Genomic DNA, 1146548 nt, shown 5'->3' on the forward strand with positions numbered 1-1146548 from the left:
AATTGCCCTATTTAATTTTATAATTGTCAACACTTAATTTTATTATTTTTTATATTTTTGCCAATCTAAGAGGTAGGACTATCACATTTTGATTTTAATTCATATTTCCCTGATGATTAATAAAGTTGAGTATATGTTTATATGTTTACTGGTCATTTGAATATCTTCATTTCTCTTTCAGGTTATCTTCCTTTTTCTTATTGGTTTGAAATATTACACAAATCTTTTGTTGTATATATGTAATACAAAAACCTTTACTCACTCAGTGACTTGTCTTTTTATTTGTTAATGATATCTTGCACATTAATGGACATATAAATGTAGTAGACAAGGCCTTCAGACTTTGTAAAAGGAGGAATAGGAATTAAGACGATCACAAACAAAAATAAGAATCCCCAGTCCTTACTGTTTTGGCTCAGTGGATAGAGCGTCGGCCTGCAGATTGAGAGGTCCTAGGTTCGATTCCAGTCAAGGGCATGTACCTTGGTTGCGGGCACATCGCCAGTGGGAGGTGTACAGGAGGCAGCTGATCAATGTTTCTCTCTCATCGACGTCTCTAACTCTCTATCCCTCTCCCTTCCTCTCTGTAAAAAATCAATAAAAAATATATATTAAAAAAAAAAGAATCCTCAAAAGACCACACCCTTAGCAAAGTATAGACTAGGAAAAAATTCCACTTGAAAATAAAATGAGAAAACAAGCAAACATAGCTGTTTCAGCTTTAGCATTAGTATGTATACAATAGTAGGTAAGGTCGCTGTTAAGAGTTCATAACCACAAAGAGTTATGACTCAAATTCATACTATTTGTGTGTCCAGAAAATCTACAACCAAAAAAAAGTGTTCCCAGCTTGGTAGTGCCCTAGGGTGCTTAGCAGAAACAAAGGTAGATTATCTCTGGAAGGATGAAGCTTCAACCTAGGCCATAGAGAACTACAACAAACAAACAAGCAAGCAAACAAAAAATCTTATAAAACTGAGCTCACAACTCAAAGAAATAAAATGCACTAGGAACTATGAGTGAAACTTGGCAAAAATAACAAACAACAGGATTACACCCCTATGAAATCCATATAATGGAATTATGATATACAGAATAAGTATGTTTCACATGGTTAACAGAATAAAAGTGAAAATGAAAAATATTAGAGTAATACATTATTTGAAAAATATATTTTTTTATAATTTAATTTATTTTAATAGAAAACTTACAGGAACAGCACAAAAGACGGACAACATTAAAAACATGTACTTGCATGTAGGACAACTAAGTTAGAAAAGTATAGTGAATGGATGGAATCTACTGTATGAAAAAAATGCTACAAACACCATTTAGTCACCATCAATAAGATATTTACTTGTTTTAAAAAAATCCAAATGCTGGCATTGTCCAGAAAATTTTAACAGGTTTATTTATATTTTTGTAAAGTTGAACTGCTCAGACTTATTCACTGAAACATTTGACTTGCATTAATGCTTCATGTCCCCACATTTATATTTTTAAAAAATTCACACACAAATGAAAATGGAAAAACTGCCAATACCTGATTTCTGTTCCCTATTTTCAACTTGCAACATATACTTAAGCACCTTTTGACCCCATGGGGGTGGGGAAACCTAACATTCAGAACTACCAATAATAAGAAGAAGAGAAATTTTTTTAAAAGAATAAAATGTTTCCACCATAGTGGATTCTTAAACACATTCTCCACAAATGCAGCGTGCTAGCTGGATGTCTTTTGGCATAATTGTTACACGTTTGGCATGGATAGCACACAGGTTGGTGTCTTCAAAAAAGCCAACCTGATAGGCCTCACTGGCCTCCTGCAAAACACAAGTCACTGCACTTTGGAGCACAGGTCTGTGTTGAAGTCCTGAGCAATTTCTTGCACCAGACACTGGAAGGGAAGTTTGAGAATCAGAAGCTCAGTGACTTCTGATAATGTCTAATTTCACAAAGTGCCATGGTACCAGGCCCGTAACGATGAGGTTTCTTCACCCCTCCAATAGAGGGTGCACTCTTTGAAGTGGCTTTGGTAGCCAGTTGCTTCCTCGGTGCTTTACCCCCAGTTGATTTGCAGGCAGTCTGCTTTGTATGAGCCATTGTATAGAGACCTCTTTACTTACCTCCCCTCTCCTTTGGCTGGAGCTCGGTGAGCTGGAGGTGGCACAGGCATTGGAGAGCAAAGGTGGCTGTGAACACCAAAAAATATCATATTTTTTAAATAAAAAGTTTTAAGATAATTTTTGCTTCACATACATTTATAAGAAATAATACAGAGAGATCCTGTGTATCTGTTACTCAGCTTCCCCAATGGTAACAACTTGTGTAGCTATCCTATCTAATAATAGACAAACATGGTAATTAACCATACCTCTGACACGCTTCCCATTGGCTAATCAGGGCAATGTGCAAATTAACTGCCAACCAAGATGGCGGCCTGCAGCCAGGCAGCTTAAGCGAACAGGAGGCTTGGTTGCCTCAGCGATGGAGGAAGCCAAGGTTCCTTGCCTGCCACTGCCCAACTCTGAGTTCCTGAAGCAACAGCTCCAAAAGATACAATGTTTCAATTATAGAAACTAAAAAATGGTGGTTAATTTGCATATGCAGGCTCCAAGCATTGGAGCGAAGCCAAATAGCCCCAAAGAAGCAGAGCAGCGAGGCCTCACTGCCCCAGGATCAGCAGAGCAGCAGACCTCCTGGCCTGGGATCAGCAGAGCTGAGAGACATCCCAGCCACAGAATCAGCAGAGGCGAGAGGCCTCCTGGCCCTGGGATCAGCAAAGCTGCAAGGCCTCAGGGGCCTGGGTTCAGCGGAGCCTTGAGGCCTCCAGCCCTGGGATCAATGGATCCGTGAGGCCTCCTGGCCCCGGGATCAGCGGAGCGGAGAGGCCTCCAGGGCCTGGGATCAGCAAAGCCACAAGGCCTCCCGGCCCTGGGATCAGCGGAGCTGCGAGGTCTCACGGCCCCTGGCCCCTGGAGCAGTGTCATGGGGGTGGAGCCACAACCCCCAGATAGGCCCTGCTCTGTGGTTGACAGGGGGTGGTGCCCCAACCCCCTGATTGGCCCTGCTCTGTGGGTGACAGGGGTGGCACCCCAACCCCCTGATTGGCCCTGCTCTGTGCATGTCAGGGGGCAGTGCCCCAACTCCCGGATCGGCCCTTATCTGTGCATGACAGGGGGGAGCTCCCTAACCCCCTGATCGGCCCTGCTCTGTGTGTGACAGGGGGCAGCGCCCCAACCCTCCGATTGGTCCTGCTCTGTGAGTTATAGGAGGCGGTGCCCAAACCCCCCACCCCCATTGGCCCTGCTCTGTGAGGGACAGGGTGGGTGCACCACAACCTCCTGATCGGCCCTGCCATGAGCGTGACAGGAGGCTGTGCCCTAACACCCCCCATCTGCCCTGCTCTGTTCCTGACAGTGGGCAGCTCCCCAACCCCCTGATTGGCCAGCTCTGTGTGTGACAGGGGGTGGCATCCCAACTCCCCAATCGGCCCTGCTCTGAGCCCGACCAGGGGCTGTGGGGCAGGCACCTAGGGATTGGGCCTGCCCTCTGCCACCTGGAAGCAGGCCTATGCCAGCAGGTTCTTATCCCCTGAAGGGTCCCAGACTGTGAGAGGGCACAAGTGGGGCTGAGGGACAACCCCCCACCAGTGCACAAATTTTTGTGCACAGGGCCTCTAGTCCTATGTAATAAAAAGGTAATATGCAAATTGACCCTAATGGTGGAATGACCAGAACGACTGCTTGAGTAGTCACTATGAGGTGCACTGATTACCTCTTGGGCCCTTTCCCCGGGCGGCAGGCTCCTATCACCCAATGGTGAATAGGGAATCATGGGTGAGTCAGGGGGTTGCAGGTGGTGCCAGGCCAAGGCCCCTGCCCCACCAGTTGTCCCACACACAGAGGGCAACCTGCGGCAGGGGCGGGACAAGAGAGTAGGTGGAACAGCCAACCTCTCGGTTCCTCCCCCGAGCCAGCAGGCTCCAATCACCCAATGGTTAACAGGGAACTGGGGGTGGGTGGCAGCGGCAGGTGGGGCCAGCTGCGGGCAGCCAGGTAAGATGGCCCTGATCACAGGCCAGGCCTAGGGACCACATGAATTTCTTGTGCCAGGCATCTAGTAGTACAATACTATACCTGGATATTAGTATTGAAACAATCCACTGACCTTATTTAAATTTCCTGTTTTACTTATGCTTGTGTGTATGTGAGGGTTTAGTTCTATGCAAATTTTAACACATGTATAATTTAATGTATGCAACATCACAGTTAGGACACAATCCAGTTTCATCACCATAAGGAGTTCTCATGTTGCCCTTTTATAACCATCTTCCTTCAACCCCCTCCCCCATACCTACTCCCCAGAAATCAATAATCTGGCTTCCATTGCCGGGGTCCAACCCCAGCGGGTCCAGGGGTCCCCAAAGGTGTGGACGGAGTCGGCGAAGAAGGAATGACACGGAGACAGTGTTCAGTTGATCAGCAGCCTAGCCAGGATCTCTAGCCAAGTTCTGGTTAGGATCTCCAGCCAGGTTCTGTGTCCATGGTCTCTTGCTAGGTTCTCCAGATTCTCCAGCCAGGTTCTGTAGCCATGTTCCCTCGCTAGGTTCTCCAGCCAGGTTCTGTCCAGGTTCTCCAGCCAGGTTCAGTCACCAGGTTCTAGTCAGGTTCTCTCGCCAATTTCTGTAGTCAGGTTCAGTCCAGGATCTTTTGCCATGTTCTCTCCAGCGAAGTTCTTCTGTCTGTAGGTTCTGTGTAGGTGCTGTCTTCTTTCTGTCTCCTAAGTTCTGTCTGCTGTTGTCTTGTTTCAACTGTATTTATACCAGTTGATTCAATCCTATCAATCTCTATTACAAAGGTTAGGGCGTTTCTTATCTCCATTCCAGGGAGTAAAGATTATGTAGCTTAAACATGATTATTCGTAGTTAAAGTGATTAATTACCCACCTGGCACTTAGTTAAGGGATTTTATTCCCTCCCTAACTTCAGGGGAAAATTCCTACCTGGGGAAACAACCTTTCTAGGAGAGGCATCCCCTCCCTGACTTCAGGGAAAAATTCCTACCTGGGGAAACAACCTTTCTTGGAGAGGTGACCTTGGTTAAAACACACAGCGCTAAGGGGAGCAAACATATTAAGAACAGTATGCCATATATGCCAGGTCCTTTGAAACAGCAAGGATGGACCGGCTCCCGGCATTCCATCTCTATAATTTTGTCATTTCAAAAATTCTCTATAAATGCAATCATACAGTATGTAACCTTGCAGAGTTAGTTTTTCTCATTCAGCATAATTCCCTCTAGAGTCATTTAAGGGGTTATGTTTATTAATATTTTGTTCCATTTAATTGTTCAGTAGTGTTACTTGGTATATATATTTAACCATTTGCCCATTGAAGGGCATATAGATTTTTCTAGGTTATGTATATCATGAATAAATCTGCTATGAACATCTGTGTATAGGATTTTATAAACATAAGGGTTTTCATTTTTCTGCAATAAATGCCTAGGAATTCAATTGCTGGGTTACATGGTAGTTGCATGTTTAGTTTTACAGCAAACTGCCAAATTGTTTTCTAGAATTATGTTTTGTTTTACATTCCCATCAGCAAAGTATGAGGGATACAGTTTTTCTGCAACCTCATCAGCATTTGGTGTTATCACTATTATTTTCATTTTAGTCATTCTTTAGAGGTGTGTAGTGATATATTATTATGGTTTTAATTTGCATTAACCTAATGGCTAATAATGCAGAACAACTTTTCATGTGCTTATTTGCCATTCAAATATCCTCTTTGATGAAATGTCTCTTCATGTCTTATCATTTTCTAATTAAATTGCCTGTTGTTTGTTTTTACTGTTGAGTATTGAGTGTTCTTTACATATTCTAGATACAATTTATCAATTTTCTTTCTATGGTGCAAGCCTAAGAACACTTTGTCTTGTTCTAGATCCAGAACCTTTTTTATTTTATTTTTTCTTTAAGCTTTACAGAATTGTGTTTTACATTTAGATTTTAAGTATGCGATCCATTTCATGTTCATTTTTGTATTAGTTTTTGAGATTTAGGTCATGATTTTGTGTTGTTGTTTTTACCAGTAAGTGTCCAGTTGTTCCATTACTATTTGTTGAAAAGTTTCTCCTTTCTCCAGTGAATTGGCTTTGTACCTATGTAAAGAATTATATCACAGGGCCTGCCCTAACCTCTTGAGATTGGCAGTGTAGACATCATGCAGTGGATCCTGGAAAAGGCTAGAAAGGGCTGCAACACTGAAGACAAAGCCCAGGGATCATGTGACATTTATACTATGACATCAGAAGACATCAACAGGTGTTTTGATGTGAGTGTTCTTCCAGATGATCACTATTGTCCTCTCATGTTTGCACTCAGTTGTGATCAACAGTCACTGCACTCTGTGGGTTGAGGAGTCAGCAAGTCACTGGCTAAAGAGCACTCATGATCCCTGTGTTTTGTGTATTGGGTCTGCAAGTGGTGTCTCCTGAAATAGATGTTTCTGGCTGCCACTGCTGCAGGCATCTTTCTTTTTTAAAAAAATTTTTTAAAAAATATATTTTATTGATTTTTTACAGAGAGGAAGGGAGAGAGAGATAGAGAGTCAGAAACATCGATGGGAGAGAAACATCGATCAGCCGCCTCCTGCACATCTCCTGCTGGGGATGTGCCCGCAACCAAGGCACATGCCCCCGACCGGAATCGAACCTGGGACCCTTCAGTCCGCAGGCCGACGCTCTATCCACTGAGCCAAACCGGTTTTGGCACCGCAGGCATCTTTCACAGTGTTTATCTTTACTCTGTTCCCTATGGATGCTGTTTGACACAGAATTTCTGACTGGAACTGCAACTTTGACCTCACTCATTGTATACATCTGTTTGCAAATAAGCAGATGAGATGCCCAAAGGCCCTGGGTTAAGATGTATGATCCAAAGCCTAAAATAAATCAGAATTTGGGCATTTGGGATATTTTTTAAAAGGAAAAAATGGTTTAGTGCCGGGGTCCTGCCCCAGCAGGTCCAGGGGTCCCCAAAGGTGTGGACGGAGTCGGCGAAGAAGGAAGGACACGGAGACAGTGTTCAGTTGATCAGCAGCCTAGCCAGGATCTCCAGCCAGGATCTCCAGCCAAGTTCTGGTCTGGATCTCCAGAGAGGTTCTGCTCTGGATCTCCAGCCAGGTTCTGTGTCCATGTTCTCTTGCTAGGTTCTCCAGCCAGGTTCTCCATGTTCTCCAGCCAGGTTCTGTAGCCAAGTTCCCTCGTTAGGTTCTCCAGCCAGGTTCAGTCACCAGGTTCTAGTCAGGTTCTCTTGCCAATTTCTGTAGTCAGGTTCAGTCCAGGATCTTTTTCCATGTTCTCTCGCTAGGTTCTGTCTCTAGGTTCTGAGGCCAGTTTCTGTCCAGGATCTTTTGCCATGTTCTCTCCAGCGAAGTTCTTCTGTCTCTAGAGAATGTTCTGTGTAGGTTCTGTGCCAATTTCTGTCTCTCTCCGTTCTGTCTTCTTCTTTCTGTGTTCTAAGTTCTGTGTTCTTACATCTGTATTTATACCAGTTGATTCCAATCCTATCAATCTCTATTCCAAAGGTTAGGGCGTTTCTTATCTCCATTCCAGGGAGTAAAGATTATGTAGCTTAAGCATGATTGTTCGTAGTTAAAGTGATTAATTACCCACCTGGCACTTAGTTAAGAGGTTTTATTCCCTCCCTAACTTCAGGGGAAAATCCCTACCTGGGGAAACAACCTTTCTCAGAGACCTTCGTTAAAACACATAGTGCCAAGAAGGTGAGAAAACATATTAAGAACAGTATGCCATATATGCCAGGTCCCTTGAAACAGCAAGGATGGACCGGCTCCCGGCAGTTTAGAGCCACTTTTCCAAAAGCAGATGCTTTCCATAGCGTATGCAACACAGTAACAAATGAGAAAGTTAATTTATTTCTGCAATATTCTCATATCCAAACATTAATATATTACTTTTCACAAAGTTAAATCCTCATACTACTACATATTAATTTAAATTTTTTTATTATTACATCATTATGATGATTAAAATTCCTCAATACAGATAATTTGCTACAAACCAGCATAGGATTTGCTTTAATAGTGCTTTTTTGTATTTATCAGTAAAGCTTAACTGGATTAAGACTTGTAATGCTTCCTTTTTCCAACATATTCTCCACAAAAGTCTCAAAACAAATATATGAATTGCTCTATGTGGTAGTCAGCCTCCAAAATAGGCCCCAGTGATCCTCACCTCCTGGCATTCATTCCCTTCCCATGACCTGAACAACCAACAAGAGATTGTGGAAGTGACAATAAGTGACTTCCGAGAGGTTAGTTCATTAAGATACTGGACTTCCCTTGATCTCTCCTAAATCACTTTCTTTGGGAAATCCACCAGTCATGTGGTGAGAACACTCCACAAGCCCTATGGAGCAACCATCATCCATGCAACCTCATGACAGCTATCAGAGGGAGGGTGATGGGGAGGCGGGATGAAAGAAGGTGAAGGGATTATTTTAAAAACATACATAAATAACACATAGACAAAAACAATAGTAGGGTGATAGCCAGAGGGAAAGGGGGGTAAGGGAAGGTTGAGGTGGGAAAAGGAGGGGAAAATAAGGGCGAGCGCACAAGGCAGTGTGCAGATGATGTTTTATTGTGTTGTACACTTTAAACCTGTATAGTTTTGTGAACAAATGTCACCCCAATAAATTGTTTTTTTTTAAAAAGAAACTGAGCCAGATCCACCTAACTAAACCACTACCAAATTCCTAACACTCAAAAATTGTAAAATGTTTATTGTTGCTTCAAAAAATCAGTTAGACATATTGATGTGGGTCTATTTATTTCTGGTTTCCCTATTCTGTTTGAATGATCTGTGTGTCCACCCCATTGTCAATACCACACTGCCTTGATTACTATTGCTATATAGTAAGCTTAATAGTGGGTAGAGTGATCCTTCCCACTTTGTTATTCTTTTTCAAGATTGTTTTAACAATTCTAGACACAGTGATTTTTCTATATAAATTTTAGAATAAGCTTGCCTGTAACTATAAAAATAACCCACTGGTATTTCGATTAAAAGTGTATTAAATCTATATATCAATTTGAGGAAAATTGACATCATTACTCTGTATTTAAATCCATGGATATGGTATGTCTCTCCATTTATTTAGGTATTCTTTTATTTCTTTCATTGGCATTTTATTGTTTTCAGCATACAACTTCTAAATTGGTTTGCTGTATGTATAGCTATTTCATTTTCTTTGGAGAAATTATAAATTGTATTGTATTTTAAATTACATTTTCCTAGTGTACATTTTTAGTATATAGAAATACAACTGAAGTAAGGGGAGACAAAATGGCAGCGGAATAGACAGACATGTTCTGAGCCTTGTCCCGGAGCAGATAGAATGAGCAACTAAACCTAATAACATCCAACCCGAACTGACAAAGTAGACACAGCTTATGAGACAATTCACAGCCGGGAAGGGCAGAAGACACCTGAAGAACAGTAAAATCAGGGATCTGGGCTGGAGAGAAATGTGAGATCTCTGAGCCCAGAGGGTCAGAGGGAAACCGCACAGCACCAAGGTCACATCCCTTGGAACAGGTGTAGCATCTGATTGTGGAAAGGACGTCCGCAGGACTGCTGGCTGCAGGGGATTCTAGATCTGGGTCCACAACAAAGAGAGATTGAACCCAGAGGGGGCAGCCTGGATGGCTGCCCAGGCGCCCTGTACAAGGGGAGGGAGGTGCTCACAGTGGCACAGCTCTTTCCCCTCTTTTTGGTCTTTGCTTGTTCACTGAACCTAGTTCATAGGACCTTTCAAATACAGACACTCACCCATGGCTGAGGCGCAGGTGGAGGTGAGGACTTGTGGAGTCTGGGGAGAGGCCAGGGAGAGGAGAAGGTCGGGAAGAGGTGGCCATGAGTCTGGTGCGAAGTCATACCTGATGTGCCGGACCTAGGCAGCCATTTTCTCCCAGAAGTTTCCAGGCAACCAATACAGCCACACCCAGACTACACCCCAAGTGGTACAAAGGATACAAAAACAATCTTAATAGTCCCTGAGAGCCCACAAGGACTGGCCTAAAGAGAGGCCTTGAGTCCCAGCAACAGGAATCTGAGAAATGGCAGACAGTACAGAAGAGTGGGATCTTAAACCAGCCCTCATTTTTATTTTACTGTATTATTATTTTTTTTATCTCTCTTTTCTTTATTTTTCTTTTTTTATTTGTTTCTTTATTTTCTATTTCTTTTCACATTCTTTTTTCATCATTCTTTTTTATCCTACTTTTTAAAATTAATTATTATTACTATTTTCTTCTCTTTTTCTTTCTTCTTATCCACTCATCCTTTTTCTACTTCCTCTGTACTGAACTGAGATCCTCCGAATATTCATCCAATTCCTTAACCTTACTTTCTGTATATAAGATTCTGCCCCCACCCTCTTTACTGGGTATTTGGTGTTTGTGTGCTTTGGTTTATCTGTTTGTTTTCTGGGGTTTTCTCCATATCCTATCTAATATTAGACAAACATGGTAATTGACCGTACCTTCACTACGCCTCCCACCAGCTAATCAGCACAATATGCAAATTAACCGATAACAAAGATGGATTCTAATTTGCATACTGCAGGCAGGGTGGTACAGCGCAGCTGCCAGCATGAGCCGACATCCTGGGCCGCAGGCCAGCCCCAGAAGCCCTAGAAGCCACCCAGAAGCTGGTGATCAGGGAGAGATGAGGGTCCCCTGCCCAGGCCTGACACCTCTGGCAGAGCATCAGGCCTGGGCAAGGGGCCGATCCAGCCATCAGAGGGTGATGGAGGTTGATGCCTCTGGCCGAGACGTCAGGCCTGGGAGGGGGATGGAGCTGGCAATCAGAAGGGTCTGGGGTTCCCCTGCCCAGGCCTGACACCTGGGCCAGAGGCATTAGGCTTGGGTGGGGGTTGGAGCCGGTGATTGGGGGGTTATGGGGGTCCCTTTCCCAGGCCTGAATCCTGGGCCAGAGGCGTAAGGCCTGGGCAGGGGGTGGAGCTGGCAATCGGAGGGGTTTGGGGGCAGGGGGATGAGCTGGTGATCTGAGGGAGATGAGGGTCCCCTGCCCAGGCCTGACTCCTGGGCCAGAGGCATCAGGCCGGGGCGAGGGCAGAGCCGATGATCGGGGGGAGATGGGGGTCCCCTGCCCAGGCCTGACACCTCTGGCAGAGGCATCATGTGTGGGCAAGGGGACAATCCTGCGATCGGAGGGTGATGGGGATTATGCCTCCAGCTGAGGCATCAGGCCTGGGCAAAAGCAGAGCTGGTGACTAGGGGGAAATGGGGGTCCCCTACCCAGGCCTGAAGCCTGGGCCAGAGGCGTCAGGCCTGGGGGGGAGCAAGCCGGCGATTGGTGTGAACTACAGAGGAAACACCTTTTCTGACCACTCATTGGTTAAGCTCCCTGTATGCCACTGGTAATATTCTTAGTAGTTTGGGTAATAAGAATCCAAAAAGGTGATCTAGGGTTTTTCACCACACTCCTGGTGAAAAAAAACAAAGGTCCACTGCTGGAGGGCTAAGAAATGTCATATCCTGCCCTAGCCACTTTGGCTCAGAGGATAATGCCTTGGCCTGCTGATGGCAGGGTCTGAGTTCAATTCTGACCAAGGGCATGTACCTAGGTTGCAGGTTCCTCTCTAGCAGGGGCCCAGGTCAGGGCTCATGCAGGAGGCAACCAATCAAAGTGTTCCTCTCACTTTGATGTTTCTCTCTGTCTTTCCCTTTCTCTTCCACATTCTCTAAAAATCAATGGAAACATATCCTCAGGTGAAGATAAAAAAAATAATAAAGAAATTATGATTATATGAAAGACACATCTTGAAAATGCCTAAAGAAAGTTGTCATTTTTTCATGGTGAAGGGACTGGAGTCCGTGTTGATGAAAAAACCTTGCTGACTGCGATGACTGGCAGTGGCTGTGGCAGCGGGGTGATGGGGCTGGTGCCTTCCCCTGATCATCCCAGTTACCTCCCACAAAGGGAGGCCAGACTGCGGCTTAGGCCCACTCCCCAAGGGGATCAGGGAGCGGGCCTAAGTTGTCACTAGGACATCCCCTGAGGGCTCCAAGTATGTGAGAGGGGGCAGGCTGGGCTGAGGGACACCCCCCCAGTGCACGAATTTGTGCACCGGACCTCTAGTGTGTATATGTGTGTGTGTGTGTGTGTGTGTGTGTGTGTGTGTGTGTGTATATATATATATATATATATATATATATATATATATATATATAATTTTGTTTTCTTTTTCTTCCTTGTTCTTCTTTTCCTTTTCTCTCATACCATTTTTTCTCTCCTTTATATTATTTTCTCTCCCTTAAATCTCTTTTCTCTCTCTTAAGTCTCTTTTTTCTGGTGGTCACTTATAATGGGGTTATTGGTGTCATGAATACATTGGTGTTTTGTTCCCTTTGTGTCGTGTCTTGTCGAAGTGAATTTTATCCTGTTTGGCCAATGTGGTAGAGAACAAGCCACATAACCAGAAACCTGGAGAGTAGACTCCATCCACAAAGAGGTCAATAACACTCCAGATCAAAATACAGAGGCAGGAAGAAGGTGGCAGTGAGGGAGAGAGCATGAGTGAGTGTGGGAGCAAAAGAGGAGTGTGTGGACATGTGTGTGTGTGTGTGTGTGTGTGTGTGTGTGTGTGGCACAGTTAGATCCTGTACGACCTTCGAGGGCAGGCTGACCAGGCGCACCTAACCAGGCAGTCTCTGCTACCATTGCAAATAGTTCCAGAGTGGCCGGCTCTTCTGCAAGGGCCATGCCTTTTTGAAGGGAAGAGCTGCTGTGATTGGGAGCCCAACCTTATCTCCACTCAGGGTGCCCTCAGATAACACCCAGGACTATACAGCCACCCCTGCCAGGGACCTGATACCTTGGATGTGGTTCCACAGTCACTGAGACTCCAGCCACACCAGGTGCGGGCTCCTGTTAGTTCCAAAGCACACTACCTTCTGGCTGGCCCAATGCTTTAGCCCAGGACACAGCAACCACACAAGCAGCAGCCCCGAGAGCAACTTGCTCCAGTCTGAGGAGTGGCAGCCTCATGAGGCCCTCCATGTCCAAGGATCGACAGCCCTGCACAGCCTACCACCATCCAAGGAGCAGAAGTTGCACGTGGCCAGCACCTATCTGTGGAGCAGCAGCCGCATGGAACCTCCCGCCTCCCCCCCCCCAGTCCAAGGAGCAGCAGCCCCACAAATAGCCTGCCTCCATCAGAGGAGCAGCAGATGCATGAGCTGCCCGCCCCCATCTGAGGAGCAGCAGCATCGTGTGCAGCCCACACCTGTCTGAGGAGTGGCAACCCCACAGAGCCAGCCCCTGCCAGAGGAGCAGCAGCCACATGAGCATCCCACCCCCATCCAAGGGGCAGCAGCCACACGCAGCCCACACTCATCGGAGGAGCAGCAGCCACATGAGCAGCCCAACCCCCTCTGAGGAGCAGCAGCCCCACCAGCAGCCCACCCCCATTGGAGGAGCAGCAGCTGTGCAAGTGGCCCACCCCCCATTCGAGGAGCAGGAACCTCACGTGCAGCCCACCCCTGTCCAAGGAGCAGTAGCCTCATGAACATCCCACTCCCATCTGAGGAACAGCAGTGAAGCCAATAGCTGAACAGCCCACCCTGTCCAAGGGGCACCAGCCGTGCAAGCAGCTGCCCCCCATATGAGGAGCAATAGCTGCACAAGAAACCAGCAACCATATGAGGAACAACAGCCACACGAGAAGCCCACCCCCATCCCAGGAGCAAAAGCCACATGAAGAGCACACACCCATTTGAGGAGCAGCAGCCCTGTGAACAGCCGGCACCCATCCGAGGTGCAGCAGCTGTGCGAGCAGCCCACACCTGTACAAGGAGCAACAGCCCTGCAAGCAACCTACCCATGTCAGGGGAGTAGAATCTTCACAAGCAGCCCATCCTGCCTAAGGAGAAGCTGTCGTGTGAGCAGCCCTCCCCTATCTGAGTAGCAACAGCTCAATGAGCAGCCCTCCCCTACCAAGGAGCAGCAACCCCACGAGCAGCCCACCCACATCCAAGGAGCAGCAACTACGTGAGCAGCCTGCCCCTGCCTTTCAGAGGAGCCACCACTGCTGCGAGTGGCACCCACCAGAGGAGCCATTGCCAACTGAGGAGCAGCTGCTGCCCTGACCACCCAACGAGCAGCCACCACATGAGGAGCTGTTTCCACCCAACGAGAAGCCCCTGCATGACTTGACATCTAGATCATTTGGTGAGAGCAAAAATAGGGAGTCAAAGGAACCCCCAAAGGAAAGAAAAGTATGAATCACCAGAAAAGCTGGTAAGTGAAATGGAGGAATGCAATATGTCAGAAAAAGATTCAGAATTAGGATCCTATAGTTCATAAAACGGATGGATAAAAAAATCAACAAGTTATGTAAGAATAAAGAAGAAATAGTGATATAGCTGCAATAAAAAACACCATGGAAAGTTTCAACAGTAGACTAGAAGGAGCGGAGGACCGAATTAGTGAATTAGAAGACAGGGAAGCAAAGCACACCCAAACTGAACTGCAATTGGAGAAAAAAAATTAAAAGACAGGACGAGAGCCTAAGGGAGCTTTGGGACCACATGAAATGAAGCAACATATGAATAATAGGGGTGCCAGATTGGCAAGAAGAGGAACAAGTATTAGAAAACCTATTTGAAGAAATAAAGTCAGAAAAATTCCCTGATGTAGGGGGAAGCACAAAGAGTCCCAAACAAGAGTAACCTGAAAAGACCAACAACAAAATGGGAGATATTATGATGGCAAATGTTCATGACAAAGAGAGAATCTTAAAGGCTGCAAGAGAGAGACAGAAAGTTACATACAAGGGATGTCCCATTAGATTATCAAATTATTTCTCAACAGAAACACATCAGGACAGAAAGGAATGGAAGGAAGTTTACAAAGTGATGCAAACCAAAGGACTGAATCCAAGAATACTCTATCCAGCAAAGCTATCATTCAAAATTGAAGGCGAAATAAGGAGCTTCACAGACAAAAAAGGCTAAGGGAGTTTATCACCAACAAGCCAGAAATGTAAGAATGCTAAAGGGACTGGTGTAAAAGAAGAAATAAAAAGGGAAGAAGGAACACTGGCACAAAAATTAAAAATGGCTACAAACAAGTACCTATCATTAATGACTTTAAGCATAAATGGACTAAATGCTCCAATTAAAAGACACTGAGTGGCTGAATGGATAAGGAAACATGACCCATTACAGTATATGCTGTCTGCAAGCGTCCCATCGCAGAACAAGGGACTCACAGAGACTTAAAATGAAGGGATGGAAAAATATCTTTCAGGCAAATTGAAATGAAAAAAAGCTGGGGTAACAATACTTATATCTGCTAAAATAGACATCAAAATGAAGGCCACAGCAAGAGGTAGGGAAGGCCAAGTCATAATACTAAAGGGATCAATACAGAAAGAGTATATAACCCTGGTAAACATATATGTACCCAATTCAGAAGAACCCAAATACATAAAAAAAGTCCTAGAAGATATCAAGGGAGAGATCAAAAACAATACAAACAATAGTAGTAGACTTTAACACCTCACTGACATCACTGGATAAATCATCTAGACAAAAAAAATCAGCAAAGAAACAGCAATCCTAAATGACTCACTAGATCAGAAGGAATTAATTGATACTTTCAGAACATTTCACCCCAAAGCCTTGGAATATATGTTCTTCTCAAGTGAAAATGGGACATTTTCAAAGTTAGACCACATATTGAGTCACAGGCAAAGTCTTTTCAAATTCAAGAAGATTGAAATCATATCAAGCATCTTCTCAGTCCAGAATGGCATACTATTAGAAATAAACTACAGTAAAAACAATAAAAATAAAATTCAAACACTTGGAAGCTGAATAGCATGCCACTAAACAATGATTGAGTTACTGAAGGGATCAAAGGAGAAATTTTAAAAATCCTGGAAATGAATGACAATGAAAACACAACAATGCAATATCTATGGGACACAGTGAAAGCAGTCCTAAGAGGGCAGTTTATAGCTCTAGAGGCCTACATTAAAAAAAATGGTATTGAATCATCTAACTCTACTACATAAAGATTTATAAAAAAAGCAACAAGAAAGCCCAGAGACAGCAGAAGGAAGGAGATAATAATGATCAAGGCAGAAATAAATAACATAGAGACCAAAAAAACAATACAAAAGATCAGTGAAACCAAGAGGTGGTTCTTTCAAAGGATAAACAAGATTGACTAACCTCTAGCCAGGCTCACCAATAAGCAAAGAGAGAGGACTCAAATAAAGAAAATCCGAAATGAAGGAGGGGAAATAACAACAGACCTCACAGAAATAGAAAGGATTGTAAAAAAAAAAAATACTGTGGTCAACTCTATTTCAACAAACTAGACAAGTTAGAGGTAATGGACATATTCCAAGAAAAATACAACCTACCAAAACTCAATCAGGAAGAATATAAAAACAAATAGGCCAATAATTAAGGTGGAAATTGAAGCAGGCATCAAAAATCTTCCAGCAAACAAAAGCCCAGAGCCAGACGGCTTCACAGGGGAGTTTTACCAAACATTCAAAGAAGAAGTAATACCTATCCTCCTCAGACTATTCCAAAAAAATTCCAAAGGAAGCAACACTTCCAAGCTCATTCCATGAAGCCAATATTACTCTAAAACCAAAACCAGATAAAGACAACACAAAGAAAAAAATTATAGGCCAATATCCCTTATGAACATAGATGGCAAAACTCTTAACAAATTCTAGCAAATCGGATCCAGAATTACATCAGAAAGATCATACACCCTGACCAGGTAGGATTTCCCAGGGATGCAAGATGGTACAATATCTACAAATCAATAAACATGATACATCAAATAAACAAATTGAGAGATAAAAATCACATAGTCATATCAATTGATACAGAAAAAACATTTGACAAAATCCAACACCCATTCTTGGTAAAAACTCTCAGCAAAGTGGGAATACAAAGATCAAATATCAACGTAATATATGCCTTATATGACAAACCTAAAGAAAACATCATACTTGATGGGCAGAAACAAAAATCATTTCACTTACTAACAGAACCAAGACAGGGATGCCCACTTTCACCACTCCTGTGCAACATGGTACTGGAAGTGCTAGCCATAGCAACTAGACATGAAGAAGAAATAAAAGGCATCCAAATTTGCAAAGAAGACATAAAACTGTCATTATTCACAGATGACATGATACTGTACATAGAAAACACTAAATAAAGACTGAATCAAAAAATTATTAGACTTAAGAAAGGAATTCAGGACCCTACACCCACAACACCCAGAGACCAGCTGCAAACCCACAAACACTGGGTCTCAAGCAGTGTGAATATGCGGACTCAGATGAGATCTGCACCTTCTCATGGAAAGGACAGATTTCGCCCACAGAAAGGAGAGAGAGAGCTATATAACCAGACATCCAGAAAGGAGAGATCATGGGGAGACAAAGAAACATCCCACATACAAAAGAAAAAGAGGCATCACCTGAAAACAAAGTAAAAGAAATGGAGGCAAGCAATATGTCAGAGAACTGGTCATAAGGTTGCTGTAACGGTTTGAAGACAAATTTAACAATATGTGTAAGAACCGAGAGTAAATGAAGAAAAACCAAGAAGAAATGAAAAAAGACATAACTGCAATAAAGAACTCAATAGAAAGCATCAACAGTAGACTAGAAGAAGCAAAGGACCATAACAGTGAGCTAGAATACAGGTAGGAAAAAATACCCAAGCAGAGCAGCATCTAGAAAAAAAAAAAAAAAACTTAAGAAAAAAGATGAGAGCCTAAGGGAATTTTGGCATAGCACGAAATGAACAACATCCGCATAACAGGGGTAACAGAAGGAAAGGAAACTGAGCAAGGAATAGGAAACCAGTTTATAGAAATAATGACAGAAAGCTTCCCTGATATAGGGAAGAAAAAACTCACACAAGTCAAAGAAGTTCACAGAGTCCCAAAAAAATGAACCCAAAAAGAATGACGCCAAAGCAAATTATAATTAAATTGACAAATACCAATGACAAAGTAAGAATCTTAAAAGCAGCTAGAGAGAGACAGAAAGTTACCTACAAAGGATCCCTCATCAGACTGGCGACTGATTTCTCAAGAGAAACACATCAGGCGAGAAGGGAATGGAATGAAATATACAAAGTCATGCAATGGAAGCATCTGAATCCAAGAATACTGTACCCAGCAAGGCAAACAATCAAAATTGAAGGTGAAATCAGGACCTTCACAAACAAAAAAGGACTAAGGGAATTTGTCACCACCAAAACAGCAATGCAAGAAATGCTAAAGGCTCTGCTATAAAAAGAAGCAAAGAAGGATCATAGGCATAAAGAATACACAGGGTGACAAACAAGTACCTATCAATAATAACTTTAAATGTAAATGTATTAAATGACCCAATAAAAAGACACAGGGTAGCTGAGTAGATAAGAAAACATGACCAATATATCTGCTGTCTATAGGAAACCCACCTCAGAAAAAAAGGACTGAAACCAAATGATGGTGAAGGGATGGAAAAAGGTTTTTCAGGCAAATGGAAATGAAAAAAAAAAAAAGCTGAGTTAGCAATACTTATATCAGACAAATTAGATTTCAAAGTGAAGGACATAACAAGAGATAAGGAAGGCTACTTCATAATACTAAAGGAAGCAATCCAACAAGGAGATATAACTCTAGGTAACATATGCACACCCAATACAGGAACACCCCAAGAAATAAAAAAAACTTCTGGAGGATATCGAGGGAGAGATTGACAGCACTACAGTCATAGTAGGGGACTTTAATACCCCACTAACACCACTGGACAGAACCTCTAAACAAAAAATCAGCAAAAAAATATCAATCCTAAATGACACACCAGATCAGATGGAATTAATAGACATCTTCAGAAAATTTCACCCCAAATCCACGAAACATACATTATTCTCAAGTGAACATGGGTCATTTCCCAATAAACTATATATTGGGACACAGGTAAAGTCTCTTCAAGTTCAAGAAGATAGAAATCATATCAAGCATCTTCTCAGATCACAATAGCGTAAAACTAGAAATCAACTACAATAAAAACAATAAAAATATCAAACATCTGGTAGCTAAATATCATGCTATTAAACAATGACTGGGTTACCAGAGAGATCAAAGAAGAAATAAAAAGCATCATGGAAACAAATGACAATGAAAACTCAACAATCCAAAAGCTATGGGACACAGTGACAGTGAAAGGTAGGGGAGGGTGGGGGTAAGAGGGAGAGATCAACCAAAGGACTTATATGCAAGCATATAGGCCTAACCAGTGGACAAACACAACAGGGGGCTGAGGGAATGAGTGGGGGCCATGAGGGGTATTGTGGGGATAAGGACACATATGTAATAACTTAATCAATAAAATTTTTTTTAAAAAAAGTGAAAGCAGTCTTGAAAAGGAAGTTCATAGCTCTGCAGGCCTACCTTTAAAAAGAAGAAACAATAGTAATAATTTATCTAACCCTACAACTCAAAGAGTTAGAAAGAGAGCAACAAGAAAAGCCCAGCATAAGTAGAAGGAAGGAAATAATAAAGATCAGAGTGAAGATAAACAACATAGATACGAAAAAAAGAAAAAAACAATACAAAAGATCAACAAAACCAAGAGCTGGTTCTTTGAAAGGATAAATAAGATGGACGAACCTCTAGCTAGGCTCACCAAGAAACAAAGAGAGAGGACCCAAATAAACAAAATCAGAAATGAAAGAGGTGAAGTAACAACCAATCCCTCAGAAATACAAATGATTATGACAAAATACTATGAACAACTCTATTCTAACAAAATGGACAACCTAGATGAAATAGACTTATTCTTAGAAAAATACAAGCTCCCAAAACTCAACCAAGAAGGTTCAAAAACCCCGAATAGGCCAATAACTACCAAAGATATTGAAACAGCGATCGAAAATCTTCTAGCAAACAAAAGCACTGGTCCAGACGGCTTTACAGGGTAGTTCTACCAAGCATTCAAAGAACTAAAACATATCCTCTTCAGACTATTCCAAAAAATTCAAGTGGAAGGCACACTTCCAAGCTCTTTCTATGAAGCCAGCATTACCCTAATCCTAAAACCAGATAAAGACACCACAAATAAGAGAACTACAGGCCAATATCCCTCATGAACATAGATTCTAAAATCCTCAACAAAATTCTAGAAAATTGGATCCAGCATTACATTAGCAAGATCATACACCATGACCAAGTGGGATTTATTCCAGGGATGCAAGGCTGGTACAATATCTTCAAATCAATAAACATGATACATCACATAAATACATTGAGAGATAAAAATCACACAATCATATTGATTGCTGCAGAAAAGGCATTTGAGAAAGTCCAGCACCCTTTTCTGATAAAAACGCTCAGCAAAGTGGGAATAGAAGGATCATACCTCAACATAATAAAAGCCTTATATGACAAACCTATAGCCCACATCATACTCAATGGGCAAAAACTAAAACGATTTCCTCTAAGAACAGGAACAACACAGGGATGCCCACTTTCACCACTCCTATTTGACATAGTAATAGAAGTACTAGCCATAGCGATCAGTCAAGGAGAAGAAATAAAAGGCACCCAAATTGGAAAATAAGAAGTAAAACTGTCTTTATTCAGAAATGACATGATACTATACATGTAAAACCCCAAAGACTCCATAAAAAAAACTACTAAACTTCATAAGTGAATTTGGAAATGTAACAGAATACAAAATTAATGCCAAGAAATCTGTGGCCTTTTATACAGCAATAATGAACTCACAGAAAGAGAAATGAAAAAATAATCCCATTTACCATTGCACCAAAAAATTAAGATACCTAGGGATAAACTTAACTATGGATGTAAAAGAGCTGTACTTGGAAAACTAGAGGACACTAAAATAAAAAAGAGATAGAGGAAGACATAAACAAATGGAAGAACATACCCTGTTCATGGATTGGTAGAATCAACATCATTAAAATGTCCATACTACCTAAAGCAATCTATAGATTCAATGCAATACCTATTGAAATACCAATGGCATATTTCAAAGGTCTAGAAAAAACTCTCCAAAAATTCATCTGGAATAAAAAAAGACCCCGAATAGTGACAGCTATACTGAGAAAGAAGAACAAAGTTGGAGGGACAACAATACCAGACATCAAGCTATATTACCAAGCCACAGTTCTCAAAACTGTCGGTTACTGGCACAGGAACAGACATATAAACCAATGGAACAGAATAGAGAACACATAAATTGACCCAAGCAATTATACTCGATTAATATTTGACAAAGGAGGCAAGAGCATACAATGGAGTCAAAACAGTCTTTTTAATAAATGGTGCAGGGAAATTTGGTCAGATAAATGCAAAAAAATGAAACTAGATTACCAACTTACACCATACACGAAAACAAACTTAAAATGGATAAAGGACTTGAATGTAAGACAGGAAACCATAAATATCCTACAAGACTCCATAGGCAGCAAAATTGCAGACATATATTGTAGCAATATCTTTACAGACACAGATCCTCGGGCAAGAGAGACTAAGGAGAAAATAAACAAATGGGACTATATCAAAATAAAAAGCTTCAGTACAGCAAAAGAAACCATCAACAAAACAACAAGAAAGCCTACTGTATGGGAGAACATATTTGCCAATGGTATCTCTGATAAGGGTTTAATCTCCAACATTTACAGGGAACTCCTAGAACTTAACAAAAGGAAGATAAACAATCCAATCAAAAAATTGGCAAAGGATCTAAACAGACACTTTTCAAAGGAAGACATTCAGAAAGCCAAGAGACATATGAAAACATGTTCAAAGTCAGTAATGATCCGAGAGATGCAAATCAAAACAACAACGAGGTATCACCTCACACCTGTCATAATGGCTATCATTAATAAATCAACAAAGGACAAGTGCTGGAGAGGTTGCAGAGAAAAAGGAACCCTCCTTCACTGTTGGTGGGAATGCAGACTGGTGCAACCATTGTGGAAAACAGTATGGAGTTTCCTCAAAAATTTAAAAATGGGACTGCCATTTGACCCAATAATACCACTTCTAGGAATATATCCTAAGAAAACAGAAACATCGATCAGAAAGGACATATGCACCCCTATCTTCATAGCAGCACAATTTACAATAGCTAAGATTCTGAAACAGCCTAAATGCCTCTCAGCAGATGAGTGGATTATAAAACTGTGGTACATCTACACAATGGAACACTACTCTGTTATAAAAAATGAATTCTTGCCCTAGCTGGTTTGGCTCAGTGGATGGAGCATCGGCCTGTGGACTGCGGGGTCCCAGGTTCAATCCTGGTCAAAGGCATGTACCTTGGTTGCTGGCAGATCCCCAGTTGGAGGTGTGCAGAAGGCAGCTGATCAATGTTTCTCTCTCATCAATGTTTCTAACTCTCTATCCCTCTCCCTTCCTCTCTGTAAAAAATCAATAAAATATATTTAATAAAATGAATTCTTACCATTTGCTGCAGCATGGATTGAACTGGAGAGCATTATGCTAAGTGAAATAAGCCAGTCAGTGAAAAACAAAATACCACATGATCTCACTCATTTATAGATAATAAAGAACATTATAACCTGACGAACAAAAAGATAAATACAGAGGCAGAGAACCATTGAACAGACTTTCAAAATACAGCGGGAAGGCTGGGGGTTTGGGCGGGTGGGAAGGTAAGAGATCAATCAAAGCCTTGTATGCATGCATATAAGTATAACCAATAGATGCAAGACACTGCTGGGAGCGGTGAGGTGAGGGCATGTGACAGGGGGTTGGGGTGGCGGGGGAAGGTCAATGAGAGAAAAAAAGGAGACATATGTATTACTATTTTTAATACTTTAAACAATAAAGTAAATTTTTTTCAAAAAAGAAATGAATTCAGCATTCAGCAGGATGCAAAATTAATGCCCAGAAATATATGACATTTTTATACACCAAGAGTGAACTTACAGAAAGAGAGATTTTAAAAAAATCTCATTTACCATTGCACCAAAAAAATTAAGATACCTATGAATAAATTTAACAAAGGTGGTAAAAAACCTGTACTCAGAAAACTACAGGACACTGAAAAAAGAGATAGAGAAAGACATAAACATATGGAAGAACATACCGTGTTCATTGTTTTGGTACAATCAACATCATTAAAATATCCATACTACCCAAAAAATCTATAGATTCAGTGCACTCTCCATTAAAATACCAATGGCATATTTCACAGAGCTAGAACGAACTCTCCAAAAATTCATCTGGAATAAATAAAGACCCCGAATAGCTACAGCAATCCTGAGAAAGAAGAACAAAGTAGGACAGATCTCAATACTAGATATCAAGCTGTATTACAAAGCCACTGTTCTCAAAAATGCCTGGTACTGGCACAAGAACAGACATATAGACCAATGGAATAGAATAGAGAACCCGGAAATCAAACCACTATGTTCAATTAATATTTCACAAAGGAGGACAAGAACATACAATGGAGTCAAGAAAGTCTCTTCAATAAATGGTGCTGGGAAATTTGGACAGATACATGCAAAAAAAAAAAAAAATGAAACCAGACCACCAACTTACACCATACACAAAAGTAAACTCAAAATAGATAAAGGACTTAAACCTAAGATGGGAAACCATAAAAATCTTAGAGGAATCCACAGTCAGCAAAAATCTCAGACATATGCCAGAGCAATATCTTCACTGATACAGCTCCTAGGGCAAAGAAAACTAAAGAGAAAATAAACCAATTGGACTACATCAAAATAAAAAGCTTCTGTACAGCAAAAGAAACCATCAACGAAACAACAAGAAAGTCCACTACATGGGAGAACATCTTTGCCAGTGTTATCAACAATAAGGGTTTAATCTCCAACATATACAGGAAACTCATACAACTTAACAAAATGAAGATAAACAACCCAATCAAAAAATGGGCAAATGATCTCAATAGATACTTTTCGAAAGAGGACATAAGGAATGCCAAGAGACATATGAGAACATGCTCAAAGTCACTAATCATCTGAGAGATGCAAATCAAAACGACAATGAGGTACCATCTTTCACCTGTCAGAATGGCTATCATCAACAAATGACAAGTCCTGGCAAGGATGTGGAGAAAAAGGAACCCTTCTGCACTGCTGGTGGGAATGCAGACTGGTGCAGCCACTGTGTAGAACAGTATGGAGTTTCCTCATAAAAGTAAATATTGAACTCCCATTTGACCCAGTGATCCCACTTCTAGGAATATATCTCAGGAAACTAGAAACAGCAATCCAAAAGGATATATGCACCCCCATGTTCATAGCAGCACAACTTACCATGGTTAAGATTTGGAAATAGCCTAAGTGCCCATCAACAGACTAAAAAACTGTGGTACATATACACAATGGAATTCTATGCTGCTATAAAAAGGAAGGAATACTTACCATTTGCAACAGCATGAATTGAACTGGACAGCATTATGTTAACCGAAATAAGCCAATAAGAGAAAGATAAATAGCACATGATCTCACTCATTTGTGGAATATAATGAACAACATAAACTGATGAACAAAAAAAGATCCATAGACAGAGAAGCATTGATTAGATGCTCAAACCTCAGAGGGAAGATAGGGTAGGGTGGGGCTAAGGGGTAGAGATCAACCAAAGGATTTGTATGCATGCATATAAGCCTAACCAATGGACACAGACACCAGGGGGGTGAGGGCATGAGTGTGGGAGGGTGTCTGGAAGGCAATGGGGGGATAAGTTCACATATGTAATGCCTTAATCAATAAAGAAAAAAATAAAAAGAATTAAGAAAATACACATAGAACAATGGAACAGAATAGAGGGCCCAGAAATAAACCCGCACATATATAGTCAAGTAATTAATGGCAAAGAGCCTAGAACAGTGGTCGGCAAACTCATTAGTCAACAGAGCCAAATATCAACAGTACAACGATTGAAATTTCTTTTGAGAGCCAAATTTTTTATACTTAAACTATATAGGTAGGTACATTGTTATTAACTTAATTAGGGTACTCCTAAGGCTTAGAAGGAGCCACACTCAAGGGGCCAAAGAGCCACATGTGGCTTGCGAGCCGCAGTTTGCCTACCACGGGCCTAGAATTTACAATGCGGAACAGACAACCTATCGTATATAATAAAGAGGTAATATGCAAATTGACCACCATGCCCCACACAAGATGGCTGCCACCATGTGGTCACAATATGGCCATGCCCATGTGGTCACAAGATGGCTGTGCCCATGTCATCACAACATGGCCGCCCCAATGTGGTCACAAGATGGTCTCCTCTATGTCATCACAAGATGGCCGCCACAAGATGGCCAGAAAGAAAGGGCAGTTGGGGTCGATTGGGCCAGCAGGGGAGGGCAGTTGGGGGCAACAGGGCTGGCAGGGGAGGGCAGTTGGAGGGGACCAGGCCAGCAGGAAAGGGCAGTTGGGGGGAACCAGGCCTGCAGGCAAGGGCAGTTTGGGGTGATCGGGCCAGCAGGGGATCAGTTAGGTATCAATTAGGCCAGCCGGGGAGTAGTTAGGTGGTGATCAGGCTGGCAGGCAGAAGTGTTTAGGGGCAATTAGGCTGACAGGCAGGCGAGTGGTTAGGAGCCAGCAGTCCCGGATTGTTAGAGGAGTATCCTACTGTGGGATTGGACCTAAACTGGCAGTCAGACATTTCCAGAGGGGTCCCAGATTGGAGAGGGTAGAGGCTGGGCTGAGGGACATCCCCCCCCCCAGTGCACGAATTTCATGCACCGGGCCTCTAGTATAGTAAATAATGTTGGAAAAACTGGAGAGCCATATGCAAAAGAATGAAACTGGACCACTACCTTACACCATACATGAAAATTAACTCAAAATGGATAAATATATGAATATAAGACCTAAAAAAAGAAGACAGTGAGCTCCTTAACAATAATTTTTTTGAATTTGACATAAAAACAAAGGCAATAAATAAACTTATGAACAAAATAGATCCAGATACATACATGCTTGGAACAGGCTAAGGAACTTCAGTGGGATATCTCTATAATTTTCAACAATTAAGATATAAATAAATAAATAAATAAATAAATAAATAAATAAATAAAATAATATCACTCATCCCTTTATGAGACCATGACAATAAAAGATAAATTTTCACTGATAAAAAAAATATGTAGTTCCACAGTCAGTGCATCATTATTTACAATAGCCAAGACATGGAAGCAACCTAAAAGTCCACTGATGGATATATAAATAAAGAAAATGGCACATACACTCACTCTGAATATTATTCAGTCATAAAATGATTTTGCCATTTGTGACAACATAGATGGACCTTGAGGGCACTATGCTAAATGAAATATGTCAAAGAACGACATATACTGTATTATTTCACTTGAATGTGGTAACTAAGAAGAAAAAACAATCTCATAGATATAGACAACAGATTTGAAATTACTAGAAACAGAGCGTTGGGGGAAGGGAGGGAGGGAAAATGGGTAAATGGAGTAAAAAGGTAAAAACTTCCAGGTATAAAATAAAAAAAGTCATGGGGATGAAATATATGGCCCAGTGACTATAATAATACTGCACTGCAACCTGGATGGTTTGGCTCAGTGGATAGAGCGTCAGCCTGAGGACTGAAGGGTCCCGGGCTTGATTCTGGTCAAGGGCACATTCCTGGGTTGCAAGCCCTATCCTCAGTAGGGGGCATGCGGGAGGCAGCCGATCAATGATTCTCTCTCATCATTGATGTTCCTATCTCTCTCTTCCTTTCCCTTCCTCTCCGAAACCAATAAAAATATATTTTAAAAATAAAAAAATAATAATACTGCATTGCAAATTTGAAAGTTGCTAAGAGGAGAGATTTTAAAATCTTATCACAAGAAAAGAAATTTATAACTGTGTGGTGATGGAAGACTTATGATCATTCCACAATACATACAAATATTGAATCATAATGTTCTATACCTGAAACTAATGTAATGTTATATGTCAATTATACCTCAATAAAAAGATTATCATTTCAGTTTTGATTAAAACATCTCAAATCAGTAAACACAGGGTAAAGATTTTAACATTCTGCCTTTTGAAATAGTTGCTTTTAGGTGATTTCTATGGACACTGGATAGGAAAAACTATCATTGATCAAAAGTAAGCTGATTTCCCTACAAGGTCATTTATTGGTTGTCAGGAAGTATATGATCCTACATTTCAGGGAGGCTACCACAGTCTAAGGCTATAACAGCTGGACTAGTAAACAAATATGTGAACAAAAAATACAAAAGTTTAAGGAAATATAATTAATACATAAGTGAAATGTGGAAACATTCCATTTAGATACCCTTACCTTCCTCACATTTAAATATCATTCATTGTCTTATGTGTCCCTCTGTCTCATTTCAGGCTTTTTTCTTTGTCATTGCTTTTCAGAAGTTTAGTTATGATATATCTTGGCGTGGAGTTTTTTCTGGTTATCCTTTTGAGGTTTGGACATCTTAAAAGTTGTTAGCCATTGCCTGGCTAGGTCACTCAGTTGGTTGGAGTATCATACTATGCACCAAAAGGTTGTGGGTTTTATCCCTGGTCAGGGTGCATCTGGGAGGCAATCAATCAATGTTTCTCTCTCACATCAATGTATCTCTCTCTCTCTCTCTCTTCCCCTCTCCCTCCCTCCCTTCTCCTAAAATCAATTTTAAAAATATATTTGGGTGAGGATAAAAGAAAAGTCATTCCTCATTATTTGTTCAAATACTCTTTCAGTTACAGTCAGTTTTACCTCTCTTTCTGGGACTCCCATGATATCAGTGTTTGATTTTTGTTACTGTCCCACCGGTACATTTTTTCAGTCTATTTAGTCTCCATTGTTCAGATTGGGTGAAATCTATTGACCTGTTTTCAATTTCAACGATTTGACTCTGTCATTTTCAACCTACTCCTGAGTCCATCTGGCAATATTTAATTTCCGTTATTGTATTTTCACTTATTTAACATGTATTTGATTTGTTTTTATAACTTCTGTTTCTTTGCTGAGATGTTCTATGTTTTCATTTGTTTGAAGATAACTTTTAATTACTCATTGAAGCATTTTTATGGTGGCTGCTTTAAAATCCTTGTTAGATAATTCCAACATGATTCATCTGTTTTGGCATCTGTTGACTGTCTTTTCTCATTGATTTTCTCAAGTTATGATTCTCCTGATTCTTATTATAATGGGTGGGCTTTTTTCTTAGGCATTTTGTCAATTATGTAAAAAGACTCTGGGCCCTATTTAAATCTTTTTATTTTAGCAGGCAGGTGTCTGGTTTAGGTATAACACACAGGTCCTTGCTTACTTGTGTGGACTCTGATTCCAATGACAATTTAATTTCAGAGTCTTTTAAGTGCTATTTTAGTCTGCTTGGTTTGCTTGATGCTGCTGGGGCTCCCACTGGCTTCTGCTGGTGATACTGAGTGGGAAAAAGGAGTCTCCCCAAGCCATCCCAAAAATTCAGAGTGCCTCCTCAGACAGGGCACTTGTAGTGGTAGGATTCCCCCTTCTCCATTCCACCCAGCTACCTGGTTTCTTTTTTTTGGGGGGGGGGGATGGTAGTAGCAAGCCTGATGGGGAAGGATAACACTTCTTCTGGCCTCTTATTGTCAGTACTCAAATCTGACAAAATAGACTTCTAAAGGTCATAAAAAGAGACAAGGAAGGCCATTTCGTATTACTAAAAGGATTGATACAATAACAGTATATAACCCTAGTAAATATATATGCACCAAATATAGGAGCACCCAAATATATAAAAATCTCCTGGAGGACTTAAAGGTAAAGATTGATAGCAATACAACCAGAGTGGCAACTTTACCACCCCACTGACATCACTGGATAGGTATTCTAGACAAAATATCAACAAGAAAACAGTAACCTTAAATGACACATTAGATCAAATCAATTTAATAGGCATTTACTGAAAATTTTACCCCAAAACTAGACTATACATTCTTCTGAAGTGCACATGGGACATCCTCAAAGATAGACCACATGTTAGGAGAAAAAAAATAAGTCTCTAAAAGTTCAACAATATTGAAATGATATCAAGCATTTTATTGGATCACAGTAGCATGAAACTAGAGATCAACTACAATAAAAACACCCTAAAACATTCAAACACAAGGAGGCTAAATAGCATGTTATTAAACAATGAATGGGTTACCAGTGAAGTCAAGAAAAATAAAAAACTTCCTGGAAACAAATGAAATTGAACACACAGCAACCCAAAACCTATGGGACATAGTGAACACAGTCCTGAGAGGGAAGTTTATAGCTCTATAGGACTTCCTCGGGGAAAAAAGGAAAAGTACTATTACACTATCTAACCCTTCAACTTAAAGAACTGAAAGAGAATAACAAGAAAAACCCAGAGTAAGTAGAAGGAAGGAAATAATAAAGGTCAGAGCAGAAATAAATGATACAGAGGTGAAAAAAATACAATAAAAAAGATCAATGAAACCAAAAGCAGGTTTTTTGGAAAAAACAAAAACAAAACACAAACAAGATTGATGAACCTTCAGCCATACTCATCAAGAAACAAAGAGAGAAAAACGCCCAGGAAGATGGCAACTGGCAGAAAGGTAAGGAGGGAGAGAGTGTGAGAGCACGAGGGAGTGATAGAGAAATGTTTGGACGTGTGTGGTGTGTGTGTGTCTGAGCTAGGGACAGTTAGATTCTGCAGGTCTTCTAAGGGGCTGCCTAACCGGGCAGTCTTAGATGGCAGAGCCCCACTCCCAGCACAGACACTCCTGGGCCGACAGCACAGGCACAGAGAACACGCCATCTTGAGAAACAGAGCTGCTTGAGACTAGGATCCTGGCCTCAGTGTCGGGGTCCAGCCCCAGCAGTCCAGGGGTTCCCAAAGGTGAGGACAGAGTAGGCGAAGAATGAAGGACATGGAGGCAGTGTTCAGATGATCAGCATAGCCAGGTTCTCCCTTTATTCTCTCATTACCTCTGTATTTATACCATTTGATCCTATAAGCATGCCTCTATAATCATGGTATGTTTTGGGTCCTCCCTTGACCTTCTACAGTTCCTTGTTTCATGTCCACAGTTCTTATCTGACCTTTGCCAAAAATACCATCTCCATCTAGTTCTGTTGATTTTAATCCTATCCATTCTATTCCAAACGTGTTATCTCCATTCCAAGGTCACTACTCTACTGTTATGTTAAGCTACAAGGAAGTAATTGAAGGAGATTATCCTAAGTAAAGATTATGTAGCTTAAGCGTGATTGTTCGTAGTTAAGGTGATTAACTACCTGCCTGGCACTTAGTTGAGGCATTTTACTGATTTATTCCCTTCCTTAGTCCTGTTAATCCCTAACTCTAGGGAAAAATCCCCACCTGGGGAAACAACCTTTCTCAGGGAGGTGGTCCTGATTAAAACAAAGAGTGCTAAGAGGGGGAGCAAACATATGTCATATATGCCAGGTCCCTTGAAACATTTGCTGTGCAGATGTTTCTTCCCTGCAGCGACTGTGTCAAGCAGCAAGGATGAGGTGGCTTCCGGCACCTCAGCACACCCATTCTGGTCTCAGATGCAAACCAGGACCCTGCAGCCACTGGAGACAGAGACCTGCGACCACAGCTACAAACCCACTGACAGCAAGAATCCAGACATCCTGGAGGAAGATCTCTGTGAGGAAGAGAGCCCGTCCCCCTTCCGGCAGGCTCACGGGCAGTGCCATAGTAACTGATACACCCACCCCTCACTCTGGCCTCAGTGCTGCTACAAGAATCTTAGCCTGGGAAAGCATGAACACTGGGAACTTGTTCCCCGCAGCACAGGCTACAGGAATCTTAGCCTGGAAACGTGCAAACTCTGGGAACTTGTTCCCCACAGTAAAGGCTACAGGAATCTTAGCTTGGGAACGTGCGAACACTGGGAACTTGTTCCCCGAAGCACGGGCTCCGGGACCCCAATTCTCTGGGTGGGAGGTAGCAATAAGCACCAGTGACTTGACTATGTTTCTTATCACCTGTGCCTGGGATCCCTGATTCCCAGTGCATTCATGCCGGGAGCCGGTCCATCCTTGCTGTTTCAAGGGACCCGGCATATATAGCATACTGTTCTTAATATGTTTGCTCACCTTCTTGGCACTATGTGTTTTAACCAAGGTCTCCTCTCTGAGAAAGGTTGTTTCCCCAGGTAGGGATTTTCCCCTGAAGTTAGGGAGGGAATAAAACCCCTCAACTAAGTGCCAGGCGGGTAATTAATCACTTTAACTATGAACAATCATGCTTAAGCTACATAATCTTTACTCCCTGGAATGGAGATAAGAAAAGCCCTAACCTTTGTAATAGAGATTGATAGGATTGAATCAACTGGTATAAATACAGATGTAACAAGAGAGCAAGACACAGAACTAAGAAGACAGAACCAGGAGGCACAGAACCTACACAGAACATTCTCTAGAGACAGAAGAACTTTGCTGGAGAAAACATGGCAAAAGATCCTGGACAGAAGCTGGCCTCAGAACCTAGAGACAGAACCTAGCGAGAGAACATGGCAAAAGATCCTGGACTGAACCTGACTACAGAAATTGGCAAGAGAACCTGACTAGAACCTGGTGACTGAACCTGGCTGGAGAACCTGGACAGAACCTGGCTGGAGAACCTAGCGAGGGAACATGGCTACAGAACCTGGCTGGAGAACCTAGCAAGAGAACATGGACACAGAACCTGGCTGGAGATCCTAAGCAGAACCTCTCTGGAGATCCAGACCAGAACTTGGCTGGAGATCCTGGCTAGGCTACTGATCAACTGAAAGCTGTCTCCATGTCATTCCTTCTTCGCCGACTCTGTCTACGCCTTTGGGAAACCCTGGACCCACTGGGGCTGGACCCCGGCACATTCACACTAAGAGCCAGTGACTCCAATTATTGGTGCATGCGCACACAGGGACACTGATTCTCAATGCGAGGCCACGCAAAGCAACAGAGACTCTGATACTGGATTCTTGGGGAACTTTGACTCCTGGCGCACACTAGGGGGCTCTGATTTTCAACACAATCCAGGAGGGTCTCTGTTTCAGCACAGTGAAGGCAGGAACCCTGACTCTAAGCGTGCACATGAGCCACACTGAGCACTGGTAACACTGACTCTGAGCAAGCCTGGTTCCCACCAATCCACGACAACCACACATCTTAGTGTCAGAGTTCTTCAACAACACTAGGGTGGTGCGAAGCTCCCACTGCACACAGTGCAGGCCCATGCAACTCGACGTTTGGATCTTCTGGAGATAGTCAGAATGGGGAGATGACACAATTCCCAGAGGAAAGAAAATGAGGAGTCACCAAGAAGGGAAATTAGTGAAGTTGAAGCATGCAACATGACAGAAAAAGAATTCAGAGTAATGGTTGTACAATTCATTCACCGGATGGATGAGAAATACAACAACCTATGCAAGGATCAGGAAGAAATAAAAAGTGATATAGCTACAATCAAAAACACCATGAAAGGTTTGAACAGTAGACTAGAATAAGCAGAGGACCGAATTAGTGATTTCAAAGATAAGGTAGAGAAACAAGCTCAATCTGAACATCAACTGGAGAAAAAAATTAAAAAGCAGGAGGAGAGCCTAAGGGAGTTTTGGAACAACATGAAACAAAGTAACATATGTATAAAAGGGTTGGCAGAAGGACAAGAAGAGCAGCAAGGATTAGAAAATCTATTTGAAGAAATAATGGCAGAAAACTTCCCAGATATGGGGAAGAAAAAAGTTACACAAGTACAGAGAGTCCCAAGCAAGATGAACCCCAAAATTCCCACACCAAGACATATCATAATAATGATGGCAAATGTTCAGGACAAAGAGAGAATCTTAAAGACTGCAAGAGAGAGACAGAGAGTTACCTACAAAGGATCCCCATCAGATTATCAAATGATTTCTCAACAGAAACACATCAAGCTAGAAGGGAATGGAAGGAGGTATACAAAGTGTTACAAAGCAAAGGACTGAATCCAAGAATAATCTATCCAGCAAGACCATCAACCAAAACTGAAGGAGCAATCAGGAGCTTCGCAGACAGAAAAAGGGCTAAGGGAGTTTATCACTACAAAGCCAGCAATGCAAGAAATGGTAACGGGAATGCTGAAAAAAGAAGAAATAAAAAGGTAAGAAAGAACACAGGTACAAAAATAGAAATGACTACAAGTACCTTTCAATAATAACTTTAAACATAAATGGACTAAATCCTCCAATCAAAACACATTGAGTGGCTGAATGGATAAAAAGACATGACCCATATATTTGCTGTCTACAAGAGACCCACCTCAGAACAAGGGACTCACACAGACTGAAAATGAAGGGATGGAAAAATATCTTTCAGGCAAATGGAAATGAAAAAAAGCTGGGGTAGCAATACTTATATCTGACAAAATAGACCTCAAAGTGAAGGCCATAACAAGAGATAAGGAAGGCCACTTCATAATACTAAAGGGATCTATACAACAAGAGGATATAACCCTGATAAACATATATGCACCCAATGTAGGAGCACTGAGATACATAAAAAAAAAAAAAAAACTCCTGGAAGATATTAAGGGAGAGATCAACATCAATACAATCATAGTACGGAACTTAAACACGCCACTGACATGACTGGATAAATCCTCTAGACAAAAAATCAGCAAAGAAGCAGCAATTCTAAATGACTCACTAGATCAGATGGACTTAATTGACATCTTCAGAACATTTCACCCCAAAGCCATGGAATATACATTATTCTCAAGTGCCTGTCGGACATTTTCAAAAATAGACCACATATTAGGTCACAAGCAAAGTTCAAGAAGATTGAAATCACACCAAGCATCTTCTCACACCACAATGGCATAATATTAGAAATAAACTACCATAAAAACAATCCAAAAATCTCAAACACTTTGAAGCTGAATAGCATGCTACTAAATAATGATTGGGTTACCAATGAGATCAAAGAAGAAAATAAAAACACCCTGGAAACTAATGACAATAAAAGCACAACAATCCAATATCTATGGGACACAATGAAAGCAGTCCTGAGAGGGAAGTTCATAGCTCTACAGGCCTACCTCCAAAAAAATAAGAAAAAATGATAGTAAATCATCTAACTCTACAACTCAAAGAATTAGAAAGAGAACAACAAGTAAAGCCCAGAGTGAGCAGAAGGAAGGAGATAATAAATATCAGAGCAGAAATAAATGACATAGAGAACAAAAAAAATACAAAAGATCAATGAAACCAAGACTTTTGAATGGATAAACAAGATTGATGAGCTCTAGCCAGGCTCACCAAGAAGCAAAGAGAGAGGGCTCGAATAAACAAAATCAGGAATGAAAGAGGCGAAATAACAAAAGACCCCACAGAAATTCAAACAATTGTTAAAAAATACTATGAATGACTCTACTCCAACAAACTAGACAACCTGGCAGAAATGGACATATTCCTAGAAAAATAAAATCTTCCAAAACTCAATCCGGAAGATTCTAAAAATCTCAATATGCCAATAACTATGAAAGAATTTGAAGCAGTCATCAAAAAGCTCCCAGCAAACTAAAGCCTGGGGCCAGACGGCTTCACAGGGGAGTTTTACCAAACATTCAAGGAAGAACTAAAACCTATCCTAAGACTATTCCAAAAAATTCAAGAGGAAGGAACACTTCCCAGCTCATTCTATGTAGCCAGCATCACACTAATACCAAAACCAGATAAAAACAGCACAATGAAAGAGAATTATAGGCCAAATCCCTCATGAACATACATGCCAAAATACTCAACAAAATTCTAGCAAATCAGATCCAGAAATACATCAGAAAGATCATACGCCATGACCAAGTAGGATTTATCCCAGGAATGCAAGGATGGTACAATTTCCGCAACTCAATAAACAAGATACATCACATAAACAAATTGAGAGACAAAAATCACGTAGTCATATCAATTGACTCAGAAAAAGCATTTGACAAAATCCAACACCCTTTCTTGGTAAAAACTCTCAGCAAGGTAGGAATAGAAGGATCATACCTCAACATGATAAAAGCCATATTTGACAAACCCACAGCCATCATCATGCTCAACGGCCATAAATTAAAACCATTTCCCCTAAGAACAGGAACAAGACAGGAATGTCCCCTTTCACCACTCCTGTTAAACGTAGTACTGGAAGTGCTAGCCATTGCGATCAGACAAAAAGAAGAAATAAAGCGTGTCCCAAAATACACGCAAGAAGTAATTTTGATAGAAAACACAGGTTTATAATAAAAAATTGTAACTTTTTTATTTATTCATAAAGCATGCAGTATAGGGTTATGTATTAAATAGTATTCCTGGTAAATGGCCTCCACAGCTTTGCTGGCACATATGCACTCTTTTGTTGAAATTTTCCATGACCGTTTTTGCATAAATGTGGCTGAATTTTGATGAGGCTCATTTTCATCTTGATGGCTTGGTTAATCGACAAAATTGTCTCATTTGGGGTTCAGAAAATCCACGAGTGATTGTTGAGAAACAAATGCATGCACAACATGTCACTGTTTGATGAGGATTTTGGGCTGGAGGCATCATCGGAACATTCTTCTTCAAAAATGCAGCAGCTCAGGCACTAACAGTTAATGGTGTTTGCTATCGTGACATGATAATCCATTTACCTAATATGCTATTGCATACATAACCCTATACTGTTTCCTTTATGAATCAATGAAAAAATTTACAATTTTATAATTATAAACCTTGTTTTCTATCAAAAGTATTTCTTGCTTGAATTTTGGGACACCCTTTAAAAGGCATCCAAATTGGGAAAGAATAAGTAAAACTGTCCTTATTTGCAGGTGACATGACAGTGTACATGGGAAACCATAAAGACTCCATCAAAAAATTATTAGACTTAATAAATGAATTCGGTAATGTAGCAGGATATAAAATTAATGCCAAGAAATCTATGGCATTTCTTTACACCAATAGTGAGCTTACAGAAAGTGAGACTAAAAAAGCAATCCCATCTAACATCGCACCAAAAAAAATTAAGATACCTAGGAATAAACTTAAACTAAGGAGGTAAAAGACTTATATGCTAAAAACTACAGGACACTTAAAAGTGAGGTAGAGGAAGACATAAACAGATGGAAGAACATACCGTGTTCATGGATTGGTAGAATCAACATCATCAAAATATCCATACTACACAAAGCAATCTATAGATTCAATGCAATGCCCATTAAAATACCAATGGCATATTTCACAGATCTAGAATGAACATTCCAAAAATTCATCTGGAATAAGAAAAGACCTTGAATAGCTGCACCAATCCTGAGAAAGAGTAACAAAGTAGGTGGGCTCTCAATACCAGATAACAAGAAGTATTACAAAGCCACTGTTCTTAAAACATCGTGGTACTGGCACAAGAACAGACATAAAGATCAATGGAATAGAATAGAGAACCCAGAAGTCAACCCAAACCACTATGCCCAATTAATATTCAACAAAGGAGGCAAGAGCATACATACAATGGAGGCAAGACAGTCTCTTCAATAAATGGTGTTGGGAAAATTGGACAGATACATGCAAAAAGATGAAACTAGACCACCAACTCACACCATACACAAATATAAACTCAAAATAGACAAAGACTTAAACGTAAGATGGGAAACCATAAAAATACTAGAGAAATCCGCGGGCAGCGAAGTCACAAACATATGCCGAAGGAATTAATTCTCTGATAATGCTCCTGGGCAATGAAAACTAAAGAGAAAATAAACAAATGGGACTACATCAAAATAAAAAGCTTTTGCACAGCAAAGGAAACCATCAACAAAACAAGTAAGCCCACTGCATGTGAGAACATATTTGCCAATGATATCACCTATAAGGGGTTAATCTCCAGCATTTACAGGGAACTCATACAACTTAACAAAAGGAAGATAAACAATCCAATCAAAAAATGGGCAATGGACCTAAATAGGCACTTTTCAAAAGAGGACATACAGAAGGTCAAAAGACATATGAAAACATGCTCAAAGTCACTAATTATATAAGAGATACAAATGAAAACGACAATGTGGTATCATCTCACACCTGTCAGAATGGCTATCATTAACAAATCAACAAACAAGTGTTGGAGAGGATGTGGAGAAAAAGGAACACTTCTGCAGTGCTGGTGGGAATGCAGACTGGTGCAGCCACTGTGGAGAACAGTATGGAGCTTCCTCAAAAACTAAAAATGGAGCTCCCATTTGACCCAGTGATCCCCCTTCTAGGAATATATCCCAAGAAGCTAGAAACACCAATCAGAAAGGATATATGCACCCCTATGTTCATAGCAGCACAATTCACCATAGCTAAGTTTTGGAAACAGCCTAAGTTCCCATCAGTAGATGAGTGGATTAAAAAACTGTGATACACCTACACAAAGGAATTCTTTTTTTATTATTAATTAAAGCTTTATTGTTCAGATTATTACATTTGTTCCTCTTTTTCCCCCCCATAACTCCCCTCCACCCAGTTCCCAACCCACCCTCCTCCCTCACTCCCCACCCGCTGTCCTCATCCATAGTTGCATGATTTTTGTCCAGTCTCTTCCCACATCCTCATCACCCCTTTCCCCCCCTCCCCCCCGCCAAGTATAGCCAGTCCACTCCCTTTCCATGCCCCTGATTCTATTATAATCACCAGTTCATTCTGTTCATCAGATTATTCACTTGATTTACAGGTTCACTTGTTGATAGATGTGTATTTGTTGTTCATAATTTTTATCTTTACCGTCTTCTTCTTCTTCCTCTTCTTAAAGGATACCATTCAGCATTTCATATAATACTGGTTTGGTAGTGATGAACTCCTTTAGTTTTTTCTTATCTGTGAAGCTCTTTATCTGACCTTCAATTCTGAATGATAGCTTTGCTGGATAAAGTAATCTAGGTTGTAGGTTCTTGGCATTCATCACTTTGAATATTCCTTGCTACTCCCTTCTGGCCTGCATAGTTTCTGTTGAGAAATCAGCTGACAGTCATATGGTTACTCCCCTGTAGGTAACTGACTTTTTTCTCTTGCTGCTTTTAAGATTCTCTCTTTGTCTTTTGCTCTTGGCATTTTAATTATGATGTGTCTTGGTGTGGTCCTCTTTGGATTCCTTTTGTTTGGGATTCTCTGCGCTTCCTGGACTTGTAAGTCTATTACTTCCACCATGTAGGGGAAGTTTTCTTTCATTATTTCTTCAAATAGGTTTTCAATATCTTGCTCTCTCTCTTCTTCTGGCACCCGTATAATTCGGATGTTGGTACGCTTGAAGCTGTCCCAGAGGCTCCTTACGCTATCTTCGTATTTTTGGATTCTTTTTTCATTTTGCTTCTTCATATTTCAAATCTTTGACTTGATTCTTGCTATCCTCTGGTCTGCTGTTGGGAGTCTGTATAATATTCTTTATTTCAGTCAGTGTATGCTTAATTTCTAGTTGGTCCTTTATCACAACCTCAAGGGTCTCATTAGATTTCTTGTAGATCTCATTAAGTTATCAGCAGTTTCTAGAAAATTCTTGAAAAACCTTAAAAGTGTGGTTTTGAGCTCTATATCCAGTAGTTTGCTTTCCTCCATTGCTGTCATTTGTGTCCTTTTTCTTTGCCTCCACATTTTTTATGCTTCCCTGTGTTGATAAAGTGTTTTTCTGTGCTAAGTGTCTTCTAGGGCCCAGTGGTTCAGCCTCCCCAATTACCTGAGGAGGACACTCTTGGTGAACCCCCTTGTGGTCTTTGTGCACAGTCTTTTTGTAGTTAAACCTTGATTGTTTTAGGTATCACTGAGAGGAATTGACCTCTAAGCCAATTGGCTGTGAGAATCAGCTGTGTCTGCAGTGGGAGAACTTCTGTGCTGGAGACAACCCTCTGGGGCAAGACTTGCTTCAATGGGGCTTTGGTGCTCACTGAGTCTGCCCCCTGAGTGTGTCTTTTATGGTTCCACAGAGCTGCGAACTGGATGGTCCCACTCTGACCTCTGGGATTACTGGCTCCTGGATCTCCAGGGAGGTGCTAATCTAGCCTTTGCCTTAGGCTATCCAGCAAAAGCCACCCTGCAGGGCTTGGGTGGGGCGGGTCCTACGGGATCAACAGGGCAGGGCTAGCAGTTATGGCATCTCTGCTTCTCAGTATCCTGGAAATCCCTGCCAGCCCCTCCGAGAGAAAGCTGCCCTGGAGTTCCGACTGATGCCAGACAGTCCCGCTTCTCCCATATGAGTCTGGGTCCCTAGAGACTCACCTGGAACTGGAGCTCAGAGCCTGGGACTCCCTCCCAATTGAAAACGACAACTGCACCCTCAGCCACCAGCCCTCTCTGCATGCACCTCTGCACCTTAGTATTTTACTTCCGCACTGTGCCTCCTCTGAGTCTCGGTATGCTTTTCCTTTTCCTTCTAGTAGTAGAATTTCCTCTCAGCCAGCCTGCCTGTGGTTCTGGATGATGTCCATTCTGTCTTTTAGTTGTATTTTTGAAGTGGTTGTTCGAGGCAGCAAACTCCAGTGTTTATCTATGCTGCCATCTTGGTTTTCTAAGAAGGAATTCTTGCCATTTGCAATAGCATGGATGGAATTGAAGAGCATTATGATAAGTGAAATAAGCCAGTCAGAGAAAGATGAATACCACATGATCTCACTCATTTGTGGAATATAGAGAACAACATAGACTGATGTACAGGGACAGAGCTAGAGACAGAGAAACAGCGATCAGACTGTCAATCCCCAGAGGGAAAGTATGGGAGGGTGGGGGTAAGGGGGAAAAATCAATCAAAGGACTTGTATGCATACATATAAGCCAAACCAGTGGACACAGACAACAGGGGTATGAGAGCATGAGTTGGGGGGGGGGGAGGTTGGTGGTTAATGGGGGGATGAGGACACATTTGTAATACCTTAACCAATAAATAAATTAAAGATAAAAAGAAACAAACAGAGAGAACCCAAATAAATACAATCAGGAACAAAGGACGTGAAATAACAACTGATACCGAGAAGACTAAAAAGGGCTAATTCCAATGTAACCCTGATATTTGGGGGGCTAGCAATATGAATCTATGCCAGCAAGCCCAGTGTATATTCTAGATAACCTATAATTAAGTCACTACCTTTTTCCCAGAAACTGGTCTTGCAGATCCTGTTACAGAGACCATAAAACTGTGAACAGTACACTGCCCCGGAGGGAGGCTTATTAATGCTGGCACCAGGCCAGACCATCATATATGGCCTCGAGACCCCCAACAACTGGGGGTCTTCTTGCAAAGCCTGTGAAAATGACTGGAAACATAATCCATATTTTCAGGACAAAGATCCAAGAAAGATATAAAAGAGAACACCCCTGCATGTTACTTTACTCAGATTTGGAAAGTTATTCCCTGATTCTGCCAGGGTCAATAAACAATGTCACTTTTTTTCTCTAAAGTGTTGCTTGGTTTTTCTCTGGTCTTCTGCAACAATACCACAGAAATACAAAAGATTGTAAGCAAATACTATGAACAACTATATGCCAACAAGCTGGACAACCTGAATGAAATGTACAAATCCCTAGAAAAATACAACCTTCCAAAACAGAATCAGGAAGAATCAGAAAGCCTGAATAGGCTGATAACAATGATGAAACTGAAGCAGGAAAAAACAAACAAACAAAAAAACAAACAACTCCCAGCAAACAAAAGCCAGGGCCAGGATGGCTTCACAGGGGAGTTTAACCAAGCAGTCAAAGAAGAACTAACACCTATCCTCCTCAAACTATTCCAAAAACTCCAAGAGGAAGGAATACTCTCAAGCTCTTTTCATGAGTCAAGGATTATCCTAATAACAAAAATAGATAAAGAAAGAGAATTTTAGGCCAATATTCCTAATGAACAGAGATGCTAAAATCCTCAACAAATATCAGAATATTGGATCCAGGAATACATTTAAAAAATCATACCTCATGACCAAATGGGATTTATCCAAGGGATTCAAGGATGGTACACTATTTGCAAATCAATAAATGTGATACATCACATAAAAACATTGAAAGACAAAAAAATCACATGATCATATCAATTAATGCAGAAAAAGCATTTCACAAAATCCAACAATAATTTTTGTAAACACTCTCAGCAAAGTGGGAATAGAGGGATCATACCTCAACATAATAAAGGCAATATATGACAAACCTACAGCCAACATCATACTCAATGGGCAAATCTGAAACCATTTTCCCTAAAAACAGGAACAGGACAGGGATGTCCACTTTCACCACTTATATTCAACATAATACTGGAAGTCCTAGCCACAGTGATCAGAGAAGAAGGAAAAATAAAAAGCATTCAAATTGGACAGGAGGATGTAAAACTTTCATTATTTGGAGATGACATGATATTGTACATAGAAAACCCTAAAGACTCCACCAAAAACTAGTAGATTTAATAAATGAATTTGGCAATGTAGCAGAATACAAAATTAACACTCAGAAAGTGTTGGCATTTTTATACAAAAATAATGAAATCTCAGAAAGAGAAACTCAAAAAGCAATCCCATTTACCATTGCAACATAAAAATTAAGATACTTAGGAATAAACTTAACGAAGTTTAAGACACTAAAATGGAAAACTACAGGACGTTGAAAAAAGAGATACAAGAAGATATAAACAAGTGGAAGGATATTCTGTGTTCATGGATTGGTAGAACTAACATCACTAAAATGTCCATACTACTGCCTGGCCAGCATGGCTCAGTGGTTGAGCGCCAACCTATGAATCAGGAGGTCACAGTTCAATTCCCGGTCAGGGCACTTCCCTGGGTTGCAGGCTCAATCCCCAGTGTGGGGCCTGCAAGAGGCAGCCAATCAATGATTCTCTCTCATCACTGATGTTTCTATTTCTCTCTCCCTGTCCCTTCCTCTCTGAAATCAACACAAATACATATTTTTTAAAAAATGTCCATAGTACCAAAAGCAATGTATAGATTCAATGCAATCCCTATTAAAATACCAATGTTATTTTTCACAGATCTACAATAAACACTCTGAAAATTTATGTTGAACCAAAAAAGACCCCCAATAACTGCAGCAATCTTGAGAAAGAAGAACAAAGTTGGAGGGATACCAATACCAGATATCAAGCCATACTAAAGGGTGTCCCAAAATTCACGTAAGAAGTAATTTTGATAGAAAACACAGGTTTATAATTAAAAAACTATAAACTTTTTATTGATTCATAAAGTATACAGTATAAGGTTATGTATGGAATAGCATATTGGGCAAAATATCCACAGTGTGTCACTGTTTCGTGAAGATTTTGGGTTGGAGGCATCATCGGACCATTCTTCTTTGAAAATGTGGCTGCTCAGGCAATAACAGTTAATGGTGCTTGCTATCAAGACATGATAATCCAGTTTTTTGTGCCTAAATTGCAAGATATGGATGTAGACGACATATGGTTTCAACAAGACAGTGCCATCTGCCATACAGCCCAAGAAACAATTCAATTACTGCATGAGTCATTTCCTAGTCGTGTAATTTCCCGTTTTGGTGATCAGAATTGGCCGCCCAGATCATGCAATTAAACGCCGTTGGACTTTTTTCTTTGGGGTTTTTTGAAGTCTAAGGTTTATGCCAACAAGCCCACGACCACCCATGCCTTGTAGGAGGAAATTGAGCGCTGTATCAACAAAATTCAGCCACATTTATGCAAAATGGTCATGGAAAATTTCAACAAAAGAGTGTGTATGTGCCAGCAAAGCCGTGGAGACCATTTACCCGATATGCTATTCCATACATAACCCTATATTGTATACTTTATGAATCAATAAAAAATTTACAATTTTTAATTATAAACCTGTGTTTTCTATCAAAATTACTTCTTGCGTGAATTTTGAGACACCCTTTACAAAGCCACCATAATCAAAACAGCCTGGTACTGGCACAAGAACAGGCATATAGACCAATGGAACAGAATACAGAACCAAGAAATCTACCCAAGCCATTATGCTCAATTAATCTTTGATTAAGGAGGCAAGAAAATACAATGAAGTAAAGACAGTCTCTTAAATAAATGGTGTTCTGATCAACGGACAGCTAAATGTAAAAAAAAAAAAAAAATGAAACTAGGCCACCAACTTACACTATACATAAGAATAAACTCAAAATGGATAAAAGATTTAAATGTAAGTCATAAAACCATAAAAGTCTGCCATGACCTGCACAGCAAGGTTCAGAATCTGAAGGAGGGGCTGATGCACAAATGAAAAAGCTAGACAAAAATATGAATTATTAAGGGATGGGGGCCAGGTGGAGTCTTTTCCTTGAAGAGGTACACCGAGTCCTGGTCTAGTCCGCTTTTATTCAGTTTTAGGTACACATCTTGCCCTCAGTAAAGCATGGCAAACACGTAGCAGACAGGCAGTCTGAAAGGTCAATAAAGATCACTAAGGTCCAGTAAACATTTACTTGGAGACTATCAGGTCAGGAAATTGCTTCGAGCCACCACAATCTCAACACGAACAATCATTGACTAGCGTAAGCCCTGCTAACGCTCAAGGTCCATCGGCCTCCCACATTCTTTGGTGAAAGTTCATGATAGTGTTGGTATGGGGTGGCTTCCCAGAAAAAAAAAAAAGGAAAAAAAAAAACCTTGAAGAAAACGTAGGCAGAAAAATATCAGACATCTCATGTAGAAAATTTTTCACTAATACAATGCCTAGGACAAAAGAAACAAAGGAAAAAAACACACACACACACAAATGGGACTACCTTAAAAACTGCACAGCAAAAGAAACCGGCATCAAAATGAAAAGGGAACCCACTGTATGGGAGAACATATTTGCCAATCTGATAAGGGGTTAATATCCAAAATATATAAAGTACTCATACAATTCAACAAAAGGAAGATTCACAACTCAATATAAAACTGGGCAGAAAACCTAAATAGATGCTTCTCCAAAGAAAACATACAAATGGCCAAGAAACATATGAAAAAATGCTCAATGTCACTAATCATCAGAGTGGTGCAAATTAAAAGAACAGTGAGGTACCATTTCACACCTGCCAGAATGGCTACCATCAATAAATCAACAAAGAACAAGTGCTGGCAAGGGTTTGGAGAAAAAGGAACCCTCGTGCACTGCTGGTGGCAATGCAGACTGGAACAGCCACTATGGAAAACAGTGTGGAGTTTCCTCAAAAAATTAAAAATGGAACTGCCATTTGACCCACTGATCCCACTTCTAGGAATATATCCTTAGAAGCCTGAAACACAAATCAGAAAGAATATATGGTGAGAGGGGCAGAGGCTTGGAGGAGGGGGGGGGGAAGTGGGGGAAAATGAGAGATATCTGTAATACCATCAACAATAAAAAATATATTTAAAAAAATTAAATGCTACCACCACTACCTAAAAAGAAAAAAAATATATATGCAACCCTATCTTCATAGTAGTGTTATTTACAATAGCTAAGATCTGGAAACAACCCAAGTGCTCACCAGTAGATGAATGGGTTAAAAACCTGTGGTACATTTACACAATGGAATACTATGCAACTGCAAAAAAGGATAGAGGGACCCTTTGAGACAGGATAGAGGTACCTGGAGAGTACTGTGCTAAGTGAAATTAGTCAGTCACAGAATGAAGTATCACATGGTCTCATTTATATGTGGAATCTGAGGAACAAAATAGATCCAGAGACATGGAAGCATGCAACAGACTGAGGGTTCTCAGAGGGAAGGGGTGGGGGAGGGAAGAGATCAACCAAAGAACTTATATGCATACTAGAGGCTCAATGCATTAAATTCTTGCAAGAGTAGGCTTTCCTTCCCCCAGCCGCCAGCACTGGCTTCCCTCTGGCACCCGGGACCCAGGCTTCCCTCACAGCCCCAGCTTCGTCTGGAAGGTTGTCCAGAAGGATGCCCAGCCTAATTAGCATATTATGCTTTTATTATTATAGATATGAATAACCCATGGACACAGACAATAGTTGGGTGAAGGCCTGGGAAGGGTATGGAAGTGAGGAGGAAGGGCATCACTGGGGGCCGGGGGGAGGGGGAATCTGTAATCCTTTCAGCAATAAAGATGAATTTTTAAAAAACCTTTAAAGTCCTTGTTTACCAAATCCAACACATGGCTATCTAATATTGGTTAATATTGACTTCTTTTTCTATTGATATTAGGTCACACTTTCTTGTTTCTTCATATTTGTACTAATTTTTATTTCATTTTTGGCCTTATGGATTATATATTATAGAGACTGTAGTTTTTTGTTTTGTTTTGTTTTGTTTTGTTTTGTTTTGTTTTGTTGTTTTGTTAGTTCATGTCTTTTATTAACCCAAATACAATTACTTGTCTTTTGGTTTGTTGAAGCAATAGGTCAGACAACACTTGCCACAATAATATCTGTCAAAGTGGCTGGCCATAAAATCTCCAGCACCACATTCATCTGAAGGGCACTCTGGAAGAAAGCAACTGACTTTGCCATTATCATCCACTTTGTAGTATTTCAGGACAGCCAGATTATTCTTCTTTCTCTTATGATTATTCTTCTTCGGAGTTGTGTAAGACTTCTTCCTTTTCTTAGCACCACTACGAAGTTGCAACACAAGATGGAGAGTGGACTCCTTTTGAGTGTTGTAGTCAGACAGAGTACGTCTATCTTCCAGTTGCTTGTCAGCAAAGATCAGTCTTTGCTGATCAGGAGGAATTCCTTCCTTATCCTGGATCTTGGCCTTTACATTTTCTATTGTATCTGAGGGTCCAACCTTGAGAGTGATGGTCTTCCCCGTGAGGGTCTTCACAAAAATCTGCATCTTGGCAGCTACTCCACTGCAGATGGCAGATTGAAAAGCGAGATTGTAGATTTTGTTTTGGCCTCTGAAAAGTGTTGATTTTCATTCTAGTTGGCAAATACAGTACTGGTTGATTTCATTGAACTTCAGGCACATGGTTTTACACTTTTTTTAAGGGTGGATCTGTTTCAATTTTTCCCTTAGTCTTAGGATAAGTCCCTTTATCTTTAGACATAGTCTTTACTTCAAAGTCAAGACCCTTCTGGCATTTCAATGGAAAGTTTGGGGTATTTACCAAGAGCTATTTGCCCCTTTACTAGGCAGCACTCAGACTCTAAACTCTGTATTCACTGCAATGGGCAACAGCTGAAATCTCTGCTCAGGATTTTGAGCCTTTTAGCTGCTGCTTTCTTCCAGGTTCTTGGAGTATCCCCATGCATGTGAAGTCCAGATTCAGCTAAGGAATTTAGGGGCTCCTTCCACATTTGCCTTTCCCCAGACTTCCCTCTGTAATTTTCTGCTGCTATGGCAATTCCAAACTCTCCTCTGATACTTCAAGCCAAAATAATATGGCTTTCTGCTTGAATTTAAGCCATCCTGTGACAAAAACTGGGGATTGTTCTCAGGGGGGAAAGACATATTTTTGGACCTCAAGCAGTGAGATTCTCTTCTTTTTAAGGGTCAAATCTCTTCCATTTTCTACCTCGCTTCATTCACTCAATCTTTAAGGCATTCTAATAGTTGGGGGTTTTGCAAATAGTAGTTTACAAAATATTTGTCTCTAGTTTATTATTGTTATCTGTGAGAAGGTAATCAGATAAAACCTATTCTGCCATTACTAGAACCAGAACTCTCCCTCACCCTCTCTTTTAACTCAAAGCCTCATTATCTCTGATGTAGGCTATTATAATAGACTAGAGGCCTGGTGCATGAAATTTTTGCACTGGGGGGGGGGGCTTCAGCCCAGCCTGAGCCCTCTCACAGTCCAGAACTCCCCAGGGGATCAGGCCTAAGCCAGCAGTCAGACATCCCTCTCACAGTCCAGGATTCCTTGCTTTTTACCACCCACCTGCTCGCTGCTCCTTACCGCTTGGTTCACTGCTCCTTAGCGCTGCTGCGGTGGCAGGAGAGGCTCCTGCCACCACCACTGCACTCGCCAGCTGTGAGCCTGGCTTCTGGCTGAGGAGTACTCCTCCTGTGGAAGCACTACTCAGCCAGAAGCTGGGCTCGCTGCTCCTTTGCACTTACGCAGAGGTGGGAAAGGCTCCCACCACTGCTGCTGTGCTTGCCAGCTGTGAGCCCAGCTTCTGGCTGAGCAGTGCTCCTCCTGTGGGAGTGCACTGACCACGGGGGGCAGCTCCTGCATTGAGCCTCTGCCCCCTGGTGGCCAGTGTGCATCATAGTGACCCATCATTCTGCAATTCAGTGGATTTGCATATTAGGGTTTTATTATATACTAGAGGCCTGGTGCACGATATTCATTCACAGGGGGTCCCTCAGCCCGGCCTGCACCCTCTCCAATCCAGGACCCCTTGGGGGATGTCGGACTGCTGTTTTAGGCCAAATCCTGTAGTCGGACATCCCTCTGGCAATTCAGGACTGCTGACTCCTAACTGCTCACCTGCCTGTCTGTCAGCCTAATCACCCCTAACTGTCCTCCCCTGCTGGCCTGATCACCCCTAACTTCCCTCCCCTGCTGGCCTGATCACCCTTAACGGCTCCCCCCGGCCGATCTGATCGCCACCTAACTGCTCTACCCTTCCAGCCTGATTGCCCCTAACCACCTCTGCCTTGGCCCCTGCCACCGTGGCTTTGTCCAGAAAGACTTCTGGAAGATGTCCGGAAAATGTCTGGTCTAATTAGCCTATTACTCTTTTATTAGTATAGAGGATTCTACACTGGCCTCTAGTCACTTTTTTTAATTCATGCTATGCACTACTGCTAGAATGATTTTTATACATAAAAATCTGACTCTAGTATCCTCTGATTACAATTCTTCAGTGCCCTTCACCCTCCAACATACACAGAATACATTCAAAATTCCTTAGCATGGCCAAGTTCTTGCCTATTTTTTCAGCTTTATATTTGTACAACTGATCATCCCCCTTGACATCTATGCTCTAACCACATTGAATTACTTGCAGTTTTTATATTATGCCCCACTATCTTGTTTTAGGGCCTTTGCACCCTTCCCTCTTCCTGATATTAAAACAAAAAAATTAAATAAGATATACTGATAATAATCTATATATCTATACTAATAAAAGGATAATATGCTAATTAGGGTGGACATATTTTCAACATCCATTCAGACATCCATCTGGAAAAAGCCACAGTGGCTGCAAGGCCCAAGGCTCAGGCAGCCTTGTGCTTAGACAACCTTGAGCCCCAGCAGCTGTGAGGTCCGAGGCTCAGGCAGCCATTAGCCTCAGAACCTGCAAGGCCTGGGGCTCACAGCAACCATGAGTTCCAGTGGCTGAAAGGCCCAGGGCTCAGGCATCCATGGGTTCTAACAACTGTGAGCTCTGGTGGCTGCAAGGCCTGGGGCTCATGGCAACCTTGAGCCCCAGTGGCTGTGAGGCCCAGGGCTCAGGCAGCCATGGGCTCAGGCAGTTGTGAGCCCCAGCTGTCGCAAGGCCCAGAGCGCTGGCAGCCATGAACCCCAGTGACTTCGAGGTCCGGGGCTTAGGCCTCGCACCTGCCATGGCCAGCAGTGGCAGCAGCAGCAGGTTGATGGGGGTGGTGCCTTCCCCTGATCAGCCCAGTCGCCTAAGCTGTAGGTAGGACATTCCCTGAGGGCTCCTGGACTGTGAGAGGGGGCAGGTTGGGCTGAGGGACACCCCTCCTGCAGTGCATGAATTTTTATGCACTGGGCCTCTAGTCCTATCTAATAAGAGAAACATGATAATTAGCCGTACAGGGGGTGGCGCCGCAACCACCCCATCAACCCTGCCTTGAGTGTGACAGGGGATGGTGCCCCAACCCCCCAATCGGCCCTACCCTGAGCGTGACTGAGGGTGGCATCGCAACCTTCCGATCTGCCCTGCTCTGTGCATGACAGGGGGCGGCACCCCAACTGCCCAACTGGCCCTGCTCTGAGCCTGACCAGGGGCTGCACCTAGGGATTGGGCCTGCCCTCTGCCACCTGGGAGCAGGCCTAAGCCAGCAGGTCGTTATCTCCCGAGGGGTCCCAGACTGCGAGAGGGCACAGGCCGGGCTGAGGGACCCCCCTCCCCCCGATTGCACAAATTTTTGTGCACCGGGCCTCTAGTATATATATAAAAGCCTAATATGCAAAGTGTCTCCTCAGGAGTTCGACCCACTGAGAGTTTGATCACTCACTATAACATGTGCTGACACCAGGGGGAAGCACGAAATGAAGAAAGGTCCTGGCCAGCAGCTGGCAGCCAGAAAAGGGAGGCCCCAGCCAGAAGCTGGCAGCTGAGGAAGGGAGGCCCAGCTGGCAGCTGGCAGCCACTAGGGACTCTACCTGTGCATAAATTTTGTGTACTTGGCCTCTAGTAATAATAATAATAGACAACATACATTCTATGTGCCAAGTGCTGTGGTAGGAGCTTTTGAAGTATTTTTTTCTTTGTTTTTTATAACAACCTTACCAGTTAATTACCTTGTAATCCTCATTTTACAAATGATAACACTGGCTCAGAGATAGCAAATGGTGGTGCAGGAGTCTAGAATCAGATTATGCTCACTGTCTCCCGCTCATGCAAAGTGTACTTCTAGGATTTGAAAATGAAAGAACTAAGAATTACCCTTGAGAGTTAAACTCTTGGATTAACATAAAATGAATATTAACAGGATATGCAATGACATCTTAATAAAACAGAATGGATCCCTTGTCAGCAAAGCTTGACTGTAACCTGATGGAAGTTGTTGACATATCTAAGGAAATAATGTGTCAAATAGAAGGGCAGCTGGCCAACTTTGGAAGCATACACAGTAAAAGCCACAGAGATAAACATGAGCAGCTCCCTCTGGACACTTTCCAAAGAATATAGTATCCTAGTCTAAGAATCTAATCCTGATAACCAGCATACTTAATGTGGAGAGGGAGACTTTCAAATTTCTTTACCAAATATTTTTATATATTTAAATCATAAGACTAATTCCCTTCACTTTTTATTTCAAGCTCACCAGACAAGCTTCTCCTTATAATTTTACTTCTTTTACTCCTTGCCTACAGGTAAGAACATGGACAGGTAAGGTTTACATGTATGTCTTGCAACCATGAAGGGACCCAAACTAAGAGAACATGCTGAGAGCAGTCTTATGCCTAGTATGGCAGAGAAAAAGGCAGACATATCCTGGGTCCTACATGATATTACAGAGCCACTTAATGAAGCAGCCTGGAGTGCCATGTCAGCACGGCCAAGGGTGAACCTGAGGAGGGTCAGTGAAGGATTAAAGAAGACAGACAAGAGAATATAGCTGAGCAGATCTCCCATGCCTGGATGAGGACACAGAAAGACCCAGCCTGCAAGCCGAAGCTTTATTTTATAGTCAGATCACATAAAGCAACACAGGAGAGTGGTCAACATGTTTGCAATGTTCTTGTGAGTTTCACCTTGTTTTGGCAGCACTTGTTGCACTTCCCACAGCTACCTAGGAAGGAGCAAGGGAGGACTATAAACTCAAGCTTAATTATGCTAAGAGGGCTCTGCCCTCCAAGCTGGGACTTGTTTGTGGCCCTGCCACAGGTCAGTCTAAGGCAGGGGTGGGCAAACTTTTTGACTCAAGGGCCACAATGGGTTCTTCAACTGGACCAGAGGGCCGGAACAAAAGCATGGATGGAGTGTTTGTGTGAACTAATATAAATTCAAAGTAAACATCATTACATAAAAGGGTACAGTCTTTTTTTTTTTTTTTTTTTTTTTAGTTTTATTCATTTCAAACAGGCTGGATCCGGCCCGCGGGCCATAGTTTGCCTACGGCTGGTTTAAGGCTTCACCCTCTATTCGCTCCCTACATCTCCCCCATTTTTGTTTTTAAGCTACTGCAATAAAAGTAAATCTTGAACATCAAGAACAAAGCTCTGGCTATTAAAACAATAACAAAACAATGCCAATGCAACACAGCAATAAGAGAGAAATCAAACTATAGACATGTTAACATTTTTAGCTACAGAATGAAAGTTTCTTTTGCTGCTGGTGTATATTTACTCAGAGTCCTTGGACTTGGCTGCACAAGACTTTACAGAAGATTAGCAGCTAACCAATGCTAGCATAGCCAGAAACATGGTTGAGAGAGTAGATTCCACTTCTTGCTTTTCTACCATCTGCTGGGCTTCAGTTGTTAACTTCTTCAGCTGACCCCATGTTGGCACCTCTGTCCCTTGTGTAGCCTTTGTTTTCTTCTTCTTCTGCACTGTTGTCAACGGGGCAACTCTCAGTCTTTTGAATGAAGGGACAAGCAGCTTCTCTGGATCCAGTGTGGTGACACATGTAATGCTCTGGCACCCAGATTGGCTACACTGCTCCTTCTGGAAAGATACAAAACACAATGTCTTCTCCACATCATTACTAGTATTTGTTGCTTGTTGATTTTTTGATGGCCATTCTGACAGGTGAGTTGTAAGATGATATCTCATTGTGGTTTTAATTTGCATGTCTCTGATGATTAGTGACTGAGCATTTTTTTCATATGTCTCTTGGCCATTTGTAAATCCTCTTTGGAGAAATTTCTATTCAGGTCTTCTGCTCATTTTTTAATTAGATTGTTTGTCTACCTTTTGTTGAGTTGTATGAGTACTTTATATATTTTGGATATTAACCCCTTATCAGATATATCACTAACAAAAATGTTCTCCCATATAATGAGTTCCCTTTTCATTTTGATAGTGGTTTCCTTTGTTGTTCAGAAGCTTTTTATTTTGTTGTAGTCCCATTTGTTTATTTTCTTCTTAGTTTCATTTGCCCTAGGAGATGTATCCGTAAACATACTGCTACGTGAGATGTCTGAGATTTTACTGCCTATGTTCTCCTCTAAGATTTTTATGGTTTCATGCCATACATTTAAGTCTTTTATCCATCTTGAGTTAATTCTTCTGTATGGTGTAAATTGGTGTGTCGAGTAAGACTCCCTCCACGTTCTGCGTGGAGTAGGGTTCGGTATCTGAAAGAGGAGCCGCACAACAAATGAGAGAAAAAGACACGAGATAATTTTGCAATATTGGGGGACCAGGCGGCAAGTCCCAAAGGACTTCCTCCGTGCTCAGGACTCACCAAGCTTTTTTTGATCTGGCATGCACCCATAGCATAGCCCTTAGGCAGGTGACCCCCAGCAACAGGCAGACTAGCCCATCAGCAAGGATTTACATAATAATAAATGGGGGAGTAGTTTCAGCTACCACTGTCTGGACAAACAGAGGTGGCGCCTAGCTTTGACCTTTGCTAGGGCTTCAAAGGCACCCAGCCTTCGGGGGGTTCTCTGTCTAAGCTTATCAGATAGTGAAGGCAATAAACAGTTTCCCACATCTCCCCCTTATTTTTTCTTTAAAAAATAATCAAGTCCCAATTTCAATGTCCAAAAGTTCTGAGTCCATGTTTCAATGTCCGACAGTTCATGTGTACATGCCAGCAATGAAATGCTGGTTCTGGATGGTGGACAAATGCAGATCCAGTCCTCTCTGGTTTGGTCCTGGGCACCCTGCAGCGACGCACGGCTGCTGGCTGCTAGCATGGCAAGGCGTCTTCACCATATCCATCTCTGAACTGTCTCTTCTGTCTTTGTGGCTGGCTTTCTGGGATCCGTTATTACAGGAATCCACATGGTCTAGGAGTTGTTTTCTGAAAGTATACAAACATATTCTCGACCAAAGGTTAATAAAGGAAATTTTAGTTGGGGAATCCTTTTCTTTAAAATGATCTTTTCCTGGCTTACCCTGGCATAATGTGTGTTTTTTCTGGGTGTCTCACTATTAGCATTATAAACGAAAAATTTTTTTCTCTAAATGTAATTTAGTTACAGGATCTATTTCCTTACATGGTATTCTTCCACTATATTTTTCCACTATCCCCCTTTTTTTGATTTAATTAGAGGAGACTTCTTGGAAATTTTATTATGCAGTCTAGGTAGCTTTAAATATTAATTTTTTGCACAAAAAAAAATTGAACCTGAACATGCTTTAGGTTCATAGCATGTTTACCATGAAATGAAAATTTTTGTTAATACTTTTTGAACAATTACTTATTTCAAATTAGCCAAATTTAATTTGAAAACTTGACAACTATGTTACTGTCAAATTTAATATTTTAACAATAATCTTAATTTACACTGTAAATATTAATGAAAAGGATCGGTTTACATCCTTGTGAAGGCCCAAGCATTCCTGTTGTTAGGCTAGATTTAGACATAAGGTCTGTTAGCCAAGCCTCCATTTTTCTGGATTCTGATTTCAGCTGGACCAAATCTCTTCTGTTATTTGGTTCCTGATCTGGGCTGGGCATGGGAAGCAAGAAGCAGCCATGGGGACAGGAGACCTTCCTCAGAAGGGCCGAGTGTTCAAGCCCGTGCACCATTGGGGGGGTGAGGATCTGTGCCCCACCTCTGTTGATCCCCAAGTTTTCTCCTACTGGCCCCCGACTGTGCCTGTCTTAGGTCTCCCCACCCTGTGGGGTCTTACCCATCTTTGACTACCAGCCACCTCTGGGCCAAGTAGGGTGATGTGAGGTTCAGTTCTCTCTCCTTGGTAGCCTATGTCCCTCTGGCCTCCATGCCCAGCAACTGCCTTTGGGTCACCTCGCCTGCTGGCAGGGTCCCGGCATTGATCATAGGGAACCCAGGTTTCTTCTCCAGAGAGGGCCCAGCTTATGCCATTGGGCAAGAGACAGATCCATGGTACCAGCTTTTCATGATCTCAGCTTGAGAGGAGAGCCTAGATAATAGCTGTAGACAATTGGAATCCTTTGGCAAAAAAAAAAAAAAGGTCAAGAGAGGTCAATACAGAATGCTTAAGTGCCTTCCCAGGAGGGAATAAATCCCTTCACATTCTCAAAACATTTAAAGAGTTAATTTGTATGTTTGTTTGGGATAAATGCATAATATACTGTTGTAAAGCATCAAAAATTATTAATAAAACTTTGTAGAGTAATACCATGTAAGAATATTCTTTGCTCTAGGTCATGACAACTTAATTTTAAACTCAAGGGTTGGTATGAGGAACCTAGTTTTCAAAAAAAAAAAAGAAGAAATTTACAGAAGCAGAGACAGTATGCTGTCTAAATTACAGTTCTGGGTCTCCAGAGCACTGAGTTGACAAGTTATCTGGAGCCCTCTGACCTTGGTATAGCATGCTGTCCTTCCCAGGTAAAGGAAAAATGTGCCTTCTAAGACCAGTATGAAACTATAGTTTTTACCTGAAAGGATTGTTACCATACTTCCCTTTACCGTGCTCCAGGTGGTCTCTGGGCTGTTGGTTGTCTGGTTTGTCTTCCTCCTGCTGGATTATACTTGGAGAATTTTAACTTAAAAAAGAAAAATCTTTCTCTTTTACACCAAGTAACCTGCAGGGTTACTTCTTGGATGTTGACTGATAGTGCCGCAAGGCCATGTATTCCAAGTGAAAGTCATTAAACATTTATGGTGACTGTACTTATTTTCAGATTTGGTATTTTAACAGCAAATCATTAGATTATCCTGTAAATATTAGTGGAAGATATTTCAAAATATTAAACTTTCTCCTTTTTATTAAATTTAAAATAATATTTTTAAACAGCATTCCCTTTTGGCTTATTTCATATATAAAGGGATCATGGGAAGCCTTCAGTAACCTTTTCAGAAGAATTTACTTTACTAGGATTCAATTGATTACACGGATAGTAATTTAAGTAAGTATTTTTTTAAAAAGCAAAGCAAGTAAATTTAGTATTTAGTAAACTTCTGATTCACAAGGGGCAAATGCTGCACCACTTCTAGCCTAATTTAAAATGCAGTAGTGAGGAGCTTTTGTTATTTCAAATTACATCTTAAAATTTCACTGCTGTATTTTAATAAATATTAAATAAAATAACTTGTTTTGCCATTTCTCAGAGGCAAAAATTTAAAATATATTCATTAATTTTTATTTGATAAAGCTGTCCATGTGATTTCAAGTATATTAGATTTAGCTAAATTAAAAAATCCATTAAAAAGAGAGAATAAACTTTTGAAAACATTTCAGGGCCCGTGAAATTTCTCAAAGTCATTCCTTGGTTATAGTTTTGAAATCCAACTTGAAAGACCATCAAATATATATATATATATATATATATATATATGATTTAAAAATATATATGATTTAAAAAATATATATGATTTAAAAATATATATATGTAAATATATATATATGATTTAAAAATTATATACTTATTAAGAGATATCAATTAAATTTAAACTGGTTTTTGTATTAAAAATTTCAGTTGAGGTCATAAAATTAATCCTCTTTTTTAATCTGATCAATAAGCAACATATTTTGAATTCTAATTATTTCAGAGAAAACAAAAATTATTTTCTCAAAAATAATTTTTTTTTTTTACTTTTAAGGCATTTAGCTATCATAATTATACAATTTTTTCCCAATTCAATCCGAATCTTGAACTCTTAGCTGGCAAGTCAAATATTCAGCATTTCTCAATCAGTAACATTAAGACTAAACTTTAAAAATGCAAGACATAATCAACCAACAGATTTAATACTGTCCTCTAGATTTTGTACAAGGCATACTCAGATCAACATTTCAGTATTATAAATCTCAATACTTTTAGATGATTTGAACTTAAAAGTTTTAAGTTTCCAGCCAATAAACCTGGCATAGCTGCTAAATTTCAAAATAGTCACAATTTTCCTGCTGGGGAAGTCAAGAAGCAAAACCATAGCTATTCACATGTAAACTTGACTATCAACTTCCTGGTGGTACTTGCCTCAGGGTGGGAAATTTCAAAAGAGCTACTTTAAATCGCCTTGGGAAACCAGCCTGTATTTCTTTGTCAGGTTCATCTCTGCCATTTTTAAGGCCAAAACAGTCTTGGGTTTTTATTCTGTACACAGCAAAAGGTCAAGTTCAGCTCAAAACTATGTGCACTCATTTTTAAACTGGCCTTTTCCCTTTACATGTGCACAGAAATCCCGGATGCATTTATAAATTTGTAAAAGCTTTTCAATTACAAGAAGAACTTTGATTTTAGAATACTTGGGGAGGAAGCGTCCATATTGGATCACCATGTGTTCCCTTCTTCCCTTCCCCCACATCCTGCTTTGGGGGAAGTTTCAGCAAATGACTCAGATGGCGTATTTTTCCCAAAGTCATGCTTAATAGAAAAAGACATTTTAAATGTTTTCCTATATCGCTTTCTAAAGTCATGGTTAGCACTCAAGGTTATCTTAGCCAAAGTTTGGTGTTCCAAACATGTTCTCCGGTAATTTTTAAACAAAACATTAAGTAATCTCATTGTGGGAGAGCTTATAGCTCTGCCCTCTCTTGCCACCTTTGAATCTCTCCACACCAGAGGTGGATTCGGTAGCGGGATTTCACTTCTTATTACAGATTTTAGATGCCAAATACAAATTAAAATTTTAATTTGGACAAGAAACAACATTAAGATGACCATGGCAGTCTTTTTTTTTTCCAGCCTGATTTAAAAGAGTACCTTTTAATATTCCAATTTCTTTATAATTTGGCCTTTTTGCACAGGTGATTCTATTAACGGAGAATTAAACATTTCAGGATTAGGACATGGAGGTGGAGGGAGCCATGAAGGCCATTCCTCCCATTTTTTTTTAATTTATTGCTTAAAGTATTACAAAGGGTATTACATATGTGTCCATTTTATCCCCCCACCCTAGACAGTCCCCTAGCCTCCCCTCTCCCCCAATGTCTTATATCCACTGATTATGCTTATATGCATGCATACAAGTCCTTTAGTTGATCTCTTACCCCCCTATCTCCTGCCCCCCAACCCTCCCGGGCCTTCCCGCTGCAGTTTGACAATCTGTTTGAGGCAGCTCTGCCTCTGTATCTATTACTGTGTAAAAGTTTATAATGGTCTATATTATCCATGAATGAGTGAGATCATGTGGTATTTTTCCTTCATTGACTGGCTTATTTCACTTAGCATAATGCTCTCCAGTTCCATCCATGACGTTGCAAATGGTAAGTGTTCCTTCCTTTTTAGAGCAGCATAGTATTCCATCATGTAGATGTACCACAGTTTTCAAATCCATTCATCTATTGATGGGCACTTAGGCTGCTTCCAGATCTTAGCTATGGTGAATTGTGCTGCTATGAACATAGGGGTGCATATATCCTTTCTGATTGGTGTTTCTGGCTTCTTGGGATATATTCCTAGAAGTGGGATCACAGGGTCAAATGGGAGTTCCATTTTCAGTTTTTTGAGGAAACTCCATATTGTCTTCCATAGTGGCTGCACCAGTCTGCATTCCCACCAGCAGTGCAGAAGGGTTCCTTTTTCTCCACATCCTCTCCAGCACTTGTCGTTTGTTGATTTGTTGATGATAGCCAGTCTGACAGGTGTGAGATGGTACCTCATTGTTGTTTTGATTTGCATCTCTCGGATGATTAGTGACTTTGAGCATGTTTTCATATGTCTCTTGGCTTTCTGAATGTCCTCTTTTGAAAGGTGTCTATTTAGGTCCTTTGCTCATTTTTTGATTGGATTGTTTATCTTCCTTTTGTTAAGTTGTATGAGTTCCCTATAAATTTTGGCGATTAGGACCTTATCAGATATGACATTGGAAAATATGTTTTCCCACACAGTGGGTTTTCTCATTGTTTTGTTGATGGTTTCTTTTGCTGTGCAGAAGCTTTTTATTTTGATGTAGTCCCATTTGTTCATTTTCTCTTTAGTTTCAAGTGCCCTAGGAGCTGTATCAGTGAAGAAATTGCTTCGGCATATATCTGAGATTTTGTTGCCTTTGAATTCTTCTAGAATTTTTATGGTTTCCTGTCATACATTTAAGTCCTTTATCCATTTTGAGTTTATTTTTGTGTATGGTGTAAGTTGGTGGTCTAGTTTCATTTTCTTGCATATATCTGTCCAATTTTCCCAACACCATTTATTGAAGAGACTATCTTGGCTCCATTGTATGTTCTTGCCTCCTTTGTCAAATATTAATTGAGCATATTGGTTCGGGCCGATTTCTGGGCTCTCTATTCTATTCCATTGATCTATATGCCTATTCTTGTTCCAGTACCAGGCAGTTTTGAGAACAGTGGCTTTGTAATACAACTTGATATCTGGTATTGAGATCCCACCTACTTTGGTCTTTTTCAGGATTGCTGCAGCTATTCGGGGTCTTTTTTTATTCCAGATGAATTTTTGGAGAGTTCGTTCTAGATCTCTGAAGTATACCTTTGGTATTTTAATGGGAAGTGCGTTGAATTTATAGATTGCTTTGGGTAGTATGGACATTTTAATGATGTTGATTCTACCAATCCATGAACACGGTATGTTCTTCCATCTGTTTATGTCTTCCTCTATATCTTTTTTCAACGTCCTGTAGTTTTATGAGTAGAGGTCTTTTACCTCTTTAGTTAAGTTTATTCCTAGGTAGCTTAATTTTTTTGGTGCGATGGTAAACGCGATTGTTTTTGTAATCTCTCTTTCTGAAAGTTCACTATTGGTGTATAGAAATGCCTCAGATTTTTTGGGGTTAATTTTGTATCCTGCTACATTGCCAAATTCATGTATTAAGTCTAGTAGCTTTTTGATGGAGTCTCTAGGGTTTTGTATGTATAATATCATGTCGTCTGCAAATAAGGAGAGTTTTACTTCCTCTTTTCCAATTTGGATGCCTTTTATTTTTTCTTCTTGCCGAATTGCAATGGCTAACGCTTCCAGTACTAAGTTGAACAGGAGTGGTGAGAGGGGGCATCCCTGTCTTGTTCCTGTTCTTAGGGGAAATGGAGTTAGTTTTTGTCCATTGAGTATGATGTTGGTTGTGGGCCTGTCATATATGGCTTTTATTATGTTGAGGTATGATTCTTCTACTCCCACCTTGCTGAGAGCTTTTATCAAAAATGGGTGTTGAATTTTGTCAAATGCTTTTTCTGCATCAATTGATATGACCATGTGGTTTTTTTCTTTCAATTTGTTTATGTGATGTATCACGTTTATTGATTTGCGGATATTGTACCACACTTGCATCCCTGGGATAAATCCTACTTGGTCATGGTGTATGATCTTTCTGATGTACTGCTGGATGCAATTTGCTAAGATTTTGTTGAGGATTTTGGCATCTATGTTCATGAGGGATATTGGCCTGTAATTCTCTTTCATTGTGTTGTCTTTACCTGGTTTTGGTATTAGGGTGATGCTGGCTTCATAGAATTTGCTTGGAAGTGTTCCTTCCTCTTGAATTTTTTGTAGTAGTCTGAGGAGGATAGGTTTTAGTTCTTCCTTGAATGTTTGGTAAAACTCCCCTGTGAAGCCGTCTGGTCCTGGGCTTTTGTTTGCTGGAAGCTTTTTGATGACTGCTTCAATTTCTTCCATAGTTATCGGCCTGTTGAGATTTTTAGATTCTTCCTGATTGAGTTTTGGAATGTTGTATTTTTCTAGGAATTTGTCCATTTCCTCCAGGTTGTCTAGTTTGTTGGAGTAGAGCTGTCCATAGTATTTTTTAACAATCATTTGTATTTCTGTGGGGTCTGTTGTTATTTTGCCTCTATCATTTCTGATTTTGTTTATTTGGGTCCTCTCTCTCTGCTTCTTGGTGAGTCTGGCTAGAGGTTTGTCAATCTTGTTTATCCTTTCAAAGAACCAGCTCTTGATTTCATTGATTTTCTGTATTGTTTTTTTGGTCTCTATGTCATTTATTTCTGCTCTAATCTTTATTATCTCCTTCCTTCTGCTCACTCTGGGGTTTTCTTGTTGCTCTCTTTCTAATTCTTTGAGTTGTAGAGTTAGCTGATTTACTACCATTTTTTCTTGTTTTTTGAGATAGGCCTGTAGAGCTATAAACTTCCCTCTCCGGACTGCTTTCATTGTGTCCCATAGGTTTTGGATTGTTGTGTTTTCATTGTCATTAGTTTCCAGGATGTTTTGAATTTCTTCTTTGATTTCATTGGTAACCCAATCAATATTTAATAGCATGCTATTCAGCTTCCAGGTGTTTGAGTATTTTGGGTTGTTTTTATTGTAGTTTATTTCTAATATTATGCCATCATGGTCTGTGAAGACGCTTTTTATGATTTCAATCTTCTTGAATTTGTGGATACTTTGCTTGTGACCCAATATATGGTCCTTTTTTGAATATGTCTTATGAGCATTTGAGTAGAATGTATATTCCCTGACTTTGGGGTGATGTGTTCTGAAGATGTCTATTAAGTCCATCTGATCTAGTGAGTCATTTAGGATTGCTGTATCTTTGCTGATTGTTTGTCTAGAGGGCTAATCCAGTGTTGTCAGTGGTGTATTAAAGTCCCCTACTATGATTGTATTGTTGTCGATCTCTCCTTTGATATCTTCCAGGAGTTTTTTTCTTAATTTTGGTGCTCCTGCATTGGGTGCATATATGTCTACCAGAGTTATATCTCTTGTTGTATTGATCCCTTTAGTATTATGAAGTGGCCTTCCTTATCTCTTGTTATGGCCTTCACTTTAAGGTCTATTTTGTCTGATATAAGTATTGCTACCCCAGCTTTCTTTTCCTTTCCATTTGCCTGAAAGATATTTTTCCATCCTTTCACTTTCAGTCAGTGTGAGTCCCTTCTAATGAGGTGGGTTTCTTGTAGACAGCAGATGTATGGGTCATGTTTTTTTATCCATTCAGCCACTCGATGTCTTTTGTTTGGAGCATTTAGTCCGTTTACATTTAAAGTTATTATTGAAAGGTACTTGTTTGTAGCCATTTCTGTTTTTGTGTGGCTGTTTTCTTTCTGAGCTTTTTATTTCTTATTTTTATACCGGTCCCTTTAGCATTCCTTGCATTGCTGGCTTGGTGGTGATAAACTCCCTTAGCCTTTTTTTGTCTGTGAAGCTTCTTATTTCCCCTTCAAGTTTGAATGATAGCCTTGCTGGATAGAGTATTCTTGGATTCAGTCCTTTGCTTTGCATCATTTTGTAAATTTCTGTCCATTCTTTTCTGGCCTGATGTGTTTCTGTTGAGACATCATTTGATAATCTAATGGGAGATCCCGTCTATGTAACTTTCCGTCCCTCTCTTGCAGCCTGTAAGATTCTCTCTTTGTCCTGAACGTTTGCCATGGTAATTATGATGTGTCTTGGTGTGTGTCTTTTCGGGTTCACCTTGTTTGGGACTCTCTGGGCTTGTGTGACTTTTTTCTTCCCCACCTCAGGGAAGTTTTCTGATATTATTTCTTCGAATAGGTTTTCTAATCCTTGTTCCTCTTTCTGTTCTTCTGGTACCCCTATTATTCGTATGTTGTTTCGTTTCATGTTGTCCCAAAGCTCCCTTAGGCTCTCCTCCTGTCTTTTAATTTTTTTCTCCAATTGCAGTTCAGTTTGGGTGTGTTTTGCTTCCTTGTTTTCTAATTTACTAATTCGGTCCTCCGCTTCTCCTAGTCTACTGTTGATACTTTCAATGGAGTTTTTCATTGCAGCTATATCACTCTTCATTTTTTCTTGGGTCTTACTTAAGTTGTTGATTTTTTCATCTGTTTCTTCTAGCTTCTTGCAGAGGTTGTCGATTTTTTCCTCCATCCGGTGTATGCACTCTAGGACCCTTATTCTGAATTCTTTTTCTGTCATGTTGCATGCCTCTGTATTACTTAGCTGCTTTTCTGGTGAGTCCTCCTTCTCTTTCCTTTGGGGGTTTCTTTGTCTACCCATGTTTGATCTCACTGACATATCTAGACGTTGAGTCGTTCAGTGGTTGCTCCGTTGGTGGCAGTGACTCCTTGGTCTGTGGTTGCTCTTCAGGCTGTTGCGGTAGCAGATGCTCTTTATTTGGCAGCAGCTCCTCTGGTGGGTGCTGTTCACAGCTGTGGTGGCTCTTCTGGCCGGTGGGGCGAGGTTTCACGTACAGCTGCTGTTCCTCAGCAGAGGGTGTTTGTGCTCAGGAGGTTGCTGTTGCTTAGATCTGCTTTCCAGGGGAGTTCTGCTCTTCCAGGCTGCAAACCGTCTTACCAGCTGAGCAATTTCGCCAATTCGGGGTGGATGTTACTAGTTTCAGCTGCTCACTCCATTTGCTCCGGGACACGACCTGGGACGCGTCTGCCTATACCGCCGCCATCTTGCTCCTCTCCTCCTTTGTTTCTTTTAATTGCACACTTATAGTTTCCCCAACACAGTTTTCGATGGTGTTTTGGACCTCCCTCTATCAACTCAATCCATTTCCTGGCCAGTGGTCATCAGCCTTTTACCCATGCCTGCCGATTATGGCCTACACCTAAGCGGGCCCTCTTCCCTCTCCTGCCGTTGGCATCTTCAAGTCCCCTCCTCGTGACGCAGGGAGGCGGCCACAGGCCTCTGGGACCGGATGACGTGACGCAAGGCAGCGGCGACTCCTGACCTCCTGGCGACACTTACGAAAGCGCTTTCAGCCTTCTCTTGGCCATATCCGAGTCGCCACGACAGCCACGCTCGCCCTTGGGCGCCACTGTTAAGTAAAATAAGGGTCCCCTGAGCGCCAGCACAGAGAAACCCTCCCATTTTTTTTCTTTTTGCTCCTCTTAAGGAGCGGAGGGTGCAAGGGGGAGGAGATCCATCCTCCTTGACCTCTCCTAAAGGCTCTAGCAAATGAAATACTGTGTTCCACAAGGGGAAACAATTTTTGGCAAGTTCTGATTAACTTTTTGGCACACTTTTAAGATCTAATGTACCTTTTTCAAGAAACCAAGGATTATGTTCTATAATAACATGCAAAAACGATAAGATATTACCTTCTAAAATTTTAACTCCTTAAGCATGGAAATCAAAAGTCTTTAATAAAGTTTCTTACTTTTTTTTTTTTTAATGGTTTGGAGAATTATTTTTTTTAATATTTTTTATTGATTAAGATATTACATATGTGTACCCTCTACCCCCCCTCTCCCCGCTCACCCCCTCACCCCCCCATTGTCCGTGTCCATTGGTTAGGCCTATATGCTTGCATATAAGTCCTTTGGTTGATCTTTCCCCCTTGCCCCCACCCTCCCCTACCTTCCCTCCAAGGCCCGACAGTCCAATCAATGCCTCTCCGTCTCTGGATCAGTCCTTGTTCATCAGTTTATGTTGTTCATTATATTCCACAAATAAGTGAGATCTTGTGGTATTTATCTGCTCTCCAGTTCCATCCATGCTGTGGCAAATGGTAAGAGTTCCTTTTTCTTCTTCCTCTTCTTAAAGAATACCTTTCAGCTTTTCATATAATGCTGGTTTGGTGGTGATGAACTCCTTTAGCTTATTCTTATCCGTGAAGTTCTTTATCTGACCTTCCATTCTGAATGATAGCTTTGCTGGATAAAGTAATCTTGGTTGCAGGTTCTTGCTATTCATCTCTTTGAATATTTCTTGCCACTCTCTTCTGGCCTGCATGGTTTCTGTTGAGAAATCAGCTGACAGTCGGATGGGTACTCCCTTGTAGGTAACTGAGTTTCTTTCTCTTGCTGCTTTTAAGATTCCCTCTTTATCTTTTGCTCTTGGCATTTTAATTATGATGTGTCTTGGTGTGGTCCTCTTTGGATTCCTTTTGTTTGGGGTTCTCTGCGCTTCCTGGACTTGTAAGTCCATTTCTTTCACCAGGTGGGGGAAGTTTTCTGTCATTATTTCTTCAAAAAAGTTTTCAATATCTTGCCCTCTCTCTCCTTCTGGTACCCCTATAATTCTGATGTTGGTACGCTTGAAGTTGTCCCAGAGGTTCCTTACACTATCTTCATATTTTTTGAATCTCTTTTCTTTTTTCTTTTTCGGTTGGGTATTTTTTGTTTCTTTGCATTTCAAATCTTTGACTTGATTCTTGGGATCCTCTTGTCTGCTGTTGGAGCTCTGTAAAGTATTCTTTATTTCAGTCAGTGTATGCATAATTTCTAATTGGTCCTTTTTCATGACCTCCATGGTCTCACCATACTCCTTGAGGGATTCATTAAATTTATCGGCGGTTTCCATAAAATTCTTGACAAACCTTATAAACGTGGCCTTGAACTCTATATCCAGTCGTCTGGCCTCCTCCGTTTCTGCCAATTGTGACCTGTTTCTTTGTCTCCGCATTTTGGCTGCTTCCCTGTGTTGATAGAGTGGCCTGCGCGCCAGGTGTCCTGTAGGGCCCAGTGGCTCAGCCTCCCCAGTTACCTGGGGTGGACACTCTTGGTGCACTCTTGGTGCCTCACTTGTTGTAGGATCACTGGGAGGAATTGACCTCCAGGCCAATTGGCTGTGGGAAGCAGCTGTGTCTGAAGTGGGAGAATGGTCCCCCTCTGACCACTGGGTACAGTGGCTCCTGGATCTAAGGAGGTGCTAATTCAGCCCCTGCCTGAGGCCACACAGCAGGAACTATGAAGAGGCTCAGCTGTGAAGCAATGCAAGCCGCTGCGGGGCCTCGGGCCTTCTCTTGGAAGTTCCGGGTCTGGCTGGCCTGGCTGCAGTTAGGTAATTATCAGGTTGCAAAGTTCTGGGGCATTCACATGCAAAAGCCTCTGCCGCAGCCTGGGTGGGGCGGGGCCTCAGGGAGTCAAAGGGCGTAGAAAGAAGCTATGGCTGATTCTCCGCGCCCGGAGTCGCGCGTCTCAGTGTCCCGGCAATGGCTGCAAGCACCTCCGAGGGAAATCTGCCCCCAAGTTCGCCCGCTGCCGCCTGAGAGAGCAGCCTCTCCCCATATGAGACCTGGGTCCCCATAGACTTCCCGGAACCGGAGATCAGAGCAGTCGGGAGCTTGTGATTCAAAAAGACAGCTGCGTCCTCAGGTGCCACCCCCTTTCCGCGTGCGAGCCGCTGCCGTACCTCTGCACTCAGCCTCCGCAGCTCCTCTGGCTCTCAGCGTGCTTTTCTTTTCTTCTAGTTGTAGAAATTACACTCAGCCAGCCTTCCTGTTGTTTTGGACAATGTTTGCTCCGTCCTTTGGGCTAATTTTCAATTGTTGTGGGAGGCGACTATTTCCTGGTGTTTATCTATGCTGCCATCTTAGTTTCTCTCCCCATAGATTTTGAATTGTTGTGTTTTTATTGTCATTTGTTTCAAGGATTCTTTTTATTTCTTCTTTGATCTCTATGGTAACCCAATCATCGTTTAATAGCATGTTATTTAGCCTCCAAGTGTTTGATTTTTTTTCATTGTTTTTATTGTAGTTGATTTCTAGTGTTATGTCATTATGATCTGAGAAGATGCTTGGTACGATTTCTGTCCTCCTGAATTTGGAGAGACTTTGCCTGTGTCCTAATATGTGCTCTATCTTTCAAAATGTTTCATTTGCACTGGAGAAGAATGTATATTCTGTAGCTTTGGGGTGAAATATCCTGAAGATGTCAATTAAGTCCATCTAATCTAGTGAGTCATTTAGGATTGCTGTTTCTTTGCTGATTTTTTGTTTAGAGGATTTATCCAATGGTATCAATGGAGTATTAAAGTCCCCTACTATGACTGTATTGCTATTGATCTCTCCCTTGATGTCTTCCAGAAGTTGTTTGATGTATTTGGGTGCTCCCGTATTGGGTGCATATATGTTTACCGAAGTTATATCTTTTTGTTTAATTGCTCCCTTTAGTATTATGTAGTGGCCTTCCTTATCTCTTGTTATGGCCTTTACTTTGTGGTCTATTCTGTCAGATATAAGTATTGCAACCCCAGCTTTTTTCTCCTTTCCATTTGCTTGAAATTTTTTTTTCCATACCTTAACTCTCAATCTGTGTGAATCTTTTGTTCTGAGGTGGGTCTCTTGCAGACAGCAAATATATGGGTCATGTTTTCTTATCCATTCAGCTACCCTGTGTCCTTTGATTGGAGCATTTAATCCATTTACATTTAATGTTATTATTATTATTTAATTAAATCTTTATTGTTCAGATTATTACATTTGTTCCTCTTCCCCCCCCCATAACTCCCCTCCTCCCAGTTCCCACCCCACCCTCCGCCCTCACTCCCCACCCACTATCCCCATCCATAGGTGCATGAATTTTGTCCAGTCTCTTCCCACAACTCCCACACCCCTTTCCCCCCAAGAATAGTCAGTCCATTCCCTTTCTATGGCCCTGATTCTATTATAATCACCAGTTCATTCTGTTCATCAGATTATTTATTCACTTGATTCTTAGATTCACTTGTTTATAGATGTGTATTTGTTGCTCATAATTTGTATCTTTACCTTTTTCTTCTTCTTCCTCTTCTTAAATGATACCTTTCAGCATTTCATATAATCCTGGTTTGGTGGTGATGAACTCCTTTAGCTTTTCCTTATCTGTGAAGCTCTTTATCTGACCTTCAATTCTGAATGATAGCTTTGCTGGATAAAGTAATCTAGGTTGTAGGTTCTTGGCATTCATCACTTTGAATATTTCTTGCCACTCCCTTCTGGCTTGCAAGTTTTCTGTTGAGAAATCAGCTGACAGTCGTATGGGTACTCACTTGTAGGTAACTGAGTTTCTTTCTCTTGCTGCTTTTAAGATTCTCTCTTTGTCTTTTGCTCTTGGCATTTTAATTATGATGGGTCTTGGTGTGGTCCTCTTTGGATTCCTTTTGTTTGGGGTTCTCTGTGCTTCCTGGACTTGTAAGTCTATTTCTTTCACCAGGTAGGGGAAGTTTTCTGTCATTATTTCTTCAAATGGGTTTTCAATATCTTGCTCTCTCTCATCTTCTGGCACTCCTATAATTCTGATGTTGGTACGCTTGAAGCTGTACCAGAGGCTCCTTACACTATCTTCATATTTTTGGATTCTTTTTTCATTTTGTTTTTCCGGTTTGGTGTTTTTTGTTACTTTGCATATAAAAATCTTTGACTTGATTCTTGCGCTCCTCTAGTCTGCTGTTGGGAGTCTGTATAATATTCTTTATTTCAGTCAGTGTATGCTTAATTTCTAGTTGGTTCTTTATCACAACATTGAGGGTCTCATTAGATTTCTTGAGGATCTCACTATATTTATCGGTGGTCTTACCAGTCTTTTCGAAGGCCTTACTAAGTTTATCGGCGGCTTTAGACAGTTCTTGAGAGACCTTAAAAGTGTGGTTTTGAACTCTATATCCTCCATTTCTGTCATTTTTGTCCTGTTTCTTTGTCTCCACATTTTTTATGCTTTCTTGGTGCACCCCCTGTGGTCTTTGTGTGTAGTCTTGTTGTAGTTAAGCCTTGATTGTTGTATGTAACACTGGGGGGTATTTGACCTCCAGGCCAACTGGCTGTAAGAATCAGCTGTGTCTCTAATGTTATTATTGATAAGTCTTGTTTTCGTCATTTTTATTCTTAATGTTTGTGTTTCTTCTTGCCTTTCTTTTTCTTCTTTTTACAGAAGTCCCTTTAGCATTTCTTGCATTGTTAGCTTGATGGTAATAAACTCTCTTAGTCCTTTTTTTGTCTGTGAAGCTCCTGATCCCATCTTCAATTTTGAATGATAGCCTTGCTGGGTATAGTATTCTTGTATTCAGTCCCTTGCTTTGCATCACGTTGTATATTTCATTCCATTCCCTTCTGGCCTGGTGTGTTTCTGTTGAGAAATCAGTTGATATTATAATAAGAGATCCCTTGTAGTAACAGTCTGTCTCCCTCTGGCAGCCTTTAAGATTTTTACTGTGTCAGTGTTTGCCAATTTAATTATGATATGTCTTGGCATTGGTCTTTTGGGATTCATCTTGCTTGGAACTCTATGTGCTTCTTGGACTTGCATAGATTTTTTCTTGCCAATATCAGGGAAGTTTTCTGTCATTATTTCTTCAAACAGTTTTTCTATTCCTTGCTTCTCTTCCTCTCCTCTGGTATCCCTATTATGCAAATATTGTTTCATTTTGTGTTGTCCCAAAGCTTCTTTAGGCTCTCCTCTTGCTTTTCAAATTTTCTTTACAGTTTCTGCTGTGTTTGTGTGTTTTTTCCTACCTTGTCTTCTAATTCGCTGATGTGGTCCTCTGCCTCTTTTAGTCTACTGTTTAAGCCTTCCATTGTGTTCTTTATTGCAGCTATGTCGTTCTTCATTTCCTCTTGATTCCTTTTCATGTTGGTGACATTCACATTCAGTTCCTTATAATTCTCATTGAGTTGTGTGTATTGGTCATCCAGCCATTTGAGCATCCTTATAACCATTACTCTGAATTCTTTCTCTGATATGTTGCTAGCCTCAATTTCATTTAACTCTCTTTCTGGTGATTCCTAATTTTCTTTCCTTTGGGGATTGCTTTTTTGTCTTCCCATGTATTGCTATAACATTTTAATTGTAGATCCATTTGCTTTGCTACCCAGGTTCTTTTGGGGATGGTGCTACTGGTGTGATCTCTCAAGTATCCTGGGCTTGGTAATCTAGTGTAGCTCCTTACCTGAGCTATTTGGGTTCTCTTGATGTAGGCCTGCGAGCTGGAAAGGCAGGCATAACTGCAGTGTCTAGAAGTCAGCAGCCATGGAGGGGGGTGTCCCAATTTTTGCTGTCTTGTGCCCTTGGTTGAAATTGTGCATGCCCAATGGGAATTCACAGTGGCACCCAGGAACCATCTGTTGCAATGGTGGTGCTCAGGAGGCCTGCGCTCTGGAAAGGCGTGACTGTGGAATCCAGAGTTCTGTAGTTTTGGGTTGGGCAGTCTCAGCTTTTTCTGCTGCTTCCATGGTTGGATACACGCTCCCTCAGTGGCGGCTCCAGGGGCACCCATGGTGCGTTTACCAGCAGGATGTACTGGCTCACTTTGAAGGGCCCTGGCGCTGAAGCCATGGGATTGCAGTGTCTGTGGGCAGGTATCCCAGAAGAGGGAATTCACTGTTTGTTTCTACAGCCCAGCAGTGTTTCCCTATTTGTATAAGTGCGTGCCCAGCAGGGGCTCACAGAAGTGCCCTAGGTCTGCCTGTGGAGGGGTGGGCTTGTGAGGCCTGCATGCTGGAAAACCGTGTGACTATAGGGTCCAGAGTTCTAAAGCTGTGGGGTGGGAAGACTCAGTTTTTGCTGCTGCACCTGTATTGGATAGGCACACGCTCCCAGTGGCAGTTCACAGTGGTACCCGCAGTGTGTTTGCCAGCGTGGTGCACTGAAGCACTCTGAAGGGCCCTGGCACTGAAGCCGTGTAATCGAGGCATCTGTGGGCAGGTGTCCAGGATGAGTGAATTCAGAATTCCTACTGCCGGGGGAGTGCATCCATGTTTGTCCAAGATCGCACCCAGCCAGGGCTCACAGCGGCTCCCCAGACCACCCTGTGGATAGATGGGCTCAGGGGGCCTGCTCCTTGGAAATGCACGACTTTGGCAGTGCCTTTGCAAGCACAGAGCTCTCAGGCACTTTGAGGTGGTCTGGCACTGAAGTTGTGCAGCTGGGTTGTCTGTGGGCAGTTATTCAGGAAGAGGGAATTCAGAATTTCTACTGTGGGGCAGCACGCCTGTGTCTGTACAAAATCACGCCCAGTGGGGGCTCACATAGTTTCCAAAAGCTGTCTATGGAGTGGTGTGCCCTGGAAGGCTGCATGCAGAAAATGCACAAATGTTGGAAATGCACAAATGTGGCGTCCAGATGTCTGCCAATGGGGAGGAGGGTGTTTCACTTACTACTGCGAGAGCGGTGCACCTTTGGAGGTGGAGGTCCAGGGTCTGAGGTTCTGCAGGTGGGAAAGCAGGGTTTTGGCTGGAGTGGCTACCAGGTCGCGGGAAGTGTCCAAGGCCTGTCTGGGTGGTGGTGCTGATGAGTTCCTAGAAGAGGCCGCTCTCTCCTTTAAGATGGTGTGGGCTCTGTCCCTAAGTCCAGCAGTCCAGGGAGTGCCTGCAGTGGTGGTAGTCTCTCTCTGTCCAAGAGAGCCTGGTCTGCCAACCCCTGCTATTCCCGCCAGATTTAACTCTCCCTCCCTCACTGACTCACATCCTCTCCCTCAACTCCATCCTGCCAGCCACCATCTTTTCCTTGGGCCTCTGGGACTTTCTTGTTGCTGTCTTTTTATTTAAGTTGTAGGCTTAGATAATTTTTTTACCATGTTTTCTTCTTTTTTGAGGTAGGCCTGTAGAGCTATGAACTTCCCTCTCAGGGCTGCTTTTACTGTGTGCCATAGGTTTTGGATTGTTGTGTTTTCATTGTCATTTGTTTCTAGGATGCTTTTTATTTCTTCTTTGATTTCTTTGATTACCCAATCATTGCTTAATATCATGCTATTCAGACTCCTAGTGTTTGATTTTTTATTGTTTTTATTGCAGTTGATTGTAGCCCGGTGCATGAAATTCGTGCACATTAAAAGGGAATTAATTGCCCTAACCCAGTGGTCGGCAAACTCATTAGTCAACAAAGCCAAATATCAACAGTACAACAATTGAAATTTCTTTTGAGAGCCAAATTTTTTAAACTTAAACTATATAGGTAGGAACATTGTTATTAACTTAATTAGGGTACTCCTAAGGCTTAGGAAGAGCCACGCTCAAGGGGCCAAAGAGCTGCATGTGGTTTGCGAGCTGCAGTTTGCCAACCACTGCCCTAACTGGTTTGGCTTAGTGGACAGAACATCGGCCTGCAGACTCAAGGGTCCCAGGTTCGATTCCGGTCAAGGGATGTACCTTGGTTGTGGACACATCCCCAGTGGGGAGTGTTAAGGAGGCAGCTGATCCATGTTTCTCTCTCATCGATGTTTCTAACTCTCTATTCCTCTCCCTTCCTTCCTGTAAAAATTCAATAAAATATATATTTTTTAAAAAAGAAAATTAATTAGCAGAGATGTTTTAATATTGCTATTTGCCCTTTTTCCATAATAGACATGTGAGATATAAAAGGAAATTAGTAAAATGTATATAAAAATAATCTATAAATTTATTAATAAATAAACAGTAACGAAAGGATATAACAACAATAGAGGCATGATATAAAAATGACAAAAACATGATATGAAAACAACAAAAACATTATATAAAACAACAGTGATGCAAACAATGACTTATAAAGTGATTAAACTTATTCTAATATCTCCCTGTACACCACATTAAGAGTGAAAATGCTTTCAGAGTGCTTGATTAATTTCCCTTGTGATGAAGTACTTAGAACTTTAACTGTAACATCACATGCTCTTCAAACTCGAAAGAAAGCAACATATAACTGACCATGTGCAAAAACGGGTTCAGGTAGGAATATGCCTATTTTGTCTAGAGTTTGTCCTCGTGATTTATTAATAGTCATCACAAATGCTGGCATCACGGGAAACCGTCATTGAATGAATTTAAATGGGAGGGCAGTGTCAGATGGGGACAAATTAATTCTTGGAATCAGAACAGCCTCTCCCTCTGCAGATCCTGTTAATACTTCAGCTTCGATAATGTTAGGTCGTAATCTTTTGATAATAAATCTGGTACCATTACAAAGACACATTTACTATTGAGATTTCTCAATAGCATGATGATTGCACCGACTTTCAATTTTAATTTATGACATAGCAGTCCTGAAGGAGTAATACTATAAAGAAATTAGATGGGAAAATTTTCCTTTCAGCATCATCTATGTGAAAATCTCCATCGAGTATATCCAAATTTTCTTCATTTAATTTTTGAACATGCTCATTTTTTGGACAAAGAATTGCACGTTTATATATATTTTTAATATTATCTATAGCAGTGGTTCTCAACCTTGGCTGCACATTAGAATCACCTGGGCAACTTTTCAAAATCCTGATTCCTGGGCCTCATCCTCTGGAAATTGTTTCTTTGTTAAGGGGTGGGGCCACAACATCAGTAACAAAGAAACAGAATTAAAACTTTATTGTGGGGAGCCACTACATTGTTTTGGACAGATTCAAGCCTTGAACTGATGAGAGGCACAGTCCTCTCATTGCCACGTGCAAGTCCCAGCTTGGAGGGCAGGGCCCTCCCAGCACAATTATAGCCAACAGCTGTAGTTGTATGCTTGAACCTATGGTCAGAACACATGGCCCCACATGCCTGAGTGATGTAGGCTTGATAGAGTTCAGGTGCATGCAGTTGAGTAGGATTGAAACCCAGGAGAATGTTGTAAACATCTTAGTCATGCCCTTACTTTGCCTCGTAGCATCTGCTATAAAATAAAGGCAAGGCTGTGGGCGTGGTCACTGTCTCTTAGAGAAGCAGCATCCCACCGAGACCAGGCTTTCATTCTCTTATCTAAGCCTTTCAGCCACCCCCACTCAGGTTCACCCTGGTGCGGCACACTTTCTAAAGATATGCCTCCATGCTCCCAGGGTGGGTTCCTGCCTCAAACCCCACCCTTACAGAAAACAGCTCCGGGAAACAGCTTGGGGGAGGGCACAGCCGTTGCCAAGACAACCCCTGCAGGACTGACTTCCTTCCGCTTGGTCACCGTTCTGGTGGTCGTGATGAACACCCCCCATGGTTTTTATATAAGTAGTTTTCTAATTTTATGCCATTGTGATCTGATAAGATGCTTGATATGATTTCTAGCTTCTTGAATTTGAAGAGATTTTGCCTGTGCCCTAATATGTGATCTATCTTTGAAAATGTCCCATGTGCACTTGAGAAGAATCTATATTCTGTAGCTTTTGGGTGAAATGTTCCAAAGATGTCAATTAGTTCCATTTGATCTAGTGAGTCATTTGGGATTATCGTTTCTTTGCTGATTTTTTTGTTTAGAGGATTTATCCAGTGGTGTCAATAGGGTATTAACAACCCCTACTATGACTGTATTGCTATCGATCTCTCCTTTGATATCTTCCAGAAGTTGTTTTTTTATGTATTTGGATGCTCCTGCATTAGGTGCATATATGTTTCCCAGAATTATATCCTCTTGTTGAATTGCTCCCTTTAGTATTATGAAGTGGCCCACCTTTTCTCTTGTTGTGGCCTTCACTTTGAGGTCTATTTTGTCAGATAGAAGTATTGCTACACCAGCTTTTTTTTTCATTTCCATTTGCTTGAAAATTTTTTTCCTTCCCGTCACTGTCAGTCTGTATGAGTCCTTTGTTCTGATGTGAGTCTCTTGTAGACAGTAAATATATGGGTCATGTTTTCTTATCCATTTAGCTACCCTATGTCTTTTGATTGAAGCGTTTAATGCATTTACATTAAGGTTTTATTGATGGGTACTTGTTTATCACCCTTTTATTCTTTTTTTTATTGCATAAAGTATTACAAAGGGTATTACATATGTGTCCATTTTATCCCCCCGCCCTAGACAGTCCCCAGCCTCCCCTATCCCCCAGTGTCTTATGTCCACTGGTTATGCTTATATGCATGCATACAAGTCCTTAAGTTGATCTCTTACCCCCCTACCTCCTGCCCCCCAACCCTCCCCGGCCTTCCCGGTGCAGTTTGACAATCTGTTTGAGGCAGCTCTGCCTCTGTATCTATTATTGTTCAAAAGTTTATAATGGTCTCTATTATCCATGAATGAGTGAGATCATGTGGTATGTTTCCTTCATTGACTGGCTTATTTCACTTAGCATAATGCTCTCCAGTTCCATCCAATACGTTTCAAATGGTAAGAGTTCCTTCCTTTTTAGAGCAGCATAGTATTCCATCGTGTAGATGTACCACAGTTTTCTAATCCATTCATCTACTGATGGGCACTTAGGCTGTTTCCAGATCTTAGCTATGGTGAATTGTGCTGCTATGAACATAGGGGTGCATATATCTTTTCTGATTGGTGTTTCTGGTTTCTTGGGATATATTCCTAGAAGTGGGATCACAGGGTCAAATGGGAGTTCCATTTTCAGTTTTTTAAGGAAACTCCATACTGTCTTCCATAGTGGCTGCACCAGTCTGCATTCCCACCAGCAGTGCACAAGTGTTCCTTTTTCTCCACATCCTCTCCAGCACTTGTCGTTTGCTGATTTGTTGATGATAGCCAGTCTGACAGGTGTGAGATGGTACCTCATTGTTGTTTTGATTTGCATCTCTCGGATGATTAGTGACTTTGAGCATGTTTTCATATGTCTCCTGGCTTTCTGAATGTCCTCTTTTGAAAGGTGTCTATTTAGGTCCTTTGCCCATTTTTTGATTGGATTGTTTATCTTCCTTTTGTTAAGTTGTATGAGTTCCCTATAAATTTTGGCGATTAGGCCCTTATCAGATATGACATTGGAAAATATGTTTTCCCACGCAGTGGGTTTTCTCGTTGTTTTGTTGATGGTTTCTTTTGCTGTGCAGGAGCTTTTTATTTTGATGTAGTCCCATTTGTTCATTTTCTCTTTAGTTTCAAGTGCCCTAGGAGCTGTATCAGTGAAGAAATTGTTTCGGCATATGTCTGAGATTTTGTTGCCTTTGGATTCTTCTAGAATTTTTATGGTTTCCTGTCATACATTTAATTCCTTTATCCATTTTGAGTTTATTTTTGTGTATGGTGTAAGTTGGTGGTCTAGTTTCATTTTCTTGCATATATCTGTCCAATTTTCCCAACACCATTTATTGAAGAGACTATCTTGGCTCCATTGTATGTTCTTGCCTCCTTTGTCAAATATTAATTGAGCATATTGGTTCGGGCCGATTTCTGGGCTCTCTATTCTATTCCATTGATCTATATGCCTATTCTTGTGCCAGTACCAGGCAGTTTTGAGAACAGTGGCTTTGTAATACAACTTGATAGCTGGTATTGAGATCCCACCTACTTTGTTCTTTTTCAGGATTGCTGCAGCTATTCGGGGTCTTTTTTTATTCCAGATGAATTTTTGGAGAGTTCGTTCTAGATCTCTGAAGTATGCCGTTGGTATTTTAATGGGAAGTGCGTTGAATTTATAAATTGCTTTGGGTAGTATGGACATTTAAATGATGTTGATTCTACCAATCCATGAACACGGTATGTTCTTCCATCTGTTTATGTCTTCCTCTACATCTTTTTTCAACGTCCTGTAGTTTTCTGAGTAGAGGTCTTTTGCCTCTTTAGTTAAGATTATTCCTAGGTAGCTTAGTTTTTTTGGTGCGATGGTAAATGGGATTGTTTTTATAATCTCTCTTTCTGAAAGTTCACTATTGGTGTATAGAAATGCCTCAGATTTCTTCGGGTTAATTTTGTATCCTGCTACATTGCCAAATTCATGTATTAAGTCTAGTAGCTTTTTGATGGAGTCTCTAGGGTTTTGTATGTATAATATCATGTCGTCTGCAAATAAGGAGAGTTTTACTTCCTCTTTTCCAATTTGGATGCCTTTTATTTCTTCTTCTTGCCGAATTGCAATGGCTAACACTTCCAGTACTAAGTTGAACAGGAGTGGTGAGAGGGGGCATCCCTGTCTTGTTCCTGTTCTTAGGGGAAATGGTGTAAGTTTTTGTCCATTGAGTATGATGTTGGCTGTGGGCCTGTCATATATGGCTTTTATTATGTTGAGGTATGATCCTTGTACTCCCACCTTGCTGAGAGTTTTTATCAAAAATGGGTGTTGAATTTTGTCAAATGCTTTTTCTGCATCAATTGATATGACCATGTGGTTTTTTTCTTTTAATTTGTTTATGTGATGTATCACGTTTATTGATTTGCGGATATTGTACCATCCTGGCATCCCTGGGATAAATCCTACTTGGTCATGGTGTATGATCTTTCTGATGTACTGCTGAATCCGATTTGCTAAGATTTTGTTGAGGATTTTGGCATCTATGTTCATGAGGGATATTGGCCTGTAATTCTCTTTCATTGTGTTGTCTTTACCTGGTTTTGGTATTAGGGTGATGCTGGCTTCATAGAATGAGCTTGGAAGTGTTCCTTCCTCTTGAAATTTTGGTAGTAGTCTGAGGAGGATAGGTTTTAGTTCTTCCTTGAATGTTTGGTAAAACTCCCCTGTGAAGCCATCTGTTCCTGGGCTTTTGTTTGCTGGAAGCTTTTTGATGACTGCTTCAATTTCTTCCATAGTTATCGGCCTGTTGAGATTTTTAGATTCTTCCTGATTGAGTTTTGGAATGTTGTATTTTTCTAGGAATTTGTCCATTTCCTCCAGGTTGTCTAGTTTGTTGGAGTAGAGCTGTCCATAGCATTTTTTAACAATCATTTGTATTTCTGTGGGGTCTGTTGTTATTTCGCCTCTATCGTTTCTGATTTTGTTTATTTGGGTCCTCTCTCTTTGCTTCTTGGTGAGTCTGGCTAGAGGTTTGTCAATCTTGTTTATCCTTTCGAAGAACCAGCTCTTGGTTTCATTGATTTTCTGTATTATTTTTTTGGTCTCTATGTTATTTATTTCTGCTCTAATCTTTATTATCTCCTTCCTTCTGCTCACTCTGGGGTTTTCTTGTTGCTCTCTTTCTAATTCTTTGAGTTGTAGAGTTAGCTGATTTACTACCATTTTTTCTTGTTTTTTTGAGATAGGCCTGTAGAGCTATAAACTTCCCTCTCAGGACTGCTTTCATTGTGTCCCATAGGTTTTGGATTGTTGTGTTTTCATTGTCATTAGTTTCCAGGATGTTTTGAATTTCTTCTTTGATCTCATTGGTAACCCAATCAATATTTAATAGCATGCTATTCAGCTTCCAGGTGTTTGAGTATTTTGGGTTGTTTTTATTGTAGTTTATTTCTAATATTATGCCATCGTGGTCTGCGAAGACGCTTTTTATGATTTCAATCTTCTTGAATTTGTGGATACTTTGCTTGTGACCCAATATATGGTCTATTTTTGAATATGTGTCATGAGCACTTGAGTAGAATGTATATTCCGTGGCACTGGTATGAAGTGTTCTGAAGATGTCTATTAAGTCCATCTGATCTAGTGAGTCATTTAGTATTGCTGTATCTTTGCTGATTGTTTGTCTAGAGGACTTGTCCAGTGATGACAGTGGTGTATTAAAGTCCCCTACTATGATTGTATTGTTGTCGATCTCTCCTTTGATATCTTCCAGAAGATTTTTTATGTATTTGGGTGCTCCTGCATTGGGTGCATATATGTTTATCAGGGTTATATCTTCTTGTTGTATTGATCCTTTTAGTATTATGAAGTGGCCTTCCGTATCTCTTGTTATGGCCTTCACCTTGAGGTCTATTTTGTCCGATATAAGTATTGCTACCCCAGCTTTCTTTTCTTTTCCATTAGCCTGAAAGATATTTTTCCATCCCTTCACATTCAGTCTGTGTGAGTCCTTTCTAATGAGGTGGGTCTCTTGTAGACAGCAGATGTATGGGTCATGATTTTTTATCCATTCAGCCACTCGATATCTTTTGGTTGGAGCATTTAGCCCATTTACATTTAAAGTTATTATTGAAAGGTACTTGTTTGTAGCCATTTCTTTTTTTGTGTGTGGCTGTTTTTTTTCTGGGATTTTTATTTCTTCTTTTTACACCAGTCCCTTTAGCATTTCTTGCATTGCTGGCTTGGTGGTGATAAACTCCCTTAGCCTTTTTTTGTCTGTGAAGCTTCTTATTTCCCCTTCAATTTTGAATGATAGCCTTGCTGGATAGAGTATTCTTGGATTCAGTCCTTTGCTTTGCATCACTTTGTAAATTTCCGTCCATTCCTTTCTGGCCTGATGTGTTTCTGTTGAGAAATCATTTGATAATCTAATGGGAGATCCCTTGTATGTAACTTTCCGTCTCTCTCTTGCAGCCTGTAAGATTCTCTCTTTGTCCTGAATATTTGCCATGGTAATTATGATGTGTCTTGGTGTGGGTCTTTTCGGGTTCACCTTGCTTGGGACTCTCTGGGCTTGTGTGACTTTTTTCTTCCCCACCTCAGGGAAGTTTTCTGATATTATTTCTTCGAATAGGTTTTCTAATCCTTGTTCCTCTTTCTGTTGTTCTGGCACCCCTATTATTCGTATGTTGTTTCGTTTCATGTTGTCCCAAAGCTCCCTTAGGCTCTCCTCCTGTCTTTTAATTTTTTTCTCCAACTGAAGTACAGTTTGGGTGTGTTTTGCTTCCCTGTCTTCTAATTCACTAATTCGGCCTTCCGCTTCTCCTAGTCTACTGTTGATACTTTCAATGGTGTTCTTTATTGCAGCTATATCGCACTTCATTTCTTCTTGGGTCTTACTTAAGTTGTCGATTTTTTCATCTGTTTCTTCTTGCTTCTTGGATAAGTTGTCGATTTTTTCCTCCATCCGGTGTATGCACTCTAGGACCCTTATTCTGAATTCTTTTTCTGTCATATTGTATGCCTCTGTATCACTTAGCTGCTTTTCTGGTGAGTCCTCCTTTTCTTTCCTTTGGGGATTTCTTTGTCTACCCATGTTTGATCTCACTGACGTATATAGATATTGAGTCGTTCAGTGGCTGCTCCCTAGGTGGCAGTGGCTCCTCTGGCTGTGGTTGCTCCTTGGGCGGTTGTGGTAGCAGCTGCTCCTCTGTTGTTAGCGGGTCTTCTGATGGGTGCTGTTCACAGCTGTTGTGTCTCTTCTGGCTGGTGGAGGGAGGCTTCACCCACAGCAGCTGTTCCTCAGACAGAGCGTGTGGAGATAAGGAGGCCGCTGTTGCTTGGATCTGCTGCGTTGATTTAAAGGCACAAAATACAACACAACAAGGCACAATGTACCAGGCACTGAACACAAATGAATTACAGTATTAATAACTCCAAATAAAGATGGTCACCTGAGCTAAGAGAGTTGGGGGGTAAGGAAGAAAGAAGAGAAAAAGATAGAGAGAAAAACAGAAAAAAGAGAAGAAAAAAAAGAAGAAAAAAAAAAACAAAAATAGAATGAAGTAGAAGAGGGGCGGAGACTATTCATATGAGGAGAAAACTCCGATAGAACCGCCACTAATCCCAACAAATTCCAGCAACGGATCCCTGGAGTGAATACAAACTACAAACAGCCAATAATATCAAGTGAGGCAAGGGAAAGCAGAAGCACAAAAATAACTGGCTGGGGGGGGGGGTGGGTGGCGGGGGAATGGGAGACAGAAAAAGAAAAAGAAAAAGCAGAGCAACCTCACATACAATCCTTAAAGAAAAGAAAAGAAAAAAAAACCAATATACTCAACAATCGAGCAAGCAACAACAGAACAATAGAGAAAAGGAGAGAATAAAAAATTTGGATTGTGAAGAAAGATAAGGGAGAGGTGGATAAGGATTTAGAGCAGGTGATTGGAAAAGGGATATATAAGTAGGGCGAAATTTAGACAGGGCGTATGAATAGGGTAAATCTAAAGCAGGAATAGGGTAAGAGAAACAGGACAGCAAAAGGGGAAAAGTGGGGAAGAGAGTTTTAGCACGGCAGCACAATTGAGGTAGAGGAAAATGATGCTAAAGGAACGATGAAAATAGAATGGAGAACCTTAGTCCCAAAATAAAATAGAAAATAAAATGACACTTTAAAAAAAATGGTAAAATGGCAGCAGTAATAATACTGGTTAAAAATAAAAATGTAGTAATTAAAAGGGTAAAAGCAGGTGATGAAAAAAGACAATAAATGGTTTCTTAGTTAAAAGGTGAAACAATAATTAAAAAAAATAATTTAAAAAAATGGGCTGTAATGAAGGTGCTTCAGATCTTCTGCTCCTCTTTTTGGCACACCAGGTATTCAGGAGAATGTTGAATTTCCCTCTGATACACTGTTCCTCCGTGTTGTAAGCCACAGTCCTGATTTTAAGGCAGGCTACATTGGTTTCCCAGACAGCCCTTATCTGTATTTACAGAAGAGTCAGTTCGTGGCTCTGCCTCTGGGTGGCAGTGCGTCGGGATTGACCTCTGAGGGTATAGGACCTCTCTGACCAGGTATTCTCTATTGTACCGGAAGCTGGTTTGGAATGTCCTCCGCCCAGAGCTGGTTTTCCAGTAGTCACTCCCCGCTCTGTTTCCCAGGCTCCCCCAAAACAGCCTTCCCTTACAAGCTCTTTGACTGACCCCAACTGGGTAGTCCCTTGCACTGGGTTCAACAATCAAACGCACAGATTTAAGAGCCTGGGAAGTTGTGCGAACTCACAACGCTTCACCTTCCAAATCTGCGCGAAGTCTCTGTGCGCGCTCTGGCTCCTGGCACCAGGTAGCCGGCAAACTGGCGTAATCTGAGGCTGCCCGTTTGTGTCCCGTCCAACTGTGGGCTTATTTATAGCATTCCCTTCTGCCAGCAGCCCTAGGGGTGCCCTTCCACACTCGTGGGTCACGCTGGCTCCAACGGCCGCGGTCTTTGTGGGGCGCAGAGCCCCCACCCCCCTGCGCGCGTTCCACTCTCCAACCTAAACTGCAAACCGCACCTTTGGGGAAAGTCTAACCTTTCTGGGGGGAGAAGCAGGGTTGCTCTGAGTTCACGAAGTCGCGCTGCTTGAGAGCCGTTGTTGCCGGGTTAGTAGCTGGTCTCTGGATGCCGGTGACAGTCACCCAAGATGGCACGGTCTCCGCGGCTGTGCCGGCGCACCTGGAGAGGTTTCAGCCTCAGCCTCTAACCGTTCCCTTTATCTAGGATTTCTCTGTCTTTCCTGGCTGCAGACTGTCTCAGCTGAATCTCCTCTGCTTATTCGGGCTGTATGCTACCCGTTTCAGCTGCACGCCCTTATCTTCTCCGGGACAAGGCACCGACACGTCTGTCTAAACCTCCGCCATTTTCTTCCTTCACCCTTTTATTCTTTATGCCTGTGTTCTCTCTTCCCTTTCTATTTCTTCTTTTTATAGCAATTACTTTCGCATTTCTTGCATTGCTGGCTTGGTAGTAAACTTCTTTAGCCTTTGGTTTTTTTGTTTTTGTTTTGTTTTGTTTGTTTGTTTTGTTTTGTCTATGAAACTCTGGATTTCACCTTCAATTTTGAATGATAGCCCTGCTGGGTATAGTATTCCTGGATCAGTCCCTTGCTTTGCATCACTTTGTATATTTCATTCCATTCCCTTCTAGTCTGATGTGTTTCTGTTGAGAAACTATTTGATAGTCTAATGGGAGATCCTTTGTAGGTAACTTTCTGTCTCCCTCTGGCAAGCTTTAAGATTCTCACTTTGGTGTTGATGTTTGCCAATTTGATTACCATGTGTTTTGGTGTTGGTCTCTTTGGGTTCATCTTGTTTGGAACTCAGTGTGCTTCTTGGTGTTCTGTGACTTTTTTCTTCCACAAACCAGGGAAGTTTTCTGTCATTACTTCTTCAAACAGGTTTTCTATTCCTTTCTCAGGTTCCTCTCTTCCTGGCACCCCTATTATGAGGATGTTGTTTCATTTTGTATTGTCCCAAAGCTCTCTTAGGCTCTCCTCCTGTGTGTTTTTTTTACATTTTATTTTTAATTTTATTGGGGTATCATTACTCAACATGAACATATAGGTTTCATGTGTATATTGCTAATTTACAACATCTATATATGGGACCATGTGCCCACCACCCAAAATCTAATCTCCTGTCACCTCATATTAGGACCCCTTCCTTCCCCCACTCCCCTCCCAATGGCAACCACCACACTGCTGTTTGTGTTTATAAGTTTCAGTTTCATATTCCGCATATGAGTTAAATCATATAGTTCTTAGGTTTTTCTGTTTTACTTATTTCACTTTGCATAATGTTCTCAAGGTCCATCCATGTTGTTGTAAATGACACTATTTCATCCTTTCTTGTGGCTGTATAGTACTCCATTGTGTATATATACTACATCTTCTTTATCCAGTCTTCTGTCGTAGGGCACTTTGGCTGTTTCCAACTCTTGGCCACTGTGAATAATGCTGCAATTAACATAGGGATGCATATGTCTTTGAGTATAAATGATTTCTAGTTTTTTGGGTAAATACCCAGGAGTGGGATTGTTGGGTTGTATGGTAGCTCTATTTTTAATTTTTTTTTTTTTTTTGAGGAATCGCCAGACTGCTTTCCTTAGTGGTTGTACCATTCTACATTCCCACCAGAAGTGAATGAGGGTTCTCTTTTTTCCACATTCTCTCCAACACCTTTGTTGCTTGTCTTGTTGATAATGGCCACTCTAACTGGTGTAAGGTGGTATCTCATTGTAGTTTTAATTTGCATTTCCCTGATTGCCAGTGAGGTTGAACATATTTTCATATATCTATTGGATATTTGTATGTCTTCTTGGGAGAGGTGTATTTTCAGGTCCTCTGCCCACTTTTTGATTAGATTGTTTATTTGTTTGGTGTTGAGCTTTATATATTTTGGAAATGAAACTTGTCAGAGGTACTGTTTACAAATATCATCTCCCATCTGGTTGGCTGCCTGTTTGTTTTGTTGCCCATTTCTTTTGCTGTGCAGAAGCTCTTCTGTTTGATACAGTCCCATTCATTTATGTTTGCCTTTACCTCTCTTGCCTTTGAGGTCAAGTTCATAAAATGTTCTCTACCACTCAGGTCCATAAGTTGGGTACCCATATTTTCTTCTATGTAACTTATAGTTTTGGGTCTTATGTTTAGGTCTTTGATCCATTTTGAATTAATTTTTGTACATGGGGCCAAACTGCAATCCAGTTTCATTCATTTGCATGTGGCTTTCCAGTTTTCCCAGCACCATTTATTGAAGATACTATCTTTACTCCAGTGTGCATTTCTGGCTCTTTTGTCAAAAATTATCTGTCCATATACATGTGGCTTTATAGCTGGGTTCTCTGTTCTGCTCTATTGATCTGTGTATCTGCTTCTCTGCCAATATCATGCTCTTTTGATTATCGTAATTCTGTAGTATATTTTGAAGTCAGGTAGTGTGATACCTACCACATTGTTCTTTCTTTTCAGGATTCCTTTGGCTATTCTGGGTCTTTTGTGGTTCCATACAAATCAGATAATTTCTCATTCTATTTCTTTAAAAAATGACATTGGGATTTTAATGAGGATTGCATTAAATCTGTATATTGCTCTAGGTAAAATGGCCATTTTAACTTTGTTGATTCTTCCAATCAATGAACATGGAATATTTTTTTCCACTTCATTGTGTCTTTTTCTATATGTTTTAATAATGTTTTATAATTTTCAGTATATAGGTCTTTCACATTCTTTGTTAAGTTTATTCTTAGGTTTTTTATTCTTTTGGTTGCTGTTGCAAAAGGAATTGTTCTCTCCATTTCTTTTTCTGAAGTTTTGTTGTTGGTATACAGAAGGCAATGAATATTTGCCCATTGATTTTGTATCCTGCAACTTGACTGTATTTGTTTATTGTTTCCAGTAGTTTTTTGGTAGAATCTTAAGGGTTTTCTATATACAGCATCACGTCATCCTCAAAAAGTGACAGTTTGACTTCTTCCTCTTCTATTTGGAAGCCTTTTATTTCTTTCTCTTGCCTTATTGCTCTGGCTAGTAATTCCAGTACTATGTTGAATAATAGTGGTGAAAGTGGATATCCTTGTCTTGTTCCTGATCCTAGGGGAAAATCAGTTTTTCACAATTGAATATGATATTGACTAAAGGTTTATTATATATGGCCTTTATTAAGTTGAGGTACTTTCCTTCTATTCCTATTTTATTGAGCGTTTTAATCATAAATGGATGTTGTATCTAATCTATCTTATCAAATGCTTTTCCTGCAAGATCATATTTTTTTTATCCCTTCTTTTATTAATGTGGTGTATTTCATTGATTGATTTGTGAATGTTGAACCATTCTTGTGCCCCTGGAATGAATCCCACTTGATCCTGATGTATTATTATTATTATTATTATTATTATTATTATTATTTGATGTACTGTTGTATTCGATTAGCTAGTATTTGGTTAGGAATTTTGTGTCTGTATTCATAAGGGATATTGGTCTGTAGTTTTCTTTTTTGTGTTATCTTTGCCAGGTTTTGGTATCAGGGTTATATTGGCCTTGAATATGTTAGGAAGTATGGCCTCTTCTTCATTTTTTTAGAAGAGTTTGCAATGAATAGGCTTTAATTCTTCCTTGAACGTTTGGTAGAATGCATGGGTGAAGTCATCTGTTCCTGGACTTTTGTTTTTTGGGAGGTTTTTTGATGGTTGTTTCAATTCCCTGACTGCTGATTGGTTTATTTAGATTTTCCAGTTCTACATGATTTAGTCTAGGAAGGTTATATATTTCTAGAAACTTATCCATTTCTTCTAGGTTATTGAATTTTGTGGCATAAAGGCATTTGTGATATTCTGATCCTTGTATATCTGTGATGTCTGTGGTAATTTCTCCTCTCTCATTTCTGATTGTGTTTATGTGGGACTTTTCCCTTTTTTCCTTAGTGAGCCTAGCCAAGGGTTTATCAATTTTATTAAATTTTTCAAAGAACCAGCTCTTTGTTTTATTAATTATTTTGGTACAGTCTTTTTGTTCTCAATTTCATTTAATTCTGCTCTGATTTTTATTATTTCCTTTCTTCTGCTAAGTTTAGGTTGCTTTTGTTCTTCTTTCTCTAGTCTTTTAAGGTGTGATGTTAGGTTGTTTACTTGTAATTTCTCTTGCTTCTTGAGGTAGGGCTATAGTGACATAAAATTCCCTCTTATTACAGCTTTCACTGCTTTCCAGAGGTTTTGACATGTTGTGTTACCGTTATTGTTTTTCTCTACATATCTTTTGATCTCATCTTTTATTTCTTCTTTGACCCAGTCATTTTTTAGTAGTATGTTGTTTAATTTCCATGTTTTGTAGGGGATTTTTTTTTTACCTCCTTTTTGCAGTTGATTTCTAATTTCATAGCATCATGTTCAGAAAATGTACTTGGAATAACTTCAATCTTTTCTAATTTGTTGATGCTTGTTCTGTGACCCAACGTACGGTCTATGCTTGAGAATGTTCCATGCGCATTGGAGAAGAATGTATAGCCTAATGTTCTGGGATGAAATGTTCTGTAAATGTTGATTATATCCATTTGGTCTAGTGTTTCATTTAAAGCTGGTATTTATTGATTTTTTATTTGGTTGATTTGTCTAGAGCTGTCAATGGAGTATTACGGTCTCCAACTATAACTGTGTTTTGATCTCTTTCTCTTTTTAATTCTGTGAGTAGTTGTTAATATATTTTGGTGCTCCCAGGTTGGGCGCATATATATTAAGAAGTGTCATGTTTTCTTGATGTAATGTTCCCTTTATCATTATCTGTCTCTTGTTATCTTTCTTATCTTGAGATCTATTTTGTCAGATATAAGTATGGCTACACCTGCTTTTTTTGTGGATCTTATTTTCTTGGAAAATCATTTTCCACCCTTTTACTTTGAACCTATCTTTGTCTCTGCTCTTTAGATGTATCTCTTGTAGGCAGCATATGGCTGGGATTTGTCTTTTGATCCACTCTGCTACTCTGTGCCTCTTTACTGGTGAATTTAGACCATTTACATTTAGGTAATTATTGATGTATGAGGATTTCCTATAGCCATTTTATCTTTTGTTTTCTGGTAACTCTGTGCCTCCATTGGTTCTTTTCCTTTATGCTTCTCTCTGTTGCTTTGGTTTGGTGGTATTCCATACATCTTTATCTTGTTTCAACTTTTTTAAAGCTATATGTCTTGTTTGGAAAATTTCTGTGTGTGGTTGCCAATAGTTTTATAAAAAGTGAAGTTGCACATATACCATAGTTTTTTCCCTTTTGAGTGCATCTGATATTCATCTTCCTTTGCCTATTCATTCATACCTGTCCCTCTTCCCCTTATATGTTTTTATTGTCAAAAATTATCCCTATTTATGCTGTGAGTTTTGGGCAATCCTACTGGTAGTGCTATGATGTTGTTGCAGAAGACCAGAGAAAAACCAAGCAACACTTTAGAGAGAAAAAGTGACACTGTTTATTTACGCTGGCAGACTCAGGGAAAACGTTCCAAATCTGAGTAAAGTGATATGCAGGGGGCTTCTCTTTTATACCTTCCTGGGGTCTTTGTCCTGCAAATATGGATTATGCTTCTGGTCCTTTTCGCAGGCCTTGCAAGAAGGCCCCCAGGTGTTGGGGGTCTCCAGGCCATATCTGATGATCTGGCCTGGTGCCAGCGTTAATAACCCCACTCCGGGGCAGTGCACTGTTCACAGTTTTATGGCCTCTGTAACAGGTTCTGCAAGACCAGTTTCTGGGCAAGAGGTAGTGACTTAATTATAGGTTATCAAGAATGTACATTGAGCTTGCTGGCATGGATTCAGATTGCTAGCCCCCCCAAATATCAGGGTTACATTGGAATTAGCCCTTTTTAGCCTCAACCTTATGTTCTTTGTTTCAGGTATAATAAGTCTCTTGAGTATTTCCTGAAATGGAGGTTTTCTAGTGATAAAACTCCTCAGCTTCTGTATGTCTGAGAATGTTCTTATTTCTCCTTCATATTTAAAGAATAATTTTTCTGGATGTAATATGCATGGCTGGTAATCCCTCTCTTTCAGACATTTGAATATTTGTTTCCACTCTCTTATGGCTTGTAGAGTTTCTACGAAGAAGTCAAGTGAAATTCTGATGGGTTTTCCTTTGCAGGTCACTTCCTTCTTTTCCCCGGATGCTTTGAGGACTTTTTCTTTGTCACTAAGTTTTGACAGCTTCATTACCAAGTACCTCGGAGAGGGCCTATTTCAATTGAGGTAACTAGGTGTTCTGCTTCCTTTTTAGATTTGAAGATCTATTTATTTCCATAGATTTGGGAGGTTCTCAGCCACTATTTGTTTTAATAGACTCTCCATTCCATACTCTCTCTCTTCCTATGCCTATGATTATGATGTTATTTATTTTTTTATGGAATCAGAGAGGTCTTGTAGGGCTATTTCATGTTTCTTTATTCTCAGGTCTCTCTCTTCTTCACTCTGCATCATTTCTTGATTCCTATCTTCAATATCACTAGTTTTTTTCTCTAACTGGTTGATTCTGTTTTCTATGTTCATAAGTTCACTCTTTTTTTTATTAGATAGGATAAATCTACAGTAAGTATTTGTGTCCTTTCTTTCTCCTCTTTTTTTTTATTATTATTAGTTAAGGTATTACAAATGTGTCCTCATCCCCCCCCATTAACCCCCAACCTCCTCCCCCCCACACACACAAACTCATGATCCCATCCCCCTGTTGTCCATGTCCATTGGTTTGGCTTATATACATGTATACAAGTCCTTCGATTGATCTCTTCCCCTTACCCCCGCCCTCCCCTACTTTCCTTCTGGGGATTGATAGCCTGATCACTGTTTCTCAGTCTTTTGGTCTGAACCTTTTCATCAGTCTATGTTCTCTATAATCCACAAATGAGTGAGATCATGTGGTATTTATCTTTCTCTGACTGGCTTATTTCACGTAGCATAATGCTCTCCAGTTCCATCCATGCTGTTGCAAAAGGCAAGAGTTCCTTTTTTTTACTGCAGCATAGTATTCCACTGTGTATATGTACCACAGTTTTCTAATCCACTCATCTGCTGATGGGCACTTAGGCTGTTTCCAAATCTTAGCTATGGCGAATTGTGCTGCTATGAACATAGGGGTGCATATATCCTTTCTGATTGGCGTTTCTGGTTTCTTGGGATATATTCCTAGTAGTGGGATCACTGGGTCAAATGGGAGTTCCATTTTTAGTCTTCTGAGGTAGCTCCATACTGTTCTCCACAGTGGCTGCACCAGTCTGCATTCCCACCAGCAGTGCAGAAGGGTTCCTTTTTCTCCACATCCTCTCCAACACTTGTTGTTTGTTTATTTGTTCATGATAGCCATTCTGACAGGTGTGAGATGATAACGCATTGTCGTTTTGATTTGCATCTCTCATATAATTAGTGACTTTGAGCAGGTTTTCATATGTCTTTCGGCCTTCTGTATGTCCTCTTTTGAAAAATGTCTATCTAGGTTCATTGCCCATTTTTTTTAATTGGATTGTTTATCTTCCCTTTTTTAAGTTTCATGAGATCCCTGTAAATGTTGGAAATTAAACCCTTATCGGTGGTATCATTGGCAAATATGTTCTCCCATGTAGTGGGTCTTCTTGTTGTTTTGTTGATGGTTTCCTTTGCTGTGCAAAAGCTTTTTATTTTGATGTAGTCCCATTTGTTTATTCTCTCTTTAGTTTCCATTGCCCTAGGAGCATTATCAGAGAAGAAATTTCTTCGGCATATGTTTGCGGTTACGCTGCCTGTGGATTCCTCTAGTATTTTTATGGTTTCCCGTCTTACATTTAAGTCTTTTATCCATTTTGAGTTTATTTTTGTGTATGGTGTGAGTAGGTGATCTAGTTTCATCCTTTTGCATGTATCTGTCCAATTTTCCCAGCACCATTTATTGAAAAGACTGTCTTGACTTCATTGTATGCTCTTGCCTCCGTTGTCTAATATTAATTGGGCATAGTGGTTTGGGTAGATTTCTGGGTTCTCTATTCTATTCCATTGATCTATATGTCTGCTCTTGTGCCAGTACCAAGCTGTTTTAAGAACAGTGGCTTTGTAATACAGCTTGATATCTGGTATTGAGATCCCACCTACTTTGTTCTTTCTCAGGATTGCTGCAGCTATTCGAGGTCTTTTTTTATTCCAGATGAATTTTTGGAACGTTTGTTCTAGATTTGTGAAATATGCCGTTGGTACTTTAATGGGGATTGCATTGAATCTATAGATTGCTTTGGGTAGTATGGACATTTTGATGATGTTGATTCTACCAATCCATGAACACGGTATATTCTTCCATGTGTTTATGTCTTCCTCTATCTCTTTTTTCAGTGTCCTGTAGTTTTCGGCATATAAGTATTTTACCTCCTTAGTTAAGTTTATTCCTAGGTATTTTAATTTTTTTGGTGCAATGGTAAATGGGATTGCTTCTGTAGTTTCACTTTCTGTAAGTTCACTATTGGTGTAAAGAAATGCCATGGAGTTCTTAGCATTAATTTTGTATCCTGCTACATTGCCGAATTCATTTATTAAGTCTAATAATTTTTTAATGGAGTCTTTAGGGTTCTTTATGTACAGTATCATGTCATCTGCAAATAAGGACAGTTTTCTTATTTTCCAATCTGGATGCCTTTTATTTCTTCTTCGTGTCTGATCGCAACGGCTAGTACTTCCAGTACTATGTTGAACAGGAGTGGTGAGAGGAGGCATCCCTGTCTTGTTCCTGTTTTTAGGGGGAATGGTTTTAGTTTTTGCCCATTGATTATGATGTTGGCTGTGGGTTTGTCATATATGGCTTTTATTATGTTGAGGTATGATCCCTCAATTCTTATCTTGCTGGATTTTGTCAAATGCTTTTTCCGCATGAATTGATATGACTATGTGGTTTTTTTCTCTCAATTTGTTTATGTGATGTATCACGTTTATTGATTTGCGTATATTGTACCATCTTTGCATCCCTGGGATAAATCCTACTTGGTCATGGTGTATGATCTTTTTGATGTACTGCTGGATCCGATTTGCTAGGATTTTGTTGAGGATTTTGGCATCTATGTTCATGAGGGATATTGGCCTATAATTCTCTTTCATTGTATTGTCTTTATCTGGTTTTGGGATTAGGGTGATGTTGGCTTCATAGAATGAGCTGGGAAGTGTTCCTTCCTCTTGGATCTTTTGACATAGTCTGAGGAGGATAGGTTTTAGGTCTTCCTTGAATGTTTGGTAAAACTCCTCTGTGAAGCCATCTAGCCCCGGGCTTTTGTTTGCTGGAAGCTTTTTGATTAGTGCTTCGATTTCCTCCATAGTTATTGGCCTATTGAGATTTTTAGATTCTTCCTGGTTAAGTTTTGGAAGGTTGTATTTATCTAGGAATATGTCCATTTCCTCCAGGTTGTGTAGTGTGTTGGAGTAGAGTTGTTCATAGTATTTTCTAACAATCCTTTGTATTTCTATGGGGTCTGTTGTTATTTCTCCTCTTTCATTTCTGATTTTGTTTATTTGGGTCCTCTCTCTTTGTTTCTTGGTGAGCCTGGCTAGAGGTTCGTCAATCTTGTTTATCCTTTCAAAGAACCAGCTCTTGGTTTTGTTGATCTTTTGTATTGTTTTTTTTGGTCTCTATTTCGTTTATCTCCACTCTAATCTTTGTTATTTCCTTCCTTCTTCTTACAGTGGGCCTTTTTTGTTGCTCTCTTTCTAACTCTTCGAGTTGTAGAGTTAGGTCATTTATTCTCATTGTTTCTTGTTTCTTGCAGTAGAATTGTAGAGCTATGAACTTCCCTCTCAAGACTGCTTTTGCTGTGTCCCATAGGTTTTGGATTGTTGTGTTTTCATTGTCATTTGTTGCCATGATATTTTTTATTTCTTCTTTGATCTCACTGGTAACCCAGTCGTTGTTTAATAGCATGCTATTTAGTCTCCATGTGTTTGATTTTTTTGGATTGTTTTTGTTGTAGTTGATTTCCAGTTTTATGCCTTTGTGGTCTGAGAAGATGCTTGATATGATTTCAATTTTCTTGAATTTGAAGAGACTTTGTCTGTGACCCAATATATGGTCTATCTTTGAAGATGACAAATGTGCACCTGAGGAGAATGTATATTCTGTGGCTTTGGGGTGAAATGTTCTGAAGATGTCAATTAATTCCATCTGATCTAGTGAGTCATTTAGAATTGATGTTTCTTTGCTGAGTTTCTGTTTAGAGGATTTGTCCAGTGGTGATAATGGGGTGCTAAGGTCCCCTACTATGATTGTATTGCTGTCAATCTCTCCCTTGATCTCCTCTAGAAGATTTCTTACGTATTTGTGTGCTCCTATAGTGGGTGCATATATATTTACCAGAGTTATTTCTTCTTGTTGGACTGCTCCCTTTAATATTATGAAGTGGCCTTCTTGATCTCTTTTTATGTCCTTCTCTTTGAGATCTAATTTGTCAGATATAAGTATTCCTACCCCGGCTTTTTTTTCACTTCCATTGGCCTGAAAAACCTTTTTCCATCCCTTCACCATCAGTCTGTATGCGTCTTTTTTTCTGAGGTGGGTTTCCTGTAGACAGCAGATATATGGGTCATGTTTTCTTATCCACTCATTTACCCTATGCCTTTTGACTGGAGAATTTAATCCATTTACATTTACAGTTATTATTGATAGAAACTTGTTAGTCGCCATTTTTTGTTCTTTACCGCTGCATTCCTTCTTTGTTTCCTGTTTTTTCTATTTACAGCAGACCCTTTAGCATTTCTTGCATTGCTGGTTTGGTTGTAATAAACTCCCGTAGACCGTTTTTGTCTGTGAAGCTCCTGATTTGACCCTCAATTTTGATTGATAGCCTCGCTGGGTATAGTATTCTTTGATTCAGACCCTTCCTTTGCATGACTTTGTATATTTCATTCCATTCCCTTCTTGCCTGATGTGTTTCTGTTGAGAAATCAGTCGCTAGTCTGATGGGGGATCCTTTGTACGTAACTTTCTGTCTCTCTCTGGCTGCTTTTAAGATTCTTGCTTTGTCGTTGGTGTTTGCCAATTTAATTATTATGTGCCTTGGTGTCGGTCTTTTCGGATTCATTTTGTTTGGGACTCTGTGAGCTTCTTGGATTTGTGTGAGTTTTTTCCTCCCTATATCAGGGAAATTTTCTGTTACTATTTTTTCAAACAGGTTTTCTATTCCTTGCTCAGTTTCCTCTCCTTCTGGCACCCCTATTATTCGGATGTTGTTTCATTTAGCATTGTCCCAGAGTTCTCTTAGGCTCTCCTCCTGCTTTTTAATTTTTTTTTCTAGAAGCTGTTCTGTTTGGGTATTTTTTTCTACCTTGTCTTCTAGCTCGCTGATGTGGTCCTCTGCTTCTTCTAGTCTACTGTTGATGCTTTCTATTGAGTTCTTTATGGCAGTGATGTCATTTTTCATTTCTTCTTGGTTTCTCTTCATTTCCTCTTGGTTCTTCTTCATTTCCTCTTGGTTCCTACACATATTGTTGAATTGATCTTCCATTCTTTTCATCCACCTCATGGCCATTACTCTGAATTCTTTCTCTGACAGGTTGCTTGCCTCCATTGCCTCCATTTCATTTACTTCCTTTTCTGATGATGCCAGTTTTTCTTTCATATTTGGGTTGGTTCTTTGTTTCGCCATGATTTCTCTTCTCAAGGTGTTTGGTTATGTAGTTCTCTCTCTGCTGCGCTGATTCAAAGGCACAAAATACAACACAACAAAGCACAACGTACAAGGCACCAAACTAAATGCATTCACGATATTAATAACCCCAAATAAAGGTGACCCCCCCCGAGCGAAGAGAATTAGGGGATAAAGAAGAAAAAAGAGAAAAAGATTAAAGAGAAAAATAAAAAACAAAAAGGAGTGCCGAAATGAGGTTGGGAAAAGGGAGAGAAGAAAAAAACAAAAAGACCAAACAAACAAACAAACAAACAAACAAAAAACAAAAACAAAAACAAAAAAAAGTAAGAGAATGAAAATGAGGTGGGGAAGAGGCTATTTGTATGGGGAGAAAACTCCAAGAGAACCGCAACCAATCTCAATGAACTCCAGCAGCAGATCCCTGGAGACTAATGCAAACTACAAACAACCACCAATATCAAGTGAGGCAAGGGAAAACAGAAGCATAAAAATAACCAGATAAAGAAAAAGTAAGCAAAATGAAAAACAAAACAATTTCCCACACAAGCATAAAAAACCCCAATATACTCAAAATTAAGCAAACACTAGCAAAACAACAGAGAGAGAGAGAGAAAAAAATAGATAGTGAAGAAAGATAAGAGAGAGGTGTATATGGATTTAGAGCAAGGGATTGGAAATTAGATATATAAGTAGGGTGAAATTTAGACAGTGGAAAGAAGGAATAGGGAAAATCCAAAGCAGGAATAGGGTAAGAGAAACAGGACAACAAAAGGGGAAAAGTGAGGAAGAGAGTTTTGGCTTAAGGGTAAATGTGAGATAGAGAGAAATGATGCTAAAGGAATGATGAAAATAGAGTGTAGAACACTAATCCCCAAATAAAATAAAGAAAAATTAAAAGAAATAAAAAATAAAATGACACTTGAAAAAATGGTAAAAGGATAGCAATAATACTGGTTAAAAAAATGTAGTAATTAAAAAGGTAAAATCGAGTGATGAAAAAAATAAAAAATAATAAAATAATAAAATAGGTTCTTAATGAAATGGTGAAAAAAAAATTAATATATATATATATATATATATATATATATATATATATATATATATATAAATATTCGGAAGTGAAGATGCTTCAGATCTTCCACTCTTCTTTTCGGCACGCCTTAGTCCTGCCAGGCATTCAGGGGAGTATTGAACTTCCCTGCAATACACTGTCCCTCCGTGCAGTAAAGCACAGACCTGATTTTAAGGCAGGTTTTATTTGTTTACCAGACTGCCTTTATTTGTGATCACAGAAGAGACAGTTCGTGGCTCTGCCTCTGGGTGGCAGTGTGTCTGGATTGACCTCCGAGGCTATAAGTAGTCTCTATCAGTAGGGTTTTTTGGGTTTTTTTCTCTATGGTATTTGGAACTGATTTGGGAAAGACCACTGCCCAGAGCTGGTTCCTTGCCACTGCCTGCTGTTTCCCAGGCTCCCCAAAAAGAACTTTCCCCTACAGGCTCTGCGAATGACCCCAACTGGGGAATCCCATGCACTGGGTTTAATAATCAAATGCACGGATCTAAGGGGAACTGTAACAAGAGCCTGATAGTTGTGCGAATTCGCAAGCCTCCACCTTCCAGGTCTGCACACAGTCTCCGTGCGCCCACTCGCCCCTGGCACCAAGCAGCCAGCAGATTGGCAAAGTCCAAGGCTGCTCCTTTACATCCAGTCCAGCTATGGACTCATTTTTCGCTTTCCCTTCTGCCAGCAGCCCTGTGGGGCCCCTTCCCCACTCGCGGGTCACGCTGGTCCCAACGGCTGCGGACTCTGTGAGGCGCAGATTCTGCCCCGCGCGCGCGAGCTCGGTCCTCCCTCCAACCCCAACTGCAAACTGCACCTTTAGGGGATGTCCAACCTTTCTGTGAGAAGAAGCAGTGCTCCTCTGAGTTCAGGCAGTCACGCTGCTTGAGATACCTTATTTCCAGGTTAGTAGCTGGTCTCTGGGTGCTGGCAAAAACCACCCAAGATGGCGCAGTCTCCGCTGCTTAGCTGGCGCACCATGAGAGGCTTCAGCAGCAGTCTCCAACCATCCTTTTTTTCCTGGGGGTTCTCGGTCTTTCCTAGCTGCAGACAGTCTCTCAGCTGAAAATCCTCTGCCTATTCGGGCTGCATGTTACCCGTTTCAGCTGCTCACCCTTACCTGCTCCAGGACAAGGCACCGGACACGTCCGTTTATACCTCCGCCATTTTCCCTTCCCATAAGTTCACTCTTAATTTCTTTAATTTCCTGCTTCGTTTCCAAGATTTCTGTTATATTCTTTTTAAAAAATTCAATTTCTTTGGAGAACTACTCATTCATTGATTTGTTTTCTGAGTGAGGTGAATTGCCTGTCAGTATTTTCTCATATCTCATTGAGTATTTTCAGAACTGCAATCTTGAAATCACTGTCATCCAGCTTGCATAATTCCATGTGTTCCAGCCTGTTTTCTGGGTGTTTTTTTTTTTTTTTTTCATTTTCTTTCTGGTCATTGTTGTTGTGGTTGATCCTCCCCACCCCCCAGTCCCCATTTATCTCTGGGGAGGTATTTCTACTCTATTCCAGTAGATGGTGCTGAATTGCAAGATTTTTAGCCTCTGTGGCCTCATAGTTTTGATCCTCTGCAGCTCCTGTAGGGCTATACTGCCTCTGATGCTTGGGGATGAGGTTTGTTTTTCCCTCACAGTAATGGTGACACCAACTTCCAAGGGTCCAACTCAAGAACCCCTCCTGGTGTTCAGTCACAGAAGGAAACTGTGTTTTTATTGTAACAGCTCTTGGCTTACAAATAATACACTCCTATAGCCAATTCCAAGGGCAAATGGGAAGCGAAATTTTGGAGTCTAATCAGTGGCTGGGGTCTGTAATTTATTTTCTTTGCCTAAAAGCCCGCAACCAGGCTCAGCCAAGGGGAGCAATTCTGTAGGGAGGGTGTCTGTTGATTCGCAGCTCATGCATGCAACTCAGATCCCATTCACAATGCACCCCCATGGTTCAGACACTCTCTCACTGTTTGTGTGCATGACCACACAATGCCGCCACTCCAGTAACTATTAGCTCTCTGTTTGTCTATGGCTGAGGAAACTGCCCATAACTGCTGCTGTCAGTTCAAAGCTGCACTACAGACATGCTTCTGCACTGTAGCCATGTTCGCTTCCCTCCTTTCTCATATCCCCACTTATTCCAAGGAACCTACCTTCATTGTTCCAGTGTGCAGGTCTCTCGGGTGTGCATCCGTGTTAAGTAGGGACTTCTTTGTTGAATTATAGGTGGCTATTTTGTTGAAATATTAAGGGGAGAGATCAGATGTGCCCTCATGCCACCAATCCTCTGACGTCACTCTCCTCCTGCTTTTTAGGTTTTTTTCCAGTTGCTTCTCTGCTTGGGTGTTTTTTCCACCTTGTCTTCTAAGTTGCTGATGCAGTTCTCAGCTTCTTCTAGTTTAATGTTGAAACTTTCCATTGTGTTATTTATTGTATTTATGTTATTCTTCATTTCCTCTTGATTCTTCTATATTTACTTTTGATTCTTCCTCGTATTGTTGGATTTGTCTTCCATCCTTTTCAGCATCCTTATAATCATTGCTCTGAATTCTTTCTCTGAGAAATGCTTGCCTCCATTTTGTTTATTTCCATTTCTGGTGATTCCACCTTTTCTTTCATATGGAGGTTGTTTGTCTTCCCATTTTTGCTGTTCCTTTGTGATTGTTTCTATGTATTAGATCAAACTGCTATGCCACTCAGATTTTTTTGTTTCTTTTTTTTAATTAAATCTTTATTGTTCAGATTATTACATTTGTTCCTCTTCCCCCCCCCCATAACTCCCCTCCTCCCAGTTCCCGCCCCACCCTCCGCCCTCACTCCCCACCCACTGTCCTCATCCATAGGTGCACGATTTTTGTCCAGTCTCTTCCCGCCTCTCCCAAACCCTTTTCCCCCCAAGAATAGTCAGTCCATTCCCTTTCTATGGCCCTGATTCTATTATAATCACCAGTTCATTCTGTTCATCAGATTATTTATTCACTTGATTCTTAGATTCACTTGTTGATAGATGCATATTTGTTGTTCATAATTTGTATCTTTACCTTTCTCTTCTTCTTCCTCTTCTTAAAGGATACCTTTCAGCATTTCATATAATCCTGGTTTGGTGGTGATGAACTCCTTTAGCTTTTCCTTATCTGTGAAGCTCTTTATCTGACCTTCAATTCTGAATGATAGCTTTGCTGGATAAAGTAATCTAGGTTGTAGGTTCTTGGTATTCATCACTTTGAATATTTCTTGCCACTCCCTTCTGGCTTGCAAAGTTTCTGTTGAGAAATCAGCTGACAGTCGTATGGGTACTCACTTGTAGGTAACTGAGTTTCTTTCTCTTGCTGCTTTTAAGATTCTCTCTTTGGGGGGAGAACCAAGATGGCGGCATAGGTTAACGCCGGAGTTTGCTGCTTTGAACAACTACTTCAAAAGTGAAACTAAAAGACGGAACGGACATCACCCAAAACCACTGGAACGCTGGCTGAATGGAAGTCCTACAACTAGGAGGAAAGAGAAACGCATAAGGACACTCAGAGGAGGCGCAGTGCTGAAGTCAAATTCTGAGGTGCGGAGTGCACGCGCGGAGCGGGCTGGTGGCGGAGGGCGTGGTTGGCGTTTTCAATCGGGAGGGAGTCGCAGACTCTGAGCTCCAGATCCGGGCGAGTCTTTAGGGACCCAGACTCAAACGGGAGAAGCGGGACTGCCTGGCTTCGGTCAGAGCGAGTGCAGCTTTCTCTCCGAGCTTTGCAGCGGGTGCTGGGACTCAGAGAGACAGAGCCCCTGGGGACAGGACTGAGAGCCGCCATAACTGCTCTCTCCGGCCCACCCTGTTGATCCTGTGCGACCCGCCCCGCCCAAGCCCTGCACAGAGGCATTTGCCGGATAGCCTCAGGCAAACGCCAGATTAGCACCTCCCTAGAGGACAGAAGTTCTCTCACTGCTGATACAGCTGATTCTCATAGCCACTTGGCCTGGAGGTCAAACCCTCCCTGGAATTAGCTACAACAATCAAGATTTAACTATAAGACCACGAACAAAGACCACTAGGGGGTGCACCAAGGAAGCATAACAAAATGCGGAGACAAAGAAACAGGACAAAATTGTCAATGGAAGATCTAGAGTTCAGAACCACACTTTTAAGGTCTCTCAAGAACTGTTTAGAAGCCGCCGATAAACTTAATGAGATCTACAAGAAAACTAATGAGACCCTCGATGTTATATTGGGGAACCAACTAGAAATTAAGCATACACTGACTGAAATAAAGAATATTATACAGACTCCCGACAGCAGACCAGAGGAGCACAAGAATCAAGTCAATGATTTGAAATGCGAGGAAGCAAAAAACACCCAACCGGAAAAGCAAAATGAAAAAAGAATCCAAAAATGCGAGGATAGTGTAAGGAGCCTCTGGGACAGCTTCAGGCGTACCAACATCAGAATTATAGGGGTGCCAGAAGATGAGAGAGAGCAAGATATTGAAAACCTATTTGAAGAAATAATGACAGAAAACTTCCCTCACCTGGTGAAAGAAATGGACTTACAGGTCCAAGAAGCGCGGAGAACCCCAAACAAAAGGAATCCAAAGAGGACCACACCAAGACACATCATAATTAAAATGCCAAGAGCAAAAGATAAAGAGAGAATCTTAAAAACAGCAAGAGAAAGAAACTCAGTTACCTACAAGGGAATACCCATACGACTGTCAGCTGATTTCTCAACAGAAACTTTGCAGGCCAGAAGGGAGTGGCAAGAAATATTCAAAGTGATGAATACCAAGAACCTACAACCAAGATTACTTTATCCAGCAAAGCTATCATTCAGAATTGAAGGTCAGATAAAGAACTTCACAGATAAGGAAAAGCTAAAGGAGTTCATCACCACCAAACCAGGATTATATGAAATGCTGAAAGGTATCCTTTAAGAAGAGGAAGAGGAAGAAAAAGGTAAAGATACAAATTATGAACAACAAATATGCATCTATCAACAAGTGAATCTAAGAATCAAGTGAATAAATAATCCGATGAACAGAATGAACTGGTGATTATAATAGAATCAGGGACATAGAAAGGGAATGGACTGACTATTCTTGGGGGGGAAAGGGGTGTGGGAGATGCGGGAAGAGACTGGACAAAAATCGTGCACCTATGGATGAGGACAGTGGGTGGGGAGTGAGGGCGGAGGGTGGGGCGGGAACTGGGAGGAGGGGAGTTATGGGGGGAAAAAAGAGAAACAAATGTAATAATCTGAACAATAAAGATTTAATTAAAAAAAAAAAGATGCCTTTTAGCTGTCTGGCAACCACAATCAGTTTACTATTCAGGTTTAGGGAAATGCCTTCAGCCATTTCAACAAGTGACTACATGCCGGGAGCCAGTCCATGCTTGCTGTTTCAAGGGACCTGGCATATATGGCATACTGTTCTTAATATGTTTGCTCACCTTCTTGGCACTATGTGTTTTAACCAAGGTCTCCTCTCTGATAAAGGTTGTTTCCCCAGGTAGGGATTTTCCCCTGAAGTTAGGGAGGGAATAAAACCCCTCAACTAAGTGCCAGGCGGGTAATTAATCACTTTAACTATGAATAATCATGCTTAAGCTACATAATCTTTACTCCCTGGAATGGAGATAAGAAACGCCCTAACCTTTGTAATAGAGATTGATAGGATTAAATCAACTGGTATAAATACAGATGTAATAAGACAGCAAGACACAGAACTTGGAACACAGGACTTAGAAGACAGAGAGAGACAGAACCTAGGCACAGAACCTACACAGAACGTTCTCTAGGGACAGAAGAACTTCGCTGGAGAGAACATGGCAAAAGATCCTGGACTGAACCTGACTACAGAAATTGGCAAGAGAACCTGACTAGAACCTGGTGACTGAACCTGACTGGAGAACCTGGACAGAACCTGGCTGGAGAACCTAGCGAGGGAACATGGCTACAGAACCTGGCTGGAGATCCTAACCAGAACTTCGCTGGAGATCCTGACCAGAACTTGGCTAGAGATCCTGGCTAGGCTGCTGATCAACTGAACGCGGTCTCCGTGTCATTCCTTCTTCGCCGACTCCGTCCACACCTTTGGGGACCCCTGGACCCGCTGGGGCTGGACCCCGGCAACTACATGTGTGACTCAACCTCGTTGAGTCCCCAGGCCTTATTGACCTTTTGATGAAACTCTTGAAATTATGACATGCTGGAATTGGTCTCCAGCATTTGCTGTGCAGAAGGTTTTTTGTTTGCAATCCTGTCTATTTTTACTTTTGTTGCCTGTGCTTTTGGGTCATATCCAAAAAAATAATCACAGTGGTTCTCAACCTTCTGGCCCTTTAAATACAGTTCCTCATGTTGTGACCCAACCATGAAATTATTTTTCTTGCTACTTCATAACTGTAATGTTGCTACTATTATGATTCATAATGTAAATATCTGATATGCAGGATAGTCTTAGGCGACCCCTGTGAAAGGGTTGTTCGATCGTCAAAGGGGTTGCGACCCACAGGTTGAGAACCGCTGGCCTAGACTAATGTCAAGAAGCATTTACCTATATGATTTCTTCTAGTAATTATAAAGTTTCAGGTATTACATTTAAGGCTTTAGGGAACTTAGAGTTAATTTTTGCATTTATTGTGAGATAAGGGCCCAATTTCATTCTTCTGAACATGGATATCTAGTTTTTCCAATGCCATTTACTGAAGAGATTATACTTCCCACCTTCTGTGTTCTTGGCACCCTTGTCAAAAATCATTTACTATAAATGTGTGGATTTCAAAAAAAAAAAAAAAAAAAAAAAAAAAAAGATTCTCTCTTTGTCTTTTGCTCTTGGCATTTTAATTATGATGTGTCTTGGTGTGGTCCTCTTTGGATTCCTTTTGTTTGGGGTTCTCTGCGCTTCTTGGACCTGTAAGTCTATTTCTTTCACCAGGTAGGGGAAGTTTTCTGTCATTATTTCTTCAAATAGGTTTTTAATATCTTGCTCTCTCTCTCTTCTTCTGGCACTCCTATAATTCGGATGTTGGTACGCTTGAAGCTGTCCCAGAGGCTCCTTACACTATCTTCGTATTTTCGGATTCTTTTTTCATTTTGCTTTTCCAGTTGGGTGTTTTTTGCTTCTTTGCATTTCAAATCTTGGACTTGATTCTTGCGCTCCTCTGGTCTGCTGTTGGGAGTCTGTATAATATTCTTTATTTCAGTCAGTGTATGCTTAATTTCTAGTTGGTTCTTTATCACAACATCGAGGGTCTCATTAGGTTTCTTGAGAATCTCACTACATTTATCGGCATTTTCTAGAAAATTATTGAAAGACCTTAAAAGTGTGGTTTTGAGCTCTATATCTTCCATTTCTGTCATTTCTGTCCTGTTTCTTTGTCTCCGCATTTTTTTTATGTTTTCTTGGTGCACCCCCTAGTGGTCTTTGTGCGCAGTCTTGTTGTAGTTAAGCCTTGATTGTTGTAGTTAAACTAGGGGGGATTTGACCTACAGGCCAAGTGGCTGTGAGAATCAGCTGTGTCTGCAGTGAGAGAACTTCTGTCCTCTAGGGAGGTGCTAATCTAGCCTTTGCCTGAGGCTATCCAGCAAATGCCTCTGTGCAGGGCTTGGGCGTGGCAGGTCCCGGGGATCTACAGGGTGGGCGGAGTAGCAGTTATGGCTGCTCTCAGTCCTGTCCCCAGGGGCTCTGCCTCTCAGAGTCCCAGTAACCGCTGCAAACCTTGGAGAGAAAGCTGCCTTCGAGTTCCAACCAAAGCCAGACAGTCCTGCTTCTCCTGTTTGAGTCTGGGTCCCTAGAGACTCGCCCGGATCTGGAGCTCAGAGTTTGAGAATCCCTCCCGATGAAAACGACAACTGCACCCTCAGCTGCCAGCCTGCTCTGCATGCACTCCACACCTCAGTATTTGACTTCAGCACTGAGCCTCCTCTGAGTCTTGGTATGTTATTCTCTTTCCTCCTAGTTGTAGAACTTCCACTCAGCCAGCCTTCCTGTGGTTCTGGATGATGTCCCTTCTGTCTTTTAGTTGTATTTTTGAAGTGGTTGTTCGAGGCAGCAAACTCCGGCGTTAACCTATGCCGCCATCTTGGTTTCCTCCCTTTTGTTTCTTATATAGTAAATGTTTTGTGTGAGCCAGTGGTGCAATCTCTCCAGTCTTCTGGGCTGGGTATTCTAGGGGTGCCTCCTACTTGGGATATTTGGGTTCTCTTAGTGTAGTTGGGTCTTGAGTGTTATTATCCAACTTATGGATGGAGTATGCTCTCAGGGTGCCTGGTTATGTGGCTCGCTCTCTTTCACATTGACCAAACAGCACAAAATACAACTCGAGAAGACACGACACAAAGGGAACAAAACATGAATGTACTCACAACACTGCTAACCCCAATAAAAATGACCACCAGAGAAAAGAGAATTAGGAGAGAAAAAATAGAGTAAAAATGATATTGAGAAAAGAAAATAAGGTAGGAGAGAAAAGAAAAATCAGAAAAAAGAAAATAATATGAGAAAACACCACAAAATAAACAGATAAACAAAAAATGCAAACACCAAACACCCAGAAGAAGAAGGGGACAGAATAGGCAGAGGCAGAGCTTAGATACAGAAAGTAAGGTTAAGGAATTGAATGAATAGGGGAGGTAGAAAGAGAATGAGTGGATAGGAAGAGAAGAAAAAATAAATATAAATAAATAAATAAATAAATAAATAAATAAATAAATAAATGTTTAATTTATCCATTCATTCATCCAATGTTTTGGAAAAGGAAAATAGTGGAGAAAGCAGGTAGGCTTGAGGTTTATTAAATGAAACTAATTAAACAATTAGGAAAAGAAGAGAGCAAGAAAGGAGAGGAAAAGTAAGCATAAAAAATTGACTAGCAAAGAAATAGAAGTAGAAGGGTGCATGGACTTGGAGCAGGGGAGAGGAAATTAGATATATGAGTAAGCCAACAGAGATTACATTAATAATGGCAAGTCAATAAAGCAGATAAAAAAGATCAATTTTTTTTTTTTTTTTTTACTATTCAGTAAAAATAAAATCGTTTATTTTTAGACTTTGGAAGAGAAGTAGCATTTGGGAAGGCAGGAGAGAGAAAATATAGGTGGGGAAACAATAGGATCAAAGGCAGAGAGTTGGAGATGAGTATGGGTTTAGGGAAAAGGGGGGGATGTAGCTCATTAGATTGAAAGATGTATTGAAAGAAATAATAGGAAGTGCCGGGGTCCAACCCCAGCAGGTCCAGGGGTTCCCAAAGGCGTAGACGGAGTCGGCGAAGCAAAAAAGATCAATTTTTAACAATGGGTAAAAAGAAAGGAAAGAGAAAAACTAAAGCCGTGACAGCAGAAGGGAAAAGAGGATGAAAGAAGGAGAAGTGAGGAAGAAAAGGGTGGGGAAAAAGAAAAAATTAGATAAAATAAAATGCCAATAAAAATAGAATGAAGAAAAAATAATACAAAACATAAAAATAAGAAAAACGAAAAATAAAGGAAAAATTATTTTTTAATAAAAGGTAAAAAAATAAAAAAGTGAAGTGTCATTCACTTCAGCCAAGTTTTAATGCCCCATGGGGGCTGGTATAAGACCCCAGTTTGCGGTTCTGTCTGCTACTTCTCAGTTTCCTGTTAGGTAGTCAGCACCGTGTTGAAGTTCCAAGAGATCCACCGCTCCTCTGTTTGTGCCTGTCTCCACAGCCTTGGCTGCAAGCAGGTGGGACCAATCTGCCCACTTTGCCTGTCTGCCTGCTGTCAATCTTAATCTCTCAAGTGACTGCTTTGACAAGGCTTTATGTGCTGTATCACTTTCTGGGACTTTACACTCCCTTTTCAACCCAGTCCCTGAGGGATCTTTAGGGCTATTCAGAGTCTGTTTCCTTTGTATAGTTTCTGGTGTAGGCTGGGTGTGACTGTATTAGCTGTCTTGAGGCTGCTGGGAGGGGCTGGCTCATCAGGAGAAAAATGGCTGCTTAGGTTTGGAGATTCAGGAATGATTCAGTGCCAGTTTCCTTGTCCCCTTTCCCTGACCCACTCTCCTCCACAGCCTCTCCCCAGACTCCACAAATTTACACCTTAACCTTCACCATAGCCACAGGTGAGTGTTTGTATTTGAGAAGTCTTATGAATTGGGTTTAGCAAATCAACGCAAAGACAAAACAGAAGCAAAGCAAGCACATATCTGCGAGTTTCTCTCCCCCGCTCACCCGACCCCTGGCACTGCACAGCTCAGGCAGCTCTTCAGGCTGCTTTTCTGGGTGCAGAGTCTTGTGGCTGTGGACTTAGATCTAGAATCCCCTGGTGCCAGCAGCTTTGTGGACCTCCCTACCACAGTAGGATGTTATGCCTGTCCCCAAGGGACGCGGACTTGGTGCCATGCAGCTTCCTTCTGACCCTCTCGACCTGGTGGTCACACATCTATCTCCAGCCCAGATCCCCATCCTACCATTCTCCAGGCGTCCTCCACCCTTCCCAGCTGCGAAATGTCTCACTAGCTGTATCTACTTCACCAATTCCAGATGGATGTTATTCAATTTAGGTGCTCCCTCTATCTGCTCCAGGATAAGGCTCAGGACACATCTGCCTATTTGGCCGCCATTTTTTCTCCTTCTCCTATCCCACACTTCTTGATCTGTTTCTTATTCTCCTGAGTACTGATCTCACTACTGGTCTCTTTTATTGCCTTTATTTGGCCATATTCCTGATTTCTCTGACTTCAACACTTTTATTTCTTCATTGACCACAATCTAGACTCTTTCTCAAGCTATGCTATCTTTAGCTGCTTTTTTTACTCCTCATCCCACCCACCCTTTTGGTGTAGCCTGTCCACGATACTTGGCCACCTTTCCTCAGGTTGCCATGGATGGTACCCCACTATGTTTTTCAAACCCTATGATTTGGATCATAATTGGTGGGAGGCATGCTTCTAAGACACCTGTGGAAAGAGGAAATTCAACCTTGAATATAATGGTCACATGTTTTGTTTCTTTGTTTTTTTGGGTTTTTTTGGCCCAGCATCTCTTTGGGGTATCATCCCTCCTGAATTCTTAATTCATGTGATTTAGATGTGGAGAACCATCCCATTAGCCACAATAACAGGGTTGGAAAATTACCTAGGCTTGACTAATTGGAGTCCTTCCTTGGCTATAGTAATTAGTCCAGGATGGGTTAATAAAAGTCTGATGAGTGAAATTCCTCCTTGATATTTTTGCTGGAACTATTGGGAAAGATGCAGTCTTACTCTCTGAGATCAAATACACTTATAAGCCATGTAGGCCTGGAGCTGATAGAAGCTGTCTTAACCACCACAAACCCAAAGATAAAGCCATCAAAGAAAAGAAACAGAGCCAAGAGATAGAGAGACACAGATACTTGGTGATATCATTTGAGGCCTGGGTCCAGCTAAAACTGAAGCCAGTTGTATTGCTGTACTTCTTCTTCTGTCTTATAACACTTTTGGATGGGCTTCTGTCACATGCAACTCAAACTCTTATTTTTCAAATTTCACCTTAGGAACATATTAATGCAAATAGGCCAAAGAAATTTAGATATGGTCATGCTAATTCGTGAAGTTACAGAACTTATGAAAAAGTGATTAAGGCAGATTATAACTTTTTGCCGCTCTCTACCCTTCTTACCATAATTCATACATTTCTGGAAGACCACAGGTAAATTACAGAGGCCAAACCTTTTTGTGTTGCCTGCATCTGATCGGAAAGACACTCCCTTTTCTTCTTCTAGATCATCTCAAGATTTTCCTTTTTTGGGGCTCCCTGAAAATAGTCCAGGACTTGGGAGCAGAAGTCTCATAAGGCGCCATTAAGGACCAAGGTCATAAAGAGTACACAAAGATTGAGTGAGGAGGAAAGATAGTTGTGATCTAAAATAATCCTGTCCAGAGTCTCTGACTTCATACTTTGGTTTTGAGGAGGCAATGTGGTAAAGCACAAAAAACAGGGTTTTTGGAATCAGATAGGCCTATTTTCCAGTTCAATCCCTGCCACCTCCTAGTTGGGTGGCCCTGACAGAAACTGTGTCACTTCTCTGAGTTTCAGGCTCTCCAATTATCAAATGAGGAAAGTACCCTTCAAAGTTATGTTTGAGGAGTAAATAAAACATCAATGCCTATTGGGGTGTTCAGGTGACTACAATAACTTCCTAATGAATATCCTTGCTATTCTTGCCCCTTACCATCCATTCCCTAGAAATGGATGCATTTAAGCGAAAGTTAAAATTTAACTTTATTGGGTTATAATTTACATACAATAAATGACTCAATTTAATAACACAATTTGATGGTACAATTTTGTGAGTTTTGACAGATGTATGCACCCATGAAACCACCACTATAATCAAGATAAAAAAAAAACATTTTCATCATCATCCTAAAGATTCCTTACTCTCCTTTTCAGTCCATCCCCCACTCCACCCCTAGCTCCACAACCAGAGTGACTTTTTAAACGTGTAACTCAAATCATGCTACTCTTCTATTTCATGCCCCTTAAAGGCTTCCCATCCCTCAGGAAATTAAGTCTAAATTCATGATCATGTAATTTCAAAGCCTTTTGTGGTATAAATCTTGCTATCTCAAATCATATGGTCTCCCTATCACTTACTATGTTCTAGCCATACTGACCCCCTCTGTGTTCATGGAACCCTTACCCATCTCTAGACCTTTGCTATTGTTTCCTCTATTTGATATCCTCTTTCCTCAATTAGAATCACCCCACTTGCTTGTCATATTTCAGGTTTCAGCTTAATACCAATTCCTCAGATAAGTCTTCCATAACTACCCATCAAATATGGATTCCTCTAATTACTCTTTCTTTTTCAATACACTGTTTCTTTATTCTGCAGCCTCCATCTTATTTATTTGCTTATATGTAGTATCTGTATCATTCATTTGACTTGAGTCTCCATGATAAATAGGTCATAAATCTTTTGCTCCCCAATGTATCTGCAGTGCCTAGCACATAGTAGGCATGCAATAAATATTTGTTGAATGACTTAATTATGCAATAACGTACCTAGAAAAGTGCCTGGCACATGTGTGTAATAAATATTTCTTTCCTCTGATGACTCCTAATCTTGTCTTTCTCAACATGATAAAGGCCATATATAAAAACTTACAGCTAACATTATACTCAATTGAGAAAGACTGAAAGTTTTCCCCCTAAGATCAGAAACAAGTTAAAGAGGCCTGCTTTTACCACTTCTGTTCAACAAAGTACTGGAACTTATAGCCAGAGAGGTTAGACAAGAAAAAGAAATAAAAGGCACCCAAATTGAAAAGGATTTGTAAAATTACCTCTGCAGATGACATGATCTTATGTATAGAAAACCCTAAGGATTACACACACACACACACACACACACACACACACTGGTTAGGGATAAGAAATAATTCAGCAAAGTTGCAGGGTACAAAATCAACATGCAAAAATCAGTTGCATTTTATACACTGGCAATGGATAATCCAAAAAAGAAATTAAGAAACAATTCCATTTGCAACAGCATTAAAATAATAACATATTTGAGGATAAAATTAACCAAAGAGAGAAAAAAAATATACATTGAAAACTACAAAACTTTACTGAAAGAAATTAAAGAAGACATAAATACATGGAAATATATATTGTATTCATGGATTAGAAGACAATATTGTTAATATGACAATAATAGCTAAAGTGATCTACACATTCAATACAATCCCTGTAAAAATCTCAAAAGGGCTCTTTTTGCAAAATTAGAACAACTTGTTCAGCCAGTGTGGCTCAGTGGTTGATCACTGACTCAGGAACCAAGAGGCCACCTGTTCGATTCCTGGTCAGAGCACATGCCCTGGTTGCAGGTTTAATCTCCAGTAGGGGGTGTGCAGGAGGCAGCCAATCGATGATGTTTCTCTCATTGATGTTTCTATCTCTCTCTTCCCCTCTCTCTAAAAATCAATAAAAACATATAAAAATAGAACAATGCATCCTAAAATTCATATGAAATCTCAAGGAGCTCCAAATAGCCAAAACACACTTGAAGGAAAAAAAAAAAGCAGGAATTACACTTCCTGATCTCAAAACTTACTACAAATCTGCAGTAATTAAAACAGTGTTGTATTGGCACAAAGACAGCCATATAGACAAATTTAATAAAATAGAAAGCCCACAAATAAACCCTCATATATATGGTCAACATTTCATTTTCAACTCAGGTACCAAGACCATTCAATGGGGGAAAGTACAGTCTTTTAAAAAAAGAAGATACTAAAAACCTAGTTGCCCACATACAGAAGAATGAAATTGGACCCTTATCTTACACCATATACAAAAATTAACTCAAAATGGATGAAAGACCTAAATGTAAGACCTAAAACTATAAAACTCTTACAGTAAGATATAAAGCCTTCATGATATTGGATTTGGTAATGATTTCTTGATATGACACCAAAAGCACAGGCAACAAAAGTAAAATAGGTAGATGAAAGTTCATCAAATTTTAAAACTTTTGTGCATTAAAGGGCACTATTAATAAAATGAAAAGAGCACAATCAGTGTAGTTCAGTGGTTGAGCATACATCCATGAACTAGGAGGTCATTATTCAATTCCCAGTCAGGGCACATGCCTGGATTGCAGGATTGGTCCCCAGTAGGGGATGTGCAGGAGGCAGCCAATCAATGTCTCATCATTGATGTTTCTATCTCTATCTCCCTTTCCCTTCCTCTCTCTAAAATAAATAAAAACATATAAAATATTTAAAAGAAAGTGAGAAGATAACTCATAGAATGATAGAAAATATTTATAATCACATATCTGCTAAGGGATTAATATTCAGGATCTACACTAATAATTGAGGAATATGGAAATTGAGCATCACTTTGCAATGCCAACAGCCAATCAGGAGTGAGTATGCAAATTAACCTGACAAAGATGGCAGGTCTGTGGGCAGCACACACAGGCCCAGGCACTATGGAGACACTGAGGGCGTTCCTACCCCTGGCTGCTCCAGGCCTATGCACGCAGGCGCTGAGCGGCTGGAGGCAGGGTGGGACGCCCACCTGCCTGCTACGTAGCTGAGGTGATGCGACGGGCATCCTCAGGACCCCACCTGCTCTGAGCCTGTGGCCAGCACGCGTGTACACCAGTGCCGAGCAGTCAGGGTCCCAGGAACTCCACTGGAGTGTCCAGTCCTGTCAGCCTGGCCTGGGAGCAGCTGACGTTCCCAGTCTTTTTGGTTTCTGCAGCCCCTGGACCTGAAGTGGAAACCAAGAGTGCGGGGATCACCAGGAATTCTGGAAATCATAGTTCTGGTAGCAGACACATTGCGCTATCTCCTAGACCAGTGGTTCTCAACCTGTGGGTTGCGACCATTGGAAAACACATATAGCATATCAGATATTTACATTATGATTCATAACAGTAGCAAAATTACAGTTATGAAGTAGCAACAAAAAATAATTTTATGGTTGGGAGTCACCACAACATGAGGAACTGTATTAAAGGGTCACAGCATTAGGAAGGTTGAGAACCACTAGGTTAAGACACTAGAGCAAAGTGAGCCTGGAACAAGTTACTGTTGTGGGTGGGGAATGGAGGGAAAGCAAAGGTGAGAGACATAAGTAAAGTCAGAGTGTCAAGGAAAAATTAAAAGGAAGATATCCTGCAACTTCTAGGAAATCTCCACCAATGGAGCAAAGAAAAAAAAAAAGACCTCTATTATTCTGTGAGCACCAAACCAAACTGGGTTGGGGTCTCAAACAATTCGCTCATATGATTGCAAAGAAACTCCTGGATTGGAGAGGGCTTCCCTGAGGGCTCCCAGATTGGAGAGGATGCAGGTCAGGCTGAGGGACCCACCCCCTGTGCACAAATTTTGTGCACTGGGCCCCTAGTAAATTATTCAGAATATATAAAGAACTCCTACAACTAAACAACAAAAGAAACTAGCATGAGTAGACATTTTTTCCAAAGCATGTATATAAATGGCCAAAAACCACATGAAAAGATGCTCAAGTCCACTAATAGAAAATTACAAATCAAACCCACAATGAGCTACTACTTCACACCCCTTAGAATGGCAATTATGAAAAACCAGGATATAACAAGTGTTAGAAGGGATGTGAAAAAATTAGAATCCTTATGAATTACTGATAGAAAAGTAAAATGATGAAACAGTTGTAGAAAACAGTTTGGTGGTTTTTAGAATTACCATGTAATTTAGCAATACCATTCCTGTATATACCTAAAAGAAAGGAGGACTCAGATACTTGTATGCCACTATTTATAACCACATCATCACAATAGCCAAAATGTACAAATAACCCAGGTGTCTATCCTATCTAATAAAGAGGGAATATGCTAATTGACTGTCCCACCCCCAAAGATGGTGGGGCCCACAGCCAATAAGGAGGGAATATGCTAATTGACTGCCCCATCCTCAAAGATGGCAGCGCCCACAGCCACATGATGGCCAGCAGGGGAGGGCAGTTGAGGGTGACCAGGTCGGCAAGGGAGGGTAGTTAGGGGTGATCAGGCCAGCAGGGGAGGGCAGTTGGGGGCAATCGGGCCTGCAGGGGAGCACTTAGTCGTCTATTGGGCTGGCAGGGGAGTGGTTAGGGTGTGATCACGCTGGCAGGCAGAAGTAGTTAGGGACAATCAGGCAGGCAGGCAGGTGAGCAGTTGGGAGCCAGCAGTCCTGGATTGAGTCCCAGGGATCAGGCCTAAACTGGCAGTCAGACGTCCCCTGAGGGGCCCCAGATTGGAGAGGGTGCAGGCTGGGCTGAGGGACAACCCCTCCAGTGCATGAATTTCATGCATCAGGCCTCTAGTAAATTTAATAAAAAGTAAGGGGAAAAAAGAATATCTACAAAAATTCTACAGCTAACATCATACTTAATGATGAGAAACTGTATGCTTTCACCTTAAGATTAGGAACAAGGCAAGGATGTACTCTCCAATTATTCTTAATCAACATTGTACTGGATGGAAGTCCTAGCTAGTGCAATAAGAGAGGAAAAAGAAAAAAAAGTATAAAAATTGGGAAGGGAAAAATAAAATTCCTTTGTCACAGATGTCATTATTATCTACATAGAAATTCCCAAAGAATAGATCAAAAAACCTTCCTAGAACTAATATATACAAAATTAAATTGTTTTCCTATATACCAAAAAATAACAATTGGAATTTGAAGTTAAAAACACAATACCTATGCATAACCCATGTACACAAACAATAGGGGGGAGAAGGCCTGAGGTGGGGGGTGAGGATAGGCTGGGAGAGGTCAACGGGAGGAAAAGGGGACATACGTAATACTTTCAAAAATAAAGATTTAGAAAAAGTGCAATATCATTTACAATGGCATCCTAATTGTAAATAATTAGGTGTAAATTTAACAAAATTTGTACAGAATCTACATACAGAAAACTATAAAATTCAGATTAAAGAAATGAAAGGTCTAAATAACTGGGAAATAATCTGTATTCACAGTTTTGAAAGCTTGATATTAAGATGGTAATTCTTCCCAACTTGATTTATAGCTTCAATGTAATCTCATTCAAAATCTCAGCAAGTTATTTTGTGAATATCAACTAACTGATTCTCAGGTTTACAAGGATAAGCAAAACAAAACAAAACACCAAAGCAAAACAAAACAAAAAAACAGAACAGCCAACACCATACTGGACAAGGAGAACAAAGTTGAAGGACTGACACTACTCAACTTCAAGACTGACTATAAAGCTACATTAACCAAGACAGTGTGGCAGTGGTGATAGAATAGACAAATAGATCAATGGGAAAAATAGAGGGCCTAGAAATAGATCCATAAAAATACAGGGTGAGGCCAATGTAGGTTTACAGTTGTTAGAATGGATAATAATACAATAATCTATACTAATAAAAGGGTAATATGCTAATTAGACCAGACATCTTCTGGATGACCTTCTGGACAAAGCCACGGTGTCAGGGCCGAGGCAGAGGCATTTAGGGGCAATCAGGCCAGCAGAGGAGAGCAGTTAGGGCGATCAGGCCAGCAGGGGAGAGCCATTAGGACAATCAGGCAGGCAGGCAGGTGAGCGGTTAGGAGCCAGTGGTCCTGGATTGTGAGAGGAATGCTCGACTTCCCACAGGGATCAGGCCTAAACCAGCAGTTGGATATCCCCCAAGGGGTCCCAGATTGGAGAGGGTGAAGGCTGGGCTGAGGGACACCCCCCTCCTATGCACAAATTTATTGCACTGGGCCACTAGTTAATAAATAATAATAGAATAAACTGTTGTGTGTAGTCACAACTGTAAACCTACTGTTGCCAATTCTGTATAGTTAACTGATATTTGACAAAGAAGCAAGAATAGTATAGTTCTGGAAATTTGGACTTCCATATGCATAAGAAATGAATCTAGACACAGTTCTTAAACTTTTCATACAAATTAACTCAAAATAAATAATAGACCTAAATGTAAAGTGCAATAGTGTAAAATTTCCAGAAGAAAACATAGGACAAAATCTTTGTGATGAGGAGTTTGACAATGAGACCCATGAAATAAAAATATGAATAAATAAAACTTCATTAAAATTCAAAACTTATCTGTGAAAGACACTGTTTAGAATCACAGGATAAGCCACACACTAGAAAAAAAATTTGCAAACCACATATGTGATAAAGGACTTATACCCAAAGTATAGAAAGAACTCCTAAAACTCAACAATAACAAAACAAACAACCCAATTAAGAAATACGAATAAGTAGGAAACACCCAACTGGAAAAGCAAAATGAAAAAAGAATCCAAAAATACGAAGATAGTGTAAGGAGCCTCTGGGACAGCTTCAAGCGTACCAACATCAGAATTATAGGGGTGCCAGAAGAAGAGAGAGAGAGCAAGATATTGAAAACCTATTTGAAGAAATAATGACAGAAAACTTCCCCTACCTGGTGAAAGAAATAGACTTACAAGTCCAGGAAGCACAGAGAACCCCAAACAAAAGGAATCCAAAGAGGACCACACCAAGACACATCATAATGAAAATGCCAAAAGCAAAAGACAAAGAGAGAATCTTAAAAGCAGCAAGAGAAAGAAAGTCAATTACCTACAAGGGAGTACCCATACGACTGTCAGCTGATTTCTCAACAGAAACTTTGCAGGCCAGAAGGGAGTGGCAAGAAATATTCAAAGTGATGAATGCCAAGAACCTACAACCAAGATTACTTTATCCAGCAAAGCTATCATTCAGAATTGAAGGTCAGATAAAGAGCTTCACAGATAAGAAAAAACTAAAGGAGTTCATCACCACCAAACCAGTATTATATGAAATGCTGAAAGGTATCTTTTAAGAAGCGGAAGAAGAAGAAAAAGGAAAAGATACAAATTATGAACAACAAATACACATCTATCAACAAGTGAATCTGAAAATCAAGTGAATAATCTTATGAACAGAATGAACTGGTAATTATAATAGAATCAGGGGCATAGAATGGGAGTGGAATGACTATTCTTCGGGGGGAAAGGAGTGAGGGGGATGTGGGAAGAGACTGGACAAAAATCGTGCACATATTGATGAGGACAGTGGGTGAGGAGTGAGGGAGGAGGGTGGGGTAGGAACTGGGTGGAGGGGAGTTATGGGGGTAAAAAGAGGAACAAATGTAATAATCTGAATAAAGATTTAATTAATCAAAAAAAATAAAAGTTAAAAAAAAAGAATTTATAGATTCCTTTGTGTAGTATGGTCATTTTAATGATGTTGATTCCACCAATCCATGAACATGGTATATTCTTGCATTTGTTAATGTCTTCCTCTATCTCTTTTTTCAGCATTCTGAAATTTTCTGAGAACATGTACTTTATCTGCTTAATTAAATTTGTTCCTTGGTATCTTAAATTTTTTTTGTTGCAATGGTAAATGGGATTGATTTTTTAGTTTCTTTTTCTGTGAGTTAATTACTGGTGTATAGAAAAGTCATAGACTTCTGGGTGTTAATTTTGTATCCTTTTACATTACCAAATCTATTTATTAAATCTAGTAGTTTTTCAATGGAGTCATTGGGGCTTTCTATGTTCAATATCATGTCATCTTCGAATAAGGACAGTTTTACATCTTCTTTTCCAATTTGGATGCCTTTTATTTCTTCTTCTTGTCTGATCACAATGGCTAGTGCCTCCAGTACTATGTCAAACAGGAGTTGTGAGAATGGGCATCCCTGTCTTCTTCCTGTTCTTAGAGGAAATGGTTTTAGTTTTTGCCTATTTAGTATGATGTTGGCTTTGGGTTTGTCATATATGGCTTTGTTATGTTGAGGTATGATCCTTCTATTCCCACCTTGCTGAGAGTTTTTATGAAGAGAGGGTGTTGAATTTTGTCAAATGCTTTTTCTTCATCAATGGATATGATTATATGGTTTTTTTTCCTCTCAGTTTGTTTATGTGGTGTATCACATTTATTGATTTGTGTATATTGCACAATCTTTGCATCCCCAGAGTAAATCCCACTTGGTCATGGTGTATGATCTTTCTAGTGTAATTCTGGATTCAATTTTCTAGAATTTTGTTGAGAAATTTGGTGTCTATGTTCATGAGGGATATTGACCTATAATTCTCTTTCTTTGTGTTGTCTTTATCTGGTTTGGGGGTTAGGGTAATGCTAACTTTGTAGAAAGAGCATGGAAGTGTTCCTTCCTCTTGAATTTTTTTGAATAGTCTAAGGAAGATAAGTTTTATTTCTTCTTTAAATGTTTTACAAAACTCCCCTGTAAAGCTGTCTGGTCCAGGGCTTTTGTTTGTTGGATTTTTTAAATTATTATTACAGCTTAATTTCCTCCAAAGTTATCAGCCTATTCAGATTTTTTGATTCCTCCTGGTTGAGTTTTGGAAGGTTGCATTTTTCTTTTCTTTCTTTTTTTAAAAAAATATATTTTATTGATTTTTTTACAGAGAGCAAGGGAGAGGGATAGAGAGTTAGAATTATCGATGACAGAGAAACATTGATCAGCTGCCTCCTGCACACCCCCTACTGGGGATGTGCCCGCATCCATGGTACATGCCCTTGACCAGAATCGAACTTGGGACCTTTCAGTCCACAGGCTGACGCTCTATCCACTGAGCCAAACCGGTTACGGCGTGGAAGGTTGTATTTTTCTAGGAATATGTCCATTTCTTCTAGGTCAGTGGTAGGCAAACTCATTAGTCAACAGAGCCAAATATCAACAGTAGAACGATTTAAATTTCTTTTGAGAGCCAAATTTTTTAAACTTAAACTATATAGGTAGGTACATTGTTATTAACTTAATTAGGGTACTCCTAAGCTGGCCTTTGCTAAAAACGTCCTCATTTTATAATAAAGCCATCAACACAAAATAATTACAATTCTTAAACTGATTACAAAAATACCTGTAGGATTTGAGCTGGTTGGAAAAATACAGGTAACTTTATGCTTCGAATAGGTACTTTTGTCTCCCGCGCGGGATTTGCAGACGCGACTAGTACTAACCACTACACAATGAGACTGCTGACTGACTGGCTCACTCAACTCATGCATGAATCACGGGAGCCTCCCCGGAGCTGCGTATCCTGCAGCCCACCTGCGCTGCATCTCCGGTCGCCCGACCAACCGACACCCCCCACTTCTTCTAACGCCACTTCTTCAAAATAGACTCGCCCAGGCCGAAAACCAACTTCTGCGCATGGGCCACGAAGTTTCAATCGCACTGTATGTGTGTGCCCGCACATGGTATTTTGTGGAAGAGCCACATTCAAGGGGTCAAAGAGCTGCATGTGGCTTGCGAGGCGCGGTTTGCCAACCACTGCCCTAGGTTGTAGGTCTTAAAATGGGGCCCTCTAGCTCTCTGCCCCATCTGTGCCAACTCCCCTACCACAGCCAAACAATCAAGCAAGCTGCAAATTCTATTTGGTATAAATTCAGGCAATTATACAGAATCAGTAACCTCTTCTGAGTGGAGCTAAAGAGAGCATGAACTCTTGTGTTCAAATTCTGCTTCTGCCACTTGCTAACTGTGTGACCTTAGATAAGTGACTTAATCTGTCAGTCCTTTAATTTCTTCATCTGGAAAATGGAGACAACAATAGTTCCTACCTCATAGAATTATTGTCATGGAGTATTAAGTGACTTAATGTATTTAAATGCTTAGAACAGTACACGGTACATACTAACAACTATATAAGTGATTGTTTTTATTGTTATTAATTCACTGTCCCATCCTTCTACTTAATCACTTGGTACTACCTGCTTGCTGAAATCCTAACATGAATAACTGCTTTTGATCCTCTTCCTGTGGGGGCTCTTCCCTGTTTACCTCTAGACCAAATAAGTCCAGGTCATTGAACTGTTCTTCATATGATTTGGCTGCTCATGTACCAGTCTAGTGACTCACATTTGGACACTTTGCACTCTGTCATTGTATCCTTGTTTAAATGGAGCACAATGCTCTCTGAGTGGTATTTGACAAGTGTAGAGAAGGGTAGAACCATCTTTTCTCTTGTTCTGGTTCCATACTTCTATTAATGCAGTCTAAAATCTAATTACACTGGGGCCCTGTAGCTGTTTTGGCATCATCAACACTCTGTTGGCTCGTGTTGACTTTACAATCAAATCAAGGTCTTTTTCATATATGTTGTTGTTAAACCAGGCAGTTCTATTCTATCCTGAACTAGAAGAACAAACCAGCTGGTTACTGGGAGAAAGTCAGTTCAGCAGTCAAAGTGCAGTAACTGAGGGGTTTAGTAAGAAAGGAAATGTGGTCTAAACAGGCAGTTGGTGGTTGGGTTCATGGCAGATGCTACCAGTTCCTTGCCCAATAAGGATTTCCCTCTTCCTCCTTACTTTCAGAATCCCAACTTTGTTCAGAGCAACAATGTGCTCAGCTAAAAGCATTAATTTTCCCAGCTTCCTTTGCATCTAGAAGTGTCCGTATGGCACAATTCTAATCAGAGATGTAGGTGGGTGACACTGGGGAGAGTGTTCCATTCTGGACAAAAGGTAAAGCCTCTCTAGAAGATCCTTTTCCTTAGCCTTTCTGTCCTGTAGCTGTTTCCCTATCTATAATACAGACATGAGGCCTGGAGCTGCAGCACATGCTTGTGACCACGAGACAAAAAGCAAATAGATAAAATGTTCCCTCAGGATGGTGGAGATGAAAAGCAAGGGTCTTGATGACATTGTTGAACTGTCTCATCAGCTCTGGACCATGCCAGGGAATTTCTGTTGCATAAGACAAATAAACCTCTATCGATGTAAGCCACTATTGCAGAGTTGCCTGTTTTTTGTTTGTTTGTTTGCTTTGTTTTTGTGGCTAAAAGTACATTAACTGAAATAGGGCTACAACATAGGAAAACTGGGGATCCAATCAGAGGGTAAACATGACTACAGGAATTTAGCCATTAAGAAATACAAGTGGGCCCTAACCAGTTTGGCTCAGTGGATAGAGCATCGACCTGCGGACTGAAGGGTCCCAGGTTCGATTCCGGTCAAAGGCATGTACCTTGGTTGCAGACACATCCCCAGTGGGGAGTGTGCAGGAGGAAGCTGCTCAATGTTTCTCTCTCATTGATGTTTCTAACTCTCTATCCCTCTCCCTTCCTCTCTGTAAAAGATCAATAAAATATATTTAAAAGAAAAAAAGAAATACAAGTGGGCAGTTAGAATCAGAGTAGTCACTAGACTATCAGGCCTCAGTCACTGGGTAAGGGTCAGGGTCAGGACTCTCTCCCTAGATGATAGAGCAAAAGAGCATGACTGGGTCTAGGCATTGACAGGGGACCAGTCAGCATCTCTGACTGGGGGACTCAGACATCAGACATGAGACAGATGGCCAGTGATCAGAAATGAGCAATATGGTAGAGGCTCATTGGAAACTTGAGGTCAGACTCAGAGGGCAAAAGAATTACTTCATGCCGAGTTCCAGTATGTAGGGTGGGGTTATCTCGATCCTTCGTGTCTTAGGACAGGTGAAGCCTGCAGGTGGGGGAAAATTACTCCAACTATGGAGGGAGGAGGGGAACAGAGGGTGGGACCCAGGGAAAGCCCAATAAGCATCAGCTCAAGCTGTGCTTTAGCCATCCTGACACTCTTTTTACAGGTTCTTAAATTCACCCTTAATTTCTTGTTTCCATCTTTTGCCCATGGCCTTTTAAGATCTGAGCTTAACAGAAAGTTAACAAATGTGTAACCATGTTGATCTCTCTAAATGGCTACCACTTTTTCTTCCTCCTAATTGTCAGAATTTCTCTGTGGAAAACCTTCCCTTCTCCCCTCTACTCAAAGGAGTCTTTCCCCTGCCTGGATTGAGAGCACTCTGGGTGCCTTGGGAAGTGACCCACTTTTATCCTCTGCCTTTAGCCTCTGCTGACCTGGAAGTGGGTGGAGAGAAAGGGCTGGTAAGAAAGCTGGCCAGGACCCACCAGTTCTGGGGAGCAGCAATCCCATTCCTACCTGATTATTTTGCTTCAGAAGCCTGGAGAAAATGCCTTCCCTTCCCCCATCCCAATTTCTTGTGTCATCTAGAGTGAGAGAATGAGAGCTTCTCATGACCACTGGTGTGCTACCTCTTTTCTTTTGTGTGCAGCAGGTACTGTGTGGGTAAGTTATTGTTATATTGTGCTCCTATGAGAAATTGAACTTTGCTGAGACACTTTTTGCCCTGTGTGTGCTGGGGAGAAGGAAGAGGTCTTGCCTGAGTGACTTCTCACAGAAAGCTTCAGAAGTGCTCAGAGCTGATAGCTTAGGCCTGTCAGGCTGCTCTTTCATTGGCACTCAAGGGTGTCAATCACTGTGGCTGTGCCCATCAGCTCTGAACCAGGTATCTCTAAGCCAGTGGTTCTCAACCTTCTTAATGCTGCAACCCTTTAATACAGTTCCTCATGTTGTGGTGACCCCAACCATAAAATTATTTTCCTTGCTACTTCATAACTGTAATTTTGCTACTGTTATGAATCACAATGTAAATATCTGATATGCAGGATGTATTTTTTCATTGTTACAAATTCAACATAATTAAAGCATAGTGATTAATCACAAAAACAATATGTAATTATATATTGTGAAATATTTATTTCTAATTACAAATAAATGAAATTTTGTCTTGAAGCATGGTGTAGCATGGATAACAGTCTTAATATAACAACAGTAAACTACATTGCTACATTTTGCAACAGTATGCGTAAAAAGCCAACGTAAGTGCAAAGGTTGAGATTGCTTCTTTCTCACCAGATCAGAAATTCTCGGGGCAGTCTTTGCAAGAGCACAACGAAGATCATCTTCCACAACAAGTCTACTTCTGTATTTAGACTTCATAGCCAACAAGCTGGAAAACCCTATATCACAAAGATATGTTGTTGGAAATGGAATAAGAAGGCACAACACAGTCTCAGATAGAACAGGATATGACTGAAAACACTTGATCCAGAATTTTGTAACTGGCATCGTAGAGAAATCAGTTCTCACTGCATCATTGTTAATAATAAGTTCAATGAATTCCTCTTGTGCTGTCTCAGGAATATCTTCAACTTTGACTGTGAATGGGCTTCTGGCAAGTGCAAATGGGGTGTCAGGTAGATTTTAAAAGTACAATGAACGTTCATCTTTACCTGCCTTGAATGGTCTCCCCACAATCTTTGCCTAAACAACTCCCACTTACCTTCAGGTTTTATTTTAAATGTCTACAAGGAGAGGGGGAAAAATGGCGGAGGTATAGACGGACGTGTCCTGTGCTGTGTCCCGGAGCAGATAGGTGAGCAGCTAAAGCGGGTAACATTCAGCCCCAATAAGCAGAGGATATTCAGCTGAGATACAGTTTGCAGCCGGGCAACGCAGAGGACTCCAGGAGAAAGGGGACAGTTGGAGACTGCAGCTGGAATCTCTCCTGGAGCGCCAGATCAGCCGCAGAAACCGTGCCATCTTGGGTGGCTATTATTGGAAGTGTATACATCCAAAGACCCGGCATCCAGAGATTGGCTGCTCACCCAGAAACACCTGATCTGGGACAACACGACTACGTGGAGCCCTGCTTCTCCTCAAGGAAAGCAGAGAGAGAACTACATAACCAAACACCTGGAGAAGAGAGATCATGGGGAGACCAAGAACCAGCCCGCATATGAAAGAAAAACAGCCATCACCAGAAAAGGAAGTAAACAAAATGGAGGCAATGGAGGCAAGCAACCTGTCAGAGAAAGAATTCAGAGAAATGATCATAAGGTGGATGAAAAGAATGGAAGACAAATTCACCAATATGTGTAAGAACCAATAGGAAATGAAGAAAAACCAAGAAGAAATGAAAAATGACATCACTGCTATAAAGAACACAATAGAAAGCATCAACAGTAGACTAGAAGAAGCAGAGGACCGCATCAGTGAGCTAGAAGACAAGGTAGAAAAAAAAAACCCAAGCAGAGCAGCTCCTAGAAAAAAAAAATTAAAAGCAGGAAGAGAGCCTAAGAGAACTCTGGGACAACATGAAATGAAACAACATCCGAATAATAGGGGTGCCAGAAGGAGAGGAAACTGAGCAAGGAATAGAAAACCTGTTTGAAAAAAATAATGACAGAAAACTTCCCTGATATAGGGAAGAAAAAACTCACACAAATCCAAGAAGTTCACAGAGTCCCAAACAAAATGAACCCCAAAAAACTGACACCAAGACACATTATAATTAAATTGCAAACACCAATGACAAAGCAAGAATCTTAAAAGCAGCTAGAGAGAGACAGAAAGTCACCTACAAAGGATTCCCCATCAGACTAGTGACTGATTTCTCAACAGAAACACATCAGGCAAGAAGGGAATGGAATGAAATATATAAAGTCAGTCCCAGCAACGACAACGACAACGACAACAACAACAACAAAATCACAGACATTCCAGAAAAATGGGAACTTAAGCAAGCAAAAGGAATGACATTTCAATTTTTCATTTTTATTTTTTTATTATTATTTTGTTAGGGTTTTTTTTTGTTTTTTGTTTTTTGCTTTTTTCTTTGTTCTCCTTTTTTTTGTTCCTTAATTTCCTACTTCTTTTCACATTATTCTTTCAATCACATGAGCAGCAGACACGTGAGTGGTACGCTCTTATCCAGGGAGCATCAGCCCTGTGAGCAGCCTGCCTCGAGCCTAAGAGCAGCAGCCTCATGTGGCCTGCCCCTGTCCAAGGAGCAGCAGCTGTGTAGCAGCCTACTTCCCCATCCGAGGAGGAGCAACCACACGAGCAGTCTGACCTGTCCGAGGAGCAGCAGCCACATGAGCAGTCTTCCTACGTTTGAGGAGCGGAAGCCCTGTGCAGCCTGCCCCCATTCGAGGAGCAGCAGCTGCGCACACCCTGCACTAGTCCGAGGATCAGCAGCTGCACAAGCATCTTGCCCTCATCCAAGCAGCAGCCGCATGAGCAGCCTGCTGAACATGAGGAGCAGCAGCAGCACACCCCAGTCTGAGGAGCAGCAACCAGTCCTAGGAGGAGTAGCCCCACAAGCAGCCCACCACATCAGAGAAACAACAGCAGCGTGCATCCAGCCCCAATCCAATGATCAGCAGCCACATTAGCAGTCCCCCCCAGTTCAAGGAGTAGCAGCTGTGTGTGTAGCCCCCCCTCATCCAAGGAACTGCAGCCTCGTGATCAGCACACCCTCTGTCTGAGGAACAGCAGCTGTGTGTGAAGCATCCACCCACCAGCCAGAGGAGCCACCAGAGCTGTGAACAGCACCCACCAGAGGAGCTATTATCAACTGAGGAGCAGCAGCTACCACAACCGCCCATGGAGCAACCACAGCCCGAGAAGCCACTGCCACCCAAGGAGCAGCCCCTGAACGACTCTACATCTAGATATGTTGGTGAGATCAAACATGGGTAGACAAAGAAACCCCCAAAGGAAAGAAAAGGAGGACTCTCCAGAAAAGCAGCTAAGTGAAACAGATGCATTCAGCATGACAGAAAAAGAATTCAGATTAAGGGTCCTAGAATGCATAAACCAGATGGAGGAAAATATCAACAACTTATGCAAGAAGCAAGAGGAAACGGATGAAAAAATCAACAACTTATGTAAGAATCAGAAAGAAACGGATGAAAAAAGTCAACAAATTATGTAAGAACCAAGAAGAAATGAAGAGTGATATAGCTGCAATAAAAAACACCATTGAAAGTTTCTACAGTAGACTAGGAGAAGTGGAGAACCGAATTAGCGAATTAGAAGACAGGGAAGCAAAACACACCCAAACTGAACTGCAATTGGAGAAAAAAATTAAAAGGCCGGAGGACAGCCTAAGGGAGCTATGGGACAACATAAAACGAAACAACATACGAATAATAGGGGTGCCAGAACAACAGAAAGAAGAACAAGGATTAGAAACCCTATTTAAAGAAATAATATCAGAAAACTTCCCTGAGGTGGGGAAAAAAAAAGTCACAAAAGCACAGAGTCCCAAACAAGGTGAACCCGAAAAGACCCACACCAAGACACATCATAATTACAATGGCAAATGTTTAGGACAAAGAGAGAATCTTAAAGGCTGCAAGAGAGAGACAGAAAGTTACATACAAGGGATCTCCATTAGATTATCAAATTATTTCTCAACAGAAACACATCAGGCCAGAAAAGAATGGACGGAAATTTACAAAGTGATGCAAAGCAAAGGACTAAATCCAAAAATATTCTATCCAGCAAGGCTATCATTCAAAATTGAAGGGGAAATAAGAAGCGTCACAGAAAAAAGAAGGCTAAGGGAGTTTATCACCACCAAGCCAGCAATGCACGAAATGTTAAAGGGACTGGTGTAAAAAGAAGAAATAAAAAGCCAAGAAAGAAAACAGGCACAAAAAATAGAAATGGCTACAAACAAGTACCTGTCAGTAATAACTTTAAATGTAAATGGACTAAATGGTCCAATCAAAAGACATCAAGTGGATGAATGGATAAAAAAACATGACCCATATATTTGCTGTCTACAAGAGACCCACCTCATTAGAAGGGACTCACACAGACTGAAAGTGAAGGGATGGAAAAATATCTTTCAGGCAAATGGAAATGAAAAAAAAGCTGGGGTAGCAATACTTATATCGGACAAAATAGACCTCAAAGTGAAGGCCATAACAAGAGATAAGGAAGGCCACTTCATAATTCTAAAGGGATCAATACAACAAGAGGATATAACCCTGATAAACATATATGCACCCAATGCAGGAGCACCCAAATACATAAGAAAACTCCTGGAAGATATCAGGGGAGAGATCGACAACAATACAATCATAGTAGGGGACTTTAATACACAACTGAAATCACTGGTTAAATCCTCTAGACAAAAAATCGGCAAAGAAACAGCAGTCCTAAATGACTCACTAGATCAGATGGACTTAATTGACATCTTCAGAACATTTCACCCCAAAGCCACGGAATATACGTTCTTCTCAAGTGCTCATGGGACATTATAAAAAAATAAACCACATACTGAGTCACAAAGTCTCCCCAAATACAAGAAGATTGAAATCATAACAAGCATCTTCTCAGACCACAATGACATAATATTAGAAATAAACCACAATAAAAACACCCAAAATACTCAAACACTTGGAAGCTGAATAGCATGTTATTAAATATTGATTGGGTTACCAATGAGATCAAGAAAGAAATTAAAAACATGCTGGAAACTAATGACAATGAAAACACAACAATCCAAAACCTATGAGACACAACGAAAGCGGTCCTGAGAGGGAAGTTTATAGCTCTACAGACCTATCTCAAAAAAAAAAAAAAAAAAAAAACAACAACAACAAGAAAAAATGGTAGTAAATCATTTAACTCTACATCTCAAAGAACTAGAAAGAGAGCAACAAGAAAAGCCCAGAGTGAGCAGAAGGAAGGAGATAATAAAGATTAGAGCAGAAATAAATGACATAGAGACCAAAAAAACAATACAGGAAATCAATGAAACCAAGAGCTGGTTCTTTGAAAGAATAAACAAGATTGATGAACCTCTAGCCAGGCTCACCAAGCAGCAAAAGAGAGGACACAAATGAACAAAATCAGAAATGATAGAGGCGAAATAACAACAGACCCCACAGAAATACAAATGACTGATAAAAAATACTTTGGACAACTCTACTCCAACACACTAGACAACCTGGAGGAAATGGACATATTCCTAGAAAAATACAACTTTCCAAAACTCAATCAGGAAGAATCTAAAAATCTCAATAGGCCAATAACTATGGCAGAAACTAAAGCAGTCATCAAAAAGCTTCCGGCAAACAAAACCCAGGACCAGATGGCTTCACAGGGGAATTTTACCAAACATTCAAGGAAGAACTAAAACCTATCATCCTCAGGCTACTACAAAAAATTCAAGTGGAAGGAAAACTTCCAAGCTCATTCTATGAAGCCAGTGTCACCCTAATACCAAAACCAGATATTGACAACACAATGAAAGAGACTTACAGACCAATATCCCTCATAAACATAGATGTCAAAATCCTAGCAAATCGGATCCAGCAGTACATCAGAAAGATCATACACCATGACCAAGTAGGATTTATCCCAGGGATGCAAGGATGGTACAGCATCCGCATATCAATAAACGTGATACATCACATAAACCAATTGAAAGAAAAAAACACACATAGTTATATCAATTGATGCAGAAAAAGCATTTGACAAAATCCAACACCAATTTTTTATAAAAACTCTCAGCAAGGTGGGAATACAAGGATCATATCTCAACATAATAAAAGCTATATATGACAAACCCACAGCCAACATTATACTCAATGGACAAAAACTAACATCATTTCCCCTACGAACAGGAACAAGATAGGGATGTCCACTCTCACCACTAGAGTTCGACATAGTACTGGAAGTATTAGCCATTGCAATTAGCCAATAAGAAGAATTAAAAGGCATTCAAATTGGAAAAGAAGAAGTAAAACTGTCCTTATTTGCAGATGATATGATATTATACATAAAAAACCCTAAAGACTCCATCAGAAAATTATTAGACTTAATAAATGAATTTGGCAATGTAGCAGGATACAAAATTATTGCCAAGAAGTCTATGGCATTTCTATTCACCAATAGTGAACTTACAGAAACAGAGACTAAAAAAACAATCACATTTACCATCGCACCAAAAACATTAAGATACCTAGGAATAAACTTAACTAAAGAGGTAAAAGACCTCTACTCAGAAAACTATAGGTCGTTGAAAAAAGATGTAGAGGAAGACATAAACAGATGGAAGAACATACCGTGTTCATGGATTGGTAGAATCAACATCATTAAAATGCCATGCTACCCAAAGCAATCTATAAATTCAACGCACTTCCCATTAAAATACCAACGACATATTTCACAGACCTAGAACAAACTCTCCAAAAATTCATCTGGAATAAAAAAAAGACCCTGAATAGCTGCAGCAATCCTGAGAAAGAACAAAGTAGGTGGGATCTCAATACCAGATATCAAGCTGTATTACAAATCCACTGTTCTCAAAACTGCCTGGTACTGGCACAAGAACAGACATATATATCAATGGAATAGAATAGACAGCCCAGAAATCAACCTGAACCAATATGCTCAATTAATATTTGACAAAGGAGGCAAGAACATAAACTGGAGTCAAGATAGTCTCTTCAATAAATGGTGTTGGGAAAACTGGACAGATACATGCAAAAAAAAATGAAACTAGACCATCAACTTACACCATACAGAAAAATAAACTCAAAATGGATAAAGGACTTAAATGTACGACGGGAAGCCATAAAAATACTAGAAGAATTCAAAGGAAACAAAATCTCAGACATATACTGAAGCAATTTCTTCACCGATACAGCTCCTAGGGCATTGGAAACTAATGAGAAAATAAACAAAAGGGATTACATCAACATAAAAAGGTTCTGCACAGCAAAAGAAACCATCAACAAAACAACAAGAAAGTCCACTGCATGGGAGAACATATTTTCCAATGTTATCACCGATAAGGGTTTAATTGCCAACATTTATAGGGAACTCATACAACTTAACAAAAGGAAGATAAACAATCCAATAAAATAATGGGCAAAGGACCTAAATAGACACTTTTCAAAAGAGGACATTCAGAAAGCCAACAGACATATGAAAACACGCTCAAAGTCACTAATCATCTGAGAGATGCACATCAAAACAACAACGAGGTACCATCTCACACCTGTCAGAATGGCAATCATCAACAAATCAACAAACGACAAGTGCTGGAGAGGATGTGGAGAAAAAGGAACTCTCGTGCACTGCTGATGGGAATGCAGACTGGTGCAGACACTATGGAAGACAGTATGGAGTTTCCTTAAAAAACTAAAAATGGAACTCCCATTTGACCCAGTGATCCCACTTGTAGGAATATATCCCAAGAGACCAGAAACACCAATCAGAAAGGATATTTTCATCCCTATGTTCATAGCAGCACAATTCACCATAGCTAAGATCTGGAAACAGCCTAAGTGCTCATCAGTAGATGAATGGATTAGAAAACGGTGGTACATCTACACGATGGAATACTATGCTGCTATAATAAAGAAGGAATTCTTACCATTTGCATCAGCATGGATGGAACTGGAGAGCATTATGCTAAGTGAAATAAGCCAGTCAATGAAGGAAAAATACCACATGATCTCACTCATTTATGGATACTAAAGACCATTATAAACTTTTGAGAAAAAAATGGATACAGAGGCAGAGCAGCCTTGAACAGACTGTCAAACTACAGCGGGAAGGCCGGGGAGGGTTGGAGGGCAGGAGGGGAGGGTAAGAGATCAACCGAAGGCCTTGTATGCATGCATATAAGCATAACCAATGGACATAAGACACTGGGGGGTAGAGGAGCCCAGGGGATTGTCAAGGGCGAGATGTGGGAAACTGTTTATTGCCTTCACTATCTGATAAGCATAGACAGAGAACTCCCTGAAACCCCCCAAAGGCTGGGTGCCTTTGAAGCCCTAGCAAAGCTCGGAGCTAGGCGCCACCTCTGTTTGTCCAGACAGTGGTAGCTGAAACTACTCCTCCATTTATTATTATGTAAATCCTAGCTGATGGGCTAGTCAGCCTGTTAATGGTGGGTCGCCTGCCTAAGGGCTACTCCAGATCAATAAAAGATTGGAGCAGCCTGAGCACGGAGGAAGTCCTTTGGGACTTGCCGCCTGGTCCCCCAATATTGCAAAATTATCTCGTGTCTTTTTCTCTCATTTGTTGTGCGGCTCCTCTTTCAGATACCAAACCCTACTCCATGCGGGTCGTGGAAGGAGTCTCACTCAACATCTGGCACCTGACGGGTAATCTGGAAGTGCAGGTCTCGCTGGAGTGAGAAAAGGAAGTTTTCACCGAAAAGGTGTGGAAAACTCACCGAAAAAAGGTGAGGGGAAGTCTACCACACGCAATGCCCAGGATCAACTACAGAAGCCCGGGTCTGTAAGTAAACTGAGAACGTTTTCTTAACCAGGCTAACAAATGGGGCAGGATTTGGCTTTAAGAAAGTAGATTCGGCTTTAAAAAGGTATATTTGGCTTTTAAAAACTAAGAAACTTTATTATAGGCTTTTGATTTGCATGTTTAAAGTATTAAAATTTTAGAAGGTAATCTTTTACAGTTCTTTGTGTGTTATTATAGAACATAACCTTTGTTTTTCTTGAAAAAGGTACTCTTTTAAATCAGGCTGGAAAAAAAAAAAGAGTGCATGGTCATCTTAATGTGGTTTCTTGTCCAAATTAAAATCTTAATTTGTATTTGGAATCTAAAATCTGTAATAAGAAATGAATCCCTGCTGCTGAGTCCGCCTCTGGTGTGGAGAGATTCAAAGGTGGCAGGAAAAGGCAGAGTTTTAAGCTCTCCCACAATGAGATTACTTAATGTTTTATTTAAAAATTACCGGAGAACATGTTTGGAACACCAAACTTTGGCTAAGATAACCTTGGGTGCTAACCATGACTTTAGAAAGGGAAATAGGAAAAAATTTAAAATGTCTTTTACAATTAAGCGTGACTTTGGGAAAAATACCCCATCTGAGTCATTTGCTGAAACTTCCTCCCAAAGCAGAAGGTGGGGAAAGGGAAGAAGGAGCACGTGGCGATCCAGTGTGGACGCCCCTTCCCCAAGTATTCTAAAATTAAAGTCCTTCTTGTAATTGAAAAGCTTTTACAAATTTATAAATGCATCTGGAATTTCTGTGCACATGTAAAGGGAAAAGGCCAGTTTAAAAATGAGTGCGCATAGTTTTGAGCTGAACTTGACCTTTTGCTGTGTACAGAATAAAAACCCGAGACCGTTTTGGCCTTAAAAATGGCAAAGTTGAACCTAAGAAAGAAATACAGGCTGGTTTCCCAAAGTCATTTAAAGTAGCTCTTTTGAGATTTCCCGCCCTGAGGCAAGTACCACCAGGAAGTTGATAGTCAAGTTTACATGTGAATAGCTATGGTTTTGCTTCTTGACTTCCCCAGCAGGAAAATTGTGACCATTTTGAAATTAAGCAGCTATGCCAGGCTTATTGGCTGGAAACTTAAAATTTTTAAGTTCAAATCATCTAAAAGTATTGAGATTTATAATACTGAAATGTTGATCTGAGTATGCCTCGTATGAAGTCTAGAAGATAGAAGTTCATCTATTAATTGAAAATGCCTTATATTTTATTTGAAATGTATCCTTAAATGTAAAAGTATTGATTTGAAAAATGCTAAGTATTTAATTTGCTACCTCAGATTTAAAGCTCTGAAAGTTTAAAGTGCAAATTGAATCAGGAAAAATAATTAAATATCTAAAGTATAACTTGTTTTTGAAAAAATAAAATGTGTTTTCTCTTAAATGATTAGGAATTCAAAATATGTTACTTCTTGGTCTGATTTAAAAAGAGGATTAATTTTGTTATCTCAACTGAAATTTTTAATACAAAAACCAGTTTAAATTTGATTAATATTTTTTAAGATAATTATAAAGGGTATAAACAGCTAATGAGATTTCTGTTTGTCTACAATATAATGTTGGCCATCTATCTTTTAGGGATTTTAGTTTGCTCTTCCCTTGTTTATTGTGAGAATAAGGAAATCATCTTTTCTATCAGAGAACAGTTTAGGCAGCCACAATGTTGAGCTGCGTGACTTGGCAGCCGCCATGTTGGCCCCATGGCTCACCACTCCCCCCTGGGGGCCACCATCTTGGAACAATAAAGGCCTCTCCCTCTGATTTAGCCAATCACAATAGGAGTGTCTGCTCACTGAAGCAGGATAGAATTTCAGGGGTGGAGTTTTAAGACAGAGTTTTACTGCAGAAATGTGGATGGGGTAAAAAGTGTGCTTGCCTCGCAGATTTATTTAATACTATTTTTAAGAAGATATTTTTAATACTTAATAAATTAGCAATCATGGTCTTAATATAATTTCAGTGGTATGATAGACCAATGTTTTAAGCAGTTGGCTTTATAAGGGCCGACAATAGAGCTCATATTTCTTAAAAGGCTTGTAGATACAGTTTTAAAAGATATCTTAAACTCTCAGTAGAACCACAGTTATGCATATATCATAAACAAATTAAGAGTAATTGATTCCATGGTCAAGACTAGATCCTATTATGTTGAGAACTGTTTAAAAAGTGTTAAAAATGTTTTAATTAGATATGTATTTGGAAGTTTTTCCCGAGTGCAATATTTCAAAATATAATATGCTTGGTTGCATAAGGAATTTCTGCCAAATAAAAGAAAGAATTGATTTATTAGTAGCAAAGTCTTTATTTAAACTAGCAATGTCTTTTATTTAAAAGCTCCTCACCACTGCATTTTAAATTAGGCTGGAAGTGAAGCAGCGTTTGCATCTCGTGTATCAAAATAAAACTTTACTAAATTTACTAATCTTTGTAAGCAATTGAATCCTAGTAAAGTAAATTCTTCTGAAAAAGTTACTGAAGGCTTCCCATGATCCCTCTGTATATGCAAATAAGCCGAAAGGGAATGCTGTTTAAAAATATTATTTAAATTTAATAAAAAGGAGAAAGTTTAATATTTTGAAATATCTTCCACTAATATTTACAGGATAATCTAATGATTTGCTGTTAAAATACCAAATCTGAAAATAAGTACAGTCACCATAAATGTTTAATGACTTTCACTTGGAATACATGGCCTTGCGGCACTATCAGTCAAACATCCAAGAAGTAACCCTGCAGGTTACTTGGTGTAAAAAAGAAAGGTTTTTCATTTTTAAGTTAAAATTCTCCAAGTGTAATCCAGCAGGAGGAAGACAAACCAGACAACCAACAGCCCAGAGGCCACCTGGGGCATGGTAAAGTGAAGTATGGTAACAATTAATTCAGGTAAAAACTATAGCTTCATATGTCTTAGAAGGCACATTTTTCCTTTACCTGGGAAGGACAGCACAGCTATCCCAAACTCAGAAGGCTCCAGTTAGCGTGTCAACTCAGTGCTCTGGAGACCCAGAACTGTAATTTAGACAGCATACTGTCTCTGCTTCTGTAAATTTTTTCTTTTTTTTGAAAACTAGGTTCCTCATTCCAAACCTTGAGTTTAAAATTAAGTTGTCATGACCTAGAGCAAAGAATATTCCTACATGGTATTATTCTACAATAATTTTTGATGCTTTACAACAGTATATTGTGCATTTATCCCAAACAAATTTACAAATGAATTTGAATGTTTTACATGAAGGGATTTATTCCTTTCCACTGTGTGGAGGGCCTCCTGGGGAAGGCACTTAAGCATTCTGTATTGACCTATCTTGACTTTTTTTGCCAAGAGGAATCCAATTGCCTACAGCTGTTACCTGAGCTCTCTGTTCAAGCTGGGATCATGAAAAGCTGGTACCATGGATCTGTCTCTTGCCCAATGCCGTAAGCTGGGCCCTCTCTGGAGAAGAAACCTGGGTTCCCTATGATCAATGCTGGGGCCCCGCCAGCAGGCGAGGGGATCCAAAGGCAGTTGCTGGGCATGGAGGCCAGAGGGACATAGGCTATCAAGTAGACAGAACTGAACCTCACATCACCCTACTTGGCCCAGAGATAGCTGGTAGTCAACGACGGGTAAGACCCCACAGGGTGAGGCGACCTAAGACAGGCACAGCTGGGGGCCAGTAGGAGAAAACTTGGGCTGCAACAAAGGTGGGGCACAGATCCTCACCCCCCCCCCCCCAATGATGCACGGGCTTGAACACTCGCCCCTTCTGAGGAAGGTCTCCTGTCCCCATGGCTGCTTCTTGCTTCCCATGCCCAGCCCAGATCAGGAACCAAATAGAAGAGATTTGGTCCAGCTGAAATCAGTACCCAGAAAAATGGAGGCTTGGCTAACAGACCCTATGTCTAAATCTAGCCTAACAACAGGAATGCTCAGAGCCTTCACAAGGATGTAAAGTGATCCTTTTCATTAATATTTACAGTGTAAATTAAGATTATTGTTAAAATATTAAATTTGACAGCAAAATAGTTTTCAAATTAATTAAATTCAAGTTTTCAAATTAATTAAATTTGGCTATTTGAAATAAGTAATTATTCAAAAAATATTAACAAGAATTTTCATTTCATGTTAAACATGCTATGAACCTAAAGCATGTTCAGGTTCATTTTTTTTGCGTGCAAAAAATTAATATTTAAAGTTATCTAGACTGCATTAAAAATATTTTCTATAAGCCTCCTAATTAAATCAAAAAAGGGGGATAGTGGAAGAATACCATGTGAGGAAATAGATCCTGTAACTAAATTACATTTAGAGAAAATATTTTTTCGTTTATAATGCTAATAGTGAGACACCCAGAAAAAACACACATTATGCCAGGGTAAGCCAGGGAAAGATCCTGTTAAAGAAAAGACCCCAAGTAAGGTTTTTTTTCCTTTAACCTTTGGTCAAGAATATGTTTGTATACTTTCAGAGAACAGCTACAAGACCATGTGGATTCCTGTAACAACGGATCACAGAAAGCCAGCCACAAAGACAGAAGAGACAGTTCAGAGATGGAGATGGTGGAAGACGCCTTGCCATGCTAGCAGTCAGCAGCTGTGTGTCACTGCAGGGTGCCCAGGACCAAACCAGAGAGGACCAGACCTGCATTTGTCCACCATCCAGAACCAGCATTTCATTGCTGGCATGTACACATGAACTGTCGGACATTGAAACATGGACTCAGAACTTTTGGACATTGAAATTGGGACTTGATTATTTTTTAAAGAAAAAATAAGGGGGAGATGTGGGAAACTGTTTATTGCCTTCACTATCTGATAAGCATAGACAGAGAACTCCCCGAAACCCCGCAAAGGCTGGGTGCCTTTGAAGCCCTAGCAAAGCTCGGAGCTAGGTGCCACCTCTGTATGTCCAGACAGTGGTAGCTGAAACTACTCCCCCATTTATTATTATGTAAATCCTTGCTGATGGGCTAGTCAGCCTGTTAATGGCGGGTCGCCTGCCTAAGGGCTACTCCAGATCAATAAAAGATTGGAGCAGCCTGAGCACGGAGGAAGTCCTTTGGGACTTGCCGCCTGGTCCCCCAATATTGCAAAATTATCTCGTGTCTTTTTCTCTCATTTGTTGTGCGGCTCCTCTTTCAGATACCGAACCCTACTCCACGCGGGTCGTGAAAGGAGTCTCACTCAACAGCGGGATAAAAAGGAGACATATGTAATTCTCTTTGTAATCCTTTAATCAATCAAACAATAAAAAAAAGAAATATATAAAGTCATGCAAAGGAAGGGTCTGAATCAAAGAATACTGTACTCAGCAAGGCTATCAATCAAAATTGAGGGTGAAATCAGGTGCTTCACAGACAAAAAAGGACTTCAAGAGTTTATTACCTCCAAACCAGCTATGCAAGAAATGCTAAAGGGTCTGCTGTAAAAAGAAAAAAATAGGAAAAAAAGAAGGAACACAGGGGTAAAGAATAAAAATGGTGACTAACAAGTATCTATCAATAAAAACTTTAAATGTAAATGGATTAAATGCCCCAATCAAAAGACATAGGGTAACTGAGTGGATAAGAAAACATGACCCATACATCTGCTGTCTACAGGAAACCCACCTCAGAAAAAAAGACTCACACAGATGGTGAAGGGATGGAAAAAAGTTTTTCAGGCGAATGACAATGAAAAAAAAAAAAAGTCGGGGTAGCAATACTTATATCTGACAAATTAGATGTCAAATTGAAGGACATAAAAAGAGATAAAGAAGGCCATTTCATAATACTAAAGGGAGCAATACAACAAGAAGAAATAACTCTGGTAAACATATACGCACCCAATATAGGAGCACCCAAATACATAAGAATTCTTCTGGAGGCGATCAAGGGAGAGAATGACAGCAATACAATCATAGTAGGGGACTTTAACACCGTTGGACAAATCCTCTAAACAAAAAATCAGCAAAGAAACATCAATCCTAAATGACTCACTAGATCAGATGGAATTAATTGACATCTTCAGAACATTTCATCCCAAAGCCACAGAATATAGATTCTTTTCAAATGCACAGGGGTCATTTTCAAAGATAGACCATATATTGGGTCACAGACAAAGTCTCTTAAAATTCAAGAAAATTGAAATCATATCAAGCATCTTCTCAGACCACAATGGCATAAAACTGGAAATCAACTACAATAAAAACAATCCAAAAAAATCAAACACATGGAGACTAAATAGCATGCTATTAAACAATGTCTGGGTTACCAGAGAGATCAAAGAAGAAATAAAAAACATCATGGCAACAAACGACAATGAAAAAACAACAATCCAAAACTTATGGGACACAGCGAAAGCAGTCTTGAGAGGGAAGTTCATAGCTCTACAAGCCTACTGCAAGAAACAATAAACAACGAGAATAAATTACTTAACCCTACAACTCAAAGAATTAGAAAGGGAGCAACAAGAAAAGCCCAGTGTAAGCAGAAGGAAGGAAATAATAAAGATCAGAGCAGAGATAAACAACATAGAGACCAAAAAAACAATACAAAAGATAAACAAAACCAAGAGCTGGTTCTTTGAAAGGATAAACAAGATTGACGAACCTCTAGCCAGGCTCACCAAGAAACAAAGAGAGAGGACCCAAATAAACAAAATCAGAAATGAAAGAGGAGAACAATTCTTCTCCAACTAACTAGACAACCTGGAGGAAATGGACATATTCCTAGAAAAAATACAACCTTCCAAAGCTTAATCAGGAAGATTCTAAAAATCTCAATAGGCCAATAACTATGGAAGAAATTGAAGCAGTCATCAAAAAGCTCCCAGCAAACAAAAGCCCGGGGCCAGACGGCTTCACAGGGGAGTTTTACCAAACATTAAAGGAAGAACTAAAACTTATCCTCCTCAGACTATTCCAAAAATTGAAGAGGAAGGAACACTTCCAAGCTCGTTCTATGAAGCCAACATCACCCTAATACCAAAACCTGAAAAAGACAACACAATGAAAGAGAATTGCAGGCCAATATCCCTCATGAACATACATGCCAAAATCCTCAACAAAATCCTAGCAAATCAGATCCAGCAGTACATCAGAAAGATCATACACCATGACCAAGTAGGATTTATCCCAGGGATGCAAGGATGGTACAATATCCACAAATCAATAAACGTACTACATCACATAAACAAATTGAGAGATGAAAACAACACAGTCATATCAATTGATGCAGAAAAAGCATTTGACAAAATCCAACACCCTTTCTTGATAAAAACTCTCAGCAAGATAGGAATAGAAGGATCATACCTCAACATAATAAAAGCTCTATATTACGAACCCACAGCCAACATCATACTCACTGGACAAAAACTAACATCATTTCCCCTTAGACAGGAACAAGACAGGGATGCCCACTCTCACCACTACTGTTCAGCATGGTACTGGAAGTACTAGCCGTTGCCATCAGACAAGAAGAAGAAATAAAAGGCATTCAAATTGGAAAAGAAGAAGTAAAATTGTCCTTATTTGCAGATGACATGATACTGTACATAGAAAACCCTAAAAAGTCCATCAAAAATTATTAGACTTAATAAATGAATTCAGCAATGTAGCAGTATACAAAATTAATACCAAGAAATCTATGGCATTTCTTTACACGAATAGTGAACTTACAGAAAGTAAGACTAAAAAGGCAATCCCATTTACCATCGCATCAAAAAAATTCAGATACCTAGGAATAAACTTACCCAAGGAGGTAAAAGACTTATATGTGAAAAACTACAGGACACTGAAAATAGAGATAGAGGAAGACATAAACAGATGGAAGAACATACCGTGTTCATGGATTGGTAGAATCAACATCATCAAAATGTCCATACTACCCAAAGCAATCTATAGATTCAATGCAATCCCCATTAAAGTACCAACGGCATATTTCACAGATCTAGAACGAACGTTCCAAAAATTCATCTGGAATAAAAAAAGTCCTCGAATAGCTGCAGCAATCCTGAGAAAGAATAACAAAGTAGGTGAGATCTCAATACCAGATATCAAACTGTATTACAAAGCCACTGTACTTAAAACAGCTTGGTACTGGCACGAGAGCAGACATATAGATCAATGGAATAGAATAGAGAACCCAGAAATCTACCCAAACCACTATGCCCAATTAATATTTGACAAAGGAGGCAAGAGCATACAATGGAGTCAAGACAGTCTCTTCAATAAATAGTGTTGGGAAAATTGGACAGATACATGAAAAAGGATGAAACTAGACCACCAACTCACACCATACACAAAAATAAACTCAAAATGGATAAAAGACTTAAACGTAAGATGGGAAACCATAAAAATACTAGAGGAATCCACAGGCAGCGAAATCGCAAACATATGCCGAAGGAATTTCTTCTCTGATATTGCTCCTAGTGCAATGGAAACTAAAGAGAGAATAAACAAATGGGACTACATCAAAATAAAAAGCTTTTGCACAGCAAAGGAAACCATCAACAAGACAATAAGAAGACCCACTGCATGGGAGAACATATTTGCCAATGATATCACCGAGAAGGGTTTAATCTCCAACATTTACAGGGAACTCATGAAACTTAACAATAGAAAGATAAACAGTCCAATCAAAAAAATGGGCAACGAACCTAGATAGACACTTTTCGAAAGAGGACATACAGAAGGCCGAAAGACTTATGAAAACATGCTCAAAGTCACTAATTATATGAGAGATGCAAATCAAAACGACAATGCGGTATCATCTCACATCTGTCAGAATGGCTATCATGAACAAATCAACAAACAACAAGTGTTGGAGAGGATGTGGAGAAAAAGGAACCCTTCTGCACTGCTGGTGGGAATGCAGGCTGATGCAGCCACTGTGGAGAACAGTATGGAGTTTCCTCAAAAAACTAAAGATGGAACTCCCATTTGACCCAGTGATCCCACTTCTAGGAATATATCCCAAGAAGCCAGAAACACCAATCAGAAAGGATATATGCACTCCTATGTTCATAGCAATACAATTCACCATAGTTAAGATTTGGAAACAACCTAAGTGCCCATCAGCAGATGAGTGGATTTAAAAACAGTGGTACATCTACACAATGGAATACTATGCTGCAGTAAAAAAGAAGGAACTCTTTCCTTTTGCAACAGCATGGATGGAACTGGAGAGCATTATGTCAAGTGAAATAAGCCAGTCAGGGAAAGATAAATATCGCATGATTTCACTTATTTGTGGAATATAGAGAACCACATAGACTGATGAACAGGGGCAGATCCAAAGACAGAGAAATATCGATCAGACTAGTAATCTCCAGAGGGAAAGTAGGGGAGGGAGGGAGCAAGAGGAAGAGAATAACCAAAGGACTTGTATGCATGCATATAAGCCAAACCAATGGACATGGACAACAGGGTGATGAGAGCATGAGTGGCGGAGTAGGAAGGTTGGGGGTTTAATGGGGGGGGGGATGAGGACACATTTGTAATACCTTAACTAATAAAGAATTAAATAAAATAAAATAAAAATAAAAAGTACGATGAAATTTCGTCTGCAAGCATGTGCAAGTGTTCTTTCACAGAAATTATCATCGTAATCCTTTTTCTGGTTCAATGTCATGTTCCTCAAAGAAAGCAGATAAGGTAGGCAACATGTAAATTTTATTTTCATCCATTTTTATTTTTTATTTTTTGCCAAAGCTGAAGTTTCATTTGGAATGATTGGATCTTTTCAAACAAATCGAGGCATGTTGCATTTGGTCCTTGCAGTGATAAATTTAACTCATTCAAGATGGCAAAGATGTCAACCAAGTAAGCTATTTTCAGCAGTTCACTTTTATCACTGAAAAGTGCTTTGAACTGTGTCTTGCTTTCTGATTAAAACACGTTTTGAGTTCATAACAAAGCTCAAAAACACGTTTTAAAATTTTTCCTCTCAACAACCATCTCACTTCAGTGTGAAATAGCAGAGCATTGTTCAGCGCATCCAACTCATTGCACAGTTGCGAAAACAGTCAACTGTTTAAAGTGCTCGCCTTTACAAAATTGACACAACTTATAACGTTTTTCATTACTTCTTGTAACTCTTGTGGCAGCATCCTCATTGCTAATATTTGCCAATGAATCATACAGTGAGTTCCAATGACTTCTGGTGACTCATTCAGTACCAAACGTTGAAATCCAGATCGACATCCTAGCATAGCTGGAGCACCATCTGTGCAAACACCACAAACCTTTTCCCAAGAGATCTTATGCTCTTTCAGAAATGAACCAACTGTGTCAAATACATCACGTGCAGTAGTTGTCGTTTCAAGAGGTTTGCAAAAAAGAAACTCATCTTTAAAGTCGCCATCATTAATATACCTCACATAAACCAGTAACTGTGAACAGTTTGCAACGTCTGTAGATTCATCGAGCTGGATACTAAATATTGGAAGTGGAGCAAATTTAATTTCCTGGATTACCTGATCAAGAATATCAGCAGACATGTCATCTATTCTTCTGTGGACAGTGTCGTTAGAGAAGGAAATTGCACTCAATTTTGTAACAAATTCGTCTTCGATCATAACTCGAACAATGTGTTTGGCCGCTGGCAACAGTAAATCCTCAGCAATGGTGTGAGGTTTCATAGCTCTGGTGATTCTGAGTGCCACCAAATATGAAGCTTCAATGGCTGCTATGTTTTGTTTGTGGTACTTGCCACCAGTACCACAGTGTCAAGTCTGGCTTTCTTGAGTCCATTAGCTTTGCTTCTAAAATAGTTGGTATCCTTGCCAGCAAAGCTCGATGCTTGCTATCAAAATGGCGTTTTAGTTTGTTCGCCTTCATAGATTCGGCTGATAGAACTTCACAACAAATAACACATTGCGGTTTCCCAATTCCTGCTGTATTTATTGAGGTAAAACCATACTGTAAAAAATCTTCACTATATTTTCTTTTCTTAACATTCTTCTCTACACGATCCATTGTCGTGGGATGGTTTGCTAATGAAAATAATATATATCAATAGCTTTAATAATACAAAAGAAGATACATGGCATAGTTCAGTCAATACAGTTCATTAAAGTTTCCTATGATTTACCATTCTCTGTGTTGTTGTTTTTTTACATACCTGCTACTACCACAAGAGGGCAGTATTCACATCAACCACAGCTGAAAAGACCAATCAGCATCCAGATTAAGTTCCCATGGTACAGATATATATATATTTTTTGCAGTAGTTGATGATTTTACATTTACCCAGTAATTATAATTCATGAAGTGTCGTTTTACCTCCAATACTGCTGCTTTCAACACAGTAGCTGCTTTTAACGGAGTAGCTGCTTTCAACACAGCAGCTGCTTTCTACACAGTAGCTGCTGGTCCGCATAAGTACATTATGGCACCAACCCTGTCACATACACCTGTATTTGTACCGGGTGTATGTGATGGGGTTGGCGCGATGATGTCATCACACCAGGTACTCGTATGTGGGCGTATCTGCATGTGGGCGGACCCGCCTGGAGACAGAGGAGTGGTGTCTCGGTTCCTAAGACCATCGAAAATATGTGTTTTCCGATGGTCTTAGGCGACCCCTGTGAAAGGGTCATTGGACCCCCAAAGGGGTCGCAATCCACAGGTTGAGAACCGCTGCTCTAAGCGATTTGCATTCTTTGTTATACAGAACACTGAACCCTCCAAGGACTGAACAAAGAATCATTCTAGAAAGAAACAGTTGCTAAGTGGGTAGGGGCAGTCGTGCCAATGTCACTAAATCAAACCCTTTGGTTTCATCCTCCTTCTTCAGGCCCTGTCTCTACTTTATGCCTTACATTTAGGCCAGTCCCAGGTCCTTTCCATTCTACCTCTATCATTTCCCTCCCATGTGCATTTCCTCACCCTACCCCTATGCCGGAAGCCAATTCCAGCAAGTCAGCAGGGCTGAATCATCTGGAAATGTCTGAGGGCATTTCCCCAATCCTGAAAAGGATGCATAAATGATTGCTTGCTGCCACACAGCTGAGGGCATTTCAATCTACATGTTATTGCCTCCTGCTGGCCAAACACCTGAACAGCTGTAGGCAGTTTCCCCCCAGTCTAATAATGGATTCTGTATACTAAACCTTGTCTTTGATATCTATATCTACCTTGCCTTAGGACAATTTGTGTTAATAAAAAGTAAGGGGTCCAGAGAGACAGAAGAACTTGGTTCCTTTAGCTAAGTTTTCTCTCGCTCCCCAAAATGCCTTCCAAAATTATGTTTTGTCTCTGGACTCTTGATTAATTTACACACAGCACCTTCTCCAGATTCCTGAACCCTTTCTAGATGCTGGATTAAGACCACCGGCACCCCTAATGCTGCATTCTTTGTTCAGTTCTTAACACCTCTCACTTGGACTACCCTAACCAGTCTCCTAACCAGTTTCCTTGCCTCAAGTCTCCTCTCACCACCCACTTCAATCCAGTCTCCATCCTGAAGCCAAATCAACCTTCTAGAAATACAAATCTGCTGAAAATCTTTCAACCTCTTCTGTGGCTCTTAGTACCCTTGGGATAAAGTCCAAACTGCTTAGCATGGCACCCAGGGCCTTTCATGATTGGCTCCTGCTAAATCCTCATCCTCATTTTTGAAAGTGCTTCCCTTTCACAACTAGTCACAATGAATTACTTTGCAGGTTTCTGAACATGCCATTATTAGACTGGGGGGAAACTGACTTTGGCTTCTGGGCCTTTACACATGACATTCCCTCTGCTTGCGACATCCTTCACACACCACCTTCTCTCTTGTCTAGGCAATTCTTACTCAGTCCTTAAGACTTCAACTAAACTCCTTCAGCCCAAGACAGGTATTTTACTCAATTCTACATCTTGGATGCCTAATACAGCGTCTGGACCATAACATATCGTCAATAGACATTTGCTGAATAAATAAATGAATGGATCCCTCCCCCCAACTCAAGTGGCTGTGTGCAAAATCATCTCTGGGGGAAGCTGACAGAGTTGATCAGTGCCCACCTCTATGAGAGGAAGCCCTCTCCTCCCTTACATTCATATCATTCTTATTTCAATGGATTGCAATGCCTCCTTTAAAATGTCTGCATCCCTAATTCACCACTGATCTTTAGAGAGAGTGGGAGGGAGGAGGAGAGACACACACAGAGAAACATAGATGTGAGAGAGACACATCGATTAGTTGCCTCCTGAACGCACCCTGACCAGGGCCAGGGATCGAGCCTGCAACCAAGGTACATGCCCTTGACTGGAATTGAACCCGTGAACCCTCCAGTCTGCAGGCCAATGCTCTATCCACTGAGCAAAACCCGCTAGGGTGAATCCCACTACTTCTTTAGGAACCAGCTCAAACTCTCCCTCTTCCAGAAACTTTTCCTGCATCCACCCCAGCCCACCCTGGCCCACCTCTGAATAGTGCTAATGATTCACATCCATCTTATTTAGCCATTGGCATTTCCTCATGTTACTCAGGGGAAAACCAAGACTCAGTGAGAGAAATGACTCTCTCTAGGGCACATAGCATGTTCAGTGGTAGAACTATTACCTGAACCCAAGTCTCTAGTCCAGGGGTGGGCAAACTTTTTGACTCGAGGGCCACAATGGGTTCTTAAACTGGACCAGAGGGCCGGAACAAAAGCATGGATGGAGTGTTTGTGTAAACTAATACAAATTCAAAGTAAACATCATTACATAAAAGGGTATGGTCCTTTTTTTTTTTTTTTTTAGTTTTATTTATTTCAAACGGGCCGGATCCGGCCCGCGGGCCGTAGTTTGCCCATGGTTGCTCTAGTCCATGAATCCTTGCCCTAGCCAACATATATGCCTTGTTTCGCCATATAGACTATAATTTCCTGTAAGGCAGGAAGGACTGTGTCTTCCATCCCTTCATTTCCGCCCCCCCAGGGTTTACTGGAGTGTTAAGAGAGCTCTAGAACCAAACTGCCTGGGTTTCTTTCTTGGCTTCATTGGTTACTAGCTGTGTAACCTGAGGCAACTTAACCATTCTAAACCTCAGCTTCCTCATATGTAAATAAAGATAACAGTAGTGCCTACTTCATAAGATTGTTGTGAAGATTAAATGAAATAATGTGTGTAAAGTGCCTAGAGCAGTAATCAAACACCTAGTATATATGCAATAAAGAGTATTTTATTGTTTTTATTCTCAATATTAGCAAATCCTTACTGGTAATGGTTGATTAAAAATTAGAATGTGGGAGTTACTGGGAGTGGGAGGGAGTGAGAAAAGGAAGTAGACAACCAGACCACTCTGAGATTTGGTGAAATCCAAACAAGGTTAGTGGCACAGCAGGACGTTTGTTCATCAGAGTTCTTAGTGCCATGTGACTCTGAGGGCCCCAAGCACATGGATCCATCTGGGCGGCACTGCTTCCCTAACTATTGCTCAGCTATTCTCAGCAGCCTATAGGGGGAGCCAGGAAGCTAAGACGGGGAAGAGGCTGCTGGAAATCTTACTAAGGGCAGAAATGACACCCCATCACTAATAACCATCTTAGCCCACTGTCTTGCCCCCTCAAGGACTCTCTCCAAGCTCTGTCCTGCACAGCTGCTAAGCTGGGAGCTATCCTTCAGCACCAGGGGACGCCTTGGCCTCGGGCAGGACAGCGGAGTTAGGGACAAGGGACTGGTCCCATCCGCAGCCAGCTCCAGCTCCGCCTAGTCACGGGGACGGGAGAGGCAGCGAGACGCTAGGGAGATGCCTCCTGCCTCCAAGAATCACCCCCAGAAAGCCCCCGAACCCTCGGGAGCAGTGAGCAGCCCCCGCGGGGAGGAAAGGGCGCTTGGATTGGTGGGGGTGGGGGAGCGCCAGGACCTGGGACTCAGCGTGTGGCGGGTGCACGCGGGTGGATGAACGGAGGCACTGAAGTGAATGGAGCTGGGGGTGGACTGGAAACATCCCCAAACAGCACAGACTGTGGCCAGCGGGAGCTGGGGGGCGGGGGGGGGGGGGGAGAAGAGTCCTAAGGCGCAGGCGCAGTCGGGGCCCCAGTCCCGTTCCCTCCTCCTCTTCGTGCCTCTTTCTCCGCCCCGCTCCCCACCAAACACACTCGCACACAGGCTCTCAAGGTGTTCTCCTCACAGCGGAAGATGGCGACAGACTGAGGGGGCATGGCCAGCGGGAACCAGGGGCCGTGCCGCTTGGCGGCCACCTCAGCGGTTCGAACGAGAGGCGGAAGCAAGAAGCGCTCTAAGTAAAGCCCGGCGTCCGCGTCCGCGTCTGCGTCCGCGTCCGGCGCCTGTGGCGCTGCTGGGAGCCAGGTGGCCCGCCGGAGCCGGAACTCCGGGAGCAGCCTGCAAGGAGCCAGAGCAGAGCCGGCCCAGGACCGGCACCGGCGAACGGCCAGAGCGAGAGCGAAGCCCGAAGGGCCGGGCAGCGGGCCGACCGGCGGGCCTAGGAGGGCGCGAGAGAGGCAGGGAGCGGAGCGGAGCAGCGCGGGCGGACGGGCGGGAGCAGAGCAGCGCGGGGAGAGCGAGCGGAGCGAAACGCGGCGACCGGGCCCGCACGGCGGCGCTGAGGGGCGCAGAGGTGCGCCGAGCCCAGCCGAGACGGCCAGAACGGAGTGTGAGGAGGGCTGCCGCCGGCCCCTAGTGGAGTGTCGCGGAGCAGAAGGCAGCTGAGGGGCCCGACACTATGAAGAGCGCGGCGCTGCCGCCGCAGCCGCCACCGCCTCAGTGCCCCGCACCGCCCCCCGCCGGGACGCCGGGCAGCGCCTAGCGGGCCGGGCGGCCGCGCCCGGGCTACAAGCGAGGGAGCGCGGGAGGGGCGCGGGGACGACACAAGAGCGCTCCGCGACTCCGGCCTGAGTGGGGCCCCGGGCCGGCCGGCCTGCCTCACCATGCAGCCCCCGAGGTAGAACCTGGACGGCGCCGAGGAACGCGGAGCGGCGGGCAGTCCGCTCGCTCGCCCGAGACGGCCGTCCGGCCTCGTGCCTGCCTGCTTTCTCCAGCCCGGACCCCCCTGAAATATGTTCAGGGGCGCTTGGATGTGGCCCGGAAAAGACGCCGCCGCGCTGACTATCTGCTGCTGCTGCTGCTGCTGCTGGGCTCCCAGGCCGAGCGACAAACCTTGCGCCGATTCCGAGCGGGCGCAGCGATGGCGACTGTCCCTGGCGTCCCTGCTCTTCTTCACCGTGCTGCTCGCTGACCATCTGTGGCTGTGCGCGGGGGCCCGGCCCCGGGCCAGGGAGCTGAGCAGCGCCATGCGGCCACCCTGGGGGACCAACCGTGAGCGGCAGCCAGTCCCTCCTCGTGCGGTGCTGCCACTGCTGCCGCCGCCCGGCGAGCCCAGTGCGCCCCCAGGCACCTGCGGTCCCCGATACAGCAACCTGACCAAAGCCGCCCCCGCCGCTGGTCCCGGGTTGGACTGCAGCGGCATCCCAGAGCCCACGGGGCTGGACGCAGCTTGCACCAAATTTCAATCTTTGCAGAGATTTTTCGAACCGACTACCCCAGCCCCACCTCTGCGGCCCCCTGACTCCCCTTCCCGTGCTCCGGCCGAGTTCCCCTCCGCCCAAAAAAACTTGCTCAAAGGCCACTTTCGGAACTTCACTCTCTCCTTTTGCGACACCTACACGGTCTGGGACTTGCTGCTGGGCATGGACCGCCCCGACAGCCTGGACTGCAGCCTGGACACCCTGCTGGGGGACCTGCTGGCCATAGTGGCCAGCCCGGGCTCCGGGGCCTGGGAGGTGTGTAGCAACTGTATCGAGGCGTACCAGCGGCTTGACCGACATGCTCAGGAAAAATATGACGAGTTCGACCTCGTGCTGCATAAATACTTACAGGCGGAAGAGTACTCAATTCGGTCCTGCACAAAAGGCTGTAAGGTAGGGACTGGCATCCGTGGCCACGAGGCAGGAGCAGTGGGGGTGGGCCCGAGAAAAAAAAAAAAAAAGGAGGTCTTCCCCTCTGCCTACCACACCTCCTCCCAATACACCTACCTTTCAAGCTCTGCTTTGGAACCCGCCCTGGAGGAGCCTCAGGGATTCAGGTCAGGTCACCACCTGGCCAACTTCTATTAATTCCAGGTTTGGGCAAGGTCTGACTGGGAGGGGTCTTGGGGCCCTTGTCTGACAAAGGGGTGGAAGAGGGATCTGGCCTCCATCTTCAGCCATAGGTACCCTCTTTCCTGGGCTGGAATTGAAAGTCTTGGGAGTGGCTGGTGCAGGGGGAAGGCCAAAGGTGGAAGGAAGAATATTTGGCAACCTAGCCCTCATCCTTTGGGCCCTGGGAATGGGCTAGAGGAGGGGCTCCCCTGCTGGTGGGGCACAACACACTGTTGACCTTATGTGACCTGAGGTGGCCTGTCAGAACCTAGGTAGGTGGAGCCTGTCTTCTCCCAAGGAGAATCTCCTTGCCAACTCCTCTTCCCTGACAAAAGGAGCTGGAAACAGAGCACAGCGACTTGTGGGAGGGACACTGAAGGTTGGTGCATTACCAAGCTCCCAGTGCTTTCCCAGCGCCCTGGGGTGGCAGAGGGGGGACAGCTGGCTTTCTGGCTTATGGGAACAGGAATCCAGAGGAGAGGCGACGCTGCTGCAGAATGGGCCTGCCTAGGGCAGAGCTGAGTTGAGAAACTTCTTGACCCTCAGCAGGGTAGTTCTGGGCAGTAGGTGTATGGGGGCTGGAAACATTGGTGACATCATGCTACTGCTTTGGTCTACCTTTGGGAGGAAAAAGAACAGCAAGGTCAAAGGGTCAAGTGATAAGGAGATAGGGTGGGGTGGTTGCCTCACCCATCCTCAAGCAAGGACTGGGGGGAGTGGGAGAGAGACTGGGAGCTGTAAAGGGAGATGGTTGCCTCTTAGTCTAGCTTGTCTCCTACCAAGGCTTTAGAGAGGGTCAGAAAGTGCCCCTTTCCATCCAATGTGACCCCTGTGGACTTCAGTAGGATTCCATGCTCTTGGTGGGCTCCTTCTATGGTTGGGTAGGAAAGGGGTAGCTCCTTGCTTCTGACTTCACTTTCTCATTCTCCTTTTCCGTTTTCTCGTAACCTACCTATCTTTCTCCCGCCTCCCTCAGCCTCAGCTGACTCACTGTCTCACTCACACTACCAAATGAGATATTTCATTTCTTAAAGGTGTACACACATACATACACACACACATACACACACACACACAGTCATACACCACCACCACTACCCCAGGCAAAGTCACACAGATATAGAGAGTTTGTCACACCAAACAGTGCCATAGAAGCAGACACCCACACGTACATCTCCCCACCATGTTAGAAACACAAAGGCAGAAGTCCTATCACATGAAGGACACATTTTGTCATAAAGAGATAGAGACATACATACACTCAGTGGGAATAGATGGATATGATCTAATAGTAGAAGGAATATAGAATGTGTGTCTTTTGTGGCCCTCAATTCAACCCCGTGGCCCCAACCTTTCCTTTTCTTCAATCACCAGGATGAATGAGAGACCATGCCACAACTTTCTCATGGGTTATCCCCATGGTATAGTTGGCTTCAAGCTGTATCTGATCCCACAGTATATAATAATCACTCATGTTGATTATTTTTACCAGGCAGTTTGGTATAGGAGAAAGACCACCGATCTCCAGGATTTAGGCCTTATCAGCCTCTACCACTTGTTAACAGAGTGACCTTAGGCATGTCACTTCACTTTAAGCTTTCATTTGCTCAGTTGTAAAACAGGGATAATCCTTGCTCTGCCCATATTCTGAGTCTTTTGTGTGAGATTCAAGTAGGAAGAGAGGTAGCTGATCGTATTTTAAAATAATAATATAACATCCAACATTGTTCTCCCATATATTATGAGATCACAACTGCCCAAGGAGACTGTTAATACCAGCACCATTATCCCCATTTCACAGATGAGGAAACTGAGGTGCAGGAGGATCAAGCAGCTTGCCCTAAGGTTTCTCAGCTAATGAGCAGGAGTGCCAGGCCTCCAACTCACATGCTCTGTTGCTAAGCCCATGTTTTTTCCAGTGTCTCCCATCAAGTTCCCAGTGGCCAGGGTGCTCCCTCCTCTGCTATTTCTCCTTGTCTGTCACTGTTGCTCTCCCTCTCTCGCTCTCCCTCTCAAGCGAACTCTGCCTGCTCTCTTGCTGCCTGCTGTGCCAGGAGGGCAGTGCCAGCTCTATAGCTTTCTTCCTGTCTTTCCCACCCCTTTCCAATGCTCTCTCCCTCAACTGAGGCCTAGACCTAAAGGGCTCTTGATTCCGGCTGTATTATGGGCACTCCTTTTTCCTGCAGCCCCTCTCTCTTCACCTTATCACACCACTTGTATCCCAGGCCTTTTCTGCCGATCCCTGATCCTACCCCCAGGCTCCAAGCCTACCTGTTCAGCTCCTACCCCAAATGGGATCCCTTGGAGATGATGACCATCCTTAAAGCTTCTCCGGGGTGGAGGGCCCACAGCCCCAGGCCAGGATGAGGGGGCTTCCTCTACTTCTGGAAGCCAAGTCTGAACCTGCTTCAGGGCCAGGTGACCCCCATCCCTGGGACCCTGACTTAAGTGTCTCAGTCAGATCTTTCCTGGGAAGCCCTCAGAAAGCCTCTTCTCTCCCTTTGCAATGTCTGCCCCTGTTTTGGGCCCCACAGGGCCCCACAAATCATACCTGTCCTCACTGCTGCTGCTTGTGACACCTCCCAATTTAGTACCAGTTGCAACATTCCTTCATGTGAGACTTACTTCCTCTCACACAGCAGGGCAATGTTAACTGAGGCAGGCCATGCCTATCTCCACCCTGGCCTCTCCCAACCCCAGGGACCATGCTCTACCCCCTAATCTCCTTATGCACACCCCAAAACACTTACCTCTCCATCTCCTTGGCCCTTCTGGCCCTGCCTAGGGTTACTAGACAGCCACCTCACTTCCCACAGCTCTCCATCCCCCCAGCCCTGCCATGCCCCTGCCTGGTTCTGATTGCCTCTTCCCCCACCTCTGTCCTTCCCTTCTCTAATTCAGGGGTTGAGGGGAGTGGTGGAGATAGGAAAAATCTCTGGCTTCTTCTGTCATAGCTCTGATCCGAGAGGGGGGATACTCAAGAGAAGAGTAGTTCTCAGCTTTCTTACCAGTCATTTGACGACAACAGTAAAGGTTAGTGCCAAGGAAGGATGTGATAGTTCTACTCTGTTCTGAACTGGCCCAAACCCACCTGGAATACCATGTGTTTGGTTCTGGGTCATACACTGAGCAGATCTAGAGGAGGCTGGAACCCATGTTCTCCTGGACAAAGTTGAAGAAGCTGTTTCACCTGGAGAAGAGGACACTCAGAAGGCTGTGGTTTCTGCTTTCAAACCTCTGAAGAATTGTCATGGTGCAAAAGAAGAGGCATGTCCTACTTAGCCCCAGGGGCACTTCGTAGTTAGAAAGTCCTGGGTTCAGACCCTGCTCTTTCATTTATTATCTATGTGACCTTGAGCTAGGGACTTTTTTCCTCAAAGCCTCACTTTTCTCATCTGTAAAATGAATCTCAACCCTGTGAGGTCATTATTAATGAGAAGTCCACAATGGTACCTAGGCACAGCAGAGTTACTCAGTTAACAGGTATTTTTTCTTCAAAGAGGGACCAGACTGTGTTAGGGGTAGGTGAGCTCCTATTCTCTAGGAAATGTCTAGCCTAATTCAGTCAGACCCCTGGAAGAAATGCTGTGGAAATAACTCTAATTCCAGATTATGGAGATAGTTGGACTAAGTGACCTCTGAGGTCTGTTTCAGCCGAGTTAAGGCCCATGAGCTGAGCCTGCTCCATGAACACCAGCACTGAATGGGAAGGGCTGGGGCAGGAAGCCTAACACCCACACACAGTAGGGAGGGTCTGCCAGATCCAGTGCCTTGCCTTCTGTCCATACCCTTTGGGGTCCTGCTCTTCCTCCACTCTGGCTGGCAGCTGTTTCTGCCTCACTGCCTTCCTCTCTTCTCTGATGTGCCACAGCTTTCCTGCCAAGCAGGACTTCTGGGCTAACGCTGGTGCTGAGAGCAGGGGGCTCAGGGTGTTGGGCAAAGAGCAGGCGTCCCAAGTTGGCCAGTGGTCCCTCTTGTCACCCAAGCTCACAGGAGGGGACTAGTGCCCACAGTAAGCCTCCCCAACCCAGGGTTCTTGTGGGCAGAGAAGGTGCCCTGGTCCCTGTTTGGGGGTGGAGGAAGGGGGCGGCAGTCAAGAAGCTGCCTCCTGGGGACCATGGCAAAGCCTCCTGTGGGGAGGGGCCTCCAGATTCACAGAAGCCTACTGCCCAGGAATTTGAGCCTTGGGTTTTCTAGAAGGTGCAAGGACAGAAAAGAGGCAATGTTTATAGCTCAGACAAGGATACAGTGGGTCAAACAAGGGACTGGGAAAGTGGCCCCATGCTACCCATGCCTCTCCAGGCATCTGACCCAATCCTGACCCCCCACTATTACCCCTCATATTCCTCTTAAATTTTCACCCACACTCAATACCTCCCATCCACATACCAGTGACCCCACAACCTTCCCAATCTTCTACTCAAAGATCACCCTAGACAAGTATGTCAAACTTGTGGCCAGCAGGGCACATGCCTTGTTTAAATCCAAACCACATCTCACATCTCACTCTCTAGTCCTTACCCCTACACCTACACTCCTCCTGCCTCCACTCTTCACAATTGTTATTCCTTCCCTCCCCCATCCCTGCCCCCTCCTCTTGACCCTTTCCCATTTCCCTCCCCTCTCCACTCCTTTCATCTCCCACCTCTTCCTCACACCCATCCCAACCTTACCACAAGCCCTTACCCCCAACTTTCCTGGCACTGCACCTCTTTCCCTTGACACCTGCATGCCTCCTTACCCCTGGCATCCCTCATATCCCACTCACGCTTAACCTCCCTTTCCCCATCCCTCCTCCTGCCCCCCTTTCATCCTCTGGTCCCCTCTCTTCCTGTCTCTTTTATCCCTCCTCCCTCTCTCTCTGCTTTTTTCTTCCCTCCCTTCTCTCTTCCCCACTTAGGGCAGACATACATGCATGCATACACGTACACTTAGCCACATAGACTCACACAGACACGCAGTCTTCTTCATTGCCACTTACCATCCTTCCCACAGGCTGGTTCTTGACTACTATAGTCACCATAGCAATGGGAACTTCCGAGAAGGATACCTGGTATCTTCTGGAGGTGGGGGTAGGGGAATTAAAAGGAGGAAGGGAGCCTAGCAGCCTCCCACCCAGTCTCATGGCCTGACTGGAAGTCTACTGAACACAGTGAGGGTAGGGAGTGAGGAAAGGGAAGACAGTGGGTGGGGGTGAGATTAAAGGAGGGTCAGGGATCTCCAAACTCATCATGAGCGTGAGAGAGTGCATTATAAGCCATATAGGGATCTAGACTAATATGGGCTTTGTACTCTGATGCTGACCTGGGAGATCTCTGGGGAACAGGCATGTAATGAATGAATATTCCTATGGTTATGCAGACCAGTGTATGTGCAGATGGCCAGGGACACTGGACTAGACTTTTCTCCGTGGGCATAAGAGGGGGTTCAGAAAAGCCTGAATTTTGGACACCTTGAGCCAGGCAGGTTGTTAGAAGAGAGAGCGAGGGAACCAGGTGAGCTGAAGCTGGCCCTGGAAAGGGAAGTAGTTATTATGGAGTGATATAATCCATTCCAGGGCTGCTTGAGTGGATTCTGGAGAAAGGAGCTGGAATCTAAACCACAAGTCTCTGGGCCAGAAGGCTGGGTAGGCTGGCACCGGAGAAGAAGGGGGTAAGAAAAGGGAAGGGGGAAAGGAAACAGCAAGCTTTTGACCCACAATGTGCCTAGGAGATGCCAGGGCCTTTGCATGTGCCCATGAACTCATTTTATTCTGACAATGGTCCTATAATTATCCCCATGTTGCAAGTGAGGAAGCTGAAGCTCAGTGAGGAAACGTGACCTACCCAGGCCACATAGCTAAAAGGTGGGAAGACTGGGATACACAACTAGGTCTGTCTGTTCTTTCCCCAGTGCACACATGTATAAAAATGTTAATAATCTCCTCCAACTGTCCAAGGCAATCAATGCCCGGCTGGCTGCTGAAAGACTGGGGCAAAAAGCTGAACTGTCGGCAGGTGCCGTTCGGCAGGGCCTTTTGATAGCTTGTAGGGGGCCCCTGGAGCATTTCAGACAGAGAATGGGGACCCACCAATATCCTCTTTGTTCAATATCCTAGTCTCATGTCCTTGAGACCCAGTGCCAATCACCAGTATCCTTCTAGGATGGTGATGGAGGAAGGCATGAGGAAGAGGAATATTTGCTACCTCTTTTTTTCTGCAGACTCTGCAAATGAGATAGGAGAAGCTGGGCTCCTCTTGCCTAGAGAGAAGGTATCTGTTATAGTCTCAGCCTCAATCTGCTGGAAGGATCAACTGGAGCAGGAGAAACGAAGGTCCCCTAGGCAGGCCTAGTGCAAGCCTGAGCCACGTCCACCTGCTGGGTGGGAGAGCTGAAAGAGGAAAGAGTGACACTTGTCACCCCACAGCCTGATTAGGCCTGGCCTGGGCTTTGGGCACCTAGTTCCCATGCCAGGGTTTAAGTGAGCCCTGGTCTTGAATGGCTATGCTTCTCTTGGGGGTAGAAGGAAGTACCAACTCACCAAGTTTTGCCTGGAGAGGGACATGTGGTAGTGGTAGAGATACCATTATTTCCTGTCTTTTTGTTTGGTTTTCAGAAGATAGTATGGCCATCTGGCTGGTTTGTGAAAGGTGAACCTGTCTGCTTAGTATTGAACTCAACTAAAATTTCCATGTTAATCCTTCAGAATTATTATAGTCTCAGAGTCTTTTTTATAATTAAAAAAAGGTCTTTGAGAAACTTTGGAAAATAGAAGTACAACAGAAAAAAGGTTTCAGCAACACTCTTAATGTTATAGTGTATTGATATGTCTTTTTGTGGCATATATGAAAGATATAGAGATATAGATATATAATATTTTTAGTTTTTTATTGTGGTAAAATATACATATAAAATTTACCACTTTAACCACTCTTAGGTGTATAAATCCAGTGGCATGAAGTACATTTGCACTGTTGTATAATCATCACCACTATCCATTTCTAAAACATTTTTATTCTCCTAATCAAAAACTCTATTAGTATACCCATTGAGCAATTACGTCCCTCCCTCTCTTCCCCCAGCTCTTGATAGCCTCTATTCTACTTTCTTTCTCTATGAATTTGACCACTCTAGGTACCTCCTATAAGTGGAATCATACAGCATTTGTCCTTTTATGTCTGGCTTATTTCATTTAACATGTTTTCAAGATGCCCCCATTTTATAGCATGAATTAGTACTTCATTCCTCTTTATGGTTGAATAATATTACATTGTCTGGATATACCACATTTTGTTTATCCATTCATCTCTATGGACACTTGGGTTGTTTCCACTTTGGGGCAATTAAAAATAAAGCTGCCATGAACATTCATGAACAAGTTTTTGTGTGGACATATATTTTCATTTCCTTCCACCTCTTTCTATTGTGAATGAGGCTGTTATGAACATTGGTATACAAATATTTGTTTGAATCCCTGCTCTCAATTCTTTTGGGTATATACCTAGATGTGGACTTGCTGGATCACATGGTAATTCTATATTTAACTCTTTGAGGGACCACAACACTGTTTTCTACATTGGCTCCATCATTATACATTCTAACAGCAATGCAAGAGGATTCCAATGTCTCCACATCCTCATCAGCACTTGTTACTTTTCATTTTTTGTAATAGCCAACCTAATAGGTGTGACTATATGTTTTTACAAGTTGAAATCACATCATTTTTTTACTCTTGTCTTTTTAACATGGTATTAAAAGTTATACTGAGTATATTTCCATGTAATTAAATATCTGTAAACATCATTCTTTTTTTTAATCCTCACCCGAGGATATGTTTTTATTTATTTGAGTGAGAGAGAGAGAAACGGAAACATCGATGTGAGAGATCCTGTACATGCCCCAACCCGGGATGGAACCTATAACCTAGGTAAGTGCCCTGACTGGGAATCAAACCTGCAACCTTTGGGTATATGGATGACATTCCACTCATCTGAGCCACCTGGCCAGGGCCATAAACATCATCCTTAATGAGTGTACAATATTTCATTACATGAATATAATGCAATATATATATATATATATATATATATATATATATATATATGGCAATATAGTCCTCTTGTTAGATATTTGCTGCCAACTTTTACTATTATAAATGATTCTGTGATGAATATTTTTGTTCATAAATCTTAGACCTGTTTCCTTTTTTTAAATAATACTATCTCAATTATTTTTTCCCTATTTCTCTACTTTGCTGAGTTTTGTAAATCACAAAGTAATGCATACTCATTGTACCAGATATAACAATACAGAGGCTAATAAAGAAAACATTAATAATCCTCTCAGTCCCTTCCCTCACAGTCCCACTACCCTGAGGTCACTGATGTTAACAAATTTTGGAACCCTTCTCTCAGAGCTACAGAAACATTTGCACACAAAATGCCTTTTCCTTTTCCTTTGTTTTGCATACAAATGGGATCATAAACTTTAATTCTGCAGGATGAACATTTGAAACTAGTCTTAGAAAATCAGAGTAAGAACCTTTTTTTAAGGCTTTTGACGTACAGATTGCTTTCTTACCCAATTTCTTTCTAGAAGGATTATTCTAGTTTATACCCTGGCCAAAAATGTGAGACTAATTTACCACTCTTTTTCAGCATTATCATATTTTTGAAGTTTTACTAATTTGGAGTTGAAAATGGAATAGCGCTGGCTTTTAATTTGCATTCCTTGGGTCAAACATTCATTTTTCTTGCTTATAGTCCATTTCTATTGTCTGTTTTATAAATTGTCTGTTCATGCCTTGTGTTTTTCTTATTGATTTCTAAGTACTCTTTTATGTGTATTAATGGTTTTAACCTTTTCTGATCACATTTGTGGTAGGTTTTTTTTTTAATTTGTTATTTGTTATAGAGATGAAAGGAAGGAATGGGGGGGGGGGGAATAAGGAACTATCCCAGCCACTTTTTACATACTTTATCTCACTTAATTCTTACATCTGCCTTGTGATGCGCATATGTATTTCTCTCCATATAACATAGGAAGACAGGATCAGAGAGGTTAAATAACTAGCCTAAAGTCATTCAGCTAGTAAGACTTGGAGCTGGGATTTGAATCCAGGTCAGATCTAGGGATTTGATTGCCAGAAAACAATGGTACTACCCAATCTGTGTCAGAGTAATTATACTATAGGTAAAGCCTTGTGCTAGTTGCTTTACATGCATCATTTACAGAAAGGTAAGGATAGGTGCTTTTATTATCTCCATTCTACAGATAAGGAAAGTGTAGATCAGGGAATTTAGGTAACTTGCTTGAGGTTTCATAATTGCTAAGAGCAGATTCAAAATTTGCCTGCTGTACTGTTTGAGTTTTAAAATGTTTGATCCTTTCTTCTACCCATACATGCTGCCCCCCTAGGGATCATCATTTTGATTCCAAATTGAGCCCCAGATAGAGAAAGTATTTTTCTTACAGCTACACAGCAAATTAGTGGCTGAGCACCTGCCTCTTTATTGGTGATTTGTCCAGGACCACACAGCTAGTTGGTGGCAGGCCCAGCTAGTTAGTGGCAGAGCCCAGCTCTGGCTAACTCTCCATCTTAACTGGAGTAAAAGATTTGCAGTGAAGAATATATATGGGACAGGCTGGGAAGAAGGAGCAATTAGGTAGAGTATGCAGCTGCCCTAAGACCTTTCTGAACAAACAGACTCTGGCATTGGAGTTCCAAGGCAAGGCAGTTCCAGAAGACCCTAAATGATAGGACCTAAAACAGGAGAACTCACTTTCAAAGGCAAGAAGATCTTTTCACAAGGAGACAGCTGCCCTCCCTTCACCAGTTGCCAAAGATGATAGCAGGAATAATGAGCCCGGGGCTCTGAGTAGGAAGCTGGTGGGTTTGGAAGAAACACAGCAGCAGTTGCCTCTTTTAAACATCTCTATCTCCCAGGTGTGTGTGTGTGTGTGTGTGTGTGTGTGTGTGTGTGTGTGTGTTTAGAGGAAGGAGGGAAGGGAGTGCTTTGATGGAGGAAATGATCATTTGTATTCCCTACTACCCAAATGTTCTCCCCACAACAAACACACCTTTACAAAGACACCATTACTCATACAGGGAATAGACTGAATATACTGATTTTAGAAAAGTACCCTCCCATCCAGTCCTAGAAATTTCTCCCTAACTTGACCTGAAATTTCCATCAAAATGATGTTTGCATAACAAGCTAATTACTTCCATGGTGATCGTGAAATTGAAGGAACCATCCGAGGAACAATATGGCATATAAGAGCTTGGGCAATTGAAGTCCAGGTAAACTTGGCTTCAAATTCCAGTTTGAAATATGTTTTCTCCATAAAATAGTTGTTGACACCTTGAATATATTCTTTTATCTCTCTTGAAAACTTCCTTTCTCTGTATTCAAAACTAAGAAATAGGGCCATTTACAAAGTTTAAATGACATACAACATGGTGATCTCTTTTTTTTATTATTGTCTAAAGTTTTACATATATCTTCAGTTTCCCCGACATGCTGATCTCTTAAGATCACAGTGTCTGAAATCAAAGTGCTCAAGAAATAGTAGCGCCTAGTCAGTGTAGCTCAATGGTTGAGCGTTGACCCATGAACCAGGAGGTCACGGTAAGATTCCTGGTCAGGGCACATGCCTGGGTTGCAGGCTCAACCCCAGTGGGAGCATACAGGAGGCAGCCAATCCATGATTCTATCGCATCATTGATGTTTCTATCTCTCTCCCTTCCCCTCTCTCCAAAATATCAATTAAACACACACACACACACACACACACACACACAGAAATAGTAGCCACCTTTATTATTATTGGCTGTGTGGCCTTGGGCAAGTTTATTTAAACTTTATTCCTGTCCTCACCTGTAAATATGTCTCCACCCCAGGGAGTGGTTGTGAGGACTCAATGAGTTAATAAATGTCAGTTGCTTAGAACAAAGTCTAGCATATAGTAAGCACTTAATAAATGGTACCTGTTATTCTCACCTTAATTAGATCTTTTAATCCAAATGACTGCTTAATACCCAATTGAGATTGACAAGACTGGAGTGGACTGCTTAGGAAAAAGGAAAGGTAATTTGGGAGCAGGGGGTGAAGTATCTGATGTGGGGGTCAGAGGTCAGGAGCCAGAAGGCAACTGGAGAGATTCTAGTCACTAGAATCTAGTGAGTGAGGGTACAAACATATGTTTAGGTGGGCCAACGCCTTGATTTACCTACCCCCTTGACTTACCTACCCCCCTGATTTACCTACCCCACTGATTTACCTACCCCCCTGATTTACCTAACCCCTAGAGACAAGCACAGCTGACAGGTCCTGTTATCAGGTCTCTGCTCTCCCCAGCCTCTCATTTGAGTAAGGTGGTAAGGCAAAGACAGGAAGCTTATTTTATGATGATCCCTGCAGAAGACTGGAGATTGCTTCCAGGAACTTGATTCAGGACTAGCAATGCACAATGCATGGCAGACAGGTATGCCTGGGATGGGCATTGGGATTTTATGCCAGGCACATCTGTGTGCAGCTCAAAGGAAATGATGGTTGTCACTGTCACACAGGCACCATTCCTGTGGTGGCCTACACAGCCATTGGACAGACGCCCCCAAAGCTCCTCTTCCCTCATATTACTTCCTTTCTTTGGATATTAGACCACTCATTCATTCTCTTAGCGCGTTAAGCTTCCTGGCCCAAGCCTGTGGCCCAGAGAGTGGTGATGGAGCACTGATCCAGCACTGGGCAGGCAGTACAGGACATGGGGCTTTAGGGTTTTGGAGCTGAGTCTGGTGAGATTGGTCAGGTCAAGTCTTAGGGATTTAGGGATTTTTTTTTATTGTTTTTGAGGTACATGGCTGTTAAACAGTTCATATTTTTATTTTATCAGAGTGATATATTTTCATAATTTTAAAAGATATGTATAAGCTACATATATATAATCACTCTTCAGAGTAAACATTTGAAACTCTCTTAGCTTTTTCTTTTGATATTTATCTCAATGTTTCTACCAGTACTCCTATTTCTTGGCTTTTCTGTTTTAAATATCTGGGTGTGTATGTGTGGGTGTGTATACACACATACATATATACACATGTGTATATCCTATATATATCCTTGTTAGCATATATATGTGCTAACATATATGACACATAGAGTGTCCCCAAAAATGTATACACACTTTAACAGCTGATAACTCACTTAATTTTCACTCCTTTTCAGATTTAACTGATGTGAAATAATTAGTGAATCCAGGTTACCAGCTTTCAACAAAGAAAATTTATCCTAAAGTGCCACTAGTCTTTTTTATGAGGATACATAAAAAATAAAGTTGATGGCACAAACCTGGTAACAGCCAATGAATTGAGGGCTCCCAAAAACCGAACGAAATTATTCTTGAGGTTTTTTATTCCATTGTTTCGCGTTATCAGCAGTGCCTAGACCAGATAGTCATCAGTTTGAAAACAGGCTTGAGCCCTGACCGGTTTGGCTCAGTGGATAGAGCGTCAGCCTGCGGACTCAAGGGTCCCAGGTTCGATTCCGGTCAAGGGCATGTACCTTGGTTACAGGCACATACCCAGTAGGGAGTGTGCAGGAGGCAGCTGATCGATGTTTCTCTTTCACCAATGTTTCTAACTCTCTATCCCTCTCCCTTCCTCTCTGTAAAAAATCAATTATATATATATATATATATATATATATATATATATATATATATATAACAGGCTTGACAAAAAAAGGATTTAATTCTGTAGATTCCTGTAAATTTTGAAAATGAACTGTATGTTAATAAACACTGACTTTATAATCATTCAAAGTATGTGTACATTTTTTGGGATAGCTGTGTATCCTTGTAGCTTGTACCTATCTTTTAAATAATAAATATAGATCTCAATGCTTATAATTAAAACAAAAGCCCTATGCTCCACCCCTGAGCCTCACTCTTCAGAGTTAAATACTTCCAAATCTCTTAGCTGTTACTTCTGATATTTACCTCAACAATTCAAAATGACATGCTAATTTTTTTTAAATATCTGTTGACTTTATTTTATTAAAAGGATTTAGCTGTCTTACTACAAGCAGAATCATATGTGCACACATACTTCGCCTCCCCTTAGACATCCGGTATGGATGTATCACAATTTCTTTTTTAACAGTAGTCCATGTTTACATTATTAAGATTATAAATATTGTTCGCAGCTGAGTCATATAGAATACTATGATTACATTTCCTTCCTTGGTCATCTTGTTTTTCTGGAGTTAATAATTGCCTCTTTTTTTGTTTCCCATGATGTTTTGCTAGTGCATCCCCAGTGTCTTCATCAGAGCTATCAAAATCCATGCAAACACATTAAATGACCCATTACTTCCACCATTTTCTTGGAGCTCTTTACCTTGCTCCAGTGTGGGCTCAATGCTAGAGGCTTGGTTTTTAAGTACTTGGATTTCAAGTACATAGCAAACACCTCTTCTTTAGACCCAGCTCAGTGTGAAATGCTGAGGGCAATGCACAGATAAATAAGGTACAATCCCTATCTTAAGGGACCCTACAGTCTCAAGGATGTTTAATTTATACAGATATCTCATCAGAAGGCTTGGGCTCCTTACAGGGACTTTTACCGAACTGTCTTTGATCCCATACTCTAGGGCAGTGGTCGGCAAACTCATTAGTCAACAGAGCCAAATATCAACAGTACAACGATTGAAATTTCTTTTGAGAGCCAAATTTTTTAAACTTAAACTATATAGGTAGGTACATTGTTATTAACTTAATTAGGGTACTCCTAAGGCTTAGGAAGAGCCACACTTAAGGGGCCAAAGAGCCGCATGTGGCTCGCGAGCTGCAGTTTGCCAACCACTTCTCTAGGGAGGTCTTCCCCTCTCAATCTCAAATGAATACCAGAAGAAAACAGTACTGTCGACAGGAGGGTTGATAATTCTACTTGACTCTGTGTTGATAAACTCTATCTGGGGACACAGTTGCAGGGGACACAGTTGCAAGGGACACAGGAAAATAGGAACTCGTCTGACTGTGGGCAACCAGTGTAGAGAGAACTGGAAACCATGTTCCATGAAATAGTTGAGAAAAAAACTAGGAATCTTTGGCTTATTGGAAGAGTAGTCTACATTTAGCTATATACATTTTTCTTCCCTCATGCTCCCTTTTATATTGGCTAGTCTGGTTTCTGTCCCCACTGCTCCACAGAAACTGATCTCACCATGGTGAGACTACCAACATGATACTGTCAAAGTCCTTATCTGTTGACCATTCCCTATTCTTTGAAACTCCTCCCCTAATTTACAGAATGTCACTCTCTTCTGTTTCTCTTCCAATCTCTTAAACCACTCCTCCATCTTCATCAGATTGCCTTCTTCCATCTGCCCCTTAAATGTTAGTGTTTCCCAGGGACCCACTGTTGATCCTATTTCTCTCTGTGATCACTATCCCTAGACAATATCATAACTTTCTTGGCCTTCACTATTGCTTTATCAGTTGGGGCGGAAAGGGGGAAGGCTAGTTTATGCTCTGGTAACAACTCTCAAATATCAGAGGCTTAACACAACAAACAGTTATTGCTTGCTAACAATACATGTCCAAAACACGTCAGCAGGGACCAGTGCTTATGATAGTCACCAAGAGACCCAGGCTAGTAAAGGATTCATTTCAACACTGCTTACACAGTCAGCAGCAGAGGGAAAAGAATGTGACAGATTATATACCAGCTCTTAAAGCTTCTTCCAAGAGTTATCCATGTTACTTCAATTCACATTTCATTGTCATGCCTACTTCAAAGAGTGTGGGAAAGTATAGCCCTACTGTGTTCATAATGATTAACCTCTTAACTCTTGATGACTCCCAGATTTTGAGGTCTAGTTCAGACCCTCCTTCTGGCTCACACCAGTATGTCCAATGGCCTCCTTGGCATTTCTACTTAGCTGACCTACATATGCTTCAAAGTCAACATGACCAAAACGGAATTCATCTTCTTCACTCCTAAATCTATTCCTCTTCCTGGCTTCCTACCCTTAATGAATGAAACTACTATTCATCCTGCCACTGAAGCCAGAAACCTGGTAGTCACCCCAGACCCTTCTTTCTCCCTCACTCCCCACATCTAGAAGTTATCATGTTGATTATACCTCCTTGACATCTCTCCTTCTATCCACCCCCTTCTCTCAATTTCTGAATTCTGCTGCTGCTGCCTTCATTGAGAGCCCCAGCACCTTTCCCTCAGATTGTTGTAATAGTCTCCTAACTGGTCTCTCAACCAATCTTGATGCCTAAAGTCCCCATATAGTCTGAAAAGTTAGTCACAGAAGTGGTAAGCAATCTTTAAGAAGCAATTATTTAAAACTTGTTAAAGGTTCCCCTTGCCTATAGGAGATAAACCCAGCTCTTCCTCAGCATCCAGAGCATATTATAATATGGGCATGGCCTTCCATGGTTGTCCCTCCTGCTCCTTGAAGATGGTAATCTTGTCTTACTCATCTCTGTGATCTATAGCTCCCAAGCACAGTGTTAGGTACTCAGAAGATGTTCAGAAAGTGATCATTGCATGGACAAATGGATGGAAAGACATTTTTCAGATAAGTTTATAAATATCTACAGGGCTGGCATGGGGACAGGAAGCCAACTATTCTGTATGGTCTTGGAAGAGGTATTAGGAGCCATGAGTAAAGCCACAGAGGCATTCTCTCAACTCAGAAGGAGGAAGAACTTATTTAACTGCTAGAGTTGTCTGAAAGTATGGGCTGCCTTAGGAGACATTGAGTGCACTGTGACAAGAGGTTCACAATAAGTAGCTGGATAGAGCTTTGTGGTGATGTTGGAGTGGAAATTCCAAAAGCAGATAGAAAAGTGGAGTGATGCCTCTTACAGTCCCTTCTATTCTGGAGTGTTCATGGACCTGCCTCCTCTGCTCACCTGATTATTATGGATCATCTAGGCCCCTTAAGAGCTGCCCCTGTGTTAGGGACACTGCTTCTCCATTAACCAGGCTGACACTGGCCAGGCCAGGCCCACCCAGCCACTGGCCTTTGAACAGGTGGCCTAAGGGGCTTGAAGGCACCAGGGCTCTCTGGAACTGTACTTGGTCTAGGCTGTCACCTACCTCTCAAGCCATCTCCCCCACCTTTCCTCTAAACCAGGCCAGACCACTTTGACTCAGGACTGCTCATTCTCAGAAAGCTGTTGCTTATTTTTATAGCCACTTAAGTAAAGTCATGTCATGCATCTGGATTTGCTTCGTAATGCCTCTAATCCCAGAATGACTCTGCGAATCCCAGTGAACTGCTGTCACCAGAGTTATGTCCATGATCTCCCCTGGATTGGAGAGACTGACTTTGACTTTACCCTGTTCTGATTCAACTCTTTGAAAGTCCAGAATCAGGAGTAGGTGCCAATTCTAGGTGTGCTGATGGATGCAGTGCAAAGAGACATCAGATTAATCATCAGAGTACCTCCCTTCCAGCCCTGGCTTTTCTGGGCCTCAGTTTCCCCCTAGGTAAAATCTGAGAGTGGGGTAGTTACTTCTGTGCTGTGGACAGTGAGTTTCATTCCCAAGCCCAGCCCAGATTGCTGGTCTGCCTCCACAGGCTCTGCAGCTGCAGCTCCTGGCCAAGGATCCCAGAGGTGCATTAAGAAAGCAAGCAGCCGTGAAGGGAAGGTCTGTAGGGAGGATTTGGATGGGGAAACAGGCCTTAAGGAGGGGAGCTTGTTGGAATCCAAGAAGGAAACTGACAACTTCCTTGTTGGCAAGAACTGACGCTCTCCTCTCTACAGGCTTTTCCAGACTCCAAACCAAGAAGTCCAGGATGGCCTCTTTCTAAACCCTCTGGCCCTGAGTCTTGGCTTTGTACTGTGTATACACATGCACTTGTGTGCATTCATGCAGCACCCTGGAGGCCAGAAGTCAGGCGCTTCTTTCCAGAGGAGGATAGGGATGAGAATGCCCTGTCCAGGGCTTTGAGATAGGGAGCAGAAAGGTGAGGCTCTCCAGGTCCCCTGCTCCTCCCTAAACTAGCAGCTACAGAGCCCAAGAGGGGTAGGGATCCCCTTCATCTTGCCTGCTCTCATTTCAAGAGTGGCTTAACAGCCCAACTGGGAGGAGTGGTGGGACAGCCTTTCCAGCTTCCTTTTTGGGTTAATTGGTGTTCCCTCTAGTTATTCCTTGCTTCCTTTCCATCTCAGTTCCCATAGCAACTTGTCTGTAGCAGCCAGAACTTGATTGAGCCCAGCGGTGGCCTGACTGAAGTGGGAAAAGGGGTTCTATAGGGAAAGGAGGGCACTGCCAAGCCAAGGCTTCCTACCCCTTCCCATCCTCTGCCACTACCTCAAGGATCCAGGATGGGTAAGCTCAGAGGACAGGGCCTGATGAAGAAGTCTTTCTGCCACAGCTGGAGTTGAAGATCTGGAAAATCCAGGCAGGCCTGGTTTTTAACTCTTCCACCTACACATACCCTTGTGTCCTGCCCCCCTGAGTTTGAACTTCAAAGTCACTGGTAGGATTGCTCAGTAGAAGGAACTCTGGAGTGGAGTGGAGAAACCAGGTTTCAGGTTTCTCCCTCTGCCATTATTTTACATGACTGTAGACAAGTCCTCCCCCTTTTCCTAGGCCTTTGTTTCCTCATCTCTAAAATGGGGTACTAGGGCTGAGCTGATAGTTCTCTGCATACTGAAATAACCCCAGATGTTTTGAGAAACTACAGATGTGTGGGCCCCACCCACAAGGATTCTGACTTAGTTGGTCTGGAGTGTGATGTGGGCCAAGCAGGAGCATTTTAAAAAGACTGTCTGAATGATTCTGATATGCAGCCAGAGTTTCATCTTAGAAAGCAAAAAAAATATCCAACCCTCTGGCCCTGAGTATTGGCTCAGTGGGTCTCTCAACTGCCTATTGTCTGGTTCTAAGACATTTCCTTTTCCCTGCATGCCCCAACTCCAACAAGCACCACAGCTCTCCTAACCTGGCTCTTCTCCATCCTTGTGGATGAGTGCCCAGGGTCTCTGTGCCTGTGCAAACAAGTCAGCCAGCCCACTGTGGCTCAGTCCTAACACTGATGAGACAGGGCAAGCTACTTAGGCCCATCTAGGGGAGAGGGCTGCAGAGACTAAGGAGGCTGCCCAGGTGGTAGCACTGAGAGCCAGATTTTTCATCTGAGAAGGACCCCAGGCCACCCTTGAAGCAGATGGGCCAGCAATGGCCTCAGATGGCTGTCTGTGGGACCAAGGAATTGAATTACCTCTCAGACCCTTGTTGATCTTCTTCTTCCCTTCCCCTCATTAGCTCCTTGCCTGTTCCTGCCTCACCACCCACAAGCCTGGTGTCCTCCTCAGGCAATCTGCTCGCCTACTTGTTGCCATGGTGACTCTGGCTGGGGGTGTGGGGTTTGATGGAGGGTCGTCTAATTAAGGAGAAAGGTCACACTCCCACCGTCAAGCCACCCATCTCTTGCTCCCGCCTTCCTCTCTCCCTACATTCCTTTGTAAATACCTTTTATTCCAATAATTTCACTTTTCGTTCCTCCCTCTTTCCCCTAGCAAATGAGGGGAGAGCCCAGCCACCACAGCTTGCCATTAGGCTAATTGCAGTTTTCTGGGAGAAGTGCTGGAACCTCCTCACCTAGGTGAAGAAATGTTGAATTGGAAGAGCTGAGGGAGAATCCCTTAGGGGTCTCTGAGCCCCTCTGGTGGAAGAGGGGGTGATTCCACAGAGTTTGGGGTGAGGCTTGAGGTGGACTCTGGTTCCATGCTGTAGAGATTGTGGCAGAGACTGTGTAAACAGCCTCATCTTGGCACTTTGGTGCCCAAAAGGTGGCAGGGGTCTCTGAGGTACTGGGGCCCTTAACTCTAGGGGTTTTCTTTTCTTTACTGCCTTACTTTTATGTCTTTCTCCTAGTCTCCTTATGCTCTTGTATTTCTCTCTTACCCCTGCTTTCTTGTACTCCCATCTTCCTCACCCATTTTTCTTCCCTTGTTCACTCTTACCCCCATCTTTCTTACTCTCTCTTTCTTGGCCCTCATCTTCACAGTCTCACTCTTAACCCCATCCTCTTACCCTCTGCTTTCTTATCTTTATCTTCTTTCACTCTCACCGTACCTCTTTATTTCCGTACACCCTCCATCTCTTATTCCCGTGTTCTTTCTCCTTAACCCTGTTTTTTCCTACCCCTGTTATCATCACTATTTCTTACCCTCCAATTCCATACTCTTTCCTATTCTCTCTTTCTTACACACCCTTGTACTCCCTTACCCCACTGGCCCTCTCTCCTACCCCTTGTCCCCATCTCTGAACCTCCAGCTCTCTCTTTCCCTGCCTCTTACATTCAGCTGTTCTTTTCCACCTCCCTCTCACACCCTTCTCATTCCTTTGTAAATATCTTTTATTCCAATAATTTCACTTTTCATTCATATAAATAAAATGTAACACAGGTATGCAAGAAACATGTGTACAAAGATATTCACTGAAGCATTGTTTACTATAATATACTTTGGTATAGTATACTTTAGTATAATATTGAACACTTAGTAATAACTTAAATGTCCATCCACGGGAGATTGATACCATTTTCACTCCATTCATACAAAATCATTCTCTGTTCTTTTAGCACACCATGTGTTCACTCACCTCCATTGCTTTGTTAAAGCTGTTGCCTCTGCCTGAAATTCCCTTTTGTCTTATCTCTACCCAACCATCTAAAATCCTACTGTGAGTCCTATTGTCCCCTGGCTGAAATATATTTTTCTTTCTATCTTTTTTCTTTTCTGTTTTTTTATACTTTTAAAAAATGTTTAAAATTTTTTCCATAGCTAAAATACCAACTTTTCTATTTTCCTCCCTCCAATGTTTAACCAACATTTAACCTCTCCTATAGTATGGATCATATGCCAGAGATTCAAGTTAGATGTGTCTATCCATGAAAATGGAATTTCTCTGAGAGTAGGGACTTGTCCTCATTTACTTGTCCTGTTCATTCAATCAACAGACATTTTTTACATATATTGTGCTAAGTACACAATGGTTAATATGACAAACACATGTCTGTTTTCATGCATCTCACATTTTAGTAAGGTTGACAGAAAAAACAAAACAAGGACGAAACCTAGGTCATACTTGTGGTGAACAGTTAAGAAAAAGGGAGAATGATGAGGGGGCATCCTAGCTAGACTAGTCAGGGAGACCCCCTCTGAGGTGGTGATATTTGAACTGAGGCCTGAAAAATGAGAAGGACCTAGCTATGGCAAAAGCAGGGGGAAGAGCATTTCAGGCCAAGAGAACAGTATGTGCCAAGGCCCTGAGTTGGGAAGAAGTAGGTCATGTTCAAGAAAAAGAAAGATAATCTCTCCGTGTGGAGCATGATGAGCTTGAAGGGAGAGGTGTAGAAAATGAGGCTGGAGAGACAGAGGGGTTAAGTTTTGCAAGGGTTTGAGGTCTGTGGTCAAAAGTTTGAGTATTATTCTAAACTAGAGGCCCAGTGCATGAAATTCATGCACTGGGGGTGGGGCGAGGGTCCCTCAGCCCAGCCTGTGCCCTCTCATAGTCCAGGACCCCTCTCTCCTTACCGCCCACCAGCTTGCTGCTCCCTACTGCTTGGCTCACTGCTCCTTAGTGCTGCTGCGGAGGTTCCCGCAACCTCTGCTGCACTTGCCAGCCGTGAGCCCAGCTTCTGGCTGAGTGGCGCTCCCCCTGTGGGAGTTCACTGACCACCAGGGGGCAGCTCCTATGTTGAGCATCTGCCCCCTGGTGGTCAGTTCATAGCGACCAGTCATCTACTGTTTGGTCGATTTGCATATTAGGGTTTTATTATATAAGATAGGATATTGAATGTGAACTGTAAATGAAAAATAAAATTTAAAAAAGAACCAAATAAAATTTTAGATCTGAATTTTTTTAAATAAATATAGCTAATCTAATAAAAGAGAAACATGCAAATTGACCGTACCTTTGCAACACCCAAGCCACGCCCACCAGCCAATCAGAGTGACTATATGCAAATTAACCCAACCAAGATGGCGGCCAGCAGCCACGGAGCTGGAGCAAGCAGGAGGCTTGGTTGCCCTGGCTATGGAGGAAGCCAAGCTTCCTGCCTGCCCTGGCCCACTGTGGCCTCCGTTAAAGGCAACAAAGTTTCAATTATAGAAGATAAATAAATCCCAGATACCTGCTTCCAGCCAGCCTCCACTGGGAGCTTGGGTGGCTCGGAGCCGTGGCCAGCCTGCAAACAGCCATCAGCCCCTCACCCAGGATGGCCACACCCTCATGGGATGAGGGTCTCTGCTGGGGGGCTTGACAAGCCTGCAAACAAACCTCAGCCCCTCACCCAGGCTGGCTAGGCACCCCAGCAGGGACTCCCACCCTGAAGGGGCTGTGGCCAGCCTGCAAACAGCCATCAGCCACTCACCCAGGCTGGCCAGGCACCCCAGCAGGACCCCTGTCCCTGAAGGGGGTGTGGCCAACCTGAAAACAGCCCTCAGCCCCTCATCCAGGCTGGCCAGGCACTCCAGCGGGACCCCACCCTTATCTGGAACACCCTTCAGGGCAAACCAGCCAGCACCAGGCATATAATAAAAGTGTAATATGCAAATTGACCCTACCAGCAGAACGACTGGGAATGACTGGTCACTATGACACACTCTGACCACCAGGGGGCAGACGCTCAATGCAGGAGCTGCCCCCTGGTGGTCAGTGCGCTTCCACAGGGGGAGCTCTGCTCAGCCACAAGCCAGGCTGATGGCTGCCAGCACAGCAATGATGGCGGGAGTTTCTCCCGCCTCCCCAGCAGCTCTAAGGGTGTCCAACTGCAGCTTAGGCCTGGTCCCTGCTGGCAAGTGGACATCCCCCAAGGGATCCCGGACTGCCAAAGGGATGTCTGACTGCCAGCTTAGGCCCAATCCCCCAGGGGAGCAGGCCTAAGCCAGCAGGTGGACATCCCCCGAGGGGTCCCAGACTGCGAGAGGGCACAGGCCGGGCTGAGGGACCCACCCCCGAGTGCACAAATTTTTGTGCACCGGGCCTCTAGTGTGTGTGTATGTGTGTGTGTGTGTGTGTGTGTGTGTGTATATATATATATATATATATATATATATATATATATATATATATATACACATATATTTAATTCTCACCTGAGGATGTTTTTAAGATTGATTTTTAGAGAGAGAAACATCCATGTGACAGAGAAATATCAGTAGGCTGCCTCTGCACCTGCTGACCCAGCGGGATCCAACCTAAACCTAAGTATGTGCCCTAACCTAGAATCCAACAAGAAATCCTTTGGTGTACAGGTTGAGACTCCAACCAATTGAGCCACCTTGCCAGGGAAGATCTGAAAAAAAAATTTTTTAATGTACCTCCAGACCCTGGTCAGTGTGGATCAGTAGTTAGAGTGTCCTTCCACACACCAAAGGGTCATGAGTTCGATTCCAGGTGAGGGCACATACACAGGTTATGGGTTCCATCCCTGTCGGATTGCTTGGGCAACTGATTGATGTTTCTCTTTCTCTTCCCCTATCCCTTCCTCTCTCTCTAGAATCAATAAAAAGGACATATCCTTAGAGGAGGACTTAAAAAGAAAAAAAAAATGCTGGTTTGGTTCGCTTCTGCAGGCAGACTGAAGGGTACCGGGTTGGATTCCAATCAAGAACATGTACCTGGGTTGGAGGCTTAATCCAGGGCCCTGGTCAGCAAGAGGCAACCAATTGATGTCTCTCACATTAGTTTCTTTCTCCCTCCCTTCCACTCTCTGTAAAATAAATAAATAATAAATAAATAAATAAATAAATAAAATCAATACAAAAATGTCCTCAGGTGAGGATTAACCAAAAAAAACCAAACAAACAAACACCCATTCCCAGTGTGATTATTGAAGGAGCATATGAAGTACTTGTTGAATGAACGGGAAGGGATTGGACTTCACTTTCTCTTTTAGCAACTCTGCAAGCCAGAGGGTTTATTTTTACTTTATTTTGTTAATATATTTTATTGATTTTTTACAGAAAGGAAGGGTGAGGGATAGAGAGAAACATCGATGAGAGAGAAACATCTATCAGCTGCCTCCTGCACCCCCCCACTGGGGATGTGCCCGCAACCAAGGTACATGCCCTTGACCGGAATCGAACCTGGGACCCTTCAGTCCACAACTGACTCTCTATCCACTGAGCCAAACTGGTTAGGGCCAGAGGGTTTATTTTGTTTTAATTTTTTGTCTTTTTTATTTTTTAATTTCTTTATTGATTAAGATATTACATATGTGTCCTTATCCCCTCATTACTCCCAACCCCTCCACTTATGCCCTCACCCCCCTGTTGTCTGTGTTCATTGGTTAGGCTTATATGCATGCATACAAGAGGGTTTATTTTTTATTTTAATTTTTATTGATTTATTATTTTAGAGAGAGGAAAGGAGTGAGAGAAACACCAGTGTGTTGTTCCACTTATTATGCTCTTTGGTTGCTTCTTGTCTGTGCCCTGACCAGGGATCCAACCCACAACCTTGCTGTATCAGGAGGATGATCTAACCCACTGCGCTGTGCACTGCCTATCAGGGCCCCTCAACAAAACCCCTCTGGTTTCACTGGCCCCTGCTGTGGGCTGGAGCTCCTCTGCCACAGCAAAGGTTTGGGGTTCCATTCTGTCAGGGCACCTACTTAGGTTTTGGGTTTGATCCCCAGTCCAGGCTGACTGCTGCTCAGGAAGTGACCGAGGACCATTGAGGTCCGTGTGCTCTAGTCTTCGGCAGGGAGTTGGGGTTCCATTGCTGACATGGCTGACTCTGATCCCAGCTACCCCCGCTCCTCCATCAAGGGCGACTTCAAATATGGCAGCTTCGTGGCCTCCAGGTAGGTCGCCCTCTCCGTGGCTCGCCAGGCCTGGGTGCTGTGCAGTCGCCCTGGGAGGCAGATTTCCAGGTTCCCAGGGAGAGCGCCCTCCGTGCCAGACTCCCAGGGAGAGTGGGGTCCTGTAGGGAAAGCACTTTGCTTCGCCTCCCTTCGGGGCTTCCAGGTGGAGCGGAGCGCCTGTCCTGCTCAGGGCTCCAAGGGGAGAGCCGCCCCAGGGAGTCCTCCTAGCTGGGTGTGAGAAAACGAAACTGGAGCCCTTCTTCCTTGAACCCTGTCATCTTGAGGCATGTAAACGCATTTTATTTTATATGATGCAGCCTCAGGAGCCTGGCCTCTTGTGGCACGCAGCCACACCCACCTGCTCCTGCCAGACATTATCCGTGAGGGCGTCCTGGCTAATTAGCATATTTCTCTCTTATTATATAGGATTATATAGGATGCTTTGAAGAGTTGAAGCAAGGGAGTAACATGATGCAATGACATTTTGAGATCACTCTTAATCCTGTGTGAACAGTGGATTGGAAAGACCAAGAGTGGAGGCAGGAAGGCCAGATAGGAAACTGTTATCCAAGTGACAAATGACAGTGGCCTTCATAAAGCTGTGCAAGAGGATAGACTGCATGTGGAGACTCAGGGAAAGAGGAATGAAGGCTTACACCTAGGTTTCCAGCTTGGACATCCGGGTGGATGGTTGTGGTACTTACCTGAAATGGCCAAGACTTTGGGGTGAGAGAGATTTGGAATGAAAAAGAAAATGGAGAATTTCATTTTAAGATTTAGAGCATGTTAAATTTCACATGCCAGTGAAATATCAAAGTCCCAAGCAATGCTTTGTTCTTCACAGGGTTGATTTGCACCATAACCCACTACTACCCATCACTGATGGCTTTGGAAAAGACCAATGTGAAATTACATTGCCAGAGTCCATGTTCACAGTGGAATTATTTGTATTTTAGTGTAAATGTTTGAAATCCGGTGTGAGAAGCTCTGACCATGTTGTTCAGAGTGTGAGTGAAAGGCCTTTGGCAGCAGAATAACCTAGATCAGTGATGGCGAACCTATGACACTCATTTTTTGGTTGATTTTTCTTTGTTAAATTGCATTTAAATATATAAAATAAATATCAAAAATATAAGTCTTTGTTTTACTATGGTTGCAAATATCAAAAAATTTCTATATGTGACAAGGCACAAGAGTTAAGGTTTTTCAAAATGCTGACATGCCAAGCTCAAAAGGTTCCCCATCACTGACCTAGATCCTTATCAAAATGGAGATCCCTGAACCCACCTCAGTCCTTTTGAAGGTTAATTGGAGGGGCCAGTTGCATATTAACAGGTGCCCCAGGGATTCTCTCTGCGAACCATTGCTGTGAGAAGCAACCATTGCTGTGAGAAGGAGCTGAAGAGATGAGGACTGAGTGTGGGCAGGACTGTAACCCTAAGCTTGAGTTGCAGATGCTGACTTGGGTCTAGGGAAGAGCCAGGGATTCTGCACTTCTCACAAGCTTCTAAATAGGTGATAGTATTGCTGCTGGCCTGGGTCCACACTTTCAGTAGCAAGGAGCAGATCAGTGATTATCAATGGGAGATGATTTTGCCACTGCCCCCCACCCCCTTCAGGGGACATTTGGCAGGAGATATTTTTTGGTCATTACAGTTGGGTGGTGCAACTGGCAACTAGTAGATAAAGGCAAAGGAAGCTACTCAATATCCTACAATGCACAAAACAGTCCTTACTACAAAGAATTATCCCAGCTAAACTGTCAGTAGTGTCACTGTTGAGAAACTTTAGGCTTGATGATAGCCAAAGAGTATAGAGCAGGGAACCTTTCTTGGCTAGGATCCAGCACCTGATAGGAGTGGGCTAGATAAGGGACAGGAAATATACCCATAAAGTGAAACTGCAAAGCAAAGTTTCCAAATGAAGCATGGTGTCTGCCCTACACCAGGGTTTAGCATGGATTAAATAGAGCTTGAAGGCACATGTAGTGCCTGGTAAGGCAGATTCCTGTTTTTATTAAAAATAACCCCTCACAAAATAAAAAATAACCCCTCACATTTGTATTGCACTTTAGAACTTACCAAACATTTTCATGAGTTATATTGTTTTTTAAATATATTTTTATTGATTTCAGAGAGAGAGGAAGGGAGAGGGAGGGAGAGAAACATCAATGATGAGAGAGAATCTTTGATCAGCTACCTCCTGCACACCCCCTACTGGGGATGGAACCCTTAATCTGGGCATGTGCCTTGACTAGGAATCATGACTTTCTGGTTCATGAGACAATGCTCAACCACTGAGCCATACAGCTGGGCTGTGTCATATTATTTAATCCACATAACACCCTAATGAGATAGAGCAAGGATTATTATATCTCTTTCTTGAAAGTTAACCATCAACAGCCAAATAAATGTTTGCTGAATTGAATATAACTCAAATTGACCCCATTATGGGTGACCTCAGACAAGTCAGGACACCTCTTTGGACCAACTGTAAAATGGTAGGGTTGGATGGGATGATTGGTAAGGCCCATTCCAGTTCAGACATTGGAGTCATTTTGTGATTTTACCAATGAACAAATTCTAAGTCTTGGATTATTGCAGACTCAGGGACTCAGGAGTCCTGGCTATGAGATGGGAGACCTTAGGGTAGGATGTAGTGGTCTTGACCCAAACCCTTCTTCTCCTGGATCCTGGGGTTGGGTTGGTGAGCACATACATCCCCTCCCCAGAGTACTAGTACACCCTCCTCATCCCTTTTGTCTGAGGTGGGAAGGGGCTGACTCCTGGGCTGATGCTCTTTACTTTCCCCACAGGCTGTCTACAAGGCCTGGCTGTGCTCAGAATACTTCAGCGTGACCCAGCAGGAATGCCAGCGCTGGGTGCCCTGCAAGCAGTACTGCCTGGAGGTGCAGACCCGGTGCCCCTTTATACTCCCTGACAATGAAGAAATGGTGTACGGAGGGCTCCCTGGTTTTATCTGTACAGGTAAAGGCAGGGCACTGGGGAGGAGGGAGGAGGCCAGAGCCCAGGGCAGCACCAGGTCCGGGGTGTGGTAGCAGGGAGGACACCAGGGAAGTCAGATTAGAAGAAGGTAAGTGGCTGGAGGAGCGGGCAATGAGGTCCCCAAGTTGGTTGGGATAAGGGCAAGTGGAATAGGGGCAGAGAGTAGAGTGGTCCTCTCTATCCAAATCATGCCCATCCAGGGAGCTATCCCAGAGAAATGATCTGGAGTCCCTGGGAGAGAAGACTCCAGAAAAGGAAAGTGGTAAGGGGCAGGGGGAAAGGAGTCTTGGGCACGGCTACCTGAGCAGTCAGTCCAAGCTTTGAAAAGCTCATCTCTAGGAAAGGCCTAAGCCTGAGCCCCCTGAGCACCCCACCACACCTTCCTTATCCATTGGCAGGGTTGCTGGATACTTCGCCAAAGCAGCTGGAAAGCAAGTGCTGTGACGTGCAGTGGGTCTCCTGTGAGTCGGAAAAGAAGAAGTTCAAGGAGTCTGAGGCCCCCAAAACCCACCACCAGCAATTCCACCACTCCTATTTCCACCACTACCACAAACAGTACCGCCACTACCATCCCCGCCATGACCTCCCAGGCCGTATCAGCCACAAGCCCTCCCTGCTGCCGGTCTCTGGGGGCTCCCGCCTCAGCCCCAGCAGGATCCGGCTCTATGTCCTTGTTCTCATGCTCCTCCATACCATGGTGTCCTTCTCCAGCAACCAGAGTGGTGGGGGACTGGGGCTGGAGGCATTGCCTGCCCTAGATGAGGGCCTGACTCTGGAAGAGTGACAGCAGGGAGGGAAGACAGACCTCCACCACACACTGACATCAGTTCCAGCTCCCCCAGGGGCAGTGGGAGGGGGCTCCTCCCATGGGAGATATAGGACCAGGTGGGGGGGGTGGGGGGAAATGAGGGACTACACATGGTCCCCAGCCTACTCCCACTCCAAAAGCAGCCCCAGCAGAACGGCCAGAGGGCCCCAGGGAGCTGCAAAACTCATCCAGGAGAAGGCAAGAGCAGCAGGCGCCCCATCCTAGGCCCCCATTTATGGGGCTTAGCAAACAAAAAGGGGGAAAGTGGGGGCTGGCATTGTCCACCCCTGCTGAGGACCCTCACCCCAGGGAAGGAGGCTGCTATCCCGGCATTGGCCCTGCAGGGAATGTTGGGGGGCCCAGAAGGGAGCAGCTCTTTCCCCCCTTCACATTCCTTTTGTTGCCAAGATCCTTAATTCCCTTCTGCCCATACCCCAACACGGACGGTGCAGTGGCCCTCCTCCAGTTCACCTTGGCCCACATGAGACCACAGTAGGGAAGTGCCAGGCTGGGAGATGAGGTGTGCACAGTCACAGCTGGGTCAGGACTCCAGTTAACTGCCCCACCACCCTAGGCAATGAGGGGTAGGAATGGGATGCAGAATGAGTGGTGAGAGAGTGGAGCTAGGAAAGAGGGAGAGGAGAGTTGTAGGCAGAGGGCTTAGAGCAGCGGTTCTCAACCTGTGGGTCGTGACCCCTTTGGCGGTCGAACAACCCTTTCACTGGGGTCGCCTAAGACCATCCTGCATATCAGATATTTACATTACGATTCTTAACAGTAGCAACATTACAGTTATGAAGTAGCAACGAAAATAATTTTATGGTTGGGTCACAACATGAAGAACTGTATTTAAAGGGCCAGAAGGTTGAGAACCACTGGCTTAGAGAGATGGCTAAATGGGCTATTGCTACCAGGCTTTGGGGAGGTGGATGATCAGTGTTGAGGCAGGCTCAAAGACAGCTCCCAAAATCAAAAAGTGATGTATAAGGAGCCCTGTTGGGGGAAAGTGCCGGAAATGGGTTGCTGGGCCTTGAAACAGAAGGCTGAGGTCATATGGTCAGACTGCCGCTGTCTGGAGGGCCATATCTTACAGAAGGTGCACATACTCCCAAGGGCCGCTCTTGCCCTGGAGATCTTAGCCTTGAGGACAAAGACATTTCCATTTCTGATCTCCATGGGGAGGAGGGACTTAAGCCCAAGTAGGTCAGACCTGGCCTGGATCCCCATACTCCCCCATCTTGCCCTAGCCCAGACCTCCATGATGGAGAATCTGGTGGCATTGCCCCAGGGCTTTCCAGAGATGAGCCCCCACCCTCCATCCCTACCCTGTCCCCATCCCCAGCCTACCAAAGAGTATTCATCTCTTCCCATCTCTGACCCCATGATACACTATTCCAATAGTGAAACAACCAGACTCCTCCTCACCCTGTACCTGGTCCGCTGATCCAGCCACCCTTGCTCCTTGCTGGAGAACATCCAGAAACTGGCAAAAAGGACCCACTGAATAAAGAGAATGTGCTGTCATCTGTTGGCTGACAGACTTGAACTATTTAGCCAGGTTAGAGGGCTGAGTGAGAGAAGAGTCATCAAGAGCCCTTTGGGAGCCATTAGCCTTGTGCTGATCTCTTGGGAGTGGGAGACCACATTGCCTGGACATCTCAAAGCCAATAGGAAGCCAGAACTGTTCTGGAACAGGCCAAGCGGCTTTGGTGCCAGAAGAACCTGTGTCCTAGGATGTGATGCCAGTGAATTAAGGGGATGGGTAGCCATGGAGCCACATTAGGTAAAACCAAAAAGGGAATCGAGAGGGGACAGCTGAAATTGATTGGCTGGGGGATAAATGGGAGACTTCCCTTGTAGAGAAGGAATCATTCAAGGGCCTCAGCTGTGTCCCAAATAGACTTCATGAGACTGGGGAGTCCTTCCCTGCCAGTTTTCTCATTTCTCACAGCATGCCCCCTTCCCCCACCCATATGCCCTGCCCACACACTCCCCTGTTTGGCCCTCAGCACTTTGGGCCTAGCCACATACCCCATCCCTAGAGTGCTCTTTTCAGCTGGGGAGGGAAAGAGGTGCTGGCTCCTTTCCAGAGATGCTTATGTAGACATGAGAGACCCTAGGTACTGCCTTCTAACTCCTGCATCCTCAGGAGGGGAAAAGGGGACTGGGAAGTAAAGGGGGACCTAAGGGCCCTAGGGAATGGATCCTTGGAGACTCCCATCCTCTCTTCCCCCTCACCAAGTGCCCAGGAGACCCCTGGCTCAGACCAGCCCAGGGCCTTGCCCGGTGGCAGGGGAAAGGGGCACCTCACTCCACCTCAAACTCATTTGATTGTCCCTATCCACCCCACCACCCAGATCTTACACTACTCCTCAAGCTGCCCTGCCCTCCATCACAGGCAGCAGAGCTGGACAGCTTTCTTACGCCATTTTCTACACTGTGCTTCATGAGTAGGACTTTCTTGCACTAGTTTCTATGACTGAGTCTCCAAGCTGGATTCCTAGTAGTCCCCTGTTCCTTCCTCCCTTACCTGGCTGATTCAGTTGTCCCCCTTTTCCCCGCCTCTGTGTTTCGGTGAGAGTCTCTGTATGTGTACTGCTTTCTGTTTTGTTGCATTGTGGAGCAGAGGCCTTTCTGCTCTTGTTTAACCCCATAAAGAAATAAATTGTAAGACTTGATGATAACCCTTCCTTCATGGTTGTGTTCTGTGGAATCAAGTGCTACCAGAGGAAAAAGTCTATGGCTTGGGGAGGAGGTGGGACAAGAGGATGCTGACACTGTACCTGGCTCCTTGATGGCTCAAGTGGGGGGCCAAGGGGAGGCAAACTCTGTAGTAGGCCATTATAGACAAGGAATCACAAACTCAACCTTCTGCCGGGATCAGGTGGGAAGGGGTGAAGTGCAGACCCCAGCATTGTGAGTGGTGATGAATACAGGGCACTGCAGGCTACAGGGGCAGCTGAAGCCCAAGGTTGTCTTTGGGAATGTGGGTTCAGTGTTGCCAGATCTCATTCTTTAGGGGAAATCAGGACTCAGGGTTTTTACGTGAAGCTTTCTAATTTCTAAATGTTGGTTTGAGTCAAAAACAAACAAACCTCTGTGGGGACTAAACACATCTGCAGGCCCCAAATAGCCTGGGGATGAGCAGTTTTGTACATTTGTTTCAGCCTTTGGTTCTAGTCTTCCAGCCTCATCTCCTATACTGCTTCACCAGGCCCATCTTCCCACCACAGGAGTGAAAGGGGCTCAGGAAGAACTGATGGAAGAGCAGCAGGCAGAGCCCTCCACAACTACCTCTTCGCATAAACAGGGAAAGGGAGAGCATGAGTTCAGAGGAAACTGGTGTCCTCACTGAACTGCTGAATTCCTTTGCCAAGAAAAGACAAATCCCCCAGCTCTCCAAAGTCAGCATAGCATAGAGGTTAAGTACTGGTCTCCACAACCAGAATGTATGAGTTCACTATCTAGTACCACCATCTCCTACTTATATGACTTTGCACAAGTTCCTTGACTTCTTTGAGCCTTAATGTCTTCATCTATCAAAAGGGTTATTGTGAAAATCAGATGATATACACAAAATACAACAATGTTTGGTTATTCAAATACTGATGGTTATTATCATCATCATAATATGTCTTCTCTTTCCTTCACCTCCACCTAAAATAGTCACCAAGTTCTATCAATTCCACCTCTGTAATTAGGGCCAGTTCTTCTCTTTTCTACCCCCACTCCCACTCAGCCACTTTAGGCCCTCAGTAGCTCCTGCCTGGACTATTGCAATGACCTACCAAGTAATCTCATGTTCAATTACTTGGCTCCAATCCACCTTCCCCCAGCACAGTGTACTTAGGCTATTAGGAGACACTCCACAAATACTTTGTTGAAAGAACTGCTGCCATAAAGTATACATCTCATCTTCCTAAAGCAAACATATTACTCCAGTGATCAAGAACATCAGATGGCTCCACATGGCCTGTAGATTCAAGTGTAAACTTCTTAGCATGACTGTCAAGGCTCTTAGTATTCTGATCCTATCCTTCCAGTTTGATCTTCCACCACAGGCTATCACACATTTGTCCCAGTCACATTTCACTGCTGGTCATTCACTTAATGAGCTCTGCACCTTCTCATCAGACCTTTGCTCACATTGTTTCTTCTGCCCTTAATGCCTTCTTTCCATCTCTGCCTATCACTGCCTTACCCAGTTTTCAAAGTCCAGCTCAAATGACCACTCTGCTATGAAGACTTCCACATTCCCCCTCTCCCAAGCTGAGAACAACTTCATCCTCTTCTGTACTTCTATAACATTTTGTGCCTTGATCGTGGTACTTATTACATCCTACCTGTATTCAACTTAGTCATTCATTCATTTACAATATACCTATTGAGCAATTACTGTATGTGAAGCACTGTGCTGGGTGCTTGGAATACAGCAGTAAAAGAAACATATTGGGGATCCACAAGATAACATGATGTTATACATTTGGCAACCATGATATGCTTACTAGAACATTGAAGTTTTTATCTCACCAAATGTCCATGAGGAGACCCAAGCTTTCTTGGTCTTGGGGATAGAGAATAGATGTAAGGAATTGGAGGTGGCTGCATAACCATAGTTCTAAGGCAGTAAAGGGCACAATGGCTGTGACAAGGAAGTAGCCCTACCAGCCACATGCCCTTTGACCCTTGCAGTCACCCCTCTGAGCAACCCCTTTGACCCAGGCCCAGGCCTTAATGTTCTCCCTTCAGTTCTGTCTAACTGCAGACAGTCTCCCAGCCTCAGCATTGCAAGGAAGGATGATGGCAGTGGCTCATAATCCTGCAAGTACAACAGTGTCACCTGGAGAGTTTTCACTCTAGCCCTACCAGCAGAGATTTGGATTTAATTAGTCTAGGTTGGAGTCCCAGCTTCAGTATTGTTTAACAACTACACAGTGATTCTAATGTGCAACCAGGCTTGCCAATCATGGATGAAGAGAAGGCTGGAGCTACATGAAGTTCTTGCTATTTGAGGATAAGTGGTGCTAGAAAAAGGCCACTTGCCATGAATCTACTCGAAGCAGAGATTGACATTTCACCACAGAATAGGGGAAAGAAAGAGGAAAGGGTTTGATTGGGACTTTGCCTTGAGAAACAAAATTGAAAACGTGGAAAATATTTGTTTAAATTTAAAATGAATAATTGCAAATATGCACTAATTCTTAGAATGAAGAAAAACGGAATCAAGCATTGGGGAAATAACATAATTTTTCTGACCAAAGTGCATGAGAACACAACATTGACTTTTGACATACAATCATAATCACATAATCAGTTTTTTTTAATTACTGGTTCAATATCATTGCTAATAATCCATCTGTTTAGATTTTATTTCTTCCTGGTTCTTTGGGAGGTTACTCGCTTCTAGAAGTTTGTCCATTCTTCTAGATTGTTGAATTTGTTGTTCATAGTATTCTTTAATGATTCTTTGTATTTCTGCAGTGTTGGTTGTAACTCAATCATGAATAGTCTTGCTTTGTTTTTCCAAAATTAGAGCGCTTCTTCAATTATCCCAAGGGCCTCTTGTTATCTTTTAAGAGTTGAATCATTCTCTTTGAAGCCTTGATCCTGTCTTTACCCAGGTCAATTTTCTGTTCTTCCTGTGGTAACTGATCTATCTCTTCCAAATCCCCACTTACCAAGGACTTTACATGACATTAGAGATGGTCTTCAACATCACTTTTTTTGAGAATACAAGATTTTTTTCCTATCACCATTTATCCCCCCTATACCCTCTTCTACAGCATCACTTTCATTGACTTCATGAAAACCTAGATCTATTTCAAAACCTACAGTTTCATTCTGAAATTTATTGCATTGTATAATGCTAACAATTAACAAAAGGCTGAAATAATGGGTATAGATAAATAGTATTAGGGTGTGGTATGAAGGGAGGGACTTATGGAGGATACAAAATATCTTGTGCTATGACAACTTTGGCCTTTCATAAAGTCCTTTTTCCTTTGTGAATTTTTATCAGCTTATCTTTAAAATGAAGGGATAGGATTATATGTTGTTATAAAGATTAAATAAATTAACTTAAATGAAATAATATATGTGAAAGTGTTAAGCACAGTTCCTAGCACAGAAGAAGAACTCATAATTCCTGCTTTGCCTTCTCTCCCTAAACATTTTTAGATTCTTTTAAATGACACTAAGGACAAAGAAGAAAAAAGGGAGAAGGGCATCAGTGTAACTAGAAAGAAGACCCAGGACTTCTGTCCCAGGCTAAAGTTTCTGTCTTATTGCCATTTCCTCTTGTCATATTCTCTGTGGAGATGCACCAAACACCGAGCATCTATTAGACTAACTGTGTAGACCAATGGTTCTCAACCTGTGGGTCGCAACCCCTTTGGGGGGTCAAACAACCCTTTCAAAGGGGTCGCCTAAGACCATCGGAAAACACATATATAATTACATATTGTTTTGTGATTAATCACTATGCTTTAACTATGTTCAATTTGTAACAATGAAATTGGGGGTCACCACAACATGAGGAACTGTATTAAAGGGTTGCGGCATTAGGAAGGTTGAGAACCACTGGCATAGACTAACTGCATAGACTAACTGCGTAGGTGTATTAAAATCCAAAGATCACTCAGACAGGGAATCTGCCCTCAGTAAGATCCTGGGTTGGTTGGAAAGGAAACACATTCCTGGGTTGGTTGGGAAGAAAACACATGAACAAAATTTGTTCAAAATACCTCTAGAATCTAACAGTTTCTCTTAACTCCATTGTCATCATTTAGACCAGTGGTTGGCAAACTCACTAGTCAACAGAGCCAAATATCAACAGTACAATGATTGAAATTTCTTTTGAGAGCCAAATTTTTTAAACTTAAACTACATAGGTAGATACATTGTTATTAACTTAATTAGGGTACTCTTAAGGCTTAGGAAGAGCCACACTCAAGGGGCCAAAGAGCCACATGTGGCTCGCGAGCCGCAGTTTGCTGACCACTGATCTAGACCAACTCTCACCTGGAGCACTGCAATGGCCTCCTAACTGGTCTCCCTGCTTCCAATCCATCTCCCCCCCCCCACACACACACCCCACCAACCCAACATTCCACCCAGAGTTATCTCTAAAAACTGCAAATCAAATCCTGCCTCTCCTCTGCTAAAATCCTCCAGTAATTTCCCATCTTGACTGGAATAAAATCTGAAGTCCTTACCATGGCCCATACTGCCCTACATGACTTGTTGCTTTCCAATCTCACGCAGGACATCCTTTTCACTATCCTCCAGCCACCCTGCCTTATTGGTTTTCTTCTGATGTAGAAGAATTGTTCCTGTTTCAAGACTTTTGTATGTGCCCTTGCTAAGCCTGAAATGTACCCCCCTCCCATTCTTTCCAAGGCTCACTCCTTCTCATTATCAGATCTCAGCTCACATGTTATTTTCTCAGAAAGGCCATTCCTGACTATTCTAGGTATGTATGGTAGTGCCCTTCTTGCCCTGGACACTCTATCATATTGCCCAGATTTTTATAGGATCTAGTGCTGGTAACTATTTGAAATGAGCTTGTTTATACATTGGTTTTCTTGTTCATTGCCTCTTTATTTGAATAAGCTCTGAGCAGACAAAGATCTGTGTGTTCTCTGTCTCCCCAGTGCTTTAGTAAAGGTTCACTGAATGAATGGATGGGGATGCAGGGGAGTAGAGGTTTATTTGGGCAGAAGTGAGTGGTGGCAGGATGTGGAGTGAGTGGCAAGAGATGAAGCTTGACAGATGGCTTGAAGTCAAAACATGGAAGGCCTTTAAAGTCAAACTAGGGAATTTGTGTTTTATACAGAGACCCACTAAGAGCCATGGAAGATTGTTGAGCTTAAGAGAAATATTATTAGTTGACCTATAGTAAGATTCATCTAACGCCATGTGCCGGATGGATTGGTGGGTAAAATGAATGGATGGCCTGCTTTAAGGGTCCATCAACTACTATGTGCTCCACCTTTACATTCACTTGCCTCCAGGCCTTCCACGGAGGATCTGAAGGATGCATTTTATTCAGCTCCCCCACTCTTCTGGGGCCACACAAGAGCCCTGACTGCCGTTCCCCGCCACCGGCCGCTGGGTGGCGCTGTGGCTCCTCTTACCCAGGATGGAGACACCAGGCAGGCTGAGGAGCAGCCGCCTAACGGGACCTGGCGCGGGGTTCCCTTGCGTGCCTGCCAAGCAGGCTCTTTCTTGTTGGCCTCTTTCTCCCATTTCCGTGCTGCCAGGCGTTTCAAGCCCGTTCCAGCCTCCGCTCCACCCCACCTCCACCCCATCCCCATTGCCTGCTTCCCTCTCTCTTTGGTGATCCTTGGCTTTCTGACCCTCCAGACCAAAATGGGGCCAGAGATGGGGGCCCGAACAGGACACAGGAGCTGCTGGGGTCATATGGCTCTCTCTTTTCAACTCATCCAGGCCTCAGGCCTCCCTGGACTCCAAGGACACGCTGGATCCAGGCAGGCCCGAACTAAAGGGAGGTGAGGGCTGCAGGGGCAGCCTTTTGATGAAAAGGGGCCTGAGCCACTAAGGGCCAACTTACCATTTATGTTAATACCACTGCCTTTCTTCTTGGCCTCTAGAGCAAGAAGCCAGGCATCTGGGACTCCCGCTTTGGTCCCTTCCACTCCCCTACTATATGACCTGATAATTCTAACTCTCTCTCTATGTGTAGTCCATATCCCAAGCTGATCCCTCCATTGTCACTGCCCAGATCCTGGCCTCCCTTGCATCCAGCCTCCAGCCCCAGACTTCGTCTCACAGTGTGGGCAGCTTCCTGGAGCACTGGCCTGGCATCATACCCCAGCAATGGCTCAATTGCGTGGAAAATCTAAAGCTGGCATTCAAGACCCTGCATACTCTGACCTCACCATTTTGGCCTCACTTCTACTCAAATCTGAAATAAAAGGCCTACCCCTAGTAGGTTGCTTGAGTAGAAGAGCTAGAACAGGAACTGAACACAGTACAGGGCTCCACAGGCATCTATTAGGACAGCCCTAACTCATGATCACAGACTGCAGAGATGCAGAGAACACAGAGCCTGCCTCCCTTAGAGCACAGGAGCTCATCCATGTTTATTCTTTTGACCCCTCTTTTTGTCTCCCCATCCCCTGGATCTGTTCTGCTCTCCTGCAATCTCCCTGTCCCCCTCCCATCCATGTTGCCCACTCTCCTATAATCCTCCTGCTGGTGCATGAGGCTTTTTATCAACAAGGACAGAACATTATTTCACAAAGTGGTTGATGACATGCATGACCAGGTTTCTCCATAATGCTGAATTTCAGTTTCAGAAGGTTTATTTTTTTTTTCTTAAGGAGCCTAATATTCACAGATGCTAAGACTATGGGTAGCTCTTCGTGAGCAAAGGTTGGAGACACCGGAATTTGAATTTAGCCTTGTTGAATCCAGCACACAAACAGGTAAATTAATATGGAAAAGCATACAAGTGAACAGGAAAATTGGCAAAGGCAGATTTATTGACAAACAAAGCACTAATGGTCAATTTAAGGCTGCCCTGCACCCCTGGACTCCAGGAATCTGTGCCCAGTTAAATATGGCTCAGTTATAGTCATAGAAGTGGCCTGGTGGACAAAAGAGCTTGTAATAAAAAACATAACCATAAGAAGGGTGGGCAAAGAGGAGACAGCTCATCTTCTCTGACTCCATCTTGGGGTAGCTTTTCCTGGAAATTACAGTTTTCTGTCCCCCGAACAAACTCTACTGCTAAGACTATTCCTTTTCCATGTGTACTACACATGGATACAGTGTCTCACTGCTTCTCAAAATAACCCTGTGTAGTATGGATTATTATTTTGTGTTTTCAGATAAAGAAACCAAGGTTAATGAGAAAAGAAAAACTTTAAAAAAAAAGAAAAACTTAAAAAAAAAAAAACACCTCAGCACAAAAAGCCAGGACTAGAATCCAAGAATTCCAACTCCAAGATCAGTGCCAATGTCTTTTCACCCACAGTTTCATGACCTGTTGAGAAGTCAAAGCTAGGCCAACCAGCCCTGTACCCTCACTCTGTTCTCAAGAGTGAATATAAACTCAGGCAGTGTAACTGAAGCAGCATAAAGGGCTTTCACCTGCCTCCTAGGCTGATCCCTGGCCTGGGTCTAAATGGCAGGGGTACTCAGTTGAAGTTTGTAGAACCAGCAGAGCAACAGCCAGCCTCCAGTCAGATGCCTCGCAAAACCAAGGTCTCCAACTAGAGGCTTTCAGAGGCATTTTGTTTGGCTTGGCAGTCAGTGTCAGTTGGTCCAATGCTAAAATTTGACTTATATTTCCTCAATAAGACATTCAGTTTAATAAAAGTTCAATGGGAGTATAGTCACTAACAGCATTGCCTTGGTTTGCATCCTGACTCTGTTACTTATTCTGTGTGATTCTGAAAAGGTTACTTAAATTCTCTGTGACTCACTTTGCTCATCTGTAAAACTGAGATAAACAATAGTACTCTACCTCATAGAGTTACAATGAATACTACTAGTAAGTTATGATATTTAAAGCACTTAGAATGGTGCCTGACACATAGTAAGTGCTGTATGAGTATTTGCTATTGTTATCATTATTATTATATAAATTGAGGAGAGTTCGCATATAGTCCATATTTCTAGCTTCTTAACAATTTGGAAGATCTGACAGTACTGGGCCACCATTGCCAGCTGGAACTGAATCTGCCCTCTGTAGGTGGTGTGTTCTCTCCTGGTCAGCATCAGCCCCACGACTTCCCATTTGGTAGTCCCTAACACTGAAGAGAGGTGTCAGTGGCCTTTTATCATATTACATGCAGGTCATTTCATGGGTTTCCATTTTCTATCTGGTTTCTAAAATCAGCCTATCATCCCGCTGCTGCTTAAGTTGTTCAAGGGGGAAAAATTTGACCAAGTAGAAATTGTTAGCCAATGGGGACATTGTTAGCCAATTTGGGTTAGACCCCTACCAGGCTTTGACTTCTTCTAATGTCCCAGAATGGCACTTAGATGCATCAGCTTGAAGATCAAGGAAAGAAGCAAAGTGGTAAAGGGAGGCAAAATTAAGCTATAACATTCCAGAGCATTCCCTCCTGCAGCCTCTCAGTTGGGTTTAAAATTTGGTTCAAGGGTAGTAAGTTATACCCACACATATGCCAAATTATGTATGTTCAAGATACATTTTTGAAACATTGTGAATAATAGAAATGATTAGAAGGAACCCAAACACCATCAATAAAAGACTAGTTAAATAAATTTTGATGCATACATATAATGGAATACTATGCAGCCATTAAAAAGAACATGAGCAGTGTGTACAGAATCCTTCCATTTTTGTGGGAAGAGAAATAGAAATATACATATTTGCCTATATTTGTATAGAATATCTCTGGAAGGCCATATGAATATAGTATAGGCATAAAATATCTGTGGAAGATTACATCAAGAAATTGGTGACCATGGTTGTCTATGGGAAAAGGAATTGTGTGACTTGAGAAAGAAGAAGACATACTTTTTTTCATGGTATATCTTTTTATTCTTTTTAAATTTTACACCATGAAGCTAATAAAAAATATCTCATTTTAAGAAATTCTGCAGTAGATGCAAAAGGAAAACTACGATGAACAAACAAACAAAACTCACTCCACAGTTTCTCAAGAGACAAACTGAAATCGCCTGCCAGTCAAGGATGGCTGCATGGGAAACAACCTGCCTCCTGTAGCACCCAAACCCTTGCTTAGTAAGCGGCTTTGCAAAATCATTTCCACAGTCATCCTTCCATGTCCAAGTGTACTTAAAGCAGTTTTACTCTAGTCCTTTTTGCCCAGGCTACCGCCTCTACTCTGGTCAGCTTGGCTTTACTAAATCTCTAAAAAAAAAAATAAAAAAAAATCCTGGTTTGGACTGCCTCTTGGGCACCCAGAAGTGAAGCCTTCTGAGAATGGATGCTGAAATGGAAAGGGGTTTGACAAGAGTGATACACCTGAAGACCAGGGCTTAAATCCTCCTTCTCCAAAAGTGCTTCTCCCAGTTATCTGAAAGGGAGCTCCAAAGGGGGCAGAGGTCTTGTGTCTGGGTTGGGCACCCTTCCAATCAAGACCTACCTCCGTTACCTGACCAAAGATCCCCATTCATTCCAGCAGACTTTTTAAACTTTAAAAAAAAAACAACACAAAACAAAGAAAAACAAAACTCTACAAAGTCATGGGCCAGGTATAAAGGTCCCAAGGTGCTAGGGGAGCAAGGTAAAGGACACAGAGTGCCTGCTTTCTAGGGACACACGTCTAGATTCTGGAAAAGTCTAAATTGGAAGGAATCTGGGGAGATGACGGAGGTGATGGTTTTCACCCAGAAGTCTGTGGGCACCCTTGAGCTGTATAGAGGAGCTTCAGGAGTTCTGCAAAAATTAGATGTGTTGGCAGATTTTAGACATCTTAAACCATTGATTTGATCATAATTGTCTCATCATTCTGATTGACTCACTTGATATAAGGTAAATGACATAAATCTGAACTCAATAAACACATTTTTATTAACAAAGCACTGCTTTTATCTGTTCTATATAAGTAGGGTTCTGTGTAAGATTTCACTAAAAGGGGAGGGGGGGGGGGGTTCCCGCTGCTTTAAAAGGTTCTCAGAAACAGACTCAGAGGAAAGGAAAGGACTTGCCCAGGGTTATACAGCCTTGCAGAAGTAGAGCCTGGTCCAGTAGGGCCCCTGCCAACCTATACCTCTTATGTACTGAATACAAAATCTGAATTAAGAATTGAGTTGAGTTAGGAGCATCCTACCCAGGGCTGGGAACAGATATCCCAGGATACTTTGGAGCTCAACAAGCCCAGCAAATCACCTTTTTTTCCCCATCACATGACATTTTTACAGGGTCCTAAGCTTTCAATAAGCCCCAAGTTTAGGCTTCTTTCTGTCAGAGGTGACCTGGGAATTCCAGGGATTTCCTCAAGCCAGGGCCTGGGCTAAGAAAGCCGGAATGTATTACCTACTCAACATGGCTTGACTCCCAAAGGTTGGGTCTGAGCTGTAAGCCTCAGTCTGCAGCCTCCCTCTCATGTGTTTGCCCCCTTCAACACCCACTTGCTGGCAAACATTCTTGTGGCCCCTCCCCCCTAGCCATCACTCCTCCTGAAACCACTACTTCGGCCTCAGACCTCCTGCCTTTTATCTTGCCCCAGAAGCTGAGCCCTCAGGTCCTTTAATTGTTCAGGTTGCTCTTTTTTGAACTCACTCCAACTGAGCTTCATAAATTGAAGATAATTGGACTGTCTCACTCAGGTTATGAGCCCCTGGGGCAGTGTCTTCTTGGTCTGGTATAGCCCTGCCCAGAAAGGGGGGTGGTGAAGGGAGGGGCACAAAGCAGGCCAGCCTAGGGATCTGGTTCAGACCCCTGGGGAGAAGGCACAGGGTCACAGTGCAGACATTCACCTTCCATCAGCTAAGCTTTGCAGCCTTGATCCCTGCTCTCTTCCCTAGTCCTCACAGGTCAGCAACTGTGTGAGAAGCCAACCCTTCTCCACCAACAATGTTGAAAACAATTGTCTAGTATATAAGGTGCTTTTGCAAATAGTATCTGAGAAGTTCTAGGACTCTGGTTAAAAGGCCCTCTTTGGGAGGACACCTGAATGAGTCATCAGTGAAGAAGAGCTAGAGGCTTATTGAAAGGAAACTCAGACTGAGGAAAATCCCGTGACTATGTTCCATTCCACACAATAACATCTTCCCAGAAAGTTTATGTTGGCACCCATCCTGAGCACTGCTAGGAAGGTTGACTTGGCTACATCTAAGGTATACAGGGAGATGGGGATAATTGTTGCTCGCAGTGGTTCTCAACCTTCCTAATGCCGCGACCCTTTAATACAGTTCCTCATGTTGTGGTGACCCCCAACCATAAAATTATTTTCGTTGCTACTTAATAACTGTAATTTTGCTACTGTTATGAATCGTAATGTAAATATCTGATATGCTATATGTGTTTTCCGATGGTCATGACCCACAGGTTGAGAACCGCTGCCTAAGGGGCAGTTAGAGCAAGGAGTGAGGGGCTAAAGAAATAAGGTTTTGCTCCAGATTCAGTACTCCCTCTCTGCCCACCATCTCATGACATCTCCTTGCCTTGGTACTGCAGTGGGCCAGAACATGTCCTGGAGCAGCTTTTTGCCCATTGTCCCTGGACAAGGGAATTGCTCTCTCCCCGCCACCACCAAAGACATGCTCCACAGGCTTATCCTTTTCTAGTTCTCATTTTGTCAAAAGCTCCTGTCACTGTCCATCAATACACCTGAAGGCAGCAGAACCCACCATCGTACCCTTAAGGCCTGGCATGGAGCCTGGTACAAAGTAAATGTCTGTTGAGTAAATTAATGAATTAATGAATTCAGTAATTATGATTTGAATTCTTCCATGCTTTAGCCAGTGGTCGGCAAACTCATTAGTCAACAGAGCCAAATATCAACAGTACAACGATTGAAATTTCTTTTGAGAGCCAAATTTTTTAAACTTAAACTATATAGGTAGGTACATTGTTATTAACTTAATTAGGGTACTCCTAAGGCTTAGGAAGAGCCACTCTCAAGGGGCCAAAGAGCCGCATGTGGCTCGCGAGCCGTAGTTTGCTGACCACAGCTTTAGACCTTTACAAAATCTACCTGCTTGCTTTCCTTATGGGTCTAACATTATAGCATTCCCTCATGGGGACTGACAAGGGGAGATCATATCGTCTGTCCTCTTGCCTCCAGTTGGGACTGCATCCAAATGCCCACAATCAGAAGGTTTCCAAGACTTTCATAAAACTAGGTAAAAAGGGAAACAGTTGAAAGAACACTCAAACTTGGAATCAGAAGACTTGTTATGAGATCTGTTCTTGTACTCCCTAGTTAGAACCTAAATTACAAGAAAGAAAATTAGGCTGGAAAATAGGAACAGGCTTTGTATATCAGCCCAGAGAGCATTTGGACATCCATTCATTCAACATCACCTTACTGAATACCTACTATGTCCCAGGTACTTTACTAAAGGCTGCTAGGTGAAGCAATCACTGAGAAGCAAGAGTGCAGACAGAGAGACAAGTTAGGAGATTATATCACTGGTGTTGAGAGATAAAAACCTGAATGAAGGCAGTAGCAATGGAGAGAAGCAGACACACTGGAGAACTACTTAGGAAGTAGAATTGTTAGGACTTGATGATTAATCAGATGTGGCTGTTGAGAGAGAGAGGACACGCTAGCTACACCCAGGTTTCTGTTGAGAGACTGAATGAATAATGGTGTCATCAATAAAAATGAAAAAACACCTGGCTTGAGTTTCATAGTTTGATGCAAGAGAATTTAAGAAGATAATGAGCTTGTTTTGGAACTTGTAAAATTGGAGGAGGAGAAGGAGGAGGAGGAAGAGGAGGGGGAAGAGGAGAAGGAAGAGTAAGAGGGGAGGAGGGGGAAGAAGGAGATGACAGGGGGTAGAGGAGGGGAGGAGGCTAGATAGTGTCCTTAGTATGAGGCTATCTAGGGAGAAACAATGCCTGCTAAGGATAGAAACTTCAAATCTGCCAACTTTTAAAATACATATAAAAGACTATGCATGAAGCAGTCAGTCTGACAGGTAAGAAGTGAGCCATGGTATGGGAAAATCATGAGAGCTAAAGTAGGTTTTCAAAAGACAGAAGTGGTTTGCATGGATGGTGTGGAGAGGAGTTCTAATAAAAAGAATTATCTGGGGAGAAAAAGAAATATCTGGAAATATCCTCATGGATTCTGCCTTGACCATTGCCCATGCAGTTAGTGGAGCAGTGGGAGCCTAGTAGCTGTGGCTTGAGGAATAACAAAGAGGTGAGGAATGAAGACACTAAATTATACTGCTCTTTCTAGAAGCATGGCTGATATCAAACAAATGAAAATCAAAACTGATGGAAAATATGAGATCAAGAGTTTCAGAAGGTGAGCTGTCTCAGGGTAAGAAACCAGCAGAGAGTGAAGATTCAATAAAGAAGGGTCATGATGATAGGATAGAGAATAATTGTCAGGAAAAGGAACACTCCTCTCAGAGCAAAAGAAAAGAAGAAAGGACACTAGGAGATGCAAATAAGCTTATAGTTGTGAAAGAGGAGTTCACGCCCATGGCCTATATTAAAAAAGGTGCAACGGTTTAGGATAGTGGTTAAGGGAAATGGGGGAGAGTGTTGAGCAAAAATGAAAGGATCAACAGTGTTCATAAAACAATTAAATTAGAAATCATACATTTGTAGTGGTACCCATCTGACTGGCATTCAATTTTTCTCCAGAAATTCTGGCAAAAGAACAGAGGAGGCAGATTTTCCAGTTGATTTAGGGTCTGGGGTTTGTAAGGTAAGTGCAATAGACAGGTAACAGAGCTTGGGTGAAGTTATATTTGTGAGAATGATCCACCATAGGAGCCAGTATGTGTAGGGTAAGAAGCAATGATTGGGGACCACTAATAAATTCGGGAAAAATGATGGGGTCAAGGTCTGAAATTGTATAATTAGATGAAAAAGGTATCAGAGTAGGGAAGTGCAAGATAGTAGTGGGACTCTTGGAATGAGAGAATTCAGAGGTAGCAAGATTTTAGGTTATGGCAAGGTCATAATATGACCACGAAGTTGGTATTCTTAAGTATAGTGGAAATGAAAGTCAATAGAGTTGAGGATGTCAAGGAACTTTGAGGCCAGAGCAGTAGTCCTCAATCATGGCTTGCAATATAAATATAAAAAAGTGTCATTGCAATACTGACACACTAGAATCACCTGTAAGATTTAAAAATATATCTATGCTAAAGCCACATCCCCAGAAATTCAGATTCTATTGGTTTGAGTTAGTCCCAGGCATCAGTATTTTTTAAATTTTCCAAGTGATTTGCAGGTTGAGAACCATTGAGCTACAGAAATACATAGAATCATCCACATGGATGTTTAAATCAGTCAATGTGATGACAAGAGTTGGAATGGAGTAGGAATATATAAACCAGGGGGGACTGAAATTCTCTAACAATGTGTTAGAATGGATGACAGGGATAGTGAGTGGGAGAGGATAGACGGTGATAATATCAGATGGAAAGAGTATTGAAAGAGGAAGGGGTTTTACCTGATAATGAGCAATGGTCTGGAAACAGCTGCAGGGATTCAGGTGATGCAGACCCTACTTTGAGGCAATGTGGGGGCAGGACATGGGACGAGGAGCTGGGTTGTAGAGGAAGTATTGTGCCGACGAAAAGCCTGATTTTAAGGGTTGGCGCAGGAGGTACAGGATGCACTCAAAGAAGAGGTTTAGAGTGTACGGGAGTTTGCTTACCTTAGAATGGCATTTCCAGAGTGCACACTGGAATCAGGGCTGCCACACGTTCAGTTCCAGGTGTGCCATTCACACTGGGAAGGATGGGCCTGCTAATGAGGAAAGTCCAGAACAGGATGGGAGTGAGAGTAAGAGAATGTTTGTGACCATATGATTATTCAGTGCTTCTCCTCACTCTTCTTGCTTCAGGTTTTTCTTTGGCTTCATGAAGGACTGCTTAGCAAACAGGTTTGGGATTTCATTCATTTCAGGTGGGTCTCTTCTAGTGACCTTCCCCTTATATATCTAAATTCACTTTTTCTCTGAATTTTTCTCAACCTTCTCAGCCACTTACTCTCAGAGAGGTACAGAGGGACAAAAAGAGTCCCATAGGGAAAAGAAGTCACTGTTAAAAGAACTTTCACCTTTGGACCCCAAACAATTCGTATTAGCTGAATGTCAGTGACAGAACACTGACTTTGATGAAGGTTAGAAAATAGATTGCAACATAATGGGTATTTCTTATTGGGCCTAGGGCAAGCTTCTGCTCTGACTTGGTTAATCCAAGCTCTATTTTCAAAGAAAAGACTCATGTAATAATGCCCTTCCCCCACCTACCTCATGCTTCACCTCACCATCTGAGCTGTTTAGTCCAGAGTGAGACCATCCGCCCCAAACTCTGGGAAGGAACAGCCAAATCATATTTTGCCTGGGGTTTGGCATGCAAACAAGTACCCATACCTACTCTCAGCTCCCTATACCAGGTGTACCGGTTAATAATGGCAGATTTTATAATCAAAGAAAACACGATAATTTCAAGAGAAACATCAAAAGTGCTTTATTTAATGTAATGTCCATCACTAGCTACACATTTTCCCCATCTTTCAGGTAATTTGTGGATACCGTCCCAATAGAATTTTTCTTGTTTTGAGGCAAACCATTCAGAGACCCAATTTTCCACTTCTTTGTACATTTTGAAGTGCTGCTCAGAAAGTGCATGTGCCATCGATCGGAACAAGTGGTAATCTGAAGGAGCAAGGTCTGGTGAATGTGGTGGTGGGTTAATACTTCCCAGGCAAGATCTTTTAATGTGTCTTGAAATGTTTTTGAAGTGTGTGATGGTGCATTATCATGAAGCAAAATTACTTTGCTGTGTCTTCTGGCCCATTCTGGTCATTTTACAATCAAAGCGTGGTACATATTGATTATTTGTTGTCGGTAGCAATCAGTATTAATGGTTTCCCTTGGCTTTAGAAGCTCATAATACACCACACCTTCCTGATCCCTCCAAACGCAGAGCATTGTCTTCTTTCGAAAGCGATTTGGCCTTGCAGTGGATGTTGATGGTTGACCTGGATCAACCCATGATTTTGTGTGTTTGGGATTCGCAAAATAAATCCACTTTTCATCGCCAGTCACAATTCGACTTTCTTTCGTGCCATTGAAGCAACATTTTACTGATGACTTTTCGGTTCTCCATTTGTCTTTCTTTCAGTTGATGTGGCACCCATTTCCCTTCCTTTAAAATCTTTCACATTGCTTGTAAATGATCAGAAATTGTTTGCTGAGCAACGTTTAATCTTTCTGCAAGTTGTTTTTGAGTTTGACGCACATCTTCATCCAAAAATGCTTGTAGTTGTTGGTCTTTAAACTTTTTCAGTTGACCTGAATGTTCTTTGCCTTTCACATCGAAACCATCACTTTTAAAGCATTTTAACCAGCGGTCACAAATATCTTGAGATGGAGCACGTTCACCATAAGCTTCCCAAGTATACAATAACTTTCAGCAGCACTTTTCTTCAAAATAAAGTAATGAATTAAAACTTCCCACAAATGCTCTCTCTTTTTTTGGCAAGAAATTCAACATTTTTAAGCGTAAAAATATCTATGTTAACACCTTCAGAAAATGTGACATATGAAGTTTCGAAGCTTGCTGTCAATACAACAAAATAGCATACATATCAAATAGCATATATCTCAACATATGTGTAACTCCATCTATTGAAAAGAAATCCACAGTATTAACCAGTACACCTGGTAGAAATTTCCAAAACAGCCAATCTTTACTTGGACAAGATCCTAGGGCTAATTAGTTTTTCTCAAACCTGGGGAGTGAGGGGGGGGGGAGAATGGGTGTGGATGGATGTTCCCAGCATCCTGATAGAATTCTAGGATGACCCACCCACCCAATAATCCACACCCTTATATAATGCCCTCCCCTTGAGTGTGAATGGCATTAAATATGATGGGCTGTCACTCCCATGATTGTGCTACTATATGGAAAAATGGATGCTTAAGTGGTGTAATTAAGTTCCATAGTCAGTTGCCTTTGAGATAATCAAAAGGGAGATTATCCTGGGTGGGCCTGACTTAATCAGGTGAGTCCTTAAAAGAGACAAGAACTGTTTTCAACAAATGATGCTATTGCATTTGGATATCCATAGGCAAAAAGTAAATAAATAAACTTGACCTACATGACACCTTACATAAAAATTAACTCAAAGTGGAACATATAAAATGTAAAACTAAACATTTTAGAGTAAAACATAGGAGAAAATCTTTGGGACCTAGGAATTGGTGAAGAGTTCTTAGATTTGACATGGAAATCATAATCCATAAAAAATAATAATAACTTCATCCAAATTAAAAACCTTTGCTTGGTGAAGTACCTAGTTAAGAAGAAGGAAAGACAAGCTACAGACTGGGAGAAAATATTTGCAACCATATATTTGATAAAGGAAGGTATCTAGAATGTATAAAGAACTCTCAAAAATAAACAGTAAAAAAACAAACAATCCAATTGGAAAGAAATCAAAAATATGAAGAAACATTTCACTGAAGAGAATATACGCATGGTAAGTAAGCACTTAAAAAGATGTTTAACACCATTAGCCATTAGGGAATTGCTAATTAAAGCTACCAATCCAAAATGCTAAAACAGGACACACACACACAACAAGGAACAACACCAAATTCTGGTGAGGATGTGAGAAACTAGATCACTCATACATTGCTGGTGGGGATATAAGATACTACAGCCACTCTGGAAAAGAGTATGACAGTGTCTTTAAAAACTATATATATGCTTAACCATATAACTTAGCAATTGCATTCTAATACATTTATCCCAGAAAAATGAAAACGTATGTTGACACAAAAATATGCACACAATTTTTCATAATAGCTTTATTTGTAATATTCAGAACTGAAAACAACCAAAATGTCTCTCACAAGGTGAATGATTAAATAAACACTGGTACACTCATACCATGGAATACTACTAAGCTGTAAAAAAGGAACAAACTATTGATACATGCAAAAGCTTGGATGGCTCTCAAGGGCATTATTCTGAATGAAAAAAAAAGCCATTCTCAAAAGGTCACATATTGCATGTTATAAAACATTCTCAAAATGACAAAATTATAAAGTTGGGGAGCAGATTAGTAGTTGCCAGAGGTTAAAGATAGTGGGAGAAAAAGAGGTGGGTGTGACTATAAAGGGGGAACTTTTGAAGTGATGAAACAGTTCTAAATCTTGACTGCAGTGGTGGTTACACAAATCTATGCATGTGATAAAATGGCATGGAACTATATGCACCAAGGTCAATTGGCTGGATTGGATATTGTACTAGGATTATATAAGGTGTAGCCATTGGGGAACATTTGATAAAGGATACATTGGACCTCTCTGTACTATTTTTACAACTTCCTGTTATTCTATAATTATCTCAAAATGAAAAATTAAAAATGAGAGGGAGTGGGATCACCGCAGACCCATGGAAAGGGCCATGTGGCCAGGACCTGAGGGTGGCCTCTCTAGGAACTGAGAGTAATCCCTGGCCAATAGCCATCAAGAAAATGGTGACTTAAATTCTAAAATTGCAAGAAACTGAATTCTGCCAACAACCAGTTAGCTCGGTAGAGAAACCAAAGTTTCAGGTCAGGTCGCAGCACTGCGAAACCTTGGTTTCAACCATGTGAGACCCTGAGCAGAGAATTCAGCTAAACTATGCCCAGACTTCTGATGTGTGCAAACCATGAGGTAGTAAATTTGTGTGGTTTTACACAGCAATAGATAACTAAAGCACAGCTCCTTTGAACAACTGGGAGTTTTGCTTCCAGGGGCCACAGTTGGGGCCTACACATTCTGACAAAAGAAACCAGCAACATCAGTGGGGAGGAGCCGGTCTCAGAATTGAAACAGATGCTCATGGTATTTCCCCAAAACTGTGGCTTTTCAGTTTAGAGGCTTGAAATGCCTCCAAACCAACACAGCTCTGCTGGCTGCTTGACCCTACAGTCGGCTGTCACATCCCAAATCTGCTGTTCACAGTCACAAATCAATTGCACATGGAGGGAACTCTGCACTTGCCTTGCTTCCTGCTGCAGATTTTCAGCTGCAACTAATTCCTCTTGCAGTGTTACTGGACCTGCCTGGGAAGGTAGCCTCACATCCAGGGCCTCCTATCCAGTTCACAGGCAGCTGCACCAAGATAGCCTAAGCCTAAAACACTGGCCCTTTCCCCCTTTCTTCTAGGCCTCAGGACTGGGGCTTACAGGACACCCGTGCTGGCTCTCAGTGAATGCCAGAAAGGTCAAAGACATAGAGTAGGATTACACAAGTGGGCTGGGAGCTTTTTTCCCATCTTGCTGTATGCTGTTGCATATCATGGTCACTGTCTTAGTGTACTCAGGCTGCCATAACAAATACTACAGATCAAGTGGCTTAAACAACAGAAATTGATTTTCCCATAGTTCTGGAAGTTGAGAGAGAGAGAGAGAGAGAGAGAGAGAGAGAGAGAGAGAGAGGTGTGAATGGGCCTAATCTAATCACATGCATCCCTGAAAGCAGAGAACTTTCTCCTGCTGGTGGCAAAAGAGGAAGGCAGAAGGGAAAGTCAAAGTTGACACACTATTGCTAGTTTGAAGATGAGGGGCACATGAAAAAAATGCAGGTGACCTCTCTCAAAGCAGTAAGCAGGCCCCCAGCTGGCAGCTCACAAGGAAATGGGCCCTTTGACCTACATCCACAGGAAGTAGATTCTGCCAACAACCTAAATAAATGTGGAAGTGGGTTCTGACTCCAAGCCTCCAGATAAGAGTGCAGCAGAAACCTTGATCTTGGCCTATGAGACCCTGAGCAGAGAACCCAATGGAGCTCATCTAACCTTCTAAGAAACAAAACTGTGAGCTAATAAATAGATAGTATTTTAAGCTGCTAAGTTTGTACTAATGTGTTATGGCCACCATAGAAAACTAATACAGAGGCCTTGGGATTTTAGTCATATGAGGAGGTGCCATCCCAGGCCCTAACAAGCATGTTAAACGAGGCATGTAGCCCGCCAGCCGCCAGTTCCACATGCTTGCCCTAGAAGTTTGATGCTATAACCTTTATTTATTTAGATATTTATGCATGCACTTTTCTACATATTTGATGAGTGCTTCCTATGTGTCAGACATTGTGCTAGGCCTTGAGGATACAGTAATTAGCATAAATAGAGCCATGGAACTTCCAGCCTAGACCAAGGGCAAGTGTCCCTCCCTTTGACCAAATAGGGAAGCATACATTCTGACCTGTCACAAAATCCCCTTGGGTCCTCCAAGCACCTGCATGCTTGTTGTGATGGGAATGGCAGAAAAGGGTGTTGACAGAAAGGTATAGGCCAGGAAAATCTCTCTGAGGCCTAGAGCCTGGGTACTTCGATTCTGCCCCATGACATGTAGACATTCCTTGGGGATGCTTGTGACGGGTGGGCAGGGCTCTCAGCATCTTGGGGTAGACTGAAGGCCAAACAACTTAAATTGAAGATTCTGCCTGGGATTCTGAAAGAATAAGTGTGTGTGTGGAGGGGGGTGAAGTGAGGGTTATTATCTATGACCATTTTCAAGGTTAATGGTGGCTATTTGAAAGTGAGGCTCAGAAGGGGAGGCACAGGGTGGTAAATGTGCTTGAAGGGTGTTAGGAAAGTGACTATGAGCAGTGAAAAACTGGCAAGAGATGGCAGAAGTGCCAGAAGGACATGGACAAGAGCCCAGGCTTGAGAAGCAAAAGGAATTGGAGGAGGATTCTGGGTGAAGAAACCAGGGAGAAAGAGGCAATGGTGAAGAGAGGCCCAGGCCTGGCCAAGCTCAGGGCTTCCCTCAGCAACTGAGAAGCTGGGTGGGATCTAGGCTTTGGAGACTCAATCCTACTTAGGCAAAGCTGGGGCCTAAGCTTTCAGGGAAGTGCCAGGGGTGGAGTTTGGGGACAGCTCAGCTCTCCAGCCCTTTAGCAGCCCTTCCAGAGTCACTGGTAATCTGTTTATGTGTTTATTTGCAAGATTGGTTTCTGCTTCAGTGAGGAGAAGCTTGGCTCCCTGCCCTCGGGGCCCCTAGTTCTGTGTTAAATTTCCCCACAGGGTGAGCTGGCTGCTCCTTCCCCTGTTTGGCTGACTTTCCCCTGCCCTCTCTGTTCCTTTGGCCCCTTACTGGTGGACAAGGAAGTTCTGGGGGACTGCTCATCTCCTCTAGGATTGGCCAGGGCTCTGGTTACCTACAAGTCCAGACATCTGGGGTGGGGGCAGGGTGGGTCTGGGCATGAACTCAGGCTCCATAGGAATCCTGAGAAACTCAAACTGAAGTCCTTCCCAGGGAAATCCACAGTTGTCCAACAAGAATTTCACTTTAATACATGTGGTGATTTTTCTGTTGTGCTTATTCAGACTGTAGCAGCTGCAGAGGGAGAGGCCCTATGAGGGGGGCAATAGACCATAGGGAAGTGGCAGGGTGGAGAAAAGGTAAAGGCTGCTTTGCCACTGAAGGCCAGAGCCTAGTTTTGGGAAAGGGGAGAGGTTCATACAGTTGGAGTCTCAGAATGGAAATCCTCAGGCGTTCAGGACTGTGTCTAAAGGGAGAGAAGAAGGGGAGGTACAGTAGCAGCTAAGGGGTAGAGTGAAGGCCTGATTGGGGTGGCATGGTGGAGAGGGGGCAGAGAAGAGAGGGCATGAGGGAGCAACCCTTTTTACTGTAGATGAATATTGTCCATTATCGTAGCCAACATATAAAGTAATTCTATATTGCAAAACTGAAAAGATAAAATTCTGGAAGGTCATTTCCAAGGCTAGGAGAGGAGCACCTGAATGCATCATCAGAGAAACCCTGGGGAAGTAGGTGGCGTTTGTAACCTGAACTGGAAAAGGCCTGAGGATTCATTGTGCTCACGACTTCTCCATCCTCTCTCCTCTGCCAATAGACTGAGAACTGGAGGCATTCCTCAGACAAGACACTGGAATTCAACGAGTGCTGTATGAGGGGGAGGGGATTGAGTGATGAACTAGGAAGAGACAACGTCTGCTATTGTCCTTTGAAGGGGTGTGTCCTTCAAAGAACTAGAAATGACCTTGTGATCATTTGATCCATCTTCTTCATTTTACACTTATGGAACTGGAGCTCAGAGAAGGAAAATGATTTCTCCAAGGTCACAAAGTTGTGTTCTGAGCTAGGAAGATTAACAGGCTATAGAAAGATGCCACGTAGGCTACTAGAGAGAACATCCCAAGTATTAGCCTAGATAGAGTCTGTAAATACTTAGCGTCACTTAGCCACTCCTGTGCCTATGGTGGATATTGATAATTGGTCACTGCACCCCAAATTCAGTGTGACTCTACATCAAAGTCCTTCTTAACTGAATACACAGCTATTACTAATGGATCTGCATTGACATGGAAATGAAAGCCATGTCAGGACTAGAATAAACAGCTGTGTGTCACAGAAGGATAGAAGTAGGTCTAATGTGGAATTGCTTAGATGTCATTATCTAAGGCAGTGGTTCTCAACCTTCCTAATGCCACAACCCTTTAATACAGTTCCTCATGTTGTGGTGACCCCCAACCATAAAATTATTTTCGTTGCTACTTCATAACTGTAATTTTGCTACTGCTATGAATCGTAATGTAAATATCTGATATGCGGGATGTATTTTCATTGTTACAAATTGAACATAATTAAAGCATAGTGATTAATCACAAAAACAATATGTAATTATATATGTGTTTTCCGATGGTCTTAGGGGACCCCTGTGAAAGGTCATTCGACCCCCCAAAGGGGTCGCGACCCACAGGTTGAGAACCACTGATCTAAGGCTCTTTTGGTTGAAAGCAACAGAAGGAAGGTTGCCTTCAGGAAAGGCAGGAACCAGAACAGTAGTTTAAGTCTACTTCACTCATTGTTAGTCTACTTCTTGATCCTTCCTCATTAGAGCACTGCCACCTGTGAGAGTCACCGCCAATGACTGCCTCCCATACTTTGTCTCCCATTACCAGTTTTAAATTCCCCAGAGACTGAAGTTGATTGGATAAACTGGAAAAAAATTTAAACCCTGGAACAGTAAGTGATGGAGGAAGGAGAGGGTCATATAGCATAGGGCAGACTTGACCCTTGGGTCTGTGAATTGAGGTGTTCCCAGAGAAGCTTTCAGCTGCAGTTAATAGGAAACACATAACAAAAGTGACTTAAGCTATTAGGGAAAGTCATTGTCTTGTTAATATGATGTACAGGGATATGCAGTTCTGGGATTGCTTAATTCATCATCAAGGACCCAGCATATTCCCATCTGTTAGAAAAATAAAGTGGGGAAATAGCTAATGGATAGACAATCAATAGCAGCTGTCAAGGGGTGTTATTGTGAGCTGACCCCCTGCTCTAAGAAGTGTCTACCCCAGATATGCTTCAGGACAGCTAGAGGAGACCAAGAGAAACAGGCTGGAGTGAAGGAGGGCTTTTCAGAGGCCAGAACCATAGAGGCCTGTAAGAGGAATTACAGAAAAACCTAAGAGGTCTCCTGAAGTGCAAGAAAGGCCTTTCTAGAGCTAGGTGAGGAAGTTCTTACCTCACTCATGGGACCAGGAACCAAGGTAGTTCTCTCAGGACAAGCACAGCATTTCCCAGGACCAGGAGGTAATCTCACCTCATCCTCCTATCAAAGCTACTAGTAAATTTAAAAAGCAGGTGGTTCTAGAAAGGACAGAGAATCCCACCAGCCCTATTGGTGGCACCAAACCAAACTTTCCAGGCAATGAGTCTCAGTAGTGGCTGTTGAACATACAACTGAGACAGGATTGAGGCCAAGAATAGGAATGGGGATTGAGTGCCGTGTAAACTGTGCCAGCCAAGACCATCAATGGAAAGATCTGAGTTCCATAAGTAAAAGAAATCAGTCTTCTGTAAACTCATTTATTTCTAGGGTTTCATAATTAAAAAAAAAATTGTTGTGCTCCCCTTAGCTTCTGAGAAAAGTGCCTTTTGAAAATTCTCATCTTGTCATAGATCAATTCAAGTGAAAAGGCATTTGGCCGCAGATGGGTCAAGACAGCCAGGAAGATTGTCAAGCTCTCAAAAGAGATGAATGGAGGTGGCTGTGAGGAGCCACTTGAAGTCTTGGAATGAGAAGATGAAACCAAGGTAGAGAAAGGGGTAGAATTTCTATAAGACTTAAAAGGCCCTTCCTGGATGTTTTTTTCTCAGGAAGAGGGGATATTGATGACTATGGTATGTAGATAGGACACTATTTGAGGGCTTTGGGTCTGAAGGCAAGATGAAAGTGGTAAAGATTCAGGTTGGGACCCTTTTGAGGAAAGACTGCTCTGCTTTGAATGTGAATTTGTGCAGGATACCAAACCTCAGATAACCTCAATTTTCTCATTTTCAGATAGAGATACCAGGTAAGAATGCTGTGAGGGTTAAATAAGGTAATATACAAAGTGTTTGACATTCTTGGCCCAGACCAGATGGTCAAAGAGACAATAAAGTCAATAAAGCATGCTTTCTTTTTTCCTTACCTTAGTGTGTGTGTGTGCACATTTGTGCCAGACACTGGACACTCAGCTAAAGGTTGGGCATTCAGAGATGATATTACACAGTCCCTGTCCTCAAGTACCTTTCAGTATAGAAAGGAAGATAATTACGGAAACATTATTTACAGTGATGTTTCTAGCAAATATATATATATCAGTGGAAATAGGCAGGAAGTGAGACCAAAGTCTACCTGAAGAATTCAGGGAGGACTTCACAGAGAAGGTACCATTTAATTTGGGCTCTGAAGGATGAGTAGAAATTTGCTCAGTGGAAAAGCAGTGGGGAGAGTCTTCAACGCAGAGGAAACAGCATTTGTGCAAAGCACAAATGTATGAAAGAGCATACTTAATTCAGTATTGCTGGTGCAATACCTGTTACCATATCAGGCAAAGAAGGTAAATTTGATCCTATAATCTGGGGCATGTTACTAAAGGATTCTGAGCAGGAAAGTGGCTTATCATATTAGCAGTGATATTAAGGATGATTTGGAGGAATAGAGAAAAAGATGAGCAGAGGTTAGATAAAAGACTACTATTTTGGGCAAGTTGGGACATTAATTGGTGCATTGGCAAAAAGGGATGAAGAGGAGGAGATGAATTGGAGAGTTATTGAGCAGACAGACCGTTAGAACTTGGTGATGAATTGGATGTGGAGAATGAGAGAGGAAAGGAGTCTTGGATTTGTCTGGTGTTTGGGCAGCTATGTAGATTATGAGAACATGCACTGGGACAGGCAACACAGGAGAAAGAGGGAATATAGTTTGGGGCAGGGAGGAGATGAGTTCTGTTTTGAAACATTAGGTTGAAGAGTCTGTGGGATGTCCAGATGGAGATGTTTGTAGGCAGCTCAGAAGAGAAATCTGAACTGGAAATGAATATTATCAGCAATAGTTAAGAGGAGGAGAGGAATGGCAACATTAAAAGGTGGACAGTTTGTCTAATCACTATGTTGTACAACTGAAACTAATATACTATAGTATGCCAACTGTACTTTAATAAAACTTTTTAAAAAATAGGTGGACAGAGACCCTTGGGAGATAGTCTTGTAGTTCTTCAAAAGGTTAAACAGAGTTATTGTTTGACTCAGCAATTCTGCTCCTAGAAAGGAAAACACATGTCCACATAAAGACTTGTATATGCATGTTCATACAAGCATTATTCACAATGGCCAAAAGTTTAAAACAACTTAAAAGTCCATCAATGGATGAATGTTAAACAAATTGTGGTATATGCATACAATGGAATATTATTCAACCATAAAAGGGAATGAAGTTTACTGACACATATGGATATACTTTAACAATTATGCTAAGTGAAACACTACAGACACCAAAAGCTACATATTATATAATTCCAAGTATATGAAATGTCCAGGATAGACAAATCCAGAGTTACATATTAGTGGTTGCCTAGAGCTGGTGAGGACTGAGAAATTAGGAGGTGATGGCTAAGGAGTATGAAGTTTCTTTTGGGGATAATGGAAATATTCTGGAATTACATAATAGTGAAGGTTGCTCAACTTGGTTTATACACTAACAGCCACTGAACTGTATATTTTAAATTAATGAGTTGTATTTTATGTGAATTATATTCCAATAAAACTGTTACTAAAATTTTTAAAAGATGGGAAGAGAAAGGCCCTCAATAGAAACTGCACAGGAAACATCCCAGAGGTAGAGTAACTCAGAGTCAGAGCTAGGGCAGATACTTGGACAATAAGAACAGGTCAAGAGAGTATTCCAAAACCAGAGTCAAATGCCATGGACAATCTATGTAAGATTAGGACCATCTTTCTTCCTCTTTTTTTCTTCTGTCTGTATAAAAAGACATCTCTGCTGTGGTCCCAAGAATACAGGAGGGTCAGAGCCCTCTATGCCTATGCAATAGGCTGGGAGTATATGAGCACAACATAAGCTTGTTTAGACAAAGGCAGGGGCCAGATGAGAAGAAGGGGCAAGATCCACACTAATGAGAAATCTTGGGCTAATCACCCAATTTCTTCCAGACGACCAGTTTTGTTTTTTTTTTCCCTGAAGAAATATGAATTTTGTCAGGTGCTGGTTCTGCAAAACTAAACACCAGTAGAGCATGATATAATGGAGTGGAATGGCCCTTGAATAGCTTTTACTTTGGCAAAGCCCTCATCAAAGAGCATTGCCTTTAATTCTTCCTTTAAAGGAGTTTACAACCCAAATCCATGATGGACATGTTTATGCTGGACCATGAGGACTGCTAGTGAAAAGATCACTGGTCATTCTTTTCTGTATGACCAGCACTCCACAGGGGACCTGACACAATACAGGTGCTGAGTAAGAATTTCATAACTGACCAGTTGATTGACTGACTGAATGAATGAAGCAAATGGACATATATTAATGAAACTGCAACCTGTGTAAAGGTTGGGAGATAGGAGCATTTAAATTCCTATGGTACAGGGGCAAGGAAGTGAGAGAAGATAATAAAAGTTACAGATTTAGTTGAGGGGAACCTAGTTTGCCTTACCAGTTCACACCAGGCAGGGGAAATTCTTGAGTGGAGCTGACCTAAAATGAGGAGGTAAGGAGTGATGAACCTGGGGGGAAGCAAAGAGATATGCCACAAGTACTCCAGTTCCAACCGTTGAGAGCCCTATGCCAAACAAACAAACCTACAGGACCAATTGGGCCTAAGGGCCTAGTTTATTACCTTTAGGAAGACTTATTAAGAGGAGGTGGCAATCAGGTGTTTGAATTAAGAAAGAAAGCTTATAAGTTATGCGGAGTGTGCATTACAGGGTCAATTTGGGGCAGAGTGCGCAGAGAAAAGGGACTTTAGGGACACTTAAAAGGCCAGCCAAGAGAGAAAGAAGAGACTAGAGAAATGAGGTGAGCTGGAGCTATCAGGTAGGAGACAAAGTCCCAGTAAGAGGACTATGAGAAGTCTCCCTAGGAAAAAGATAGGATTTTTCACTCCCTACACTGGACTCTGATAGCACTTACAATACAATGTCACAGTTATTTGCTGAAATACTTGTCTTACCACTAGACTGAGCACATGGCCCACATTGCATTGTTCTGAGCATGTACCCTGATGCCCTGACAATCTCTGCAGACTGAATGATGGGTGGGTGAATGGATAACTGAATCAAAAGAAATGTATTTAAGCTAAGCAAAATAAGTCAGTCAGAGAAAGATAGATATCACATGATCTCACTCATTTGTGAAATATAATGAACAACATAAACCAATAAACAAAAACAGAGACAGAGAAGCATCAATCAGACCATCAAACCTCAGGGGAAGGTAGGGGAGGGTGGGGGTAAGGGGGAGAGATCAACCAAAGGACTTGTATGCATGCATATCAGCCTAACCAATGGACACAGACAACGGGGGGTGAGGGAATGAGTGGGGAGTGGGGGGGCATTGAGGGGATAAGGACACATATGTAATACCTTAATTAATTAAAAAAATGTATTTAAGGTGATAGATGTTTAGGACACCTTTCAAAAGAAGAAAAGAGCTCTGTGTGTAAGTATTATAAATATCATTATTACAGTATTATCTACAATAGTGAAAAATTTGAAATACTTAAGTAAATGAAGGTGCATTTCCTCAATGGAATATTATGTGGCCATTACAATGATAATTATGAAGACACTATAGCAATACAGCAAATTATTATGATATAACTAGAGGCCTGGTGCACGAAATTCATGCATGGGTAGGGTCCCTAAGCCTGGCCAGCAATCAGGGCCAATCTGTGGGGCAACCAGTGGGGTGATTGTGGGGCCACCGCTAGCACCTGCCTTGGCTGGCCTGCCATCGCCCACTCGCTGGCCCTGCTCTCCACCACTGCCATAGGCTAGGGACAGCTCCTGCATTGAGTGTCTACCCCTTGGAGGTCAGGGTGTGTCATAGCGACTGGTTGTTCCACCATTTGGTCAATTTGCATATTAGGCTTTTATTATATAGGATGCTAAGTGACACAAGTAGAATATGAAATTGCATCTATACTATCATTACAAGTATGTAAAAATGATGTATGCATATGGCAAAACCCTAGAAAGGGAAAGAAAAAAAATGAGAGCACATGATTCATTAGGGTGGCAGGATTATCAGTAAAGCATTTTTTTTCTTTTCCTTCTATTTATGTTGATGTCATTTATATCATTACTAGAGACCTGGTGCACAAAAATTTGTGCACTCGGGGGATCCCTCAGACCGGCCTATGCCCTCTCGCAGACTGGGACCCCTTGGGGGATGTCCACCTGCTGGCTCAGGCCCACTCCCGGGGGGATCGGGCCTAAGCTGGCAGTCAGATATCCCTCTGTCACCCTGGGAGCTCTCAGGGGATGACCATTTGCCAGCAAGGAGCAGGCCTAAGCTGCAGTCAGACATCCTTAGCGCTGCTGAAAAGGTGGGAAAGGCTCCCACCACCACCGCTGTGCTGGCAGCTGGCAGCCTGGCTTGTGGCTGAGCAGAGCTCCCCCTGTGGGAGCGCACTGACCACCAGGGGGCAGCACTTGCATTGAGCGTCTGTCCCCTGGTGGTCAGTGTGTGTCATAGTGACTAGTCATTCCCAGTCGTTCTGCTGTTGGGGTCAATTTGCATATTACCCTTTTATTATATAGGATAGAGGCCTGGTGCACAGGTGGGGGCCAGCTAGTTTGCCCTCAAGGGTGTCCTGGATCAGGGTAGGGGTTCCACTGGGGTGCCTGGCCAGCCTGGGTGAGAGGCTGAGGGCCGTTTTCAGGCTGGCCACACCCCCTGGTGACTCAAGCTCCCAGCCTCTCTTTTTTTTCTTTTTTCTTTTTTTCTGGGATTTATTTATCTTCTATAATAGAAAATTTTAGCCTTGAGCAGAGCCCAGGTCTGGATTGCCCCTGGCAGCCCAGGCTCCCAGCCCCTCCTTGAGTGGAGGCCATGCTGGCTGGAAGCAGGTATCTGGGATTTATTTATCTTCTATAATTGAAACTTTGTAGCCTTGAGCAGAACCCAGTGCAGGACAGGACAGGTGGGAAGCTTGGCTTCCTCCATCACCGGGGGCAACCCAAGCCTCCTGCTCGCTCCAGTTCCGTGGCCATCTCCATCTTTGTGATGGAGTGACAGAGTGATGGTTAATTTGCATATTACTCTTTTATTAGATAGGATGAAGGAAAAAAATAAAGTTGATAGGTGGGAGATAAATTGAACCATGACCTTTAAAATGTGCCAGAGATGGTGGCAAGGTGAAAGAGGGCTGAGGCTGAGACTCCTGGCATGGAAAAGAAGGGGTGAGTTTCAGAGATGTTCATGGTTATTGTCTGCCTGCTTCCACTTCTGCAAATCTGTGGCCTGGGCAGCTTGTACCTGTGTTGGAATCAAGAGAGTAAAGAATTTGAAATCAGAAAACTGAAGTTCTGCTGTTTACTAACTCTGATCTTTTGTTGTTGTTGTTGTTGTTAATCCTCACCTGGGGATATTTTTCCATTGATTTTTAGGGAGAGTGGAAGAGAGAGGGAAAGACAGAGAGAAACATCAATGTGAGAGAAACACATCAATTGGTTTCCTCCTGCACATACCCCAACCAGGATCTGGGCTGGGGAGGAGCCTGCAACCAATATATGTGCCCTTGATTGGAATTGAACCCGGGACCCTTTGGTCCTCAGGTCCAAACTGGCTAGGCCCTAACTCTGATCTTTTTGGGCAAGTTTATTGATCTCTCAGTGTCTCAGTTTGATAATCTGTAAAATGGTGCTAACCATCATTAACTTAGAGGGTTGTTGTGAGGATTAAGTGGAATATAATGCATATCAAAGCTTTTATAGATGACAAAGCCTATATGCTAGTGTTATCATTACTGTTATCATCATCATTATAATTATTATTGTGTTTCCCAACTTGACCAGAAAGTCCATTTATAAGAGATTTATTTCAGAAGATGGCAGTGTAAGTAAACTAGATACTTGCCACCTCCCACAACCACATCAACATTTACAACAGAAAAACCGTCATTCAGAACCACCTGAAATGTAGCTGAACAGTCCTTCAACTAGAGAATTAAAGAAGAAGAACATCAAGACTGGTAGGAGGGGTGGAGATACAGGGTGGAATTGCAGAACCTGCTGGTCAACACCCACATGTGATAGTTTAAAATTGGAAGGGATATCATGGCTGTTGAGGTTTCCCTGAGGAGCAAGAGGTCCCTGCCCCACACCAGGCCCCCAGCCCAGGGTTCCAGTGCCATGAAGAGAAGTCCCCAGAATTTCTGGCTGTAAAAACAAGTGGGGATTGTGGCTGAATGGCACAAAGGCTGCTGGAGTCTCAGACAGCTCCTCTTAAAGGGCCCATTCACAAACTTACTCAGTCTCACTCCCTTTGAGCTCCAGCACTGATGCAGCAGCCTGAAAAGAACCTGGGACATTCTGGGAGGAACTCGCTTGTCTGGAATCAGAGCAAGAGCTAAAGGGGCATCTTTCTCCCAGACAGAGTGTTGGCAGAAGTAAGGGTTTCTTTGCTGAGCTCTCCCTGCCACAGAGCTGACAAGCTGCACCAGATCTGAATCTCCATCAACCTGGCTCACACTTTTTCCCTTCCCTGATACTCCACCCCTCCCTACTTGCAGGCTCATCCAAGCCATTCCCAGTGTCTTTTCCATACAACTGGCCCCTATTGCCTCATGTTATGGACTTTCCTAAAATCTCTCAAACAAGTAGCAGCTAGCATCAGCATTCCCCATACCTCTCAAAAGCAGGCCCAGGCCTGGCACTAGTGGCAGCCTTCCCTGGTTCACAGTTTGGCCTCTTCTGGGCACCGCTAAACTCAACACAACTAGCAGCCATCTGCAGATTGTTTTGTAGCTCATGCTGGGTGGCCCTGGGCATGGCATAGGCAGAGGCTGACTTTGCACCTTTCAGAAGGCCCCAAATCCAATGTACCTGGTGGTCAACTTCAACCACACCAGATTACAACCCTAGTACCTCCATGAATGACACACTCAAGGGGTGGACTCAGTGAGCACCAAAGCCCACTGAAGCAAATCCTGCTGCATAGGATCAGTTCCTGCACAACAGCTTTTCCACAGCAACTGATTTGCCTGGGGGTCAATTCCTCCCAGTGACACCAACATAAATCAAGACTCAACTATAAAAGGACAGCTCATAGAGGGGTACACCTGGAGTGCCCAGTTCAGGTGACTGAGGAGGCTGAGCCACTGGGCCCTATAGGACACCTACTACACAAGGCAACTCTACCAAGTCGGGGAGACATAGAAGATCTACCTAATACATAGAAATAAACACAGAGAAGCAGCCAAAATGCAGAGACAGAGACATGTCACAAATGAAAGAACAGGAGAAATCTCCATAAAAAGAATGAAATGAAATGGAAACAAAAAAAACCCTACCAGATACAGGGTTCAAAACAATGGTTATAAGGAACTAAAGAAGAACTTCAAGGAACTTACTGAGAATTTCAAGGAACTTAGTGAGAAAATCAACAACATAAAAAAGGACCAGTCATAAATGAAGCATTCACAAACTGAAATAAAGAATAATTTACAGGGGATCAACAGTAGAGTAGAGGATGCCGAGAATCAAATCAAGAATTTGGAATATGGAGAACCAAGATGGCAGCTTAGGTTAATGCCGGAGATTGCTGCCTTGAACAACCAAATCAAAACACACCTAAAAGATGGAACGGACATCATCCAGAACCACAGGAAGGCTGGTTGAGTGGAAATTCTACAACTAGGAGGAAAGAGAATATCATACCCAGACTCAGAGGAGGCACAGTGCTGAAGTGAAATACTCAGGTACGGAGTGCGCACGGAGTGGGCTGGTGGTGGAGGGCACGGTTGGTGCTTTCAATCAGGAGGGAGTCTCAGATTCTGAGCTCCAGATCCGGGCGAGTCTCTAGGGACCCAGACTCAAACAGGAGAAGCGGGACTGTCTGGCTTCAGTCGGAACTCGAAGGCAGCTTTCTCTCCGAGGTTTGCAGCGGTTGCTGGGACTCTGTGAGGCAGAACCCCTGGGGATGGAACTGAGAGCCACCATAACTGCTCTCTCCGGCCCACCCTGTTGATCCCGAGCCTGAGTGACCCACCCACCCCGCCCAAGTCCTGCGCAGAGCCATTTGCCAGATAGCCTCAGGCAAAGGCTAGATTAGCACCTCCCTAGAGGACAGAAGTTTTCCCACTGCAGACACAGCTGATTCTCACAGCCAGCTGGCCTGGAGGTCAAATCCCCCCAGAATTAACTACAACAATCAAGGCTTAACTACAGGAGGACTGCACACAAAGACCACTAGGGGGTGCACCAAGAAAGCATAAAAAATGCGGAGACAAAGAAACAGGACAAAACTGTCAATGGAGGATATTCAGTTCAGAACCACACTTTTAAGGTCTCTCAAGAACTGTCTAGAAGCCGCTGATAAACTTAATGAGATCCTCAACAAATCTAATGAGACCCTCGATGTTATGATAAAGAACCAACTAGAAATTAAACATACACGGACTGAAATAACGAATATTATACAGACTCCCAACAGCAGACCAGAGGACCGCAAGAATCAAGGCAAAGATTTGAAATGTGAAGAAGCTAAAAACACCCAACCGGAAAAGCAAAATGAAAAAGGAATCCGAAAATACGAAGATAGTGTAAGGAGCCTCTGGGACAGCTTCAAGCGTACCAACATCAGATTTATAGGGGTGCCAGAAGATGAGAGAGAGCAAAATATTGAAAACCTATTTGAAGAAATAATGACAGAAAACTTCCCCTACCTGGTGAAAGAAATAGACTTCCAAGTCCAGGAAGCGCAGAGAACCCCAAACAAAAGGAATCCAAAGAGGACCACACCAAGACACATCATAATTAAAATGCCAAGAGCAAAAGACAAAGAGAGAATCTTAAGAGCAGCAAGAGAAAGAAACTCAGTTACCTACAAGGGAGTACCCATACGACTGTCAGCTGATTTCTCAACAGAAGCTTTGCAGGCCAGAAGGGAATGGCAAGAAATATTCAAAGTGATGAATACCAAGAACCTCTAACCAAGATTACTTTATCCAGCAACGCTATCATTCAGAACTGAAGGTCAGATAAAGAGCTTCACAGATAAACCAGTATCATATGAAATGCTGAAAGGTATCCTTTAAGAAGAGGAAGAAGAAGAAAAAGGTAAAGATACAAATTATGAACCACAAACATGTATCTATCAACAAGTGAGTCTAAGAATCAAGTGAATAAATAATCTGGTGATCATAATAGAATCAGGGACATAGAAAGGGAATGGACTGACTATTCTTGGGGTCGGGGGGGAAGGGGTGTGGGAGATGCAGGAAGAGACTGGACAAAAATTGTGCACCTATGGATGAGGACAGTGGGTGGGGAGTGAGGGCGGATGGTGGGGCGGGAACTGGGATGAGGGGAGTTATGGGGGGAAAAAGAGGAACAAATGTAATAATCTGAACAATAAAGATTTAATTAAGAAAAAAAAGGAACACCTTTTACTGTCAAAGTTAAGTATAACTGTACTGGGAATAAAAGTACTATGTTATTTTTTAAAGGGATAATAAATTACACAAAGTCTCAAAAAAAAAAAAAAGAATTTGGGCCGAAACTGGTTTGGCTCAGTGGATAGAGCGTCGGCCTGCGGACTGAAAGGTCCCAGGTTTGATTCCGGTCAAGGGCATATACCTGGGTTGCAGGCATATCCCCAGTAGGAGATGTGCAGGAGGCAGCTGATCGATGTTTTTCTCTCATCGATGTTTCTAACTCTCTATCTCTCTCCCTTCCTCTCTGTAAAAAATCAATAAAATATATTTTAAAAAAAAGAATTTGGAATATAAGGAAGCAACAAGCACCCAATCAGAAGAGAAAAAAAGAAGAAGAAGAAAAACAGAAATATGAAGATACTGTAAAGAATCTCTGGTACAACTTCAAGCATAGCACCATTCACATCATGTTGGTGCCATAAGGAGAAGAGAGGGAGCAAGTAACCAAAAAAAACTATTTGAAAAAATAATGACAGAAAACATACAAGTCAAGAAAGCAGAGTCCTAAACAAGATGAACCCAAAGATTCCCATGCCAAGACACATCATAATTAAAATGCCAAAGGTTAAATAAAAGAGAATCTTAAAAGCAGCAAGAGAAAATCAGTTAGTTACCTACAATGAAGTATCCATATGACTGTCAGTTGATTTCTCAACAGAAACTTTGTAGGCCAGAAGGGAGTAGCAAGAAATATTCAAAGTGATGAAAAGCAAGGACCTACAACCAAGGTTCCTCTACCCGGCAAAGCTATCATTTAGAATTGAAGGTCAGATAAAGAGCTTCCTAGACAAGGAAAAGCTAAAGGAGTTCATCACCACTAAACCAGTATTACATGAAATGTTAAAGGGTCTTCCTGAAGAGAAAGAAGAAGAAGAAGAAGAAGAAGAAGAAGAAGAAGAAGAAGAAGAAGAAGAAGAAGAAGAAGAAGAAGAGGAGGAGGAGGAGGAGGAGGAGGAGGAGGAGGAGGAGGAGGAGGAGGAGGAGGAGGAGGAGGAGGAGGAGGAGGAAGGAGGAGAACAAGAAGAAGAAGAAGAAGAAGAAGAAGAAGAAGAAGAAGAAGAAGAAGAAGAAGAAAAATATTAAAATATGAACAACAAAATGACAATAAATACATATCTATCAACAATTGACTCTAAAAATCAAAATAAACAAAGAATCTAAACAAAATAAACTATTGCCCTAACCAGTTTGGGTCAGTGGATAGAGCGTCAGCCTGCGGACTCAAGGGTCCCAGGTTCGATTCTGGTCAAGGGCATATACCTTGGTTGCGGGCACATCCCCAGTGGGGAGTGTGCAGGAGGCAGCTGATCGATGTTTCTCTCTCATCGATGTTTCTAACTATCCCTCTCCCTTCCTCTGTAAAAAAAAAAATCAATATAATATATTTTTAAAAAATTAAAAAAAAATAAACTAGTGAATAAAATAGAACCAGAGACATGGAAACAAGGAACAGACTGACGAATCTCAGAGGGAACTGTAGAGGAGGGGCTGGGAAGAAATTAACCAAAGAATTTATATGCATATATGCATAATCTATGGACACAGGCAATAGAGTGGTGAAGGCCTGGGGCAGGGCAGGAAATGGTTGGAATAATGGGGGTCAGGGAAAGGGGATATCTATAATACTGTCAACAGTAAAGGTTTAAAAAATAAAAAAATAATAAAGTACCTTATAAATATTTTTTAAAAGAGGGAGATTTATCTCAATAACAAGGAAAGATTTCTTGAAGAATTTGAAGGAGGAACTGGCGGTCATTCAAGTGTCAATATAGCCTAGACCAGTGGTCGGCAAACTGCGGCTTGGCAAACTGTGGCTCGTGAGCCACATGTGGCTCTTTGGTCCCTTAAGCATGGCTCTTCCACAAAATACCAGCTCTTCCACAAAATACCGACTTCTGCACATGGGCCACGAAGTTTCAATCGCACTGTACGTGCGCACCTGCACGTGGTATTTTGTGGAAGAGCCACACTCAAGGGGCCAAAGAGCTGCATGTGGCTCGTGAGCCACGGTTTGCTGACCACAGGCCTAGACCAGTCAACAGAGCCAAATATCAATAGTACAAAGATTGAAATTTCTTTTGAGAGCCAAATTTTTTAAACGTAAACTATATAGGTAGGTACATTGTTATTAACTTAATTAGGGTACTCCTAAGGCTTAGGAAGAGCCACACTCAAGGGGCCAAAAAGCCGCATGTGGCTCCCAAGCCGCAGTTTGCCAACCACTAGACCTAGATTAGTGTTTCTCAACTCTGGCTACTAATAGAATCACCTGGGGACATTTTAAAAAATGGATGCCTAGGCCCCACCCCTAACCAATTAAGGCAGAATCTCTGGTGATGTAACCCAGGCAGGAGAATTTTCTGAAGCTCACAATTTGCAGCTGGAATTGAGATCCACTGGCAAATGGGCCCAGAAGGCAGGCAGCCCTGATTTCAAAGTCCAGATTGAATTTTGTCTCCTCCACATACTGTGAGACCTTGGAGTAGTTATATAATCTGTCTAGGCCTCACTTCCCTTATCTTTGAAATGGTAACAACAATGTTACCTATCTCATATGGTTGTGTTGAGGATTAAACGAGTTAATACATGTGGATTGCTTTAGCACTAAGCCTGGTACACAGAGTGTTACGAGTGCTAGTTTTGATATTTGTAGCCTGTGCTCCAACCTCATTCTGAGGGAGAAATTGACCTTATGGGGAGAAGAGAAGGTACAGCATGGAGTCTGCCTTATCACCAGTCTTGCCCTGACTTTCTAACATCAGATTCCCAGTGGCTGGCCTCTTTGCTCAGATGATTTAATACCTTCGGTTTGGGTTCCTGACACATGACTTTTTACAGCTGGCCCTCCTTAATGAAAAATGGCTTCCCCTAGAGACCGCACATCAGCTGTGGGCAAACTACGGCCCGCGGGCCGGATCCGGCCCGTTTGAAATGAATAAAACTAAATATATAATGATGTTTACCTCGAATTTATATTAGTTCACACAAACACTCCATCCATGCTTTTGTTCCGGCCCTACGGTCCAGTTTAAGAACCCATTGTGGCCCTCGAGTCAAAAAGTTTGCCCACCCCTGCCGCACATTCTCTTTTCAACATCCAGGCCTACTTTAGTGCTGTGGACTAGGTTTGGTTGCTGCTTTAATAACAAGCAACAGAGCCTTTCAATTAGGTCAGATCTCACCTGCCCACTTTCACCTAAGCATTACCTGGCTAGGTCCCACCTGAAACAAATCTTGCTTGTGAAGCATTGCAGAAAAGAAAACTGTCATATTTGTATACTCACTATCTTTCTGGAACAAAGGGCACAAATAAGACAAGTAACCCCAGATTTCTCATCTAATGGAGAGGAGAGAAGTTAATGAAAAGAGCCTGGGCGTCTATCTCCACTGTGTATAATCTACATTAGTGGCAGAGCATCTGCAAAAACTAAAGATGTGTCTGAATGTGTTTTGTAATGTGTATTAGTTTCCTGTAGCTGCTGTAACAAATTACCACAAGCTTGGTGACTTTAAAACAACACACATTTTTTCACAGTTATGTAGGTCAGAAGTCCAAAATCAGTCTCCCTGAGCCAAAATCAAGTTGCCAGTAGGATCATGCTCCCTCTGGAGGCTCTGAGGGAGAATCCAGTCCTTTCTTCTTTCAGTTTCTGGTGGCTGCAGCATTCCTTGACTTGTAGCTGTATCACTCCAATCTCTGCCTTCATGGTTGCATTGCTTTGTCAATGTTCTCTCTGACTCTCTCATATAAGGGTACATGTGATTGCATTTAGGGCCCACCCAGATAATCCAGGATAGTCTTCCCACCTCAAGATCCTTAAATTAGTCTCATCTGCAATGTCCTTTTCTGCTATATAAGATAGTATTTACAGGTTCAGAGGTTTCAGATGTACATGTCTTTTAGGAGTTATTATTCAGCTTACCCTCACTCCAAGGTGTTTTCTCCTTGCCTTGTTATCTCCTGCCTGAGAAATGAGGCCATTCAAGCTTAATGGATTTTGTTTGTGTCTCTTCTATATGTGTTTGTGGTCTTTTTACTGTCTTTTATTTATTTGAATTGCCATTGCATGTCACTAGTGGCCTGGGAATTCTAGCATTCTTATGCAAGATTCCCTTTCTTTGGCTGTTTGGATCTGGGCTTCACTGGGGCAGGCCTTTGAAGGGGCTGAATGATTTGTTTCTCTAGAGCAGTGATGGCGAACCTATGACACGCGTGTCAGAGGTGACATGTGAACTCATTTTTTTGGTTGATTTTTCTTTGTTAAATGACATTTAAATATATAAAATAAATATCAAAAATATAAGTCTTTGTTTTGCTATGGTTGCAAATATCAAAAAATTTCTATATGTGACACAGCACCAGAGTTAAGTTAGGGTTTTTCAAAATGCTGACACGCCGAGCTCAGAAGGTTCGCCATCACTGCTCTAGAGACTGGCCTGGAGCTTCCTGCCCCTGTTTGAGTCCCATGCCCTACCTTTTTGCTTCAGCTTCTTCCTGTTAGTACCCACTCCTTAGGCATGGCCCAATAGCCCACTTTGTGTCATGCATTAAGGCTGATGTGCTGGAGATGGAGGTGGATATAGGTAGATACAGATATAGATATAGATAGCTATATAAATAATAGCAGGGGAGAAAGAATCATAAACATGATTCCAATGCAGCATATTGAGCACATGACTAGGAATCCTAAGGTATTATGATCCTGCAGAGGATGGGCTCCTGACCCAGATGGGAGGTGTGTTTTGGTGGTCAGGAAGGCCTGAGTTGCCTCAGATGCAATTGCTAACTTATTTGCCCTGATTCTCCCTGCCACAAGATGACCTAAGAAATAGTACAGGCATAGAAGTTAGTGTGGTCTAAAGGACCTGAGGTCTAAAGGAACTGAGGTCTAAAGGATGAGTAGAAATTAGGTGAGGTAGGGAAAAAATTTTCCATGCAGAGGGAATGGCATCTATTCTGCAGGAACTAAAAAAAGTTTAGTGTGGCAGGAGTGTTGAGTGCGAGGACGGAGCTGGTGAATGGTGAGCAATGGAGGATAAGGTAGGAGAGAGAGGCAGCAGCCTGTACTGGTCCATATTCAAAACCATGTTTTGACTTTAATTCCAGGGAAATGGGAAGCCACTGAAGAGTTAAGCCACTGGCTTTCTCATTAGGTTGCTGCATAACTTTTCCAGGTTATTCTATCTTCTAAACTTCAGTTTCCTCTTACACTAAAATTCAGAAGGGAGCGTTTAATCATAATAGTTATATTAGCAGGCTGTTGTGAGGATTCTGGGAACAGTGAGTGTATGTGAGGGGGTTTATAAAATATAAAGTACTGTAGCCTGTTCTAGTTGTTAATATTAGCTAACTATTCACTCAGCCTTTTCCTTCCTTGCCCAGTCTTCAGCTTCCTGCAGGCTATTTCATGCTAATCTTTTGTTTTAGCAAATTCAATCCTGATTATTTCATTGTATCATGACTCATTTCTTGCCCTACACACACCAGGCAACAATTGTTTCTCACCTATTTTTCTGTTTCCAGTCAATCTCTTGCCAGTCATACATCAACATTTGCAAACAACCACATTAATAGAGAAGCACTACTTCAAAGGGGGTTGTTTATCAGCTGTCCCAATGTATACCCAGTCTGGATGAAATTTCTCTATTGAGTTCCAGCCACTCATGCAATCAATCCATATTTATTGAGCATCGACTATGTACCAGGTACCTAATTAAGCACTAGAGATTCAGGTGAGAATAAGACAGTCCTTACCCTGGCCAGTGTGGCTCATATAGTTGGACATCATCCCATGCAGAAAGGTTGCTGTTTGATTCCTGGTCAGGGCACATGCCTGGGTTTCAGGCTCAATCCCTAGTAGGGGGTGTGCAAGAGGCAGCTAATCCACGTTTCTCTCTTCCTCTCTCTAAAAGTCAATAAAATATATTTTTAAAAAGATAGTCCTGGTCTTTGGCCTCAGGGAGTGCATAGGCTGGCTAGTAGAAGAGTCAGACAAGTAAACAAGTGATTCGAATTTAGTGTTAAGTACCATTAGAAGAAAGCACAAAGTTTTGTGAGAGCAAATGAAGAGGCAGTTCTCTCTTGAATACACCTTCTCACTGAGATGTAGTCAAAACAGACCTTCCCAAAGAGATGGTACCCTTTGGGTGATATCTAAACTGAGGTCTAAAGGATGAGTAGAAATTAGGTGAGGTAGGGAAAAAATTTTCCATGCAGAGGGAATGGCATCTATTCTGAAGGAACTAAAAAAAGTTTAGTGTGGCAGGAGTGTCGAGTGCGAGGACGGAGCTGGTGAATGGTGAGCAATGGAGGATAAGGCAGGAGAGAGAGGCAGCAGCCTGTACTGGTTCATATTCAAAACCATGTTTTGACTTTAATTCCAGGGAAATGGGAAGCCACTGAAGAGTTACATATCATATCTGCATTAAAAAAATTCTTCTCACTGTTTTATAGGGAACAGATTGGATGGAAGAAAGAAATGGATCAAGGAGACCAGTTGAGAGCCCCATGCAGGGATGAGAGAATATGGTGACTCAGATATGTTATTGACAATGGGGATGGAGCAATGTAACAGATTTAAGTGGTAGCATAGACAGGATTTTGTTGGTGATTGATAAGATGTGGGGGCTAAGGAGGAGGAAGGAGTTGGAGTTTCAAGATTTCTAGTCACCTGGGTGGGCAGCAATGTCATATATTGGGATAGGAAACACTGGAGGAGGGGCAGGGCATAAGAAATTAGTTAATTGAGTTGTGACATGTTAATTTTAAGGTGTCCACAAAACATTCAAACAGATTTGTGGATGTGCAGAGCTGAATAGCAGGAGAGAGGGAGACAGAGAGAGAGAATGTGGAGTCAACTGATCATTGAAGCCATGCAGATGAATGGAATGGCCCAAAGAAAGTGTATAGAGAGAAATAGAAATGAGGAAAGGGGCTGAGGACAGAACCTTGAGGAACCCCAGTGTTTAAGGGATGAGGCAAGGTAGGAACATAGAATTTGCCTCATAGTAAATACATAGTAAGTATTGCTGAGTGAGTGAAGGGAGACTTAGAAAAGGCTAGAAATAATTAAACCTCTTTGGAATGGGGAAAAAGAGAGACAAGGCTTCAGAAAGGAGATCAGGCTGAGCTAAATTGTGAAGGATGACTAGGAGTTCACTGGAAAGACAAGGGAGGAAAATTTCATTTCAGGAATAAAGAGCATGTTCAAAGGTTCAAAAACAAAAAAGTCCTGGCCTTTGTACATGGATTCCTCCAGATTCCACCTGTGTCTTTTTCCCCTTATAATCTGGCTGTGTACCTTTAATAAATCCCTGTAATAAAACTTTGCCATGCATATGAAAAAAAAAGTCATGGTGTACTCAGTGCAGATTTTCTGATTTACTATACAGATGTCTTAGTTTCCTGTTAGACCTGTATTCATGGCTCTCTTCATAACAAAGGGAGCCTAGATTTAGAATGATAAATACATTTTATATTTCACTCCACCTGAATGGTTGGGGTTGCTTAGAGTGATATGTTGAGAAGGAGTCTGAGTCTGCAAGTGGACTCAGTGGTAGAGTGCCATGGATGAAGGAGAAAAGAGTTGTAGTACATGTGCCTTATATTTATCATCCTGACCCTTTTGTTTTCACCAGTCCCTTAATGAGAGAATGAATATTTTTGCTGAGAATGTAGCCACTGATCAAACATTTACAGAGTATGTGCTACATACCAAGAACTACAACTAGCTCCTAAGGGTTCCGTATAAAATACATGATTGTTCACTTAGTCACAGAGTTCTTTGATTTGAACTAAAAGTGTTGATTCCAGACTTTGGGTTCCATGTTGAAAGGAATCATGGCCATCTTTATCCACAAAGCATGGGCAATATCCAGATTTAACTCAAAGGCACTAGCATACAGTAAGGGTCTGTTTATTGTGATCTGGTTCTATTTTTTAAACATAGTTTATGCGGTATTTACTGGTCCGGTGAGTCCAGAAAAAAGAGCTGCTTACTCTTACAAAAACTTGTAACTGTACATGCATAGTTAGCACCGTCTAACATCCTTTTTCTCACACAGCAAGTGTTCCAAGCTTGTTTTGTGTCAAACTCTTATTTCTACTGCACCCATCATCTTTCTATTCTGCATTGCTTCTAATAGTCACTGCATGACTGTTCTGAGTATTGGGTAGTGAAGGTCTTGTTATATTGCAGACCTGAAGTGAGTGACAAAGAGGGCTCACCTGAACCTTTATAGAAGGCTCCAGGGCCAGTTCTGGGGAATCAGGTTTGCCAATCAGTCCTCTCCAGAAAACTGGCTATAAAATAGGTAATCACCACAGGCCAGAACACCAAAATTAAAAGTGAACCCTCTCAAGGCCTGGGAAATTGGAAATGGCAAAATTAGGATTTTAGCAGCTGATAACTGGAAGTGGGGAGGTGGAGGTGAACGAGTTTGGGAGCTGAGACATCCAGAGGGCCTCAGAACCAAGCAACAGGCAGGGTGTGAGGTGGAGTGAAAAGAAAACTAGGTGAAGCTCCCTGCCAAATCACATTTGCTCATCAGTGCATATCAGCTACAGGGGTATAAAGAGAGATTTTTTTAATTGAAATGTGTTGTACATGGGGAAGTTGTGGAGGCAGGGGGAAAATTTTGAGAACCACTGGCCTAAACAGTAAATCAGTCTCAAGGGAGAGAGTTAGGGATTCAGTAAAGAAAGCTTTTCATTGCTTTTACTGGGATTGTAGAATTCAAAACTTGTAGTGTAGAAATCTGACTTTGTGCTGTTACTATTTTCTATAATTATTTTCTGTTTTCTCTTCAGATTTAGTAAAATCCTTTTAGAGAATGTAAGCTACACTAACAAAAACCAGAAAATGGAAACTTTTTTTCAGTGTGGGCCTGATTTTTAAAGGGCAAGTGGAATACCCCAGAGGTTTGGGCATCATGCATTCATTTATTCATTCATTTATCAAACAGTTAATCACTTCCATGTGCTAGATCAGTGGCTCTCAACCTTCTGGCCCTTTAAATACAGTTCCTCATGTTGTGACCCAACCATAAAATTCTTTTCGTTGCTACTTCATAACTGTAATGTTACTACTGTTATGAATCACAATGTAAATATCTGATATGCAGGATGGTCTTAGGCGACCCCTGTGAAAGGGTCATTCGACCGCCAAAGGGGTCGCAACCCACAGGTTGAGAACCGCTGTGCTAGATGCTGAAGATTCAAAAGGGACTAAGACACATCAAGGAACTTAGATTCTAATAGATGAGACATTGGGGTAAACAATAGGTATACTAAATTATTAAAAATGGTGCAAAGAGCCCAGCTGGTGTGGATCAGAGGTTGAGCATCAACCTATGAACCAGCAGATCGTGGTTCAATTCCTGGTCAGGGCACATGCCTAGATTGCGGGCTCCATCCCCAGTAGGGAACGTGCAGGTGGCAGCCAATCAATGATTCTCATCATTGATGTTTCTATCTCTCTCTCCCTCTCTCTTCTACTCTGAAATTAATAAAAACATATTTTAAAAAATAAAATAAAAATGGTGCAGAGATATAAATATAATCAGGGTAGAGAATAATGTAATACTTAAGGTAAGTTGCTGTAACATATCAACTCCCAAATATAAAGGACTTAACGCAACAAAAATCTATTTCTTGCTCACATAGAAGTTTATTGTAAGTCAGCTTGGGAAGGGATGTTATACTCCATAAAGTTATTTAGAGATCCAGGCCTGTTCTATCTTATATTAAAGATTACTGAGCATCACCTCGCTGTCATATGGGGAGAGCCAGAGTGGGGAAAATATGCCTTCTCATAGTTACTTTATCCCAGAAGTGACATAGCATGTGTTTATATGGCACATATAAATGCAAGAGGGCTAAAAGATACAGTCCAATGATATGCTGAGGAGAATATTTAAAAACAGGGTTTGGTGAATATTTAGCTAGACTTCCCCAGATGGAATGCTCATTTCTACCTGGAAGAGGCAGGAAAGGCTTCATAAAGGAGATGACCCTTGAGGAATATCTAAAGAGAAGTAGGTGTTGGGAGTTAGAGTTAAATAATGCTATGAGGAAAATGAAACCCCTAGAGGATGAAGTTGGGGTGGCTATTACAGCCATATCTTTCCATCTGAAAAGTCTCTTTCCAGAATTCATTTGGCTTAGGTCATTTAACGCTCCTCCACCCCACAAACCTTCTTCTTTCCCATTCATCCCGAAAGTCTCTGTTTAAATGTCACTTCCTCTAGAGCAGTGGTTCTCAACCTTGGCTGCACATTAGAATCACCTGGGAATCTTTTTAAAATCCTGATTTCTGGGCCTCATCCTCTGGAAATTCTGTTTCTTTGTTACTAATGTTGTGGCCCCACCCCATAACAAAGAAACAGAATTTCCCGAGGATGAAGCCCAGAAATCAGGATTTTAAAAAGATTCCCAGGTGATTCTAATGTGCAGCCAAGGTTGAGAACCACTGCTCTAGACTGGGTCTTAGCTGATTAATAGACTAGGGGAGGTTGTCCTGCTATGTGATCTTATAGTATAGACTGTTTTTATTGTAACTATCTAAATGTATATCTTTCTTCTTATACTGTAATGCCATCAGGACAGGGACCATATCAACTTTTACTCATCATTGTATCTTTAATGATTAGCACCTACCATCACATAGTAGGTCCTTGATAAGTATTTGTTGAATGAATAAATCTGCCTTCTCAAATAATCCTCTCTTATAGCACTTTCCTTAGTCATTCATGTGATTTATCAGTCAGCAGATATTTAGTCCTCCTTAAGTGCTAGATATTATTTTGTATACTGGAGTTAGTGATAAATGAAACACTGTCCTTTTTATCATAATTGTCGGTGTCTCAGTTCCCTTGAGAGAAGAGTGGGTCATCCAACTCATCACAGTTTTCCCAGGGATTTCCTGGATTTCACTCTGAAAGTATTATATCCCAAGAGCCCCCACTCCCCCACCCCTAACACACACAACCCTGGGCAATTCAGGATGGTTGGTCCCTCTAGAGTAGAGTCTGTGTCTTATCTCTATCCCAGATATCTAGTATTATGCCTAAATCAGGGTAATTTTTGATTGAATGTATGTTTTTTTTTAATCTTTATTTTTTGAAAGTATTACATATTGGATGTTGAGTGCAGGAGGGTGGGTTGGTGGGATATGGATGTGGACTTGGTTGAATGACTGGATGGCTGGGTGGGTGAATGGACATGCTTGCTTTGGAAACTTTTCAGAATCAAGAGGAAAAGAAAATAAACACTTAACTCAAACACTCTGGAAAAGTCTATAGTAAAGGGCTAGGAGAGAGGAGGCAGCCTTCTAGAAGTTTAAGGTAGTAACACTCTCTTTGTCCACTTGTCTTAATAAGGTTGATCTGGAGTATTCTATAGACCCAGAGGAGAATTATTGGCCACTGAACAAAACTCCTAGCTAGGATGATGGGTGTCAGGGTGAATTGGCACAGAAAATCCTTGTTCTGCTTTGCCAGTCACTGGGATTAATATCCTCTAGCTATATCCTCTGGGGTGTGGAGGGGAGCAAGGTATAAATTAATATTTTCAAGACCTTACTTTGGGAGGAAAATGTGACAAGCTTTGAAGCTATTGCATGGAGGAGAAATGTGTAGAGGTGAGAAAATAGCCAGAACTTTATAATAATTACATCTAATTATATTTTTTAATGATTTCATGGACAGAATATAGCTAATAAAATCTCATTTACTTTTTTTCTGCTCAGATTCCCATGGAAAGCAGTTAAAATTTTCATTTCATTATTTTAAGTCTTGTTATTTAAGTCTCTTCCCCTGTTTATGATCTCCTCACATTATAAAAACAGCTATGATACCAACCATCAGTATGTTTTAACCACTAGTTAGAGTCCTTAATGTTTCAGTAAGCTGTTCCTTTGGATATGTCCTCTCTATTTTCTCGTCTTTTTCTTGTGACTTTGTTAAAGGTCACAGTCCATGATGGGTAGAACTTTAAGCATTGCCCCACCAAGACCTGGGAAAGATGAAATCTTCCTAGTGTTCATCTTCTGAGGCTCTCTAGAAGATTTGGGGTGGAGAAAGCAAATTGAGATTTTATACTCCTCTTCCTTGCCTCCTGTGTTCTAGAAACTAGTACCTAATCAGAAAGACTGCCTGCCTCTGTGCTTGGATTGCCATATAAATCTAAAATTAACTTCCAAGGTTGTTGCAAGGATCAAATGAGATAATACAAGAAATCTCTTAGCACACTGCCTGTCACAAGTGGGCTTTTGACAAGTCAGTTGCCTCCCTCTTTTCCTTTAAGGAAGGAGCTGTACATTATTTATTTATTTTTGGATCTCCAGCACGGAGCTTGGCATGCAGTGGGCCTCAAATGTTTGCCAAGTGGAACTGTCAAGGAACCATGGTCACACTGGGAGATGTTAGGCAAAGGCTCAATTACACCGACATGGTGTAAAACAGGAAACAGAAAGAGAAGGCTGGCATGAAAGCATCTGCAAAGTTAAATATGAGCCATGTCCAACTCATCATTTCTGTCTTTACTGATTCTGTACTATGTCTTTTTTTCACTTTTTTGTTCACATTGCACCACTGGCATATTTATATCCTGGAATTATCATATTATAATATTTATACTTTGTCACCCCAACTGGATTATAAATTCCTTCAATGCAGAGAATGTGCCTTATGCATTTGTATCTCCTATACCTAGAATAATTCTTGGAATATAAGTACCCATTTGATTTTTTAAAAAATAGTTGAGCTATTTTCACTTACTTTGACATACCTTTGGTGAAAAACTTCTACCTAAAATAAATCTTTCTTTTTTTTCTTTTTTTTTTCTTTTAGAGAGGAAGGAAGGGAGAGAGAGCGCCAGAGAGAAACATCAATCAGCTGACTCCCCCATGCACCATGACCAGGCATCAGACACAAACCCTGGGTATGTGCTCTGACCAGGAATTGAACCCCTAAACTTTTGGTATAAAGGACAATGTTCTAACCAACTGTGCCACACCAACCAGGACTAAAATGAATCTTTATTTTCAACATAATTGGAAGTTCTTTTAAGGGTGGAAGTCATGTGTCTGCTATAGGGCCTAGCACAGTGTTGGACCCTCAGTGGGTGCTAATTGCATATTTAATTGATTAATGCGTATTTGCCCACAATAGGGAAATGTCATTCCACATCATAAAGAACATTTCTGTGTGAGCTAAAAATATATGAGGTTCTGATATGGTCTGTCAATGCCATGCCCTATCAGATAAAATTAGATTCCAGTAAAACCAAAGAACAAATATAATTTTCTTTCTTCTGAAAAAAATAAAATAAAATGATGTTACATTTTTATTAAAATAAAAAAGAAACAGATCACCCCAAATCCTACTATCCAGAAATGGTCAGTGTTAATATTTAGTGAACATAATTTCAGGCACCTCTGTATGTACTTATTCAGGAAAGAGATGGATGACTGTCTAGATAACAATGGTTTTATGAAAATAGGATCATAATGTGCAAGCCGGTTTTATTAAAAAGTATTCAATCTAATTTTACTTGAATTTAACAGAAGACTGAAATGAAACCAAACGAATTTCTAACTTTTAGATAAATATTATTTCACCTCAAAAGATACTGACTCCACACTATGAAAGATAAGATTACACTGTTATATCTCCTCTCATCTGCTCTCCCCCAAGCTCCACGTTTTTATTAGTTATATCATTACTCTGTCAATGCTTAAGTATTACATGGTGCTTTTCTACCAGCATCACCCAAATTATATAGGCGTGTAAATGTAGTATAAATATTTACTTACTAAATGAAATCAGTGTTCCACCTGTATTGTTTTCCCATGGTTTATCTATTCCCAGATTTTTAAGTTTAATTTTTATCTTGGTTGGCTGGATTTTGGAGAAGGTTTCATGACTTCTGTATTCCCCAAGTTCTGCCTGTAGCGTTTTTATTTGAAAAAGTAGTTGGCTGGGTATGATATATTTGAGTCTTACTTAAACTTTCTCTCAACATTTTACAGACCTGCTCCATTGTCTTCTGGTGTTGAATAGTGCTGTGAAGTCTGGAGCCAAGCTGATTTTTCATTCATATAAACAGCTTCCTTTTTTCTGTATATACACTTGGAGAATCACGTATTGATGTTCAAAAACTTACTGACAATAGGTCTCAATATCAGTTATGCTTTTTAATTTTTATTTTTTGTGTGTGGAGCACAGTATATCCTTTCTGTCTACAGATTTGGTTCTTTCATTTCAGGGATAATTTTCTCTATTGTATTCCTAAATACCCTTTCTGTGCAATTTGTTGAATTCTCCATAGATTTTAGGAACCTTACCCAGCCTAGTTAGATTGTCTTCATTTTCCAAGACTATTATACTGCCTATAATTGAATTAATAGCTTTGTCCTTTAGCTTTGATTCACTATGATTATCACAATATTTTCTTTCATGCCAATGTTTCTATTTTCAGTTGTGGCTATTTTGAGTCACACTGTTTCTAATTAATTTATTAGTTCTGAAATAGTATTGTTTTGGTTCTTACTTTGCTTCTTTAAGTTCTGCCATATCCTCATTCTATTGTTTATTATCTTGTCTTTGTATTCTTGTGTATTGAATTCCTATTGAGTTCTACATGTCAAACACTCAGAATCTCAAAATTTTCTTGTGTTTCTTGAGTTATGTATTCTTCCATACATTTTTTAAATTGAACTTTTTATTAAGATTATTTTGGCTTCACATGAAGTTGTAAGAAATTATAAAGGAAGGTCCCGTGTACTCTACCTATTTTTTCCCCAAGGTGACATCTTGCAAAACTGCAGTCCTGTTCCCCATAATGATGTTTCAGTCAATGACAGATGAGATACACAACAATGGTCCCATAAAGTTCTAACAGAGCTGAAAAATTCCTATTGCTTTGTGAAGCAGTAATCATCTTAACACCATGCGCCATGCATTACTCTAATGTTTGGGGTAATGCAGGTGTAGACAAACCTACTGAGCCTATGTTTTATACCTTACATTTTCTATGTTTATATACACAAATACTCACCATTGTGCTAACAATTATCTATAATATCAATACAAAAACACGTTTGTATTCTAGGAGCAATAGGCTATCCCATACAGCCTAGGTGTGTAGTAGGCTATATCATCTAGATTTGTGTAAGTGATGTTCATCCAGCATCAAAACTGCCTAACAAGGCATTTCTCAGAATGTATCCCTGTTAGTAAGTGACACATGAATGCACAGTACAAGTCACAACCAGGATGCTGACATCAATACAATTTATCCATTTCATTAAGATTTTCCCACTTTCACTTACACTCATTTGTGTATGTGGGTTTACTTTTATGCAATTTATCACATGTACAGGTTTGTGTATCCACCACCATAGTAAAATACAGAACAGTTCCAACACCACAAGGATCTCTTGCGTTGCCCTTTTATAACCACATCTGCCCATCTGATCTCACCATCCCTAACACCTGGCAACCAGTAGTTTGTTTTCCATCACTATAACTGTCGTTTTTAGAATGTGGTATATAAATTGAATTATATGGTATGTGACCTTTAGACATTGACTCTTTTCACTTAGCATAATTTCCTGGAAGTTTATCCTAGTTATTGTGTGTATCAGCACTTCGTTGCTTTTTTTTTTTGTTTTTATTGTTAAGTAGTATTCCACGGTGTGGATGTACCAGAGTTTGTTTAACCATTCACCCATTAAAGAACATCTGGGTTGTTTCTAGTTTGTGGCTATTTTGAGGAAAACTGCACAGGTTTCTGTGTAAATATAAGTTTCCATTTCTCTGGGATAAATGCCCAGGACTGCAATTGCTGCTCCATATGGATTTAATCTCTTGTTTGCATGCTATGTTTCTTCCCTTTTCTGCTTTGGTTGTTGTTGTATGCTGGCATAATAGTCATGCCATTTCTTTTCCCCTTGCTTGTGCTTAATATGGGAAGGTCTGTCTGTGATATAATTTGGTTGAATTCTCCATGACACCCTTCCCAGCCTATCTAGGAACCTTTTCATATACCCCTCCAAGGTCTTGTTTGCAAGCAGAATGTTCTGGTCAAACCTTTATTCTGTAGCCTTCAGGTAAATTGTAGGAAGGGGACACTCAACTAAAGTTGTGCCTCTCTTGCTGAGGGACCTGGACTCTGATTTCCATTTTATTAAATGTCCATACCTGGCTCATTTCCACCTGCCAGAGGTATGTTCCACTCCCAAAGCTTTGGCTCAATACTCCTAAGAAATAGGGAAGTAGCGAACCTCCAGAAAATGGCAAGCAAGCCCTGACAACACCCCCTGCCTTGGCTGAGATCCTGCAGTAATATGTTGGCGTTTCTCCTTTTGAAGTTATTTTCTGGACTCTTCCCCAAATGCTTTATTTCTCAACCCCTCCTCCCACCCATTCCAAATCCCTGTTGACTACTCTCCAAATTGGTGGGGTTTAGTGATAACTGATAGGATTTTGTTGACTTGCCTTTTCCCCTAAGTGCTGTTTCTGGGGGTGGAACAGAGTTAGAAGCCTTGTAACACTGCCCTAAGATCTTTAACTTCCTTCCTTGGCTGCCACTTTTTGAAATTTATATTGTGGATCTTTATTATTTTTCTAGCTTGTTTGTGGCTGATAAAATTGTTAGTTTTTTATTATGATTTATCTTTGTTTATTTTGTTAGGTATTTGGCAGCAGTGGTAAGGAATTGAGTAAGAGTCTGTAGGTCAGATTTATTCTATCAGCTTTTCCAGGAAATCTCAGATGTTTTATTTTTTAACACCTCTTTTGTCCTGAAGAGCCTGAGGCTAAAGAAGGACAACACTTTTAGGAAAGCAAGGAAGTATAACAGAGTTTGGTAGTCACTATGTCCAGGACCAGGAAAGGAGGACATAAGTTGGGAAAAGTTGGCATGGCACTCCCAAATATGAAACTGACCTGGGACCCCTAACTGAAAAGGAACTTTCCTTTCTTTCATTCCTTTACCCAACTATCCAAATTCTATCAATTTGCCTCCAAATTCTTTCTCATGTGTGTCCCCTCCTGTCTATCTTACTGTTACTACCATTAGTCAAGTCCTCATTTTCCCCTGGATTTCTCCTAACAGGCTCCATGCCTCCAGTTTCTGTCCCATATTGGCCATCCTCCCCACTGCCATGATAGGCAGGGGCTGGATCTTGCAGGGTCTTATCTACTGTGCTGAGAAAGCTAGGTATATAAGCACAGTGAGTGGCTTTTCTAAAACATCAATTTATGTATACTCTCTACATTCAAAGGCCATCGGAGACCACCCAATTGCAACAACAACAAATATTAAGTTCAAACTTCTTAACATGGTTTACAATATTAACAGAAGCTAAGACTTCTATGATACCAAGAACATTCTAATTTATTTTTACATATTTAATGATTTTATCCTCAAACCTTTGAGGTAGTTATAAATTATCCTTATTTTATATATGAGGAAAGTGAGGCAAGGGAAGTCCAATAATTTTCCTCAGGCCACACAGCTTGTGAACTACAAAAATAAAAAAGGGGATTAAAATGCTGGCTGCACAGCTCTAGTGCCATGGTCTTAAATCACCTTGTAACACTGCATCCCTATAGTGTTCTTCATCATCTGCCATCTGGATGACCTTTGTAGCCTTATTATTCTCTCATCTCCAGCCAAACACTGACATTTGGGCCACATCAAACTACTCGATGTTCCCTAAACACACCATAATCTTTCACATCTCTGTCCCTTTTCACATGTTGTTCTTCCCATGGACCACGTTCACTACCCCCTACTGAACATTTTTGGTAAACTCCTGTTCATCATTTTTCCCCCTGCTGTTTTGTTGTCGTTTGTTAAAGTGCAAATATATTTTTTAATTCCTGGTTTGCCCTGCAGTGAGGCCCCATTACCTATAAGATATACCCAGCTTTCTCAGCACAGTAGATAAGACCCGGAAAGATCCAGCCCCTGCCTACCCTACTAGTATCTTTTCATTTTCCACTTCACTCCACGCATGCCACCCATATGAAATGACTTGGAGTTTTCTAAACACACCATTCTGTTCCAAGCTTCTACATTTTTGTCCATGTTCTTGCTTCTGATTGGGATCTCATGCTTACCTGAAAGATTTCTGCATATGCTTCACTACTCAGTGCAATCATCTTCTCTGTGGTGAAGCCTTCCCTTCTATTCTCTTCCTTTTCCATCCCTTCTCTCTCCATTGTAGCCTTTATCACATCACTGCACAATTTTTTTTAACACAGCTGTCTTCTTTAGTAACTTACTTGAGGGGAATGACAGTATTTTTATTTCTTTAAAGTTTATTCTAACATGTACCTATCACATAACAGGAGCTTCTGAAATATGTGTTGAATGAATGAATTTTAGTAGCCCCAGTGCCTAGCACAGTACTGGGACACAGTAGGTGTTCAATAAATATTTGTTTAGTTAACAAATAAATGCTCAAGTCCTTTTCTCATTGTTATGTGCTTTCTTTCTAGGTATTTTCCTACTTCTTCAAACAGATCTTTTAGTGGGAGTCACCAGTGTGTCTGAGACAGCTTGTGCAACTATTTTACAAAGCAAAGGTTTACCTTGATGGGAATAGCATTATTTAAGGAAACATAGCTAGAGAAGAGAGGGTGGATCAAGCTGAGAAAAACAGAGAAAGGTAAAATATTTGCCAGTATCTAACAGGCTTGAGTATGTAAAGGTAGCTCTATAGATATGACTACGTCTTTCTTGGGCAATGATTCCTAAACTTGAGGGGACATCAAGATTTTTAGGAAAGAATTCACCATGGGTCTCTGCATGTCTTATGAGTATAGGACCTGACTGCCTATGCTCCAGACTATCTTTTCAAGTGAACAGACTTCAAAGATAGAGATAGTACCTCCCTCCAGAAAAAGGGACACATTTATTTCTGTCTCATATAATAAAGATAATCTTTCCTTCTAGAGTAAAGAACAAGCATGCTGACTTTCCATTATAAAAGATTCAGGTGCCCTGACCTTGGTGTTCTTCTGTAACATAACCAAATGTATGTGCTTTCATCACTTATCCCTCTTCATGTCATCCTGTGAGAATGAGGATATGGGAAACTGACATATATGCTAAAATTCTGACCACCGGTATTGCTAAGTAATAATAATAACTATATAATAAAATAATAATAGTAATGATAATTCCTGTCTCTGACCCAGGAATTTCATGTGTTTCACCAATATCCATGAAACCATGTCAGGATAACTTGTTAACTTGCAAGTTGAGTAGAATCTCTAATCCTTCACAGTTGTTGACAAGACTCACCTAGAGACTTTGTTTAAAATGTAGGTTCCTGGGGTTTCCCTTAGATTATGATTTGATGGATCTAGAATGAGGCCCAGTAAAATGCATTTTTGATAAGTGATTTTTTATGTTGGAAGTTCTTAGACCTTCCTTGAGAAATACCATCTTCAGGATTATGCTCACTTAGATTTGACTATGGACAGAAGACACACTTCCATATCTCATGAACAGAGTTAATCAAACATTAGCATGTGAGCTCCATTGGCAATTTTTCTGGTTCAAAAGAAACCATTAAAATAGAAAATACCCACTCGCTCTAAGCAACATATAAGATAAAGTTATGTACTGGCTAGAGTAAAATGGAAAGAAATATATACATAAGAATAAACTCATACCTTTGTTACTACACTCAGTTGTTTAATCACTGTGTAAACTAAATATGAGCTTCACTTTCTCCTCTGAGAAAAAGAAGGAAGTGATTCTTTTTTTTATTGTCTAAAGTTTTACTTATGTCTCCTTTTCCCCCAATTGATCCCCTCCCCCATCCCTTCCCAGCCCGGGCAAGCCCCCACCACCCCAGTGTCTGTGTCCATTGTTTATGCTAATATGCATGCATATAAGTCCTTTAGTTGCTCTCTAACCCCCCCTACCATTTGTCATCTAGACAGATCTATTCTAGTTCATCAAATTATGTTGATCATTATATCCCACATATGAGTGAGATCATGTGATATTTATCTTTCTCCAACTGGCTTATTTTGCTTAGCATAATGCTTTCCAGTTTCATCCATGCTGTTGCAAATGGTAAGAGTTCCTTCTTTTTAATAGCGGCATAGTATTCCATTGTGTAGATGTACCACAGTTTTTAATCCACTCATCTGCTGATGGGCATTTAGACTGTTTCCAAATCCCAGCTATTGTAAATTGTGCTTCTATGAACATAGGGGTGCATATATCCTTTCTGATTGGTGTTTCTGTTTTCTTAGAATATATTCCTAGAAGTGGTATTACTGGGTCAAATGGGAGTTCCATTTTTAACTTTTTGAGGAAACTCCATACTGTTCTCCACAGTGGCTGCACCAGTCTGCATTCCCACCAGCAATGCAGGAGGGTTCCTTTTTCTCCACATCCTTCCCAGCACTTATCATTTGTTGATTTGTTGATGATAGCCATTCTGACAGGTGTGAGATGGTACCTCATTGTTGTTTTGATTTGCATCTCTCAGATGATTAGTGACTTTGAGCATGTTTTCATATGTCTCTGGGCCTTCTGTATGTCCTCTTTTGAAAAGTGTCTATTTAGACCCTTTGACGATTTTTTGATTGCATCGTTTATCTTCCTTTTGTTAAGTTGTATGAGTTTTCTGTAAATTTTGGAGATTAACCCCTTATCAGAAATATCATTGGCAAATACGTTCACCCATGCAGTGGGCTTTCTTGTTGTTTTGTTGATGGTTTCTTTTGCTGTGCAGAAGCTTTTCATTTTGATGTAGTACCATGTGTTTATTTTCTCCTTCGTCTCCATTGCCCTAGGGGCTGTGTCTGTAAAGATATTGCTACGATATATGTCTGCTATTTTGCTGCCTATGGAGTCTTGTAGTATATTTATGGTTTCCCATCTTACATTCAGGTCCTTTAGCCATTTTGAGTTTGTTTTTGTGTATGGTGTAAGGTGGTGGTCTAATTTCATTTTTTTGCATGTATCTGTCCAAATTTCCCAGCACCATTTATTAAAGAGACTGTTCTGACGCCATTGTATGCTCTTGCCTCCTTTGTCAAATACTAATTGAACATAATGGCTAGAGTAGATTTCTGTGTTCTCTGTTCTGTTCCATTGGTCTATATGTCTGTTCTTGTACCAGTACCAGGCAGTTTTGAGAACAGTGGCTTGGTAATATAAAGGTTGCCCCAAAATTCACGCAAGAGGTAATTTTGATAGAAAACACAGGTTTATAATTAAAAATTGTAAATTTTTTTATTGATTCATAAAATATACAGTATAGGGTTATATATGGAATAGCATATCAGGTAAATGGCCTCCACGGTTTTGCTGGCACATACGCACTCTTTTGTTATTGCCTGAGCAGCCGCATTTTTGAAGAAGAATGGTCTGATGATGCCTAAAGCCCAAAATTCGCACCAAACAGTGACACGCTGTGGATGCATTTGTTTCTCAACAATCACTCGTGGATTTTCTGAACTTCAAATGCGACAATTTTGTCTATTAACCAAGCCATCAAGATGAAAAATGAGCCTCATTGAAATTCAGCCACATTTATGCAAAACGGTCATGGAAAATTTCAACCAAAGAGTGCATATGTGCCAGCAAAGCCATGGAGGCCATTTACCTGATATGCTATTCCATACATAACCCTATACTGCATACTTTATTAAACAATAAAATATTTATGATTTTTAATTATAAACCTGTGTTTTCTATCAAAACTACTTCTTGCATGAATTTTGGGACACCCTTTAGCTTGATATCTGGTAATGTGATCCCTCCAACTTTGATCTTCTTTCTCAGGATTGCTGTGGATATTCGGGGTCTTTTTTTATTCCAGATGAATTTTTGGAGAGTTTGTTCTAAATCGTTGAAATATGCCATTGGTATTTTAATGGGGATTGCATTGAATCTGTAGATTGCTTTGGGTAGTATGGACATTTTAATGATGTTGATTCTACCAATCCATGAACATGGTATGTTCTTCCATTTGTTTATGTCTTCCTCTATCTCTTTTTTCAATGTCCTGAAGTTTTCCAAGTACAGGTCTTTTACGTCCTTAGTTTAGTTTATTCTTAGGTATCTTAATTTTTTTGGTGCAATGGTAAATGGGATTGTTTTTTTCGTTTCTCTTTCTATGGCTCCATTAGTGTATAAAAGGCCATAGATTTCTGGATGTTAATTTTGTATCCTACTACATTGCCAAATTCATTTATTAGGTCTAGTAGTTTTTTGATGGAGACTTTGAAGGTTTCTATGTACAGTATCATGTCATCTGCGAATAAGGACAGTTTTACTTCTTCTTTTCCAATTTGGATGCCTTTTATATCTTCTCCTTGTCTGATCGCTATGGCTAGCACTTCCAGTACTATATCGAACAGGAGTGGTGAAAGTGGGCAACCTTGTCTTGTTCCTGTTCTTAGGGGAAATGAGTTTAGTTTTTGGCCATTGAGTATGATGTTGGCTGTAGGTTTGTCATATAAGGCTTTTATTATGTTGAGGTATGATCCTTCTATTCCCATTTTGCTGAGAGTTTTTATCAAGAAAGGGTGTTGGATTTTGTCAAATGTTTTTTCTGCATCAATTGATATGATTATGTGATTTTTGTCTCTCAGTTTGTTTATGTGATATATCACATTAATTGATTTGTGGATATTGTACCATCCTTGCATCCCCAGAATAAATCCCACTTGGTCATGGTATATGATCTTTCTAATGTAATGTTGAATCAGATTTGATAGAATTTTGTTGAGCATTTTAACATCTATGTTCATCAAGGATATTGGCCTGTGTTTCTCTTTTTTTGTGGTGTCTTTATCTGGTTTTGTGATTAAGGTAATGCTGGCTTCATCGAAAGAGCTTAGAAGTGTGCCCTCCTCTTGAATTTTTTGGAATTGTCTGAAGAGGATAGGTTTTAGTTCTTTGAATGCTTGGTAGAACTCCCCTGTAAAGCCGTCCGGAGCAGGCCTTTAGTTTGCCGGAAAATTTTTTTATTGCCATTTCAATTTCTTTGGTAGTTATCGGCCTATTCGGGTTTTTTGATTCTCCTTGATTGAGTTCTGGGAGCATGTATTTTTCTAAGAATATGTCCATTTCAACTAGGTTGTCCATTTTGTTGGAATAGAGTTGTTCATTGTATTTTTTCCTAATCCTTTGTATTACCGTGGGATCGGTAATACAAACCAATCTTTCGTTTCTGATTTTGTTTATTTGGGTCCTCTCTCTTTGCTTCTTGGTGAGCCTGGCTAGAGGTTCATCAATCTTGTTTATCCTTTCAATGAACCAGCTCTGGGTTTTGTTGATCTTTTGTATTTTTTAAATTTTTTTTTGGTCTCTATGTTGTTCTTTTTTTTTTATTTTCTAGTGATTTTATTTTATTTTTTTCATTTTTTTTTAATTTATTGCTTAAAGTATTACAAAGGGTATTACGTATGTGTCCATTTTATCCCCCCGCCCTAGACAGTCCCCTAGCCTCCCCTATCCCCCAATGTCTTATGGCCACTGGTTATGCTTATATGCATGCATACAAGTCCTTTAGTTGATCTCTTACCCCCCTACCTCCTGCCCCCCAACCCTCCCTGGCCTTCCCGCTGCAGTTTGACAATCTGTTTGAGGCAGCTCTGCCTCTGTATCTATTATTGTTCAAAAGTTTATAATGGTCTCTATTATCCATGAATGAGTGAGATCATGTGGTATTTTTCCTTCATTGACTGGCTTATTTCACTTAGCATAATGCTCTCCAGTTCCATCCATGCCATTGCAAATGGTAAGAGTTCCTTCCTTTTTAGAGCAGCATAGTATTCCATCGTGTAGATGTACCACAGTTTTCTAATCCATTCATCTACTGATGGGCACTTAGGCTGTTTCCAGATCTTAGCTATGGTGAATTGTGCTGCTATGAACATAGGGGTGCATATATCCTTTCTGATTGGTGTTTCTGGTTTCTTGGGATATATTCTTAAAAGTGGGATCACAGGGTCAAATGGGAGTTCCATTTTCAGTTTTTTGAGGAAACTCCATACTGTCTTCCATAGTGGCTGCACCAGTCTGCATTCCCACCAGCAGTGCACAAGTGTTCCTTTTTCTCCACATCCTCTCCAGCACTTGTCATTTGTTGATTTGTTGATGATAGCCATTCTGACAGGTGTGAGATGGTACCTCATTGTTGTTTTGATTTGCATCTCTCGGATGATTAGTGACTTTGAGCATGTTTTCATATGTCTCTTGGCTTTCTGAATGTCCTCTTTTTTTTTTTTTTATTAGTTAAGGAATTACAAATGTGTCCTCATCCCCCCCTTTAACCCCCAACCTCCCCCCCACACACAAACTCGTGCTCCCATCCCCCCGTTGTCCATGTCCATTAGTTTGGCTTATATACATGTATACAAGTCCTTCTGTTGATCTCTTCCCCTTACCCCCGCCCTCCCCTACTTTCCTTCTAGGGATTGATAGCCTGATTGCTGTTTCTCAGTCTTTGGGTCTGTCCTTTTTCATCAATCTATGTTGTTCTCTATAATCCACAAATGAGTGAGATCATGTGGTATTTATCTTTCTCTGACTGGCTTATTTCACTTAGCATAATGCTCTCCAGTTCCATCCATGCTGTTGCAAAAGGCAAGAGTTCCTTTTTTTTTACCGCAGCATAGTATTCCATTGTGTATATGTACCACAGTTTTCTAATCCACTCATCTGCTGATGGGCACTTAGGCTGTTTCCAAATCTTAGCTATGGTGAATTGTGCTGCTATGAACATAGGGGTGCATATATCCTTTCTAATTGGCGTTTCTGGTTTCTTGGGATATATTCCTAGGAGTGGGATCACAGGGTCAAATGGGAGTTCCATTTTTAGTCTTCTGAGGTAGCTCCATACTGTTCTCCACAGTGGCTGCACCAGTCTGCATTCCCACCAGCAGTGCAGAAGGGTTCCTTTTTCTCCACATCCTCTCCAACACTTGTTGTTTGTTGATTTGTTGATGATAGCCATTCTGACAGGTGTGAGATGATAACGCATTGTCGTTTTGATTTGCATCTCTCGTATAATTAGTGACTTTGAGCAGGTTTTCATATGTCTTTCTGCCTTCTGTATGTCCTCTTTCGAAAAGTGTCTATCTAGGTCCGTTGCCCATTTTTTTATTGGATTGTTTATCTTCCTTTTGTTAAGTTTCATGAGATCCCTGTATATGTTGGAAATTAAACCCTTATCAGTGGTATCATTGGTAAATATGTTCTCCCATGTAGTGGGTCTTCTTGTTGTTTTTTTGATGGTTTCCTTTGCTGTGCAAAAGCTTTTTATTTTGATGTAGTCCCATTTGTTTATTTTCTCTTTAGTTTCCATTGCCCTAGGAGCATTATCAGAGAAGAAATTTCTTCGGCATATGTTTGCGATTTCGCTGCCTGTGGATTCCTCTAGTATTTTTATGGTTTCCCGTCTTACGTTTAAATCTTTTATCCATTTTGAGTTTATTTTTGTGTATGGTGTGAGTTGGTGATCTAGTTTCATCCTTTTGCATGTATCTGTCCAATTTTCCCAACACCATTTATTGAAAAGACTGTCTTGACTCCATTGTATGCTCTTGCCTCCTTTGTCGAATATTAATTGGGCATAGTGGATTGGGTCAATTTCTGGGGTCTCTATTCTATTCCATTGATCTATATGTCTGTTCTTGTGCCAGTACCAAGCTGTTTTAAGAACAGTGGCTTTGTAATACAGTTTGATATCTGGTATTGAGATCCCACCTACTTTGTGTTTTCTCAGGATTGCTGCAGCTATTCGGGGTCTTTTTTTATTCCAGATGAATTTTTGGAACGTTCGTTCTAGATTTGTGAAATATGCCGTTGGTAATTTAATGGGGATTGCATTGAATCTATAAATTGCTTTGGGTAGTATGGACATTTTGATGATGTTGATTCTACCAATCCATGAACACGGTATATTCTTCCATCTGTTTATGTCTTCCTCGATCTATTTTTTCAGTGTCCTGTAGTTTTCAGCATATAAGTCTTTTACCTCCTTAGTTAAGTTTATTCCTAGGTATTTTAATTTTTTTGGTGCAATGGTAAATGGGATAGCTTCTGTAGTTTTACTTTCTGTAAGTTCACTATTGGTGTAAAGAAATGCCATGGATTTCTTAGCATTAATTTTGTATCCTGCTACATTGCCGAATTCATTTATTAAGTCTAATAATTTTTTGATGGAGTCTTTAGGGTTCTGTATGTACAGTATCATGTCATCTGCAAATAAGGACAGTTTTACTTCTTCTTTTCCAATCTGGATGCCTTTTATTTCTTCTTCGTGTCTGATCGCAGTGGCTAGTACTTCCAGTACTATGTTGAACAGGAGTGGTGAGAGGGGGCATCCCTGTCTTGTTCCTGTTTTTAGGGGGAATGGTTTTAGTTTTTGCCCATTGATTATGATGTTGGCTGTGGGTTTGTCATATATGGCTTTTATTATGTTGAGGTATGATCCCTCAATTCCTATCTTGCTGAGAGTTTTTATCAAGAAAGGGTGTTGGATTTTGTCAAATGCTTTTTCCGCATCAATTGATATGACTATGTGGTTTTTTTCTCTCAATTTGTTTATGTGATGTATCACGTTTATTGATTTGCGGATATTGTACCATCCTTGCATCCCTGGGATAAATCCTACTTGGTCATGGTGTATGATCTTTTTGATGCACTGCTGGATCCGATTTGCTAGGATTTTGTTGAGGATTTTGGCATCTATGTTCATGAGGGATATTGGCCTATAATTCTCTTTCATTGTATTGTCTTTATCTGGTTTTGGGATTAGGGTGATGTTGGCTTCATAGAATGAGCTGGGAAGTGTTCCTTCCTCTTGGATCTTTCGACATAGTCTGAGGAGGATAGGTTTTAGGTCTTCCTTGAATGTTTGGTAAAACTCCCCTGTGAAGCCATCTGGCCCCGGGCTTTTGTTTGCTGGAAGCTTTTTGATTACTGCTTCGATTTCCTCCATAGTTATTGGCCTATTGAGATTTTTAGATTCTTCCTGGTTAAGTTTTGGAAGGTTGTATTTATCTAGGAATATGTCCATTTCCTCCAGGTTGTCTAGTGTGTTGGAGTAGAGTTGTTCATAGTATTTTCTAACAATCCTTTGTATTTCTATGGGGTCTGTTGTTATTTCTCCTCTTTCATTTCTGATTTTGTTTATTTGGGTCCTCTCTCTTTGTTTCTTGGTGAGCCTGGCTAGAGGTGTATCAATCTTGTTTATCCTTTCAAAGAACCAGCTCTTGGTTTTGTTGATCTTTTGTATTGTTTTTTTGGTCTCTATGTCGTTTATCTCCGCTCTGATCTTTGTTATTTCCTTCCTTCTGCTTACAGTGGGCTTTTTTTGTTGCTCTCTTTCTAATTCTTCGAGTTGTAGAGTTAGGTCATTTATTCTCATTGTTTCTTGTTTCTTGCAGTAGGCTTGTAGAGCTATGAACTTCCCTCTCAAGACTGCTTTTGCTGTGTCCCATAGGTTTTGGATTGTTGTGTTTTCATTGTCATTCGTTGCCATGATGTTTTTTATTTCTTCTTTGATCTCACTGGTGACCCAGTCGTTGTTTAATAGCATGCTATTTAGTCTCCATGTGTTTGATTTTTTTGGATTATTTTTGTTGTAGTTGATTTCCAGTTTTATGCCTTTGTGGTCTGAGAAGATACTTGATATGATTTCAATTTTCTTGAATTTGAAGAGACTTTGTCTGTGACCCAATATATGGTCTATCTTTGAAGATGACAAATGTGCACCTGAGGAGAATGTATATTCTGTGGCTTTGGGGTGAAATGTTCTGAAGATGTCAATTAATTCCATCTGATCTAGTGAGTCATTTAGGATTGATGTTTCTTTGCTGAGTTTCTGTTTAGAGGATTTGTCCAGTGGCGATAATGGGGTGTTAAGGTCCCCTACTATGATTGTATTGCTGTCAATCTCTCCCTTGATCTTCTCCAGAAGCTTTCTTACGTATTTGGGTGCTCCTATATTGGGTGCATATATATTTACCAGAGTTATTTCTTCTTGTTGGACTGCTCCCTTTAGTATTATGAAGTGGCCTTCTTGATCTCTTTTTATGTCCTTCACTTTGAGATCTAATTTGTCAGATATAAGTATTGCTACCCCGGCTTTTTTTTCACTTCCATTGGCCTGAAAAACCTTTTTCCATCCCTTCACCATCAGTCTGTGTGCGTCTTTTTTTCTGAGGTGGGTTTCCTGTAGACAGCAGATATATGGGTCATGTTTTCTTATCCACTCATTTACCCTATGCCTTTTGACTGGGGAATTTAATCCATTTACATTTAAAGTTATTATTGATAGAAACTTGTTAGTCGCCATTTTTGTTCTTTACCGCTGCGTTCCTTCTTTGTTTCCTGTTTTTTCTATTTACAGCAGACCCTTTAGCATTTCTTGCATTGCTGGTTTGGTTGTAATAAACTCCCGTAGACCATTTTTGTCTGTGAAGCTCCTGATTTGACCCTCAATTTTGATTGATAGCCTCGCTGGGTATAGTATTCTTGGATTCAGACCCTTCCTTTGCATGACTTTGTATATTTCATTCCATTCCCTTCTTGCCTGATGTGTTTCTGTTGAGAAATCGGTCGCTAGTCTGATGGGGGATCCTTTGTAGGTAACTTTCTGTCTCTCTCTGGCTGCTTTTAAGATTCTTGCTTTGTCGTTGGTGTTTGCCAATTTAATTATTATGTGCCTTGGTGTCGGTCTTTTCGGATTCATTTTGTTTGGGACTCTGTGAGCTTCTTGGATTTGTGTGAGTTTTTTCCTCCCTATATCAGGGAAATTTTCTGTTACTATTTTTTCAAACAGGTTTTCTATTCCTTGCTCAGTTTCCTCTCCTTCTGGCACCCCTATTATTCGGATGTTGTTTCGTTTAGCATTGTCCCAGAGTTCTCTTAGGCTCTCTTCCTGCTTTTTAATTTTTTTTTCTAGAAGCTGTTCTGTTTGGGTATTTTTTTCTACCTTGTCTTCTAGCTCGCTGATACGGTCCTCTGCTTCTTCTAGTCTACTGTTGATGCTTTCTATTGAGTTCTTTATGGCAGTGATGTCGTTTTTCATTTCTTCTTGGTTTCTCTTCATTTCCTCTTGGTTCTTCTTCATTTCCTCTTGGTTCCTACACATATTGTTGAATTGGTCTTCCATTCTTTTCATCCACCTTATGACCATTACTCTGAATTCTTTCTCTGACAGGTTGCTTGCCTCCATTGCCTCTATTTCGTTTACTTCCTTTTCTGATGATGCCTGTTTTTCTTTCATATTTGGGTTGGTTCTTTGTTTCACAATGATTTCTCTTCTCAAGGTGTTTGGTTATGTAGATCTCTCTCTGTTGCGCTGATTCAAAGGCACAAAATACAACACAACAAGGCACAATGTACAAGGCACCGAACTAAATGCATTCACAATATTAATAACCCCAAATAAAGGTGACCCCCCCGAGCAAAGAGAATTAGGGGATAAATAAGAAAAAAGAGAAAAATATTAGAGAGAAAAATAAAAAACAAAAAGGAGTGCTGAAATGAGATTGGGAAAAGGGAGAGAAAAAAAAAAAACACCACAAAAAGACCAAAAAAAAAAAACCCAAAAAAAACAACAACAACAAAAACAAAAAAAAAGAAAAAAAATTAAGAGAATGAAATAGAGGTGGGGAAGAGGCTATTTGTATGGGGAGAGCGAGGGATTGGAAATTAGATATATAAGTAGGGTGAAATTTAGACAGTGGGTAGAAAGAAGGAATAGGTAAAATCCAAAGCAGGAATAGGGTAAGAGAAACAGGACAACAAAAGGGGAAAAGTGAGGAAGAGAGTTTTGGCTTAAGGGTAAATGTGAAATAGAGAGAAATGATGCTAAAGGAACGATGAAAATAGAGTGTAGAACACTAATCCCAATATAAAATAAAGAAAAAAAAATAAAAAAAAATAATAAAAAATAAAATGACCCTTGAAAAAAATGGTAAAAGGATAGCAGTAATACTGGTTAAAAAAATGTAGTAATTAAAAAGGTAAAATCAGGTGATGAAAAAAAATAAAAAATAAAAAAAAATAAAATAGGTTCTTAATGAAATGGTGAAAAAAGAATTAAAAAAAAATATATATAAAAATATTCGGAAGTGAAGGTGCTTCAGATCTTCCACTCTTCTTTTTGGCACGCCTCATTCCTGCCAGGCATTCAGGGGAGTGTTGAACTTCCCTGCGATACACTGTCCCTCCGTGCAGTAAACCACAGACCTGATTTTAAGGCAGGTTGTATTTTTTTACCAGACTGCCTTTATTTGTGATCGCAAAAGAGACAGTTCGTGGCTCTGCCTCTGGGTGGCAGTGTGTCTGGATTTACCACCGAGGCTCTAAGTCCTCTCTATCAGAAGGGTTTTGTCCTCTATGGTATTTGGAACTGATTTGGGAAAGACCACTGCCCAGAGCTGGTTCCTTGCCACTGTCCACTGCCTCCCAGGCTCCCCAAAAAGAACTTTCCCCTACAGGCTCTGCGAATGACCCCAACTGGGGAATCCCATGCGCTGGGTCCAACAATCAAATGCACGGATCTAAGGGGAACTGTAACAAGAGCCTGATAGTTGTGCGAATTCGCAAGCCTCCACCTTCCAGGTCTGCGCACAGTCTCCGCGCGCGCAGTCTCCGCGCGCCCACTCGCCCCTGGCACCAAGCAGCCAGCAGATTGGCAAAGTCCAAGGCTGCTCCTTTACATCCAGTCCAGCTATGGGCTCATTTTTCGCGTTCCCTTCTGCCAGCAGCCCTGTGGGGCCCCTTCCCCACTCGCGGGTCACGCTGGTCCCAGGGGCTGCGGACTCTGTGGGGCGCAGATTCCGCCCCGCGCGCGCGAGCTCGGTCCTCCCTCCAACCCGAACTGCAAACCGCACCTTTAGGGGATGTCCAACCTTTACGTGAGAAGAAGCAGTGCTCGTCTGAGTTCAGGCAGTCACGCTGCTTGAGATCCCTTGTTTCCAGGTTAGTAGCTGGTCTCTGGATGCCGGCAACAATCACCCAAGATGGCGCAGTCTCCGCTGCTTAGCTGGCGCACCAGGAGAGGCTTCAGCCGCAGTCTCCAACCGTCCTTTTTTTTTTCCCTGAGGGGTTCTCAGTCTTTCCTAGCTGCAGACAATCTCTCAGCTGAAAATCCTCTACCTATTCAGGCTGAATGTTACTCGTTTCAGCTGCTCACCCTTATCTGCTCCAGGACAAGGCACAGGACACGTCCGCTTATACCTCCGCCATTTTTCCTCCCCCTGAATGTCCTCTTTTGAAAGGTGTCTATTTAGGTCCTTTGCCCATTTTTTGATTGGATTGTTTATCTTCCTTTTGTTGAGTTGTATGAGTTCCCTATAAATTTTGGAGATTAGGCCATTATCAGATATGACATTGGCAAATATGTTTTCCCACACAGTGGGTTTTCTCGTTGTTTTGTTGATGGTTTCTTTTGCTGTGCAGAAGCTTTTTATTTTGATGTAGTCCCATTTGTTCATTTTCTCTTTAGTTTCAAGTGCCCTAGGAGCTGTATCAGTGAAGAAATTGCTTCGGCATATGTCTGAGATTTTGTTGCCTTTGGATTCTTCTAGAATTTTTATGGTTTCCTGTCGTACATTTAAATCGTTTATCCATTTTGAGTTTATTTTTGTGTATGGTGTAAGTTGGTGGTCTAGTTTCATTTTCTTGCTCTATGTTGTTCTTTTGTTGTTGCTCTCTTTCTAACTCTTTGAGTTGTAGGGTTAGATAGTTCATTAACATTGTTTCTTGTTTTTTGAGATAGGCCTGTAGAGCTATGAACTTCCCTCTCAAGACTGCTTTCACTGTGTCCCATAAATTTTGGATTGTTGTGTTTTCATTGTCATTTGTTGCCATGATGCTTTTTATTTCGTTTTTGATCTCTTTGGTAACCCAATCATTGTTTAATAGCATGCTATTTAGCCTCCAGGTGTTTGAATTTTTTATTGTGATTGATTTCTATTTTTATGCCATTCTGATCTGAGAAGATGCTTGATATGATTTCTATTTCTTGAATTTGAAGAGACTTTGCCTGTGTCCCAATATGTGGAATATCTTTGAGAATGACCCATGGTCACTTGAGAAGAATGTATATTCTGTGGCTTTGGGTTGAAATGTTCTGAAGATGTTAATTAATTCCATCTGATCTAGTGAGTCATTTAGGATTGCGTTGCGTTTTTTTGCTTATTTTTTGTTTAGAGGATTTGTTAGTGGGGTATTAAAGTCCCCTACTATGACTGTATTGCTATCAATCTCTCCCTTAATATCCTCCAAAAGTTTGTTTATGAATTTGGGTGCTCCTGTATTGGGTGCATATTTGTTTACCAAAGTTATAGCTTCTTGTTGAATTGCTCCCTTTAGTATTATGAAGTGACCTTCCTTATCTCTTGTTATGTCCTTCACTTTGAGGTCTAATTCATCAGATATAAGTATTGCTACCCCAGCTTTTTTCCTTTCCATTAGCTTGAAAAACCTTTTTCCATTCCTTCACCATCAGTCTGTGTGAGTCCTTTGTTCTGAGGTGGGTTTCCTGTAGATAGCAGATATATCAGTCATGTTTTCTTATCCACTCAGCTACCTTAGGTCTTTTGATTGGGCCATTTAATCCATTTACATTTAAAGTTATTATTTATAGGTACTCGTTTGTTGCCATTTTTATTCTTTATGCCTGTGTTTCTTCTTCCCTTCTTATTTCTTCTTTTTACAGCAGACCCTTTAGCATTTCTTGAATTGCTGGTTTGGTAGTAATAAACTCCCTTAGTCCTTTTTTGTCTGTGAAGCTCCTTATTTCACCCTCAATTTTGATTGATAGCCTTGCTGGGTACAGTATTCTTGGATTCAGACCCTTCCTTTGCATGACTGCATATTTCATTCCATTCCCTTCTGGCCTGATGTGATTTTGTTGAGAAATCTGTTGATAGTCTGATGGGGGATCCTCTGTAGGTAACTTTCTGTCTCTCTCTGGTAGCCTTTAAGAGTCTTACTTTGTCGTTGGTGTTTGCCAATTTAATTATAATGTGTCTTGGTGTCGGTCTTTTGGGATTCATCTTGTTTGGGACTCTGAGCTTCTTGGATTTGTGTGAGTTTTTCCTTTTCTATATCAGGGAAGATTTCTGTCATTATTTCTTCAAACAGATTCTCTATTCTTTGTTCAGTTTCCTCTCCTTATGGACCCCTATTATGCGGATGTTGTTTCATTTTGTGTTGTCCCAAAGTTCCCTTAGGCTCTCCTCCTGTGTTTAATTTTTTTTTTCTAGATGCCACCCTGCTTGGGTTTTTTTCCTACCTTGTCTCCTAGCTCACTGATGCAGTCCTCTGCTTATTCTAGTCTACTGTTGATGCTTTCTATTGAGTTATTTATTGCAGCTATGTCATTCTTTATTTCTTCTTGGTTCTTCATTTCCTATTGGTTCTTACACATGTTGAATTTGTCTTCCATCCTTTTCAGTGACCTTATGACCATTTCTCTGAATTCTTTCTCTGACATTTTGCTTGCCTCCATTTCGTTTACTTCCTCTTCTGGTGATGTCTCCCTTTCTTTTGTATGTGGGTTTTTTCGTTGTCTCCCCATGTTCGCTCCTCTCTGGATTTCTGGTTATGCAGCTCTCTCTCTCCCCAACAGTGTGTATGTTGTGGGGTGCAATCTTCCTTTGAGACTCTAGTTCCCGCTGGGTGCGTTTCACGCACATTTCACATGTGTTTCTCCCTTCAGCCTGGACCCCAGATCTTACCTCTCTCTAGGAAATAGCTGACCTTTTCATCCATGGATTTCTCACCATCCGTGGATTTCTCACTAACTGTGTTTAATTCACCAATTTTGGGTGAATATTAATCAATTCAGCCATTCCTTCTCTCTGATCTGTGAGAAGGCACAGGAGTCATTTGTGTACTCATGCTGCTTTGTCTCCTCCTGGACAGATTTTCTAAGTGCCCAAGGTCAGAGAAGCTGGATTCTTGGTATTCCTGGGTTCACAGCTGAGGTAGCTGGTCCCTTGGGGGTAATGGTTGTAAGGTCCTGGGAGGTGTCTGAGGGTCTCCCTGTTTGAAGTTAAGGCTTGGCTTTAGATCTCCGCCACTTTCCCCTTCAAGATGGTGCAGTCTCTGTGCAGAGCCGGCCACTCCAGGAGAGATTTCAGCAGCAGTAGAGGCTGCCTGGCCAGGGGACCACAATTCGGCAGTGCCCAACAATTCCTTAGAATATAGCTATCCCTCACTCAAAAATACATACACTCCCCACACATCCACTCACTCTCCTTTTTTTTTTTTATTTATTTTTTTTTTATTGCTTAAAGTATTACAAAGGGTATTACATATGTGTCCATTTTATCCCCCCGCCCTAGACAGTTCCCTAGCCTCCCCTATCCCCCAATGTCTTATGGCCACTGGTTATGCTTATATGCATGCATACAAGTCCTTTAGTTGATCTCTTACCCCCCTACCTCCTGCCCCCCAACCCTCCCCGGCCTTCCCGCTGCAGTTTGACAATCTGTTTGAGGCAGCTCTGCCTCTGTATCTATTATTGTTCCAAAGTTTATAATGGTCACTATTATCCATGAATGAGTGAGATCATGTGGTATGTTTCCTTCATTGACTGGCTTATTTCACTTAGCATAATGCTCTCCAGTTCCATCCATGACGTTGCAAATGGTAAGAGTTCCTTCCTTTTTAGAGCAGCATAGTATTTCATCGTGTAGATGTACCACAGTTTTCTAATTCATTCATCTACTGATGGACACTTAGGCTGTTTCCAGATCATAGCTATGGTGAATTGTGCTGCTATGAACATAGGGGTGCATATATCTTTTCTGATTGGTGTTTCTGGTTTCTTGGGATATATTCCTAGAAGTGGGATCACAGGGTCAAATGGGAGTTCCATTTTCAGTTTTTTAAGGAAACTCCATACTGTCTTCCATAGTGGCTGCACCAACCTGCATTCCCACCAGCAGTGCACAAGTGTTCCTTTTTCTCCACATCCTCTCCAGCACTTGTCGTTTGTTGATTTGTTGATGATAGCCAGTCTGACAGGTGTGAGATGGTACCTCATTGTTGTTTTGATTTGCATCTCTCGGATGATTAGTGACTTTGAGCATGTTTTCATATGTCTCTTGGCTTTCTGAATGTCCTCTTTTGAAAGGTGTCTATTTAGGTCCTTTGCCCATTTTTTGATTGGATTGTTTATCTTCCTTTTGTTAAGTTGTATGAGTTCCCTATAAATTTTGGAGATTAGGCCCTTATCAGATATGACATTGGCAAATATGTTTTCCCACACAGTGGGTTTTCTCGCTGTTTTGTTGATGGTTTCTTTTGCTGTGCAGAAGCTTTTTATTTTGATGTAGTCCCATTTGTTCATTTTCTCTTTAGTTTCAAGTGCCCTAGGAGCTGTATCAGTGAAGAAATTGCTTCGGCATATGTCTGAGATTTTGTTGTCTTTGGATTCTTCTAGAATTTTTATGGTTTCCTGTCGTACATTGAAGTCCTTTATCCATCTTGAGTTTATTTTTGTGTATGGTGTAAGTTGGTGGTCTAGTTTCATTTTCTTGCATATATCTGTCCAATTTTCCCAACACCATTTATTGAAGAGACTATCTTGGTTCCATTGTATGTTCTTGCCTCCTTTGTCAAATATTAATTGAGCATATTGGTTCGGGCTGATTTCTGGGCTCTCTATTCTATTCCATTGATCTATATGCCTATTCTTGTGCCAGTACCAGGCAGTTTTGAGAACAGTGGCTTTGTAATACAACTTGATATCTGGTATTGAGATCCCACCTACTTTGTTCTTTTTCAGGATTGCTGCAGCTATTCGGGGTCTTTTTTTATTCCAGATGAATTTTTGGAGAGTTCGTTCTAGATCTCTGAAGTATGCCGTTGGTATTTTAATGGGAAGTGCGTTGAATTTATAGATTGCTTTGGGTAGTATGGACATTTTAATGATGTTGATTCTACCAATCCATGAACACGGTATGTTCTTCCATCTGTTTATGTCTTCCTCTATATCTTTTTTCAACGTCCTGTAGTTTTCTGAGTAGAGGTCTTTTACCTCTTTAGTTAAGATTATTCCTAGGTAGCATAGTTTTTTTGGTGCGATGGTAAACGGGATTGGTTTTATAATCTCTCTTTCTGAAAGTTCACTATTGGTGTAGAGAAATGCCTCAGATTTCTTGGGGTTAATTTTGTATCCTGCTACATTGCCAAATTCATGTATTAAGTCTAGTAGCTTTTTGATGGAGTCTCTAGGATTTTGTATGTATAATATCATGTCGTCTGCAAATAAGGACAGTTTTACTTCCTCTTTTCCAATTTGGATGCCTTTTATTTCTTCTTCTTGCCGAATTGCAATGGCTAGCCCTTCCAGTACTATGTTGAACAGGAGTGGTGAGAGGGGGCATCCCTGTCTTGTTCCTGTTCTTAGGGGAAATGGTGTAAGTTTTTGTCCATTGAGTATGATGTTGGTTGTGGGCCTGTCAGATATGGCTTTTATTATGTTGAGGTATGATCCTTCTACTCCCGCCTTGCTGAGAGTTTTTATCAAAAATGGGTGTTGAATTTTGTCAAATGCTTTTTCTGCATCAATTGATTTGACCATGTGGTTTTTTTCTTTCAATTTGTTTATGTGATGTATCACGTTTATTGATTTGCGGATATTGTACCATCCTTGCATCTCTGGGATAAATCCTTCTTGGTCATGGTATATGATCTTTCTGATATACTGCTGGATCCGATTTGCTAAGATTTTGTTGAGGATTTTGGCATCTATGTTCATGAGGGATATTGGCCTGTAATTCTCTTTCATTGTGTTGTCTTTACCTGGTTTTGGTATTAGGGTGATGCTGGCTTCATAGAATGAGCTTGGAAGTGTTCCTTCCTCTTGAATTTTTTGTAGTAGTCTGAGGAGGATAGGTTTTAATTCTTCCTTGAATGTTTGGTAAAACTCCCCTGTGAAGCCGTCTGGTCCTGGGCTTTTGTTTGATGGAAGCTTTTTGATGACTGCTTCAATTTCTTCCATAGTTATTGGCCTGTTGAGATTTTTAGATTCTTCCTGATTGAGTTTTGGAATGTTGTATTTTTCTAGGAATTTGTCCATTTCCTCCAGGTTGTCTAGTTTGCTGGAGTAGAGCTGTCCATAGTATTTTTTAACAATCATTTGTATTTCTGTGGGGTCTGTTGTTATTTCGCCTCTATCGTTTCTGATTTTGTTTATTTGGGTCCTCTCTCTTTGCTTCTTGGTGAGTCTGGCTAGAGGTTTGTCAATCTTGTTTATCCTTTCAAAGAACCAGCTCTTGGTTTCATTGATTTTCTGTATTATTTTTTTTGGTCTCTATGTTATTTATTTCTGCTCTAATCTTTATTATCTCCTTCCTTCTGCTCACTCTGGGGTTTTCTTGTTGCTCTCTTTCTAATTCTTTGAGTTGTAGAGTTCGCTGATTTACTACCATTTTTTCTTGTTTTTTGAGATAGGCCTGTAGAGCTATAAACTTCCCTCTCAGGACTGCTTTCATTGTGTCCCATAGGTTTTGGATTGTTGTGTTTTCATTGTCATTAGTTTCCAGGATGTTTTGAATTTCTTCTTTGATTTCATTGGTAACCCAATCAATATTTAATAGCATGCTATTCAGCTTCCAGGTGTTTGAGTATTTTGGGTTGTTTTTATTGTAGTTTATTTCTAATATTATGCCATCGTGGTCTGCGAAGACGCTTTTTATGATTTCAATCTTCTTGAATTTGGGGATACTTTGCTTGTGACCCAATATATGGTCTATTTTTGAATATGTGTCATGAGCACTTGAGTAGAATGTATATTCCGTGGCACTGGTATGAAGTGTTCTGAAGATGTCTATTAAGTCCATCTGATCTAGTGAGTCATTTAGTATTGCTGTATCTTTGCTGATTGTTTGTCTAGAGGACTTATCCAGTGATGACAGTGGTGTATTAAAGTCCCCTACTATAATTTTATTGTTGTCGATCTCTCCTTTGATATCTTCCAGAAGATTTTTTATGTATTTGGGTGCTCCTGCATTGGGTGCATATATGTTTATCAGGGTTATATCTTCTTGTTGTATTGATCCTTTTAGTATTATGAAGTGGCCTTCCGTATCTCTTATTATGGCCTTCACTTTGAGGTCTATTTTGTCCGATATAAGTATTGCTACCCCAGCTTTCTTTTCTTTTCCATTAGCCTGAAAGATATTTTTCCATCCCTTCACTTTCAGTCTGTGTGAGTCCTTTCTAATGAGGTGGGTCTCTTGTAGACAGCAAATGTATGGGTCATGATTTTTTATCCATTCAGCCACTCGATATCTTTTGGTTGGAGCATTTAGCCCATTTACATTTAAAGTTATTATTGAAAGGTACTTGTTTGTAGCCATTTCTTTTTTGTGTGTGTGGCTGTTTTCTTTCTGGGATTTTTATTTCTTCTTTTTACACCAGTCCCTTTAGCATTTCTTGCATTGCTGGCTTGGTGGTGATAAATTCTCTTAACCTTTTTTTGTCTATGAAGCTTCTTATTTCCCCTTCAATTTTGAATGATAGTCTTGCTGGATAGAGTATTCTTGGATTCAGTCCTTTGCTTTGCATCACTTTGTAAATTTCCGTCCATTCTTTTCTGGCCTGATGTGTTTCTGTTGAGAAATCATTTGATAATCTAATGGGAGATCCCTTGTATGTAACTTTCCATCTCTCTCTTGCAGCCTGTAAGATTCTCTCTTTGTCCTGAACATTTGCCATGGTAATTATGATGTGTCTTGGTGTGGGTCTTTTCGGGTTCACCTTGCTTGGGACTCTCTGGGCTTGTGTGACTTTTTTCTTCCCCACCTCAGGGAAGTTTTCTGATATTATTTCTTCCAATAGGTTTTCTAATCCTTGTTCCTCTTTCTGTTGTTCTGGTACCCCTATTATTCGTATGTTGTTTCGTTTCATGTTGTCTCAAAGCTCCCTTAGGCTCTCCTCCTGTCTTTTAATTTTTTTCTCCAACTGAAGTACAGTTTGGGTGTGTTTTGCTTCCCTGTCTTCTGATTCACTAATTCGGTCTTCCGCTTCTCCTAGTCTACTGTTGATACTTTCAATGGTGTTCTTTATTGCAGCTATATCGCACTTCATTTCTTCTTGGGTCTTACTTAAGTTGTCGATTTTTTCATCTGTTTCTTCTTGCTTCTTGGATAAGTTGTCGATTTTTTCCTCCATCCGGTGTATGCACTCTAGGACCCTTATTCTGAATTCTTTTTCTGTCATGTTGTATGCCTCTGTATCACTTAGCTGCTTTTCTGGTGAGTCCTCCTTTTCTTTCCTTTGGGGATTTCTTTGTCTACCCATGTTTGATCTCACTGACGTATATAGATATTGAGTCGTTCAGTGGCTGCTCCCTAGGTGGCAGTGGCTCCTCGGGCTGTGGTTGCTCCTTCAGCGGTTGTGGTAGCAGCTGCTCCTCTGTTGTTAGCGGGTCTTCTGATGGGTGCTGTTCACAGCTGTTGTGGCTCTTCTGGCTGGTGGAGGGAGGCTTCACCCACAGCAGCTGTTCCTCAGACAGAGCGTGTGGAGGTCAGGAGCCCGCTGTTGCTTGGATCTGCTGCATTGATTTAAAGGCACAAAATACAACACAGCAAGGCACAACGTACCAGGCACTGAACACAAATGAATTACAGTATTAATAACCCCAAATAAAGATGGCCACCCGAGCTAAGAGAGTTGGGGGGTAAGGAAGAAAGAAGAGAAAAAGATAGAGAGAAAAACAGAAAAAAGAGAAAAAAAAAGAAGAAGAAAAAGAAAAAAAAAGAAAAATAGAATGAAGTAGAATAGGGGAGGAGACTATTCATATGAGGAGAAAACTCCGATAGAACCGCCACTAATCCCAACAAATTCCAGCAACGGATCCCTGGAGTGAATACAAACTACAAACAGCCAATAATATCAAGTGAGGCAAGGGAAAGCAGAAGCACAAAAATAACTGGCTGGGGGGGGGGGGCGGAATGGGAGACAGAAAAAGAAAAAGAAAAAGCAGAGCAACCTCACATACAATCCTTAAAGAAAAGAAAAGAAAAAAGAAAACCCAATATACTCAACAATCGAGCAAGCAACAACAGAACAATAGAGAAAAGGAGAGAATAAAAAATTTGGATAGTGAAGAAAGATAAGGGAGAGGTGGATAAGGATTTAGAGCAGGTGATTGGAAAAGGGATATATAAGTAGGGTGAAATTTAGACAGGGCGTATGAAGAATAGGGAAAATCTAAAGCAGGAATAGGCTAAGAGAAACAGGACAGCAAAAGGGGAAAAGTGGGGAAGAGAGTTTTAGCACGGCAGCACAATTGAGGTAGAGGAAAATGATGCTAAAGGAACGATGAAAATAGAATGGAGAACCTTAGTCCCAAAATAAAATAGAAAATAAAATGACACTTTAAAAAAAAATGGTAAAATGGCAGCAGTAATAATACTGGTTAAAAATAAAAATGTAGTAATTAAAAGGGTAAAATCAGGTGATGAAAAAAGAAAATAAATGGTTTCTTAGTTAAAAGGTGAAACAATAATTAAAAAATAATAATTTAAAAAAATGGGCTGTAATGAAGGTGCTTCAGATCTTCTGCTCCTCTTTTTGGCACACCAGGTATTCAGGAGAATGTTGAATTTCCCTCTGATACACTGTTCCTCCGTGTTGTAAGCCACAGTCCTGATTTTAAGGCAGGCTACTTTGGTTTCCCAGACAGCCCTTATCTGTATTTACAGAAGAGTCAGTTCGTGGCTCTGCCTCTGGGTGGCAGTGCATGGGGACTGACCTCTGAGGGTATAGGACCTCTCTGACCAGGTGTTCTCTATTGTACCGGAAGCTGGTTTGGAATGTCCTCCGCCCAGAGCTGGTTTTCCAGTAGTCACTCCCTGCTCTGTTTCCTAGGCTCCCCCAAAACAGCCTTCCCTTACAAGCTCTGTGACTGACCCCAACTGGGTAGTCCCTTGCACTGGGTTCAACAATCAACCACACAGATTTAAGAGCCTGGGAAGTTGTGCGAACTCACAACGCTTCACCTTCCAAATCTGCGCGAAGTCTCTGCGCACGCTCTGGCTCCTGGCACCAAGTAGCCGGCAAACTGGCGTAATCTGAGGCTGCCCGTTTGTGTCCCGTCCAACTGTGGGCTTATTTATAGCGTTCCCTTCTGCCAGCAGCCCTGGGGGTGCCCTTCCACACTCGTGGGTCACACTGGCTCCAATGGCCGCGGTCTTTGTGGGGCGCAGAGCCCCCACCCCCCTGCGCGCGTTCCACTCTCCAACCTAAACTGCAAACCGCACCTTTGGGGAAAGTCTAACCTTTCTGTGGGGAGAAGCAGAGTTCCTCTGAGTTCACGTAGTCGCGCTGCTTGAGAGCCGTTGTTGCCGGGTTAGTAGCTGGTCTCTGGATGCCGGTGACAGTCACCCAAGATGGCATGGTCTCCGCGGCTGTGCCGGCGCACCTGGAGAGGTTTCAGCCTCAGCCTCTAACCGTTCCCTTTATCTAGGATTTCTCTGTCTTTCCTGGCTGCAGACTGTCTCAGCTGAATCTCCTCTGCTTATTCGGGCTGTATGCTACCCGTTTCAGCTGCCCGCCCTTATCTGCTCCAGGACAAGGCACCAACACGTCTGTCTAAACCTCCGCCATTTTCTTCTCCCCACTCAATCTCCTTTTGTTCTCTCACTCACACACTATCTTGCAGCCTAGCATCTTGTCAGCAGCCATCTTAGAAAAACAGGAAGTGGTTCTTACATTCATATTAACTCTTTATTAAACTGGTTCTTCCAGCTTGAGATTCAACAAATATTTACTGAATACCTGTTACATATTGAACACTTTTCAGAAATATGGTCAGGAATGAGACAAAGTCCCTGATTTTTGGAGCTTATATTCTCTAATGAAGGACACAGACACTGAGCGTACAGACAAATACCTCACAATCTTTCAGATGATGAAGAAACTAAAACAAAGTAATGAGATATAGAATGACTTGCTAAGTGTTGAAGGACATTTTAGTTATAGTGGTCAGAGAAAGCCTTTCTGAGGAGGTAACCTTTGTGTTGAGATCAGAGTAAAGGAGACTACCTACTAGACACATGCCCATTTTTAGAAACTGATGAAACAAAGTCTCTTTAGCCTTCATAGTCAGCTTCACCAAGCTCCTGCCAAGCCTGAAAACATAAGGAGCTGAAGTTCAGAATTAGCCCACTACCCTAAGGATATGATCTAGAGTGTCTGAGGGAATCTCTAGTATGAAGAAATGGGCTTCATTTATTTGACACAGATTTATGGAATACATACCTGTGTCAAGAATTATTGTAGGCACTGGAGATAAGCAGTGAACAAGAGAGACCCCAACTCTCATGGAGCTTCTAGTGCAGGGGTGGGCAAACTTTTTGACTCGAGGGCCACAATGGGTTCTTAAACTTGACCGGAGGGCCGGAACAAAAGCATGGATGGAGTGTTTGTGTGAACTAATATAAATTCAAAGTAAACATCATTACATAAAAGGGTACGGTTTTTTTTTTTTTTTTTCGTTTTATTCATTTCAAACGGGCCGGATCTGGCCCGCGGGCTGTAGTTTGCCCACGGCTGTTCTAGTGGCTTCTATGGCATTTGCTAGTTTGAAACGTCCACCCAAATTATTACCACTGTGCAAATAGTGTTTCCGGTCCCAAGGCTCCAAATTGGCTCTCAAAACCAGTGCAAATAAGATCTTAATTAACTCCATTCCCTTGGATCCTGTTTGCAACTTAGACTTTTGGTCATCTCCCTTCTTTAGGTTGGACCCTATAACCCAGAGAGTCCCTTCTACTGTCACTGCCTGCTAATCTACTCTGACCTTTTTAAAAATATATATATTTTTATTGATTTTAGAGAGGAAGAGAGAGAGAAAGAGAGAGAGAGAGAGAGAGAGAGAGAGAGAGAGAGAGAGAAACATCAATGATGAGAGAGAATCATTGATCTGCTGCCTCCTGCATGCGCCCCACTGGGGATCGAGCCTGCAATCGGGCACGTGCCCTTGACCTGAATCGAATCCGGGACCCTTTAGTCTGCAGGCTGATGCCCTATCTACTGACCCAAACCAGCTAGGACCTAACTTTTCTCCTGTAAAAGTTCCAGCATGCCTGTTACTGTGGTTATGACACTGACTCCCAGAACTGCTTCTAGCTTGCTTGCTCATTGCCTGATAATCAAAGCTAAATGAAAACAAAGATGATGGAGGCAAAAGTGCCCACATCAGCAGCTCCTCTCCAGTGAACGGTTCCTTACAATCAGGAAAAGGTTTCTCTGGCAACCAGACTTCCCACTTTTAACTTACTTTAATCCCTCTTTGATCAGTTTCTATTACAGTTGAATGAGGGTTTCTTTTTTTCTGAGACAAGTTTCTCAACTGTTTTTTCACAACCTGCTTTATAGTCCAAATAGCCTTTTCTTTTTTAAAAAAATTATCTTTATTGTTGAAAGTATTACAGATGTCTCCCTTCATTCCCCATTGATCCCTTCTAGCCTGCCCCTTCTGCTCCAGGTCTTTGTTTGCCACACTATTACCCATATACGCATTTAAGTTCTTTGGTTAATCTCTTCCCACTGACCCCTGCCTTCATTCTGAGATTCATCAGTCTGTTCCAGGTTTCTATGTCTCTGGATCTATTTTGTTCATCAGTTTATTTTGTTCTTGAGATTCCACATATGAGTGAGATCATGTGATACTTGTCTTTCTCTGACTGGCTTATTTCACTTAGCATAATATTCTCCAGGTCATAAAAAATAATGAGGTATTGATATATGATACAACAGAGATGAATCTTGAAAATATACCATGTAAAGAAGCCAATCATTAAAGACCACATATATGCAATGGCCAGAATAAGTACATCTATAGAGACAGAAAGTAAACTAATGGTTGCCTAAGGCTGGGAAAGAGGGAGTAGAGGGAAATGCAGAGTGATTGATAATGGGTAAGAGATTTCTGTTTGATGTGATAAAAATGTAAAGTTGATGATGGTAATGGTTGCACAACTCTGTGATACTGAAAACCATTGATTTGTGTACTTTAAATAGATAAATTGTATGGTAAGGGAATACGTATCAATAGAGCTCTTGTATAAAAATACTAAATAGGATAATATTTCTACTTCCAACCAAGACAAAGTCAGAGGTACCAAATTTACCCTGCCACTTGTGACATCCCTGGCCCTAAAAAATCCAAACAAAATGTATTGAATTAGGATTTTAAACACACTAGCTATCAGGCAATGAAAAATCATAATTCCTGAGAAATTAGAAACAAACAAAATGAATCCTAACATTGCCCAGCTTGCTGTTATAAGATCCCAGTGCATTCCAAGTTGAGGAGATGAAGCTGAGAGTCCAAGGACACTACAGTAGCTAGAGTTCATAGGTCAGAGTACTGAGGAGGTAAGAGTTGCACAAAAAAGACCCTTAGAGACCTGCAGATGGTCATTCTTGAGTATTCAGCAGAGTGCTGAATAGTACATGCATGTGAGAAAATTAAAGCCAGGGAAAAAGCCCTATGAACAGATTATACAGAATGGAACATTCATATGAAGTCATGAATAGTGTCTGCTCCCACCAGCCAGAATGGAATAACTCATAAATCACAATGCATTGGGTGTAGTACTCAGGAAGGTCTTATCTCAGTAATGGAAAATAATTAGCCCTAGCTTGAGTAATATTTCAGACTCACATATTAAATCATAAAAACAAGACCTCTAAGGGTCAAACTTTTCTGAAGTAACATAACTGCATCCCAGAGCAAACTTCAAGAAGATTTATAAGAATACAAATATACCCAGCACACAACATAGTAATATTCACAATATCTGGCATCCAATCAAAGCTTACTGAGTATGCAAAGAAGCAGGAAAACACAACCCATAATGAGGAGAATAATTGGTCAATTGAAAGGAACTCAGAACTGACACAGATGTTGCAATTAGTAGAGAAGGACACATGAAGACATTATAACTGTATTACATATGGTCAAAGAATGAACTAGAGATATAAAAGATATAAAAATACCCTAATTGAACTTCTAAAAATATACACTAAAATTGTTAGATGAAAAATACACTTCATGGGTTAACAACAAATTAGACATTGCAGAAAAAAAGATTAATAAACTTCAAGGCCCAACAACAGAAACTATCCAAAATTAAACACATAGAAAAAAAGAGAATTTTGAAAAGTTAAAAGAGCATCAGTGAGCTGTGGGAAAACTTTAAGCAACATAATACAGGTGTAACTGGAATCCTTGAAAGTGGGAGGCCCTGAAAAGTATTTGAAAAATTAATAACCAAAATTTTCTAAATTTGATGAAAAATATAAGCCTCCATATTCAGAAGCTCAAAGAACCTAAAAAATATGGAGAGAAAAGAAAAAAACAACAAGCCAAGACTCATAATAGTTAACTTTCTCAAAATAATTGATAAAGATAAAATATTAAAAACACTCAGAGGGGGAAAATGAATACAATAAATGCAGAAAAATTTTTAACAGCCAATGGGGGAAAGAACACATTATATTCAAAGGAACAAAGAATGAGAACAGACTAGTTATCATAAATATGCAAGCAAGTAGACTGTGGAACAACATCTTTAAAGAACCAAAAGAAAAAAATCTGTCAATGTACAAATTTTTGTCCAATGAAAATATCTTTCAAAAATGAAAATGAAATAAAGAGTTTTCAGACTTAAAAAAGCCAAAACAATTCATCACCAACAGACCCTCACCAGGAGAAATACTAAAAGAAATCCTTTAGGAAGAAGTAAAATTATACCAAATAGAAATATGAAATGAACTAAATGAAATGAACCAGAAGGGATGAATAGCACCAAAAATGGTAATTACATGCATTAATATATATTTTTATCATTTAATTCTAATGAAAAAAATAATTGAGTATTTAAACAAAATAAAAATGTATTGTGGGATTTCTAACATACTTAAAAGTAAAATGTCTTGGCCGAGTACCTCAGTTGTTTGGAGCATTGTCCTGTGCACCAAAAAGGTTGTGGGTTCAATCTCGGGTCAGGGCACATGTGGGAAGCAACGAATTGATGATGTTTCTCTCTTGCATCAATGTTTCACTCTCTCTCTCCCTTCTTCTCACTCTAAGATCAATAAAAAACATACCCTCAGGTAAGGATTTTAAAAAAGTAAAATACATGAAAATAACACAAAGGTCAAAGGGGGAGAAATAAAATATACTATTTTAAGGTTCTTATAGGATCTAGGAGGTGGTGCAACATCGCTAAAAGGTATGTTGTGATAAGTTAAAGATGTATACTATAAACCTTCAAACAGCCAGTAAAATAAAAAAACAGAGTTCTAGCTAATAATCTAGCAAAAACAGTTAAATGGAATCATAAAAAATACTAAGTCCAAAAGAAGGCAGATATAGAGGTGGGGACAAAAACTAGATAGAACAAATTGAAAACAAATAACAAGATAATAGATCTAAGCCCTGGCTGGTGTGTTTCAGTTGGTTGGGCATCGTCCCGTGCACTGAAAGGTTGACAGTTTGGTTCCTGGTCACAGCACATTCCCAAGTTGAGGTTTGGTCCCCAGTAGGGGGTGTGCAAGGGGCAGGAGATTGGTGTTTGTCTCTCTCTCCCCTTCTCCCTTCCTCTCTCTCTAAAAATAAATTTTAAAAATATTTTTAAAAGATAATATTTAAGCATGACTATGCCAGTATTCACATTATATGTATACTAGAGGCCCGATGCAGAAAATTCATGCAAGGGGCTCAGCCCTTGCAGCTGCGCGGCTTGCCTTGGCCTTCGTAACCCCGGCTTCATGCAGAAGGTCATCCAGGAGAACATCTGGAAGGATATCCAGAAAGTTGTTCAACTGTTCAGTCTAATTAGCATATTATGCTTTTATTATTATAGACTAGTGGCCCGGTGCACGAATTCGTGCACATTGAAATGAAACTAATTATAAAAAGTATTTTAATGCCGCTATTCACCCTTTCTCTATACTAGAAGTGTCAACCAAATTCACAATCCACAATGACAGATCAAAACACATGCGTGTGATTGGCACCAGCGAGAGCTTTATATGTATCGTGCATGCGCAAATCAACTTAGACTTTTATAGATATAGAACAAACTTACTTAATTAGACCTGCTTTCTGATGGAGCTAAACTTTTTCCAGCCCAGTGAAGCACCCCAACTTCTCTTTCAGGTAATTGTCAGCAACACAACAGTAAATACCAATAAAAAACAGATTATTATTGTAGATCACGCAGGGAGAACAAAGGGTAAATTTTTTTTTCAGCAATCACATTATTTTTTATATGTTTTTATTTTGTAATTTCATTTTATTTTTTAAATTTCTTTATTGATTAAGTTATTACATATGTGTCCTTATCCCCACATTACCCCCATCCCTCCCAATCATGCCCTCACTTCCTTGTTGTCTGTGTCCATTGGTTAGGCCTATATGCCTGCATATAAGTCCTTTGGTTGATCTCTCCCCCTTACCCCCATCTTCCCCTACCTTCCCTCTGAGGTTTGACAGTCTGATCAATGCTTCTCTGTCTCTGGATCTGTTTTTGTTCATCAATTTATGTTGTTCATTATATTCCATAAATGAGTGAAATCATGTGATATTTATCTTTCTCTGACTGGCTTATTTCACTTAGCATAATGCTCTTCAGTTCCATCCATTATGTTTCAAATGGTAAGAACTCCTTTTTCACTGCAGCATAGTATTCCATTGTGTAGATGTACCACAGTTTTTTAATCCACTCATCTACTGATGGGCACTTAGGCTGTTTCCAAATCTTAGCTATGGTGAACTGTGCTGCTATGAACATAGGGGTGCATATATTCTTTCTAATTGGTGCTTCTAGTTTCTTGGGATATATTCCTAAAAGTGGGATTACTGGGTCAAATGGGAGTTCCATTTTTAAATTTTTGAGGAAACTCCATACTGTTCTCCACAGTGGCAACTGCAGCAATGTTTGACTATATTCTGCGCAGTGAGAAAACCTGAAGTCATTTTCAAGGTCCACCATTGCTTACCTCTTTTCAGTCAGGTCAAGTTTCTAAGTTTTCTAAATCTCCATTTTCCGGCTAATGAAAAGAAAATAGGATTCCACCGAGTCTCCTATCTACCTACTCCAGGACTTCTGTGAGGATCAAATGAGAAAAGGCACGGGAAAACGCTTCACAGACATTTGGTTAAAGTGTAAAATGTTTCCACCTGGCTAAAAAGCAAGTCATGTTCCTGGGCTGAAGAAACTCCAAGGAGGCTAGTTGCTAGGGAGAGGAAGCTGGGCGTTGCTGTGTGATGTCATTACCTGGCGCCCACAGCCACTGTTTCCGGGCTGGGCTGGGCTGTGGGCAGCGTTGGCTGTGATTTGGTGGGCTGTTGCTCCAAGGTGGTGGCGGGGCCTGTGTCCCACTTGGGGGAAGCCTAGTGTTGCTTGGTGGGTGCCAGGTCTGTGGTGCCATTTATCTGGAAAAGGCCAGTATGTGTCACGGCAGTTACTGCATTGAGTGTCTACCCCTTGGTGGTCAGTGCGCATCATAGTGACCAGTAGCATGGTCAGACACTTATCATATTAGCCATATATATATATATATATATATATATATATATATATATATATACATATATATATATATACATATATATATATATATATATATATATAGAGAGAGAGAGAGAGAGAGAGAGAGAGAGAGAGATAGATGGTTGAAGCACTCCAATTACAAGGTAGAGAATGTCAGTTTGGGTAAAATAGCAAAACCCAATTGTGATTACACTTTCTAATGTTTTTAAACAATACCATTGTTTATTATATTTTTGACATGTTCAAAATTATTACTTACTATGATTAATTATTAGTTATTCTTATTAGATTTTTTTTGCCCTTTAGAACTTGCATTTCTTTTTTTTAAATTTGATTGTGGTAAGAACACAACATGAAATTTAATTTATTAACAAATTATTTTTGAAAAATAAAAGTATATATTTAAGGTGTACAACAGGATGATTCGATAAATGTGTACATTGTTAAATGATTACCACAATCAAGCTAATAAACATACGCATCACCTCACAGTTACATTTTCTGATGGTGAGAACACTTAATATTTATTCTCTTAGCAAGTTTCAGTATGCATTATTATTAATTACTAGTGGCCCAATGCATGGATTCATGCACATTGAAAGGAAATTAATTAGAAGAAATATTTTAATAACGCTATTTGCCTTTCTCTATAATAGAAAGATAAAATACAATTAGTAAGATTTATATGAAAATAATATATAAATTGATTAATAAATAAACAATAACAACATGATATAACAAAGACATGATATAAAACAACAAAAACATGATATAAAAACAACATTGATAAAAACAATGATAGATAAATTGATTAAACTTATTCTAATATCTCCCTGTATACCACATTAAGAGTAAAAACACTTTCAGAGTGCTTGACTAATTTCCCTGGTAATGAAGTATTTACAACTTTAAGTTTAACATCACATGCTCTTTGAAGTCAAGAGAAAGCAACATATAACTGACCATGTCCAAAAACGGGTTCAGGTAGGAATATTCCTACTCTGTCTAGAGTTTGTTCTTGTGATTTATTAATAGTCATCACAAATGCTGGCATCACAGGAAACTGTCTTAGAATTAATTTAAATTGGAGGCCAGTGTCAAACGGGGAGAAATCAATTCTTGGAATCAGAACAACCTCTCCTTCCACAGATCCTCCTAATACTTCAGTTTCGATTATGTTAGGTCGTAATCTTTTTTTTAATATATTTTATTGATTTTTTTACAGAGAGGAAGGGAGAGGGATAGAGAGTTAGAAACATAAATGAGAGAGAACCATCGATCAGCTGCCTCCTGCACACTCCCTACTGGAGATGTGCCTGCAACCAAGGTATATGCCCTTGACCGGAATCGAACCCGGGACTCTTCAGTCCCCAGGCCGATGCACTATCCAATGAGCCAAACCGGCTAGGGCAGGTCGTAATCTTTTGATAATAAATCTAGTACCATTACAAAGACCCCATTCACTATTATGATTTCTCAGTAGCATGATGATTGCACCTACTTTCAATTTTAATTTATGTCACGGCATTACCAATGGAGTAATACTATTAAGAAATTCGATGGGAAATTTTTTTTTCAGCATCATACATTGAATCGATGGAATCATCACTCAAATAGGTGTGAAAATCTCCATCGAGTATATCCAAATTTTCTTTATTTAATCTATGAATGTGTTCATTTTTAGGACAAAGAATCACATGTTTAGATATATTTTTAATATTATCTATAGATATAGTAATTCCAAAGGTAGCTTCAATAATAGATCCATTACAAATTATTTCATGGGGGATTTCAATAATATACATTCCTAAATGAAAACTGCTATTAAGTTTGCCATCTCCAGGTGTTACTAATCATTTGCTATAAGCAGAATCCTCTGATCTCATATTTGTTTTAAGAGACTATTTGAAACATCCCCAAATACTACAGTACTTTAAACTCATTTGTACTATGCCCGATCACATAGCATGCAGCACAACACTGACACATTGTCGAAAATCCCTTCCGAGAAGGAGAACTTTTCTACCAAATGCAACAAAAACAACCAAATTCACAATCAACAATGACAGATTGAAACACATGCATGCGATTGGCGCCAGCAAGAGCTTTATATGTATTGTGCATGGGTGAGCCAACATATATTTTTTAACTAGAGGCCTGGTGTACGAATTCGTGCAAGGGTGGGGTCTCTTGGCCAGCGGGGGGGAGGGACCACGGGAGGTTGGCCCCAGAAGCAGGCTAACCAACAGCCAATTCCATGAGGAATTGGGGTCCCCGCTCCCTCCTTTCTGGGTCTGAGGTGTGGGTGAACCAGATTCGGGGCTGTCAGGGCCCCAGCAGCAAGGTCTGGGTCATTGCACGTCATCGCTACTGGCCTGTCATCTGGTTGTTCCAGTCGCTCAGCCTTAACAGTCACTTAGACTTTTATATATATAGATTGCCAGTGCGCATCATATATACTGGCCAGCCAGTCAGTTGGATGGCCGGCCAGATGTACAGTCGATCACTTAGCCTTTTATGTATATAGATGTCACCCCAATATATTCAATTAAAATGTATTAAAAATCTTACTACCTAAATCAACCATTTTTTCATTTGGAAATATTTTTTTCTTCTAGGCTTTTCATATACATCTTTTAAGTATCACACAAGTGATCTTATATCCTACTTCCTCACTTAACAGTATGTTTCAGAATAAACTAAAGGGTGTCCCAAAATTCACGCAAGAAGTAATTTTGATAGAAAACACAGGTTTATAATTAAAAAATTGTAAATTTTTTATTGATTCATAAAGGATACAGTATAGGGTTATGTATGGAATAGTATATCGGGTAAATGGCCTCCACAGCTTTGCAGGCACATACGCACTCTTTTGTTGAAATTTTCCATGATTGTTTTGCATAAATGTGGCTGAATTTCGTTGATACAGAACTCAATTTCCTCCTTCAAGGCGTGGGTGGTCATGGGCTTGTTGGCATAAACCTTAGACTTCAAAAAACCCCAAAGAAAAAAGTCCAACGGTGTTAAATTGCATGATCTGGGCGGCCAATTCTGACCACCAAGATGGGAAATCACACGACCAGGAAATGACTCATGCAGTAATTGAATTGTTTCTCGGGCTGTACGGCATGTGGCACCGTCTTGTTGAAACCATATGTCGTCCACATCCATATCTTGCAATTTAGGCACAAAAAACTGGATTATCATGTCGCAATAGCGATCACCATTAACTGCTATTGCCTGAGCAGCCGCATTTCGAAGAAGAATGGTCCAATGATGCCTCCAGCCCAATATCCGCACCAAACAGTGACACGTTGTGGATGCATTTGTTTCTCAACAATCACTCGTGGATTTTCTGAACCCCAAATGCGACAATTTTGTTGATTAACCAAGCCATCGAGATGAAAATGAGCCTCATCCCTGAAGATGATTTTGTTCGAAAAATCAGCATCCATTTGTTGTGGTTCCATAATCCATTCAAGGAACTCTATTCGCTGTGCGTGATCAGTAGGCTTCAGTTCTTAGTCAATTGAACTTTGTAAGCATGAAGATGCAAATCTTTCATGAGAATATGATGTAGAGAGCTTCTCAAAATGTCCAATTCTTTTTAAAAATATATATATTTTATTGATTTTTTACAGAGAGGAAGGGAGAGGGATAGAGAGTTAGAAACATTGATCAGCTGCCTCCTACACACCCCCTACTGGGGATGTGCCCACAACCAAGGTACATGCCCTTGACCGGAATTGAACCTGGGACCCTTCAGTCCACAGGCCAACGCTCTATCCACTGAGCCAAACCGGGTAGGGCTCAAAATGTCCAATTTTTGACCATGGTGCCAAATTGATGTCCCTGCATGAGTCATTTCCTAGGAGTGTAATTTCCCGCCTTCGTGGTCAGAATTGGCCGCCCAGATCATGCGATTTAACACCGTTGGACTTTTTTCTTTGGGGTTTTTTGAAGTCTAAGGTTTATGCTAACAAGCCCACGACCACCCATGCCTTGAAGGAGGAAATTGAGCGCTGTATCAACGAAATTCAGCCACATTTATGCAAAACAATCATGGAAAATTTCAACAAAAGAGTGCGTATGTGCCAGCAAAGCTGTGGAGGCCATTTACCCGATATACTATTCCATACATAACCCTATACTGTATCCTTTATGAATCAATAAAAAATTTACAATTTTTTAATTATAAACCTGTGTTTTCTATCAAAATTACTTCTTGCGTGAATTTTGGGACACCCTTTACTATTAGAAGTGGGAGAAGAGGCCCCAGCAAAGCCAACAGAAGAAGTAATTAGCAGAGGAGAATAATTTAAGGGAATAAGTGGCATTAGACTGTTATTGTTGACCTTGTGAAAATACAGACATGTGTACAGATGACCAGCTTTTAGCTTGGTGACAAAAAAAAAGGGAAGAAAAAAAAATCTCGAAGTGGTTCCTGGATCCAGGGAAGGTTTATAGCAGCGGTTCTCAACCTGTGAGTCGCGACCCCTTTGGGGGTCGAACGACCCTTTCACAGGGGTCACTGAAGACCATCGGAAAACACATATATAATTACATATTGTTTTGTGATTAATCACTATGCTTTAATTATGTTCAATTTGTAACAATGAAATTGGGGGTCACCACAACATGAGGAACTGTATTAAAGGGTCACGGCATCAGGAAGGTTGAGAACCACTGGTTTATAGAATGAGAAATATCGAGTATGTTTATAGACAGAGGAAGGAAGAAGAGAGGGAGAAATTGAACATGTTGACAGTATATAATTAATGGAGCACATTCTTTACAGAAGTAGGAGGGGTTAGGATTAAAAGCTGGGAGTAAGACATTTTTTTTTCTCTGACATAGGAGAGAAAGAGAAGAGACTGGGTAAGGGAGGAAGTTGAAGTAAATCATGCTGGAAAATAACTAGAGGGTCAATAAAGTAGAAGGTAAAGTCAAGATTATTTCCTGAGAGTGAGGTATATTAAAGTGGATCAGAGACTTTGGGAAGTGAATAAGATTGTGAAACAGACTAATGGATAACTAGTCCAGTTCCTCATTTACAGATGGGGAGCTGAGGATCATTTTAAGACAGGTGTGCCAATTATACAGCTAGTAAGAGCTAGAGCTGGGACATGAACCTAGGTCTATTCAAACCACCGTCCAACTCAGGAAAACAAGTTTAATAATTTCCTTCTGATCTATTCCATAGGCTGAACTTCCCCCTGTGTAGCCAGAAATAGAACAGAGCAAAACCCAGCAGCAGTTTCATTCCAGGTGCCACCACACTCCAAAATCTGTATGCTGGCTGCCCTCTCTCAGAGACTCATCTTAATGGGCAATCCCTGGTCTAGAATATTGAAAAGCCAAGTATAGGATTTCAGATAAGGGTTGGAAGTCTTTTACCTTAATCAGCTAGACGATGTTCCTCAAAAGAGCTTCGTTCCTTTAAATAAAAATGAAATGGAGGCTAGCAAAAAATTGGAAATGGCCTGGGATGACAAACACTAGGGACATGGTTTAATAGATTATGAGCCATCATACGTAGGGAATATTATGCAGTCATTAAAATGATAACTATTAAGACTATGGGAATAAAAATGTGCTTATAAAAACATGGAATTCAAAATGGCATTATACCATAATTGCAATATTTAAAAATTATTTATGTTCATTGATGTTAACATTGAGAAAGGGAAACCTATTCACGTGATGGAATTATAAATGTTATAATTTTTTTTTATTGATTAAGATATTACATATGTGTACCCTCTACCCCCCCACCCCCCCCTCATCCCCTCACCCCCACCCCCCGTTGTCCGTGTCCATTGGTTAGGCCTATATGCTTGCATATAAGTCCTTTGGTTGATCCTTCCCCCTTGCCCCCACCCTCCCCTACCTTCCCTCCAAGGCCCGACAGTCCAATCAAAGCCTCTCCGTCTCTGGATCAGTCCTTGTTCATCAGTTTATGTTGTTCATTATATTCCACAAATAAGTGAGATCTTGTGGTATTTATCCGCTCTCCAGTTCCATTGATGCTGTGGCAAATGGTAAGAGTTCCTTTTTCTTCTTCCTCTTCTTAAAGAATACCTTTCAGCATTTCATATAATGCTGGTTTGGTGGTGATGAACTCCTTTAGCTTTTTCTTATCCGTGAAGCTCTTTATCTGACCTTCCATTCTGAATGATAGCTTTGCTGGATAAAGTAATCTTGGTTGCAGGTTCTTGCTATTCATCTCTTTGAATATTTCTTGCCACTCTCTTCTGGCCTGCATGGTTTCTGTTGAGAAATCAGCTGACAGTCGGATGGGTATTCCCTTGTAGGTAACTGACTGTCTTTCTCTTGCTCTTTATCTTTTGCTCTTGGCATTTTAATTATGATGTGTCTTGGTGTGGTCCTCTTTGGATTCCTTTTGTTTGGGGTTCTCTGCGCTTCCTGGACTTGTAAGTCCATTTCTTTCACCAGGTGGGGGAAGTTTTCTGTCATTATTTCCTCAAAAAGGTTTTCAATATCTTGCCCTCTCTCTCCTTCTGGTACCCCTATAATTCTGATGTTGGTACGCTTGAAGTTGTCCCAGAGGTTCCTTACACTATCTTCATATTTTTTGAATCTCTTTTCTTTTTTCTTTTTTGGTTGGGTATTTTTTGTTTCTTTGTATTTCAAATCTTTGACTTGATTCTTGGGATCCTCTTGTCTGCTGTTGGATCTCTGTAAATTATTCTTTATTTCAGTCAGTGTATGCTTAATTTCTAGTTGGTCCTTTTTCATGTCCCCCATGGTCTCACTATACCCCTTGAGGGATTCATTAAATTTATCGGCGGTTTCCATAAAATCTTGACAAACCGTATAAACGTGGCCTTGAACTCTATATCCAGTCGTCTGTCCTCCTCCGTTTCTGCCAATTGTGACCTGTTTCTTTGTCTCCGCATTTTGGCTGCTTCCCTGTGTTGATAGAGTGGCCCTGCGCGCCAGGTGTCCTGTAGGGCCCAGTGGCTCAGCCTCCCCAGTTACCTGGGGTGGACACTCTTGGTGCACTCTTGGTGCCTTGGTTGTTGTAGGATCACTGGGAGGAATTGACCTCCAGGCCAATTGGCTGTGGGAAGCAGCTGTGTCTGAAGTGGGAGAATGGTCCCCCTCTGACCACTGGGTACAGTGGCTCCTGGATCTAAGGAGGTGCTAATTCAGCCCCTGCCTGAGGCCACACAGCTGGAGCCACGAAGAGGCTCAGCTGTGAAGCAATGCAAGCCGCTGCGGGGCCTTGGGCCTTCTCTTGGAAGTTCCGGGTCCGCTTGGCTGGGCTGTAGTTAGGTACATTCACATGCAAAAGCCTCTGCCGCAGCCTGGGTGGGGCGGGGTCTCAGGGAGTCAAAAGGGCGGAGAAAGAAGCTATGGCTGATTCTCCGCGCCCGGAGTCGCGCGTCTCAGTGTCCTGGTAACGGCTGCAAGCACCTCTGAGGGAAAGCCGCCCTCAAGTTCGCCCGCTGCCGCCTGACAGACCAGCCTCTCCCTGTATGAGTCCTGGGTCCCCAGAGACTTCCCGGAACCGGAGTTCAGAGCAGTCGGGAGCTTGTGATTCAAAAAGACAGCCGCGTCCTCAGGTGCCACCCCCTGCGAGCCGCCGCCGTACCTCTGCACTCAGCCTCCGCAGCTCCTCTGGCTCTCAGCGTGCTTTTCTTTTCTTCTAGTTGTAGAAATTACACTCAGCCAGCCTTCCTGTTGTTCTGGACGATGTTTGCTCCGTCCTTCGGGATATTGTTCAATTGTTGTGTGAGGCGACTATTTCCCGGTGTTTATCTATGCCGCCATCTTAGTTTCTCTCCAATGTTATAATTTTTAAATGTTGTTTATTATTGTTCTAAGATCTATTAAAATAAACATTAAATAAATAAATAAATAAATAAATAAATAAATAAATAAATAAATAATATATCTTCTGGAAAAGAAATACTTATTTTCACAGTTGCTGAAAATAAATGTTTTCTATTGTTAGGTAAATTTATATAAAGGCAAGGAAGGGAACCTAGTCCATTGGAATGCTCAACTTCTTTAGCATAGTAAGCAGAGGCATTCAGAAGCAACATGTCTTCTGATTTTCATAGGCAGGTTTTCTTGGGTACCTCTCCTTTATCAATACCCCCTTTTTCTCTTTTTCCCTCCTTCCGTATTAGAAGCAAATGTCAGGAGTTAGTAGATATAAAAGGGCAGCCCAGGGAGAGAAGATACTCTCATATTAGGCTCCTTGGTGTTGGGCCAGCACTTGTTTTATTTATTTATCACTTTAAAATTATTTTTAACTTATTTTAGAAAGTGTACTTCATAAAAGGAAAAAACAAAATCATTTTTATCTGTAATCCCATCACCCAACACAATTGTTTCTGGTGATATGTTTTGATAGAGTTACAATGAAAATGTCTGTACAATTGTGTGTTCTGTTTTTGCCCTTTAACCTCTTAATTTTATTGTGTTTAGGCTTTTTAAAGTTTATTGCAGTCCTCAGAATTAAGATTTTTATTGTCCACATAATATTCTATTCAGTCTATGTGTATTAATTCAGTTAACTACTCTGGCTACTTTTGGTTAATAACATTTTTTTGAAATTATGCGTAATGGCAGGTACAATGTATTTGTATATATAGTTTTTTCCTTCTGCTGAATAATTACCTTAATGATAAATTTCCAGGAGTGAAATTACTACGTGAAAAGACATGAATATATGTTATGACTTCTGATATATATTGCCAAATTTCCCTTCAAAAGAATTATCCTAATTTATCCTGCTGCAGGAAGAGTATGAGGATAGTTTCTCTATCCTTTTCCTCCAAGCCAAACCAGCATTGTGTTTGATAATATTTACTGCTTTAATAAGTATAAACTTACTATTGTTCTTTAATACCAGTGTGATTGAATGTGCTAAATCAAATCACCCAAGAACCAGAAGGAATCTTAGATCTGGGTTTAAATCAGTGTGGCTCCTGAACCTTAGTCCAGTGCTCTCCCCCCCCCCCACACACACACACGCTATTTTTGTGTGTATATATTGTCTGTTCATACCTTTTCCAGCTGCTTAATTGTATGGGTTGTTGCTGGAGAGTGGGAAGGGGAAAGGGACAACTACAAAAACATTCAAGTTATTCCATGCTATAGGTTTCTCTTTTTTAAAAAATATATTTTTTATTGATTTCAGAGAGGAAGGAAGAGGGAGAAAGATAGAAACATCAATGATGACAGAGGATCATTGATCTGCTGGGGATTGAGTCCGCAACCCAGGCGTGTGCACTGACCAAAATAAAAACAGTGACCTCCTGGTTCATAGGTCAACGCTCAACCACCGAGCCACATTGCATGTTGCTCTTTTGTACTAGATAAGAGATATCAGGATGCCAGGTATCTCCAAGCTGATCATGAAGGGAGGAGAAAAAAGGCAAACTGATGCGTACTGCCTAAGAATGGAGAAAACCACCAATGGAAAGACACTGGTGGGAGGTCTATCCAGTATCGCTGGGGCCTGTTGTTTTCTTTGGAGGCTGCCACCTGCTCTACACCTCTGCTGGCCAAGGGGCTGATGGATCTGTGCAAAATAGTGTTCCACAACACCTACCTTTATTGAGTGTTGGGCTTTCAAGGTGAGTCCCCTGATGGCAAGGTTCCATGTGGCTACCACAAGATGTCCCTGCAAGAGCATCAGGACAGAGTATATGAAGGATGCTCCCCACCACGTTCAGGTCCTCCGGAAAGTCTATTCCGTTCTGAGTGACAAAGAGCAGAGAGCAGGATATGATGAGCAGTGAACAGTGGACTAGGATTCTGATGTGCTCAACCAAGATTGAGACTGGGAGAGATATTGGTAGTCACTCTTTAAAAAGATATCTCCAGAAGACATTCATGCTAAGACATGCAAAGGTTCTGAGGAAGAACTGGCTGATGTTAAACAGGCCTATATGGACTTCAAGGGGACATGGATCCCTTCCTGGAATATTTGCTGTGAGTGCATATACAGAGGAACCCAGGATAAGAATCATTATTCAGGAAGCCATTGATACTTTGACCTATAATGCCCTGGTCAAAGAACCAATTAAAAGATGAATGTAAAGACAAGGCGGGCTCAGGAAGAGGCTAAAGAAGCAAAAATGAGCAGGAAGGAGTTGGGACTTGATGAAGGAGTAGGTAACTTGAAGGCAGTCATTCAGTGCAAACAAAAGGATCAGCAAGCTCTGGACATGGACAGTGTTGTTCAGTGGTTTGAGTGTTGTGTTCAGGTTTGATTCCAGACAGGGCACATGCCCAATTTGTGGTTTGGTGAATATGGGAGGCAACTAATCCATGATCTCTCTCTCTCTCTCTCTCTCTCTCTCTCTCTCTCTCTCTCTCCCCTCCTCTCCCCTCCTCCTCCTTCTCTCTCTAAAATCAATAAAAATATATTTTTAAAAAGATCAGCAAAGGAAATGGACAATTTTCTGGCTCAGATGGAAGCAAAGTATGGCAAACCTTCCAAACAAGGGGGGGGGGGCAGCTCTCAAAGAAAACAAGAAATAATGGAATTTTCTCTTCAAAAATACTTAGGTGTTAATTTATGCCACTGTAGGTAAGGTACAGTCAAAATTTGAAGAAAACAGTAAATCCAACCCTTGAGAACAGTTGCCTTTCCCACCTAAATTATTCAGATTGACTATGTAAACCAGAATATCTCAACCTGATCTTTGTATATCCTAGAAATCCCTTGACATTTTGTGAAGTCCTCTTATGGAGGAATTTGGTGGTGGTCACTGAGGAAATAGGGGGAGGTTGGTATACTTCTGACAGCACTTGATTATGTGGATCTTCTGTACAAGGAACTGTATCTAGAATGCTGGTCTGTCCATACTTCCTTTGTCAATTCTCATTTTGCCACACAGAAGTAAGCTGCAGAATATTCAGAGTGATGTGCATGATTATTAGAACAGGAACTCTACCTGGCTAGAATGTCTTTAGAACACTTGCTGGACATCTGTCTTCCAAATACTTGACAGTTTGCTTTCAATCTTAATTTTTTTGAATAGACCCTCTCTTCTTTTTGTTTTACTCAACCAGGTTTTGTACTCTTTGCTTGAAGTATAAGAGAAACAGGTGTTCATATTACTTCAAGCATCTTTATAAGACTTATTAGAGGCCCGGTGCACAAAATTCGTACATACGTAGGGTCCCTAGGCCTGGCCGGCGATCAGGGCCAATCTGTGGGGTGACCAGCAGGGTGATTTGGGGGACCCCACTGGCACCCGCCTTGGCCGGCCTGGCGCCACCTGCTCACCAGCCCTGGCTAGGGCTAGGGGCAGCTCTGGCATTGAGCGTCTGCCCCCTGGTGGTCAGTGTGCATCATAGCAACCAGTCATTCCGCCCATCATTCCACCATTTGTTCAATTTGTATATTAGACATTTTTAATATAGGATACATGATTTAAAAAATGACTCAGTTTTAAATGATCTAGAAAACAATATGAATGGTGTTTATGATAGAGAAGAGAGGAGAAAAGTAGTCCTAATTAGCATTATAGTAGACTAGTAGCCCAGTGCACGGAATTCGTGCACATTAAAAGGGAATTAATTGCCCTATCCAGTTTGGCTCAGTGGACAGAGCATCAGCCTGCGGACTCAAGGGTCCCAGGTTCAATTCCGGTCAAGGGCTTGTACCTTGGTTGCAGACACATCCCCAGTGGGGAGTGTGCAGGAGGCAGCTGATCCATGTTTCTCTCTCATCGATGTTTCTAACTCTCTATCCCGCTCCCTTCCTTTCTGTAAAAAGTCAATAAAATATATTTTTTAAAAGGGAATTAATTAGCAGAGATATTTTAATATTGCTATTTGTCCTTTCTCCATAATAGAAGTGTGAGAGATGAAAGGAAATTAGGAAAATTTATATGAAAAACATATATAAATTTATTAATAAATAAACAGTAACAAAAGGATATAACAACAGCAGAGGCATGATATAAAAATGACAAAAGCATGATATGAAAACAACAAAAACATGATATGGAAACAACAAAAACATGATATGAAAACAACAGTGATGCAAACAATGACTGATAAAGTGATTAAACTTATTCTAATATCTCCCTGTACACCACATTAAGAGTGAAAACACTTTAGCCCTAACCGGTTTGGCTCAGTGGATAGAGCGTAGGCCTGTGGACTGAAGGGTCCCAGGTTCGATTCCAGTCAAAGGCATATACCTTGGTTGTGGGCACATCCCCAGTAGGGAGTGTGCAGGAGGCAGCTGAATTGATGTTTCTCTCTCATCAATGTTTCTAACTCTCTATCCCTTTCCCTTCCTCTCTGTAAAAAAATCAATAAAATGTATTTTAAAAAAAAGAGTGAAAACACTTTCAGAGTGCTTTACAAATTTCCCTGGTGATGAAGCACTTAGAACTTTAACTGTAACATCACATGCTCTTCAAACTCGAGAAAAAGCAACACATAACTGACCATGTGCAAAAACGGGTTCAGGTAGGAATATGCCTCCTTTGTCTAGAGTTTGTCTTTATGATTTATTAATAGTCATCACAAATGCTGGCATCACGGGAAACTGTCATTGAATCAATTTAAATGGGAGGCCAGTGTCAGATGGGGACAAATTAATTTTTGGAATCAGAACAGCCTCTCCCTCTGCAGATCCTGTTAATACTTCAGCTTCGATAATGTTAGGTCGTAATCTTTTGATAATAAATCTGGTACCATTACAAAGACCCCATTTACTATTGAGATTTATCAATAGCATGATGATTGCACCCACTTTCAATTTTAATTTATGACACGGCATTCCTGAAGGAGTAATACTATTAAGATATTCGATGGGAAAATTTTCCCTTTTCAGCATCATCTGTGGAATCAATGGAATCATCACTCAAATATGTGTGAAAATCTCCATCAAGTATATGCAAATTTTCTTCATTTAATTTTGAACGTGCTCATTTTTTTGGAGAAAGAATTGCACGTTTAGGTATATTTTTAATAGTATCTATAGCAGTGGTTCTCAACCTTGGCTGCACATTAGAATCACCTGGGAATCTTTTTAAAATCCTGATTCCTGGGCCTCATCCTCTGGAAATTGTTTCTTTGTTATGGGGTGGGACCACAACATCAGTAACAGAATTAAAGAAACAGAATTAAAACTTTATTGTGGGGAGCCGCTACAGTGTTTTGGACAGGTTCAAGTCTTGGACTGATGAGAGGGCACAGTCCTCTCATTGCCACGTGCAAGTCCAAGCTTGGAGGGCAGGGCCCTCCCAGCACAATTATAGCCAACAGTTGTACTTGTAAGCTTGAACCTATGGTCCAAACACATGGCCCCACATGCCTGAGTGATGTAGGCTTGATAGAGTTCAGGCCCATGTAGTTGAGTAAGATTGAAACCCAGGAGAATGTTGTAAACATCTTGGTCATGCCCTTACTTTGCCTCCTAGCATCTGCTATAAAATAAAGGCATGGCTGTGGACGTGGTTGCTGTCTCTCATAGAAGAAGCATCCCACCGAGACCAGGCTTTCATTCTCTTATCTGTCTTTTCTAAGCCTTTCAGCCGCCCCCACTCAGGTTCACCCTGGTGTGGCACACTTTCTAAAGATATGCCTCCATGCTCCCAGGGCGGGTTCCTGCCTCAAACCCCACCCTTACAGGAAACAGCTCCGGGAAACAGCGTGGGGGAGGGCACAGCCATTGCCAAGACAACCCCTGCAGAACTGACTTCCTTCCTCTTGGTCACAGTTCTGGTGGTCGTAATGAACACCACCCATGGTTTTTATATAAGTAGATAGCTCAGTTTAAGTAGCATAATCAGGTATTGTAGTCCTGCCTCTAACTGCTGAATGCCCTTAGGCAGGTCACAGAGCTTGTCCAAACTTATTTTCTTATCGATTAAAAGGTGAGGGAGTTTGGGTAAATGACTTCTTAGAGGCCCATTCTGACTCTTAACTCTAACTTTGGAAGGCAAGCCATCTCGATTCAGTGGTTTGTTTTCATGTACTCATGGTATAGATTTGTGAAAATAGTAGAGAGATTTTTACTTATATTTAGTTGAATTGGTATGTATTCATTAGAATATATTAAAGTTTAGGGACTGTTCAACTTAAAAATCTTCGATTTGTAGATTAATATATTCAATACCATATGTATAAAACAAGCCTATTACTGAGCTTATATATTAATCTATCTGAGGTAAACACAGGACACATTTTCAGTTTGTGATTATGAACAGGTTACTAGTAAAATATACTCTTTAAATTGTCTTAAAATATAATTTAATGCAGGTTGTTTGAAGCATCTGTCTTCATATGATAGCATTACAACACATTGATATAATAACAAAAAATAATATTCCCCCCCCCAAAAAAAAAGAAGATACTGGCTTGCTTTTTATTTCTGGATCTCTACTACTTTTCAGGGACACATAAAAACCAAAGGTGTACAGGCACTGAATAGAAAATCAGTTACACAGTATATTAAGTGCTAGAAAAATTGGCAGAATTCTTCACAATTCTCCCCATTTTCCTGAAGTTTCCCAGTGGACCTACTCATGGGATTGTATTTGCTTGTATTTTGTAACCAGGCAAGAGTCAAGGTGTTGTATTTCAACCAGATGTCCTGAGTTGGGCTTGCAAGATATAGTAGCAAAGGGAGACCTGTGTTTCTTTACACATACCCTCTCAGGCCATCACCAGCTGCTTCCAGTCTCAAAGGGAGATCTTTCCATTTGTCAGATTTCCTAGCTACTGAGGCCTTAGAGAAACCCCTTCCTTCCTTCCTTTCTTCCTTCCTTCCTTCCTTCCTTCCTTCCTTCCTTCCTACCATCCTTCATTCTCTCCTCTTTACTTTTTCTATTTTGATGTTAGTATTGAGCAATTTATTTTAATTTATTAAAGTACTAGTGTCCTGGTGCATGGATTTGTGCACATTGAAAGGAAATTAATTAGAAGGTGACCAGCAGGGCAGGACTGGGCAAGACAGGCCAGACATGCTCTAGAGCCAACCTCCTATGGTCCCTCCCTGGCTGGCCGCACTTGGGGTGGTGATGTGGCTCGAAGGGCGTCTGTGGAGTGAGCGGGCTCCCTCCGACAGGTGGAATCCCTTTACCTGGCCTGCGGGGATAGGGCTGAAACCGGCTCTCTGACATCCCCTGAGGGGTCCTGGATTGTGAGAGGGTGGTTCTCAGGTGATGCACCCCGGAATAGGGCTCTCTCCTCTCTGGTTCTGAGGTGCATCACCCAAGAACTTCCACTGCCAAGTCACTGCAGCTCGGCAGCTCTTGCTTTGAGCATCTGTCCCCTGGTGGTCAGTGCACATCATAGCTACCAATCAGAGCGTCTGCCACCTGGTGGTCATTGCATGTCATAGCTACTGGATGGATGGTCAGACGATCGCTTAGCCTTTTATGTATATAGATATTTGGCACACAGGCCACCTTGGTTCCTTTAATCCATCCTAGGCATTGTGAATTATTTTTTAAGTGTCAAGTTATATTTCCAACACCTTCTTTAGGCCATCTCCCTGGTTACCTCATGACCAGGGCACCAAGGGTTATGGAGCCTGCTGACCTTAAAGCAGTCTGATTGCAACAGTTCTTTCTAGTGTCAAGTAAATTTTTGAAAGACTTTGAATGGAAAAAAAGATTATTGGGTGTCCTGACTTGTGCACTCTTCTGTGTTATGTGCCTTTCATTGGCTTCAAGCTATTTAATAATTCTATAAATAATAGAAAACCAAAAGTAATGCAAAAGATTCTTATCCATAAAAATGCAAATACATTTTGTCTGGTGTAATGCAATTGGTTATTGTCCGGTAAATATTGACCAGTTTTACATCTTTTTGAAAATTCATTCCAACATTCCTAATTGACTATGGGAATCAATATTAAAAATTCTGAATCTGTGTTAAAAATTCTGTGGTATGTGTTAATTTTATATTTGCATAAGAGTCATAATTTTACCTTTAAAAATTATTTATTAACACTCATTTGCCTTTTCTGTGAGGCTTACAGACCCAAGTGAGCCTCTCTTTTTGCCTTTTTCTCTGAACTGGATGCATTCAGCTCTGTTTACCGTGATATTTTTAAAAAATATATTGTTGAGAGTATCACAGATGTCTCCCCGCCCCCCCCCCCCAATTGCCTCCCTCCAATCAGCTGATGGTCATATGGGCACTCCCTTGTAGGTAACTAATTGCTTTTCTCTTGCTGCTTTTAAGATTTTCTCTTTGTCTTTAACCCTTGGCATTTTAATTATGATATGTCTTGGTGTGGCCCTCTTTGGGTTCCTCTTGTTTGGGACTCTCTGAACTTCCTGGACTTGTAAGTCTATTTCATTCACCAAGAAATAGGTTTCAAATATCTTGCTCTCTCTCTTCTCCTTCTGGCACACACATGTGAATGTTCATGTGCTTGAAGTTGTCCCAGAGGCTCCTTACACTATCTTCATATTTTTGGATTCTTTCTTCTTTTTTCTCTTTTGTTTTTTGCTTCCTAATATTCCAAGTCATTGATTTTATTCTCAGAATCCTCTGCTCTACTGTTGAATCTTTGTAAATTATTATTTATTTCAGTTAGTGTATACTTAATCTCTGACTGGTCCTTTTTCATATCTTTGAAATTCTCACTAAGATCCTTTTTTAAAAAAAAATTATTTTGAGAGTATTACAGATGTCCCTCTTTTTTTTTCCTCCCAATTGCCCCCCTCCAGCCAGTTCCTGCCCCACCGCAGGCCTTCACCACCCTAAAGTCTGTGTCCATAGGTAATGCATATATGCATATAAGGTCTTTGTTTAATTTCTTCCCACCCTCCACCCCCTTCCCTCTGACAATGATCAGTCTGTTCCATTTCCATACCTCTGATTCCATTTTATTCACCAGTTTATTGTTTATTAGGTTTCTTATTCATTTATTTTGATTTTTAGATTCAATTATTGATAAATATGTATTTATTGCCTTTTTATTGTTCACATTTTTTATCTTTTCTCCTTCTTCTTCTTCTTCTTCTTCTTCTTCTTCTTCTTCTTCTTCTTCTTCTTCTTGAATACCTTTCAATATTTCATGTAATATTGGTTTGGTGGTGATGAACTCCTTTAGCTTTTTCTCATCTGTGAAGCTCTTTATCTGACCTTCAATTTTAAATGATGGCTTTGCTGGGTAGAGTAATTTTGGTTGTAGGTCCTTGCTTTTCATCACTTTGAATATTTCTTGTCACTCCCTTCTGGCCTGCATAGTTTCTGTTGAGAAATCAGCTAACAGTCTTATGGGCAATCCCTTGTAGGTAACTAACTGCTTTTCTCTTGATGCTTTTAAGATTCTCTCTTTGTCATTAGTCCTTGGAATTTTCATTATGATGTGTCTTGGTGTGGTTCTCTTTGGGTTCCTCTTGTTTGGGACTCTCTGTGCTTCCTGGACTTATTAGTCTATTTCTTTCACTGGATAAGGGAAGTATTATGTCATTATTTATTCAGATAGGTTTTCAATATGTTGCTCTCTCTCTTCTCCTTCTGGCACCCCTATAATGCAAACGTTGGTATGCTTGAAGTTGTCTCAGAATCTCCTTACACTATCTTCATTTTTTTAAAATTCTTTTTTCTCTTTGTTCTTCTGATTGGGTGTTTTTTGCTTCCTCATATTTCAAATCATTGATTTGATTCCCAAAATCCTCTCCTCTACTGCTGGATCTTTGTAAATCATTCTTTACTTCAGTCACTATATGCTTAATTTCTGATGGGTCCTTCTCCAGGTCTTTGGCATCTCACTAAGATCCTTGAAAGTCTCACTAAATCCCTTATAGGTCTCATGAAGATCTTGAGTAACCTTATAACAGTGGTTTTGAACTCTATATCCAATAGTTTTCTTTCTTCCACTTATTTCAATTGTGACATGTTTCTTTGTCTCTGCATTTTAACTGCTTCCATCTGTTTGTTTCTATGTATTGGGTAGAGCTGCTGTTTCCTTGAGTTGGTAGAGTGGCTTTGTGTAGTAGAGTGGCCTTTTATTGATAAGTTTGGGGCTCCCTGACCCAGGTGCAGTATGTTTGAGAGATTTTAGCAAAGTCTGAAGCCTGAGCCTGGTCTCGCTATTCATATGCAAAAACTGCTGCACACAGGTTGGGTGGGTCTGCAAATTGGATTGGGTGGGGTCTCAGGGAATCACAAGGGTGGAGCAAACAGAAATGGCTGCCAGTAAGTCCTGAGGCATAGGAACAATGACCTCTGCTAGCACCTCCATCTGGGAAAAAGTCACCACCAAGTTCCTGCCCTGATGCCAGACAATTCAGTTCCTCCTCATATATGTCTTGGTCCCCCAGAGCCTCACCCTGGTTCTTGAGCTCAGAGGAAGCAGGACCTTGTAAGCTGAGTTCATGTGCTGGCCTTTTAAGAGGAACAGCTGGATCTCCAGCAGCCTTTGTGTCACTGGACCCCAATCCCTGCTGGTTTTTACAGCCCATAGTTACGTATTTATGGGGACTTCTCTTCCTAGCTCTGGGAGCCTGGGTTTGGGGTTTGGTGTGGGCTGGGACCCCTTGCTCCTCACCAGTGGCCTCTGTAGATATGCTATTCTTCCCAATTAAGAGATGGCACATGTGGGTGCCATTCCATCCCATTCCATGCTTCTGCCACTCCTACCAATCTCAATGTGCTTTATTTTTTACTTCTCTGGTTTTATGACTTCCATTCAGCCAGATTTCAGGCGGTTCTGAAGGATGGTTAGTCTGTATTTTAGTTGTAATTTTGATGTGGTTGTGGGAGGTGGTGAGTACATGCGTTTTCCTATGCCACCATCTTGGTTCCCTTGCTAAGTTTCTTGAAAGTCTCCCTAAGTCCCTTGAAGCTCTGATTAAGTCCCTTGACGCTCTCATTAAGATTCTTGAGTAACTTTATAACCATTGTTTTGAACTCTGTATCCAGTAGTTTGCTGCTTCCATTTCTTTCATTTGTGACATGTTTCTATGTCTCCCCACTTTGGCTGTTTCCCTGTGTTTTTTCTATGTATTAGGAAGAGCTGCTATGTCTCCTGGAATTGGTAGAGTGACTTTGTGTAGTAGGCATCCTGTAGGGTCTCGTGGCTCAGCCTCTCGAGTCACCTGAGCTGGGCTCTCTAGTTGTGTCCCTGTGTAGGCTGTGTGCACATTCTTGTAGTTGAGACTTGATTGCTGTCAGTGTCACTGGGAGGAATTGACCCCCAAACCAACTGGCTGTTAGGACAAGCTGTGACTACAGTGAAAGAGCAGCTGTGCAGGGGACATCCCTATGGAGCAGGACTAGTTTCAGTGGGGCTTTGGTCCTCACTGAATCTGTCCCTTGAGAGTGTCGCTTGTGGATGTGTAGAGTTGTAATCTGGTATGGTCTGAAGCTTTCCACCAGCTGCACTGACTCTTGGGTCTCCGGGGGGGGGGGGTGCATATTCAGCCACTGCCTGGGGCCACTCAGCAGGAGCTATAGAGAGATCTGCAGATTCCTCCTATTTTTATCGGGTTTGGAAGTGCTCAGGCGAAGCCCAGCTGTGAAGCAAGGCAGGACCTTGCTAGTGCTTGGTCTTGGGCCTTTTACTGATAGGTTTCAGGGCCTCTGACCTATATGCAGCTTGTTTGAGAGATTTTAGCAAAGTCTGGAGCCTGAGCCTGGACAGGCCATTAATATGGAAAAGCTGCTGCACACAGGTAGGGTGGGTCAGAAAATTGGATAGGGTGGGGTCTCAGGGAATCACTAGAGCAGGCTGATGGAGACTCAGAGATGGCTGCCAGTCAGCTCTGCAAAGGGGGAGGTCTCAGCAGAGGAACAATGAACCCTGTGAGCACTCTTGTCTGGGATAAAGCTGTCCCTGAGTTCTTGATCCAATGCCAGAAAGTCCAGCTCCTGCCTAAATGTCCCTGGTTCCTTTTAAGCTGCTGCCTCAGGGCTGGAGCCCAGAGGAATCAAGTCCAAGTAAGTTTGTCTGCTGGCCTTTTAAGAGGACCACCTGCATCTCCAGCAGCCTCTGTGTCCCTCAGCCACAATCCCTGCTGCTTTTTACAGCCCAAAGTTATGTGGACTTCTCTTCCCAGCTGTGTAACACTGAGCTGAGGGTTTGTGTGGGGCTGGGACCCCTTGTGCCTCATTGTGGGGAGTTGGGGGGGCTCTTCAGCAGAGTCCCCCTTATGATTAAAAAAAATGGCACACTTGGGTGTCAGACCAGCCCGTTCCATGCCTCTACCCCTCCTACCAGTTGTGATGTACTTTCTTCTTTACTTCTCTAGTTGTAGGCGAATACATGCATTTACCTACACCATCGTCTTGGTTTCTACTCTTCTTGAGGATTTTAAACTCTCTACCATGATATTTTATTTAACTTTTTAAAGGAGAATAATTCAAAACAGCAATTATATTAGCCATAACTTAAACCAATTATTCCTCTAGCAAGCTCTTCTCAAAATTCTGTTCTCTAGCTTCCCCAAAAGACATTTTTGGAAGAACAAATTACTTTGATAGCAAGTTTTTGGCCCCACTAGAATCTGCAGAAAGAAAGCCCTGACTTGGCCAGAAATAGGACTGATCATCTTTTCAGAGGTTGGTGTGGTCCTCATAAGTCAAGTGGTAGTTCTGCCAGTGGGTTTTGACCTTAATCACTAGTTTTATGTAGAAACCATTTGTACTAGAAACTTTTCATTTCTCCACCAAATTTCAAAAGTATAAAGTGCATTTAAGGGACAGCTTGGCAGATGCTTCTTTAGAAATAAATGTTACTAATTGAAGAATTAAGGTCAGTTATACAAATCCTTTTGGTGATGGGATTCTGAAACAGTCAAGGTAAGGTGAGGATTTGTAATGAGCTGGTTGAATACAGGAGTGAAACTGAGGAAAAAATGGAGGACTACCTAAAGACAGAGTACAAACTAGGAAAATTATTGGGGTTGGTTTAAAATTGAACTAGATGTCAAATGCAAGGTCAGTGATTTCTAATTAATTTCCTGTTTCATGCTTTTGGCTCAGCAGAAGTAAAAGAAAATAAATTCATATGTTTTGAAAATGCTTTGTGATTGTCAGGTACAGATACATAAGTTAGTAGCTTGGGGTGAAAGAAGGGAAGAGGAATTTGTTCTAGTCTAGTTGATTCATAACTTGATGGGCATGATAATTAGCCTTTCGGGACTTTAGTTTTGTCTTCAGAAAAATGAATAGGTTGAACTAGGTATTCTCAAAAAGGCCTTCTAGTTCTGACCTTTTGAGTCAGCTGTAGAAGCTGAGAAAAGATAATGGCCATAACTTTCTGAAGACTGGGGTTAAACCAAGTGGAGCTCTGCTAAACTGGGAGTGTCACACCAGGTGTTGCAGGGCTAAGGCCTTTGGTCCCAAGTTCTGGTGGGTAGTAGTGACACGTAGGTCATATAGCTCCTCTGGACTACCAGTTTCTTTCCTCTTAGTAGCCAGTCTTCTTTTCAAAGTAATTTGTCACATTGCTAAGAGCAGCTTATTTTGCTCAGGCATGGACTTGATGTCTCAACTATTATTTCTATAAATTTTATAGATTTGCAAAGGAGTCCATTTGTGGAAGATTATTCTTCAGTGGCCATTGCAATAAAGAATATTTAAGTTAAGCCAAGCCTATATTCCTAGAGTAAATTTGATATATGTTCACAGAGGAAAAACAAAATTCCTAAACTGACAAAGTCAAACTATATGAAAAAAAAAGGTTAAGATGTTTGTCAGGGCTGCCTACTGGATTTGGACTCCTAAGTATTCATTCATTAGTTCAGAGTTCATGAAAGGTCTGTGAGTGCCTAGGGCAGTGGTCGGCAAACTGTGGCTCGCGAGCCACATGTGGCTCTTTGGACCTTTGAGTGTGGCTCTTCCACAAAACACTACGTCTGGGCGCGCATGTACAGTGTGATTGAAACTTCGTGGCCCATGAGCAGAAGTCGGTATTTTGTGGAAGAGCCACACTCAAGGGGCCAAAGAGCCGCATGTGGCTCGCAAGCCACAGTTTGCCGACCACTGGCCTAAGGCCAGTGCCCAATGACTTTTTAAATTCTTTATTGTTGAAAGTATTACATATGTCCCCTCTTCCCCCCATTGACCTCTCCCAGCCTGCCCCAGCCCCCCACCCAGGCGTTCACCCCCCTATGTGTCTGCTGGTTATGCTTATATGCATATAAGTTCTTTGGTTGATCTCTACCCCTTGCCCACCTTCCCTGCCTTCCCTCTGAGGTTTGACAGTCTGTTAAATGTTTCTATGTCTCTGGATTCATTTTTTAAAATTTTGTTTTATTGCTTAAAATATTACAAAGAGCAGTACATATGTCTCCTTTTATTTTCCCCCTTGACCTTCCCCTGGCCGCCCCTACCCCCCAGTGTCTTGTGTCCATTGGTTATGCTTATATGCATGCACACAAATCCTTTGGTTGATCTCTTACCGCCCACCGCCCACCCTCCCCGGCCTTCCTGCTGTAGTTTGACAGTCTGTTCAATGCTGCTCTGCCCCTGTATCTATTTTTGTTCATCAGTTTGTAATGGTGTTTATTATCCATAAAGGAGTGAGATCATGTGTTATTTTTCTTTCATTGACTGGCTTATTTCACTTAGCATAATGCTCTCCAGTTCCATCCATGCTGTTGCAAATGGTAAGAATTTCTTCTTTTTTACAGCAGCATAGTATTCCACCATGTAGATGTAACATGGTTTTCTAATCCATTCATCTGCTGATGGGCACTTAGGCTGTTTCCAAATCTTAGCTATGGTAAATTGTGCTGCTATGAACATAGGGATGCATGTATCCTTTCTGATTGGTGTTTCTGGTTTCTTGGGATATTGTCCTACAAGTGGGATCACTGGGTCAAATGGGTGTTCCATTTTTAGTTTTTTGAGAAAACTCCATACTGTCTTCCATAGTGGCTGCACCAGTCTGCATTCCCACCAACAGTGCATGAGTGTTCCTTTTTCTCCACATCCTCTCCAGCACTTGTCGTTTGTTGATTTGTTGATGATAGCCATTCTGACAAGTGTGAGATGGTACCTCATTGTTGTTTTGATTTGCATCTCTAGGATGACTAGTGACTTTGAGCATGTTTTCATATGTCTCTTGGCTTTCTTAATGTCCTCTTTTGAAAAGTGTCTATTTAGGTCTGTTGCCCATTTTTTGATTGGATTGTTTATCTTCCTTTTGTTAAGTTGTATGAATTCCCTATAAATGTTGGAGATTAAACCCTTATTGTTGATATCATTGGCAAATATGTTCTCCCATGCAGTGGACTTTCTTGTTTTGTTGATGGTTTCTTTTGCTGTGCAGAAGCTTTTTATTTTGATATAGTCCCATTTGTTTATTTTCTCTTTAGTTTCCAATGCCCTAGGAGCTGTATCAGTGAAGAAATTTCTTACTCTGGATTCATTTTTATTCATCAGTTTATGTTGTTCATTATATTCCACAAATGAGTGAGATCATATGATACTTATCTTTCTCTAACTGGCTTATTTCACTTAGCATAATGCTTTCCAGGTACATCCATGTTGTTGCAAATGGTAAGAATTCTTTCTTTTTTACACTGCATAGTATTTCACTGTGTAGATGTACCATAGTTTTTAATCCACATATCTGCTGGTGAGGGCCCAATAATTTTTTGAAAGGTAGAAGGATAAATGAATGAAGTTACAAATCAACCACTGAATGAATCAATACAAGACCTTTTGGAAAGTTTTCACTGAGACTATTCCTTTGCAGTAACACATTGCTGACCCCCTCTGCCACTGGATATGCTACCATTTCTTTTTGGTGCTATTGCATATACAGTCATACCTTGGATATATTGTAAGTTAGATTCCAGACCTCCACAATAGCAAATATTGCAATAAAGCGAGTCACATGAAATTTTTGGTTTCCCAGTGCATGTAAAACTTGTGTGTACAATATACTGTAGTCTATTAAGTGTACAATAGCATTATGTCTAAAAATGGACATGCCTTAATTTAAAAAAATATTTATTACTAAAAAATGCAAACCAGAGATCCAAGATGGAAGCAGAGTAGGAGCAAGGTCCACTCACCTACTCCCAGGACCAAACTGGAATTAAAACTAAATTATAGAACAATCAACCTGAATAACCAATTTAAGACTAGCTGAATATGTCTTATAATCAAGGATTTACAGAAAGAGCTACACAGAGACTGATGGAAAGGGCAGAAACTAAAAAAAGACTGGCTCTGCTCCCAAGGGTAGAGGCATAAATTCCAGAGGAATATCTCAGCTGCAAACATTCCCCTAGAGGTATGTGGGGGGCTCAATCCCATGCAAGGCTCCTCAGCCCAGAACACGAGACCCAGGAAGAGGTGCTCACTTAACATCTGGCTATGAAAATTAGCAGAAATTCAGTTAGCCAGAGAGAGACAGTAGTCTGCTAGAGAAAAAGGCACCCTCTTAAAGGGACAATGTGAGAAATCTAGTTCACAGCCACTTACCCTGGGCTCCAGCAGAGGGAGAGTGGACCAAACTAGAGTTGTGTGAGGAGAGACTGGGGTTTTGGCTCTGGAGAGAGAGCTGAAGGGAAAACTGCCAGAATCCCTGTGCTGAATCCCTCTCCCACACCACGGACACCATCTTTCTTGGTTGTAGCACTCCCCCTCCCTTATGGCATCAGCCTAGGGAAATTCAATAGCTCCACCCTCTACAGTACCTGTTGCCAAACCCTGCAGAGCTCATGCCCTACTGAGGAGTCAGCTGCCTGGGCCAGGGTGTAGACGTCTAAGCAAACTCAGGGGGTGTCAGTGACCAACTTGTATGGCTTTGGGATGGAGGCCATTTCCCCCACTTTTCCATGAACCTGACTGGTGCCTTCCACTCACAGGAGATCAACTAACCTCACCTTCCAGGCTCCTGGCAGCACCACCCTGCTGAGATTGGGCTCCTGTCAGAATCTGGGATGGACTGAGTTGTGTAGCTCCAGGACAAGGGCCATTTTTCTCTCACATGCCCAACCAGTGAAGAACCTTCCCTTCATACAACCAAATCTTGGTCTGTTTTTGCCTAATAAACTCTGCTGGTCTCACCCTGATTACCAGGATCCTGCCCCTACTATAAAAGTCTGAGATCACCCAGGAGGGCACAGCTAGACTTGTTATACACTGGGACTTTTGCTGAATTGTCCCAGACCCAGCACTGGCACCAAGTTTGAACCTGTTCCACTCTTTTGAACACCACTCACAGTTACCTGGTGACTCACTGAGAACCTACCTCATGCAATTCGAGTCCTCCAGAGGCTCTTTCAGTGACAGCCTAATAGTCAGCCAACAGGGGAAGGCAGGTGGAGGTAGACCTTGGGGTGTCTTGGTCCTTTTGCTGATCTGCCTCTGAGCTCGGTGCTGGTGGAAGCCAGCTTTGGCACACAGCTGGATCCTTCCCACACACACCAAGGCCCAACAGAGGCAAACACAAACTGTGGATTTCTTTGTAACTCCACACAGTTTTCCCAGGACAAGTCACAGGCAGTGCTGTCTGACACTGACCTCCACCAGAGTCCTTCCCAAAAAGTCCCAGGACAGAAATATTAAGTGGCCAGCTTCAGATAACATCAGAGCAGGGTCCAATTAGTTTCACAAGTGGCATATCTAAGGGAGATCTTGGGATGCACCAGACTCCGCTGAGGTGACTTGGGCTTTGGGTGTCTAGCACCTGCACAAAAGTTCGTACACTGTCGTTAGGTTCAGTTTTCACAGTCAGCCAGCCTTAAGGTCAATCCCACGCATGAATGGGCCAATAGCAATCAAGATTCAATTACAAAGAGACAGAACTCATGGACATGGACAACAGTGTGGTGATTGTGAGGGTGAAGGGAGATAGGTGGAGGCATAAGGGGATAAATGGTGATGGAAAAAATAAAATAAAATATTTAAAAGATTCAATTACATAATGAGAGCTCACATAATCCATGCAAGGGACATTACTAGAGCAACCAGCTCAGGTGATCAAGGAGAGTGTGCCACTGGGTCCCTCAGGACACCTACTACATAAGGCCAACCTACCAAGAATGAGAGAACAGCAGATGCACCTAATACATAGAAACAAACACAAAGAGGAATCCAAAATGGGGAGACAAAGAACATGCCACAAATGAAAGAACAGAAGAAATAGCCAGAAAAAAGAGCTAATTGAAATGGAGGCAAGCAATTTACCAGATATAGAGTTCAAAAAAGTGATTACATGGATGCTCAAGGAACTTAGTGAACCCTTCATGAAACTTAGTGAGAGCTTCAAAGCATGAAAAAGGACACATAGCCCAGCTGGTGTGTCTCGGTGGTTGAGTAACAACCTATGAGCCAGGAGGTCATAGTTCCATTCCCAGACAGAGCACATGCCTGGGTTGCAGACTCAGTTCCCAGTACAAGGTGTGCAGGAGGCAGCTGGTCAATGATTCTCTCTCATCATTGATGTTTCTATCTCTCTCTTCCTCTCCTTTCCTCTGTAAAATCAATAAAAATATGTTTTTTAAAAAGGAGGAGGAAGTGGAGGAGGGAGAAAAGAAGGGTAAAAAGAAAACAGAGGAGTTAAAAGAATAAAATGGCAATAATTACGTACCTATCAATAATCACTCTAGTCTAGATCTTTCAAATGTGTTCGCCGACGCCGCCGCCATTGCTCTCCAATGCCTGTGCCGCCTCCAGCTCGCTGAGTTCCAGCAGAAGGAGAAGGGGGGTAAGTGAAGAGGTCCCTGCACCATGGCACAGACCACCCGCAAGTTGACCAGGGCAAAGCGCTGCTGAAGCAGCTGGCGACCAAAGCCACTCGGAAGAGTGTGCCCTCCACTGGAGGGGTGAAGAAGCCACATAGCTACAGGCCTGGTACCCTGGCACTTCCTGAAATTAGACGTTATCAGAAGTCCACTGAGCTGCTCATTTGGCATGCTTCCCTTCCAGCATCTGGTGCGAGAAATTGCTCAGGACTTCAAAACAGACCTGTGCTTCCAGAGCGCAGCCATTGGTGCTTTGCAGGAGGCAGGTGAGGCCTATCTGGTTGGCCTGTTTGAAGACACCAACCTGTGTGCTATCCATGCCAAACGTGTAACAATTATGCCAAAAGACATCCAGCTAGCATGCTGCATCTGTGGAGAACGTGCTTAAGAATCCACTGTGATGGAAAACATTTCATTCTTTTAAAAAATTTTCTCTTCTTCCTGTTATTGGTAGTTCTGAATGTTAGGTTTGTTGTTTTTTTCCCATGGGGTCAAAAGGTACCTAAGTATATGATTACAAGTTGAAAATAGGGGACAGAAATCAGGTATTTGGCAGGTTTTCCATTTTCACTTGTGTGTGATTTTTTTTAATATAAATGCTGGGACATAAAGCATTAATGCAAGTCAAATGTTTCAGTGAACAAGTTTCAGCAGTTAAACTTTATCCTATCTAATAAAAGACAAAAAGGGTAATTAACCGTACCTTCACTGTGCTTCCCATGGGCTAATCAGGGTGATATGCAAATTAACCGCCAACAAAGATGGTGGTTAATTTGCATATGTGCAATGATGGGAGGCGAAAGAGGAAGGACTGAAGAATGGTGATCGGAAACCCAGGCAGCAAGCAAGAGCTGGGGGGCGGGCAAAGGTGATTGCCATCGGAAAGCTGGGCAGCAGGCAAGGCGACAACCCCTGGCCAGGGGTGCCAACTGGCCTGCGGCCCCATGATCCCCATGGCGATCGGAGGGAGAAAGAGCTGGGGCACAGGCCAGGCAGCACCCAGGCACCCCAGCACCTGACATGCAAAGATCGGGGATGAAATGACTTTTCCCAACCACATCTGCAAATATCCTGGGAAAGGCATCACTGAAGAGTTCACAACTCTCTTACTTGGCAAGGAACAAAAAAGTTGGCAATGAAAACAATCCCTTACATCAAAGTTAAGGTCCCTCTGGGTAAAAAAGAATATTTCCAACGTAAAGTAGGGAGCAGGCAAAAATAATAGGTTCTCATGACTTCCACTGAAGATTGAGCATATGACAGAGTGAAAACAAACATACGAATTAAAACAGACAGTGGGCATTCAAATGACCCGAATCAACTGTCACTGTTTGTCCCAATAGCAGCAATGCTTATGTGATAATATAGTTTCACAAACATACAAAACAAGTCACATGATAAGAGAGGTTCGGCTTCTAAAGTAAATTGAATAAATTCTTTAAAAATTCTCATGTCCCTCCTTCTGACTATAATTCTTAATTTTCCAATCAGAAAATTACCCCAGGTGATCCAGTAACATGTAGAACTCCAGTAACCTAGCTTATTTAAAAAACAAACATCCAAACCATTTTAAAAATATTTAAATTGATATTTTAGAGTTAAAATTATAGAAGATTTTTAGATCCAAATATATTTTCTGAATAGAAAATATTTCAGTTTTTGATTTAAAAAAAATAAACATAAAAAATATATGTGACACATTTTCCCAAGGAACTCTGAATTAGTACCTTTCCCTCTAACTTTCTTCAAATTAAGAGAATCTATGGAGTTTCCTATACTGCACAAGTTTTAATGAAAGAAAATAAGACTTTCTAAGAGCATCAAATACATGTTTTCTTATTTACAAACATATATACTCTTCTCTCTCTTTCTCCCTTTAAAATATATTCCTACTGATTCAGAGAGGAAGGGAGAGGGAGAGAGATAGAAACATCAATGGTGAGAGAGAATCATTGATCGGCTGCCTCCTACATGGCCCGTACTGGGGATCAAGCCCACAACCTGGGCATGTGACCTGACCTGGAATCAAACTGTGACTTCCTGGTTCATAGGTCGATGCTAAACCACTGAGTCACACCAGCCGGGCTCAATTCTTATTTATAAATTCATTCCAAGGACATATACAGCTTGAAAAGCTTTGGAAGCAGTTTCAAAAAAAACTAGTTTTTAAGTAACAAGAAAACAGTTATAGAAGAAAGTTTAAATTAAAAGAAAAAATTGTTTTAATTTATTCAAAAGTGGGAACATCCTCCATGAAAATGTGTACCTTGACGGTGGATGGCTGGGTGGCCTTATCACACCTTAGGAATTCCAATGCTTTTTACAATGACAAGAAAGAGAGTTTCATCTCATTTCTCGCCCAGGGTAGATGTCTGTCAACAGAAGGTGGACATCAATAAAAGGAGGGGCTTGCACAATCAATCCAGAAAGTCAGCAATCTATGAATAATCCAGAACTGAGTATTAATCTCCTCTGACACACACCCTCCCTCCCAGCCAGTGAGCAAGATAATTACTCTCAAGTCATGCTAAGTGCCCCCCAGTCACAGTGGCCCAATGCTGACATACAAAGCATACAAATAATTCTCACTCTGGCATAAAAGTAACAACTTTCTTGGAAGAAAAGCAGATATTGTAAATTTCTCAAAGTCTTCCTGAAACATTTTTAAAGTAATTTTTACTTCTTTAGAAAAAATGCATACATGGCAAACCATCTGTAATAAAAGGCCCATTCTATAAAATTTTACCTGGTCCTACTCATATCTGCAATCGTAACCATATTTACAAACAAATATATCTATACTAATAAAAGAGTAATATGCTAATTAGACTGGGAGACCTTCCAGGAGACCTTCCAGATGTTCTTATGGACAAAGCCATGGTGGTGGGGCCGAGGTAGAGACGGCTAGAGGCCAAGAGGGGAGGGCAGTTGTGGGTGATCAAGCTGGTGGGGGGGTGGGGCCGTTGGGGGTAAGCAGACCAGCAGGGGGGCCAGTTGGGGGCAAGCAGGCCATCAGTGGGGGTCAGTTGGAGGTGATCAGGACAGCGGGGGGGGGCATTTTGGAGTGAGCAGGCCAGGGGGGAGGGAAGGTAGGGGCGAGCAGGCCAGCAGGTGGGGAAGTTTAGGGTGATCAGGCTTGTGGGGGGGGCATTTGGGGGCAAGCAATCTGGCAGCGGGGGGGGGGGGGCAGTTGGGGGCAAGCAGGCCGGCAGGCAGAGTGGTTAGAGGCAATCAGGCAGGCAGGCAGGCAGGTGAACGGTTAGGAGCCAGCAGTCCCAGATTGCGAGAGGGATGTCCAACTGCTGGTTTAGGCCTGATCCCTGTAAACTGGCAGGACATTTTTTGAGGGGTCCCAAATTGGAGACGGTGCAGGCCAGGCTGAGGAACACACCCTCCCCTGTGCATGAATTTAGTGCACCGGGCCACTAGTAAAAATATAAATAAACCTGTTAAATTTTTCTGGACAATGCCAGCATTTGGATTTTTTTTAAAACAAGTAAATTTCTTATTGATGGCAACTAAATGCTGTTTGTAACATTTTTATCATACAGTTGATTCCATCCATTCGCTATACTTTTCTAACTTAGTTGTCCTACATGCAAGTACATATTTTTAATGTTGTCTGTCTTCTGTGCTGTTCCTGTAAGTTTGCTATTAAAATACATTAAACTATAAAAACATCACTCTAAATATAAATGGCTTAACTTCTCCAATAAATAGACATAGGGTAGCTGATTTATAAGAAAACAAGACCCATATATAAGCCATCTACAAGGGACCCACCTCAGAGCAAAAGATACAGACTGCAAGTAAAGGAATGAAAAAAAAAATATTTCATGCAAATGGAAATTTTAAAAAAGGATCAGGTTGGAATAATTATATCAGACAAAATAGACTTCAAAACAAAGGCTATAATAAGAGACAAAGAAGGACACTACATAAAGATAAAGGGAGAAATCCAACAAGAGGGCATAATCCTCATAAACATTTATGCACCGAACAAAGAAGCACCTAAATATATAAACCAAATGTTGTTGGACATAAAGGGAAAGATAGACATTAATGCAGTCACACTAGAAGATTTTAACACACCATTGACATTACTAGATAGATCTTTCATACAGAAAATAAATAATGAAACAGTAGCCTTAAATGACATATTAGATCAGAACTTAAATTAATTTCTTCATAATTTTTCAACCCAAGGCAGCAGAATATACGTTATTTTCAAGTGAACATGGGACATTTTCTAGAATAGACCACATATTAGAACATACAACAAGTCTCAATAAATTTCTGAAGATCAAAATCTTATTAAGCATCTTCTCTGACCATAATGGCATGGAACTAGAAATCAAATACAAGAAAAAAAAATGAACAACACACAAACACATGGAGGTTAAATAACATGTTATTTAAAAATGAATTGGTCAATAATGAGATAAAGGGAGAAATCAAAGGATACCTTGAGACAAATGAAAATGAATACACAACCCAAAACTTATGGGACACAGTGAAAGCTGTCCTAAAAGGGAAATTCACATCAATACAGGCATATCTCAATAAGAAAGAAAAATCTCAAGTAAATAATCTAACTTTACACCTAAAGGAACTAGAGAAGAAACAGCAAACATAGCCCAAAGTGAGTAGAATGAAGGAAATAATAAAGATTAGAGTGGAAATAAATGACATACAAACTAAAAATCCTATATAATAAAGAGCTAATATTTATGGTCAACACGCCGTTGTGCCCTCGCGCCCTTGCACTAAGGCTGAGGGATCTGGGGCCGTGCCAGGGGACTTGTGGCTGAGCGGCGGACATGAGGCCATGCCCCCCACCCCAGCGTTCGGGCCAGGGGACCTGAGGACAGGCTGGGGGACTATAGGCTGCATCCCCCTGCCCCAGTGCCAGGGCCAGGGGAACTGAGGATGCAGCCCCCACCTGGCAGGGCTTGATGTGAGAACTGAGACTGTGCCCCCTGCCCAGGACTGGGCTGGGGGACCTGAGGCTGTGCCCCCACCCTTGGGGCTTGATGGGGGTGGGGATGGTAGGGTCTGGGTCTCCTACCATTTCGAGGCGCACGTGGGTGGGCGGGGACTTGAATCTGGGTCCTACAGCATGCCCCAGGCTCTGACAAGAGAGAGATTTTCATATACATTTTACTAATTTTCGTTCATCTCTGAAACTTCTATTATAGAAAAAGGGCAAATAGCACTATTAAAATATTTCCTCTAGGAACAGCAGCTGCGCAGCCTGAACCCTGCACCTGTCTGAGGAGCAGCAGCTGTGTGAGCAGCCCACAGCCATATGAGGAACAGCAGCGCTGTGAGCAGCCCACCCCCATTTGAGGAGCAGTAGCCACCTGATCAGCCTGCCTCAGTCCAAGGAGCTGCAGCCACATGAGAAGATCGCCCACGTCCAAGGAGCAGCAGCTGCGCAGCCCACACCCTGCACCTTTCTGAGGAGCAGCACTTGTGTGAGCAACCTGACCCCATCCGAGGAGCAGCAGCTGTGTGAGCAGCCCACAACCGTATGAGGAACAGCAGTGCCATGAGCAGCCTGCCCCCATTCGAGGAGCAGTAGCCACCTGAGCAGCCCCCCCAGTTTGAGGAGCAGCAGCCACACGAGCAGACAGCCCACATCAGAGGAGCGGCAGCCCTGCGCAGTCCACACTGGTCTGAGGAGCAGCAGGCACACGCAGCCTGCACCTGTCTGAGGAGCAGCAGCTGGGTGAGTGGCCTGCCCCCGGCCAAGGAGCAGCAGCTGCATGTGCAGCTCACTCCCACACAAGAAGCAGCAGCCACGCAAGCAGCCCATCCCCCATCCGAGGAACAGCAGCTGCGTGAGCAACCCGCAACCATATGAGGAGCAGTAGCCCTATAAGCAATCTGCCCCTGTCCAAGAAGTGGCAGCCTCATGAGCAGCCCTCCCCATCTGAGGAACAGCAGCAGTGTTAGCCAGCCCCAATCCAAGGAATAGCAGCCACGTGAGCAGTCCACCCCTGTCTGAGGAACAGATGCCACATGAACAGCCAACCACTGTCCAAGGAACAGCAGCTGAGTGAGCAGCCTACCCCAACAGCCAAAGGTGACACCACTGCTACGAACAGCACCCACCAGAGGAGCCACTGCCAACTGAGGAGCAGCCACTTCTGTGACCCCCTGAGGAGCAACCGCAGCCCAAGGAGCCACTGCCACCCAAGGAGCAGACCGTGCATGACTCAACATCTAGATCATTCGGTGAGACAAAAAATGGGTAGACAAAGACACCCCCAAAGGAAAGAAAATGAGAAATCACCAGAAAAGCAGCTAAGTGAAGCAAAGGCATGCAATATGTCAGAAAAAGAATTCAGAATAAGGGTAATACAGTTCATAAGCCTGATGGAGGAAAAAATCAAAAACTGATATAAGAATCAAGAAGAAATGGAAGAAAAAAATCAATAATTTATTTAAGAATCAAGAAGAGACCAGGAAAAATGGCGACCAGCAGGAAGGTAGGGAGGGAGAGAGTGTGAGAGCGCAAGGAAGTGATAGAGGAGTGTGTGGACGTGTGTGGTGTGTGTGTATGAGCTAGGGACAGTTAGATTCTGCAGGTCTTCTAAGGGGTTGCTAAACCGGGCATTCTTAGGCAGCAGAGTCCTGCTCCCTGCGCGGACACTCCTGGGCGGCCAGCACAGGCACGGTGACCACGCCATCTTAGGAAACAAAGCTGCTTGAGACTAGGATCCTGGCCTCAGCACCACCACCCAGTCTGATCTTAGACGCCTACCAGGACCCTGCAGCCACTGGGGACAGAGACCTGTGATCACAGCTACAGACCTGCAGACACCAAAAGTTCAGAAATCCCCGCAGCAGATCTGTGAGTAACAGAGCCCATCCCCCCTGCCCACAGGCTTGTGGGCAGCGCCAGAGTAACTAACTGATAGACCCATCCCTTGCCAGGGCCTCAGTGCTCCAGGAACTTTAGCCTGCAAGTGTGTGAGCACCTTGGAACTGATCCCACATAGGGCCTGGTTCAGGAGCCCTGGGTTGGGAGCAATCGCAGAACCCCAGGAACTGATCCTACACGCACTGCCGGCTTCTGAGCCCTGGACTGGGAGCAAAAGCACGAACCCAAGGAACTGAGCCTACGTGCACTGCTGGCTTCGGAGCCCAGGGGAGGGAGCAATCACGCGAACACCAGGAATTTCTCCCATGATTCACAGGCCCAGGGACCCCGATTCTCTGGGCAGGAGGCAGCACCAAGCACCAGTGACTTGACTGTGTTTCTTATCGCCTGCGCCTGAGATCCTGATTCCCTGTGCATTCATACTAAGAGCCAGTGTCTCCAATTCCTGGTGCAAGGGCACACAGGAACCATGATTCTCAAGGCAAGGTCGCGCGAAGCAACAGAGACTCTGATACTGGATTCTGGGGAACTCTGACTCCTGGCGCACGCTAGGGGGCTCTGGTTTTCAACACGCTTCAGGGGGATCTCTGTTTCAGCATGGTGCAGGCAGGGTCCCTGATTCTAAGGGCACTTACGAGGCGAAATTGAGCGCTGACAACACTGATTCTGAGCAAGCCTGGTTCCCACCAACCCACCACAACCACACATCTTAGTGTCAGAGCTCTTCAGTGACACTAGGGTGGCGGGAGGCTCCCACTGCACATGGCCCAGGCCCACGCAACTCGACGTTTGAACCATCGGGAGATAATCAGAATGAAGAGATGAAACAACACCCAGAGGAAAGACAATGAGGAGTCACCAAGAAAGGACATTAATGAAGTTGAAGCATGCAACATGACAGAAAAAGAATTCAGAATAATGGTTTTACAATTCATTCTCCGGATGAATGAGAAAAACAACAACCTATGCAAGAATCAGGAAGAAATGAAAAATGATATAGCTACAATCAAAAACACCATGGAAAGTTTCAACAGTAGACTAGAAGCAGAGGACCGAATTAGTGAATTAGAAGATAAGGCAGAGAAACCAGCTCAATCTGAACTACAACTGGAGAAAAAAAATAAAAAGCAGGAGGAGAGCCTAAGGGAGCTTCGGGACAACATGAAACGAAGTAACATACGCATAATAAGGCTGCAAGAAGGACAAGAAGAGCAGCAAGGATTAGAAAATCTATTTGAAGAAATAATGTCAGAAAACTTCCCAGATATGGGGAAGAAAAAAGTTACACAAGTACATAGAGTCCCAGGGAAGATGAACCCCAAAAGACCCACACCAAGATACGTCATAATAACGATGGCAAATGTACAAGACAAAGAGAGAATCTTAAAGGCTGCAAGAGAGAAACAGAGAGTTACCTACAAAGGATCCCCCATCAGATTATCAAATGATTTCTAAACAGAAACACATCAGGCCAGAAAAGAATGGACAGAAATTTATAAAGTGATGCAAAGCAAAGGACTGAATCCAAGAATACTCTATCCAGCAAGGCTATCATTCAAAATTGAAGGGGAAATAAGAAGCTTCACAGACAAAAAAAAGGCTAAGGGAGTTTATCACCACCAAGCCAGCAATGCAAGAAATGCTAAAGGGACTGGTGTAAAAAGAAGAACTAAAAAGCCCAGAAAGAAAACAGACACACACACAAAAAAAAATAGAAATGCCTACAAACAAGTACCTTTCAATAATAACTTTAAACGTAAATGGACTAAATGGTCCAATCAAAAGACATCGAGTGGCTGAATGGATAAAAAAACATGACCCATATATTTGCTGTCTACAAGAGACCCACCTCATTAGAAGGGCCTCACATAGACTGAAAGTGACGGGATGGAAAAATATATTACAGGCAAATGGAAATGAAAAAAAAGTCTGGGTAGCAATACTTATATCAGACAAAATAGACCTCAAAGTGAAGGCCATAACAAGAGATAAGAAAGGCCACTTCATAATACTAAAGGGATCAATACAACAAGAGGATATAACCCTGATAAACATATATACACCCAATGCAGGAGCACACACATACATAAGAAAACTCCTGGAAGATATCAGGGGAGAGATCGACAACAATACAATCATAGTAGGGGACTTTAATACACCACTGACATCACTGGATAAATCCGCTAGACAAAAACTCAGCAAAGAAACAGCAATCCTAAATGACTCACTAGATCAGATGGACTTAATTGACATCTTCAGAACACTTCACCTCAAAGCCACAAAATATACGTTCTTCTCAAGTGCTCATGGGACATCTTCAAAAATAGACCACATATTGGGTCACAAACAAAGTCTCCCCAAATTCAAGAAGATTGAAATCATACCAAGCATCTTCTCAGACCACAAGGCCATAATATTAGAAATAAACTACAATAAAAACAACTCAAAATACTCAAACACTTGGAAGCTGAATAGCACATTATTAAATATTGATTGGGTTACCAATGAGATCAAAGAAGAAATTAAAAACATCCTGGAAACTAATGATAATGAAAACACAACAATCCAAAACCTTTGGGACGCAATGAAAGCAGTCCTGAGAGGGAAGTTTATAGCTCTACAGGCCTATCTCAACAAACAAGAAAAAATGGTAGTAAATCATCTAAATCTACAGCTCAAAGAATTAGAAAGAGAGCAACAAGAAAACTCCAGAGTGAGCAGAAGGAAGGAGATAATAAAGATTAGAGCAGAAATAAATGACATAGAGACCAAAAAAACAATACAGAAAATCAATGAAACAAAGAGCTGGTTCTTTGAAAGGATAAAAAAGATTGACAGACCTCTAGCCAGGCTCACCAAGAAGCAAAGAGAAAGGACCCAAATAAACAAAATCAGAAATGATAGAGGCGAAATAACAACAGCTCCCACAGAAATACAAATGATTGTTAAAAAATACTATGGAGAACTCTACTCCAACAAGACCACAAGGCCATAATATTAGAAATAAACTACAGGAGAAACCAAGATGGCGGCATAGGTTAATGCCAGAGATTGCTGCCTCGAACAACCACTTCAAAAAACAACTAAAAGACGGAATGGACATCATCCAGAACCACAGGAAGGCTAGCTGAGTGGAAATTCTATAACTAGGAGGAAAGAGAATATCATACCCAGACTCAGAGGAGGCACAGTGCTGAAGTGAAATACTAAGGTGCAGAGTGCATGTGGAGCTGGCTAGAGGCGGAGGGCGCGGTTGTTGTTTTCAATCGGGAGGGAGTTTCAGACTCTGAGCTCCAGATCCAGGCGAGTCTCGAGGGACCCAGACTCAAACGGGAGAAGCGAGACTGTCTGGCTTCAGTCGGAACTTGAAGGCAGCCTTCTCTTCGAGGTTTGCAGCGGTTGCTGGGACTCTGTGAGGCAGAGCCCCTAGTGACAGAACTGAGAGCAGCCATAACTGCTCGCTCTGGCCTGCCCTGTAGATCCTCCGGGACCTGCCCTGCCCAAGCCCTGCGCAGAGCCATTTGCTGGATAGCCTCAGGCAAAGGCTAGATTAGCACCGCCCTAGAGATCCAGCCCAGAAGCTCTCCCACTGCAGACACAGCGGACTCTCATAGCCAGTTAGCCTGGAGGTCAAATCACCCCCGGTACTGCCGACAACAATCAAGGCTTAACTACAACAAGACTGCGCACAAAGACCGCTAGTGGGTGCACCAAGAAAGCATAAAAAATGCGGAGACAAAGAAACAGGACAAAACTGTCAATGGAGGATATTGAGTTCAGAATCACACTTTTAAGGTCTCTTAAGAACTGCCTAGAAGCCGTCGATAAATGTAGTGAGATCCTCAAGAAATCTAATGAGACCCTCAGTGTTATGATAAAGAACCAACTAGAAATTAAGCATACACGGACTGAAATAATGAATACTATACAGACTCCCAAAAGCAGACCAGAGGAGCGCAAGAATCAAGGCAAAGACTTGAAATGCGAAGAAGCAAAAAACACCAAACCAGAAAAGCAAATTAAAAAAAGAATCCGAAAATACGAAGATAGTGTAAGAAGCCTCTGAGACAACTTCAAGCCTACCAACATCAGAATTATAGGGGTGCCAGAAGATGAGAGAGAGCAAGATATTGAAAACCTATTTGAAGAAATAATGACAGAAAACTTCCCCCACCTGGTAAAAGAAATAGACTTACAGGTCCAGGAAGCGCAGAGAACCCCAAACCAAAGGAACCCAAAGAGGACCACACCAAGACACATCATAATTAAAATGCCAAGAGCAAAAGACAAAGAGAGAATCTTTTTTTTAATATATTTTATTGATTAAGATATTACATATGTGTACCCTCTACCCCCCCCCCCCGCTCATCCCCTCACCCCCACCCCCCGTTGTCCGTGTCCATTGGTTAGGCCTATATGCTTGCATATAAGTCCTTTGGTTGATCTTTCCCCATTGCCCCCACCCTCCCCTACCTTCCCTCCAAGGCCCAACAGTCCAATCAAAGCCTCTCCGTCTCTGGATCAGTCCTTGTTCATCAGTTTATGTTGTTCATTATATTCCACAAATAAGTGAGATCTTGTGGTATTTATCCGCTCTCCAGTTCCATCAATGCTGTGGCAAATGGTAAGAGTTCCTTTTTCTTCTTCCTCTTCTTAAAGAATACCTTTCAGCATTTCATATAATGCTGGTTTGGTGGTGATGAACTCCTTTAGCTTTTTCTTATCCGTGAAGCTCTTTATCTGACCTTCCATTCTGAATGATAGCTTTGCTGGATAAAGTAATCTTGGGTGCAGGTTCTTGCTATTCATCTCTTTGAATATTTCTTGCCACTCTCTTCTGGCCTGCGTGGTTTCTGTTGAGAAATCAGCTGACAGTCGGATGGGTATTCCCTTGTAGGTAACTGACTGTCTTTCTCTTGCTGCTTTTAAGATTCTCTCTTTATCTTTTGCTCTTGGAATTTTAATTATGATGTGTCTTGGTGTGGTCCTCTTTGGGTTCCTTTTGTTTGGCGTTCTCTGCGCTTCCTGGACTTGTAAGTCCATTTCTTTCACCAGGTGGGGGAAGTTTTCTGTCATTATTTCTTCAAAAAGGTTTTCAATATCTTGCCCTCTCTCTCCTTCTGGTACCCCTATAATTCTGATGTTGGTACGCTTGAAGTTGTCCCAGAGGTTCCTTACACTATCTTCATATTTTTTGAATCTCTTTTCTTTTTTCTTTTTTGGTTGGGTATTTTTTGTTTCTTTGTATTTCAAATCTTTGACTTGATTCTTGGGATCCTCTTGTCTGCTGTTGGATCTCTGTAAATTATTCTTTATTTCAGTCAGTGTATGCTTAATTTCTAGTTGGTCCTTTTTCATGTCCCCCATGGTCTCACTATACCCCTTGAGGGATTCATTAAATTTATCGGCGGTTTCCATAAAATCTTGACAAACCGTATAAACGTGGCCTTGAACTCTATATCCAGTCGTCTGTCCTCCTCCGTTTCTGCCAATTGTGACCTGTTTCTTTGTCTCCGCATTTTGGCTGCTTCCCTGTGTTGATAGAGTGGCCCTGCGCGCCAGGTGTCCTGTAGGGCCCAGTGGCTCAGCCTCCCCAGTTACCTGGGGTGGACACTCTTGGTGCACTCTTGGTGCCTTGGTTGTTGTAGGATCACTGGGAGGAATTGACCTCCAGGCCAATTGGCTGTGGGAAGCAGCTGTGTCTGAAGTGGGAGAATGGTCCCCCTCTGACCACTGGGTACAGTGGCTCCTGGATCTAAGGAGGTGCTAATTCAGCCCCTGCCTGAGGCCACACAGCCGGAGCCACGAAGAGGCTCAGCTGTGAAGCAATGCAAGCCGCTGCGGGGCCCTGGGCCTTCCCTTGGAAGCTCCTGGTCTGCCTGGCTGGGCTGTAGTTAGGTACATTCACATGCAAAAGCCTCTGCCGCAGCCTGGGTGGGGCGGGGTCTCATGGAGTCATAGGGCGGAGAAAGCAGCTATGGTGATTCTCCGCGCCTGGAGTCGCGCGTCTCAGTGTCCCGGTAACGGCTGCAAGCACCTCTGAGGGAAAGCCGCGCTCAAGTTCGCCCGCTGCCGCCTGACAGACTAGCTTCTTTCCGTATGAGTCCTGGGTCCCCAGAGACTTGCTGGAACCGGAGTTCAGAGCAGTCGGGAGCTTGTGATTCAAAAAGACTGCCGCGTCCTCAGATGCCGCCCCCTTTCCGCGCGCGCAAGACGCCGCCGTACCTCTGCACTTCACCTCCGCAGCTCCTCTGGCTCTCAGCGTGCTTTTCTTTTCTTCTAGTTGTAGAAATTACACTCAGCCAGCCTTCTGGTTGTTCTGGATGATGTTTGCTCTGACCTTCGCGGTATTTTTGAATTGTTGTGTGAGGCGACAATTTCCCGGTGTTTATCTATGCCGCCATCTTAGTTTCTCCCGAGAGAATCTTAAAAGCAGCAAGAGAAAGAAACTCAGTTACCTACAAGGGAATACCCTTACGACTGTCAGCTGATTTCTCAACAGAAACTTTGCAGGCCAGAAGGGAATGGCAAGAAATATTCAAAGTGATGAATACCAAGAGCCTACAACCAAGATTACTTTATCCAGAAAAGCTATCATTCAGAACTGAAGGTCAGATAAAGAGCTTCACTGATAAGGAAAAGCTAAAGGAGTTCATCACCACCAAACCAGTATTATATGAAATGCTGAAAGGTATCCTTTAAGAAGAGGAAGAAGAAGAAGTAGGTAAAGATACAAATTATGAACAACAAACATGCATCTATCAACAAGTGAATCTAAGAATCAAGTGAATAAATAATCTGGTGATCATAATAGAATCAGGGACATAGAAAGGGAATGGACTGATTATTCTTGGGGGGAAAGGGGTGTGGGAGATGCGGGAAGGGACTGGACAAATATCGTGCACCTATGGATGAGGACAGTGGGTGGGGAGTGAGGGCAGAGGGTGGGGCGGGAACTGGGAGGAGGGGAGTTATAGGGGGAAAAAAGAGGAACAAGTGTAATAATCTGAACAATAAATATTTAATTAAAAAAAGATAAAAAAGAAATAAACTACAATAAAAACAACTCAAAATACTCAAAGACTTGGAAGCTGAATAGCATGTTATTAAATAATGATTGGGATACCAATGAGATCAAAGAAGAAATTAAAAACATCCTGGAAACTAATGATAATGAAAACACAACAATCCAAAACCTATGGGACACAATGAAAGCAGTCCTGAGAGGGAAGTTTATAGCTCTTCAGGCCTATCTCAACAAACAAGAAAAAATGGTAGTAAATCATCTAAATCTACAGCTCAAAGAATTAGAAAGAGAGCAACAAGAAAACCCCAGAGTGAGCAGAAGGAAGGAGATAATAAAGATTAGAGCAGAAATAAATGACATAGAGACCAAAAAAAAAAAAATACAGAAAATCAATGAAACAAAGAGCTGGTTCTTTGAAAGGATAAACAAGATTGACAAACCTCTAGCCAAGCTCACCAAGAAGCAAAGAGAAAGGACCCAAATCAACAAAATCAGAAATGATAGAGGCGAAATAACAACAGATCCCACAGAAATAAAAATGATTGCTAAAAAATACAATGGACAACTCTACTCCAACAAACTAGACAACCTGGAGGAAATGGATATAGTCCTAGAAAAATACAACATTCCAAAACTTAATCAGGAAGAATCTAAAAATCTCAATAGGCCAATAACTATGGAAGAAATTGAAGCAGTCATCAAAAAGCTTCCAGCAAACAAAAACCCAGGCCCAGACGACTTCACGGGGGAGTTTTACCAAACTTTCAAGGAAGAACTAAAACCTATCCACCTCAGACTACTACAGAAAATCCAAGAGGAAGGAACACTTCCAAGCTCATTCTATGAATCCATCATCACCCTACTACCAAAACCAGGTAAAGACAACAAAATGAAAGAGAATTACAGGCCTATATCCCTCATGAACATAGATGCCAAAATCCTCAACAAAATCTTAGCAAATCGGATCCAGCAGTACATCAGAAAGTTCATACACCACGACCAAGTAGGATTTATCCCAGGGATGCAAGGATGGTACAACATCTGCAAATCAATAAACGTGATACATCACATAAACAAATTGAAAGAAAAAAAAACCACATAGTCATATCAATTGTTGCAGAAAAAGCGTTTGACAAAATTCAACACCCATTTCTGATAAAAACTCTCAGCAAGGTGGGAATTGAAGGATCATACCTCAACATAATAAAAGCCATATATGACAAACCCACAGCCAACATAATACTCAATGGACAAAAACTAACAACATTTGCCCTAAGAACAGGAACAAGACAGGGATGCACACTCTCAACACTCCTGTTCGACATAGTACTGGAAGTAATAGCCATTGCAATTAGACAAGAAGAAGAAATAAAAGGCATCCAAATTGGAAAAGAAGAAGTAAAACTGTCCTTATTTTCAGAAGACATGATATTATACATACAAAACCCTAGAGACTCCATCAAAAAGCTACTAGACTTAATACATGAATTCGGCAATGTAGTAGAATACAAACTTAATGCCAAGAAATCTATGGCATTTCTATACACCAATAGTGAATGTGCAGAAAGAGAGACTAAAAAAGCAATCCCATTTACCATCGCACCATAAAAATTAAGCTACCTAGGAATAATCTTAACTAAAGAGGTAAAAGACCTCTACTCAGAAAACTACAGAAAACTGAAAAAAGAGATAGAGGAAGACATAAAGAGATGGAAGAACATACCATGTTCTTGGATTGGTAGAATCAACATCATTAAAATGTCCATACTGAGAAAAGCCAGCTATAAATTCAACGCACTTCCCATTAAAATACCAATGGCATATTTCACAGACCTAGAACGTACTCTACAAAAATTCATCTCGAATAAAAAAGGACCCCAAATAGCTGCAGCGATCCTGAGAAAGAACAAAGTAGGTGGGATCTCAATACCAGATATCAAGCTGTATTACAAAGCCACTATTCTCAAAACAGCCTGGTACTGGCACAAGAACAGACATATAGATCAATGGAATAGAATAGAGAGCCCAGAAATCAGCCCCAACCCATACGCTCAATTAATATTTGACAAAGGAGGAAAGAACATACAATGGGGTCAAGATAGTCTCTTCAATAAATGGTGGTGGGAAAATTGGACAGATACATGCAAGAAAATGAAACTAGGCCACCAAATTACACCATACACAAAAGTAAAATCAAAATGGATAAAGGACTTAAATGTACAACAGGAAATCATACAAATACTAGAAGAATCCAAAGGCAACAAAATCTCAGACATATGCCGAAGCAATTTCTTCACCAATACAGCTCCTAGGGCACTTGAAACTAAAGAGAAAATGAACAAATGGGACTACATCAAAATAAAAAGCATCTGTACAACAAAAGAAACCATCAACAAAACAACAAGAAAACCCACTGCGTGGGAAAACATATTTGCCAATGTCATATCTGATAAGGGCCTAATCTCCAAAATTTATAGGAAACTCATACAACTTAACAAAAGGAAGATAAACAATCCAATCAAAAAATGGGCAAAGGATCTAAATAGACACCTTTCAAAAGAGGACATTCAGAAAGCCAAGAGACATATGAAAACATGCTCAAAGTCACTAATCATCCGAGAGATGCAAATCAAAACAACAATGAGGTACCATCTCACACCTGTCAGAATGGCTATCATCAACAAATCAACAAATGACAAGTGCTGGAGAGGATGTGGAGAAAAAGGAACACTTGTGCACTGCTGGTGGGAATGCAGACTGGTGCAGCCACTATGGAAGACAGTATGGAGTTTTCTCAAAAAACTACCAATAGAACTCCAATTTGACCCTGTGTTCCCACTTCTAGGAATATATCCCAAGAAACCAGAAACACCAAACAGAAAGGATATATGCACCCCCATGTTCATAGAAGCACAATTCACCATAGCTAAGATCTGGAAACAGCCTAAGTGCCCATCAGTAGATGAATGGATTAGAAAACTGTGGTACATCTACACGATGGAATACTATGGTGCTGTAAAAAAGAAGGAACTCTTACCATTTGCAACAGCATGGATGGAACTGGAGAGCATTATGCTAAGTGAAATAAGCCAGTCAATGAAGGAAAAATACCACATGATCTCACTCATTTCTGGATAATAAAGACCATTATAAACTTATGAACTAAAATAGATACAGAGGCAGAGCTGCCTCGAACAGACTGTCAAAGTACAGCAGGAAGGCAGGGGAGGGTGGGAGTTCAGGAGGGGGGTGGGTAAGAGATCAACCAAAGGACTTGTATGCATGCATATAAGCATAACCAATGGACATAAGACACTGGGGGGTAGGGGAGGCCAGGGGATTGTCAAGGGCGGGGGGAAAGAAAGGAGACATATGTAATACTCTTTGTAATACTTTAAGCAATAAAAATAAATAAATAAATAAATGAATAAAAGAATCAAGAAGAAATGAAGAGTGATATAGCTACAATAAAAAACATCATGGAAAGTTTCAACAGTAGACTAGGAGAAGCAGAGGGCTGAATTAGCGAATTAGAAGACAGGGAAGCAAAACACACCCAAACTGAACTGCAATTGGAGAAAAAAAAAAAGACAGGAGGAAGCCTAAGGGAGCTAGGGGACATGAAACGAAGCAATATCCGAATAATAGGGGTTCCAGAACAACAGGAAGAGGAACAAGGATTAGATAACCTATGTGAAGAAATAATGTCAGAAAACTTCCCTGAGGTGGGGAAGAAAAAAGTCACAAAGGCACAGAGAGTCCCAAACAAGATGAACCAGAAAAGACCCACACCAAGACACATAATAATTACCATTCCAAATGTTCAGAACAAAGAGAATGTTAATGTCTGCAAGAGAGAGACAGAAAGTTACATACAAGGGATCTTTATGATTAGATTATCAAATGATTTCTCAACAGAAACACATCAGTCCAGAAAAGAATGGAAGGAAATTTACAAAATGATGCAAAGCAAGTGACTGAATCCAAGAATACTCTATCCAGCAAGGCTATCATTCAAAATGGAAGGGGAAATAAGAAGATTCACAGACAAAAAAAGGCTAAGGCTTCCCTAACTGGTTTGGCTCAATGTATGGAGCATCAGCCTGCGGATTCAAGGGTCCCAGGTTCAATTCCAGTCAAGGGCTTATACCTTGGTTGCAGGCACATCCCCAGTAGGGAGTGTGCAGTAGGCAGCTGATCAATGTTTCTCTCTCATCAATGGTTCTAACGCTCTATCCCTCTCCCTTTCTCTCTGTAAAAAAATCAATAAAATATATATATTTTTTAAAAAGGCTAAGGGAGTTTATCACCACCAGGCCAGCAATGCAAGAAATGCTAAAGGGAATGCTATAAAAAGAATAATTAAAAAGTTAAGAACGAAAACAGGCACAAAAAATAGAAATGGCTACAAACAAGTACCTTTCAATAATAACTTTAAATGTACATGGACTAAATGCTCCAATAAAAAGACATTGAGTGGCTGCAGGATAAAAAAAAAAATGACCTATATATATGCTGTTTATGAGAGACCCACCTCAGAATAAGGGACTCGCACAGACTGAAAGTGAAGGGATAGAAAAATATCTTTCAGGCTAATGGAAATGAAAAAAAAGCTGGAGTAGCAATACTTACATCTGACAAAATAGACCCACCTCATAATACTAAAGGGATCAATACAACAAGAGGATATAACTCTGGTAAACATATACACACCCAATGCAGGAGCACCCAAATACATAAAAAACTTCTGGAGGACATCAAGGAAGAGATCGACAATAATACATTCATAGTAGGGTACTTTAACACCCCACTATCGCCATTAGACAAATCCTCTAAACAAAAAATCAGCAAAGAAACATCAATCCTAAATGACTCACTAGATCACATGGAATTAATTGACATCTTCAGAGCATTTCACCCCAAAGCAACAGAATATACATTCTTCTCAAGTGCACATGGGTCATTTCCAAAGATAGAACGTATATTGGGTCACAAGCAAAGTCTCTTCAAATTCAAGAAGATAGAAATCATAAGAAGCATCTCCTCAGACCACAATAGCATAACTGGAAATCAACTACAATAAAAACAATAAAAAAAATCAAGCACATGGAGACTAAATAGCATGCTATTAAACAATGACTGGGTTACCAGAGAGATCAAAGAAGAAATAAAAAAAAATCATGGCAACAAGTGACAATGAAAAGACAACAATCCAAAACCTATGGGACACAGCAAAAACAGTCTTGAGAGTGAAGTTCATAGCTCTACAAGCCTACTGCAAAAAGCCAGAAACAATGGTAATAAATTACCTAACCCTAAAACTCAAAGATTTAGAAAGAGAGCAACAAGAAAAGCCCAGTGTAAGCAAAGGAAAGGATATAATAATAAAGATCAGAGCAGAGATAAACGACATAGAGACCAAAAAAACAATACATAAGATCAATGAAATCAAGAGCTGGTTCTCTGAAAGGATAAACAAGATTGATGAACCTCTAGCCAGGATCACGAAGAAGCAAAGAGAGAGATCTCAAATGAGCAAAATCAGAACAGGAGTGGACTGACAATTCTTGGGGGAAGGGGGTGTGGGAGATGAGGGAAGAGATTAGACAAAAATCATACACATATGGATGAGGACAATAGGGGGGTAAGGGCATGGGGGGTGGGGGGAACCAGGTGGAGGGGAGCTATGGGGGAGAAAAAGAGGAACAACTTTATAATCTGAACAATAAAGATTTATTTTAAAAAAATACTCAGAGAAGACCTGACACATATTCTTCTCAAATTATTCTCAAAAGTTCAAGAGGAGGGAAGACTCCTGAGCTCATTTTATGAGGCTAAAATTATCTTAATTCTAAAATCAGGTAAAGACACTACAAAGAAAAAAAAATGATAGGCCAATATCCCTGATGAACATAGATGCTAAAATCCTCAACAAAATATTAGCAAACTGAATCCAGCAATACATTAAAAGGGTTATACAGCATGACCAAGTGGGATTAATTCCAGGGATGCAAAGTTGGTACAATTTACCCAAATCAATAAATGTAATACACCACACAAGAAAAATGAAGGATAAATATCACATGATCATATCAACAGATGCACAAAAACATTTGATAAAATCCAGCACCCATTTATGATAAAAACTCTCAACATAGTGGGAATAGATGGAACATACCTCAACATAATAAAGGACATCTATGAGAAACCCACAGCCAACATTATACTCAACAGGCCCAAATTAAAAGTGTTTCCCTTAAAATTGGGACCAAGACAGGGATGCTTGCTTTCACCACTCTTATTTAACACTAGAAGCCTGGTGCACAAAATTCATGTACAGGGAAGGGGATCCCCTCAGCCCAGCCTGCACCCTTTCCAATCCTGGACCTCTCGGGGGATGTCCGACTGCTAGTTGTCGGATATCCCTCTCACAATCCAGGACCGCTGGCTCCTAACTGCTCACCTGCATGCCTGCCCAATTGCTCCTAACTGGCACTCCTGCCAGGCTGATCACCCCTAACCGCCTCTGCCTGCCAACCTGATTGCCCCTAACTGCCCTCCCTGCTGGCCTGGTCATCCCAAATGCTCCCCTGCCAACCTGGTTGCCCCCATTTGCCCCTCCCCCCCGCTGGCCTGGTTGCCCCTAACTGCACCCCCGCCAGCCTGGTTGCCTCCAACTACCCCCCTGCCAGCCTAGCCACTCCTAACAGCCCCCTGCAGACCTGGTTGCCCCTCACTGCCCCTGTCTGCCAGCCTGGTCACCCCTAACTGCCCCCCTGCCAGCCTGGTTGCCCCCAACTGCCCCCCACCAGCCTGGTCGCCCTTCACTGCCCCCCCTGCTGGCCTGGTCACCCCACGCAGCCTGTTTGTTCAGTTGTTTGGTCATCCCTCATTAAACCCGTGCCGGCCTTGTTGCCCCACTCAGCCTGTTCGGTCGTCCGTTCAGTTGTTTTGGATGTGACGGCCCCTGGATCTTTATATATAGAGATAGTCCTGAACTTCTAGCCATAGCAATCAGACAAGAGGAAGAAATAAAAAGCATCCAAATTGGAAAGAAAGAAGTAAAACTGTCATTAATTGCAGATGACATGATACTATATATATAGAACCCTACATATTTCATGAAAATCTTCTAGAACTAATAAATGAATTCAGTAAAGTAGCAGGATACAAAATAAATATCCAGAAATCAGCTTCATTTTTATATACCAATAATGAACTATCAGAAAGTGAAACTAAGAAAAAGATTTCCATTCACAATTGCTTCCAAAAAAGAAGAAGAAGAAGAAGAAGAAGAAGAAGAAGAAGAAGAAGAAGAAGAAGAAGAAGAAGAAGAAGAAGAAGAAAAGAAAGAAACACCTAGGAATAAATTTAACCATGGATGTAAAAGACCTTTGCTCAGAAAATTATAAGACATTAAAGAAATTGAATAAGATACAAATAAGTGGAAACAAATATTGTCTTCATAGATAGGAAATCAAAATACCCATACAACCCAAAGCGTTCTATAGATTCAATGCAATTCCTATGAAGATACCAATGACATATTTCACAGAACTAGAACAAATCTTCCAAAACTTTACATGGAACTACAATAGACCCTGAATAGCCACAGCAATTTCAAGAAAGAAAAACAGCCCTAGCCAGTTTGGCTCAGTGGATAGATAGAGCATTGGCCTGTGGCCTGAAGGGTCCTCGGGTTTGATTCTGGTCAAGGGAACATGCCCGGGTTGCAGGCTCAATCCTCCATAGGGGGCGTGCAGGAGGCATCCAATCAATGATTCTCTCTCATCATTGATGTTTCTATCTCTCTTTCCCTCTCTCTTCCTCTCTGAAATCAATAAAAATATATCTAAAAAAAGGAAAGAAAGAAAAACAAAGTTGGAAGAATCATACTAGCTAATATCAAACTATACTACAAGGCCAGAGTAATCAAAACAGCCTGGTACTGGCATAAAAACAGACCTACAGATCAATGGAACAGAATAGAGAGCCCAGAAATCAACCCATGCCTTTATAGTAAATTAATATTTGACAAAGAAGGGAAGAATATACAAGGGGGTAAATATTGTGTATTCAATAAAGGGTATTGGGAAAATTGGACAAATACCTGCAACAAAATGAAACTAGACCACCTTCTTACACAAGAATAAACTCAAGCCCTAACTGGTTTGGCTCAGTAGATAGAGTGTCGGCCTGCGGACTCAAGGGTCCCAGGTTCGATTCCAGTCAAGGGCATGTACCTTGGTTGCGGGCACATCCCCAGTGGGGAGTGTGCAGGAGGCAGCTGATCGATGTTTCTCTCTCATCAATGTTTCTAACTCTCTATCCCTCTCCCTTCCTCTCTGTAAAAAATCAATAAAATATATTTTAAAAAAAGAATAAACTCAAAATAGTATACATACTTAAATGTAAGACTCAAAACCATAAAGATCCTAGAAGAAAACATAAGCAGTAAAATCTTGGGCATTCTCTTAATAACATTTTTCTGATATATCTCCTCAGGCAAGAGAAACAAAAATAAAAATAAACAAACAAGACTACATCAAACTAAAATTTTTTTGTACAGCAAGGAAAAACATCAACAAAATGAAAAGACAACCTCATACCTGTCAGAATGGCTACCATAAATAAATCAATAAACAACAAGTTTTGATGAGGATGTAAAGAAAAAGGAAACCTGGTGCATTGTTGGTTGGAATGTAGATTGGTGCAGCCACTGTGGAAAGCAGTATGACGTTTCCTCAAAAAATTAAAAATGGAACTTCCTTATGACCCAGTGATTGGACTTCTGGGAATATATCCATAAAAAAACCCCAAAACACCAATTTGAAAGAATATATGTATCCCAATGTTTATGGCAGCATTATTTACAACAGCCAAGATCTGGAAGCGGACCAAGTGACCATCAGTAGATGAGTGGTTAAAAAACTGTGTAGTATTCTACACAATGGAATACTACTCTGTTGTAAAAAAAAAAAAAAAAAAAGCGGGGTTGGGGGGGAATACTTACCATTAGCAACAGTATGGATGAATCTGGAGAGTATTATGCTAAGTGAAATAAACCAGTTAGAGAAAGACAAAAAACCATATGATTTCACTTATATGTGGAATCTAATGAACAAAATAAACTAGCAAACAAAATAGAAACAGACTTATAGATACAGAACACAGACTGACAGCTTTTGTGGGGGAGCAGGGTTGGGTGGGTGGGTGAGAAAGGTGAAGGGATTAAACAAAAAAAAACAACTCATTGACACAGAGAACAGTATGGTGATTACTAGAGGAAAAAGGAGGTGAGGGGAGGTAGAAGAGAGCAAAGGACAGATAAATTGTATTGGACAAAGACTTGATTTGGGGAGGCGGGGTAAGAACACAATACAATATACAGATGATATATTATAGAATTGTACGTTTGAAGACTATATAATTTTATCACCTCAATAAATTTAATTTAAGAAATACTAAGCATCTTCTGAGCCTTCAGTGAGTCATAATAATTCTTTCACTGCTGGAGGGTCTTGCCTCAATGTTGATGGCTGGTGACTGACCAGGGTGGTGTTTGCTGAAGTTTGGGGTGGCTGCAGTAATTTCTTAAAGGGGGAGAGATCAACCAAAGGACTTGTATGCATGCATATAAGCCTAACCAATTGACACAGACACCGGGGGGTGGTGGCATGAGTTGGGGGAATGGGGAGGGGAGGACACATATGTAATACCTTTATAAAGAAAAAAATAAGACAAGAAGTTTTCTGTATCAATTGACTCTTGCTTTCATAAATGATTTCTCTATAGCATATAATGCCGTTTGATAGCATTTGACCCAAAGTAGAAAGAAAGTCTTTCAAAATTAGAGTCAGTTTTCTCAAATCCTGCCATTAATTTATCAACTAAGTTTATGTAATTTTACAAATCTTTTGTTTTAATTTTAACAATATGCACAACATCGTCAACCAGGAGTAGATTCCATCTTAAAAACAAGCAAACAAACAAAAAAAAATCCCCACAAAAAAATATTTTTGCCCTAGCTGGTCTGGCTCAGTGGATAGAGCGTTGGCCTGTGGACTGAAGGGTCCCAGGTTTGATTCTGGTCAAGGGTACATGCCCAAGTTGCCAAGCAATGATTCTTTCTCACCATTGATGTTTCTATCTCTCACTCCCTCTTCCTGCCTCTCTGAAATCAATAAAAATATACTTAAAACAAACAAACAAACAAAAATTTTCTCTCATTGAATATGATGTTGGCTGTAGGTTTGTCATATATGGCCTTTATTATGCTAGGTGTGATGCCTCTATTTCCAGTTTGCTGAGAGTTTTTATCAAAAATGGGTGTTGGATTTTGTCAAATGCTTTTTCTGTGTCTATTGATTTGGTCATGCAATTTTTGTCTTTCAATTTGCTTATGTGGTTGATTACATTTATTGATTTGCAAATATTGTAGCAGCCTTGCATCCCTAGAATAAATCACACTTGGTCATGCTGTATGATCTTTTAAATATATTGTTGAATTCAATTTGCTAATATTTTGTTGAGTATTTTATGCTCATCAGAGATATTGGCCTGTAATTCCCTTTCTTTGTAGTATCTTTATCTGGTTTTGGGATAGGATGATGCTGGCCTCATTAAAAGAGCTTGGAAATGTTCCTTCCTCTTGAATTTTTTGGAATAGTTTGAGGAGGATAGATGTTAGTTCTTCTTTGAATGTTCAGTAAAACTCCACCGTGAAGTCTTCCAGACCAGGGCTTTTATTTGCTTGGAGTTATTATTATTATTATTATTATTATTATTATTACTGCTTCAATTTCATCAGTTGTTATTGCCCTATTCATGTTTTCTGATTTTTCCTGTTTGAGTTTTGGAAGGTTGTATTATTCTAGGACTTTGTTCATTTCATGCAGGTGGTTCAGATTCTTGGCATATAGTTGTTCGTAGTATTTTTCTTACAATCTTTTTTATTTCTGTGATGTCGTTTGTTATTGCACCTCTTTCATTTCTGATTTTATGTATTTGGGTTCTCTCTCTTTGTCTCTTGATGAATCAAGCTAAAGGTTCATCAATCTTGTTTATCTTTTCAAAGAACCAACTCTTAGTTTCATTGATCTTTTGTGAGTTTTTTGTTTTTGTTTTTGTTGTTTGTTTGTTTGGTGTTTTTTTTTTTGTCTCTATGCATTTCTTTCTGCTCTGACCTTTATTACTTCTTTCCTTCTACTTACTCTGGGCTTTTCTTGTTGTTCTCTTTCTAGTTCTTTAAATTGTAGGGTTAGATAGTTTATTAGTGCTTTTTCTTGTTTCTTGAGGTAGGCCGGTAATGCTATGAACTTTCCTCTCAGGACTGATTTCACTGTGTCCCATATGTTTTCGGATTTTATGTGTTCGATTTCATTTGTTTCCAGGAAGTTTTTTATTTCTTCCCTGATCTGATTGGTAACCCATTCATTGTTTAATAACATGCTATTTAGCCTCCATGTGTTTAAATGTTTTTGAGTGATTTTATTGTAGTTGATTTTTACTTTCATGCCATTGTGATCCCATAAGATGCTTGATATGATTTCAATCTTGTTGAACTTATAGAGTCTTTTTTTGTGTCCTAATATGCGGTCTATCTTTAAGAATGTCCCATGTGCACTTGAGAAGAATGTATATTCTGCAGATTTGGGGTGAAATGTTCTGTAAATGCCAATTCTATCTGATCTAGTGTGTCATTTAGAGTCACTGTTTCCATATTGATTTTTTGGGGCGTCTGGAAGATCTATCCAGTGAAGCCAATGGAGTGTTAAAGTCCCTTACTAATACTGTGTTGCTGTTGATCTCCCTCTTAAAGTCCTATGTGATTTTTTATATACTTAGGTGCTCCTTTATGGGGTATATACATGTTTACTAGGGGTATGTTCTCTTGTTGGATTGATTCCTTTTGATTGTTATGACCTTCATTTTGAAGTCTACTTTGTTATATATGAGTATTGCTACCCCAACCTTTTTTTTTATTTCCATTTGCATGAAAAATCATACTAAATGAGCAAAAACTAAAACCATTCCCTTAAAGACAGGAATAAGACAGGAATGTCCACTTTCCCCATTCTCATTCAACAATGTACTGGAAGTCTTAGCCACAGCAATCAGAAAATAAGAAAAAATAAAAGGCATCCAAATTGGAAAGGAGGAAGTAAAACTGTCATTATTCACAAGTGACATGATATTATACATAGAAAATCCTAAAGACTCCACCAAAAACTACTAGATTTAATATAAGAATTTGGCAACGTATCAGGATACAAAATTAACACCCAGAAATTGATGGTATTTTTATACCCCAATAATGAATTCTCAGAAAAAGAAACTTAAAAAACAATTCCATTTACCTTGGCAACAGAAGGTATCCTTAGGAATAAACTTAACCAAAGCATTAAAAGACTTCTACTCAGAAAACAACAGGACATTGAAAAAAAGAGATAGAGCAAGATATAAAAAAGTGGGAGAAAATACTGTGTTCATAGAATCAACATTATTAAAATGTCCATACCACCAAAGCAATCTATAGATCCAATGCAATCCTTATTAAAATACCAATGGCATATTTCACAGATCTAGAACACATACTCCAAAAATTTATATGGAACCCCAAAAGACCCTAAATAGCTGCATCAATCTTGAGAAAGAAAAACAAAGTTGGAGGAGGGTCACAATACCAGATATCAAGTTATACTATAAAGCCGCTGTAATAAAAATTGCCTGGTACTGGCACAAGAGCAGGCCTACAGACCAACGGGTCAGAACAGAGACCCCAGAAATTGACCCACACCTTTACAGTCAATTAATATTTGACAAAGGAGGCAAGAACATATAATGGATTAAAGACACTCTCTTCAACAAATGGTGATGGGAAAACTGGACAGACACAAGCAAAAAGATTAAACTAGACCACAAACTTACACCATACAAAAGAATAAACTCAAAATGGATAAAATAGTTAAATGTAAGTCATGAAACTATAAAAATCCTAGAAGAAACCAAAGACAGCAAAATTCCATATATCTCTCAGCAATGTGTTTGCCATCACATCTCCTAGGCCCTAGGGTAAGGGATGCAATGGAGAAAATAAACAAGTGGGACTACATCAAAATAAAAAGCTTCTGCACAGCAAAAGAAACCATCAACAAAATGAAAAGGGAGTCCACTGTATAGGAGAACATATTTGTCAATGATACACCTGATAAAAGGTTACTTTCCAAAATATTTAAATAATTCATACAAATTAACAAAAGGAAGACAAACAATCCAATTAAAAAAATGGACAAAGCAGCTAAATAGACACTTCTCAAAGAGAACATAGAGAGGCCCAAGAGATATATGAAAAATGCTCAAAGTCACTAATCATCAGAGAGATGCAAATTAAATCATCAAGGAGGTACCATATCAGACCTATCAGAATGGCTATCTATCATCAACAAATCAACAAACAACAAGTGCTGGTGAGGATGCGTGTTGAGTAAGACTCCCTCCACGTTCTGCGTGGAGTAGGGTTCGGTATCTGAAAGAGGAGCCGCACAACAAATGAGAGAAAAAGACACGAGATAATTTTGCAATATTGGGGGACCAGGCGGCAAGTCCCAAAGGACTTCCTCTCCTGCTCAGGCCTCACCAAGCTTTTATTGATCTGGGATGCAACCATAGCATAGCCCTTAGGCAGGTGCCCCCCTAGTAACAAGCAGACTAGCCCATCAGCAAGGATTTACATAATAATAAATGGGGGAGTAGTTTCAGCTACCACTGTCTGGACAAACAGAGGTGGCGCCTAGCTTAGACCTTTGCTAGGGCTTCAAAGGCACCCAGCCTTGGGGGGGTTCTCTGTCTATGCTTATCAGATAGTGAAGGCAATAAACAGTTTCCCACAGATGCGGAGAAAAGGGAGCCCTAGAACACTGCTGATGGGAATGCAGACTGGTGCAGCCACTATGGAAAACAGTATAGAGTTTCTTCAAAAAATAAAAAAATGGAGCAGTTCGTAACTAGCAGGTGCTGCTGAGAGGTGCTGCTGGGACCTACTGTTTTTGCGTAGCCCTCCGCCTGCCAGTCAGGGGGCTGCAGGAGCTGTGTGAGCAGGTGTTTGGCACCTCTGACCTTTACCTTTACCGAGTCCTACGTGTGCGGCGCGAGGGAGTGTCCCTGGAAGTGCACCCAGACCGGGTGGGCGAGGACGACAAGGAGCGTGCCACCCGCCGCTTCCAGATCCTGGGGAAAGTCTACTCCCTTCTGAGTGACAAGGAGCAGAGAGCAGTGTATGATGAGCAGGGGACAGTGACAAGGATTCAGATGTGCTCAACCAAGATGGGGACTGGGAGACTTATTGGAGGTTACTCTATAAAAAGATATCTCTAGAAGACATTTTTTTGGAAAAGACATACAAAGGATCTGAAGAAGAGCTGGCTGATATTAAACAGGCCTACCTGGACTTCAAAGGGGACATGGGTAAAATCATGGAGTCTGTGTCCTGCGTGCAGTACACAGAGGAACCCAGGATAAGGAACCTTATTCAGCAAGCCATTGATGCTGGAGAAGTCCCATCCTAAGACCTTTGTCAAAGAATGGAAGCAAAAGATGAATGCTAGGGAAAGGAGTGCCCAGGAAGAGGCTAAAGGAGCAGAAATGAACAGGAAGGAGTCAGGACTTGATGAAGAAGATAATTTGAAAACACTCATTCAGAACAGACAAAAAGATTGGCAAAAAGAAATGGACAATTTTCTGGCTCAGATGGAAACGAAGTACTGCAAACCTTCCAAACGAGGAGGGAAAAAGAAAACAGCTCTCAAGAAAGAAAAGAAATAATGAAATTTTCTCTTCAAAAGTCGTTAGGGGTTAATTAGTGCCATTGTAGGAAAGTAAAGTCAAGATCTGAAGACAAAAGTTAACTCAACCCTTGAGAAAAATTCTTTTCCACCTAAGCTATTCAGATTGAGTATGTAAACCAGAGTCTCTCAACCTGATCTTATATCCTAGAAATCCCCTGACATTCTGTGAAGTCCAGTCCTCCTATGAAGGAATTTGGTGGTGGTCATTGAGGAAAGAGGAGGAGGTTGGTATATTTCTGCCAGCACTTGATTCTGTGGATCTTTTGAACAAGGAACTTTACCTATAATGTGGATCTGCCCATACTTCCTTTACCAACTGTCATTTTGCCACACAAGAGTGAGCTGCAGAGTATTCAGAGTGATGTGTGTGTTTATTAGAACAAGTACACCACCTGGCTAGAATGTCTTCAGACCACTTGCTGAACATTTTTCTTCCAAATACTTGACAGTTTGCTTTCAGTCTTAAAACTCTTGAATAGACCCTCTCTTTTGTTTTGTTTTGATTTGTTTTGTTTTGTTTTTGTTCATTTGTTTTTTACTCAAACAGGTTTTGTACTCTTTGCTTCAAGTATTGGAGAAACAGATGTTCACATTACTTCAAGCATCTTTATAAGAATTAATACACAATTAAACTAAACAAGTAAAAAAAAAAATAGAACTGCCATTTGAACCAATGATCCCACTTCTCGGAATATATCCTAAGAAACCAAAAGCACCAATCAGAAAGAATATATGCACCACTATGCTCATAGCAGTGCTATTTACAATAGCTAAGATCTGGAAATAGCCCAAATGCCCATCAGTAGATGAATGGATAAAAAAAGATTTGGTACATTTACATGATGGAAAACTATGCGGCTATAGAACAGAAAGATCTCTTACCCTTTGAGACAGCTGAGTATTACCTGGAGAGTATTGTGCTAAGTGTTCATATGATACCTGTCTTTAACTGTGGAATCTAACGAACAACATTAACTGATAAACAAAATAGATCTGGAGACATAGAAGCATGGAACAGACTGACAAATTGCAGAGGGAAGGGGAGTGGGGTGTGGGAAGAAAGCAACCAAAAAACTTATATGCAGACTAGAAGTCCTGTGCACGAAATTTGTGCACTGGTGGGGGGGGTCCCTTAGCCCAGCCTGCACCTTCTCACAGTCCAGGAGCCCTCGGGGGATGTCTGACTGATGGGGAGCGGGCCTAAGCCGTCAGTTGGACATCCTTAGCACTGCTGCGGAAGGCAGGAGAGGCTCCCACCACCACCACTGCACTCACCAGCAGTGAGCCAGCTTCTGGCTGAGCAGTGTTCCCCCTGTGGGAATGCACTGACCACCAGAAGGCAAGTCCTGCATTGAGCGTCTTCCCCCTGGTGGTCAGTGCATGTCATAGCGACCGGTCATTCTGCCATTTGGTCTATTCGCATATTAGCCTTTTATTATATAGAACTAGAGGCCCGGTGCATGAAATTTGTCCCTCAGCCCAGACTGCACCCTCTCCAAACTGGGACCCCTCAGGGGTAATCTGGCAGTTAGACATCCCTCTCACAATCCGGAACTGCTGGCTCCAAAACACTTGCCTGCCTGCCTGCCTGCCTGCCTGATTGCCCCTAACCGCTTCTGCCTGCCAGCCTGATGACCCCCCAACTGCCCTCCTTTGCAGACCTGGTCACCCCTAACTGCTCCCCTTCCGGCCTGATTGCCCCCAAATGCCCTCCCCTGCAGGATCGATCACCCCAAACTGCCCTCGTCTGCCAGACCAGTCATCTCCAACTGCCCTCCCCTGCAGGCCTGCCCCCCCAACTGCCCTCCCCTTCAGGCCTGTCCCCCCAACTGCCCTCCCTTGCAGGCCTGGTTGCCACCAACTGCCCTCCCCTACAGGCCTGGTCGCCCCTTGAGGGATCCCAGATTGGAGAGGGTGCAGGCTGGGCTAGGGACACCCCCCCATGCATGAATTTCATGCACCGGGAAGAGGGTGATGGGAACACAAGGGTTGCATCTCAAATTTCCTCTCATCTAGTCAACAATAAGACTGTTTCACTTTATCATCACTGGAGTGTGTCCACTGGAGTAGCATTTTTAATTTCCTTCAAGAATGTTTCCTTTGTGTTTACAACAACTAACTGGTGCAAGAGGCTTAACTTTTAGCCTATCTTGACTTTCGGCATGCCTTCCTCAGTAAGCCTAATCATTTATAGGTTTTGATTTAAAGTGAGAAATGTGTGACTCTTTCTTTTACTTGAACACTTAGAAGCCACTATAGGGTTATTAATTGGCCTAATTTCAATATTGTTGTGTCTCAGGGAATAGGGAGTCCCAAGGAGAAGGAGATGGGAACAGCCAGTTGGTGGAGAAGTCAGAACACATTTATGAATGATATTCATACTAGAGGCCCGGTGCACAAAAATTTGTGCACTCGGTGGAGGGGGGGGGGGAATCCCCCAGCCCGGCCTGTGCCCTCTCACAGTCTGGGACCTTTCGGGAGATAATGACCTGCTGGCTTAGGCCTGCTCCCGGGTGGCAGAGGGCAGGCCCAATCCCTAGGTGCACCCCCTGGTCGGGCTCAGAGCAGGTCTGATTGGGGAGTTGGGGCGCCACCCCCTGTCATGCACAGAGCAGGGCGGATTGGGAAGTTGCAATGCCACCCTCAGTCACGCTCAGGGTAGGGCCGATTGGGGGGTTGGGGCACCACCTCTTGTCACACTCAAGGCAGGGTCGATGGGGAAGTTGCGGTGCCACGCCCTGTTACGCACAGAGCAGGGCCAATCAGGGGGGTTGGGGCTCCGTACCCTGTCACGCACAGAGCAGGGTCGATCAGGGGGTTGGGGAGCTCCCCGCTGTCATGCACAGAGTAGGGCAGCCATGGGCAAACTATGGCCCGCGGGCCAGATCTGGCCTGTTTGAAATGAATAAAACTAAAAAAAAAAAAAGACCGTACCCTTTTATGTAATGATGTTTACTTTGAATTTATATTAGTTCACACAAACACTCCATCCATGCTTTTGTTCCGGCCCTTCGGTCCAGTTTAAGAACCCATTGTGGCCCTCGAGTCAAAAAGTTTGCCCACCCCTGGAGTAGGGCCAATAGGGGAGTTGGGGCACCGCCCCCTGTCACACTCAGGGCAGGGCCGATGGGGAGGTTATGGCTCTACCCCATCACACACAGAGCAGGGCCTGTGGGGGGCGGTTGGGGCACCGCACTCTATCACCCACAGAGCAGGGCCAATCAGGGGGTTGGGGCGCCGCCACTGTCACACTCAGGGCAAAGCCGATGGGGAAGTTATGGCTCTACCCCGTTACACACAGAGCAGGGCCCATGGGGGGGTGTTGGGGCCCCACAGCCTGTCACACACAGAGCCGCAGGGCGATCAGGGGGTTGGGGAGCTCCCCACATCAGGCACAGAGCAGGGCTGATCGGGGGTTGGGGTGCCTTCCCCTATCACGAACAGAGCAGGGAGGATAGGGAGGTTGTGGCCCCGCCCCCTGTCACACACAGAGCCGCAGGGTGATCAGGGGGTTTGGGCGCTGCCCCCTGTCACACTGATCCCAGTGCCGGGAGGCCTCGCGGCTCCACTGATCCCGGTGCTGGGAGGCATATTGCCCTTTTACTATATAGGATAGAGGCCTGGTGCACGGGTGGGGGCTGGCTGGTTTGCCCTGAAGGGTGTCCTGGATCAGGGTGGGGGTCCCCACTGGGGTGCCTGGCCAGTCTGGGTGAGGGGCTGAGGGCTGTTTTCAGGCTGGCGGGTGACTGAAGCTCCCAACTGCTCCTTTTTTTCTTATTCTGGGCCAGCTTTAGCTCTGAGGCTTGGCTCCAGCTCTTAGGCCTCCGCTGCTGAAAGCAGGTATCTGGTTTGTTTGGGTTCTATAATCGAAACACTGTTTCAACTCCAGCTCTGAGATCCCGGCTGGCTGAAAGCAGGTTTCTGGGGTTTTGTTTAGCTTCTATATTTGTAACAATGTTTCAAACTGCAAGCTCAGAGGCTGGCAGCGGCAGGTGGGGAACGTTGGAGTCCTCCGTCACTGAAGCAAGCAAGCCTCATGTTCGCTTCAAGCTGCCTGGCTGCCGGCCGCCATCTTGGCTGGCAGTTAATTTGCATATCGCCCTGATTAGCCAATGGGAAGGATAGCGAACGTACGGCTAATTACCATGTTTCTCTTTTATTAGATAGGAGCTTATATGAATACTAGGAGCCCAGCACGCGATTCAAAACTGTGCAGCAATGCCCACCCACCTGCAGCCCTGCCTTGACACTCAAACCTGTCCACACAGAGCTCCAGTGAGCCTGGCCCAGCCCCCAAACCCTCTGGTCTTCTCTGGCCACTTCAAGCCCCACCCTCAGTCCCTCGAGTCACTTTAGGCTGGTCCCACCTTCTCTGGCCGCCTCCCTGCTTCTGCCTCATCTCTGGAGCAATGCAGCGGCTCCGCCCCATCTTGGTGCCAGAGGAGGGCATGGAAGCCTCCTGCCTGCTGCACTGTGCTCCTTCCCCTGGCAGGTGGGCCATGGGGGACTCAGAATGTGAGCAGTATGGGATGATCTCACCTCCTCTGGGTGCCACCCCACTTCCGCCCCATCTCCAGAGCAACGCCCCAGCTAATATGCTAATGACCTGGTCATTACCATTATGGTGTATCGACCACTAGCATATTAGTTCTTTATTAGTATAGATCAGTGGTTCTCAACCTTCCTAATGCCATGACCCTTTAATACAGTTCCTCATGTTGTGGTGACCCCCAACCATACAATTATTTTCGTTGCTACTTCATAACTGTAATTCTGCTACTGTTATGAATTGTAATGTAAATATCTGATATGCAGGATGCATTTTCATTGTTACAAATTGAACATAATTAAAACATGGTGATTAATCACAAAAACAATATGTAATTATATATGTGTTTTCCGATGGTCTTAGGCGACCCCTGTGAAAGGGTCGTTCGACCCCCATAGGGGTTGCGACCCACAGGTTGAGAACCGCTGGTATAGATGGTTCATGCTCCCCAAAATAATTACAATAATAACATCAAAGATCACTTATCACAAATCACCATGACAAATATAATAATAATGATAAAGTTTGAAATATTATGAGAATTACTAAAATGTGACACAGAGACATGAAGACAGCAAACACTTTTGGAAAAATAGCACTGATAGACTTGTTCCATAGCGCCTGTAATCTCCTAGGTCTCTATTTTCTGCTGATAGAATTTTCTTATTTAGTTTTGTTATTTTCAAGATCTACTTTGCTTTGGCTACGTAGAGTATCATACCTTCCCATTAAACTGTAAGATCATATTGGGATGATGTTAGGGTACCAACCATTTAACATCTAATAAATTTCATCTTGAAAATTATAGAAAACTCCTTATTTGGGGGGCTTTTCATTATAACCTAATGGAAAGAATGTGGACCTTTCTTTTTTTTCTTTGATTTTCCCCTTTGCTCAATTCCTCCTCCCCCACACCCAGAAACCCTCCCCCGCCCCAACAGCTTTCATCTTGGTCTCTATCTGTGATTGTGTCACTATTTTGCCTGTTTGTTCATTTCATTCATTAGATCCCAGGAATGTGGACATTTCAATAAGGACTGGAATCCTAGGACTACTATTTACTAGCTAGGGGACATTAGGCATGTTACTTCATTTTTCTCGGCTGTGTTCTTTGGTTTTGTTTTGCTTTTTGTTTGTTTGCTTGTTTTTTTTGTGTGTGTTTTTTAGCATGTAAGAAACAAGCAATTTACCTCAAAAATTCTAAGATTAAAAGATAAAGATATGTAACTTTGCCTAGCATAGTGCCTGGCACATAGTAGGATTCAATGCAGATAGCTGTTATCTTAATATCTTACATTTGTGTAACACTTCTCATTTTTAAAAGCCTCCTTCCATAACTCTTCTCTCTCTCTCTCTCTCTCTCTCTCTCTCTCTCTCTCTCTCTCTCTCTCTCTCCATATATATGCACACATATGTCTATATTAGACACCGATGCCCTAAGACTCAAGATAAACTGCTCAACTTGGCACTTATATTTAGGCACTGACTATTCATCTGAACCTAGCCTTGCTTCCATGCTTCCTATCCTTCCAGAAGCCAGTCTGTTATCCTGTAGATTCCTTTCTTGGGTTTTTACTTAGCAAGTGCTAAACAGGTAAAAGAGGTGCTTAAATTCTAATAATAGGCTGTTTACTTTTTATTTTTTTAGCCCAGGACTAGTTTTCCTGAGTTATTTAGAGGAAAGCCTTTGAAATGGGGTAATTTGTAGTTTTTCTCAATATTTGAATACCCTGAAACTATTAGGACATTACACTACCCAACACCTAGGAGTGTGCCTGTGAGTCTGGCCCAGCTCTGAGGAGGAGTGATAAGGCCATTTAAAGGCACTTTGTTGTTATACTGCATTTGTAAAAAACAGAGCTTTTATTTCTCAAAAATGGTGTTCTAATTATAGATTGTATTAATTCTTGGTTTTTGTTAACTTTTGTAACCCCAGCACTTAGACCAGTGCCTGGCACATTTCAGGAACTTTATGAATATTTGTTGAATGGATGTAATACTTAAATCACCCAAAACCAATAGTATCCCCTCAATATAATCTAGTGGTATGGAGTATGGGGATAGCTGGAGCTAGTTTGGGAAAGTTATTATAACTTTAGAGTCTTCCAAATCCTGTCTCAGTTTGCTTTTCCAAGAGCCAAGATTAAAACCTAAAAGTGCCAGACTCTCCCAGGCTCAGATCCTTAAAATTTGTTCTCTAATTCTGACCAAGAAATGCATATATGGGCACAGTCAATAAACTGTTTGGCTAGATCAAATGGAAAACACAAATGTGATGGACAAATATGGCAGTTTAGTATTTAAAAAGAACCCTAGGCCCTGACTGTGTGACCTTGGATAAGTCATTCTATCATTCTGGGCTTCAGTCTCCTTCCCTGTTTAATAAAGGCAAATGGCCACTCTATCTACCACACATAGTTGTTTAGAAGATATGAGAACCTGTAAAGACATTCACTGCCAGAGATTTTCTCTTTTTAATTTATTTTTATTTGTTTATTTATTGAATTTATTGGGATGACATTGGTTCACAACACCATACAGATTTCAAGTGTACAACTCAATAAAACATCATCTGCCCTCTGCATCATGCCCATTGCCCCAAGCAAAGTCTCTTTCTGTCCCCCAACCCCCCCCTTTTATACTCTACTCTGCCCAAAACTGCATCTGTGATTACACTGTGCTCCTGATGTGACATGTAGCAATGATTCTATGGAATATGCAGTCTGTTTCTAGTCTACTTGGTGGCTTGAGTGGTGGAACTGACATCATTGCAGGGGATAGATGCAAATGATATTCTAAAAGCAACAAGGTTTTCTATATTTGAATGAAAAATTCCTCTCATGAAGTTAGAGCCTCCCCATATGCTCAGCTACCCATCAGTAGCCAAAGACTTTACTGCAAAAATGAATATTCCATGTTAATGTTGTGCCATCTTGCTCCCTTACAGCAAGAAGAATTTTTATCTCCTTATTATTGCTTCATGAATTTCTGCAAATATTTCTATGCCAGCCATTAAATGCAGACCCTTTTTGCCTTCAAAACCCTGCTTAAAATTCATCTTTTGAGTGTATTTAATCCATTAACAAAGATTTGCTAAGCACCTATTTGAGGTAGGCCCTGTGGGGGCTAAGACAGGTCTCTCCTTTCTTTGAGGAGAATTGGCTATAATCTGGGGGAAATGAGACCCTCGCACAGAATGGGGAAATAATTAGCAATTGTGAGTCCCACATATCCAGTGCCAGAGTACTTGTATAAGCAGAGTGTCCTGGTGGGAGCATTGGGAGAAGGCAGGGTCAGGAGAAGGAACTTGAGCTGGGCTTTGAAGAATGTGCTGATTTTAAATAGGCAAAGGGGAAGAGAAAGGGAAGTAATGTCAGCAAAAGGCAAAGAGGCAGGAATATAGATGTTTATTCTAGACAATGAGAGTTGCTGTTATGCAGAGGCAGAATTTTGTCAAGCCCTAGCAACGACACAGCTGAAATGGGAGTTTAGGGCCAGATTGGAGGACCTTGAATGTCAGGCTAAGGAGTTGGGTTACTGTTCTGTATTCAATGGGAAGTTATTAAGGGTTCTTGTACAAAAGAATCACCTGATGGGATCCAAATTTAAGCACATTCATCTAACCACAGTATGCCTAGTGGCCCTGGAGTTGGGTCAAAAAGGTGATGGCAGCATCAGCCAGGCTGGTGGGAGAAGAATCTCTGACTTTTAGCTGGTCTATTACTCTGCCACTCCAGAAATCTCAGTCTCCATGTGTCTAGTTCTATGAAGCTGAATTTTGGATCTTTCAGTAGCTAGTAATGTTAAGAGAGTATGGAATTTTTGAGTCAAACTTGGATTTGAATTTCAAACCTACCACTCAGTTATAATGTGAATTTGGGCCAGTCATCCAATCTCTCTGTTAAATGCCTTCATTTGTTTTTTTTCATCTGTGAAATGTTTATAATACTGACCTCACACAGAAGTTAATAAGAAAGTGTGGTACATAGAAGATAAATGTTCAGCCAATGTTCCTTTCTTGCCTCCTGCTCTAGTTAGCTGTGTGTGGCCCTTTTGCATATCTTTCTATGGGGGATTTGCCTCATGTAAAATGAAAGAAATGTTCCTTCTGGAACATCTAGAAGAAAAGTCCTTACTTATCCAGTAACACATCTGACCAGTCCTCCTTTTTCCTTCCTCTTACTCTACTAGGGGAGAAATCCAATCATTCTATCAACAAATATTTGTTGAGAGTCTATTATGTGTCAGGAACTGTTCTTGGTTTGGTAGATAAAACAGTGACCAAAAACAGACAAAAATCTCTGCCCTCATGGAACTGATATTCTAGGTGTGGCTGTACGGAGTTACACAATAAAATAAACCCATATACAATATGTCAGATGGTGATAAGTGCTAAGAATAAAAACACAGCAAAGGAATGGGAAGGATAGTAATGATATATTGGTCAATAAAAGGTTGATAAGGTGACGTCTAAGAAGAGACTTAGAAGAAGTAAGAGAGAACCCTATATTTTGGAGAATAGCATTTCAGGCAGAAGGATAGGGGAGCATGATTTTCAAGTTCAAAAAATAGCAAAGAGGTCACTTGTGTCTGGAGCAGAGTACAAGAATAGCAGTAGGAGAGGAGCCCAGAGGTGACCACTGATCAGATCATGCAAGGCATAAGCACATTTGAGGGGAAAAGAGCTTTGGTTTTGGTCATGTCAAGTTTAAAATCTCTATTACACATCCAAGTAGAAATGAACAGGAGGAAGTTGAATATACAAATCATGAGTTCAAGAGAGGGTGATGGGAACACAAGGGTTGCATCTCAAATTTTAAGAATACAACAAAAGGAGGCAGGCATTTGGCAAGGGCAAAAGTATGTAGATGCTTTTGTGTATTTCTGTCATTTTTTAATACTGTTACATGTTTTCCTCTCATCTCCTTTTGATACAAGTCTTTTAGACAGCAGGACCTAGCATTTACCATGCATTTATTATCTGCCAGACACTTTGACATATAGTATCCCATTTAAGTACAGCTATCTTTACAAAGTACATGCTGTCATTTCTGTTTTACAGATGATAAAATTGAAGCTCTGCAAGACAGGCAAAAATTACTTGTCCTGAGTCACACAGTTGATAAGTGAATATGCTGGGATTCAAACCTGAATCCAAGTCCTAAGCCCACATTCCTCCTGATTATCTGCTTATCCCTAAGTGGGTCAGAGAGTTGTCTCTGTGACCTATGTTTCAATCATTTGTTCTGTGGATTAACCAGAGCTAAGAAGTATTTAAAATAAGTTCCTGCCTAACTCGTTATCATATTCCACCAGAGGTTGTCAACTCACTTTTAATGTTTATTATTCAGGTGTTGTCAACTAATATTATTTTAATTTTAGGCCCAGACAAACAAAATTAGGAAGGGAAACTTGATGCAACAGAAATCCAATGAAGCACTACAAACCAAAGGTATTTAAATTTCTGAGTTATTTAATTTTTGGAATTATCCACAACTCTAACACTATACAAATAAAACGATGATCACACAGTTGTCAGGTGGCTCAATTTCTTTCAATAATGTGTTGTACAGCTCTGCACACAGTAGGTGCTTCATAAGTGGGACCTACCGGCAATGCTTGGCCCAGTTACCCTTTTGGAAATCTAGGTAGTCTAGGTTATATTAGCAGGCTTTATGACCCATTTATTTGACAAACAATACTGGTGCCTACTATCTGGCAGGTACTATGCTAGGTACTGGGACTACCAAAATGGAAATAACGTGGTTTTTACCATCAAGGAGCTCAAGGTTTAGTGGTGAAAAAGCTTGTGAAAAATTAAATAACAACAATTTAATAAGGAATATCATTGAGATATGCTAAGGATGCAGAGTAGGTATAAAGAAAAATATGTTTGAAGTGCGTTGTGGGGCCATACCAGAGGAAATACGTGACTTGTTTATTGAAGAATACATCAGGTTTCAAGGTGGGGGGCATTCCTGGCCACCCTGCCACACACACACACACACACACACACACACACACACACACAAAACAGTTTTTGTGAAGACACAGAAATGTGAGATGTCAACAAATTTAGTATTTGGGAATATGGTTTCCTTATAGGATGATGGAAGATGAGGTTGAAGAGACAGATTATAGATCATGCTAAGGAGCTGATTGTTTTATCCTACAGTAAATGGGGCCATAAAGGTAAGATAAATGAGTGACAAGGACAGGTAAGAGACTAGAGGAAGGAGATGGGGATGACTGTGTAGAACTTGGTTGATCATGCTTGTCTCAAGGGGGCAGTTGGCTAGCTGACTGAAGCCATATGGGAATGTGGATCCACTATTAGAAGTTTTCTGATTTTTTTAAAAAATAGAGAATCAGGGAATCTGGATTTTTTAAATGTAAAATCTTCTGATTTCTAAAAGCTGGCAATTAATTATTTTAATTCAAACACACATCTGTTTGCTGGATGTGACTTGGAGGCTGTCATTTTCAGACCGCTCCTATATGAGATGGGATACTTACAGAAGCATAGAAGCTAACTGAATTAACACTCTAAAAAATAACCATGGAGATGAGAAAATGGCAGCCGAATAGACAGACCTATCATGCACCTTGTCCCAGTGAAAGACTGGAAATAAAAATTAAATTGAAGAACATTCACATGGAATTACCAATTGAAGTCCAGCAAAGGAGGAGACATATCAAGGAAGGACAGAAAACACACAGAGACTGGTAGGAAAGTCAAGGTCATGGGAGGAGCTGACCCAGCTTTCAGGGGTGGCAGGCCCACAGGCCAGTAGTCTAAGAGGGAGCTCCTGGAAATGGGAGGGTTTGTGCCCTCAGAATATAGAGGCCCGAAACTCAGGCTGGGCTCCACAACCTGGAGCACCAGAGCCAAGACCAGCAGCCCACGTAACATCCAGCCATGAAAGGCAGCAGGGCTGCTGACTTCAGTGTACTCTGGAGCTGGTAGACCTGAACAAGGTAGAGAGAATGCCACAGTTTTGTGTTATTTTTTTTAAACCCGGAGCACAGGAGTTTTCATTTGCATCTACTCCATAACTCAAATAAGGGGCATTCCTAGAGCACCGAGCTCAGGAGATCTAAGAGACTGCACCACTGGGTCACACAAAACACCTATTACATAAGGCCACCCCACAAAGTCTGGGAGGAATAGCAGTTTGATCTAATACATAGAAACAAATACAAAGGGACAGCAAAAATGGGGACACAAAGAAACAACCCCTAAATTAAGGAAATGGAGGAATCACCAGAAAAGGAACTATGAAATGGAGACAATTTGTCAGATAAAGAATTCAGAGTAATGGTAATAAGGATGCTCAAACAATTCAGTGAGAACTACAAGCAATTTAATGAGACTTATAAGGAAGTTAATGAGAATTATAAGGGTCTTACTGAGAGCTACACCAACTTGAAAAGAGAGGTTGAAACATTAAATAAGAATCAATTGGAAATGAGGAAAGACATAGCTGAACTAAATAACACCCTGGAAGGATTCAGCAGTAGATTAGAAGAAGCTGAGGACCAAATAGTGAATTAGAAGACAGAGTAGAAAAAAAACACCCATTCAGAGCAGCAAATGGAAAAAAATTAAAAAGTAAGAGGAGAGTTTAAGGGAACTCTGGGACAACATGAAATGTAACAACATTCACATTATAGGGGTGCCAGAAGGAGCAGAATCTGAGCAAGGAACAGAGAACCTGTTTGAAGAAATAATAGCAATTTCCCTAAACTGATGGAGGAAAAAGTCACTCAAGTTCAGGAAACATGGAGAGTCTCAATCAAAATGAACCCCAAAAGACCCACACCTATGCACATACTAATTAAAATGGCAAACATTAAAGACAAAAAAAGAATCTTAAAGGCTGCAAAAGAGAGACAGACAATTACCTATAAGGAAGCTCCCATTAGACTGTCATATGACTTATCAATAGAAACAGTTCAAGCCAGAAGGGAATGGCATGAAATATACAAAGTAATGAAAACCATGGGACTGAACCCAAGACTACTTTATCCAGCAAGGCTATCTTTCAAAATTGAAGATGAAATAAAAAGCTTCACAAATAAAAAGGCTAAAAGAGTTTATTGCCACCAAACCAGCAATGCAAGAGACACTACAAGGATAAGCATAAGAAGAAATAGAAATAAAGAATGCATGCATAAAGAATGGCAACAAATAAGTACCTATTAACAATAACCTTAAATGCAAATGACTTAAAAGCTATAATCAAAAGACATAGAGTAAATGAATGTATAATAAAAACATGACCCATATATAGACTGTCTACAAGAGACTCACCTCAGAACAAAGGACTCACACAGAATGAAAGTGAGGGATGAAAAAAATTTTCCAGGCAAATAGAAATGAAAACAAAAAAAAGCTGGGGTAGCAATACTCACATCTGACAAAACAGACTTCATAGTGAAGGCCATAACAAGAGATAACGAAGGACACTTCATAATACTAAAAGGATCGATCCAACAAGAGGATATAACTCTGATAAACATATAAGCACCTAATACAGGAGCATCAAAATATATTTTAAAAATTCGGGAGGATTTTAAGGGAGAGATAAACAGAAATATAATCCTAGTAGGGGAATTTAACACCCCATTGACATCACTAGATAGATCTACGCAGAAAATAAACATGGAAACAGTGATCCTAAATGACACACTAGTTCAGATGGAATTAATTGATATTTTTGGAACATTTCACCCCAGGGCTACAGATTATACATTCTTCTCAAGTGCACATGGGACATTTTGTTTTTTCTTTCTTTCTTTTTTTTTTTTTAAAAAAAAATCTTTATGGTTGAAAGTATTATATATGTCCCCTTTTTTTCTGCCACTGATCTCTTCTAGCAGGCCCAAACCCCCACCCTAGGCCTTCACCACCCCATTGTACATGTCCAGGGGTTATGCATACATGCATACAAATTCTTTGGTTTAATTTGTTACCATCCACCCACCCTCCCCCACCTTCCCTCTGTTTGAAGCTTCTATGTCTCTGGATCTATTTTGTTTATCAGTTTATTTTGTTCATTAGATTGCACATATGAGTGAGATCATGTGATACTTGTCTTTCTCTCACTAACTTATTTTGTTTAGCATAATATTCTCCAGGTCCCTCCATGCTGTCTCAAATGGTAAGAGTTCTTTTTTTACAGCTGCATAGTATTTCATTGTGTACATGTACCCCAGCTATCTTATGCACTCATACACTGTTGGGCAATTGGGCTGCTTCCAGATATTAGCTATTATAAATTGTGCTGCTGTGAACATAGGGGTGCACACATTCTTTCTGATCGATGTTTCAGATTTCTTAGGATATATTCCTAGAAGTAGGATCACTGGGTCTAATGGCAGTTCCATGTTTAATTTCTTGAGGAAACTCCATTATGTTTTCTATAATGGCTGCACCAATATGCATTCCCACCAGCAGTGTACTAGGGTTCCCTTTTCTCCAAATCTTTGTCAGCACTTGTCATTTGTTGAGTTGTTGGTAGCCATTCTGACAGATATGAGGTGATACCTCATTGTCATTTTAATTTGCATCTCTCTGATGATCAATGACTTTGAACATTTTTTTATATGTCTGTTGGCCACCTGCATGTCCACTTTGGAGAAGTGTCTATTTAGGTTCTTTGTCCATTTTTAAAATGGATTATTTTCTTCCTTTTGTTAAGTTGTATAAATTCCTTATATATTTTGGATATTAACCCTTTATCAGATGTGTCATTGGCGAATATGTTCTCTCATACAGTGGGCTCAGTTATCATTTTGTTGATGCCTTTTTTTTCTGTGCAGAAGCTTTTTTATTTTGATGTAGTCCCATTTGGTTATTTTCTCCTTAATTTCCTTTCCCCTAGGAGATGTATCTGTAAACATATTGCTACGAGAGCCATGTCTGAGATTTTGCTCCCTATGGTTTCTTCTAGGATTTTTATAGTTTCATTAATTACATTTAAGTCTTTTATCCATTTGAAGCTTATTCTTGTGCTTGGTATAAATTGTCTAGTTTCATATTTTTGCATGTATCAGTCTAATTTTCCCAACACCATTTATTGAAGAGACTGTCTTGACTCCATTATATGATCTTATCTCCTTTGCCAATTATTAATTGAGCATAATGTCTTGGGTTGATTTCTGGAGTCTCTGTTCTGTTCCATTGATCTATATGCCTGTTTTGTGCCAATACCAGGCTGATTTATTACAGTGGCTTTGTAGTATAACTTGTTATCTGGTATTGTGATCAGTGCAACTTTGTTTGTTTTTCTCAATATTGCTGCGACTATTTGGCGTCTTTTCGGTTCCATATACTTTTTTGTAGTGTTTGTTCTAGATCTATGAAATATGCTGTGGGTATTTTAATAGGGATTTCATTGAACCTGTAGATTGCCTTGGGTATAGTACGTACATTGTAATGTTGATTCTACCAGTCCATGAACACAGTATATTCTTACACCTGTTTATATCTTCCTCTATCTCTTTTAACAACGTCCTGTAGTTTTCTGAGTACCAGTCTTTTACTTTCTTGAATAAGTTTATTCCTAAGTATCTTAATTTTTTGCAATGTTATGTGGGATTATTTGTTTAGTTTCTCTTTCTGAGAATTCATTATTGGTGTATAAAAATGCCATCGATTTCTGGGTGTTAATTTTGTATCCTGCTCCATTACCAAATTCATTTATTAAATCTAGTAGTTTTTTGGTGGAGTCTTTAGGATATTCTATATACCATTTCATGTCATCTGCGAATAATGAGAGTTTTACTTCATCCTTTCCAATTTGGATGCCTTTTATTTCTTCTTCTTATCTGATCCTTGTGACTAGGACTCCCAGTAATTTGTTGAATAAGAGTGGTGAAAGTGGACATCCTTGTCTTGTTTGTTTTTAGGAAAAATGGTTTTTAGCTTTTGCCCATTGAGTAGAAGTTTGCTGTAGGTTTGTCATATTGGCCTTTATCATGTTGAAATATGCTCCTTCTATTCCCACTTTGCTGAGAGTTTTTATCAAAAGAGTATATTGGGCCCAGCCAGCGTGGCTCCATTGTTGAGCTTTGACCTATGAACCAGTAGTTCAAGAGTTCGACTCCCAGTCTGGACATATGCCCGGGTTGAGGGCTCAAGCCACAGTAGGAGGCTTGCAGGAAGCAGCTGATCAATGATTCTCTCTCATCATTAATGTTTCAATCTCTCTCTCCCTCACCAGTCCTCTTTGAAGTCAATAAAATATATTTTTTTAAATGGGTGTTGGATTTTGTCGAATGCATTTCTGCATCTATTGATATGATCATGTGATTTTTGTCTTTCATTATGTTTATGTGATGTGTCACATTTACTGTTTTGTGAATATTGTACTGTTATGCCCAGATTTCAAGATCCCCAACAGACCACGCGAGGGAGCCAGCCGTGTCCAATGCAAAAGCAAAGAGTCCTTTATTTCAAACTCGAGTCTGGCTCCCCTACCCTCCTTACCGACACAGCAGCAGGTGGCAGAGAGAGACCTAGCCCGATGGGAAGAGGAGTTTTATAGGGGGGTGGAGTAAGGGATGGAGAGGTGACTGTGGGTCCTGCCGATTGGCCAGGTGCAAGTTGGTGTCTCGTTACACAGGATGTGGTCATCTCCATGGCGTGCACTTCCCTTGATTATCATTGGTTAGTCCAGAGAAATCCTGGGTGTGGCTAGCAGAGGATTGGGCTTCCAGGAAGAAGCCTTGCCAAGCACATGGCTCTGCCCAAAAATGGAGGACCCAGGGTAAGATGGAGGACGTAGTCCTCACCTTTTCATTCCCCCTTTGTCTTGGAACTTCCGGCTCAATCATGAGACGGACTGCATTTCTATTCCACCGTTGCTAGAGGCCCATACTGGGCACACAGAACTATCAACTGAACTATCCCTATAAGCTTAACAAATGGTCCGGTGGAAGGGAAAGAAATCATTTTAGATTTAACAACTTCTATTGAAATAGGATTTTTCTTTTTAAAATTCCTCCATGGCTATTAAAAAGCCAAATCAAGATTAATTTATCTACTGTCCTGATGTTTCCATAAACACAACAAGAATGGTAACTGACTACCTTTGCTGGAATTTCATGGTTGAACCTTAATGTGCCCCATAGGGCCAGGAAGCCAAGCCACCCAGCTGCCATCAGGCCTGCCTGCAGTATCTGCTGAGTTAGGTGAATCCCTCATCTGTAGCAACTCCACCTGAGCCCACGCTCCAGGCTTTAAGGCCGATCTCAGTAGCCCTCCTACTCGTTGTGGCCCAGAGTGTGTGGGGGTTCCGCAGGGATGCAGAGGCATCTTTACTGCTCCCCTTCTACTCTTACCAACCGCCAGTGATGGTAGGGCATGGGCCTGACGCTCCAGCGCCAGCCATCTTCAGGGCTCCCAAGCAGGATACCAGGCTTTCTTCGTGGCATTCTTACTGGCTTCAAGTCTTTAGAGCTCAGACAGGGCTCTTTAAAACATGATACTCCAGTCAAAGTTTTCTGTTATTAAAACCACTATTAGGAACCAGTCTTATTGAATATATGCAAAGAAATGTATTGCCATGACTTATTTAGCATTGCCAGATTTCGGAGGAATTACATAAGGAGAAAAACATACTGACCTACTCTAAGATTTTCTGACTTTCCTTGCTAATTCCTTTTTATGGATTTAAAACAAAACAGTAACTGTTGGCATAAAACCTTCTTTCTATGCATAACCATGCCTCAGACCTTCTATTCTAAACCGGCTTTTTCCAGCTTTACTACCCCTGACATGGGCATGGTGACTCAGGCCTGCAAGACAGTATTACAGTCTGCCAACTGTTAGCTGTCTCTCAACAGAGACCAAAACCTGATGGGCACCCTTCCCTGCCCAGTTGGGCACCTGCCCTCTTGGCAGCTAGACACCCTTTACTTTTTGGGGTCACCCCACACAGTTCCCTTCCAGGACAGCCAACATACATTCAAATCTGCAAAAGAATCAAAGGTTAATATAACATATCAATACAATGAAACATAATATTGGCATCATGGCCGCTTCAGGCAGCCCAATTTTCTGCTACTAAACATGTGATCCTATAAATTGTCCTTGTCTCTTTTGGAGCCATGTCCGGGAAGAAGCCTTGCTGAGCACATGGCTCTGCTCAAAAATGGAGGACCCAGGGTAAGATGGAGGGCGTAGTCCTCGCCCTTTCAATACCAGCCTTGCACCCCTGGAATAAATTCCACTTGACCATGGTGTATGATATTTTTAATGTATTGTTGGATCCGATTTGCTAATATTTTGTTGAGGATTTTAAGATAGATCTTCAGCCAGGATATTGGCCTGAAATTCTCTTTTTTTGTAAGGGTTCTTTTTTTCTGGTTTTGGAATTAGGATAATGCTGGCCTCATAAAAAGAGCTTGGAAAATTTCCTTCCTCTTGAATTTTTTGGAATACTTTGAGAAGTACAGATGTTAGTTCTTCTTTGAATGGTTGGTAAAACTCCTCTGTGAAGCCATCCGGACCAGTTCTTTTGTTTGCTGAGTGTTTTTTGATTACTGCTTCTATTTCATCAGTAGTTATTGGCCTATTCAGGTTTTCTGATTCTTCCAAATTCAGTTTTGGAAAATTGTATTTTTCTAGGAATTTGTCCATTTCATCCACATTGTCCAACTTGGTGGCATATAGTTGCTCAGAGTATTTTGTTACAATGTTTTGTATTTCTGTGATTTCAGTTGTTACTTCTCTGCTTTCATTTCTGATTGTATATATTTGGGTCCTCTCTCTTTGATGAGTCTGGTTAATGGTTCATCAATTTTATTCATCTTTTCAAAGAACCAGCTCTTTGTTTCATTGATCTTTTGTATTGTTTTGGGGTTTTTTGGGGTTTTTTTTTTTTTTTTTTTTTTTTTTTTTGGTCTCCATGTCACTTATTTCTGCTCTGATCTTTATTATCTCCTTCCTTCTATTTACTCTCAGCTTCTCTTGTTCTCTTTATAATTCTTTAAGTTGTATGGTTAAATAGATTATTTTTAATGTTTCTTGTGTTTTTTTTTGTTTTGTTTCAGTTAGGCCTGTACTGCTATGAACTTCCCTCTCAGGATTGCTTTTGCTGTGTCCCGGAGATTTTGGGTTGTTGTGTGTTCATTTGCATTTGTTTCTAAGAAGTTTTTATGTCTTCCTTGATCTCATTGGTTATCCATTTATTGTTTAATGACATGCTATTCAGCCTCCAAATGTTTGAATTTTTTTAGTGTTTTTACTGTAGTTGATTTCTAATTTCCTTCCATTGTAATCTGAGAAGATGCTTGATATGATTTTAATCTTGTTGAACTTTTAGAGACTTACTTTGTGTTCTAAAATGTGGTCTATCTTCGAGAATGACCTATGTTTACTTGATAAGAATGTATATTCTGCAGTTTTGTGGTCAAATGTTCTATAAAAATCAATTAAATCCATCTGATTCAGTGTATCATTTAGAGTCACTGTTGCTTTGTTAATTTTTTGTCTGGAAGACCTATCCAGTGAAGTGAATGGGGTTTTAAAGTTCCCTACTAGGATTGTACTTCTGTCAATCTCCCTCTTAACATCCTCTAGAAGTTATTTATATATATATATATATACATATATTTAGGTGCTTCTATATTGGGTGCATATATGTTTACCATGGTTATAGCCTCTTTTTGGATTGATCTCTTTAGTATAATGTAGTGACCTTTGTTGTCTATTGTGATGGCCTTCATTCTGAAGTCTATTTTGTCAGACATGAGTATTGCTACACCAGCTTTTTTTTTTTTAATTTCCATTTGTATGGAAAATTTTTTCTATCTCTTCATTCTCATCCTTTGTGAGTCTTTTGTTCTGAAGTGGGTCTCTTGTAGACATCATATAATTGGGTCATGTTTTTGTATTCATTTAGCTACCCTATGTTTTTTGATTGGAGTATTTAATTCATTTAAGTTTATTATTGATAGATACTTATTTATTCCCATTTTATTTCTGTATGTTCATGTTTCTCTCTCTCTCTCTCTCTCTCTCTCTCTCTCTCTCTCTCTCTCTCTCTCTGTCTCTCTTTCTCTTTCCTCATTACAGCATTCCTTTTAGCATTTCTTAAAGTGCTGGTTTGGAAGTGATTTACTCTTTTACCCTCTTTTTGTCTGGGAAACTCTTTATTTCACCATCTATTTTGAATGATCACCATGCCGTATATAGTAATCTTGGTTTCAGGTCCTTGCTTTTCATTATCTTGAATATTTCATGCCATTCCCTTCTGGCCTATAGAGTTTCTGATGAGAAATCAGCTGACAACCTTATGGGAACTCTTTTGTAGGTAACAAGTTGCTTTTCTCTTGCTGCCTTTAAGATTCTCTCTTTGACTTTAATTTTTTGGCATCTTAATTAGGATGTGTTTGGACATGTGCTTGTTTGGGTTCTTCTTGCTTGGGACTCTGTATGCCTCCTGAAGTTCTGTGACTTTTTCCTTCACCAGGTTAGGGAAGTTTTCTGCCATTATTTCTTCAAACACATTCTCTATACCTTGCTCACTTTCTTCTACTTCTGGAATTCCAATTATGTAAATACTAGAGGCCCGGTGCACAAAAATTTGTGCACTCGGGGGGGGGGGGGGTGTCCCTCAGCCAGGCCTGTGCCCTCTTGCAGACTGGGACCCTTGGGGGATGACCACCTGTTGGCCTAGGCCCACTACCTGGGGGATTGGGACTAAGCTGGTAGTCAGACATCCCTCAGATGCTGCTGAGCATCTTTGCAGCCTGGGAGCTCTTGGGGGATGTCCATTTGCCAGCAAGGAGCAGGCCTAAGCTGCAGTCGGACATCCTTAGTGCTGCTGAGGAGGCAGGAGAGGCTCCCACCACCACCGCTGTACTGGCAGCTGGCAGCCTGACTTGTGGCTGAGCAGAGCTCTCCCTGTGGGAGCGCACTGACCACCAGGGGACAGCTCCTGCATTGAGCATCTGCCACTTGGTGTTCAGTGTGTGTCATATTGACCAGTCATACCCATTTGTTCTGCTGTTAGGGTCAATTTGCATATTATCCCTTTATTATATAGGATAGAAGCCTGGTGCATGGGTGGGGGCCAGCTGGTTTGCCCTGAAGGGTGTCCCGGATCACGGGGGGTCCCACTGGGGTGCCTGGCCAGCCTGGGTGAGGGGCTGAGGGCTGTTTTCAGGATGGCCACACCCCCTTCAGGGAAGGGGGTCCTCCTGGGTTGCCTGGCCAGCCTGGGTGAGTAGCTGATGGCTGTTTGCTGGCTGGCCACAGCCCCTTCAGCATGGGGGTCCCCGCTGGGGTGCCTGGCCAGCCTGGGTGAGGGGCTTATGGCTGTTTGCAGACTGGCCAAGGCCCCCAGTGAGGACCCTCACCCCATGAGGGTGTGGCCATCCTAGGTGAGTGGCTGATGGCTGTTTGCAGGCTGGCCACAGCCCCTTCAGGGTGGGGGTTCCTGCTGGGGTGCCTGGCCAGCCTGGGTGAGGGGCTGATGGCTGTTTGCAGGCTGGCCACGGCCCCCAGTTACCCAAGGTCCCAGTGGAGGCTGGCTGGAAGCAGGTATCAGGGATTTATTTAGCTTCTATAATTGAAACTTTGCTGCGTTTTGTGGAGGCCACAGCCGTCCCAGGCAGGTGGGAAGTTTAGCTTCCTCCATCACCAGGGCAACCAAGCCTCCTGCTTGCTCCAGCTCTGAGGCTACTGGCCACCATCTGGGTTGGGTTAATTTGCATATAGTCACTCTGATTGGCTGGTGGGCGTGGCTTGGGCATAGCAAAGGTATGGTGAATTAGCATCTTTGTCTTTTATTAGTGTAGACTAGAGGCCCAGTGCATGAAATTTATGCACAGATAGGGTCCCTAGGCCTGGCTGACAATCAGGGCTGATCGGGGCCTTCTGACTGCCAGCCGGGGCCTCCCTTCCCCAGCTGCCGGCTGGGGTCTCCCTTCATTCCGTGCCACCCTCTGGTGGTCAGTGCACGTCATAGTGAGTGATCGAACTCCTGGTCTCCTGGTTGAATTCCTGTGGGAACAATTTGCATATTAGGCTTTTATATATCTAGATTGTTATATTTCATTTTGTCTTACAGCTCCCTTAAGCTGTCCTCCTGTTTTTAATTTTTTTCTTGTTGGTTCTCTGATTGAGTGATTTCTTTCCCCACCCTGTCTTCTAATTCACTGATCCAATCCTTAGCTTTCCCTAATGTGCTATGTATTCCTTCCAGTGTGTTCTTTATTAGAGCTATGTCACTTTTTTATTTGGACTGGTCTTTTTTCATAGTTATACTTTTTCTCATGCTGCTGAGCATCTTTGCAGTTATTATCCTAAAGCCTATATCAGATAAATTTCTTATCTCCATTTCATTTAGCTCTTGTTCTGGAGTATACTCTTGTTCTTTCATTTGCAGGTTGTTTTTTTGTCTCCCCATTTTGGCTGCCTGTTCAGGTTTGTGTCTATGTATTAAGTAGATCTGCTACCACTCCTAATCTCTAGTGCAGTACAATGTCAGACACTGTTTCTGACTGGCCCTGAGTACCCTGTTTGAGAATATCAGCAATCCACAGCTTGTGGCTCCCTCTGCTGGGGTTATGTGCCTTTGGACAGGACCAAGCTGTGTGCCAGGCTCTACTTTTCCTAGCCCTGGGCCCAGAAGGAGATCAGGCAAAGGCTCAACACCTTCAAAGACCCACATCTGCCTGCAATCTGATTGTTGTCAGCCTTGATTGGTCTCAGGCTATTGATCACAGGGTGGGCCAAGAGTTCTTCCAACAAGGTATGGCAACAGCCTTTCCCCCAGGCCAGTGGTTGGCAAACTGCGGCTCTTGAGCCACATGTGGCTCTTTGGCCCCTGGAGTGTGGCTCTTCCACAAAATACCACATGCGGGCGCGCATGTACAGTGTAATTGAAACTTTGTGGCCCATGCGCAGAAGTCGGTATTTTGTGGAAGAGCCACACTCACAGGGCCAAAGAGCCCTATGTGGCTGAAGAGCCGCAGTTTGCCGACCACTGCCCCAGGCCAAAACCACCTGGAAAGCAAAGGTCCTTTGGAGAAAGATATCCTCTGCAGCTTGAGGGAATGACTCTGCATAGGAAACCAGGGTGACTCCCCCCAAGCCCCCAACCCTTGACCTTCCTTACACAACTCTGGTCCACTCTGCCCTCCTTCTGCCAGAGCACAAGGTGAGAGGCTGCACACGAAATTTTATGCATTGGCCCTTTAAGAGGGTGTCTGCATTTAAAGCCGTCTCTCCCTGGCAGACAGCAACCCTGCTGCTTTTCACAGCAGAAGTTATGTGGACACCGTTCTCAGTTCTGATGCTCTGGGCTGGGGATACAAGCTTGGAGTTTAGACCCAAGTTCTCAGTGGGAATCCCCAACAGCTGAGATATCCCTCCAGGACTTCAGCTGCTGTCTGTGGTAGCCCAACCACCCCTTTGCATCTCTGCACTTCTGACCAGTCCCTATGCAGTATCCACTTTCTATCCTTGGTTATCAGGGTTCTCTCCAGCTCATCCTCAGTTGATTTTTCAGAGTGTTTTTTTCTATAGTTTAGTTGTATTTCCAGTTTTGTCCTGGGATAGTGTCAGTATAGTTTCCACTTACTCTGCTGCCATTATTCCACATGGGACATTTTCAAAGATAGGTGACATGTTAGGACACAAACTAAGTATCTACAATTTCAAGAAGATTGAAACCATATCAAGCATCTTCTTGGATCAAAATGTCATGAAATTAGAAATCAACTGTAATACAAAATTCAAAAGCATTGAAACACACCGGGGTTAAAATAGCATGTTATTAAACAATGAATAAGTTACCAAAGATATCAAGGAAGAAATAAAAAATATCCTGGAAACACATGAAAATGAACACAGAACAACCCAAAATCTATGGGACACAGTGAAAGTAGTTCTGATGGAGAAGTTCATAGCATTACAGGCCTATCTCAAAAAACAAGAAAAACTTTTAATAAGTTAGGTAACCCTACAACGTAAAGAATTAGAAAGAAAACAATAAGAAAAGCCCAGAGTAAGTAGAAGGAAGGAAATAATAAAGATCAGAGCAGAAATATATAACATAGAGACAAAAAAAAAAGAAGAAAGAAAAAGAACAATACGAAAGATCAATAAAACCAAGAGCTGGTTCTTTGAAAAAAGAAACAAGATTGATGTACTTCTAGCTAGACTCCAGATCAAATGAAGATAAGAGGACCCACACAAACAAAATCAGAAATGAAACAGATGATGTAACATCTGACCTCACAGATATGCAAAGGATCATTAAAAAATACTATGAATGACTATATTCCAACAAACTGGACAATATGGATGAAATGGACATATTCCAAATCTCAATCAGGAAAAATCAGAAAGCCTGAACAGGCCAATAACTACTGATGAAATTAGAGCAGTAATCAAAAAACACCCAGCAAACAGAAGCCCTGGTCTGGATGGCTTCACGGGGTTGTTTAACCAAACATTCAAAGAACTGACACCATCCTCCTCAAACTGTTCCAAAGAATTCAAGAGGAAGGAACACTTCCAAGATCTTTTTATGAGGCCAGCATTACCCTAATTCCAAAACTAGATAAAGACACTAGAAAGAAAGATAAGTATAGGCCAGTATCTCTGATAAACATAGATGCTAAAATCCTCAACAAAATAGTAGCAAATCGAATCCATCTGTACATTTAAAAGATCATACACCATGATCAACTGGGATTTATTCAGGGATGCAAGGCTGGTACAATATTTGCAAATAGATAAATGTGACACATCACATAAACAGACTGGAAGACAAAAATCACATGATCATGTCAATTGGTGTAGAAAAAACATTTGACAAAGTGAAACAACCTTTTTTTGATAAAAACACTCAGTAAAGTGGGAATAGAGGGATCATGTCTCAACATAATAAAGGCCATATATGACAAAACTACAGCCAATCTCATGCTCAGTGGGAAAATTTAAAACCATTTCTCCTAAGAACAGGATTAAGACAGGAATGTCCACTTTAACCACTCTTATTTAATATAGTCCTGGAATTCCTACCCATAGTGATTAGACAAGAAGAAAAATAAAAGGCACCCAATTTGGAAAGGATGAAGTAAAACCATCATCATTTGCAGATGACATGATATTGTACATAGAAAACCCTAAAGACTCCACCAAAAAACTACTAGATTTAATAAATGAATTTGGCAACTTAAGAAGATACAAAATTAATACCCAGAAATCAATGGCATTTTTATAGACAAATAATGAATTCTCAGAAAGAGAAACAAACAAACAAAACAATCTCATTTACCTTTGCAAGAAAAAAAAAAGATACTTAGGAATTAACTTAACCAGGGAGGTAAAAGACCTCCCTGTGCATGTCATAGCGAGTGATCGAACTCCCGGTCTCCTGGTCAAACTCAGAAAACTACAGGATAATGAAAAAAGAGTTGGAGGAAGATATAAACAAGTGGAATTATATACCTTGCTCATGGATTGGTAGAATCAACATCATTACAATGTCCATATTACCCAAAGCAATCTATAGATTCAGTGCAATCCCTATTAAAACCTCAATGGCATATTTTATATATCTAGAACAAACACCACAAAAATTTATATGTAACCAAAAAAGACCCCAAATAGCTGCGATAATCTTAAGAAAGAAGAGTGATTAGTAGGGAGACTTATATGGACACAGACAATAGAGTGGTGAAGGTCTGGGAGGGGCGGGTGCAGGGTGCAGGTGATCAATGGGAAGAACAAACAAACAAAGGGAACATCTGTGAATTTTTCAACAATAAAGAAAAAAAATAACCATGTACATCCCTCAGTGGATTATCCATTCCAACATTTCTACTGCATATAAAGCCATGTGTTTTTCCCCTGGGGAACCAAGGTGAGGTTTCAGTTCAAATGCAACTTGTGGTGTCTTCTAAGGGCAATGTCTCAATCAAACTGTTAAAAGCCTAGTAGAAAGAACATGGTAAACTGAGTCCAGCAAGATCCCTGAGCCCTACTACCAGGAGATGACTGTTATTTGTTCCCCTTTCATGTTGGGGGAAGAAGGGGCAGCTTCTTTGAACTGTGTTTGTGACCAAGTCAACACAGCCAGTGATGAAGCAGATAAAAGACAATGTTTCAGCTGTTAAAGTTCACAGTACTCATTTTACAATTGGAAAAGCAAAGGTCCCCAAAAGTGTAGCATTTTTTTTTAGCGTGAGCCAGCAAACCAGTAACAGGGGTAGGTTTCTTTGACTAGCATTCTTTCTAATAGTCCTGAGCTGTGATAATGAATATAAATCAGCCTGGCAGTTCCTTTAGCACCTAGAATTCCCAGACTACACAAGCAGCATATGAGATTAACTGTTAATGCACTTTAAAATTTTTTTATCTGCATGATGATGGCATTCTTTGCAAACTTGATATTTCATGGGTAAGGGCCAATAGGGGGACACAAAGATGTTTCTAAAGCACCAAGACCATTCACAGAGTGTCTGAAAAAAAGTTGACTGTGGCTGATATGTTTTGACCTCTGTGTTCTCTGGACTGACCTCCCCTGCATTGTTTTTGTTTCATTGTTTCTCTTCTTTTGTATTCCCCCTATTCTTTTTTTATCCTTCAGCCTGGGACTTAGGCCTACCCTTTTCAAGTCAATAAAACTGCTAATTATTCATAACATGGGAATGGGAGTGCATAGTGGCCAAGAAGCATACATATTTTCCCCCTGCTATAGTCATTTAGCTCTCTACAATCTCAGACTAGTAACTGTTGCCAATGGCAACTCAATTAATCCTTCCCATCCTTCATTTCAGGGTCTGTTGTTCTGACATTTGCCACTCTTGTCTTTGATTGTTTGCTTTTTGGTTCTAAACCCTTTTCTGATTGGTGCAGCTGTTGAAGATGCTGCAGTCACAGCAGTGTGCATCTGGAACATTTGGCTGACTTGTTGAAACTTCCCCAGGGACTACTCCAGGGAGAAGAGGGGAGGGGTGGAGAGGCCAGAACAGTTGCCTGCAAATATAGATGCCAATATTGTCTGGCCATTCTGCGGACCACCCTTGTAAAAATTCACCTCATTCTGGCACTCAGTTTCCCCATTTGCTCATTGAAGACACATGTTTTCCACTCAAAACTCTTGCTGCGGTGGAAGAAAAGCTATATTGGCTATGGGTTCTCTCATACTGCATTTTCTACATTTTCTTTAAAAAAAATGTTTTTATTGATTTCAGAGAGAAGAAGGAAGAGGGAAACGAGGGGGAGAGAGAGAGAGAGAGAGAGAGAGAGAGAGAGAGAGAGAGAGAGAGAGAGAGAGAAACATCAATGATGAGAGAGAATCCTGCACAGGCTGCTTCCTGCATGCCCACCACTGGGGATCAAGCCGGCAACCTGGGCAAGTGCCCTTAACTGAGAATTGGACCTTGACCACCTGGTTCATATGATGACGCTGAACCATTGAGCCACATCAGTTGGGCAGCACTTTCTACATTTAAAGGGATCAATGTATATTTGTTGAATTAATTAATATATCAAGACACCGTTTTACCCTGCACAGTGCAACAGCACTTCATAGGTGGACTTCTTCATCACTTACTTTGAGGCTGCAGGCTTGCTCCAGGAGTGGGGCTGCCTGTATCCCTCCCCATTCTCACTCCCTTTGGCTCCCTGGCTCCTGAGTTCCTTTTCTTTTGGCGCACTATTGGATTGAAAACACAGCAGGCGTGGTTTCATTCCAAACCCAGAACTGTTTTAATTAGTTTAACGTCTGTTAACCGCTTTGAAGATTGAAAGCAACAGATAAGTACTGGATGATGTTATTAGCAACTGCAGTTAATTGCAAACATTTCTATTAATACTACTTTCTGCCTCCTTTTACTTGCTCTACTTTCCAAGGTTCCCAATTTCTTCTCAGCCTCTCCCTTCTCCTCTCCCCTTCCCCCGTACTGGCGCTAAAGGGTTAAATTGGGGCGGAGTCCAGTGATGAACGACAGCAGCAATCACCAACTGGAATGGTGCAAGCAGGAAGAGCTGGGTGGGGCCATCAGGCAGAGGCAACTCACACACCCCCAGGCTCCACCTCGAGGCCTGAGGCCCCGGGTGGAACACCAAGGGGCGGGGCACCCAGGCTTGGCGAGCCCGATGGTTGGACGCCTGGGCAGCTGTTTGAGGGATGGGGCGGGGTTGTCCCGAGCCTCCTCCTTCATTCCATTGGCCGGCCCAGCGGCCCCTCTCTCTCGCCCCTCCTCCTCCTCCCTTTCCCACCCCTCTGAGTGGAGCTGCACATGCGGCTTCTCCCTGCTCCGTCCCGCCCAGCCTCCGTCGCGCAGGAACGGGTCCCTGCAGCCCCCAGCCCATGGCAGGACGGTAGCCGCCTGTCAGGGGTCCTAAACGGCTGAGGCAGACGCGGCGGCTCCCGAGCCTCAGAGAGTGGGCGTCTCCGGAGGCCATGGGCTACCCCGAGGTAGAGCGCAGGGAGCCCCTGCCTGCAGCAGCGCCAAGGGAGCGGGGGAGTCAGGGCTGCGGCTGTCGCGGGGCCCGTGCCCGGGCGGGTGAAGGGAACAGCTGCCGGCTCTTCCTGGGCTTCTTCGGCCTCTCGCTGGCCCTCCACCTGCTGACATTGTGCTGCTACCTAGAGTTGCGCTCCGAGTTGCGGCGGGAACGGGGAGCCGAGTCCCGCTTTGGCGGCCCCGGCACCCCTGGCACCTCTGGCACCCTGAGTAGACCCGGTGGCCTGGACCCCGACGGTCCCATCACCAGCCACTTTAGGCAGCCTTCACTTCAGCAGCAGCCGCTAGAACCTGGAGAAACAACTCTGCCACCAGACTCTCAGGACGGGCACCAGGTGAGTCACTAGGCTGGGGCGGCGGCTGCAGAGGCCCCCTCCCTTTATGGGTAGGACGGGGGCCCTCCCCCGCCGACCCCATGGGAGACTCCGCTACCTCCAGCCCTGTAGGAGGGCAGGACCAGGGAGGGAGCAGGCGAACTGGAGAGAGGTTGCCCTGGGGCAGGTTGTCCCCTTTCCCTCGCCCAACTCCCAGACTCCCTCAGGACCCGGGACTTGGAAGCCCTAGCCCGCGTCCGCCGCCCCCGGCTACAGGCTGCCTCGGGAAAAGTTGGCTGAGCTCCCGGTTGGGCCGCCCGTGAGGAGGTATGGGTGCTGCCCCTCTGGCGGACTAGCGGCAGCAGTTTGGCCCCTCTGCTCTTGATGAGATTAGATTCTCTGCCTGCGGTGCTTGTTTTTTCGTGTCCAGAGTTGATGCCAGCACTAGCAGGCTCTCATTTGGAATTGGAGCTGTAAACAGCTGTAATAACTGCTCCAGGGCCGTTGAAACAACTTTTAATGATATTTCCAGAGCGGATCCTTGTGCGCTGACCAGAACGTGGGCTTGTTCACACTTACCTGCAATTTGAGACTGATTGTCCTGGGTGTTGTAGTGAGGATCAGCGCCTCAGGAATTCTGGTAGAAATATGCCATCTTGCTAGACAACTTCTGAAGAGCAATTTTTAAAATCTCTGGAAATAAAACTCCCATTCGTACTCTTTTTGGGGGAGTGGGATGGAGAGGGTGGGTGTGAAGTGTCTTGCTGTTGCTAGCTTGAGAACAGGAGTCTACTGATGGAATAAATACTAGAGTAATCTCTCAAGAGCAGTTGTGTGTATTTGTGTGTGTTTCGCAATCTTTATGGTGTTTTTGTCCTTTTTAGCAGCTTTGGTGTTTGTTTTCTACTCTTTCTAGCTCTTTATTCAAGTAAGTTTAGTGCACTGAAATTCAGTATCCTCTTGACCTTCAAATTTTGCCTTATGTGAAACTTAAGAGAAGCATCCAAAAATCCTTTTGTGGTGGTTAAAGAATAATAGTGAATTTGTTCCTCTTGGGGAAGAGGGCTAGTTTTGCTAATAAGTTTCCTGAGTCAAGAGACCCAGGCCTTCTATATTTACTACCACATCAGAGTCATTGTCATACTCCATAAATGTTATTTGTGCTGGTGTCACACTCATGATACTATTGTAATGTTAGGACTGGCACATTTTTCTATGATGTGAATTGTAAAGTTGCCCTGAACCTTAAAATATATTGCTAGCACACTCCAACTTATATAACAGCTTATCAAATAACAGAATCAGTAGACATGCTTCTCATACTTGAAACTTTAAATACTGTAGCTAAATGATAATTTACTAGAATTCTGGCTCCCTTTATCCACCACCCCCTCTAATGCCCAGTAGAAATACTTAGCAGCTAAACATTGATATTATGTGAAAAGATGAAGGAATTTAACTTCTTTAGTCCAATGGTAGCCAAGGCTTTTTGGCATTCAGAATAGACAGACCCAGGAGGATTGGCAGGACAGCTGTACTCTAGGGCTTCTGTGATGATGTGGGACTCTCACAGGTCTATAATGGCATTTAGTTGCCCACTGTTTGCATGGAACTTCAAATAGTCCTGTCTAGGTTTAAATACAGCTCCCTCTCTTCTGTCCTTTATTCTGTCTGTTTTAATGTTTTTGAGCAGTAGAAGTATGCACACTGGCTCTTTACATTTGCTGACACCAATTTCAGTCAGTTTTTTTTTTTTTTTAGAGTTGTGTGTGGCCATGAGTCCATTTTGTTTTATTCTCTTGGAGATCACATAGGCACTGAGGGGGGAGTGACTTGTCCAAGGTGTTGGTCTCTTGACTCCCAGTTAAGTGTCCATTCCCCTATATCAAACTACCCCTGGAGCCTTTTGGGGGAGAGTGGAATGGATCTCCACACTAGAATTTTTCCAAAATAGATGGATCAGTTCTACTCCATCTATGTTTTGGCCAGGCTTAACTATGTATTTCTTGCTGAACTTCACTTTCAGGAGAATTGGAACATGCTTTGAAGGAATTTTAACCCAGATTCAACTTGTTTATCTTGAGGATATTAGTTTTAGTATACCAAAAAGAAAAAAAAAAGTTGATTGGCTATTAGAGTTAGTTGATACTGCTACATTTTGGGTAAAATTTCTAGTGCCCTGGTGCACCCTCTGCTGGCTTTGCAGGGACATTTAATTGCAGTATCTGCTGACAGTCTAAGTTGTGCTGACAGGTTCTGATTCATAAATAAGGAAGTAAACAGCCTTTTGGGATTTGGCCACGTAGGTCACACTTTTATATTTTAGTTTTCTAACACAGGCAGTTGTTGTTACAGCAACTGTTAGGTGGAACGGAAGAAAGATAAAAATAATACACCCTTCAATGGGCAGAACATTCAGGTTTCTCACCAGTTTATTTGCAAGGAGTGAAGGCAAACTGATGAGAATAAATTGCAGGATGATCTCTTAAGACCAAATGGGCAGAACTGTCAAAGGTACTTCATTTTTATAAAGCCATTCAAACCTATCCATGCTTATGATATGATAGACTCAGTTATACCCCAGGAAAGGAATATAGAAATCACTGAAGATATATGTATGTCATCCCTCAATTAAAAACTTTTAAAACAGGATACACAAGGAAATTAGGGCAATCAGGATACATAAATCAGCAAAGTTCTCTAAGGGGATTGTTATATGAAAGCCTCCCCAGTGGGGACACAGCTGCTGATGATAAAAAGTGAGAGGGTCACTTTGGACCTGGAATCATAACTCTCCTTCAGCTGGAGTAGCTTAGTACCTGTAGATTTATCTGGATAGTTGTGATCATCTCAAGAGAAATATCAGTCTCCGAGTTATAAAATATACAATATGATTGTTAGAGTATAAAAATAAAAATCACTGTTGATTATTCTATGAAGTTGGCCCACTTTTTGATTGTGGTCCTCAAAGCCAAGAATATGGTGGACATCATAAAGGAAGGGTGTTGAAAACAATGACAAAATAATAAAACCTTTATCTTTTCCATGTAAAAGACCAAAAGTAGATTTATATTCATAATCATACAGGAAATTCTGGTGGTTGCTCCTTAAGAAAAATCTAACAGCTGATAAAAGTCCCCAGAAACCCAATTAAATTAACCAAAAGGATGGAGGGACTTTCTGGTTGTTTTTTTCAGTCAAGAGAGAGGAAGGTTGAAGGAGGAATATAATGAAAGTCTACTAAACCATGAGAGAGATGACTAAGTTTAATATATTGGTGTAATTTATCCATTCAGGTCAATAAATAGAAAGCATGATATGAGCCAAACACTATGTTAGCTACTAAATATATTTTAATGCCTGAAAGATTATTTGGGCGAGGAGGCAAATAAGAGGAGTATCCTATTAAAATTATTGCGCCAAGAGATGATCTGAATTGAAACGTTAAGGTTTAAGAATATTTAGAAAAATATATATGTGTAATTTAATAAGGGTTTATTCAGGATTGTTGGGGATACTTGGAATATATTCTTAATTATTTGAGGTGATGTTACGGAATTCAGATTTAACTTTTCATAGAACATCTCTTGTTTTAACTAGATAGAACTTCAGTTATCCAGATTTCAACATTATTTATTAAGGTTGAAAATAACTAGGAATCATTAAATCAAAAAATATTTTTAGGGGAGTGGGATCTAGGTAAAATAGTTCTCCATAGATTTAAATCTAGAATTTTCAGTATGATATTCCAGGCTTTTGACTAACTGGCTCTGTTATACCTATCCCATTTTCTCTCTCAATAGCTCTACTCTTGCAACCCACCCACTATATCCTGTCTTGGGATGATTCTGTAGTTGTTATGCCTGTTGATTTTGTTTAATAAATCTTGTGTCTTTATATTAGAACTCTTCAGAAATCTGACTTCTTTTTTTGTCTTTTTCTATAGTACCTGATTGTAGTACTTGTTATGTTTAGAGTACTTAAATACTTGTTGAGTTGAATATTATTTGGGGCCTTTTAGAGATGTTTATGTAAAACAATTACATTTTCTCTTTATGTAGCAGGCCTGTTTTCCTCAGGTCTTGCTAACCCTGTGAATTGTCAGCTATGCTTAAGTGAGTAAGTAGTTCCATTGGCAATGTTTCACTGATTTCTAGGATCATTAGAAAGTGAAATGGAGAAGAGTCCTAACCATATTACCTTTAAGATGGTGCTAAAAGTTTTCTGTAATGTATCATTTGATGTTGTGTTTGCTTTTAATTCTCATCTTTCTCTTTCTGTCTTAGATCTTGTGAAAAATAATATGTAATTGATCTATAATTACCTTATAGAGATCTCTTTATATTAGAGAACTTTTGAATCCATGTAATCCCTAAGAACATTACCTTGCCATTCTTGTAGGGTGGCCCTCATAGAAGATCATTGTGTTGTTTTTAAAAGATTTTTGTTGACTTTTAGAAAGAGAGGAAGGGAGAGGGAGAGAGAGAAAGAAACATTGATGTGAGAGCGAGGTATCAATCAGCTGCCTCCTGCACATCCCCTACCAGGGATAGAGCCCACAACCCAGGCCTGTGCCCTGACCAGGAATTGACCCACAACCTTTCTGTGCACGGGCATAGAGGACCATCTTTCTTCTACTCTATATAAATACTCATCACTTAGCTCTTCATTTGTTTTCTTTTTTTAAAACAGAAATTCTATTGAAGAATAACATGCATACAGAAAAGGTCACAAATCAAATCAATGGATTTTTATATAGTGAAGGTACTAACATTAGAAGAGCCCAGGTTAATAAATAGAACTATTATATCACGATCCTCACCTTATGCTCCATCCCTATTTCTATACCATTCTCCTTATCCAAAGTTAATGACTATCCTGACTTATAACATCATAGATTAGTTTTGCCCATTTTGAACTTGATATAAATAAAATCAAACAGTATGTGTTTTGGGAGTCTGGCTTTTTTTTTTTGTTTGTTATTTTGCTCAATACTACGATTGTGATATTCATCATGTTGTTCAGTTGTAGTTTTATATTTATATTATTCCCTTGTTTGAATATACCACAATTTATTTATTCATTCTACTGATAATGAATATTTGGATTATTTCTTGATTGTGGTTATTATAAAAATGATGCTATAAATATTACCATACATTTTTTGAATACATGTATTTCAGTTTCTATTGAGTATACACTGTACCTAGTATTCGAATATCTGGGTCATAGGGAATGCATATTTTCAAATTTATTCATAATGATAGTTTTTATAAGTGATTGTACCAATTTACATTTCTACCAGTAATGTATGAAAATTATAGTTGTTTCACTAGATAATACTTCTTACCATCACTCTTTTTAATTATAGCCATTCTGGTGGGTGAGTTTATAGTAATATCTCATTGTGATTTTAATTGGCATTTCTCAGAAGACTAGTGAAGTTGTACTCTTTTTCATATGTTTATTATCTGTTTGGATGTCTTCGTCTATGAAGTACCTATACCAATATTTTGTCCCTATTTAAAAAATTGCATTATTTGTCTTTTTCCTATAGGTTTATAGCAATTCTTTATATACTCTGGCTATGAACCATTTTTGTATTTTTTTAAATTTCTATATTGATTAAGGTATTACATATGTGCATTTTTGTATTTTTTATGTTACAAATCCTTCCCAAATCTCTATAGTCTCCTTTGATGAACAGAAGTTTTTAATTTTAATGTGCCTAGTTTTTTAATATTTTCCTTTATGACTAGTATTTTTGTGTTCCATTTAAGAAGTATTTTCTTACCTTAAAGTCATGTAGATGTTCTCTCACATTATCTCCTAGAAGTTTTATGCTTTTGCCATTCACATTTAGATCAATAATCCATCTGGAATTGATTTTTGTGTATGGCAAAATATAGGGGTCAAGCTTTACCTTTTCCATGTAGATATTTAATTGCCCACTACCATTTATTATAGAGAATGTCTTTTTCTTAACTTCACTACATTGTCACCTTTGTCATAAATCAAGTGTCTGCATATGTGTGAAATTGTTTCTGAATATTTTGTTCTGTTTTATTAGTCTGTTTCTCATTGCACTAATACCATAGTCTTAATTATTGGATTTTATAACAAGCTCTTTATATCTGGTAAAGCAAGTCTTTTCATCTTTTTCATTTTCTTTAAAAGTATCTTGGATGTTCTTGGCCCTTTATATTTTTTCTATATATTTTAGAATTAGCCTGATACATTTCATACACACAAAAAAAGAGTAGCTCTGGAGAATTATATTAGCAAGATGGTGAATTACGAAGTCCTGGACCCTTCCCCCACAACAAATACAAAAATTCAGCAACAATTCATGAACAAATTCCCTTTGTGAGAAGTTAAGGAACTATTTGGATGACAAACACGAAAGCAGACTCACTGAAGCTGTAGAGAGATTTGGGACACCTTTTTCCAGAGTTCTTGCCACCAGCACAGCACCATATGATATGGAAGGGACCCCCTAGCTGCTGGCTTCTCCTAGTTGAAGGTGGAGGTTGGTTCACATGTCCAGACCACGTTTTCTGATGACTGGCTTCTGTCTTGCCAGGTTTGGAATTCTGTGGGGTCTGCCTAGGAGAGAATGGAGATGGTGGGTTGGTCTGATAAGAAGACAAAATATCCCAGCTCTCAGTATTCACCTTGGGAATAAAATAGTTTATCTGTGCATTCTGTATTCCAGTTCCTCCAGGACTGTCCAAAGAAATGGCACCTGAATTTCCAGTCTAGGTATAGCATAGTCTAACTTCCTGGGGGAGAACAGAGATGATGGTTAGGACTGGCAGATGCCATAGATCCTCCCCCCTGCTCACAGCATGAATTGATGAAACATACCAGCTTTCAGCTTACTCCCAGAGATAGAAGAATCGATCTGTATATTCAGTGCCACAACTTCTCTGGGGATGTCCAAAGAATTGGCGTGTATCTTGCCAGTCTTGGAACTCTGATGGGTTTGGCAGTGTAACCACCTGGAGGGGAATGGAGATGGCAGTTCAGACTGTAAATGCCATAGTTTGCTCTCCTATACACATTCAACATGGAAGGATTATACAAAGAACACAGCTACTTGTTTCTTCCTGGGGGCTGGGGGAAAGAGTTGATAGAAACCCCACTAATCACCGACCTTGCTGATTGGCAGATGTCTTCTGTACAAGGCCAGCCCATGAAGACTGGGAGGAATGTTTGTTTTGTAATATGTGCAAATACCAACACAGACAGTCAAGCAAAATGAACAATCAGCAAAGATGTTCCAAAAAAGAAGCACATTAAATCTCCAGAATATGACCCTAATGAAACAAAATTATAAGATTCAGATAATTCAAAATAACAGTTTTAAAGATGCTCACCAAGATCTATAGAACAATGTATGAACAAAATGAGAATTTCTAAATCTGGGGAAGGAAATGGACAACCAGATTCAAGAAGCCTAAGGATACCAACTAAATTAACAAAGAGATAGACAATATTAAAAAGTACAAAACAGCCCTGGCTGGTGTGGCTCAGTTGGTTGCACCTAAGGGTCATGGGTTCACTTCTCAGGGCACATACCCAGGTTGTGGATTTGGTTCCCGGTAGGGCCATGTATGGGAGGCAATCGATTCATGGTTCTCTCTCCCTCTCCCTCTCCCTCTCCCTCTCCCTCTCTCCCTCTCCCCCTCTCCCTCTCTCCCTCTCCCTCTCCCTGTCCCTGTCCCTCTCCCTCTCCCTCTCCCTCTCCCTCTCCCTCTCCCTCTCCCTCTCCCTCTCCCTCTCCCTCTCCCTCTCCCCCTTCTTCTCCCTCTCCCTCTCTCTAGAATCATTGAAAACATAACCTCAGGTGAGGATTTTTTAAAAAAATACCAAACAGAAATCATAGAGCTAAAGGCACAATAACTGGAAAAAGTCATGTGAGGGATTCAACATCAGACTACACTTGATCTTAGCCAAAAGGCCGAGAAGCGATAACATCAGACTAGATAAAACAGAATAAAGGATTAGGGAAATAATTCTGCCAGCGGAGTAGAAAGGAAAAGATTAAAAAATAATGAAGAAATTTAGGCACTTATGGTATACCATCAAGTGGACCAATATAGGCATTAGGGAAGTCTTAGAAAGAGAAGTGAGAGAGAAAGGACCAGAAAGCTTATTCAAAGAGAGAATGGCTGGAAACTTTCCAACTCTGGGGAAGGAAATGGACAACCAGATTTAAGAATCCTAAAGGATACTAACTAAATGAACTTGGAGAAATCCACATCAAGGCACATTATAATCAAATTATCAAAGTGAAAATCAAAGAGAATTTTGAAAGCATCAAGAGAAAAGTGACTTGTCATATACAAGGGAACCCCCATATGACTATCAGAAAATTATACAGTAAAAACCTTGCAGGTGAAAGAAAGTAGTATGACATATTAAAACTTCTGAAAAACAAAAACAAAAAAACAAACAAAAACCAACCCTGCCAATAAAGACTACTATACCTGTCAAAACTGTCCTTTAAAAAATAAGGACAGATAAAGACATTCCTAGATAAATGAAAGCTGAGGAAGTTCATCACAACTAGACCTATCTTACATGAAATGCTAAAGGGAGTTTATCAACTTGAAAGAACACTAAACAGTTACATGATAGCATAAGGAAGTATGAAACTCTGTAAAAGAAACAATATAGATATATACAGAATACTGTATTTCTGTAATTTTAGTATATAATTTTATTTCTAGTATAAAAAGTTAAATTATGCCCTAGCAGGTTTGGCTCAGTGGATAGAGTGTTGGCCTGCTGACTGAAGGGTTCCGGGTTTGATTCCAGTCAAGGGCATCTGCCTGGGTTGTGGGCTTGATCCCCAGTAGTGGGTGTGCAGGAGGCAGCTGATCCAATGATTCTCTCTCATCATTGATGTTTCTATCTCTCTCTCCCTCTCCCTTCCTCTCTGAAATCAATAAAAATATATTTTTAGCCGAAACCGGTTTGGCTCGGTGGATAGAGTGTCGGCCTGCGGACTGAAAGGTCCCAGGTTCGATTCTGGTCAAGGGCATATACCTTGGTTGTGGGCACATCCCCAGTAGGAGGTGTGCAGGAGGCAGCTGGTTGATGTTTCTCTCTCATCGATGTTTCTAACTCTCTACCCCTCTCCCTTCCTCTCTGTAAAAAAACAATAAAAAATATATATATATATATTTAAAAAGTTAAATTACAAACGTATTAGAATAACTATATGGTAAAAGATATACAGTATGAATAGATGTATAATGTGACAACAATAACAAAGTGTTTTTGGGGAAGAACTTAGAATGTAGAGTTTTTGTATGTAATTGGACTTCAGTTGTTATTAGCATAAAATAGACTGTTGTAAGGTATTTTATGTAAGCTTCAAAGTAACCACAAAAATACCTAGAAAAATTACACAAAAGAAAAAGAGAAAAGAATAAAAGCATATTAATACAAAAAAATCACAAAGCACAAAATTAGACAGGAAGAGAGGAAATGCAAATAAAAGAATATCAAGACTAACAGGAAACAACTAATAAGATGGCAATAGTAAATTCTTCCCTATCAATAATTACTTCAAATGTAAATAATTAAAACTTCCCCAATCAAAGAAATATTGTGACTGATAAAAGAAGACCCATTCATATGTTTTCTACAAGAAACTCAGTTTAGATTTAAGAAAACATTGACTGAACATGAAGGAATGGAAAAAGAGAGTTTATACAAATGATAATCAAAAGAGAGCAGGAGGTAGCCTGGCTGGTGTCACTCAGTGGTAGAGTGTCGACCTATGAACCAGGAGGTCATGGTTTGATTCCTGGTCAGGGCACATGCCCGGGTTGCAGGATCGATCCCCAGTAGGGGACATGCAGGAGGGAGCCGATCAATGATTCTCTCTCATTGGTGTTTCTAGCTCTCTTCCTTTCCCTTCCTCTATGAAATCAATAAAAATATTCTATATAATAAAAGCCTAATACGCTAAGTGTCCAACCATTCATTCTACCGTTTGACCGGTTGCTATGACACACATGACCACCAGGGTGCAGATGCTCTGACCTGTAGGTTAGCTTGCTGCTGGGATTCAGCTACTTGGGACTGGGCGAGAAGGGCCAGACATGCCCTGAAGCCCTCCTGCAGTCCCTTCCCAGCCCTGATTGTACACCAGTGGGGTCCTGGCCTGCACCCTCTTGCAATCTGGGACCCCTCAGGGGATGTCAGCCGGTTTCAGCCTGATCCCCACAGGCCAGGCTAAGGAACTTCTCCCCCCCGCCCCCCCAGTGCACAAATCCATGCACCAGGCCTCTAGTAAAATAAAAAAAAATAAAGAGCAGGGATGCCTATACTTATATCAGATAAAATGGACTTTTAAGTAAAAAACTGTCAGAAGAGACAAAGAGGGACATTATATAATGATAAAAGAGTCAATCCAACAGGAAGATATGACAATTACTAGTATATGTGTACCAGCATCAGAGTATCTATGTATATATGTAAAGCAAACACTGGCAGAACTTAAGGGTTAAATAGACAGCAATAGAATAATAGTGGGTGACTCCAGTACCCCACTTTCAATAATGGATAAGCACCTAGACAGAACAATAAGGAAACAGAGGACTTCAACAATAACATATAGTAGATGAACGTAACAAACATGTACAGAACATCCCATCCAACAGCAGCAGAATACAGTCTTCACAAGCGCATACATCTTTCTCCAGGAAAGATAACATGTTAGCTCACAAAACCAATCTTAACAAATACAAGAAAATTTAAAACACCAGGTATTTTTTTTAACATAATGGAATGAAACTAGAATCAATAGCAGAAGGAAAACTGAAAAATTCACAAATATGTGGAAATTAAACAACACACTTTTTTCAAGTGTATTTTTTATTGATTTCAGAGAGGAACGGAAGGGGAGAGAGAGATAAAAACATCAATGATAAAAGAGAATCATCAATCGTCCACCTCCTGCACTCTTTCCACTAAAGGATCGAGCCTGCAACCCAGGCATGTGCACTGACCAGAAATTGACCTGTGATCTCCCGATTCATAGGTCAATGCTCAACCACTGAGCAATACTGGCTAGGCAAACAACACACTCTTGAACAACCATTGGGTCAAAGAAAATATCAAAAAGGAAATTAGAAAATACATCAAGACAAACAAAAACACAACACACTAAAATTTATGAGATGTGGCAAAAGCAATACTAAGAGGGAAGTTAATAACAATAAATGCCTACATTACAAAAGAATAGCCCTGCTGGTGTAGCTCAGTGGTTGAGCTTTGACCTATGAACCAGGAGGTCACAGTTTGATTCACAGTCAGTGCCTATGCCCAAGTTGCTCGATTCCTAGTAGGGGGCATGCAGGAGGCAGTTGATCGATGCTTCTCTCTCATCATTGATGTTTTCCCTCTCTGTTCCTTTCCCTTCTTCTCTGATATCAATAAAAATATATTTTTTAAAAAAGAAGAAAAATCCCAAATAAACAACCTAACTCTACACCTCTAGTGGGTAGAAAAAGAGCAAACCAAATCCTAAGTTAGAAGAAGATAGAAAATAACAAAGATTAGAGTAGAAATAAACAAAATGGAAGATAGAACAATCAATAAGATTGAGTTGGTTTTTTGAAAAGATAAACCAAAGTGACAAATCATTAACTTGACTAAATCCCAAAAAGAGAGATGGCTCAAATAACATCAGGAGTGAAAGAAGAGACATTACAACTGATGGCACATAAATAAAAAGGATCAGGAGACTACTATGTACAATTATATTTCAACAAACTGGATAACCTAGAAGACAAATGGGTAAATTCCTAGAAACATACAACCTACCAATACTAAATCATGAAGAATTAGGAGTCGGAACACACCTATAATTTTTATGAAGATTGAATCAGTAATAAAAAAACAAAAACCCCTCTCAACAAAGAAAAGCCCAGAACCAGGTGGCTCCACTGGTGAAATCTACCAAACATTTAAAGAAGATATAACACTAACCTTTCTCAAACTCTTCCAAAAAATGGAAGTGGAGAAATACTTCAAAATTCATTTTATGAAACAAGCATTACTCTGATACTAAAGCAAGACAAATACACCAAAAGAAAATGAAACTACAGGCCAATATCCTTGTTGAATATAGATGCGAAAAATCCTCAACAAAATACTAACAAACTAAGTCTAGTAACATATTAAAAGGATCAAGTGGAATTTATTCCTGGGATGCAAGAATGGTCTAATGTTATACACTACATTAACAATAAAAGAGACAAATCACATGATCATCTCAATAGAAGCATAAAAAGCATTTGACAAAATTTAACACTCCTTCATGATAAAAATTCTTAACAAACTAGAAATAGAAGGAAAGTACCTTGATATAATAAAGGCCATATAGGGAAAGCCCAAAGCTAATATCATACTTAATGGTGAAAAACTGAAAGCTTATCCACTAAGATAGGGAACAAAGAAGGGATGTCCACTCTCACCACTTCTATTCAACAAAGTACTAGAAGTTCTATAAACAGAAATTAGGTAAGGAAAAATAAAAGACATCCAATCAGAAAGAAATAATTAAAATTGTCTCTGTTTGTAAATGACATGAATAAACAAATTTAGTAAAGCGGCATACAAAAATTCAGTTGCATTTCTATACACTAACAATTAACTATTTGAAAAGGAGTTAGGAAAACAATCCCATTTGAAAAAACACCTAAAATAATCTAATACTTAGGAATAAACTTAACTAAGGAGGCAAGGACTTATTTACTGAAAACTGCAAAACATTGATAAAAAAATTTAAAAAGACACAAACAAATGGAAAGACATCCAATGTTCATGATTTGCTACACTAAATATTGTTAAAATATCCATACCACCTAAAGCAAATTACATTCAAAATGTCAATGGCATTTTTCACAGAAGTAGAATAAACAATCTTAAAATTTGTATGGAACCACAAAAGAATGAATATCCAAAGCACTTTTGAGAAATAAAGAACAAATATTTAGGCATCCTACTTTCTGATATCAAACTATATTACAGAGCTATAGTAATCAAAACAGTATGGTATTGATGTAAAGATAGACATAGAGTCCAATCAAACAGAATAGCCTAGAAATAAATTGACACATATACTGATCTTTGAAAAGGTGCCAAAAATACATAATGGGGCAATAATAGTTTCTTCAACAAATAGTGTTAGGAAAACTGGATATTCACTTGTAAAACAATGAAATTGGAACCTTTACCACAAAAATCAACAAAATGGATTAGAAACTTAAACCTAAGACCTGAAGCTGTAAAATTTCAAGAGGAAAACTTCATAATATTGGCCTTGGTAATGATTTTTATCATGGGTATGACACCAAAACTATAGGCAACAGCCCTGGCCAGTGTGGCTCACTTGGTTGGACTGTTGTCCGGTGCACTGAAAGGTTGTGGGTTCAATTTCCCTTCCCCTCTCTCTAAAATCAATAAGCATATCCTTCGGTGAGGATTTTCCCCCCAAAAAAACAGAAGTAACAAAAACAAATATAAACAAGTGGAGCTCTATCAAACTACAAAGTCTCTGCACAGCAAAGGAAACAATCAACAGAGTGAAAAGACAATCTACAGAATGGGAGAAAATATTTGCAAACCATATATCTGATTAGGGGCTAATATCCAAAATATATAAAGCATTGATCAGAGTGTCAAACCTCGGAGGGAAGGTAGGGGAGGGTGGGGATAAGGGGAAGAGATCAACCAAAGAATTTGTATGCATGCATATAAGCCTAACCAATGGACAGAGACAACAGGGGGGTGATTTGGCCTTGTGGGGGTGGGCTCAATGGTTATTGTCCTTCTAGTCCTTGTCCTGAAGCCACAGAACTCAATTTCACCCTGTATATATTTGGTACCCCTGAGCTCGACTAGAATTCCTTGAGAGGTTGTTTTTTTTTGTTTTGTTTTGTTTTTTGTGGGTTTTGTTTTGTTGCCTTTTTTTTTTTTTTTTTTTTTTTTTTTGGAAGACTGCAATGCAGGCCTAGTCTGATTGTAGCTGAAAGAGCCCTGGATTTTATGCTGCCTTTTATCTCACCTGGACCCTCAGACTTGCCACTGATTTTCACAGCCATATGTGATGTGGGCTACTTTTCCTGGTACTGGTGTCCCAAGCTGGGGAGCCCGAGGTGGGGCTGAGACCCCTCCGGATTCTTTTTCTTTTTTAAAAATATTTTTACTGATTTCAGTGACGAAGGGAGAGGGATAGAGAGAAACATCAATGATGACAGAGCATCATTGATTGGCTGCCTCTTGCATGCCCCACACTGGGGATGGATCCTGCAACCTGGGCATGTGCCCTGACTGGGAATCAAACCATGGTTCATAGGCTGATGCTCAACCACTGAGCCATGCTAGCTGGGCACCCCACTGGATTCTTACCCATGAAAGTGGATGTGGGGCCTAGCCTGTTTTGCATCTTTCCCCTCCTACCAGTCTTGATATGAGTTCTTCTTTATATTTTTAGGTATAGATAGGACTTCTGTTCAGCTAGTCTTCAGATGGTTATCCAGGTTGACTGTTCTATAATTTAGTTGTAATTTTGCTGTCATGGGAGCTGGTGACTGCAACCTCCTCCTACTCTGCCATATTGACCATGTCACTTGTTTTGATATGCTGTATTTTCACTATTAATTGTAAAATTATTTTCTTATTTCTTTTGTAGTTCATTCTTTAATCATTTTAAGTTATTTTCCAAGCATGGTAATTTTCTAGTTATCTTTTTGTTTTTTTATTTGCAGCTTAATTCCACTATGGTTAGAGAACATCTCTGTTTGATTTAAAGTATTTGCTATTTATGGGGCTTTATGGCCCAGCATGTAGTCAGTTTTTAATAAATGCTCTGTGTATATGTTCTGTAGTGTATTGTTATTTATCAAACAGGTCAAGTTGTGATCTTCAAATATTTGTTGTCCTCTCTGATTTTTTTTTTTTTTTGGTCTGCTAGTTCTATCAGTTGCTGAAATATTTGTGTTAAAAATCTCCCGTGATGCCCCAACCGGTTTGGCTCAGTGGATATAGCGTTGGCCTGCGGACTCAAGGGTCCCAGGTTCAATTCCGGTCAAGGGCATGTACCTTGGTTGCTGGCACATCCCCAGTAGGGGGCGTGCAGGAGGCAGCTGATCGATGTTTCTCTCTCATCGATGTTTCTCTCTATCCCTCTCACTTCCTCTCTGTAAAAAATCAATAAAATATATATTTAAAAAAAAAATCTCCCGTAATGACCATGTATTTTATTCATGTTATTTTAGTTTGGGGATTTATGATTTATATATTTTGAGATTACATTATTACGTATATACAGATTTAGAACTATTATATCTTCTTGTTAAACTTAACCTTTTATTATTATAAAATGTCCCTCTTTATCTCTAGTAATGCTTTTTACCTTAAAGTCTACATTGTTTGATATTAATACTGCTACTTTCTTTTGGATGTTATTTGTGTGGTATATCTTCCATCTTTTAAATTTGTAACCTTTACATTTTATTTTTAAAAAATCTTTATTGTATTACATATGCCCCTCCCCCCCTTGATCCCTTCTAGTCCATCCCTGCCCTCCACCCCAGGCCTTTACCTCACTATTATCTGTATCCATGGGTTATGCATATATGCATACTAGTACAAGTTCTTTTGTTGATCCCTTCCCACCCACCCACCTTTACGTTTTAGTTTTATTATCTATGTATATAAAGAGCCAGGGTCTGTAACGTCTACAAAGACCAAGGCTTAACTGAACATCGGGAGTCAGGTGCTGGATTGCCACGGCAACCCAGCAGTGACTGCAGCCAGTGTGGTGCAGCACTGACTGCCAAGGGGGCTGTGGATCAGGCCCCGAGAGAGGCTTGCAGAGAGAGAGACAGGGTCTGATCCGCAGCCTCTGTGGCAGCTGTTGATCAGCTGTTGCCTCTCTCTCTCTGTTCTTCACCAGCAGCCCCGCCTCTGTTTCTCTCTGGGTCTTTGGGGGAGAGCTGCTGATCAGCCCTGCCTCTTTGATCAGGCCCAGAGATAGGCCCAGAGACACTGACTGGCATAGAAACCGACCAATCAGAACCAAATCTGGGTGAAGTGCCAGGAGCCAATGGCTGCCTAGGAGGCGGAGCTTTTGATGCTGACGGGCATAGAAACTGACCAATCCGAACCAAATCTGGGTGAAGTGCCAGGAGCCAATGGCTGTCTAGGAGGTAGAGCTTTAGATACTGACTGGCATAGAAGCCAACCAATCAGAACCAAACCTGGGTGAAGTGTGAGGAGCCAATGGCTGCCTAGGAGGCAGAGCTTTTGATGCTGACTAGCATAGAAACTGACCGATCCGAACCAAATCTGGGTGAAGTGCCAGAGCCAATGGCTGTCTAGGAGGTAGAGCTTTAGATGCTGACTGGCATAGAAACTGACCAATCAGAACCTAATCTGGGTGAACTGTGAAGGCAGAACCTAAGGTGGGTGCTGAGGAAGGGTTTTAAAGGCAACAGCCGTTTGGTGTAAGGTGTAAGAAAGTGGTTCAATTTTTTAATGACTGGTTTGGCAGTATAGTGCATATGGCTGGCTATCAGTCCAGATATAGGCATTATGTGTTTTTGTCTGCCAAGAGCATCTCCTCCTGATGAAAAAGGCTTTTCCCTCCATTTAAGCAATTCTATCCTCTATAATCTATCTATACTGATAATCTGTACTAATAAAAGGGTAATATGCTAATTAGACTGGGTCGACTGGCCATCTTCCAGACATCCAACTTCCTTCTAGACAAAGCCATGGTGGTGGGGGCTGAGGCAGAGGCAGTTAGGGGCAATCAGGCCGGCAGGGGAGGGCAGTTAGGGGTGATCAGGACAGCAGGGGAGCGCAGTTAGGGGCGAGATCTGGCGGCAAGGGAGAGCCATTAGGGGCGAGATCAGGCTGGCAGGGGAGGGAAGTTGAGGCAACCAGAGTGGAGGGGGAGACCACTGGGGGCAAGATCAGGCGGGCAGGGGAAGGCAGTTGGGGGCAAAATCAGGCCAGCAGGGGAGGGCAGTTAGGGGCGATCAGGCAGGCAGGCAGAGGCAGTTAGGAGTGATCAGGAAGGCAGGTAGGTGGGCGGTTAGGAGCCAGCGATCCCAGATTGTGAGAGGGATGTCCAACCGCTGGTTTAGGCCCGATCCCACAGGGGTCCCCGATTGGAGTGCAGGCTGGGCTGAGGGAACCCCCTCCCCCCCGCCCCCCATGCACGAATTTCATGCACTGGGCCACTATATATATAAATTTCAGAGAGGAAGGGGAGGGAGGGGGAGAGAGAGAGAGAGAGAGAGAGAGAAAGAAAGAGAAACATCAATGATGAGAGAGAGTCATTGATTGGCTGCCTCTTGCACAGTCCACACTAGGGATCAAGTCCACAACCCAGGCATGTGCCTTGACCAGGAATTAAACCATGACCTCCTGGTTCATAGGTCAATGCAAGCCAGGCCCACCATTACATTTTAAATGCATCTCTTGTAAACAGAAATCAGTTTATTTTTTAAACAGTCTATCTCTTTTAAGTGGCACATTTAATCAATTTTCATAGAATGTATTTAATTATATACTTGGCTTTAAATGTAACATAATACTCTTTGCATTCTACTTGCCTTGACTGTTTTGAACCTTTTCTCTCCTTATTACTTTCTTTTGGATTTTTGTCTCATTTTTTTTTTTTACCCTTTGTTAACTTTGTAGTTGTACATTATTTTATTATTGTTTTAGTGTATATACTAAAGATTACAACATGCATCCTTGACTTATAGTTTGAGAGAAGTTAGTTCTTTCACCTCTTTCTATATAGTGCAAAGGCCTTAGAATACTTTAACTCCATTTTCTCAAACAATATGCTATTGTTCTTTTATAAAATAATTGTCTACACAATTTAAACCACACAAAACATTATCATTGTTGTATTACAGTCAATATTTATTTAGATTCCCTGATGTTTATCCTTTTCTCTTCATTTTTTTTTGTTTGTTTCCACATCTCTGTCTCGCTCTTGCTGCAATAGCACCCTTTAGTTTATATCAGCTGTAAATTATTTTTTTCAATTCTTATTCTGAAAATATGTGCTTATTTTGCCTTCATTTTTAAAGGACATCTTTAATGGATCTAGAATTGTAGGTTATTACTTATTCTTTTTATTTTTAAAAATCTTTATTGTTGAGAGTATTACAAAGGTCCCTTTTTTCCCCCTATTGCCGCCCTCCACCAGGTTCCAGCCCCATCCCAGGCCTTCACCACCCTATTGTATGTATAAATACGTAATGCATATATGCATATAAGTTCTTTGGTTAATTTCTCCCCATCCTCCCTCCCACATTCACTCCAAGATTCGTCAGTACGTTCCATGTTAACATGTCTCTGGTTGTATTTCATTCATTAGTTTATTTTGTTCATTAGATTTCTTGTTTGTTTATTTTGATGTTTAGATTTAGTTGTTGATAGATATGTATTTATTGCCATTTTATTGTTGTTTTTTCTCTTTTTTTTTCTTCTTTTTCTTCCTCTTCTTAAAGGATACCCTTCAACATTTCACGTAGTTTCGGTTTTCTGGTGATGAACTCCTTTAGCGTTTTCTTGTTTGTGAACTCTTTATCTGACCTTCAATTCTTAATGTTAGCTTTGTGGGGTAATCTTGGTTGTAGGTCCTTGCTTTTCATCACTTTGAATATTTCTTGCCACTCCCTTCTGGCCTGCATAGTTTCTGTTGAGAAATCAGCTGACAGTCCTATGGGCCCTCCCTTGTAGGTAACTAACTGATTTTCTCACTGTTTTTAAGATTCTATTTGTCTTTAACCTCTGGCATTTTAATTATTATGTGTCTTGGTGTGGGCCTCTTTGGGTTCCTCTTGTTTGGGACTCTCTGTGCTTCCTGGACTTCTATGTCTATTTTACCAGGTAAGGAAAGTTTTCTGTCATTAATTTTTTCAAATAGGTTTTTGGCCGAAACCGGTTTGGCTCAGTGGATAGAGCGTCGGCCTGTGGACTGAAAGGTCCCAGGTTCGATTCCGGTCAAGGGCATGTACCTGGGTTGCGGGCACATCCCCAGTGGGAGATGTGCAGGAGGCAGCTGATCGATGTTTCTCTCTCATCGATGTTTCTAACTCTCTATCTCTCTCCCTTCCTCTCTGTAAAAAATCAATAAAATATATTTAAAAAAAATAGGTTTTTGATTATGTGCTCCCTCTCTTCTCCTTCCAGCACCCCATGATGTGAACGCTTCTATGCTTGAAGTTGTCCCAGAGGCTCCATACATTATCTTCATAAATTTGGTTTCTTTTTGCTCGTCTGATTGGGTGTTTGTTGCTTCCTTATATTTCAAGTTCTTGATTTGATTCTTGGCATCCTCTACTCTACTGTTGATCCCCTATAAGTTATTCTTCATTTCAGTTACTGTATGCTTCTTTTCTGACTGATCTTTTTTTTATGTCTTTGACATTCTCACTAAGATCCTTGCTAAGTCTCGCTAAGTCTCTTGAAGTGCTCCTTAAGTCCCTTGAAGCTTTCATTAAGGTCCTTGAGTAACCTTATAACCATTGTTTTGAATTCTGTAGCCAGTAGTTTGCTTGCTTCCATTTCTTTCATTTGTAACATGTTTCCTTGTCTCTGCATTTTGGCTGCTTCTCTGTGTTTGTTTCTATGTATTAGGTAGAGCTGTTATGTCTCCTGAAATTGGTAGAGTGGCCTTGTGTAATAGGTTTCCTGTAGGGCCCAGTGGCTCAGCCTCCCTAGTCACTTGAGCTGAGCACTCTAGTTGTGCCCCTGGGTGGACTGTGCGCACAGTATTGTTATAGTTGAGACTTGATTGCTGTTGGTATTACTGGGAATAATTGACCTCCAGGCCAATTGGATGTGAGGACAAAATGAGTCTACAATGGAAGAGCTACTGTGCAGGAGACACCTCTATGGAGCAGGACTTACTTCAGTGGGGCTTTGGTGATCACTGAGTCTGCCCCTTGAGTGTGTCATTCATGGATGTGTAGAGTTGTAATATGATGTGGTCTGAAGTTGTTCACCAGGTTCACTGGCTCTAGGGCTTCCTGAGAGGTACAAAGTCAGCCACTTCCTGGGGGCCACCCAGCAGGATCTACAGATAAATCTGTAAGTGGTTGCTACTTGTATTGGGCTTGTAAGTGCACAGGTGAGGCCCAGCTGTGAAGCAAGGCAGGCTGGTGCTAGTGCCGGGTCTTGGGCCTTTTATTGAGAGGCTTGTGGCATGCTGCCTCCAGTTGATGCTTGTTTAAGAGATTTTAGCAAAGTCTGAAGCCTGAGCCAGGACTGGCCATTCAAATGGAAAAGCAGCTGCAAACAGCTTGGGTGGTTCTGCAAATTGGATGTGATGGGGTCTCAAGGAATTACCAGGGTGGAATGAACAGTGTAGGCCATGCTGATGGAAACTCAGATATGGCTGCCAGTTATCTCTGAGACAGGGGAGGTCCCAGGACAGGAACAATGACCCCTACGAGTACTCTTGTCTGAGTGCTAGCTGCTTCCAAGTTCCTTCCCTGATGCCAGACAGCTCATTTCCTCCCCATATGTTCTCCAAAGCCACTGCGCAGTGGTGGAGCTCAAAGAAAGCCGGATTGTGTATGTCCATTGCTTGGGCCTTTTAAGAGGAACACCTGAGACTCCAGCAGCCTCCGTGTCACTAAGCCCCAGTCCTCACTGGTTTTTATAGCCTGAAGTTATGGAAAATTCTCTTGAATCCTGGGCTGGATGTCTGGTGTGGGACTGGGACCCCCTGCTTCTCACAGGAGGCCTTGGAGATAGCCCTCTCAATTAACAAAACACCATACATGGGTGTTGGCCCAGCCCGTTCCACACCTCCACCCCTCTTACCAGTTTCAATGTGCTTTCTTCTTTACTTTTCTAATTGTAGGACATCCATTCAGCCAGCTTTCAGGTGGATCTGAATGATGGTTGTTCTGTATTTTAGTTGTAATTTTGATGTGGTTATGGGAGGTGATGAATACCAGTATTTTCCTGTGCCGCCATCTTGGTTCCTCAGGTCAAAGTCAGTTATTCTTAAAACATGTTGAAGATACCATGTTACTGCCTACTGGCTTCCATTATTTCTAATGGGAAATCAGCTGGAAAAAAAAATTTGCTTCTTTGGTAGGGAATGTGCTGCATTCTCTTGATTCTTTTGATATTTCTCTTTATTTTTGGATTTTGGTAATATTACCATGATATTCATAGGTGTGATTTTTCTTATCTTTGTAAAAAACTACTTTTAATATATACCATTTAAAAAACTGATTTTAGAGAGACGAAGGGAGAGAGAGAAAAAAAAAACACTAATGTGAGAGGAAATATAGATCAGTTGCCTCCCATACATTCCCACACAAGGATCAAACCACAACCTTTTTGGTGTACTGGATGATGTTCTAATTAGCTGAGCCATGTAGCAAGAGCTAGGTGTGAGTTTCTTATTATTTTTAAAAATATATTCTTTTTTTGTTTGTTTTTTTATGTTTTTTTAATTTTATTTTTCAATTACAGTTACATTCAATATTATTTTGTATTAGTTTCAGGTGTACAACATAGTGATTAGACAGACATATATTTTACAAACTGTTCCACCCAATATTTCCAGTAGCCACTTAGCCTCATATTTAGTTATTAAAATATTATTGTAATGCTACAATATTACAATATATTAATAAAATATATTTTCTATAATATACTATACATCCCAAGACTATTTTATAATTACCAATTTGTACTTCTTAATCCTTTCAATTTTTTTTAAATAAGTCATTTTGTTCAGATTATTGCAGTTGTTCCTGTTTTCTCCCCATAGCTCCCCTCCACCTGGTTCCCACCCCACCCCATGCCCTTACCCCCCATATTGTCCTTGTCCATAGGTGTTCGATTTTTGTCCAGTCTCTTCCCACACCCCCCACACCCCTCCCCCCTGAGAATTGTCAGTCGACTCCCTTTCTATGCCCCTTATTCTATTATATTCACCAGTTTATTCTGTTAATCATATTTTTTATTCACTTGCTTTTTAGAGTCACTTGTTGATAGATATGCATTTGTTGTCACTTTGTTGTTCATAATTTTTATCTTTACGTTTTTCTTCTTCTTCCTCTTCTTAAAGAATACCCTTCAACATTTTATATAATACTGTTTTGGTGGTGATGAACTCCTTTAGCTTTTTCTTATCTGTGAAGCTCTTTAACTGACCTTCAATTCTAAATGATAGCTTTGCTGGATAGAATAATCTTGGTTGTAGGTTCTTGCTATTCATCACTTTGAATATTTCTTGCCACTCCCTTCTGGCCTGCATGGTTTCTGTTGAGAAATCAGCTGACAGTCATATGGGTACTCCTTTGTAGGTAACTAACTGTTTTTCTCTTGCTGCTTTTAAGAGTCTCTCTTTGTCTTTTGCCCTTAGCATTTTAATTATGATGTATCTTGGTGTGGTCCTCTTTGGATTCCTTTTGTTTGGGGTTCTCTGCACTTCCTGGACTTGTAAGTCTATTTCTTTCACCAGGTAGGGGAAGTTTTCTGTCATTATTTCTTCAAATAGGTTTTCAATATCTTGCTCTCTCTCTTCTGGCACCCCCATAATTTGAATGTTGGTACGCTTGAAGTTGTCCCAGAGGCTCCTTACACTATCTTCATATTTTTGGATTCTTTTTTCTTTTCTGGTTGGCTGTTTTTTGCTTCTTTGTATTTCAAATCTTTAACTTGATTCTTGGGGTCCTCTAGTCTGCTGTTGGATCTCTGTATATTATTCTTTATTTCAGTAAGTGTATGCTTAATTTCTAATTGGTCCTTTTTCATATCCTTGAGGGTCTCACTAAATTTCTCAGAGATTTCGAGAAGATTCTTGAGTAGCCTTATAACCGTGGCTTTGAGCTCTATATCTAGTAGTTTGCTTTTCTCCATTTCTTTCATTTGTGACATGTTTCTTTGTCTCCACATTTTGGCTGCTTCCCTGTGTTGATAAAGTAGCTTTGTGTGCTAGGTGTCCTATAGGGCCCAGTGGCTCAGCCTCCCCAGTCACCTGAGGTGGACGCTCTTGGTGCACCCCTTTGTGGGCTGTGTGCACAGTCTTGTTGTAGTTAAGCCTTGATTGCTGTTGCTCTCACTGGGAGGAATTGACTTCCAGACCATTTGGCTGTGAGGACCAGTTGTATCTACAATGGGAGAACTGCTGTGCTGGATACACCCTTATGGGTCAGGACTTGCTTTAGTGGGGCTCTGGTGCTCACTGAGTCTGTCCCCTGAGTGTATCTCTTATGGATCTGAAGAGTTGTAATCCGGTATAGTCTCACACTGCCTAGTGGGTACACTGGCTCTTGGATCTCCAAGGAGGTGCAAAGTCAGCCACTGCCTGAGGCCACCCAGCAGGAGCTACAGAGAGATCTGCAGATTCCTCCTCTTTGTTTGGGGTTTGGAGGTGCCCAGATGAGGCACATCTGTGAAGCAGTGCAGTCTGCTAATGAACCTTAGGCCTTCTTTTGGAAGCTCTGTGGTTCTTTGATCCAGCTGCAGTTTGTTAGGTTAGGTTGCAAAAGGCCAGGCCATTTATATGCAAAAGCTTCTGTGCACAGCTTGGGTGGTGTTGTAAATTGGGTGGAGCGTGGTCTCAGGGAATCACAGGGCAGTGCAAACAGCAATGGTTGCCCGTTGGCCCTGCCTCAGATAGGTCCCTGGGTCTCTGTGTCCAGTGACCCCCTGCAGGAACAATGAATGCTGTGAGCACCTCTGAGAGAAAGTTGCTCTCGTGTTCCAGCTCAATGCCAGACAGTCCAGTTTCTCCCCATATGAGTCTGGGTCCACAGAGTCTTTCCCAGAACTGGAGTTCAGAGCAGTCAGGAGTTTGTATCTCCCTCCTGATTGAAAAAGACCACAGCATACCCATTTGCCAGCTCGTTTTGTGCACCTCTGTACCTCCGCTCTTCCACACCTCTGCAGCTCCTACCAGTCTAGATGCGCTTTTCTCTTTCCCTCTAGTTGTTGAACTTCCACTTAGCCAGCCTTCCTGTGGTTCTGGATGATATCCGTTTGGTCTTTTAGTTGTAGTTTTGATGTGGTTGTGCGAGGCAGCAAGTTCAGGTGTTTACCTATGCTGCCATCTTTGTTCCTCCTAAAATATATTCTTATTGATTTCAAGATGAAGGGAGTGGCAGAGAAACATCACTGATGAGAATGAATATTTGATTGGCTGCCTTGTGTATGCCCCCTACTGGGGATTGAGCCTGAAACCCATGTGCCCTGACCAGGAATCGAATCATGAAATCCTGGTTCATAGGTCGATGCTCAACTACTGAGCAACACTGGCTAGACTGATTTTCTTTATGTTTATCTTCTTTGCGGATCATATTTTTTGAATTTGTGGTTTGATGGTTGTCCATCAGTTTTGAAATGTTCTCAGGTATTATTGATTTTTTAATTAATTTTTTAGAGAGACAAAGGAAGGGGGAGAGAGAGAAACATCCACATGACAGTGAAACATCTATTGGCTGCTCCCGACATTCCCCCTACTGGGGATTGAGCCAGCAACCCGGGCATGTGCCCTGACCCAGAATCGAACTGACAACCTTTCAGTGCATGGGATGGACGCCCAACCAACTGAGCCACCCTGCCCAGGGGAATTAGTTCTTTAAATGTTGTCCCTTGCTCTACTCTAATATTCTGTAACAACCTCTTTTAGACATTTTCTCTGTATCCTCTATGCCTCTAACACACTTTTTTCTATATCCCATCCTTTTTTTCTCTTTGGACTTTATTCTGAATATTTTCTTTTGACCTACCTTCCAATTCACTCTCTTTAGCTTTGCCTTATCTTCTGTTAAACTCATCCACTGATTTCTTAATTTCACTTTTCACACATATTTATTTTTCTTGCTTGTTAAAATGATTGTTTTTATTAAAAAATCAATCAATTAATAAAATGTGTTTCAGGGCAAAATAAAAAGGAAGATTTGATAGATATATACAATGAAATACCACTCAGCCATCAGAAAAGATGAAATACTACCATTTGCGACAACATGGATAGATCTTAAGAATATCATGCTAAGCAAAATAAAAGTCAGGTATAAAAAGTTAAGAATCATATGATTTCAATTATATGTGGGATATAAATTGAAAGCAAAAAATGAATAAACAAGAAAAACAAACAAAAACTCATAGACACAGAAACAGTATGGTGGTTACCAGAGGGAAAAGGGATCAAATATATGATAACGGATGGAGATTTGACTTTGGGTGGTGGGCACACAATGCAATATAAAGATGATATAGAATTGTACACTTGTACCCTATATAATATTATTAATCAATGTCACCCCAATGAATTTTAAAAAGAGGGGAAAGCAGTGAGAAGACTACTCAACGTGGCTTGTCCGTTAAAGGACAGAAACACAATAACACCCAAATACACATGCACGCATACATATATGCTTGCAAAAGCAACACCAACAAATAACCAAAAAACCAAAGACCCAGTATTTTTTCAACAGTACACTCATTCTACAACAAATGCAAATTATTATTATTATTATTATTATTATTATTATTATTATTTTGTTAACCTTTATCCAAGGATATTTTTCCATTGATTTTTAGGGAGAGTGGAAGAGAGAGGGAAAGACAGAGAGAAACATCAATGTGAGAGAAACACATTGATTATTTGTCTCTTGCACGAGCCCTGACCAGGGCCCGGGCAGGTGAGTAGCCTGCAACTGAGATATGTGCTCTTGACCAGAATTGAACCCAGGACCCTTTGGTCCACAGGCTGATATTCTTTTTTTTTTTTTTTTTTTTTTTTTTAGAGAAAGGGAGTTACATTTTATTATTAAATTCCTTGCAGGCCCAGAGAAAAATGTGTCTTTCAAATTCTGGGCCCCCAACATGGAGGAAGCTCTCTCTATTTATACTTTTTCTAGTCCTTTGTCTCCCAAATTTGGAATGAGACTTCCGGACCTTCTGAGAAAGAAGGCCTGCGTGCTGGGAAGGGGCCATGAGACCCTATCTCAAGGCCTGGCCTGGCTCCAGCACTGACAACTCTGTCTGGGGCATAGTTTATGGCCTCTTTGGAATGGGAGTAGTCTTGTTTTCCCTATTTTTTAAGCAAGCAAGCATTTACAGAAGCCATACTATCAGAGTTAAAATTTCAAACAGCAGCTTTTATATAAGATGGGTGCTTCAAAAGGAGCTGGATGCATCTCATTCAGTCCAGATGTTCTTCAATGTCTTTCCACTGTCCACCTGGCCTCAGCTTCCTTTGTAGTTTATTCTGTAATTTAGTAAGTAGATGCCAGCTACATAATCTGTACTCCCTGGAATGGAGATAAGAAATGCCCTAACCTTCGGAATAGAAATTGACAGGATTAAAATCAACTGGTATAAATACAGATGTAACAAGACAATAGAAGACAGAACCTGGTGACAGAACCTGGCTGGAGAATCTAGCGAGAGAATATGCAAGAGAACCTGGACAGAACTTGGCTGGAGATCCTGGCTAGAACCTGGCAGGAGAACCTCTCTATGCTGATCAACAGAACCTGGCTGGAGAACCCAACTATGCTGATCAACTGAACGCTGCCTCCGTGTCATTCCTTCTTCGCCGACTCCGTCCACACCTTTGGGAACCCCTGGACTTGTTGGGGTTGGACCCCAACAATTGGCGCCCGAACAGGGACCCCTAGGTAAGCGCCCCACACTTGGGATGGATAGGACTCCACCATAGGAAGAGGGTGGATAGTCTTCACTGACTCCGTCCACACCTTTGGGAACCCCTGGAACAGTATTCCCCTAGGTAAACCCCCCTCCCATTGAGAACCCCCACACTCGGGACAGATAGGACTTCACCAGGGTGCTGCAGTCCCCCCCTATAGAGGATAAGTAGGGTAAGAAGGTGGATAGTACAGAACTTAGATTGAGAAGATATGCCATACTGAGTCTAAAGAAAAAAGACTCCGTATTGATCTTTTAACACATATGCTTGCTAGCAGAGGAGTTAAGGTTACGCCCAGTCAGTTGGAACGTTTTATACAAGAAGTATGTCCATGCTTTTCTGAGGAAGGAAAGGTAAATGTAAAGGCATGGGAGAAGGTAGGCCCAAGGAGCCTTATCCTTAACCCCACTGCAGCCTTTCCTCCCCGGGAAAGTGCAGGATTGGTAAGCTCCCCCTGGGGTGATAGATCAGGACTCAGGTAATAGCGGAAAGCGCCAAGCCTACTCTTAAAATGGTTACAAGAGAGCATTTGGGGTTTTTCTTTTTAATACCTGCTTTGGATTGAGTAAATGAATTACGTGCGTCACCACAGTGGACCCAGAGAAGCTCTTTGTCCCATCGTTCCAAAGACTTAGAGTTGCCCCGATGACAGAAAAGCAGAAAAACGAAGAAAAGAAAGGCTCTGCAAGGGACTGAGGTGCCGACATGGGGTCAGCTGAAGAAGTTAACAACTGAGGTCCAACAGATGGTAGGAAAGCAAGAAGTGGAAGCTACTCTCTCAGCCAAGTCCAAGGACTCTGAGTAAATCAGCAAAAGAAACTTTCATTTAGCAGAAACTCACTTATTTCGACAAATGGAAAGACTTACTTACAGGAGCCTGGAAGGGACCTGATGTACTTTTAACCTGGGGGAGAGGATATGCTTGTATATTTCCACAGGATGCAGACTCACCTGTGTGGATTCCAGACAGTCTAATCCAACCTTATGTCACACCACCCTCCGTCTCCTCCTCATCCTCCTCCTCCCCGGTATCATCCATAACAGCCGACCCAGAGGGCACAGCTGACTCCCTCCCCCAGACACCGACACCACCATCAAGCACAGCCCTGATGGACCCCATGATCCAACCCTTCAACACACTGACGCTCTGGGAAGCCCGTCCCCAATGACATCGCCCGCTAGCCAGATCAACAAGGACAACCAAACCACCGACTTGAGGACAGCTGAAATCCCTTGACTGAAGAGGCCAGCAACCTTCTACAGGAACAAGGCTCCTTGTGCAATCCATCCACTATGTTTATAGCTATGCTCACTATCATTGCTTGTCAGTCTTCTTCCGAGTCTTAAACAACCCAATTCGAGAGGTGGCTGCTGATTTACATGCACTATCATTTAAAAAAATAAAAAAGGGGGAATTTGCCGGAAGCCGGTCCATCCTTGCTGTTTGACACAGTTGCTGCAGGGAAGAAACATCTGCACAGCATATGTCTCAAGGGACCTGGCGTATATGGCATACTGTTCTTAATATGTTTGCTCCCCTTCTTGGGCTATGTGTTTTAACCAAGGTCATCTCTCCAAGAAAGGTTGTTTCCCTAGGTAGGGATTTTTCCCAGAAGTACACAGGCTGATATTCTATCCACTGGGCCAAACCAGCTAGGGCTCCAGATCATTTTACAATGCTTCCTTTCTTTCTTTTTTAAAATATATTTTATTGATTTTTTACAGAGAGGAAGGGAGAGAGATAGAGAGTTAGAAACATCGATGAGAGAGAAACATCGATCAGCTGCCTCCTGCACATCTCCCACTGGGGATGTGCCCGCAACCCAGGTACATGCCCTTGACCAGAATCGAACCTGGGACCCTTCAGTCCGCAGGCCAACGCTCTATCCACTGAGACAAACCGGTTTAGGCGCTTCCTTTCTTAATACAAAAGATGCCCATCTTGTGAATGTGTGTGTGTATGTGTATGTGTGTATTCACTGGCTTACTGTTGACTTACTTGTAACTATATTAGTGTTACTACATACACCTGTTTCCTTTTAACAGCCTTTTATTTTATTTACTTTCATGTGACTAGCTTCCACCTACCAAAAGTTTCAGGTTGGCAGGCAAAAGGGCACCTATTTTCTGTGAAATTGAATGCAATGTTTTACACACTGTCCAGAAAATTTTTTATTGTCATTTTAACACTTGTTAATAGATACATTGATACCTAAATTGCCATTTTCTGCAAATCTCTGTGCAGTTCTTGTGTCAAAGACTAGGCAGTCCTTCTTTATAATGGCTATTTCAATTTCCTCATGAATATTTAGAGGAGTGGCTTCCCAAGTCAATCACTGCTTATGATCAGTTAGCTCAAGTCTGTAAGCAAAATTTTCAGCTTGCTTGCATGTTCCTATCAGCTGTAGGATGGAAAAGAACTGCTGCTACCCCTCATGGTTTTCCTTTTCTCCAAGACTATCATAAAATGAAAGCCATAACAGGACTGGATCATCACTCAGTCTAGAGCCCTGGAAAGATTGATGTTTGTAGCAAGGAAAATTATATCCTCTCCCTTCAGAATTGCAACAAACCGGTGTTGATTCTTCAGATGTGGGATGACAACATCCAAAGCGCCTTGCCACTTACAGAAAGTACCTGGGCAGGGGCAGGGACAAGGCTGAAACTCACATAGCGCTTCATGGCTTACTTTTCCTTGGGGTGGCAGAGTTGTTTCACATCCATAAGGTGCATATTTGCAAGGAAAAAGTCCTGAAGTGGCCAGTTTCCACAAGGCCAAGTTGCAAATGGATCCCAATGGGCCCCTGCAGGTTGGACAACAAGTGAGCTTTGGGTGACAGTTGCTACTCACAAGATGGCCACTGTGACACTGGAATATGGGTGGTAATGCACATAAAGCAGATGGGACACTCAAAAAGAGTGGCTAAATCATTGTTGGATGCAGTTGTGCCCCTCAGGGTGGGCTCCCTCTGGGATGTTGTGCATTCAGAGGCCCCAGTAGGTAACTGTTGTATTCTGCTGGCTCATTTCTGTGGGCAAAGAGTGTGCCAGGGACCCTGGCCCTGTTCACACTCCCTCTCATGCCCTACAATTCCCCTGAAGTGCCACTACCTCTTCCTGTGCTGACACCTACTTGGCACTATAGGGAAACTGGTCTGCTGCTGCTGCAGCTGCCTTGGGCAGCAGTCACTGCCACTGGCCAGCACAACCACCACAAAAGCTTCCTTTGTTACCCCTGGTTACAGCAGCTGTTGTCATTTCCGGGACCTTAAGCCCCACCCCCAGAGGTTGCCATTTCCTGGTTCTCCAGCTGCTCCCCCCTCCCTCCACCCCGTGTAGCCCCTCCCCCCACAGCCATTGTCATTTCCGGGTCCTCGAGCCTCCCCACTTCATGCTTCCACTAAATACTACACACCAAGGTAGGCTTCTAGAATTTTTACTTGGTTCATTTGAAAAATAGTATTTAGTTCTTTGCCAAAATTGACAATTTAGTCTTTTCTTGAACGTATTAAGCACAATTATTTGAAATTCTTCATCTGGAAGCTATCTCAATCCTTTAAAGTATGTTTTTGTTGTCTATTATCTCTCTTGATTTTTAAATTTATTTTGCCTTGTTTGCCCATATGCCTGGTTAGTTGTTTCTTTTAAAATATATTTTATTGATTTTTTACAGAGAGGAAGGGAGAGAGATAGAGAGTCAGAAACATCGATGAGAGAGAAACATCGACCAGCCACCTCCTGCACATCCCCCACCGGGGATTTGCCCGCAACCCAGGTACATGCCCTTGACCGGAATCGAACCTGGGACCTTTCAGTCCACAGGCTGACGCTCTATCCACTGAGCCAAACCGGTTTCGGCATGGTTAGTTTTGATTGAGTGGCAGACATTGTATCTGAAAAACTATAATAGAGATGGATTGAGGCCTCAGCTTTTAAAATTTTTATTCAGAAAGGATTTATGCCAATTTCAGGCAGGTGGTTAGGGGCACTAGCAATCCATTATCACCTAAATTCAGTCCAAGTTTGGGGTAATTTGATGCTGGCCACTTCAAGGCTGATTTAGCCTTCCTTTCAGTGTGTATACATTCTCAGTTGGACCCCAATATCTGAGGGTTTATCTAGGGTTCCCCTCAATGATGGGTCCTGAATTCAAATGTTTGTTATTTTAGTTTATTGCACTTGTTAAAAGCTCAGCTGTCTCTCAGCTGACTCTTCTGTAATGACCTGATGAGAAAAACAGCCTCTCTTGGTTTTCTTTTTCTCCTGCATCTTGGCTCCTTTATACTTTATTGCCTTATTAGGTCTTGGATGCCTTCAAATATATATATTATTTATATTTTATCACAATTTTCTTGTTTTCAGCAGGATATTTGGTCTGAATTAGTCTTCCTTACCTAGAAGCAGAATCAGTCCATCATTTCTTCAGTAAATATTTATTGATCATTTCCTATGCATCAGGTACTGAACAGAGTAATGAAACTGAAACTCTTGAGCTGATTAGAGAGGATTTTTGCCATCATGGAGCTTACAGGCAACTGTAATGCAATGTGACAATGCAATGATAAAGGTAATTACAGGATGATCTGTAGCACTAAGAAGGAATACCTGACTCAGACTTTTGAAATCAAGGAACAGTTATTGGACAAAGCATCTTTTCACCTTAGACCTGAAAAATAAGTGAGAGTTGTCTAGATAAGACTGTTTTAGGCAGAAGGAATAACATGTACAAAGAACTGGAAGAGGTGAGAGAGAACATAGCATATTCAGGGAACAGAAAACTCTATAAAACTATAGTTATCAAGACAGTATGATACTGGCATAGGCTAAGCATATCAGTCAATGGAACAGAATTGATTATATATTAACAACCCTGACATTTATGGTCAGTTGATTTTTGACAAATGTACCTAGGCAATTCATTGGGCAAAAACATACTCTGTTCAACAAATGATGCTGGGACATTTGTATATCCACATGTAAAAAGTTCAGTTTAGACCCTCACTGTATACCATGTCCAAAAATTAACTTACAAAATAAAGGAAACTGGAATTTTGGTGGTGAGCATGCAATAGAGTTTACAGATACCGAATTATATTGTACACCTGAAATTTATGTAATATTATTGACCATGCTACCTCAAATTAAATTTTAAAATGTATGATAGACATAAATGTGTCAAAACAATAAACCTTTTAGATGAAAAAATAGGGGAAACTTTTCAAGACTTTGGACTGGACAGAACTTCTTAGTCCCCCACTCCCTCCCAAAAAGATGAAACTGATAAACTGGACCTAAAAAATTGTTTTTCAAACAACATTTAAAAATGGAATAAATGTGACAGACCACAGGAAAATATTTGCAAAACATATTCAATAAACAATTTATACCCAGCCCAGGCTGGGTGGCTCAATTGATTGGATCATTGTACCAATGCACCAGGGTTGCTGGTTTGATCCCTAGTCAGGACACATACAAGAACCGACCAAGGAATGTATAAATAAGTTAAACAACAAATTTCTTAATCTCTCTCTCTCTCTCTCTCTCTCTCTCTCTCTCTCTCTTAATACATTAAAAAACCAGATTTTATATTTAGAATTTATAAAGGGCTCTTGGAACACAATGAAAAGACAACCTGAACAAAAATGGGCAAAAGATAATAACAAATAGTTTAGCACAGAGGTTATTCAAATGGCTAAATAAATATATGAAAGAGTGCTCAGCATCATTATCCATCAGGGAAATGCAAATTAAAACCACAATGGAGACAAATACCATGTGATCTCAGTTATATGTAGAATCTAAAAAAATTAAAAAAACTAAACTCATAGCTAGAACAGATTGTTGATTGCCAGAGGTGAAGGGTGAGAGGTGGGTAAAGTGGGTGAAGGGAGTCAAAAGTTATAATTTTCCAGTTATAAATGCCAAGGAGATGTGTGCAGCATGGTGACTGTAGTTAATAATACTGTATTGCATATTTAAATGTTGCTAAGAGAATTGATCTTAAAAGTTCTCATAAGAAAAAAAAATTTTGTATCTATGTATGGTGACATGTTTACTAGACTTATTGTGGTGATTATTTAGCAATATGTACAAGTATTTTTTCAACCCTGTCTTCTAATTCACTGATTTGATCCTCAGCTTCCCTAATCGACTGTGTATTTCTTCCAATGTGTTCTTTATTTGTACTATGTCATTCTTTATTTCTGTTTGTATAGTCACTATATCTTTTCTCATGCTGTTGAGCATCTTTGCCATCATTATTCTGAACTCTATATCAGATAAATTTCTTATCTGCATTTCATTTATCTATCCTTCTGTAGAATTCTCTTTTTCTTTCATTTGGAGGTTGTTTCTTTGTCTCCTCATTTTGGCTGCCTGTTTGGGTTTGTGACTATGTATTAGGTAGATCTGGTATGCCTCTCAATCTCTAGTGTAGGACAGTATCAAACACTGTTTCTGACTAATTGGATCAGGCAAAGATTCAAAGCCTCCAGAGACTGCCTCCGTCTACAGACTGATAGGATTTTGTCTTGAATTGCCCTCAGGCAGTTGTCCACAGGTGTGGCAAGAGGTTGTTGTTGGGTTTTTTTTCTAACTGGGTGGGGCAATTGCTTCTGCCTGAAGGCTAATTGTTATTCTCAGTCTCTTTTTTAAAAATATATTTGTATTAATTTCAGAGAGGAAGGGAGAGGGAGAGAGATAGAAACATCAGTCATGAGAGAGAATCATTGATTGGCTGCCTTCTGCAAGCCCCCTACTGGGGAACAAGCTCGCAACCCAGTCATGTGCTCTTGACTGGAATTGAACCTGGGACCTTTCAGTCTGCAGGCCGATGCTCTATCCACTGAGCAAAACCGACTAGGTCTATTCTTAGTCTCTTAATGGGCCTGAGCAATTCTGCACTGTGGGACAAAGTATTTTCCAATTGGGTAGATCAACTGTCTTCCCCTCAGGTAAGGTAGCCTGTATAGGAAATGTCTGCATGAGAAAGATGACCTTTGCAGCATGAGGTGATGACTCAGCACAGGAAACCAGGGTGTCTGCCTTCTGAGCTCTAACCCAGAGACCCTGATCCTGGCTTCTGCTCACACAGCTCCAGGCCATTATGCCCTCCCTCTGCTGGAGCACAAGGTGGGTGGCTTGACAGGGAATTTTGTGTGTTGGCCCTTCAAGAGGGTACCTGAATTTCCAGCCATCTCTCCATGGCAGACAGCAACCCTGCTGCTCTTCACAGCCAGATGTTATGTGGGTACCCTTCTCAGTTCTGGTACTCTCTGTTGGGGGGGCCCAGTTGGGGATTAGATACCAGAGTTTTCAGTGGCAACCCTCCACGGGTGAGATATCTCTCCGGAACTTCAGTTGCTGTCTGTGGGAGCCTGCCAGCCTTTTCGCGCCTCCGCCTCTCCTAGCAGTCTCTATGCAGTCTCCACTTTTTGTCTTCTGTTATCAGGGTTCTCTCCATCAAGTCTTCTGTTGATTATTCATGAAGTTTTTCTGTATTTTAGTTGTAATTCCAGTTTAGTCCTGGGAGCATGTCTATGCAGCATCCACTTACTCTGCTGCCATTTTTAATCTCTCTGCAATATGTACAGATATTGAATCATGTATTATATCTGAAACTAATATAATGTTGCATGTCAACTATTCCTCAATAAAAGTAATAAAATTTAGAAAACCACAATGGAGCTCTGGCCAGTGTGCCTCAGTTGGTAGAACTTCATATTCTGTGCACCGAAACGTCATGGGCTTGATCCCTGGTCGGGGTGGGTGTGGGAGGCAGCCAACCAATGTTTCTCTTTCAGGTCAATCTCTCCCTCTCCCTTTCTCTCTCTCAAATAAATCAATAAAACATATTTTTTTAAAAAGGTGAATCTTTTTTAGTAAAAGCACAATGGAGATTCTATTTCACATTTACTAGAATGGCATAATTAAAAAGGCAATAAGAAGTGGAGATGTAGAGAAATGGAAACCTTCATACATTGCTGGTGGAAATGTAAAATGATGTAGCTGTTTTGGAAGTCAATTTGGTAATTCTTCAATAAGTTAACTAAGAGTTACCACATGACCCAGCACTACTACTACTAGATTTACCCAAGATAAATGAAAGCATATATTCACACTAAAACTTCTACAAAAATATTCATAATAGCATTATTCAGGATAGCCAGAAAGTGGAATGAGCCCAAATATCTAATGGGTAAACAAAATATAGTATAATATTCTATACAATGGATTATTATTCAGCCATAAAAAGGAATAAAGTATGGATGCATGAATAAAGTATGGATGCATGCTATAACATGGATGACCTCAAAAATATTACACTAAGTGAAAGAAGCCAGTCACAAAAAACATAATGTATGATTCAGTTTATATGAAGGATCCAAAATAGGCAAATATGTAGACAAAAATTAGATTACTGAATACCAGATGGAGAGAATGGGGATTAAAGCGTACCAGATAACTTATTGAGGGGGGTTGTTGGAGGGTAGCAAATATTCTAGAATGGGTTTACCACAGCCAGGGTGATAGTAGTGAAAGTTTGGTAGAGTTACTAAAAATCATTAAACTGTACACCTAAAATGGGTAAAATTCTATGGTATGTGAATTATCTATATAAATAAAAGCCTAAGGGACTGTTTCACCTCTTGACTGGTAGCTATGACATGCACTGACCACCAGGGTGCAGATGCACAACACACAGGCATGGAGACATGGAACAGACTGATGAATCTCAGAGGGAAGCGGGGAGGGTGGGAAGAGATTAACCAAAGATCTTATATACATACTAGAGGCCCAGTGCATGGATTTGTGCACCAGTGGGGTCCCTCGGCCTGGCCTGCGGGGTTCAGGCTGAAACTGGCCTGGTACACAGATTCATGCACCGGTGGGGTCCCTTGGCCTGGCCTGCAGGGTCTGGGCTGAAACCGGCAGTCTGACATTCCCAAAGGGGTCCTGGATTGCGAGAGGGCACAGGCCAGGCCAAGGGAACTCACTGGTGCACGAATCCATGCACCGGGCCTCTAGTATCTAGATAAAACTTATTTTTTAAAGTGTCTGGTAGATAGAATATGGTCAATAAATATGTAGGAGGTATTGGTTGTTCCTGAGTGATACCTTTCATTAGAGGAAGAGAATCTTCAAGACTGTTCAACCCAATTACCCTCATAGCTACCTCCCCCCAATCAATGTGTCCAGAATTCCAACCCAGAATAAGCCCACTCAGAAACTCCACAGGTGCGGGTTTCAAAATGTATAATTTTAAACTCTATGGGCAATTCTGTTATGCACTCTAGGGTGACAATCTGTGATTTATGTAATGGTGAATGGCTTGGTATGGTTAGAACATGTGGGGCCCCATGGCTGTTTGCACTAGAGTGGTTATACAGTAATCAGGAATCTGGGCCCAGAATCAGTCTCTCTCTCTCTCTCTCTCTCTCTCTCTCTCTCTCTCTCTCTCATAAAAATAGCTAGCTATACCCAGATCCTACCTAGAATTTTTTAGGGTTGTTGAGTTAAAATATATAATACAGATAATCTATTGTAGTGGTTCTTAATTTAGGGTGCATATTGGTTTTACCTAGGAAACCTATTCCAAATTCACATATTCCTGGCTACACTCAGATTCTTTAGAGTGGGACCATAAACATATATTGTTTGGAAAAAAATGGCTTTTCAGGTGATGCTGGTGCTCATTCCATTTGAGAACTAATGCTCTAAAGAGAGAAATAAAGGAAGACTATGAAGGAGATAACATTTGGTTCCCTGTGCCTAACCTCAGCTCCTGTTATGGGTTATCAAGTCTTTATCATCTGTAATGCTAAGACTAACTTTGAAGACCAGTGGACTATGAGCTTGAGTGGTAGTGAATGCTTAATGAACACCATCTGGGAAATCAATTTATAAACTCTATCTTTGAGGGAGAGAGGGTTTTTAGTTGACAGTTTCTCACCCAGATGATAGTCCTGTGTGCTTGGAATAGCCAAGGGAGGAGGGTGGTTTCCTATCTCCTGTGGCTTTATGGGGACTTTCCTACTTCTAGCTGCTGAAACCACTTTAAAATAATAGGCTGCTGAGTAATATTCTCTATACATATCCACCTGTCAGTGGGCCTTCACTTCAGAGATAAAGAGCAGTTTTTATTGGAGTGATGGTGAACAGCAAGGGTTGAAACTAAGTAGCCAACATGAAATTGATTTTCAAAATGAGATTACATCTCATTTTGTGTGTGTAGTTGTGAATTGTAATTCTTTTTTTAAAAATTGTTTTATTGCTTAAAGTATTGCAAAGAGTATTACATATGTCTCCTTTTTTTCCTGCCTTTAACAATCCCCTGGCCTCCCCTACCCCCCAGTGTCTTATGTCCATTCGTTATGCTTATATGCATGCATACAAGTCCTTCGGTTGATCTCTTACCTGCCCCCCCCCTCCGGCCCTCAACCCTCCCCGGCTTTCCCGCTGTAGTTTGACAGTCTGTTCGAGGCAGCTCTGCCTCAGTATCTATTTTTGTTCATAAGTTTATAATGGTCTTTATTATCCATGAGTGAGTGAGATCATGTGTTTTTCCTTCATTGACAGGCTTATTTCACTTAGCATAATGCTCTCCAGTTCCATCCATGCTGTTGCAAATGGTAAGAGTTCCTTCATTTTTGCAGCAGCATAGTATTCCATCGTGTAGATGTACCACAGTTTTCTAATCCATTCAACTACTGATGGACCCTTAGGCAGTTTCCAGATCTTAGCTATGGTGAATTGTGCTGCTATGAACATATGGGTGCATATATCCTTTCTGATTGGTGTTTTTGGTTTCTTGGGATATATTCCTACAAGTGGGATCACTGGGTCAAATGGGAGTTCTATTTTTAGTTTTTTGAGGAAACTCCATACTGTCTTTCATAGTGGCTGCACCAGTCTGCATTCCCACCAGCAGTGCACGAGTGTTCCTTTTTCTCCACATCCTCTCCAGCACTTGTCATTTGTTGATGATAGCCATTCTGACAGGTGTGAGATGGTACCACATTGTTGTTTTGATTTGCATCTCTCGGGTGATTAGTGACTTTGAGCATGTTTTCATATGTCTCTTGGGTTTCTGAATGTCCTCTTTTGAAAGGTGTCTATTTAGATCCTTTGCCCATTTTTTGATTGGATTGTTTATCTTCCTTTTGTTAAGTTGTATGAGTTCCCTATAAATTTTGGAGATTAGGCCCTTATCAGATATGACATTGGCAAATATGTTTTCCCACGCATTGGGTTTTCTTGTTGTTTTGTTGATGGTTTCTTTTGCTGTGCAGAAGCTTTTATTTTGATGTAGTCCCATTTGTTTATTTTCACTTTACTTTCAAGTGCTCTGAGTGCCTTCTTTTTTACAGCAGCATAGTATTCCATCGTGTAGATGTACCACAGTTTTTTAATCCATTCATCTACTGATGGGCACTTAGGCAGTTTCCAGATCTTAGCTATGGTGAATTGTGCTGCTATGAACATAGGGGTGCATATATCCTTTCTGATTGGTGTTTTTGGTTTCTTGGGATATATTCCTACAAGTGGGATCACTGGGTCAAATGGGAGTTCTATTTTTAGTTTTTTGAGGAAACTCCATACTGTCTTCCATAGTGGCTGCACCAGTCTGCATTCCCACCAGCAGTGCACCAGTGTTCCTTTTTCTCCACATCGTCTCCTGCACTTGTCGTTTGTTGATTTGTTGATGATAGCCAGTCTGACAGGTGTGAGATGGTACCTCATTGTTGTTTTGATTTGCATTTCTCGGATGGTTAGTGACTTTGAGCAAGTTTTCATATGTTTCTTGGCTTTCTGAATGTCCTCTCTTGAAAGGTGTCTATTTAGATCCTTTGCCCATTTTTTGATTGGATTGTTTATCTTCCTTTTGTTAAGTTGTATGAGTTCCCTATAAATTTTGGAGATTAGGCCCTTATGAGATATAACATTGGCAAATATGTTTTCCCACACATTGGGTTTTCTTGTTGTTTTGTTGATGGTTTCTTTGGCTGTACAGAAGCTTTTTATTTTGATGTAGTCCCATTTGTTTATTTTCTCTTTAGGTTCCAATGCCCTATGTGCTGTATCGGTGAAGAAATTGCTTCGGCATATGTCTGAAATTTTGTTGCCTTTGAATCCTTCTAGTATTTTTATGGCTTCCCGTCGTACATTTAAGTCCTTTATCCATTTTGAGTTTACTTTTGTGTATGGTGTAAGTTGGTGGTCTAGTTTCATTTTCTTGCATGTATCCGTCCAGTTTTCCCATTACCATTTATTGAAGAGACTGTCTTGTCTCCATTGTATGTTCTTGCTTCCTTTGTCAAATATTAATTGAGCATGTTGGTTTGGGCCGATATCTGGGCTCTCTATTCTATTCCATTGATATATATTTCTGGTCTTGTACCAGTACCAGGCAGTTTTGAGAATAGTGGCTTTGTAATACAGCTTGATATCTGGTATTGCGATGCCACCTACTTTGTTCTTTCTCAGGATCTCTACAGTTATTGGGGGTCTTTTTTTATTCCAGATGAATTTGTGGAGAGTTCGTTCTAGATCTGTGAAATATGTCATTGGTATTTTAATGGGAAGTGCGTTGAATTTATAGATCGCTTTGGGTAGTATGGACATTTTAATGATGTTGATTCTACCAGTCCAAGAACATGGTATGTTCTTCCATCTGGTTATGTCTTCCTCTATCTCTTTTTTCAATGCCCTGTAGTTTTCTGAGTAGGGGTCTTTTACCTCCTTCGTTAAGTTTATTCCTAGGTAGCTTAATTCTTTTGGTGCGATGGTAAATGGGATGATTTTTTTTTTAGTCTCTCTTTCTGTAAGTTCATTATTGGTGCATAGAAATACCATAGATTTCTTGGTGTTAATTTTGTATCCTGCTACATTGCCAAAATTCATTTATTAAGTCTAACAGTTTTTGATGGGTCTTTAGGGTTTTTTTATGTATAATATCATGTCATCTGCAAATAAGGACAGTTTTACTTCTTCTTTTCCAATTTGGATGCCTTTTATTTCTTCTGCTTGTCTAATTGCAATGGCTAAAACTTCCAGTACTATATCGAACAGGAATGGTGAGAGTGGGCATCCCTGTCTTGTTCCTGTTCTTAGAGGAAAAGTGTTAGTTTTTGTCCATTGAGTATGATGTTGGCTGTGGGTTTGTCATATATGGCTTTTATTATGTTGAGGTATGATCCTTCTATTCCCACCTTGCTGAGAGTTTTTTTTATCAAAAATGGATGTTGGATTTTGTCAAATGCTTTTTCTGCATCAATTGATATGACTATGTGGTTGTTTTCTTTCAATTTGTTCATGTGATGTATCATGTTTATTGATTTGCAGATATTGTACCATCCTTGCATCCCTGGGTTAAATCCTGCTTGGTCATGGTGTATGATCTTTCTGATGTACTGCTGGATCCGATTTGCTAAGATTTTGTTGAGGATTTTGGCATCTATGTTTATGAGGGATATTGGCCTGTAATTCTCTTTCATTGTGTTGTCTTCACATGATTTTGGTAGTAGGGTGATGCTGGCTTCATAGAATGAGCTTGGAAGTGCTCCTTCCTCTTGGATTTTTTGTAGTAGTCTGAGGAGGATAGGTTTTAGTTCTTCCTTGAATGTTTGGTAAAACTCCCCTGTGAAGCCGTCTTGTCCCGGGATTTTATTTGCTGGAAGCTTTTTGATGACTGTTTCAATTTCTTCCATAGTTATTGGCCTGTTGAGATTTTTAGGTTCTTCCTGAATAAGTTTTGGAATGTTGTGTTTTTCTAGGAATATGTCCATTTCCTCCAGGTTGTCTAGTTTGTTGGAGTAGAGTTGTCCATAGTATTGTTTAACAATCATTTGTATTTCTGTGGGGTCTGTTGTTATTTTGCCTGTATCATTTCTGAATTTGTTCATTTGGGTCGTCTCTCTTTGCTTCTTGGTGAGCCTGGCTAGAGGTTTGTCAATCTTGTTTATCCTTTCAGAGAACCAGCTCTTGGTTTCATTGATGTAAAGTATTGTTTTTTTGGTCTCTATGTCATTTATTTCTGCTCTAATCTTTATTATCTCCTTCCTTCTGCTCACTCTGGTCTTTTTCTTGTTTCTCTCTTTCTAATTCTTTGAGTTGTAGTGTTAGATGATTTACTGTCATTTTTTCTTGTTTCTTGAGATCGGCATGTAGAGCTAGCTATAAACTTCCCTCTCAGGATTGCTTTCATTGTGTCCCTTAGGTTTTGGATTGTTGTGTTTTCATTGTCATTAGTTTCCAGGATGTTTTTATTTTCTTCTTTGATCTCATTGGTAACCCAATCAATATTTAATAACATGCTATTCAGCTTCCAAGTGTTTGAATATTTTGGGTTGTTTTTATTGTAGTTTATTTCTAATATTATGCCATCATGGTCTGAGCAGATGCTTGGTATGATTTCAATCTTCTTGAATTTGGGGAGACTTTTTTGTGACCCAATATGTGGTCTATTTTTGAAAATGTCCCATGAGCCCTTAAAAAGAATGTATATTCCATGGCTTTGGGGTGAAATGTTCTGAAGATGTCAATTAAGTCCATCTGATCTAGTGAGTCATTTACGATTCCTGTTTCTTTGCTGATTGTGTGTCTAGAGGATTTATCCAGTGATGTAAGTGGTGTATTAAACTCCCCTACTAGGATTGTATTTTTGTTGATCTCTCCTTTGATATCTTCGAGGAGTTTTTTTTTTATGTATTTGGGTGCTTGTACATTGGGTGCATATATGTGTATCAGGGTGATATCTTCTTGTTGTATTGATCCCTTTAGTATTATGAAGTGGCCTTCCTTATCTCTTGTTGTGACCTTCACTTTGAGGTCTATTTTGTCCGAAATAAGTATTGCTACCCCAGCTTTTTTTCATTTCCATTTTCCTGAAAGATATTTTTCCATCCCTTCACTTTCAGTCTGTGTGAGTCCCTTCTTCTGAGGTGGGTGTCTTGTAGGCAGCCAATGTATGGTTCATGTTTTTTTATCTATTCAGCCACTCGATGTCTTTTGGCTGGAACATTTAGTCCATTTACATTTAAAGTTATTACTGACAGGTACTTGTTTGTAGCCATTTCTTCTTTTGTGTGCCTGTTTCCTTTCTTAGCTTTTTATTTCTTCTTTTTACACCAATCCCTTTAGCATTTCTTGCATTGCTGGCTTGGTTGTGATAAACTCCTTTAGCTTTTTTTTTTCTGTGAAGCTTCTTATTTCCCCTTCAATTTTGAATGAGTGCCTTGCTGGAGAGAGTATTCTTGCATTCAGTCCTTTGCTCTGCATCACATTGTAAATTTCTGTCCATTCTTTTCTGGCCTGATTTGTTTCTGTTGAGAAATCATTTGATAATCTAATGGGAGATCCCTTGAATGTAACTTTCCGTCTCTCTCTTGCAGCCTTTAAGATTCTCTCTTTGTCCTCAACATTTGCCATGGTAATTATGATGTGTGTTGGTGTGGGTCTTTTTGGGTTCACCTTGTTTGGGACTCTCTGTGCTTGTGTGACTTTTTTCTTCCCCACCTCTGGGAAGTTTTCTGATATTATTTCTTCAAATAGGTTTTCTAACCCTTGTTCCTCTTTTTTGCTGTTGTTCTGGCACCCCTATTATTCATATGTTGTTTCGTTTTATGTTGTCCCATAGCTCCCTTAGGCTCTCCTCCTATCTTTTAATTTTTTTCTCCAATTGCTGTTCAGTTTGGGTGTGTTTTGTTTCCCTGTCTTCTCATTTTCTAATTCATTCCTCCGCTTCTCCTAGTCTACTGTTGAAACTTTCAATGGTGTTTTTTATTGCAGCTATATCACCCTTCATTTCTTCTTGTTTCTTACATAATTTATTGATTTTTTCATCTGTTTCTTCTTGCTTCTTGCATAAGTTGTTGATATTTTCCTCCATCCGGTTTATTCACTCTAGGACCCTTCATCTGAATTCTTTTTCTGTCACGTTGCATGCCTCTGTATCACTTAGCTGCTTCTCTGGTGAGTCCTTCTTTTCTTTCCTTTGGGGGTTTCTTTGTCTACCCATGTATGATAGTACCACCATATCTAGATGTTGAGTCGTTCAGTAGCTGCTCCTTGGGTGTCAGTGGCTCCTCGGGCTATGGTTGCTCCTCGGGCGGTTGTGGTGGCAGCTGCTCCTCAGTTGGCCGCAGCTCCTCTGGTGGGTGCTGTTCACAGTTGTGGTCGTGAATTGTAATTCTTGTTTCTTCTTGCTATACCTATGGCCTAAAAGGGCAAGAAAAGATTGAACATTACTAAGGTTTTGGATCAATCTACAAGGCTCTGTGCCCAGAAGCATTGCAGACCAGTAACTTTTGCTGGAATAACTCACTGAAGTGGTAAGGTTTATGTTGAGTTGTGAAGGGCCTGAAGGGATCTAAGAGGCAGATCCCTTTTGCTATGTAGTTTAAATGCTTAGGTTGGGGAAACTCTGTGGGTTTATTCTGGAAGGAATGATTTTAACACTTCTCATGCTTAGTCAGACCGAGGGAAAGAAGGAAGAGGAAAAGAGTTCAGAAGTTCTCTCAACTCAACCGTCACTACACTGAGTCCATATTATGTACAAGATACATTGCTAGTGGGGATTCTATTTCGTGAAGTTGATTTACCTAAAAAAGATCAACCTAGGTATGCAAACCTACTTTGTTCTTAATGACTTAATGACATTAGACAAACCTTTTTGGGGTAGTTTGTTTTTGCTAGGATTTCTAGCTGACATCTCAAATAAATTAAACTGAAATCATCACCATTCATCTCCATCTCCCACCACATACACACTGAATTTTACAAAATTTCTAGTTTCATTTTCTCAATCACTCAAGCATAAAACCTTAGAGGCTTTTTATTTTTTACTTCTTCTTTTCTCTTGGTATTCATATTTAGCAATCAATTGTTAAGCTGATTCATACTTTGTTAAGTTGATTTATACTGTTCATGTTGTCTCTTGAATCACTCCCTTTCATTCTAGTTCCACTGCTACCATTTTAGTAGTGTTTGGCTTAGATCAGTGGTTCTCAACCTGTGGGTCGCGACCCCTTTGGGGGTCGAACAACCCTTTCACAGGGATCGCCTAAGACCTTCCTGCATATCAGATATTTGCATTACAATTCATAACAGTAGCAAATTTACAGTTATGAAGTAGCAACGAAAATAATTTTCTGGTTGGGTCACAACATGAGGAACTGTATTTAAAGGGCCAGAAGGTTGAGAACCACTGGGTTAGATGATCTGCAAGGTCCATCACAAACAAGAATATCTGTGATTTGCCCTGTCCGGTTTGGCTCTGTGGATGGAGTGTCGGCCTGCAAACTGAAGGGCCCCAGGTTTGATTCCAGTCAAGGGCATGTACCTTGGTTGCGGGCACATCCCCGGTGGGGGGTGTGCAGGAGGCGGCTGATCCATATTTCTCTCTCATCGATGTTTCTAACTCTCTATCCCTCTCCCTTCCTCTCTTTAAAAAATCAATAAAAATATATTTTAAAAAAAAGAGTATCTGTGATTCTACTTCAGTTCCTTATTACCTGACCCCTGCAGTGGTTATCCAGTTAAGAGTTGTTTTCTTATCTACTCCATATGCACACTTCAGCTAGATTATTTTTCTTCAAGGGCCACTTTGTCATGTTACCCTCACATCAGAAATCTTTTATGTCTCCCTACTGCCACTCTTCATATATCTTACTTAAACTGGAATTCCAAGCCCCTCTGCAATTAGGCTTGAGCTTCTCTCCCATCCTCCTGCTACTCTTCAACTGAATCCTGTTCCACCCACAATGATTCATTCATAAGCCTCTCACCTTCTGGCCTATGTTTACACATTTCCCAAAGCAGAATGCCCTTCCCTCCAACCTGCCTCTTAGATCCCTTCAGGCCCTTCACAACTCAACATAAACCTTGCCACTTCAGTGAGTTATTCCTTGCCCTTCCATCTCAACATTCCCCTAAACCAGTGATGGTGAACCTATGACACACGTGTCAGAGGTGACACGCGAACTCATTTTTTTGGTTGATTTTTCTTTGTTAAATGGCATTTAAATATATAAAATAAATATCAAAAATATAAATCTTTGTTTTACTATGGTTGCAAATATCAAAAATTTTCTATATGTGACACAGCACCAGAGTTAAATTAGGGCTTTTCAAAATGCTGATACGCCGAGCTCAAAAGGTTCACAATCACTGCCCTAAACCCTTCATTTGGCACTGTATTGGGTAATAGGTTATATTGTTTCTTCATCTAGATGGGAAGGTTTTCGAAGGCAGAGATTGAGTTTTATACTTCTCTGTAGCTCCTACAACTACAATACTAATCTGCACTCTTTTTTTCTCCAGTAACTGAACTGAGACTTTATTCTTTTATTCAATTACAGTTTACATTCAATATTATTTTGTATTAGATTCAGGTGTACAGCATAGTGGTTAGACAATCATATACTTTACAAAGTGTTCCCTCCTATATTTTCATCATATATAGTTATTACAATATTATTGACTGTATGCCCTATGCTGTACTTTACATTCCTGTGACTGTTTTGTAACTACCATTCTGTACTTCTAATCCCTTCACCTTTTTCACTGAGTTCCCCAATCCACCTTCCCTCTGGCAATCATTAGTCTGGCCTGCATATCTATGAATCCATTTCTGTTTTGTTTGCTTATTTATTTTGTTCTTTAGATTCCACATATAAGTGAAGTCATATGGTATTTGTGGTTCTCTGACTGACTTATTTTATTGAGCATAATACTCTCTAGGTCCTCCCATACTGTCACACATGGTAAGATGTCATTGTTTTTATGGCCAAGTAATATTTTATTGTTTATATGTATCACCACTTTTTATCCACTTGTCTATTGGTGGGCACTTGGGTTGCTTTCATATCTCGTCTATTATAAATAATGCTACAATGAACATAGGGGTGCATATATTCTTTCAAATTAGTGTTTTCATTTTCTTTGGATATATACCCAGAAATAGAATCACTGGGTATAAGGAAGTTCCATTTTTAACTTTTTGAGGACCCTTATACTCTTTTCCATAGTGCTGCACCAGTCTGCATTCCCACTAGCAGTGTACTAGGGTTCCTTTTTCTTCACATCCTCATCAGCACTTGCTGTTTGTCGATTTATTGATAGTAGCTATCTTGGCAGGTATGAGGTGATACCTCATTGTGGTTTTGATTTGCATTTCTCTGAGTATTAGTGACATTGAGCATCTTTTCATATGCCTATTGGCCATCTGTATGCCCTCTTTTGAGAAATGTCTATTAAGGTCCTCACCCAGTTTTTAATTGATTTTTTTTTAGATTGAGAGGGAGGGAGAGAGGGAGAGGGAAAGGTAGAGAGAGAGAAACATTGATGTGAGAGCAAAACATAAACCTGCTTGCCTCTTGCACACCCCCTGCTGGGGATTGAGCCTGCCACCTGAGCATGTGCCCTAACCAGGAATTGAACCAGCAACTTTTCAGTGCATGGGATTACACCCAACCAATTGAGCCACACTGGCCAGGGCCATTTTTAAAAATTGGATTATTTTCTTGGTGTCCAGTATAAATATTTCTCTCTTTTCCATGTCCAGCGTGGCTAGAGCGCGGTCCGGTTCCTGAGTAGGGATGGCTGGGGATTGAGAAAATGAAAGAAAGAGACACAGAGATAGAAGGAAAAAGCTGGGGCCGGGTGGGACAGCTGTCCTCTGATGGAGAGACAGTGACCCAGAGCCGATACAGCACATTTATTTTATACAGCAAAATAGTAGGAAGTTTTACTAAAGCCCAAGACAAAGGAGATTATGTGCATTCTTGTGGCTTCTTTGTAATCGTCACTTCTGGGTGGGCCCGGATAATCGTGTTTGTTCCTGGTGCTTGGCTGGATTTAGATAATGAAACCCACCTCCTGGCACCTGAGCTGAAGGTCAGGCTGACAACACACCTGCCTCTGGCAAGGTATGTTTCCAGGGCATGGCTCTGCTGGGCACCACTGGATTCAGATGACAATCAGCTCAGGGGCCTTTCCCAGGCGCTCTCTACAGTTGAGTTGTATGAGTTCTTTATAAATTTTGGATATTATCTCCATATCAATGTATCCTTGGTGAATATTTTCTCCCATTCAGTAGGTTGTCTTTTTGTTTTGTTGATTGTTTCTTTCACTGTGCAAAAACTTTCAGTTTGATGTAGTCCCATTTATTTTATCTTTTGTTTCCCTTGCCTGAGGAAATATATTAAAAAAAAAAATACTGCTAAGAGAGAAGTCAGAGAGTTTACTGCCTATGTTTTCTTTTAGGAGTTTTAGGATTTTGAGTCTCACATATAAGTGTTTTATCCATTTTGAGTTTATTCTTGATATGGTGTAAGAAGGTGATCTAATTTCATTTTTTGCGTGCATCTGTCCAATTTTCTTAGCATTATTTATTGAATAGACTGTCTTAATTCCATTGTATGTTCTTGCCTCCTTTGTCATATATTAATTTACTATATAGGTGTGGGTTTATTTCTGGGCTCCAATCTGTACTATTTTAAATATAAATGTAAATCTTAAGATATTAAAATAATCTCCCTAATACTGAACTCTAAAACACAGTTGTACACATTCATTGATTGGAATTCCATGCTATCTTAAGGATCTGGTGATTATTATTTATTTATTTATTTATTTTTGCATTCTAACATCAATGACTTTTAATATGTCAACTTTAGGACTGCTGCATCATCATCAATAGCAACTCACAGGTGAGCTCATCCTTATCCCTTTAATCCCTGTTCCTTATGGGCTATCCCCATGGATCTGGTGATTATTAATATGATCTGTTACTAAGGCTTGTTTCATTTTATAGCCTTGATTAAGGTTAAAGCACCCTCCCAGAAAGCATATTGGACCCTGGAGCCTCCATTCTCAATTTCATTCCCTCCTTCAAATCTTTAGAAGCTTTTTGTATAACAAACATTCATATCTCACTTTGGCCTGCTATATACTTCTTTTAAAAAATATATATTTTATTGATTTTTTTACAGAGAGGAAGGGAGAGGGATAGAGAGTTCGAAACACTGATGCCCACTCCCTACTGGGGATGTGCCCGGAACCCAGCTACATGCCCTTGACCGGAATTGAACCTGGGACCCTTCAGTCCGTAGGCCAACGCTCTATCCACTGAGCCAAACCGGTTAGGGCTGCTATGTACTTCTTGATTTCCTCAACCCAGCAAGTCCTTGCTTTTATGATGCTGTTGGAATTATTTTTCCCTATTGGCTAGTGAAGGTACCTCAGTTTCTTGGCCTTTAGATCCTAACTGGAGGATTTGTACCCAAGTTTCCTTTCAAGTCAAAAGCCCTCCCTCTTCACGTATCAGAGTTCACTAAACTTCTTGTTTTTCATTTTTTAAAATATATTTTTATTGATTTCAGATAGAAAGGAATAGAGAGAGAGAAATAGAAACATCAATGATAAGAGAGGATCATTGATTGGCTGCCTCCTGCACGCTTCCTGTCGGGGATTGAGCCCACAACCCAGGCATGTTCCCTTGACTGGAATTGAACCCGGGACCCTTCAGTCCTCAGGCCGATGCTCTATCTACTGAGCCAAACCAGCTAGGGCTTGTTTTTCATTTTTAACAATATCTCAATGTGTAAATAGAGGTAAGCACTTAATTTTGTATAACACAAAATATGCCAGTATTCCAAACAATAAAAGCCTAGGGAAAAGCCAGAGTTGTGGTTATATGTGTGTGCACCTGTTTGTGTGTGTGTGTGTGTGTGTGTGTGTGAATTCTGTCCACCAGGGGATGTTGTTTTGCATAACACAGCTGTGTAGGTAATATAATTTTGCCTTTTGACATCATCTCAATAAAAGCAATTTTAGCATTTTTCCATATCTAGCAGGACTCACAAAGCATATGATTTGTGAGTATAGTTATTTCTTAGAGGACTTATTCATAACTGTGTCTCTTTGTCTCCTTAATTTTGTAAAACTTTTATTCTGATTGTTACCTTATATATTCCATATAGTTGCCCTGTCTGTTGAAAAAATTCACAGGAATTGATGATGGTATTACAGTTCTTTAAGTTACATGACTTTATGTGTACTTCCTTTTTATATTTGAAAATGCTTTATTTCAGCCTGGATATGTGATAGCTTATTTTCATATGTGGTAGAAGGAAAATAAGACTGGAAATTGGGATCCGGGGGTTCTAGTCCCAGGTGAATCTAGTTATAGTTCCCTAGTAAGTTGGGTCACTTTGGTAGGTCACTTTACCTTTCTGGCTCTCAATCTCCTCATCTGTAAAATGTTTCAAATTGAACTCAGTGATCTATAGGGTCTCTTCTAACACTAGCAATTTTATCCCTGCAGCTGAATAAAAACTTCATCTTTCCCTCCCACCCCAAGGTTTTCTTTACCCTGTTTCCTTGCTTTGAGAATCACTGACCAAATTAATATAGTAGTCCAAATGCTTTAGCTAGTCAATCAAGACCCACATCAGTGTTGCTTTGCCAGCATTGTCTACTGTTCATAATAGGAACCCCCAGTTATATATAGATTGAATTCTTACTGCATATGCCTATCTTCATTGTCACTCCTCCTTTTAAAATTCTCTTTTGGTTAAAGGGGAACGGTTTATACACTCTGAAGGGAAGAGAAATCAGAGTATGATTTATTGTTCCATTTAATTATTCATTCATTGGTTGCTTTATGTATGTGCTCTGACTGGGGATCAAATTGGCAACCTTGGTTTATTAGGACAATGCTCTAACCAAGTGAGCTACCCAGCCAGGTCACTTATTGGTTAACTAGATTTTATTTTTATTTATTGATTGAGTTTAGACAGAGAGAAGGAGGGAGGGGAGTAGGGAGAGAAAGAAAGAGAGAGAGAGATCATTTTTAATATATTTTTATTGATTTCAGAAAAAGGAAGGGAGAGAGATAGAAACGTCAATGATGAGAGAGAATCATCTATTGGCTGCCTTCTGCATGTACCCCCAATGGGGATCGAACCCACAATCGGCACATGTGCCCTGACTGGGAATCAAATTGTGACCTTTGGTTCATGGGTCGACGCTCAACCACTGAGCCACACCGGCTGAGTGAGAAATATTGATTTTTTTTTTGTTCTACTTATTTATGTATTCATTGGTTTATTCTTGTATGTGCTCTGACCGGGGATTAAACCTACAACTTGGGCATATCTGGATGACGCTCTAACCAATTTAGCTACTTGGCCAGGGCTTGGCTTGAATTAAGAAAAAAGAAATACTCATGGACACAGATAACACTATGGTAATTGCCAGAGGGAAGTGGGGTGGTAGAAGAAGGTAAAATGGGGTAAATGGTGATGAAAGGAGACTTGACTTGGGGTGGTAAACACACAATACAATGTAGAGATCATGTATTTTTGAATTGTACACCTGAAACCTATATAATTTTATTAACCATTGTCACCCCAATAAACTCAATAAAAATTTCTTTTGGGCAACAGAATAATCATCATTTTTAAGGACAAGCTTAAATATCACACTTTCCTGTGAAAAAGCCTTTCCTGATCACCTAGCCCTTAGTGATTTTTTTCTATTTCATCAGAACTCAAGTCAGCATTTATGACATGCCTGACACTCTACTTGGCATTTTAGGAGGTAGAAAGATGTAATAAGTCCCTGAACTTAGAGACAGGCTGAAATTGCAAATGAGCATTTTGTGCATAGGGAGTAGCATGAGCAAAAACTTGGAGACAGAAGAATGGAAGATGTGTTTGGGAAAAGCCTTAGAGCCCATGGCCCTTACTTATTTGGTCTGTATATTGTGTTACAACAGTTCTTGTGATAGTATGCTATCATATAATGTGAAGTGATGGTTCATTTGTTATTTATTGGCCACCCAGTTTCCAGTCTCCTTTTGGAGTAGTTCTTCTTCATTATTAGTTTGGGTGGCATGGGAAATTTTGGTGCCTGTATCCAATAAGAGAAGCCAAAGGGATCAGGTCTTTTCTCCCAACAAAACTATAGAGTGGTGGCCACATGATGTAAGGTTAGCCAGCTTACATTATTTCTTTGAACTTGATTGACTTCTTTCTTACCAGTCTAGATCTCTTTACCCATCAATTCAATCACCCTGTTGCAATTACCCTCAAGTCTCTTGACTCCTTGTCTCCAGTTCTCCCTGCCTTAACAAAACCTCCAAAACTATAGGTGCTCCATTCTCCTCACTCACTGGAATGCCTACAGATTGAACTCCATTTACACCCACTCTTGTGCTCCTGTCTGTATAGAGGAAGTATGTTCCTTTGGTGCAAGACCAGTTCTTTCATCTGGAATTTGAATCCTCTCCCTTGCCACTTCTTCATGGTCCTTTTTCTATCAGTTATGTTTTTTCATATCTTTGACCTCTCAAATGTTTTTATCTTTTTATCATATAATCATCTTCACATGTCATGTTGGGGAGGTGGGTAGACTATCTTTGACCCAAAATCTTCCTAAAATTATCCCATTTCTCATTTAACCTAATACTAAACCTTCTGAAAGGCATGGAATAAACTTGCTGTGTGCATATTAACAACTGATTGATTATTTTCCTATGGTTAGGTTTCTATGCCCTACTCACCTCTAAATCTGTTCTTCCTAAGGTCCTCCATATTGCAAAATTCAATGGGAATCTTTTGTTGTAATCATATTTCACTTCTATGTCATTTTATATTGTCCAATTCTTTATTCCCTTTTTCATTTGTTATTTTTAAATTTGTAGTAAGCAGAGAAAGCCATTTGACATTATAAATTTTTGAGTGATAAGTTATTTCTATTATTAATGCTCCTCAGTGAATATTGAATGTAATGTTTATGTTTTGTTTTAAAATTTTGTAATTCACAAAGATATAATTCACAAATCATAAAATTCACTCTTTTTAAAATATATGACTAATTGGTTTTTAGTATATTCATAGAGTTGTGTAACCATTACGACTGTCTAAATCCAGAATATTTTTTTACCCCAAAAAGAAACCCTGTACCATTAGCCGTCATTTCATGATTTCCTCTACCCCCAGGCCTCAGTCAACTACTAACCTTTCTATGGACTTGACACTTCTGAATATCTATATAAACAAAAGGCTAATATGCAAAGTGTCCCCTTGGGAGTTCTACTGGGAAACCAGGAATTTGATCACTTGCTATGATGTGTGCTGACCACCAAGGGGGCGGTGTGGAACAAAGGAAGGCCATGGCCAGCAGCCAGCAGTCAAGGAAGAGAGGCACTGGCTGGCAGCCAGAAGGCGCCGATCAGCCCTGATCGCCAGCCAGGCCTAGGAACCCTACCCGTGCACGATTTTCATGCACTAGGCCTCTAGTTTCATATAAATGGAATCTTATGTGTCTGGCCTCTTTTTTTTTTAATGTTTTATTGATTAAAGTATTACAAACAGTATTACATATGTCTCCTTTTTTTTCCACCCTTGACAATCCCCTGGCCTCCCCTTCCCCCCAGTGTCTTATGTCCATTAGTTATGCTTATATGCATGCATACAAGTCCTTCGGGTGATCTCTTACCCCCCCGCGTACCCCCCAACCCTCCCCAGCCTTCCGGCTGTAGTTTGACAGTTTGTTCGAGGCAGCTCTACCTCTGTATCTATTTTTGTTCATAAGTTTATAATGGTCTTTATTATCCATAAATGAGAGATCATATGGCATTTTTCCTTCATTGACTGGCTTATTTCACTTAGCATAATGCTCTCCAGTTCCATCCATGCTTGCAAATGGTAAGAGTTCCTTCTTTTTTACAGCAGCATAGAATTCCATGGTGTAGATGTACCACAGTTTTCTAATTCACTCATCTACTGATGGGCACTTATGCTGTTTTCAGATCTTAGCTATGGTGAATTGTGCTGCTATGAACATACGGGTGCATATATCCTTTCTGTTTGGTGTTTCTGGTTTCTTGGGATATATTCCTATAAGAGGGATCACAGGGTCAAATGGGAGTTCCATTTTTAGTTTTTTGAGGAAACTCCATACTGTCTTTCATAGTGGCTGCACCAGTCTGCATTCCCACCAGCAGTGCATGAGTGTTCCTTTTTCTCCACATAGTCTCCAGCACTTGTCATTTGTTGATTTGTTGATGATAGCCAGTCTGACAGGTGTGAGATGGTACCTCATTGTTGATTTGATTTGCATCTCTCGGATGATTAGTGACTTTGAGCATGTTTTCATATGTTTCTTGGCTTCCTGAATGTCCTCTTTTGAAAAGTGTCTATTTAGATCCTTTGCCCATTTTTTGATTGGATTGTTTATCTCCCTTTTGTTAAGTTGTATGAGTTCCCTATAAATGTTGGAGATTAAACCCTTATCGGTGATAACATTGGCAAATATGTTCTCCCATGCAGTGGGTTTCCTTGTTGTTTTGTTGATGGTATCTTTTGCTGTGCAGAAGCTATTTATTTCGATGTAGTCCCATTTGTTTATTTTCTCTTTAGTTTCCAATGCCCTAGGAGCTGTATCAGTGATGAAATTGCTTCGGCATATGTCTGAGATTTTGTTGCCTTTGCATTCTTCTAGTATTTTTATGGTTTCCTGTTGTACATTTAAGTCCTTTATCCATTTTGAGTTTATTTTTGTGTATGGTGTAAGTTGGTGGTCTAGTTTTTTTTTTTTTTTTTTGCATCTATCTGTCCAATTTTTCCAACACCATTTATTGAAGAGACTATCTTGACTCCATTGTATGTTATTGCCTCCTTTGTCAAATATTAATTGAGCATGTTGGTTCTGGTCGATTTCTAGGCTCTCTATTCTATTCCATTGATCGATATGTCTGTTCTTATGCCAGTACCAGGCAGTTTTGAGAACAGGGGCTTTGTAATACAACTTGATATCTGGTACTGAGATCTCACCTACTTTGTTCTTTCCCAGAATCGCTGCAGCTATTTGGGGTCTTTTTTTTATTTCAGATGAATTTTCGAGAGCTCGTTCTAGGTCTGTGAAATATGCCATTGCTATTTTAATTGGGACTGCATTGTGTTGAATTTATAGATTGCTTTGGGTAGTACGGACATTTTAATGATGTTGATTCTACCATTCCAAGAACATGGTATGTTCTTCCATCTGTTTATGTCTTCCTCTATATCTTTTTTCAACGTCCTGTAGTTTTCTGAGTAGAGGTCTTTTACCTCTTTAGTTAAGTTTATTCCTAGGTATCTTAATTTTTTTTGGTGCGATGGTAAATGGGATTTTTTTTTAGTTTGTCTTTCTGTAAGTTCACTCTTGGTATATAGAAATGCCATAGATTTCATGGCGTTAATTTTGTATCCTGCTACATTGCCAAGTTCATTTATTAAGTCTAACAGTTTTTTGATGGAGTCTTCAGGGTTTTTTATACAGTATTATGTCATCTGCAAATAAGGACAGTTATACTTCTTCTTTCGTAATTTGGATGCCTTTTATTTCTTCTTCTTGTCTACTTGCAATGGCTAATACTTCCCATACTATGTCGAACAGGACTGGTGAGAGTGGGCATCCCTGTCTTGTTCCTGTTCTTAGAGGAAATGGTGTTAGTTTTTGTCCATTGAGTATGATGTTGGCTGTGGGTTTGTCATATATGGCTTTTATTATGTTGAGGTATGATCCTTCTATTCCCACCTTGCTGAGAGTTTTTTTTTTCATCAAAAATGGATGTTGGATTTTGTCAAATGCTTTTTCTGCATCAATTGATATGACTATGTGGTTGTTTTCTTTCAATTTGTTCATGTGATGTATCACGTTTATTGATTTGCGGATGTTGTACCATAGTTGCATCCCTGGGATAAATCCTACTTGGTCATGGTGTATGATCTTTCTGATGTACTGCTGAATCCGACTTGCTAAGATTTTGTTGAGGATTTTGGCATCTATGTTCATTAGGGATATTGGCCCGTAATTCTTTTTCATTGTGTAGTCTTTACCTGGTTTTGGCATTAGAGTGATGCTGGCTTCATAGAATGAGCTTGGAAGTGTTCCATCCTCTTGGACTTTTTGTAGTAGTCTGAGGAGGATAGGTTTTAGTTATTCATTCAATATTTGGTAAAACTCCCCTGTGAAGCCGTCTGGTCCTGGGCTTTTGTTTGCTGGAAGCTTTTTGATGACTGCTTCAATTTCTTCCATAGTTATTGGCCTGTTGAGATTTTTAGGTTCTTCCTGAATAAGTTTTGGAATGTTGTGTTTTTCTAGGAATATGTCCATTTCCTCCAGGTTGTCTAGTTTGTTGGAGTAGAATTGTCCATAGTATTGTTTAACAGTCATTTGTATTTCTGTGGGATCTGTTGTTGTTTCGCCTCTATCATTCCTGATTTTGTCTATTTGGGTCCTCTCTCTTTGCTTCTTGGTGAGCCTGGCTAGAAGTTTGTCAATCTTGTTTATCCTTTCGCAGAACCAGCTCTTGGTTTCATTGATTTTCTGTATTATTTTTTTGGTCCCTATGTCATTTATTTCTGCTTTAATCTTTCTTATCTCCTTCCTTCTGCTCACTCTGGGGTTTCTTTGTTGCTCTCTTTCTAATTCTTTGAGTTGTAGAGTTAGATGATTTACTACCATTTTTTCTTGTTTGTTGAGATAGGCCTGTAGAGCTATAAACTTCCCTCTCAGGAGTGCTTTCATTGTGTCCCATAGGTTTTGGATTGTTGTGTCTTCATTGTCATTAGTTTCCAGGATGTTTTTAATTTCTTCTTTGATCTCATTGGTAACCCAATCAATATTTAATAACATGCTTTTCAGCTTCCAAGTGTTTGAGTATTTTGGGTTGTTTTTATTGTAGTTTATTTCTAATATTATGCCATCGTGGTCTGAGCAGATGCTTGGTATGATTTCAATCTTCTTGAATTTGGGGAGACTTTTTTTGTGACCCAATATGTGGTCTATTTTTGAAAATGTCCCATGAGCCCTTGAGAAGAATGTATATTTCGTGGCTTTGGGTTGAAGTGTTCTGAAGATGTCAATTAAGTCCATCTGATCTAGAGTCATTTAGGATTGCTGTTTCTTTGCCGATTTTTTGTCTAGAGGATTTATCCAGTGATGTCAGTGGTGTATTAAAGCCTCCTATTACAATTTTATTGTTGTAGATCTCTCCCTTGATATCTTCCAGGAGTTTTTTATGTATTTTGGTGCTCCCGCATTGGGTGCATAAATGTTTATCAGGGTTATATCCTCTTGTTGTATCGATCCCTTTAATATTATGAAGTGGCCTTTCTTCTCTCTTGTTATGATCTTCACTTTGAGGTCTATTTTGTCCGAAATAAGTATTGCTACCCCAGCTTTTTTTTCATTTCCATTTGCCTGAAAGATATTTTTTCATCCCTTCACTTTCAGTCCGTGTGAATCCCTTATTCTGAGTTGGTCTCTTTTAGAAAGCCAATGTATGGTTCATGTTTTTTATCCATTCAGCCACTCGATGTCTTTTGATTGGAGCATTTTGTCCATTTACGTTTAAAGTTATTATTGAAAGGTACTTGTTTGTAGCCATTTCTATTTTTTGTGGCTGTTTTCTTTCTTAGCTTTTTATTTCTTCTTTTTACACCAGTCCCTTTAGCATTTCTTGCATTGCTGGCTTGGTGGTGATAAACTCCCTTAGCTTTTTTTGTCTGTGAAGCTTCTTATTTCCCCTTCAATTTTGAATGAGTGCCTTGCTGGAGAGAGTATTCTTGCATTCAGTCCTTTGCCCTGCATCACTTTGTAAATTTCTGTCCATTCTTTTCTGTCCTGATTTGTTTCTGTTGAGAAATCATTTGATAATCTAATGGGAGATCCCTTGTATGTAACATTCCATCTCTCTCTTGCAGCCTTTAAGATTCTCTCTTCGTCCTGAACATTTGCTATGGTAATTATGATGTGTGTTGGTGTGGGTCTTTTTGGGTTCACCTTGTTTGGGACTCTCTGTGCTTGTGTGACTTTTTCCTTCCCCACCTCTGGGAAGTTTTCTGATATTATTTCTTCAAATAGGTTTTCTAACCCTTGTTCCTCTTTCTGTTGTTCTGGCACCCCTATCATTCGTATGTTGTTTCGTTTCATCTTGTCCTATAGCTCCCTTACGCTGTCCTCCTGTAGTTTAATTTTTTTCTCCAATTGCTGTTCAGTTTGTGGGTGTTTTGCTTCCCTGTCTTCTAATTCGCTAATTTGGTCCTCCGCTTTTCCTAGTCTTCTGTTGAAACATTCAGTGGTGTTTTTTTATTGCAGCTATATCACCCTTCATTTCTTCTTGGTTCTTACATAATTTATTGATTTTTTCATCCGTTTCTTTTTGATTCTTACATAAGTTGTTGATTTTTTCATCCAATTCTTCTTGATTCTTGCATAAATTGTTGATTTTTTCCTCCATCTGGTTTATGCATTCTAGGATCCTTAATCTGAATTCTTTTTATGTCATGCTGAAGGTCTCTGTTTCACTTAGCTGCTTTTCTGGCGAGTCCTCCTTTTCTTTCCTTTGGGGGTTTCTTTGTCTACCCATGTTTGATCTCACCGACATATCTAGATGTTGAGTCATTCAGGGGCTGCTCCTTGGGTTGCAGTGGCTTCTCCGGCTGTGGTTGCTCCTCGGCAGTTGTGGTAGCAGCTGCTCCTCAGTTGGCAGCAGCTCCTCTGGTGGGTGCTGTTCACAGCTGTGGTGGCTCATCTTGCTGATAGGGGGAGGCTTCACACACAGCTGCTGTTCCTCAGACAGAGGGTGTGCTGATCACGAGGCTGCTGTTCCTTGGATGGGGGTGGGCTACACACACAGCTGCTACTCCTTGAACTGGGGCGGACTGGTCACATGGCTGCTGATCCTTGGATGGGGGCTGGCTGCAGGCTGCTGTTGTTCCTCTGATGTGGTGGGCTGCTTGTGGGGCTACTGCTCCTAGGACTTGGACTGGTTAATTGCAAGTCTGCTGCTTCTCGGACGCGGGTGGGCTGCTTGCGAGGCTGCTGCTCTTTGGATGGGAGTGAGCTGCACATGTGGCTGCTCCTCCTCGGACGGGCACATGCCACTCACCCTGCTGCTGCTTGTCGGACAGGTGCAGGCTGTTGTGGCTCTGCTCCTCAGACTGGTGTGTGCTGTGCAGGGCTTCCGCTCCTTGGACGTGGGCGGTCTGTTTGTGTGGCTGCTGTTCCTCGGACCGGGGTGGGCTGTTGCTGCTGCTTGAATAGGTCCGGGCCACTCGCAGAACTGCTGCTCCTCGTATTGGGCAGGCTGATCCTGTGGTTGCTGCTGCTTGGACGAGGGCAAGGTGCTTGTGCAGCTGCTGCTCCTCGGACTAGTGCAGGGTGTGCACAGCTGCTGCTGCTCCTCAGATGGGGGCAGGCTGTGCAGGGCTGCCACTCCTCAGACGTAGGAAGACTGCTGGTGCGGCTGCTGCTCCTCAGACAGCTCGGACTGCTCGCGTGGTTGCTCCTCCTCGGACGGGGAAGCGGGCCGCTCACACAGCTATTGCTCCTTGGACAGCGGCAGGCCACATGAGGCTGCTGCTCTTAGGCCTGGGGCCAGCTGCTCACGGGGCTGATGCTCCCTGGACAAGAGTGCAGCGCTCACGTGTCTGCTGCTCACGTGGTTGAAAAAATAATGTGAAAAGAAGTAGGAAATAAAGGAACAAACAAAAAAAAGGAGAAAAAAGAAAAAAGCAAAAAAAAAAGCAGGCTAACAAAATAATAATAAAAAAATAAAAATGAAAAATTGAAATGTCATTCATTTGGCTGGCTTAAGATCCCAGTTTTCTGGAGTGTCTGTGATTTTTTGTTGTTGTTGTTGTCATTGCTGGGACTGAAATCCCTCTATGATGTCTGAGATTTTACTGCCTATATCAGCCGTGGGCAAGCTACGGTCCGCGGGCCATATCCAGCCCGTTTGAAATGAAAAAAACTAAAAAAAAAAAAAAAAGACCGTACCCTTTTATGTAATGATGTTTACTTTGAATTTATATTAGTTCACACAAACACTCCATCCATGCTTTTGTTCCGGCCCTCCGGTCCAGTTTAAGAACCCATTGTGGCCTTCGAGTCAAAAAGTTTGCCCACCCCTGGCCTATATTCTCCTCTAAGGTTTTTATGGTTTTATGCCTTACATTTAAGTATTTTATACATTTTGAATTTATTCTTGTGTATGGTGTAAGTTGGTGGTCTATTTTCCTCTTTTTTCATGTATCTGTCCAGTTTTCCCAGCACCATTTGTTGAATAGACTTTCTTTACTCCATTGTATATTCTTGCCTCCTTTGTCAAATATTAATTGACCATAATGGTGTGGGTTAATTTCTGGGGTCTCTGTTCTTTTCCATTAATCTATATACTTGGTCTTGTGCCAGTACCAGGCTGTTTTGGTTATAATGGCTTTGTAGTATAGTTTGACATCGGTATTATGATCCAGTCAACTTTGTTCTTCTTTCTTAAGATTTCTGCAGCTATTCGGGGTCTTTTATGGTTCTGTATAAATTTTTTGAGTATTTGTTCTAGTTCTGTGAAGTATGCCATTGGTATTTTAATAGAGATTACATTGAATCTGTAGATTGCTTTGGATAATATAGACATTTTAATGATGTTAATTCTTCCAATCCATTAACATGGTATATACTTCTATTTGTTTGTATCTTTTCCTATTTCTGTTTTCAATGTCCCATAGTTTTCCAAGTGCAGGTCTTTTACCTCCTTGGTTAACTTTATTCCTAGATATTTTATTTTTTGTTGTTGTTTCAGTGGTAAATGCGATTGCTTTTTTCATTTCTATTTCTGGGAGTTCATTATTGGTGTATAAAAAAAGCCATCTATTTGTGGATGTTGATTTTGTATCCTGCTACCTTGCTGAATTCATTTATTAAGCCTAGTAGTTTCCTGGTGGAGTCTTTAGGGTTTTATATGTACAATATCCCGTCATCTGTGAATAATGACAGTTTTATTTCCTCCTTTCCAATTTGGATTCCTTTTATCTCTTTTTCTTGTCTGATTGCTGTGGCTAAGAGTTCCAGTACTATATTGAACAAGAGTGGTGAAAATAGACATCCTTGTCTTGTTCCTGTTCTTAAGGGAAATGCTTTTAGTTGTTGCCCATTGAGTATTATGTTAGCTGTAGGTTTGTCATATGTGCCCTTTATTATGTTGATTTATGATCCCTCTGTCTATTTCCACTTTACTGAGGGTTTTTATCAAACAAGGGGTACTGGATTTTGTCAAATTTTTTTTCTGCATCTATTCATATTATCATATGATTTTATTCTTTATTTTGTTTATGTGGTATGTTAATTGATTAGTGGGTATTGAACCAACCTTCTATCTCAAGAATAAAACCCAATTGATCATAGTCTATAATTTTTTAATGTATTGCATCTAGGTTCATCTGAAATATTGCCCTATTATTTTTTTCTCTATTTTTTTGATATCTTTGTCTAGTTTTGGCATCGGGGTAATGCTTGCCTCATAACACGAGCTTGGGATTCTCCCATCCCTTTAAATTTTATAGAATAGTTTGAGAAGGATATATGTTCATTATTTCAATGTTTGGTAAAATTTACCTTTGAAGGCTTATAATCTGGGGCTTTTATTTGTTGGAATTTTTTGGATTACTGATTCGACTTTGTTAGCACTTTTGGCTCTTCAGATTTTCTGTCTCTTTTTGATTTAGTCCTGGAAGTCAGGATGTTTCTAGGAAATTTTTTTCTTCTAGATTGTCCAATTTGTTGGCATATAATTTTTGTTGTATTTCATTAAACCCTTTGTATTTCTGTGGTGTCAATTGTTATCTACTCTTTCATTTCCAATTTTTTTAATTTGGATCCTATCCCTTTTTTTCTTCATAAGTTTAGTGAAAGGTTTATCAATTTTATTTATCTTTACAGAAAAACAGTTATTGGTTTCACTGATCTTTAGTATTGCTTTTTAGACTCTTTTTCACTTATTTCTGCTCTGATCTTTACTATTTCCTTCCTTCTTCTCACTGTGGGCTTTGCTTGTTTTTATTTTCCAGTTTCTTTAGGTGTAAGTTTAAATTGTTTATTTGAGGTGTCTGTGTTTTTTTAATTTACCTCTTAGGATTGCTTTTTTGTGTATGTCCCATAGATTTGGGGTCCTTGTGTTTTCATTTTTATTTTTTTCAAGGTTAGGTATCTTTATTTCTTCCTTGATTTCATTACTAACCCATTTATTTTTCAGTATCATGTTATTTAGCCTTTGTATGTTTGTATGTTTTTCAATTTTCTTCTTGTAATTGGTTTCTAGTTTCATACCATTTTGATTGGAGAGGATGCTTGATATTATCTCAGTCTTCTTAAAATTACTAAGACTTGTTTTGTGGCCTCACAAATGGTCTATCCTTGAAAATGTTGCATGTGTACTTGAAAAAATTGTATATTCCACGTGTTTGGGGTGAAATGTTCTAAAAATATCAATTAAGTACATCTGATTTAATGTCATTTTAGGCCACTGTTTCCATGTTCATTTTCTGTTTATTTATCCATTGATATCAATGGGGCATTAAAGTTTCCGACTATTACTGTATTACTGTGGGTATTTCCCTTTATGTCCATAAATATTTACTTTTGTATTTAGGTTATCATACATTGGGTGTATAAATGTTTACAAGTTATAAACTCTTTTTGGATTGATCCTTTTATAATTATGAAATGCCCTTCTTTGTCTCCTATTAAAGCCTTTGTCGTTTTTGTTGTTGTTTTTAATCCTCACTAGGATATGCTTTTTCATTGATTTTAGAGAGAGTGGAAGGGAAGGATGGAGGAGGAAAAGGAGGGGGGAGAGAGAGCGAGCGAGAGAGAGAGAGAGAGAGAGAGAGAGGAAGAGAGAGACATTGGCATGAGAGACATCTATTGGTTGCTTCCTGTATGCACCCCAACCAGGGCCAGGGAATTGAACCACAACCAAGGTACGTGCCCTTGACCTGGAATCGAACATGTGACCCTTCAGTCCACGGGCGACATCTAACCATTGAGTCAAATAAGCCAGGGCTCTTTTAAAAGTCCATTTTGTCTTATATAATTACTACTGCTCCAGAATTTTTTGGGTTTTATTTGCATGAAATATTTTTTGCCATCCCTGTATTTTCAGTCTGTGTATGTCCTTTGATCTGTGGTGGGCCTCTTATATGCAGCATATGTATAGATCTTCTTTTCTTATCCATTCAGTCACCCTATGTCTTTTGACTGGAGTATTTATTCCATTAACATTTGAAGTAATTATTGATACATATATGGTTATTTGCATTTATTGTTTTCTAGTTGTTGTTTTGGGGGTTCTTCTTTGTTCCTTTGTTATTCTCTTGCTCTCTTCTATTGTATGTTGATGATACTCTGTTGTGTTGTATTTGGATATCTTTCTCTTTATTTCTTGTGTATCTTTTGTAAATTTTTGGTTTGTGGCTACCATGTACTTCATTTTTCTAATAATCTATTTTTAAGTTTATGGTCACTTGAGGATGAGCACATTTTACAATCACTAATATGTATATTCACCCCCTTCCACATTTATGTTTTTCATTAGTTTTTATTTCTTTTGTGTGTGTTTATGTGTATTACCAATTTATTGTTAACAATTACACATGATCTTCCTACTTTTCCTTTTCCACTTTTGTACTATCTTTAGTGTTGGATGATCCACTGCTTTTATTATGTACTTGTCTTTATTGGTCAAATTATTTTACTTTGCTATATTTTCTTATTCATATTTTAAATTTCTTTTCTTCTTAAAGAATGCCTGTATCATTTCTTATTAATACTGGTTTAAAAGTTATTAACTCCTTTAGCTTTATCTTCTTTGGAAAACTCTTTTACCTGTCCTTCAATTCTAAATGATAGCTTTGCTGGGTAGAGTAACCTTGGTTGTAGGTCATTGCTTTCTATCACTTTGAATATTTCATGCCAGTCTCATCTGTCCTAAAATGTTTCTGTTGAGAAATCAGCTGATAGTCTTATGGGCACTCTCTTGTCAGTAACTAACTGCTCTTCTCTTGCTACTTTTAACATTCTCTCCTTTAATCTTTGGCATTTTAATTATGATTTGTCTTGGTTTAGGCTTTTTGGGGTTCATCTTGTTTGGGACTCTTATTGTTCCTGGACTTGTATGTCTATATCTTTCATCAAGTTAGGGAAATTTTCTGTCATTTTTTCAAATAGGTTTTCAATCTCTTCCTCTCTCCCTTCTCCTTCTGTTACCTCTATAATGCCAGTATTGGTACACTTGACATTTCAGATGTCTTTATTTATTTTTTTAAAAGATGCCTTTAATTTAATTAATTTATTAATTTACTTTAGAGAGGGGAAGGGAGAGAGAGGGAGAGAAAAACATTGATGTGAGAGGAAAACATCTTTCAGTTGCCTCCTGCATGTACCCTTACTGGAGTTTGAACCTGCAACCTGGGCATGTGCCCTGACTAGGAGTCAAACCAGCAGCCTTTCAGTGCATGGGGCAATGCTCAACCAACTGAGCCACACTGGCTAGGGCCAGATGTCTTTTAAACTATCCTGGTTAATTTTTTTTCTTTTTGCTCTTTAGATTGTGTGTTTAATGCTACCTTGTCTTTCAGATCACTGATTCGGTCTTCTGCATCACCTAATCTGCTATTGATTGTATCTAATATATTCCTCATTTCCAATATTATAGTCTTCATTTCTGACTGGTTCTTTTTTATAGTTTCTATCTCTTTCTGGAAATTCTCACTGAGTTCCTTTATTCTTCCCCTAAGTTTATTGAGCATTCTTATAACCAGTGTTTTGAACTCTGTATCTAGTAGAGTGATTGCCTCCAATTTGTTTATATTTTTTTCTGGAGTTTTGTCTTGTTCTTTCATTTGGAACATATTTCTCTGTCTCCTCATTTTGGCTGCCTCCCTGTGTTTGTTGTTATGTATTATGCAGATCTGCTTTATCTCCCAGTCTTGGCAGAGTAGCCTTATGTAGTAGGTGTTCTGTGCTGCCCAGTAGCACTATCTCCCTGTCACCTGAGTGGGGTGCTCCAAGGGTGTTCTTTGTATCATTATGTGTGCCCTCCTGTTGTAGTTAAACCTTGATTATTGGTGGCATTTCAATGGTTGGGATTGACCTTCAGGCTGAATGGCTGTGAGGACTGGCCATGACTACAGTGGACAAGCTATTGTGAGGGGACTGACACTCTGGTGCAGGATTCACTTTAATGGGAATCTGGTGCCTGCCTAGTCTGATATTTGGGTGTGTCCTTTGTAGAGTTGCTTGTGTGGTGCTCTATTGTGGTCTGAAGCTGACTATGTTTATTGCTCTTGGGTGCTTCCTCGAAAGGTCTCTGGTAAAGGCCAGTGTCATCTGCTGCCAATGCCCTGATGGGAGCTACAATGTGATCTGCAATTGGTAGCTATCTCTGCTGGGCTTTTAGGCATTTGGGAGAGGCTAAGCTGCAAACTGAGGCTGACTGTTACTAGTTGAACTGTGGCTGCTTAGAAAGGTGTATGGGGAGCAACCAGTCTAGCTGATGATTGTTTGGGAATTTTGGACTCCTGGTTAAGTTTAGGAAAGCTTGCACCTTGAACCAAGGCTGGCTTTTTATGTGGACAAGCCACTAAAAGAGGTTCAGGTAGACATATGATTTGTGAGGGTAGGATCTCAGGGAATCACTAGGGAGGGGCAAACAGTGTTTGCCATTTTTATAAAGCACACAGATTTGGTGCTCACCTTCGATGGCAGATTGCATAGGGGGCAGGGCTCAAAAAAAGAATAATGGTGCTTGCTTGCCTGCACTTCTGACTTGGAGAAAGCTGCCCTGACCTCTACATCTGCAGCCCTTGTATTGAAATTAGTCAATTCAGTTACTCTCCATATGTCCCTGGAACTTCTTGAGCTCCTGACGCAGCACCTTAGTTCTGAGTGGGTGAGTTTGTGCATGGTCCCTTTAAGACCATTGTCTTTCTTGGACACAAACCGCCCTGGATTTCACAACCAGATGTTATGGAGGCCCAGTACACTACCTCAAATGCCACTTCACCCAAGTTAATTTTAACTTCTGACCCCGCCCCCACAAGCTCAGTTTAAATGTCATCTACTCCAAAATATTTTCCCGGAGTACTATCTGCCAAATCTAAAATAGATGCTCTTTTGTGTTCATAGAATTGTAGGCATATGTCTGCCATTTCACTTAACTATTATGTACTGTACTCTGAATTTTATTTAATTTTTCTTTCTTCTTTACTAAACTGAAGTCTTTCTCTACAAAACTCTGTATCTTTTATATCTTAATATTACCTTATATCTTTAGTGCCTAGAATGATGTTGTACACACAGTACATGCACAAACTTGTTGCTTGTTGTTGTTTTTTGTTGTTGTTGCTCATACTTTTGAGGAAAAGAATGAGTGGGTGATATTTTTTTATGAATTCCTGGGCCAAATAACATTCATCCCTAGTCAGAATAATGTTCAGATAAACTGTTCTTTCTTGAGAATGTAGTTTTTGTTATCATAGTTGTTTATCGATTGAAAGGATTCTGTTCTTAGTGGGACTTGGACTTGTGTGAGGTGAACAGAAAAAGAATAATTGGGCTGTCGCCCAGCCAGCATTGCTCAGTGGTTGAGTGTCAACCTATGAACCAGAAGATCATGGTTTGATTCCCCGTCAGGTCACATGCCCACGTTGCAGGTTTGATTCCCAGTGTGAGGCAGCTGATCAGTGATTCCCTCTCATCATTGATGTTTCTCTCTCTCCCTCTCTTTTCCTCTCTGAAAATAATACAAATATATTTCGAAAAAAGAATAATTATGCTGTTATACATGCCATCTCAGTTTTTCAATCTTGCTTCAATGGGCTATTGCAAGGTTGTGACATTATTACAAGTGGGACAGGGATTGGAAGGAAAGGACAATGAAACTTTTCCTACAGCAATTTTTTAATGTTGCCCTGGGAGGTCATACAGTAGAGCTGAAGATAATTTGAAGAGACTGTCGTGTCCAGGCCTTCTGTTTTCAAGCTGATGAATTTTGAAGCATTCATGACAAATGACCACTCAAGAATATCCAATGTGGATGGGGAGAAAAAGTATAAAGAATATGTGTAAATGTGAAAAAATTATGTATGCCAAGTAGTCTTCAAGTGTACTTCAATATAGAGAACAGATAAATTAGTAAATTACTGACTCAGGTGCAACTCTACATTATAAAACCCTACTTTCTTATGGCTTTCTATTAACAGATGGGGCCGTTCATTCCTCAGAGAACAGAGTAGTTTTCCTATTGTGGAGTCAAAGAAATGATGGAATTAGAAAGCAAAGAAGGACTCCAGAATTGGCTCTTAGGATCTGGGTTAAAGGAGTGAGCCAGCCATCTTGGGAAAGACCCATATCAGATAGATCACTGCTTCAATCTGCTTAATTATTAAGCTTGAATTCTGTAACTAACCGATAAATACAATATATGAAGCCTGAGGTTGGAACATAGTGTTATAAAATGATTTTTCATTCTAAGGGGAGAATTGTAGAGAGGTAGTCTACATGGCAGTTAGATACATGGACTTAGTAGCCTGAAGTCAGGATTTGAATCCCAGCTCTGACATTTACTACTAATCTACTAGTCTTCTTCATTTCCTCATCTATAAAATAAAATTAGTAAGATATCTACTCTATAAAGTTATGATGATAATCAAAGAGGAAATGCATATGAACCTTATAGCACAGTGCTTGACATGTAAGTGCTCACTAAATGTTAGCTATTAGTAGTAGTAGTAGTAGTAATAGTAGTAATGGTAGTAATACTTTAGTTAGTATTGTGATGTACTGAAGAAACAATGTTGAAGCAAAGGGGGGAAATCTTGATAATTTAAGTAAATGAAATTCTTAGTTATTTGGTAGTGGTGGTGGTGTGATGGTGGTAATGAAAAAGGCTACCAATAGTGTTAATGCCTAGAGAGCCGTCTCATGGGTACCTGGATTTTATCACATTTACAATATCAGACAACATTCGCTCATTATATAAAGACTAGGGGCCAGGTTCACGAAAATTCATGCACAGGGGTGGGGTGGGGGTCCCTCAGCCCAACCTGCACCCTCTCCAATCTGGGAGCCCTCAGGGAAGCCCTCTCCAATCCTGGACTTTCTGTCTGTCTTTGCAATCATATGAGCGAATTGTCTGAGACCCCCAACCCAGTTTGGTTTGTTGCTCACAGAACAATAGAGGCATTTTTAAATCTTTGCTTCATTGGTGGAGATTTCCTGGAAGTTTTAGATATCTTCCCTTTAAGTTTTCCTAGACACTCTGATTTTACTTATGTCTCTCACCTTTGCTTTCCCTCCATCCCCTACCACAACAGTTACTTGCTCAAGGCTCACTTTGCTCTAGTGTCTAGGAGAGCCATCTGCCACCAGAACTACGATTCCCAGCATTCCTGGTGCTCCCCGTGCTGGGAGTGACCAAGGGATCCATGGCCCCCAAGCCTCCAGCTCTCCTGCTCTGCTCTCCACCTGGCGACTAAGGGAGCCACGTCCTCCTAAGGGAGCAATCGAGGGAGCCACATCCCCCCCAAGCTTCCAGCTCTCCCACTTCTGCTCTCTGCCTGGCGCCTGGGTATGCCAATTAACCCGCCATCTTTGGCAGGTTAATTTGCATATCCACTCCTGATTGGCTAGTGAGCATAGCAAAGGGATGGTCAATTTACATGTTTCTCTTTTATTATATAGGATTATGGGATTTAGCTTAAAAAAAATTTCCATTGTCTTAATATTCTAGGTTCTGTTTCTCCTTCCAAAAATCAATTGAAACCAAAACATTAACTGAAAACTCTACCTTTTGTTTCTTAATTTAAGAAATACTGCAGGTCCCACCCCCTGTACCAAATGTTGACACTTTGCCCATGAATTAAACTAAAAAAGGAGAAAACACAAGAAGAAATAATCATGTTGTGCCAGAAACAGCCTGTGTTTTCATCTTAAGGGTTCATGTGTTACAAGCAAGAGAAGTTCATGAATAGTTAAGTATTTGGAATCTGTTTGTTAGACTAGGAAAACTAACGTAACAGGTTTTAACCCCAGTTTGAGGGAGTTGTTAAGAACAGCTTGCTGATAATCATTTGCAGTCAAATTAGCTATTTTCCTACTTGTAGTAAGGGTTTTCATTCAGCTTGGCACATTTAAAATTACTTTTCAGGAATGCATTTTGGGCTTGATAACTGTATAAATGATTTTCTCACGTAGCATTGTGATGATACCAAGTGCTCTGTATGCTTTTTATGGCTTCATCACAATTTTACATTTTAACCTGAGGGTGCTGAACTAAGCTTTCTCTTGGAGAGTCTAAACAGCTACTAGTAGTCACGGGACTATAGTAGATAGGAGTGTAAGCTGAAGAGTCACACACCTGCTTATTTTATTTGGTTTATTTTTTTATTGTAGTAAAATATACATAACATAAATTTTTCTATTTTAACCATTGTAGGTATACAATCACAGTGTTGTGCAACCATCACCACTATCCATTTCCAAAATACTTTCATCCTCCCAAATTGAAACTCTGTATCCATTAAATGGTAATTCTCTACTGTCTCCTTGTCCCTAGCCCTTGCCCCCACCATTCTACCTTCTATTTCTATAAGTTGGATTATTTTAGATACCTAATATCAGTGGGATCATGGAGTATTTGTCCTTTTGCGACTGGCTTAATTTAACTTAGATATTGTTAATTTTACTTAGATATTGTCCTCAAGGTTCATCCAAGTTGTAGCATGTGTCAAAATTTCATCCCTTTTAAAGGCTGAATGTATTTATCACATTTTGTTTATTCATTCATTCATCAGTGGTCACTTGGAATATTTCCACCTTTGGCTATTATAAATCATGCTGCTATGAACATGGTGTACAAATATATGTTTGAGTCCCTGATTTCAATTCCTTTGGGTATCTAGAAGTGGAATTGCTGGGTCATATGGTAATTCTATTTTTAGTTACTTGATTCCTGACCAAAATGTTTTCCATAGCAGCTGCACTATTCTGCATTTCTACCAGCAATGCACAAAGGTTCTAATTTTTCCACATCCTTGCCAACAGTTATTTTCTTTTTTTATAATAGTCATCCTAATGGATGTGAAGTGGTATTTCCTTATGGTTTTGATTTATATTTCCTTAATTAGTGGCTTTTTCTTGGACATTTGCATATATTTTTTGAAGAAATATCTATTCAAGTCTTTTGGCCATTTTATAATGGGATTTTTTTTTGGTTAGTTTTAGGAATTCTTTATATATTCTGGGTATTAACTTCTTATCAGATATATTATTTCAAATATTTTCTCCCATTAAATGGGTTGCCTTTTCATTCTGTTGTCCTTTGATGCACAAAAGTTTTTAATTCTGATATAGTTCAAATTAGTTTTTCTTTTTTATGATTTTTTTATTGTTTAAAGTATTATGTCTCCTTTTCCCCCCATTGACCCTCCCTGGCCACTCCCACCCCCCAGGATATGCCCCCACCACCCTAGTGTCCGTATCCATTGGTTATGCTTATATGCATGCATACAAGTCTTTGGTTGATTTCTTACCTTCTCCCCCACTCTCCAACCCTCCCTTGCCTTCCCTTCTAAGATTTGACGGTTTGTTCAATGCTTCTCTGTCTCTGGGTTTATTTTTGTTTTTCAGTTTATGTTGTCCATTATATTCCACAAATGAGTGAGATCATGTGATACTTATCGTTCTCTGACTGGCTTATTTCACTTAGCACGATGCTCCCCAGGCCCATCCATAATGTTGAAAATCGTAAGAGTTCTTTCGTTTTTACAGCAGCATAGTATTTCATTGTGTAGATGTACCACAGTTTTCTTATCCACTCGACTGCTGAGGGCACTTATGCTGTTTCCAAATCTTAGCGATTATAAATACTGCTGCTATGAACATAGGGGTGCGTATAGTCTTTCTGATTGGTGTTTCTGATTTCTTGGCATATATTCTTAGAAGTGGGATTACTTGAAGAAATGGGAGTACTATTACTAATTTTTTGAGGAAACTCCATACTGTTCTCCACAGTGGCTGCAGCAGTCTGCATTTCCACTGGCAGTGCACGAGGGTTCCTTTTTCTCCACATCCTCGCCAACACTTGTCATTTGTTGATTTGTTCATAATAGCCATTCTGACAGGTGTGAGATGGTTGTTTTGATTTGCATCTCTTGGATGATTAGTGACTTTGAGCATGTTTTCATATGTCTCTTGGCCTTCTGTATATCCTCTTTCGAAAAGTATCTATTTAGGCCCTTTGCCCATGTTTTGATTAGATTGTTTATCTTCCTTTTGTTAAGTTGTATGAGTTCCCTATAGATTTTGGAGATTAAACCCTTATCAGAGATAACATTGGCAAATATATTCTCCCATTCAGTGGGCTTTCTTGTTTTGTTCTCGCTCTTTTTTTTTCTTGTTGTTTTATTGATGGTTACTTTTTATTTTGATGTAGTCCCATTTGTTTATTTTCTCTTTAGTTTCCATTGTCCTAGGAGCTGTATCAGTAAAGATATTGCTATGACATATGTATGATATTTTGCTGCCTATGCAGTCTTCTAAGATTTTTATGGTTTTCGGTCTTACATTTAAGTCCTTCATCCATTTTGAGTTTATTTTTGTGTATGGTGTAAGTTGGTGGTCTAGTTTCATTTATTTGCATGTATCTGACCAATTTTCCCAACAATATTTATTGAAGAGACTGTCTTGACTCCATTGTATACTCTTGCCTCCTTTGTCAAATATTAATTGAACATAATGGCTTGAATCGATTTCTGGGTTCTCTGTTCTGTTCCATTGGTCTATATATCTGTTCTTGTGTCAGTACCAGGCAATTTTGAGAACAGTGGCTTTGTAATACAACTTGATATCTGACATTGAGACCCCTTCTACTTTGTTCTTCTTTCTCAGGATTGCTGCAGCTATTCGGGGCCTTTTTTTATTCCAGATGAATTTGTGGAGAGATTATTCTCGGTCAGTGGTCGGCAAACCCATTAATCAACAGAGCCAAATATCAACAGTACAACGATTGAAATTTCTTTTGAGAGCCAAATTTTTTAAACTTAAACTATATAGGTAGGTACATTGTTATTAGCTTAATTAGGGTACGCCTAAGCTGGCCTTTGCTAAAAACGTCCTCAATCTGATTGAGGTATCTTCGCTGAGGTCGACCCCTTCCAACTCTCCCATCCACACTCGTCTTGTATACTTCTTTCAGATAGATGAGTGTGGATGGGAGAGTTGGAAGGGGTCGACCTCAGTGAAAGTACCTCAAAACAATGTACCTCCCCCGTGCTGCTTATCCCGTGGCCCACCTGCACCACGTCTCTAGTCATCAGACCGACCGACACCCCCCACTTCTTCTAACGCCACTTCTTCAAAATAGACTCGCCCAGGCCAAAAACCGACTTCTGCGCATGGGCCATGAAGTTTCAGTAGCACTGTACGTGTTCCCGCACGTGGTATTTTGTGTAAGAGCCACACTCAAGGGGCCAAAGAGCCGCATGTGGCTTGCGAGCCGTGGTTTGCCGGCCACTGTTCTAGGTCTGTGAAATATGCTGTTGGTATTTTAATGGGAATTGCATTGAATCTATAGATTGCTTTGGGTACTATGGACATTTTAATGATGTTTATTCTACCAATTCATGAATACGGTATATTCTTCCATTTGTTTATGTCTTCCTCTATCTTTTTTTTTTTTTAGTGTCCTGTAGTTTTCCAAGTACAGGTCTTTTGCCTCCTTAGTTAAGTTTATTCCTAGATATCTTAATTTTTTTGGTGTAAAGATAAATGGGATTGTTTTTTTTTTAGTTTCTCTTTTTGTGAGGTCATTATTGGTGTATAAGAAAAAAAGTCGTAGATTTCTGGGTGTTAATTTTGTATTCTGTTACATTGCAAAGTTCATTTATTAAGCCTGGTAGTTTTTTTATGGAGTCTTTAGGGTTTTTGATGTACAGTGTCATGTCATCTGTGAATAATGACAGTTTTTCTTCTTTACAAAATTGGATACCTTTTATTTCTTCTTTTCTGATCACTATTGCTGGCATTTTCCATTTCAGGAGTGGTGAATTTGGGCATCCCTGTCTTGTTCCTGCTCTTAGGGGAAATGGTTTTAGTTTTTTCCCATTGAGTATTATGTTGGCTGTAGGTTTGTCATATAAGGCTTTTATTATGTTGAGGTGTGATCCCTCCATTCCCACTTTGCTGAGAGTTTTTCTCAGGAAACGTGTTGGATTTTGTCAAATGCTTTTTCTGTGTCAATTGATATGAGTATGTGATTTTTGTCTTTCAGGTTGTTTATGTGATATATCACGTTTATTGATTTGCAGATATTATACCAACCTTGCATCCCCTGAATAAGTCCCACTTGGTCATGGTGTATGACCTTTCTAATGCAATGCTGGATCCAATTTACTAGAATTTTGTTGAGGATTTTAGCATCTATGTTCATCAGGGATATTGGCCTGTAATTTTCTTTCTTTGTAGTGTCTTTATCTGGTTTTGGGATTATGGTAATGCTGGCTTCATAGGAAGAGCTTAGTGTGCCTTCCTCTTGAGTTTTTTGGAATAGTCTGACGAGGATATGTTTAAATTCTTCTTTGAATGTTTGGTCAAACTCCCCTGTGAAGCCTATGGACCTTGACTTTTGTTTGCTGGAAGATTTTTGATTACTGTTTCAATTTCATCGGTAGTTATTTGCCTATTCAGGTTTTTTTTATATTCTTCTTGATTGAGTTTTGGAAGCTTGTATTTTTCTAAGAATATGTCCATTTCATCTAGGTTGTCCAGTTTTTTGGAGTAGAGTTGTTCATAGTATTTTTTTTACAATCCTTTGTATTTCTGTGGGTTCAGTTGTGGCTTCACCTCTTTCATTTCTGATTTTATTTATTAGGGTCCTCTCTCTTTGTTTCTTGGGAGCCTGGCTATAGTTTCATCAATCTTCTTTATTCTTTCAAAGAACCATCTCATGCTTTTATTGATTTTTTGTATTGTTTTATTGATCTCTATGTCATTTCTTTTTGCTCTGATCTTTATTATTTCCTTCATTATGCTTACTCTGGGCTTTTTGTTTTGCTCTCTTTTAATTTTTTAAGTTGTAGGGCTGTATATTTTATTACCATTTTTTCTTGTTTTTTGGGTTAGGCCTGTAGAGCTATGAACTTTCCTCTAAGGATTGTTTTCCCTGTGTCCCATAGATTTTGGATTGTTGTGTTTTCATTGTCATCTGTTACCAAGATGTTTTTTATTTCTTTTTTTATCTCTTTGGTAACCCAATCATTGTTTAATAGCATGCTATTTAGCCTCCAAGTGTTGGATTTTTTTTCATTGTTCTTATATTCTGAAGATGTCGATTAAGTCTCTCTGATCTAGTGAATCATTTAGGATTGCTGGTCCTTTCCTGATTTTTTGTTTAGCTGATTTATCCAGTGTTGTCAATGGGGTATTAAAGTCCCCTACTATGATTGTATTGCTGTCTATCTCTCCCTTGATATCGTCCAGAAGTTTGTTCATGTATTTGGGTGCTTCTGTATTGGGTGCATATATGTATACCAGAGTTATGTCCTCTTGTTGAATTGCTCCCTTTAGTATTATGAAGTGGTCCTCCTTATCTCTTCTTATGGCCTTTACTTTGAGGTCTATTTTGTCAGTTATAAGTATTGCTACCACAGCTTTTTTCTCATTTCCGTTTGCCCACAAAACTTTTTTCCATCCCTTCACTATCAGTCTGTGTGAGTCCTTTGTTCTGAAGTGGGCCTCTTGTAGATATAAAATATATGGGTCATGTTTTCTTATCCATTGAGCTACCCAACGTCTTTTGATTGGAACATTTAATCCATTTATGTTTAAGGTTATTGATAGGTACTTGTTTGTCACCATTTTTATTCTTTCTGCCTGTGTTCCTTCTTCCCTTTCTATTTCTTCTTTTTACACCAGTCCCTTTAGCATTTCTTGCATACTGGCTTGGTGGTAATAAATTCCCTTAGTCCTTTTTTGTCTGTGAAGCTCCTGATTTCACCTTCAATTGTGAATGATAGCATTTCTGGGTATAGTATTCTTGGATTCAGTCCCTTGCTTTGCATTCTCTTCTGGCCTGATGTGTTTCTGTTGAGAAATCAGTTGATTGTCTAATTGGAGATCCCTTATAGGTAACTTTCTGTCTCTCCGGCAGCCTTTAAGATTCTTACTTTGTTGCTCATGTTGGCCAATTTAATGATGATGTGCCTTGTTGTCGGTCTTTTGGGATTCTCTTGATTGGGACTCTATGTGCTTCTTGGACTTGTGTGAGTTTTTTTCTTCCCAAAATCAGGGAAGTCTTCTGTGTTATTTCTTCAAACAGGTTTTCTATTCCTTGCTCAGCTTCCTCTCCTTCTGGCTCCCCTATCATGTGGATGTTGTTTGGTGTTGTGTTATCTCAAAGCTCCCTTAGGCTGACCTACTGCTTTTTAAGTTTTTTTTTGTTCCAGTTGTTGCTCTGCTTGGGTGTGTTTTTCTGCCTTGTCTTCTAACTGGCTTTTATGGTCCTCAGCTTCTTCTAGTGTACTGTTGATACTTTCAATTGTGTTCTTTATTGCAGCTATGTCATTCTTTAATTCCTCTTTCTTCTTCATTTCCTCTTGATTATTTCACATATTGTTGAATTTGTTTTCCATCCTTTTCAGCATTCTTATAACCATTGCTCTGAATTCATTCTCTGACACATTGCTTGCTGCCATTTTGTTTATTACTTTTCTGGTGATTCCTCATTTTCTTTGGTATAGGGGTTGTTTCTTTGTGTCCCCATTTTATTGTTCATTTGTGGTTGTGTCTATGCATAATATCAAACTTCCATGTCATCCAGATTTTTTTGAGTTTGTCTTATATAGTAGATGTTTTGTGGGACCCAGTGGTGCACTCTCTCAGGTCTTCTTGGCTGGGTATTCTAGCGAGGTCCTGGATTGGGATATTTGAGTTCTCTTGGTGTACTTGAGTCTTGAGTTTTATTGTCACTTTCCTGAATGGAGTCCCCTCTCAGGATGTCTGGCTATGTGGCTCACTCTCTACCATGTTGACTGAACTGCACAAAATACAACTTGACAAGACAAAACACAAAGGGAAAAAAACACACAAATGTACCCATGACACTGATAACCCCAATAAAAGTGACCACTAGAGACATAGAATTAGGAGAGAGAAAAGAGAGCAAAAATGATATTGAGAAAAAGGAAAAAAGAAGGGAATATATATATATATATATATATATATATATATATATATATTTAGAGAGAGTGAGAGAGAGAGAGAGAGAGAGAGAGAGAGAGAGAAAGCACCACAAAGCAAACAAATAAATCAAAAAAAGCAAACAACAAACAGCCAGACAAAAGGGGGAGAGAATCTGTAGAGGCAGAGTTTATATACACAAAGTAAGGTTAAGGAATTGAATGAATAGGGGAAAGATCACAGTTCAGTATAGAGGAGATTGAAAGAGAATGAGTGTATAAGAAGAAAAGCAAAAAACAAAATAATTAATAATTAAAAAAATAGAAAGATATTTTTTTTAAATTTCTCTATCTATTCATCTATTTTTGGAAAAGGAGAGTAGAGGAGAGAGCAGATGGCTTGAGTTTAGTGAGTGAAAATAATTAAGCAATTAGGAGAAGAGGAGAGCAAGAGAGGAGAGGAAAAACAAAAGCATAAAAAATGGCTAGTGAAGAAAGAGAAAAGAGAAGTGTGAATGGACTTGTAGCAGGGGAAAGGAAAATAGATATATGAGTAAGCCAACAGAAACTACAATAATAATGACATGTCAATAAAGCAGGTAAAGAAGATCAATTTTTAACAAGGGGTAAAAAGAAAGGAGAGAGAAAAACTAAAAGTGTCACGATAAGAGATACAGGATGAAAAAGGGAGAAGTGAGAAGGAAAGGGTGGGAAAAAAGAAAAAAGATAAAATAAAATAATGATAAAAAATAAAAACAGAATGAAGAAAAATAATACAAAAAAGATAAAAAGAAAAAAATATATTTTAAAATAAAAGATAAAAAATAAAAAAAGTGAAGTGTTGTTCGCTTCAGCTGAGTTTTAATGTCCCATGGAGCCTGGTTTAAGAACCCACTCTAATATTCTGTCTGCCACTTCTCAGTTTCCTGTTAGGTAGTCAGCACCTTGTTGAAGTTCTCAGTGATCCACTGCTCCTGTGTGTTTGTCTCCACAGCCATGGTTGTAAGCAGGCAGAACCAATCAGCCCACTTTTCCTGTCTGCCTGTTGTCAGTCTTAATTATGCAAACGTCTATTTCTGACACGGGCTTTAGGTGCGGGGGTTGCTGTATTGGTTTCTGGGACTAAAAGTTCCTTCAGCCCAGTCCCCAAGGACTCCCTGGGGCTATTCAGAGTCTTTTGTTTCCTCTGCAAAGCTGAAGGCTGGGTGCCCCTGCACTAGTTGTTCTGTGGTTGCTGGGATGGGCTGGCTCTTCAGGAGAAAAATAGATGCTTAGGGATGGAGGGTCTGGAATGTATCAGTGCCGGATTCCTGGTCACCTCTCCCTGTCCTGTTCCCCTCCACAGACTACACGAAACTGCACCTCCACCTGCATCGGAGCCTCAGTGAGTGTTTGTAATTCAAAGGTCCTATGAACTCAGTTTAGTGAGTGAAAGCAAGGAAAATACAAAGGTAAAACAACCGTGCCACTGCGAGTTTCTCTCCCCCCGGTACCATGTGGGTCAGGCAGTTCTTCAGGCTTCCTTTCTGGGCACAGCCTCTTACAGCTGTGGAATTAGATCTATATTCCCCAGCTGCCAGCAGCCCCGTGGACCTCCCTTCCGCAGCTGAGTGTTACGCATGTCCCCAAAGACACAGACTTGGTGCAGTGCAGGTTCCTTCTGACCCTCTCGTCTGTCTGGGTGGTTGCGCTTCTCTCTCTCTCTCCAGCCCAGATCCCTGATTCTACTGTTCTCCAGGTGTCCTCTGTCCTTTCCAGCTGCATATTGTTTCACCAGCTGCATTTAATTCGCCAATTCCTGGTGGATGTTATTCAATTTAGGTGTTCCTTCTATCTGCTCCATGAAAAGGACACATCCACTTACTTGGCCGCCATTTTGAAACCTTCTCTTATTTTTTCTTTTGTTGATGATGCTTTTGGTGTCATATCCAAGAAATTATTGCCAAATCCAATGTCGTGAAACTTTTCTCTTGTTTTCTTCTAAAAGTTTTATAGTTTTAACTCTTAGCTCCATTTTGAAGTAAGGGTTCTACTTTATTCTTTTACATGTGTATATCCAGTTTTCCTAGCATCATTTGTTGCAAGTACTGTCCTTTTTTCATTGGATGCCTTTGGTACCCTTGTCTAATTTAATTGACTGTAGATATGAGGACTTATTTCTGGGTTTTCTATTTTATTTACAGACCTGCTTTTGAATCTTGTCTCTATTACTTACTAGGTAATAATCGATTGGTTATTCAACTTCTTTGATATTTCTCCATGGTAGACAATAAACTCCATGAGGGTAGAATTTTTTTGTCTTTTTGTTTACTATTCTTAGTATTTAGAACAATTGATTAAAATTAATTTCAACCAATAATATTCACTGTGGAATATTTCAGCAGTAACTTCCCTCAGAAAACTGTCGTAAGATTTAAATGAAATAATATATGTAGACCCTGGCCAGGTAGCTCAGTTGGTTAGAGCATCATCTCAGTACACCAAGGTAGTGGATTCGATCCTTGGTCAGAGCACATATAAGAATCAACTAATGAATACATAGATGGGTGGAACAATGGATTGATGTTTCTCTCTCTCTCTAGAATCAATCAATAAAAAAATTTAATTAAAAAATAATATATGTAAAGCATTGGGTATACTGCCTGGTGAAAAATATATAAGAAGTGATAGTTATTTAAAATATTTATATTAATTGTATAGTTCCTATAAATAAATTAAATGGTATCTATTAAATTGATACTATAATTGGGTGAGTCTCTCCACATAAAAGGTAAAGGTTGGTGTGGGTGTGGAATGACCTTAAATTAAGTGGCCCTCAGTTGAGGAATGCATAATAACCAGCACAACCATCTTCTTCCTCCTAAATTGCTGAGATTAGCTTCCCTTATTTTTGGCACCCCAGTGAAAAAGGCTAGATGAACATTGTTGCTGGGATGCCAAAGGAGAAAATGAGAAGTTTATGGTAAAGGGAAGAAAGAAGGGACTGGAAAGGAACAAAGACAGTATCATCATGATTATCTAACCATTCTGTACTAACACCAGGCCTGGAAGTGGGAACAGATGGATTTGGATCCTTGAGAGTCCACCATATGCTAAGTGCCAACCACTGGACTATGACGGTGGTTGGTAAACCGCGGCTCGCGAGCCACATGCGGCTCTTTGGCCCCTTGAGTGTGGCTCTTCCACAAAATACCACATGCGGGCACGCACATACAGTGCGATTGAAACTTCTTGGCCTATGCGCAGAAGTTGGTATTTTGTGGAAGAGCCACACTCAAGGGGCCAAAGAGCCGCATATGGCTCGCGAGCTGCAATTTACCGACCACTGGACTGTGAGATTTACATATATTCTAATTCAGTCTTCACAGTTTACTTGCAAAGTACATATTATCCCCATTTTACAGATGAGGAAACAAGCTCTAAAAGATTAAATAACAGACAGTAAATAGCAGAATTTGGATTTAAACAAAGATCTATTTTGACTCCAAGGCTTGTGATCTGAAGCAACATAATTCGATTTAGTTTTCTTTTCCAATTCCAACCCTTCTGGTAAATGTGAGAACAGCTAAAACAAATTTTGTACTCATGTACTGCTTTATTTTGTTGTTGGTTTTTTTCTGGTACACAAACTACTAAGCCTTTTTTGCATTATCACCATGTTCTGTTCTGTTGTTTTAACTGGCAAGTTGGAGATTCCAAAGCTTCTAGCAAAGTTTTCCTGAGGATTGTAAAGTTTTCTAAATTATCAGCCTATGCATTTTATAATTTGTAGTAGCAAGTATAAAATGCAAAAGCAATTATCCTATATGTAGTTTGTTGCATTAGGCAAGATAGGTGGTGATATTGTTAGTTGGGAGAGTTTATATGTATACTACAGGCCCAGTGCATGAAGATTCATGCACAGGGGACGGGAGGGGGGGTCCCTCAGCCCAACCTGCTCCCTCTCCAATCTGGCAGTCCTCAGGGGAGCCCTCTCCAATCTGGGAGTTTCTGTCTGTCTTTGCAATTATATGAGTGAATTGTCTAAGACCCCCAACCCAGTTTGGTTTGTTGCTCAAAGAATAATAGAAGCATTTTTTTTTTCTTTGCTTCATTGGTGGAGATTTCCTGGAAGTTTTAGGATATCTTCCCTTTAATTTTTCCTAGACACTCTGATTTTACTTATGTCTCTCACCTTTCCTTTCCCTCCATCCCCTACCAAAAAAGTAACTTGCTCAAGGCTCACTTTGCTCTAGTGTCTAGGAGAGCCGTCTGCCACCAGAACTACTATTCCCAGAATTACTAATGCTCCCTGTGCTGGGAGCTACCGAGGGAGCCATGGCCCCCCAAGCCTCCGGCTCTCCTGCTCTGCTCTCCACCTGGTGACCGAGGGAGCCACGTCCCCCCAAAGGAGCGACCGAGGTAGCAACCGAGGGAGCCACTTCCCCCCCAAGGTGCCAGCTCTCCTGCTTCTGCTCTCCGTCCTGTGCCTGTGTATGCAAATGAACCACCATCTTTGTCAGGCTAATTTGCATATTCACCCTGATTGGCTGGTGAGCGTAGCGAAGGGATGGTCAATTTACATGTTTCTCTTTTATTATATAGGATGTGTATGTGTGTGTGGATAAATAGAGAGACAGGGTATCCCCCCAAAATGTGTACACATTATAAAGGCAGTGTTTATTAAAACACATTTAATTTTCAAAATGTAATGTAATCTACAGGTATCAGCTTTTAAAGTTATATACACTGTTTGGGGGACACCCTATATATGTGTGTGTATTCACACAGACATACAGGACAATAGTGGAAAGCATCTGAGTCAGTAAAATGGATATTGAGGAAGATAGCTTTAAAAATTCCCAACAAGTGTTACATCATTCTGGTGCTAATAAGTCTTAGACCAGGTTGTTTCACTTTGCTTCCAACCTAGACCAATCATTGTTATAAAATCATACTATTGTTTAAAGCAGGATGGGGAACCTTTTTTCTGCCAAGGACCATTTAGATATTTATAGCATCATTCACTTAATATAATTCACTTAATATAAAAGTATGTTGTTCTGAAAAAAGCTCCTAAATTTATTGAATTTAGAGTCCCTCCTGCGGTTGCCTTGGCAGGGCCAGACCAAATGATTTTGCTGGCTTTATACCACCTGTGGGCCGGATGTTCCCCACCCTGGTTTAAAGAGTCATAAGAGCAGAAAATGTATCTGGTTGGTGAAACTGTTAATAACTTTGCGATACATTGACATGTAGGGATACCTTTCTGGGTGATTGGTATCATTTTCACAGAAAAATAGGATGTTGCTTGGGTGTAAGGATGTGTTTATATAATATTGTAGCATGAGTTATGCTAAGACTTCCATTGGTGCATTCCATCTGGATTATAAGAGAACTAGAGGCCATGTGCACAAAAATTTGTGCACTCAGGGGGGTGAAGGGGGGTCCCTCAGCCCGGCCTGTGCCCTCTCGCAGTCTGGAACCCCTCGGGAGATAACGACCTGCTGGCTTAGGCCTGCTCCCGGGTGGCAGAGGGCAGGCCTAATCCCTAGGTGCAACCCCTGGTCGGGCTCAGAGCAGGGCCGACTGGGGAGTTGGGGCGCCGCACCCTGTCATGCACAGAGCAGGGCGGATTGGGAGGTTGCAATGCCACCCTCAGTCACGCTCAGGGTAGGGCCAATTGGGGGGTTGGGGCACCGCCCCCTGTCACACTCAAGGCAGGGTCGATGGGGAGGTTGCGGCGCCACCCCCTGTCACGCACAGAGCAGGGCCAATCAGGGGGTTGGGGCGCTGCCCCCTGTCATGCACAGAGCAGGGCTGATCAGGGGGTTTGGGAGCACCCCCCTGTCACGCACACAGCAGGGTCAATCAGGGGGTTGGGGAGCTCCCCCCATCACGCACAGAGCAGGGCCGATCAGGGGGTTGGGGCGCTGTCCCCTGTCATGCACAGAGCAGAGCCAATCAGGGGATTGGGGAGCTCCCCCCTGTCATGCACAGAGCAGGGTCGATCAGGGGGTTGGGGACCTCCCCGCTGTCACGCACAGGGCAGGGCCCATGAGGAGGTTGGGGAGCTCCCCCCTGTCATGCACATAGCAGGGCCCATCAGGGGGTTGGGGAGCCCCCCCCCGTCACGCACAGAGCAGGGCCCATCAGGGGGTTGAGGAGCTCCCCCCTGTCACTCACAGAGTAGGGCCGATAGGGGAGTTGGGGCACCGCCCCCTGTCACACACAGAGCAGGGGCGATCAAGTGGTTGGGGAGCTCCCCCCTGTCATGCACAGAGCAGGGCCAATCAGGGGGTTGGGGCGCCGCCACTGTCACACTCAGGGCAGGGCCGATGGAGAGGTTATGGCTCTACCCCATCACACACAGAGCAGGGCCCATGGGGGGGTTGTTGGGGCGCCGCCCTCTATCACCCACAGAGCAGGGCCGATCAGGGGGTTGGGGCATCGCCACTCTCACACTCAGGGCAGGGCTGATGGGGCGGTTACTGGCTCTACCCTGTCACACACAGAGCAGGGCCCGTGGGGGTGGGGGGGTTGGGGCACCGCACCCTGTCACACACAGAGCCGCAGGGCGATCAGGGGGTTGGGGAGCTCCCCCCTATCAGGCACAGAGCAGGGCCGATCAGGGGGTTGGGGCGCCTTCCCCTGTCAGGAACAGAGCAGGGCCGATAGGGAGGTTGTGGCCCCGCCCCCTGTCACACACAGAGCCGCAGGGTGATCAGGGGATTTGGGCGCTGCCCCCAGTTACGCTGATCCCGGTGCCTGGAGGCCTCACGGCTCTGCTGATCCCGGTGCTGGGAGGCATATTACCCTTTTACTATATAAAATAGAGGCCTGGTGCATGGGTGGGGGCTGGGTGGTTTGCCCTGAAGGGTGTCCTGGATCAGGGTGGGGGTCCCCACTGGGGTGCCTGGCCAGCCTGGATGAGGGGATGATGGCTGTTTGCAGTTGGTCACACACCCTTCAGGGTTTGGGTCCCCACTGGGGTGCCTGGCCAGTCTGGGTGAGGGGCTGATGGCTGTTTTCAGGCTGGGATTGAACCTCCCAACTGCTCCTTTTTTTCTTTTTTTTTTTTTTTTATTCTGGGCCAGCTTTAGCTCTGGCTCCAGCTCTGAGGCCTCTGCTGCTGAAAGCAGGTATCTGGTTTGTTTAGGTTCCATAATCGAAACAATGTATAACTCTAGCTCTGAGATCCCAGCTCGCTGAAAGCTAGTTTCTGGGGTTTTGTTTAGCTTCTATATTTGTTACAATGTTTCTCAAACTGCAGGCTCAGAGGCCAGCAAGGCAGGCGGGGAACGTTGGAGTCCTCAGTCACTGAAGCAAGCAAGCATCATGTTAGTTTCAAGCTGCCTGGCTGCCGGCCGCCATCTTGGCTGGCAGTTGATTTGCATATCTCGCTGATTAGCCAATGGGAAGGGTAGCGGTCATACGCCAATTACCATGTTTCTCTTTTATTAGATAGGATAAGAGCTAAAACTTCAGGGCTGAACTGCATGGCTTTGAATTTTTGTTCTGACACTAGCTTTGTGACCTTGAACAAGTTACCTAAGGATACTGAGGATTAAAGTTTATATGAAAAATGGGAATAACAGGCTATCTACTGTATAGTGTGGTTATGATAATAAAATAATACATGCAAATCACTTAGAAAAGTTACTGGCTCACAGGAAGTATTCAGTAAGTGTTAGCTGTTATGGTTGTTATTATTCATTACTAGTGTTATTACTATTAGTAGTACTAGAGGTCGTTTAGATCTGCCACAGTGATAATGGGTGGGGAGGCGCAATACCATATAGCTGCAAAATATCAGCTTTTGAGACTGTAATTGATCCCAAGTTCATTTGCCCAGTGTGTAGTAAGATCAACCACTGAAGCATGGAGTATGCAACTGGAGTTTATTTTTAGAGGCAACCAAACAAGGAGATGTGGAGAAAGCCCAAAACTGTCTCCCCAATCCAAGGTTCAGGGCTGTTTTAAAGGGATTAGGGGTAACAGGTATGAGGAAGCGCTGGCGTAGCAAGTTATAATTGGAGGACCTTGGAACTTGGCCATTTATGGTAAGGGGCTTCAGGCAGATCTTTCTGGACAACGGGCCCTTCAATTCTGAAAGGGTTCCATTTATGACCCTGTCCTTTGATTTCCTGAGGTGGGGGGGCATGGAGGGACTTTGGTTCCGGGTGCAACTGAAGGTCAAAGTTCTCTCCTCTGTGCATGCTTCACCTGTATGACTTGTGATTTTGGTCTGTCCTCTCTGAAAAGCAGCTCAGTATCTTGGAAACCATTTTGACTTGGTTTTGTAGTTAGGCTGGAAGGCCTGAGTTTGATTACTGCTTTTATTATTTACTACAGGCCTGTTGCACGAAGAGATTCGTGCAGTAAGCCTTCCCTTGGCTGCTGGCACCAGTTTGCTTCTGGCACCCGGGACCCAGGCCTTTGCTCTATGTATGCAAATTAACCACCATCTTTGTTGGGTTAATTTGCATACTCTCCTGATTGGCTGGTTAGCGTAGCAAAGGTATGGTCAATTTACATGTTTGTCTATTATTAGTTAAGATGAGATTATCTATGACTTAGAACTTGCCTGGTTATTCTTTCATTTGTAAAATGAATAAAATGATACCACTAATGTTTACTGGAGAACAGAGTTTGTCACATCAAAATGTGTCTCTTTGGCATAAGGATTACTTTAGGCTAGTTAATTTTAAGAAATAGGAGATATGAAAAAAAAAATAGGAGATATGGCCCTAGCCAGGTAGCTCAATTGGTTGAACATTGTCCAATACACCAAAAGGTTGTCAGTTGGATTCCTGGTCAGAGCACACGCCAAGATTGCGGGTTCCATCACATCTCCCTCTCCCTCTCCCTCTCTCTCCCCCTCTCCCTCCCCCTCTCTCTAAAAAAAACAACAAAATCAATAAAAAACATTAAAAAAAATAGATCCCTAGCCGGTTTGACTCAGTGGATAGATCATTGGCCTGCAGACTGAAAGGTCCCAGGTTCGATTCTGGTCAAGGGCACATGCCCAGGTTGTGGGCTCGATCTCCAGTATGTGCAAGAGGCAGCAGTTCAATGATTCTCTCATTCATCATTGATGTTTCTATCTCCCTTTCTTTCTGAAATCAATAAAAATATATTTAAAAAATAAAATTTAAAAAATAATAAATAGGAGACATGGGAGAAGCTCTAAAACCAAATAGACCTATTTGTTTGTTTCTCTTGCCTTTGGAGTCAAAATTACAAAAATACTACCGAGACTGGTGTTCAGTTCTTAGGACCTATGTTTCCTTCCGTGCATTTTATTGTTTTAGATCTTACATTCAAGTCTTTAAGTCGTTTTGAGTTCATTTTTGTGTATTGTGTAAGGTAGTGGTTTAGTTTCATACTTTTGCATATGGCTGTCCAGTTATCCTAACACCGTCTATTGAAAAAACTTTTCTTTCTCCACTGTATAATCCTGAGACATAAAAGGACAAAAACAGTATGATTTCACTCATATATGGAATATAAAACAAAAAAGTAGCAAAGAAAGTAACAAAACAAAAATAAAAATATATTGCTCTAACCAGTTTAGCTCAGTGGATAGAGTGTTGACCTGTGGACTGGAGGGTCCCAGGTTCGATTCCAGTCAAGGGCATGTACCTTGGTTGTGGGCACATCCCCAGTAGGAGGTGTAAAGAGGCAGCTTATCAATGTTTCTCTCTCATCGATGTTTCTAACTCTCTATCCAGGTGTGAGATGATACCTCATTGTTATTTTGATTTGCATCTCTTGGATGATTAGTGACTTGGAACATGTTTTCATATGTCTCTTGGAACCCGCAACCAGGAAGAGGGAGGGGTTCACCTTATCTCTAGAAAATGTTATTAATGCAGAGGGCAAGGACTTAAATCTACATAAGAACCTTACCCTTGTTAACTTTGCTTTTCCTGGTAACTTCCCATAACTGACTCCCACCACCAAACATCTTCTTCTGTCTTCAGCTGAAGATGGCTTGAGCCATTTTAGCGAGTTACTCAATTTTCCTGGGTCGCTCCCATGTATACAGGAGGTATACAGTTATTAAACTTTTGTTTGCCTTCTCCTGCTGATCTGTCTCCTGTCAATTTAATTCTTAGACCAGCCAGAAGAACTTAAAAGGATAGAGGGAATTTTTTTTCCTCCCCGACTTTACATTACACTATTACTATGAAGAAGAAATGGAAATCTCATGTGTAAAAATATTTGGTGAGGGAAATGTTATGTATGTATATTGCTATTTACCAGCTCTCTTATAAAGAAAATAACTTATTTTAAATGGCAAATGATTGATGCCAGCACAATTAATATAATATAAAAGATAAACCAGAAATAGTTTTAATTATTACTATAGTATTTCTTGACTATTTTCTTTGTGCTAAGTACTGTGATACAAATCTTGCCTCATTTATTTCTTATAACATCTCTGTCAGCAGGAAAGTGAGGAAATAACATATCAGGAAGCAAGAACATGTGGGAAGACCCTGGTGCTGGAGAGAGATGGCACATTTCAATAGAGTTGCAGATAAAAATACTGAGTGCTCAATTAAATTGCAATTTCAGGTAAACAGTGAGTACTTTTTTAGTAGAAATATGTCTCATATAATATTTGGGTACATACTTCTACTAGAAAATATTTGTTGTTTATCTGAAATTAAAATTTAACTGGGCATTCTGTATTTCTATTTGCTAAATCTGAAAGAAGGCCAGAGTGGATGGATTAGATAAGGTAAAAGGAAACATGGTGTGGCAAGATGTCAGGGAGGCAGGCAGACAGATCATGCAGGGCCATTGGAAACCTTAAAGAGGGCTTTGGTCTTTATTTTAAAGGTAGTGGGAGACTATTGAAGGGTTTTCAGGTAGGGCAGGAACTTGATCAAATTCGAGTTTTGAAGTAGTACTATAGCTGCAGTGTGAAGATGGCACAGAAGAAGAAACTGAATTTCTCACCGATATAGCTCCTATGGCAATGGAAACTAAAGAGAAAATAAACAAATGAGACTACATCAAAATAAAAAGTTTCTGCACAACAAAAGAATCCATCAACAAAACAACAAGAAAGCCCACTGCATGGGAGAACATATTTGCCAATGTTATCACCGATAAGGGTTTAATCTCCAACATTTATAGGGAACTCATACAACTTAACAAAAGGAAGATAAACAATCCAATCAAAAATGGGCAAAGGACCTAAATAGACACTTTTCAAAAGAGGACATTCAGAAACCCAAGAGACATATGAAAACATGCTCAAAGTCACTAATCATCCGAGAGATGCAAATCAAAACAACAATGAGGTATCATCTCACACCTGTCAGAATGGCTGTCATCAGCAAATCAACAAACAACAAGTGCTGGAGAGGATGTGGAGAAAAGGGAACACTCGTGCACTGTTGGTGGGAATGCAGACTGGTGCAGCCACTATGGAAGACAGTATGGAGTTTCCTCAAAAAGTTAAAAATGGAGCTCCCATTTGACCCAGTGATCCCACTTGTAGGACTATATCCCAAGAAACCAGAAACACCAATCAGAAAGGATATATGCACCCCTATGTTCATAGCAGCACAATTTACCATAGCTAAGATCTGGAAACAGCCTAAATGCCCATCTGCAAATGAATGGATTAGAAAACTGTGGTACATCTACACAATGGAATACTATGTTGCTGTGAAAAAGAAGGAATTCTTACCATTTGCAACAGCATGGATGGAACTGGAGAGCATTATGCTAAGTGAAATAAGCCAGTCAATGAAAGAAAAATACCACATGATGTCACTCATTTCTGGATAATAAAGACCATTATAAACTGATGAACAAAAATAGATACAGAGGCAGAGCAGCATTGAACAGACTGTGAAACTATAGTGAGAGGGCTGGGGAGGGTTGGGGGGGCGGGAGGGGGGAGGGTAAGAGATCAACTGAAGGACTTGTATGCATGCATATAAGCATAACAATGGACATAAGACACTGGGGGGTGGGTAGGGGCGGCCGGGGGAATGTCAAGGGGGGGGGGGAAGGAGACATATGTAATACTCTTTGTAATACTTTAAGCAATAAAAAAAGAAACTGAAGTTCAGAGACTTTAATTTGCCAGCTGCCACAAAGCCAATTAGTGACATAGATAAGATTATAATCTAGCCCTGATTCCAAAGCTTCTTCTCTTAACTGAAATTAGAAGATGGCAGTGGCAGGTGAAAGATTTTAGGAAAATCTATAAGATATGTAGTAGAAGCTATACAGTACAGAATTATTGAACATACCTGGATATTGAGAGTCATCAAGGTATCTTTTGTCTGTTAGTGAGGTGACTTTTAAAAAGTTCTTAAGGGGGAATAGAACATAGTGACCAACAGGAGGGAGGGAGAAAGTGTGAGTGAGTAAAGCAGTGAGAGGGGCATGTGAGGACATGTGGTCTGTGTGGGATGAGGAGTGGGGAGAGTTAGACACTGCAGGAGTCCCAGGGACTGGCAGATCAGGCTCTTCTGGATGTAGTCCCCACTACCACCCTGGTACTCCCAGGCCGGTGTGGCTTTAGTGTGGAACTTATGTAATCTTGTAGAGGAGGGCAATGGAGGCCAGATGTGCAGCCACACCAACAACAAGACTGACCTCAGACATCACCCAGACCTGCACAGGGAGCCACTTGCCAGCCATAACCCTGCAGAATCACCACCATGCCCTGGCAGTGAGTAATGTGATATTGTGTTAGTCCCAGACATTTGCAGTGATTTCATGGCAGAGACCTCCTGAGCTGCGCCTCCTCACTGGAGCCCAAACCCAGCATCAAAGAATCCTGTGCTACATGTCTCCATGCTGTGAATGCAAGCCGGGGGGTACCCCTTGCCAGCACAGAGCCGCAGTCTGGTGTGAGCTCCACCCCTGGTGCAGACAGCCTTCTGGCCAGTGCACACTCCTCTCCCAGCACAGATATAGCTGTTGCCCAGCATTTACCCTACCCCCAGCCCAGGTCAGAGCTGTTGGTGTGCCCAGCCACACATCACAGGTCCACACTGTAAGTGCACTGCCAGAGGGAACTAGGAAACCAGCCAGCCATGGGTGCCCAGACCGCAAAGTGATTTGCATGCCAGAGGGCTCTGGGCCCCCACAGGGAGTCGCACACCAGAGGAACTGTGCATGTGCCCCTGCCAACCCTTAGAATCTGAAGTAGACTACTGAGGGATCAGAACCATGGGAGAAGGGGGTACAACTAAGAGCAGAGACAATAAAGGTGTGAAACACAAGGCAGACCCAGCCTCCGGGCTAGTGAGTCCCAGATCATAGAACCACTAGGGACTTCAACCCCTCGGACCCCAACCAGGGAGCAATGAAGACAAACCTAGGGAAGCAATACTTATATCTGCCAAAATAGACCTCAAAGTGAAAGCCATAAAAAGAGACAAGGAAGCCCACTTCATAATACCAATGGGATCAATAGAGCAAGAGGATATAACTCTTGTAAATATATATGCACCCAACACAGGAGCACCCAAATACATAAAAAAAGGGGCCAGAAAGCGACAGCAAAAATGGGAGGACAAAGAAACTGCAAAGGAATGAAAAGGAGGAATCACAAGAAAAGGAACTAAATGAAATGGAGGGAAGCAATATTTCAGAGAAATAATTCAGAGTAAGGGTCATATAGTTCCCAAACCAGCTGGATGAGAAATTTAACAACATATGTAAGAATCAAGAGGAAATGAAGAATGATATAGCTACAATAAAGAACCTACTGGAAGGTTTCAATAGTAGACTAGAAGAATTGGAGGACCAAATCAGCGGGTTAGAAGACAGGGTTGAGAGAAACATCCAATTTGAACAGCTATTGGAGAAAATAATTAGAAAGCAGGAGGAGAGCTTAAGGGAGCTTTGGGACAATATGAAACAAAGTAACATCTGTATAATATGAGTGCCAGAAGGATAAGAAGAGGAACAAGGATTAGATAACCTACTTGAAAAGCTGACAGAAAACTTCCCTGATTTGGGGAAGAAAACAGTCACACAAGCACAGAGAGTCCCAAACAAGATGAACTCAAAAAGACCTGCACCAAGATGTCATAATTACGGAGAAACTAAGATGGCGGCATAGATAAACACCGGGAAATAGTCGCCTCCCACAACAATTGAGAAATATCCCAAAGCACAGAGCAAACATCGTCCAGAACAACAGGAAGGCTGGCTGAGTGTAATTTCTACAACTAGAAGAAAAGAAAAGCACGCTGAGAGCCAGAGTTGCTGCGGAGGCTGAGTGCAGAGGTACGGCGGCGGCTCGCGCGCGCGGAAAGGGGGTGGCACCTGAGGACGCGGCTGTCTTTTTGAATCACAAGCTCCCGACTGCTCTGAACTCCGGTTCTGGGAAGTCTCTGGGGACCCAGGACTCATACAGGGAGAGGCTGCTCTGTCAGGCGGCAGCGGGCGAACTTGAGGGCGGATTTCCCTCAGAGGTGCTTGCAGCCGTTACCGGGACACTGAGACGCGCGACTCCGGGCGCGGAGAATCAGCCATAGCTTCTTTCTCCGCCCTTTTGACTCCCTGAAACCCCGCCCCACCCAGGCTGCAGCAGAGGCTTTTGCATGTGAATGTACCTAACGACAGCCCAGCCAAGCTGACCCGGAACTTCCAAGAGAAGGCCCAAGGCCCCGCAGCGGCTTGCATTGCTTCACAGCTGAGCCTCTTCGTGGTGGCTCCGGCTGTGTGGCCTCAGGCAGGGGCTGAATTAGCACCTCCTTAGATCCAGGAGCCACTGTACCCAGTGGTCAGAGGGGGACCATTCTCCCACTTCAGACACAGCTGCTTCCCACAGCCAATTGGCCTGGAGGTCAATTCCTCCCAGTGATCCTACAACAACCAAGGCACCAAGAGTGCACCAAGAGTGTCCACCCCAGGTAACTGGGGAGGCTGAGCCACTGGGCCCTACAGGACACCTGGCACGCAGGGCCACTCTATCAACACAGGGAAGCAGCCAAAATGCGGAGACAAAGAAACAGGTCACAATTGGCAGAAACGGAGGAGGGCAGACGACTGGATATAGAGTTCAAGGCCATGTTTATAAGGTTTGTCAAGAATTTTATGGAAACCGCTGATAAATTTAATGAATCCCTCAAGGAGTATAGTGAGACCATGGAGGACATGAAAAAGGACCAACTAGAAATTAAGCATACACTGACTGAAATAAAGAATAATTTACAGAGATCCAACAGCAGACAAGAGGATCCCAAGAATCAAGTCAAAGATTTGAAATACAAAGAAACAAAAAATACCCAACCGAAAAAGAAAAAAGAAAAGAGATTCAAAAAATATGAAGATAGTGTAAGGAACCTCTGGGACAACTTCAAGCGTACCAACATCAGAATTATAGGGGTACCAGAAGGAGAGAGAGGGCAAGATATTGAAAACCTTTTTGAAGAAATAATGACAGAAAGATGTCATAATTACAATGGCAAATGTTAATGACAAAGAGAGAATATTAAGGGCTGCAAGAGAGACAGAGAGTTACCAACAAGGGCTCTCCCATCAGATTATCAAATGATTTCTCAACAGAAACACATCAGGTCAAAAGGGAATGGAATGTAGTATACAGAGTGATGCAAAGCAAAGCACTGAATCCAAGAATAATCTATCCAGCAAGGCTATCATTCAAAATTGAAGGGGAATTCAGGAGCTTCACACACACAAAGAAAAGGTTAAGGGAGTTTATTACTACAAAGCCAGCAATGCAAAAAATGCTAAAGGGACTGTTGTAAAAAGAAGAAATAGAAAGGGAAGAAGGAACATGGGCATCAAGAATAAAAATGGCCACAAACAAGTACTGATCAATAAGAACATTAAATGTGAATGGATTAAATGCTCCAATGAAAAGACATGGGGTGGCTGAATGGATAAGAAAACATGACCCATGTATATGCTCTCTACAAGTGACCCACCTCAAAACAAGGGACTCACACAGACTGAAAGAGAAGGGATGACAAAAAGGTTTGTGGGCAAATGGCAATGAAGACAAACCTAGGGAAGCAATACTTATATCTGCCAAAATAGACCTCAAAGTGAAAGCCATAACAAGAAACAAGGAAGCCCACTTCATAATACCAATGGGATCAATAGAGCAAGAGGATATAACTCTTGTAAATATATATGCACCCAATACAGGAGCACCCAAATACATAAAAAAAAGAACTTCTGGAAGATATCAAAGGTGAGATAAACAGCAATACAGTAATAGTAGGGGACTTTAATATCCCATTGACATCACTAAATAAATCTAGACCAAAAATCAACAAAGAAACAGCAACCCTAAACAAATCACTAGATCAGATGGAACTAATTGACATCTTCAGAACATTTCACCCCAAAGCTACAACATATACATTATTCTCATGGGCACATGGGACATATTCAAAGATAAACCACATATTGGGACACAGGCAAAGTCTCTTCAAATTCAAGAAGATAGGAATCATATCAAGCTTCTTCTCATATCACAATGGCATAAAATTAGAAATCAAATACAATAAAAACAATAAAAAAATCAGGCCCTTGGAGGCTAAATAGCATGCTATTAAACAATGATTGGGTCACCAAAGAGATCAAAGAAGAAATTTTAAAAAAAACAACATCCTGGAAATAAATGACAGTGGAAACACAATCCAAAATCTATGGGACACAATGAAAGCAGTCCTGAGAGGGAAGTTCATAGCACTATCAGCCTACCTCAAAAAACAAGAAAAACTGGTAACAAATTATATAACCATACAACTTAAAGAATTAGAAAAAGAGCACTAAGAAAAGCCCAGAGTAAGCAGAAGGAAAGAAATAATAAAGATCAGTGCAGAAATAAATTACATAGAGAAAAAAAATTAATACACAAGATCAATGAAACCAAGAGCTGGTTCTTTGAAAGGATAAACAAGATTGATGAACCTTTAGCCACACTCACCTAGAAGCAAAAAGAGAGGACCCAAATAAACAAAATCAGGAATGAAAGAGGTGAAGTAACAATCGATCCCACAGAAATACAAAGGATTATAAATAAACAAAACTGTGAACAGCTCTATTCCAACAAACTGGACAACCTACAGGAAATGGAAATATTCCAAGAAAAGTACAACTTTCCAAAAGTCAATCAGAAAGAATAAAAACATCTGAATAGGCCGATTACTATGGAGGACATTGAAGCAGTAATCAAAACACTTCAGTAAACAAAAGCCCTGTGCCAGACAGCTTCACAGGGGAATTTTACCAAAAATTCAGAGAACTAAAACCTACACTCTTCAGACTATTCCAAAAAATTCAAGAGATAGGAAAACTTCCAAGCTCTTTCTATGAAGCCAGCATTACCCTAATCCCAAAACCAGATAAAGACACTACAAAGAAAGATAATTACAGGGCAATATCCCTGATGAAGATAGATGCTAAAATCCTCAACAAAATTGTAGCAAATTGGATCCAGCATTGCATTAGAAAGATCATACACCATGACCAAATGGGATTTATTCTGGGGATGCAAGGCTGGTATAATATCTGCAAATCAATAAACGAGATACCTCACATAAACAAATTGAGATATAAAAATCACATAATCATATAAATTGATGCAGAAAAAGCATTTGACAAAATCCAAAACCCTTTCCTGATCAAAACTCTCAGCAAAGTGGTAATAGAGGGATCATACATCAACATAATAAAAGCCTTATATGATAAACCTACAGCCAATATCATACTCAATGAGCAAAAACTAAAACCATTTCCCCTAAGAACAGGAACAAGACAGGGATGCCCACTTTCACCACTCCTGTTTGACCTAGACATTTTTATTTAGTAATTACTGTAGGTAATATTTACATAATTAGTATTATGATACTATGCAGCATATGACTCTATTCAGCTTCTGTTGCATCACTGCTCTCTTCTTCATCACTGTTACTTCCAGACATATCAATTTCTTCAACTTCTATTGTATCACTGCTTTCTTCTGAGTCACTGTCTATATATGTGAGATCATCCTCATAAACTGGTGGCATTTTCTGAGCTAACTTTGTGTTCTCATGGCCAACCCTTCTCTCCTCATGAAATTGAAGCTCCATTTTGTCTTTTCTGTAAAATCAAGAATGTTCACTTCACTTGCAAACATTCTTGCCTGACATGAATAAGGTTGGCTGACACACATAAGACACTCTGGCGCTGCTACATAATCCAAGTCTTAAAACTCTGCTTCAAGTTTGCCAATTTTGCTAGCTTTCCTCTTAAGGCCTTCTTCTTTTTGGGCATCTTAAAAAGTTGTTCTTTCTGTTTTCTCCACTGCCTGATCATACACTCAGTGGGAGAAGGTCCAAATTGTCTCCCGGCAGCTCTATTTCCATGCTCTTTTGCATAGCTGATTACATTCAGTTTGAATTTTGCAGAATAATACAGTCGCTTACCGGTATTTGCCTTTTTTTTTTTTTGACACCTCTATGGGCTCAGAACACTCAAGTCCCTGTTGCAACTGTGCACTCTCCACCTCCACTTCCAATTAAGGCATCAGCTGATGTCAGTAACAATAAGGCTCGTGAATGGAGGAAGCCTGTTTGACAAGGTATGGGCAGTTATGCACCTGCGTGGCTCCCTCCTCAGCCGACTTCCATGTATAAGAAGCCCCTCGATTTCAGTCTAATGATTTTAGAATAAAATGGTGTCTTATACATGGAAAAATATGGTAAACAAGTAGAATATACTGTGTTCACTGATTGGTAGAATCAACATCATCAAAATGTTCATAATACCCAAAGCAATCTATAGATTCAATGCAATCCCCATTAAAATACCAACAGAATATTTCAAAGAACTAGAACAAACTGTTCAAAAATTTATATGGAATAAAAAAAAGACCCTGAATAGCTGTAGCAATCATGAGGGAAAATAAAGTTGGAGGGATCACAATACCAGACATCAAGTTATAATCCAAAGGCACTTTCCTCAAAACAGCATGGGACTGGCACAAGAATAGAAACATATACTAATGGAACAGAACAGAGAACCCAGAAACTGACCCAACCTATTACGCTCAATTAATATTTGACAAAGGAGCCAAGAGCATACAATGGAGTCAAGATAGTCTCTTCAATAAATGGTGCTGGGAAAATTGGACAGATACTTGCAAAAAAATGAAACTTGACCACCAACTTACACCATACACAAAGATAAACTCAAAGTGGATAAAGGACTTAAACATAAGATGGGAAACCATAAAAATCTTGGAAGAAGCCATAGGTAACAAAATATTAGATATAGCTCATAGCAATATTTTTACATCTCCTAGGACAATGGAAATGAAGGAGAAAAATAAACAAATGGGATTACATCAAAATAAAAAGCTTCTGCACAGAAAAAGAAACCACCAACAAAGCAACAAGAAAACCCACTGCATGGGAGAACATATTTGCCAATGTTATCTCTGATAAGGGTTTAATCTCCAAATTTATAGGGAACTCATACAACATAACAAAAGGAAGATAAACATCCAATCTAAAAATGGGCAAAGAACCTAAATAGACACTTTTCAAAAGAGGACATACAGAAGGCCAAGAGACATATGAAAACATGCTCAATGTCACTAATCATCCGAGAAATGCAAATCAAAACAACAATGAAGTACCATCTCATACCTATCAGAATGTCTATCCTCAAGAAATCAACAACTTAAGGACTTGTATGCATGCATATAAGCATAACCAGTGGACATAAGACACTGGGGGATAGGGGAGGCTAGGGGACTGTCTAGGGTGGGGGGATAAAATGGACACATATGTAATACCCTTTGTAATACTTTAAGCAATAAAAAATAAATAAATAAATAAATAAATAAAAAACAACAACAAAAAAAGAAATCAACAAATGGCAAGTGTTGGGGAGGATGTGGCGAAAAAGGAACCCTCTTTCATTGATTTTGGGAATGCAGACTGATGCAGCCACTGTGGAAAACAGTATGGAGTTTCCTCAAAAAATTAAAAATGGAACTCCAATTTGACCAAGCAATCCCACTCCTAGGAATTTATCCCAAAAAATCAGCAACATCAATACAGAAGGACTTATGCATCCCTAGGTTCATAGCAGCACAATTTACAATTGCTAAAATTTGGAAACAGCCTAATTGCCCACCAGCCGATGGGTGGATTAGAAAACTGTGGTACATCTACAGAATGGAATATCATGCTGCCGTAAAAAGAAAGAACTATTACCATTTGCAGCAGTATGGATGAGCCTGGGGAGCATTGTGCTAAATGAAATAAGTCATTCAGAGAAAGATAAGTATCACATGGTCTCACTCGTTTGAGGAATATAATGAACAACATAAAATGATGAACAACAACAGATCCAGGGACACAGAATCATCGAACAAACTGTTAAACCTCAGAAGGAAGGTGGGGGTGGGGGTGATAAAAGATCAACCAAAGAACTTGTATGCATATAAGCATAACCAATGGACACAGACAATGAGGGAGGGTGAAGTCTGGGACTGGGGGCAGGGGCAGGCTGGGAGAGCACAATGGGGGAAAAGGGCACATATGTAATACTTTCAACAATAAAGAATAAATAAATAAATATCCCTTAAGGTTCAATCATGCATATGTAATGAGGCCTCCATAAAAACCTAAAAAGGATGGGTTCAGAGGGCTTCCAGATGAGTTGCTGGGCAAGGGCATGGAAGCTCAGTGCTCTATGCATCTCTTCTATTTCGTTGTTCCTGAGTTATATCGTTTTACTTTTTAAAATGTTAATCTAGTACGTAAAATGTTTCTCTGAGTTCTGTGAGCTACTCTGGGAAATTAATCCATCTTGAGGAGGTTGTTGGAACCTCTAATTTATAGCGGGTAGGTCAGAAGTGCACATGACAACCTAGACTTAGATTTGGAATCTGTAGGGGGAGAACATTCCTGTAGGATTGAGCCCTTAATCTGTAGGATCTGATGCTATCTCTAGGCAGATTGTGTTAGAATTTTAAACTGTAGGACACCCAGCTGTTGTCACAGAGAATTGCTTGGTGTGTAGAAAGAACCTATCACTGGAATTGTTGCCAGAATTATAGATACCCTTAATAAATGTCTTTCTACTATTTTAAACCACAGTAAAAATGTTATTGAGAAAAATCTATAATCTAGTGTAGTGGTCGGCAAACTGTGGCTCGCGAGCCACATGCGGCTCTTTGGCCCCTTGAGTGTGGTTCTTCCACAAAATACTGACTTCTGTGCATGGGCCACGAAGTTTAAATCGCACTGTACGTGCGCGCTCACACGTGGTATTTTGTGGAAGAGCCACACTCAAGGGGCCAAAGAGCCACATGTGGCTCGCAATCTGCAGTTTGCTGACCACTGATCTAGTGACTAACCTGAGAAAGTCAAGGAATATAAACTTCAGTGTGAGCAAGAACTATTTTTTTTTTACCTTTGTATTCCCTATTTCTAGAATAATGCCTAGTGTATAATAGGCTCTCAACAATGAATAACTATTACTTTTAGAATAAAAATGCATCAAAATGCATATGACAATACAAAGAGCTAGTCAAAGTTCTAATTCTTATGAAATGGAATATTAGATAATGCATATGATAGTTCCTGAAATGGTTTCAGTTAATTTTGAGTGCATATAAATGTGAGGGTTACTAAATTATAACCTGGTCTATTTAGTCCAATTGTCAGAGTCAATAGGAAAATGGTAACTCTATTAACTCGCATAAACAATGCAATTGTATTATCTATTTAGGGACTAAATATTGGGAACCTACTTAATGACAGATTTATAAAGTAGGGCTGTTACTGGAAAGGGGGCTTGGCCCTGAGTAGGTCTGCCTAGGGCTAGCTGGTAGTGTGTGGGTTCTTGACTTCGTGCAGGAAAAATTTGACAACACCAGTCCAGGTGAATTTTAGAGGATGTTTATTAAAGCTGGGGACTATGAAATAAGGAAGGGCTGGGTAAATGAACCTAGGCTTGTCTGCTTTGGCTCATTAAGTCAGAAAAAAGGGGCCTTGGAGACAGGTTCACAGGGTTTTTCTGGGACAAATTGCTGCTACCCTTAGCTGCCCTGGTTGCAAGCCTCCTGGGGTCCCTTAGAGTTTAAGAGATGCATGCCTGTGGGGGAGGTAGAGGGAGGGGGAGGCACTGCTGTGCTCCTTGGAGGTAAAGCACTTTATCTGGAGGGGTTTTAAAGGCTGGGCTTTTAGGGGAGGTCTTGGGGGGAGGATCAATAGAATATTCACTAGTTTTATGCTGATGTACCAAAATGAGGTTTATTCTGTTAATTTCATCGGTCCTTCGGTGTGGTTGGCAAATGGCACTAAGGTTTTCTGCTATCTCCCTGAATAGGGTGATTTAAGCTATTTACCCTCTGGTTTGGGAGAAGTGCAAACCATTTATTTTTAAGTGTCCCTGGTTTAGGGAAGATAGGATTTACTAGATGGCCGCAAGCTGCTTTGCATCTAGATCAGTGGTTTCCAACCTTTTTTTGGCCATGCCCCACCTAAGCATCTCTAAAATCCTGATGCCCCCCCCCCCCCCCGTGACATATAATTCTTATTATTCAAAAAGTGAACTCCTGTTCAGATGGAGGAAGCCTAAAAGGCCATTAACTTGGTCTAAACAAGCTTCCAAAGAACATGGCATCCATTAAAGAGAAAAATAAAAGAATGAAAGGACAGTTAAAGTACTGAGGAAATCACTAAGAAATTTTTAAAAAATAATAATATGAAGTGATATGAAAAAATAGCAAATAAAGTTTCAAAACGTAATAGAGAACTGAAGTGCGTAAATATATCACAATATATATTTATACTAGAGGCCTGTTGCATGAAAAGATTCGTGCAATAGGCCTTCCCTTCCCCTGGCTGCAGGCACCAGTTTTCCTCCGGCACCCAGGACCCAGGCCTTCACTCTGGCCGGAGCCGCCTTCAAGCCTTCGATGCTCCGGCCAGAGCCACCTTCAGTCTTCACTCCGCTGCTTCACGCCTACGTATGCAAATTAACCACCATCTTTGTTGGCGGTTAATTTGCATATCTCGCTGATTAGCCAATGGGAAGCGTAGCGAAGGTATGGTCAATTACCGTGTTTGTCTATTATTAGATAGGATAGTGTATATGAGGCCCCTAGAACCATAAGAATTGCAAAAAATTTACTGTTAACTCATTCTGAAATTGCCCTTTTTTAAAAATTAAATTGCCCCCCTGTGGAGCATGTGCCCCACGTTGGTAACCACTGATCTAGATTTTCTGGATGGCTGCAAACTGTTGTTTAACTATCTCAGTTTCCCTATTCCACTTTTCTTTGCTCACTAGCCTGTCTTAGGGCTATTATTTCTTTACTTTTATTGGCTTATAGCAAGCTTCCCAGTAGAATATCATTATATGCTATGAAATAAATAAGCAAAGTGAATACCCTAACCTGTTTCCTTTGTCTCCTTGTAGTATGTGAAATGTAGTCTTTTTTTTCTGAGGGTGAGGGATGAGGTAGTACTTATCTCAGAAATTCTTTCAACAGAAGAGCTGTAGTTGAAGTTGCCACATCTTTATTGGAAATGTGACTCAATGAGTTTATTACAGTATTAGTGGCCCAGTGCACAAAATTCATGCATGGGGGCGGGGTGTCCCTCAGCCCGGCCTGCATCCTTTCCAATCTGGGACCCCTCGAGGGATGTCCAACTACCAGTTTAGGCCCGCTCACCTGCCTGCCTGCCTGATTGCCCCTAACCACTCTGCCTGCTGGCCTGCTTGCCCCCAACTGGCCCCCCACCAGCCTGTTTGCCCCTAACTGCCCCTCTCTGCTGGCCTGGTCACCCCCAAATGCCCCCCACTGCCGGCCTGCTTGCCTGCAACTGCCTCCCCCCCGCCAGCCTTCTTGCCCCCAACTGAGCTCCCGCCAGCCTGCTCACTCCCAACTGCCCCCCTGCCAGCCTGATTGCTCCAACTGCCCCCCCTGCTGGCCTGCTTGCCCCCAGCTGTCCCCCCTCCTGGCTTGATTGCCCCCAACTGCCCCCCCCACTGGCCTGATTGCCCCAACAGTCACCCCCCCGCCAGCCTGCTTGCCCCCAGCCTGCTTGTCCCTAAATGCCCCCCACTGCCAGCCTACTCGTCCCCAACTGCCCCCCCCCCACAAGCCTGCTTGCTCCCAACTGACCCCCCCTTCCAGCCTGCTCACCCTCAACTACCCCCTTGCGGGCCTGATCACTCCCAACTGCCCTTCCCTCCTGGCCTGATCACCCCTAACCACCTCTGCCTCGGCCCCGCCAGCATGGCTTTGTCCAGAAGGACGTCTGGAAGGTCTCCCTGAAGGTCTCCCAGTCTAATTAGCATATTACCCTTTTATTAGTATAGATTTGTGTTCATAACAACAAAGAACATTCCCTGGCAAGGTAGTATAAAACAAGAATGTTGGATTTGGAATGAGAAGACTTGGGTTCTACTACTTACTGTGTGTCTCTTGACCAATAGTATAGGCTAATAAAGTCTTATTTCATAGGATATTAGGAAGATCAAAAGGAAATGATGGGCATTTGTTCATTCCTTCTTTCTGTCAAAATAAGAAATGTTCAAACCTGTAGAGAATTTTTTAAGAGTTTATTTGAGCCAAACCAGTGGTTCTCAAACTTCTGGCCCTTTAAATACAGTTCCTCATGTTGTGACCCAACCATAAAATTATTTTCATTGCTACTTCATAACTGTAATGTTGCTGCTGTTATGAATCATAATGTAAATATCTGATATGCAGGATGGTCTTAGGCGACCCCTGTGAAAGGGTTGTTCGACCGCCAAAGGGGTCGTGACCCACAGGTTGAGAACCGCTGAGCCAAACTAAGGACAACTGCTGGAAGCAAGATTTCAAAGAATTGAGAAAAATGCTCTAGAGCAGTGGTTGGCAAACTCATTAGTCAACAGAGCAAAATATCAACAGTACAACGATTGAAATTTCTTTTGAGAGCCAAATTTTTTAAACTTAAACTATATAGGCAGGTACATTGTTATTAACTTAATTAGGGTACTCCTAAGGCTTAGAAAGAGCTGCACTCAAGGGGCCAAAGAGCCGCATGTGGCTCTCGAGCCACAGTTTGCCGACCACTGCTCTAGTGAATGGCAGTTTTGCACCTCACTTGATACATTACAATCAAAAGAGGAGATTTAGGTGGTTACATGAAATCCCTTGGTGATAGATTAGGGAGGCAGAAGAAAGCAAAGCAGGGAAACATCTGGGATTGGATAAAAAATAAAATGATAGACACATACTTCTCTTACATGAATGGGTACAGGATAGTTAACAGTCACCAATTAGTCCTTAATAACAGTAACAATGAGGGGATTTAAGGTCTGTGCTCTGGTGTGGTTGTGACTGGAGGGGGTCTGGAAAAAGGGAAGTTACTTTGACATTCCAAAGGTATGTTATTGATGCAAAAAGACTATAGACAGGCTCAATTAAGGGGAAGGTTGACTTTTGTCAGGAAAGATGCCAGCCTAGGACATGACTACAGGCCATGAACTGCTTTTAGAAAGTTTTATTTTCAGATCATCTTATGTGGTTACTTTAGGTCTCTGAATTTATAAGGCCAAACAGGTCTCCCTTGAGCTTGTTAGGTTTAGTATGCGACCCCTTTTTGTCCACAATCCGAAAGATATTATTAAGCTACTAATAGTTTATGCGAGGTATTGTATATTAGATGCTGGGTATATGACAGCACACAAAATAGAGTGTCCTGGCCCTGATGCCATTATAGTCTAATGGCAGAAACAGCGAATATATAAGTAAATATGTGTTTACAAAGGGCTATGAAGTGTGCTGTGAGAGAATAACATGGAGGGAGGACCTGCTTTAATTAGAATGAATAGAGAAGGGCTCTCTGAGGAGGAGAGATATAGAATGAGAAGATAATTGGGGTGTCCCACACCTAGTAGTGAGAAAGATTGTGTGAAGGTTGTGAAGCAAGGAAGATCTTGGAATGTTGTAGAAACTGAAATGAATGTTGTATGACTGGAATGTAGTAAATTGCCAAAAGTTATGCAAGATGAGGTTGTAAAGGCAGGAGGACCCATGTCTTTCTGGCCAAAGTCAGCAGCAGAGTTTGGATTCTGTTCTAAGACAGGAAAGTTTGGCATGTTCAAGGTACAAGGGAATGCCAGTGTGACTAGAGCCTAGTGTTGAGTGAAGGGGAGGTTGGCGGGGACAAGGAGTTTGGATTTTTTATATACGTGCCTGAGGATAATCTATGGAGGAGAGACTGATGATGAAGGATCCGTACATAGTGTGGGGACAGAAATAGTACAAGTGGAAGGTTTGGCCTTTGAGGTGGAGAGGATAAGTTCATCCACTGTAATAAGAGAAAAGAAGACAAAATGTTTGCAGATACAGGTCAGCTGAAACATTTGTTGGTGGGAAAAGGAGACGTGCTCACCTCTGATGGTACTCTTCTCAATGTAGTACTGTGTGGGGCAAGATCATCAGGGTAGAGGGCAGAGGAGAGTGGTAAGAGAGATTTGAGAGAAACACATATAAAATAATTTTCCTGAGAACTAAGGTTAATAGAGAAATGTAGTGGATTTCAAACAAATGGCATTTAGTATTTGTTTGAGATCTGTGGTTGTGACTTTAAGTGCAACCTGTCAGCAAGGTTGTAAGATTTCCTCTAGGAATATTCAGCTGCTCAGGTGTAAATTTAGAGCAGGTAAATAGTTGAATTTATCCAGGATCAAGGATTGCCAGACTAGCTAACTGAACTGGAAAGATCATAATGGTAGGTCATTAAATATGCTGGATAGGAGGGCAAAGAAGACAGGAGGAGATGAGAAAGTGACAGGCTCAATACATCAGAGTTTTGATAAAGTTCTTCTATTTGTTCATTCAACAAAGAATTTGAGTGGTTATGTAACTAGACAATCAATGGGTCTGTAACTGCCTGTCACTACTTGAGGCAATTAAGCAGAGACAGAGTTGAATCATATATGAGCTTTTATTCCAATACTGCTGGAAGTGTGGGAAAACAGCAAGTCATCCACAAAAATATGCTCTGCAGACCCCCATAAGCCCCCTGCTTATATAGGGTAGAACAAAGATTACATGGGGAAGTAGGGATTATAGGTTTGGGGAAGCAGGAGGCTAGGGTGGGACTCCATTGTTTGGGCAATAAGGTTGTTATGTTAATCTTTACATGATGATAGGCAGTTTTTGAATGAGAATGGTTACAAGGTTGATTCACAGGTCCAAATTTGACTCCCAGGGCCTGGGGGCGTACAACTCCCAGCCAGGTCAGAATGTCCTTTCTGTAACCAACACAAGGCATTATGGTTAACAGAGCATGATTAATATTTCCATAACCATAGCTAGTCCCCAATATTCTATTTTTGCCCCTAACAGTTAATATATCATATACTCTATAAGGTGAAGAATATTTAAATTAAATATAAATATAAAAATGATTAAAGTTAGCCTGGTCAGAATGACTCGGTTGAGTGTTGTCCTGTGCAACGAAAGGTTGCTGGTTTGATTCGCAATCAGGACACATACCTGGGTTGCAGGTTTGATCCCAGGTCGGGGCACATATGGAAGGTAACCGATCGATGTTTTTCACCTCTCTCTCTCTCTCTCTCTCTCTCCATCCCTCCCTCCCCCCTGCACCTTTAAGCATGTCCTCAGATGGAGGATTAAAAAATTAAAAATATATAACCATAACTGTAAAAGACTGATAGACCAGAGAAGACAGAAATTGAAACCAGACAACAAATGGGTCCACACTACCAATTCAGCAGAGACAGGGTTGAATCATATATGAGTGTTTATTCCACTAATGTCGGCAGTACAGGAGAGCAGCAGTATAGGAGATCAGCAGATTGTCCACGAAAATCTGCTCTGCACCCCCTCCATAAGCCAGCTGTTTATATGGGGTACAAGGACAGTGATTACTGGGGAAGTAGGCAAAAGGAATAAGAATGGTTATAATGGTTACAGATTATAGGCAATGCGGGTTGGAGGTTTGCAAAGGGATGGCGCCTCTGGTTTCTATAACAAGGTTGTTAATCTTTCTATAATAGGCAGCTCTTGGATGAGGATGGACCACATTTCCAGGTTTGCTCCCAGGTTCTGCATACACCTCCCAGCCAGGTTAGAATGTACTTTATTTAATCAGAACAACACAATCATGGTTAACAGAGCATGATTAATACTTCTTATAATTATAGCTAGTCCCCAGTATTCTATTCCTGACCCTAAAGAAACCATAATATATGGTATTGACTGGGGATAAGGGCAAGTAGAAAAAGTAAAGGGATCCTTAGGGACAGCAGGGAAATATTTTTGGTGCAGCAAAAAAAGAGCTTCTAAACTTCTTAATATATTTCATATGTGACTACACAAACTTTCATCTTGCCTTTTTTAGCAGGCTTCCAGCTTAAAAACTCCCAGTAGAAATTAGCTTCACTGTTCAAAAAGTTCGTCATTCTTGTCTTTGACCTTTTGCTCCTGGCCTCCATGGAGCTAGTCCAGGAAATAATTTTAGAATTAACTGCTTAAACTTTCCAACTGTTGAGCTACTGCTAGTTTATAACTATTTCATTAGGAAGAAATAAGATATATTGCTTAAAGATGTTGATCAAAATGTTAGAGCATTTCATATTGCTATAATCAGAAACAGCTTTTATTTCATATAACTAGAGGCCTGGTGCATGAAATTTTTGCATGGGGGGCGGGGGGTGGTCCCCTCAGCCCAGCCTGCAGCCTCTCCAATCCGGGACCCCTCGGGGGATGTCCAACTGCCAGTTTAGGTCCTAACTGCTCACCTGCCTGCCTGCCTGATCGCCCTAATTGGCCCCCCTGCTGACTTGATCACCCCTAACTGCCCCCCCTGCTGGTCTGATCTCCCGCAACTGCGCCCCCCCTGCCAACCTGGTCACCCCCAACTGCCCCCCCCCTTTGATCTGGTCGCCCCCAACTGTCCCGCCCACCATCCTGGCCACCCCCAACTGCCCCCCCCCGCCATCCTGGTTGCCCCTAACTGCCCCACCCCCTGCCGGCCTGGTCACCCCATGCAGCCTGCTGCTCAGTCATTTGGTTGTCCCTCACTAACCCCCCTGCCAGCCTGGTCACCCCACACAGCCTGTTTGGTCATCTGTTGGGTTGTTTCGGATGTGACGGCCCCTGGCTCTTTATATATATAGATTATTATTAAGGAAGTAAATCCATACTTGATATTTGTGTAGAACTCTTATATATAAAACCACTTTTCTATACTCATTCACTTAAATATTCATAAGCTCCTGCTATATGTCAGGCTAAATACTAGAGATATACTAGCAAACAGAACAGTTAAGTTCCCTCCCCTCACGAATCTTATGTTCATTCCTATGCACAGACCTACTTTTATAGGTGATGAAGCTCAGATTATACAACTTGGACTAGGAGCCAGGTCTTTAGACCTCCAGTTTTGTCTTTCTTCTATTCTAAACTTATTAGCATGAGAATATCTGCCTTTAGTAGTAACTTTTGGATAAATTTGTTGGACTTTTTACCATATACTTCGACCATATGTCTGAATTCATTCATTCTAGTTGTACATATTTGTGTGTGGTATAGCTTTAAAAGGTTCTCCAGCATTATTTATATCATTAGAATATACACTGAGTGGCCAGATTATTATGACCACCTGACATTTGTAGGCAAATTAGCCATAATTTCGCGCTGAAGTTGCTAGATCATTATAAATGCCTGAATAGCACAACATACCTAAGTATTGTTGCTGATCAAGTTCATCCTATCATGTTGATGGCGTATCCCAATGGAGATGGCTTCTTCCAACAGGACAATGCTCCATGCCACGGTGCTCATATTGTGCAGGAGTGGTTTCAAGAACATGAGCGAGACTTTACCTTGCTTAGGTGGCCCCCACAATCACCAGATCTCAATCTAATTGAGCATTTGTGGGATGAAGTTAAAAGAGCCATCAGGCAGCTGGTTTCACAACCATCAAAGCTCACAGAACTGGATAGTGCTATTCATCAGGCATGGTGTCAGATTCCTCGCATCACCTTTCAACATCTCGTGGAGTTAATGCCAAGAAGAATCGCCGCAGTATTGAAGGCAAAAGGTGGCCCAACGAAGTACTGATGGGGTGGTCATAATAATCTGGCCACTCAGTGTATATTGTACTTTAGGATTTAAATTATGTTACAAAAGGTAAGAGGGGGTAAGAGCAGACAAGTCTAATGACATACAATAAAATACTTCTCCTGCCCTATGTTTCTGGTCTTTATCACTGATCTTGTCCTAGGAGCCCATTCTGCATCTTCATCCCACCATCACTAGGTGATAATCTATTCAATTGTCCATTGACCTCCATGCCCATCATTAAATCTATTGCAAATTTATGCAAACTTATGTTTGCCTTTCTCTCCTATTTCCCTATCCCATTGTTTGCTAGGTCTTGTCTGCACATCTCAGGTAACTCAGCACTATTTGAGGAAATCTAGGACTATAGCTAACCTCTAAAATCCTATTTGTTTAGTACTCTGTGCACAACCATTCAAACACTATTGCCTAAAACCGGTGTTGACATATTTTTGAGCCTCTCATCCATCTTAGTTAAATCCTATCTATCTGACCTTGGAATCTCATAGTCTTTTCCTTTTCTATTTTTCCACTGCCACCATTGTAATTCAGCCCCTGGAATGCATATACCCTTAACTCCTTTTCCTTCTCTCACTTCTTTATTCATTTGGCAAATCACAATCTTGGTAACTTTCTGCCTGCTTGGTGTTTGTACCCATGCAGCAAAAGAGACTGGAGAAAACTACGTGAGCACACTGCCTGGTCTTGTTATTGGTGAAAGTGGGTTCTTGGGGGTACTACTGGAGTAAGCATTTCCAGAGGCCCCCACAGGAGGATGAGATATGGTAGAGAGCTTTATTTGCATGGAATTATATCCCTTCAGGAAAGCTAAAATCAGAGCCAGTGTCTAGAGTTTCTGTTTTATGTTGTAGCTGAGTCCAGTTTAGTGTCAGGTTAGTTACAGTCCATTAGTCCATTGTGTGGGCAGGTCTGCATCGCTGTGGGCCATACAGGAAGATGCAGGAGAGTGCGCACTAAGCAACAAGAGTCCCAAGGGCAGTTAGAGGAACCAAGAGTACAAATTCTTTTGTTCAGGGGATTAAATACCCCAAATCTTATATGAACTTGAAGTGGCCATGCCTATTCTGGCCAACCATATCAGTCCTCAGGTGTGATGGACACCAAGTACCTTCACTAGTGCCCTCCCCCCCACAACTTTACTGGGCATGTGTCTATCTTACCTTTGTTGGACCTCTTGAGAGTGTAAAGTTGTAACTTCCTGGTGAAGCTGCCTAAATGACATGCCTGTAATGGCTGGCTTCCCCCTTCGCTCCTTTCCTGTTATTAATAAGTAGGTTAATTACAACAGTATCAATTTCACTGGTTCTTGACCAGAAAACTCAAGTCAGACCTTTAATGATACCCTCCCTATCCATTCCTTCCCTCTCTCTTCCAGATTTTTTCATACTTTCTCTTCAGATCGATTTCCATCTTCACTCTCAACTAAGAACTTTGCCTCCTATATTTGCATAGTACTTTAGAGTTTACAAAGTACTTTTGCATGAATTTTCTGACTTCATCTTTCTTCTGCACTAGGAAATGGCTACTTTTGAGTAGCATTGTTCTTGAGAGCAAATAACTTTGGGTTATTGAGTTGGTTCTAGTATTTAGTTTACCTGTCTGCAATTCAGTAGTCCTTACCACTTACAACCTGTGCTTGCATTTCTCTTTATGAAAAATGGGATCCTCACACCTGCCATTTTCAGTCACTCATCGGAACTTTGTGTGAGCATGGCACTACAAAAAATAACTTGGATGTGAGCTCCAGTGATTACTGTTGTGTTTTTTTTTTTTTAATATTCGGAGTCCTGTTTATTTTTCTTAGGATATTTTTGAATTAATAAATACATTATTCTAACAATTCAAAAATTTATATGTATTAAATTACTACAAGGATATATCCACATTAACACAGTTTTGCGTGATACTTGTTTATCCTTAGTACTTTGAGATTAATGCATTAAAAACATATTGTTAGTTTCCTGATATAAGAACCTGGATGTATTCATTGCTTTCATCTATTTTTTGATATATTTTTATTTTATTTTTTAATTTTTTTAATTTTTAATTTTTTATTGCTTAAAATATTACAAAGAGTAGTACATTTGTCTCATTTTCCCCCCTTGACTTCCCCCAGTCTCCCTACCCCCCCCAGTGTCTTGTGTCCATTGATTATGCTAATATGCATGCATAGAAGTCCTTTGGTTGATCTCTTACCACCCCCCCAACCCTCCCCAGCCTTCCTGCTTTAGTTTGACAGTCTGCTTAATGCTGCTCTGCCTCTGTATCTATCTTTGTTAATCAGTTTATAATGGTCTTTATTATCCAGAAATGAGTGAGATCATGTGGTATTTTTCTTTCATTGACTGGCTTATTTCACTTAGCATAATGCTCTCCAGTTCCATCCATGCTGTTGCAAATGGTAAGAATTCCTTCTTTTTTAAAGCAATATAGTATTCCATTGTGTAGATGTACCACAGTTTTCTAACCCATTCATCCATAGATGGGCACTTAGGCTGTTTCCAAATCTTAGCTATGGTAAATTGTGCTGCTATGAACGTAAGGATGCATATATCCTTTCTGATTGGTGTTTCTGGTTTCATGGGATATATTCCTAGCAGTGGGATCACTGTGTTAAATGGGAAACTCCATACTCTTCTCCACAGTGGCTGCACCAGTCTGCATTCCCACCAGCAGTGCACAAGTGTTCCTTTTTCTCCGCATCCTCTCCAGCCCTTGTCGTTTTTTGATTTGTTGATGATAGCCATTCTGACAGGTGTGAGATGGTACCTCATTGTTGTTTTGATTTGCATCTCTCGGATGATTAGTGACTTTGAACATGTTTTCATATGTCTCTTGGGTTTCTGAATGTCCTCTTTTGAAAAGTGTCTATTTAGGTCCGTTGCCCATTTTTGATTAGACTGTTTATCTTCCTTTTGTTAAGTTGTATGAGTTCCCTATAAATGTTGGAGATTAAACCCATATCGGTGATAACATTGGCAAATATGTTCTCCCATGCAGTGGGCGTTCTTGTTGCTTTGTTGATGGTTTCTTTTGCTGTGCAGAAGCTTTTTATTTTGATGTAGTCTCATTTGTTTATTTTCTCTTTAGTTTCCTATGCCCTAGGACAGTGGTCGGCAAACTCATTAGTCAACAGAGCCAAATATCAACAGTACAATGATTGAAATTTCTTTTGAGAGCCAAATTTTTTAAACTTAAACTATATAGGTAGGTACATTGTTATTAACTTAATTAGGGTACTCCTAAGGCTTAGGAAGAGCCACACTCAAGGGGCCAAAGAACTGCATGTGGCTCATGAACCGCAGTTTGCCGACCACGGCCCTTGGAGATGTATCAGTGAATAAATTGCTTGAGCATATGTCTGAAATTTTGTTGCCTTTTGATTCCTCTAGTATTTTTATGGTTTCCTGTCTTACATTTAAGTCCTTTATCCATTTTGAGTTTATTTTTGTGTATGGTGTAAGTTGGTGGTCTAGTTTCATTTTTTTGAATGTATCTGTCCAATTTTCTCAGCACCATTTATTGAAGAGATTGTCTTGACTGCATTGTCAAATATTAATTGAGCATATTGTTTTGGGTTGATTTCTGGGTACTCTATTATATTCCATTGATCTATATGTCTGTTCTTGTGACAGTACCAGGCTTTCTTGAGAACAGTGGCTTTGTAATACAGCTTGATATCTGGTATTAAGATCCCACCTACTTTGTTTTTCTTTCTCAGGATAGCTGCAGCTATTCGGGGTCTTTTGTTATTCCAGATGAATTTTTGGAGAGTTCGTTGTAGGTCTGTGAAATATGCCATTGTTATTTTAATGGGGAGTGTGTTGAATTTATAGATTGCTTTGGGTAGTATGGACATTTTAATGATGTTGATTCTACCAATCCATGAACACGGTATGTTCTTCCATCTATTTATGTCTTCCTCTATCTCTTTTTTCAACGTCCTGTAGTTTTCTGAGTCGAGGTCTTTTACCTCTTTAGATAAGTTTATTCCTAGATATCTTAATTTTTTGGTGTGATGGTAAAAGTGATTGCTTTTTTAGTCTCTCTTTCTGTAAGTTCATTATTGGTGTATAGAAATGCCATAGATTTCTTGGCATTAATTTTAAATCCTGCTGCATTGCTGAATTCATTTATTGAGTCTAATAGTTTTTTGATGGAGTCTTTAGGGTTTTTTATGTACAATATCATGTCTTCTCCGAATAAGAACAGTTTTACTTCTTCATTTCCAATTTGGATGCCTTTTATTTCTTCTTTTTGTCTAATCGCAATGGCTAGTACTTTCAGTACTATGTCGAACAGGAGTGGTGAGAGTGGACATCCCTGTCTTGTTCCTGTTCTTAGGGAAAATGGTTTTAGTTTTTGCCCATTGAGTATGATGTTGGCTGTGGGTTTGTCATGTATGGCTTTTATTGTGTTGAGGTATGATCCTTCTATTCCCACTTTGCTGAGAGTTTTTATCAAAAACGAGTGTTGGATTTTGTCAAATGCTTTTTCTGCATCAATTGATATGGCTATCTGGTTTTTATCTCTCAGTTTGTTTATGTGATGTATCACGTTTATTGATTTGCGGATATTGTGCCATCCTTGCATCCCCAGGATAAATCCTAAGTGGTCATGGTGTATGATCTTTCTGATGTACTGCTGGATCTGATTTGCTAAGATTTTGTTGAGGATTTTGGCATCTATGTTCATGAGGGATATTGGCCTGTAATTCTCTTTCATTGTGTTTTCTTCATCTGGTTTTGGTATTAGGGTGATGCTGGCTTCATAGAATGAGCTTGGAAGTGTTCCTTCCTCTTGAATTTTTTGTAGTAGTCTGAGGAGGATAGGTTTTAGTTCTTCCTTGAATGTTTGGTAAAACTCCCCTGTGAAGCCGTCTGGTCCTGGGCTTTTGTTTGATGGAAGCTTTTTGATGACTGCTTCAATTTCTTCCATAGTTATTGGCCTATTGAGATTTTTAGATTCTTCCTGATTGAGTTTTGGAATGTTGTATTTTTCTAGCAATTTGTCCATTTCCTCCAGGTTGTCTAGTTTGTTGGAGTAGAGTTGTTCATAGTATTTTTAAACAATTCTTTGTATTTCTGTGGGGTTGTTGTTATTTCTCCTCTTTCTTTTCTTATTTTGTTTATTTGGGTCCTCTCTCTTTACTTCTTAGTGAGCCTGGCTAGAGGTTCATCAATCTTTTTTATACTTTCAAATAACAGCTCTTGGTTTTGTTGATCTTTTGTATTAGTTTTTTTTGGTATCTATATCGTTTATCTCCACTCTGATCTTTATTATTTCCTTCCTTCTGTGTACACTGGGTTTTTCTTGTTGCTCTCTTTCTAACTCTTTGAGTTTTAGGGTTAGGTAATTTATTACCATTATTTCTTGGTTTTTTTTTGCAGTAGGCTTGTAGAGCTATGAACTTCCCTTTCAAGACTGCTTTTGCTGTGTCCCATAGGTTTTGGATTGTTGGGTTTTCATTTTCATTTGTTGCCATGATGTTTTTCATTTCTTCTTTGATCTCTCTGGAGACCCAGTCATTGTTTAATAGCATGCTATTTAGTCTCCATGTGTTTGATTTTTTTGGATTGTTTTTATTGTAGTTGATTTCCAGTTTTATGCCATTGTGATCTGAGAAGATGCTTGATATGATTTCTGCTGGGAGCCGGTCCATCCTTGCTGTTTCAAGGGACCTGGCATATATGGCATACTGTTCTTAATATGTTTGCTCACTTTCTTAGCACTATGTGTTTTAACGAAGGTCACCTCTCTGAGAAAGGTTGTTTCCCCAGGTAGGGATTTTCCCCTGAAGTTAGGGAGGGAATAAAACCCCTTAACTAAGTGCCAGGTGGGTAATTAATCACTTTAACTATGAACAATCATGCTTAAGCTACATAATCTTTACTCCCTGGAATGGAGATAAGAAAAGCCCTAACCTTTGTAATAGAGATTGATAGGATTGAATCAACTGGTATAAATACAGATGTAACAAGACAACAGGGACAGAACTTAGAACACAGAACCTAGACAGAACCTAGACACAGAACCTACACAGAACCTAGAGACAGAAGAACTTCCCTGGAGAGAACATGGCAAAAGATCCTGGACAGAAACTGGCCACAGAACCCGGACACAGAACCTAGCAAGAGAACCTGGCTGAAGATCCTAGAGACGAACCTGGCTACAGAACCTGGATAGAACATGGCAAGAGAACCTGACTAGAACCTGGTGACTGAACCTTGCTGGATAACCTACAGAACCTGGCAGTAGAACCAGGCAAGAGAACCCAACCTTGCTGATCAACTGAACGCTGCCTCTGTGTCATTCCTTCTTTGCCGACTCCGTCCACACCTTTGGGGACCCCTGGACCTGCTGGCGTTGGACCCCAGCAGATTTCTATCTTCTTGAATTGAAAGATACTTTGCCTATGACCCAATATGTGGTCTATCTTTGAAAATGACCCATGTGCACTTGAGAAGAATATATATTCTGTTGCTTTGGGTGAAATGTTCTGAAGATATCAATTAATTCCATCTGATCTAGTGAGTCATTTAGGATTGATGTTTCTTTGCTGATTTATTGTTTAGAGGATTTGTCCAATGATGATAGTGGGGTATTAAAGTCCCCTACTATGACTGTATTGCTGTCAATCTCTCCCTTGATATCCTCCAGAAGTTTTTTTTTTATGTATTTGGGTGCTCCTATATTGGGTGCATATATGTTTACCAGAGTTATTTCTTCTTGTTGGATTGCTCCCTTTAGTATTATGAAGTGGCCTTCCTTATCTCTTTTTATGTCCTTCACTCTGAGATCTAATTTGTCAGATATAAGTTTTGCTACCCTAGCTTTTTTCTTCATTTCTATTCACCTGAATAACCTTGTTCCATCCCTTCACCATCAGTTTGTGTGTGTCTTTTTTTCTGAGGTGGGTTTCCTGTAGACAGCAGATATATGGGTCATGTTATCTTATCCACTCTGTTACCCTATTTCTTTTGATTGGGGCATTTAATCCATTTACATTTAAAGTTATTTTTGATAGGTACTTGTTTGTTGCCATTTTTATTCTTTATCCCTGTGTTCCTACTTTGTTTTCTTTCTTTTTTTTTTTTCTTTTACAGCAAACCCTTTCACATTTCTTGCATTGCTGGTTTGGTGTTAATAAACTCCCGTAGTCCATTTTTGTCTGTGAAGCTCCTGATTTCACCATAAGTTTTGATTGATAGCCTTGCTGGGTACAGTATTCTTGCATTCAGACCCTTCCTTTGCATGACTTTGTATATTTCATTCCATTCCCTTCTTGCCTGATGTGTTTCTGTTGAGAAATCAGTCGCTAGTCTGATGGGGGATCCTTTGTAGGTAACTTTCTGACTCTCTCTAGCTGCTATTAAGATTCTTGCTTTGTTGTTTGTGTTTGCCAATTTAATTATAATGTGTCTTGGCATCGGTCTTTTGGGGTTCATTTTGTTTGGGACTCTGTGAGCTTCTTGGATTTGTGTGAGTTTTTTCTTCCCTATATCAGGGAAGGTTTCTGTCAATATTTCTTCAAACATCACTCACAAACATCACAGGAAAAGAAAAAAGAGGAGTTCAAACATGTTTTCTATACCTTGCTCAGTTTCCTCTCCTTCTGGCACCACTATTATGTGGATGTTGTTTCGTTTCCTGTTGTTCCAAAGTTCTCTTAGGCTCTCCTCCTGATTTTTAATTTTTTTTTTAGAAGCTTCTTTGCTTGGGTATTTTTTCCTACCTTGTCTTCTAGCTCACTGATGCAGTCCTCTGCTTCTTCTAGTCTACTGTTGATGCTTTCTATTGAGTTCTTTATAGCAGTGATGTCATTTCCCATTTCTTCTTGGATCTTCTTCATTTCCTTTTGGTTCTTACACATATTGTTGAATTTGTCTTCCATTCTTTTCATCCACCTTATGTCCATTTCTCTGAATTATTTCTCTTACAGGTTGCTTGCCTCCATATTGTTTACTTCCTTTTCTGGTGATGCCTGTTTTTCTTTCATATGTGGGCTGTTTCTTTGTCTCCCCATGCTCTCTCTTCTCCAGGTGTTTGGTTACATAGTTCTCTCTCTGCTGCATTGATGTAAAGGCACAAAATACAACACAACAAGGCACAACGCACAAGGCACTGAACACAAATGTATTCACAATACTAATAACTCCAAATAAAGGTGACCACCAGAGAAAAGAAAATTAGGGGATAAGAAAGAAAGAAGAAGAGAAAAAGAAAAAAAGGAAAAGAAAAAAGAGGAGTGCAAAAATGAAATTGGGAAAAGGAAAAAAGTAAGAGAGAAAAGAAAGAGAATGAAATAGATGATGGGAAGAAACTGTTTATATGGGGAGAAAACTCCAATAGAACAGCCACTAATCCCAACAAATGCCAGCAACAGATACCTAGAGATGAATGTAAACTACAAACAACAACTAATATCAAGCAAGGCGAGGGAAAATGGAAGCAAAAAATAACTGGAAAAAAAATGAACAAAAAAATAAAAAGTGAAACAATCTCACAAAGAAGCATAAAAACCCCCAATATAATCAATAATCAAGCAAACAACAACAAAACAATAGAGAGAAAAAATTTGGATAGTGAAGAAAGAAAAAAGAGAGGTGTATATGGACTTAGAGCAGGGGATTGGAAATTTGATATGTAAGTAGGGTGAAATTTTAACAGTGGGTATAAAGAAGGAATAGGGAAAATCTAAAGCAGGAATGGGGTAAGAGAAACAGGACAACAAAAGGGGAAAAATGAGGACGAGAGTTTTGGCATAAAGGTAAAGTGTAGATAGAGTAAAATGATTGTAAAGGAAAGATGAAAATAGAATATAGAACACTAATCCCAAAATAAAATAAAGAGAAAATAAAATGATACTTTAAGAAAAAAAGGTCAATTGGTAGTAGTAATAATACTGGTTAAAAATAAAAATGTAATATTTACAAAGGTAAAATCAGGTGAGGAAAAAAGAAAAAAAAATTAGTTTCTTAAGTAAAAGGTGAAAAAAAATAAAAATGTGCAGTAGTGAAGGTCCTTCACTTCCTCCACTCTTCTGTTTGGAACGCCTTAGTCCTGTCAGGTATTCAGGAGAGTGTTTAAGTTCCCTGCGATACACTGTTCCTCCGTGTTGTAAACCACAGTCCTAATTTTAAAGCAGGTAGTATTTCTTTGTTCCCCAGATTGCCTTTATTTGTGTTTATAGAAGAGTCAGTTTGTGGTTCAGCCCGTGGGTGGCAGTGTTTCTGGATTGACCTCCGAGGCTATAAGTCCTCTCTAGCCAGCATTTAGGTTTTGTTTTCCCTATTGCACTTAATACTGGTTTGGGAGAGTCGACTGCCCCAGTGCTGGTTCCTTGATTGTTACTCCCCGCTCTGATTCCCAGGTTCCACAAATACAACTTTCCCCTGCAGTCTCTGTGAGTGACCCCAATTGGGCGATCCTATGTATTGGGTTTAATAATCAAAAGCAAAGATTTAAGGAGAAAAAAAAAAGAGCCAGAGTAAGTGCACGAGTTCGCAACCCTCCACCATCCAGCTCTGTGCGCAATTCTACCAAAGTCTCTTCCGCATGTCCTCTCTCCCCTGGCACTAAGCAGTCAGCACACTGGCAAAATCCGAGGCTGCCTTTCTGCACCCAGTCCAGCTATGGGCTGATTTTTAGAGTTCCCTTCCTCCAGCAGCCCTGCGGGACCCCTTCCACACTCGCAGTTCACGCTGGCCCCAATAGCCGTGGACTTTGTGGGGCGCAGACTTCCCCCGCGCTAGTTCCTCTCTCCAACCTGAACTACAAACTGCACCTTTGTCTAGGCAAAATCTGACCTTTCCGTGAGGAGGAGCAGGGCTCCTCTGAGTCCACATATTCGCGCTGCTTGAGATCCGGTGTTCCTGGGTTCGTAGCAGTCCCTGGGTGCCATGGTTTCAGTGTCTCTGGATGTATACACTTCCGATATCAGCCACTCAAGATGGCGTGGTCTCCGCGGCTGAGCCTGCGCTCCGGTAGAGATTTCAGCAGCAGTGGAGGCTGCCAGGTTAGGGGAGCCCAATCCGGCAGTCTCCAACAGTGCCCTGGAGTAAAGCTATCGCTCACCCACAAATTTACACTCGCGGTACGTCCACACACTCTCCTTTCGTTCTTTCACTCACACTGTCTTGCAGTCTGCCTTCCCATTGGCAGCCATCTTCTCTGAACCTCGCTTTCATCTCTCCAGTGATTACTTTTGTTGTTGTTGTTAATCCTCACCTGAGGATATTTTCTCCATTGATTTTCAGAGAGAGTGGGAGGGAGGGGGAGAGACAGAAAAACATTGATGTGAGAGAGACACATCAATTGGTTGCCTCCTGCATGTGGCTCTCTGGATCTAGCCTGCAGCAGAGGTATGTGCCCTGGACTGGAATCGAACCTGCCACCCTTCAGTCCACAGGCTGATACTCTCACCACTGAGCCAAACCAGCCTGGGCCAGTGATTACTGTTTTTTACTCCAAAGTATATTATCTGCAGTACTGTAGTATAGACTAGCCTCTACTGAAATATTAGTGTGCCCTGTTCTATTAGCTCACCATGTATTAAATTTAAAATTTCAGAGCAAATAAAATAAGGGTGACCTTTAATTTTTGAAAAGAATTTTTTATTAAAGAGTTTCTTTAGCTTAAGTGGGTGGTTGATAGATGTTAAATGACTTGGATGATAGAAATTCAGTTTATACCACCTTTTGTGAAAAGTGAGCTACACTTGTATAGGCTGGCTCTGATTTTCACCACCAAGGTGTTTCTGGAAACTGCATCATAAAATGGTTCATGCTTTCCCATAAGACCAATATTATAAATGGGGTTTGTTTTCCTGACCAGAGATTCAGCATCAAATAAATCATAGATATAATCAACAATGTGGTATTAAAGCAAAGATATAGGAACTATAAATCTCAAATCATTTAAAGTAGTTAAAATTATTCTCCAAATCCTATAAAATGGATGTAAACATAGTATATGCAATCTTTATGCAAGGGACATCAATGCATTACAAAGTGTGCATAAAACACTTAATATACAAACCCATTGTATAGTATATTTTATTTTAAAACAAGATGCTAGCCTCAATATATTTATAGAAATAAATTGATAATTTCTTTTGCTATCCTATAATATGAAATTCTTGTGGGGTTGTCAAATATTAATTGCCCATAATGGTGTGGATTACTTTCTGGGGTCTCTGTTCTTTTCTGATCTCTTGGTCTATATACCTGTTCTTGTGCCCATACAATGCTATTTTGGTTATAATGGCTTTGTAGTATAGTTTGATACAGTATCCAGTATTGTGATCCTGCCAACTTTGTTCTTTCTTGAGATTTCTGCAACTATTTGGGGTCTTTTATGGTTCCATATAAATTTTTGGAGTATTTGTTCTAGTTCTGTGAAGTATGTCATTGGTATTTTAATGGGGATTGCATTGAATCTCTAGATTGCTTTGAGCAGTATAGACATTTTCATGATATCAATTTTTCCAATCCATAAACATGGTTTACATTTCCATTTGTTTGTATCTTCCTCTATTTCCTTGTTTTCAATGTACTATAGTTTTCCAAGTAAAGGTCTCTTACATCTTTGGTTAAGTTTATTATTTAGGTATCTTATTTTTGTTGTTGTTGCAATGGAAAATGGGATTCTTTTCTTTAGTTTCTCTTTCTGAGAGTTCATTATTGGTATATAAAATGCCACTGATTTGTGGATATGGATTTTGTATCCTGCTACTTTACCAAACTCATTTATTAAGTCTAGTAGTTTCCTGGTGGAGTCTTTAGGGTTTTCTATGTACAATATCATGTCAACTATGAATAATGACAGTTTTGCTTGCTTCTTTCCTATTTGGATGTCTTTTATTTCTTCTTCTTGTCTGAATGCTGTGGCTAGGATTTCTAGTACTATGTTGAATATGAGTGGAGAAAGTGGACATCCTTGTGTTGTTCCTGTTCTTAAGGGAAATGCTTTTAGTTGTTGTCTATTGAATATTATGTTGGCTGTAGGTTTGGCATAAATGGCCTTTATTATGTTGAGGAATGATCCCTCTATTCCCACTTTCCTGAGAGTTTTTATCCAAAAACAGTGCTGGATTTTGTTGAATGCCTTTTCTGCATCTCAGTAAATGCAGAACAATCATGTGATTTTTTCTTCCATTTTTTTGATGTGATGTATTACATTTATAGATTTGCTAATATTGTACCAGCCTTGCATCCCCAGAATAAATCCCACTTGATCATAGTGTATGATCTTTTTAATACATTGTTGGTTCCGATTTGGTAATATTTTGTTGAGTATTTTAGCATCTGTGTTCATCTGGGATATTGGCCTGTAATTTTCTTTCTTTGTAGTGTCTTTGTCTGGTTTTAGAATTAGGGTAATTCTGGGTTCATAAAAAAAGCTTGGAAGTGTTCTTTCTGCTTGAGTTTTTTAAAAATATTTTTATTGATTTTTACAGAGAGAAGGAGAGGAATAGAGAGAGAGAGAAACATCGATGAGAGAATAACATCATTGATTAGCTGCCTTCTGCATGTCCCCCACTGGGGATTGAGCCCACAAACCAGGCATGTGCCCTGACTGGGAATCGAAGCAGCAATGGAACCAGCAACCTCTTGGTTCCTGGGTTGACACTCAACTGCTGAGCCACACCATCCATGCTTGAGTTTTTGTAATAGTTTGAGGAGGATAGATGTTAGTTCTTTTTTGAATGTTTGGTGAAATTCTCCTGTAAATCCATCAGGTCCATGACTTTTGTTTGCTGGAATGTTGTTGTGTGTGTGTGTGTTCTTTTTTTTAAATCCTCATCTGATTTTTGGAGAGAGTGGAAGAGAGAGGGAAATACAGAGAGGAATATAAATGTGACAGAAACACATCGATTGGTTTTCTCCTGCATGAACCCTGACCAGGGCCAGGGCCTGGGAGAATCCTGCAACTGAGATACGTGCCCTTGATCAGAATCAAACCCAGGACCTTTTGGTCCACAGACCGATGCTCTATCCACTGAGCCAAACTGACTAAAGCTGCGAGTTTGTTTTTTTTATCACTGCTTCCATTTCACCAGTTGTTATTGGCATACTTGGGTTTTCTGATTCTTCCTGATTGAGTTTTGGAAGAATGTATGTTTCTAGGAATTTGTCCATTTCACCAGGTTGTCCAGTTTGTTGACATATAGTTGTTCATGGTATTTACTTACAATCCTTTGTATTTCTGTGTTGTCCCTTGTTATGTCACCTCTTTCATTTCTGATTTTATTTCTTGGGGTCCTCTCTCTTTGTTTTTCTATGAGTCTGGCTAGGAGTTCATCAATCTTGTTTATGTTTTCATAGAACCAGCTCTTGGGTTCTTTGATATTTTATTCTTTTTTAAAAAAATTCTCTATAGAGATCATTCATTTCCGCTGATTTATTTCCTTCCTTCTAGTTCCTCTGGGGTTTTTTCTGTTTTCTTTCTAATTCATTTAGTTGTAGGGTTAGATAGTTTACTAGTGCTTTTTCTTGTTTCTTGAGGTATGGCTACAATGCTATGAATTTTCCTGTCAGCACTGCTTTCACCTCATTCCATAGGTTTTGGGTGGTTGTGTGTTCATTTTCATTTGTTTCCAGGAAATTTTTTATTTCTTCCTTTATCTCATTGATAACTCATTCATTGTTTATTAACATGCTATTTAGCCTCCATGTAGTTGAGTGTTTTTGAGGATTTTGTTTATTGTAGTTGGTTTTTAACTTCATGCCATAGTGATCCGAGAAGATGCTTGGTATTATATCAATATCCTTGAATTTATATAGACTTTTTTTGTGTGTCCTAACATGTGGTCTGTCTTTGAGAATGTTCCATATGCACTTGAGAAGAATGTGTATTCTGTTGCTTTGGGGTGAAATGTTCTGTAAATATCAGTTAGATCCATCTGATCTTGTGTGTCTTTAAGGATTCAGTTTCCTTGTTGAATTTTCGTCTGGAAGTTCTATCCAGTGGTGTCAGTGGGGTGTTAAAGTTCCCTGCTATGACTATATTCCTGTTAATCTCTTCCTTAAAGTCCATGAAGAGTTTTTTTTTTTTTTTAATGAACTTGTGTGCTACTATATTGGATGCATATATGTTTACAAGGATTATATTTTCTTGTTGAATTATTCCCTTTAGTATTATGTAATGGCCTTCTTTGTCTCTTTTATGGCCTTTGTTTTCAAGTCTATTTTGTCTGATACCAGTAGTGCTACCCCAGCTTTATTTTCCTTTCGATTTGCATGAGATATCTTTTTCCATCCTTCACTCTCAGTCTCTGTGTATCTTTTGTTCTGAGGTGGGTCACTTGTAAAAAGCATATATATGGGTTATGTTTTCTTTATGTTCTTTTGTTTGTTTGTTTTGTTTTGTTTTGGGTCATCCATTCAGTCACACTATGTCTTTTGACTGGAGTATTTAAGCCATTTACATTTAAGGTTATTATTGATAGGTATTTATTGCCATTTTTATTTTCTTTATGCATATGACCCCCTGTCTCTCCTTTTCTTATTATTAAAGCAGTCCCTGCCGGGGTCCAGCCCCAGCGGGTCCAGGGGTCCCCAAAGGTGTGGACGGAGTCTGCGAAGAAGGAATGACACAGTGACAGTGTTCACTTGATCAGCAGCCTAGCCAGGATCTCCAGCCAAGTTCTGGTCTGGATCTCCAGAGAGGTTCTGGTTTGGGATCTCCAGCCAGGTTCTGTGTCCATGGTCTCTTGCTAGGTTCTCCAGCCAGGTTCTGTCCAGGTTCTCCAGCCAGGTTCAGTCACCAGGTTCTAGTCAGGTTCTCTTGCCAATTTCTGTAGTCAGGTTCAGTCCAGGATCTTTTGCCATGTTCTCTCCAGCGAAGTTCTTCTGTCTCTAGAGAACGTTCTGTGTAGGTTCTGTGCCAATTTCTGTCTCTCTTCGTTCTGTCTTCTTACATCTGTATTTATACCAGTTGATTCCAATCCTATCAATCTCTATTACAAAGGTTAGGGCATTTCTTATCTCCATTCCAGGGAGTAAAGATTATGTAGCTTAAGCATGATTGTTCATAGTTAAAGTGACTAATTACCCGCCTGGCACTTAGTTAAGAGGTTTTATTCCTTCCCTAACTTCAGGGGAAAATCCCTACCTGGGGAAACAACCTTTCTCAGAGACCTTGGTTAAAACACATAGTGCCAAGAAGGTGAGCAAACATATTAAGAACAGTATGCCATATATGCCAGGTCCCTTGAAACAGCAAGGATGGACCGGCTCCCGGCAAGTCCCTTTAACATTTCATGCATTGCTGGTTTGGTGGTAATTTACTTCCTTAACCTTTTCTTTTTCTGGAAAGGTTTTTATTTTACCTTCAATTTTAAATGATAGACCTGCTGGATACATAAGTCTTGACTTTAGGCTCTTGCTTTTCATTACTTTGAATATTTCCTGCCACTCCCTTCTGGCCTGAAGTGTTTCCATTGAGAAGTCAGCTAACATTCTAATTGGAAGTCCTTTGTAGGTAATTTTCTGTCAATCTCTTGCTGCCTTTTAAGATTCTTTCTTAGTCTTTAATGATTGCCATTTTAACCTGTTAACTGCCACACATCCAAAACCTAAACCATCCCCATTTCTTCCATGTGCACTGGAATATTTTTGAATTTAAGTTACCACAATTTTCTTTACAAACCCAGAGATGTCACTAACAAGTCTGATTTTTAAAATTGGGTGACCAGAGTTGATATGCAAGGTTTGCAGCTATAGACACATGTGGCATGCGGGGAAGATCTGCTGCTTGCACCTATAGATGCTTATGGCATACAAAGGGTTAATTATGATGTGTCTAGGTGTGGGTCTCTTTGGGTTCATCTTGATTGGGACTCTCTGTGCCTCCTGAACTCGTGTGACATTTTCCTTCACCAGGTTGGGGAAGTTTTCTGTCATTTCTTTTAACATGTTCTCTGTTCCTTGCTCTCCTTCTTCCCCTTCTGCTATTCCTATAATACAGATGTTGTTATTTTTCATGTTGTCTCAGAGTTCTCTTAAGCTATCTTCCTGCCTTTTAATTCTTTTTTCTACTTGCTGCTCTAATTAGGTATTTATTTCTACCTTGTCTTCCAACTTGCTGATTCCATACTCTTCATCCAAACTACTTTTAATCCCTTCTGGCGTGTTCTTGATGTCAGATATATTGTTCTTCATTTCTGTCTGGTTCTGGTTCATGGCCTCTATTTCCTTTTTCATGCTTTTGTAATTTTCACTAAGTTCCTTAAGAATATATATAACCATTGCTTTGAATTCTATGTCTGATAAGTTGCTAGCCTCCTTTTCATTTATTTCTTTTTCTGGAGATTCCTTCTTTTCCTTCATTTGGGGGTTTGTCTCCTCATTTTAGTTGTCTCTTTGTATTTGCTCCTGTGTATTAGAACTGTTATGCCTTCCAGTCTTTGTGGGATAGCCTTATGTAGAAAGTGTCTTGAGGGTTCCAGTAGTACAGTCTCTTTGTTCACCTGAGCTGGAATGCTCCTTGTGTGTGTTAATTGGGCTCTTCCTGTTGTAATTGGGACTTGATTATTGCAGTCCCATTCATGGTAAGGATCTCCCCTCCAATCTGTTGCTAGTGAGGTTCAACCCCAACATCATCATGCCAGGTGTTATACAGGTGCTGACAGAACAGAATAAAATACAACAGGACCAAATCAAAAATTCCATGAAAATCAAGCTACTCAATGAATGCATCAACAACAGGAAAGACTACGAAATAAAAAGAAAAGGCAGAAAATAAAAAATAAAAAGAATACTAAAAGACACATGACCAAAGACGTAGGGGGGATATAAAGGAAAAGGGAGGAAGAAAATGAAAAAATGACTATATGGAAACAAGGAGGAAGCTAAAAGAACTAGTGTAGGAGGAAAAAAGAAAATGAAACAGAAAATAAATGAAATAATAATAATGTATTAAAATGTAGTGATAATAGATATAATATAGAGATAGAAAAAGTAAAACAGCCGAAACCGGTTTGGCTCAGTGGATAGAGTGTCAGCCTGCGGACTGAAGGGTCCCAGGTTCGATTCTGGTCAAGGGCATGTACCTTGTTTGCGGGCATATCCCCAGTGGGAGATGTGCAGGAGGCAGCTGATCAGTGTTTCTCTCTCATCGATGTTTCTAACTCTCTATCTCTCTCCCTTTCTCTCTGTAAAAAATCAATAAAATATATTTTTTTAAAAAAAGAAAAAGAAAAAGTAAAACAAAAAATTATAAAAAGAAAAACAAATCCAATATAATAAAAGAGAAACATGCAAATTAGTCATCCCTCCACTACACTCAAGCTACACCCACCAGCCAGTCGGGGTGATATGCAAATTAACCCGACAAAGATGGCAGCGGCCATGGAGCTGGAGGCGTGGGTTGCCCCAATGGAAGCCAAGCTTCCCACCTGCCCTGTCCTCCACTGAAGGAGTGGCTGAGTCCTGGGTCGCCAGGAGCAGGGCAGGAACTGTGCAGCTGGGAACAGGGTGCTGGGCAGCTGGCAACGGCTGGGAGCGGGGCGGGAACTAGGCAGCTGGGAGTGGGGTGCCGGGCAGTTGGAGGCGGGGAGCCGGGCAACTGGGAGCGGGGCGGGAACTACGCAGCCAGGAGCCAGGTGCCAGGCTGCTGGGAGTGGGGCAGGAACTTCCCAGGGCGGGCACGGGGCAGCAGGGAGTGGGGTGGGAACTACACAGCTGGGAATGGGGTGCTGGGCAGTCGGGAGTGGGGCGGGAACTACTCATACGGAAACTTCTGCCATGGCGACATGGCAGAAGTTCCCACCCCATAGCTGTTTGTTCATTCACTTACTCGCTCATTCATTTATTCACTCACTCATTCGGCAAACACTTCTGGGTCCCTGGCACCAGGCCAGGCACTGAAGGTCAAATAGGATAAGACAGAGCTATGTCCTCAAGATGTTAGTAATTCTGTAGGGCGAAGGAGGCACATGAATGAGGCAGTTGTACGCACAGACGCACTGTACTGGGTTCGGTGAGGGCTGTAACTAACGCCGACTTTGTTCTCTTGAAAAAATGGGGCCTCGGGAGCCAGGCCGCCCCAAGCCTGTAGGCCTGCACCTAGGCCCAGAGTGGCCAGGGTCCTGGAACATGACAGAGGTTGCAGGTCGGGCTGAGGGATCTGCCCCCCACCCCGGGCATGAATTTCGTGCACTTGGCCACTAGTGAAATAATAAAAACTAATAATAACAATTGAAGAATAGACAAGTTGAATAGAATCAAAGGGAAGAGAGAAATTAGAGATATTGCAAAAAAAAGAAGAAAGAAAAAAAGGGGAAACAAACAAACAACAAAAATGAAAAAATCCACTCACACACACACAGACCAAAAAAGAAAACCACACACACTCTACACACTGAAAAACCTTTGGGTCCACTATTTGTTGAGCTTGCTGGATTTTTTATGATGTTGAATCTGGTCTCTTGGTTTGTCTATCCTGGGCCTCCTGGGAGCTTTTCTGATGCAGGTCATTGTATGTAGCTATCCCTTTCTGGCTCTGCACAACCTGATTGAGGTTGAGAGGCTGAAGCCCTGAGTACTCCAGTGGGCAGGGACTCCTTAGATTTGATTGTTCCTGTTGTGATCTGTACTCCCCTTCCCCATGGGTCTGGGTTCTGTGGGGGTATCCTGGTCTAGCTGGGATGGTTTGATCAGACTCATATTGGAGGTGGTGCTACTAGCTTGTAGGAGAGGGGCCGGGCCCTTTATCTCCTTCTAATGCCTCAGCTCTGTCTGGCTTGCTGGCACCTCCTCTCAATCACCTGTAGGGACACAGATTTCTTGCCCTGGGCTGTTCCCCCTTGCCTCAGGTCGCTGCAGGTCAGGTCAGTGCTAGCTGTTTTGCTTGTGGGAAAGTGGGTCCCTCCCCTGCTTTCCAGGTGGGCAGGACTGATCTCCTTCCTGGACCTACTGTCCATCCCCCTTTCTGCTCACCAGCATGAGTTCCTCCAAGAAATAGAGGGTCCCTCTAGATTCAATATTGGTGTGTCCTTCAGACTCGTCTAGTGTAAGCTGGCCCTGAATTCCACTGTGTGACCTTCCCACTGGTCAGGAGAAGCTTTCCAGGCTGCATGATGGTGAGATTCTAGCACTACTCTATCCAGGGAATTCAGCCCCAAGCTTCTACTACTGCACCACTCTGCAATCTCCATAGCCAGTACCCTCAGTGCCTCCTCTTTCAGTCCCAGGCTCTCCTGTCTCACCTACAGATCTGCAGCCTCTTCAGTCTCCTCAGGTCCTCAGTTCAATACTTCCAGCTCAGGGGAGGCTACATCTACCTCCCGGCCTTCAACACAGTTTCTGCACCCAAGCCCTGGAGGAGGAGCTGAGTAGGTGGGCATTAGGGTGGTGGTGGCAGCACAGTAGTGGTGGTAGTAGGTGAGTTCATGGCAGAGGCAAGAGCCCTGCCAGGTCATTGGTGGTCATATGGATGTGGCACAGTGTCTAGGCTGGGTCCCATTGGGTGCATGGGTTCAGGTTGGGTGTCTGTTGCAGGCGTGTGGGTCTGGGTAGTGACCTCTGTGGGCACATGGGGTCTGGAGGGGGGGGCGGGGGGTGCACATGGGTGTAGACCAGTGATGGTGAACCTTTTGAGCTCGGCGTGTCAGCATTTTGAAAAACCCTAACTTAACTCACATATAGAAATTTTTTGATATTTGCAACCGTAGTAAAACAAAGACTTATATTTTTGATATTTATTTTATATATTTAAATGCCATTTAACAAAGAAAAATCAGCCAAAAAAATGAGTTCGCGTGTCACCTCTGGCACGCGTGTCATAGGTTCGCCATCACTGGTTTAGGCCCAGGTTGTGTAAGTCCAGGTGATGGTAAGCCTTGGCACCTAACCGCTGCTGCTCCCCACAGCCTCCTCCCAAAGAGGACCTTGTAAACCTTTTAAGACGTTGCATTCTCCAACCTGGAGCTCCACCCTGGGAGTGGCTGTGGTGATAGCAGTGGCTCCTTGTGGTGGCTAGTGCAATGTCCCACAGCTGTCAGTAGCAGGCATGTGGGGTCCCACTGCTGTTCACTTAGATAAACAGCCGGGCATTGTCTCAAAAGTATCTTTCTTAAATGTCTTTGAATTTGTCCTCTGCTCCGACCACTTCAATGAAACACTTCTCAAAGGTCACCAATATCTTCCTAATTGCCAAATTAATCTGCCTGTTCTAAGAGCCTTCTTAACTTCTCTTGTGATATTTAATACTAATTTACCATCAGCTTCTTGAAACTCTGTCCTCTCTTGGTATGATGACATGGCATTAGTTTTGTTCTCTATCTTCCTGACTAATTTTCTCCTTGGAACCCCTCTAAATATAGCCTTTCCCAAAGTTATTTCCTACTCTCTCCACCACTATTATCTCTATATTAATAATCACCAAACATGTATCTTTAGCCCTGATTTCTTAAGACCCAAATTTGTATTGCTTTATCTCTCATTAGTGTTCCATACCAAATATTCATCATGTCTAAAAATTAATTTTCTCTCTTCACTTTCCCCTAACTTTTCTATTTCTGATAAAACTACTGTCATTCTGAAGTCTGGATACCATGAAGACATTTTAATATTTTCTCCTTCCTTGCTATGTTCATTCTATCAGTTTCCCTGTTACATGAAGTATGATTCTTCAGTGTCCCTTGTTTATCTCACTTTGTTTTTCCTGAATTCATTAATTTAGTCAACAAATATGTATTGAGAACTACTATGTTCCAGGCACTATTTAAGATACTGAGGATATAGGAGTAAACACACACAAAAAAATCCTGGCCATCATGGAGCTGATATTCTGTTGGATGAAGACACACAAGCAGCTAAGTATAATATATAAATGTCAGGTAATGAAGAGTTATATGGAGAAAAATTGGCAAGGTTGGATAGAGAAGATTGGGATAAAGTGTGTATATGTGTACAGTTTTAAATAGTATACTCCAGAAAAGCTAACTGGGAATGTGACATTTGAGCAGAGATTTGAAGATTAGGAAAGAGTCAGGCAGACATGGGCAGGGACAAGCAAGTGTAAAGACCCTGATATGGGGAGAACATAAGTGTTCCAGAAAGTGCAAAGTGGCAAGTGGCAATATGACTGAAGCATAGTCAGTGAAAGAAAAAGTAGTAGGAGGTGAGTTCAGATTGGTGAAGGGAAGAGGACCAGATCATGTAGGGCTTTGTAGGCTATTGTAAGACTTTAGCTTTTTACTGTGAATAAAATGGGAAGCCATTGGAGAGTTTTAAGCAAAGGAACAACCTGACTTGTCTTTTTTTTTTTTTTTTTTTTTTAGCAAATTGGATCTGACTACTGGTCTGAGAATAAGATTGTAGCAGGTGGGGCAAGGGTAGAAGCAGGGAGTAAGAAAGCTATTACAGTAAGTTGGCCAAGAGTTGTTGATGGCTTAGACTAGGGTAGTGGTAGTAAAAGTGGTGAAAGAGGTAGTAAAAGTGGTGAAAGAATGTTGGATTCTGGATTTGCTATTGATTGGATGTAGAATGTGAGAGGAAACAGAGAAGTCAAGGGTGACTTAAAGGTTTTGGCCTGAACTGGAGAATGAGTTTTTCAGTTATTTGGGGTGTGTGTGTGTGTGTGTGTGTGTGTGTGTGTGTGTGTGTGAGAGAGAGAGAGAGAGAGAGAGAGAGAGAGAGAGAGAGAGATCTCATTTCTTGGAACTGCCATAATTTAAATTATATTTTATCTTATATCATATCATATATCATATACAGGGTGGGGCAAAAGTAGGTCTACAGTTGTGAGTACATGAAACAGAGTTTATTCATGTATTATTATTTGTAAATTATTGTATTTTCCATACAAAGAACTGTAAACCTACTTTTGCCCCACCCTATATTATATACCTTAATTACTTATTACCTGGGCTGTGTCAATATTCTTAACAAATGTTCGGTAGTAAATCTGACTTTCTCTCCTGGCCTCTCTCCTCACTCCTGTTCATCCTTTATAAAGTGAGGCATTAATCATATGATCATCTTTGATGGCTTCCAATTGCACTTAATTCAGCAGACACTCCTCTGTCTTACATTGAAATCCATCCATAGTATAAGCCCATCCTGTTTCTTCAGCTCTATCCTTTACTATTCACTTATATATTTAAAATAAACTGGCTTACTGTTCCCTGAATATAGAATATAAATTAACATATAATATGTTATAGATAATACTTATTTGTTATAGCATAATGGTTAAGAACACAGAGTCCATAGCTTGAACACCCCAGGTTTGGATCGTGATTCCATTTTTCATTTTGTGCTTTTGAGCAGTTTAACTAACCTCTACTCAGATTTCTATCTGTAAAATAGAGTAATAGTAATCTATTTCATAGAGATGTTTTGAGGATGAAAGGAATTTATATGTAAAGCACTTAAACAATAATTAACACATGTTAACTATTTTTGGTTCTCTCTCTCTCCCCCTGTCTCTCCCTCTCCCTCCCCCACCCTCTCCCTCTCTCTCCCCCTCCCTCTCTCTCCCTCTCCTTTCCTTGCCCTCCCACTCCCTCCCCTCCTCCTTTCCCCTGCCCTCCCAGCCCCCTCAACCCCGCCACTATAAATTCTATGAGGACAGGGATTTTTGTCTGTTTTGTTCACTACTCTATCCCCAGTAACTACAACAGTATTTGATACATAATAAACACTTAGTAAATATTTGTGGAATGAATGAATGCAGTATCCTTAGCCTGAGTTGCCTACTACTGCTGCCTCTTCCTCCTACTTCTCATCAAGAACCCATCCAACCTATAAAGCTCACCCATTTATTCCATGGGTGGAACACTTTGTGATTTTCTGATCCTTCTCCCCAAACTAAATTTAATTTCTCATTTCTTTGAACTCCCATGTTACCTTGTTTATGCTTTTCTTACATCCCTTACCTTTCTTTGCTTTTCCTCTTAGTCATTTGTGTCATGTAATCTTGCTTACTAGATATTAATTACCTAAAGTATGAACTGTATGTTATTCATTTATATATCCCCTGTGGTATCTAGTATAATGCCCAATAAACATTTCCTGATTGAATTGAGCTTATTCTCTTATTTATATACTTCATTTTATATGAATTTTAAGAATTCTTAGTCATGCTTCTGGAGTATTAAATCTCTATGCAATTTATTTCTTAGGTATTCTAAATGTTCAAGCTTAGAAAACTATACTTTTTTAAAATCTATAGTTGCAGAAGAAGTAAATTTGTCTTAATCAACCTTTGTTTTAATTGCCTAAGGGCTTTGTATCAGGTCATAAATTGTTCTGATAGTAAAGGGAAGGGTTTATGTAATACAGTATCATATAGCTGGAAGTTAGTGGTCTGGTAGCCTGACCTAAGAACTAGAAAAGATAAAGTATGTGTCACAAAATTCATGCACATAAGTTCATGTACTTTATAGGGTAAGCTTCCCAAATCCTCATCTCCCAAATCCTCATTCATAATTTATTTACTTGTCATGCTTACATCATGATTATCGGATTTTCCAGCCAACAGCTGTAGAGGCAATTTAGAAATGTTGGAAAGGCTCATAGAAAATAGTAGGAGGGAGGAACACTCACTGTAAGGAAGGAATTGGAAAACCAATAAAAAGCCAAGGACTCAGAGCAGTGTGGACTGAATAGCTCTATCTTGCTTAAATAGGCTTTGAGGGGATCAGTGCATTATAACATAGTGCAGTAAATGCTGTTCATAATAATGACACAAACCCATTAAAAATAATTAAATTGTGAGTATCACCATATTCTACTTATGAAGATATGCAATGAGTATTTTGTGTAGATTTCTGTCTAACAGATTAAATTAAAAGTATTTGTTTTTGAAGTATTAAGCTCTTAACTAGCTGGGTAACTTGGATAACTCATTCATGAATGGTTATGGATAATCAAGGTTTTATCACATTTAGCATATACTTTCTTGTTCAGGTCCCTATAACTAGAATTGAAATACAGTGATGAGGCAGCATGAGGCAGTAAATTCATAAAAATGAATTGTTCATTCACACTACATTTATAACATAGGAAATATGTTTATACAACAGATGTTGACTGATTGAAATGCTCTGTGCTCAATCATGTTAGTGTTTGTTTGATAAGAAATGCCATTTGTTTAGCTTTGCCTGTTTACTCAGTGACTGTGGCCTGGAATTTTATTAGATGCTGTATAGCTGTACGTCTCTACCCACCAGAATGTTGAGAGAATCTGAGCTTGCGTGAGATTGGATAAGAACTTGGAGCTTATTAACTTGGGGAGTGAAGGTGGAAAGAAGACTTTATTTTGGAAGATTTTCAATTTTAAACCTCTTTGTTTTGTTTTATTTTGTTTATATATGGATGCCAGAACACATAAGTGATTGATAGTCTGGCAATATTCATTACTTGTTTAACTTTTTTTCTTGCATCTTCATAAAAGTTTCTTCAGTAACTGCTCAGGGAGAGAGAACCAAGAAAATTTCCTGAAATGGAACCATGTACAACTGATATGTTTCTGCATAATGGAGAAAACTAAAATTCAGTTTTAAAAGTACTACAGTACTAAACAGCTCTTATATTTGAAATAAATCATTCAACTAATTTTTTTATTCTCCCTTGGAGCCAGTTAGCAAATAACTTTTGTGTTGTAGCAAGATTACAGCAAATGAATTCATGGGAGCATTTATTCAGATGTACTTTATCAGCTGATAATATCTGGGCCTTTGTGCTATGGAAACAAGTACATTAAGTATTTGAATGAATAGATTTAGAACCTAGATAATTTGGAAGAATCATTTTAAAACTTGGATTAACTATGACATCTAAAGCTAGCATTTTAGGCCATCTTGCAACATATTATATAAGTCAAGATATATGGAAACATATTTTTAAAATTAGGAACTTAAACAATGTATTTTAGAACTTTCCACCCTGGCTGATGTGTCTCAGTTGGTTGAAATGTTGTCCTATACACTAGAAGGTGGCAGGTTCGATTCCTGGTCAGGTCACATACCCAGAGTGTGGTTTTGGGGTACATGCAGAGGCAAATAATGGATTGGTCTCTCTCTCTCTCTCTCTCTCTCTCTCTCTCTCTCTCTTTCTCTCTCTCTCCCCTTCTCCCCCCTCCTTCTCTCTTAAAGAACTTTCTTTATTATGAAGAATAATACAAATAGGTTTCTAGAATCCTGAAGCAAATATTTTGACCTCTTTAGAAAAAAATAGAGAATTTTTATTGTTGCCAATGTAAATCAAGATTTATTAACCTCTAGAAACTAAACAATCTAACTGAAGTAACTTTAGAATGGTATGGTATGTTATATAAATGTAGTATGTTATGCAGCACTACTACTTTCTTAGAATCTATAAATAGCCTTTAATATTTTTATAAATGTATTTATAAATAAAAAATACGCACAGTGTACATTAGCATAAATATAATTTTTAATGAACACTATATTTTCTACTGCTTCATCAAGAACATTCTTCTATTGGAATCATTTTTAATTTTTAAATACATATGTATGGGGGTTAATGGGGGGGGATGAGGACACATTTGTAATACCTTAACTAATAATAATAATAATAATAATAATAATAAATAACTAAATACATATGTAATACTCTTTGTAATACTTTAAGCAATAAAAAAACAACTAAAAAAACAATAAAACAAACAAACAAACAAAAAAACAAAAGTGAACAGTGAAATGGTTTCTTTTTCCACAAGTGCATGGATGTAAAAAATACAATGGCCACTAATATAGTTTGGTGCCCTTAGTCCCTGCCAAGGTGCCAGCAATTTTGTCCAGCACTTCTTTTATTTTAAACAACAGCTTTATTGAGATATGTTTCACATATCATACACTTCATCCATTTAAAATGTGCAATTCAATGGTTTTTAATATAGTTACAGAATTATGCAACCATTATGAAAATTGACTTTAGAGTCAGAAAAAGAAGCCCAGGCTCTATAAGCAGTCACTCCTCATTCCCTGCTAAATGTTCCCCTAGAAAATATTACTCTACTTAATCTCTATAGATTCACCTATTCTGGACATCTACACTAATAAAAGAGAAAGATGCAAATTGACCATACCCCCGAATGCTTCCCATTGGCTAATCAGCAGGATATGCAAATTAACTGCCAACCAAGATGGCGGCTGGCAGCCAGGCAGCTGAAGCGAACAGGAGGCTTGCTTTCTCCAGTAACGGAGGAAGCCAACGTTCTTGGTTCCTGGCCTGCGGCAGCCCAGCTCTGAGCTCCGGATGCAACAATGTTGCAATTATAGAAGCCAAACAAAGCCCAGATAGCTGCTTTCAGCCGTCAGCAGGCTCAGAGCTTAGAGCACCAGTGATGGCAACAGAGTTTCAATTATAGAAGCTAAACAAAGCCCAGATAACCTGCTTTCAGCAGCCGAGGCCTCAAGCTGGAGCCGGCCTCAGAGCTAAAGCCAGCTCTCAGCTCCAGTGACAGCCATAGAAGGTAAATAAATCCCAGAATAAAATAAAAAGAAAAAAAGGAGAGGTTGGGAGCTTCAGTCACCCGCCAGCCTGAAAACGGCCCTCAGTCCCTCATCCAGACTGGCCAGGCACCCCAGTGGGAACCCCCACCCTAAAGGGGGTGCAGGCAGCCTAAAAACAGCCATCAGCCCCTCATCCAGGCTGGCCAGGCACCCCAGTGGGGACCCCCACCCTAAAGGGTGTTCGGGCAGCCTAAAAACAGCCCTCAGCCCCTCACCCAGACTGGCCAGGCACCCCAGTGGGGACCGCCCCCAGAAGACTCAGCAGCCGGTCTTGCCTTGCGGCCTGGGAACTGCCCATCAGCTGGTCGGCACTGCAAGGCAAGGCCCACTCCGAGCAGCCAGTCTTGCCTTGCGGCCTGGGAACCGCAAATCAGCGGGTCTGAGCTGCAAGGCAAGGCCCTCCTCCAGCAGCAGGTCTTGCCTTGAGGCCCGGGAACCACCCATCAGCGGGTCCAGGCTGCAAGGCAAGGCCCACCCCCCGAAGCCCCAGCAGTGAGTCTTGCCTTGGGGCCGGGGAACCGCCCATTAGCGGGTTCAGGCTGCAAGGCAAGGCCTTCCCCGAGAAGCCCCAGCTACTTTAAAAATAGAAGGATCTCCTTTTGAACCAATCTGTTTAGATTCATGATTAGTAAAACAGTATGGAACTAATGAAATACAGTGATAGGAATTAGGAAGTGTGACACTGATGGTTCTGGGCATGTGAAGGGTAAGGGACAGAAGGGTAAACACGGTCTTCCCTTCAGTTCTACTGAAGAGATGAGCTCTGAGGGCTGGAGCTGCTCCATGCCCAAAGGAGGTGGGTGTGGTCAGTGGCTCTGTTACAGAACTTCTTGCCAAGCAGAGACCTTACCCGACCCACAGGAACACTTTTACTCCAGAAAACAGAAACAGCCAGTTCCCAATGGGCACGGGAAAACCAGTGCCCCCTCCTGTGCAGGGTGTCCTGATGGAGTGACGGGGGAGGTGGGCGAGGGGAGCAGTGCAGAATTGTTAGGCAGCTGGAGTGGGAGTGGAAAGGCCATGAGATGTCCACAGTCCTGGCTGTGCCCACGGCCTGGGCAGCTCCTCCAGGCCCTGGCTGAGGGATTAGGACTGATTCTCTCAGGAAGGGAATATTCCATGGGTGAAAGATTTACAGGCTCACATGGGCCGTGTGTTAGTTTGGGGCAAACCCCTCAGCATTCCTGCTGCCAAGCCCTCAAAGGAATGAGGCAGAGGCACCCCTCACCCCCAAGACCCCTTCGTGGACATTTTAGCATCTACGTGATTTTTAATCCCTTCAGGGAGACTTTCTATCCTGCAGTCCCATCCCACCCCACTGTTGCTGTTTGTCTGCCAGCTGGGTCGAGCATCAAGGGGAAGGGGGCGTTTATACTCACTGAAAGACTACTGATCCTACCGGGAAACCAACCTATTTACTGTACTGTTGTAAATATCATACCCTTTATATCCTGTATATTGGCTTCTTTTAAATAAAGTGAAATGTCTTAGAAAAAAAAAAAAAAGGCAAGGCAGGGCGGGACCCAGAAGACCCAGAAGCCGCCTGATATGGTAGTAACTCTATCAGTAAGCACTCTGAAAGTCAGTGGCAGAAATGCACCAATTAAAGGACAGATTATGAGGGTGAATCAAAAACAAAACCCACTTTAAATAGAAAGACACATATAGACTAAAAGTGAATGAATTAAGCTGCAGCCTGTTTTGCTCAGTGGATAGTGCATTAGCCCGTGGACTGAAGGGTCCCAGGTTCGATTCCAGTCAAGGGCATGTACCTCAGTTGCTGGCTTGATCCCCAGTCCCTATCAAAGCATGTGCAGGAGGCAACCAATCAATGTGTCTCTCCTTTTCCCTTCACTCTCTCTAACATTCAATGGAAAAATATCCTTGGGTGAAGATTAACAAAAACAAAGTAAATAGATTAAGTAACATTAAAGAGATTATAAGAAAAATATATTCCAAATTCTGTTAGTTGTATCATAGTTATGTTTAAATTATTAACACCTAAGAAATTGAGTGAAGGGTACATATAATATGCTGTAATATTTTATAGTTTTTTAGATGGAGATTATTTCAAATTAAAATATTAAAAATTTAAAAATTAATAAAATATTCATTGAAATGTATCTGCATTACATGAAAACTCTCCTAATTGCTTCTAGCATAATTTATTAAATTGCACTAAAATTTACAAAGGTTCAATTAAAAAATATCTTAATTCTAAATGATATAATAGAAAATATATAATAGTGCAGTTATAAGCACTTATCTGAAAATACAAATTTAAAGAAGTGAATTTAAAGAAGGGATTAGCCAAGGAAAATATATGCACAGCCCATGGACACAGACAACAGTATGGTGATGGCCAGAGAGAAGTGGGGGGCAAGAGCTGGGTAGAGGGGGCAAAAGGGGGGAAATAGGGACATCCTATATAATAATAATATAGGGCTAATATGCTCATTGACTGAACGGCAGAATGACTGGTTGCTATGATGCGCACTGGCCACCAGGGGGCAGATGATCAATGCAGGAGCTGCCCCCTGGTGGTCAGTGCACTTCCATATGGGGAGTGCCACTCAGCCAGAAGCTGGCTCATGGCTGGCCAGCGCAGTGGTGGTGCCAGGAGCCTCTCCCACCTCCGTGGCAGCACTAAGAATGTCCAACTAACGGTTTAGACCTGATCCCTTGGGGCCTAAGCCTTTAGTCGGACATCCCCAAGGGCTCCCTGGCTGCTAGAAGGATGTCTGACTGCAAGCTTAGGCCTGATCCCCTAGGGAATGGGCCTAAGTCGACAGGTGGACATCCCCCAAGGGATTCTGGACTGTGAATGGGCACAGGCTGGGCTGAGGGATCCCCCCCGCCCCCGAGTGCACAAATTTTTGTGCACCGGGCCTCTAGTCCTATATAATAAAAGAAAAACATGTAAATTGACTGACCCTCTGCTACGATCACCAGCCAATCAGGAGTGAGTATGCAAATTAACCCAACAAAGATGGTGGGTTAATTTACATACACAGGCACGGGGAGGAGAGCAGAGCAGGAGAGCCAGTGGCTTGGGGGAATGTGGCTCCCTTGGTCACACCTCCCAAGCTTCCGGGCGGAGAGCAGAGTGGGAAAGCCGGCGGAGAGTGGAGTAGCTTGGGGAAATTGGCTCCCCAAGCCGCCAGACGGAGAGCAGAGAGGGAGAGCTGGCAGCTTGGAGGACATGGCAGAGTGGGTGGCCATGCAGGAAGAGAAGGAAGACAGAGCAGAAAGGGAAAACCAAGAGTGCGAGGAGCACCAGGAATTCTGGGAATAGTAGTTCTGGTGGCAGCCCCAAGACCTGAGGCAGAAACCCAGAGTGTGGGGAGCACCAGGAATGCTGGGAATAGTAGTTCTGATGGCAGACGTATCTCCTAGACCAGCCGTGGGCAAACTACGGCCCGCGGGCCAGATCCGGCCTGTTTGAAATGAATAAAACTATTGAAATAAAAGACCATACCCTTTTATGTAATGATGTTTACTTTGAATTTATATTAGTTCACACAAACACTCCATCCATGCTTTTGTTCCGGCCCTCCGGTCCAGTTTAAGAACCCAGTGTGGCCCTCGAGTCAAAAAGTTTGCCCACCACTGTCCTAGACACTAGAGCAGTGGTTCTCAACCTTCTGGCCCTTTAAATACAGTTCCTCATGTTGTGACCCAACCATAAAATTATTTTTGTTGCTACTTCATAACTGTAATATTGCTACTGTTATAAATCATAATGTAAATATCTGATATGCAGGATGGTCTTAGGTGACCCCTGTGAAAGGGTCATTTGACTGCCAAAGGGGTTGCGGCCCACAGGTTGAGAACTGCCGCACTAGAGCAAAGTGAGCCTGGAGCAAGTTACTGTTGCAGTGGGGGATAGAGGGAAAGCAAAAGTGAGAGACAAGTAAAATCAGAGTGTCTAGGAAAAATTAAAGGGAAGATATACTAAAATTTCCAGGAAATCTCCACCAATGAAGCAAAGGAAAAAAAAATGCCTCTATTATTCTGTGAGCAACAAACCAAACTGGGTTGGGGGTCTCAGACAATTTGTTCATATGATTGCAAAGACAGACAGAAAGTCCAGGATTGGAGAGGGTTTCCCTGAGGGCTCCCAGATTGGAGAGGGTCTAGGTTGGGCTGAGGGAACCCCACATCCCCCAGTGCCTGAATGCCGTGCACCAGGCCTCTAGTCTACATAATAAAAGCCTAAGTTACTCTTACAGCAGAACAACCGGAACAACTGGTCGCTATGATGTGCACTGACCACCAAGGGCAGACACTCAATGTAGGAGCTGCCCCCTGGTGGTCAGGGCGCTCCCACAGGGGGAGCAGCCACTCAACCAAAAGCTGGGCTCACAGCTGGCGAGCGCAGTGGTGGTGGGAGCCTCTCCTGTCTCCGCAGCAGCGCTAAGGAGCAGCAAGCTGAGCGTAAGAAGTGAGGATCCTGGATTTTGAGAGGGATGTCCCACTGCTGGCTTAGGCCCAATACCTGGCAGGCGGACATCCCCTGAGGGGTCCCATACTGCAAGAGGGAGCAGGCCGGGCTGAGGGACCCCCCACCCAGTGAGGAATTCCATGCATCGGGCCTCTAGTTCCATATAAATGGAAAAAATCATGTGTGATTTTTTTTCACTTAGCATATTTTCAAGGTTCATTCATGGTATAGCATAAATCAGTATTTTATTCTTTTTATGGTTAAAGAATATTCCATTGTATGGACTCCACATTTTGTGAGTAGACATTTGGGTTGTTTCTGCTTTTTGGCTCATATGACTAATGCTGCTTTGAACATTTGTATACATGCTTTTGTGTGGACATTTGTTTTTAACTCTCTTCAATATATACCTAGGAGTGGAATTTCTGGGTCATATGGTAACTCTATGTTTAACACTTTGAGGAGCTGCCACAGTGTTTCCAAGAGACTATACTGTTTTACATTCCTACAAGGAACATATTAGGATTTCAATTTTTACATGTCCTCAGCAATACTTGTTATTTGTCTTTTTAAAAAATATTACATCTATCCTACTGAGTCTCAAGAGGTATTTCACTTGTGATTTTGTTTTGCATTTCCCTAAAGATATTGAGCATATTTTTTTATGTGCTCATTGGCTAATTGTATCTCTCCTTTAGAGAAATGTCTGTGCAAATTCTTTCCCTATTTTTAATTGAGTTATTATGTATTTACTAGAGGCCCACTGCATGAAATTCGTGCATGGGGGGTTATGTCCATTAGCCCAGCCTGCACCCTCTCCAATTTGGGACTGCTGGCTCCCAACCGTTCGCCTGCCTGCCTGCCTGATTGCCCGTAAGCGCTTCTGCCTGCCAGCCCGATCACCCCCTAACCACTCACCTGCCAGCCTACTCGATGCCTAACTGCTCCCCTGCCAGCCCGATTGCACCCAACTGCCCTCCTCTGCAGGCCTGGTCACCCCCAACTGCCCTCCCTTTCAGGCCTTGTCCCTCCCATTGCCATCCCCTGCAGGCCTGGTTGCCTCCAACTGCCCTCCCCTGCAGGCCTGGTCCCTCCCAACTGCCCTCCTCGGGCGGCCATCTTATGGCGGCCATCTTGTGTCCACATGGGGGCGGCCATCTTGTATGTTGGAGTGATGGTCAATTTGCATATTACCTCTTTATTATACAGGATTGTTGAGCTATAAGATTTCTTTATATAGTCTAGATAAGAGTCCCTTATCAGATATGCAGTAGGTCCTCAGGTTACATTGGAGATCCGTTCATATGGTGTGACGCAACGTGATTTTCTCCATAAGTCGGAACCCACCTACATAAGCACCTACGTCACTCACATGGAGCACATACACAGCAGTAATGAAGTGAAACAGTAAAAAAATTTAAAAGAAAGAAAAAATTCCTGACCTTTACTTGTGGTAAATAAATAATAAAAAACATAAAGTACATATGTACATACGTGGAAATGATGGAACTTTTTTTTTTATAAATGGAGATGGCAACGTAACCACAAAACAATGTACGTTAAGTTTGACATAACCCGAGGACTGCTTGTATATGACCTGCAAATATTCTTTCCAATTATGTGGGTTCCCCCACACACACTTTCTTGAATGGTGTCTTTTGTAACATAAGAGGTTTTAATTTTGATAATGTCCAATTAATCTATTTTTTTCTTTTGTTGCTTGTGCTTCTGGTGTTATTTCTAAGAAACTATTGCCTAACCCAGTGATTTTCAACTGATATGCTGCAAGAATTTTTAAATTGTTCAATACCTGACCATTTAATCGGGGGGAAAGACCTTTTTTTTCTTGATTGTCAAATAAAAAAATGACAAAAACCAACATAACAATAGCTGTTCAGTGTGAATGAATCCAAATTATACTTTTTTTTTTTTTAGATCAGCAAAAAATATAACTTTTTTTGGTGTGCTGCGGAATTTTAGTAATTAGTTTGTGTATGCCATGAGAAGAAAAAGGTTGAAAATCACTGACCTTTCCAAGGTTAACAAGGATTTACTCCAATGTTTTCTTCTAAGAATTTTATATCACATTGAAGTTTGTGATCCATTTTGAGTTAATATTGCAGTTTGATATAAAGAAGGAGTCCAACTTCACTTTTTTGCACCTGGTTACACAGTTGTCTCAGTATATTTGTTAAAGACTGTCTTTTTCCCCCATTGAATTGAATTTTCTTGCCAACCTTATGAGAAACCGTTTGGTAAATTAAGGGTTTATTTTATTTTATTTTTATTTTTTATCTTATTTTTTTAAATATGGAACGCTTCACGAATTTGCGTGTCATCCTTGCACAGGGGCCATGCTAATCTTCTCTGTATCGTTCCAGTTTTAGTATATGTGCTGCCAAAGCGAGCACAAGGGTTTATTTTTGAACTTCCAGTTTTACTTCATTAACCTATATGTCTATCCTTATACCAGTACCATCTTAATTACATTGCAGATTTGTAGTAAGTTTGTAATCAAGAAGTATGAACCCTCTATTTTTGTTCTTTTTTGAGATTGTTTTTGCTATTCTGTGTCCCATATGAATTTTAAAATCAGTTTATCAATTTCTGAAAAGATTTTGTTGGGATTTTGATAGGGATTAAGTTGAATATGTAGATCAATTTGGGAAGTACTGGCATCTTAATAATATTAAGTCTTTTGATATATGACCATGAATCTCTTTCCAGGTATTTAGGTCTTTATTTTCTTTCAACAATATTTTATAGTTCTTGGTATAAGTTTTGTACTTCTTTTGGAAAATATATTCCTAAGTATTTTTTTATTTTAATTTTTCTAGCTTTATAGTGATATAATTGACATATAACATTATGTCAGTTTAAGGTATACAATTGATGATACAATATTGCAAAAATGATTACCACAGTGATATTAGTTAATACATTTATCACCTCACATACTTGCCATTCTTTTGGTGTATTAGGTGAGAACTTTAAAGGTTTACTTTCTTAGTAACTTCCAAATATACAATTCAGTATTGTTAACTATAGTCAACATAAAGTATATTATAGCTCCAGAACTTATGGTATAACTAGATGTTTGTAACCCTTGACCAACTTCACATGCTCCTATCCCCCACCACCTATGAAAATCAGTAATCTACTCTTGGTTTCTATAAGTTTAAGTATTTTTAGATTCCATATATAGGTGAGATCATTCCATATTTGTCTTTGTCTGACTTATTTCACTTAGGATAATGCCTTCTGGTGCATTCATGTTGTCATAAAAGGCAGGATTTCCTTCTTTTTATGGCTGAAAAACATATCACATTGTCTTTTTAAAAAAATATATATTTTATTGATTTTTTTATAGAGAGGAAGGGAGAGGGATAGAGAGCTAGAAACATCAATGAGAGAGAAACGTCGATCAGCTGCCTCCTACACACCTCCCACTGGGGATTTGCCCGCAACCAAGGTACTGCCCTTGACCGGAATCTAACCTGGGACCTTTCAGTCTGCAGGCCGACGCTCTATCAACTGAGCCAAACTGGTTAGGGCTCACATTTTCTTTATCCATTCACCCATTGAGGGATACTTAGGTTCTTTCCATGACTTGTCTACTGTAAGTAATGCTACTATAACCATGGGAGTTGTAGATATTTCTTTGAGATAGTGATAATTTCCATTAGATATATACCCAGTACTGGAATTGCTGGATCATAGGGTAGTTCTATTTTTAATTTCTTGAGAAACCTCCATATTGATTTTCATAATGGCTGCAATAATTTAGATCCCCACGAACAGTGTACAAGGATTCCATTTTCTCCACATTTTCATTTTTCTTTTTCCTTAGGAAGGGAGAGGGAGAGAGAGATAGAAACATCAATGATAAGAGAGAATCACTGATCCTTCCCTCTCACCTCCCTACTATGGATGGAGCCCATAACCTGGGCATGTGCCCTGAGCAAGAATCGAGCCATGACCTCCTGGTTCTTAGGTTGGCACTCAACAACTGAGCCATACTGGCCGGGCTTCTCCAAATTTTCACCAGTGCTTGGTCTTTTGTCTTTTTGATGATTGCCATTCTAACAGTTGTGAGTTAATATCTCATTGTGGTTTTGATTTGCTTTTCCCTGATGATTAATGATGATTACCTTTTCATGTACCTCTTGAACATTTGTATATCTTCTTTATTTTGCTTTATTTTTAAAATCAACTGGAAATTTATTGAACAAGATGGCCCATTATCCAAGTACATGGTCATCTGGGTTCAAGACAATGAAAAATCTACCAACTAAACCATTCCTTTGTGAGCTAAGGTTGTAGCTCATACTTTTAAAAAAAATTATTGTTGCAGAGCTGGCATGGTCCAGTGGTTGAGTGTCAACCTATGAACCAGGAGGTCACAGTTTGATTCCCAGTCAGGGCACATGTCCAGATTGTGTGGGGCATGTAGGAGGCAGCTCATCAATGATTCTCTCTCACCATTGATGTTTCTATCTCTCTCTCCCTCTCCCTTCCTCTCTGAAATCAATAAAATTATATATTAAAAAAGTAAGTAAGATTAAAAAATATATATTGTTGACTGTATTACAGATTTACCCCATTTTCCCCAACATTGTTCATCTCTACTCAGCCCCTGACCTACACCAGGCCTTCACCAGACTATTGTCTTTGTCCTTGGGCTATGGATATCTGTTCCTTGGTTAATCTCGTCCCTCCCCCTACACCCTGAGATCTCAATCTGTTCCTTGCATCCATGCCTCTGGAAATATTTTGTTCATCCTTTTTTTTGTTCATTAGATTCCACATATAAGTGAGATCATGTGATACTTGTCTTTCTCTGACAGGATTATTCATTTAGCATAATGCTCTCCAGGTCCATCCATGCTTTGTCAAAGGGTAATAGATCCTTCTTTTTTACAGCTGTATAGTATGGCAATTATGTTAATGTACCAGTTTTTTTAATCCATTCATCTACTGATGGGCACTTGGGCTGTTTCTAGATCTTAGCTACTTATCTAATAAAAGAGTAATATGCAAATTAACCATCACTCCACGACAAAGATGGCCGCTCCCATGTGGACACAAGATGGTCGCCACAAGATGGCCAGTAGGGGAAGGCAGTTGTGAGTGATCAGGCCTGAAAGGGAGGGCAGTTGGGGGCAATCAGGCCTGCAGGGGAGGGCAATTAGGGGCAATCTGGCTGGTAGGGGAGCACTTAGGTGTCGATCTGGCTGGCACGGAAGTAGCTAAGGGCAATCAGGCAAGCAGGCAAGCAGTTGGGAGCCAGCAGTCCTGGATTGTGAGAGGAATGTCCGACTGTCCATTTAGGCCTGGTGGGATTGGGCCTAAACGGGCATTTGGATATCCCTCTAGGGGTCCCAGATTGGAGAGGGTGCAGGCTGGGGTGAGGTACATACCCCCCGTGCACAAATTTTGTGCACCGGGCCTCTCGTCCAGTGATGGCAAACCTTTTGAGCGTGGCGTGTCAGCATTTTGAAAAACCCTAACTTAACTCTGGTGCCGTGTCACATATAGAAATTTCTTGATATTTGCAACCATTGTAAAACAAAGACATATTTATGATATTTATTTTATATATTTAAATGCCATTTAGCAAAGAAAAGTCAACCAAAAAAATGAGTTTGTGTGTCACCTCTGACATGCATGTCATAGGTTCGCCATCACTGCTCTAGTCCAATGGTTCTCAACCTTGGCTGCACATTAGAATCACCTGGGAATCTTTTTAAAATCCTGATTTCTGGGTCTCATCCTCTGGAAATTCTGTTTCTTTGTTACTAATGTTGTGGCTTCACCCCATAACAAAGAAACAAAATTTCCGGAGGATGAGGCCCAGAAATCAGGATTTTAAAAAGATTCCCAGGTGATTCTAATATGCAGCCAAGGTTGAGAACCACTGCTCTAGTCTATCTATATAAAAGGTCAATATGCTAAGTGTATGACCTTCAGTGTAATGACATCAAGTAGCAACACCTGGCTACCTCTCTCTAGTGATGACTAGCCTCAAGTGGAAACGCTTACACTGTAACCAAATGTCTGTGAAGCGTTTTCTTGTGGCTCATCTCATTTGATCCTCACAGAAGTCCTGGAGTAGGTAGACAGGAGACTCGGTGGAATCCTATTTTCTTTTCATTAGCCAGAAAATGGAGATTCAGAAAGCTTAGAAACTTGACCAGACTGAAAAGAAGTAAGCAATGGTGGGCCTTGAAAGTGACCTCAGGTTTTCTCACTGCTGCATTTAAATATTTTAACCTTTGTTCTCCCTGCATGATCTACAATAATATTCTGCTTTGTGTTGCTATTTACTGCTGTGTTGCTGACAATTACCTGAAAGAGAAGTTGGGGTGCTTCACTGAGCTTGAAAAAAGTTTAGCTACATCAGAAAGCAGCTCTAATTAAGCAAGTTTGTTCTCTATCTATAAAAGGCTAAGTTGACTCACGATATTCTGAAGCTGAAAGAAAGCTACAGCATTGCATGGAAGTAACAATGGCAATTAAATGTGATCATAATAGTGATCTGGGTAGATATGATTATCCCCCTGTAACTGAGTTGCTGTCATATTTAGAAACGAAGACAGAGGACCTTCTTTTGAAAGGGACTTGCTCATTCATTGTAAACCAGATCCCAATAATCCAAATGCCACTAAAATGAAACAAATCAGCATCCTGTTTCCTATATTAGATGCAATGATGTATTCTATTCTTTTTCCACATGGTGTAAAAGGCTGGGGAACAGATACTGCATTAAGACTCAGAGACGACAGTGTAAATGACAATAATACTAGATTCAATGGATGATGCCAAATAAAAATTTCCATCGAATTTCTTAAAAATATTACTCCTTTGGGAATGCCATGTCATACATTAGAATTGGAAGTAGATGCAATTATCATGCTACTGATAAATCTTAATAGTAAATGGGTTCTTTGTAATGGTACTAGATTTATTATCAAAAGATTTCGACCTAGCCCTAACCGGTTTGGCTCAATGGATAGAGCGTCGGCCTGTTGACTGAAGGGTCTGTAGTTCGATTCCAGTTAAGGGCATGTACCTTGGTTGTGGGCACATCCCCAATAGGGGGTGTGAAGGAGGCAGCTGATTGATGATTCTCATCGATGTCTCTAACTCTCTATCCCTCTCCCTTCCTTTCTGTAAAAAAATCAATAAAATATATTTAAAAAAACAAAAGATTGTGACCTAACATAATCGAAGCTGAAGTATTACCAGCATCTGCAGAGGAGAGGTTGTTCTGATTCCAAGAATTGATTTGTCCCCATCTGATACTGGCCTCAGTGTTAGAATAAGTTTAATCAATTTATCAGTCATTGTTTTTATCAGTTGTTTTTATATCATGTTTTTGTTGTTGTTATATCATGTTGTTATTATTTATTAATCAATTTACATATTATTTTCATATACATTTTACTAATTTTCTTTCATCTATGACACTCCTATTATAGAGAAAGGGTGAATAGCAGTATAAAAATATTTCTTCTAATTAATTTCCTTTCAATGTGCATGAATTTGTGCACTGGGCAACTACTTCTAAATAATGCTGCTGTGGGCATAGGGGTGCATATATTCTTTCTGATTGGTGTTTCGGGGTTTTTAGATTATATTCCTAGAAATGGGATCGCCTGGTCAAACAGAAGTTCCATTGTTAATTTTTTTAGGAAACTTGATACTGTTTTCCATAGTGGCTGCATTCCCACTATTAGTGCACTAGGGTTTTCTTTTTTCCACATCCTTGCCAGCACTTGTTTGTTGATTTATTCATAGTAGCCATTCTGACAGATGTGAGGTGATACATCATTGTAGTTTTAATTTGCATGTCTCTGATGATTAGTGAAGTTAAGTATTTTTTCATGTCAATTGGCTATTGTATGTCCTCTTTGGAGAAGTGTCTATTCAGGTCCTTTACCCATTTTTAATTGGATTGTTTGTCATCCTGGTCTTGAATTGTGTGGGTTTTTCGTATATTTTGGAAATTCCTCCTATCAGATGTATCATTGGCAAATATGTCCTCCCATACAGTGGGTTCCCTTTTCATTTTGTTGATGGTTTCTTTTGCTGTGCAGAATCTTTTTAGTTTGATCTAGTCCCATTTATTTTTTCATTTGTTTTTGTTGCCCAGACCGTGGTCGGCAAACTGCAGAGCTCACGAGCCACATGCGGCTCTTTGGCCCTTTGAGTGTGGCTCTTCCTAAGCCTTAGGAGTACCCTAATTAAGTTAATAACAATGTACCTACCTATATAGTTTAAGTTTAAAAAATTTGGCTCTCAAAAGAAATTTCAATTGTTGTACTGTTGATATTTGGCTCTGTTGACTAATGAGTTTGCTGACCACTGCCCTAGGAAATGTATTAGGGAAGATACTGCTATGTGAGAAATCTGAGATTTTACCGTCTATGTTTTCTTCTAGGATTTTTATGGTTTCCTGACTTACATTTAAGTCTTTTATACATTTTGAGTCTATTCTTGTGTATGGTGTAAATTGGTGGTCTAATTTCAGGTTTTTGCATGTACCTACCCAGTTTTCCCGACACCACTTATTAAAGAGACTGTCTTTACTGCATTGTATGCTCTTGCCTCCTTTATCAAATATTAATTGACCACAATGGCATAGGTGGATTTCTGAGGTCTGTGTTCTCTTCCATTGACCTATATGACGGTTCTTGTGCCACTACCAGGCTGTTTTGATTACAGTGGCTTTGTAATATAAGTTGATATCCAGTATTGGGATACCTCCAACTTTGTTCTTTCTCAAGATTGCTGCAGCAAATTGGGGTCTTCTATAGTTCCATATATATTTTTGGAGTATTTGTTCTAGCTCTGTGAAATATGCTGTTGGTATTTTAATAGAGAATGCATTAAATCTGTAGATTTATTTGGGTATTATGGACATTTTAATGATCTTAATTCTTCCAATCCACAAAAACAGTAGATGCTTTGCCAGCACTTGTAATTGGTTGATCTGTTGTTGATAGCCATTCTGACAGGTGTGAGATGGTACCACATTGTCGTTTTGATTTGCATCTCTTGGATGATTAGTGACTTTGAGCAAACTAGAAACACCCATCAGAAAGGATATCTGCACCCCTATGTTCATAGTGGCACAATTCACCATAGCTAAGATTTGGAAACAGCCTAAGTGCCCATCAGCAGATGAGTGGATTAAAAAACTGTGGTACACCTTCATAATGGAATACTACACTGCAGTAAAAAAGAAGGAATTCTTACCATTTGCAACAGCATGGATAGAACTGGAGAGCACTATGCTAAGTGAAATAAGCCAGTCAGAGAAAGATAAATATCAGATGATCTCACTCATTTATGGAATATAATGAACAATATAAACTGATGAACAAAAATGGATCCAGAGACAGAGAAGCATCTATCAGACCATCAAACCTCAGAGGGAAGGTAGGGGAGGATGCGGGTAAGGGAGGCAGATCAACCAAAGGACTTATATGCATGCATATTAGCCTAACCAATGGACACAGACAACAGGGGGGTGAGGGCATGAGTGGGGGGCGTGGGGGGGGCAATGGGGTGATAAGAACACATATGTAATATCTTAATAAATAACCAAAAAAACAGTAGATGCTTGTACTTGTTTGTATCTTCCTTTGCCCATTTTAAAATCAGGTTGTTTGTTTTTATTTTATTTTTAATGCTGTTGTCAATATAATTGTTTAAATTTTATTTTCAATAGTTTATTATAAGTATAGATTTACAACTAATTTTTTAAAAATACGTTTTTATTTATTTTAGAGAGAAAGGAAGGGAGAGGGAGAGAGAGATAGAAACATCAATGAGAGAGAAACATTGGTCAGCAGTCCCCGCCTCTTGTCCCCCACCTGGAAGGGAGCCTGCAACTCTGGGCATGCACACTGACTGGGGAAAGGAACGGGCAACCTTTTGGTGCATGGGTCAATGCTCAACCACTGAACCACACTGGCTGGGCTACAACTAATTTTTTGTGTGATTTTTAAAATTGATTAAGGTATTACATATGTGTCCTTATCCCCCCATTTTCCCCCACCCCACTCCCTTTCATGCCCTCACCCCCCTGTTGTCTGTCCATTTGTTATGCTTATATGCATGCATACAAGTCCTTTGGTTGACCTCCAACTAATTTTTTTAATATTGGTGTTGCGTCCTGCAAAGTTCCTTAACTCATTTATTAGCTCGAATAATTTTTTTGTACATGTGTGGGCTCCTTAGGATTTTTAAAATATACTATGTCATCTGCAGGTTGAGATAGTTTTATTTATATCTTTCCTATATGGATGCTTTTTATTTATTTTTATTGCCTAATTTTATAGTTGGAACCTCTAGTAAAATATGGAATAGAAATTGTGAGAGCAAATAACCTTGGCCTGTTCCAGTCATTCAGCATTGAGTATGATATTAACTCTGGGTCTTTCTGAAGTATCGTGTATCCAGTTGAGGAGTTCCCTTACATTTCTAATTTATTGAGTGTTTATTTTATCATGAAAGGGTTTTGAATTTTGTCAACATGTTTTTATGTCTTTTGAAATATTTGTTTCATTCCCTTTTTCATATGGTGTATTTCGTTAATGGTAAATCTTATATTGCTGGGATAAATCCAACTTGGTCATGGTGTATAATCCTTTCTATATGTTGCTGGATTCAGTTTGTTAGTGTTTTGTTGGGGGTTTTATGCCTATATTCATGAGATATTGTTCTGTATTTTCTTTTCTCGTGATGTCTTTGTCTGGTTTTGGTATCAGGCTAATATTGACCTTATAGAATAAGTGGGGAAGTTTTCTTTGCTGTTCTGTTTCATGGAAGAATTTGTGAAGAATGGGTGTTAATTGTTCCTTAAATGCTCATTAAAATTCAACAGTAGAGTGATCTGAGCTTAGGCTTTTCTTTTTTTTCTGTTTTTGTTGTTGTGGGGTTTTTATTTTATTACTAATTTAATTTCTTTACATGTTATACTTCTGTAAAGATTTTCAATTTCTTCTTCAGTCAGTTTTGGTATTTTTGTCTTTCTAAGGATTTGAACATTTCAGCTAAGTTATCTACTTCGTATATATGCAGCTGTTTCTTTATAATGCTTTTTTATATCTATACAGTCTGTAGTAATGTCCCTTCTTTCATTCTCAATTTTAGTAATTTGAGTCTTATTTATTTTTTGCTTCAGTCTAGCTAAAGTTTTGCCAATTTTATCTTTTCAAAGAATATAAAATAGCCTTTGAGAAGGAAAGCATCGAATTAATAATTAGAAGGCAACTACATATCCCCTATATAATTGGCAGTGTTTTGAGCAATATGTTTCTTAACATTTTGGAGCCACAGTTGGCTAATTTAAAAATAGGGTAATGAGACATGCCTCACAGATTTTTCTCTAAGATTAGATGAAATAACATGTAAAATCTCTAGCACAATAACTGTTTATGGTAGATTTTTCAATAAATGTTCATATCCTTTTCTTTGCCCCATTATACTGACCCTAGTTTTCCTCCATTGTTCTTTGGTTGTCAGGTCTAATTTAATATAGTAAGCATTTAAAATGACTCCTCATTTAAAGTCTGAAAAAAATATTTTTCTGCACTGTCTGCTTGCCCTGAACCAAGATGATGCTCAATTTCACTAAGACTTAGGAACATACCAAGTTCTGAATATAATCATGTAAAACAATGATAGTTTAATATTAATCACAGATGAGTCTAAAAGCAACTGAGATCCTACATAATAAATTATCATGCTCTATGTTATTTTCATCTTTTTCTCATTTCATCATGATTCTAACACTGATGATAGGAAAGCATTTCACCCCCAGGGTTTCATGTCAGTAGAGTTTCCAGGAGCAACCTCTCATCTCAATAGGTATCCCCAACTCCAACTAGAAGATTTTTTCCCCCTGTGGGATAGACAGCCTAGACTCCTGAATGGAGAGAAGAATTCATTCTTAAGAAACCTGCCTTAGCTAGCTCCTGTACTTTACTAGCAATGTGATCTTAGGCAAATTGTCCAACTTCTCTGGGCTTCCATTTCCATGTGTATAACTTGTGGGTGGGTGGTGATAACAGGGTGGTTCTAAAATTTTATAATATAATGTATGTACAGTACTTACCACAGTACTCAGCTAACTGTAAAGAATCTTTGTCAAGATAACTTCTATGACCCACCTGGCCATTGCAGCAGGTTCATTAAAGCTTTCTCTGACTGCATTTAAAAGTTTGGATTTTGGAGTATTTGACCTTAAATCTGGTTTAATTTTTTTAAGGATTTGTACAAGCTAAGTTACTAGTGGTAACAAACTATGCTTGTTTACCCTGTCCTATAACTGTAACTAACTCTGCCATTGCTGGTCTCTTATTTTGGTATCTGCTTAGCCTGTACTTGTGCTAACTTATATATTGCCACCAGCTCTTATAATCCTGCTATGCCCCATCTGGGATAGATGAGGCTCCTAACTCAGCTAGGTCAAATGATATCTTACCAGGAAAAGTAGACACTGTTTGCTGGCACGTTGTTGTAATGACATTAAATGAATCTCAATAGATGAAGAAACTCTTACATTATAACAGGCAGGAGACATACATCTGCTTTGGTGATATTACCAAAGTATGATTATGGACCCATAGGTTCTTTTTCTAAAATAATTTTTATAAATTGATTTTGAGAGAGAGAGAGAGAGAGAGAGAGAGAGAGAGAGAGAGAGAGAGAGAAGGAAAGAGAAAGAGAGAGAGACATGGCTTTGTTGTTCAACTTATTTATGCACTCATTAGTGAGAGAGACATGGCTTTGTTGTTCAACTCATTTAAGCACTCATTAGTTGCTTCTTGTATGTGCGCTGACCAAGAATTGAACCCACAGTCTTGGTGTATTGGGACAACGCTCTAACCAACTGAGCTACCTAGGCAGGGCCCCATAGACTCTCATAATTGGAAGATATTTCAAAGATTATCTAGTTCTATACAATAATAATGATAGCAGACATTTATTGAGTTTTTATTGTATACCCAGCACAATGATAAGGGTTTACCTATATAATTTCATTTAATCCTCACAACCCCTAGAAGTATCCTATTGTTATCTGCATTTTTATAAATGAGGAAACAGATTCAGATGCTTTAAATTGTCTAAGAATCAACAGATCCGGGTTTCAAACTCAAGTCTGATTCCAGAACTATATTCCTCAGTACATTATATAGTTCCTCTCCTGCACTGTAAGTATCCTTTCTACAGTATTCCTGAAAGATTATTTTATATTCTTCTTGAATATCTTCAAGATTGGTCAGTTTAGTGTTCTCTTGAGGCAGCTCTTTCCATTTTTTTGACAAATTTAGTGGCAAAAGGGAAAGATGTTGGCCTAAAATCTGATTTTTTGTAAAAACAAAATCAAGGACTGTTAGAGAAGGAGAGACTGGAAAATTGTCTCATCCATTCCCTTCATTTTGCAGTTGAGAAAGTTCCACCTAATGAAGATCCATAAACAAGATCTCATAGGACTTTCAGAAATTTTGTCCTCTGGAGCCTGACAGAGTAACTCTGTTCTATACTCTTCAGATCAGTTTTTTAATATTTAAGATAGGTTTTATGATTCCTCTTAATTTTACCTTAATGCCAAACTACCCTAGTTTTTTCATTCCTTCCTTGTATGAATGATTTGCAGGGTTTTCATAATTCTGGAACCTATTGGAACCTGCTCTCAGTTTTTTGTGTTTTTCTCCTTTAAAACGGAGCACACAGAAATGGACCTAATACTTTGGAGTACAGTGAAATTATGCCTTCCTTTAATCCAGTTATTAGTTTTCTGTTAGTGTAGACCAGCCGTGGGCAAACTATGGCCCGCGGGCCAGATCCGGCCTGTTTGAAATGAATAAAACTAAAAAAAAAAAAAGACCGTACCCTTTTATGTAATGATGTTTACTTTGAATTTATATTAGTTCACACAAACACTCCATCCATGCTTTTGTTCCGGCCCTCCGGTCCAGTTTAAGAACCCACTGTGGCCCTGGAGTCAAAAAGTTTGCCCACCCCTGGTATAGACTATGATTTCTTTGGACTTTTCTTTTTGGCAGGTCAAAGGAACTATTTTTGAGGCAAGAGGCATTTTTGAAATCATAGTTCTGAATCACTGATTCAAAGAGAATATATATACATGCTGGTTTCATCAGTAATCTATTTGCTTAGAAATTGATTTATTGGAAAAATGAAATGACATTTGTAATTGTGTATTAGACCTTTTATTTTTATACCTATATACCTATGTTTAGTCAATTTGTAAGCATGAACATTTTCCACATTTGCTTTTAGATCCTTATTTAGATACACTAGCTTATAAGATCACTGACTTTGAATGGAACTGTGAAGCCAATCCTTCTGAAGCCTCGGTGATGAAAGACTGTCTTTCCCAAGCAAAACTAATGATATCCAGAGTTAAATTAAAATGGCCTAACTGAAAACTGAGAGTGTGTTACCTCCTCGTTGTTGTTCTCTTTCTCTGTCGTCTAGGAGGAAAGGAGAGGTTGCAGGAGTCGGAGCAGCTAACCTGCAGCTGACCTGAATGATACTGCTAAAAGAAAAAGAAATTGCAGAACAAAAAGAGGATCAGTTTTGATTGGAATTTAGATACCTTTACTAGTCCTTGGATGATTCAGGACAGACTTTTAAAGGAGAAATCTTGAAGAATAGGAGGAAAGCACTAAGGATTGAACCCACTTTTAATGTATTTTAGATGATATCAGAGTTATTTTGTTACATTAATGTTTTAAGGTATAAAAGCTTACCTGTAGTAGTATATAGAAGTACTGTCATTTGCAAATATTTAAGAGAGTGAGTGAGAGAGAGAGAGAGAGAGAGAGAGAGAGAGAGAAATATCGATGTGAGAATGAAATATTGATGGCTGCCTCCTGCATACTCCCTACTGGGATCAAGCTTGAAACCCCAGGCATGTACCCTGATTGGGAACTGAACTGGCGACCTTTTGGTGCACAGAATGATGCCCAAACAACTGGCCAGGGCTATTTATATATTGTTGTTTGTTTGTTTTAAAAATATTTTTATTGATTTCAGAAAGGAAGAGAGAGATATATAGGTATATATATATATATATATATATATATATATATATATATATATATATATATAGAGAGAGAGAGAGAGAGAGAGAGAGAGAGAGAGAGAGAGAGAAAGAGAGAGAGAAACAGCAATGATGAGAGAGAATCATTGATCATCTGCCTCCTGCACTCCCCTTACTGGTGATGGAGCCCAAAACCCAGTCATATACCTTGATGGGGAATCAAATTGTGTCCTCCTGTTTCATAGGTTGATGCTCAACAGCTGAGCTAAGTATTTTTGCCTTTGAGAAACCTCAGCTCCCTAGATTACACTCTCTGTACCTTGATTTCCTTATCTATAAAAATGAGGATAATAGTACTTAGAATGCTCCCTAGCTTCCCTGTCACCACATACAGAAAGTCCTCTGTTTTTCCACTTAACTTTTTGGGTACTTTGAAAGTATACTTAGGATCGCATATATAATCATATAAATTGTGGGTTCATGTATATATGTGTTTTATGTCTCCTATTAAAATAGACTTCTTGATGTCAGGGGTTAGTTGAGTTTTCATTGTGTTTGACCTTTATAATCCCTGGTCTAGTGATTATATATTTAATATAATTAAGTATTTATTATAATAATTTGTTGCCCTTTTTTAAGTCATGATTTATTCTCAACTTTTTCTGATAGAATAGTGGGAATTTATTTAGGCATGTGGAGCAACATGAATAAGCAATTAAAAAAAAAGAAAGTAGAACAAAATAAGTGTACCTGACAAAAGAGAAGAGCCAAGTTAGTAAGCACACAAGGAAAGAAAGATTATGTGAATGGTATAAATTTAAGCTGAAAAACATTAATGACTATTTAGAGAAGTCTGAAAGAGAGAGCTAAGTGACATTACTCTTAGTGATAAGTGAAAATTGACTTCATTATGCATGGTCACAGTGTTGGAGAGTAGCAAATTTAGAAGAGATGGGGCAATGAGAAGTCAATCAATGTGAGAGAGAGTCAAGTCATTGGTGTTTTTAATTTTATTTTATTGCTTAAAGTATTACAAAGAATAGTACATATGTTTCCTTTTTTTTCCCCATTGACCTTCCCCTGACATCCCCTACCCCCCAGTCTCTTGCGTACATTGGTTATGCTTATATGCATGCATACATATAAGTCCTTTGGTTGATCTCTTACCTACCCCCCCGCACCCTCCCCAGCCTTCCCTCTGTAGTTAGACAGTCTGTTCGATGTTACTCTGCCTCTGTATCTATCTTTTTGTTCATTATGTTATAATGTTCTCTATTATCCATAAATGAGTGAGATCATGTGGTATTTTTCTTTCATTGACTGGCTTATTTCACTTAGCTTAATGCTCTCCATGTCCATCCATGCTGTTACAAATGGTAAGAATTCCTTCTTTTTTACAGCAGCGTAGTATTCCATTATGTAGATGTACCACAGTTTTCTCATCCACTCATCTGATGATGGGCACTTAGGCTGTTTCCAAATCTTAGCTATGGTAAATTGTGCTGCTGTGAGCATAGGGGTGCACGTATCCTTTCTGATTGGTGTTTCTGGTTTCTTGGGATATAGTCCTAGAAGTGGGATTACTGGGTCGAATGGCAGATCCATTTTTAACATTTTGAGGAAGCTCCATACTGTCCTCCATATTGGCTGCACCAATCTGCATTCCCACCAGCAGTGCAGGAAGGTTCCTTTTTCTCCACATCCTCTCCAGCACTTGTCTTTTGTTGATTTGTTGATGATAGCCATTCTAACTGGTGTGAGATGGTACCTCATTGTTGTTTTGATTTGCATCTCTCGGATGATTAGTGACTTTGATTATGTTTTCATATGTCTCTTGGATTTCTGAATGTCCTCTTTCAAAAAGTGTCTATTTAGGTACTTTGGCCATTTTTTGATTGCATTGTTTATCTTCCTTTTGTTAAGTTTTATGAGTTCCATGTAGATGTTGGAGATTAAACCCTTATCGGAGATGACATTGGCAAATACGTTCTCCCATGCAGTGGGCTTTCTTGTTGTTTTGTTGATGGTTTCTTTTGTTGTGCAGAAGCTTTTTATTTTGATGTAGTCCCATTTGTTTATTTTCTCTTTAGTTTCCATTGCCCTAGGATTTGTATTGATAAAGATATTGCTATGACATATGTCTGCTATTTTGCTGCCTATGGCTTCTTCCAAGATTTTTATGGTTTCCCCTCTTGCGTTTAAGTCCTTTATCCATTTTGAGTTTATTTTTCTGTATGTTGTAAGTTGGTGGTTTAGTTTCATTTTTTTGCAAGTATCTGTCCAGTTTTCTCAGCACCATTTATTGAAGAGATTGTCTTGACTCCATTGTATGCTCTTGCCTCCTTTGTCAAATATTAATTGATCATACTGGCTTGTGCTGATTTCTGGGTTCTCTGTTCTGTTCCACTGGTCTATATGTCTGTTCTGGTGCCAGTACCAGGAAGTTTTGAAAACAGTGGCTTTGTAGTATTGGTTGATATCTGGTATTCTGATCTCTCCTACATTGTTCTTCTATCTCAAGATTGCTGCAGCTATTCGGGGTCTTTTTTTATTCCAGGAGAATTTTTGGAGAGTTTGTTCTAGGTCATTGATGTGTGCCGTTGGTATTTTAATGGGGATTGCATTGAATTTATAGATTGCTTTGGGTAATATGCACATTTTAATGATGTTGATTCTACCAATATATGAACATGGTATATTCTTCCATTTGTCCATGTCTTCCTCTATCTCTTATTTCAATGTCCTATAGTTTTCCGAGTACAGGTCTTTTACTTCTTTAGTTAAGTTTATTCCTAGGTATCTTAATTTTTTTGGTGCAATTGTAAATGGGATGGTTTCTTTCACTTCTCTTTCTGTGAGTTCATTATTAGTGTATAAAAAGGCCATAGATTTCTGGGTTAATTTTTTATCCTACTACTTTGCCAAATTCACTTATTAGGTCCAGTAGTTTTTTGATGGAGTTTTTGTGGTTTGTCTATGTATAGCATCATGTTATCTGCGAATAAGGACAGTTTTACTTCTTCTTTTCAAGTTTGGATGACTTTTATTTCATCTTCTTGTCTGATCGCTATGTCTAGCATTTCCAGTACTATATTGAACAGGAGTGGTGAAAGTGGGCATCCCTGTCTTGTTCCTGTTCTTAGGGGAAATGAGTTTAGTTTTTGCCCTTTGAGTATGATGTTGGCTGTAGGTTTGTCGTATAAGGCTTTTATTATGGTGAGGTGTGGTCTCTCTAGTCCCACTTTGCTTAGAGTTTTTATCAAGAAAGGGTGTTGGATTTTGTCAAATGTTTTTTCTTTATCAATTGATATGATTATGTGATTTTTGTCTCTCAGTTTGTTTAAGTGATGTATCCCATTTATTTATTTGCAGATATTGTACCATCCTTGCATCCCCAGAATAAATCCCACTTGGTCATGGTGTATGATCTTTCTAATGTAATGCTGAATTCGATTTGCTAGAATTTAGTTGAGGATTTTTGCATCTATGTTCATCAATGATATTGGCCAGTAGCTCTCTTTTTTTGTGGTGTCTTTATCTGGTTTTGGAATTAGGATAATGCTGGCTTCATAGAAAAAGCTTGGAAGTGTACCTTCCTCTTGAATTTTTGAAATAGTCTGTGGAGGATAGGTTTTATTTCTTCTTTGAATGCTTGGTAGAACTCCCCTGTAAAGCCGTCCAGACCAGGCCTTTTGTTTGCTGGAAGATTTTTGATCACTGCTTCAATTTCTTTGGTAGTTATCGGCCTATTCAGGTTTTTTAATTCTTCCTGGTTAAGTTTTGGGAGCTTGTATTTTTCTAAGAATATGTCTATTTCCTCTAGGTTGTCCATTTTTTTTTTTATGGAATAGAGTTGTTCATAGTATTTTTTCATAATTGTTTCTATTTTTGTGGCATTGGTTGTTACTTTGCCTCTTTTATTTCTGATTTTATTTATTTGGGTCCTCTCTCTTTGCTTCTTGGTGAGCCTGGCCAGAGGTTCATCAATCTTATTTATCCTTTCAAAGAACCTGCTCTTGGTTTTGTTGCTCTTTCGCAGGGGTCCTCAAACTTTTTAAACAGGGGGCCAGTTCACTGTCCCTCAGACCGTTGGAGGGCCGGACTATAGTTTAAAAAAAAAACTATGAACAAATTCCTATGCACACTGCACATATCTTATTTTGAAGTAAAAAAACAAAATGTGAACAAATACAATATTTGTATTTGCATGTGGCCCGCGGGCCATAGTTTGAGGAACCCTGCTCTTTTGTATTGTTGTTTTTTTTTGTCTCTGTCATTTATATCCACTCTGATCTTTATTATTTCCTTCCTTTTCTAATGCTGGGCTTTTCTTGTTGCTCTCTTTCTAACTCTTTGAGTTGTAGGTTAGATAATTTATTACCATCTTTTCTTGTTTTTTGAGATAGGCCTTCAGAGCAATGAACTTCCCTCTCAAGACTGCTTTCACTGTGTCCCATACATTTTGGCTTATTGTGTTTTCGTTGTCGTTTTTTGCTATGATGTTTTTTTTATTTCTTCTTTGATCTCTTTCATACCCAATCATTATTTAAAAGCATGCTATTTAGCCTCCAGGTGTTTGCTTATTTCTCATTATTTTTATTGTAGTTGATTTGTAATTTTATGCCATTGTGATCTGAGAAAATGCTTGATATGATTTCTGTCTTCTTGAATTTGAAGAGACTTTGCCTGTGCCCCAATAAGTGGTCTGTCTTTGAATATGACCCATGTACACTTAAGAAAAATGTATATTCTGAGACTTTGTGATAGAATGTTCTGAAGATGTCAATTAGTTCCATCTGATCTAGTGAGTCATTTAGGATTGATGTTTCTTTGCTGATTTTTTTGATTAGATGATTTTTCCAATGATGTCAGTGGGGTATCAAAGTCCCCTACTATGACTGTATTTCTGTCAATCTCTCCCTTGATATCCTCCAGAAGTTTTTTTTATATATTTGGGTGATCGTGTATTAGGTGCATATATGTTTATCAGAGTTAAAGCTTCTTGTTGAATTTTTCCCTTTAGTATTATGAAGTGATCTTTCTTATCTCTTGTTATGGCCTTCACCTTGAGGCCTAATTTGTCAGATATAAGTATTGTTAATCCAGCTTTTGTTTTTCATTTCCATTCGCCTGAAAAACCTTTCTCCATCTCTTCACCATCAGTCTGTATGAGTTCTTTGTTCTAAGGTGGGTTTCCTGTATACAGAAGTTATATGGGTCATGGTTTCTTATCCACTCAGCTATCCTATGTGTTTTGATTGGGGCATTTAATCCATTTATATTTAAAGTTATTATGGATAGGTTCTTGTTGTTGCCGTTTTTATTCATTATGCCTGTGTTCCTTCTTCCCTTCCTATTTCTTCTTTTTACAGCAGGCCCTTTAGCATTTCTTGCATTGCTGGTTTGGTGGTAATAAACTCCCCTCCTCCTTTTTTGTCTGTGAAGCTCCTCATTTTACCCTCAAATTTTTTTGATAGCCTTGCTGGTTACAGTATTCCTGTATTCAGACTCTTGCTTTGCATGACTTTGTATATTTCATTTCATTCCATTCCCTTTTGATATGAAGTGTTTCTGTTGAGAAATCAGTTGATATTCTGATGGGAGATCCTTTATAGGTAACTTTACGTCTCTCTCTGGCAGCCTTTAATAATCTTACATTGTCGTTGGTGTTTGCCAATTTAATTATAATGTGTCTTGGTGTCGATCTTTTAGGGTTCATCTTGTTTGGGACTCTGTGAGCTTCTTGGACTTTTGTGAGTTTTTTTCTTCCTGATATATGGGAAGATTTCTGTCATTATTTCTTCAAACATGTTTTCTATTCCTTGCTCAGTTTCCTCTCCTTCTGGTACTCCTATTATGCGGGTGTTGTTTCGTTTTGTGTTGTCCTAAAGTTCCATTAGGCTCTCCTCCTGTTTTTTTAGTTTTTTTTTTCTAGATGCTGCCTTGCTTGGATATTTTTTCCTATCTTGTCTTCTAGCTCACTGATTCAGTCCTCCACTTCTTATAGTCTACTGTTGATGCTTTCTATTGAGTTCTTTATTGCAGTGATTTCATTTCTTGTTGGTTCTTCTTCATTTCCTCTTGGTTCTTACATATATTGTTGAATTTTTCTTCCATCCTTTTTAGCAACCTCATGATCATTTCTCTGAATTTGTTCTCTGTCATATTGCTTTCCTCCATTTCATTTACTTCCTTTTCTCGTGATTTCTCTTTTTCTTTCATATGCGGGCTGTTTCTTTGTCTCCCCACAATCGTTCCTCTCAGGTTTTCTGGTTATGTAGCTTTCTCTCTTGCCTTAAAGTTACAAAATACAACACAACAAAAAACAACACACAGGGCACCAAACACAAATGTATTCACAATACTAATACCCCTGAATAAAGGTGACCACCAGAGAAAAGAGAATTAATGAATAGGGAAGAGTGCAAAAATGATATTGAGAAAAGGAAAAAATGTAAGAGAAAAAAGAGAGAAAAGAAAAAAAGAAGGAAAAATAAATGTATATGGGGAGAAAACTCCAATAAAACAACAACTAATAAAAAAATGCAAACAACAAACCTCCAAACAACAAAAACCCAGATGAATCTGAAGAGGCAGAGCTTATTTCCAGGAGGCAAGGTCAACGAATTGAATGACTGGGAAAATAGCCACAATTCAGTATAGAGGAGGTAGAATGAGAATGGGTGTATAAGAAGAAAAGTAAAAAAACAAAATACAAAAGACATTATATATATATATATATATATATATATATATATATATATATATATATATTAAGAAAATATATATTTTCCTACTTCTTTAATCTATCTCTCTATGTATTTGTTTACTATTGGAAAACTAGGATAGAGAGTAGATAGGCCTGAGTTGGTGATTGGAATTAGTTAAGCTATTAGTAGAATACGAAAACAAGTGAGGAAAGGAAAAAGAGAAGCACAAAAAACCAGACAAACATAAAAACTAACCAATAATCAAACAAACTACAACAAGACAGAAATAAAGAAAAAGGCAAAAAAAGAAAAAGAATTTAGATAGTGAAGAAAGTGAAGCAAAAAGTGTGTATGGGTTTGGAGCTGGGCAAAGGGAATTAGATGTATAAGTAAGATCAATTTTTAACAGGGAGTAAAAAGAAAGGGTAGAGAAAAACTAAAGCAGAAACAGGGAAAGAGAAACAGGACAAAAAGGGGAAAATGATGAAGAGATTGTTGGAATAAAGGAAAAATTGAGATAAATTAAAATAATGCTAAGCGGAAAATGAAAATAGAATGTATAACATTAATCCCAAAGTAATATAAAGAAAAAAATAACATAAAATAATACTTTTAAAAAATGTTAAAAGAATAGTATTAATACTAAAAGTTAAAAATCAAAATAGAATTAAAAACAAGGTAGAATCGAGTGAGAGAAAAAATTTGGTTCTTACATAAAAGACACAAAATAAAAATGTGAAGTAGTGAAGGTTGTTCACTTCCTCCACTGTTCTACTTGGCATGTCTTTTTCCTTGCAGGTAGTCAGCACAGTATTGAAGTTCCTTGCAATCCATGGCTCCTCTGTGTCCTAAGCTACAACCCTATTTTCAAGGAGGCGGGATCACTCTGCTCTCTTTGGTTCTCAGTCTGTCTTTAGTTTTCTTTACACACAAGAGTCAATTTCTGCCACAGCCCCTGGTTAGCAGGGTTTCTGTCTTAATAATCGGGGCTAAAAGGCCTCTCTACTCTGGCTCTGTGCGTGACTCTGTGCGTGACTCTATGCATGACTCTGCACAGCCGGTATAGTACTTCAGGCTGCCTTTCTGGGTCCAGTCCAGCTATGGGTTAATATCTAGAATTCCCTTCTGCCAGTAGCCCTGTCAACCCCCTTACACATTTGATGGCTACACTGACCCCAACAGCCACAAAATTTTGGGGGGGCTGTCTTTCTCTGAGGCTCTAGTTCCCACTGCGCACATTTCGCCCTCTAGGCTGGATCCCAAATATCACCTTTCTTTAGGCAATGCCAGCTGTGTTTAATACGCCAGTTCTGGGTAGTTGCTCTTTGGTTCAGCTGTTCCTTCTGCTCTGTGAGAAGGTGCAGGGCCCCTCCACAAATTCGCGAGTTTGTCTCCCCTTGAGCAGACCTCCCAGGCGCCCGTGGTCAGGGAGTTTGGAGTTTCAGTGTTCGTGGATTAGCAGCTGAGGTAACTGGTTCCTGGGTGTTGTGGTTGTAAGGTCCTGGGAGGCAACTGAGATCTCCCTGGTTGACGGTAAGGCTGGGGTTCCGATCACTGTCAGTCTCAGATGACAGCCATCTCCCCTTCAAGATGGTGCAGCCTCTGTGGTGGAGCCTGCTGCCCCGGGAGAGATTTCAGCTGCAGTAGAGGCTGCTCAGTCGGGGGGAGGCTGGTCCGCCTGTCCCCAACTGTCCCTTGAAGTATAGCTGTCCCTCACTCACAAATACTGACACTCCCCTCACGTCCACACACTCTCCTTTCGTTCTCTCACTCTCACACTATCTAGCAGCCTGCAGTCCCCTCAGCAGCCATCTTCCTACACTCATGAAATCTCATAGCTGTTTTTATCTCTAATAATTAATTAGTGATAATTCTCAGTCCTCTGATTATGGAGGAATTTAAGGAAAGCAAGTGCTTTGGAATCAAACACACTGGCTTCGTCAAGAGCTGTTACTGCATGAAATAGGCAAAATTACTTTTGTTTAGGTTTAGTTTCCCCTTCTGTGAAGTAAGTTTTGTAGTATCTACTGCAGAGGATTGTAGTAAAGATCAGGTAAGGAAGTGTGTGTCAGTGAAATGGTATAAGCATTCCTTAAACATTATTTGTTGCTGGTTGTGTCTTCATGAAGTTTACAGTGGAAAAGCAAAAACGTGTAAGAAAGCTGACTGATAATGGAAGAGAATGAACTTGGGGAGGAATTACGTGGAATTATATTATTATTGTTATTATTATTATGATTACTAGATGCCCGGTGCATGAAATTCGTGCACGTGCAGGGGTCTCCTCAGCCCAGCCTGCATGCTCTCCAATGTGGGACCCCTTGGGGGATGTCCGACTGCTGGTTTAGGCCCAATCACCAGGCCTAAACCGGCAGTCAGACATCCCTCTCACAATCCTGGTCCACTGGCTCCTAATCGCTCACCTGCCTTCCTGCCTGGTTGCCCCTAACTGCCCCAGCCCACCAGCCTGATCATTCTTCACTACCTCTGCTTACCAGCTTGATTGCCCATAACTGCCCCCCTGCTGGCCTGGTTGCCCATAACTGCCACCCACTGCTGGCCAGGTTGCCCCCTACTGCCCCCTCCCTGCCAGCCTGGTCGCTCCTAACTGCCCCCCCCCCGCCAGCCTGGTCACCCCTTACTTTCTCCCCCTGCCAACTTGGTCGCCCCAAGAAGCCCCCCTCTGTTGGCCTAATTGCCTCCAACTGCACCACCCCCCCGCCGGCCTGGTTGCCCCCCTAACTGCCCCCCTGCCAGCCTGGTTGGCCCCAACTGCCCTCCCTGCTGGCCTGGTCACCCCCAACTGCCGCCCGCCCCCCCCCCCCGCCCCCCGCCAGCTTGGTTGCCCCACACAGCCTACTGTTCAGTCATTTGGTCATCCCTCACTAACGCTCCTGCTGGCCTGGTCACCCCACACAGCCTGCTGTTCAGTCATTTGGTCTTCCCTCACTAACCCCCCTGCCAGCCTGGTAGCCCCATGCAGCCTGCTTGTTCAGTTGTTTGGTCATCCCTCACTAACCCCCCTGCTGGCCTGGTTGCCCCACACAGCCTGCTTGTTCAGTCCTTTGGTTGTCCCTCACTAACCCCCCTCCCGGCCTCGTTGTAGGCAGCCATCTTGTGAGGGGGTGAGGGTTAATTCGCATATTACCTCTTTATTATATAGGATTATTATTATTATTAATGTATGTTTAGCACTTAATTTATAAAATGTTTCCCAGTACAGTATGTCATTTGGTCCACACTTCACTTCAACCCACTTATACCATCCTCTGTAGATCTGATTGATTTTGGCATGTGTGCAGAATTACTGTTATTAGTGAGGATGGTTATGCAGCCAGAGAAAACAGAGCAGTGATTATCAACCCTGTCACCCTTCTCCCCTCCTTATCCTCATTTCCCCAATCTGTTGGGATGGGAGAAGCTTGACATTAGTCAATTTACTTACCAGAGGATGTGACACACATTCACCTTTTTTCTTGCTTCCATTGTCACCCATGCAACCTTTATTCTTTTTGAGCTGCATGTAAATGGAGCAATGTTTCAGAGTTTATGTGTCTTTGAGGTTTGGATTAAAGACTTCAGTGACACCAGAAGAAAGTAATCAGGAGCATAATTGAGCGGGTGGAACAAATGTGTTAAATCTATTTGGGGAAAATAATGACCAGTTTTATAGTAATAAATTAGCTTCAGGTTCATTCTTCCAGAATCAGGGTGGGAACAAGGAAGAAGAGAATGAATGAGTTTTCTGAAAACACCCGAGAATATAAGTGCTTCCTCTAATGTGGCTGATTCTAATGGGGGAATGGAGGAACCTCTTCCTAGTCACGTCCAGAAAAATTGGGAATCTTGTCATTAGCTCTACAGTGATGCAGAAGGGACTTCAAAGATCCCATTCACTTCATCTTGTATATGTTATGGTAGATAGCAATATTTCAAAATCTCACAAAACAAAGACTTTGGGGGATTAGATTAAAGTCTAACATGTACTACATAGAGAGACATAATTTCTATTAAGTATTGACTGTTTTCTTTTTTTTAAAATTTATTGCTTAAAGTATTACAAAGGGTATTACATATGTGTCCATTTTACCCCCCCGCCCTAGACAGTCCCCTAGCCACCCCTATCCCCCAGTGTCTTATGTCCATTGGTTATGCTTATATGCATGCATACAAGTCCTTTAGTTGATCTCTTACCCCCCTACCTCCTGCCCCCCAACCCTCCCCGGCCTTCCCGCTGCAGTTTGACAATCTGTTTGAGGAAACTCTGCCTCTGTATCTATTATTGTTCAAAAGTTTATAATGGTCTCTATTATCCATGAATGAGTGAGATCATGTGGTATTTTTCCTTCATTGACTGGCTTATTTCACTTAGCATAATGCTCTCCAGTTCCATCCATGACGTTGCAAATGGTAAGAGTTCCTTCATTTTTGCAGCAGCATAGTATTCCATCGTGTAGATGTACCACAGTTTTCTAATCCATTCATCTACTGATGGGCACTTAGGCTGTTTCCAGATCTTAGCTATGGTGAATTGTGCTGCTATGAACATAGGGGTGCATATATCCTTTCTGATTGGTGTTTCTGGTTTCTTGGGATATATTCCTAGAAGTGGGATCACAGGGTCAAATGGGAGTTCCATTTTCAGTTTTTTAAGGAAACTCCATAGTGTCTTCCATAGTGGCTGCACCAGTCTGCATTCCCACCAGCAGTGCACAAGTGTTCCTTTTTCTCCACATCCTCTCCAGCACCTGTCGTTTGTTGATTTGTTGATGATAGCCAGTCTGACAGGTGTGAGATGGTACCTCATCGTTGTTTTGATTTGCATCTCTTGGGTGATTAGTGACTTTGAGCATGTTTTCATATGTCTCTTGGCTTTCTGAATGTCATCTTTTGAAAGGTGTCTATTTAGGTCCTTTGCCCATTTTTTGATTGGATTGTTTATCTTCCGTTTGTTGAGTTGTATGAGTTCCCTATAAATTTTGGAGATTAGGCCCTTATCAGATATGACATTGGCAAATATGTTTTCCCACACAGTGGGTTTTCTCGTTGTTTTGTTGATGGTTTCTTTTGCTGTGAAGAAGCTTTTTATTTTGATGTAGTCCCATTTGTTCATTTTTTCTTTAGTTTCAAGTGCCCTAGGAGCTGTATCAGTGAAGAAATTGCTTCGGCATATGTCTGAGATTTTGTTGCCTTTGGATTCTTCTAGAATTTTTATGGTTTACTGTCGTACATTTAAGTCCTTTATCCATTTTGAGTTTACTTTTGTGAATGGTGTAAGTTAGTGGTCTAGTTTCATTTTCTTGCATGTATCTGTCCAATTGTCCCAACACCATTTATTGAAGAGACTCTCTTGGCTCCATTGTATGTTCTTGCTTCCTTTGTCAAATATTAATTGAGCATATTGGTTCGGGCCGATTTCTGGGCTCTCTATTGTATTCCATTGATCTATATGCTTATTCTTGTGCCAGTACCAGGCAGTTTTGAGAACAGTGGCTTTGTAATACAACTTGATATCTGGTATTGAGTCCCACCTACGTTGTTCTTTTTCATGATTCCTGCAGCTATTCGGGGACTTTTTTTATTCCAGATGAATTTTTGGAGAGTTCGTTCTAGATCTCTGAAGTATGCCGTTGGTATTTTAATGGGAAGTGCGTTGAATTTATAGATTGCTTTGGGTAGTATGGACATTTTAATGATGTTGATTCTACCAATCCATGAACACGGTATGTTCTTCCATCTGTTTATGTCTTCCTCTATATCTTTTTTCAATGTCCTGTAGTTTTCTGTGTAGAGGTCTTTTACCTCTTTAGTTAAGTTTATTCCTAGGTAGCTTAATTTTTTTGGTGCGATGGTAAACGGGATTGTTTTTATAATCTCTCTTTCTGAAAGTTCACTATTGGTGTATAGAAATGCCTCAGATTTCTTGTTGTTAATTTTGTATCCTGCTACATTGCAAAATTCATGTATTAAGTGTAGTAGCTTTTTGATGGAGTCTCTAGGGTTTTGTATGTATAATATCATGTCGTCTGCAAATAAGGACAGTTTTACTTCCTCTTTTCCAATTTGGATGCCTTTTATTTCTTCTTCTTGCCGAATTGCAATGGCTAACACTTCCAGTACTATGTTGAACAGGAGTGGTGAAAGGGGGCATCCCTGTCTTTTTCCTGTTCCTAGGGGAAATGGTGTTAGTTTTTGTCCATTGAGTATGATGTTGGCTGTGGGCCTGTCATATATGGCTTTTATTATGTTGAGGTATGATCCTTCTACTCCCACTTTGCTGAGAGTTTTTATCAAAAATGGGTGTTGGATTTTGTCAAATGCTTTTTCTGCATCAATTGATATGACCATGTGTTTTTTTTCTTTCAATTTGTTTATGTGATGTATCACATTTATTGATTTGCGGATATTGTACCATCCTGGCATCCCTGGGATAAATCCTACTTGGTCATGGTGTATGATCTTTCTGATGTACTGCTGGATCCGATTTGCTAAGATTTTGTAGCGGATTTTGGCATCTATGTTCATGAGGGATATTGGCCTGTAATTCTCTTTCATTGTGTTGTCTTTACCTGGTTTTGGTATTAGGGTGATGCTGGCTTCATAGAATGAGCTTGGAAGTGTTCCTTACTCTTGAATTTTTTGTAGTAGTCTGAGGAGGATAGGTTTTAGTTCTTCCTTGAAGTTTGGTAAAACTCCCCTGTGAAGCCGACTGGTCCTGGGTTTTTGTTTGCTGGAAGCTTTTTGATGACTGCTTCAATTTCTTCCATAGTTATTGGCCTGTTGAGATTTTTAGATTCTTCCTGATTGAGTTTTGGAATGTTGTATTATCCTAGGAATTTGTCCATTTCCTCCGTGTTGTCTAGTTTGTTGGAGTAGAGCTGTCCATAGTATTTTTTAACAATCATTTGTATTTCTGTGGGGTCTGTTGTTATTTCGCCTCTATCCTTTCTGATTTTGTTTATTTGGGTCCTCTCTCTTTGCTTCTTGGTGAGTCTGGCTAGAGGTTTGTTAATCTTGTTTATCCTTTCAAAGAACCAGCTCTTGGTTTCATTGATTTTCTGTATTGTTTTTTTGGTCTCTATGTCATTTATTTCTGCTCTAATCTTTATTATCTCCTTCCTTCTGCTCACTCTGGGGTTTTCTTGTTGCTCTCTTTCTAATTCTTTGAGTTGTAGAGTTAGATGATTTACTACCATTTTTTCTTGTTTTTTGAGATAGGCCTGTAGAGCTATAAACTTCCCTCTCAGGACTGCTTTCATTGTGTCCCATAGGTTTTGGATTGTTGTGTTTTCATTGTCATTAGTTTCCAGGATGTTTTGAATTTCTTCTTTGATTTCATTGGTAACCCAATCAATATTTAATAGCATGCTATTCAGCTTCCAGGTGTTTGAGTATTTTGGGTTGTTTTTATTGTAGTTTATTTCTAATATTATGCCATCGTGGTCTGCGAAGACACTTTTTATGATTTCAATCTTCTTGAATTTGGGGATACTTTGCTTGTGACCCAATATATGGTCTATTTTTGAATATGTCTTATGAGTATTTGAGTAGAATGTATATTCCCTGGCTTTGGGGTGAAGTGTTCTGAAGATGTCTATTAAGTCCATCTGATCTAGTGAGTCATTTAGGATTGCTGTATCTTTGCTGATTGTTTGTCTAGAGGGCTTATCCAGTGCTGTCAGTGGTGTATTAAAGTCCCCTACTATGATTGTATTGTTGTTGATCTCTCCTTTGATATCTTCCAGGAGTTTTTTTAGGAATTTGGGTGCTCCTGCATTGGGTGCATATATGTTTACCAGAGTTATATCTTCTTGTTGTATTGATCCCTTTAGTATTATGAAGTGGCCTTCCTTATCTCTTGTTATGGCCTACACTTTGAGGTCTATTTTGTCCGATATAAGTATTGCTACCCCAGCTTTCTTTTCCTTTCCATTTGCCTGAAAGATATTTTTCCATCCTTTCACTTTCAGTCTGTGTGAGTCCCTTCTAATGAGGTGGATTTCTTGTAGACAGCAGATGTATGGGTCATATTTTTTTATCCATTCAGCCACTTGATGTCTTTTGTTTGGAGCATTTAGTCCGTTTACATTTAACGTTATTATTGAAAGGTACTTGTTTGTAGCCATTTCTTTTTTTGTGTGGCTTTTTTCTTTCTGAGCTTTTTGTTTCTTATTTTTATACCAGTCCCTTTAGCATTCCTTGCATTGCTGGCTTGGTGGTGATAAACTCCCTTAGCCTTTTTTTGTCTGTGAAGCTTCTTATTTCCCCTTCAAGTTTGAATGATAGCCTTGCTGGATAGAGTATCCTTGGATTCAGTCCTTTGCTTTGCATCACTTTGTAAATTTCTGTCCATTCTTTTCTGGCCTGATGTGTTTCTGTTGAGAAATCATTTGACAATCTAATGGGAGATCCCTTGTATGTAACTTTCCGTCTCTCTCTTGCAGCCTGTAAGATTCTCTCTTTGTCCTGAACATTTACCATGGTAATTAGATGTGTCTTGGTGTGGGTCTTTTCGGGTTCTCCTTGTTTGGGACTCTCTGGGCTTGTGTAACTTTTTTCTTCCCCACCTCAGGGAAGTTTTCTGATATTATTTCTTCTAATAGATTTTCTAATCCTTGTTCATCCTTCTGTTGTTCTGGTACCCCTATTATTCGTATGTTCTTTCGTTTCATGTTGACCCAAAGCTCTCTTAGGCTCTCCTCCTGTCTTTTAATTTTTTTCTCCAATTGCAGTACATTTTGGGTGTGTTTTGCTTCCTTGTCTTCTAGTTCACTAATTCGGTCCTCCGCTTCTCCTAGTCTACTGTTGATACTTTCAATGGAGTTTTTCATTGCAGATATATCACTCTTCATTTCTTCTTGGGTCTTACTTAAATTGTTGATTTTTCATCTGTTTCTTCTAGCTTCTTCCATATGTTATCAATTTTTTCATCTGTTTCTTCTTGCTTCTTGCAGAGGTTGTCGATTTTTTCCTCCATCCGGTTTATGCATTCTAGGACCCTTATTCTGAATTCTTTTTCTGTCATCTTGCATGCCTCTGTATTACTTAGCTGCTTTTCTGGAGAGTCCTCCTTCTCTTTCCTTTGGGGGTTTCTTTGTCTACCCATGTTTGATCTCACTGACATATCTAGACGTTGAGTCTTTCAGTGGTTGCTCCCTTGGTGGCAGTGACCCCTTGGTCTGTGGTTGCTCTTCGGGCAGTTGCAGTATCAGCTGCTCTTCAGTTGGCAGCAGCTCCTCTGGTGGGTGCTGTTCACAGCTGTGGTGGCTCTTCTGGCTGGTGGGGCGAGGTTTCACATACAGCTGCTGTACCTCAGAAGAGGGTGTGGTGCTCAGGAGGTTGCTGTTGCTTGGATCTGCTGCGTTGATTTAAAGGCACAAAATACAACACAACAAGGCACCACGTACCAGGCACTATACACAAATATATTCACAATATTAATTACCCCAAATAAAGGTGACCACCCGAATTAAGAGAATTAGGGGATAAGGAAGAAGGAAGAGAGAAAGATAAAAGAGAAAAAAGAAAAGAAAAGTAGGGACCAAAAAACGAAGTGCAAAAATGAAATTGGGAAAAATGAGGGGGGGGGGAATAAAAGTGAGAAAAGAAAAGAAAAGAAAAAAATAAAAAAAATAAAAAAAAGAGCAAAAAGAGAGAATGAAGTGGAAGAGGGGAAGAGACTTTTCATATGAGGAGAATACTCCTATAGAACACCCACTAATCACAACAAATTCCAGCAACAGCTCCCTGGAGATGAATGCAAACTAGAAACAACCAATTATATAACGATGAAAATAGAATTCAGAACACTAATCCCAAAATAAAATAAAGAGAAAGTAAAATGGCACTTTAAAAAAATGGGAAAATGTTAGCAGTAATAATACTGGTTAAAAATAAGAAGGTAGTAATTAAAAGTGTAAAATCAGGTGATGGAAAAAGAAGAAAAAAAAAGAAAAAAAAGAAGAGAAAAAAAGAAAAAAGAATTGGTTTCTTAGTTAAAAGGTGAAAAAAAGAAAAAAAAATTGCAGTAGTGAAGGTCCTTCGGTTCTGCCATTCTTCAGTGTGGCTCGCCTTAGACCTGCCAGGTATTCAGGAGAATGTTGAGTTTCCCTGCGATACACTGTTCCTCTGTGTTGTAAACCACAGTCCTTATTTTAAAGCAGGCCGCATTTTTTTCCCAGACTGCCTTATTTTGTGTTTAGCAAAGAGTCAGTTTGTGGGTCAGCCTCTGGGTGGCAGTGTTCTGGGGTTTGCCTCTGAGGCTATAGGGCCTCTCTGTCCAGTGGAAGTTCACTGCCCAGAGCTGGCTGAGTAATAGTTAGTTACTGGCGCTGTGTTGTTGCTGGGATTGAAAATCCCTCTATAGGCCAGACCCTGTTAACTCCCAGGGACTGATCAGGTTATTTTAATCCTTGATCTCCTACAGGGTGGAATCTGGGTGTGGCTGTGCTCCTTGCCTGGGGGCTGGGGGGAGGAGTCTCACTCTCTGGAGAGAATGACTGCCCCAGTCCTGGGCTCAGGGGTGTCTCAGCACTCAATTCGCTGCCACCTCTCCTGGCCCCCCTTCTCTCCTCAGTCTCTCCCCAGATTCCACTCCTCCACACACTCTCCCTCTCTTCAGCACAGGTGAGTGTCTGTATCTGAAATGTCCCATGAACAGGATTCAGTGAAAACAAACAAACAAACGCCGGCCGCGGAAACGGGAAAGGCTTGGTTTCTGTAAGCTTCTTCTCTTACTGGGACTGCATGGTCTGGTCAGCTCTTCAGGCTGCCCTCTTTAGGCTCAGTCCTCCGTGATCACAAAACCCAGCTCTCAATACCCCTGGCGGCGCCAGGAATCCCGTGGTTCTCCTTTTCCCCATCAGGGGCTGTGCCTGTCCCAAGGGACGTGGCTGTCTGCCAGGCGGTCTCCCTCTGACTCTCTGGGCTCAGAGGTCTGGCAAACTTTCCTGCCCAAATCCCTGGTTTTTTTTTACCTTTCCAGGGGAGTTCTGCTCTTCCCGGCTGCAAACCGTCTCATAAGCTGAGCAATTTCGCCAGTTCGGTGTGGGTGTAATTAGTTTCAGCTGCTCACTCCATTTGCTCTGGGACACGACCTGGGACGCATCTCTCCTCTTTCTCCTATAGACTCTAGTGTCTGATTGTTTTCTTAAGACAGATCTGGACAGATATATTTAGTATAGAATTCTTGTTAGAAAAGATTGATGTTTTCCCCTCTCTCTATCTAAAGCAGAGACCAAAAGTGTCAGAGAATCTCTGGGTTAGACATAAAGGTCATCCAGCGTAAGTCCCATCTCCTCTACAGTGTCTCTACCAAGTAGTTGTCATCCTAGGCTTGAAATGTACTAGTAATGGAGAATTTTCTCTCATCAGAGACAGCCCATGACATTTTCAGGCTGATCTTCCTGTTATAAAAGTCTTTCTTATTTAAACTGTAGTTGGCTACCCTGTGCGTTCCCTCTACAGAGTAATAAACCCTCTTCCACTTGATAGCCATCCAGATGGAAGACAGAAATCACTATGTCCCCCCGAGTGGTCTTTTCCCTGTTCTAGGCTAAATATATTCTTTCAACTGTTTCTTTGTTACACTTGCTACATTCTGTATTGGGGTCATAATTTTGAAGTTGTATTTTCAATCATCCTCTGAGTTGGGCGCTTCTCGAAGGCATGGACCATATCTTATATTTGAATGTTTCTGATAGAGTTTCAATGAGAGAAACATGGTATTAAATTTCTTCACTGTCTAGGCTATTCTTGTTTGGGTATTCTCTGGGTTATCCTTCATTAAATAAATATTTACTGAATGCCTTTTGCTGTTAGATCCTATAACAGCATTTAGGAGTATAATAGTGAAAGAGACTGACATACTCCTCATCTTCATGGAACTTAAAATCTAGTGTGAGATACAGAGGACGGAATGGGCAGTACAAAACAAAGTAATAAGGCTGTAATACTAGAAGAACATAGTACATGGTTTGCAACCAAGGCTTTTGGGATCAGAGAAGACTTTTGTTTCCTATTGTTAAAACAGAAAAAATGTCCCAGTTGTGGTCTAAACAGTTCTGATAATCACATTCTTCATCTGGACATATGTCTGTTATTATAGCTTCAGGTGATATTAATTTTTTAATGCCACTACTTATTGTTCATTCATTCAATAAATTTTTAGTCAACATCTATCATGCACAAGAAGCTGTGATAGGAACATGGGCTACAACAGTGAATAGGAGTAGATTTACTATGAAGCTTAGTAGATTTACTAAGTAGATTTACTATGAAGCTTAAGGTCAAGGGTTCTCACTTTCAGGGGTCCCTTCCAAGGCCCTATAGCTAATTTTGAATTCTTTTTCTTAAAGATGATTTTGCAATTTGTATGTTCTTCAAGTCCATCAAAACCTGTATCTGCCTCTGGCTAGTATTCCATGGTATGGATGTACCATAGTTTGTTTAACCATTCATCTGTTGAAGGATATCAAGGCTGATGTCAGTTTGGGGAAATTGCAAATAAAGCTGCTTTGAATATTTATATAGAGTTATTATATGAACATAAGTTTTCATTTTTTTCTGGGATAGATGCTAGGGATACAGTTGCTAGGTGATATGGTGGTTGTGTGTTTAGTGGTGTATTTTTTTAAGAAATTGACAAACTATTTTCTAGACTGGCTGTACTATTTTATATTTCCATCAGCAACATATGAGTAATTCTGTTTATCCACATCCTTGCTAGAATTTGGTATTGTCATTATATTTTATTTTAGCTATTTGGATAGGTGTATATTGATATCTTATTGTGGTTTTAATTTTGACTTTCTTAATGGCTAATGATATTGAACATATTTTCATGTACTACTGGCCATCTTATATCCTCTTTGGTTAAATGTCTCTTCATGTCTTTGTCCATCATCTAATAGGATTATTCTTTTATTTACTATTGAGTTTCAATAATTATTTATATATTCTAGATAAAAGTCCTTTTTAAAATGTGTGGTTTGCAAATATTTTGGCCTAGTCTGTAATCTTATCTGTTTACATAGGTTTTCACAGAGCAATAGTTTTTAATTTTGGTGAGGTTCAATTAATCAACTTTTCCTTTATGGGTCATGCTTTTGGTGTCCTGTGAAAGAATTGTTTACCTAGCCCCAGAGCCCAAAGAATTTTGTCCTATGCTTTTATCTAAAGTTTTTATAATTTTACTTGATCTATTTTGAGTTAACTTTTATATAAAGAGTGAAGATTAGGTTGAGGTTACTTTTCTTAACTATGGATATTCATTGCTCCAGCACCACTTGTTGAAAAGACTATGCTTCTTCCATTGAGTTGACTTTGGACCTTCCTCAAATACCAGTTGAGTCTATTTATGTGTTTTTACTAGAGGCCCGGTGCATGAAATTTGTGCACGGACGGAGGGTGTTCCTCAGCCCGGCCTGCACGCTCTCGCAATCTGGGACCCATCAGGGGATGTCCGATTGCTGGTTTAGCCCCTGTGGGATCAGGCCTAAACTGGCAGCCGGACATCCCTCTCGCAATACGGGACCGCTGGCTCCTAACCGCTTGCCTGCCTGCCTGCCTGATCACCCCTAACTGCTTATCTGCCCACCTGATTGCCCCTAACCACCTCTGCCTGCCTGCCTGATCACCCCTAACCTCTTGCCTGCCTGCCTGATCACCCCTAACCACTCTGCCTGCCTGCCTGATCACCCCTAACCGCCTCTGCCTTGGCCTCCCGCCACCGTGGCTTCATCTGGAGGGATATCCACAGTGACGTCTGGAAGGTCATTCGGCTGTCCAGTCTAATTAACATATTATGCTTTTGTTATAGATTTCTGGGATATGGTATATGTACACACACACACACACACACACACACACACACACACACACATAGTGGATCTCTACATTTACCCCTCCAATAATACCACACTCTTTTGATTATGATAGCTATATAATAAATCTTAATATGTGGGAGAATGATTCTTCTCACCTTTTTGTTCTGTTCTAAGATTGTTATTGATATTCTAGGGCCTGTGATTTCCCATATAACTTTTAGAGTAAATTTTCCCATATTTACAAACATACATGCTAGGATTTTGGTAGGAATTAGAATAAACTTGTGGATCAACAAGGGGAGAATTAACATCTTTACTTTATTATCTTCCAATCCATGAACACAGTATATCTATTTAAGTATTTTATTCCTTTTATCAGCATTTTGCAATTTTTAACATATATGTCCTATCCTGTACATTTTTTGTTAAGTGTTATACCTAAATTTTCTTTTTCTTGAGAGCAATTGTAAGTGGTATTGTGTTTTTAATTTTTGTGTGTGTGTGTGTGTTTTAATTTTGGTATTATATTTTTAATTATTTTAGTATATAGAAAAACAATTTAATATTTGTGTGTTGATCTTCTACCATGCAACCTTGGTGACTTTTTAGTTCTGGGATTATTTCTGTAGTTTCATTGAGATTTTCTACATACACATAGCATCTGCAAGCATAAATAGTTTTCTTTCTTCTAATCTATGTCCTTTCATTTTCAACTTCCAGTACTATGTTGCATAAGAGTATTGAGAGCAGATATGCTTGCTTTATTTATATCTTAGGGCAAAATATTCAGACTTTCATCTTTAAGTATGATGTTAGCTGTAGGATTTCTGTAGATGTTTTTTATGAAGTTGAGGTACATCCCCTCGATTCCAAATTGCTACTTCATTTTCATGAATGAGTGTTGGATTTTGTCAAATATTTTTTCTGCATCAATTGATACGATCATATGTTTCTTTTTCAGCATGTTGATTATGGTGGATTACATTGATTATTTTTTAAAAATATATTTTATTGATTTTTTATAGAGAGGAAAGGAGAGGGATAGAGAATTAGAAACATCAATGAGAGAGAAACATCGATCAGCTGCCTCCTGCACACCTTCTACTGGGGATGTGCCTGCAACCAAGGTCCATACCCTTGACCAGAATTGAACCTGGGACCTTTCAGTGCACAGGCCAACGCTCTATCCACTGAGCCAAACCAGTTAGGGCTGATTGATTCTTTTAATGTTGAAAAAGACTTGGTCATGGTGTATAATTCTTTTTATGTATCATGTTCAACTCAATTTGTTCACATTTTGATGAGAAGTTTTGGATCTAAGTTCATAAGCAATATTGGCCCTTAGTTTTCTTTTTTTGTATTACCTTTTGCCTGGTTTTGGTATCAAGGTAATATTGGACTCATGTGGTAGTGTCACTTCCTCTTTCTATTTTCTGAAATAGATTTTGTAAAATTGGCATTAAATAATATTTCAAATGTCTGACTGAATTCTCCATTGAATTCAGGTGAGCATAGAGATTTCTTTTTCAGGAAACTTAAATTACAAATTGAATTTTTCTGTTGGTTATAAGGCTACTTCATATTGGTTGAATCTAGTCGTCTATGGGTTTTGAGGAATTGTCCCATTTCTTCTTAGTTGTCAAATTTATTATCATACTTTTTTAAAAAATATATTTTATTGATTTTTTACAGAGAGGAAGGGAGAGAGAGAGAAACATCAATCAGCTGCCTCCTGCACATCTCCTACTGGGGATGTGCCTGCAACCAAGGTACATGCCCCTGACCGGAATCGAACCTGGGACCCTTCAGTCCTCAGGCCAATGCTCCATCCACTGAGCCAAACCGGTTTCGGCTATTATCATACATTTATTTGTAACATGCCCTTATTATCTTTTCCATCACTGTAGGATTTAGTGATATAATCTGTTTCATTCTTGACAATGGTAACTTGTGTCTTCTCTCTTACTTTTGTCAGTCTTCTAGAGTTTTGTCAATTTTATTGCTTTTTGTTTCTTTGTTTTTTTAATTTATCATTATTATTCAAAGTATAACAGATGTCCCTTTGTTTCCCCCATCGACCTCCTCCTCCCCATTCCTGCCCCCTCCCCAGGCCTTTACTGAACTATAGTCTGTGTCCATGGGTTATGTATATCTATACTAATAAAAGAGTAATATTTTAATTAGACCGGGAGACCTTCTGGAGACCTTCTGGACATCCTACCGGACAAAGCCATGGTGACAGGGCCAAGGCAGAGACAGTTAGGGGTACTAGGTTGGCAGGGGAGAGTAGTTAGGGGGATCAGGCCAGCAGGGGAGAGCATTTAGAGGGATCAGGCCAGCAGGCAGGCGAGCGGTTAGGAGCCAGTGGTCCTGGATTGCAAGAGGGACATTCCCCGAGGGGTCCCGGATTAGAGAGGGTGCAGGCCAGACTGAGGGACACCCCCCTCCCGTACACGAATTTCATGTATCAGGCCTCTAGTATGTATATAAGTTCTTTGGTTAAATTCTTCCCACCTCGATCCACACCCCTTTCCGTCAGAGAATTGTCAGTCTGTTGCATACTTCCATGTCTCTGGGTCTATTATTTTGACAACATACTTTGTTCATTAGATTCCACATAGACAGAACCTAGACACAGAACCTAGACACAGAACCTACACAGAACCTAGAGACAGAAAACTTCCCTGGAGAGAACATGGCAAAAGATCCTGGACAGAAACTGGCCACAGAACCTAGAGACAGAACCTAGCGAGAGAACATGGCAAAAGATCCTGGACAGAAACTGGCCACAGAACCTAGAGACAGAACCTGGCTACAGAACCTGGATAGAACATGGCAAGAGAACCTGACTAGAACCTGGTGACTGAACCTGGCTGGAGAACCTGGACAGAACCTGGCTGGAGAACCTAGCGAGGGAACATGGCTACAGAACCTGGCTGGAGAACCTGGCAAGAGAACATGGACACAGAACCTGGCTGGAGATCCTAACCAGAACTTCGCTGGAGATCCTGACCAGAACTTGGCTAGAGATCCTGGCTAGGCTGCTGATCAACTGAACGCTTTCTCCATGTCATTCCTCCTTCGCCGACTCCGTCCACACCTTTGGGGACCCCTGGACCTGCTGGGGTTGGACCCCAGCAAACTGTAGCTTGGAATAATCAGAGCAGACATCTCAATGTTATAGGATCTGAAAAATGAACAGAAATAAAACAAGCAGGAAAAAAGGCATTCTGCATAATATGAAAGGAAAACATAGAATGAATGTTGAACTGTATTTAGTGAGTTCATCTTGGAATATAGAACTCAGAAATGAGGAATGTAAATGCTTATTAAAAACATATCATAGCCCTCACTGGTTTGGCTCAGTGGATAGAATGTTGGCTCTCAGATTGAAGGGTCCTGGGTTTGATTCCGGTCAGTTGCAGGTTCAATCCCATGACCTGGTCAGGTTGTGTGTTGGAGGTAATCAATCCATGTGTCTCTCTCACATTGATGTTTCTCTCATCTCCCCCTCCCTTCCACTCTCTTGAAAAATCAATGGGAAAATATCCTTCATTGAGGATTAATAAATAATAATAATAAAATAAAACATAACATTGGCTGACTTATTTCACTTAGCATAATACCCTCTAGGTCAGCGGTTCTCAACCTGTGGGTCGCGACCCCTTTGGGGGTCAAACAACCCTTTCACAGGGGTCACCTAAGACCATCAGAAACACATATATAATTACATATTGTTTTTGTGATTAATCACTATGCTTTAATTATGTTCAATTTGTAACAATGAAATTGGGGGGTCACCACAACATGAGGAACTGTATTAAAGGGTCGTGGCATTAGGAAGGTTGAGAACCACTGCTCTCGGTCCATCTATGTTGTTAGAAAAGGTAAAATTGTATTTTCTAATGGCTGAATAATATTCCTTCTATATAGGCACCATATCTTCTTTATCCAATAGTTATTCCACTGACATTTAGGTTGCTTCCATAAATAAATAAAAAAAAAAAAGATTCCACATATATGTGAAATTGTGTGATTTAGGTCTTTCTCTGATTGGCTTATTTTGCTTAGCATAATAATCTCCAGGTCCCTCCATGTTGTCTCAAAGGGTAAGAGATCATTCTTTTTTACAGCTGCATTGTATTCCATTGTGTAAATGTACTACAGCTTTTGTATTCACTCATCTACTGATAGGCACCTGGGCTGTTTCTAGATTTTAGCTATTGTAAATAACACTAGTATGAACATTGGGTGCATATATTATTTCTTATTGGTGTTTTGGGATTCTTAGAATATATTCCTAGAAATGGGATCAGTGGGTCAAATGGCAGTTCCATTTTTAATTTAAAAAAATCTTTATTGTTGAAGGTAATACATATGTCCCCCTTTTCCACCATTGATACCTTCTACCCCCCCCTCCTCCCCACCGCCAGCCTGGGCCTTCACCACACTATTGCCTGTGTCCATGGGTTATGCATATAAGCATACAAATATTTTGGTTGATCACTTCCCACTCACCAACTGAATCCTGTCCTCCCTCTGAGATTTGACAGTCTGTGCCATGCTTTTATGTCTCTGGATCTATTTTGTTCATCAGATTATTTTGTTCATTAGATTCCACATATGAGTGAGATCATGTGATACTTGTCTTTCTCTGACTGGCTTATTTCACTTAGCATGATACTCTCCAGGTCCTTCCATGTTATCTCAAAGGGTAAGAGATTCTTCTTTTTTTACTACTGCATAGTATTCCATTGTGTAAATGTACCATATCTTTTTTATCCACTCATATACTGATGGGCACTTGGGCTGTTCCCAGATTATACTATTATAAATTGTGCCGATATGGACATAGGGGTGCATAAATTCTTTATAATTGATGTTTTGGATTTCTTAGGCTATATTCCTAGAAGTGTGATCACTGGGTTAAATGCTGGTTCCATATTCAATTTTTTAAAAACACTCTATACTGTTTTCCATAATGGCTGCACCAGACTTCATTTCCACCAGCAGTTTACTAGAGTACTCTTTTCTCCACATCCTCGCCAGCACTTGCCATTTGTTGATTTGTTGTTGGTAACCATTCTCACAGGTGTATTATTGTCATTTTAATATGCATCTCTCTGGTGATTAGTGACTTCTTATATATCTCTTGGCCATCTGTATGTAGTCTTTAGAGAAGTTTATATTTAGGTCCTTTGTCCATTTTAAAAATTGTATCGTTTGTCTTCCTTTTGTTAAGTTGTACGAGTTCCTTATAGATTTATGATATTAACTTTTTTTTAGATGTATCATTGGCAAATATTTTCTCTCAGACAGTGGGCTGGCTTTTCATTTTGTTGATGGTTTCCTTTTCTGTGCAGAAGCTTTTTATTTTGATGTAATCCCATTTGTTTATTTTCTCCTTTGTTTCCCTTGCCCTAGGAGATGTATTCACAAACATATTGATACAAGAGATGTCTGAGATTTTGCTATCTATGGTTCCGTCTAGGATTTTTATGGTTTCATGCCTTACATTTAACTCTTTTATCCATTTTGAGTTTATTCTAGTGCAGTGATGGCGAACCTATGACACGCGTGTCAGAGGTGACACGCGAACTCATTTTTTTGGTTGATTTTTCTTTGTTAAATGGCATTTAAATATATAAAATAAATATCAAAAATATAAATCTTTGTTTTACTATGGTAGCAAATATCAAAAAATTTCTATATGTGACATAGCACCAGAGTTAAGTTAGGGTTTTTCAAAATGCTGACACGCCGAGCTCAAAAGGTTCGCCATCACTGTTCTAGTGTATGGTGTAAGTTGATAAGTTTCTTTTTTTCATGTATTTCTCCAATTTTTCCAGCACCATTTATTGAAGATACTATCTTGACACCATTTAATGCTCTTGCCTCCTTTGTCAAATATTAATTGATCATAGTGTCTTAGGTCAATTTCTGGAATCTCTGCCTGTTTCATTGATCTACATGCCTGTTCTTGATCCTGTGCCAGGCTGTATTGATTACCCTGTCTTTGTAGTATAACTTGAAATCTGGTATTGTGATCTCTCCAACTTTATTCTTCGTTCTCAAGATTGGTGTGGCTATCCGGGGTCTTTTTTGATTCCTTATATATTTTGAAGTGTTTGTTTGAGCTCTGCGATATATGCCATTGGAATTTTAGTAGGGATTACATTGAATCTATAGATTGCTTTCGGTAGTATGGACATTTTAATATGTTGATACTACCAGTCCATGAACAAGGTGTATTCTCCCACTTGTTTATATCTTCCTCTATGACTTTTTTCAATGTCCTGTAGTTTTTCTACCACAAGTATCTTACCTCCTTTGTTAAGTTTATTCTTAGGTATCTTAATTTTTTTGTTACAATGATAAATGGGATTTTTTTTCTTTTTAGTTTCTCTTTCTGAGTATTCATTATTGGTCTATAAAAATGCCATCGATTTCTGGGTATTAATTTTGTATCCTGCTATGTTGCCAATTTCATTTATTAAATCTAATAGTTTGTTTAGTGGAGACTTTAGAGATTTCTATGTAAGATATTATGTCAACTGCAAATAATGAGAGTTTTACTTCCTCCTTTCCAATTTTGATGTGTTTTATGTTTTCTTGTCTAATTGCTATGGTTAGCTCTTCCTGCACTATGTTGAGTAAGAGGAGTGAAAGTGGACATCCCTATCTTGTTCCTGTTCTTATGGGAAATGGTTTTAGTTTTTGCCCATTGAATATGATATTGGCTGTAAGTTTGTCATATATGGTCTTTATTATGTTGATATATAATTCCTGTATTCCTGCTTTGCTGAATGTTTTTATCAAAAACTAGAGGTCCGGTGCATGAAATTCGTGCATGGGGCAGGGGGGAGGATTCCCTCAGCCCAGCCTGCACCCTCTCTAATCCGGAATCCCTCAGGGGGTGTCCGACTGCCAGTTTAGGCAGGATACAGGGACCACTGGCTCCTAACTGCTTACCTGCCTGCCTGCCTTATCGCCCTAACTGCCCCTTGTCTCAGCCTGATCACCACTAACTGCCTCTGCCTGCTGGGCTGATAGTCCCTAACTGCTCCCCCCTGCCGCCAGTCCGCTTGTCCACAGCTGCCCCCCTGCCAGCGTGGTCACCCCCAACTGCCCACCTCTGCCATCCTGGTTGCCCCGAAATGCTCTCCCCCCCCCCCGCTGACCTGGTCACCCCTTACTGCTCTCCCTGCTGGCCTGCTCCCTCCCAACTGCCCCCCTCTGCCAGCCTAGGTGTCCCCAACTGCCCCCTGCTAGCATGGTTGCCCTCCAACTGCCCCCCCCCCCGCTGGCCTGGTCACCCCACACAACCTGCTGCACAGTCATTTGTCCCTCACTAACCCGCCTGCTGGCCTGGTCGCCCCACACAGCCTGCTTGTTCAGTCCTTTGGTTGTCCCTCACTACCCCCCACCCCCTGCTAGTCTGATTGCCCCATGCAGCCTGCTGTTTAGTCGTTTGGTCATACCTCACTAACCCTCCTGCCAGCCTGGTCGCCCCACAAAGCCTGCTGTTTGATCGTTGCTGATACTGTGATGGCATCCTAGACAATTTGCATATTCCTCTATTATTAGTATAGATGGGTGCTTGATTTTTTGAATGCCTTTTCTGCCTCTATTGATATGATCATGTGATTTTTGTCTTTATTTAATTAAATCTTTATTGTTCAGATTATTACAGTTGTACCTCTCCCCCCCCATAGCTCCCCTCCACCCGGTTCCCACCCCACCCTCTGCCCTTACCCCCCTCCCCACCACTGTCCTCATCCATTGGTGTAAGATTTTTGTCCAGTCTCTTCCCACACCCCCCACACTTCTTTTCCCCCGAAAATAGTCCACTCCCTTTCTATGCCCCTGATTCTATTATATTCACCAGTTTATTCTGTTCATCAGATTATTTATTGACTTGATTTTTAGATTCACTTGTTGATTGATATGTATTTGTTGTTCATAATTTGTATCTTTACCTTTTTCTTCTTCTTCCTCTTCTTAAAGGATACCTTTCAGCATTTCGTATAATACTGGTTTGGTGGTGATAACCTCCTTTAGCTTTTTCTTATCTGTGAAGCTCTTTATCTGACCTTCAATTCTGAATGATAGCTTTGCTGGGTAAAGTAATCTTGGTTGTAGGTTCTTGGTATTCATCACTTTGAATATTTCTTGCCACTCCCTTGTGGACTGCATAGTTTCTGTTGAGAAATCAGCTGACAGTGGTATGGGTACTCCCTTGTAGGTAACTGACTTTTTTTTCTCTTGCTGCTTTCAAGATTCTCTCTTTGTCTTTTGCTCTTGGCACTTTAATTATGATGTGTCTTGGTGTGGTCCTCTTTGGATTCCTTTTGTTTGGGGTTCTCTGCGCTTTCTGGACTTGTAAGTCCATTTCTTTCACCAGGTAGGGGAAGTTTTCTGTCATTATTTCTTCAAATAGGTTTTCAATATCTTGCTCTCTCTCTTCTTTTGGCACCCCCATAATTCGGATGTTGGTATGTTTGAAGTTGTCCCAGAGGCTCCTTACACTATCTTCATATTTTTGGATTCTTTTTTCTTTTTGTTTCTCTGGTTGGGTGTTTTTTTGCTTCTTAGTATTTCAAATCTTTGACTTGATTCTTGCGATCTTCTAGTCTGCTGTTGGAATTCTGTATAATATTCCTTATTTCAGTCGGTGTATGCTTAATTTCTAGTTGGTCCTTTTTCATAACCTCGAGGGTCTCACTAGATTTCTTGAAGGTCTCACTAAATTTATCGGCGGTCTCACTAGACTTATTGAGGGTCTTAACTAAATTTATCAGCGGTTTCTAGAAAATTCTTGAAAAACCTTATAAGTGTGGTTTTGAACTCTATATCCAGTCATTTGCTTTCCTCCATTTCTGTCATTTGTAACCTGTTTCTTTGTATCCACATTTTTTTATGCTTCCCTGTGTTGATAGAGTGGCTTTCTGTGCTAGGTGTCCTATAGGGCCCAGTGGCTCAGCCTCCCCAATTACCTGAGGTGGACACTCTTGGTGCACCCCCTTGTGAGCTTTGTGAACAGTCTTGTTGTAGTTAAGCCTTGATTGTTGTAGGTATCACTGGGAGGAATTGACCTCCAGGCCAATTGGCTATGAGAATCAGCTGTGTCTGCAGTGGGAGAACTTCTGTGCTGGAGACACCCTTCTGGGGTAAGACTTGCTTCAGTGGGGCTTTGGTACCCCCTGAGTCTTCCCCTTCAGTGTGTCCCTTATGGATCTGAAGAGTTGTAACCTGGGTGATCCCACTCTGACCACTGGGTACACTCGCTCTTGGATCTCTAAGGAGGTGCTAAAATAGCCTCTGCCTGAGCCTACCCAGTAGGAGCCCAGCTGTGAAGCAATGCAAGCTGCTGTGGGGCCTTGGGCCTTCTTTTGGATGTTCTGGGCTGTCTGACCCAGCTGCAGTTTGTTAGGTATTTTTCAGATTGCAAAGGGCCAGGCCTTTCATATGCAAAAGCCTCTGCACACAGCTTGGGTGGGGTGGGGTCTCTGGGGCTCAACAGGGCATAGCAAGCAGCTATGGCTGCTGCTCAGTCCTACCCTAAGAGGCCCCACTTCTCAGTGTCCTGGTAATCACTGCAAGTACCTCTGAGAGAAAGCCGCCCTCGAGTTCCAACTGATGCCAGACAGTCTAGTTTCTCCTGTATGAGTTTTGGTCCCCAGAGACTCGCCTGGAACTGGAGTTCAGAGCAGTCAGGAGGTTGATACTCCCTCCCGACTGAAAAAGACAACCGTGTCCTAAGTTTCCAGCCCTTTCCACCTGCGCTGCATCCTCAGCTGCCAGCCCTTCCACATGCGCCACGTCCTCAGCTGCCAGCCCTTTCCATGTACACTGCATCTTCAGCTGCCAGCCCTTTCCGCGTGTGCCTCTGTACCTCTGCACTTGACTTCCACACCGCACCTCCTCTGAGTCTCAATATGCTTTTCTCTTTCCTTCTAGTTGTACAATTTCCACTCAGTCAGCCTTCCTGTGGCTCTGGATGATGTCCGTTTTATCTTTTAGTTGTATTTTTGAAGTTGTTGTGTGAGGCAGCAATTTCTGGTGTTTACCTATGCCGCCATCTTGGTTTCTCTCTGATTTTTGTCTTTTAATTTGTTTATGTGGTATATCTCATTTATTAATTTGTGGATATTGTACCACCCTTGCATCCCTAGAATAAATCACACTTGGTCATGGTGTAGTATTTTTTCAATATATTGCTGGATCTAATTTGCTAATATTTTGTTTAGGATTTTAGCATATGTTCACTGGGGATATTGGCCTGTAAATTTCTTTCTTTGTACTGTGTTTATCTAGAACAGGGGTCCTTAAACTTTTTAAACAGGGGGCCAGTTCACTGTCCCTCAGACTGTTGGAAGGCTGAAATATAGTTTAAAAAAAAAAAAACTAGTCAGCTGCTAAGCAACAGGCAGCGGTGGCAAAAACACCCGGCAGGCCGACTAAATGTTTGCGTCCCGCGGGCCGTAGTTTAAGGACCCCTGATCTAGAATTAGGATAATGCTGGCCTCATAAAAAGGGATTGGACATGTTACTTCCTCTTGGATTTTTCTGAATCATTTGAGGAGGATAGGTGTTAATTCTTTGAATGTTTGGTGAAACTCCCCTGTGAAGCCTTCCAGGCCAGCACTTATTTTCTGGGATTTTTTAAAATTACTAATCCTATTTAATTAGTTGTTTTTGGCCTATTCAGATTTTCTGATTTGGCCTGATTCAGTTTTGGAAGATTGTATTTTTCTAGGAATTTTTCCATTTCATCCACATTGTCCAGCTTTTGGCATTTTGTTATTCACAGTATTTTCTTACATTCCTTTGTATTTCTGTGATGTCAGTTGTTACTTCACCACTTTTGTTTCTGATTTTATTTATTTGGGTCCTCTCTCTTGGTTTCCTCATGAGTCTGGCTTAAAGTGCTTCAATCTTGTTTATCCTTTCAAAGAACCAGCTCTTGGTTTCATTGATCTTTTGTGTTGATTTTTTTTAGTCTGTATGTCATTCATTTTAGCTCTAATCATTATTATTTCCTTCCTTCTACTTACTCTGGGAATTTCTTGTTCTCTTTCTAATTCTTTAAGTTGTATAATTAAATATTTTATTTTTAATTTTTCTTATTTTTTTGAGCTAGGCCTGTAATGCAATGAACTTACCTCTCAGGACTGCTTTTGCTGTGTCCCAGAGGTTTGGGATTGTTGTATGTTCATTTTCATTTGTTTTCAGGATATTTTTTATTTCTTTCGTGATCTCATTGGTAACCTATTCATTGTTTAGTAGCATTGTATTTAGTTCCATGTGTTTGAATGTTTTTGGGGTGTTTTACAGTAGTTGATTTCTAATTTCATTTCACTGTGATCTGAGAATTTGCCTGATATGACTTCAGTCTTCTTGAATTTGTAGAGACTCTGCCTGTGTCTTAACATGTGGTGTATCTTTGTAAATGTGCCATGTGCACTTGAGAAGAATGTATATTCCATAGCTTTGGGGTGAAATGTTTTGAAGATGTCAATTAGATCCATATGATCTACTGAGTTGTTTAGGATTTCTGTTTTCTGGTTGAATTTTTGTCTAGAATATTTAGTCAGTGATGTCAATGGGGTATTGAAGTCCCCTACTATGATTGTATTGTTGTTGAGCTCTCCCTTTAAGTCCTCTAGAAGTTTTTTTTATATATATATATATTTTGGTGCTGCTCTATTGGGTGCACATTTACCGTGTTTATGTCCTCTTGTTGGATAGATCCCTTTAGTATTATGTAGTGACCATTGTTGTGTCTTGTGTTGATCTTCATTTTGAAGTCTATTTTGTCATATATCAGTATTGCCACCCCAGCTTTATTTTTGTTTCCATTTGCATGGAAATTTTTTTCCCATCTCTTCACTCTCATATTTTGTGAGTCTTTGTTCTGTGGTGGTTCTCTTTTAGTCATCATGTATGTGGATCATGTTTTCAAATCCATTCAGCTACCCTATATCTTTTGATTGGAGCATTTAATTCATTTACATTTAAGGTTATTGGTAGGTACTTATTTGTTTCCATTTTATTTTTTATATCTATGTTTCTTTCTGTCTCTATTTCTTCTTTTCATTACAGCAGTGCCTTTAGCATTTCTTGCAGTGCTGGTTTGCTGGTGATAAATTCCTTTAATCTTTTTTTTTTCTCAGAAGCTCTTTATTTTACCATCTATTGTGAATTACAGCCTTGTAGGATATAGTAATCATGTTTCAGATCCTTGCTTTCCTTTACCTTGAGTAGCTGATGCCATTCCCTTCTGGCCTGTTGTGTTTCTGATGAAAAGTCAGCTTACAGCCTCTTAGAGCTCCTTTGTTGGTAACAAATTACTATTTTCTTGCTGCCTTTAAGATTCTTTCTTTGTTTTTACTTTTTGGAATTTTAATTATGATGTGTCTAGGTATGGGCATGTTTGGGTTTTTCTTTCTGGAGACTCTCTGTGCCTCCTGTAATTGAGTGACATTTTCCTTCACCAGGTTAGCGAAGTTTTCTGCCATTATTTCTTTAACCAGATTCTCTATCCCGAGCTAACTTTTTTCTCCCTTTGGTACTCCTATGATGTTTATATTGTTACATTTCATTTTGTCCCATAGCTCCCTTAAACTGTCTTTCTGCTTTTTAATTGTCTTTTCTTTATGGCTCTATGAGTGAGGGATTTTTTCTACCATGTCTTCCAATTCACTGATCTGATCCTGCACTACCCCTGGTCTGCTGTGTATTCTTTCCAATGTGTCCTTTATTAGTAATATGCCATTCTTTATTTCGATCTTGTCTTTTTTCATATTTACTATATCTTTTCTCACGCTGTTGAGCATCTTTGCCATAATTTTTCTGTACTCTATCTGATAAATTTCTTATCTCCATTTCATTTATCTCTTGTTCTGGAGAATTATCTTTTTCTTTCATTTGGAACATCCCCCCACCCCCCCATTTTGGCTGCCTGTTTGGGTTTCTGTCTATGTATTAGGTAAATCTGCTTCGATTTTCAATCTGTAGTGCAGGTCTATGTCAGACACTGTTTGCGATTGGCCCTGAAAACCCTGTTTGGAGCTCTCAGCAATGCACAGCTTCTTTCTCCCTCTGCTGTGGCTGGATGCCTTTGAAAAGGACCAAGATGTGCACTAAGGTCTGCTTTTCCTAACCCCAGGCCCCCAATTATATTAGGCAAAGGCTCAAAGCCCCCAGAGACCCACCTCTGCCTGCAGTATGATTGTTGTAGTCTTAATTAGCCTCAGGCTATCTACCACAGGGTGGAGAGAGAGAGGATTTCCAAGAGGGTGAGGCAATTGCTTCTGCCTACAGTCTTATTGTTATTCTCAGTCTCATAATGGGCTTCAGAAACTGCACAGTGTGGGGCAAGGTGTTTTCCAAAAGGGTGGTACAATTGCTCCCCATCCCTCCAGGCAAAAGCTGCCTGGATGGTATAGATCTGCTGTAGATAGTTTTCTTCTGCAGTATGAGAGTGTGACTCAACACAGGAAATGGGTTGCAGCTTTCTGAGCTCTATCCCCAGAGCCCCCAATCTTTGTTTCTGTTCACACAGCTCAATTCCACTATGCTGGAGGCCAAGGTGAATAGCTGCACACAAAATTTTGTACATTGGCCCTTTAAGAGGGTGCCTGCATTTCCAGCTGTCTTTTCCTGGCAGACAGCAACCATGCTGCTTTTCACAGCCAGATGTTATGTGGGCACCTTTCTCAATTCTGGTGCTCTGGCCTTATGGCCCCAGCTTGGGGTTTAGATCCCAGAGTTCATAGTGGGAACCCCCACATAGCTGAGATATCACTCTGGAACTTGAGCTGCTGCCTGTTGGAGTCTTGCCATCCCTTTTGCACCTCTGCTCTTTCTACCAGTCTCTATGCAGTCTCCACTGTCCATCCTTGGTTATCAGAGTTCTCTCCAGCTAGTCTTCAGTTTATTATCCAAGATTTTTTTCCTTCATTTTTGTTGTAATTCCATTTTGGTCCTCAGAGCATGTCAGTGTAGTTTCCACTTACTCTGCCACCATTTGGAATTGACCCATATTTATTTTTTAGAAAACTCCACACCATTTTCCATAGTGGTTTTACCAATCTGCATTCCCACCAGCAGTGTACTAGGGTTCCTTTTTCATTCTCAAAGATAGACCCCATGTTAGGACACAAACTAAGTCTCTAAAAATTCAAGAAGATTGAAATCACATCAAGCATCTTCTTGGATAACATGACATGAAAGTAGAAATCAACTACAATAAAAATACTCCAAAACATTCAAACACAGGTAGGCTAAATAGCATGTTAATAAATAGTGAATGGGTTATCAGTGAGATCATGGAAGAAATAAAAAATCCAAACAAACCTGGAAACCAATTAAAATTAACACACAACAACCCAAAATCTATGGGACACAACCAAAGCAGTCCTGAGAGGGAAGTTCATAGCACTATAGGCCTATCTCAAGTAACAAGTAAATTCCCAATAGACTATCAAGTCCTACAATTTAAAGAATTATAAAGAGAAAAAAGAGCCCAGAACCTAGCCTGTATGGTTCAGTGATTGAATATCGACCTATGAACCAAGAAGTCACTGTTTGATTCCCAGTGAGAGCATGAGCCTGGTTGCAGGCTCAATCTCCAGTCAGGGGTGTGCAGGAGGCAGCCAATCAATAATTCTCTCTCATCATTGATATTTCTGTCTCTCTCTCCTTCTCTCTTCCCCTCTGAAATCAATGAAATATATATATGAAGAGCCCAGAGTTAGTAGAAGGAAGGAAATAATAGAGATCAGAGTGGAAATAAATGTCGTAGAGATTAAAAAACAAAAACAAACAAACAAACAAAAAACAACACACAAAAGATCAATGAAACCAAGAGCTGGTCTTTGAAAAGATAAACAGAGTGATGAACCTTTAGCTAGACTCACCTAGAAACAAAGAGAGAGGACCCAAACAAATAATATCAGAAAAGAAAGGTAAAATAACAACTGACACCACAAAAAATACATAGGATTGTAAGAAAATACTACAAACAACTAAATGCCAATAAGTAAGCTACACCACCTTATGAAATGGACAAATTCTTTGAAAAATATAACCTTTCAAAACTCAGGAAGAATCAGAAAACCTGAATAGGCCAATATCAACTGATGAAATTGAAGCAGTAATAACAAAAACTCCCAGGAAACAAAAGTTTGACCACATAGCTTCACAGGGGAGTTTTTCTAAATATTCAAAGAACTAACACCTATCTTTCTCAAACTGTTTCAAAAAATCCAAGAGGAACACATCCAACCTCTTTTTATAAGGCCTGCATTACCCTAATTCCAAAACCAGATAAAGACATTACAAAGAAAGAGAATTACAGGCCAATATCATATAGATACTAATATCTTCAACAAAATATTAGCAAGTCAGATCCAGCAATATATTAAAAAGACCATACCCCATGACCAAGTGGGATTTATTCCAGGAATGCAAGGCTGGTACAATATTCAGAAGCCCTAGCTGGTTTGGCTCAGCTGGTTCAGACCTGTGGACTGAAGGGTCCCATATTCAATTCTGGTCAAGGGCACATGCCGGGTTGTGGGTTTGATACCCAGTGTGGTATGTGCAGGAGGCAGCTGATCAATGATTCTCTCTCACTATTGATGATTCTGTCTCTCTTTCTCTCCCTTCCTCTCTGAAATCAATAAAAATGTACATATATATTAAAATACCCACAAATCAATAAATGTGATATATCACATAAACAAATTTAAAGACAAAAATCACATGATCATATCAATAGATGTAGAAAAAGCATTCAATAAAATTCAACACCCATTTTTTATTAAAACTCTCAGCAAAGTGGGAATAGACGGATCATTTCTCAACCTAATAAAGGCCATATAACAAACCTACAGCCAACATCATGCTCAATGGACAAAAACTTTATTGCTTTTTGAAAGAACCAGACTTTCGTTTCATTAATTTTTTATTTTGTTTTATATTTTCAATTTCATTGGTTTTTGCTCTCATCTTTATTTCCTTCCTTCTGCTTCCCCCTGGGTTTATTTTCCTCTCTTCCCACCCCCTAGTTTCTTGAGTTTGGAACTTAGGTTATTGATTTGAGACCTTTTCCTCTACTTTTTCTTTTTTTTTTTTATTTCAGAGAGAGGTAAGAGAGGCAGAGAGAGAGAAACATCAATGGCTATGTGAGATAATCATTATTTGGCTGAATCCTGCATGCTCCCTACTTGGGATCAAGCCCATATCCCAGTCATGTACCCTGACTGGGAATCAAACCATGTCCTCCTGGTTCATGGATCTATGCTCAACTGCTAAGCCACACCAGACTGGCAAGACCTTTTTATACTTCTTATCACAATATTTAGTGCTATAAATTTGCCTCTCAGCATTACTTTAACAACATAGCAGATACTTTGCTACATTGTATTTTTATCTTCATTCAGTCTATGTTATTTTTATTTCTTTTGATACTTCCTCTTTTATTCATGAATTATGTATAAGTGTGTTTTCTAATTTCCCTGTGTTTAGAGATTTTCTGTTGTCTTATTGATTTCTAATTTAATTCTATTATGATCAGACTAGAGGCCTGGTACACAGACTTGTGCATCATTGGGGTCCCTCGCCTGGCCTTCACCCTCTCACAATCTAGGACCTCTCAGGGGATGTCAGAGGACCAGTGCATGGATTCGGCCCAATTCCCACAGGCCAGGCCGAGGGACCCCACCAGTGCATGAATCCGTGCACTGGGCCTCTTGTATGCATATAAGATCTTTGGTTAATCTCTTCCCACCCTTTCTCCTCCCCCTTTCCCTCTGAGATTCATCAGTCTGTTCCACGTTTCCATGCCTGTACATTGAGCATCTGTCCCCTGGTGGTCAGTGTGCGTCACAGCTACTGGTCAAATGGTCCAGTGGTTGAATGGTCGAACAGTCGCTTAGGCTTTTATATATATAGATAACATACTGTATGGTTTTAATTTTTTTTTAAATTTGTTGAAGTTTGTTTCATGGTTCAGGATATGCCCTGTTACATGAGCACTTGTAAAAATGTGTATTCTGTTGTTAAATGGAAAGTTTTATATATGGAAATTAGATCATATTGGCTGTATTTTTCTGATTTTCTATATCATTGTTAACTTTCTTGCAGATCTATCAGTTGCTGAGAATGGGATGTTTAAGTCCCTAACTATAATCCTGAATTTTTTCTATTTCTACATTTAGTTAAATTTGTCTTTTTATGTGTTTTGAGGTTGTATTGTTTGTTGTACAGTCATACATCCCTTAATGACAGGAATAGATTCTGAAAAATGCCTTGTTAGGCAGTTTCATTGTTGTGCAAGCATTACAGAGTGCATTTACACAAACCGTGATGGTATAACCTACTACAAACCTAGGCTAGATTGTATATACTATTGTTCCTAGGCAATAAACATATACAGCATGTTAATATAATGAATACTGTAGGCAATAGTAGCACATTGGTATTTGTGTATCTAAATCTCTGTAAACATAGAAAAGGAACAGTAAAAATACAATCCTATATAATAAAAGGGTAATATGCAAATTGACCCTAACAGCAGAATGACCTCTTGACCAGTCACTATGAAGCACACTGACCACCTCTTGGTCTCTTTCCCCGCTGGCAGGCTCCCATTGCCCAATGGCGAATGGGGAACCATGGGTGGGTGACAGGGGTTGGGGGCAGCGCCAGACCAAGGCCTCTGTCCCACCAATTGCCCCATACACAGAGGGCGACCCACGGCGGGAGCAGGGCCAGCAAGTGGGTGAGAATGGCCGACCTCTTGATCCCTCCCCCCGGCTGTCAGGCTCCGATCACCTGATTGTGAATGGGGAACTGGGGGTGGGGGTGGCAGGGGCGGGGCCAGAGAGCAGGCAGGAATAGCCAACCTCTCGGTCCTTCTCGTGGCTGGCAGGCTCTGATTGCCCAATGGCAAATGGAGAACCAGGGGTGGGTGGCGGCTGGGGACTGGGCTGGCTGCCGACAGCTAGGGAAGATGGCCCTGATCACAGGCCAGGCCTAGGGACTGTACCTGCGCACAAATTTCGTGCACTGGGCCTCTAGTATAAAAGATAAAAATTGTAACCTGTAACGAACACTTAATATGAATGGAGCTTGTAGAACTGGAAGTTGGTTTGGGTGAGTCAGTGAGTAAGTGGTGAGTGAATGAGAAGGCCTAGTAGACTAATGTAGACTTTATAAACACTGTCCCACAAGTCCTCCCCCTGCTTCCTTTCAACAGGGTCAGAAATAGAACATCGAAGCTGTCAATGCTGCTCCATGAACAGGGATGTGGGCTGGATTGATTGGAAATATCAAGGAGAAACTGGCTGGGTAAGGCATAGATCATTATTTTAGTGACTTGTCAGGAGCGAGTGAAAGGTGGCTTGAGTACTAGTAGGAATAAGTAATCAAGATGGAGATATTAAGAAACATAAGGGATTATCATGGAAATGTAGTTTTGGATATCCCATGTTGGAGCAGTTGGTCACATTAAAGAACTTTGCAGTTTTTATATTTTAAAAAGAGGGTGTTGAACATTGAGAGGGTGTAGAAATGAGGACTCAGGTTTTTACTTTGGAAATTTGTGTTTGGTTCCATTTACCATATCTGGCACAAAGGGTTCTCTCTGGCAATGAATTGATAGGAGAAATAAAACTTACCTATGTTTTATATCATTACAACCTAAAAATATTTCCAAAGTATAGAGACAGGCTGGCCCCACACTACCACAGAAATCAAAGTGGTAGTGGCACTGAATACTTGTTAAGATAGCTCCTGTGGACTTCTGTCCTTGCACAGGATTTCAGGTTCTCAACAAAGAATTAATAGAAATGTACTCTGAAAACCATCAGGTTAGATCTGGAAGGGCTGTAGTTTCCTCTGAATATGTAGTGCTGTGGGGACAGGCTTCTCTGTGCTGAAATAGGTCAGTGTCTGACTGATTGGGATGTCATCTGTGCACTCAAAACTGAGGCACTATGAATGAGGTAGATCTATTGCTAAGCCCTTCCAGATATTGCTCCCATTAGAGAAAATAAATTCCTCCTGAACCACATTCCTTTCCTTTCTTACAGGAAATATAGATCTTTTATATAATCTTATGGGACTACCTAATGGTCCTATAAGGTCCGTGGTTCACCGACACATCATTATGCAGTACATGACTGTACACACATTTAGAATCACTGCATCTTCCTGGTGGATTGATCTTTTATCATTGTGTAATATCCATATTTGTAGTAATTTTCCTTGCTCTGAAGTCTACTTTATCTGATATTAATATAGTCACTCTTGCTTTTCCTTTAAAAAAGTGATGTTTGTATGGTATATCTTTTTCAATCATTTTACTTTCAACTTACCTATGTTGTTGAATCTGAAGTAAATTTCTTATAAAGAATATATTATTGGGTCATATATTTTTTATGCACTCCGTAAATCTTGGTCTTTTGATTATTATATTTAGAACATTTACATTTAAGGATATATACACACAGGTGGTGCTCAAGTCCATCATTTTATTATTCATTTTATCTGTTTTCGCTGCTTTGCCTTCTTCTGTATCTCTTTTCTTGTATTCCCATGGGTTAGTAGGACATTTTTAGCTTGATTTATTAATAATGTCTTTGAGCCTGGTCAGTGTGTCTCAGTGGTTGAGCATTGACCTGTGAACCAGGAGGTCACTGTTCGATTCCTGATCAGGGCATATGTCTGGGTTGTGGGCTTGATTCCCAGTAGGGGGCGTGCAAGAGGCAGCTGATCAATGATTCCCTCTCATCATTGATGTTTCTAACTCTCCTTCTCCCTTCCTCTCTGAAATCAATAAAAAATATTTTAAAAAGAGATATTTTCTTTAAAAAATAATGTCTTTGAGTGCATCTCATATAATTTTTGTAATGGTTGTTTTGGGTATTACAATATACAGTACATTAGTAGCAGTCCACTGGTAACATTTTACCACTTGAGTCAAGTTTGGAAACTTCACTTGTATTTAGGACTCTTTACCTTCTTCCCCACATTAAAATATACTTCATTGTCTTCAATATCAGATGTTATTATAACTTTTATTTGAATCATCAAATAAGATTTATGCAACTCATGATAAAAAGGGTAGTCTATTGTGTTACCTATATTTCTGTTCTTTCCATTGTTTCTATTTTCTTCCTGATGTTCCTTCTTTTATCATTTCCTTTGTGTTTAAAGAACACCTTTTAGCTAGTCTTTCAGGGTAAGTCTGATAGCAACAAATTCTTATCTGAAAATGTGTTTATTTCTCTTTCATTCCTGAAGGATTTTTTTCATCAGATACAGAATTCATGGTTCACAATCCTTTTCTTTCATAACTTAAAAAACTGTTGTCACATTTTCTACTGGCCTCCATTGTTTCAGAATAGAAATTCTGGGTCTTTTTAATTGGTGTTCTCCTATAGGTAACGTGTCATTTACTTTTGTCTGCTTTTAAATTTTTTTTTGTCTTCAGTTTTCAAAATTTTAGTTATGATGTGTCCTGGCATGAATTTCTTTTGATTTCATTCTGATTGGAGTTGACTGAGCTTCCTAGATGTTTGTTGTTTACCAAATTTTGGAAGTTTCAACCATTATTTCTTGAAATATTATTCTATCTCTTCATCCTTTCACCTTTCTGGGATTCCAATGATATAAGTATTGTATCTTTTATTATTGTTCCACATTACCTGAGGCCTGTTTATGTTTTTTCAGTCTATGTTTTCTCTGTTCAAATTAGGTTAACTCTACTGTTCTGCCCTCAAGTTCACTAGTTCTATCCTTTGTCATCTCCATTATACTATTGAGCCCTCCAGCAATCTTTTTTGTCTGTCATTATTATTTTTTATTTCTATAGTTTCTACTTGTTTTTTAAAAATAAATTCTGTTTCTATTCATAATTGACTTATGAAGCATTTTTATGATGGCTGCTTTAAAATCTTGTCATATAATTCTAATATCTGATTCATACTAGTGTTGGGCTCAAATGATTATCTTTTCTCCTTCAGGTTGTTATTTTCTTGTTTCCTGGTATGATAGGTGATTTTTTACTGTACCATAGATGTATATATATCATGTTAGGAGATTCTGGCTCCTATTTAAATCTTTATTTTAGCAGACAGCTTCATTGTTTAGGTTTAGCATGTGAGTCTTGGCCTACTTTTGTTAGTTGTGGTTCAAATGGAAGTTTGATTTTTATAGATTTTGTGGTATCATTTTGGTTTGCTTGGTTTATCTGTTGAGGTCCCACCGTTCTCTGCTGGTGTGCCTTATAAGTCAGAAAAGATTTGCTCAGATTTGCCACTGTCTCTGAGTGAAGGAAGGTCACAGGGAGTTTCTCCACCAGTGTCCCTCAACCCACACTGGCCCGGTGTCTCTGGGAAGGAAGAATGTGTTAGGTCTGTGAGACAAAGAAGCTTCCTGAAACTGAATGTTTGTGGTGACTTGAGTCCCATTTCTGGTTCTATCTTCCACTACCAGTGTCTTTGGGTGAGAGTGGAGAGTTTGGGGCCCATAGGGACAAAGAGCTTTCCAGACCAGGCTGCCTGCTGTAGCCGGGTCTCTTTTGTATGCTCTGTCTGCCAACCTCAGTATTTCTAGGTGGGCAAGGAGAGTCTCAGGCCTGGTGGGGAAGGATAGTACCTCCCTGAGCTACTTATTTTTACCTAGGCTACTATGATATTGTGAGAGTTTTCAGGTTGGCGAACAAATGGAGATTTGGGGTGAGAGTAGCACATTCAGAGAGGGTATTGAAGCTCTGTGTTCTTTCCTAATACTTTGCCCTATTTATCTCTTCCATCTGGCTGTTCCAGAGTCATATATATATTTATAATAAAGAAATAATCCTATAAGTAAAATGTTTCTCTGAGTTCTGTGAGTCACTTTAGCAAATTAATCGAATCCAACGAGAGGATCATTGAAACCTCTGCTCTATAGCTCCTTGGTCAGAAGCACAGAAGATAAACCTAGACCTGGAATTGACCTGGAACTGACATCTGAAGTCAGAGGAGGATAGTCTTGTAAAACTAAGCCCTTAGCCTGTGGAATCTGAAGCTCTATCCATGTAGATAGTGTCAAAATTAAGTTGAATTCTTTGAGACCCAGCTGGTGTTGGAGAATTGTTGGTGTGGAAACACACCGCCCCTCCCCCCAACCACACATTGAAATTGGGTCCAGAACCCTTTTAGTTGATCCTATGTACTAATGATGCTGTGCTTGCCTAATGTTATCAGAGGAACTCTTGTTTGATTCTGGAGAGGAATGAGACTACTTAGACTGCTGATCTCTCTTGCTAGGGTGGAGGATCTAGAAACACTGGGTCTGGGTGACATTTCTGTATTGGGTACAGGGACGCAAAACATCCTGTTATTGAGCAGTTCTTCTAGTTCTGGGGTCCCAAAATAGCTCAGCTTCTTCTTAACACCCTTCAGAGATCTCCTTTGGTTGTCTGTTGTGCCATTTCCAGGTTTTATAATTGTGCTTAGCTGTAAGGAGAAGGGAACAACATCATTCTGCTCAGACCAGAAGTTTTCCATTCTCTTTAATACTATGTTCTATACCACTTGCTTAGAATTGAGATTAAATTCACCTGCTTGCAAACATGACTTTCTTCTTTTTGAAAATCAGAACTCCATTTGTCTCTCTCCAGACTTCTGTCCCTCTGTCATTAGTCATAATTCTGTCTAGACAACGTTTGGAAATTTTAGCCCAAGATCTTTTCAGTATCCTGGAATGTGATTATTCCAGGACAATTCTTTCTTAATCTCTTCTTGTTTCTCTGTGATACTGTTGTAATACCTGGTTATTATTTAACAGGAAAGGAGTAAAGGAAAGACTAGATAATATAGGCATGCCGTTTACACATCTTTGCTAATTTAACACTCTCCAAGTCTGTTCCCCGCTGATTGGCACTTGGCTCACTTGCTTACTGTTTGCGCTTGACTCCTGTTGCAGGGGCCATATTCTCCTGCATTCACCCATGTGGCCCACAGCCATGTGGGCTCCACACTATGGACTAATGTACTTTAATTAACCTGAAGCTGAACTGGACTCAGCTACAACATGAAAGGGAAGCTGTGGACACTGGCCCTCCTTTTGATTCTACTGGAACCTCAGCTGTACCTTTTGCAGGATTGGATTAAGGGACACAGGACTTTGGAACTCGAGGAATGTAACTCCATGCAAATAAAGTCTACCACATCTTATTCTCCCATGGCGGCTTCTGAAAGTGTTCATTTCAGCAGCGCCCCAAGAACACCTCTCATGCTTGCAACGGAGGAATCCAATAACATCTGTTTCTGTTTCCTTCTACTAATGTTTGTTGTACCCTTTCTTGTTTCTTAACAGAATACATGAAAATAAAGTAGGAATTGGGTTATTTTTCTTTGTCTTTGTCACCTAACAATATATTTCCTCTTATTGCTAATAGCCATTAGATATCCCCTTTTGTTATCTATCCTCAGGATATTTGTCTAAGTCTCAGGTCATTCTGAATCTTGGCTGTTTTAGTGTTTTACAGGTACATGTCACTCTCTTGTAGTTATTACACTGGTTATATCTCCTTTGTTACATTAGTAGAGTGATGTATACCAACTTGAGAGTCAGGCAGACATGTGTTTGAATCTCACCTCTATCTCTTTCTACATGTGTGATTTGGGATTGGTTATTTAACCCCTGGCTGAGGAAATGGAAGCTCAGAGGATTAAATAACCAACCCCATAAAATGGAAATAATAATATTATTACTAATAGGAACACTTCATAGGGTTGTTTTGATGATTAAATGAGATAAAAAGCATTAAACATGTAGCATAGTTCCTGACAAAGTACTCAATAAATGCTATTAATTTTAAAAATCTGATATTATAGAAAACTTTTTACAACTATTGCTTGATACCTATCCTGTTCCCCTTTATTGTAATTTTATAGTCAGAATTTTATTTTTGAGAGCTTTCCAGACAGCTTCTGTAAATTAAAGTTCTCAGGGAAAGAGATTGCATATCTTTTAAATTGTGAAATTTCATGTAATTTAATTGTGACTGGCATTCTTATGCTAGTGTTGGTGATGGTCCTCTCACTGAGTAGTAAATGCAAATGCTTCACAGCTCTGTCTCCATGCAATTGATGTGTAGGTGTTAAATTAGCCTTTCTGGTTAACCATCCATAAATATTTCAAAATGCATACCTCATGTGGGTACTTAGCTTGCTTCTACATGCTACAAAAATTCTATGTTGTTAGACATTTCACATTATCATATGTCCTACCTATATTTCTTGCTGTGTTGTAAAATAAGTTCATGGTTATAGAACATCAACGTATTTCTCTGGTGAAAAATGCAGTTTATTAGGCACTTGATTTGAACTTTTTAAACAAGAATCATATCGAATTTAATGTTTTGTACAGTGTCCAAACTGTCATTCAGATGTTTATCACTAATGATTGTACCTAAAATGATGTAGCAATTGTATGAAAGTCAGCAAATTGACATCATTATGAGTGTATTCTAACTAACCTGTTTCTTCCAGTGTATTTTCCTCGGAGTTAGAGTTGGTAATCTTTTTAATCTTGGTGAATTCTTTAGGTTTCATGTTTGATACCTATAATTCTGGAACCTCCCAAAACTATCTTAATTAGAGGCATGTTGGAATGTGTTTGAAATTTTTCTGCTGTAGTTCAGTTAGTTCTGGGCAGTGTTATGTAATCTTAAGGATATGAGTTTTCTTCAGAGATTCAACCTTTCTTCCTTTCCTCCACCTATTTTTTGTTGTTTTTCTTAGCTCTTCACCTCCTCTCCTGGGGAGAATAAGAATCCTAATTGTTGTTATTCTTTTGGAGATGTTTGGAACTAAGGTATTGCTAACCCCAACCTTTTGAATGTTCTGGGTTATTTTTGAGGGCCAGCACTGGCATTATGAACAATTTCTAACTTGAGTAAATTGGATTCCATTATCAGGAATATAATTGAAATGACACAAGATCTAGTTTTTTTTTTTTTTTCTTGTTGGTATCATGAAATGGTGGTGTGCAGTGGCTAGGTAGGTACTGTATTTTCTCAATGATGTTTCATTGGTAAATTAATTCCCAGATGTGGCTTGTTTATATGCTTGAAGAATGGTCTTTAGTCCTTTGTAGGAATAAGAGATTGATTTGTGGTGGTTGGGGGTTCTTTTTGTTCATTTACATAACTGTAATTTGCCAGAGAAAAGTAGATTTAAGGGACTGAGCCCTTGGGCCTGAACTACAGATGACTCCTCTCTAGGCTTTCGTTGCCCACTGCTCTTTCCTTGTTTCTTCCTTTAGCTCAATCCATGACTTTGCTTTTCTTAGGGAAACATATTCTGGCTTCTTCTTTGTGAAGGAGCCTCTTGCTTAGACTGTTTTCACATTGTACCATGTGTCTGGAATAATATCCTCTCCTTTGTCTGCCAAACCCTTCCTCTGCTGTCAGACTGAGAGAGCTAGAAATCTCATCTCCTTCATTAAACTCTGCTGACCTCAGTGTCACAGAAGTGACAGCTCCATGAGGCATAGATCATGTAAACACTTTTCTTGTCAGTTTATGTAGATATTCAATGTGTTTATACTGCTTTCTTGGTATCTTTGTGGGGTAGTTATGTATTGTTTGCCATTTCATATTTTAAATCCACAAAAAGGAGAAATCCTATCAGACTTACTGGATATTCAGCCTCACAAGTAAGTAGGCATTTCATACATTGCTCTTTGATGGCAATGTCATTGAGGGCAAACCTGGACAAAAAGCTTCCGAATAATTAGAACTTTTTGCTGTTGTTGAACTTTATAATGGATAGCTGAGTTTATAAACTTAGGAAATGAGACTTAAATGATTTTAATTCTTGACCACACAATATCTACTACAGAATTTTAGAAGTTTCATTTCTTTCCCCTGTAAACCAGCCAGGAGAACCAAAGATTTGACTTCATTGCTTTGTTATCCTACTACATTGCTTCATAAGCATGATAATGCTGCCTTTGAATTTATACACCATTGGCTGAAGAAGTCTTAAATTTCTGTTGTTAAATTCTCCGTGAATCTGACTGAGCATGTAATAGAATTCTACCTGTGGGAATATCATTATCCATTCACTACATGATCTGTAACTTTTAGGACAGAGACAGAATCCTCTTCACTCAGAACTTTGTTTGCATTTTCTTCTTTATGTCCTAGCACATTCTATCACTCATCTAGCTCCACCAGTACCAAACTAATCATAATTTTCCATGGTTACTGCCATATATTTACTCACATAATGTTACATCCTCTTGCAGTACTTTTCTTCTATTTCTCCAACTTCTTATTTATCTGGCATATTCTTATTGACTTAACCTCAAATGTCTTCTATCCTGTGATCACTTTTAAAAAATTTCTTTTTCTATCCTCACCTGAAAATATATTTTTATTGATTTGAGAGAGAGGAGGCAGAGGGAGGGAGGAAGGAAGGGAGAGAGAGAGAGAGAGAGAGAGAGAGAGAGAGAGAGAGAGAGAGAGAGAAACATTGATGTGAGAGAAACAATTATTGGTTGCCTCCTGTACACACCCCAACTGGGGATGGAACCCACAACCTGGGTATGTTTGCTGACCGGGTATTGGGCTTGCAAACTTATCATATATGGGACGACACTCCAACCAACTTAGCCACACCGGCCATGACCCTGTGATCAGTTTTTGACCCCTGCACCAGACAAAGTTAGTTACTTCCATTTCTTCCATATTATATCTTCTACATACCTTTCATTTTAAGCACATCAGCATTGTATTTTCACCATTTGTGTTTGTGGTCCTACCCCCAGCAATTCCACTGTGAGTTTCTTAACAATGGGGACTTTTTATTTCTCAGTCTTATAGAGTTATTGATACATACCATGTGCTCAATACATGCTGAAACTAATGAATGAATGAATGAACCAAGGGCAGGCATGTCAATGGAATTAGAAACCATGACTGTGGGGACTTATGCTTCGTGTTTGACATATTAACTTGTATTACATCAATTATCCCTCAAGAAGAACTAAAAGCTGAATAAAATTATAAAATACTTGTTTGAAAGCACCAGAGAACTACCACAACAACTAGGAGTCAAAATCCTAGAGAGGAAGTCGTGTATTTAGGTGAGCCTGACATTCTGTACTACATTTCTTTTGAAGGCATTTGCCAATGCAACTGCTATGGGTAGAGAGACTAAAAAGCCAAAATAAAAATAGTAACTAAGAGACAAATTGAACAGAGATTTCAGCAGTCTGGTAGGGCTATAGAGACAAAAGTTAGAGTTCAGGGATACCATTATAATCAGGACTTCAGAGCGCAAGATACAAAAAAAAGGAAAAAACAATGAATTTAGTCCAATATTTTATGCTACTTTTCCCCTTGCATCATTTGCTGATTTGTAAGTGGTATAGGTAAAGAGGTTGAGCAGTTAAGCAAAAAGTGGCAGGTACAAATCTGAGTAGCTAAGCATAGCTTTCTGCAATTTCACAATGCTAGAGAGACAGAAATTAGAATTTAGAGCCTGCCAAAAAGGAGGGACCCTGGTAATTACCCCGGGTTTTCAGTTGGGATCCCCAAAGGGCTAAAGTCTAAGAGTAATGATGAACTAGAAAAATACCATTCCTCATAAAGACTAAAACACAGCTTTGCATCAGCTCAATCTCGGGTAGAATTAAAGTGATCTGTCCTTCATCACCTGACAGAAGCAAAAGTAAATCTTCTCTCAAGGAAGATAATATCATACAGAGCTCCTCTAACTTTTAATGTGCAGTATCTGGCATTTAATCAAAAGTTACTAGGCTTACAAGTATGAGTTTGCTAGGGCTAACATAACAAAGTACCACAGACTTTGTAGTTTAAACAACCAAAATTTATTGTCTCATGGTTTTGGATACTATAAGTCAAAAATCAATGTATTGACAAGTTTTGTTGCTTTCTGAATGCTGTGAGGGAAGGATCTGTCCCAGGTCTCTCTCCTTGGCTTGTAAACATGTTTTCCCTATATCTCTTCACATTGTCTTTCCTCTATGTATATTTCTTTGTCTAAACGCATCCCTTTTTATAAGGATACCAGTTATACTGGATTAGATCCCACCCTAATTAACTCAGTTTAACTCGATTACTTCTGTAAAGACCCTATTTCCAAATAAGATAATAGTCTGAGATAATAGGGGTTAGGACTTCAACATATGAATTTTGGGGGAGGATACAGGTCAACCAATAATACTAGGTCATAGTACTACAAGAAAAAACAGACAATAGAAGGGTCTTGACATGTGGTTGAGACATTAGACTTAAGAAACTCAGCCTAACCGTGATTATTATGGAGAATATCAGCATAGAACTAGATTTTACATGAAAGAAAGGAAATTCTGAAACTGAACATTATAACAACTAAAATAAAAAATTGGATAGTTGAGTTGAGCAGCAGATTAGATATAGTTCAAGAGAACATTGGTCAAGTGAAAGATAATTCAATAGAAAATATTCTATTCAGAGTGAAGGACCAAGGGGAAAAAGATAGAAGAGACAAAAAAAGAATACAACCATGTCAATAATTTATTGGCTTCATTTTAGTGTACCGTTGAAAAACCATGAAAAAACACACCCATAATCTCAGCCTCTGTAGTGAACAATATATTTATAGTCATACAGACCCAGATTAGAACCCCAGCTCTGTCTCTTAATTTCTTACTGACTATGTGATATTAGATTAGTGATTCCCTGAGACATAGTTCCTCATGTCTAAAAGGAGGACATAATATCTATCTAACAGGGTTGTTGTGGGAATGAAATGAAATAATACATGTGAAAGTGCTTTATGTATTGCAGATCCACACACATTAAAGCGTTTGTTCTTTATTGTGTAGAACATATAGTAACTTGGGATATATCTACTGTTATGATCAGAGATTTTCAGATATTTATTTGTTTTCTAGAGTCAACATCTGCCTTAAAAACACTTCAGACTAAAAACCTGTTCTATCTGTTACTGTATGTACTCGATGCAAAAAGAGCGGTGTTTGCTGTGCTGTCCATTATCCTGTCAGGTCTCATTTTACCATCTTTGTTAAAAGTTAAATCTGCTTGCCCTAACCGGTTTGACTCAGTGGATAGAGCGTTGGCCTGTGGACTGAAGGGTCCCAGGGTCGATTCTGGTCAAGGGCATGTACCTTGGTTGCGGGCACCTCCCCAGTGGGGGACATGCAGGGGGTGGCTGATCGATGTTTCTCTCTCATCGATGTTTCTCTCTCATCGATGTTTCGCTCTCATCGATGTTTCTAGCTCTCTATCCCTCTCCCTTCCTCTCTGTAAAAAAAATCAATAAAATATATTTTTTAAAAAAGTTAAATCTGATTCATTAAGATTACTGAGATTTCCTGTTTTTTTTCCCCGATTCCTAAAATATTTCATAGAAATAGATCTTGTTTAGGTACGTTAATAAATTTTTATTTGTGTTTCACCTGTCAATTTACACTTTTTTGTATTATTATTTTTAATCCCATCATTCCTATGCATCAACTCATTTAATAAACATTTGTCAATAGACTATGTGCCCAGCATTGCACTGACTGCTTATGATAAAGGATGAGTAATAGAGCTAGTGGGGAAGTTAGATAGCTAAATACATTTGAAATAACAAAATAAGTGCTGTAGGGGAGGCATAAGATCACAAAAGAGAGATTACATCTGCCTGTGGTGCTACTGAATAAGTGACCTTTGAGCTAAGTGTATAATGATTAGTAAAAAATACCTTGTGGAGAAAGGACAGATGTACATTTCAGGTAGAGGAAGGGGGAATTGAAGAATTTGATGTATTCAGGGATCAAATGTAATTTGGCATGGCTAGAGTGTAGGATGGTAAGACAAGAGAATGGGATGGAGTGACAGATTCAGCTGAAAAAAAAAATGGAGCCAGAGAAAATATTAGAGCATAGATGAACATAAGGAAAATGAATCTAGCTGGGTGGAAATTGATGTGGAGGTGCTTCGGGTTTAGTGAAGTGAACAAATGGATCTGGGTGAGTGTGGTTAGAGTGGTATCCTTGGATGACTATATTTCCTGGATTCTTCTCTCTTTAAATCTCCATCACATATTTCCTCTTCAGTTCCATATTAAGAGAAAGCAATCCATTGTGAAACCTCCAAAGGTTTTTACTCCCATACTTACTCATCTACTTGTATCTGTGCCTATTTTTTTCTATATTCTTTCTCTCCTGTTACTATTGATACACTGCCTATGTTTTTCATCTAAAGCCAGCCCTTCACCTATGCACTAGATTACAGTTTTTGCCTACAAAAGGACATTGCTCTAGCAATTACACCCTAGTTCTTCTCTTTCTCTCACATCTCTCAGACAATCCCCTAGCAATTCTATCAGCTAAACATTCTAATTTTATCCAAACTATGTCACATCCTCTTGATTACAACCACCCTGATATCTCTGAACTAGATTGTTTCAATAGCCTCCTAAGCGTCTCTGCTTCACCTTTTCACCTTATTTTATTCTAATCTCCACCCAGAAGCCTTAATGATCCTTTTAAAACACACATCAAATCATGTTGCTCTTCTGCTCCATTTGGCTTCTGAGCTCAACAGACCTTAATATGGCCTACACAAAGCTACCTCGTTGACCACACTTTCTGCCACTTCACCCCTTATTCTTAGTACCAGTTAAGCATACCAAGCATGCTAAGGGACATTTGCACTTTCTGATCCCTCTGTGTGGAATGTCTCCCTCCAGCCTCAACAGATCCACACCATCTGGTTTGCTTATTCACTTCTTTCAAGTCTTTCTTCAAGTCACAGCTATCCTTCCCAGACCACACAACACTCTTCTGCCTACCCTCTTTGTTTGACATCTTCTGCTTTATTTTTCTTTGTATCATTTTTCCTCTACTTTAAATAGTTTTCATTTATTTACTTGTTTATGTTCTCCCCTTAGAATGGCAGTATTATTTTAGGATTAGGATTTTGTTTTGCTCACTGCTATATCCATAGTACCTAGATGTATTAGGTGCTTGATAAATATTTCGGAATGAGCAAATGAATTAATCAGTTAATCCATCCTCAAGGAGATGAGTCTTGATGAGGGTTTTCAAAACATGAGGGGATATGACTTGGTGGAAAAGATAGGGGAGGGACATTCCGTATAGAGGCAGTGTCATTTACCATGACAAGACTATAAGTATTGAGCTCCTGAGGTTTGGGGGACAGCAAGCATTATGACTTACTACTATGAAATGGCTGCTAAGATGTAAATGAAAGTGGTAGCCTTATTTTATATCCTATTCAGCCTTCTAACCCTCAAATCATACCTCTCTGGAGCCACATTTAACATTGCAAGTTTTGCTTTTGCAGCTAGACTGTTACTTCCTTAGTTCAGTTTTGTGTACCCAAGAGGTGCTAAAAAGTGTGTGTGATGATGGAAAGGGAAATTGCCCAGTGCTGTGAGCACTTTAGTAAGGTAGTATCTATATTTTGTGAGTTTTGATCAGTGGACCATAATGCAATATATTTATGACAGTTATCCTACCCCCTTCATTGCTTTATGTAAGTTAGTACTAGTTACTATTAACTCCCAGACATCAATTTTCTACTTTTATCCTGAGAAGAAAATCATATATGTCAAACTTCATCCAATTGTTCATGTAAAATTGGTGAGTTTTATTATACTTTACTTGAGGCCTGATGCACGAAATTCGTGCATGGGTAGGGCCCCTAGGCCTAGCTGGCGATCAGGCCCAATCTGTGGGGTAATGGGGGGGGGGAGGGCCCCACTGGCACTCACCTTGGCCGGCCTGGTGCCGCCCACTCATTGGCCCCGCCCCCCGCAACCACTGCCAGTCACCTCCCTCTTCAGGGTGATTGGCAGGGCAATTAGGGGTACCTGCTGGCACCTGCCTTGGCTGGCCTGGGGCCTGCGGGCTGGGGCAGCTCCTGCATTGAGTGTCTGCCTCCTGGTGGTCAGTGCACATCATAGCGACTGGTTGTTCCACTGGTCATTCCACCATTCAGTTGATTTGCATATTAGGCTTTTATTATATAGGATTTCTTCTTTAAAGATTTAGTAGAATTCTCCAATGAAATCATGTCTACCTGGAGTTTTCTTTGTTGGAAAGTTTATAACTATATATTCAATTTATTTAGTAGGTATAGAACTGTTCAGGTTGTCTCTTTCTTCTTGAATGAGTTTTTTTTATTTTGTATCTTTCAAAGAATTGGTCTGTTTCAACTAAGTGTTGAATTTATGGGCATAGAGTTTTTCGTAAAATCCTCTTTTTGTCTTTTTAATGCCTGCAAGATGTGTTGTGCTAACCCCACTTTTATTCCCTATATTGGTAATTTGTGTCTTCTTTCCTTTTTTTCTAAGTTTGTATAACTAGAGATTTATCAATTGTATATATCTTTTTTAAATTTTTTGAATTGACTTTAGAGAGACAGAGGGAGAGAGAAGCATTGATTTGTTGTTCCAATGCACTCATTTATTGAATATATATATATATATATATATATATATATATATATATCTATTTCAGAGAGGAGATAGAGATAGAAACATCAATGATGAGAGAGAATCATTGATTGGCTGTCTCCTGCATGTCCCCCACTGGAGATCAAACCAGCAACCCTGGCATGTGCCCTTGACTGGAATTGAACCCAGGACCCCTCAGTCCACAGGCCAACACTCTATCCACTGAGCCAAACCAGCCAGGGCGTATTTATCTTTTTAAAGAGTCAGCTTTTGATTTCATTGATTTTTCTCAATTAAAAAAAATCATTGACTTTTTGTTCTTATATCACTTATTTCGTTTTGCTCATTTTGAGCTTAATTTGCTATTTTTCTAGTTTTATTGAGTTGAATCCTTAGATTATTGAATTGAGAACTTTTTCCTGTACTAACATAAACATTTAATACTATAAATTTTCTCTGAACACTGATATAGCAATTGAATGGGAGTGGCAAGAATAGATTTGTTTTGTTTTATTTTGTTCTTAACCTTGGGGGAAACAATAAGTCTTTCACCATTATCTTCTTAACACTAGATTTCTATAGATGATCTTTAGCAGCCTGGAGTTTTGGGTTTTTGTGTTTTGTTTTTTTTTATCTATTCCTAGTTTGCTTGAAATTTTTATAAAGAATAGATGTTGAATTTTGTTAGATACTTTCTTGAGTACCTATTGAGATGATCATTTGCTTTTTTTATTTTGTTGATATGGTGAATTATGTTGATTAGTTTTTGATATGTCATTGATTTTTACATCTATGTCTCTGAGAAATATTGATCTATAGTTTCTTTTTGTAATGTTTTATTTGGCTTTGGTATCAGGATAGTACTAGCCTCATATAAAGATGGGAAGTTCTCCCTTCTCTGTATTTCCCAGAAGTTCGTGTGAAATTGGTATTGTGTGTTCCTTAAATATTTGGTAGAATTTACCAGTGGAGCCATCTGGGCTAGAATTTTTTCTTACTGGGAGGTTTTTAGCAACAAATCAGTTTTTAAGATATAGGTGCAACTAATAGGGTTATCTACTTATTATCCAGTGAACTGTAATATTTTCTATTTTTAGCAGACTCAAAGATACAGTGAACAAACTGAGGGTTGCTAGATAGGAAAAGAAAGATGGGATGGGTGAAAAATGTGAAAGAAGTAAAAAGTTGCAAAATAGTCATGGGAATGTACAGTACAGCATATAGAATATAGTCGGTAATATTGTGATAACTATGTATGGTGCCATGTGGGTACTAGACTTATTAGGGGGAATCACAGTAAATTATATAATTGTCTGACCACTATTCTGTACACCTGAAACAAATACAAAATAAAAAAGTTTCTATTTTTCAAAGAATTGACCCATTTTGTCTAAGTTATCAAATTTATGGCCATAGAGTTATTTGTAGTTTTCCCTTATTATCTTTTACTGTTGGGGGGTCAAGAGTGATGCCCCGTTTTCATGTCTAAAATTGGTAATTTGTATCTTCTCTCCTATTTTCTTGGTTGTTATGGCTATAGGTTTATCAATTTTATTGATCTTTTTAAAGGTCCAGATTTGGGGTTGATTAAAAATAGAAACATAACAGAGACAAATAATTTCATTTATTTCTACTCTTATCTATATCCTTTTTTCTCCTTGCTTTGGGTTTAATTTGCTTTCTTTCTCTAGTGTTTAAATTGGGAGCTTAGGTTACTAATTTCAATTTTTCTTTAACTTCTAATATAAGAATTTAATGATGGAATTTTCCCTGTCCACAGTGTTGTAACTACATTCAAGAAATTTTAATATGTTGAATTTTCATTTTCATTAAATTAAAAATATTTTAAAATTCCCTTGAAAATTTGCCTTTGATTCGTGGCTTATTTAGATGTATGTTGTTTAATTTCCAGATATGTGGGGGACTTTTTTATATATCTTTATGTTATTTCTAGTTATTTCCATTGTGGTTAGTGAACATACTTTGTATGATTTCAATTTCTAAAAAACTTTTTGTTATACCTATTTCCATGACTAATATCAGAAAACAATAAGTATTTGTGAGAATGTGGAAAAATTGGAACTCTTGTGCATTGTCAGTGGTATTCTAAAGTAATGAAACCATTATGGAAAACAGTATGGTATTTCCTAAACAAATTAAGAATGGAACTCAGAGGGGAGGGAGATGGCAGGGACAGAAAGAGATTAACTAAAGGACTTATATGCACAGCCCCTAGACACAGACGATGGTAGGGTGAAGGCCTGGAGTGGGCTGGGTAGAGGGGAGCAAAAGGGGTGGAGGGATGGGGGACATCTGTAATACTGTCAACTACATATATAGAACACTACCATATGTTTCAGCAATCCCATCCTGTATAATAAAGGCCTAATATGCTAAGTGTCTGACTGTTCGTTCGACTGTTCAACCAGTCGCTATGACACGCACTGACTACCAGGGGTCAGACACTCCAACTGTTATGTTAGCTTGCTTCTGGGGTCCAGCCGACTGGGACTGGGTGAGACGGGCTGGGCATGCCCTAGAGCCCTCCAGTGGTCCCTCCCTGACCCAAATCATACACCGATAGGGTCCCTTGGCCTGGCCTTTGCCCTCTCTCAATCTGGGGCCCCTTAGTGGATGTCAGAGAGCTGGTTTTGGCCCGATCCCCACAGGCCAGGCCGAGGAACCCCATGCACTGGGCCTCTAATATATATATCTCCAAAAGAATTGAAAGCAGGATCTCTAAGAGATATTTGCACACCTATGTTCATAGCAGCACTAACAATAGCCAAGAAGTGGAAGCAGCCCAAATATCCATGAACTGATAAAGGGATAAACAAAATATGGTAAATATGTACCATGGAATATTATTCAGCCTTAAAAAAATAAGGAAAACCCCATGGCACCTAACTTTATGTTAGTTTTATAGTCCCCGTTCTTACATTAAGATGGTGGTAAACTCAAAATTTCAGAGCTGAAATTACTTGAGGATTTCACTATGCAATGTTCATTTGTTCAACTGATTTTCTGAGCAGCATTACCATGCAAAAATTAGGCTTGGAATCAGACCAGCTAGATTTGAATCTCAGCACAGATATTTACCATCATTGCGACATTAAAGATATTGCCCTCTAAGCTTTGGTTTCCATGTTTTAAATAGAGTTCTTAATAATTGAATACCTATTTTATAGAAGGGTGTTAAGCAAAACAAAGTATATGTAATTATTAGCATAGAACCTGGTACATAGTAAGTTTCCAACAAAGGCAGCTCTTGTTATAGTTGGTGGTATTTAAACATAAATGGTGGGAATTAACATTCATCAAGTTATATTTTATTTCACTGATTTGGACCCATTGCTGAAATATGTTTTGAATCTGGAGCATGTAATCTAGCTACAAATCCATTTAGTTGATATATAAAATCTTAAACAACAACAAAGGAATCCAGCTGCCACATGCTATAACATGGATGGACCTTAAGAACATTATGCTAAGTGGAATAAGCTAGTCATAAAAGGACAAATACTGTATTATTCCGCTTATATGATGTATCTAAAGTAGGTAAATTTATAGAAAGAGAATGGAATTGTGATTGCCAGGGGTGGGGAGGAGAAGAAAAAGAGGAGTTGTTTAATGTGTATTATTTCAGATTTACAAGATGAAAAACTTCTGAATATACTTAACACTACTGAACTGTAGACATAAACATGGTTAAGACAGTAAATTTTATGCTATGTGCTGTTTTTTGCTTTTTTGTCCTTTATTGATTAAGGTATTACAAATGTCTCCTTATCCCGCCCTCCCCCCCCCCCCCCAATCCTCCTATGTGCTTTTTTTAAACCAAAATTTTAACAAAGACTTTTTGAGGTTTGTTTTTATGAACTAGAATATTATCTAACTTGGTGAATATTCCTTGTTCACTTGTAAAGACTATCTATGTGTTTTACTCTTGCTGGATGGAGTGTTTTTATAAATGTCAATTAAGTAAAGTTGATTAACAGAGTTGTGCAGTTCTATATCCTTACTGATTGTCTGTCTACTTGATTGCTGAAAAAAAGAGTATTAAAATATCCAACTGTAATTTTTTATTGTCCTATTTATTGTTTTCAGTTCTATCACTTTTTGCTTCATGTACTCTGAAACTCTGTTATTAGTTATATACATATACATGATTGTTATGATTTCTCGCTGAATTGATTCTCTTATCACTATGTAATATCCCTACTTATTCCTAGAAATATTTTTTATTCTGAGGTCTACTTTGTCTTATTTTAATATAGCTACTTCAACTTTATTTGAATTATAGTTTACACTAGAGGCCAGGTGCACAAAAATTTGTTCGTGTAATTGTTGGTCTTCAAAGTTTTTCGGTTGACCTGAATGTTCTTTGTCTTTCACAATGAAATCATCACTTTTAAAGAGTTTAAACCAGTGTTCACAAGTATCTTGAGATGGAGCATGTTCACCATAAGCTTCCCAAGTATAGCAGCACTTTTCTTCAAAATAAAGTAATGAATTAAAACTTTCCGCAAATGCTCTTTTTTTTTGGCATGAAATTCGACATTTTTAAGCATAAAAATATCTATGATGTTAAAGCCTTCAGAAAATTTGACATATGAAGTTTTGAAGCTTGCTGTCAATACAACAAAATAGCATACATATCAAATTGCATATTTATCAACATATGTGTAACTCCATCTATTGAAAAAAATCCCCATTATTAACCTGTACACCTAGTAGTTGTATCAGCAGAGAGACAGGCTGTTGAGGGCTTACTCCATCTTGGACAAAACTGGAAATTGGTCTTTCACTTGTAAACTATATATTTGCATTTCAAATAGGTGCTTTTTATAGACAGCAAAGAGTTTGCTTGTGTGTGTGTGTTTTTTTTTAATTTAATCTGACAATATATGGGTTTTAATTAGAATGTTTAGGTAATTTTCATTTATGTAATTGTGGTTACATTTGGTTTGAATCTACCATTTTGCTATTTAAATTCTATTTTTTTCCATCTGCTCTCTAGTTCTTTTTCTCTCTGTTCTTGCTTTATTTTGGAGTAATTTAATTTTTAATAACTTGATTTTATCTCCACTATTGGCTTATTAATTATATGTCTTTGAGTTGTTGCACTAGTTGCACTTATTACAGTCTTCCTTAAAATACTATTATACTACTTCACATATAATGTAAGAACTATACAAAGATATAGTTTTATTTTGCCCCTCCTATTTTTTGCTCTGTTGTCATACATGCTTTTATTTCTACACATCATGTAAACCCCACAATGCATTATCATTTTTGTTTTAAACCATCATTTACCTTTTAAGGAAATATTTTACATTATAAAAGGAATTTTCTATATACCATTTATGGCACTCTTCATTTCTTTACATAAACCAAAGTTTTCTTCTGGTATCATCTGAAGAGCTTCATGTAAAATTGTTTAGAATGTAGGTCTTCTGGTGATGAATTTTCTCAGCCTTTGTTGGCCTGAGAACTTCTTTATTTAGTGCTCAATTTTAAAAGACATTTTTACTGGATAAAGAATTCCAGGTTGATAGACTTTTTTTTCATCATTTTAGAGATGTTACCCACTGTCTTCTAAATAGCACAGTTTCTGATGAGATGCCTATGGTCATTCTTGCCTTTGTTCCTCTATACAGGCATACCTCAGAGATATTGTAGGTTTGGTTCCAGACCATTCAATAAGCAAACATTGCAACAAAGCTAGTCATGTGAATTTTTTTGGTTTCCCAGTGCATGTAAAAGTTACGTTTATATTATACTGTAGTCTACTTAGTGTACAATGTCATCATGATTAAAAAGGAAAACAGTGTACATGCCTTAATTCAGTGATGGCGAAACTTTTGAGCTCGGCATGTCAGCATTTTGAAAAACCCTAACTTAACTCTGGTGCCATGTCACATATAGAAAGTTTTTGATGTTTGCAACCATAGTAAAACAAAGACATATTTTTGATATTTATTTTATATATTTAAATGCCATTTAACAAAGAAAAATCAACCAAAAAAATGAGTTCGCGTGTCATAGGTTTGCCATCACTGTCTTAATTTAAAAAGTAATTCATTGCTAAAAAATGTTTACCATCCTCTGAGACTTCAGTGGGTCTTAATCTTTTTACTGGTAGAAGGTCTTGTAGAAAATACAGTATCTGTGAAGTGCAATAAAGTGCAATAAAACAAGATATGCTTGTATAATATGCCTTTAATTTGGTTGCTTTTAGCATTTTCTTTTCATTAGTAGCTTAAAGAATTAGGTTATGGATGCCTTAGGTGGTTCTCTTTATTGCCTTGCTTGTGATTTGGTGACCTTGAATTTTCAGGTTTATCATTTTTAATAAATCAGTAAATTGTTGGCTAATTTTTTTGCCTTTGTCTATTTCTGGGAGTCCCATGATCTGTTTTTATTTTTAGTGACTTTTATCTCTGTGCTTCATTTGAGATGGTTTGTATTGTTTAGTCTTTAAGTTTACTGATCTTTTTCTGGAGTGTGTATTATGTTCTTAATTCATTCTATAATTCATTCTATGATTCTTTTTAGTTTGGATATCATATTTTTAATTTCTAGAAGTTCTATTTTAAAAAAAAATTCTATGAGGTCAGTAGTGATGCCCTCTATTTCTTTCCTGGTTCTACTAATTTGATTATTCTCTTTGTTTTGCTTTGTCAGTCTAGCTAAAGGTTTCTCAATTTTATAGAACTTTTGAAGTAACTAAATTCTAGTTTTATTGATTTTTCTCTATTTTTTACTTATTATTTCATTGATCTCCTTTCTAATATTTATTTTCTTTTGCTTTTTTGTGTTTAGATTACTCATTTTTTTTCATTGTCTTAAGGTAGAAGGTTCTTGATTTGAGATCTTCTTTTTTAATGGAGACACAGGTGTAAATTTTTCTCAAGCAATGTGATACTGCATCCCATAAATTTGGTATGTCATGTCTTCATTTTTATGCATCTCAAAATATTTTATAATTTCCATTGCAATTTCTTCATAGATCCATGGGTTATTTAGAAGTATATTGTTTAATTTACATATATTTGTAAATTTCCCAAATTTATTTGTTATTGATTTTTAGTTTTATTTCATTGTAGTCACAGAACATACTTTGTATGGTTTATGGCCTTTTAAATGTATTGAGGATTGTTTTATGGCCTGGCAGATGGTCTACAAATGTCTAACTGACATTCTGTGTATACTTGAGAAGAATGTATATTCTGCTCATCAGTTGGAGAGTCTCTTATGTCTGTTTGGTTGTTAGTTTTTTTAAGTGTTATATATCTTTGTTTTGCCCAGTTGTTTTTATTTAAATATATTTTTATTGATTTCAGAGAGGAAGGGAGAGGGAGAGAGAGATAGAAACATAAATGATGAGAATCATTGATCGGTTGCCTCCTGCTCACCCCTTACTGGAGATGAAGCCCGCAACCCAGATATGTGCCCTTGATCAGAATTGAGTCCGGAACCCTTCAGTCCACAGGCTAACATTCTATCCACTGAGCCAAACCAGGTAGAGCCCTAGTTGTTTTAATCATTATTGAAAATGGGGTGTTGAAGTCACCAGCTATTATTGTTGAATTGCCTATTCCTTTGATTTTGTCAAATTTTGCTTCATGTATTTTAGGGCTTTGTTGTTAGCTATATACATGGTTTATAATTGTTATTCCTTCCTGATGGATTGACTCTTTCATTGTTATATAATGTAACTATTTTATGAGTAAATTTTTTTCTCTAGTAAATATTTTATCGTAGTAAGGCCACTTCAACCTTTCTTATGGTTGCTATTTTCATGATATGTCTTTTTCCATTCTTTTAATTTCAAGTAATTTATATCTTTCGCTCTAAAGTGTATGTCTACTAGACAGCATTTAGCTGAATCTTGTTTTTTAATACAATATGACAACCTCTGACTTTTGATTGGATTGATTAAACCATTCATATTTAATGTTATTGATATAGTTGGATTTACATCTGTCACTTCTGGTTTTCTGTTTTGTGTCTTTTACCCCCTCTATATGTACTTTGGTGCTTTCTTTTGCATTAAATGAATATTTTCTAATGTAACATTTTAATTATTTTTATTATTTTTCACTTTATTTGTTTGAATTACATTCCTAATTGTTGCTATAGAGCTTACCATATACATCTTAATTTATCACAATCCAGTTCATAATTTTATTAACTAGAGGCCCAGTGCATGAAGTTCATGCATGGGGTGGGGGGGAGTCCCTCACCTAGGCCTGCGTCCTCTCGCAATCCGGGACCCCTCAGAGGATGTCGAACCTAAACCAGCAGTCAGACATCCCTCTCACAATCCAGGATGCTGCATGCATCAGTGACCATACTTTTCATACAGGTGAAGGGCATCGTGCTGTTGTGTGGGCAGCTACATTTTTTTTGCCCTGATTATAAAAAATAGTACATAACATGATCCTTCTGAGGCAGTAGTACCACTTTCCCCATCTTATGGGTGGAAAACTAAAGGACAAAGAAGTAATTGGCTTTGTCACACAGTTATAAGTGTCAGAATCAGGGCTGACCACAAAAGGTGCAAGCCTGTCATCGCTGCATCATCCTGTTTTTTTCAGTGTTAGAATAGCCTGGCCAGGTTTTTTGTTTGTTTTGTTTTGTTTTGTTTTGTTTTGTTTTGTTTTGTTTTGTTGCTTAAAGTATTACAAAGAGTAGTACATATGTCTCCTTTTTTATCCTCCTTGACCTTCCCCCGGTCTCCCCTACCCCCTAGTGTCTTGTGTCCAATGGTTATGCTTATATGCATGCATACAAGTCCTTCCAGGTTTTAATTTTTAAATCTAAGAGACTTCCCAATATATAGGTTAGGGTCCCTTCCTGGCCAGCGATCAGGGCCAATCTGTGGGGCGACCAGCGGGCGGAGCGATGGGGGTTGGGGGGAGGGAAACCCCTCTGGCACCTGGTAGCCTGGCGCTGTCTTCTGGCCACTGCCACTGGTCTCTTCCCTCTGTGGGGCAACCCATGAACCAAGAGGTTGCCAGTTCGATTCCAAGTCAGGGCACATGCCCAGGTTGTGGGCTCAATCCCCAGTGAGGGGCATGCAGGGGCCACCTGGTCAGTGTTTCTTTCTCATCGATGTTTCTGTCTCTCCCTTCCCCTCTATCTAAAAATCAATAAAAATATATTTAAATCTATATATATTTGGATCTCCTTACCTTTAGATCTCACTTAAAGTTTATTGAACTTCTTGTATGTGTAGCTTAATGTTTCTCACCAAATTTGGGAAGTTTTTAGCCATTACTTCTAATTTTCCTGCCGTTTTCTGTTTCTTCTCCTTCTGTTACTCTGTTACTTATGCTGCTGTATTTATTTGAGCCCTGAATTGCTCTGTGGCTCTGTTTTTCTTCATTTTCTCTGTTCTTTGGATTATATAATATGTTGATCTTTCTTCAAGTGAAATAATTCTTCTACCTGTCAAATCTAGTATTGACTCCTCTAGTGATTTTTTTCCACTTCAATTATTGTATTTTTTCAACTCTAGAATTTTCATTTGGTTCTCTTTAAAAATAATTTCTGTCTCTTAATTTAGATTAAAACATATTTATACTTTTTGCTTTGAAGACTTTATTTGCTGAATCCAATGTGTGAACCCTTTCAAATATAGTTTATATTGCCTACTCTGTTGTTCCTGTGTGTGAGTTATACTTTACTGTTTCTTTGCATGTCTTATAATTATTTTGTTGAAAACTGGATATTTTAGATGATACATTCTAGCATTATGAATACTGATGACAGCCCTCCCCTTCCAGGGATTGTTGTTGTTTATTTGGTATGCTAGTTCATTGAAATCTATTTTCCTCACATTGTGAACCCTCAGACAGCACAAAGTTTGGTATGTGCACAGTTACCATGGGATGGCAGTGGTTTTAGCAGGGCCCCATTTCACTGTCTATTTCCCTGATCTTTCTGTTAAGGTGCCTATCTCCACTGGTATCATAGTCAACTGTTACTGCTGCTAGTTGCCATCTGGTTGTTTTATTGTTTTTTTAAAATGTGCTGGGGCACAGGGATGCCCACTCTCACCACTCCTGTTTGACACAGTACTGGAAGTATTAGCCATTGTAATTAGACAAGAAGAAGAAATAAAAGGCATCCAAATTGGAAATGAAGAAGTAAAACTGTCCTTATTCGCAGATGACATGATATTATACATAAAAAACCCTAAAGACTCCATCAAAAAACTATTAGACTTAATAAATGAATTTGGCAATGTAGCAGGATACAAAATTAATGCCAAGAAATCTATGGCATTTCTATACACCAATAGTGAACTTACAGAAAGAGAGACTAAAAAAGCAATCCCATTTACCATCGCACCAAAAAAATTAAAATACCTAGGAATAAACTTAACTAAAGAGGTAAAAGACCTCCATTCAGAAAACTACAGGACGTTGAAAAAAGAGATAGAGGAAGACATAAAGAGATGGAAGAACATACCATGTTCTTGGATTGGTAGAATCAACATCATTAAAATGTCAATACTACCCAAAGCAATCTATAAATTCAATGCACTCCCATTAAAATACCAACAGCATATTTCACAGACCTAGAACGAACTCTCCAAAAATTCATCTGGAATAAAAAAAGACCCCGAATAGCTGCAGGAATCATGAGAAAGAAGAACAAAGTAGGTGGGATCTCAATACCAGATATCAAGCTGTATTACAAAGCCACTGTTCTCAAAACTGCCTGGAACTGGCACAAGAACAGACATATAGATCAATGGAATAGAATAGAGAGCCCAGAAATCGACCCGAACCAATATGCTCAATTAATATTTGACAAAGGAGACAAGAACATACAATGGAGTCAAGACAGTCTCTTCAATAAATGCTGTTGGGAAAAATGGATAGATACATGCAAAAAAATGAAACTAGACCACCAACTTACACCATACACAAAAGTAAACTCAAAATGGATAAAGGAATTAAATGTAAGACAGGAAACCATAAAAATACTAGAGGAATCCAAAGGCAACAAAATCTCAGATGTATGCCGAAGCAATTTCTTCACCGATACATCTCCTAGGGCATTGGAAACTATAGAGAAAATAAACAAATGGGACTACATCAAAATAAAAAGCTTCTGCACAGCAAAAGAAACCATCAACAAAACAACAAGAAAGCCCATTGCATGGGAGAACATATTTGCCAATGTAATTACCGATAAGGGTTTAATCTCCAGCATTTACAGGGAACTCATACAGCTTAACAAAAGGAAGATAAACAATCCAATCAAAAAATGGGCAAAGGACGTAAATAGACACTTTTCAAAAGAGGACATTCAGAAAGCCAAAAAACATATGAAAACATGCTCAAAGTCACTAATCATCCGAGAGATGAAAATCAAAACAACAATGAGGTAGTACTTCACACCTGTCAGAATGGCTATCATCAGCAAATCAACAAACGACAAGTGCTGGGGAGGATGTGGAGAAAAAGGAACACTTGTGCACTGCTGGTGGGAATGCAGACTGATGCAGCCACTATGGAAGACAGTAGGGAGTTTCCTCAAAAAGTTATAAATGGAACTCCCATTTGACCCAGTGATCCCACTGCTAGGAATTTAACCCAAGAAAACAGAAACACCAATCAGAAAGGATATATGCACCCCTGTGTTTATAGCAGCACAGTTCACCATAGCTAAGATCTGGAAACAGCCTAAGTGCCCATCAGCAGATGAATGGATTAGAAAACTGTGGTACATCTACACGATGGAATACTATCCTATCTAATAAAAGAGAAACATGGTAATTAGCATACGTCTGCTACCCTTCCCATTGCAGGGCGATATGCAAATTAACTGCCAGCCAAGATGGCGGCCGGCAGCCAGGCAGCTTGAAACTAACACGAGGCTTCCTTGCTTCAGTGACGGAGGAAACCAACATTCCCCGCCTGCGTTGCCGGCCTCTGAGCTTGCAGTTTGAAACATAGTTACAAATATAGAAGCTAAACAAAACCCCAGAAACCTGCTTTCAGCCGGCCGGGATCTCAGAGCTGGAGTTGATACAGTGTTTCGATTATAGAACACAAACAAACCAGATACCTGCTTTCAGCAGCAGAGGCCTCAGAGCTGGAGCCAGAGCTAAAGCTGGCCCAGAATAAAAAAAGAAAAGAAAAAAAGGAGCAGTTGGGAGCTTCAGTCACCTGCCAGGCTGAAAACAGCCCTCAGCCCCACACCCAGACTGGCCACGCACCCCAGTGGGGACCCCTACCCTGAAGGGTGTGTGACCAGCTGCAAACAGCCATCATCCCTTCACCCAGGCTGGCCATGCACCCCAGTGGGGACTGCCACCCTGATTCAGGACACCCTTCAGGGCAAACCAGCTGGCCCCTACCCGTGCACCAGGCCTCTATCCTATATAGTAAAAGGGTAATATGCCTCCCAGCACCGGGATCAGCGGAGCCGAGAGGCCTCCAGGCACCAGGATCAGCATGACAAGGGGCAGCGACCAAACCCCCTGATAACCCTGCGGCTCTGTTTGTGACGGGGTGGGGCCACAACCTCCCTATCTGCCCTGCTCTATTCATGACAGGGGAAGGCGCCCCAACCCCCTGATCAGCCCTGCTCTGTGCCTGATAGGGAGGAGCTCCCCAACCTCCTGATCGCCCTGTGGCTCTGTGTGTGACAGGGTGCGGCGCCCCAACACCCTGATCGGCCCTGTTCTGTGTGTGACAGGGTGCGGTGCCCCAACCCCCTCCCAGGGGCCCTGCTCTGTGTGTGACAGTGGATGGCGCCCCAGCCCCCTGATCGGCCCTACTCTGTGCCTGATAGGGGGGAGCTCCCCAACCCCCTGATTGCCCTGCAGCTCTGTGTGTTACAGGGGGTGGGGTCACAACCTCCCTATCCGCCCTGCTCTGTTCTTGACAGGGGAAGGCACCCCAACCCCCTGATCAGCCCTGCTCTGTGCCTGATAGGGGAGAACTCCCCAACCCCCTGATCGGCCCTGCTCTGTGGATGATAGAGGGCGGCGCCCCAACCGCCCCCCCCCCCCCACAGGCCCTGCTCTGTGTGTGATGGGGTAGAGCCATAACCTCCCCATCGGCCCTGCCCTGAGTGTGACAGTGGTGGCGCCCCAACCTCCTGATTGGCACTGCTCTGTGGGAGATAGAGGGCGGCGCCCCAACCCCCTGATCTGCCCTGCTCTGTGTGTGACAGGGGGCGGTGCCCCAACTCCCCTATCGGCTCTACTCTGTGAGTGACAGGGGGCAGCTCCCCAACCCCCTGATTGACCCTTCTCTGTGCATGACAGGGGATGGCGCCACAACCTCCCCATTGACCCTGCCTTGAGTGTGACAGGGGGCTGTGCCCAAACCCCCCAATCGGCCCTACCCTGAGCGTGACTGAGGGTGGCATCACAACCTCCCAATCCGTCCTGCTCTGTGCATGACACGGGCGGCACCCCAACTCCCCAATCTGCTCTGCTCTGAGCCTCACCAGGGGCTGCACCTAAGGATTGGGCCTGCCCTCTGCCACCCGGGAGCAGGCCTAAGCCAGCAGGTCGTTATCTCCCGAGGGGTCCCAGACTGCGAGAGGGCACAGGCCGGGCTGAGGGAAACCCCCTCCCCCCCGAGTGCACAAATTTTTGTGCACCGGGCCTCTAGTGCTGTTATAAAAAAGAAGGAGTTTTTACCATTTGCAACGGCATGGATGGAACTGGAGAGCATTATGCTAAGTGAAATAAGCCAGTCAATGAAAGAAAAATACCACATGATCTCACTCATTTATGGATAATAAAGACCATTTATAAACTAATGAGCAAAAATAGATACAGGGCAGCACACTCAGGGCGGCGCGCCCGGGCCTGGATGTAGGGCCCCCAGGGCCTGTGTTCTCCACCTTCCAAGAGAAACGCGCATTGCCATGGCGCTGCCGGGCATCTTGGTGGTGGAGTTGGCAGGCCTGGCCCCTGGCCTGTGCTGTGGGATGGTCTCGGAGGACTTTGGGGTGCAGATGGTGCGCGTGGACCGGCTGGGCGCCCTGGGCAATGTGAGCTGCCTGTCGCGGGGCAAGCATATGCTGGCCTTGGACCTGAAGCGGCAGCGCGGAGCGGATGTGGTGCGGTGCCTGTGCGCCCTTGCGGATGTGGTGCTGGAGCCCTTCGGCCATGGTGTCATGGAGAAGCTCCAGCTGGGCCCTGAGATCCTACAGAAGGATAACCCCAGGCTCACCTATGCCAGGCTGAGCGGGTTTGGCCAGTCAGGAAGATTCGCCACGGCAGCAGGCCATGACATCAACTACTTGGCTCTGTCAGGTGTCCTGTCCAGACTTGGCAGCAGCGGTGAGAACCCCTCTGCTCCCCTGAACCTGCTGGCTGACTTTCGTGGTGGCGGCCCCATGTGCGCCCTGGGCATTGTGATGGCTCTCGTTCAACGCATGCGCTCCGGCAGAGTCAGGTCATCCACACCAGCATGGTGGAAGGCACAGCATATCTAAGTTCTTTTCTGTGGAAAACTAAAAACCTCGGGCTGTGGGAACAGCCTCGAGGGGAGAACCTGCTAGATGGTGGGGCCCCTTTCTACACAACGTACAGGACGGTCGACGGGGAGTTCATGGCTGTTGGCGCGTTAGAACCCCAGTTCTACCAGCTGCTGGTCAAGGGTCTTGGGCTAAAATCCGATGAACTTCCCAATCAGGTGAGCATGGCTGACTGGCCAGAGATGAAGAAGAAATTTGTAGCTGTATTTGCCAAGAAGACAAAGGCGGAGTGGTGCCAGGTCTTTGATGGCACAGATGCCTGCGTGACTCTGCTTCTGACTTTCGAAGAGGTTGCCCGTCATGCTCATAACAAGGAGCGGGGCTCATTTATCACTGATGGGGAGCAGGGTGTGAGTCTCCCCGCCCCGCCGCGCCTCTGCTGTCAAACACCCCAGCTACTCCTTTTTTGGAAAGGGATCCACTGATAGGAGAACACACTGAAGAGATACTTAAAGAGTTTGGGTTCAGCCAGGAAGAGATTGATCAGCTTTACTCAGATAAAGTTATTGAAGGTAATAAGCTGAGAGCTAGTCTCTAAAGTCCCTCAGCGCAAGTGAGTCAGAATACTGCATATATAGAATGATGCATACAGATGTGTGCATGGGAACATGAGCGGACAGGCCCGCAGCATTCCAGCTATTCTGATTAAGAAACAGTAATGATCCATCCTGAAAATGGTTAACACCAAGTGGCTTTTGATTTAGGAATGTTTTTAATTTACCTATACTAAATTATGGCAATCTTTCTTCCTTGATAGATTATATTTGTTGATATTAAAACACTTAAATATTTATAATATACTTTAAATGAATTAATATAATTTTTTAATTAAATAAAGCTTTTTTGCCCTAAAAAAAAAAGATACAGAGGCAGAGCAGCATCGAACAGATTGTCAAACTACAGCAGGAAGGCCGGGGAGGGTTGGGGGGCAGGAGGGGGGTGTAAGAGATCAACCGAAGGACTTGTATGCATGCATATAAGCATAACCAATGGACATAAGACACTGGGGGGTAGGTGAGGCCGGGTGAATGTCAAGGGGAGAAAAAAAAGGGGAGACCTATGTAATACTCTTTGTAATACTTTAAGCAATAATAAATAAATAAATAAATAAATAAATAAATAAATAAAAAATAAAATGTGCTGGGGCATAAATTTCTCCATCTAATACAGTTAAATTCAGGCTTCTTTGTAGGAATAGTTTTGAGACTAGTAACTAAGATCTATTCTGACCCCAAAAGGCTGTATCTTTCCCTGGTTCTCTCTGTTAAGCTTCTAGCTGATGTATGGTTTGCTGTCATGGAGCAACCAGCCTCTTCTAAGTGCTCACCACCAAAATCTCCATTGTTTTCTACAGTGCTCTGAACCTTGAACTTCCTCGTGTTCTGTTCCAAATAAAGTAAGGACAGAGGGCTGCATAACTCCTAGGATTCCTCTATGCAGTCTTCTATCCTTATGGCCTTTTTGTGCTCCTGGGGTAAAAGTCTACACCATTCCTCCAGAGCTGGAGGTTAAGACAGTGGCCTACTTTTCAATCAGTTATATCCCTGCTTTATTTATGGTGTTCTGGGTGCAAGTGGTAGTTTCTGAACTTCTTGGTTTTCCTCTTCTGGTGTGGAATCTCATAAGTTAGCTGAGATTAGGGCATTTAACACTAGAAAGACTGAAATTTAGTATATACCTATATTGCCCAAAAGCAGTCAAAATGACTGCATTGTGAAAGAATAATATCAGAGCACTCTTCACTTATGTTCCTTAGCTTTTCCAATAACTCACTTCTATTCGACATTTCTTTCATGAATTTAGGGCGCAAAAGAAATACAATAAACAACTTATTAGAACAAGTATCACTGCATAAAGATTCGAATAACAAGTACTAGTTTAGCTTATTGAGCAACTGCAACTTATCAAGTATCGACAATTTATCATGTACTTGTATGTTATCATATGATGGTAATCGAAAAAAAAATGAAAACTGTTATTTCAATACAGAGCCGACCTGGTCATATAAGAAATTTACTCAATTCAATAATAAGAGTCATAATTCCCCCCCCCCCCAAGCAGTCAAAATGACTGCTTTTGGGCAATATAGGTATAACACATATATATATACCGGAAATGAAGGAGGGGGAGGTAACTACAATTATTAATAAATGCATTCATATGTTGTAAAAAAAGTCACAAAATTCTAAGACATTGTGTCCTTATATACATAATTGTTTTTCTAATTGAAATTAAAAAACAGTCAAAATGACTTCCTTGGGCAATCTAGTGTTAAGGCCCAGTATTATTGGTCTGCCATGCCTAGAGTAGAGTTTTGGCCCTAGAAGTGGTAGCTGGGTAGAAGAAAGTGGTCCCCGAGCTTTCAGCCATACCCACCCAAATTAAAGCTTCTGAATCACAGGGTTGGGGAGTCATTAATGTGGGCACCCTACAGAACCCCACATGGTACTTTAATCCTATGTTGTCAGCTAGGGGACAGAGAGCCCTGTGTTGTTGGCTACAACTGACAGAGTAGGTTTCTGTCAAAATGGGGAGCTCAAAGTGGGGGTGGTGGTAGGGGATGGATCACATCTTACATGCTGCAGAACCTCATTATGCTTACCAAAATTTAGAAAATGTTCTTGAAGAAATGTTTCTTATTTTGCTGTGTAAACTTTTGATAATTTCCAGAGAATTTAGTAATTGTTCCCTTTTAAAAATATTTTCACCTAATATGGCTCTTTAACTTGTTTGAAAATTTGTTGAGCTCCTTATGCCACTATTTTAAGTCATTTCCCTATCCCTATTCTTTCTAATGGTTTTATGCCCATCTTTGAATAGCTCCATCTCATGCATATGCAAATTTGGTAATCAGCCAAAGGCTCACCTCTTTGTAGGTCTTTGGATCTTATACTCTGTGCAGCTCCCTTGTCTACTGTACTCGCCTCCATAATTTCAAACCACATTGGCCCCTCTGAACTCTAATCTCTGCCTCTTCAGCACTGTGAGACTACTGAGCTCTGTTTGAACTGCCTCTCCTTGCACTGTGGCTTAAAAACTGACTCCACACAATAAACTGCGGCAATAATTGCATTTACCCTGTTTATTTTCTTTTTGGGAAATCACAGTCCTGTGCTACATGTTGTCTAAAATATTATTTTTTTAAATTACGTTTTCTGGTTGTTTAACAAAGGAGGGTAAATCTGGTCCCTTTTAGTCCATCTTGGCTATGTGCAAAATTTATGGTTTACTGCTCTTCTGCTAATTTCCTTTGCATAGTGATTAAGAGCTGAAACTCTAGGTTTGAATTATGCCTCCAGTGGTTAAAGCAAGTCACTTAACTTTGCCTCATCTTCCTTTTCTACAAAGTAAAAATAATAAGAGTATCTCCCTTCTAGTGTTATGAGGATTAAATGAATTAATACTTGAGTATTTCTAATAGGATATGGTCCATAGGAAGTTGAATAAGTTCTACCTACTACCACTACCACCATCACTCTCATTATCACCACCACCAATATTACTACTAATATCTTTATTTTGCATATATCAATGGGGAAATTGCCTAAGGCATCATTTGTGGTAGGGATATAGAGGAGGACTTAACCATAATATCTACTAGTTACTACTAAATATCAATGTCAGTGATGGCGAACCTTTTGAGCTCGGCGTGTCAGCATTTTGAAAAACCCTAACTTAACTCTGGTGCCATGTCACATATAGAAATTTTTTGATATTTGCAACCATAATAAAACAAAGATTTATATTTTTGATATTTATTTTATATATTTAAATGCCATTTAACAAAGAAAAATCAACCAAAAAAATGAGTTCGCATGTCACCTCTGACATGCGTGCCATAGGTTTGCCATTACTAATCTATATCTATAATAATAAAAGCATAATTTGCTAATTAGACATGACAGCCAAACAGTCTCCCAGATGTCATCCCAGACGTCTTTCCAGACGACCTTCTGGATGAAACAGCAGTGGTGGGGGCTGAGGCAGAGACGGTTAGGGGTGATCAGGTAGGCAGGTGGGTGGTTAGGGGGGATGAGGCAGGCAGGCAGGAGAGCAGTTAGGATCCAGCCATTCTGGATTGCGAGAGGGATGCCCGACTGTCGGTTTAGGCCCAATCCTGTAGGGATCCCTGTGGGATCAGTCCTCGATCAGCAGTCATACATCCCCTGAGGGGTCCCGGATTGCGAGAGGGTTCAGGCTGGGCTGAGGAACCTCCCCATGTGCATGAATTTCATGCACCGGGCCTCTAGTGTATCCTATCAAATAAAAGAGAAACATGGTAATTGGCGTATGACCGCTACCCTTCCCATTGGCTAATCAGGGCGATATGCAAATTAACTGTCAGCCAAGAGGGCAGCTGGCAGCCAGGCAGCTTGAAACTAACATGAAGCTTGCTTGCTTCAGTGACGGAGGACTCCAACGTTCCCCACCTGCCGCTGCAGGCCTCTGAGCTGGCAGTTTGAAACATAGTTACGAAAATAGAAGCTAAACAAAACCCCAGAAACCAGCTTTCAGCTAGCCGGAGCGGAGGCCTAAGAGCTGGAGCCTCAGAGCTAAAGCTGGCTCAGAATAAAAAAAAAAAGAAAAAAAAAAAGGAGCAGTTGGGAGCTTCAGTCCCAGCCTGAAAACAGCCATCATCCCCTCACCCAGACTGGCCAGGCACCCCAGTGGGGACCCCAACCCTGAAGGGTGTGTGACCAGCTGCAAACAGTCATCATCCCCTCATCCAGGCTGGCCAGGCACCCCAGTGGGGACCCCCACCCTGATCCAGGACACCCTTCAGGGCAAACCACCCAGCCCCCACCATGCACCAGGCCTCTATTCTATATAGTAAAAGGGTAATATGCCTCCCAGCACCGGGATCAGTGGAGCCGCGAGATCTCCCGGCACGGGGATCAGCATGACGGGGCAGCGCCCAAAGCCCCTGATCACCCTGCGGCTCTGTGTGTGACAGGGGGCAGGGCCACAACCTCCCTATCGGCCCTGCTCTGTTTCTGACAGGGGAAGGCGCCCCAACCCCCTGATTGGCCCTGCTCTGTGCCTGATAGGGGGGAGCTCCCCAACCTCCTGATCGCCCTGTGGCTCTGTGTGTGACAGGGTGCGGTGCCCCAACCCCCCCACCCCACGGGCCCTGCTCTGTGTGTGACGGGGTGGAGCCATACCCTCCCCATCGGCCCTGCCCTGAGTGTGAGAGTGGCGGCACCCCAACCCCCTGATTGGCCCTGCTCTGTGGGTAATAGAGGGCGGCGCTCCAACCCCCCCCACCCCACTGGCCCTGCTCTGTGTGTGATGGGGTAGAGCCATAACCTCCCCATCGGCCCTGCCCTGAGTGTGACAGTGGCAGCGCCCCAGCCCACTGATCGGCCCTTCTCTGTGGGTGATAGAGGGTGGCGCCCCAACCCCCTGGTCCTCCCTGCTCTGTGCGTGAAAGGGGGGAGCTACCCAACCTCCTGATTGGCCCTGCTCTGTGCATAACAAGGGGGAGCTCCCCAACACCCTGATCGGCCCTGCTCTGTGCGTGATGGGGGGAGCTCCCCAACCCCCTGATCGGCCCTGCTCTGTGTGTGACAGGGGGCAGCGCCCCAACCCCCTGATTGGCCCTGCTCTGTGCATGACAGGGGGTGGCGCCGCAACCTCCCCATCGACCCTGCCTTGAGTGTGACAGGGGGCAGTGCCCCAACCCCCCAATTGGCCCTACCCTGAGCGTAACTGAGGGTGGCATCGCAACGTCCCAATCTGCCCTGCTCTGTGCATGACAGGGGGCGGCGCCCCAATTCCCCAATCGGCCCTGCTCTGAGCCCGACCAGGGGCTGCACCTAGGGATTAGGTCTGCCCTCTGCCACCCGGGAGCAGGCCTAAGCCAGCAGGTCGTTATCTCCCGAGGGGTCCCAGACTGCGAGAGGTCACAGGCCGGGCTGAGGGAACCCCCCCTCCCCCCCCCCCGAGTACACAAATTTTTGTGCACTGGGCGTCTAGTATATATATATAAAAGCCTAAGTGATGGAACAACCAGAATGACCAGAATGATCCATTGACTGGTCGCTATGACATGCACTGACCACCAGGGGGCAGACGCTCAATTTCTGGAGATGCCCATTGGTGGTCAGTGAGCTCCCACAGTGGGAGCACTGCTCAGCTGACCAACCTTCCCGGCAGCCCATCAGCCTGGCAGCAGCCACTCACTTCCTCAGTAATCCTGCAGGTCCAATCTCTGGAGAACGGGTCAGGCACCAACAAACCAGCACAGCTGGCACAATCCCGACAGTGCTGTCGGCCTCCTGGAAGTTGGCCTTGGGCACTGCAGCCACTTCCCCCCCCCCCAGATGCTCCACAAGGAAGAAAGGGTATAAAAGCGGCTGCCAGGTGGCTCCTGACAACCGGCGCAAATGTCAGCAGGACATATCTGGATCCCAGGCCAGCAAGGGTGTCCCACCACCCACCTGGAGGGCTGATCGTGTCCCGGCCCACCCCCACCCCTCTGGGGACCATGCACGAATTCATGCACCAGGCTTCTAGTTGACAATATTTAGCAGTTGATTTTTTGTATGTATCAGATCTCATTTATTTATATTAATTTAAAGAGTTAAGATGGTATTCTTTTAGAGCTAGAAAAGATCACCTTACTTTACACACAAAGTAAGACCTATACCACTGATTCCTTGGGCTAAGATTACATGAAAAGTCAGTTTCTGACTTCCATTAAGAGCTCTTGGTGCCACACTATGGCATTACTTGGCTTTTCTGTAACTAATGCCCTCTTCTACCACCATCCAGGTGGAAATGGTGTTGGTACATCTATAAAATTGTGTGATTTAAAAAATTCAGATATAACCAAAGATAGTTTTAACTACCCACAAAATGTCTTAGGATAATTCACCCTAGGTAGGTGGATGTGTCCAAGACTCAGCCAGGCATTAGCAGAATATCCATGGCATATTTCTATTTTATAAAGTTCTGGAAATAGTTAAGGTGGCTAATTTTGGAAATGTGTTGCATTTCCATCTGGTCTGAATCAATGAACTTAATCTTTGTACTATGTGAGATGGAGACTTTTTATGCGATAACAGATATAGAGATTTTTATATAATGTTCCCAGAATCTTCTTTTGGTGGTATAAGAGAAGTTAAATTACTTATCTGGGCACAAGCAATATGGTACCAATAATACCTCATGAAGAAAACAAGTGGATGTCTTCTGTTGACTTAGATACCCTGATGTGAGACCTCAAAGCCTTCCTTGTATGAATAATGTGTCTTTCAGGAAAATAGTGCATTGGTGTTTTATTTTTCAGTACATGTCAAGGTGATATTATAATAAAACTGGCAATCTGTTATTGAACATTTGTATGCCAAGCATTGTGCTATGCCCTTTATATGTATTACCTCATTTAATCCTTACAGACACATTTGGAAGTAGGTATTATATTCCAATTTAACAGAGTAGGAAACTAAAACTCAAAAAGATGAAGTATTGCCCTAACCGGTTTGGCTCAATGGATAGAGCATCGGTCTGCGGACTCAAGGGTCCCAGGTTCGATTCCGGTCAAGGGCATGTACCTTAGTTGCAGGCACATACCCAGCAGGGAGTGTGCAGGAGGCAGCTGATCGATGTTTCTCTTTCACCAATGTTTCTAACTCTCTAGCCCTCTCCCTTCCTCTCTGTAAAAAATCAATAAGATATATATTTAAAAAAAAGAGAGAAAAAAAAAGATGAAGTATCTTTCCCAAGATTACATAGCAAGCCAGAGGTAGATACGGAATTCTGGACCAGTTTGTTGATTCTGAAGCCCTGTGCCTCCCGTAAGGTTTATCATTGAAACAATTACTGTAATCTTAGTTTAGTCATAACAGTGCTCTCTAATCAGCTCTGCTGCATGAACTCTTAAAGCTGATGTTATAAGGATACTCCAGCATATTGTTGTACCTAGAATATTAACAGAGAAAACAGGTAAATAAAGGTTGCATGTTAGATGACAGTTTGGTGAAAAAATTAGAAACTAGAGAAATCTTATGAACTGGACCCCTAAATGGTATCCACCCACTGGTTTTATTAGCCAGCAGGTGATCTTCAAGAAAAGAGGATGTTATAGACTAAGGAATAAGACACTGTGGTTTTAGCACAGCAGTTTTCAACTGGTGCGTCACAAGAATTTATGAACATGCAATGCCTGACTCAGTCAGGGTCACTGACCTCTTTTCCCTTAGATCAGTGGTCGGCAAACTCATTAGTCAACAAAGCCAAATATCAACATTACAACGATTGAAATTTCTTTAGAGAGGCAAATTTTTTAAACTTAAATATATAGGTAGGTACATTGTTATTAACTTAATTAGGGTACTCCTAAGGCTTAGGAAGAGCCGCAATCAAGGGGCTAAAGAGCCGCGTGTGGCTCGCGAGCCGCAGTTTGCCAACCACGGCCTTAGATTGTCAAATTAAAAAGTGATAACATGTGAGGGTGAGACGGTCCCTGTGAGGCTGAGACAGCCCCAGTGAGGCTGAGATGGTCCCTGTGAGGCTGAAATGGCCCCTGTGAGGCTGAGACGTTCCCTGTGAGGCTGAGACGGTCCCAGTGAGGCTGAAATGGTCCCAGTGAGGCTGAAACGGCCTCTGTGAGGCTAAGACGGTCCCAGTGAGGCTGAGACGGCCCCTGCAAGGCTGAGATGGCCCCTGTGAGGCTGTGACGGACCCTACGAGGCTGCGACGGCCCCTGGGAAGCCGGTGGAACTGCGCGAGCCGCCCAGATGGCTTCGTCGACGGCCCATGAACCAGCACGCAGCCCCAAGCACAACTATCACCCGAAGGGTGAGAGGGGCGAGAGCAGCTGTAGTGTTGCTTCCTCCTCACTTTTGGTAACGAAATACTCATTTTAAACATAAGCGGACACATTATTTTAAAAAGCCATTACGTGTCTTTGTACCCTTTCTGAGTAGAGCGTGAACAAGTCGTGAGAGACCTTTCAGAACATAGGGACACATCACGGATGGATATAGTGACATTTTCCATGTGTATGACCTTTGACCTGGCAACAAAAAGCGTACACCTATGGATGAGGACAGTGGAGGGGGTAAGGGCAGAGGGTGGGGTGGGAGCTGGGTGGAGGGGAGCTATAGAGGAAAAAATGGGGAACAACTGTAATCTGAACAATAAAGATTTATTTTTAAAAAAAGTGATAACAGCCAACACAACAATAACCATCTGGCATGAATGAATCAAAAGTAGACCTATTTTTTGTCGGATCAGTAAAAAATATATTTTTTGGTGTGCTGTGGTATTTTAGTAATTAGTTTATGTGTGCCATGAGCTGAAAAAGGTTGAAAATCACTGGTGTAGAGTGATAAGAATGCAGGGCAGGATGGTTAGTGTTGCTAGGTGCTTTATATACTTCTCATCTAATCCTCGTAATGGTGCTTTAAAGTAGGTGATACCATCCCCATTTTCAGTTAAAGAACTTAAAACTTAATCTTTGCCTAAAGGCACCAGCTGTTATATTCTTGTAGAATTTGGCATTCACCCCCAGGTGTGCCTACTCTAGAGCTCATATGTTTTCCTCTCACTCTGCCTAAAGTGGTGTCCAGATATTTACCAAACCTGCAACTAGCTCCTCTTCATCTCTGCTTTGGATTTCTGTATTATTAGTCTTTTTTTAAAATTTTGTTTTACTGCTTAAAGTATTACAAACAGTTGTACATATGTCTTTTTTTCCCCCTTGACCTTCCCCCAGCCTCCCCCCTACCCCCCAGTGTCTTTTGTCCATTGGTTTATTATTCTTTTTTTAAAATTTATTTTTAATTGAATTTACTGAGGTGACACTAATTAACATATCCAGTTTCAATCCTTTACCTTGGAATTCTATCAACTTAAGATAATACTCATCATCTCATCTTGATCAAAATTTATCATATGTCTTTAATTAATAAAATTTAAAGAATGGTTCATTAATAATTGACATTTGTCTAGAAGATTAAACCTTTCAGAAATGGGGTTCTTTGAGGGGGATAGAATGAAAGAACCTTTGGTGGAAAGGTTTGGAAGCCACTGCAGTAATAGATCAGAGCAGTGGTTCTTGTAGTTAATACTATTTGAGATTGGTAATCTTGACAGCTAATTATTCTGCCTTCCATTAACTAATCTTTAATCAGAGCTATTACAAAGGAAAAACAAATACATCACTTGCTTCCAGCTTTAAAATTTTTTACTTTGGCTCTCCTGTGCTCTGGTGCATCAAAACAGTCTTTTCTTTGCTCATTAAGAAAGAAGAGATCCCACAAATAAAATACTAAAAGCCTCACTAATGGAGTTGACTTATCTCATCAGTGTTCTAAAATATTGAGCGCCCCAGAAACAGCCTATCTAATAATAGACAAACATGGTAATTGACTGTACCTTTGCTACGCCTCCCATAGGCTAATCAGCACAATATGCAAATTAACCACCAACAAAGATGTCAGCTAATTTGCATACTGCAGGCGGGGTGGGACAGCGCCATCCCACCTGCCCGCCACCATCTGGGCCTGCTATTTGCGACCTGGGGTGGTGGGGCAGGACAGCGCCATCCCGCCTGCCCTGCTGCCATCCGGGCCTGCTATCTGCGACCTGGGGCAGCGGGCATCTGTGTGCGACCCGACCCAGGGTGGCCGGGCAGCGAAGCAGCAATTGGCCAGCCCGCCTGGCCTCCATCCGGGCATCCTGTGTATGACCCGACCTGGGGCGGCCGGGCAGGGCAGCAGCGATTGGCCGGCCCGCCCAGGCATCCCATGTGAAACCTGTGCGGGGCATCCCGTGTGTGACCCGACCCAGGGTGGTGCCCCAACCCCCAGATCGGCCCTGCTGTGTGTGCGACCCCAGGTGGCGCCCCAACCCCCGATCGGCCCTGCTGTGTGCGTGACCCAGGGAGGCGGGGCAGGCACCAAGGGATCGGGACTGCCATCTGCCACCCGGGGAGTGGGCCTAAGCCAGCAGGTGGTTATCTCCCGAGTGGTCCCAGACTGTGAGAGGGCACAAGTGGGGCTGAGGGACATCCCCCCACCCACCCTCCCACACCAGTGCACAAATTTTTGTGCACCGGGCCTCTAGTGTAGTCATGAAAGCTAAATTTTGATAACCAAGATCCTCCATTCCTCCCCACTTCACCCTTCCTTCCCCTCTCTCATTCTCTCTCTTGTTTTCTCTCATTCTCTTGCTCATATTCTCTTTTTCATTGTCTCTCATTTTCTCTCTCATTCTCTATCTCCTCTCCTTCTCCCCCTCCCTCCTCCCCCCTTCTTTTTTTACTCTCTATGGTTTGCATTGTAGCTGCCTGTCCTTTATGCAAACAAAAAGCAAGAAGTCATGTTTGCTCCAGGTTTCCATGGAAATGTTGCAAGTAGGCCTGCTTTATTAGTGAAATCACACCCAGATCTTCTAAGGTTGATAATTTAGGGAAAGTTTCTACATAGAGATTACTGTTCAGCGCTCTGAAGTTTAGCCACCCTTCCAACCAAAACTTCTATTCTGCTACATTCAGTTTTCTTCTATTGTGTCTTCTTGGAGACATGGGTGTAATTTTATTAAGGGAAAGGATGGATTTCTTCAGACCTTTATTATGATTTGATTTCTTTTTTTTAAGCCCACAGAGAGAACATCTGTAATTTCCAATATGCTCTTTTTCATTTTAGAAAAGAGGGTTTAAATTGGAGTCTTGAGCATATAAAATCTGACTTAGAGTGGCAGCAGAAGTGTTTTAAAGTGAAAAGAAAGAGAACAGTCTTAATTTCTGCAAGGGGATGCAGATAGGGAAAAATGAAGGCTTTCTCAGGTAATAGGGGGTTTCTCTCCCTCTTCTTAGCATCAGACAAATAAGTTGAAGAGAGGCACCAGCCTCTGCGTGGTGGGAAGAGAGGTGGGCCATATTTTCATGGCCTCTAGAAATGGAATGAAAGTAAATACTTGGTACTGAAGTGGCCCCAAGTGGGAAGGAATTTGATGTAGCAGTCGAGAGAGGCAACCTTAGGATTCATTAAAAGGTCTAACACTAGCAGAGGCTTCCTCCATGCTCTGTAATGAGCAGTTATTTCCTAATTTCCAAAAATATGTTCTAAAAATCTAGGCATGGAGATATTATGAATATGCATACTAGCTACCATCATAGAGCTTACAGCCCTAGGGGGGATAACAAATTTCAAAAACAGCTAAGAAAATATCATCTATCCTATATAATAAAAGGGTGATATGCAAATTGACCGTAACAGTAGAACCACTGGGAATGACTGGTCACTATGACACACACTGACCACCGGGGGCAGATGCTCAATGCAGGAGCTGCCTCCTGGTGGTCAGTGCACTCCCACAGGGGGATCTCTGCTCAGCCACAAGCCAGGCTTATGGCTGCCAGTACAGCAGTGGTGGTGGGAGCCTCTCCCGCCTCTTCAGCAGCGCTAAGGATGTCTGACTGCAGCTTAGGCCTGCTCCCCTCTGGCAAGTGGACATCCCCCAAGGGCCGCCGGGCTGCCAGAGGGATGTCTGACTGCCAGCTTAGGCCCGATCCCCCTGGGGAGCGGGCCTAAGCCAGCAGGTGGACATCCCCCGAGGGGTCCCAGACTGCGAGAGTGCACAGACCGAGCTGAGGGACCCCCCCCCCCCCAAGTGCACAAATTTTTATGCACCAGGCCTGTAGTCTATATATAAAGCCCTAATATGCAAATAGACAAAATGGCAGAACAACTGAACAACCAGTCACTATGACATGCACTGACCACTGGGGGTGTGTGCAGAACATGGCGGGTGTTGGCAGCAAGTGGCAGAGTGCAGAACATGGTGGGCATCGGCTGCAACAGGATGGTAGAGCAGGTGAGCGGGTGCCCAAGATCAAGGTGGGGTGCTGGTCGCTGTCATTGGGGCGAGCCTCTGGTGGTTACTGAAAATCTTTGCTCCCACATGCCACGGTCCTGCCTGGTGCTCATACTTGTTGCCAGTGCCCGGCATTGGCTGCACTCACACTGGCTGCTGGTGCTGGAGTCACCACTTGCACCTGCTGTGGGCGCCATCAGCGGGACTGGTGCTATCAGCTCATGGGTGCGAGCAGACTGGTGCCATCAGTACATGGGAGTGGCTGCAGCAGGAGTGGGGTTGCTGGCAGGCCGGGGACCGGGGCTGCGGTCAGAGGGGCCAGGTGGGGGCGCAGAGGATGGGCCGAGACCCACCCCTGTGCCCACCATAACCTCAATGCCCACAGTTCCTTTCAAGGTGCACAAATTTGTGGACTGGGCCCCTAGTCTACACTAATAAAAGAGAAACATGCAAATTGGTGTCACTCCGCTACCCTTCCCATTGGCTAATCAGGGAGATATTCAAATTAACTTCCAGCCAAGATGGCGGCCGGCAGCCAGGCAGCTGATGCGAACAGGGAGGCTTGCTTGCTTCAGTGACGGAGGACTCCAACGTTCCCCGCCTGACTTGCCAGCCTCTCAGCTGCAACTCTAAGCAACTATGTTGCAAATATAGAAGCTAAACAAAACCCCAGAAACCTGCTTTACTCAGCCGGGCTTCAGCCAGCCGGACTGAACATTGTATCAAATACAGATGGTAAACAAAGGCCAGAAACCTGTTTTCAGCAGCTGAGGCCTCAGAGCTAAAGCTTGCCCAGAATAAAAAAGAAAAAAGAAGAAAAAAAAAAAGGAGCATTTGGGAGCTTCAGTCACCCGTCAGCCTGAAAACGGCCCTCAGCCCCTCAGCCAGACTGGCCAGACACCCCAGTGGGGACTCCCACCCTGATCCAGGACACCCTTCAGGGAAAACCAGCCATCCCCCACCCATGCACCAGGCCTCTATTCTATATAGTAAAAGGGTAATATGCCTCCCGGCACTGGGATCAGTGGAGCCGCGAGGCCTCCTGGCACCGGGATCAGCGTGACAGGGGGCAGCGCCCAAACCCCCTGATCGCCCTGCGGCTCTGTGTGTGACAGGGTGCAGCGCCCCAACCCCCTGATCGGCCCTGCTCTGTGGGTGATAGAGGGCGGCGCCCCAACCCCCTAATCTACCCTGCTCTGTGTGTGACGGGGGCGGTGCCCCAACTCCCCTGATGTGCCCTGCTCTGTGAGTGACAGTGGGGAGCTCCTCAACCCCCTGATCGGCCCTGCTCTGTGTGTGACAGGGTACGGAGCCCCAACCCCCCTGATGGGCCCTGCTCTGTGCATGACGGGGGCAGCGCCCCAACCCCCTGATCGACCCTGCTCTGTGTGTGACAGGGTACGGAGCCCCAACCCCCCTGATGGGCCCTGCTCTGTGTGTGACGGGGGGCGGTGCCCCAACTCCCCTGATGTGCCCTGCTCTGTGAGTGACAGTGGGGAGCTCCTCAACCCCCTGATCGGCCCTGCTCTGTGTGTGACAGGGTACGGAGCCCCAACCCCCCTGATCGGCCCTGCTCTGTGTGTGACAGGGTACGGAGCCCCAACCCCCCTGATGGGCCCTGCTCTGTGCATGACGGGGGCAGCGCCCCAACCCCCTGATCTGCCCTGCTCTGTGTGTGACAGGGGGCGGTGCCCCAACTCCCCTATTGGCCCTACTCTGTGTGTGACAGAGGGGAGCTACTCAACCCCCTCATCGGCCCTGCTCTGTGCGTGACAGGGGGGAGCTCCCCAACCCCCTGATTGACCCTGCTCTGTGTGTGACAGGGTATGGAGCCCCAACCCCCCTGATGGGCCCTGCTCTGTGCATGACAGGGGTGGCGCCGCAACTTCCCTATCGACCCTGCCTTGAGTGTGACAGGGGGCGGTGCCCCAACCCCCCAATCGGCCGTACCCTGAGCGTGACTAGGGGTGGCATCACAACCTCCAGATCTGCCTTGCTCTGTGCATGACGGGGTGGTGCCCCAACTCCCCAATCGGCCCTGCTCTGAGCCTGACCAGGGGCTGCACCTAGGGATTGGGCCTGCCCTCTGCCACCAGGGAGCAGGCCTAAGCCAGCAGGTCATTATCTCCCGAGGGATCTCAGACTGCGAGAGGGCACAGGCCGGGCTGAGGGAACTCCCCCTCCCCCCCCGAGTGCACAAATTTTTGTGCACAGGGCCTCTAGTATATAATAAATATGAAGGAGGAAATCAACTGGGTGGTAAGGTAAAGGTATTAATGATGGAAAGAATACTAGTACGTATTATTGGATGGTTAGAAGGTCTCTCTAAGGAGGTAACATTTAAACTGAGCCTAATAGCTGACATGGATGTAGCCACATGAAGAGCCAGAGGAGAAAGGGTGTTCCAGGCAAAGGAAAAAGTGAGTTCAAAAGCCCTGAGTTTAGGAAGAGTTTGGCTTTTTTTTTTTTTTTTTTTGAACCAAGGGTAAACATTAATGTATTAATGTTGTAAGATGTTAGCAGAGGCCAGATCACTCAGAGTTGGATTTATAGGCCGTGGTAAGGGATTTTCCTTTTACTTTTAGTACAATGGGAGGTTTCTGGAAGATTTTAAGGCGTACAGTTTAACACTTTGTACTTTAACAAAATTACTGTCTGTAGAGTGGACAATGGATGGTAGGAGGTCAAGAGCAGAAGTATGGAGACTAGTTAGGAGGCAACTGGTTTTCTCCAACAGAGAGGTAATGTGTCTTGAATTAAGATGGTAACAAGGTAGTATGAGAAAAGTGGAAGGATTGGGTTGTAATTTGAAAATAGAGTACACAGGGCTTGCTGACGGGTTGGATGTGAAGGTAGAGGAAAGGAAAGAATTAAAGCTATCTTCTATTTCTAGTTTTAGTAACTGAGTAGCTCAAAAATAGAGTGTTGGGAGGATAATGGTTAGGACTAGCAGGTAAGGCAGTGATTTGGAAAAGGAAAAGTTCCAATGAGACTGGCAACAGTCAATTCAACAGCTGCCATGCTAGTACAGAGTAGCTCCTTAGAGACTGAAGGTGGGAAGCTGCTTAGTGCAGTTAACAGTTACAGAAGAGATCCTGCCTGGCATAGGAGAGAATGGGCAAACCTAGAGTTCCAGGATTTGAGGGGATGGGTGTTTTTTAATTGCTTTCATTGTGAGCCATAAAATCAAGATATGTACCTTGACTTTAGCCCTCAGGCTAATAAGATCCAGAGGTATATCATTTAAACCTGTAATATAAGCCTTTGGAAATGAAACCACACTCTTCTGCTTGTAAAAGAGAATTGATTAGGTGTTTTTCCCATCCCTCAGGAATGTGCAAAACTTTATTACTAAGGAATGTGTTAAGAGGGCTTGTCACATGATATGTTTTAAGTGTAGAGAAAGTTAGGATTGGTGATGCTGGTTACCTTTAAAGACATGTAGCTTTAATGTTACTACAGTTTTTAAAATGAAAGGCAGAGAATCTTTATGATAATCAGTAAACCAATAGCCATCATTTGACTGTCTCCTTTGTGAGGAGAGCACAGTATACTGGCTAAAAGCATGGACTCTTGAACTACCTGGGTTCTAATCTCTGCTCCACCACTTACTTACAGTGTGGTCTTGGGTCAGTTAATTAACCTTCTCTAAGCCTAAGTTTTTATCATCTATAAAATGAGGATAATAAGGTAGTGCTTAAAGCAATATCCATATTAGTGTTTGTTAAATAAGATAAAATAAGTAAGCACTTGGATAGGAAGTTAATCAAAGGATGTTAAGACTGGCCCAGAATAAGAGGTCATTGGAAAGAGTAGGCAGAACAGAGAAACCAATTGACTGGGAGTTGAGACATAAGTTTAGAAGTAGGACTTGATAAGTCTTTTCCTAGCTGCAGGACAGAGCTGATATAAACCTCATGAGGCTCAGACACAGGTTCTCTAAGAACATTAAACTATATACAAGTACTATAGATAACTACCTCCCTATTGACATACAGTCTAATAGTCCCTGAAAACCAGTGTTTTTCCAAAGTTAAATATGACTCCAAGTGTGTCCTTTTAGAAACTATTTATGTCACTGGGGTTTTTTTAGGGGAAGTAAAAGAGTCTTTTTCTTATATTTTGCCTTTTTCTTAAAGAAGTGGCTCTAAACTCTTTAATCATACATAATGTGCATTTTTTCTTATTAATCAGTACACTTTCTCCTCCCTCCCATTTTTTTCGGAAGTATTTCCATCCAAAAGATTTATATTTGCACTAGAGGCTCTGTGGACAAATATTTGTGCATTCAGGGGTGTCCCTCAGCCTGACCTGTGCCCTCTCACAGTCCAGGACCCCTCGGGGGATGTCCAGCTGCCAGCTTAGGCCCGCTCCCCGGACATCCTTAGCGCTGTGGAGTAGGCAGGAGAGGTTTGTGGCTGAGCGGAGCTCCCACTGTGGGAGCACACTGACCACTAGGGAGCAGCTTCTGCTTTGAGTGTCTTCCCCCTGGTGGTCAGTGTGCATCATAGCAACCAGTTGTTCCCTGTCATTCCACCATTAGGGTCAATTTGCATATTACCCTTTTATTATATAGGACTAGAGGCCCAGTGCATGAAAATTCGTGCACTCAGGGGTCCCTCAGCCCAGCCTGCACCCTCTCACAATCCGGGATCCCTCGGGTAGGGTCCCTAGACCTGGCCTGAGATCAGGGCCTATTGGGGCTTTCCTTCCCCCGGCTGCAGGCAGCTGGCCCCACCCCCACCACTGCCACTGCTTGCCATCTGTGCAGTGCTGCCCTCCCTCCCCCTGCCACCAGTGGCCTCCCTCTGCAGGCGACAGGCTGGAGTGTGATGGCTTGGCTGGCCTGGGCCTCCCTCTTTCTTTGCTGGGGGGCAGGGCCAGCCCTGCGAGGGGCCGTCTGCCTACCTGATCACCACTAATCACTTCCCTACCTACCTGATGACCCCTAACTGCTTGCTGGGGCGTGGGGCCAGCACTGTGAAGGGCCGTCTGCCTACCTGATTGCCCCTAACTGCTGGCCTGCCTACCTGATCACCCCTAACTGCTGGCCTGCCTGCCTGATGGCCCCTAACCACTCTGCCTGCCTACCTGATCTCCCCTAACCGCTGGCCTGCCTACATGATCGCCCCTAACCACTGACCTGCCTGCCTGACCACTCCTAACTGCTGGTTTGCCTACCTGATCACCCCTAACTCCTGGCCTGCCTACTTGATCGCCCCTAACCACTTGCCTGCCTGCCTGATTGCCCCCTGCTTGCCTGGGGGCGGGGCCAGCCCTGAGAGGGGCCGTGGTGGTCTGGTCTCTGGTCGTTCCAGTAGTGATACCTCTGGCCTTTTATTATATAGGATTCTTTATATGTTAGTGAAACTACCAGGTGGTGCTTTGTAAACATCAAATGCTGAAAGTCCACATCAATGGGTGGATTGGGTTACTAATTCTGAGCAGCACATTTATCTAATCCCATCTGCAGAATGTAGTACAGGGGTCTTCAAACTACGGCCCGTGGGCCACATGCAAATACAAATATTGTATTTGTTCCCGTTTTGTTTTTTTACTTCAAAATAAGATATGTGCAGTGTGCATAGGAATTTGTTCATAGTTTTTTTTTTAAAAACTATAGTCCGGCCCTCCAATGGTCTGAGGGACAGTGAACTGGCCCCCTGTTTAAAAAGTTTGAGGACCCCTGATGTAGCAGAATCAAGGCCCATTTTAGAGTTATAGGGCAGCATGGGTTTGGAGAGGTCTCATCCATCTTCCTCCCTCTAGGTTCAACTGTACCTAAACCTTTCTATAAAGATGAATATGTTATTTTTAAAGGGCCTTTGGGAATGAAATTTTGTAACCACTTTCTAAGTCATTTCTGTGTTTTTGGACTTTCACTGTCAGGACATTTTTCCTTTTATTCAAGTAAAATCCCATTACAAAAACAAAGATATTTCCAATCCCTCTTGAGCATGAGCCATACTTGGAGGCTCTATAGTGATTGTGCTTTCTTGCACTAACTACTTTACTACAAACCTATACAAGCAGATGTGTTTTTTTTCCTTCCTGGCCCTGATTCAGTAACAGCTAGTTTGTAATATAAATATCTACTTTTGTGTCTGCTTTGTGAAGGGAAGAGGATAAAATTGGAGAAGAGGTGTGAGAGGTTTGCTTTTATAACCTTTCCTCATTACTGCTATGTCATGGTCACTTACTAATTTACCATTAACAGCATGAGGCAAGTTCTCTTATTTTCTGGTCCTATGTGTTGGGGATGTGATTTCTAGCAATACAGCAATTATAAATAAGTTTCTTATCAAACCAAAGAAACAGAAGGGTTGTTTGAGAGAAGATCAATTAGTAATAAATTCTTAACCTGTATTTAACAAGTTTAATGTTAACCATTTCTTTTTCCCAGTGTTTTAGTCTCTAGGTCCTTTTGATTTTCTCATTTTTCTGAATGCAGCCCATAAGAAAGTCCTAGTAGCTCCTGCTGGACTAAGAGGAAACTCGTTAAGCTATGAGGGTTTTTTTTTTAGTAATTAAAGGATATGCTGCGAGTAATTTAGTAATTAAAGGGGGTATGACCAAGCTTGAGTGGTCAAGTCTGATAACTCATAGTTAACATTTGTTTAGCCAACTTAATTCCAAATGAGCATTGGTTAAAATCTCTCTTTTTTAATAGTGTTAATTGTATGATCCCAAGTAGTTAATGTTAAATTATCTTAATCCCATGTATCTCTTTTAGGAGATAGAAGGTTTTCATCTGGTTTCATTAAAGACTTATTGTTGTGCATACCTCTTCCTCTTTAACTGAAAAGATACTTTAACTCCATTCCAGCAGATACTGTGTTAGTTGCTTAAAAGCAGCATGTTCAACAGGAAGAACATCTTACTTATTTAATTCTGCCTGGAGGGGTACTGCAAAGCATTGTGAACAGAACACTAAACTTTGATAATAAAGCTATTATAGATATTGTGTCGAGATATTATTTAAATAATCCAAATTTTAATAATCTAGACTTTACCTGTCACATCGTATTTTAATTTCTATTAGCCACACACCTCTGAAATGTTCACTAAGAGGCAGTGGAGGTGGAATCTATCTGTCCTGGTATGTTTGCATTGCCAAGTATTGATGGAAGAATGAGTTTGACATACTTGGTGCAAAGGTCTCTGTATGGGCTCAGTCTCTCTATGGAATTCATTTTTTATGTGGCTACAGATATGAACATAACAGCATATTTTGGCTAGGGAATCATCATTCTCAAGCAGTTTGCCTCATTATGATTGTGTATCACTCAGAAGTAGGGTTTATACTGAATTGTACTTTGGATGCACAAATAACTCATGTGTCTGTTCTTCCATTTCTACTACTACCATATGCTCTTCTTTGGAACTTTAAGACTATGTGAAAATATCAGGTGCAGTGTTTAGAAGGTGTACATTTTCATCTCTATACACAAAGAGCGAGGGTTAGGCATTGTGATTCATCCAGATAATTGAGCATAAGCCCAAAGTTCCAGTAAGGTAGGGAGTAAGACTATTGCCCATAAATTGGACAAAATAGGGATTTTAGATGAAATGCTCTTATGACATAGACCAAGTTTTACTAGAGAAAATTCAGTGTCAAGGTGTTACCTCTATGTATGTATGTATGTGTTTGTTTATTTATTTATTTATTTATTTATTTATTTATTTTAGTTCCCTTATCTTCTTTTTTTTTTAAAAAAATTTATTTTCTTGTTTAAAGTATTACAAATAGTAGTACATATGTCTCCTTTTTTCCCCCATTGACCTTCACCCGGCCTCCCCTAACCCCTGGCACATGCCCTTACCCCACCCTACCCCAGTGTCTTGTGTCCATTGGTTATGTTTAGATGCATGCATATAACCTCTATGTCTTTAGAAAGAGCTAGTTTGACAATTACTATTTATGGTTATCCTAGTGTGCTTGCTTCTCCCTCTTCCATTGCCCACATTTGGGCTTTTCACTGTTTCTTAGACCTGGGAATAGCATTTATATTCAACAAAATTGTTTTTAGTAAATGTTTAAGGATAAACTTAAAGAGAAAATTTTGCAAAAAAAGAGAAAAAAAGATATAATCTATGTCTTTTTCTTTCTATATTGATACTTAATGAGACCAATTGCTGATGTTGGGGATTTTGCATTATATCTGACTCGTGGTTTCACATAAGAATTAATGAACTGTCTGATCTGTTTATCTTATTATACATTATGATTTTTAAAGTTTACTTCCATTCATTAAATATTTGCATTGATTGAAGAATGGGATTTGCTCTTCAGGTGAAACCAATGATTTTATTTACTTAACCAGCATTGTTCCCCTGATCCAGCATTGTAACTAATGGTAGCTGGAATATACTCAATTCCAAGTGGGCCAATGTCATTTTTCTGTACAGTAGGAGTGAATAAGATTATCTGTAGGTTAGCCTGAAGGAAAATGGCTTTGTGTTTTACCTTTGGAGCAGCCTCTTGGAAGGTATTTAATTTAATACTGTTATCTATAAGAAATAGAACAAAGCAGGATGAAGCATGTACATTAAAATGTGTAACTGACAGTACTCTTAAAAACAGAAAGTGCTCATTTTTTACTGTAAAAACACCTGGAATAGGACTCTAAATAATTCAGGGGAAGGAAAATGATGCCCAAGTGAAATCACATGACTCAGTGGCTAATTCCAGTGAAACCCAGGAAGAAGCGCATTAGTAATAGTCTATAAGTATACACAGTGCTTTATAATAGGTTGATTGCACTAAACAAAGAAGAAAATCCTTTCTCTGAGGAGCTTACAATCTAAAGACACAAGTTGGTGCGGTACAATATGAAATGAGAACAATAAGTGAGCCCCATGGTGGGTGGTCTTCATAGCTGAAATGCTTCAAAAACAAGTGCATTCTTGGAAAGGGAGGTTGGTGAGGGAGTGGCCCAGGCGTGCAAAGAAGTGGAAGGCTGTTCTTTGGGGGCTAGAGGGTAGGGAAGAGGGAGGGTTGGATCCTGTGTCTGAAAAGAGGCTCAACATAAGAACAAGTAAAGGGATCAGACTGACATTGGCATGGTAGAGCTTGGTGATTTAGAGAACAAGGGGAAATACCAGCAGATGGGGATTTAGTAAAAGCAGCAAACGACATACCATAGGACTCTCTATTACAGCAAATACCACATCTTTAAAGTCCCAGATCTGGAGAATGCTGCTTGCAACAGCTTCTTGTCAGTATGACTGGCTTCTACAACAGAGAAAAAATAGCCCAGACTGGTTCCAATGAGATACTGTATATGAAAAGACTTTGTAAGTAGCCAAGCAATACAAATGTAAGTCATTATTATAGTCTACTTAGCTTTGATTTCATTAAATCTTTGTTTTGTAAAATATTTTAAGACAAAAGGGTAGCATTAGAACTTTGCATTTTCATAGATGTTGTCAGGAACAGATTTGTTTATAAATGCTTCATTTGTTTTCCATGTTAGCTCATTGCAAATATTCCCCAAAGGGCTAACTCTACTTTCCTTATAGTTGAACTAATACTCATCTTCACATCATTGAAGATCTTCATTCTCACCCTCATTCCTGCCCCCTCTCTTGCTACCTAGCCTCTGTTCACATAGTCATGTATTTTCTTAGTCTCACAATATAATTTTTAAATCTGCCTCATTGTGACAAGGATTTGGTTTGGTTTATTGAGAAATTAATACAATAATAGTATTAATAAATTGGCAGAGTGTGAAGGAAAATAACTGTAAGAAACTAAAATGAAACTTGGGACTTTGTGTTTGTGCCCTAAGTTCGTCTCTGAGTATCTTAGCAGACAGATCAAGGAGGGAAATATTACAAGATTTTCAGGTGTCCGTAAGGTTAATGAACCAATTTCTCAGAAGAAGCACAGATTTTTCCTGAGACCTGTGAGAAATTCCTCCCATGGTTTTTTTATAAATGCCAGTTTGGTGAGTTTGGATTTATCCTGAGGGCACTGGGAAGCCAGCAAAAGCTTTTGATCTAGGGAATGATGTACACAAAGCTGTATTTAGAGCTGGTATAGGAAAGCTTGAATGAGTGAGGGGAAACTGGATTTGGGAGAACCAGTTAGAGATGAGCTATAATGGCCTAGACAAGGATGTATCAAAGGCAATGGAAAGCAAAGAAAATCTATACGAGCAGTTAGGAAGGTGAAGAAAGTCACTGCTTAGATAAGAATGGAAAGGGAAGAGTCAAGGATGCCTGTAGAATTCAGGTCTAGCTTAGAGTAATGCTACTGTAATCCTTGCAAATATAAGAGGAAGAGAGATGTATTAAATTTGAAAGCACAGAAGTTAGGAAAAAGGTAAGATAACCATTGTGGATACTTATAACCATATTTTGGAGCAAGTAGAATAAAGAAAGTGGAAACCTACCAGTTATTTAGTTAGCACTTTATACTTAACTAGAGGCCCGGTGCACAAAAATTTGTGCACTCGGGGGGAAGGGGGGGTCCCTCAGCCTGGCCTGTGCCCTCTCGCAGTCTGGGACCCCTTGGGAGATAACGACCTGCTGACTTAGGCCTGCTCCCGGGTGGCAGAGGGCAGACCCAATCCCTAGGTGCAGCCCCTGGTCGGGCTCAGAGCAGGGCCGATTGGGGAGTTGGGGCACCACCCCGTCATGCACAGAGCAGGGCAGATTGGGAGGTTGTGATGCCACCCTCAGTCACGCTCAGGGTAGGGCCGATTGGGGGGTTGGGGACTGCCCCCTGTCACACTCAAGGCAGGGTCGATGGGGAGGTTGCGGCGCCACCCCTGTCATGCACAGAGCAGGGCCCATCAGGGGGTTGGGACGCCACCACTCTCACACTCAGGGCAGGGCCGATGGGGAGGTTATGGCTCTACCCCATCACACACAGAGCAGGGCCCGTGGGGGCGGGGGGGTTGGGGAGCTCCCCCCTATCAGGCACAGAGCAGGGCTGCTCAGGGGGTTGGGGCCCCGCCCCCTGTCACACACAGAGCCGCAGGGCGATCAAGGGGTTTGGGCGCTGCCCCCTGTCACGCTGATCCCGGTGCCGGGAGGCATATTACCCTTTTATTATATAGGGTAGAGGCCTGGTGCATGGGTGGGGGCTGGCTGGTTTGCCCTGAAGGGTGTCCTGGATCAGGGTGGGGGTCCCCACTGGGGTGCCTGGCCAGTCTGGGTGAGGGGCTGAGGGCTGTTTTCAGGCTGGGAGTGACTGAAGTTCCCAACCGCTCCTTTTTTTCTTTTCTTTTTTTTTTTTTTATTCTGGGCCAGCTTTACCTTGAGGCTTGGCTCCAGCTCTTAGGCCTCCGGGCCTGAAAGTAGGTTTCTGGCCTTTGCTTACAATGTTGTAAATCTGCTGGCTGAAGTCCGGCGGTATTTGTTACAATGTTTCTTAAACTGCCCGCTCAGAGGCCTGCAGCCGCAGGCGGGGAACGTTGGTTTCCTCCAACGATACTCCGTCACTGAGGCAAGCAAGCCTCATGTTAGTTTCAAGCTGCCTGGCTGCCGGCCGCCATCTTGGCTGACAGTTAATTTGCATATCTTGCTGATTAGCCAATGAAAAGGGTAGCGGTCGTACGCCAATTACCATGTTTCTCTTTTATTAGTGTAGACTAGAGGCCCAGTGCACAAATTCGTGCACAGGTGGGGTCCCTCTCACAATCCGGACCGCTGGCTCCTAACTGCTTGCCTGCCTGCCTGCCTGATTTCCCCTAACCGCTTCTCCCTGCCAGCCTGATCACCCCCTAACCACTCCCCTGCCAGCCTGATTGATGCCTAACTGCTCCCCTGCAGCCTGATTGCCCCCAACTGCCCTCCCCTGCCGGCCTGATTGCCCACAACCACCCTCCCATGCTGTGACCCACCTCCTCCACTGGGACCTGCCTCCTCCACGCGAGGCGGCAGAGAAGCCAGGACCGGTCTCCTCCGTGCTGCATAGAGCGGCGGGACCCCCAGGCCTCACCATGTGGAGCGGCCACTGGGCCCTGCCTCCGCTGTGTGCATGACCATCTTGTGGCGGCCATCTTGTGATGATGTTTCATGAGGGCTTGACACCATGTAGGCTTTATTATATAAGATAAATCAGTGGTTCTCAACCTTGGGTGCACATTAGAATCACCTGGGAATCTTTTTAAAATCCTGATTTCTGGGCCTCATCCTCCAGAAATTCTGTTTCTTTGTTATGGGGTGGGGCCACAACATTAGTAACAAAGAAACAGAATTTCCGGAGGATGAGGCCCAGAAATCAGGATTTTAAAAAGATTCCCAGGTGATTCTAATGTGCACCCAAGGTTGAGAACCACTGGGATACATAAAGAGCTTTTACACACAGTAGTTTATTTTGTCATCATGAAAGTTCCATGAGGGAAATAGTAAGTATCCACATTTTACAAATAAAAAAATCTGAGGCTTAATAATCAACTGATGCATCCAATGCCATATAACTAGTAAGTACCTAGTGTATCGCCCCCCCTCCCCCCCCATATCACACCACATCATGAAGGCCTTCTACTTGGAGCTATTAGTTTAATATTACCAGATGCCAAAATCAGGATAAGGTTAGAGTTTTGCCATCATTATGAACCTCATTTTTTTGCTTTGCTTTACTACAGTTGTTCTACTGAGGATATTTGATATGAATAGAATTGTTTTCCCCTACACTGAATGTCCCCAGACTGCTATGCTTTTAAAATTTCATATCTGCTTTTTATAGTTCTTTAACCTCTTCCACCACTGATAGCTGTTACTACTTGATGTAATTGGCAGCTCCCCTACTCTTAATCAGTTGTACCCTTGGAAACTAGATAAATATGTTTGTTACTTTTAGAAACAGTTTTAAGAATAACTACATTAAATGATGACATAGGGGATCCTCTTATGAGAACCTAATCCTAATGTTATGTTATATGTTTTTATGAGAAAAGAGCATAAGTCTGAGTGCTTGGTCATCCTTAGAATGTATATTTTTGTCTGTCTTGTAGCTTATTTGCTAATTCTGGATAGTAAAAAATGCTAGATAAGTTACCTAGAAAGGTGAGATATATAGATTTAAAATGTAACCCTGACCCTTACTTTTCAAAAACAGATGCTATTGTTGGTGACAGGGAAATGTGATGATGCTTTACAAGCAGGAGGTTGTGAATTTGGGGGGAATAGCAATCTAGTTACCAAAGGTTTAGAATGACTGCCGAATCCCCTTTATTCCAGAATGACTTGTGACTGCTTCTTTCAGTCCCCAACTACCTCTGCTGGAAAGGTTGCAGACATTCCCTTTGTCTCCAATATGTCTTCCCTCCAGAAACAGTCACAGAACCAGCCCTTCCCTGGTTCACTTGAGTCTTCTTTTTTTCCCTCTGTGGAGAAGGGTTTTACTAAAGATTTGTTGACTATATAATATACAGGGGCACTGTTCCTGTAGGAAGAAAAGCACTCCTCTGTGTGAAATCGGTGTCTCCAGCTGGCCGAATAAAGCATTTTGTGACACTTGGCACAGTGTGTTCATAATTCAGATGTGTGGACTGTGGATAGCATCCCATCTACCTCCAAACAGAAATGATGTTTTTTCTTTCTGTTAATTTTATAAATCTTTATTGTTGAAAGTATTACATATGGCCGCTTTACCCTCCAATTGACCCCCTCCAACCCACCCCCAACACCGTCCCATATATGCATGGCCTCATCTGTGTCCATGGGCCATGCATATATACATACAAGGTCCTTGGTTGAATGCCTCCCACCGACCCACCGTCCTCCGCCTTCTCTCCAAGATTCTACACACACTCTGTTCCATGCTTCCATGACACTGGATCCATTTTGTTCATCAGTTTATTTTGTTCATTAGATTCCACATATGCATGAGATTATGTGATACTTGTCTTTCTCTGATTGGTTTATTTCACTTAGCATAATACTCTCCAGGTCCCTCCATGCTGTCTCAAAGGGTAAGAGATTCTTCTTTTTACTGCTGCATAGTATTCCATGGTATAAATGTATTACAGCTTTTTTTTCTTTATTGATTAAGGTAATACATATGTGTCCTTAACCCCCCATTGCCCCCCGCACCCCCCACTCATGCCCTCACCTCCCCCAATGTCTGTGTCCATTGGTTATTCATATATGCACGCATACATGTCCTTTGGTTGATCTCTCTCCTTTACCCCCACCCTCCCCTACCTTCCCTCTGAAGTTTGACGATCTGATTGATGTTTCTCTATCTCTGGATCTGTTTTTGTTCATCAGTTTATGCTGTTCATTATATTCCACAAATGAGTGAGATCATGTGATATTTATCTTTCTCTGACTGGCTTATTTCACTTAGCATAATGCTCTCCAGCTCCATTCATGCTGTTGCAAATGGTAAGAATTCCTTCTTTTTTACTGCAGTGTAGTATTCCATTGTTTAGATGTACCAGTTTTTTAATCCACTCATCTGCTTATGGGCACTTAGGCTGTTTCCAAATCTTAGCTATGGTAAATTGTGCTACTATGATGATAGGGGTGCATACATTCTTTCTAATTGGTATTTCGGGTTTCTTAGGATATATTCCTAGAAGTAGGATCACTGGGTAAAATTAAATATGGATTGGTAGAATCAGGATATTTAATTTTTTGAGGAAACTCCATACTGTTTTCTATAATGGCTGCACCAGTCTACATTCCTACCTGCAGTGTACTAGGGTTCCCTTTTCTCCACATTGTCACAAGCACTTGTCATTAGTTGGTTTGTTGATGGTAGCCATTCTGACAGGTGTGAAGTGATATCTCAGCGTCATTTCAAATTGCATCTCTCTGATGATCACTGACTTTCAGCATTTTATCATATGTCCCTTGGCCGACGGTATCCCCACTTTGGAGAAGTGTCTATTTAGCTCTTTTTCCCATTTTTTAACTGGATTGTCTTCCTTCTTTTATATAGTCCCTTTATATTTTGGATATTAACCCGTTATCAGATGTGTTATTGCCAAATATGTTCTCCCAAACAGTAGATTACCTGTAAACATATTGGTATGAGAGATGTCTGAGATTTTTCTGCCTATGATTTCTTCTAGGATTTTAATGGTTTCATGACTTACATTTAACTCTTTTATCCATTGGAGATTATTCTTGTATATGGTGTAAGTTGGTGGTTTATCTTCATTTGTTTGCATGTATCTGTCCAATTACCCCAAAACCATTATTGAAGAGATTGTCTTTACTCCATTTTATGCTCTTGCCTCCTTTGCCAAATATTAATTAAGCATAATGGCTTGGGTTGATTTCTGGAGTTCTCTGTTCTGTTCCATTGATCTATATGCCTCTTCTTATGACAGTGCCAGGCTGTTTTGATTACAGTGGCTTTGCAGTATAACTTGAAATCTGGTATTGTGATTCCCCCAACTTTGTTCTTCTTTCTTAAGATTGCTGCAGTTATTTGGGGTCTTTTTTTGGTTCCATATAAATTCTTGAAGACTTTGTTCTAGGTCTGTGAAATATGCCTTTGGTATTTTAATGGGGAGTGCATTGAATCTATATATTGCTTTGGGTAGTATGGATATTTTAATGATGTTGATTCTACCAATCCATGAACACAGTATATTCTTCCACTTGTTTATATTTTCTTCTATCTTTTTTCAAGGTCCTGTAGTTTTCCAAGTACAGGTCTTTTACCTTCTTAGTTAAATTTATTCCTAAGTATCTTAATTTTTTTGGTGCAGTGGTTAATGGGATTGTTTGTTTAGTTTCTCCTTCTGAGACTTCATTATTGGTGAATAAAAAAGCCATAGATTTTTGGGTGTTGACTTTGTATCCTGCTACATTGCCAAATTCATTTATTAAATCTAGTAGGTTTTTGGTGGAGTCTTTAGGGTTTTCTATGTACACTATCATGTCATCTTCAAATAATGAGAATTTTACTTCCTCCTTTCCAATTTGGATGCCTTTTATTTCTTCTTGTCTTATCGCTGTGGCTAGGACTTCCAATACTATGTTGACTAAGAATGGTGAAAGCAGACAACCCTGTCTTGTTCCTGTTCTTAGGTGAAATGGTTTTAGTTTTTGCCCATTGAGTATGATGTTGGCTGTAGGTTTGTCATATATGGCCTTTATCATGTTGAGATATGCTCCCTCTACTCCCACTTTGCTGAGAGTTTTTATCATAAATGTGTGTTGCATTTTGTCGAATGCATGTTCTGTGTCTATTGATATGATCATGTGATTTTTTTCTCTCATTTTTTTATGTAATGTATCATATTTATTGATTTGTGAATATTGTACCAGCCTTGAATCCCGGGAATAAATCCCACTTGGCCATGTTGTATGATCTTTTTAGTATATTGCTGGATCTGATTTGCTAATATTTTGTTGAGGATTTTAACATCTATGTTCATCAGGGATATTGGTCTGTAATTCTCTTTCTTTGTAGTTTATGTGTCTGGTTTTGGAATTAGGGTAATGCTGGCCTCATAAAAAGAGCTTGGAAGTGTTCCTTCCTCTTGGATCTTTTGAAATAGTTTGAGGGGTATTGGTGCTAATTCTTCTTTAAATGTTTGGTAAAATGCCACTGTGAAGCAGTTCAGACCTGGCCTTTTGTTTGCTAGGAGTTTTTTCTTATTACTGCTCCTATTTTATCAGTTGTTATTGGCCGATTTTATTTATTTGAATCCTCTCTTTTTATTTCATGATGAGTCTGGCTAACAGTTCATCAATTTTGTTTATCCTTTCAAAGAAGCAGCTCTTGGTTTCATTGACTTTTATATTGCTTTTCTTTTTAGTCCCTACATTATTTATTTCTGCTCTAATCTTTATTATTTCCTTTCTTCTACCTACCTTGGGCTCTTCTTTTTGTTCTTTTTCTAATTCTTTAAGTTTGTAGGTTTAAATACTTTATTGTTGATTTTTTTTATTTTTTTTATTTTATTTTATTTTTTTTTTAGGTATGTAGTGCTATGAACTTCCCTCTCAGGACTGCTTTTGCTGTATCCCAGAGATTTTGGGTTGTTGTTTGTTAATTTTCATTTGTTTCCAGGAAGTTTTTTATTTCTTTCTTTATCTTGTTGGTAACCAATTCATCCTATATAATAAAAAGCTAATATGCAAATTGACCAAATGGCAGAACAACCAGCCACTATGACGCTCATTGACCACCAGTGGGCAGACACTCAATGCAGTAGCTGCCCCTTGGTGATCAGTGCGCTCCCACAGGGGGAGCACTGCTCAGCCAGAAGCCAAGCTCATGGCTGGCAAGTGGGGCAGCAGTGGCGGGAGCCTCTCCCACCTCCGCAGCAGCACTAAGGATGTCCAACTGGGAGTGGGCCTAAGCCATCAGTCAGACATCCCCCGAGGGCTCCAGGACTGCAAGAGGGCACAGACTGGGCTGAAGGACTCCTCCCCCCCCCCCCAAGTGTACGAATTTCGTGCACCAGGCGTCTAGTTATTTACTCTTCATGTGTTTGGGTGTTTTTACTGTAGTTGATTTCTAATTTCATTCCACTGTGATCAGAGAAGATGCTTGATATGATTTCCATCTTCTTGAACTTGTAGAGATTTGTTTTTTGTCCTACCATGTGGTCTTACTTTGTGAATTATCCATATGCACTTGAGAAGAATGTAGATTCTGCAGTTTTGGGGTGAAATGTCCTATAAATGTCAATTAAATCCATCTGATCCAGTGTATCCTTTAGTGTCACTGTTTCCTTATAAAGTTTTTTTTTTAATATATTTTATTGATTTTTTACAGAGAGGAAGGGAGAGAGAGAGTTAGAAACATCGATGAGAGAGAAACATCGATCAGCTGCCTCCTGCACACCTCCCACTGGGGATATGCCCACAACCCAGGTACATGCCCTTGACCGGAATCGAACCCGGGACCCCCCAGTCCGCAGGCCGACGCTCTATCCACTGAGCCAAACCGGTTTCGGCTCCTTATAAAGTTTTTTGTCTGGAAGATCTTTCCAGTGAAATCAGCATGTTGTTAAAGTCCCCTACTATGACTGTATTGTTGTTGATTTCTCCATTAAAGTCCTCTAGAAGTTTTGTTTTTATATATATATATATATATATATTTAGGTGCTCCTGTATTGGATGCATATATGTTTACTGTTTACCAGGGTTATATCCTCTTGTTGGATTGATCCCTTTACTATTATGTAGTGACCTTTGTTGTCTCTTGTGATGTCCTTCATTTTGAAGTCTATTTTGTCCGATACAAGTATTGCTACTCTAGCTTTTTTTTCTTTTCCATTTGCATGGAAGATTTCCATCCCTTCACTCTCATCCTGTGTGTATCTTTTGTTCTGAGGTGGGTCTCTTGTAGACAGCATATATTTGGGTCATTTTTTTGGTATCCATTCATTTATCCTACTCCTTTTGATTGGAGCATTTAATCAGTTTACATTTGAGGTTATTATTGATAGGTACTTATTTATTGCCATTTTAATTCTGTATGCCTCTGTTTCTATCTCTATTTCTTCTTCTTATTACAGCAGTCCCTTTAGCATTTCTGATAATGCTGGCTTGGTGGTGATGTATTCCTTTAGCTTTTTATTTGACCTTCCATTTTGAATGATAGCCTTGCTGGACATAGTAATCTTGGTTTCAGATCCTTGCTTTCCTTTACCTCAAGTACTTCATTCCATTCCCTTCTAGCCTGTAGTGTTTCTGTTGAGAAATCAGGTGTTGGCCTTATTGGAGCTCCTTTGTAGGTAAGAGTTTGATTTTCTGCCTTTAAGATTCTCTTTGTCTTTAATTTTTGGCATTTTAATTATGATGTGTTTGGGCATGGGCCTGTTTGGGTTCTTCTTGCTTGGGGTTCTCTGTGCCTCTGGGACTTGTGTGACTTTTTCCTTTACCAGGTATGGGAACTTTTCTGCCATCATTTCTTTGAATATATTCCCTATTCCTTTCTCTCTTTATGTCTCTTTTGGCACACCTGCTATTTGAATATTGTTACATTTCACATTGTCCCACAGCTCCTTAAGCTTTTCTCATGGTATTTGTGTGTGTGTGTGTGTGTGTGTGTGTGTGTGTGTTCTTTTGGTTCTTCAACTGAGTGATTTTTTTTCAATCTTGTTTTAATTCAGTGATTTGATCCTTAGCTTCCCCTTATCTGCTGTGTATTCCTTCCAATGTTTTATTTCGTTATTCTATCTCATACTTTATTTCTGTTTTCATAGTTACTATATCTTTTCTCATGCTGTTGAGCATCTGTACCATAATTATTCTAAACTCTGGATCAGATGAATTTCTCACCTCCATTTCATTTATTTCTGCTTCTGTAAAATTCTCTTGTTCTTTCATTTTGGTATTGTTTCTTTGTCTCCTTATTTTGACTGCCTGTTTGGGTTTGTGACTGTGTATTAGGTACATCTGCTACACTTTTCAGTCTCTAATGCAGGACAGTAGCAAATGCTGTTTCTGAGTAATTAGATCAGTCATAGATTCAAAGCCCCAGAGACTTACTTTATCTACAGACTGGTAGGATTTTGTCTTTAGTTGCCCTCAGGCAATCGTCCACAGTTGTGGCAAGAGTTTTTTGTTGTTGTTTTTTTCAACAGGGTTGGGCAATTGTTTCTGCCTAGAGCAGTGGTTCTCAACCAGTGGGTCACGACCCTTTCACAGGGGTCGCCTAAGACCATTGGAAAAAACATATGTAATTACATATTGTTTTTGTGATTAATGACTATGCTCTAATTATGTTCAATTTGTAACAATGAAATTGGGGGTCACCACAGCATGAGGAACTGTATTAAAGGGTCGCGGCATTAGGAAGGTTGAGAACCACTGGCCTAGAGGATAATTGTTATTCTCAGTCTCTTAATGTGCCTGATCAACTCTGAACTGTGGGTCAAGGTGCTTTCCAATGGGGTGGATCAACTGTTTTTCCTTCAGGAAAGGTTGCCTGTATAGCAAATGTCTGCATGAGAAAGATGACCTTCGTAGCATGAGGGAATGACTCAGCATAGGAAACTGGGGTGTCTGCCTTCTGAGCTCTAACCCCAGAGCCCCTGATCCTGACATCTGCTTACACACCTCCAGTATACTCTGCCCTCCCTCTGCTGAGCATAAGGTGGGTGGCTCCACAGGGAATTGTGTCTGTTGGCCCTAAGAGGGTGCCTTAATCTCCAGCTGTCTCTCCCTGGCCGACAGCAACCCTGCTGCTTTTCACAGCGAGATGTTATATGGGTAACCTTCTCTGTTCTGGTGTTCTCTGCTGGGGGGCCCAGCTTGGGGATTAGACCCTCAAATTCTCAGTGGCAATCTTCCCACAGCCTAGATATCTCTCTGGAACTTCAGTTGCTGTCAGTGGGAGCCCAGCCAGCCTTTTTGTGCCTCTGCCCTTCCTACCTGTCTCTAGTTCAGGGGTCCTCAAACTTTTTAAACAGGGGGCCAGTTCACTGTCCCTCAGACCGTTGGAAGGCCGGACTATAGTTTAAAAAAAAAACTATGAACAAATTCCTATGCACACTGCACATATCTTGTTTTGAAGTAAAAAAACAAAATGGGAACAAATACAATATTTGTATTTGCATGTGGTCCGCGGGCCGTAGTTTGAGGACCCCTGCTCTAGGTGGTCTCCACTTTTGCTCCTGGGTTATCAGAATTCTCTCCAGTGAGTCTTCTATTGATTATTCAGGAAGTTTTTCTGTGTTTTAATTGTAATTCCAGTTCAGTCCTGGGAGCATGTTTGTGTAGCATCCACTTACTCCACCGCCATTTTTAATCTCAAATGATGTTTTTTCCAACTCTACTTTTCATGTTAATTTTTTAAATGATGGACTGTTGGTGACTTATCAGTACATTCCTTAAGCAACTGGAACTTGATAGAGAAGAAAGAGGAAAGGTGATTGCCCTTTTCCCTCCACTGAAGGATGAAATTAAAAGCAGTTGATATCATTAGAACTCAGCAAGGTCTAAAACTCTTGGCCTTTCATGATAGGTAAGATAATATTCTTCATAGTGCTGGGGAGGGAAATTGTTTATTTCTTGGCACAGGTAGTTTGTAACAAAGGAGCTACTTTTACTGTCAGCTGGAAATACTGTGTATTACCTTGTGCCCAGAAACATGGGAATGATTTTGGATTAGCTGTAGTCTGTGACTCTGAAATGGGCTTTGGCAGAAAGTTTCTGGTTTGATGCTGTTTGCAACCATAACTGAAGATAAGATTTATAAAAACTATTATTAGAATACAATGTCTGATGTCTTTATATGAATGCTTGTAAGGCATGGAAGTATTTTTAGAAATAGGCACGGCATATAGGCCTAGAGGAGAGTTAGTGAGATTTCCTAGAAGCCCTTGGACTTTAGTAGTTTCCCTGCTTTGCATGCCAGTATATCCATTTTTGACTGACCTTTCAGAAGGAGAAAATTTCATGTTTTTGCTTTTGTGTTCAAGTGTCTATTTCAGGAACATACATTTGGTGGGCATTCAAATTTCTCTGATTGAGATGTTTATTGGTGAATGATAAATGTTTTCTAAGGGAGCAAGTGGTATGCTCTCTAAAGATAATTTGATTTATCAGTTAGAAAATGTGACAATTCAACTGAAGTGACTTGATCGAATGGAAAGCTATAAATTATGCCTACAGAATGCTGCAACTGCTCCCGTATGTGACCTCAACTTTGGCAATATAATGAAGGTAAACTATTAAAGGTTTAAATAGCCTCACTTACTGAAATAAACCAATCAGTGGTTTGATGTGTTATGTTTGGACCTAGCACTAGAGAGGCTTTACTTGTTATAGTGCTTATAAGCAGTGAGGCCAACCCTTAGTATTTGAGGGACATTATGCAAATTTCCCCAGAACAGCATGGTTAGAAAATCTCTGGCTAAATAGGATATGATAATGGGTGAGTATTAGGCAGCAAGATTTATTTTTTTAATTTTATTTTTTAAAAATGTATCTTTATTGTTGAAAGTATTACAGATGCCCCCCCCCCTCTGTCCTATACCTGCCCCCCCCCCCAGGCCTGCTGCACTATTGTCTGTGTCTATGGGTTATGCATATATGCATATAAGTTCTTTGTTTAATCATTTCCTGCCCCCTTTCCACCCCCTTTCCCCTGAGGTTCATCAGTCTGTTCCATGTTTCCATGTCTCTGGATTTGTTTTTTATTTGTCAGTTTATTTGTTTATTACATTCCACATATAAGTAAGATCATGTGATACTTGTCTTTCTCTGACTGACTAATTTCACTTAGCATAATCTTCTCCAGGTCCCTCCACGCTGTCTCAAAGGATAAAGAGATTATTCCATTTTACTGTAGCATAGTATTTCATGGTATAAATGTACCACAGCTTTTTTTCCACTCATGTACTGATAGGTGTTTGGCTGTTTCCAGATCTTAGCTATTGTAAATTGTGCTGTATTTACCATAGGGGTGCATGCATTCTCTCTGACTGGTGTTTCAGGATTCTTAGGATATATTCTTAGAAGTGGGATCACTGGGTCAAATGGCAGTTCCATATTTAATTTTTGAGGAAACTCCATACTGTTTTCCATAGTGGCTGCATCAGTCTGTATTCCCAGCTGCAGTGTACTAGGGTTCCTTTTTTACTACATCGTCATCAGCACTTGTTTGTTGATTTGTTGATGATAGGCAGTAAGATTTACAAGAAACCAAAGAGATTTGAGGCTTTAGACCTTACTTGCATTTCATCTGTCAACTGCATTGAACTTTCCTTTAGAAAACCAGAGTAAATTCACCTGCCCAAGTCTATGGGGAGACTGCTCTAACTCTTGATTAAGTATCAGTAGATATAAGAGGGACAAGTGATGAGCTAGCCAGAAATGGAATGCACATTTTTTGGGCTGAGAAGGGAAATAATGAGATAAGACGAAAAGAAAGTATAACCCTCCTTTCCCTTCCTCTCTGCCACTACTATCTTGGTCTAGTACTGAACCTTGCTGGTAGATTTCTCCTTATCCTTCCTTATTTTACTTTTCTTCCATCACTACCACCCACATTCGTTTCTTACTCTTGAGACCCTCTATCCTAATGAAAATTCCCTATTATGGTATATTACATAATACCTTCTCTTACATAAGAAACACACTAAGAATAAAGGTTAGTTTTTCTATGTTTTTGTTGTACCTTTGCAAAATACTTTTTATTTTTCCTCCATACCTTTCTTTATTGATGATACTTAAATAAAACCTTTGTCAGATAATCTCTTCTCCCATATTTTTATAGACTCTATTATAAATGACTAGAGCTGAGATCATTTTGTTTACACAAGGAACAGCATTCTCTGGATGGCATCTCAATCACTCTGACATCTTGTCTTGTAGGTTGGCCTCCTAGGGTATTTATAATCTTATCAGTGGTTAGCATGAAATTTTCAAACCCAAATTAATTTACTAGTAAAGTCACTTTAACTGAAAATGATTTAGATAAGATCCCCAAATTAAATTGTCATAATGATGGTACAGCCTAACAATTAGAAATTGCTGCTTTGGAACAGTGGGTTTTAAACTGTTTACTTTCTAGAGGAAACAAAATTCTATAATCACTCCATCCTAAGGAGAAGAAAATAATTTATCACCAAATAGCCAAAATTCTGTTCTCCCCTAGTCCCTCCCTCCAAATAAATGATTTCTAAGGCTGTGTGAGAATGTAACAACAGCAACATCCTATCTAATAAAGAGGGGATATGCTAATTGACCCTCACATCGTCGCAAAGATGACAGCGCCCACAGCCAATAAAGCGGGAATATGCTAATTGACTTCCTGCCCTCAAAGATGGAGGCACCCACAGCTAATAAGGAGGGAATATGCTAATTGACTGCCTCACCCTCAAAGATGGTGGCACCCACAGCCCCAAGATGGCTGGCAGGGGAGGGCAGTTGGGGGTGACTGGGCCAGCAGGGGAGGGCAGTTGGGGGCAACTGGGCCAGCAGGGGAGGGCAGTTGGGGGTAATCAGGCCGGCAGGAGAGTGGTTAGAGGGTGATCAGGCTGGCAGGCAGAAGTGGTTAGGGGCAATCAGGCAGGCAGGCAGGCAAGCGGTTGGGAGCCAGCAATGCCTGATTGTGAGAGGTATGTCCAACTGCCTGTTTAGGCCCGATCCCACAGAGATCCCAGATTGGAGAGGGTGCAGGCTGAGGGACACCCCCCCCAGTGCACGAATTTTGTGCACTGGGCCTCTAGTAGATAAGAAAGGGACTGGCTTCACCATTCAGTTCTTCCACAAATAAATATTGATAGCCTACTATATTGCCAGCATTGTTCTATAAGCTTTCTCCAAAACATAATGTTCCCTAGTTGGGAAATGCCCATTCTCTAATGATGAATAACTTATGATTGAATTAGAATAACCCTCAATTATATTTCTCTTTCATAGTCAGTGAATTAGTACTATGTAGTTTGGATGATTATGAAGTGTAGTGCTTTTGTTCTCCCACTGTAGGATGTCTCCCTAGCCTGCAGAATCTTACCCGTAATGTATAACCATCATTCATGTTTGTTGAATTGTGCTTGTAGTTACTTCCAATGTTTTGGTTTAGTTTTTTAAACATTTTATGTTAAAATAATTATTTTTATCATCAATATAGTTTAACATAAATTATTAAAATGATATAAAATTATAAATATAAAATAAATCAAAAAATTAATATAAACTTTATTGTAACATTAAAATACTTTAAAATAACCTTTTATTTTAAAACTAGAGGCCCGGTGCACAAAAATTTGTGCACTCGGGGGTTGGGGGGGTCCCCTCAGCCCGGCCTATGTCCTCTTGCAGTCTGGGACCCCTCGGAGGATGTCCACCTGCTGGCTTAGGCCCGCTCCCTGGGGGATCGGGCCCAAGCTGGCAGTCAGACGTCCCTTGGACAGCCCTGGAGCCCTCAGGGGATGTCCACTTACCAGCAGGGAGCAGACCTAAGCTGCAGTTGGACATCCTTAGTGCTGCTGAGATGGCGGGAGAGGCTTCCGCCACCACCGCTGTACTGGCAGCTGTCAGCCTGGGTTGTGGCTGAGCAGAGCTCCCCCTATGGGAGTGCACTGACCACTTGGGGACAGCTCCTGCATTGAGCATCTGCACCCTGGTGTTCAGTGTGTGTCCTAGTGACCAGTCATTCCCAGTCCTTCTGCTGTTAGGGTCAGTTTGCATATTACCCTTTTATTATGTGCACGGGTGGTGGTGGCTGGTTTACCCTGAAGGGTGTCCTGGATCAGGGTAGGGGTACCGCTGGGTGCCTGGCCAGCCTGAGTGAGGGGCTGATGGCTGTTTGCAGGCTGGTCAAGCCCCCCAGCGGGGACCCTCACCCCATGGGGGTGTGGACAGCCTGGGTGAGGGGCTGAGGGCCATTTTCAGGCTGCCCACACCCCCTTCAGGGTGGGGGTCCCCACTGGGGTGCCTGGCCAGCCTGGGTGAGGGGCTGATGGCTGTTTTCAGACTGACCAAGCACCCCAGTGACCGAAACTCACAGCCTTTCTCTTTTTTTGTTTGTTTTTTTTATTGGCTCCAGCTCCGTGGCCATGGCAACTAGAAGCAGGTACCTGGGGTTTATTTACCTTCTGTAATTGAAACTTTGTTTCCTTGAGAGGAGGCAGCACCTGGCCGGGAAGCTTGGCTTCTTCCATCGCCGGGGCAACCAAGCCTCATGCTCCCGGCCAGCTGGAAGCAGGTATCTGGGGTTTATTTACCTTCTATAATTGAAACTTTGTTGCTTTGAGTGGAGCTCAGAGCCAGCGGGGAAGCTTGGCTTCCTCCATCATTGGGGCATCCAAGCCTCCTGCTTGCTCCAGCTCCGTGGCTGCTGGCTGCCATCTTGCTTGGGTTGATTTGCATATAGTCGCTCTGATTGGCTGGTGGGCGTGGCTTAAGGCATAGCGAAGGTATGGTCAGTTTGCATGTTTGTCTATTATTAGGTAAGATATTTACAGGAAATTGCAAAAATAGTAGAGAGGTCTAGTATACCATTCATCCATTTCCCCCCATGGTTACATTTTATATTACTAGAATGCAATATCAAAACTAGGAAACTGACCTTGGTGCAATGTATGTCTATAGTTCTATGTCATTTTACCACATGTAAAGATTTGTATAGCCAATCAAGATACAAAGCTATTCTAGCTCCACAAAGATCTCCCTGTTGCTTCCTACCCCTTTAAAGTCAACTCCACCCCTCCCATCTTTAACCCCTGCAACCACTAATCTGTTTTCCATCTGTAAAACATTGTCATCTCTGTAATATTATATAAAAGAAATCATACTATACTATGTAATCTTTTGAGATTGACTTTTTTTTTCCACTGAGCATAATACTCTTGCGATACATCCAAGTTGTTGCCTGTATCAAGTTTTTCTTTTCCTTTTTATTGCTGAGTAGTGTTCCCTTATATGGATGGTCCACAGTTTGTTTAATCTTTGGCCCATTTTAGTGTACTTCCAAATTCACTGATTCTTTCATTTGTTCTCTGCCTTCTCCTGTTGATGCCATCCACTGAATTTTTAATTTGGCTATTGCATTTTTTTTTATTTCTAAAATTTCCATTTGGTTCTCTATGTATTCTTTTTCTTTGCTGAGACTGTTTATTTTCACTAGAGGCCTGATGCATGAAATTCATGTAAGAATAGGCCTTCCTTCCCCCAGCTTCTGGCACCACTTCCCTCTGGCACCTGGGACCTGGTTTTCCCTCTGGCTGTTGGCAGGCACCCGGGACCCGGGGATCCCTTGCAGCTCTGACTTCGTCTGGAAGGTCGTCTGGAAGGACACCCAGTCTAATTAGCATATTATGCTTTTATTATTATAGATTTGTTTCAATTGTGTTCATAATTGCAGGCTGGTCAAGCCCCCCAGTGGGGACCCTGAAGAATTATGATATCTGATTGAAAATCCTAGTCAGATAATTCTCATCTCTTGTCAGTATTGTGGTCAACTGATTATCTTTTCTTTTTCCGGATTTTTAGTATGATGAGTAATTTTCAATTAAATCCTGGACATTGTGAGTATTATGTTATAACTTCTGGTTCTTATTTAAATCTGTTTTAGTGGGCTTCCTCTAAATTGCACCTGTGGGAGAAGGAGACACTACCTGTTCCCTGCCAGTTGGGTGTGGATGTCTAGATTTCCCACTCAACCTTCTTTGACAATCTCATCAGGGAGAGGATGCCTCATTATTGATAGGTGGAAGTGGGAGTTCAGGCTCCCCAATAGGCCTCCACTAATAGCACCCTGGCAGGGAGGGGAAGGAATGCCTTTTTACCATTAGGCGGGAGTACAAGGCCAGGCCTCTCAAAAGGTTTGTGACACTAAGGAGGGCAAACCTCATTTCTTCCATGCAAGGATGAAGGTACCAACTCCTCACTCAGTCTTCTCTGACATCTCCCCAGTGAGAGGTAGAAGGGGCATCCACTTATAGATGTAATAAAGTGGAGGTCTAAGTTTCCCACTTGGCCTTTGCAGAAGCTGATGTGGGTGGGGCCACAGTTTTATCTATGTTGTTTGGGTAGGGTAGGGAGGTGATTTTCTAAAAGTTTTGTCTTTCTAAGGATGGGGATGGCCATTTTCCTGAGCCTTTGGCTAGAAAGAGCTCGATTTTCTTGGGGCTTGATGTTAAACACTTAGAAATTCTTAAAAATAGTAACATCATTACAAATAATGTTTTTTACAGTTTCATAACACCTTTGTTGAGGTATAATTGGAATACAGTAAAGCACATTTAAAGTATACAATCTGATGCATGCATCCATCACTGCAATCAAGATAATGAACATATCTGCTGGGGTCCAACCCCAGTGGGTACAGGGGTCCCCAAAGGTGTGGACGGAGTTGGCGAAGAAGGAATGACACGGAGACAGCGTTCAGTTGATCATCATAGCTGGGTTCTCTTGTCAGGGTCTCCAGACAGGTTCTGTAGCCGGGTTCTGTCCAGGTTCTCCAGCCAGGTTCAGTCACCAGGTTCTAGTCAGGTTCTCTTGCCAATTTCTGTAGTCAGGTTCAGTCCAGGATCTTTTGCCATGTTCTCTCGCTAGGTTCTGTCTCTAGGTTCTGAGGCCAGTTTCTGTCCAGGATCTTTTACCATGTTCTCTCCAGCGAAGTTCTTCTGTCTCTAGAGAACGTTCTGTGTAGGTTCTGTGCCAATTTCTGTCTCTTTCGTTCTGTCTTCTTACATCTGTATTTATACCAGTTGATTCCAATCCTATCAATCTCTATTTCAAAGGTTAGGGCGTTTCTTATCTCCATTCCAGGGAGTAAAGATTATGTAGCTTAAGCATGATTAAAATAAAAATGGGGGAATTTGCCGGGAGCTGGTCCATGCTTGCTGTTTCAAGGGACCTGGCATATATGGCATACTGTTCTTAATATGTTTGCTCACCTTCTAGGCACTATGTGTTTTAACCAAGGTCTCTGAGAAAGGTTGTTTCCCCAGGTAGGGATTTTCCCCTGAAGTTAGGGAGGGAATAAAACCTCTTAACTAAGTGCCAGGTGGGTAATTAATCACTTTAACTACCAACAATCATGCTTAAGCTACATAATCTTTACTCCCTGGAATGGAGATAAGAAACGCCCTAACCTTTGAAATAGAGATTGATAGGATTGGAATCAACTGGTATAAATACAGATGTAAGAAGACAGAATGAAAGAGACAGAAATCGGCACAGAACCTACACAGAACGTTCTCTAGAGACAGAAGAACTTTGCTGGAGAGAACATGGCAAAAGATCCTGGACAGAAACTGGCCTCAGAACCTAGAGACAGAACCTAGCGAGAGAACATGGCAAAAGATCCTGGACTGAACCTGACTACAGAAATTGGCAAGAGAACCTGACTAGAACCTGGTGACTGAACCTGGCTGGAGAACCTGGACAGAACCCGGCTACAGAACCTGGCTATGATGATCAACTGAACGCTGTCTCCGTGTCATTCCTTCTTCGCCAACTCCGTCCACACCTTTGGGGACCCCTGGACCCGCTGGGGTTGGACCCCAGCACATATCCATCACCCTCCCAAATTTCCTGATGCCCTTTATATTTCCTCTGTTCTCTACCCACTCACCTCCTCCTCTCCCAGGCAACTACTTATCTACTTCCAGAATTTTTAGCCATCTGTATAGATTCCAGAATTTTTTATAAATGGATTTTTACAATATGAATACTAGCTTCTTCCATCCAGCATAAATATTTTCATATTTGTTCATGTTGTACATATAAATAGTTCATTCCGCTTTTACTGTTGAGTAGTATTACATTGTACAAATATATAATTTGTTGTTACTTTCAACTATTGGTAAATATTAGACTTGTGTTCACTTTTTAGCTATTACAAATAAAGCTGCTATGAACATTTGTATTCAAGTGTTTCTGTTTACATATGCTTTCACTTCTCTTAAATAAATGGATAGTGGAATGTTTGGGGCATAGAGTAGGTATATATTTACCTTTAAAATTTTTTTCAAACTTCCAAATTTTACACTACCATTAGGAATGCATGAGAATTCCAGTTGTTCCACATCCTTCCCAAGACATAAAATAACAAGATTTTTTTTAATTGCACTCAGTCTAGTAGGTATATAGTATTATCTCATAGTAATTTTAATTTGTATTTCCTTGATGGCTAGTGATATTGAACGTCTTTTCATGTGTTTATTTGCCATTCAAATATAATCTTTGGTGAAGTGTCTAAGTATTTTGCCTATTTTTATTAAGTTATTTGTCATCTTATTATTGAGTTATAAGAGTTCCTTACATAGTCTTTTGTCAGATACATGTTTTGAAAATACAGTAATACCTCGATATAACAGACTAATTCTGATGAGTGGGTGTCCGTTAAAGCCAAGAGTCCCTTATATAATAAAGTAGATTTTCCAATTTTCCTAATGCGTATGTTAAAAAATTAACAAATTAGTTTACATATTTTTACTTATGTAGACACATTTGTGTAATTCAATTATGTATGAAAACTTTGATTTCACAGAAAAGATTTCTATCTGTATTACTGTAATATTAAATTTACTAGAGGCCCTGTGTATGAAATTCATGCACGGGATGGGGGCTCCCCTCACCCCAGCCTGTACCCTCTCCAATCCGGGACCCCTGGGGAATGTCCAACTGCTGGTTTAGGCCCTATCCCAGGGATCAGCAGTCAGACATCCCTCTCAATCCTGGATTGCTGGATCCTAATCGCTCATCTGCCTGCCTGCCTGGTCACCCCTAACTGCCCCCCCTGCTGGCCTGATCGCCCCTCACTGCCTCTGCGTGCTGGCCTGATCGCCCCTAAATGCCCCCCCTACCGGCCTGGTCGCCCCTAACTGCCCCCCACTGCTGGCCAGGTTTCCCCCAACTGCCCCCTCCCTACCAGCCTGGTTGCTTCTAACTTCCCCTCCACCAGTCTGGTCACCCCTTACTATAGCCCCTGCCAGCCTGGTCACCCCTAACTGCCCCCCTGCTGGCCTGGTTTCCCCCAACTGCACCCCCACCAGCCTAGTTGCACCTCACTGCCCCCCTGCCAACCTAATCACCCCCAACTGCCTCCCCTGCCAGCCTGGTCACCTCTTACTCCCCCCCTGCCAGCCTGGTCACCCCCATCTGCCCCCGTCTGCTGACCTGGTCACCCCTCACTACACCCCCTCCCCCCTGCTGGCCTGGTTGCCTCACACAGCCTGCTGTTCAGCCATTTGGTCATCCCTCACTAACGCCCATGCTGGCCTGGTCGCCTCACACAGCCTGCTGTTCAGCCATTTGGTCATCCCTCACTAAACCCCCTGCTGGCCTGGTCGCCCCATGCAGCCTGCTTGTTCAGTCGTTTGGTCGTCCCTCACTAACCCCGCTGCTGGCCTGGTCACCTCACACAGCCTGCTTGTTCAGTCGTTTGGTCTTCCCTCACTAACCCCCCTGCTGGCCTGGTCATAGGTAGCCATCTTGTGAGGGCGTGAGGGTTAATTTTCATATTAACTTTTTATTATATAGTATATGGAATAGGTCTAGTAAATGCATGCACTTACCAATCCCCCTAAAGAAACAAATGCACATGGCTGGGGCATGACTTACTGCACATGGGAACATTGGCATTAAAACTGTTTCAGAAAGTCACTTTACACAACAACAGAACCAGTTACTATATGAAATTTGGTGTAAACATGTTTTTTGGTTTTTTTTTATCTTTCTTTCTTTCTTTCTTTCTTTTTATTTAAAGTATTACAAAAAGTATTACATATGTCTCCTTTTTTTCCCCCCGCCCTTGACAATCCCCTGGCCTCCCCTACCCCCCAGTGTCTTATGTCCATTGGTTATGCTTATATGCATGCATACAAGTCCTTTGGTTGATCTCTTACCCACCCCCCTCCTGCCCTCCCACCCTCCACGGCCTTCCCACTGCAGTTTGACAATCTGTTTGAGGCAGCTCTGCCTCTGTATCTATTTTTGTTCATAAGTTTATAATGGTCTTTATTATCCAGAAATGAGTGACATCATGTGGTATTTTTCCTTCATTGACTGGCTTATTTCACTTAGCATAATGCTCTCCAGTTCCATCCATGCTGTTGCAAATGGTAAGAGTTCCTTCTTTTTTATAGCAGCATAGTATTCCATCGTGTAGATGTACCACAGTTTTCTAATCCATTCATCTACAGATGGGCACTTAGGCTGTTTCCAGATCTTAGCTATGGTGAATTGTGCTGCTATGAACATATGGGTGCATATATCCTTTCTGATTGGTATTTCTGGTTTCCTGGGATATAGTCCTAGAAGTGGGTTCACAGGGTCAAATGGGAGTTCCATTTGTAGTTTTTTGAGGAAACTCCATAGTGTCTTCCATAGTGGCTGCACCAGTCTGCATTCCCACCAGCAGTGCACGAGTGTTCCTTTTTCTCCACATCCTCTCCAGCACTTGTCATTTGTTGATTTGTTGATGATAGCCAGTCTGACAGGTGTGAGATGGTACCTCATTGTTGTTTTGATTTGCATCTCTCAGATGATTAGTGACTTGGAGCATGTTTTCATATATCTCTTGGCTTTCTGAATGTCCTCTTTTGAAAGGTGTCTATTTAGGTCCTTTGCCCATTTCTTGATTGGATTGTTTATCTTCCTTTTGTTAAGTTGTATGAGTTCCCTATAAATGTTGGAGATTAGGCCCTTATCAGATATGACATTGGCAAATATGTTTTCCCACACAGTGGGTTTTCTCGTTGTTTTGTTGATGGTTTCTTTTGCTGTGCAGAAGGTTTTTATTTTGATGTAGTCCCATTTGTTTATTTTCTCTTTAGTTTCAAGTGCCCTAGGAGCTGTATCAGTGAAGAAATTGCTTCGGCATACATCTGAGATTTTGTTGCCTTTGGATTTTTCTAATATTTGTATGGTTTACTGTCATATATTTAAGTCCTTTATCCATTTTGAGTTTATTTTTGTCTATGGTGTAAGTTGGTGGTCTAGTTTCATTTTCTTGCATGTATCTGTCCAATTTTCCCAGCACCATTTATTGAAGAGACTATCTTGACTCCATTGTATGTTCTTGCCTCCTTTGTCAAATATTAATTGAGCATATTGGTTCGGGTCGATTTCTGGGCTCTCTGTTCTATTCCATTGATCTATATGTCTGTTCTTGTGCCAGTACCAGGCTGTTTTGAGAACAGTGGCTTTGTAATACAGCTTGATATCTGGTATTGAGATCCCACCTACTTTGTTCTTTCTCAGGATCGCTGCAGCTATTTGGGGTCGTTTTTTATTCCAGATGAATTTTTGGAGAGTTCGTTCTAGGTCTGTGAAATATGCCATTGGTATTTTAATGGGAAGTGCGTTGAATTTATAGATTGCTTTGGGCAATATCGATATTTTAATGATGTTGATTCTACCAATCCAAGAACATGGTATGTTCTTCCATCTCTTTATGTCTTCCTCTATCTCTTTTTTCAATGTCCTGTAGTTTTCTGAGAAGAGGTCTTTTACCTCTTTAGTTAAGTTTATTCCTAGGTAGCTTAATTTTTTTGGTGCGATGGTAAATGGGATTGCTTTTTTAGTCTCTCTTTCTGCACATTCACTATTGGTGTATAGAAATGCCACAGATTTCTTGGCGTTAATTTTGTATCCTGCTACATTGCCGAATTCTTTTATTAAGTCTAATAGTTTATTGATGGAGTCTTTAGGGTTTTTTAAGTATAATATCATGTCACTTGCAAATAAGGACAGTTTTACTTCTTCTTTTCCAATTTGGATGCCTTTTATTTCTTCTTCTTGTCTAATTGCAATGTCCAATACTTCCAATACTATGTCGAACAGGAGTGGTGAGAGTGGGCATCCCTGTCTTGTTCCTGTTCTTAGGGGAAATGGTGATAGTTTTTGTCCATTGAGGATGATGTTGGCTGTGGGTTTGTCATATATGGCTTTTATTATGTTGAGATATGATCCTTCAATTCCCACCTTGCTGAGAGTTTTTATCAAAAATGGGTTTAGAATTCTGTCAAACGCTTTTTCTGCATCAATTGATATGACTATGTGTTTTTTTTTCTTTCAGTTTGTTTATGTGATGTATCACGTTTATTGATTTGCGGATATTGTACCATCCTTGCATCCCTGGGATAAATCCTACTTGGTCGTGGCGTATGATCTTTCTGATGTACTGCTGGATCCGATTTGCTAAGATTTTGTTGAGGATTTTGGCATCTATGTTCATGAGGGATATTGGCCTGTAATTCTCTTTCATTGTGTTGTCTTTACCTGGTTTTGGTATTAGGGTGATGCTGGCTTCATAGAATGAGCTTGGAAGTGTTCCTTCCTCTTGGATTTTTTGTAGTAGTCTGAGGAGGATAGGTTTTATTTCTTCCTTGAATGTTTGGGAAAACTCCCCTGTGAAGCCGTTTGGTCCTGGGCTTTTGTTTGCTGGAAGCTTTTTGATGACTGCTTCAATTTCTTCCATAGTTATTGGCCTATTGAGATTTTTAGATTCTTCCTGATAAGAGTTTTGGAAGGTTGTGTTTTCCTAGGAATATATCCATTTCCTCCAGGTTGTCTTGTTTGTTGGAGTAGAGTTGTCCATAGTATTTATTAACAATCATTTTTATTTCTGTGGGATCTGTTGTTATTTCGCCTCTATCATTTCTGATTTTGTTGATTTGGGTCCTTTCTCTTTGCTTCTTGGTGAGCCTGGCTAGAGGTTTGTCAATCTTGTTTTTCCTTTCAAAGAACCAGCTCTTTGTTTCATTGATTTTCTGTATTGTTTTTTTGGTCTCTATGTCATTTATTTCTGCTCTAATCTTTATTATCTCCTTCCTTATGCTCACTCTGGGATTTTCTTCTTGCTCTCTTTCTAATTCTTTGAGCTGTAGATTTAGATGATTTACTACCATTTTTTCTTGTTTTTTGAGATAGGCCTGTAGAGCTATAAACTTCCCTCTCAGGACTGCTTTCATTACGTCCCAAATGTTTCGGATTGTTGTGCTTTCATTGTCATTTGTTTCCAGGATGTTTTTGATTTCTTCTTTGATCTCATCGGTAACCCAATCAATATTTAATAACGTGCTATTCAGCTTCCAAGTGTTTGAGTATTTTGAGTTGTTTTTGTTGTAGTTTATTTCTAATATTATGGCCTTGTGGTCTGAGAAGATGCTTGGTATGATTTCAATCTTCTTGAATTTGGGGAGACTTTGTTTGTGACCCAATATGTGGTCTATTTTTGAAGATGTCCCATGAGCACTTGAGAAGAACGTATATTTTGTGGCTTTGGGGTGAAGTGTTCTGAAGATGTCAATTAAGTCCATCTGATCTAGTGAGTCATTTAGGATTGCTGTTTCTTTGCTGAGTTTTTGTCTAGCGGATTTATCCAGTGATATCAGTGGTGTATTAAAGTCCCCTACTATGATTGTATTGTTGTCGATCTCTCCCCTGATATCTTCCAGGAGTTTTCTTATGTATGTGGGTGCTCCTGCATTGGGTGCATATATGTTTATCAGGGTTATATCCTCTTGTTGTATTGATCCCTTTAGTATTATGAAGTGGCCTTTCTTATCTCTTGTTATGGCCTTCACTTTGAGGTCTATTTTGCCTGATATAAGTATTGCTACCCCAGCTTGTTTTTCATTTCCATTTGCCTGAAAGATATTTTTCCATGCCTTCACTTTCAGTCTGTGTGAGTCCCTTCTTCTGAGGTGGGTTTCTTGTAGACAGCAGATGTATGGGTCATGTTTTTTTATCCATTCAGCCACTCGATGTCTTTTGTTTGGAGCATTTAGTCCGTTTACGTTTAAATTTATTACTGAAAGGTACTTGTTTGTAGCCATTTCTTTTTTTGTGTGGCTGTTTTCTTTCTGAGCTTTTTATTTCTTATTTTTATACCAGTCCCTTTAGCATTCCTTGCATTGCTGGCTTGGTGGTGATAAACTCCCTTAGCCTTTCTTTGTCTGTGAAGCTTCTTATTTCCCCTTCAAGTTTGAATGATAGCCTTGCTGGATAGAGTATTCTTGGATTCAGTCCTTTTCTTTGCATCACTTTGTAAATTTCTGTCCATTCTTTTCTGGCCTGATGTGTTTCTGTTGAGAAATCATTTGATAATCTGATGGGGGATCCTTTGTAGGTAACTATCTGTTTCTCTCTTGCAGCCTTTAAGATTCTCTCTTTGTCTTGTACATTTGCCATCGTTATTATGATGTGTCTTGGTGTGGGTCTTTTGGGGTTCATCTTGCCTGGGACTCTCTGTACTTGTATAACTTTTTTCTTCCCCATATCTGGGAAGTTTTCTGACAGTATTTCTTCAAATAGATTTTCTAATCCTTGCTGCTCTTCTTGTCCTTCTTGCAGCCCTATTATGCGTATGTTACTTCATTTCATGTTGTCCTGAAGCTCCTTTAGGCTCTCCTCCTGCTTTTTAATTTTTTTCTCCAGTTGCTGTTCAGATTGAGCTTGTTTCTCTGCCTTATCTTCTAATTCACTAATTCGGTCCTCTGCTTCTTCTAGTCTGCTGTTGAAACTTTCCATGGTGTTTTTTATTGTAGCTATATCATTTTTCATTTCTTCCTGATTCTTGCATAGGTTGTTGATTTTCTCATCCATCCGGTGAATGAATTGTACAACCATTATTCTGAATTCTTTTTCTGTCATGTTGCATGCTTCAACTTCATTAATGTCCTTTCTTGGTGACTTGTCATTGTCTTTCCTCTGGGTGTTGTTTCGTCTCTTCATTCTGATTATCTCCCGATGGTTCAAACGTCGAGTTGCGTGGGCCTGGGCCCTGTGCAGTGGGAGCCTCCCACCACCCTAGTGTCACTGAAGAGCTCTGACACTAAGATGTGGGTTGTTGTGGGTTGGTGGGAACCAGGCTCGCTCAGAGGCAGTGTTGTCAGCGCTCAATGTGGCCTTGTACGCGCCCTTAGAATCAGGGACCCTGCCTCCACCTTGCTGAAACAGAGACCCCCCTGAAGCATGTTGAAAACCAGAGCCCCCTAGCATGCGCCAGGAGTCAGAGTTCCCCAGAATCCAGTGTCAGAGTCTCCATTGCTTCGCGCGACCTTGCCTTGAGAATCAGGGTCCCTGTGTGCCCTTGCACCAGGAATTGGAGACACTGGCTCTTAGTATGAACGCACAGGAAATCAGGATCTCAGGCGCAGGTGAAAAGAAATACAGTCAAGTCACTAGTGCTTGGTGCTGCCACCTGCCCAGAGAATCGGGGTGCCTGGGCCTGTGATATGTGGGACAAATTCCTGGTGTTCGTGCGATTGCTCCCAGCCCAGGGCTCAGAAGCCGGCAGTGCACCTAGGCTCAGTTCCTGGGGTTCGTGAGTTTGCTTCCAGCCCAGGGCTCAGAAGCTGGCAGTGTGCGTAGGATCAGTTCCAAAGTGCTTGTGCACTTCCAGGCTAAAGATCCTGGAGCGCTGAGGCCCAGGCAAAGGGTGGGTCTATCAGTTAGTTACTCTGGCGCTGCCCGCAAGCCTGTGGGCAGGGGGGATGGGCTCTGTTACTCATGGATCTGCCGCGGGGATTTCTGAACTTTTGGTGTCCGCAGGTCTGTAGCTGTGGTCACAGGTCTCTGTCCCCAGTGGCTGCAGGGTCCTGGTAGGTGTCTGAGATCAGACTGGGTGGTGCTGAGGCCAGGATCATAGTCTCAAGCAGCTCTGTTTCCCAAGATGGTGTGGTCGCTGTGCCTGTGCTGGCCGCCCAGGCATGTCCTTGCAGGGAGCGGGACTCCGCCGCCTAAGACTGCTGGTTTAGCAGCCCCTTAGAAGACCTGCAGAATCTAACTGTCCCTAGCTCATACACACACACCACTCGTGTCCACACACTCCTCTATCACTTCCTTGCGCTCTCACACTCTCTCCCTACCTACCTTCCTGCTGGTCGCCATTTTGGAAGTCGGTGTAATCATGCTTTAATGATTTGCCAAACATTGTTTATGAGCAGTGACTCTTGGATTTAAATATGTGGACTATAGTAGTAGAAATATTTATTTATGTTGGCGAAATTACTACAGTGTTTTTTGCAACATATGGCCTATTTGCTAAAATTTGTTAACAATAACAGTGAATTAATAACAAAAATAACCCATTAATTTAATTATAAGAAAATCTTCATTAAAATCATTTCAAAATTAACAGCCTGTTAATTTTGTCACATATGACATACAGACCAGAAATTTTGTCCATTAAATCTAAAGTCCGTTAAATAGAGCTCCACAAAATGGTGGTTTACTTTATTTCACCCAGTCTGTGACTTGCCTTTAAATTTTCACAGTGGTTTCACTTGAAAGATTAACATTTTAAGTTCTTGAAATTCAATTAGCAATAATTGCGCCTCGGATAAACCTCATTGGCTACGATACTGCCACTGCGCAAAGCTAAGTTGTTGAAATTCAATTTGATAATTTTTCCTATTACAATTTGTGGGTTTCTGTCATATTTAAGACATTTCTGCCAAACTCTAGGACACTGAGACTTTCTCCCATGTTTTCATGTAGAAATTTTACAGTTTTAGCTCTTACATTTAGGTCTGTGATTCATATTGACTTAATTTATTATGCAGTGTGTGATAGACGTGAAGGTATATTTATTTATTTTTGCATAAAGATATCTACTTGTTTTTGCACCATTTGTTGAATAAATAATTACTTTCCAGTGTATTGCCTTGTCATGTTTGTTGGAAATCAATTGACAATATAAGAACAGGTCTATTTCTGGACTCTTACGTTTCATAGATCATTTTGTCTATGTTTACGCAATAATATATGTCTTGATTACTGTAATTTTATTTCAAGTTCTGAACAAAGTAATGTAAGTTATCTAGCACTGTTCATTTTCAAAATTCTTTTGACTATTCCAGGTGCTTTACATTTCTTTTTTTTAAATACTCACCAGAGGATATGTTTATTGATTTAACAGAGAGAGGAAGGGGAAGAGAGAGAGAAACATTGATGTGAGAGAGAAACATTGATTGATTGCCCCTTATACACTCCCTGACCATGAATCGAACCTGGGATCTCTTGGAGCATAGGATGACACGCCAACAAACTGAGCCACACTGGCCAGGACTACATTTCTTTTATTTTAAAAATGTTTTTAAATTGATTTTTAGAAAGAGGAAGGGAGGGGGATAGAGAGATAGAAACATTGTTGAAAGAAAACATCGACCAGCTGCCTCCTGGACAACCCCTACTGGGGATCGAGCCTGCAACCTAGGCATGTGCCCTGACCAGGGATAGAACTAATGACCTCTTGGTTCCTGGGTTGGCACTCTTATCACTAAGCCACACCAGCAAGGCAGGGCTACATTTCTTTTTAAATTTTATAATCAAATTGTTTATTTCTAGAAACATGTCTTCTCTGTGGATTTAATTTGTTCTTCTTTTACTACCTAAGGTAGAAAACTGAGATCATTGATTTGAGAACTTTTTTGTTCTTTTCTAATATTGGCATTAAGTGCAGTATTTCCCCTGAACTATTGATTATGATATGCTGTATATTCATTATCATTAAGATCAAATATTTTTTTCCAATTTCCCTTATGATTTCATCCTTGTCCCATGGATTAGTTAGAAGTATCCTATTTAATTTCTAATTATTTGGTGATTTTCTAGATGTACTTTGTTCTTGGTTTCTATTTTTAATTCTATTGTGGTAAGAAAATACTTTGTGCAATTTGAACCCTTTCAAATTTTGGAGACTTGTTGGTAAATGTTCCATGAATAGAAGTGCTCTATAAATATCAATTATTTCGCCTTAGTTGATAGTGTTGCAAAGTCTTATATTTCGTTACTGATTTTCTGTCTACTTACTCTTTCAATTAGTGAAGAAGTAGTAATGAAATCTCTAAGTATAATTGCACATTTCTGTATTTTTCCTTGCAATTCTGTCAGTTTTGTTTTTTTGATTTATGCATTGTGAAACTCTGCCATTAGATGTATAAGCATTTAGAATTGTCCTCTTTATTAATTGACCTCTTTATCACTATTAAATGAGGTTTTTGGTCCCTGGTTCTCTGCTCTAAATTATTTGCTCTAATATCTACTTTGTATGATTAATATAAATACTCCAGCTATCTTTTGAGTAATGTTAGCAGGATAAATATTTTTTTCATCCTTTTAATTTAACCTATTTTTATTTATATTTAAAGTATGTTTCTCATATAGTTGAGTCTTGATTTTTTATTTAGTCTGACAGTCTCTTCCTTTTTTAAAAGATATGTATTTATTGCCATTTTGTTTTTCATATTTTTTTTTCTTTTTCTTAAAGCAGACCCTTTAACATTTTATGTAATATTGGCTGGGTGCTCATGAACTCCTTTAGCTTTTTCTTGTCTTGGAAACTCTTTATCTCACCTTTAATTCTATATGATAGCTTTGCTGTGTAGAGTAACCTTTGGTTGTAGGTCCTTGTTTTTCATCACTTTGAATACTTGTGCCACTTGCTTCTGGCCTGCAAAGTTTCTGTTGAGAAATTAGCTGACATTCTTATGGGAGCTCCCTTGTAGGTAACTAGCTGCTTTTCTCTTGCTGCTTTTTAGATTCTCTCTTTGTCTTTAACCTTTGGCATTTTAATTATGATGTGCGTTGTGTGGACCTCTTTGATTCATCTTGTTTGGAACTCTCTGTGCTTCCTGGACTTGTATGTCTATTTCTTTCAACAAGGGACGTTTTCAGTCATTTTTTTTCAAATGGGTTTTCAATTTCTTGCTCTCTCTCTTCTCCTCCTGGTACCCCAATGATGTGAATGTTGATATGCTTGAAGTTGTCCCAGGGGCTCCTTAGATTATGCTCATTTTTTTAAATTCTTTTTTCTTTTTTGCTGTTCTGATTAGGTATCTTTTGCTTCCTTATATTCAAAATTGAAGACTTGATTCTCAGCTACATCTACTCTTCTGTTGATTCCCTGTAAATTATTCATTTCAGTTAGTGTATCCTTCATTTCTGACGGGTCCTTTTTTATGCTGTTGAGGTTCTCTCTTAAGTTCATTGAGCATACTTAATACCATTGTTTTGAACTCTGCATCTAGTAGATTGTCTCCATTTTGTTTAGTTGTTTTTCTGGAATTTTGTTCTGTTTTTTTATTTGGGAAATGTTTCTTTGTCTCCTTATTTTGGCAGCCTCCCTGTGTGGGCTGTGTACACCCTCCTATTGTACTGAGCCTTGGTTGCTTTTGGAACATCAGGCTGTTTGGCTGCAAGAACTGTCTGTGACCACCAACCACGATGGAGGATCAGCTGTTCAGGGGGCCATCTCAAAGAGCAGGTCTGATTTCAGCAAAGCTCTGGTACCTGTTGAGTATGCCCATTGTGTATGTTGCTTATGGTGGTTGGGTGGTGCTTCGAAGTGGTCTGAAGCTGTCCACCAGGTGTGGTGATTCTGGCGCCTCCTGGGAAGTGCCAGCCAAGATCAGCTGCCACCTGTATTCTGCCCAGGGCCACCCAGCATAAGCTATAAAGTGATCTGCAGATGACTCTTATTTGAGTTGGATTTTAGAATTGCCCCAGCAATGTCAAGCTGTGAACCAAGGCAAGCTGCTGCCTGGGGCCACTTAGCAAGGGGTACGGGCATGGTGAGGCAAAATGCTGCTTGTTTCAGAGATTTTAGGAAAATCTGAAGCATGAGCCCTCTACATTTTTTTTTAAATTAAATCTTTATTGTTCAGATTATTACAGTTGAGTTGTTCCTCTTTTTCCCCCCATACCTCCCCTCCACCCAGTTCCCACCCCACCCTCTGACCTTACCCCCCTGCCACTGTCCTCACCCATAGGTGTACGATTTTTTTCCAGTCTCTTCCCACACCACTCCCCCCGCCCCGAGAATAGTCAGTCCACTCCATTTCTATGCCCCTGATTCTATTATAATCACCAGTTTATTCTGTTCATCAGATTATTTATTCACTTGATTTTTAGATTCACTTGATAGATGTGTATTTGTTGTTCATAATTTGTATCTTTACCTTTTTTTTCTTCTTCCTCTTCTTAAAGGATACCTTTCAGCATTTCATATAATACTGGTCTGGTGGTGATGAACTCCTTTAGCTTTTTCTTATCTGTGAAGCTCGTTATCTGACTTTCAGTTCTGAATGATAGCTTTGCTGGATAAAGTAATCTTGGTTGTAGGTTCTTGCTATTCATCACTTTGAATATTTCTTGCCACTCCCTTCTGGCCTGCATAGTTTTTGTTGAGAAATCAGCTGACAGTCGTATGGGTACTTCCTTGTAGGTAACTAACTGTTTTTCTCTTGCTGCTTTTAAGATTCTCTCTTTGTCTTTTGCTATTGGCATTTTAATTATGATGTGTCTTGGTGTGGGCCTCTTTGGATTTCTTTTGTTTGGGGTTCTCTGTGCTTCCTGGACTTGTAAGTCTATTTCTTTTACCAGGTAGGGGAATTTTTCTGACATTATTTCTCCAAATAGGTTTTCAATATCTTGCCCTCTCTCTTCTTCTGGCACCCCCATAATTCGGATGTTGGTACGTTTGAAGTTGTCCCAGAGGCTCCTTACACTATCTTCATATTTTTGGATTCTTTTTTCTTTTTGTTTTTCCAGTTGGGTGTTTTTTGCTTCCTCGTATTTCAAATCTTTGACTTGATTCTTGCGATCCTCTAGTCTGCTGTTGGAACTCTGTATAATATTCTTTTTTAAAATATATTTTATTGATTTTAGAGAGGAAGGGAGAGGGAGAGAGAGAGATAGAAACATCAATGATGAGAGAGAATCATTGCTTGGCTGCCTCTTGCACGCCCCCTACTGGGGATCGAGCCCACAACCCAGGCATGTGCCCTTGGCAGGAATCAAACCTGGGACCATTCAGTCCACAGGCCAACGCTCTATCCATTGAGCCAAACCAGCTAGGGCTGTATAATATTCTTTATTTCAGTCAGTGTATGCTTAATTTCTAGTTGGTCCTTTTTCATAACCCAAAGGTCTCACTAGATTTCTTGAGGGTCTCACTAAATTTATCGGCGGTTTCTAAGAAATTCTTGAAAAACTTTATAAGTGTGGTTTTGAACTCTATATCCAGTAATTTGCTTTCCTCCATTTCTGTCATTTGTGACCTGTTTCTTTGTCTCCGCATTTTTTATGCTTCCCTGTGTTGATAGAGTTGCTTTCTGTGCTAGGTGTCCTATAGGGCCCAGGGGCTCAGCCTCCCCAATTACCTGAGGTGGACACTCTTGGTGCACCCCTTTGTGGGCTTTGTGCACAGTCTTGTTGTAGTTAAGCCTTGATTGTTGTAGATATCACTGGGAGGAATTGACCTCCAGGCCAATTGGCTTGTGAGAATCAGCTGTGTCTGCAGTGGGAGAACTTCTGTGCTGGAGACACCCTTCTGGGGCAAGACTTGCTTCAGTGGGGCTTTGGTGCTCACTGAGTCTGCCCCCTGAGTGTGTCCATTATGGATCTGAGGAGTTGTAATCTGGATGGTCCCACTCTGACCACTGGGTACACTGGCTCTTGGATCTCTAAGGAGGTGCTAATTTAGCCTCTTCCTGAGGCTACCCAGCAAGAGCTATGGACAGATATACCAATTCCTCTTTGTTGTTTTGGATTTGGAGGTGCCCAGATGAGGCTCAGCTGTGAAGCAATGCAAGTTGCTGGGGGGCCTTGGGCCTTCTTTTGGAAGTTCTGGGTCTCTCTGACCCAGCTGCAGTTTGTTAGGTAATTTTCAGATTGCAAAGGGCCAGGCCTTTCATATGCAAAAGCCTCTGTGCACAGCTTGGGTGGGGCGGGGTCTCAGGGGATCAACAGGGTGGAGCAAGCAGCTATAGCTGCTCCTAAGAGGCCCCGAGTCTCAGTGTCCAAGTAATCACTGCAAGCACCTCTGAGAGAAAGCCGCCCTTGAGTTCTGACCGATGCCAGACAGTCCAGTTTCTCCCCGTATGAGTCTTGGTCCCCAGAGACTCGCCTGGAACTGGAGTTCAGAGCCGTCTGGAGCTTGAGACTCCCTCCCAATTGAAAAAGACAATCGGGTCCTCAGTTGCCAGCCCTTTCCACGTGCTCCTCCGTACCTCTGCACTTTACTTCCGCACCTCCTCTGAGTGTCAGCGTTCTTTTCTCTTTCCTTATAGTTGTATAATTTCCACTCAGCCAGCCTTCCTGTGGTTCTGGATGATGTCCGTTTTGTTTTTTAGTTGTATTTTTGAAGTTGTTGTGCGAGGCAACAATTTCCGGTGTTTACCTATGCCGCCATCTTGGTTTCGAGCCCACTACCTTTTAATTGGGGTGTTTAGACCACTTATATTTAATGGAACCATTGATACAATTTTCAGTCTGTCATCTTGTCATTTGATTTCTGTTTCTCCCATCTATTCTTTGTACCCTTTTCTATTTTTTTTTCCTGCTTTCTTTTGGATTAAATGAGAATAGTTGTTATTCGGTTTCATGGCCTTTTTTGGTGATTAGCTATAATTCTGTCTTATTACTTTACTGCTCGCATTTGGTTTATAGTGTACACAGTACGAAAAAAAATTAAATTTATCCCTGTAATTATAATTTTTGGTTTTTTTAATTGATTTCAGAGAAAAGAAGGGAGAGAAACAGAGAAACATCAATGATGAGAGAGAATTATTGATCTGCTGCCTCCTGCATGCCCCCTATTGGGGATTGAATGAACAACCCGGACATGTGACATGACTGGTAATCAACTATGACCTACTGGTTCATGGCTCAATGCTCTACCACTGAACAACACTGGCTGGGTCCATTTCTGGTACTCTTTTTTTAAATACATTTTTATTGATTTCAGAGAGGAAGGGAGAGAGAAAGGGTGATTGAAACATCAATGATGAGAGAGAATCATTGATCAGCTGCTTCCTGCACACCCCTGACCAGGAATCGAGCCCATAACCTGGGCATGTGCCCTTGACTGGATTCGAACCTGGGACCCTCCAGTCCACAAGCCAATGCTCTACCCACTGAGCCAAGCTAGCTAGGGCCATTTCTGGTATTCTTGATCCATATTTCTGCCTGCTGTCATTTTACTTTCTCATGAAGGATGTGTTGTAAGATTTCTTATATTGTGAGTATTCTGGCGATAAACCCCTTTTCAGCTTGTAAATTTTTGAGAAAGTGTTTATTTCATCTTTTTAAGTTAAAATAACTTTTTTTTAGTTTTGAGATAATAACAGATTGGTGTGTATATGTGAGAAATAATACAGAGAGATCCTGTGTACCCTTCACCCAGTTTCCCCCAATAGTAAATCATGCAAAACTGTCATACAATGTAACAACCAGGATGTTGACACTGATATCATAACGACACCAAAAAATTTTATTACCATGAGGATCCCTCCTTTGCCCTTTTATTAGGCACAATCACTACCCCTTCTCTATGCCCAAATCATGACGTCCCCTAATTTTTTCTCTATAATTTCTATATTTCTAGAATGTTATATAAAAGAAACCACACAGTATATATGCTTTTGAGGTTGGCTCTTTCTCATTCAACGCAGTTCCAAGTTGTATCAATGGTTCATTCCTTTTATTGCTGTAGTTTAACCAATCACATGTTGAAGAATATCTGATCTGTTTCCAATTTTTGAATGTAATAAATTAACTGATAGGAACATTTTATATAGGGTTTTGCTGAATATGAGTTTCCCTATCTCTGGGATTATTGCTCAAGAGTACAATTGCTGGATTGTCTGGTTATTGCGTGTTTAGTTTTATAAGAACATGCCAAATTGTTATCTAAACTAGCTGTATTATTTTTCATTCCTACCAGCAATGTATGAGTGATTCTGTTTTTCCACATCCTTGCCAAAATTTGGTATTGTTGATAATTTTTATTTTACCCATTTGGATAGGTGTGGTTTGAAGTTGCATTTTTCTAATGGCTAATGAGGTGAAACATCTTTTGATGTGCTTATTTACCATCTGTATGTCCTCTTTGGTAAAATGTGTTTCTCTTTATGTACTTTTCTCATTTTCTAATTAGATTTTTTTAAACCACTGCATTTGAGAGCTCTTTATATACAGGGTGTGGCAAAAGTAGGTTTACAGTTGTAAGTACATGCAACACAGAATTCTCTCTTTTTTTCTGAGACAGAGAGAGAGAGAGAGAGAGAGAGAGAGAGAGAGAGAGATCTCATTGGTTACATCCTGCACGTGCCCTGCCTTGGGATCAAACCCACCACCTTTTGGTGTAGGGGACGATGCTCCATCTAACTGAGCCACACTGACCAGGGCCAGAATAGGAAAATTCATAAGAATAGAAAGTAAATTAGTGGTTACAGTGGCTACTGTGAAAAGAGAATGGGAAGACATTAGATTTTGCTTTGGTGGGGTAGCACAGTTTGTCATCCTGATATGCCAAGGCTGTGGGTTCCATCCCCAGTCAGGGCACATATAAGAATCAACCCATGAATATATAAATAAGTGGAACAACAAATTGATCTCTCTCTCTCTCTCTCTCTCTCTCTCTCTCTCTCTCTCTCTCTCCAATTTTAAAAATTAAAAAAATAATAAAAAGAACTTTAAATAAAAAGAATTTAGATCTATGTATCTTGGTTCTCCCAATAAAATATTATGGCTCAATTATCCATGAACCTAAGCTTTTAAAAAAATTTCACTTATATTTTGACCCATCTTTTTTATTGCCCACCATGGGAACTATTCCTTCTGTTTTTGTTAGTGTTTTCTCAATTCAAATCCCTGAAATTTCAAACAGAACTCCATTTCTCTACTACTTTTGACAGACATGTTTAGGTTCACCTCTTGTATACTGTTCATGGTATGGTATTGCTATGATAATATCCCATTTCATCATCTTTTAAATCTAAAGAGACCCCATGCATCTTTTTAATTTATTGTCATAGATAAACCTTTGCTTCTGTACCCATACAAATCCCTTCATTCATTTCTCTATTTCTATTCTATCTTAACATATAGCCCCTGGAGCTACATATAATATTCTATATTATATTTAAAATATTTATATCATAGTATGATGGTGAAGCATAATATTCTTCTTTTTCATTTCCTGAAAATTCTCAGCATTAATTTTTTTTTTAAGTTGGAAAGATATCACATTGATTTTATATCTTTTGGAAATGTCCCATATTTCTTTTAAAAAAAAAAAGTTGTTTTATTGCTTAAAGTATTACAAAGAGTTTTACATATGTCTCCTTTTTCCCCCCCATGACCTTCCCCCAGCCTCCCCTACCCCCAGTGTCTTGTGCCCATTGGTTATGCTTATATGAATGCATACAAGTCCTTTGGTTGATCTCTTACCACCCCCCCAACCTTCCCCGGCCTTCCCGCTGTAGTTTGACAGTCTGTTCAATGCTGTTCTGCCTCTGTATCTATTTTTGTTCATAAGTTTATAATGTTCTTTATTATCCATAAATGAGTGACATCATGTGGTATTTTTCCTTCATTGACTGGCTTATTTCACTTAGCATAATGCTCTCCAGTTCCATCCATGCTCTTGCAAATGGTAAGAATTCCTTCTTTTTTACAACAGCATAGTATTCCATTGTGTAGATGTACCAGATTTTTCTAATCCATTCATCTGCTGATGGGCACTTAGGCTGTTTCCAAATCTTAGCTATGGTAAATTGTGCTGCTATGAATATACTTGCTGTCTACAAGAGACCCACCTCAGAATAAGGGACTCACACAGACTGAAAGTGAAGGGATGGAAAAATATCTTTCAGGCAAAAGGAAATGAAAACAAAGCTGGGGTAGCAATACTTATATCAGACAAAATAGACCTCAAAGTGAAGGCAATAACAAGAGATAAGGAAGTCCACTTCATATTGCTAAAGGGATTGATACAACAAGAGGATATAACCCTGATAAACATATATGTACCCAAAGCAGGAGCACCCAAATACATAAAAAAAACCTCCTGGAACATATCAAGTGAGAGGTCAACAACAATACAATCATATTAGGGGACTTTCAAACACCACTGACATCACTACATAAATCCTCTAGACAAAAAATCAGGAAAGACACAGCAATCCTAAATGACTCACTAGATCAGATGGACTTAATTGAAATCTTCAGAACATTTCACCCCAAAGCCGTGGAATATACGTTCTTCTCAAGTGCACATGGGACATTTTCAGAAATAGACCACTTATTGGGTCACAAGCAAAGTCTCCCCAAATTCAACAATATTGAAATCATACCAAGCATCTTCTCAGACCACAATGGCATAATATTAGAAATAAACTACAATAAAAACGATCCAAAACACTCAAACACTTGGAAGGTGAATAGCATGTTATTAAATATTGATTGGGTTATCAATGAGATCAAAGAAGAAATTTTAAAAATCTTGGAAACTAATGACAATGAAAACACAACATTCCAAAACCTATGGGACACAATGAAAGCAGTCCTGAGAGGGAAGATTATAGCTCTACAGGCATACCTCAAAAAACAAGAAAAACTGGTAGTAAATCATCTAACTCTACAACTCAAAGAATTAGAAAGAGAACAACAAGAAAAGCCCAGAGTGAGCAAAAGGAAGGAGATAATAAAGATTAGAGCAGAAATAAATGACATAGAGACCCATATTTCTTTTTTGACTTATACAATTAATTCGGAGCACATCACATTGTAAGTAACTTTAATCATTACTGACCAAATTTATTCCATTATTGCAAGAGTCCACGGCCAGCGTGGCTTTCACAGATTCAAAGACTTGGAGGGAGGGCTGACGCACAAATGATACACACAAGACGGAATATTGATTTTTATAATTACCAGGGAAACCAAAGAATAACTCAACTAAAGAAGTCAAGTTCTCCCTGTTGCTCCTTTCCCAGCTGCTTTTATTAGCTAGAATACACAATTGCCTTTAGGAATGCAAACAGACATATCAATGGTAATGTTTAGCAAACAGTAAGATTGCCAGGTCTTGGGGGAGTTTGCTTTAGGCCATTGAGTCAGCAGCAGGTAATAAAATGTAGATATTCACCCTGTGAATATCAAAAGGAGTCCTGGTCAGCCTTCTGCCAGACTCCTCACATTTATATCAATTACTGTTGATTTTGGTCGCCAGCACATTATCTATATAAAAACTCACCTAATTGGTATAAATTGTTTTATAAGCTCGATTTTTTTAATAATTTGTTATAAAGAAAACAAATTAAAATAGCATTGCTTTAATGAACACCAAAATTGGAAGCAAGGAGGCTATAGATGATAGTTACATACTATATCTCTTATTTTTAAAATTTTGGTTTTGATGCATAATATTGAGAAAATCCTAATTCATACAGAAAAATTACTTTAAACTCCAATGAATTTTAATGGCTCATCCTGCAATCAACGTATTATTTAATTACCAGATCCTGAAGCCTAAAAGAATTAATTGATCCTGAAGCCTAAAAGAAGCGTAGTAGGAAACCTTTACAGTGGGGCCTTGGCTTACAAGTGTCCTGACTAACGAGTTTTTTGAGATACCAGCTGTCTCTCCACCGATTTTTTGCATTGAGTTGATAGAGTAATTTGAGTTAATGAGCTCCTTAACGAGCTCTGTCTCAGAACGAATTAAACTAATAAGTCAAGGCCCCACTGTATTTTAATGTTGAATCATTAACTATCTGACAAGTACTCATGTTCTTTAACAAAAACATAAGAGTTACATTCAAAACTCACAAATAGCCTGGCTGGCATGGCTCAGTGTTTGACCTTCATTCAACCTATGAACCAGGAGGTTGCGGTTCCATTCCAGGTCAGGGCCTATGCCTGGGCTGTAGGCTAGTTCTCCAGTAGGAGATGTGCAGGAGGCCGCCATTCAATGATTCTCTCTCATCATTGATGTTTCTCTCTCTTCCTTTCTCTTCCTTTCTGAAATCAATAAAAAATATTCTTAAAAAATCACGAATAAGTGCATACATGGTAATACAGTGTATTAACATCTTCTCTTGTTATTTTACAACTGATGATTATAACATGACAAAGGCATATTTTGAACAGATTTGCAGAGGCTCAATGTGATACCAGGCAAGTCTTAGGTATACATGCCATAGTATTGTACTTGCTTTAAATTTTTAAATGAGCAGAAATGCACAGACCTGAATAAGAGAGAAGCTATGACCTTCGTAATCATAGACCCATCCAGAATAATTTTAATACACAGAAATGTCAGGACAAGATTTGTTCTGAGGTTTGAAAAAACACTAATTGACTTGCTAAAGCAAGTTAATGAGTAGGTAGTCTTCAACATTATATATTTGGTATATAATATAATCCAGTGTTTGTGTTGATATTTTGTAATTTTTATTACAGCTTTTAAAATAGCTAAAAGTAGAAAAATAAAGTAGCTAAAAATATTTTTAAATGATTTTAAAATTAAGTATTTGGAAAACCTCTGTATTCCAGAGTTTTTGACACTGTAGTTTTAAAACCAGTCAAAATTTCAATATTTATTATTATCCTTTGTCTAACTTATTTTTCTTATTTTTTTCTCAAAAAATTCAAATGCTTTTAGTCAGGGATTATTTTCCTTTATAAAAACTCTTGAGCCTTTTCTCCAGTAGCTTATGGCAATGATTTCTTTTTATACTTTTTTTTTCTAGACAGGCTTTATAAACTTGCCCAGTATGGCGATTAAAGTTACTAGAGTGTCCTTGTGTAGAAATCTCTAATGAATGTTGGGGATGGGCATGTAGGGAATTTGTTGACAGTTTCTTAGCTCATTGGTTTGATGACCATAAATCATAGTAAGTTTTATCTTTATAAATGGTAACTTTGATTTCTCACTTGTGTTTCTTTAAAAATCTTGAATGAATGAGAACCCAATTAATGTAATTATGTACAGTTTGTCATTTTAGGATTAGGAGTTACCATCAGTGAATTTAGTACATCTAACATGTGTTACATAAGGCAACCTATCTATAATAATAAAAGGATAATAAGTTAATGAGACCGGATGTCTTCTGGACGTCCTTCCGGACGAAGCTGGGACCAGAGGGAAGCCAGCCCGGGTCCCAGGTGCCTGCAGGAGGCCCAAGGAAAGCCATGCTGGATCCTGGGTGCCTGCGGGTGGCCAGAGGAGGGAAGCAGTCCGGGTCCCGGATGCCTGCAGGTGGTCGGAGAAGGGAAGCAGCCCGGGTTCAGGGTGCCTGAAGGCAGCCAGAGGGAAGGCAGCCTGGGTCCCGGGTGCCTTCGGGCAGCCCAAGGAAAGCCAGGCTGGATCCTGGGTGCCTGCGGGCGGCCAGAGGAGGGAAGCAGCCCAGGTCCTGGGTACCTGCTAGCAGCCGGAGGAGGGAAGGCTGGGTCCCGGGTGCCTGCCAGCAGCTGGGGGAAGGAAGGCCTACTCTTGCAAGAATTTTCATGCATTGGGCCTCTAGTATATACAGGTAGTCCTCGGGTTACGTTGGACTTGACGTACATCATTTTGTGGTTACGTCGCCATCTCCTACGTATTTACAAAAAAAAAAAAAAGTTCAGTCATTTCGAGGTATGTACATATGTGCTTTATGTTTTTTATTATTTATTTACAACTAAAGGTCAGCAATTGTTATCTTTCCTTTATTTATTTTTTTTACTGTTTGATTTCATTACTGCTGTGTATGTGCTTCATGTGAGTGACGTAGGTGCTTATGTAGGTGGGTTTCAACTTACGGTGAAAATCTCATTATGTGAAGTCATAGGAACGGACCTCCCACGTAACCTGAGGACCTACTATATATAAAACCATAAAATGCAAATTTTCCCCTTGGGAGTTTGACCAGGAGACCAGGAGTTCGATCGCTCACTATGACATGCACTGACCACCAGGGGGCGGCACAGAATGAAGGAAGGCCCCAGCCAGCAGCTGGCAGCTGGAGAAGGGAGGCCCCAGTTGGCAGGTGGCAGGCCCCAATCGGCCCTGATCGCCAGCCAGGCCTAGAGACCTTACCTATGTACAAATTTTGTGCACCAGGCCTCTAGTTTGGGAATAAAAGACTACCTAATATTCTCTAGGCTAGTAATGACTCACAGAATTTCTTTAATCTCTATGCTAGTCCTTTTCATTTCTGACTGTATCCTTTTTACTATGATCTTCAAGTAGCCCTGTCACTTTCTTGTATGTCACATGGTGCAATCAGAGCCATGAACTGAGCTAGACTACATTATTTTACTTGTGATGTTTTATGAGTTTTATGGAGAAAGATAAGTTTTATGAGTTTCCCCAAACTAAGCAGAAGTCATTTGTACACAATAAACATAGTTTTATAGCATTGAAGATAAATTAGCATTTGTGAAACAATTTTGCTAATAGTGCATGGGAGTGTTCAATATACAGCATACAAAAACAAGCTTATACCTATTCTTGTTTAGGGAATGCTTTTTACATGGGCCTCCAGTAAATAAGCATTTTTGTAGATTGATTCCTCTTCGTGTGATTTATGACTCCTGTCATAAAAGACTGCTGTGTTTTTGTAACAAAGTCTAAGTTTCTATTCTTTTTTTTATTTCTTAAAGTATTACAAAGAGTATTACACATGTCTCCTTTTTTCTCCCCCTTGACATTCCCCCAGCTTCCCCCATGCCCCAGTGTCTTGTGTCCATTAGTTATTCTCATATGCATGCATATAAGTCTTTCGGTTGATCTCCTACTCCCCACAACCCTCCCCAGGGTTCCCACTGTAGTTTGAAATTCTGCTCAATGCTGCTCTGCCTCTGTATCCATTTTTGTTCATCAGTCTATAATGTTTCTTATTATCCATAAATGAGTGAGTTCATGTGGTATTTTTCTCAGCTTCCCAGGGGCCGTCTCAGTCTCACAGGGGCCATCTCAGCCTCACAGGGGCTGTGCCAGCCTCACGGGGGCTGTTTCAGCCTCACAGGGGCCGCCCCAGCCTCACTGGGGCCATTTCAACCTCAATGGTGCCGTTTCGACCCCACCAGGGCCATCTTGACCGCACCGGGGCCATCTCAACCTCTACGAGGCCGTCTCAGCCTCACCGGGGCTGTCCCAGCCTCACCAGGGCCATTTCAGCCTCACCAAGGCCAATTCAACCTCACCGGGGCCGTTTCAACCACACCAGGACCGTCTCAGCCTCACCGGGGTCGGCTCGACCTCACTGGTGCCATCTCAACCTCACCGGGGATGCCTCAACCTCACAGGGGCTATCTCGATCTCACAGGGGCTGTTTCAACCTCACAGGGGCTTTCTCAACCTCACAGGGTCTGTCTTGACCTCACAGGGGCCGTCTCAACCTCACCAGTGCCATCTCGACTTCACCGGGGCCGATTCAACCTCCCCGGGGCTGATTCAACCTAACTGGGATCGTCTCAGCCTCACCAGGGCAGTCCCAGGCTCACTGGGGCCGTCTCGACCTCACAGGGGCCGTTTTGACCTCACAGGGGCCGTTTTGACCTCACCAGGGCCATTTCTGCCTCACTGGGGCCGTTTCAGCCTCACTGGTGCAGTTGCAACCTCACTGGGGCCGCTGCAACCTCACTGGGGCTGATTCAACCTCACCGGAGCCATCTCACCCTCACCGGGGCCGTCTCAATCTCACCAGGGCCATTTCTGCCTCACCGGGGCTGTCCCAGCCTCTGGGGAGCCGCCTAGGCCTTATGGGGGCCACCTCAGCCTCACGGGGGCTGTCTTAGCGACACGAAGTTTGGCATTCTGTCCTTTGTTGGGCAGCTCCTTGCTGGACAAAATCTCCAGGCGTTCCTAGTGGCTGAATATCTGGTATGCTTGCTTGGATTTCGTTTTCTACCAAGTGCACAGACTGCCTGTCTGCCTTCCACCCAGTGTCCCATGTGATACTGGATTTGGTGGGCTTGCCTGTGCGTTTGCTGGTACAGCGGTTCCACATCGCCGGCCCAGCTGTGTCCGGTTCAGGCTTCCTCCGAACCTGATTCTGCTTCTTTATTGTGTCCCTTATGTATGTGAGGAGTTGAAATCTGCATTCTGCTGGGCTGGGCTGCAAAAGCGTCGATGGTTCTCTTTGTATCACTAGCACAGCTTGGTTGAGGATGTAATTTTAGTAGGGCGGGGTCCCCGGGAATCACCAGGTTGGGGCCAAGGGCAATGGCGTCTCCCTGTCTATTCACCTCTCTGCGACTCAGCGACTCGCGTCCCCCAGTGCAGGCGAGCAGTTCCGCGAGACAGCCTCTCTCTCTCTCTCTCTCTCTCTCTCTCTCTCTCTCTCTCTCTCTCTCTCTCTCTCTCTCTCTCGTCGTTGCAAGGCCATCTGGCTTCTCCCCATAGGGGTCTGGGAGCTTAGTATCCCGCCCCAACCACGCTCAGTGGATTTGATAGTCCACATCCCAGTCTGGTTGCAAAAAACCGCGCATCCAGCTGCAGCCAGCCTGGTGCGCGATTCCGTACCTCTGTTCATGGAGCCTCTGCACAACCTATTCAGTCTCAATGCTCCTCTTTCTTTCATTCCAGTTGTAGAGCTTCCACTGGGCCAGCTTTCCCATGATTCTGAATGACAGCTGTTTCTTTTATAGTTGGTAGTCTCGATGTTGTTGTGGGAGACAGCACGCACAGGTCTGTACCTTATGCCGCCATTTGGTTCTCTTCTAAGTTTCTATTCTTGTTGAATTTATATAATGGCTGTGTTTAGTTGAGTTTCTTAGATTTATGATTTAATTCACAACTTTTGTTTAATTTTAAATGTATGTTTTTCTCAGTAGTATTTACATTTGATTATATCAGTGTGATACAAAAGTCAAAGCAAATGTGCTAGGATTTTAGAAATGCTAACAAGTAGAAGCTCCCCTAAATATAGTTAAAACTTTCATTAAAAATTTAAATTCAAACTGGTAAGTCAAAGTAAGAATCTTTTTAAAAATATTTTTAAAATATATTTTTATTAATTTTAGAGATGAAGGGAGAGGGAGAGAAAGATAGAAGCATCAATGATGAGAGACAATCATCGATTGGCTGCTTCCTGAATGCCCCACACTGGGGATGGAGCCCGCAACCCAGGCTATGCCCTGACGGGAATCGAACTGTAACCTCCTGGTTCATAGGTCAATGCTCAAACACTGAGCCACACCGGCTGGGCCAAAGCAACTCTTCATACCTATATCAGATAAATTTCATACCTATATCAGATAAATGAAAGGAAGTATAGTTTTGCTATTGGTCCGTAATATTACTGATTGAGGAAAAATCACTGGAGGCAAGAGGTAAGCCAGACTCCTAAACAATGATAAGTAGTGAACTGAAATTCCTACCACTAACAGTTTAAGAGTCAGAATGCCAGGCAGTAATTGTAAAATGTCTCTCCCATGATCTATTTACACATTTCCGGCTTTCGAGTATCTCTTCATTTTTCCTTTTTGAAGAGCTTGCAAAGTAAACTTCTAAAACTTCTTGTGGTAAACCATGATTACATCCTATGATTTTGATGATTGAAGGGTTCATTGGATTTTATTCTGGCTGTTAAGTACAATAATCATTAGTTCATACAAAGTATAATAGATCTGGTTGTCTATCTTTACTTTTTTTTAATTTTTAGAGAGAGATAGGAAGAGGGTAAAACAGAGAGAGAGAGAGAAACATCCATAGGCTGCCTCCTGTATGCCCCCTAATAGAACCCGAGAACTGGCAACATTTCAGTGCATAGAATGACGCCCAACCAACTAAGCCACACTGGCCAATGTTCTCTTTACTTTTATTTTTTCATTTTTTCCTTTTAATTTTTTAAAGTTATTACATATGTGTTCTTATCCCCACATTACCCCCAACTCCCCCTACTCATGCCCTCACCCTTCCCCCCATTGTCTGTGTCCATTGGTTAGACCTATATGCTTGAATATAAGTCCTTTGGTTGATTTCTCCCCCTTACCCCCACCCTCCCCTACCTTCCCTCTGAAGTTTGATGGTCTGATTGATGCTTCTTTGTCTCTGGATCTGTTTTTGTTCATCAGTTTATGCTATTCATTATATTCCACAAATAAGTGAGATAATGTGATATTTATCATTCGCTGACTGGCTTATTTCACTTAGTATAATGCTCTCCAGTTCCATCCATGCTGTTGCAAATGTTAAGAACTCCTTTTTTACTTCAGCGTAGTATTCTATTGTGTAGATGTACCACAGTTTTTTAATCCACTCATATACTGATGGGTATTTCGGCTGTTGCCAAATCTTAGCTATGGTGAAATGTGCTGCTATGAATATACGGATGCAAATATCCTTTCTAATTGGTATTTCTAGTTTCTTGGGATATATTCCTAGAAGTTGGATCACTGGGTCAAATTGAGTTCCATTTTTAGTTTTTTGAGGAAACTCCATACTGTTCTTCACAGTGGCTGCACCAGTCTGCATTCCCACCAGCAGTGCACGAGGGTTCCTTTTTCTCAGCAGTACTTGTCGTTTGTTGATTTGTTGATGATAGCCATTCTGACAGGTGTGAGATGGTACTGCATTGTTGTTTAAATTTGCATCTCTCAGATATTTAGTGACTTTGAACATGTTATCATATGTCTTTTGGACTTCCTTCTGTCTTCTATCGAAAAGTATCTATTTAGGTCCGTTGCCCATTTTTTGATTGGGTTGTTTATCTTCCTTTAGTTAAGTTGTATGAGTTCCCTGTAAATGTTGGAGATTAAAACCTTATCAGTGATAACATTTGCAAATATGTTCTCCCATGCAGTGGGCTTTCTTGTTGTTTCATTGATGGTTTCCTTTGCTGTGCAAAAGATATTTATTTTGATGTAGTCCCATTTGTTTATTTTCTCTTTAGTTTCCATTGCCCTAGGTGCAGTATCAGTGAAGAAATTGCTTCAGCATATGTCTGAGATTTTGCTGCCTGTGAATTCCTCTAGTATTTTTATGGTTTCCCTTCTTATGTTTAAGTCCTTTATCCATTTTGAGTTTATTTTTGTGTATGGTGTAAGTTGGTGGTATAGTTTCATTTTTTTTTTTTTGCATGTATCTGTCCAATTTTCCCAACACCATTTATTGAAGAGGCTGTCTTGACTCCATTGTATGAGCATGTCTCCTTCGTCGAATATTAACTGAGCATAATGGTTTGGATCGATTTCTGGGTTCTCTTCTCACTCATTTCTGCTCTGATCTTTATAATCTCCCTCCTTCTGCTCACTCTTAGCTTTTCTTGTTGCCTCTTTCTAATTCTTTGAGTTGTAGGGTTAGATGATTTATTACCATTTTTTCTTTCTCAGGATTGCTGCAGCTATTCGGGGTCTTTTTTTATTCCAGATGAATTTTTGGAAAGTTTGTTCTAGGTCTGTGAAATATGCTGTTGGTATTTTAATGAGGAGTGCATTGAATCAATAGATTGTTTGGGTAGGATGGACATCTTGATGATGTTGATTCTACCAATCCATAAACATGGTATGTTCTTCCATCTGTTTATGTCTTCCTCTATCTCCTTTTTCAGTGTCCTATAGTTTTCCACGTATAGGTCTTTTACCACCTTAGTCAAGTTTATTCATTGGTATCTTAATGTTTTTGGTGCAATGGTAAATGGGATTGCTTTTTTAGGCTCTCTTTCTGTAAGTTCATTATTGGTGTATGGAAATGCCATAGATTTCTTGGTGTTAATTTTGTGTCCTGCTACATTGCCGAATTCATTTATTAAGTCTAATAGTTTATTGATGGAGTCTTTAGGGTTTTCTATGTACAATATCATGTCATCTGCGAATAAGGACAGTTTTACTTCTTCTTTTCCAATTTGGATGCCTTTTATTTCTTCTTCTTGGGTGATTGCAATGGCTAGTACTTCCAGTACTATGTCAAACAGGAGTGGTAAGAGTGGGCATCCCTGTCTTGTTCCTGTTCATAGGGGAAATGGTTTTAGTTTTTGCCCATTGAGTATAATGTTGGCTGTGGGTTTGTCATATATGGATTCTATTATGTTAGTGAATGATCCTTGTATTCCCACCTTGCTGAGAGTTTTTATCAAGAAAGGGTGTTGGATTTTGTCAAATGCTTTTTCTGCATCAATTGATATGACTATGTGTTTTTTTTTCTTTCAATTTGTTTATGTGATGTATCACGTTTATTGATTTATGGATATTGTACCATCCTTGCATCCCCGGGATAAATCCTACTTGGTCATGGTGTATGATCTTTCTGATGTACTGCTGGATCTGATTTGCTAGAATTTTGTTGAGGATTTTGGCATTTATGTTCATGAGGGATATTGGCCTGTAATTCTCTTTCATTATGTTGCCTTTATCTGGTTTTGGTATTAGGGTGATGCTGTCTTCATAGAATATGCTTGGAAGTGTTTCTTCCTCTTGAATTTTTTGGAATAGCTTAAGGAGGATAGGTTTTAGTTCTTCCTTTAAAGTTTGGTAAAACTCCCCTGTGAAGCTGTCTGGCGCCGGGCTTTTGTTTGCTGGAAGCTATTTGATGACTGCTTCAATTTCTTCCATAGTTATTGGCCTACTGAGATTTTTAGATTCTTCCTGATTGAGTTTTGGTAGGTTGTATTTTTCTAGGAATATGTCCATTTCCTCCAGGTTGTCTAGTTTTTTAGAATAGAGTTGTCCATTGTATTTTTAAACAATCCTTTCTATTTCTGTGGGGTTTGCGGTTATTTCACCTCTTTCATTTCTGATTTTGTTTATTTGGGTCCTCTCTCTTTGTTTCTTGATGAGCCTGGATGGAGGTTCATTAATCTTGTTTATCCTTTCCAGAACCCGCTCTTGGTTTCATGGATCTTCTGTGTTGTTGTTTTTTGTCTCTATGTCATTCATTTCTGCTCTGATCTTTATTCTCTCCTTCCTTCTGCTCACTCTGAGCTTTTCTTGTTGCTCTTTTTCTAATTCTTTGAGTTGAAGAGTTAGATCATTTATTACCATTTTTTTCTTGTGTTTTGAGGTACGCCTGTAGAGCTATGAACTTCCCTCTCAGGACTGCTTTCATTGTGTCCCATAGATTTTGGATTGTTGTGTTTTTATTGTCATTAGTTTCCAGGATGTTTTTAATTTCCTCTTTGATCTCTTTGGTAACCCAATCATTGTTTAATAGCATGCTTTTCAGTTTCCAAGTGTCTGAGTGTTTTGGATTGTTTTTTATTGTAGTTTATTTCTAATATTGTGCCACTGTGGTCTGAGAAGATGCTTGATATGATTTCAATCTTGTGGAATTTGGGAAGACTTTGCTTGTGACCCAATATGTGGTCTATTTTTGAAAATGTCCCATGTGCACTTGAGAGAACGCATATTCCATGGCTTTGGGGTGAAATGTTCTGAAGATGTCAATTAAGTACATTTGATCTAGTAAGTCATTTGGGATTCCTGTTTCTTTCTCTTTTTCTTAATTAAAGACTTTTTATTGAATTTTACTGAGAGATGGAGAGAGAGAAACATCGATGTTGGAGCAAAACATTGATCGACCACCTCCTACACCCTTTCAGTGGTGATCAAGCCCACAACCCAGGCATGTGCCCTCACTGGGAATTGAACCATTCACCCCTCAGTGCACAGGTTGATGCCCAACCAACTGAGCCACATGGGCCAGCGCTCGTTAAACATTTTGATCTATTAAGAAAACAAAATACCAAACATAAAGTTTGTGTGTATATTATATATATGTGTGTGTGTCTACAAAAGATATATATTTACCTCCATGCGAATATGACTAATATATATATGAAAATATGCATGAGAACAAAACCATACAAAGCATGAGCTAAAGATTTAAATACAGTATTTTTCAGTTTTTAACTTTTTCTGTATGAGTAGGATTGCTGTTTCTTTGCTAATTTTTTGCCTAGAGGATTTATCAAGTGATGTCTGTGGTGTATTCAAGTCCCCTACTATGATTGTATTGTTGTCGACCTCTCCCTTGATATCTACCAGGAGTTTTTTTTTTTTTAATGTATTTGGGTGCTCCTGCATTGGGTGCATATATGTTTATCAGGGTTATATCCTCTTGCTGTATCAATCCCTTTAGTATTATGAAGTGGCCTTCTTTATCTCTTGTTATTGCCTTCATTTTGAGGTCTATTTTATTGGATATTAGTATTGGTACCCTACCTTTGTTTTTTCATTTCCATTTGCCTGAAAGATATTTTTCCATCCCTTCACTTTCAGTCTGTGTGAGTCCCTTATTCTGAGGTGGGTCTCTTGTAACCAGCATATATATGGGTTATGTTATTTTTTTCTATTCAGCCACTCAATGTCTTTTGATTGGAGCATTTAGTCCATTTACATTTAAAGTTATTGTTGAAAGGTACTTGTTTGTAGCCATTTTTATTTTTTGTGCCTGTGTTCTTTCTTAGATTTTTATTTCTTCTTTTTACACCAGTCCCTTTAGCATTTCTTCCATTGCTGGCTTGGTGGTGATAAACTCCCTTAGCCTTTTTTTGTCTGTGAAGCTCCTCATTTCCCCTTCAATTTTTATTGATAGCCTTGCTGAATAGAGTATTCTTGGATTCAGTCCCTTGCTCAGCATCACTTTGTAAATTTCCTTCCATTCTTTTCTGGCCTGATGTGTTTCTGTTGAGAAATCATTTGATAATCTAATGGGAGATCCCTTCTATGTAACTTTCTGTCTCTCTCTTGCAACCTTTAAAATTATCTCTTTGTCCTGAACATTTGCCATCATAATTATGATGTGCCTTTTGTGAGTCTTTTCGGGTTCACCTTGTTTGGGACTCTCTGTGCTTGTGTGACTTTTTCTTCACCACACCAGGTAAGTTTTCTGACATTATTTCTTCAAGTAGGTTTTCTAAGCCTTGCTCCTCTTCCTGTTGTTCTGGCACCCCTATTATTCATACGTTACTTCATTTCATGTTGTCCCATAGCTCCCTTAGACTTTCCTCCTGTCTTTTAATTTTTTTCTCCAATTGCAGTTCAGTTTGTGTGTTTTGCTTCCCTGTCTCGTAATTCGCTAATTTGGTCCTCCACTTCTCCTAGTTTACTGTTGAAACTTTTCATACATACACCCCCCAAAAAAAACAGGCAGTTGAAGTCGTAGTTGAAGTTTGCTTTTCAGTGGAATAAAATATTGCCCTTTGAATGGCATATATGCTTGTATGTAATTTATGACAGGGAAGATGTACCTCCTTGAAGCTTTTTTACCCTTCATTATGGAAAAACCAAACATAGAACATAGAGAATTACATAATGGACTCCTCATGTATACATATATCACCCACCTTGAACAACTATTAAGAAACCACCCCCAGTCATTTTTCAAAACACAAAATTTGATTTTATAAAATTTGAAAATTAATTATAGATTTTCTGTTTACATCTAAGAACTTGATAGAACTTAGAAATAATTTGGATTTAATAATAAAAATAGGTACAGAGCTTCTTTTTATGTGCTTTGCTTGTATTAAATGCTTAATTTTAACAAAGCCCCATTTTGTGGGAACTATATTATTACAATTTTATCTGTAAAAAAAATCATCTGAGGCCCAGAAAGGTAAAGGAATGTGTTTAGGGAACCCCGCCTGTAAGTGAAAGAATTGGGATTTGAGCCAGAAAACCTGGCTCAAAAAACTATGTTCTTTTTTAAAAAATATATTTTTATTGATTTTTTACAGAGAGGAAGGGAGAGGGATAGAGAGCTAGAAACATTGATGAGAGAGAAACATCAATCAGCTGCCTCCTGCACACCCCCTACTGGGATGTGCCCACAACCAAGGTACATGCTCTTGACCAGAATCGGACCTGGGACCCTTCAGTCTGAAGGCCGACACTCTATCCACCAAGCCAAACTGGTCAGGCAAAAAACTATGTTCTTAACCATCACAAAAGGGATAAGATGGAGAAAATAAATGTGATATCCTATTGAAGGTCAATCAAAAATGAAAGCTGTATTGTATGAAATTATAATGTATGCCAATAGGTAAATTCTAATTTTGTAAACATTTGATTAACTCACGTTTCACAAAATAAAGTCATACCAGTGTATTGAAAGAGAATCCAATTAATATGACTGAAACCCTCTGATACAAGCTTTATTTTGTAGTTTATATTCTATCGTGTCATATCTTCTTTATCAATTAAGATCCCTTTAGTTGCAAGATACAGAAAATCCAAATCCAAGTGGCTTTGACAAAACAAAATATCTTCACATAAATCTTGGTAAGGGGCTCACTATTAGCACCTGTCCTTCCTGTATTTATCCACTCAACAAACATTTAGTGAATGTACATTTTATTTTCATTACTATTCAGAAATGCTTGAGTTGAAATCTGAAGGATGAATAGGAGTTAACTAGGCAAAGGAAAAAGTGACTAGGAGAGATTCTGGATAGGAGAAATACCCTATGCCAAGACTCAGTAGCATTAAAAAAAATCATGGAATCATGGTATGTATATTCAAAGAACTTAAAGGAAACTAGTGTGTCAGGCACAAAGAACAAAGGAAAGAGTGTTAAAAAACAGCAACAAGCAAACAAACTAGCCCAGCTGGTGTGACTCAGTGATTGAGCTTAGAGTTTAGACCCATGAAGCAGGAGGTTATGGTTCAATTCCCAGTCAGGGCACATACCCTTGGGGGGAGTGCAGGAGGCAGCTGATCAATGATTCTCTCTCATCATTGATGTTTCTATCCCACTCTCCCTCTCCTTTCCTCTCCGTAAAATCTATAAAAACATTTAAAAAAAACAACAACCCTAAGTTTGAGATGGAGGTAGAAATCAGACTCTATAGGGCAGTGGTCAGCAAGCTCATTAGTCAACAGAGCCAAATATCAACAGTATAATGATTGAAATTTCTTTTGAGAGCCAAATTTTTTAAACTTAAACTATATAGGTAGGTACATTCAACTTTAAATTCAACTTTAAATTCACAGTTTTCGTCTTCCGTTTTTCTTTGCCTCTTCTTTGTAGCCATCTCAAACAGGGCACCTAAAAAAGTGTTTTATTTTATAATAATAAAGCCACCAACACAAAAGAATTACAATTCTTAAATTGATGATAAAAATACCTGTATGATTTGCAGCTGGTTGGAAAGATACAGGTAACTTTATGCTTCCAGTAGGTACTTTTGTCACCTGTGCGCAATTTGCGGACGCGTCTAGCACTAACCACTGCACAATGAGACTGCTGACTGACTGGCTCACTCAACTCGTGCATGAATTGCACACGCCTCCCCCACGCTGCGTATCCCGCGGCCTGCCTGAGTCCAGTCTCCTGTTGCCCAACCGACAGACACCCCCCACTTCTAACATCACTTCTTCAAAATAGACTTGCCCAGGCTGAAAACCGACTTCTGCGCATGAGCCACCAAGTTTCAATCGCACTGTACATGCGCGCCCTCACGTGGTATTTTGTGGAAGAGCCACACTCGAGGGGCCAACGAGCCGCATGTGGCTCGCGAGCCGGTGGTTTGCCGACCACTGCTGTAAGGCATTGTAGGCCATAGTGAGTGTTTTAGCCATTAGTGTAATAGTAATGAGAAACTATTGCAGGGCTTTTAAGTAAGGAATGCTGTGGTCAGCTTCACATTAAAATTATTTGAGCCGAAACCGGTTTGGCTCAGTGGATAGAGCGTCGGCCTGTGGACTGAAAGGTCCCAGGTTCGATTCCGGTCAAGGGCATGTGCCTTGGTTGCGGGCACATCCCCAGTGGGGAGTGTTCAGGAGGCAGCTGGTCGATGTTTCTCTCTCATCGATGTTTCTAACTCTGTATCTCTCTCCTTTCCTCTCTGTAAAAACTCAATAAAATATATTTAAAAAAAAAATAAATAAATAAAAAATTATTTATTTGAAAATAAATTAGACTCACAAGAAGTTTCAAAAATAGTAGAGAGAGTTCCAGTGTATCCCTTACCTTATTTCCCCAATGATAACATCTTCAATAACATAGTATAATTATCAAAACCAGGAAACTGACATTGATACACTACTAATAAGTTACAGACCTTTTTTGTATTTCACCATTAAGCTGTAAGTACTTTAAAGATCACTCTGGCTGCACTATAAAGAATGCTTTAAAGAACTAGAGTGGATGTGGGGAGACCATTGAGGAGGCTATTGCAACTGGTGAGGTGAGGAGATGGTGACTCAGACTAGGGTGTTGGCAGTGAAGATGCTAAAAATTAGATTCAGTAGATATTTAGGAGGTGAAATAAATGAGAATGGGTGAATCAATTAATGGAATATTGAGAGAAGAAAAGTTAAGAATGACTCTAGGTTTCTGGCTTGGAGAACTAAATAGAAGGTGGTGCTCTTCACTGAGATAAGGACTAGGTTTTCAGGAGGGAAATCAGAAGCTCCCACCTTGTAGAACTGTTGAGTAGGCGGTTGGATGTGAAACTCAGAAGAGTCTCTGAAGCTCAGAAGAGGAGCTACTTAACATTTTATGTATGGGTGTACTATGACATTTAACATTCCTGTTAGACATCAGAATTGTTTTTCAAGTTTTTCGTTTTACAAACAGTGGTGCAGTAAACATAATTGTAGCTAAACTTTTGTTTAACTTTCTTAATTATTTCCTCAGAATAAATTCCCAGAAGTGTAATTTCTGAATCAAAGAACATGTACATTTTATTTTCATTACTATTCTTAAATAATTCAAAACATAATCTGATACTTCATTAGTGGATTTTAAGCTAGAGTACTTGATGTGGAAGGTCTTGAAACCTTCTGGTAGACTATAATATTGCTGTTAAGCACCAAGAGACATTGTAACCAATCAAAAAACTTTGTGGTGCTACCTGTGGAATCATTGGGTTCCCAGGCATGGAACAAAGTTCTGTATTCTAAGAAAGGTTAGATGCTGGAAAATAATGGAAGGAGGTGAGAAAATTATGCAAAGGAAAAGCAGTCTCTGAAGTTCTATCAGTCACTGATAGAGTATATTGTGATAGTAACCATCTATATCCATTTCTCACTATACATTTTTATTTAAAATACTACATAATTTTTCACTTTTTTTTGATTTTTTTTAATTAAATCTTTATTGTTCAGATTATTACATTTGTTCCTCTTTTTTCCCCCATAACTCCCCTCCTCCCAGTTCCCTCCCCACCCTCCGCCCTCACTCCCCACCCACTGTCCTCATCCATAGGTGCACGATTTTTGTCCAGTCTCTTCCTGCATGTCCCACACCCCTTTCCCCACCAAGAATAGTCAGTCCATTCCCTTTCTATGTCCCTGATTCTATTATAATCACCAGTTCATTCTGTTCATCGGATTATTTATTCACTTGATTCTTAGATTCACTTGTTGATAGATGCATATTTGTTGTTCATAATTTGTATCTTTACCTTTTTCTTCCTCTTCCTCTTCTTAAAGGATACCTTTCAGCATTTCATATAATCCTGGTTTGGTGGTGATGAACTCCTTTAGCTTTTCCTTATCTGTGAAGCTCTTTATCTGACCTTCAATTCTGAATGATAGCTTTGCTGGATAAAGTAATCTTGGTTGTAGGTTCTTGGTATTCATCACTTTGAATATTTCTTGCCACTCCCTTCTGGCCTGCAAAGTTTCTGTTGAGAAATCAGCTGACAGTCGTATGGGTATTCCCTTGTAGGTAACTGAGTTTCTTTCTCTTGCTGTTTTTAAGATTCTCTCTTTATCTTTTGCTATTGGCATTTTAATTATGATGTGTCTTGGTGTGGTCCTCTTTGGATTCCTTTTGTTTGGGGTTCTCCGCGCTTCTTGGACCTGTAAGTCCATTTCTTTCACCAGGTGAGGGAAGTTTTCTGTCATTATTTCTTCAAATAGGTTTTCAATATCTTGCTCTCTCTCATCTTCTGGCACCCCTATAATTCTGATGTTGGTACGCTTGAAGCTGTCCCAGAGGCTCCTTACACTATCCTCGCATTTTTGGATTCTTTTTTCATTTTGCTTTTCCGGTTGGGTGTTTTTTGCTTCCTCGCATTTCAAATCATTGACTTGATTCTTGCGCTCCTCTGTTCTGCTGTTGGGAGTCTGTATAATATTCTTTATTTCAGTCAGTGTATGCTTAATTTCTAGTTGGTTCCCCAATATAACATCGAGGGTCTCATTAGTTTTCTTGTAGATCTCATTAAGTTTATCGGCGGCTTCTAAACAGTTCTTGAGAGACCTTAAAAGTGTGGTTCTGAACTCTATATCTTCCATTGACAATTTTGTCCTGTTTCTTTGTCTTTGCATTTTGTTATGCTTCCTTGGTGCACCCCCTAGTGGTCTTTGTTCGTGGTCTTATAGTTAAATCTTTATTGTTGTAGCTAATTCCAGGGAGGGTTTGACCTCCAGGCCAAGTGGCTATGAGAATTAGCTGTGTCAGCAGTGAGAGAACTTCTGTCCTCTAGGGAGGTGCTAATCTGGCCTTTGCCTGAGGCTATCCGGCAAATGCCTCTGTGCAGGGCTTGGGCGGGGCGGGTTGCATGGGATCAACAGGGTGGGCCGGAGAGAGCAGTTATGGCGGCTCTCAGTCCTGTCCCCAGGGGCTCTGCCTCTCTGAGTCCCAGCACCCGCTGCAAATTTCGGAGAGAAAGCTGCACTCGCTCTGACCGAAGCCAGGCAGTCCCGCTTCTCCCGTTTGAGTCTGGGTCCCTAAAGACTCGCCTGTATCTGGAGCTCAGAGTCTGCGACTCCCTCCTGATTGAAAACGCCAACCGCGCCCTCCGCCGCCAGCCCGCTCCGCGCACTCCGCACCTCAGAATTTGACTTCAGCACTGCGCCTCCTCTGAGTGTCCCTTTGCGTTTCTCTTTCCTCCTAGTTGTAGGACTTCCACTCAGCCAGCGTTCCAGTGGTTCTGGGTGATGTCCGTTCCGTCTTTTAGTTTCACTTTTGAAGTAGTTGTTCAAAGCAGCAAACTCTGGCGTTAACCTATGCCGCCATCTTGGTTCTCCTCAATTTTTCACTTTTTATGAAAGTAAATTTCTATAGAATTCATTCTATGTCAAATTTTTGCTGTTTCTTAAAGAAAAGTATATTTGAAAAGTTACCATTAAAGAGACTCATAAATAAAGTGTTATATTTTCCATGACCTCTGCACACTTACCAATACCAGAACTGTGTTGCACCTAAAAGCATTATGGAGACTCTTTTTAATGCATAATTCCAAATTTCATCCAGGGAGTGACTTGTTCAGTCATCTTTATGATGTGTTCCTTATTGGCCAGAGCAGAGCCTGACATCTTTGTAGAATGAAGAATATTTCTTGTTTACAGTACATTCTTTGAAACACATAATTGTGTAAAGGAAAGATCATTAAAACAATACTTTAAAAATTTTAGGTAAAACTGTAGGAAACTATAATTATGACCTGGGGGTAGGGACATTCTTATGATAAACCATAACATAAAGAATTGATAAATTTAACACATTACTAAAATATTTAGTTTCTGCTCATCAAAAGACACCATTAAGATGTGAAAATACAATTACAAATTAGGAGAAAATATTTGTAACACATGTAACAAAGGATTGTTACTAGACTATATAATTTCTCAAATCAGTTGCAAAAATGATAGGCATTAGAAAATGGTTTGACTAGGCAGTTCACATAGGAGAAAATATGTATGATCAGCAAACATGAAAAGACTCATTCTCACTAGTAATCAGGAAAATGCAAGTTAGCAACGCTGATTTAACATTTCACACCTATCAAATTTGCAAAAGTAACCAAGTCTGACAGTTCCAATTTGGGGCCAGAATAGAGAACACTGAGACATTATTGGCAGGAGTATAAATAGGTAGAGCACTTTGGAGAGCAATATCTATTAGGTAGATATTACAGGTAGACCTTATAGGTGAATTCCTAGAGAAATTCTCTTATGATAACTCAGGAGACATGTGCATGAATATATTTTTAAAGGGACACTGTTTCTCAGCCTAAGTGCCCATCAGTAGATGAATGGATTAGAAAACTGTGGTACATCTACACGATGGAATACTATGCTGCTGTATAAAGGAAGGAACTCTTACCATTTGCAACGGCATGGATGGAACTGGAGAGCATTATGCTAAGTGAAATAAGCCAGTCAATGAAGGAAAAATACCACATGATCTCACTCATTCATGGATAATAGAGACCATTATAAACTTTTGAACAATAATAGCTACAGAGGCAGAGCTGCCTCAAACAGATTGTCAAACTGCAGCGGGAAGGCCGGGGAGGGTTGGGGGGCAGGAGGGAGGGGGGTAAGAGATCAACCAAAGGACTTGTATGCATGCATATAAGCATAACCAATGGACATAAGACACTGGGGGATAGGGGAGGCTAGGGGACTGTCAAGGGCGGGGGGGAAAAAAAGGACACATATGTAATACCCTTTGTAATACTTTAAGCAATAATAAAAAAAAAAGGCACACTGTTTCTAATAGCAGGATATTGGAAATAATTTGAGCCTCCATAATCAGGAGAATAGATAAGTAAATTATCATATACTAGAGACCCAGTGAACGAGATTCGTGCACTGGGGGAGGGGTGGTCCCCTCAGCCCTGCCTGCACCCTCTCGAAGTCTGGGGCTCTCACAATCGGACCTCTAGCTCCTTACCACCCGCCTGTAGCAGAGGCAGGAGAGGCTCCAGCCACCGCAGCTGCACTCACCAGCTGTGAGCCCGGCTTCTGGCTGAGCAGCTCTCCCACAGGGAGAGCGCACTGACCACCAGGGGGCAGCTCCCACATTGAGCATCTGCCCCCCTGGTGGTCAGTGCGCATCATAGCGACCAGTCATTTCACTGTTCAGTTGATTTGCATATTACACTTTTATTATATAGGGCAGGGGTCCTCAAACTTTTTAAACAGGGGGCCAGTTCACTGTCCCTCAGACCGTTGGAGGGCCGGACTATAGTTTAAAAAAAAAAACTATGAACAAATTCCTATGCACACTGCACATATCTTGTTTTGAAGTAAAAAAACAAAACAGGAACAAATACAATATTTGTATTTTCATGTGGCCCGCGGGCCGTAGTTTGAGGACCCCTGATATAGGGGGGTTTTTATAGTGGAATCCTATAGAGTAGCAATTTACAACTTTTTCATCTCATGGCATACATAAACTAATTACTAAAGTTCTGTGGCACACCAAAAATATATTTTTTTCAGATCTAACAAAAAATAGGTATAATTCGGATTCATTCACACTGGATGGCTATTGTGTTGTCTGTTGTCATTTTTTTATTTGACAATCTAAGAGAAAAGAGGTCAGTGCCCTTGACTAAATAGTCAGGTATTGCATATTTTAAAAATTCTTGTGGCACACCGGTTGCAAATTACTGTAGTAAAGGAAAATGAATAAACTAGAGCTACATGAATCAATATAGGTGAATATCACAAACAGTGCTGAGCAAAAACAGCAAGTTGCAGAATTTATATATGTATATATACAGTTTATATGAGATTTTAAAATATCCCAAACAATTCTATATATTTCTTAGAAGAAATATATCTTTTACTTAGAAGTCTATATACTGAGGCATGGAAATAATAAACATGAAATTCAAGATGGTGTTTAATTGTTGAGCAAAGAAAGGCAAGATGATCAGAGATGAGATACAGAATAGGAATTCAACTATATTGGCAATGTTTTATTTCTCATATGAGTAGTAGGGACATGGGTTTATTATATTATTCTTTGTGCCTTATTATAAATTTTAAACATTACAAAAGGGATTTTTAAAGAGTATTAGGTTGGATTTAGAGTTGGGAGGAAACCCTGTCTTGCCAGTAACCAACATATGGCCGTATAGGGCAATAACTTCACAGAGACAATTGGAACAATTTTTATAACTGAAAAGGTGGGTCTAGTTAAATTCATTGTCAGTCTATAATAAGCACTTGCCAATGACTTCTGGGTAATATCTGTGCTGCTTTGCTCAGTTTCACCTAAATTCATGAAAATAAAAAGAAAATTATGTGTAAAGCCCACAAAGTACTAAAATAAAACCTTGCAATGTCAGAACCCTTGCCTTTTATCTAACACATACCTGACCACATTGTGTTTAAATTGTTTTGAGTTCTCTCTCCCCCCCCGCCTCTTTTTCTTTACATTTGTAGTGAATTCATTGGGGTTACATTGGTTAATAAATTTATATAGGTTTCAGGTGTACAATTCTATAATATATCATCTGTACTCCACCCAAAATCAAGTCTCCTTCCATCACTAATCTCCCTTTAGGCTCTTCTACCTACCCCCACCCTGCTTTCCCTCTGGTCATCACTATACTGTTGTCTGCGTCTAGGAGGGGTTTTGGTGGATTTTTTGTTGTTGTTTGTTTGTTTGTTTGTTTGTTTTTGTTTTTGTTTTCCTTGTGAGTTCTTTATTCTATCCCTGGGTACTATGGTATTTTGCTATGCCTAAAATAGAAGGTTCTACACAATTGAGAACCAGCTATTGGTATTTAAGTGGTCAAAGGGAAGATTCAGTAGTTGCTGGTTTTTTCTTTTAGTATGTTAAGATTTTTGTGGGTGGCTGTAATAATTTTGTATAGTGGATACAGATACTAAGAGTTTTGAGATACATCTATACCAGCCCTGCTGTGAATATTCTCTGTGTTGAAATGGACTGTCTTTTTAACATTTAAAAAAGTTGATTAAAAATGATTTTTAAACCATTTTTTAAAAAACAATTCATGGGTCATGCATGATACCTAACATCAGTGAATTCTATTTCTCTTTATCATCAGTATCATAGTTTATATTTGAGAAAAGATATGCTTTACTTTCTAATATTTCTTTAACTAGAGGCCCAATGCTTGAAATTCGTGCAAGGAGCTTGGCGCTTGCAGCCCTGGCTTCATCCAGAAGGTCATCTGGAAGGACGTCCAGAAGATTGTTCGGCTGTCTGATCTAATTAGCATATTATGCTTTTATTCTTATAGATATCCTATATAATAAAAGTGTAATATGCAAATTGACCCTAATGGTGGAATGACAGGGAACAACTGGTCTCTATGATGTGCACTGACCACCAGGGGGCAGACATTCAGTGCAGGAGATGCCCCTTGGTGGTCAGTGTGCTCCCACAGGAGGAGCTCTGCTCAACCACAAGCCAGCAGGTGGACATCCCCTGAGGACTCCTGGGCTGCCAGAGGGATGTCTGACTGCCAACTTAGGCCCGATCCCCCAAGGAGTGGGCCTAAGACAGAAGGTGGACATCCCCCAAGGGGCCCCGTACTGTGAGAGGGCACGGGAGGGCTGAAGGTCTCCCCCCGCCCCCATGCACAAATTTTCGTGCACTGGGCCTCTAGTAAAGTAGATAAGATTTATGATTTTTTTTTGAAAGAGAGGAAAACATCAATGTGGATACAGGCCAATGCTCTAACCACTGAACACACCAGCAAGGGCAAGATTTATGATTATTTCTTTGGAGATATACAATTCAAAGGATCATAGACACCACAGTTGGAAACATAAAATTCGCTTTTTAATGCTTTTATTGAAACTACTACATATGTCCCCATTATCCCCCATTGTCCTTTCCCAACCCTCCCCCACCCCCTTTCCAGGCCTTCACCCCCCTATTGTCTGTGTCCATTGGTTATGCTTATATGCATACAAATTCTTTGATTCTTTGGTTGATCTCTGCACCCCCCCCCACCCTCCCCTCCCTTTCTTAGCTCTGAGGTTTCACCGTCTGTTCGATGCTTCTATGTAACCGGATCTATTTTTGTTCATCAGTTTACATTGTTCAACATATTCCACAAATGAGTGAGATCATGTGATACTTACCTTTCTCTGACTGGCTTATTTCACTCAGCATAATGCTCTACAGGTCCATCCATGCTGTTGCAAATGGTAAGAGTTCTTTTTTTTTACAGCAATGTAGTATTCCATTGTGTAGATGTACCACAGGTTTTTAATCCACACATCTGCTGATGGGTATTTAGGCTGTTTCCAAATCTTAGCCATTATAAATTGCAATGCTGTGAACATAGTGGTACATATATTCTATCTGATTGATGTTTCTGATTTATTGGGATATATTCTTAGAAGTGGGATCACTGGGTCAAATGGCAGTTTCATTTTTACTTTTTTTGAGGAAACTCCATACTGTTTTCCACAGTGGCTGCATCAGTTTGCATTCCCACCAGCAGTGCATGAGGGTATCCTTTTCTTATCATCTTCTCCAGCACTTTTCGTTTGTTGACTTGTTGATGATAGCCATTCTGACAGGTGTGAAGTACTACCTCATTGTTGTTTTGATTTGAATTGCTCAGATGATGAGTGACTTTTGAGCATTTTTTCACATATCTTTTGGCCTTCTATATGGCCGCTTTCGAGAAGTGTCTATTTAGATCCTTTGCCTATTTTTTGATTGGATTGTTTGTTTTCATTTTCTTAAGTTGTATGAGTTCCCTATAAATTTTGGAGATTATACCCTTATCAGATGTAGCATGCTATTTAGCCTCCAAGTGTTTGATTGTTTTTTATTGTTTTTATTGTAATTGATTTCTAATTTTATGCCATTGTGATTTGAGAAGATGCCTGATGTGATTGAAATCTTCTTGAATTTGTAGAGATTTAGCCTGTTTCCTAATATGTGGTCTATCTTTGAAAATGTCCCATGTACACTTGAGAAGAGCGTATATTCTGTAGATTTGGAGTGAAATGTTCTGAAGATGTCAATTACTTACAACTGGTCTAGTTAGTCATTTAAGATTGCTGTTTCCTTGATTTTTTGTCTAGAAGATTTATTCAGTGATGTCAATGGGGTGAAGTCCTCTACTATGATTGTATTGCTGTCGATCTCACCTTTGATATCTTCCTGAAGTTTTATTAATGTATTTGGGTGCTCCTGTATTGGGTACGTATATGTTTACCAGAGTTATATCTTCTTGTTGAATTGCTCCCTTTAGTATTATGAAGTGGCCTTCCTTATCTCTTGTTATGGCATTCACTTTGAGGTCTATTTTGTCAGATATAAGTTTGCTACCTCAGCTTTTTTGTTTCTTTTCCATTTTCCTGAAAAAATTTTTTCCATGCTTTCACTTTCAGTCTGTGTGACTCCATTGTTCTAAGGTGGGTTTCTTGTATACTTCATATGTATGGGTCATGTTGTCTTATCCATTCTGCCACCCTATGTCTTTTGAATGGGGCATTTAATCCATTTACATTTAAAGTTATTATTGATAGGTATTTTTTATTGCCATTTTTATCCTTTATGTCTGTGTTTCTCCTCTTTCTATTCCTACTTCTTACACTAGTCCCTTTAGCATTTCTTGCATTGCTAGCTTGGTGGTAATAAACTTCCTTAGTTGTTTGTTTGTTTTTTGTTTTTGTTTTTTTGTTTTTGTCTGTGAAGCTCCTGATTTCCCTTTTAATTTTGAATGATAGCCTTGCTGGATAGAGTAATATTCCTGAATTCAGTTTCTTGCTTTTCATTACTTTGTATACTTCATTCCATTCCCTTCTGGCCTGGTGTGTTTCTGTTGAGCAGTCATTTGATGGTCTAATGGGAGATCCTTTATAGGTAACTTCCTGTCTCTCTCTTGGAGCCCTTAAGGTTCCTTTTCTTTTTGTTAACCTTTGCCATTGAATTTACAATGTGTCTTGATGTGGGTCTTCTTGGGTTCCTCTTCTTTGGGACTCTGTGCTTTTGTAACTTTTTCTGGCCCCCTCTCCCCCGGCCCCAGATCAATGAAGTTTTCTGTCATTATTTCTTCAATTAGGTTTTCTTTTTTTTTAAAGATATTTTATTGATTTTTTACAGAGAGGAAGGGAGAGGGATAGAGAGTTAGAAACATTGATGAGAGAGAAACATCGATCAGCTGCCTCCTGCACACCTCCTACTGGAGATGTGTCCACAACCAAGGTACATGCCCTTGACCGGAATCGAACCTGGGACCCTTCAGTCCGCAGGCCGATGCTCTATCCACTGAGCCAAACTGGTTAGGGCTCAATTAGGTTTTCTATTCCTTCCTCAACTTCTACTCTTTCTGGCACTGCTGTTATGTGGATGTTGCTTTGTTTCATGTTATCCCAAAGCTCCCTTTAACTCTCCTCCTTCTTTTTAAATTTTTTCCCCAATTGTTGTTCAGACTGGACGTTTTTTTCTACCTTGTCTTCTAATTCGCTCCTCAGCTTCTTCTAGTCTGCTGGTGAAGTGTTCCATTATATTCTTTATTGCATCTCTGTCATTCTTCATTTCCTCTTGATTCTTACACATGTTGGTGAATTTCTTATCCAGATGCCTGTGCATCCTTGTAACCATTACTCTGAATTATTTCTCTGACAAATTGCTTGCCTCTATTTCATTTATTTGCTTATATGGAGATTCCTTCCTTTGGGGATTTTTTTCTTTGTCTCTCCATTTTTTTGTCTCTTTGTATTTCTTTCTATGTAATGTGAGTTGCTGTCACTTTCTGGCCCTGAGCAACCTGCTTGAGATCCAAGAAGTTGAAGCCCCTAGCCACCCCGTGATCCAGGACTCCTTAACCCAGAGGCTGGGTCTGCCTTGATTTTCACACCTTTATTGTTTCTTCTCTGAGTTGTATTCCTTTCTTCCATGGATCTGGTTCCTCAGTTGTTTGCTGCAGGAGCTTGTGTTCAATGGAGGCACATGCACACTTCCTCTAGTGTGTGACTCCCTATGAGGTCCCAGAGCCCTCTGGCATGCAATTCACTACATGGCTCTGGTGCCTGGGACAGGGTGGCATCCTAGGACCCTCTGGCTTGCACTGTCTGAACAGTCATGGGGACTAGGCGGGGCGCTGGGCCATGTGTCTCTGGCTCACACCCCTTGGCACGGTCTTCGGGCCAGGGCAGGGAGGGACATGGGGTCCCTCTGGCTGCACTCACAGCATGGGGTCATGAAGCGCAGGATCTGGGAGTGCTTGAAATACATGGCCCTGAAGTGCAGGATCTTGGAGCGCGGGAACCTGGCATATGGTGCCCTGAAAAGCGGGTTGGTAGCTCCAGGTGTCCTGTCACCATGACTGGGAACACTGAGTCTGGGCGCATGGTTTCCCTGAAGCACTGGGTCCGGGCATGCAGAGTCCTGGCACATGGGGTCCTGAAGTGTGGGGGCCAGTTGCGCAGTAAAATTCTCTAGTCTTCCTAGAATGCTGAGGTTGTGACTTAATCATTATTTCCACATCTGTGATGTGCTATTAGAAGAGGGTGTTAACCATCATTTCTCTTATGAGAACAAAGCTAAAAGAATCAACCAAGGGCAATAGCTGAATCTCACTCCTGAGAAAAACCTTATGAAATAGGATAGGCAATTATCTAACATGATTGGCTACTCGGAATGATCTTCATGTAACTAAATGGTCTCTTTGGACTCTTTCCAGGTTTTGAATTTTGTAAAAATAATTTAATTAAATCTTGTTACCAAAATAAATATGTAGTTTTTTAAAAATTTTTCTTTATTGATTAAGGTATTACATATGTGTCCTTATCCCTCCATTACCACACCCACTCATGCCCTCACCCCCCAGTTGTCTGTGTTCATTGGTTAGGCTTATATGCATGCATACAAGTCCTTTGGTTGATCTCTCCCCCTTACCCCACCATCCCCTACTTTCCCTCTGATGTTTGACATTCAGATCAATGATTCTCTGTCTATGGCTCTGTTTTTGTTCATCATTTTATCTTGTTCATTATATTCCACAAATGAGTGAGAGCATGTGATATTTATCTTTCTCTAACTGGCTTATTTCACTTAGCATAATGCTCTCCAGTTCCATCCATGCTGTTGCAAATGGTAAGAACGCCTTTTTTACCATAGTGTAGTAGATGTACCACAGTTTTTTAATCCACTTATCTGCTGATGGGCACTTCAAACAAAAGCCCAGAGCCAGATGGCTTCACAGGGGAGTTTTACCAAACATTCAAGGAAGAACTAAAACCTATCCTCCTCAGACTATTCCAAAAAATTCAAGAGGAAGGCACACTTCCAAGCTCATTTTGTGAAGCCAGAATTACCCTAATACGAAAACCAGATAAAGACAACACAATGAAAGAGAATTACAGGCCAGTATCCCTCATGAACACAGATGCCAAAATCCTCAACAAAATTCTAGCAAATCGGATCCAGCTGTACATCAGAAAGATCATACACCATGACCAAGTAGGATTTATCCCAGGGATACAAGGATGGTACAGTATCCATAAATCAATAAACGTGATACATCACATAAACAAATTGAGACATAAAAATCACGTAGTCATATCAATTGATGCAGAAAAAGCATTTGACAAAATCCAACACCCTTTCTTGATAAAAACTCTTAGCAAGGTGGGAATCGAAGGATCATACCTCAACATAATAAAAGCCATACATGACAAACCCACAGCCAACAGCATACTCAATGGGCAAAAACTAACACCATTTCCCCTAAGAACAGGAACAAGACAGGGATGCCCACTCTTACCACTCCTGTTTGACATAGTATTGGAAGTACTAGCCATTGCAATCACACAAGAAGAAGAAATAAAAGGCATCCAGATTGGAAAAGAAGAAGTAAAACTGTCCTTATTTGCAGATGACATGATACTGTACATAGAAAACCCTAAAGACTCCATCAAAAAATTATTAGACTTAATAAATGAATTCAGCAATGTAGCAGGATACAAAATTAACACCAAGAAATCTATGGCATTTCTATACACCAATAATGAACTTACAGAAAGAGAGACTAAAAAAGCAATTCCATTTACCATCACACCAAAAAAATTAAGATACCTAGGAATAAACTTAACTAAGGAGATAAAAGACCAATACGTGGAAAATTACAGGACACTGAAAAAAGAGATAGAGGAAGACATAAACAGATGGAAGAACATACCATGTTCATGGATTGGTAGAATAAACATCATCAAAATGCCCATACTACCCAAAGCAATCTATAGATTCAGTGAACTCCCCATTAAAATACCAATGGCATATTTCACAGACCTAGAACGAACTTTCCAAAAATTCATCTGGAATTAAAAAAGGCCCCGAATAGCTTCAGCAATCCTGAAAAAGAATAACAAAGTAGATGGGATCCCAATGCCGGATATCAAGCAGTATTACAAAGCCACTGTTCTCAAAACAGCCTGGTACTGGCATTAGAACATATAGATCAATGGACTGGAATAGAGAACCCAGAAATCTACCCAAACCACTATGCTCAAATAATATTCGACAAAGGAGGCATGAACATACAATGGAGTCAAGACAGTCTCTTCAATAAATGGTGTTGGGAAAATTGGACAGATACATGCAAAAAACTGTAACTAGACCACCAACTTAAACCATACACAAAAGTAAACTCATAATAGATAAAGGACTTAAACATAAGACGGGAAACCATAAAAATACTAGAGGAATCCACAGGCAGCAAAATCTCAAACATATGCTGAAGCAATTTCTTTACTGATACTTCTCCTAGGGCAGTGGTCGGCAAACTGTGGCTCACTAGCCACATGCAGCTCTTTGGCCCTTTCAGTGTGGCTCTTCCTAAGCCTTAGGAGTACCCTAATTAAGTTAATAACAATGTATCTACCTATATAGTTTAAGTTTAAAAAATTTGGCTCTCAAAAGAAATTTCAATCGTTGTACTGTTGATATTTGGCTCTGTTGACTAATGAGTTTGCCGACCACTGTCCTAGGGCAATGGAAACTAAAGAGAATATAAACAAATGGGACTACATGAAAATAAATAGCTTTTGTACAACAAAGGAAACCATCAACAAAACAACAAGAAATCCCACTTCATGGGAGAACATATTTGCCAATGTTATCACCGATAAGGGTTTAATCTCCAACATCTACAGGCAACTCATACAACTTAAGAAAAGGAAGATAACCCAATCTAAAAATGGGCAACAGACCTAAATAGATACTTTTCTAAAGAAGACAGAAGGAAGGCCAAGAGACATAGGAACACATGCTCAAAGTCACTAATCATCTGAGAGATACAAATCAAAACAACAATGTGGTACCATCTCACATATGCCAGAATGTCTATCATCAACAAATCAACAAATGACAAGTGCTGGTGAGGATGCAGAGAAAAAGGAACCCTAGTGCACTGCTGTTGGGAATGCAGACTGGTGCAGCCACTGTGGAAAACTGTATGGCGTTTCCTCAAAAAACTAAAAATGGATCTCCCATTTGACCCAGTGATCCCACTTCTGGGAATATATCCAAAGAAACTAGAAACACCAATGAGAAAGGATATATGCACCCCTATGTTCATAGCAGCACAATTTGCAATAGCTAATATTTGGAAACAGCCTAAGTGGCCATCAGCAGATGAGTAGATTAATATTTAGTTTTTAATAGGTAGAATTGTTTATAGTAAGTATCTACCAATTTGGCATAGGAATATAGAATACTCTGTTATTATAGAATCTTTATTATTGACATTGATGTTATTTGCCGGGAGCTGGTCCATGCTTGCTGTTTCAAGGGACCTGGCAAATATGGCATACTGTTCTTAATATGTTTGCTCACCTTCTTGGCACTATGTGTTTTAACCAAGGTCTCTGAGAAAGGTTGTTTCCCCAGGTAGGGATTTTCCCCTGAAGTTAGGGAGGGAATAAAACCCCTCAACTAAGTGCCAGGCAGGTAATTAATCACTTTAACTATGAACAATCATGCTTAAGCTACATAATCTTTACTCCCTGGAATGGAGATAAGAAACGCCCTAACCTTTGTAATAGAGATTGATAGGATTGAATCAACTGGTATAAATACAGATGTAACAAGACAGCAAGAGACAGAGAGAGAGACAGAAATTGGCACAGAACCTACACAGAACGTTCTCTAGAGACAGAAGAACTTCGCTGGAGAGAACATGGCAAAAGATCCTGGACAGAAACTGGCCACAGAACCTAGAGACAGAACCTAGCGAGAGAACATGGCAAAAGATCCTGGACTGAACCTGACTACAGAAATTGGCAAGAGAACCTGACTAGAACCTGGTGACTGAACCTGGCTGGAGAACCTGGACTGAACCTGGCTGGAGAACCTGGACTGAACCTGGCTGGAGAACCTAGCGAGGGAACATGGCTACAGAACCTGGCTGGAGAACCTGGAGAACCTGGCTGGAGAACCTAGCAAGAGACCATGGACACAGAACCTGGCTGGAGATCCTAAACAGAACTTCGCTGGAGATCCAGACCAGAACTTGGCTGGAGATCCTGGCTAGGCTGCTGATCAACTGAACGCTGTCTCTGTGTCATTCCTTCTTCGCCGACTCCGTCCACACCTTTGGGGACCCCTGGACCCGCTGGGGTTGGACCCCAGCAGTTATTGTTTAAGCTGTAACATTAATCTAATAGATGAGGCAACACAGGATCAGAAATTAAGTAACTTGCCTAAAGTCATAAATTGGCACAGGACTAGACCCTAGATCTGTAGTTTTACTCCTAGTTCAGAGTTTTCTATTGCATTACCCTAGTGACCTTGGGCTTTCTGTTCTGGGACTATTTGGAGGTATTTCTTTTAAAATGGCTTTCTGAAACATCCTAACTAATTGCTCTGAGATGTCCAGGGCCAACTTACTTAACATGAAATTCTATTCTGTATCAGAGCTACAGGAAGCTCCAGAAACCTGTTATGGGGCCTGGGTAATTATATATAGTTAGTCTTTCCCACAATACACTCAAAGGAACCAGGTTTACTTTTGCTCACTACTGAATTTACAGTGCCTGGCAAAGAGAAGTTACTTAAATATCTGTTTAATGAGTGAATAGATAGAAATGAAATTAGCCTTTTTTATTACTAAACAGGCAAATATTGTTGCACTGGGCCACTGGCTATTTTCAAAGCTGGGTATATCTTCTCTGTTGTTTTTCAAAATGCTTCCCCAATATAAATCTTCTTTTATTATTATTAGTTTTTTTAATTTTACCCTATCTGCTTGGAAACATGAGACAAAACTAAACTAAACAAAAAACTTTTCACAGCTTTCAGGTAGGAGCTTTTGGTTAATTTGCTTGTTCTGGTAAAGTTAAACTCCTTGCAGCAATTAAAAACATGTTGTTCTGCTAAACTCAGCACCAACAAAAAATGGTTTAATTAAACAACCATGTGCCGAGATGCTGGTTGAAGTTAAGCACCTTGGGTCCCTGCTTGTACTCTAACTCAGTCAATACTGATCAGGATATGCTATATGTGTAAAAGGACTCAAAGCTGTACAAATGACAAATAGGTCTCTTAACATTTATATGCTTGCGTTTGACTTGATAGATAATATGCTCTGATATAGGAAAACCCAGTATACAAATATTTGATTATTAAAATGGACAAACCAAGGTTTAGGTTGCAGCATGTCTATCATTTATTGCTACTATGTGTCAAGCATTATGCTGAGAGCTCTATATTATTTCTAATTTTTTGTAAAATCCCTATATGATAGACATTATCCTCAATACACTAAAAAAATAGGTGTGGAGAAATTAGGTATTTTACCCATTGTCACATCCTATATAATAAAGAGGTAATATGCAAATTGACCACCACTCCAACGCACAAGATGGCTGCTCCCATGTGGACACAAGATGGCCACCACAAGATAGCCTGCAAGGGAGGGCAGTTGTGAGCGATCAGGCCTGCAGAGGAGGGCAGATGAGGGGGCCAGGCCTGCAGGGGAAGGCAGTTGGGGGTGAACAGGCCTGTAGGGGAGGGCAGTTAGAGGCGACCAGGCTGGCAAGGGAGGGAAGTTAGGGGTGCCCGGGCCAGCAGGGGAGGGCATTTGGGGGAAACCAAGCCTGCAGGGGAGGACAGTTAGGGGCGACCAGGCCTGCAGGGGAGGGCAGTTGCGGGGACCAGGCCTACAGGGGAGGGCAGTTGGGGGTGACCAGGTTGGCAGGGGAGGGCAGTTGGGGGTGACCAGGCTGGCAGGGGAGGGCAGTTAGGGGTGACTAGGCTGGCAAGGGAGGGCAGTTAGGGGTGACCAGGCCAGCAGGGGAGGGCAGTTGAGGGCGACCTGGCCTATAGGGGAGGACAGTTAGGGGCAACCAGGCTGGCAAGGGAGGGCATTTAGGGGCAATCAAGCCGGCAGGGGAGCAGTTAGGCATGGATCAGGCTGGCAGGAGAGTGGTTAGGGGGTGATCAGGCTGGCAGACAGAAATGGTTAGGGGCAATCAGGCATGCAGGCAGGTGAGTGTTTGGAAGCCAGCAGCCCTGGATTGTGAGAGGGATGTCCGACTGCCCATTTAGTTGGGGGCAACTGGTAGGATTGGGCCTAAACAGGCAGTCAGACATCCCTCGAGGGGTCCCAGATTGGAGAGGGTGCAGGCTAGGCTGAGGGACACACACACTCACACACACGTGCACGAATTTCGTGTACCGGGCATCTAGTTGTAAATAAGACAGAATTTAAGTTCAGGTTACCTGAACTGATAATTTATGGCACTTCTATTATACTGTCTACATTTTGTAATATGTAGTAGAAGGAACACTGGATGGGTAATCAAAATATCTGGAATTTAGATCTTGTTCTGCCTTGGGAAAGTCACCTAATCACTCTAAACTGCAGTTTTTTCTATTTGTATAATGGAGGAGGATCATTTATTGTCAATGTTAGAGTCTGCCTGTGGTGACAGTATTTCATAAATAAATAGTCTTGACTCATTCTGTGAACAGGAGAGAATGTTTAATATTGTGATTATCAGTATAGCTAAGGTTTTTTGAATTTTGTTGGAGGTGCATGTTTATTCATCCAGCAAATATTTAAGTACTTAAAATATTCAAGGCCCTTTGCCATGTGCTGGAGATAAAATGGTGTGGGGAGACAAAAAAGATAGTAATACTACCTTCGAGGAGTTTACACTAATTTAGGGGGAGAGATAGACGACAGAAATAACCAGTAAATATCCTAATTTGCAAATAAAAGAGTAATATGCAAATTAACCATCACTCCATCACAAAGATGGCGGCGGCCACAGAGCTGGAGTGAGTAGGAGGCTTGGGTTGCCCCCAGCGATGGAGGAAGCCAAGCTTCCTGCCTGCCCTGGCTGGCCCTCAGCTCTGCTCAAGGCTACACAGTTTCAATTACAGAAGATAAATAAATCCCAGATACCTGATAAAAAAAAAAAAAAAAGAAAGAGAAAAAGGACAGTCTGGGAGCTTGGGTCGCCGGGGTCATGGCCAGCCTGAAAACGGCCATCACCTCCTCACCCAGGCTTTCTAGACACCCCAGTGGGACCACCCACCCTGAAGGGGCTGTGGCCAGCCTGAAAATGGCCCTCAGCCCCTCACCCAGGCTGGCCAGGGACCCCAGTAGGGAGCCACACCCCCATGGGGTGAGGGTCACCACTGGGAACCTTGACCAGCCTGCAAATAGCCATCAGCCCCTCACCCAGGCTGGCCAGGACCCCAGTGGGGACCCCCACCCTGATCCGGGACATCCTTCAGGGCAAACCAACCGGCCCCCACCCATGCACCAGACCTCTGTCTTATATAATAAAAGGGTAATATGCAAATTGACCCTAACAGCAGAACCACTGGGAATGACTGGTCACTATGACACACACTGACTACCAGGGGGCAGATGCTCAATGCAGGATCTGCCCCCTGGTGGTCAGTGTGCTCCCACAGGGAAAGCTCTGCTCAGCCACAAGCCAGGCTGATGGTTGCCAGCACAGCGGTGGTGGCGGGAGCCTCTCCCGCCTCCTCAGCAGTGCTAAGGATGTCCGACTACAGCTTAGGCCTGCTCCCCGCTGGCAAGTGGGCATCCCCTGAGGGCTCCCGGGCTACCAGAGGGATGTCTGACTGCTAGCTTAGGCCTGTTCCCCCAGGGAGTGGGCCTAAGCCAGCAGGTGGACATCCCCCGAGGGGTCCCAGACTGCGAGAGGGCAAAGGCCGGGCTGAGGGACACCAACCCCCCCCCCCCCGAGTGCACAAATTTTTGTGCACCAGGCCTCTGGTAAAACGTATAATTGTGTTGCATGCTACAAAAGAGAAAAATATGATGCCATGAAAGAGTAGGATAGGGTTCCTTGATTCATTCATGACAGTGAGGGAATCTTTCCTGAGGAAATGATGCTAAGGCTGAGATCCAAAGGAAGAGTAGGAGTTAATTGGATAGAGAGGGGAATAGGTAAGTGATTTCCAAGCAGAGGTAATGACACATGCAGGGTCATGTGTGAATTTTAACAAATGAAAGGATTCAAGTATAGGTGGATCAGAGTAGAAGAGAGTGAAGCAAAAGGAAGCTTGAAGGTAGATAGACACTAAACCATGCCAAGGTTCATAGGCCATGTTAAAAACTTGGTTGCATTCTGGTTAAATGCAGTTTGCTTTGTACTTTTCAAAAAAAGGAATGATATAATTTTATATTTTATACTTATGTTTACCCAGTGTTTTTACAAAGAAATTATGTGGTTATTTGCCCTCCACACCTCAACCAATTAAGAAGAGTAAATAGTAGTTAGAAATCTGACTAAGTGATGAGTGACGTACAGTTGTGAATAGGGACTAAGAAGAAAATTCTAAAGGTAAGAAGAATTAAAATCTGGCACATAGTAGATTCAATACACTAAGTACGCAAAATTTAATATATAAATTGTATTTTTGAACAGTTATACCAGTAGTACGAGATACTGCTAAATAAGGAAAATAATGCTGTATATGAGTAGGAGCTAAAGTGAGTGCTGATGAGAGAGAAATGGAAATCGCTGTGGGATAAGATAGTCTGGGAAAACATTATGAAGATGATTGGAGTTGAATTCATTCCTGGATACTGGGTAAGATATGGATTGCTGGACAAAGGCATATATAGACACTCTACTGTGTCTCAAAAACACAAAATGATAATTTCAGATTCTGAAGGACAGAAAGGAGGAAATTGATTTCTTAGCCTTTTTCTCTGCTAAAGACAAGTTGCAGAGTTATTTCCTAGACTGGATTCTATGTGTGTCTACCGAGCAACCACTTCTAATGCCGTGCAGTTTCAAAGTACAATAGTACCCTAGAGACTGTCTGGTCTACTTACTTTATTGAATATATTAGGAAATAGGCTCCTGTCATACATTGGTTCAGAGCTACCAGTGTCTACCCATCTGATAACTAACAGGGAATACTAGGAGAGATATTATTTAAAGAAAGAAGTGGGACAGGAGAAGACCTGAGTGTGTCAGTAAAAGAATATGAATTTTGGAATCAGACCTGGGTTTCTAGTCCTGGTACTGCTTTGAACTTAAATTTCCTCAAGTATAAAATGGGGCTAAGAAAAATACTTCCTCCACAAGGTATAAGGGGGTAAATGATATTATGAGTAAACATTTTTGTAGTGAAATACTTTGTAAATTATGAAACCTTATGCAAATATTAATGTTACAGGATACACCAAACCAAGTTCTATAACCAATGACAGCAACTATACTGACTTTAGAGTTGTATTTTGGCTTCTTCTGATTTTATCCCTATTTTTTAAATTTTATTGTTTTTATTACTGGTATATGGCACATTTATATGTCAATTATATGGAAAGGTTGCAGATTACAACCAACCAAAGGAAACAACCCATAGACAGAGTCAGGGAGGGTTTCAAATATGAAACTTCCATCGTCATCAGGATGAATTATTTTCTTGGCATCAGTATGTGTCAGTACACAGAGTATTGAGAATTGCCAACTCAGGAAGCTCACCTGAGCTTCTGTGTCCAGACTTTTGATTGAGGCTTCATTACACAGACATGATTGATTTTCTTGCCCATGTGATGAACTCCATCTTTAGATTGACTGATCTAAAGACCCCATCCTAAGTGATATGGTTGGTTTTTCTGGCATGACCAGCCCCCACCGTAAGATTCTCAGGTGCATAATATCATACCTGCAGTCCTGAGTAAAGTTAAATGTAGTTAACATCTTGCTGGCAAATATTGTGTTTAACAAGAGCACTATTGAGGTACCCCATGAGTAGCCAGGTAAATGTATATTGAATCCCTCTGAAGGTGAAGGCAAACTACAGCTGAGAGGATATTGAAATAGGCACCGAATATTAACCAAATCTATAAAGCAAAATATTTTTCAGTTGATTGGATGGAGTCAGTCATTTTATAATTTTTATTTATTTTTTAGTAATTTTAGAGAGAATGGAAGGGAGTGGATGAGAATAACATTGATGTGAGAGAGAAACATTAATGAACCAACCTGAGTGTATGCCCTGACTGGTAATTGAACCGGTGACTTTTCGGTTCATGGGGCAACACTCAACCAACTGAGCCACACTGGCCAGGGCTGGAGTCATTAATTTTAATATTATTGGGTTTGGGAGGCATTAAGGTTGTGATAATTCACTGTTAGATGTCATTTATCAGGTTTAGGCATTGACCAAATTGGGGTGTTCAAAGGAAATTCAGTGGGTATAATGGCTTCTTTCTTCAGTAGGTCTTATATAATGGGCCTTAATTCCTGTAGGCCTTGTTTGAATCATATTGGGTCATATTAATATTTTAACTGTATCAGGGCGGGAAAGAACCCTTGGGGTACTATTTGTAAAGCTTATTTTACATGCCAAATACTTAATTTTATTTCCATCTGTTACTTTTTGAGTCAGAGCATCAATGCCCATTATGGGATATTTTATGTCAATGAACACTATGGCCATGGGGAATTTAGGCAAGGTAATAGTTTCAATTGTGAAGGTGAAGTATACCCGTTTCCCCTCTATTTTATGTTTGGTAAGTCCTTTAAAAAATATAGGAAGTAACTTTTTAAATTTGTGGGATTCTTGGGTATAATTATAACTAAAGGCTCAGTATTGATTAAGACCATGAAGATTTGCCAATTGGTGCATCTTGGTAGATGTTACAATTAACATAGAACCTATGTTGTAGAGAAAAGGCCAATTGGCACCCTTATATTCTTTTTGTTTTATAAATTGTTTTAGTAAATGTTGGGTTTCTAGTTGGGGTAAAATCATGGACCTCTTTTATTTTTTGTTTCCTCTCTTTTTATTGGGAAATTTTTTCTCGTTTTTATTTTTATTGAACGTATTTTGCAGGGAGGAGGTCCTCTCTTCCCAGCTCACATTTTCAAGTGTCTTCCTCTAGAGCAGTGGTTCTCAACCTTCCTAATGCCGGGACCCTTTAATACAGTTCCTCATGTTCCAGTGACCCCCCAACCATAAAATTATTTTTGTTGCTACTTCATAACTGTAATTTTGCTACTTTTATGAATTGTAATGTAAATATCTGATATGCAGGATGTATTTTCATTGTTACAAACTGAACATAATTAAAGCATAGTGATTAATCACAAAAACAATATGTAATTATATATGTGTTTTCTGATGGTCTTAGGCGACCCCTGTGAAAGGGTCGTTCGACCCCCAAAGGGGTCGCGACCCACAGGTTGAGAACCGCTGCTCTAGAGAGTCCCAATTCAGTACCATCAGAGGTAAGGGCCTCTTCCATACTGGTTGTTGCTTTAATAAGGTTTAAGGGTCCTGGGCTTAAGTTGAGTTTGAATTAACCTCATGGCATGTTGGCAAGCCATGGCATTCATTTGAACCCAGAGTCTTTGTTAGTCCTTTTCACAGTCATCCAATAAGGTGATAGTGTCCTCTGGATCTTTAAAAGGAGTGGGAGTAAAGTATCAAGGATGCTTTTTATAAGGTTCAATGCCAGTAGGTGCTATGGGTGGTTTCTAGAACCCTAAGATAAGGATCTTTGTTGTTGACATAGGCAGCACCAGCAGTAGCAAAGGCATTTCATGGGGTCCTATTAAGTCATCTGATTTTCAGAGTGTGGACTTCAGCATACAACCACCCAATGGGCCCATATATTGTACATGATGTAGTCTTTCCCCTGAACAATCTATAAAATTAATGCCACTACCTTATTAAGTCATATAATCATATGAAACCCACAGATAAGGCCCCAGCTGATATATACAACACAGGACAACTTTAAGGAAGGCCCCAATCTCATACACCTTATCCTTAAACATCATCTAGTGAAACTTCTGAATTAGGTTGGTTAAATCCATAATAGAGGCTCAGTAGGACATAGCAAACAGTACAATGCAGCACACCTCATAGTAAAAGCTGGTCAGCAGGCAGCAGCATGACTCAAAGTGCATCCTGGGCAGCAGACAGCAGGCCAAAAGCAAGAGAAGAAAGACCCCCAGATGGCGATGGTTATTGCCTCAATATCCAATTCACAGTGCCAATTTTCTTATAATTACCTTGCAAGGCATGGGATAAACCCCTCACCTAAAATGCGGTTTGAACATGCTAAAAGAGAATGAAAAGATGTATTACTGACATAATAGAGTTTTCTAGGGAAATCAGGCCTGGCTCCTAAGTCAGTCTGAAATAGTGTGAGTGAAGAGACGGTGAGTGGCTTTGTTTTTTATGGTGTTTAGGTGGTAGGGCCAAGGTAAGGTTTATATGCTCACTGTGACTTACATGATTTAAACTTCCCTGCCAGCACCATGAAGAGTCCCCAAACTTTCTCATCAGTTTTCCCTGATATGGGGCAAAAAGGGAAAGAAAGAGGGATGGGGCTTGAAAGCTATCATTGGTTATACATCAAAAATAGAATCAGACTCTTAGCCTTACTATAATGTTCATCTCTAAAAATAAATTTCAATGCCATCAATAGAAGGCAAAGTAGAAGCTTGCCAGCTAAACAAGAAGGCTAGAATGAAAAGAAAAGCATGTTCAACTTTTTAAAAAATGACTAATGTTTTAAAATAGTGATATTAATAATTTGAGATATCTTCTTATTAAATTCATCAGCCTTCTTTTTGCCATTATATTGAAAATTAAAATGTAAGAGTGATATTTATGTCCCTTTCACTATGTAATTCCATTTTAGGAGTCCTATATAGAGTTTATATTATGCTTTAATTTGAGAATACATGGTTTTATTTATAAGATTTCTTACTTCTTATTTAAAGCTAAATATTGCCCCCGAGAAGCTGAGACCTCTGGTCTGCATCAATGGCCTGCATTCTATATCACAAATTAGTTGTGCTGTGTTGGGAAAACCTTTAATTCTGTGCTTCATATTCTTCATCTGTAAATTGATCCATCCAGCAAAATGTTTTGAAGTGTCTTCTATCAGATAGATATTGAAGAAGGTGCTGAGGGTACAAAGCTAAGCAAGGCATCATTCCTGCGCTCAAAGAGCTTGCAGTGTGGTAGGGCATACATGTCTGCAACTGCTATATGGTATGCTAATTGTCATGTGAAAAGCATGCACATGGTGCTGGGAATAATAATTATATGGACAATATTTTTTACCATTTTCCTCATTTTAAAGTACTTTGAGATGTATAAAGCAAAACAAAATTATAATACCCTGCTGCCTTTTGTCTACTTTATTCATTTTGAGCTTAGAACTTTTGATACTCTTAAAGTATATTTATGGAATTTGAATTACTTTGGGGCAGTATTTAATATATTTCTAATTAAGATACAATTTTAGTTTAAATGGTCCTATTCTCCAGATTATGGAGTTGTGTGTTCCTCTTACCATAAAGACTGAATGCTGCCGCAGCAAATAACACAACTGTGGAGATTGTTAATACTATAAAATTATGGTTTCTAAAGACTTCAACTGGGCCCTTAGCACACCATTTAACAGTCATTGTCTGTGTCCTTAATTACGTATTCCCCTCTCCTGTTGGCAGTGATTGCCACTGAAGTCCTTTACCACCTTTCTCATGGCCACTGCTCCATGCATTCATTCTCCTTGGTACAACCCCTACCAGCCTCATCAGTCTTACTTCCATCATTCTCCAAGACAGTTAGGCTCCATCCCTATCTAACTATTGAGTGGGCTATGTTGCTTTAGGTATCTGTACCTTTGCTCATGCTAGTCCTCTGCCTGTAATCCACCCCTAACACCAAACAACTAACGTCTACTTTTTTCAAGACTCATTTCATATATCTGTACTCTGTGAACCTTCTTTGACAGCCCAGGCATAGCTGGCCACTTCTTCTTGTACATCACCACTAGATAGAATATTTTCTGCTACTTTATAATGTTTTATATTGTGTTGCACTGTTTTCTTTTATAACTATCTCCTCTAATAAACTGTGAAGTCCTAGAGAGCTGGGATTCTCTCATTTATTTTTGAATCCCTAGCTCCTGGTATATGTAGTGCCTGGCGGAAACATAAATATTTATTGAGGGAGAAAAGGGAACTAAACTACATAAATATTAGAACTATAGAGCTTCTTTAAGAACACAAAACCACATTTTTATTACTTTCAAACTTCTAAGTTAATTTTCAGTGGTATATCCCTGTTTCCTTTTTCTCTCGACCTTTTGGAAAATTTCTTTCCATTTAATAGATGCTGAAATTTGTTTTTAAAGAACTTCACAGAGACAGCTGTCTGACAGCTGTACACCATCTGTGCTTTCAGGCCTGGGTAAAAACATCTGGCTACTTGAGAATAGAAGCTCTGTACTAAAGGAGTTTCCCAGAGTGGTGGTGATTAGTATTCTACAAATGTGCCTTGCATTGTCCTGCTTTGACATGATAATGTCTACAGCTTGTCCCGCTAAACTGTGAAGTTTCTTTTTGTGCACCTCAATGAAGTTTTAGAAAAAAAAATATTAGCATGTTGGTACATTTTGGCCATAAAAATGTTTTTGTAGTGAAAGACAACATCACAGTAAAGTAAGTGATTAATCCAGAGGAGTGTACATATGCACTCACACATTTATGCTGTTAGGAAACAACCTATACTGTAGACAAATTTCTCTTCAAACAAAATAATCAATGTATATTCCAAACACCCTTTTCTTTATTTCCCTGATATGAAACTACCTCAGAGACTATTTCCATTTTAAAAAGACTTGAAATAAATGAAGTTTCTTGTGCACCTGCAGTGCTATCTAACTATATTTAACCCTTCTTGGTCAGTCTCCTCTAACCTACTTATACAGACCAATTCTGATAAATATTTTATTAATTACTGTGATGAGCACCACACGCACACACAGATCATCTCTTTCTAGGGTTCTGCCTTTAATAAAGCTGTGAGGAGCTATCGGTAATGATAGTGTTTGAATTTCCAAAATTGTGTTCAAATACCTACCATATATCTCAGATTTCATAACTGTGAAGCAGGTTCCTCCAATTTCATTTATGTTACATTCTGCAATCAAGGAATAAAATACTTCTTAAATGGTTCATATCACTAATAATTAAAAGGCTTTAGTAATAACCTTCATTAGCTTAACTTGAATTAAATGCAGAAATGACAGCAGTTCAGATTTCAGTCCCAAGATACGGACGTGTGTGTGTGTGTGTGTGTGTGTGTGTGTGTGTGTGTGTGTGTGTAGATAGGAGTAAGCATACAGATAGAAGTCTAATACCTATGCCAGCAAGTGGGCACTAAAGACCATACCATGATTCTTGGTACCATTATAATGCAATCTACTTGAGAGTACCATTTTAAAGATTTTTAAATTATTGATATTTAGAGAGAGAAGAAGGGAGAAGGAGAGAGTAAAGCATTGATTTGAGAGTAAAACATCGATCCACTGCCTCCTGCACGCCCCCTATTGGGGATCCAGCCCACAACCCAGGCATGTGTCTTGACTGGGGATCAAACTGGCAACCTTTCAGTGCACAGGACAACACCCAACCAACTAAGCCACACTGGCCAGAGTGAGAGGACCATTTTAAATTCAATTTTAAATATCACTAGCACTTAACATCATGTTTTGCATAAATCAAGTTATTAACAGTTGATTGTCAAATATACTTGGTGAGTATGCCACAACACTGTAATTTAGAATTGGGGCCCTAACTCTTTACCTTCCAAATTTTATAGGTGTTCCCAGAGGTAATATGGTTTTAAAGTAACTTACTAAGAAACTATAGTGTGTCCAGAGGAAGCATAATGTCTAGATGATCTAGACTCCCTAAGCAACAGTTGAAGGACCTGGGTCCTAGAGCAGAGCACTGAAGGCAAGAAATACTTGCTTTTGAATATAAGAATGGGCAGAACTAGAGTTAATGAGGGAAATTTCTGAAAAGGCAATATCTGCTTAGATTAAGAAAAAAAATGCTAGTATCTGAGATGCCTCACAATTGAGTGGGATGCCTTAACTACCATTTAAGCAGTACAGGAATGACTGTGTGGAGGACATTATGTGGGAGATTAGACTAAGTAAATTCTGTCATCCTTCCATGATTCTATAAAAGATGGAAAAGGCATTGAAGGGTAGTCATGTTTCCTGTTATATCACACTTTTCATTAGCCCACCAATGAAACAGCTTTATTCACCTTTTAAAATTGTTATACCATCTTATTCAATGACAGTCAGTTCTTTTAGCTCTTTCTGTTTACTCTCCCTAGAGTATTCTGTCCCTAGATAGGGCTTCAAATAACAGTGCCATTTTTATCATTCATATCTCAGCTCAAATGCCATTATTTCAGAAAGACCTTCCCTGAACATCCTTTTTAAAATAGTTCACCCCTGCACTCACCTCCCTCTCCTATTAGTCTGTATCTTATCACCTTGTTTATTTCCTTCAAATAAATGATTATACTCTGTAATTTTCTTGTTTGCTTTTTTTCTATCTTTCACTACTCAAATTTAAGCTCCATGAGGACGTGCATGAAGCTTGTCTGCCTTATTCACAGCTAAATCACTAGTTCCCAGGACAGTGTCTTGCATAAAGTAGGAACTCGGTGAATATTTGATGTATGGCTAGATAAAGACCCGCTCCCACATGCTGGGTTTTCTGTTATGTTAAAGCCATTATGGGGCTGGAAGGTCCTTGCTCAGAGACATTTTGTACTACCCTAAGTCAAGGATTTGGATGTCCAAGATTTATAATTTTTCCATTTGTATTATGTGCCAACAAGTGGCCCATTTTCTGACACTACTTTCAATGATAGGTTTTCTAAAAATGTAAAGATTAGAGCTGGAGCAGTCATGGAAAAGACAGTTATTAGGATTGATATTTTGTGTGCTATATTTAAGAATAAATGATGGCCATAACAGATGGTTGTTTGTGAAGATATATTTGAGTGCTTGGTTATTTGGGCTTCATCCATGTGATTTGCTATAACTTAATTACTTAACTGATGGAATCAGAAATAGAAACACCTGAGACATTATAGGAGCACCTGCTTCTGAAAACACTAAGAAAGTGCTCTTTGTGGCATCCCCTTCCCCCAAGGTCTAGTGAAGCTACCCATTCCCTTATGTTAATGTTCACTAGTCATGTTTCTTTTTTTCCTCCTAACATTACTGATTTTTAAAGATAATTTCATCAGTTATATGTGAGTGCTACTAACATCAAGCCGCATTTCTCTGTTCATAAATTTTCTAAAAGCACATCTTTTTAGCAAAACATGTTAATTTCCAATGACTTATATTATAGTTTGCTATGACTCTATTTTCTATATTGTAAAGCATTATCTAATTATCCTAATATATTTTAGACAGGCGTTTTGATCACTTTCTTACTGACATTAACAGTCAAGAATTTAGGTTTGTCCTAGTCTTCCTGCTTTATTTACCCCTATATTCTTTCTTCCCATCTTTTTATTTTGCTTCTTCCTAATACATTTTTCTATTTATATTAATATTTTTATTGTTTGATATACCATAAATTATCACTTACAGAATAGTTTCTATCAATAAATGACTTATTGAATTTACTGAAAATTTTAACTGAATTATTTAAAGCCAGAATGGCTCCTTGTTTCCTTTGAAAGACAGAAAGCTGTACATGTCTACACCTGCTAATCTGAACCACAAAGCAGTGTTCAGCAAAATGTGTGTGTGTGTGTGTGTGTGTGTGTGTGTTAAATTCCAAAGTACTGGCTGCTGGTGAGATAATCATTTATTAGGTATTAGTGATATGTTGTAAGTGCTATCATTATGGCTGTTCAAGTTCTAAATATGAGAAAGTCCTAAAAGTTTTTTTTTTAAAGAAAAACAATTCTGTGTAGACCTCAAGATATTAAGCTTTCATAAACATTATTTGCATAGATGTCATGTAAGATTGACTTTGAAAGTAAAAAGGAAGGAAGGAATTCAAGGAAGAATAATACTTGTGTAAAGTCATAAATGACTTTTAAACTACTCAAAAAATAAAAAGTATGATAACTAATTGTGTATTTTTGGAGTATCCCATGAAAATTTGATTGAAATAGTGGGTAGGACAGTGTTTGATATGAAATAAGCTTATAGAAATGATCAGATCAGTATTTCCCAAATGCCAGCTGATTGTGTGTTTGTAGACCAGCTTTTTTTAAAAATCTTTATTGTTAAAAGTATTACATATGTCCCCCTGTTCCCCCCATTGACCCCTTCTAGCCCTCCCCTGCCCTCCCCTCCAGGACTTCACCACACTATTGTGTGAGTCTTTGGGTTATTCATATATGCATACAAGTTCATTGGTTGATTTCTTCCCAAGCACCAACCCATTCTCACCTTCCCTCTGAGATTTGAGTCTGTTTCTTGCTTCTGTGTCTCTGAATCTATTTTGTTCATCAGTTTATTTTGTTCATTAGAGTCCACATATGAGTGAGATCTTGTGATACTTGTATTTCTCTGATTAATTTATTTCACTTAGCATAATGTTCTCCAGGTTCCTTCATGCTGTCTCAAAGGGTAAGAGATCCTTCTTTTTTACTGCTGAATAGTATTCCATGGTGTAAATGTACCACAGCTTTCTTATCCTCATCTACTCATGGGCACTTGGCTGTTTCCAGATCTTAGCTGTTGTAAATTGCACTGCTATGAACAAGGGGTGCATATATTCTTTCTGAATGGTGTTTCAGGTTTCTTAGGATATATTTTCAGAAGTGGGGTCACTGGATCAAATAGCAGTTCCATATTTAATTTTTTAGGAAACTCCATACTGTTTTCCATATGGCTTTACCAGTCTACATTCTACACATCCTCACCAGCACTTGTGATTTATTTGTTGATGGTAGGCATTCTTACAGTTGTGAAGTGATACCTCATTGTCATTTTAATTTGCATCTCTCTGATGATTAGTGACTGAGCAATTTATCATATGTGTCTTGGCCATCTGTATGTTCTCTTTGGAGAAGTGTCTATTTAGGTCCTTCACCCATTTTTAAATTGGATTGTTTGCCTTCCTTTAAGTTGTATGAGTTCCTTATGTATTTTGGATATTAACCCTTTATCAGATGTGTCATTGGCAAATATTTCTCCCATACAGTGGTCTCCCTTTTAATTTTGTTGATGGTTTCTTTAGCTGTGCAGAAGCTTTTTATTTGAATGTAGTCCCATTTGTTTATTTTCTCCTTTGTTTCTCTTGCCCTAGGACAGGGGTTCTCAACCTTCTGGCCCTTTAAATACAGTTCCTCATGTTGTGACCCAACCATAAAATTTTCTTTGCTACTTCATAACTGTAATGTTGCTACTGTTAAGAATCGTAATGTAAATATCTGATATGCAGGATGGTCTTAAGCGACCCCTGTGAAAGGGTCGTTCAACTGCCAAAGGGGTCATGACCCACACGTTGAGAACCGCTGCCCTAGGAGATGTATGGGCAAACATATTGCTATGAGAGATGTCTGAGGTTTTGCTGCCTGCATTTTCTTCTAGGATTTTTATGGTTTCATGACTTACATTTAAGTATTTCTCTCTTTTTTTTGAGTTTATTCTTGTGTATGGTGTAAGTTGGTGGTCTATTTTCATTTTCTTTGCATGTACCTGTACAATTTTCCCAAAACCACTTATTGAAAAGACTGCCTATTGTATACTCTTGCCTCCTTTGTCAAATATGAATTGAGCGTAATGGCTTAGGTCAATTTCTGGGGTCACTGTTCTGTTCCATTGATCTATATGCCTGTTCTTATGCCAGTACTAGGCTGTTTTGATTCCAGTGGCTTTGTAGTGTAGCTTGATATCTGGTATTGTGATCCCTCCACCTTTATTCTTTGGCTATTTTGGGTCTTTTATGGTTCCATATAATTTTTTTGATTATTTGTTCTAGAACTGTGAAATATGCTGTTGGTATTTTGATATGGGTTGCATTGAGTCTATAGATTGCTTTGGATCGTATTGACATTTTAATGATACTCATTCTACCAATCCATGAACACAGTATATTCTTCTACTTGTTTATATTCTCTTTTATTTTTTTCAACATTCTGTAGTTTTCCAAGTACAGGTCTTTTACCCACCTTGGTTAAGTTTATTCTTAAGTACCTTAATTTTTCTGTTACAATGGTAAATTGGATTTTTTTTTTCTTTTTAGTTTCTCTTTCTGAAAATTTAGTATTGGAGTATAAAAATGCCGTCGATATCTGAGTGTTAATTTTGTATCCTGCTACACTGCAGAATTCATTCATTAAATCTAGTAGTCTTTTGGTGGAGTCTTTAGGGTTCTCTATTCATAATATCATGTCTTCTGCGAATAATGACAGTTTTATATCTTCCTTTACAATTTTGATGCCTTTTGTGTTTTCTTCTTGTCTGATCATTGTGGATAGGACTTCCAGTATTATATTGAATGAGAGTGGTGAAAGCAGACAACCTTGTCTTGCTCCTGTTCTTAGGGGAAATGGTTTTAGTTTCTGCCATTGAGTGTGATGTTGGCAGTAGGATTGTCATATATGGCCTTTATCATGTTGAGGTATAATCACTCTCTTTCTGTTTTGCTGAGAGTTTTATAAAAAATGGGTGTAGGATTTTGTCAAATGCTTTTTCTACATCTATTGATACAATCATGTGATTTTTGTCTTTCAATTTGTTTATGTGATGTATCACTTTTATTGATTTGAAAATGTTATACTAGCCTTGCATCTGTGGAATAAATCCCATTTAGTCAGAGTGTATGATCTTTTAATATATTGCTAAATCCAATTTGCTAATATTTTGTTGAGAATTTTAGCGCCTATGATCAACAGGGATATTTGCTTGTAATTCTATTTCTTTGTAATGCCTTTATCTGAATTTGGTATTTAGATAATACTGGTCTCATAAAAAGAGCTTGGAACTGTTCCTTTCTTTTGGAATTTTTGGAACAGTCTAAGGAGGGTAGGTTTTAGTTCTTCCTTGAATGTTCAGTAAAATTCCCCTATGAAACCATCCAGACCAGGGCTTATGTTTGCTGGGAGTTGTTTTTTTTTTTTTTTTCTGCTTCAATTTCACCAGTTGTTATCGGTTTATTCATGTTTTCTGATTCTTCCTGATTCAGCTTTGGAAGGTTGTATTTTTCTAAGAATTTGTCCATTTCGATATAATCAATGGAAAACTCACTGGAGAGAACCCTGATACCCAAGGACCGATGGTGGAGCTGGCATAGAGACTGGAATATATCCCAAGAAACCAGAAACACCAATCAGAAAGGATATATGCACCCATATGTTCATAGCAGCACAATTCACCATAGCTAAGATCTGGAAACAGCCTAAGTGCCCATCAGTAGATGAGTGAATTAGAAAACTGTGGTACATCTACACGATGGAATACTATGCTGCTGTAAAAAAGAAGGAACTCTTACCATTTGCAATGGCATGGATGGAACTGGAGAGCATTATGCTAAATGAAATAAGCCAGTCAATGAAGGAAAAATACCACATGATCTCACTCATTCATGGATAATAAAGACCATTATAAACTTATGAACAATAATAGATACAGAGGCAGAACTGCCTCAAACAGATTGTCAAACTGCAGTGGGAAGGCTGGGGAGGGTTGGGGGGCAGGAGGGAGGGGGGTAAGAGATCAACCAAAGGACTTGTATGCATTCATATAAGCATAACCAATGGACATAAGACACTGGGGGGTAGGGGAGAGCAGGGGATTGTCAAGGGCAGGGGAAAAAAAAGGACACATATGTAATACCCTTTGTAATACTTTAAGCAATAAATCAATAAAAAAAAAGAGAGGGAAAAAAAAAGAATTTGTCCATTTCGTCCATGTTGTCCAGCTTGTTGGCATATAGTTATTCATCGTATTTTCTTACAATCCTTTGTATTTCTGTGGTGTCAGATGTTACTTCACCCTTTTCTTTTCTGATTCTATTTATTCATGTCCTCTCTCTGTCTAGCTAAAGTTTCATCAATCTTGTTTATCTTTTCAATAAAACAACTCTTGGTTTCAGTGATCTTTTATTGGTTTTTTGGACTGTATGTTATTTATTTCTGCTTTGATTTTATTATTTCTTTCCTTCTATTTACTCTGGGCTTCTCTTGTTCTCTAATTCTTTAAGTGGTAGGGGTAGCTTATTAGTGTTTTTTCTTGTTTTTAGAGGTAGGCCTATAATGCTATGAACTTCCCCCTCAGGACTGCTTTCACTGTGTCCCAGAGTGTTTGGGTTGTTTTGTGTTCGTTTTCATTTGTTTCCAGGAAGTGCATTTGGTTTCTTCTCTGATCTCATAAGTAACCCATTTATTGTTTAATAACATGCCATTTAGCCTCCATGTGTTTGAATATTTCAGGGTATGTTATTGTAGTTGATTTCTAGTTTCATCCCATTGTGATCTGAGAAGATCTTTAAGTCTTGTTTTGTGTCCTAATATGTGGTCTGTCTTTGAGAATATCCCATGTGCACTTAAGAAAATGTATATTCTACAGCTTTGGGATGAAATATTCTATAAATATCAATTAAATCCATTTGATTTAATGTATTGTTTAGGATTGCTGTTTCCTTCTTGATATTTTCTCTAGAAGATCTATCCAATAATGTCAGTAGGGCATTAAAGTCACCTGCTTTAATGTATTGGTGTCAATTTCTCCCCTAAAATCTTCCAGACTTTTTTTGTTTGTTTGTTCATTCGTTATTGTATATTTGAGTGCTCCTATATTTGGTACATATATGTTTACCAGGGTTATGTCCTCTTGTTGGATTGATCCTTCTAGTATTATGAAGTAGCCTTCATTGTCTCTTGTGATGGCCTTCATTTTGAAGTCTGTTTTGTCAGATATGAATATTGCTACCCCTGCTTTTTTTTTCATTTCCATTTGTATGGAAAAAAAATTTCCATTCCTTCACTTTCATCCTGTGAGTCTTTTGTTCTGAGGTGCATCTCTTATAGAAAACATATATATAAGGGTCATCTTTTATTATCTATTCAGTTACCCTCTCCCTTTTGATTGGACGATTTAATCCATTTACATTTAAGGTTATTATTCATAGCTACTTATTTGTTGTGATTTTTATTCTTTAAGCCTGTGTTCCTCTCTCTTGCAACAGTCCCTTTAGCATTTCTTGCAGTGTTGGTTTGGTGGTAATAAATTCTTTTAGCCTTTTTTACCTATGAAGTTTTTTATTTAACCTTCAATTTTGAATGATAGCTCTCTGAGTAGAGTAATCTTGCATTCAGTCCCTTTCTTTTCATTACTTTGTATACTTCATGCCACTCCCTTCTGGCCTTAAGTGTTTCTACTGAGACATCTGCTGACAGTCTAAAGGGAGCTCCCTTCTAGGTAACTTTCTGTCTTTCTCTTGCAGCCTTTAAGATTCTCTCTTTGTCTTTAATGTTTGCCATTTTAATTATGATGTCTAGTTGTGGGTCTTTTTAGGTTCATCCTGATTGGAACGCTCTGTGTTTCCTGAATTTGAGTGACCTTTTCCTTCATTAGGTTAGGGAAATTTTCTGCCATTGTTTCTTCAAATAGGTTCTCAATTCCTTGTTCTGTCTCTTTTCCTTCTGGTGCCCCTATGATGCAAATCTATGCTTGATGTTGTCCCAGAAGTTCCTTAAACTGTCCAAGTTATTTAAATTCTTTGTTCCGTTTTGCTGTTCTAGTTGAATGTTTTGTGATAATGTCTTCCAAATTGCTGATTTCATCCTCTTTATGTGCTCTTGATTTCATCTAATGTATTCTTTTTTTCTAATATATTTTTAATTTCAGTTATTGTAGTCCTCATTTATATCAGATCCTTGTGTGTCAAGTTTTTATCACTTTTTGTAAGTTCTCAATGAGTTTATCCATTCTTTCTCTAAGTTCATTGAGTATCCTTATAACCAATATTTTCAACTCTGTATCTGGTAGATTGCTTGCCTCCATTTTGTTTAGTGTTGGTTTTTTTCTGGAGTTTTCTCTTGTTCTTTCATTTGGGACATGTTTCTTTGTCTCCCCATTTTGGTTGTCTTCATGTGTTTATTTCTATGTATTAGGTAGATCTCCTACATCTCACAGTCTTGGCAGAGTGGCCTTATGTAATAGGTGTCCTGTACTGTTCAGTGGTGCTGTCCCCCTGGTCACCTGATTTGAGTGTCCCTGTGTGGCTTATGTGTACCTTCCTGTTGTATATTGTCGAGCCTTGGTTGATGTTGGTATTCAAGTGGGAGGGATTGACCTTCAGACTGACTGCCTGTGAGATCTGTCAATAGCTACAACATTTGATATATTGTGCAAGGTTCTGACACCATGAAGCCTAACTTGCTTGAACAAGGCTCCCGTGCCTGTTGAGTCCACCCTTTGGGTGCGTCATTTGTGGAGCAAATTGGGTGGTGCTGTGGTGTGGTCTGAAGCTAGTCGTCAGGGTTGTTGGTTCTTTGACCTCTTGGGGAGGGGCCCCTATATAGGCCAAGGTCAGTAGCTGCCTGTGCCTGGCCTTGGGCCACCTGGTGGGAGGTACAAAGTGATCTGCAATTGGTAGTTGCCTATGCTTTGCTTGGAGGCTCCTGATTGAGGACATGCTGTAACCAAGGCTCACTGCTTCTAGTGTCTGGTCCATATTATGACAGATACAGAAAATGTAAGTTTATTAATCCAACTAATATACATTTTAAATGAGATACATCCTATACTATATTTTAAGTCATTATATACCATTTTTATTGAATTGTTTAATCTCTATCCAGCTGGGGATCGAGCCCACAACCCAGGCATGTGCCCTGACCAGGAATCGAACTGTAACCTCTTGGTTCATAGGTCAACACTCAACCGCTGAGCCATGCCAGCCAGACTTCATTTTAGATTATTTTAGGAAATGCCATATTGTTTTCCGCAGAGGCTGCACCAATCTGCATTCCCACCAGCAGTGTACGAGAGTCCCCTTTTCTCCACATTGTAGCTAAAACTTGTTATTTATTGATGAGAGCCATCCTGACAAGTGTGAGGTGGTAATTTATTGTCATTTTGATTTGCATCTCTCGGATCATTAGTGACTTTGAGCATTTTTGCATGTTTTGGCCTTTTGTATGTCTACTTTGGAGAATTGTCTATTTATGTCCTCTGCCCATTTTTTAATTGGATTGTTTATCTTCCTTTGGTTAAGTGGTATGAGTCCCTATAAATTTTGGACATTAACTGCTTATCAGACGTATCATTGGCAAATGTGTTCTCCCACGCAGTGGGCTCTCTTGTTACTTTGTTGATGGTTTCTTTTGTTGTGCAGAAAGTTTTCATTTTTTTGTAGTCCCATTTATTTATTTTCTCCTTAGTTTCCATTGCGTTAGGAGATGTATCTGTAAACATATTGCTACAAGACATGTCTGAGAACTTTCTGCCAGTGGTTTCTTCTAGGATTTATATGGTTTCATGACTTACATTTAAGTCTTTTGTTCATTTTGAGTTTATTTTTGTGTATGGTGGAAGTAGATGGTCTAGTACAGGGGTGGGCAAACTTTTTGACTCGAGGGCCACAATGGGTTCTTAAACTGGACCAGAGGGCCGGAACAAAAGCATGGATGGAGTGTTTGTGTGAACTAATATAAATTCAAAGTAAACATCATTACATAAAAGGGTATGGTCTTTTTTTTTTTTTTAGTTTTATTCATTTCAAACGGGCCGGATCCGGCCCGCGGGCTGTAGTTTGCCCACGGCTGGTCTAGTTATATTTTTTGCATGTATCTGTCCAATTTTCACAACACTATTTATTGAAGAGACTGTCTTGACTCCATTGTATGCTCTTGCCTCCTTTGTCAAATATTAATTGAGCATACTGGCTTGAATCAATTTCTGGGTTCTCTGTTCTGTTCTATTGATCTATATGTCTGTTCTTGTGCCAGTACCAGACTGTTTTGAGTATAGTGCCTTTGTAGTATAACTTGATATCTGGTATTGTGATCCTTCCAACTTTATTCTTCTTTCTCAAGATTGCTGTGGATATCAAATATTTTTTGATTCCATATACATTTTTGAAATATTTGTTCTAGGTCTGTGAAATATGCCCTTGATATTTTAATAGGGATTGCATTGAATCTATTGATTGCTTTGGGTAGTGTGGCCATTTTAATGATGCTGATTCTACTAATCCATAAACATAGATATTCTTCCACTTTGTATATCTTTCTCTATCTCTTTTTTCAACATTCTCTAGTTTTCAGAGTACAGGTCTTTTACATCCTTGGTTATGTTTATTCCTGAGTATCTTAATTTTTTTAATTGCAATGGTAAATGGGATTTCTTTTTAGTTTCCCTTTCTGAGAGTTCATTATTGGTGTATAAAAATGCCATGGACTTTTGGGTATTAATTTTATATTCTACTACATTGCCAAATTCATTTATTAAATCAAGTAGTTTTTTTATATAGTCTTTAGGGTTTTCTATGTACAGTATCATGTCATCTGTGAATAATGACAGTTTTACTTCTTCTTTTCCAATTTGAATGTCTTTTATTTCTTCTTCTTGTCTGATCACGATGGCTAGCACTTCCAGTACTATGTTGAACAGGAGTGGTGAAAGTGGGCATCCCTATCTTGTTCCTATTCTTAGGAGAAATGGTTTTATGGTAGTTTTTGCCCATTGAGTATGATGTTTGTCATAAGGCTTTTATTATGTTTAGGCATCATCCCTCTATTTTAAAAAAAAAATGTGTGTTGTGTTTTGTTGAAAACTTTCTCTGCATCAATTGATATGATCACGTGGTTTTTATCTTTCAGTCTGTTTATGTGGTGTATCACATTTATTGATTTGTGGATATTGTACCAGCCTTGCAGACCTAGAATATAGCCCACTTGGTCATGGTGTATGATCTTTCTGCTGTATTGCTAGATCCAATTTGCAAGAATTTTGTTGAGGATTTTAGCATCTATGTTCTTCAGGTATATTGGCCTATAATTCTCTTTCTTTGTAATGTCTTTATCTGGTTTTGGGATTAGGGTTATTCTGGCCTCATAGAGAGAGCTTGGAAGTTTCCTTCCTCTTGGAATTTTTGGAATAGTTTGAAGAGGATAGGTGTTAGTTCTTCTTTTCATGTTTGGTAAAACACCCTTGTGCAGCCATCAGGACCAGGGTTTTGTTTTCTGGGAGTTTTCTTTTTTTATTACTATTTCAGTGTCATCAGTAATTATTAGACTATTCTTGTTTTCTGATTCTTCCTGATTGAGTTTTGGAAGATTGTATTTTTTAGGAATATGTCTATTTGGTCAAGGTTTTCCAGTTTATTGGAATAGAGTTTTTCATAGAATTTTTTAAAATCCTTTGCATCTCTGTGGGGTCAATTTTTTACTTCATCTCTTTCTTTTCCAATTTTGTTTATTTGGATACTCTCTCTTTGTTTCTGGGTGAGTCTGGCAAGAGGTTCATCAATCTTATTTATCCTTTCAAAAAATCAGCTTTTGGTTTTGTTGATCTTCTGTATTCTTGTTTTTTTGGTCTCTGTCACTTATTTCTACTCTGATCTTTATTATTTCCTTCCTTCTACTTACTCTGGGCTTTTCTTGTTGCTCTCTTTCTAATTCTTTAAGCTGTAGAGTTAGATAACTTATTACAGGTTGTTTGTGTTTTGAGGAAAGTCTGTAGTGCTATGAACTTTCCTCTTAAGACTGCTTTCATTGTGTCCCATAGATTTTGAATTGTTGTTTTCATTGTCATTTGTTTCCAGGATGATTTTTATTTCTTCTTTGAGCTTTTTGGTAACCCATTCATTGTTTAATAGCATGCTATTTAGCCTCCATGTATTTGATTGTTTTTTACTGTAGTTGATTTCTAATTTTATGCCATTGTGATCTGAGAAGATGCTTGATATAATTTCAGTCTTCTTGAATTTGTAGAGACTTAGCTTGTGTACTAACATGTGGTCTATCTTTGAAAATGTCCCATTTGCATTTGAGAAGAATGTATATTCCATAACTTTGGAATGAAATGTTCTGAAGATATCAATTAGTTCCATCTGATGTAGTGAGTCATTTAGGATTGCTGTTTCCTTGTTGATTTTTTTGTCTAGGAGATTTATTCAATGATGTCACTGGGGTATTAAAGTACTCTACTATGATTGTATTGGGGCTGGGGTTCAAACCTGCAACCCAGGTATGAGCCTTTGACTGGGAATCAAACCCATGACCCTTTGGTGCATGGGCTAACACTCTAACCACTGAGTAACATTGGCCAGGGCTTCCCCTTACTTTTTAGAAACTATCCCACAAATGTTTGCTACCAAAGAACTGTATGAGATGGAGAGTGAGGGTTAGGTTGAGGAGAGGAAGACAAGATGATCAATTAGATGGTGAATTAGGTTAAGAATGGCATTATCAGCTAGGGTCAGGGAGCAATATCCTATATAATAAAAGGCTAATATGCAAATTGTCCCCTCAGGAGTTTGACTGACCGGGAGTTTGACCACTCACTATGACGTGTGCTGACCACAGGGGGAGGCACAGAACAAAGGAAGGCCCCAGTCAGCAGCTGGGGGAAGGAAGGCCCCGATAGGCTCTGATCGCTGGCCAGGCCTAGGGACCCTACCCTTGCACGAATTTTGTGCACTGGGCCTCTAGTGTTACTATAATTGTTGTGAGCCTAAAACTAAAAGTTAGAATGGGCTGGCTCTTGTAATAATTTCCCCCAAACTCAGCTGCAATATGTTAACATGAGTTATATAAAAGAAGGGAGATGTGATGACATTTACCCTGCTTTGCTTACTTATCACTCCCTTGCCTGAAATTCTTCAATAGTACTCTCTGGCATCAACTATAAGTTCCTGCCCACGTTGAGAATCTCATCTGGTGCTATGCTGTTCTGAATTCAACTGTACTCCAGCCACACAAGCCTTTCTTTTTTAGCCTCAAACTCACCAAGCTTGTTCCTAATTCAGGCTTTGCATGTGCTCCTCTTTCTGCATGGAAAACTCTTCACCAAGCTTATGCATAGGTAGTGAGAGAGATCACTTCTTTTACAGGTCTCACCTCGCATGCTAGCTCCTCAGAGATATCTCCAAATGCATTCTTTTCTTTCTTTATTTCCTTCATAGGAATTATTGTGTTTAATTAATTTTTTGTTGTTGTCAGTCATTCCCCTACTACAATGAAAGCAGAGACCCTGCTTACCTTGTTTACCTTCGTATTTACAGAACATAGAACACTGTCTGGCATGTGGTAGGAGCTCAGTAAATATTTGTTCAATAAATGAATGAATGAAATTAGTGAAAAGCTGTGAAAAAGAAAGTAGGAAATACTGTATCTAGGAGTCTAGTTGATCAAAAAAAAGTCAATGGATTAGCCTCGTCACTATGGAGAATTGTGCTAGGATTGGCAACTGGAATTTCAAAAATCTTTATTAGAGTGCCACGTTTTGTGCACCAACTTTTTGTCTTGAGAGATAAGGAGAACTTGGACAGGTTTAAGAAAGTTGGAATACAGAATTATTGTAGAAACACTAAGGCAATTCATTTTCTTCTTCAGGCAGATTCATTCTACTGTGTAATCTCCATTGAAAGCAGAATAATCAGTATGGGATGTAAATTATAGTAAACTAGAGGCCCAGTGCACAAATTTGTGCACAGGTGGGGTTCCTCTGCCTGGGCAGCAATTGGGGCCAATCAGGGCTGTCCCTATTGGGTCCAATCGGGGCCAGCTGGGGGCAGGGACCACAGGAGGTTGGCCGGCCACGAGAGGTTGACTGTGGGAGTGCACTGACCACCAGGGGGATGCTCCTGCATTGAGCATCTGCCCCCTGGTGGCCAGTGCGCATCATAGCAATGGTCAACCAGTCATTCAGTCGTAATGGTCACTTAGGCTTTTAGATATATAGATTATAGCATTATGGAAATAAACTTTTGTAGATGAGTATTTTAAAAGCAATTAATTTGTGAGGTGTGGGCATCTTCCACCCATGAGAGCTCTTAATAACAAGAGATCTGGATAATTGTTTTTTTTTTCCTCTGGGCAAGGCTGAGTATAGTCCCACCTAAAGGTAATGGAAAAGATACAGTTTCTACACCACTCTTTCAGTTTTGTCATTTTGCTTCTCAGTCTTTGAGAAGACAGAAAAATATTTTTCCTTTTTTAAAAAATTTTTAATGAATTTATTGGAGTGACATCTATAATAATAAAAGGGTAATATGCAAATTGACCAAACAACTAAACAGCATAACAACCATCCAGATGACCTTCCAGATGACCACGCTATGACACCCACTGGTGCCAGGCCAGACAAGGCGGGTGCAATGCGATTGGTTGGGGGCCTGCCCTTCACCCCGTAATCACCCTGCAGAGGGAGGCCCAGGCCACTGACTGGCGGGGTGATCAATCAATTGGAGAGCTCCATGATCACCCCAAAGAGGGAGGCCAAGCTACCAACCGGCGGGCTGCAATGGGTGGGCAGGGCCTCCTTCTGTGGGGTGCGAGGGATCGCATGATCTTGTTGCAGAGGGAGTCCCAGGCCACTGGCCAGCAGGGCAGTCAATCGGGGGTCTCCACAGTTGCCCCAAAGAGGGAGGCCCAGGCCACCACCCAGCAGGCTGTTGTGGGTGGGTGGGGCCTCCCTCTGTGGGGCACAATCTGGGAGGCCCAGGCTACCCTGCAGTGGCACTGTGGTGGGTGGGCCTCCCTCTGTGGGGGTGATCCATCAAGGAGCCCTGGCCGGGTAAGCAGGGCCTACCTCTTTGGGGCTATCGATCACAGTGCTTCCAGGCTGTGAGAGGGCACAGGCCGGGCTGGGGGGACCCCCTTCCCCAGTGCACAAATTTCATGCACTGGGCCTCTAGTTAGTTAATAAAATTATGTATGTTTCAGGGATACAATTCTATAAACCATCATCTGTATATTGTATTGTGGGTTCACCACCCCATGTCAAGTCCCCTCCCATCACCATTAATTCACCCTATATCTTCTTCTGTCTCTTCCCTCCACCCTTTCTTATTGATAATCACCATATTGTTATCTGTGTCTAAGAGTTTGTTTGTGGTAGGTTTTTTGGCTTAATCTCTTCACTTTTTTACTCAGTCTCCTACCATCTGACAGCTGTCAATCTGTTCTCTGTATCTATGAGTCTGTTTCTATTTTGTTTGTTAGTTTATTTTGTTCATTTATACGTGAAATCATATGGTACTTATCTTTCTCTGACTGGCTTATTTCACTTAGCATAATACTCTCCAGTTCACTGATGCTGTTACAAAAAGTAAAACTTCCTTCTTTTTTATAGCTGCATGGTATTCCATTGTTGAAATGTGCCATAGCTTTTTTTATCCACTTATCTACTGATGGACTCTTGGGCTGCTTCCAGATCTTGGCTCTGGAGTGAATATAGGGGTATACACATTCTTTCTTTCATTTTTTTTTAATCCTCATCCAAGGATATTTTCCATTGATTTTTAGAGAGAGTGGCAGAGAGGGAAAGGCAGAGAAAAATATCAATGTGAGAGAAACACATCGATTGGTTGCCTCCTGCACATGCTCAACCAGGGCCCAGGCTGGGAAGGAGCCTGCAACCAAAGTAATTGCCCTTGACTGGAATCGAACCTAGGTTTCTTCAGTCCGCAGGCTGACGCTCTTTCCACTGAGCCAAACCCGCTAGGGCTATCCTTTCAAATTAGTGGTTTGGATTTCTTTTCATATATTCCTAGAAGTGTAATCACTGGGTGATAAGGCAGTGCCATTTTTAATTTTTTGAGGGTCCTACATATTGTTTTTCACAGAGGCTGCAACAATCTGCATTTCCACCAGTAGTAAATGAGGATTCCCTTTTTTCCACATCCTCACCAACACTTGTTTGTTGATTTATTGATGATATCCATTCTAATAGGTGTGAGGTGATATCTCATTGTGGTTTTACTTTGCATCTCCCTGATGATTAGTGACATTGAGCATCTTTTCATGTCTATTGGCCATCTATATGTCCACTTTATCAGATGTATCATTGGCAAATATGTTCTCCCATACAGTGGGACCCCTTTTAATTTTCATGCTGGTTTCTTTTGCTGTTCAGAAGCTTTTTATTTTGATATCCTATTTGTTTATTTTCTCCTTTATTTCCCTTGCCCTAGGAGCTGTATTGGCAAACATATTGCTATGAGAGATGTCTGAGATTTTGCTGCCTGTTCTCTTCCAGTTTTTATGGTTTCATGACATATATACCCTAAGAAACCCAAAATACCAATCAGAAAGAGTGTATTCAAACCTATGTTCATAGCAGCGCAATTTAAAATAGCTAAAATCTGGAAATAGCCCAAGTGCCCATCAGTAGATAATTGGATAAAAAAGCTGTGGTGCGTTTACCCAATGGAATATTATGCAGTAGTGAAAAAAGATTGATCTTTACCCTTTGAGAAAGCATGGAGGTACCTGGAGAATATTATTCTAAGTGAAATATGCCAATCAGAGAAAGACAAGTATCACATGATCTCACTCATATGTGGAATCTAATGAACAAAATAAACTGATGCACAAAATAAACATGCAACAGACTGTCAAATCTCTGAGGGAAGGGTGGGTGGATGGGTGGGTGGGAATAGATTAACCAAACAACTTAAATGCATATATGGATAATCAGTGGACACAGATAATAGTGTGGTAAAGGCCTAGTGCAGAGGGAGAGTGCGGATTAGGAGGGGTCAGTTGCTGTATAACTTTCAGCAATAAAGATAAATTTTTTAAAAAAGAGATCAGTTTTTTTTTTCTCTATCCCAACTTTGGTCTACATTAGCTGGATAAGTCAGTTGCCTTATCTGTGAAATGGGATGATAAAACTTGCTGTGCTTACCTCATAGATATACTTTCTAAACTATAAAGTACCATATATATGGAATGTGATTAATGAGAATTAATTAAATGAAGCAAAGTATAAATGAGACAACTCCCTTAAAAAAGGAGTGGGGGAGAAGAAAAATATGAGAAATAAATGTAGTTTATAGTGTATTTGTAACCTACCCGTTTATGGTTTGTAGGCATCAAGAAAGGAATTTTGGCACAATTATGACCCAGTTGAGATGGAAAATTTGAAGACAGGATGAGAAAACCTCAAATATTCTCATGCCTTTGAAAGATAGACTGTGAAAAAAGTTATTGATTAGGATAACTATTTTCTGCCTTTGGGAAAAAATCCAGACTTTTGATTACCTCCTTTTACTAGTATTAAATGGTGAGAAATAAAGGACCTCCTCCTAGGCTGCTATATTGATCTTCTCATAGAAATCAAGTTGTTTGAATTTCTGGTACAGAGTTATGCTCCCAAACATAGTTAGTTTTCTCTGCATTGGCAGAGCCCCCCAGTACTCTCAGAGGGTGTGTGTGTCTATCCCTTATACCTCAGCCTGGAGGAGCATTGAACAAAAGTTATCAGCCTACCAAATTATCATAAGCCCAGTCCTCCTAGACTTGGCGGAATAAATTCTGTAATGCAGACCTTTTCTCATTAGTTTTTAGGTTGTATCTCTGCAACTTTGGCCACCACTTGCATATGTTTTCCCCCTACAGACATTAGTTTAGAACACTCCACAACTGCTTTTGTATACAAAGTCCCATAAGCACAATTCATTCAATCCTATAAAATAAATGTCATGAAATGAGGATGATGAAACCTGCTGTAATGGTGACCAATTAGTTCTTTCCCACTGCCACCTGACAGAATTGACATCAGCTATAGGCTAGTTCTACTCATTGTTTCCAAGGAACGACCTCAGTGTACTTTTCACCTCTTCAGGCTTAAATTTGATTCTCATGGAATGTGTAATTAAAATCTTGATTAGTGGAGAAGAATGAAATGAGGGAAAGGAAAATAAGTAATTATCACCAGTTGGTAAACTAATAAACTTAGTTTTTCATACGACTCATAAAATAGCATGCAGAGTGTATTCAACTATAGTTATTCTCCTAGAAACTCTAGACATATTCAAGCATGTTCATACATTAGGGTAGTTCTAGTTTAAACACAGTTCAACAGGAAAAAAACACTTCATTTTACAGACCTTGGTTAAATGGAAGTTTATGGATAACCTTTCACATCTAGTTATTTTACAGTTGGTTTTAGGAATGGCCTTTTTTAACACAGAGATCTGTGTTTAATATATATATATATATATATATATATATATATATATATATACACACACACATACATACATACACACACATGCATACATACATACATACTAGAGGCCTGGTGCATGAAATTCGTGCACTGGGGCGTGGGGTTCCCTCAGCCCAGCCTGCCCCTCTCACAGTCCTGGAGCCCTCAGTGGATGTCCTATTGACAGCCACAGTCTGGCAGCAGAAGCTCAGAGCAGGCGTCCCGTGTGTGTGTGTGTGTGTGTGTGTGTGTGTGTGTGTGTGTGTGTATGTGTCTTCTGGGGCCTGCCCCCAGCCGCACCACGTAGGCTTGGAGCAGTTGCTGTGTGTGTGTGTGTGTGTCCCTACTGGGGGCCTGCCCCCAGCCGCATTGGAGGCTCAGAGCAGGCACTGTGGTGTGTGTGTGTGTGTGTGTGTGTGTGTGTGTGTGTGTGTATGTGTGTGTCCCCGCTGGGGGCCTGCCCCCAGCTGCATAGGAGGCTCAGAGCAGGTGCTCTGTGTGTGTGTGTGTGTGTGTGTGTGTGTGTGTGTGTGTCTGCTGGGGGCCTGCCCCCAGCCACACTGTGGAGGCTTGAAGCAGACGCCCCTCTGTGTTGATCTCTCAGGCTCCTGCCCTCCACTGCGTGTTGTTCTCTCCCTTGAGCTGTGGCCAGGGTGGGGTGCTGCCTGCAGGCCATACTTTTCAGCTCTGGGATCACCATGGTGACCCAGGAGCACGCCCACCTGGGGGCTGCCTGCTCACCGCACTTTCCTGCTCTGGGATCACCATGGTGACCCAGGAGCACACCCACCTGGGGGCTGCCTGCTCTCTGCACTTTCCTGCTCTGGGATTGCCATGGTGTCCCAAAAGCATGCCCACCTGGGGGCTGCCTGAGGGCCGCACTATCCTTCTCTGGGATCTCCATGGAGACCCAGGAGCAGGCCCTCCTGGGTGCTGCCTACAGGTCGTACTTCCCACTCACGGATCCCTGGATCGCCATGGCGACCTGGGGGCAGGCCCTGCTGGGTGCTGCCTGTGGGCGGCACATTCCTGCTCTCGGATCACCATGGGGTCCCGGCTGGCGGTGGGTCTTAGCAGGGCTTAGGCAGAACATGGGGGTCCTAGCTAGGGGTGGGGCTGGGGACGGGGCTTAGGCGGCATGGGGCTTAGGTGGCACACGGGGGTCCCGGCTGTGGGCAGGGCTTAGGCAGCGCTATCACACCACCTAAGCCCCACCAGGGCCGCACACGGGGGGGGGGGGGGCGGCTCGGATGGCAGCTCGCACTTTCCCGCCCTGCCTGCACTATGCAAATTAGCTGCCATCTTTGTTGGCGGTTAATTTGCATATCGCGCTGATTAGCCAATGGGAGGCATAGTGAAGGTATGGTCAATTACCATCTTTTTCTATTATTAGATAGGATATATATATATATATATATATATATATTTTTTTTTTGAAATCTTTATTTTTGAAAGTATTACATAGGTCCTCCTTGGTTCTGCTTTCTCAAGAATGCTGCAGCTCTTTGGGTTCCTTTTTGGTTCCATATAAATTTTTGGAGTGTTGCTTCTAGGTCTGTGAAATATGCCATTAGTATTTTAATAGGGATTGCATTGAATCTATAGATTGCTTTGGGTAGTATGGACATTTTAATGATGTTGATTTTACCAATCCATGAATATAGTATATTCTTCCACTTGTTTATATCTTCCTCAATATCTTTTGTCAAGATCCTGTAGTTTTCTGAGTACAGGTCTTTTACCTCCTTGTTTAAGTATATTACTAAGTATCATAATTTTTTTGTTGCAATGGTAAATGGGATTGGGGTTTTTTAATTTCTATTTCTGAAAGTTCACTATTTGTGTATAAAAATACTGTGGATTTTGGGTGTTAATTTTGAATCCTGCTACGTTTTTTGAAGTCTTTAGTGTTTTCTTTGTACAGTATCATGTCATCTGCAAATAATGAGAGTTTTACTTCCTCCTTTCCAATTTGTATGCATTTTTATTTCTTCTTCTTGTCTGATTACTATGGTCAAGACTTCCAGAAATAAGTTGAGCATCCCTGTCTTGTTCCTGTTCTTAGGAGAAGTGGTTTTAGTTGTTGCCCATTGAGTATGATGTTGGCTGTAGGTTTGTCATATAAGGCTTTTATTATGTTGAGGTATGATCCCTCTATTACCACTTTGCTGAGAATTTTTTATAAACAAAGGTGTTGGATTTTGTTGAATCCTTTTTCTGCATTGATTGATATGATCATGTTATTTTTGTCTTGCAATCTGTGTATGTGTTATATCACATTTATTTATATTTTAATGTTGTACCAGCCTTGTAGCCCCAGAATAAATCCCACTTAGCCATGATGTATGATCTTTTTAATGCATTGCTGGATCCAGTTTGCTAAAATTTTGTTGAGGGTTTTAGCATCTGTGTTCATTAGGTTAATTGGCCTGCAGTTCTCCTTTTTTTGTCATGTCTTTATCTGGTTTCGGAATTAGGGTCATGCTGGCCTCATAGAAAGAGTTTAGAAGTATACCTTCCTCTTGCATTTTTTGTAATAGTTTGAGGAGTAGAAGGATTAGTTCTTCTTTGAATATTTGGTAGAACTCCCCTGTGAATCCATCTGGACCAGGGCTTTTGTTTCCTGGAAACTGTTTATTATTATTATTATTATTATTATTATTATTATTACTGCTTTAATTTCATCAGTGGTTATTGGCCCATTCAAGTTTTCTGATTCTTCCTGATTGAGTTTTGGAAGGTTGTATTTTTCTAGGAACATGTTCATTTCTTCCAGGTTGTCCTGTTTGTTGGGATAAAATTGCTCATAGTATCTTATTACAATCCTTTCTATTTCTGTGGGGTCAATTGTTACTTCACCTCTTTTGTTTCTGATTTTGTTTATTTGGGTCCTCTCTTTTTTGTTTCCTGGTGAGCTTGGCTAGAGTACCATCAATCTTGTTTATCCTTTCAATGAACCATCTCTTGGTTTTATTTATCTTTTTTATTGTTATTTTTTTGGTCTCTATATCATTTATTTCCACCCTGATCGTTATTATTTTCTTCCTTCTACTTGTTCTAGGCATTGCTTGTTGTTCTCTTTCTAATTGTTTAACTTGTAGTGTTAGATAACTTATTACCAGTTTTTCTTGTTTTTTGAGGTAGGCCTGTAGTGCTATGAACTTCCCTCTCAGGACTGCTTTCAATGTGTCCCATAAGTTTTGGATTGTTGGGTGTTCATTTTTATTTGTTTCCAGGATGTTTTTTTATTTCTTCTTTGATCTCTTTGGTGACCCATTCATTGTTTAATAGCATGCTATTCAGCCTCCATGTATGTGATTGTAAGTGTTTTTATTGTAGTTGATTTCTAATTTCATGCCATTGTGGTCTGAGAAGATGCTTGATATGATTTCAATCTTCTTGAATTTGTAGAAACTTAGCTTGTGTCCTAACATGTGGTCTATCTTTGGAAATGTCTCATGTGCACTTGAGAAGAATGTATATTAGATAGGTTTGTGGTGGAATGCTCTGAGATGTCAGGTAGTTTCATCTGTTCTAGAGTGTTATTTAGGATTGCTGTTTCCTTGTTGATTTTTTTGTCTAGAAGATTTATCCATTGATGTAAGTGGAGTATTAAGTCCCCTATTATGGTTGTATTGCTGTCGATCTCTCCCTTGATATCCTACAGAAGTTTTATATATATATTTAGATGCTCCTATGTTGGGTGCATATATTTTAACCAGAGTTATATCCTCTTGTTGTATAGATCACTTTAGTATTATGTAGTGGCCTTCTTTATCTCTTGTTATGGCCTTCACTTTTATGTCTATTTTGTCAGATAATGTATTGCTACCCCAGCTTTTTTCTCATTTCCATTTGCCTGAAAAATTTTTTCCATCCCTTCACTTTCAGTCTGTGTGAGTCCTTTGTTCTGAAGTGGGTCTCTTGTAGACAGCATCTATATGGGTTATGTTTTATTATCTGTTCAACTACTCTATGTCTTTTGATTGGAACATTTAATCCATCTATGTTTAAGGTTATTATTGACTAGAGGCGGATGCACAAAATTCATGCATGGGTAGGGTCTCTAGTCCTGGCCGATGATCAGGGCTGATCTGTGGGGCAGCACTGGCCCACTTTCTAGCCAGCTCTGCCCCCCCATCGCCGCCCACTCACCTGCCAGCCCTGTCCTCCACTGCCGCCGCTGGTCACCACCCTCTGCAGGGTGACCTGCGGAGCGATTGGGGGCCCCCCTCTGGAATCCTCCTTGGCTGGCCTGGGGCCTGCAGGCTGGGGGCAGCTCCTTCATTAAGCATCTGCCCCCTGGTGGTCAGTGCACATCATAGCAATTGGTTGTTCCACCAGTCGTTCCACTGTTCACTCAATTTGCATATTAGGCTTTTATTATATAGGATAGGTACTTGTAGCGATTTTTATTCTTTATGCCTATGTTTCTTATTCTTTTTCTATTTCTTCTTTTTACAATAGTATCTTTTGCATTTATTGCATTGCTGGCCTGGTAGTGATAAACTCTCTTAGCCTTTTTTTGTCTGTGATGCTCCTGATTTCACATTGAATTATGAATGATAGCCTTGATGGATAGAGTATTCTTGAATTCCATCCCTTGCTTTTCATCACTTTGTATACTTCATGCCATTTCCTTCTGGCCTGATGTGTTTCTGTTACGAAATTTGTTGATAGTTTTATGGGTAACTTTCTCTCTGTCTCTGGAAGCCTTTAAGATTCTTACTTTGTCATTGATTTTTGCCACTTAAATTACAATGAGTCTTGGTGTCAGTCTTTTCGGGTTCATTGTTTTTGGGGCTCTGTGCTTCTTGGACTTGTGTGACTGTTTTCTTCCCCAAGTCAGGGAATTTTCTGTCATTATTTCTTCAACAGGTTTTCTATTCTTTGCTCACATTCCTCTCCTTCTGGCACCCCTATTATGTGAATGTTGTTTCATTTCATGTTGTCCCAAAACTCCTTTAGACTCTCCTCCTGCTTTTAATTTTTTTTTTTCAGTTTCTGCTCTGTTTTTTCTACCTTATCTTCTAACTCCCTGAATAGAGGGTGGAGAAAAGAAATGGGAAGACAAGAAGGAAAGATAAAATAAACACATTTTTTAAAACATGTGAATAGAGGAGAGAGCAGATAGGCCTAAATTTAGGAAGTAAATTAAGTTTTAAAATTAGGAGAAGAAAAGATCAAGAAAAGAGAAAAAATTGAGTAGTGAAGAAAAAGAAAAGAGAAGGGGGATAGAGTAGGAGCAGAGAAGTGGAAATTAGATATGTGAATAAACCAACAGAGACTAGAACAGGGGTGGGCAAACTTTTTTGACTCGAGGGCCACAATGGGTTCTTAAACTGGACCAGAGGGCTGGAACAAAAGCATGGATGGAGTGTTTGTGTCAACTAATATAAATTCAAAGTAAACATCATTACATAAAAGGGTATGGTCTTTTTTTTTTTTTAGTTTTATTCATTTCAAATGGGCCGGATCCGGCCCGCGGGCCGTAGTTTGCCCACGGCTGGACTAGAATAATAACACATCAATAAAGCAGATAAAGATCCATTTTTTAAAAAGTGAAGTGTTGTTCGCTTCAGCCGAGTTTTAAGACCCATAGGAACTGGTTTAAGACACCACTGTTTTGTTCTGTCTGCCAATTCTGGACTTCCTGTTGGGTACTTAGGTGCTGACCACTGTCAGGTACTGTCTTTTGGCTTTTAGCACCCTGTTTGAAGTTCCAAGCAATCCACTGGTCCTCTGGTTACATCTGTTTCTACAGGCCTTAGCTGTAAGCAGGTAGGGCCAATCTATTCTCTTTGCCTGTCTGCTAGCTGTCAATCTTAATCATTCAAGTGTCTGTTTCTGACAAGGGTTGAGGTGGGTTGGTGCTGTTCTTCTTTCATGGAATAAGATGGGTGTGGTTTGTTTTTTCCCTGACTCAGAGCTACTCCTCCATGAATGGCCCAAAATATTACTCTGCCCTTGGTCAGTCAGAGATCCTTGTATGGAGACGAATGGGATTGGCAAGCAACCTGAAGTTTTAATCAGTCTGGTTCCCAGAATAGTGGTGCAGATTTCCCATCTTCCAGTCCAGTCACTGAGGGTTCCTTGGGAGTATTCAGACCCTTAAGCTTGGACTCTGCCTTTATTTCCTCTGTAAAGCTCAAAATGCAAGGTGTGGCAGGCTGTATCTCCTGCCCTGAGGCTACTGGCAGGGTCTGGCTCTTCTGGGGAGAAATGGCCACTTAGGTTTGGAAGCTTAAGAACATCCCAATGCAGGATTCCGGGCCATGTATCCCTGCCCTGATTCCCTCCTCAGCCTCTCAGGCACCTCAAATCTGTGCCTCCCTCCCTGCACCAAAGATTTGGGTGAGTAATTGCAATTGACAAATTTTGTGTTCTGAGTTTAGAGAATAAAAACAAAGACAAAACAAAAAAACAACAACAATGAAACCAGGATTTCTCTCCCCCCAGCACCATGCTGCTTTCTCCTTGACAGAGGCCACCTTTCGCAGGGCAGCCTTTTGAGGCAGTGGTCTTGGGTGCAGACTCCATAGCTGCCTGAAGCCCTGCGGCTTTTCCTTTTCACAGTTGGGTGTTGTACGTGTCTCCTCAGCTGGGTCTAATTTCTTAATTCTGGATGGATGTCCTCTGATTTAGTTGTATTTCCAGTCTGGCCCTTGGGAGGAGGTGCACTACACATCTGCCTATTTGGACTCCATTTTTTCTCTTCCCTTGGATATATTTTTCATACATTTGGCTAATTGGAACATCAGTGAAGTTGGTCTCTGTTCCTTTGTGGATTTTCAGAATACTTATTTTCATTTTTCTCTTTGATGTGCTTTTGTCTCCCAGTGCCTAATTATAGCTTCAGCCTTACCTGTACAAGACTTTATTTGTCAAATATTTGACATCCTAACGAGAATGTATAATTAGCAATGTTAGGTATAGGTATCGTTTCTGTGTTTGCCTTCATTTGCCAAGTTTAATTGGTTAGCCTTTGGCCTTGATCAAACCTATTAGCTTGAGAAGTTATAAAAGTCTTTCCTTGGTCTGGAGTGGTGATAGCAAACCTCTAAGGTGGCCCTTATTTATCCCATTTTCCTGGTATGTTCACATCATTATTGTTGTTCCTTCCCACAATGACTAGGACTTATCTGTGTGGAAATAAAGTGTGACTTTCAATGCTAGGTCATAAAAAGCATTGAGCCTGGCTAGAGTTCCTCAGTGTTTAAGTGTCAGCCTATGAACTAGGAGGTCATGATTTGATTCCCATTCAGGGCACATGCCCAGGTTGTGGACACAATCCCCAGTGTGGGGCATGAAAGAGGCAGCCAATCAATGAGCCTCTCTCATCATTGATGTTTCTATCTCTCAATCCCTCTCCCTTCCTCTCTGAAATCAATAAAGAATATTTTTAAAAACAACAAAATAAAACTGCCTCTTGGACATTTGTTCTGGAGAAAGCCAATGCCCTATCATGTGCCTACTCAAGCATTCCATAGAAAGCCTAGAATTGAAGCCTCCTATGAATAACCAGAAAATAGTTGAGGTCTTCTGTGAGTTCACCATTTTAGAATAATCCTCCACTCTGTTAAGTCTTTGGAGGACTGTAGCCCTAGCTGACATCTTGATTACACCCTTATGAGAGACCGTTAGGACAGAGCTACTTAGCTAAGCTGCTCCTGAATTTCAGATCCCAGAAAATGTGTGATATAATAAATATTTGTTGTTTTAGGACACTTAAGTTTTGGGGTCATTGGCTAAATACCAATAGATAGCTAATACAGGAGTCAGTGTTTGTTATGGCCTGATTTACTTATGGCTAAGCTCAAGGAATTAGTTTTCAAATAAACAATTATTTTTTAAAACAGGACTATAGAGAAATAGAACTCATGAAAGTTATACTTTTTTCTTCATGTTATTGTTTGTGTTATTAATTCCACCAAGTACCAAAAAGAAATAAAATAGCTGAGAAGGGACTGCCTCTGTTGGAAAACAACAGCAATGTGGTCCCTACCTTCACCGATTTGACTTATTAGTATTGAGAAGGAATATAGATTTTTTCCCATATTACCAAATATATAACTCCAGAAATATTTGGGAAATTCTGAGCACCTGGGAAATCCACAGAAACATTTATCTAATTAATTCCTGAGAAGTACTGAAAGAAAATATTTTTTAAAAAAATATATTTTTATTGATTTCCAAAAGGAAGGGAGAAGGAGAGAGAGATAGAAACATCAATGATGAGATCGAATCATTGATCAGCTGCCTCCTGCATGCCCCACACTGGGAACAAGCCCACAACCTGAGCATGTGCCCTGACCAGGAATTGAACCGTGGCCTCCTGGTTTATAGGTTGATGCTAAACCACCGAGCAATACCAGTCGGGCCTGAAAGAAAATCTTGGTCTCTTCAGATTCCAGGGGGAAAAAAATGTGCTTTGGAACCCACTGATACTATCCCCAAACTTTATTGCTCCCTCACTTGTACCTAATAATCTTCACTGCATAATTGAATGAAGTGAGCAGAAAATTATGAGTATGTGAAAGTAGAAGAGACCTAAGTAGCTTGTTCAGATGTTAATGAGAGTAGAAGACTGGGTACTTTTGAACAGTTGGCTGATATGAGAATCACCCTCTGGAATGGAATTTGAAAAAATGAAGTGGAACCCAGGGCTGTGATAAGAATTATTGATGTTTATTGAGCAATCCAATATAGAAGTAATGCATGTACCTTTTTAGCACCAATGAGCAAGGTTCTTAAGGACATCTGCCCCTCAGTGGCCTGTGCTAGATATACCAGATATTTGGACAAGCTAGGTTTCCAAAATATTGGGAGAACTGATAAATTAATGCCTACTATTTATTTTTTTAAATTAACATACAGTAAAATGTACTTTTTTGGGAAGAGGAGAGTTGTACCATTCAATGAGTTTTAATACATGTATAGATAAATTCATTTAACTACTACCACAGTCAAGATTCAGAACAGTTCCATCACTCAAAAAACACTCTTTTGTAGTACCTGTTTCTATTCATAGTTACCTCTTCCCACTTACTCCTAACAATCACTGATCTGTGCTATCACTGTAGTTTTGTCTTTTCAACTATTCTATATAATAAAAGGGTAATATGCAAATAGACTGAATGGTGGAATGACCAGAACACTGGCAGCCCCTTGCCCTGGCTGGCCCCACCTCCCAGTTGTCACCCCCACCCTGATCAGGGACAGGGCCAGCTGGCAAACTACCTTCGGCCCCTTGCCCCGGCCAGCCCCACCCCTGAACAGCCCCTCAGCCCCAGCTGGCCCACCCCAGCTGAACCCCACCAGTGCACGAATTTGTGCACCAAGCCTCTAGTATTATATAAATAAACATATATAATAAAAGAGTAATATGCAAATTAGCCATCACTCCACGACAAAGATGGTGCCCACAGCCAATAGGAAGGAATATGCAAATTGCTGTCACTCCTTGACAAAGATGGCGGTGGCTGAGGCAGAATGCCGGCAGAGGGCCTCTGGGCCTGCTTGGTCACTGCTGCCATGGGAGTGGAGGAGCAGAGACACAAGCCTTCAAGGGGGCCCCGCACCCAGCAGCTCCAAGCCCCGCAGCCGCAGTGGCACTGGGGCTGGAGGAGCAGAGACACAAGCCCGCAGGGGGACCCAGCACCCAGCAGCCCATGCCCTGCCTCAGTGTTGGGGCTGGAGCAGGAGAGACACAAGCCCACAGGGGGGCCCAGCACCCAGCAGCCACAAGGCCCGCAGCGTTGCTGGGGCCACTGGGGCGGGAGGAGCATAGACACAGCCCGCAGGGGGCCGGCACCCAGCAGCCCCAAGCCTTGTGGCCACAGAGGTGCTGGGGCCACTGGGGCTGCAGCGGAGACACAAGCCTGCAGGAAACCTGTGGAAAGGGAGATAAACTATCATAACTTTATTTCCCTTTCCACAAGATGAGAAAACTGACCCTGATTTATTTGGTGATATGGCCCACACCTTTATACAACCACAGGGTATGTTATGACCACTCCCAGGAAGATCTGGTCAGAATACTGGTCAGAATACTGTTTCCAGGGAATAACGCTACTATGGCAAATCATCTAAAAGAGGAAACAAACTTTTGTTGGGTTTATTCTGAAGGTCAGAGAATAGGCCACCTCAACATATGCTGTGTTGTTATATTGATGATCTTGAGCTGCAGATGCTTGAAAAACAGCAAATGCAAGGAGAGGCTTTCACTGAAGTCTCCTGATCTGCCTAAAATCAGACCCCCCAAAAGGTTCCCTTGATGGGAAAAGTGTCTTCAGCCAGTGAAGACTGATTCCTGTCACAGGACAGGAGACCAGAAGTTGACATCACACCCAAACTTTGTTACAGACTATCTCCCCCTACCCCCATTTATGTTTTCTAAAAATCATGTACTCTCCTCTAAGAGGCCTACATTTCCTGTCCCCCTCCCTAGGAAGAAGGTATTTAAATCTGGATTCTAAGCCACTTGGGGAGTTACTCATTTTTCCCTGGGATCTCCCACATATACACTAGGTACATATGTTAATGAACTTTTATTTTTCTCTTGGTAATCTGTCTTTCATTACAAGGGCCTCCACTAAGAACTCAGAAGGGTAGAAGAAAACTATTTTTCCTCCTCCATAATTCTATCTCGGGAAATCAAGTCCCAGGTTGAACAGTGAGGTTGGCTCAAGTGCCAAGCAGTCCCGGCTGAGGGGAGGGAAACTTCCAGGCGGAAATCAATGATATTGGCATCAAAGTAGGACAGAGGGCACGCGCATGGTTACTGATGGGAGTTTAAAGTGATTCAACATTTTTGGAGGATGATTTGGCAAAATCGATAGAAATGTTCAAGGTACATCCAAGAGTCTTCTAGGAATCTCATCTGCTGAGATAAAGCACGACTGCATAAGCCCTGGTCAGAACCCAGGATGCTACTGCGGGCTCTCCTTCCATGATGGGAAAACCTGCTAACAACCTGCATTTTTAGGACAAGGTGGCATCTATACTAATAAAAGGGTGATATGCTAATTAGACTGAACATCTTCCGGACGTCCTTCAGGACAAAGCCATGGTGGCAGGGCTGAGGCAGAGGCGGTTAGAGGCGATCAGGCAGGCAGGGGAGAGCAGTTAGGAGGATCAGGCCGGCAGGGGAGAGCAGTTAGGGGGATCAGACCATCAGGGGAGAGCTGTTAGGGGGATCAGGCCAGCAGGGGAGAGCAGTTAGGGGGATCAGGCCAGCAAGGGAGACCAGTTAGGGAGATCAGGCTGGCAGGAAAGTGAGCAGTTAGGAGCCAGAAGCCCCAAAGGATACTGGATTGGAGAGGGTGCAGGCCAGGCTGAGAGACACGCCCCCCCCCACTCCCATGCATGAATTTTGTGCACTGGGCCTCTAATAAATATATAAATTTATCCTGTCTAATAAAAGAGAAACATGGTAATTAGTGTACGTCCGCTACCCTTCCCATTGGCTAATCAGGGTGATATGCAAATTAACTGCCAGCCAAGATGGCGGCCGGCAGCCAGGCAGCTTGAAGCGAACATGAGGCTTGCTTGCTTCAGTGACGGAGGAATCAAACGTACCCCGCCTGCCGCTGCCGGCCTCTGAGCTTGCAGTTTGAAACATTGTTACAAATATAGAAGCTAAACAAAACCCCAGAAACCTGCTTTCAGCCAGCCGGGATCTCAGAGCTGGAGTTGAAACAGTGGTTCGATTATAAAACCCAAACAAACCAGATACCTGCTTTCAGCAGGGGAGGCCTAAGAGCTGGAGCCAAGCCTCAGAGCTAAAGCTGGCCCAGAATAAAAGAAAAAAAGAAAAAAAGGAGCAGTTGGGAGCTCAAGTCACCCGCCAGCCTGAAAACAGCCCTCAGCCCCTCACCCAGACTGGCCAGGCACCCCAGTGGGGACCCCCACCCTGATCCAGGACACCCTTCAGGGCAAACCAGCCAGCCCCCACCCGTGAACCAGGACTCTATCCTATATAGTAAAAGGGTAATATGCCTCCCAGCACCGGAATCAGCAGAGCCGCGAGGCCTCCCAGCACCGGGATCAGCGTGATAGGGGACAGCGCCCAAACCCCCTGATCACCCTGCGGCTCTGTGTGTGACAGGGGGTGGGGCCACAAACTCCCTATCCACCCTGCTCTGTTCGTGACAAGGGAAGGCACCCCAACCCCCTGATCATCCCTGCTCTGTGCCTGATAGGGAGGAGCTCCCCAATCCCCTGATCGCCCTGCGGCTCTGTGTGTGACAGGGTGTGGCACCCCAACCCCCTGATTGGCCCTGCTCTGTGTGTGACAGGGTGCGGCTCCCCAACCCCCCCCCCCCATGGGCCCTGCTCTGTGTGTGACGGAGTAGAGCCATAACCTCCCCATCGGCCCTGCCCTGAGTGTGACAGTGGCGGTGCCCCAACCCCCTGATCAGCCCTGCTCTGTGGGTGATAGAGGGCGGCGCCCCAACTGCCCCCCACGGGCCCTGCTCTGTGTGTGACAGGGTAGAGCCATAATCTCCCCATCGGCCCTGCCCTGAGTGTGACAGGGTGCAGCGCCCCAACCCCTTGATCCGCCCTGCTCTGTGTGTGACAGGGGGCGGTGCCCCAACTCCCCTATTGGCCCTACTCTGTGAGTGACGGGGGGAGCTCCCCAACCCCCTGATTGGCCCTGCTCTGTGCATGACGGGGTGGTGCCGCAACCTGTCCAGTGACCCTGCCTTGAGTGTGACAGGGGACGGTGCCCCAACCCCCCAATTGGCCCTACTCTGAGCGTGACTGAGGGTGGCATCTCAACCTCCCAATCCGCCCTGCTCTGGGCATGACAGGGGGCGGTGCCCAAACTCCCCAATCAGCCCTGCTCTGAGCCCGACCAAGGGCTGCACCTAGGGATTGGGCCTGCCCTCTGCCACCCGGGAGCAGGCCTAAGCCTGCAGGTCGTTTTCTCCCGAGGGGTCCCGGACTGTGAGAGGGCACAGGCCAGGCTGAGGGACCCCCCCTTCCCCCCGAGTGCACAAATTTTTGTGCACTGGGCCTCTAGTATATTATATAAATACCAGAGGCCAGATGCACGAAATTCATGCAAGGGACTGAGCCCCACAGCCGCAGCAGCTGCCTTGGCCCTCGCAGCCCCAGCTTCGTCCGGAAGGTCGTCCAGATGGTTGGTCCGCTCTTTGGCCATCTGGCATAATTAGCATATTATGCTTTTATTATTATACATATATGTTAGAAAATGCATAAATTCAGCATGTAGCCTTTTGAAACTGGTTTATTTCATTCAACATAATGCCTTTGAGATTCATCTAACTTTTCCATCTTTGCCTATACTACATCCTATTCATCAACCAATTTTGCTGAGTAGTATGCCCCAGTATGAATATACCACAGTTTGTTTATCCCTTCACACATTGACAGACATTTGGGAATTTTTCCAGGTTGTGGTTTATGGATAATGAGTAGAGCTATAAACATTCGGGAACAAGTTTTTGTGTGAACATAAGTTTTCATTTCTTTGGGATAAATACCTAGGAGTACAATTGTTGGGTTATGTGTTAAGTTTATGTTTTACTATATGAGAAACTGCCAGACTGTTTTCCACAGTGGCTATGCCCATTTGTATTCCCACAAGTAGTGTATGAGAGTACTGTTTTGTCCATTTCCTTGCCACCACTTGGTATTGTCACTATTTTTTTTTTTTTGGCCATTCCAGTAAATGTGTAGTTGTATATTTATAGTGATTTTAATTTTATATTTTTCTGATGGCCAGTGATGTTAAACATCTTCATATGATTAGTTGCCTACTTTTTATTTTATAAAGGATATTTAATTAAATATAAAAGAACATTTGAACATCAAAAAGTAAATAATTGTAAATTAAATAAATAAATAATGAATAAAAAGGTAAATAATTGTAGCCTCACCACATTGTCTTCATTATTTTCATTTTAACTCATGCCAGTTGAAATTTGATTGTGATTATTCATTGATCTGTAGACAACCTTTTGGGAGCCGTGTAGTCCAGCACTTATTTCAGCATTGGCATTGTTATAAGAATGGGAGGATCAATGTAGTCAATTCCTTTTACTGAAGGGTCCTGCTAGGTAAATCTTTACTGGCTCTAGACCAGTTATAGGGTTGGTCCCACTTAAACTTTCTGGCACGATAGTTAAGAAACTTCATAATTTTAGCTTTATCTTCTACCATTCCCCTAACTGGTTTGTGACCAGCAACCTCACTTCTGTTGCTGTCCTTCATGGAATCCTAGTTTTATCCTTTATCTGGGATGCCCATCAAGTCTATCCACATTGTATTTATTCTTCAAGCTGTTACTCAGTGTTTGACAAAGTATATTCTGAGGGATATCTGCATGGAAATAATCTGGAATCCTATGTAATAAAAGGGTAATATGCAAATTGACCCTAACAGAAGAACCACTGGGAATGACTGGTCACTATGACACACACTGACCACCAGGGGACAGACACTCAATGCAGGAGCTGCCCCATGGTGGTCAGTGCGCTCCCACAGGGGGAGCTCTTCTCAAACACAAGCCAGGTTGGCGGCTGCCAGCACAGCGGTGGTGGCGGGAGTCTCTCCCACCTCCTCAGCAGTGCTAAGGATGTCCGACTACAGCTTAGGCCTGCTCCCCGCTGGCAAGTGGGCATCCCCTGAGGGCTCCTGGGCTACCAGAGGGATGTCTGACTGCCAGCTTAGGCCCGTTCCCCCAGGGAGCGGGCCTAAGTCAGCAGGTGGAAATCCCCTGAGGGGTCCCAAACTGGGAGAGGGCACAGGCCGGGCTGAGGACCCCCCCCACCCCGCAAGTGCACAAATTTTTGTGCACCGGACCTCTAGTTATTAAATATTTAGACTTCTCAACTCTGCTCTGGACTTACTGAATTAAACTTTCTGGTGATTTACCTCAGCAATGTGCATTTTAACAAATGTTCCATATATGATCCTTAGGCACAAATGAGTATGAGAACCTGAATCTAGCTGCTGAAGTCCTACCTTAGTGAAGCTATCAAATGTGGCTCCCAGTCCACAGTAATTTTACCTTCTTCTAAAGAACTGTTTAACTCTCTTCCTATGTCAGTTTGTCAGTAGCATTTATTTTGTCATTTCACCTATTATGTGTTATGATGGTTTAAATGATAAGAATGATATAGTTTATAATCCACTGAAGGAGAAGGATTCCTTTCATACCCTCTTTAAATTTGTATAGTATAATATAGCATGATATAATGTACATAAAGTATCTCTCTCTATTTCTCTCTCTCTCTCTCTCTCTCTCTCTCTCTCTCTCTCTCTCTCTATATATATATATATATATATATATATATGCAGAATTGAGCTAAAGAAAATAAACCAATAAAGAGAGAATGTATCCTGGATGGTGCTCAGTGGTTAGAGCATCAGCCTGTGCACCAGGGGGTCGTGAGTTTGATTCCTGGTCAAGGGCATGTACCTGGGTTGCAGGTCCAATCCCTTCACGCCCCCCCGCCCCCCGACGTCTGGGTATGTGTGGGAGGCAACCAGTTGATCTGTCTCTCTCACATCCATGTTCTAATCTCCCTCTCTGCCCTTTCTCTCCCTCTCCCCCTCCCTTCCACTCTCTCTAGAATCAATGGAAAAAATATCCTCACTCCTCAAATAAGGATTTAAAAAAAAAGAGAGAGAATGTGAAAGTGGAAGAGAAAAGGCAGTGAAAGAAAAAGTGCAAGCATGTGCCCACATGTACACACATACATTTCCTGTTTGTATAATGAAATGCTGAGTATGCTTTTTCAAAACTCTTCCATTACTCATTCCTTGAATTTCTCTTTTTGCTGCCTTTTTGGCCCTTCAGGAGAATAATAACAGGTGACATGTATATACACGGTAGCTAGTAAAGTTCATTTTATATACAGGGAATGAAACTAGCACATCCTTTGAGGAAAAGGGCCCACATACCTTCTTTTGAATCTATGAATGTTAAACATGTTAGAAGCCTGGTGAAACATGAAAACACACTAACCTTCACTTACAGACATCTAAATGTGGACATATTATTTTCATCCTTCTAGTAGTGGAATCCCGAGATAAAAGGCAATACAATTGTTTCTAATCATTTTTCAAAAGCATAGTTGTTTTGTGAACAATGATGATATAAAGCTTTGAAATATTTGAAGGAAATTTTGCCTTGAAATATTTTAAATATTTTCTACTTGAAGTACTAAATTGATTTAAGCCATTGAACATCCTATGACACTTTGAAATATCTTAAATATTTTTAATATGAAGGAGTGGCAGTGTCTCATTGCTTTTGTAGTGTGTTGATTAGCCAAGCATTATTGTCCCTGAAGCATCTCACATTTGTTCCACTTGCTCCCCAGTGCTTTACTCATACCAACAAAATTTCATATTCTATCCTTCCTTCATACCCAAATCTTCCCATTATTCAAATTCCACAGTAGTTCCCACCTCCTTCATGAAACTTACTGTTACCGCTCATGCCCATGAAGATTTCACCCTCTTGTGAACTCTTAATACTCCCTGTCTACAGCTCTTATTCGACACCTAACATATAGCTTGTCTGGTAGCATAGTGTTTTGTTGTTTAACTCTTTAATTGTTTATTTTTCCACAGGTGGGTGTCTTGTTTTGCAAGCTAACCAAGTTTCCTTGATGTTAGGGACCTTTCTTCTAATACTTTCCTAGCACTGAAGAAACGAATGAATGAAGAATTAGGTAGTTGTAGCAATACATTGAGCTTTGTAGAGACAATTGTTGAGAACTGGTGGAGAATGTTACAAAGTTAGTTTCTTAAAGAAGCAACCAGTGTTAAAATAAATATAATATCTAGGCAAATCTACTGGGACATGACACAAAAGTTTAAGTAGTACGTATTTTTCATTCATTGCTTGCAAATCTTATATAATAAAACCCTAATATGCAAATAGACCAAACTGCAGAATGACTGGTTGCTATGATGCACACTGACCTCCAGGAGGCAGACGCTCAATGCAGGAGCTGCCCCCTGGTGATCAGTGAGCTCCCACAGGGGGAGCGCCACTCAGCCAGAAGCCAGGCCAGGGGTGGGCAAACTTTTTGACTTGAGGGCCACAATGGGTTCTTAAACTGGACCGGAGGGCCGGAACAAAAGCATGGATGGAGTGTTTGTGTGAACTAATATAAATTCAAAGTAAACATCATTACATAAAAGGGTACAGTCTTTTTTCTTTTTTTAGTTTTATTCATTTCAAACGGGCTGGATCTGGCCCACGGGCCGTAGTTTGCCCACGGCTGAGCCAGGCTCACAGCTGTTGAGCGTAGCAGCAGTGGCGGGAGCCTCTCCCACCTCTGCTGCAGGCGGGTGGTAAGGAGCGAGTGGTACCGGACTGAGAGAGCCCCGGACTGCGAGAGGGATGTCTGACTGCTGGCTTAGGCCCGATCCCCCAAGCTGGCAGGCAGACATCCCCCAAGTGATCCCGGACTGCGAGAGAGTGCAGGCTGGGCTCAGGACCTCCCCTCCCCCTCCAGTGCACAAATTTTGTGCACTGAGCCTCTAGTGTTTTCATAATTTGCAGTGGATAATGACTAATGATGTCAGGGTGTGATTGAGGATATATTTATGCTGGACCTGCATACTGATCCATGACAGACATGGCCAAATGGCTCATTTTTACCATCTTTATAATCAATATTAATTGCTGTATCTAAATCCATTGTGTGATGAGTCCTATTGGTTGTTTAGACAATCCTAGAAAACAGGTGGTGAGTACCTTGGTCTGTTGGTTCCACACATGTGGATGTAATCCTATATTCTGAATGACAAGATAACAGTCTACAGAACTGCTATGCTTTTTAGTAGAGTTGATCTGCTCCAGAGGGTATCAGGAAAACTGGAGTTTTTGTCCTTTTATAGGGCCCAAAGGAGTAGGAAAGCCTTGAGCCCCTATAATCTTCTGAAATGCTTTTTGGTCCAGAGATTACTTATCCAACACAGAAACCTAAGAGTCACTCTTAGCTCTGCCCTTTTTCCTGACTCATTTATTCCAATCAGGAACCAAGTCCTATGCAGTCTAGCTTTATAGCATCTCTTAAATCCATGCTCTATTATACTTACTGCTGCCTTGTTTCAGAATTTTCTATTTCATCAGGATTAACTTTTCCCTCTGAGGTTTGATGGTCTGATCAATGCTTCTGTGTCTCTGGATCTGTTTTTGTTCATCAGTTTATGGACACATATGTAATACTTTAATCAATAATGAAATTTAAAAAATAAATTAAAAAAAAGATTAACTTTTCCCCTGCCTACAGTCTCATCTACTTCGCTAATATATTTTTGAAAGTATTTGTTGGGGGATCATGTTACTCCTGCTTAAAATGCTTTCATGATTCCCATTTTAAATGATAAGATCTAGCATTTAGGATTGCACCCAAAGCATTCAGTTATATGGTCTCTGCCATCACTTCAGACTCATCGGTGGAAGATTCCATTTGTATTTTTCACCACATTGAATTAGGTCTTTCTGGATGCACCATGCTGTTTCATGCATCTATGCCATTGCACACACTTCTCTTTATAATTGGAATGCCATTCCCCACCCTGTCGTCCCACCCCAAAAAGGCTCTGAGAAAGTAGTGCTTTCTAGTTGAAGCTTTTCCTGACCACTCCTCTGTTATCTGTGCCTCCTCTACATCCTATACAAACTTGTATCTTAGCACCTGTAAATCTTTATTGAATTACTAGAGGCAAAGGGTTCGGCCCTCGTAGCCAAGGCAGCTTGCCTCAGCCCTCGCAACCCTAGCTTCATCCGGAAGGTTGTTCGGAAGGACATCCGGAAGTTCGTTCAACTATCTGGTCTAATTAGCATATTATGCTTTTATTATTATACTAGGGGCCCAGTGCACAAAAATTTTTGCACTCGGGGGGGCCCTAAGCCAAGCCTGTGCCCTCTCGCAGTCTGGGACCCCTCGTGGGATGACCACCTGCTGGCTTATGCCCGCTCCCTGGGGGATCAGGCCTAAGCTGGCAGTCAGAAATCCCTCTGGCAGCCTGGGAGCCCTCGGGGGATTTCCACTTGCCAGCAGGCAGCAGGCCTAAGCTGCAGTTGGACATCCTTAGCGCTGTTGAGGAGGCAGGAGAGGCTCCCACCACCACTGCTGTACTGGCAGCCGTCAGCCTGGCTTGTGGCTGAGCAGAGCTCCCCGTGTGGGAGTGCACTGACCACCAGGGCGCAGCTCCTGCATTGAGTGTCTACCTCTGGTGGTCAGTGTGTGTCATAGTGACCAGTCATTCCCAGTCTTTCTGTTGTTAGGGTCAATTTGCATATTACCCTTTTCTTATATAGGAGTGCCTGTCCAGCCTGGGTGAGGGGCCGATGGCTGTTTGCAGGCTGGCCATAGCCCCTTCAGGGTGGTGGTCCCCCCTGGGGTGCCTGGCCAGCCTGGGTGAGGGGCGGCTGAGGGCCGTTTTTAGGCTGGCCACACCCCCTTCAGGGTGGGAGGGTCCTGCTGGGGTTCCTGGCCAGCCTGGGTGAGGGGCTGATGGCTGTTTGCAGGCTGGCTAAGCCCCCCAGCAGGGACCCTCACCCCATGAGGGTGTGGCCAGCCTGGGTGAGGGGCTGATGGCTGTTTGCAGGCTGGCCACAACCCCCAGCCACACAATCTCCCAGTGGAGGCTGGCTGGAGGCAGGTATCTGGGGTTTATTTATCTTCTATAATTGAAACTTTGTTGCCATGAGCGGAGGCCACAGCCGGCTCAGGGCAGCAGGGAGCTTGGCTTCCTCCATAGCCAGGGCAACCAAGCCTCCTGCTTGCTCCAGCTCCAGGGCTGCTGGCCGCCACCTTGGTTGGGTTAATTTGCATATAATCGCTCTGATTGGCTGGCGGGCATGGCTTAGGGTGTAGCGAAGGTACAGTCAATTAGCATCTTTGTCTTTTATTACTGTAGATATTTGACTTCTCCAATTAGACTACAAAATTTGGGGGGGGGTATAAAAAATATTTACTTAGAATGAGAAAGTAAATTACAAAATAGTACAGTATTTTAGAAACTGACACCAAAACATCCCAAAACCTGGAGCAGTAATATATAAATATTATATACCATTATGAATATACTATAACATATATCACTAATTAACAGTTCAATATACTTCTATAATACTTTTTACTACATATTTTTACTACCTGTTTTTTTTAATTGTAAGAACACTTCATATGGGATCTACCTCTTAAGAAATTTTTAAGTGTATAATACTGTATCATTATCTGTAGGCACAATGTTATAGAGCTGATCTCTAGAACTTAATCATCTTGTATAACTGAAACTTTATATGCATTGAAAAACAACATATTCCCCCTCCCATCACCTAGAAAACTACTGGCTGCTTTCTGATTGTATGAATCTGACTGCTTTAGAAGCCTCAAAATAGTGGAATCATGCAGTATTTGTCATTCTATATCTGGCTATTTCACTTAGTATAATGTCCATCAGATTCATCCACATTGTCTCAAATGGCAGGATTTCTTTTTCTTTTAAGGCTAATCATATTTCACTGTATCTGTATACTACATTGTTAAATCTATTTATCTGTTGAAATGCATTTAGGTTGTTTTCACACCTTAGCTATCCTATATAATAAAAGAGAAACATGTAAATTGACCATCCCTCAGCTACACTCACCAGCCAATCAGGAGTGTGTATGCAAATTAACCCCACAAAGATGGCGGGTTAATTTGCATACACAGGTGCTGGAAGGATAGCGGAGTGGGAGAGCCAGTGGAGAGTGGAGCGGCTTGGGGAAATTGGCTCCCCAAGCCTCCAGACAGAGAGCAGAGAGGGAGAGCTGGTGGCTTGGAGGACTTGGCAGAGAGGGAGGCCCTGGGACAGAGACGGACCAGGAAGGGAAAACCAAGAGTGCAGGGAGCACCAGGAATTCTGGGAATAGTAATTTTGGTGGCACCCCCAGGACCATAAGCAGAAGCCCAGTGCACGGGGAGCATGAGGAATGCTGGGAATTGTAGTTCTGGTGGCAGACCCATCTCCTAGACCAGCCGTGGGCAAACTATGGCCCGGGGCCAGATCCGGCCCGTTTGAAATGAATAAAACGAAAAAAAAAAAATAAAAAATAAAAAAAGTACCCTTTTATGTAATGATGTTTACTTTGAATTTATATTAGTTCACACAAACACTCCATCCATGCTTTTGTTCCGGCCCTCCGGTCCAGTTTAAGAACCCATTGTGGCCCTCGAGTCAAAAAGTTTGCCCACCTCTGTCCTAGACACTAGAGCAAAGTGAGCCTGGAGCAAGTTACTGTTGCAGTGGGGGATGGAGGGAAAGGAACGGTGAGAGACATAAGCAAAATCACAGTGTCTAGGAAAAATTAAAGGGAAGATACCCTAAAACTTCCAGGAAATCTCCACCAATGGAGCAAAGAAAAAAAATGCCTCTATTATTCCGTGAGCAACAAACCAAACTGGGTTGGGGTCTCAGACAATTCACCCATATGATTGCAAAGACAGACAGAAACTCCAGGATTGGAGAGGGCTCCCCTGAGGGCTCCCAGATTGGAGAGGGTGCAGGTTGGGCTGAGGGACCCCCACACCCCCAGTGCACGAATATTGTGCACCAGGCCTCTAGTTATGAATAATATTATAATGACCATGAGAATATTCTCACCGACACTCATCTCTTGTTTTTTTTAATCTTCAACAACGGATGTGTTTTTCAGTGATTCTAGAGAGGGAGAGGGCGAAGGGGTGGGGGAGAGAGAGAAGGGGGAAGGGGAGGGGAGGGAAAGGAAGGGAAAGGAAGGCAAGGGAAGGCAAGGGAAGACAAGGGAAAGGAAGGGAGAAACATATATCAGTTGCCTCCCACATGCATCCTGAACGGGGATCAAACCCACAACCTGGGTATGTGCAACAGTAACTTGCTCCAGGCTCACTTTGCTCTACTGTCTAGGAGATGCGTCTGCCACCATCAGGAATCAGGGAGTTATCTCTTTTTTTTGTTTAATAATTGCTATCTTAGGTGTAAGATAACATCTTAATGTGGTTTTGATCTGCATTTGACTGATGATTAGTGATTTTAAACATCTTTTAATTTACTTGTTGCCCATTTGTATGTCTTCTTTCAAGAAATGTCTATTCAATTGGGTTGTATTTTTGCTGTAACAGTTCCTTATATATTTTGAATATTAATAACTTATAAATGACTAGGGGCCCAGTGCACGAAATTCATGCATGGGAGGGGAGGTCCCCTCAGCCCAGCCTGCACCCTCTCCAATCTGGGACCCCGCAGGGGATGTCCGACCGCCAGTTTAGGCCCGATCCTGGGGATCGGGCCTAAACCAGCAGTCGGACATCCCTCTCAAAATCCTGGACCGCTGGCTCCTAATCACTCACCTGCCTGCCTGCCTGATCACCCCTAACAGGACCCCCTACCAGCCTGATCACTCCTAACCACCTCTGCCTGCTCACCTGATCACCTCTAACTGCCCCCCCACTGACCTGTTTGCCCCTAATTGCCCCCCCCCCGCTAGCATGGTCGCCCCTTACTACCCCCCCCACCAGCCTGGTTGCCCCCAACAACCCCCCTCTGCTGGCCTGGTTACCCCCAACTGCCCCTCCTGCCAGCTTGGTTGCCCCTCACTTCCCCCCCTGTGGGCCTGGTTTCCCCTAACTTCCCCCTCTGCCAGCCTGGTCGCCCCACTCAGCCTGTTTGGTCATCCTTTCAGTTGTTTCAAATGTGACAAACCCTAGCTCTTTACATATATATTAGAGGCCCGGTCCACAAAAATTTGTGCACTCAGAGGGGTCCTTCAGCCCGGCCTGTGCCTTCTTGCAGTCTGGGACCCCTCAGGGGATGTCCACCTTCTGGCTTAGACCCGCTTCCCGGGGGATCGGGCCTAAGTGGCAGTCAGACATCCCTCTGGCAGCCCAGGAGCCCTCAGAGGATGCCCACTAGCCAGCGGGGAGCAGGCCTAAGCTGCAGATGGACATCCTTAGCACTGCTGAGGAGGCAGGAGAGGCTCCTGCCACCACCGCTGTGCTTGTGGCTGAGCAGAGCTCCCACTGTGGGAGCACACTGACCACCAGAGGGCAGCTCCTACATTGAGAGTCAGCCCCCTGGTGGTCAGTGTGTGTCATAGTGACCAGTCATGCCCAGTCGTTCTGCTGATAGGGTCAATTTGCATATTACCTTTTTATTATATAGGATAGAGGCCTGGTGCACAGGTAGTAGCTGGCTGGTTTGCCCTGAAGGGTGTCCCGGATCAGGGTGGGGGACCTGCTGGGGTTCCTGGCCAGCCTGGGTGAGGGGCTGATGGCTGTTTACAGGCTGGCCAAGCCCCCCAGTGGGGACCCTCACCCCATGGGGGTGTGGCCAGCCTTGATGAGGGGCTGAAGGCTGTTTGCAGGCTGGCCACAGCCCCTTCAGTGTGGTGGGGGGTCCCACTGAGGTGCCTGGCCAGCCTGGAAGAGGGGCTGAGGGCCGTTTTCAGGCTGGCCACACCCCCCTACAACCGATGCTCTCAGCCTCTCCTTTTTTTTTCCTGGGATTTATTTATCTTCTAAAATTGAAATTTTTTAGCTTTGAGAGTGTCCCAGGGCAGGCCAGGGCATGTGGGAAGCTTGGCTTCCTCCATCGCCAGGGGCAACCCAAGCCTCCTGGTCACACCAGCTCTGTGACCGTGGCCATCTTAGTTGGGTTAATTTTCATACTCGCTCCTGATTGGCTGGTGGGCGTGGCTTGTGGACATGGCTTGGGTGTGGCTTGAGTGTAGCAGACGGATGGTTAATTTGCATGGTTTCTCTTTTATTTTTATATATATACACTAGGGGGCCGGTGCACAAATTTCGTGCACTGGTGGGTGGGGGTGGGTGAAGGGGGGTCCCTCAACCTGACCTACACCCTCTCCAATCTGGGAGCCCTCAGGGGGGCCCTCTCCAATCTGGGAGTTTCTGTCTGTCTTTGCAATCATATGAGCAAAATGTCTGAGACCCCCAACCCAGTTTGGTTTGTTGCTCACAGAATAATAGAGGCATTTTTTTTCTTTGCTCCATTGGTGGAGATTTCCTGGAAGTTTTGGGATATCTTCCCTATATTTTTTCCTAGACACTGTGATTTTACTTATGTTTCTCACCTTTGCTTTCCCTCCATCGCCAACCGCAATTGTAACTTGCTCCAGGCTTACTTTGCTCTAGTGCCTAGGACAGTGGTCGGCAAACTGCGGCTCGCAAGCCACATGTGGCTCTTTGGCCCCTTGAGTATGGCTCTTCCTAAGCCTTAGGAGTACCCTAATTAAGTTAATAACAATGTACCTACCTATATAGTTTAAGTTTAAAAAATTTGGCTTTCAAAGAAATTTCAATCATTGTACTGTTGATATTTGGCTCTGTTGACTAATGAGTTTGCTGACCACTGGTCTAGGAGATCCGTCTGCCACCAGAACTATGATTCCCAGCATTCCTTGTGCTTCCTGCACTCTGGGCTTCCACTTCTGGTCCTGGTGCTGCCATCAGAACTGTGATTCCAGCGTTCCTGGTGCTCCCCGCACTCTGGGCTTCCGCTTCCAGTCCTGAGGCTGCCACCAAAACTATTCCCAGAATTCCTAGTGTTCCCCTTGCTCTGGGTTTTCCCCGACCAAGGGAGCCATGTCCCCCCAAGCCTCTGGCTCTCCTGCTCTGCTCTCCATCCGGTGACCGAGGAAGCCATGTCCCCCCAAGGGAGCAACCGAGGGAGTGACCAAGGGAGCCACGTTCCCCCAAGCTGCTGGCTCTCCCACTCTGCTCTGTATATGCAAATTACCCACCATCTTTGTTGGGTTAATTTGCATACTCAGTCCTCATTGGCTTTGTGGGCGTGGCTTGAGCATAGCAGAGGGATGGCTAATTTGCATGTTTCTCTTTTATTATATAGGATAAAGATACAATTTGCAAATACCTTCTCCCATTTTGTAGGTTGCTTTTCACTCTGTTAGTTTCCTTTCCTGTGCAGAAAGCATTTAGCTTGATGTAGTCCCATTTGTCTATTTTTGCTAGAGATGCTTGTGCTTTTGATGTCAGATCCAAGAAAGCATTGCTTTTGACCAGCTATTTTCACCCAGTGTGCTGCAAGAATCTTTAAAACGTTCAATGACTGACTGTTTAGTCAGGGGCACTGACCTCTTTTCCCTTAGATTGTCAAATAAAATAGTGACAACAACCAACACAACAGTAGTAATCTGATATGAATGCCCTGTCTTGAACTGTAAATATATAGGTCATATAATAAGGTTGCATCTAATTAGTTAATGCTTGATACCAGATATCCTTTCATACAAGTATACACACCTCATTTTTTTAACAGTCACTTTGGGTAGGTAATTACTATTATTATTTTTTTTCAGTAAATCAATCAAAACTATCCCTATATTTTTTGTCATATTGGCAAAAGATATATGTTTTGGTGTGCTGCAGAATTTTAGTAATTGTTTATTGAGCTTTTTATTTTTCTTCTAGAAATATTTTTATTAAAGGTCTTTATAGAACAACATGCAGACTCCAGATCCAGCTGCGAAGGAGACCCTGTTATGCAGTGGTTACTGGCTGGGGCATGGCAGGATGCTCTAGATCAGGGGTGGGCAAACTTTTTGACTTGAGGGCCACAATGGGTTCTTAAACTGGACCGGAGGGCTGGAACAAAAGCATGGATGGAGTGTTTGTGTGAACTAATATAAATTCAAAGTAAACATCATTACATAAAAGGGTACAGTCTTTTTTCTTTTTTTAGTTTTATTCATTTCAAATGGGCCGGATCCGGCCCGCTGGCCGTAGTTTGCCCATGGCTGCTCTAGATTCTCACCCCTCTGTTCTGAGATGGGGGTGGGCAGTATCTCATGTTTGGGTTACACAGTGCTCACATGGTCAGGCAGGAGCTTCTTAGGACCTCTCTTACTATTTGGGTCCCAAGGAAGCATGGTCTTCATTTTGATGCCCAGCACACACTGCCTAAGCAGCACATGGTTTACGGCAGTGTCAATATAGTAATTAACAGGGTCCCCATCAGACCATTAACAAACTTCATGGATTTAGCTCTCTATCCTCAGTGTTTCCCAGACACCATGACCTTGCAGCCTTTGGCCCTACTCTCCATGATGAACTGCAGCATGCTATAGAAGGCCCACAACATAGCAAGGCCTCCTAGAAGTTTGTAATGCAGAGATTCTGCCTGGGCAGTGGCACATACTAGTAGACCTTTTGTGGCCACAGTTTCATCATAAAAATCTACACTGCCCTCAGGGTTACCAAACCTCTTCTGAACCATGGAAGTCAGTTCCCATAATTGTTGGCCTGTTTCACCAAGAACATTCTGCATCCGGGTGGCCCAAATAATAATTTCTGTCTTGGTTGGTGTAACTTGGATCTCAACTCCAGAGTAGCCATCTTCAGCTAGCTCCTGAGTGAGAAACTTGTTCAGTTCAGTTTTGAAGATGCCATCAGCAACAAGCTTCCTCTTCTTGGAAATTTTCACAGCCATCTTGCTGCCCTGCATCATGAAAAGGAAAGTAATTAGTTTAGGTTTGCCATGAGATGGAAAAGGTTGAAAATTGCTGCTTTAGGTCAATATTATGAAGCTTTGTCCCTGTGTTTTCTTTTAAGTTTTACAATTTCAGGTCTTACATTTAAGTCTTTAATCTATTTTGAGTTGATTTTTGTATATGATGGACGTGGATAGCCAGTTTTTCCAGTACCATTTGTTGAAGAGAGTATCCTTTCCCAATTGTACATTCTCAACACCTTTGTCAAAGATTAGTTGGCCATATATGCATGGGTTTATTTCTGAGCTTTCTGTTCTATTCCATTAGTCTGTATTGCTGGGTTTTGTTGTTTTGGGTAATACTATACTATTTAAATTACTATAGCTTTGTAATATATTTTGAAATGAGGAAGTATGATGATTTCATCATTGTTCTTCCTTATCAAAATTACTTTGGCTATTCAAGCTCCTTGTAGTTCCATATGAATTGTTTTGTTTTTTTTTTTCTATTTCAGTACAAAAAATTGCCTTTGTGATCTTGATATTGATTGCATTGAATCTGTAATTGCGCTAAGTAAAATAGACATTTATAATAAGTCTTCCAATCTATAAACATGGGATAACTTTGCATTTATTTGTGCTTTCTTTAATTTTCATCAATGTTTTATAGTTTTCAGCCATAGAAATCTTTCACCTCCTTGTTTAAGTTTATTCCTAAGTGTTTTATTATTTTTTTTTACTATTGTAAATGGGACTGTTTTCATAATTTCCTTTTCAGTTAGCTCATAAGTCTGTAGCAAAGTAACTGATTTTTATATGTTCATTTTGTATCCTGTAACTTTATTGAATTCATTTATGTTATATAACAGATTTTTTTGTGGATTCTTCAAAGTTTGCTACAAACATGATCATGTCATCTGAAATCAGATAATTTTACTTCTTCCTTTCCAATTTGGATACCTTTTACTTATTTTTATTTTCTTGCCTAATATCTTTGGCTAGAACTTCAAGTACAGTGTTTAATATAAATGATGAGAGTGGGCATCTTTGCTTTGTTCCTGATCTTAAAATAAGTACTTTAAGTTTTCACCACTGAGTATCATGTTAGCTTTGGGTTTTTCTTATATGGCCTTTATTATGATTTATTGAGACAAATGAAAAGGAAATCACAACATACCAAAACTTATGGGATATAGCAAAAGCAGTACTAAGTGGAAGTTAATGAATGCCTACATTAAGAAAGATGTTAAATAAGCAAAGTAACTTTACATCTCAAGAAACTAGAAAAAGAAAAAAAAGGAATCCCAAAGTTAGCAGAAGCAAGTAAATAAAGATTAGATAAATTAAATACAAAATAGAAATATATTAGAAAAACATCAATAAAACTCAGTTCTTTTGAAATTATAAACAAGCCCTTTGCTAGTCTAAATAAGAAAAAGGGAAAGAAGACATAAACAAAATAAAAACTGAAAGAACAGACATTGCAACTGATGCCACAGAAATACAAAATATTATGAGTGACTGCTATGAACAGTTATATGCCAACAAATTGGATACCTTAAAGAAATTGAAAAATTTCTAGATACAACCTACCAAACTGAATCATGGAGAAATAAAATATCTGAACAAACCAATAATGATTAAGGAGATTAAATCAATAATCTAAATCTTCCAATAAGCCTAGCTGGGTGTGGCTCAGTGGTTGAGCGTCGACCCAGGAACCAAGAGGTCACTGGTTCGATTTCCGGTCAGGGCACATGCCCAGGTTGCGGGCTCGATCCCCATTGGGGGGAATTTATGAGGCCAGCTTTATCCTGGGACCAATGCTGGACAAAGACACTAGAAGAAAAGGAAACTATAAGCCAATATCCTGATGAATAAAAATGCAAAAATCCTCAACAAAATGCTAGGAAAGCAAATTCAATAGCACTTCAAAAGTATCATACACTATGACCAAGTAGGATTTATGCCTGGACAAAAAAGATGATTCAACATACACAAATCAATTAATGTGTTACACCACACACTAATAGAATAAAGGATAAAAATCACATGATCATTTCAATAGGTGTGGGAAAAGCACTGGATAAATTTCAACACACTTTCATAATAAAAACTCTCAACCAAATGAGAGTTATAGAAGGAATTCACCTCAATATAGTAAAGGACATGTATGTTACTGTTTTTTAATAGCATACCCATTCTTTCTTGTAGTTTAAGTCTCTTTGCTGAAATTGCCCATATATATGTATTTTCATGTTGTCCACCTTTTTAGTACTGTCTTTGACATATTAACTGGTTGTTTTAAGTTTCCACATCAGACCCTGGTTCTATTAATTGTTCTGTCTCTTGATAATGGGTTGTTTACCTTCCTAAGTGTGGGTATGTGTTTGCATCTCACAATCAATATTTGATTGCAGACCTTGTGTGTAAGACAATAGAGATCAACAAACAATCATCATCTTAAAAGGGGACAGTCATCTCTATGTTTACTATTGCACATAGCAATTAAATATTTAAATTGTTGCTACAGGTAATGCTAAAGTAAATAGAACTACTTCTATTAAAGAATATTATTTCTGTGCTGTGCTTGGCAAACCTTAAATAATTATGACCTTTTCATATTTATTTTACTTCAATGTACATTGATCACAGAACTTATAGTGTCAAAATAAGTATTTTAGATCTAGTAATAAAGATATTAGTAGCTATAGCAAGAAGTAACTAAATGCAAAGTGACATTTGTGCTAAGATATTTAGTTAGCCTTTGCTAGTATACTTAACATTTGAAACAGAATAAGTTAAAAAAAAACTAGTAAATTGAGGGATATTTACATGAACTATTTCACTTTCTCTTCTTAGCGCTTTTAAAATGGAAAATAATTCACTTACCATATAATTCACCTATTTAAGGTGTACAGTTCATAGGTTTTTAGTATATTCGCTGAGTTGTGCAACTATTACCATAATCTAATTTTAAAATATTCTCATCTCCCCAACAAGTGAGTTATAGCTAGCTGTTAGCTGTTATTCCACATTCCCACACCTCCCTAAACCCTAGGCAAACATTAACCTACTTTCTATCTCTATAGATTTGCCTATTCTGGATATTTCATATAAAAATGGAATCATATAAAATATTGTCTTTTGTGATTGGCTTCTTTGACTTAGCATAATATCTTCAAGGTTTTCCCAAGTCATATTATAACTCAAAACTTTATTCTATTTTATTGGCAAACAGTAATGTAGTGTATGAATGTTCCACATTTGTTTATCCATTCATTGATTGAAGGGCATTTGGATTATCTCCACCTTTTGACTATTGTGAACAGTGATATCTCGTAGTTTTGATTTGTATTTCCCTAATGATTAGTGATGTTCAGCTTGTTTATGTCCTTTATTGCTTATTTGTATATATTCTTTGGAGAAACAGCTATTCAAATCCTTTGCCCAGTTTTTTTTTTTTTTTTGGTCTTTTTTATTGATTTTAAGACTTCTTTATGTTCTTTGTATACAAGTCCCCTGTCAAATATATGACTGTAAATATTTTCTCCCATTTTTTCATTTTACCTTAAAATACAAAAAAATTTTACTTCTGATCAAGTCTAATTTGTCTATATTTTGTTTTTGTAGCTTGTGCTTTTAGTGTTATACCTAAAAATCCATTTCCTAGCTGAAGGTCATGAAGATTTATTTCTGTTTTCTTAGAAGTTTTATTGTTTTAGCACTTTAATTTAGGTCTCTATGATCTACTTTATAATCTACTTTGAGTTAATTTTTGTTTATGGTATGGCACAGGGATCCAACTTTATTCTTTTGCATGTGGATATTCAGTTGCCACAGTACCATTTGTTAACTATTCTTCCTTCATTTATTTATCTTGACATCCTCTTCCCTTTTCTTTAATTCAAAGTGAGTGCACAAAATTAAAACCATAATGAGATATCTCCTCACACCTGTTAGAATGGCTACCATCAATAAATCAACAAACAACAAGTTTTGGCAAGGATGTAAAGAAAAGGGAACCCTTGGCACTGATGGTGGGAATGCAAATTGGAGCAACCACTGTGGAACATAGTATGGAGATTCCTCAGAAAATTAGAAATGGAACTACCTTATGACTCAGCAATTCCACTTCTGGCTATATATACAAAGAAACCCAAAACATTAATTTGAAAAGATATATGCATTCCCATGTATAATGCAGTGTTATTTACAATAGCCAAGATATGGAAGCAACCTAAGTGTTCATCAATAGAAGATTGGATAAAGAATATGTGGTACGTACATATATACAATGGAATATGACTTGGCCATAAAACATGAAATATTACCACTTGTGACAGCATGAATGGACCTAGAGGGTATTATGCTAAGTGAAATAAGTCAGACAAAGAAAGAGAAATACCATACTGATTTCACTTATATGTGGAGTCTAAAACAAACAAAATAGAAACAGATTCATATACAGAGAATAGAATGACAGTTACCATAGGGGAGGGAGGTTAGGGGGGCTGAATGAGAAAGGTGAAAGGATTAAGAAGTAAAAATTGGTAGTTACAAAATAATCATGGGGACATAAAGTACAGCATAGGAAATAAGTCAATTATAACTATATATGGTGCCAGTTAGGTGCTAGAAATATCAGGGGAACATTTTATAAAGTATATAATTGTCTAACCACTGTGCTGTACACCTGAAACTAGTATAAAATAATATTGAATGTAAACTGTAATTAAAAATTAAAATTTAAAAAACACACAAAGTGACTGCATGAGGTATATGGATTGTTAGAAAATGACAAAAGAAAATCTTATGTAGTGGTATTTATTTATTTATTTATTTATTTATTTATTTATTAAAATTCTCACTTGAGGAGATGCTTTTTTATTGATTTTAAAGAGAGAGGAAGGAAGAGGGGGAGAGAAACATCAGTGTGAGAGAGATTGGTTGCCTCCTGTACTCACCCAGACAGGGGATCCAACCCGTAACCTGGGTATGGGCCCGACTGGGAATTGAACCTGCAACCTTTTGCTGTATGGGACAATGGTCCAACCACCTGAGCCACACTGGCCAGGGCTTATGTAGTGGTCTTTAGAACCTAAACTTTAAGTTTGTTAAAGCTTCATATTTCTCATTAATGCAATATGATAATGAACTTAGTAATATACTGTTTCATTACAAAGTATTAGAAGGTATATATTACATTTTCAGAAAGTGTTTAACTTCGCCATTTGCAAATATAAGCCACATGTGTGCTTCTTGGACAAATACTTACAAATGTGAATATATGGAAAGTTAACTTAGTTTTTAAATGCCTTTTCTCCTGAACAGCATGGGTTTAGGTGAAGGTGTCTTGCTAGATATGAACAAATACTACATTCTATTTCATACCAATAAGTAAAGTAAATGAAAAAGATGCAGAGACCAAGTGTGTTTTTTTTTAAATATATTTTTATTGATTCATAAAGGAAGGGAGAGAGAGATAGAAACATCAATGATAAAAGAGAATCATTGATTGACTGCCTCCTGCACACCCCACACTGGTGATCTAGGCCATCTGGTTCATAGGTCAATGCTCAACCACTGAGCCACGCCAGCCGGCTAACGAAGTGTTTATTTTAATAGGAAAAATTTCTGACCTATCAATTTTAAATAATCCCAGAAAAGAAGTGTCTGTCACCTTAACTGGTTTGGCTCAGTGGATGGAGCGTCAGCCTGCGGACTGAAGGGTCCCAGGTTCAATTCCAGTCAAGGGCATGTACCTTGGTTGTGGCACATCCCCGGTAGAGGGTGTGCAGGAGGCAGCTGATAGATGTTTCTCTCTCATCGATGTTTCTAACTCTCTATCCCTCTCCCTTCCTCTCTGTAAAAATTCAATAATTTTTTTTTTTTAAAAAAGAAGTGTCTGTCATGCTTTCTCCTTTAGACATGAACTAACAAAAATGTCATATTCATTCTTTGACCCCCAGCTACTATTGTTCTAATAATACTAGGGACAAAATATCTTCCAGTTATAATAACATTATACTGCTAGTATGAACCAATTGAAATATATAAGAATACTAGAAATCATCTAATATTTATTCCTTCGGTTTAGTTGGTTTGACACAATGTTTTATTGTATTTTATTTTCCCATCACCATTTATCCCTCTACGTCATCTCCATCTCCACTCCCTCACTTTGCACCCTCTCCCTGCCCCCACAGTCACCACCCTTGGGTTCTCTTCATTGTGCTCTAAGATTTTAATCCCCTTGACATTAGGCTTTATAGGCTACAACTTTCCACAACAGCAATTATTATTTGTTTTGTGGCTAGTTTGGGAAGCTTACAAGTTCTGAAATGAGGATCGAAGAAATTTGAACCCCCAGAAAAATCATCTTGAGTACAATTCATTAGCTAAGATGTAAAAAAGTTCATTCCCTTTTAAATAAATTGAGTTTTTACTCAAATGATGCAGTATATTAGTTTGCTATAGCTGCCATATGAAATACCACAAACTGGCTTGCTTAAATAACAGCGGTTTCTTTTCTCACCGTTTTCGAGTTTGGGAGTCTGAGATAAAGGTATCTTTTGAGGCCTCTTTTCTTGACTTGCAGATGACCACTTTTTTGCTATCTCTTCACACAGTTTTCTCTCTGTGTTTATATCCCTGGTATATCTCTGTGTGTCCTAATCTTCTCTTTTTATAAGGACAGCAGTCAGATTGGATTATGGCCTATCCTGAAAGCTACGTTTTAACTTATTTACTTCTTTAAAGGCCCTATCTCCAAATAGAGAAGTGGGGGTTAGGGCTTCAGCATGTGAATTGGGGATGGGGTAGGCACAATTCATTCCATACCATCTACCATATTATTTTACACATTTTGAGTTACTACAATTAGAAGGGACTTTGAAAACTTTAGTACAAGCCCCTCATTTTACAGCGGGTAGAGACTGAGAAGTAGGGAGGTTAAGACACTTCATAAGGCAAGCCACAAAGATTTAGTGGCAGAGGAGAACTAGAAAACAGGTTCCCTGGTTCCAAGTTCCATACCCTTTCCACCATGGCATGTTTCTACTTTAGTTCATTTGATTTATTCATGTCTTTAATCTCTGTCTCTCTCATTTGGGATATATTTGAAAAAAATATAAAATAGCTATTTTAAAACTATATTTTTATTTTCTTATACTCATTCTCTACAACTCACATTTTGAAAGAAAAAATAAGAGATTTTTTTTCTGCTTAACTTCTTAACAGTTTTCCATTTTATACATACATTTTTTATTCTTGCTTTGAAATAACAGGATCTTTCTAAGATAACTGAACTTGCCCTTACCTGGATAGACAAAGGACTAAAATCAAAAGAACCTTGGCTTTTTTCCACCTTCTCAGAATCCAAGGTGGAAAAGAAGATTAGCTCAAACCTATACTTCTCCCCTTTGTACAGACCTATCCTCTCCTTACAGTAGGAAGTCAAGGCTTCTGGAAACTTTGATACACACCCCTTCTCTCCACTCACCCTGGAATACCCCATCACTCTCTCCAAGACAATAAATATCAGTATTGAACTGGTGGTGAGAAACTGCCTGAATGTTCTTTCTTTAGCCAGAGGTATTTAAGCTTAAACCTTGGAATCTGGAAGGAAAGAAAATTCTGAATGCAAATGTTCCTTTCCTTCACTTGTAAATCTTCTCCACTCTGCCTTTTTAGAGTGTAAATCAAGACAGAAATGGAAGAGATTTGGGGTTATAAAGTGTAGGATGTAAACACTGGAAAGATTTATTAAAATTAGTACTCTTCCATTTAATGCTTGAGGTTTTACTTCAACTAGTGGCATAAGCTATTTTTCTCAATAGTCAGTCAGTTAGTTACCCCTGTGGACCATGAAACACTTGCCTTTATCTAAATCCCCAGGTGTTTGCTTCTTGATAAAGGTGTTTAATGACAAAAAGCCTTCCTTTAAATGAGTCCCTTTGAGCAACATAGCCCCCATGCTGCCCACTCTTACCCTGCTGATTACTAAGAGATCCTTATGGTTAAGTCATCCCCTGTGTGAAGACCTAACAGGGAAGGGTATCTACCATATTGCCTCTAGCAGTGGTTCTCAACCTTCTGGCCCTTTAAATACAGTTCCTCATGTTGTGACCCAACCATAAAATTATTTTCGTTGCTACTTCATAACTGTAATGTTGCTACTGTTATGAATCGTAATGTAAATATCTGATATGCAGGATGGTCTTAGGCGACTCCTATGAAAGGGTCGTTTGACCGCCAAAGGGGTCGCGACTCACAGGTTGAGAACCGCTGCTCTAGTGCAATGTATCAGAGCTTGATCTTCTTGCCCACTTATTCAGTACAGACAGAAATACTGGGAGGCACTAAAATATTATAGATGTCTGTGCCATTGAGGTACAAAAGGCAATTAAATCCATATGTGTCGAGCAGATATGTACAGTACCATAATCTTAATGATTTTTGACTCTACAAGAGATAACATAGATTAAATTTAATTGGCATGATCTCAGACTGGATGTGAATGTGGGGATGAAAATAAGTACAGGACTATATTATTTAATCAATAATTTGGATAACGTTAGATAATAAAGCAGTGATTTCTTTTTTAAGATTATAGAAATTTCTGATTGGGGCATGGGGTTTGGCTTTTCAACTAGAAGTTCCATTTAGAATATGGTTGAAATAATCTATCTATATATATAAAAGCCTAAGCGACCAAATGACCGAATGACTGAACGACCACTCGACCGGTCGCTATGACACGCACTGACCACCAGGAGGCAGGTGCTCAATGTAGGAGCTGCCCCCTGGTGGTTAGTGCACTCCCACAGCAGGAGCGCCACTCAGCTGACTGAGAGGCACCAGACGCCGGGCTCACAGCTGGCGAGCACAGCTGCTACAGCACAAGCCTCTTCCGCCTCCACAGCAGCACACTACAGAACAGCGACGGCAGCAGGCAGCAGGCACAGCAGAGCCAGAATGAGTGGGATGAGGGGTCCCAGGTTGCAAGAGGGCATAGGCCAGGCAGAGGGACCCCACCAGTGCACGAATCTGTGCATTGGGCCTTTAGTATAACATAAAGTTCCACTTTTATGTTTTAAAATTTTAGTTTTTATTTACTATTTTATTTGAAAAAAAGTTTCTCTCCATCTAAAAGTGTTCTAAAGTACTATGAGAAAGAATTTCTTCTTGATTCATTCATATATCTATACTAGAGGCCCGGTGCACGAAATTCGTGCACGGGTATCTGTGTGTGTGTGTGTGTGTGTGTGTGTGTGTGTGTCCCTCAGCCAAGCCTGCACCCTCTCCAATCTGGGATGCCTCGAGGGATCGGGCCTAAATGGGCAGTCGGACATCCCTCTCATAATCTAGGAGTGCGGGTTCCCAAACACTCGCCTGCCTGCCTGCCTGCCTGCCTGCCTGATTGCCCCTAACTGCTTCTGCCTTCCAGCCTTATCACCCCCTAACCACTCCCCTCCCAGCCTGATTGATGCCTAACTGCTCCCCTGCTTGCCTGATTGCCCCTAACTGCCCTCCCCTGCCAGCCTGGTCACCCCTAACTGCCCTCCCCTGCAGGCCTGATTGCCCCCAACTGCCCTCCCCTGCAGGTCTGGTCCCCCACATTTGCCCTCTCATGCTGGCCTGGTCCCCCCAACTGCCCACCCCTGCAGGCTTGGGTCCCCTCCAACTACCCTCCCCTGCAGGCCTGATCCTCCCCAACTGCCCTCCCCTTCAGGCCTGGTTCCCCACAACTGCCCTCCCCTGCCGGCCTGATCCCCCCAACTGCCCTCCCCTGCAGCCATCTTGTGGTGGCCATCTTTGACCACATGGGGGTGGCCATCTTGTGTGTTGGAGTGATGGTCAATTTGCATACTGGCCGTCACTAATTAGCATATTGAGGCTAATTAGCATATTCCTCTCTTATTATTTGTGTTGGAGTGATGGTCAATTTGCATACTGGTCATGACTAATTAGCATATCTGGCTGTGCCTAATTAGCATGTCCAGGCTAATTAGCATATCCCTCTTATTATTCTATCTAATAAAAGACAAATAGGGTAATTAACCATACCTCCACTACGCTTCCCATTGGCTAATCAGGGCAATATGCAAATTAACTGCCAACAAAGATGGAGGCTGGCACCCACACAGCTGAAGCGAACATGAGGCTTGCTTGCTACAGTCATGGAGGAAGCCAAGGTTCCCCGCCAGCTGCCGCCCGGCTCTGAGCCTGAAAGCAACAATGTTTCAATTATAGAAGGTAAATAAATCCCAGAATTAAAAAAAAAAAAAGAAAAAAAGGAGAGGCTGGGAGCTTCAGTCGCTGGCCAGCCTGAAAACGGCCCTCAGCCCCTCACCCAGGCTGGCCAGGCACCCCAGTGGGGACCCCAACCCTGAAGGGGGTGTGACCAGCTGAAAACAGCCATCATCCCCTCACCCAGGCTGGCCAGGCACCCCAGCGGGATCCCCACCCTGATCCGGGACACCCTTCAGGGCAAACCAGCCAGCCCCCACCCGTGCACCAGGCCTCTATCCTATTTAATAAAACGGTAATATGCAAACTGACCCTAACAGCAGAAAGACTGGAAATGACTGGTCACTATGACACACACTGACCACCAGGGGCAGACGCTCAATGCAGGAGCTGCCCTCTGGTGGTCACTGCGCTCCTACATGGGGGAGCTCTGCTCAGCCACAAGCCATGCTGACGGCTGCCAGTACAGCGGTGGTGGTGGGAGCCTCTCCTGCCTCCTCAGCAGCACTAAGGATGTCCGACTGCAGCTTAGACCTGCTCCCCACTAGCAAGTGGACATCCCCCGAAGGCTGCCAGGCTGCCAGAGGGATGTCTGATTGCCATCTTAGGCCCAGTCCCCCAGGGAGCAGGCCTAAGCCAGCAGGTACTCATCCCCCGAGGGGTCCCAGACTGCGAGAGGGCACAGGCTGGGCTGAGGGACCCCCCACCCCCGAGTGCACAAATTTTTGTGCACCGGGCCTCTAGTATACCATAAAAGGTTAGGCAACCATTGCAACCGAACGGACGAATGAACAGGCTGCGTGGGGCGACCAGGCCCGCAGGGGGGTCAGGGATTGGCGATCAAGCCAGCAGGCAGAGGTGGTGAGGGATGATCAGGCTGGCAGGGGGGGCAGTTAGGAGCGATCCAGCAGGCAGGCAGGTGAGTGGTTAGGGGCCAGCGGTCCAGGATTGTGAGAGGGATGTCTGACTGCCAGTTTAGGCCTGATTGGGCCTAAACTGGCAGTCAGACATCCCCTGAGGGGTCCCGGATTGGAGAGGGTGCAGGCTGGGCTGAGGGGACCCTCCCCCCCACCCCCTGTGCACAAATTTCATGCACCGAGCCTCTAGTAGTTATATAAAAATCTTAGGTATATAAAATAAAAATAAGTAGTGCTATATTTAATTTTTATTGAAAATAATAAAATTGGAACTATCCTGTACCTATCAAATTATTTTCCTTCTCATAGTGACAAATCATGGGCATTGTCAGCTTTTCTCCAACCTTGTTTTCAGGGGTCAAAATAGCAAGTGCCACTATATTGTTTGATGTGACTGGAGCCAGATTCTCATGAGACAGTTATCTTGATTTCTTCTCCTCTTTGTAGTTTCTAAGGCTTTGAGCAGGCACTTGCACCGTATAAGTTGGTGGCTGCTACTCTTACTGTGATTATTAAGTATTTTCCTCTGTTACTAAGTATAGGCCTAAAGAAGAGCTATTGTGTAGTGGGGATAGAACTGTTAAACTCTAGTGGATGGTCCTTTTGTAAAATTATGTTATCCAATAAGCCACAGAGAGATGTATTGAAGGGAGATATTTGAGAACCACTTCTATTCTTTTATTATTATTATTATTAAATCTTTATTGTTCAGATTATTACATTTGTTCCTCTTTTTCCCCCCCATAACTCCCCTCCTCCCAGTTCCCACCCCACCCTCCGCCCTCACTCCCCACCCACTGTCCTCATCCATAGGTGCACGATTTTTGTCCAGTCTCTTCCCGCATGTCCCACACCCCTTTACCCCCCAAGAATAGCCAATCCATTCCCTTTCTATGACCCTGATTCTATTATAATCACCAGTTCATTCTGTTCATCAGATTATTTATTCACTTGATTCTTAGATTCACTTGTTGATAGATGCATATTTGTTGTTCATAATTTGTATCTTTACCTTTTTCTTCTTTTTCCTCTTCTTAAAGGATACCTTTCAGCATTTCATATAATACTGGTTTGGTGGTGATGAACTCCTTTAGCTTTTCCTTATTTGTGAAGTTCTTTATCTGACCTTCAATTCTGAATGATAGCTTTGCTGGATAAAGTAATCTTGGTTGTAGGTTCTTGGCATTCATCACTTTGAATATTTCTTGCCACTCCCTTCTGGCCTGCAAAGTTCCTGTTGAGAAATCAGCTGACAGTCGTATGGGTACTCCCTTGTAGGTAACTGACTTTCTTTCTCTTGCTGCTTTTAAGATTCTCACTTTGACTTTTGCTCTTGGCATTTTAATTACGTGTCTTGATGTGGTCCTCTTTGGATTCCTTTTGTTTGGGGTTCTCTGCACTTCCTGGACTTGTAAGTCTATTTCTTTGACCAGGTAGGGGAAGTTTTCTGTCATTATTTCTTCAAATAGGTTTTCAATATCTTGCTCTCTCTCTTCTTCTGGCACCCCCATAATTCGGATGTTGGTAGGCTTGAAGCTGTCCCAGAGGCTCCTTACACTATCTTCGTATTTTCGGATTCTTTTTTCATTTTGCTTTTCCAGTTGGGTGTTTTTTGCTTCTTCGTATTTCAAATCTTTGACTTGATTCTTGCGCTCCTCTGGTCTGCTGTTGGGAGTCTGTATAATATTCTTTATTTCAGTCAGTGTATGCTTAATTTCTAGTTGGTTCTTTATCACAACATCAAGGGTCTCATTAGATTTCTTGAAGATCTCACTGTATTTATCGGCAGTCTCACCAGTCTTTTCGAAGGCCTTACTAAGTTTATCGGCGGCTTCTAAACAGTTCTTGAGAGACCTTTAATGCGTGGTTTTGAACTCTATATCCTCCATTTCTGTCATTTTTGTCCTGATTCTTTGTCTTCGCATTTTTTATGCTTTCTTGGTGCACCCCCTTGTGGTCTTTGTGCGCAGTCTTGTTGTATTTAAGCCTTGATTGTTGTAGGTAATAGTGGGGGGGATTTGACCTCCAGGCCAACTGGCCATAAGAGTCAGCTGTGTCTGCAGTGAGAGAACTTCTGTCCTCTAGGGAGGTGCTAATCCAGCCTTTGCCTAAGGCTATCCCCCAAATGCCTCTGTGCAAGGCTTGGGCAGGGCGGGTCCCAGGGGATCAACAGAGTGGGTGGAGCGGAGCGAGCAGTTATGGCTTCTCTCAGTCCCATCCCCAGAGGCTCTGCCTCTCAGAGTCCCAGAAACCGCTGCAAACCTCAGAGAGAAAGCTGCCCTCAAGTTCTGACCGATGCCAGACAGTCCTGCCTCTCCCGTTTGAGTCTGGGTCCTCAGAGACTCGCCTGGAACTGGAGCTCAGAGCCTGAGACTCCCTCCGGATTGAAACAGACAACCACGCCCTCAGCCACCAGCCCGCTCCGCACGCAACTCCGCACGCACCTCCGCACCTTTGTATTTTCCACACTGCACCTCCTCTGAGTCTCGGTGTGCTTTTCTCTTTCCTTCTAGTTGTATAATTTCCCCTCAGCCAGCCTTCCTGTGGTTCTGAGTGATGTCCATTCTGTCTTTTAGTTGTATTTTTAAAGTGGTTGTGTGAAGCAGCAATCTCTGGTGTTTACCTATGCCCCACTTCTATTCTTCTCCAGCACTACTGCTCATCTTAGGGATAGAACTAGTTCTGTGAGAGACACACTATCTGATGGACTAGATTTGCTGCAATGGATTTATTGAATGGTCTGTTTTAATCATACCAACCAGCAATTGCTTTATCATTGCTCCAGGTTGCCATTTGCAGCAGTCTTAGACTGTTTAATAATGAACTATCCTTAGCCTACTACAGACCTCAGGTCTGTTTACCTGAGACATTATCACAAATACAGTATTCTGAATATCATAGCCCAAAATTTTAAAAGAACATGTTGCAAATAACAGGAAGGTCATAATTCCTGTCTGAGTATTATGTTCCAGTTATCACACTTTACCACTATATATATAAAAGCCTAATATGCTAATTGTCCCTCCAACCATTCGACCAGTCACTGTGACATGCAATGACTACCAGGGGGTAGATGCTCCGACCAGTATGTTAGCTTGCTGCTGGGTTCCGGCCGATCAGGACTGGGCTAGTCAGACCAGACATGCCCTAGAGCCTTCCCCTGGTCCCTCCCTGGCCCCAATCGTGCACTAGTGGGGGTCTCTGGGCCTGGCCTGTGCCCTCTCGCAATCCAGAACCCCTTGGGGGATGTTGGAGAGCCAGTGAGGGACCCCACCAGTGCACAAATTCATGCACCAGGCCTCTAGTATATACATAAAATGTCTTAACCATTCCTACCCAGTCTATCACTCTATTCATTAATTCCATACAATTATATAGCACTTTACATTCTCCAAAGTATTTTCACATAACATTCTTGTTTAATCCTTACACTATCCCTGTAAGTTTAAAGTTTTTCTCTATTTTATAGATAAAGATTATAGAAATTTCTCATTGGGGCATGGGGCTTGGCTTTTCACCTGGAGGTAAAATTTTAGAACTAGGAAATGATTGGACCTGAATTATTTTTCTAAGCTCCTAGCCCACTACTTTTGCGTATTACACCCCAGCTATATTTGTTACACAGGCAGTGTATCATAATGGAGCCAGACTGCCTGGATTTGAATCACAGATCTTTTACTTCCTAGTTGTGTAACTTAGCTAAATTATTAAACCTCTCCATGCTAAACTTTCCCCATTTGAAAAATGAGAATAATAATAGTACCTACCTCATAGGTACTATTGTTGTAAGGATTAAATGAGTTGATATGTGGAAGGTATTTGGAACAGCATCTTAAGTAGTCAACATTATATTAGTGTTTGTTGCCATTATTACTTATATATTATCATCCTTCTTATAATCAGCAGGGGCATTATTGCATAGCATTCTGGTTAAGATCTCAAAGTCACTTAATTCTTATTGCCTGGATTCAAATCCAGACTCTACCACTGACTAACTGTGTGACCTTGGACAAGTTCCTTCAACCCTCTGTGCCTCAGTTTCCTCATCAATAAAGTGCTAGTCACACACAGAAGGCTGCTGTGACTATTAAATGAATTAATCCACATAACATTCTTAGCACAATGCTTGATGCATAGAACCCCCACTTGCCTTATTCCTAACATCTTGGCTGCAAACTGAAACCCACAAAGTGTCTGTATGGAAGTTGTGTAATGTATATGGCATATGTAATTCATCAGTCCTCTATAGTCTAATCACACAAGCCAGTGGTTTGGTTGTCATGGTAGTTCTTCGGAAGGAATGTATTTGTCATATAAAAAGTTATTTTCAGTCAATCAATGTGGTGTGGTAAAATGAGCCTTCATTGCAGAGCCAATTCCATTGCTGAGTGGCCTTTCAAGTGAAATTATGGAGCCTAGAGAAATTATTTTAGCAAAAGTAAGAAATAATAACTTCCAAGTCACACTTTTCTCTTTACTGATTATGCTATGAAGTTTCCATTGTATAGTGGAGTGGGCCTACACTTGTGATACATTATATTTAGGGATAAAAAGAATTTCTAGTTTGAAGATTTTTCCAGATATATATATATATATATATATATATATATATATATATGAAGTTAACTGAAAAATTAGATTTACTTATGGTTACTTTATAAGTAACTGTATTAGACCCCATTTATTAAGGGGATCCTCTGCACAGCTTCGCAGGCAACCCTCAGTTTATTCCAAAATTTTATTTTTAGGTTGTTGTTGTTTTTTTGGCAATTGCATGTTTTCTTGTAGAAACAATGTTACTTTGATGGGGAAGACTCCAGGTTAGTCCACAAAATTGGATTTAACCTGTGCTAGAACTAAAATACTGTACATGCTGTCTCAGTACTAGTAATTAAAACAAAAAAATATGTAATTGAATAAGAAGCAGCACATTGAATGCTAAAGCATGAGAATAGCAGAGTTAATTATATGTTAAAGATATAGATAGAGGCTTTGGGAGACTTTTTCGGAAGAGCACTTCTTGGTATTTTCAGTAGACATTAGAATTTGGCACAGGTTTTATGTCTAGTTTCACTTCAGAAAGGATGGCTTTCCTTTTCCTTGATACAGGTATCTCACTAATAGAGCTCCTATAACTATCAGTCACGACTATGGTAATTAGGGTTCATGTATAGAACAAAGAGACTGAAAGACAGGTTATCTTTGAAGTACTAGGTGTACCAGTTAATAATGCGGAGTTTTTTTCAATAGATGCGGAGTTACACATGTTGATATATATGCAAATTTATATGTATGCTATTTTGTTGTACTGACAGCAAGCTTCAAAACTTTATATGTCAAATTTGCTGAAGGTGTTAACACCATAGATATTTTTACACTTAAAAATGTCAAATTTCGTGCCAAAAAAAAAGAGCATTTGTGGGAAGTTTTAATTCATTACTTTATTTTGAAGAAAAAGTTATCGTATACTTTGGGAAGCTTATGGTGAACATGCTCCATCTCAAGATACTTGTGAACACTGGTTTAAATGCTTTAAAAGTGGTGATTTCGATGTGAAAGACAAAGAACATTCAGGTCAACCGAAAAACTTTGAAGACCAACAATTACACGCATTATTGGCTGAAGTTGCGTATCAAACTCAAAAACAACTTGCAGAAAGATTAAACATTGCTCTGCAAACAATTTCCGATCATTTACAAACAATGGGAAACATTTTAAAGGAAGGAAAATGGGTGCCACATCAACTGAACAAAAGACAAATGGAAAACTGAAAAGTCATCAGTAAAATGTTGCTTCAGTGGCACAAAAGAAAGTCTTTTATGCATCGAATTGTGACTGGCAATGAAAAGCGGATTTATTTTGAGAATCCCAAATGCAGAAAATCATGGGTTGATCCAGGTCAACCATCAACATCGACTGCAAGGCCAAATCACTTAAGAAAGAAGACAATGCTCTGCGTTTGGTAGGATCAGGAAGGTGTGGTGTATTATGAGCTTCTAAAACCAGGTGAAACTGTTAATACTGATCACTACCAACAACAAATAATCAATTTGAACCACACTTTGATCGTGAAATGACCAGAATGGGCCAGAAGACATGGCAAAGTAATTTTGCTTCATGATAATGCACCAGCACACATTTCAAAACCAGTTAAAGACACGTTAAAAGATCTTGCCTGGGAAGTATTAACCCTCCCCCCCCCACCCCCGCCATATTCACCAGACCTTGCTCCTTCAGATTACCACTTGTTCCGATCAATGGCACATGCACTTTCTGAGCAGCACTTCAAAACGTATGAAGAAGATGAAGAAGTAGAAAATTGGGTCTCTGAATGGTTTGCCTCAAAACAAGAAAAGTTCTATTGGGACGGTATCCACAAATTATCTGAAAGATGGGGGAAATGTGTAGCTAGCGATGGACATTACTTTGAATAAAGCACTTTTGATGTTTCTCTTGAAATTATCATGTTTTCTTTGATTACAAAATCCGCCATTATTAACCAGTACACCTAGTAACTGGGCAAGAAAAAGGGGAAGAAAGAATGATTTAAAGAGGCAATATGGGTCCAATGTGAGCATATGTGATTCCTTAAGGTGTAGTTAACAAGCCACAGTGAGTGATGAGAGAAGAGGGAGCACAACTTCTGCACAGGCTCCCAGAGGAAAGAAAGTTAGTTTTCCATGATACCCCAGCACTTGTTAAACTTCTATTCACACATTCTTCCTATACTGCAGTTCTTCGCATGTGTCCTCTCTCCCTGCTAAACTACCTCTTGTAGGACAGAAATGATTTCTTATTAATCCATCTGCTTCCAACAATACCTAGCACATAGTAGGTGTAGAACACACTGTATATTGAAATGAAATCAGGCATGATCTCATAACTGAATCCATTTGCTTTTTATTGGCCAGGGCATTAAAATCTCTAAAATTGTGTCTTCAGCTACCATGAAGTACATAATACTAGTATTTGCCAGAGTTGAATTCAGAATTGTAATATCCCAAATAGAGAATTAAGAATACATTCATGCCTGGCTGCTGTGGCTCAGTTAGTTGAGTGCCATCCTGTGCACTGAAAGGTCACTGATTCATTTCCTGGCCAGTGCACATGCCCTAGTTGTGGATTCAATCCACAGGAGGCAACCAGTCAATATTTCCAATCGATTTCTTTCTCTCTCTCTCTCTCTCTCTCTCTCTCTCTCTCTCTCTCTCTCTTTCCCTCTCTTCCCTCTTTCTCTCTCCCCTTCTCTCCCCCCCTTACCTTCTCCCTCTTCCTCTCCCTTCCTCTTTCTCTAAAATCAATAAAAACATATTTTTTAAAAGAAACCATTCATGAATTGTCTGTCTGGTTACAGATATTCTCTTCTTCCGATTTCATGGGTGACACCTTTTACTCAGCCCTTCTTTCTGTATCTTCCTGTCTTGGAGTAGTGTTTGGTCAAACAGAGTCTGCAAATACTCCTTATGTGGAGCTTTGGAGGCTCCCTGATTGACAAGGTTCTCTGGAGATACATATTTTATAGCTTCCCTCAGGATTGATAGCAGCATGCTGGTTCCAAAGAGGTTGTGTAGAGTTTGACTATTGATTCTTTGTCTTCCCTTTTGCTTTCTTTCTGTTTGACCGCTTGCCTGATTCATTCCTGCTGGAGGCAAAGCCACATGCTGAACCATGGGGAACAGTCTAATGAAATAACAAGCTGCTCCCAATTTTAAATATTGCATGTTGGGGCAAAGGCAGAGTTCCTTTTCTTCTAAAGCTATAACGTTAAAAAAAGTTCTGTTTGATATTTAGAGTTATTTGATCTGGCAGTTTAATAACTGTTGATGTTTTAATTGCTTCTTTAAAGAATTTCATCTACATTTCTAGGTTTATTTTTATTTTACTCTGAAGGAATGTCAATATTAGCTATCGCTTTGCCCAGTAAGTTACCATTGCAGGATCTGGGAGTAAAATCCAGTAATTAGTGGAGCTGGTAACTTCAGAATGTGCTGAGAAACTTGGCAGTTTTCCTTTTCCTGAGGAGACATCTCTTCCCATGGAGCTAGCAATCATTTGTATTTCTAAATCAATTTTAAGCGGGTATTGTACTTTCAAGATCAGCTTTCTATGTTCCTTTGGAAAAGATTGAGGTCATTCTATTCTGGGTGAAAAAGGAATTTTAAGCCACTCTTAACTCAGACAAATGTACAATTTTAAGATGTGCTAGCTGAAAGACTTAGTGAGCTTATAATCTTATAGGCTCTATCTTCATTTTTATTTGTCTATTCATATTCTCCCTGGACCAAATAGAATTCTCTTTTGGAATGCTACTTACATGTATGCAACTAGCCACTTGAATTCTCTGAACAAAATTACTTATATTCAATTCAAAGCTCTTTAGAGATGAAAGAGTCTTCTGAGATCATCTTCTAGCCCCCTTGTATTCTTTAGTAAAAAGAGTGCTGGTTAAGCTCCCATCTTCACTCTTGTGTTATATATTCTTTGAATTCTTTCCATTAACACTTAATGCTTACATGCTGAACCCAGTCTGAAACAACTTGCTTCAGAAGACATGGTTCTTGGAGTTTTGTAGCTTACATGCTACAAACAATGCCACTGATTTACTACATAGTAGCTTGCACATTTTCTTCTGCAATTTATCTACAATCCCTCACCACCGCCACCACCCCCACATGCATACATTTTGAGGAAATGAAAACAAATATCGTAAGCATTTTTTAAATATATTTTTATTGATTTCAGAGAGGACGGGAGAGGGAGAGAGAGAGAAACATCTATGATGAGAGAGAATCATTGATTAGTTGACTCCTTCACATCCTACATTGGGGATCGAGCCCACAACTCAGGCATGTGCCCCCACTAGGAATTGAACCGTGGTCTCCTGATTCATAGGTTGATGCTCAACCACTGAGCCATGCCAGCCAGGCCAAATATCCTAAACATTTATTTTTCTGCTTTGAAGCAGCACTGCAAGAAGAGGCTTCCTTTTGCAGGTCATGCTTTATCCTTGTCAGGGATAATCAAGGGTTAAATTAAAGGACCAGCCAACTGAGTGATGACTGGGGCACTGGCTGGCATGGCTGGGAGAAGTGGTCTGAAGCACCAGTTGTATTATTTCAGTTGCACTTTATTTTTTCCTGCCTTTATCCTCTCCAACACTAGGGCTGTCAGACTTTAGTCTTGGGTTTTAAGACTTTAGCCCTGGCCAGTGCTGTTAAGTGGTTAGAGCATCACCCCATGCACTGAAGGGTCTCCAGTTTAATTCCCTGTCAAGGGCACAAACTTGGGTTGCAGGTTCAATCCCTGGCCCTGGTCTAGGCACATGCGGGAGTCAACCACTCTAAACGTCTCTCTCACATCGATGTTTCTCTCTCTCCCCCCCTCCCTCTCCTTCCCTTCCTTCTACTTTCTCTCTAAAAATAAAAAAATAAAAAGGTTTAAGACTTTATATTTATGTACTTTACACTTAAACAATACTATCAACAGTCACTAGCTTTCTGGTTCCTTCTCTGAAATAAAAAGGAAAGTGCTTAAAACCCAGAAACTTCTAAATGAAACTCCTGACTTTTTCTACTGGTCATTTCTTGTGCCACGTCACTAGGCTTAAGCTCAGACTCTTCTCTGGGTTGTGACTTTATTATTGTAACTCTGGATTGTTTTCTTCTTTCAAGTAGATAGCACTCAGCCACTGAAAATTTAAGAGACTGCTACATTGTGAGGAATTTCAGAATATGTACACAGTATAATGTTAGAACCTGTTCTTGCCTGGACCCATTTCACTGAGTCTGTCACTTTCTGACACTGTTGACCAAGCCCAAGTGTTATTTTTTCCCTTGACTTCACTAGACTATAAACTCCACAAGGAAGGAGACTACCCTGTCTGTTTTATTCACTGTTATAAATCTGTATATCTCATATGCCTAACACAGTACTTGGCACACAGAAAGTACTCAGTAAATACTTATTGACTAAATTAATCAGTTGATAGTCTTATCCTAGTTCCCATATTTGCTTCTACCACCAGCCTAGATAGAGTCCTCTGGCTGAACTCTGCTTGGTTATTCATTAAACAATGTCCTCTATGGCCCTCTGTTTACCTTTGAGTATAGACTACACCCCAGCACCTCTCAACTACCTTCCTACTTCTAGTGGCAATATTTCTGTGATCACCAACTCTTGAAACTTTTAAAGTGCCCTCTTCTCACACCAAACCTCTCTCCTAACTGACCACCCTCCTTCATTTTAGACTCTTTTTTTATTGTGCACTGTTTTCTCAAGATTGCCTGAGTTCAAAATATCTCATGCAGTGTACTGTCCTTATAGTTAGTCTCCTGCTTGATCTCCTACAGAGCACAAATGTTCATTTATACTTTTAGTTGCACAACAAGGAACAACTTTCTATCCTCCAGAGAGGCTACCCCAAGCCCCAAACAGTGGGGAGGATCTTTTGAGCATAAGGACACAAAGAAGCATGGTAATTCCATTTTAAAGCAATTTTTAAAATATCACATTGAGGTGGTGGTGTTAATGTACTTTCACAAAGTTAAATTTTCAACTGTCTTCCTTTTCTCTCCTCTGGATATCACACTGACACATCTGTCATTTGAATTGGATTTTTGTGAAACTTTTGAATTGGGAGTAGTGACACAGAATGCTGTGGCTTTTTGTATGTCTTCCTATTGTTCCCTCCTGCAAGCCAGGATGATGGGATATATTACAGTGGTGTGGTCTGTATTCCCAATAATCTGTTCGAATTGACAGCAGCACCATAAAATAAGGTTTATTGGGGAAAAAAGTCCCACAGATTGTTAGAGTATGAGTACTACAGTATTTATGTAGAAGGGAAAAGAAATACCTTTAGCTAAAGATAATAGCTTGTCTTCTCCTTATTACCACACGTAGCTGGGAACATAGAAGATATTCAATAAGTATATGGTAAAGTTAAAATTGTTGCCTTGATGACAATTTCACTTCTCAGAATGTAGAATAATTCAAGGAAGGAATTGCTACTCTAGTCATACTTCCGTACAAGAAGGAAGAGCTGGTTAGTGAGATAATGGCGATAGGAACCTTGGGAGAAAGTGAATGTGTCATCTTAGAGTTTGTAGTAATGAAGGAAGGAAGAGCTGTTGTTTATGGTCCCACACCTATTATAGGCTTTAAAAGAACATATTCCAAAAATTAGTGGAATGAAAGATATGCCTCGCTTGTCCTGACATACTACATTTTTCAATTATGAAAGATTCTCAAAATCAAATACTCCCAATTCCTTGGTGATAGAGAGGGAATGGAGTATCTAAAACAGCCATATTCAACCTTCCTTAGGTCCCAACACACCAGAAGGGATACACAACAGAAGGGACACAACACATATCTAATCATAGCGCTCACTCAAGAAGCTACAAGAACACATACCACACTTTGTAGAGAATGTGTATTTGAAACCCACCCAAAGGGACATTCTCCCTTCCCTAGACCCAAAGCATCAATGATCAGTGTGACTTCCCAGGATAGTCTTTGATAAGCTCAGAAGTGATGCAATAATTGGAAGACCATAGAGCCAAGTACACATTGCAGAAAAGGACATAATTTTTTAAGATAGTGTCAGGAAGGTCAGAGCCTTGTTAAAATGTTAAGAACCACTGAATTTGCATATATATTTAGTTCCATTTAGAGCAAGAACAAAGAAGAGCTAGATCTGCTTGGTATGCTATTAAAAATAACAGCTGACAAAACTATTCACCCAGACTTCTTTATCAATGGAAATGATCTTCAAACAGAAAAGGGTATATGAAACATGGCTAAGAAAGAATTTGAAACTCAAGGTAAAAGAAAAATTAGAAAGCATATATCTATTCCCTTTGAGTATCTTACTAGTAAGTGTCCAGGCACAGAATAACTGGATCTAAGAGCACTGAATAAAGCTTCACAGGTAATCACAAAACTACTATTACCAGTTTCTGAGACCTCATAAAAAAAGTTCCATAAGACTAGGAGAGCATTATGCTAAGTGAAATAAGCCAGTCAATGAAGGAAAAATACCACATGATCTCACTCATTCATGGATAATAGAAACCATTATAAACTTTTGAACAATAATAGATACAGAGGCAGAGCTGCCTCAAACAGATTGTCAAACTGCAGCGGGAAGGCCGTGGAGTGTTGGTGGGCAGGAGGGAGGGGGGTAAGAGATCAACCAAAGGACTTGTATGCATGCATATAAGCATAACCAATGGACATAAGACACTGGGAGGTAGGGGAGGCTAGGGGACTGTCAAGGGCAGGGGGAAAAATGGACACATATGTAATACCCTTTGTAATACTTTAAGCAAAAAAAAAAAAAAAAAAAAAAAAGACTAGGAATGGACAAATGCCCTGATTTTCTCAAAGGACAGAGGATGGGGTAAGAAGGGAGAGGGCAGTGATATGCTAAAACTATGGATCTGTAAATGTAGAAATTACTCCCAGCATAATTCTAAAATAGATTTTCAATCACATAGTTTATAGATATTCATTAAAGAAAATAATGGTCATCAAGATCTCTAAGTTGGTTCTCTAAGAATAAGTCAGTAATAAAAGAACAACTATGTGTCATTTCTTGATAGAATTACTAAATTAAACTTTAAGGGAAAGAAAGCATGAAATAGGGATCCAGTCAGACAATCCTATATCTTGTGTTATCCTTGTGGAAAAGAGGAGTTTGATAGCAGTTAGAGGGATTTATAATTAGTTAAACTCTGGGTATTTATTTCAACCTTGAGAGAATTATGCAGTGGCTTGCCATTGAGCTCTATCCTGTTCAACATTTTAAGTAATAACTTGGACAAAGATATTGAAGTTATGCATATTAAATCTTTAGATCATATAAAGCTAGAAATAATAGCTAATATGTGCATGACAAAATCAGACTCAAAGAAATAAGAAAGGCTTGAATTCTAGCCAGTAAGATTAGAGTCATAGATACCATGTTCTCTTCATTGACCAGCCTGGTACTCACCAAGGCTGGATACCACACTTTGAGAATCATTGGAAATTACTGCAGCTGAAAGTGGAGAGGGGTCAGAAACCAAAACAAAACAGATATCTATAAAGCTTTTTTCCCCAAATGTTTTTCCTCCTTTTTGATACCTTTTCTCTTTTCTTTCCTTCACAAAAAGATATAATAAATTTAAAGATATAATAAATTACCCTAACTTGTTTGGCTCAGTGGATAGAGCGTCGGCCTGCAGACTGAAGGTTCCCAGGTTCGATTCTGGTCAAGGGCATGTACCTTGGTTGTGGCACATCCCAGTAGGGGGTGTGCAGGAGGCAGCTGATAGGTGTTTCTCTCCCATCGATGTTTCTAACTCTACCCCTCTCTCTTCCTCTCTGTAAAAAATCAATAAAATATATTTTTTGAAAAGATATAATAAATTAATAATGCACTCATAGTGATAATCAGAGCCCTGCTTGTTTATACTTTGTATAAAAGATTGCATCATTAGAATGAACTATGAATATAATTGCTGTTTTCTTTTATATCTACATGTTTGAGGGGGAATCCTCACAACCACATTTTTAAAGAAATAAGCCAATAATTATTTTGTAGAAGGAGTGTATGCTGCTCTGTATCTACCATTCACACAGTGAGATACTCTGTCTGATAGATGTTTCAAGGACTGTTTTGTAGTTTAGGATGTCACCCAAAAAGATTAAGAATATAGTCCAAGCATTCCAGTATCTTCTCTTTAAATACTATGAATTTATCTCTTGTTTACAAATGTATATAACTTGTATTTAAAAATTTTTATACATTTCTATATCCAGTCCAAATCGTTTTTTAGTATCCTATATAATAAAGTCATAATAAGCAAATTGACTGTCACACCCTCACACAAGATGGCCACCACAAGATGGCAGTTGTGGGCAATCAAGTCAGCAGGGGAAGGCAGTTAGGGGCGACCAGGCCAGCAGGAGAGGGCAGTTGGGGGCAACCGGGCCTACAGGGAAGGGAGGGAAGTTGGAGGGGAACAGGCCAGCAGGGGAGGGCAGTTAGGGGTGACCGGGCCGGCAGGGGAGGGCAGTTGGGGGCAATTGGGCCAGCATGGAAGGGAAGTTGGGGGCAATTGGGCCAGCAGGAGCAGTTAGGCATTGATCAGGCTGGCAGGGGAGGGGTTAGGGGGCAATCAGGCAGGCAGGCAGGTGAGTGGTTAGGATCCAGCAGTCCCAGATTGTGAGAGGGATGCCCGACTGCCAGTTTAGGCCCAATCCCACAGGGGTCCCAGATTGGAGAGGGTGCAGGCTGAGCTGAGGGACACCCCCCAGTGCACGAATTTCATGCACTGGCCTCTAGTAATGATAATAAATTCACAAACCTTGGGTAAAGTAGTATGTATTTTCTTTGGCACAAATGTTTAGTATATTATTGCATATCTTTTTATTTCTCCAAGCCTTCTCCCTTTAATTTATTTTTTTAAATTTATCTTTATTGTTGAAAGCATTACACATATCCCGCTATCTCCCCCATTGACCATTCCACCCCACTCCTCCACCCTCCCTAGACCTTCACCACATTATTGTCTGTGTCCATTAGCTATGCATATCTATCTATATAAAAGCCCAGTGACTGAACGATGGAATGACCACAACAACCGGTCAACCAGTCACTATGATGTGCACTGACCACCAGGGGGCAGACGCTAAATGCAGGAGCTGCCCCCTGGTGGTCAGTGCACTCCTACAATGGGAGCACTGCTTGCTTGGCTGACCAGAATGAGCAGCTGCTCCCACAGTGGGAGCAGCCACTAGCAGGCCCAGGGTGAGGCCAAGTCTCTGTACCTATCAAACACCTGAGACAATCCGGTCGTGACCCTACCAGCTGATGCAGGTCCTCTAAGGTGTGTTCCAGAAAGAGCATGGGGAGCTGGCATAAGCGGATTTCAAGAGGGGACATGACTGTGGAAACCCTGGGTAGGCTGTCCTGATGGCTGAGGATCCTGGAGCATGGCTGCCCTGAACAGCCCCAATTGTTTCACCAACCTGGCATTGTGTGATCAAAGACATTCACCAAGTGCCTTTGGGGTGCAAAGCTCTCTTCCAGGTTCCTCCAAGACACAGAAAATGCCTTTACCCAAGACACTACCCTGATATCAGCTCAGACTAATTTCCTCATTCAACAGCCGCTCAGAGTGTGGGTTCACAGTCACTCAGCTGACTGGGATGAGTGGCACTCCCACAGTGGACTTATCCCCACAGGCCACACCCCAACTAGTGCACAAATCTATGCACCAGGCCTCTAGTATGCATATAAGTTCTTTGCTTAAACTCTTACCACCACCACCCCTTCCACTTCCCTCTGAGAATTGTCACTCTGTCACATGATTCAATGTCTCTGGATTTTTTTCATCAGTTTATTTTGTTCATTAGATTTCACATATAAGTGAGATCATGTGATACTTATCTTTCTCTGATTGGCTTATTTCGCTTAGCATAATGCTGTCCAGGTCCCTCCATGCTGTCTCAAAGAGTAAGAGATCCTTCTTTTTTACTGCTGCATAGTATTCCATTGGGTAAATGTACCACATCTTTTTTATCCATTCATCTATTGATAGACACTTGGACTGTTTCCTGATCTTAGCTATTGTAAATAATGCTGATATGAACATAGGAGTGCATATATTCTTTCTGATTGGTGTTTCAGTCTTCTTAGGATATATTCCTAGTCATGGGATCACTGGGTCAAATGGAAATTCCATTTTTAATTTTTTGAAGAAACTTTCATAGTGGTTATACATTCCTCCTAACAGTGTACTAGGGTTCCCTTTTCTCCACGTCATTGCCAGCACTTGTCATTTGTTGATTTATTGATGATAGCCATTCTGGCAGGTGTGAGGTGGAACATCATTGTGGTTTTAATTTGCATCTTTCTGATGATTAGTGACACTGAGCATTTTTTCATATGTCTCTTGGCCATTTGCATGTCCTCTTTGGAGAAGTGTCTATTCAGGTCTTCTGCCCAGTTTTTAATTGGATTTTTTTCTTCCTTTTGTTGAGTTGTATGAGTACCTTATATATTTTGGAGATTAACCCCTTATCAGATGTATCATTGGCAAACATATTCTCCCATACAGTGGGTTCCTGCCAGGGCTGGTCAGCACCCTGAGCGATGGATGAATGATTACTCTGACACAATGTTTTTTGTGAAAGAGAGGGCTAAGGGATTGCCTGGCTAAAGAGACCAGACAGCCTCAATTGCCTGCCTCATTAGGCTTTTATTGTAGTGGCAGTTTGAGATAAAGTTTATCTTTTAGATACAATCAGTAGGGTAAGTAATATTGGGAGGACACATGTGTTTGTAGTGTCCTTTAAGCAAGGATACCCAAAGATTAAACATAAGGATTCCAGTAAACACCCGGAGGTCTGCATGTTCACAGACTTGTTTGGAAAGGTCAAGGAATAATTAGGGGCACCACCTTCGGTACTCCCCTAAGTCAGAATTCCAATAAACTGGGTGGGTGTCTTCTGCACACTTTGTTTTTCTTGGAATTTCCTCCTTACCAACTTTCCAACCAAGTCTCATGCTTCTCCACACCTCCCCCCTTTTGGTTTTGCTGGGTATAGAAAACAGAGGCCTGAAGTGAACTTGGTGCCTGTGAATGTTGGGTTCCACGAAGCTTGTTCACTGCTTGAATTCTGATTCTACAGACTATAAGAAAAACAAAAAGAATTACAATGATGGCAATAGTTAGTCCGATCAGGTGCCAATTGATTCCAGGAAACCTTGTGGTGGGGTCTATCCAGTTTAAATGCTCATTTACTGCATTCCAAGCAGTAGTTTGCTGTTTGTGCTCATTAATAGCAAGTAGAGAGTCTTTGATTTGTTTTTGTAAAGCATTCACTTCTTCAGTAAGATTGTCATGAAATACTCCCCACAAATGCTTCTTAACGTCAACCCACTGATGGTGACTGCTGTTCCATTTTAAGGGGGTGACACATATGTGCTTATGTCCCCAATCTCAACTAAGCATTTGTCTCTATGCTAAGGCACCCTGTCTTTCCCCCAAATATTCTATGGTTGCTTCTACAGCCTGTAACCTAGCCAAAATTTTTTGATCTATGTGCTGTTGCATAGTAAATTCCTTAGTCACATTCTTGGCCATACTGTCTACAAACATTGCAGTCTGCACAGACTCAGAAAGGGCCACCATAGCTACGCTGGCAGTAGTAAGAATAACAGTAGCTGAGATGATGGCTTTAATGAGCATCCCCAAAAATATTTTAGGCTGGAAGTGACTTAATGCTCTTTCTAAAATTTCAATAGCTGATGATCGTTGCCACTCCCTTGTGAGGTTAATGGGTAATAATACCTCAGCCTGTCTCCTCAATATGATAATGGTGTTTATGTTTAATGAGGTGACATTTTGATTGGTAATACAAAACCATACTGCACAAGAGTTGAGATGAATCAAAGAAGTCATAGCAAGAAAGAGGTTATCTGGCATGCATGGAGTGTGAGTATGCTCCAATAGTTGCTGAGCTTTTGCTGTCAGCTTCTTCATCATTCTCCAGGTTATTTCAGGGGCCGTCTGGGTCCAGCAAAGGCACAACATTTGGTGCTGCAGAGCCCCCAGGCTCAGATTCTTCATTTCTGGAAGAGGATCGGTCCCATGCCATTCCAAGATAGGGTTTAATACAGTGAACTGGACTCCACAGCACCCCTGTGGGGATAGAAACACATACATATCCTCTCCCCCATGTTAATAATTCATTGGGTCCCATCCAGTTATTAGTGTCCACATCTCACCACAAGACTTGTGGTTTCTGAGGTGGGGTTATTGAGGAAAGAATGCTTTAGATAATAGTATAGCAGGGTCCTTGAGTCCCATATTCCCCCTTTTAGTTTTACTAGCATAATCTTCAGGGTATCATGGGCATGTTCAATGATGGCCTGCTCTTGTGGATTGTAAGGGTTTCCCGTGGAATGCTAGATGGACCAGGTTCTACAAAAGGCGGTGGAGCCAAGGCTGCTATCAGCAGGCCCATTATCAGTTTTTCTTGGTTAATATAGCTACAATTGGAAACAGGTCTTATTGAATTCAGGAAAAGAAATGTATTGCCATTTATTAAGAACTAGGGGCCCGGTGCACGAAATTCGTGCACTGGGTGTGTGTGTGTGGGGGGGAGAGTGTCCCTCAGCCCAGCCTGCCCCCTCTCACATACTGGGAGCCCTCAGGCGTTGACCCCCATCACCCTCCGATCGCCTGATCGGCCCCTTGCCCAGGCCTGACGCCTCTGCCAGAGGTGTCAGGCTTGGACAGGGGACCCCCATCTCCCCCCGATCACTGGCTCTGGCCCCCGCCCAGGCCTGAGGCCTCTGGCTCAGGAATCATGCCTGGGCAGGGGACCCCCATCTACCTCTGATCGCTTGCTCCACCCCCCGCCCAAGCCTGACACCTCTGACCCAGGCTTCAGGCCTGGGCAAAGGGACCATCATATCCCCCCAATCCCCGGCTCCACCCCCAACCCAGGTCTGATGCCTCGGCCAGAGGAGTTGACCCTCATCACCCTCCGATCACCAATCACCGGATCGGCCCCTTGACCAGGCCTGAGGCCTCCGGCAGAGGTGTCAGGCCTGGGCAGGGGACCCCCAGCTCCCCGCGGTTGCAGGCTCCACCCCTGCCCAGGCCTAACGCCTCTGGCCTAGGCATCTGGCCCAGGCAGCGGGGACCTGCAGTGGCAGCGGGGGGTGCCACGATCGTGGGCTTCGCTTTAGGCCCAGGCAAGGGACCCCTAGCTCCTGGGACTGCCAGCTTCAACCTTGCCCAGCTCCCATCGCTGGCTCCACCCCTACTTCCTGCTATCACTGGCCAGGGCGGCAAAGGCGCCTGATTCTCCGATCATGGCTGGGGGGCAGGGCAAAGGCGGCCCCAGGGCCTCCTTTGCCCTGCCCCCCAGCTCTTAGCTCCCCCGTGGGTTTCCGATCACTGTCAGTGGCAGGGGGCTTCTTCCTGCTTTCCCTTTCGCCTCCCTGCATTGTGCCTACATATGCAAATTAGCCGCCATCTTGTTGGCAGTTAACTGCCAATCTTAGTTGGCAGTTAATTTGCATATAGCCCTGATTAGCCAATGAAAACGGTATCGCCGTATGCCAATTACCATTTTTCTCTTTTATTCGTGTAGACTGCCAAATACTGGAGGTACAGGAAGTGAGAAAAATATATAATTTACCAAATTGCTTTAAAAATGCTTCCTTATATCTGAAAAACAGAAAGTTTAAGAATCAGCAATACTTTCAACAAAAGTTAGAAAAACTATATATTTTCTATTCATTCAGCCCCATAATAAAATTTTTGTTTCTCCTGATTTTTCCTGCCAGTACTTCTATAAATCCAGATACTTTATAAAGTAATAGAAATAATATGGAATCTTGTCCTTTCTGTAAAACACAATATTCCGGAATAACAATTAGAGCCATAAATGAAAGCATAATATAGTTATTACTAGAAGCCGGGTGCATGAAATTTGTGCACTGGGGGGGGGGTGTCCCTCAGCCCAGCCTGCACCCTCTCCAATCAGGGACCCCTTGGGGGATGTCCGACTGCCGGTTTAGGCCCCATCCCTGTGGGATCAGGCCTAACCGGCAGTTGGACATCCCTTTCACAATCCGGGACTGCTGGCTCCCAAATGCTCACCTGCCTGCCTGATAGCCCCTAACCACTACCCTGCCAGCCTGATCTGACGTCTAACTGCTCCCTTGCTGGCCCAATTGCCCCCAACTGCCCTCCTCTGCCAGCCTGGTCACTCCCAACTGCCCTCCCCTGCCAGCCCGGTCACCCCTAACTGCCCTCCCCTGTCAGCTGGTCTCCCACAACTGCCCTCCCCTGCAGGCCTGGTCTCCCCAACTACCCTCCCCTGCAGGCCTGGTCACTCCCAACTGCCCTCTGCTGGCCTGGTCACCCCCAACAGCCCTCCCCTGCCGTCTGGTAGCCCCTAAGTTCCCTCCCCTGCAAGCCTGATTGCCCACAACTGCCCTCCCCTGCCAGCCATCTTGTGACCACATGGAGGCAGCCATCTTTTGACCACATGGGGGTGGCCATCTTGTGCGAGGGTGTGATGGTCAATTTGCATGTTATCTTTTTATTATATAGGATTAGAGGCCTGGTGCATGAATTTGTGCATGGGTGGTGTCCCAAGGTGGGGGCATGGACTTGATCAGTCCTTTGGGCGGGCAGTGGGATGCCCTTACCAGCCCCGGATCCGGATCCATCCCACTAACATTCCCACCAGTTGTCGGGAGCCACCTGGCGGCCACCTTTATATCTTTTCTTCCTTGTGGAGCATCTAGGGAGGGAAAGTGGCCGTGGGTCCTGAGGCCAACTTCCAGGAGTCCAGCAATGCTATCGGGATCGTGCTAGAGGCGCTGGTCTGTCAGTGCCTGGCCCATTCTCTGGAGATTAGACCTACAGGACTACTGAGGGAGTGAGTGGCTGCTGCCAGGTTGGTGGGCCGACAGGATGGGTTGGTCAGCTGAGCGGAGCTTCTGCTGTGGGAGCGCACTGACCATCGGGGGCAGCTCCTGCATTGAGCGTCTGCCCCTGGTGGTCAGTGCATGTCATAGTGACCAGCCATTCCAGTTGTTCTGGTCATTCCGGTCTTCCGGTCATTCAGTTGCTTAGGCTTTTATATATATAGACTAGAGGCCCGGTGCACAAAAATTTGTGCACTCGGGGGGGAGGGGGGTCCCTCAGCCTGGCCTGTGCCCTCTCGCAGTCTGGGACCCCTCGGGAGATAACGACCTTCTGGCTTAGGCCTGCTCCTCTGTGGCCGAGGGCAGGCCCAATCCCTAGGTGCAGCCCCTGGTCGCGCTCAGAGCAGGGCCGATTGGGGAGTTGGGGTGCCACCCCCTGTCATGCACAGAGCAGGGCGGATAGGGAGGTTGCGATGCCACCCCCAGTCACGCTCAGGGTAGGGCCGATTGGGGGGTTGGGGCACCGCCCCCTGTCACACTCAAGGCAGGGTCAATGGGTAGGTTGCGGCGCCACCCCCTGTCACGCACAGAGCAGGGCCAATCCAGGGGTTGGGGCGCTGCCCCCTGTCACACACAGAGCAGGGACCATCAGGGGGGTTGGGGCTCCTTACCCTGTCACGCACGGAGCAGGGTCAATCAGGGGGTTGGGGAGCTCCCCCCTGTCACGCACAGAGCAGGGCCCATCAGGGGGTTGGGGAGCTCCCCCCTGTCATGCACAGAGCAGGGCCCATCAGGAGGTTGGGGAGCTCCCCCCTGTCACCCACAGAGCAGGGCCGATCAGGGGGTTGGGACGCCGCCACTGTCACACTCAGGGCAGGGCCGATGGAGAGGTTATGGCTCTACCCCATCATCCACAGAGCAGGGCCCGTGGGGTGGGGGGGTTGGGGCACCGCCCTCTATCACCCACAAAGCAGGGCCGATCAGGGGGTTGGGGCGCCGCCACTCTCACACTCAGGGCAGGGCTGATGGGGAGGTTATGGCTCTACCCTGTCACACACAGAGCAGGGCCTGTGGGGGGGGGGGGGCGGTTTGGGGCGCCACACCCTGTCACACACAGAGCAGGGCTGATCAGGGGGTTGGGGCGCCGCACCCTGTCACATACAGAGCCGCAGGGCGATCAGGAGGTTGGGGAGCTCCCCCCTATCAGGCACAGAGCAGGGCTGATCAGGGGATTGGGGCGCCTACCCCTGTCAGGTACAGAGCAGGGCCAATAGAGAGGTTGTGGCCCCACCCCCTGTCACACACAGAGCCACAGGGCGATCAGGGGGTTTGGGCGCTGCCCCCTGTCATGCTGATCCCAGTGCCGGGAGACCTCGCGACTCCGCTGATCCCGGTGCTGGGAGGCATATTACCCTTTTACTATATAGAATAGAGGCCTGGTGCATGGGTGGGGGCTGGCTGGTTTGCCCTGAAGGGTGTCCTGGATCAGGTTGGGGGTCCCCACTGGGGTGCCTGGCCAGCCTGGATGAGGGGATGATGGCTGTTTGCAGCTGGTCACACCCACTTCAGGGTGGGGGTCCCCCTGGGGTGCCTGGCCAGTCTGGGTGTTTTCAGGCTGGGACTGAAGCTCCCAACTGCTCCTTTTTTTCTTTTTTATTCTGAGCCAGCTTTAGCTCTGAGGCTCCAGCTCTTAGGCCTCCGCTCCTGAAAGCAGGTATCTGGTTTGTTTAGGTTCTACAATCGAAACTCTGTATCAACTCCAGGTCTGAGATCCCGGCTAGCTGAAAGCTGGTTTCTGGGGTTTTGTTTAGCTTCTATTTTTTGTAACTATGTTTCAAACTGCCAGCTCAGAGGCCTGCAGCGGCAGGCGGGGAACGTTGGAGTCCTCCGTCACTGAAGCAAGCAAGCCTCATGTTAGTTTTAAGCTGCCTGGCTGCGGGTCACCATCTTGGCTGACAGTTAATTTGCATATCGCCCTAATTAGCCAATGGGAAGGGTAGCGGTCACACACCAATTACCATGTTTCTCTTTTATTAGATAGGATTATTTAACAAAGCGTCCCATGTACCTTAAGCAGAAAATTTTCCTTCAGGAGAAAGAAAACAAATAGTTGAGGCATTTTAGAGCCTATTGGAATGACCTAAAGCCAATACTAGGTCAAGAAAAAGTTTCTTAAAATTCAAACCCTGGAAGAATTGTTAAACTTATTTTACCAAAAGAGCATATATCAAAGTGTATTAGACACAAACATAGGCTAGTAAACTTCAGTTCCCATGATTAAAATATGGTCTTTTAAAAAAAATACCTGATTAATATTACATATAAGCATTTTAATAATTTATAGAACTTTTGCTTCCTGGGTAGAAAAACAGGAAAGATATTTTCCCTTTTAACAGACTAGAAAAAGACTAACCAAAATAAGGTTTATTCTCTAACTTCATTTGTCCTTGGGTGTGGTCAGCAAATGACACTAATTGGATTTCTGCTATCTGTCTCTCTGAGTACGTTGATATAAGCTATTTACTCTCTGGTTAGGGAGGCAAAATGTACATCATTCACTCTTAAGTGTCCTTGGTACTAGATGGCTCCAAATTGCTGTTTAACCATCTCAGTTTCCCCATTCTACTACTCCTGGCTTACTGGCCTGTGTCATTTATACAATTTCCTTTCAACATTTCTCTTTACAAAGTTCTACAACTTTCAAAAACCTTTCTTCAGAAACCTTACAACTTTCAGAAATAGCCAGCTTTAGAATCCACTTTTTTTTCCCTTTTCATTGTGATGCTGGTTTCCTTTGCTGTGCAGAATCTTTTCTGTTTAATATAGTCCCATTAGTTTATTTTTATCTTTGTTTCTCTTGCCCTAGGACAGTGGTCGGCAAACTCATTAGTCAACAGAGCCAAATATCAACAGTACAACAATTGAAATTTCTTTTGAGAGCCAAATTTTTTAAAGTTAAACTATATAGGTAGGTACATTGTTATTAACTTAATTAGGGTACTCCTAAGGCTTGGGAAGAGCTACACTCAAGGGGCCAAAGAGCCGCATGTGGCTCGTGAGCCACATTTTGCCTACCATGGCCCTAGGAGATGTATTAGTGAAAATTCTGCTCTGTGAAATGTCTGGAATTTGGCTGCATACATTTTCTTCTAGGATTTTTATGGGTTCACAAGTTACATTTAAGTCTTTTATTCATTTTGACTTTATTCTTGTATATGGTGTAAACTGGTGGTCTAGTTTTATTTTTCTTCTTGTACCTGTCCAATTTTCCCAGCAGCATTTTTTATTTTTTTTAAATACATTTTTTATTCATTTTAAAGAGAGAGGAGGGGAGAGAGAGAGATAGAAACATTGATATGGGTAGGCCGCCTCCTGCCGGGGGTTGAGCCTGCAACCCGGGCATGTGCCCTGTCCAGGAATTGAACCCGTAACCTCTTGGTGCATGGGTCAATGCTCAATCACTGAACCACACTGGCTGGGCCCAACACCATTTATTGAAGACACCATCTTTACTCCATTGTATGCTCTTGCCTCCAATGTGAAATTTTAATTGAGCTATGTTCATGCATTGGTAGAATTAACATCATTAACATGTCCATACTACCCAAAGCAACCTATAGATTCAATGCAATCCCCATTAAAACACCAATGGCATATTTCATAGGTCTAGAACAAACACTCAAAATTTTATGGAACCAAGAAAGACCCCCAAATAGTCACAGCAATCTTGAGAAAGAACAAAGTTGGAGGGATACCAAATATCAAGTTATATTACAAAGGAACTGTAATCAAAACAACCTGGTACTGGCACAGGAATAGGCATATAGATCAATGGAACAGAACAGAGAACTCAGAAATCGACCCAAACCATTATGCATATCTTTTACGTGAATAATTCAAGTTACTGTGCAATGTGCTAGTTATTGCCTATATGCTAGGCAATTTCATACTTATTATTTTTGCTTCTTTTTTAAAGTGCTTGTGAAGCAAATGGCATTACTCAGAGGTTTTAACTTTAGTTTTCAACAGGTTATCTTTGATGTCATGTAGTAAAGTGGTGTGTGTGTGTATGTGTGTGTGTGTGTGTGTTTGTGTGTGTGTGTGTTTTGACCCTGCTAGGGGTTTACTGTACATCCTCCTCTTTGAATCTATGAATTTATATCTTTGACTAAATTTTGTATCATTTCTTCAAATATTTTTCTGCCTTATTTCCTCCTTTCTTTGTAGGATTACAAATACATTATATATATATATATATATATATATATATATATATATATATCTATATATATATATATATTAGACTGTTTGCTATCTCACAAGTCTCTGAGGCTCTGCTTATGTTTTCTGATTTTTTTTCTGTGTTGTTCAGCTTGGAAATTTTCTATGAGTCTGTCATCAAGTTCACTGACTGTCATTTCCCTGGACTGCTGCTGTAAAGTCTAATTTGTATTTCATACTGGATTTTTCTGGTATGAAATTTTCATTTTGGTCTTTTTTTATAGTTACTATTTCTTTGTAGAGATTTCTTATCTTTTAATTCAAGTATATATTTTCTTTTATACCACAGTATAATTACAATAGCTGCTTTAAAATCTTGTTTCCTGAATTCAAATGTATGCATCATTTCAGAGTTGGTCTCTTTTGATTATCCTTTCTCTTGAGAATGGATCACTTTTCCAGTTTTTTATGTGTTAAATAATTTGGGGTTGTTATACTGGATAGTATAGAATATCATGTTTTAGATGTGCTAGATTCTATTGTGTTCCTCTAAAGAATATTTTTAAAGTAAGTATTTAACTTGGCTAAAAATCTATAAACCCTATCTCTCCTGCATTGAGAGGCAGCTCAAATCTAAGTTCAGTAACTTTAGGTTTAGCTGGGCTCCTTTTAGTATGCTCTGCACATGTGTAATTCAGGAGTCAAAAAGAGATTCAGACAGAATTTATATGCAGAATTTGGGATGCCCCTATGTTCTTTACTTTCTAGGAATTCTCACTTTCCAATGGCTGTGGTTGCCCTTGAACTCTGTCCTCTAGTTCTTTAAGCCAGCGAGGACACAGATTTCTAGCCATCCTATGATGCACTAAAAGCCATTTCCTTCTTTTAAATCTCATCCCTTCCCCATATGACATCTGCCTGCTTTTGTTTATTCTCCAGTGCCTTCGGGTAATTTATTTTCTATTTTGTGCAGAGTGTACAGTTGTTATCTGCAGGAGGGTTAGTCTGATAAGAGCTTACTTGGTTGGCCATTAGCAGAAGCAGGATCATCCTGTAATATACCTACTCAAACATTTTAGAAGAGGAGATTGAGAATCAGAAAGGTTAAGTGACCTTCCCAATGTTACATGGCTAGAAACTAGTAGAGCTACCATATAGATACAGGGTTTCTGGCTCTAAATCCACAGTATCTCTATATGTTATTTTTAAATATCAGTAACACTCTTTCTCAGGCATTATTCTCACAGATGAGTGAGTCCTAACACTTTTTTCTCTGCTCATATAATACCTATTACTCCCATCACCTTAATTACTTTTTCCTGTAGATGCACATTTAGCCTTTTCCTACTTCCTGCTAATCTCCTTTAGGTTCCTACCATAGTCCAGCAGTGGGTTCCATTACATAAGAGGAGGAGAGTTGCTTTTGCCTTTTTTTCTAATGACTTTTCTGAATGATGCCCCAGCAACATCTTTGAGGAATAGTTGATGGGGTTTATATACATATAATTTCTGTGTGAAAAGTAAAAGCTCAGAGACAGCAATCATACATACTTCAAATTATTCTCCTTCCTCCTACATATGTTACCCTACTCACCCTCATGAGGAAAGTTTACCTTTTCTATCCTCTCCTGAATCTCATTAGGCCTAGTCTTTGCAATGTTTTCCTGTTGTTATAGCATCTTATGGAGAGAACTTTCTGTCATCTACCATCTTAAGCCCATTCTCTTCTATTTTATTAGCAACAATGTTAAAGTAGACCATATGATATAATGAATAAAGAGAATCACAGCCGTAGCCAGTTTGGTTTACTGGTTAGAGCATCAGCCTGCAGACTGATTTGAGGGTTCGATTCCTGGTCAAGGGAAGGTACCTCAGTTATAGGTTCATCCCCACCCTGGTCAGGGAGTGTGTAGAAGGCAAGCAATTGATGTGTCTTTCTCACTTAGATGTTTCTATCTCTCCCTCCCTCCTTTTTTCCATCCCTCCCTCCCTTCCTCCCTCCCTCTACCTCCTACTCTCTCTAAAAGCCAATGAAAAAAATATCCTCAGGTGAGGATTAAACAAACAGAATATCGCAACAGGTGTACATGCATGCACACACTATTTTTTGAGTGCTTACTCTGCTCCTGTCACTTTGCTGAGTCCAGGAGATACAATAATGAGCAAAACAGACATAGTCTTTGCCCTTCTAGGGCTTCTACAGTCTAGTAGACAAGTCAGACAACTAAATAAGCAATTATAGAAAGTAAACTAAGTGTGGATATGATTGGAAATGCAGGGTGCTATGGGAGCTCATAATAGTAGCACCTTACCTGTCTCGGAGGGGCAAGGGTAGAGAAGGTCCTCCAAATGAAGACTTAGATTCTGATCCCAGTTCTGCCACTGCCTTGTGTGGCTTCCTTGTCATCTCTCCTTTTGGCTTCAGTTTTCCTATGAGTAAAATGAAGTTGTTGATCAAGATAATTTTCAACATTTTTTCTAACTAGATAATTCTTCAGTCTCAGTGTTGATATATGCATGATACCAAAAGCTCAGACTTGACTGCTGATACACCTGAGTTTTATACTCTTTCTGAACCGCAAGTTCCACATCTACAAAATGGGAATAATAACCACTTCAGGGTGCTGGTGTGAGAATTAAATGAGGTCAGTAATGCAAGGCTGGGATTATAGAAATGTCATAGGATAAACATGCACCATTGTCCTTCTATGACATTTTTTTCTCTATGACTATTTTAATCAATGATAAATAATTTGATGTACTATTTTATAGAAAAACTTATTTATTATGAAGTAGAATACAAAGTATATGTGCATTTCTAAGATAACCCGAGAGAGTATTCTATTTTGGTACATGCTCCCAGACATTAATTTCTTCTGCTCTTATGGCTACTTTCATAGAAAAAAAAATGAGAAGCACAGTATGAAAATACTGAATATGGCACCTGGTGCATAATACTAACTCAGTAAACAAGAGTATCAATACCAACACAGATCTGGGGAGTGCCCCATCATTTACATTTTTTTCATCTGGAGCACTCTCCTTTGTTTACTATCCTTAAAATTGTTTGCTTGGTCCCACAAATTCTGTGTTAATTCATTTTTTTCAAGCAGTCTTCTGTGTGTGAACTTATTGAAAATCCAGATAAATTGTATCCAATGATTTCCCATTGGTCACACCCTTATTTACTTCCTCAAAGAACTCTTAAAAATTAATCAAGACATGATTCCTACTTACAAAAAATATGTTGTCTTTCCCCCACTGGGTTATATTTCCATTTGCTGTCATATAGATTAAGGAATTTGAATGCAACACTAAAAGAATATATCAGAACCATAGTAAGCTTAGGAAGACCAACTCCTAGTGTTTGTGCTAATATGCAAAGGGATATCATTACATAAATAAATATTATCCACAGATATTCCTCAAACCTGCTTTTAGCTATTGTTTGAACATATTTTCTCATCAAAAACTATATGCCAAAAATAGCAATGGAGAACCAAGATGGCAGTGTAGTAAATGCCTGTACTCACCACCTCCAAAAACCACATCAAAATTACAACTAAAATACAGACCCATCATCCGGAACTACCTAAAATCTGGCTGAATGTAAGTTCTGTAACTAGAGAAGTAAAGAAGAAAGCAGGTTGAGACTGGTAGGAGGAGTGGAGGCGCAGAATGGGCTGGATGGGCACCCACATGTGACACTTTTTTTTCATTATTGATTAAGGTATTACACATGTGTCCTTATCCCCCCATTGCCCCCATCCCCCCGCTCATGCCCTCACCCCCCTGGTGTCTGTGTATATTGGATATGCTTATATGCATGCATACAAGTGCTTAGTTCAGTGATGGCGAACCTATGACACGCATGTCAGAGGTGACACGCCAACTCATTTTTTTTGGTTGATTTTTCTTTGTTAAATGCCATTTAAATATATAAAATAAATATCAAAAATATAAGTCTTTGTTTTACTATGGTTGCAAATATCAAAAAATTTCTCTATGTTGCACGGCACCAGAGTTAAGTTAGGGTTTTTCAAAATGCTGACACGCCGAGCTCAAAAGGTTCACCATCACTGGCTTAGGTTGATCCCTCCCTCTTACCCCCATCCTACCCTACATTCCCTCTGAAGTTTGACGGTCTGATCGATGCTTCTCTGTCTCTGGATAAGTTTTTGTTCATTAGTTGTTATTCACTATATTCCACACATGAGTGAGATCATGTGATATTTATCTTTATCAGACTGACTTATTTTGCTTAGCATAATGCTCTCCAGGTCCACCCATGCTGTTGCAAGTGGTAGGAGTTTCTTCCATTTTACAGAAGCATAGTATTCCATTATGTAGATGTACCACAGGTTTTTAATCCATTCATCTGCTGATGGGCACTTAGGCTGTTTCCAAATCTTAGCTATTGTAAATTGTGCTGCTATGAACATAGGGGTGTCGAGTAAGACTCCCTCCACGTTCTGCGTGGAGTAGGGTTCGGTATCTGAAAGAGGAGCTGCACAACAAATGAGAGAATAAAACACGAGATAATTTTGCAATATTGGGGGACCAGGCGGCCAAGTCCCGAAGGACTTCCTCCGTGCTCAGGCCTCACCAAGCTTTTATTGATCTGGGATGCCCCCATAGCATAGCCCTTAGGCAGGTGACCCCCTAGTAACAAGCAGACTAGCCCATCAGCAAGGATTTACATAATAATAAATGGGGGAGTAGTTTCAGCTACCACTGTCTGGACAAACAGAGGTGGCGCCTAGCTCCGACCTTTGGGAGGGCTTCAAAGGCACCCAGCCTTCGGGGGGGTTTCGGGGAGTTCTCTATGTTTATCAGATAGTGAAGGCAATAAACAGTTTCCCACATAGGGGTGCATATATCCTTGCTGACTGGTGTTTCTAGTTTCTTAGGATATATTCCTAGAAGTGGGATCACTGGGTCAAATGAGAGCTCCATTTTTAGTTTTTGAGGAAACTCCATACTGTTCTCCACAGTGGCTGCACCAGTCTGCATTCCCACCAATAGTGCACGAGGGATCCTTTTCTTCCACATCCTCGCCAGCACTTGTTGTTTGTTGATTTGTTGATGATAGCCATTCTGACAGGTGTGAGATGGTACCACATTGTCATTTTGATTTGCATCTCTCGGATGATTAGTGACTTTTAGCATGTTTTCATATGTCTCTTGGCCTTCCTTATGTCCTCTTTCATAAAATATCTATTTAGGTCCCTTGCCCATTTTTTCATTGGGTTGTTTATCTTCCTTCTGTTAAGTTGTATGAGTTTCCAATAGATATTGGAGATTAAAAACTTATCAGAGATAACATTGGCAAATATGTTCTGTCATGCAGTGGGCTTTCTTGTTGTTTTGTTGATGGTATCTTTTGCTGTGCAGACGTTTTTATTTTGATGTAGTCCAATTTCTTCCTTTTTTCTTTAGTTTTACTTGCCCTAGGAGCTGTATCAGTGAAGATATTGCTGGGGCATATGTCTGAGATTTTGCTGCCTGTGGATTCCTCTAAGATTTTTATGGTATCTCGTCTTAAGTTTGTCCTTTATTCATTTGGAGTTTATTTTTGTGTATGGTGTAAGTTGGTGGTCTAGTTTCATTTTTCTTTTTTTTTGCATGTATCTATCCAAATTTCTCAACACCATTTAATGTCTTGACTGTCTTGACTCCATTGTATGTTCTTGCCTCCTTTGTCAAATATTAATTCAGCATAGTGGTTTGAGCCGATTTCTGGGTTCTCTATTCTATTCCATTGGTCTATATGTCTGTTCTTGTGCCAGTAACAGGCAGTTTTGAGAACAGTGGCTTTGTAATACAGCTTGATATCTGGTACTGAGATCGCTCCTACTTTGTTCTTCTGTCTCAGGATTGCTGCAGCTATTCGGGGGTCTTTTTTATTCCAGATGATTTTTTGGAAAGATTGTTCTAGGTCTGTGAAACATGCCGTTGGTATTTTAATGGGGAGTGCATTGAATCTATATTTGCTTTGGGTAGTATGGACATTTTGATCATGTTGATTCTACCAATCCATGAACACGGTATGTTCTTCCATCTGTTTATGTCTTCCTCTATCTCTTTTTTTAGTGTCCTGTAGTTTTTCGCATATAGGTCTTTTACCTCCTCAGTTAAGTTTATTCCTAGGTATCTTATTTTTTTTTTTTGGTGCAATGGTAATAGGATTGCTTTTTTAGTCTCTCTTTCTGCACATTCACTATTGGTGTATATAAATGCCATAGATTTCATGGTGTTAATTTTGTATCCTGCTACATTGCCGAATTTATTTATTAAGTCTAATAATTTTTTGATGGAGTCTTTAGTGTTTTCTAAGTACAGTATCATGTCATCTGAAAATAAGGACAATTTTATGTCTTCTTTTCCAATTTGGATACCTTTTATTTATTCTTCTTGTCTAATTGCTGTGGCTAGCACTTCCAGTACTGTGTCAAGCAGGAGTGGAGAAAGTGGGCATCCCTGTCTTGTTCTTGTTCTTAGGGGAAATAATTTTACTTTTTGCCCGAGTATGATGTTGGCTCTTGGTTTGTCATATAAGGCTTTTATTATGTTGAGGTATGATTCCTCTATTCCAACTTTGCTGAGGGTTTTCTCAACAAAGGGTGTTGGATTTCTTCATCAATTGATATGACTATGTGATTTTTACCTCTCAATTTGTTTATGTGATGTATCACTTTTATTGATTTGTGGATATTGTACCATGCCTGCATCCCCAGGATAAATCCTACTTGGTCATGGTGTATGATATTTCTGATGTAATGCTGGATCTGATTTGCTAGAATTTTGTTGCGGATTTTGGCATCTATGTTCATGAGGAGTATTGGCCTGTAACTCTGTCTTTGTGTTGTCTTTATCTGGTTTTGGTATTAGAATAATGCTGGCTTCATAGAATGAGCTTGGAAGTGTTCCTTCCTTTTGAATTTTCTGGAATAGTCTGAGGAGGATAGTTTTTAGTACTTCTTTGAATGTTTGGTAAAACTCCCCTGTGAAGCCATCTGGCCCTGGGCTTTTGTTTGCTGGAAGCTTTTGGATGACTGCTTCAATTTCTTCCATATTGAGATTTCTCAATCTATTGAGATTTTTAGATTCTTCCTGATTGAGTTTTGGAAGGTTATATTTTTCTAGGAATATATCCATTTACTCTAGATGGTCTAGTTTGTTGGAATAGAGTTGTTCATAGTATATTTTAACAATCCTTTGAATTTCTGTGAAGTCTGTTGTTATTTTGCCTCTTTCATTTCTAATTTTGTTTATTTGGGTCCTCACCCTTTGCTTCTTGGTAAGCCTGGCTACGGGTTCATCAATCTTGTTTATCCTTTCAAAGAATCAGCTCTTGATTTCATTGATCTTTTGTATTGTTTTTTTGTTTGTTTTTGGTCTCTATTTCTGTGCTGATCTTTATTATTGCCTCCCTTCTGCTCACTCTGGGCTTTTCTTGTTGCTCTCTTTCTAATTCTTTAAGTTGTAGAGATAGTGATTTATCACCATTTTTTCTTGTTTTTTGGGGTAGGCCTGTAGAGCTATAAACTTCTCTCTCAGGACTACTTTCACTGTGTCCCATAGATTTTGGATTGTTGTGTTTTCATTGTCATTCGTTTCCAGGATGTTTTTAATTTCTTCTTTGATCTCTTTGGTAACTCAATCATTATTTAATAGCATAGTTTTCAGCTTCCAAGTGTCTGAATTTTTATTATTGCTTCTATTGTAGTTTATTTCTAATATTATGCCATTGTGGTCTGAGAAGATGCTTGATATAATTTCAATCATCTTGAATTTGGAGAGACTTTTCCTGTGCCACAATATGTGGTCTATCTTTGAAAATGTCCCATGTGCACTTGAGAAGAATGTATATTCCGTAGCTTCGGAGTGAAATGTTCTGAAGATGTCAATTAAGTCCATTTGATCTAGTGAGTCACTTAGAATTTCTATTTCTTTGCTGTTTTGTTTTTTTGGGTTTTTTTTGGTGTGTGTGTGTGTGTGTGTGTGTGTGTGTGTGTGTGTGTGTGTTTTCTATCTAGAGGATTTATCCAGTGATGTCAGTGGTGTATTAAAGTCCCCTACGATGATTGTATTATTGTCTATCTCTCCCTGATATCTTCCAGGAGTTTTTTATGTATTTGAGTGCTCCTGCATTGGGTGCATATACATTTACCAGGGTTATATCCTCTTGTTGTATCGATCCCTTTAGTATTATGAAGTGGCCTTCTTTATGTCTTGTTATGGCCTTTGCTTTGAGGTCTATTTTGTCAGATACATGTATTGTTACCCCAGCTTTTTTTTTATCATTTCTATTTGCCTGAAAAGTATTTTTCCATCCCTTTACTTTCTGTCTGTGTGCGTCCCTCATTCTGAGGCAGGTCTCTTATTGACAGCATATATATGGGTCATGTTTCCTTATCCATTCAGCCACTCAATGTCTTTTGATTGGAGCATTTAGTCCATTTACGTTTAAAGTTATTATTGATAGGTACTTGTTCATAGCCATTTTTAATTTTTGTACCTGTGTTCCTTCTTCCCTTTTTATTTCTTCTCTTCACACCAGTCCCTTTATCATTTCTTGCACTGCTAGCTTGGTGGAGATAAACTCTGTTAGCCTTTTTTGTCTGTAAAGCTCCTTATTTCCCCTTCAATTTTGAATGATAGCCTTCCTGGATAGAGTATTCTTAGATTCAGTCCCTTGCTTTGCATCACTTTGTAAACTTCCTTCCATTCCTTTGTGGCCTGATGTGTTTCTGTTGAGAAATCATTTGATAATCTAGTAGGAGATCTCTTGTACATAACTTTCTGTCTGTCTCCTGCAGCCTTTAAGATTCTCTCTTTGTCCTGAACATTTGCCATCGTAATTATGATGTGTCTTGGTGTAAGTCTTTTCAGTTTCATCTTGTTTGGGACTCTCTGTGCTTGTGTGACTTTCTTATTCCCCACTTCAGGGAAGTTTTCTGACATTATTTCTTCAGATAGGTTTTCTAATCCTATTTCCTCTTCCTGTCATTGGGCACCCCTAATTATTCATATGTTGCTTTTTTTCATGTTGTCCCAAAGCTCCCTTAGGCTCTCCTCCTGTCTTTTAATTTTCTTTCTCCAATTACAGTTCAGTGTGGGTCTCTTTTGCTTTCCCCTCTTCTAATTTGCTAATTCAGTCCCAGCTTCTCCTAGTCTACTGTTGAAATTTTCCATGGTGTTTTTTATTGCAGCTATATCATTCTTTATTTCTTCTTGATTCTTACATAAGTTGTTGTTTTTTTTCATCCATCTGGTTTATGAAATGTATAACCCTTATTCTGAATTATTTTTCTAATATATTTCATTCCTCCATTTCACTTAACTTCTTTTCTGGCGATTCTCCTTTTTTTCTTTCCTTTGGGAGTTTATTTGTCTCCCCATTTTTGCTCTCACTGAAGGATCTAGGTGTCAAGTCGTATAGGGGCTGCTCTTCGGGCAGCAGCAGCTCCTTGGGTGGCAGCTGCTCCTTGAGTGGTCATGGCAGTGGCTGCTCCTCAGTTGGCAGTGGCTCCTCTGGTAGACACTGCTCACACAGCTGCCCACAGCAATAGTGGCTCCTCTGGCTGACTGGGGCTTGCTGCTCATGTGGCTGGTGCCCCTCAGACAGGGGTGGGAAGCTCGTGCAGCTGCTGCTCCTCAGACCAGGGTGGGCTGGTTGCATGGCTGCTGCTCCTCGGATGGGGGCAGGCTGCGTACAGCTGCTGTTGTTCAAACGGGGGCAGAGCTAGCACAGCTGCTGCTCCTTGGACAGGAGAAGGCTGTGCAAAGCTGTTGCTCCTTGGACGGGGGTGGGCTGGTCATGCAGCTGCTGCTCCTCATACCAGGGAGGGCTGCTCATGCAGCTGCTGCTACTCGGATGGGGATGAGCTGCTTGTGAGGCTGCTGCTCCTTGTACAGGAATAGGCTGCACACACTGCTGCTCCTCGGGCTGGCAGATCAAGCTGCTCGCACGGCTGCTGCTCCTTGGAAGGGGGTGGTCTGCTAATGCAGCTGATGCTCCTAGGATGTGGGTGGGCTGTACAAGGTGTTGTTAAGATGTCCTGTAGTGTGTCTGAGGTGCAGGTAGAGGTGTGGACTTGTTGAATCTGGGGAGAGGCTCTGGAGAGGAGCAAGTTATGGAGGTGGCCAGGAGTCTGGTACTGAGACATACCTTATATGCCAATCCTAAGCAGCCATTTTCTCCCAAAGACCCATGTGCCACTTTTTCAATTGTGATGGAGATTATCTCTGCAGAGGCCTCCCATGAGGAGCAAAGGGTCCCAGCCCCACACCAGACCCCCAGCCCAGGTTCCCAGAGCTGTGAAAAGAAGTCTCCCTAACTATGGGCTATAAAAACCAGCAGGGATTGGGGCTCTGTGACACGGAGGCTACTGAAGACACAGCTATTCCTCTTAAAGGGCCAGCACAGGAACTGAGCTTACAGGGTCCTGCTTCCTCTGAGCTTCAGCACCAGGAGGAATTGGGCGTACCTAGATACACATGAGGAGGAACTGGATTGTCTGACATCAGGGCAGGAATTCCAGGGTGGCTTTCTCCCAGACGGAAGTGCTCGCATTGGTCATTGTTCCTGTGCAGGAACCTCCCTGGTCGCAGGGCTGACTGGCAACCATTTCTGTTTGCTTCTCCCTGAGACCCCACCCATCCAATCTGTAGCCCTACCCAACCTGTGTGCAGCAGATTTTGCATATGAATGGCCTGTCCTGGCTCAGGCTTCAAACTTTGCTGAAATCTCTCAGACAAACTGTAGCTGAGGTCAGCATGCCACAAAGCTCTCAATAATAGGCCCAAGACCCAGCATCAGTACCAGCCTGCCTTGCTTCACTGCTGGGCCTTGCCTGGGCACTTCCAAACCAGATACACATAGGAGGAATCTGCAGATCTCTCTGTAGCTCCTGCCAGGTGGCCCCAGGCAGTGGCTGACTTTGCACCTCTTGGGAGGCCCAAGAACCAGTGCACCTGGTGGACAGCATCAGACCATACCAGATTACAACTCTGCTCATACATAATACACTCAAGTGGCAGAATCAGTGAGCACCAAAGCTCCACTGAACCAAGTCATGCTCCATAGGAGTGTCTCCTGTACAGCAGCTCTACCACTGTAATCACAGCTGGTCCTCACAGCCAATTGGCCTGGAGGTCAATTCCTCCCAGTGACACCAACAGCAATCAAATCTCAACTACAACAAGACTGTGCACACAGCCCACAAAGGGTCATGCCTAAGGTTCCCAGCTGGGGAGGCTGAGCTGCTTGGCCCTATAGGACACCTACTACATAAGGCCACTCTACCAGTTCTAGGAAACATAACAGCTCTACCTAACACATAGAAACAAACACAAGGAAGCAGCCAAAATGGGGTGACAAATAAACATGTCATAAATGAAAGAAATGGAAGAAAGCAAAGTACTGGATACAGAGTTCAAAACCTCGGTTATAAGGTTACTCAAGAGTCTTCATGAGATCTGCAAGGAAGTTAGTGAGACTTTCAAGAATCTTAGTGAGAATGCCAAACACATGAATAAGGATCAGTCAGAAATTAAGCATACACTGACTGAAATAAAGAATAATACATAGGGATTCAGGAGTAGACTAGAGAATTCTGAGGATCAAACCAATGATTTGAAATATGATGAAAAAAAAAACACCCAGTCAGAAGATCGAAAAGAAAAAAAAGAATCCAAATATATGAAGATAGTGTAAAAAACCTCTGGGACAACTTCAAGCATAACAACATTCACATTATGAGGGTGCAAGTAGAGAGAGCAAGATATTGAAAACCTATTTGAAGAAATAATGACAGAAAACTTCTCCTACCTGGTTAAAGAAATAGGTTTACATGTCCAGGAAGCACAGAGAGTCCCAAACAAGAGGAACCCAAAGAGGACCACACCAAGACACATCATAATTAAAATGCTAAGGGCTAAAGACAAAGAGAGAATTTTAAAAGCAGCAAGAGACATGCAGTTAGTTACCTTCAAGGGAGTGTCCATATGACTGTCAGCTGATTTCTCAACAGAAACTATGCAGGCCAGAAGGGAGTGACAAGAAATATTCAAAGTGATGAAAAGAAAGGACCTACAACCAAGATTATTCTACCCAGAAAACCTATCATTTAGAATTGAAGGTGAGATAAAGAACTTCCCAGAAAAGAAAAAGCTAAAGGAATTCATCACCACTAAACCAGTATTACATGAAATGTTGAAGGGTATTCTTTAAGAAGAGGAAGACTAAGATAAAGAAAAAAAGATAAAATATATGAACAATAAAATGGCAATAAGTACATACCTACCAATAATTGATTCTAAAAATCAAAATAAACAAATAATCTAATGATCAGAACAAAATGGTGAATAAAATAGAATCAGAGGCATAGAAATGGAGCAGACTGATGATTCTCAGAGGGAAGAGGGCTGTGGGGGTGGGAAGAGATTAAACAAAGATCTTTTATGCATTACCTATGGACACAGATAATAGGGTGGCAAAGACCTGGGGCAGAGTTGAAACCAGGTGGTGGGGGGCAATGGGGGGGGAAAAGAGAGATATCTGTAATATTTTCAACAATAAAGATTTTTTTAAATAAATGGAAAAAAATATCCTCAGGTGAGGATTAACAACAACAAAAAAGTAGAAAACTGAAAAAAACAACAACCTACATGCCAAAGGAGGAAAATTGTCCAATCCACTTTTCATTTTTTTCATCAAGTCATCCTAACTTAAATCTATTTTATGCTAATCAGCCCTTTACTCCTAATTTCCCTGCCATTTCAATTTTCAGTTTTTTAAATAGTAACATTTTTAATGCAGTATATTTTAAGTCAATCTCAGATTTTTCTATGCCTTGTTTTACTACCCTGAAAAGATCACTATGCAAGTATTCAAATATGAAATTTATTTTGAAATTATCTTTTCATATATAGTTTATTCTGTAATTTTCAGTAATTTACAAATGTTGCACAATGTAGATACCTCCTCATGGGTTTAAGTACAATCTACAGGGCAAAGTAATATCAGCAGGAAGTAAATGGAAGGGAATTGTTGATGGTAAGTACTCCTGGGGATGAATTACCCCCAAACTGAATTATTTACCATAGCTAAGAGTAGCCTAGTCTATCATTTCTGCTAAAGGAAGCTGAGTACCTATTGAAAGTGAAAGATAAATTGCAATTTCTGGAAAAAAAATCATTATTCTGAAATAATCTGCCTTACTGTAAAGTGACAGTTCTCCAAAAAATGTATGACCTTTTGAATTTTTTCAAAACCATTTCTTAACTTCATCTTAGTTTCTCCAGTGAAGGCAGTCAACTCTGGTGGGATACATAAGACTGGCTTGAAAGAAATCTCTAGAAAAATTAAGCATAGGATTCTTTTGAAAGTAACTGGATGGATCAGCCTAAATATATTTCTTTTTGACAGATCCTTGCAGTGTTTGTGACTGGTTAATTGCAGGAACTATAATTGATTTGATAGTCTACCAGGAGTTGAAACTTGAGAAATGGCCATTGATGATGAAACCCATAGCTAAAAAATAATTAACCACTTGGGGTACTATAAAATGGGGGGGGAAAGCCACTGCTGATTTGTTACATTTTTCATCCCATGGGTGCATTTATGAACACATAGACACCAAACAAAACTTGAATCATACCTGGGTTATTCAGCTTCTCCAAACTCATTAACTGAAAGATATAAATTGGAGAGAGTTCAGAGAAGAGTAACAAAAATGATTAAGGGGCCAGAGGGATTGATTTATGAGCAAAGATTAAAAGAATTTTGTCTATACAATTTAGCTAAGTGATGACTAAGGGGGAGGGGGGGGGATACAACTGTCTGAAAGGTGTAAACACCAAGGAGAGAGGAGAATAATTTACTAGGCAACATGAGAATATAACTAGGGCTAATAAGCTGTAATTACCCAAATGAATAACAGAATAAATGTTTCAGGGAAATTCAGAACCATAATACCGCCAACTTGTTTCTCAAGGAGACAGTCGCAGACACTTATAACCCTAGTCTCTTCCAGATTAACAAGTATGTGGTGTGAAATAATCATCTGATGCCATTGAGCTCCCTCCTCCCCACACCCTCTCCAGCAGTCTTGCATTTTACATTATTATGGCATATTTCAAGTCCAGCCTAGTACACAGGCCTACATAATTTTGCCTTTATTGGTGCTAGTGAGTCTTTCAAAGTTTAATTCCAATAGTGGCCATAGAAGAGCCCTTCCTTTTGGAGTTACTGTGAATTCAATTGTAAAACACCAAAAATAAGCGACCAAATCTGGAGGTGAGAAAATTTTGGATTCTGCTTGGAACTGTAAACATATCAGAAGTCATAAGTGTTTATGTTTGGAATCTCTAATAATGAACTTTCAAATCGTATTTCATATCTTTACAAATTCAATTTGAGCATTATCTGAAGAATAAAAGGACACTAAAAATACATCTTGTAGGCTTCATGATTTGTGTAAACTTTGGAATGTGGTTCTTCAGAAAACAAATTAGTCTGTGGGTTACTGCAGGCTAAATTATTTGGCTAATTCCTATTGTGCTATCATGACATTCCAGAGCATTACTATTTAACCTTGCCAGATAAGATTTTGCATGTCACTGCAGTGAAAACAACTTCTTTTGTATGCATACTTTTCTCCTTCTTTTCCTTTGTGTTGGGAATCATTATAGGGTGATACCACTCTGGAAATATCCTTTTCTTCTCCTTCTCCTCCTTCTCCTTCACCATTGTTTTTACAAGTTCTTCTGGTTTTATCTTAATCTTTGTCCAGTTTTTTTCCTAGGTAAATAATATCTTAAAACAATATTTTAAATAAACTTTTTATTTTAGAGTAGTTTTAGATTTTCAGGAAAGTTGCATAAATAGTATAGTTTACATATACTCCATATCCAGTATCCCAGTATCCTATTACATTAGTATAGTACATTTGTCACATAAAGTGAACTAATACTGCTATTATTATTAAATAAATTCATGTTTTATTCATATTTTCCTTTGTTTTTACCTAATGTCCTTTTTCTCTTTCAAGATCCCATCCAGGATACCACACTACATTTAGTTGTCATGTCTCTGTCTCTCCTCTTGACTATGGCAATTTTCTTTTTTTTATTATTCTTTATTGATTAAAGTATTACATATGTCTCCTTTTTCCCCCATTGACCTCTCCCTGACAACTCCCACCCCCAGCACATGCCCTCATCCCCTGGTGTCTGTGTCCATTGGTTATGCTTATATGCATGCATACAAGTCCTTTGGTTGATCTCTTACCCCCATCTCCACCCTCCCCTGCCTTCCCTTTGAGGTTTCTTATACTTTTGTTGTTTTCAATGACCTTCACAGTTTTGAAGTGTACTGGTCGGGTATTTTGTAGAATGTCCCTCCATTGGGATTTCTCTGAAGTTTTTCTCATGAGTAGACCAGGGTTATGGATTTTGGGAAGGAATACCACAACGGTAAATGTCATTTTTAGCACCTCAAATCAATGGTTAATTCTTCACTGTTGATATTAAGCTTGATCACCTGGCTGAGGTATGTTCATCAGGTTTTTCCACTATGAAATTATTGATTTTCCCCTTTTCATGCTGGCCTCTTTGAAAGTCATGATGTGCAGTCCACACATAAGCAGTGGACAGTTATGCTCCACCTACTTGAGGGTGAAGTGTTTATGTAAATTATTTGGAATTCTTCTGCATGTTTAATTCACCTATTCTCACTCATTTGTTTGTGTTTTACTCATTTATTTCTAAAAGTATAGACATAAGAATATTTATTTTATACTTTGGGTTATAATCCAATACTACTTTATGTTCACATTTTTCTAGCTTTGGCCATTGGTAGCTCTTTCAGTTGGCTTCTGTGTCCCTTTGACATACTCCCATCCATGGGGACTTTTACTGAATATTTCTTTCTTTTATGGCAGTACAAGATGCTGCAGACTCATGCATATTTCTGCCCCGGTCAGTCCTATTGTCAACCACTTCTCCAAGGATCCTTGTTCCTGTTTATTGGAGAATGTTATTAAAAAGCAAGACCTGAGTGCTATATGTGCTTATTGCTACTGGTGTGTCATAACTTCTAGGTTTTCTCAGCTGACGGAGGAAGAAAACATATGTACACTATTTGTGTACTACCTTGCATTTATACACATATTTATAAGTACTTCCATATGTAAACATCTGTATCTATATTAAGCTAAACGTGAGTTCATACTGATGTCTCTAACTCTAATCCTTTACTATATGGATCATTCTAGTCTTCTCCCCCATTTGCCTATAACCTCCCACTCCCATCCATTATCCACTTACTTAATTATCCAATTCTAATACACATGTATAATGATTTCAGAATTGTTAATCCATAGCTCCATAGGACAATTTTAACAAATGCAGTACAAACATGCTTATCTATAGCTTCTTTTGTATTTAGTCTGACAAACTCTACTTATTTCCAAAGTTTCTTAGGTCAGCCCTGTTTCTCCCCACCCCCTTCAGTAAGGTTTTTCATATGTATGTAATATAATTAGATTCTTCTGTCACATTCTACATTCCATCCTGAGATCAATTCCCTAATGACTTCTTGAATTACTTTTTAAATTTTGCATTAATTAAGATTTGCTATTTGTGCCCTGACTGGTGTGCTTAATGGTTAGAGTGTCAACCCATGCAATGTAGGGTCGGGGTTGGATTCCTGGTCAAGGGCACATACTTGGGTTGCAGGTTTAATTGCCATCCCCCGTTGGGGTGGATGCAGGAGGCAACCAATCGATGTGTCTCTCTCACATCAATGCCTCTCTCTCCCTCTCTCTCTCTCTCTCTCTCTCTCTCTCTCTCTCTCTCTCTCTCTCCCTCTCCCTCTCCCTCTCCCTCTCCCTCTCCCTCTCTCCCTCTCCTTCTCCCTCTCCCTCCCACCCTTCTACTCTCCCTAAATAGTATCAATGGGAAAAATATCCTTAGGTGAGGATTAACAACAACAAAAGGAAAGATTTGCTCTTTGTCCTTTAAGGTTCTATGGGCTTTGAAAAATGCATACAGTGGGGCCTTGACTTAGGAGTATCCCGACTAACGAGTTTTTTGAGATACCAGCTGTCTCTCTGCCGATTTTTTGCATTGAGTTGATACAGTAATTTGAGTTAACGAGCTTCTTAACGAGCTCCTTAACGAGCTCGGTCTCAGAAGGAATTAAACTCATAAGTCAAGGCCCCACTGTAGTGTCATCCCCACCCTAAAGAATCCACTGTGCTTCACCTATTCAACATTGCATCTCCCTCCTCTAACCTCTGACAAACACCAGCCATCTGTATAACATCTCTATAGTTTTGTCTGTTCCAAAATATTACATAAATGGAATAATGTAGTATGTAGCCTTTCTAACTGGCTTTTTTTACTTAGTAATATATATTTTAGATTCATCCATGTCTTTGTGTGGCTTTTCCTACTACATTTCATAGTATCTTTTGAGTTCCACAGTGTCTTATGAGTCAGTGTTTATTAAGTGAATGATTTGGGGTTTTATGGAAATGCAGGTATTCTTTTGTGTATTGTGAGTGGGTAGATTTGGAACCATTTGAGTAAATTTATTTAGATAGCTACTAAGTCTTAGGGAGCAGTAGAAGTGATTTTTGAAATGAAGAGGATGGTTTATCATATTTTTACTCTTAACTATCTACTGTTATCATAATGCAAATTATAAAAAGTAAAGCCTGATACGGTCTATTTAGCTGATGAAAACACACAACAGATAATTATAAACCAGGGATACATCCTTGGGAAATTGGTTGCCATCAGAAAGAGGAACTGCATAAAATGTTTTAAACATTTATTAAAGTGGGCATAGATTACATTTTTAAATAATTGAGAAACACTATAGTAGGAAGCCAGAAAAATTTTGCTAACCTTAGACCCTTTACAAAACACAAACACTTTGGTGATTTAACTCCATAGGTTGCTTTGAGCTGTATTTAAAAAAAAAAAAATTAAAGGACTTCATTGATTTTAGAGATATCGAGAGAGAGAGAGAGAGAGAGATGTGAGAGAGAAACATGTTAGTTACCTCCCACAAAAGTCCCAACCGGGATTGAACCAGCAACCTTTTGGTGTTTGTGATGACACTCCAACTGAGCCACACCTGCCAAGGCAAGCTGTATTTTTTTAATATATAGTATACTAGAAGCCCAATTCTGGTATACTATATGAAATTCATGCAAGAGTAGGCCTTCCTTCCTCCAGCTGCTGGCACCGGCTTCCCTCTGGCACCAGGGACCTGGGCTTTCCTCCAGCTGCTAGCAGGCACTTGGGACCCAGGCTTCCCTCACAGCCCCTGCTTCATCCAGAAGGACATCCAGTCTAATTAGCATATTATGCTTTTATTATTATATTTTTATTGATTTCAGAGAGGAAGAGAGAGGGAGAGAGAGATAGAAACATAATGATGAGAGAGAATCATTGATTGGCTGCCTTCTGCACTCCCACAACCTAGGCATGTGCCCTTTACTGAAATCGAACCCAGGACCCTTTAGTCTGCAGGCCGACACTCTATCCACTGAACCAAACCAGTTAGGGCTGCAAACTGTATTTTTAATTGAATGTGGCTGCAAATAAATGTGCCACTGCTTACACTTAGAACTTTCTTCATTCTACAAAAGCTTCTATTATATGGTAAAGGTGTGTTTTTAACAGAATTTGACCTTTATTGGCAAGAAATAATATAAATATACTGATGAACAAAACAGGCCCAGAGGCATGGATACATAGAACAGGCTGACATATCTTGGATGGGGGAGGTTGGTGGGAAGGGGGGGGGGTGGTTGGGAAGAGATTAACCAAAGAACTTATATGCATATATGCATAACCAATGACCACAGACAATAGTGTGGTGAAGGCCTGGGGTGGAGCAGGGGCTGGGAGGAAGGGAATAAGCCGGGGGGCGGGGGATTGAGACATCTGTAATACTGTCAACAATAAAAAATAATTAAAAATGAAATAATATAAAACATTTCTAATCAGTTAAGCAGAATAGGGCAGCACTTTCCACACAACTAGATATCAGCTGATCAGTGATGAGGGCCCTGATTACTATTTCAAGTTACATTAGTACAAGTCAAAATGAAAATTGCTCAAGGATCTTAGTACTAACATAATCCCTCACATTATTTATTGCTAAGAACTGGGCTCTGCATGGTCCCAGCTCAATGTCAATTCAAAACCCCAGCAAGATACTGTACAGCTGACTTGATTTTCCAAAGAAATTTGAAAAATTATTTAAAGCTATTAGAAGCATTCTTGATAGTTTTTGGCTAGGTAGAACTTGGCTCATCGTGGAGTTGGGGTAATCAGAGTGAGCAAATGATAATTTAGGTCCTTTGGCAAACATACAAGCTTTGAAGCTAGAGTAGTTCCAATTGCATGCCTAATGCTTGATTGACATGATTCTGAGGTTAGACAACTATCCCAAGAAGCTGCTCCTAGTTTCTGATTATTTACCAGTGACCCTCAGCTCCATCGCACAGAGCTGTGCTTCACAAACTGGCAGTGATCTGTGAGGGTCTGGGATGTGTCTTTCTGGATTATGGATTCTACCCTGGTTTTAAGAAAATCACTTCATTATACTTAAACAAATATATATTTTAATAGCATGCAAAATTTCTCTCAAATGGGTAGGGAAGACATTGGGAAGTGTGGAAAAACTTCTAAAACACTGCCCTAAGTTATGGCCACTTTTCTGGAATGCCCTTCTCTCTCACCTCTGCCTAGACTTTTGAGCTCCTCTTGTAATGTGCTTGTTGAAGCCTCTGAATATAGAACTAGGTGTCCACTGGGTTGCTTTTAACTTGTTTGCCTTCATTTTTTTTTTTAAATAAAGGGGCAGGAATCAATGTGATTCATCCTACTGAAAGGCTCAGGAAGAAAAATCATATGATAATATTGAACAATTTTTAATAAAATCCAACACCAATTTGAAAGAAAGAAAACCTGGGAAAGTTAATTAGAAATAGAGGGGAACTTCCTCAACCTGGTAAAGGACATCTACAAAAATCCTATAGCCAACATCATACTTTATGGTAAAAGACTGACTGCTTTCCTTCTAAGATCAATAACAAGGTAAGGATGTCTGCTCTCATCATTTCTAGTCAACATTGTGCAGGAGGTTCTAACCAGTGCAATAAGGACAGGAAAAAAATAATTAAGAGGCAACCAATTTTGAAAGGAAACAACTGTCATTATATGCAGACCATCTCTGTAGAAAAATCACATGAAATCTACCAAAAAGCTAGAACTAGTAAGTGAATATGACAAGTTCACAGATCATGGACTATTTAAAAATCAATTATATTCCTATACTAGTGCCCCAAGGCGTAGATTCGCGCACATTGAAAGGAAATTAATTAGAAGGTGGATGCCAGGGTGGGACTGGGAGTGATGGGCTTGACATGCCTGGAGCCACCATGGTCCCTCAATGGTCAACCAGCTGTACCTGGGGCGGCGCTATGGTTCAAAGGGCATCTGTGGAGTGAGCGGGGGTCCCCCTGGCAGGTGGGGTCCCTCAGCCTGGCCTGCAGGGATCAGGCAAAAACTGGCTCTCCAACATTCCCCAAGGGGTCCCCGGTTGTGAGAGGGTGGTTGTCAGGTGACACACCCCGGAATTGGGCTCTCTCCTCTCTGGTTCCAGAGTGTGTCACCCAAGAACTGCTGCTGCCAAGTCACCGCAGCTCCTGCGTTGAGCGTCTGCCCCCTGGTGGTCATTGTGTGTCAAAGCCACCAGTTGGACAGACAGTCGCTTAGCCTTTTATGTATTTAGATACTAGCAATAAATAATCAGAAATTGACATTTAAAAATAACTTTTATAATAGCATCAAAAATATGAAATAATGTTCACGTCAGTTTTCCCCAACTTGATATGTTCTAATTTTTTCATTGAAGTTGATCATGTGATTTGAACATTTATCTAGGAAGGAAAGGGACCTAGAATATTCGAAACAACTTTGAAAAAGAACAAACGTGGAGGACTTACCAGTATGCTATCTGATCCCAAGGCTTATTAGAAAGCAACAGCAATCAAGACAGTACTCTTATTATAAGGATAGATGTAGATCAAGGAGCAGAAGAGTGAGCCCAGAAATAGACCCACACATATAGTATATGTGGCCAAGTGTAAAGCAATTCAATGGAGAAAGCATAGTCTTTCTAATAAAAATTGAGCTGTAAACATTTGGACATCATTAAAAAAAATAAATCTCGATGCCGTGGCCAGTGTGTTCAGTGGTTAGAACGTTGGCCCAAGCACCACAGGGTTATGGGTTTAATTCCCAGTCAAGGGCAAGTATCTGGGTTGCAGGTTCAGTGGCTGCCACCATCCAGCATGTGTGGGAGGCAACCAGTAGATGTGTCTTTCTCACATCAATGTTTCTCTCTCTCTCTCTAGCTTCTTCCTCTCTCTCTCCCTCCCTCCCTTCCTTCCACTCTCTAAAACTCAATGGAAAAAATATCCTCCGGTGAGAATTAACAACAGCAACAAAATCAACCTTGATTAATACCTCATACTCCATGCAAAACAAACAAACAAAAACTTCAAAAGGGACCATTGACCTAAATATAAATTCTAAACTATCAGGCAAAGATTTTTTTTTTTTAGGTATGACACCAAGAAGATGATCCATAAAAGAAAAAAATTGATAAATTAAACTTTATCAAAATGAAAAACTCTATTCTTTTTAAGACACTGTTAAGACAAAAGACAAGACAGACTGGAAGAAAAATATTTGCTAGTGACATATCTTATAATAGACTTATAGCCAGAATATATAATGAATTTTTAAAACTCAATAATAAGAAACAAATCAGTTTTGAAACTTTGTTTTTCAATTACAGTTGACATTCAATTTTTAAAAATGGGTGAAAGAACAGACATGTCACCAACAAAGATCTATGAAAAGATATTGAACATCACTAATCACTATGGACAAGCAAATGAAAGCCACAGTGAGACACACACCTGTTAGAATGGGCTAAATTTAAAAAGACTGATCATACCAAGTTTTGATAAAGATGTGAGAAACTGCAACTCGTATATTGTTGGTGGAAATGTAAAATGGTTCATGAATTTAGAAAACAGTTTGGCAGTTTCTTATAAGATATATTTACCATAAAACCCACAGTTCCATTTCCAGATATTTCCTAATAGAAATGAAAGCATATGTCCACACAAAAACCTGTACACCAAAAGGTGAAGGGATTGAGTACTAATTGGTAGTTACAGAATAGTCACAGGGATGTAAAGTACAGCACAGGAAATATAGTCAATAGTAATAACTATGTATGGTACCAGGTGGGTACTAGAATTTTTGTGGGATAACTTTGTAAATTATATAATTATCTAACCACTATGCTGTACACTGGAAACTAATAAAAAATAATATTAAGTGTCAACTGTAATTGAGAAAAAAACTTATACACCAGTGTTGGTAGTAATTTTCTGTGTAGTAACTAAAGGTGGGAAACAACCATTAGGTCCAACAACATGCAAACGGATAAACAAACTCTGTTACATCCATACAATGAAATAACAGCTAAGAGAGTTATGATAAAATGCTCTACATCACTAATCATCAGAGAGATGCAAATTGAAACCACAATGAGATATCACCTCACACCTGCCAGAGTAGCTACTACCATCAATAAAATCAACAAACAAATAGTACTGGCAGGGATGTGGAGAAAAAGGAACCCTAGTACACTGCTGGTGGGAATGCAGACTGGTGCAGCCACTATGGAAAACATTGTGTGACGTTTCCTCAAAAAATTAAATATGGAACTGCCATTTGATCCAGTGATCCCCCTTCTAGGAATATATCCCAAGAAACTAGAAACACCAATCAGAAAGGATATATGCATCCCTATGTTCATAGCAGCACAATTTGTAATAGCTAAGATCTGGAAACAGTCCCAGTGCCCATCAGAAGATGAGTGGATAAAAAAAGCTGCGCTACATCTACACGATGGAATACTATGCTGCTGTAAAAAAGAAGGTTCTATTATTACCCTTTGAGACAGCATGGAGGGACCTGGAGATTATTATGCTAAGCAAAATAAGCCAGTCAGAGAAATACAAATACCATGTGATCTCACTTACATGTAGAATCTAATGAACACAATAAACTGATGAATAAAATATAACGAGAGGCAGAGAAACAGGAAAGACTGACAAATCTCAGAGAGAAGGGGGAAGGGGAATAGGAAGAGATTAACCAAAGAACTTATATGCATACTAGAGGCCCAGCCTGTACCCTCTCCAATCTGGGACCCCTCAAGGGATGTCCAACTGCCCGTTTAGGCCCGATCCCAATGGGCAGTGGGACATCCCTTTCACAATCCAGAACTGCTGGCTCCCAACCACTCACCTGCCTGCCTGCCTGATTGACCCCTAACCACTCCCCTGCCAGCCTGATCATGCCTAACTGCCCTCCCCTGCTTGCCCAATTGCCCCCAACTGCCCTCCCCTGCAGGCCTGGTCTCCCCAAGTGCCCTCCCCTGCAGGCATGGTCCCCCCAACTGCCCTTCCCTGCAGGCCTGGTCCCCCCAGCTGCCCTCCCCTGCAGGCCTGGTCCCCGCAACTGCCCTCTCCTTCAGGCCTGATCGCTCCCAACTCCCCTCCCTTTCAGGCCTGGTCCCTCCCAACTGCCCTCTTCTGCTGGCCTGATCGCCCACAACTGCCTTCCCCTGCCAGCCATCTTGTGTCCACATGGGGGTGGCCATCTTGTGTGTTGGAGTGATGGTCAATTTGCATATTACCTCTTTATTTGATAGGATACACATTGCTCAAGAACACAGACAATAGGGTGGTGAAGGCCTGGGATGGGGCGGGAACCAAGGGGTGTGGGGCAAAGGGGAGGGCATCAGTAATACTCTCCTTACTTACTTAAAAAACAAGTTTTACTTACTTAAAAAACAAGTAAGATGTTTTTTAAAAGAAAAAAATAAACTGCTGATACATGTTATAACATGGATGAGTATCAAAGTAATTATGCTGAGTGAAAGAAGCCAGGCGAAAAAAATAAATAAATAACTATACATTGTATGATTCTATTTATATAAAATTCTAGAAAATGAAATTTTAGTTTATAGTGACAGAAAATAGATCAGTGGTCACCTGACAATGCAGAGGGCAACAGAGACTGGGACGAGTGATCCTGTATTACAAAGTGGTCTGAGTAAACTTTTGGGGATGACGAATATTATTTTTATTGTGATGATGGTTTCAGAGGTATACATATATGTACATACATATGTCAGAACTTAACAAGATGAGCACTTAAATAGGTGCAGTTTATTTTATCCCTATAAAGCTATGAAAAGTTATCTCTGTAGCTGAGAATGAAGCAGGTCATAGCTTAATGCAAAGTTTGTGTTAAATTTTCATGGTTATAAGAGAAAGAACATGAGCAGGGCTTGGGGGAAAGAGGCAGGTTGAATAATAGAAACAGGGGCTATACTTAGATGATCCCCTGCTAGCACTCTTTCAGGTGAGGATTCACAGAGGCTGGTTTGAGTTTAGTAGTGACAAAATATTTTTGTTTCAAGTTTCCTGGTTGGTTTTGAAATAGCCAAGTAATACATGCATTTAAAAATATGAACTATGGCCCTAGCTGGTTTAGCTCAATGGATAGAGTGTTGGCCTGAAGAGTGAAGAGTCCCAGGTTCAATTCAGGTCAAAGGCACATGCCGGGGTGCAAGCTCGATCCCCAGTAGGGGGCATGCAGGAGGCAGCAGATCAATGATTTGTTCTCATTGATGTTTCTATCTCTCCCTCTCCCTTCCTCTCTGAAATCAATAAAAATAAAAAATAAATATTTAAAAAATATAAACTATGTACATAAAGGCTTATAATGTAAGCAACATTTCACTATTCTAACTCTCCCTATCCCCATTCCTAATCCTCTAAGATTATTATCTTTAAGTCTATTAACTGTTTCTGTTTAGTTCTTCTAGTGATTGCTTCCCTATATACTGCCATTACTTTATCTATTTTAGACTTTTTTAATTTTCCATTGTGATAAATGAGGCTTTACCTCAATTATTCTACCTCTCATCTCAATATAGTTACCATGCTTTTTATTTTTTCTGTTCAGTTGTTTTAGGAATATACTTAGACCTGACTATTTCTTGTTCTATAAACTATAGACAATATCTCTTAACTCTTGTCATTTGTACTTTTACTTTTCACATTTCCAAGAGGGATAACATTGATGCTTTACTCTTTATCTATAATTAAGTAGCTCTATAATTAAGCATCATTGGTTATTTCTGAAATTTAAAAATTAAGTATACAGTGTTTATATTATTGTGACAATTGGAAATTTTTATCTTCTGTCAAGTGTAATGAGAACATTACTAAATTTGTATAATGTTTTGTTTTTCTGGATTTTCTAATTGCCTTTCTTTTTTCTCACATTGTCTGCAGCATCCATCATTTCTCTAATTTCTTAAAGGTGGATAAAATTGTGAGGCACCCCCCTCCTCTTTTTTTTGGATGCTTCTCTCCTGGAGCCCCTCCTTGCTTCTATTGGATTGAATGCTCCTTAAGCCTGTAGCGTAGCTGTCATCCTTGGACTTTGATTAGTGTCTGGTTTTAGGTCCACTGTTTCCAGAATCCAGTATGTATATCTATTTCTCTTTACTCCCTTTGCTGGAGTATATTCCTAAATAACTTTCTAGGAAAGAGGTGAGAGGTGAACTTTGAGTTTTTGCAATCTGAAAGAAAAAAAAAAATCTATCAAGCTGGCTAGGAATAAAACTATAGGTTCAAAATAATTTTCCCTCAAATTTGAAGGGATTTCTCCATTATTTTCTCTAACACCCAATAATGCTGATGAGGTGACCAATCTATTCCAATTCTTGTTCCTTTCACTGATAATGATTTTCCTCTCTGTATGTTTTTAGGGTCTTCTCTTTTATCTTTTATCTTTGAAATTTTATAATATGTCTAGGGGTTGAGTAAAATGGCTGGTACTCCAAACAGGAGGCTGGTAAGCTCTACCCATGTGCATAAAGCCCTTATGCTGGGGATCTCTAAAGTACAGGATGTAAATACCTTTGTTCTGGGGCACCAATGCTCATAAGTGCTACTTCTTTTTTTAGATGACTTAATCTCTTTAGAGAAGAACATTCTGACTAATTTTTTTTATTTATTTATTTTTTAATTTATTGCTTAAAGTATTACAAAGGGTATTACATATGTGTCCATTTTATCCCCCCGCCCTAGACAGTCCCCTAGCCTCCCCTATCCCCCAATGTCTTATGTCCACTGGTTATGCTTATATGCATGCATACAAGTCCTTTAGTTGATCTCTTACCGCCCTACCTCCTGCCCCCCAACCCTCCCCGGCCTTCCCGCTACAGTTTGACAATCTGTTTGAGGCAGCTCTACCTCTGTATCTATTATTGTTCAAAAGTTTACAATGGTCTCTATTATCCATGAATGAGTGAGATCATGTGGTATTTTTCCTTCACTTAGGATAATGCTCTCCAGTTCCATCCATGACGTTGCAAATGGTAAGAGTTCCTTCCTTTTTAGAGCAGCATAGTATTCCATCATGTAGATGTACCACAGTTTTCTAATCCATTCATCTACTGATGGGCACTTAGGCTGTTTCCAGATCTTAGCTATGGTGAATTGTGCTGCTATGAACGTAGGGGTGCATATATCCTTTCTGATTGGTGTTTCTGGTTTCTTGGGATATATTCCTAGGAGTGGGATCACAGGGTCAAATGGTAGTTCCATTTTCAGTTTTTTAAGGAAACTCCATACTGTCTTCCATAGTGGCTGCACCAGTCTGCATTCCCACCAGCAGTGCACAAGTGTTCCTTTTTCTCCACATCCTCTCCAGCACTTGTCGTTTGTTGATTTGTTGATGATAGCCATTCTGACAGGTGTGAGATGGTACCTCATTGTTGTTTTGATTTGCATCTCTCGGATGATTAGTGACTTTGAGCATGTTTTCATATGTCTCTTGGCTTTCTGAATGTCCTCTTTTGAAAGGTGTCTATTTAGGTCCTTTGCCCATTTTTTGATTGGATTGTTTATCTTCCTTTTCTTGAGTTGTATGAGTTCCCTATAAATTTTGGAGATTAGGCCCTTATCAGATATGACATTGGCAAATATGTTTTCCCACCCAGTGGGTTTTCTTGTTGTTTTGTTGATGGTTTCTTTTGCTGTGCAGAAGCTTTTTATTTTGATGTAGTCCCATTTGTTCATTTTTTCTTTAGTTTCAAGTGCCCTAAGAGCTGTATCAGTGAAGAAATTGCTTCGGCATATGTCTGAGATTTTGTTGCCTTTGAATTCTTCTAGAATTTTTATGGTTTCCTTTCGTACATTTAAGTTCTTTATCCATTTTGAGTTTATTTTTGTGTATGGTGTAAGTTGGTGGTCTAGTTTCATTTTCTTGCATATATCTGTCCAATTTTCCCAACACCATTTACTGAAGAGACTATCTTGGCTCCATTGTATGTTCTTGCCTCCTTTGTCAAATATTAATTGAGCATATTGGTTCGGGCCAATTTCTGGGCTCTCTATTCTATTCCACTGATCTATATGCCTATTGTTGTGCCAGTACCAGGCAGTTTTGAGAACAGTGGCTTTGTAATACAACTTGATATCTGGTATTGAGATCCCACCTACTTTGGTCTTTTTCAGGATTGCTGTACCTATTCGGGGTCTTTTTTTATTCCAGATGAATTTTTGGAGAGTTCGTTCTAGATCTCTGAAGTATGCCGTTGGTATTTTAATGGGAAGTGCGTTGAATTTATAGATTGCTTTGGGTAGTATGGACATTTTAATGATGTTGATTCTACCAATCCATGAACACGGTATGTTCTTCCATCTGTTTATGTCTTCCTCTATATCTTTTTTCAATGTCCTGTAGTTTTCTGAGTAGAGGTCTTTTACCTCTTTAGTTAAGTTTATTCCTAGGTAGCTTAATTTTTTTGGTGCGATGGTAAACGGGACTGTTTTTATAATCTCTCTTTCTGAAAGTTCACTATTGGTGTATAGAAATGCCTCAGATTTCTTGGGGTTAATTTTGTAGCCTGCTACATTGCCAAATTCATATATTAAGTCTGGTAGCTTTTTGATGGAGTCTCTAGGGTTTTGTATGTATAATATCATGTCATCTGCAAATAAGGACAGTTTTACTTATTCTTTTCCAATTTGGATGCCTTTTATTTCTTCTTCTCGCCGAATTGCAATGGCTAACAGTTCCAGTACTATGTTGAACAGGCGTGGTGAGAGGGGGCATCCCTGTCTTGTTCCTGTTCTTAGGGGAAATGGTGTTAGTTTTTGTCCATTGAGTATGATGTTGGCTGTGGGCCTGTCATATATGGCTTTTATTATGTTGAGGTATGATCCTTCTACTCCCACCTTGCTGAGAGCTTTTATCAAAAATGGGTGTGGAATTTTGTCAAATGCTTTTTCTGCATCAATTGATATGACCATGTGGTTTTTTTCTTTCAATTTGTTTATGTGACGTATCACGTTTATTGATTTGCGGATATTGTACCATCCTTGCATCCCTGGGATGAATCCTACTTGGTCATGGTGTATGATCTTTCTGATGTACTGCTGGATCCGATTTGCTAAGATTTTGTTGAGGATTTTGGCATCTATGTTCATGAGGGATATTGGCCTGTAATTCTCTTTCGTTGTGTTGTCTTTACCTGGTTTGGGTATTAGGGTGATGCTGGCTTCATAGAATGAGCTTGGAAGTGTTCCTTCCTCTTGAATTTTTTGTAGTAGTCTGAGGAGGATAGGTTTTAGTTCTTCCTTGAATGTTTGGTAAAACTCCCCTGTGAAGCCGTCTAGTCCTGGGCTTTTGTTTGCTGGAAGCTTTTTGATGACTGCTTCAATTTCTTCCATAGTTATTGGCCTGTTGAGATTTTTAGATTCTTCCTGATTGAGTTTTGGAATGTTGTATTTTTCTAGGAATTTGTCCATTTCCTCCAGGTTGTCTAGTTTGTTGGAGTAGAGCTGTCCATAGTATTTTTTAACAATCATTTGTATTTCTGTGGGGTCTGTTGTTATTTCGCCTCTATCGTTTCTGATTTTGTTTATTTGGGTCCTCTCTCTTTGCTTCTTGGTGAGCCTGGCTAGAGGTTTGTCAATCTTGTTTATCCTTTCAAAGAACCATTTCTTGGTTTCATTGATTTTCTGTATTGTTTTTTTGGTCTCTATGTCATTTATTTCTGCTCTAATCTTTATTATCTCCTTCCTTCTGCTCACTCTGGGGTTTTCTTGTTACTCTCTTTCTAATTCTTTGAGTTGTAGAGTTAGCTGATTTACTACCATTTTTTCTTGTTTTTTGAGATAGGCCTGTAGAGCTATAAACTTTTCTCTCAGGACTGCTTTCATTGTGTCCCATAGGTTTTGGATTGTTGTGTTTTCATTGTCATTAGTTTCCAGGATGTTTCGAATTTCTTCTTTGATTTCATTGGTAACCCAATCAATATTTAATAGCATGCTATTCAGCTTCCAGGTGTTTGAGTATTTTGGGTTGTTTTTATTGTAGTTTATTTCTAATATTATGCCATCGTGGTCTGCGAAGACGCTTTTTATGATTTCAATCTTCTTGAATTTGGGGATACTTTGCTTGTGACCCAATATATGGTCTATTTTTGAATATGTCTTATGAGCATTTGAGTAGAATGTATATTCCCTGGCTTGGGGTGAAGTGTTCTGAAGATATCTATTAAGTCCATCTGATCTAGTGAGTCATATAGGATTGCTGTATCTTTGCTGATTGTTTGTCTAGAGGGCTTATCCAGTGTTGTCAGTGGTGTATTAAAGTCCCCTACTATGATTGTATTGTTGTCGATCTCTCCTTTGATATCTTCCAGGAGTTTTTTTATGAATTTGGGTGCTCCTGTATTGGGTGCATATATGTTTACCAGAGTTATATCTTCTTGTTGTATTGATCCCTTTAGTATTATGAAGTGACCTTCCTTATCTCTTGTTATGGCCTTCACTTTGAGGTCTATTTTGTCCGATATAAGTATTGCTACCCCAGCTTTCTTTTCCTTTCCATTTGCCTGTTGGCAGCAGCTCCTCTGGTGGGTGCTGTTCACAGCTGTGGTGGCTCTTCTGGCTGGTGGGGAGAGGTTTCACGTACAGCTGCTGTTCCTCAGCAGAGGGTGTTGGTGCTCAGGAGGTTGCTGTTGCTTGGATCTGCTGCGTTGATTTAAAGGAACAAAATACAACACAACAAGGCACCACGTACCAGGCACTATACACAAATATATTCACGATATTAATAACCCCAAATAAAGGTGACCACCTGAATTAAGAAAATTAGGGGATAAGGAAGAAGGAAGAGAAAAAGGTAAAAGAGAAAAAAGAAAAGAAAAGTAGGGACCAAAAAAAGGAGTGCAAAAATGAAATTGGGAAAAAGGAGGGGGGAAAATAAAAGCAAGAAAAGAAAAGAAAAAAAAAAAGAGCGAAAAGAGAGAATGAAGTGGAAGAGGGGAGGAGACTTTTTATATGAGGAGAATACTCCTATAGAACTGCCATTAATCCCAACAAATTCCAGCAACAGCTCCCTGGAGATGAATGCAAACTAGAAACAACCAATAATATAATGATGAAAATAGAATGGAGAACACTAATCCCAAAATAAAATAAAGAGAAAATAAAATGGCACTTTAAAAAAAATGGTAAAATGGTTGCAGTAATAATACTGGTTAAAAATAAGCAGGTAGTAATTAAAAGGGTAAAATCAGTTGATGAAAAAAAGAAGAAAGAAAAAAAAAAGAAAGAAAAGAAAAAAAAATTGGTTTCTTAGTTAAAAGGTGAAAAACGAAAAAAAAATTGCAGTTGTGAAGGTCCTTTGGTTCTTCTATTCTTCAGTGTGGCTCGCCTTCGACCTGCCAGGTATTCAGGAGAGTGTTGAGTTTCCCTGCGATACACTGTTCCTCTGTGTTGTAAACCACAGTCCTTATTTTAAAGCAAGCCGCATTTGTTTCCCAGACTGCCTTATTTTGTGTTTAGCAAAGAGTCAGTTTGTGCGTCAGCCTCTGGGTGGCAGTGTTCTGGGGTTGGCCTCTGAGGCTATAGGGCCTCTCAGTCCAGTGGAGGTTCACTGCCCAGAGCTGGCTGCGTAATAGTTACTGGCGCTGTGTTGTTGCTGGGATTGAAAATCCCTCTATAGGCCAGACCCTGTTAACTCCCAGGGGCTGATCAGGTTATTTTAATCCTTGATCTCCTACAGGGTGGAATCTGGGTGTGGCTGTGCTCCTTGCCTGGGGGCTGGGGGGAGGAGTCTCACTCTCTGGAGAGAATGTCTGCCCCAGACCTGGGCTCGGGGGTGTCTCAGCACTCAATTCGCTGCCACCACTCCCGGCCCCCCTTCTCTCCTCAGTCTCTCCCCAGATTCCACTCCTCCGCACACTCTCCCTCTCTTCAGCACAGGTGAGTGTCTGTATCCGAAATGTCCCATGAACAGGATTCAGTGAAAACAAACAAACAAAAGCCGACCACGGAAATGGGAAAGGCTTGGTTTCTGTAAGCTTCTTCTCTTACCGGGACTGCATGGTCTGGTCAGCTCTTCAGGCTGCCCCCTTTAGGCTCAGTCCTCTGTGATCACAGAACCCAGCTCTCAATTCCCCCGGCGGCGCCAGGAATCCCGCGGTTCTCCTTTCCCCTGTCAGGGGCTGTGCCTGTCCCAAGGGACGTGGCTGTCTGCCAGGCGGTCTCCCTCAGACTCTCTGGGCTCAGAGGTCTGGCAAACTTTCCTGCCCAAATCCCTGGTTTTTTTACCTTTCCAGGGGAGTTCTGCTCTTCCGGGCTGCAAACCGTCTCACCAGCTGAGCAATTTCGCCAATTCGAGGTGGATGTTACTAGTTTCAGCTGCTCACTCCATTTGCTCCGGGACAAGACCTGGGACGCATCTGCCTATACCGCCGCCATCTTGCTCCTCCTGACTTATTTTTTATTTTATGTTTTTGCCTTGGGAATAAATGCCTGAAACTAAGGGTTCTTTATGGGGTGGGTGGGATGGGGGGATAATGATTCAGTATACAGGCTTTCAATGAATTCCTCACACTTCATTTTCACCCTCTCCTTTATTTGGCATTTGCAAGTTGCAAACTTCTCTGGGGTCCTACAGTGCAGAACAGCATACTCCCAGGCTATATAAGTCCCTTCTGTCACTTTTTCTGACCTTCTTTATCAGTTAGCATCCTATCCACTTTCTGTGTTTCAGAAACATATTGAAAAATCTCTTTTCTGTTGAATCCCTGTATTCTCTTTATTGTATTTTTTATTTGTTTAATGGGATATTGAGAGATAAAGAGGAGCTAAAATTGTTTGGTCTGCCACATTGATCCAGATGTCTTGATACTTGTCAATTTTTAAAATTTATAAGATTTTTGTGAAAATTTTGGAAAATATTTATAAATAGGAGCAATTAGCTATAAAGTAGAGAAATCTACATTGTTTACCCATTAGTAAAAATTAAAGGATTCATTAGGGTTAAAGCTCTATGAAAGAGATTAATAGACAGCAATGGAATCTAATTCTCCATTGCTTCATGGATAGCTGGCTTCAGTCCTTGAACTAAAAATCAAACAATAGATATACATAAAATTGACTATAATGAATAGAGTATTTTGCTATACTTCATTTCATTTGTTTATATTTTATCCTAATTTCTTTTTGAGTGGGTAGCTCTGTTGAGATGCTGTGGAAAAGATTTATGAGGCTATACTCAGCATGAGGCTTTCTTCACTCATTGTTATAATCATAAGCAAGAGTCAGGAATTTTCTTCTGAGGAAAAAAAAAAAGGATTTCCATAGAAACACCCTAATGCTGGCTATATTGAAAAAAAATTCTCTCAATTTACAGCTACTGAAACAGTATTGCTGTGCCATTATGTCACATAACCAGTTGTTTTATATTTACTTCAAGGGAGACACTGTCCATACTTATATACAAGAAGCACTAAAACGCCAAGTTATCTGAGGACAGCATTGCAAGTTTAGGTTTATCTAATTTCACAGTGAAATGGCTTTCCTGGCCTCACAGTTTTCTTACCAGTCCTTTTGTGCCCTTGGTGGTTCTAGTTTTACAGTGTTTAAAGTTCAGAAGCTGTGTCCCAGACCTTTGTTGTTTTTCAGTTCTTGGGTTTGTGTTCCTTAGGCACCTATTGCAGGTAATTCTCTGCTGTTTATATCACCACTGATTAACCTCCCTGCCCCTAAGATAATTGTATATTAGACTCTCCCTTGAATTCAATTTTCTGTACTTACCCCATCCTGCCTGCCTTTTGTACTAATCTCTGAGATTCATTTACTATACTCATCCTCCTGTGAGCCAGTTCTAGATTAATAGTCCACTGGCCACATATTTGTGTTATCCTTGTTATCTATTCAACCCCATGGATATGTTTAGACCATTGTTTCTAACCTTCGGTCATCAGATCCCTAGTTATAATTGTGGAATCTTTGTCTACAACATATTTCAACATCAGCGTAAACTGAATATAACACATTTTCCCTTAAAATCTTTTCCACTGCTTAACTTTTTTGCAATGTTTAAAACACTTTGCCCTCTTAGAATTAATAGCCACTTGTTTCTTAATTTGCTTCTTACCTATGACCTATTGCCCTGCCCTTCAACTTCTGACTACCATAATTCTGTTTTCATGAGCTACCTCGCTTTTACTCTTTCTCCATACTTAATCTTTTTAATAAATCTTTATTGTTGAAAATATTACATATGTTCCCCTTATTCCCCCATTGACCCCTTCCAGCTGGCCCCCGCTTCCAGCCCCAGGCCCTCACCACCCCATTGTCAGTGTCCCTGGGCCATGCATATATGCATACAAGGTTCTTGGTTAATTACCTCCCACTCACCCACCCACCCTCACCTGCTTTCCCTCCGAGATTCCCCACACACTCTGTTCCATGCTTCCATGTCTCTGGATCCACTGTTTTCAGTAGCTTATTTTGTTACTTAGATTCCACACAAGTGAGATCATGTGATACTTGTCTTTATCTCACTATCTCACTTAGTATGATACTCACCAGGTCCCTCCATGTTGTCTCAAAGGGTAAGAGATTCTTCTTCTTTCCTGCTGTATAGTATTCCATGGTATAAATGTACCACAGCTTTTTTATCCATTCATCTACTGATAGGCACTTGGACTATTTCCAGATCTCAGCTATTGTAAATTGTGCTGGTATAAACATAGGGGAGCACACATTCTTTCTGATAGGTATTTTGGTATTCTTAGGATATATTCCAAGAAGTGGGATCACTGGATCAAATGGCAGTTCCATATTTAATTTTTTGAGAAAACGCGATACCGGTTTCCATAACGGCTGCACCATTCTGCATTCCCACCAGCAAAGTACTAGGGTTCTCATTTCTTTACATCCTTGCCAGCACTTGTCATTTGTTGATTTGTTGATGGTAGCCATTCTTGCAGGTCTGAAGTTATACCTTATTGTCGTTTTAATTTGCATCTCTCTAATGATCAGTGACTTTGAGCATTTTTTCATGTCTCTTGGCCATCTATATATCCTCTTTGGAGAAGTGCCTATTTAGGTCCTTTGCCCATTTTTTAATTGTTTGTCTTCCTTCTGTTAAGTTGTATGAGTTCCTTATATATTTAGGATATTAACCCTTTATCAGATGTACCATTGGCAAATATGTTCTCCCATACAGTGGGCTCCCTTTTAGTTTTATTGATGGCTTTTTTTGCTGTGTAGAAGCTTTTTAGTTTGATGTAGTCCCATTTGTTTATTTTCTCCTTAGTTTCCTTTGCCCTACAAGATGTACCCATAAACATATTGCTAGAGAGATGTCTGAGATTATGCTGCCTATAGTTTCTTCTAGGATTTTTATGGTTTCATGACTTACATTTAACTCTTTTATCCATTTTAAGTTTATTATTGTATATGGTGTAAGTTGGTGGTCTAGTTTCATTTTTTTGCAAGTATCTTTTAAGTATATTTTATTGATTTTTTACAGAGAGGAAGGGAGAGGGATAGAGAATTAGAAACATCGATGAGAAACATCAATCAGCTGCTTCCTGCACACTCCCCACTGGGGATGTGCCAGCAACCAAGGTACATGCCCTTGACCGTAATCGAACCTGGGACCCTTGAGTCTGCAGGCTGACGCTCTATCCACTGAGCCAAACCGGTCAGGGCTCCTTTGTCAAATATTAATTGAGCGTAATGGCTTGAGCCAATTTTTGTTCTGTTCCATTGATCTATATGACTGTTCTTGTGCCAATACCAAGCTGTATTGATTATGGTGGCTTTGTACTATAACTTGAAATCTCGTATGGTGATTCCTCCAACTTTGTTCTTCTTTCTCAAGATTGCTGCCGCTATTCAGGGTCTTTTTGGTTCCATATGCATTTTTGGAGTATTTGTTCTAGATCTGTGAAATATGCTGTTCGTATTTTAATAGAGATTGCATTGAATCTGTAGATTGCCTTGGGTAGTATGGGCATTTTAATGATGTTGATTCTACCAATCTATGAACACAGTATATTCTTCTACGTGTTTATACCTTCCTCTATCTCTTTTTTCAATGTCCTGTAGTTTTCCAAATACAGGACTTTTGCCTCCTTGGTTAAGTTTATTCCTAAGTATTTTAATTTTTCTGTTGCAGTGGTAAATGGGTTTTCATGTTTCGTTTATCTTTCTAAGAATTCATTATTGGTGTATAAAAACACCATTGATTTTTGCGTGTTGATTTTGTATCCTGCTGCATTGCCAAATTGATTTATTAAATCTGGTAGTTTTTTGGTGCAGTCTTTAGGGTTTTCTATGTACAATATCATGTCATCTGCGAATAAAGAGAGTTTTACTCCCTGCTTTCTATTTTGGATGACTTTTTATTTCTTTTTCTTGTCTGATTGTTGTGGCTAGGACTTCCAGTATTATGGTGAATAAGACTGGCAAAAGTGAGCATCCCTGTCTTGTTCCTGTTCTTAGGAGAAATGTTTTTAGTTTTTGCTAATTGAAATGATGTTGGCTGCAGGTTTATCATATACAGTAGTTCCTCTGGTTATGTCGGAGATCTGTTCCTATGGCGCGACGTAACACGATTTTAGCCATAAGTCTGAACCCACCTACATAAGCACCTACATCACTCACATGGAGCACATACACAGCAGCAATGACGTGAAACAGTAAAAAAAAAAAAAAAAAAAAAAATTCAAAGAAAGATAACAATTCCTGACCTTTATTTGTGGTAAATAAGTAACAAAAAACATAAAGCACATATGTACATACGTCGAAATGACGGAACTTTTTTTTTTAATAAATAAATGGGAGATGGCGACGTAACCACGAAATGACATACATCGAGTCCGACGTAACCCGTAACCCAAGGACTGCCTATATGGCCTTTATCATGTTAAGATATGTTCCTCTATTCCCACTTTGCTGAGAGTTTTTATAAAAAAATGGGTGTTGAGTCCGGCCAGCATGGCTCAATGGTTGAGCATCAACCCAGGAACCAGGAGGTCACGGTTTGGTTCCTGGTCAGGGCACATGCCCGGTTGGGGGCTCGATCCCCCTTGTGGGGCAAGCAGGAAGCAGCCGATCAATGATTCTCTCTCATCATTGATGTTTCTGTCTCTGTCCCTCTCCCTTCCTCTCTGAAATCAATAAATATATATATTATAAATGTATTATACACACACACACACAAACACACACACACACACACACTGACACTGAGTGGCCAGATTATTATGACCACCTGACATTTGTAGGCAAATTAGCTATAATTTCACGCTGAAGTTGCTAGAGGGCCAGACCATTATAAATAGGGAAGCAGGTTGTTTCCTACGACAGTAGAAGTGATTCTTTTCTGAAGATATGGGTAAACAACATGATTTAACAGCCTTTGAACTTGGGATATATATTATTATGAGTGGCCAGATTATTATGACCACCTGACATTTGTAGGCAAATTAGCCGTACACTGCATTGTATGGGATATGGAAGCCGAAGGCCTGTTCTAACACCTTTGCTGTCTGCAGTTACCAAGATAAAATTTGCACAGGAACACAAGGATTGGACAGTCGAGCATTGGAAAAAAGTCATGTGGTCCAATGAATCACGTTTCCAGTTGCATCATGCAGATGGCAGAGTGAGAATTTAACGGAAACAGCATGAAAGCATGCACTCCACATGCATGAGTACAACCCTTCAAGCTGGTGGGGGCCGTGTTATGGTTTGGGGCATGTTTTCCTGGCATTATTTAGGCCCTTTAATTAGTGTGGAACAACGTTTGAATAGCACAACATACCTAAGTATCGTTGCTGATCAAGTTCATCCTATCATGTTGATGGCGTATCCCAGGGGTCCTCAAACTTTTTAAACAGGGGGCCAGTTCACTGTCCCTCAGACCGTTGGAGGGCCGGACTATAGTTTAAAAAAAGCTATGAACAAATTCCTATGCACACTGCACATATCTTATTTTGAAGTAAAAAAACAAAACGGGAACAAATACAATATTTGTATTTGCATGTGGCCCACGGGCCGTAGTTTGAGGACCCCTGGCATATCCCAATGGAGATGGCTTCTTCCAACAAGACAATGTGCCATGCCATGTTGCTCATATTGTGCAGAAGTGGTTTCAAGAACATGAGGGAGACTTTACCTTGCTTAGGTGGCCCCCACAATCACCAGATCTCAATTCAATTGAGCATTTGTGGGACGAAGTTAAAAGAGCCATCAGGCAGCTGGTTCCACAACCATCAAATCTCACAGAACTGGACAGTGCTATTCATTAGGCATGGTGTCAGATTCCTCGCATCACCTTTCAACATCTCGTGGAGTCAATGCCAAGAAGAATCACCACAGTATTGAAGGCAAAAGGTGGTCATAATAACCTGAACACTCAGTGTATATATATATTGTAAATGGGTGTTGGGTTTTGTCGAATGCGTTTTCTGTGTCTCTTGATATAATCATGTGATTTTTGTCTTCCAATTTGTTTATGTGATGTATCACATTTATTTATTTGTGAATACTGTATCAGCCTTGCAGACCTGGAATAAATCCCACTTGGACATGGTGTATGATCTTTTTAATATATTGCTGGATCCATTTTGCTAATATTTTGTTGAGGATTTTAGCATCTGTGTTCATCAGGGATATTGGCCTGTAATTCTCTCTGTTTGTGGTGTCTTTTTCTGGTTTTGTAATGAAGGTAATACTAGCCTCATAAAAAAATCTTTGAAGTAGTTGTTCCTCTTGGATTTCTTGGAATAATTTGAGGAGCATAGATGTTAGTTCTTATTTGATTATTTGGTAAAACTCCTTTATGAAGCCATCCAGACCCTGGCTTTGTTTGCTGGAAGTTTTTTTTTTTTCTTTGTTTGTTTTATTATTATTATTACTGCTTCAATTTCATCAGTTGTTATTGGCCTATTCGGGTTTTCTGATTCTTCCTGATCCAATTTTGAAAGATTGCATTTTTCTAGGAATTTTCCATTTCATCCACATTGTCCAGCTTGTTGGCATATAATTGCTTATAGTATTTCCTTACAATCCTTTATATTTCTCTGGTTACTTCTCCACTTTCGTTTCTGATTTTATTTACTTGGGTCCTCTCTCTTTGTTTCTTGATGAATCTCTCTAATGGTTCATCAATTTTGTTATCCTTCCAAAGATTCAACTCTTGGTTTCATTGATTTTTTTTGTATTTTTTTTATTCACTATGTCATTTATTTCTGCTCTAATCTTTATTATTTCCTTCCTTCTACTTACTCTGGGCTGCCCTTATTGTTCTCTTTCGAATTATTTAAGTTTGTAGGGTTAAATAGTTCATTGTTGATTTTTCTTATTTTTTGAGGCAGGCCTATAGTGCTATGAACTTCCCTCTCAGGACTGCTTTTGCTGTGTCCCAGAGATTTTGGGTTGTTGTGTAATCATTGTCATTTGTTTCCAGGACGTTTTTTATTTCTTTCTTGATCTTGTTGGTAACTCATTCATTGTTTAATAACATGCTATATAGTCTCCATGTGTTTGAATGTTTTGGGGTGTTTTTACTGTAGTTGATTTCTAATTTCATTCCACTGTAATCTGAGAAGATCCTTGATATAATTTTAATCTTTTTGAATTTGTAAAGACTTGTTTTTTGTTTTAACATGTGGTCTATCTTTGTGAATAGTCCAAGTGCACTTGAGAAGAATGTATGTTCTGCAGCTTCGGGGTGAAATGTTCTATAAATATCAATTAAATTCATCTGATCCAGTGTGTCCTTTGGAGTCACTGTTTCCTTAAGTTTTTGTCTGGAAGATCTTTCCAGTGAAATCAGTTGGGTGTTAAAGTCCCCTATTATAACTGTACTAGAGGCCTGGTACCCGAAATTCGTGCACAGGTAGGGTCCCTAGACCTGGCCAGAGATCAGGGCCGATCTGTGGGGTGACCAGCAGGGACCCACCTTGGCTGGCCTGGGGCCTGTGGGCTGGGGGCAGCTCTTGCGTTGAGCATCTGCCCCCTGGTGGTCAGTGTGCATCATAGCGATGGGTCGTTGCACAGGTCATTCCGCTGTTTGGTTGATTTGCATATTAGGGTTTTATTATATAGGATTCCCAGCCCCCCACATATTTGGTCTTTATGTAGTACTTGTCATTCTCTAAGATTCATTTTTTTCAGTCTGCCTCCCTAACCTATTGTTTTGACTTGTCTACCCCAGTGGCTGGAAGACTGATGCTTAGTAACTGCCAGTTGCTTGGAATTTCCTGATGCAGGTTCCTGGCTGACGATTAGGAGGCATGTACTCTGTGCAGTTTTCTTCCCTGTGAGTCTGAGCTCCTCTGCACCAGCCATGACCTGGGCCAGGCTGCTGATGCTCAGCGATGGGAACAGGCTGGGTGTGGGATTAATATTAATTGGCCCTCACAGGGATTAAATTATTAAATTTGAACTCAGCCTGGATGGGTGAGGCTGGCAGCAGGAGCTCGTTAGACCTAGATGGTCTGCCAGTGGAATAAGTAGAAAGCAGTGTGGTCTGAACTTGGGTGATTAGGAGGAGGGTGAGAGACATTCCTGAGGTGGCCAGACAGGACTCAACAACTCTAAGTGTGTGTTAGTGTGTGTGTGGGGGGGGGGGCGGTGAGAGAGAAAGAGAGAATGTGTTGTGTGTGTGTGAGTGTGTATGTAAGAGTGTGTGTTGTGTAGGTGAGAGTGTATGCTGTGTGTGTGAGAGTGTTGTGTGTGAGTGCTTATTGTTTGTGTGAGAGTTTGTTGTGTATTATAGGAGAGAGTGTATGTTGTGTATGAGAAGGAGAGAGAGTGGTGTATGTGTGTGTGTGTGAGTGAGATTGTGTGTGAGAGTATTTATTGTGTGTGTGTTCATTGTGTGAGAGGGAGAGTATTGTGTGTGACAGTGTGTGTGAGTGAGAGAGGATAGAGTGTGGTGTGTGAGAGTGAGTGAGTGTGTGTGTGTGTGTGTGTGTGAGAACGTGTGAGAGTTTTGTGTGTGACTGTTGTGTGTAAGAGTGTATGTTGTGTGTGTGAGAGTGAGTGTGGCGGGGGGGAGTGTCTGAGTGTGTATTTGTGAGTGAATGCATTTGTAGGCAGATAAGGAGGAATCCCTCCTAGTGCTTAGCAGCCAGAGCTCTCTTGCCAGGAGCTAATTTTCCAGATGCCCCACAGTATGGTGCCAATAGCTGCCTCTCCCCACCTGCAGGTCTTGGCCACCTCTCTAGGATCCCCTTTCTGCACAGGAACCACAGAGACTCCCAGAATAAGAGCAGGAAGCTGCCTCAGATTGGAGTCTGCTGCAGGAGGCTGGGTGCCCTGCGGTTCTGCTAGTTGACCTGCTTCCTCCTCTCCAGCCGCTGCCTCTCACCTTGTTCCACTCATGTTTAACATCCATCTACTGTCCCCAGGCTGTGTGGCCAGCGGCTTCTGCGGCTGCACACGGGCGCCGGCCTATGGCCCCAGGACCTGGATCTCCGGATCTCCGGATCCCCATCCTGGGGCCGCAGGCCAGCGGCTTCTGTGGTTGCACACAGCGCCAGCCTGCGGCCCCAGGACCCGGATCCCCAGGACCCGGATCCCCAGAACCCTGTCCTGGGGCTGCAGGCCGGCGGCTTCTGTGGCTGCACACAGGCACCGGCCTGCAGCCCCGGGACCCGGATCACCAGATCCCCGTCCTGGGGCTGCAGGCCAGCGGCTTCTGTGGCTGCACACGGGCGCCAGCCTGGGGCCCGGACCCAGACCCGGGTCCCGGGCAGCAGGCAGGCGGCTTCTGGGGTTGCACATGGGGGCCTGGATGGCGGCTCACACCAGCTCATTGTGTCCCGCCTTGCCTACAGTATGCAAATTAGCCACCATCTTTGTTGGTGGTTAATTTGTGTATCACTCTGATTAGCCAATGGGAGGCATAGCGAAGGTAGGGTCAATTACCATGTTTGTCTATTATTAGATAGGATTGTTGTCTATCTCTCCCTTAAACTCCTCCAGAAGTTTTTTATATATTTAGGTGCTCCTATATTGGGTGCATATATGTTTACCATAGTTATATCCTCTTTTTGGATTGATCCCTTTAGTACTTTGTAGTGACCTTTTTTGTCTCTTGTGATGGTCTTCATTTTGTAGTCTATTTTGTCCAATATGTGTATTGCTACTCCAGCTTTTTTTTCTTTTTCATTTGCATGGAAAAGATTTCTCTATCCATTTACTCTCATCCTGTGTGTCTTTTGTTGTGAGGTGGGTCTCTTGTAGACAGCATATAGTTGGGTTATTTTTTTTGTATCCATTCAGCTACACTATACCTTTTGATTGGAACATTTAATCCATTTACATTTAAGGTAATTATCAATAGGTACTTATTTGTTGCCATTTTAATTCTGTATGCCTAGTTTTCTCTGTTTCTTCTTCTCCTTACAGCAATCCCTTTAGCATTTCTTGTAATGCTGGCTTGGTGGTGATGTACTCCTTTAGCCATTTTTTTTTCTTTGGGTCTGGGAAGCTCTTTATTTAACTGTCTATTTTGAATGATAGCCTTGCTGGATATAGTAATCTTGGTTTCACATCCTTGCTTTCCATTACCTTGAGTACTTCATGCCATTCCCTTCTGGCCTGTAGTTTTTCTGATGAGAAGTCAGGTATCATCCTTATTGTAGCTTCTTTGTAGGTAACAGTTTGCTTTTCTCTTACTGCTTTTAGGATTCTCTCTTTGTCTTTAATTTTTGGCATTTTAACTATGATGTGTCTGGGCGTGGGCCTGTTTTGGGTTCTTCTTGCTTGGGGTTCTTTGTGCCTCCTGGACTTGTGTTACTTTTTCCTTTACCAGGTTAAGGCAGTTTTCTGCCATTATTTTTTCAAACACATTCTCTATCCCTTTCTCTCTTTCTGCCTCTTGTGGCATACCTGCTATTATAATATTGTTACATTTCCTGTCCCACAGCTCCCTTAAGCTGTCCTCCTGTTTTTTTAATTGTTTTTACTTTTTGGTTCTCATATTGAGTGATTTTTTCAACCCTGTCTTCTAATTCACTGATTTGATCCTCAGCCTCCCCTAATCTGCTGTGTATTCCTTCCAATGTGTTCTTTAGTTGTGCTATGTCATTCTTTCTTCCTCTTTTCATAGTTACTATATCTTTTCTCATGATGTTGAGCATCTTCACCATCATTATTCTGAGCTCTATATCAGATAAATTTATTATCTCTATTTCATTTATGTCTTCTTCTGAAGAATTCCCTTGTTCTTTCATTTGGAGGTTGTTTCTTTGTCTCCTCATTTTGGCTTTCTGTTTGGGTTTGTGACTATGTATTAGGTAGATCTGGTACATCTCTCAGTCTCTAGTGTAGGACAGTGTCAAATGCTGTTTCTGACTAATTAGATAAGACAAAGATTAAAAGCCTCCAGACTGATAGGATTTTGTCTTGAATTGCCCTTAGGCAATCATCCACAGGTGTGGCAAGAGGTTTGCTTTTGGGTTTTGTTTGTTTTTTTTTTTTTGCAACAGGGGCAACTGCTTCTGCCTGAAGGCTAATTTTTATTCTCAGTCTCCTCATGAGCCTGAACAACTCCATTCCTTGGGGCAAGGTGTTTTCCAATAGAGTGGATCAACTGTCCTCCCCTCAGGCAAGGTAGCCTGTATAGTAAATGTCTGGTGAGAAAGATGACCTCTGCAGCGTGAGGGAATGACTCAGCACAGAAAACTGGGGTGTCTGCTGTCTGAGCTCTAACCCCAGAGCCCCTGATCCTGGCTTCTGCTTACACATCTCCAGTCCGCTCTGCCCTCCCTCTGTTGTAGCACAAGGTGGGTAGCTTCAGATGGAATTGTGTGCATTGGCCTGAATTTCCAGCAGTCTCTCCCTGACAGATTGCAGTCCTGCTGCTTTTCATAGTCAGATGTTATGTGGGTACCCTTCTCGGTTCTGGTGCTCTCCGCTTGGGTACCCTGCTTGGGGATTAGACCCCAAAGTTCTCAGTAGCAACCCCTCACAGATTAAATAGCTCTCCAGAACTTTAGTTGCTGTCTGTAGAAGCCTGGCCAGCCCTTTCATGTCTCCACCCCTTCTACCAGTCTCTATGCAGTCTTCACTTTCAGTTCTTGGTTATCAGGGTTCTCTCCAGTGAGTCTTCTGTTGATTACATATTCAGGAAGTTTTTTCCATATTTTACTTTTAATTCCTGTTTGGTCCTTGGAGCATGTCTGTGCAGCATCCACTTACTCTGCTACCATTTTTAATCTCTCCTCCATACTTAATCTTTAATGTTATAGTTAAATATGGCTTAGAGGTAGTTTATGCCATTTAAATCGCCATTAGAAACCAGAATGGATTATGTATAAAGATATTGATAGGAACATTTTGGACAAGGGGAAAAAAATCCTACTGTAAACCAATTGGATTGCACAGGCTATTTCATTTTAGTCATAATGCTACTACTCTAACCCTCTTTAGTCCAACTCTGTAACGGTAACCTGCCACATTGTTATAAAATTTTCAAGAGCCATTTAAGAATTCATAATTAAGAGAATGTATTTCAGGATTGGCTGAACTCATACTATAGATAACATTCTAATTTATAAACTTACTAGTGACCTGGTGCACGGATTCGTGCACATTGAAAGGAAATTAATTAGAAGGTGGCTGGTGGGGCGGGGCTGGGCAAGATGGGCCAGACAAGCCCTGGAGCCAACCTCCCGTAGTCCCTCCCCAGCCGGCTGCACCTGGGGTGGTGCTGTGGCTCAAACGGCATCTGTGGACTGAGCAGGGTCCTTCTAGCAGGTGGGGTCCCTCGGCCTGGCCTGTGGGGATTGGGCCAAAACCAGCTCTCTGACATTCCCTAAGGGGTCCCGGAATACAAGAGGGCACTCTGCAAAGTTGCTGTCGTACAGTGTGTGGAATGCAAATGCAAGTGTGCAGTAAGCCAGATTCGGGGCCAACAGTGCCCCAGCAACAACATAACCTATGGCCGAAGGTAGAATCTCACAGCCCTGCAAGGAATCAGGCTCCCTCCTCTCTGGTTTTGGGGTGCATCACCCAAGAACTGCTGCTGCCAAGTCAATGCAGCTCAGCAGCTCCTGCATTGAGTGTCTGCCCCTGGTAGTCAGTGCATGTCATAGTGACTGGTTGGACGGTTGGACACTTAGCATATTAGCCTTTTATATATATAGATTCTATTCACAAATGATAGCCCTTAGTGATTTCCAGGTATTACAAGTGGAAGTGTATGTTTTTCTCCTTATGTGTCAAAGTGTCTTTCACTTTAGAAGTATTAAGAATTACAAATTAAATAAGCAGACACTCCTAAGGGAAGGCAGTGACATCCAGTTTATATTGTTGCCCTTCTTATTATTCAAAGATGTCACTACTGATTTCACCCACACTTGTAGGGAGCAAAAAGTAAACCTTTAACTACACATTCTTTGTATATGACATACATACAAACTGCTCTTCGAACTCTGGCTCCAGCTGCTATTTGTAGAGCTTGTCACTCTCTGTATTTCTGTGTTCAACTTGTGGCCAGCTAAAAGGCTTGCTCAAAAAGAGTTTCCAAATTCCATATCGTTGCATTCCAAGCTGGTCTTTGCTGCTGTTTTCCCAAATGGACCACAGTTATGTCATGTTTCTTGAAGCTATGCTTAAGTGCATCCTTTGGAGTATTTTTTTATGCTACCCCTGCTTATGGTTATGCCAGAAAGCTCATCATACCAAACATACTTGGGTACCTGTCTGTCATTGCCATCTCTACACATATCATCAATGAACATTGTTTTCATGCACATAGACCAGATGACTTCCAGAATCTCAGTAGTGGTTGTCTCCTTTTACCATTTTACTTTAAGCAGGACTCCAACTCTGGCAATAAAATAGCTCAGTGAGGTAGATGTGACATTTATGGTGGGTGTGATTCAAAGTTATACAAAATCTGGGTATAGCCTGCATTGTCCATTGATGAGAATCAATTCAGTAAGCTTCTATTTTTCCAGTTCTGTTTTGGATGCTAGGAACAGAGCTGAACCTAGGAAACAGATGATCAGAGTAGAAGTCAATCTCCCCCTTTGTGTCAGTAGTTGTGTTTTTAAAATAACTCATCTTTCTTCTTAATGTGCATCTCAGACAAATTTTACCTTGTCCAGAAGATAAGTCCACACAGGTTCTGAACCTACAAATATAGATACCTTTGAGGGGCTTACTACCAATGTGGGAAAGAAAAATTAATGTTAACGATATAGTAACCATTGTTTGGTAAGTGTTAGGTGATTCATACAGCCCAAAAATGGGAGGCAAGAAAATCAGAGATTGAACTGGTCTGTACTATAATTTCTTGCTGCTGCCACACTATGGTAATATCCTGAAAAAAAAAAGATATTCTTCTTCTTTATTTTGCTTTCTGTTTTACAGTTACTTGCATTGTTGGGCAGTGATTTTTTAAAATATATTTTTATTGATTTTGGAGAGAAAGGGAGAGGGAGAGAGAGATAGAAATATTAATGATGAGAGAGAACCATTGATCAGCTTCCACTTGCACACCTCCCTCTAGGGATTGAGCCCAGAACCCAGGCATGTGCCCTGATGGGGAATGGAACCTATGACCTCCTGCTTCATAGGTCAATACTCAATTACTGAGCCATGCCAGTGGGGCTGGGCAGTGATTTTTAAGCCACAGTTCCTAGGGAGCCAAATTCAGTGACTGCTTTTGGCTCTATATGGAAAAGGTTGGTTGTGTTTAGCTTCCATGTTTTGCTTTACTGCCTAATTTCAGTAATCATTAGACATTTTTACAATGGAATGGCAATTCTTGACACTCACACCAGAGATGTCAAAGGTGCCAATTTCCTTTGGCATTTGGGTTGATTGCTGCCTCCTCACCCCCCACACCCTGCTGGTGGCAGCTCCCATGAGATGCTGTGATCAAGTTGAGTGCTCTTATTTGCTTGCTCTCTTGGAGCTGGCATGCTGTGTTCAGCAACCAGCACATTCTGTGCTTCCCCTCTTGTCACACTGCTTTTAAAACCTTACTACTGCCCTAGCTGGTTTGGCACAGTGGATAGAGCATCAGCCTGTGGACCAAAGGGTCCTGAGTTTGATTCCAGTCAAGGGCATGTACCACAGTTGCAGGGTCCTCCCCAGCCTGGGCCCTGCTCAGGGCTTGGGCAGGAGGCAACCATTCGATATGTTTCTCTTACATTGATGTTTCTCTTTGTCTTTCCCTCTCTTCCACTCTCTCTAAAATCAATGGAAAAATATCCTCGGTGAGGATTAAAAAAAAATAACCCTTACTACTTCCTGTTATGTAGTGCTATCATTGAACTACAAAGCAACTCAGGATTATTTGCATGCTCTTTGACTGTGTAATGTTAAAGATTGTGTCTAGTTCAGTGCCCTCCATATGGTACCTACCTTCTCTAGACCAAATTATATACTTATATATGCATAGCCCATGGACATGGAAAATAGGATATTAAAGACCTGGGGGTGGGTGGGGGCTGGGTGCAAAGAGGTAAAGGGGGGGGAATGGGAGACATCTGCAATACTGTCAACAATTTTATATATATATATATATATATATATATATATATATATATATCCTATCTAATAAAAGAGAAACATGGTAATTAGCGTACGTCCGCTACCCTTCCCATTGGCTAATCAGGGTGATATGCAAATTAACTGCCAGCCAAGATGGCGGCCAACAGCCAGGCAGCTTGAAACTAACATGAGGCTTGCTTGCTTCAGTGACGGAGGAAACCAACGTTCCCCGCCTGCCTTGCCGGCCTCTGAGCTTGCAGTTTGAAACATAGTTACAAATATAGAAGCTAAACAAAACCCCAGAAACCTGCTTTCAGCCCGCCGGGATCTCAGATCTGGAGCTGATACAGTGTTTTGATTATAGAACACAAACACAGCAGATACCTGCTTTCAGCAGCAGAGGCCTCAGAGCTGGAGTCAGAGCTAAAGCTGGCCCAGAATTAAAAAAAAAAAAAAGGAGCAGTTGGGAGCTTCAGTCACCTGCCAGCCTGAAAACAGCCCTCAACCCCTCACCCACACTGACCAGGCACCCCAGTGGGGACCCCCATCCTGAAGGGTGTGTGACCAGCTACAAACAGCCATCATTCCCTCATCCAGGCTGGCCAGGCACCCCAGTGGGGACCCCCACCCTGGTCCAGGACACCCTTCAGGGCAAACCAGCCGGCCCCCACCCATGCACCAGGCCTCTATCCTATATAGTAAAAGTGTAATATGCCTCCCAGCACCAGGATCAGCAGTACCGTGAGGCCTCCTGGCACTGGGATCAGCGTGACAGGGGGCAGTGCCCAAACCCCCTGATCACCCTGCGGCTCTGTGTGTGACAGGGGGTGGGGCCACAACCTCCCTTCCGCCCTGCTCTGTTCGTGACAGAGGAAGGCACCCCAACCCTCTGATCAGCCCTGCTCTGTGCCTGATAGGAGGGATCTCCCCAACCCCCTGATTGGCCCTGCTCTGTGTGTGACAGGGTGCGGCACCCCAGCCCCCCCCCCCACGGGCCCTGCTCTGTATGTGATGGGGTAGAGCCATAACCTCCCCATCAGCCCTGCCCTGAGTGTGACAGTGGCGGTGCCCCAACCCCCTGATCGGCCCTGCTCTGTGGGTGATAGAGGGCAGCGCCCCAACCCCCTGATCCGCCCTGCTCTGTGTGTGACAAGGGGTGGTGCCCCAACTCCCCTATCGGCCCTACTCTGTGAGTGACAGGGGGGAGCTCCCCAACCCCCTGATTGACCCTGCTCTGTGCGTGACAGGGTACGTAGCCCCAACCCCCCTGATGGGCCCTGCTCTGTGTGTGACAGGGGGTGGCGCCGCAACCTCCCCATTGACCCTGCCTTGAGTGTGACAGGGGGCGGTGCCCCAAGCCCCCAATCGGCCCTAGCCTGAGCATGACTGAGGGTGGCATCACAACCTCCCAATCCGCCCTGCCTTGTGCATGACAGGGGGTGGCGCCCCAACTCCCCAATCGGCCCTGTTCTGAGCCCGACCAGGGGCTGCACCTAGGGATTGGGCCTGCCCTCTGCCACCCGGGAGCAGGCCTAAGCCAGCAGGTCGTTATCTCTCGAGGGGTCCCAGACTGCGAGAGGGCACAGGCTGGGCTGAGGGACCCCTCCCTCCCCCCTGAGTGCACAAATTTTTGTGCACCGGGCCTCTAGTATCATAATAAATATTCAATGGAGTTGTATAAACTATAGCAACTCAATGGACTGTTATTTAGTCATTCAAAATCATCACTATGCATATATAGCAGCATGAAGATATTATATTAAGAGGATTTATTTGGTAAAACTGTCATAAAAAAATAATACGGGGGGGGGGAAGCATTAAACAATATAAATTTATTTTCTCACTGTTCTGGAGATTAGGTGTCCAAGATCAAGGTGTCAACAGATTTTTTTTCCTGAGGCCATTCTCCTTAGTTTGTAGATGGTCACTTTCTTGTTAGGTTCTCACATGGTCTTTCCTCTGTGTATATGCATCCCTGGTATCTGCATGTCCACATTTTCTCTTATTATTAGGACATAATTTAGATTGGATTATGACCGTACTAATAGTCTTATTTTAAATTAATTACTCTTTTAAGGACCTATCTCTAAATACAGTAACTTTCTGAGTTATTGGAGATTAGAGCTTCAGCAAATGAATTTTGGGCATACACAATTCAACCAAGAGCATAAGCAAATGAAAGGAGTGTACTAAAAATAATTGGAAATAATTTTTTAAAAAATCAGAGCATGTTGAGTTAAGGGTTCTTATAATTAGAAGTGTACTCAATGCCAGCTTCTGTATCCATTTTATATCTATGGCATACCCATGAAACTAGTTTGGGCAATCCTACTTCACTAATTGGTACTGACATAAGATGCTCATTTTTTGGCATTGTGGAATCACTTGGAGATTTTGTTAAACGTCTCAGCGTATAAATACTTTTATTTTGTTTTATTTTATTTCAAGGTGCCAGATGATTACTGATGGGTGATGGTAATGACAGCATGTTGTAATAAGAAAAATGGATTTATTCAACAACATTGAAAAATAAATATTTCTTTAAAAAATAGGTGACTTATCAATTTTAGAAAGCTTGGTAGGTACCTGCCTCCTCTTGAGACAAATGAAGTACCAATTTCTATAAAAAGATTAACTCTAGGAATGAGTGAATAGAGGTGAAAAACACTGTCTTATGTGAGAGCCCTGTTTCACCAGTGGCAAAGGGAGATTTAGCCTTTCAGTCTCCAGATAATGGACAGGTTGAGGAATGAACATAAAACAGTTTCTCAAAATGTGGTTCAGGATGACCTACATCAGAATCCTGTAGTAAGGAAGTTGAAAAGTCATATTCTGGGGGCCTACTTAATCTAAATTTGGGGAGGGTAATGCCCAAGATTCTACATTTTCACACTCATGTCTTGTGATTGTGATACACACCAAAATTGGAGAGCCACTGACCTACAGAATCTCTCATTCTTAAATCCCTTTGACTTATTACTGCCAGTAGTGTAATGAGTCCTTAGTCTACCTCTCCATGGTTGATCCTAAGAAATGAGGTCCAATTAGGGTAAAATAAAATCCCGTCTTTAACCGTTTGTACACCATAACCGTCTATAGACACAAGCAGTGGACCTTTTTTAATTAAATTCAAAATATCATGGCAGTTAACTGGTTAAGGAATGGATTACTAATAGTCCTATTATCTTTTCAACAGATGTTTATTTATTAGAGACCTACTTTGGGACAGGCCCAGAGCTAATACAATCAAATATATTAGCCATGAAATTAATTAAATTTATTCTATATCATGGTAAAAAGAAAAAAGTACCTAATAAAATTTTGTGGGTTTAAATATTAGGAAAAAATGTTGTAACAATATCTGGAGAGTCACTAGCACTAATGGATGCATCTCTCGTGTATCACTGTTAACGAATTGTTTCCAGCTGAGATCTCTGTAATCTGCAGGTGCTGTTTACCATGTAATTTTACCATAGGAAACAAGGGAGTAATCAGTTAATAAAGTGTAAAGAATTAGACTGTTCTTCCCTTGAGCAAAATGCCTGGCTGTGGCCAACATTCCTGATGCCTCCTGCCTTGTGCAATAAGAAAGCAATATTTGAAGAGAGAAAGCTGTTTTGTTCATATTTTGCAACTTGCCTCAGAAGGCCATGCTAATGAATGCAAAACTCAAGCTAGAATTGCAGACTTTTTGTATGAGCAGCCACTGATTTTTTGTCCTTACCATTATACTACACAGAGGATAGTTTTCCCTCTTTCATCTAATTGAGACTCGGGAATTGAGCAATAAACAAAAGGGCACTGTGAATAGGGATCCTCTTTCAGTTTAAGCTGTGTTTTGTGTTGTTTCCTTTCAGTTTTTATTGAGAAAATAGAAACGATATTTAAAGCATTTTCATATACAGATAGTCCCCATCTAATAAACACTTGATTTATGAATGTCCCATACTCATTCATAGCCTCTCTTAAGGGATTTTAAGCTACCCCTAGTACCCATAGAAACTGGAGTTGTATCTGCTATCTACAAGATTTTGTATCACTCTTAAATTCTTACAAACTCCCATCAGACCCTTTGGAACAATTAATATGTAAGCACATTTTACTGCTGACATCAGGGCACAAGAAGGTGCTGGAGGCCCTGCCAGAACACAAAGAGTGTGAAGGAAATTCTGGAATTGTAGTTGTGATGGTGGGGAGATTGTTCATTTGGACTTCAAAATTCCTTTTCCCCAGAAATAGCATTATATTGTAATGACACATCATGTAAAACTCAGTTTTCTGACAAATTCACCTATCCAGATTGAGCAATAAACAAATGGCCTCTAAGCTGCCAGAGAATGTGCATCTTATTTATTGGAAAAGCTATTCAAAAACTCATTGACTACCTGTTTATTCTGTTTCTACATGATTCTAATTAGTTTTAACAAGATGTTAAGCCTATAACATTATAAGTAGCAAATTTGAAGGGACTAGAAAAGATGTTGCAGGTTAGTAAAGTGAAATCTGGTAGTTGACAGCAAGGTAAGACACAAAAAAGCATTAAAAAGAAGGTTAAGATTTCAAAAACCAGCCACAGTAAAACTACTTCACATCCACAAGAGTGGCTAAAATAATAAATATTGACAATATAGTGTTATGAAAATGCAGAGCACTGGAACTCTCATACATTGCTGGTGGGAGTATAAAATGGTACAGTCACTCTGGAAAACAGTTTGGCAGTTCCTTAGTTCAAATACTTAATATATAACCCAGAGGTTCCACCCCTTTGTGTTTACCCAAGAAAAATGAAAACATAAGTCCCCCACGAACACTTGTATATGAGTGCTCATCAGCTTTATTCATAACTAGAGGCCCGGTGCACAAAATTCATGCACTGGGGAGGGGGGTGTCCCTCAGCCCAGCCTGTGCCCTCTCACAGTCTGGGAGCCCCGCATCAATCTCCCCAAACAGGTAGGCCCTGACCACTCAGCTGACACTCTGCAATGGATCACTCCTGCAGAGGGAGGCCCGGCCACCCGCTGCAGTGCCGCTGCCAGTTGGTGGCCTCGACCTCCCTCTTTGGGGCAATCATGGAGTCCCTTGATTGGTTGATCGCCCCCGCCGACTGGTGGCCTGGGCCTACCTCTGCAGGGTGATCATGGAGACGATGGCTGAGCTCCCGACCAATCATATCACACCTGTCTTGGCTGGCCTGGCACCAGTGGGTGTCATAGTGTGGTCGTCCGGAAGGTCGTCCAGACGGTCATTCTGCTGTTCAGTCATTCAGTCAATTTGCATATTATGCTTTTATTATTATAAATAGCCCCAAACTGGAAATAACCCAAGTGTCCTTCAAAAGGTAAATGAATTTAGAAATTGTGATATATCCATCCAATAAAATACTACTCAGCAATAAAAAAGAATGAACTACTGATACCCACAGCAAAATGGATGAGTCTCACAGACATTGTTGAATGAAAGTAACAACACACAAAAATCATACAATTATAATGTATGATTTCATTTATGTGCAATTCTAGAATGGGAATTACTAAGCTGTGGTGATAGAAATCAGAAGAGTGGTTGTGTTGGGTGGGAGATTGCATTAAAGAATGACTGGAAGGCCCATAAGAAAAAATTATGGGATGATGGAAATGTTCTGTCTTGATTTGGGTAGTGGTTACAAAGGTGTGTGCATTTTTCAAAACTCTTCAAACTTTATACTTAAAATGTGTGCATTTTATTGTATGTAGATTACAACTTAAATGTTCATAAAGTACAACATTTACAAAGGGGAAAAATCTTTCAGAGGATCCCCCTGCTGCAGGATAATCTAAATTCCTTAACATGATCTAGCCCTTATTTAATGTCTTTTGGCTCATTCTTTAACATTATTCCCAACCTCCTACCCCTTATTTTAATTTACTTGTATTTCCAAAAACTGCTATTCTCTCTCTTTCCTCTGAACCTTTAAGCACAATGCTCCTTTCGCCTGGAACTTCCTTTTTTGTTTTATTTTTAAAATATAATTTTATTGATTTCAGAGAGGAAGGGAGAGGGAGAGAGAGATAGAAACATCAATGATGAGAGAGAATCATTGATCGGTTGCCTTCTGCACACCCCTCACTGGGGATCCAGCCCACAACCCAAGCATGTGTCCTTGACCAAAATCGAACCTGGGACCCTTTCGTCCTCATGCTGATGCTCTATCCACTGAGCCAAATCAGCTAGGGCTATTTTTTGTTTTCCATCACTAAATCATTGACATCATTCAGGACTCACAGAGGTAACACCTCCTCCAAGAAGCTCTGAATTAAATCATATATTGTGGATTAATTTCTATTAAAAATAGCTGAAATAAGTTTCAGTACTCAGAATTACCAAGAAAACTCTTCAATCCAGGTAGACTTGTTCTTTTGGAGTTTCAAATGATTGAGATTTTATTCTAAATATCAGTTTGGGTTTATATTTTTAGTAGTATAATAGCTTATTTATGTTATGGGTTAAGTAACTTTCTATGGGCTTTGTCTGGAAACCTAGCCAGAGTTTATTATGTTGATTTTATGGGAAAATGCATTTTACATTCCAATCAAGTGATTCAAAAATACTGCTCAGTTGAACCATGTGCAATTGCTAATATTCGACCATTTTTTACTTACAAAAATGAGTTTCATATTGTTCAACTTAAATTTTTTTAAATTAACCTTATGACAAGTTGGAAATTACCTAAGCATTCATTTATTAACTGTATATTTATTTAACACAACAATATATTATGCAAGATGCTAATCTTGTACATTAAGGCTGTTGGGTATAATTATTCTATGTAAACAGTAAACCACAGTGTTTTGAAGAAAGTTAGTATAGAATGATAAGGCTTTCGTGAGTTGTACCAACTTTTTGTTTTCAATTAACAAGAGATGCAGCAGACATGAGGATTCTAAAGTAGTTTATTTTTTTAACATTAACACTAGGGTGAAAATGCAGATTCACTTCTTTTTTAACCCCCAAACTCTCTAACCAGTCTATTTGGAAGATTGATTTTAATAATAATAATAATAATAATAATAGCTAACACTTATTGAGTACATATTACATGCTGGGTACTGTGCTAACCCTTTAACTATTTTAGGAGCAAAGTACTATTTATTATCTCTATTTACAGATGAGGAAATTAAAACTCAAGTAATTTGCTCAAGGCTACACAGCTATAATTGGCAAGTCGGATTAGAATCACTCTCATTCCTATTACTCTGTCCACTGTTTAGCTCAAGCATGTTTTTAACCACAGAGAGACACTTACTGTATGCTGAAATATTATGATTCATTTTAGCAAGTACATATTTAAGCTGTGGTTATCATTAGTGAAACCAGGCCCATTCACATATGAAACATATTGTATTATTATGAGAGATCATCATAAGAGAGTAAAGGATCAAGTACCAAAATGAGTCTTATACACCCAACTGCTATAGGAGCTCTGTAGGAGTCTAGGAAACAGAGAAAATAAGTATGTATTTTGTTATGATTAACTCCCAGAAGAATGTTTTCATAAATGGAATCTTCCAATCATAACTGGATGCAGAGCATTCTGGGAACAAACCAAAAGTTTAGTATAAATAGGAATGTGGGAAGTTTATGAATGTACATTAATGAAGTTCGAGAGGGAATTACAAACTCAAGTCTAATTCTGGGCAGACATCAGTAGTACATGAGGGAAATTAGAAATCCATGACTGGGCTCTCTGAATCCCAGAACTGTATGGAGAAATGGGACTCGGAGGATTAGTCATTAGACATTCAGGGCAGAAGTGAGGGGATTCAGAGCTTAGTCAAAATTTCATGTCTACATGACTGGAATAATAATGGTAACAAAAATAAAAGGATTTCTACAGTGGAGGGGAAGATGGGCTCAAGTTTTAGACATGCTGAATTTGAGGTGAAGCTAGAATGTCTACAGGAAACTAGTTTTTTATGTCAGCTATGGTTGACTGGGTTCAACCTTTCATTCATCTATTTGTTGTTTTTACAGATGGCTCTGCTGAATCTTTTCTTCCCTGAAGAAAAGTCATACACTGAAGCAGAAAGTAGGCGTGTCCGTCGAAATAAAAGAAGCAAAAGCAGTGAAGGAGCAGATGGTAAGTCTGCTTAGGTGATCTTTTATCATATCTCAGTTAATGTGAGTACCATTCTAATAACTAGCTTCTCAAGTGTGCTTCACCATCTAATAGATTGTTCACAGACCCAGAGTAACAGAAGTTTTTTTAGCCTAGGCTACCCATCAGTCATTTGACATAGAATTGATCACACAGAATCCTCTCTCCTGCAACTCCAGATAGATTCAGTTCTTTCACAGTATGTCTAAGAGCCATAGAAGCATTTGTTTCTCTCAAGAGCAACCTCCATAAGGACCTCATCTCTCCTGGGGACATCCCATATCTACTAAGGCCACCAAGAGGATTCAGTGCTATTCTTGGAGTTGACATAGTGTTGTGCCATGGTGGCACTTATATGATATATTCATTCCAATGATAAGCATGTCAGTATTAGTATCAGCTACCATGCTCAAACATGAACTAGAGCTTCTAGATCTTCTTAGTAAATATCTTAAGGGCAGGAATTTATTTCTCTTTGTATAACCAGAGAATGTAGGCTAGTATCTGGCAAATTGTTGGTATTTATAATGTAAGTTGATGGTGTTTATTGCCCCTTCAGCTAGGTTATGATGTGTCATGAAAACCATTCCTATTGAAGGTAAAATAGATTTGAGTCAACTAGCAATGCATTTTGTGGGGCATAACAAGATGTTGAGCTAGCTCCTGGGCAGGGTATTTGAGTCACCCTATTTTAATATTACTCGGTCAATTGATAGAACACTGCTTCTTTGGCACAGTAGTTTGTAGAATGCATAGCTCGGGGCTGCTGCAAAGCCATCTGGATTCAGAGACAGCATGTGCTGGATACCTCTGCCAAAGATATATGTCTGGGGGTTACAAAGAACTATAATTTTATAAAGATGAAAATGAGATTTTTAAGTGACATTTGTCAATGTAAGTAAGGGCCAATGATGGAGGCAATTCCAGGAGGCATGTGCTATTTAAGAATGGGGTCAGGACTTTGTCTGTAGGGGCCAGAAGAAACAGAACTGGATGAAGTCTGAGAAAGAGCTCAGAACAAGGACCCTATAATTAAAAAGAAAGAGAAATAAGATAAGTGGAATGGTCTAGTCACTGGAGGTGGCAGCAGCATTGAGCCCTTGAATGCAGAATGCAGAACTGGACCAGTGGGGCTATTCTCTAGAGCAGACACTTTGCATACAATTGATGACCAAGTTTAAGCCTAGGAAATGTGGTCCATGAAGTAAAAGTCAACTGTTATTCACTTGCAACCAGTTTCCTGGAAGTCTTCAGAAGGCTATGTTGAAGCTGAGAACTGACAGCCATGGGCCCTTTCCTCTCCCAGTTACCTCACCTTTGATGCATGTAGGTCTTTCCACCTTTGACTCTCCCCCTGAGGCTATTCCCAATGAAATCTCTCATATTCCCTAATTGCTAAGAAGGAGAGGAGAGAGATGGTAAGAATAATATGACCTTCCTCTCCAAGTGGGAAGTCCAATCGTTTCTAAAGTTTACCTCTTCCCTTGGCCTCCCATTTTTTTCTCTTAAAGAAGGAAGCATATTCCACTTTCCTAAACCACTTTATCTGGTTCTGGATACCAGCATCTTTGCTTCTGATCTTTCTTAGAGTGTTTATTCTGTTTTGATACAAACTAGTTTTTTTCTGGCAAAGTCCAAAGCCTCTCACTAGTTTTTAGCATTTCTAATCTAATTTCCTCCTGGTCTGATACTCTATTCCAGGGGTTGGTAACCTTTTTGTGAGTGTGTGCCAAAACCAGCAAAATCTCTGACTCAAAATTCTTCTGTGTGCCAACCCTAATTTTTGGAGAACATGTTACGCCTACTTGATATCTCTTAAGGTGTACGTATGTGAAGAACCTTGAAGAAATAATAAAATTCATTCGAGCCACAAAAACACAGTATATGATGATGAAAAATACATTTATTTTTTAATGTATACATGTACACTGATAGTCTGACAGAAAACTTTGTGACTCCATTTGATATTATCAGTGGGACTTTTGCTGCTGCATCACTGATGACAGAGATTTTACATCATGTTTATATTTCGTGACCTTCAGAGATATGCAGGAGCTACTACTTTCATCCGTCAGGCTACTCCTATTACAAGACTTAACAAAATTCATCACTGAGAACAAAGATTCAGAAGCGTATGTGGATGAAAACATGGAGAGTAACGCTGTTGCAAAGTTTTTTAAACAGAAAAAAATTTCTGGAATGGCATTCCAAGTCCTCAATGGTTCGTTTGCGACACTTCTCTCTGGTACTCCTGTCTCTAATCGCTTTTTTTCAATGTTTTCCAAGTCAACTCTAAGATCAATAAATTTCTGCTTCCAAATTGAGCTACTCTGAAATTCAATCAACTGCATTTCAAAGTCAGCCATGTCTATCCATGAAAACATTTGTAAGTTTAGTTCCTCCAGTTTCATGCTCTCTGGAAACCTCATGAATTTTGCTGTCTCTTCCAGTTCTCTGAATTTCGCAAATCTTGAGAAGAACTGCTCAATAGTTGACTCGATGATGTTTAAAAACAGCTTTTGAAGGCTTTGACAGTCTGTTCTGTCATCTTTTGGGAGGTCTTTGATGTGCCTCTTGAGGTTTAGGAAATATCTAAATCTCTCACCATCCACATCCCTCTTAAAGACTTCCAGTTTCTTTTCAAAAGCCTTTATGTAACCAAACATAACATCAAGTGTCTTGCCAGTTCCTTGTAATTTAACATTTAAGTCATTCAGATGTTCACAAAAATTGTAAATGGAACATTATAAGAGAGGGTTTCGCATGCCAGCAAATGTTGACACGCGTGCCAGGGGTTGCCCTCCCCCCCCCCCCCCCCGCTCTAGTCAGTCACTAGACTGTAGTCACTTTGTGCCAATCACAGATATTTTTCATTAAGCCGTAAACTGGGAGGAATCTAAGAGCCCCTGAGAGTTAGGAGTATGTAATGTCTGTGAGTCCTGGGATTTTATTAGATTTCCAGCCTTTCATCTGGGAGGCTATACAACCATTTCTTTAGATGTGATGGATTCTCCAGTGAGTTCAAGAGTGACAAGCCAATCTAAGTCTCCTTTATTTTGGAACCATTCCTGTCACTCTGTGAGTATATGCTATATTTATTAAATGCATTTATCAAATAGTTACTGAGAAAATATTTGTGTAATATCAGAATGGAAATGCTGTAAGAATATTACTATCTGTCTGTTTTGTTTACTTTTATATCCCCAGTGCCTACAAAAGAACCTGGCACATAGTATACCTCCAATAAACATGTTTTATTTCCCTCAAGGCCTTAACTTCCAATGTAAAGAGACAGGCAGTAAACAAAATTGGTTGTGGAGAAAATATAGCAGGGCAAGAGGAAGAGAAAGTGATGGGGTGTGTTATAATGTGGTCAGGGACGGTTCCTCTAATAAAGGAACAATTGAGAAGAAATCTGAATAAAATAAAGGTATGAGCCATGCAAACATTTGAAGATGGGCAGAGGAGTAGAGAATAAACAATACAAATGTTCTGAAGCAGAAGAATGCTTGGCATTTTCTAGAAAGATCAGGTGTGGCTAGGGGCAGAATGAGCAATAGGAAGAGGGAAGTAGATTAAATCAGAGAGCAAAGTTCAATCTAAAACCTTGTAGGCCAAGGTAAGGACTCCAACTTTTACACTGCCTGAGAGGGAACCATTGGAAGATTTTGAGCAGAGGAATGACAGGGTTTGACTTATGTTTTAACAGAATCCCTCTGGCTGCCATATTGAAAATAGGTCCAGGAAAAAGGACAGAAGCAAGAAGACCTGTTAAGGGAGGATAACAATAATTTAGGCAAGAGATGATAGTGTTTTAGACCAGAATGGAGTCCATATGGGTGGTAAGTGGTCAGATTCTGGAGAGATTTTGAAGGAATAGCTGACAGGATTTTGGAGTTGATTAGATAAGGTGCATGACAGACAGAGAATAGCCAAGGAGAACCCCAAAGTTTTGGACATAGTGAATTACCATTTCTGAGATGGGAACAATAGGAGAAGAACAGGGTAAAGGTATGTAGAGAAGGAATCAAGAGTTCAGTTAGGCATGCTAAATTTGAGGGGCCTGATAGACAACCAGGCAGCCAGAGACTGGCTGGCATTGCTCAGTGGCCCACCCACTGAAGGGTTTCAGATTCAATTCCCAGTCAAGGGCACATACCTGGATTGCAGATTCGATCCCCAGCCTGGTTGGGTCAAGTGCAGGAAGGAGGCAATTAATCAATGTGTCACTCTCACATCTATGTCGTTCTCTCTCTCTCTCTCTCTCTCTCTCTCTCTCTCTCTCTCTCTCTCTCCCCCCCCCCCGCCTCCCTTCCACTCTCTCTAAAAAATTAATGGAAAAAATCTCCTCGGTGAGGATTAACAAAACAAAACAATGCAGCCAAATATGTAAGTCTATACCCTTTATCACGTCTCAAGACAATGATCTGACTCTGTTCTATAAAAGTAAAGAACTCACTAAAGAACTGAGTCAGTCTATAAACCATCTGAACAGAGTAAGAAGTAGTATGGGAGAGGTAGGTCAGAGTGAGGTGAGTTAAGGCCAGAAATAAAAACAAGCACATGTTGATTCTAAATTCACAAGTTACTTGATATGTTATATTTAAAAAATTAGTCATCCAGCTCAGGTTTGCTTCCCAAGCATCAAAGAAAAAGCAATTTATGTAGAACATGGCAGAGATTTCAGGAAGAAAGGATTTTTCTAAAGTAAAAAATGGAGATAAGTTTAAAAACAGAGCAGGAAAAAACGGTTCTAGCTCCTTGTATAATTTTGTGACCTGTTACTATCCTTTAATTTCACTTCAGTTCTCAAAATTTTCTCATTACTTAACAAGCCTTCTAGGCACTGCAAGGAAGAGTGTAAAGATGAATAAGACCCCCAGAGAACTTTAATGAGGTAGCACATACATTGATAGGTAACAGGTAAAAAATGAAACAAAGGCCTGGCCGTGTGACTCAGTGTTTGAGTGTTGACCTATGAACCAGAGGTCACGGTTCGATTCCCAGTCCAGGCCTGTGCTCAGGTTGCAGGCTCAATCCCCAGTGTGGGGAGTTTAGGAAGCAGCCAATCAATGATTCTCTGTCATCATTGATGTTTCTGTTTCTCTCTCCCTCTCCCTTCCTCTCTGAAATCAAGACAAAATATTTTTTTAAAAAAATGAAGCAAAGATAGGGTGGGAGAAGTAGGTCCTGGAGTTTTACCTTACACGGCATCAGCACATAGAAAGTACTCAAACATTTGGTAAATGAATGATTGAACAAAAAATGGAGATGGGGAATCTATATTTTCTATCTAGGAACTACAGATATTGATTTTTATTTTCTTCACTAATCCCTGTGTGAGAAAAAAAAATTTCAAAAAATGGTTCATTTACATTGAGGAAATGCAAGGGCTGTAGTAGTGATCCTTAGAAGCATGCATAGGTTCACTAGGAATAAATCAGAATACAAAAGTCTATTTTTCTGTCTTCAGGAAAAAATATCATTGGCTACTAAACTAGATAATTGAGACATAACATAGGGATCGTCTATTTTGCCTTTAGAATGTCAGTGGCTATGTCCAGAGCATATCCAAACTTTCTGACCCACTATTCAAGAAACAATTGCATTTATCCCAGTTTCTTCATTTGGATTATTCCATAAATTAAGGCTTTGACTAGGAAGCAGGAGTCCCAAACACAGAGCTAGTTCCCCTCCAATATAAATCTTGGCACTTTATAACTTCAACTCTTAGAAAATAAGTGAAGCCTTTTTCTTTACTACATCTTGGCCTTAAATTCACTGTTCCTGTTTTGAGTTGGCTGAAAGTGTTTGATACAGGTTTTAAGTTTATTTTTGCTAATTATACAGTTGATTTTCTCCAAGGAAAGCATGATCCCTCCATTGTAGGTGCTGTGAGTCCCAGAAACCTGTGCCAGGATTTCCTGCTGAGACCCATCCTTGTGATATGTTTCTGAAGTAATAATAGCTCTAGCTGGCTTGCTTGGTCATCTCTCACAGGGTAAAGGTACTCCAGAAATCTGCAGAACTTTATTTTCTAGTTAGAATGAAATGTGGAATATATTTGGAGAGTCAGGAGATCTTAGAATCAGATAATATGAATCCAAAATTCCCATGGAGCTAGTTTCCATATTTTAAAAGTATTATAAAACCATTTGTTCTCTTCCTGTAGGAGCATTTTCAGGAATCAATAAAAATATTAATATCTTTCCACATCCACCTTCTCCCTCCCTATGTTTCTGTCCTAGTAATACAATAGAAATAAAAGTGCAACATGGGTAATAGAAAGGATACTAGACTGAGTCACAATTTCTGGATCCTAATCCTGAAATCACTGCTACCTTACCAGTCTTGTGACTTTGGAGGAGTGACATCCCTCTGAGCTTCAATTTCCTTAGCTATAAAATGGAGATAATTAGCCCTGCTTGCCTCATGTATTTGTTGTGGTTATCAGAAGCATTAACATATGCAAAATGCTTCAGAAATTATTAACTGCTAATACTATGTTATCTCTGGAAAATGAACATAAAATATTATCTACTAGGTATTTTAAGCACTCATTCATTAATTTCTGGATAACCATTATTATTCCTGTAAAGATACTCCCTTTCAGCCAGATTTCCTTTTTTATACTCACTGATGTTATCCAAGCCCATAGGAAGAAGATTCCAAGCCTCAAACTATGGCCCACCTCATCACTATAAATGATCACAGCTGTGCAGTTTGGCTGGCTGGCTGACTATGTCCCCTTTTGTCAGTATCTCTTCTTTGTAGTTATCTTTACTTTTAGTCAGATTAAAAATAGCATTCTTTTTTTGTTATAAAATAGTAAAGAAAAAAACAAATAAGATTGGAATATATCCTTTGTTCTTTGTTTCTTAAAAATAATAATGGAAGAGGGCATACCTACCATTAAATAGGTACAGATGGACATGAAAGACTATTGCCTCAAAGAAACAGACTTTCTGCCTGTACAAATGTTAGCTAGAATTAAGACATGTCCTCATTCTAGTATTGCTCTTCTATTTATTGCTTGGCAGTGAGCCGTCACTGTGCTATTATCAAATGAGAGAGACTAAAATAATTTGGAGAGCTGATAAGAGTATCAAGAGCTTGTTCACAAGACAAAATTAAAGGTTTCTGAGAGTTGACCATGTGTGTAGACCTGAAGAGGATTGTTGATTTCAAAGGTAGATTCCTCAAGGTTGCCTACTGATCATGAAAAGAATGCCCTCAGTGCCCAAAGCAAAATACTCTAAAAGGTAGCTTTATATCAAATAAGACATTAAGTAAGCTAAAATGTCTTAGCTTTCTCATACTCCAAAATGTTCTTTAAAACTATATTTTCATTTATGGAATTGCAGTAAATGATCTCAACAGGCTTTTATCACTGACACTGTTAATAGCACTTTTAGAAAGCCAACTACTTGTGAGACATTGTACCAGGCTTTGTGGTTGGTATAGCTACAAACTCCTGTCCTCAGTACCTAAGTACTTAAGTGAGCTAGGTATAGAAATTAAAGATTAAGCTGCTTAAAAATATTTATGAGATTTTTTAATTGCAAAAATAATACCTACTCATTATAACTAACATAAAGAATACAGAATCATATAAGGTAAAATGTGAACATTCCCGCCTCCCCCTAGAAAAATGCTGTAAAGGTGAGATATATTTGATGGATATCTTACTTGCTTAAAGGTCACAGGCCCAACTGACCTGCAGTTCTCCAAAGGTACTTCTGGTCTGTCTTGCTCTTTTATTCCTTCTAGATATTTGTTTCTTACTATTAGGAAAAGCAATAAACTCTAAGCCAGGAGACCCATATTCTAGTCCCAACTCTGCCATTATGTAGTTACTAGAGGCCCAGTGCACAAAATTCATGCATGGGTGAGGTCCCTAGGCCTGGCCGGCAATCAGGGCCAATCAGGTTCCCCGCCTCCCCACCTCCCCACTTCCTCCTTCCCTCACCACCCATGTCTGCTGCCACCCACCCCTGGTTCCTCATCCCAGGCCAGGTCCAGCCCCTATCGGGCAATTGGGACCTGCCGGCCAGGCAATTGGGACCTGCCGGCCAGGGGGAGGGCCCAACTGCCACCACGGTGGGCAGACAGCAGGCCGATCAGGGCCTGCCAACCAAGGGGAGGGACAGGGGAGGAACCCAGGAGTTTGACCGCTGGCCCCAAGGAGGGAGCTAGCCCTCAGCCCCCTGGAAAAGGGGCCACATTTGCCGCCACCCACCCCCAGATCCCTATCCCAGCCTAGGGGCCTGGCCCTGATCAGGCAATCGGGGCCTGCTGGCCGGGGGGAGGGACCAGAAGGTTGTCCGGAAGGCCCCATTGTTGATTGGGGCCTGTGGGCTGAGGGCAGCTTCTGCATTGAGCATCTGCCCCCTGGTGGTCAGTGCACGTCAGAGCAACTGGTCATTCTGGTCATTTTATCATAATGGTCACTTAGGCTTTTATATATATAGATACTGGCAGTATGACCTTGGGCAAGGCTTAGCTTTCTTAATCTTCCTTCTCTGCTCATAGTTTTTTCTAAAGGTTAGACTGGAATTGGTCATTCTCAACTCAGATGTAAGAGATTCAAAATCATTTCAGGGGTTTTTTTCAAGGTATACACACCCCTGGAAATTCTGCACACCATGAAGAAATCTATAATGAGGTACTATTTCTGAGAAGATTATGTCATATATCTCAGATATATAAGGGTAAGAAATAGATGGTCTACTTGCTTCCTTCCAATTCAGTTATAATTTGCTCCTAACTATTCCTGATTTCTATAATATAATAATAGCTAAGGTAGTTTTAGCCACTTACATGGAGTCTGGATGGTTAAATACTCAGGGTTTCAGTTTGGAGAGTCAAATGAGCCTTTTCATTAGTTTTCATGAAGAGGCTTAAGAAGGGTTAAGAGCATGCATATGGCTTCAAGAAGTGAACACTAAGAAATGTTGGATAAAGTGGTGAACTGCCAGCTGGCTCCCTTTTGTATGGCTCCTCAAAATATCATAGGCAGATGTAAATGTGTAGGCAAACAGCTCCTGTTGGCACTGTAGTGTATTACTTATGCAACCCTCCCTTATTCTAGACTAGAGGCCTAGTGCATGAAAATTTGTGTACGTGGGGAGGTCTCTCAGCCCAGCCTGCACGCTTTCACAATCCGGGACCCCTCGGGTAGGGTCCAGTCCCATTGCAGCATGGCTCTGGTTCCCTGGGCCCGTGGGCTGTGGGGGAGGGACCAAGAGGCCAGTCCAATTGCAACATGGCTCTGGTTCCCCGGAGCCTGCGGGCAGAGCGAGGGACCAAGATTCCCAGATCACAGAATGGCTCCGGTTCCCCAGAGCCTGTGGGCAAGGGGAGGGACCCAGAGGCCAGTCCGATGGCAGCATGGCTCTGTTCCCACAGCTCCCTCCCGCAACTGTGCTACAGGTGGCCAAGGCCCACAGCTCCCTCCTGCCACCACGCTGCAGGTGGCCAGGACCCAGGACTGACTCCTGCCCAGCGCGGTCGGGACCCAGGACTGACTCTGGCCTAGCACAGCTGGGACCCAGGACTGACTCCTGCCACGCCGGCTGGGACCCAGGACTGACTTCTGCCACGCCACGCCGGCCAGGACCCTAGCCTGGTGTTCGGTCGTCCATCCGGTAATTTAGGTCGTGACGGACCCTGGATCTTTATATATTAGGTTTCTACACCTAGACCTACAGAGCCTCCTCTGTCTCACAGGTGGGGAACTACTGCAGCTTCTCTTTTTTTTATTCATTCATTTAATAAATGTTTATTAAATACCAACTTGTTATTGAATAAATGTTTATTTATCACTGCTCAGAACACTAGGGACACAGTGGTGAAAAAGATTAGTCCCTACCCTCATTAAACTCAGTTTGTTCAACATAGTATAAAAAGTGGTATAATAGAGTAAACACAGGGTGCTATGGGACATGTCAGCACCTGATCTAGACCTTGGAGTTAAGGGAAGGTCTCCTAATTGGGGTAACATCTGAGTTGCCACCTGAACAGTGCTAAAGAGTTAGCCAAATAAAGATTCAAGCGAAAGGTAAGCTAGGCAGAGAGAACATACATGTTGGAAGGCTTAGAATAAAGGAGAGCTTGGCTCATTTGAGGCACCAAAAGAAGTTTTTATGGTTAGTATAGATTTATAAAGGGGAGGTGACAATAAATGAGTTGGCCAACAGGGGCCAAATTATGCAGGAATCCAGTCTATGGAACATTGAAACTTTTCTAAATACAATGGGTAAGCAAGCACAGGATCAATGTCAAGAATAGATTATATGGCAAATATCTTCACATGTTAAATGGATATACTCTGAGCAATTCTACGAATACTACTAGATATACTCACATGCACATGTGGGAAAAATTTACCAATGATATTCTTTGCTCTATCATTTGTAATAGCAGAGGAGTGGAAATAACCTAAATATCCATTATTTAGAAAGTGATTAAATAAATTATGATAAATCTATAACTGGTAACTCTGGGGAAGAAAACTGAGTATTTGAGGTGGGGATGGGGAGAGAGTTAACTTAATTTCCAAGATTCTGTATCTTGTTGTTTTTTTTAAAAAAAAAATCTACATGTAATACTAATTTAAAGTAAATGAATTTAATTTTTTAAGTTAATGAAATATTCATACTATGCCATTTCCCTATCACTGAAATCCACTATCAATAATTTTATATTGTGATACCATCTCATGCTAATGAAAAGGTGAAACCCATATATTTGTGGAAAGAATATAAATTGTTTTTCCAAGCTTTATTGAGGTATAGTTGACAAATAAAAATGGCACATATTTAAAGTATACAATGTGATATTTTATATACATATACATTGTGAAATGATTACTACAATCAAGCTAATTAACCTTGTCACCTCACATAGTTACCTTATTTGTGGTAAGAACACTTAAGATCTACTCTCTTAGCAAGTTTCAAGTATAGTATACAGTATTATTAACTACTAGAGGCCAGGTACACAGAATCATGCACATTGAAAGGAAATTAATTAGAAGAAATATTTTAGAGGCCGGGGAGGGACTGCGGGAGGGCTCTAGGGCGTGTCTGGCCCATCTCGCCTAGTCCCAGTCGGCCTGACCCCAGCAGCAAGCTAACTTACTGGTCAGAGCATCTGCCCTCTAGTGGCCAGTGCGTGTCATAGTGACTGGTCGAACGGTTGGGCACTTAGCACATTAGGATTTTATATATATAGATAGTCACCATACTATGCATTAGATCTTCAGAATTTATTCATGCTGCATAATTAAAACTTTGTACCCTTTGACCAACACCTCCCCATTTCCCTTAACCCTCCCCTCACCAGCTCCTGGCAACCACCGTTCTACTCTTCACATACTAAATGCCTATACTCTGATTGAACAATTCTACTTTTACTGCTTCTATGAGTTTGACTTTCTTAGATTCCATATAAAAGTGATGTTATGCCATATTTGTTTTCCTGTTTCTGGCTTATTTCACTTACAGAAGAATGTCTTCCAGGTTTATCCAGGTTACAAATGACAGCATTTCCTTCTTTTTAAAGGCTGAATAATATTCCCTTGTGTATATCACATTTTTTTATTCGTCTGTTGATGGACATTTAGATTGTTTCCATGTCTTAGCTATAGTGAATAATGCTACAATGAACATGATAGTGCAGATATCTCTTAAAGATACTAATTTCATTTCCTTCCTATACATCCAGAAGTAGGATTGCTGGATTATATGGTATTTCTATTTTTAATTTTTGAGGAATCTCCATTCTGTTTTCCATAGTGGCTATTCCAATTCATAATCCTACCAATAGTGTTCAAGGAGTTCCTTTTCTCCACACCCTCGTCAACACTTGTTTTCTTTGTCGTTTTTATAATAGCCATCTTAACAGGTGCAAGGTGTCCTCTCGTTTTTGAGGTTTTGATTTGCATTTCCTAATGATCAATGATGTTAGCTACTTGTATATCTTCTTTGGAAACTGTCTAATCAGGTCTTTTGCCAGTTTTTAAAACTCAGGTCATTCATTCATACACTCATTTACTTAGTTTTGCTATTGTTTGGCTTTTTTACATATTTTGCATATTGACTCCTTATCATATGTATGGTTTACAGATATTTTCTGCCATTTTATAAGTTGTCTCTTCACTCTTGTGATTGTTTCTTTTGCTGTGCACAATCTATCTATCTATCATCTATCTATCTATCTATCTATCTATCTATCTATCTATCTATCTTAATCCTCTCCCAAGGATATGTTTATTGATTTGAGAGAGATAGAAATAGAGATAGGGAGAGAGAGAGAGAGAGAGAGAGAGAGAGAGAGAGAGAGAGAGAGAGAGAGAGATTGGTGCCTCCCGTACGCTACCTGTCTGAGGATGATGCTCCAATCCACTGTGCCACACCAGCTAGGGCCAGAACAGAAGCTTTTTAGTTTGATGTAATCACACTTGTCTATTTTTGCTTTGTTGTCTGTGCTTTTGAGGTCATATCCAATGTCAACAAGCTTTCTCACTATATTTTCTTCTAGCAGTTTTTTCTCTTTCAGGTGTATATTTAAGTCTTTAATCTATTTTGAGTTGATTTTTGTATACACATGGGACTATCCAGGTTTCCCAACACAAGAGACTATCCTTTCCACATTGTGTATTCTTGGAATCCTTATTAAAGATCAGTAGCCCATCAATGCATGTATTTGTTTCTAGGCTCTTTATTCTGTTCCATTCCTCTATATGCCTTTTATTGTGCCACTACCATACTATTTTGATTACTGTACCTTTGTAATATATTTTTAAATCAGCTTTCTTTCTCTCCTTTTTTTATGCTTATAATTAGTGTTATTCTGAAACTTTTCTGGTTTTATATGAATTTTAGGATTGTATTTTTCTGTTTCAGTTGGAAATGCCATTGGAATTTTGATAGAAATTGCATGGCTTTGGGTAAGATGGACATTTTAATAATATCAATTCTTTAAATCCAAGGACACAGGATATCTTTCCATTTTTTCATGTCTTTTTCAATTTATTTCATCAGTGTTTAGGATGGTGAGTTTTTTCAAATGCTTTTCTGCATCTATTGAGATGGTCATATGATTTTTATCCTTCATTTGTGTTATATTGCGGTGTGTCACATTTGAGAATACAAACTGTTACACCATTTTGGATATTAATCCAACTCTCTAGTAAAATTAAACATTAGGATATCTTTGATCCAGAATTTACAGTTTTGGGAATATATCCTTCAGAAATAAGGATACCAAATCATAGGTCATTATGTTTATTATAGCACAATTTTAGTGGCAAAAGAGGGATAACCCTAGTAGCTATAAATAAGGAAATGGTTGAATATATTATAACATAGCCATACTATTGAATATTATGCAGTTTAATAGGAATAAGCTAGAGTTTTATGTGTGCACTGAAAGAATAGCCATGTTCCTTTGCTAGGTGGTAAAAAGCAAGTTTCTGAGCAATGTGTGTAATATGACCCCATTTTCATAAGAAAGATGTTAAAGCCCTAAAAATGTATATATAGGTAGATAGACATGAACATAGAAGCAGAGGCACCAAACTGAATTACTGATTACCTCAGGTGGAATGAGGTTATATGGGAAAGGGATAGCTGTTAATCAAGCTATCAACCAGTAGGTCACGAGTTTGACATGCTTGTGTTAAGTGGTTCTTTATACAGAGTGGGGCAAAAGTAGGTTTACAGTTGTGAGTATGTGAAACAGAGTTTATTCTTGTATTATTATTTATTAACTAGGGACTCAGTGCATGACTTCATGCACCTTGAACTGTGGGCCTCAAGGCTGTGATGGCCACAGGGGCGGGTCTTGGCTCATCCTCTGCTCCCCCACCCAGCCCCTTCCTCCACGGCCCCGTCTCCCCTCTGCCAGCAGCCCCGCTCCCACTGCCGCTGCTCTCATGCACTGATGGCACAGAGCGATTGGGGCTGGTGCCAGCAGCAGGTGCTAGTGGGACTGGTGCCATCAGCAAGTGCAAGCAGTGGCTGCTGCCCCAATCACCCCTCAGGAGCAGGGAGAGATGAAGAAGCCCTCAGGGGTGATCGGGGCTGGCAGCTGCTCGCACCCACTGACAGTGCCAAGCTATTAGGACTGGTGCGGGGTGCCAGCAGGGCATGCAAGTGGCACCTCCGGTGCCGGCTGCAGGTGGGACTGTGAGTGGGGCTGTTGCCAGCAGCAGGTCCGAGAGGTGGCTGCTGGCCCCCATTGCCCCTCAGGAGCAGGGGGAGGTGGAGAAGCCTCAAAGGGTGATGGGGGCCGACAGTCGCAGCTCGCACCTGCTGACAGCGCTGAGTGATCGGGACTGGCGCCAGAGGCCAACAGTGGGAGTGAGCAGCAGCTCTGGCGTGCACTTGGTGCCGGCAGCAGGTGGAGCGCTGGGTGGACGGCGATGTGCAGGAGCAAACAATTTTCAGTAACCACCAGAGGCTTGCCCCAATGACAGTGACCTCTGCCCTGACTGCTGCCCTGCCTTGGTCTGGTGCCCCCACTCACCTGCTCCACCATCCCACCACAGGGATGCCTGCCATGTTCCATGCTCTGCCACCTGCTGTCAACACCCGCCATGTTCTGCGCACACCCCCTGGTGGTCAGTGCACATCGTAGCAACCGTTTGTTTGGTTGTTTGGTGTTCTGCTGTTCAGTCTATTTGCATATTAGGGATATATATATATATATATATATATATATATATATATATATATATTTGTATTATTTTTCATACTAACAACTGTAAACTTAATTTTGTCCCACCCTATATAATTCTGTTGCAATACAGCATGTGTTACTGTAATTTATTAAAAATGTAATAAGAAGTAGAGAAATTGGTGAGAAAAATGAACTTTTGGGGCATGAGGGAGACGAAGAAGGCAGTTATGAGGCTACTGCCATGATATACATAAGGAATGATGGTGGCTGAATTAGAATAGTAGCAATGCAGACAGAAGTAGACAGATTTAGTTAGTAGATAGAAAAAAATAGGACTTGGTGATTTTATTGAAAGGAGAAAAAGAGGAATCAAGGAATCCACCCACATTTCTGGCAAGATGCTATACTATTCACTGAGATAATGATCAGAGGAGGAAGCGTGGTTTTCCAGTGGTTCTCAACCTTCTGGCCCTTTAAATGCAGTTCTTCATGTTGTGACCCAACCATAAAATTATTTTTGTTGCTACTTCATAACTGTAATGTTGCTACTGTTATAAATAATAATGTAAATATCTGATATGCAGGATTGTCTTAGGCGATCCCTGTGAAAGGGTCGTTCGACCGCCAAAGGGGTCGCGACCCACAGGTTGAGAACCACTGTTTTAGAAAGATTGAGTTGCAGGTACCTGTGAGAAATTCAAGAGGAGAGAACCTGTAAGCCAGGGGTCCTCAAACTTTTTAAACAGGGAGCCAGTTCACTGTCCCTCAGACCGTTGGAGGGCCAGACTATAGTTTAAAAAAACTATGAACAAATTCCTATGCACACTGCACACATCTTATTTTGAAGTAAAAAAACAAAATGGGAACAAATACAATATTTGTATTTGCATGTGGCCCGCGGGCCGTAGTTTGAGGACTCCTGCTAAGCAGTTGGAGATATGCAGCTGAAGCTCAGGAAAAATATCTGGGCTGGAAATATAGATATGGAGGTCACTAGCTGTATTAGAACTCTCTTGGTTACAAGTGACGAATAGCTGGCCTAAACTGGATTTAAGATTTAAAAAGGGGCACGGTGCATGGGGTTTATTTCATTTAACTGAAAAGTCCCTGATGAAGTTGGCCTAAAACATGGCAGAACCCTGGAGCTCAAATGATGTCATCAGGACTTCCTCAGCTTTCCTTTCTATTGGCCTCATTCTTCAGGCAGGTTCTCCCCATAATGTGGCAAAAATAGCTACTAACATCTCTAGGTTTACATCTTACCAATTTACAAGCACAATATAAAGAAGATGTCTTACCCAACTATTGGATTCAGTAAGGAGGTTGTTGGAAACTTTGGTGAGAGCAATTTTAATACAGCAATAGCAACAGAAGGGTTGAGAATCAAATCAGATGAATAAGTTGAAAATAACAAATGTATATGAAAAGGGATGGGGAGAACAGAGTAATAGCTAGAGATTTATTAACCATCTACTATTGCTAATGTGCTGTGTCATATTACACCCAGGGATACAAAAATACATAAGATAAGGTTCCTTAGTTCTGGAGTCCCATCCTATATAGTAAAACGCTAATATGCAAATCAACCAAACAGTGGAACAACCAGTGGACTGACCAGTTGCTATGACATGCACTGACCAACAGGGTGCAGATAGTCAACACAGGAGCTGCACACTCATGATCAGTGTGCTCCCACAGCTGGAGCACTGCTCAGCCAGAAGCCAGCTCACCACTGGTGAGCACAGTGGTAGTGGCAGGAGCCTCTCCCGGCTCTAAGGAGCATGAGCCAAGCAATAAGGAATGAGCAGGTGGGCAGTTAGGAGCGAGGGGTCCCAGATTGCAAGAGGGATGTCTGACATCCCCCAAGGGGCCCTGGATTGGTAGAGAGTGCAGACCAGGCTAAGGGACCCTCCTCCCCGCCCCCCACATGAATTTCGTGCATCGGGCCTCTAGTGGTCTTCATAAAAGAGAGAACCTTGTAAATGATTCCCAGAGGTGATAAGTACCTATATGGAGGTAGGATGAGATTGCCATGAAAGCATAGAGAAGGAAGCCACAGAATGGCTGATCAAATACATTAAATACATTTCCAAGAAGTGCATAATGGCTGACACATACCAGGCATACATATGCGAATTAATGAGATGACATTTGAATTGGATTTTGGAGAATGAATGTGACATTAATAAAGAAAAGTTGAAAGTGTGTTTCTGACAAAGGGAATAGCAAGTGCAAAGGCTAACCAATCCCCTAGATTTGTTTGCGCTATTCTTGGCTTAAGAAATCTAATATGTATGTGCCTGGCCAGGTGTACACCAAAAGGCTGTGGATTCAGTTGCTGGTTAGACACATACCTGGGTTGCAGGTTCAATCCCCAGTCAGGGCACATACAAGAGGCAACCGATTAATTCATTCTCTCTCTCTCTCTCTCTCTCTCTCTCTCTCTCTCTCTCTCTGTCTCTCTCTCTCTCTGTCTCTCTCTCTCTTTCTCTCTCTCTCCTCTCTTTCTAAAAAGAAATCAAGGATAAACATATCCTTGGGTGAGGATCAAGAAAAGAAAGAGCTCGGTCAGTGTAGCTCAGTGCTTGAGCATCAGCCTGTGAACCAGAAGGTCATGGTTCGATTCCTGGTCAGGGCACATGTCTGGGTTGTAGGCTTGATCCCCAGTAGAGGACATGCAGAATTATTATATTTCATCATTGATGTTTTTATTTCTCTCTTCCTCTCCCTTCCTCTCTGAAATCAATAAAAATATATATTTTAAAAAGAAAAGAAATAAATCTAATATATAACATAGAAGGCTTAGAGAAAGAACTGAGAAGTCCAGAATTATTGGGTGAAGAAAAGTTGACAAGAGCCCCAAACCACCTGAGGGGCTTCCAAATGCCCACTGAGGCATTTGATAAATGGCATTTTAATCCCAAAGATGCAATTATCTTTGCATCTTCCCCACTTCACTACACTTGAAAAAATGGAATCCAAGTTGACTTAGAAGACATAGGTCCAATGCCATTAACATGTATAGAAGTATAGGGAGAGCTATTTATGAAATGATAGCGTATGAAGGATTCTTTGCTGTAAGCTTACGAATACCAGCTGCATTTTACCACTGTGTCCAGTATCCGGCCCCTAGTACTGTTGCACATTAGGTCAGTTGTTTAGTATCTAGCCTCACTGGGGTTATTTGTACCCCATGCCTGGGGTCTAACCAATCTAGGCTGCTTGTCACATGGTGAACTAGAAAGAAGATAACTTTGTGCAGATCTATTCTCCCTATAATAAAACAACTACCAGAGAGTTGGTAGTATCTCTATAGATGAAATTTAGTGTGTTATCTTACCTTATGCCAGAAGAATGAGAATATTTACTTGGTAATTTGCTATGTTTTGATCCTAATCTGTTTAGAAATATTATTTCTTAAAATGGAAATGGGAAAAGAATGTGTTTTTCATGATAGTTTCATGGTATCTCCTGAGAGGTTGTTCAGTTATTATAAATATAGCAATTTGATTCTCTCCTTGATTTTCTGATATATTTCATCTCTACATTGAAATTGTCAAACTTTAAAGTATTAATTGTATGCTTCCAAAAATGAAATTTTATATTTCATGTCGCACATTTAAATCACTATTTTGTTCAAAAGAAAAAGCAAACTTCTTACATGAGTCATAAAGTTATTGGTTTGTATAGTATATTATCTTTACAAGTCATCTCCAAAGCTCTTTAAAAACATAGGTTTACATTGTAACCAATTTAAAGAAGGATATATTTATGGTACAAATATTTTCTCTCAGAGGTTCTTTTCAAGTTTCAGTTCAGCAATTTGAATCTAATTTGTTTTTCCTACCCCTTAGCATAGCATGAAAAATCCAGAAGCTTTCAGGAACAAGGCCCACATTTAGTGTAGTTAAGTTCTCAATATATGAAAGAAAAATTCAGTTGATGTCAAGAAGCAACTTTTCTGACCCTTGGTTTCTCTCTCAGACGGCTTGGGATAACAAGCATAGAATTTAATGCCACATAGACCTGATTTCAAATTTTAAATCACATAGACCAAATTTCAAATCCTAGCTCTACCACTTTTACCTTTGTGGCCTTGGCCAAGTCTTATAATCTCTCTCAGCATATGTTTTCTCATTGTATAAAAACCGTAATGATGCTTCCTTTGATAAACTATTATAAGGATTAGAGATAATGTAAAATGCCCAATTCAATACAGGCACATAACAGGTGCTCAATAATTGCTAATTATTAGTATCAACTGTAAACTGAGAACAATGCTAATCTATCTAGTACTTCTCAGCATATAGGTACAACAAATAAGAATGCTTTTTAAAAATATATTTTTATTTATTTCAGAGAGGAATGGAGAGGGAGAGATAGAAACATCAATGATGAGAGAGAATCATTGATAGGCTGCCTCCTGCACGCCCTCTACTAGGGATTGAGCCCACAACCCAGGCATGTGCCCTTGACCGGAATCAAACCCAGGACCTTTCAGTCCACAGGCCGACACTCTATCCACTGAACCAAACGGGCGAAGGCAAGAATGCTTTTTCTTAAACACCACAATCACATAGCCACTTTAATAGTTGAGAAAAGGAGCTATCCTGCTTCCTTCACAGGATTTTGATGATCAAAAGAGACAATACACACTAAAGCACTTAGAAAAATAGAAAGTGCTGTTAAAGTTTAAGATAGAATATTTTAAATGTCTTAAGAGTTCTTTTTTCTTCTTCCATCAATGATTTTAAAATTAAAGAATAAAAATTATATATCACAAACTGGTATTACTTTGATAGTTTAATTATTACATCTTATTTTGTTCCATCTTTCAGAAACATACAGAATGTGAGTTTTGTAAACAAAATGTAATTATTCTTGTTACAACCCAATTATTCTGAGGTCTTTTATTTAGCAACCTCAAATATCTAGAACCCCCAAAAGGAAGGAGGATAGAAACCCTATGATCTGGGAACAAAATCTCAATCCACTGAGGCCTCTCACTCTACTCCTGTAAGAGAGGCTTGGTGCCAAACTCACTAAACCTCTAGTCTTAGTGTGGTTTACAAAATAAATGTAACTTACTGGTGAAATGAGCTTAGTTGGAAGACAACTAATTAGAATGGGAGAAGGGGACTACTAGCTGTGAGAACACCAATACCCTCAGAAGGCATAGTTAGCAGTGTAAAGAACAGCAAAAGTCTAAAAACAGAAGACTAGAAAAGTGAAATCATTTGGGACTGTTCATGTGGGGGTTCACACTTCCTTGTATGCCTTGGTAAACTGTACATGTAAATGTTAAATATTGGGCTGAATCTGATCTGGTTTGAAGTCCTGAGCTCCCCCACTTTGTGGTCCTCTGACTTGTAGCAAGTCAGCCTCCATGTCATTTCACAGAAGTGCTATAAAGGTCAAATAAAATGATCTATGTGCAAATGCTATGTAAACTATATTGTGAGGTAAAATGTGAAGTGTTACTTCTCATAAAAGTTGAATACAGAAGCAGTGTGATGTGGGAGAGCTTATTGATTTAGAGATTTCAAAGAAATCAGGGACTACAAAAAACCCAAAAGCATACTCATGTTTAATGTGTCATGTAACATTGCCATTGGGCAGCAACCACAGCAGCAACATAAGTAGTCTTACTTTTTTCACCAGACCTTGCTGGTTCCAGCCTCTTGGTTTTGCTAAAACAATGCCCCTTCTGGACTTCCTTCTTACTTCTCTACTTCTAATCCTTATCTATCTTTTTAGGACCCAATTCTGAAGTGTTATGGCTTTAATGAACCTCCATTCAGATAGCTCATCTTCTTAGTTTATATTCTTCTGTGTGCGTGCTTAAAAGACATATTTTCTAGATCTCTTTCATGTTCTTCTCTCATCTTCTCAGCTAGGTTATAAGCCACAAGAAGCCAGGGATCCCTTCTACCTTATCATGGCAACTAGCATAAGATGACCTAATAGTCAAGTAGTTAATGAATGTTTATAGATTAAAAGAAACATGTTATAGGCCCATCCAAAAGTCCCTGTTTTAAAAGATAAATCTGTATTTGAAAGATCTTTAGTCATAGGCAGTAGACAATGCAAATGTCTATGAAGCTACAGGAGTTGTATAAAATGGCAAATTTTTAGTAAGTCATTGAGAGATTGAAGGAGGAAGTTGTTATAAATATTTGTTCATGAGGGAACAGCCTGTGGGCCCTTTCCAGTTCTCTTCCTGTACCACAGTAATAATGCTGTCTACTACCAGCTTCTTCAAAGGGCAGCTCTGTGCAACACACATAATTTTCCATTCTCACATTTAAAACAAAGGATGAAATAAAAATTGCATTGTAATTTATCATTGCATATTTATTATCTCACTCTTCATTTCCCAAATTTTATTATTTCTCTGTTATGGTATAGTGTGGCAGACCTTGACCTTTTGTCAGCATAATTCACAGCTTGAATAACATTCACATGGGGGACTCCCCTCTGGGATCCTTGGGATTTTCTGCATTTTTCTAGCAGGCTGGCCCCTTTCATGCTCAAGAAACATATAAGACTTCAAATGAAAGTGACACTATTACAGAAACACTGTTAAATCTATTACAGGTTTTATTTATGTAAATCTTTAGTGACCTTCAGTACTCCATTAGCAATAAAGTATTTGCAACACACTTTAATAACTTAGTTTTAAATCACTGGGGCAATAACTCAGACTTTGATTTTGCATTTAGGGACCTAGGTTCAAGTTGCACGTCTGCTACATATTTGCTATGAAACTTTAAACGTGCTTACTTATCTCTCAGCCTCAGTTCCTATAAAATGACAATAATGGTAATACCTACTTTACTGGGTTAGTGTGGAGATTAGATATAGTGTGATTTGAAAGCTCATTTAAAATGTAAAGCCCTGATCAAATATGAATTCAATATCCCCGTATGTACCTATGTAGTTTTCCTTTTCCACATTGCCAAGCCCTTGGTTTAGGCCCTGAACTGCCTATTGCTTTGTCTCATTCATAAGTTTATGTAAATCCCTCTTCCCCTCTTTCTTCAGGTTCATTCCCTTGTAGCTGATCCAGCTCACAGTCCCAGATTCATGTTTTTTCATTAAAACTAACTAAAATAAACCCTAACTCCTGGAAGTGTTTCTTACTTTCATGCAGTCATGAAACTTTCATGCAGTCAAGGACAGTTAAAAACTCCTTATTTTAGAATTTCCATCTTTCCCCCACTCCCAGAGAATGCTTTCATGTACACCCAAAGTCAGGTTCCTCTCTTACCCTTCCAGCACCTCTGGTATATACCATAGCCCAATGCAGAAAGAAAACTTAGGGGATGCAAAGGAACGGGACTGACCACCAAGAACAAGAAGGGTGGAGGGTCTAGGGAAGGCAGAACCCAAGTTCTCTAGATGTGTTGGCATTGTCAAATTTTATATAGCACTAGGTCCTATCTGTTTCTTTGTTACTAATGGTGTGGCCCCACCCCATAACAAAGAAATAGAATTTCTGGAGGATGAGGCCCAAAAATCAGGATTTTAAAAAGATTCCCAGGTGATTCTAATGTGCAGCCAAGGTTGAGAACCACTGCACTATATACTTGTTTCAGTTGCACTAGAATTGTGAATTCCTAAATCTCTAACCCTGAAAAACCACATACATGTATACAATAATAGACTTAGATAAGAATTTACAGTAGCAAAATCTAACAACTCAAATGCCCATCAGCAGGCTAACACAGTGATGGCGAACCTTTTGAGCTCCGCATGTCAGCATTTTGAAAAACCCTAACTTAACTCTGGTGCCATGTCACATATAGAAATTTTTTGATATTTGAAACCATAGTAAAACAAAGACTTATATTTTTGATATTTATTTTGTATATTTAAATGCCATTTAACAAAGAAAAATCAACCAAAAAAATGAGTTCGCGGGTCACCTCTGACACGTGTGTCATAGGTTCACCATCACTGGGCTAACATATGGATAAACTATGATATATTCATACAATGAAATATTAAACAGCAGTCATACCAATGAACTGCAGCAGTGCTGAGTGGTATGAATGAATTTTACTAATATAATTTTAAGTTTATAAAAAGGAAGTCTCCTATGCCAAAGTTGTTAAAAAAAACAAAACAAAACAAAAACACACCTGGGTTTATATCCAAAGGAGATGAAATCACTATCTCAAAGAGATATCTGTACTCCCATGTTAATTACAGCATTATTTACAATAGCCAAGACATGGAAACAACCTAAGTGTCCATCGATGGATGAATGGATAAAGAAAAAGGTGGTATACAGATAGGTACAATGGGAAATTATTCTTCCATAAAACAAAAGGGAAAATAGCAGCTAAATAGCCGGACGTGTCCTGTGCCTTCTCATGGAGCAGATAGAAGAAACAATGAAATCAAATAACATCCACCTGAAATTGGTGAATTAGACACAGCTGGTGAGACAATGTGTGGCCGGAAAGGACAGAGGACGCCTGGAGAATAGTAGGATCAGAGATCTGGGCTGAAGAGAGAGATGCCCAACAACCAGGGCGAGAGGGTCAGAAGAAACCTGCACTGCACAAAGTCCACTTCCCTTGAGGACACGTGTAACACTCAACTGTGGAAGGGGGTCCACAGGGCTGCTGGCAGACAGGGATTCTAGATCTAAGTTCACAGCTGCAAGAGGCTGTGCCCAGAAAGGCAGCCTGAAGAACTGCCCTAGCCACGCAGTATGGGGGTGGAGGGTGGAGGGGAAAAACACGCAGCAGCATGGCTGTTTTGGATTTATATTTTCCTTGTTTTTACTCACTAAACCCAGTTCTTAGGACCTTTCAATTACAAACACTCACCGAGGCTGTGTGCAGGTGGAGATACAGTTTTGTGGAGGCTGCGGAGAAGCTGTGGAGGGGAGCAAAACAAGGAGAGGTGACCAGAAATCTGGCACTGGGACATTCCTGTCCCTCCAACCCTAAGCAGCAATTTTTCTCCTGAAGAGCCAGCATCCACAGGCAACTAGTGCAGCTGCACCCAGCCTTGAGCTCTGCAGAAGAAACAAAGAATCTGAATAGCCCCAGGGAGCCCTCGGGAACGGGTTGAGGGGCCGGTTGGTCCCAGAAACTAATACAGCAACATCCCCACCTAAAGCCTGTGTCAGAAATAGATGCTTGTGTAAATATAACTGAAAGCAGGCAGACAAATCAGGCAGATTGGTCCCACCTGCCTGAAACCAAGGCTGTGGAGACAGAGAGGAGCAGTGGATCTCTGGGAACTTCAACAAGGTGCTAACTACCTAACACAGTGGTTCTCAACCTTGGCCACACATTAGAATCACCTGGGAATCTTTTTAAAATCCTAATTTCTGGGCCTCATCCTCCAGAAATTCTGTTTCTTTGTTATGGGGTGGGGCCACAACATTAGTAACAAAGGAACAGAATTTCTGGAGGATGAGGCCCAGAAATTAGGATTTTAAAAAGGTTCCCAGGTGATTCTAAGTGCAGCCAAGGTTGAGAAACACTGACCTAACAGGAAAGTGAGAAGTGGCAGACAGAACAGAAGAGAGGGGTCTTAAACCAGCCCCCATGGGACATTAAAACTAGGCTGAAGTGAATAACACTTCACTTTTTTATTTATCTTTTACTTAAGAAAGAAAAAAAATTTTTTGCTTTATTTTATACTAGAGGCCCAGTGCATGAAATCGTGCACAGGTAGGGTCCCTAGGCCTGGCCGGCGATCAGAGCTGATCAGGGACTTCCGACTGCCAGGTGGGGCCTTCCTTTCCCTGGCTGCTGGCTGCTAGCCAGGGCCTTCCTTCATTCCGCGCTGCCCCCTGGTGGTCAACACACATCATAGCAAGTGGTCAAAGTTCTAGTCAGTCAAACTCCGAGGGGACAATTTACATATAAGACTTTTATTATGTAGGATTATTTTTGAATTTTTTTATGAACCTTTTATTTTTTGCATTGTTTTTCTTCTGTTTTTATTTTTTATCATTATTTTACTTTATCTTATATTTTTTCCCCCACCCTTTTCTTCCTCACTTCTCCCTTTTTCATCCTGTTTCTATTCTCCTGCTCCTGCTTTAGTTTTTCTCTTTCCTTTCTTTTTACCCCTTGCTAAAAATTGATCTTCTTAATCTGCTTTATTGATGTGTTATTATTATAGTAGTCTCTGCTGGCTTACTCATATATCTAATTTCCAATCCCCTGTTCCAAGTCCATGCACCCTTCTCTTTTTTCTTTCTTCACTACCCAATTTTTTATTCTTTGGTTTTTCCTCTCCTCTCTTGCTCTCTTCTTCTCCTAATTGCTTAATTAGTTTCACTCATTAAACTCAAGCCTATCTGCTCAGATTAAAATAAAAAAAAATTGTCTTATTTTTTTTTTAATTTATTGATTATTTTGGTTTTTACTTTTCTGCTTATCCACTCATTCTCTTTCTACCTCTTCTATACTGAACCATGGCCATTCCCCTATTCATTCAATTCCCTTACCTTACATTCTGGAAATAAGCTCTGCCTCTACAGATTCTCCCCCCCCCCCCTCCTTTTTTTTCTGGGTGTTACTTGTTTGCATTTTTTGGTTTACTTATTTGTTTTATGGAGTTTTCTCCCCATATATGCATATTTTCCCCTTCTTTTTTCTTCTTTTTCTTTTATCTCTTACCTTTTTTTCCTTTTCTCAATATCATTTTTGCTAGCTTTTATCTCTCCTAATTCTCTTTTCTCTGGTGGTCACTTTTATTGGAGTAATCGGTGTCGTGAATACATTTGTGTTTTGTTCCCTCTATGTTGTCTCTTGTCAACTTGTATTTTGTGCTTTTGGTCAACTTGATAGAGAGTGATCCACATAACCAGAAACCATGAGAGGAGACTACATCCACGAATGGAACAATAACACTCAAGACCCAAATACACTAAGAGAACCCAAATATCCCAAGTAAGGGGCATCCCTAGAATACCCAGCCCAGAAGACCTGAAAGATTGCCCCACTGGGTCCCACAAGACATCTACTATGTAAGTCAAACTCAAAAAAAAATCTGAGTGGCATAGAAATGTGATCTAATACAAAGAAACAACCACAAAGGAAGAGCAAAAATGTGGAGACAGATAAACAGACCCCATATGAAAGAAAAGAAGGAATCACCAGAAAAGGAAATAAATGAAATGAAGGCAAGCAATTTGTCAGAGAAACAATTGAGATGAATAGTCATAGGGATGCTGAAAATGATGGAAGACAAATTCAACAACATCTGTAAGAATCAAGGGGAAATGAAGAAGAACCAGGAGGAAATGAAGAATGAAATAGCTGCAATGAAAATGGAAAGTATCAACAGTAGACTAGAAGAAGATGAGGACCACATCAGCGAGCTAGAAGACAAGGTAGGAAAAAACATCCAAGCAGAGCAGCAACTGAAAAAAAATATATAAAAAGCAGGAGGGGAGCTTTGGGACAACACAAAATGAAACAACATCTGCATCATAGGAGTGCCAGAAGGATAGAAAAATGGAGCAAGGAATAGAAAACCTGTTTGAAGAAATAATGACAGAAAACATCCCTGATATGGGGAAGAAAAAACTCACACAAGTCCAAGAAGCACACTGAGTCCCAAACAAGATGAACCCAAAATGGACTGACACCACTACGCATCATAATTAGATTGACAAACACCAACAAAAAAGTAACAATCCTAAAGGCGGCCAGAGAGAAACAGAAAGTGACCTATAAGGGATCTCCCATTAGATTATCAAATGATTTCTCAACAGAAACACATCAGGCTAGAAAGGAATGGAATGATGTATACAAAGTGATACTGAGCAGGGGACTGAATCCAAGAATACTCTATCCAGCGAGGAAGGCAATCATTCAAAATTGAAGGGGAAATCAGGAGCTTCACAGACAAAAAAGCCTAAGGGAGTTTATCATTACCAAGCCAGCAATGCAAGAAATGCTAAAGGGACTGGTTTTAAAGGAAGAATAAGAAGGGAAGACAGAACACAGGCACAAAAAACATAAATGTCTACAAACAAGTACCTATAAATAATAACCTTGAACGTAAATGGATTGAATGCTACAATCAAAAAATATTGAGTGGCTGAGTGGATAAGAAAACATAGCCTAAATATTTGCTCTTTATAAGAGACCCACATCAGAACAAGGGACGCACACAGACTGAGTGAAGGGATAGAAAAATATTTTTCAGGTGAATGGAAATGAAAAAGAAACCTGGAGTAGTAATACTTATATCAGACAAAACAGATCTCAAAGTGAAGACCATAGCAAGAGATAAGGAAGGCCACTTCATAATACTAAAGGGATCAATACAACAGGAAGATATAACTCTGGTAAACAGATGCATCCAATACAGGGGCACCCAAATACATTAAAAAAAAACACACAAAAAAACTTATGCAAGATATCAAGGGAGAGATCTAAAGCAATACAATCATAGTAGGGGACTTAAATACCCCATTGACACCATTGGATAAACCCTCTGGACATAAAATCAGCAATCCTAAATAATGCACTAGATCAGATGAACTTAATTGACATCTTCAGAACGTTTCACCCAAAGCTACGGAATATACATGGGACATTTTCAAAGATACACCACATATTGGGTCACAAGCAAAGTCTCTCCAATTAAAGAAGATTGAAATCATATCAGGCATCTTCTCAGACCACAACGGCATATTATTAGAAATCAACTATAATAAAAAAAACAAAAAGCCCTAATCGGTTTGGCTCAGTGGATAGAGCGTTGGCCTGCCGACTCAGGGGTCCCAGGTTCAATTCTGGTCAAGGGCATGTACCTTGGTTGCAGGCACATACCCACTAGGGAGTGTGCAGGAGGCAGCTGATTGATGTTTCTCTCTCATCGATGTTTCTGACTCTCTATCCCTCTCCCTTCCTCTCTGTAAAAATCAATAAAATATATTTTTAAAAAACAATTAAAAAATGAAACACTTGGAGGATGAATAGCATGCTATTAAACAATGATTGGGTTACCAAAAAGATCAAAGAAGAAATTAAATTCATTCTAAAAAAGAATGATAATGAAAACACAACAATCCAAAATCTATGGGGCACAGTGAAATCAGTTCTGAGAGGGAAGTTCATAGTTCTACAGGCCTACTTCAAAAAAAGCAAACAAACAAAAAACCCAACAAACAAAAACAAAACAAGAAAAAATGGTAACAAATTATGTAACTTTACAACTTAAGGATTAAGAAAGAGAGCAACAAGAAAACCCCACAGTAAGCAGAAGGAAAGAAATAATAAATATCAGAAATAAATGACATAGAGACCAAAAAAAACAGTACAAAAGATCAATAAAATCAAGAGCTGGTTCGTTGAAAACATAAACATGATTGATGAACATCTAGCCAGGCTCACCAAGAAACAAAGAAAGGAGGACCGAAATAAACAAAAGCAGAAATGAAAGAGATGAATAAACAATAGACCCCACAGGTATATAAAGGACTGTAAAAAAAAAAATACTACAAACAGCTCTACTCCAACATACTGGACAACCTTGATGAAATGGACATACTCCTAGAAAAATACAAGCTTCCAAAGCTCAATCAGGAAGGATAAAAAAAAACCTTTATAGGCTGATAACTACTTATGAAATGGAATCAGTGATCGAAAATCTTCCAGCAAACAAAAACCCTGGTCTGGACGGCTTCACAGGGAAGTTTGACCAAACAGTCAAAGAATAAAACCTATCGTTCTCAGACTATTCCAAAAAATTCAAGAGGAAGGCACACTTCCAAGCTCTTTCTATGAAGCCAGCATTACCCAAACCAGATAAAGACACTACAAAGAAAGAGAATTATAGGCCAATATCCCTGATGAACATAGAGCTAAAATCCTCAACAAAATTCTAGCAAATCAGATCCAGCATTACATTAGAAAGATCATACACTATGATCAAGTGGGATTTATTCCAGGGATGCAAGGCTGGTATAATATCCACAAATCAATACTAGTAAATGTGATACATCACATAAACAAATTAAGAGACAAAAATCACATAATCTTATCAATTGCTGCAGACAAGGCATTTGACAAAATCCAACACCCTTTCCTGGTAAAAACTCTCAGCAAAATGGAAATAGAGGGATCATACCTCAACATAACAACCTTATATGGCAAACCTACAGCCAATATCATACTCAGTGGGAAAAACTAAAACCATTTGTTCTAAGAACAGGAACAAGACAGGGATCTCCACTCTTGCCACTCCTGCTTGACATAGTACTGGAAGTACTAGCCATAGCGATCAGAAAAGAGGAAGAAATAAAAGGCACCCAAATTGGAAAAGAAGAAGTAAAATTGTCATTATTCACAGATGACATAATATTATACTTAGAAAACACTGAAGACTCCATCAAAAAACTACTAGAATTAATAAATTAATTTGGCAATGTACCAGGATACAAAATTAACATGCAGAAATCTATAACTTTTTTATACAGCAATAAGGAACTCACAGAAAAGTAAACTAAAAACAACAACCCCATTTATCATTGCACCAAAAAAATTAAGATACCTAGGAATAAACTTAACCAAGGAGGTAAAGGACCTGTACTCAGAAAATTACAGGACACTGAAAAAAGAGATAGAGAAAGACATAAACAATTGGGAGAATATACAATGTTCATGGATTGGTATAATCAACATCCTTAAAATGCCCATACTACCCAAAGCAATCTGTAAATTCAATGCAATCCCCATTAAAATACCAATGGCATACTTCAAAGACCTAGAAAAAACTCTCCAAAAATTCATCTGGAATAAAAAAAAAAAAAGACCCCAAATAGCTGCAGCAGTCTTAAGAAAGAAGAACAAAGTTGGAGGGATCACAATGCCAGATATCAAGCTATCCTACAAAGCCACTGTTCTCAAAACTGCCTGGTACTGGCACAAGATCAGACATGTAGACCAGTGGAACAGAATAAAGAACCCAGAAATTGATCCAAGCCATTACGCTCAATTAATATTTGACAAGGAGGCAAGAGCATAAAATGGAGTCAAGACAGTCTCTTCAATAAATGATGTTGGAAAAATTGGACGGATACATATAAAAAAATGAAACTAGACTACCAACTTACACCATACACAAAAATGAACTCAAAATGGATAAAGGACTGAAACGTAAGACAGGAAACCATAAAAATCCTAGAAGAAACCATAGGCAGAAAAATAGTAGACATTTGTCATAGCAATATCTTCACCGACACAGCTCCTAGGGCAATGGAAACTAAAGAGAAAATAAACAAATGGGACTACATCAAAATAAAAAGCTGCTGCACAGCAAAAGAAACCATCAACAAAACAACAAGAAAGCCCACTGCAGGGGAGCACATATTTGCCAATGTTATCTCTGATAAGGGTTTAATCTCCAAAATTTATAGGGAACTCATACAAATTAACAAAAGGAAGATAAGCAATCCAATAAAAAAAAATGGCTAAAGGAACTAAATAGACACTTTTCAAAAGAGGACATTCAGAGAGCCAAGAGACATATGAAAACATGCTCAAAGTCACTAATCATCTGAGAGATGCAAATCAAAACAACAATAAGGTACCATCTCACACCTGTCAGAATGGCTATCATCAACAAATAACAAGTGCTGGCGAGGATGTGGAGAAAAAGGACCCCTTGTGCACTGCTGGTGGGAATGCAGACTGGTGCAGCCACTGTGGAAAACAGTATGGCATTTCCTCAAAAAATTAAAAATGGAACTTCCATTTGACCCATTGATCCCACTTCTAGGAATATATCCCAAGAAAACAGAAACACCAATCAGAAAGGATATATGCACCCTATGTTCATAGCAGCACAATTTACAGTAGCTAAGGTTTGGAAACAGCCTAAGTGCCCATCAGCAGTCGAGTGGATTAGATAACTGTGGTGCATCTACACAATGGAATACTATGCTGCTGTAAAAAAGAAGGAATTTTTGCCATTTGCAACAGCATGAATGGACCTGGAGAGCATTGTGCTAAGCATAATAAGCCAGTTAGAGAAAGATAAATATCACATGATCTCACTCATTTGTGGAATATAATCCTATATAATAAAAGGCTAATATGCAAATTTACCTAATGGCAGAACTACCAGTCACTATGATGCACATTGACCACCAGGGGGCAGATACTCAATGCAGGAGCTGTCCCTGGGCGTCAGTGCACTCCCACAGGGGGAGCGCCGTTCAGCCAGAAGCCAGACTCACAGCTGGCGAATGCAGTGGTGCTAATGATGTCTGACTGCCCTGAGGGCTCCTGGACTGCGTGAGTGTGCAGGCCGGGCTGAGGGTCCCCCCTGAGTGCATGAATTTTGTGTACCAAGCCTCTAGTGAACAACATAAACTGATGAACAAAAATAGATACAGAGACAAAGAAGCATCAAACAGACTGTCAAACTTCAGTGGGAAGGCAGGGGTAGGTTGAGGGGGTTAGAGATCAACCGAAGGACTTGTATGCATGCATATAAGTATAACCAATGGACACAGACACTAGGGGATTGAGGGTATGTGCCGGGTAGGGGCGGGTATGCCGGGGGGAGATCAATGGAGGAAAAAGGACACATATGTACTACTATTTGTAATACTTTGAACAATTAAAAAGAAAAATAAGAGTGGTGAAAGCAGACATCTTGTCTTGTTCCAAATCAAGTGGAATGCTTATGATTTTTGCCTATTGAATGTGATGTTGGCTCTGGGTTTCTCATATATGGCCTTTATTATGTTGAGTTATGTTCCTTCTATTCCCACTTTGCTGACAGTTTTTATCATAAATGGTGCTGGATTTTATCAAAAGTTTTTTCTGCATCTGTTGATATGATCATGTGGTTTTTAAGTTTCATTTTTATGTGTGTTATATTATGTTTTTTATTGTGGATATTGCACCTACCTTGCATCCCCAGAATATATCCCACTTGATCATGGTGTATGATCTTTTTAATGTATTGCTGGATCTGGTTTGCTAATATTTTGTTGAAGATTTTAGCGTCTATGTTCATTAGGAATATTGGCCTATAATTTTTTTTCTTTCTTCTTTTTATCTAGTTTTGGAATTAGGATAATGCTGGCCTCATAAAATGAGCTTAGGAGTTTTCCATCCTCTTGAATTTTTTAAATAGTTTGAGAAGAATGGGTGTCAGTTCTTATTTGAATGTTTGGTAAAATTCACCTGTGAAACCATTCAGGTCCAACGCTTTGGTTTATTGGAAGTGTTTTGATTACTGATTTAATTACCCTACTTGCAATCTATTCAGATTCTCTGATTCTTCCTGATTCAGTTTTGGAAAGGGTATGTTTGTGGAATTTATCCACTTTGTTCAGATAGTCCAATTTGTTGGCATATGGTTGTTTGTAATATTTACTTACAATGCCTTTTATTTCTTTGGTGTCCATGGTTATTTCTCCTGTTTCATTTCTAATTTTATTTATTTGGGTCCACTCTCTTTTTTCTTGATGAGTCTGGTTAAAGGTTTGTCAATCTTGTTTATCTTTTTTTTTTAAAAAAATAGATCTTTGCCCTAACTGGTTTGGCTCAGTGGAGAGAACATCAGCCTGCGAACTCAAGGGTCCCAGGTTCGATTCCGGTCAAGGGCATGTACCTTGGTTGCAGGCACATCCCCAGTCGGGAGTGTGCAGCAGGCAGCTGATCGATGTTTCTCTCTCATTGATGTTTCTAATGCTCTATCCCTCTCCCTTCCTCTCTGTAAAAAATCAATAAAATATATTTTTAAAAAGTAAAAATACAGCTCTTTGTATCATTAATCTTTTGTATTTTTTATTCCAACTCTATTTTGTGTATTTCTGCTCTTCTCTTTATTTTTATTATTTTATTCCTGCTACTCACTTTGGGCTTTCTTGGTTGTTATTTTTCTCAGGTTTCTTTAAATGTAAAGTTAGATTGTTTGTTTGAGATTTTTCTTGCTTCCTGAGGTAGGCCTGTTAAGCTATGAACTTCCCTCTCAGGACTGCTTTCACTGTTACCCTTTTCACTGTTATACTGTTACTCTTATAATACTCGTTTTGTGGTAACAAACAAAATCAAATAGATTTTGGTCTGTTGTGTGTTAATTTTCATTTGTTTTCAGTTAACTTTTGATTTCTTCCTTAATCTCATTGTTAACCCATTCATTGTTTAGTAACATGTTATTTAGCCTCCAGGTCTTTGTGTGTTTTTCAGTTTTTTCTTGTGTTTGCTTTCCAGTTTCATACCATTGTGGTTGGAGAAGATACTTGATAAGATTTCAGTCTTCTTAAATTTATTGAAACTTGTTTTGTGTCCTAACCTATGTGGTCTATCTTGGAAAATGTTCCATGTGTACTTGAAAGGAATTTATATTCTGCTGCTTTGGAGTGAAATGCTCTGAATATATCAATTAAATCCATCTGATACAGTGTGTCATTTAAGGCCACCATTTCCTTGTTGATTTTCCATCTGGAAGATCTATCCATTGATGTCCATGGGGTTTTAAAATCCCCTACTATGACTGTATTACTCTTTTTTTAAATATATTTTATTGATTTTTTTACAGAGAGGAAGGGAGAGATAGAGAGTTAGAAACATCGATGAGAGAGAAACATCGATCAGCTGCCTCCTGCACATCTCCCACTGGGGATATGCCCGCAACCGAGGTACATGCCCTTGACCGGAATCGAACCTGGGACCTTTCAGTCTGCAGGCCGACGCTCCATCCACTGAGCCAAACCGGCCTCGGCTGTATTACTCTTAATCTCTCCCTTTATGTCCATTGAGATTTGCTTTACATATTTAGGTGCTCCTATGTTGAGTGCATAAATGTTTACAATCCATCCTGTTGATGGATTACTCCCTTTATCATTATATAGTGTCCTTCTTTGTGTCTTCCTATAGCCTTTGTTTTAAAGTCTGTTTTTTCAGATATAAGTATTAGCATCCCACCTTTTCTTTTTCATTTCCTTTTACATGCAATATTTTTTTTCATCTCTTTAATTTTAGCCTGTGTGTATCTTTCATTCTCAGGTGGGTCCCTTATAAACAGCATAAATATGGGTCTTGTTTTCTTAACCATTCTTCTACCCTAGGTCTTTTGATTGGAGCATTTAAGACATTTACATTTAAAGTGATTATAAATAGGTACATATTTAAACTATGTTCCTCTGGGTTTCTTCTTCTTTCTTCTTCTTCTTGCAAGTCCATTAACATTTCTTATAATACTCGTTTTGTGGTAACAAACTCCTTTAGCTTTTTTCATCTGAAATGCTCTTTATTTTTCCTTCAATTTTAAATGATAGCCTTGCTGGGTAAAGTTGTCTTGGTTGTGGGTCTTCCCCCCCCCTCCCCCGCCCCAGTACTTTGTATATTTCATGCTAATGCCTTCTGGCCTGAAAGGTTTCTGTTGGTAAATAAGCTGACAGGCTTATGGGAGCTCCCTTGTAGGTAACCGACAGTCATGCTCTTGTTGCTTTTAAGATTCTCTCTTTGTCTGTAACCTTTACCATTTTAATTATGATGTATCTTTCTGTTTGGGACTCACGGCACTTCCTGGACTTGAGTTTCTTTTGCCTTAACCAGGTTAGGGAAGTTTTCAGTCATTATTTCTTCAAAAAGGTTCTCCATTCCTTTCTCTCTCTCTTCTCATTCTGGTATCCCTATGATGGAGATGCTGTTACACTTGATATTGTCCCAAAAGTCCTTTCAACTACCCTCTCTTTTTAAAAAATATTTTTCCTTTTGTTGCTCTGATTGGGTATTTTTTCTATCTTGTCTACCAAATCACTGATTAGATGCACTGCTTCATCCAACATACTGTCTATACCTTCCAGTGTATTCTTCATTTCTGATTGGTTCTTTTTTAAAAAAATTATTTTATTGCTTAAAGTATTACAAAGAGTAGTACATATGTCTCCTTTTTTCCCCCCATTGATCGTCCCACAGCCTCCCCCCGCCCCCACTATCTTGTGTCCATTGGTTATGCTTATATGCATGCATACAAATCCTTTGGTTGACCTCTTACCTCCCCAGCCTCCCTGCTGTAGTTTGACAGTCTGTTCGAGGCAGCTCTGCCTCTGTATCTATTTTTATTCATCAGTTTATAATGTTCTTTATTATCCATAAATGAGTGAGATCATGTGGTATTTTTCTTTCATTGACTGGCTTATTTCACTTAGAATAATGCTGTCCAGTTCCATCCATGCTGTTGCAAATGGTAAGAATTCCTTCTTTTTTACAGCGGCGTAGTATCCATTGTGTAGATCAGGGGTCCTCAAACTTTTTAAACAGGGGGCCAGTTCACTGTCCCTAAGACCATTGGAGGGCCGGACTATAGTTTTAAAAAAAACTATGAACAAATTCCTATGCACACTGCACATATCTTATTTTGAAGTAAAAAAACAAAACGGGAACAAATACAATATTTGTATTTGCATGTGGCCCGCAGGCTGTAGTTTGAGGACCCCTGGTGTAGATGTACCACAGTTTTCTAATCCATTCATCTGCTGATGGGAATTTAGGCTGTATCCAAATCTTAACTATGGTAAATTGTGCTGCTATGAACATAGGTGAGCACATATCCTTTCTGATTGGTGTTTCTGGTTTCTTGGGATATAGTCCTAGAAGTGGGATTACTGGGTCAAATGGGAGTTCCATTTTTAACTTTTTCAGGAAACTCCATACTGTCTTCCACATTGGCTGCACCAGTCTGCATTCCCAACAGCAGTGCAAGAGGGTTCCTTTTTCTCCACATCCTCTCCAGCACTTGTCATTTGTTGATTTGTTGATGATAGCCATTCTGACAGGTGTGAGATGGTACCTCATTGTTGTTTTGATTTGCATCTCTCAGATGATTAGTGACTCCGAGCATGTTTTCATATGTCTCTTTCAAAAAGTGTCTATTTAGGTACTTTGGCTATTTTTTGATTGGATTGTTTATCTTCCTTATCTTAAGTTGTATGAGTTCCATGTAGATGTTGGAGATCAAATCCTTATTGGAGATAACATTGGCAAATACATTCCCCCATGCAGTGGGCTTTCTTGTTGTTTTGTTGATGGTTTCTTTTGCTGTGCAGAAGCTTTTCATTTTGATGTAGTCCCATTTGTTTATTTTCTCTTCAGTTTCCATTGCCCTAGGAGCTGTATCGGTGAAGATATTGATATAACAAATGCCTGCTATTTTGCTGCCTATGGCTTCTTCTAAGATTTTTATGGTTTCCCGACTTACATTTAAGTCCTTTATCCATTTTGAGTTTATTTTTGTGTATGGTGTAAGTTGGTGGTCTAGTTTCATTTTTTTGCAAGTATCTGTCCAGTTTTCCCAACACCATTTATTGAAGAGACTGTCTTGTCTCCATTGTATGCTCTAGCCTCCTTTGTCAAATATTAATTGAGCATACTGGCTTGTGTCGATTTCTGGGTTCTCTGTTCTATTCCATTGATCTATATGTCTGTTCTTGTGCCAGTACCAGGCAGTTTTGAGAACAGTGGCTTTGTAGTATTGCTTGATATCTGGTATTGTGATTCCCTTCTACATTGTGTTCGTCTTTCTCAAGATTGCTGCAGCTATTTGGGGTCTTTATTTTATTCCAGATGAATTTTTGGAGAGTTTTTTCTAGGTCTTTGAAGTATTCCATTGGTATTTTAATGGGGATTGCGTTGAATTTATAGATTGCTTTGGGTAATATGAAATCTTAATGATATTGTTTCTACCAATGCATGAACATGGTATATTCTTCCATTTGTCCATGTCTTCCTCTATCTCTTTTTTCAGTGCCCTGTAGTTTTCCGAGTACAGGTCTTTCACGTCCTTAATTAAGTTTATTCCTTGGTATCTTAATTTTTTTGGTGCAATGGTAAATGGCATTTTTTTGTTTTTGCTTCTCTTTCTGTGAGTTTATTATTAGTGTATAAAAAGGCCATAGATTTCTGGGTGTTAATTTTGTATCCTGATACTTTGCCAAATTCACTTATTAGGTCCAGTAGTTTTTTGATGGAGTCTTTGGGGTTTTCTATGTATAATATCATGTCATCTGCGAATAAGGACACTTTTACTTCTTCTTTTCCAATTTGGATGCCTTTTCTTTTTTCTTCTTGTCTGATCGCTATGGCTAGCACTTCAGTATTATATCGAACAGGAGTGGTGAAAGTGAGCATCCCTATCTTGTTCTGTTCTTAGGGGAAATGAGATTAGTTTTTGCCCATTGAGTACAATGTTGGCTGTTGGTTTGTTGTATAAGGCTTTTATTATGTTTATTCCCACTTTGCTTAGAGTTTTTATCAAGAAAGGGTTTTGGATTTTGTCAAATTCTTTTTCTGCATGGATTGACATGATTATGTGATTTTTTTCTCTCAGTTTGTTTATGTGATGTATCACATTTATTGATTTGCGCATATTGTACTGCCCTTGCATCCCCGGAATAAATCCCACTTGGCCATGGTGTACGATCTTTCTAATGTAATGCTGAATTCGATTTGCTAGAATTTTGTTAAAGATTTTAGAATCATTGTTCATCAAAGATATTGGCCTGTAGTTCTCTCTTTTTGTGGTGTCTTTATCTGATTTTGGAATTAGTGTAATGCTGGCTTTATAAAAAGAGCTTTGAAGTGTGCCTTCCTCTTGAATTTTTTGAAATCGTCTGTAGAGGATAGGTTTTAGTTCTTCTTTGAATGCTTGGTAGAATTCCCCTGTAAAGCGATCCAGACCAGAGCTTTTGTTTGCTGGACGACTTTTGATTGCTGCTTCAATTTCTTTGGTAGTTATCAGTCTATTCATGTTTTTTCATTCTTCTTGATTGAGCTTTGGGAGCATGTATTTTTCTAAGAATATGTCCATTTCATCTGGGTTATCCATTTTGTTGGAATAGAATTGTTCATAGTATCTTTTCATAATTGTTTGTATTTCTGTGGGATCAGTTGTTACTTCACCTCTTCAATTTCAGACTTAGTTTATTTGGGTCCTCTCTCATTGCTGCTTGGTGAGCCTGGCTAGAGGTTCATCAATCTTGTTTATCCTTTCAAAGAACCATCTCTTGGTTTTGTTGATCTTTTGTATTTTTTTTTCGGTCTCTATGTCATTTATCTCTGCTCTGATCTTTATTATCTCCTTCCTTCTGCTTACTCTGGGCATTTCTTGTTGCTCTCTTTCTAACTCTTTGAGTTGTAGGGTTAGATAATTTATTACTATCTTTTCTTGTGTTTTTGTTGTTGTTGTTGTTGTTGTTGTTGTTGTTGTTGTTGTTGTTTTTGAGATAGGCCTGCAGAGCTATGAACTTCCCTCTCAAGACTGCTTTCGCTGTGTCCCATAGATTTGGGATTGTTGTGTTTTCATTGTCATTTGTTGCCATGATGCTTTTTATTTCTTCTTTGATATCTTTGGTAACACAATCATTGTTTAAAAGCATGCTATTTAGTCTCCAGGTGTTTGATTTTTTATTGTTTTTATTGTAGTTGATTTCTAGTTTTATGCCCTTGTGATCTGAGAAGATGCTTGATATTATTTCTATCTTCTTGAATTTGAATAGACTTTGCCTGTGCCCCAATACGTGGTCTATCTTTAAAAATGACCCATGTGCACTTGACAAGAATGTATATTCTCTGACTTTGGGGTGGAATGTTCAGAAGATGTCAATTAATTCCATCTGATCTAGTGAGTCATTTAGGATTGCTGTTTCTTTGCTGATTTTTTGTTTAGAGGATTTTTCCAGTGGTGTTAGTGGGGTGTTAAAGTCGCCTACTATGACTGTATTGCTGTCAGTGTCTCCCTTGATATCCTCCAGAAGTTTTTTTTATGTATTTGGGTGCTCCTGCATAGGGTGCAGATATGTTTAACAGAGTTATGTCTTCTTGTTGAATTGCTCCCTTTAGTATTATGAAGTGGCCTTCCTTATCTCTTGTTATGGCCTTCACTTTGAGGTCTAATTTGTCAGATATAAGTATTGCTACCCCAGCTTTTTTTTTTTTTTTTCATTTCCATTCACCTAAAAAACCTTTTTTCATTCCTTCACAATCAGTCTGTGTGAGTCCTTTGTTCTAAGGTGGGTTGCCTGTAGACAGGATATATATGGGTCATGTTTTCTTATCCACTCAGCCACCTTATGTCTTTTGATTGGGGCATTTAATCCATTTACATTTAAAGGTATTATTGATAGGTACTAGTTTGTCACCTTTTTACTTCTTTATGCCTGTATTCCTTCTTCCCTTCCTATTTCTTCTTTTTATAGCAGACCCTTTAGCATTTCTTGCATTGCTGGTTTGGTGGTAATAAACTCCCTTTGTCCTTTTTTGTCTATTACCTCCTGATTTCTCCCTCAATTTTTATTGATAGCCTTGCTGGGTACAGTATTCTTGGATTCATACCCTTCCTTTGCATGACTGTATATTTCATTCCATTCCCTTCTGGCCTGATGTGTTTCTGTTGAGAAATCAGTTGATAGTCTGATGAGAGATCCTTTGTAGGTAGCTTTCTGTCTCTCTCTGGCAGCCTTTAAGATTCTTACTTTGTCATTTATGTTTGCAATTTAATTATGTTTCTTGGTGTCAATCTTTTGGGGTCCATCTTGTTTGGGACTCTGTGAGCTTCTTGGCCTTGTGTGAGTTTTTTCTTCTAGATATCAGGGAAGTTTTCTGTCATTATTTCTTCAAACAGGTTTTCTATTCTTTGCTCAGTTTCCTCATCTTCTAGGACCTCTATTATGCAGATGTTGTTTCATTTCGTCTTGTCCCAAAGTTCCATTAGGTTCTCCTCCTTTTTTTAAGTTTTTTTTTTTCTGGATGCTGCTCTGCTTGGGTATCTTTTCCTACCTTGTCTTCTATCTCACTGATGCAGTCCTCTGCTGCTTCTATTCAACTGTTGTTGCTTCCTATTGAGTTCTCTATTGCAGCTATGTCATTTTTCATTTCTTCTTGGTTCTTCTTCATATCCTCTTGGTTCTTTTTTTTCTTTTTTTATTATTAATTAAATCTTTATTGTTCAGATTATTACATTTGTTCCTCTTTCCCCCCCCCCCATAACTCCCCTCCACCCAGTTGCCACCACACCCTCCTCCCTCACAACCCATCCACTGTCCTCATCCATAGGTGCATGATTTTTGTCCACTATCTCCCCCCATCCCCCTCACCCCTTCCCCCCCAAGAATAGCCAGTCCATTCCCTTTCTATGCCCCTGATTGTATTATAATCACCAGTTCATTCTGTTCATCAGATTATTCACTTGATTTTCAGATTCACTTGTTGATAGATATGTATTTGTTGTTCAGAATTTGTATCTTTACCTTTTTCTTTTTCTTTCTCTTCTTAAAGGATACCTTTCAGCATTTCATATAATACTGGTTTGGTGGTGATGAACTCCTTTAGCTTTTCCTTATTTGTGAAGCTCTTTATCTGACCTTCAATTCTGAATGATAGCTTTGCTGGATAAAGTAATCTTGGTTGCAGGTTCTTGGCATTCATCACTTTGAATATTTCTTGCCACTCCCTTCTGGCCTGCAAAGTTTCTGTTGAGAAATCAGCTGACAGTCATATGGGTACTCCCTTGTAGGTAACTGACTTTCTTTCTCTTGCTGCTCTTAAGATTCTCTCTTTGTCTTTTGCTCTTGGCATTTTAATTATGATGTGTCTTGGTGTGGTCCTCTTTGGATTCCTTTTGTTTGGGGTTCTCTGCGCTTCCTGGACTTGTAAATCTATTTCTTTGACCAGGTAGGGGAAGTTTTCTGTCATTATTTCTTCAAATAGGTTTTCAATATCTTTCTCTCTCTCTTCTTCTGGCACCCCCATAATTCGGATGTTGGTACGCTTGAAGCTGTCCCAGAGGCTCCTTACACTATCTTCGTATTTTTGGATTCTTTTTTCATTTTGCTTTTCCGGTTGGGTGTATTTTACTTCTTCATATTTCAAATCATTGACTTGATTCTTGCAATCCTCTAGTCTGCTGTTGGGAATCTGTATAATATTCTTTATTTCAGTCAGTGTATACTTAATTTCTAGTTGGTCCTTTATCACCACCTCGAGGGTCTCATTAGATTTCTTGTAGATCTCATTAAGTTTATTGGCAGTTTCTAGAAAATTCTTGAAAAACCTTAAAAGTGTGGTTTTGAACTCTATATCCAGTCGTTTGCTTTCCTCCGTTTCTGTCATTTGTGTCCTTTTTCTTTGTCTCCACATTTTTTATGCTTCCCTGTGTTGATAAATTGGTTTTCCGTGCTAAGTGTCCTCTAGGGCCCAGTGGTTCAGCCTCCCCTATTACCTCAGGAGGACACTCTTGGTGCACCTCCTTGTGGGCTTTATGCACAGTCTTGTTGTAGTTAAGCCTTGATTGTTGTAGGTATCACTGGGAGGAATTGACCTCCAGGCCAATTGGCTGTGAGAATCAGCTGTGTCTGCAGTGGGAGAACTTCTGTGCTGGAGACACCCCTCCGGGGCAAGACTTGCTTCAATGGGGCTTTGGTGCTCACTGAGTTTACCCCCTGAGTGTGTCCTTTATGGCTCCACGGAGCTGCAAACTGGATGGTCCCACTCTGACCTCTGGGTTTCCTGGCTCCTGGATCTCTAGGGAGGTGCTAATCTAGCCTTTGCCTGAGGCTATCCAGCAAAAGCCTCCCTGCAGGGCTTGGGTGGGGCAGGTCCCATGGGATCAACAGGGCAGGCTAGCAGTTATGGCTGCTCTCAGTCTTGCCCTCAGAGGCTCTGCCTCTCAGTGTCCCGGTAATTGCTGCAAGCCCCTCGGAGAGAAAGCTGCCCTCGATTTCCGACAGATGCCAGACAGTCCCGTTTCTCCCATATGAGTCTGGGTCCCTAGAGACTCGCCCAGAACTGGAGCTCAGAGCCTGAGTCTCCCTCCTGATTGAAAATGACAACCACGCTCTCAGCCGCCAGCCCTTTCCACATGCACCTCCGCACCTTAATATTTTACTTCCGCACTGCGCCTCCTCTGAGTCTCGGTATGCTTTTCTCTCTCCTTCTAGTTGTAGAATTTCCACTCAGCCAGCCTTCCTGTGGTTCAGGATGATGTCCATTCTGTCTTTTAGTTGTATTTTTGAAGTGGTTGTTTGAGGCAGCAAACTCTAGTGTTTACCTACACCGCCATCTTGGTTTCTCCTCATTCTTTTCTGCAATCTCCTCTTGGTTCTTACACATATTGTTGAATTTGTCTTCCATCGTTTTCAGCAACCTTATGACTATTGCTCTGAATTCGTTCTCTGTCATATTGCTTGCCTCCATTTCATTTACTTTTTTTTTTTTTTTGATGATTCCTCCTTTTCTTTTGTATGCTGGCTGTTTTTTTGTCTCTCCATGATCGCTACTCTCAGGGTTTGTGGTTTTGTAGCTTTCTCTCTCTTGCGCTGACTTAAAGGCACAAAATACAACACAACAAGACACAACACCCAGGACACCAAACACAAATATATTCACAATACTAATACCCCTAAATAAAGGTGACCACCAGAGAAAAGAGAATTAAGGAATAGAGAAGAGTGCAAAAATTATATTGAGAAAAGGAATAAAATGTAAGAGAGAGAAGGAAAAAAAGGGGGGGGGGAATATGTATATGGGGAGAAAACTCCAATAAAACAACAACTAATCCAAAAAATGCAAACAACAAACACCAAAGATGAATTCAAACTATAAAGAACAACTAATCCAAACAATGCAAACAACACACCTCCAAACAACAAACACCCAGATGAATCTGAGGAGGCAGAGCTTATTTCCAGGAGGTAAGCTCAAGGAATTGAATGAATGGGGAAATAGCCACAATTCAGTATAGAGGTGGTAGAAAGATAATGGGTGTATAAGAAGAAAAGTAAAAAACTAAATACAGGAAAAGAAAGAAAATATATATATGTATTGAAATATTTACATTAAAAAATTTATATATATAAATATATATATTGAAACATACACATAAAAGATATTTTTATATATGTATATAAAATTTTCCTCCTTTAATCTATCTATCTATGTATTTGTTTGCTATTGGAAAAGGAGGATAGAGAGTAGATAGGCTTGAGTTGGTGATTGGAGTTAGTTAAGCTATTAGTGGAAGAAGAGAACAAGTGGGGAGAGGAAAAAGAGAAGCAAACAAACAAACAAAACAACTAACCAATATTCAAACAACCAACAAGACAGAAAGAAAAAGGCAAAAAAACAAAAGTAATTTGGATAGTGAAGAAAGCGAAGAGAGACATGTGTATTGGTTTGGAGGAGGGGAGAGGAAATTAGATGTATGAGAAAGATCAATTTTTAACTGGGAGTAAAAAGAAAGGGTAAAGAAGAGCTACAGCAGGAACAGGATAAGAGAAACAGGACAAAAGGGAAAAGTGATGACAAGAGTGTTGGCATAAAGGAAAAATTGAGATAGAGTAAAATAATGCTAAAGGGAAAATCAAAATAGAATGTATAACACTAATCCCAAAATAAAATAAAATAAAATAAAAAGTAACATAAAAAAAAGCTTTTAAAAAAGGGTAAAATAATAGTATTAATACTAATAGTTAAAAATAAAAATATAATAAAAAACAAGGTAAAATTGAGTGAGAGAAAAAAATAGTTTCTTAAGTAAAAGATAAAAAATAAAAATGTGAAGTAGTGAAGGTCGTTCACTTCCTCCACTGTTCTGCTTGGCTCGTCTTTTTCCTTGCAGGTAGTCGACACAGTATTGAAGTTCCCTGCAATGCACGGCTCCTCTGTGTCCTAAGCCACAACCCTATTTTCAAGTAGGTGGGATCTCTCTGCTCTCTTTGGTTCTCAGTCTGTCTTTAGTTGTATTTACACACGAGTCAATTTGTGCTACAGTTGAGGTAACTGGTCCCTGGGCATTGTGGTTGTAAGGTCCCAGGAGGCATCTGAGATCTCCCTGGTTGAAGGTAAGGCTGGGGCTCAGATCACAGTCAGTCTCCTGACACAGCCGTATCCCCTTTAAGATGGTGTGGCCTCTGTGGCAGAGCTGGCCACTCCGGGAGAGATTTCAGCTGCAGTAGAGGCCTGGTCACGGGGGGTGGGGGGCAGTCCACCCATCCCCAACTGTCCCTTGGAGTATAGTTGTCCTTCACTCACAAATACTGACACTCCCCGCATGTTCACACACTCTCCTTTCATTCTCTCACTCTCACCCTATCTAGCAGCCTGCAGTTCCGTCGGCAGCCAGTTTCCCTCCCCTACTGGTTCTTTTTCATGGTTTCTTTGTCTTCTTTCATGCTGTTGACCATCCTTATAACCATTACTTTGAACTCTATGTCTGATAAATTGCTTGCCTTTATTTCATATAGCTCTTTTTTTTTCTGGATATTTCTGTTGTTCCTTTATTTGTGGCTTATTTCTTTGCCTCCCCATTTTGGCTGCCTCCTAATGTTTGTTTCTATGTATTAGGTAGTTCCACTATGACTCCAAGTCTTTGTGGAGTGGCCTTATGTAGTGGGTGTCCTGTGGGACCCAGTGGCAGACCCTTGATCACCTGAGCTGGGTTCTCCAAGAATATCCTTTGTGTGGGTTATGTGGGTCCTCCTGTTGTAATTGAGTCTTGATTGCTATTGGCACATTCATGAATGGGATTGACCCTCAAGATGACTGATTACAAGGCTCAATTCTGACCCTGGCATGTGAGCTGCAGTGCAGGTGCTGACCACATGAAGCAGAATTTGCCTCAGCCGGGTTTGGCACCTTCTGAGATCTCCATCTGTGTGTGCCACTTGTGAAGGGTATTTGATCCTGCTCTGGTGTTGTCTGAAGCTGGCTACTGAGTGTGTTGTTTCTGGGCCTTTTGGGAGGGACTCTGGTGAAGGCTATTGTAAATGCTACCTGTGACTGGCACTCAGCAACCTATTTAGAGCTACAGCAATCCACAGTTTGTAGCTATCACTGCTGGGCGTAGATATGTGTGGGAAGGAGCAAGCTGTACACCAAGACTGGCTTTTACTGGCCCCGGGTTCCAGGGACAGGTCAACAAATGTCCCAAGGCACCTCGAGATCCACTTCTACCTGCCTTTGCCTTCTAGCTGCCTGTTAATCTCAGTCACTGAAAGAGCCTCTGGTTGTACTGGAGTTGTGTTAGGTAAGTTCACAATGAGTCACCAGGTAAGGGTGAGTGGTGTTCACCAGACTGATACAGGTTCAAGTCTCATAAGATATATAATTTACAAATATTTTCTACCATTCTCTGGGTAGTCTTTTTACTTTCTTGTTGATATCTTTTTCAGCACAAACATTTTTAATTTTGATGAAGTCTAATTTATTTCTTTTGTCACTTGTATACCTCATTATTTTTTAATGTTTCTGTTATAACTTAGAGAAGAAAAATCCAGGGTACTTTTTAAACTCCCCATGTGATTTGATGTTCAGTCACAACTCAAGTGGTTCTGATTTTACTGTTTACTTACAGGTCTCCATAGGTTCTTTGACAATGGTAGTCTAACATTGCCATCTTAGTTTCTCTCCAGAACTACATAGTTTATAAAACTGGCAGACAAAGTGTCAGTGTTTCCTCTCCCTTACCTTTCCATAATGAGTGTTCCTCCTTGTCTTACAGTTGGCAGAAAAGAAATGAAGTTATAGCCATAGACAACACCTAACCAACCTATCCATGGTTTCTTTAATAATTGATTGAATTTTGCTTACAAAAACCAACTATAGTAAGTATTCTGTAGCATTTAACTATGATGTTAGCTGTGAGGCTTTAGCAACCTATATTTTTCAGAATAGCTTAGTTACAGAATGCCTTACGAAAAGAATTTGTCTGAGCTAACTAAGATATAAGATCAAATTTCTGCCTGAACAAAACTCTTACACATTTAAATAAAAAACCTTAGATGACCTCGTGGGTTCCTTTCAGCCATGAAATTATATTAATTTTAGGCAGAGTTGATATCATTTAATAAAAACTTTATAACATCTCTAATTCATTTGTCCTGGATTAAATAAACCAAGTGTTATGTGATGTAGACCTCAAACTCTGTTGTAAAAATAACTGTTATCTATTGCATTCCTACTGTGTTGCAGGTACTGTGCTAGGCATTCTAATTCTCACTTCACTCTGCACGAGATTGAGGTTATTCTCATTTTACATACAGATACAGATATCAACCTCAGAGATGTTAAATAATTTGAATAGAGGGTACAGGTGGTGAGAAAAAATAAGAACAAAAATAAAATATTCCTTGTCCTAGTTTGCTCCTCTGGGCAGGCATTCATTTTGCCTTTTTTAAATTTTTTAAAAATATATTTTATTGATTTTTTACAGAGAGGAGGGAAGAGGGATAGAGAGTTAGAAACATTGATGAGAGAGAAACATCGATCACCTGCCTCTTGCACACTCCCCACTGGGGATGTGCCTGCAACCAAGGTACATGCCCTTGACTGGAATCGAACCTGGGACCCTTCAGTCCGCAGCTGACACTCTATCCACTGAGCCAAACCAGTTAGGGCCATTTTGCCTTTTTGATGCATTCAGACCTAATCTTAACCTTAAAGTAAGTATTCATGTTGACATTTTCTTGCCTGAGTAAGGCAGGCTGTTATTTCTGAGCTACTTAGCTGGAAGCTTTTTCTAGCCATAAGCATTTCAGTGGAGTTACAGGGTATCAGCTCACTTTACTGTTTCTGGGTGGAAAAAAGCTGAAAATGAAGTTTTTCAATGAAAGTTTAGAATCTTTAGTAAAGTCACAAGATATAGACCCACCCCAAAACTGCTGTGTTGTGATGTCCATCTTTCTTTACTTCTAGATCCTTTTAGGTCAGTTGGATAGGACCTTGGACATCATTGCCAGTGACATAGAGTATCATTAATACCCCATTGAATCTCAAAATTTAGGTTCAATTGCCCCATTCTTATACCAGAAAAGTAATCCTATCTAATAAAAGAGAAACATGGTAATTAGCGTGCAACCGCTACCCTTCCCATTGGCTAATCAGGGCAATATGCAAATTAACTGCCAGCCAAGATGGTGGCCGGCAGCTAGGCAGCTTAAAGCGAACATGAGGCTTGCTTGCTTTAGTGATGGAGGACTCCAATGTTCCCCACCTGCCTCTGCCGGCCTCTGAGCTGCAACTCTAAGCAACTATGTTACAAATATAGAAGCTAAACAAAACTCCAGAAACCTGCTTTGTCCGCCGGGCTTCAGCCAGCAGGATCGCAACATTGTTTCAAATACAGAAGGTAAACAAAGGCCAGAAACCTGCTTTCAGCAGCGGAGGCCTAAGAGCTGGAGCCAAGCCTCAAAGCTAAAGCTGGCCCAGAATAAAAAAAAAAGAAAAAGAAAAAAAGGAGCAGTTGGGAGCTTCAGTCATGCGCCAGCCTGAAAACAGCCCACAGCCCCTCACGCAGACTGGCCAGGCACCCCAGTGGGGACCCCCACCCTGAAGGGTGTGTGACCAGCTGCAAACAGCCATCATCCCCTCACCCAGACTGGCCAGGCACCCCAGTGGGGACCCACACCCTGATCCAGAACACCCTTCAGGGCAAACCAGCCAGCCCCACCCATGCACCAGGCCTCTATCCTATATAGTAAAAGGGTAATATGCCTCCCAGCACCGGGATCAGCAGAGCCGAGAGGCCTCCTGGCACCGGGATCAGTGTGACAGGGGGCAGCGCCCAAACCCCCTGATCGCCCTGCGGCTTTGTGTGTGACAGGATGCAGCACCCCAACCCCCTGATCGGCCCTGCTCTGTGTGTGACAGGGGGCAGTGCCCCAACCCCCTGATTGGCCCTGCTCTGTGTGTGACGGGGTAGAGCCATAACCTCCCCTTAGGCCCTGCCCTGAGTGTGACAGTGGTGGTGCCCCAACCCCCTGATTGGTCCTGCTCTGTGGGTGATAGAGGGCGGCGCCCCAACCCCCTGATCCGCCCTGCTCTGTGTGTGACAGGGGGCGGTGCCCCAACTCCCCTATCGGCCCTACTCTGTGAGTGACAGGGGGGAGCTCCTCAACCCCCTGATCGGCCCTGCTCTGTGTGTGACAGGGTACGGACCCCCAACCCCCCTGATGGGCCCTGCTCTGTGCGTGACAGGGGGCAGCGCCCCAACCCCCTGATGGTCCCTGCTCTGTGCATGACAGGGGGCAGCACCCCAACCCCCTGATTGGCCCTACTCTGTGCTTTACAGGGGGTGGCACTGCAACCTCCCAATCAGCCCTGCTCTGTGCCCGACCAGGGGCTGCACCTAGGGATTGGGCCTGCCCTCTGCCACCCGGGAGCAGGCCTAAGCCAGCAGGTCATTATCTCCCGAGGGGTCCCAGACTGCGAGAGGGCACAGCCCGGGCTGAGGGACCCCCCCCCTCCCCCCCGAGTGCACAAATTTTTGTGCACCGGGCCTCTAGTATATATATAAAAGCCTAAGTGACCAGCCAACCAGCCAACTGGCTGACCAGCTGATAGCTATGATATGCACTGACCACCAGGGGGCAGACACTCAACACAGGAGCTGCCGAGCCACAGCAACTTTGCAGAGTCCCCTCTCACACTCCAGGACCCCTCAGGGGATGTCAGACTGCTGGTTTCAGCCCGATCCCTGCAGGCCAGGCTGAGGGACCTGACCAGTGCACGAATCTGTGCACCGGGCCTCTAGTTGTATTATAAAAACAAACCTGTACTATAAAATAGACAAGAACTGAACAGAAAATGTTTAGGTTGCATTGCAAAATTTTTTTAAAGTTTTGTTTGTTTTCTTTTGAGGACCTTGAAGACTAGAGATAGGAAGTAATTATAAATAACAGATGAGCATATCAGTCTTTTTCTGTTCAAAGTGAATGATGGCTCTTTATCCATAGACTGTAACACACATGAGTACAGAGTTTGAATTTAAGACATGGGAGAAGCAGGAAACAGTCATTACATGGTCAAATGAGAGAAATATTAGATGAATATAGACATAATTGTCAGAGGTTAATCATGTTAATCCAGAAACTTCTTCAGAATTGTTAAGCACCAGATTTGTGCCCTCACTTATGTACTTTATGTAATTGAATTCTCATAACAATCCTGTAAAGTCAGTATTAATCTCATTTTACAGATGAGCAAACGGTAGCCCAGAATGATTGAGAAATTTGTGTAAAGCCACACAATTCTAGTGGCAGATGCAAGAATTGATCCAAGACCTTTTTGACTCCAGAGTTCTTTCAGCTGCACTGCCTCCAAGTGACTTAGTGTGATCAGACAGTTGATATTTTCTTGTAATGGTCGGTGTTGGAATCAGCTTGGTACTAGTAATGCAACAGCATGTGAAGGATATTGGTCTGAGAGGAAGGGGAGGGTTTAAGGACCAGAAAATGACATCTATAATAGGGGTTATAAATTGAAGGTATGGGCCTCTTCTGAAACAATGAGTTTGCAATTGTATACTTTATACCAAGAACCCCAACAAATAGATGTCACTAGTATTTAGAGTTGAGAATGTGAATATGAGGGAATGTTGTTACTGCTCTTGAGACTTAAAGCAGCTGGTATTGCAACACACCAGGGTTCCTACTTCCACCATTCTTACTTTTATTCAACAGTAAGTATGAATGTCAAATCTTGTTTTCTGTACAAGAAGCCAAAGTTTCCCTGCTACTTACATCTTTCTCCCAAGAAATATAAAGAACTTTACAAACCCACAAAAGTGCATTGTATAGAAAGAGAAGTTGGGCCACACCAAGAGTGATCTGTTTAGCATTGCACAGATTTTCAATGACATTAGGAAAGGTATCTTAAATGGCTTTCCATAAAGCTAGTAATATCCATCTCTTTCTTTAAGTTCTCCTAGATACAATTTCACCATGGTTATTCCTTAAATCATTACTACTGTAAGAAATCCCCTTAACACTAGATTGCCCAAGGAAGTCATTTTGACTGCTTTTTAATTTCAATTAGAAAAACAATTATGTATATAAGGACACAATGTCTTAGAATTTTGTGACTTTTTGTACAACATATAAATGCATTTATTAATAATTGTAGTTACCTCCCCCTCCTTCATTTCCGGTATATATATATGTGTTATACCTATATTGCCCAAAAGCAGTCATTTTGACTGCTTGGGGAAATTTTAAATAATCAAATGACTCTTATTATTGAATTGAGTAAATTTCTTATATGACCAGTTCAGCTCTGTATTGAAATAACAGTTTTCATTTTTTTTCGATTACCGTCACATGATAACATACAAGTACATGATAAATTGTCGATACTTGATAAGTTGCAGTTGCTCAATAAGCTAAACTAGTACTTGTTATTCGAATCTTTATGCAGTGATACTTGTTCTAATAAGTTGTTTATTTTATTTCTTTTGCACCCTAAATTCATGAAAGAAATGTCGAATAGAAGTGAGTTATTGGAAAAGCTAAGGAACATAAGTGAAGAGTGCTCCGATATTATTCTTTCACAATGCAGTCATTTTGACTGCTTTTGGGCAATATAGGTATATACTAAATTTCAGTCTTTCTAGTGTTAATGATGTTGATATTAAAAACAACAACAACTAAATTTTTCAGGATATTGTGTGCTCTGCTAGATTTTAAAAAAAAACATAGGAGGACTTGTGTTTCTCCAAAAATGGAGAAACTCCATTTCTTCTAGGTCCTTCCTCTTACAACTAAAATCCCCTGGGCATAATACAGTGAACAAGACTCTGAAAAGTGGAAAGAAGGAGGCAGACTACCTAGGAACTTAACAATACAACAGTGGGCTTCCTTTGTTTGTTTTTTCTGCCTCCCATATAGCACTTACAAAGCTCTACAGAAGCCTCCAATCCATAACTGCCAACAGACGCAGACGACAAAAAGAAGCTCTAAGAAAGCCTGATCCCCATATCTAAAGGAAAGGGGTAAAGAGTTCCTAATAACAAAATCTTTTTTACAATACCTGCCATACTCCAGCCAATACCAATGAAAAATACTGCAATACCACCCCTACTTCCCTGCAGCTTCAATGCAACCTAGTAGGAAGTTAAAGTTCTACCCCACTCTTTCCCACAAAAAGAAAGCAGGCAGCATGTTCCTATTCCACTGCTGGGTCGTGTTGGAAGAACTAAGCAGGCAGTCCCTCTAATCCAGCCATGGGCAAACTACGGCCCACGGGCCAGATCCGGCCCATTTGAAATGAATAAAACTAAAAAAAAAAAAAAAAAAAGACCGTACCCTTTTATGTAATGATATTTACTTTGAATTTATATTAGTTCACACAAACACTCCATCCATGCTTTTGTTCCGGCCCTCCGGTCCAGTTTAAGAACCCATTGTGGCCCTCGAGTCAAAAAGTTTGCCCACCCCTGCTCTAATCCCTCTATCTAGAAGAAGCAGATGGTGCTCCTATTCTCTTCCAGAGTAGTGTCAGCCCAGTCCAGTATCCAGCTTAGGTTGCCACACACACCCAGAATCAAGGACCGTTATCAACTTGGTACAGGCAGGGCTAGCTGCCATAAGACTTCATCTCCATGTCAGTGGGACCCAGTGTGGAGGTTGAGCTTCTATCCCCCTTCACATCAAAAAGACTAAGCAAAGAGATGTGTGTCAGGGCTAGCAAACACTCCACTTTTCCCCTATCTGTGGTGTCAGGAAGGGCAAGTGGAAAGCTAAACCTCCACACCTACTTGGCAGCAATAAGACTGAAAGAGACAGTGTGAAGCAGAGCTAGTCAGCACTCTTGTACCCACCGCCTGGTGTCAGTGGGGCCCAATGGGGAGCTAGTCCTCCATGCCAACTCACAGTAGTGACACTTAACAAGGTGGTAAAGGTGGTAATTTGCTTCTTCCCCTCCTTTCTCTGGGTATCAGGGTTCACCAGGGAGCTAAGCTTATACTTCCATTAAAATATAACAGAAGCTATAAGCTCTGTGGATCAGAACCCCCACTTCCATGGGGATAGTGTCAGTAGAGTCAAGGGGGTAACTGAATTTCCACTCTACCCTTTTGCAACAAGTACCCCACTTTTGCCAGGGTCATGTCAGTGGGATGCAGCGAGAACATACACATGTGCCCTGCCCTCACATTATACCTCAACACAGAGACTGCTGCTTTAAAAGAATATGAAATAGGATACAGAGCCATATAATATAGTATCCAAAAACCTCCAGTCAATAATCACTCATGAATGAGAACAGACACCAACACTGCGGTGAATCTGATTTTATATGACACAGATTATAAAGCATCTATAATAAAAATGATCCAGCAAGTAATTATAATATCTTGCAAAACAAATAAAAACATACAAAATATCAGCAAAGAAATAGAAGTTATAAAAAAGCAAATAGAAGTAGAACTGAAAAATACAATAACTGAAATAAACTCAGTGGGTGGGCTCAATAGTAAAGTGGAGATAACAGAAGATAGAATCAGTGAGCCTGAGGTCAGAGCAGTAGAATTTACTCAATCTCACAGAGAGGAAATGGACTAGGAAAAATAATGAACAGAGCCTCAGGGAATCTGTGGGACAATAACAAAAGATCCAGCATTCATATCATCAGTGTCCAAAAGGAAAGGGAGAAAAAAAATACTGAAAGGGGACTCGAAAAAATAGTGGCTGCCTTAAAAGGAAGGAAATTCTAACACATGCTACAACATGAATGAACCTTAAAGACATTATATTAAGTGAAATAATCTGGACAAAACAACACAAACACTGTATAATTCCACTTATATGAGATACTTAGAGTAGTCATATTCATACAGAAAGCAGAATGATGACTGACAGGGGCTGGGGGTAGAGAGGATTAGAGGTTGTTCTTTCATGAGTAGAGAATTTCAGTTATGCAACATGAAAAGAGTTTTTGAGATTGAGTATACAACAATGTGGAGGTACTTAACACTACTGAAGTGTACACTTTAAAGTGGTTAAGATGATAAATTTTATGTCATGTGTGTTTTAATTTAAAAAGAAATAATGGCTATAACTTTCCAAATATGGCAAAATACATAAAACTATGCATTTAAGAAGCTGAATGAAACCCAAATATAATAAATCCAAGTAAATCCATGCCAAGACACATTATAATTAAACTGCTGAAAACTAGATAATGAAAAAGAATCTTAAAAGCAGCCAGGAAAAAATGATGCATTACTTATAGAGGGTTGCCAATTCGACTGTCAACAGATTTCTTATTTGAAAGCATAGAGGCCAGGAGGAAATGGTACAGCATTTTCCAAACAATGAAAGACAATTGTCAACCACAGAGCTATATCAAGAGATTTCTTGAAATTATGGGAAAATAAAGGAATTTTCCATTGAAGAAGAGTATTGGCTGCTAGCAACTTCCACTTAAATATTGATAAAAAGAAGTTCTATAAACAGAAATGATAACAGAAGAAGACTCAGAACTTGAGAGGAAAGTACACCACAGTGGTAAAAATAGGAATATGTATAATATACTATGCTAGTTTTTGTGAATTTCTTAAGTCATTTCTGATGGTTCAAGCAAAAATTATAACACCGTCTGATGTAGTGCCTGATATATGTAGATAAAATACTTAAAATCACTAAGATTCACTTACATTAAAGAGTGGAGAGGGTACTGAACATCATTAGCCTTTAGGGGAATGTAATTAAAAAACAACAGTGAAATATGACTTCATATCCACTAGGTTGGCATTAATTAAAAATAAATCCCAGCATCCGAGGAGCAGCAGCTGCCTGAGCAGCCTGCCCCCGCCATCGAGAGGAGCCACCACTGCTGCAAGCAGCACCCACCAGAAGAGCCACCACCAACTGAGGAGCAGCCACTGCTGTGACCACCCAAGGGACAATGGCTGCCCGAGGAGCCACTGCCAACCAAGGAGCAGCCCCTGCATGACTTGGCACCTAGATCACTTGGAGACAGCAAAAATGGGGAGACAAATAAACTCCAAAAGGAGAGAAAAGGAGAAATCACCAGAAAAGCAGCTAAGTGAAACACAAGCATGCAATATGTCAGAGAAAGAATTCAGAATAAGATTCATACAGTTCATAAACTGGATGGATGAAAAAATCAACAACTTACGTAAGAATCAAGAAGAAATAGCTATATAGCTGCAATATAAAAACACCATGGAAAGTTGCCGCCGAAACCGGTTTGGCTCAGTGGATAGAGCGTCGGCCTGCAGACTGAAAGGTCCTAGGTTCGATTCCGGTCAAGGACATGTACCTGGGTTGCGGGCATATCCCCAGTAGGAGATGTGCAGGAGGCAGCTGATCAATGTTTCTCTCTCATCGATGTTTCTAACTCTCTATCTCTCTCTCTTCCTCTCTATAAAAAATCAATAAAATATATTTTAAAAAAAAAAGAAAGTTGCAACAGTAAACTAGGAGAAGCAGAGGACCGAATTAGCGAAATAGAAGACAAGGAGGCAAAACACACCTAAACTGAACTGCAATTGGAGAAAAAAATTAAAAGAAAGGAGGAGAGCCTAAGGGAGCCTTGTGACAACATGAAACAAAGCAACATATGAATAATAGGGGTGCCAGAATGACAGGAAGAGGAATAAGGCTTAGAAAACCCATTTGGGCTTGTGTAGCCCGCCCCCATCCAAGGAACAGCAGCCTCCTGATCACCACACCCTCTGTCTGAGGAACATCAGCTGTGTGTGAAGCCTCCCCCCACCAGCCAGAGGAGCCACCACAACTGTGAACAGCACCCACCAGAGGAGCTGCTACCAACTGAGGAGCAGCTGCTACCACAACCACCCGAGGAGCAACCACAGCCCGAAGAGCCACTGCCACCCAAGGAGCAGCCACTGAACGACTCAACATCGACATATGGCGGTACGATCAAACATGGGTAGACAAAGAAACCCCCAAAGGAAAGAAAAGGAGGACTCGCCAGAAAAGCAGCTAAGTAATACAGAGGCATGCAACATGACAGAAAAAGAATTCAGAATAAGGGTCCTAAAGTGCATAAACCGGATGGAGGAAAAAAATCAACAACTTATGCAAGAAGCAAGAAGAAACAGATGAAAAAAATCAATAAATTATGTAAGAACCAAGAAGAAATGAAGAGTGATATAACTGCAATAAAAAAAACACCATTGAAAATTTCAACAGTAGACTAGGAGAAGCGGAGGACCGAATTAGCAAATTAGAAGACAGGGAAACAAAACACACCCAAACTGAACAGCAATTGGAGAAAAAAAATTAAAAGACAGGAGGAGAGCCTAAGGGAGCTATGGGAAAACATGAAATGAAACAACATATGAATAATAGGGGTGCCAGGACAACAGAAAGAGGAACAAGGGTTAGAAAACCTATCTGAAGAAATAATATCAGAAAACTTCCCAGAGGTGGGGAAGAAAAAAATCACACAAGCACAGAGAGTTCCAAACAAGGTGAACCCAAAAAGACCCACACCAAGACACATAATTACCATGGCAAATGTTCAGGACAAAGAGATAATCTTGAAGGCTGCAAGAGAGAGACGGAAAGTTAAATTCAAGGGGTCTCCCATTAGATTATCAAATGATTTCTCAACAGAAACACATCAGGCCAGAAAAGAATGGACAGAAATTTACAAAGTGATGCAAAGCAAAGGAACTGAATCCAAGAATACTCTATCCAGCAAGGCTATCATTCAAAATTGAAGGGGAAATAAGAAGCTTCACAGACAAAAAAAGGCTAAGGGAGTTTATCACCACCAAGCCAGCAATGCAAGAAATGCTAAAGGGACTGGTGTAAAAAGAAGAAATAAAAATCCCAGAAAGAAAACAGCCACACACAAAAAAAGAAATGGCTACAAACAAGTACCTTTCAATAATAACTTTAAATGTAAATGGACTAAATGCTCTAACAAAAGACATCGAGTGGCTGAATGGATAAAAAAACATGACCCATATATTTGCTGTCTACAAGAGACCCACCTCAGAAGAAGGGACTCACACAGACTGAAAGTGAAGGGATGGCAAAATATCTTTCAGGCAAATGGAAATGAAAAAAAAGCTGGGGTAGCAATACTTATATCGGACAAAATAGACCTCAAAGTGAAGGCCATAACAAGAGATAAGGAAGGCCACTTCATAATACTAAAGGGATCAATACAACAAGGAGATATCACGCTGATAAACATTTATGCACCCAATGCAGGAGCACCCAAATACATAAAAAATCTCCTGGAAGATATCAAAGGAGAGATCAACAACAATACAATCATAGTAGGGGACTTTTTTTTTATTGATTTTTTTACAGAGAGGAAGGGAGAGAGATAGAGGGTTAGAAACATCAATGAGAGAGAAACACCGATCAGCTGCCTCCTGCACATCTCCTACTGGGGATATGCCCGCAACCTAGGTACATGTCCTTGCCCGGAATCGAACCTGGGACCTTTCAGTCCGCAGTCCGACGCTCTATCCACTGAGCCAAACCGGTTTCGGCCATAGTAGGGGACTTTAATACACCACTGACATCACTGGATAAATCCTCTAGACAAACAATCAGCAAAGAAACAGCAATCCTAAATGACTCACTAGATCAGATGGACTTAATTGACATCTTCAGAACACTTCACCCCAAAGCCACGGAATATACATTCTTCTCAAGGGCTCATGGGACATATTCAAAAATAGACCACATATTGGGTCACAAAAAAATTCTCCCCAAATTCAAGAAGATTGAAATCATACCAAGAATCTTCTCGGACCACAATGGAATAATATTAGAAATAAACTACAATAAAAACAACCCCAAATATTTAAATACTTGGAAGCTGAATAGCATGTTATTAAATATTGATTGGGTTACCAATGAGATCAAAGAAGAAATTAAAAACATCCTGGAAACTAAGGACAATGAAAACACAACAATCCAAAACCTATGGGACACAATGAAAGCAATCTGAGAGGGAAGTTTATAGCTCTACAGGCCTATCTCAAAAAAAAAAAAACAAGAAAAAATGATTGAAAATCATGTAACTCTACAACTCAACAAACTAGAAAGAGAGCAACAGGAAAACCCCAGAGTGAGCAGAAGGAAGGAGATAATAAAGATTAGAGCAGAAATAAATGACATAGAGACGAAAAAAACAATACATAAAATCAATGTAACCAAGAGCTGGTTCATTGAAAGGATAAACAAGATTGATGAACCTCTAACCAGGCTCACCAATAAGCAAAGAGAGAGGACCCAAACCAACAAAATCAGAAATGATAGAGGCGAAATAACAACAGACCCCACAGAAATACAAATGATTGTTAAACAATACTATGGACAACTCTACTCCAACACATTAGACAACCTGGAGGAAATGGACATATTCCTAGAAAAATACAACATTCCAAAACTCAATCAGGAAGAATCTAAAAATCTCAATAGGCCAATAACTATGGAAGAAACTGAAGCAGTCATCAAAAAGCTTCCAGCAAACAAAAGCCCAGGAGCAGGCGGATTCACAGGGGAGTTTTACCAAACATTCAAGGAAGAACTAAAACCTATCCTCCTCAGACTATTACAAAAAATCCAACAGGAAGGAACACATCCAAGCTCATTCTATGAAGCCAGCCTCACCCTACTACCAAAACCAGGTAAAGACAACACAATGAAAGAGAATTACAGGCCAATATCCCTCATGAACATAGATGCCAAAATCCTCAACAAAATCTTAGCAAATCGGATCCAGCAGTACATCAGAAAGATCATACACCATGACCAAGTAGGATTTATCCTGGGGATGCAAGGATGGTACAATATCCGAAAATCAATAAACATGATACATCACATAAACAAATTGAAAGAAAAAAACCACACAGTCATATCAATTGATGCAGAAAAAGCATTTGACAAAATCCAACATCCATTTTTGATAAAAACTCTCAGCAAAGTGGGAATAGAAGGATCATACCTCAACATAATAAAAGCCATATATGACAGGCCCACAGCCAACATCATACTCAATGGACAAAAACTAACACCATTTCCCCTAAGAGTAGGAACAAGACAGTGATGCCCACTCTCACCACTCCTGTTCCATATAGTACTGGAAGTATTAGCCATTGCAGTTAGACAAGCAGAAGAAATAAAAGGCATCCAAATTGGAAAAGAAGAAGTAAAACTGTCCTTAGTTGCAGATGACATGATATTATACATAAAAAACCCTAGAGACTCCATCAAAAAGCTACTAGACTGAATACATGAATTTGGCAATGTAGCAGGATACAAAATTAGCGCCAAGAAATCTATGGCATTTCTATACACCAATAGTGAACTTACAGAAAGAGAGACTAAAAAAAAAATCCCATTTACCATCGCACCAAAAAATTAAGATACCTACAATAAACTTAACTAAGGAGGTAAAAGACCTCTACTCAGAAAACTACAGGACGTTGAAAAAAGAGATAGAGGAAGACATAAAGAGATGGAAGAACATACCATATTCTTGGATTGGTAGAATCAACATCATTAAAATGTCCATACTACCCAAAGAAATCTATAAATTCAACGCACTTCCCATAAAAATACCAATGGCAGATTTCACAGGCCTAGAACGAACTCTCCAAAAATTCATCTGGAATAAAAAACAGACCCTGAATAGCTGCAGCAAACCTTAGAAAGAACAAAGTAGGTGGGATCTCAATACCAGATATCAAGCTTTATTACAAAGCCACTTTTCTCAAAACTGCCTGGCATTGGCACAAGAACAGACATATACATCAATGGAATAGAATAGAGAGCCCAGAAAATGGCCCAAACCAATATGCTCAATTAATATTTAACAAAGGAGGAAAGAACATACAATGGAGTCAAGATAGTCTCTTCAATAAATGGTGTTGGGAAAATTGGACGGATACATGCAAGAAAATGAAACTAGACCACCAACTTACACAATACACAAAAGTAAACTCAAAATGGATAAAGGACTTAAATGTACGAAGGGAAGCCATAAAAATCTTAGAGGAATCCACAGGCAGCAAAATCTCAGACATATGCTGAAGCAATATCTTCACCGATATAGATCCTAGGGCAATGGAAACTAAAGAGAAAATAAACAAATTGGTCTACATAAAAATAAAAAGCTTCTGTACAGCAAAAGAAACTATCAACAAAACAAGAAGAAAGCCCACTGCATGGGAGAACATATTTGCCAATGGTATCACCTACACAGGTTTAATCTCCAACATTTAAAGTGAACTCATACAACTTAACAAAAGTAAGATAAACAATCCAATCAAAAAATGGGCGATGAACCTAAATAAATACTTTTCAAAGGAGGACATAAGCAAGGCCAAGAGACATATGAAAACTTGCTCAAAGCCACTAATCATCTGAGAGATCCAAATCAAAATGACAATGAGGGACCATCTCACATCTGTCAGAATGGCTATCATCAACAAATGACAGGTGCTGGCGAGGATGCAGAGAAAAAGGAACCCTCTTGCACTGCTGGTGGAATTGCAGACTGGTGCAGCCACTGTGAAGAACAGTATGGAGTTTCCTCAGAGAACTAATAATGGAACTCCCATTTGACCCAGTGATTCCACTTCTAGGACTATATCCCAAGAAATCAGAAACACCACTCAGAAAGGCATATATGCACCCTTATGTTCATAGCAGCTCAATTTACCATAGCTAAGATTTGGAAACAGCCTAAGTGTCCATCATCAGATAGTGGATTAGAAAACTGTGGTACATCTACACAATGGAATACTATGCTGCAGTAAAAAAGAAGGAATTCTTACCATTTGCAACAGCATGGATGGAACTGGAGAGCATTATACTAAGTGAAGTAAGCCAGTCAGAGAAAGATAAATATCACATGATCTCACTCATTTGTGGAATATAATGAACAACATAAACTGTTGAACAAAAACAGATTCAGAGACTGAGAAGCATCGATCAGACCGTCAAACCTCAGAGGGAATGTACTCAAGGTTGGGGTAAGGGGAAGAGATCAACTGAAGAACTTGTATGCATGCATATAAGCCTAACCAATGGACACAGACACCAGGGTGTCAGAGCAGAGTATCAGGGACAAAGGGGGGATAAAGACACATATGTAATACCTTAATCAATAAAGAGGGAAAAATACATAAACATAAAATAAAAATAAAAAGACAGCCTGGCTGTCATGGCTCAGTGGTTGAGCATTGACTTATGAACCAGGAGGTCACGGTTCTATTACCAGTGAGGGCACATGCCCAGGTTGCAGGTTCAGTTCCCAGTGTGGGGTGTTCAGGAGGCACATGACAAATTTTGATGTTCTCTCTCATATATATTTCTATCTCTCCTTTTTCCTTCCTCTCTCTAAAAATCAATAAAAAATATATCTTTCAAAAACAAAAGATAATATAACAAGAGTTGACAAGAACATGGATAAATTGAAACTATCATACACTGCTGGTGGGAATATAAAACAGTGTACCCCTATTTGGGGAAAAGCATTCTGGTAGTTCCTCAAAATGCTAAGCATGCAGGTATCATATGACCCAACACTTCCATTCCCAAGTATATAAGAAAAAAATTAAATGAATATTCAAAGAAATAACACATTCTATGATTCCACTTATATGAAACTAGAGGCCCAGTGAACAAAAATTTGTGCATTCAGGGGTGTTCCTCAGCCCGGCCTCTGCCCTCTCACAGTCTGGGACCCCTCAGGGGATGTCCACCTGCTGGCTTAGGCCCACTCCCCAGGGTATCAGCCCTAAGCTGGCAGTCAGACATCCCTCTAGCAGCCCGGGAGCCCTTGGGGGATGTCCACTTGCCAGTGGGGAGCAGGCCTAAGCTGCAGTCGGACATCCTTAGCCCTGCTGAGGAGGTGGGAGAGGCTCCCACCACCACCCTGTACTGGCAGCCATCAGCCTGGCTTGTGGCTGAGCAGAGCTCCCCCTGTGGGAGTGCACTAACCACGAGGGGCAGCTCCTGCATTAAGCATCTGCCCCCTGGTGGTCAGTGTGTGTCATAGTGACCAGTCATTCCCAGTGGTTCTGCTGTTAGGGTCAATTTGCATATTACCCTTTTATTATATAGGATGTTCAGGCAAATCCATAGAGACAGAAAGTAAATTAGTGTTCAGTGGCACTAAGGGAAGTTGGATGGAAATGAAGGTTTCTTTCTGAAATGTTCTAAAGTTGATCATGTTGATGTTTGCACAACTCTAAAAACCATTGAATTGTAAATGCTAAATGAATGAATTGTAAATGGTAAGTGGGTATATGAATTATATCTCCATAGAGTTACTATTTTCTAAAAATGGGGAGTGCAATTGGACCTAAATGTAAGTAAGGTTTCTATACTTCACTTGAAGTGCTAAATCATCAATCCCAGTAGACTGTCATAAGTCATATATGTATTGCAATGCCTAGAGCAACCACTAAGAACCACTAAGAAAACTATACTGAATGAAATACGCAAAAAAATTATAAATAAATTACACTTAATAAGGCAGAAAAGAGAAAATGGGAATTATAAACAGAGGAAACAAACTGAAAACAAAATATAAAATGGCAGACTTAAGTCCTACAGGTTAATAATTACATTAAAAGTAAATATTCTAAATACACCAATTCAAAGACAGAGATTAACAAGGCTGATTATAAAATACTAGAGACCTGGTGCACAAAATGCATGCACTGGGGGGGAGGGTCCCTCAGCCCAGCCTGCTCCCTCGTTCCTTACTGCTTGCCTTGCTGCTCCTTACCGCTTGGCTTGCTGCTCCTCATTGCTTCCGTGGAGGCGGGAGAGGCTCCCACCACCACTGCTGCACTCACCAGCCTGAGCCTGGCTCCTGGCTGAGTGACGTTCCCCCTGTGGGAACACACTGACAACCAGGGGGCAGCTCCTGTATTGAGCATCTGCCCCCTGGTGGTCAGTGCACATCATCATAGTGACCAGTCGTTCTGGTCATTCTGCTGTAATGGTCGTTTAGGCTTTTATTATATAGACTAGAGGCCCGGTGCACAAAAATTTGTGCACTGGCTGCGGGGGGGGGGGGTGTCCCTCAGCCCCACTTGTGCCCTCTCACAGTCTGGGACCCCTCAGGAGATAACGACATGCTGGCTTAGGCCTGCTTCTGGGTGGCAGAGGGCAGGCCCAATCCCTAGGTGCCTGCCCCGCAGTCCCCGGTCGGGCTCAGAGCAGGGCCGATTGGGGAGTTGGGGCACTGCCCCCTGTCATGCATAGAGCAGGGCGGATCGAGAGGTTGCGATGCCACCCCAAGTCACGCTCAGGGTAGGGCCTATTGGGGGGTTGGGGCGCTGCCCCCTGTCACATACAGAGCCGGCCGATCAGGGGGTTGCGGCGCTGCCCCCTGTCATGCACAGAGCAGGGCCGATCGGGGGGTTGGGGCTCCATACCCTGTCACACACAGGGCAGGGCTGATAAGGGGGTTGGGGAGCTCCCCCATCATGCACAGAGCAGGGCCGGTCAGGGGGTTGGGGTGCCTTCCCCTGTCATGAACAGAGCAGGGCGGATAGGGAGGTTGTTGCCCCGCCCCCTGTCACACACAGACCCGCAGGGCAATCAGGGGGTTTGGGCGCTGCCCCCTGTCACGCTGCGCCAGGGGCCAGGAGGCCTCACTGCTCCGCTGATCCCAGTGCTGGGAGGCCCCACTGCTCCGCTGATCCCAGAGCTTGGAGGCCTTGCGGCTCTGCTTGACACTGGGGCAGTGAGGCCTCGCTGCTCCGCTGATCCTGGTGCTGGGAGGCCTCGGGGCTCCGCTGATCCTGGGTTTGGGAGGCCTCGCGGCTCTGTTGATCCCAGTGCTGGGAGGCATATTACCCTTTTACTATATAGGATAGAGGCCTGGTGCACGGGTGGGGGCCGGCTGGTTTGTCCTGAAGGGTGTCCCGGATCAGGGTGGGGGTCCTGCTTGGGTGCCTGGCCAGCCTGGATGAGGGGATGATGGCTGTTTGCAGCTGGTCACACACCCTTCAGGATGGGGGTCCCCACTGGGGTGCCTGACCAGTCTGGGTGAGGGGCTGAGGGCTGTTTTCAGGCTGGCGGATGACTGAAGCTCCCAACCTCTCCTTTTTTTCTGTTTTTTGGGTGTTTTTGTTTTTTCATTCTGGGATTTATTTACCTTCTATTTCTGTCACTGGAACTGAGACCCAGCTTTAGCTCTGAGGCTCGGCTCCAGCTCTGAGACCTCGGCTGCTGAAAGCAGGTATCTTGGTTTGTTTGGATTCTATAATTGAAACATTGTTGCCATCACTGCCGCTCTAAGCTCTGAGGCCGAAGCTGGCTGAAAGCAGGTTTCTGGAGCTTGTTTAGCTTCTATAATTGCAACGATGTTTCTTAGACTGCAGCTCAGAGCCCAGCAGCAGCAGGCAGGGAACCTTGGCTTCCTCCATCACTGGAGCAAGCAAGCCTCCTGTTTGCTTCAGCTGCCTGGCTGCCGGCCACCACCTTGGTTTGCTGTTAATTTGCATATCGCCCTGATTAGCCAATGGGAAGGGTAGCGAAGTTATGGTTAATTACCATGTTTGTCTATTTTTAGATAGGATTACCCAACTATATGCTGTCTATAGAAAAACCTCTTTGAACACAACAAAATAGGTTGCCTGGAAATAAGAATGGAAAGATATATTATGCAAAAATTAATGAAAAAGAAACAGGAATGGTTTTAAATATAAGATAAAGTAGAATTCCAAGCAAAGAAAATTACTGGAGGCAAAGAGGGACATTGATTTGATAAATTAATCAATCTATCAGGATGTCATAATGATTCTAAATGTGTACACACCAAACAACAGAGCCTTCAAAGAATAAATTGATAAATCCACAAATATAGCTGGGTACTTCAACAGTTTGCAACAATTGATAGAAAATCAATGAGGATAGAGAAGAACTGAACAACACGATGAACCCACAACATTTAAATGACTTGTGTAGAATACTTCTTTCAACAATACCAAACTACACAGGTGTTTTTTTTTTAAATACCCATGGGACATTTATTAAGAATAAAACATATCCTGGGTCATAGAACAAACCTTACCAAATTTAAGAGAATTGTTATAATAATGTATGTTCTTTGATGATAATGGAATCAAATTAGAAATAAATAACAGAAAAACAACAGTAATCTCTCCAAACACTTACAAATTCAACATCATGCCTCATAATAATTCATGGGAGGTCTCAAAGGTAATTAAAAATACATGGAACTCAATGTAATTAAAATCTCCCCCAAAATTTCTAAGTCCAGATGGTTTCACTGATAACTCTACCAAATAATTTAAAAATCATTACCAATTTTATACAATGTTTTCCAGAAAATAGAAGAGGGGAACATTTCCAAACTTCTTAAATGAGATCAGTATTACCTGATACCAAAACCAGACAAAACAGCACTAAAAACAAAAGTAAAATTAAATGCAAATTTTCTCAACAAAATATTAGCAACTTAAATACCACAATGTATAAAGCCATTATACACCATGACAAAGTGGGATTTATTACAGCCTTTATACAAGGCTAGCTCAACATTTGGAAATAAATATAGCCCCACATATCAACAGGGTAAAGAAGAAAAATTATATGATTACTAGAGGCCCAGTGTACGAAATTCATGCACGGGGGGGGGGGGGGGGGCGTCCATCAGCCCGGCCTGCACCCTCTCCGATCTGATACCCCTTGGGAAATGTCCAACTGCTTCTCACAATCCAGGACTGCTAGCTCCTAACTGCTCGCCTGCCTGCCTGCCTGATCGCCCCTAACCCCTCTGCCTGCCTGCCTGATCGCCCCTATCCCCTCTGCCTGCCTGCCTGATTGCCCCTAACCACCCTTGCCTGCCTGATCACCCCTAACCACCTCTGCCTGTCTGCCTGATCACCTCTAACTGCTCCTCTGCTGGCCTGATCGCCCCTAACTGCTCCTCTGCTGGCCTGATCGCCCCTAACTGCATCTGCCTCACCCCGCACCTGGGACCCAGGATTCCTTCCTTTGGCCGGTCACAGGCACCCAGGACCCAGGCTTCCCTCCCTCTAGCCAGCCGCAGGCACCCACGACCTGGGCTGGCTTCTATGGGCAGGCGGCTTCACCCAGGTCGCAGCTGCAGGTTCCTGGGACCAAAGGGAGTACAGCTTGTCCCTCTCCCAGGCTGCAGGCACAGGTGCTGGCACCCAGGACCATGGGGTGGGCGACTTCTTCATTTCCCGGGCTGCAGGTGCAAGCACAGCCATTGGTGCGCAGGACCGCAGGGCAGGTGGCTTGTCTCTCTCCCGGTACCACAGGGTGGGTGGCTTGTTCCTCCCCCCAGCCACAGCCTGGCTGGTCCCCATTCCTCTCTCATGATCTCATTTGTGCCTGGCTGGTCCCCATTCCTCTCTCCCCAGTGTTAAGTGTCTGAGCCGTTGAGGCTTGATGGCATGAGGGTGTGATGACTGTTTGCATATTAGCTCTTTATTATATAGGATAGCAATTGATGCTTAAGAAGTACTTGAGAAAATCCCACACTCATCATGATTGAAACCCTCAACAAAATAGGAATAGAGGGGAACTTCCTCAAATTGATCAAAAGCATCTACCCCCTCCGCCAAAAAAATCCTACAGCTAGCATCCTACATTATGGTAAAAGACTGAATACTTTTCTCCTAAGACTGGAACAAGGCAAGAATACATGTTCTCACCATTTTATTCAACATCATGGTGGAAGTGCTTTTACTTGCAAGGAAAGAAAAAATAAAAGACACTCAGATCAGAGAGAAGAAATAAAACTTTCTATTTGCATATGATATGATTGTCTATGTAGAAAATCCCAAGCAATCTACCAAAAGAAAAAATCCTGGAACAAATACATGAGTTCAGCAGAGTCTCAGGATATAAGATCAAAACACAAAATTCAATTACATTTCTATACACACTTACCATATTTGAGTGAGATTCTTGTAGACAGCTGTAGTTGAGTCATGATTTTTAATCCAGTCTGTCTTTTAATTGGTGTATTTAGACCATTTACATTTATGGCAGTTTTTTAGATCCTAAAGCTTACTAGTAAGTCTGTCAATATTTTTATTTATTATTATTATTATTATTATTATTATTATTTTGCTTTCTCTTTATCCTTAGTTTTTCGTCTCTGTTTTCTTTTTCTGCTTTCCTGTGGGACACTTAAAAGTTTTCATAATTTCATTTTAATAGTTCTTTTGAATGTATATCTTTGTATGGAGTATTTAGTGATTGCTCTTGTATTACATTATATGTACATAACTTATCAGTTAACTGGTGATGACATTTTACCAGTTTTGAGTAAACTATAGAAACCTTACCTTTCTTTAAGTCCTTTTACTCTCCAACTTCCATTTATAATTGTCTTAAATGTATTTCTACATATATTGTGAAGGACATAAGATAGTGTTATAACTTTTGATTCAATTATCAAATGTAATCAGAAAAGTAAAAAGGAAAATTACTATTGTATTTACTTTATTTTTACTCTTTTTTCTTTTCTTTTTTCTTCCTTCATGATGCTTGAAGACTCCTTATTTTATAATTTCCTTTCTCTTTGACAACTTCCTTTAGCCACTATTTTAGGTAAAGCCTGCTAGTGACAAACCTGTTAGTTTTCATCATCTGAGATATCTTAATATTTCTATAAGTCCTGGACAATATTTTCACTGGGTATAGATAGTATTCAGTGTTTGAAAGTGCTTTTCTTTCAGCACTTGAAAAATGTGCCACTTCTTTCTGGCCTCCATAGTTTCTTACAAGAAATCCATTGCCATTTGACTTGTTTTTCCCCAATAGGTAGGGTTTCAATTTTCTCTGGCTGCAAAGGTTTTTACTTTGTCTTTAATTTTCAGAAATTCAATTTGATGTCACTGCTATTTATCCCATTAACTGAGATTTGTATTTGTTTTTCTTTTTCGCTTGTAATATTTCCATTTGGTTTTTCTTTATATCTTCTGTTTCTTTGCTGAGACTTCCTAATTTTTTGTGAGTCTTTTTTTTATGTGTGTTCATAATTATTCATTGAAGCATTCTTATGATAGCGACTTTTTAAAACCTTTGTCATAGACTGGTAGATGTTGCTCAATGGACTGAGTGTTGTCCCATGCACAAAGATGTCACTGATTCAATTTCCAGTCAGAGTACATGCCCACTCAGGAGGGGGCTTGCAGGAGGTAGCCCATTGATGTTTCTCTTTCATTGGTGTTTCTATCTCTCTTTCCCTCTCCTTCCCCTCTCTCTAAAATCAATTAAAACATATTAAAAATATTTAAAATCTTTGTCATAGATTCCTATCACCTCACTGTTGGCACCTGTTGATTTTTTCACTCAGTTTGAGATATTCTTGATTCTTTGTGTGAGGTTTTTGGTTTTTTTTATTGAAACCTTGTTTTTTTACATTTTGTTTTAAGGCTCTGTGTCTTATTTAAACCTTCTACTTTAACTGACTTTTTGTGACACTGTTATGTCAGGGGAAGAGGGGATTATCACCTCATTACTGCCAGGTAGAGATAGCACTGCAGGTCCCACTCTTGTTCTCCTTTGATGCCTGAGGTAGAAGGGGCTTCTTAGTACTGATGTGTAGGGATGGGAGTTCCAACTCACCACATGGCAGGTCTCTTCTGACACTGTGTGTGTGTGTGGGTCGGGGGGGGGGGGGGGGAGGGTAGTGTTTTGCACACTGAGATGAAGTACCAGCTCCCTATTTGGCTTTCTCTAACCCCATATCAGTAGGGGTTTGGGGCAACTTATTGCAATTCCATGAGGGTGGAATTTTAGGGTTCCCACTTAGCCTTTTCAGAAATGGGTGGGATGGGGTCACAGCTGTGGTGTTTGTCTGTAGTAGAGAAGTTACTGTCTAACAATTTTCTCTCATGTCAGATTGTTTCTTTCCTGGTCCTTGGCATGCAAGAGGAGAATTTTCTTAGGGCTTTTTCTTTGTCTGTTTCTGTTGGTATTTCTGGGTTGCTAGATTCCTCAGTTCCAAGGCTGGGATATATGAGGCAAATAGAAAACCTTGGAAACATCATTCTGTCATTCCTCAGGTCCCAACATCCCTAACCAGTTTGCCTTCTCTCCACCTTTCACAGTTTTCTTGTTTGTTTTATTATATAGTACCCAGAATTTTTGTTGTTGTTATACTTAGTGGGAATAATAAGGGAAGGTATGTCTACTCCAGAAAACTTTTTATCCATTAATGGCTACATGATTTATAATGGGTCTCTGCTTTATTCCTTATATTTGTAAATTGTGTCTATTATACTTTTTACTTTATCAATATTTAGTGCCATAAATTTCCTCTAAGCACTACTTTAATTGCATCCCATATATTTTGGTATGTTGTGTTTTTATTTTCATTCAGTTCTGTGTATTTTTTTTGTTTCCTTTGAGACTTCTCTTTGACTCATGAGTTTTTAAAGTGTGGGGTTTGTTTTTTTTTTCCATTTTTGAGTGTTGTAGAATTTACTGTTTTCTTCATATTACTGATTTAAAGTCTGATTCCCTTTTGCTCAGAGAACACATTCTGTATTCTTTTAATGATTCTAAAATTGTTGAAGTTCATTTTTTCACCCAGGATATGACCTGTCTTTGTGAACGTTCCATGGGCACTAGAAAAAAAAATGTCTATTTTGCTATTGCTTGGGGGGGGGGGGATTATGTAAATGAAAATTAGACCCTTTTAGAGATTATGGTGTTCAGTTCTATATCTTTGCTAATTTTCTGTCTAGTAGTTCTATCGATTGCTGTGAGTGGGGTGTTTAAGTCCCTAACTATAATTTTGAATTTATCTGTCTTTTCAATTCTGCGAATTTTGAATCTCTGCTGTTTGGTGCATACGTATTTAGGATTGCTGTGTCTTCTTAGTGTATCCATACTTTTATCATGTTGTGATATCCCACTCTGTCTCTTTGTAATTTTCTTTTCTCTTAAATCAACTTTATCTCATAATAATGTAGTCAGTCCAAATTTAAAATTAATTTTAGTGTGAGGAAGGGAGGGAGGGAGGGAGGGAGGGAGGGAGGGAGAGAGAGAGAGAGAGAGAGAGAGAGAGAGAGAGAGAGAGAAACATTGATTGGTTGCCTAGCATGCAGCCCGACCAGGGATAGAACACAAAACCCAGGTATGTGCCCTGACCAGGAATTGAACCTGCACCTTCTGGTGTATGGGAGGATGATCCAACCAACTGAGCCACACCAGCCAGGGCCATCAGTCCAACTTTTAACCGACTTTGTCAATTTCTGTCTTTTACTGATGCATTGACCATTGATATTTAAAGTAACTATTGATATTAGAGTTTAATATGCTGTTTATTTATTTATTTATTTTTGTTTTCTCTGTTTCTTTTTCCTTGCCTTCCTATGGGTTTCTTGCATATATTTTAGGATTACATCATGCTTTATTTATATAGTTTTTAGTATATCACTTAGTATAATTTTCTTAGTGGTTGCTCTAGCTCTAGATAGTGTGTGTGTAACTTATCATGGTCTACAAGTACCAACAATTTAGTATTTTGAATGAAGTATTGAAACCTTACTATATTTAGGACCATATAAGTCCTTCCCACTTTTTAAATATACCAGATGTACTGGTTAATAATGTGGATTTTTTTCAATAGATGGAATTACACATATGTTGATATATATGTGATTTGATATGCATGCTATTTTGTTGTATTGACAGCAAGCTTCAAAACTTCATATGTCAAATTTTCTAAAGGTGTTAACATCATAGATATTTTTATGCTTAAAAATGTCGAATTTCGTGCCAAAAAAAGAGCATCTGAGGGAAGTTTTAATTCATTATTTTGAAGAAAAGTGCTGCTGAAAGTTATCGTATACTTCGGGAAGCTTATGGTGAACATGCTCCACCTCAAGATACTTGTGAACGCTGGTTTAAACACTTTAAAAGTGATGATTTCGATGTGAAAGACAAAGAACATCCAGGTCAACCAAAAAAGTTTGAAGACCAACAATTACAAGCAGTATTGGATGAAGATGCTTGTCAAACTCAAAAACAACTTGCAGAAAGATTAAACGTTGCTCAGCAAACAAATTCGATCGTTTACAAGCAATGGGAAAGATTTTAAAGGAAGGAAAATGGGTGCCACATCAACTGAACGAAAGACAAATGGAAAACTGAAAAGTCATCAGTAAAATGTTGCTTCAACGGCATGAAAGAAAGTCTTTTTTGCATCGAATTGTGATTGGCGATGAAAAGTGGATTTATTTTGAGAATCCCAAACGCACAAAATCATGGGTTGATCTAGGTCAAACATCAACATCGACTGTAAGGCCAAATCACTTAAGAAAGAAGACAATGCTCTGTGTTTGGAGGGATCAGGAAGGTGTGGTGTATTATGAGCTTCTAAAACCAGGTGAAACCGTTAATACTGATCGCTACCGACAACAAATAATCAATTTGAACCACACTTTGCTCGTGAAAGGACCAGAATGTGCCAGAAGACACGGCAAAGTAATTTCGCTTCATGATAACACACCATCACACACTTCAAAACCAGTTAAAGACACGTTAAAAGATCTTGCCTAGGAAGTATTAACACCACCACCACCACCACCACCACCACCACCACCACCACCACCACCACCACCCCCGCCCCCGGCCGTATTCACCAGACCTTGCTCCTTCAGATTACCACTTGTTCTGATCAATGGCACATGCACTTTCTGAGCAGCACTTCAAAATATACGAAGAAGTAGAAAATTGGGTCTCTGAATGGTTTGCCACAAAACAAGGAAAGTTCTATTGGGACGTGCCGGGAGCCGGTCCATCCTTGCTGTTTCAAGGGACCTGGCATATATGGCATACTGTTCTTGATATGTTTGCTCACCTTCTTGGCACTGTGTGTTTTAGCCAAGGTCTCCTCTCTGAGAAAGGTTGTTTCCCCAGGTAGGGATTTTCCCCTGAAGTTAGGGAGGGAATAAAACCCCTCAACTAAGTGCCAGGAGGGTAATTAATCACTTTAACTACGAACAATCATGCTTAAGCTACATAATCTTTACTCCCTGGAATGGAGATAAGAAATGCCCTAACCTTTGTAATAGAGATTGATAGGATTGAATCAACTGGTATAAATACAGATGTAACAAGACAGCAAGAGATGGAGAGAGAGACAGAACCTAGGCACAGAACCTACACAGAACGTTCTCTAGGGACAGAAGAACTTCGCTGGGGAGAACATGGCAAAAGATCCTGGACAGAAACTGGCCTCAGAACCTAGAGACAGAACCTAGCGAGAGAACATGGCAAAAGATCCTGGACTGAACCTGACTACAGAAATTGGCAAGAGAACCTGACTAGAACCTGGTGACTGAACCTGGCTGGAGAACCTGGACAGAACCTGACTGGAGAACCTAGCGAGGGAACATGGCTACAGAGCCTGGCTGGAGAACCTGGAGAACCTAACAAGAGAACATGGACACAGAACCTGGCTGGAGATCCTAAGCCGAACCTCTCTGGAGATCCAGACCAGAACTTGGCTGGAGATCCTGGCTAGGCTGCTGATCAACTGAACACTGTCTCCCTGTCCTTCTTTCTTCGCCGACTCCGTCTACACCTTTGGGGACTCCTGGACCCGCTGGGGTTGGACCCCGGCAGGGACGGTGTCCACAAATTACCTGAAAGAAGGGGGAAATGTGTAGCTAGTTATGGACATTACTCTGAATAAAGCACTTTTGATGTTTCTCTTGAAATTATCGTGTTTTCTTTGATTACAAAATCCGCATCAGTAACCAAGTACACCTAGTAATTGTCTCAAGTAATTCCTCTACATAAATTGAGCACATAACAGACATTGTTATAATTTTTACTCAGTCATCAAATATGATTTAAGAAATTCATATTTTTACCCATTCATTGTTCTTTTTCTGAACTCTGGCCATCCAACTCTGGTGGGCTCCCCACTCCATCTCTCTTGGTGCTTAACTGGGCTGCCTTTTGCTGCTAGGTAGAGTGCCAGGAAACACAGGCTCCATGGGTTTTTGCCACTGGATGCAGGCTCTGGCATCCCCAAGTCTGGTTCATTTTCTGCCACTCATTGGAGGGCCGGGAGACATTTGTACAGGAATGGATTTCATATATTAAAGGCACCTAATGCAATGCTGATGTGATATCCGTCCTAGTGTATTTTTATCATATTGCCACCACTGGATGTTGGTGTCTTATTGAACTATCATTTTTCCCCTCCTTTGAAACCAATGTCCATTGCTTTCCAAGATTTTTATGTGGCAAAAATGAAAGATTTAGTATCATAAAACTAGAGTTTGAGTCTTGACTCTGATTTTGGTGGCATGATCTTCTTTCTTGAGCTTCAGTTTTATTCTTTGTAAAATGGAGATACTACCACCCACCTAGAGTTAATGCGAGGATCATATTAAAAAATAATTGCAAATTCACTTTGTAAAATAATATGCAAAGGGCAGAGACACTTTCCTTACTCATCAGTTGTTCTCTATTGTCATTTCTGTTCTTGTCATATCTGTACCACCAGTGCCCCATCAGATGACCATAATGCACCAGCCCTAAGGCTCTTGTTCTTAAATTTTAATCCTTAGACTGGTACTAGGCTGAGTGCATAAGAATCATATAGAGCTTGCTTTTGAAATAGAGATCCCCTGGCTTTACCCCAGATTTTATTTCGTAGATCTGAGATGAGGCCCAAAAATCTGTATTTTTAAAATTCTCTCCAGACAATTCTTTAAACACAGCCAGATGTGGGAACCACTTTGCCTGAAACACTTAGCATCAATATATTGCACATAGGAGGCAGTCAGAAAATTGTTGTTAAATTAAAGAAATTCTGGGAAAGAGCAATCCATATAACTAAAAGGCTAGAAAACTGGATCTTCAGAGGGGACCAAAGAAAGGCACCATTTCATGGCCTTTTTTCTATTTCACAGTGGGTTATTTTGAAGACTTAGACAAGTTGTTCCCCATTTGTGCAGTGAAATAACCAATAGGCAATGAGCTTAAATGGTCAACCAATTTTCATTATATGCCAGTAAGAATTTCTTGACCCTGGGTGGGATTAAGGATTAAAGCAGATGATAGTAAGAGGTTACAAACCAGCCTTCCATAATGTTCCAAACTCCTACCCCTCCTAAGTCAAAGGGGACCTAGCCACATGTTCTCTTAACATTTCCTTCTACTTATGTGATTCCAGCTGCATCATGAGTCCTTAGAAAAAAAAATGTAGCCTGGTAAATTAAACCAGCAATTATTGCCTTTTAAAATGCTAGTGATTTTAAGGATTTTCTTTGAAAAGTCTTAGTCAATAGGAGCATAAAACAAATAACACCAAAATACTTAGCTGTCTATTGAAACTTCTTTGGAGTATCAAATAAAATGGGAACAGATGCAAGTAAACCAGAGCTTGGTTAGTAGGTAACCGATTTATTGGACTTGCTCATTTCAAAAATTAAGGTTATAAACAACATATGTCAAAAATCCTATTAAACTGCTCTGGAAATCATCTTCCTGGAAAGTGAAAATCCCTGCTAACATTCTGAATTTGCTTTTCAGAACTGTAAGATGACATCGTATACATTTGCAGCACTGTTTGAAACAATGCTTCTTTGAAACAGAGCTTACTCTGCCTGGGTGTGCATTCAGTAGCAACCCCAAAGTTTTAAACACCTGGTTTCTTCCCAGAATGTAATTTATCTAGTCTCTTGAGAGAAGACAGCTTCTCTATTTACAAATACAGGTGCTGTTGCTATGAGTTATAGTTTTCTGGAAGTTTTCATACATAGTTTATGATTTCAAAGCAAAAGGAGGTCAGATGAGAGTGAAATCACCACATCTTCAGTCTATTCTGAAGGCTTGAGATTAGAGGAGAATCTCAACTGATTCTTTGTTTTTGCTGTCACATATGCAAATCTCCTGTTGAATCTCTCTGGTCCACTGTTCCCTCTAATGAAGTCATGTTCTGTGCTCAGTGCAGTAATAACCTCAGAAGCAGATGTCTCCCATAAAGCATGACCTCATTCCTTGGAATGGGAAGAGCCAGCAGTAGATTGTTGGGGTAATGTGGAGGGGAAGGACTTTGTTTAAAAATAGTTATCTTAAATAATGTGTTCAACTTTTAATATAAATTTCTATAAAAAGGCAAATCTAGTTGCTTGTTATTTTTTGTTAACCTTACTCCTCAATTACAGAAGGGGAAATCACTAGGCCAGAAGGAACAGTCCTCACAGAGTATAGACACTGCCATCCAGTTATTTGTTAAAGACAGTGTGACAGAATTGGGTACAGAAGGGTGAAACTTTGGATTTTCCAGGTGCTAATCTAGGTTCTATATCAAACCCTGCTGAATCACAGACTAGATAGATTTTATAGCAGCCCTGTAGCTCAGAGGAAATAAAAATCAAGTGCCCAAGGAAAGTTACTGACACAGATGCTCTCAGCAAATTAGGCAAGTGGGAACATTGCTAGAGAAGGAAAGGGTAGAGGAAAAGAGTGGGTCAATTAGAAAGATACAATTTGAAGCCAATTCAAAGTTGCTCAGGCGGATGGGCTTCCAGGCTATTCTTGTTCTAGATGTAGGGCAGTTGCTGAGCACTGACTTCTCAAATTATTAGGAATAACTGAAATTCATGACTCTGGCAATGTATAACCAGGCCTTTCAGTCACAGCCTAGTGTTCTAGCGTGCTCCTCACTTGTTTGTGTCTATGTAGAAAGTGAGCACCCTAAGCGGGGGAGAGCTAAAGAGCTAATTTCCTAAAGACCTTTAACAACAGCTTCACAAAGAAATATAAGGTGCTTACCATCTGGACTCAGTACCTTCAATTGTAAACACAATCACTACATTCCTATTAAAGGCCTGTTTCAGTTACAGTCGTGCATTAAGAAATGCCAACATGCCAATAAGTATGTAAATATTAATTGAAAATAATAACCTGAAATTATATTTCCTTTCCCAACTCCCACATTAGTCACTTTGGCTGGCAACTAGCCCTCCTCCAAAGAACAATGTGAGCTTTACCCCTACCTTAAAGTAAACCTTTTAAAGCAAACATCCCAGATTTCTCATGCTTCTTAGAGTCCATCCATCCTCTTCTCTCCTTCTGCACCTCATCTTTCATTCTTCCCATATCTGATTCCTCTTGAGGCAATAACATTAGTCCCTGAAATGAAAATTAACAGAAAACTGATAAGGCATCAATTGACTTTTTAAAAGTTGGTACGCCTGGGTAAACTGTTAAAAAACAACAATAACAATTGAGGTCGAGTATCAGTTGTCCCTTAAGGAAGTGCTACAAACTAGGAATAGAAGTACATTCATTAAATGAAGGTTATTATACTTTTTTTCTCTACCAGGAAGAAAAAATACCCAATGACATCCTATTAAACAAAGGAGTGGGCCCAAATTAGTATATTACAGAACAAATACTTATCATGTTCTATAAACTTTTGCAGAGCATAGAGAGAGAAGGAATGCTTCCTAGTTCATTTTTGAAATTGGTATAAACTTGATCACAAGCCATTCTAAAAACAGCACCAAAAAGAAAACTAAAGACGTCACACATAAAAACCCTATATAAACTACCAGTAAGTTATAAAGTATGAAATGTCATGACCAAGTAGGTTTTGTCCTAAGACAGCAAAGGTGGTTCAATAATAGGAAGTATCTTAAATTCACATTACATTATCAGCTCAAAATATATAAATCATATGATCAGCTCAGATGCCACAAGGGCATTTGATTAAAAAAAGTAGCACACTTTTCTGATCATTCTTAGAAACTAAGAATAAAAGGATGTTATTTAATATGATAAATCATTTCTTGGCCTAATAAATAGCATAATACTTAATGGTAAATGTATTAGAGGCATTCCTGCCAAAATCAGTAATAAGACAAATATGCTCATTACAACTGCAAATCTTTAGCATGATTCTTGATGTTCTAGTCCAGTGGTTGGCAAACTCATTAGTCAATAGAGCCAAATATCAACAATACAACGACTGAAATTTCTTTTGAGAGCCAAATTTTTTAAACTTAAACTATATAGGTAGGTGCATTATTATTCGCTTAATTAAGGTACTCCTAAGGCTTAGGAAGAGCCACACTCAAGGGGCCAAAGAGCCGCATGTGGCTCAGGAGCCGCAATTTGCCAACCACAGTTCTAGTCAATGTAGTAAGGCAAGAAACTGAAATAAGAGGTGTAACTATTGGGGAAGTATACAAACTATCATTATTTACAGATTTTATTCTAACTAGAAAACCAAAGATAATTGAAAAGATCTCTATATATAAAAGCCCAGCAACTGTTAAGATGGAATGACCACACGACAGAACAATCAGAATGACCAGAATGACAGGTCGCTATGATGCACACTGACCACCAGGGGACAGATGCTCAATGCAGGAGCTGCCCTCTGGTGCTCAGTGAGCTCCCACAGTGGGAGCATCACTCAGCCAGAAGCCGGCTCAAGGCTGGCGAGCGCAGTGGTGGGGGCAGGAGCGTCTCCCACCTCTGCGGCAGCACTAAGGAGCAGCGAGCCAAGGGGTAAGGAGTGGGCAGGCGCGCAGTTAGGTGGCCAGGTCTCACATTGTTCTGTGTAGAATAAATATAGTACCAAACTACTTGTGAAGTTCAAAAAACATTAAGAGTTGAATTGAAAGAATTAATTGGAAAGAAAAAACCTTCTCCAAGAAATTAAATCCTCCAAGGTCATATCAGTATCTTGCTGTGCCTTAGGATCATAATTTTGAACATCAATTCATATTGGGTTAAAAGGCTTGGTTATTTGAGCTTTCTGTGTGCTTCAGTTTTGGATAAATGAATGTATATAGTTTTGAAATTTTGCAAAGAATTGAACTTGTACTTATTGAGTGCCTAGAGACTATCTTGTATATGCTTTTTATGTTATCTTTTATAATCCTTACAACAACTCTGTATCCCCATTTTACAAATGAGGTTATACTCGGAGAGATGAAGCAATTTGCTCAATGTCATACAGCACTTGGTAAGTGGCAGGACTGGGAATTGAATGTAGTTCTGTGGCTTACAATTATGTATTCAATATCCCTGCAAGGGAAAAGGTATTTCCTGGAAAAAGTTCTGAAGAGTACAATGTGTAGAAGATGGCATGGACAGGTTTCCTGATGCAAAATCTTTCATTTTTTCCCACTTATTACAACTTTCTTCATAACAGTCTTGAAAAGCAATGGAAATTGGGTTCAAAGAAGGGGAAAATGATAGTTCCCTAACACTCACATACATGACTAATGGAGGCCTTTGTGGAAGGAACTGTGCTGTGTCTAAAGGGATCAATGGAATTTATTTAAACATTCAAGAAACCTTTAACTGAAGTTCTTCAGCAAAATTTATTATGCTCTAAGTTGTGTCACCATGCACCATGGTGTTAGAGGAACCGTCCTATGAAGAGTGCTTTAACTCAGTGATAAAGGATAATGGTAAATGCACATCTTGCTGGTTGGGAAGTATAAACAGAAGAGTTTCTATAATAGCTCATTCTGGTTTGATTTAACATTTTTATATGTGGTCTTGCAATGAAATCTGTAAGTTTACAAATAATGAATCGTTTTGTTCAGACACCCATTCAAAGCCCTGCCACTTACTAGTTGTGTGACCTCTGACCAGTTCCTTAACCTCTCTTGTACTGTTTCCTCATCTGTAAAATAATTAAATTGGACATAAACATCTCAAATAGAAATTCTAGAGCTTAGCTTAACTCAGCTTTCCTCCCTGTGTCTACAATGAAAACAACATATAGTCAAATGATTTAGTTGATTAGAGCAATGGTAAAGAGTGACAATTATGGGGTCAAGGACCAGAGAAAGCAATTGTTAGACAGAATTATTCACTATACAGAGTTCATTGTAACCAGATTGGCAAAACACTGTTTCTTCCCGCCATCTGCTGGATCATAAATATAGCTTTGTTATACAGAACCATCCTTTATAATTGGGTTTAACCTGTACCACAGATTTCTTCAATAATAGAATTATAAATCTCTTATATAGCATTTTAGACCTCAGGTCCACCACATTTTAGAGTAAGAGGCTATCTAGTCCAGGGGTGGGCAAACTTTCTGACTCGAGGGCCACAATGGGTTCTTAAACTGGACTGGAGGGCCGGAACAAAAGCATGGATGGAGTGTTTGTGTGAACTACTATAAATTCAAAGTAAACATCATTACATAAAAGGGTATGGTCTTTTTTTTTTAGTTTTATTCATTTCAAACGGGCCGGATCCGGCCCATGGGCCATAGTTTGCCCACAGCTGATAGTCTATACCTATATTTGGCAAACAGATGAAGTGATTCCCGCAAGGTCAGATAGCAAATAAATCATGGAGCTATATATCTGAACAACTTATCCCAGTTCTCCTACACTGAGTTCCCAAAACAGACAGAAATACAGCCATTTGAGTCCTCAGGCCAAACCTATTTTGAAGCTGTTTGGCAGGTCTATCAGGTAGGTATGTGGCTTGATAATAATGGTGATGAAAAGATGAACTTGAGAATTATAACTGCTATTTATTGAATACCTACATGTGCCAGGCATTGTACAAAGAACTATGCATTATCTCACTCAGTCCTCCTGACATCCCTTTAGAGCAGTGATTCTCAACCTTCCTAATGCCACGACCCTTTATTACAGTTCCTCATGTTGTGGTGACCCCCAACCATAAAATTATTTTCATTGCTACTTCATAACTGTAATTTCCCTACTGTTATGAATCATAATGTAAATATCATAATGTAAAAATGCAGGATGTATTTTCATTGTTCGCGACCCACAGGTTGAGAACCACTGCTTTAGAGAGCTATATTATTGTCCCAATTTTCATAAATTTAAAAAAAAATGATTCAGAAAGGTAAAGTAAACTGGCCAAGGTCTTACAGCTATTGAATGTTAGAATTATAATTCAAGCCCAGTTATGAAAGAATAGCAAAGCTCGTGGTATTTCCCTAACCTCAGTATTTCCAAAACAGTATAATCTAGAACATTAATTCAACAGAAGATGGGTATTTCTTGAAAAAAGTTCTGTGGCCAAATAAGTTTGGGAAATGCTGCTTTTCATATTCCATTTTGGAGAGTCACATTTCCCATTTGTGTATTAAAATGTCTGAGAGGTCTTCAATGAAAAAATATGCTTATTTTCCCTTAACCCTTTGTTTCCCAAACTCTTTTGACCTAGGAATCCTTTTTCTAAGAACATCTGTTAATATCACACCAGACCCTACTGCTCCCTGAAACATGGTATGAAATATTCTGCACAAGACCATGCAGTCCATTCCATTCATCTTTCTAATTTTATTCAGAGATTGTTGCTCTTAGGTCTGTCTGCCTTTTTTATCCTAACCATTAAAGTGACCAAAGACTCAGTATTGCACATATTTACTTAACAAGAACATACACTTGGCAACTTGAGAATATCTTTGGTAACTTTGGAACATCATGGAATTTTGAGAGACCATTAAGCTTCTGAAATGTCAGCAATTAGTAAGACTTGTTTTAGTGTTGCCTGGACCACAGTAATGTTTTTTATAAGATTTTTACATCTTTACCAAACCAAACCAGAACTGGGACAGCATAGTTTTGCATCTGATCATAACATAAGTCATGTTTTTGGAGCCTGAAGCCCTAGGCATGAGCCTCTGCAACAAGGACTTAGAGAGGAAATCCTTGGATGAGAACACAAGCCTACTCACATCAGAAATACCTTTAGAGATTGGGATGGGATGGTAAGAGATGGAATGGGATGGGATGGGATGGGATGGGAATCAATTTGCACAGCCTTACCTTTACTTATCTTTTTGTCATGCTTAGTGCAGATATTAGAATAGTAATCTGTGCTCTGAACATGGACATTCCATGTGGTTCTCATTCAACATTCTTACTCTTTGAAGCTACTAGCTTCCATTTTCTTGAAAAGTATTGAGCTTGACACATGTATTTGTGCATTCTCTATGCTTACAATTCTAATGGTGTGAGACAGAACATGAAATAAACTCTTAATGTTACAGGATTTGAAGATACAGACTATGTTGAAGGTTACATTTTTTAATAAAAATTCCCAATCCTATACCTCCTCATATGCCAGCCATTGTCCTTCCTTCTCTCATTTTGCTTCACTGTGGTACTGAAAAATGTTGGTCATGTCCAGTTATCTGGTATAGCTCTCTGTATAATGGGAGGCAGTCATGAAAGCATACAGTCTACTACCTGTATAACCAAAGATAAAATGAAATTAAATAAACATTTATGAGTACCTACTATAAGTGCATCACTTTCACTTATTTCCTATCCCATCCTTTCCTGTCCCTATCCTTCCCTTCCCATTCTATCCCATCCCATCCCACCCCATCCAATCCCATCCTATCCTTTCCCATCCCTTCCCATCCCATCCCAATGGCTGCAAAACAACTCTAAAAATTGGAAGAATCACGCTCATTTTTGATGCTGTTATTATTGGTATTCTTAGGATGACTGTTTTAGTAGAAGATACAATAACTTGGAGTCAGAAGAATCTTTGCTCACATCCCAAGATTACCATTTCCTTCAGTTATTCATTTATTCATTCAACAAATATTGTATTGAGCACCCACTATAAAAGAAATGCTTTTAGGTGCTGGAGATATAGAGATGAATAAAGCATAGCTCTGGCCCTCAAGAAGTTAAAAATCTAATAAATGGAACAATCCCATAGTCAGAAAATTGCAACTTGATAAGTGTAACAATTTATTATGAGTACACACAAGAATTGTTTGAGCTGACTCTCGAAGGACAAGTAGGCATTGAAAGAAAGATGGATTGGAGAAGGGCACTTTAGGCAGAGGGAATGGCATGAAGAAAGGTACACAGGAGAGTGTGGTGGATATAGAGCTAATGCTTAGAGATCCTTGTTGAACTACACGCAGTTCAGTATTGCTTTTAAACTAGTGGATGTTTTATAACTTTATTTTCATACTGAATAGACAATTTTTTAGAGCAATTTTAGATTTATAAGACAATTGAGCAGAAATAGAGTTTCCATATACTCTGTCTCCTCCCACCCTTGGAAACCATTGATTTTTTTTTTTTTTTACCATAGTTTTACCTTTCCCAGAATGTTATATGATGGGAGTCACACAGTATTTAACTTTTTCAGACATGCTTCTTTCACTTAGCAATATTCATTAAAGGTTCCTCTGTGTCTTCTTGTGACTTGATAGATCACTTCTTTTTATTGCTGAATAATATTCCATTGTATGGATGGACCACAATTTGTTTATCCATTCACCTATTGAATGACATCTTGGTTGTTTCCAATTTTAGCAATCCTAATATATAAAAAGCCAGGGGCCATAACAACTGAAACAACTAAACGGATAACCAAACAGCAGGCTGTGTGGGGAAACAAGGCTAGCAGGGGTGTTAGTGAGGGACGACCAAACTACTGAACAGCAAGCTGTGTGGGGTGACCAGGCCGGCAGGGGGGGTTAGTGAGAGATGACCAAATGACTGAACAACAGGCTGCATGGAGTGACCAGGCCAGCAGGAGGGGCATTTGGGGGTGACCAGGCTGGCAGGGGGGGCAGTTGGGGATGACCAGGCCAACAGGGGGGCAGTTGGGAGCTACCAGGCCAGCAGGGGGGGGCAGTGAGGGGCGACCAGGCTGGTGGGGGGGGCAGTTAGGGGGCCAGTGGTCCCAGATTGTGAGAGGGATGTCTGACTGCCCGATCCCAGGGATTGGGCCTAAACCAGCAGTTGTATATCCCCTGAGAAGTCTCGGATTGGAGAGGGTGCAGGCTGGGCTGAGGGGACACCCCATGCACGAATTTCATGCACTAGGCCTCTATTCTCTCTCTCTCTCTCTCTCTCTCTCTCTCTCTCTCTCTCTCTCTATATATATATATATATATATATATATATATATATGTATATGTATATATATATATATATACATATATATATATATATATATATATACATACATATATCCTATCTAATAATAGACAAACATGGTAATTAACCATACCTCCAACACACTTCCCATTGGCTAATCAGGGCAATATGCAAATTAACTGCCAACCAAGATAGCGGCTGGCAGCCAAGCAGCTGAAGCGAACAGGAGGCTTGCTTGCTCCAGTGATAGAGGAAGCCAAGGTTCCCCGCCTGCCGCTGCCAGCCTCTGAGCTTGCACTCTAAGAAACAATGTTGCAAGTATAGAAGCTAAACAAGCCTCATGCTTTCAGCCAACCGGCCAAGCTGGAGTTGCAATAGAGTTTCAATTATAGAAGCTAAACAAAGCCCAGATTCCTACTTTCAGCAGCTGAGGTCTCAGAGCTGGAGCCAAGCCTCAGAGCTAAAGCTGGCTCTCAGCTCCAGTGACAGCCATAGAAGGTAAATAAATCCCAGAATATAAGAAAAAAAAGGAGATGTTGGGAGCTTCAGACATCCGCCAGCCTGAAAATGGCCCTCAGCCCCTCACCCAGACTGGCCAGGTACCCCATTGGGGACCCCCACCCTGAAGGGGGCGTGACCAGCTGCAAACAGCCATCATCCCCTCATCCAGGCTGGCCAGGCACCCCAGTGGGGACCCCCACCCTGAAGAAGGTGTGACCAGCTGCAAACAGCTATCATCCCCTCATCCAGGCTGGTCAGGCACCCAAGCGGGACCCCCACCCTGATCCAGGATACCCTTCAGGGCAAACCAACCAGCCCCCACCCGTGCACCAGGCCTCTATCCTATATAGTAAAAGGGTAATATGCCTCCCAGCACCGGGATCAGCAGCGCCACAAGGCCTCCCGAACCCGGGATAAGCAGAGCCGTAAGGCCTCACACCCCGGGATCAGCGGAGCCGCGAGGCCTCCTGGCACCGGGATCAGTGGAGCAGTGAGGCCTCACTGCCCCTCTGTCAAGCGGAGCAGCGAGGCCTCCCAGCACTGGGATCAACAGAGCCTTGAGGCCTCCTGGCCCCTGGAGCAGTGTGACAGGGGGCAGCGCCCAAACCCCCTGATCACCCTGCGGCTCTGTGTGTGACAGGGGGCGGGGCCACAACCTCCCTATCCACCCTGCTCTGTTCGTGACAGGGAAAGGCGCCCCAACCCCCTGATCAGCCCTGCTCTGTGCCTGATAGGGGGGAGCTCCCCAACCCCGTGATCAGCCCTGCTCTGTGTGTGACAGGGCACAGTGCCCCAACCCCCCCATGGGCCCTGCTCTGTGTGTGATGGGGTGGAGCTGCAACCTCCCCATCGGCCCTGCTCTGAGTGTGACAGGGGGGAGTTCCCCAACCCCCTGATAGGTCCTGCTCTGTGGGTGACAGGGGGTGGTGCCCCAACTCCTGATCCGCCCTACTCTGTGTGTGACAGGGGGCAGTGCCCCAACTCCCCTATCGGCCCAACTCTGTGTGTGACAGGGGGAGCTCCCCAACCCCCTGATTGGCTCTGCCCTGTGTGTGACAGGGTACGGAGCCCCAATCCCCCTGATGGGCCCTGCTCTGTGCGTGACAGGGGGTGGCGCCGCAACCCCCCAATCGGCCCTACCCTGAGCGTGACTGAGGGTGGCATCGCAACCTCCTGATCCTACCTGCTCTGTGCATGACAGAGGGCGGCGCCCCAACTCCCCCATCGGCCTTGCTCTGAGCTCGACCAGGGGCTGCACCTAGGGATTGGGTCTGCCCTCTGCCACCCGGGAGCAGGCCTAAGCCAGCAGGTCGTTATCTTCTGATGGGTCCCAGACTGTGAGATGGCACAAGTGGGGCTGAGGACCCCCCCTCCTCCCCGAGTGCACAAATTTTTGTGCACTGGGCCTCTAGCAGATATATAAAGAGCCAGGGTCTATAACAACCGAACGGATAACTGAACACCGGAAGTCAGTCCTGCAGGCGCAGGACTGCCTCCACTGCAGGCGCAGCAACCCAGCACTAACTGCTGAGGGGACTGCAGATCAGGCCCAGATAGAGGCCTGAAGAGAGAAGCAGGGTCTGATACGCAGCCCTCATGGCAGCTGTTGATCAGCCTTTGCCTCTCTTTCTCTCTGGACCTCACCAGCAGCCACAGGGGCTGCTGATCAGTCCCACCTTTCTGATTAGGCCTGGAGATAGGCCTTGAGATGCTGACTGGCATAGAAACTGACCAATCAGAACCAAATCTGGGTGAACTGAGAAGACAGAACCTAAGGTGGGGGCTGAGGAGGGTTTTAAGGGCAACAACTGTTTGGTGTAAGGTGTAAGAAAGCAGCTCAATTTTTTAATGACCTGTTTGGCAGTATAGTGCATATGGCTAACTATCAGTCCAGATATAGGGATTATGTATTTTTGTCTGCCAAGAGCATCTCCTCCTGCTGAAAAAGCCCCCCCCCCATTTAATCAATCCTATCCTATATAATCTAGCTATACTAATAAAAGGGTAATATGCTGATTAGACCGGGTCAACCAGCCATCTTCCGGATGTCTGACTTCCTTCCGGACAAAGCCATGGTGGTGGGGCTGAGGCAGAGGCAGTTAGGGGCATTCCAGCCGGCAGGGGAGGGCAGTTGGGGGCAAGATCAGGTCGGCAGGGCAGTTGAGGGCGAGATCAGGCCAGCAGGGGAGGGCAGTTAGGGGTGATCAGGCAGGCAGGCAAATGAGTGGTTAGGAGCCAGCAGTCCCAGATTGTGATCAAGCTTAAACCGGCAGTTGGACATCCCCCAAGGGGTCCCTGATTGGAGAGGGTGCAGACTGGGCTGAAGGACCACCCCCCATGCACAAATTTTGTGCACTGGGCCACTATTATTAATAAAGATACTATAAAATTTTATATGCAGGTTTTTGTGTCAACATAAGTTTTCAACAAATTTGGGTAAATACCTAGGAGTTTAATTTATGATTTGTGTGCCAAGCCTTTATTTCACTTTGTAAGAAACTGCTGAGCTTTCTTACAAAGTGTCTGTACCATTTGCATTCCCACCAGCAATGAATGAGAGTTCTTCTTGCTCTACATCCTTGCCAGCATATAGTGTTATCAGTGTTTTGGATTTTGGTCATTCTAATAGGTATGTAGTGCTATCTAATTGTCTTACTTCGCATTTCCCTAATGACATATTATGTTGAATATCATATGCTTGTTTGAAATCTATATATCTTTCTTTGGTGAGGCATCTTTCAGATCTTTTGCCGTGTCTTAATTGGATTGTTTGTTTTCTGATTGTTGAATTTTAAGAATTCTTTATATATTTTGGATACATGTCCTTTATCAGATATGTGTTTTAAAAATATTTTCTCCTAGTCTATGTCTTGTCTTTTGATTAACTAATCATTTTTTTTTTCTTTCATGGATTGTGCTTTTGGAGCTCTGCCTATAAACCTATTGCCAAACCCAAAGTCAACTCGATTTTCTCCTATGTTATTTTATAGGATTATAGAGTTTTGTGTTCTGCATTTAGGTCAGTGATCCATTTTGAGATAGTTTTAGTGAAAGGTATAAGGTCAGTGTCTGGATCCTTTTTTTCTTTTTATCTTCATTGTTGAAAGTATTACAGATGTTCCCCTTTTTTCACCCATTGACCCCTTCCATTCCGCTCCTGCCCTCCCCCCCAGGCCTTCACCGCACTATTGTCTGTGTCCATAGGTTATACATAGATGCGTATAAGTTCTTTGGTTAATCTCTTTTCACACCACCCCCTTTTTTGCATGTGGATGTCCAATTGTAACACCACCATTTGTTGTAGACATTATTTTTTCTCCATTGGATTGCCTTTGCTGCTTTGTCAAAGATCCAGTTGATTATATTTGTTAGGGTATATTTCTGGGCTCTCTACATTGGTCCATCCTATCTAATAATAGACAAAGATTGAAATTAACTGTACCTCCGCTATGCTTCCCATTGGCTAATCAGCGAAATATGCAAATTAACCGCCAACAGAGATGGTGGCCGGCAGCCACGCAGCTGAAGCGAGCAGGAGGCTTGCTTGCTCCAGTGATGGAGGAAGCCAAGCTTCTTCCCTGCTGCAGCCTGGCTCTGAGCTCCACTCTAAGCAACAAAGTTGCAATTATAGAAGCTAAACAAATCCCAGATACCTGCTTTCAGCAGGCCATGGCCTTGGAGCTGGAGGGGCAACAAAGTTTCAATTATAGAAGGTAAATAAATCCCAGAATAAAAAAAAAAAGAATAAAAGGAGAGGCTGGGAGCTTCAGTCGCCAGCGGGTTTGGCCAGCCTGAAAACCCTCAGCCCCTCATCCAGACTTGCCAGGCACCCCAGTGGGGACCCCCAACCTAAAGAGGGTGTGGCCAGCCTGAAAACAGCCATCAGCCCCTCACCCAGGCTGGCCAGGCACCCAAGCCGGGCCCCCACCCGTGCACCAGGCCTCTATCCTATATAGTAAAAGGTTAATATGCAAACTGACCCTAACAGCAGAAAGACTGGGAATGACTGGTCACTATGACACACACCGACCACCAGGGGGCAAATGCTCAATGCAGGAGCTGCCCTCTGGTGGTCATTGCACTCCCACAGGGGAGCTCTGCTCAGCCACAAGCCAGGCTGATGGCTGCCAGTACAGCAGTGGTGGTGGGAGCCTCTCCTGCCTCCTCAGCAGTGCTAAGGATGTCTGACTGCAGCTTAGGTCTGCTCCCCGCTGGCAAGTGGACATCCCCCTAGGGCTGCCGGGCTGCCAGAGGGATGTCTGATTGCCAGCTTAGGCCCAATCCCCTGGGAGCAGGCCTAAGCCAGCAGGTGGTCATCCTCCAACGGGTCCCAGACTGCGAGAGGGCACAGGCTGGTCTGAGGGACCTCCCCCACCCCACCCCCCCGCCCAAGTGCACAAATTTTTGTGCACCAGGCCTCTAGTTAATCTATATTTCTATTAGCCCGCCAATACCAAACTATCTTGATTACTATAGCTTCATGCTAAATCTTGAATCAGGTAATGTCAGCCCTCCAACTTTGTTCTGTTTTTCAATATTTTGATGGATATTATGAGTCGATTTCCTGTACATATAAACTTTAGGATTAGTTGTTGTTTTTTATACCCACAAAGTAAAGGGCTGGGATTTTGACTGGGATTGCATTGAATCTATAGATCAAATTGAGAAGAAATGACATCTTAGCATATTGAACAGTTGTTCATTGCTGATATATAGAAAAGCAATTGACTTTTGCATATTAGGTTTGTATCCCTTAGCCTTATTATATTTCTTTATTAGTTTCAGTTTTTTATAAATTCTCTGAAATATTTTACATAGAAAATTATGTCATCTGCAAATGAAGATGGTTTTATTTATTCCTTCCTAGTCTACATATCTTTTATTTCCTTTTCTTGCCCTATTGCATTAGCTAGGGCTTGCAGTGTGATGTTGAATAGGAGTGGTGAGAAGTAACATCTTTGCCTGGTTCTCAGTCTTAGAGGGATAGCATCTAGTTTCTCACCATTACATATGGTATTAGCTCTAGATTTTTTTGTAAACCTCTTTCCTTTATCACATGGATGAAGTTCCCCTCTATTGATAATTTGATGAGAGTTCTTATCATGAATGGATGTTGTATTTTGTCAAATGATTTTTTCTGCATCTGTTGATAAGATCATATGATTTTTCTTCTTTAGCCTGTTGATGTGTGATGGATTAAATTCAGTGATTTTTTTTATTTCAAGAAAAACAATTTCAAATATAATAATGTTACATGCAATAAACCTTAATACTTCAAGAAAAACTATCTTAAATATGAGACTGTTACATGCAATAAACATTAATATCTCAAGAAAAATGATTTTAAATATGATAATGTTACATGCAATAAACACCAGTTAGTCAAGAAAAATGATCTTACACATAATAATATTACATGTAATAAACATTAATATTTCAAGAATAGAAGGATCTTAAGTATAATAATATTACCAAAACTGTACTCACATAGTATGATATCACAAAAGTTGTAGGAAATATTAAAAATCTGCAAATAACAGGATTACTTCTATTATATTCTAGTGTGGGGAGAAGCTATAGGGTTAAGCCTCGGACTGACCTGTTGGTAAAGTCACAAACAAGTCCCAGCTTAGAGGGCACAGTCCTCTTAGCATAATTAGGCTTGACCTTATGACACTCCCTAGATTTTATCTGGGAAGCTAATGGGCTGAGGGCAGTGCAGCAAGTGCTGCCAAAACAAGTGAAACTCACAAGAACAGTGTAACTATGGTAACCACTACCTTGTTCACCTCTGACTATAAAATAAAGGCTCAGCTTGCCTCTGGATCTTTCTCTGTGGCCTCAGCCAGGCACAGGAGGATCCACGGAGAATATGTCTCCATGTCCTTAATTATTCACCGACTCCATCCACACCTTTGGGAACTCCTGGACCGCTGGGGCTGGACCCCAGCATCTGGCGCCCGAACAGGCTGAACAGGATTCCCCTAGGTAAGTGCACACACACACACTCGGGACAGATAGGACTCCACCAGGGTGCTGCAGAGCCCCCTATAGAGGATAAGTAGGGTAAGAGGGTGGATAGTACAGAACTTAGATTGAGAAGATATGCCATACTGAGTCTAAAGAAAAAAGACTCTGTATTGATCTTTTAACACATATGCTTGCTAGCAGAGGAGTTAAGGTTACTCCCAGTCAGACAGAACATTTTATACAAGAAGTATGTCCATGCTTTTCTGAGGAAAGAAAGGTAAATGTAGAGGCATGGGAGAAGGTAGGCCCAAGGAGCCTTATCCTTGACTCCACTGCAGCCTTTCCGGCTGGCTCAGTATCATGCCACCCCAGGAAAGTGCAGGATTGGCAAGCTCTCCCTGGGGTGATAGATCAGGACTCAGGTAATAGCAGAAAGCACCAATCCTACTCTTAAAATGGATATAAGAGAACATTTGGGGTTTTTCTTTTTAATGCCTGTTTTGGATTGAGTAAATGCATTTTACATAGTTTTAACACATCACAGTTAGCTCTTGACACAAAAAGAAAAACTAACAGTTTGACTCAAAGTTAAGGTTTTATTTTGAAGTGCTAAGGCTCAAAAGTAGAACCAATTCACAATAAAAATGTAAAGCTGCAACTTGTTAAGTTAAAGTAGGAAGTTGTAAATGCAGAGGAGCATGTATGTTTATATGTATCTAGAAAGCCAGAGCTATTTCTTCAGGTTTCATACCATGTTTAGTAGCCTCTCTAAAATGTATACCCTTATATGAATGGTCAGAATTCCATAAATATAAACCTTTTCTATAAAAACAAAAAAGGGGGAGAAGAATGTTATATGTTAAATTTTTTTAAAAAAATACAATGCAGAGGGTTGTACAGCAGCCAAAAGGCATCGGGCCTCCTGTACAATAGCCTCTGCCGGCTTAGCCTAGTGGAAGGATGCAAAACCAGACAAGAGTTTTACCAGATTTAGTAATGATGTAGGGAAGAGGTTGTGTTTTGTATACACTTTCCAGAAGGAGCAGTGCAGACAATTTGGGTACCAGAGCATTATGTGTGTCACCACAATGGACCCAGAGAAGCTCCTTGTCCCATCGTTCCAAAGACTTAGAGTTGCCCCGATGACAGAAAAGCAGAAAAAAGAAGAAAAGTAAGGCTATGCAAGGGACCGAGGTACCAACATGGGGTCAGCTGAAGAAGTTAACAACTGAGGCCCAGCAGATGGTAGAAAAACAAGATGTGGAAGCTACTCTCTCAACCACGTTTCTGGCTATGTTAGCATTGGTTAGCTGTCAGTCTTGTGCAGCCACATCCAAGGACTCTGAGTAAATCAGCAGAAGAAACTTTCATTTAGTAGGAAAATATTACTGTAATTTGATTTCTCTCTCATTGTTGTGTTGCGTTGGCATTGTTTTGTTATTGTTTTAATAGCCAGAGTTTTGTTCTTTACGTTCAAGTTTTAAAATGTTAACATGTTTGTAGTTTGGGTTTTGCATTGGCATTATTTTGTTATTGTTTTAATAGCCAAAGTTTTGTTCTTGATGCTTAAGTTTTACTTTGATTATGGTAGCTTAAAAACTTTCATTATAGTAGCTTAAAAATAAAAGAAGGGCGAGATGTGGGGAGCAGCTATAGGGTTAAGCCTCGGACTGACCTGTTGGCAAAGTCACAAACAAGTCCCAGCTTAGAGGGCACAGTCCTCTTAGCATAATTAGGCTTGACCTTATGACACTCCCTAGATTTTATCTGGGAGGCTAATGGGCTGAGGGCAGTGCAGCAAGTGCTGCCAAAACAAATGAAACTCACAAGAACAGTGTAACTATGGTAACCACTACCTTGTTTACCTCTGACTATAAAATAAAGGCTCAGCATGCCTCTGGATCTTTCTCTGTGGCCTCAGCCAGGCACAGGAGGATCCACGGAGAATAACATCTGAACGCTGCCTCCGTGTCCTTCATTCTTTGCCGACTCCATCCACACCTTTGGGAACCCCTGGACCGCTGGGGCTGAGTTTTTTTATTATTATTATTTCAAGAAAAACAATTTTAAATATAATAATGTTACATGCAATAAACCTTAACACTTCAAGAAAAACTATCTTAAATATAAGAATGTTACGTGCAATAAACATTAATATCTCAAGAAAAATGATTTTAAATATAACGTTACATGCAATAAACACCAGTTATTCAAGAAAAGTAATCTTACATATAATAATATTACATGCAATAAACATTAATATTTCAAGAATAGAAGGATCTTAAGTATAATAATATTACCAAAACTGTACTCACATAGTACGATATCACAAAAGTTGTAGGAAATATTAAAAATCTGCAAATAACAGGATTACTTCTATTATATTCTAGTATATATATTTTCCCTCTGGCTCTAATTTTGTTCATCAGTTTATGTTGTTCATTATATTCCACAAATGAGTGAGATTATGCGATATTTATCTTTCTCTGACTGGGTTATTTCACTTAGCATGATGCTTTTAAAGTCTAATTTGTTGGGTGTGAGTATTGCTACTCCAGTTTTTTTTTCTTTTCCATTTGCATGGAAAATTTTTTTCCATCCATTCACTTTCAGCCTGTGTGTGTCTTTTGTTTTGAGGTGGGTCTCTTGTAGACAGCATATAGTTGGGTCATGTTCTTTTTATCCATTCAGCTACCCTGCACCTTTTGATTGGAACATTTAATCTATTTACATTTAGGGTTATTTTTAAGAGGTACTTATTTATAGCCATTTTAATTCTATATGGCTAGGTTTCTCCCTGTGTTTCTTCTTCTCAGCAATCCCTTTAGCATTTCTTGTAATTCTGACTTGGTGGTGATAAACTCCTTTAGTTTTGTTTTTTGTTGTTGTTTGTTTGTTTGTTTTGTTTTTGTTTTATGCCTGGGAAACTCTTTATTTGACTGTCTATTTTGAATGATAGCCTTGCTGGATATAGTAATTTTGGTTTCACATCCTTGCTTTCCATTACCTTGAGTTCTTCATGCAATTTCCTTCTGGCCTGTAGAGTTTCTGATGAGAAATCAGGTGTCAGCCTATGGGAACTCCTTTGTAGATAACAGTTTTCTTTTCTCTTGCTGCCTTTAAGATTCTCTCTTTGTTTTTAATTTTTGGCATTTTAATTATGATGTGTCTGGGTGTGGGCCTGTTTGGGTTCTTCTTCTTTGGGGTTCTCTGTGCCTCCTGAACTTGTGTGACTTTTTTCTTTACCAGATTAGGGAAGTTTTCTACCATTATTTCTTCAAACACCTTCCCTATTCCTTTTCCCTTTCTGCCTCTTCTGGCACACCTGCTATTCTAATATTGTTACGTTTCACATTGTCCCACAGCTCCCTTGAGCTGTCCTCCTGTTTTTTAATTGTTTTTTCTTTTTGGTTCTCTAATTGAGTGATACTTTCAACTCTGTCTTCTAATTCACGGATTCAATCCTCAGCTTCCCCTAATCTGCTGTGTATTCCTTCCACTGTGTTCTTTATTTGTGTTATGTCATTCTTTATCTCAGACTGTTCTTTTTTCATAGTTACTATATCTTTTTTCCATACTGTTGAGCATCTTTACCATTATAACTCTGAACTCTGTTTCAGATAGATTTCTTATCTCTGCTTCATTTATCTCTTCTGGAGAATTCACTAGTTCTTTCATTTGGGGGTTGTTTGTTTCCTCATTTTGGTTGTCTGGGTTTGTGACTATGTTTTAGATAGAGCCTCTGTACATCTCAGTCTCTAGTGCAGGACAGTATTAAAGGCTGCTTCTGACTAATTGGATCAGGCTAAGACTCAAAGCATCCAGAGACCACCTCTGTCTACAGACTAATAGGATTCCAACTTGAAGTTCCCCCAGGCAATCGTCCTCAGGTGTGGCGAAAATTTTTTCAACAGGATGGGGCAGTTGCTTCTGCCTGGAGGCTAATTGTTACTTTAATCTCTTAAGTGGCCTCAGGGCAAGGTGTTTTCCAATACGGTGTGTCAACTGTCTTCCCTGCAGGCAAGGCAGATGTCTATGTGGGAAAGATGTCCTCCACTGTGTGGGGGAATGACTCAGCCCAAGAAACTTGGGGTGTCTGCGTTCTGAGCTCTATCCCCCAAGTCCCCAGTACTGGATTCTGCTTTCACAGCTCCAATCCACTTCACCCTCTCTCTGCTAGAGCACAAGGTGGGTGGCTCCATGGGGAATTTTTGTACATTAGCCCTTTAAGAGAGCCAAACTTTCAGCTGCTACTCCCTGGCAGACAGCACCCCACTGCTTTTCACAGCTAGATGTTATGTGGGCACCCTCCTCAGTTTGGTGTTCTCTGCTGGGGAGCCCAGCTTCAGGAGTAGATCCCAGAGTTCTCAGTGGCACCCTCCCCTACCCCCCATCCCACAGCTGAGATATCTCTCTGGGACTTCAGTTGCCATCTGTGGATGTCTGGCCAGCCCTTTCACACCTCTGCCCCTCCTACCATTCTCTATGTGGTCTCCACCTTCAGTCCTTGGGTATCAGGGTTCTCTCCTGTGAGTTTTCCATTGATTATTCAGGAAGCCTTTTTATATTTCAGTTGTAATTCCAGCTTGTTCCTAGGAGCATGTCCATGCAGCATACCCCTACTCTGCTGCCCAAGTTAAGTGATTTTCAAATGCTGAATCAGCTTTGCATACCAGAGATAAATCTCACTTGGTCATGGTATATAGTTCTTTTAATACATTGTTGGATTTTACTTCATACAGTATTTTGTCATGGATGTTTGCATTTATTTTCAAAAGAGATGTTGGTCTGAGTTTTCCTTTCTTGTAATATCTTTGGTTTTAGAATTGGGGTAATGAATGAGTTAGGGAGAATTCTATATGTTTCTGTTTTTTTGGAACAGGTTGTATAGAATTGGTATAATTGCTTCCTTAAGTGTTTGGTAAATTTCACCAATGAAACTACCTGAGCCTGGTGCTTTCTGTTTTAGAAGGTGATTATTGAATCCATGTCTCTTATGTATAGGCCTATTCAAATTATATATTCAATTTTTTAATATAGAAAGATTATCAGTAATATATTATCTACTCAAATATTGGATTTCCCCTTGTGTGAGTTTTAATAGGTGTGTCTTTCAAGGAATTAGCCAATTTCATCTAAGTTATCAAATTTCTGAGCATAAAGTTGTTGCTAATATTATTTTATTATCCTTTTAGTGACTGTGGGATCAATAGCAATGGGTCTTTTCTTATTTCTAATATTAGTAATTTGTGTCTTCTCTCTCCCTTTCTTGGTTAGCCTGGGTAGGGAGTTATCAATTTTATTGATCTTTTCAAAGAACCAGTTTTTGGTTTCATTGATTTTCTTTTTCTATTGCTTTCTGGTTTTCAATTTCATTTATTTTTGCTCTGATTTTTATGGCTTTTTTCTTCTGCTTACTTTGGATTTTTAAAAAAATGTTTTTATTGAGTTTGGAGAGAGGAAGGGAGAGGGAATGAGAGAGATAGAAACATCATTGTTGAGAGATATTCATTGATCAGCTGCCTCCTGCAACCTGCCCCACCCCCAGCCCGTTGCTAGGGATTGAGCCCACAACCTGCGCATGTACCCTGACCCCTATATTTCTGATATTGCTTTCTAGTTTAATTCCACTGTGATATGCGTGTATAGTTTTATAATATCTATGTTTTTAAGTTTGTTAAGATGTGTTTTATGATGCAGAATGTTTGCCTTGGTGAGAGTCCCATGTGAACCTCAAAAGACTGTATCCTGGTATTGTTGGATGAAATATTCTGTAAATGAGGCTGCAAGAGAGAGACGGAAAGTTACATACAAGGGATCTCCCATTAGATTGTCAAATGATTTCTCAACAGAAACACATCAGGCCAGAAAAGAATGGTCAGAAATTTACAAAGTGATGCAAAGCAAAGGACTGAATCCAAGAATACTCTATCAAGCAAGGCTATCATTCAAACTTGAAGGGGAAATAAGAAGCTTCACAGACAAAAAAAGGCTAAGGGAGTTTATCACCACCAAGCCAGCAATGCAAGGAATGCTAAAGGGACTGGTATAAAAAGAAGAAATAAAAACCTCAGAAAGAAAACAGCCACACAAAAAAAGAAATGGCTACAAACAAGTATCTTTCAATAATAACTTTAAACGTAAACGGACTAAATGCTCCAAACAAAAGACATCGAGTGGCTGAATGGATAAAAAAACATGACCCATACAACTGCTGTCTAAAAGAAACCCACCTCAGAAGAAGGGACTCACACAGACTGAAAGTGAAAGGATGGAAAAATATCTTTCAGGCAAATGGGAAGGAAAAGAAAGCTGGGGTAGCAATACTTATATCGGACAAAATAGACCTCAAAGTGAAGGCCATAACAAGAGATACGGAAGGCCGCTTCATAATACTAAAGGGATCAATACAACAAGAAGATATAACCCTGGTAAACATATATGCACCCAATGCAGGAGCACCCAAATTCATAAAAAAGACTCCTGGAAGATATCAAAGGAGAGATTGACAACAATACAATCATAGTAGGGGACTTTAATACACCACTGACAGCACTGGATAAGTCCTCTAGACAAACAATCAGCAAAGAAACACCAATCCTAAATGACTCACTAGATCAGATGGACTTAATAGACATCTTCAGAACACTTCACCCCAATGCCACGGAATATACATTCTACTCAAGTGCTCATAGGACAGATTCAAAAATAGACCATATATTGGGTCACAAGCAAAGTATCCCCAAATTCAAGAAAATTGAAATCATAAAAAGCGTCTTCGCAGACCACGATGGCATAATATTAGAAATAAGCTACAATAAAAACAACCCAAAATACTCAAACACCTGGAAGCTGAATAGCATGCAATTAAATATTGATTGGGTTACCAATGAAATCTAAGAAGAAATTCAAAACATCCTGGAAACTAATGACAATGAAAACACAATAATCCAAAACCTATGGGACACAATGAAAGCAGTCCTGAGAGGGAAGTTTATAGCTCTACAGGCCTATCTCAAAAAACAAGAAAAAATGGTAGTAAATCATCTAACTCTACAACTCAAAGAATTAGAAAGAGAGCAACAATAAAACTCCAGAGTGAGCAGAAGGAAGGAGATAATAAAGATTAGAGCAGAAATAAATGACATAGAGATCAAAAAAACAATACAGAAAATCAATGAAACCAAGAGCTGGTTCTTTGAAAGGATAAACAAAATTGACAAACCTCTAGCCAAACTCACCAACTAGCAAAGAGAAAGGACCCAAATAAACAAAATCAGAAACGATAGAGGCGAAATAACAACAGACCCCACAGAAATACAAATGATTGTTAAAAAATACTATGGACAGCTCTACTCCAACAAACTAGACAACCTGGAGGAAATGGACAAATTCCTAGAAAAATACAACATTCCAAAACTCAATCAGGAAGAATCTAAAAATCTCAACAGGCCAATAACTATGGAAGAAATTGAAGCAGTCATCAAAAAGCTTCCATCAAACAAAAGCCCAGGACCAGACGGCTTCACAGGGGAATTTTACCAAACATTCAAGGAAGAACTAAAACCTATCCTCCTCAGACTACTACAAAAAATTCAAGAGGAAGGAACACTTCCAAGCTCATTCTATGAAGCCAGCATCACCCTAATACCAAAACCCGGTAAAGACAACACAATGAAAGAGAATTACAGGTCAATATCGCTCATGAACCTAGATGCCAAAATCCTCAACAAAATCTTAGCAAATCGGATCCAGCAGTACATCAGAAAGATCATACACCATGACCAAGTAGGATTCATCCCAGGGATGCAAGGATGGTACAATATCCGCAAATCAATAAACGTGATACATCACATAAACAAATTGAAAGAAAAAGCCACATGGTCATATCAATTGATGCAGAAAAAGCGTTTGACAAAATCCAACACCCATTTTTGATAAAAACTCTCAGCAAGGTGGGAGTAGAAGGATCATACCTCAACATAATAAAAGCCATATATGACAGGCCCACAGCCAACATCATACTCAATGGACAAAAACTAACACCATTTCCCCTAAGAACAGGAACAAGACAGGGATGCCCGCTCTCACCACTCCTGTTCAACATAGTACTGGAAGTGTTAGCCATTGCAATTAGGCAAGAAGAAGAAATAAAAGGCATCCAAATTGGAAAAGAGGAAGTAAAACTGTCCTTATTTGCAGACAACATGATATTATACATACAAAACCCTAGAGACTCCATCAAAAAACTACTAGACTTAATAGATGAATTTGGCAATGTAGCAGGATACAAAATTAACCCCAAGAAATCTGAGGCATTTCTATACACCAATAGTGAACTTTCAGAAAGAGAGATTACAAAAACAATCCCATTTACCATCGCACCAAAGAAATTAAGCTACCTAGGAATAAACTTAACTAAAGAGGTAAAAGAGCTCTACTCAGAAAACTACAGGACATTGAAAAAAGAGATAGAGGAAGACATAAACAAATGGAGGAACATTCCGTGTTCATGGATTGGTAGGATCAACATCATTAAAATGTCCATACTACCCAAAGCAATCTACAAAATCAACGCACTTCCCATTAAAGCACCAACGGCATACTTCACAGATCTAGAACGAACTCTCCAAAAATTCATCTGGAATAAAAAAAGACCCCGAATAGCTGCAGCAATCCTGAGAAAGAACAAAGTAGGTGGGATCTCAATACCAGATATCAAGCTGTATTACAAAGCCACTGTTCTCAAAACTGCCTGGTACTGGCACAAGAACAGACATATAGATCAATGGAATAGAATAGAGAGCCCAGAAATTGGCCCGAACCAATATGCTCAGTTAATATTTGACAAAGGAGGCAAGAACATAAAATGGAGCCAGGATAGTCTCTTCAATAAATGGTGTTGGAAAAATTGGACACATACATGCAAGAAAATGAAACTAGACCACCAACTTATACCATACACAAAAATAAACTCAAAATGGATAAAGGACTTAAATGTACGACAGGAAACCATAAAAATTCTAGAAGAATCCAAAGGCAACAAAATCTCAGACATATGCCGAAGCAATTTCTTCACTGATACAGCTCCTAGGGCACTTGAAACTAAAGAGAAAATGAACAAATGGGACTACTTCAAAATAAAAAGCTTCTGCACAGCAAAAGAAACCATCAACAAAACAACGAGAAAACCCACTGTGTGGGAAAACATATTTGCCAATGTCATATCTGATAAGGGCCTAATCTCCAAAATTTATAGGGAACTCATACAACTTAACAAAAGGAAGATAAACAATCCAATCAAAAAATGGGCAAAGGACCTAAATAGACACCTTTCAAAAGAGGACATTCAGAAAGCCAAGAGACATATGAAAACATGCTCAAAGTCACTAATCATCCGAGAGATGCAAATCAAAACAACAATGAGGTACCATCTCACACCTGTCAGACTGGCTATCATCAACAAATCAACAAATGACAAGTGCTGGAGAGGATGTGGAGAAAAAGGAACACTTGTGCACTGCTGGTGGGAATGCAGACTGGTGCAGCCACTATGGAAGACAGTATGGAGTTTCCTCAAAAAACTACAAATGGAACTACCATTTGACCCTGTAATCCCACTTCTAGGAATATATCCCGGGAAACCAGAAACACCAATCAGAAAGGATATATGCACCCATATGTTCATAGCAGCACAATTCACCATAGCTAAGATCTGGAAACAGCCTAAGTGCCCATCAGTAGATGAATGGATTAGAAAACTGTGGTACATCTACACGATGGAATACTATGCTGCTGTAAAAAAGAAGGAACTCCTACCATTTGCAACGGCATGGATGGAACTGGAGAGCATTATGCTAAGTGAAATAAGCCAGTCAATGAAGGAAAAATACCACATGATCTCACTCATTCATGGATAATAGAGACCATTATCCACTTTTGCACAGTAATAGATACAGAAGCAGAGCTGCCTCAAACAGATTGTCAAACTGCAGCGGGAAGGCCGGGGAAAGTTGGGGGGCAGGAGGGAGGGGTATAAGAGATCAACCGAAGGACTTGTATGCATGCATATATGCATAACCAATGGACATGGGACGCTGGGGGGTCGGGGAGGCCAGGGGATAGTCAAGGGCGGAGGGGAAAAAAGACACATATGTAATACCCTTTGTAATACTTTAAGCAATTAAAAAAAATAAACAGAAAAAAAAAATAAAAAGTGGGCCAAACCCACGGACTGAAAGGTCCTGAGTCCAGTTTTAGACAAAGGCATGCACCTTGGTTGCAGGCTCGATTCCACGGCCTGGGTCGCCTGTGGGAAGCAACCAATAGATGTGTTTCGCTCACATTGATGTTTCTCTCTATCTGTCTCTCCCTTTCCCTTCCACTCTTCTACTCTCTCTAAAAAAATCAATGGAAAAACTTTATTGGATGAGGATGAACAAAATGAAACAAAAAAAATGGACACAAAATGAAACAAAAAAAATGGACGGAAGATCTTAACAGACACCTCACCAAAGAAGATATACAGGAGGCAAGCAATCACAAAAAGTTGCTCCACATCATATACATATGAAGACAAAACTGACTTCAGAGCAAGAAAATGAGCAGGGATAAAGAGGGGCATTACATAATGATAAAGTATTCAATTCTCTAAGAGCACATAACAATCCTTAATGTGTATTTGTCTAATAACAGAGTGTCAAAATGTGAGACAAAACCTAAAGAATCTACTGTTATAGTTACAGCCTTCAATATCCCTTGATTAATAATGGAAATATCCATCAGGTAGAGAATCAGTAAGAATATAGTTGAACTGAATAGCACCATCAATCAACTAGATCTAATTGACATTTACAGAATATTTCTTTTCTTTTTTTTTATTTATTGCTTAAAGTATTACAAAGGGTATTACATATGTGTCCATTTTATCCCCCCGCCCTAGACAGTCCCCTAGCCTCCCCTATCCCCCAGTGTCTTATGTCCATTGGTTATGCTTATATGCATGCATACAAGTCCTTTAGTTGATTTCTTACCCCCCTACCTCCTGCCCCCCCCAACCCTCCCCGGCCTTCCTGCTGCAGTTTGACAATCTGTTTGAGGCAGCTCTGCTTCTGTATCTATTATTGTTCAAAAGTTTATAATGGTCTCTATTATCCATGAATGAGTGAGATCATGTGGTATTTTTCCTTCATTGACTGGCTTATTTCACTTAGCATAACGCTCTCCAGTTCCATCCATGATGTTGCAAATGGTAAGAGTTCCTTCCTTTTTACAGCAGCATAGTATTCCATCGTGTAGATGTACCACAGTTTTCTAATCCATTCATCTACTGATGGGCACTTAGGCTGTTTCCAGATCTTAGCTATGGTGAATTGTGCTGCTATGAACATATGGGTGCATATATCCTTTCTGATTGGTGTTTCTGGTTTCCTGGGATATATTCCTAGAAGTGGGATCACAGGGTCAAATGGGAGTTCCATTTGTAGTTTTTTAAGGAAACTCCATACTGTCTTCCATAGTGGCTGCACCAGTCTGCATTCCCACCAGCAGTGCACAAGTGTTCCTTTTTCTCCACATCCTCTCCAGCACTTGTCATTTGTTGATTTGTTGATGATAGCCAGTCTGACAGGTGTGAGATGGTACCTCATTGTTGTTTTGATTTGCATCTCTCGGATGATTAGTGACTTTGAGCATGTTTTCATATGTCTCTTGGCTTTCTGAATGTCCTCTTTTGAAAGGTGTCTATTTAGGTCCTTTGCCCATTTTTTGATTGGATTGTTTATCTTCCTTTTGTTAAGTTGTATGAGTTCCCTATAAATTTTGGAGATTAGGCCCTTATCAGATATGACATTGGCAAATATGTTTTCCCACACAGTGGGTTTTCTCGTTGTTTTGTTGATGGTTTCTTTTGCTGTGCAGAAGCTTTTTATTTTGAAGTAGTCCCATTTGTTCATTTTCTCTTTAGTTTCAAGTGCCCTAGGAGCTGTATCAGTGAAGAAATTGCTTCGGCATATGTCTGAGATTTTGTTGCCTTTGGATTCTTCTAGAATTTTTATGGTTTCCTGTCGTACATTTAAGTCCTTTATCCATTTTGAGTTTATTTTTGTGTATGGTATAAGTTGGTGGTCTAGTTTCATTTTCTTGCATGTATGTGTCCAATTTTCCCAACACCATTTATTGAAGAGACTATCCTGGCTCCATTTTATGTTCTTGCCTCCTTTGTCAAATATTAACTGAGCATATTGGTTCGGGCCAATTTCTGGGCTCTCTATTCTATTCCATTGATCTATATGTCTGTTCTTGTGCCAGTACCAGGCAGTTTTGAGAACAGTGGCTTTGTAATACAGCTTGATATCTGGTATTGAGATCCCACCTACTTTGTTCTTTCTCAGGATTGCTGCAGCTATTCGGGGTCTTTTTTTATTCCAGATGAATTTTTGGAGAGTTCGTTCTAGATCTGTGAAGTATGCCGTTGGTGCTTTAATGGGAAGTGCGTTGATTTTGTAGATTGCTTTGGGTAGTATGGACATTTTAATGATGTTGATCCTACCAATCCATGAACACGGAATGTTCCTCCATTTGTTTATGTCTTCCTCTATCTCTTTTTTCAATGTCCTGTAGTTTTCTGAGTAGAGCTCTTTTACCTCTTTAGTTAAGTTTATTCCTAGGTAGCTTAATTTCTTTGGTGCGATGGTAAATGGGATTGTTTTTGTAATCTCTCTTTCTGAAAGTTCACTATTGGTGTATAGAAATGCCTCAGATTTCTTGGGGTTAATTTTGTATCCTGCTACATTGCCAAATTCATCTATTAAGTCTAGTAGTTTTTTGATGGAGTCTCTAGGGTTTTGTATGTATAATATCATGTTGTCTGCAAATAAGGACAGTTTTACTTCCTCTTTTCCAATTTGGATGCCTTTTATTTCTTCTTCTTGCCTAATTGCAATGGCTAACACTTCCAGTACTATGTTGAACAGGAGTGGTGAGAGCGGGCATCCCTGTCTTGTTCCTGTTCTTAGGGGAAATGGTGTTAGTTTTTGTCCATTGAGTATGATGTTGGCTGTGGGCCTGTCATATATGGCTTTTATTATGTTGAGGTATGATCCTTCTACTCCCACCTTGCTGAGAGTTTTTATCAAAAATGGGTGTTGGATTTTGTCAAACGCTTTTTCTGCATCAATTGATATGACCATGTGGCTTTTTCTTTCAATTTGTTTATGTGATGTATCACGTTTATTGATTTGCGGATATTGTACCATCCTTGCATCCCTGGGATGAATCCTACTTGGTCATGGTGTATGATCTTTCTGATGTACTGCTGGATCCGATTTGCTAAGATTTTGTTGAGGATTTTGGCATCTAGGTTCATGAGCGATATTGACCTGTAATTCTCTTTCATTGTGTTGTCTTTACCTGGTTTTGGTATTAGGGTGATGCTGGCTTCATAGAATGAGCTTGGAAGTGTTCCTTCCTCCTGAATTTTTTGTAGTAGTCTGAGGAGGATAGGTTTTAGTTCTTCCTTGAATGTTTGGTAAAATTCCCCTGTGAAGCCGTCTGGTCCTGGGCTTTTGTTTGATGGAAGCTTTTTGATGACTGCTTCAATTTCTTCCATAGTTATTGGCCTGTTGAGATTTTTAGATTCTTCCTGATTGAGTTTTGGAATGTTGTATTTTTCTAGGAATTTGTCCATTTCCTCCAGGTTGTCTAGTTTGTTGGAGTAGAGCTGTCCATAGTATTTTTTAACAATCATTTGTATTTCTGTGGGGTCTGTTGTTATTTCGCCTCTATCGTTTCTGATTTTGTTTATTTGGGTCTTCTCTCTCTGCTTCTTGGTGAGCATGGATAGAGGTTTGTCAATCTTGTTTATCTTTTCGCAGAACCAGCTCTTGGTTTCATTTATTTTCTGTATTAGTTTTTTGGTCTCTATGTCATTTATTTCTGCTTTAATCTTTATTATCTCCTTCCTTCTGCTCACTCTGGGGTTTCTTTGTTGCTCTCTTTCTAATTCTTTGAGTTGTAGAGTTAGATGATTTACTACCATTTTTTCTTGTTTTTTGAGATAGGCCTGTAGAGCTATAAACTTCCCTCTCAGGACTGCTTTCATTGTGTCCCATAGGTTTTGGATTGTTGTGTCTTCATTGTCATTAGTTTCCAGGATGTTTTTAATTTCTCCTTTGATCTCATTGGTAACCCAATCAATATTTAATAACATGCTTTTCAGCTTCCAAGTGTTTGAGTATTTTGGGTTGTTTTTATTGTAGTTTATTTCTAATATTATGCCATCGTGGTCTGAGAAGATGCTTGGTATGATTTCAATCTTCTTGAATTTGGGGAGACTTTGTTTGTGACCCAATATGTGGTCTATTTTTGAATCTGTCCTATGAGCACTTGAGAAGAATGTATATTCCGTGGCATTGGGGTGAAGTGTTCTGAAGATGTCAATTAAGTCCATCTGATCTAGTGAGTCATTTAGGATTGGTGTTTCTTTGCTGATTGTTTGTCTAGAGGATTTATCCAGTGCTGTCAGTGGTGTATTAAAGTCCCCTACTATGATTGTATTGTTGTCAATCTCTCCTTTGATATCTTCCAGGAGATTTTTTATGTATTTGGGTGCTCCTGCATTGGGTACATAAATGTTTACCAGGGTTATATCTTCTTGTTGTATTGATCCCTTTAGTATTATGAAGTGGCCTTCCGTATCTCTTGTTATGGCCTTCACTTTGAGGTCTATTTTGTCCGATATAAGTATTGCTACCCCAGCTTTCTTTTCTTTTCCATTAGCCTGAAAGATATTTTTCCATCCCTTCACTTTCAGTCTGTGTGAGTCGCTTCTTCTGAGGTGGGTTTCTTGTAGACAGCAAATGTATGGGTCATGATTTTTTATCCATTCAGCTGCTCGATATCTTTTGGTTGGAGCATTTAGCCCGTTTACATTTAAAGTTATTATTGAAAGGTACTTGTTTGTAGCCATTTCTTTTTTTGTGTGTGGCTGTTTTCTTTCTGGGATTTTTATTTCTTCTTTTTACACCAGTCCCTTTAGCATTTCTTGCATTGCTGGCTTGGTGGTGATAAACTCCCTTAGCCTTTTTTTGTCTGTGAAGCTTCTTATTTCCCCTTCAATTTTGAATGATAGCCTTGCTGGATAGAGTATTCTTGGATTCAGTCCTTTGCTTTGCATCACTTTGTAAATTTCCGTCCATTCTTTTCTGGCCTGATGTGTTTCTGTTGAGAAATCATTTGATAATCTAATGGGAGATCCCTTGTATGTAACTTTCCGTCTCTCTCTTGCAGCCTGTAAAATTCTCTCTTTGTCCTGAATATTTGCCATGGTAATTATGATGTGTCTTGGTGTGGGTCTTTTCGGGTTCACCTTGCTTGGGACTCTCTGGGCTTGTGTGACTTTTTTCTTCCCCACCTCAGGGAAGTTTTCTGATATTATTTCTTCCAATAGGTTTTCTAATCCTTGTTCCTCTTTCTGTTGTTCTGGCACCCCTATTATTCGTATGTTGTTTCATTTCATGTTGTCCCAAAGCTCCCTTAGGCTCTACTCCTGTCTTTTAATTTTTTTCTCCAACTGAAGTACAGTTTGGGTGTGTTTTGCTTCCCTGTCTTCTAATTCACTAATTCGGTCTTCCGCTTCTTCTAGTCTACTGTTGATACTTTCAATGGTTTTCTTTATTGCAGCTATATCGCACTTCATTTCTTCTTGGGTCTTACTTAAGTTGTTGATTTTTTCATCTGTTTCTTCTTGCTTCTTGGATAAGTTGTCGATTTTTTCCTCCATCCGGTGTATGCACTCTAGGACCCTTATTCTGAATTCTTTTTCTGTCATGTTGTATGCCTCTGTATCACTTAGCTGCTTTTCTGGTGAGTCCTCCTTTTCTTTCCTTTGGGGATTTCTTTGTCTACCCATGTTTGATCTCACTGACGTATATAGATATTGAGTCGTTCAGTGGCTGCTCCCTAGGTGGCAGTGGCTCCTCGGGCTGTGGTTGCTCCTTGGGTGGTTGTGGTAGCAGCTGCTCCTCTGTTGTTAGCGGGTCTTCTGATGGGTGCTGTTCACAGCTGTTGTGGCTCTTCTGGCTGGTGGAGGGAGGCTTCACACACAGCAGCTGTTCCTCAGACAGAGCGTGTGGAGATCAGGAGGCCTCTGTTGCTTGGATCTGCTTTCTGTGGGGAGAAGCAGGGTTCCTCTGAGTTCACGTCGCGCTGCTTGAGAGCCGTTGTTGCCGGGTTTGTAGCTGGTCTCTGGATGCCGGTGACAGTCACCCAAGATGGCACGGTCTCCGCAGCTGTTGGCCCACTTTTTAATTGTGTTATTTTCTTGTGGAGATTTAAGAATGTTGTGCATGTTTTGGATAGCAGTCCTTTATGAGATGTACATTTTGCAAATGTTTTCTCCCAGTCTATGGCTTATCTTCTCTTGACATTGTATTTTGTAGAGCAGAAGTTTTTAATTTTAATGAAATCTAGCTCATAAATTATTTATTTCATGGATCATGTCTATGGTGTTCTATCTAAAATGTCATTGTCGCCGAAACCGGTTTGGCTCAGTGGATGGAGCATCGGCCTGCAGACTGAAAGGTCCCAGGTTCGATTCCGGTCAAGGGCATGTACCTGGGTTGCAGGCACATCCCCAGTAGGAGATGTGCAGGAGGCAGCTGATCGATGTTTCTCTCTCATCAATGTTTCTAACTCTCTATCCCTCTCCCTTCCTCTCTGTAAAAAATCAATAAAATATATTTTAAAAAAAATAAAATGTCATTGTCATACCCAAGGTCATTTATGTTTTTTAAATGGTACCTACTAGGAGTTTTATAGTTTACATTTTACATTTAGGTCTATGATCTATTTTGAGTTAATTCTGTGAACAGTGTGAGGTCTGTGTCTAGACTCATTTTTTTGTATGTGAATGTCCAGTTGTTCCAGCACCATTTGTTGAAAAGACTATCTGTCCCATTGTATTCTTTGCTCCTTGTCAAGGATCAGTTGACTATATTTATATAGGTTAGCACTTCATTTTGATTCTTTCTTAAGGTTTTTTATCTATCTGCTTACATTACCCATTTGTTCTTGCACATTGTCTAATTTTTCTCTTAGTCCCCTTAGCATGTTAATCACAGTTAGTTTTAAATTCCACGTCTGATCATTCCAAAATGATCTGCCATATCTGAGTCTGGTTCTAATGCTTGCTTTGCATCTTCAGACTGTATCTTTTTGCCTTTTGGTTTGCCTTATAATCTTAGGCTGAAACTCAGACATGATATACTGGGTTAAACTAACTGAGGTAGGTAGGCCTAGCAGTTTTATGTTTATCTGAATAGGAGTTTAGCTGTGTTTACTGTTTGCTGTAGATGTGGTGTCAGAGGCTAAAATGTCTTCTATTGTTCTTATTTTAGTTTCCTCTTAATGTCTTTGAGTGTCCCTACTCCTAAGTAGGGTCCAAGACTTGCAGTTTTCTTAACTGTAATACCCTATTATTGCCGGGAGCCGGTCCATGCTTGCTGTTTCAAGGGGAATGTTTTATACAAGAAATACGTCCATGCTTTTCTGAGGAAGGAAAGGTGCAGGAAAGGTAAATGTAAAGGCATGGGAGGAGGTAGGCCCAAGGAGCCTTATCCTTAACCCCACTGCAGCCTTTCTACCCCAGGAAAGTGCAGGATTGGCAAGCTCTCCCTGGGGTGATAGATCAGGCCTCAGGTAATAGCGGAAAGTGCCAATCCTACTCTTAAAATGGATACAAGAGAGCATTTGGTTTTTTTTTTCTTTTTAATGCCTCCTTTTAAAAAATAAAAAAGGGGGAATTTGCCGGGAGCCAGTCCATCCTTGCTGTTTCAAGGGACCTGGCATATATGGCCTACTGTTCTTAATATGTTTGCTCACCTTCTAGGCACTATGTGTTTTAACCAAGGTCTCTGAGAAAGTTTGTTTCCCCAGGTAGGGATTTTCCCCTGAAGTTAGGGAGGGAATAAAACCTCTTAACTAAGTGCCAGGTGGGTAATTAATCACTTTAACTACGAACAATCATGCTTAAGCTACATAATCTTTACTCCCTGGAATGGAGATAAGAAACGCCCTAACCTTTGAAATAGAGATTGATAGGATTGGAATCAACTGGTATAAATACAGATGTAAGAAGACAGAGAGAGACAGAACCTAGGCACAGAACCTACACAGAACGTTCTCTAGGGACAGAAGAACTTCGCTGGGGAGAACATGGCAAAAGATCCTGGACAGAAACTGGCCTCAGAACCTAGAGACAGAACCTAGCGAGAGAACATGGCAAAAGATCCTGGACTGAACCTGACTACAGAAATTGGCAAGAGAACCTGACTAGAACCTGGTGACTGAACCTGGCTGGAGAACCTGGACAGAACCTGACTGGAGAACCTAGCGAGGGAACATGGCTACAGAGCCTGGCTGGAGAACCTGGAGAACCTAACAAGAGAACATGGACACAGAACCTGGCTAGAGATCCTAACCAGAACTTCGCTGGAGATCCTGACCAGAACTTGGCTAGAGATCCTGGCTAGGCTGCTGATCAACTGAACGCTGCCTCCGTGTCATTCCTTCTTCGCCAACTCCATCCACACCTTTGGGGACCCCTGGACCTGCTGGGGTTGGACCCCAGCATATTATTACATAGGAGACCTGTTGGTGTAGTGGTAAAATGTGAGTAGAGGGCAAGTGTTCTGTAGGCCTATGACTAGGTCTCAATCTTTTACTGTGCCTGAGTTGGGTATTTCCTGTCCCCCAGCTCAGTTAGGCTCTGATGAAATAGTTTTTCTTGAAGTAAGGCCTTATTAAGAATAGAAAGGTCTGGGTATGTTTCAGAATGGCTACTTTTCCTCTCCCCTTACCAGAAGCATAAGGGAATTTTTCTCCAGTCTTCACAGTGAGAAGCTGGTAGGGGCTCTTAAATGTAAACCTCATGAAAGTGTGGGGGCCCCTATTAGACTGGACCTCCTTGGAGATTTTAGCTCTTAAGCTAGTCCATACTGAGCCTCTAGCAATTTTTCCATTACAGTTTTAAAGTATGTTTCCTGATAGTGGCTTTAGCTGCAGGTTTCTATGCCTGATAGCTAAGAAGAGTTGGTATTAAGTTTATTCAGCTTTTTTCTTGTTGTGAGTATGTCAAACCAGAAACTCAAAGTATGTACATTTATTTTTAAGTTTTCAAAACACATCTAGAATAACATGAATCTTTCATGTTACCTTTCAGCTTACCTTAACTACCTGTAGGCTCTGTGAGCTAGTGCAGTTTATTTAACCCATCTCTTCAATGCTGAAATAAGGGTAACGATACCTACTTTGCTGGATTATTATAAGACCTAAATGTAAAGCAACTAGCAAAGTGCATTGTTCATATGTATTCAATATGTTAGCTTTAGGTATTATCTCATTTATCTTCATCAGAACCCTAGACCTTGGATAAAGACAAAGTATATAAAGTGTTCCCTAATTTAGAAGATGAAGACTCAGAAAAAAAAGGATTACTTGCTCTATGGGCAGTTTGTGCTAAATCAGGACCGGAATCTGGCTAGGACTGCTGCTGGCCTCCATGGTCCCGATGCTGTTATAAGACCCTCTTCTTTTTTTAATTTTTATTTATTGATTTGAGAGAGGGAGAAAGATTTTGTGTTCCACTTATTCATACATTCATTGGTTGCTTCCTGCATGTGGACTGACCAGGGATCGAACCCACAACCTTGGTGTATCAGGTGGACCCTCTAACCAACTGAGCTACCCAGCCAGGTCCAAGAGCCCCTTTTCTTAATTTCAGGTAGCAAATTGCCTGCCCACATTGATTAAAAGCTTTCAGAATTTAATTTTACTCCTATCAAAGCAGTCCCAGGGACTGCACAGCTGCCTTTCCCATTGTAATGTGTTTGTGGGTTTTGTCTACACAAAGCATGATGGTTATAAACACAGGTTATAGAGAAAGGTAGCCTGTTACCATAGAAACAGATATGTGACAGTGGTAGTACTCAGAGTAGGTATGAGAAAGGTTCTAAATGATATGGAGAAAATAAGTGAATATATCTAAAAGGTTATAGAACTCAGTAGATGCTTATACAGTGGGGCCTTGACTTACGAGTTTAATTCGATCCGAGACTGAGCTAGTTAAGGAGCTTGTTAAGGAGCTCGTTAACTCAAATTACTCTGTCAACTCAATGCAAAAAATCGGCCAAGAGACAGCTGGTATCTCAAAAAACTCGTTAGTCGGGACACTTGTAAGTCAAGGCCCCACTGTACCTGGTATCTAGTATTGTATAGTTCTAGCTCCCTGGCGCTTTCTCTCTAGTAGCTGGAAAACTACAATGGCCTCAAGCGAAAGAAGTTGGTATGGCTGTTGTAAAGCCAGGTATTAGAGGTTCCTGTTGAAATTCATAACAATTATTTACTGGCCATGATGAGCTGTCTTAGAACAAAGAGGAACTCCTGTGCTGCCCAGTTGATGTGCTCACTAGCACTTGTGGGAAATGAGATGCAGTTTAATGACAAACTGTCCAAACTCTTTCATCCTCGTTTTTCCCAAAAGATGAGCCAAATGTCTACTGAGTAAAAGTCATCTGAAAGCATTTCAGTGACTCAAGATGAAGTAGAAAAAGGACTGGCTTTGAGCCCCTGTTGTTCTTAGCACTCTTCATGTCATGGTCATTTTGGAAAATAACAATAAAACTTTTAGTTAGCACCTTAATTCACACGGTATATCAAAAAAATTTTGAATATTTTATTTTAAATTCTTTATTGTTTAAAGTATTACATAAGTCTCCTTTTTCCCCCTTGACCTCTTCCCAGCTACCCTCAGCCCTCAGCATATGCCCTCGCCCCCTACCTGTCTGTATCCATTGGTTATGTTCATATGCATGCATACAAGTCCTTTGGTTGATCTCTTAACCCCTCACCCCCTGCCTTCCCTCATAAGTTGGACAGTCTACTTGATGCTTCTATGACTCTGGTTCTATTTTTGTTCATCAGTTTATGTCATTCATTATATTCCACAAATGAGTGAGGTTATGTGATATTTATCTTTCTCTGACTGGCTTATTTCGCTTAGCATAATATTCTCCAGTTCCACTGATGCTGTTGCAAATGGTAAGAATTCCTTCTTTTTTTTTTTTACAGCAGCTTAATATTCCATTGCATAAATGTACCACCGATATCTAATCCACTCATCTGCTGAGGGGGACTCAGGCTGTTTCCAAATCTTAGCTATTGTAAATTCTGCTGCTGTGAACATAGGGGTGCATATATATCCTTTCTGATTGGTGCTTCTGTTTTCTTGGGATATATCCCTAGAAGTAGGATTACTGGGTCAACTGGAAGTTCCATTTTTAATTTTCTGAGGAAATACCATATTGTTCTCTGCAGTGGCTGCACCAGTCTGCATTCCCACCAGCAGTGCAAGAGGGTTTCTTTTTCTCCACATCCTCTTCAGCACTTGTCCTTTGTTGCTTTGTTGATGATAGCTATTCTGACAGGTGTGAGATGGCACCTCACTGTCATTTTGATTTGCATCTCTCAGATGATTAGTGACTTTGAGCATGTTTTCATATGTCTCTCGGCCTTCTGTATGTCTTCTTTTGAAAAGTGTCTATTTAGGTCCTTTGCTCATTTTTTATTGGATTGTTTATCTTCCTTTTCTTAAGTTGTATGAGTTCCCTATGAATTTTGGAGATTAAACCCTTATCAGAGATAACATTGGCAAACATGTTCTCCCATGCAGTGGGCTTTCTTCTTGTTTTATTGATGGTTTCTTTTGCTGTGCAGAAGCTTTCATTTTGATGTAGTCACATTTGTTTATTTTCTTCTTAGTTTCCATTGCCCCTAGGAGCTTGTATTGGTGAAGAAATTGCTACGACAAATGTCTGCTATTTTGTTGCCTATGGTTTCTTCTAGGATTTTTATGGTTTCCTGTCTTACGTTTCAGTCCTTTATCCATTTTGAGTTTATTTTTGAGTATGGTGTAAGTTGGTGGTCTAGTTTCATTTTTTGTATGTATCTGTCCAATTTTCCCAACACTATTTATTGAAGAAACTGTCTTGATTCCATTGTATGTTCTTGCCTCCTTTGTCAAATATCAATTGAGCATAATGACTTGGGATGATTTCTGGGTTCTCTGTTCTATTCCATTGGTCTATATGTCTGTTCTGGTGCCAGTACCAGGCTGTTTTGAGAACAGTGGCTTTGTAGTATAGCTTGATATCTAGTATTGTGATCCCTCCAACTTTGTTTTTCTTTCTCAAGATTGCTGCAGCTATTTGGAGTCGTTTTTTATTCTATATCAATTTTTGGAGAGTTTGTTCTAGGTCTTTGAAGTATGCCATTGGTATTTTAATGGGGATTGCATTGAATCTATAGATTTCTTTAGGTAGTATGGACATTTTAAGGATGCTAATTAAACCAATCCATGAACACAGTATATTCTTCCATTTGTTTCTGTCTTCCACTCTCTCTTTTTTCAGGGTTATGTAATTTTCTGAGTACAGGTCCTTTACCTCCTTGGTTAAATTTATTCCGAGGTATCTTAATTTTTTTGGTTGCAATGGTAAATGGGATTGATTTTTTTTGTTTCTCTTTCTGTGAGTTCATTGGTGTATAAAAAAGCCATAGATTTCTGGGTGTTAATTTTGTATCCTGCTATATTGCCAAATTCATTTATTAAGTTTAATAGTTTTTTGATGGAATCTTTAGGGTTTTCTATATACAATATCATGTCATCTGCAAATAAGGACAATTTTACTTCTTCTTTTCCAATTTGGATGCCTTTTATTTCTTCCTCTTGTCTGATCACTATGGCTAGCACTTCCAGTACTATGTCAAACAGGAGTGGTAAAAGTGGGCATTCCTGTCTTGTTCTTATTCTTAGTGGAAACGGTTTTAGTTTTTGCTCTAGTATGATGTTGGCTGTAGGTTTGTCATATACGGCTGTTATTATGTTGAGGTATGATCCCTCTCTTCCCACTTTGCAGAGAGTTTTTATCAGGAAAGGGTCTTGGATTTTGTCAGATGCCTTCTCTGCATCTATTGATATGATTATGTGATTTTTTTCTCTCAATTTGTTTATGTGATGTATCATGTTTATTGATTTGTGGATATTGTACCATCCTTGCATCCCCAGAATAAATCCCACTTTGTCAAGGCATATGATCTTTCTATTGTAATGCTGGATCCGATTTGCTAGAATTTTGTTGAGGATTTTAGCATCTATGTTCATCAGGGATATGGCCTGTAGTTCTCTTCCTTTGTAGTGTCTTTATCTGGTTTTCTAATTAGTGTAATGCTGGCTTCATAGAAAGAGCTTGGAAGTGTGACTACCTCTTGAATTTTTTGAAATAGTCTGAGAAGGATAGGTTTTAGTTCTTCTTTGAATATTTGGTAAAACTCTCCTGTGAATCCATCTGCCATGGGGCTTTTATTTGGTGGAAGCTTTTTTTATTGTTTAAAGTATTACATATGTCTCCATTTTTCCTGATTGACCACCCCCAATTCCCGTCCCTGAGGGCACGTCCCCACCACCCTAGTGTCTGTGTCCATTGGTCATGCTAATATACATGCATACAAGTCCTTTGGTTGATCTCTCACACCCTCACCCCTGCCTTCCCTCATAGGTTGGACAGTCTGCTCAATGCTTCTAAGACTCTGGATCTATTTTTGTTCATCAGTTTATGTTGATCATTATATCCCACATATGAGTGAGATCATGTGCTATTTATCTTTCTCCAACTGGCTTATTTCACTTAGCATAATGCTCTTCAGTTTCATCCATGCTGTTGCAAATGGTAAAAGTTCCTTCTTTTTTTAAAATATATTTTATTGATATTTTACAGAGAGGAAGGGAGAGTGATAGAGAGTTAGAAACATCGATGAAAGAGAAATATTGGTCAGCTGCCTCCTGCACAGCCCCTACTGAGTATGTGCCCACAACCATGGTACAAGCCCTTGACCAGAATCGAACCTAGGACCCTTCAGTCTGCAGGCCAATGCTCTATCCATTGAGACAAACTGGTTAGGGAAAGTTCCGTCTTTTTTATAGCCACGCAATATTCCATTGTGTAGATGTACCACAGTTTTTAATCCATTCATCTCCTAATGGGCATTTAGGCTGTTTCCAAATCTTAGCTATGGTAAATTGTGCTGCTATGAACATAGGGGTGCATATATATTTCTGATTGGTGTTTCTGATTTCTTTGGATATAGTCCTAGAAGTGGGATTACTGGGTCAAATGGGAGTTCCATTTTTAACTTTTTGAGGAAACTCCATAATGTTTTCTACAGTGGTTGTACCAGTCTGTATTCCCACCAGCAATACAGGAGGGTTCCTTTTTCTCCACATCCTCATCAACACTTGTCGTTAGTTGACTTGTTGATGATAACCATTCTGACAGGTATGAGGTGGTATCTCATTGCTGTTTTGCTTTGCATCTCTCAGATGATTTTTAATTTTGAGCATGTTTTCATATGTCTCTCTGTATGTCCTCTTTTGAAAAGTGTCTATTTAGGTCCTTTGCACATTTTTTGATTGGATTGTTTATCTTCCTTTTCTTAAGTTGTGTGAGTTCTCTGTAAATTTTGGAGATTAAACCCTTATATGAAATAGCATTGGCAAATATGTTCTCCCATGCAGTGGGCTTTCTTGTTGTTTTGTTAATGGTTTCTTTTGCTGTGTAGAAGCTTTTTATTTTGATGTGCTCCCATTTGTTTATTTTCTACTTAGTCTCCATTGCCCTAGGAGCCATGTCAATAAAGATATCACTGTGATATATGTCTACTATTTGCTGCCTATGGAGTCTTCTAAGGTTTGTATGGTTTCCCATCTTACATTTAAGTCCTTTAGCCATTTTGAGGTGTTTTTTTCTGTATGGTATAAGTTGGTGATCTAGTTTCATTTTTTTTGTATGTATCTAACAGTTTGAGTTGTAGGGTTAGATAATTTATTACCATTTTTTCTTCTTTTTTTGAGGTAGGCTTGTAGACCTATGAACTTCTCTCTCAAGACTGCTTTTACTGTGTCCCATAGATTTTGGATTGTTGCTTTTCATTGTCATTTGTTGCCATGATGCTTTTTATTTCTTCTTTGATCTCTTTGGTAACCCAATCATTGCTCAGTAGCATGTTTTTTAGCCTCCAAGTGTTTGATTTTTTTCATTATTTTTATTGTAGTTGATTTCTAATTTTATGCCATTGTTATCTGAAATGATGCTTTATATGATTTCTATCTTCTTGAATTTGATTAGACTTTGCCTGTGTCCCAATATGTGGTCTATCTTTGAAAATGACCTGTGTGCACTTGAGAAGAATGTATATTCTGTGGCTTTAGGTGAGATGTTCTAAAGATGTCAATTAATTCCATCTGATCTAGTGAGTCATTTAGGATTGATGTTTCTTTGCTGATTTTTTGTTTAGAGGATTTATCCAGTGGTATTAGTGGGGTATTAACGTCCCCTACTATGACTGTATTGCTACAGATCTCTTCCTTGATATCTTCCAGAACTTTTTTTTTTTTATGTATTTGGGTGCTCCTGTATTAGGTGCATATATGTTTACCAGAGTGTTATCTTCTTGTTGAATTGCTCCCTTTAGTATTATGAAGTGGCCTTCCTTATCTCTTGTTATGGCCTTCACTTTAAGGTCTAATTTGTCAGTATTGCTACCCCAGCTTTTTTTTTTTTTTCATTTCCATTAGCCTGAAAAATATTTTTCCATCTCTTCACTATCAGACTGTGTATGAGTCCTTTGTTCTGAGGTGTGTCTTCTGTAGACAGCAGATATATGGGTCATGTTTTCTTATCCACTCAGTTACCATATGTCTTTTGACTGGGGCATTAATCCATTTACATTTAAATTTATTTATTTATTTATTTTTAAATATATTTTATTGATTTTTTACAGAGAGGAAGGGAGAGAGATAGTTAGAAACATCGATGAGAGAGAAACATTGATCAGCTGCCTCCTGCACATTCCCTACTGGAGATGTGCCCACAACCAAGGTACATGCCCTTGACCGGAATTGAATCCGGGACCCTTCAGTCCGCAGGCCGACACTCTATCCACTGAGCCAAACCAGCTACGGCTACATTTAAATTTATTATTGATATGGTAGGTACTTGTTTGTTGCCATTTTTATTCTTTATGCCTATGTTCCTTCTTCCCCTCTTTTTACAGCAGTCCTGTTAACATTTCTTGCATTGCTGGTTTGGTAGTAATAAACTCCCTTAGTCCTTTTTTGTCTGTGAAGCTCCTGATTTCACCTTCAATTTTGAATGATAGCCTTGCTGGTTATAGTATTCTTGGATTTAGACCCTTGCTTGCATGACTTTGTATATTTCATTCCATTCCTTTCTGGCCTGATGTGTTTCCATTGAGAAATCAATTGATAGTCTGATGGGAAATCCCTTATAGGACACTTTCTTTCTCTCTCTGTCAGCCTTTAATTTTTTTTTTCAGTGCAAAATCTTTATTTCTCCTTCATCCCCCCCCCCCCCGCCTTTAATATTCTTACTTTGTCATTGGTGTTTGCCAATTTAATTATAATATGTCTTGGTGTCAATCTTTTTGGGTTCATCTTGTTTGGGACTCCGTGAGGTTCATGAACTTGTGTGAGTTTTTTCTTCCCTATATCAGGGAAGTTGTCTTTCATTATTTTTTTCAAACAGGTTTTCTATTCCTTGCTCAGTTTCCTCTCCTTCTGGCACCTCTATTATGTGGATGTTGTTTCTTTTCATGTTGTCCCAAAGCTCCCTTATGCTCTCTTCCTGTTTTTTAAGGTTTTTTTTCCAGTTGCTGCTCTGCTTGGGTATTTTTTCCTACCTGGTCTTCTATCTCACTGGTGCTGTCCTCAGCTTCTTCTAATCTACTGTTGATTCTTTCTATTGTGTTCTTTATTGAAGCTATATCATTCTTCATTTCTTCTTGGTTCTTCTTCATATCCTCTTGGTTCTTATACATATTGTTGAATTTGTCTTCCATCCTTTTCAGTGTCCTTATGACCATTACTCTGAATTCTTTCTCTGGCAAATTGCCTGCCTCCATTTTGTTTACTTTTTTCCAGTGACTCCTCCCTTTCTTTTGCATGGGGGCTGTTTCTTTGTCTCTCCATGCTCACTTCTCTGAGGGTGTCGGGTTATGTGGCTCTCTCCCTATGGCATTGACTTAAAGGCATAAAATACAATTCGACAAGACATAATAGAGAGGGCACAAAACATGAATGTATTCATGATACCAATAACCCCCCAAAAAAGGTGACCACTAGAGAAAACATAATTAGGGGAGAGAAAAGAGCACAAACATTACATTGAGAAAAGGAAAAACGGTAAGAGAAAAGAAAAAGGAGAAAAAATAAGGGGAAATAATATATGTATATGCGGAGAAAACTCTAAAAAACCAACAACTAATCCAAAAAATGCAAATAACAAACACCCAGAAAAGAAGGAAGGAAGCTGAATCTGAAGAGGCAGAGCTTATTTCCAGAAAGTAAGGTCAAGGAATTGAATGAATGGGGAAATGGACATGATTCAGTTTAGAGGGGGTAGAAAGAGAATGAGTGTATAAGAAGAAAAGCAAAAAACAAAATTCTAATAGAAAAAAATAATTGAAAATAATAATAATAATATATATATATATATATATATATATATATATATATATATATATACACACACACACACACACACACATACACACACACACTAAAGGCCTGGTGCATGAAATTCATGCACTTAGGGGGGTGTCCCTCAGCCCAGCCTGCACCCTCTCCAATCTGGGACCCCTCGGGTGATGTCCGATTGCCGCGGGGGATTGGGCCTGAACTGGCAGTCAGACATCCCTCTCACAATCTCGGACTGCTGTCTCCCAACCACTCGCCTGCCTGCCTGCCTGACTGCCCCTAACCCCTTCTGCCTGCCAGCCTTATCGCCCACTAACCACTCCCCTGCCAGCCTGATCAATGCCTAATTGCTCCCCTGCTGGCCTGATCGCCCCCAACTGCCCTCCCCTGACAGCCCAGTCACCCCCAACTGCCCTCCCCTGCCGGCCTGATCGCCCCCAACTGCCCTCCCCTGACAGCCCAGTCACCCCTAACTGCCTTCCCCTGCCAGCTTGGTCGCCCCCAACTGCCCTCCACTGCAGACCTGGTCCCCCCACAACTGCACTCCTCTGCTGGCCTGATTGCCCACAACTTCCCTCCCCTGCTGGCCATCTTGTAGCTGTGGGTGCTGCCATCTTGAGGGCAGGGCAGTCAGTTAGCATATTCCCTCCTTTGTGATTCTCATCTTTGTGATGTCATGGGGGTCAATTAGCATATTTCCTCTTTATTAGATAGGATATATATATATATATATATATATATATATATATACACACACACACACACACACACACACACACACACACACACACACTAGGGGCCCGGTGCACGAAATTCATGCACTGGGTGTGTGTGTCGGGGGGAGTGTCCCTCAGCCCAGCCTGCCCCCTCTCACATACTGGGAGCCCTCAGGCGTTGACCCCCACCACCCTCCAATCACAGGATCGGCCCCTTGCCCAGGCCTGACGCCTCTGGCCTAGGTGTCCGGCCCGGGAAGCGGGGACCTGCAGTGGCAGCGGGGGGGGGGGGGGCCGCGATCACGTGGGCTCCGCCCCTGCCTCTGCAGGATGCCTCTGGCTGAGACGTCCGGCCCAGGCAGCGGGGACCCACAGCTGCAGCAGCCCCGCGATCGTGGGCTTCGCTTTAGGCCTAGGCAAGGGACCCCTAGCTCCTGGGACTGCCAGCTTCTACTGTGCCCAGCTCCCATCGCTGGCTCTACCCCTACTTCCTGCTATCACTGGCCAGGGCGGAAAAGGCACCTGATTCTCCGATCATGGCTGGGGGGCAGGGCAAAGGCGGCCCCAGGGCTGCCTTTGCCCTGCCCCCCAGCTCTTAGCTCCCCCCTGGGTTTCCGATCACTGTCAGTGGCAGGGAGCTTCTTCCTGCTTTCCCTTTTGCCTCCCTGCATTGTGCCTACATATGCAAATTAACCGCCATCTTGTTGGCAGTTAACTGCCAATCTTAGTTGGCAGTTAATTTGCATATAGCCCTGATTAGCCAATGAAAAGGGTAGCGTCGTACGCCAATTACCATTTTTCTCTTTTATTAGTGTAGATATATATATATATATATATAAATTTTCCCTTTCTTTAATCTATCTATGTATTCATCTATTTTTTGAAAAGGAGAATGGAGAGCAGATAGGCCTGATTGGGTGATTGAAATTAATTACGCTATTACTAGAAGAAGAGAACAAGCAGAAGAGGAAAAACAAAAGCATAAAGTAAAAAATAAAAAAACAACAGACTAACAAACAATCAAAGAAACAACAAGAAAGAGAGAAAGAAAAAACTTTGGCTAGTGAAGAAAGATAAAAGAGAAGTGTTCATGGAATTGGAGCAGGGTAGAGAAAATTCGATATATGAGTATGTCAACAGAGACTACTTTAATAGTAATGCATCAATAAAGCAGATAAAAATAAATTTTTAACAGAGGAAAAAGAAAGGATAGAGAAAAACAAAAGCAGGAACAAGAGAAGAGAAACAGGATGAAAATAGGAAAAGTGAGGAAGAAAGTGTTGGCATAAAGGAAAAAATGAGATAGAGTAAAATAATGATAAAAATAGAATGTAGAGCAGTAATCCAAAAAAATTAGAAAATGGTAAAAAATTATAATGCTATCTAATAAAAGAGTAATATGCAAATTAACCATCAATCTGTCACTCTGTCACAAAGATGGCGGCGGCCACGGAGCTGGAGTGAGCAGGAGGCTTGGGTTGCCCTTGGTGATGGAGGAAGCCAAGCTTCCCGCCTGACCTGGCCAGACCTGGGCTCCGCTCAAGGTTACAAAGTTTCAATTATAGAAGGTAAATCCCAGATACCTGCTGAAAAAAAGAAAAAGAAAAAAGGACAGGCTGGGAGCTTGGGTCGCTGAGGGTGTGGCCACCCTGAAAATGGTCCTCAGCTCTCACCCAGGCTGGCCAGGCACCCCAGCGGGATCCCCCCCACACACTGAAGAGGCTGTGGCCAGCCTGCAAACAGCCCTCAGCGCCTCACCCAGGCTGGCCAGGCACTCCAGCGGGACCCCCAACCCAATCCAGGACACCTTTCAGGGCAAACCAGCCAGCCCCCACCCATGCACCAGGCCTCTATCCTATATAATAAAAGGGTAAGATCCAAATTGACCCTAACAGCAGAACAACTGGGGATGACTGGTCACTATGACACACACTGACCACCAGGGGGCAGATGCTCAATGCAGGAGCTGCCCCCTGGTGGTTAGTGCACTCCCACAGGGGGAGCTCTGCTCAGCCACAAGCCAGGCTGAGGGCTGCCAGCACAGCAGTGGTGGCGGGATCCTCTCCCGCCTCCTCTGCAGCGCTAAGGATGTCCGACTAGAGCTTAGGCCTGCTCCCTGCTGGCAAGTGGACATCCCCCGAGGGCTCCCAGGTTGCCAGAGGGATGTCTGACTACCAGTTTAGGCCTGAACCCCCAGGGAACAGGCCCAAGCCAGCAGGTGGACATACCCCGAGGGGTCCCAGACTGCCAGAGTGCACAGGCTGGGCTGAGAGACCCCCCCAAGTGCACAAATTTTTGTGCACTGGGCCTCTAGTAATAATAATAAATAAAAATATAATAATAAAAATAATAAAATAAAGTGAAAAATTTATTTAGTTTCTTAAGTAAAAGATAACAAAAAAGTGAAGTAGTGAAGTTCATTCACTTCAGCGGAGCTTCAATGTCCCATGGGGGCAGGTTTAAGACTCCTCTCTACTATTCTGCCTGCCACGTCTCAGTTTCCTGTCAGGTAATCAGCACAGTGTTGAAGTTCCCAGTGACCCACCACTCCTCTGTGTGATACAACACAAGCTTGGTTTCAAGTAGGCAGATTCAATCTGTGCACTTTGTTTTTCTGCCTGCTTTCAGTCGTATTTACACAAGTGTCTATTTCTGACATGGCCCTAGGTGACAGTGTTTCTGTATTAGTTTCCGGGCCCAAATGGCCCCTCAACCCAGTCCCCAGGGCTCTCTGGGGGTATTTAGAATCTTCCTTTCCCTGCCACACTCAAGACTGGGTGCAGCTATGCTGTTAGGAGGAGCCTGGTCTTCAGGAGAAAAATGTATTTTTAGGATTAGAGTGATGGACTGTCCCCGAGCTGGCTTCTTGCTTGTCTCTCCCTATTCTGCTCCCCAGTTTCCACAAAATCCACCTTCCCCTGCAGTCTTGGTGGATGTTTTTAATTGAAAGAGCCTATGCACTGGGTTTAGCAAGTAAAGGCAAGGAAGTTATAAGGACAGAGCAACCACACCGCCTCACATCTTTCTCCCCCTGGCATTGCTTGGTTGGTATAGAACTTCAGGCTGCCTTTCTGGGCACAGTCTCCCATGGCTGTGGGCTTAAATCTAGAGTCCCCTTCTGGCAGCAGCTCTGTGGACCCCCTTTCACATTTGAGTGTTACACTAATCCCAAGTGCCGCGGATTTGGTGGAATGCAATCTCTCTCTGAGGCTCTAGTCCCAGCTTGCGCATTTCTCCCTCCAGCCCAGATCCCCAATTCCACCTCACTCCAGGCGATCTCTGACCTTTCCAACCATGGATTGCCTCACCAGCTGTGTTTAATTTGCCAACTCAGGGTGGATGTTATTCAATTCAGCTGTTTCTTCTATCTGCTCTGTGAGAAGGTGCAGGACCCATCGGTGTATTTGGCCACCACCTTCTCTCCCCCTGGACAAACTTTTTAGGTGCCCATGGCTGGAAAGGCTGGAGTCTCAGTGTTTGTGGATTCACAGCCGAGGCAGCTGGTCCCTGGGTGTTGTGGCTGTAGGGTCCCAGGTGGTATCTAAGGTCTCCCCAAGTGAAGGTAAGGCTGGGCTTCCGATCATAGCCACTCTCCCCTTCAAGATGGCACAGTCTCTGTGGCAGAGCCAGCAGCCCTGGAATAGATTGCAGTGGTAGTAGAGGCTGCCTGGCCAGGGGAGCCTGGTCCGCCAGTCATTGACAGTCCTGTATAATATAACTGTCCCTCACTCACATATACACACACTCCCCACACATCCACTCACTCTCCTTTCACTCTCTCACTCACTCACACTATCTTATTCACTGCCAACCTGTCAGCTATCATCTTGGATCTCTTATTGGAAGCTTTTTTTTTTTTAATATATTTTATTGATTTTTTACAGAGAGGAAGGGAGAGAGCTAGAGAGTTAGAAACATCGATGAGAGAGAAACATCGATCAGCTGCCTCCTGCACATCCCCCACTGGGGATGTGCCCGCAACCCAGGTACATGCCCTTGACCGGAATCGAACCTGGGACCCTTCAGTCCGCAGGCCGATGCTCTATCCACCGAGCCAAACCGGTTTTGGCAAGGAAGCTTTTTTATGACTGCTTTAATTTCCACCTTTGTTATCAGCCTGTTGAAATTTTTTTATTCTTCTTGATTAAGTTTTGGAAGGTCATATTTTTGTATGAATATGTCCATTTCCTCTAGGTTGTTTAGTTTGTTGGAGTAGAGTTGTTGATAGTATTTTTTACAATCATTTGTATTTCTGTGGGGTCCATTGTTATTTCACCTCTTTCATTTCTGATTTTGTTTATTTGGGTCCTCTCTCTTTGCTTCTCGGTGAGCCTGACTAGAGGTTCATCAATCTTGTTTATCCTTTCAAAGAACCAGTTCTTGGTTTCATTGACTATTTGAATTGTTTTTTGTTTGTTTTGTTTATTTATTTGTTTGTATTTTTGTCTCTATTTCATTTATTTCTGCTCTGATCTTTATTATCTTCTTCCTTCTGCTTACTCTGAACTTTTCTTGTTTCTTTCTAATTCTTTAAGTTGTAGAATTAGATTATTTTTCTTGTTTTTTGAGGTAGGCCTGTAATGCTATGAACTACCCTCTCAGGACTGCTTTCACTGTGTCCCATAGGTTTTGGATTGTTGTGTTTCATTGTCATTCATTTCCAGGATGTTTTTAATTTTTTGTTTGATCTCTTTGGTAACCCAATCATTGTTTAATAGCAGGTTATTCAGCTTCCAAGTGTTTGAATTTTTGGATTGTTTTTATTGTAGTTTATTTCTAATATTATGTCATTGTGGTTTGAGAAGATGCTTGATATGATTTCAATCTTCTTGAATTTTGAGAGACTTTTCCTGTGACCCAATATGTAGTGTATCTTTGGAAATGTCCCATGTGCACTTGAGAAGAATGTATATTCTGTAGCCTTGGGGTGAAATGTTCAGAAGATGTCAATTCCGTCCAATCTAGTGAGTCATTTAGGATTGCTATTTCCTTGCTGTTTTATTATCTAGAGGATTTATCCAGTGATGTCAGTGGGGTATTAAAGTCCCCTACTGTGATTGTATTGCTGTCAATCTCTCCCTTGATATTTTCCAGAAGTTTTTTTTTTCTTTTTTATGTATTTGGGTGCTCCTGCATTTGGTGCATATTTGTTTACCAGGGTTATATCCTCTTGTTTTATCGATCCCTTTAGTATTATGGAGTGGCCTTCCTTATGTCTTGTTATGGCCTTCACTCTGAGATCTAACTTGTCAGATATAAGTATTGATACCCCAGCTTTTTTTTTTTTTTTATTTCCATTTGCCTGAAAGATATTTTTCCATCCCTTCACTTTCAGCCTGTGTGAGCCCTTTATTCTGAGGTGGGTCTCTTGTCAACAGCATATATATATGGGTCATGTTTTCTTATCCATTCAGCCACTCGATGTCTTTTGATTGGAGCATTTAGGCCATTGACATTTAAAATTATTATTGATAGGTACTTGTTTGTAGCCATTTTTATTTTTTGTGCCTGTGTTCCTTCTTTCCTTTTTTTCTTCTTCTCTTCACACCAGTCCCTTTAGCATTACTTGCATTGCTGGCTTGGTAGTGATAAACTTCCTTAGCCTTTTTTTTGTCCATGAAGCTCCTGCTTTCCCCTTCAATGTTGAATGATAGCCTTTCTGGGTATAGTATTCTTGGTTTCAGTCCCTTCCTTTGCATCTCTTCGTATACTTTCTCCCATTCTTTTCTGGCCTGATGTGTTTCTGTTGAGAAATCATTTGATAATCTAATGGGAGATCCCTTGTAGGTAATTTTCTTTTTTATTTTTATTTTTTAAATATATTTTTATTGATTTCAGAGAGGAAGGAGGAGAGAGAGAAAGAAAGATAGAAACATCGATGGTGAGAGAGAATCATTGATTGGCTGCCTCCCCACACTGGGGACCAAGTCCACAACCCGGGCATGTGCCCTTGACTGGAATTGAACCTGAGACCCTTCAGTCCCCAGGCCGGCACTATCCACTGAGCCAAACCAGCTAGGCCCCTTGTAATTAACTTTGTTTCACTCTTGAAGCCTTTAAGATTCTCTTTGTCATTAACATTTGCCATTGTAATTAGGATGTATCTTGGTGTGGGTCTTTTAGGGTTCATCTTGTTTGGGATTCTCTGTGCTTGTGTGAGTTTTTTCTTCCCCATATCAGGGAAATTTTCTGACCTTATTTCTTCAAATAGGTTTTCTAACCCTTGCTCCTCTTCTTGTCATTCTGGAAGCCCTATTATATGTATGTTGCTTCATTTCATGTTTCCCTAAGCTCCTTCAGGCTCTCCTGTCTTTTGAATGTTTTCTCCAATTGCAGTTCAGTTTGGGTGTGTTTTGCTTCCCTGTCTTCTAATTCGCTAATTCAGTCCTCCACTTCTCCTAGTCTACTGTTGAAAGCTTCCGTATTGTTTTTTATTGTAGCTATATTACTCTTTATTTCCTCCTGATTCTTACATAGGTTGTTGATTTTTCTCATCCATCCAGTTTATGAACTATATGACCCCTATTCTTAACTAGAGGCCCGGTGCACAAAAATTTGTGCACTCGGGGGGGAGGGGGGTCCCTCAGCCCGGGCTGTGCCCTCTCGCAATCTGGGACCGCTCGGGAGATAATGACCTGCTGGCTTAGGCCTGCTCCCAGGTGGCAGAGGGCAGGCCCAATCCCTAGGTGCAGCCCCTGGTCAGGTTCAGAGCAGGGCCGATTGGGGAGTTGGGGCGCCTTCCCCTGTCATGCACAGAGCAGGGCAGATTGGGAGGTTGTGATGCCACCCTCAGTCACACTCAGGATAGTGCCGATTGGGGGCTTGGGGCACCACCCCCTGTCACACTCAAGGCAGGGTCGATGGGGAGGTTGCAGCACCACCCCGTCACGCACAGAGCAGGGCCCATCAGGGGGGTTGGGACTCCGTACCCTGTCACGCACAGAGCAGGGTCAATCAGGGGGTTGAGGAGCTCCCCCCTGTCACTCACAAAGCAGGGCCGATAGGGGAGTTGGGGCACTGCCCCCTGTCACACTCAGAGCAGGGCGGATCAGGGGGTTGGGGTGCCACCCTCTATCACCCACAGAACAGGGCCAATCAGGGGGTTGGGGCCCCGCCACTGTCACACTCAGGGCAGGGCCAATGGGGAGGTTATAGCTCTACCCCGTCACACACAGAGCAGGGCCCGTGGGGGGGGGCGCCGCACCCTGTCACACACAGAGCAGGGCCAATCAGGGGGTTGAGGTGCCACACCCTGTCACACACAGAGCCGCAGGGCAATCAGGGGGTTTGGGCGCTGCCCCCCATCACGCTGATCCCAGTGCCGGGAGGCCTCTCAGCTCTGCTGATCCCAGTGCTGGGAGGCCTCACGGCTCCGCTGATCCCGGTGCTGGGAGGCATATTACCCTTTTACTATATAGGATAGAGGCCTGGTGCATGGGTGGGGCTGGCTGGTTTGCCCTGAAGGGTGTCCTGGATCAGGGTGGGGGTCCCCACTGGGGTGCCTGGCCAGCCTGGGTGAGGGGATGATGGCTGTTTGCAGCTGGTCACACACCCTTCAGGGTGGGGGTCCCCACTGGGGTGCCTGGCCAGTCGGGGTGAGGGGCTGAGGGCTGTTTTCAGGCCGACTGAAGCTCCCAAGTGCTCCTTTTTTTCTTTTTCTTTTTTATTCTGGGCCAGCTTTAGCTCTGGCTCCAGCTCTGAGGCCTCTGCTGCTGAAATCAGGTATCTGGTTTGTTTGTGTTCTATAATTGAAACAATGTATAACTCCAGCTCTGAGATCCCGGGGTCGCTGAAAGCAGGTTTCTGGGGTTTTGTTTAGCTTCTATATTTGTTACAGTGTTTCTTAAACTGCAAGCTCAGAGGCCAGCAAGGCAGGCGGGGAACGTTGGAGTCCTCCATCACTGAAGCAAGCAAGCCTCATGTTAGTTTCAAGCTGCCTGGCTGCCGGCCACCATCTTGGCTGGCAGTTAATTTGCATATCGCCCTGATTAGCCAATTGGAAGGGTAGTGGTCGTTCGCTAATTACCATGTTTCTCTTTTATTAGATAGGATTATTTTTCTGACATAGTACATGCCTCTATTTCATTTAGTTCTTTTTCTGGTGGTCCCTCCTTTTCTTTCCTTTGGGGGTTGTTTTTCTGTCTCCCCATTTTTGTTCTCACCAAAGGATCTAGGTGTCAAGTTGCGTGGGGCCTGTGGCTGCAGTGGTGGGCTTGTTGGTGGGTCACAAGGTCGTAAGCGGCAGCTGCTCCTTGGGCAGTCGCGGGACAGCTGCTCCTTGTGTGGTAGCGGAGCAGCGGGTGTTCATGGGGCAGCCGCTCCTTGCATGGTCGTGGGGCAGCTGCTCCCAGGGTGGTCACAGGCAGCTGCTGTTCCTCATGCTGTTGCAGATGGTGGCTGCTCCTCGTGCAGCAGCAGGGCTGCTTCTCCTCATGTGGCCACTGGGTGGTTGCTCCTCATACAGTCTCAGGGCAGCTGTTCCTCATGCGGTCGCAGGTGGTGGCTGCTCCTTGGGGAGTTGCAGGATAGCTGCTCCTTGTGTGGTTGTGGGTGGTGGTTGCTCCTCCAGCAGTCACGGGTGCCGGCTGCTCACATGGCTGCTGGAGTGGTTGTGGTGCCTGGGGGTGCTGGGTAGTGCTCGGCTGTTCGCAATTGCAAAGCCCAGGGCTGCTGCATAGGGATCAGCTGTTTGCATGCATGGTCATGATGCCCAGGGCTAAAGCGTTTGGGTCGTGGGAGGGGAGCACCCTCTAGAATTCACAGGAGCCTGTGGCCAGGGAGGCTGGAGTCCCAGTGTCTGTGGGTCGGCAGCTGAAGCAGCAGGTCCCTGGCCAGAGTGGCTGTAGTATCTGGTGTGGTGTTTGAGGGCACCCTGGGTGGAGGTGAGGCTGGGCTCCCAGTCACAGCAGCTCTCCCCTTCAAGATGGTGCAGCCTCTTCAGCAGAGTTGGTGCTCCAGGGAAGATTACAGCCATAGCAGAGGCTGCCCGGCTATGTGAGTCTATTCCGCTAGCCCCCGAAGGTCCTGCAAGATCTAACTGCCCCTCACTCAGATACACACACACACACGCACACACACACACACCACATCCACACACTGCCCTTTCATTCCCTCACTCACTCACACTCTCTTCCTCACTGCGGTCCTGTTGGCCACCATCTTGGAATCCCTCGTATATCAAAATTTATACCACATTAATTAAAGATTTAAATTTTAAAAATTCAATCATAAAACAACTAGAAATATATAAATAGTTACCTATATAATACTGGTGTACCCATATTAAAATGATGTAGAAATGTAGCTATTGACATAGAAAAAAAGTTATCAAACAACATTTTTATCCCATTTTTTTAAAAAATACATATTTATATGCATAGAAAGTTCTGAGATGTGCATAAAAATGTTAATAGTGGCTTTTGTGAATAGTGTAATAAACTATTTTCCCTTCTTTTTATGTATCTATGTATGCATGCAATTATATGTGTAATAAGTTTTTTTTTCTTCCACTATCCTTAAGTCTTCTCTTTAGTATATTCCTATCCAACTGTAAGTTCTTTAAGGATTGAGTTGTGTTTCATTACTTACTGGGCTACCTACCATGGGCATGCCTGGTTAAGGACTGGGTGCTTGATGATGATCTGATTTCCTCAAAAACTGCTTTGAAGTCTGATGTAACAGTGCTAACTAAACCTTTAACCAGCTGAAATGGTCAGCAACTTGCCACTATAGACACCTTGTCTCTGGGAGCATATGGCTACAATGGCTGTCATCCCAGTTCTTTCCCAGGTTGAGGTGGCTGACTGGCTGGCTCATAGATGGCTGATTAGGCTGCGCCTTTCTGTGTAAATCCTTCCCAAATAGCGTTCTTGTTCAAGGATGTGGCCTTTCTCAGGTTTGATTGCTGCCTCTTGGTCAATAGTATCTTTCTCATCAGAATCTCCATGCACATTCTCAGGAATTCTCAATACTGTTAAAAGCATAAAGGATAGGCAGCAGAGAAAGAATACAAATGACTGGAAGATGAGAAAAGGAGAAAAGTGAGAATAAAGCCCTAACCGGTTTAGCTCAGTGGATAGAGTGTCGGCCTGCGGACTCAAGGGTCCCAGGTTCGATTCCCGTCAAGGGCATGTACCTTGGTTGCAGGCACATCCCCAGTAGGGAGTGTGCAGGAGGCAGCTGATGGATGTTTCTCTCTCATCGATGTTTCTAACACTCTATCCCTCTCCCTTCCTCTCTGTAAAAAATCAATAAAATATATATTTTTTAAAAAAGTGAGAATAAAATTATGAATATTTATTACCTTAAGTGTAGCTGGTCACTAAACTCAACCTAAAACACCCCTTGCACATAGTAATACCTACCATTACACATGAAATTGCTTTGACAGGGAAGTCTATACAGACATTGGTTTCCAAGGGACCTGTGCAAGCTCTGATGACCACACTTGGCAGCCCTCCAGGTTAGATACTTTAGTGACTTCTGATCTAGCCTGCTCAAATACAGCCTTTGATAGAGCTTGCTCTTAGAGGTAAAGATCATTCCAGGCTTGTTGCTGGATAAAATGAGATGATATATGGAAATATGTTTTGTAAATATCTATATATATAAAAGGCTAATATGCTAAGTGTCCAACTGTCCGACAGGTCGCTATGATGTGCACTGACCACCAGGGGCAGACACTCAACACAGGATCTGCCAAGCTGCAGTGACTTGGCAGCAGCAGTTCTCAGGTGATGCACCCTGAAACCAGAGAGGAGGGAGCCTGACTCCTTGTGGGGCCATGCAATTCCACCTTCAGCTGTGGGTTATGTTGTTACTGGGGCACTATCGGTCCTGAATCTGGCTTACTGCACACTTGTGTTTGTGTTCCACACCCTGTATGACAGCAATGTTGCAGAGTGCCCTCTCACACTCCAGGACCCCTCAGGGGATGTCGGAAAGCTGGTTTCAGCCCAGTCCCCACAAGCCAGGCAGAGGAACCCCACCTGCCAGAGTGACCCCACTCAGTCCACAGATGCCCTTTGAGCCACAGCGCCATCCCAGGTGCGGCCAGACAGGGAGGGACTGCAAAATGTTGGCTCCAGAGCGTGTGTCCAGCCTATCTCACCCAGTCCTGCCCCACTGGCCACCATCTAATTAATTTCCTTTCAATGTGCATGAATCTGTGCACTGGGTCACTAGTGTTTTATAAAACAACTATAGACCCAGTGCACAAATTCGTGCACCTTGAAAGGAACTGTGGGCCGCAAGACTGCGGTGGGCATAGGGGTAGGTCTCAGCCCATCCTCCATGCCCCGGTCTGGCCCCTCCTGCCACAGCCCCCAGCCCCCTGTCTGCTGGCAGCCCGGCTCCAGCTGCTGCTGCTCCCATGCACTGATGGCGCCAGCCCAGCTCGCACCCACTGACGGCACAGAGCGATTGGGGCCATTGCCTGCAGCAGATGCAAGCAGCAGCTTCAGTGCTGGTAGCAGGTTCAAACAGAGCTGTTGCCGGCAGCAGGTGTGAGTGGGGATTGCTGGCCCCAATCGCCCCTCAGGGGGAGGTGGAGAAGCCCTGAGGGGTGATTGGGGCCAGCAGCTGCTGCTTGTACCCACTAATGGCGCTGAGTTATCCTTGCACCAGCCTGGGTGCGAGCGGCAGCACTGGCAGCAGGTGCAAATGTGGCTGGCACTGGCAGCAGGTGTGAGTGCCCGGCTGGTCCGCAGTGCGTGGGAGCAAAGAATTTTCAGTAACCACCAGAGGCTCGCCCCGGTGATAGCGACAGGTGCCCCGCCTTGGTCTGGTGCCCCCACTCAGTTGCTCCACCATCCCGCTGTGGCTGATGCCTACCATGTTCCATGCTCTGGCACCTGCTGCCGACTCCTGCCATATTCCACGCACAACCCCTGGTGGTCAGTGTACATCATAGCGACTAGTTCAGTTGTTCAGTAGTTCAGTTGTTCCACCATTTGGTCTATTGCTTATTAGGGTTTTATATATATAGTAGTAGATATACAAATGCTTGGTGTTCTTTTTATAAGCTCCATAGTTTAATGTTGTCCAGTAGTGTCCTCATGGAAGTTTTGAACAGATTTTAAATAACTGTATCTAAAGAAAACAAAAAATAAAAAATGAAAGAAGGAAAAGAACATCAAATACACCTAAGGAGTGAAGATAATTGCATGTCCAGGAGGGAAAAACATGTCTGGGAGGCACCTATACTGTGTATATCTGAGTAGTGATTGTCACCTAACACTATGAGAAAGATGGGCGGGGGGGAGGGGGGGGGTTTGAGTGCCCTCAATTATTAGAATTATTTTCTTTGGAAGTAATTTCCAAAAAAATGGTTGTGATTTCATTTTCAATAAAACTGTTGACACTTCCTTAAATTGTCTGTTAAGTTATGGTAAATTACAGTAAGAGTTCATGTGGCCCCCACATGTACTGTGGTCGCACTGTTTTAATTACTAACTAAATTATGATAAGGAAGTGACTAAAATGTTAACTGCCACTGCTCTGCTCCTTCCATGAAAATGACCCTTTTTTCTTTCCAGATTCAGCACATGACACTTCATATCAGCTCCTAACCTAAATGCATGACTCTTCAGTCTCAGGACTTGCAGAATTATTGGAATGCCGTCCTAAGGTTATGGAGTTCTGCGTTTCTGAACATTTCAGCTCTATGGAGAAGCAGCCATTCCCTCACTCCAAAGGCAGCCTGAACAATTTTTTTCTCCCTAGGAAAGAAGCTCCCTTGTACTTTTCTTATTACAACAGTAGCAAAACAATCATAAACAGACTGGGGAAGATTGACAGTTGGGAGATACCTTGTCAATTACCTGACCTTAGCATGGGGCTTCCTCACATTTGCAGTGTCTTGGGGTCCCTCCTAGGACTGTCTTGGAGAATAAACATTTTCTGTTAATTTCCAGTGATTTAATTTTCCATTTTCTTTTTGTAACAGGTCCAGTTAAAAACAAGAAAAAGGGTAAGTTCCTGATTTGATTAAATTGCTGCCATGTCATGTCTTTTCTAAAATTAGAAGAAAAAAAATCCGGGGAGTGGGATTTTTATAGTCTGGTTATCTATTATTTTATTCAATCACATGGGATCTTCTTGAGTGTTGTAGCTTCCAACGAACAACAACAAAAATAGATATTGTTTCTCAGTGATGATCCACAAAAGATAGAATTGCTTCTCTGGCAACATATGAATGTTGATTTTGCTTTTCTTTCTTGCTCCTTCTTTCATACGATTCAGTTTCTCTTTCCTTTATTCTTACTTGCTCCTTTCCCCTGCCCTTCTTCTTTTCATTTCTCCCCCTCCTTTATCAAGTCAGTGATCAGGTATAAATGAAATCCTGAGACAGCCTGTAGGGAGTAGGTATATATATTACCTCCTGAGGGATGTCAGTACCCTATTTCTTGGCCTCAAAGTTATCCCTGTTGTATATTTCAGATAGTCAGGGAAGGTATTTCTAGCTTTGGGGTTTCAATATCATTTTCTCTGTAATGGAAAAATTAGGCTGGAGTAATACCCTGATCTTTTGGTCTTTTCAAAGAAGCTCTAGTTGAGCAGATCCATTGTGCCATTGTTGGGTCAGTAAGTCTGTGGTGTGCTTGCCATGGGACTAGCCCAAGTGCTTGCTTACTTAAGGAGAACCCAATGACAGAACAGGTTCCAAAATATTGTACAGGATCAGGTAATATGGTTCACTCCTTAGGACTAAAGAACCTATTGCAAAACCAGTTCTAAATATCTATTTGTTTATGTGTTCTGACTTAGGAGGAAAATAGAGTGAAATTAATCACTTTTCATTAAAATGTTTTAAGTGAAATGATTCTGTCTGTTAAGATTTCTGGAGCCTTATAGAGTACATTATCATCCCCAGACTAGCCACAAAGACTGACTTCAGCTGCCATTTCTCTGAGTGCGAGGGTGCTCTGGTGGTTGAGGTGCAGTAGCCACATGGAAAACCTATGTCCCTGCTGTAAGGAAGCCTGGCCTCCTGTGGACCTGAGCTAAACAAAGCTGGAAAACAGCCAGAGAGCTGGAGCTAGTGAGAAAATCTTTTTCTGCGGAGCCTGGGCATCTACCAAAATTATTTGTCTTTTAAGAAAGTAAATTTGACTTTAAAACATTTAGTTTTTAACACTTGTCATATTCCTTTAAGACAGACATTATAACAAACCCAGAATGCTCACCTGGCTTGAAGAAGGACACCCTGTGCTCCTAACACAAGCCTGGGGATGACTTGCCTTTTTAATAAGTAGACTTGAGAGCACTTTCTAATCACAGCTACTAGTATTTTTTTTTCTACTTCCTTGTTCACTAGACAGTGAATAAGCATCTTATGTTTGTCAGGAGTAGAGATACAGAGATGAAGAAAATGGTTCCTTCCCTTAAAAATCTCCCAGTGCAGTTGGAACCGTGGCAGTACACACAAATAATTACTGTCTAGTCTAAAAAAATGATGTCATCGAAGCATGAACAGCATGCTGTGGGAGCACAAAGAAGGAGCAAGTAGTTCTCATTGGGAGAGTGAGGGACCAAACTCAGGGAAAACAGTATTTGACCTGGACTTGAAGGATGAGGGGAAAAAAGAGGGGGAATGATACTCCATCAAAGGAAATAGCATACTCAGATCTCTCAGAAACATGAAAAAGCATGGCATGTTTGGGGAGCAGCAAGTAGGCTAGTGATTTCCCAGAAAGCAGCTCCCAGTCTCAGTGTTATCTGATGGGTGAGCCCTGGGAATGGCAATAGAAGACAGCTGTTTACGCCAGAAGCTCTGGAATTACATTCAGATTTCAATGCCTTTGCCAAGGACTTGGGTCACTGCCTCACACTGCTACCTGTGTATGGGCCATTACTGGGAGGAGATGCATAGAGGACTTAAACATCTACTTTGGCTGAAAGTGATTTAGAAGCCATTTAATACAGATTTCTATGGACACAGTGAATAGGCACATGCCTGAAGAGTTAAGTTAAATTGAGTTATTTAATTTCCATTCTTCAATGGAATTTCTTTCTCTCTCTCTCTCTCTCTCTCTCTCTCTCTCTCTCTCTCTCTCTCACACACACACACACACACACACACACACACACACAACACACAACACACAACACACACATTTTCACTCACTTTATGTTCTTTCAACAATTTGGACTTTGCTAATAGGTTAGCAAAATACCCTTTTGTAAGGTTATATTTGAAAAGAATGTATACTTTCATCTAAGACTACAAAGGGGAAGTTTCTAAGTATAAAAGTCTCTGGGCTTTTGTATCATGAAGTGCTCTGTTAAAATAAGGAAATCCGGAGAACAAATTCAATCCCCTAAAGCAGCGGTTCTCAACCTGTGGGTCACAACCCCTTTGGCGGTCGAACGACCCTTTCACAGGGGTCACCTAAGACCATCGGAAAACACATATATAATTACATATTGTTTTTGTGATTAATCGCTATGCGTTAATTATGTTCAATTTGTAACAATGAAATTGGGGGTCACCACAACATGAGGAACTGTATTAAAGGGTCGCGGCATCAGGAAGGTTGAGAACCACTGCTCTAAAGCCATCTTCTTGGTCCGAGTGGTCATGGTCCTCTCTGGGCCTGCTTTCTGCGAGTATGCAAGCACAAGAAGCACACTTGCCTAAAACTGGGTGCTGAGGAGCAAAGGGGACCAGCTGCAGAACTAGATCACAGCAAGAGCTTTTCCCTAAATGCCTTCTAACATTTTCATAAGTGAGCATTCTCTGTTTACACTGCAACCATTATTCTCTTTGACTGGAGAAGTTTCTGACTGTAATTCTTCCAAAATTACATTATCAATCACAAGAGACTCACAGTATTGACACTAAAGTTGTACTACCCACAGAACACCCTCTAGCTTGAAAAATTACTGTGAGGCCTGCAAATTCTGGAACATAGCACAGCCTAATGTGCACCATCCTCTGAGTACATGCAGCCCAGAGAACAGTGAGGGAGAAGCAACCCTTACAACCAGGCTAGGGAAGTTTCCTGACTGCCAGTGGGAAGTCAGTGCTCCTTAAGGAACCTCAGTCTTGGGAGGAAACTTAGAGAAGTCACTGATGGAGAAACTAAGGCTCCAGGAGAGGAAGGGATTTGCCCAAAATGTGTCCATGGCAGATTTTGGAGCTTATGGCTTTATCTCCTGACTACAGATCCCATGTTATTTCCACTACACTAGCTGGGATTGAAACTTGGGCACTGAATGAGACTTACTTGGAAGCTACCCAAATCTGAAGGAAGATGGCTTTCCTGTTCAGCATCTTGAAATTAGTTAGATCTAGAAACTGGGAAGATCCAATCTTTTGCTGCTAAGTGCAGTGAAAATGCTGAAGCTCCTACCTCTAGGTCTTTATGGTAACAGGGGCTTTCCTGTGAGAGAGGCTCTCAGGACCTTCCTTTCCTCTTGGACAAAGGGCCCCACAATGACGCCATTGTTTCATCCCAAATGCAGGTGTGCTTAGACATGGACAACTGGCCTTTTGAGCATGTTGCCATGGGGATTGGATTTCTTGAACATGTAGCATTGTTCTTAAAGGAGGACATGATAAATCAGACAAGATTTTTCTGCTTACAAGGCTGCAGAGCAGGGAATTGGGGAGCAGTAAGGAGGTATTTAAGTGAGACTTGAGAGGGTTGTATTTAAAACTAAGAAAGTACCACCGGTGAAGACATTGTGGTGGGTCTGATAAAAGGCTTCCATTCCTGGGACTTCCACCAAACTGTGAGAAAGTGGGGAAGGGAGGAAGGAGACAGCCACCTGTGACCACCTACAGTGCTTGAATTGGGCTGCACAGAGCAGAGGAACCAAGCAGGATGAGCTGCAGGTTTGACTTCAAGACTGGAGTTAGCACTCACTGAACATAACTACATACTGTTGGTATTGTCGGGGGGGACTGGAACTTGGAATAGGAGGATCAAGACTGTTCTGAAAGGATAGTGAGGACAAAAAGGGGAGGAGTTGGTGGGCTTGATTAATAATACATTTAAGAATAGGAGAATAGGGCCTCTGAGGAAAGACTGGGAAGCTGGATTATTTAGCCTATAAAATGGAGGTTGATCGGTGACAATGTCTTTGAGAATACAGGGGTTATTATATGTATGATGGTAACTATTCTTTTCTATCTACACAAAGACCTTAAGCTGTTGCAGAAGGGATTTCAGTTAAATATATAGAAAAAATTCCTAACAGTGAGGGGTAATGAACATTGGGACATGTTACCAAGGGAGTGTGCAGAATTTCCTTCCCAAGAAACCTTTAAAAATAAGATTTAGAGAGGTCAGCTGAGAAAGTAAAGTCTGATGCCTCCTCCTCAGCTCTTTCTACTCCCCACCTCTCCTTCTTCCCTCCCTCCCTCCCTCTCTCTCTCTCCCTCCCACTCTTCATTCCCAGCAAGCACTTCCTCCATGACCCCAGTTCCTGTACATCCTGCCTCCTATCAGAAGCCTTCCTGGAGCTGATGTTACTCCTAAGGGCAGGCTTTCCTTTTAGCTTTCTCTTCCATCTGCATCAATCCACCAAACAAAGAAGTAAACATGAAAGCCACTCTCTTTGACAACAGCCCAATATTCTGAAAACTGGCCACTTGGTAATTCAGATCCTTTGGACTCAGATGAAATATAACGTCCTTCATGAAGCCCTTCCTGACCTCTTCAGCATGTTGTCCCCACCAAGAATATGGCACTTCTACTTTCCTGTGACTGTGTCTGTCTTCTTGCTAGACTGAGCTTATTGAGGGCCATTTATTTCTATTATCTTCAAACCCAACTCTGTAAATGATTATTCATGAAAGAGAGAGAGAGAGAGAGAGAGAGAGAGAGAGAGAGAGAGAGAGAGAGAGAGATGTGACAAAGGTGTTCACCTCTTTAATAGCAGGAACTCCCAAGTGCTGACTATTTGTCATTGGAAGTCCATTGAACTGACAGTACATCCTCATTCAATAACTACAAATAGAACACTGACTGTTGTTTTTCAGGAAAGAAGGCAGGACCTCCTGGGCCAAATGGCCCCCCAGGACCTCCAGGACCTCCAGGACCCCAGGGACCTCCAGGGATTCCAGGGATTCCTGGAATTCCAGGAACAACTGTTATGGGCCCACCTGGCCCTCCAGGTCCTCCTGGCCCTCAAGGACCTCCTGGCCTCCAAGGGCCTTCTGGTGAGTTCCTGTTTCTCCGCCCTCCCCCAGGCTCCTTTACCAGTATTATAATAGAGCAGGGGTGGATGATCCTGAGAGCAGTTTCAAATGCTGCTGGTTGTATGGCTGTGCAATAAAAAATGCAGGTCTCCTAGCTCAGTGTAAAATTAGAGATTAAACAAGCCAGTAGGATCTGACCTGCTCTAACTTCTTGTTTATACCAACCTGTCCAGAAGGAGTCACCTGTTCTTGACCTGTTTTAACCTTTCTATCACAAGTTCTCCCTTACTCTAGGCCTCCTTGTAGTGGGCCAGTAAACTCATATGAGCCTGAGACAGAGGCCCTGAGGGTTCACTGAACTTCCTGTTAAGAGATGGATTGGCTCTGCTCTGATTCGCAGCATCTAATTCCTGTGCTGATGTTCATATGGGGAGGAATGTTCAGGACTGGGCAAGATACTAGTCCTACAACAGTCTTATCCCATGAATTCTAAGATGCCCTTCTCAGAGGTAGACAAGCAGTTGCTGAGAGTCAAGGAGTTGAAAACTTATGAATCACTCAGGCTATGGGAGAAGCAAACCCAGGCACCAAGACCATCCTGTCGAGGAACCAAGTGCTCCTTGGACTACATCCTTACCCAACCGCATTACCCTTTCGAATAACATTTCATCTCTTTGCATCTTTCCCTTTGGGCCCAGAAGGGCATCCAAGAGATATAGATGCAGATCCAAAACTACCTAATTGGACTTGACAGGAATCAGACTGCCTGGGGTTGGGCCAGTTGTTATTTTCCTCTCCTGCTCCCTTTCTGTATCCTGAGGCTTTAAAGAAATGGGCTCTTTACAGCTGACTTCTCTAGGTCCACAAATTCTGCAGCAGGACTCAGATTCTTTGATTCATAGTTCAAATAGGGCTAATCAGTGTTACCATGGCCACAAGAGATGGAGTTAGAGGTGTTTTTTTTTTAATTTAATCTTTCCATGAATATTAATTGAGCACTTGCTATGTGTAAGAGTTGTATTGATAAGTGGTCCTTGTTCTCATGTAGTTTATGTCCTAGAGGAAAAGAGAGATGATTAAAGAAGCAGGATACTTACAAATGGCAATGCACTCTATGAAGAAAATTAATAGAAAGCAAGCAAAAGGCTAAAGACTTGCCTCAGGGTCACACAGTGACAGGAATGCTCTCTCATCTGTCTCCGAGGGTGCTCAGTGGGACTTGCTAGGCCCACTGAAGATGCAGGTCAGGGACAAGTGACACAAGAAAGGGGTGTCCTCTCCCATTGCAAGGCTTGGCTGCAGGGATCACAGCTCCCTGCCACTGGCTCCCTGGATGAGGAGAAAAGGAAGTAGGAAGAGTTAATCTTCTAATTGTCCTGTCCTCTTTCACAGGTTCTTCAGATAAAGCTGGAACTCGAGAGAACCAGGTTGGCTGGGCATTGCTCTCTTCCTGGGGAGGAGGGAAGGCCACAGGACTAGAGCCACCTTTGAGTTTGCCACCTATTAAATTTGCTCAGGCTTTATTTTGTGAGGATACCCTGGAGGTTCTGAGGTTTCTTCCTCAGAGCCACTCCCATCTCTGTGAATACAAAGCCTTGCCCCAGGGTCTGCCTTTAGCTAAGGGAACTGAGTCCTCCCTTGGCCATTTTCCCTATTCTACAGGAGACAGAGGGTTACCATATCCACACACGTTAGTCAGCTAAAATGAGCCACTAGACAGGCCCTATTCACCTTGGCCTCCAACTCCTCTGTCCACCCAGACACCATGCCAGCACTCAGACCGCCTGGGATCAGGAGCTTAGAAGGTTAAGAGTATGTCATTGAAAATCAGCCAACCAGCTCCAGGCCAGCCCCAGCCTTAATGGCCTGAAGGGCTCCTCCCTAGTCTTTGAGCTTCCTAATCTGTCTCTGTTGGTAGGTTCTGCTGCCTGGCCTTGTCTCATCTCAGCCTCCCTCACTACAGCTGTTTGGCCACAATTAAACCTACATAGCTGCATAGAGCTTGATGGCTTCCAGGGCAATTTTGTATCCATCACCTCATTTGATCTTCAAACATTCTGTGAGAGAAGCCAGAAATTCTTCTAATTCCCACTTTACAGTAAGAGAAACGAGGCTCGGAGGCATTACATTTGGCTGAAGTCACATAGCTAGAAAGTGGCCAAACTACAAAATCATATTATCCTCTTGTCACACTGTGGTCACTAGCATCCCAAGACAGGGGAGAAGGATCAGAATTGGAATCAGAAAGAAGACTAGAAGTCAGAGGTGGAAACTGGTGGCTGAGTAAGCAGTCATTTCTCACAGTGACTCTTCTCTCTATCCTTCTCATCCTCCCAGCCAGCTGTGGTGCATCTGCAGGGCCAAGGGTCAGCAATTCAAGTCAAGAATGGTAAGAGTCAGAGTCAGCTCTGTAGATAAGAGGAGCTGCTCCTCCTCTTTACTCCCTGCTTCCAAATAATGACCCAACCTAGTTCCTCCCAGACCCCTGAGAGACCCTGGGCACTAGGGAGCCATTCTCTACTCCATTTTGCCCTCTGCTGACTGTCCTGGGTAATTGCTTGCACCAAGACCAGCTGCAACACCCAAATTGCAATTAGAAACACTGTTGAGGAAGCTGAAAGGGACTTGAGACTTCTCAGTGGTTCTCAACCTTCTGGCCCTTTAAATACAGTTCCTCATGTTGTGACCGAACCATAAAATTATTTTTGTTGCTACTTCATAACTGTAATGTTGCTACTGTTATGAATCGTAATGTAAATATCTGATATGCAGGATGGTCTCTTAGGCGACCCCTGTGAAAGGGCCGTTCGACCGCCAAAGGGGTCGCGACCCACAGGTTGAGAACTGCTTATTTAGATGGAACGGAATTGTTGGGAGATGGAGGTGCTGTCAAAGTCACCATGAGAATATGTGTAGTTTGATCAACAGTCTCACAATACAAATCAGAGAAGGGAAAAACTACATAACTGCAAATTATTGTCTGGTAGGTCTGTGCAGGGAGGTGGGGGGCATGTTAGATTCTCTAGGAAGTATGCCATGCTAGTGTCTATAAAAAGGGAGAATAGGTGTAATGAGGTTAATAAACACCAATTTAATGTAGTTCCTGCTTTTAAGAGATGGGGAAACAGAGTCCCAGAGAGATTGGACAATACCATAATAAATCATAATGCCTTATATTTGTATGGTACTTCACAGTTTTCAACATGCTTTCTTTGTCTTTTATTTTATTTAATCTTCACAACAACCCTATGAGGTAGGTATTAGCTCCTTCTTACAGAGCCAGAAACTGAAGCTCAGAGAGGTTAATTAACTCACCCTTCCGTTAAGTGTAGGAGCTTGGATTTAAAACCACATCTAGCTGACTCTTTCCACTGCACTGTGCTACTTCAGTGATGTGTGTGTACACACCACTAAATGATTAGGTTCATTTTCTTCCCCAAAGAGACAGTCAATAAAGAAAAGTGCTTTGAAATAATGCCCAGTCCCCAGGATGCACAGAGCCTAAAATGCATGAACCCCCAGGAGCCTTGGGAAGCAGCAAGCCAGCCAAGATGCCAGATGCATACAGAGCTTGGAGGGGAAGGGAAGGGCTGGGCTGTGAGTATGGACACAGTAAATGAATGTTAAGGAACCTACTACATGAGGACAGCTTTGAAGAGGCCAGTCAGTTCTGACCTGGCTGGGCTCAGCTTTCTTAATGACTGGACTTAGCTACACCTGGGATTGCCATCTGGATGCGTGCCTCAGAAATGTAAGTAGGAGCAGAATGGCATCAGAACCCAAGCAGTCCTGCTGGGACCAGGTGCCTTAGGCCCCAGGGCTCTGGGTGAGCCATGACCACCATCTGTCCAGGAGGAGTGTGACAGACAGGAAACAGATATGTTTGGGTGTCTGGATGGGTGGCCTCTGTGTTTATTCTGTGCCAGAAACTACTGATTTTGCTCCCATTAGCACATCACAAGACTGGTCCCAAGCCCTCTAGGTCAGTCTCCAGTAGCAGTCTCTGCTAATCTTCACTTGCACCAGAGGGGCTGTGGGTAGGAGGACATCATGCAGAGTGGATTTGAAGGGGTTGAACCAAGGAATCTCCTCCTAACTCCTATCCCATCATCACCTCAAGGCCAGTTTCCTCATGCCTCAAAGAGGCAGGCATCCTGAGACTAGCCAAGGATGGATGATCAAAACATAATTTCTTGGCTGGAGAACAGATGGTTTTGAGGGGAAAAGGCCCCATAGGCTTGGACTCCCTTCTCTTGTGGTGGTAAGGCACACCACAACCCCCCCCCCCCCCAGCAGGATGGAAAAGGAAGCTCTTCCTCTACCCTCACATGCTGGTTCTGTGTTGGGCCAAGGCCAAGGCAGTATGGTGGCCCCTCCACCCCGAATGGGGTGGGGCTGAAAGACAGAAGCTTTACCAGGGGTGCCTCAGCTCCCAGACACCCTTGCCATCCCCTTGGCTGGTTCTAATGCTGCCTGGCAATCTTCCCCTCCCTCTCATAAATACCCTTCTCCCCCATGGGCCTTATTACTGGTAGTTACACTCTCTGGCTACCATGAAGTCTGACTCACCCCTGATCCCTAAGGTTCTCCAGGTCAACAATTCTTGGGCTAAGTGGTTTCCTGGGGGCCCAGGGAGGCTTTTCAGAAAGGAGTGGGTATGGAGGAATTTTATGGAGGAGAAAATCCATGAACCTTTGACAGGAGAGAGATTGAGGAATTATGGCTGGTGAAATCAAATGGCATAATAAGAGCTAGCCTGCCACTCAGTGTCTGAATTCTGCCTGTGCAGGCCCCAGAACAACAAAGAAAATTGGTCAGTGTGCCCACTCTCTTCTTACTCCACAACTACAATTCCAACTACAAAGTGTTGGTTAAAGGCCTTTCTGGATGGAGGGGTCAGGGAAAGAGAGGAAGACAGACCGGCAGACCCCAGGGGCCTGAGCTTACAAATGCTCTTCTTAAAGCTTGGCCTCCTGGGCTACTTGGGTTGCATAGGGATGGGGTGGAGGTTGTGTACAACTTGATAATTCTTGTTTCTGTTGCCCAGATTATTCTGACATCTACTGAGTGACTGCCCTTCTCTCATACTGAGATCTTTCAGGTGGAGTGCTCAATGACTGGTCTCGCATCACTATGAACCCCAAGGTGTTTAAGCTACATCCCCGCAGTGGGGAGCTGGAGGTACTGGTGGACGGCACCTACTTCATCTATAGTCAGGTAGAAGTGAGTACGGTCTTAGGCCTAACTCTTCTTATATCCAGAATGCAGATGCCATGCAGGCCACATAGGGGTACTGTGGAGCCATCCAAGACCAGCCTGCTTTGGTGGATGAGGGGCTAGGGGGCACCATACTGGGAGGGAGTTCAAAAGAGGAAAGAGAGAGGGGGATGTTTGGATTTTTTCCTAGCCATATATCATTGAAAAACTGAAAAGAGGTCCCTCTCATACCCTGGCATCCATCCCCTCCTACAGGGCACCAGGCCCTTGTTCTTCCCCACCCACCCACCGCCCCCCAAGTTATTTGGTTCTACTACCAAACTTGAACTCTGTCTGAGTACATTCTTTGAAAGTTAGTTCCAGGGATGCTGAGAACCCCTTCCCCCACACTGCTGGTTCTGCAATGAAGAGTGTTCCTGTGGACTTGCTCTTGACCTCAAAAAAATTTCTATCTTTCCTTGTTCTTTCTCCCATTTATTTCTCTACCTTCTGTTTCTCTGTTATTCTAGCCTCCTTCCTGCTATCATTCTCCCAGAGCTTTTCTCCCTCTGTTTTTGTCCTTATCCTGCCCAGGCCTACTGCCTATCCGCTTCCACCCCTGTTGGTTGCCTCCACTGGGTGGCTCCTATGAGCTAGAGGTAGATGAGCCTTGAGGTTGGGGCTTCTGTGGGGTGGGCAACAAGCAGGCAGATTACAGCAGGACTGTTGAGCCAGCAGAAGGGCCTCACAGGGGAGTGGCCAGAGAAGGTGGGTTAATAGGTATTTGCTAAGTCCATCAAGCATCCTGGCAGAGACTGAGTGCTTATTCAAGAAATTATATGTCACCAGAATGCTCTGCTCCCTCCTACAGAGCCCATGTAGGAAGCAACCTTTAATAAAATGATTCAGGGTGAGAGATGAGGGTCCCAATCCCCAGGGGGCACATAAATGTAATTCCAGTGTCCTAAGGGGCATTTTTCCTAAGCTCCATCAAAGCTTGGTAGTGAAAGATAAACAAATTAATTTTCTGGGTCTAGGAGAGAATTGGGAGTAGCCTCAGGCTTTGGACATCATGCAAACTGGGAAAATCCCTTTAACACCAGGACTTTGAACATAGGTTCGCACTTCCTCCTGGCCACAAAATAAAGTTGGGTGCCTGGGTTTTGCCCTTCCAAATTCTTGATCTCATTTGTGGTGGATAGCTCTCCATCTCTCTGGATCTGTTTCCTCAATTGTCAGATGAGAGAGCTAAGGGACACTGAGAATGAGTGAGAGAAATGCAGCAGTGGCAGGGGCAGGCTTCAGAAGAGCTAAAGAAATGGCAAGTTGTCACTGCTCCCTCTCTGGAAAATCAGTGACTTCTAACTTTATCTGCAAATAGTCTTTGGGGCTTGTAACTAGAAGTTAGTTTGTATTCATTTGTGTCCATAGCCAGGGTAGAGGAGGGTGTGGGTGGGGTTGGGGGGTGCTTGGGGGAGGTAAAGAGATGATTAAGGCAGGGTTCTTGCCCTCAGAGTTTACAACTGGTGTGCTGTGGAAAGAAAGATTTGCTCAGGCACCTGAGCCCCACAGAGTAGGGGAAAGAAGAGTATAAGCCCATCACCCCTCCTTTCCTGTAGGCTAACTAGCACGCCTTCAGGTGGCATTGCCCCTCCAGGAGGTCTACTGGCAGTTCGTCATGACAGGGGAGGGCTCCACCCTCTTTCCCTCTCCCCCAATCCCTTCTTGTTGCCTCTCACCCAGGTATACTACATAAACTTCACTGACTTTGCCAGCTATGAGGTGGTGGTGGACGAGAAGCCCTTTCTGCAGTGTACCCGCAGCATCGAGACGGGCAAGACCAACTACAACACTTGCTACACCGCGGGCGTCTGCCTCCTCAAAGCCCGGCAAAAGATCGCTGTGAAGATGGTGCACGCTGACATCTCTATCAACATGAGCAAGCACACCACTTTCTTTGGGGCCATCAGGCTGGGCGAGGCCCCTGCATCCTAGATTCCCCATATTTGGTCCCTGCCCGTGCCCCTGCCCTAGGTTTGGGAGCCAGGATCCCCAGAACCTCAAAGTGCTGCTGTGGAGTGAGGCATGTGTGTGTTGCAGCTGCAGAGAGAAAGGCCCCAAGGCTATTTATTCTCCAGTGACTCCAGGACGACAAGGCCTGCTTGCCTTTCCTGAATAACCTTGAGTTAACAGGACAGTTGATGAAGCCCCAGGGTTTACATGAAGCCGAAGTGGCTTCCCTGTATCCATGTTGACTGGCTTAATGGCATGACTCTTCAATCTCAAGGTCCCTGATGTCAAAGTTATCATTTGTTGCACTAAAGTGAGGGTCCGGGGCAGCAGGCAAAAGAAAGCAGAGGTATACTCCAGACTGGGGAGCAAACCCTCTTTGGGGTGGGGTGGGGTGAGGTGGGGTTGGGGTCAGAGGGGAAAGGTCTGTGCTTATGGCAGAGACCAAGGAACAAACCTGCTGAGCAGGCGCCCTGGGCAGTGGAAGCATTCCTGCTGCTCTGCCTGCAGCCAGCCAGCGGGTCAGCTCTTCCCGCGCAGGCAGAGCCAGTGCAGCAGCTCCCCAGGCTTCAGGGACAGGAGGTTTGCTCTTCCTTGGAGTGATTACAGAGAATGACCACAAACCTGCCTGCATAAGAACCTGAACCCAGACTTGGGGCCACATGTCTTTCACTTTGTTTACAGCTGTGCTGCAGGCTCAGAAAACTCCCTGGGATCCCTCCCAATTGCCCCCTTTCCCAGCCTGACTAGACCTCCTATGTCTTTCTCCACAGAGCCTACCTCTGTCTGAGACAGGTGCCTAACCTGGGACCTGCGCTTGTGTGAGTCTGGGATACTCTTGAGATTACCTGGGCACAAAGAGAATCTTCTTCCATTTATTAAGCAACACAATATTTATCTAGTCGAGTTGTGTCTAGCGGCAAAGTGTTGGACTGGGTGACCTCCAGAAGTTCCTTCAAATCCCAATATTTAGGCACCCCTTTTAATAGCCTACTAAAATCCCCAACCCTCACCTGCCCCTGGGCCTCAGCAAGGCAGAGCTTTTCTACCAGACCTAGAAAGGATAAGAGGTGAGGATAGGACAGGGGTTTTTCAAGTGGCTTCCCTATCTTGAAGCCAAGCGGCCAGCCACCCAAGCCTTATCTGAAAGGACAGCAGCTGATGCCTGGCTGACCCCCTGGCCTGTGCTCTGGCTTCAGAAAGCCACAGAACAGCATGGTGAGCGTGGATTCCAGTGCTGCTCCCCTGAATCAAGGCTTGGGAGAATCTGGGGTCTAGGCATTCAGGCAGGGCTCTGCCCTCTAGTCAGGCCCAAGGACACCACCACCACTTCCCCAAGCTTCCCACAGATGATATGGTGAGACCATTCAAGAGCCTTATTTCTAACTGCCTGGGCCCAGCCTGGCTCCCGGGTACATGGTCCAGCCCAAAGCTGGGAGGGCCAGTCTTATACAGTCTGCTAATCTTGCTCATGAAATAAGAAACAAGTTTCCTTTTGAGGAGATGGGGAATAAGTTCCTTTGGGCAGCTGAAATTTACCAGGAACAACAGGTTCCACAACCGTGCCTTCTCTTTCTAAGCCAATACACTGCTGGGCCCTTCAAGGGTCAGGGCAGGAGGCACAGCCATTGTCTGGTTGCTAATGTCAGCCTTGCAAGCCCAGGTGAAGCAAATGTGAGGAATGGGTCTGGCCAGGCTCTTACAGAGTGCCTTGGACAGTCCTCAGGTATAGCAGGAACAGATGAGAATTTCTCCTTAAAACTTGGAGAGTACTTTCTCTCTTATCTCCTTCGATATTACAAATCCTGTTGTTTAGACAAGGCTCAGAGAGGTTAAGTGCTTTGACCAGGATCTCACCCACTGAAGTCACAGGCCTGGGGCTTCATTCAGCCAGTTTGACTCCAACACTATTTTATTGCATGTCAGCTTTGTGTTGAATTTGAGGTCCTGAGGGAACCCAAATAAAAATGGTAATATAGACCCCAAATCCTGTCGGCTCTAGGGAGGGACCCAGAGATGCTCATTTTCACTCCTTGATGGTAATGCCTGTTGTCTTGACTGCCAGAGGCTCTGTGGCAAAAGAGTAGGGCATTTCCTTGGGAAATAGCCATCAGACTTAGAGCTTTCATGTTCAGAATAACTGTCTTGGCACCAGGTCCAAGCAGCAGGTCTCCAGTACCCACAGAACTTAAACCCCTTATGTTCTTTCACTCACCCCATGAACCAAGCAACCATTACGTATGGAGCCCCTACTGCAAGTGAGGTCCTCCTTTGGTTACCCTACAGACGGGCTGCAGGAGCTGGCCACTCCCCATAGCTAAGTGACTCCTTATCTCTTTCTACCAAACCACAGAGGACTTTGTACTGCCAGGATCTCCCAGAGATGGAGGGAAGAGTGAGGACTGGTTCTATAGCCAAAAAGCTGTGAGGAGAGGAAAGAAAAGGTTTCCTAATTGTGGCCCTAAAGGACATTCTGACATCTATCCTATTCTCCAGGTTACAGGGGAGACAGGATTCACACAAATCCTTGATTCATTAGGAACCGTCAAAGGGAACCCCAGACGAGTGTGTGAGGAGCGAAGCAATTGAGAGCCTTGCGGCAGTGAAGTTATTGACAAAGTAGTGAAGCAATTTACTAATAATAGAATGTGGACATAGATTATAGATTAAGCATTTGAATGTTTGCTGACATGAGTTTACCAGAAGGCCAAGTCTTGCATGGAGAATAGGACAAGGACATTTGTGAGCAGGCAGATAACAGAGGTTTGAAGGAGGATTGCATGGCAGGAGCCTCAGCCAGCTGCTTGGGCTTCAGCAGCCAAAGTTGGCACAAAAATCAGCTGTCGGGGCTGCTCAGTTACGGTTCCCTGGAAAATGTAGTCTTTGCCTTATTTCCCCTTCATCCATCCTGAAACCAAATTTCTTTTGCTGAGCAGGAAAGGACTAGAAACCCTGGAGGTGAAAAAGATTTTGATGCACATGTGAGTATGTGCGTTTTATGTAACTTCTGGTGGGTGCAAATCAATTCAGAGAAATTTAGTGCTAGAAAGGACCATAGAGGGAATCTAGCCCACCTACATTCTGCCCCATGTTACTCATGTGGAGACTGAGGCCCAGAGAGAGAAGGTGGCCTGCCCAAGATGAATGAGCCACGACTCACAGACTCAGCAGAGTGAGGGAGTGGAGCAGTCCCTGTCCCACACAGCCCCTTTCTTTCTTTCACTCCCAGACTCAAGGCTAAAAGTGAAAGCCCCCTTGCAGGGAGAGAGCAGCTGCAGCCTTCATCAGAACTCTTGTCCCCTTAAGGCGTTCTCCCAGCTCCTGCCTCTGGACTGGCCTAATACCTGGAAGTCCTGAGGCCACCTTGGCACTGCCTCCATTCTGCTCCTGCCTGGAGTCTCCCCTAGGCAATGTGAGCACAAAGAAGGAACTAGATTTTTTCTTTTAATCTGTGTCAGGGCTCACTCCAAGGGGAGTCAGGGTGTGTCATTTCATTATTAAAAAAGCTTCCAGCTGGGGCATAGGTATGGACTTTGTTGTGAGAATGGCCAGGAGCAGGCCCAGTGCTGCTTTGGGGGTCAGCATCCAGTGTGAAATACTGTGTATATAAACTATACATAATGTATATAAACTGGGATGTAAGTTTGTATAAATTAATGGTTTATTCTTTGCAAATAAAGCTTTTTCCCCTCTGTTTTTGAAATTGGCTTGAGCAATTCCTACACACTAGATGCTTTTATGCAGGAACTGCCAATGAGCTAGAAGAAAGCCCAAGGCACCCATTCCAGAGGGGGACAGCAGAAGGAATGTAGTCTGAACTTCCTGGCAGGTACCTCACCTTCTCTCTGCCCCAGACCACATGCCTGTCCCCTTTACCTTAGGTCTTTGCACTGTGTACAGTCATCACATGAGTCAGGCACCCAGGGCAGAGGCAGCAGGTCACACTGGTAACTATACAGGATGTCCTAGACCAAACTGACAGGTCGATGCGGATAAATCATTAGGACCAAATGGACAGCCCCTCCTCACAATGAGGACTAGCCAAATCAGGAGCAGAAGCCCCATAGGTGACTTCTGTCCCCTGTTACAGTTCCACACTTTCCAGCCAGGCTAAGTAGCTTCTGGGGATATCTGTCAGACTATCACCAGCTCCTGGGTCTCTAAGCAGCCCAAAAGGGTCTTGTGCTGGTCAGTTTGTGCAGGGCTTCCCTACAGGGTGCATGGTATTTGTCCACCACTTCCTGGCTCGGCTTCTCAATCTTGGGCACTGGCAGAAGCTCCCGGACTGCCAGAGGAGACAGAAGGAAAAGAGAAGCATAGATAGCTCACTCCTCAGAATGGGCCTCAGTCCTCCAGCTCACACTTACCACCCTAAAACCACCCATCATGGCCAGCCTCTCGCCCTCTAGACACAGCCAAAGCCTAGACTCAGCCTCAGAACTAGATCTACATCCCAGACCAGGCTGCCTGCAGAAGGGCTCACTCACCAATGGTGGTTACAGGCTGGGTATAGGGCAGAAGGCCCCAGGAGTTCTCAATGAAGCCACGTTCATTGAAAGCACAAGGGTAAATGAGTGCACACTCTGGAACCACTTCTGGAAGTGATTGACCAAACCCCCAGAAGTGAAAATGTGCTGATGGTAAAGGTCTACCTCCCCAAAGGCATAGGCAGGGATTAGAACCACCCTGTGGAGCAAAGGCATGTCCTTTGAAGGCCAGAAAGGTAGGGACCCTGTTGAAAGCCAGACGTACTGACCACCAGTGGTCTCAGGGTCTGCCTATACGCTCCGCAGCCTAACTCAGCTGGGCCTGTGTCCAGGTCAAGCATGAGGGCCCTGTGGTCTACCTCAGGCTTTCTGTGGGGACAAAGCAGCAGCAAGCTAAAGGAAGCAAATTCTAACTCTCCTGTGAACCACAGGTCTGAAACAAGAAGGAAAATTTTAAGAAACATTTCATTTTCCTTTCTCCCTTTTACCCACGTGGCAAGTGTGGCTCTCTCTGAGAGGGGGCTGCAGCCACTCACCTTTCATAGAGGGTCTGGCCCAGATAAAAAGCTAAAGTGAGGAACAGCAGGCTCAAGACTGGCCCTCTAGTGCTTCCTCAGAAGCAGAAATGCCTCCGGGACCTGGCCCAGGCTCTACTCCAATACAGAAGGAGCTTTGCCATCCCTGTTTATATATCATTTCCTCCAAATCCCTTCCTCCTTCCCTGCTGGACTTTTGGAACAACTCTCCCTAATAGGGACCAGGACTGTCCTTACCCATGCTGTAGGGCCTTGCATATAAACCCAGTCCAGTTCCTCAAGAACAGCATGGGTAAGGGCTTCCCTATAGAGTGTGTGGTATCTGCACTCCACAAGGCCACTGACTACCACAACCAGCATGTTGCCTGTACCCTTTTGGGTAAACAGGTAGTCCATGGAGGACTGGCTCACAGAGCAGGTTCCTGGCAGGCAGAAAAATTCAAAAGGTCATTGGCCACTTTCCAAACCTCCTACCTTCCTCCCTACCTCTTCAGAGGAGAGAGCTTCGTCCCAGGCAGGCGAGCCTAGGGCTAGTGTGTAGGACCAGAGGGAATCACAAAGTTGATCCCTTCTGATCCTGCTCTCACCCCTCCCACAGCACTTTTTCCTCAGGAAGCCATTTTATTTTGGCTTTTATGTTCTAGGAGCCAACTCACCTGTCAACATGGCATAGTCTCTGAGGAAAGGCACCCAGAAAAAGGCTCCCAGCATGAGCACATAAGGGGTGATGCCAGGAAAGATCTTGGTGAAGCCTGAGGCCTCTGTGGCAAAGTTTCTGAAGCATGAATGGGACATGAACCCATGAGGGTGGCAGACAAGGACGTAGCTATGGTGGGGGAAGATGCCATGAGTCTTCAAAAGTTGTGGAAGAAAGAGCAGTCAGGACAAGTATGGACAGGAGAGAGAAAAGGACTCCTCTTCTGGCCATAGACCTGGAAGGGCAAGGGCCATGCAAGCTGGGATACACACAACTCCAGGAAGGTGTTTTCCTCCCCAGCTGTGTGCCACGCAGTAAGCCCCAGGACCTGCCCCAGCACTGTTCTGAGCTGCATTCAATGGCCGGGAGCCAGCGGTGGGTCACACTGATCTGGCCGCCAGAGGTTGGGAGTCCAGAAAGACAGAGCAGGAACAGTTCTCCTCCAACTACCACGTTCCTGCCCACATGTCTGTGAAGCATCAGCAGAGGGAATACCAGGGAAAGAGAAGACCCACCTTCAGCCAGGTTGGGAGCGCACACGATGGCAAACACGAAAGAAAGAAAACTGCAAGCTGGATAGAATGAAGTTTTGGGCCGTGTTGAGCTCCAGGAAGTTTAGGAACACTGTAGGTTAGAGTAGTTAGGGTAGACCTAATGGAGATGACTCATAGGGAGCCATACTTACTTAGAATTATTACTGTGTTCGGTTTTTAAACAGCTGTAAATAAGACTGTGTGAGAAAAAAATGGGTCAAAATAAAGGTGAGTGAAGACAAAAAACACTTTTAATCGAACATGGCAGAGTGAACACAAGTTTTTATCTTGACTCCTCTCTGGTGCCTCATGAAAATTAACATAAGGATGTTTTTAAAGATATAGATCCACAGCCCTAGACGGTTTGGTGCAGTGGATGGAGCATCGGCCTGGGACTAAAGGATTTCGGGTTTGATTCTGGTCAAGGGCACATGCACCAGTTTCAGGCTCGGTCCCCAGTGGGGGTTGCGCAGGAGGCAACCAATCGATCATTGATGTTTCTATCTCTCTCTCCCTCTCCTTTCCTCTCTGAAATCAATTTTAAGAATTTAAAAAAAGGTATAGATCACAAGGAAAAAGAGAATTAAAGAGATGCCAGCGGTGGGTTGAAAATATCAGCAAAATATTTGCACACTGGTAAATAGATGGAGGAAAGTTGACACCTTTGCAAGGGCAATGCCTACAAGAGCAAGCACCCCTGTCTGCACTGGAGATTCTGTGAAAGACTCAGAATTTGGAGCCCCCAGATGTCACAGAAAGTGGGTGTGAGGCACAGGGCTTGGTTGAAAGTCTATCAGAGAAGTAGTTAGAACTTCAGCCCCTACACACACACACACACACACACACACACACACACACACACACACAACTGGAAAATGGAAAGGTCACTTTCTGGAAAACTGAACCAAAGAAACTCTCGACTCAGGTATTTGCACTAGATGCAGCTGAGATATTCTATCTGCAGCCCAATTCTTAATCAAGTATGAAGTCAAATAAAGACCATCTCAGGCATACAGTCTCAGAGAGTTTATCTTACGCATCCCCTTCTCAAGAAACTCCTGGAGGATGTGCTCCACCTAAATGAGGGAGTAAACCAAGACAGAAAGGCATGAGACCCAAGAAAAAAGGGACCCAGCTAGAGAAGGAAGTAAACAAGGTGAGAACCAGGGTGAGGCAAGCAAGGTGGCTAGGGCACAAACTTTAAGGAGACATTGCTCTCAGGGTCAGGCAAGTACTGACTCAACAGTTGTATAACCCTGAGAGGAAGCACCTTCCTAAATTATGCTTCCATGGTGCCTCGAGGGCCCTGGGGATGCAGCTGTGCATGAGACTAGGTTATAACAAAAGGATGCTGCACTCTGCGGCAGCAATGTCCTCCAGGAAATTCTAAGTGGCAGGGGAGAAGAGGAGACTTAGAGATTCCTGAAGTGTTTGCACATATTGAGAGATTAACATGTCTGTGGAGAATTAGTGATAAGTAATACATACCTAACAGATAGCTAAAGAAATTTCAAATGAGGCAATTATGAGTTCTGAGGGGGGAAAGAAGGTGCACAAGAAAGAAAAATCATCTTAGTGCACTAAATATCTCAATTGTAAGTAATATTTTCTAGTTCTAGTCAGGCATTTAACTAAAGCCTGTGTTATAACAATATGGGGAGGAGGGGAAAGAGGAAAATCTAGTGACAGTGTACAGAGTCAAATTCTCATCTTCATATTGGGGAGTCGATGACAGTGTCTAAAATTGTTAAATCAGGAAGTAGTAATATTTCAAAATTTTAAATAGTAAAATTGAGACATATAGAGGTAAATTCCAGAAAAAAAAAAAAAAGAGCTAACAATGTTGAAAATGGCTGCCTCTGGGAAACAGATCTAAGGGGGTGGGGGGGAGAAAAGGCCAGCAATTTAGGTTTTTTATATACTGGTTATAAAACTTATTTGACTTGCCCTAGCCAGGTGGTTCAGTTGATTGGAGCATTGTCCCATGCACCAAAAGGTTGTGGGTTCAATTCCTAGTTAGGGCACATACCTGGATTGTGGGTTTGTTCCCAGTGGGGGCACTTACAAGAGGCAACCAGTCTCTCCCTCTCTCTCCCTCTCCCTCTCTCCCTCTCTCCCTCTCTCCCTCTCTCTCCTGTCCTGTCCTCTCTCTCCCAAATAAATAAATGTAGCTGCCTCTGGTAAGGTTAAACAAACAAACAAACTGAATTTTTCAAGAAGTAAAGGGAGGCATGGGACTAGTCTGGAGGAGACCACCCTGGTTCCCTGAGGTTTTATTCCACCCCAGACAGTGTTGGGGACATCTTACAGTACCAACATCTGCCTTATCTCCCCCACAGACTTACAGTAAAGGTCTCCGCTTAAGGCATTTAAGATCCAAATGGATACGATTCCACTCACAGACTCCTAGGCAAAGAACTGGGAAGGCTCAAAGACACCATGTGCCCCATGGAAGCTAGTGAGGGAGGGACGAGCACTGGGACCCACAGCATCTGGGACTCAGGCCTAGAGCTCTCCTGCCTGCTCCACACTGCCTCTCTGTATGTGCAAAGTCCAACTCAAATGAAGTGACAGTCTCCTCCCCATACACATCTCCCTTTCGGCCACTCTCCTTCCTCATCGTTCTCTGCTCCTCTGACCCCTCTGCCAGCTCACACTGGGACCTGACCCCTCAGTCTTGCCTACTGCCTTTCTCCTACATCTTCTGTGATCAAGTCTTATTAATTCTACTCGAAGTATTTGGATCTCTCTTCTTTCCTCTTCTCTCTGTCCTGACTACCACTGGTCTGGCCTAAATCACCACCACCTCTCACCTGGGCTATTACAACAGCCTCTTCTTGTCATTTGCTTTGCTACACTGAGCTATAGCAATTTCTCAAAAACACAAATCTGATGACACTGCCCTGTGCCAAACCCTATCATGGCTCCACATGGCTCTCAGGAAACAGTCAAAACTCTTTTCCATGGTTTTCAATGCCCTGTACTATCTGTCCCCTGCCTGCATACCCAGTCTCCTTTCCTTTCCCTCTGTGATTCATTCATTCAATATGTATGGAGCATCAATTCTGTGCCTCTCACCCCCTCATCCCACTCACCACTGGCAATTCCCCAGATGGTTTATACTCCCTCCTCACCCTAGCCTTGTCATATGTTGCCCACCCTTTGCCCTGAACACTCCTCCTTCTTCACCTATTTCATATTTGTCCTTCAAGAGTAAATTCAAGCTCAACAGAGAAATGGGCAAAGGTCACGAATGTACTCCAGGAACAGGTCCACTGAACCTCTTAATTAGCAGTGAGTGAGGAGATGGAAGACATAAAGAGAGAAACCCATAGGCTAGAATCAGGTCCTGTGGGCTCAAGTCCCAGGCCAGCTCCTCCACTTTGGATCTGTGTGATCTTGACCAGACCACTCACTACATGAACCTCAGCTTCCTCAGCTGTACAATAAAGATTATTAGGCACATATGGTGCTTCGAACAGTGGCTGCATGAAAAAGGGGTGGAATAAATGTTGGCTAATATTATGTGAGCATTAGCTATCATTATGAGTGTGTAACTATTAGCATGTATTATTATACATAGCAATAGCTTCTACCTCATAAAGTTGGCATGAGGCTAAAGTGAAATAATAGGTGTGAACATACCGAGAATACAGTAAGTACCTAACATAAGAATTTCTTTCTCCTGGTCGCTTCCAGCTCTGATTGCCGGTCTTTCCTAGATTAACACTGCTCTTTTCAGTATTGGGGCTCCTGGTGCCCACCTTAGACAGGCTTCTAAGCCCCATTCCCTGTCCTCTGGTTCATTCTCCCCAGTTACGGGCAAGCCCTGGGCTCACAGAGCCATCTGCATTTTCCTTCTCAGATATCGTACAAGTTCATGTAGTTCATGCCCCTGCCTCCAGTCAGTACTCACCTAAACCACCTGACAAATGAGTATTTTCCACTGACCCCCCTCCCATTGGGATGGTTTGCTTCAGCACTTAGAACACAGCAGCCAGCAGGTAACTAACTTCCACAAAGTGTCTGTGATGGAGAAAGTGGAAAAAGCGGACGGATAGATGGGTGAATTCTTCCACACCAAAGGTTTTCACAGCCTCCCTCTGTCACTGGGACAACTGTCTCCTAATGATGGTCCACTCAAGTTCTTCAGGTTGCAGCTAAGCCCTTTTCCTTGGCTATTCCCACTTTCCCAAAACATGCCCTCCATGCCCCAGTATAAACCCAGGAAGTTTCAACATGCACATTTGCAGCAAGACCCTATCTCCCACACGTGCACATATATCCCTGCATAGGCACACACCCATATGCACACACGTCCCCGCACGTACATTCACAGACCCCACAAGTACCATTCTCAGGTATGTCAGCCCACAGGCTAGGGGACCAACCATTTTGATGTGCTGGGGACCATCCAGGTTTTAACATTAAAAGTCTTGCTAAACCCTAAAACCCCTCAGTCCCAGGCAAACCCAGACGGTCACCCTACCGAAGGCTAAAGTCTCACCAATAACCAAGATACTGAGGGCCCAGTGGAAAATAGCAAAGAACTCCAGGGCAATCTTGAGGTCCTTCTTAGAAGGCAAGAGTATTATGCCCAGGGTCTTAGTGGCTCCAAGTAAGTGCTGTTCGGATGCCCAGTCCCAAATGCTCAAGGGACTGCCATGTTTCCTCTCTTTACACTTTCTTCTCCAGCCCCTGCTTAGTCTCCACACCCTCATTCCCCCTGTCCCCATCCCTTCATAGGATCACAGGACGACGTGCTGTCTCTGCTTGTTCAGTTCCTTTCACTCTCTAACCACCTGCACTTTTACCCACCTGTGAATGACATGGGATGAGATTATGACACTCTCTTGCACACCTGCATAGAGAACCGAGGGTGAAACTCTGATGTGGGAATTGAGTGGGAGTGGGGGTGGAGCTGATGAGAGGCCTTCAGAGCCAGTGTGGATGGGAGTTGGGGGACAGGGAGGAGCCCAGGGCACACATGGCACACAGGTCTGCATTTATTTTTGAGGCCCAGCTGTTAGATTAAACAAGGGTCTCATGGTCTGGGCAGTTCTAAATGTTATTTCTCACTAAATGTTAAAATGTAGCAGAGTATTTTGTAGATGAAGCTGTAAACAGGATGAGCTAAGAACTCAACCCATGAAAGTAGCCAACTGCAAGGAAAGCTAAGCCTCCCTTTGGGGAGGCAGAGTTTTGGATATGAATCCCCTGTCTCCTTTACTTGCTGCAAGTAAATAAAACTACCTTGGGACAACCACCTCTCATTTTTTTAATAAAGCACCCCAAGCCACAAACTCCTTGAGTTTGGTAACACAGCTATCTATGGTCTCTCAGTGACACTGTGATTGGAGGGGAGGAGAGAGGTCACAGGCCAGGCCAAGAAATACCTTTGGCTTTTTGGTCAGTCCAGAATTCAGTTTTCCATGAACTGACATCAGATATAATCTATAAGTGTATAGTAGGTGCTAAATAAAAATTTGTATTGAATGAAGAAACAAATGTGAGTACTTATCAAATTATTCTGTGTACATGAAATTCTAGAACAGGTAAAACTAATCTATCATTTTTTTAACCAGTTAACTGCCATGCGTCCAAAATGGAAACCATCCCCACATGCCACAATATTTTGAATATAATTAAAAAATCAATTTGCAATTAATATTATAAAAATAAATATATTACTCACAATTCGGGTGTTCTTGACTATTTTCAGCTGAAAATTCTCACGAAAAATAATTTTAAAGTTGGTCAGGGCTGCCACTTAAGGAAAACATTTTTTTATAGACACACATGGCATGTGGGGAAGGTCCACCGCTTGCATTTACAGACGCCTATGGCGTACAATGGGTTAAAAAAGCAGTGGTTGCCTCTGGTAGGGGTCTGAGCAGGAAGGGCCACAATGGAAATTTTGAGAGCGATGATAATGTTCTCTATCTTGACAGCTGTGAGTTACACAAGTCAAAAACCTCATTTGTCAAAACTCAGCAAATATATACCTAAGATCTGTGCATTTCTCTGCATGTAAATTTTACCTATAAAGTAAACATATTGAACTCAGTGCTGAAGTATTTAGGGGTGAAGAGTACTGATGGCTGCAATTCATTTTGAAATGCATATATTATGTATTGATGGATGAATTGAGTGATATGTTAAATAGATGTGTGATAAATCATTTAACAAAATATCTGAACAATCTAGGTGGTGGGTGTTCACTGTGCAATTTTTTCAACTCTTCTGTGGGCTTGAAATTAGTTACAGTAGGATTTTGGGGGGAAATAGGTCCCTCAAGGTCATAGTAAAAATAAATTTTAACAATGTGGTTTCTCCATTCAAAGAAGAACAAACACCTATACTCCTCAAACTATTCCAAAATATCAAAGAGGAAGGAACACTTCCAAGCTCCTTTTATAAGGCCAGCAATATCCTAATTCCAAAACCAGATAAAGATACTACAAATAAAGAGAATAATAGGCCAATATACCTGATGAGCACAGATGCTAAAATCCTCAACAAAATATTAGCAAATCGGAAACCAAGATGGCGGCATAGGTAAACACCGGAAATTGCTGCCTCTCAAAACCACTTCAAAAATACAACTAAAAGATAAAATGGACATCATCCAGAACCACAGGAAGGCCGGCTGAGTGGAAATTCTACAACTAGAAGGAAAGAGAAAAGCATACCGAGACTCAGAGGAGGTGCGGTGTGGAAGTAAAGTGCAGAGGTACGGACGCTCATGCAGAAAGGGCTGGAGTCTGAAGACACAGTTGTCTTTTTCAATAGGGAGGGAGTCTCAAGCTCCCGACTCCTCTAAACTCCAGTTCCGGGCGAGTCTCTGGGGACCCAGACTCATACGGGGAGAGACTAGACCAGGGGTGGGCAAACTTTTTTTTTTTAATATATTTTATTGATTTTTTACAGAGAGGAAGGGAGAGAGATAGAGAGTTAGAAACATCGATGAGAGAGAAACATCGATCAGCCGCCTCCTAAACATCTCCTACTGGGGATGGGCCCACAACCCAGGTACATGCCCTTGACCGGAATCGAACCTGGGACCCTTCAGTCAGCAGGCCGAAGCTCTATCCACTGAGCCAAACTGGTTTTGGCAGTGGGCAAACTTTTTGACTCGAGGGCCACAATGGGTTCTTAAACTGGACCAGAGGGCTGGAACAAAAGCATGGATGGAGTGTTTGTGTGAACTACTATAAATTCAAAGTAAACATCATTACATAAAAGGGTACGGTCTTTTTTTTTTTTTAGTTTTATTCATTTCAAACGGGCCAGATCCGGCCTGCGGGCCGTAGTTTGCCCACGGCTGGGCTAGACTGTCTGGTATTGGTCGGACCTCGAGGGCGGCTTTCTCTCAGAGGTGCTTGCAGTGATTACCGGGACACTGAGAAGTGGGGCCTCTTAGGGCAGGACTGAGGAGCAGCCATAGCTGCTTGCTCCGCCCTGTTGATCCCCTGGGACCCCGCCCCGCCCAAGCTGTGCACAGAGGCTTTTGCATATGAAAGCCTTGGCCCTTTGCAATCTGAAAATTACCTAACCAACTGGAGCTGGCCCAAGGCCCCACAGCAGCTTGTATTGCTTCACAGCTGAGCTCCTGCTGGGTAGCCTCAGGCAGAGGCTAAATTAGCACCTCCTTAGAGATCCAAGAGCCAGTGTACCCAGTGGTCAGAGTGGAACCATCCAGATTACAACTCCTCAGATCCATAAGGGACACACTCAGGGGGCAGACTCAGTGAGCACCAAAGCCCCACTGAAGCAAGTCTTGCCCCAGAAGGGTGTCTCCAGCACAGAAGTTCTCTCACTGCAGACACAGCTGATTCTCACAGCCAATTGGCCTGGAGGTCAATTCCTCCCAGTGATACCTACAACAATCAAGGCTTAACTACAACAAAACTATGCACAAAGCCCACAATGGGTGCACCAAGAGTGTCCACCTCAGGTAACTGGGGAGGCTGAGCCACTGGGCCCTATAGGACACCTAGCACAGAAAGCCACTCTATCAACACAGGGAAGCATAAAAAATGTGGAGACAAAGAAACAGATCACAAATGACAGAAATGGAGGAAAGCAAACTGCTGGATATAGAGTTCAAAACCACACTTTTAAGGTTTTTCAAGAATTTTCTAGAAACCGCCGATAAACTTAGTGAGACACTTAAGAAATCTAGTGAGGCCACTGATAAATTTAATGAGATCCTCAATAAGTCTAGTGAGACCCTCAAGGTTGTGAAAAAGGACCAACTAGAAATTAAGCATACACTAACTGAAATAAAGAATATTATACAGACTCCCGACAGCAGACTAGAGGATCCCAAGAATCAAGTCAAAGATCTAAAATATGAAGAAGCAAAAAACACCCAACCAGAAAAGCAAAAAGAAAAAAGAATCCAAAAATATGAAGATAGTGTAAGGAGCCTCTGGGACAACTTCAAGCATACCAACATCCGAATTATAGGGGTGCCAGAAGAAGAGAGAGAGCAAGGTAATGAAAACCTATTTGAAGAAATAATGACAGAAAACTTCCCCTACCTGGTGAAAGAAATAGATTTACAAGTCCAGGAAGCACAGAGAACCCCAAACAAAAGGAATCCAAAGAGGACCACACCAAGACACATCATAATTAAAATGCCAAGAGCAAAAGACAAAGAGAGAATCTTAAAAGCAGCAAGAGAAAGACAGTCAGTTACCTACAAGGGAATACCCATACGACTGTCAGCTGATTTCTCAACAGAAACTTTGCAGGCCAGAAGGGAGTGGCAAGAAATATTCAAAGTGATGAATACCAAGAACCTACAGCCAAGATTACTTTATCCAGCAAAGCTATCATTCAGAATTGAAGGTCAGATAAAGAGCTTCACAGATAAGGAAAAGCTAAAGGAGTTTATCACCACCAAACCAGTATTAAATGAAATGCTAAAAGGTAGCCTTTAAGAAGAGGAAGAAGAAGAAAAAGGTACAGATACAAATTATGAACAACAAATACAAGTCTATCAACAAGTGAATCTAAAAATCAAGTGAATAAATAATCTGATGAACAGAATAAACTGGTGATTAAATAAAATCAGGGGCATAGAAAGGGAGTGGACTGACTATTCTCGGGGGGGAGGAAGGGGTGTGGGGGATGCGGGAAGAGACTGGACAAAAATCATACACCTATGGATGAGGACAGTGGGGGTGGGGGTAAGAGCAGAGGGTGGGGTGGGAAGCGGGTGGAGGGGAGCTGTGGGGGGAAAAAAGAGGAACAACTGTAATAATCTGAACAATAAACATTTAATTTAAAAATATATATATTAGCCAATCGGCCCAGCTGGCATGACTCAGACGTTGAGCGTTGACCTATGAACCAGGAGGTCACAGTTTGATTCCTGGTCTGAGTATATGCCTAGGTTGTGGGCTCCAACCCCAGTAGGGAGCCTGCAGGGGACAGCCAATCCATTGATTCTCTCTCATCATTGATGTTTCTATCTGTCTCTACCTCTCCCTTCCTCTCTGAAATCAATAAAATATATTTTTTAAAAATATATTAGCAAATCGGATCCAGCAATATATTAAAAGCAGGATTTATTCCGGGGATGCAAGGCTGGTACCATATTTGCAAATCAATAAATGTGATACATCACATAAACAAATTGAAAGACAAAAACCACATGATCATATCAACATATGCAGAAAAAGCATTCCACAAAATCCAACAACCATTTTTTAAATTTTAATTCTTTATTGTTTAAAATATGACATATGTCTCCTTTTTCCCCCATTGACTTCTCCCCGGCTGCTCCCACCACCCAGCACATGCCTCACCACCCCCCAACTGTCTGTGTCTATTGGTTATTCTTATATGCATGCATAAAAGTTCTTTGGTTGATCTCTTACCACCACCCCCCACCCTCCCCTGCCCTTCCTCTGAGGTTTGACAGTCTGTTCGATGCTTCTATGTCTCTGGATCTATTTTTGTTCATCAGTTTATGATGTTCACTAGAGGTCCAGTGTACGAAATCCGTGCACTTGGTGGGAGTGGGACTCCCGCAGCCTGGCCTGCACCCTCTTGCAGTGCGGAACCCCTCAGGAGATGTCCACCTGCCGGCTTAGCCCCGATCCCCCTGGGAATCAGGCCTAGCTGGCAGTCAGACATCTCCCTCACAGTCCGAGGCTTTCACAGTCCGGGACCCCTCACTCCTTACCTCCCACCTGCAACAGAGGCAGGAGAGGCTCCCATCACCGCGCTGTACTTGCCAGCCCTGAGCCTGGCTTCTGGCTGAGCGGCACTCCCGCGGTGGGAGTGCACTGACCACCAGGGGGCAGCCCCTGCGTTGAACATCTGGCCCCTGGTGGTCAGTGCGCATCATAGTGGCCAGTCATTCTGCCAATCATTCTGCCGATCTGTTCAGTCTATTTGCATATTAGGGTTTTAGTATGTAGGATTATATTCCACAAATGAGTGAGATCATGTGGTGATACCTATCCTTCTCTGACTGGCTTATTTCGCTTAGCATAATGCTCTCCAGGTCCATCCATGCTGCTGTGAATGGTAAGAGTTCTTTCTTTTATACACCAGCATAATATTCCATTGTATAGATGTACCACTTTTTTAATCCACTCATCTGCTGATGGGCACTTAGGCTGTTTCCAAATCTTAGCTACTGTAAATTGTGCTGCTATGAACATAGGGTGCATATATCCTGATTGGTGTTTCTGTTTTCTTGGGATATATTCCTAGAAGTGGGATCACTGGGTCAAATGGGAGTTCCATTTTTAGTTTTCTGAGGAAACTACATACTGTTTTCCACAGTGGCTGCACTAGTCTGCATTCTCACCAGCAGTGCACGAGGGTTCCATTATCTCCACATCCTCTCCAGCACTTGTTGATTTGTTGATGATGGCCAGGTGTGAGATGGTACTTCATTGTCATTTTGATATGCATCTCTCGGACCAACAACCATTTTTTAAAAATATATTTTACAGAGAGGAAGGGAGAAGGATAGAGAGTCAGAAACAACAATGAGAGAGAAACATTGATCAGCTGCCTCCTGCACACCTCCTACAGGGGATGTGCCTGTAACCAAGGTACATGCCCTTGACTGGAATCGAACCTGGGACATTTCAGTCCGCAGGCCAAAGCTCTATCCACTGAACCAAACCGGTTAGGGCCAACAAACATTTTTTATAAAAACTCTCAGCAAAGTGGGAATAGAGGGATCATATCTCAACATAGTAAAGGCCATATATGACAAATGTGTAGCTAACATCATTCTCAATGGGAAAAAACCAAAAGCATTCCCCATAAGAACAGGAACAAGACAGGAATGTCTGCTTTTAACACTCTTATTGAACACTAGGAGCCTAGTGCACAAATTTGTGCTCCTTGAAAGGAACTGTGGGCTGCGAGGTTGTGGTGGGCACAGGGGCAGATCTTGGCCCATCCTCTGCGCCTTTGCCTGGCCTCTTCCACTGTGGCCCCCGGTCTCCTGTCTGCTGGCAGCACCACTCCTGCTGCCACCGCTGCTCCCATAAGCTGACAGTGCCAGCCCCGCTTGCATCTGCTGACAGCTTGGAGCAATTAGGGCCAGTGCCAGCAGCGGATGCAAGCAGGGCTAGCACCATCAGTGGGTGTGAGTGGCGGCTGCTGCTCCAATCGCCCCTCAAGAGCAGGGGCAGGTGGGGAAGCCCTCAGGGGCAATTGGGGCTGGCAGCCACCACTAGCACCTGCTGACAGCACTGAGTGATTGGGACCAGCGACAGGTGCCGGCAGTGAGTGCAAGTGGTGGTTCCAGTGCTGGCAGCGGGTGTGAGAGGGGGCTGCCAGCCCCAATGACCCCTCAGGAGCAGGAGGGGTGAAGAAGCCCTGAGGGGCCATCGGGGCCAGCACTAGGCACCGGCAGCAGGTGTGAGCATTGGCTCTGGCGCCAGCAGCAGGTGCAAGCACCTGGCGGGACCATGGTGCATGGGAGCAAGGAATTTTCAGTAACCACCAGAGGCTCGCCCTGATGACCGCGACCAGAGCCCTGCCTTTGTCTGGAACCCCCGCTCACCTGCTCCACCATCCGGCTGTGGATGACACCGACCATGTTCCACACTCAGCCTCCTGCTACCTACGCCTGCCATGACCCATGCACGCCCCCTGGTGGTCAGTGCATGTCATAGTGACCAGTTGTTCAGTTGTTCCGCCATTGTGTCTATTTGCATATTAGGGTTTTACATATATATAGACTAGAGGCCTGGTGCACAAAAATTTGTGCACTCGGGGGGGGGGAAGGGTTGGGGTCCCTCACCCTGGCCTGTGCCCTCTCCCAGTCTGGGACCCCTCGGGAAGTAACACCCTGATGGCTTAGGCCTGCTCCCAGGTGCAGAGGGCAGGCCCAATCCCTAGGTGCAGCCCCTGGTCGGGCTCAGAGCAGGGCCGATTGGGGAGTTGGGGCGCCGCCCCCTGTCATGCACAGAGCAGGGCAGATTGGGAGGTTGCAATGCCACCCTCAGTCACACTCAGGGTAGGGCTGATTGGGGGGTTGGGGCACTGCTCCCTGTCACATTCAAGGCCGGTCCATAGGGAGGTTGTGGTGCCACCCCCTGTCACGCACAGAGCAGGGCCGATCAGGGGGTTGGGGCGCTGCCCCCTGTCATGCACAGAACAGGGTCCATCAGGGGGGTTGGGGCTCCATACCCTGTCACGCACAAAGCAGGGTCGATCAGGGGGTTGGGGAGCTCCCCCTTGTCACGCACAGAGCAGGGTCGATAGGGGAGTTGGGGCACCGCCCCCTGTCACACACAGAACAGGGCGGATCAGGGGGTTGGGGTGCCGCCCTTTATCACCCACAGAGCAGGGCCGATCAGGGGGTTGGGGTGCTGCCACTGTCACACTCAGGGCAGGGCCGATGGGGAGGTTATGGCTCTACCCCATCACACACAGAGCAGGGCCCGTGGGGAGGGCGGGTTCGGGCGCTGCCCTCTATCACCCATAGAGCAGGGCCAAACAGGGGGTTGGGGTGCCACCACTCTCACACTCAGGGCAGGGCCGATGGGGAGGTTATGGCTCTACCCCGTCACACACAGAGCAGGGCCCGTGGTGGCGGGGGGGGGGGGGGTTGGGGCACCGCACCCTGTCACGCTGATCCTGGTGCCAGGAGGCCTCGCAGCTCCGCTGATCCCAGTGCTGTGAGGTATATTACCCTTTACTATATAGGATAGAGGCCTGATGCATGGTTGGGGCTGGCTGGTTTGCCCTGAAGGGTGTCCTGGATCAGGGTGGGCATCCCCACTGGGGTGCCTGGCCAGCCTGGATGAGGGAATGATGGCTGTTTGCAGCTGGTCACACACCCTTCAGGGTGGGGGTTCCCACTGGGGTGCCTGGCCAGCCTGGATGAGGGGATGATGGCTGTTTGCAGCTGGTCACACACCCTTCAGGGTGGGGGTTCCCACTGGGGTGCCTGGCTAGCCTGGGTGAAGGGATGATGGCTGTTTGCAGCTGGTCACACACCCTTCAGGGTGGGGGTCCCCACTGGGGTGCCTGGCCAGTCTGGGTGAGGGGCTGAGGGCTGTTTTCAAGCTGGCGGGTGACTGAAGCTCCCAACTGCTCCTTTTTTTCTTTTTTCTTTTTTTATTCTGAACCAGCTTTAGCTCTGGCTCCAGCTCTGAGGCCTCTGCTGCTGAAAGCAGGTATCTGGTTTGTTTGGGTTCTATAATCGAAACAATGTATAACTCCAGCTCTGAGATCCCGGCCTGTTGAAAGCAGGTTTCTGGGGCTTTGTTTAGCTTGTATATTTGTTACAATGTTTCAAACTGCAAGCTCAGAGGCCTGCAAGGCAGGCGGGGAACGTTGGAGTCCTCCATCACTGAAGCAAGCAAGCCTCATGCTCGCTTCCAGCTGCCTGGCTGCTGGCCGCCATCTTGGCTGGCAGTTAATTTGCATATCTCCCTGATTAGCCAATGGGAAGGGTAGCGGTCATACGCTAATTACCATGTTTCTCTTTTATTAGATAGGACTAGTGGCCCGGTGCAGGAAATGCATGATGCGGGGGGGCGGGGGGGGGTTCCTCAGCCCAGCCTGCACCCTTGCCAATCAGGGACCAATGGCTCCTAACCGCTCACCTGCGTGCCTGCCTAATCGCCCCTAACTGCCTCTGCCTGCCTGCCTGATTGTCCCTAACCCTTCTGTTTGCCTACCTGATTTCCCCTAACTGCCTCTGCCTGCCTGCCTGATCTCTCCCCCAATTGCCCTCCCCTACTGGCCTGGTTGCCCCCAGCTGCCCTCCCCTGCCATCCTGATCTTGCCTCCAATAGCCCTCCCCTGCCAGCCTGATCGCCTCTAACTGCCTCTGCCTGCCTGCCTTATCATTGCTAACTGCCCTCCCCTGCTGGCCTGATCTCGCCCCCAACTGCCCTCCCCTGCAGACCTGATCTTGACTCCCACTGCCCTCCCCTGCCGGCCTGATCTCATCCTCAACAGCCCTTCTCTGCCGGCCTGATCTTGCCCCCCAACTGCCCTCCTCTGCAGGCCTGATCTTGCCCCCAATGGCCCTCCCCTGCCATCCTGATCTTGCCCCCAACTTTCCTCCCCTGCCTGCCTGATTGCCCCTAACTGCCTCTGCCTTGGCCCTGACCACCAGAAGGAAGTCGGACATCTGGAAGATGGCTGGTCAACCTGGTCTAATTAGCATATTACCCTTTTATTAGTATAGATAGATTATATAGGATAGGATTGCTTAAATGGGGTGGGGAAGCCTTTTTCATCAGGAGGAGATGCTCTTGGCAGACAAAAATACATAATCCCTATATCTGGACTGATAGCCAGCCATATGCACTATACTGTCACACTGGTCATTAAAAAATTGAACTGATTTCTTACACCTTACACCAAACAGCTGCTGCCCTTAAAACCGCTCCTCAGCCCCCACCTTAGGTTCTGCATTCACAATTCACCCAGATTAGGATCTGATTGGTTGGTTTCTATGCCAGTCAGTGTCTCCGGGCCTATCTCTGGGCCTGATCAGAGAGGTGGGGCAGATCAGCAGCCCCTGCGGAGGCCCAGAGAGAAAGAGAGGTATGGCTGCTGGCCAGGCCTGGAGAGAAAGAGAGAGATAAGGGCTGGTCAACAGCTCTCACAGAGGCTATGGATCAGACTCTGATTCTCTCTCCAGGGCTCTCTCTGGACCTGATCCGCAGCCCCCTCTGCAGTCAATGCTGGGTCGCTGCACCCACAGCAGTGGCAGTCAGTGCTGAGTCGCCTCAGCAACCCAGCACTGACTGCAGGACTGATTTCTGGTCGGTGGAGCCTTCGGTCATTTTGGACGTTACGGACCCTGGATTTTTATATATTAGGATAGTACTGGAAGTCCTGGCCACAGTGATCAGAAAACAAGAAAAAATAAAAAGCATCCAAATTGGAAAGGAGGAAGTAAAATTGTCATTATTTGCGGATGATATCATAGCATACATAGAAAATCCTAAAGACTCCACCAAACTAGACTTAATAAATGAATTTGGCAATATATCAGGATACAAAATTAATGCCCATAAGTCTAAGGCATTTTTATATGCCAATAATGATCTCTCAGAAACTGAAACTTGCAAAAAAAATTGCACTTACCATTGCAACAAAAAATTAAGAACAAAGGTCACTCCATAATACTAAAGGGATCAATCCAACAAGAGGATATACTCCTGGTAAACATATAAGCACCCAATATAGGAGCACCTGCATATATATATATATATAAAAGCTTCTGTAGGACTTTAAGGGAGAGATCGACAACAATACAGTCACAGTCTGGAACTTTAACACCCTGCTGACTTCACTGGATATATCTTCCAGACAAAAAGTTAACAAGGAAACAGTGACTAAAGGACACACTGGATGAGATGGATTTAATTGACATTTATAGAACATTTCACCCCAAAGCCTCAAAATATACATTCTTCTCAAGTGCACATAGGTTATTCACAAAGATAGACCACATGTTAGGACACAAAACAAGCCTCTATAAGTTCAAAAAGATTGAAATCATATCAAGCATCTTCTCAGATCACAGTGGAATGAAATTAGAAGTGAACTACAGTAAAAACACCCCAAAAAACATTCAAACACAGGGAGATTAAATAGTATGTTATTAAACAATCAATGGTTTACCAACGAGATCAAGAAAAAAAAAACTTCCTGGAAACAAATGAAAATGAACACACCATAACACAAAATCTCTGGAACATAGCAAAAGCAATCCTGAGAGGAAAGTTCATAGCTTTACAGGCTTACCTCAAAAAAAACAAGAAAAGTTAATAATAAACAATTTACCTTACAACTTACACATTTAGAAAGAGAACAACATGAACAGCCCAGAGTAAGAAGAAGGAAGGAAATAATAAAGATTAGAGCAGAAATAAATGACATAGTGAATTAAAAAATACAAAAAAAAATCAGAGGAAGAACCAAGATGGCGGCATAGGTTAACGCTGGAGTTTGCTGCCTTGAACAACTACTTCAAAAGTGAAACTAAAAAACGGAAAGGACATGACCCAGAACCACAGGAACTCTGGAGTGGAAGTCCTACAACTAGGAGGAAAGAGAAACGCATACAGACACTCAGAGGAGGCGCAGTGCTGAAGTCAAATTCTGAGGTGCGGAGTGCACGGAGCAGGCTGGCGGCAGAGGGCGCAGTTGGTGTTTTCAATCGGGAGGGAGTCGCAGACTCTGAGCTCCAGATACAGGCGAGTCTTTAGGGACCCAGACTCAAACGGGAGAAGCGGGACTGTCTGGCTTCAGTCAGAGCGAGTGCAGCTTTCTCTCCGAGGTTTGCAGCGGGTGCTGGGACTCAGAGAGGCAGAGCCCCTGGGGACAGGACTGAGAGCCACCATAACTGCTCTCTCCGGCCCACCCTGTTGATCCTGTGCAACCCGCCCTGCCCAAGCCCTGCACAGAGGCATTTGCCGGATGGCCTCAGGCAAAGGCTAGATTGGCACCTCCCTAGAGGACAGAAGTTCTCTCACTGCAGACACAGCTGATTCTCATAGCCACTTGGCCTGGAGGTCAAACCCTCCCTGGTATTAGCTACAACAATCAAGGTTTAACTATAAGACTGCGCACAGAGACCACTAGGGGGTGCACCAAGGAAGCATAACAAAATGCGGAGACAAAGAAACAGGACAAAATTGTCAATGGAAGATATAGAGTTCAGAACCACACTTTTAAGGTCTCTCAAGAACTGTTTAGAAGCCGCCGATAAACTTAATGAGATCTACAAGAAAACTAATGAGACCCTCGATGTTATGATGGGGAACCAACTAGAAATTAAGCATACACGGACTGAAATAACGAATATTATACAGAATCCCGACAGCAGACCAGAGGAGCGCAAGAATCAAGTCAATGATTTGAAATGCGAGGAAGCAAAAAACACCCAACCAGAAAAGCAAAATGAAAAAAGAATCCAAAAATGCGAGGATAGTGTAAGGAGCCTCTGGGACAGCTTCCAGCGTACCAACATCAGAATTATAGGGGTGCCAGAAGATGAGAGAGAGCAAGATATTGAAAACCTATTTGAAGAAATAATGACAGAAAACTTCCCCCACCTGGTGAAAGAAATGGACTTACAGGTCCAAGAAGCGCGGAGAACCCCAAACAAAAGGAATCCAAAGAGGACCACACCAAGACACATCATAATTAAAATGCCAAGAGCAAAAGACAAAGAGAGAATCTTAAAAGCAGCAAGAGAAAGACAGTCAGTTACCTACAAGGGAATACCCATACGACTGTCAGCTGACTTCTCAACAGAAACTTTGCAGGCCAGAAGGGAGTGGCAAGAAATATTCAAAGTGATGAATACCAAGAACCTACAGCCAAGATTACTTTATCCAGCAAAGTTATCATTCAGAATTGAAGGTCAGATAAAGAGCTTCACAGATAAGGAAAAGCTAAAGGAGTTCATCACCACCAAACCAGGATTATATGAAATGCTGAAAGGTATCCTTTAAGAAGAGGAAGAGGAAGAAAAAGGTAAAGATACAAATTATGAACAACAAATATGCATCTATCAACAAGTGAATCTAAGAATCAAGTGAATAAATAATCCGATGAACAGAATGAACTGTTGATTATAATAGAATCAGGGGCATAGAAAGGGAATGGACTGACTATTCTTGGGGGGGAAAGGGGTGTGGGAGATGCGGGAAGAGACTGGACAAAAATTGTGCACCTATGGATGAGGACAGTGGGTGGGGAGTGAGGGCGGAGGGTGGGGCGGGAACTGGGAGGAGGGGAGTTATGGGGGGAAAAAGAGGAACAAATGTAATAATCTGAACAATAAAGATTTAATTTAAAAAAAAATACAAAAAAAATCAATGAAACCAAGAGCTGATTCTTTGAAAGCATAAACAAAATTGATGAACCGTTAGCCAGACTCAACAAGAAATAAAGAGGACCCAAATAAATAAAATCAGAAACGAAAGTGGAGAAGTAACCACTGAAACCATAGAAATACAATGGATTGTAAGAAAATACTATGAACAACTATATGCCAATGAGCTGGACAATGTGGATGAAATGGAAAAATTCCTAGAAAAATACAATTTCCCAAAACTGAATTAGGATGAATCAGAAAACCTGAGTAGGCCAATAACAACTGATGAAATAAAAGCAGTAAAAAAAGAACTCCAAGAATAAAAAAAAGCCCTGGTCTGGATAGCTTCACAGGGGAGTTTTACCAAACTTTCAATGAACTAACACTTATACTCCTCAAACTATTCCAAAAAATCTAAGAGGAAGGAACACTTCCAAGTTCTTTTATGAGGCCAACATTACCTTACTCCAAAGCCAGATAAAGATACTACAAACAAAGAGAATTACAGGCCAGTATTCCTGATGAACATAGATGCTACAAGCCTCAACAAAATATTAGCAAATTGGATCCAGCAATATATTAAAAAGATCATACATCATGACCAAGTGGTATTTATTCCAGGGATGCAAGGCTGGTACAATATTCACAAATCTACAGATGAAATGCAATCTCTAGTAAAATACCAGCAGCATATTTCACAGATCTAAAATAAATACTCCAAAATTTATTTGGAATTTAAAAAAGACCCCAAATAGCTGCAGCAATCTTAGAAAATAAAACAAAGTTGGAGGAATCACAATACCATATTTCAAGTTATACTACAAAGATACCGTAATCAAAAAAGCCTGGTATTGTCACAAGAACAGGCATATAGATCAATGGAACAGAACAGAGAACCCAGAAATCAACCCAAACCATCATGCTCAATTAATATTTGACAAAGGAAGCAAGAGCATACAATGGAGTCAAAGACAGTCTCTTCAATAAACAGTGTTGGGAAGTTTGGACAGATACATGCAAAAAATGAAACTAGAAACCAACTTACACCATGCACAAGAATAAACTCAAAATGGATAAAAGATTTAAATGTAAGTTTTGAAACCATAAAAATCCTAGAAGAAACCATAGGCAGCAAAATCTCAGACATCTCTCATAGCAATATGTTTCCAGATATATTTCCCAGGGCAAAGTCCACTGTGTGGGAGAACATATTTGGCAATGATACATCTGATAAAGGGTAATATCCAAAATATATGAGGAACTCATACAACTTAACAAAAGGAAGGCAAACAATCCAATTAAAAAATGGGCAAAAGGAGAAACCAAGATGGTGGCATAGGTACACACCTGAACCTGATGCCTCCCACAACCACATCAAAACTACAACTAAAGGACAAAACGGATATCATCCAGAACCACAGGAAGGCTGGCTGAGTGCAAGTTATACAACTAGAAGGAAAGAGAAAAGTGCACTGAGACTGGAAGGAGGTGTGGAAGTGTGGAGGTATGGAGGCGCGTGGAAAAGGGCTGGCAATTGGGTATGCTGTTGTCTTTTTCAATCAGGAGGGAGAGACAAGCTCCTGACTGCTCTGAACTCCAGTTCCGGGTGAGACTCTGGGGACCCAGACTCATCTGGCATTGGGCCAGAACATGAGGGTGGCTTTCTTGCACAGGTGCTCGAATTGTTCCTGCATGGGGCTGTGGGACACAGAGACCCAGGGACCTCTTCAGGGCAGGGCTGAGAGGCAGCCATTGCTGTTTGCTCCACCCTGTGATTCCCTGAGACCCCGCCACACCCAATTTACAACTCCACCCAAGCTGTGAGCAGAGACTTTTGAATATGAATGGCCTGTTTTTTTGCAATCTAAAACCTAAGAAACTGCAGCTGGGTCAGAGAGCCCCAGAGCTTCCAAAAGAAGGCCCAAGGCCCCAAAGCAGTTTGTATTGCTTCACAACTGGGCCTCATCTGGGCACCTCCAAACCCCAAACAAAGAGGAGGAATCTGCAGATCTCTCTGTAGCTCTTGCTGGGTGGCCTCAGGCAGTGGCTGACTTTGCACCTCCTTGGAGATCCAAGAGCCAGTGTACCCAGTGGTCACAGTGAGACCATCCAGATTACAACACTTCACATCCATAAGAGGCACCTCAGGGGGCAGACTTGGTGATCACCAAAGCCCCACTGAAGCAAGTCCTGCCCCATACGGGTGTCTCCAGCACAGAAGTTCTCCCATTGTAGACACAACTGGTCCTCACAGCCAATTGGCCTTGAGGTCAATTTCTCTCAGTGGTACCAACAGCAATCAAGGCTTAACTACAACAAGACTGTGCACACAACCCACAAAGGGGTGCACCAAGAGTGTCCACCTCAGGTAATTAGGGAAGCTGAGCCACTGGGCCCTATAGGACACCTAGCACACAAAGCTAATCTATCAACACAGGGAAGCAGCCAAAATGTGGAGACAAAGAAACATGTCACAGATGAAAGAAATGGAAGAAAGCAAACTACTGGATATAGAATTCAAAACCACGGTTATAAGGTTACTCAAGAATCCTCTAGAAACCTCCAGAAATTTAGTGAGACCCTCAAGGATATGAAAAAGGACCAATTAGAAATTAAGCATACACTGACTGAAATAAAGAATAATATACAGAAATCCAACAGCAGACTAGAGGATCCCAAGAATCAAGTCAAAGATTTAAAATATGAAGAAGCAAAAAACACCCAACTGGAAAAGCAAAAAGAAAAAAGAATCCAAAAATATGAAGATAGTGTAAGGAGCCTCTGGGACAACTTCAAGCATACCAACATCTGAATTATAGGGGTGCCAGAAGAAGAGAGAGAGCAAGATATTGAAAACCTATTTGAAGAAATAATGACAGAAAACTTCCCCTACCTGGTGAAAGAAATAGACTTACAAGTCCAGGAAGCGCAGAGAACCCCAAACAAAGGGAATCCAAAGAGGACCACACCAACACACATCATAATTAAGATGCCAAAACGAGAATCTTAAAAGCAACAAGAGAAAAACAGTTAGTTACCTTCAAGGGAGTACCCATATGACTGTCAGCTGACTTCTCAACAGAAACTTTGCAGGCCAGAAGGGAGTGGCAGGAAATATTCAAAGTGATGAATAGCAAGAACCTCCAACCAAGATTACTCTACCCAGCAAAGCGATCATTTAGAATTGAAGGTCAGATAAAGAGCTTCACAGATATGAAAAAGCTAAAGGAGTTCATCACCACCAAACCAGTATTATATGAAATGCTGAAGGGTATTCTTTAAGAAGAGGAAGAAGAAAAAAATAAAGGTAAAAATTATGAACAACAAAGTGACAAAAAATGCATATCTATCAACAAGTGAATCTAAAAATCAAGTGAATAAAAAAATCTGATGAACAGAATAAACTGGTGAATATAATAGAATCAGGGGCATAGAAAGGGAGTGGACTGACAATTTTGGGGGGCAAGGGGTGTGGGGTGTGAGGGAAGAGACTGGACAAAAATCGTATACTTATGGACAAAGACAGTGTGAGGGGTAAGGGTAGGAGTGGGGTGAGAACTGGGTGGAGGGGAGCTATGGGGGGAAAAAAGAGGAACAACTGTAATAATCTGAACAATAAAGATTTATTTTTTAAAAATGGGCAAAGGTCATAGACACTTCCCCAAAGTGAACATACAGATGACCAAGGGACATATGAAAAAACTAGAGGCCCGGTGCACAAAATATGTGCACTGGGGTGGGGGTCCCTCAGCCCATCTTGCACCCTCTCGCATTCCAGGACCCCTCAAGGGATGTCTGCCTGGGGATAGGGCCTAAGCCGGCAGGCAGACATCCCTCTCACAGTTTGGGATCCTCACAGTCCAGGACCTCATGCCTTACCACCTGCCTGCAGTGGAGGTGGGAGAGGCTCCTGCCACTGTTGTGCTTGCCAGGCATGAGCCCAGCTTCTGGCTGAGCCGCACCCGCCCTGTGGGAGCACACTGACCACCAGGGTGCAGCTCCTGCATTGAGCATCTGCCCCCTGGTGGTTGGTGCACATCATAGCAACCAGTCCTTCTGCTGGTCATTCTGGCATTCAGTTGATTTGCATATTAGGGTTTTATTATATAGGATGCTCAAAGTCACTGATCATCAAAGAGATGCAAATTAAAATAACACTCTTAATTAATATTACCTTATACCTGTCAGAATGCCTACCATCAACAAATCAACAAATGACAACTGCTAGAGAGAATGTAGAGAACAGGGAACCCTAATACACTGCTGGTACAAATGCAGACTGGTGCAGATGTTATGGAAAATAATATGGAGTTTCCTCAAAAAATTAAAAATGGAACTGCCATTTGACCAAGTGAACCCACTTCTAGGAATATATCCTAAGAATCCTGAAGCACCAATCAGAAAGAATGTATGCACCCCTATGTTCATAGCAGCACAATTTACAATAGCTAAGATCTTGAAACAGTCCAAGTGCCCATCAGTAGATGAGTGGATAAGAAAGCTGTGGTACATTTATACCATGGAATACTATACAGCAGGAAAAAAAAGAATCTCTTACCCGTTGAGACAGCATGGAGGGACCTGGAGAGTATCGTGCTAAGTGAAACAAGTTAGTCAGAGAAAGACAAGTATTATGTGATCTCACTCATATGTGGAATCTAATGAACAAAATAAATTGATGAACGGAGTGTATCCTGAGACATGAAGCATAGAGCAGAGTGTGGAATCTTGGAGGGAAGGGAAGGCAAAGGAAGGTCGGTGGGTCGGAGGTAATCAACCAAGGACCTTGTATGCATATATGTCTGGCCCATGGACACTGACAATGGGATGGTGAGTGCACGGGCAGGGGGGTGGGGCCAGGGGCTGTCTGGCGGGGGTTAATAGGAGAAAAATGGGGACATATGTAATACTTTCCACAATAAAAATTATTTTTAAAAAGATGTAGTACATATACACACAAAAAAAATATTTTAAATAAAAATCAATGGAAAAAGTATCCTCCGGTGAGGATTAACAAAAGAATAATGAAAATAAAATAACAAAAGGAGTGGTCAGGGAAGACCACACTGAAAAGGTAGCAACTGAGAATTGAGATGAGATTGAGGAAACAAGCCTGTCTGGACTGTGAATGTTTCAGCAGCTAGAGAACACAGCCAGTGCATAGACTATAAGGTGGGGTGGGCCTGGCAGTTTTTGAGGAACAGAAGACGAGCAAAGTGACTGAGAGGAACTGAGGAGGTGAGGTCAGAGAGCTTGGTGGGGCCATATGGGGTAAGGCCTTCGTGACTCTGACTGAGCCTTTGTAGGATTTTGACCAGAGAAGAGACAGAATTGATTTGCAGTTTTGAAGAGCCAGAGAAGAAGGGGGAGATTTTGGAGAGGTTATAACAGTAATCTAGGCCAGACTGTTGGCAGGATGGTGGTGAGTGGTCACTTCTGGATGTGTCCGAAGCACAGACCCCACGCAGGCCCTTTCTTCTCTGAAGCTCAGATGCCTCTACAGAGGTGTTCCATTAGTGAGCACCCATTACCAAACTCAAGGGATTCACGTCTTGAGGTTCTCTGTTCACAAATGTGGTGGTTGCAAGATAGTTTTATTACTTGTAGCAAGTAAAGGAGATGGGATTAATATCAAAAGCTCTGCCTGGGTAAGGGAAGCTTAGCCATTGTTCACATACTCTATTTGGTCAATTTTATGTTGATTTCTTCTTTACAATTGGCTACTGTCATCCATTTGAGCTTCTGTCAGCTCATCCTGTTTACAGCTTCATCTATAAAATACTAAACCTCATAACAAGAAATAACATTTAAAACTGCCCAGTCTTGAGACCTTTGTCTTATCTCACACAGCCACCTTGAGTCCTGCCTTGGCCTGGTTGCCTTCCTTGCATTCAGCCTGGTCCCATCCAGTTCTTCAGGGAACCTTTGGAGATTGTTGGGTGCAACTTGCCAGCTTGGATGGAATGGTGGTTCTGTGAAGGGGCTGGTGGGAAGTGAGGCTGAAAATGGCAGCAGAGCCAATCTCTGAAAGAGTCTGGACACCAGGACAAGGAGTGTGGGCTTAATCCTGTGGACACCGAGGAGGTGAGAGCTTCTGAGCAGGGATGGTGACTTATGCCAAATGTCACATGAGGATGACTTTCAGACACAGGATGATTGTCAGGGCCCAAGGGCCCAGCTTCCTCCCATGATTGACACACAGGCTCACAATTTTCTCCTCTCTGATACCTACTTGCAAGACCAGCTCCACCTCCACACAAAGTAAGTGGATGAGCTTATGGGACTTGCCCCAGCACAGAAAAGTCTACTGGCCCGCTATCTCTCCCCACTAGACAGACTTGATAGTTTGGAGGTGGGGTAGCATACTCCTTATCCAGGGTTTTGATGGGGAAACTATCTGAGATGATCCCCTATTGGGGAACAAAATTCCATAAACACTGAACACAGGTGAATGGCAAGGGATAGAAAAGTCTCTGTAGGACATGAAATAGTCCTGTCTGGCTATCTGGTGTGGAGGTGTTGTAGGGGAGAGGAGCCACGGCCAAGATTTTGACTTGGGTCATGAGGATGGGGAGCATGGGAGAAGGAGCACTTCTGCAGGGTGGCTAGAGCAAATTATCAACCATTTTTGAGAGGGGCCTGTAAGACCAGCAGGCTCTGTGATGGCTAGTAAAACTAGCTGCTGCTTGTAAAGTGTTTGTGCTGACCCTGAACTTTCAGTGCTCCAGGGGCAACTATGGTGGGGGCTGAGCAGAGAACTCTGGCTTGCCAGCTGCCACTCAAAACAGAGCACCAGCTCTTCTTTAATCTGTTTCCAATAGGAATTCCACGAAAGACAGTACTTGAGAAAGTGGCCACGTAGGGGAGGAGAAGGTTTGGCAAGGCCCTGGGGGAGCCTAGCAGGGAAAGGATCTGTACTTCCCCACCAACGAGAAGCTGCCATCATGGGCTGTGGGCCAAGGGACACTTCCAGGGGCCAGTACCAAGGCAGCAATGGAGCCTCTGGCCAGCCTGAAAAAAGAGAAAGAGGTGCTATTGAAAAAGGAAGAATGCCTGGGGATGAGTGGACACGCCCTCCACTGAGCCAGCCCTGAAGGGTCCTCATTCATATTCAGCCACCCAGGGGACTTGTGTTTTGTTATTTCTGCCTTTCATCTGTTCACTAACCCTGACTTCTCACCACCCACCCTGATCTGGGAACTCACAGGAGTAGAGAGTGAGTGATACTGGATCATACTCTTGTCATATGCCCAGCCCCTACCACAGGGCACACACTGACATTTGTTATAAAAATGCCTGAGTGGGTGGAGACCCAACCTGGTGACTATTACTGGACAAATCTTTGGGGCTTGGTTTCCTCAAATGTCAACAGGAGACGAGTACCTCCTTCTCAGACTTGTGAGAATCCAGACATGTACAAGATGGCCAATCATTTTTTGAACTGTGAAATGGTATCCACGTGTAAGTTGCTGCTGTTGCTATCATTAAGAGAAGGGGTGGGGAGGATAGGGCAAGGCACTAAGAAAAGAAAGCCCAGAGTTCAACTGGGCCTGTCCTGAGAAGGGGTTCCCTCCAAAGAGTGTTACCTTGGAGAAAGGGTGTCAGATACTCAAGAGCAGAATCGATGACAGCGTGAGCATTTGAAATATTCTACAAGCTCTGACTCCCCATCTGCACAGAGAAGGCTATGTGCCTAGCTGATGCATCTGCATATATCCACCATCCTAACATTAAACAGAGGAATGGTCAAGGCTGTTGGGGGGCTTCACAGTATTCAGTCCTATCCCACTTCATCATCTCCTCACTTCATCCTCTCAAAATCCCTGGAGATTCTGAGATTCAGATTGTCAGAACAGGAAAGGCTCTCTGAGGTTTCTAATTCCAAGCTACCTAGGGAGGGCTCCTCATAGCCTTCACTGAGCCCCCTGCCAGTGAAATCTTTCTTCCTGCTCTCAGACTCAGGCCTACTCCCCAGTGGTCCTACTCTAGGCCCCTGGAAACAGACAAAAAATAAAGCTAGTCCTTCCCTTACATAGCAGGGTTTTTTTAAATATACTTTTATTGATTTCAGAAAGGAAGTGAGAGGGAAACATCAATGATGAGAGAGAATCATTGATCAGTTGCCTCCTGCACGCCCCCTACTGGGAATCAAATCCACAACCTGGGCATGTGCCCTTGACTGGAATCAAACCTGGGACCCTTCAGTCCACAAACCGATGCTCTATCCACTGAGCCAAACCGGCTAGAGCACATAGCAGTTTTTACCACACTCAGGAAGGGTTGTAACCAAAAACACTGGTTCAGCTGCCTGCCAAAACAAAGGCCAGACTCCTGAGGCAGGTGCAGGTGCAAAAGGGAAGAGGTTTTTTCACCTGCTGTGACCTAGGAAATTGGTGGACTACTGTCTCAAAGACCATCTCCTCTTCCTGCTCAAGCCCACAGTTCCTATAGGGATAGGGAGAAGAGGACTTTTTTTTCTATGTAGTTACCTTAGTAGCTTTTGGCATGCTTGGGCCCTGTCCATTCATCTTTTTGTGCAGTTGGTGTAAGAACCACCCCATGTGCCATCTTGGTCAATGGGGGAGATTCCTGGTGCTCCCTGAGGGTCACTGCCGGGTCATTGGTGGAGGGGTTGGGAGTGCTGCAGGACCCATCATCAGGAAGCCTGGAGATGCTAAAGCCCTCAGCCTGTCTCCTGAATCTGGACACAACACCCTTACATCTGGGGGAGCCAGTTGGGGTCCCCGTGGAGCCCAGGGGGTACCCTTGGATCCCAGTATGCTAGTGTCTTCTCTGCAGCCCCTGCATTCCCATTCCTTCTAAGTGGCCAGCCAGGCCCACGCTCAGACTGACAGCTGCCTTTGGTAACAGGGTTTCCTGATAAAACACAGGACACCAGTTAAATTTGAATTTCACACGAACAATAAGTAGTGTTTTAACATAAGTATGTACCAAATATCTCATGGGATATACTTATAATTATTCATTGTTCATCTGAAATTTCAATTTAATGGAGTCCTTTGCCTTTATTTGCTCAATCTGTCAACCCTAACGCCCAGGATCACATAGTCAGTAGTTGGCACTGTGGCAGCCAAACCTTGTTTATCACATCTAGACAGCAGACAATACTCAGTGGCGAAAGAAGTCTGTATGTCACCCTCATTTTCTCAGCTGTCCCAGAGATCAAGCCCCTATGCTTTGCACTTAATGATTTAGTCAAATTCTCTCAGGAGTATTCTCACTGTGTTAGGGGGTTCTTCCTGCACACCTCACACTCACCTCATCCCATCCATCTTTTCTGCTTGCAGGGGAGGGCTTTTAGGCCATCTGGCTCACATCCCAGTTTTCCCTATCTCTCATCTGGCAAACTAAGAATGATCAGGGAATGGAGACCTGACCAAGAAACCAAAACTAAAGCTAAGTAATGGGGGGACAGGAAAAGCCAAGACTGACTCAGCTGGAAGGTGCCAGAGCAGGCCTCAAAGGATCAGAAGAAGTCTGCTCTCCTCTTCCCTGCTGGTCAATGGGGAACTATCCTATTTCCAGAAGGCCCCCAGGATTTGGGGGTCTCACATGGCCATTTCTCTCAGAAAACTCACCCCATCTCTAACATCATGCCATTGGCATTGGATCTCACACTCTCCCATGTGTACTCATGTGGTCCCTTAGCAGATGTGGAAGGGTCAGGAGAAGTTACTCTGAGTAGAAAAACCATCAATGAGGAGGAACAGAGGAACAGGGCTAGGCCACTAGTCAAGAGGGAGATTGTGAACTTCTGTTCCAAAGCTGAGCTTCAAGTTTGCATGTCATTCTGCAGTTGTTTTTTGTCTGTCTTCCCTTGTTTGGCTGTAAGCTCCTTGAGTGATCTTTGTTTATTTTATTCACTGTTTATTTTATCCACAGTGCCTGGAACACTGCCTGGCATATAGTAGGACTGATAAATTGGGGCTGAATGAATGAATGAATGAATGAGCAAAACAGGTCAGGGTAGGAGCAAGGTCAGGAACAAGGTTGGGGTCGGTACAGAAAGTAAGCATGAACACAGCACAAAACTCCATGATCTCAGACCCTTAAGGGACAAGTGGGAGGATGAGGAAAGAGCAAATCCTCAGTGATGTACAAAAAAACCTTTAGTGACACCCCAGCCCGTTTAGCTCAGTGGATAGAGTGTCAGCTTGTGGACTAAAGGGTCCCGGGTTCAATTCCGGTCAAGGGCACATGCCCAGGTTGCAGGCTCGATCCACAGCAGGGGGCATGCAGGAGGCAGCCAAGCACTGATTCTCTCTTATCATTGACTAGGGGCCCGGTGCACGAAATTCGTGCACTGGGTGTGGGGGGGGGGGAGAGTGTCCCTCAGCCCAGCCTGCCCCCTCTCACATACTGGGAGGCCTCAGGCATTGACCCCCATCACCCTCCGATCGCCTGATCAGCCCCTTGCCCAGGCCTGACGCCTCCGCCAGAGGTGTCAGGCTTGGACAGGGGACCCCCATCTCCCCCCGATCACTGGCTCTGGCCCCCGCCCAGGCCTGAGGCCTCTGGCCCAGGAATCATGCCTGGGCAGGGGACCCCCATCTCCCTCTGATCGCTTGCTCCACCCCCCGCCCAAGCCTGACGCCTCTGACCCAGGCTTCAGGCCTGGGCAAGGGGACCATCATATCCCCCCAATCCCCGGCTCCACCCCCCACCCAGGCCTGATGCCTCAGCCAGAGGAGTTGATCCTCATCACCCTCCGATCACCAATCACCGGATCGGCCCCTTGACCAGGCCTGAGGCCTCCGGCAGAGGTGTCAGGCCTGGGCAGGGGACCCCCAGCTCCCTGTGGTTGCAGGCTCTGCCCCTGCCCAGGCCTAACACCTCTGGCCTAGGCGTCCGGCCCGGGCAGCGGGGACCTGCAGTGGCAGCGGGGGGCACCGCGATCGTGGGCTCCACTTTAGGCCCAGGCAAGGGACCCCTAGCTCCTGGGACTGCCAGCTTCGACCGTACCCAGCTCCCATCGCTGGCTCCACCCCTACTTCCTGATATCACTGGCCAGGGCGGCAAAGGTGCCTGATTCTCCGATCATGGCTAGGGGGCAGGGCAAAGGCGGCCCCAGGGCCACCTTTGCCCTGCCCCCCCAGCTCTTAGCTCCCCCCTAGGTTTCCGATCACTGTCAGTGGCAGGGGGCTTCTTCCTGCTTTCCCTTTCGCCTCCCTGCATTGTGCCTACATATGCAAATTAGCCGCCATCTTGTTGGCAGTTAACTGCCAATCTTAGTTGGCAGTTAATTTGCATATAGCCCTGATTAGCCAATGAAAACGGTATCGCCGTACGCCAATTACCATTTTTCTCTTTTATTAGTGTAGATGTTTCCATCTCTCTCTTTCTCCTTCTCCCTTCCTCTCTGAAATCAATAAAAATATACTATATATATATATATATATATATATATATATATATATATATATATTAGTGAGTTTGACTCCCTGTTGCCCAGTCTCCCATATCCCCTTACTCACATTCCAACACCTATAGCTCAGTGATGTACCCCTCATCAGTGAGTGTAGGGCAGAGAGTGATTCTCCCAATGCCCAGGAGCTGTGACCCCTGGACAATATGAAATGATTTCTTCACATCTTCTCTTGTTACACCAAAATATTGTGTGCTATTGTGTGTAATTAGGTTGACTTGAACAAAATGGCTTGTGTTTGACATTTTCTCAACAGCTGTTGAGCTCACTGGAAAGCTCCCTCTGATGTGAGCTACAAACCCAGTCCAGACAGACACTTAGGGACCATTAAACTCCAAACTAATGAGGACATTGATTACCATGGAAACTGCTGTCTCTGTGGCTTCTGAAGGGGAGGAGGAATGGGTGAGATGAAGTGGAAAGGGGAGATAAGGAAGTAATGGAATGGGAGCAGGAGCTGCGAGATAGGGCCTCGGGTTTGGTAGAGGGAAGGACCTGCCGTTCATTACTGTCTTCTTTGGTGCCAGGCACTGGACTTGGGGCTTGACATACATTTGATCATCACAGCCACCTGCAACCTAGGCAATAATTCTCTTGCCCCTCCCTCAGTGACTGGGAAAGCATATGGTATTAATCTACAAGACCACCTATTGTCATTCCCAGTGCTTTAAATATATATATATATATATATATATATATATATATATATATATATATATATTATTGATTTTCCACAGAGAGGAAGGGAGAAGGATAGAGAGTCAGAAACATCGATGGGAGAGAAACATTGATCAGCTGCCTCCTGCACACTCCCTACTGGGGATGTGCCCGCAACCAAGGTACATGCCCTTGACCGGAATGAACCTGGGACCCTTGAGCCCGCAGGCTGACGCTCTATCCACTGAGCCAAACCGGTCAGGGCCCCAGTGCTTCTTATTGGAAAAGGTAACCTTGAATTCCCGGCCATTTATTCCTTAGATAAAAGCTGAGTTGTGAAAAAATATATGCATAGAGAACTGCCTGAAAAGCACGCAGCCCAACCATTGCTGGAGATGTGTGGTTCTACAAGACAGGGTGTGTTACCTGGAGGTTGGATCATAATCTCCAGATGGGAGAGTGTGTGTTGGGCAAAGGATGGGGATGAGGAGGGTGGAGGTTAGAGAGGGTAGTAGACTTCAGTACAGAGCTGGAAAAGGCACATTGGATATTGTAATAACTATGGTTTACAAACTACAGACAGTAAAGCTCAACATTTGCAAAGCTGGTTTTTCTACACTTCAGGCCACAAAAATAAACCCATGTAATGGGGCTTGACATTTAAAGGGACAATCTTGATTGCAGCAAACAAGCAGGCTTTATGTGACCATTACTATCATGCTATTGAAGTCCAAAAGATGTCTCTTTCAGGATCAGCATAATGGTTTTCTGAAATTATCATTGCACTGATTCATTTTAATCCACAGTATTTCTTTGAAAGATACAAATGACAGTAAGGGAGGGTGTGAAGTATTTCTATTTATTTAAAATAAGATGAGGGAAGATGGATGAGATGTAATTTGCCCTATTCCTCTTGCTATTAGAGCTAAAAACTCTGAACATTATATATAAAACAAACCTAAGAAGACTCTGAAAGAAAGAAGAAGGCAGACTAGCAAGGTCCTCTGGATGGGAGGAGTGATATGAATTTTTTTTTTTTTTTGCTTCATATACCCCAGACTTGGAGCTGAAGAGGTCAGCAACCCAGAGACGCCAACAGGCACAGACTAAATGGGCCACAACTGAAGCCCGCTCTCCCTAGCTAAAGGACTAGGAAAAGATCAACCTAGCAAGACAGATAATCTTTAGATAATAAATAGATAGAAAGATGTCAAAACCAAGATGACAGAGATGTTAAAATTACCTGACAAAGTTTTTTAAAGGGGCCATCATAAAAATGCTTCAACAAGCAACCAACATGCTTGAAACCAATGGAAAAATTTAAGAAGTTCAGCAAAAAATTAGAGAATACAGAGACAAAGAAAGATATAGAAAGTGTCAGCATATAATAGAAGCTACAATAAAGAACCAAACAGAAATATAAGAACTAAAATATAAATAACCAGATTTATTTTCTTTTAATTAAATCTTTATTGTTCAGATTATTAAATTTCTTCCTCTTTCCCCCCCCCCATAACTCCCCTCCTCCCAGTTCCCGCCCCACCCTCCGCCCTCACTCCCCACCCACTGTCCTCATCCATAGGTGCACGATTTTTGTCCAGTCTCTTCCCGCATCTCCCACACCCCTTCCCCCCCCAAGAATAGTCAGTCCATTCCCTTTCTATGTCCCTGATTCTATTATAATCACCAGTTCATTCTGTTCATCAGATTATTTATTCACTTGATTCTTAGATTCACTTGTTGATAGATGCATATTTGTTGTTCATAATTTGTATCTTTACCTTTTTCTTCCTCTTCCTCTTCTTAAAGGATACCTTTCAGCATTTCATATAATCCTGGTTTGGTGGTGATGAACTCCTTTAGCTTTTCCTTATCTGTGAAGCTCTTTATCTGACCTTCAATTCTGAATGATAGCTTTGCTGGATAAAGTAATCTTGGCTGTAGGTTCTTGGTATTCATCACTTTGAATATTTCTTGCCACTCCCTTCTGGCCTGCAAAGTTTCTGTTGAGAAGTCAGCTGACAGTCGTATGGGTATTCCCTTGTAGGTAACTGACTGTCTTTCTCTTGCTGCTTTTAAGATTCTCTCTTTGTCTTTTGCTCTTGGCATTTTAATTATGATGTGTCTTGGTGTGGTCCTCTTTGGATTCCTTTTGTTTGGGGTTCTCCGCGCTTCTTGGACCTGTAAGTCCATTTCTTTCACCAGGTGGGGGAAGTTTTCTGTCATTATTTCTTCAAATAGGTTTTCAATATCTTGCTCTCTCTCATCTTCTGGCACCCATATAATTCTGATGTTGGTACGCTGGAAGCTTTCCCAGAGGCTCCTTACACTATCCTCGCATTTTTGGATTCTTTTTTCATTCCGCCCCTCCGGTTGGGTGTTTTATGCTTCCTCGCATTTCAAATCATTGACTTGATTCTCGCGCTCCTCTGGTCTGCTGTCGGGAGTCTGTATAATATTCGTTATTTCAGTCCATGTATGCTTAATTTCTAGTTGGTTCCCCATCATAACATCGAGGGTCTCATTAGTTTTCTTGTAGATCTCATTAAGTTTATCGGCGGCTTCTAAACAGTTCTTGAGAGACCTTAAAAGTGTGGTTCTGAACTCTATATCTTCCATTGACAATTTTGTCCTGTTTCTTTGTCTCCGCATTTTGTTATGCTTCCTTAGTGCACCCCCTAGTGGTCTTTGTGCGCAGTCTTATAAACCTTGATTGTTGTAGCTAATACCAGGGAGGGTTTGACCTCCAGGCCAAGTGGCTATGAGAATCAGCTGTGTCTGCAGTGAGAGAACTTCTGTCCTCTAGGGAGGTGCTAATCTGGCGTTTGCCTGAGGCTATCCGGCAAATGCCTCTGTGCAGGGCTTGGGGGGGGGACGGGCGGGTCGCACAGGATCAATAGGGTGGGCGGAGAGCGCAGTTATGGTGGCTCTCAGTCCTGTCCCCAGGGGCTCTGCCTCTCTGAGTCCCAGCACCCGCTGCAGACCTCAGAGAGAAAGCTGCACTCGCTCTGACTGAAGCCAGACAGTCCCGCTTCTCCCGTTTGAGTCTGGGTCCCTGAAGACTCGCCTGTATCTGGAGCTCAGAGTCTGCGACTCCCTCCCGATTGAAAACGCCAACTGCGCCCTCCGCTGCCAGCCCGCTCCGCGCACTCCGCACCTCAGAATTTGACTTCAGCACTGGGCCTCCTCTGAGTGTCCGTATGCGTTTCTCTTTCCTCCTAGTTGTAGGACTTCCACTCAGCCAGTGTTCCTGTGGTTCTGGGTGATGTCCCTTCCGTTTTTTGGTTTCACTTTTGAAGTAGTTGTTCAAAGCAGCAAACTCCGGCGTTAACCTATGCCACCATCTTGGTTCTATAAATAACCAGATTTTTTTAAATCTTCAATAATAAGCTCAGCAGAATGGAAGGGACAGAAGAAAAAAATCAGTGAACTTAAGACAGAACAATAAATATTACTCCATCTAGACAACAGAGAGAAAACAGGCAAAAAATTAATCAGGATAATGAAAAGATAAGCCACACACTTGCAGAAAATATTTGCAAAACACATACCTGAAAAAAAAACTGTTGTCCAAAATATTAAAACACTCTTCTAAGAGGGAAGGGGGTGTGGGAAGAGATTCACCAAAGAATTTATATGCATATATGCATTGCTCATGGACACAGACAATAGGGTGGTGAAGGTCTGGGAACCAAGTGGAGGAGAGCAATGGGAGGAAAAGGCGAGGACATCTGTAATACTAACAACAATAAAGTTTTTTTTCACCCAAGGATATTTCTCCATTGATTTTTAGAGAGAGTGGAAGAGAGGGGAAGACAGAAAGAAATATCAATGTGAGAGAAACACATTGATTGGTTGCCTCCTGCACGCATCCTGAGCCGGGGGGCGGGGGGCGGGGAGCTTGCAACTGAGGTACATGCCTTGACCAGAATCGAACCCTTGACCCTTCGGTCCACAAGCCCATGCTCTATCCACTGAGCCAAACCAGCTAGGGCAACAATAAAGATTTAAAAAAAAAAAAAAAAAACAAGATCCAAGATGGCTGCCAAGGGTACTGCAGGCTGCTAAATAGTGTGAAAGTGAGAGAACGAAAGGAGAGTATGTGGACGTGCGGGGAGTGTCAGTATTTGTGAGTGAGGGACAGCTATACTCCAAGAGACAGTTGGGGACAGGCGGACCGGGCCCCCTGACTCCTGACCGGGCAGCCTCTACTGCGGCTGAAATCTCTCCCAGAGCGGCTGCCTTTGCCCCAGAGGCCATGCCATCTTGATGGAGAGACAGCTGTGATCAGAGACTGACTGTGATGGGAACCCCAGCCTTACCTTCAACCTGCGAGATCTCGGATGCTTCCTGGGACCTTAAAACCACAACACCCAGGGACCAGTTACCTCAGCTGCAAACCCACGAATGCCGGAACTCCAACCTCACAAACCACAAACCACGAGCACCTGGGAGGTCTGCAAAGGAGGAGACAAATGGCAAGAATTCAGGGACAGGCCCTGCGCCTTCTCACAGAGCAGAAGGAACAGCCGAATCAAAGAGCACCCACTATTGAAACGGCCCCTGTGAGGTTGAGATGACCCCGGTGAGGTTGAATCGGCCCCGGTGAGGTCGAGACGGCACCGGTGAGGTTGAAACGGCCCTGGTGAGGTTGGGATGGCCCCAGTGAGGTTGAGATGGCCCCAGTGAGCCTGCAACAGCCCCGGTGGGGTTGAAACAGCCCCGGTGAGGTTGAAATGGCCCCTGTGAAGTTAAGGCGGCCCCTGTGAGGCTAAAACAGCCCCCGTGAGGCTGGGACGGCCCCTGTGAGGTGGGGACGGCCCCTGTGAGGCTGAGATGGCCCCTGTGAGACTGAGACAGCCCCTGGGAAGCTGAGAAAAATACCACATGAACTCACTCATTTATGGATAATAAGAAACATTATAGACTGATGAACAAAAATGGATACAGAGGCAGAGCAGCATTGAGCAGAATATCAAACTACAGTGGGAAACCCTGGGGAGGGTTGGGGGGAGTAGGAGATCAACCGAAAGACTTATATGCATGCATATGAGAATAACTAATGGACACAAGACACTGGGGGATGGGGGAAGCCGGGGGAATGTCAAGGGGGAGAAAAAAGGAGACATGTGTAATACTCTTTGTAATACTTTAAGAAATAAAATAAATAAATAAATAAATAATAAAAATAAAACTCAAAAAAAAAAAAAAGAGCACCCACCTGGAACTGGCGAAATAAACACAGCTGGCATTGCCTAAAGAAAGATGAGATTTGGAATCCAGGCTGGAGGAGGAAACGCATGCAGTGGAAACTAGAGCCTCAGAGGAAGGCTGCCCACACAAAATTCGGGGCTGTTGGGGTCAGTGTAGCCCACAAATGTGGAAGGGGGTCCACAAAGCTGCTGGCAGAAGAAAATTCTAGATATTAACCCACAGCTGGACTGGACCCAGAAAGGCAGCCTGGAATACTGTACCAGCTGTGCAGAGTCACGCACAGAGTGGTGCACAGAATTGCACGCAGAGCCAGAGAGGCCTTTTAGCCCTGCATATTAAGACACAAACACTGTTGAACAGGAGTAGTGAGAGTGGGCATCCCTGTCTTGTTCCTGTTCTTAGGGGAAATGGTTTTAGTTTTTGCCCATTGAGTATGATTTGGCTGTGGGTTTGTCATATATGGCTTTTATTATGTTGAGGTATGATCCTATTCCCACCTTACTGAGAGTTTTTATCAAGAAAGGGTGTTGGATTTTGTGAAATGCTTTTCTGTGTCAATTGATATGACTATGTGATTTTTTATCTCTCAATTTGTTTATGTGATGTATCACGTTTATCGATTTGTAAAGGTGATTGATGGTACAAGGATATTGTACCATCCTTGCATCCCCAGGATAAATCCTACTTGGTCATGGTGTATGATCTTTCTGATGTACTGCTGGATTCGATTTCCAAGAATTTTGTTGAGGATATTGGCATCTATGTTCACGAGGGTTATTGGCCTGTAATTCTCTTTCATTGTGTTGTCTTTATCTGGTTTTGGTATTATGGTGATGCTGGCTTCATAGAATGTGCTTGGAAGTGTTCCTTCCTCTTGAATTTTTTGGAATAGTCTGAGGAGGATAAGTTTTAGTTCTTCCTTGAATGTTTGATAAAACTCCCCTGTGAAGCCATCTGGCCCCGGGCTTTTGTTTGCTGGAAGCTTTTTGATGACTGTTTCAATTTCTTCCATAGTTATCAGCCTATTGAGACTTTTACAATCTTCCTGATTGAGTTTTGGAAGGTTGTATTTTTCTACGAATACGTATATTTCCTCCAGGTTGTCTACATAACATTGTTAGAATAGAGTTGTCCATAGTATTTTTAAACAATCCTTTGTATTTCTGTGGGGTCTGTTGTTACTTCGCCTCTTTCATTTCTGATTTTGTTTCTTTGGGTCCACTCTTTTTGATTCTTGGGGAGCCTGGCTAGAGGTCCATCAACATAGTACTGCAAGTACTAGCCATTGCGATCAGACAAGAAGAAGAAATAAAAGGCATCCAGATTGTAAAAGAAGAAGTAAAACTGTCCTTATTTGCAGATGACATGATACTATACATAAAAAATCCTAAAGACTCCATAAAAAAATTATTAGACTTAATAAATGAATTCAGCAATATAGCAGGATACAAAATTAACGCCAAGAAATCTATGGCATTTCCATACACCAATAATGAACTTACAGAAATAGAGACTAAAAAAGCAATCCCATTTACCATCGCACCAAAAAAATTAAGATACCTAGGAATAAACTTGACTAAGGAGGTAAAAGACCTGTACACAGAAAACTACAGGATACTGATAAAAGAGATAAAGGAAGACATAAACAGATGGAAGAACATACCATGCTCATGGATTGGTAGAATCAACATCAGCAAAATGTCCATACTACCCAAAGCGAATATAGATTCAATGCAATCCCCATTAAAATACCAAGCCCATAATTCACAGACCTAGAACAAACTTTCCAAAAATTCATCTGGAATAAAAAAAGACCCCGAATAGCTGCAGCAATCCTGAGAAAGAAGAACAAAGTAGGTGGGATATCAACCTGTATTACAAAGCCACTGTTCTCAAAACAGCCTGGTACTGGCACAAGAACAAACATGTAGATCAATGGAATAAAATAGAGAACCCAGAAATCAAACCAAACCACTATGCTCAATTAATATTTGACAAAGAAGGCATGAACATACAATGGAGTCAAGAGAGCCTCTTCAATAAATGGTGTTGGGAAAATTGGACAGATACGTGCAAAAAATGAAACTAGACCACCAACTTACACCATACACAAAAATAAACTCAAAATGGATAAAGGACGTAAACATAAGATGGGAAACCATAAAAATACTAGAGGAATCCACAGGCAGCAAAATCACAGACATATGCTGAAGCAATATCTTCACTGATTCAGCTCCTAGGGCAAGGAAACTAAAGAGAAAATAAACAAATAGGACTACATCAAAATAAAAAGCTTTTGCACAGTAAAGGAAACCATCAACAAAACAACAAGAAAGCCCACTGCATGGGAGAACATATTTGCCAATGTTATCTCTGATAAGGGTTTAATCTCCAACATTTACAAGGAACTCATACAACTCAACAAAAGGAAGATAACAATCCAATTAAAAAATGGGCAAAGGACCTAAACTGACACTTTTTGAAAGAGGACATTCAGAAAGCCAAAAGACATATGAAAACATACTCAAAGTCAGTAATCATCTGAGAGATGCAAATGAAAATAACAATGCGGTATCATCTCACACCTGTAAGAATGGCTATCATCAACAAATCAACAAACGACAAGTGCTGGAGAGGATGTGGAGAAAAAGGAACCCTCATGCACAGCTGGTGGGAATGCAGACTGGGGAAGCCACTGTGGAAAATAGTATGGTGTTTCCTCAAAAATTTAAAAATGGAACTGACATTTGATCCAATAATACCACTTCTAGGAATATATGTCCCAAGAAAACAGAAACACCAATCAGAAAGGATATATGCATCCCTATGTTCATAGCAGCACAATTTACAATAGCTAAGATTTGGAAACAGCCTAAATGCCCATCAGCAGATGAGTGGGTTAGAAAACTGTGGTACATCTACACAATGGAATACTATGCTGCTGTAAAAAAGAAGGAATTCATATCATTTGCAACAGCATGGATGGAATTGGAGAGCATTATGCTAAGTGAAATAAGCCAATCAATAAAAGAAAAATACCACATGATCTCACTCATTTATGGATAATAAAGAACATTATAGCCAAAACCGGTTTGGCTCAGTGGATAGAGCGTCGGCCTGCGGACTGAAGGGTCCCGGGTTCGATTCCGGTCAAGGGCATGTACCTGGGTTGCAGGCACTTCCCCATTTGGGGATGTGCAGGAGGCAGCTGATCGATGTTTCTCTCTCATCGATGTTTCTAACTCTCTATCCCTCTCCCTTCCTCTCTGTAAAAAATCAATTATATATATATATATATATATATATATATATATATATATATATAAAGAACATTATAAACCGATGAACGAAAATAGATACAGAGGCAGAGTAGCATTGAACACACTGTCAAACTACAGTGGTAAGGCTCGGGAAGGTTGGCAGGAGGGAGGGGGCACGAGGTAAGAGATCAACCAAAGGACTTGTATGCATGCATATAAGCATAACCAATGGACACAAGATACTGGGGGGTAGGGGAAGCCAGGGGAAAGTCAATGAGGGGGGGGAGGAGATATATGTACTACTCTTTGTAATACTTTAAGCAATAAAATAAAATTTTTTAAAAAAGCAAAATCAGACCGAAAAACCAATATGGCGGCATAGGTATACACCGGAGTTTGCTGCCTTGAACAACCACATCAAAAATACAACTAAAAGCTGAAACCAGTTTGGCTCAGTGGATAGAGCGTCGGCCTGCAGACTGTAAGGTCCCAGGTTCGATTCCGGTCAAGGGCATGTACCTGGGTTGCGGGCACATCCCCAAAAGGAGATGTGCAGGAGGCAGCTGATCGATGTTTCTCTCTCATCGATGTTTCTGACTATCTCTCTCTCTTACTCTCTAAAAAATCAATAAAATATATAAAAAAAAATACAACTAAAAGACAGAACGGACATCATCCAGAACCACAGGAAGGCTGGCTGAGTAGAAATTCTACAACTAGAAGGAAAGAGAAAAGCATACCGAGACTCAGAGGAGGTGCAGTGCGGAAGTAAAATACTAAGGTACAGAGGCGCACATGGAGCGGGCTGGAGGCTGAGGGCGTGGTTGTCGTTTTCAATCGGGGGAGGGAGTCTCAGGCTCTGAGCTCCAGTTCCGGGCAAGTCTCTGGGGACCCAGACTCATACGGGAGAAGCGGGACTGTCTGGCATCAGGCAGAACTCGAGAGCAGCTTTCTCTCAGAGGGGCTTGCAGCAATTGTCGAGAAACTGAGAAGCTGGGCCTCTGAGAGCAGCCATAACTGCTAGCCCCTCCCTGTTGATCCCGTGGGACCCGCCCCACCCAAGCCCTGCAGGGAAGCTTTTGCTGGATAGCCTCAGGCAGAGGCTAAATTACCACCTCCTTAGAGATCCGGGAGCCAGTGTACCCCGAGGTCAGAGTAGGACCATCCAGTTTGCAGCTCCGTGGAACCATAAAGGACACACTCAGGGGGCAGACTCTGATCACCAAAGCCCCATTGAAGCAAGTCTTGCCCCGGAGGGGTGTCTCCAGCACAGAAGTTCTCCCATTGCAGACATAGCTGATTCTCACAACCAATTGGCCTGGCGGTCAATTCCTCCCAGTGACACCTACAACAATCAAGGCTAAACTACAAGACTGTCCACAAAAACCACAAAAGGGTGCACCAAGAGTGTCCTCCTAAGGTAATTGGGGAGGCTGAACCACTGGGCCCTAGAGGACACTTAGCACAGAAAGCCACTTTATTAACACAGGGAAGCATAAAAAATGCGGAGACAAAGAAAAAGGACAGAAATGACAGAAATGGAGGAAAGCAAACTACTGGATATAGAGTTCAAAACCACACTTTTAAGGTTTTTCAAGAATTTTCTAGAAACTGCCAATAAACTTAATGAGAACTAAAAGAAATCTAATGAGACCCTCGAGGTTGTGATAAAGGACCAACTAGAAATTAAGCATACACTGACTGAAATAAAGAATATTATACAGACTCCCAACAGCAGACTAGAGGATAGCAAGAATCAAGTCAAAGATTTAAAATACGAAGAAGCAATATCACCCAACCAGAAAAGCAAAATGAAAAAAGAATCCAAAAATACGAAGATAGTGTAAGGAGCCTCTGGGACAGCTTCAAGCATACGAACATCTGAATTATAGGGATGCCAGAAGAAGAGAGAGAGCAAGATATTGAAAACCTATTTGAAGAAATAATGACAGAAAAATTCCCCTACCTGGTGAAAGAAATAGACTTACAAGTCCAGGAAGCGCAGAGAACCCCAATCAAAAGGAATCCAAAGAGGACCACACCAAGACACATCATAATTAAAATGCCAAGAACAAAAGACAAAGAGAGAATCTTAAAAGCAGCAAGAGAAAGACAGTCAGGTACCTACAAGGGAATACCCATACGACTGTCAGCTGACTTCTCAACAGAAACTTTGCAGGCCAGAAGGGAGTGGCAGGAAATATTCAAAGTGATGAATGCCAAGAATCTACAACCAAGATTACTTTATCCAGCAAAGTTATCATTCAGAATTGAAGGTCAGATAAAGAGCTTCACAGATAAGGAAAAGCTAAAGGAGTTCATCACCACCAAACCAGGATTATATGAAATGCTGAAAGGTATCCTTTAAGAAGAAGAAGAAGAAAAAGGTAAAGATACAAATTATGAACAACAAATACGCATCTATCAACAAGTGAATCTGAAAATCAAGTGAATAATCTGATGAACAGAATGAACTGGTGATTATAATAGAATCAGGGGCATAGAAAGGGAGTGGACTGACTATTCTAGGTGGGGAAAGGGGTGAGGAGGATGCGGGAAGAGACTGGACAAAAATCGTGCACCTATGTATGAGGACAGTGGGTGGGGAGTGAGGGAGGAGGGTGGGGTGGGAACTGGGTGGAGGGGAGTTATGGGGGGAAAAAAGAGGAACAAATGTAATAATCTGAACAATAAAGATTTAATTAATAAAAGGAAAAGCAAAATCAGCCTCAGCCAGTTTGGCTCAGTGGATAGAGCGTTGGCCTGTGGACCGAAAGGTTCTGGGTTCGATTCTGGTCAAGAACACAGGCCTGTTTTATGAGCTCGATCCCCAGTAGGGGGCATGCAGGAGGCAGCCAATCAATGATCCTTTCTCATCCTTGATGTTTCTATCTCTCTCTCCCTCTCCATTCTTCTCTGAAATCAGTAAAAAAATATTTTTTAAAAAGAAAAAAACAAACAAAAAAATCAAATATCAAAACTCAACAATAAGAAAATGAACAATTTTAAAATGGGCAAAAAGAACTTCAGCAGAGAAGTTATACAAACAGTAAGTAAGCATATGAAATGATGCTTCATTTGTTATTAGCATATTGCAAATTAAACAATGAGATAACACTATATACCTATAAGAAGGGCAAAATCCAAAATGCTAACAACACCCAAATACAGACAAGGATATGGAGCAATAAGAACTCTAACTCACTGCTGGTGGGAAATGCAAAATGGTACAGCCACTTTGGAAGACAGTTTTGTAGTTTCTTACAAAATTAAACATCCTATCTAATGAAAGAGAAACATGGTAATTAGCATACATCCGCTACCCTTCCCATTGGCTAATCAGGGCGATATGCAAATTAACTCCTCTTTGATGTTTCTATCTCTCTCTCCCTCTCCATTCTTCTCTGAAATCAGTAAAAAAATATTTTTTAAAAAGAAAAAAACAAACAAAAAAATCAAATATCAAAACTCAACAATAAGAAAATGAACAATTTTAAAATGGGCAAAAAGAACTTCAGCAGAGAATGTTCTATCTCTCTCTCCCTCTCCATTCTTCTCTGAAATCAGTAAAAAAAATATTTTTAAAAAAGAAAAAATATTCAGGCAGCTTGAAGCGAACATGAGGCTTGCTTGCTTCAGGGACAGAGGAAACCAACATTCCCCGCCTGCCTTGCCGGCCTCTGAACTTGCAGTTTGAAACATTGTAACAAATATAGAAGCTAAACAAAACCCCAGAAACCTCCTTTCAGCCCGCCAGGATCTCAGAGCTATAGTTGATACAGTGTTTTGATTATAGAACCCAAACAAACCAGATACCTGCTTTCAGCAGCAGAGACCTCAGAGCTGGAGCCAGAGCTAAAGCTGGCGCAGAATAAAAAAAAAAAAAAAAAAAAAAAAAGGAGCAGTTGGAAGCTTCAGTCACCTGCCAGCCTGAAAAAAAGCCCTCAGCCCCTCACCCAGACTGGCCAGGCACCCCAGTGGGGACCCCCACCCTGAAGGGTGTGTGACCAGCTGCAAACAGCCATCATCCCCTCCCCGAGGCTGGCCAGGCACCCCAGTGAGGACCCCCACCCTGATCAAGGACACCCTTCAGGGCAAACCAGCTGGCCCCCACCTGTGCACCAGGCCTCTATCCTATATAGTAAAAGGGTAATATGCCTCCCAGCACTGGGATCAGCAGAGCTGAGAGGCCTCCCGGCACCGAGATCAGTGTGACAGGGGGCAGCGCCCAAACCCCCTGATCGCCCTGCGGCTCTGTTTGTGACAGGGTGTGGCGCCCCAACACCCCCCCCCCCGGCCCCTCCCCCAGCACGGGCCCTGCTCTGTGTGTGATGGGGGAGCGAGCCATAACCTTTCCGTCGGCCCTGCCCTGTGTGTGAGAGTAGCAGCGCCCCAATCCCCTGATCGGCCCTTCTCTGTGGGTGATAGAGAGCGGCGCCCCAACCCTCTGATCCGCCCTGCTCTGTGCGTGATAGGGGGGAGCTCCCCAACCCCCTGATGGGCCCTACTCTGTGCGTGACAGGGTATGGAACCCCAACCACCCGATTGGCCCTGCTCTGTGTGTGACAGGGTGTGGAGCCCCAACCCCCCTGATGGGCCCTGCTCTGTGAATGACAGGGAGCAGCACTCCAACCCCCTGATGGACCCTGCTCTGTGCGTGACAGGGGGGAGCTCTCCAACCCCCTGATCGACCCTGCTCTGTGCATGACAGGGTACGGAGCCCCAACCCCCCGATGTGCCCTCCTCTGTGCATGACAGGGGGCAGTGCCCCAACCCCCTGATTTGCCCTGCTCTGTGCGTGACAGGGGGTGGCGCCGCAACCTCCCCATCGACCCTGCCTTGAGTGTGACAGGGGGTGGTGCCTCAACCCCCCAACTGGCCCTACCCTGAGCATGACTGAGGGTGGCATCGCAACCTCCCGATCCACCCTGCTCTGTGCATGACAGAGGGTGGCGCCCCAACTCCCCAATCGGCCCTGCTCTGAGCCTGACCAGGGGCTGAACCTAGGGATTGGGCCTGCCCTCTGCCACTCGGGAGCAGGCCTAAGCCAGCAGGTCATTATCTCCTGAGGGGTTCCAGACTGCGAGAGGGCACAGGCCGGGCTGAGGGACCCCCTCACCCCCAAGTGCACAAATTTTTGTGCACTGGGCCTCTAGTTTAAAAATAATACTTAAAAACATTAAACATCCTCTTAGGATACAATCCAGCAATCACACTCCTTGGTATGTACCCAAATGAGTTGAAAACTGAAGTCCACACAAAAACCTGCACACAAAGGGTTATAGCAGCTTTACTGATAATTGTCAAAACTTGGAAAGCAACCAAAATGTCCTCAGTGGGAGAACTAATAAACTATGTAGTACATCCAGACAAAGGAACAGTATTCATTGTTAAAAGAAATGAGCTATCAAGCCATGAAAAGACAAAGGAAGGAAATTTGAATGCATATGTCTCAGTCAAAGAAGCTAATCTGAAAAGACTACAATACCATATGATTCCAACTACATGACATACTGGAAAATGCAAAACTATTGAAACAGTAAAAGGATCAGTGGTTGTCAGGGGCTAGAGGAGAAAGAGGGATGAACATGTGGAGCACAGAGGATTTTTAGGACAGTTAAACTATTCTGTATGATACTATAATGGTGGATACATGTCATCATACATTTGATCAAACACATGGAATGTACAATGCCAGGAGTAAACTCTCATGTAAATTCGGGACTTTGGGTGATGATGATAAGTGTAACTTCATCTATTGTGACAAATGTATCACTCTGGTCAAGATGTTGATGGTTGAGACACAAACCAAGATGGCGGCAAAGGTAAACACCGGAAATTGCTGCCTCGCACAACCACTTCAAAAATACAACTAAAAGACAAAATGGACATCATCCAGAGCCACAGGAAGGCTGGCTGAGTGGAAATTCTACAACTAGAAGGAAAGAAAAAAGCACACTGAGACTAAGAGGAGGTGCGGAAATAAAGCACAGAGGTACAGGGGCGCCCAGTTCCGGGTGAGTCTCTGGGGGCCCAGACTCATACGGGGAGAAACTGGACTATCTGGCATCAGTCAGAACTCAAGGGCAGCTTTCTCCCAGAGGTGCTTGCAGTGATTACCGCAGGACACTGAGACGCGGGGCCTCTTAGGGCAGGACTGAGGAGCAGACATAGCTGCTTGCTCTGCCCTGTTGATCGCCTGAGACTCCTCTCAACCCAAGCTGTGTGCAGAGGCTTTTGCATATGAAAGGCCTGGCCCTTTGCAATCTAAAAATTACCTAACAAACTGCAACTGGGTCAGAGAGACCCAGAACTTCCAAAAGAAGGCCCAAGGCCCCACAGCAGCTTGTATTGCTTCACAGCTGGGCCTCATCTGGGCACCTCCAAACCCCAAAGAAGAGGAATCTGCAGAACTCTCCAAAGCTCCTGCTGGGTAGCCTCAGGCAAAGGCTAAATTAGCACCTCCTTAGAGATCCAAGAGCCAGTGTACCCAGTGGTCAGAGTGGAACCATCCAGATTACAACTCCTCAGATCCATAAGGGACACATTCAAGGGGCAGACTCAGTGAGCACCAAAGCCCCACTGAAGCAAGTCTTGCCCCAGAAGGGTGTCTCCAGCACAGAAGTTCTCCCACTGCAGACACAGCTGATTCTCACAGTCAATTGGCTTGGAAGTCAATTCCTCCCAGTGATACCTACAACAATCAAGGCTTAACTACAACAAGACTGTGCACACATCCCACAAAGGGGTGCACCAAGAGTGTCCACCTCAGGTAATTGGGGAGGCTGAGCCACTAGGCCCTATAGGACACCTAGCACAAAAAGCCACTCTATCAACACAGGGAAGCATAAAAAATGTGGAGACAAAGAAACAGATCACAAATGACAGAAATGGAGGAAAGCAAACTGCTGGATATAGAGTTCAAAACCACACTTTTAAGGTTTTTCAAGAATTTTATAGAAACCGCAGATAAATTTAGTGAGACCCTCAAGAAATCTAGTGAAACCCTCAAGGATATGAAAAAGGACCAACTAGAAATTAAGAATACACTGACTGAAATAAAGAATATTATACAGCCCTAGCTGGTTTGGCTCAATGGATAGAGCGTCGGCCTGCTGACTGAAGGGTCCCAGGTCGATTCCAGCCAAGGGCACATGTCTGGGTTGCGGGCTCGATCCCCAGTAGGGGGCATGCAAGAGGCAGGCAATCAATGATTCTTTCTCATCATTGATGTTCCTGTCTCTCTCTCCCTCTCCCTTACTCTCTAAAATCAATAAAATATATTTGAAAAAAAGAATATTGTACGGAATTCCAACAGCAGACTAGAGGATTGCAAGAATCAAGTCAAAGATTTAAAATACGAAGAAGCAAAAAACACCCAACTGGAAAAACAAAAAGAAAAAAGAATCCAAAAATATGAAATAGTGTAAGGAGCCTCTGGGACAAATTCAAGCATACCAACATCCGAATTATGGGGTTGCCAGAAGATGAGAGAGAGCAAGTTATTGAAAACCTATTTGAAGAAATAATGACAGAAAACTTCCCCTACCTGGTGAAAGAAATAGACTTACAAGTCCAGGAAGCACAGAGAACCCCAAACAAAAGGAATCCAAAGAGGACCACACCGTGCTCGCTTCGGCAGCACATATACTAAAATTGGAACGATACAGAGAAGATTAGCATGGCCCCTGCACAAGGATTACACGCAAATTCGTGAAGCATTCCATATTAAAAAAAAAAAGACAGGAGGACCACACAAAGTCACATCATAATTAAAATCCCTAGAGCAAAAGACAAGGAGAGAATCATAAAAGCAGGAAGAGAAAGAAAGCAGTTACTACAAGGGAGTACCCATACGACTGTCAGCTGACTTCTCGACAGAAACTATGCAGGCCAGAAGGGAGTGGCATGAAATATTCAAAGTGATGAATAGCAAGAACCTACAAACAAGATTACTCTACCCAGCAAAGCTATCATTCAGAATTGAAGGTCAGATAAAGAGCTTCACAGATAAGAAAAAGCTAAAGGGGATTCTGAAGATGGCGGCGATATAGGCAGACGCATCCCAGGTCATGTCCCGGAGGAAATGGAGTGAGCAGATGAAACTAATAGCACCCACCCCGAATTGGTGAAATTGCTCAGCTGGTGAGACCGTTTGCAGCCTGGAAGGGCAGAACTCCCCTGGAAAGTGCCTGGTACGTGGTGCCTTGTTGTGTTGTATTTTGTGCCTTTAAATCAATGCAGCAGATCCAAGCAACAGCAGCCTCCTGAGCACCACACCCTCTGCTGAGGAACAGCAGCTGTACGTGAAGCCTCCCCCCACCAGCCAGAAGAGCCACCACAGCTGTGAACAGCACCCACCAGAGGAGCTGCTGCCAACTGAGGAGCAGCTGCTACCGCAACCGCCCGAAGAACAACCACTGACCAAGGAGTCACTTCCACCCAGGGAGCAGCCACTGAACGACTCAACATCTAGATATGTCAGTGAGATCAAACATGGGTAGACAAAGAAACCCCCAAAAGAAAGAGAAGGAGGACTCTCCAGAAAAGCAGCTAAGTAATACAGAGGCATGCAACATGACAGAAAAAGAATTCAGAATAAGGGTCCTAGAGAGCATAAACTGGGTGGAGGAAAAAATCGAGAACTTCTACAAGAAGCAAGAAGAAACAAATGAAAAAGTCAACTACCTATGCAAGAAGCAAGAAGAAACAGATGAAAAAATCAATAACATATGGAAGAAACTAGAAAAAAACAGATGAAAAAATCAACAACTTAAGTAAGACCCAAGAAGAAATGAAGAGTGATATAGCTGCAATAAAAAACACCATTGAAAGTTTCAACAGTAGACTAGGAGAAGCGGAGGACCGAATTAGTGAATTAGAAGACAAGGAAGCAAAACACACCCAAAATGTACTGCAATTGGAGAAAAAAATTAAAAGACAGGAGTAGAGCCTAAGGGAGCTTTGGGACAACATGAAACAAAACAACATACGAATAATATGGGTGCCAGAACAACAGAAAGATGAACAAGGATTAAAAAACCTATTCGAAGAAATACTATCAGAAAACTTCCCTGAGGTGGGGAAGAAAAAAGTCACACAAGCCCAGAGAGTCCCAAACAAGGTAAACCCGAAAAGACCCACACCAAGACACATCATAATTACCATGACAAACGTTCAGGACAAAGAGAGAAATTTACAGGCTGCAAGAGAGAGACGGAAAGTTACATACAAGGGATCTCCCATTAGATTGTCAAATGATTTCTCAACAGAAACACATCAGGCCAGAAAAGAATGGATGGAAATTTACAAAGTGATGCAAAGCAAGAGACTGAATCCAGGAATACTCTATCCAGCAAGGCTATCATTCAAACTTAAAGGGGAAATAAGAAGCTTCACAGACAAAAAAAGGCTAAGGGAGTTTATCACCACCAAGCCAGCATTGCAAGGAATGCTAAAGGGACTGGTATAAAAATAAGAAATAAAAAGCTCAGAAAGAAAACAGCCACACGAAAAAAGAAATGGCTACAAACAAGTACCTTTCAATAATAACTTTCTTGTTTAATTTTTTTAAAAATATATTTTATTGATTTTTTACAGAGACGAAGGGATAGGGATAAAGAGTTAGAAACATCGATGAGAGAGAAACATCGATCAGCTGCCTCCTGCACATCTCCTATTGGGGATATGCCCGCAACCCAGGTACATGCCCTCGACCGGAATCGAACCTGGGACCTTCCAGTCCGCAGGCTGAAGCTCTATCCACTGAGCCAAACCAGTTTCGGCTCAATAATAACTTTAAACGTAAACGGACTAAATGCTCCAAAAAAAAGACATCAAGTGGCTGAATGGATAAAAAATCATGACCCATACATCTACTGTCTACAAGAAACCTACCTCATTAGAAGGGACTCACACAGACGGAAAGTGAAAGGATGGAAAAATATCTTTCAGGCAAATGGAAAGGAAAAGAAAGCTGGGGTAGCAATACTTATATTGGACAAAATAGAACTCAAAGTGAAGGCCATAACAAGAGATAAGGAAGGCCACTTCATAATACTAAAGGGATCAATACAACAAGAAGATATAACCCTGGTAAACATATATGCACCCAATGCAGGAGCACCCAAATTCATTAAAAAACTCCTGGAAGATATCAAAGGAGAGATCGACAACAATACAATCATAGTAGGGGACTTTAATACACCACTGACAGCACTGGATAAGTCCTCTAGACAAACAATCAGCAAACATACAGCAATCCTAAATGACTCACTAGATCAGATGGACTTAATTGACATCTTCAGAACACTTCACCCCAAAGCCAGGGAATATACATTCTACTCATGTGCTCATAAATCATATTCAAAAATAGACCATATATTGGGTCACAAGCAAAGTATCCCCAAATTCAAAAAGATTGAAATCATAAAAAGCATCTTCGCAGAACACGATGGCATAATATTAGAAATAAACTACAATAAAAACAACCCAAAATACTCAAACACCTGGAAGCTGAATAGCATGCTATTAAATATTGATTGGGTTAGTTGGGTACCAATGAGATCAAAGAAGAAATTAAAAACATCCTGGAAACTAATGACAATGAAAACACAACAATCCAAAACCTATGGGACACAATGAAAGCAGTCCTGAGAGGGAAGTTTATAGCTCTACAGGCCTATCTCAAAAAACAAGAAAAAAATGGTAGTAAATCATCTAACTCTACAACTCAAAGAATTAGAAAGAGAGCAACAAGAAAACCCCAGAGTGAGCAGAAGGAGGGAGATAATAAAGATTAGAGCAGAAATAAATGACATAGAGACCAAAAAAACAATACAGAAAATCAATGAAACCAAGAGCTGGTTCTTTGAAAGGATAAACAAGATTGGCAAACCTCTTGCCAGACTCACCAAGAAGCAAAGAGAAAGGACCCAAATAAACAAAATCAGAAACGATAGAGGCGAAATAACAACAGACCCCACAGAAATACAAATGATTGTTAAAAAATACTATGGACAGACAGCTCTACTCCAACAAACTAGACAACCTGGAGGAAATGGACAAATTCCTAGAAAAATACAACATTCCAAAACTCAATCAGGAAGAATCTAAAAATCTCAATAGGCCAATAACTATGGAAGAAATTGAAGCAGTCATCAAAAAGCTTCCATCAAACAAAAGCCCAGGACCAGACGGCTTCACAGGGGAGTTTTACCAATCATTCAAGAAAGAACTAAAACCTATCCTCCTCAGACTACTACAAAAAATTCAAGAGGAAGGAACACTTCCAAGCTCATTCTATGAAGCCAGCATCACCCTAATACCCAAACCAGGTAAAGACAACACAATGAAAGAGAATTACAGGCCAATATCCCTCATGAACATAGATGCCAAAATCCTCAACAAAATCTTAGCAAATCGGATCCAGCAGTACATCAGAAAGATCATACACCATGACCAAGTAGGATTCATCCCAGGGATGCAAGGATGGTACAATATCCGCAAATCAATAAACGTGATACGTCACATAAACAAATTGAAAGAAAAAAACCACATGGTCATATCAATTGATGCAGAAAAAGCATTTGACAAAATTCCACACCCATTTTTGATAAAAACTCTCAGTAAGGCGGGAGTAGAAGGATCATACCTCAACATAATAAAAGCCAAATATGACAGGCCCACAGCCAACATCATACTCAATGGACAAAAACTAACACCATTTCCCCTAAGAACAGGAACAAGACAGGGATGCCCACTCTCACCACTCCTGTTCAACATAGTACTGGAAGTGTTAGCCATTGCAATTAGGCAAGAAGAAGAAATAAAAGGCATCCAAATTGGAAAAGAGGAAGTAAAACTGTCCTTATTTGCAGACGACATCACATTATACATACAAAACCCTAGAGACTCCATCCATCAAAAAGCTACTAGACTGAATACATGAATTTGGCAATGTAGCAGGATACAAAATTAACCCCAAGAAATCTGAGGCATTGCTATACACCAATAGTGAACTTTCAGAAAGAGAGATTATAAAAACAGTCCCGTTTACCATCGCACCAAAAAAATTAAGCTACCTAGGAATAAACTTAAGTAAAGAGGTAAAAGACCTCTACTCAGAAAACTACAGGACATTGAAAAAAGATATAGAGGAAGACATAAACAGATAGAAGAACATACCGTGTTCATGGATTGGTAGAATCAACATCATTAAAATGTCCATACTACCCAAAGCAATCTATAAATTCAACCACTTCCCATTAAAATACCAACGGCAGAAAAAGACGGAACGGACATCACCCAGAACCACAGGAACACTGGCTGAGTGGAAGTCCTACAACTAGGAGGAAAGAGAAACGCATACGGACACTCAGAGGAGGCGCAGTACTGAAATCAAATTCTGAGGTGCGGAGTGCGCAGAGCGGGCTGGCAGCGGAGTGCGCGGTTGGCGTTTTCAATCAGGAAGGAGTCGCAGACTCTGAGCTCCAGATACGGGCGAGTCTTTAGGGACCCAGACTCAAACGGGAGAAGCGGGACTGTCTGGCTTCAGTCAGAGCGAGTGCAGCTTTCTCTCTGAGGTCTGCAGCGGGTGCTGGGACTCAGAGAGGCAGAGCCCCTGGGGACAGGACTGAGAGCCGCCACAACTGCTCTCTCCGGCCCACCCTGTTGATCCTGTGCAACCCGCCCGTCCCCCCCCCCCCCCAAGCCCTGCATAGAGGCATTTGCCGGATAGCCTCAGGCAAAGGCTAGATTAGCACCTCCCTAGAGGACAGAAGTTCTCTCACTGCAGACACAGCTGATTCTCACAGCCACTTGGCCTGGAGGTCAAACCCTCCCTGGTATTAGCTACAACAATCAAGGCTTAACTACAAGACTGTGCACAAAGACCACTAGGGGGTGCACCAAGAAAGCATAACAAAATGCGGAGACAAAGAAACAGGACAAAATTGTCAATGGAAGATATAGAGTTCAGAACCACACTTTTAAGGTCTCTCAAGAACTGTTTGGAAGCCGCCGATAAACTTAATGAGATCTACAAGAAAACTAATGAGACCCTCGATGTTATGATGGGGAACCAACTAGAAATTAAGCATACACGGACTGAAATAATGAATATTATACAGACTCCCGACAGCAGACCAGAGGAGCGCAAGAATCAAGTCAATGATTTGAAATGCGAGGAAGCATAAAACACCCAACCGGAGGGGCGGAATGAAAAAAGAATCCAAAAATGCGAGGATAGTGTAAGGAGCCTCTGGGACAGCTTCCAGCGTACCAACATCAGAATTATAGGGGTGCCAGAAGATGAGAGAGAGCAAGATATTGAAAACCTATTTGAAGAAATAATGACAGAAAACTTCCCCCACCTGGTGAAAGAAATGGACTTACAGGTCCAAGAAGGGCGGAGAACCCCAAACAAAAGGAATCCAAAGAGGACCACACCAAGACACATCATAATTAAAATGCCAAGAGCAAAAGACAAAGAGAGAATCTTAAAAGCAGCAAGAGAAAGACAGTCAGTTACCTACAAGGGAATACCCATACGACTGTCAGCTGATTTCTCAACAGAAACTTTGCAGGCCAGAAGGGAGTGGCAAGAAATATTCAAAGTGATGAATACCAAGAACCTACAGCCAAGATTACTTTATCCAGCAAAGTTATCATTCAGAATTGAAGGTCAGATAAAGAGCTTCACAGATAAGGAAAAGCTAAAGGAGTTCATCACCACCAAACCAGGATTATATGAAATGCTGAAAGGTATCCTTTAAGAAGAGGAAGAGGAAGAAAAAGGTAAAGATACAAATTATGAACAACAAATATGCATCTATCAACAAGTGAATCTAAGAATCAAGTGAATAAATAATCTGATGAACAGAATGAACTGGTGATTATAATAGAATCAGGGACATAGAAAGGGAATGGACTGACTATTCTTGGGGGGGAAAGGGGTGTGGGAGATGCGGGAAGAGACTGGACAAAAATCGTGCACCTATGGATGAGGACAGTGGGTGGGGAGTGAGGGCGGAGGGTGGGGCGGGAACTGGGAGGAGGGGAGTTATGGGGGGAAAAAGAGGAACAAATGTAATAATCTGAACAATAAAGTTTTAAATTAAAAAAATAATATAAATAAATAAATAAATAAAATAAAATAAAATACCAACGGCATACTTCATAGATCTAGAACGAACTCTCCAAAAATTCATCTGGAATAAAAAAAGACCCCGAATAGCTGCAGCAATCCTGAAAAAGAACAAAGTAGGTGGGATCTCAATACCAGGTATCAAGTTGTATTACAAAGGCACTGTTCTCAAAACTGCCTGGTACTGGCACAAGAACAGGCATATAGATCAATGGAATAGAATAGAGAGCCCAGAAATCAGCCCGAACCAGTATGCTCAATTCATATTTGACAAAGGAGGCAAGAACATACAATGGAGCCAAGATAGTCTCTTCAATAAATGGTGTTGGGAAAATTGGACAGATATATGCAAGAAAATGAAACTAGACCATCAACTTACACCATACACAAAAATAAACTCAAAATGGATAAAGGACTTAAATGTACGGCAGGAAACCATAAAAATTCTAGAAGAATCCAAAGGCAACAAAATCTCAGACATATGCCGAAGCAGTTTCTTCACTGATACAGCTCCTAGGGCACTTGAAACTAAAGAGAAAATGAACAAATGGGACTACATCAAAATAAAAAGCTTCTGCACAGCAAAAGAAACCATCAACAAAACAACGAGAAAACCCACTGTGTGGGAAAACATATTTGCCAATGTCATATCTGATAAGGGCCTAATCTCCAAAATTTATAGGGAACTCATACAACTTAACAAAAGGAAGATAAACAATCCAATCAAAAAATGGGCAAAGGACCTAAATAGACACCTTTCAAAAGAGGACATTCAGAAAGCCAAGAGACATATGAAAACATGCTCAAAGTCACTAATCATCCGAGAGATGCAAATCAAAACAACAATGAGGTACCATCTCACACCTGTCAGACTGGCTATCATCAACAAATCAACAAATGACAAGTGCTGGAGAGGATGTGGAGAAAAAGGAACACTTGTGCACTGCTGGTGGGAATGCAGACTGGTGCAGCCACTATGGAAGACAGTATGGAGTTTCCTCAAAAAACTGAAGGAATATATCCCAAGAAACCAGAAACACCAATCAGAAAGGATATATGCACCACTATGTTCATAGCAGCACAATTCACCATAGCTAAGATCTGGAAACAGCCTAAGTGCCCATCAGTAGATGAATGGATTAGAAAACTGTGGTACATCTACACGATGGAATACTATGCTGCTCTAAAAAGGAAGGAACTCTTACCATTTGCAACGTCATGGATGGAACTGGAGAGCATTATGCTAAGTGAAATAAGCCAGTCAATGAAGGAAAAATACCACATGACCTCACTCATTCATGGATAATAGAGACCATTATAAACTTTTGAACAATAATAGATACAGAGGCAGAGCTGCCTCAAACAGATTGCCAAACTGCAGCGGGAAGGCCGGGGAGGGGTGGGGGACAGGAGGTAGGGGGGTAAGAGATCAACCAAAGGACTTGTATGCATGCATATAAGCATAACCAATGGACATAAGACACTGGGGGATAGGGGAGTCTAGGGGACTGTCTAGGGCGGGGGGAAAAAATGGACACATATGTAATACCCTTTGTATTACTTTAAGCAATAAAAAAAAAAAAAAGAAAGAAAAAGCTAAAGGAGTTCATCACCACCAAACCAGTATTATATGAAACTAGGGGCCCGGTGCACGAAATTCGTGCACTGGGTGTGGGGGGGGGGGGCGGGAGTGTCCCTCAGCCCAGCCTGCCCCCTCTCACATACTGGGAGCCCTCAGGCGTTGACCCCCATCACCCTCCAATCGCAGGATCGGCCCCTTGCCCTGGCCTGACGCCTCTGACAGAGGCGTCAGGCCTGGGCAGGGAACCCTCATTTCCCCCCATCACTGGCTCTGCCCCTTGCCCAGGCCTGATGCCTCGGCCAGAGTCGTAGACCCCCATTACCCTCCGATCGCCTGATTGGCCCCTTGCCCAGGCCTGACGCCTCCGCCAGAGGTGTCAGGCTTGGACAGGGGACCCCCATCTCCCCCCGATCACTGGCTCTGGCCCCCGCCCAGGCCTGAGGCCTCTGGCCCAGGAATCATGCCTGGGCAGGGGACCCCCATCTCCCTCTGATCGCTTGCTCCACCCCCCGCCCAAGCCTGACGCCTCTGACCCAGGCTTCAGGCCTGGGCAAGGGGACCATCATATCCCCCCAATTCCCGGCTCAGCCCCCCTACCCTGGCCTGATGCCTCGGCCAGAGGAGTTGACCCTCATCACCCTCCGATCACCAATCACCGGATCGGCCCCTTGACCAGGCCTGAGGCCTCCGGCAGAGGTGTCAGGCCTGGGCAGGGGACCCCCAGCTCCCTGTGGTTGCAGGCTCCGCCCCTGCCCAGGCCTAACGCCTCTGGCCTAGGCGTCCGGCCCGGGCAGCGGGGACCTGCAGTGGCAGCGGGGGGCGCCGCGATCGTGGGCTTCGCTTTAGGCCTAGGCAAGGGACCCCTAGCTCCTGGGACTGCCAGCTTCGACCGTGCCCAGCTCCCATCGCTGGCTCCACCCCTACTTCCTGCTATCACTGGCCAGGGCAGAAAAGGCACCTGATTCTCCGATCGTGGCTGGGGGGCAGGGCAAAGGCGGCCCCAGGGCCGCCTTTGCCCTGCCCCCCAGCTCTTAGCTCCCCCCTGGGTTTCCTATCCCTGTCAGTGTCAGGGGGCTTCTTCCTGCTTTCCCTTTTGCCTCCCTGCATTGTGCCTACATATACAAATTAGCCGCCATTTGTTGGCAGTTAACCTCCATCTTAGTTGGCAGTTAACTGCCAATCTTAGTTGGCAGTTAATTTGCATATAGCCCTGATTAGCCAATGAAAAGGGTAGCGTCGTACGCCAATTACCATTTTTCTCTTTTATTAGTGTAGATGCTGAAAGGTATCCTTTAAGAAGAGGAAGAAGAAAAAGGTAAAGATACAAATTATGAACAACAAATACACATCTATCAACAAGTGAATCTAAAAATCAAGTGAATAAATAATCTGATGAACAGAATAAACTGGTGACTATAATAGAATCAGGGGCATAGAAAGGTAGTGGACTGACTATTCTCGGGGGGAAAGGGTGTGGGGGGTGCCGCAAGAGACTGGACAAAAATCGTACACCTATGGATGAGGACAGTGGGGGGGGGGGGGGTAAGGGCCGAGGGTGGGGTGGGAACCCGGTAGAGGGAGCTATGGAGGGAAAAAAGAGGAACAACTGTAATAATCTGAACAATAAAGATTTAATTTAAAAAAAAAAGAACGGGAAAAAAAAGATGTTGATGGTTGGAGAGGCTATTGCTGTGTGGAGGCAGGGGTATATGGGAACACTGTGTACTTTCCATTTAATTTTGCTGTGAACCTAAAACTGCTCTAAAAATAAAGTCTAAGATACATACAAAAAAATTACCGTAGACCAGTGGTTGCCAAACTCATTAGTCAACAGAGCCAAATATCAACAGTACAGTGATTGAAATTTCTTTTGAGAGCCAAATTTTTTAAACTTAAACTATATAGGTAGGTACATTGTTATTAACTTAATTAGGGTGCTCCTAAGGCTTAGGAAGAGCCACGCTCAAGGGGCCAAAGAACCGCATGTGGCTCGCGAGCCGGAGTTTGCCAACCACAGCCCTAGACCATTTTCTTACACCATATATAAGAATAAAACTCAAAATGGATTAAAGACTTTATTGCAGGACTCAAAACCATAAAACCCCTAGAAGAAAACATAGGCAGTCAACTCTCTGACATCTCTTTTAGCAATACTTTTTCTGATACATCTCCTCAGGCAAGGAAAACAAAAGAAAAATAAACAAATGGGACTACATAAAACTAAAACAGCCCTAGCTGGTTTTGCTCAGTGAGTAGAGCATGGGCCTGTGGACTCAAGGGTCCCAGGTACGATTCTGGTAAAGGGCACATGCCGGGGTTGCAGGCTCAATCCCCAGTAGGGGGCATGCAGGAGGCAGCCAATCAATGATTCTCAAACAAACAAACAACAAACTAAAACATGTTTTGCACAGCAAAGAAAACCACCAACAAAATGCAAAGACAACCTAGTGAATGGGAGAACATGTTCTTCACCAACATACACCTGGTAAGAGGTTATTATCCAAAATTTATACAGAACTCATACAACTCAACACCAAAAAAAAAAAAAAAAAATCCAGTTAAAAACTAAGCAAAGGATCTAAATAGCCATTTCTCCAAAGAGGACATATAGATGGCCAATAGACATATGAAAAGATGCTCAACATTAGTAATCATCAGAGAATTACAAATTAAAACTACAATGAGATACCACCTCACACCTGTCAGAATGGTGATCATCAATAAATCAACAAACAACAAGTGCTGGTGAGGATGTGGAGAAAAGGGAACCTTTGTGCACTGTTTGTGGGAATGCAGACTGGTGCAGCCACTGTGGAAAATAGTATGGAGCATCCTCAAAAAATGAAAAATGAAACGGCCTTATGTACTAGCAATTTCTTTTCTGGGTATATATTCAAAGAAACCCAAAACACTAATTTGAAAGGATATATGCACCCCTGTATTCATTGCAGCATTTATTTATAATAGCCAAGATATGGAAGCAACCCAACTGTCCATCAATAGACTAGTAGATTTAAAAAAAGGCTGCGGTACACATACAGAATGGAATACTACTCAGTCATAAAAAAAGAATGAAACCTTGCCCTGGCAAGGTTGCTCAGTTGGTTGGAGCGCCATCCCATATACCAAAAGGTTGTGGGTTTGATTCCTGATCAGGGCACATACCTAGGTTTTGGGTTCTATCCCTGGTCAAGGTGTGTATGGGAGGAAACCAACAGGTGTTTCTCTCTCACATCGATCTCTCTCTCCCTCTTTCCCACTCTCCCTCTTTCTTTCTTTCTTTCTTTTTTTAAAAATATATTTTTATTGATTTCAGAGAGGAAGGGAGAGAGAGAGATAGAAACATCAATGAGAGAAAGAATCATTGCTTGGCTGCCTCCTGCACGCCCCCCGACCTGGGCACATGCCCTTAACCAGAATCCAACCTGGGACTCTTCAGTCCTCAAGCTGATGCTCTATCCGAGCAAACTGGCTAGGGCTCCCTTCCTCTTTCTAAAAAAGAAAAAAGAATAAAATCTTACCTTTTGCTATAGCATGGATGGAACTAGAAGGTATTATGCTAAGTGAAATAAGTCAGTCACAGAAAGACAATAGGATTTCACTTATATGTAGAACCTAAAGAACAAAGATAAATGAACAAACAAAACTGAAACAGACTCATAGATGCAGAAAACAGAGTGATGGTTGCCAGAGGGAAGGGGATTTGAGAGACTGGGTAAAAAAAAAAGGTGAAGGGATTAAGAAGTACAAATTGGTATTAAATGGGGATGTAAAGTACAGCATAGGGAATATAATAATAGTATTGTATTAACTGTGTACGGTGCCAGGTGGGCACTGGAAATATTAAGGGAAACACTTTGTAAGGCAAGCATGTCAAACTCAAAGGCTAACATGGGCTAAATAAACAAGGCTTAAGTTTATGTGGGCCGCAAAAAAACAAAAGCTTCAATTTTCATAGAAACGTAAGTTTATTTCAATAGAGACATGCTGAATACAGCGGGCTGAAATAAATGAGCCATCGTTAACATAAAATAATAGAACACTTTAATAAAAATAAATATTTTTTCTTGAACATTAACTTACCAGACACTGAATAACTGCACAAATTAATAAGCGTAACGCAAATAAAACTATTTTCTTGTTCTCCGAAAGCGAAATATTTCCTGTTTGCACACCAAACAAGTCAGTCTAAGACTAATGACGTGGCAATCAGCTGCTAACATATTCACTGCTAGTATTAGTGGAGAGAAATGGTGTACCTGAGCATAAGGCATGTAAGGGAAATGAATGCAACACGATTATAGTAATCAGTCATTAGCGAACATTGTAGTTCGTTATTAATAATTATGTATAACAGGATATTGTAAAAATTACGTTATGAAATTTTTATTAAAACGTTTCTTACATACCATTATATTGGCTGGGCCGCAAAAATATTTGTTGTGGGCCACATGTGATAAAGACCTCTTTATCATCCAGTGTTCCCTTCCAACCAGGCCTCCTGCCCCAACAAGTTGCCCCTTCACCAGCTTATCCCTCCTTCCAGTGTCACCTTCCCCACACAGCCTCCTGTCCTGTTTTATCCTTGACTATCCCGCCACCTCTCTCACACCTGCCAGCAGGATCCCTTCCTCAGAATGTGGCCTAGTTCTCTTCTCAAGACAAGTTTCCCTTTCCTCCCTATACAGCCCACTCCAGTTGAGCCACCTTCTCCTACTAGAAGCCCTAAATGCTCCTGCCCCCAGCCTGGACCTCTTCCCTTGCCAGTAATCCTTCTGCAGCTAGGCCCTTTCCCAGTCTATACCCCTACCCAGCTGGATCCCCTTATTCATAAAGGCCCTCTACACTAGCCAGGACACCTCTATTAACTTGTAGCTCCTCACTCACCCAGTGCAGCCCAATCCAGTAGAGCACCCTTCCCATTTCTAGAGCTCTTCACCAGCCTTTGCCCATGTGAGGTCCCCTTCATCCATGTGCCTATGTCCCTTAGCCCATTCAGATCCTCTCCTCTAGCCAGGCTCTCTTTACCACCTGTACCCTGTTTCCTAGCTGGTCTCCCCTTCCTCACTCCAGCCTAGTCCCCTTTCCCTTGCCCTGTCCCATTCATCCTCTTAGGCTGACCCTGTCCTCAATTTTCACCCTTCCTGCCAGCCAAGCACCCTTCTGTGGATTATGCCTCCTGTCCTAGACTATTCTACCTTCCCCAGCCAGTGTTCTCATCCTTGGAAAAGGGCCTCTTTTCACAAATACCTGGTTTTCTCAGGAATCTCCTCTTCTCAGCCAGCTGGCTCTCTGAAACTTATCTGATACACACATTTACATAGTGAGTTATCTGGAAGGTTTTCCATATATGTATTTTGGGAACATTCCCCCCCCCCCCCCCACTCCAAGAAACCAGTGGCACTTCTTTACCTCCTGAAATGTGACCTTGGACTGGAGAGTTTTTGGAAGTGGGAGTTCTTTTTCATGCATAGCAATTAGAACATCTTTAAGTGAAACCAATACATGATGTTTTCCAGAGTGAAACAAATCAACTCAGGACAGCCTCAAGATAAGGTTCCTCCCTAAATCCTTCTCTGGGAAACACTGCACTCCAAGACACCACCAAGACCACAAGCCCATTCCTCCTCCCAGAAGCCTCATTTGTCTCCCCCACTCCTGCTCCCTAACTCTCCAGGATTCCTTTGTTGAAGTAGTTCCTGGGATACAAGCTCTATATAAACTGAGTCAGCTACACAAAAATACAGAACCAAGTATCTTTTAAACTGCATTTATTTTTAAAACAAATTGCATAACTTTTTTATTTTAGAACATTTGGTGTGTACAAAGAATTTTTAAAGGATTTTAAGTAACCTCACTGGAATACAGCATCTGAAGATTAAGATTTTTAAAAATTGTTCACTGAAAACCATTTTACTTTTACTATTCCTTTGGCAAATTCAAAATATCAACAAGTCTCAAATATCAACAAAAGTAGCTTGCTCGCTTTTTGGCCTCATGCCATTTACAGATATAACAAAATGGATTAAATGCTCTGATACATTTAAAGTCTCCTTTATAAACTTTTCTATCTCTAAGAATTACAAAAAATAAGTTCAGACCTGTCACACTTCATACCAGTTGTAGATATAACAAAGTGAATCAACTACTTGAATAAAGTCATACTCTTTTAATGTCTCTGAAAATAAAGGAAACTCTACTGGTTCAGATCTCACTCCTTAGCAAGTCAAGCTCACTATCAGTTTGTCTCTTTTTGCTTCACACCACTTGTAGCTATAATGAAATGGATCACTACTTGAAAAAAGTTGTATTCCTTCCTATTTTTAATAAAAGAAAATAAGTTGGTATCTTTCACATCCTAAAGTTAAGTCTTATCTAGCCTATCAGTTTGCATTTATATATAAATCTATATTTAACTTACATTTAACTTGTACATTTAACCAACACTATTTAATATTTAGCAAACATGTACAGAACTACAATTAATTTGAAACCACACAAGTTTTTATGAAAACAAAATACTAAAGGAGCTCTGGTCTCCTGAGTAGCCTAGCTTAACTCAAAAGGAACAAAAAATAAGGCAGCTCATTCTAGGGAGAATGCCCGCTCCCTCCCAATACCTTCCTCCAGGCATTTTTTCCTTTCCTCAGCCCTTCTTTTCCTTCTGTAACTTGTTTCCTGAGCCCATTTCTTCTGCAACTCACTTCTTCTTCCTCTGTAACTTGTCTAAGTAAATGTTCTCCTATAGTTTGGGAAAAAAAGAATCCCCAAAGAGCCCACGAAACAATCCCTCCCCCCACCAAGAACTAGGCAAAAGGCATTCACAAGGCATTTCGAGTACATAAACGCCAAGTGTATCTAAGTAATCCAATATATTCATGGACAATCTGAAGATGCTGAGCTAAGCTGATTTTTCCCCAAGTTAAGAATGCCATCAAACCCAGTTTCCATTTTAACCCCCACATTATTTGTAACATAACCAATTCTCATCGGCCAGGGAGGCAAAACCCCTGAAGGGCAAGATGCGTTTGGGACTTTCAAACTGACGCCCCTCAAGCGGTGCAATACAGATCCCTTCCCTGTTCCGCGTCCCTGCCCCCCACCGTGCGAAAGAGGCAAAGACGGAAAGGGGGAGGAGGAAGAACGACCAGGTGGAAAAGCGGCGCGCGGGGCTGTTAAATTTTGAATAAGACGAAGAAAAGAAAAACCAGAGCAGCAAGGCAAAGGGAACAACAGAGCCTACTGAGGGGACGCGGCGGCGGCGGCGGCACCAGCGGCGGCGGCACCAGCGGCGGCGGCGGCCTACAAGAACCACGAGGCGACGCCCCCCACCGCGCCGGCTTGGGCTTGGGCTTGGGCTTGGGCTTGGGCCGGCATCACCGAGTCGTAGTGCTCCCCGCCAAAGCTGGAGGTGTAGCGCCTGTAGACGAGGGTGAGCGGCTTCTTGGTGTACTCCTCCCCGATGAGGAGGACGGGCGACTCCGTCTGGATCACCTCGATGGGGCACTGCAGGACGTGCGACAGGGCCCTCAGCTCGAGTTGGCCTCCCCACGGTGCGTTGTGCACGATGTTGTCGCAGTAGTTGAAGAAGTCGTCGCGGGTGTAGACATGGCCGGTTTCGGGGTCGCTGAAGAAGGGCAGGAATTCGTCGGCGTGCTTCCGCATGTAGTTGGCGGTGCGGCCCCGCAGGCTCTCCACGGTCACGGAGAACCACAGCTGGTCTTGGATGGCGCGGTACATGCAGTGGCTGTCGGCCGGGATCTCCTTCATCTCCAGGTTCTTGGCCTCCAGGATGACCGCTAGCTTCTCCTCCTCGTCGCGGCGACAGCTGGCCAGGTACCCCACCTCGGCGGCAGCCGCCGCCATCTTCTGGCGCTCTCTCTGGAGCGCCGCCCTTCTTTCGCGCCTTCTCTGGGCCCTCGAGAGGCAAGGAGGACAGTTCTCAAGATTCATCTTGGCCAGACCCTCACTGACGGAATCGAGACTGCTGCTAGCAGGGGTAAGCTCTGTGTACTTCTCCAGTTCCCGCTGTTGTCTCTGCTCCATTTCGGCCTCAAGGCGGGCCACGTCAAGGAGCAACTGCTTTCGTTTCTTCTTGTCGTTCTTAGGGACCGAGTTCTTCATGGCCTGGATGCGGTCCTGCAGCTCTTTGTTCTCGCGGAGGTGGCGACGCTTCAGCCGCTGATACTCAAGCTGCAGATCTTCCATCGTGTTTAACGGCTGGCGAGAACCGAAGTTTGGTGGCAGCGAGAGGACCCGCTACAGTTCAGTCCAACTGCTCAAACCGTCTAACAGGTAGCTGATCTCAGCCTCCACTGGCGGGCTGCTCTGTTCGTTTAAGACCCTGGTTGCCCGCCCACTATTCATGGCCCGCGCTGCCATTGGCCACTGTCTCAACATGGCCACGCCCCAAGACGCCTGGCACTGGGATTGGCTGCTGGGAGACCCTAGACATGCCCCTATTAGACACCATAGCAACAGGTGTTTCCGGTTCAGAGCTTGGTTTGAAACTAGGCCTGTAATCCAGCCTTTGCAGGTTATGTGCAGGGTTCCGCCTTTGCAGGTCTCGCGCAGCAACTGGGCTTGTAGAATTTTTCACGGACTCTTACTACTTCATTTCCAAGCCTGAACACAATGCAGACACTGGTCGTGTGTGAGAATTACAACAAATGTTATACCAACAGCTGAATGTGCTCTGACACTGGACTTGTCCGGGAGGCATTGTGGCTTCTTCCAGTTTTTCAGGTCTCTTGACCAGAGAACCCTTAGTTTTGTGTATTAGAACAGAGACATTTCCTTACATTCCTGGGAGCAGAGAGTCCTTTCAGTTTAGGTCTCAAATCCGCCCTGTCTCATCTCACTGTTAAAAGGCCACAACCACTGTCCTTAGAGTCATTCACTACAACTAGGCAGACCTCTTGGTTTGTACCAACTGAATGTACCTTCCCTAAACTTCTTTCCCACCTTCCACAATGGGCTCTCTTGAATGCCCAGGAAGCACTTCTCTACGTTTGTTCTTGAGTCTCTAAAAGTTCTAAACTTTTAAAATTAAAAATGTTAGAGCCCTAAGCTCTTTCAAATATGTTCTCATCTTGTCCCACCCTGCCCATCTGTATCTTGAATTCCCAAACTGGAAGGCCCTTGAGACAACCTCCCCCTTGGGACAAATGAAGAAAGTGGACATTTGTCCAAGTTGTTGTATATATCAATATTTCATTCCTTTTTATTGTTAAGTAGTATTCTGTGATATTGATGTACTGTACTTTAGCCATGCGACCTGTTGAAGGACATCTGGGTTGTTTCCAGTGTGGTGTTATTATGAATAAATCTGCTATAAACATCCGTATACAGGTTTTTATGTGACCATAAGTCTTTGTTCCTCTAGGGCAGAGGTTCTCAACCTGTGGGTCGCGACCCCTTTGGCGGTCGAACGACCCTTTCACAGGGGTCGCCTAAGACCATCCTGCATATCAGATATTTACATTACGATTCATAACAGTAGCAACATTACAGTTATGAACTAGCAACAAAAACAATTTTATGGTTGGGTCGCAACATGAGGAACTGTATTTAAAGGGCCAGAAGGTTGAGAACCACTGCTCTAGGGGAAAATGTCCAGGAGTGCAAGTGCCCATAATGCCCACAAGTGTATGTGTACTTTTTTGAGAAACTATTTTCCAGGGTTGGCTGTGTATGAGGGATCCAGTTTCTCTGCATCCTCACCAGCATTTGGTATTGTCATTTTCTTTTTTGTATTTTAGCTGTTCTGTAGTAACATCTCACTGTGGTTTTAATTTGTATTTCTCTAGTGGGTAATCATGTTCATCTTTGCATGTGCTCATTCGCCCTCTGTGCCACAACCTCTTGGGTAAAATGCTTATGTCATTTGCCCATTTTACTGTTGTTTTTGCGATTTTTAAAAATATATATATTCTAGATAATAGTTCTTTGTTGGATGAGTGGTTTGCAAATATTTCCTCCCACACTGCGACTTGTCTTTTCATCTCTTTACCTGGTGTTTCTCAGAGTGAAAGTTTTAAATTTTGATGAAGTCCAGTTTATCAATTTTTCCTTCTATGGGTTCAGGGTTTTGCTTTTTGTTTTTGGTTAATCCTAACCCGAGGATATTTTTCCTTTGAGCTTTAGGGAGAGTAGCAGAGAGAGGGAAAGACAGAGAGAAACATCGATGTGAGAGAAACACATTGATTGGTTGCCTCCTGCACAAGCCCAGATCAGGGGCCAGGCCGGTGAGGATCCGGCAACCAAGATAAGTGCCCTTGACTGGAATCAAACCCAGGACCCTTTGGCCTCTATCCACTGAGCCAAACCGGCTAGGGCTTTGGGCTCAATTTTTTAAAAATATATATATTTTATTGATTTTTTTTTTTTACAGAGAGGAAGGGATAGGGATAAAGAGTTAGAAACATCGATGAGAGAGAAACATTGATCAGCTGCCTCTTGCATACCCCCTACTGGGGATGTGCCAGCAACCAAGGTACATGCCCTTGACTGAAATGGAACCTGGGACCCTTTAATCCGCAGGCTGGCGCTCTCCACTGAGCCAAACCCGTTAGGGCTATGGGTTCAGTTTTTATGGCAAATCTCTTTGTGTTACCCAGCAATTTTCAATCTTTTTCATTTCCTGGCACACATAAAATAATTGCTAAAATTCTGCAGCACACACACACACACACACACACACACAAATATTATTATATTTTTTGCTGATCTCACAAAAAAAATTAGGCATAATTTTGATTCATTCATACCAAACCACTATTATTGTGTTGGCTGTTGTCTTTTTTTTTTTTTTTTTAATTTGACAATATAAGGGAAAAGAGGTCAGTGCCCCTAAGTCAGTGGTTGGCAAACCGCGGCTCACAAGCCACATGCGGCTCTTTGGCCCCTTGAGTGTGGCTCTTCCACAAAATACCATGTGCGGGCGCACATGTACAGTGCGATTGAAACTTCGTGGCCCATGGGCAGAAGTCAGTTTTCGGCCTGGGCGAGTCTATTTTGAAGAAGTGGCGTTAGAAGTGGGGGGTATCGGTCGGACCGGAGACTCGGTGCAGGCGGGCCATGGGATAAGCAGCCCGGGGGAGGCGCACGCGATTCATACAGGAGTTAAGTGAGCCAGTCAGTCAGCAGTCTCCTTGTGCAGTGGTTAGTGCTAGTCACGTCCGCAAATCGCGCGCAGGTGACAAAAGTACCTACTCGAAGCATAAAGTTACCTGTATTTTTCCAACCAGCTGCAAATCCTACAGGTATTTTCGTCATCAATTAAGAATTGTAATTCTTTTGTGTTGGTGGCTTTATTATTATAAAATGAAACATTTTTAGCAAAGGCCAGCTTAGGAGTACCCTAATCCATAATAATAAAAGCGTAATATGCTAATTAGACCGGACGTCCTTCCAGATGAAGCCGGGGCTGCAAGGGAAGCCTGGATCCTGGATGCATGCCAGCGGCTGGAGGGAAGCCTGGGTTCTGGGTGCCAGAGGGAAGCCAGTGCCAGCAGCCGGAAGAAGGAAGGCCTACTCTTGCACGAATTTTGTGCATCAGGCCTCTAGTTAAATTAATAACAATGAACCTACCTATATAGTTTAAATTTAAAAAATTTGTCTCTCAAAAGAAATTTCAATTGTTGTACTGTTGATATTTGGCTCTGTTGACTAATGAGTTTGCCGACCACTGCCCTAAGTGGTCGGGTATTGCATATTTTAAAAACTCTTGCAGCACACTGGTTGCAAATCACTGGTCTAATACTAGATCCCAAAGATTTTGTCTTGTTTTTTAGTAAAAAAAATATATTGCATTAGGTTATAAATTTAAATCTGTGATCTATTTTGTGTTTATTTTTGTGTAAGTTTTGAAGCTTGGGTCAAAGTTCAGTTGTTAGCCCATGGTTGTCCAATTGCTCCAGCACCATTTGTTGGAAAGGCTGTGCTTCTTCCATTGAATTGGTTTTGTACCTTTGTAAAAAATCAGTTGGGCATGTTTGTGTGAGTCTATTTCTGGGTTCTCTATTCTATTCCATTGATCTATGTGTCTATTCTTCCACCAACACCACACAGTCTCGATTACTAGAGTTTTGTAATAAGTCTTAAGATTAGGTAGACCCTTTCCTTAAATTGTGTTCTTCTTTTCCAAATTGCTTTTCTATATAAATTTTAGAATAATCTTGTTTGTATCTATCAAAAAATCTTGCTATGATTTTCATAGGAATTGTGTTAAAGCCATTTATCAAAATGGGGAGATAGCAGTTGGAGAGGCTAGGCCAGTGATGGCGAACCTATGACACGCGTCTGTGAGTTTGACATGCTTGTTGTAAAGTGTATGATTTTTTAACAACTATGCCGTAAACCTGAAACTAATACAAAATAATATTGAATGTTAACTGTAATTCAGAAATAGAATTTGAAAAAAAAAGAACCCCTACCAAATAAAATCTATTAAAAATGTTTTTTTAATTGAACAGAAACTCAGGGTCTTATAGGACAACAGAGGATCTAATGTGGTTGAAAAAGTACTCAAAGCTTGGCTCAGTGTGGTTCAGTGGTTGAGGGTTGACCCATGAACCAGGAGGTCATGGTTCAATTCCTGATCAAGGCACATGCCTGGGTTTTGGGCTTCATCCTGAGTAGGGGGTGTGGAGGAGGCAGCCGATTGATGTTTCCCTCTCATCATTGATGTTTCTATCCCTCTCTCCCTCTCCTTGAAATCAATTTTAAAAAGATTTTTAAAAAAGAAAAAGTACTCAGAAATTATGGCTGAAAACGTCTCAAATTTGGTAAGTGATATAAACCTACAGACTCAAAACCCAAATGAGATAAACCCAAAGAAATTCCCAAAGGTATGTCATAGTGAAATTTCTGAAAACTAAATACAAGAAAAAAATTATTGAAAGCAGAGAGAGAAACAGAATCTTTTATATATATATATATATATATATATATATATATATATATATATATTATTGATTTTTTTTACAGAGAGGAAGGGAGAGGGATAGAGAGTTAGAAACATCGATCAGCCGCCTCCTGCACACCCTCCACTGGGGATGTGCCCGCAACCCAGGTACATGCCCTTGGCCAGAATCGAACCTGGGACCTTCCAGTCCACAGGCTGAAGCTCTATCCACTGAGCCAAACCGGTTTCGGCTCAATAATAACTTTAAACGTAAACGGACTAAATGCTCCAATGAAAAGACATCAAGTGGCTGAATGGATAAAAAAAACATGACCCATACATCTGCTGTCTACAAGAAACCCACCTCATTAGAAGGGACTCACACAGACGGAAAGTGAAAGGATGGAAAAATATCTTTCAGGCAAATGGAAAGGAAAAGAAAGCTGGGGTAGCAATACTTATATCGGACAAAATAGACCTCAAAGTGAAGGCCATAACAAGAGATAAGGAAGGCCACTTCATAATACTAAAGGGATCAATACAACAAGAAGATATAACCCTGGTAAACATATATGCACCCAATGCAGGAGCACCCAAATTCATTAAAAAACTCCTGGAAGATATCAAAGGAGAGATCGACAACAATACAATCATAGTAGGGGACTTTAATACACCACTGACAGCACTGGATAAGTCCTCTAGACAAACAATCAGCAAACATACAGCAATCCTAAATGACTCACTAGATCAGATGGACTTAATTGACATCTTCAGAACACTTCACCCCAAAGCCAGGGAATATACATTCTACTCATGTGCTCATAAGTCATATTCAAAAATAGACCATATATTGGGTCACAAGCAAAGTATCCCCAAATTCAAAAAGATTGAAATCATAAAAAGCATCTTCGCAGAACACGATGGCATAATATTAGAAATAAACTACAATAAAAACAACCCAAAATACTCAAACACCTGGAAGCTGAATAGCATGCTATTAAATATTGATTGGGTTAGTTGGGTACCAATGAGATCAAAGAAGAAATTAAAAACATCCTGGAAACTAATGACAATGAAAACACAACAATCCAAAACCTATGGGACACAATGAAAGCAGTCCTGAGAGGGAAGTTTATAGCTCTACAGGCCTATCTCAAAAAAACAAGAAAAAAATGGTAGTAAATCATCTAACTCTACAACTCAAAGAATTAGAAAGAGAGCAACAAGAAAACCCCAGAGTGAGCAGAAGGAGGGAGATAATAAAGATTAGAGCAGAAATAAATGACATAGAGACCAAAAAAACAATACAGAAAATCAATGAAACCAAGAGCTGGTTCTTTGAAAGGATAAACAAGATTGGCAAACCTCTTGCCAGACTCACCAAGAAGCAAAGAGAAAGGACCCAAATAAACAAAATCAGAAACGATAGAGGCGAAATAACAACAGACCCCACAGAAATACAAATGATTGTTAAAAAATACTATGGACAGACAGCTCTACTCCAACAAACTAGACAACCTGGAGGAAATGGACAAATTCCTAGAAAAATACAACATTCCAAAACTCAATCAGGAAGAATCTAAAAATCTCAATAGGCCAATAACTATGGAAGAAATTGAAGCAGTCATCAAAAAGCTTCCATCAAACAAAAGCCCAGGACCAGACGGCTTCACAGGGGAGTTTTACCAATCATTCAAGAAAGAACTAAAACCTATCCTCCTCAGACTACTACAAAAAATTCAAGAGGAAGGAACACTTCCAAGCTCATTCTATGAAGCCAGCATCACCCTAATACCCAAACCAGGTAAAGACAACACAATGAAAGAGAATTACAGGCCAATATCCCTCATGAACATAGATGCCAAAATCCTCAACAAAATCTTAGCAAATCGGATCCAGCAGTACATCAGAAAGATCATACACCATGACCAAGTAGGATTCATCCCAGGGATGCAAGGATGGTACAATATCCGCAAATCAATAAACGTGATACGTCACATAAACAAATTGAAAGAAAAAAACCACATGGTCATATCAATTGATGCAGAAAAAGCATTTGACAAAATTCCACACCCATTTTTGATAAAAACTCTCAGTAAGGCGGGAGTAGAAGGATCATACCTCAACATAATAAAAGCCAAATATGACAGGCCCACAGCCAACATCATACTCAATGGACAAAAACTAACACCATTTCCCCTAAGAACAGGAACAAGACAGGGATGCCCACTCTCACCACTCCTGTTCAACATAGTACTGGAAGTGTTAGCCATTGCAATTAGGCAAGAAGAAGAAATAAAAGGCATCCAAATTGGAAAAGAGGAAGTAAAACTGTCCTTATTTGCAGACGACATCACATTATACATACAAAACCCTAGAGACTCCATCCATCAAAAAGCTACTAGACTGAATACATGAATTTGGCAATGTAGCAGGATACAAAATTAACCCCAAGAAATCTGAGGCATTTCTATACACCAATAGTGAACTTTCAGAAAGAGAGATTATAAAAACAGTCCCGTTTACCATCGCACCAAAAAAATTAAGCTACCTAGGAATAAACTTAAGTAAAGAGGTAAAAGACCTCTACTCAGAAAACTACAGGACATTGAAAAAAGATATAGAGGAAGACATAAACAGATAGAAGAACATACCGTGTTCATGGATTGGTAGAATCAACATCATTAAAATGTCCATACTACCCAAAGCAATCTATAAATTCAACCACTTCCCATTAAAATACCAACGGCAGAAAAAGACGGAACGGACATCACCCAGAACCACAGGAACACTGGCTGAGTGGAAGTCCTACAACTAGGAGGAAAGAGAAACGCATACGGACACTCAGAGGAGGCGCAGTACTGAAATCAAATTCTGAGGTGCGGAGTGCGCAGAGCGGGCTGGCAGCGGAGTGCGCGGTTGGCGTTTTCAATCAGGAAGGAGTCGCAGACTCTGAGCTCCAGATACGGGCGAGTCTTTAGGGACCCAGACTCAAACGGGAGAAGCGGGACTGTCTGGCTTCAGTCAGAGCGAGTGCAGCTTTCTCTCTGAGGTCTGCAGCGGGTGCTGGGACTCAGAGAGGCAGAGCCCCTGGGGACAGGACTGAGAGCCGCCACAACTGCTCTCTCCGGCCCACCCTGTTGATCCTGTGCAACCCGCCCGTCCCCCCCCCCCCAAGCCCTGCATAGAGGCATTTGCCGGATAGCCTCAGGCAAAGGCTAGATTAGCACCTCCCTAGAGGACAGAAGTTCTCTCACTGCAGACACAGCTGATTCTCACAGCCACTTGGCCTGGAGGTCAAACCCTCCCTGGTATTAGCTACAACAATCAAGGCTTAACTACAAGACTGTGCACAAAGACCACTAGGGGGTGCACCAAGAAAGCATAACAAAATGCGGAGACAAAGAAACAGGACAAAATTGTCAATGGAAGATATAGAGTTCAGAACCACACTTTTAAGGTCTCTCAAGAACTGTTTGGAAGCCGCCGATAAACTTAATGAGATCTACAAGAAAACTAATGAGACCCTCGATGTTATGATGGGGAACCAACTAGAAATTAAGCATACACGGACTGAAATAATGAATATTATACAGACTCCCGACAGCAGACCAGAGGAGCGCAAGAATCAAGTCAATGATTTGAAATGCGAGGAAGCATAAAACACCCAACCGGAGGGGCGGAATGAAAAAAGAATCCAAAAATGCGAGGATAGTGTAAGGAGCCTCTGGGACAGCTTCCAGCGTACCAACATCAGAATTATAGGGGTGCCAGAAGATGAGAGAGAGCAAGATATTGAAAACCTATTTGAAGAAATAATGACAGAAAACTTCCCCCACCTGGTGAAAGAAATGGACTTACAGGTCCAAGAAGGGCGGAGAACCCCAAACAAAAGGAATCCAAAGAGGACCACACCAAGACACATCATAATTAAAATGCCAAGAGCAAAAGACAAAGAGAGAATCTTAAAAGCAGCAAGAGAAAGACAGTCAGTTACCTACAAGGGAATACCCATACGACTGTCAGCTGATTTCTCAACAGAAACTTTGCAGGCCAGAAGGGAGTGGCAAGAAATATTCAAAGTGATGAATACCAAGAACCTACAGCCAAGATTACTTTATCCAGCAAAGTTATCATTCAGAATTGAAGGTCAGATAAAGAGCTTCACAGATAAGGAAAAGCTAAAGGAGTTCATCACCACCAAACCAGGATTATATGAAATGCTGAAAGGTATCCTTTAAGAAGAGGAAGAGGAAGAAAAAGGTAAAGATACAAATTATGAACAACAAATATGCATCTATCAACAAGTGAATCTAAGAATCAAGTGAATAAATAATCTGATGAACAGAATGAACTGGTGATTATAATAGAATCAGGGACATAGAAAGGGAATGGACTGACTATTCTTGGGGGGGAAAGGGGTGTGGGAGATGCGGGAAGAGACTGGACAAAAATCGTGCACCTATGGATGAGGACAGTGGGTGGGGAGTGAGGGCGGAGGGTGGGGCGGGAACTGGGAGGAGGGGAGTTATGGGGGGAAAAAGAGGAACAAATGTAATAATCTGAACAATAAAGTTTTAAATTAAAAAAATAATATAAATAAATAAATAAATAAATAAAATAAAATAAAATACCAACGGCATACTTCATAGATCTAGAACGAACTCTCCAAAAATTCATCTGGAATAAAAAAAGACCCCGAATAGCTGCAGCAATCCTGAAAAAGAACAAAGTAGGTGGGATCTCAATACCAGGTATCAAGTTGTATTACAAAGGCACTGTTCTCAAAACTGCCTGGTACTGGCACAAGAACAGGCATATAGATCAATGGAATAGAATAGAGAGCCCAGAAATCAGCCCGAACCAGTATGCTCAATTCATATTTGACAAAGGAGGCAAGAACATACAATGGAGCCAAGATAGTCTCTTCAATAAATGGTGTTGGGAAAATTGGACAGATATATGCAAGAAAATGAAACTAGACCATCAACTTACACCATACACAAAAATAAACTCAAAATGGATAAAGGACTTAAATGTACGGCAGGAAACCATAAAAATTCTAGAAGAATCCAAAGGCAACAAAATCTCAGACATATGCCGAAGCAGTTTCTTCACTGATACAGCTCCTAGGGCACTTGAAACTAAAGAGAAAATGAACAAATGGGACTACATCAAAATAAAAAGCTTCTGCACAGCAAAAGAAACCATCAACAAAACAACGAGAAAACCCACTGTGTGGGAAAACATATTTGCCAATGTCATATCTGATAAGGGCCTAATCTCCAAAATTTATAGGGAACTCATACAACTTAACAAAAGGAAGATAAACAATCCAATCAAAAAATGGGCAAAGGACCTAAATAGACACCTTTCAAAAGAGGACATTCAGAAAGCCAAGAGACATATGAAAACATGCTCAAAGTCACTAATCATCCGAGAGATGCAAATCAAAACAACAATGAGGTACCATCTCACACCTGTCAGACTGGCTATCATCAACAAATCAACAAATGACAAGTGCTGGAGAGGATGTGGAGAAAAAGGAACACTTGTGCACTGCTGGTGGGAATGCAGACTGGTGCAGCCACTATGGAAGACAGTATGGAGTTTCCTCAAAAAACTGAAGGAATATATCCCAAGAAACCAGAAACACCAATCAGAAAGGATATATGCACCACTATGTTCATAGCAGCACAATTCACCATAGCTAAGATCTGGAAACAGCCTAAGTGCCCATCAGTAGATGAATGGATTAGAAAACTGTGGTACATCTACACGATGGAATACTATGCTGCTCTAAAAAGGAAGGAACTCTTACCATTTGCAACGTCATGGATGGAACTGGAGAGCATTATGCTAAGTGAAATAAGCCAGTCAATGAAGGAAAAATACCACATGACCTCACTCATTCATGGATAATAGAGACCATTATAAACTTTTGAACAATAATAGATACAGAGGCAGAGCTGCCTCAAACAGATTGCCAAACTGCAGCGGGAAGGCCGGGGAGGGGTGGGGGACAGGAGGTAGGGGGGTAAGAGATCAACCAAAGGACTTGTATGCATGCATATAAGCATAACCAATGGACATAAGACACTGGGGGATAGGGGAGTCTAGGGGACTGTCTAGGGCGGGGGGAAAAAATGGACACATATGTAATACCCTTTGTATTACTTTAAGCAATAAAAAAAAAAAAAGAAAGAAAAAGCTAAAGGAGTTCATCACCACCAAACCAGTATTATATGAAACTAGGGGCCCGGTGCACGAAATTCGTGCACTGGGTGTGGGGGGGGGGGCGGGAGTGTCCCTCAGCCCAGCCTGCCCCCTCTCACATACTGGGAGCCCTCAGGCGTTGACCCCCATCACCCTCCAATCGCAGGATCGGCCCCTTGCCCTGGCCTGACGCCTCTGACAGAGGCGTCAGGCCTGGGCAGGGAACCCTCATTTCCCCCCATCACTGGCTCTGCCCCTTGCCCAGGCCTGATGCCTCGGCCAGAGTCGTAGACCCCCATTACCCTCCAATCGCCTGATTGGCCCCTTGCCCAGGCCTGACGCCTCCGCCAGAGGTGTCAGGCTTGGACAGGGGACCCCCATCTCCCCCCGATCACTGGCTCTGGCCCCCGCCCAGGCCTGAGGCCTCTGGCCCAGGAATCATGCCTGGGCAGGGGACCCCCATCTCCCTCTGATCGCTTGCTCCACCCCCCGCCCAAGCCTGACGCCTCTGACCCAGGCTTCAGGCCTGGGCAAGGGGACCATCATATCCCCCCAATTCCCGGCTCAGCCCCCCTACCCTGGCCTGATGCCTCGGCCAGAGGAGTTGACCCTCATCACCCTCCGATCACCAATCACCGGATCGGCCCCTTGACCAGGCCTGAGGCCTCCGGCAGAGGTGTCAGGCCTGGGCAGGGGACCCCCAGCTCCCTGTGGTTGCAGGCTCCGCCCCTGCCCAGGCCTAACGCCTCTGGCCTAGGCGTCCGGCCCGGGCAGCGGGGACCTGCAGTGGCAGCGGGGGGCGCCGCGATCGTGGGCTTCGCTTTAGGCCTAGGCAAGGGACCCCTAGCTCCTGGGACTGCCAGCTTCGACCGTGCCCAGCTCCCATCGCTGGCTCCACCCCTACTTCCTGCTATCACTGGCCAGGGCGGAAAAGGCACCTGATTCTCCGATCGTGGCTGGGGGGCAGGGCAAAGGCGGCCCCAGGGCCGCCTTTGCCCTGCCCCCCAGCTCTTAGCTCCCCCCTGGGTTTCCTATCCCTGTCAGTGTCAGGGGGCTTCTTCCTGCTTTCCCTTTTGCCTCCCTGCATTGTGCCTACATATACAAATTAGCCGCCATTTGTTGGCAGTTAACCTCCATCTTAGTTGGCAGTTAACTGCCAATCTTAGTTGGCAGTTAATTTGCATATAGCCCTGATTAGCCAATGAAAAGGGTAGCGTCGTACGCCAATTACCATTTTTCTCTTTTATTAGTGTAGATGCTGAAAGGTATCCTTTAAGAAGAGGAAGAAGAAAAAGGTAAAGATACAAATTATGAACAACAAATACACATCTATCAACAAGTGAATCTAAAAATCAAGTGAATAAATAATCTGATGAACAGAATAAACTGGTGACTATAATAGAATCAGGGGCATAGAAAGGGAGTGGACTGACTATTCTCGGGGGGAAAGGGTGTGGGGGGTGCCGCAAGAGACTGGACAAAAATCGTACACCTATGGATGAGGACAGTGGGGGGGGGGGGGGGTAAGGGCCGAGGGTGGGGTGGGAACCCGGTAGAGGGAGCTATGGAGGGAAAAAAGAGGAACAACTGTAATAATCTGAACAATAAAGATTTAATTTAAAAAAAAAAGAACGGGAAAAAAAAGATGTTGATGGTTGGAGAGGCTATTGCTGTGTGGAGGCAGGGGTATATGGGAACACTGTGTACTTTCCATTTAATTTTGCTGTGAACCTAAAACTGCTCTAAAAATAAAGTCTAAGATACATGCAAAAAAATTACCGTAGACCAGTGGTTGCCAAACTCATTAGTCAACAGAGCCAAATATCAACAGTACAGTGATTGAAATTTCTTTTGAGAGCCAAATTTTTTAAACTTAAACTATATAGGTAGGTACATTGTTATTAACTTAATTAGGGTGCTCCTAAGGCTTAGGAAGAGCCACGCTCAAGGGGCCAAAGAACCGCATGTGGCTCGCGAGCCGGAGTTTGCCAACCACAGCCCTAGACCATTTTCTTACACCATATATAAGAATAAAACTCAAAATGGATTAAAGACTTTATTGCAGGACTCAAAACCATAAAACCCCTAGAAGAAAACATAGGCAGTCAACTCTCTGACATCTCTTTTAGCAATACTTTTTCTGATACATCTCCTCAGGCAAGGAAAACAAAAGAAAAATAAACAAATGGGACTACATAAAACTAAAACAGCCCTAGCTGGTTTTGCTCAGTGAGTAGAGCATGGGCCTGTGGACTCAAGGGTCCCAGGTACGATTCTGGTAAAGGGCACATGCCGGGGTTGCAGGCTCAATCCCCAGTAGGGGGCATGCAGGAGGCAGCCAATCAATGATTCTCAAACAAACAAACAACAAACTAAAACATGTTTTGCACAGCAAAGAAAACCACCAACAAAATGCAAAGACAACCTAGTGAATGGGAGAACATGTTCTTCACCAACATACACCTGGTAAGAGGTTATTATCCAAAATTTATACAGAACTCATACAACTCAACACCAAAAAAAAAAAAAAAAAATCCAGTTAAAAACTAAGCAAAGGATCTAAATAGCCATTTCTCCAAAGAGGACATATAGATGGCCAATAGACATATGAAAAGATGCTCAACATTAGTAATCATCAGAGAATTACAAATTAAAACTACAATGAGATACCACCTCACACCTGTCAGAATGGTGATCATCAATAAATCAACAAACAACAAGTGCTGGTGAGGATGTGGAGAAAAGGGAACCTTTGTGCACTGTTTGTGGGAATGCAGACTGGTGCAGCCACTGTGGAAAATAGTATGGAGCATCCTCAAAAAATGAAAAATGAAACGGCCTTATGTACTAGCAATTTCTTTTCTGGGTATATATTCAAAGAAACCCAAAACACTAATTTGAAAGGATATATGCACCCCTGTATTCATTGCAGCATTTATTTATAATAGCCAAGATATGGAAGCAACCCAACTGTCCATCAATAGACTAGTAGATTTAAAAAAAGGCTGCGGTACACATACAGAATGGAATACTACTCAGTCATAAAAAAAGAATGAAACCTTGCCCTGGCAAGGTTGCTCAGTTGGTTGGAGCGCCATCCCATATACCAAAAGGTTGTGGGTTTGATTCCTGATCAGGGCACATACCTAGGTTTTGGGTTCTATCCCTGGTCAAGGTGTGTATGGGAGGAAACCAACAGGTGTTTCTCTCTCACATCGATCTCTCTCTCCCTCTTTCCCACTCTCCCTCTTTCTTTCTTTCTTTCTTTTTTTAAAAATATATTTTTATTGATTTCAGAGAGGAAGGGAGAGAGAGAGATAGAAACATCAATGAGAGAAAGAATCATTGCTTGGCTGCCTCCTGCACGCCCCCCGACCTGGGCACATGCCCTTAACCAGAATCCAACCTGGGACTCTTCAGTCCTCAAGCTGATGCTCTATCCGAGCAAACTGGCTAGGGCTCCCTTCCTCTTTCTAAAAAAGAAAAAAGAATAAAATCTTACCTTTTGCTATAGCATGGATGGAACTAGAAGGTATTATGCTAAGTGAAATAAGTCAGTCACAGAAAGACAATAGGATTTCACTTATATGTAGAACCTAAAGAACAAAGATAAATGAACAAACAAAACTGAAACAGACTCATAGATGCAGAAAACAGAGTGATGGTTGCCAGAGGGAAGGGGATTTGAGAGACTGGGTAAAAAAAAAAGGTGAAGGGATTAAGAAGTACAAATTGGTATTAAATGGGGATGTAAAGTACAGCATAGGGAATATAATAATAGTATTGTATTAACTGTGTACGGTGCCAGGTGGGCACTGGAAATATTAAGGGAAACACTTTGTAAGGCAAGCATGTCAAACTCAAAGGCTAACATGGGCTAAATAAACAAGGCTTAAGTTTATGTGGGCCGCAAAAAAACAAAAGCTTCAATTTTCATAGAAACGTAAGTTTATTTCAATAGAGACATGCTGAATACAGCGGGCTGAAATAAATGAGCCATCGTTAACATAAAATAATAGAACACTTTAATAAAAATAAATATTTTTTCTTGAACATTAACTTACCAGACACTGAATAACTGCACAAATTAATAAGCGTAACGCAAATAAAACTATTTTCTTGTTCTCCGAAAGCGAAATATTTCCTGTTTGCACACCAAACAAGTCAGTCTAAGACTAATGACGTGGCAATCAGCTGCTAACATATTCACTGCTAGTATTAGTGGAGAGAAATGGTGTACCTGAGCATAAGGCATGTAAGGGAAATGAATGCAACACGATTATAGTAATCAGTCATTAGCGAACATTGTAGTTCGTTATTAATAATTATGTATAACAGGATATTGTAAAAATTACGTTATGAAATTTTTATTAAAACGTTTCTTACATACCATTATATTGGCTGGGCCGCAAAAATATTTGTTGTGGGCCACATGTGATAAAGACCTCTTTATCATCCAGTGTTCCCTTCCAACCAGGCCTCCTGCCCCAACAAGTTGCCCCTTCACCAGCTTATCCCTCCTTCCAGTGTCACCTTCCCCACACAGCCTCCTGTCCTGTTTTATCCTTGACTATCCCGCCACCTCTCTCACACCTGCCAGCAGGATCCCTTCCTCAGAATGTGGCCTAGTTCTCTTCTCAAGACAAGTTTCCCTTTCCTCCCTATACAGCCCACTCCAGTTGAGCCACCTTCTCCTACTAGAAGCCCTAAATGCTCCTGCCCCCAGCCTGGACCTCTTCCCTTGCCAGTAATCCTTCTGCAGCTAGGCCCTTTCCCAGTCTATACCCCTACCCAGCTGGATCCCCTTATTCATAAAGGCCCTCTACACTAGCCAGGACACCTCTATTAACTTGTAGCTCCTCACTCACCCAGTGCAGCCCAATCCAGTAGAGCACCCTTCCCATTTCTAGAGCTCTTCACCAGCCTTTGCCCATGTGAGGTCCCCTTCATCCATGTGCCTATGTCCCTTAGCCCATTCAGATCCTCTCCTCTAGCCAGGCTCTCTTTACCACCTGTACCCTGTTTCCTAGCTGGTCTCCCCTTCCTCACTCCAGCCTAGTCCCCTTTCCCTTGCCCTGTCCCATTCATCCTCTTAGGCTGACCCTGTCCTCAATTTTCACCCTTCCTGCCAGCCAAGCACCCTTCTGTGGATTATGCCTCCTGTCCTAGACTATTCTACCTTCCCCAGCCAGTGTTCTCATCCTTGGAAAAGGGCCTCTTTTCACAAATACCTGGTTTTCTCAGGAATCTCCTCTTCTCAGCCAGCTGGCTCTCTGAAACTTATCTGATACACACATTTACATAGTGAGTTATCTGGAAGGTTTTCCATATATGTATTTTGGGAACATTCCCCCCCCCCCCCCCACTCCAAGAAACCAGTGGCACTTCTTTACCTCCTGAAATGTGACCTTGGACTGGAGAGTTTTTGGAAGTGGGAGTTCTTTTTCATGCATAGCAATTAGAACATCTTTAAGTGAAACCAATACATGATGTTTTCCAGAGTGAAACAAATCAACTCAGGACAGCCTCAAGATAAGGTTCCTCCCTAAATCCTTCTCTGGGAAACACTGCACTCCAAGACACCACCAAGACCACAAGCCCATTCCTCCTCCCAGAAGCCTCATTTGTCTCCCCCACTCCTGCTCCCTAACTCTCCAGGATTCCTTTGTTGAAGTAGTTCCTGGGATACAAGCTCTATATAAACTGAGTCAGCTACACAAAAATACAGAACCAAGTATCTTTTAAACTGCATTTATTTTTAAAACAAATTGCATAACTTTTTTATTTTAGAACATTTGGTGTGTACAAAGAATTTTTAAAGGATTTTAAGTAACCTCACTGGAATACAGCATCTGAAGATTAAGATTTTTAAAAATTGTTCACTGAAAACCATTTTACTTTTACTATTCCTTTGGCAAATTCAAAATATCAACAAGTCTCAAATATCAACAAAAGTAGCTTGCTCGCTTTTTGGCCTCATGCCATTTACAGATATAACAAAATGGATTAAATGCTCTGATACATTTAAAGTCTCCTTTATAAACTTTTCTATCTCTAAGAATTACAAAAAATAAGTTCAGACCTGTCACACTTCATACCAGTTGTAGATATAACAAAGTGAATCAACTACTTGAATAAAGTCATACTCTTTTAATGTCTCTGAAAATAAAGGAAACTCTACTGGTTCAGATCTCACTCCTTAGCAAGTCAAGCTCACTATCAGTTTGTCTCTTTTTGCTTCACACCACTTGTAGCTATAATGAAATGGATCACTACTTGAAAAAAGTTGTATTCCTTCCTATTTTTAATAAAAGAAAATAAGTTGGTATCTTTCACATCCTAAAGTTAAGTCTTATCTAGCCTATCAGTTTGCATTTATATATAAATCTATATTTAACTTACATTTAACTTGTACATTTAACCAACACTATTTAATATTTAGCAAACATGTACAGAACTACAATTAATTTGAAACCACACAAGTTTTTATGAAAACAAAATACTAAAGGAGCTCTGGTCTCCTGAGTAGCCTAGCTTAACTCAAAAGGAACAAAAAATAAGGCAGCTCATTCTAGGGAGAATGCCCGCTCCCTCCCAATACCTTCCTCCAGGCATTTTTTCCTTTCCTCAGCCCTTCTTTTCCTTCTGTAACTTGTTTCCTGAGCCCATTTCTTCTGCAACTCACTTCTTCTTCCTCTGTAACTTGTCTAAGTAAATGTTCTCCTATAGTTTGGGAAAAAAAGAATCCCCAAAGAGCCCACGAAACAATCCCTCCCCCCACCAAGAACTAGGCAAAAGGCATTCACAAGGCATTTCGAGTACATAAACGCCAAGTGTATCTAAGTAATCCAATATATTCATGGACAATCTGAAGATGCTGAGCTAAGCTGATTTTTCCCCAAGTTAAGAATGCCATCAAACCCAGTTTCCATTTTAACCCCCACATTATTTGTAACATAACCAATTCTCATCGGCCAGGGAGGCAAAACCCCTGAAGGGCAAGATGCGTTTGGGACTTTCAAACTGACGCCCCTCAAGCGGTGCAATACAGATCCCTTCCCTGTTCCGCGTCCCTGCCCCCCACCGTGCGAAAGAGGCAAAGACGGAAAGGGGGAGGAGGAAGAACGACCAGGTGGAAAAGCGGCGCGCGGGGCTGTTAAATTTTGAATAAGACGAAGAAAAGAAAAACCAGAGCAGCAAGGCAAAGGGAACAACAGAGCCTACTGAGGGGACGCGGCGGCGGCGGCGGCACCAGCGGCGGCGGCACCAGCGGCGGCGGCGGCCTACAAGAACCACGAGGCGACGCCCCCCACCGCGCCGGCTTGGGCTTGGGCTTGGGCTTGGGCTTGGGCCGGCATCACCGAGTCGTAGTGCTCCCCGCCAAAGCTGGAGGTGTAGCGCCTGTAGACGAGGGTGAGCGGCTTCTTGGTGTACTCCTCCCCGATGAGGAGGACGGGCGACTCCGTCTGGATCACCTCGATGGGGCACTGCAGGACGTGCGACAGGGCCCTCAGCTCGAGTTGGCCTCCCCACGGTGCGTTGTGCACGATGTTGTCGCAGTAGTTGAAGAAGTCGTCGCGGGTGTAGACATGGCCGGTTTCGGGGTCGCTGAAGAAGGGCAGGAATTCGTCGGCGTGCTTCCGCATGTAGTTGGCGGTGCGGCCCCGCAGGCTCTCCACGGTCACGGAGAACCACAGCTGGTCTTGGATGGCGCGGTACATGCAGTGGCTGTCGGCCGGGATCTCCTTCATCTCCAGGTTCTTGGCCTCCAGGATGACCGCTAGCTTCTCCTCCTCGTCGCGGCGACAGCTGGCCAGGTACCCCACCTCGGCGGCAGCCGCCGCCATCTTCTGGCGCTCTCTCTGGAGCGCCGCCCTTCTTTCGCGCCTTCTCTGGGCCCTCGAGAGGCAAGGAGGACAGTTCTCAAGATTCATCTTGGCCAGACCCTCACTGACGGAATCGAGACTGCTGCTAGCAGGGGTAAGCTCTGTGTACTTCTCCAGTTCCCGCTGTTGTCTCTGCTCCATTTCGGCCTCAAGGCGGGCCACGTCAAGGAGCAACTGCTTTCGTTTCTTCTTGTCGTTCTTAGGGACCGAGTTCTTCATGGCCTGGATGCGGTCCTGCAGCTCTTTGTTCTCGCGGAGGTGGCGACGCTTCAGCCGCTGATACTCAAGCTGCAGATCTTCCATCGTGTTTAACGGCTGGCGAGAACCGAAGTTTGGTGGCAGCGAGAGGACCCGCTACAGTTCAGTCCAACTGCTCAAACCGTCTAACAGGTAGCTGATCTCAGCCTCCACTGGCGGGCTGCTCTGTTCGTTTAAGACCCTGGTTGCCCGCCCACTATTCATGGCCCGCGCTGCCATTGGCCACTGTCTCAACATGGCCACGCCCCAAGACGCCTGGCACTGGGATTGGCTGCTGGGAGACCCTAGACATGCCCCTATTAGACACCATAGCAACAGGTGTTTCCGGTTCAGAGCTTGGTTTGAAACTAGGCCTGTAATCCAGCCTTTGCAGGTTATGTGCAGGGTTCCGCCTTTGCAGGTCTCGCGCAGCAACTGGGCTTGTAGAATTTTTCACGGACTCTTACTACTTCATTTCCAAGCCTGAACACAATGCAGACACTGGTCGTGTGTGAGAATTACAACAAATGTTATACCAACAGCTGAATGTGCTCTGACACTGGACTTGTCCGGGAGGCATTGTGGCTTCTTCCAGTTTTTCAGGTCTCTTGACCAGAGAACCCTTAGTTTTGTGTATTAGAACAGAGACATTTCCTTACATTCCTGGGAGCAGAGAGTCCTTTCAGTTTAGGTCTCAAATCCGCCCTGTCTCATCTCACTGTTAAAAGGCCACAACCACTGTCCTTAGAGTCATTCACTACAACTAGGCAGACCTCTTGGTTTGTACCAACTGAATGTACCTTCCCTAAACTTCTTTCCCACCTTCCACAATGGGCTCTCTTGAATGCCCAGGAAGCACTTCTCTACGTTTGTTCTTGAGTCTCTAAAAGTTCTAAACTTTTAAAATTAAAAATGTTAGAGCCCTAAGCTCTTTCAAATATGTTCTCATCTTGTCCCACCCTGCCCATCTGTATCTTGAATTCCCAAACTGGAAGGCCCTTGAGACAACCTCCCCCTTGGGACAAATGAAGAAAGTGGACATTTGTCCAAGTTGTTGTATATATCAATATTTCATTCCTTTTTATTGTTAAGTAGTATTCTGTGATATTGATGTACTGTACTTTAGCCATGCGACCTGTTGAAGGACATCTGGGTTGTTTCCAGTGTGGTGTTATTATGAATAAATCTGCTATAAACATCCGTATACAGGTTTTTATGTGACCATAAGTCTTTGTTCCTCTAGGGCAGAGGTTCTCAACCTGTGGGTCGCGACCCCTTTGGCGGTCGAACGACCCTTTCACAGGGGTCGCCTAAGACCATCCTGCATATCAGATATTTACATTACGATTCATAACAGTAGCAACATTACAGTTATGAACTAGCAACAAAAACAATTTTATGGTTGGGTCGCAACATGAGGAACTGTATTTAAAGGGCCAGAAGGTTGAGAACCACTGCTCTAGGGGAAAATGTCCAGGAGTGCAAGTGCCCATAATGCCCACAAGTGTATGTGTACTTTTTTGAGAAACTATTTTCCAGGGTTGGCTGTGTATGAGGGATCCAGTTTCTCTGCATCCTCACCAGCATTTGGTATTGTCATTTTCTTTTTTGTATTTTAGCTGTTCTGTAGTAACATCTCACTGTGGTTTTAATTTGTATTTCTCTAGTGGGTAATCATGTTCATCTTTGCATGTGCTCATTCGCCCTCTGTGCCACAACCTCTTGGGTAAAATGCTTATGTCATTTGCCCATTTTACTGTTGTTTTTGCGATTTTTAAAAATATATATATTCTAGATAATAGTTCTTTGTTGGATGAGTGGTTTGCAAATATTTCCTCCCACACTGCGACTTGTCTTTTCATCTCTTTACCTGGTGTTTCTCAGAGTGAAAGTTTTAAATTTTGATGAAGTCCAGTTTATCAATTTTTCCTTCTATGGGTTCAGGGTTTTGCTTTTTGTTTTTGGTTAATCCTAACCCGAGGATATTTTTCCATTGAGCTTTAGGGAGAGTAGCAGAGAGAGGGAAAGACAGAGAGAAACATCGATGTGAGAGAAACACATTGATTGGTTGCCTCCTGCACAAGCCCAGATCAGGGGCCAGGCCGGTGAGGATCCGGCAACCAAGATAAGTGCCCTTGACTGGAATCAAACCCAGGACCCTTTGGCCTCTATCCACTGAGCCAAACCGGCTAGGGCTTTGGGCTCAATTTTTTAAAAATATATATATTTTATTGATTTTTTTTTTTTACAGAGAGGAAGGGATAGGGATAAAGAGTTAGAAACATCGATGAGAGAGAAACATCGATCAGCTGCCTCTTGCATACCCCCTACTGGGGATGTGCCAGCAACCAAGGTACATGCCCTTGACTGAAATGGAACCTGGGACCCTTTAATCCGCAGGCTGGCGCTCTCCACTGAGCCAAACCCGTTAGGGCTATGGGTTCAGTTTTTATGGCAAATCTCTTTGTGTTACCCAGCAATTTTCAATCTTTTTCATTTCCTGGCACACATAAAATAATTGCTAAAATTCTGCAGCACACACACACACACACACACACACACACACAAATATTATTATATTTTTTGCTGATCTCACAAAAAAAATTAGGCATAATTTTGATTCATTCATACCAAACCACTATTATTGTGTTGGCTGTTGTCTTTTTTTTTTTTTTTTTAATTTGACAATATAAGGGAAAAGAGGTCAGTGCCCCTAAGTCAGTGGTTGGCAAACCGCGGCTCACAAGCCACATGCGGCTCTTTGGCCCCTTGAGTGTGGCTCTTCCACAAAATACCATGTGCGGGCGCACATGTACAGTGCGATTGAAACTTCGTGGCCCATGGGCAGAAGTCAGTTTTCGGCCTGGGCGAGTCTATTTTGAAGAAGTGGCGTTAGAAGTGGGGGGTATCGGTCGGACCGGAGACTCGGTGCAGGCGGGCCATGGGATAAGCAGCCCGGGGGAGGCGCACGCGATTCATACAGGAGTTAAGTGAGCCAGTCAGTCAGCAGTCTCCTTGTGCAGTGGTTAGTGCTAGTCACGTCCGCAAATCGCGCGCAGGTGACAAAAGTACCTACTCGAAGCATAAAGTTACCTGTATTTTTCCAACCAGCTGCAAATCCTACAGGTATTTTCGTCATCAATTAAGAATTGTAATTCTTTTGTGTTGGTGGCTTTATTATTATAAAATGAAACATTTTTAGCAAAGGCCAGCTTAGGAGTACCCTAATCCATAATAATAAAAGCGTAATATGCTAATTAGACCGGACGTCCTTCCAGATGAAGCCGGGGCTGCAAGGGAAGCCTGGATCCTGGATGCATGCCAGCGGCTGGAGGGAAGCCTGGGTTCTGGGTGCCAGAGGGAAGCCAGTGCCAGCAGCCGGAAGAAGGAAGGCCTACTCTTGCACGAATTTTGTGCATCAGGCCTCTAGTTAAATTAATAACAATGAACCTACCTATATAGTTTAAATTTAAAAAATTTGTCTCTCAAAAGAAATTTCAGTTGTTGTACTGTTGATATTTGGCTCTGTTGACTAATGAGTTTGCCGACCACTGCCCTAAGTGGTCGGGTATTGCATATTTTAAAAACTCTTGCAGCACACTGGTTGCAAATCACTGGTCTAATACTAGATCCCAAAGATTTTGTCTTGTTTTTTAGTAAAAAAAATATATTGCATTAGGTTATAAATTTAAATCTGTGATCTATTTTGTGTTTATTTTTGTGTAAGTTTTGAAGCTTGGGTCAAAGTTCAGTTGTTAGCCCATGGTTGTCCAATTGCTCCAGCACCATTTGTTGGAAAGGCTGTGCTTCTTCCATTGAATTGGTTTTGTACCTTTGTAAAAAATCAGTTGGGCATGTTTGTGTGAGTCTATTTCTGGGTTCTCTATTCTATTCCATTGATCTATGTGTCTATTCTTCCACCAACACCACACAGTCTCGATTACTAGAGTTTTGTAATAAGTCTTAAGATTAGGTAGACCCTTTCCTTAAATTGTGTTCTTCTTTTCCAAATTGCTTTTCTATATAAATTTTAGAATAATCTTGTTTGTATCTATCAAAAAATCTTGCTATGATTTTCATAGGAATTGTGTTAAAGCCATTTATCAAAATGGGGAGATAGCAGTTGGAGAGGCTAGGCCAGTGATGGCGAACCTATGACACGCGTCTGTGAGTTTGACATGCTTGTTGTAAAGTGTATGATTTTTTAACAACTATGCCGTAAACCTGAAACTAATACAAAATAATATTGAATGTTAACTGTAATTCAGAAATAGAATTTGAAAAAAAAAGAACCCCTACCAAATAAAATCTATTAAAAATGTTTTTTTAATTGAACAGAAACTCAGGGTCTTATAGGACAACAGAGGATCTAATGTGGTTGAAAAAGTACTCAAAGCTTGGCTCAGTGTGGTTCAGTGGTTGAGGGTTGACCCATGAACCAGGAGGTCATGGTTCAATTCCTGATCAAGGCACATGCCTGGGTTTTGGGCTTCATCCTGAGTAGGGGGTGTGGAGGAGGCAGCCGATTGATGTTTCCCTCTCATCATTGATGTTTCTATCCCTCTCTCCCTCTCCTTGAAATCAATTTTAAAAAGATTTTTAAAAAAGAAAAAGTACTCAGAAATTATGGCTGAAAACGTCTCAAATTTGGTAAGTGATATAAACCTACAGACTCAAAACCCAAATGAGATAAACCCAAAGAAATTCCCAAAGGTATGTCATAGTGAAATTTCTGAAAACTAAATACAAGAAAAAAATTATTGAAAGCAGAGAGAGAAACAGAATCTTTTATATATATATATATATATATATATATATATATATATATATATATTATTGATTTTTTTTACAGAGAGGAAGGGAGAGGGATAGAGAGTTAGAAACATCGATCAGCCGCCTCCTGCACACCCTCCACTGGGGATGTGCCCGCAACCCAGGTACATGCCCTTGGCCAGAATCGAACCTGGGACCTTCCAGTCCACAGGCTGAAGCTCTATCCACTGAGCCAAACCGGTTTCGGCTCAATAATAACTTTAAACGTAAACGGACTAAATGCTCCAATGAAAAGACATCAAGTGGCTGAATGGATAAAAAAAACATGACCCATACATCTGCTGTCTACAAGAAACCCACCTCATTAGAAGGGACTCACACAGACGGAAAGTGAAAGGATGGAAAAATATCTTTCAGGCAAATGGAAAGGAAAAGAAAGCTGGGGTAGCAATACTTATATCGGACAAAATAGACCTCAAAGTGAAGGCCATAACAAGAGATAAGGAAGGCCACTTCATAATACTAAAGGGATCAATACAACAAGAAGATATAACCCTGGTAAACATATATGCACCCAATGCAGGAGCACCCAAATTCATTAAAAAACTCCTGGAAGATATCAAAGGAGAGATCGACAACAATACAATCATAGTAGGGGACTTTAATACACCACTGACAGCACTGGATAAGTCCTCTAGACAAACAATCAGCAAACATACAGCAATCCTAAATGACTCACTAGATCAGATGGACTTAATTGACATCTTCAGAACACTTCACCCCAAAGCCAGGGAATATACATTCTACTCATGTGCTCATAAGTCATATTCAAAAATAGACCATATATTGGGTCACAAGCAAAGTATCCCCAAATTCAAAAAGATTGAAATCATAAAAAGCATCTTCGCAGAACACGATGGCATAATATTAGAAATAAACTACAATAAAAACAACCCAAAATACTCAAACACCTGGAAGCTGAATAGCATGCTATTAAATATTGATTGGGTTAGTTGGGTACCAATGAGATCAAAGAAGAAATTAAAAACATCCTGGAAACTAATGACAATGAAAACACAACAATCCAAAACCTATGGGACACAATGAAAGCAGTCCTGAGAGGGAAGTTTATAGCTCTACAGGCCTATCTCAAAAAAACAAGAAAAAAATGGTAGTAAATCATCTAACTCTACAACTCAAAGAATTAGAAAGAGAGCAACAAGAAAACCCCAGAGTGAGCAGAAGGAGGGAGATAATAAAGATTAGAGCAGAAATAAATGACATAGAGACCAAAAAAACAATACAGAAAATCAATGAAACCAAGAGCTGGTTCTTTGAAAGGATAAACAAGATTGGCAAACCTCTTGCCAGACTCACCAAGAAGCAAAGAGAAAGGACCCAAATAAACAAAATCAGAAACGATAGAGGCGAAATAACAACAGACCCCACAGAAATACAAATGATTGTTAAAAAATACTATGGACAGACAGCTCTACTCCAACAAACTAGACAACCTGGAGGAAATGGACAAATTCCTAGAAAAATACAACATTCCAAAACTCAATCAGGAAGAATCTAAAAATCTCAATAGGCCAATAACTATGGAAGAAATTGAAGCAGTCATCAAAAAGCTTCCATCAAACAAAAGCCCAGGACCAGACGGCTTCACAGGGGAGTTTTACCAATCATTCAAGAAAGAACTAAAACCTATCCTCCTCAGACTACTACAAAAAATTCAAGAGGAAGGAACACTTCCAAGCTCATTCTATGAAGCCAGCATCACCCTAATACCCAAACCAGGTAAAGACAACACAATGAAAGAGAATTACAGGCCAATATCCCTCATGAACATAGATGCCAAAATCCTCAACAAAATCTTAGCAAATCGGATCCAGCAGTACATCAGAAAGATCATACACCATGACCAAGTAGGATTCATCCCAGGGATGCAAGGATGGTACAATATCCGCAAATCAATAAACGTGATACGTCACATAAACAAATTGAAAGAAAAAAACCACATGGTCATATCAATTGATGCAGAAAAAGCATTTGACAAAATTCCACACCCATTTTTGATAAAAACTCTCAGTAAGGCGGGAGTAGAAGGATCATACCTCAACATAATAAAAGCCAAATATGACAGGCCCACAGCCAACATCATACTCAATGGACAAAAACTAACACCATTTCCCCTAAGAACAGGAACAAGACAGGGATGCCCACTCTCACCACTCCTGTTCAACATAGTACTGGAAGTGTTAGCCATTGCAATTAGGCAAGAAGAAGAAATAAAAGGCATCCAAATTGGAAAAGAGGAAGTAAAACTGTCCTTATTTGCAGACGACATCACATTATACATACAAAACCCTAGAGACTCCATCCATCAAAAAGCTACTAGACTGAATACATGAATTTGGCAATGTAGCAGGATACAAAATTAACCCCAAGAAATCTGAGGCATTGCTATACACCAATAGTGAACTTTCAGAAAGAGAGATTATAAAAACAGTCCCGTTTACCATCGCACCAAAAAAATTAAGCTACCTAGGAATAAACTTAAGTAAAGAGGTAAAAGACCTCTACTCAGAAAACTACAGGACATTGAAAAAAGATATAGAGGAAGACATAAACAGATAGAAGAACATACCGTGTTCATGGATTGGTAGAATCAACATCATTAAAATGTCCATACTACCCAAAGCAATCTATAAATTCAACCACTTCCCATTAAAATACCAACGGCAGAAAAAGACGGAACGGACATCACCCAGAACCACAGGAACACTGGCTGAGTGGAAGTCCTACAACTAGGAGGAAAGAGAAACGCATACGGACACTCAGAGGAGGCGCAGTACTGAAATCAAATTCTGAGGTGCGGAGTGCGCAGAGCGGGCTGGCAGCGGAGTGCGCGGTTGGCGTTTTCAATCAGGAAGGAGTCGCAGACTCTGAGCTCCAGATACGGGCGAGTCTTTAGGGACCCAGACTCAAACGGGAGAAGCGGGACTGTCTGGCTTCAGTCAGAGCGAGTGCAGCTTTCTCTCAGAGGTTTGGAGCAGTTGCTGGGACTCAGAGAGGCAGAGCCCCTGGGGACAGGACTGAGAGCCGCCACAACTGCTCTCTCCGGCCCACCCTGTTGATCCTGTGCAACCCGCCCGTCCCCCCCCCCCAAGCCCTGCATAGAGGCATTTGCCGGATAGCCTCAGGCAAAGGCTAGATTAGCACCTCCCTAGAGGACAGAAGTTCTCTCACTGCAGACACAGCTGATTCTCACAGCCACTTGGCCTGGAGGTCAAACCCTCCCTGGTATTAGCTACAACAATCAAGGCTTAACTACAAGACTGTGCACAAAGACCACTAGGGGGTGCACCAAGAAAGCATAACAAAATGCGGAGACAAAGAAACAGGACAAAATTGTCAATGGAAGATATAGAGTTCAGAACCACACTTTTAAGGTCTCTCAAGAACTGTTTGGAAGCCGCCGATAAACTTAATGAGATCTACAAGAAAACTAATGAGACCCTCGATGTTATGATGGGGAACCAACTAGAAATTAAGCATACACGGACTGAAATAATGAATATTATACAGACTCCCGACAGCAGACCAGAGGAGCGCAAGAATCAAGTCAATGATTTGAAATGCGAGGAAGCATAAAACACCCAACCGGAGGGGCGGAATGAAAAAAGAATCCAAAAATGCGAGGATAGTGTAAGGAGCCTCTGGGACAGCTTCCAGCGTACCAACATCAGAATTATAGGGGTGCCAGAAGATGAGAGAGAGCAAGATATTGAAAACCTATTTGAAGAAATAATGACAGAAAACTTCCCCCACCTGGTGAAAGAAATGGACTTACAGGTCCAAGAAGGGCGGAGAACCCCAAACAAAAGGAATCCAAAGAGGACCACACCAAGACACATCATAATTAAAATGCCAAGAGCAAAAGACAAAGAGAGAATCTTAAAAGCAGCAAGAGAAAGACAGTCAGTTACCTACAAGGGAATACCCATACGACTGTCAGCTGATTTCTCAACAGAAACTTTGCAGGCCAGAAGGGAGTGGCAAGAAATATTCATAGTGATGAATACCAAGAACCTACAGCCAAGATTACTTTATCCAGCAAAGTTATCATTCAGAATTGAAGGTCAGATAAAGAGCTTCACAGATAAGGAAAAGCTAAAGGAGTTCATCACCACCAAACCAGGATTATATGAAATGCTGAAAGGTATCCTTTAAGAAGAGGAAGAGGAAGAAAAAGGTAAAGATACAAATTATGAACAACAAATATGCATCTATCAACAAGTGAATCTAAGAATCAAGTGAATAAATAATCTGATGAACAGAATGAACTGGTGATTATAATAGAATCAGGGACATAGAAAGGGAATGGACTGACTATTCTTGGGGGGGAACGGGGTGTGGGAGATGCGGGAAGAGACTGGACAAAAATCGTGCACCTATGGATGAGGACAGTGGGTGGGGAGTGAGGGCGGAGGGTGGGGCGGGAACTGGGAGGAGGGGAGTTATAGGGGGAAAAAGAGGAACAAATGTAATAATCTGAACAATAAAGTTTTAAATTAAAAAAATAATATAAATAAATAAATAAATAAATAAAATAAAATAAAATACCAACGGCATACTTCATAGATCTAGAACGAACTCTCCAAAAATTCATCTGGAATAAAAAAAGACCCCGAATAGCTGCAGCAATCCTGAAAAAGAACAAAGTAGGTGGGATCTCAATACCAGGTATCAAGTTGTATTACAAAGGCACTGTTCTCAAAACTGCCTGGTACTGGCACAAGAACAGGCATATAGATCAATGGAATAGAATAGAGAGCCCAGAAATCAGCCCGAACCAGTATGCTCAATTCATATTTGACAAAGGAGGCAAGAACATACAATGGAGCCAAGATAGTCTCTTCAATAAATGGTGTTGGGAAAATTGGACAGATATATGCAAGAAAATGAAACTAGACCATCAACTTACACCATACACAAAAATAAACTCAAAATGGATAAAGGACTTAAATGTACGGCAGGAAACCATAAAAATTCTAGAAGAATCCAAAGGCAACAAAATCTCAGACATATGCCGAAGCAGTTTCTTCACTGATACAGCTCCTAGGGCACTTGAAACTAAAGAGAAAATGAACAAATGGGACTACATCAAAATAAAAAGCTTCTGCACAGCAAAAGAAACCATCAACAAAACAACGAGAAAACCCACTGTGTGGGAAAACATATTTGCCAATGTCATATCTGATAAGGGCCTAATCTCCAAAATTTATAGGGAACTCATACAACTTAACAAAAGGAAGATAAACAATCCAATCAAAAAATGGGCAAAGGACCTAAATAGACACCTTTCAAAAGAGGACATTCAGAAAGCCAAGAGACATATGAAAACATGCTCAAAGTCACTAATCATCCGAGAGATGCAAATCAAAACAACAATGAGGTACCATCTCACACCTGTCAGACTGGCTATCATCAACAAATCAACAAATGACAAGTGCTGGAGAGGATGTGGAGAAAAAGGAACACTTGTGCACTGCTGGTGGGAATGCAGACTGGTGCAGCCACTATGGAAGACAGTATGGAGTTTCCTCAAAAAACTGAAGGAATATATCCCAAGAAACCAGAAACACCAATCAGAAAGGATATATGCACCACTATGTTCATAGCAGCACAATTCACCATAGCTAAGATCTGGAAACAGCCTAAGTGCCCATCAGTAGATGAATGGATTAGAAAACTGTGGTACATCTACACGATGGAATACTATGCTGCTCTAAAAAGGAAGGAACTCTTACCATTTGCAACGTCATGGATGGAACTGGAGAGCATTATGCTAAGTGAAATAAGCCAGTCAATGAAGGAAAAATACCACATGACCTCACTCATTCATGGATAATAGAGACCATTATAAACTTTTGAACAATAATAGATACAGAGGCAGAGCTGCCTCAAACAGATTGCCAAACTGCAGCGGGAAGGCCGGGGAGGGGTGGGGGACAGGAGGTAGGGGGGTAAGAGATCAACCAAAGGACTTGTATGCATGCATATAAGCATAACCAATGGACATAAGACACTGGGGGATAGGGGAGTCTAGGGGACTGTCTAGGGCGGGGGGAAAAAATGGACACATATGTAATACCCTTTGTATTACTTTAAGCAATAAAAAAAAAAAAAGAAAGAAAAAGCTAAAGGAGTTCATCACCACCAAACCAGTATTATATGAAACTAGGGGCCCGGTGCACGAAATTCGTGCACTGGGTGTGGGGGGGGGGCGGGAGTGTCCCTCAGCCCAGCCTGCCCCCTCTCACATACTGGGAGCCCTCAGGCGTTGACCCCCATCACCCTCCAATCGCAGGATCGGCCCCTTGCCCTGGCCTGACGCCTCTGACAGAGGCGTCAGGCCTGGGCAGGGAACCCTCATTTCCCCCCATCACTGGCTCTGCCCCTTGCCCAGGCCTGATGCCTCGGCCAGAGTCGTAGACCCCCATTACCCTCCAATCGCCTGATTGGCCCCTTGCCCAGGCCTGACGCCTCCGCCAGAGGTGTCAGGCTTGGACAGGGGACCCCCATCTCCCCCCGATCACTGGCTCTGGCCCCCGCCCAGGCCTGAGGCCTCTGGCCCAGGAATCATGCCTGGGCAGGGGACCCCCATCTCCCTCTGATCGCTTGCTCCACCCCCCGCCCAAGCCTGACGCCTCTGACCCAGGCTTCAGGCCTGGGCAAGGGGACCATCATATCCCCCCAATTCCCGGCTCAGCCCCCCTACCCTGGCCTGATGCCTCGGCCAGAGGAGTTGACCCTCATCACCCTCCGATCACCAATCACCGGATCGGCCCCTTGACCAGGCCTGAGGCCTCCGGCAGAGGTGTCAGGCCTGGGCAGGGGACCCCCAGCTCCCTGTGGTTGCAGGCTCCGCCCCTGCCCAGGCCTAACGCCTCTGGCCTAGGCGTCCGGCCCGGGCAGCGGGGACCTGCAGTGGCAGCGGGGGGCGCCGCGATCGTGGGCTTCGCTTTAGGCCTAGGCAAGGGACCCCTAGCTCCTGGGACTGCCAGCTTCGACCGTGCCCAGCTCCCATCGCTGGCTCCACCCCTACTTCCTGCTATCACTGGCCAGGGCGGAAAAGGCACCTGATTCTCCGATCGTGGCTGGGGGGCAGGGCAAAGGCGGCCCCAGGGCCGCCTTTGCCCTGCCCCCCAGCTCTTAGCTCCCCCCTGGGTTTCCTATCCCTGTCAGTGTCAGGGGGCTTCTTCCTGCTTTCCCTTTTGCCTCCCTGCATTGTGCCTACATATACAAATTAGCCGCCATTTGTTGGCAGTTAACCTCCATCTTAGTTGGCAGTTAACTGCCAATCTTAGTTGGCAGTTAATTTGCATATAGCCCTGATTAGCCAATGAAAAGGGTAGCGTCGTACGCCAATTACCATTTTTCTCTTTTATTAGTGTAGATGCTGAAAGGTATCCTTTAAGAAGAGGAAGAAGAAAAAGGTAAAGATACAAATTATGAACAACAAATACACATCTATCAACAAGTGAATCTAAAAATCAAGTGAATAAATAATCTGATGAACAGAATAAACTGGTGACTATAATAGAATCAGGGGCATAGAAAGGGAGTGGACTGACTATTCTCGGGGGGAAAGGGTGTGGGGGGTGCCGCAAGAGACTGGACAAAAATCGTACACCTATGGATGAGGACAGTGGGGGGGGGGGGGGGTAAGGGCCGAGGGTGGGGTGGGAACCCGGTAGAGGGAGCTATGGAGGGAAAAAAGAGGAACAACTGTAATAATCTGAACAATAAAGATTTAATTTAAAAAAAAAAGAACGGGAAAAAAAAGATGTTGATGGTTGGAGAGGCTATTGCTGTGTGGAGGCAGGGGTATATGGGAACACTGTGTACTTTCCATTTAATTTTGCTGTGAACCTAAAACTGCTCTAAAAATAAAGTCTAAGATACATGCAAAAAAATTACCGTAGACCAGTGGTTGCCAAACTCATTAGTCAACAGAGCCAAATATCAACAGTACAGTGATTGAAATTTCTTTTGAGAGCCAAATTTTTTAAACTTAAACTATATAGGTAGGTACATTGTTATTAACTTAATTAGGGTGCTCCTAAGGCTTAGGAAGAGCCACGCTCAAGGGGCCAAAGAACCGCATGTGGCTCGCGAGCCGGAGTTTGCCAACCACAGCCCTAGACCATTTTCTTACACCATATATAAGAATAAAACTCAAAATGGATTAAAGACTTTATTGCAGGACTCAAAACCATAAAACCCCTAGAAGAAAACATAGGCAGTCAACTCTCTGACATCTCTTTTAGCAATACTTTTTCTGATACATCTCCTCAGGCAAGGAAAACAAAAGAAAAATAAACAAATGGGACTACATAAAACTAAAACAGCCCTAGCTGGTTTTGCTCAGTGAGTAGAGCATGGGCCTGTGGACTCAAGGGTCCCAGGTACGATTCTGGTAAAGGGCACATGCCGGGGTTGCAGGCTCAATCCCCAGTAGGGGGCATGCAGGAGGCAGCCAATCAATGATTCTCAAACAAACAAACAACAAACTAAAACATGTTTTGCACAGCAAAGAAAACCACCAACAAAATGCAAAGACAACCTAGTGAATGGGAGAACATGTTCTTCACCAACATACACCTGGTAAGAGGTTATTATCCAAAATTTATACAGAACTCATACAACTCAACACCAAAAAAAAAAAAAAAAAATCCAGTTAAAAACTAAGCAAAGGATCTAAATAGCCATTTCTCCAAAGAGGACATATAGATGGCCAATAGACATATGAAAAGATGCTCAACATTAGTAATCATCAGAGAATTACAAATTAAAACTACAATGAGATACCACCTCACACCTGTCAGAATGGTGATCATCAATAAATCAACAAACAACAAGTGCTGGTGAGGATGTGGAGAAAAGGGAACCTTTGTGCACTGTTTGTGGGAATGCAGACTGGTGCAGCCACTGTGGAAAATAGTATGGAGCATCCTCAAAAAATGAAAAATGAAACGGCCTTATGTACTAGCAATTTCTTTTCTGGGTATATATTCAAAGAAACCCAAAACACTAATTTGAAAGGATATATGCACCCCTGTATTCATTGCAGCATTTATTTATAATAGCCAAGATATGGAAGCAACCCAACTGTCCATCAATAGACTAGTAGATTTAAAAAAAGGCTGCGGTACACATACAGAATGGAATACTACTCAGTCATAAAAAAAGAATGAAACCTTGCCCTGGCAAGGTTGCTCAGTTGGTTGGAGCGCCATCCCATATACCAAAAGGTTGTGGGTTTGATTCCTGATCAGGGCACATACCTAGGTTTTGGGTTCTATCCCTGGTCAAGGTGTGTATGGGAGGAAACCAACAGGTGTTTCTCTCTCACATCGATCTCTCTCTCCCTCTTTCCCACTCTCCCTCTTTCTTTCTTTCTTTCTTTTTTTAAAAATATATTTTTATTGATTTCAGAGAGGAAGGGAGAGAGAGAGATAGAAACATCAATGAGAGAAAGAATCATTGCTTGGCTGCCTCCTGCACGCCCCCCGACCTGGGCACATGCCCTTAACCAGAATCCAACCTGGGACTCTTCAGTCCTCAAGCTGATGCTCTATCCGAGCAAACTGGCTAGGGCTCCCTTCCTCTTTCTAAAAAAGAAAAAAGAATAAAATCTTACCTTTTGCTATAGCATGGATGGAACTAGAAGGTATTATGCTAAGTGAAATAAGTCAGTCACAGAAAGACAATAGGATTTCACTTATATGTAGAACCTAAAGAACAAAGATAAATGAACAAACAAAACTGAAACAGACTCATAGATGCAGAAAACAGAGTGATGGTTGCCAGAGGGAAGGGGATTTGAGAGACTGGGTAAAAAAAAAAGGTGAAGGGATTAAGAAGTACAAATTGGTATTAAATGGGGATGTAAAGTACAGCATAGGGAATATAATAATAGTATTGTATTAACTGTGTACGGTGCCAGGTGGGCACTGGAAATATTAAGGGAAACACTTTGTAAGGCAAGCATGTCAAACTCAAAGGCTAACATGGGCTAAATAAACAAGGCTTAAGTTTATGTGGGCCGCAAAAAAACAAAAGCTTCAATTTTCATAGAAACGTAAGTTTATTTCAATAGAGACATGCTGAATACAGCGGGCTGAAATAAATGAGCCATCGTTAACATAAAATAATAGAACACTTTAATAAAAATAAATATTTTTTCTTGAACATTAACTTACCAGACACTGAATAACTGCACAAATTAATAAGCGTAACGCAAATAAAACTATTTTCTTGTTCTCCGAAAGCGAAATATTTCCTGTTTGCACACCAAACAAGTCAGTCTAAGACTAATGACGTGGCAATCAGCTGCTAACATATTCACTGCTAGTATTAGTGGAGAGAAATGGTGTACCTGAGCATAAGGCATGTAAGGGAAATGAATGCAACACGATTATAGTAATCAGTCATTAGCGAACATTGTAGTTCGTTATTAATAATTATGTATAACAGGATATTGTAAAAATTACGTTATGAAATTTTTATTAAAACGTTTCTTACATACCATTATATTGGCTGGGCCGCAAAAATATTTGTTGTGGGCCACATGTGATAAAGACCTCTTTATCATCCAGTGTTCCCTTCCAACCAGGCCTCCTGCCCCAACAAGTTGCCCCTTCACCAGCTTATCCCTCCTTCCAGTGTCACCTTCCCCACACAGCCTCCTGTCCTGTTTTATCCTTGACTATCCCGCCACCTCTCTCACACCTGCCAGCAGGATCCCTTCCTCAGAATGTGGCCTAGTTCTCTTCTCAAGACAAGTTTCCCTTTCCTCCCTATACAGCCCACTCCAGTTGAGCCACCTTCTCCTACTAGAAGCCCTAAATGCTCCTGCCCCCAGCCTGGACCTCTTCCCTTGCCAGTAATCCTTCTGCAGCTAGGCCCTTTCCCAGTCTATACCCCTACCCAGCTGGATCCCCTTATTCATAAAGGCCCTCTACACTAGCCAGGACACCTCTATTAACTTGTAGCTCCTCACTCACCCAGTGCAGCCCAATCCAGTAGAGCACCCTTCCCATTTCTAGAGCTCTTCACCAGCCTTTGCCCATGTGAGGTCCCCTTCATCCATGTGCCTATGTCCCTTAGCCCATTCAGATCCTCTCCTCTAGCCAGGCTCTCTTTACCACCTGTACCCTGTTTCCTAGCTGGTCTCCCCTTCCTCACTCCAGCCTAGTCCCCTTTCCCTTGCCCTGTCCCATTCATCCTCTTAGGCTGACCCTGTCCTCAATTTTCACCCTTCCTGCCAGCCAAGCACCCTTCTGTGGATTATGCCTCCTGTCCTAGACTATTCTACCTTCCCCAGCCAGTGTTCTCATCCTTGGAAAAGGGCCTCTTTTCACAAATACCTGGTTTTCTCAGGAATCTCCTCTTCTCAGCCAGCTGGCTCTCTGAAACTTATCTGATACACACATTTACATAGTGAGTTATCTGGAAGGTTTTCCATATATGTATTTTGGGAACATTCCCCCCCCCCCCCCCCCACTCCAAGAAACCAGTGGCACTTCTTTACCTCCTGAAATGTGACCTTGGACTGGAGAGTTTTTGGAAGTGGGAGTTCTTTTTCATGCATAGCAATTAGAACATCTTTAAGTGAAACCAATACATGATGTTTTCCAGAGTGAAACAAATCAACTCAGGACAGCCTCAAGATAAGGTTCCTCCCTAAATCCTTCTCTGGGAAACACTGCACTCCAAGACACCACCAAGACCACAAGCCCATTCCTCCTCCCAGAAGCCTCATTTGTCTCCCCCACTCCTGCTCCCTAACTCTCCAGGATTCCTTTGTTGAAGTAGTTCCTGGGATACAAGCTCTATATAAACTGAGTCAGCTACACAAAAATACAGAACCAAGTATCTTTTAAACTGCATTTATTTTTAAAACAAATTGCATAACTTTTTTATTTTAGAACATTTGGTGTGTACAAAGAATTTTTAAAGGATTTTAAGTAACCTCACTGGAATACAGCATCTGAAGATTAAGATTTTTAAAAATTGTTCACTGAAAACCATTTTACTTTTACTATTCCTTTGGCAAATTCAAAATATCAACAAGTCTCAAATATCAACAAAAGTAGCTTGCTCGCTTTTTGGCCTCATGCCATTTACAGATATAACAAAATGGATTAAATGCTCTGATACATTTAAAGTCTCCTTTATAAACTTTTCTATCTCTAAGAATTACAAAAAATAAGTTCAGACCTGTCACACTTCATACCAGTTGTAGATATAACAAAGTGAATCAACTACTTGAATAAAGTCATACTCTTTTAATGTCTCTGAAAATAAAGGAAACTCTACTGGTTCAGATCTCACTCCTTAGCAAGTCAAGCTCACTATCAGTTTGTCTCTTTTTGCTTCACACCACTTGTAGCTATAATGAAATGGATCACTACTTGAAAAAAGTTGTATTCCTTCCTATTTTTAATAAAAGAAAATAAGTTGGTATCTTTCACATCCTAAAGTTAAGTCTTATCTAGCCTCTCAGTTTGCATTTATATATAAATCTATATTTAACTTACATTTAACTTGTACATTTAACCAACACTATTTAATATTTAGCAAACATGTACAGAACTACAATTAATTTGAAACCACACAAGTTTTTATGAAAACAAAATACTAAAGGAGCTCTGGTCTCCTGAGTAGCCTAGCTTAACTCAAAAGGAACAAAAAATAAGGCAGCTCATTCTAGGGAGAATGCCCGCTCCCTCCCAATACCTTCCTCCAGGCATTTTTTCCTTTCCTCAGCCCTTCTTTTCCTTCTGTAACTTGTTTCCTGAGCCCATTTCTTCTGCAACTCACTTCTTCTTCCTCTGTAACTTGTCTAAGTAAATGTTCTCCTATAGTTTGGGAAAAAAAGAATCCCCAAAGAGCCCACGAAACAATCCCTCCCCCCACCAAGAACTAGGCAAAAGGCATTCACAAGGCATTTCGAGTACATAAACGCCAAGTGTATCTAAGTAATCCAATATATTCATGGACAATCTGAAGATGCTGAGCTAAGCTGATTTTTCCCCAAGTTAAGAATGCCATCAAACCCAGTTTCCATTTTAACCCCCACATTATTTGTAACATAACCAATTCTCATCGGCCAGGGAGGCAAAACCCCTGAAGGGCAAGATGCGTTTGGGACTTTCAAACTGACGCCCCTCAAGCGGTGCAATACAGATCCCTTCCCTGTTCCGCGTCCCTGCCCCCCACCGTGCGAAAGAGGCAAAGACGGAAAGGGGGAGGAGGAAGAACGACCAGGTGGAAAAGCGGCGCGCGGGGCTGTTAAATTTTGAATAAGACGAAGAAAAGAAAAACCAGAGCAGCAAGGCAAAGGGAACAACAGAGCCTACTGAGGGGACGCGGCGGCGGCGGCGGCACCAGCGGCGGCGGCACCAGCGGCGGCGGCGGCCTACAAGAACCACGAGGCGACGCCCCCCACCGCGCCGGCTTGGGCTTGGGCTTGGGCTTGGGCTTGGGCCGGCATCACCGAGTCGTAGTGCTCCCCGCCAAAGCTGGAGGTGTAGCGCCTGTAGACGAGGGTGAGCGGCTTCTTGGTGTACTCCTCCCCGATGAGGAGGACGGGCGACTCCGTCTGGATCACCTCGATGGGGCACTGCAGGACGTGCGACAGGGCCCTCAGCTCGAGTTGGCCTCCCCACGGTGCGTTGTGCACGATGTTGTCGCAGTAGTTGAAGAAGTCGTCGCGGGTGTAGACATGGCCGGTTTCGGGGTCGCTGAAGAAGGGCAGGAATTCGTCGGCGTGCTTCCGCATGTAGTTGGCGGTGCGGCCCCGCAGGCTCTCCACGGTCACGGAGAACCACAGCTGGTCTTGGATGGCGCGGTACATGCAGTGGCTGTCGGCCGGGATCTCCTTCATCTCCAGGTTCTTGGCCTCCAGGATGACCGCTAGCTTCTCCTCCTCGTCGCGGCGACAGCTGGCCAGGTACCCCACCTCGGCGGCAGCCGCCGCCATCTTCTGGCGCTCTCTCTGGAGCGCCGCCCTTCTTTCGCGCCTTCTCTGGGCCCTCGAGAGGCAAGGAGGACAGTTCTCAAGATTCATCTTGGCCAGACCCTCACTGACGGAATCGAGACTGCTGCTAGCAGGGGTAAGCTCTGTGTACTTCTCCAGTTCCCGCTGTTGTCTCTGCTCCATTTCGGCCTCAAGGCGGGCCACGTCAAGGAGCAACTGCTTTCGTTTCTTCTTGTCGTTCTTAGGGACCGAGTTCTTCATGGCCTGGATGCGGTCCTGCAGCTCTTTGTTCTCGCGGAGGTGGCGACGCTTCAGCCGCTGATACTCAAGCTGCAGATCTTCCATCGTGTTTAACGGCTGGCGAGAACCGAAGTTTGGTGGCAGCGAGAGGACCCGCTACAGTTCAGTCCAACTGCTCAAACCGTCTAACAGGTAGCTGATCTCAGCCTCCACTGGCGGGCTGCTCTGTTCGTTTAAGACCCTGGTTGCCCGCCCACTATTCATGGCCCGCGCTGCCATTGGCCACTGTCTCAACATGGCCACGCCCCAAGACGCCTGGCACTGGGATTGGCTGCTGGGAGACCCTAGACATGCCCCTATTAGACACCATAGCAACAGGTGTTTCCGGTTCAGAGCTTGGTTTGAAACTAGGCCTGTAATCCAGCCTTTGCAGGTTATGTGCAGGGTTCCGCCTTTGCAGGTCTCGCGCAGCAACTGGGCTTGTAGAATTTTTCACGGACTCTTACTACTTCATTTCCAAGCCTGAACACAATGCAGACACTGGTCGTGTGTGAGAATTACAACAAATGTTATACCAACAGCTGAATGTGCTCTGACACTGGACTTGTCCGGGAGGCATTGTGGCTTCTTCCAGTTTTTCAGGTCTCTTGACCAGAGAACCCTTAGTTTTGTGTATTAGAACAGAGACATTTCCTTACATTCCTGGGAGCAGAGAGTCCTTTCAGTTTAGGTCTCAAATCCGCCCTGTCTCATCTCACTGTTAAAAGGCCACAACCACTGTCCTTAGAGTCATTCACTACAACTAGGCAGACCTCTTGGTTTGTACCAACTGAATGTACCTTCCCTAAACTTCTTTCCCACCTTCCACAATGGGCTCTCTTGAATGCCCAGGAAGCACTTCTCTACGTTTGTTCTTGAGTCTCTAAAAGTTCTAAACTTTTAAAATTAAAAATGTTAGAGCCCTAAGCTCTTTCAAATATGTTCTCATCTTGTCCCACCCTGCCCATCTGTATCTTGAATTCCCAAACTGGAAGGCCCTTGAGACAACCTCCCCCTTGGGACAAATGAAGAAAGTGGACATTTGTCCAAGTTGTTGTATATATCAATATTTCATTCCTTTTTATTGTTAAGTAGTATTCTGTGATATTGATGTACTGTACTTTAGCCATGCGACCTGTTGAAGGACATCTGGGTTGTTTCCAGTGTGGTGTTATTATGAATAAATCTGCTATAAACATCCGTATACAGGTTTTTATGTGACCATAAGTCTTTGTTCCTCTAGGGCAGAGGTTCTCAACCTGTGGGTCGCGACCCCTTTGGCGGTCGAACGACCCTTTCACAGGGGTCGCCTAAGACCATCCTGCATATCAGATATTTACATTACGATTCATAACAGTAGCAACATTACAGTTATGAACTAGCAACAAAAACAATTTTATGGTTGGGTCGCAACATGAGGAACTGTATTTAAAGGGCCAGAAGGTTGAGAACCACTGCTCTAGGGGAAAATGTCCAGGAGTGCAAGTGCCCATAATGCCCACAAGTGTATGTGTACTTTTTTGAGAAACTATTTTCCAGGGTTGGCTGTGTATGAGGGATCCAGTTTCTCTGCATCCTCACCAGCATTTGGTATTGTCATTTTCTTTTTTGTATTTTAGCTGTTCTGTAGTAACATCTCACTGTGGTTTTAATTTGTATTTCTCTAGTGGGTAATCATGTTCATCTTTGCATGTGCTCATTCGCCCTCTGTGCCACAACCTCTTGGGTAAAATGCTTATGTCATTTGCCCATTTTACTGTTGTTTTTGCGATTTTTAAAAATATATATATTCTAGATAATAGTTCTTTGTTGGATGAGTGGTTTGCAAATATTTCCTCCCACACTGCGACTTGTCTTTTCATCTCTTTACCTGGTGTTTCTCAGAGTGAAAGTTTTAAATTTTGATGAAGTCCAGTTTATCAATTTTTCCTTCTATGGGTTCAGGGTTTTGCTTTTTGTTTTTGGTTAATCCTAACCCGAGGATATTTTTCCATTGAGCTTTAGGGAGAGTAGCAGAGAGAGGGAAAGACAGAGAGAAACATCGATGTGAGAGAAACACATTGATTGGTTGCCTCCTGCACAAGCCCAGATCAGGGGCCAGGCCGGTGAGGATCCGGCAACCAAGATAAGTGCCCTTGACTGGAATCAAACCCAGGACCCTTTGGCCTCTATCCACTGAGCCAAACCGGCTAGGGCTTTGGGCTCAATTTTTTAAAAATATATATATTTTATTGATTTTTTTTTTTTACAGAGAGGAAGGGATAGGGATAAAGAGTTAGAAACATCGATGAGAGAGAAACATCGATCAGCTGCCTCTTGCATACCCCCTACTGGGGATGTGCCAGCAACCAAGGTACATGCCCTTGACTGAAATGGAACCTGGGACCCTTTAATCCGCAGGCTGGCGCTCTCCACTGAGCCAAACCCGTTAGGGCTATGGGTTCAGTTTTTATGGCAAATCTCTTTGTGTTACCCAGCAATTTTCAATCTTTTTCATTTCCTGGCACACATAAAATAATTGCTAAAATTCTGCAGCACACACACACACACACACACACACACACAAATATTATTATATTTTTTGCTGATCTCACAAAAAAAATTAGGCATAATTTTGATTCATTCATACCAAACCACTATTATTGTGTTGGCTGTTGTCTTTTTTTTTTTTTTTTTAATTTGACAATATAAGGGAAAAGAGGTCAGTGCCCCTAAGTCAGTGGTTGGCAAACCGCGGCTCACAAGCCACATGCGGCTCTTTGGCCCCTTGAGTGTGGCTCTTCCACAAAATACCATGTGCGGGCGCACATGTACAGTGCGATTGAAACTTCGTGGCCCATGGGCAGAAGTCAGTTTTCGGCCTGGGCGAGTCTATTTTGAAGAAGTGGCGTTAGAAGTGGGGGGTATCGGTCGGACCGGAGACTCGGTGCAGGCGGGCCATGGGATAAGCAGCCCGGGGGAGGCGCACGCGATTCATGCAGGAGTTAAGTGAGCCAGTCAGTCAGCAGTCTCCTTGTGCAGTGGTTAGTGCTAGTCACGTCCGCAAATCGCGCGCAGGTGACAAAAGTACCTACTCGAAGCATAAAGTTACCTGTATTTTTCCAACCAGCTGCAAATCCTACAGGTATTTTCGTCATCAATTAAGAATTGTAATTCTTTTGTGTTGGTGGCTTTATTATTATAAAATGAAACATTTTTAGCAAAGGCCAGCTTAGGAGTACCCTAATCCATAATAATAAAAGCGTAATATGCTAATTAGACCGGACGTCCTTCCAGATGAAGCCGGGGCTGCAAGGGAAGCCTGGATCCTGGATGCATGCCAGCGGCTGGAGGGAAGCCTGGGTTCTGGGTGCCAGAGGGAAGCCAGTGCCAGCAGCCGGAAGAAGGAAGGCCTACTCTTGCACGAATTTTGTGCATCAGGCCTCTAGTTAAATTAATAACAATGAACCTACCTATATAGTTTAAATTTAAAAAATTTGTCTCTCAAAAGAAATTTCAATTGTTGTACTGTTGATATTTGGCTCTGTTGACTAATGAGTTTGCCGACCACTGCCCTAAGTGGTCGGGTATTGCATATTTTAAAAACTCTTGCAGCACACTGGTTGCAAATCACTGGTCTAATACTAGATCCCAAAGATTTTGTCTTGTTTTTTAGTAAAAAAAATATATTGCATTAGGTTATAAATTTAAATCTGTGATCTATTTTGTGTTTATTTTTGTGTAAGTTTTGAAGCTTGGGTCAAAGTTCAGTTGTTAGCCCATGGTTGTCCAATTGCTCCAGCACCATTTGTTGGAAAGGCTGTGCTTCTTCCATTGAATTGGTTTTGTACCTTTGTAAAAAATCAGTTGGGCATGTTTGTGTGAGTCTATTTCTGGGTTCTCTATTCTATTCCATTGATCTATGTGTCTATTCTTCCACCAACACCACACAGTCTCGATTACTAGAGTTTTGTAATAAGTCTTAAGATTAGGTAGACCCTTTCCTTAAATTGTGTTCTTCTTTTCCAAATTGCTTTTCTATATAAATTTTAGAATAATCTTGTTTGTATCTATCAAAAAATCTTGCTATGATTTTCATAGGAATTGTGTTAAAGCCATTTATCAATTTTGGGAGAACTGACACCTGGGTATGTATCACCATTATTTAGATTTTTCTTGTGTTATTTCATGAGTGCTTCATTATTTTCAGCATATAAGTGTGGCATATATTTTGTTAGATTTACACGTAAGCATTTCAATTTTTTGAGGTATTTTTTATGGTGTTATATTTTTAATTTCAGTGTCTTCATGTTTATTCCATGTTTATTCTAGTATGTAGAAATACATATATCATTATCATGTATCAGATTACCTTGCTCAACTGACTGTTTCTGGGAATATTATTTTGTGTGTAGATTCCTTGGAATTTTATACCCAGAGAATCATGTTATCTGTGAATAGACATTTTTATTTTATCTTTCCCAATCTTTATCCTCTTATTTCCCTCTTTTGCCTCATTGCATTGAGTTTAACTTTCAGCACTATGTTGAATAATAGTGGTGAGAACAGGCAGCCTTGCTTTGTTCTGGATCTTGTGGGAAAGCATTTCAGTTTCACCATTAAGTATCATAAGGGTTCTAGGTTTTCTGTAGATGCTCTTTATCAAGTTGAGGAAGTTCTCCTCTGTTTCTATTTTTCTGAGAGATTTTAACATGAATGGTTTTGAATTTTGTTATTTTTTTCTGCATCGATTGAACTGTTTGTGTTATTTTTCTTATTTAGCTGGTGGATATGGTAGATTACATTGATTTATGGTCAATATTTGAGCTAGTGTTATACTTGGTCATGGTTTACAATTCTTTTTATATATTGACTAGAGGCCCGGTGCACAAAATTTGTGCACTGGGGTATGGGGTTCCCTCAGCCCAGCCTGCCCCTCAGTCCGGGAGCCCTCAGTGGATGTCCTACTGATGGCCACAGTCTGGCAGCAAAGGCTCGGAGCAGGTGTCCCGTGTGTGTGTGTGTGTGTGTGTGTGTGCGTGTGTGTGTGTGTCCCTGCTGGGGGTCTTCCCCCAGCCACATTGGAGGCTCAGAGTAGGTGCTGTGTGTATGTGTGTGTGTGTGTGTGTGTGTGTGTGTGTGTGTGTGTCTGCTGGGGGCCTGCCCCCAGCCACACGGTGGAGGCTTGGAGCAGGTGCCCCTCTTTGTTGATCTCTCAGGCTCCTGGCCTCCACTGCGTATTGTACTCTCCCTTGAGCTGTGGCCAGGGTGGGGTGCTGCCTGCAGGCCAGGGTGGGGTGCTGCCTGCAGGCTGCGCTTTCCTGATGGCTGCGGCGGCCCAGGAGCAGGCGCACATGGGGGCTGCCTGCAGGCTGCCTTTTCCTGCTCACCGATCACCATGGGGTCCCGGCTGGGGGCGGTGTTTAGGTGGTGTGATTGCGCCGCCTAAGCCCCACCACCCAGGGCTGCACACAGGGCCTGGATGGCGGGTCCTGCTGTCCGCCCTGCCTGCAGTATGCAAATTAGCTGCCAACGAAGATACAACCAAAATTCATTCAATATGAAATACAGTTTGATTAGCCTTATAACTGTTAAGGAAACCATTTTTAAAATATATTTTGATTACAAAGAGGAAGGGAGAGGGCAAGATAGATAGAAACATCAATGATGAGAAAGAATCACTGATTGGCTGTCTCTTGCATGGCCCCGACTGAGGATTGGGCCCTCAACCCAGATCTCACTGATTAGCCAATGGGAGGCATAGCGAAGGTACAGTCAATTACCATCTTTGTCTATTATTAGATAGGATACATTCTATTTGCTAATATTTTAAATCTACTTTAATGACAGACATTGGTCTGTACCAGGTAGTTTTCTTTTTGCTACTTTTTTGTTTGGTTTTGGTATCAGGGTAATTCTAGCTTTATCAAAAGAATTTGGAAGTGTTCCCTCCTCTTCAGTTTTTCTGGAAAAGACTGTTTAAAACCAATGTTAATTCTTTCAATGTTTGGTGAAAACACCTGAGTCAAAAGATTGCATTTTGGGGAATTTTAAAAAAGAAAATGTTTTCCTGCTCGGCCAGCTTGGCTCAGTGATTCAGGGTCGACCTATGAACCAGGAGGTTGAGGTTTGATTCTGATCAGGGCACATGCCTGGGTTGAGGGCCCAATCCTCAGTCGGGGCCATGCAAGAGACAGCCAATCAGTGATTCTTTCTCATCATTGATGTTTCTATCTATCTTGCCCTCTCCCTTCCTCTTTGTAATCAAAATATATTTTAAAAATGGTTTCCTTAACAGTTATAAGGCTAATCAAACTGTATTTCACATTGAATGAATTTTGGTTGTATTTTTTTGAGGAATTTTTTCATTTAATATAAGTAGTCAACCTAATGTGTGTGGAGTTGTTTGTAGTGTTATATTTATTAGTGTTTTATATATGAAAGATTTGTAGTGATATTTCCTGCTTTATTCCTGATATTGGTAATTTGTGTTTTCTTTCTTTTTTTATTTGTTCTTGTTATAGAGTTGTCAATTTTATTGGTCTTTTCAAGGAATCAGCTTGTTGTTTCATTGATTTTTTTTTTCCCTTATTGCTTTTCTGTTTTCAACTTCACTGATTTCTGCTCTTTTTTCTTTCTTCTGCCTGCTTTGGTTCTAGGTCACTCTTCTGGTCCTTGAGGTGGGAGCTTCGATGATTGATTTCAGACTTTTCGTCTTTTTCTAATGTATGCATTTAGCGCCGTAAATCTGCTTTTCTGTATTACTTTGACTGTATCTTATATGTTTTGATATATTGTATTTTTATTCTCATTCTGTTTAATGTATACTTTTAGATTTCCTTGAGATTCTTTGGCTCATGAATTATTGAGAAGTGAATTATTGGTTTCCAAGTGTTTTCAGATTATACTGTTACCTTTCTGTTACTGAATTCTACTTTGATTCCTTTGTGGTTGGAGAATACACTCCATATGATTTCAATTTCTTTAAATATATTGGGGTTTGTTTATGGTCTACAATCTATTCTATCTTGACATATGTTCCATGGTCACTTGTTCTATAAATGTTGTTTAGATCCCTCGATGGTTGATGGTGTTATCAACTTTCCTATATTCTTTCTGTCTAATTCTTCTGTTTATTGTTAATAGAAGAGTGTTGCCGTGTCCAACTGTAATTTTCACTTTTTCTGTTTCTTCTTTCAATTTTATCAGGTTTTGCTTTATGTATTTTTCACCTCTGTTGCAAATCAGCATTTAGGATCACTTTGTATTTTTGGTGAATTCACCCTTTTATCATTATGCAATGCCCCTCTCTGCCTCCAGTAATTTTCTTTGCTCGAGTCTAGCATCTACTTTATTTGATATAAATATAACCACTACTTTTTCTTTATTAATGTTTGATATATATATATATATATATATATATATATATATATATATATATTCTTTTACTTCCAACATCCCAATATCATTATATTTTGAGTTTTGGGTCATGTTTTTTTATTTTTTATTTTATTTTATTTTTTTATTGTCTAAAGTTTTACATATGTCTTCTTTTTCCCCAATCAACCCCCGCCCCTCTGCCATTCCCACCCCGGGCAAGCCCCCACCTCCCCATTGTCCATTGGTTATGCTAATATGCATGCACATAAGTCCTTTGGTTGCTCTCTAATCCCCCCTCGCCTACCATTGGATCTATTGTTGTTCCTCAAATTATGTTGATAATTATATCCCACATGAGTGAGATCATGTGATATTTATCTTTCTCCAACTGGCTTATTTCGCTTAGGATAATGCTCTCCAGTTCCATCCATGCTGTTGCAAATGGTAAAAGTTCCTTTTTTTTTTATAGTGGCATAGTATTCCATTGTGTAGGTGTACCACAGTTTTTTAATCCACTCATCTGTTGATGGGTGGGTCGCTTTTTAATCTACTCTGCCAGTCTCTGTATTTTAATTGGCATATATAGATCATTTACATTTAAGGTAATTATTAATATGTTAGGGCTTAAGTCTGCCATTTAATTTTTTTGTTTTCTGTTTGTTCTTTCTGTGTTTATTTCTGTTTCTTTGTCCTACCTTCCTTTGGGTTACTTGAACATATTTTAGAATACCATTGTGATTTATCTGTAGTGTGTGAGGGTGTATCTCCTTGTATAACTTTTTTAATGGTTACTCTTGGTACATTTGTGTCTGTGTGTGCAGGCAGGTGCACACATGCCAAAATCTGTTATGTTGCCATTTTACCATTTTGAGTGAAGCATAGAAACCTTACCTCCTTTTGCATCTTTTTACCCTCACCCATTTCGCAATACAGTTGTCTTAAATGTCCTCTACATAAATTCAGAACCACATTAGTTTTCTAATGTTTGCTTCGACCTTCAAACATAATAGACAATTCAACAGGACAAAGAAAGTCTATTGTTTTTAACCCCTAGTTTTGCTTATTATGTTCTTCCTTCCTGATTTTCCAGTATTACTTCATTTAAAACCTTTAATTAGCCATTCTTTCAAATTGGTTTCTTTGTACAAATTCTCTTAGTTTTCCTTCATCTAAGAATGTCTCGATTTCCCTTTTATTTCTGAGGGATATTTTCCCCAGAGGAGTTCACTATGCTTTTCTTTCATAACTTGAAAAATGTTGTTATTTTTTGTTGGCCTCCATTGTTTCTGATGAGAGATTTACTGTCTTTCGAATTGTTTTCCTTTATTGATAAGATTCTGGCCCTAATCGGTTTGGCTCAGTGGATAGAGCGTCGGCCTGCGGACTGAAAGGTCCCAGGTTCAATTCCGGCCAAGGGCATGTACCTGGGTTGCGGGCACATCCCCAGTGGAGGGTGTGCAGGAGGCGGCTGATCGATGTTTCTAACTCTCTATCCCTCTCCCTTCCTCTCTGTAAAAAAAATCAATAATATATATATATATATATATATATATATATATATATATATGATTCTGTTTCTCTCTCTGCTTTCAATAATTTTTTTTCTTGTATTTAGTTTTCAGAAATTTCACTATGACATACCTTTGGGAATTTCTTTGGGTTTATCTCATTTGGGTTTTGAGTCTGTAGGTTTATATCACTTACCAAATTTGAGATGTTTTCAGCCATAATTTCTGAGTACTTTTTCTTTTTTAAAAATCTTTTTAAAATTGATTTCAAGGAGAGGGAGAGAGGGATAGAAACATCAATGATGAGAGGGAAACATCAATCGGCTGCCTCCTCCACACCCCCTACTCAGGATGAAGCCCAAAACCCAGGCATGTGCCTTGATCAGGAATTGAACCATGACCTCCTGGTTCATGGGTCAACCCTCAACCACTGAACCACACTGAGCCAAGCTTTGAGTACTTTTTCAACCACATTAGATCCTCTGTTGTCCTATAAGACCCTGAGTTTCTGTTCAATTAAAAAAACATTTTTAATAGATTTTATTTGGTAGGGGTTCTTTTTTTTCAAATTCTATTTCTGAATTACAGTTAACATTCAATATTATTTTGTATTAGTTTCAGGTTTACGGCATAGTTGTTAAAAAATCATACACTTTACAACAAGCATGTCAAACTCACAGACGCGTGTCATAGGTTCGCCATCACTGGCCTAGCCTCTCCAACTGCTATCTCCCCATTTTGATAAATGGCTTTAACACAATTCCTATGAAAATCATAGCAAGATTTTTTGATAGATACAAACAAGATTATTCTAAAATTTATATAGAAAAGCAATTTGGAAAAGAAGAACACAATTTAAGGAAAGGGTCTACCTAATCTTAAGACTTATTACAAAACTCTAGTAATCGAGACTGTGTGGTGTTGGTGGAAGAATAGACACATAGATCAATGGAATAGAATAGAGAACCCAGAAATAGACTCACACAAACATGCCCAACTGATTTTTTACAAAGGTACAAAACCAATTCAATGGAAGAAGCACAGCCTTTCCAACAAATGGTGCTGGAGCAATTGGACAACCATGGGCTAACAACTGAACTTTGACCCAAGCTTCAAAACTTACACAAAAATAAACACAAAATAGATCACAGATTTAAATTTATAACCTAATGCAATATATTTTTTTTACTAAAAAACAAGACAAAATCTTTGGGATCTAGTATTAGACCAGTGATTTGCAACCAGTGTGCTGCAAGAGTTTTTAAAATATGCAATACCCGACCACTTAGGGCAGTGGTCGGCAAACTCATTAGTCAACAGAGCCAAATATCAACAGTACAACAATTGAAATTTCTTTTGAGAGACAAATTTTTTAAATTTAAACTATATAGGTAGGTTCATTGTTATTAATTTAACTAGAGGCCTGATGCACAAAATTCGTGCAAGAGTAGGCCTTCCTTCTTCCGGCTGCTGGCACTGGCTTCCCTCTGGCACCCAGAACCCAGGCTTCCCTCCAGCCGCTGGCATGCATCCAGGATCCAGGCTTCCCTTGCAGCCCCGGCTTCATCTGGAAGGACGTCCGGTCTAATTAGCATATTACGCTTTTATTATTATGGATTAGGGTACTCCTAAGCTGGCCTTTGCTAAAAATGTTTCATTTTATAATAATAAAGCCACCAACACAAAAGAATTACAATTCTTAATTGATGACGAAAATACCTGTAGGATTTGCAGCTGGTTGGAAAAATACAGGTAACTTTATGCTTCGAGTAGGTACTTTTGTCACCTGCGCGCGATTTGCGGACGTGACTAGCACTAACCACTGCACAAGGAGACTGCTGACTGACTGGCTCACTTAACTCCTGTATGAATCGCGTGCGCCTCCCCCGGGCTGCTTATCCCATGGCCCGCCTGCACCGAGTCTCCGGTCCGACCGATACCCCCCACTTCTAACGCCACTTCTTCAAAATAGACTCGCCCAGGCCGAAAACTGACTTCTGCCCATGGGCCACGAAGTTTCAATCGCACTGTACATGTGCGCCCGCACATGGTATTTTGTGGAAGAGCCACACTCAAGGGGCCAAAGAGCCGCATGTGGCTTGTGAGCCGCGGTTTGCCAACCACTGACTTAGGGGCACTGACCTCTTTTCCCTTATATTGTCAAATTAAAAAAAAAAAAAAAAGACAACAGCCAACACAATAATAGTGGTTTGGTATGAATGAATCAAAATTATGCCTAATTTTTTTGTGAGATCAGCAAAAAATATAATAATATTTGTGTGTGTGTGTGTGTGTGTGTGTGTGTGTGTGTGTGCTGCAGAATTTTAGCAATTATTTTATGTGTGCCAGGAAATGAAAAAGATTGAAAATTGCTGGGTAACACAAAGAGATTTGCCATAAAAACTGAACCCATAGCCCTAACGGGTTTGGCTCAGTGGAGAGCGCCAGCCTGCGGATTAAAGGGTCCCAGGTTCCATTTCAGTCAAGGGCATGTACCTTGGTTGCTGGCACATCCCCAGTAGGGGGTATGCAAGAGGCAGCTGATCGATGTTTCTCTCTCATCGATGTTTCTAACTCTTTATCCCTATCCCTTCCTCTCTGTAAAAAAAAAATCAATAAAATATATATATTTTTAAAAAATTGAGCCCAAAGCCCTAGCCGGTTTGGCTCAGTGGATAGAGGCCAAAGGGTCCTGGGTTTGATTCCAGTCAAGGGCACTTATCTTGGTTGCCGGATCCTCACCGGCCTGGCCCCTGATCTGGGCTTGTGCAGGAGGCAACCAATCAATGTGTTTCTCTCACATCGATGTTTCTCTCTGTCTTTCCCTCTCTCTGCTACTCTCCCTAAAGCTCAATGGAAAAATATCCTCAGGTTAGGATTAACCAAAAACAAAAAGCAAAACCCTGAACCCATAGAAGGAAAAATTGATAAACTGGACTTCATCAAAATTTAAAACTTTCACTCTGAGAAACACCAGGTAAAGAGATGAAAAGACAACTCGCAGTGTGGGAGGAAATATTTGCAAACCACTCATCCAACAAAGAACTATTATCTAGAATATATATATTTTTAAAAATCGCAAAAACAACAGTAAAATGGGCAAATGACATAAGCATTTTACCCAAGAGGTTGTGGCACAGAGGGCGAATGAGCACATGCAAAGATGAACATGATTACCCACTAGAGAAATACAAATTAAAACCACAGTGAGATGTTACTACAGAACAGCTAAAATACAAAAAAGAAAATGACAATACCAAATGCTGGTGAGGATGCAGAGAAACTGGATCCCTCATACACAGCCAACCCTGGAAAATAGTTTCTCAAAAAAGTACACATACACTTGTGGGCATTATGGGCACTTGCACTCCTGGACATTTTCCCCTAGAGCAGTGGTTCTCAACCTTCTGGCCCTTTAAATACAGTTCCTCATGTTGCGACCCAACCATAAAATTGTTTTTGTTGCTAGTTCATAACTGTAATGTTGCTACTGTTATGAATCGTAATGTAAATATCTGATATGCAGGATGGTCTTAGGCGACCCCTGTGAAAGGGTCGTTCGACCGCCAAAGGGGTCGCGACCCACAGGTTGAGAACCTCTGCCCTAGAGGAACAAAGACTTATGGTCACATAAAAACCTGTATACGGATGTTTATAGCAGATTTATTCATAATAACACCACACTGGAAACAACCCAGATGTCCTTCAACAGGTCGCATGGTTAAAGTACAGTACATCAATATCACAGAATACTACTTAACAATAAAAAGGAATGAAATATTGATATATACAACAACTTGGACAAATGTCCACTTTCTTCATTTGTCCCAAGGGGGAGGTTGTCTCAAGGGCCTTCCAGTTTGGGAATTCAAGATACAGATGGGCAGGGTGGGACAAGATGAGAACATATTTGAAAGAGCTTAGGGCTCTAACATTTTTAATTTTAAAAGTTTAGAACTTTTAGAGACTCAAGAACAAACGTAGAGAAGTGCTTCCTGGGCATTCAAGAGAGCCCATTGTGGAAGGTGGGAAAGAAGTTTAGGGAAGGTACATTCAGTTGGTACAAACCAAGAGGTCTGCCTAGTTGTAGTGAATGACTCTAAGGACAGTGGTTGTGGCCTTTTAACAGTGAGATGAGACAGGGCGGATTTGAGACCTAAACTGAAAGGACTCTCTGCTCCCAGGAATGTAAGGAAATGTCTCTGTTCTAATACACAAAACTAAGGGTTCTCTGGTCAAGAGACCTGAAAAACTGGAAGAAGCCACAATGCCTCCCGGACAAGTCCAGTGTCAGAGCACATTCAGCTGTTGGTATAACATTTGTTGTAATTCTCACACACGACCAGTGTCTGCATTGTGTTCAGGCTTGGAAATGAAGTAGTAAGAGTCCGTGAAAAATTCTACAAGCCCAGTTGCTGCGCGAGACCTGCAAAGGCGGAACCCTGCACATAACCTGCAAAGGCTGGATTACAGGCCTAGTTTCAAACCAAGCTCTGAACCGGAAACACCTGTTGCTATGGTGTCTAATAGGGGCATGTCTAGGGTCTCCCAGCAGCCAATCCCAGTGCCAGGCGTCTTGGGGCGTGGCCATGTTGAGACAGTGGCCAATGGCAGCGCGGGCCATGAATAGTGGGCGGGCAACCAGGGTCTTAAACGAACAGAGCAGCCCGCCAGTGGAGGCTGAGATCAGCTACCTGTTAGACGGTTTGAGCAGTTGGACTGAACTGTAGCGGGTCCTCTCGCTGCCACCAAACTTCGGTTCTCGCCAGCCGTTAAACACGATGGAAGATCTGCAGCTTGAGTATCAGCGGCTGAAGCGTCGCCACCTCCGCGAGAACAAAGAGCTGCAGGACCGCATCCAGGCCATGAAGAACTCGGTCCCTAAGAACGACAAGAAGAAACGAAAGCAGTTGCTCCTTGACGTGGCCCGCCTTGAGGCCGAAATGGAGCAGAGACAACAGCGGGAACTGGAGAAGTACACAGAGCTTACCCCTGCTAGCAGCAGTCTCGATTCCGTCAGTGAGGGTCTGGCCAAGATGAATCTTGAGAACTGTCCTCCTTGCCTCTCGAGGGCCCAGAGAAGGCGCGAAAGAAGGGCGGCGCTCCAGAGAGAGCGCCAGAAGATGGCGGCGGCTGCCGCCGAGGTGGGGTACCTGGCCAGCTGTCGCCGCGACGAGGAGGAGAAGCTAGCGGTCATCCTGGAGGCCAAGAACCTGGAGATGAAGGAGATCCCGGCCGACAGCCACTGCATGTACCGCGCCATCCAAGACCAGCTGTGGTTCTCCGTGACCGTGGAGAGCCTGCGGGGCCGCACCGCCAACTACATGCGGAAGCACGCCGACGAATTCCTGCCCTTCTTCAGCGACCCCGAAACCGGCCATGTCTACACCCGCGACGACTTCTTCAACTACTGCGACAACATCGTGCACAACGCACCGTGGGGAGGCCAACTCGAGCTGAGGGCCCTGTCGCACGTCCTGCAGTGCCCCATCGAGGTGATCCAGACGGAGTCGCCCGTCCTCCTCATCGGGGAGGAGTACACCAAGAAGCCGCTCACCCTCGTCTACAGGCGCTACACCTCCAGCTTTGGCGGGGAGCACTACGACTCGGTGATGCCGGCCCAAGCCCAAGCCCAAGCCCAAGCCCAAGCCGGCGCGGTGGGGGGCGTCGCCTCGTGGTTCTTGTAGGCCGCCGCCGCCGCTGGTGCCGCCGCCGCTGGTGCCGCCGCCGCCGCCGCGTCCCCTCAGTAGGCTCTGTTGTTCCCTTTGCCTTGCTGCTCTGGTTTTTCTTTTCTTCGTCTTATTCAAAATTTAACAGCCCCGCGCGCCGCTTTTCCACCTGGTCGTTCTTCCTCCTCCCCCTTTCCGTCTTTGCCTCTTTCGCACGGTGGGGGGCAGGGACGCGGAACAGGGAAGGGATCTGTATTGCACCGCTTGAGGGGCGTCAGTTTGAAAGTCCCAAACGCATCTTGCCCTTCAGGGGTTTTGCCTCCCTGGCCGATGAGAATTGGTTATGTTACAAATAATGTGGGGGTTAAAATGGAAACTGGGTTTGATGGCATTCTTAACTTGGGGAAAAATCAGCTTAGCTCAGCATCTTCAGATTGTCCATGAATATATTGGATTACTTAGATACACTTGGCGTTTATGTACTCGAAATGCCTTGTGAATGCCTTTTGCCTAGTTCTTGGTGGGGGGAGGGATTGTTTCGTGGGCTCTTTGGGGATTCTTTTTTCCCCAAACTATAGGAGAACATTTACTTAGACAAGTTACAGAGGAAGAAGAAGTGAGTTGCAGAAGAAATGGGCTCAGGAAACAAGTTACAGAAGGAAAAGAAGGGCTGAGGAAAGGAAAAAATGCCTGGAGGAAGGTATTGGGAGGGAGCGGGCATTCTCCCTAGAATGAGCTGCCTTATTTTTTGTTCCTTTTGAGTTAAGCTAGGCTACTCAGGAGACCAGAGCTCCTTTAGTATTTTGTTTTCATAAAAACTTGTGTGGTTTCAAATTAATTGTAGTTCTGTACATGTTTGCTAAATATTAAATAGTGTTGGTTAAATGTACAAGTTAAATGTAAGTTAAATATAGATTTATATATAAATGCAAACTGATAGGCTAGATAAGACTTAACTTTAGGATGTGAAAGATACCAACTTACTTTCTTTTATTAAAAATAGGAAGGAATACAACTTTTTTCAAGTAGTGATCCATTTCATTATAGCTACAAGTGGTGTGAAGCAAAAAGAGACAAACTGATAGTGAGCTTGACTTGCTAAGGAGTGAGATCTGAACCAGTAGAGTTTCCTTTATTTTCAGAGACATTAAAAGAGTATGACTTTATTCAAGTAGTTGATTCACTTTGTTATATCTACAACTGGTATGAAGTGTGACAGGTCTGAACTTATTTTTTGTAATTCTTAGAGATAGAAAAGTTTATAAAGGAGACTTTAAATGTATCAGAGCATTTAATCCATTTTGTTATATCTGTAAATGGCATGAGGCCAAAAAGCGAGCAAGCTACTTTTGTTGATATTTGAGACTTGTTGATATTTTGAATTTGCCAAAGGAATAGTAAAAGTAAAATGGTTTTCAGTGAACAATTTTTAAAAATCTTAATCTTCAGATGCTGTATTCCAGTGAGGTTACTTAAAATCCTTTAAAAATTCTTTGTACACACCAAATGTTCTAAAATAAAAAAGTTATGCAATTTGTTTTAAAAATAAATGCAGTTTAAAAGATTCTTGGTTCTGTATTTTTGTGTAGCTGACTCAGTTTATATAGAGCTTGTATCCCAGGAACTACTTCAACAAAGGAATCCTGGAGAGTTAGGGAGCAGGAGTGGGGGAGACAAATGAGGCTTCTGGGAGGAGGAATGGGCTTGTGGTCTTGGTGGTGTCTTGGAGTGCAGTGTTTCCCAGAGAAGGATTTAGGGAGGAACCTTATCTTGAGGCTGTCCTGAGTTGATTTGTTTCACTCTGGAAAACATCATGTATTGGTTTCACTTAAAGATGTTCTAATTGCTATGCATGAAAAAGAACTCCCACTTCCAAAAACTCTCCAGTCCAAGGTCACATTTCAGGAGGTAAAGAAGTGCCACTGGTTTCTTGGAGTGGGGGGGGGGGGGGAATGTTCCCAAAATACATATATGGAAAACCTTCCAGATAACTCACTATGTAAATGTGTGTATCAGATAAGTTTCAGAGAGCCAGCTGGCTGAGAAGAGGAGATTCCTGAGAAAACCAGGTATTTGTGAAAAGAGGCCCTTTTCCAAGGATGAGAACACTGGCTGGGGAAGGTAGAATAGTCTAGGACAGGAGGCATAATCCACAGAAGGGTGCTTGGCTGGCAGGAAGGGTGAAAATTGAGGACAGGGTCAGCCTAAGAGGATGAATGGGACAGGGCAAGGGAAAGGGGACTAGGCTGGAGTGAGGAAGGGGAGACCAGCTAGGAAACAGGGTACAGGTGGTAAAGAGAGCCTGGCTAGAGGAGAGGATCTGAATGGGCTAAGGGACATAGGCACATGGATGAAGGGGACCTCACATGGGCAAAGGCTGGTGAAGAGCTCTAGAAATGGGAAGGGTGCTCTACTGGATTGGGCTGCACTGGGTGAGTGAGGAGCTACAAGTTAATAGAGGTGTCCTGGCTAGTGTAGAGGGCCTTTATGAATAAGGGGATCCAGCTGGGTAGGGGTATAGACTGGGAAAGGGCCTAGCTGCAGAAGGATTACTGGCAAGGGAAGAGGTCCAGGCTGGGGGCAGGAGCATTTAGGGCTTCTAGTAGGAGAAGGTGGCTCAACTGGAGTGGGCTGTATAGGGAGGAAAGGGAAACTTGTCTTGAGAAGAGAACTAGGCCACATTCTGAGGAAGGGATCCTGCTGGCAGGTGTGAGAGAGGTGGCGGGATAGTCAAGGATAAAACAGGACAGGAGGCTGTGTGGGGAAGGTGACACTGGAAGGAGGGATAAGCTGGTGAAGGGGCAACTTGTTGGGGCAGGAGGCCTGGTTGGAAGGGAACACTGGATGATAAAGAGGTCTTTATCACATGTGGCCCACAACAAATATTTTTGCGGCCCAGCCAATATAATGGTATGTAAGAAACGTTTTAATAAAAATTTCATAACGTAATTTTTACAATATCCTGTTATACATAATTATTAATAACGAACTACAATGTTCGCTAATGACTGATTACTATAATCGTGTTGCATTCATTTCCCTTACATGCCTTATGCTCAGGTACACCATTTCTCTCCACTAATACTAGCAGTGAATATGTTAGCAGCTGATTGCCACGTCATTAGTCTTAGACTGACTTGTTTGGTGTGCAAACAGGAAATATTTCGCTTTCGGAGAACAAGAAAATAGTTTTATTTGCGTTACGCTTATTAATTTGTGCAGTTATTCAGTGTCTGGTAAGTTAATGTTCAAGAAAAAATATTTATTTTTATTAAAGTGTTCTATTATTTTATGTTAACGATGGCTCATTTATTTCAGCCCGCTGTATTCAGCATGTCTCTATTGAAATAAACTTACGTTTCTATGAAAATTGAAGCTTTTGTTTTTTTGCGGCCCACATAAACTTAAGCCTTGTTTATTTAGCCCATGTTAGCCTTTGAGTTTGACATGCTTGCCTTACAAAGTGTTTCCCTTAATATTTCCAGTGCCCACCTGGCACCGTACACAGTTAATACAATACTATTATTATATTCCCTATGCTGTACTTTACATCCCCATTTAATACCAATTTGTACTTCTTAATCCCTTCACCTTTTTTTTTTACCCAGTCTCTCAAATCCCCTTCCCTCTGGCAACCATCACTCTGTTTTCTGCATCTATGAGTCTGTTTCAGTTTTGTTTGTTCATTTATCTTTGTTCTTTAGGTTCTACATATAAGTGAAATCCTATTGTCTTTCTGTGACTGACTTATTTCACTTAGCATAATACCTTCTAGTTCCATCCATGCTATAGCAAAAGGTAAGATTTTATTCTTTTTTCTTTTTTAGAAAGAGGAAGGGAGCCCTAGCCAGTTTGCTCGGATAGAGCATCAGCTTGAGGACTGAAGAGTCCCAGGTTGGATTCTGGTTAAGGGCATGTGCCCAGGTCGGGGGGCGTGCAGGAGGCAGCCAAGCAATGATTCTTTCTCTCATTGATGTTTCTATCTCTCTCTCTCCCTTCCTCTCTGAAATCAATAAAAATATATTTTTAAAAAAAGAAAGAAAGAAAGAAAGAGGGAGAGTGGGAAAGAGGGAGAGAGAGATCGATGTGAGAGAGAAACACCTGTTGGTTTCCTCCCATACACACCTTGACCAGGGATAGAACCCAAAACCTAGGTATGTGCCCTGATCAGGAATCAAACCCACAACCTTTTGGTATATGGGATGGCGCTCCAACCAACTGAGCAACCTTGCCAGGGCAAGGTTTCATTCTTTTTTTATGACTGAGTAGTATTCCATTCTGTATGTGTACCGCAGCCTTTTTTTAAATCTACTAGTCTATTGATGGACAGTTGGGTTGCTTCCATATCTTGGCTATTATAAATAAATGCTGCAATGAATACAGGGGTGCATATATCCTTTCAAATTAGTGTTTTGGGTTTCTTTGAATATATACCCAGAAAAGAAATTGCTAGTACATAAGGCCGTTTCATTTTTCATTTTTTGAGGATGCTCCATACTATTTTCCACAGTGGCTGCACCAGTCTGCATTCCCACAAACAGTGCACAAAGGTTCCCTTTTCTCCACATCCTCACCAGCACTTGTTGTTTGTTGATTTATTGATGATCACCATTCTGACAGGTGTGAGGTGGTATCTCATTGTAGTTTTAATTTGTAATTCTCTGATGATTACTAATGTTGAGCATCTTTTCATATGTCTATTGGCCATCTATATGTCCTCTTTGGAGAAATGGCTATTTAGATCCTTTGCTTAGTTTTTAACTGGATTTTTTTTTTTTTTTTTTGGTGTTGAGTTGTATGAGTTCTGTATAAATTTTGGATAATAACCTCTTACCAGGTGTATGTTGGTGAAGAACATGTTCTCCCATTCACTAGGTTGTCTTTGCATTTTGTTGGTGGTTTTCTTTGCTGTGCAAAACATGTTTTAGTTTGTTGTTTGTTTGTTTGAGAATCATTGATTGGCTGCCTCCTGCATGCCCCCTACTGGGGATTGAGCCTGCAACCCCGGCATGTGCCCTTTACCAGAATCGTACCTGGGACCCTTGAGTCCACAGGCCCATGCTCTACTCACTGAGCAAAACCAGCTAGGGCTGTTTTAGTTTTATGTAGTCCCATTTGTTTATTTTTCTTTTGTTTTCCTTGCCTGAGGAGATGTATCAGAAAAAGTATTGCTAAAAGAGATGTCAGAGAGTTGACTGCCTATGTTTTCTTCTAGGGGTTTTATGGTTTTGAGTCCTGCAATAAAGTCTTTAATCCATTTTGAGTTTTATTCTTATATATGGTGTAAGAAAATGGTCTAGGGCTGTGGTTGGCAAACTCCGGCTCGCGAGCCACATGCGGTTCTTTGGCCCCTTGAGCGTGGCTCTTCCTAAGCCTTAGGAGCACCCTAATTAAGTTAATAACAATGTACCTACCTATATAGTTTAAGTTTAAAAAATTTGGCTCTCAAAAGAAATTTCAATCACTGTACTGTTGATATTTGGCTCTGTTGACTAATGAGTTTGGCAACCACTGGTCTACGGTAATTTTTTTGCATGTATCTTAGACTTTATTTTTAGAGCAGTTTTAGGTTCACAGCAAAATTAAATGGAAAGTACACAGTGTTCCCATATACCCCTGCCTCCACACAGCAATAGCCTCTCCAACCATCAACATCTTTTTTTTCCCGTTCTTTTTTTTTTAAATTAAATCTTTATTGTTCAGATTATTACAGTTGTTCCTCTTTTTTCCCTCCATAGCTCCCTCTACCGGGTTCCCACCCCACCCTCGGCCCTTACCCCCCCCCCCCCCACTGTCCTCATCCATAGGTGTACGATTTTTGTCCAGTCTCTTGCGGCACCCCCCACACCCTTTCCCCCCGAGAATAGTCAGTCCACTCCCTTTCTATGCCCCTGATTCTATTATAGTCACCAGTTTATTCTGTTCATCAGATTATTTATTCACTTGATTTTTAGATTCACTTGTTGATAGATGTGTATTTGTTGTTCATAATTTGTATCTTTACCTTTTTCTTCTTCCTCTTCTTAAAGGATACCTTTCAGCATCTACACTAATAAAAGAGAAAAATGGTAATTGGCGTACGACGCTACCCTTTTCATTGGCTAATCAGGGCTATATGCAAATTAACTGCCAACTAAGATTGGCAGTTAACTGCCAACTAAGATGGAGGTTAACTGCCAACAAATGGCGGCTAATTTGTATATGTAGGCACAATGCAGGGAGGCAAAAGGGAAAGCAGGAAGAAGCCCCCTGACACTGACAGGGATAGGAAACCCAGGGGGGAGCTAAGAGCTGGGGGGCAGGGCAAAGGCGGCCCTGGGGCCGCCTTTGCCCTGCCCCCCAGCCACGATCGGAGAATCAGGTGCCTTTTCCGCCCTGGCCAGTGATAGCAGGAAGTAGGGGTGGAGCCAGCGATGGGAGCTGGGCACGGTCGAAGCTGGCAGTCCCAGGAGCTAGGGGTCCCTTGCCTAGGCCTAAAGCGAAGCCCACGATCGCGGCGCCCCCCGCTGCCACTGCAGGTCCCCGCTGCCCGGGCCGGACGCCTAGGCCAGAGGCGTTAGGCCTGGGCAGGGGCGGAGCCTGCAACCACAGGGAGCTGGGGGTCCCCTGCCCAGGCCTGACACCTCTGCCGGAGGCCTCAGGCCTGGTCAAGGGGCCGATCCGGTGATTGGTGATCGGAGGGTGATGAGGGTCAACTCCTCTGGCCGAGGCATCAGGCCAGGGTAGGGGGGCTGAGCCGGGAATTGGGGGGATATGATGGTCCCCTTGCCCAGGCCTGAAGCCTGGGTCAGAGGCGTCAGGCTTGGGCGGGGGGTGGAGCAAGCGATCAGAGGGAGATGGGGGTCCCCTGCCCAGGCATGATTCCTGGGCCAGAGGCCTCAGGCCTGGGCGGGGGCCAGAGCCAGTGATCGGGGGGAGATGGGGGTCCCCTGTCCAAGCCTGACACCTCTGGCGGAGGCGTCAGGCCTGGGCAAGGGGCCAATCAGGCGATTGGAGGGTAATGGGGGTCTACGACTCTGGCCGAGGCATCAGGCCTGGGCAAGGGGCAGAGCCAGTGATGGGGGGAAATGAGGGTTCCCTGCCCAGGCCTGACGCCTCTGTCAGAGGCGTCAGGCCAGGGCAAGGGGCCGATCCTGCGATTGGAGGGTGATGGGGGTCAACGCCTGAGGGCTCCCAGTATGTGAGAGGGGGCAGGCTGGGCTGAGGGACACTCCCGCCCCCCCCCCACACCCAGTGCACGAATTTCGTGCACCGGGCCCCTAGTTTCATATAATACTGGTTTGGTGGTGATGAACTCCTTTAGCTTTTTCTTTCTTTTTTTTTTTTTATTGCTTAAAGTAATACAAAGGGTATTACATATGTGTCCATTTTTTCCCCCCGCCCTAGACAGTCCCCTAGACTCCCCTATCCCCCAGTGTCTTATGTCCATTGGTTATGCTTATATGCATGCATACAAGTCCTTTGGTTGATCTCTTACCCCCCTACCTCCTGTCCCCCACCCCTCCCCGGCCTTCCCGCTGCAGTTTGGCAATCTGTTTGAGGCAGCTCTGCCTCTGTATCTATTATTGTTCAAAAGTTTATAATGGTCTCTATTATCCATGAATGAGTGAGGTCATGTGGTATTTTTCCTTCATTGACTGGCTTATTTCACTTAGCATAATGCTCTCCAGTTCCATCCATGACGTTGCAAATGGTAAGAGTTCCTTCCTTTTTAGAGCAGCATAGTATTCCATCGTGTAGATGTACCACAGTTTTCTAATCCATTCATCTACTGATGGGCACTTAGGCTGTTTCCAGATCTTAGCTATGGTGAATTGTGCTGCTATGAACATAGTGGTGCATATATCCTTTCTGATTGGTGTTTCTGGTTTCTTGGGATATATTCCTTCAGTTTTTTGAGGAAACTCCATACTGTCTTCCATAGTGGCTGCACCAGTCTGCATTCCCACCAGCAGTGCACAAGTGTTCCTTTTTCTCCACATCCTCTCCAGCACTTGTCATTTGTTGATTTGTTGATGATAGCCAGTCTGACAGGTGTGAGATGGTACCTCATTGTTGTTTTGATTTGCATCTCTCGGATGATTAGTGACTTTGAGCATGTTTTCATATGTCTCTTGGCTTTCTGAATGTCCTCTTTTGAAAGGTGTCTATTTAGGTCCTTTGCCCATTTTTTGATTGGATTGTTTATCTTCCTTTTGTTAAGTTGTATGAGTTCCCTATAAATTTTGGAGATTAGGCCCTTATCAGATATGACATTGGCAAATATGTTTTCCCACACAGTGGGTTTTCTCGTTGTTTTGTTGATGGTTTCTTTTGCTGTGCAGAAGCTTTTTATTTTGATGTAGTCCCATTTGTTCATTTTCTCTTTAGTTTCAAGTGCCCTAGGAGCTGTATCAGTGAAGAAACTGCTTCGGCATATGTCTGAGATTTTGTTGCCTTTGGATTCTTCTAGAATTTTTATGGTTTCCTGCCGTACATTTAAGTCCTTTATCCATTTTGAGTTTATTTTTGTGTATGGTGTAAGTTGATGGTCTAGTTTCATTTTCTTGCATATATCTGTCCAATTTTCCCAACACCATTTATTGAAGAGACTATCTTGGCTCCATTGTATGTTCTTGCCTCCTTTGTCAAATATGAATTGAGCATACTGGTTCGGGCTGATTTCTGGGCTCTCTATTCTATTCCATTGATCTATATGCCTGTTCTTGTGCCAGTACCAGGCAGTTTTGAGAACAGTGCCTTTGTAATACAACTTGATACCTGGTATTGAGATCCCACCTACTTTGTTCTTTTTCAGGATTGCTGCAGCTATTCGGGGTCTTTTTTTATTCCAGATGAATTTTTGGAGAGTTCGTTCTAGATCTATGAAGTATGCCGTTGGTATTTTATTTTATTTTATTTATTTATTTATTTATTTATATTATTTTTTTAATTTAAAACTTTATTGTTCAGATTATTACATTTGTTCCTCTTTTTCCCCCTATAACTCCCCTCCTCCCAGTTCCCGCCCCACCCTCCGCCCTCACTCCCCACCCACTGTCCTCATCCATAGGTGCACGATTTTTGTCCAGTCTCTTCCCGCATCTCCCACACCCCGTTCCCCCCCAAGAATAGTCAGTCCATTCCCTTTCTATGTCCCTGATTCTATTATAATCACCAGTTCATTCTGTTCATCAGATTATTTATTCACTTGATTCTTAGATTCACTTGTTGATAGATGCATATTTGTTGTTCATAATTTGTATCTTTACCTTTTTCTTCCTCTTCCTCTTCTTAAAGGATACCTTTCAGCATTTCATATAATCCTGGTTTGGTGGTGATGAACTCCTTTAGCTTTTCCTTATCTGTGAAGCTCTTTATCTGACCTTCAATTCTGAATGATAACTTTGCTGGATAAAGTAATCTTGGCTGTAGGTTCTTGGTATTCATCACTATGAATATTTCTTGCCACTCCCTTCTGGCCTGCAAAGTTTCTGTTGAGAAATCAGCTGACAGTCGTATGGGTATTCCCTTGTAGGTAACTGACTGTCTTTCTCTTGCTGCTTTTAAGATTCTCTCTTTGTCTTTTGCTCTTGGCATTTTAATTATGATGTGTCTTGGTGTGGTCCTCTTTGGATTCCTTTTGTTTGGGGTTCTCCGCCCTTCTTGGACCTGTAAGTCCATTTCTTTCACCAGGTGGGGGAAGTTTTCTGTCATTATTTCTTCAAATAGGTTTTCAATATCTTGCTCTCTCTCATCTTCTGGCACCCCTATAATTCTGATGTTGGTACGCTGGAAGCTGTCCCAGAGGCTCCTTACACTATCCTCGCATTTTTGGATTCTTTTTTCATTCCGCCCCTCCGGTTGGGTGTTTTATGCTTCCTCGCATTTCAAATCATTGACTTGATTCTTGCGCTCCTCTGGTCTGCTGTCGGGAGTCTGTATAATATTCATTATTTCAGTCCGTGTATGCTTAATTTCTAGTTGGTTCCCCATCATAACATCGAGGGTCTCATTAGTTTTCTTGTAGATCTCATTAAGTTTATCGGCGGCTTCCAAACAGTTCTTGAGAGACCTTAAAAGTGTGGTTCTGAACTCTATATCTTCCATTGACAATTTTGTCCTGTTTCTTTGTCTCCGCATTTTGTTATGCTTTCTTGGTGCACCCCCTAGTGGTCTTTGTGCACAGTCTTGTAGTTAAGCCTTGACTGTTGTAGCTAATACCAGGGAGGGTTTGACCTCCAGGCCAAGTGGCTGTGAGAATCAGCTGTGTCTGCAGTGAGAGAACTTCTGTCCTCTAGGGAGGTGCTAATCTAGCCTTTGCCTGAGGCTATCCGGCAAATGCCTCTATGCAGGGCTTGGGGGGGGGGGGGGGGACGGGCGGGTTGCACAGGATCAACAGGGTGGGCCGGAGAGAGCAGTTGTGGCGGCTCTCAGTCCTGTCCCCAGGGGCTCTGCCTCTCTGAGTCCCAGCACCCGCTGCAGACCTCAGAGAGAAAGCTGCACTCGCTCTGACTGAAGCCAGACAGTCCCGCTTCTCCCGTTTGAGTCTGGGTCCCTAAAGACTCGCCCGTATCTGGAGCTCAGAGTCTGCGACTCCTTCCTGATTGAAAACGCCAACCGCGCACTCCGCTGCCAGCCCGCTCTGCGCACTCCGCACCTCAGAATTTGATTTCAGTACTGCGCCTCCTCTGAGTGTCCGTATGCGTTTCTCTTTCCTCCTAGTTGTAGGACTTCCACTCAGCCAGTGTTCCTGTGGTTCTGGGTGATGTCCGTTCCGTCTTTTTCTGCCGTTGGTATTTTAATGGGAAGTGGTTGAATTTATAGATTGCTTTGGGTAGTATGGACATTTTAATGATGTTGATTCTACCAATCCATGAACACGGTATGTTCTTCTATCTGTTTATGTCTTCCTCTATATCTTTTTTCAATGCCCTGTAGTTTTCTGAGTAGAGGTCTTTTACCTCTTTACTTAAGTTTATTCCTAGGTAGCTTAATTTTTTTGGTGCGATGGTAAACGGGACTGTTTTTATAATCTCTCTTTCTGAAAGTTCACTATTGGTGTATAGAAATGCCTCAGATTTCTTGGGGTTAATTTTGTATCCTGCTACATTGCCAAATTCATGTATTCAGTCTAGTAGCTTTTTGATGGATGGAGTCTCTAGGGTTTTGTATGTATAATGTGATGTCGTCTGCAAATAAGGACAGTTTTACTTCCTCTTTTCCAATTTGGATGCCTTTTATTTCTTCTTCTTGCCTAATTGCAATGGCTAACACTTCCAGTACTATGTTGAACAGGAGTGGTGAGAGTGGGCATCCCTGTCTTGTTCCTGTTCTTAGGGGAAATGGTGTTAGTTTTTGTCCATTGAGTATGATGTTGGCTGTGGGCCTGTCATATTTGGCTTTTATTATGTTGAGGTATGATCCTTCTACTCCCGCCTTACTGAGAGTTTTTATCAAAAATGGGTGTGGAATTTTGTCAAATGCTTTTTCTGCATCAATTGATATGACCATGTGGTTTTTTTCTTTCAATTTGTTTATGTGACGTATCACGTTTATTGATTTGCGGATATTGTACCATCCTTGCATCCCTGGGATGAATCCTACTTGGTCATGGTGTATGATCTTTCTGATGTACTGCTGGATCCGATTTGCTAAGATTTTGTTGAGGATTTTGGCATCTATGTTCATGAGGGATATTGGCCTGTAATTCTCTTTCATTGTGTTGTCTTTACCTGGTTTGGGTATTAGGGTGATGCTGGCTTCATAGAATGAGCTTGGAAGTGTTCCTTCCTCTTGAATTTTTTGTAGTAGTCTGAGGAGGATAGGTTTTAGTTCTTTCTTGAATGATTGGTAAAACTCCCCTGTGAAGCCGTCTGGTCCTGGGCTTTTGTTTGATGGAAGCTTTTTGATGACTGCTTCAATTTCTTCCATAGTTATTGGCCTATTGAGATTTTTAGATTCTTCCTGATTGAGTTTTGGAATGTTGTATTTTTCTAGGAATTTGTCCATTTCCTCCAGGTTGTCTAGTTTGTTGGAGTAGAGCTGTCTGTCCATAGTATTTTTTAACAATCATTTGTATTTCTGTGGGGTCTGTTGTTATTTCGCCTCTATCGTTTCTGATTTTGTTTATTTGGGTCCTTTCTCTTTGCTTCTTGGTGAGTCTGGCAAGAGGTTTGCCAATCTTGTTTATCCTTTCAAAGAACCAGCTCTTGGTTTCATTGATTTTCTGTATTGTTTTTTTGGTCTCTATGTCATTTATTTCTGCTCTAATCTTTATTATCTCCCTCCTTCTGCTCACTCTGGGGTTTTCTTGTTGCTCTCTTTCTAATTCTTTGAGTTGTAGAGTTAGATGATTTACTACCATTTTTTTCTTGTTTTTTGAGATAGGCCTGTAGAGCTATAAACTTCCCTCTCAGGACTGCTTTCATTGTGTCCCATAGGTTTTGGATTGTTGTGTTTTCATTGTCATTAGTTTCCAGGATGTTTTTAATTTCTTCTTTGATCTCATTGGTACCCAACTAACCCAATCAATATTTAATAGCATGCTATTCAGCTTCCAGGTGTTTGAGTATTTTGGGTTGTTTTTATTGTAGTTTATTTCTAATATTATGCCATCGTGTTCTGCGAAGATGCTTTTTATGATTTCAATCTTTTTGAATTTGGGGATACTTTGCTTGTGACCCAATATATGGTCTATTTTTGAATATGACTTATGAGCACATGAGTAGAATGTATATTCCCTGGCTTTGGGGTGAAGTGTTCTGAAGATGTCAATTAAGTCCATCTGATCTAGTGAGTCATTTAGGATTGCTGTATGTTTGCTGATTGTTTGTCTAGAGGACTTATCCAGTGCTGTCAGTGGTGTATTAAAGTCCCCTACTATGATTGTATTGTTGTCGATCTCTCCTTTGATATCTTCCAGGAGTTTTTTAATGAATTTGGGTGCTCCTGCATTGGGTGCATATATGTTTACCAGGGTTATATCTTCTTGTTGTATTGATCCCTTTAGTATTATGAAGTGGCCTTCCTTATCTCTTGTTATGGCCTTCACTTTGAGGTCTATTTTGTCCGATATAAGTATTGCTACCCCAGCTTTCTTTTCCTTTCCATTTGCCTGAAAGATATTTTTCCATCCTTTCACTTTCCGTCTGTGTGAGTCCCTTCTAATGAGGTGGGTTTCTTGTAGACAGCAGATGTATGGGTCATGTTTTTTTTATCCATTCAGCCACTTGATGTCTTTTCATTGGAGCATTTAGTCCGTTTACGTTTAAAGTTATTATTGAGCCGAAACCGGTTTGGCTCAGTGGATAGAGCTTCAGCCTGTGGACTGGAAGGTCCCAGGTTCGATTCCGGCCAAGGGCATGTACCTGGGTTGCGGGCACATCCCCAGTGGAGGGTGTGCAGGAGGCGGCTGATCGATGTTTCTAACTCTCTATCCCTCTCCCTTCCTCTCTGTAAAAAAAATCAATAATATATATATATATATATATATATATATATATATATATATATAAAAGATTCTGTTTCTCTCTCTGCTTTCAATAATTTTTTTCTTGTATTTAGTTTTCAGAAATTTCACTATGACATACCTTTGGGAATTTCTTTGGGTTTATCTCATTTGGGTTTTGAGTCTGTAGGTTTATATCACTTACCAAATTTGAGACGTTTTCAGCCATAATTTCTGAGTACTTTTTCTTTTTTAAAAATCTTTTTAAAATTGATTTCAAGGAGAGGGAGAGAGGGATAGAAACATCAATGATGAGAGGGAAACATCAATCGGCTGCCTCCTCCACACCCCCTACTCAGGATGAAGCCCAAAACCCAGGCATGTGCCTTGATCAGGAATTGAACCATGACCTCCTGGTTCATGGGTCAACCCTCAACCACTGAACCACACTGAGCCAAGCTTTGAGTACTTTTTCAACCACATTAGATCCTCTGTTGTCCTATAAGACCCTGAGTTTCTGTTCAATTAAAAAAACATTTTTAATAGATTTTATTTGGTAGGGGTTCTTTTTTTTCAAATTCTATTTCTGAATTACAGTTAACATTCAATATTATTTTGTATTAGTTTCAGGTTTACGGCATAGTTGTTAAAAAATCATACACTTTACAACAAGCATGTCAAACTCACAGACGCGTGTCATAGGTTCGCCATCACTGGCCTAGCCTCTCCAACTGCTATCTCCCCATTTTGATAAATGGCTTTAACACAATTCCTATGAAAATCATAGCAAGATTTTTTGATAGATACAAACAAGATTATTCTAAAATTTATATAGAAAAGCAATTTGGAAAAGAAGAACACAATTTAAGGAAAGGGTCTACCTAATCTTAAGACTTATTACAAAACTCTAGTAATCGAGACTGTGTGGTGTTGGTGGAAGAATAGACACATAGATCAATGGAATAGAATAGAGAACCCAGAAATAGACTCACACAAACATGCCCAACTGATTTTTTACAAAGGTACAAAACCAATTCAATGGAAGAAGCACAGCCTTTCCAACAAATGGTGCTGGAGCAATTGGACAACCATGGGCTAACAACTGAACTTTGACCCAAGCTTCAAAACTTACACAAAAATAAACACAAAATAGATCACAGATTTAAATTTATAACCTAATGCAATATATTTTTTTTACTAAAAAACAAGACAAAATCTTTGGGATCTAGTATTAGACCAGTGATTTGCAACCAGTGTGCTGCAAGAGTTTTTAAAATATGCAATACCCGACCACTTAGGGCAGTGGTCGGCAAACTCATTAGTCAACAGAGCCAAATATCAACAGTACAACAATTGAAATTTCTTTTGAGAGACAAATTTTTTAAATTTAAACTATATAGGTAGGTTCATTGTTATTAATTTAACTAGAGGCCTGATGCACAAAATTCGTGCAAGAGTAGGCCTTCCTTCTTCCGGCTGCTGGCACTGGCTTCCCTCTGGCACCCAGAACCCAGGCTTCCCTCCAGCCGCTGGCATGCATCCAGGATCCAGGCTTCCCTTGCAGCCCCGGCTTCATCTGGAAGGACGTCCGGTCTAATTAGCATATTACGCTTTTATTATTATGGATTAGGGTACTCCTAAGCTGGCCTTTGCTAAAAATGTTTCATTTTATAATAATAAAGCCACCAACACAAAAGAATTACAATTCTTAATTGATGACGAAAATACCTGTAGGATTTGCAGCTGGTTGGAAAAATACAGGTAACTTTATGCTTCGAGTAGGTACTTTTGTCACCTGCGCGCGATTTGCGGACGTGACTAGCACTAACCACTGCACAAGGAGACTGCTGACTGACTGGCTCACTTAACTCCTGTATGAATCGCGTGCGCCTCCCCCGGGCTGCTTATCCCATGGCCCGCCTGCACCGAGTCTCCGGTCCGACCGATACCCCCCACTTCTAACGCCACTTCTTCAAAATAGACTCGCCCAGGCCGAAAACTGACTTCTGCCCATGGGCCACGAAGTTTCAATCGCACTGTACATGTGCGCCCGCACATGGTATTTTGTGGAAGAGCCACACTCAAGGGGCCAAAGAGCCGCATGTGGCTTGTGAGCCGCGGTTTGCCAACCACTGACTTAGGGGCACTGACCTCTTTTCCCTTATATTGTCAAATTAAAAAAAAAAAAAAAAGACAACAGCCAACACAATAATAGTGGTTTGGTATGAATGAATCAAAATTATGCCTAATTTTTTTGTGAGATCAGCAAAAAATATAATAATATTTGTGTGTGTGTGTGTGTGTGTGTGTGTGTGTGTGTGCTGCAGAATTTTAGCAATTATTTTATGTGTGCCAGGAAATGAAAAAGATTGAAAATTGCTGGGTAACACAAAGAGATTTGCCATAAAAACTGAACCCATAGCCCTAACGGGTTTGGCTCAGTGGAGAGCGCCAGCCTGCGGATTAAAGGGTCCCAGGTTCCATTTCAGTCAAGGGCATGTACCTTGGTTGCTGGCACATCCCCAGTAGGGGGTATGCAAGAGGCAGCTGATCGATGTTTCTCTCTCATCGATGTTTCTAACTCTTTATCCCTATCCCTTCCTCTCTGTAAAAAAAAAATCAATAAAATATATATATTTTTAAAAAATTGAGCCCAAAGCCCTAGCCGGTTTGGCTCAGTGGATAGAGGCCAAAGGGTCCTGGGTTTGATTCCAGTCAAGGGCACTTATCTTGGTTGCCGGATCCTCACCGGCCTGGCCCCTGATCTGGGCTTGTGCAGGAGGCAACCAATCAATGTGTTTCTCTCACATCGATGTTTCTCTCTGTCTTTCCCTCTCTCTGCTACTCTCCCTAAAGCTCAATGGAAAAATATCCTCAGGTTAGGATTAACCAAAAACAAAAAGCAAAACCCTGAACCCATAGAAGGAAAAATTGATAAACTGGACTTCATCAAAATTTAAAACTTTCACTCTGAGAAACACCAGGTAAAGAGATGAAAAGACAACTCGCAGTGTGGGAGGAAATATTTGCAAACCACTCATCCAACAAAGAACTATTATCTAGAATATATATATTTTTAAAAATCGCAAAAACAACAGTAAAATGGGCAAATGACATAAGCATTTTACCCAAGAGGTTGTGGCACAGAGGGCGAATGAGCACATGCAAAGATGAACATGATTACCCACTAGAGAAATACAAATTAAAACCACAGTGAGATGTTACTACAGAACAGCTAAAATACAAAAAAGAAAATGACAATACCAAATGCTGGTGAGGATGCAGAGAAACTGGATCCCTCATACACAGCCAACCCTGGAAAATAGTTTCTCAAAAAAGTACACATACACTTGTGGGCATTATGGGCACTTGCACTCCTGGACATTTTCCCCTAGAGCAGTGGTTCTCAACCTTCTGGCCCTTTAAATACAGTTCCTCATGTTGCGACCCAACCATAAAATTGTTTTTGTTGCTAGTTCATAACTGTAATGTTGCTACTGTTATGAATCGTAATGTAAATATCTGATATGCAGGATGGTCTTAGGCGACCCCTGTGAAAGGGTCGTTCGACCGCCAAAGGGGTCGCGACCCACAGGTTGAGAACCTCTGCCCTAGAGGAACAAAGACTTATGGTCACATAAAAACCTGTATACGGATGTTTATAGCAGATTTATTCATAATAACACCACACTGGAAACAACCCAGATGTCCTTCAACAGGTCGCATGGTTAAAGTACAGTACATCAATATCACAGAATACTACTTAACAATAAAAAGGAATGAAATATTGATATATACAACAACTTGGACAAATGTCCACTTTCTTCATTTGTCCCAAGGGGGAGGTTGTCTCAAGGGCCTTCCAGTTTGGGAATTCAAGATACAGATGGGCAGGGTGGGACAAGATGAGAACATATTTGAAAGAGCTTAGGGCTCTAACATTTTTAATTTTAAAAGTTTAGAACTTTTAGAGACTCAAGAACAAACGTAGAGAAGTGCTTCCTGGGCATTCAAGAGAGCCCATTGTGGAAGGTGGGAAAGAAGTTTAGGGAAGGTACATTCAGTTGGTACAAACCAAGAGGTCTGCCTAGTTGTAGTGAATGACTCTAAGGACAGTGGTTGTGGCCTTTTAACAGTGAGATGAGACAGGGCGGATTTGAGACCTAAACTGAAAGGACTCTCTGCTCCCAGGAATGTAAGGAAATGTCTCTGTTCTAATACACAAAACTAAGGGTTCTCTGGTCAAGAGACCTGAAAAACTGGAAGAAGCCACAATGCCTCCCGGACAAGTCCAGTGTCAGAGCACATTCAGCTGTTGGTATAACATTTGTTGTAATTCTCACACACGACCAGTGTCTGCATTGTGTTCAGGCTTGGAAATGAAGTAGTAAGAGTCCGTGAAAAATTCTACAAGCCCAGTTGCTGCGCGAGACCTGCAAAGGCGGAACCCTGCACATAACCTGCAAAGGCTGGATTACAGGCCTAGTTTCAAACCAAGCTCTGAACCGGAAACACCTGTTGCTATGGTGTCTAATAGGGGCATGTCTAGGGTCTCCCAGCAGCCAATCCCAGTGCCAGGCGTCTTGGGGCGTGGCCATGTTGAGACAGTGGCCAATGGCAGCGCGGGCCATGAATAGTGGGCGGGCAACCAGGGTCTTAAACGAACAGAGCAGCCCGCCAGTGGAGGCTGAGATCAGCTACCTGTTAGACGGTTTGAGCAGTTGGACTGAACTGTAGCGGGTCCTCTCGCTGCCACCAAACTTCGGTTCTCGCCAGCCGTTAAACACGATGGAAGATCTGCAGCTTGAGTATCAGCGGCTGAAGCGTCGCCACCTCCGCGAGAACAAAGAGCTGCAGGACCGCATCCAGGCCATGAAGAACTCGGTCCCTAAGAACGACAAGAAGAAACGAAAGCAGTTGCTCCTTGACGTGGCCCGCCTTGAGGCCGAAATGGAGCAGAGACAACAGCGGGAACTGGAGAAGTACACAGAGCTTACCCCTGCTAGCAGCAGTCTCGATTCCGTCAGTGAGGGTCTGGCCAAGATGAATCTTGAGAACTGTCCTCCTTGCCTCTCGAGGGCCCAGAGAAGGCGCGAAAGAAGGGCGGCGCTCCAGAGAGAGCGCCAGAAGATGGCGGCGGCGGCCGCCGAGGTGGGGTACCTGGCCAGCTGTCGCCGCGACGAGGAGGAGAAGCTAGCGGTCATCCTGGAGGCCAAGAACCTGGAGATGAAGGAGATCCCGGCCGACAGCCACTGCATGTACCGCGCCATCCAAGACCAGCTGTGGTTCTCCGTGACCGTGGAGAGCCTGCGGGGCCGCACCGCCAACTACATGCGGAAGCACGCCGACGAATTCCTGCCCTTCTTCAGCGACCCCGAAACCGGCCATGTCTACACCCGCGACGACTTCTTCAACTACTGCGACAACATCGTGCACAACGCACCGTGGGGAGGCCAACTCGAGCTGAGGGCCCTGTCGCACGTCCTGCAGTGCCCCATCGAGGTGATCCAGACGGAGTCGCCCGTCCTCCTCATCGGGGAGGAGTACACCAAGAAGCCGCTCACCCTCGTCTACAGGCGCTACACCTCCAGCTTTGGCGGGGAGCACTACGACTCGGTGATGCCGGCCCAAGCCCAAGCCCAAGCCCAAGCCCAAGCCGGCGCGGTGGGGGGCGTCGCCTCGTGGTTCTTGTAGGCCGCCGCCGCCGCTGGTGCCGCCGCCGCTGGTGCCGCCGCCGCCGCCGCGTCCCCTCAGTAGGCTCTGTTGTTCCCTTTGCCTTGCTGCTCTGGTTTTTCTTTTCTTCGTCTTATTCAAAATTTAACAGCCCCGCGCGCCGCTTTTCCACCTGGTCGTTCTTCCTCCTCCCCCTTTCCGTCTTTGCCTCTTTCGCACGGTGGGGGGCAGGGACGCGGAACAGGGAAGGGATCTGTATTGCACCGCTTGAGGGGCGTCAGTTTGAAAGTCCCAAACGCATCTTGCCCTTCAGGGGTTTTGCCTCCCTGGCCGATGAGAATTGGTTATGTTACAAATAATGTGGGGGTTAAAATGGAAACTGGGTTTGATGGCATTCTTAACTTGGGGAAAAATCAGCTTAGCTCAGCATCTTCAGATTGTCCATGAATATATTGGATTACTTAGATACACTTGGCGTTTATGTACTCGAAATGCCTTGTGAATGCCTTTTGCCTAGTTCTTGGTGGGGGGAGGGATTGTTTCGTGGGCTCTTTGGGGTTTCTTTTTTTCTAACTACTGTACATGTTGAAATAATTAATCACCTATCTCTTTCCTCCAGCTGTAAGTTACAATAATATTGAAGTGCTTCAGGTTCTCTACATATGGTATTACCATTCACTACTGACTTTTGAGATCAGCTCCTTTAAGAATACTTCTATGAACTCCCTGGAGAGGCTTCCCTCCTGGGTGTTTCTGTCATAGCCTGTGTGTATCACCATAACATGTGTTGTCTCTCTCCCTCACCTAGTTGGTAGAGCCTTTGGAACAGGGTATGTGTATTTATATCCCAGCAGCTAGCCCATAATAGGTCCTCAATAAATATTTAGTTGACTCAAATGCCTCCTGCTTGCTTATGGCATATCAAGTCTGCACTCTTCTGGCTGACTGTATGTACATCCTCCCTAAGATAAGGCAGCCTACTGATTCAATCTTGCTTCTTTTTACTTATTAGCACAAGTCTGTTACATGTCCATTTCCTCTTTTGTTCTTCAGTAGGTCTTTCATTTCCCCCTCTTTTGTAATATAGCTTAGTGGTTGGGCTCTGGAAATTAGATTCAATGGAGCTGGGTTCAAATCCCAGTATAAGGGAAGACTGTTAGACCAGTTACTTTAACCTCTCTGAGCCACAATTTCTCATCTGTAAAACAAGGGCATATATAACAACACCTATTCCTATGGCAGTTGTGAGGATTGAGAAAATGCATGTAAAGTATGTAGACTAGTCTCCTGCCAGGAAGTGAGTACTCAGAGAAGGCTAGGTATTATTATGCAACATTATTCATTTAACATTGAGTCCCTACCTAACAGGTGTCACATGCTGTGCTGAGGTAAATAAAGACATATAAGGCACTCTCCTTGGCCTCAAGCAGTTCTCAGTCTAGTGCAGTGGTTCTCAACCTTCCTAATGCCTCGACCCTTTAATACAGTTCCTCATGTTATGGTGACCCCCAACTGTCGTAAGTGTTTCCCTCCACGTCCTGCGTGGTTCAGGGTTTGGGTCTAGAAGAGGAGCCGCACAACAAATGAAATAGAAAAGACACGAGAATAATTTGGGAATATTGAGGGACCAGGCGAGAGAGTCCAACTCAAGAGGAAGGATTTCCACTGTGCTCAGGCCTCACCAAGCTTTTTATAGTGAGTGGTAAACAAGGTAGTGGTTACCAAAGTTACACTTTTCTTGTGAGTTTCACTTGTTTACACCATGGTTATACTTCCTGCACTTCCTCAGCCCCTTAGCTTCCCAGATAAGATCTAGGGAGTGTTATAAGGTCAAGCCTAATTATGCTAAGAGGACTGTGCCCTCTAAGCTGGGAATTGTTTGTGACTTTGCCCACAGGTCAGTCCGAGGCTTAACCCTATATCAGTTTCCCACATCTCACCCTTTTTTTTATTATTAAGCTACTATAACTTACACATCAAGAACAAAACTCTGGCTATTAAAACAATAACAATGCCAAAACATTTTAAAACTTAAGCATAACATTTCAAGGACAAAAAATGTCTTAAGTCCCAATTTCAATGTCCAACAGTTCTGAGTCCAAGTTTCAATGTCCGACAGTTCCTTATGTGTACATGCCAGCAATGATATTTCAGTTCTGGATGGTGGAAAAATGGTGGCAATGCAGGTCCGACCCTCTCTGGTTTGATGAGATTCCCATGGTTCAGTGAAGTTAGTGGGAATCCAAGCAAAAGCTGGTTGTTTTAAAATCATGAGGGAGTTCTTTTGAACAGTAGAATTGATACAATGGGATAATGTACAAGCTGTGCATGACACCTCATACAGGTGGCTTGTAACATTAAGATGCATCGTAATGGGCCTGATCGGAGCACAAACAGATCAAACACACAGGCAGTAGCAAACACTGTCTTATTGAGAGTTTCTCGTAAAGCAAAAATGGAACTATTTGAGCTATAATTGAAACTATACCATTGTATAGGTGCAAGCGCAGCAGCTAATTTCCCCTGCGTGCTTTGTAGAGGCCAGTTGTCATGTTGTAATTGAGGACCAACAAAGTCTCCTCCATGAGATGGAGTGATTTTCTTCAACTTATAGAAAGGATGCATCCCCTTTCCATTTAGGGGTGTGGTTGTTACTATAGAGAGAACCATAAGTGCTCCAGTCTATAAAGAAAAAAAAAATTATTAAGTTTGCTGGTGGTAGGATAATTACTATAACAGTCTTGCCAATTAACTTCTTCCTCAGTGGGATTCCATACATAAGACCATTTATGTAAAGGCTTAGTGGGGCGGGGAGGGGTTCCTTAGCATACTTATATTTTCTGCACCTTTCCCCAGAGCAAGTAGAGATAATACATGTACTTGTGCCGTTTCTTCCCCGTTCTTTGGGGTCCAGGCTGGCAAAAACTTCTCTTTAATTTTACACAGAAGAGAAGTGGCTTGATTTAGAGTCATACAAAAGGGAAGCTGGGTGGCAACAGCTGTGTAATAATACCTTGTCCATATGCTTCCTTGCCCTACCTGTGGTCCTCCTGGAAGGATCGGCCCACGTAAGGGTTCTTACCCATGAAGGGTCAAGAGTATAAGTCTGAAATATTTACACATTTGCCCTAGGTAATATTATCGTACAGATGATTACTGCTAGCATGGCAAGAAAGACGTTCTCTGTACAGTCTTCTTTACCATGCCCCAGGTGGTCTCCAGGCTGTTTGTTGTCTCTGACTCGTCCTCCTGCTGCTGCTATGTTAGACTTGGAAAACTTCAATTTAAAAAGAAATCTTTTTCTTTTACACTAAGTAACCTACAGGATTACTTCCTGGATGTTGACTGATAGTGCCGCAAGGCCATGTATTACAAGTCAAAATCATTAAACATTTATTGTGACTGTACTTTCAGATTTGGTATTTTAACAGCAAATCATTAGGTTATCCTATAAATATTAGTAGAAGATATTTCAAAATTTTAAATTTTCTCCTTTTTATTAAATTTAAGATAATATGTTTAAACAGCATTCCCTTTCGGCTTATTCGCATATACAGAAGGATCATGGGAAGCCTTCGGTAACCTTTTTTAGAAGAATTTTACTTTACTAGGATTCAATTGCTTACAAAGATACTGGCTTCTTATAGTAGGTACAGTTAGTAAATTTAGTAAAGTTTTATGTCTGATTCACAAGGTGCAAATGCTGCCCCACCTGCAGCCTAATTTAAAATGCAGCGGCAAGGAGCTTTTGTTATTTCAAATTGCATCTTAAAATTCTGCTGCATTTTAAGAAATATCCAACAAAATAACTTGATTTGCCCTTTCTTAGAGGCAAAAACTTAAAATATATTTATTAATTTATATTTGATAAATCTTTCCATGTGATTTCAAGTATATTAAATTGGCTTTATTAAGAAATCTTTTAAGAAGAGAAAATAAACTTTTGAAAACATTCCAGGGCCCGTGAAATGTCCCAAAGTCATTCCTTGGTTATGGTTTTGAAATCCAACTTGAAAGACCATCAAATATATATGCGTATATATGATTTAAAGATTATATACCTTTTATAATTATTAAGAGATATCAATTAAATTAAAACTGATCTTAGCATATAAAAATTTTGGTTGGGATCACAGAATTTACCCTCTTTTTTCAATTAGACAAATGTTGAAATTTTACTATAATTATATGATTTCTCCCAATTTATTTAACCAGAACTTTAAACTCTTAGCTGGCAAGTTAAATATTTAGCATTTCTCAGTCAATAACATTTTTAAGACTAAACTTCAAAAATGCAAGACATAATCAACCAACAGATTTAATTCTGTCCTCTAGATTTTTCATGAGGCAGATTTAGCAATTTAGCAAACTCCCAAAGCCCTAGGCTGCCATTGCTCCCAAGGATGGGAAACTGGGAAGCAAGCCTGTCTTTAGAAGTTGCCACTGGCAGGAATTTTTTGGTCTACCTGCTTGTTCTGTTGGGGGAAGGGAGGCTAGCCCTTCCTCCATTAGAAATTGCCTTGGGAAGCCAGCCTTAATTACAGGGCATAGCCATCTTTTACCTGGGCTACTTAGATTTTTATAATTAATATAGTGCAATAATTCTTGAGATTCAAATCCAAATTATTATTTTAAGGCATACTCTTTAGCAAATTTTTGTAACAGACAATTTTACTGAATTTTCTTTTAGAGGTCTTAAAATTAGCTTTTTGAACAGGCTTCATTAATATTTCAAAAATCACTTTATTATGGAAAAACAACACTCTTATTGCTAAAATCTAGCCAGCATCTTTTTTCCTTTGGGTAAAATTTGCCATTTTTCTTGGGAAAAATCAGTCTTGGGTTTTATTCTGTACATTTGGGAAGAGATTTCAGCTCAAAACTCTATCTAAATGTCCAAAATCGGACGATGCGTGCCTTAGTTCCAAGCCAGTTTCTCTTTACACGTGCACAGAAATCCCAGACGCATTTTTTTAAATTTTGTAAAAATTTTCAATCATGAGAAGAGTTTAAATTAGAATACTTGGGGAGGAGGCATCCATATTGGATCGCCATGTGCTCCCTTCTTCGCTTTCCCCACATCCTGCTTTGGGGGAAGTTTCAGCAAATGACTCAGACGGCGTATTTTTCCCAAAGTCATGCTTAATAGAAAAAGACATTTAAATTTTTTTTTTTCCTTTTTCGCTTTCCAAAGTTATGGCTAGCACCCAAGGTTATCTTGGACAAACTTTGCACTTCCCGACATGTTCTCCGGTAATTTTTAAACAATACATTAAGTAATCTCATTGCGGGAGAGCTTATAGCTCTGCCCTCTCCTGCCACCTTTGAATCTCTCCACACCAGAGGTGGACTCAGCAGCAGGGTTTCATTTCTTATTACAGATTTTAGATTCCAAATACAAATTAAGATTTTAATTTGAACAAGAAACCACATTGAGGTGACCATGGCACTCTTTTTTCTTTCAGCCTGATTTTAAAAAGTACCTTTTAATATTCCAATTTCTTTATAATTTGGCCTTTTTGCACAGGTGATTCTATAGAGAAGTAAACATTTCAGGATTAGGACATGGAGGTGGAGGGAGCCATGAAAGCCATTCCTCCCATTTTTTCTTTTCTTTCTGCTCCTCTTTAGGCGTGGAGAGTGCAAGGGGAGGAGATTTATCCTCCTTGGCCTCTCTTAAAGGCTCTAGCAAATTAAATACTGTGTTTCACAAGGAAAAACAGTTTTTGGAGGCAAGTTTTTCCCTGCTGCTGACCTTTTTTCAAGTTCTAACTTTTTTGCAAGCATTCAATATCTAATGTACCTTTTTCAAGAAAACAAAAGTTATGTTCAATAGCAACATGCAAAAACTATAAGAGATTACTTTCTGAAACTTTTAACTCCTTAAACATACAACTCAAAAGTCTATAATAAAGTTTCTTACTTTTTTTTTTTAAAAAAAGTCCAATCTACTTTTTTTAAAGCCGAATCCTGCCCCGTTAGCCTGGTTGAGAAAACGTTCCCACACCGCCTACAGGTCCGGACTACTGTAGCTGACTGTGGCCGTTTGTGTGCGGTGAAATAACCCCTCACCTTTACGGTGAATTTTCCTACCTTTATGGTGAATTCTTTGTTCCTCACTTTGCCTTCACTTCCAGAGTCCCCGTCGGGCGCCAGATGTAAGTGTTTCCCTCCACGTCCTGCGTGGTTCAGGGTTCGGGTCTAGAAGAGGAGCCGCACAACAAATGAAATAGAAAAGACACGAGAATAATTTGGGAATATTGGGGGACCAGGCGAGAGAGTCCAACTCAAGAGGAAGGACTTCCACTGTGCTCAGGCCTCACCAAGCTTTTTATAGTGAGAGGTAAACAAGGTAGTGGTTACCACAGTTACACTTTTCTTGTGAGTTTCACTTGTTTACACCATGGTTATACTTCCTGCACTTCCTCAGCCCCTTAGCTTCCCAGATAAGATCTAGGGAGTGTTATAAGGTCAAGCCTAATTATGCTAAGAGGACTGTGCCCTCTAAGCTGGGAATTGTTTGTGACTTTGCCCACAGGTCAGTCGGAGGCTTAACCCTATATCAGTTTCCCACACCCAACCATGAAATTATTTTTTAAAATATATTTTATTGATTTTTTACAGAGAGGAAGGGAGAGGGATAGAGAGTTAGAAACATCAATGAAAGAGAAACATCGATCAGCTGCCTCCTGCACACCCCCTATTGGGGATGTGCCCACAACCAAGGTACATGCCCTTGACTGGAATCGAACCTGGGACCCTTCAGTCCACAGGCCAACGCTCTATCCACTGAGCCAAACTGGTTAGGGCCATAAAATTATTGTCGTTGCTACTTCATAACTGTAATTTTGCTACTGTTATGAATCATAATGTAAATATCTGATATGCAGGATGTATTTTTATTGTTACAAATTGAACATACTTAAAGCATAGTGATTAATCACAAAACAATATGTAATTATATATGTGTTTTCCAATGGTCTTAGGCGACCCCTGTGAAAGGGTCGTTTGACCCCCAAAGGGGTTTCGACCCACAGGTTGAGAACCGCTGCCTTAAGGGCAAAAAACCCTGTGTCTTGATCTTTTAATTCCCAGGGCCTAGCATTCAGATAGATAGCACACAATGAATGTGGAAAGAAAGAAGGAAGGGACTTCTGCAAAGTCACACAGCTATTCAGTAGAAGAGGTAGGATTCAAATCCAGATCTCCAGAGTATTTTTAAGTGCTGTACCACATTTCTCAGAGTTGGCTATGGAAGTAAGAATTTAAACCTTTCATTTAATGCAAGCTTCATTATATTGGATTTTTTTCCTTTCATGGCTTAATGAAACCTCTTGACACTATCAGGTAAATTCAAATATCAAAAATACTTAGTAAAGATAGTTTGAACACTTATGGATTAATTAATCCATAAATTTTTGGCAAATTACACTATACACAATTGATCTTATCTAGTGTTAATTGCTGGCATTACAGATACAAATGTCAGTAGAGAATTACTCAAGATAAAACAGCAGTAGACGCACTAAAGCCAACCAAAGAATGCCTAAACTGCCAACCAAGCACCTCAATTCAGATAGGCAGGAAAAGGTCTACTTTAACATTTCTTTCATGAATCATACTATTATCCAAGATAACAAATCTGTGTTAAGATCCTTATGGAGCAAAAGAACATCTATCATCTCTACCAGTGAGTCACATCAGGAAATATTTGAAAGGTCATCTCATTTCTATGGTCATGTGTAGATTAATTAAAATGCTTTCTACTATTCTGGACTCTAGTTTTTCCCCATCCCAACTCTATATACTGTTGCCCAGTTCATCTTAGCTGTGTGACCTTGGGCAAGTCACTTAACTTCTCAGGGTTTGTTTCCTCAACTGCTAAATGAGGGGGCTGTGCTAGATTAGTGCTTTTTATACTGTTACTTAGAGCCCTTGAGTCCCTCAGACACCCAGCCGTGGTGTTGTGGGTGCTACTAAGCAGGTTAGGGAAAAGATGGGCTGAGTTGGCATGGCAGAGGTATCCATCTCCAGCACAGCAGCCCTTTTAGAAATCATGGCCTATCTAAAACTTGGTTTGAAAAAAGAGTTCTGCTACAACAAAAAGTTTAAGTATAATTACACTTACATGATTTCTAATGGTCCTTCCAGTTCTCCTAAACTAAGATTTTATAAAAATCTATATTGCCCCTGGTTTGGCTCAGTGGATAGAGCGTCAGCCTGTGGACTGAAGGGTCCCGGGTTCGATTCTGGTCAAGGGCCCATGCCTGGGTTGTGGGCTTGATCCCCAATGTGGGGTGTGCAGGAGGCAGCCGATCATTGATTCTCTCTCATCATTGTTTCTCTCTCTCCCTCTCCTTTCCTCTCTGAAATTAATAAAAATATATTTAAAATTTTAAAAAATCTATACATAATAGGGATTTAATGTGATAAAGTGTTTACATACAGAAACACAATAAACAACTAATTTATATTATTTTTTATTTATTGATCTTGGTAACTATAATAATAAAAGCATAATATGCTAATTAGACCAGACAGCCGAATGACCTTCCAGATGTCTTTCCGGACAACCTTCTGGACGAAGCCACAAGGGCCGAGGCAAGCTGCCGCGGCTGCAAGGGCCAAACCCCTTGCACAAATTTCGTGCATTGGGACTCTAGTCTCAAAATAAGATGCAATGCAATGCTTATAGTGACAATTTAATATACACTCTGAAAGTAATTGGCAATTCCCATAAAGACTGTCATTTTGGAAGCCATAGAAAAAAATGGCTTACAAAGTTCAGGACCAAATTCAAATTCTGCATATTTCTTTTTCTCTTAGACAACAGTAAGGCTATACCTTAATCCAAGCAAATGCACATGAACAAATTTTCTTTAGTCTCACAATTACTGAGTTTCCAAGTCTCCTCCACAAGTACTATCTTATTACTTTGTATTACTGCCCAAGGCTGACCCTAAAAGCTCAATTTACTAGAGTCATTAGAGGTGCCAAATAAAACACTAGGTAATAATTTGCCAGTCTCCCTTCCTCCTCAGCTTCTAAAATGAGGTGTCTCAAGGGGAGGTTTATTAGAATCATCTGGGAAGCTTTTCCAACCTACACTTATGTCCCATTCTCCTCTCCCTCTTGCAAAGCATTGTTTTAGCCAAGGACTTCATTCTGCCCCACATAAATCTTTTTTTTATTGATTTCAGAGAGGAAGGGAGAGAGAGTTAGAAACATCAATGATGAGAGAGAGAATCATTGATCTGCTGCCTCCTGCATGCTCCTCACTGGGGATCAAGCCTGCAACCTTGGGCATGTGCCCTTGGCTGGAATCGAACCTGGGACCCTTCAGTCTGCAGGCCGACACTCTATCCACTGAGCCAAACCGCTTAGGGCTGTCCATCTTTTTAAATCCAGCTCAATTTAAGATTGAGGGACTAAAAACAATTGAATTTGGAAGACACTGGCTTTGTCACAACTGGTTGGGCAAGTCACTTAACCTGTCTGGTGTCAGTTTTTCCTTTGATTTTTGAGGTTTCCTTCCAACTTTGAAATTCTATGACAGCATATCGTATCTAAGAAGCTTTCTGAATTCCTAGCATAGAATGACTTGTCATTTCTTAGTTTTCTAACAGCCTGTGCAATGTGACATCACCTAGTTATATACTGTCTTATATTGCCGTCTAGTTGTTTTTACATGGCAATTTTTTTCTTTTCAACTACATTTAATTTAAAAGCTTATTTTCCAGGCCAAAAAATATGCTTATTTTCTACTTTTTTTTTAAATTTTTTTTAAAATATATTTTATTGAGTTTTTACAGAGAGGAAAGGAGAGAGATAGAGAGCTAGAAACATCGATGAGAGAGAAACATCGACCAGCTGCCTCCTGCACACTCCCCACTGGGGATGTGCCCACAACCAAGGTACATGCCCTTGACCGGAATCGAACCTGGGACCTTTCAGTCCGCAGGCCGACGCTCTATCCACTCACTGAACCAAACCGGTTTCGGCTACTTATCTTAAATCTTCTAGGACAACTTGGGGTGTATCCTAAGGTAATCAGTATACTAGTATATTTATAATGTTTTGTTCAAAACAATGACACCCCCCAATTATATTTTTACATCAGCACTGTCCAGTAGAAATATAATGTAAGCCACAAATGCGAGTCCAATATGTAAATTTAAGTTTTCTAGTAGGTACATAAAAAAAGTGAAAAGACACAAGTGAAAATAATTTTAATACATTTAACCCAATATATACAAAATAATTATTTCAACAACGTAGTCAGTGTAAAAACTATTGATATAGTCTTGTTTCATAATAACTTTTCAAACTCCGGTGTCTGTTTCACATTTACAACACATCTCAATTAAAAATGGGCATATTTAAGTACTCAATAGCCCCATATGGCTAGTGGCTACGTATTGACACTGAGCACTTCATAAGTACTAACTGGGCTAGCCAGAGGGTTGCAAAAATTAATCAGACTCATTCTAGTAAGGGAGATACACAGATCTGTAGATGCAGAGAACTGTGCTTGGTGGGGGGGCGGGTGTCAAGGAAGGTTTCACAGAGGAAAACTTTTTAAAGGCATTGTGTGGGAGGAAGGGTGACCTGAGGCGGAAGTGGGCGGGAGAGGATTGGGTGGGAGGATCCCGGAGCTGCAGCTGTGGAGCCGCTACTTGCACTGGGCACTCAGGCGCCCAGACCTGCGGGCCACGGAGGCAGCACAGCGGCTGGAGCCCGGACTGCCGCGCCCCCTCACATAGCGCGGTTAGGCGCGCGGCAGACCGGCTCCGGAAGCGCGCCGCTCGCGCTCAGTACTCAGCCTCGCCATAGCCGGGTCTCTGAGCCCACGGAGCTTCCCAGCTCAGCCTCAGCGAGGAGGAGCAAGCCGGAAAGGGGGCTGAGCGTTTTGCTCATGCGCTTGTTTTTCTCCGAGGCCTCCTACAGGTAACGACGGCCTGGTCAAAAGAGCCAGTGGAAACGGTTGCCAGGGCCGGCTAACAGCTGCTTCCGGAGGTTCCCTGGCGCTTCGGCAACAATGGGGCCACTGGACCGAGGGAGGGCCCCTTCCGCTTTCGTAGCTTCTCACAGAGCTTTGTGGCGCGTCTCCTTCAACTCCGGAAGTGAAGTCTTCCGGATTCCTCCCTCCCTCAAGATGGCAGCAGCCGAAGAAGACGAGTTACCGCTGCCACGGCTGCCCGAACTGTTTGATATCAGCAGACGGCTTCTGGACGAAGTGGAAGTAGCGACCGAGCCCACCGGTTCCCGGGCAGTCCAAGAGAAGGTGTTGAAAGGACTCCAGCTCCTTAAGCAGGCCGCCGAAATGTTAGCGCAGCTCGACTTGTTCAGGTATGGGGAGAGGGTAATAGCTGACAACGTAGGTAATAATGAATATCAAGGGTGCAGCCTTTGGGCCTGGGTGGAGGAGACTAAGACTAAGGGCCTTTCATGCCTGCCTCCCATTGTGATCTCGTGTATATTGTTTACATTCTCCACCTCTCTTCCCGAGTAGTCAATATCCCACGACTCTGTTACATAGTATCTGCTGTTGACGGGTGTGAGCACTCAGCCACTTGGAAGAAACCAGGCCACTGTTCCCCTTGCCTCCACCCTTTGCCTCACTCCCACCCCAACGCACCCCACCCCCCAGTAAGCAAGGGCCACAGTTTTAATGCCCAACCAGGCTTCACAGCCTCTTCTTTGCTTTTTCCAGCCAAAATGAAGATTTGGAAGAGATTGCTTCCACCGACCTGAAGTACCTGATGGTGCCAGCATTTCAAGGAGCCCTCGCCATGAAACAAGGCAACCCCAGCAAGCGCTTAGATCATTTGCAATGGGCTCGAGAACACTTTTTAAACTACTTAACTCAGTGCCAGCACTATCATGTGGCAGAGTTTGAGTTGCCCAAAACCAAGAACAACTCAGCTGAAAATAACACAGCTAGTTCCTCCATGGCCCATCCTAGCCTCGTTGCTATGGCATCTCAAAGACAGGCTAAAATAGAGAGGTGGGTCAGTAGTTATAATTAGAAAACCGCCCAATGCCAAGTGCTGTTGAGAAGGGTGTATGTTTTGGGGGGGGGGCGGGGGGGAGCGGGTGGACAATGATATATGTCACTCTTTTCATTTTTATTGAGCATAGGCCCTGGTGCTAGCAAACTCTACTGAGTTTTTCAAGAACCCTCTACCTTTGTTGAGATGATCATTCCTAACCATCAGACTCCTTATGGTTGCCAACAGCAGCAATGTAGTTTAGTGGAATGTCTCCCAACTCTCCCACATCACAACATGCACAATATCTTGTAGTTGTAGTCCATTTACAATCCATTGATTGAGAATCTCTGTTCTAACAGTATGTGTAACATCCCGAACTAATCTTAGTCCTGGCATACCTTCATCGTGTAACCTTGAACAGGTTACTTGCTCTCAGTTTAGTTTTTTTTTTTTTTTTTAATGTATTTAAAGAGTGCTCACAGTGTCTAGGAACTATGCTAATCACTGGGGATACAAACTGAGTATGCCTGTTTCTGTGAGTATGAGTGGTGTCTGCCTTGGAGGAGCATACAGTCTGGTGAGGGGAAAAAAAGGCATAGAAACAGTATCAATATAAAATGATGTGATAGAAAGATGTACAAGGTACTGTGAGAACAGGCTAGAGAGGCACCTATCCAAAGAGGGAGCAGGAAAGAGGAGAAGGCTCCCTGGAAGAGGTAACTTATGATGAGTTGTTTAAGGATGAATAGGAATATTGCCTAGAAGATGAAAGGAGGGCATTAGGCAGCACAGATAGCATTGCTAAGATATAAGGGCATTAAAGAGCTGTGCCGGGGTGGAGATGTGTGGGTGGGGAGTAACTATAAGCAGTTAGGTGATGTTAGAATGCGAAGAGAGTTGTGGAGAGGGGGAAAGAATGATGATCATGAATGTTGTAGCTTTCAGACCTAGGGGAGCTTGGGGTGTGAGGAAGGTGAAGGAATAATCTCAATGATTAACATAACAATAATGAGGGAAATTTGTGGTCTTCGCCTAGTGCCATTTATCATACCCTGAGGGGTCTAGACAAAGGGAAGTTACAAGTTACCCTGACATTCTACAGGTATGTTATCTTAAATGCAAAAAGACAAGAGGCTCAGTAAAAAGTTGATCTTTGTCAGGGAAGATGCTGGCCCAGGACATGACTACCCACTATAAGCTGCTTTTTAATTAAGAGGTTTCATTTCAGACCATCCTTTGTGGTTACTTTAGGTCTCTTAGTTTACAAGACTGCCATGCAGGCCTTCCCTGAGTTAGTCAAGCTAGTATGTGGCCCCTTTTCATCCACACAGTGTTGTGGAGAAACAACAGTGCTCAGATCTGGTTGGAGGGATAGGGAAGGTTTCAGAAGGTAACAGCATTTGCGATAAGCCTTGAAGGATGGTTAAAAATAAGAGATTACAGATTTTCCTGAATGTAAAAGTAATACCCATAATAGAAAGTTGGAAAAATAGAGAATATTTTTTGAATTAAAGTAATCCTTAATCTTAGCACTCAGAGATGATCTTTGTTAACTTTCTGAATGTTTCCTTTTAGATATGATGTAGTTATTTTAGTTAATAAATTTAGAATAATACTGTATATATACTTTTTCATCTTTTTTAACCTAACATTATATTGTGAGCATTTCCCTGTGTCTTTTGAAACCATGGTATTTAATGGCTACATAACATTTCAGCCCATAGATACACCATAAGTATTTAAACTAATCTTTTATTGTCAAATACTTAGACTATTTATGGTTTGGGCTTTTATTTTTGCTATTCTAAATAATGTTAATGCCGAAACCGGTTTGGCTCAGTGGATAGAGCGTCGGCCTGCGGACTGAGGGGTCCCAGGTTCGATTCTGGTCAAGGGCACGTCCCCACCAGGGGGTGTGCAGGAGGCAGCTGATCGATGTTTCTCTCTCATCGGTGTTTCTAACTCTCTTATCTCTCTCTCCCTTCCTCTCTGTAAAAAATCAATAAAAAATATTTTTAAATAAATAAATAAATAAATAATGTTAAGAACAAACATGTTTTTATTATTTTCTTTTATATGTTTTTATTGATTTTAGAGAAAGAGGAAGGGAGAGAAACACTGATGAGAGAAAAACATTGATCAGCTGCTTCTTGCATGCCCCCTACTGGGAATTAAGCCCAGAATCAAATCAGCAACCTCTTGGTACATGGGTCTACACTCAAGCACTGAGCCATACTGGCCAGGCCAAACATATATATTTTTAAATTTTACTTTAATTTTTCCATCACCATTTATCTCCTCTATGCCCTCTTTCACCTCCACCCCCATTCTATACCCCCTCACTCCCACACCCCCCTCTCCTGCCATCACCACACTGTTGTCCATGTCTGAGTTCTGTCTCTTTTTTTCTTTTTTGCTTAAACAAACATCTTTAACTGCATCTGTCACTGTTTCCTTAGGATAGATTTCTAGAAGGACAAGTGACTAGATAAAGGTTTTAAATACTTTCAGAATTTTTAAAAAATATTTTTTATTGATTTCAGAGAGGAAGGGAGAGGGAGAAGGAGATGGATACATCAATGATGAGAGAGATTCATTGATCAAATGCCTCCTGCATGCCCCACACTGGGGATCAAGCCTGAAACTTGGGTATGTGCCCTGACCAGGAATTGAACCACGACCTCCTGGTTCATAGGTCATGCGGGGATATTTGAAGACTTGATGGTAACAGTGTGTTGCTTTCTACAATAACAAATTGCAGAATGTGTCCCACTGCACTGATCTTGGATGTTAACACTTGGAAAATCCAGTTGGGCAAACAAAAGTATTTCATTGTTTTGATTTGCATTTCTTTGGCTAGAAAGCTTGATCTTTGAATGTTTTCTTTACATGCCTGATAGATGAGATACCAGCATTTTCTTACTTTCAGACTCATACTTCCAACACCCTACCTCAGTGATTTTCAGCCTTTTTCATCTCATGGCCTACGTAAAATAATTAGTAAAACTCTGCAACACATCAAAAAATATACTTTTTGCCGATCTGACAAAAAAATAGGTCTAATTTTGATTTGTTCATACCAGGTGGCTATTGTTGTGTTGGCTGTTGTCTCATTTTTTTTATTTGACAATCTAAGAGAAAAGAGGTCAGTGCTCCTGACTAAATCATCAGGTATTGCATGTTTTAAAAATTACTGTAGCACATTGGTTGAAAATCTCTGCCCTACATGGATGTTTCACAGACATCTCAAACTTAACATGCCCTTAATTGAACCCTTGGCTTTTTAACCTGCAAATATCCCCCCACACCCAAGACTTCACCATCTTAATAGGTTTATCACCATTCACCAGGTGTTTAAGCCAGAAACCTAGAAGTTAGTCTCATTTCCTCCCTTCTGAATCTCCACATCCATTCATTCTTCAAGGCCTGCCAATTCTAGCAACAAAATGTATCTTACGTCAACAAAATGTATCTTACGTCCTTCTGCTTCTCTCCATCTCCAGTATCTCATACCTTAGTCTAGACCACCAGTATCTCACCTGAAATAGCGAAACCACTAACTGCAAGGCCCTGCATGATCTGGTGCCTGCCTCTCTCCAATTTCATTGTGTATCACACTCCCTTTGCTCAGTAGCCTTTTCGTTCTTTGAACAGACCCAGCTCCTTCCTTCTAAAGCACTGGTTCTCAACCTTCCTAATGCCTCGACCCTTTAATACTGTTCCTCATGTTGTGGTGACCCCCAATTTCATTGTTACAAATTGAACATAATTAAAGCATAGTGATTAATCACAAAAACAATATGTAATTATATATGTGTTTCCGATGGTCTTAGGCGACCCCTGTGAAAGGGTCGTTCGACCCCCAAAAGGGTCGCAACCCACAGGTTGAGAACCGCAGTTCTAAAGAGTCTTTGTTCATGTTGTCTTCGCATGGAATGCTCTTCATTCATCTGTCTCCCCTGCTAGAATGTATGCTCCAGAAGGTCAAGGGGCTATTTCTCTTTTGTTCACTGCAGTATGTTGATCACAGGTTCTGGCATATAGAAGGTGCTCAAGAAATATTTATTGTTAACAAGTAGGAGGAACAACACGAGCAAAAGCCCAAGGCAGTTTGAGGTATGTACATGGAATGGAGAGTAGTCTGATTTGGCAGAAGCTCAGAGGTCTGAATAATGAAATGATGTGTATAGAATATTGAAAGGGAAGAGAGAGGCAGAAAGAAAAGTTAACATGCTGTAGTAGTACTTCAACTTGGAAAAGGTAATAAAAATGAAGTTACAACTATCAGAGACACATTACTTTTGCAATAGAAAAGTTATTGTTCAGATCCTTAGTTACCTTTTGTAGGTCTTCCTTCCCCCACCCCACAATTTTACATACTGAGGCCATGCTACATAAAACACCTCTCTCTCTCTCTCTCTCTCTCTCTTTGTCTCTCTCTCAAAACCTGTTTCTTCACGTATTCTCTCCTACTCTAATTCCCATCTTTGAGGAGTAAGTCAAAGTCTAATTGATTGACTGCACCTCCATTCTTTTGATAGAAACAGAAGAGTAGAAGCTAGGTAAGCAATAAATCTAATTTTTGATTTACTGAATTTAGTTCCAAAAATGACAACTGGATAACCATCTCCATAGACAGATGGAAATGTGTAACTAAAACATGTGAGGCAATTTTGTTACTAGTGCTAAAAATTTAGGCGCTTTGGTGGATTTGTATAGTTTGCCAAGGAATAACATGTAGAGGGGGAAAAAAAGCCAAGGATAAAACCTTGAGGACAAGTTAAGGGAGAAGGAAGAGAAATGAAAGAGCAACCAGAAGTAGGTAAGAGACTCAACAAGGTACAGATAGAATTACTTATAGAAGTCTGGGCAAGAGAGAGCAAAAGTCATGTCCTCTTGAAGCTTCTCCCTACCCATCACCACCCTCCTCCCCCATATTGTAACACTTACTTTATGGTTCTTATAATAACTATATTATTCTCTAGACTTGAAATTCCTAAATGTCAGAAGCTGACTAATTGTATCTTTAGTATCCCAATTGTATCACTGTATTCTTGGTGCCCAGTAATTGGATTATAGTAGGTAGTTGAGTTGTCTTTGGGAGAGATAGAGTGGTCTTTAAGAAGATGGAAACAATGTGGTATAGCAGAAAAAGCCTGGGCTTTTTAGTCAGACAAACCTGGGGTGACCAATTTCTACCACTTAATTGGTGGGGCATCATCTAGCCCTTCCTAGATTCAATTTTTTTTATCAGCTAGCAATATTTGTATTACATTGCTGCTTACAAAGCACTTTTATGTATGTTGTTCCATTTGATCCTGTTAATGACTGCACAAAGCAAATATTATCCCCACTAGAGGCCCAATGCACAAAGATTCATGCAGGAATGGGCCTTGCTTCCCCTGGCTGCTGGCACCGCCTTCGCTCTAGCCTGGAGCTGCCTTTCCACCTTCCCACGCTGCCCAGAGGCCCAGAGCGGCTTGTGGGGGGGGGGGGGGGGGTTCGGAATGCCTGCATCATTGCCATAGCAACAACACAAATGTCCTGCCCCAACCCCAGCCGCTCGGTGGCTGTGTATGCAAATTAACCCACCATATTTGTTGGGTTAATTTTCGTACTCACTCCTGATTGTCTGGTGGGCATTGTGAAGATATTGTCAATTTGCATCTTTCTCTTTTATTAGCATACTAGAGGCCCAATGCACGAAATTCATTACAGAATAGGCCCTCGCAACACTGGCTGTGTCCAGAAGTTCATCCAGATGATCGTTCCACTGTTCAGCCATTTGGTCGATTTGCATATTATGCTTTTATTATTATAGACTAGAGGCCCGGTGCACAAAAATTTGTGCACTCGGGGTGGTCCCTCAGCCTGGCCTATGCCCTCTTGCAGTCTGGGACCCCTCGGAGGATGTCCATCTGCTGGCTTAGGCCTGCTCCCTGGGGGGATTGAGCCCAAGCTGGCAGTCAGACATCCCTCTGCAGCCCGGCAGCCCTTGGGGGATGTCCACTTACCAGCAGGGATCAGACCTAAGCTGCAGTCGGACATCCTTAGTGCTGCTGAGGAGGCGGGAGAGGCTCCCACCACCACCAATGTGCTGGCAGCTATCAGCCTGGCTTGTGGCTGAGCAGAGCTCCCCCTGTGGGAGCGCACTGACCACCAGGGGACAGCTCCTGCATTGAGCGTCTGCCCCCTGGTGGTCAGTGTGTGTCATAGTGACCAGTGATTCCCAGTCGTTCTGCTGTTAGGGTCAATTTGCATATTTCCCTTTTATTATATAGGATAGAGGCCTGGTGTACGGGTAGGGGCCGGCTGGTTTGCCCTGAAGGGTGTCCTGGATCAGGGTGGGGGTCCCGCTTGGGTGCCTGGCCAGCCTGGGTGAGGGGCTGATGGGTGTTTGCAGGCTGGTCACACCCCCTTTAGTTTGGGGGGTCCCCACTGGGGTGTCTGGCCAGTCTGGGTGAGGGGCTGAGGGCCGTTTTCAGGCTGGCCAAGCCCCCCGGCGATGGAAGCTACCAGCCTGTCCTTTTTTTCTTTTTTTATTCTGGGATTTATTTACCTTCTATAATTGAAACTTTGTAGCCTTGAGTGGAGCTCAGAGCCAGCCAGGGCGGGGCGGGAAGCTTGGCTTCCTCCATCGCTAGGGGCAACCCAAGCCTCCTGCCTGCTCCAGCTCCGTGGCTGCCGGCCACCATCTTGGTTGAAGGTTAATTTGCATATAGTTGCTCTGATGGGCTGGTGGGCATGGCTTAAGGCATAGCGAAGGTATGGTCAATTTGCATGTTTGTCTTTTATTAGTGTAGATATGTTAGAGATAAGGAATTTGGCTCTGAGAATTGACATATCCAAGTTACATAGCTAGTAAGTGCAGGCTAGGATTTAAACTTAGGTTTTCAAATTCCCAGTTCTGGTACTATTTCCACTATAGCATAGAACAAAGAGATAGAATATGTTTTGGAAGTTGTGTCTAGGAAAGGGTAAAGGCACCAGCAGAGTGAAAAAATTGTTACTGCTAATGACAGGGTAATTGATAGACTGAGGCCTGGAAGAATGTGGGTGGGATTCGTAGCAAGAGTGGAATGGTAAAGAGATGGCCTTGGCTCCTAAAGATAGCATTAGCCCCTTACGGACAAGAGGAAAGGTGAAGCTACAGAGATTTTTTTTAAACTATGTTTATATTGATTTCAGAGAGGAAGGGGGAGGGAGAAAGAGATAGAGATAGAAACATCAATGATAAGAGAGAATCATTGATTGGCTGCCTCCTACCCAGCCCCCACTGGGGATCGAGCCTGCAACCCAGGCATGTGTCCTGACCTGGAATCGAAACATGATCTCCTGGTTCATGGGGTCAATCCTCAACCACTGAGCCACGCCGGCTGGGCAAGAGATTTTAAGGTAAAAGGGGAAGTTGAATTGAAGGCCACCTGGTGTGATAGTGGCATGGGATCCACAAAAGATGAACAAAAGGATAGTTGAGCAAAAGTGACCACTCAAAGTGGTCACAAATTTATAATTCATTAGCTCTCTTTAGCAGCTTGGGAACTGGAAAAGGGAACAGTGAAAGTTGTCCAGAGGCCAAAGGGTAATAGGCATTGGGGTTCCTAGGGTGATAAGGGAGTGTTTTCATGTAATGGCTTACTATTATAAGAAAAGTACACATCTGTAGAATTCTGTATAAAATTTTAAGGTGTTCAAGGACCACTGCCTCCCCTCCCCCAAAAACCCTCTGTCTAGGACCTCAGGTTAAGAACTACAGATTTGGGTGAACACCTCCAGAGGAGCTTCTGATTCTGGAGGGCTAGAGTGGGGTTTCAGACTTGGATATTTCAGGATACTTCTTTTGGAAGCCATGGAATTTTTTCTTGACTCTTCTTTCTCTCAAGCCCTTACGTTCAAAAATTAGCAAGTCCTATTTTATATTTTAAATATATCCATATCTCACCGCCTCCCTATTGCAAATCACTATCTTTCACCTGGATTTTGGCTTGTCCTCTTACTTGATTTCCCTGCTTCCACCCTTTGTTCCCGCCCCCATGGTCTAGAGCAGCTGTTCTCAACCTGTGGGTCGCGACCCCTTTGGGAGTCGAACGACCCTTTCACAGGGGTCGCCTAAGACCATCGGAAAACACATATAATTACATATTGTTTTTGTGATTAATCACTATGCTTTAATTATGTTAAATTTGTAACAATGAAATTGGGGGTCACCACAACATGAGGAACTGTATTAAAAGGTTGCAGCATTAGGAAGGTTGAGAACCACTGCTCTAGAGCAACGGTTGCCAACCGGTGGTCCGCGGACCACTGGTTGTCTGTGAGTTCCGAAAGGTTGGCGACCGCTAGTCTAGAGTCCACACACAGCAAGAGTGGTCCATATAAAAGAGTTTTCATGTCACTCTATTCCTGTCATGTATTCTATCCAAAAGCCTTCAGTGGCTTTTGCATCTCACTCAAAATATCATGGAATTTGATTTGTTGGGTCTTATTTCCTACAGGGTTCTACAAATTATGGCCCTGGCTGTATATCTGACCTCATTTTCTGTCATTCTTCACTTTATACTAGTGCACTGGCCTCCTTGCTGTTTCTCAAACATGTCAGGCCAGTCACTCTTCCACCCAGGACCTTCTGATTTACTTCTCCCCCTTAGAACAAATACTCAGAAGGAACCCAAGTTTTGCCTCTCTGAAGCTGCCTTTTTGGGATATTTATAAGCTGTTTATTAAGAAACAAGACTTGGAACCTTTGATCCCCCCGCCCTTTTCTGCCCAAGAGATTCAGACAGAGATCCTAGGATGCAGCTTTAGCCCTATTTGAATTAAGTCTGGTAAATGAGAGGGCTTCCGGCAGGCACCTGTTAGCGAGATATCCTGTGTCCCATTGTCTCTGAGTCACCTAGCAAGGACTTCCTTGCCATGCCATGCATGTTCTACTCTTCCTCAACTACCAGTAAATCGCCCATTCTCACTTCTGAAATTTAATACCCCATTCCCACTCCTTTCTTCTTTGTCCAAAAATGTTATATACCCAATGTTGCCTCACTGTCTTTGAAATTTACACACTTAATGTGAGTTCCCCATGCACATCTATTAAAACTTAATTTTCTCCTGTAAAAAAAAAAAGAATACCCTTCCAGATATTGGCATGGTTTACTTACCAATTTCTTTGAAATCTTTGCTCAAATGTCACTTCTTCAGAGAGGTCTTTCCTGATCATCTTGTATATAATAGCACCACTGTCTTCACACCATCAGTGTATCCATTCTACCTTGGTTTTTGCTTCTTCATAGCACTTATCACCACCTGACTCCTCATCTGTTTCTTTTTGTCTTCTCCCACTAGAACAAAAGCTTCAGAAGAGTAAGGACTTGTATACACAGCTGTATCTCCAGCACTGAGAACAGTGCCTGTCATATAATAGGTACTCAGTAAATATTTGTTGAATGAATGATAGATGAGATACTAGAATGCATCCTGAGAAAGGTAGGCAAGGTGGTTATGAGACTTTATATTAAGATGCATCAGAAGAGCTAGGAATATTTTGCTTAGCAGAAAAGAAAAGATCATTTTTTAGGCTGTTTCATAAGGAATTCCTACATCAGTGGCAGGTAAATGACCCCTAAGATTCTATGATTCTTTGAAGTTCTAATTCCCAAATGGACATTATGTGGTACTAAACACTCAACCTAGTAAAGGTTGATATAAAATGACTAAGGCACTCCATCTCTAAAGAGGATGAGGAGTTGCTCAAATCAGGTTATGTCTATACTTTTCTGGCTTCAGATGTATTTCTCAGCTGCTGCTGATCCCTTCATTGCCTTGTAGTCTTGAGAGAACTGCCTTGGTGGCAAGTTCTGAAGTACAGAATCTATATTATTGCCAAAGTGGAAATTGGCGTGCTGACTTTCTGGTCACTTGTAAAGATAAAATCTTACTGTGGCCTTCTTTTGAAGGAATACCTCTTTATTTTTAAGTTCACGGGTAATGCTTTCCTGTGGAACAGATACAAGCAGAAGAAGGAGATGGAGCGTAGGTTGTCTGAAATGAAATCTGCTGTCGAAAGTGGTGAAGCAGATGATGAGCATGTTCGTGAGTATTACCTCCTTCACCTTCGAAGGTGGATTGGTATCTGCTTAGAAGAGATTGAGAGCATTGACCAGGAGATGGATATCCTGAGAAGAAAAGACTCTTCAAAAGAGGTAATTCTGTTCACTGCTATATAATTCAAAAAAACTGCTATCAGAGATTTGAGTGTTCTATAGGACAATAATCAGATTTAAATGCTTTTGACTCTTCATAAAATCATTGTTCTTATTAAGTTCAATGGAAGAAGGCTGAAGGTTCACTAAGGTAGCTTTCTCTCTGGTTTACAGTTGTGTTCCCCAGTGCCTACTAACCTGTAATGCACTTTTAGTCATTTGTAATTTTGTGACATGCATCGGGGGAGGGAGATTTCCCTGAAGTAAAAGTTGGTTTGGGCTATGGGAAGTCATAACTGCTGAAGGAGGCATAGGGAGATAGGCTTTTAAAATCTGCTTGACTATAATAAAGGAAAAGAGAAATAGGATGGGAATAGAGAAGAAAAGTGGAGCTGGAGAGAGAGAGATGAGTAGAAAGAAGATGAATCCCAGTTTAACCATGCATAGCGATGCACACTCATGCCTTTAGATCCCCCAGTATGAGACACAGCAAAACGTTGGGCATACTGGTGAAGAACACCTGGTGCCCTACAGCTTTGGCTGTCTTTGAACATCATGACCCTGTTTTGGAGCTGCTGCTTCAAAAGATTAAGCTCTGCTGCTACTTACTTTTTGGTTCTAATATGAGAGGAATTGAGTTGAATTTATCAGCTGGTCACAGGCATTTATTTAAGTCCTCAGGGAAACCTCCTGAGGTTTTGATTTGTACTAATTAGCCCAGGAGCTTTTGCCTCAGGGTAACATCAACCTACTAGTTCCTCATGTTAAAGGATTAAAGAATGAACAATCTTGAGGCTCCTTGAGCATATCTAGAGTGGTTTTAAACAGTATGAGGCTGGACTCTTCTGGGTCCTCCCCTGACCCTTTGCTGCTGTTTTTTTTCTTTTTAAAATTTATTGCTTTTTTAAAAATATATTTTTATTGATTTCAGATAGGAAGGGAAAGGAAATCATTGATCAGCTGCCTCCTGCACGCCCCCTACTGGGGACTGAGCCCACAACTCAGGCCTGTGCCCTTGACTTGAATCAAACCCAGGACCCTTGAGTCTGCAGGCCGACACTCTATCCACTGAGCCAAACCAGGCAGGGCTATTCATTGATTTTTTTACAGAGAGGAAGGGAGAAGGATAGGGAGTTAGAAACATCGATGAGAGAGAAACATTGATCAGCTGCCTCCTACTGGGGATGTGCCCACAACCAAGGTGCATGCCCTTGACCAAAATCGAACGTGGGACCCTTCAGTCCACAGGCCAACGCTCTATCCACCGAACCAACCTGATTAGGGCTGTTTTTTCTTTTCTCATGCTCTCTCATTTGGTATTGAGATTGTCTCTGGGAGTGATGGAGCTTGAACCAAGTGAACCTTTTCATTGACCAGATTTTGATTCTTTGTGCGCTTGGATAGCCAGGGTTCCTTGAAACATTTCTATACACCTATATATGAAAACTGCTAACCCATTCTCCCCCTTGCATTTAGGGACATCCACTTCTAAAGTACCCTAAGGGGTTCTTGACAGTTAATAGCATAATTACAGGGTCATAATTGAACTTTAGCACTAAAGGCCAGGCTAAGGAAAGGGACTTAAAATTTATCTCAAGGGATTAAGATGGATCATGGAAGAAGAAGCCTTTGGCATCTCCTTTGGGGGGGGGGGCATTTTAAAGTCAAATAATTTTTTACTTGTGGTGAGATGATTCCTGAGTGAGCTTTCTCTTTCTCTCTCTTCAGCAAGGTACTCGGGTGTCCTCAAGAGAGCTAAGCAACCTCCATCATTAATATCTGCTGATATGTCTCAGGGACAGATATGGAGGGAGTAACTGAATTTTGAATCCAGTGCTTTTCGAGCACCTGAAGACCTAAGAGGCTGCACAGTGGGATGGGCAAAGGCAAATACACTTCTGATAGTTAATTTCCTTTTTAGGCATCAACTTCTCATTCATCTCGTCCGTCCAGGCCTCCAATGAAACCCTTTATTCTCACTCGGGATGCGGCCCAAGCCAAGTAGGTAGTACTAAAAAGTAGGGTGCCTTTGCAAGCCCCTTGCTTTTGTGGTTCATTTGCAGTGCATGGTGCCAAGCAGAATGGGCATTATTAAGAAGGCATGACTTTGCCTTGGAGGCTGTTCTTTCATCAAAGGGATATTATCTCTTCTAGTAATTTCTCTGTCTTCGGCCTTCAGCAGACATTTCCCTCACAAACCTGAGCTTAAAAAGATCTCAAAAGGAAACCAATAAAAATAATCTGTTAATTAATTAAAAACAAAGAAGGAAGGAATTAAATGGAGAATTGAACACTTTAAAATTTTTTCCCATTGCCTTCAGCTACAGTTCTCAAAACGACATGTTTGCTTATCTGAGTTCTTGAGGTGCTTTTCCGGGGCGGGGGGGGGGGGGGGGAGTCTCCTTCCTCTGCGTACCTTTTAGACTCACCAACTATAAGTACCCTTTTCACAGTATCATCGCTGCTCTGTGGAGCATTGGCCTCTGGAATTGCTTATTGGGAGATTATCCTGGGCTATTTATCATCTCATGAAAATAATGCCCTTTCCTGGATGCCTCTTTTTACATATCCTCACAGGAGTTTGCACAACTCCTCAGAAGATGCCTGGTTAGGGGTGGGAGGATAAAACAGACATAGGCTTTGCCACTAAAGAGAAGAGACTTTTTAATAGTGCTATTTATGTTTAGTGTTCTAAATACAATGTGGTTTTTGCAGAGTATTTGGAGCTGGTTATCCAAGTCTGGCAACCATGACAGTGAATGACTGGTATGAGCAGCATCGGAAGTTGGGAGCTTTACCAGATCAGGGAGTAGCCAGGACAACATCAGGTATGACGGGCTGGGAGGAAAGTAGTTACAGTATGGTTGCTTATTTCCCCAGCAATGAAATTCTGACCAAATATCACTGTCCTTTAGGAGCAGAAGTAATCTGGATAAAGATTCTGAGTAACATGAAGACTTAGTATTTTATTTCACTTACTAGTAAAATAAATAGCCGATGATTCTGGGAGGATTGGGGCAGTGGAGAAGTGTAGGTTTTGAACCTCTCCAAATATTATGGCATAAAAACAGACTGAGCAACTAGATAGTAAAACCAAAAATCCACGGATAGCAGCTCCGCTTCTGGTATTAGCAGAATAGGTTGTATTAGGTTAGCACCTCCTACAGTTAACAATTACAGACTGGAAAAGCTATAACTAAATAACTACCTAAAGACACTGGAGAGTGACCAAAAGCAGACATAGACTGGAGGTCAGTCAACACTTAGAAGATAAGAGTGGTACTTGGAACTTCTTGAGGGCAGGGATTTTGACTTACTGTATTCTTGGTGCCCAAATTGATAATTAGATCATAGAAATACTTGAAGGTGTCTTTGGGAGGGAAAGGTGAAGGGTGGTCTTTAGAAAGATGAAAGTAATATGGTTTTAGCAGAAAAAGCACAGACAGAGCTGGGGTAACCAATTACTCCTGTTACTTGGTAGGACATCATGTAGCCCCTCTGAGCCTCAGTTTCCTTATCTCATGTATTATCTCATTTGATCTTAATCCCATGAAGCAGACATTTTAACCACGTTTTAGAATGAGGAAATAGTGTCTGAGAACTGACATATGCAAAGTCAACATAGCTAAAAAGTGGCGAGGCTAGGATTTTAATTCAGGCCTTAATATTCCAAGTTCTAGGGCTGTTTCAAATATAGCACAGAGAAAAGAAGAGTAGTCAATTTGAAGAGTGGTTTTTCTGTGTGTGTTTTTTATGGCTTTTCACCCATGGGCAGGCTGCAGATGCTGTGATGGGAGTAGGTAAAATTTGGATAGAAACTTACAGTCTTATTGGTTGTGCAATGAGAGAACTGAGTTTGAGTGACTATAGCAACTGAAAGGTGAGAAGAATATCCCAGAAAGAAGAGAACCACAGAGGAGGAGTCCTAATTCTTTACATAAATCTGCCCACATCTCTGGCTGACTCAAGCTCCACATGCATAGGATAGATTCCAAGCACCCTAGGGAGGGCTAAAATAACTGAATGGAAAATGCAGCTACTACCCAATGCAGAGGAAATAGAATTTGGAATTTGGTTTTAGATAAATTAACTGGCTGCTAAAATGAAAAATCAATACTCTAGTGGAATGAAACAATTCAGAATCTGTATAACATACCCATTTACGAAGTCTTGTATTCAATCGTAAACTAAACATATGGGGAAAAAAACAGAAAAATGTGACTTATACTCAAGAGGAAAAGCAATTGATGGAAACCAATCCCAAGATGACTCAGATGTTGAAATTAGCAGACAAGAACTTTAAAGCAGCTTATTTCTGTGCTCAGGGCAGAGGGGAAAATATGCTTGTAAAGAATTAAAAGATAAGATGTCTCAGCAGAGAGGTAGAGACTATACACAAAAAAATCTGGAACAAAAAATATGGTATCCGAACTTTAAAAATCATTGGATAAGCTTAAGAGATTGGCAATGACAGAAGAAAGTGTCAGTTAACTTGAAGATAAATCAACACAAATTAGCCTATCTGAAAAACAAAAACGATTGGAAAAAACATAGCCTCGCCAGGCTGGTGTTACTCAGTGGTTGAGCGTTGACCTGTGAACCGTAAGGTCATAGCTCAATTCCTAGTCAGGGCACATATGGGCACATGCCTGAGTTGCAGGCTTGATGCCCAGTAGGGGGTGTGCAGGAGGCAGCTGATCAATGATTCTCTCTCATCATTGATAGTTCTCTCTCTCCCTCTCGTCTCTCTGAAATCAATAAAATTATATATTTTTAAAAAACATAGCCTCAGTGACTTGTGGAACAATGTATAAAGGTCTATCATACATGCAATTGAAATACCATATCAATAGAGAGGAGAGAGAGAAGGGGCCAGAAAAAAAATTTGAAGAAATGATGGCTGAAATTTTTCTCAAATCTGTGAAACACAAATATACAGATTCCGAAATTGCAGAAGTCCCAAGCATGTTAAATACAAATAAACCCACATATAGGCACATCATAGTCAAACTGCTAAAAACCAAAGAAAAAGAGAAAGTCTTGAAAGCAGCCAGAAATAAAGTACACATTACAAATAGCAGAATAATGATAGAAATTGTTACTGGGTTTCCATTAGTAACAATGGAGCAACATCTTTAAAGTGCTGGTGGGGGGGAACCTTTTCTTCCCAGAACTTTATATGCAGTGAAAATATCCATAAAAATGAAGGCATAATTAAGACATTTTCAGATAAATGATAGCCAAGAAATTCTTCATCAGGAAACTGGCATCATGAGAAATGCCAGTTCTTAAGTCTGAAAGGAATGATACCAGATAGAAACTTGGATTTTCAATAAAGAATGAAGAGTCCTGGCCGGTGTGGCTCAGTTGGATGGGCGTCGTCCTGTGCACCAGGGGGTTGCCGGTTCGATTCCTGATCAAGGGCACATGCCCGTGCAGGAGGCGGCTGATCTATGTTGCACTCTCACATCGCTCTTTCTCACCCTCTTTCCCTCTCCCTTCCTCTCAAAATCAATAAACTATTCTTTAAAAAAAAAGAATGAGGAGCGCAGAAATGGTAATTAGGTGGGTAAATACCAAGGGCTATATCCTCTCACTTCCAACTTTTAAAAACTACATATGGCTTCTTTAAACAAAAAAATGATATTGACAGCTATAGCAAAAAAGACAGGGAGTAAATGGAATTATTTTTTGTGAGATAGTTCTATTTTATGTGAAGTGGTGCAATTACCTATTGTTGTTAACAAATGACTCTAAAACTTAGCAACTTAAAATAATAAACATTTATTGTCACACATAGTTTCTGAGGGTGAGGACTCCAGGAGCAACTTAACTGGTTGGTTCTTAATTAGGCTATCCTAAGGTTGCTGTCAGCTGGGGCTGCAGTCTTCTGAAAGCTTGACTAAGGCTAGAGGATCTGCTTCCAGCTCATTCACTCATCCATGTGGCTGTTGGCAAGAAACCTTCCCATGTGGGTCTCTCCATAGGTTTGCTCACAGCTTAAGAGCTTCGTTTCCTCAGTGAATGATTCAAGAGAGAACAACCAAGTTTCTTTTTTTAAAATACTTTTTTTTGTTTTATTAATCCTCACCTGAGGATATTTTTTCCATTGCTTTTCAGGGAAAGTGGGAGGGAGGGAGGGAGGGAGGGAGAGAAAGAGGGAGAGTGGGAGAGGGAGGGAAGGGAGAGAGAGAGAGAGGGAGAGAGAAACAGAAACATCAGTTGGCTGCCTCCTGCAGCCCCCTACTGAGGATCAAGCCCACAACCAGAGCATGTGCCCTGACCAGGAATCGAACTGGCAACATTGTGGTGCATGGGACAATACCCAACCAACTGAGCCATACTGGCCAGGGCAAGAAGCCTCATTATCTTTTAAAACCTAATGTTGGAAGTTGCAAACCATGACTTCTGCCATATTCCATTGGTCACCAACCCCAATACAGTGTGAGGGGACTACGTAAGAGCATGAATACCTGGAGACTGGGATCATTGGCGTCCATCTTTGAGGCTGTCACATAGTATATTAATGACAAGTAGACTGGGAGGTTAGGGATGATTGTATTTCTTAGAGCAGCGATTTTCAACTGGTGTGCCACAAGAATTTTTAAAACATGGAATACCTGACTATTGAGTCGGGCACTGACCTCTTTTCCCTTAGATTATCAAATAAAAAAATGACAACAGCCAACACAACAATAGCTATCCAGTGTAAATGAATCAAAATTATACATTCCTGGTCAGTGTGGCTCAGTGGTTGAGCATCGACCTATGAACCAGGAAGTCATGGTTTGATTCCCAGTTAGGGCACATGCCTGGGTTGTGGGCTCCATCCCAGTGCAGGAGGCAGCCAATTGATGATTCTCTCTCATCATTGATGTTTCTATCTCTCTCCTCCCTTCCTCTCTTAAATCAATAAAAATATATCTTAAAAAAGAAAGACAAAAATTATACCCATTTTTGTCAGATCAGCAAAACGTAACATTTTGGCGTGCCACAGAATTTTAGTAATTAGTTTATGTATGCCACAAAATGAAAAGGTTGAAAATTGTTGCCTTAGAGCAACCCTTAAATAATGCATCAAGAAAATACGAAGACAAGCTCTAGACTAGTAGAAAATATTTGCAAAAGAAACATCTGATAGAAGACTGTTAATCCAAAATGTACAAAGAATTCTTATAATTCAACAATAAGGAAATGAACACCCCAATTTTTTTTTTAAAATGTATTTTATTGATTTTTGACAGAGAGGAAGGGAGAGTAATAGAGAGTTAGAAACATCGATGAGAGAGAAACATCCATCAGCTGCCTCTTGCACACTCCCTGATGGGGATGTGCCCGCAACCAAGGTACATGCCCTTGACCGGAATCGAACCTGGGACCCCCCAGTCCGCAGGCCGACGCTGTATCCACTGAGCCAAACCGGCTAGGGCTGAACACCCCAATTTAAGAAAAATGGGCAAAATACCTGAACAGGCACCTCCCTGTTGAGTAAGACTCCCTCCACGTTCTGTGTGGAGTAGGGTTCGGTATCTGAAAGAGGAGCCGCACAAGAAATGAGAGGAAAAGACATGAAATAATTTTGCAATATTGGGGGACCAGGCGGCAAGTCCCGAAGGACTTCCCCCGTGCTCAGGCCTCACCAAGCTTTTATTGATCTGGCATGCACCCATAGCATAGCCCTTAGGCAGGTGACCCCCTAGTAACAAGCAGACTAGCCCATCAGCAAGGATTTACATAATAATAAATGGGGGAGTAGTTTCAGCTACCACTGTCTGGACAAACAGAGGTGGCGCCTAGCTCCGACCTTTGGGAGGGCTTCAAAGGCACCCAGCCTTCGGGGGGTTTCGGGGAGTTCTCTGTCTATGCTTATCAGATAGTGAAGGCAATAAACAGTTTCCCACACCTCCCCAAAGAAAATATACATGAATAAATAAGCCTATGAAAAGATGCTCAACATCATGTGTAATTGGGGGATTGCAAATTAAAACAACAGTGATACCCCTACACCCCTATAAAGATGTCTGAAATCGAAAACATTGAGAACACCAGATGTTGGCAAAGATATGGAGCAACAGGGATTCTTTTTAAAAAATATATTTTTATTAATTTCAGAGAGGAAGGGAGAGAAAGAAACATCAATGATGAGAGAGAATCACTGATCAGCTTCCTCCCACACGCCCCCCACCCCCCTGGGGATCAAGCTGCAACAGGGATTCTTATTCAGTGCTGGTAGAAATGCAAAATGGTACAACCACTTTAGAAGACAGTTTCTCAGCTTCTTACAAATCAAACCATACTCATTCCATATGGTCCAGTAATTGTGCTCCTTGATAGTTACCCAAATGAGTTGAGAACAGGTCCATGCAAAAACCTGCACACAAAGGGTTATGGCAGCTTTACTGATAATTGCCAAAACTTGGAAAACAGCCAAAATGTTGTCAATGGGAGAATGGATAAACTGTGGTACATCCAGACAATGAAATAGCAGTATTCATTGTTTAAAAAAAAAAAAAAAAGAGCTATCCATCAAAATACATGGAAGAACCTTAATTGCATATTAATGTGAAAGAAGCCAATCTGAAAAGGCTACATATATATGATTCCACCTATATGATATTCTGGAAAAGGCAAAACTTATATAATAAGATGTTAATATGATGTTAATATGCAAATCGACTGAACGGCAGAATGACCAGTCGCTACGACGTGCACTGACCACAGGGGGCAGATGCTCAATGCAGGAGCTGCCCCCTGGTGGTCAGTGTACTCCCACAGGGGGAGAGCTGCTCAGCCAGAAGCCCTGAGCTGGGCTCACAGCTGGGGAGCCTCTCCCGCCTCCACAGCAGCGCTAAGGATGTGGGCCTAAGCCATCAGTCAGACATCCACCGAGGGCTCCTGGACTGTGAGAGGGCACAGGCTGGGCTGAGGGAACCCCCCCCCCCCCCCCGCAGTGCATGAATTTTGTGTACCGGGCTTCTAGTCTATATATATATATAAAAGGCTAATATGCAAAGTGTCCCCCTGGGGGTTCAACTGGGAGTTCGATCTCTCACTATAACGTGCACTGACCACCAGGGGGCGGCACAGAACGAAGGACAGTCCTGGCTGGTAGCCAGAAGGCCTAGGGACCCTACCCATCCATGAATTTCATGCACCGGGCCTCTAATGTAGGCAATAAAAGGACCAGGGGCTAGAGGAGAAGGATATGAAGATGTGGAGCACGGAGGATTTTTAGGGCAGTGAAACTATTCTCTATGATACTATAATGGTGGATACATGTCATCATACATTTGTCCAAACCCATAGCGTGTACATCATCAAGTGTGAACTCTAATGTAAACTAGGGACTTTGGGTGATGATGATAAGTGTAAGTTCATCTGTTGTGACAAATGTATCACTCTGATCAGGATATTGATGGTGGGAGAGGCTGTTGCTGTGTGGAGGCAGGAGTATATGGGAACACTGTACTTTCCATTCAGTTTTGCTGTAAACCTAAAATTGCTCTAAAAATAGTCTATTTTTTTAAAGTAATGCAGAAACAAAGCTGTAGTCAGTAACGAAATTAAAAGGCCAGAAAGAATGAACAGAGGAACAAAAACAGATGAACAGAAATCCAGTAGTAGAATGGTAGACTCCAATCCAGCCATATCAGTAATTATCTTAAATATAAATGCAACAAACACTTTTTTTATTTTTAAATCTCACCCGAAGATATGTTTTTCATTGATTCTAGAGAGAGGAAGGGGGGGTGGGGAGAGAGAGAGAGAGAGAGAGAGAGAGAGAGAGAGAGAGAGATATTGGTTGCTTTCTATTTGTCCTTACCAGGGATTGAGTCTACAACCTGGGTATGTGCCCTGACCAGGAATCGAACCTGAGACCTTTGGTGCTTGGAACAACAATCTAACCAACTGAGCCACACTGACTCAGGCCAACCCAATAAACTTTCAAATTAGAAATCAGATCATTAGACAAATTAGAAATTGATTATGAGACTCAACTGCAGGCTGTCTATAAGAGATGTGTTTTATTTTTTTTAGATTTTCAATTATCTCATTTTCTTTTTTAAATATATTTTTTACTGCTGATAGTATTACTGGTATCTCCCATTTCCCCCCCCTCTTCCTCCCTCCTCCCAGCATCTACCACCCCTCAGATCTTCACTACCCTATTTCCCATGTCCATGGGTTATGCATCTCTCTATATATAAAAGCCTAAGTGACCATTAGGACTGGACGACCAGACGACCTGCTGGTAGCTATGATGCGCACTGACCCAGACCTTGCTGCTGATGCCCTGACAGCCCCGAATCTGGTTCACCCGCACCCCAGACCCAGACAGGTGGGAGGAGGGAGCCCAATTCCTCATGGAATCGGCCCTGCCTTAGCTTGCTGCTGAGGCCCTGACAGCCCCGAATCTGGTTCACCCGCACCCCGGACCCAGACAGGAGGGAGGAGGGAGCCCAGTTCTTCTCAGAATTGGCCAATGGTTAGCTTGCTGCTAGGGCCAACCTCCCGCTGTCCCTTCCCCCAGCCGGCTGCCCTCAATTGGCCCTGATGGTAGGCCAGGCCGAGGGACCCCACCCATGCACGAATTCATACACCGGGCCTCTAGTAAGTATATAAGTTCTTTGGTTTATCTCTTTTCATCCTCCAACCCTACATTGAGGTATGTCAGTCTGTTCTATGCTTCAGGTCGTATTTTGTTGGTCAATTCATTTTGTTCAATAGATTCCGCAGATAAGTGAGATTTGTCTTTCTCAGTTTGGCTTATATCACTTAGCATAATATTTTCCAGGTCCATCCATGCTGTCCCACAGGGTAAGAGATCCCTCTTTTTTTACAGCTCCATAGTATTCCATAGTGTAAATTTCACACCTTTTGTATTCATTCATCTACTGATGGGCACTTGGGCTGTTTCCAGATCTTAGATATTGTAAATAATGCTGCTATGAACATAGGGTGTTTTGGGGTTTTTGGGATATATCCCCAGAAGTGGGATTGCTGGGTCAAATGGAAATTCCATTTTTAATTTTTTGAGGAAACTCCATACTGTTTTCCATAGTGGCTGCATCAATCTGAATTCCCACCAGCAGTGAACTAGGGTTCCCTTTTCTCAACATCCTTGCAGCACTTGTTTGTTGATTTGTTGATGATAGCCATTCTGACAGACGTGAGGTGATATCTCATTGTAGTTTTAATTTGCATTTATCTGATGATTAGTGACATTGAGCATTTTTTCATGTGTCTCTTGGCCATTTGTATGTCCTCTTTGGAGAAATGTCTATTCAGGTCCCCTGCCCATTTTTTAATTGGATTGTCTTCCTTTTGTTGAGTTGTATGAGTACTTTATATATTTTGGATATTAACCTTTATCAGATGTATCATTGGCAAATATGTTCTTCCATTCAGTGGGTTCTCTTTTCATTTTGATGATAGTTTCTTTTGCTCTGCAGAAGCTTTTTATTTTGATATAGTCCCTTTTTTTATTTTCTCCTTAGTTTCCTTTGCCCTAGGAGATGTATCTGTAAACATATTGCTACGTGAGGTAAGAGATACATTTTAAGTATAAGGACACAGATTGGTGGATAGTAAAAAATTGAAAAAGATATATTGTGCTAACAGAAAGCATTAGTAGCTACAGTTAGATAAAGTAGACTTCAAGACAAAAGTTATTACTGGATATAAAAAAAGACATTTTATACTGATAAAAGGGGTACTTTATCAGGAAGACATAGCAATCATAAACATGTTTGTGCCTAACAAGTTTCAAATTACATGAAGAAAAAGTTAACAGAATTAAATGAAGAAATAGACAAATCTATAATCATAGTTGGAGATTTTAACACTTCTTTTAGTAATTGATAGAATTAATGGACAGAAAATTAATGAAGACATAATACACTAGCAGCCACCTTACCTATTTGACATTTATAGAAAAATATATCCAACAATTGTAAAATGTACCTTTTTTTCAAATACACAATTGTACAATCACCAAGCCAGACCATATTCTGGGCCATCTATTAAGTCTCAATAAATTTTCAAAGATTGAAATCACACTGAAAATGTTCTCTGACCACAATGGAATTCAATTAGCAATCAATAACAATTTACCTGGGAAATCCCTAATTTTTTGTTGTTGTTAATCTTCACTGGAGGATATTATTCCATTGATATTTAGAGAGAGAGGAAGGGAAGGGGAGAGAGAGAGAAACATCAATGTGAGAGAGACACATCGACTCGTTGCCTCCTGCATGCACCCCAACCAGGGCCTGGGATCAAGCCTGCAACCAAGGTATGTGCCTTTGACCGAGATCAAACCCCAGACCCTTCAGTCTCCATCCACTAAGCCAAACTGGCCAGGGCCCTAAATGTTTTTAAATTAAACAACACTTATAAAATAACACTGGGTCAAAGAAGAAATCACAAGGAAAATTAAAAATATTTTTAACTGAAGAAAATGAAAATATAATATCAAAATTTGTGGAATACAACCAAAGCAGTGTGAGAGGGAAATGTATAACTTTTAGTACTTATATTAGAAAAAAAATATAAAAAATCAATTATCTGAGGCCCTACCTTAAGAATTTGAAGGAAACAAGAACGGAATAAGCCCAAAGTCCATAGAAGAAAGAAAACAAAAATAGAGAGTCTAGTGGTGTGGCAGCGATAGTGATGCAAAAAAGTTGAACATATGTACAACCCCATGACCTGGCAATTTCACTCCTAGGTAGGTATATATTTAAGAGTGTGAGACTGTACGTTCACAGAAGACTTGCACAATAATGTTCATAGCAGCATTGCTTGTAATACCCCAAACTGGACACTACTCAAATGCACATACATAATAGAATGGATAAATAAATGTTGCTATATTACACAATGAAATCCTACTTAGCAAAAGTTTATACTAATGGTAGTTTTTCAGCCATCGGGAACAAATATAGCTGAATTTTGTAAACATACTTATATATGAGTGAAGAAAGCCAGACACAAAAGAGTATATACCAGCGGTTCTCAAACTGTGGGTTGCGACCCCTTTGGTGGTCAAACGACCCTTTCACAGGGTTCACCTAAGACCATCCTGCATATCAGATATTTACATTATGATTCATAACAGTAGCAACATTACAGTTATGAAGTAGCAACGAAAATAATTTTATGGTTGGGTCACAACATGAGGAACTGTATTTAAAGGGCTAGAAGGTTGAGAACCACTGGTATATACTGTGTGATTCTATTTGTATAGAGTTCAAACAGATGAAACTTCTCTTTGCTGATTAAAAGCCTGTGTGGTAATCATCCTTAGTGGGGGCTTATGAATGGAATGGCAACCTTAAGTGGACTTCTGAGGAATTAGTACTAAGTTTTCTATCTTGATCTGGGTTCTGATTACATGGATGTGTTCAGATGTGAAAATTTATTGAGTTATATACTATGTGTGTTTTTTCTACATGTATGTTATCCTATTATATAAAAATGCAGGTTTTGTAACGACTAACCGAAGGCTCGACCGAACACCAGAAGTCCTGTAGTCAGTGCTGGGTTGCCGTTGTGTCCCAGCACTGACTGCTGAGGGGGTTGCGGACCAGCCCCGCCTCTCTGATCAGGCCGAGAGATAGGCCCAGAGACACTGACTGGCATAGAAACCGACCAGTAAGAACAAAATCTGGGTGAACTGTGAGGAGCCAATGGCTGCCTAGGAGGCAGAGCTTTTGACGCTGACTGGCATAGAAACTGACCAATCAGAACCAAATTGGCCAGCAGGGGAGGGCAGATGCAGGGGTGATCACGCAGGCTGGCAGGTGAGTGGTTAGGAGCCAGCGGTCCCAAATTGCGAGAGGCATGTCCTATGGTATTGGGCCTAAACCGGCAGTTGGACATCCCCCAAGGGGTCCCCGAATGGAGAGGGTGCAGGCTGGGCTGAGGGAAGCCGTACTCCATGCACGAATTTCATGCACCAGGCCACTAGTCTATTTATATATATAAAAGCTTAAGTGACCAGAATGACCAGTTGCTATGATGTGCACTGAATACCTGGGGCAGACACCCAACACAGGAGTGGCCCCCTGCTGGTCAGTATGCTCCCACAGCCAACTTCCCCTGGCCAGCCAACCACCTGCAGTCACTCCCCCTGGCTGGCAGGCCCCGATTGCCTGATTGGGCCTGACCCCTGGGCTGGGTTGGGGAACCAGGGGTGGGTGGCAGTGGATGCCGCCCTTTTCCCAGGGGGGCTGAGGGCCAGCTCCCTCCTTGGGGTTGGCGGCCAACCTCCTGCGCCCGGCCCCTCCCTCTGGCCGGCAGGCTCCAATCAGCCCACCACCCACCTGCCGCAGTGGCCACGCGGTGGCAAGGGAAGGAGGAGTGGGGAAGGTGGGGAACCGCACGGTGCCTGAGTGCTGACGATGGTGGTGTGGGCATCTGGCATCCATTCCTTCCGCGCCTGGCCCAGCAACCGTCGCCTCCTCTCCCAACCCCAATGGGGCCTTCGGGCCCCGGGCTGGGACAGGGAACTGGGGGTGGGTGGTGGCAAAGGCAGCCCCTTTCCTAAGGGGCTAAGGGCCAGCTCCCTCCTCGGGGCTGGTGGCCAACCTCCCATGCTCTTTCCCTACTCCCAGCTGGCAGGCCCCAATCGGCCCGCTGCCTGCCTGCCCCGGTGGCAGTGTGGCAGTGAGGGAAGGAGGAGGGGAGAGGCAGGAAACCGCGTGGTGGCGGGGTGCTGATGATGGCAGCATCAGTGTCCGGCGTCCATTCCTTCCGCATCCGATCCGGTGACTGTCACCTCCTCTCTGGCCTGGCCCTGATTGGCCTGTCCCCAATCATCCCTGATCGCTGGCCAGGCCTAGGGACCCCACCCATGCACATATTTCATGCACCAGGCCTCTAGTACTTTAATAAAAACACTAAAGAAAACTGACAGATAGTATTCACAACAGAACTAGGTGACAGTGTATTCCCATGACCCTCACACTAAACAGGCAAGGGAAATCACCCTTAGCACAAGATCAACAGGTGATTGGCATCTGTGTGGAAGAAAGCAGAAGAGTTGACAGACGATGTAAACAACTTGACAAACACAAGAATTCCAAACAGCAAACAGGTATTAAGGAAAAAAATGGCAGTCCAATTTAAGAACAACACTTGAATTAGGAACAGTTTTACCACCAATAAAAACTGGATGAGCCCCGGCCAGTGTGGCTTGGTTGGAGTGTGGTCCTGTGCACTGAAAGGGTTTGGGTTTGAATCCCAGTCAGGGCTTGTGTGATGTTTCACTCTCACATTGATTTTATTTTTCTCTCTCCCTCCCTTCCTCTTTCTGTAAAGTCAATTTATTTATTTTATTTTTTTTTACAGAGAGGAAGGGAGAGGGATAGAGAGTTAGAAACATCGATGAGAGAGAAACATCGATCAGCCGCCTCCCGCACGCCCCCTACTGGGAATGTGCCTGCAACCAAGGTACATGCCCTTGACCGGAATCGAACCTGGGACCTCTCAGTCCGCAGGCCGACGCTCCATCCACTGAGCCAAACCGGTTAGGGCTCTAAAGTCAATTTAAAAATGCATGTCCTCAGGTGAGGATTAAAAAAACACCTGGGCAAATACAAGGGGCTTGTGGTCAGAAGGTCTGAAAGGGGTGGAGTAGTCTAGTCTTTAATGAACTTTTTAAAATGACCCACCAGATCTCCCTTCCAGGACAGGGTTCTACCCTGAGGAGAAATTGCTGAGAATAGAATTGAAATTGAGGAGAACAGGCATAATAAAGAAAAGAAGGAAAGAGAAAGTCCAGATAAAAGTGTAAGAAAGGACCAGAACCAAGAACTAATTAAGCAAGGCCTATTTCTTTAACAACAGAAAGGCAGCTTCTGTGAAGTTAGAAAAGCCACCCTGAACCTATTTCTTTCTAAAAGTTAAGTACAACTTAACCAAACAGAATTAACAACAGGCTGTGGTGATGGTTGTACAGCTCTGAATATACAAAAAAAACCACGCTGATCTGTACACTTTAAATGGGTGAATTTTATTTTATGGTATGTGAAATATCTAATAAAGGGGGATATGCAAATTGACAGTCACACCGTAAGGGTCAAGATATCTGCGCCCACAGATAGCTGCACCCACAACAGAGGCAGGGATTCCTTAACACAAGATGGCTGTGTCCACAGCAGAGGCCGAGTTTTCATAACGAGCCTTAACAAGCAATCAGCAGAGACCTGAGGCTGTGTGGTACTGGGCTGGGGCAGGGGAACTGAGGCTGCGCCCCCACCTGGTGGGGCTTTACGGGGGACCTCAGGCTGCACCCCCAGCCCCGGCACTGGGCCAGGGGACCTGAGGCCATCCTCCGGCACCGGGCCGTGGGTCCTGAGGCCGTGCCCCCTGCCCTGCAGTGCTTGACAGGGGACCTCAGGCCGTGCCCCCCACCCAGCAAGGCTTGATGAGGGACCTGAGGCCGCACTCCCCCACCCCAGCGCCGGTCCGGAGGACCTGAGGCCGTGCGCCCCAGCACTGGGCCTGGGGACCTGAGGCCGCACCCCCTGCCTTGGTGCCAGGTCAGGGGACCTCAAGGTGCACCCCATGGCCCCGGCCGGGGGACCTGAGGCCGTGCCCCCCACCTGGCAGGGCTTGACAGGGTTGGGGCCGGCCATATCTGGGTCTCGCGCAATTTCATGGCCACATGGGTGGGCGGGGACTTGACTCCAGTTCCCGTGGCATACCCCAGACTCTGACAGGAGGAAGATTTTCATATACATGTTACTAATTTTCTTTCATCTTTGACACTTATATTATAGAGAAAGGGCAAATAGCAATATTAAAATACTTCCTCTAATTAATTCCCTTTTAATGTGCATCAGGGCACTAGTATACAATAAAGCTGTTAGAAAGTGAACAAAATTATCCAGGCCAAAGTTCACACAAAATTACTATAAGGGGAAAAAGAGATAATCAAGAGCATTTTTAAAAGCAACAAACTTAAAATATACTTTTTAAAAATGAGTTGAAAGACATTAAGAAAATTATATAAGACATGGAAGAACAATATAAAGCAGGGTTGGAAAAACTCAGAAATGTGGTGACAACTTAGGGAAAATGAAGAAAGAATCATTTCCTCTGGCAAGTGTGGCTCAGGATCTATGAACCAGGAGGTCACGGTTCAATTCCTGGTCAGGACACATGCCCTGGTTGCAGGCTCCATCCCCAGTGGGGGCATGCAAGGGACAGCCAATTGGTGATGTTTCTCTCATCATTGATGTTTCTATCCCTCTCTTCCTTCTCCTATCTGAAATCAATAAAACATTTTTTTTTAAAAAGAAAGAGGGTACTTTAGTACACTGCTGGTGGGAATGCAGACTGGTATAACCACTGGAAAACAGTATGGAGTTTCCTCAAAAAATTAAAAATGGAACTCCCATTTGACCCAGTGATCCCACTTCTAGGAATATATCCAAAGAAACCAGAAACACCAATCAGAAAGAATATATGCAACATATGTTCATAGCAGCACAATTTATAATAGCTAAGACTTAGAAACAACCCAAGTGCCCATGAATAGTTGAGTGGATAAAAGAAGCTGTGGTACATCTACACAATGGAATATTACACAGATGTAAAAAGGAACTCTTGCCATTTGCAACAACATGGATGGACCTGGAGAATATTATGCTAAGCAAAATAAGCCAGTCAGAGAGAGATAAGTATCACATGATCTCACTCATGTGGAATCTAATGAAGAAAATAAACTGATGAACAAATAGGTCCAGAGACATAAAATAATGGAACAGACTGAGGAATTTCAGAGGGAAGGTGGAAGTGAGAAGGTAGGTAGGGAGTGATTAACCAGGAATCTTATATGCATACTGGAGGCCCGGTGCATGAAATTTGTACACAGGTGCAGTCCCTAGTCATGACTGGCGATCAAAGCGCAAACGTCTGGCATGAAAGGGCAGGTCCCAGCTGTCCTCTGGGCAGCACCTGGGCTCCCAGGACCCCACGTGTCCCCCTCTGCCTGAGTCATGGCGCCCAAGTCCCCACACAGATGTGGTGAGCGTGGCCAGACGCCGTGGGCCGGGGTGTAGCGTGGGCCTCTGGGCCACCCAGCAGCGCCGCACGGAAGCCGGGCGCGCAGACCAGGTCTTGCACAAACCCATGGGGAGCCCTACCAGTCCCTGCAGTCCTGGCAGCTGTGGCCCAGCTCACCCAGAACAGGCCATGTGGGTGTAGGGTGGGTTCCTCATGGGCGCCCAGCACCTAAGTGTGGGGGCTTCCCCAGCATGCGAGCCCTGGTGTCCCAGGAGAGGGAGTAGGGGGAGTGAAAGCAAGCTCACACACCCTGCATTCTCACCACACCACCATCCCTGTCATCCAGCGCCCAGGTAGCCAGCAAGAGGTTAAAGCGCATTGCTGACGCCCACCATGCTCCATGCCGCCCCCTGGTGGTCAGCACACATCATAGCAAGTGGTCGAACAACCGCCCAAGGGGACAGTTTGCATATTAGGCTATTATATAGGACTAGAGGCCCGGTGCACAAAAATTTGTGCACTCGGGGGGGTGGGGGGGGGTCCCTCAGCCCGGCCTGTGCCCTCTCACAGTCTGGGACCCCTCGGGAGATAACGACCTGCTGGCTTAGGCCTGCTCCCGGGTGGCAGAGGGTAGGCCCAATCCCTAGGTGCAGCCCTGGTCAGGCTCAGAGCAGGGCCGATTGGGGAGTTGGGGCGTTGCCCCCTGTCATTTACAGAGCAGGGTGGATCGGGAGGTTGGGATGCCACCCTCAGTCACACTCAGGGTAGGGCCGATTGGGGGGTTGGGGCACCGCCCTCTGTCACACTCAAGGCAGGGTCGATGGGGAGGTTGCGGCGCCACCCCTTGTCATGCACCGAGCAGGGCCAATCAGGGGGTTGGGGCGCTGCCCCCTGTCACTCACAGAGCAGGGCCCATCAGGGGGGTTGGGGCTCCTTACCCTGTCATGCACAGAGCAGGGCTGATCAGGGGGTTGAGGAGCTCCCCCCTGTCACTCACAGAGTAGGGCCGATAGGGGAGTTGGGGCACCGCCCCCTGTCACACACAGAGCAGGGCAGATCAGGGGGTTGGGGCTCCGCACCCTGTCACACTCAGGGCAGGGCCGATGGGGAGGTTATGGCTCTACCCCATCACACACAGAGCAGGGCCCGTGGGGGGGGAGGGGGTTGGGGTCCCACACCATATCACACACAGAGCAGGGCCGATCAAGAGGTTGGGCGCTGCACCCTGTCACACACAGAGCCGCAGGGCGATCAGGGGGTTGGGGAGCTCCCCCATATCAGGCATAGAGCAGGGCTGATCAGGGAATTGAGGTGCCTTCCCCTGTCATGAACACAGCAGGGCAGATAGGGAGGTTGTGGCCCCGCCCCCTGTCACACACAGAGCCACAGGGTGATCAGGGGGTTTGGGCGCTGCCCCCTGTCACGCTGATCCCGGTGCTGGGAGGCCTCGTGGCTCCACTGATCCCGGTGCTGGGAGGCATATTACCCTTTTACTATATAGGATAGAGGCCTGGTGCACGGGTGGGGGCTGGCTGGTTTGCCCTGAAGGGTGTCTTGGATCAGGGTGGGGGTCCTGCTTGGGTGCCTGGCCAGCCTGGGTGAGGGGCTGAGGGCTCTTTGCAGCTGGTCACACCCCCTTCAGGGTGGGGGTCCCCACTGGAGTGCCTGGCCAGTCTGGGTGAGGGGCTGAGGGCTGTTTTCAGGCTGGCAGGTGACTGAAGCTCCCAACTGCTCCTTTTTTTCTTTTCTTTTTTTATTCTGCCCAGCTTTAGCTCTCAGGCTTGGCTCCAGTTCTTAGGCCTCGGCTGCTGAAAGCAGTTATCTGGTTTGTTTGGGTTCTATAATCGAAACACTGTTTTAACTCCAGCTCTGAGATCCCGGCTGGCTGAAAGCAGGTTTCTGGGGTTTTGTTTAGCTTCTGTATTTGTAACAATGTTTCAAACTGCAAGCTCAGAGGCTGGCATCGGCAGGCGGGGAACGTTGGAGTCCTCCCTCACTGAAGCAAGCAAGCCTCATGTTCACTTCAAGCTGCCTGGCTGCCGGCTGCCATCTTGGCTGGCAGTTAATTTGCATATCGCCCTGATTAGCCAATGGGAAGGGTAGCGGAGGTACGGCTAATTACCATGTTTCTCTTTTATTAGATAGTATATGCATAGCCCATGGAGTGGTGAAAGTGTGGGAGGGGCATGTGCAGGGTGGAGGTGATCAATGGAAAAAAACAAAGGGGACATTTGTAATACTTTCAACAAAGATAATTTTTTTGTTTTAAACATCGTTTCAGAAATGAAGGCTGAAGCAGAGGAAAGCAATAGGAAATGCCTTACTAAAGTAAAAAGGAACATGTTTTAAATAAAAAGATTTGAGTAATAGTGACATATCAAAGAAAGACCTGGCGTAGGACAGTAGGATTACCTGAAGAAGAAAACCAAAGCAAAGAAAGAATAAATGCTAAAAACAAATAGTAAGGGAACTTTCCTGAAACTTAAAAAAAAAAATTTTATTATAAAAAGTGTAATGTGTACCTGAGAATTCTGACCACAAATGATAATAAAAGTACTAGGCTGGAAAGAAGAAAAAATACTGTGAAATTACAGCAAAAAGAGCAGGTGGTTTATAAAGGGAAGAAAATTAGATCACCCTGAAACTTTGACACCAACATTTCATGCCAAAAATGTGGAGTAACAGATGTTACGATATTCAAGGGGGGAAAATGTGAGCCAAGGACATATATCTGCTAAAACTGTCTTTTAAGTATGAAGGTTACAGACGGTTATCAATGACTTAAGACGGATGGGCAAACTTTTTGACTCGAGGGCCACAATGGGTTCTTAAACTGGACCTGAGGGCCAGAACAAAAGCATGGATCGAGTGTTTGTGTGAACTAATATAAATTCAAAGTAAACATCATTACATAAAAGGGTACGGTCTTTTTTTTCAATAGTTTTATTCATTTCAAATGGCCGGATCCGGAAGAGCTATTGTTCCCATGATTTCTTCCTGAGGAAATTGCTAGAGAATGAGCTTCAGACAATCAAAATGATGAGAGAGACATTAACATAAGGACTGGTGGCAAGCATTAAATATATAGTGACTTGTAGAACTAAGACTAAATGAGGCTTAAAAGGGAGAGAGTAGAGTACGTAATGTCTATATACTCAATACTCAGATAATGTAGATTATTTTATTTATTTAATTTTTAATGTAGACTTTTTAAAAATGGAGAAATGGGGAAAGCATATGCAAAAAATGAACTATTCTCAGTTATATTAGTGACAATATTAGTGTTATTACAAGACTGTCATGTGAGGTAATAGAAATAACTATGAGACTCTAATTTTATCCTCTATCTTTGACAACTAAGACTTTTAATGTAGAAGAATAAAGACATAATTCAAATAATTTAAGAAATAAAACAACCCTGTTGTTCTAAATATAAAATCATGAGAAATTTTATTTAAAAGTAAACACAGACACCTTTGCTTTATCCACTAGAAAGGCTTAGAAACAATGACCAGCCCAGTATCAGTGAGCATACCTAGTAACTCAGATTGTGGTTTTGAAATACCATTCCCATTAAAAAGAAGCCAGGATGGCTAATTGCAAGTCTGGAACAGGAAATATACAAGATAAGCTTTGAAGAAGGAAGAGCTCAAGAAAAAAAAAAAAAGACACTTGGAGTATGTTATTGGGACACGGGCCAGCTGAAAGAACTCTCGCCGGCCAAAACTGGAAGAATTGAGTGAGCAGTAAAATAGCAGAATTGGATTATCACAAGGAATAAAAGAAATATCCATGAGTCTATAGTGATAGAAGTAAATGATTAAATAAATAAATGAGGGAGAAGAGAAAAATCTCTGCTATGTGAAAATTCCAATAATTTGTCTATGCTTCTGTCTCAAGGAGGTGGAGCATAACTCTTCACTCCTGAAGTGTGGGGCTATGGTCTACAGTATAGAACAGTGATGGCGAACCTATGACACAAGTGTCAGAGGTGACACGCGAACTCATTTTTTTGGTTGATTTTTCTTTGTTAAATGGCATTTAAATATATAAAATAAATATCAAAAATATAAGTCTTTGTTTTACTATGGTTGCAAATATAAAAAAATTTCTATATGTGACACGGCACCAGAGTTAAGTTAGGGTTTTTCAAAATACTGACACGCCGAGCTCAAAAGGTTCACCATCACTGGTATAGAAGGAGTGGGAAGGAGTAACTTTACTATTGGGAACCCTGCAAACACTACCTTAGTCAGGTGGTCCAGGTTAACATCAGCAGTGATAAGTCATGATGATGTGTAGCCTTGATTTGATATGATGAGACCTCTGTGGTCTTCTCCTCCAAACCCACAACAACAGAATAATTATGGGAAAAACATCACGCAGCCCAAATTGAGGCACATTCTGCAAAATACCTGATGAGGACTCCTCAACACAGGCAGGTCTGAGAAATTATCACCGCCAAGAGGACACGAGGAGACATGATGACGAAATGCACTGTGGTGTTCTGGATGGGATCCTGGGACAATTAAAAAGGGCATTAGATAAAACCTAAGGAAACCTATATCAACAATTGAATCTAAAAATTAAACTATCAAGGAATCTAATGAACAAAATAAACTGATGAATAAAATAGAACCAGAGGCATGGAAACATGGAACAGACTGATGAATCTCAGAGGGAAGGGAGACAGGAAGAGAGTAACCAAAGATATATGCATTACCCATGGACACAGACAATAGGTAGTAAAGGCCTGGGGCAGGGTGGGACCTGGGTGAAGGGGGCAATGCGGGGGTTGGGGAGGGGGAACATCTATAATACTCTCAACATTAAAATTTAAAAAAGGAAATAAATACTCAAATCTCATCAAATATTTTGCTACATTTTACTGTTACTCTCGGAGTTATTTATGCCTGTTGTATCTGTAGGTGGAAATAGTATATAATGTGTGCTACTGCTCATCTGTTCCCAATTTTGTTCAGTGATGCCATGTTAGTAGTTTGAAATTAGCCATGGTCGGAGGATTATACTATGGAATCATCAAATAATACCCAATCCCTCCCCAAAGCTAGTTGCTAAACATTTACCAGCATATTGAGTTGTACACTTTGAAACCTGTATTTTTTAAAATTATATTTTTATTGAGTTCAGAGAGGAAGGGAGAGGGGGAGAGAGATAGAAACATCCATGATGAAAGAGAATCATTGATCGTCTGCCTCCTGCATGCCCCCTAATGGGGATTGAGTCCGTAACCCGGGCATATGCCCCTGACCGGAATCAAACCAGGGACCCTTCAGTCCACTCTACCCACTAAGCCAAACAAGCTAGGGCTAAACCTGTATGGTTTTGTTAACCAGTGTCACACCAATAAGTTCAATACAAAAATTTACCAGCATAAGAAAACCCAAGGAAGTCTGAATAAAGTATGGACTTTAGTAGATAATATTATATCATTATTGGTTCACTAGTTGTGTCAAAAACCATCTATATATATAAAAGCCAGGTGACCAGTTGCTATGATGTGCACTGCAGCAGCCAACTGGCCTGATTGGGGCCCCGATCGGCCCCCCCAACCTCCCGTGGCACCTCCCCCCAGCCAACCCGGCCCCCGATCAGCCGCCCCAACCCAGATAAGGGGCAGGACCAGCTGGCCAACCTCCCCCCTGCCAGACCCCCCCACCAGTGCAAGAATTCGTGCACCAGGCCTCTAGTTGAGTATAAATGTATAAGAACTCTCTGTACTATCTTCTCAATTTTCCTGTAAATCTAAAACTATTCTAAAATTTAAGATTTTGCTTAAGATTTTTTAGAAATCATTGCAATTGATTGAAACCCATCAAATATGTTTAAATCCATGAGTTCATAATAGTACTTTAAAACAAAAACATAGTTCGCCCTAACTGGTTTGGCTCAGTGGGTCAGCCTGCGGACTCAAGGGTGCCAGGTTCGATTCCGGTCAAGGGCATGTACCTTGGTTGCGTGCACATCCCCAGTAGGGAGTGTGCAGGAGGCAGCTGATCTATGTTGCTCTCTCATCGATGTTTCTAATTCTCTATCCCTCTCCCTTCCTCTCTAAAAAAATCAATAAAATATATTTTTAAAAAAACACCCAAAACTGTTCAATTTCAGAGGATGATAAGGAACCAATTATCTTGAAAAGTGGTAAATAAAGTGAAAGTATCAAACATTTGTTTTGTTTTTCTCCTGGGTAACCAAATAGTAGTAGATGAGGGGAAGCCTCTCTTTATAACTATATTCTAGTTAATAAAAAGGAAATGTTAAAATTAAGTGTGTTACCTTTTTGAAACATCTGGAAAATTAATGAATCTAGGCATTGAGCATCAACAGCTGCTGACATTGCAACATATGAGACACATATTATGTGCCATCTAATGAGGGAAGACAGCACCTCCTATAATCATGATGAAGGGATCAACCTGAATCAGATCAAGCCTCTGTATGAACTTGCTAACCTGCAGAATTTCAAAAGAACATGTTGGACTGCGTCCTGACTATTCAATTAACAAAATCCCAGATTTGAGGAACCTCTACAGATAATATGCCCCCAGTTTCTTCAAGACAACATTTAAGGAAGGGAAAGGATGGAAGAGGAATCTCTAGATTAAAAAGATACCAAAATAGCCCTAGCCGGTTTGGCTCAGTGGATAGAGCATTTACCCGAGGACTGAAGGGTACCAGGTTTGATTCTGATCAAGGGCACATATCTCGGTTGCAGGCTCGATCCCCGGCCCTGGTTGGAGTGTGTGCAGGAGGCAACCATTGATGTTTCTCTCTGTCTCTCCCCCTCCCTTCCACTCTCTAAAAATCAATGGAAAAATATCTTTGGTGAGGATTAACAACAGAAAACAAACAAAAAAGATACCAAAATATTTTAAATGGGAAAGACTAATCTCAAAAATATTTGGCTAAGAAATGAGATACAAGACTACATATTACTTGGTTCTGTTTCTTTGAAATGCCCATAATATACAAATCTATAGAGAAAGAAAGCAGAATAGTGATTTCCAGGGGCTGGAAGAAGGGAGGGAATGTGAACTAACTGTAAATGGGTACAAGGGGTCTTTTCGGGGTGATAGAATTTTTTTAATTGGATTGTGGTGATGGAGCCCCAACTCTGTACTAAAGTCATTCAGTAAAATGTGAATGTACAAATGGACAACTCTGGTGTCTTGGGATGCACACTTGGGTTATAAACCTGTAATAAAGTCCAGAAAGTTTGGGGCAGAGGGAGGGTTGTAATTTGGAAGATGCTCATGGAGAAGCTTTGTGATGGGTACAGAAGAGCTGTTGACCCAGGTGGAGGCTGTAAAGGTATAGCCTCCTTGTGAAAACTGAAGTTATATATATGACTTATAGTATTCTTTATTTTACAATAAAAGTGGGTTTTTTTTTAAAGAACACAAGGCTCCTAAGCTATTAGAGTAGACAGATCTCCACACATTTCATTCTTTATCATAGTCATGAAACTGTTTCTCATAAGCAAACTCAGAGTTACCAGGAAATGTTCTTTTACCTCAGAAGAGAAAACAATTAGTGCAAAAGAGATATAGCAGTTGGTTCAATTACTTTTGGGTGTATACCGCGTGACAAGTGCCATTTGGACCTCAGACCCTATTCCAGGCATGTGCAGAATAACACAGATATTCTCTTCTGATAGTTTCAGCTGCCCTGTGATTTCCAATTTTACACACAAACAAAATTGTATAACTAACAGGAAATGGATGGAGGAAGGGAAGTCACCTGTAGTTCCTGCTCCTTAGCATATCACAAATTATAAAATCATACATATTTTTTACTTTAGTGTTTTGGCTTACTGGGGTTTTGTTGGTTGGTATTTTGCTTTTTTGTGGGTCTTTTTTCTTTTTGGAGGGTGGACAGGGGTATTTAGCCATGTTAGCAATAATTCTTTCCCAACGTAGAATTCATCCTGAGGGGCAACTTTTATGTTTTAGCTTTCTTGTGAAAAGTACTCAGAACACCCTGTCTTACTGTTGAATATGTCCTCTGTTAGGTATCTAAGTGCTCTCCCTGCTTCTGCTGGCCCCAGGCAGGCAGCCAGCCATATGCCTTGTTCTCATTTTATGTGATTGTGTTCAGAATGGCACTGAGGTCCCTGACATTTCATCGCTTTCTCATTTTTCTACGTTGGCAGAGGCCAAAAGAGCAGCTCAACAAGAAGATCAAGAACAAAGGGAGGAAGAGGATGATGAGCAAACACTCCACCGAGCTCGGGAGTGGGATGACTGGAAAGACACCCATCCTAGGGGCTATGGCAACCGAAAGAACATGGGTTAGCCTTCCCACAACAAGATGGGACTACAGGGGGCGCACATCTTCCCCACAAAGGAAAGCTGTGCAGTCTTCCCCTCCCTGGGCTCCTTTCAGCTCTACCAAGAAGGCAAAGACATTTAATCTTGCTTTGCCGTTCAATAAAGTGTCAAGCAATTAAGTGTGTTTTGTTCCCTAGGTGATGAACTAGTAATTCTTGTTTTGGCATTAACCTAATCATGTTGTATTTCAGATTCCTAGGTGGGAAGAAAAATATTACTAAGAAATGGCTCTATAATCAATGGCTGAATGAATTTTCCTTAAAAATAAAGTCCTTTCTATTACATCTATACAGAAATACCAGTATCAGCCGGTTTTGTGTGTGCTTGTGGGGAGGAAGGGGGTCAGGTGTGGGCTTATGGAGAGATCTTGGTTGTCTGCCTTTGATCTGGGCAGTGAGTTTCCCAGCCTCAACTGCAGAGGAGCTGGGGCTTTCACTCTTCTACCCCAGCACTGTGAAATGACCTAATACTGCTCTACAAGAGGTGAGCACAAAACCCAGGACTTGCTCTGCCACACAACTCTTTTTTCAGGAATTACAGCTGTAAATGAATGGATCATAACAATCCTGTCTAACTGGTCTTCCTTGCCTTGGCCAGGAGAAATGAGAGAAACAGATCAGGTGTTATGAGAGCCATCCTTGTGTATGCATTGGAGGCTGGGGTCTTTACCCTCATGGAACTATTTGCCATAACCCTTAGGGAGAAGAGCACCTCAAGCTATAACATAGCTCTTAAATGGGCTGCAATGGAGCATTTTTGCCCTTCTTAACCTGTGCTGTGCAATACCTGGCACAGTCTGAAGTGATACATGTGCCAAGGCGGTCATTTTGCTGATGAGTAAGGTGCCAATGACTGAGTGTGAAGGAGGGGTGTGGGACAGATCAGAAAGTTTGGCGACCGCTGGGACAGATGACACTGAGAGGTACCTACTTTATGCAGTAGAAAAAGACATGTCCTCAGCTCTTGGGTTGATAGCTTTAAAAAGCAGCCATGTGTTGAAATAAAGATATGTATAAAAAAACATACTTTGTTCTAGTGCCTTTGGTACTCTTAGATTTTCTAAGAGGACGATGACTCAGCCTTCCTATTCTCGTTTCTGCAATCTAGCTTAGGAGAGGGGTTTGAAAAGGAGACTCGGTTCCCTCTTATTTTTAGGGAGGAAAGTGGAGGGCTGTCGGGTGATGAGTAGGAGTTTGTGTTTAGTGGGAGATGACAGAAGACTACCGATTATATATTTGTATACTGCTTAATAAAGGACTAATCTTACCCTCACAACATAAGCTCCTGAAACTGATAGAGCACAGATTAAACTCCCCAAGGATTTGGGAAGTGACCATTTCGTTTTTAGCTCTTTCAATTATTGCCAGGCTGCCTCTGGCAATGGCCTGTTTCCTGTCCTTGAAGCTCCACCTTGAGTTTATTCTCAAAATGGGCCAGTTTGGGGTTACCCTGTTGGTCCAAGTCTATTTAAAGATGAGCCTTCCAGAAGATCCAGCTTGATTAAACCCCCTCATACATTTTGATTATCTAAAAAGCAAACTAGACATGGTGGGTGTGAATCCTGACTTTAAAAATTGCAAGCTGGCCCTAGCTAGTTTGCTCAGTGGATAGACCTTTCGCCTGCTACTGAAGGGTCCCAGGTTCAATTCTGGTCAAGGGCATGTACCTGGGTTGCAGGCTCCTAATGCAGGAGGCAACTAATAGATATGTTTCACATAGATATTTTTCTCTGTCTTTCCTTCTCTCTAAAAATCAATGAAAAAAATATCCTCGGGTGAGGATTTAAAATTGCAAGCTGGCCCTGGCTAGGTAGTTCACTTGGTTAGAGCTTTAGCCCAATACGCCAAGGTTGCGGGTTTGGTTCCCAGTTATGGTACATATAAGAATCAACCAATGAATGCATAAATAAGTGGAACAATAAATCAGTTTCTCTCTCTCTCAAAGTCAATTTAAAAAATTGCAAGGTGTGTGATCTTGGGCAATAAAACTTCTGAACCTCTCCTGCTTCCTCAATGTCTGTAGATGAGCTGTCTCATGGGGTTGTGAGAATTAAATGAGTAATGGCAGCCACTATAATAGAATCAAGCAACTGAAGAGTCAGTGCTTTCTGTTCCTCTGAGCTCAATGACTACGGTCTGTCCCCTAGAAAGGGAAAGCAAATGGACAGGTATTGGGCCTCGGTTGTGTGCCAGACACTGGACCCAGCACTCTCACATACTATTAATACTCACAATGACCCTGCATTGTCCCCATTTTACAGATGAGAAAATAGGCCCAGAGAAGCTGAGTGATTTTCTCAAGTTCACACTAGTAAGAAGCTGTGCTTCTATCATTTGCCATGTGTTTGCCAATTACTTGTGCTTTTAGTTATGTCTTAAAGCTGCTTTAAAAGAGGAAGCAGCTTTAAAAATCCAAACCTAAACCAACTCTTATACATAATTGGAGCTCTAGAAATTCTTTCTTAGCTGACTCACCAAAGAAGTTATGCCAGCTCCCCTGCCATTTCCCCCTCAGCTGGGGGATAAGAAGACAGGCTGTGAGCAACCCTATCTTCCTCCATTTTCCTCTCTGGTCTTCAGGCTGGAGAGACCAAAATAGAACCACCTTCTCTACTCCCACCAGAGCCAGGCCTTTCAGGGTCCTAGAGTGAGCTGGGTTTGGGGGGACTCTGAGAAGTGAGGATACAAAGCTTTCAACTAGATAATACTACTCCATAGTTTACAAAATGCTTTCACATATGCTGCTTATTTCATTTCCACAATCTGTCAGGCAGGAATTGATATCTTCACCTTACAGAGAAGAAAACTGGCTCTGGGAAGTGAAGTGGGTAACTTACTTCAGTCACACAGCTAGTAAGTAGACAGTGTAGCCCAGTGGTTCCCAACCTTCTTGCCCTTTAAATACAGTTCCTCATGTTGTGACCCAACCATAAAATTATTTTCGTTGCTACTTCATAACTGTAATGTTGCTACTGTCATGAATCGTAATGTAAATATCTGATATGCAGGATGGTCTTAGGCGACCCCTGTGAAAGGGTGGTTCGACTGCCAAAGGGGTCGCGACCCACAGGTTGAGAACCGCTACCACTGTAGCCACATTTGCTCTCAGTAGTTTTCACCTGGAGGCCCATTTGATTACGAAAGGTGAACTTGGAGCACTATTTCTTTTAATGCTATTATGCAGTGATTTATCCTTCCCACTCTTGTTCCTCTTAACACCCCTGTGAGAAAAGCTGAGGGACTGAAGGAGCTGATTCCAGGCCCCAGAAGGGCAGTTAAGAGCCCTGAGTTAGAATCTCAATCCTGGGGGCTCTGCCACGCCCTAGCTGGGTGACCCTGGAGCATCCAAGTCACCTGTATCACTTCTGTCATTTAAAACAACTTGAAAAAGTGAAACGTTTGAAATAAATCCACCTTTCTGTGTCATCTGAACTCCAAAGTTGTCCTCTGTTTCCCCTGGGCCTCTAGTTTGCTCATCAATACAACAGAGGCATTGCCACCATCTCTGTTGGACACTCTGCAGCAAGGTGCTGTTGTTATCACTGTCTCCTTGCAAAACATCATTTCCCCACAGGTTGCTTTGAACCCATTCATCCAAGGTACAGCTTAACCTGGCACAGTTCACTCATGTTCTGTAACAAGGAGACCTGGCTCCAGATCCCAATTCTGTCATTACCTTAGCTCCTCTGTTGCAGGCAACGAATGCCCTACTTACTTGACAGGCTAGAGTGAGGAGCAAATGAAATCCATACGTGAAAGCATTTTGAACGGCTCTAAAATGGGGCACAGGAACAAGGAGTGAGAGTAGCAGGCTGTTGGTAGGTTAGGGGGACAGAGAGCAGATGCATTTTTTTCTTCATCAGTGTTTCACAACTTTATTTTAATCCCTACCCCTCTAATGATTTCTCAATCTATCTTCTATATATCACCACCAGCATAAGGTTTGTGAAATACTTTTCTTTGTGTGCTGAGATGAGCAACAAAGAGAATTGTTATGTGTAGTGGGAACCAGGAACCAGTTTTTACATATCTGCCTGCCAAGACACCTTTGACAAATGTATGTGAAAGGGTGGTGAACAGTCTTAGAATTCAGTGTCTTGTCCCAGCTGGAAATGAACATCTCTCGGAGTACAGCTCAGCAATGACTTGGGCCAGCCTATTCTTGGTGGTAGCACAAATAAAAATAGTAGCCATGCAGGTACATACCAGTGGTCATCTAGTGAGCGCCCACTATATATTAGGAGCTTTACATTATTCCTAATCCTCACAAGGGCCCAAGGTAGATGGTATTGTAGCCTCCATTTGTAAATGAGGAAAGTGAGACTCAGAAGAGTGATTACTAGTTGGTCTGACTCCAAGGTTTACGACACTGCTTCCCTAGGAAGCACAAAGTACAGGGGACACAAGGAAGGTGGGCGACACTGCCTGGTGGCACACTGCTCTGAGGACAACCTCTCCCCTTTCTCTAAGTTTTGAGCAACAGTTTCATCAGCTTTGCCTGCTAGGCCCTTCAGGGGCACCTCTGAGACCTGCTCACCAGGGAAATCCCCACTCCTTCGAAACCTCCCCTTCCTGGGACCTCACATCCCCCAATCCCGCAAGCCTCAGGGGAACCTTCCTGCTCCCAGTGCCAGGCCCACCTCTGCCCTTTCAGACCTAGCTGATCTTTGTACAAGTAACTCTTTTACTTTTACTTTTTATTTTTTATATATTTTTTCATCTTTTACTTTTAAAAAAAATTTTTTATTGTTGAAAATATTACATATGTCCTCCCTTTCCCCCCATTGACTCCCTTCAGCCCACCCCACACCTCCACCTCAGGCTTTCAGCACCCTACTGTTTGTGTCAATGGGTTATGCATATATGCATACAAGGTCCCACCCACACTCCCCAACCTTCCCTCCAAGATTCCACACTCTGTTCCAGGCTTCCATGTCTCAGATCCACTCCGTTCATCAGTTTATTGTTAGATTCTACATATGAGTGAGATCATGTGATACTTGTATTTCTCTGACTGACTTATTTCACTTATCATGATACTCTCCAGGTCCCTCCATGCTGTCTCAAAGGGTAAGAGATTCTTCATTTTTCCTGCTGCATGGTATCCCATGGTATAAATGTATCACAGCTTTTTCATCCACTCATCTACTGATGGGCACTTGGACTGTTTCAGGATCTTAGCTATTGTAAATTGCCTGCTATGAACATAGGGCACATACATTCTTTTTGATTGGTGCTTCAGAATTCTTATGATATATTCCTAGAAGTAGGATCACTGGGTCAAATGGCAGTTCCATATTTAATTTTTTGAGGACATTTCATACTGTTTTCCATAATGGTTACACCAGTCTGCATTCACACCAGCAGTGTACTAGGGTTCCCTTTTCTCCATATCCTCACCAGCACTTGACATTTGTTGATGGTAGCCATTTTGACAAATGTGAGGTAATAACTGATTGTCGTTTTAATTTGCATCTCTCTGATGATTTGGATCATTTTTTCATATGTCTCTTGGCCATCTGTATGTTAACTTTGGAGAAGTGTCTATTTAGGTTCTTTGCCCATTTTTTAATTGGATTATTTGTCTTCCTTTTGTTAAGTTGTATGAGTTCCTTATATATTTTGGATATTAACCCTTTATCAGATTATCATTGCCAAATATATTCTCCCATGCAGTGGGCTCCCTTTTGTTTTGTTGATGGTTTTCTTTGCAGTGCAGAGCTTTTTTATTTTGATGTTGTCCCATTGGTTTATTTTCTCCTTAGTTTCCTTTGCCCTAGGACAGTGATGGTGAACCTTTTGAGCTTGGCGTGTCAGCATTTTGAAAAAACCTAACAACTCTGGTGCTGTGTCACATATAGAAATTTTTTGATATTTGCAACCATAGTAAAACAAAGACTGATATTTTTGATATTTATTTTATATATTGAAATGCCATTTAACAAAGAAAAATCAACCAAAAAAATGAGTTTGCGTGTCACCTCTGACACGTGTGTCATAGGTTCGCCATCACTGCCCTAGGAGATGTATCTAAAAGGGTGTCCCAAAATTCACGCAAGAAGTAATTCTGATAGAAAATTCAGGTTTATAATTAAAAATTGAAAATTTTTTTATTGATTCATAAAGTATACAGTATAGGGTTATGTATGGAAGTGCATATCGGGTAAATGGCCTCCACAGCTTTGCTGGCACATACACACTCTTTTGTTGAAATTTTCCATGACCGTTTTGCATAAATGTGGCTGAATTTCGATGAGGCTCATTTTCATCCTGATGGCTTGGTTAATCGACAAAATTGTCACATTTGGGGTTCAGAAAAATCCATGAGTGATTGTTGAGAAACTAATGCATCCACAACGTGTCACTGGTGCAGATTTTGGGCTGGAGGCATCATCGGACCATTCTTCTCCAAAAATGCGGCTGCTCAGGCAATAACAGTTAATGGTGCTCGCTATCGAGACATGATAATCCAGTTTTTTGTGCCTAAATTGCAAGATATGGATGTGGAAAACATGTGGTTTCAACAAGACGGTGCCACATGCCATACTGCCTGAGAAACAATTCAATTACTGCATGAGTCATTTCCTGGTCGTGTAATTTCCCGCTTTGGTGATCAGAATTGGCCGTCCAGATCATGCGATTTAAAGCCGTTGGACTTTTTTCTTTGGGGTTTTTTGAAGTCTAAGGTTTACTCCAACAAGCCCATGACTACCCACGCCTTGAAGGAGGAAATTGAGCGCTGTATCAACGAAGTTCAGCCACATTTATGCAAAACGGTCATGGAAAATTTCAACAAAAGAGTGCGTATGTGCCAGCAAAGCCGTGGAGGCCATTTACCTGATATGCTATTCCATACATAACCTTATACTGTATACTTTATGAATCAATAAAAAAATTTACAATTTTTAATTATAAACTTGTGTTTTCTATCAAAATTACTTCTTGCGTGAATTTTAGGACACCCTTTATAAACATATTGCTACAAGAGATGTCTGAGATTTTGCTGCCTGTGGTTTCTGCTAGGATTTTTATGGTTCCACGACTTAGATTTAAATCTTTTATCCATTTTGAGTTTATTCTTGTGTATGGTGTAAGTTGGTGGACTAGTTTCATTTTCTTGCGTGTATCTGGCCAATTTTATAGCACCATTTATTAACGAGACTGTCTTGACTCCATTGTATGCTCTTGCCTCCTTAGTCAAATATTAATTGAGCATAATGGCTTGGGTTGATTTATGGGGTCTCTGTTCAGTTCCATTGATCTACTATATGTCTGTTCTTGTGCCAGTACCAGGCTGTTTTGATTACGGTGGCTTTGTAGTATAACTTGAAATCTGTTATTGTGATTCCTCCAACTTTGTTCTTCTTTCTCAAGATTGCTAAAGCTATTCGGGGTCTTTTTTGGTTCCATATAAATTTTTGGAATATTTGTTCTAGATCTGTGAAATGTGCTGTTGGTATTTTAATAGGGATTGCATTGAATCTGTAGATTACCTTGGGTAGTATGGACATTTTAATGATGTTGATTCTACCAATCCATGAACATGGTATATTCTTCCAATTGTTAATATGTTTTTTCAAAGTCTTATAGTTTTCTGAGTACAAGTCTTTTACCTGCTTGATTAAGTTTATTCCTAAGTATTTAAATTTTTTTTGCAATTGCAAATGGGGTTTTTGTTTAGTTTCTCTTTCTGAGAAATATATATATATATATATATATATATATATATATACGATCGTTAGGACAGAACAACTAGATGCCCGGATGACCAGCAGGTAGCTATGACACTCACTGACCACCAGGAGCAGATGCTCAACATAGGAGCTGCCCCCTGGTGGTCAGTGCATTCCCACAGCCAACCACCCATGGCTGGCCAACCTCCTGCAGTTCCTACCTCCCTCCCCCTGCCCACTGGCCCTGATCGCCAGCCAGGCCGAGGGACCCCCACCTGCCCATGAATTTGTGCACAGGGCCTCTAGTTGGTGTATAAAAAAAGCTATTGCTTTTTGGATGTTGATTTTGTATCTTGCTACATTGCCAAATTGATTTATTAAATCTAATAGATTTTTGTTGGAGTCTTTAGGGTTTTCTATGTACAATAGCATGTCATCCAATTTGGATGCCTTTCATTTCTTCTTGTCTGATCGCTGTGGCTAAGACTATGTTGAATAAGAGTGGTGAAAGTGGACATCCCTGTCTTGTTCCTGTTCTTAGGGGAAATGGTTTTATTTTTTGCCCATTAAGTATGACGTTGGTGGTAGGTTTGTCATATATGGCCTTTATCATGCTGAGATATGCTCCCTCTATTCCCACTTTGCTGAGAGTTTTTATCAAAACTGGGTGTTGAATTTTGTCAAAAGCTTTTTCTGTGTCTATTGATATGATCATGTGATTTTTGTCTTTCAATTTGTTTATGTGATATATCACATTTATTGATTTGCAAATATTGTACCAGCCTTGCATCCTTAGAATAAATCTTACTGGTCATGATGTATGATCTTTTTAATATATTGCTGGATCCGATTTGCTAGTATTTTGTTGAGAATTTTAGCATCTATGTTCATCAGGGATATTGGCCTGTAATTATCTCTCTTTGCAGTGTCTATCTGTTTTTGGAATTAGGATAATGCTGGCCTCATAACGAGAGCTTGGAAGTGTTCCTTCCTCTTGAATTTTTGGAAAAGTTTGACGAGTATAGATGTTAGCTCTTCTTTGAATGTTTGGTAAAACTCCCCTGTGAAGCCACCCAGACTCGGGCTTTTGTTTGCTGGGAATTTTTTTGATTAGTGCTTCTATTTCATCAGTTGTTATTGGCCTATTCAGGTTTTCTGATTCTTCCTGATTCAGTTTTGGGAAAATGTATTTTTCTAGGAATTTGTCCATTTCATTAACATAGTCAAGCTTGTTAGCATATAGTTGTTCATAGTATTTTCTTACAATCCTTTGTATTTCTGTGGTGTCAGTGGTAACTTCTCCACTTTCATTTCTGATTTTATTTATTTTGGTCCTCTCTTTTTGTTTCTTGATGAGTCTGGCTAATGGTTCATCAACCTTATTTATCTTTTCAAAGACCCTGCTCTTGATTAAATTTATTTTTTTGTATTGTTTTTGTAGTCTTTATGTCATTTATTTCTGCTCTAATCTTTATTATTAACTTCCTTCTACTTACTCTGGGCTGTTCTTGTTGTTCTCTTTCTAATTGTTTAAGTTGTAGGGTAAATAGTTTATTATTAACTTTTCTTGTTTTTTTGAGGTAAGCCTGTAATACTATGAACTTCCCTCTCAGGACTGCTTTTGCTATGTCCCAGAGATTTTGTATTGTTGTGTGTTCATTTTCTTTTGTTTCCAGGAAGTTTTTATTTATTTTTTTCTTGATCTTGTTGGTAAACCATTCATTTATAGTATGTCTAATAACATACTATGTTGCCTCCATGTTTGAATGTTTTCTGGGGTGTTTTTGTTGTAGTTGATTTCTAATTTTATTCCACTGTGGTCTGAGAAGATGCTTGATATGATTTCAATCTTATTGAACTTCTAGAGACTTATTTTGTGTGGTCTATCTTTGTGAATGACCCATGTGCACTTGAGAAGAATGTATATTCTGAAGCTTTGGGATGAAATGTTCTATAAATGTCAATTAAATCCATCTATCCAGTTTGTCCTTTAGAGGCACTGTATCCTTGTTAATTCTTCATCTGGGAGATCTATCCAGAGAAGTCAGCAGTGTGCTAAAGTTCCAGACTATGACTATATTGTTGTCAATCTCTCCCTTAAAGTCCTACAGAAGTATATATATATATATATTTAATTATTTATTTATTTATGTGCTCCTATATTGAGTGCTTATATGTTTACCAGGGTTATATCCTCTTGTTGGATCAATCCCTTCAGTATTAGTAGTGACCTTTATTTTCCCTTGTGATGACCTTCATTTTGAAATCTATTACATCAGATATGAATATTACTACCCCAGCTTTCTTTTCTTTTCCATTTGCATGGAAATTTTTTTTCCATCCCTTCACTCTCATCCTGTGGGAGTCTTTTGTTCTGAGGTGGGTCTCTTGTAGACAGCATATAGTTGGGTCATGTTTTTGTATCCATGCAGCTCCCCTATGCCTTTTGATTGGAGCATTTAATCTATTTACATTTAAGGTTATTATTGATAGGTACTTATTTATTGCCATTTGAATTCTGTATGGCTAGGTTTCTCTCTATTTCTTCTTTTCAGTACCTTTAGCATTTCTTATAATGCTGGCTTGGTGGTGATATACTCCTTTAGCCCCCCCCCCCTTTTTTTTTTCCAGGAAGCTCCTTATTTCACCATCCATTTTGAATGATAGCCTTGCTGGACATAGTAATCTTGGTTTCAGATCCTTGCTTTCCATTACCTTGAGTACTTTATGCCATTTTCTTATGGCCTGTAGAGTTTCTGATAAGAAATCAGATGTCATCTTTATTGGAGCTCTTTTGTAGGTAATAGTTTGCGTTTCTCTTGCTGCCTTTAAGATTCTTTCTTTTTCTTTAATTTTTGGCATTTAAATTATGATGTGTCTCGATATGGGCCTGTTTAGATTCTTCTTGCTTGGGACTCTCTGTGTCTCCTGAACTTGTGTGATTTTTTCCTTCACATGTTAGGGACAGTTCCTGCCATTTTTTTCAAATACATTCTCTATCCCTTCCTCCCTTTCTGCCTCTTCTGACACACTTACTATATGAATATTGTTACGTTTCATGTTGTCCCACAGCTCCCTTAAGCTGTCCTCTTGTTTTTTAGTTGTGTTTTTTTTTTGTTTGTTCTCGGATTGAGTGATTTTTTTCTACCCTGTCTTCTAATTCACTGATCCAATCCTCAGCTTCCCCTAATCTGCTGTGTATTTCTTCCAATGTATTCTATATTTGTGCTATGTCATTCTTTATTTCTGTTTTCATAGTTACTATATATTTTCTCATGCTGTTGAGCATCTTTACCATCATTATTCTGAACTCTATATCAATGAATTTCTTTTTTTAAAAATATATTTTATTGATTTTTACAGAGAGGAAAGGAGAGGGATAGAGAGTTAGAAACATCGATGAGAGAGAAACATCGATCAGCTGCCTCCTGCACACTCCCTACTAGGTATGTGCCCGCAACCAAGGTACATGCCCCTGAGCGGAATCGAACCTGGGACCCTTGATTCCGCAGGCCGATGCTCTACCCACTACGCTAAACCAATCAGGGCTCAGATAAATTTCTTATCTCCATTTCATTTATCTCTTCTTGTAAATTCTCTTGTTCTTTCATTTGGGGATTGTTTCTTTGGTGCCTGTTTGGGTTTGTGACTATGTATTAGGCAGATCTGCTATGCCTCTCAATCTCTAATGCAGGACAGTGTCAAATGCTGTTTCTGACTAATTAGATCAGGCAAAGTTTCAAAATGTCCAGAGACCACATCTGCTTGCAGACTGATTGGATTCAGTCTTGAACAGCCCTCAGACAATTGTCCATCAGTTTCTTTTCAACAGGGTGGGACTATTGCTTCTGCCTCAAGGCTGATTGTTATTCTCAGTCTCTACATGGGCCTCAGAAGCTCTGCACCATGGGGCAAGGTGTTTTTCAATAGGGTGAGTCAACTGTCTTCATTCCAGGCAAAACTGACTGGATAGCAATTGTCTGCATGAGAAAGATGCCCTCCTCAGCATGAGGGAATGCTCAGCACAGGAAACCAGGATATCTGACTTCTGAGCTCAAACCCCAGACCCCCCAACCCTGGCTTCTGCTCACACACTCTGCCCTCCATCTGCTGGAGCATATGGTGAGTGGCTCCACAGGGAATTTTGTGTATTGGCCCTTTACATGAGTGCCTGCATGTATAGCCACCTCTCCCTGGCAGATAGCAAACCTGCTGCTTTTGTTAGCCAGATGTTAGTGGGTAACCTTTAAATTATGGTGGTCTCTGCTTGAGGATTAGACCCCAGAGTTCTCAGTGGCAACCCTCCATAGCTGAGATATCTCTCTGGAATTTCAGTTGCTGTCTGTGGGAGCCTGCCAGCTCTTTCGCACCTCTGCCCCTCCTACCAGTCTCTATGCAGTCTCCCCTTTCTGTCCTTGCTTATCATGGTTCTCTCCAGCGAGTCTTCAGTTAGTTATATAGGGAGTTTTTCTGTATTTTACTTGTAATTCCAGTTTGGTCCTGGGGACATGGTTGTGCAGCATCCACTTACTTCACTGTCATTTTTAATCTCCCGTACAAATAAATCTTTTAAATCCTTTATGACAGTCTCTCACTTAAGGGTTCCTATAAGTTTCTAAGCCAGTCAAAGCCCCATTAGTCCACCAAGCCTTCACAGGTGACTAAAACCAGACACAGGCCATGAGTGCATGAGGCTTGGGGGCCAGAGGCTGGGAGGAAGGGTTTTCAACTATGATACCCTTCAACACTCAGTGACAGATATTACCTCTGCTACCTTGGTGCCATTGGCCCTGGTTCAGAGACAGTTACAGAAAGACTTCTCACCACCTTTACATAACCTGTCTTCTCCCTTCCTTGTCTACCTTCTCCCTGGGTGAGTTCCAGCCCACCTCCAGCTTCCTGACCACATGTGCACAGTGGGCAAGCACTATCCCTGACCCTCCTGCTCAGCTCCCGCATCTGTATCCTATCATCCGCTATACAGCTCCTTGTGGTGAAGAAACCTAACTCAAAATCAAGTCTCGGAGAAACCAAGATGGTGGCATAGGTTAACGCCGGAGATTGCTGCCTCGAACAACCACTTCAGAGATATAACTAAAGGACAGAACGGACATCATCCAGAACCACAGGAAGGCTGGCTGAGTGGAAATTCTACAACTAGGAGGAAAGAGAATATCATACCCAGACTCAGAGGAGGCACAGTGCTGAAGTGAAATACTCAGGTGCGGAGTGCGCGCGCGGAGCGGGCTGGCGGTGGAGGGCGCTGTTGTTTTCAATTGGGAGGGAGTTTCAGACTCTGAGCTCCAGATCTGGGCGAATCTCTGAGGACCCAGACTCAAACGGCAGAAGCGGGACTGTCTGGCTTCGGTCGGAACTCGAAGGCAGCTTTCTCTCTGAGGTTTGCAGCGGTTGCTGGGACTCTGAGAGGCAGAGCCCCTAGGGACGGAACTGAGAGCCACCATAACTGCTTGCTCCGGCCCACCCTGTAGATCCCCGGGGACCCGCCCTGCCCAAGCCCTGCGCAGAGCCATTTGCGGGATAGCCTCAGGCAAAGGCTAGATTAGCACCGCCCTAGAGATCCAGCACAGAAGCTCTCCCACTGCAGACACAGCTGACTCTCATAGCCAGTTAGCCTGGAGGTCAAATCACCCCTGGTATTACCGACAACAATCAAGGCTTAACTACAAGACTGCGCACAAAGACCACTAGGGGGTGCACCAAGAAAAGTATGAAAATGCGGAGACAAAGAAACAGGACGCAAATGTCAGAAATGGAAGATATAGAACTCAAAACCACACTTTTAAGGTCTCTCAAGAACTGTCTAGAAGCTGCCGATAAACTTAGTAAGGCCCTTGAAAAGACTGGTGAGACCGCCAATAAATGTAGTGAGATCCTCAAGAAATCAAATGAGACCCTCGATGTTGTGATAAAGAACCAACTAGAAATTAAGCATACACTGACTGAAATAAAGAATATTATACAGACACCCAACAGCAGACCAGAGGAGCGCAAGAATCAAGTCAAAGATTCGAAACGCAAAGAAGCAAAAAACACCCAACTGGAAAAGCAAAATGAAAAAAGAATCCGAAAATACGAAGATAGTGTAAGGAGCCTCTGGGACAGCTTCAAGCGTACCAACATCAGAATTATAGGGGTGCCAGAAGATGAGAGAGACCAAGATATTGAAAACCTATTTGAAGAAATAATGACAGAAAACTTCCCCTACCTGGTCAAAGAAATTGACTTACAGGTCCAGGAAGCGCAGAGAACCCCAAACAAAAGGAATCCAAAGAGGACCACACCAAGACACATCATAATTAAAATGCCAAGAGCAAAAGACAAAGAGAGAATCTTAAAAGCAGCAAGAGAAAGAAACCCAGTTACCTACAAGGGAATACCCATACGACTGTCAGCTGATTTCTCAACAGAAACTTTGCAGGCCAGAAGGGAATGGCAAGAAATATTCAAAGTGATGAATACCAAGAATCTACAACCAAGATTACTTTATCCAGCAAAGCTATCATTCAGAATTGAAGGTCAGATAAACAGCTTCACAGATAAGGAAAAGCTAAAGGAGTTCATCACCACCAAACCAGTATTATATGAAATGCTGAAAGGTATCCTTTAAGAAGAGGAGGAAGAAGAAAAAGGTAAAGATACAAATTATGAACAACAAATATACATCTATCAACAAGTGAATCTAAGAATCAAGTGAATAAATAATCTGGTGATCATAATAGAATCAGGGACATAGAAAGGGAATGGACTGACTACTCTTAGGGGGGTAAGGGGTGTGGGAGATGAGGAAAGAGACTGGACAAAAATCGTGCACCTATGGAAGAGGACAGTGGGTGGGGAGTGAGGGCGGAGGGTGGGGCGGGAACTGGGAGGAGGGGAGTTATGGGGGGCAAAAAAAGAGGAACAAATGTAATAATCTGAACAACAAAGATTTAATTTAAAAAAATAATAAAAAAAAAATCAAGTCTGAAAATGAGCTCATCACATTCCCCACCCCTCTCTTTCCATCAGAGCTTCTTAGGCCCCCATTGCCTATTCAGGATTCATCCTGAAAAGCTTAGCATTATTTATGCCTTCTTCCTTTTGACAAAGCAAGCATTCAGTGTTTGTGGAATGAATTACTGAATTCATGAGTCCCATCATGAATCACACTTCTTCATAATGCAGGTTCACAATAATCCACCCTTTTTCTTTTCAAATTCAAACAATTTTACATAAAGGAAAACCCAGAATCCCTCCCCTTAAAGCAGCAATAATTTCTCAGACATTTCATGCTAACACTGAAGAGAACACACTTTTACAAAGTGCATTCAATGGACATATAAAGCAGGGACTGCTTTATATTTTGCTATTAACATATCATATACTACAGAGTCTGTCTTACAACTATTTTAATGACTGCAGGTTAGTTTATAATTTTGCTGTATAATGGCTTACTTAGCCAGCCCCAGATTTTGAAGATTTGGATTATTTCCAGGTTTTTACTTTTTGTTCCTTTATTCATTTAACAAAGTAAATTACATTATTTGCTTGTGTGTGCATAAAATATCCCTGGAGAAGGAGGGGTGTTGGCTATTAGAGGCCAGGAGTGGGAAGGAGACTTTTCACAGAATTCCCTATCATCCCTCTTGAATTTTGGGTAATGTGAATAGTCCGACTGTCAAAAAATAGATACCAATTGTTACTAAGCAGTGCCCTGGAAGCTGGGTTTAGAGCTGGGGTCTATGCTCCAAGCTAACTCCCTCATATGGGCTGTCCCAAAAGTATGTCTAATGTGCCTTAGGAACCCAGAGGAGAAAAGTGGGCAGGGAATGACATTTTCACTGAACCTTGAAGTTTGGGTAGGAGTTGGTCCGACTGGTAAGAGACCACTGTGGGAAGAGGTCCAGGATAGGAAAAGGCACTTCCTGTTTGGGGAAGGAGGCTATATCTAGTGCGGAGTGACAGTGACCGGAAATGAGATTTTAAAGGAAGACAGAAGCCAGTGTAGACACAGCTGTGGGTGCCAGGCTCTGGGGTGCAAACTTAATTGTGGAGGCAATGGGAGACTTTGGAGGTTTTGAAACAGGGAAGATGCAAAGAGCTGTGTGTAACAGTGATCCTCTAGCAGCAGCATGGGGACCAAAGAAAGGGATCCCAGTGGGGATCAGCCTGTTGATGTCCAGGACATAGTGGCAAGGACCAGAACTGTCCTGGTCTGCCCAAGATCATCCAGGTTTTAGCATTAAAAATCCTGTGTTCTGGGCAACTCCTCAGTCCCTGGCAAACAGAGATGGTTGGTCACCCTCACCTGTGGCTGCAGGCCTACCTACCCTGAGAAGTGACCCAGTGACTTCCAGGAGACTTTAAAATACCCATCCAGTTGTACCATACCCTCTACCACCACAGGCCCTTCCTCGAACCACCTCTCCTAGGTTGATTTTTCACTGATTCTAGACCCGCTGACCTCTAGACATAAGAGATTTTTGAGAAAAATATCCCCACTTACCAATTTCCAGCCTTTTTTCCTACTTCCCTCCACAAAACTGAGGCTCCAGTTAAACTCAACTAGTTCCTGTTCCAAAATAAACCTTTAGACTTTTGTGTCCATTGAGCCACTACAGGAAGGGTCATGTTCCCTATTTCTCTGTCTGCTGGAGCCCGTGGCAAATATCACCTCCCCACAGGTCAATACCAGTCCTATAGAGCAGTGTCTGGGTGTCAGATACCTCCAGAGGAGCATCTCAAAAATTAACACTAATCCTCACAGCAAATAATTGTGACTAGTCCCTTTTTCCACATGAGGAAACTGAGACTCAGAGAGGGGAAGTGTCTTGTTTAAGGTCACACAGCTACTAGCCTTCCCCTTTGTCTTCTTTGTAATTCTCTGATGGCCCCAATCTTTATATTGATGATGTACGCACTTTCACTTTCTACCTGCCCCCATGACCAACCACACACACACACAATTGCCAACCTAGAACAAAACTAGGCAGCCTAGAATAATACTTACTATTACTAGTAGGCCCACAATAGACATTTGGTGAATGAAAGGACTATGTAGCCTGGTGCCTGGCATTAAATAGATTCACCACAAATGCTTTTAATTGAGCTGTAGTTGCAACATCTGACCAAATGAGAGTATGTCAGAGGAGGAGAATCAGAAGAAAACACACTGTGGCAAAACCTCAGCTATCCAAAGCTTTCTGGAAATGACTCATTCTGAAGGCTGGGGGTGAACCTTTGAATACAGGAAGAAGAATCCTGGGACTGCTTTTTTCTTTCTCAGCTCCCCTCACTTCCACCACTCCTCCTGAGCTCCCCGGTCCCCTTGACCTTCTTTTCCTTCCATTCTTGTCCTCTTTTTTTGTTAATCTCTTGCTCCCTAGAAGCTTCTTAGCTTCCCAGCTTAACCCAGACTCCCCATTCTTTCTGGTTTGGCAAACTAATTGCAGTTTACCCTGGATTTCTCTTTTGTGCCATTGTGAATCCTCAGCACCATTTCTGCTCACTACAGCAGCCCCTGCTCCATAAAGCCTGCCCAGACCACCTTGGGCTAGTGGCTGCTTTTTACCTGCTCACTCGATGGTTCCCCATACCATCGAGTCTGGGCTTATGTCTACCTTGGACGCTGGACTGTGAGTTTCTTGAGGATTAGAATCATGTCAGCCCTAATATTTGCGAATGGAATTGGCAGACCTTTTGTACTTTTTGGCCACCATTCCTTTGGTACTGCTTTCTCTGAGGCATCTAAGTCTTTGCTTTCTGGTTGGTTGAATTGTCATTGGGACATATGAGTGCTGGCTGTTCAGGGTTTGTCTGCTGGCTTACTTCTCTTCTTCCTGCTTTTTGTATACTCCCTGGTACTTTACACTTGTCCATTTGGCTCAAGAGAACTGAAGCTCGCCTGGCCAGCATGGCTCAGCAGTTGAGCATCGACCTCTGAACCAAGAGGTCATGGTTCAATTCCTGGTCAGGGCACATGCCTCGGTTGCAGGCACAATTCCCAGTGTGGGATATGTAGGAGGCAGCTGTTCAATGATTCTCTCTCATTATTGATGTTTCTATCTCTCTCTTCTTCTCCTTCCTCTCTGCAATCAATACAAATATTTTTTTAAAGAGAGAACTGCAGCTCGAATACCACTCTCTGCTCAGTGGAGAAAAAGGTGGCCAATCAAGTCTGGGCAGAGCCCTGCCAGTCACTCTTACTCAAAGAACCAGGAGACCAGATCTTCTTCATTTGTTACACAAGCTTTTACTTCAGTGCCTACTTTGTATCAGGCCCTGAGCCACACGTTTGGGGGAACAGAAATAAAAATTGGTCTGTACTTGCCCTGCCTCTGGTGTCCTGTATAATCTTGAGTTCTTTCTAGGCCCCTTGCATTTACCAATCTGAAAGTGAAGTGGGTAGAGGCCTGATCTGTAAGGCGACTTAGAGCTATCAACATTGGGGATCTTGTTTATCCTGAATACTCTAGCCCTCTTCACATCTGTGCTTTCTGTTAGAAGAGCCAGGCCTGACCCTCTTACCTTTCTTCCTCCTCCCCTGCAAATTCTGAGTAGACATGCTCCAATACATCTCATTGTGTATGTGGTCAAGTAGCCCCAAGAAGCAGCTTAAGAACTGCAGGTAGGGGAAAGTAAAAAAAAAAAAAAAAAGGACGGAGAAAGGGGCAACATGTCAGGTGGCCATCTAGGGTACATTGAAGAATGAAAGCACTCCCCTGCCAAACATACCAAAAAAAGTTGTCTAAGCCCAACTCTGAAGAGTAGTATTAGTCAGTCTAATCAGGAGGCCCAAGCCAGAGTTGGGGGTTGGGAGGAGAGAAAGACAGAGTTCTGCTTACCTCCCTGGAGAAGGCTAAGGAATCAATATTTCCTTGCACTTGCAGGACACTTGATAACATTTTTGTATTTGATTTTCCTAGCAACCCTTTTAATTACATTCAAAAGTGTTGTTTGTTTGTTTTTAACACCTTGTATACACAAGGCCTTACGCTGAGAATACTAGTCTTTTTTTTAGGACACAATCACAAATTCAAATGTATAGACATTTTCATGATTTTTGTTTTTTTGTTTAAAGTCTATCTCCTTCACTAGACTGTAAGTTCGGTGAAGACATGAATCATGTCCATCTTCTTCCCCACTGAATCCT

The 1146548-nt window shown here is 41.6% G+C and overlaps 10 protein-coding genes and 6 pseudogenes across 24 annotated transcripts; 8 read left to right on the top strand and 8 right to left on the bottom strand.

Annotated features, from left to right (window-relative positions):
- Positions 1-1694: 1694 nt before the first annotated feature.
- Positions 1695-2103, bottom strand: LOC308511685 (histone H3.3C-like; annotated as a pseudogene). Its single transcript has one exon. The product of its transcript is annotated as a histone H3.3C-like (transcript).
- A 43312-nt stretch (positions 2104-45415) lies between these two features.
- LOC308511421 (ubiquitin-ribosomal protein eS31 fusion protein-like) lies at positions 45416-45898 on the bottom strand (the record flags this gene model as incomplete). The annotated part of the gene is made up of 1 exon (XM_081081465.1): positions 45416-45898. One exon carries the CDS (start codon positions 45896-45898, stop codon positions 45431-45433), a length of 468 nt encoding a protein of 155 aa, XP_080937591.1. The 3' UTR covers positions 45416-45430.
- Positions 45899-141977: 96079 nt separating this feature from the next.
- On the top strand, positions 141978-173372 carry NALF2 (NALCN channel auxiliary factor 2; the record flags this gene model as incomplete). Its single annotated transcript, XM_081080832.1, has 3 exons — positions 141978-142838; positions 169695-169866; positions 170283-173372. 3 exons carry the CDS (start codon positions 141978-141980, stop codon positions 170666-170668), a joined length of 1419 nt encoding a protein of 472 aa, XP_080936958.1. The 3' UTR covers positions 170669-173372.
- Positions 173373-265551: 92179 nt separating this feature from the next.
- LOC308511686 (dnaJ homolog subfamily C member 9-like) lies at positions 265552-266502 on the top strand (annotated as a pseudogene). The gene is made up of 2 exons: positions 265552-266140; positions 266351-266502. The product of its transcript is annotated as a dnaJ homolog subfamily C member 9-like (transcript).
- A 16270-nt stretch (positions 266503-282772) lies between these two features.
- Positions 282773-311342, top strand: LOC308511687 (dnaJ homolog subfamily C member 9-like; annotated as a pseudogene). The gene is made up of 2 exons: positions 282773-282869; positions 310576-311342. The product of its transcript is annotated as a dnaJ homolog subfamily C member 9-like (transcript).
- Positions 311343-339352: 28010 nt separating this feature from the next.
- On the top strand, positions 339353-938264 carry EDA (ectodysplasin A; the record flags this gene model as incomplete). Of its 8 annotated transcripts, none has more annotated exons than XM_081080833.1 (8): positions 339353-339748; positions 796615-796765; positions 925872-925895; positions 930915-931094; positions 932466-932500; positions 933411-933462; positions 936166-936296; positions 938013-938264. In XM_081080833.1, the coding sequence occupies 8 exons, from the start codon at positions 339353-339355 to the stop codon at positions 938262-938264; spliced, it is 1221 nt and encodes a 406-aa protein (XP_080936959.1). The 8 variants fall into 8 exon arrangements, with proteins under 8 accessions (XP_080936959.1, XP_080936960.1, XP_080936961.1 ...); XM_081080834.1 differs by having other exon boundaries at positions 796660-796765; XM_081080835.1 differs by having other exon boundaries at positions 796660-796765; positions 936166-936290.
- LOC308510801 (E3 ubiquitin-protein ligase Siah1-like) lies at positions 368651-369494 on the bottom strand (annotated as a pseudogene). Its single transcript has one exon. The product of its transcript is annotated as an E3 ubiquitin-protein ligase Siah1-like (transcript).
- LOC308510800 (alpha-methylacyl-CoA racemase-like) lies at positions 557625-558777 on the top strand (annotated as a pseudogene). Its single transcript has one exon. The product of its transcript is annotated as an alpha-methylacyl-CoA racemase-like (transcript).
- Positions 656664-705769, bottom strand: LOC308510960 (small ribosomal subunit protein uS3-like; annotated as a pseudogene). The gene is made up of 3 exons: positions 705095-705769; positions 657550-657609; positions 656664-656710 (listed from the first exon to the last, which is right to left on the bottom strand). The product of its transcript is annotated as a small ribosomal subunit protein uS3-like (transcript).
- Positions 938265-942439: 4175 nt separating the features above from the next.
- Positions 942440-956614, bottom strand: LOC308511689 (acyl-CoA wax alcohol acyltransferase 2-like; the record flags this gene model as incomplete). The annotated part of the gene is given in 8 exon segments (XM_081081639.1): positions 942440-942564; positions 942767-942851; positions 942854-942965; positions 943303-943316; positions 943540-943724; positions 943959-944162; positions 949022-949157; positions 956579-956614. Coding segments are annotated over 8 exon segments (897 nt in total).
- A 49865-nt stretch (positions 956615-1006479) lies between these two features.
- Positions 1006480-1007385, bottom strand: LOC308511454 (OTU domain-containing protein 6A-like; the record flags this gene model as incomplete). The annotated part of the gene is made up of 1 exon (XM_081081492.1): positions 1006480-1007385. The coding sequence occupies one exon, from the start codon at positions 1007383-1007385 to the stop codon at positions 1006480-1006482; it is 906 nt and encodes a 301-aa protein (XP_080937618.1).
- An 18198-nt stretch (positions 1007386-1025583) lies between these two features.
- Positions 1025584-1026489, bottom strand: LOC308510803 (OTU domain-containing protein 6A-like; the record flags this gene model as incomplete). The annotated part of the gene is made up of 1 exon (XM_081080842.1): positions 1025584-1026489. One exon carries the CDS (start codon positions 1026487-1026489, stop codon positions 1025584-1025586), a length of 906 nt encoding a protein of 301 aa, XP_080936968.1.
- Positions 1026490-1044691: 18202 nt separating this feature from the next.
- LOC308511459 (OTU domain-containing protein 6A-like) lies at positions 1044692-1045597 on the bottom strand (the record flags this gene model as incomplete). The annotated part of the gene is made up of 1 exon (XM_081081497.1): positions 1044692-1045597. The coding sequence occupies one exon, from the start codon at positions 1045595-1045597 to the stop codon at positions 1044692-1044694; it is 906 nt and encodes a 301-aa protein (XP_080937623.1).
- A 13582-nt stretch (positions 1045598-1059179) lies between these two features.
- On the top strand, positions 1059180-1060085 carry LOC308512020 (OTU domain-containing protein 6A-like; the record flags this gene model as incomplete). The annotated part of the gene is made up of 1 exon (XM_081081826.1): positions 1059180-1060085. One exon carries the CDS (start codon positions 1059180-1059182, stop codon positions 1060083-1060085), a length of 906 nt encoding a protein of 301 aa, XP_080937952.1.
- An 18199-nt stretch (positions 1060086-1078284) lies between these two features.
- Positions 1078285-1079190, top strand: LOC308511456 (OTU domain-containing protein 6A-like; the record flags this gene model as incomplete). The annotated part of the gene is made up of 1 exon (XM_081081494.1): positions 1078285-1079190. The coding sequence occupies one exon, from the start codon at positions 1078285-1078287 to the stop codon at positions 1079188-1079190; it is 906 nt and encodes a 301-aa protein (XP_080937620.1).
- A 10604-nt stretch (positions 1079191-1089794) lies between these two features.
- Positions 1089795-1128012, top strand: IGBP1 (immunoglobulin binding protein 1). Of its 2 annotated transcripts, none has more exons than XM_081080843.1 (6): positions 1089795-1090518; positions 1090883-1091176; positions 1101163-1101358; positions 1103280-1103359; positions 1104074-1104186; positions 1127547-1128012. In XM_081080843.1, exons 1-6 carry the CDS (start codon positions 1090208-1090210, stop codon positions 1127687-1127689), a joined length of 1137 nt encoding a protein of 378 aa, XP_080936969.1. In that variant the 5' UTR covers positions 1089795-1090207; the 3' UTR covers positions 1127690-1128012. The 2 variants fall into 2 exon arrangements, with proteins under 2 accessions (XP_080936969.1, XP_080936970.1); XM_081080844.1 differs by having other exon boundaries at positions 1090321-1090518; positions 1101277-1101358.
- Positions 1128013-1146548: the final 18536 nt, after the last annotated feature.

Source organism: Myotis nattereri (assembly GCF_964212035.1).
Source record: "Myotis nattereri genome assembly, chromosome: X".
Classification (NCBI taxonomy): Eukaryota; Metazoa; Chordata; class Mammalia; order Chiroptera; family Vespertilionidae; genus Myotis; species Myotis nattereri.

Excerpts from the sequence above, each read along its gene's own strand:
- IGBP1 (XM_081080843.1), top strand. The coding sequence starts at position 1,090,208 with ATGGGGCCACTGGACCGAGGGAGGGCCCCTTCCGCTTTCGTAGCTTCT. Across the intron at positions 1,091,177-1,101,162 it reads AGACAGGCTAAAATAGAGAG|ATACAAGCAGAAGAAGGAGA; the intron begins GTGGGTCAGTAG and ends CCTGTGGAACAG. Across the intron at positions 1,101,359-1,103,279 it reads GAAAAGACTCTTCAAAAGAG|GCATCAACTTCTCATTCATC; the intron begins GTAATTCTGTTC and ends TTTCCTTTTTAG.